Source organism: Aotus nancymaae, unplaced genomic scaffold (assembly GCF_030222135.1).
Source record: "Aotus nancymaae isolate 86718 unplaced genomic scaffold, 86718_ANA_hifiasm-v0.15.2.pri h1tg000011l, whole genome shotgun sequence".
Lineage (NCBI taxonomy): Eukaryota > Metazoa > Chordata > Mammalia > Primates > Aotidae > Aotus > Aotus nancymaae.
This window is the reverse complement of record NW_026988422.1, coordinates 33,988,462-34,911,387: the sequence shown is the minus strand read 5'-3', so window position 1 is coordinate 34,911,387 and position 922,926 is coordinate 33,988,462. Positions and strand designations below refer to the sequence as shown.

The 922,926-nt window shown below is 40.3% G+C and overlaps 5 protein-coding genes, 1 non-coding gene and 2 pseudogenes across 10 annotated transcripts; 4 read left to right on the top strand and 4 right to left on the bottom strand.

Annotated features, from left to right (window-relative positions):
• Positions 1-112,712: 112,712 nt before the first annotated feature.
• Positions 112,713-675,722, top strand: RYR3 (ryanodine receptor 3). 2 transcript variants are annotated; one of them, XM_064374821.1, is made up of 103 exons: positions 112,713-112,842; positions 271,351-271,470; positions 301,742-301,849; positions 328,672-328,746; positions 331,337-331,415; positions 337,016-337,128; positions 338,471-338,570; positions 341,281-341,374; positions 346,047-346,121; positions 348,075-348,231; positions 359,608-359,781; positions 363,722-363,843; positions 379,382-379,550; positions 380,912-381,047; positions 384,024-384,119; positions 385,565-385,683; positions 400,644-400,777; positions 402,370-402,611; positions 411,205-411,397; positions 421,606-421,822; positions 429,490-429,594; positions 430,983-431,086; positions 432,260-432,343; positions 433,993-434,152; positions 435,332-435,479; positions 436,347-436,552; positions 437,114-437,288; positions 444,748-444,956; positions 447,111-447,286; positions 448,184-448,220; positions 449,813-449,976; positions 453,155-453,320; positions 460,195-460,281; positions 460,667-460,893; positions 462,645-463,440; positions 464,052-464,252; positions 469,911-470,013; positions 470,969-471,106; positions 490,410-490,683; positions 492,099-492,213; positions 493,860-493,989; positions 495,126-495,229; positions 500,708-500,843; positions 516,491-516,671; positions 517,724-517,835; positions 526,018-526,138; positions 528,492-528,661; positions 531,030-531,250; positions 535,429-535,519; positions 537,667-537,807; positions 539,090-539,253; positions 541,632-541,710; positions 545,317-545,406; positions 547,091-547,237; positions 547,444-547,506; positions 548,954-549,029; positions 549,138-549,261; positions 551,912-552,027; positions 552,819-552,886; positions 554,002-554,123; positions 565,083-565,132; positions 565,537-565,597; positions 568,062-568,300; positions 569,692-569,773; positions 583,643-583,773; positions 589,874-590,194; positions 592,772-593,012; positions 610,695-610,782; positions 611,781-611,873; positions 620,200-620,370; positions 620,699-620,758; positions 622,209-622,340; positions 622,814-622,926; positions 626,349-626,445; positions 628,060-628,166; positions 628,906-628,957; positions 629,897-629,953; positions 631,510-631,609; positions 631,762-631,841; positions 633,217-633,293; positions 635,897-635,970; positions 636,530-636,547; positions 636,951-637,031; positions 637,470-637,558; positions 641,484-641,612; positions 645,145-645,249; positions 647,368-647,449; positions 648,093-649,420; positions 651,638-651,696; positions 652,692-652,863; positions 654,004-654,090; positions 655,602-655,802; positions 658,981-659,111; positions 663,644-663,686; positions 664,160-664,287; positions 665,300-665,360; positions 665,667-665,813; positions 667,988-668,122; positions 669,476-669,632; positions 670,458-670,522; positions 670,865-670,965; positions 673,841-673,892; positions 674,753-675,722. In XM_064374821.1, exons 1-103 carry the CDS (start codon positions 112,792-112,794, stop codon positions 674,846-674,848), a joined length of 14,598 nt encoding a protein of 4,865 aa, XP_064230891.1. In that variant the 5' UTR covers positions 112,713-112,791; the 3' UTR covers positions 674,849-675,722. The 2 variants fall into 2 exon arrangements, with proteins under 2 accessions (XP_064230891.1, XP_064230892.1); XM_064374822.1 differs by having other exon boundaries at positions 112,725-112,842; positions 569,695-569,773.
• LOC135274145 (complement component 1 Q subcomponent-binding protein, mitochondrial-like) lies at positions 487,721-488,565 on the top strand (annotated as a pseudogene).
• AVEN (apoptosis and caspase activation inhibitor) lies at positions 666,251-845,578 on the bottom strand. Of its 4 annotated transcripts, XR_010342037.1 has the most exons (10): positions 845,169-845,420; positions 812,378-812,555; positions 688,070-688,140; positions 680,798-680,893; positions 677,073-677,421; positions 676,157-676,322; positions 675,714-675,778; positions 674,712-674,922; positions 674,384-674,599; positions 666,251-667,251 (listed from the first exon to the last, which is right to left on the bottom strand). XR_010342037.1 is itself a non-coding variant. In XM_064374823.1 (6 exons), exons 1-6 carry the CDS (start codon positions 845,418-845,420, stop codon positions 676,207-676,209), a joined length of 1,062 nt encoding a protein of 353 aa, XP_064230893.1. In that variant the 5' UTR covers positions 845,421-845,578; the 3' UTR covers positions 675,833-676,206. The 4 variants fall into 4 exon arrangements, 1 of the variants encoding a protein (XP_064230893.1); XR_010342035.1 differs by having other exon boundaries at positions 674,712-675,778; XR_010342036.1 differs by having other exon boundaries at positions 674,712-675,775.
• CHRM5 (cholinergic receptor muscarinic 5) lies at positions 779,065-862,658 on the top strand. The gene is made up of 2 exons (XM_012465438.2): positions 779,065-779,929; positions 857,728-862,658. The coding sequence occupies exon 2, from the start codon at positions 857,804-857,806 to the stop codon at positions 859,400-859,402; it is 1,599 nt and encodes a 532-aa protein (XP_012320861.2). The 5' UTR covers positions 779,065-779,929; positions 857,728-857,803; the 3' UTR covers positions 859,403-862,658.
• On the bottom strand, positions 856,340-856,446 carry LOC135274341 (U6 spliceosomal RNA). Its single transcript, XR_010342186.1, has one exon. It is a non-coding gene; the product is annotated as a U6 spliceosomal RNA (small nuclear RNA).
• A 10,683-nt stretch (positions 862,659-873,341) lies between the features above and the next one.
• On the bottom strand, positions 873,342-891,882 carry EMC7 (ER membrane protein complex subunit 7). Its single transcript, XM_012465473.2, has 5 exons — positions 891,585-891,882; positions 886,320-886,439; positions 879,986-880,124; positions 877,444-877,524; positions 873,342-873,806 (listed from the first exon to the last, which is right to left on the bottom strand). The coding sequence occupies exons 1-5, from the start codon at positions 891,815-891,817 to the stop codon at positions 873,654-873,656; spliced, it is 726 nt and encodes a 241-aa protein (XP_012320896.1). The 5' UTR covers positions 891,818-891,882; the 3' UTR covers positions 873,342-873,653.
• On the bottom strand, positions 874,524-876,073 carry LOC105726162 (large ribosomal subunit protein eL32-like; annotated as a pseudogene).
• A 99-nt stretch (positions 891,883-891,981) lies between the features above and the next one.
• On the top strand, positions 891,982-897,320 carry PGBD4 (piggyBac transposable element derived 4). Its single transcript, XM_012465465.2, has one exon. The coding sequence runs from the start codon at positions 892,507-892,509 to the stop codon at positions 894,262-894,264; it is 1,758 nt and encodes a 585-aa protein (XP_012320888.2). The 5' UTR covers positions 891,982-892,506; the 3' UTR covers positions 894,265-897,320.
• The last annotated feature ends 25,606 nt before the right edge of the window (positions 897,321-922,926 follow it).

The window sequence follows — 922,926 nt, the reverse complement described above, 5'->3', positions numbered from 1 at the left end:
GACCCCAAATCATTCTGACCTGGAGGCCCACATTTTCTTTTCTTTTAGACCGAGTCTCATTCTGTTGCCCAGGCTGGAATGCAATGGCACGGTCTTGGCTCACTGCAACCTCTGCCTCCTGGGTTCAAGCAATTCTCCTGCCTCAGCCTCCTAAGTAGCTGGGATTACAGGCATCCACCACCACGCCCAGCTAATTTTTTATATTTTTAATAGGGACAGGGTTTTGCCAAATTGGCTAGGCTGGTCTCGAACTTCTGACCTCATAATCTGCCCATCTCAGCTTCCCAAAGCACTGGGATTACAGGCATCAGCCACCGTGCCCGGCCAAGGCCAACATTTTCACAGTATACCATACTGTCTTCCTAAAAGAAAAAGCTATCTCTAATAATCCTTAATGAAATGCATTACTCCTAAAACATGTGAAATATATGATACAATGCCTATGAATTTGAAATTACTAAATTTGGTCAATTGGCTTATCAAAGGGAACCAAGAAAATGGAAATAATGGTCCCTGCCTACATAGGGCTTTAGGTACTATTTACACATTCTCCTTTGAAGTCCCCAGGGATAAGTAAGATTTCATGAGATTCCCCATTTATTCTTGTGTTATTGTATACATATATTTTAATATATAAATACATATATAATTAATTTTAATGTATATTAATACATATAATAATTTTCATTCGGGATTCCTGGCTCCCTAGCCATTGTTGGTCTTTTGTTATAATGCTGTACGTGTTAGGCTTCAGGGCCAGGCCTCAGGAAACACAATCTCTCTCCTGCCCTATCCTTATCTGCTCCAAGGCAGGATTCTAATCTCCCCCTTTTTTGACTGTGGGTCTTAAGACCCTCTCCACGGAGGTTCCCATCCTACACACTGGAATAAGAAATGCTGACATCGTGAAGCTTCCATAATAGCCCAAGAGAATGGGGTGTGGAGAGCTTTTAGAGAACTGAACCTGTAGAGGCTGCAGGAAAGTGAGGAAAAACTCATCCATGTGCTGGGAGGATGGTGCAGTCCAACTCCTGGGGACAGAAGCTCCCACACTTGGGACCCTTGCAGACCTCACTCTATATATTTCTTCATCTGGCTGTTTATTTGTATTCTTTAAAATATCCTTCTTAATAAACTGGTAAATGTGTTTCTGAGTTATGTGAGCTGCTCTAGCAAGTTAATCAAACCCAAAGAGGGAGTCTTGGGAACCCCAACTTGAAGCCGATTGGTCAGAAGTTCCAGAGGCACCTCAACTTGCAACTGGTGGGGCATGGAGAGGGTGGTCTGGTGGGTCAGAGTCCTAATCTAGGGACTCTTGACACTGTCTCTAAGGACATAGTGAATTAGAGGACACCCAACTGGTGTATACTGCTTGGTTTGGGGGAGAAAATCCCCCACACCTTTGGTTATAGAAGTCTTCTGTGTTGATGTTCGTTGTGATGGTGTGAGAGCAGAGGGAAAAGGTGATTTGAGAGTTTTTCCCAAAGCAATCCCCAAACAGTTTTCTTTGCCCCTTAGTTCATGTCCAGTAAAATTAGTTAGTGAAGATCACACCCAAGTATGTGTGGCCAGAAGACTTCGCAGGATTGACCTCATCTGCTTATTGGAAATGCAGAATCTCAGGTTCACCCCAGACATCCTGAATTTAGACTGCATCTTTGATAAAACACCTCTAAGTGATTCCTAGGCACTAAAGCTTGAGGGCTGTTTAATCTGAAAGAAATGAATCTAATAACTCTAGCAGCTTTCTGCCCATAGAGGCTTGCTCCTGACCCTGGACTGCACAGGAGAGGAGAGGAGGCGGAAGAGAGAGGAGAGGGGAGGGGAAGGAGGGGAGGGAAACACCTGCAATACACATATTCACACACAGAAGCATTACCTCCAACAGCAAGAAATACTACTGCCCACAGATTGCTAACTCTAACTTCTCTCAAAAGATTAAACCATCCCTTTCCTACCAGAAGAGGAGAAAGAGAAGCTTAAGCCAGGCTTTGCACTAGATGTAACCTATAATATAGCTGGAGCTTCCTAGGCCTGCTGCTATGACCTACAGTCAATGAAAGCCATAGATGTCATAGTTCAACCAATTAGTGCTTCCTTTTAAAGAACAAGGTATATAGGTCTTTCCAGCATTAAGCTGCAGGTCAAATGCCACTTCCTCCATGAAGCCTTCCCTCATTCCCTTTCAGTTCATTTCCAGTTCTGTGCTCCCATATCATGTTGTTTGTACTTCCTTTACCCAGTTGTCCCTCATAAAGGGCTGCAGACATATTTGTTTTCTATCCTGGATTCAAAGCAACTTGAAGGAAAGAATTGTCTGAGGTTTACCTTTTCATTCCCCCTAATACCTTGCATATAAGGAGTGATCTACTTTGTTCAGTTGAATCACTGTCCTTCCCTGAGGTGGGTGGAAGACTTCAATGTATGACCTAGAAAATCAGAAGAAGTGATCAAAAAAGAAGCAGAGAAACAAAATGCAGAAAAAGAATACATTCTGGTGGTTCCATTTGAAAGAACTCCAAGCTTGGGGGAAGAAAAGACATGAGATGTGGCAGGTGACATCTGCGGCTTTAGGGTTTCACCTTTCCATCATGTGACCAGTCAGAAGCAGGGAGTTTCTCTTACTTAAGAGCTGATGTCAAGGAAAGGGAATTTGTTAGAAGTGCCATATGGATATCAGGAAGACCAGCTAGAGTGAAAATGGGATTCGATACTGGGAGTGAATACTGGGAGGACAAAAGGGGCAGTAATTGAACAGCATCCCAGAGAGCCATCCCAGGGAAATGGACTTTGGTCTTCACAGAGACATACCATTCTCTCACAGGAATGAGGGCCTAACAAACAATTCTAAAAATGGCTCATCATTTCAAAATCCCACTAATGATGTGACCCAGCCCAAATTACCTTAACCAATCTAGACCTCAGTTTTCTCTTTCTGTCACTGAAGGGGAATGACAGAGTTACCCCAAACCACTAATCACAGGACCACTAATGTTAATGTTCTTTGTTCTAAGCTAAATTTACACATGTAACATTCTCCAAAATAGATTTTGCATTTATTTCAAACCCAAGACAACCTATGAGAGGGAAAGGCCATCCTCATGGAAAACATTAAACATGAAACCAATGATTATATCCCTCTGAAATGTAGGACACTGGGAGCAAATCTAATCTCTAAGATGTTTCCACCCCATTTGCCCTGGGCTGTGTAATCAGCTTTTCCTCTCAACGCTGGGATAAATGCAACTTGCCTGCTGCCACATTCATCCTAATATGGATGCTATTCTATCGATGAATAGCTACTCATCATCCCCAAATTCCCTGAAAATACTTAATGGCATCAAAATGGTGATCTCTGCAACAGATCCAGGTATCTCAGATACAAAACAACAAGGATTTTATGCTGCTACATTGCCACTCAACATGGGTTCATAGCCTGAGAAAAGGCAGATCGGGCCGTGGAAAAGTCAGAACTTAAAGAACAATTACAATCTTCAGACCACCAGAATAATACCTCTTCAGATTTAGGGGACTCATTCTCTCTGATGCATCCTCCATACTGATATTTATTTCCCAACTCATTCTGAAAAGGAGGTGAAATGACAAATTATCTGTGAAACATTGCAACACGTAGGTGAACGTTGTGGAGGCTGATAAAGTGTTTGCAGACTAACAGGATTTTTTTTAACTTGCCTACAGAAGTCTTAAAAATATCTTAAGTGCCACCTGAAGCACCATATGGAGAAATTACTCTCACTTAGCTACAACCATAATTGCATTTATGCTGTCGTTTTGTACAAAGAAAGCAAGAACTTGCATCTCAAATGGAAACCTTGAAATCACTCAGATTTTCTGAAAAGGCTTAGATTTGACTCAACAAGTAAAGTCATAATGATTATAGTACTCTTGAATATTGGGGAGTAGAGAGAAAAGTGTGGGGGTTCCTGCCAAGAGATATATTCTCAGACACCACAGCAGGATTTGTACTTAGTACAATGGTACTGACTTGTCACTAGCTGACAAGACAGGTTTGGTGTGCCACTTTGTCCAAGGGTCATTTGCTGAGTCACAAAAGCCACCAGGCTGCATCCCTGAGGGCAGGAAAGAAATAACAGCAGGCTCCTAAGTCACCTGCTTTGTAAACAACCCAAAGGTAATGCTCAGGAAGAATCTCCCCAGTGGGGGGAGAATTTCAGACAATGCAGCACAATTATGTTCCATGGCATAAACTAACTGGAATGGCAGCAGTCAGAGGAATCTGAGCCAAAGGTAGCAGGCTCTGCAGAGAACAGCTGCAGCCTCCAAAAGAAAGGAAAAGCTTTCCTTTCTTTTATTTTTTATTTTTTGAAAAAATTTTAAAGCAATTACACAAGTATTACATGAGCATTGTAATTTGAAAAAAATACAAGAGAGCACAAAGGAGAAAAAAAAAATTGATTATAATCCCGCCATTCATTTATGTAATAAGCAAGTATTTCTTGAGCCCCTTCTAATTATTACCAGGCCCTTTTCAAGGCACTGGGGATGGAGAGATAAGCACAAACTTGCTGTCTTTGAACTTTTAGTGCATGAAAGAAGACAGAGATAAATAATATAATCGCAGAAAGGAGAGGATCACCACTTCCTAGGCTAAGCACCACAAGGAAAATAATGCGTCTCTAAAAGCAGATTATAAAGGAATGTGGGTGGGGCCCAGTGGCTCATGCCTGTAATCTCAGCACTTTGGGAGGCTGAGGCAGATGGATCACCTTAGGTCAGGTGTTCGAGACCAGCCTGGGCAACATGGTGAAACCCCGTCTCTACTAAAAATACAAAAAATAGCTGGGCATGGTGGAGGGTGCCTGTAATCCCAGCTACTCGGGAGGCTGAGGCAGGGAGAATTGCTTGAACCCAGGATGCGGAGGTTACAGTGAGCTGAGATCATGCCACTGCACTCAAGCCTGGGCGACAGAGTGAGACTCTGTCTCAAAAAATAAATAAAATCAAAATTAAAGGAATCTGGCCAGACTCAGGGGATCAGGGGAAGGGAGTAGTGGTCTGAGAAGGCTTCCTAAGGAGGTAACCCTTAAACTGACATCTGAGGAATTAGTCAAAAGTGAGTTGAAGAGCCACCCAGGTAAAAAGAATATTATGCAGAAGCTCCCTGGAAGGAGGAGGGAACATGAGGTGTGTTGAAGAACTGATAGAAGCCACTATGAATAAACTTGTAAGAGGTGGAAGGAGAGAATAAGACATAAACCTGGAGAGGTAGGCAGGACCAGACCATAAAGGGCATTGTCGACCTTCATAGATGTCCTTTGTACTTCAGATATTTTATTTATTTATTTTAAAGATAAGGTCTCACTCTGTCACCCCACACTGGAGTGCAATGGTATGATCAGAGTTCACTCAAACTGAGCTCAAGTGATCCTCTTGTTTCAGCCTCCCATGTAGCTGGGACTACCAGCTGCCACGCCCAACTAAGTTTTTTATTTATTATTTATTTATTATTATTATTTTTTGAGATGGAGTTTTGTTCTGTTGCCCAGGCTGAAGTATAATGGTGTGATCTTGGCTCACTGCAACCTCTACATCGTGGGTTCAAGCGATTCTCCTGTCAGCCTCCCGAGTAGCTGGGACTATAGTCATGTGCCACCATGCTCAGATAATTTTTGTACTTTTAGTAGAGACAGGATTTCACGTGTTAGCCAGGATGGTCTCCATCTCCTGACCTTGTGGTCTGCACACCTCAGCCTCCCGAAGTGCTGGGACTTTAGGCACAAGCCACCACACCCGGCCTAAGTTTTTAATTTCGTTGTTGAGACAGGGTCTCACTACATTGTACAGGCTGGTCTCAAACTCCTGGCCCGAAGCAATCCTCTTGTGCCTTGGTCTCCCAAGAGCTTGGATTACAGGTGTAAGTCACTGTGTCTGGCCCCAGATATTTTATTTATATATATGTGTATATATGTGTATACATACCATATATGTATATATAATGTGTGTATACATGTCTGTATGTGCATGTACATAGTTTAACATTGCCATCAAACTGCCAGATTTTCCTCTAGTATGTACCAGTTTATACTCTTGCACTATATAAGAATGTCGCTTTCACTTCTAACAACATTCATTACCTTTTTTTAAATTGAACATTTGTGGGGTTTTTGTTTTTTGTTTTTTGTTTTTTTGAGATGGAGTCTCCCTCTGTCGTTCAGGCTGGAACGCAATGGTACATGGCACAATCTTAGCTCACTGCAACCTCTACCTCCTAGGTTCAAGTAATTCTCCTGCCTCAGCCTTCCAAGTAGCTGGAATTACAGGCCTGGGACACCATGCCCATAGTAGAGATGGGGTTTCACCATGTTGGCCAGGCTGGTCTTGAACTCCTGACCTCAGGTGATCCACCCGCCTCTACCTCCCAAAGTTCTGGGATTAAAGGCGTGAGCCACTGTACCCAGCCCATATAAATTAAACATTTGACAAGCAAAAAGGATATCATTTAAGTTTCCATTTAACAATGAACAACTATTTATCACCCATTGTTTTCTCACTTGCTTCACAGAGAGAGCAGGAGTTTTCTTATCAGTGAAGTAAGTACAATATTGCTCATGTGAGTGGAATAGGCCCACTGTTGGAAATATCTCTTGCAAAGGTTCAGTCTAGGTATGTAATGGTCCCTTATTACTGATCCCTAAATGAAGGCATTAAAATATGTGAGCAATCCATCAAATTATTGTCAGCCATTAGCCTTAGTTCAAATTAATGCATGAGATTAATTTCCGCCTGGCACATCACATAGTACAGTCCTGAGGGAAAGAGAAAAGTCTGCTAAGACTTCTTGAGAAGAGAGAAAAGGGTCATATCTGGGCTTGACAGGAAATGGATCAATATGAAAGAGGTAATGAAAGATGGGATCCAAACCAGGGATCCATGAGTAGGCTTCATGTCAAGGGCAAAGGGGCAACCATTGGGAAGGTGAGGCAGTGGAGAGAGGTAGATGAACCTAAGTTTGACAGCCTCACCATTATGCCTAGTCAGAGATCTGTACCTTTGTATGCATCATGGTTGAAAGGCTCACTGGCCTCCCATCTATCCTTAAGTCCCTTTTGCACAAATGGGTTTTGATCACCAGAAATCAGGACTCTGATTGAGGGTGTGTGGAGGTTGCAGAGATTTATGCATTAGTCCTCTGTGGTATAAATGGCTTGCCCTGGGACTGAAATCACCCAAGAAGGCTGGCAAAAAGCTGTATCTGTGAGGAGGATTGGGGAGGTGTGGAAGTGGGGCAGGGAGGTTTATCTATTTTCAGGCATTGGGACACCAGAATCTTCACAACAAAGGTCAAAAGGGATTCAGCCCAGAAAACTTGCCACAATAGCGCTGAAGTAGTTGTTTATTTCACTTGAGAACTTGATGAAATGATGTTGAGAAAGACTGAAAGCACAAAGCACACCAGCACTGAGTTTGACATACATTTTGCTATCTAATCTGTATGCCACCAACCACAAATACAGTGTGTTTCCTATGTAAATTTCCAGGCCCAGCTTATTAAAGAGGCAGGCAGTGCTATCACATGTTCTTTCTTTCTTTCTCTTTTTTTTTGAGATGGAGTCTCACTCTGTTGTCCAGGCTGGAGTGCAATGGCGTGATCTCAGCTCACGGCAACCTCCGCCTCCTGGATTCAAGTAACTTTTCTGCCTCAGGCTCCCAAGTAGCTTGTATTACAGGTGCCTGCCACAACACCCAGCTAATTTTTGTATTTTCAGTAGAGATGAGATTTCACCAGGTTGGCCAGGCTGGTCTCGAACTCCTGACGTCAGGTTATCCACCCGTCTTGGCCTCCCAAGTGCTGAGATTACAGGAATGAGCCACCGCGCCCAGCCACATGTTCTTTATTGTGGTCTTTGGAGGATGCCTCCCCTTTTGTCCTGCTCATGTTCTGTAGATGACCTTCTGTGGGTCTCAGTTCCATGTTGTAATGGCACATCCAAGTCAAGCTTCAGGGGCATGCAACCTGTGCAGTCACACGGGCCCTGAGCATAGAAGGGCTCCACGCTTTGTTTAATGTTGCCATCTTGAAATTTTTTGAGCAAGGGGCCTCACACTTTCATTTTTTACCAGGCCCCGCAAATTTTATAGTTGGTCCTAGTCATGTCTTGTTACCAGGGTTCTTGTTTCCAATATTAAAAAGTCCTAGAATATTCACAGCATAATGGTGTGGTAAGGAGAGTATGTTTGAAACCAGGGTTTATGTCTTAGTTCTGCCATGTCCTAATAGTGTAAATTTTGAGATACAAGATCTCTCTAAACCTCAATTTCCTCACCTGTACCTAACTCATAATTTGAATTTTCTTTTTTAGAAAATATTCAGGCCAGGCACAGTGTCTCGCGCCTATAATCCCAGCACTTTGGGAGGCCAAGTTGAGTGGATCACCTGAGGTCAAGTGTTCAAGACCAGCCCCGCCAACATGGTGAAACCCCGTCTCTACTAAAAATTAGCCAGGTGTGGTGGCAGGTACCTGTAATCCCAGCTACTCGGGAAGCTGAGGCAGGAGAATCACTTAAACCCGTGAGGTGGAGGTTGCAGTGAGCCGAGATTGCACCATTGCACTCCAGACTGGGCAACAAAAGTGAAACTCTGTCCAAAAGAAAGAAAGAGAGAAAGAGAGAGACAGAGAGAAAGAGAGAGAGAAAAAAAAACAGAGAGAGAGAGAGAAAGAGAGAGAGAGAAAGAAAGAAAGAAGGAAAGAAAAAGGAAAGAAAGAAAGAGGGAAAGAAGGAAAGAAAATATTCAACATGTGGCAAAGGACAGCACAATACATGAAGAGACTATTAGCATATGATTATATACATTTTAATTTTATTCTGTGCATTTACTGTGCTATTTAGTGGAGACTTTGCTCTCCTCCAACATATTTGATGCTAATTACCATAGTAACAGTTTGTCTGATTGTGTGGTCATTCAGACCTGCATCTCTCTCTGTCTCCTTAATTGGCACACTTTGTTATCTGGTCAGTGGCTACTGAGTTCTTCCCACTTTGTGTTCCTTTCAGTCAGTGTTCTGCATTCTCTCTGTGGCCATGAGAGGGCTTTTATTCTGTAACCTTAGACAGAAAGAAGAACTCTCTGATTTGAATCTTGGCTAAAAATGGATTCTGAATTATTGTTTTTTTTTTGAGATGGAGTCTCACTCTGTGGCCCAGGTTGGAGTGCAATGGTGCGAACTCGGCTCACTGCAACCTCTGCCTCCTGGGTTACAGCAATTCTCCTGCCTCAGCCTCCCTAGTAGCTGGGATTACAGGCACCTGCCACCATACCCAGCTCATTTTTGTATTTTTAGTAGAGATGGGGTTTCACCATTTTGGCCAGGCTGGTGTTGAACTCCTGACCTCATGATCCACCCGCCTTGGCCTCTCAAAGTGCTAGGATTACAGGCATGAGTCACCTTGCTTGGCCAGATTCTCAATTCTTAAGGCATTCCCACCATCACCCACTTCACTGCCATCCATGACAATTCCCATATAACACCATCAGGCATTAGTCCTACACACAGCAGTGCAGCAGTGTTACTGGTTAACCATTCCACACCCCAAAATGCATAAACCTGGACATAGGCTTCATTTAAAACATATACACGAGTGTGTGCATACACACACAGACACACAGATAAATGAAAATAAGTGTCAAAAGAGACCAAAAATTGACAGCCAGAACTGTTTCAGAATAAGTGTTCTGATGTCTACATCTCACATTGAAAAAATTAGGATGGGCTGATGGATGGGCACAGGGATGGATAAATGGATAGACATGTGATAAAGAAAACATAGTTAAATATTTTCTACAGAAAGTAGGCACTAAGGACATAGGTACTCGTTGCATATTTTTCTTCTTTTCTGTTCATTTGAAAATTTTTATAATAAAATGTTGTAGAGGGATGCGTAGCCAGTCATATATTATTTGCTAAAAATCAGGAAATGTAATAAAATCTAGATTTTTATCTTTCTTTCTTTCTTTTTTTTTTTTTTTTTTGTTGAGACAAAGTCTTACTCTGTCACCCAGGCTGGAGCGAAGTGGCATGATCTTGGGTCACTGCAACCTCCACCTCCCAGGTTCAAGTGATTCTCCTGCCTCAGCCTCCCTAGTAGCTAGGATTACAGGCAATCGCCACCACACCAGGGTAATATTTGTATTTTTAGTAGAGACAGGGTTTCGCCATGTTGGCCAGGCTGGTCCTGAACTCCTGACCTTAGGTGACGCCTACCTCAGCCTCCCAAAGTGCTAGGATTACAGGCATGAGTCACTGCGCCGGCCTAGATTTTTATCTTTCTATAAAAAATCTAAATTCTAGCTATACTGAGTTGACATACCAATGGGTAGCTGTAGCTAAGCAGCAGCTATCTTTGCAAGCAGCATGAGCTCACCAGGTTTCCATAGTCCCTCCACTTCCTGTCCTATGCCTTATGTCCTTTCTGAGTCACTCATTTAGATTTCCTACCTGACCCCCATAGACATTTTAGTTTCAACCCTTGTAAATATACTTGTGTCAGAGGATTGATTATGGGATTATTCACCTGATAAAAGTATTCACCCCACAGTACATTTTCCAGCATTTTTTTGACATGGAGCCTTTAAGGTTCTCCCTCAGAAATGTCTATAAATTTCCTGAAATTATAATGTAAAATATTATGCCTGTGTCCTTATGTTCATGCTTCTAGGAAGATAGCCCATAGCTTTCTTTTTTATTTTTATTTTTGAGGTAAGGTCTTGCTCTGTCACCCAGGCTGGAGTTCAGTGGTACAATCATGGCTCACTGCAGTCTCAATCTCTTGGGCTCAAGCCATCCTCCCACCTCAGTCTCTCAAGTAGCTGGGACTACAGGGTCATGCCACCACACCATGCCTGGCTAATTTTTGTATATTTTGTAGAAACGGGGTTTTGCCATGTTGTCCAGGCTGGTCTCGAACTACTGGGTTCAAGCAATCCACCTGCCTTAGCCTCCCAAAGTACTGGGATGACAAATGTGAGCCACCGTGCCTGGCACCCATAGCTTTTTATTAGGGTCTCATAGAGTTCTATCACTCAAATATAATTAAGAATTACCATAAGTTAAGGAGCTGTAATGGTATATTTTAAATGATCCAAATAATTAAAAATGCCACTCACACATAACCAATCACATACACTGTTATCCTGGATAACAAGACACCTATACATCCATTTTAAAACCAGAACTGGTTATGATCTGTGTGTGTGAGTGTGAAGGAGTGAGTGTGCTAGTTGGTAAGGTGAGATTTATTGAAGATAAAAGGCCAGTGCATGTCTAGTCCACAGACATTCTCTGTGATCCCAGCATTAGACATCTTTATATGCATACATAAAGGGCTGGTGATATCTCCATTTCTGCTTTCTTTGCCATATTAAGCTCTTCAGTTCTGTCACTGGCAGTCCCCTGAATAATTTCATCTCGTTGCTTCTCATTTTATTGCATCTAAGTACATCCATAAAAGTCATAATCTGGAATCATATGTAGATGATGAGTTCCCAAAAAAAGACAATTAGTTTTTTCAAAGTTCTTGTGGCAGAACCAAGACAAGAACTTGTTTCTTATATTTAAACATAACTTTTAAGAAGTAGCAATTCTTTACTTAAAAGAGCTGAAAGAGTCTGTGTAAGTCCAACAAATGGATAAGACTCCAATGTATTACACTATCTAAAGCTATGGCTATAACCCAGATTCTCAGAGGGCTCTTTTGACATAAGTACCAAGTATTTATGTAAATTTTACAATAATAACCTCTCATTCTATTCACCTACCGACTCAGTAGCTGTGGCCAGAAAGAACAACCAGGCCCATATAGAACCACAAGGGTCTCAGATTAAGACCTGAAGCTGCACTCCCCAACCTTATCTACCTATTCCTCCTCCAAACAGGTATCTACCTAAAAAATTCACTCTTTGGGGACTGCTGGGAAGTAATTAGGATTATACAAGGTCATCAGGGTTGGGTCCTGTATTTGTTGTTCTCATTCTGTTATGAAGAACCACCTGATAATGGGTTATTTATGAAGAAAAGAGGTTTTTGCTTTTGTTTTTTGAGATGGAGTTTCACTCTGTCACCCAGGCTGGACTAAAGTGGCATGATCTCAGCTCACTGCAATCTCCATCTCCCGGATTCAAGTAATTCTCCTGCTTCAGCCTCCCAAGTAGCTGGGACTACAGGCATGTGCCACTATGCCGGCTAATTGTTTGTATTTTTAGTAGAGATGGGGTTTCACCAGCCAGGATGGTCTTGATCTCCTGACCTCATGATCCACCAGCCTTGGTTTCCCAAAGTACTGGGATTACAAGTGTGAGTCACCGTGACGGGCCAGAAAAGAGGTTTAACTGACCTACAGTTCTGCAGGCTTAACAGGAAGCATGACTGGGAGGCCTCAGGAAACTTACAGTCATGGTGGAAGGTGAAGGGGAAGGGAAGCAAGCTCCTTCTTCTAATGGTGGCAGGAGGGTGGGGGCGGGGGGGAATGTCTGCCTCCATGATTCATTCACCTCCCACCGGGACCCTCCCACCACATGGTGATTACAATTAGAGATGTGATTTGGATGGGGAAACAGAGCCAAAATGGTATCAGGTCCCCATGATGGGACTGGGGGATTTACAAAAAGAGGAAGGGAGACATGAGCTGACGTGTTCTTGCCCTCGCACCATGTGATGCACTCTGCAATACTGTAATGCAGCAAGAAGACTTCACCAGATGCCAGGCAATTGATCTTAGACTTTTCAGCCTCTACAACTGTGAGCAATATAAACCTCTGTTCTTTATAAATTACTATTCTTTGGTTTCTCAAGAACCTTGGATGTGCCTGTAGATAAACCTGGTGAAACTTTCCTCTTGGCCTTGAGGATTGCTCTGTGGTATTTAATTACAGCAACAGAAAGTGGACTAAGACATTCTTATTTGTCAGACTCCCTTTCATAGTCGAGCAGAAGCAAGAAGATAAAATTGGGATTTCTGAATCTCAATACTATTGACATTTGAGGTCAAATAAGTCATTTTTTGGGGTCACTGTCCTGTGCATGTAGAATGTTTAACAGCATTCCTGGCTTCTATGCACTAGATACCAGGAGCACCTTTCATCACCCAAACAGAAGACCAAAAATGCCTCCAGATATTGTCAAAGATCCTGTGGGGGCAAAATCATGAGTTATTATTGTACCATTTAATCTTACACCAACTCATTAAGGCTCAGAGACAAAATTCAACATAAGGCCACAGAACTGAGACTAGAGCAAAGGTCTTTCATTTCCAAGACAAGAATTTTATCCACCACACCAGAGCTGCCCCTAAACAAGTGCTGAAAGGCTACTGGACCAAAGTTCTTCAGATTTTTTTCTGCAATACCATCACTGTGTTTAAAAGACCAGAACACACATTAAGTCCTTCCAGGTTACAGGCTTCTTGATTGTACTTATTGCTTTAGTAACTCAGCCTCACCTCAGATAACCCTATCACTAACCAGCAGATATCACTCCTACTTTCTGGATTTTTGGATGGATTTCACAATAGATCTTCTTTAGGACAAGCTGTTCAGCTTGTATTTTTTTTCTCATTTACACAGAAGCATCTAAAGCTTGAATACTAGAGTCATGTGAGATATAAGGGTGTTCCTAGCCAAGAAGAAGACAATGTTAACTACTAAGCAGGAAGTTACGATTTCCTGTGGATAAGGGAAACAGGAGCAAGAACAAACCATGCTTAACAGAGATCTGATCTTTCCTTCCATCCACACTTGTTACAGGGTACTGCTCTGTCCAAGACAAGAGGTGGTTTAGCTTCCTGTTACAGTGAAATGAGAGTGTGTTTGCTCCCGCCATATTGACAGGCCAGCTGTTATTACTAAGTGTGATCATTAACAAAAATACAATTCATTGTGCACCATCAGCTCTCAAATAGTATGTCTCAAAGGACTTTTTTTAAAAGGCCAGATTCACCCCTGGAGTGGAGCTAGGACTAAGGTTACCAGATGTCTCTGCAAGTCATCTGCATTTATCATCTTCCCTAGTTAAGCCATCTGGCTCACATGCTGGAGCAGAGACTCATTGGCGCCTTGCCAGAAGTCACATGACTTGAATACCCATATCTTACACAAGTCTAGAATATGAGAGAGGAAGAGGAGATGAAGTAGTAGAAAGAGAGTCTTCACCCTTAGAATTCTTTACTTTCAAATTTTATTTCAGAGATTTGTATATCATTGATTTAGGGCAGCATTTTACAGTTAATTCATTTTGATTATTTAGACTATAAAACAAGGATAGAAACCAAAGACATTTTATCTTGACTATATGAAATATGTAGGAAAATAGAAGGGATTGAGAGGAGGCCCCTTCTTTTGTTTTGTCTTTTTCAATAATTTCCTTCAATAAGCCAATTGGCTTATCTTTGGCAAATTAAAGAGATTAAGCTATTGACAAAACTTTCTGCCATCTGATTGAGTTCTTAGAAGAAATGGCTGAGGAGGTTTACAAGTTTTCAAAAGCCACCACTTAAACAAATGTACATAAAGTTAATAGTACATGGAAACTTCTTAAAAATAAATCTCTTTTATATTGTGTATGTGGAAGATTAGAAAGTTACACCAGTAAATTTTTACTACTGGGCAAATATTATATTGATATAATCTAAATCACCCCTTCTTCCTCCTCATAATAACATATAAGCACAATTTCTGCATCTGATCTTTGAGTTTTCAGGAACCTGGGATCTGCCTCGAGATAACCCTGGTGAAACTTTCCTCTTCGCCTTAACGATTCAATACCACCAACAATCAGTGGCCCAGCTGAGCTAGCAAATCCAGTTGGAATTTAATTCAGCTGAACCAGATCTTTCACAAACCAAATTCTGAACATAGACCCACCTGACTAATTTGAAATAAAGTCACTTGAGCAAAAACCAGCTACCCACAAAGATAAGCCTAAGAGGACAGATGTGCTACAATTCAATTCGATTGGGTAGCACTAGCCTTAGTCCTTTTATCCTTTTGTGCTTAATATTATTTTTTAAAAAATGATTTTTCAACTTTAGCTAGAAAGAAAAAAAGACATTGTGGCTCACTCACTCCTGTAATCCCAGCACTTTTGGAGGCCGAGGCAGGTAGATCACCTGAGATCAGGAATTCAACACCAGCCAGACCAACATGGTGAAACCCCATCTCTACTAAAAACATAAAATTAACTGGGCATGGTGGAACATGCCTGTAATCTCAGCTACTCGGGAGGCTGAGGCAGAATAATTCCTTGAACCCGGGAGGCAGAGGTTGCAGTGAGCTGAGATCGTACCACTGCACTCCAGTCTGGGTGACAGAGCAAGACTCTGTCTCAAAAATAATAATAACAATAATAATAATAAAGCCTTTCCCAGGACCCTCTAGAAGTAGTGTTCTCATCCAGAGAGCCTGAGAAAATAGTCCCTCAATTAAGATTAATATCAGAGCACATAAAGAATAATGGTTTCATTAAATATTCAATTATAAGCTGAACTCTTTCTCTCTGGCTGGAAATACCTTCTCAGTCTCACAAAGATTTTGACATTAGAGAGTAAGGACAAGAAGAAGTACAGACTAAAGAAGCTTATAAGAGTAGCATGTAGAAGATTCCTGTCATCTTTGTGAAGTTGGAGATAAAATATAATGAAAAGAGCTGGAAGCTGGGTTTTAATGTATTTTAATTTTCACCTTCAAATTAAGTCATTAAAGATCTTACTTTAGTTGTCTGGGGAGATAATGTAATCCATTCCCTTGACTTAGGACCCATTCTGGATTTTTCTTCCAGTTTTCTACATCCAGTTGTCTGTTTCCATTTTTAGGCAAATGATATATGATGTAAGGTTAACCTTCTCAGCCACATTTATGTGTCTTTCTCTGCACTTCACACTTATCACTTATGTTGATAGAGATGTGATTACATTGATTTACTTTAGACCTTTTATCACATGTTCTATTTTAAAGTTTCATACACACACAATACCAACAAGAGTAAATTTCTGTAACATATTTATTCAAAGACTTCCTGTTCTTATTTTCTTTGCCTTTTATCTCCAAATAAGTCAACCACTGTGTAGTTTTCATTTTGCTGGAGCGTAATATCTAAACTCTGATCACTAGTAAAATATGTGTACTCCTGACTGTGGATCTTTGGCTTCTTCCTATATCTCCCTTGAATTTAAATGAGGACTCAACATAATCGTGAATATTGTCGTGACATTAATTATGGCTAATATTTGTTAGAAACCAACTGTCTGCCAGACACTATGTTTACTGGATGTAGCAATCTGCCATGGGCCCTGAATATCCCTGTATGTTTTTGCTATGAAGGCCAAGCTCTGACTACTCTTAAGCCAGGACTTTTCTTAAGATTGTGTTTATAGTAAGTACCCTTGAGGGATGAGGTAATAGCTCCTCTTGGGGAAGAAGGAGGCTTTTGTCCTTACTACACAGTACTTACCATGAAATGGTGAATCCTCAAGCTTAGTGTCCCTCTGCTGTAACTCAACCCACTGTGTGTGCAACCATCTATCACAGGCCTCTTGTCGCCTCTTTAGGACTTAGGGGACACACAAAACCAGTGCAAATGAACATGAAGCCCTGGCCACTGCTTTTGCTGCAAATAATAAAGTCCTTTGTTTCTGCCCCAGAAGTCTCATGTCTTCTGTCGGCATCCTATGGCAGGCTAACTTGTTAGCTTCTAAGTAGGATGAAATTGCAGACCCTGCCTGCACAGTTCCTGATCAAGATTTATACACTGATCATCACACCTAATTCTCACAAAGCCCCCATGAGACACTTATCTTCCACTTGTCCAAAGTTGTCAATACTCTACTGATAACACTTTTCTTCATTACTAAGTCTGGATCCCATTGTCAGTTCTCTTATTAGCACCCTGAACTCCATATGCTTCCCCTGCAAACACCAGTTAAAACCCACAAAGATGTTCCAATCGCAGTGAAACTTCTCCACACCTATGCTGTTGAGAGCAGTCCTGGTATGTGTGGTCACTGACATCTACAACATCCAGCCTCAGCTGAGCCCTTGAACTATTTATGATTTTCTTTTGCTTGTCCTTAGGAAGTTCATCCTCTCATTCATCTCAGATGCTAAAACTTCACTCCCTTCTCTAACTCCTTGCCTCCAATGTAGTATTTCACAGAAAGCATCGAAATTCCCAGGAAATAACTCCATCAACTCCCATACACAGAGCCCTTTAAGGTGTATCTATGTCCCGCCTCCCCATCATGACCTCCTTCCTTAAGAACTCAAGCTGTTCAAATCAAGTGTCCTCCTAACCCCATGCTTTTGATCTACTCTCTGCCTGTTCATCTTTATTCAGCTTATGCTTGAATTCCCCTCAGCATAGAAACATTCTCAAGTCTCCTAGCCTGAAAATAGAAACCTTTTCTCTAGACTACTCCCTTTGGAACTTTTTCCCCTTTCTCCCCTTTTCATGGACAAGATGACTCCTCCCCACCTCTTCACTGTCCACTCACTGCCCTAACGGCTTCCCATCCTTTGTACCACAGAAACACCCTGGAAAAATTCAACCAAGATTTCCTAACTACCCAGTCCAGTGGATCTCTTTTTTTCTCCACACACCTAGGTCATAAGGATGAAGGCAGCGAAAGGTTAAAGGTGGAGAGGAGCAGGACTGGGTTGAGCTATCCTGGTTGAGGGACATAGCCAGCTGGTGGTAACCTTGCAGGGAGTGGTCATGAAAAGAAATGCCCTGATCTAACTCACCTTCCTCCCTCTTACCTACTATTTGTGCTCCACCTTGGATAAACTCAACTGAAAGCAGGGGGCCCTGTTTATCCCGTTCATACAAGCCAACCTCCAGGTCCAGAGAGAGCAGGGTAGAAAGGGTGAGTGCTGGTTGGGAGAGCCAGTGTCTTCTAAATCTTATAGTCCCTCGAAGCACACAGCACAGCATAGCACACTGTGTGGGATGACCTTAGCCATATATATATATAAATCTTTAATAAACTATCTAAATTCTTGTCTTTGGAGACAAGAAAAGAGAAGACAGCTGGTTGAGTGTTAAACCTTGTCAATAGAGGACGCTAGGGAGACATTGCCTGAGGAAAGAGTTTTGCTTCCCAGTTCCTAGTTTGCTACTCACAGACTCACTAAAGCCAAGTAATTACACAGCATGTCTATTTACCCCAAGACCATATGCAGGCAACACTAGATAAATATTACAGTGGAGTAACAATGGATTCCTAGTTTTAAATTCTGAGAAATAAGTATTTCAATAGGACTGTCCTGTAAGCTTGACCTGGTGCCAAATCATTTGTAAACATAGTTTCTTTGACCTTGTCAAAATCAATTGACATTATGGCAGAGGATTTGTGCTCCTAGATCTTCTAAAAATGGTGCAACTTGTAAATAGCTTTGAGAATCACAACTCACTAAAAGGAAGCTATTGAGAGTCCTTATGCCATAAACCTTCAAATAGAAACCATAAAAGAATATGAAATAAATAAAAACTAAATCCTTTCATCAAAAACAATTACAAGCAACATAGTAAGTACAAAGTGGCACATTCCATTAATTACAGATGAATGAATAAACAAAATGTGGCAACTATACAATGAAATACTATTTAGTCTTTAAAAAGAGTAAAAGTTTGATCCATGCTACAACATGAACTTTGAAAACATTAAAGCAAATGAAATAAGCCAGACACAAAAGGACTCATATTGTATGATTCCACTTATATGAAGTACCTACTCACATCCATAGACACTGATAATAGAATTGTGGTTACCAGGGACTAGGTAGAGATGAGATGGACAGGTGAATGAAGAGTTGTTGTTTAATGGGTACAGAGTTTCAGTTTGGGAATATGAAAAAGTTCTGGAAATGGATAGTGGTAATGGTTACACAACATTTTGAAAGTACTTAACGCCACTGAATTGTACACTTTAAAATGGTTAAGATGGCACATTTTATAAGTTGATAGATTTTTTAGTATTATCCTTTTACCTCTGGGCAGAAAGTCACAAAACAGTTCTGTAAGTCCAGAATTCTACTGTTTTACCCAATAGATAGATTTCCTACATAATTTAAGGTAGTGCTGTCCAACAGAAATATAAGCTACATGACCAGGTGCGCTGGCTCACGTCTATAATCCCAGCACTTTGGAAGGCCGAGGCAGGTGAATCACCTGAGGTCAGGAGTTCAAGACCAGCCTGGCCAACACATAGTGAAACCCTGTCTCTACTAAAACTGCAAATATTAGCTAAGTATAGTGACACACACCTGTAGTCTCAGCTACTTGGGAAGCTAAAGCAGGAGAATAGCTTGAATCTGGGAGGTGGAGGTTGCAGTGAGCCAAGATTGCACCACTGCACTCCAACCTGGGCAACACAGCAACACTCTGTCTCTCAAAAAAAAAAAAAAAAAAAGGAAGAAAGAAAGAAAAGAAATACAAGCTACATATGTAACTTTAAATTCCTTAGAAACTGCATTATAAAGATAAACAGAAAAATAGAAAGTGGTAAGGTTAATTTCAGTTGTATCTATTATTTAACCCAACATATCTCAAATATTATCACTTCAGCATATAGTGAATGAAAAATTGCTAGTGTTTGACCCAATGGGAGAACAAAAATAAAAAGAAAATTACTAGCAAGAAATTTAACATCATTTTATATCACAATAAGTCTTTGAAATCTGATACTACACTTCTCATTTTGGGCTAAACACATGTTGTTAGTAGCTACTGAACAAAACAAAACAGCCTTAAGGGCTCCAGACAAAGATATCATGTATTAAATAGAAATATTTTGAATAATTTGATATTTGATCCTGCCAAACTAAACTTTATAAATGAAGGGGATATAATAAGTCTTCCAGAAAAGCAAATGCTAAGGGAATTTATCACCACCAGATTAGCCCTATAAGAAATCCTTAAAGGAGTTCCAAACATGGAAACAAATGAATAATATTTGCTACTGTAAAAGCACATGTATACAAAGCTCACTGATTCTATAAAGCAATTACACAATTGAGACTACAAAGCAACTAGCCAACAACACTATCACTGGAACAAAACATCACATGTCAATATTAATCTTGAATATAAATAGCCTAAATGCTCCACTTAAAAGACATAGAATGGCAAACTGGATTAAAAAATAAGACCTAAACTTCTGCTGCATTCAAGAGACTCACCTCACATGCATTGACATGCAAAGGCTAAAAGGATAGAAAAAAATCTGTTATGCAAATGGAAAGCAAAGAAGAGCAAGTTTGCTATTCTTGCATCAGATAAATTAGACCTTAAACAAAAAACAGTAAAATAAAGACAAAGAAGTCCATTATATAATGATAAAGGGTTCAATTCAACAATAAATTTAACTATCCTAAATATGAATGTGCCCGGCCCAACACAGTGGCTCACACCTGTAATCCCAGCACTTTCAGAGGCCAAGGCAGGAGGATCACTTGAGGTCAGGAGTTCAAGACCAGTCTGGCCAACATAGTGAAACCTCATCTCTACTAAAAGTAAAAAATTAGTTGGGCTTCATGGTGTGCACCTGTAGTCCCATCTACTTGGGAGGCCTGAGGCAGAAGAATTGCTTGAACCTAGGAGGCAGAGGTTGCAGTGAGGTAAGATTGCCCCACTGCACTGCAGCCTGGGTGACAGAGCAAGACTCTGTCTCAAAAAAAAAAAAAAAAAAAAAAGGAATGCACCCAACATCAGAGCAGCCAAATTTATAAAACAAATACTACTAGACCTAAGAAAGGGGATAGATGGTCATTCAGTAGTAGTGGAGGACTGCAACACATCACTGACAGCACTAGACAAATCACTGAGGCAAAAAACTAACAAAGAATCTCTGGACTTAAATTGGACTCATGACCAAATGGACTTAATAAACATCTACAGAGTACGACACTCAATAACCACAGAATGCACATTTTTCTCATTTGCACATGGAACATTATCTAAAATTGACCACATGCTGAGCCATAAAGCAAATCTCAATAAATTCAAAACAATCGAAATCATATCAAGAATCTTCTCAGACCACAGTGGAATAAAATTAGAAATCAATAAGACCAACTCTCAGACCATACAAGTACACAGAAACTAAACAACTTGCTCCTGAATAACTTTTGGGTAAACAATAAAATTAAGGCAGAAATTGTTTTTAAATTTTGAAGTAAGTGAAATGAGAGACACAACAAACCTCTGGGATCCTCTGGGATACAATGAAAGCAGTGTTAAGAGGAAAGTTTATAGTACTAAATCCATACATCAAAAAGATATAAATTTCCAAATTAAAACCTAATGTCACACTTAAGAGAACTAGAAAAACAAGAATAAACCAAACCCAAAACTAGCAGAAGAAATAAAAAAACAAAGATCTCAACAGAACTAAATGAAAGACAAAAAAATAAATAATAAAAAAGAGACTCCTATGAACATCTTTATGCACATCAACTAGAAAATCTAGAGGAAATGTGTAAATTTCTGGGAACACACAACCTCCCACTGAACCAGGAAGAAACTGAAACCCTGGACAGACCAAAAACCAGGTATAAAACTGAATCAGAGGCCAGGCACAGTGGCTCACGCCTATGATCACAGCACTTTGGGAGTCCGAGGTAAGAGGATTACTTGAGTTCGGGAGTTTGAGACCATACTGGGAAACATGGTGAAACTTCATCTCTACAAAAAATGCAAAAATTAGCCAAGCATGGTGATGCACACCTGTGGTCCAAGCTACTTGGGAGGCTGACTGAGGTGGGAGGGTTGCTGAGCTCAGGAATTCGAGGCTGCAGTGAGCCAAAATTATGCCACTGCTCTTTCAGCCTGGGTAACAGAGTAAGACCCTGTCTTAAAAAAAAAAAAAAGAAGAAGAAGGATAAAAGAGAGAGAGAGAGAGAAAGAAATTGAATCAGTAATTTTAAAAAAATCTACCAGTCAAAATAAGTCCTGAAGCAGATGGATTCACAGCCAAATTCTATCATACATAGAAAGAAGAGCTGGTACCAATTTATTGAAACCATTCCAAAAAATCAAGGAGGAGGGATTCCTCCCTAACTCATTCTATAAAAATAATATCATCCTGATTCCAAAACCCAGCAAAGACACAATGTAAAAGGAAAACTACAGACCAATATCCTTGATGAACATAGATACAAAAATCCCCAAAATCATACCAGCAAACTGAATCCAGCAGCATATCAATAAGTTAATATGCCATAATCAAGTAGACTTTATTGCTGGAACACAAATCTGGTTCAACATGTGCAAATCAGTAAATGTGATTCCACATAAAAAGAGTTAAGACAAAAACCATATGATCATCTCAATAGATATGGGAAAAGCTTTTAATAAAATTCAACTTCCCTTCATGATAAAAACCCTCAAGAAACTAGATACGAAAAGAACATACCTCAAAATAAGAGCCATCTTTGATAAACTCACAGTCAACAAAAATGAACAGTGGAGAAATGACACTTTATTCAATAAATGATGCTAGGAAAACTTACTAGCCATATGCAGAAGAATGAAACTGGACCCCTACCTATACGGTGAACATATACAAAAATTAACTCAAGATGGATTAAAGACTCAAATGTCAGTCTTCAAACTATAAAAATCCTAGAAGATATCTGAAAAAAACTCTTCTGGACATTGGCCTAGGCAAAGAATTTATGACTAAGACCTCAAAGGCAAATGCAACAAAAACAAAAAATGGGCAAATGGGATTTAGTTACACTAAAGAGCTTCTGCACAGCAAAATAAACTATCAACACAGTAAAGAGACAACCAACAAAATGGGAGAAAATATTTGCAAACTATGCATCTAACAAAAGACGAATATCCAGAATCTATAAGGAATTTAAATCAATAAGCAAAAACCAACCCCATTAAAAAATTGGTAAAGGACATGAATAGACACTTCTCAAAAAGTGTCCAACAAACATATGAAAAAATGTTCAACATCACCTATCATCAGAGAAATACAATATAAAACCACAATGATATACCATCTCACACCAGTCAGAGTGACGATTATTGAAAAGTCAAAAAACTAACAGAGGTCGGTGAGAATGCAGAGAAAAGAGAACACTCGTACACCGTTGGTAGGAATGCAAATTAGTTCAACCCCCATGGAAAACAGTGCGGAGATGTCTCAAAGAACGAAAAATATAGCTACCATTTGACCCAGTAATGGCACTACTGGGTACCCTCCCAAAGGAAAATAAATCATTTTATCAAAAAGACGCCTGCATGCATATGTTTCTCAGCACCAATCACAATAGCAAAGTTATGGAATCAGCCTGTGTCCATCATTAGTGGATTGGATAAAGAAAATTATATGTATATATTTAATATATATATAAATTACATATATATTTAAATTATATATATATTTAAATTATATATATACTGATTCTATATATATAATATATACTGATTCTATGTATATAATTATATATATAATTATAATGTGTATATATAATTATATGCACACACACACACACACACACACACACACACACCATGAAATACTATGCAGCCATGAAAAAGAATGAATTTTGGGCTGGGTGAGGTGGCTCAGCCTGTAATCCAGCACTTTGGGAGGCCAAAGTGGGCCAATCACCTGAGGTCAGGAGTTTGAGACCAGCCTGGCCAACATGGTGAAACCCTGTCTCTACCAAAAATACAAAAAATTATCCAGGAAAGGTGGTTAGCACCTGTAATCCCAGCTACTTGGGAGGCTGAGGCAGGAGAATCACTTGAACCTGGGAGGCAGAGGTTGCAGTGAGCTGAGATCTTGCCACTGCATTTCAGACTGGGCTGAAAAAAAAAAAAAGAAGAAATTCTGGCTGGACATAGTCACTCATGCCTATAATCCAAGCACTTTGGGAGGTCAAATCAGGAGAATTGCTTGAGCCTGGAAGTTCAAGACCAGCCTGAGCAACATGGTGAGACCTCACCTCTACTAAAAAAAAAAAAAAAAAAAAAAAAAAAAAAATAGCCAGACTTGGTGGCATTCTGTAGTCTCAGCTACTTGGAAGCTAAGGTGGGAGGATCACTTGAGCCTAGGAGTTGGAGATTGCAGTGAGCTACGATGGCATCACTGTACTCCAGCCTTGGCAACAGGGGGATACCCTGTCTCAAGGGGGAATAAAAGGAATGAATTCATGTTCCTTGCAGCAACATGGATGTAGCTGCATCCATGAAGGCCACTATTCTAAGAAGAATAACATAGAAACAGAAAATTAAATGCCATATGTTCTCATTTATAAGTGGGAGCTAAACAATGGGTACACGTGGACATAAAGATAAAAACAATAGATGTTGGAGACTCCAAAGGGAGTGAGGGAGCAAGAGGGGAGAGAGTTAAAAAAACTACCTGTTGTGTGCTATATTTTGTATTTGGATGATAGTTTCAACAGAAGGCCAAACCCCACCATTATGCAATATTCCCATGAAACATACCTGGACATATACTCTGTGAACTTATAATAAAAAGAAGTTTTAAAAGATTTTTTTTGGTTTCTTTTGTGTGTGTGTGTGTGTTTGTGTGTGTGTGTGTGTGTGTGTATTTGAGGCAGACTCTCACTCCATCACCCAGGTGAGAGCACAATAGTGTGATCTTGGCTCACTGCAACCTCCACCTCCTGGGTTCAAATGATTCTCCTGCCTCAGCCTCCTAAGTAGCTGCGATTACAGGCGTAAGCCACCACACCCAGAAAATTTTTGTGTTTTTAGTAGAGACAGGGTTTCCCTATGTTACCAGGCTGTTCTGGAACTCCTGACCTCAGGTGATGTGCCCACCTCCACCTCTGAAAGCACTGGGATTACAGGCATGAGCCACTGCGCCTGGCCAAAATAATTTAATATTTGATTAGAAATGACATGTGTTATGTTTGTTGATGACATAATCATAGTTTAATTAGCAGTCGTTTTTCTTAGTGGCTCATATAATGGTGCATTTTCTATTTTATCATTTTAGCTTCTAGAAACACGAGTTTTTTTTTGAGATGGAGTCTTGCTCTGTTGCGCAGACTGGAATGCACTGGCATGATCTCAGCTCATTGCAACCTCCACCTCCCAGTTTCAAGCAAGTCTCCTGCCTCAGCCTCCTGAGTAGCTGAGATTACAGGTGTGTGCCACCATGCCTGGCTGATTTTTGCATTTTTAGTAGAGATGGGGGTTTCAGCATGATGATTAGTCTGGTCTTGAACTCCTGACCTCAAGTGATCCACCCACCTCAGCCCCCCAAAGTGTTGGGATTACAGGTGTGAGGCAGGAGAATAGGGAATAAGGGTAACCAAAGGTTAAGGCATCAGCAAAAGAACAGAAGGTGCAGGCATTTCTAGCCAAGATTGGGTGGCATACAGGCCACATCCTCCCTCCTGTGATAATAAGACAGAAGTTTCCACTTCAGCGTCTGATTGGCCAGAGGCCCATCTTTCATAGACTGCAACCGCTTGGAGGCCTCTAAAGGGCACCTAGGGGTCCTGCCAAGTTCTTTTGGCATTATAAAAACCCCAGGGAGCATTGCAATAGGGAGGCTTTTGAGCCACTTGTTCAAGCCTGCTCTCACTCTGTGAATTGTACTTTTGCATTTTCAATAAATCTGTGCCTTTCTTACTCCATTCTTTTTTTGTTTTGTCTTTTGGTGTTTCATTTGTGCTTTTTGTTCAATTCTTTGTTCAAGAACCTGGACAACTCACAGTTAAGGTGTTCTATCCAGTAACAGAATCATCTAGAGGAGGTTTTCAAAGAAACCAATGCCCCTAAATAAAATCAAGATATCTGGAGATGGGGCCCAGGCATCAATATTTTAAACTGTCCCCAAGAGATTCTGATGTGTTACTAGGGTTGAGAATCTGCTATAAAGGAAGTGACAGGATTCTTCTGGAGGCCCACAAAATGTTCTCTCTTTCTCTAGCAATTATTTCACTTTGGTCTGAATATCTCTGGGAAGCAGTGGTTTTGAGGTTTAAACATTTAGAAGGTTTAACCTTGGGGAGCCCTCAGGATTATCTGGTGCTTTCTTCTCCCTCCCCTAGTCATGTCAATACCTAATCCATCGAAGACCAAACTTTACTGATTCTATTTTAAACTCTTTCTTGCATACCAAATATAAGTGAATAATAAAGTTTCCTGAACAACTAGTAATCAAGCAAGCTGCTGTAAGATTGTCTCTGCTGGGATAATGAACTCAAAATAGTGGAAGGATTAATTTACCTGTAGCCTCTTCCGAGGCAGTTAAGATATTTAAAGCCTGAGGGCACATTTTAATTTCCATCTCTTACCTTTCCTCAGTTAGAAGGTCCTTCCTCCTCCATCTCCAGAAGTTGAAATCACAATCTCTTGGTCAATGTCTGTATCAAATGACACCTCTCCCTTTAGCTCCTTTCTGTTCTAGATGCCATCTTTTTCCTCTGAATCTTTTTGTATTCTCTGGATGACACTTCCTTCATACTTCTTTGCATTAGTTAGTACTTTCCTTTTACCTTGTGAATAGGTTATAAACACTTTCAAAGTAGGATTATATAATAAAATACATAATCCTCTCATGCCTATTTTTCCTAGCACAGTAATGCAGGTGAAGGGACATAAAATTTTCTAATTGACATTTTCTCTTGTAAGATTAATCACTGGGCCGGGCACGGTGGCTCACGCCTGTAATCCCAGCATTTTGGGAGGCCAAGGCGGGTGGATCACGAGGTCAGCAGATAGAGACCATCCTGGGCAACTTGGTGAAACCCTGTCTCTACTAAAAAATACAAAAATTAGCTGGGCATGGTGTCACGTGCCTGTAGTCCCAGCTACTTGGGAGGCTGAGGCAGGAGAATTGCTCAAACCCAGGAGGTGGAGATTGCAGTGAGCCCAGATTGTGCCACTGCACTCCAGCCTGGTGCCTGGAGACAGAGCAAGACCCTGTCTCAAAAAAAAAAAAAAAAAAAAAAAAAAAAGATTGATCACTGGTGATCTTCCCAGTAGGATAAAACCTTGGGGAGAAGATGAGTTTTCCATTACATCAGAAGTCACTGGCAGACTAAGTTTTAGGCCCATTTTGACTTAACAGTTTTCTAGATCAGAAATACTCAGACCATGCCTGGAGAGGCAGGTGAATCTTTCAGCATCTAATCTTAGATTTATCTCTTATTTCCAGACTACAGTACTGAGTGTAGATCGTGTAGGGTTTAAATTGTCATGTGGTTTTGTTTACAGTGGACTGTAAATGTAGTTCCAGGTTTAGCTCACATAGAAGGTAGGGAATCTTCCAACCACTTAAATTTTCAGCAGAGAAATTCTAGCAAAGGCAAGGATTCTTACCCAGGAAATTTATTCCCTTTATCATCAGACCCTCTTAGACTTTCCCTGTCCACCACACTGCCCTAGCCCTTGCCCTTGCCCCATCTTACCACCCCTGAGCCACAATTCTCCTAAGAACTGCCAGAAGCCACTGCTATAGCTCTTTCTACTCTTCTGCGACTTCTCCAATGGGGCTGAGAAATTCAGAATCTGAAAACCTTCAAGTTAGATTCAGACTTCATCAATCTACTGACAAACCCCCCAAAAGAAAAATAAATCTTAACCTCCAAGCAGAGGATTAGGCTCTTTATACTACTGGAAAGTCATTTCTCTGCTGGTTGAGGGTAGATGACCCCACACTGGGACAGCTTCTCCAGCTGAGAGCCATAGGATAGCAGCCTGGAAGGGAAGGCTTCTATAGCCCAAGAAAATAGAGCAGAACCTGCGCATTTATGGGCCCTGCCACAGAGCTGGCAGCTTTTGAGTTTGAGGACCACAGATTCTTCAGGATTCAAACTCATTGAACCCAAGAGGGGGTATCTTCATCTGTTTGGGCTGCTATATAACAAGGTATCATAGACTGGGCAGCTTATAAGCAACAGAAAGTAACTTCTCATAGTTCTGGAGGTTGGAAAGTCCAAGATCAAGATACCAGAAGATCTGGTGTCTGATTTGCCTTCTTTCTGGTTCATGGATGACGCTCTTCTTCCTTTGTACTTACATGGCAGAAGGAGCAAGGCAGCTCTCTGAGGTCCCTTTTGTAAGGGCACTAATCCTTCTGCCCTCATGACCCAATTACCTCCCAAAGGCCCCACCTCCAAATACCATCACACTGGGGATTTCAGACTCAGCTTATGAATTTTGGAGAGACGCAAACATTCAGTCTATTCAGGGGCAACTTGTTCTTTTAAGCTGACACTCTCACACAAAGGGTGATGACCTTAGGGTAAAGGCAAGGATTTCAAGGGAGCTGATGAAAGCCCAAACAGTGAATATGTATATTGTGTGGGATAAAGATCCACCATGAACATTTCAACTGGGCCTTACAAGAGAGGAAACTGCAGGGAATAATGTCACCCCTGGAGTGGGTTAGGCTTCCCCAAGTCCAGTTATTTTATACTAGAAATTATAGCTTGAGAAGGGCATTGTTATGTGTGAGAAATAAAGCATTACATTCTTCCCCCAACAGCCAACTCAGATAAGGCTGCTCTTGGTGGAGTCATCTTTCAACTGATTACTTTAGCTTCCTGGTTAGCCCTGGATTCAATGCCCTCACCCTCCTTCAGTTGACAATGGCTGGGCACAGTGGCTCACACCTGTAATCCCAGTACTTTGGGAGGCTGAGGTGGGTGGATCACTTGAGGTCAGGAATTAGAGACTAGCCTGGCCAATATGGTGAAACCCTGTCTACACACATACAACACACAAAATTAGCTGTGGTGGTGGCGCATGTGTGTAGTCCCAGCTACTAAGGAGGCTGATGCAGGAGAATTGCTTGAACCTGGAAGGCGGAGGTTGTAGTGAGCCCAGATTATGTCACTGCTCTCTAGCATGGGTGATAGAGCAAGACTTTGTTTCCAAAAAAAAAAAAAAAGGCAGTGGCCTAATAATTCCTTATTTACTCATGCTAAGCTATAAATGACCTGTGATGGTTTAATAAAGCATTTATTCAAAGCATTTTAAATTTTTTAACGGGAATTATTAAACTAGAGGAATAATTGGGCTACAAAGTAAAATTTAAGACAATGAATAGAATGATTTGGGGTCCCTATACTATCTTTGAACAAATTACAAAGGAGAGAGAAAAATCAGTGATGGAAAATAACTGACTACACTTACTGATTCAATACTTCTGAGTTGTAGGCTAATACTGGTGACTTCAAAGGTCTTTATTACACCTGAATATGAAAGGTAAAGTTCTGGGGGAGGCCAGAGGTGAGTTCGGTCTCTGCTGCTTACCAGATGCATAATCTTAGGCAACTCTTCAAACTGTGAAATGGAGACCATATGGCCTATCTAACACAATGTCTGCAATACAATAGATGATGAGTAGTTCTGGGCCCCCACTAAGTTAGCATTTTTACCTCAGAGAAGCTTCAAAATTACCTCTAACCTTGATATTGAAGGTGGGATCTGCCACAAAATTAAGAGGTTTTGAGGGCATGATTCATTGCTTATTCTTAAACAGCTCTTCTCCCTCATCTCCCCACTTCACCCCATTCATTCATTGCAGTGTCTGGTACCTAGTAGGAACTCAATAAATATTTACTGAACTAAGCCTTTATGTTGGAAGGTCTTAGCTCATTCTTTTTTTTTTTTTTTTTTTTGAGACTGTCTCATTATGTTGCCCAGGCTGGAGTGCAGTGGCATGATCTCCACTCGCTGCAACCTCTGCCTCCCAGGTTCAGGCGATTCTCCTGCCTCAGGCTCCCAAGTAGCTGGGATTACAGGCATGCACCATTATCCTCGCTAATTTTTGTATTTTTTGGAGAGACAGGGTTTCACCATGTTGGCCAGGCTGGTCTTGAACTCCTGGCCTCAAGTGATCCACTTGCCTTGGCCTCCCAAGTACTGGGATTACAGGTGTGAACCACTGTGCACGGCCTTAATTCATTCTTAAGAAACACTACTGCTGAGACTTTTGACAAGGAAAAGTGGCATAAGCACTTCCAGGCTTCCAGAGGAATCCTCTGGGAAAGAGGGTAAGGTTGCTGGGAAGGCTGAAACCTGGGGTCTTAGAGAATGTTAGGAAAAGGTTGGTTCTTACTCACCCAAGGTCCGGAATGAACTATTTCACAGAATTAAATAACGTCAGCATGAATTATTTTAGAAATCACCTGGAAGTCTACCCCAGGCCCAGAGAGGGTATATGGCTTGTATAAAATCAAATAAATAACAAAATTGCTGAAACCATGGTCTAAGGCTTGACTCCTTGTTCAGTGTTTTTTTCAAGACAACACTGAAACTTGCCAAGAGATAGAGTGGAATTGTTTAAAAAGGTACTTTCAATGTGTTTGCAATAAGCAGAAGTGAAAGGGATAGGCCAATTCCTAGGGCAAAATGTATAATGTTGATAGGTAAGAGTCTTGTTTCACATCAGCCTTCTCTATTAAGGAAATTGATCTCCAGCATGGTAAAAAGGATAGTCCAAAACAGTTAACAGCTAATTACATTTTAAGACAGCTAATGAGATAGAGAAGCCTAATTCATTGAATTAAATTCAAGCCTTCACATCCGAAGAAATTCCATTTCAGAATACTGAAAGAACTTGCCCTGTTGTAACACTCTCCCTGGGGGAGAGAGTATTGTATTATTAACTACTTTAAGGGAAGAGTTAACTAACTGCCTGAGGTCAACGATGATTCCAAGGCCAAAGGAGAACTCACAGCCAAGCCTCTCTGCATCCAAACTCCACTCTACCAGGTGTCACTGATCACTAAGTGAGTGAGCTGATGAATTCCTTCATAGAATCTGGGTTTGGAAACATCATAACAAAATAAAATGAAGCACCCAAACCAACAAAATGAAATTTGACAGAGCAAGTGGAAAGTCCTACATGTAGCATAGTTTAAAAAAATCTTTACAAATACAAAACAGAAGAGATGTAGAGTAAGAAGAGTTCATGTTCAAAAGGGCTAGGAATCTTGGTGAACTCCAAGCTCATATCTTTGTGTGAAGTAGCTGCCAAAATGGCTAGCAAAATCTTAGAAAGCATTAATAAAGGCATAATGTTCAGAATAGAAGGAGAATGGGGCTACTGTACTTTGCCAGAGAGACATCATCTATAGTACTGTATTCCATTTAGCTCCGTAGGGTTCCAGGGAAGGATAAATAAGATAACACACCATCTAAAAGTTACGCCATGTGAACTGAAAGGACTGGGGAATGTTCATTTTGGAGAACAGAAGGCTGTTCAATTTTAGTGACTAAAATGTGAAGGAGGCAGTCATTTTTCTGTCGCTTTATAAGACAGAACTAAGATTAATTAGTAGATAAAAGCAATGGAAAAGAAAGCCTGTGTTGGTTGAATACCACTACATTCTGCTACACTAGGTACTTTACATTATTTTATTAAAACCTTTCAGAAACAGATGGCTATTTTGGGAGTGGTGAGCTCCCTGTGACTGGAAATCAGATCCCCAGCTCAGCGCTGCTCATTTAAAGCGGTGGCGGCCAGGTGTGATGGCTCATGACTGTAATCCCAGTAGTTTGGGAGGCTGAGGTGGGAGGATCGTTTGAGGCCAGGAGTTCAAGACCAGCCTAGGCAGCAGGGAGACCCCAGTCTCCACAAAAAATGAGAAAAGTTAGCTGGGTATGGTGGCTTTTGCCTGTAGTCCTAGCTACTCAGTAGGCTGAGGCAGGGGAATGGCTTGAACTGGGGAGGCAGAGGTTACAGTGAGCCAAGATTACACCACTGCACTCCAGCCTGGGCAACAGAGCGAGACTTTGTCTCAAAAAAAGAGACAGGATCCCAATATGTTGCCCAGGCTGTTCTCAAACTCCTGGGCTTAAGCTATCCTCCTGCCTTAGAAGGCTGAGGTGGGAGCATTGCTTGGGCCTGGGAGGTTGAAGCTGCAGTCAGCTGTGGTCAAGCCACTACACTTTAGTCTGGGTGACAGAGCAAGGCTTTGTCTCATATATATATAAGTGTATATATATATACACACTTATATATATGTATATATATTTATTTATATATATATTTTTAAAGCAGCAGCCATCACTCTACTGCTTCCAAGATTTAAGAAAGTCATTCAGGCCCTTCTGAAGCCAGCTTCCTATTGGAGGCAGGCTCTCTGCAGGGAGCAAAGGCAACTACGTGTCAGCAGCATGGATTTCTAGCACGGTGTCAAAGTTTCAAATTCCGACTAGATGGCTGACTGTGAGTGAGGGGCTGCCTATTCATATTAGCCCAAGCTACTGCTTTCTAGCCAGTCTTGAACGTTGGGATGGGCCCAAGTTCGTCTAGGGTTGAGTCTGCAGGGCGGATTAGGTGATACAGGAGAGCCTGAGTGTTCTGCGAGTTGATAAGGAATTGTGTGATGGGATGGGAATGGGATGCTTCTCTTGGCCAGCCACAGCCATTCTTCTCACATGCACCTATAGTCTCAGAGTCACGCATGTGCTGAAGCCCTTCGGCCTAGGAAATGTTCTGGATAGTGGACAGTATATCAGCTAGGGTCTTGTCCCAGCAGAACCAGAGTTCAACTTGGAAGATTCTGATGAAGAGACTTTAATGAAGACTCACACAGAAGTGTGAGCTGGGAATCTTCAAAGGAACTCAGCATCACGGGCACCCTCCAACCTCAAAACTGTGTCTTTGCTGTCTCTTCATCTACCAACTGGCTGAATCCTTCATCTCATTCTGGTCTTTGTTATAATGCCACTATCTCAATGAGAATTGTGACTGCTCCTCCTCAGCACTCCCTTCTCCCCACTGAACTTTGTTATGTCACTTCACATCATCCAATTGTGTTTATTGTCTGCCTCTATTCATTAGAATGTGAGCAGAGATTTTTGTTGAGTTTATTGCTGTATCCCAGCACTTAGAATACTGCCTAGCCCAAGGAAGATGCTCAGTAAGTATTCATTGAATAAATAAATAGACGAATGAAGACTAATTGGACTTATTAGAACGCATACAGAAAATTACCCAATGGTGACGTCTGAATCCTCTTTCTTGCTTCAATTTGTTAATTACTCCTTTGAGTGAAGCCAGTTGAAATGCACAAGGCTTTCATTTGGCCACAAGAGGGTGATATTGGCCAGTTTTTCATTTCATAGACACCTTGTTCTGCGATCATTCACTCTCTTCCCCAGACCTCAGAAAGAAAACCTGAGACAGGGCCATGTCTGCAGCCAAAGTAAACACATAGTGTGTTTCTTCTGCCCGGATGCTGTCCAAGTGAAATTCAATTAAAACCTACATCTGTAACAGTTTCTAAAGGAGAGAAGGTCACTAGAAAGTAAAAACGTAGGAAATGTGTAGGAGGAAGAAACAGGCAAAGAAAGGCATCTCCACCACTTTGGTAACCATGGAGATGCCACCAGCTGGCCAGATGACCTCATGTTTTGTGCCACATTCTTCTACTTCCCTTCTCTCTGCACCATCCAGGCCCAGTTTGGCTGTTCCTGCAAAAGTGTGAGCTTTCACAATAAAGGGTCTAGGTTCATGGTTCCAATTGTGACCCTGCAGGTGCTCTGGGAAAGAAATACAGTTTACTCAAGGAATCATTCCCTCTTTTATTAAATCCTACTTTGTGAAGATACTGTGTGAAAGGAACATGGGAGATGATACAGAAAGAAAGGGGTCATCCGCCCCAAGGTCAAGGCACACAGTAATGACGCCACGGAACAGAAGTGGATAGGGCAGTATGGGAAGCCCAGAGAAGGTTTCAGGAGCATCTGGAAGGCAAGAGAGGCTGTCTTCAGTGAGAAGGGGTCAGAGGCAGCCATATGGGAGTGAGGACATTTGAATTGGGATTCAAGGATAGGTAGGTACAAATTTGTGTTTGGCTGTATCTCAAGCACTTTCTGATTTTATACACTGCCTTTTAATTGCACCTGAATATAAGGATAATTTTTTTCTCATTTAAGAATGAGTAACCACCTATTTAAATGAAAAAGATCAGGTTTTTCCCCCCCACATCTTAATCTTGTAAGACACAGCTTGTAGGGGAGATAATGTGTTATTAAAATAGTAGAAGGGGATAAGCTTTGCATCCACTCCAGTGGTTTCTAAATTGAGTGCCCTTATGCGCACCCCAAAGAGACTGGAGAATCTAACAAATAAACACATGATTTTTTTTTTTTTTTGAGACATCTGGCTTTGTCACCCAGGCTGGAGTGCAGTGGTGCAATCTTGGCTCACTGCAACCTCTGCATCCCTCGTTCAAGCGATTCTCCTGCCTCAGCCTCCCGAGTAGCTGGGACTACAGGCGCGTGCCACCACACCTGGCTAAGTACATGATTTTTAAAGTTTTTAAAAATAAGGAGCAGAGAATGGAAGTCCTGAGGGGAGTTTTTATCTTGCCTTCAGTGCAGCTTTTCTCAACAGCAAAGAGTGGAATTTGTGAATACCTATTGAGGTCCCAAGACTCACAGACTAAATTCACAGACCAACACTGTGGACTCTCGTTAAACATATTGTTTATTTGAATGAGAGACAGTCCAGAGGGAAAGCAGGGAAAGAACTAAATGAAAAACTCAAATGTTAAGTAGCAGCTCTGAGTCAAAGTCTTCCACATCCTTCCTGGGTATCCCCAACATGGGGCCACAGCCACACCCCCTCCACTTGGGCGTGGGGTGATGCCCCAGGTTACCCCAGACTAGTGTGGTAGCACTTCTTCAGCTACTAAAGTGAGGAAGGGAAATAAGACCTCCCTCAGCCTCTCCAAGGTGCCCCTGCTCAGCACCAGGGGCAGGACATCCACGAGAAGGTCTGGGTTTATGTACTGCAGATGGAAAAACACATAAGCCAGCAACTTAATGAAGACTAGGACCATGAAGATGACATACTGGAAATACCTGCAAAGAGATGTTCATTATTTGCATGAGAAAAAAAGACAGCCTGAGGTCAAGCAGTGGGAGGAAACCTCATAGTCATAAATGGTTGGATAATTGCTTTCTTCAGGCCAAATTGATAAGGGAAAGTGGGGAATGGGGCACAGAAGGTAAGAGTAGGGAAGCAGCCAATACAGAAAAAGAGTGATGTCATGGTCAGAGATTCAATACAATCCTCCTGACAGTAAGTCCTCCAACAGAATAGATGTCCATATAGAAAAGTCAGAGGTACGAAAGACTTTCCAGGTACTATGTTTTGCTCAGGCCTTTCTAGCATTGTCAGAAAATGGTTAGGACCATCACTTGTGAGCCTTCTGACTAGTGGTTCTTTTCAGGTCCTCTGTAACAAGCAGTTTTAGAATTTGAAATAAGATTTAGCCATTGATGATATTAACATCCAGGTAAAATGATGAGGATTACCTTTCTTCTAAACATCAGGTGTTGAAACAAACCAATAAAAAAGGGTATATGTGTGTGTGAAGGTTTTGTGTGTGTGTTTTCTTGTGTGCACTCAAGAAAATTCTACTCTGGCAACAGGTCTAAGACCTTCAACTATGTTGAAATATCATAAATTGAAGCTTTTTATTAAAGTGCCACTTGAAGGTCTTCAGGGTCAATCTTATTATTTCAAAAATTAAAGAAGCAAAGGCACAGAGAGTTCAATGATCTTTTTTCTAAAATGTCTAAGCCTGTAGGTAAGATAACTAAGAAAATTAATGCACCCTGAACTTTCTTCCCAACAAAGAATATCACAGAGGTGACCGAGTTCAGGACTTGGAAAATGGAAAGGGGCTATACCTAGGATCATAAGAATGAAAATTAAAAATTAAATGTAACCTACATCTTTATCCCACATTTCTCAGAAATAGCCACAAATTTCTCCAGCTATTTATAACTGCTGTTTAACTCTGGTGTTTTAATTCTGCACTGAGAAAAATAAGAATGGCTGGGAGACATTTGGGGCTGCCTTGTGTATTCTGATCAGTGGATATGTTTATCCTTGTTCTTTTGGCCCTTATCAGGTAATGTGAAATGTGGTCTAGGCTGGGTAAAAGCAAGATTCTTCTACTTACTTGTACCAACAGATTCTCTTCTGTTTCTTAATGGTGGTCTTCTCCTATGGGAAACAATGAAAATACACAGCTATGACTTTTCATGTGCTCACAGAGAGGCAGAGGAGCAGGGGCCCTAGAGTCAGGATGCCTGGGTTTGAATTCTGGCTCTGCTACCTCCTAGCTTACATGGTGTGGAGTAAGGCACTAAACCTCATTATTTCCTAATTATAGGATTATTAAAATGGAGAGACAGAGAGGGAGAGGGAGAGAGAGAGAACCTAGGGGAAGGAGGGGATAGAGGAAAACCCATGTTTGGAATAGTAAAAACTTACCAAAATTGACCCCTCTTTCACTATTTGAGAGGAGACATTCTGGGATTTGGATCTGGGTAAGAGATCAGAAATGAGAGTCAGGTAACATAATCTGAGAGGCTGATGAAAGATGCTTTCCTATGTTATATGACATCTGTGATTCATATCCTAGACTCTGGATAACATTCACAATGCTCAATATTTAAAATCCATAACTGCTCAACTTACAAAGAACCACAGGAAAATGATTCATTCTTAAGAGAAAGAAAATCAATGAACGCTAAGCCAGATATAACCCTGATGTTGAATTCAAACTGCAGTTTGTGTCTTGCTGGTAGCTCAAATGTCAGTTCTGGTCTTATGTCCTCAACCGGACTGCTCACACATGGCCCTGAGCATGCATGGTTTTGAGGTCCAGATAGAGATTAAGGTATAGTTTAGACACAGATTTAGGAACGCCCAATGTCTGACTCTACTTTTTCCCCAGTATCTTTGGCTGCCTCAGACTCTCTATTCTCTATTTTGTTAGTCCGGAAAGACTATAGGTTTTCTCTGCTGGTGCATCTTACACACCCAGTTTGGTCTTTCTTCAGGCTAGAAGCTATAAAAATGGGGAACCAATGTCCATCATTCTCTTTTTCCAAGTGCCAGATCCCCTCTAGAATTTGCTTGCTTTTATTCAGTTGCCGATGCCTTCTGTTCATTGTTTGTTCATTTGTTTTGTTTTGTTGACCTATGTTTTATTTTCTGCAATAGGGTTGGGTCCAGTAAATGGAAATGCCAGTAAATAATACCAGCAAATAATGCCTGCAAATGCTTGCAAATCATTCAATAAAGCAAGAAAAAGAAAAAGTTAAAAATTGAAAAGGAAAAAATGCAACTGTTATTTACAGTTGAGAATCTAAAATAACCTTTAAATTTTTAACATAGGTGAATTGAGCAAGATTAATGATACAATTTCAATATATAGAAACCAACTGTATTTCTGTGCACTAGCAGTAATCAATTTAAAAATCAAAGCTAGACATGGTGGCTCACACCTGCAATCCTAGCACTTTCAGAGGCAAAGGCAGGAGGATCACTTAAGCCCAGGAGTTTGAGACCAGCCTGGGCAACATAGTGGAACCCCGCCTCTGTTTTTTATTTTATTTTATTTTACTTTTGAGATGGAGTCTCACTCTGTCACCCAGGCTGGAGTGCAGTGGCGTGATCTCAGCTCACTGCGACCTCCGGCTTCCGGGTTCAAGCGACTCTCCTGTCTCAGCCTCCAGAGTAGCTGGGACTACAGTCACATGCCACCACACCCAGCTAATTTTTGTAATTTTAGTAGAGGTGGGGTTTCACTGTGTTAGCCAGGTTGGTCTCCATCTCCTGACCTCGTGATCCGCCCACCTGAGCTTCTCAAAGTGCTGGGATTACAGACATGAGCCACCACGCCCAGCATCCAACTCTATTTTTTTTAATATTAATAAAAAAAGAAAATCAAATTAACACAGCATTCATAGTAGCATCAGAAACATTAAATTCCTAGGAATAAACCTGATAAAGAATATATAAGAAAACCACACATAAAAATAAATTATTGGGATAAATTAAAGATCTAAATGAATGAAGGGATAAAGATGTCATGATGTATGAAACTCGTGCTTATTTTTATTATTGTTTTGAGATAGAGTCTCACTCTGTGGTCCAGGCTGGAATACAGTGGTGTAATCATAGCTCACTTTTACCTCAAACTCCTGGGCTCAGCCTCTTGAGTAGCTAGGACTATAGGCAAGCTAGGACTTGAGTAGCTAGGACTATAAAACCAATACACAGCTAATTGGTTTTATTTTTTGTGAAAATAGTGTCTTGCTATGTTGCCCAGGATAGTCTCAAACTCCTGGCCTCCCACCCTAGCCTCCCAAAACACTGGCGTAACAGACACGAGCCACAGCACCTGGCACTAGAAAACTATCGTTTAGATACTAATTATCCTCTCACTTTGTCTATAGATTCCATGTAACTCCAATCAACATCTCAGCAAGGTTTTTTGTTTTGGTTTTGGTAGAAGTTGAAAAACCAATTTTAAAATTTATATAGAAATTCAAGGGGCCAAGAAAGCCAAGATAATCATTTTTAAAAGTCACAGAATTTAAGCTACCATATCAAGGCTAATTATGAAGCTACAGTAATTAGTGTAGTTGTGGCACCAGGATAGAAACATAGACTAATCGTGCAGAATAAAGCATCCAGAAACAGACTCACACGTATATGGTCACCAGACATAAAATAAGATGCCAATGTGGGAAAAACATCCTCAAATTTTAATCTATACCTCACACCATAGAGAAAAAAATATTCCAAAAGAATGTAAACCTGAGTAAAAGGTAAACAATAAAAAATTATAGAGTAAATCATAAGAGAGTAGTTTTATGACCTAAAGAAGGCAGAAAGCAAAAAAGGATTGATATATTTCACAGATTATATTTTTTCTAAATTAATAACTATCATTTATCCAAAACATCATTAAGAAAGTAAAAAAGGAAAGCCACAGAATAGACTATAATACATAAATTTGACAAAGGATCTTATGAAGAAAATAAGGAACTTCTATAAATCATTAGGAAAAGACTAACAATCTCACAGATGTAGGCAAAAGACATCACAAAAGAGGACATCCAAATTTCCGAAGTGTGTGAAAAGCTGTAAAACATCATTATTAATCAGCAATAAAATACATATAAAATATCATTATTTTTCAGTAATGTGTTTTAAAATTAAAATTGTACATCACTATATCCTCCTTCCAGAATAGCTAAAATCAGAAAGGCTATAAATACCAAGTGAAAGTAAGGATGAATAGTCACTAGAACTCTTGTACATTTTTTGTGGAAGGGGATATTGGTACAGGCACTTTGGAAAACTATTCAGCTTAGCTAGTAAACCAGATATGTATACCTTGTGACCTAGAAATTCTATTCCTTGCTATATAACCCAAGAGAAATAAGAGGATATGTCCATCAAAAAACATGCACAAGAATGCTTGTAGCAGCTTTATTATAAATCTCCAAACTGGAAATAACCAACATGTTCCTTAACAGTAGAATAGATAAATTGTGCCATATTTATGTAATAGAAAATAACAGCCATGAAAAAGAACAAATCATGCAGCAATGTGAGTGAGTCTCAGTGAAAGCCAGACACAATTGAGATCATACTAAATTTATATAAAGCCCAAAAACGGTTTAAAAAGAAAAAGATAGAAGTCAAGCTAATGGTTACTTTTCCAAGAGTATTGAGTGGGAGGAGGGTACAGGAAAACTTTTGGGGTACTCAAAATGTTCCATATCTTGATCTCAGTGGTGTTATCATGTATAAAAATTCACCAAGCTATATAAAATTTATGCACTGTATGTATATTATATAATGCAATTGAAAAGTATAAATAATCAAAAGGAAAGTGTGACAAGTCCTGAGACAGACAGTCTATGGAAAGAAGTATAAAAGGGCATCACTGGGGCCCCTGGTCAGTCTGGTGGACCCACCGCATCCTGGGAAAGGGAACAGCATACACATATAGAGAAATATTTCTGAGCCCCTGGTCCTCTTTTTACTATGCCGCTTCCTCTCTGAACTTAGATCCAGACAATTTTCAGGAATGGCATGCAACTGAGGACATGTGAAAACAATATTAAGGTGAAGCACAGTGGCTCATGCCTGTCATCCCAGCACTTTGGGAGGCCGAGACGGGTGGATCACCTGAGGTCAGGAGTTCGAGACCAGTCTGGCTAACATGGTGAAACTCCATCTCTACTAAAAATAGAAAAATTAGCTGGGTGTGGTGGCAGGCACCTGTAATCCCAGCTACTAGGGAGGCTGAGGTGGGAGAATCGCTTGAACCTGGGAGGCGGAGGTTGCAGTTAGCCGAGATCACAGCACTGCACTCCAGCCTGGGCGACAAGAGTGAAACGCCATCTCAAACAAAGAAAAGAAAAGAACATTAAAAAGAGACTTTTGAAACACCAATTGCTGAGGAAGGCAAGAGGAAAGCCTGAATGCTGGTGGTTTTCCAGTCTGAACCATGGAGTGGAGGCTGACAGAGAAGACCTGTTGGAGGCCGTGTGACACACTGTGACACACAGTGACACACTGTGCTGAGAAGCACCCGCCCTTCAAAAGACCACCCGGACTGCTGGACTGTCACTGCAGTCTGTCAGGGAGGCAGTTTTTCTAAACTTACATTTCTTTTTCAAGAAGCAGCACCCCCTCTTCCTCTTCCATCTTCCTCAGAGCTTCCTGGTATTTCTTTCCATGAAATTGAAAAAAAAATTCACAATGGAAAATTTCCATATTTCATTATAATGTCATTAATAAAAATATTCTGCTAATTATTTTCCAAACAGTGTACTCATCAGTATGCACACTCAACTGTGTGTGTGGGGAGTTCTAATAAAAAATTAGAAGAAATTAGTGACCAGAATGGATGTGTATGAACAAAAGGAGTTCCCTCTCATTCAGGTCAATGCTTGTATTCAAATCCCAGCTCTGACGTTTACTAGCTGTGTTCCCTGTTACTAGCTGTATTCTAACATCCTGAAACCTCATTGTCCCCTTGAGCATAACTGTCAGTCTAAGAATTATTGACCAATTGACTGAGAAAAGTACTATATGTTGAGTGCTTAGCACAGTACTTGGTACAAAGTAAATCCTTAACATACATCCATCTTCTTGTTGCTGTTTTATATAAAGCCCTTCCCCGAGTGACCCATTCTAGCCTGAAGAAAAACCAAGGAACCCATGGCCTTGGAGAAATTCTGCCCCTACTCGGACTTTTCCTCCAGACACGCTGTACCTTTATGGAGTAGACCTGGTCCTTACAGAGCTCATGCACATATTGGTAGTCACTCTCTACCTAAAAAGAAAGGAAATTAACAGACCCCATGAGTTAAATCAGAACCAATCCCAGCTTCCTCCCTGGGGCCCTACCTGGTACACTGGCACTTGGCTGGTTACCTTAGCAACTCCTGACTTGAGGAAAAATAATCACATCACAAAGAGGTGATCTCATCATCAGGCACAGGGTCTGATTTTAAGCAGAGGAAATATTTTGCCCAAGTTGTCATATGCCTCTCAGGTGAAATACCAGGGGATGTTTCAAGGCACTTTGGTTCGGAATTCAACAATGGTATTTGACATAGAGGTGTAAGACATGGTAAAAACAGTATTTTTAATAGAAGTTTTCTTTCCCTTCAGCTACGTAAGAATCAGAAATTCATTTCCAAGATGTTCTTGTACTTCCCCCTCCCATGTCTCAATCAGATCTGTTTTTAAGACGCTTGGGATTCTTTCCCAGTATATCCTGGGCAGACCTTCTGTGGAAGAGACACTGCCTGTACCTTGGCCAGCTCCTCCTCTTGCTTTGCACAGGACTCTGTTGTCTCCTGTAGCCTTGCCTGTGGAAGACAATGAGTGACAGCAGAAAGTTACTACCATTCTTTTGTGGAAGGGAAGTGGGTAATTATCACTATCTCCAGACCAGCAGAGAACATGATACTAATGGCTAGCATATGTTGAAGACATATGATAATAACATTTTAGGGTAGGCACTTGTAATTACTCCCCATTTTACAAATGAGGAAACAAAGGTACAGAAAAGTTAAGAATGTAACTTGTTTAAAAGTTGCAGAGTGGCAGAGCTAACATTTATGCCTCAGTAGGCCAATGCCCCATTCAGTGAGTCCAGCCATCCTCCTTCCTCCAGGCCTACTGACCAAAGCTCACCAGCCTCTTCCTCCCATTTATATTTCATAGTGTGCACTGGCATGTCCTCTGAATCAGAAAATAAAAGAGGAATCTGGGCCAGGCATGGTGGCTCGTGCCTATAATCCCAGCACTTTGGGAGACCAAGGCAGGTGGATTACTTGAGGTCAGGAGTTTGAGACCACCTTGTTCAACATGGTGAAACCCCATCTCTACTGAAAAAACAAAAATTAGCCAGGTATGGTGGCATGTGCCTGTAGTCCTAGCTACTCAGGAGGCTGAGGCAGGAGAATTGCTTGAACTTGGGAGGCAGAGGTTGCAGTGAGCCAAGATATTGCCACTGCACTCCAGCCTGGATGACAGAGTGAGACTCCATTGAGAGAGAGAGAGAGAGAGAAATCTGGCTCCTCTTTTTCTGAGAAATATATAAGACAATGGAGCTTTTGTATACTGGGCTCCGTTAAATTGCCACACTCACCACATAAATATGCAGAGAGCTTCCTAACAGGGTTTTTCCCCACTATTGGGTGCCCAGTGTATTCATTCATTCAATATACATTTATTGGGTATCTACTATGTGCCAGGCAGATAGTTCTAGACACTGGGAAAACAAATGAACAACATAGACAACAATTCATGTTCTCAATGGGTTTATCTTCTAGCAGAAGAAAAAATAAATAAATAAATAAATAAACTTCTTTACCCTTTGAGGTACGGGTTGGAAAATCAGAAGATCATGACACAACCCTGTGTGATTATGGGAGTCAATATTTTCTTCCTATTGAATATCTTATTTGTGTGTCCTCACTTAAATAATAAACTTTTGGAGGGCAGGTCCCAATGGGCATTCAGGACATGTGTATTATTGACTGTGGAAGATGGGGACTTTGGAGCAGTTCCCTCCACTTTGATCCACTGCAGTCACTCTCTGTGACTTGTGATGTTATGAATGCCTCACAGGCCATGGGATTACATACAATAAAGGACACTGACTCATCTCTGATAAGTACATGGGCATAACCAGTACATACCCTAGAGGAGTCCTTGAGAGCAATTTCTCCCAGGATCTACAATTCACACATCTCCCAGAAAATCTGTTTTTTCTACTTACCTTAATTTCCTCCAGTTTCTGCTCTGTACTTTCTTTTTCAAGACTGACATTTGTAAATTGCCCTGAAATCTAAAAAAGCATTCTAAAAATCATGAACTAAGTAAGGCACATAGACGTGAAAACCTAGGACAGTGGCAGACTGGGGGTCCCAGGCTACAGATGGTGGTTACTAATTTGGGCCCTGGATAGAAGCTTGGCAAAAAAGCATCTCCCTGTGGAGACTGCCCGACTCCATGCTGGCTGGACAGACCTTTCTGTTCCTGTAGCCCATGGAAGCAAGGGCACAGTGAGGAGGGGAGGACGATGAGAGAGGAAAGAGAGAATGGGGCAGAGTGGTGGGAAGAAGGACAAGTCTTCTCCTTCCTTTATGGCCCTTTAGCCCTCTCATCACAATCTGTAATGCCCAGACAACAACTGGCAGCAGCAGTGAGGAGGGAGCATGCAGACTCTGCCGGTTGCCCCTTCTCCTCCAGTCTCTGTGATTAGAGAGTTCTAGAAGATAACTCTTATTGAGAGTCCTAAGAAATGAGGCTTGTTTCCAAGGCAGGCTTTGTTGTGTGGAGAACAGCCTTTCCATTAACGTTTATGTATATTTTCTCATTCTGAATGTGTCTAGGACCCCTCCTGCATGCTCCCAGCCCAGCCCACCAGCCTTTCTCTTGTGAAAACACTATGTTCTTAGGGACTCTGGGACCCTAAAAAACCCAGGGCTCCCCTTACCTTGTTCTGAAGCATCACCACTTTCCTGCTTAGGATTGCATTACGTTTTTCCTATGGGGATAAAGGAAGTCAGGGAAGAAAGTTGCTCTGCCATCATCTCTCCCCCTTCGCCAGGCCACTAGAATAATATCTGGGGATAAGTCTATCAAGTTGGAAAAGTGCACTCTGGCTCACACAGCATATCTTGCAATAAAGCCCTTCGGCCCCCATGCCCAGTGCTTCATTCCCAGAATACTCTTTTAAACAGCCATGATTTTAGATACAGAAGCGATGAACATGGGATGACTTCCTGGGAAAGAGAGAGCAGCAGACTGCAAACAAAACGCATACAGTGGTCCTTTTCTAGATACCTCCTTACCAGATTTTCTGTCTCTAATTCCAGCTCCCTAAGGGATTTCTCCTGTTCATTTATGACAGAGGTCAACTTCTCCTCCTCTTTGGCTTGTTCTAGTGACACGGCCAGCTCTCTTTCCAGACTGAAAAATATAAAGTCACCCAGGTGTGGATCAGCTCCTAAGGAAGCTGCCAGGGTCCCAGTTGGAGAAGCTACTTCCAAAGTCTCAGGAAGTCGGAATAACTACCAGTGCAGTGGGAATAAAATAATCAACCTAATGTGAAAATTTAATGCAAACTTCTATACATAAAGTGTTTTCAGGGCACTGTAGTTCATATTTTAGGATTTAAATAACATGCCAAGATTCATTATCAAATAACTGAAACTTTCTTCCATCTTCTCTATCACAAAGGACCTAGAGAGGAGGAGAGGCCCTTCCCTCACCAACTGCAAAGCTTTACCTTGTAATAGTTTCCTCTTTCTCTTTAATTTTTCTAAGGAGAACTTGATTCTCCATATCCAGTTTCTGCAGGTCCTTTTCAAGGTCTGCATTCAGGCAGTCAAGGTTCTGTTTTACGGCTTCTAATGCTGGTAATTCCAGAATCTGGCACCTACGGAAAAATAATCTTTATCAACAAACTCAGGACAGGAAAACATAGGAGCTCTAAGAAGACATTCCCCTATAATTTCATTCATTCTTTTCTTCTGTTGCTAATAAGCCTAACCAGCCTTATTTTGTTTTCCATGATAAATTGATTTCTATACTGTTTTGCATAAAGTAAATTCCTGGAGTGGACCGACACTTTAATTTTAAATACTATAAGTGGAACCCACTAAAACAAATATTTTATGAAGCAAAAGAAATATTTTTTCAAATGAATACTTATTTATTATAATAAATTATTATAATATATTAAGTATAAAACATTATAATAAGTTAGAACACTTATTTTAAAAAATTTTATATGAAGTATACAGAATCCAAGTGATATTTCTAAAGCATTTAAAGACCTGCAAGGGAAAGATTTCTCCTTTCGTTATCTTCTAACCTAGTCGGGGAGGGACATGGGCCACGTGGAGGCCAGAAGGGGGATGAACCTTTCCTGCAAGACTGATTAGCTGTTTGAGACACTAGCAATCTTTGAAAACCCCATCATTAGTCTAATGAAGAACAGAGAACTGAAACCAAAGTTTCTTCTCCCTAGGAAGCCTCCCCAGACTTGAGGAGATAAGGTCTTGCACAATGAAGCTCTTTCTTATTGGATTGCTGGAGACTCTTCCCGTGGAGGTTCCTCTATTGAACTCTTTTATTATTTCCATACTTACACATCATCATCCAGTGGATTCTGTCCAACGTCTTCCATCATAGGTTTCCTAAAATGTTAATACAAACATCTGTTATGGAAAAGCCCCTAACAGCCATTGCAGTAATTGCCCCAGGAAGGAGCAGGTAAAAGGTAGACCTTGTGTTCAGGCAACACAGTGCCAAGAAGAAACCTAAGCCTTCTACACTCTCACACTTTCCAGGATCAATTGCAGTATTTTTTACAAGCTAAATTTCAGTAAACCAAATCATATTTTAATTTAAAAGTCTCATAAATGAATCCCACTGGGGTACAGGAATCTTTTTTTTTCTTTTTTTTAAGATTTTCCATACTTTAGCTCTATTTTCCTATTCTCACCTACATTTGTCCCCTCACAAGTAAAGTTGCTAAGGGTACTCATGTATGTTTATTGGCAAATACACTGAGTGTTTGTTTCCAACCAAACCTTCAGAGAAACTTAAAAAAAATAGTAGAAGAGTTAAGGGTACCAAAAAGTTGGCTGATTGATTTCTATTAGTTTATTACCATCCTACTTTCCAAGAAAGCTCTAGCTATTATAAGCTGAGATGACCCTGAAACAATAGCAGAAGTAGCAGCATGGGCAACAGGATACAACTACTAAAAGGAAGAAACACATGTCAGGCTCTCAGGCACAGTATATCCGAATCATTACCCTACAAAATTCAGGACCAAATCCAACCCAAGAAAAGTAGACTACTAAATCTCTATTCTTTGACATTGCATCTTTTCTTCTTTTTCTTCCTGTTTAAGCTCTTTTAATTCCCTTTTCAACTTCTTCTCCCACCTCCTTCTTTATTTTAAATCTCTTCTCCCTGCATTTCACTTTCTTTCTATGGTCATTACACACAGCAATATGATATGATGATGCCCTCTGAGCTCACCTTTCTCTTTCCAGTTGAGATTTCTTCTGCTCCCAACAGAGATTTCCAACTGAACTTCAGAAATATCAGAAAGGACAGTATAGCGACAGTGCCTGACTGTCACTACTAAACCATGAATCTGTATTGAATGCCTTATATCATCTCAGGCTGGGCAGGGCAGCGTGTCATAGTGGGGGGCAGGGCAGCGTGTCATAGTGGGTGACAGGGGTGAGGGTGAGTAGGGGGGTGGGCGGGGCAGCAACAATCCAGCTACAGCATCCCTGTGGGCACAGTGGGAGTAGAGTTCAGCACTTTAGGACAGTGTAGATCTCTTCTGTAGCAGCAATAAGATCTATGGAACAGATTTCTAGGCACAGTTTAAATCTCTTCTGAAGCAGTAATCAGTTCTATAGAACATATTTCATTTTTCCAAATCTCTAGGCCTAATGGTAGTTGTGATCACTTTCATTTCTCTTTCATGATCTCTGTGTGGCATGTGTACAAACTGCTGCCCCCAAATCCAAACCATGAATCTGTATTAAATGCATCCAAGAGCTATAGGGTAGGGATGTAAGAGAGCAGGCCAGGAAGGACCTGAGAGACTTATTTATGAGCTAAGCAAGCCCATTCATTCTCACCCAATTAGATTCTTGGAGTTGCAAAACAAGCTTCTTTATTTTCCCTGAATTGGCAATGCCACCACTGGGAAAGAAGGATCTGACGTTTCAAAGGTGGAAGGAGTGTGTGGAGGTGGAACAGGAAGGAGAGGAGTGTAGGGTCCAGAGATTCCATTTTACCGCCCACTCCTTTGGAATTCCCTCTTTGCTTTTTGAGGTCTTAAATTGCTGGAACAGTAGATGGAATTTTACACATCAATGTCACTCTACTAACCATTCCTGGATTATTCTCTGTTGACTCAGAAGATGAGGCAGGATACAGAATTGAAGAGATACCAGTAAAGATGTGTGCTTGAATTTCAAGTCTGTCAATTTCTGTCCCATGTACACAATTGACTCATCTATGATCTTTTTTCTTTTTCTTTTTAAGCTCAAAAGGACAGAATTTTTCTGTGATCTAAGTCTAACCTTTTCCAGATAAATTGTACTAATCTCAAGTCGCTGAAGTCCTTATAGAACACACTACTGTTTCTCCCCAAATGTCTCTCCCATGCATTAATGTCTCCCATAATCTTATCCATCCTTTTCAGCTGAAATGCTGCTTCCATTTTCAGTAGGTGGCTGGTAAGACATGAGCAGACCAGAAGAGGACTTTCCCACCACATACGCACCAGGAATCAGGAATGCCAGGTGACCATCAGGTGATGGTCGGGTGGTTGTTACACTCTCTCTCTAAAATAATAATTGGTCACAGCCAGTGCCAGGGAAAGGCAGTCTCCCGGTAGACAGAAACAGCTGAAGTTGGTGATCATCAGCTTTCTGAAAAGGTCTCAGGAGTTGGGCAAGTGGGCTCAAGCATGTACGTTAAGAGGCAAAATGGCAGAGTTTAACTGGTATATGACCTCCTAGGAACATTTAACTGGTAAGGGAAGAACGCCTCAAATGAGCATTTGTACAACACTAGTAAACACGCTGAGCATTTCGCCTACCAAGTGCTAACGGCACTGCGCATGCGGACAGCCCACTCCAAGGGAAAAATCAGGGAAGCCGGGACGCAAGACCCCAGAAGTATGGCAACATATAAAACCCCAAGTCAAAAGATCAAACCATGCATTTGACCTCTCAAGTTGCCCGCTTGGCCCTCTTCCGAGTGTAGAGTGTACTTTATTTCATTTCTGCTCTAAAGCTTTTTTTTTTTTTTTTCCAGACTCTGCAACTCCCCTCTAAAGCTTTTTAATAAACCTTCCCTCCTGCTCTAAAACTTGCTCCGGTATCTCTTTCTGCCTTTAGCTCCTCGGTTCAATTCCTTCTTCTGAGGAGGCAGGAACTGATGTTGCTGCAGACCCATATGGATTTGCCACTGGTAACACTTCTACAGCTTCCTGGATGCTAGCCCCAATCCTGGCAGAATTATTCCCTCTAATCTCTTTTCGCCTCTTTGGGGATTTTTATATTGTTTTTAGGAATATGAGCATACTGGTCTTCATTCTAAAATTAGGCCATAAACCCTTTTGGAGAGTATGTTTTAATTAAAACTATTTTTATTTAGGCTGCAGGGGCACTGTTTACAGGAAATTCAATAGGAATAGTGACTCCTGATATTGTTCAAGAAGGGACCTTGGGCAAGTTACTTAAAAGTCTCTAAGCTCAAGTTTCCTGACTCTTGAAATGGGCACTACTTCTACTTCACAAAGTTGTGGTGGTGATTAGATGAAATCATATATTTAAAGCTCCTAACACAATGCCTGGCATACAGTGGGTGGCGTCTATTTCTCCCTAACATGATAGATGTTTTATTTTTTTTATCTCATGTTTCTTTTGCACATGGCATATGCTATTTTTACAATAAATGAATAAATGACTTGTTTGTCTCCCTTTGTCTAAAACAGGTGTTCTTCACCCTTTTCTCTTTCCAACACACCTGAGAGACTCTCACCTGTACTCTCCCATTAGAGTACAGTGTACTCTTCCATCAGCAACACATTGCACCATGGCAGAATTCCCAACAGGGGGCCACATTCCCCAGGACACCTATCCACAGTCAACAGAAATGTAATTTGAAAGCCTTTGTAAAATGTCCCAGAGCAGTAGACACCTCTGGTTGAGAATCACTAATGAGGAACATTTTCCCTCCACTAAACAGCATTTTTCTTTTCTTAAAGACTGTGCAAATTCACCCTTTCCACGAAACCTCCCAAAATAAACCCTTCTTACCTTATTGCTCCAAGTAGATAATGTGCACTTGGGAAGTGACCGTATTTCCCTTTTTTACTTTACAACCAAGAAGTCAAAGCCACATTTGAAGCCCCAAATTTTTATGATTGTACTGAACATCATGGTGTATAGTCTCAGTCTCACATTTTATTTATATTCACACGATCCTGATTTTTTTCCCATTGTCTTGGTGATTAACATTCAGCTCTTCATTACTTATTCAAATTTCCGCAGCCAGATTAAATTTCTCCTCAGAAAATGGAATTTTTTTTCTATAGTGTTGTCAGCCTGCAAATTTTCCACACTTTTATGCTCTGTTTACCTAAAACTGAATGTGTTTAACAGCACCCAAGTCACCTCTTGAATGCTTTGCTTCTTAGACATTTCTTCTGCCGTATACCCTAAATCATCTATATCAAATTCAAAGTTCCACAAATCTCTAGAGTGGGGGAAAATGCTACCGGTCTCTGCTAAAATATAAAAAGAGTCACCTTTGTTCCAGTTCCCAAGAAGTTCCTCATCTCCATCCGAGACCGTCTCAGCCTGGATTTCCTTGTCCATATCATTATCAGCAGGTTGGTCAAAGCCATACAACAAGTCTCTAGGGAGTTCCAATTCCAAACTTTCCCACATTTTCCTGTCTTCTAAGCCCTCCAAACTGTTCCAAACTCTGCTATTACTCAGTTCCAAATTCACTTCCACATTTTCAGATACCTACAAAAAAGCCCCACTCCCAGTACTGATTTACTATATTAGTCCATTTTCATGCTGCTGATAAAGACATGCCAGAGACTGGAAAATTTACAAAAGAAAGAGGTTTGTTGGACTTACAGTTCCACATGGCTGTGGAAGCCTCACGATCACAGAGGAAGGCAAAGAAAAGCAAGTCATGTCTTACATGGATGACATCAGGAAAAAAGAGAGAGAACTAGTGCAGGGGAACTCCTCTTCATAAAATGAGCAAATTTCATGAGACTTATTCACTATCATGAGAACAGGATGGGAAAGACTTCCCCTCATGATTCAATTATCTTCCACCAGGTCTCTCCCATAACACATGGGAATTCAAAATGAAATGTGGGTGGGGACACAACCAAACCATGTTAGTCACTTTGACTTTTCTTACTCTGGTTTTTCCCTTGGACACAATCCTGGGGTTCTTCCTTAGTTTCACTCTGTCACCCATAAATCATACTCCCCAACTCTCTACCCAGTCTAGCACTTGGAACTGTAAATCCCGTATGTTTACATAGGGCATGAAGGCTGTCTGAAGCCTCAAATCTTTAGTGATGATAAAGATATGCTATGACTATTATAGTGGTCAACATAGTGAGCCTTGAGTTTATTTAATTGTCAGTAAATACATGAACCAGTAAACAAATTTACTAAGTAGTTGACTGAGAGAGCAAAGTTGAGGGAGTTTCCTGCTAGAAACAAATATTTGGATGGGTTATGCTAATTAAAAATGGAAAATTTGCACTCTGGATTGGGATAAATGAATTAACATATTTGTACTAGGTAGGCTAAAGCAAATGTCTTCGTTCACTAGTCAAGAAAGAGTTTTCAATTTGATCCAGTAGGGGTCTGGCATACTGGGATCTCTTAAAGGTCTTAGCCATTTGTTATCTTTATATAGTGGATTGCTCAATGACGATAGTCTCTCTCTCTCTATTTCTGTTTTAAACTTTTTATTTAGACATGATTATAAGAAAACATAGCACCAAGAGGCTGCATGTACTCATTACACAGTTTTTCTCAAATACCTTTCATTTCTATAGTACAATATAAAAACCAGGAAATTGACATTGGTGCAAAGTTTATAGATACCTCTATGACATTTTATCGCAAGTGTAGATTTGTGTAACCACCACCACAATGAAGATTCAGGACTCTTTGATCACTACAAAGATCATCCTCATACTACCTCTTTGTAGGCACATTCATTTTCTTCTCCTCCATCATCCCTAAACCCTAGCAACCACTAACGTATTTCTCATATCTATAATTTTATTACTTACAGAATGTTCTATAAATGGAATCATATGGTATGTGATCTTTTGAGATTGGCTTTTTGTTCCACCATTTTTATTCCTGAAATCCAACCAAGTTGTTTCATGTATCGATAGTTTATTCCTTTTTATTGCTGAGTAATATTCTGTGTAGGATATAACATAGTCTGTTTATTCATCTATTGAAGGACATTTCGCTAGCTTCTAGGTTTGGCTATTACAAATAAACCTGCTGTGAATATTGTGTACAAGTTTTTGTGTGGATATAAACTTTCATGTCTCTGGGATAAATGCCCAGGAGTGTGATTACTGGGTTGTATCATAAATATATGTTTAATTGTTTACAAAACTGCCAAACTACTTTCTAGAGTGACTGTAGCATCTTACATGCCCACAAATAAATGTAGGAGAGATCCAATTTCTTTGCATCCTTACTAACATTTGGTATTATCATTTTTTATTTGAGCTATTCTAGTAGGTTTGCAGTAATAGCACAACATGGTCTTAATTTGCATTTCCCTAAAATCTAACAAGTTTAATCTTTTCATGTACTTCTTGCCATCTGTATATCCTCTTCAGTGAAAGTTTCCCCATATACTTTGCCCATTTTCTAATTGTATTGTTTGTTTTTATACTGCTGAGTTTGAGGAATTCTTTACATATTCTATCTATGAATACTTTATCTTGTATGTGACTTGTAAATATTTTCTTCTAGTCTGTAGCTTGTCTTTTTAGCATCTAAAGAGGGTTTTCACTTTTTAGTGTCTAAAGAGAGTTTTCTTCCAGTCTGTAGTTTGTCTTTTTAGTGTCTAAAGAGAGTTTTCAAAGCAAATTTTAAAAAATTCATGTCCAATTTATAATTTTTTTTATTGATTTGGTGTCATATCTAGAACGCATCACCAAGCCCTGGGTCCCTAAGATTTTCTCCTATGTTTTTGTCTAAAAGTTTTATAGTTTTATGTTTTACATTTAAATCTATGATTCATTTTGAGTTCATCTTTCTGGAATGCGTGAGGTTTATGTAGAGGTCCTTTTGTGTTTTTTGTTTTTTTGCCTGTAGCTGTCCAATTGCTGCAAGACCATTTGTTGAGAAGGCTATCCTTCTTCCACTGAATTGGTTTGCATTTTTGTCAAAAGTCAGTTAGCCAAATGATGCTCTTTTAACAGTTTCAGCTGATTAGTTCCAGTTGTGGTGATACAGCATTTTGTTTTCACATTTTATAGGCAAATGCTGTTATAACTGGATTTTTTTCCTTTTTTAAGGCATAGGCCAAATATAAATGAATAATTAACTATACTTGAATTTTTAAATAACTTTGGTAGCCTTCAAATAGGACACATGCGTGACTAGTAAAGTCTGTTTGGATCTTTCTATGTCATATAACTTATTTTGAAGTCTGGGTCTACATATATAAAAGCTTTTAAGAGTATGAACTGTATGTCCTTTTTCCTTAGTTCATCTCTATACAATATAAAATCCATGAATATGAACCACTAGTTGGTGAATACAAACTCAGATGCTCATCTGCCTTCTTGATAAATAGTTTCATTCTTGCCATCCTAGCAAATAGAAATAATGGTATTGGCAGAGTACAGTGGCTCATGCCTGTAATCCCAGCACTTTGGGAGGCTGAGGTGGGCCGATCACCTGAGGTCAGGAGTTCGAGACCAGCCTGGCCAACATGGTGAAACCCTGTCTCTACTAAAAACTTTAAAAAATGATAATAATTAGCTGGGCATGGTGGTGCATGCCTGTGATCCCAGCTACTCAGGAGACTGAGGCAGGAGAATCACTTGAACCCGGGAGGTTGAGGTTGCAGTGACCCAAAATCATGGCATTGCACTCCAGCCTGGGTGACAGAGCGAGACTCATTCTCAAAAAAAAAATAATAATAATAAAAAAATTAAAAAATGATATCATCTGTATCAAGATAACAAAGACTTTGTAACATTTAGATTCTTTAGATGATTAGTCTAAAAATAGTCAGACTGGCCGGGAGTGGTGGCTCACATCTGTAATCCTAGCACCTTGGGAGGCCGAGACAGGTGGATTGCCTGAGCTTAAGAGTTTGAGAACAGCCTGGCCAACATGGTGAAACCCCATCTCTACCAAAAATAGACAAAATTTGCTGGCTGTGGTAGCGGGGACCTGTAATCCCAGCTACTCAGGAGGCCAAAGCACAAGAATTGCTTGAACCCAGAAGGAGGAGGTTGCAGTGAGCCAAGATTATGCCACCGCACTCCAGCCTGGGTGACAGAGTGAGACACTGTCTCCAAAAAAAAAAAAAAAAAGAATAAATAAATAAAAAAAAAAATCATCCCTTTGGACTTCCTGTAGCTTTTCTTCCACCTAGCAGTTTTGCTTTTGTAATAATGCAGCAGGGAGCTCTAAGCTTCAGCACCTCAAGAAACAGAATTGAAGACTCCTCCTTACTGTTTCAAGTTCTTTTTATTTTCAACAGCTTAATTTTATTGAGAACAGCTCTGGTTTTGTTCCAGTACTTAAGGCTATAGTGAAGGTCTATGCTAATTTGTATGGCTGCAGAAGCAATTTTAACCTTTTTCTTTGAAATCCCACAAGTCAGAAGGGTTTTTGTTGTCATGCTATATTCTAGTTCTCTGCAAATATCATATCTTGATAAGACAAATTTTTTCAGTGTCAGGAATTAACTGTCTTCTGACTAAGGTGAATTAATTTTCAATCACTGGATTGCATACCTGGAAGAAGATAAAAATATAAATTGAATATGTGTTTCAAAAGATCTTGCAGTTCCTGTTTTACATGGAAATATGTGAAAAATTAAATCTTTTGAGATTTAAAAGAGATCCAGTTATTTTACATTTTGTGTAACTTTTCACAACATTAAGAATAAGTTGTCAATCAAAACTAATAGAATAAAACTAAAATGTTCTATATCATTAAGAGAGCATTGTTTCCCAAGGTAATAGTTGAATTGTACAGTTTGTGATGAAAGATGGAAATATGATGAATGGCTTCATATCAGAAAAGAATAATGTCCTTCTAAGCCATCATGACAAACAGTTTTTCTCACAGTAGTCTTAATATCTGGGAGGGAGCTATAAGAATTCCAGAATTATTATTAGGACACTGGGATCATTCAAGATTGAAATAATGATAACACAGAATTCTTGAAAACTTCAAAATCTGCTATAATGCAACCTATAATGGAGTGTGTTAATGAGAACTTAGCTGTGTTCTGCCTTATATATCAGCTGGGCTCACTGGAAAAAATGAAAATTTCAATGAACAATGTTAGTTCATAATTCATGTGAAGCAACATGAAATCTTAATACACTATCTATGGGATGTAAATTGGCACAATAACCAAAGAAAACAATTTGGAGAAAACAACCACTTTGCAAAAGCACTTTTGTAAATTAGTAAACGGCAAAATAGAACTTGTACTTATCCTACAAGACATCAGTCTCACTATTCAACATACCCTGAAAATACTCTTACATTTATACTCCAGAAGAGAGTGTACAATAATTTTTACTCTGCATTGTTAATAATAGCAAAACACCGAAAGCAACCCAAACATCCAAAAGCAATAGAATGGAGAAATAACAGATACACAATAGAAGAAATAATTTGCAATTGTTGTCAACAACACACATGAATGTCTCAATCATAATGTTGATCAAAAGAGGCAGATCACAGAAGAACGTATGCATTCTAACACAAGACTCACAAGGTACAAAATAGAATAAACAAAATGTTTTAGTGCAGTAGTCCCCAACCTTTTTTGGCACCAGGGACTGCTTTCATGGAAGACAATTTTTACATGGGGTGCAGGGATGGGTGTCGGGTAGGGGGAATGGCTTTAGGATGATTGTTCTACTTTAAATCATCATGCATTAGATTCTAATAGGGAGTGTGCAACCTAGATCCCTCGCATGCACAGTTCACAGTAAGGTTCACACTCTTATGAGATCTAATGCCACCGCTGATCTGACATGAAGCAGAGCTCAGGTGGTAAAACTCTCTTCTGGCACTCAATTCCTGCTGGGCAGCCTGGTTCCTAAAAGGCTATGGACCTGTACTGGTCTGCAGTCAGTAGCTGAGAACCCCTGTTTTAGGGTACTTTTGTAGGTGATAAACTTATAAAATGAAGAAAGGGCATAATTATCACAAAATTCCTAATGGCCATCATTCTAGAAGAGAGAGGGGTTTGTAGATTCTGTAAGTGGCACATAATGTGGCCCTTTTGCTTCCAGTGTCCAGATACGAGGAGGCCTGGTTCTCTTGGAACTCATGCTTTGGGGATGCCCAAGCAGCTCATGAAAAGGAATCAAGACCTGGGTCTGAAGAAGCATTCTGGCAATAGCCAGTACCAACTTCACAGCTATGTGAGTGAGAAATCTTGAAGGTAAGTCCTCCATTCTAACAGCTCCAGCTAATACTTTACTTTATAAATAAAATAGTAGCTGTTCCCACAAAGCCATCCCAAATTGTAGATTTGTAGGGGGAAAAAGATTGTACTTGGTTTAAGCCTCTATGTTTTGTTTGTGGTTTGTTGTCATATAGCTTGCAGATAAGCGGCATGCTGCCTAACCCTTAAGTGTCACATGAGGAAGAAGCAGGGAACCAGGAGCAAGGTGCTCAAAATTCTTTCAGATTTTTTTTTTAAAGAGCTTCCAGTTTGAGGATACTACAATTGTACAGCTGAAGGAATCTGACCAGAATAAGCAGGAAACAGCAGCCATGCCTAGAAGGCCCCATCTTAAAAAGCCTGACTGTCATCTCAGGTCCAAAGTACTGGCTCTAGAGCTTTGCTGGACTAGTCCTTCAACCTCCTGCACTCCGTGCTAGTTCTTCACACTGAAGATGCCATCTTATCTCGGTCCTGCTTCTCTCACTTGTAGTGACAGTGTTCCAGCCCCCGCTCTGCTCTCACCCTGAGTGCCTAACTCCAGCTAGTTGAAACTGGGGCTTGAAGATGTGAAACATTCAGAAGGAGCTTCTCTGATACAGACCTAAAATCAACAAAAGCAGTCATAGCCATCATGGCTGAGATCAGTCCAACTCCACAAGAGTCAGTACACAATAAACCTAAGTCCAGAAACTGTCCCAGGAAAATGAAAGCTACCACATGAGAAATTTCCCAAATGTAGGTTAGAGTTTTCTCCCATAGGAACACAATGGCCCCTTGACAGCCATAGAAAGAGCTCTCAATCTTTTCTAAAATTTATTAGCAACTCTTTTTCATTTCCTCAAGTACCTCTTAGGAATAGTTTGAAGAGTTAATTGCAACTTATAAGTTGTAATTAGGGACTTACGGTTTCCCTAGAGTTTAGGGCCAATAGCTACAGAATCTTATTAGAGAATTTAATTAATGTATTTCCACTACATTTCTACTGACTAGGAGGGAAATCAGAATAGTGATGAAAGACTTTTTATAAAAATAAATGAAGTTAGGTAAATTATGGTTTTTAAGCTTCATTATAAAAGAAAAACACTCTTTTAATGCAATCTTGTTAACCTAAATAGGTTAAAATGCTTCTCTATGCTTTTTTTTAAAAAACTGCCATTTCTATTTTAAGATAAATTGAGACTCAAAAGGATAGTCCATCTTTTGGTGAAATCAGTTTGTCAAGGATTTGGAAAAAATATAATCTCGATTATAAGGGGCAAATGGAATGAAGACTATCACAGCTAAGAGACAACTTGAGAAATAACTCCACTAGTGTTAGATTACTCAAAGGGGATAATATTTCATACAGTTCTTTTCATTCTGTGAAAATAAACATTAAAGTTAATGTGCTAAAATATATCCCCACCAATCTATAAAATGTCCCCAAATAAAGATTCATTAATTAGCAGTAAATACGTTTTGCATTTAGGATCAACCTGTTGAAATATTAGTATTCATGGAAACAGTACTGTATCAGTTATTAAGGTTTTATCTTGGATCTTTTAAAATACTATTTGGACCTTTTGAAATACTGCTTCTAACTACTTAAAGATAATTTTTGAATAAAATTTAATGACATTTTATTCCTCTTTATCAAGGTATAGCTTATATCTCACCTACTCTATGAAGACCTCCATGAACTCCCAGGCCCTAAAGCAATTAATTACTCCATCTTCTTTAATCTCACAGCATTTTAGGCATGTCTCCATTATAAATGTATAACCACTTGCTAAGACATAAACTCCTAGAATTTTGATGGTGCCAAAACAAATGTGCTTAAAGATTAACAAGTCATAAAAGAATTGTGACACCTGTAAATTTTGTGCAATAGGGAAATTCTTTTTCAGTTCAAAAAGAATATGTCATTCTTGCTACAGAGGCTTCAGGAACATTCAGAATAGAAACAAACAGAAAGCATTAGCAATATGCATATCAAGACACTATTCCCAGTTACTGAGTATATGTTGGCAAGCATTTCACCACAGTTACCTAACAAAGCAATTCTCCGAAGAAATAAAATTGATAGGGACCCTGTTATATAACACCTGAATCTGTAAATTTGCAATTGAAAAAAAACAGAATTCTCTGAATTCAGCAACAGGTACCTTGTTACAAGAAAGTAAATATTTAAGACCAGACCAGCATGGAGGAGGAGTAACACGGAAGGTTTGCTAGAACCTGAGGGAGAACAAATGAGTCTAGAGCAGAAGAGAAACGATGCATGAATTAGGAGTAAGCAGGATTTCAAGTTAATCTCCAAACACCATGATATAGCATTTTTACTTCTTCTAATTCTGTCTATCTCTACCAATATATCATTTAGCTATACTTAATTTAATGGTAAACTATTGCTATTGTTCTTGTTTATCAGTGTGAGTCCAGACATTCTCAATCCTTTAATTAACTTTACAACATTTAGAAATAACCTCTCAAGTATTATCAAAGATAGCTATCAGAATCAATTTAACATGTCCAAAAGTTGCAAATGCAATAAAAATTCTGGTGTTCAGAATGAGTCTCCCAGGTAAGCATTTTTTTCCTTACAGAATTTCCTACAGACATTTCTTACCAAATTTTCCTCAAACGCAGCATATTTCTCTAAGTGCACTATGTATTCCCCAAGCATGCATTCTCCCTAATTTTGAGTTCTCAGTTATTGGTACAGTGATTGACACATATAGGCATTCAATAAATATTTGTGAAAAAAAGGATGGTCAGAGCTCCCTTTAGCTAAACCTCCAAAGTAAAGTAATTGAGTGTTTTAATTGTGGATACTTAAATGTATCTTGCTGTTCATAATAAATGTCATATAATAAGACTATTGGTATAAACTGTTTTTTTTTTGGTGTGTCTTCACATCATTATGTAGATCAACTGATTTGAACGTGGTCTTTTTAAGAAACAGTAACTGGGATTTCTATAATTTGAAAAATATGGTCTTGCAGAGCATTTATATCAAAATAGGATCAGGTAAAACTCTGAGATATTATTATTTCCTTATTTTCAGTTTAGCTTGGGATCCAGGGAATAGATGGTAATAAAGAGAAATGATGTGGGTTTTCAGTTCATGCAAAAGAGGATTTTTCTCCAAGGGAACATCAGGTGGTTTGCATGCTGATTGGATCTATGTGTCTGCCTAAATCTCAGGTCAAATTACAATCCCTAATGTTGGAGGTGGAGCCTGGTGGGAGGTGACTATATCATGGCAGTGGATTTCCCTCTTGGGTGCTGCTCTTGGGATAGAGTTCTCATGAGATCTGGTTGTTTAAAGGAGTGTGGCACCTCCCCCACCTCACTCTCTTGCTCCTGCTTCAGCCATGTAAGATGAGCCTGCTTTCCCTTTGCCTTCCGTCATGATTGTAAGTTTTCCCGAGGCCTCCCCCGAAGCTGAGCAAATGCCAGCATCATGCTTCCTGTACAGCCTGTGGAACCATGAGCCAGATAAACCTCTAACCTCTTTTCTTTATTAATTACCCAGTCTCAGGAACTTCTTTATAGCAATGTGACTGAACTAATACACATGCCTTATTTATAAAACTTCTGATTTTGTTTCTCTAGACAAAAGTGAGACAGAAAAAGCTTTTCCAACCAAATTCAGATTGATTTGCGTCAACCCCTCAAAACTAGGATTGAAATAGATAGGGCTTTTACGGTCAATTTTTAATTAGACTAATTTAAGCCATAACGTACTATCTTTCCTCAGATATTCCTCTAAAAACAGAAAACTAGACATTTCCTTTTCTGATAAGGACATATGCCAAAGTCATAATTACTGCTTGAAATGGGGAAGGTAGTAGAAAAATTAGGTTAATAATACTTGGTGGTCAGTCACAGTGGCTCACGTCTGTAATCCCAGAACTTTGGGAGGCTGAAGTGGGTGGATCACCTGAGGTCAGGAGTTCGAGACCAGCCTGATCAACATAGTGAAACCCTGTCTCTAAAAAAACACAAAAATTAGTCGGGCATGGTGGTGTGTGCCTGTAATCTCAGCTACTCGGAAGGAAGGCTGAGTTAAGAGAATCACTTGAACCTGGGAGGCGGAGCTGGCAGTGAGCCAACATCATGCCATTATACTCCAGCCTGGGTAACAGCAAGACTCCATCTCAAAAAGAAAAGTAAATAAATAAATAAAATAAGTACTTGGCAGACGTGCATGGTTATACATATTTTTGATTAAAGTATTTGAAACTAGACTGAATGTCAACACTAATTGTCACCGTTTATATTAACACACAAAGGTAAAATGGTAATTCTGGCACCAAGGAAAATAATAAATAGTGGCAATGAAGAAAATACTTTTATTTATTGGCAAATTGAGTTATACAAAGAAACCTCCCAAATTAACGGTCAGAAAAGTGGTTCATGCTAACCTGATCACCTTGAAGAACCAACATGCTAAATATCCCAATTTGCTTTAGTTTGATTAAAATAGACATTTTTATTCCTTAGGAAAGTCTTTAAGAATCCATACTTGTCATTCTTATGCAATGCTTTTGTGCCTGTCATGATGCTAAGGAATACAACAGTTCTAGAGCTAGATCCAGAAGTATGGAAGCTTGTGGGAAATCTAACTGGATTCAGACCAAGAGGAAGACAGGCTCAGAAGTGTTCTGTTAGATGCAGATGGAACTCCTACCTCTTGCCATCTCTAATCAGCAGAGGAAGGGCCGGATCAATTTTCAAATTTTATTTATGATACAGTGTTAGACTCCCTTTGTTACATAGAATGGAGATGCAGTCAACGAGTTAAGAAAAATAAAGCAAACCATAAGGATATATAAGAACCAGCTCTATAGATTTGAGACAAGTCTATAGATCATGCAGTCTTTTTGCTTTCACTCTTGTTTGATGGAACCTACTTCTCCCAAGGTCTTACATTACTAGGCATCTCTATTTCATCTGCTTGTTTCCTTGTTTATACATTGAGAGAGTAGTTCCTACTGCACAGGGCTGTCATAAGGATTAGTGAATTAATTAGTGCAAAGCATTTAGAGAAAGGCTGGATTTCTTTACCCCACTCATCTCCCTTTCTCCTCCAAGTGCTTCTCTTTCTTTAAACCTCCCACCCTTCTTGCCCCATCTTAACTCTCAGATGATGGTTTGCTTCATATTTCACTGAGAGCACAAAGGAATTTGCACAAATTCCCACCACCACCTCAACTCAATGATGAGAGTCTGTGGCCATGTAATCTGCCTCCCCTCCTGCAACCATGTATATCCATGTGTCTGCCTAGGGCTCACCTCTCCACTCATGCACTAGACCCTTTACCCTTTCTTCTACGTGAGCACCCTACATCAGGAATGTTTCTCTCTTTCTTATTTCACCATTTTTCCCTTTCGAATGGATCATTCCCATTAGCATATAATCTCCAGTTTTTCCTATTAGGAAAAAGTAAAAATAAAAATGCCCTCTCTTGACTTTCATTCCACCTCTGGCTACCACTCCATTTATCTCTTTCCCTTTAAGGGAACAACTTGCAGAAAAAATTGTGTATTCTATTTCTAATTTCTTCCTCTTCCCTCACTATCTTGAAACCATTCCCATCAAGCTTTCATCCCGTCACTCCACCAACACTGCCACTCTTGAGGCCATTAATAATTTCCACAATACCAAACCCATCTGCTCACCCTTGGCCTATCTGCTGCATTTCACACAGTTGAGCATTCTCTTCTCCTTCACTTTGACTTCCCACTTCTAGTTTTCCTTTCACCTCACCGGGTTCTCATGTTCAGTTTCATATCCTGGCTTTTCTTCATCTTTCAAATCTCTAAATAATAGAGTGGCCCAGGGATAATCTTTAGACCTTTTTTCGTGTCTGCCTACTCTCTCCCTGGGTGATCTTCTTCCACTTCACATTCTGGCAATTTTCAAACATATGCCTGTCCAACAGTTATCTCCACTTTTCTAACGGGCATCTCGAACTTATGATGTCCAAACTGGACAACTGATCTTCCTCCCTTAACCTGCTTCTCCCCACAGTTTTCCTCACTGTGGGAAATGGTAACTTTATCCTTTAGTTGTTTGGCCAGCCATGGCTCCTCTCTCACTGTGAACATCACTTCCAATCTGTTAGTAGTTCTGAGAGATTTACTTTCATAACAGATTCAAGCTTACCGGTCACTTCTCATGACTTCCATCATTACCGCCTTGGTTCACGCCACCATCACCTTTCACCTGGAGTGTCACAAGAGGATTCCATCTACCTTAGGCCCCAAATCTACGCTCAACCTAGTAGCCAGAGGGATCTTATTAAAAAGAAATAGGAATATGTCACACTTCTACTTCCCATACCCAGGGGTTTCTCATTTCACTTTAGAGTAAAAGTTTGTCATTTGAACTGAGGCTTGTTTATAAACCAGGGCTGACACAAACTAGCCCTTTCCTTCACCAATTAATTTCTGACCTCATCTCCTCTACTGTCTTCCTTACTCATAACCACATTCTAATCCAGCCATTCTGGCTGCTCAGACCCTTGGCACTCGCTGCTTGCATTCTCTGCCTAGAAAGCCCTTTTTCCAGATTTCCATGTGGCTCATGCCCTGATTACCTGTGATGCTTATTAAATGTCATTTTGTCCCATAAGGCCTCTCTAACCATGGTGTTTAAAACTCTACTCTCTAGCTGGTTCCCCTTTCCTACCTTATAGTCTCCATAGCATTTATCACCATCTGATAGACTATTAATTTTACTTGTTTAAGAACTGCCCCCACATGAGAATGGAAGTTTCATGAAATCAAGTATTTTTAAAAATTACTGTTATTTATATATTTATTTATTCTTGTAGAGACAGTATTTTGCCATGTTACCGAAGCTGGTCTCAAACTCCTGGACTCAAGTAATGGATCCACCTACCTTGGCTTCCTAAAGTTCTGGGACTACAAGTGTGAGCCAGTGTGCCTGGCCAGTATTCTTTTCTTTTTTAACCTCTATATCTTCAGCGTGTAGAAGAGTACTTGGAACAAAATAGGCACTCAAGAACTATTGCAACAGTGATTGACACAGGGTCAATGCTCTGTAAGTACCAGCAATAATTTTCATCTTTCTCTCATCTGACCAGTTCTGCTTTCCAGAGCAGGGGGCAATTCATGGAGAAATTTCTTTCCTTTTTAAACACACTTTATTGAGGTATGATTGACATACAAAAAGTTGTATATATTTAACATATACAACTTGATAAATTTAGAGATAAGTATACACTGTGAAATCATCACTGCAATCTATGCCATAAACATATTCATTATCTCCAAAAGTTTCCTCCCACCCTCTATATTCATTATTATGTTCATTATTGTATGTGTATGTGTATTTGTGTGTGATAACAATACTTAGCATAATATCTATTCTCTCAGTGAATTTTTAAGTGTATAACACAAGATTGTTATCTATAGTTACAGTGCATGCAGTAGTTCATCTTGCATAATCGAAACCTTGTACTCTTTGACTTATGTCTTCCTATATCCCCTGCTCCCACAGCCGCTGGCAACCACCATTCTGTTCTCTGCTTCTATGAGTGTATTTTAGATTCCTGATAAAAATGATTTTGGGTAGTATTTGTCCTTTTGTGTCTGGATTGTTTTAATTAACATAACGTCCTCTAGGTACCCATGTTGTTGCAAACAGAATAATTTCTTCATTTTTTTACAGCTGAATAATATACCATTGTGACTGGGTGTGGTGGCTCAAGCCTGTAATCCCAGCACTTTGGGAGGCTGAGGAGGGTTGATCATCTGAGGCTGGAAGTTTGAGACCAGCCTGGCCAACATAGTGAAACTCTGTCTGTACTAAAAATACAAAAATTAGCTGGGTGTGGTGGCACATGCCTGTAATCCCAACTACTTGGGAGGCTGAGGCAGGAGAATCACTTGAACCCAGGAGGCAGAGGTTGCAGTGAGCCGAGATCACATCATTGCACTCCAGCCTGGGTGACAGAGCAAGACTCCATCTCAAAAAAAAAAAATCCATTGTATGTTTATACTATATTTTCTTTATTCATATCGATTGACATTTAGGTTACTTCCAAGTCTGGGCTATTGTGAATAATGCTGAAGTGAATATAAGAGTGCAGATATCTCTTCTAGATCCTGATTTCAATTCCTTTGGCTATATAACCAGAAGTAGGATTGCAGTATCATATGGTGGTTCAATTTTTAATTTTTGGAGGAAACTTCATATGGTTTTTCATAGAGGCTGCACCAATTTATGTTCCTACTAATAGTGTACAAAGGTTCTATTTCTCCACATCCTCACCAACATTTGTTATCTTTGTTTGTTTAGTTTTTGTTTTTATAATAGCTATCCTAACTAGGGTGAGATGATACCTCATTGTGGTTTTGCATTTTCCTGATAATTAGTGATTTTAACCACCTTTCTGTTTACCTATTAGCCCTTTGTATGTCTTTTTTGGAGAAATGTCTATTCAGTTCCTTTGTCCATTTTTTAATCAGGCTATTTTTTTTTAAATTATTTTTGCTATTGAGTTGTAGGAGTTCCTTATGTATACTATATATTAACCCTTTATAATATACATGGTTTGCAAATATTTTCTCCAATTCTTTTGGTTGCCTATTTATTTTGTTCATTGTTTTTAGTTTGATGCAATCTATCGTCTATTATTTCTTTTGTTGTTTGTTCTTTTGGTATCATTTCCAAGAAATCATTGCCAAAGCCAAGGTCATGGAGTTTTTCCCTGTGCTTTCCTCTAGCGGTTTTATGGTTTTAAGTCTAACACTTAAGGCTTTAATGAATTTTGAATTAATTTTTCTGTAGAGTGTAAGATAAGAATCAAATTTCGTTCTTTCTAATTTTTAATTTTTGTAGGTACCTAGTAAGTACATATACTTGTGAGGTATATGAGATGTTTTGATACAGGCATGCAATGTGAAATAAGCACATCATGAAGACTGGGGTATGCATCCCCTAAAGTATTTATCCTTCAAGTTACAAAGAATCCAATTATAATCTTTAAGTTATTTAAAAATGTACAGTTAAGTTATTATTGGCTATAGTCACCCTGCTGTGCTACAAGATAGTAGGTCTTAGTCATTCTAACTATTTTTTGGGGTACTCATTAACCATCCTCACCTCCCTGTCAGCCCCACAGTACCATTCCCAGCCTCTTTTAACCATGCTTCTACTCTCTATGTCCATGAGTTCAATTGATTTGTACATCCCATAAATAAGTGAGAACGTGATGTTTGCCTTTCTGTGCCTGGCTTATTTCACTTAACATAATAATCTTCAGTTCCATCAGTGTTGTTGCAAATGACTGAATCTCATTTTTTTATGGTTGAATAAGTATCCCATTGTGTGTAAGTACCACATTTTATTTATTCATTTATCTGTTGATGAATACTTAGGCTGCTTCCAAATCTTAGCTATTGTAAACAGTGTTGTAACAAACAGAAGTGCAGATATCTCTTCAATATACTGATTTCCTTTCTATTGGGGCTATATCCAGCAGTGGGATTGCTGGATCATATGGTAGCTCAATTTTTAGGTTTTTGAGGAAACTCCAAACTATTCTCCCAAGTAGTTATAATAATAATTTTACATTCCCAGCAACAGTTTATAAGGGTTCCCTTTTCCCCACATCCTTGCCAGCATTTGTTATTGCCTGTGTTTTGGATATAAGCCAATTTAACTGGGGTGAAATGATACCTCATTGTAGTTTTGATTTGCATTTCTCTGATGATCAATGATATTGAGCACCTTTCCATATGCCTGTGTGCCTTTTTTTTTTTTTAATATGAAGTCTCTCTCTGTCACCCAGGCTGGAGTGCAGTAGAGCAATCTTGGCTCACTGCAACCTCTGCCTCCCAGGTTCAAGTGATTCTCCTGCCTCAGCCTCCTGAGTAGCTGGGATTACAGGTGAGCACCACCAAACCCAGCTAATTTTTATGTTTTTAGTAGAGGCAGGGTTTCACCATGTTGGCCAGGCTGTTTTCAAACTTCTGATCTCAAGTGATCCACCCACCCTGGCCTCCCAAGCTGTATGTCTTCTTTTGAGAAAAGTCTATTCAAATCTTTGCCCATCTTTTGATTGAATTATTATAATTTTTTCCTATAGAGTTGTTTGAACTCCTTATATGTTCTAGTTGTTAATCCCTTGTCAGATGGGTGGTTTGCAAATATTTTCTCCCATCCTGGGAATTATCTCTTCACTTTGTTGATTGTATCCTTTGCTGTGCAGAAGCTATTTAACTTGATGTGATTCCATTCCATTTGTCCATTTTTGCTTTGGTTGTCTGTGCTTGTGGGCTATTGGTCAAGAAATGTTTGCCCAGATCAATGTCCTGGAGATTTTCCCCAAAGTTTTCTCACAGTAGTTTCATAGTTTGCAGTTTTATATTTAAGTCATTGATCCATTTCATTTGATTTGATTTTTGTACAGGGAGAGAAATAGAGGTGCAGTGGTATGATCTTAGCTCACTGCAACTCCGCCTCCTGGCTTTGAGTGATTCTCTTGCCTCAGCCTCCTGAGTAGCTGGGACTATAGGCGTATACTACCATGCCTGGCTAATTTTTATATTTTTGATAGAGACGGGGTTTCATCATGTTGGCTTGGCTGGTCTCAAGCTCCTGATCTTAAGTGATCTGCCAGTCTCAGCCTCCTAAAGTGCTTGGATTACAGGAGTGAGCCACTGTACCTGGCCTTTTACTAGTGTAAAAACAGAAACAATCATGCTGTTTTGATTACTATAGCTCTTTAGTATCATTTGAAGTCAGGTAATGTGATTCTTCTAGTTTTTTCTTTTTGCTTAGGATAGCTTTGGCTATTCTGGGTCTTTCAGGTTCCATATAAATTTTAGGATTCCTTTTCTGTTTCTGTGAAGAATTTTATTGGTATTTTGATAGGAATCGTGTTGAATCTGTAGATTGCTTTGAGTAGTACAGGAATTTTAATAACATTGATTCTTCCAATACATGAATATGGATTATTTTTCCTTTTTTGATATTCTATTTGGTATTTTATAGTTTTCTATATAGAGATCTTTCGCTAATTAACTTAAGAATTCTTTAATTAATAATTGGGTATTTAATTTTATGTGTGGCTACTGTAAATGGGATTACTTTTTAAATTTCTTTTTTGCATTTTTCACTGTTGGCATCTAGAAATGCTACTGATTTTTGTATGTTGACTTTGTATTCTGCAACTTTACTGAATTTGCTTATCAGTTCTAATAGTTTTCTTGTGGAATCTTTAGTTTTTTTTCAAATAGAAGATCATATTATCTTCAAACCGGGATAATTTGATTTATTCCTTTCCAATTTGGATGGGCTTTATATCTTTCTTTTGTCTGATTGCTCTAGCTAGAACTTCCAGTATTGTGTTGAATAATAGTGGTGACAGTGTGCATCCTTGGCACGTACAGGATCTTAGAAGAAGGTTTTCCATTTTTCCCCATTCAGTACGATACTAGCTATGGGTCTGTCATATATGGTTTAATTTCATTTTACTTATGCTCTGATCTTTATTATTTCCTTTTTTCTACTAATTTTGAGTTTAGTTTGCTCTTTGCTTTTCTAGTTCTTTAATATGCATTGTTAGACTGTTTATTTGAAGCTTTCCCTCTTTTTGGATGTAGGCACTTATAGCTATAAAATTCCTTCTTAGAACTGCTGTAGCCCTTAGGTTTTGGTATGTTGTTCTTCATATTTAGCTTAATATGACAGACTCACAGCTACTGTCATACTGAATGGAAGGGTTTGTTCATTTCTTTTAGATTTTCCAATTTATAGGTAAATAGTTGCTTATACTACCCACACATGTCATATATGACTTTTGGGGTATGTTTCTTCTATCTACAGTTTTTTGAGGGGTTTTATCATGAAAGGATTTTGAATTTTATCAAATGCTTTCTCAGCATCAATTGAAATGATCATAGGTTTTAATCCTTCATTCTGCTGATATGATGTATAACATTGACTGATCTGTGCATGTTTTAGTCATGAAGTCCTTGCCTATGCCTATGTCCTGGATGGTTTTGCCTAGGTTTTTAGGGTTTTTATGGTGTTAGGTCTTATGTTTAAGTCTTTAATCCATCTGGAGTTAATTTTAGTGTAAGGTATCAGGAAGGGGTCCAGTTTCTGCTTTCTGCACATGGCTAGCCAGTTTTCTCAACACCATTTATTAAACAGGGAATCCTTTCCCCATGCTTGTTTTTGTCAGGTTTGTCAAAGATCAGATGGTTGTAGATGTGTGGCATTGCCTCCAAGGCCTCTGTTCTGTTCCATTGGTCTATATCTCTGTTTTGGTACCAGTACCATGCTGTTTTGATTACTGTAGCCTTATAATATAGTTTGAAGTCAGGTAGTGTGATGCCTCCAGCTTTATTCTTTTTGCTTAGAATTAACTTGGCTATGTGGGCTCTCTTTTGGTTCCATATGAAGTTTAAGATAGTTTTTTTCCAGTTCTGTGAAGGTCATTGGTAGCTTGATGGGGATAGCATTGAATCTATAAATTACTTTGGGCAGTATGGCCATCTTCCCAATATTGATTCTTCCTAACCATGAGCATGGAATGTTTCTCCATCTGTTTGTGTCCTCTCTTATTTTGTTGAGCAGTGGTTCATAGTTTTCCTTGAAGAGGTTCTTTACATTCTTTGTTAGTTGTATTCCTAGGTATTTTATTCTCTTTGTAACAATTGTGAATGGCAATTCATTATTGATTTGGCTCTCTTTAAGTCTGTTATTGGTGTATAGGAATGCTTGTGATTTTTGCACATTGATTTTGTATCCTGAGACTTTGCTGAAGTTGCTTATCAGTTTCAGGAGACTTTGGGCTGAGATGATGGGGTCTTCTAAATATACTATCATGTCATCTGCAAATAGAGACAATTTGACTTCTTTCTTTCCTAATTGAATATCCTTTATTTCTTTTTCTTGCCTGATTGCTCCAGCTAGAACTTCCAATACTATATTGAATAGGAGTGATGTGATTTCTAGTTTTATTCCATGTGGTCAGAGAAGAAGCTTCATATTATTTCAATTTTTTGAAAGTTTTAAGACTGTCTTGTGACCTTACATATGGTCTGTACTTGATAATGATCCATTTGTTGTGTTAAGGAAAAGAATATGTATTCTGCAGCTCTTAGGTAAAATGTTCTGTAAGTACCTATTAGAGCCATTTAGTCTATAGTGCATATTAAGTCTGATGTTTCTTTGTTGATTTTCTGTCTGGAAAATCTGTCTAATGTTGAAAGGAGGGTGTTGAAATCTCCAGCTCTCATTGTCCTGGGACCTATCTCTCTCTTTAGCTCTAATAATATTTCCTTTATCTATCCAGTGTTAGGCATATATATATATAGTTCGTAGTTCTCCTTGAAGAGGTCCTTTACATTCTTTGTTAGTTGTATTCCTAGGTATTTTATTCTCTTTGTAGCAATTGTGAATGGCAATTTGTTCTTGATTTGGCTCTCTTTAAGTCTGTTATTGGTGTATAGGAATGCTTGTGATTTTTGCACATTGATTTTGTATCCTGAGACTCTGCTGAAGTTGTTTATCAGTTTCAGAAGATTTTGGGCTGAGACGATGGTGTCTTCTAAATATACTATCATGTCATCTACAAATAGAGACAATTTGACTTCCTCCTTTCCTAATTGAATATCCTTTATTTCTTTTTCTTGCCTGATTGTGCCGGCTAGAACTTCCAATACTATATTGAATAGGAGTGGTGTGATTTCTAGTTTTATTCCATGTAGTTTTATTCCATATAAATATACATATATATATATATATATTTTTTTTTTGTGACGGAGTATTGCTCTGTCACCCAGGCTGGAGTGCAGTGGCATATCTAGACTCACTGCAACCTCCATGTCCTGGGTTCCAGTGATGCTCCCATCTCAGCCTCCTGAGTAGCTGGAATTACAGGCATGTATCACCACACCCAGCTAATTTTTGTGGTTTTGGTAGAGAGGGGGTTTCATCATTTTGGCCAGGCTGGTCTCAAACTCCTGACCTCATATGATCCACCCACCTCGGCTTCCCAAAGTGCTGGGATTTCAGGTGTGAGCCACCATGCCTGGCTGAGTACATATGTATTTAACATTATTATACCCTCTTGCTGAATTGACTCCTATCATTATAGAGTGATCTTTGTCTCTTCTTGCAGTTTTTATCTTGAAACCTATTTTGTCTAACTAAGTGTAACGACTCTTGCTCTTTTTTGGTTTCTATTGGCATGGAATGTCTTTTTCCATTCCTTTATTTTCAGTCTGTATGTGTCTTCATAGGGCAAGTGTGTTTCTTGCAGGCAACAGATCATTGGGTCTTGTTTTTTCATCCATTCAGTTGGTCTATGTGTTTTGATTGAAGAGTTTAGTCCATTTGCATTCGATGTTATTATTGATAAGTAAGGACTTACTCCTGTCATTTTATTCTTTGTTTTCTGGTCTTTTCTTCCATTTTTCTTTTTCTCCTGTTTTCCTCTAGTGAAGGTGATTTTCTCTGGTGATGTGATTTAGTTTCTTGCTTTTTTTTTTTTTCCTGGTGTATCCATTGTATGCTTTTTGCTTTGATGTTACCATGAAGCTTGCAAAGATTATTTGATAACCCATTGTCTTAATGTGATAACAACTTAGCATTATTTGCATAAGTACACAAGCCAAAAGAAAACTAAGGACTGTATGCCTTAACTTTATCCCCTAACTTTTTAACTTCTTGTTGTTTCCATTTATATCTTATTGTACTATGTTTTGAAAAGTTGTTGTAGTTATTATTTTTGACTGGTTTGTTATTTAGTCTTTCTACTTAGGGTAAGAGTAGTTTACACACCACATTTACAGTGTTATAATACTCTGTGTTTTTCTGTGTACTTACTATTGCCAGTGTGTTTTGTACTTTCAGGTGATTATTTATTGCTCAGCAATGTCCTTTTCTTTCTGACTGAAATACTCCCTTTAGCATTTCTTGTAGGACAGGTATGATATTAATGAAATCCCTCAGCTTTTGTTCATTTGGGAAAGTTTTTATTCTCCTTGAGGTTTGAAAGATATTTTTCACCAGATACACTATTCTAGAGTAAAAGTTTTTTTTTTTCCTTCAGTATGTCATACCACTCTTTCCAGGCCCATAAGGTTTCCACTGAAAAGTCTGCTGCTAGATGTATTGGAGCTCCATTGTGTGTTATTTGTTTCTTTTCTCTTGCTGCTTTTAGGATCCTATCTTTATCTTTGACCTTTGGGAGTTTACTAATTAAATGCCTTAAAGTAGTCTTTTTTGGGTTAGATCTTCTTTGCTTAAGATGTATTCTGTAACCTTCCTGTACTTGGATATTGATATATTTCTCTAGGTTTGGGATATTCTCTGTTATTTCCCGTTTATTTTGTTTGTTTGATTGTTTTGATGGCGTCTTGCTCTGTCGCCCAGGCTGCAATGCAGTGGCATGATCTCAGCTTACTACAACTTCCTCCTTCTGGGTTCAAGTGATTCTCATGCTTTAGCCTTCTGAGTAGCTGGGATTATAGGTACATGCCACTATACCTGGCCAATTTTTATATTTTTACTAGAGACAGGGTCTCACTATGTTGGCCAGGCTGGTCTCAAACTCCTGACCTCAAGTGATCTGCCCACCTTGGCCTTCCAAAGTGCTGAGATTACAGGCGTGAGCTACTGTGCCTGGCCTGTTATTTTCCCTTTGAATAAACTTTCTACTTCCGCCTCTTTATCTACCTCCTCTTTAAGGCCAATGTCTCTTAGATTTACCCTTTTGAGGCTATTTTCTAGATCCTGTAGGTGTGATTCATTGTTTTTTATTCTTCTTTCTTGTGTCTCCTCTGATGGTGCATTTTCAAATAGCCTGTCTTCAAGCTCACTAATTCTTCTGCTTGAGCAGTTCTGCTACTTTTTAATTATTTTAATCTCTTTGTTAAATTTATCTAATTGAATTCTGAATTCCTTCTCTGTGTTATCTTGGATTTCCTTGAGTTTCCTCAACACAGCTATTTTGAATTCTCTGTCTGAAAGATCACACATCTCTGTTTCTCCAGGATTGGTCCCTGGTGCCTTATTTAGTTCATTTGGTGAGGTCATGTTTTCCTGGATTGTGTTGATACTCATAGATGTTCTTTGGCATCTGAGCATCGAAGATGTTATTTATTTTGATCTTCACAGTCTGGACTTGTTTGTATCCGTCCTTCTTGGAAAGGCCTTCCAGGTGTTTGAAGGGACTTGGCTGTTGTGTTCTAAGCTGTAGCTGCTTTAGGCGGAACCCCAAGCCCACTAACATTGTGATTCTTGCAGACTCATAAAGGCACTGCCTTGAGGGTCTTGGACAAGATCCAGGAGAATTTTCTGGATTACCAGGAAGAGACTCTTGCTCTCTTCCCTTACTTTCTTCCAAACAAAATCTCTCTCTGTATTCTGAGCCACTGAAGCTAGGGATGACTGTGATGTGTCATACCTGAAGGCAGCACAGCCCTGGGTCTTGCCCAAGTCCTGCTGTAACCACTCCCTGGATACTGCTTATGTTCATTGAAGGCCATGGGGTTTTATGATCAACAGGTAGCAAAGCCAGCCAGACCTGTGTCCTTCCCTTCAGAGTGGTGAGTACCCCTAGGCCCTGGGTAGATCAATAGATGCTGTTCGGGAGCCAGGGACTAGAGTCAAAATCATTAGAAGTCTTCCTGGTGTTCTATTGTACTGTGACTGAGCTGGCACTCAAGCCACAAGACACAATCCACTCTTCTCTCCACTTTCCAAAAGTAGAGGAGCCTCACCCGTGGCCACTGCTACGACAGGCCCACAGGAAGTACTGTGAGACTACTGCTGGTGTTCCCTTAAGGCCCAAGGACTTTCCAGTCAGCTTGTGGTGAATGCTGTCTGACCTGGGACTCATCCTTCTGAGCAGCAGGCTCCCCTCTGACCCAGGACAGGTCCAAAAATGCTGTCCAAGAGCCAAGTCCTAGAATTGAGGATGCCAAGGGCCCACTTTGTGCTCTACGTTCCTATGGCTGAGCTGGTAATTAAGATGCAAGACAAAGTCCCCTTTACTTTTGCCTCTGCTTTTCTCATATGGATGGGGTCTTGCCCCAAAGCTACCACATCTGGGAATGTGCTGAGTCTCATCTGAAGCCAGCAAGACTTAGTATCTTGCCCAAGGTCCTTGACTTAGTAGCTGGGTATTGCTGCTGGTTATCCAAAGCCTAAGAGCTCTTTGGTTAAAAGGTGATAAATGCTGCCAAGACTGGATTCTTCCCTTCAAGGGAGCAGGATCCCTTTTGGCCTAGGGTATGTCTAGAACTATCCATGAGCTAGGACCTGAAAAGGGGGCCTTATGCTTCTCACCCAGGCCCTATCCTGCTGTGGTTGAACTGGTATCTGAGATGCAAGACAACGTCCTTCCCACTCCTCCTTCTCCTCTCCTTCCCCAGGCAGTGGAAAGGTAGCAGGTTCCCTCTGGCTTAGGGTATATCTAGAAATGCCACCTGGGAGCTAGGGCCTGGAATGGGGGCCTCATGACTCTCGCCAGTGTTTTATCCTGCTGTGGTTAAGCTAGTATCCAAGATGCAAGACAAAGTCCTTGCCACTCTTCCCTCTCCTCTCTTCAAGTAGAAGAAGTGGGTCTCTTTTGAAGCCAGAAACTATGTAGCTTGGAGTTAGGGGAGGGATGATGCCAGCACTCTCTTAGCTGCCCTGGTTGGTGTCTCAGTATAACACTTGCCCCCTTCCAGGCCGCTGTTTTTGTGCATAGTTCAGCACTAGAACTCACCCAGGAGTTGCCATTCTTATAGCTTAGACTGCATTTCAAGTTCATTTAGCAATACAGTGCTCTGCAGCACAAGGTGGCAAGGTTTGCAGGAACTCAAGTTCAGACTGCTGGGATTGGCAATTTCCCCTGGTTAGTGCTGGTGTAAATGCTCCTTTGGTGGGCAAGCATCAGCTGTTTGGTCCAGTTTTCCCTTCTGCTCTAACAGGACAGTACTGAGTTCAATGCCTCAAAATTGCTGTGTTCTCCCTTCCCTAGTCAGAGCCATTCTGCCACTGCAGGGGGTAGAAAGGGGTAGTGTTGGCAATTCAGGGCTGCTTTTTCTATCTTTTCAGTGCCTCTTTCTGCAATATGAAAACCATGCACTATGAGTATTTAACTGATTTTTCACTCTTATACAGGTGTTTTTTTTCTATGTAGATAGTTGTTAAATTGGTGTCCTTGAGAGGGCAATGATCGGTGGAGGCTTCTATTCTGCCATCTTGCTCCACATTTCTCCCAAATTTTATTCTTTTGCTTTTGGATACCCAGTTTTCCACTACCATAGATTAACTAACCATATATATATATGAGTTTGAGTTTATTTCTGGGCTTTCTCTTCCATTCCATTGGTCTGTATGTCTGTTTTCACACCAATACTATACAGTGATTATTGTAGCTTTGTAAGATATTTTGAAATTAGGATGTGTGACACCTCTAGCTTTGCTTTACTTGCTCAATATTGCATTGGTTTTGGTGTCTTTTGTGATTTTTTTTTTTTTTTTTGAGATGAAGTCTTGCTCTGTCACCCAGGCTGGAGCACAGGGGCACAGCTTTGGCTCACTGAAACCTCCACCTCCCAGGTTCAAGCGATTCTCCTGCCTCAGCCTCCTGAGTGGCTGGGACTACAGGTATGTGCCACCATGCCCAGATAACTTTTTGTATTTTTAGTAGAGACGAGGTTTCACTGTGTTAGCCAGGATGGTCTTGATCTCCTGACTTTGTGATCCACTTGCCTTGGCCTCCCAAAGTGTTGGGATTACAGGCGTGAGCCACTACCCCTGGCCCATCTTTTGTGATTCTATACAAATTTTAGGGTTTCTTATACTTCTCTGAAAAATGTCGTTGAAATTTTACTACAGATTGCATTGAATCTCTAGATCACTTTGGGTAGTATGAACATCTTAACTATATTGATTCTTCTATCCATGAATATGGGATGAAAATTTCATTTATGAGGGAACATGGGCAAAGCAAACTCCCAGAGTGTTTGTTGTGTTCTAATGGAGCACACTGCTGGCTGCTCAAACTGCTGCCATGGTATTTGGCACATGTGAATTGTGCCTCTGAGAAGGTGCTGAATTGTGTGCTCTGAGTTCATCCTCTGCCCTTTCCCCAGGCCCTTACCCAGGGCTGGGACCCATACTTGGGTGTGGAGATTGGGGTGTCTGAGTGCAGAAAAAGTCAGAATGACAATTGATGAAAACAGAAGAGTCTGAGAGAATGCCCAGGATCTTAATAGTGGTTGTCTCTGGAAGGGTCGTTTTTATTTTGTTATATTTTGCTTTGTCTAAGTTTTCTGAAATAAACAAATGGGAGGGAAAGGTTGGAAATGGTTGTTTAAATATATATACAGGAAAGAAAAGCTAGATTCAAAGACTCTTATGACAGCAGTGTATCTCCAAAATGTCCAGGACAGAAAGTGCCCCACCTCAGGAGTGGGATCCACTGACCTAAGGGATAGCTGTGTCCCTAGAGGGGCTGCAATGAACCCACCCCAGCATCAATAAGCATTAGGATTACCCAATTAGTTCCACTTGCTGTAATGCCATGCTCACCAAGCAACATTCTGATAATAATTTAGTATCCCAAGAAAATTGTCTTCAGGGAGAAGCTGCACTCACTGAACACGAGCATCCCTCCTCCTGTTAGGTACATTTTCTTCATTAAAAATTAATATATTACGCTTCTGTATTTGGTTTTTGAGATGATGGAACTTTTTTTCAGATCCCAGCTGAGAACAACAATCCTCTTTCAATCTAGCTAATGTGTTTGCCCTAGTGTGTCCTGGGGCAGACGCAGGCTCTGCTTCTCATCTGGTAGTGGGAAGGGAATTTGAGTTTCAGTGAACAACTGTAACCAATTATTGGAGTCATTGCAGAAGATCAAATATTTTATTGAAACGATGTCAGAGAATAGAAAGGTTTAATTAGACAGGGTTATGGACCCCTTTTCATTGAAGTTGTATTTATTCAAAGATTATCTGTAGCATTTTAAATTTAATTCCTTAATATAACAGTGGAGAGAAATAGAAATCTGCAAAACAATTATAACAGTTCATCAAAGCATTCAAGAAGGATATATAACTGATCAAAAGCTCAGATAACCTGTATTTCCTATCCTGGCAATAGAGCTGCAGAGGAGCAGAAAGAGCAGGCACAGTACCCTGTCTAACTAGGTAGGTGATGGGATAACGCCACGAGTCTCCATTCATTCCCCATCATTAATTCTGACCACTGTTCTAACCTCATTTTTCTGTAGTGTGACTAATGAAATATATTTTTATATATATACTAAAATTGTACATTATATATATATATTAGATACAGATAGATGGAGTTGATTTATTGTCACTTTTTCCTATAGTCTAATACTCAGTGGCCTCCTACCTCTAAGCAACCTTGAGGTTCATTGTACCACATGAGAAAAAGGTGGTCCTGCCTAAAAAAGTCATTTAAATTTCAATTCTTAGGGTTTTTTGCTTAACCAATTTTGTAAGTTTAAAAGTATTTAAAGGCAAACTTTATGGAGATAGAGATGGTATTTCTAAGTTCTAAAGGTCCCTTCTTTAACAGACCAATGGTTGATGGGTCTTAGGTAGGAGGAAGCCTGTGAAAAAAGATGGGAAAGTGAGAAGCCCAAAATTTTCAACCCTTTCAAATTTATGAAAAGGACAAGGGAATCAAACGTAAGTTTTAGAGGCTAGGATCTTCATTTTCTTCCCTTCTGAAGCCCAAACCTTGAGCTAATGGAAACACAGGAACATTAAAGTGAGTCACTATTGAGGCATCCACAACCCTCAGGCTCAGGGCTGCTTTCCCAAGAGAAGCTGGAGGAGGCAGAAGCTACCTGGGGAGCCTGGCGTTCTACTTGGCTCCATGTCCACATGGCATCAGAGTAATGAAGCAGGGGGAGCTGACGGAACAGGTAAGCCTGGGGCAGTGCTCCTGGCTCCCCCAAAGCCTCATCCTGCCTGCAAGGATGCCTGTGTGCCCTGTTCGAGCAATGGGAAGTACTGGGAGAGCCAGAGTACCAACAGGATTAAGAGGCTCCCATGATAAGGGTTTTTATAAAGGTGCAGGTAGCTGGGACCCAGACTCCAGGGATGAGTACCAGTGCAAGACCCGAGAAGGCTATAGGAAATGGGCCATAACACAGTGGTTACCAGTTAAGGGTATAGATCAGATGAGCCACTCCTATAGCAGCAAGCCTCAGAAGATATCCACCGCAGGAACACTGTAAGGCTCCTGTTCCATCTCTTAGGAAGGAGAAAGATGGCAGAGCAGCACTCTTGAAGGCTGAGAATTTACCCAGAGACTGTATCATCCAAAAATGTATGATTTATGCCAGGCCCCGTAGGAAATTGAACTTTAAATAATCTTATTACTTAACCAAAAGGAGAATGTTTAAACCCTAAGAGACAGAAAATTTAATTAGCAAGTTAATTAGGAAGTATCTAGAGAGGGTGGAGGCCTATAGGAAATTAACTACATCTTCTTTGTACACATGAATATATAGTCTGAGTTCTTTGTAACCCTGCTACATTGGCTAAGTAAACACACGTGAAGCCCCAAGGAAAGTTCTTTCTTTTAGCTTTGCTTTGATTGCAAAGTATGCTTAGTCAGGGAGGCAAACGGCTAGGGGTACCCAGTCTACCTAACTTGCCCCACCCTGTGACCATGACCTCCATCACTGTCCACCCTTTCAGGTTGTGCCTGTGAATATTCCCGTCACCCCACAGTGAATCATTCCCTAGACCTCTTCCTCTTCCCCAACTCACGGTGGGTAAAACAATAAGGAAATGCATTACCTTCCCTAACTGAAAGTCCAGAAGCTTCAGGCTTCATTGATTCAGTGGCTCAGCAATGCTACCAAGGCCCTAATTTTTTTGTTCTATCTCTTGGGTCTGTTATCATTAGAGCTGTCTCAGCTTTCAGCCTGGAGGAAGTTGGCTGCAGCAGTTCTAAGAGTCACATGCAGCCAATGTCTTAAGGAAGCTAGACCATTTCCTCCTGTGTGTCCCCAAAGCTCTCATCAGACTTCTCCTGAGTCAAGTCTCATCAGCAGAATTTTGTCGCAAGCCTTTTCTAAGCCAAATGCCAGCAACGGTAATAGAATTACAAAGATAAAATTAAACTAATTATCTTCAATAAAACTGGTATTATGACATCAACAAGAAATATCCATTGCCCCTTCCCCTTTCTCCTGCTCCAGCAATATATAAATAATTTATTCCTCCCTCTGAAGTTTTTGGTTATTCTTGGGGTTGGGGGGTGGGGAGGTGGCATGTTCCTCAACCTTTTTCAAAACCTTTGAGTTGTTAGCACCCTACTCATTCTGTGTGTTGGAAGTGACCAGTGTTGAGTGGAGAGGATGGAGGAACTTTAGATACTGTGAGGGTAGAGTCAGGTAAAAACTCATGAGTAGGTCTTAATTTCAGACAGTACCTCACCACATTTCTTCTTCTCATAATGTCACTTTTTTTTAATTTTTTTTTTTAATTTAGATTTTTTTGTCTTTTTGTTGACTCTGAGTATGGATCTCTTAATGTCACTTTTTAAAACTTTAAAATTTTTATTTATTTATTTGAGACAGGGTCTCGCTCTGTTGCCCAGGCTAGAGTGCAGTGGTGCACTCTTGGCTCACTTCAACCTCTGCCCTTCCAGGTTCAAGTGATTCTCCCACTTCAGCCTCCCTAGTAGCTGGGACTACAGGGGCATGCCACCATGCCTGGCTAATTTTTGTATTTTTTTGGTAGAGGTGGAGTTTCACCATGTTGGCAGGCTGGTCTCCACCTCCTGACCTCAATTGATCTGCCTGCCTTGGCCTCCCAAAGTGCTGCTGGGATTACAGTCATGAGCCACCATGTCTGGCCTCCTTTTTTTAAAAAAAAAAAAAAAAAACAGAAAGAAACGGGTCAGTATAAGAGCTCATCTTTCACCTAGCTTTTGCAGCTTATTGTGCCAAAAAGTTATCTGCCTCATTATCTGGATTGACAGTACCAAGTTGTCTCCTATGAACTGCAGTTGCCCTTGCTCAATCTAATTGTAGGTTTCAATTTTCCCTTACCAGCTTGACTAAAGCTGGTTGGTGATAGAATGAAACTGTCCTACTGCTTGTTAAATATTTACAGGAGTGGAACATGCAAAGGCTGCAACCATGGGCAGGGAAGAGGCAGGATCTGTGTCCAAATGAGGAGCACAGAGATGAGCTCTCAGAAGGAGGGAGGAGAACAATCCCCTGGCAGCAGCTTGTGCAGGTTCATAGTGCCAGACTTACTGGTGCTTGCCTCTAATTATCACTGGAAGCAGAATTCCAATAATTTGGAATAAAATAGGAAATGACTTGGACTTTATTTGTACAAGGTATGGCTCATTTGATAGCTACAAAGTTCCCATATAGTCCTGAATGGTCAACTATCATTTTAATTCCAATTATATGGATATGACATATTAGCCATATTGGAATGTACATATATTCATTTAATAAACAGAAGAAAACATTAACAAGATTATTTTTCCAGTGAAAAATGTAAAATTTGTACTTTACTAAAAAGTTGTAAGAATAAAATAGTAGTAATTCCAATACCAACATTGCTAATAATTGCTTTGTCTTAGTGTGGTTGTTTTTCCATATGTATGAAATGTGTCTATAACACATACATACACACACAAACATAGATATACTTTGATTGCAAAATGTGCTTAATCAGGGAAGCAAATGGCCTCCTGTATGTTTCTGTGCAATTGGTTACACTGCATACAATTTGTAAATTGCTTTTTTTACTTAAAAGTATATCATGAGCACTTTCTCATGTCCCTGAATATTCATAGCTTAGTGCCTGTCATGATTTCTCTATTGACATGTAGTTTTGTTTTTTTCTTAACAACTCTTAATCATCATTATGAACATAGCAAGCTGGAGGGATCTGGAAGGAACGATTAGAGATGCTCTTACTCACCTCTCTTGCTTGCAGATGAGAAAACAGTGACCCAGGCAGATGCTATGGCTTGTAGTCTGCAAAAAAATTAGTGGAAAAACCAGACTAGAACCCAGACCTGTAGGCTCCTAGTTCCCAATCTAAGAAACAATTATACCAGATACTTCTCATCTCTAATTTTCTGACCTTTTATACAAAATTGGAGCCACCGTCCTATGATTAGCAATGATGATAAGCTCAGTGATTGTATATAGCAATAGTTAATTTTGATTGCTCAACAAATGTCTTTTGATCATAGTCTGAAAGAGAATTCCTCTTCACAAGGCTTTCTTTGAAGGAACATTTCTTAATCCCTCTAGGGTTGTAAATTCTGTGGGCCCACAGGCCCCTTTCTGTCCAGTCTCACACTGTTGCCCCTAGCACTAGACGGGAAGCACCAGTATATAAGATGAGTCCTCCTGTGACCAGTGACATGAGTGAGAAAGACACCCTTGGTAGGCCTGCAGTGAAATCTGTGGACTTGGAATAGAATGGAGCTGCATGCTGGAACTTGGACTTCACCCTCAAAAGCTGCCAACGCTCTGGCCTAATGTTGTTCAGAGTTGTTTCTGTCAGAGCATTTTCATCTTGCTATCTGTCAGAGTATTTCCTCTTGCTATCACAGTTGTAATGCAAATTCCCTCATGTGGAAAGCTACCTGGATGGGAACATTATCCACTTAACGAATGCCTGCTGGGAGTTGGCTAATTGCCAGGAATGAAGGAACCAATGATGCATTCAACTGACGTGGTACCCGCCTTTGAGGAGTTAGACAGCAGTGAGGGTGCCCACCTCTGGACAAGTGAGTATAGTAGGCCATGTGATAGGCTGCAGAGAGAGGCGAGAGGGCATTGTGGCAGTACTAGGGGGTACATAACTCCAACTAGGAGGGGGAAGCAGTTGGGAAGAGCTTCCCAGAGGATCCGAATGGAAGGATGAGAAGCAGTTGGCCCACAAAGACAGCAAGAGTTGAAGGTATGATGAGATTTATTATGAAAGAGGGAATGGCACATGGAAAACCATGGAAGTTGGTAATAATCCAGGGTTTCTTTCTTTCTTTTTTCTTTTCTTTTTTTTTTTGAGATGGGGTTTCACTCCTTTGCCCAGGCTAGAGTGAAGTCGTGCAATTTTGGCTCACTACAACCTCCGCCCCCTGGGTTCAAGCCATTCTCCTGCCTCAGCCTCCTGAGTATGGGATTACAGGTACCCGCCACCACACCTGGCTAATTTTTGTATTTTTAGTAGAGACAAGGTTTTACCATGTTGGCCAGGCTAGCCTTGAACTCCTGACCTCAAGTGATCGTCCCGCCTTGTCCTCCCAAAGTGCTGGGATTACAGGTGTGAGCCACCATGACCGGCCCAGGGTTTCTTTTACTTAATGAAACTACAGAGTACTGCTTAGTTTTTTTATAAATGTTTACAAAGGTGCACCACAGCCTATCCCAATCCCCACAACTGAAACCCAGAAATAAAATATGTAGCATTTGTCACTTTGTGCGCATGCAATTAAACAGAACTTCATTTCTGATGTTACTAATAGCATTTCTAATAAGTTCAGCTGTACATCAACTTTTAGATATTACTAACTTGAGAGCTTTTTTCCCCCATAAGACAATTATATTCAAATAGCTGAATGCCTATTTAAAAGGAAAGTCCCAGCAATTACTTTGATCTGTTATACTACAGAGATGTCCTATGTCGTATAGGGATATTTACCACTGGACTTTTTGTTTTTTCTTGTGTCCCATTATAATAGACTTTGTCTCCCCTCTTCCTATCAGAATGTCAGCTTTCGCATCTGACTGATATCGGTGTTCCTGACCATAGCGCTCCATCTCTTCTCCTCCAATCAGATGTGGGCTTGCAAACCACATGACCACGTGTGTTAAAAGTGCATGTGATATAAAATCATATTGATTTTGAGTGAGGAGCTCTTCTCTGAGTAATACATTTCTGTTCATGGGCATCAACGTTGGGGACATTCATGATTTTCACTATTCTCAATCATTTCCCCTTCTTTTCAGTTGTGTTCTAAAGAAAAAAGCTTTCTGAATAACTGAATTTCACATAGATGAGGACCTTTATGTTCTGAACACAGAATATAAAATCCCATATCTATTTCCTGTTTTGCAGGCCTGTAAACATTAGTGGGGATGTAAGCAGCAGGGTATACCCATGATGGTCATAGCTGTAGGCAAGGTGACCAGAAACCATATGATTCACAGAGTGAGGGTGGGTTACAAGGGAGGCCTTAGAGTCCAAAAAAGTTGAAGTTCAGTTCCAAAGAAGTCTTTATAGGCCTCAAACTCAAGGGGTAGGTCCATAAAACCTGAAAACCAAATGGGCAAGAGACTGGTGAATTATTTGTCTTGGATTTTTTTTTTTTTTTTTTTTTTTTTTGGTTATGATAGTGCTGTGTAACCAATAACCAATCACCCCAACACTCAGTGGTTACAACAATCAACACTTATTTCATCATCATGTATCTGTTGGGTCAGTTGTGGTTCTGCTTGGCTTGGCTGAGATTGGCTGGGCTTGTCTAGACTGGCTCTAGGGGTTGGAGCCACATGGACCAGGCAGAAGGAATAGCCATTAGCTAGGACATGTGGCTGTCTTGACAGAAGACAGGAGGACAATAGTGGAAGCAGCAAGTGATGCCTCTGCTCAGAGTTTGCATCTGCCATTTCCTCTACATAGCCCAGTCTGTAGTCAGTGGGATGGGGAAGTATTGGTGAACAAGGGCAGGGAGGAAAAACTGTGAACAAATAATACATTCCACCCCAATAGTTGATAAGGGAATACATTTGTTGGAAAAAGCAAAGAAGGTGGAAGGTTAACATTTCAGGATACCAAAGTGCAAATAAGAGGGCACCAGACAGTTCTGGTTGACAGAGGCCTCTTTTACTGGGCCCTTGTCACATGAGTGGTCTGAGAATGACAGAGCTGAAATGGACACCAGGCTCTAACGAGAGGGGCTGTGTATCTGAGAGTGATGGGCAGCCAAGCCCAGCATCTGCACTCTTTGGAAGGCTTACCTTATAATGATTTTTTATTTTAGATTAGGGGGTACATGTGCTTGTTTGTTACATAGGTATTACACGCACAGTGGTAGAAGCTGGGCTTCTAGTGTACTCATAAGTATTGAACATTGGGTTTGCTTGTTTTTTTTCTGTTTTGTTTTATTTTAATTTACCTTTTAGCATTCAGCACTCTTTTCTTCTTATCGGGGATTGATGTAATTCTTTTCTGGCTGATTGCCCAAATAAAAATTTACCAGCTGGACCACAATTATGTTTCATCGAATAATTTAACAACAACAAAATATTCAACTTACCTATTAAGTGTTCAGTAATTCTAGTCTTGGCCCATGTTATTTTGTCACTCTTCTTTCCTAAAATTACAGTTTTTATTTTGAAATCTCATCATGAATGCTTAAGCATGATCATTAAATGAATGTTCCCAGCTGTGAAGGTGATGCCATTCTCTTGGACACCTTGACTTGAAAGCTCCAAGTCATCCAGTTCCTGTATCATATCTTTTACATTGACAAGTATAGGTGGCTTTATTTGTGGAATGTCCCTCACTTCCTTCTCCTGTCTATTCTGGCCACAACCTGGCACTAATTACATCTCACCTGGATAACTGCATTAGCATCTTGGGAACCTCTTAATCAGTCACTACTGATTAAGCTCAACCACTATATTACACATTTTTACTCTTAATTTTTATTTTGACATAATTTTAGATGTACAGAGAAGTTTTGAGAAAAGTACAAATAATTCCAGAATACCCTACATCTAGATTCCCCATATAATAACACTTTATCAAATTTGCTTTTTTCATTCTCTCTCATTTATGTACACATACATATATGTATGTATATATTTCTTTATTTCTGAACAATTTGATAGTTGCAGACATTATGTTCCTTTATCCATAAAAGCTTCAGCACACATTTCCCCAAACAAGGACATAAACTCAGTACAGTTATCAAATCAGGAATTACACAGACACAATACTATTTTCTAATCTACAGATCTTATTCAGATTTTGCTGATTACCTCAATAATACCCTTAGCTTAAAAAAAAAAATCCAACAACAGATGCTGGTGAGGTTTTGGAGAAATAGGAACGCTTTTACAGTGTTGGTGGGAATGTAATTATTTTAACCATTGTGGAAGACAGTGTGGTGATTCTTCAAGATCTAGAACATGAAATACCATTTAACCCAGCAATCCCATTACTAGGTATATACCCAAAGGAATATAAATCATTCTATTACAAATACACATGTATGCATATGTTCATTGCAGCACTATTCACAATAGCAAAGACGTAGAATCAATTCAAATGTCCATCACAATAGACTGGATAAAGAAAATGTGGTACATATACACCTTGGAATGCTATGTAGTCATTTAAAAAAATGAGATCATGTCCTTTGCAGGGACATGGATGGAGCTGGAAGCCATGATCCTCAGCAAACTAATACAGCAACAGAAAACCAAACACTGCATGTTTTCACCTATAAGTGGGAGCTGAACAATGAGGACACATGAACACAGGGAGGAGAAAGACACACACTGGGATCTATTGGGAGGCCGAGGTGGGAGAGGAAGAGCAATAGGAAAAATGGCTAATGCATGCTGGGCTTAATATTTAGGGGATGGGTTGACAAGCTCAGCAAACTACCATTGCACACATTTACCAGTGTAACAAACCTGCACATCCTGCACATGTACCCCAGAGCTTAAAATTAAAATTAAAAATAATCCCAGATGACATGCTGCATTCAGTTGTAATGTGTGTTGAGTTTACTTCAAAATAATTTCTCAGTTCTTCTTTTTTCTTCATGGCATTGATGACTTGTGTACAAGCCAGTTATTTTATAGAGTAGTGATCATTTGGAGTTTGGATGATGCTTTTTTATGGTTAACACGACTTTTTAAAAGTTCCACTCTAGCCAGAAAACATAGCTACAGTTACTGCCTAATATATCCCCAGCAAAGTTCGTATGTTCTGGCCTTAAGGATCTGCCTTTACCCCTCTTTACAGTGCAGGTTTTTGTACCCCAACCAGATTGCACTACACGGTCTACAATTATCTCTGACTCTTCTTAAGATGTTCCTTCACATTAGATCATTCTCCTCATTCTCATTCCACCAATTGACCTCTACTCTTTGACTTTTAAAGACAAATGCAAATGCCACCTGATATGGTTTGGCTGTGTCTCTTCCCAAATCTCATCTTGAATTGTAGGTCCCATAATCCCTATGTGTCATAGGAGGGACCGGTGGGAGGTAACTGAATCATGGGAGCAGTTACCCTCATGCTGTTCTTGTGACAGTGAGTTCTCATGAGATTTGATGGTTTTTAGAAGGGACTTCCCCCTGCTTTCCTCTGCACTTCTCATTGCTGCTGCCATGTAAGAAGGACTTGTTTGCTTTCCTTTCTGCCATGATTGTAAGTTTCCTGAGGTCTTCCCAGTCCTACAGAAATGCAAATCAATTAAACCTTTTCCTTTATAAATGATCCAGTCTTGGGTATTTCTTCATAGCAGCATGAGAATGGACTAATACACCATCTGAAAATATTCATATTTTCTCCCCAGTCATGGAATCATCTTTTCACTTTACTGATCCTCTCTTGGCTTTATTTAGAGTTTTATATTGATCTCCATTAAAATTAAAATAGAATTATGAAATATAAGCCTATGAGCACTTTAAAAAATGAAGCAGTAATTGTTAGTAGCCAACCTCCTACAGTCAGGGCAAGATACACCAGCATAATATCATTTCCTTTTGTTATAAGACTGTGGCACTGAAGGCTCAGGAAAATAACAGAAGCATCTCCATCTGAGCAAGGCGTGTGACCAAATCCTGCAGTGTGGACCAGGTAGAGAAATGGTGAGCTGCACATATTCCTAGCCCCTGGAATCCTCCTTTCCCAACACTGGGGCCACTGATCCCCGACCTGAGGCTCAGCCTTACCCTGTCTCAAGGAAAGAGGCTATCATGTGGTCCAACCCAGGTCAGCACAGTGGCCAGTCTGACTCAGACTCTGTGTGATATTTTTAGTCTGCTTTCTTGCTCCTGATACCAAGTCCCTACTTGGTTTCCAAGTTCTAGTGTCTATGTCTACTTCTTATTTGTCTTCTATGCCTCAGTGTTCATCTTTTACCTCCAGTACCATGTCTTCATCTTAATTATAGCTTCTCCTAGAAACTGAAGTCCTGCCCTTGAGCTTGACTCATAGCTGGGATTTTAGATTCTAGATAGTTCTCTTTATGCTAAATGTCTCTTGGATTTCTAAATATCTGCCCCTGTAATCCCTATCACTCTGCTCCTTTCACCTTTTAGAATAAGTCCATTATGGCATGTGATCCGCATTCTCTGCCTTGCCCAGTTGACTACTTGCTTGTTGTCTGTTACCATAATTTATAGATTTTAGCTGCTGCCTGTATCTGGAACTGAGTTCCCTTCAGCACTGACATGTGGATCTGTCTTCTGATGTCTGACCTCCCCTTTGGCAGCCATACTTTTGTGTAGGATCCTTTCTAAGTTGTTCTAACCTGCCATTCCTGGCCATAGGTAGCCAAACTGTCTCTCATTACTGCAGAGTGTTAGCTAATTAAACACCCAGGTATGTGGGCGGTTGACTTCTGGGTCAATGTCAGTTTTACAGAAGATCTTTAGAAGATACTAAAGGGCTCTGGATTTGGTGATGCTGTGCTGTTCAGCTTTTTTGTTTCAAGGACTAGAAGAAAGCTAGAGAAAGAATGTTTATCAGGTTTTCAGATGATCTGTAGCTCTTGGGATGTAGTGAATATAATCTTTTAATACTTTGAGAATATTCTAAGACTACTATAAAAGGACAAGACAAATAATACACATTTTAAAATCAATAAATGTAAAGATATTTACTTAGGTTCTAAAGGTAAAATCTCAAGTACAGGAAAGGAAAAAATCTGTTACCATAGTGATCTACACTTGACAATCCAGCAGCACTGAACTTTAAGTAACTCTTTTTTACATCATGTTGTTTCTCATTCTCTGGCTTTGAGTTGACTTTTCCATCAAAAAATGTCTTCCCCACTGCTCTCATCTGCCTAACTCCTCCCCATGCTGAAAGACTCAGTCTCCTCCCCAGAGTTTTATTGGACAACCCAGCCTGTGCTATTTGCTTTTCTTCTGTAGTTCCATGTGTTCTACCTCCTTGTACTGAACACATTACGTAGTGGGTATATGGCCTGTATCTGTCTCCCAAGGAGGCTGTGAGATCTCTAACAACTGGGCCAGTTCTTCTTCATCTTTTATATACAGTGCTTAGCCAGATCATAGCACATAGTGAATGTTGATGAAGTGTCTGAAGATGCCAGAACAGGCTCGCCCCTCCTCTAGGAGTGAGCCCATACAACATCGAAAATTACTTCAAGTTACTTTTCTAAATTCCACCTCTGAAAACTGTTTTTATCCTTGCCTGTCCCTTATTGAAGCTATTTCACCTTAGCTCTTAATATTTATCTTGATTTGCTCCTTAGATAATAAGTTTTTAGTTCTCCCTTGCTTTTGGGTCTGCCCTCAGTTTGGAGTTACTTTTTTATTTTCTCCTTAGCCTGGGCCCCCAAATCCAGGACAAGGACCAGCCTGTTCACTCCTCCGTCCACATGGCCAGCTTCTGTTCCTGAGACCCAGCAAGGGCAAGAGGCATTTCCTTCACCAGCCCTGTCCTGCCCCCTCTCTCCTCCCACCACACACCATGCTCCCTTTGGCTGGGATGATAGCTGCAGCAGCAGAGCCTAGGGCTTTAGTTGACTTCAAGTATAAGACAAGCTATCAGCATGCTATAGCTGCAAGAAAAGCACGTATGTTTGCATAATTCATGAGTATAGTATAATAAATACCATGAGAGGAAGTGACTCTATTACGCTCAAAATAGATCCAATTCAGCCATCACATTTAAGAATAATACAACTTTATTTCCTCTACAGAAAACAAATCAGAATACAGAAAGATTTTCAGGCCTTCTTCTGGAAAATGGATAATCCAGGGGTACATGAGTTCAATATTAGAATACCTGTTATAGAAAAAAGTTTTCCGAAATAGCATAGCTTTCTAAGTAGAGATTAAATTAAGCAGATTTTTGCTTAGTATCAAAGAAATTTCCTCTCAATAAGAACTATTCAAATGCAAACAGACTGTTTTAGATTATGGTCTATCATTTTATATGTATATTTTTAAAATATATGTAATTATATGTAATTTATAATATATACTTTTATATTTATATCAAATATATATATGCTGTATTTTTAAAGAGCATTAGGAAAATTCCTGGATACTAGATATTCTACAGGTATTTGTGCACTCTGAGATAAATTAGACTGCATAATCTCTGAGATCCCTTTAGCTTCTGAAATTCTAATCCTGTTAATGTATACCCATGTCTGCCTGTTTTCTAAATTTATACATGTAGTTGTCTTATTGGTCGTACTATATAGCAAGCTCCTTGAATACAAGGATATTATATCTAATTCACCTTTGCTACCCTTGTAACAGTACATTTATATTACACAGACTTGCTCAATAGGTATCTGATGAATAAATGTATTAATGGATGGATGGATGGAAGGAAGAATAGATGAATAGATGGATCAAATAAAAACCATGTGGACTTCTCTAAGAGATTTTATGTGATCTTGAGAAATCCCTCAATTTCTTTCTCCAATTAATGAAATGAATTTTAACTAAGGATACCATCTGCAGTGTTAAAGGAAATAGTCAAAGTGCGAATTTAAAGACACTGAAAACATAAAAATGTGAGGCAAAAATAGCAAAACAGTATCTAGTTAATATTTGTTCCTGTCTCAAATTCTTCTATTAAAATTAAACTTTGTTTTTCAAATTGTGGAATTTTATAGCTGACATAGAAGGCTCAGATGCATTTTTATCTGAGATTAATTTTTTTTTTTTACTATGCCATATTCTTTGTAAGAAATTGTTACGGAGCCATAAAATTTTTTGTGGTATGGGTTAGAATATATTAATAGATGCATAATATGGCTTTAGTTATACAGTCTAATTTCAATGTGAGAAAAAATACCTACTTCACTGTTAATTATTAACAGTAGAAGTAGCATAAACACATATTTGTCAGGGCTGAAGGCAAGAAACTATTCCCTTTTTGTTTTCTTCACTCAGATTGATAAGAATCCTTGCATTTCCCATCTGTTGGGTTATGTGCTCCAGCCCCAGATCCCACCTGATTTACCCTTTTCACAGCTACAGTCACACAGACCTGGGTGAGCTCCTGACCAAAGCCAGATCCATCACAGCCTTTTTCCCCAAAATCTGAGCTTGAAATTAAATATCAGCCTCTCTCCTCATAGCTGTGATTGTTACATGTTAAATTTGATGCTCACTTCTGCCATATTTCCCAATGTATTCCAAATAATTGGGAAGACTTCCTGGGCATTCATTGTTTTAAATTGTCTTTATAATGTATGTGTATATATTATTCAGTCTATGCAGATTGTAGTATTCTGGAGCGCACTTATTAATCGAGATTCTTTGGGTTACAAGTAACATTGTAGGTAGTTTAAGAAAAAATCAGAAGTTTGGCTTAAGGGTATTGGTGCTTGTGATGAAATCCAAGAACACAGAGCTAGAGACAGGATCAGCACTAGCGCCCTGCCTACTGATTAAGCCTGTTGCTTGCAATATTTTCAAAATTCAATTATTCACTTATTAATTTTTTCTCAACTCCTGTGTCTTTTCCGTGATTGTTGGCCCTTTTTATTTTCAGGTCCATTTCAAGTAGATTTATAAAGATTGTCCTGGCTGAGGTCGTCTCTTTATGAGCTAGTGTTTTATTTGCTAGATTAGCTCTGTGCCACCAGAGGGCGACCTAACCTAATTATGTAGAAGTGTGAGTCTCGGGGTGAGGGGGGGTTAAAATGTAGAGTGAGCCCTAAATGGTTGAGCGGTGGGAAAGGAATTACAAACAAGAACGTATACAATGGAAAATTAAAACAAGCACACACAAGCCTACAGTTTTTCAAGTATTCCTAGTCATAGTTCCTTGCTTCTGAAAAACTTGTTTCATTCAGTGAGGACATATATTAACTGTTTGCTACCTGATTATTTTAAAGGTTTGCCTTGGCTGTTTTTAATCCTTGCTATTGCTTCATTGCAGATGGAGGTCATCATTGAAGTGTTTCTTTAGGTTAAATAATTATGTAGAAAGTAATGCACTGCAATATTTGCAACTCACTGCCTAAGATGGAAAGGTGGCCTTGAGCCACTTTAAACACACAGGGACCCTTGTGAGGCATTGTCCCTTTACCATTCACTTCCCCACTGTTATTATAGCAACTGGGCTTTCATGATGTAACCCATGAAATTTCTAGCAGTTAAGTACAAACCCACTTTCTCCTCTTTTGCCTTCAGTATTCATGGGAACAGCTTGTTACACATACAAAAAGTTTTGTTGTATCCTTTCCTTGGACTTTTATTCTTCCCCTGAAATACTATGCATTCTTTTTAGCTTATTTTCAGACACTATATGATATTGCTCCTTTACAATTTTCCTGTTATTGTGATGTTCTATTTTTAAAAAATAGAATTGCTTGTTTTAAAATTATGATAATAAAATCAGTTATTCTAGCTGATTTCGTTATTAGTTTTCCTCTTGTGGTATCAAGTAGGGGTACATCCATGTGCCATTGGTGAAATGGTGGTGTTTACACTGGTTTTAATTCAAACACATACCAGAGCCAGCCATTCAGTCTGAGTTCATGCTCCTTCAGCAGGAGAACATGAAAGCAATCTCCACGCCTGTCTCCAGACAAACAGCCCATCGCTGCCTGAAATTGGTGCTTTGATTCTCAAACACAGCTACTGGGCAACTCCCAGTCCCCTCCATACTGAAGGCAATTTCCTAGGTGGACCACTGGCACAGCCCAGACTGCAGGGGCCTGTGAGAGGATGAGCCTCTGAAGTTAGGTGGTTGCTGTTCTCAGTGGTGTGCACATTTCTTACAGCATTCATCCCTAAGAATACCTCATGAAGACAATCTTTCCTGGGAGACAAGTCAGGTAGCGGTTGCAATAGGGGTGACAAGCTTCCAAGCTATGTGTCACACTGCAAATATGTGGGCATTAAGGAGTGTGTTTTCCTGGCTCCAGACCTGAAAACTAACTCTGCCCAAGACAACTAGCTGCCCCAGGGCTCAGGGCAAACAAACATGCTGCCTGGCCAATGCTGTGTCCTTTCTGCTCTAGCAAGAGAAGCTCCTGTTAAAACACAAACACAATCTTGTTGTATTGAAGGGGATTGTCACAAACTCACACACTGAAAGACGGTCAAAGTGGAGGCATATTTTCTTTAGTAAATGAATGATTCTTCTCCTCCTTCTAGTTTCATTCTTTGGGTTTTTGATGAGGATGAAAAAGAAGCAAGACATGATCTGCTTTTTCCATTCCCATTCTTAGCAAGGGCAATGGCAATTAATTGGTCTCTCTAGAGCTTAGCATATTAAATATTAATTACCAAATAAGAACAGAAAGTCTCTTTCCAGCCCCACGATTCTGCCTAACACAAAAAAGTAGTTAACATTTTTTTCAGATCTTTCGATGTGTCAGGCACCCATGCTAAGTACCTGGTATACATTATATCATTTCATTTTCACCACAACCTTTTCAGGTAGTATTACTCTTATTCCCATTTTACAGATAGGGAAGCTGAGGCAGGTAGAGTGTGGGAAATTTGCTCAAGTTCTCACAGCTGCTAAGCTATAGAGATGAGCTTTGAATCAGCATTTGTAACCATACTCTAGTCAGGACTTAAAGAGTGTACTAGAGTAAGAACATGAATGCAGGTAGGACACATTGGGTTGTATGTCACCATTCATAAATCTTCACTGAAGAATTTATGCTGTAAAAATAGGTGTCGTATCCTGCCAGTTTCTCTAACTGAAGGAAAATACCAGAATCGGATGGGCTTTGTGACTCTATGGACCAAAGGAAGGCTCCAGGCTGCAGAGAAAATATTCCAGTTTAAGTGGTGCATGGATCTTTCCCCTATCTCTATCCCTCACCCACTGAACTCACATGGCAGCTGCAATGGCCTGAGGGAGGGTGGGTCTCCCAAACTGCTCAGGTTTTGGCCTTGAGGTTGACATTAATCTTCTTGAGCTGCAAGACAGATGCTCCCTTATTCTAAATTAATACATTTTGCACAATTAAAGATTAATAGATATCAATCAATAAATACCTACAGAGTATGTATCTGTTGTTCAAAGTCTCCCTGGGTTCTGTAGAAGATAAAAAAAATCTATGGGGCTGGGCACGGTGGCTCACATCTGTAATCCTAGCACTTTGGGAGCCTGAGTTGGGTGGATCACAAGGTCAGGAGTTTAAGACCAGCCTGGCCAACATGGTGAAACCATGTCTCTACTAAAAATATAAACTTTAGCCAGGCATGGTGGTGGGCACCTGGAGTCCCAGCTCCTCAGGAGGCTGAGGCAGGAGAATCGCTTGAACCCAGGAGGTGGAGGTTGTAGTGAGCCGAGATTGTGACACTGCACTCCAGCTTGGGTGGCAGAGCAAGACTCTGTCTGAAAAAAAGAAAAGAAAAAAATATATACAACATGGCTTCTGGTGTGAATTTAGCCCTTAACAAGAGGGAGAGGACCTGACATTCCATGGTCACTCTAAGCTGCTCCCAATTCCTGGAGCCAGTCACCCAAAAAGGCACATTTTGCTTTTTGTTTCAGCAAGAACATAATCAATGATCTACAGCAGTGGTCACTCAACAAGCCTTTGGCTCTTAGGATTCCTTAGACTCTTCAAAATTGTTGCAAACCCAAAGAGCTTTTGTTTATGCAGGTTATATCTACTAATATTTACCACATTAAAGATTAAAACAGATCACTTAAAAATACTTACTTATAAGTTATTTTAAAATAATGATAATAAATCCACATGTATTTTACAAAAAATGACTGCATTGTTCCCCCAGATTAGTGAAAAATGTCATTGTTTTAGATTTTTAAAAAATATTGAATGGCTTAATAAAAGACAGAACAACTCTCATATCTTCTTCTTCAATTATAATCTGTCGTGACATGTGGTTTTGATTCAGGTATATAAAGAAAATATGCTTCACCTGGGTATGTAGTTGGAAAAGGAGGATGTAGCCAACTTCCTGGCAGTGTCACAGGGACCCCTAGAGGTCCTCAGGACACACGTTGAGACCAGTGATCATTGTGTAGGGTTTGGGCACAGGCAGCTTGCATGGCTTAGCATCAGTCTATGACCATGTACTGGTACCAATATAGAGATGTAGTATGACTCTGGGTGTTCTGCAAGGCAGCTACCTGAATGGCAGGATTTGAGAAGCATGATGAGGTCCTCCTGCCCCAAATTCTCTCCCTTTCACTGGTTCCTCATGGAGCATGAGCCTAAGGATTAGTTTAATCTTTGGAGTAAGACGTTGAATGCTCCAATTTAAATGCAGATTTATTAATTATCCTTTAAATAAACTTGTATTAAGTTACATAAATGTGCAAGACTTGGAGCTAGGAGCATAAATGTCAATAAAAGAGAATAATAGAACAATTTATTAGCCAGTAGTTTCCTCAGAGAATTAAAAACAGGATAACCAAATGTTGATTGTATGGAGTGGCAGAAAAAGTTTAAATATTATATAATCAAGGCCTAATTCAGGCCGAAGTGGAGGTGGCCAGCATGGCATGACTTGAGGGATATCTAGAATTCTCATCTGGGGAAAAATAGTATCCTTGAAAACTCAAATGAGAAAACTCATTTCTTTGAGTTATTCTTTTAAAATGAAAATATGCCTCCCTCTCCCTACCAATATAAAGAACACTATCAGCACTATTGGATATTCCTGCCAGCTGTGTCATTCTGGACTCAAGAGAATACACACACACACACACACACACACACACACACACACACACACACAGATTTACTGCCGGGAATTATGCAACAGGGTGGTTAGGCACTTTCAGATCTGTAGGGCCAGCTGTGAAGAAGGGCAAGCTGGAAACTCCTGGGCAGCCGATGATGTAATCTTCAGGCAAAATATCTGAAGGGGAACCTCAGGGAAACCTCAGTTTCAACTAATTAGATCAGGCCATCCCAGATTATTCAGGGTAATCTCCCTCACATTAAATCGGCTGATCGTAGATACTAATCACATCTACAAGATGCTTCCACAACAATGCCTGGATTTGTGCTTGGTTGAATAACTGGAGACTATATCCTCGCCAAGTTGACACATAAAACTGACCATTCCACCACTTTATTGTAAATTTGTCAACTTCTCTCTTCCTAAAAAGTTTCATAAATTAAAAAATTTCAAAACCTAGGGACTAAAAAACGAAAAGAAAAATACAGAGCAGTAAGAGAGAAAGCTGGTTAAGGGGTGGGGAATGGAAGGAAGAGAGACAAAGAAGGAAGGCCTAGAAACTCCCACACAGAGACTCAAAATTAGAGAGGGGCGGGGACAAGGGACAGGAACAGAGAGAGGGGAAAGAGTGACTGTTCCTGAGTCAAACTACTCTTATCACTAACTTTAAATTTGGAATTCCAGAAATAATCATTATTCATAACTCTCCATTTTCCTTATTCTTGGTGCTGAATGGAATCACTATCTGAGTTTGCCAGGTGGGAAAATATAACTTTGGGGGCTCAAATGACCTTAAATTTAAATCCTAGCTGGACCTGGTTTCTGGGATACAACTTCCCCATCCCCACACTCTCTGCTGAGATAGGTTTGGTTCTTGCAAGTTTGCCTAGGGAAAATGTGACCTGGCTCTTCTTTTGGTCAAGGTCTTGGGCTTTGTGGTCAGACCGTGTGGGAGGCATCCTTTAAGATGGTCCCAGTGATCTCCACCTCTTGATATTCATGTCCTATATGTTATCTTCTCCCTGTTAGTGTGGGCTGAAGCTAGTGATTTGCTTCTTATGAATAGAATATGGCAGAGTGATGTGATGTCACTTCTGCAATTAGGTTACAAAAGTCACTTGCATCTTGCTTTCACTCTGTGCCTGTCTGAATCTTCCCACTTACTTGTTCTAATGAAGCAAGCTGCTATGTTGTAAGTCACCTTATGGAGAGGCCCATGTGATAAGGAACTGAGGGTGGCAAGTGACTTGAGTTCTGTGCCTCTTGTTAAAATGTGGACAGTAATAGTAATACTGATGGCATGGGGCTATTGGAGGACTAAATGACTTAATACATGTAACCGGGATAGTGCCTGGCACACAGGAAATGTTAACATAATACTATTACCACTACAGGTACTGCTACTACTATTATCATTCAAGGTTCAGAGAAAGATCGCTGTGTATATCCTTCTAGAGAAAAGCATAACATTATTGCTGGGCAATTAAAAATAAATGCTGTCTCTTAGGGAGTTAGCCTTAAGTTTTTGACATTAGCTTCCCTAGACTCTGCTAGCTTCATGCAATTCTAATCTTGGAATGGCAATGTCCTTGCACCTAGTCCCTGAGAGCCCAGTGCTTTGTTGAACCCAGAATATTTAAAAAGATTTCCAAAGTATGTGGAAAATATCTTCCACAGACATCTTTTCCTATTTGTTCTTTTTATCACTTTGTGATTTTTACCCAAGGATTTTCAGTGCCTCATCATAGAATTACCTACTAAAAAAAATAGCGAGGACCTCTGGCCTCAGAGACTGACAAGGAATCACTTAAATGGAATGCTGAGCAGAGACTGCACCTGCCCTGTCAATGATCTACTCCAGAATCTTACAGTGCTTTTTCCTCAAGGGATTCTGACTGGGCTGCAGGGAATTAGAGGTGTCTACAAAAGGGAAAGGCTAAATTGAAGGGTCATTATTGGTCATGTCTCATCCCTTTGCTATACATCAGGGCTAATATTTTACCTTCTCTAATTTCCTAAGCTGTCTTATTAGGAATGAAAGAATGAATGAATCAATGATCTCTTTAACACACCTGTTATAGTGAAAGGAAGCTTCAGGTAATGAGTATATTTGATTTTTTAAAAAAACACCAAAAGGTAACAGATGGAATGTTAAGTCACAGCTAAATAAGCCTTTCAATTTTGCAGAAATGGGGCTGAACTCAGATCTCAAGGAATTCTTCTACTTTTAGAGATACAAGAGTGCCATAAATGTACCGTCTGTTGACCAAGGCAGGGAAGCTGTCACTCAGGTGGATTTCAATCTATTCTCTCTCATCCCTTCCCAAACTGCTCTCCATAAGCTTGCAGCAGTTGCTGTGTAGCCTTAGAAGTAGTATCCATAACTGTGTTGATAATGAGGAAGAATAAACAATCTCTAAATGCAGTGCTTTAGCTCAATCTGTAGGATCTAATTTGACTCTCTCAAATATAAAGTAATTAAAATAGTTTTTTTTTTCTTCTCTGCTTGAACTGGAGGCATTTAAGCATAGTGATTCGGTTTGGCTTTAAAATTAGATAGACGAGGGTTCAAATTCCAGTTTAGCTGAGAACCCTTATGGAGATTTCTTAACCCTTACTCTCAGTCTTCTCATCTGTAAAATGGCATTAAAAATGCCTACCTCACAGGGTTGTTGGTAACTATTATCTTGACATGAGAGAGAATATTTAAGATGGAAGGGCAGGGCAAGGATGGAGAGAGGCTGAAAGCTGGATCTACCTCTGGGAGTGATGATTTTTGAAGAATGGAATCACCACTCAGTAAAGCACTTTGCATAGTCCAGTATAATTGAGGGGTTGCATGAAGCAGCAGTCCAGCCCTCAGGCCTTCCACATGACAACCAGTATCTCAATCAGGGAAGCTCCTGGGCCCAATCAGTGTATTGCTGCCTCTGTTGTACAAGTCTAAAAAGAAATCATCCCATAGGGCTAAGCTTAATCCTGTTTACTCTGGGAGCTCCTTCTGACCACCCTAACCAGTGGCAGTCTCACTTGACACACAACTTCTACTCCGTTCCCTGGACACTAAACTTGCATTGCTGCTTACTTTACTGTACTATGTTAATATTTTGTCTTTGAAACTAAGTTGCAGTTCCTTGAGGGAGAGAGGTAGATTTTTATCTTATTTGAATCATTCCCAGTGACAATATTCTCATTACTTGAAGCTTCCCTTCATTATAAAGGATTTGTTAAAGATACCATATTTATTTATTTACTTATTTATTTTTATCATACTTTAAGTTCTGGGGTACATATGCAGAATGCATAGGTTTGTTACATAGGTATATGTGTGCCATGGTGGTTTGCTGTACCCATCAACTCATCATTTACATTAGGTATTTCTCCTAATGATATCCTTCCCGTAGCTCCCCATGCCACTAGAGTCCCCTGTGTGATGTTCCCCTCCCTGTGTCCATGTGTTCTCATTGTTCAGTTCCCACCTATGAGTCAGAACATGGTGGTGTTTGGTTTTCTGTTCTTGTGTCAGTTTGCTGAGAATAATGGTTTCTAGCTTCATCCATGTCCCTGCAAAGGACATGAATGCATCCTTTTTTTATGGCCCATAGTATTCCACGGTGTGTATGTACCATATTCTCTTTATTCAGTTTATCACTCATGGGCATTTGGATTGGTTCCAACTCTTTGCTATTATGAACAGTGCTGCAATAAACATACATGTGCACATGCCTTTATAATAGAACAATTTATAATCCTTTGGGTATATACCTAGTAATGGAATTGCTAGGTCAAATGGTATTTCTATTTCTAGATCCTTGAGGAATCGCCACACTGTCTTCCACAATGATTTCGCTAATGTACGCTACCACCAACACTGTAAAAGCGTTCCTATTTCTTCACTTCCTCTCCAGCATCTGTTGTTTCCTGACTTTTTAATGATCGCCATTCTAACTGGCATGAGAAGGTATCTCAATGTGGTTTTGATTTGCATTTCTCTAATGACCAGTGATGATGACCTTTTTTTCACATGCTTGTTGCTGTATAAATGTCTCTGTTCATATCTTTTGCCTACTTTTTGATGGAGTTGTTTGGGTTTTTTTGTAAATTTGTTTAAGTTCTTTGTAAATTCTGGATAATAGCCCTTTGTCAGATAGGTAGCATGCAAAAATTTTTTCCCATTCTGTTGTTTGCTGGTTCACTTTAATATAGTTTCTTTTGCTGTGCAGAAGCTGTTTAATTAGATCCTATTTGTCTATTTTTGCTTTTGCTGCCATTGCTTTTGGTGTTTTAGTCATGAAGTCTTTTCCATGCCTATGTCCTGAATGGTATTGCCTAGGTTTTCTTCAGTCCAAAATCTCCTTAAGCTGATAAGCAACTTCAGCAAAGTCTCAGGATACAAAATCAATGTGCAAAAATTACAAGCATGCCTATACACCAATAACAGACAAACAGAGAGTCAAATCATGAGTGAACTCCATTCACAATTGCTACAAAGAATAAAATACCTAGGAATATAACTAACAAGGGATGTGAAGGACTTCTTTAAGGAGAACTATAAACCACTGCTCAAGGAAATAAGAGAGGACACAAACAGATGGAAAAACATTCCATGCTTAAGGTTAGGAAGAACCAATATCGCGAAAATGATCATACAGCCCAAAGTAATTTGTAGATTCAATGCTATCCCTATCAAGCTACCAATGACTTTCTTCACGGAATTGGAAAAAACTACCTTAAACTTCATATGGAACCAAAAGAGAGCCCGCATAGCCAAGACAATCCTAAGCCAAAAAGACAAAAAAAAAAGCTGGAGGCATCATGCTACCTGACTTCAAACTATACTACAGAGGTACAGTAATCAAAACATCATGGTATTGGTATCAAAACAGCATGGTACTGGTCCTAAAACACAGATATAGAACAACAGAACAGAACAGAGGCCTCAGAAGTAACATGATACATCTACAACCATCTGATCTTTGACAAATCTGACAAAAACAAGCAATGGGGAAGGATTCCCTATTTAACAGATGGTGTTGGGAAAACTGGCTAGCCATATGCAGAAAGCTGAAACTGGATCACTTCCTTACACCTTATTCAAAAATTAACTCCAGATGGATTAAAGATTTAAACATAAGACCTAACGCCATAAAAACCCTAGAAGAAAACCTTATGTCCAGTCTTATTTCCTTGAGCAGAGGTTTGTAGTTCTCCTTGAAGAGGTCTTTCACATCCTTGTAGGCTGAATTCCTAGGTATTTTATTCTCTTTGCAGCGATTGTGAATGGGAATTCACTCATGATTTGGCTCTATGTTTATCTGTTATTGGTGTATAGGAATGTTTGTGATTTTTGCACATTGATTTTGATCCTGAGACCATGCTGAAGTTGCTTATCAGCTTAAGAAGATTTTGGGCTCAGACAATGGAGTTTTCTAAATATATAATCATGTCATCTGCAAACAGAGACAATTTGACTTCCGCTTTTCCTAATTGAATATCCTTTATTTTTTTTCTCTTGCTTTATTGTCCTGGCCAGAACTTCCAATACTAGGCTTGCATCCCAGGGATGAAGCCTATTTGATCGTGGTGGATAAGCTTTTTGATGTGTTGCTGGATTCGGTTTGCCAGTATTTTATTGAGGATTTTTGCATCAATGTTCACTGGGGATATTGGCCTAAAATTTTCCTTTTTTTGTTGTGTCTCTGCCAGGTTTTGGTAACAGAATGATGCTGGCCTCATGAAATGTGTTAGGGAGGATTCCTCTTTTTCTATTGTTTGAAAGTTTCAGAAGCAGTGGTACCAGCTCCTGTTTGTACCTCCAGTAGAATTTGGCTGTGAATCCGTTTGATCCTGGACTTTTTTTGGTTGGTAGGATAGTAATTGCTGCTTCAATTTCAGAACTTGTTATTGATCTATTCAGGGATTCAACTTCTTCCTGTTGTAGTCTTGGGAGATTGTATGTGTCCAGGAATTTGTCCATTTCTTCTAGCTTTTCTAGTTTATTTGCATAGAGGTGTTTATAGTATTCTCTGATGGTAGTTTGTATTTCTATGGGATCAGTGGTGATAGCCCCTTTATCATTTTTTATTGCATCTATTTGATTCTTCTCTCTTTTCTTCTTTATAAGTCTGGCTAGCAGTGTATCTCTTTAATTGATCTTTTCAAAAAAACCAGCTCCTGGATTCATTGCTTTTTTGAAGGGTTTTTTGTGACTTTATCTCTTTCAGTTCTGCTCTGATCTTAGTTACTGCTTGTCTTCTGCTAGCTTTGAATTTGTTTGCTCTTGCTTCTATCTTTTTGAAAATTGTGATGTTAGGGTGTCAATTTTAGGTTTTTCTTGCTTTCTCTTGTGGGCATTTATCGCTATAAATTTCCCTCTACACACTGCTTTAAATGTGTACCAGAGATTCTGGTATGTTGTGTCTTTGTTCTCATTGGTTTCAAAGAACATCTTTATTTCTGCCTTAATTTCATTATTTACCCAGTAGTCATTCAGGAGCACGTTGTTCAGTTTCCATGTAGTTGTGCAGTTTTGAGTGCTTTTCTTAATCCTGAGTTCTAATTTGATTGCACTGTGGTCTGAGAGACTGTTTGTTATGATTTCCATTCTTTTGCATTTGCTCAGTAGTGTTTTACGTCCAATTATGTGGTCAATTTTAGAATAAATGCAATGTGGTGCTGAGAAGAATGTATATTCTGTTGATTTGGGGTGGAGAGTTCTGTGGATGTCTATTAGGTCCACTTGGTCCAGAGCTGAGTTCAAGTCCTGGATATCCTTGTTAATTTTCCATCTTGTTTATGTGTCTAATATTGACAGTGGGGTGTAAAAATCTCCTACCGTTATTGTGTGGGAGTATAAGTCTCTTTGTAGGTCTCTAAGAACTTGCTTTATGAATCTGGGTGCTCCTGTATTGGGTGCAAATATATTTAGGCTGGTTAGCTCTTCTTGTTGCATTGATCCCTTTGCCATTATGTAATGCCCTTCTTTGTCTCTTTTGATCTTTGTTGGTTTAAAGTCTGTTTTATCAGAGACTAGGATTGAACCCCTGCTTTTTTTTTTTTCTTTCCATTTGCTTGGTAAATATTCCTCCATTTCTTTATTTTTAGCCTATGTGTGTCTTTGCATGTGAGATGGGTTTCCTGAATACAGCACACCAATTGATCTTGACTCTTTGTCCAATTTGCCAGTCTGTGTCTTTTAATTGGAGCATTTATCCCATTTATATTTAAGGTTAATGTTGTTATGTGTGCATTTGATCCTGGCACTATGATGCTAGCTGGTTATTTTGCTTGTTAGTTGAAGCAGTTTCTTCATAGCAACAATGGTCTTTATAATTTGGTGTGTTTTCGCAGTGGCTGGTACCAGTTGTTTTTTTCCATGTTTAGTGCTTCCTTCAGGAGCTCTTGTCAGGCAGGCCTGGTGGTGACAAAACTCTCAGTATTTGCTTGTCTGTAAAGGATTTTATTTCTCCTTTGATTATGAAGCTTAGTTTGGCAGGACATGAAATTCTGGGTTGAAAATTCTTTTCTTTAAGGATATTGAATATTGGCCCCCACTCTCTTCTGGCCTATAGAGTTTCTGCAGTGAGATCCGCTGTTAGTGTTATGGGCTTCCCTTTGTGGGTAACCCGATCTTTCTCTCTGGTTGCTCTGAGCATTTTTTTCCTTCATTTCAACCTTGGTGAATCTAACGATTATGTGTCTTGGGATTGCTCTTCTCACGGAGTATCTTTGTGGTGTTCTCTGTATTTCCTGAATTTGAATGTTGGCCTGCCTGACTAGGTTGGTGAAATTCTCCTGGATAATATCCTGAAGAGTGTTTTCCAACTTGGTTCATTCTCCTCCTCACTTTCAGGTACACCAATCAAATGTAGATTTGATCTTTTCACATAGTCCCATATTTCTTGGAGGCTTTGTTCATTCCTGTTCACTCTTTTTCTCCTAATTTTGTCTTCTTCCTTTATTTAACTGAGGTGTTCTTCGATCTCTGATATCCTTTCTTCTGCTTGATTAATTTGGCTATTGATACTTGTGTATGTTTCATGAAGTTTTTTTTGCTGTGTTTTTCAGCTCCATCAGGTCATTTATGTGCTTCTCTAAACTAGTTATTCTAGTTAACAATTTAACCTTTTTTTCAAGGTTCTTAGCTTTCTTGCATTGGGTTACAACATGCTCCTTTAGCTCAGAGGAGTTTGTTATTACCTACCTTCTGAAGCCTGCTTCTGTCAATTCATCAAACTCATTCTCCATCCAGTTTTGTTCCCTTGCTGGCAAGGAGTTGTGATCCTTTGGAGAAGAGGTGTTCTGATTTTTGGAATTTTATGCCTTTTTGTGCTGGTTTCTCCCCATCTTCATGGATTTATCTACCTTTGGTCTTTGAGGTAGGTGATCTTCAGAGGAGGGCTCTGTGTGCATGTGATTTTTGTTGATATTGATACTATTCCTTTCTGTTTTTGAGTTTTCCTTCTAACAGTCAGGGCCCTCTGCTGCAGACCTGCTGGAGTTTGCTAGAAGTCCACTCCAGACCCTGTTTGCCTGGGTATCACTGGTGATGGCTGTAGAACAGCAAAGATTGCTGCCTGTTCCTTTCTCTGGAAGCTTTGTCCCACAGGAGCACCTGCCAGATGCCAGCTGGAGCTCTCCTGTATGAAGTGTCTGTCAGCCCCTACTGGGAGGTATCTCCCAGTCAGGATACATGGGGGTCAGGGACTCACTTGAGGAGGCAGTTTGTCCCTTATCAGAGTTTGAATACCATGCTGGGAGATCTGCTGCTCTCTTCAGAGCTGCCAGGCAGGGACGTTTAGGTCCTACAGTCTGTCCCAGGGAGGTGGGGATCTTATTTATAAGTCCCTGACTGGGGCTGCTGCCTTTTTTTCAGAGATGCCCTTCCCAGAGATGAGGGAATCTAGAGAGGCAGTCTGGCACAGTGGCCTTGCTGAGCAGCGGTGAGGCTCTGCCCAGTTCAAACTTTCCAGTGGCTTTGTTTACACTGTGAGGGTAAAACTGTCTGGCCAAGCCTCAGACATGGGGGATGCCCCCCTCCCACCAAGCTCGAGTATCCCAGGTCGAGCTCAGTTACAGTTCTTCAATCACCCTCTCTGTGTTGGCAGAGAGAATTTCAAGCCAATGGATCTTAGCTTGTTGGGCTTTGTGTGGGTGGGACCCACCAAGCCAGACCACTTGGCTTCCTGACTTCAGTCCCCTTTCCAGGGGAGTGAACGGTTCTGTCTCACTGGCATTCCAGGTGCTATGGGGTTTGAAAAAAAAAAAAAAACTGTGGCTAGCTCAGTGTCTGCCCAAATGGCTGCCCAATTTTGCACTGGAAGCCCAGGGCCCTGGTGGTGTAGGCAGCAGAGGGAATCTCCTGTTCTGCAGGTTATGAGACCATGGGAAAAGCACAGCATCTGGGTTGGAGTGCACGATACAGTTCCTAATGGTTTCTCTTGGCTAGGAGAGGGAGTTCCCCAACCCCTTGTGCTTCCTGGGTGAAGCGATGCCCCACCCTGCTTTGGCTCACCCTCCTTGGGCTGCACCCACTGTCCAACCAGTCCCAATGAGATAAACTGGGTACCCCATTTGGAAATGCAGAAATCCACCTGCCTTCTGTGTCGATCTCGCTGGGAGCTGCAGGCAGGAGCTGTCCCTATGCAGCCATCTTGCCAGCAATCAACCAAAAATACCATTTTTATCTTCTTTGAATCACTCCTAGTATTCACAAATGCTAAGAACGGTGCTCCACAAATTGGTCTGTGGATCCCTAAGGTTTTGTAGAACTGACTCAGGTATCTCACCTGTGATGAGATGACTGGGCACCCAGTGCCAAATCTTGGGATTACCATCCACGTCTCTCCCTGCAGCTTCAGCCAGAAAAGTCCGTTTTCATAGGTTTTGCCTTTGGATGTCAGTGGTGATGATGGTGATGGCATATTTATCGAACACTGGGTTTCCTCCCATTGTCAGGTATTTTGGCAGCCCAATTTCCAACTGCCCAAGGGCTTTCTCTGGCAGCTGGAGCAGGCTGGAAGTGCCAGAAAATTAACACCCTGGGAGCAGCCTTCCCCCAGTGACTGACCAGAGTTAATATGTAAATACCCCAGCTTCCTTGTTTTTCTGAGGGTGACTCTGAAGTGCATGTTCCTCACTGGGCTCCTTGTGCACAGTGGTAACTGGCTGGATAACTTGCTCCTTACTGGCTTCCTTCCCTTTATTGTCTCACTTTCTCACTCTTACTGGTACTTTCTGGGATCAGATCCCAAATCAGGGTCTGCTTTTAGGGAAACCAGACAGTAAATCAGCATCTGCTCATTGCCAGTCACTGTTCCAAAAGCTTTATAGATATTGACTCTTCAGTTCTTCAATCACCCTCTTAAATTTGTTTTTAAATTTTATTTTTCTTTTGCAAATAAGAAAATTGAGACAAGGCAAGATTAGATATCTTGTTCAGGTTCACAAAGCTAAACAGTTTTGGTGCCAGGACTCAAAGCAAAGGGCTCCAAATTGAAGAGACTTTGAAATGTGCTGATCCGGGTAGGTACTCTGCCCATTGGAAGAGAATCATAGCTTTCTTGTAGAAGTCCTTGGCAAAGCTCATTTTCTCTCATTTACTCCTGACTCCTCTCTTTGCGTTAAAGTGTTTTAGGTCTAGATAACCTTGGTCTGTTGTTTGAAGGCATCTCTTTATTAGAGTTGTTAGTTTTGTTTTTCACATGCCAAACTCAGTTGTAGAAGCCAGCACAGGGGCAATGCAGCAGGGAGAAGTGTGTGTCCTGATGTCTTGACTGAGTGACTCATTATTTCTGCTGGTTCCCTTGCCAGTGTCAGTCATTGTTCCTCCAAGGATGGTGGTACCAATAATAGAGATAGAAAGGTTGGGAGAAAGGAGAAGTCAGTTGGTCTGGAAAAGGGGAGCTCATGGGGAGGTCCTTACTTACAAGATAAATTCTGTTTTAGTCATGTTGCATTTGAAGAAATGGAGATACACACAGTTGGAAGTCTCCAGCATACAGTTAGAAAAGTAAATCTATAACTTGGAAGACCTGGCAATAAAGATGTGAGCATAGAGGCCAAAGTCATAAAAGAAGATGAGTTTGCAGAAAATGAAGATGGCTCAAGTTTGGAATCTTAGGAAATGTCCATTTTTGATGTCAGGATGAGAAAGAGAGGTCATCAAAGAAAATCAAGAAGGAAGCATCAGAGAGGTGGAAGAGTATAGATAGTACTAGGACTTGGACCCCAAGGATGGGGAGTTGTTCCAAGAAATAGTAGTGAACCAACAGGGCCAAACACTGAAAGCGTTGAGAAGAACAAGAACCACAGCTAAAGGGTGCTTAATATGTCTCAACATTTGAGGCCATAGACTACAATGCTGATATAGAAACTAAGAAGAGGAAGGATATGAAAAATGTGAAGTGATGTGTAAGTCATTGATATGGTTTGGCTGTGTCCCCACCTAAATCTCACCTTGAATTGCAACTCCCACAATTCCCATGTGTCATGGGAGGAACCTGGCAGAGGTGATTGGATTATGGGAGCAGGTCTTTCCTGTGCTGTTCTCGTGATAGTGAACGAGTCTCACAACATCCAGTGGTTTTAAAAGTGAGAGTTTCCCTGTACAAGCTCTCTCTCTTTGCCTTCTGCCATCCATGTAAGATGTGACTTGCTTCTCCTTGCCTTCTGCTATGATTGTGAGGCCTCCCCAGCCACATGGAACTGTAAGCCCATTAAACGTTTTTTTTTTAATTGCCCAGTCCCCAGTATGTCTTTATCAGCAGTGTGAAAATGGACTAATACAGGCATGCAATTTAGTAAATTAATATTTTGTGTTTATAAAGGGCTATTCTAAAATAACCTCAACATGAGATTTACCACTCCCCAAACCTCCTCAACACACTGTTTTTATGTGTAATAAGTACATAAGTGAGTGAAGTGATTAACCTCAACCTAAATTTTTCCTTCTTTCCTTCCTTCTTTTCTTCCTTCCTTCCTCTTTTTCTTTTTTTCTTACTTTCTTTCTTTTTCTTGTCTGTTGTTATAGTTTTAAAGAATAGTCAACAATCCCTTAGGGAACAAGCACTCTAGGTAGTCACTAGAGAATTCTCACACATATATTAGCCATTTTTAAAAGAATTAGACTATATCAAATTCACTAAACATTATAACTTTATAGAGGACAATATTTGATGATTAAGAAGACACTCCAGGATCTTGCAGTACGTCTGGGTCATTATACTGAATTTAATTATGAAGAAAGCAGGGAAAATAAATACCAGACAAGGAGCCCTGAAATCTGGGCTTTGGTCCCAGCTTTCATCAATTTAGTTCACAGTTCACCTTAGGGGGCCTCATCTTAGAGTGAGGGGTTGACTCTATTGGTGATTTGCAAATCACTGCTGATCTTGATAAGGTTTTCATCTCCTTTGTAGGAAAAGGAGAGAGAGAGAGCAACAAAGAGAGAGAGACAGAGAAAGAAAGAAAGATTATGTAGTGAGTGATTCATAAAGTCAAATTTATTTTTAATTCTAAAACTTGTCCTTTTTACTTTATTATGTTAAAATGTCCTTTCTTTTATACAATGGTAATAGCTATTAATTTGCGTTAGATTACCAATGTGCTTAATAGCAACATAAAAATATGGCAACCCCATGATATGGCTGAAAATCGTCTATAAATTTTTATTGGTCTACGGACCCATTGAACTAGACTGTACATTCTCAATTCTAGATTGTATAATAAGGTACAAATGTGTTAGTTTAAGATCTCTGACTTCTGCTTGAATCTCAGACGAGAGCAACAGAGTCACCCAGCAACATTGTGGCCCTCCTGAACTCTTAGAGTCCAGAACATTCTGCCACACATGTTGGAGGCAACAGCAACATTCTGACAAGGAATTGCAAAGCAGGGCTCACACCCTAGGACACGGGAGCTCTGAATGCTAACAAACTGTGTGTCCTTATAGTGCAGAAAGAACAAGGATTTGTGTTGTTAGATTCCTCGAATTATTTTAAAGGAAATTTCACGAGCTTAAAGATACTGGAAATGAGACCTGCTCAGAACAGGCTGTAGGGATTGAACCCAGGAGTTAGCCATAGAACTACTACCCTAGAACCAGCATAAAAGTCATTTGCCTACATTTTTTCCTACTGAAATGTGGGTCTTGCCCTGGCACCTGAAATAAATGACACAAAACTGTCTTCATTTCCTTTCCCACTGCGTGGCCACCTATTTCAGCAGGAACTATTAAAACTTCAGTGAATCAGAGCAAATTGTTGCTGGCAGCAGCTTCAATAAATCTGTGCCACTGAATTACAGAAAGAATTAAATGCAGAAATTAGAAGTCAAAAGCATTGAGTTTAGTGTGAGACTTATCTGATTAAGTATAGTTTCCTAAGCCACTAGATCTCAATTTCATAAAACCCAAGGGAAAACCTGAGTGGGGTGGAAGCTGACAATTCCACCTTCCAGAGGAAGTCATAAATTTCAACATGCCATAGCAACAGAACACATTTCTCATTAAAGATGCAAACATAATACAGCTCAGAACAAGCTCCCTGGGAAACAAACACGGGAAAGCAGTGTTGGTGTTCACCATTAACTTGCAACACATGAGATCTGCCCAGAATGTTTTGCTTATTGGGGCAGGAAATCATTTGCTGAAATCAGAAGCATTGTGTCTTTTTTTGTGAGTAAAGGCCTCATAAAAAGTAGAATGAGAATAGAACTTTAAGAGAGGCAAGAATACAAACAGACCTGAAGGGCAGGCGTTGGAAACCAACACAAAGGAGGACAGGGACAGATCTGCAAGAAATATCAAGGTGTGTTGTGCTGAGCACTGTTACAAGACATTCTGCTAAACATTCTAATCACCCAGTCATTTAATCTTTAAAATACACCCCAAAATAGGTATTTTCATAAAATGAAAACAGGCTTTCAGAGTTTCAATTATTTGCTCAGAATCATACAAATGGTAGAGTTTTGCCCAGGACTCAAACCCTTGTGTTTCTAATGTCAAAGCTGTTGCTAAACACAATGATTACAATATAAATTTACTGTTAAACAGAGGCTGATGTGCACGCAAATGCAAATGAACTACTATAATGCTTGTGGCTTAATCTGCTTTAACAGCCCTTTCCAGCTGGAGACTCCTGAAGATGATCAGCTCAATGGATGGCACCTTGCAAGATGATCTGCCTCCTAGGCTTCTGCAGGTGTGCCCAGCTTGCCTCTATCTCTGCTGTGCCTCAGAGGCTGCCCCAACCCCCCTGGGACAAAGCCCCTTCTTTGAGTCATTTAGTTTACAGAGCCTTTCGCCAGAGTGGCATATTAACTTTAACCTTACAATATAATCCTCCAATCTTAAGATATAAAAAAGAAAAAGAAGGAGAAGGTGAAAAAGAAGAAGGAGTAGAGGCAGGAAAAAAAGGAAGAAGAAGAAAGGAGGAGGAAGAAGAGGTAGAGGAGGAGGAGGAGGAGGTGGTGGTGGCAGCGACGACTTCCATGTGTTCTGCTTCAGGAAGGTATCAGTAACTGGATCCTTGCCTGTGTTAAGCAGTTGTGCTGTCTGTGGCTTTTATAAGAAAGCACATATCATCAGAAAAATATATTTTTTATGTACCTGTCCCCTCTCTGTTGAAGAAAGGAATCTGAATCAAGGAGTTTTGGTATGGCTTCCAAGTTTTAAGGCATGTAGCAATTTAGTCGCTTATAATAAAGAGCTTGGAAACTAATGATAATTTTTTCTTTTTCTTTTCTTTTTTTCTTTTTTTTGAGACGGAGTCTTGCTCTGTCATCAGGGTGGAGCACAGTGGTGCAGTCTCAGCTCACTGCAACCTCTGCCTCTTGTGTTCAAGCGATTCTTCCGCCTCAGCCTCCTGAGTAGCTGGTACTACAGGCGCATACCACCACGCCCGGCTACAGTTTTTCTTAACATAAAAAATGAGTTTTGTAAAATATGTATACCATCCTTCCTACTGGCACCAAATCAAAAGCAGGTGTAGTCTCAGGAGTTATTTATTCCTGTTCATGGGCTTCCCTGGTGAAAATACCTTCTTGTCTTATCACCAGTAAAAGAGCTTCACGATTTAAACACCTGAACAAAAAGCAGAGAAAAGTGGGATATTTTTCTTTTTGCTAATGAAAAAAATAAATAAATCTTCAGTCAGTATATAGATAGTACTTGTGTATATGCTGAGATATTTTAAAAGACGGTAGCTCCAGAGTCAGCTCCTTCAACTCTACAGTTCTTTTCATCATTCTCTTTTATACTTTCCTTAGGCAGAACCTGAGTCAATGCAACTGAAGCCATGAGTGCAATTAACTGAAGAAATGCATTTTCAGCAAATGAATGATTCCTATAGTTAGGAGGTAAGGCTGAAATAGATATTGGAGAAGGATTCAGTGTTGTGTAGAGTTTAATATATCGCTATTAACATGAGTGAAGGCTATCTTTATCAAGTGTGACCTCTTAGCTTCTGTGTCTCCAAGCATGGGAAGTCCTAGCTAGTTAAAACTTAAGCCTGCCTCCCCTATGGCTAAATGAACAAAGATTTATGAGGCTTTTAACCAGAGTGAAGGGGACAGGGTCTTTGGACAGCAAATAGAGTGAAGCTAACTGGCCCTCCTAGAATTGAATCCATATCCTTGGCCTCATTGAGACCACTTGGGCAACTGGCCACCATGAATAATAAAGCATAGCAAATGAGATACTGAATTATATGAGTGTGGGCATTTTCATTAGCATTTTAAGACTATAGCAATATTACTGTTAAAACACAAATAAGAGGCCATCTTGTGTGAGAAAATCCTCAAGACCAATACTTTGAGAACCTGCCAGAGGAGAAAATAAATACATGAATTTTATTTCAATAATCAGGCTTCAGATTTTGTCAGGCCTTTAAAATGATATATGTAAAAGGTATAAAAGGGCTACAACAATAAAAATGAAACATTTCTGATTTGGCCCCCACTACAGGCTTTCCACCTGCTGTTGATATGGGTTGCACAGTGTCCCAACAGTCAAATGCAGCAGACTTTGAGGTCTGACTTTGAACCATGCTAGCATCCCAAAGGTATTTCACTTCTCAAGACAGTCACCTAATTGAAGTCATAATAATGGCTAATAGCTTTCTCCAGGGGTTTAGAAACCTGGGAGGCTTTGTGTTTTTCTTTCAAAATGTAGTGACTACATTATCCTCTAAGACCTAAGGCCCAAGTCCTCTGGCTCTCTACTAAGAGTAACTCGTCTTGAGAGAGACTCAGTTTAAAATATAGGCTGTGTGGGAGCAAACCCAATGTGTATGGGATATGGGGGCATGGAGGTGGTGTATGAACCTGATTTTCCCACTTTTCTATTCTAGAAGCAAGGCAGTATGGTGGAGAAAGTACTGAAAAGTCTTGAACTTGGAGTCAAACAATCTCCTCTTACTTGGAGAAAGTACTGAAAAGTATTGAGATTGTTTTACTCCAAGTAAGAGGAGATTGTTTGACTCCTTTTACTAGATGTATGAATTTAGACAAGTAACTTACTATTAGTTTATTCTCTCCCAGTCTTAATGGGTGAACTGATAGCAAAACAGGTATCAAAGCAGTGTCTGAACGACTATTTATCTATACCTATATGACTACAGCATCGTTTTCGGTGAATCTCTGGGAAATCTTACTGAATGGAAGAAGTGCCAGTAGATTTCAAATAGAGGTAAATGTTCACCTTCCCCAGTTCACAGGCTGCAATAACAGTCTGAGACTCTGTAAGCTGAGCTCCAGAACAATCTTAGATTTTGATAATTAAACAGCTTACTTTTGGGCACTCTAAGGGAACACAAAGACCATCAGGAATCCAAGTGGACACACTAACGATGTTACAGAACTCCATTCTTACTTCTTTTTGTGGTAGGGTTATTTGACTGATACAGGAGGTGGTGTCCCAGGTTACATATCTTTATTTCAGTAAAGTATGTGAAAAAGGGATTTATAGTAGCCCAGTGAACAAGAAGAAATTTGGGCTGCAAAACAATATATTTATGTAGGTTATTTTTTAATCATGACTTTTGTTTTAGGTTCAAGGGTACATGTGCAGCTTTGTTACATGAGTAAACTGCATGTCATGGGGTTTTGGTGTACAGATGATTTCATCACCCACGTAATAAGCATAGTACTCAAGGAATTTTTTTTTCTGACTTAGGTAAGTTCTTGACCATTAAGTAAGCATAATCAAAAGTATGAAAGTTTATCCAAGAGGGCCTTTATTACTATTCTAAAGATATGCCACATCACAGGTTAGTAATAATTACCTCCTTGCATGACATACTCTAGATTAAAAAATATCTTAAAGGTTCACGTATACAGACACCAATACATGATTGTGTATTATAATTGGAAGGAATATTTTTTAAAGCTGGTACTCAAGCACTTGCACATGATCAAGATGGAGAAGAGCTGATTTTTGCAGTTCATGTGGGAGAAAAAAAATCTAGAAATTCTAGTTAACTGCAAACACAGTGAGTATCATTGGTATTTCCCCAAAAGCCAATGCAATATTAGGCTACACATAAAGACTGTCCAAAACAAGGACGGAGAGTACAACAATTCAGGAAGAAGACAACCTGGAATGTTTATATGGCCGTCAAAGATGATGTAGGCTCTGAAAACTCTACTACAGGGAAAGCTGGGGGTAAGAAGAATCTTTAGCCAGGAGAAGAAAAGCGGATGGTGGGCCATAGAGGCAAGCATGGCAGATGCCTTCTGAGAGGTAAAGGCCACATGTACAGATGGCTTGACTTGTTCTAGGCGGACTTGAGAAGAGGCACAGGGACCAAGCTGCAGCCTTTAGAAGGTAGCAGTTTGAGTACAATATAAGAAAAAAATTATTTTTCTTAGCATTTCTGATGTTCATCAGAACATGTGGAACAGAAGCGCAGGAAAGAGATCTTAAGGTAGAATCAAGAGATAGATGTCATCCGCAAGGAGGTGGTATATGAAGGTGTGAAATGGCTTGGGTTTTCCAGTGTCTTCCACCAGCCTCAGCCTAGAATGACCACCTTCCCAGTTGCATTTCCTCCTAAATCTACATCTCTGTCTGGTGCCTTTTGCCTTGAACGGTCTCTTGCCTCAGAGCTTCTCGGCCATCCAACAGAAGGGGGCACCCTGCACCGTTAGCCTAGGGAAGGACCAAGCTGACAGCCCCCAACCATGGAAAAGGACCTAAGGCTCAGTGGGATGTAGGAGCCTTCTGGGATCTGGAAGACAACATCCTGGAACTACTCTCCTCTACTCCTTTAGAGTCCACAGGGCTGGAACTCTAAAATGCAGAATAAGGTTAGGGGTGAGTGGAAAAGAAGGATTGTGATGCCACCTGACTTTCAAATTGAGGATCGAACAGGAGCCCCCAGAGGCTCCCTGGGGTACAGAAATAAATTACAGCAACCCTGGACAATCCAGGGGTTTGGTAAAGTGTACTTACCAATTTTGAAGGGGGAAGGGGTTGTCTTAAGGTGTAGAAAGGACTATCTAGGGAGTTGCAAACTTTGTTATGAGTGGACAGTCACCCTTGCTCCTCACTGCACCGTTTTCTCCTTGCCCAAAAAGGCACGCGGGTCTGAGCAAGGCATTCGAGTCCAGAGATCTCGCTCTCTCTCTCTCTGTTTTCTCTGTTCTCGCTCTCTGTTCTCTCTCTCTCTTTCTCTCTCTCGAACACACACACACACACACACACACACACACACACAAAAAAAAAAAAAAAAAAAAAAAAAAAAAAAACTGGGCAAAGCCAGAGGGTTGGTACCCAGTCTGGGCGCGCTGGAGCTAAGCAACTGGCCTTTGTTTGTGAATTGGAGCAGTTTGGGGGACATCCTCCGGTCGCCGCGGGGTGCGCGCCTCCGCTGAGTGTGCGGTGCGGTGCCCAGCGGCGCGGGGGAGGCTCCACCGCGCCAGCCCAGGGCCCCCGCGCCGCCCCCGCCGGCTCGACGCGCCCGGCGTTGCGCTCTCCACGGAGCGGGCGGCCGCAGCGCACTTGGCTGGGGTGAGAGGCGAGAGGGGTGGGCGGGCGGCTCGGCTGGCGTTGGCGCTCTGCAGTGCAGTGGAGTGTTAGCCCAGCTCCCTATATGGTCGGGGATTAGCTAGGCGCTGCTGAGGCTGAGCCAGGAGCCGGAGGAGGAGGAGGACGAAGAGGAGGAGGAGGAGGAGAAAGAGCGCAGCAGCAGTCAGCGCACGCCGAGCGGCTACCGGGGGAAGCAGAGGCGCCGGAGGCTGGGGCACTGCCGACGCCTCGGGAGCCATGGCCGAAGGGGGAGAAGGAGGCGAGGACGAGATCCAGTTTCTGAGGACTGTGAGTCTCCGCGGCGGGGGCGAGCCCGTGGGCAGGTGGGGAGGAGCGCGGAGCGTGGCGAGGAGGGGCTGGCTGCGCTGCGCCGCGGTGCGGGGTGCCCGGTGCCCGGTGCAGGGCGCTTTCTCCGCACCCGCGGGCTGCAGAGGCGGACCGGCCACCTACTCGCGGGGCCGCGAGGGGCTGCGTGGAAAGGGGCACCGTCTCCTGCCTCCGCCTTCTTCCCCTACCGCCACCTCTGCCCCAGACCCTCCACTTAGGACCGCTAGCTCTCCAGGCAACTTGCTACTTGGTCTGAAACCTTTGATGCCCAAACTTCAGCCGGGGTTTGTTCACTGTTGTCCTGACCCAAAAGATCGGCGTTGTAAGCCCTTGCCCTGGGGTCGGCCCTCTGAAACCTCCACACTCAGCGCCAGCCCCATACCTCTTCCAAGGCGCCCCCACGCACCGGAGAACCGCCGGGAAGGAGCCAGCGGGGCAGCGGGGAGCGTGGGGAGCCGGGTCGGAGAAGTGGGCGCAGGCGCTTGGTCCCAGCCCTGGGATCGCTTGGAGGGGAATTCACCCAGCGCTGCCGGTCTCGTGTTAAGCCCCACGCCGGCAACTGCTGCTGGAGGCTGACTTGACTGCCTGCCTGCCCTGTGTTCCAGAGCTGTGGCTTCTGCTCACGGCTCCCGCGAGCCCCGCAGGACAGGGAAACCCCAGTCAGCGGCTCCGCGTCACTCAGGTCCCCTCCTTGGCACCTGAGGGCGCTGCTCCGTCCCAGATTTGGGGGTGGGGGGGCGAAGTCTGTTGCAGCCACACCAGCCTTGCCCTATAGGAGTTAATGCAAAGCGTTTCAAGGTGGACGGCCACTCGGAGGGGTGGGGGCATTGGAGATGAGTCCTAGCGCTGATTTCAGCCAAGTGACCTTGAGCAAGTCGCATAATTCGCCCTACTCAGCCTCAGTTTCCTCATGTGTAAAATAAAATATAACCAGCATTTCAGGGTGATAAGGATTAAACGATATCATGAATGTCATAATGTTTTATAAAATGTAACTTGCTCTATAAGTCTTAGGTAATTTTATATGCACTGCCTGGCTCTCAGGAATTAGGATGAAATGCTTTCTTTCCCTCTCTCACTCCTCTTTAAGGGTGCCCCCTCCCCATGACCTGGTCTTTGAAGATCCTCTTGTCCATCTTTTGAACCACTCTCCTCCTGTAGAAGTGCTTCATTCCAATTCTCTACAGTTTCTCTTCCAAACATGGTTCCTTTGTCAAAGCTGAGAGTTGGGTCTTATTTGGGGGGTAAGCAAGTACCCATCACCCTGCTGGTACTACTGAGTGGCTAGAGTATTCCTCTCTTCATCCTGGGTCTGACCAGCAGATCCATACTCCATTTTCATCCCTCACACTGCACACAAGATGGCCCCGCAGTTGCAATTCATGACAACCGTATTGTTTTAAAGCTACCTGCTCCCCTCAAAGCCCCATGAAATCCTTTGGTTGTCCCTCTGACAGGTGTCTTTAGTAGTGGATGGGTGGCAGCTCAGGTACTTTCTGCCTGTGTCCTTTGTGATTAGTCATTTCTTCTGCTTATTATTAATGATCTTCTAGGCATTGTTGCTTGAAGAAATTCTCTTCAGACAGATAGGGTCAGTGTAGAATAGATGGCCCAAGGAGTTGGGGCTTAGGAAGGTGATGGTTTTCTTTAGATCCTTATCTCATGCATTTCTCTTGGCTTCTGAGCCATCTTTCCTGACTTCTCCTCTCCATCTGACAGTGTAAGTTTTTTTTTGTTTTTGTTTGTTTTTTGGTATACCTGTAGCCAAGGTTTATTATAGCAGTGGTTTTTAAGCTTTGGTCCTGGGCTTCCTGCCCTAGAGATCAGAGCAGGTGGACCTCTTTTAAAGCACACCCATGACAGCCTGTGGGGTTTAATGACCTAGGTTAAGAACCCCCGTTGCAGAGAACTGCATATCAGTTATGGCTTAGAGCAAGTGCTACAGGTAGCCATGGGGGCAGTGACTCCAAATGTGGCATTATTGATTCTTTTCCTTCCAATTATCACCTTACGTATTTTTTAAGGTGTGTTCCTCATTTCTTCACCCTATGAGGCACCTTAACGTCTTCAGTTTTAGCTTACTGAGAAGGAAATAGGTGATGACACTGAAGCACAGGAAATCAAGTTACTTGGCCAAGTTGTTGACAATTTATTGGTAATTTTCATCGTACAATGTTAAATTACATTCCTGCTGGAGCCTGGCATTGAGCATTACGCCAGATGTTATATGTAGTCTTAAGAATGTAAGAGAACTGCAGCTTTCTGAGCTTGGCATCCTCCTTCTTCATCTGTGAAAAATTAGACAAAATGATTTATCAGAACCCAATAACCATAAGCTTTTGATCTCTGCCCCAAATTTTGACTTTAGGGTAATTGGAAACACCAGGCTTGTGCTAGCTGTGGGACTTTTCTCTCCTCTGAATATGTCTGGGTTAGGGAAGCTATTTCACTTTGAACTCACTCAGTTACCTTTGCCTTAGGCTTTCTTTCTCCTCCTCAGCACTGTGAAAAGCACTTTGGCAATGTGTTAGTCATACATAACGCTTCCTCACATCAACATGGCCCTGGATGGGAAGGTGGCTGATACTTGACCATGGAATAGAATCATATCTTTATAACCATGAACTTTAAAGGATTGCCGTCCTAGAGAGCAGAAGCTGTTAACCTACTTACAAAAAAAAGACCATACAATAGCATTATGCCACGGGTCCTAATCAAATTGTTGGTGGTTGTGGTGTCATGTTTGTTATGATAAATGGAGGCAGCCAAAAATGGAGGCAGCTAGAACTATCGATAGTGTGAGATGAGCCAGAATTACTGCAGTAATCACTCTAGGTGTATGTGGTGTGGCTTTAGACACTTATTTGTGGAAGTGTTTTATTTTGGTTATCTTCTCTGATACATTTGGAAGCCCAACCTCTCTTAAGTAGGGAACAAGACCTAAACAAGGGCTTTGGAAGCTTAAACACATGTTAACTAAATGCTACTGTACCCCAAGCCTTAAGGAGGCAGTCTAAAACTAGATACCCTCTTCTGGTCTTCTGAAATCACTGAAAGTCATGTATGCCAGTTAGAATCAGGCAGACAGACAGATAGAATCTTTAAGCCTAAAATTTTCCCTCCCACTGCTGCTGGCAGTGGCATTCTCTTCTCTTCCGATTGCTCTTGCTGACGTAGCCAGTGTCATTGACGTGGCTCTGAAGCTGCTCAGAAGCAGATAAACCTGCCAGCCGCTGATCTGAAAGCAAGAAGTTATGGTGAGAAGAGTGACAATTACCCCATCTTCAGACAGTCGGTGGAGTGCCTGGCACCACATTCCACTTTAAGAGTGCCGGGAGAAAACTTTCTCTCCCACTTTTCTCCTTAGACTACAGTATCCATTTAAAAAAACAAAACAAAACAAAACTCTAATCCTCAGCTTATTGTTTTTAAAATACCACAGTCTTCTCCTTGCCAGCTGCCTTTCCACCACAATATTAATTGAAACAGAACTCAGAATGAGATAGACATTTGTTTGCATTAGTTTCAACTAAAGGTTGGTCATAGACAGCCTAATTTAGCCCTCCCTGTAAAAAGTTGTCCTCCTTCATCTAAATTTGCGGCTCTTGAGGGATGAGAAAAGGCACTTGGGCTAAAAATCAAGGATTGCTCCCTTGTCTTGGGTTCCACCCTACAGGGAGCCTAGGAAAAATTCCTGAATTTGAGCTGAAGCACTCACATGAGCTCACGTCTCTCGTCCCTCCTCAGAGCACGTTGTCTTGGGTTGGAATGACAGTGAACTTATACCTGGTGGTTTATGGATGCCTGCTTTCATCTCCCTGAAGCAGAGTCCATTTACATAACAGCTGCATGAAGCCTGTGTTTTGGCAAATTTTCCTTAAGGAGATAAGGGAAAGGAGGTGGACACCTTCCTCCAGGTTCTGAGTGCTAGTGAGTAGCAATGGAAGTAGTGCTAAAATGCAGACACCAGATACCCAGACATACAGTGTGAGTTGTTGCAGAGCTGAACTGTAAGCTCTCCTGCTGAGTTAGGTTTGAGGGTTAAAATGACAAAACTCAGAATATTCCCACACTCTGAGCCTCCCAAGGTCACTTTATCTGATTAAAGACCCATATCAGCCATGCTGGACACACAATATCCCCTCCTTTCTAAGGAAATGTTTCTGGGGATATGAGAAGGAAGCTGAGTCCTTTTTTTCCCCAAAGCAATTAACTTGAATCAGAAAGGCCGCATCAGGACTAGGGGGTGGTGGCACATACCTTCTCTGCTAAGGCAAGATTGCCATGTCCAGGGTTGTCCTAAGGATTTTAAGCTGCTGAGCTCCTGGGGAAGGAAGTGGTAATGACTGCAAACTTGGAAATATGTGGAATGCAATGTGACCCACTGTATAAGGACTGAGGTCAAGGGATAGCTCTGCAGTTGAAGGATGTGTGTCTGACATCTGTGCATATTTTTTCTCATGCTACTTTGATTATTAAGCAAGGATGAAGGCACAAGTGAAATATATTATTTAACAATTTTTAATATTGGTTTCTCCAGCTCCTTAGGGTTGATCTGAGGGGAAAAAAAAAACACGTTGAAAAAGAAAAGAGTGGGAGGAATTTATCTGGAGAGAAAAATACTCTGATAATTATTTTTGAGGGATTTGTATTTAAATAAGGCATAGCTATCTATGCTTATTTGCCTCTTTACTTTGTGTTATTTTTTCACCTTCATGGAAAAGAATCTTTATTTTACAATTTGACTTTTTCTTTCCCTTACTACTTAAAGAATTTTTAATTTAGAAGCCATCAACTCCATCATCGAATTGACTTGGCATTCTTCTGAATGATCTTTACCAATCTCAAGTACAGGCCTAGGTGGTCCTAGGTCTTAAGAACCCAATACTTTAGCTAATTTCCCACAAGTTCATAACAGTATAAACCTTTCTAAATTAGAACTGTTTTTTAAGTTACCCTTAATACAAGATTTATCCAGTAGGAGTGGGATGCTGTAATTAAAAAAAAAAATTGAGCTTAGAGGCAAGAATTCTTATTTTTAGGTCTAAATCACTATGACCTTCAATGAGTCACATAAGAAAATTGAGGTTTCATTTTTCCCACTGTATGGAGATAGAATCTGCATTAACAGAAGTGTTGTGAGAGGCTATAGTCCTTCCAAATGAGAGACATATTACCCCAAATGAGTGAATAAGTTGTGTTTCATAGGGTATTATCATTGTGTCTCTCCTGCACTAGGAAGTCGACCCTGCTTATCATCAGATCTTGTCAGAAAAACACCCCAGTTGCCCCCATCTCTAATGTGGTCTTTGTTGCTGGTCCTTCCCTCCATCCCAGAGCGGTTGGACAGCCTCCAGTGTTGAGCTTACCCTAGAATCTCTGGGCAATTACTTCATTAAAGCCAACTGCAACTATTTTTAAGCTACTTGATTAAAAGCCTTGATAAGTCAAATCAGTGTGTGTGATAGCCTTCAAAACGCTAGGTAGGCTCCTCCCAGGATCCCATCCACCAAACAGAACATTCAGAGTTATTTTTTGTCGTCTCAGAAAATTACCAAAGCTTCCGTTTCCCGTAGGACTGCCTTTTCTTATTGAATCCCGTAGCTCTTCCTTTCATAGCTATCTTTCCTATTCCCCCTCCTGTTTCTTTTATGAGCCCATTTTTTCTTTTGCTTAAAGCACTGGGGACCTGCTTCCCTGTAAAACCAGAGCAGCTTTTCCTCCCAGGGATTCTGCTGCTTTAGTCATGTCTGCTCAGGGTGTCAGGGCCTTTGAACAGTTCCTTTTGGCTGCACCTGGATGAAGCAGATGCTTCTGGGGTGAGGAGTACAGCCAGTGGTGAGGTTGTAGGGCCACAGTTCTCCCTGGGGAGCCACGCTGGGTCCTCTAGGCCACCAGGCTTCAAACAACAAGATGGTGTCCTCTCAGCCATCTTCTTGTTTGGAAGCCAGTGGGGGTATTTTAGGGACAAAGACATTACCAGCCACTGCAGTTTCCTTTGGTTCAGTGAATTTTGCCATCATAGCACCTCTTCAATTCAGAGAGAGGGAAGAAAAAGTGCTGGCACCTCAGCCCTGATCCTGCTACAGGGATGAGCCTCTTGAGATGCCAAGATTTTTTTTTTTCTCTTTATGTCATTTCTGATTCCCGGTAGTTAGAATTAGAAAACAAAGTTCAGATCATCTCTGAGACTGATGATGCAGTATTCCAAAATAAAAGAGCTGTACCTCCTCTCCTCACATGCACTTCTCCCCTCCTCTGGCTTAGAGTACATTGCTGACTCTACAGTCATACACTGGGCTATTGTCCTTTGTGGTGGGACATAGCTTTACAAGGAGGAGGCACTGAGACACCAGGACCTTCTTTTTTCACCCTCCGCCTCCCTGAACAGCGAACTCCTCATTGATTTCACGTCTCTCGGCTCCTGCACAGGCTTGTCTACTTGAGGAATATTATTCTTATTGAATTCAATGCCCAAGAAGAAGGAAAGCAAGCACTCTATCCTAAAATCAGATTACAAAGAGATTCAGAAATTACACTCAACATGAGCTCTTCCCTCTGGGGTGACAGCAGCTTGCTGTTGCTTACTTCAGAGTGCAAAGGAGGCAGAGAGAGCTTGGGAGACAGAGCTGCTGCTGCCTGTGCAGAATTGTACAGGCCATCAACAGTTTTTCTACTGAGTTCCGTTTTAAGTGATTTTATGCTATAGGAACCAGCCAGTGTGATGACCAAGGCAGCACATCTGTAAGAAAAGTGTAGAGATGAAAGTCTGGGTTGGCATCAGTGTTACTGTGACCCATGTAGATACCCAGAAGGATATCTTTCTCCTTGGTTTTTCTTTGGGATAAAGCACTGTTTCAAGAAATTCCCCTTATTAAAATGCTGAAATGCAAAATTGTTAGCTCAGCTGGTACCATTAATGATTAGCATCATTAACACCTGAGCAGAGCCAGTTCCTCAAGGACTAGGAATTGGATTGGCGAAAGGTGAGAGCACATGGGAGCGCTGCTGAGAGGGGCAAGCCTGAGCAGTGCACTGCGTTGGTTCTTGGGGAGCCCTGAGTAGGAAAATATACATCTAGGCACAGGAATCTGGGTTCTGGAGATGGTGGTTCAGACTACATCTTTATTTAAACCTTTGAGCAGAGGAGAAGAAGCCTTGAGTTACCTGGGAGAAAGTGGCCAACCTTCACGCATTCAGAAGAGCATTATTCACAGTCAGGACTGGTGCTAATACATACTTAGTTTTAGATAATCCATAATCAGGGACAACAGTAAGATAAAGTGACTCTACAACAAAATGAGAACTAAGGTGCCTCCTTCCTAAAAGTAGGAGTGTTTGAGAGACAAAACCTCATGATCAGTTATTGTATTCATTGACGTGTCACTCATACTAATCCCGAGCAAATGCTCCAGAGTCCCTGAAACCAATTCAAAACAATTCCTACAGCAAAAAAAGGGAAAGTGCTAAGGGGAGCTGCTCATCCCCTAACAGCAAATAGGAAACATTGTCGCTGGAAGGTATAGGCATTGCAACTCCCCAGTACTGGCATCAACTCTGAAAATTTCACAGTTGAGTTCTCTAATGAGGCTAGGCAGAGAGCGCTAGTCAGCAGGATTACAGGAAGGAATGGAAAGTTCTCCATCAATTTTGGCCCGTAAATGTCCACAGTGTGAGAAGTATTGATTTGAATCGTGGTATCTATACCATGGACCAGATCCAGACTATAAATACTGCTAGGGCAGAAGGAGAGATTCAGTTGGCGACCACACCATATTGAACCAGAAGCTGAATCCAAGAGATCAGATCAAAATAGGGCAGCTGATCCTGGAGTAGCACGAGCCCCTCCTAAGTCCCTTCTCAGTCACCCAGGACACATGGCCATTGTTTGACATTAGGGCAGTGGTTCTCTTCCAAGTAATCCTCTTTACTGTCCAGGCTGGCTAGAAGAGAACAGTTTAAGAATAAACTATAGTGAGGTCTTAAACAAATCTCATCTCTTTGAAAGAGGCATTTTAGGAAACATAGCAAAGAACCTACCAGTCAAAAGAGGGGTAAAGTCAGAGGTAAAGCGTTTGCTATATTTGCCAGCATTTCTATCGCCAGATACCTGTGGGATTGTCTGCCCTTCCCAGGTCTTAGTTCATCCATTTGTAAAGGCATGCTAATAATTAATGATTACACCTCAGAGATGCCTTAAAGGAACTCCAGATTTCCTCCAGGAGAACTAGATATGTAAATATGGAGACAGTAGCTTGGAATAATAGTTGCCCTATTCCCTGAAAATGCTCCTGTCAGCCTAAAGCATGAGCCATACATTATAAGCTCCAGGAACACAGGGGTCTTAAATTTGGTTTACTCTAAGTCCTCAGGTACCTATAGATTGGAAGGTTCACAAATCTAAACACTTTTGGGATCAAGTAGGTGGCTAAATGTGTGAATTGGGCTTTATTTGCAAATAGAGGTGGGCCTGATCTGCACATTCAAATAAAAAAATTCTCAACACAGCCAGTCAAGCAAAACACATCTGCAGCAGGATTCTGAGCTGCCTGCCAGTGTGCAGCTGTGAATGAGCACTCAGAATCTGTTTGAATGAATGCACTCCCTAGAATGCATGAATATTTTCATGATAGGATCAGGCTCACAATACACATCATGGTCCTTGGGTAAAAATGTCAACATAAAAGACAGTGTATCATTTATCACAAGGTATAAAAGAAAGATTGGCAGGCAGACAGATTAATGGGCTTAATAAAAGATAGATTTTATCATCAAAATGAATTCAGATTTTGCTAGTCTTTAAAACACACTTTAAAATTGTCATATGGAAATAGACATTATGAAATTTAAAGAAAGCAGATTGTCCATTCAACATGGTTGATCAACTACTCTCCACTTAGCCTTAAACAAGTTGCTGGAAGTTACATAAATGAAAAAGACATCGTAATGTTTGTTGTTTTTGACAGCTCAGGGTCAAGAGGGAGCCCAGACTTATTTTGAGGTAGCAAGGATATCAGTCACTTTAGGTGACTTTATAACAATTAATTTAACTTTTCCACGCTTCTATGCTACAAAAATTTTCCTGTTGAAAGGTATGACCTTGAGGAAGTTTCCTTACTTCTGTGCTTGTTTCCTCGTGTTAAATGAGGGTAATAATAGTGCCTGTCTCAGGGGGTTGTTGCGAGGATTAAATGAGTTAATCCATGTGAGGTACTTGGAACAGTGCTCAACGTATAGTAAATCCTCAATAAATATTATTTATTAATATTGTCTCAACAAAAACACTGTAAACATTGACATTAGTCACACTAGCTATTCCAAATGTCATTGCACAGTCATTTTATTGTTGGAAAGTACAAAGGGAAAATCCCATGTGATTAGTCCATCGTCTTAATTCCTGTCATTCTGCTTAACTCTAAATATGAGCAGGCTTTGTGAATGGAAATGAGCCTGCAATGGTCATGGCCTCAGGAGTACAGATCGGCAGGTCAGTTCTTTGAGTGTCTACTTTGCAAAGCCTCTTGATGCAAATGCTGATTGATTTTTTCCCCGGGCAATTTTAAATTGCTCATGTCGATAGATGGGCAACATGATTTGGAGAACCCTCAACTACACAAAAATTCATCATCTGGTCTGGGGAGACATTTTTTACAACTTATGTCTTAAGTGTATAAAATAGCCTCGCTGTGAATTTATTGTATTTCTAACAACACAAGGTCATCCTGCTGTAAAGATCTGGCTGTTCGCCTTCTCTGATCCCTTTTCATATCTAAGGATGCAAAGCATGGAACTAAAGTAAAGCTTGATTGCCACATACTTCACTGCCCTTTCCCCTGAGAGGTCCTGCTGGGGCAGTTGTCCAAGCCTCTGATTCTTTCTCCCTCCTCTCTATCAAACCTAATTCCATCTTTTTTCCCTCTGCTTTCCATGGAATTAAAATGGATCATATTGGTTATTTAACCCTATTTAAAATTTCCCTTCCCTGGTCGAGAGTAGATGTCTGTTAAGTTAAAATGCTCTGCTCCTTAAGTGACAGGTGTGTAGAAAGGCACATGGACAGTCTGATGGCATCTTGTTTTTGATTAGTTTGGATCACCCTAATTGGCTCTTTATTTCACTCAGAAATCTGGTCCCAATCACTGAAAGCTTAATTGGACTTAATGGATAGGAAATTTAATTAAAAAAAAGAAAAAACTAAAGCAAGATTTCTTCAACTAATAGAGAGTAGGTGGGCTTTTGGTTTCCTTAAAGAAAGGAGATTTCTTCTGGTGCTGATATCTGAGTGTTTCACTAGCAATACATTTAACATTTTAAGTTGTAAATAGAAAAGAGAAGTCTATGGATGAATTATTTCATTGATTCCAGCCTCAGTTTCCTAATCTATAGAAAGGTGAAAATTATAACTAATTCACAGAGGAGTCAGGGTGAAATGATCAGACCTGCGATTCTCTAGAACGAGGCTCTATTTTATTACCATTTGCTGCTCCCTTCTACTCAGCATCTAATTATGCCCAGCACTTGAGACTGCCCTCCAAAAGTACACTTTATAAAGTATAAAATGCTACAAAGATGTCACGCATGCATGTTAGAACGTGGACAATATTGACATCTGATTATATATTGCGTTAGGCCATTCTTGGGTTGCCATAAAGAAAGGCGTAACTGAGACTGGGCAATTTATAAAGAAAAGGGTTTAATTGGCGCATGGCTCTGCAGGCTGTACAAGCATGACACTGGCATCTGCTCGGCTTCTCGGGGGGCCTTGGGGAGCTTTTAGTCATGGTGGAAAGTAAGGCAAGAGCAAGCCTGTCATATGGCCAGAATAGGAGCAAGAGAGGGAGTACATGGCAGGAAGAGGTGCCACCCACTTTTCAACAACTAGATTTCACAAGCACCCTCTGTCTAGATGAGGACAGCTCCAAAACACGAGCAATCCACACCCATGACCCAAACACTTCCCACAAGGGCCCACCTCCAACACTGGGGATTACAATGCAACATGAGATTTGGCGGGGACGTATAGTCAAACTATATCACACGTATAAAGAGCCTGCTATTCTAATTAAATACATTTCAGATCAAAGTTGCTCTGACATATTTGTTTTTGTACATAAATTTTATTATATTGGCTGACCATTAGGCCTGATGGTACACAATTCACATAAATGACTACAATCTGTGTAAGTTTTGTCTATTCAGAACAACTTTTTCTCCATTGACTATCCTAGTTCTCTCTTATTATCAATCTTAAAGTCGATGGTTTCTCTGGAACCACATCATTTTCAGGTCACCATTGTCACCATTGTCATCTGTATCAGCATCACTGTCATGCACAATCTCTGACAAGAGAGTGGTTAGGAGCTTACTGTAAGGTAGACATGAGTGTGAATTGTGAACTTAACATTTGTGTTTGTAGAGCTGTAAAAAGCATAATACCTGGCTCATGCTAGGCATATTTTCTCTTCTGTGCTATAACATATGATATGATATTTAACACATATTTTAATGGCAGAGCCTACTCCCCAGTGGCTGAGGAGTGTTGCCAGAGCCCCAGCACCCATGCTCAGACCATACTTTGATGAGCCACCTGGGATCCTGAAGCAGCTCCTCTTCAATGATATGGGACGGGGTGGGAGGGTGGTAGAAGATGTACTTATGCTGTTTATTTACTATAACTTCTAACTCAATTAATTGAGAAAAATATCTAAGTAGCTCTCCCACCTGCACCTTGGAAGCCTTAGCCAAATGAAAACCTGTGGGTGTGCATGCATTTGTACTTGATTTTTTAAACATGTGAAGGTTGTAGTCCAAGTTATGCTTTTAACTTAACCACAGCCTGTGCTTGACGCCCAGCTGTTTGGTAGGTGATAGCTTTGACTGTCTCCTGGGCTTTGCTCTCGTCTCTGGCTGTACTAAGTGCATGCCACTTGTTCACATCCTTGTGAGGCCTGTGGAATACAAATGAGAGGGCAAATAACTCACAAAGCTGGAAGAGGATCCCGGATCTAGTCTGAATGGCCCAAATTAAATGCAGATTAAAAGGCAGGTTTATTGAGGTTTTAAAGTAAAGAGTTAGGGTTAACCTTTCTCTAGCCCACAGATTAGGTATAAAATGGGCAGGATATGACCCCTTACCCAGACTTCTTTATCAGCATGTGACATGGTACATGGAATTCCTGACATTCACAATACTCTTTTGGATTAAGGCTTTATCTTCAAGGCAAATATATTGTCTGGGGGTGGGAGGAGTGAATTTGGATGTGGGTATACATCCTCTTGGATTATGACATTATCTATGAGTAAAACCTTGGTATGGTGATGTGGCATTTGGGATATAAAGAATGACCACTAGTGCTGGCAGATTCCGCTCACAGTAAGTTACCCTGTATCTTCTGGGGAAATGGGAGAAGGAAGGGTACACTAAAAAGTGGCATCTTAAGGATAAGGAGTAGGAGCACAGAGACCAAACCTCACTCATGTCACCATATTTATCCCAATCTTATTTTGATGTAGATGCTAATATCTTAGATAAAACTCAGTGTTTTCTATCAATAGAAGAGTGATTCTAATACTAAATGTTTCTTTCTTTACCACCTACCTTTCTTCATCCTTGGTGCCTGTCACCATCTAGCATGCTATATATTATACTGATTTATCCTGATTGTCTCTTTCCTACTTTGCAAGCATTCAGGGGTCATAATTTTGGGTTTTTCTTTGCTATATCCTTAGTACTAAGAATGGTGCTTAGCATATAGGAGGAATCTGCAAATAGTTATTGAAAGAATTAATAAATCCTCACCTGCTGTGCCTCCAGCCCAGGTGTTCATCTCACTCAACTCTCTGTTAAGTTCCCCTCTCTGTGCACTTATGGTTGATGAGACTGAAGTGTGTGTTGTCACAAAGAAAAAAACCTGACAATCTGGCCTTAATTCTTTAGGTAACGGAGAACTATCTAATATAAGTGCAATTAACTCGAAAAATTTTGAACATACCTATGTTCATTTATTATAGCATAGTTTTGATAAGGTAGACTATATAGACATAGATTATGAAGGATGCTTTTTATGTTGGTTTCTTCAACTTATTGTTATATATCTGATGCTAGATCATTTGTATAATTGCAACTGTAAATACTGTACTTGATAAGCCTTAGGGTATAGTTTAAAAAAAAACTGCACTGACAGGGAATTGGTCTTGCCCCTTGAATGGAAGTGAAAGACAAGATGCATATTACACCTAAACTTTTCTTCATGCAATGAGAGCTGTTACACAGCTATAGAAGATGATTCACCTTCTCAGGCCAAAGGATTAAAGGTGATGTAAAAAGAAGTAGATACTTTGAGAACATGTAGAAAACAGAAGCTGATGAGCACTGAAGGGCTATTGTCTCATTAAAGGCATCACTGAGGATGCTGGTTGTTGAAAGATGAGTATCGGCAGCATCCCTCATACCTCACACCTTTAAGTGTGTAGGCTCCTCCACTTCAGATGGAAAGCCACAAGTCCATGGGATGCAGGGGCTGCCTTAAAGCCACTGGTGATAGCGCGGTGCAACTCTTGTTTGAATACACATTTATAGACCTTGCTACCCTCGCTCTTGCCCTTTGAATCTACCATTTGGTTACATCTAATAGTGAAGAAAAATTAGAGAATTCAAATCAACACAATCAGATTGTTTAAAAAATTTTTTAAATGTTTAATAAGGACTATAACTGGAAAGTGATTGTTAATTACTGTTTTCTGAACTAAACAATCTGGTACTTGATCATATTGTGCAAATTTTACTTTATGTTATGAAAATCTCCTTTCCTCGGCTAGACTGAATAGCTCCCTGGAGGGGAAGTTTTCTTCCGTCCCTCCCTCCCGCCCTTCCTTCCTTCCTCTGCCTCTCTCTCTCTCTCTGTCTCTCTCTCTCTTCCTTTCCTTTCCTTTGTCAGTGCTCATATTTGGGTATACAGTGACTCAGTGATTACTTGAATGATTTTTCATTCATCATTTCTGCATGACCGCATTGATTAGACTAGATATTCAGCAAGTATTACTTCAGATCTCCCCAAGTGGTGTTTTCTTACCTACTTACTTATGAAAATCCACATTCAGAAATTGCAGGTTACATTCTGACTTAGACAATGTGAACTTCTGATGGGAATGACTCTTTTTCCATAAAATTTTTAAAGGGGATTGTGTCTGCGTGTGTGACTAAGATTAAGTCAAAGACTCTGGATTTTTGTTGCTGTGTTTTCTGATATAGCCCTAATGGCCAACACAGCATTTCACCTATAGCATGCACCAAATAAACATATGCAGAACAACCTAACAAAATGAAATGGAGAAAATGGGAAGAAACGTAAGTTTATTTGAAATCTGACATATCATGTTTTCCAACTAAACTCTACATCCATCCTGTTTCGACCTATGAAGTATCTTGAGTTCCCTGTATGGGCTGTTACTGCAGCTCTGCCCACACTGTCCTTATCATCTTTCTGGAGTGTTTTGTCTGTTCCCTTTCAAGCTTTCTATTGTTCCTTTTAAGTGTGCTTAACTAAGTGCGCCACCCATCATAGCTTCCTTCTTTCACCTAATCTTCAGTTATTGCTTCTCAGGTTCCTTTCTTCAGGTCTAATATCCCCTGTTACATTTTCAGATGGGTTCCCTCTCTATTACTAATCTACATGTGGTCATTAAAATGAGTGCCCCAGATAATATTCTCTTTGCTTTCATCAAGAGCTTCACTATAGTTTTGGGAACATTACATATAAGCAATTATAAGTGCATATATTTCCTGTGCTTTAGTTAAGATTGATTTGTAATCTTCCTCTCCAGATGTTACAGAGGTGTAATTATTGTCTTAGACTTTGGTTTGTGGATCCAACATGGTCATTTGAATGCTTAAATCATTTTGTAGCCTTTGAATAAACCCAGACCTGGCATTCCTTCAAATATGTCTAAACTTGTAAGAGTATTTCCTCTTCTTCCTCCTCATGCTTATTCATTCTCTCTTCCTTTATCCCTTGCTTACTGTTCCTAGCTTATGATTTTATTTTCCCCTTTCTCTCCCTTTTCCCTTGTTTGCAGATGCACCTCTCTTTCCTCATTTCTTGCTTTCCTTTTTCAGTCTTTCTCAGGAAATATAAGTAAGTACAAGTAAAATTCAGCTATGGAATACTAATGTAGGCTGAAGTATGCCAGTTAAAGGAAATTTATGGTTAGAGTAACAGCAGTCGCTCCCTGCTTAGTGACCTTCTGTAGTTGTCTTATCAAGTCTGGTCTGCAAGCCGAGGGACAGTTTCCTGCCTCCTCTTCTTCTCCCATCCCCATTTCTTCCCCTGGCTTACAAAAAGCCTCTGGAGGATGCCTCAGGCACATGGGCAGGTGATTCTTTCTTCTCTATTTTACATGTGGGTAAGAACTACCATGGAATACTATGCAGCGATAAAAAAGGATGAGTTCATGTCCTTTGCAGGGACATGGAAGAAGCTTGAAACCATCATTCTCAGCAAACTGACACAAGATCAGAAAACCAAACACTGCATGTTCTCACTCATAAGTGGGTGTTGAACAATGAGAACACATGGACATAGGGAGGGGAACATCACACACCAGGGCCTGTTGTGGGGTGGGAGAGCTAGGGTAGGGATAACCAGGGGTAGGGGCATAGAGGAGGGATAGCAGGGGGTGGAGGGATTGGTGAAGGGTAACATTAGGAGAAATACCTAATGTAGATGGCGGTGGGGATGAATGCAGCAAACCACCATGGCATGTGTATACCTATGTAACAATCCTGCATGATCTGCACATGTACCCCAGAACTTAAACTATAATAATAAAAAATAATAATAATGTAAAAAAAAGAACTGGTATGTAATTCTACCCTGGGTCTCCATGAGTGGTCAGCATGGAATATTTAATTTTGTCTTCTAAGAAATGAAAATTTTCATGTCCCCAGAGAAGTCACTGACCAAGGAACATGAATGCTGCTAATAAAAGTTATGAAAGATGTAGCTAAAGACTACAACTCAGGCTTCAAATTTACCAGAATATACTTGGCTCAGACTGATGATCTATGTAGGGTTTTAAAGTTCATTAAGCTATTTGATGAGTGTGGAATTAATGGAGTCAAAAAGAAATTGATGTTCCTGAAAGGAGCATCAGGCTCACTCATTTCAGTGTGTGGAGTGATTCCACTTCTGTACATCTTCATCAGAAGAACTGAAACACAATATGTACTGGAAGCTGGAGCTATGTTAGTAAAAATGCTTACTCACCAGTTCTCCCAATATTCGCAACACTCCTTAACATCAAAAGCTTTTGCCATCACAACATTATCTGTTCTTATAATTTGAAAAAGGATAGGCTATTTTTCATTTAATGCCTGTACATAGGACTGGTCTATGCCCACATAAGCAGCCTACAGATAGTACCCAAATATAGAGGACTCTAGACTTTTCCAAGGAGACATGGTCACTGTTGTATTTGTCTGTGGCTATGTAATGCCAAGGAGATATTCATCAAAATACAGGAAATGGAGCCAAAAGTTGGGAGTTAGGAAGGCAGAATTGGGTAAATGAAGAGGACAGTGTGAATGGGTGAAAGGGAGTAATCTCGGGTGTAAGTACACAAACCCTGAGGTCCTTCAGGGTAGTCTTCTTACCCAGGCATAGGACAGTCTGGGCCAAGAACAGTCAGTCGTAAGTCAGACTGGACAGTTTTTCCTTGGGTTACATTCTATAGAGGCACCATCCTAACCAATTAATCTCATAAGTAACTTAGCTTGAAGTGGTGGTGCTTGTTGGCTTTAATTTTAGGGTACATTTTCTTTGTCCCAGTACACTCAGGCCACACCTCTTTATGCGCTCCACTGTCTTCTATTCAGCAGCCGCCTGTACTCCTTCTTCATGCCTTCTATTTATTCCCAGAACTTATACTAAGTAAAACAAACAGAGGAGCTTCTTTATTTTTGTTTTCTCTGTCTTTGCATCCCCCTCTCTGAAGTAGTCTCCTCATCTGAACAGTTGCCATGATGACATTTTTTCCTTCCCAGCTTTCCTCAAATCAACCAGAGCTTTCTATACCTATGCCCTGAGGCACTACTGTTCACAGGCTGGTTCACCTCTCTTTTGTGCTCTAACGCTTCCTCCTCTTCCTCTCCTCCAAAGTTTACCGGACCAGGGTTCCTTCACGTTGTGATTCAGTTTGGTATCTCTACTGTTTCTATGAGTTGATTTGAATTAGGATATTAAAGATTGACTGATACTGTGTTCCCAGATAGTTCTATTTTAAAATCAGTCTTCAATGCCTTAATTCATATAAAATAACTAGCATTCTAGGCACGCTAGGAACAGGATGGCATAGGTTGTAGCCGCTACTGAGAGCTACCCTAGTCCCAGGGTTATCAATCCCCTTTGTGGATCTTAGAGTGTATAGCATTAAACTTTGAACTTAAAAGCTGTGAAATGTTAGTTTTCACAGGATTCTCTTAAAACAAACACCCATTTAGCACTTAGCATTTGTGTGTTAGTATTAGCTCTGCTACTAACTCTGCAAACTTGGTTTGTTGCTCTTTCATAACTAAAGTGAATGCTTTGTACATGCAGAGGACCTCACCTTGTAGCTTCTTTCCCCAGGAGCAGTGTGCTCCAGTGACAGAGCTTTTTTTGTTTGTTTGTTTGTTTTTTGTTTTGCAATTTTATGAACAGAGTTGAGAGAATATATTTTAAAGGCTGATTTTCAGAATGGAGCATTTTCATCCTACTGTATATTTTTAAATATATTAAAGTTACCTTTTTTTCTAGACAAATATACTTTGGACTTTTTGAGAGAATAACCTTTTAAAACTAATTCAGTGTCTTCCAAACATTAATTTTTAAAATGCTCTTGCTGTTTCAGTACCTTAGAGTGTAAGCACATAGTTAAGAAGGCAAAAAAATGTGTTCTTAAATCCATTCCACCTATTATAGCTATTTAATTCACTAATGTTCTTATAAGTTAGATCACTAGCTAATTCTACATTTTATAAGGATGTACTGAAGCATAGTTTGGTTTAATTAAGTCATTTTTGGTAGCAAATTAATTGGTTTACTAAAAATAGACTCTTAGTTTTTCTTGTTTCACTTGGTAATAAGAATGCCTCTAGCTATTCTTCTGTGATTAAAAAAACATATACATGCAATATATATTTACATATTAAGTGCTAAGAGAAAATAGGATATTCAGTGGAATTATCTTTCAAGAATAAAGGCTTAAGAAATTTTTCAGAAAAAAAAAATCAAACCTAAGAAAGGTTATTGCAGACAGAACTTAGCTGAAGGATGTATTTCAGGAAGAACAAAAATGATCACACAAAGAGGGTTTAAGAATAAAGAAGAAATGGTAAGAAAAACAAAATTAAATTAAAACAAAGTGATAAATCTACTGGAAACAGTAACAATATGTATAAATTGTGGGGTTAATAAAACCAGTATCTAAAATTTTGGATAATAATTGCATGTAAATAGCATGATAAGTAGAAGATGATTGATGATAAAGAATTCTTAGGTCCTTTTATCATTGTAAGAGGGTAAAGACAGTAATTTTAGACTTTAACTGTCATATGCAAATTAAAATTTCAAGACTATCCAGGAAGGAAGGAAGGAAGGAAGGAAATAGTGCATAACTTTAGAGCAAGTACAGGAGCTATAGTGAGGAAAATTTTAATCAATCTGAAATAAAACAAAATTAGAAGTACAAAATCAATTGGTCAAATATCCAGATATAGCAATAATGACAGTTGACTTAACGGGCTTACCCTCCAATTAAAACTAAAGATTCTCAGAATGGATACATAATCAAATTCATAAATATTATTAGAAATGAATAGGGATGCTGCTTATCTTTGTAAGTGGTCCCGTTTACCAGAAAGTTATAAAATGTTTAATCTGCATGCATCTGAAAATATAGAGCAAAAATGGTCAGTGCTGCAAGAAGAAATTGTTAAATCTACTGTTTAATGGGAGATTGTAACATGTATCTCAATAATTGATTTGTTAAGCAATCAACAAAGATTTAAGAGAGTTAAAAGATACAATTAACAAGACACTGCATTTAACAATTATAAAATACATACTATTTTTAAGCACACACACAAATTATTAATAATTATATTGTAAAATAACATTTCTAAAAATTTTAGACAATCAGTATCATATAAATCATATACTCTCATTACAGAAGAATTTAGATTAGAAATCAGTTACAACAAACATACCTTGAAAAAAACCTGTGTTTGGAAATTTAAAAATTGCACTTTCTAACTGACCCAAATAACTTCCACAAGTCAAAGAAATTATTCCTGATAGTAGAAATAGCTAAGTTTAGAAGAGTTATGAAAATACCATATAGCAAAATATATGTGATATAACTCAAGCAATACTTAGTAAAAAAATCTCTATTCTTAAAGCAGGATGGGCAAAATTTTCTGTAACAAAACAGATGATAAATATCACTATTTACTGTCAGAACTCTGTTGCAAGTGCTCAACTTTGCTGTCATTGCATGAAAGCAACCATATCCAATAAATATGAAAGTAAATGGACATGTCTGTGTTCTGATACAACTTTATTTATGAAAATAGAGCCAATAACTATTTCTGAAATTGAAGCAATACTAAATAGCCTATCAACCAAAAAAAGCTGAGGACCAGATGGATTCATAGCTGAATTCTGCCAGATGTGCTAAGAAGAGCTGGTACCATTCCTACTGAAATTATTCTCAAAAATTGAAAAGGAGGGACTCCTCCCTAACTCATTCTGTAGGCCAGCATCATGCTGATATCAAAACCTGGCAGAGATAAAACAAAAAGGAAAACTTCAGGCCAATATCCTTGATGAACATCAATGCAAAAATCCTCAACAATATACTGGCAAACCAAATCTAGCAGCACATCAAAAAGCTTATTCACTACAATCAAGTAGGCATCATCTTCAGAATGCAAGGTTGGTTCAACAATGCAGATCAATAAATGTGATTCATCACATAAACAGAACTAAAGACAAAAACCACATGGTTATCTCAATAGATGCAGAAAAGGCTTTCAATAAACTGAAACATCCTTTCATGTTAAAAAAGTCTCAATAAAGTAGATATTAAAGGAACATACCTCAAAATAATAAGAGCCACATATGACAAACCCACAGCCAACATCATACTGAATGGGCAAAAGCTGGAAGCATATCCCTTGGAAGTTTGCACAAGACAAGGATGCCCTCTCTTACCACTCCTTTTCAGCATAGTATTTGGAAGCTCTGGCCAGGACAGTCAGGCAAGAGGAAAAAATAAAGGCATTCATATAGGAAGAGAGGAAGTCAAACTATCCCTGTTTGCAGACGACATGTTCCTTTATATAGGAAACTCCATAATCTCAGTCTACAAACTTCTTAAGCTGATAAGCAACTTCAGCAAGGTCTCAGGATACAAAGATCAATAGGCAAAAAATGCTAATATTCTTTTACACTAAAGCAGTCAAGCTGAGAGCCAAATTCACAGTTGCCACAAAAAGAATAAAATACCTAGGAATAGAGCTAACAATGGAAGTGAAAGATCTCTACAAGGAAAACTACAAACCACTGCTCAAATAAATCAGTGATGTCACAAACAAATGGGAAGACATTCCATGCTCAAGGATATGAAGAATCAATGTTGTTAAAATGGCCATACTGCCCAAAGCAATTTAGAGATTCAATGCTAGCCCCATTAAACTACCATTGACATTCTTCACAGAGCTAGGTAAAATTACTTTAAAATTCATATGAAATCAAAAAATAACCTGAATAGCCAAGGCAATCTTAAGCAAAAGGAACAAAGCTGGAGGCATAATGCTACTCAACTTCAAACTACACTAAAAAGCTACAGTAACCAAAACAACACGATACTGGTACAAGAACAGACACACAGACCAATGGAACAGAACGGAGAACCCAGAAATAAAACCACACAACTACAACTATTGGATCTTCCACAAACCTGACAAAAATAAGCAATGGGGAAAGAATTCCCTATTCAATAAATGATGCTGCAATAACTAGCTAGTCATATGCAGAAAACTGAACCTGGACCCCTTTGCTATACCTTAAACAAAAATTAACTCAAGATGGATTAAATACTTAAATGTAAAACATAAAAATTGTAAAAACCCAGAAGACAGCATAGGCAATATGATTCAGGAAATAGGCACAGGCAAAGATTTCATAATAAAGTTGCCAAAAGCAATTGCAACAAAAGCAAAAATTGACAAATGGGATCTAATTGAACTAAAGAGCTTCTGCACAGCAAAAACAACTATCAACAGAGTGAACAGACAACCTACAGAATGGGAGAAAATTTTTGCAAACTATGCATTGACAGAGGTCTAATATCTAGCCTCTGTAAGGAACTTAAACAAATTTATAAGAAATAAAACCAAAGAACCCCATTAAAAAGTAGGCAAAGGACATGAACAGACAGTTCTCAAAAGAAGACATACATGTAGCCAGCAAACATGGAAAAATGCTCAACATTACTGATCACTAGAGAAAAATACAAATTAATACCATCTCACGCCAGTCAGAATGGCTATTATTTAAAAAGCCAAAAAATAACAGATGTCAGCAAGGTTGTGAAGAAAAAGGAACACTTTTACACTGATGCTGGGAGTGTAAATTAGTTACCATTGTGGAAGACAGTGTGGCAATTCTTCAAAGACCTAAAGACAGAAATACCATTCAACCCAGCAATCCCATTACTAAGTATATACCCAAGGGAATATAAAGCATTCTATTATGAAGACACATGCATGTGTATGTTCATTGCAGCACTATTCACAATAGCAAAGACATGGAATCAACCTAAATGCCCATCAATGATAGATCTGATAAGGAAAATGTGGTACATATACACCATGGAATGCTATGCGGCCATAAAAAAGAATGAAATCATGTCCTTTGCAGGGACATGGATGGAGCTGGAGGCCATTGTCCTTAGCAAACTAATGCAGGAACAGAAAATCAAATACTGCGTTTTCTCACTTACAAGTGGGAGCTATATGATGAGAACACATGGACACATAGAAGGGAACAACACACACTGGGGACTATCAGAGGGTGGAGGGTGGAGGAAGGAGAGGATCAGAAAAAATAACTAATGGATACTAGGCTTAATACATAGGTGATGAAATAATCTGTAAAGCAAACTCCCATGACACATATTACCTATGTAACAAACCTGCACGTCCTGTACCTGTACCCCTGAGCTTAAAATAAAAGTTAAAAAATAAAGAAAAAGTATTTTTTTAAAAAAAGATCAGTGGGTCAGTTTTGGCCCAGGGCTCTTGGTTTGCCAACCCCTGCCTGCTATTTATTTATTTATTTATTTATTTTCATTTAATCATCCTTCATAGAGCAAAACCCTTGCGTTTTAAAGGCTGATACTCGAAAAAGAGAAAGGTTGGAATAAATGAACTAATCATGTAACATAAGATCTTAATTTAAAAAAACAACAGAATAAATCTAAAGAAAGGAACAGAAAGGGAATAAATGATAAAGAGAAGAGAAGCACTAAATAAAAGGAAAGATTTCATAAAACAAAAGCAAATTCTGGTTATTTTAAAAGACTTTTTGGCCTGGGTCTTCCAAAAAGCAGAAACTTAATTATAGATTAAAGTTTCTAATACTTTTATTTAAGAGAAACATGTCCAGAGCTATGAAAGTGAGATAAAAAGAGCAGCAAAAAGCACCATGAGCCTGTAATTCCAGCACTTGGGAGGCTGAGGCGGGTGGATCACTTGAGGTCAGGAGTTCAAGACCAGCCTGGCCAACATGGTGAAACCCCATCTCTACTGAAAATACAGAAATTAGCTGGGTGTGGTGGCGCATACTTGTAATCCCAGTTACTTGGTAGGCCGAGGTAGGAGAATCACTTGAACCCGGGAGGCTGAGGTTGCAATGAGCTAAGATGGTGCCACTGCACTCCAGACTGGGTGACAGAGTGAGACTCTGTCTTAAGAAGAAAGAAGGAAGGAAAGGGAAGGAAGGAATGGGAAGGAAGAAAAGGAAGGAAGGAAGGGTGGGTGCAAGGGAGCACCATGAACCATCAAGGGCACATGTTGCCCAGCAGGCACATTGGCTCAGCAGCATGATCTTTCATCCTCATTCGAAAGTAGAGGTATGATCCAGCACAGGTCAGCTCCGTGCAAAGGAGAAAGAAGAAGCTGTGCAGGGAATCTAAGGATGCCCACGAGATTTGTGTTGCAATGCAAAGACTAATAAAGTTTCTAAAACTCTGAGGAAACTGATTTAAAAAAAGGAGAAGGCATGAGTAATCAATATTAGGAACAAAAGAGAGTATATTACTGATGCGGCAGAGATTTAAAAGATAAGAGAATATTTTGAACTACTTTATGCCAATAATTTTGAAATCTTAGATGTTAGGTCAGATTCCTAGAGGAATATAAATTATCAAAACTGACTCAAGAAGAAAAAGAAAATTAGAATGCTCCTATAAATTATTAAATAAAATGAAAAATACATTACCAAGAAAAGAGTTCTCCAGAAACACAGAGCCTAGGTAATTTTATAGGCAAATGCTACAGCAACAACGAAAATCGGGCAACTGATAATTCCAATCTTGCAAAACTTTTTAAAACAGTAGATACAGAGGAAACACTCTCAAATTAATGTATGAGGCCAGTACAAACTTTAAACCAAAATCAAAGATTATTTAAGAAGGAAAATTACAATCCAAGTGTCATTTTTTTGCATATGTTCACTTTTGAACATAGATGCAAAAATCCTAAACAGAATGACATCAGACTGAATTTATGAATAGATGAAAAAGCTATTTCATCATGACTGCCAACTGGTACAGTCACTTTGGAAAATAACCTGAGCATATGGTGAAGTTGAATATACACATATCCTGTGGTCCAGCAATTCCTCCAGGTGGAGCCTCTAAACTCATGCACATGTGCATCAGGTATGTGTTCAAGTGTGTTCATAGTACAGAACAACTGGAAACAATACACATCCCCATCAACAATAGAATGGAGAAGGTGTGTACATTATACATATGTCAGTAGAGGAAAATGACGAGACAAGTCTCAATCATTGTAGAAGATTTATTTAAGGATGTACCCAGGAGACAGGTCTGTGTCTTTCTCCAGAGATGATTTTGAGGCCTCCAAATTTAAAGGGGAAAGGGCAGGATATTGTACATAGTTTTCATACAAGTCAGTCTGCTTTTTTGCATAAGATGACATAAACAAAAGGGGCAGAGGAAAAATGCGGGGAATCTGCCTTTTACATAAGATAACCCAGACAAAACGGGGTAGGGGAACAGTCTGATGTGCATTTGTGTCTGGTGGGCTGAGGTGACTGCACCTGTAAAGAGAAGCTGTCAGTTTGCATTGCCATGGTAAAATTTTAACAGCTCACTAAGAATTTACTTGTGGGCAAAATATGGGGAAGGCATGTAGCTTTTCGTCTTGTAACCATCTTATTTAGGAACTAAGAGGGGGAGGCAGGTTTGCATGACCCAGTTCCCAGCTTGACTTTTCCCTTTGGCTAAATGTGTTTAGGGTCCCAAAATTTAATTTCCTTTCACACACATATATTCATATATATTTATAGAGGGAGCAGTGAAATGAAATAGCTAGTTATCTGCAACAATGTGGGCAAATTTCATGAACACAATGGTGAAAAAAAATAAGTCCTTGAAAAATACAAACATTTGTTTCCTCTTAAAAACAAGCAACACTAAACAATCTATTATAAAGGAAAGCAAGAGACCAACAGATTGCAGATTAAGGATAGCTGTAACTTCTGGCAGATGAAAGGGAGGTGGGTAGTCAGAGGGCTTCTGAAGATTGGTCATATTCTCTTTCTTATACTGGTGGTTGGAACATGAGGGCTGTTATTATATCATGTATGAGATTTCACACTCAAAGTAAAGAGCAGACATTTTCCAGTAGGCGTTAGGACTACTGCACACTCGGACCCACAGGGCTGAAGGCACTTATGTGCTGGGCCTTGGGACTGGAGAGGTATGGCTGCCCTGCAGCCTGCGGAGGTGGCAGGGCTGTGGCCCCAGACTGGAAGGGCTGATGGGCTCATGAAGAGCTCTTACTGAGATTTGTGTTTTGGAAGGAAGACTTCTGCCCATATTTTGGAGTGGATGAAAGAGTAAGGCCAGTGACCAGGGAACCAGTTACAAGACTTAAAGTTTAGTCCAGGCAAGAGATGACAGAAGTGTCATCCAAAGTTATGGTAGCCAGGATGAAGAAGAGAGGAAGGATTTGAAAGGTATTTCAGAGGCAAAATGAATGGGATTGAGTGCTGTCTAGTGGATATGGAAAATGAGGGAATCACAAAAAGTCAAAGGTGGCCTCAGAAGGATTTCAGCTGGCATGACTAGAGGTTTAAAATTGCCACTACCTGAATTATGGGACACCAAAGGAGGAATGTTTTTGTGACTTAGAAGAAGAAAGGAAGATGATGGATTGAGCTTGAGGTGTATATAAGGCACTTTTCTCCAGGGGTGGCTTGTCCAAAGGGCGTTTGGCCAGTGCCATTCCTATAAACCCATCCTGATCCTACTACCTGCTTCTCCTCCAAGGACAAACACAGTGTACTTTGCATTATTCAATCTTCCTTAGCTTCTTCCAACTTAGTGGCCCCCTTTGAACCTTTTAAGGAAGGACCACAGCTCTCACATCACCATGGCACAACCATTACACACACTGCAGGTTAGGAGAACTTACCTTTCGAGCAGTGCCAGACCTGTGCACAGGGTCAGGGGCTCCAGGATGTCCTCTTCTTCTTGTCCGTCATGCTGACAGCACAGCCTTCCTAGAGTTTCATTCGTTTCTTTTGATATTGGAGGCTTGATCCAGAATTCCAAAATCATTTAATTAAAATTTAAATATTCCTCTCCAGAGAATCAGAAGACATAGCATATTAGTATGCTGGGATGCCATAATAAAGTACCATAAACTGGGTGGCTTAAACAGCAGAAATTTATTTTTCACAGTTCTGGAGACTGAATGTCCATTATCAAGGTGTCGGCAGGTTTGGTTTCTCCTGAGGCCTCTCTCTTTGGCTTGCAGATGGCCCCCTTCTCACTGTGTCCTCACATGAATTTTCTCTGTACTCACAGGTCCTTGGTATCCCTTCTCCTTCTTATAAGGACACTAGTCCTATTGGATTAGGGCTCCACCCTTATTACCTCATTTAACCTTACTTATCTCTTTAAAGGTCCTTTCTCCAAATAGAGTCACATTGCGGGTTAGGGCTTTATGAATTTTGTGGGTAGACACAATTCAGTCCACAGCACTTGGAATCTAATCATGGCCCACCCATACCCTAGAGGTACAATCTTGGGCAAGTGACTTTTCCGGTACTTCTGTGTTTCTCACCTGAAAATAAAGATCTATAGACTAGAATGGTGGTTTCCAAACTTTAGTGTGCATTGGAATCACCCGTACCTGTAGGGCTTGTTGAACCACACATTGCTAAACCCTATCCCCAGAGTTTCTGATTCAGTGGACTTTGTTTTGTTTTGTTTTGAGACTGAGTCTCACTCTGTCACCCAGGGTGGAGTGAAGTGGTGCAATCTCAGCTCACTGTAACCTCCACACCCCGGGTTCAAGCGATTCTCCTGCCTCAGCCTCCTGAGTAGCTGGGACTACAGGAGTGTGCCACTGCACCCAGCTAATACAGGTTTGCCATGCTAGCCAGGCTGGTCTTGAACTTCTGACCTCAAGCGATCCACCCGCTCCATGCCTTACAGACATGAGCCACCATGCCTGGCCTGATTAAGTGGACTTTGCATTTGAACAGGTTTTCAGGTTCCGCTGCTGCGCTGCTCTGGGAACACCATACTTTGAGAACCACTGGAATAGAATGATCTATGTAGTTCTTTTAAGCCTTATCATTCAAAGATGAAATCTATTGGAAAGTAAAATCTTGCATCTCCTTTCTCAACTGGTGTTCTTCATCTGAACCACAACCTGGAAGTAGATCTGAGTGGCTGTTTTCCAAATTTTCCCAAAAATGGAATATAAATCGTACCATCTAGATGCAGAGAAGGGAAGTTCATTCATCATAGAGAGTGGGTGTTGTAGGATATATTTAAGGCTAAATCTTTCATGGAACCCTTGTTGAAAAAGGCTGATATTAGAGATTCAGTCAGTCTGAGAGGACTCCAGTGATGAACTTTACTTCCCTCAAGGTGGTGTTCATAGCTTGCAGGAGAGGAGAACTCCTCTTAGCTGTTCCTTCCTTCTGTCTAAAGAGGCACAATGAAATTTTTTTTTTTTAATTAGAGCTCAAAGAGATTGTAAGTCATTTCTAGACCAGAAGTATAATTTTTCAGAGGAGAAAACTGAGGCTCAAGGGTGACCTATGCAAAGCCAGACAGCAAATTAGTGTCAGGGCCTGAACTGGGATTTAGGATTCGTGATTCGCCTGTGCAGACCAGTGTTCCATACCTACTTAGCATGAGAAACGAATGATTCAACAAGAGAAGTAAGAGAATCAGCATGGAAATGGGTAGGCAGGATTTCTGCTTTCCACCAGGAGCAGTGAGTCCTGCCCCGACAGCTGTGGTGGGTATATTACCTCGGCACTTAGGAAGGTGGCAGATGTCATGTGAGCACTCCTGCTGGGAGCCTTTGCTGATTTCTGGCCCCTGCCATCTGCAGATTTCCATAGTGTGGGGCTTAGAAAACTTGACAATTTGTGGCATTGCCTTAATGCTCAATTTTTACAAATTAGGAATAAAATACAAGATGACAGAAGTTGCACTCATAAAAGAAATTTACGTCCATTGAAAGTCAAGCCATGTTCATTCTTCTCAGATGAATTGAGACTTAGCGTTATGTTAGTTTCCTAATCACAGCCCTTGATGTCAGTTTTCCTGTATGTACCTGTTTGATGCATTGATATCTATTAACTAAGTGTTGAAAATATATTAATAGATAGGTTTTCCATAACCTGCAATAGTTTTAAAAACCATTTTCAAGGAAAACAGGTCTGTAGTTTCACATATGTAATATCCAATAATCAATCATGTTTAGTATAATTAAATTTATGTTATTCAGTTTCCTATCTCAAAATCCTTCTTCCTTCCCCCAAATTCAAAAACAAAAGCAAGATGCTTCTCTTCAAAATGACATGATTTCTGGTTCCCATTGCTCTTGCCATTAGATTATAAATTTCCCTGCTGCACTTAGAGAATCAATCTCAAAACCATTTCCAAAAGAAGAAGACATTTCTTATTGATATTAACTCACGGCCCAGAAGTTTTATTCAAACCATGTCCCCTAGATCCTCCCAGTGCTGGAGGACAAACTGCAGCATATGACATATGAGGTATCTAGTTACCATGGGGCTCTACAGGAGCAGAAGTATAGAGCTTTGAAAAAACTCAGAGCTGGTTGTTTTAAATGTTCTGTCTCACTTTAGTTAATTAAGATAGAAATGAACATCCTTAAAAATTGCTATTTTTGATCATGGAAATGAGAAAGTTGAATCAGGGAGTACGATTTTTATGCCTTCCCACCCCACTTTTCCCTAAACAATCTCCCACTTTTCCCCCTTCATTGTCAAATGCAAAGTTAAAAAAAAAAAAAAAAACCCTTCATCTTCTATTCCCTATCTCTTTTACAGTCTAACGAACACCTCTCTTTGTGTTTCCCTCTGAACTGTCTTCTTTATGGCACCTCCTGCTGAATCACACAAGAGAATCTATTTTGGATTATTTTGTCACTATTTTATGCCTCCTCCCATCCCCCGCAGTTTGACTTCCCAGATGCTCTCGCTTTACTGTCTTTTGAATTTTCCTCCGCTTTCCATCTTCAGAGTGATTTATGATCATCCTTGCCTATCTTTTACTGTGTCATGAAAAGAGATTGTTATCAGTAGAAAAACACCTCTTTTTCTTTGTCATTATTTCTTGTCTACACATCTTGATCTTTTCAAAATACTTCGCCAATTATTATTATTATTTTCAGTTCCTATTGTTTTGGTTCAATTTTTCAGATGAGTTAAGAACAAAGTGGGAGGTGTCCCATCCCAGGAAAGGAAGCAGACTTTTGCTTTTTTGGCCCAGTTGCTGATGATAGCTTGAGAAGGATGTCTTGGCTATTTGCATTTTTGCAGTAGTAATTCTTGATGTCTTCTGGTTTTGGAGCAGTGATTAGTGGAATGGAGAAAGGTTAGGAAGATTTTGAAAGATGGCAGCTTCTAGCAATCTTATTTTAAGATTAAGAAAAAAATCTCTGCCACAGAAAAAGTCCTGAAATGCTGTCACAAGCTTAAATTCAAAAACGTACATTCACTTGCTGGAATTTTTGTTGTTGTTTTTGACAAAGCAGTATTAATGCAGAGTAATGAGATGCAAGCTGTCTGTACTAGCCAGAGCAAATGAAAACTCATTACCCTGGTCGAAGGTGAGGTTTCAATTCGTCCATGTAAACCTGCACCAAAAATGGAAACTCTCTTGCTGATTTCATTAAAGAGCTTGCACCTAGTACTGAAATCTGCCTAATGGTTGAACAAATGTGTTTGCTGACATTGGGTTGAGTAAGGAAAAGTAATTTCTTCCTAGACATTATTTGCTAGTACTGTCCATTTGCCAATGTAAAACTACATTTGGAAAAATAGACCCTGCCATGGGTATATATACACATTGACAAGTTGTTTTCTAATAAAGTTTTTGGTTCCCCATTTGCTTGTTTTTGTATGTTAAGTTTTAGTGGGAAAAAAAAGTACACACACACACACACACACACACACACACACACACACACACATATATTTCCAGAAGAAGTTTTGGAATCATCTAGTTCATATAGAAAAAAATGTGTTTCTTTTCCCAGGTAGGGTGTTTGTTTCTGGGTGGTTCCTAAGACTACCATGTTCAAAACATTTCTCAGATGTTTCTACTTGACTTTAACTTCAAGGGCTGGTTCTGGGCATAAAACTCCTGATAAGTATAATGATACAATCATTGTGAAGACGGTTTCTTGAAACAACCAAGGCCTGCTTTCTGGTCATGTAAAAATCACTGCTTCAATCACTACAAAGCTCAAAGTAGGGGAGGTGACTTAACATAAAAATTAAGAGGCCAAAACTAAGAAGATTATATTTAATAAGTATAACTGAAAAGTCCTGAGCTTACCATGACAGAGGGACAGCAGAAGTTCTGATGCTATAGCTGATGTTCAGAATTTTGTTGCGAAATCCACTTTCCCAATTCTCCCACATGCACAGATGTTAAACGACTTCCCCAAGTTTGCACAGCTGATAAATAGCATAACCAGAATGAGAATTCAGGTTTTCTGGTTTTTAGTCCATGGCTTTTTTTTTTTTTTTTTTTTTGCAAGTTCAATATGAAGTAACTGAGATGTAGTTGCCAAAATCTATATTACAAACTCAGGTAAAAAAAAAAAAATGGAACAGTGTATAAGCCTATCTACTCTTCAGCAATCAACTTATGCACTAAGTAAATATTTATTGAGTAGCCACTATGTGCCAGGCATGGTGCTAGGCACCGCTTTACAAAGGGCTATATAAGATGTCATCTAACAGCCATCTTATAATTTTCAGCAGCTATTATTATTGGTGTTTTTTTTTTTTTTTTGAGACAGGATCTCCCTTTGTCACCCTGACTGGAGTGCAGTGGTGCAATCACAGCTCCCTGCAGCTTTGACTTCCCAGGCTCTTAAGTGGCCTCCTAGGTTCTTTATAGCTCTAAAGGCCTATGGTTCCTGGGAACACTTCTATAAATGTTTTCATGATGGAGTTTTGGATATAGATTCAGCACAGGAGTAGCAGTATGTATTCTAGACCAGCCATAGCATTAAGGAGAGGGTCTCAGACTTTGTACTCTGCCATGTATGGGTCCAGCCTGGGTCCCAGCAGACCAGAAGGAGAAGGGTGTACAGCTCTCCACTGAATTGCCAGCACCTCATTGCACCAGGCTACACAGTGTTCAAGAGAAAATACATAGTTTTTAATATGGAAAATTTTCCAAACTACAACATTAATATGCTCTGTTTACCAAAGTTTAACCATTACTGAAATCCCTACATGAAAGTGAAAATTCTTAATCATTCCACCCACCCAGTAAAGCGGTTTGGCGTACATGTCTCTAAATGCCTTTTTGAATATATTAACATATGGAATTTCTTAATAAAGATCTAGTTATGTTCTACTTAGCAGCTTTTTTTTTTACTTAATTATCTTAGATATTTTCGATGTTACTGTATTTATTTGAAAAAGGCTTATACAGCATTTCCTTGAATGGAAGTATCATTTTAAACCATCATTATATATATGTTTTCCTATTTTTAAAACAACAATACTATACCAACTTCCAAAAGATATTGACCTTCATGGTTGCAAAATAAAGGTGACGGGTGATTCTTGGAAATGAGAGAAATACAACATTATATTTTTAGATGGCTGTGTGCATGTATGTGTTGGAGTGAGAAAGACATAACTGAAAGGGAGTTGGTTATAAAAATGTATTGAACAAAAGTGGATTGTAATTTCTCTGCAGAGAACATTGTGACATTTTATTGTGTCTACATACTGACCTCAGTGGTTTCAAAGCAGTGCTACTGAAATTAGTGGAGGAGAAGTCTCTTCTCCTAATTATTTACCTGAATCCTCCAATACAACTTGCACCCAAAGTATGGCAGTAACCGATGGAGCTGCAAGACCAGGAACCCTGGAACCATTTGAAAGGAGAGCGCAGTGGTTTATGTATGGCTTCACCTTTTATTCTGGGCATTATCCAGAGAAATATTTCAAATATTGATATTCAAATGTAAGAACTGGCATTCTTTATCTACTGTTGAGTTCAAAATTATTCAAAATGCCCTGTTGTGTGGGAGGAAGCTTGTAGTAATTAGAAATCCTCTTGATGTCAGAAAAAATGATAGGCAAGATTTTCCCCTGAACCTGTACTTATAATAAGTACACCAGAAAAGGGGGCCTCTAGCATAATCATGCTTCTTTATTTGTAACGACCCTAAAAGCACATTAGAATTCAAACAAGTGTTATTGATTTTAAAAATTACTAGGCTTTATTTTAGATTTACAAAAAAAAATTGAAGGCTTAGGTGGAAGGATATTGCTAGGGCCAGGAGTTTGAGACCAGCTTGGGCAACATAGCAAGACCCTGTATCCACAAAAAATAAAAAAAGTATCTGGGCATGGTGGTGGACAGACATGTGTCTGATATTTTTCTCATGATTAGCCTGGGGTTATGTGTTTTGGGGGGGAAGAGCACAGATGTAAAATGCCATTTTCATCACGTCATATCATGGACCCATATTATCAACATGTTACTGACTGTTGATGCTGACCTTGATCACCTGGCTGACATAGTACTTGTTGGGTTTCTTCACAGCAAAGTTACCCTCATAATGTCCTATTCAAAGGGAAGTCACCATGCACAGAATACACTTAAGGACTGAAGAGTTATGTTCCACCTATATAAGGACAGAGAATCCTCATAAATGATTTGAAGTCTCCTGCAAGTAGGATATGTCTTGATATGTCTTTTCTCCTGTTTTATTAATTTATTCAATCATTGATTTATATCATGAAAGTAAATAAACTGAATTGTGGATACTTATTCTATACCTTGAGTTATAGTCCAGTATCACATCATTTCATTGCTCATGTTGTGTCAGCTTTGGGCATTGAGAGCTCTTTCAATTGGCTCCTATGTCCCTTTGATATAGCCCATCAATTTAAAAAATTGCTTTTAGGGCTTCCTTACTTTCTGCACTAGGAGATACTCCAGGCTCATCTTGTATATTTCCTGCCCCAGTCCTAGAATCAGCCATTTCTTCCAGGAACCCTAGTTCCTTTCACTGGAGAGTAGTATCAGAAACCAACTTCCAGGTAGTATGTACCCTTGTTGCTACTGGCATCTTGGGTTTTTTTTTTAGGCACTTTTAACTGACAGAGTAAAGAAAGATATATATATATATATATATTAAGAGTAGTATATACACATATTTATAAACATTCCTATATGTAACCATCTGTATCTCTAGTAAGCTAAACATGAGTGCTGAGTGGTATCTTCAACTCTATACATTATCACATGTGTTATTCTAGCCTTCTCCCCTTCCTTATCTATAAATTCCACTCCCACAGTGAGAAACCTGTCTCACACTATCTGCCATCCATTTACTTAGTTGTTGAGTTCCAGTATTCATAGATAGCCATATCAGAATTGCTAGCCCATTACCCCTGTGGAAAACAACTCATCTGCAGTACAGTGTTTATGTGCAGTTCCTATAGCCTGCAGTCTTAGAGACTTCATTCATTTCCAAAGTTACTCAGGTTAGCATCTTTTTCTCTCTCACTCCAGTGAGGTTGTTTCATATATTGTAATACAGTTAGATTCTCCTGTTGTTGCCTTCATTCTTTCCTGAGCTCTTCTGACCTAAATGACTTTTTTTTTTTTTTTTTTTTTTTTTTGAGTTGGAGTTTTGCTCTTTTTGCCCGGGCTGGAGTGAAGTGGTGTGATCTTGGCTCACTGCAACCTTCCATCTCCTGGGCTCAAGCAATTCTCCTGCCTCAGCCTCCAGAGTGGTTGGGACTACAGGTGCGCACCACCATGCCCAGCTAATTTTGTATTTTTAGTAGAGACGGGGTTTCACCATGTTAGCCAGGCTGGTCTTGAACTCCTGACCTCAAGTGATCTGCCCACCTTGGCCTTCCAAAGTACTGGGATTACAGGCTGAGCCACCATGCCTGGCCTGATTTTTCAAAAATTTGCATATGTTAAGTTTCATTCTGCGCTGTGAAGTTCAGTGAGTTTTGACAGATGTGTAGTGTCATGTATCCATATTACAGCATAATACAGAATAGTTTATCACCCTAAAAATCCCCTGTGTTTCATTTTTTTCTCCTCTCCCTAAGACCCTGGCAGCCACTAAGATTTTCATTGTCTCTATAGTTTGTCTTTTCCAAAAGGTCATGTAATTGGAATCATACAGTAGGTAGCCTTTTCAGACTGGCTTCTTTTGCTTAGCAGTATGCACTTAAGGTTCCAATATATCTTTTGGTAGCTTGATAGTTTACGTCTTTTTTTTTTTTTCTAGATAACATTTCACTGGGTGGATGTACCACAGTTTGTTTATCCACTTACCTATAGAAGTACATTAACTGCTTCCAGTTTTGGGCAATTATGTCTAAAGCTGCTACTAATGATTCACATGCACGTTTTGTGTAGACATAAGGTTTCAGTCTAATTGTGTTCCTGGAAGGTTTCAGCCTAATTGTGTAAATTCCTAGGAGCACAAATGCTAGATTGTATGGTAAGAGCAGGTTTAGTTTTATAAGAAACTGCCAAACCATCTTCCAGGGTGGCTGCATCATTTTGAGTTCCTACCAGCTATGAATGAGAGTTCCTGTGGCTTGCCATCCTTACCAGCATTTAGTATGTTAGTTTTCTGAATTTAGCCATTCTAATAGATGTTTAGTGGTGTCTCATTGTTTTAGTTTGCAATTCCCTAACGACAAATGATGCCAAGCATCTTTTCATATGGTTTTTTCCATTTATGTACCTTCTTTAGTGAGGTGACTGTTCAGATCTTTTGCCCATTTTAAAATCAATTTTTTTAAATTGTTGAGTTTTAGGAATTTAAAAAAAATATTTTCAATGTTTATCAGATCCTTACAAAGATGGTTCTTAATTACAGGTCGTTTATCAGATATGTGTTTTGCAAGTCTTTTGCTCTTTCTGTGGCTTATCTTGTCATCCTTTTACCAGTGTCTTTCATGTGTTTTTAAATGTTGCCATTTTCTTTACTCTCAGAGAGTACCTACAGGGTCAAATTCTTCTGGTGGTATGCAAGATCAATTATTTGATACAGCCAGTGCTTTCTCCCTCCCCTCAATTAACAGATTCCCTGGTAATCACTGGTCTAGATTCCCACTGCTAGGCCAAGCCCACCACACTTTGGAGCCTGCCCTTGTTGACTCAACTAGATAGAAGTAAGGAGGAGGTGCGCAAAATCCTGGGAGCCTTGGTGCTTAGTTCTATCTCTGCTCATTATCAGCTGCATGGCTTCAAAAAGACAGTAGTATTTATCTGTGCTGTAGTTACTTTGGATCTGATACTCTTTAATCTAACAATGCATAGAATATTATTCACAAGCAAAAGTTTTACTGGCAAAGTGTTTAATTACTCTTACTGAGTTTCTAGGTTGACTACTACAATAAGCTTTTAAAACAGATGCCTATGCCCACTTCTGTTTACTCATGGTGGTCATTTAGAGAGCCAAGGTTAAAGCTGTGCCTGGATGAGTTCTAGGAAATAGGTTCAAGCAGTTCCAAACATTTCACTTAATATGCTAGGATGTTGAAGACCTGTTTGCTCTTCTCTTAGTATATTATATTTACTATACACTTTGAAATCTACCCTGGACCTAAAATGAGCTCTCCTTTTTTAACTGCTTCCCAAAATGGAGCACCTACTCTATGAAATCTTCTTCTGACATTTATTAGATAAAGTAGAAAGGTTTGGAGCAGCAGTTCTAGTGTTGTTTCATCTTCTTCATTCCTCTTCTCTAAGGTATATGAATGCATTTTTATATTTAGCTTGAATTTCAATTAGAACAGCCTAAGTCAACTGTGGGGAAGATAGTAATATACAGCCAAGTCTGATTTTTGCCTTGGTAAGATATTTCTGTTACTCTATTTGCCAGGGAAAGTAACTGAAGAATTTTAAGGAAGATACTGATGTGATTTGATCTCTTTTTTGTTTTTTTGCAGAGGTCATCCTTAAAGGTGCACACAAAAGAGATTTTAGTTGGACAGGAGCAGAAGCAGAGAAACATGTTAGGGAGTGATCACAATAGGCAAAGCTACAAAATAGCTTGGACCATCTGGTGGCAGTGGAGGTGGGGAGAAGGCATCAGATTTGAAGCTTATTTGGGAGGTAAAGCTAACCAGATTTGCTGTTAGATTAAATCTGAGTGGAAAATATGACAACTAACCATACTGGCTTGCCCAGGATGGTCTTGGTTTTACCACTGAAAGTCCCACATCCCAGAAACCCCATCTGGAATGGATGGTCGCCCTAGTGGAGGAACACCCACACTAAAAAGTCAGGAGTTGGATCCACAGATCATGAAGTTTCTTTTCCCTAGCTCTAAAGTTCTTTGTTGCTGTGATTCTGTGAAATACTTCAGAGCAATTTTCCCTCAATTAACAGAAGGTCTAATGGTGATTTCTTTTTTCTCAGGTAGAGCTAGGGCAGACATTGTAGAAGAAGGCATCCTGTATAAGAATAACACATCCCATCCTTTATGACCCCTATGTGAAAGAAAATTCTTTATGGTAGGAGAAATTTAGTTTCCATAAAAGAAATAATATTTTAACTCTAGAGTCTGGGGAATGGAAAACTGTGACTCCTCCCTTTTAAAAGATCTTTGAAGAGCAGATTGGACATTCATTCAACTGATGGCTGCCCAGAATCAAAGGAAAGGTTTGATTTCCTCCTTGGAAAGGAGGAAATGACCTCCTGGGGTCACTTTTTTTATTCTTTGACAAGTGGTTTGAGTTCTACAGCAAAAGAAGTTGGCAGATGCAAAATTTAGTGAGTATTTATTGTCACTGCCCAACATAAATGTTTAACATCCCATTTTCTCAAATACAGGTGGCCTCTATGAGAATTCCTTTGAGAGGCATTCAACCTTCAGCTGTTAAATTCAGCCTCTCTGCAGCATCTACCAAGAAACCACTGGTAAAGGAACCACATAGTAAGATGCCCATTTGTTAGTGTTCGTATTCACTCAGTGTTATTTCTTACATTGGAATCTGATCTGCCTTCCCTCACTCTGGTAGAGCATTGCCTCTTGTTTGCTTTCTTTTTGCAAACTGCACACACACGTGCAAACATTTTGACTAATGTCACCTGTGAAGCCTTGAACCTACCCATGGGAAAATACTCAAAGTCTTTTCCAAATCCTGTAAATGAGAGCATCTTTACAAAAAAGAAAAACTGCTAAGTATCAAGTATCACTTCATAACGCAGCTCTTGACTTGTTATTATTCAAGAATACCAAGCCTTTCATCTTCTTTGCAAGCCCGCCCTGGAATCGATTTAATCATCTTTCTGAGGTTGGTGGGAAGTTGTAGTGTGGGAGTAGTTTCTCACTAACTCTCACATATACTCTTTACAAAATAAGTACATCTTACTTTCAGGAGGTGGTTTATCAAGGTTGATCTGAAAGCTTACTATTTTCTGTGATGCTCAATTTCCTTAGCAATTCACAAGTAAAGTCTTTGGACTTTATTGGCCTGTCTCTGACAGGATCAGTTGAAAACCACCTTTCGACAGCATTCATCATGTATTATTTCCACAACCAAAATCATGTATTAGTTGGGGCCGGGCGTGGTGGCTCACATCTGTAATCCTACGACTTTGGGAGGCCAAGGTGGGCAGATCAGTTGAGGTCAGGAGATTGAGACCAGCCTGGCCAACATGATGAAACCTTGTCTCTACTAAAAATACAAAAATTAGCAAGGTGCGGTGATGCATGCTTGTAATCTTAGCTACTCAGGAGGCTGAGGCAAGAGAATTGCTTCAACCTGGGAGGTGGAGTTTGCAGTGAGCCAGGATCATGCTATTGCACTCCAGCCTGGGGCACAAGAGTGAAACCCCCTCAAGAAAAAAAAATCCATGTATTATTGACTTGGGCAGACTTGTCATCTTTATGTTTTCCAAAACAAAGCATGAGATCAGGCAAAATTATGATTTCATTATCTAAGTGTGTATGTTTCTAACTTGCAGACATTATTTAATGTCAAGGAGAATAAGACTTGTGCTTATGATAACTAATATTTGTTTAGCATCATATGGTACCTTTAGCATCATATAGCAGCCTTCCCAGCAACCCTGGGTGGTGTATGTTATTATTCCTACTGTACATATGAGGAAACTGAGGTTGAAAAACTTTAAGGAATCTGTGAGATCTGACATTGCTAATAAGCGTCAGAGATAGAGTCACAACTGCTATGGAAGTCATAAGACAATCAAAGCCATGATTTTATCTTAGGCTTCTCGTCTGCCATATTTTCTCTAGTAATTTTAAAGAGCCTTTAATCTAGTCATGAGACATCCACAGTGTCTAAAACCTTCCAGGTTGGTGTTGCTTCCATTGTAGCTGGCTGTATGGAGGCCCTTTGTCACTTGGGCCACCAGAAGAAGATGGCTGCTTCTCATACCTGATCCTCTAGCTGAATACAATTGGTGCCAAAGATATTCATCTTGGGTGGAGAGGATGAGAACTTAGTATCCCTCTGTTCCCTATACTGCCCAGGTTCCACATAACTCAGCTTAGTTACTGGCTTCTTTCTCCTTTTTCCTTTGAAATATGTCATTTGTCTATTCAAAAATTGTTTCGTGTCTGCTTCATATAGAACCCTGTAGTAGATATTGTGAGAGAAACTAAAGAGTAAGACCTTCAGCTAGGACATGCAGATGGAGATTTCCTGTAGATGAACGGCAGGGGTATTCTTAGTTTCAGAGATAGATAAGAACTGGGAGTATAGATTTGTGAATCATGCATATAATGAGGTTCCATGAATCTAAGTGAAGCAGCAGCATGGTTATTTGGAAAGGGCCTGGAATTTGGAGTGAGAAGGTCTGTGAGAGTCTCATTTCTGACTCTTACTAGATACCTCTGGCAATCTTTATAACCTCAACTAAACCTAAGATCTCTTATCTCTTAAAGCAGAATAACTATCATTTCTACCTCACAGCATTGTCACAAAGTAGCAGTCAAGTATGCTGGTGTGCTTTTTGATATGCTTTATTTAAATTTTAGTCGTTAGTGTTATTTTTGTTTCCATCATAAACAAGCAAGAAAAACAAGAGTAGGTGATGGTTGATCCACGTGAAAGTGGGCCTCTAGTTATAGTCTGCCACTTGGCAGTTAGGCTTAGAAGTCTTAATTTGAATTTGTGGACTTTTCTCTATGGACACAGTGGCACAGATGTAAGAAATAATGATTATTAAGAACATATCAAAATAAACAAAATTATATATAATCTCTCTGAACTTTAATCTCTCCCTCAGTAAAATGAGAATGATTATAGACACATCATATGCTTATTTTGAGGATTAAATGAGAGGAAAAAATACATTATCTATATCTATCTATAGATAGATAGACATACACAATACAATGACTATAGTAGTTAAATATGTATATATATTTAATATATACTATTTATATTATAAATATATGCTATTATATATTTATATATAAATATATAACTATACATTATACTTGTATATTATTTATATAAATATATATTTAATATATATTATATATATTTATATATAATACAACTATAATAGCTGTATTGTGTGTATATATATAAACATGTATATTACACAACCATAATACTTGTGTTTATATATATATACACACACACATATATATATATACACACACACATATATACATATATATACACACACACACACATATATATATATATATTACACCAAAGCTGTCCACCAAAGCTCTGAAACCTGGAAAGCAGAAATTTCTTTGTGAGTGTGTATCTGTGTGTGTGCATGTACACACACATACACACATATCTCTGGTTCTGCATGTATATATATATATGTGTGTGTATGTATGTACGCAGATACACACAGTGTTCCTTGATTTGTCCCTGGCACATACTAATCACACAAGAAGTTGGCCTAATTACTATTTAAAAGCAGCCTAGTATTATAGTCAGTAAGCCCTGCCATGTGATTTGACCGTTACTCAAGTTTTCTACTCTCTATTCCCTCATCTGTAGATTTTTTTGTGTGTGAGTGTGCCTAGCACATAGTAAGCATCCAATAAATGGTAGGCATTATTAACAATTAGTTGATATAAGAGTTAGTGTGTGTAAGTGAAATTCATGAAAGCTTAATATTTAGACAGATGGACCCCAATGAGAATTTACCATCTATTTTTTCCATTAGTCACGATCAATTGTCTAGACTGGTAGGGCGTTGGAGTCTGCTCCTCACCATTCGGATATTCAACACAGCTAGAAACAAGGGACCTGGAAAAGACAGGTGATGGCTGGGCACAGTGGCTCATACCTGTAATTCTAGCACTTTGGGAGGCCAAGGCAGGTGGATCACTTGAGGTCAGGAGTTTGAGATCAGCCTTGGCAACATGGCGAAACCCTGTATCTACTAAAAATACAAAAATTAGCCAGGCATAATGGCACATGCCTGTAATCCCAACTACTCAGGAGGCTGAGGCAAGAGAATCACTTGAACTGGGGAGCAGAGGCTACAGTGAGCTGAGATTGTGCCACTGCATTCCAGCCTGGGTGACAGAGTGAGACTCTGTCTTTAAAAAAAAAAAAAAAAGACAGGTGAACTGGAATTGCCCATAGGTGAGCTATTTAGAGATAAAAGTGAGAAACAGAAGTAAAAGCAAAAATCAGCTAAATTTACTGCTCAACACTGTGTAGGGACAAGATGAGATCAGTTTATTTTACTCATTTAAAAGAATATAACCAAATAAAATAATAAATTTATAGGCTTATAGATTCATTAACTTCAGTAAGCATCATAGTTTGGCTGTCAAATAGCAAAAGCAGCTAACCCCACAAAAATAATTAGAATGATGGATGATTGTAGAAAGTCATAGTTCATCAAAAATAATTTACAAAAGCTATTGTTACAAGTTTATGTAAGTAGTCCTTAGTTGTACTCATTATATAAGAAGCACTAAGATCTTTAAGGGAGGCTTACTATTAGCAGGTTTGATAATGTTTTTATTAAAATCTGGTGATTAGGTGATTTCTGAAATTTAAGTGTGTGAGAAATAAGTCAAATGGAATTGAACTGAATAAATGACTAAAGTGTGAAACTCTGTAATTCTAATCTGTTTTAAGAGGTATCATCTTGGACTAGATTATCAGCTCTAACTCATCCTTGACTGAAAGGAGATTCACTTTAAAAAGGAATTTGGTAATAGCTACACATGCTTTTCTGGTAATGCCAAGTGCCAACATCTGTGATTATATTCTGTCAATACCAGCATAGCAGAGCCACCCTCCTGGACAAGCAGGGTCAGGGGATCCAGGCTCAGCCTTGGTCTGGGGTCCTGGGCTAAAGGTGGGGGTCAGGCAGGGCTGACCAAAAGACATGGATCAAGGTAATATAGGAGATCCTAGGAGTGAAAATCCCAACCTGACAACCTCTCTGAAGAAGCTCCTGGAGAGGACCAAGAGGCAGGTTGGAAGCTGGGAACGCAGGTTGGAAGCTGGGAACACAGGTTCACAGGACGAGAGGGTACAAACCTGGGTAGGGAATGAAGGAGGAAGTGGTTCTCTGAGTCCCTGAGGTAGAGTCTCAGTACATCTAAGGTGATACTTACAAGCCTTCACCAAAGCTCTGAAATCTGAAAAGCAGAAGTTTTTTTCCCAAACACTAAGAAAGTCATTTAGTAGCGTAAGATTGAGGTTTGCTCTCTGAGAACCAATGTATTATTTAACTCTCCTCTAACCTGGCATATATTAAGAATCCAGTAAATCACAGGTAGTAATAGTTATAACATGGAAAAATAGGCCTTTGGGGGCCATAGTTGAGCAATATCATTTATTATTAGGTCATGTATCCTGGATGCTTCTTTGGAAAGGAGTGATTCTTTATGACTGGCGACTCATGCTCTGCTCTCTTGGAAGGGTCTTTAGGAAGTGGAAGATGTGGTTCCCATCCTTTACTTCTCTATCCCACCTGCTTGCCTTGCCTGTCTGCCACCTCTGACTTTGCTTTCCTACCACGTGGCCTGGTCCTGGACATTTGTGGTGTTTGCAGCAAACAGAAGTTTAAAAATTTTGAAAGAGGGCCCAGCCCTCCTTCTGCCACTTATCACACCTGAATTATGGGGACAGTGCTGGGTTTCTTTAAAACAACTTCAGATCTTGTCTTGAGTGGATCAAGAAAGATTTTCTTAATTAAACAAACAAATAAAAAAAGCAATCCTGTCCCTTATGAATTTACTTGTTTTGGAAAACTTAATTGCCACATTGGACAAGAGAAAAGGTGAGTCCTGGTAGGTGAGAGCACAACCTGGGTATCACTCTCCTCTCTAGTGACACACGGGTCACTCTGTATCACCCTCATCTATCAATACCCTTCTACATCTTGGAATTTCTCTGGCATTCAAAAACCTTCAAATTTTAACGTCAGAACCTTGTTCTTCAGCTAACCCATCCAGATTCTCCACCTCGCTGCATTTTTGTCTTGTAGGTTATTTTACAGTGCCTATTTAAAGAAGGCAATCATCTGTAGGTATCATAGAAAAAATTTAGAGTTTGATTGCTCTGCCTATGGAGTAGCCATTCTTTATTCCTTTACTTTCTTAATAAACTTGCTTTCTGCTTAAAAAAAAGAGAAAATTCAACGTTCATTTATAAGTATTTTAAGAAACAACCTGCTCCTTCATTAATTGACCGTTCATGGCCATTTTCAAACAAACATGCAGGGTAATCTTCCCCACACCCTGCCCTCAGCAATCACCAGTGAGCCTAATCATGTTTTGGTTCTTTTATACTGAAGCATTTTACATGAATGGCAAACTTAATGTTGGATCAGATGGAAAAACTTTACTAGAAGGAGAGCAGTGTCCAAACTCTTTATAGCAAGGTAGCCAGTAAGTGATACTGTCCTTGCAGTTGCTAGAGGCAAAAGCACGCACCACTACCTTTTACCAGAGCAGCATAGGTCAGGGCACACTCTTGACCTCTAATTACTTCCTTCTACACTGGCAGAGTAGAGTGATGGGAAGAATATGGAGTCAGATTGCTTCCAATCCTGGCTGAGTGATCACTGGCAAGTCATATATCTTCTGAGCTTTGCTTCCCTCCTTGGTAAAGTGAACATAATAATGCCAACTTCATGGACTTATTGTCCAGATTAAGAACAAGCTGCCAGGCCCCCAGATAGTGTTTAGTGGGGTGCAGGGTCTGCCCCTGTGCTGGGTACTCTACCCACTGGGGCACTGCTACCCATCTGGAGTCTTACTCTATCAACAATAAGTGGAACTTGCGTTTCTCCACTGACAAGTTCTTTCAGCCTCTATTTGGCTTACTTGGAATTTGTTTGACAGTATATCTATCTGACCCATCAAGAGAAGGATTTAGACAAGGTTGAAATGCGTCACATTTAGTCCTGTCTCCACGAAGAAAACACTTTTTTGTACTTCTGTGAAAAGGCCGCAGAGACATGGTGACTGGCTGTGAGTCAGCCCAGGACTGTGATGCAGCTATGGTTCTTAATCCCTGCCCTACAAAAGATTTGATTTAAATGCTTTGTCACACCTGTTGAAATATGGGAAGTGGTATTGTGGAAAAAAAAAAAAAAAAACTTGCTTTAAAATTTAATTTTAATACTCTGTTAGATTTTGCTTTTTTTTTTTTTTTTTTTTTTTTTTTTGCAGTACCTAGCACCTTAGCAGTAGTTAAATTTATAAAAATGAGACTTACAACCTTTTGGCCAAAATAATGAGCCCCTTTCTTCTCCTGAGGGACAATAAGTGCTCTTTTACCAAAGAAGAGTGACAATCCTAGGTCACATGGCTGAGGACTTAACTAGGTGCCAGGCACTATGCTAAGCCCATTTTCTTTAGAATATTCTAAGTACTTTTCTAAGCATGATTTCATGTGCTTAGAGTATTTTAAGTATTTTTCCGGTGCTTAGAGCATTCCAAATACTTTTCGGTGTTTCTTCAGAGCCAACCTATGAAGTAGGCACTCTTTACTCTCCAAATTTACCCTGATCACATTCTCCACTGTTACACCCTAGTTCAGGGCACTGTCATCTCTTGCTCCAATGGTGTGATAGTCTCTTAACTATTATTTCCATCTTTACCCACTTCCACCTCTTGTCTTCATAGCAATCAGCATGATACCCTTAAAACACAGATAATATCAAAGCATCTTTCTTCTCATTCAGAAAAAAGCCACAACAATAACAATACAACAAACAGACAGAGGCCTCCACTCACTTTCCATCATACTTAAATTCCAAATTCCTCACCTACAGTCTTCCTACAGTCTTTAAAGCCCCTGCGTGGCTTTATTTTCCCAACACTCCGCCTTCCTCCCTTGGCTTCAGCTTCAGCAGTTTCCCTGCTGTTTCTCAACTACACCAGACACCACTCTGCCCCAGGGCCTTTGCATGTCCTCTTGTCAGTACTTGGGATGCTCTTTCCCCAGATAGTTCCATGGCTCATGTTCTCTCTCAGACTTTCACTTCACTGAGGTTTCTGCTCAAACACAGTCTCTTTAGAGAGGCCTTCCCTGACTCCTTATTTAAATAGTACCTGTGATACTCTCCATACCCTTACTCTGCTTTATTGACTGATGGATTGATATTTTGAGATGGAATTTCACTCTTGTCGCCCAGCTGGAGTGCAATGGTGTGATCTCGGCTCACTGCAAACTCCTCCTCCTGGGTTCAAGTGTTTCTCCTGCCTCAGCCTCCCGAGTAGCTGGGATTATAGGCACATGCCACCATGCTCAGCTAATTTTTGTATTTTTCGTAGAGACAGGGTTTCACCATGTTGGCCAGGTTGGTCTCGAACTGCTGACCTCAGGTGATCCACCCGCCTCTGCCTCCCAAAGTGCTGGGATTACAGGCATGAGCACTATGCCTGGCCCCCGCTTTATTTTATTGATGGCATTTATCATTATGAATTGAATCTATTTTTATGCATTTATTATCTGTCTCCCTTCTTTAGACTGTAAATTTCACAACGGCAGGGATTTTCTTTTGTTCATCTCATATTCCAGCACTTAGAACAGTACTTGACTCGTGATGGTGCTCCATATAAATAAATTTTAAGATATTATTTGAATGCAAAAACACTACCCATTTGAATGAATCATTTGACAAGTAGACCTGTACAATCACTCTTACAGTTGTGAGATAGGACAGTTTTCTCCACCCCTCCACAGTCAGTCCTGGTCCACCTCCCACTCCCAGCCCCAGGCCATCACTGACCTGCTTTCTATCTCTATACATTAGGTTTGTTTTTTCTAGAATTTCGTATTCATGGAATCCGACAGTATGTGCTCTTTTGTGCCTGGCTTCTTTTTCTCATGCTAATATTTTTGAGATTTTTCTACATTATTGCATGTACCAGTAGTTTATTCCTTTTCATTACTGAGTACCATTACTTTGTATGGATATATCACAGTTTGCTAGTTCACCTGCTGGTGTGAATATTTGGATTATTTCTGGTCTTTGAATATGATAAATAAAACTGTCCTGAACATTTATACACAGGTCTTCCCGAAGACATTTCTCTGTACTAAATACCTAGGTATGGCTTAAAATATATTTTGAATGAATTTTACAAATGAAGAATTGGAGCTATAGAGAGGGTCAGTGGCATTCCCAAGACCACACAGCCAGTGTGTTGGAGTGGGGTTTGCACCTGGGTGGCTTAACTGCAAAGTGCCTGAGTTTTGCATCTTTCATTGAAGGTAAATTATTTTCTATAGCTCAAGGCAGCCAAGGAGTCTGGCCCATGCTTTAGTGTGGCCAGTCCTCTGCTCCTGGAGACAGGCCAGTAGATGGGGCTGAGCAGAGGTTGCACACCTACTTCACCTTGATTCCCTTCTCTCTCTGCCCCCAATTCCGCTGCTGTTCCCTAGCTTTCTCCTCTCAGCACAGAGCAGTAATGGCTGTATTGAGGAAAAAGCAGCTGTTGCAGCTCCTATTCTGACTGGAGCACATGTGTTCCCCTCTAGCTGGAGGCTTCTCAGCCTGCATACAGCTGGGGCCCGCATTTTTCATGCGCCTGGATGCAGGTCATCAGCTGGGCTGGCGTAGGTTTTCTATTGCACCTTCCATGTACATGGTGAGAAATGGACACTGGATTTCAGTTCTCTACTTTGGTAAAGAAATCCCTTTCTTTCACATCTGGGACTCTCCATTGGGCACTTGCTAAACAAGTGATGCAGAATTATTACAAAGGATAGAATCCCTCAGCAGATTACAGCCTAATTGAAAGGATACCAAGCAAATATACATAATACAGTTTTTATAAAAAGTTGCAGAATAAAACTCCCTACCCATGCATGGCCTTCTCCATTCTAGCAGTGTAGAAAGTGCATGGTAGCAGTAAATACTTTATATCAATAGGATAAAGGAAGAGACAGAAAGAGAGTGAATTTCAGGGATGTTTAGCATTGCAGCTTTCAAAAAGTAGTCAGAGCAGAGAAAGGTTAAAGAGACTGCAAGGATTACAGGTACCTGGGCCTCAGGCAGAATCGAATAGGGGCTAAATAAGCAGCAGAAAGGACCTCCTTCACTGTGACTTCCTTTATAAGTTCCCCAGCCTTGAAGAGACTCTTTATTTTATATTGTTCCCTTCTGCACTGGGAGAATCCTGGCAAATATATGAGCCAGTGATACTGATACCCAATCCCTAGTGTGTGAGGAGTAGCTGGTGGTGCATTGAAAACATAGATTCCTACAACCTTACCCCCAGTGACTTGAAGCTAATTGATCTGGCATGGGGCTTAGGAATCTGCATTTTTAGCAGTTCCTGGATGATTGTGATGCTTGTTGTTAGGAAACCATACTTAGGAGAAAGAGTGATCCAAGCCCAGCATCTTCTTCTGTGAGCAGGGTTCAGTGGGAACCCAGGAAGGTAACTGACTGGAGGCCAACTGAGTTGCCTCACTCCCAAGGCTGAGCCTCCTGACCAGTGGCCACTCATCCATTGTCAGGCCTGATCTTCATGGAATCCTAGAAGAGATGAATGCAAAAGATTAATGTGTTATTTATAACACAGCACTCTTGCCCCTGCAGCATGTTGCCTCTTAGGCTTTGGTTGAATGCTGTATAGCTCTTGTAAATAGAATTCCCCGTTGGCTTATGTCATTGCATTATTTGCTTGGTATTTTTGCCTTCTATTGTCCTTTCCCTCCCTGTGTTCCAAAATGAACAGCCTGATGTTAACCTGTGTTCTCTACACCATAGGGTTGTTGGGAGAATTAAACGAACTAATGCATGTAAAGCATGTAGAACAGGGTCTGGCACACAGCAACCACTCGATAAATGTTTGTTGTCATCAGCATCATCATCACCACTTCATGGGTATAAACCTACCCATTTGTATTAATGCAAATCCACACACATGATTAAATCTTCTGTTCAAATGCTTTTAGTGGCTCCCAGTGTCCTACTTAATAGAACCCACCTCCTACCCTGGAAGCCAAGGCTGGCCTTAGCCTTCCTTGGCAGTCTCAGCTTTTCCTTTCACCTCTACAGTGTTTGAATTGAGCTGGATCACTCTCTGTTCCCTCCCATGCTTTTCCACATATTTTCTTCTACTAGACTTCATGCTTGGAGAGCCCTTCCTTGAAATACCCTACACCATGACTGTCCTTCAGTACCAGAGCAAAATATAAAAGTCATCCTCTCCCTTAAGGTTTCTCCAGCCCTCCCAAACAGTATTATTTTCTTCCCGTGAAATTGCAGAGGGTTACCTGTGTCATTTATCTGCACTTCCCTTATAGCACCTAATGCATTGTTCTACCTTGGTGATGGAATCAGTTGAGCTTGGTCTGTTCTCTCCTATTGGAGAACAGCAGGGCAGTGGCTTTTGGACATGCTGTGAATTACATACTTCATATCCTCAACCCTGTCCTCACTGCTCCTTCCCCAACATAGTGACTTTTATCTGGCATCTCCACTGGTTGATGAATAAATAAAATACAATGAACACTGCAAGGGTGCCATGTGTACAAGTCAGTCATGGGCAGAGGAGAGAAAGCAGACAATTTATATAGGGAGGGTGCTCTTTTTCCTCTCTCTTTTGGCAAAGGCTCACTTAGCTGGGGTAACCTGTGCTCCAAAATTTCCCTGTTAGCCTCCCTCCCTCGCTCGAATGAAAACATCTTGGTTCTGCATGCAATTGTTGGCTTGCTAACATTTGATAACTAATTTTTGTGAGTATGCCAGAGGTTGATAATGGCTTAAGAGACGTCTCTTCTGTTTTAACCAGTATCAATTTCTAATGCTCAGTTTTGGGACACAGGGGATCCTTTGGCCAGCAGATTCTATAACTTTTGTCATGGAAGCTCCCAGGATATGGCAGAAGTTATACAGTGAGCTTTCAAATCTATATATGTGGATTTTTTTAAAAAAACTATTTTTAGATATTTGTATCAGTATTTTCTTCAAATCTATGTAGATGCTGTAATGAGTGTGCTAAAATTATTTAAAGGAATTACTGGATACAAACGTTTTGTCAATTTGCAGTTTCTCAATCATGAGGTGTTAACATAAAATGACTATCATGTGTTGAGCTCAAGAATTTTTTTTTAACAGATGGGTTCTCACACTCAGAACTTTCTGTGTCTCTAGATTGCACTGTTCAGTGTGATAGCCACCAGCCACATGTGGGTCCTGAGCACTTGAAATGTAGCTGATGCAATGGAGGAATGGAATTCTAAATTTTATTTAATTTTAATTAATTAAATTTAAAAACTGATACTGAATCCAGTTATTGGGAAATTTTTTTTTTTTTTTTTTTTTTTTTTTTTTTTTTTTTTGAGACGGAGATTCGCTCTTGTTACCCAGGCTGGAGTGCAATGGCACGATCTCGGCCCACTGCAACCTTCGCCTCCTGGGTTCAGGCAATTCTCCTGCCTCAGCCTCCTGAGTAGCTAGGATTACAGGCACGCGCCACCATGCCCAGCTAATTTTTTGTATTTTTAGTAGAGGCGGGGTTTTACCATGTTGGCCAGGATGGTCTCGATCTCTTGCCCTCGTGATCCACCCACCTCGGCCTCCCAAAGTGCTGGGATGAAACTTTTTAAGTATGTTTGGAACTACTTGGATATATGAATCTACTTTTTCAACTGTGAATTTTATGAAATCTAAATACAGATCAAGTGTTTCCAATGAAAATTTAGCTTCTGAATTGAGGTGTGCAGTGAGTGTGAAAGACCAGGTTTCAAAAACGTACAATATCTCATTAGTAACTTTTTATATTGAATACATTGAAATGATAAATATCTTGGATGTATTGGGCTAAGTAAAATGTTTTTAAAATTTACTTCGCCGGTTTCTTTTTTCTTTTTAGAATATGGCTAATAGGAAATTTATATTACATAGGTGCCTCATTATGTTTCTGTTGGACAGAGCTGCACTGAACCATTTCTCTCAGTGATTAACTGATTCTTTCCATTACAAACCTGTTCACTCTCCTTGTTCTATGAGTTTCACATGAAATAAAAGGTTTCTATAGTTACTTTAAAATAAGTGGTTATGTTTTGCTGAGGCAGCATGCACACCTCATGAGCAGCCGTTTTCAGGGTCCTTCTGTTCCCCATCTATCCCTTTCCTCTAAATCCTCATTTTACCCAGATCATGATATTTGCTAGCAGCTTGCTAAAAATATCATGATCTGGGTAAAATGAGGATTTAGAGGAAAGGGTTAGTAAATTCTGGGTAAAATGTGCCTTGCAAAACCATAGGCACAAGACAGGGAGAAATACAAGATAGAGTAATGGTGGGAGACTTCAAATATTTGGGCCTGTAGAGGCGGATACGTTCAACTAAAAAGCCAAGTGCCCGACAATGCATTGTCAGGCCTTGCTGAAAAAGTCTTCTCCTAAGATACAGAAGTGACAAGGTAGACAGAATTCTGTCCAACAAGGAAGACCCAGGTTGATGTGCTGGAGAAGAAAGGTATCTGGGAAGGAAGGGGTTCTATCTAACATTCATCAAAATAAAATTAAAGATGACGAGGCAGAAGAACCTTGGATTTGGACAAGGCGGGCTTCAGAAACTAGAAAAGAGCAGTGGATGTGATTCCATGGCATGCAATTCTAACAGGAAAGAGTGCTCATTAATCTGAAGGAGGTCTCAAAAAGTAACTCTGCCACTTGCAAATGATCTCAGGAAGGAAGATAAGAAGATATATAAGAACAGCTTTCTCAGGAGCTGAGAGGCAAAGAGGACATGTACCGAAGATGGACGGAGGGACATGTAACCAAGAGGAGTATGACAGGGTAGCAGCAACATGTAGGAGCATTACCCAGAGGGCTGAAGGCTCATATCAGCTGATGCTTGTGAAAAATAACGACCATACACAGAGCTACTTTAGTTCAGCTGGTGCAAAAAGAGTCACAACACAGGGCAGTCTGGATAACCCTCCTCCTTCGGGCCCACAGTGTTTATCCGTGTCCTGAGATGGGGAGGATAGACATTAATTAATTATGTGAAATTGAGAGTTCATGACTCCTGGATCAGATGAATTCCATTCCATGGGACCAAAGGCAGTCATTAAAATCACTGACTTTCTGATAGAACCTTTAAAAGAGTAGAAGGACAAGAAAGGTGCTTAAGACTGGGAGGGGCAGAAGAAGGGAGGAGAAGACATTTCCAGATTTAGAAGTGAAGTCAGTGAATGGTAAAGACTCCAGGATAGTGAGTTCCACAATTCAGACAAGACACTAGGATAGATTATGAAGAGTGTAGTTTGTGGACATTAGAAAAACCTCAAAAAAGGAATCAGTGATTGGTAGGAGCCAGTTTAAGTTCAGCAAAGATAAGTCATTTCATCTACTATACAACATAGTGCCAATAGCTATCACTTAAAATTTTCTAAAAGGGTAGTGCTCATGTTAAATGTTCTTACTATACAAATAAATAAGTAGAAACAAAAATAAAGGGGATAGGAGGAAACTTTGGGAGTTGATGGATAGGTCTGTGGCCTTGGTGGTGGTCACTGGTGTATACTTAGACCCAAAGTCATTGCATTGCATTTATCATGTATATACAGCTTTTTACATATCAGTCATACCTCAATAAAGTGTTTTTTTAAAAAGTTATTTCAGAGTACTTTATTTTTCTTAATTTATTAGCTTATTGGACTGGAAGATTAGTGTTTTACATGTCAATCAGCAGTTCACAAGGCACTTAATAAGGTCTTTCCTAAAAGTGTTGTAAACCAAATTGAGAAATGTATACTGAATGATATCAGAACTGTGCTTGGGAACTAATGCCCATAATTAAAGGACACTGATCATTTCTTACTACAATGCAAATTCTGTTTGAGCAGTCTTTGTTCTGTTTCCTGTTTCTGCAGCACCTGTGTGCTTCATATATAGTAGGTAATTGGCAAAAGTGTTTTACAAATTAATTAACTTAAAAAATATAGGTTGATTATTTACTATTGGTTGTCATAGATTATCCATTTTCTGGTCATGTGTCATTTATTCTCTTCTCGGTCTTGTCCAACAGTTTTATCAACGAATTAGGTAAAGTTCAAAAAGACATGCTTATCAAATTGCAGCTGTCATAAAGCTTTCAAGAGTAGTTAATGTATTGAATGGCATAATAAAAAAAGATCTGGATAGTTAGAAATGATGGGCTTTATCTAAGAAGATAAATTTAAATAAAAGTATATGTGAGGCCCTGCACTTAGTTTCAAAAAACTAAGAGAACCAGCAGCAATGGTACATCTGAACAAGAATTAAGGGTTTTAAGTGGACAGTCAACTCAATATGAGGCAACAGGGTGCTGTGCCTATTGAAGAACTAACGTTAACTTGGGAAACATTGAGATGGACAAAGATAAATTGGAGGAGGGGTTTGCTAGGAAAATGATGGATGGTGAGGAGCCTGAGAGTGCTAGGAGGAACCACTGGGCCCATGGGAGTGTGGAGCCTGGAGACACAGTAGATGGCTTTACTCAAAATACAAGAGAATTCAATGGTTTAGAAGATACTTGTTACACATAGCCCAAATAGAGAACAATGAGACCAATCCATGAAAATTAGAGAGATGAATTTGAGCCCAATAAAAGGAAGGATTTTCTAACAGTTAAGACGGACTATCACACAGGACGAAGCAAGCTATCCCATCTTTAGAGGAAAACAGGGATGTCTGGATGACATTGGGTGTTTCTGATATTAGCATGGCCAATTTAGCACTGGGATTGTAGCATTTTATTCATCCATTTATTTAAATGCTACTAAAGGCATTGCCAATGATTGAAGAACTATGAAAAATAAATTACAGAGCCTTATTTTTATTATTTTCAGTAGCCAGAGGCTGTGATACCTCCTAGTGGCTATGTCTTCAAGTCAGAAAACATGTAGTTTATTACCAGATGTTAAATTCTTTCACAATGCATTTCTGAAAACAAGTTCAGAAAGTATAAAGAAAATAACCAAGAAAAGACTATAGCGACCTCAATCTTTATTTCCTCTGAATTCTCCCTTTTGTCACTTTGTTCCTTTTTTTCCTTTCTGCCTTCCTACTCTTACCCATTTTCTCCTGGATGATCACTGACTCTGTTGTAGTCTTCAGTTTTTAAAATGCAGTTGGTTTAGTTTAGGCAATGGAGAAGTCACACTGAATTAATGAAAACATATGAACAATGGCCATTCCATCTAACCTTCACACAGTTGCTCAGTCATAAGAATATAAGAGTGCCCCTGTGGTAAGAGGAAAGAGAAAATAGGGCTCCAGAATCCTGCCCAGGCTTTGGCTAGATGAGAACCATTTCTAATGAGCACAGTTATTGGTTGTATACCAGGTGTGCTGGTAAAGGAGTCTGTTCTTAAGAAGTTATGCTATGATTTCAAAACAAAACAATGAGGTCCTTTTCTGTAGTACAGTGTGACTACAAATTTCTGAACTGTTTCCATATCCCTGAAACTAATCCTGGTAGTAGTGTTGATTGATCTAGTGATAACATATTCCTCTAAATTCACAAGAATTGTTAGGAATCCCAAGAGATTTTCAGTCCAGCTTTACTATTTTGCACATATGAAAATTAAGTCCCAGAGAGATAACTTATATAAAGTTGTGGGGCTTCTCTGCAATGAATAATCCTTTATATTAATCTGTATCTTGTTTCGGTGACAAGTATTTTCCATATCTGATGAAGTATTGTTAGCACTGTAAGTGGGAAGGAAGGGAGGAAGCTGGAAGTGAACTCTAGTTTTATTCATATTTTGTTTTCCTGTCAATAAATTGCAAAAGCTCTTTAACTTTTCTCACACAGTTTAATCATCCCTTTTTGAAAAGCCAGCCTGGTTTTCAATTCACAAAGGTAAATCACAAAAAGACATAAGGACTCAGTATAAAGAACAACAACAAAAAAAAAACCCTACTGAGTTTGTCCAAATATATAACATCAGAGTAGATTCTGGTTTGTTACCTAGTTTTGCAACTTGAAAACAGGAGTTTTGTTTCTTCCTTGTAGCCTTCCTCTCTCTCTCTCTCTCTCTCTCTCTCTCTCTCTTTCTCTCTCTCTCTCTCTTTGGTGGTTTTGGGGAGACACAGGGTTTAGCAGCCCCCACATTAGTCTGTGTGGCTCTCATCTAATGTAGGCTTTGCCTTTGTGATCTTCCCAAGGCCTATGAAGCTGAGATTTTCTGGAAAGTGGTGAGATGGATGGATGAGCCTCCTCATTCTGTGTAAGTGGTGTTCAATTCAGTGAATATGCTCAATATAAGATGATTGCACCATTCTGGGTGAGCTGCATGGCTCCCAGAAAAAGTGCAGCGAGCAGTCTCCTTCTGATTCACCTTGTTGGGGTGCCCCGGAACCTCCTCACCTGCAGTCTCTACAGCATTCCTGCCAGTCAGCAGGGAGGGTGATGGAGAAGGTCTCTTTCATGGGGTGGGTTCTAGTGCCTTGAGACTGGAGAAATAGCTTCCCAAACTTACAGCAAGGTCCAGAAGAGAGGGTTTAAATCTGAAACAAAACTGTCCTGAAAACTTTACCTGCCTCAATCCACCTCAAAATAGTAGGGCTTTTTAGTCATCATTAGAGATGTTTCCCAAGATTAGGGAGGGTCTCATGGGGGAGCTCTTGCTGTGCACCAGCACTCACAGAAGGACTTTTCCTGGACCAGCCACTCTCTGCTCAGTCATGACATATATGACTATGTGCCGGATACAGCTTAACACATTTGTACTTTATAACATCACTTAATCTTTAAAACAACTCTATAATCCCTAGCTTACAGAGAAGGAAACTGAATCACCAAAAAGTAGTCATTTGCCAAAGGTCATACACCTAGAAAGTGGCAGAACCAGGAAGCCTGGCTCCAGGACCAAACCCTAGCCACTGCAGTTCATTGTCCTAGTATAGACCTTGTTCTTCTCTCCTTCAAGCCCTTTCATTATAGCTTAGCCAAACTCAGCCATTCAGCTGTCCACAGATCTTATTGGCACTCCTCCACCACCAAGTGCCTTTGTTCAGTTTCTGGTCCTTTGATGCCCTTGGTCCTCTCCCTTTTGTTAAAGGCCTACTCATCATCCATGGCTCACATGCTGCCTCCTCCATGAAGCCTACCCTTTTCCTTCCATCTACAGTTTCCACCTCTGTGCCTGAGGATCTCCTTTACCACAGGGTTCTCTCTGTTACCTTCATGGCAGGTGTCAGTTTGTAATTCCTTGATCTGTCTGTCTATCTATCTATCTATCTATCTATCTATCTATCCATCTATCTATCATCTATCTATCTATCTATATCTATCTATCTATCTATCTATCTTCATCATCATTTGTCTATCTAATTTATTATCTATTGCTCAGATCTTTCTCTGCCCTAAACTTTAAAGGAAGACACCATGCCCATTTTTCTTAATATTAGACACTCAGCACCTATAACAGAGATTGGATTGAAATATGTTCTGAGTGAAAAAGTAAATAAGTTAATAGATGTGTGTACCTTTCTGGTAATAACTGTCACATTCTACCTTATGTGTTGGTTCTCTTTGTGAAATGTCTCTCTTCCAGAGTTGATTATATACCCCATGGACTCTAAGGCTTAGCTCATGGATGGTATCTTATTCATCCAAACATTCATCACCTACCAATATAATGTGCTAGTGCCTAGCACATAGAAAGTGCTTTTCAATGTCTGTTTGTTCACTTGAATTTGAGGGACACTTTCAGCCATCACACTGCCACTTATTTAAATGTTTCTATGCTACTAACAAGTGTTTGAAAATACGTCTTTTTCCCCCGTAGGAACCTTGATACTATGGCAACCACATTGGTTTGACTTGGAAGTATGCTTAGGAGCTGATGGCTTTCCTTCTACCTGCTGCTGTAACAACCATGCACTGAGATGCTTTCCAGAAAAGGCGATTATTTCCATCTGAGTGGATTTGAGTAGGTAGAGCTCTTTGCTCTACACACTCTGGCGTGGTTTCCACCTGGTCTGTGCCGCCTCTACCTCTCAACCTGTTACTGATGAGTTATTTTGAGGTCTGTAATCATCATGTCAGAAAATCAACAGCAGTCATTCCCATGATTCTCTTACTGACTCAGAACCCTAAAGTCCAGAGCTCTAGGGTCAGATGTGCTAAGAAGAGCAGCTGGCAAGCTATGCTGCTCACATACAGGACACAGCTGGCCATAAAGAATGCTGACTCTCAGTTCCTGGCTGTGATTCTCATCTTTCATGTAGGTAATCACTTTTGTGGGCCACATACAAAGTAAACTTATTGAACATGTTATAGGTACCCAGGCTTTTATATTATAGCTAGGCATTTTAAGAAGATTGTCATGCCAAGATGTTGGCAACTTTGGTGCCAGATAAGCAAGACTGCCAGCCAGGATGGAGAAAGTCAAGTAGAGCATCCAGATGAACCAGAAAGAAAACTGGAACCAGGGCAGGGCTCAAGGCAAAGTCAGCTTCAAAGCAATTTTAGGCAAGCAGGGAAGACAGACATAAGGCACTGGAAATAAAGATGACTCATATCTAGAGCAGTAGCAGATAGAGATGGATGGTTCACCACACTGTCTACTGTCTACCTCCTAGGGAAGATATAGACCCAAGAATGGAAATATCACAAAGTAGGAATTTTAGTCTGTTTTGTCCCTTACTTGACCCTCTGCTCCAAGAACCACTGTTTCTGGTACAGAGAACTCAGTAAACATTTGGTAACTAAATGAATGGACCCAAGACAAATCATTATTTTTATTTCATATTTATTTTGTAATATATTTAGCAAAAGCATTCACACACAGTCTCATCTGAACCTTGTAACAGCTCTTTGAGAAAGTATATTATCCTGTTTTATGAATGAGAGAACAGGTAAGGAGGTAAAGTGGCTGAGAAACAGAGGGTTGCTCAACTGGAAACTGGCATCACAGGGCTTCAGCCTCAAGTCTGGAGCTCCTGCTGCTATTTGGAGCAGGTAGAAGAAAAAGCCTTCAGCTCCAAAGCATACTTCCAAGTCAAACCAATGCTGTTGCCATGGTATCAAGGCTCCTGCAGGAGGGAAAAAGATGCATTTTCAAACACTTGTTAGTAGCACAGAAACATTTAAATAAGTGGCAATGTGATGGTTGAAAGTGTCATGAGGCCCCTAAAATTCAAGTGAACAAACATACATTGATAAGCACTTTCTATGTGCTAGGTGCTAGCACATTACATTAGGTATGGATGAATGTTTGGATGAATAAGATACTGTCCATGGTCTAAGCTTTTTTGTCCATGAGGTTTATAATCAAGTCAAGCAGTAGACATTTCGCTTGTCTGCTCTCAGCAGACAAGACAGCAGAGAAAAGTTGGAGCTAGAGATAGACACCTAGCAAGAGGATCATATTCATTTTCTGGGAACCAGTGACAGATTCTCCAACTGGGGCAGCATAAGGCTGGAGATGCAGCAACTCCTGATGTCTTGCTGGCTACAAGAAGCACATCCTGTATCCTAAATTAGCTGCCTACAAGTCCAAGTCCAGGGCCTGCTGTCAGATGGGAGTTTGAAGAGGAGGGTGGGCTAAGGCAGCAGTGATGGCTGGTTCTGCTGGAACCCTTATGAGCACCAGCCAACTTGTTTATCTGGCATTTCAGTCAAGATGCTAAGGCCTCGAAGGCCTCGACAGAAGCTCACTCACTCCAGACAACAAGGGATTTGCCTTCATGAACCTTCCTTGCAAATAATAGCTTCCAATTGTTGATGTTCTATGTGCTAGGTGTTGTGCTGACTACTCTACCTGAATTATTCCATTCAGTCTTCACAGCACTGCTGTGAAGAAGATAGGATTGCTATTCCCAATTTGTAGATTAAGAAACTCAGGTTTTGATATTGTCACTGCCTGGCTGATAAAGCATTTTTTTTTTCGGTTGGGGGATAGAGTCTCACTCTGTCACCCAGGCTGGAATGCAGTGGTGTGTTCTCGGCTCATTGCCACCTCCACCTCCTAGGTTCAAGCAATTCTCCTGCCTCAGCCTCCCGAGTAGCTGGAACTAAAGGCACACTCTACCACACCTGGCTAATTTTTTGTATTTTAGTAGAGACAGGGTTTCACTATGTTGCCCAGGCTGGTCTCAAACTCCTGAGCTCAGGAAATCCACCCGCCTCAGCCTTCTGAAGTGCTAGGATTACAGGCATGAGCTACCGTACCTGACCCATATATCTTTGACTTTTTAGGGCTCCATTCAAGTTTCCACTCCTCACCAACCTTCCTGACTACTCCAGTGTGTGTCAAATTTTGCCTTCTCCAAAGTCATAAGAATTGTAATATGGTGCCCAACAATAGCTAGCCTGCTAGATAGCCTGGCAGTGCTGATTGTCTTGGTGTTTAGATTGGCACCCAATCTAGATTATGCATCCTGTGCAGGCAGGGATACCATCTCATACTTCTCACGTGTCTCTTGCCCATTTCTCCTATCAGTGAATTTATTGAGTGATCAATTCACTTTGAGTTAGGTTTTCAGGAATGGTGGATTCATGCTGATCAAGTCTCTTTCCTATTTTCTCTTGATTTTACCAACAAACATCTGCAAATGGCTGACCCTGACCAGGGAGTCCTAGTTCGTCAACTTCTATTTTAGGAATACATCTCCATATGGTGTTACAGTCCTTACTTCTTTCCTCTTTCCTTTTCTACCATCTCTATATAAATGCCAGAAAATATCCAGATGATGTGATGTATTTATTCTTAATTCACCTACCAGATGACAGACTTTCTACAAGTTACATAACTTCTTTAAATCATATTTCTATATCTGTAAAATGGGCTAATGCCTATTTCATAAAGTTGTTGCAAAATCTAAATGAAATTACGTATGCAAAGGGTCTGGCAAAGTAGGTGATAAACCTATGTTTAGAAAAAATAACTGTTGTTACTGGAATACACCACAGAGTGGAATCTCAATATATATTTCTAGGTATTTTTCTGATATTGATACAATAGCTACTTCATATTTTGGCGGTTTTAAAAATTGTTTGTTTGTTTGTTTTCTTGCTTGTTTTGTCTAGGATACGTTTCCAGGAGATAACTTGAGTTTTATGTTCTGATGTATTTTAAATCGTACGTAATCTTAGCAAAAGGCATCACAATGCTTGGTTCTGCTACAGACCTACAACAATTAAATTGGATGCCCTCAAATAGCTCCAGAAGAATTAAATTTGGTGAGCCGAGATCGCGCCATTGCACTCCAGCTTGGGTAACAAGAGCGAAACTCTGTCTCAAAAAAAAAAAAAGAATTAAATTGAGGGCCACTAGAAGTAGCATATATGAATGAGAAGAAGGCAGTTATTTTATAAAAGTATAAGACAGATAAAATGAACGGTAAATGCATTTTTTTAATATGTTGTGGTAGGAATTGATAAAAAGAGATCAAGAATATAAAGAGTAATTGAAATATACAGATAATTAAGAAAAAGAAATCTTATTTTAGGTTATAGTTAAAAATCCTTTCCTCATAATGTCTTGAATAAGGGATGCTGTCAAAAAACAAAATTGGCTGGTTTTAATTTGGCATATTTTTATTTTCCCTGTTAAATCTCTAACAAAGTAGCTAAAAAGTGGTGATTTGCTAAGAAGATAGGCAATTAAGAGGGAGGAAGATGAATAACAAAAATTTTTTTAAAGAAAAAAAGCCAACTTCAGACTCTCCATCCTCAGCATCTGAATAATGGAGTATCAACTGTGCCTGCCTCCTCAGGTTGACTGACATGCGACTGGTTCTAAGCTTATTCCTCATTTAGCTAGTAGCCTTCGTAGTATTCTTGTCTCCTTGCTCTCTGTGTCTCTGGCTTTCTTCCTGTATATGTGTGTGTGTATATATATATATCTACATGCCCACCCACACACACCCACACACATGGATGTACACGTCAGCCAAATCTCATTCTTCCTCAATCATGGTCAGTGCCAACTATGCCTTCTTTGCTTTCAACAGTCCATAGCAAAGGGAAATGAAAAATATCCAGAGTTTAATGGCACCAAGAAAATTTTCTCAGCACACCAGATCACACATGCCCCTTTGGGACAGTTTGAAGTTGTATCTGGTAGACTGAATTTAATCTCATTGGGATTTTTTAAAAATGCCAACAAATTTGTGCTCTGAATGGTAATGAAATGGTAATGTTATAATTGAGAGCAGATGAATTACATTGCATTAAACGTTCAATGAACAGAAATGTAATTGTGAGAGCATGTGTTTGGAGCATTCTGGAAGTCTTCTGGAGCCCTCCAGGACACTCAGCAGCTGGATTCAGCTGCTCCATGGCTGTGGCTCTGGCTGGTCTTTACCCAGGGTAGCTCGGAGCTTGCGAATTGGTGTTCCTTGCTTCTAAATTTAAAAGTGATGTTATTTACTTTAAAGAACTATCTTGAATATTTATTATAATCACTGCATTATTAATAGTATAGCTATTTTTAAATTCAAGCAAGCGATATTTTATTAAACATACATTGAAAGCAAATAGTGTCTAGTGGGGAGTATTCAGCCTTTGAAGCCAGAGAGAGTTCAGTTTGAGTCCTGAGTTTTTAAAGTATTGCTCTATAACTATGGATAAATTGCAAAATTTCTCTGAGTCTTTCTTTCTCTACAGAATGAGAGTAGTAATACCTACCATGGCCTAAGTTTTTAAGTGAAATAATACAAAGCATTTAGGACACTGTTTGATGCATGGTAAGCACTCAGAAATAGCAGTTATTGCTGTTGTTTTTGTGAAGTCATCACAGGTCTGCATACAGAGGAGATGTTGATTCTTTAGCTGGTAAAATAGTGAGTCTAGTCAGCTGGAACCAGTGGATTGAGATGGGGAGAGATATGGGGAAGGAAGTTGTCCCTTCCTTCAAAGATCTTTAAAGCTCCTAAAAGAAGGGAAATTGGGCTAGGCATGGTGGCTCACTCCTATAGTCCTAGCACTTTGGGAGGCCGAGGTGGGTGGATTACCTGAGGTAGGAGTTTGATACCAGCCTGGCCAACATGGTGAAACCCTGTCTCTACTAAAAAAAAAAAATTAGCCAGGCTTGGTAGCACATGCCTGTAATCCCAGCTACTTGGAGGCTGAGGCAGGAGAACTGCTTGAGCCCTTGAGCCTGGGAGACAGAGGTTGCAGTGAGCTGAGATCATGCCACTGCACTCCAGCCTGGCTGACAGAGCAAGACTCTATCTCAAAAAAAGGTGGCAGAGGGTGGAATCCAGATAAAATGGAGAGGCTGAGTTCTGGATAAAGCCAAATAGGCATATTTCAAGGCTCCAGATTCAAACATGGGAGTTGTGTTATGAACCACTCTTAAAATTCACTGCAGTGGGATTGACAGTGATAAAGATCTTTATCCACATGTAGGGCTGATTAGAGCAGGCCCAGATTTAAGGGCTTGCTCTAATTTAAAACACTGTTTTTTACTGAAACAAAATTTTTACACAGTAAAATGCACGGATCTCAAATCTACAGTTTGCTGAATTTTGACAATTGCATACATCTGTGTAACCACCAATGCGATTAAGATGTAGAACATTTCTGTAAACCCAAGTTTCTTCTTGTCCCTTTTCAGGCAACGTTCTCCTCCCCACCCCAGAGACAACTACATTCTAATTTCTAGCACCATAGTTTTATTTGATCTGGCATTCATATAGATGGATTAGTACCTATATACTTTTTTGTGTCTGGCTTCTTTCGCTCAACCTAATGATTTTAAGATCATTCATGATATTGAGTGTATCAGTAGTTTGTTCCTTTTTATTGTTGAATAATATTTCTTCGTATGAATATTCAACAACTTATTTATACACTCCCCTCTAATGGACATTTGAATTTCCTATTTATTGCTGTCATGACTAAGGCTACTCCAGACATTCAGGAATAAGTCCTTGTGGACATGTGTTTCTTTTCTCATGGGATAATCTTCAAATTTGTCTCAAACTGAGGCAAGGGAACAGGGCTTTGTATACCCAGTTTGACTAATCACTGGATGAGGGCTACCCCTTGGTGAGGCAGATTCCTTTTGCTGAGGGAAACGACACAGCTGTGAGCCGTAACAGCCAGTACGTGCAGCTGGGAGAATGGGGTCTTGGTCCGAAGAGGGGAACCTGGGTAGTGCACCATAACCTCCACTTCACCTGTCTAAGGTCATGTTTTTCCCCGTGTTCTCTTCTAGAAGTTTTATGGTTCAAACTGTCACATCCATGTCTGTGATCCATTTCAAATTTATTTTTGCATGTTTATTTTAAGAATGAGTTAGGTGTTGAAGTGTTTTTGTTTTTACATGCAGATATCTAATTGTTCTAGCACAATTAGATGAAAATTTTTTCTCTTTATTGAATTCCTTGGTGCCTTTGTGGAAAATCAATTGACCACATACATATGTGTGGGCCTATTTTTGGACTCTCTGTTCTGTTTCATTGATCTATTTATCTATCCTTACATGATGCAATGTTTGGAAAGAAATCTAGTAGACACAATGTAACCCTTTGTGTTCTGGAAGGTAATTTAGTAGCTTAGGGAAGCAAGGCAAGCAGCATGTAGCATTTGGGTTCATTTAGGCAGAGGTCAATGATGGGCCCTAACAAGTTAACACCTGAAATAAATTGGATGGTATAGGCTCTGAATTGGCAAGACTATGCCATGGTTACAAACCAACCCTGAAATCGCAGTGTCTTACCCCAGTGAAAGTTTGTTTCTTGCTCATGTCACATGAGTTGGGTGGCTCTTCTGGGCAGCTCTTCTCTAAACAATGACGCAGACACCTTGGCTGCTTCCATCTGATATTTGTGCCATCTGGAACTTGTGCCTTCCAAGACCACATGGATGGGGAAGAGGAAGCTGAAGGATGTTTTAAGTGTCTGGCCTAGATATTCTCACATTATTTCCACTCATATCTAACTGTCCAGTACTCAGTTACATGACCCAACCTAACAGCAAGGAAGGCTAAGAAATGTAGTCTTTGATAAACGTGAGCATTCTCCACAGGTGGGATTGGAGCAAGTTAGAGTCTGATAACTTTCATATGCAAGGTGTTATAGCAGAAGTGTTAAACACATGAGCTCTAGGGCCTGATTCCTCCAAGTTTAAATACATCTCTGTCACTTACCACATACATAGGTGACCTTAAGCAAATCATATACATCTTCTGATACCTCAGGTTCTTCACCTGGAAAATGCAATGGTAAATAATACTTAAGGTGTTGCTGTGATAAATTTTTTTAAAAAATAAGTTCCAGAAATCTTTTGTTTTTCCTTTGGATACAGGGTCTCATTATATCACCAAGGCTGCAGTGCAGTGGTGTCATCATGGCTCACTGCAGCTTTGATCTCCTAGGCCCAAGCAATCCTCCTGCCTCAGCCTCCCCAGTAGCTGGAACTACAGTTGCACGCCACCAACCTCAGCTAATGTTTGTATTTTTTTGTAGAGATGGGGGGTCTCACCATATGGCCCAGGCTGGTCTTGAACTCTTAGACTCAAGTGATCCTCCTCCTTTGGCCTTCCAAAGTGCTGGAATTACAGGAGCAAGCCACTGTAACTAGCCTGCTGTAAGAATTTAAATAATATAGTAATAATATAGTATATATATGGCCCTTAGCATAATGCTTGGCATAGAATAGCATTCAATAAATAGTAGTTAGTTATTATTACACCTATATGGCCCATAAGCATTACTTTGAATTCGGATCTGGGGGAGCCAGGCCAGCCTGCCTTCTTCCCATTCTATTGAGCACTTTCTTCCACAGATCTTGGGGACTCCTGATGGGATCAGAACATCAGAACTGAAACAGCTCCATGTCCCCTCTGCTTTTCCCAGCCTCCTATCATTTTAAACTTAACAGTGTTACTGGGAGAAGTGTTGTCAAGTGGTCAGAGGCTGTACACAGCAGAAACTAATTTAAAGGGTTCCTCATCTCAGGCATCTGGAATTGTAAGTATTCTGAGGCTTCCTCTTCATCTTTGATGAGGCTGATATGGTTGGTAATAAGCTGTTTGCAATGACAGCTAACGAAACCCAAGTTGTTTAAACAAGAAGCAAATAAGGAGAGGGATCTAGTGTTTCTTTATGGAATAACCAGAAAAGTGTTTGTGCCTGAGTATTCGTTTCGCTTATCAGAAGTTATTATTAGGACAGAAAGAAGATTGAAAATGTGCTTTAAGGCCATGTGCAGTGGCTCATGCCTGTAATCCCAACATTTTGGGAGGTCAAGGCAGGAGGCTTGCTTGAGGAGTTCAAGACCAGCCTGAGCAATACATCAAGACCCCCATCTCTACAAAAAAGAAAAAAAATTAGCCAGGAATAGTAGTGTGTGGTGGGAGGCTGAGACAGGAGGATTGCTTAAGCCCAGGAATTCAAGGTTACAGTGTGCTATGATTGTATCACTGCTCTCCAGCTGGGCAATAAAGTGAGACCTTATCTAAAAAAAAATATATGTTTTAATATTACACTTACTCCAGGTGAAAATCTTATCTATGTTACCACAAAGGTTCTCTTTTTCTCCTTGTAAGAGACTGTGGATAAACTACTTCCCCCTTCCCCCCACGAGGTTTTGATTTTTCCACACCCACATAAAATGGGTAAAAGAAAATTCTGAAAGTCTTCTCATCAGGAAAAAAAAAAAAAACAAGTACAAGCAGTTCTGGCTACTAGTTTTTAATCATATAAGACTGATTGCCTGTGATGCTGTAACACACTATGATTTTCAAGAATTTGAGAGGTCACTGATGTAATACTCACAAATGAGAATAGAAGTGACACTTGACTATTAATGACTAGTCATGTGGCTATTTCTCATTATGCTCTAGAGGGAGTGGACATGAAGGGCCATGTTGGGGATTGGAACAAAATGGACATTGCAACTGGGCATTTGGTTACAGTTTAATGTCTGTGGAAAAAATACTTTTTGTCACTGTTCTGTTTGCAAAGTTCATCTGATTTTGACTTGAACTGTCCTGCCACCCTAGATTTCAATACTCTTCAATGTGTCTGTTTCTCACTCAACTGGAAGCAAATAATGGAATTAATAAGTCAAGAGGATGGAACTGAAACTGAATCTGTATTAGGGTTCTACAGAGGGACAGAGCCAATTGGATGTATGTATATGTATGTGTGTATATGCATATATATATATGTATATATATGAATTTATTAGAGAGAATTGGCTCACACGATTACAAGGCGAAGTCCTATGATAAGCCACCTGCAGCCTGGGGAAGAGAGAAGGCAGTAGTGGCTCAGTCCAAGTTTGAAAGCCTCAAAACCAGGACAGGCAGCCAGAAGTGCAGGCTTTAGTCTGTGAACAAAAGCCCCAGAACCCCTGGCAAGCCCCTGGTGCAATTCCCAGAGTCCAAAGGCTAAAGAACCTGGAGTCTGAGGTCCAAGGGCAGGAGGAGCTCAAGGAAGCATCCAGCATAAGAGAAAGAAGGAAACCAGAAGACTCAGCAAGCGAGGTTATCCCACCTGCTTTGTTCTAGCTGCACTGGCAGCTGATTGGGTGATGCCCACCCACGCTGAGGGTGGGTCTTCCTCTCCCAGTTCACTGACTCAAATGTCAGTCTCCTCTGGCAACATCTTCATAAACACACCCAGAAACAATATTTTACCAGCCATCTAGTCATCCTTCAATCCAATCAAGTAGACACCTAATATTAACCGTCACAAAATCCTTGAACTCTGTTCCATTTCTAATTTGGTAACTCTAAGGACCTTTATAAAGGGGCTTCCAGTGCCCCAGGCTTAGCAAAGGGAACAACCGGAGGCCTGTTCTTGGAGGCAGGAGGTGGGATTGGGCATGAGGGATGGTTAGGTAAATTATTATCCACAGCAAGGAAACCCTTACAACATTCTATTTTAAGACATTTTCTGGCAGGGGACATTTATCTTTGAGTGACTTCTGAAGTTCTTTTAGCCATAGGAAGGCTGAACTAGAGATGGCTGAGCGATTAGCTACTAGGGTGATAAGCACTGTAGAATTTTTAAGGGAGAGGGCTAAAAATAGCAAATTCCAATTGCTATATCAGAATGCCAAGGGAGACAACTCATGTTACTTGGGCTTCATTCATCTTCCAAAATATAGCCGGTCATGTGCACACAGCACTAAGCCATGGCCTGGGTAGTGTTTTTCAGACAGGACATTCCTTCAGAGCCCACAAAGCAGCACATGTATACTTCAACCAGGTCTTACACAGAGACCCAGAAATGACAACTTGCAAAGCTCTCCCCAGTTCTCCCGATCTTGGTCAGTATCATGGCAACAAATACTTTATAGCCAACTATTTAATAAAACAAATATTTTAAAGAAGGACCTTATTCTTGGTTTATCACATCTGTGCTATTCACTCATGATTTTGATCTTAGGATGTATGTCCAAGCTTTCATCACCTTGTAAGGATCCGTAATCTCCTAAGTTGTTTCCAATTTCCAGTCTTCTCTCTTCTAGCTTTAGCCTATTAGATCAATCTTCCTAAACCTCTGCTTTGAAAGTGTTCCCTGTTAACAAGTCCACATGGCTTCCTACTGCCAAGATGAAGGAGTCCAGGTTCCTCAGCTTGCCATCATCTGGTTCCACCAATGATTCCAACACCTTCCTAGTCGTCTTAGAACATTGGAGAGAAAAAATGATCTTAGAAATGGACAAGACCCATATGTTACAGATAAAGAGGCAGATCCAGAGCAGTGAGGTGATTTGCCTGAGATGACACCAGGAATTAGCAGGAGAACCCCTGGAAAGGAAGTGCTATGAGGTCAGGGATTTTTATTTTGTTTACTGCTGTGTCACCAGTGCCCCAAACAGCAGGTGCTCCATAAACATTTATTGAATTAATTCATGAACCTTGAGCATCTCAGTTCAGCCCTCTTTCCATCTCCCTGCTGTCCTCCTCTATCTTCTGCTGCCCCAGCCTGATGGGTCAGCATCCCGTCCTCCAGTTGTTTTTTCATAGCCTTCTTCCTACCCTGACCACTCCTTTCAGTTTAATTTTTCCTTCAAGGGTCATTTCCTTTCTACCACTCCTTGAAATCATTTCTGACAGCCCCAAATCTCAGCTTCCTCTCCCTTCATTGGCCTCTTGTGGTTCTGCAATATGCATGGCTGACTTACCTTACACTGCCTTGTATTGATGTTTTACTCCAGGAGCAGCACACTCTGTTGCTCACTCACTTCAGCCTCCTCTGTCCTGCAGGTGCTCTGTTCATTAGTATGAGCACGACAATGCTATGGAGTGTGATGTTGATTTTCATTCAGACTCACCCCGTCTTCTTTTCAATCCTGTAAGTCTTTGTTATTTCACTTAGTTGTATGCCTCCATCTCCTGTCTTGAGTGTAGGGGCAGTGGTAGGTATAACAATTATTTCCAGAGCCCATGTAGCATAGTGTAGCACAGGAATCAAGGGGGTTCAGAAGAGGGATGGCAACATTAGACTAGAATTTTAGTACTTCTAAAAGATGATGATTGGCCAAAGAAAGGACAAAGAGGGCACTACAGGCAGATGTAACCAAGAAGCTTGGTGGGGCTGGAAGGAAAACTGGATATGGGGAAGTAAAGGAGAATGAAGCAAAGTATGTAGGCAGCAGCCAGATCATAAGGGAGTTGTCTGCTGAACTTAGGCATTAAAATTTGATTGTGCATTAGTATAGTTACCAACATAAATATCCACAGGAAATGCTAATTTTAAAAACGACTTTTTAAATTTTAGGATGGAGTCTCGCTCTGTCACCCAGGCTGAAGTGCAGTGGCGCGATCTCAGCTCACTGCAACCTCCGCCTCCCGGGTTCAAGCAATTCTGTCTCAGCCTCCTGAGTAGCTGGGACTGCAGGCATGTGCCAACATGCCCAACTAATTTTCATATTTTTAGTAGAGACAGGGTTTCACATATTGGTCAGGCTGGTCTTGAATTCCTGACCTTAGATGATCCACTTGCCTCGGCCTCCCAAAGTGCTGGGATTACAGGAGTGAGTCACTGTGCCCAGCCCAAAAGATGACATTTTATACATTCAGTACTGTGCAAAATAATGAAGTAGATCTATGTACTTTCATATGACATAATCTTCAATATAAATTACATAAAATGCACTTGTATAAAATGTTATATATGACATATCTGTTAATATAACACGTATATATACATAGACAAATTTGTGATACTGTTAATAGTAGAAGCCTTGGGGGTGTGGGGTGAGTGAACAACTTTCATTTCACGAAAATTACCGTTACATTTTAATGACAAGAGTCATTTCATACCCTTTGGTAATATTTGAAATTTTAAACTTGTAGCTGTATTACCATGACTAAAAAAATATTCTTCAGTTAAAAAATGAACAAGTCTTCTAACCTAGAATGACTTGGCACCTCTGACAGATTTGAAATAAGAAAACAATGTAATGACATTTCAAAAAGACCATTAGGCCATAGTGAGAAAACAGATAGAAGAAGCACCTCCTGGAAGCAGGAAGACTAGGTGATTGTTGGAGGCTGCTACAGGGATCCCAGAGAGAAGTGATGGGGGTAACAGTGAAGATCAAGACCAAGAGGGCATGCAAAAGTGAATGATGAGCATGTCAGGGCTCCAAGACATGCATGTGAGAAAGGAGGGACGAGCATGGCATGACTCCAGCTTTGTATTGTTGTGGCAACTGGCTATCTAGTGTTGCTGTCATGAGTGAGGAAAAAATAGAAAGAAGGCCAAAAAAATGAATGCAGTTTTGAGATACCCATCACACTTTGGGTATGTGTCACATTTGTGGTGCCTCTGGTAGGCAATTAGTATTTCTTGACTAAGGAAACTAGTGATCCCTGTTGGCATCTTCCAGGAATTGCCTTCTGGGTTTCATACTCAATAACCTGAGTTAATGTCCAGAATTTTCATGGGGTCCACAGTGCCTAAGTATTATCTTTCAAACTACTAAAGTCTACCTTGGTCTCTAGTTGGTGTGACCATTTTTTTTTAATTAGGTATACATTTGTAAGTTGATGCATGGATATATTGCATGATGCTGAGGTTTGGAATACAGATGGTACCAACACCTAGGTGGTAAGCATAGTACCCAATAGGTAGTTTTTTTGGCCCATGCCCCTCTTCCACCCTCCCCTATCTGGCAGTCCCCACTGGCTACCATTTGACCTAGAAATCCCATTGCTAGGTATGTACCCAAAGGAAAATTATTCATTCTGTCAAAAAGATACAGACATTCATATGTATACCGCCATACTATTCACAGTAGTAAACGCATGGAATCAACCTAGGTGCCCATCAACAGTGGACTGGATAAAGAAAATGGGGTACCTATACACCGTGGAATGCTATGCAACCATTAAGAAAAAACTCCACAAAATTATGCCCTTTGTAGCAACATGGATGCAGATAGAGACCATTATCTTAAGTCAATTAATGCAAGAACAGAAAACTAAATTCCGCATGTTCTCACTTATAAGTGGGAACTAAACAAAGTGATGATGTTTGTCTTGTGCAGTCTGCCCCCATTTGATAGGTAAGTTCTGTCCCTTAGGTCTTAAAGCTAGGTCTCCCCTTGGGAATCTTGCCATTATGAATATAGCTTTTGGATCCAGACTGAGGAAAGATCCCTTGACTGTTCATCTTTTTTAAGCCTTCAGAGAGGATAGCAACCTACAACTTCTGCCTTCCTCAAGGGAAGAGGTAAAGTGAACAAAGGGGCAATTAGTCTACTAAATAATGCAGGCCAGAGGCATCAGGGTTTTGCCTAGACTATCTGAAAAATTCCTTGGCTCCTCTGATTATAATTGAGTTTTGTAGACACAAATTGGGTACTTTGCACTTGTTTTATGGGGCATTACAATTTTAATTAATATTGTATATATTTATGGTATATGACATGATGTTTATACACACACACACACACACACATATTGTGGAATGACTAAAATTTAATTAACATATCCCTTACTTCACATACTTACCATTTTTTTGTGATGAAATATCGAAAATCTACTCTCTTGGCAATTTTCAATAATACAGTGTATTGTTGTTGACTATAATCGCCATATTGTATAATAGATCCCCTGAATTTATTCTCCTCTCTGCCTGAAATTTTGTATCCCTTGACCTACATCTCCTTAACATGGGCCCCACCCCAAATTGACTGCATTTGTTTTGACTAATGATTTTCTAAAGGTTGATTGGAGGTAATGTGGAATTTCTCAGACTACATCAGAAGCATTTGAAGGGTAACTATGAAAGAAACAGTAAAATATGACCATAATACATTAGCCTTGATGTTTATCCCTTCCACCCTTAGATGTGTCAGCAAGGTATAGGAAAAAGAAGGCTAAAGTTTCCTGAAAATTTTGATGTAAAATCAGCCACTCACCACAGCCTTTTCCTTATTCCTCTACGTTTTCATCTGTATTAAAGGGTTATTTTCTGGATTTATACAACACTCACCATTTCACTCACGGAAATGAGATGCCGTGTGATTAGTTAATAAGTGTTTATTGATTACTTCTGGGCCTCTTGGCAGAATTGAATTAGAGCCAGATACTATCCCCTCGTGCTTAATAGTGCTTTTTTTTCCTTGTAGAAGGTGGAGAAATATGTTCTCTTTGCTAACAACAGTGAAAATGGGATTTTTCTTTTTTATCCCTATAAATGCCAGGATATTTCAGTTCAGTTGATTATTTTTAGCTGAGTAATGGGCATTATGATTCAAGTCATTCTTAGTCTATAGCTGCCTCTACTACTGCTTTTATTTAGAGAGTAATGAGACTCCAAAGTTAAAAAGTACTTACCTATCATCCTGCGTTAAAAACAAACAAAAACCTCATAGTTTAAAATCTGAATGGTAAGGCTAAATATTCATCCTCTATGTTAATACTGACTTTGGACAGTAATGACTTGGCTCTATATTTAGTATTTTCAAGAAGTGTGCTGACACTACTGCCCCCACCAGCCTTTTTCTTTTTCTTTTTTTTTTTTTTTTGAGACAGGGCCTCACTGTAGCCCAGGCTGGAGTGCAATGGCATTATCATGGCTCACTGCAACCTCCAACTCTTTGGCTCAAACAATCCTCCCACCCCAGCCTCCCAAGTGGTAGCTGGAATTACAGGTGTGCACCACCAAGCCTGGCTAATTGTTTAAAATTTTGGTAGAAATCAGGTCTTACTGTGTTACCCAGGTTGTTCTCAAACTCCTGTGCTCAAGTGATCCTCCTGCCTTGGCCTTTTGCCTTGGCTGGGATTACAGACGTGAGCCACTGTGCCCGGCCTCTTTTCTTTTTTTAAAACATGTTACTGTTACAAAATAGAAACAATGCTTCTTCAAGAAAATAGAATTTATGGATTTAAAAGGCTGAAATCTTTGAGAAAATCTTTTAACCTTCTATGTCAATTTGTCCTAAGTTGGTAGCATTTCATTTGATTCATACAGCCTGAAATTCTTTTCTTTCCAACACCACCTCTCTTGCTTGCTTTATATATTCCTAGAAAATTTGCACTAAAGATCAGAACTCCTGCATTCTGAGCAGTTTCTTTAACTCACTGGTGTTTCATTCCTTGATGTATCGTAATTAAGACAATTTCCAAATACAGAACAATTCATGTAATTGAGCCCATCTTTTGGAGCAAAATGTTAATATAAAAATGTACGTTACTAATATTGATTATTATCACATCAAAAATTCAAAACATTGCCATGAACTAGTGTGCTCAGATCAAATTGGAGTCATGCCAGCACAAGCTGAAATTCTAACTGCTGAGAAGATAATGGGTAATGCCCCAACGCTTCTGCTACAGATCCTTGTCAGGTTCTTTTTCTCTTTTTAAAGAAATCATCTTAACCATTTCAGGTATATAGTTCAGTATTGTTAAGTATATTCATATCATTGTGCAACCAATCTCCACAGCTTTTTCATCTTGCAAATCTGAAACTATACCCATTAAACAGCAATTCCCATTCTCTCTTCCCTCAGCTTCTGGCAACCACCTTTCAATTTTCTGTTTCTATGCACTTGATTACTCTCTAGATGTGTTATAGAAGTAGAATTGTACAGTGCTGATGGCTTATTTCACTTAGCACAATGCCTCAACATCCATGTTGAATCACATGTCAGAATTTTTTCCTTCTTGAGGCTAAATAATATTCCATTGTATGCATATACCATGTTTTGTTTATTCACTAATCCATTGATGGACACTTGGGTTGCTTCTACCTTTTGGTTATTATGAGTGATGCTGACATGAACATAGTTATACAAATATTTCTTTGAGACTCTGCTTTCAATTTTTTGGGTAGATACCCAGAAGTGGAATTGCTGGATCACATAGAAATTCTATTTTTAATTTTTTTGAGAAACTGCCACACTCTTCCATATCAGCAGCATCATTTTTCTTTCCCAGCAACAGTGCACAGGGGTTCCAATTTTTCCACATCCTCATCAACAGTTGTTATTTTCTATTTTTTGAGAGTAGCCATCTTGACGGGCATAAGGAACCTAGCAGTTTTTTTGTTGCTTGATCCTTAAATATGCACAACTAAGGATCACCAGATATTTGAAGAAAATCTGAAAAATGAAGAAAAGAACACCAGATAAATAGGCAGGAAAAATGACCTCACAAAGAAAACATAAATAACTCGGAGAAGAGATTGGATTTTTTTCTTATGATTCTCAGAAAAATGTAAGCAGACACTGTATCCATAAAACAAAATGCTCTAAAAAAGGAACAAAGAACAAGATGTTTTGATATGACTGTAGAATGTTTTTTAAAACCCTGAAAGGTTAGATGATTTTGAGGTAGGTATAATAGAGAAAAACGGTGATGGAGAATGTGAGAGAAAAGGTAAGTTACAGAGAATAAAACTAGACAGACCAGAAAGAGAGAACAGGGAAATGAGAGAGGAGGAAATTATTTAAAAAAATGTTAATTTCATAACACTGAAAAACAAGAATGAAGAGACCCACTGAATGCCTAGCGCACATAAATAAAACATGATCTACAGAGAAAACAGTTTCTGAACATTCTGAACACCTGGGATAAAGAGAAACATTTACAAGTTTGTAGAGGAAGAAAACGATAAAACAAGCAAACATAAAAGCAGGCCACCTGCAAAAGATCAGAAACCATAGCAACAAAGGCTGTGATAGGCTGATAAAGTAAAACTTCAAGTTTTTGAGGGAAAATTATTTTCAGTTTATATTTATCTTCCCAGAAAAAACTATCTGGCAAGTGTAAGAATAGAATACAGATATTCAGATATGTTCTAAGTGGGAGAAAAAAGAAAAAGGGAAGATGGAATCGTGGAAATAATTTCAACCCAATAGAGTAAGGAAGGAGAATCCCAGGATGACAGCTGAATATACTGACAATTAGTTACGATTGGAGCAGGAAACATGATTGCTTTGGGAGGGAGGTATCAGAGGGTAAGGATAGGCGAGGGAGATCCACAGATATATTACTACCTTTAATTTCCTAGATAATATAAGGAAGCAATGCAAACATTGCAAGAAGGAAGACAAGGAAAACTATAAATTCCAGGAAAAATGAAAAGCTATACAATAAAGGAAATACAGCTACACTATACCATTTGCTTCCAAGAGTGAACAATAGTTATGGAGTCACCATTATATAGACACTATTCATTGATTGACAGACATGGCTACAGAACAGCATTTATTATCAGCCTTCATGCTATAAATGTGTAAACATGAACAACAGAGAGCTTCAAAATGAAGTTGGGAAGGAAAAATGAAGAGGAAGATAAGGGTACTCATCACTCTTTATTCCTATAGAGTGGAGAATTAAGAAAATTCTACCCATCATAGATGGAACAACAAATGAAGGGTCTAAGTAATTACAAAGGAAACCAATAAGAAACTGAAAGTAGCAACCAATAGATCATATCTACAATCAATAAAATAAGAAATAATAGTATAAGTATGTTTTTTAGTGATACGGAGATAATCAGTAGAAAAGTAAAAACAAGGACATTTAAATAAAAGTCGTTGCTGCTGGGGAATAACAGCAGCTCATATGTGGTAAGGCAGAAGACTGTGACGTTTCTCATTTAAAATAATTTCTTGACTATTTTATTTGTAACAATGGGTATAGATTACTTGGATTAAAAATTAAGAATTTATTTAATAGACAAATTAAAAGTAAAACTGTATCCTATTGCAACAAGTAATGTAATGGAGTGATAATTATGACATCTATGGAGAAATATGAAAAATATTTTTCATGTTAAAAATCCGAATATTGATGCACAATATGGTCATAATTTCATAAAATATGTATGATGTGGATAGAAACAAAAAGGTAACATGCAAAATAGACATTTTGTGCGAAATTGTCAATAATTTTCTCTTTGCAAACTTTTATTCAGTATCTTTTTACTGCTTTTTCAAGGATGCAGTTTAGTATTTGTGGGTTATTATTACATGCAGCTATTTCACCTTTTGGTAATATTTATGAAAATGTAATGTGACAGTGAATTACAAGAGAAAATAGCATCCTATAAATATGCTACCTTGCCACTAAGAAAGGTCACTTTGGCTATAAAGAGTTACAATGAAGAGGGCCATGTATTTAAGCTATGCTGATTAGTTTCCAATTTCTGTCACTTCAGATATGTAAATTATTGCTGAAAACATGGATTATGTATGTGGTAAATGAAATTTATGTCACCGGATGAGTCGGCTTCATTGCTGGAAATCTGTACTGTTATTCCAAGCAGAGTCTTGCTGCTGGGAGACAAGAAATGAAATCTCAGTTTTTAATATGCTTGCTTTTCAAATGAAGGCAGTCATTAAATATAGCCCATTGGTATTGTCTATAGCTGACAAAATAAGAGTGTCTTTGGTTTGGTTTGTTCTTTTAGCTGGCCCCACAGGGGCCTCAGTACCAGTATGCTTGGGGGTCTCTAAATTTCACCTGAGCTGTTGAACACTGATATTTCCAAACCACCCGGGACCAAGCCACCACAAAACAGAATTCCTATAAAACCTCTTATGAAGTTGCTTCTCTTTATCCGTTGATCTTATGATGCTGAAAATAGGGGAAAGTTCAATGCATTTGTTTTCACAACTTCTTCATGGTGTGATAGGGTGTGCAGAAAAGAGTTAACAAAGCACGCATGAGGTTGCTATGTTTAGAAGGGTCTGTCTGCAAGGGGGGCCCTTGACTGACACCTGGGAACTTGGTACTTGACCCATTCTGTAAGAGATTACAGTGGTTCACTCTGCCTACTGTTTGCACAAACAGTGTGATTTATGCAGAACACCTGCTTACTTCTGGGAATCTAGAAGATTCCTAGTCAGAGGGTGCCTCTGTGACCATACCCCAATTCAAATCTCAGATGCTGAGTCCATAATGGGATCCCAGGGCAGAAAAATTGCACACAGTACTGCACTTTCAGTTGCTGGAGAAAAGAACATGCTCAGTTGTGCCCCATCACAGTGGGGAGTGGGTGTAAAAAAGCCTGGCATTAATTTCTCTGCCTATATCTTTCCTTCATGATCCAGCTGTATATCCTTACTATGTGGCCATAATAAACTCCAGCTTTGAGTACACCTGTTTACTCAGTCCCACGAATCCTTCTAGCAAATCTCCAAAGTTGGGAGCATTCTTTGGGATCCTTGAAGCAGTAAGAAATAGACTAGTCCTGCGTCTTCCCCGTCATCCCTCCAGCCCTACCACTCTGCACATGATCAAAGATTTGGGAGTAATTCTCAAACATAGGCATGGTTTTCTAAAAAAGGACTTGAATTCCAACCATTTTGAAATGATGTGCCTCCACTGAGGTTTCACTCTCGTGCAGCCAAGTAATTTTACTTTTTTTAAACAAGTGCAAGATTGCATGTTTTAAAATGGAGTTTACAAGTAGTTAAAATTTGAAGGGCTGGACCAAATAGGCAGAATTAATAAATCGTTAGATGAGTTAAAATAATAGTGTTGAGTTTTGGTTTTAACTCCCAAAAGAAATTGCATAGTGCTTTCCATTTCTTTAGGGTTCTTTGCCCAACTTGATCACTTAGGAGGGATTGGAGGAGAGTGTAGGACTCTTCCAAAATGCTTCAGCCATGTTTTTCGTCTCTCTGCAACCCTGTATCCTATGCCTTAGGGCTTTTATACATGCTGTTTCCTCTCCCTGGGACAATATTCCACCCACTCTACTTGCTCACTCCTACCCATCCTTCAGCCTTTGACTAAAAGCTGCTTCTTAAGGGAAATCTTTCCTGCAAATGTGGCAAGATATCCTTATTATGTATTCTGCTTTTATTCTGCACTTTGTCTTCATAGCACCCATCAATTAGATGCTTACTTGCCTGATGTCTGTTTCCCCTATTCAATCATCAATTTGCTGAAAAAAGGATAGTATGTGTCTTCTTAACTGTTACATCCCTAGAACCTAGCACAGAGCCAGGCACATGGTAACCCCTCAAAAAAAAAAAAAAAAACAAGTCAAATAAAGGTACAAGAGACTGTCTTGGTCTCATTGCATGTGTCATTGCCTTAGGGTGAATCTTTTCAAATAAACTACCTGTGCTCCAATCCTATTCCATGATTGTAGCTTGAAATAAGGCTGGAGCACAGGTAGTTTATTTGGAAGGATTCCAGGAAGCACCAGTACAGGTGGGGAAATGAGGCAGAGAAGGGAAGGAAGCCAACCTTGGGAGAGTGAGTGGCAGGTCACTCTGTGGGCAGCTGGGACTTGATCCTGCTTCAGGCCTCTGAGAGACAATGTAGAACACGCCTCAGAGTCTTTCTAACTGAGGGCTGAGGAATTTGGTATTTATTCGCTAAATCTCTTTATTTTGGTTGAAGGCTGCTCCCTGAGTCATTAACTCCCTGCCACTTCCAGCCTATGCCAGTTGGAGGACTAACAGGCTCCTGTGGGTAGAGAATCCCCTTATGCAGAGAGTAGAAAATGCTTGTAATAGCAGGAGACCAGACACTACTGGAATGGCATTGAGGGGTTATGAGTGAATTATCCACAGTATCTGCTATGGTCAGAAATGCAACTGGATGAAATCAAAGCAAGGAGAGTATAGTGTAATGCCAGTATAATTATATGTTGAAAAAACAGGAAGAAAATAAAACCTATACATATTTGCAGTTCTAATTATTGTTCAAGTATGTTTTAAGAAGTCTGCAAGGGCATGGAATTGCGCAAGAAGCTAGAACACTACAGATACATAGCTGTGGCAAAAAGAAAGCCCATGTTGGCTATAGAGCTGGAAACTCTGAAAACAGACTCTTCTAAGAGCCCTGAATGAATGGCTGCTGCCACCTCATCTCTGCCACTTGGAACCAGCTCTATCAGGAGGGATATTGCCAACAGCATTTGTCTTTAACTTGGTTGTTTTGTAACTGCTCAAACATTTTTCAGGGAACAGTTCTGCAAGGCAGATGTTAACAGGGATGATCTATTTAACAGCTGACTTGACTTAAATGAGAAACTAAAACTTCCCAGGACTTAAAGAAACCTGCTGATTATTATCGCATAATCATGATTTGCTTTCAGAAGTTCATCACAAAAATCAAGTGAACTTATTCCATACCATTGACCCTCCCATCAGTGTAGTGGTTATATGTCTATAGAAAGGTCATTAGAAAGACCACAGGAACCATGCTGAGAACCTACACAACATGTATGAAAGTGCAACATTCTTTAAGCTATTTCTGGGAAGAAAGGGAGAAAGACTCACATGTTGAAAAATTGGAGGAGGAAATAGGAAGAACTTATTATTTATAGGGAGGGAAGCAGGATTCTGCGAACTTTGAGAATGAGCCCACTTGAGCCCATTATGGTTGAGAAGGAGGAACTCAAGGAAAATAATGAGGGGTTTTTGTTTTTTTCTTACTTTAAGTTCTGAGGTACATGTGCAGATCTTGCAGGATTGTTACATAGGTATATACATGCCATGGTGGTTTGCTGCCTCCATTCCCCTGTCACCTACGTTAGGTATTTCTCCTAATATTATCCCTCCCCAATCTCCCGACCACCTGCTATCCCTCCCTTAGCTCCCCGCCCTGTGTGTGATGTTCCCCTCTCTGTGTCCATGTTCTCATTGTTCAACACCTACTTATGAGTGAAAAATACTGATGCAAAAAAAAAAAAAAATACTGATACCCGGGTCCCAAGCTTAGAGGGTCTGACTTAATTGGTATGGTATGGGGTGCAATCTTGGCATTGAGGTTTTATAAGCTTGCTGAAGTTTGAGAACCTCTGGGCTAGAAAATACTTTATGTTATTCTGAGGACTGTGTACTTTAGAGGAAAATCAAGAAAATGTGCTCAGTTACACAAAGATGGTGGGTGACTTTCAACAATAAAGGGTGATGGTTTGGTAGGACTCAGGATTGGGAACTTCACTGTGTATTTTAGGCTTTGCATGTTGCCAGTTTGGTAAATTCTCAGAGCCGCTATTGGATACTGGTGCAGGATGACAAGCTTGAATTCTAAGCCAGGCAAATTCACAATCTTGGACCCTTGGACTGCAACATGGCATTTCCTGTTGGCATTTGTGATCTACCTCAGAAATAGAAAACAAGCAGCTACTGAGAAAGGACTGTGTGCCAGATACAATGTGAGGCATTCTATGATATGATACCTCAGTTAGCACACCCAGCAGCTCTATGAGGTAGATATTGACATCCCCTTTTCAAATGAGGACACTGAGACACAGGAGGATCAAACAATTTTCCTATGGTCATCCACCTGGCAAATAGTAGAGCCAGGCTCAGTTAAGTCAGGCTCCGAAGTTTGGGTTCTTTTCACAATCTTGTGTGGAACAGGGTACCCCTCCATTGTCTTGTGACCCTGGGAAGTTAGTTTGAGTGTTACTATCCTCATTTTGCATGCTGGGAAATGTGGAAAGTAAAATATGCAACACTGCGTGGCAGTAACTCCTACCTGGAGTAAAATGGTCCTTTATAGTGGCATGGTGCCAACCCTGTGATGGGCTGAGACAGCAGGGAAGAAAGGAATTTATTACAAGAACACAAGCTTTTTGATAGAGTTCAACATTGTTTAAAATATTTTCAGTACAGCCAAAAAGAGAGATAGGAGAATCAGAAAAATCAGAGTATGTAGTAATCTGAGTCCAGTGATCTCAAAGAGAGGGACAGTTTACATGTTATGTTCCAACTTTATGGTTTAGATTGGCCCAGACTGTATACATTTGGTGTCTGGATGTGGGAGCAAGGGGTATGGGACACCCTGTTTTTCCATCAGGTTGAGTCACAAGTTGTCACTTTGGCTGCTGAGCTGATTTTCTCCTTGGTATCTCTTTGAGGTGTTATCCTGTGAAAAGAACTGTAATTTCAGTGGAAGAATTCTTTCCTCCATTCTATGAGATTCTTGGCTGAAGCCACAAACTAATTTGATTCTGAAATGATGCTGTATAGAAGAGCTCATCTCTTAATTTCTGGGGCTTTCACCAACCAAACGTGCTGATTCTGTTTTTCACAACTCAAGCTAATTTCTACATAATGTAGCAACCAGTTAGGACAATCACAGGAGGGAGAGAAATGGATTTTGAAAGCCAGTTCTGAGAGATGAATGGAAATAAACTTGGAATGTGAAAGGTAGGGAGAGCCAGATGGACATATAGTATAATGCCAGTTGTGAGGAGTTTTAAAAAATGCTGATGCAAAAAAAAAAATACTGATACCCAGGTCCCAATGTTAGAGGGTCTGAGTTTATTGGTATGGTATGGGGCACAGTCTTGGCATTGAGGTTTTATAAGCTCACTGAAGATTGAGAACGTCTGGGCTAGAAAATACTGTGTGTTATTCCAAGGACTGTGAACTTTAGAGGAAAATCAAGAAAATGTGCTCAGTTATACAAAGATGGTGGGTGATTTTAAAATTTGATTGTGTAAAACTAGTGCCCACCATTATAGCTGTGTATACATCAAGGTGTGACTTTTCATATCAGTCACAAACATGGGGATGTAGCTGGAGCCCTTTCCTTCAGCAGTAGCCTGATTATGGGAAGGCATTTCTAATGCAGAGATGATGCTTTATGTTTTTGTTCTTTCTAACCCACAGTCCCTGGAGCACTGCTATGTTTGCAATGGTTTCTTAAAAACTGAAACTTAAAATGGAACCACTTAGGGGTCCTTTATTTTCATCATCTGCTATATAACGCAAGGCACATAAGTCCTTCAACACTGGACATTTCTGAATGTCAGCCTGGGCTCTGGGATGACTGACAGGCAATCCAGAGAGAGAAAGCATAAAATTTGAGCTGGTAATGAGTCTGGGCCAGACCCAGTGACTGACAGCCTTCCCGTGACACAGGCAGGCACTCTGCTAAGTAAGTCCTTCCACTGTGCCAGGAGCCCCATGTTTGTCAGCCATCCTAGAAATCATATCTGGGTGCTCTGTGCAGTGATGAACATGGACATGGTTCACTCTGGGGCTTCTGCCTGTTAAATCTTCTCTGATTAGCTGAGTGATTTATCTTAGGGACTGCTTGCATTGAAAGTGACTTCACTTGGCCCTTGTAGTTGCAGAGCGTTGGTTCCAGGACCAAAATACATGGATGCTCAAGTCCTTTACATAAAATGGCATAGCATAGTCGACCCTCAGTATCCATGGGTTCTGCCTCTGCAGATTCAACCAACTGCAGATGGAAGCCCATGCATACAGAGGGCTGACTGTTTTTTTCTGTCCTGCTGTGCCTGGCCGCTTCGGATAACCTGGCCTGAGTGAGTGGGTGAGACTTCATCCACCTGTGTTGTCATTCAGGGACACAGATACTTCAGATTCATGCTGGTGACTTTTCCATAGTGGGTGAAGAGAAGCAGGTGTTGTATGAGGGATCTTACATTCAGGGGCTGGCCCACTTGATGATTATGAAAGCCGGACCTATTCTGGCCCAGAATAGCACACTTCATTGAGAGAGCCCTGCACGGGCCTTCTTTACAACTCCCAAATTTAGATTAAGAGCCACAAAATATATCCAGTCTGTGTGAGTGAAGAGTGAAACCCTTCAGTGTTACAAACCTTTCAGTTTTTTGTGGCTGACACCCTGCATGTCATCTCCCACTTGTGCCCAACAGTGACAATTGTGGTTGTCACCTAAATGGTCTTCTGGCCTCTGCCTGCCCACCTGAGGGACACTTCCTGTGCTCTTCAGTGAAGTAATGAGACTTAGATCCTAAGTTCTCCAACTCCTAATCTTGACTTTTCTGTCTTTAGATCAGAGATCTCAAGCCCTGGGGATCACTTGGCCAGACAGACATTAGGTTGGAGCAAAGGTAATTGGGGTTTTGCCATTACTTTCAATGGCAAAAACTGCAGCTGCCTTTGCATCAACCTAATGCATGAGTGAAACATGCCAGGCTCAGAGATAGCGGAAGTGCTGAAGACTGTGACAAACTGGAGGATGGGTGACCCATCTGCAGAGGGTACCTGCCTCTCAGCTCCAGCCAGTTGGTGGTTACTGTCAGTGAGATAACAAGTGACTCAGGTCTAAAAAGATTTTTACCTCTTACTCGTAGATATCCTGTGCTTCAGGCAAGAAGATTTAGAGAGGCCCCTTTCTCCTTCAGCCTCCCTTTATAGACTGAAACCCAGATGAGTAATGCTTACATGACCAAATAAGACAAATCAACCTTGTTAATTTCCTGGTAAGGAAACAAAGCCACTTGCATTTTATTAATACTACTGTAATAAGGCAAAAAAAATGTCTGCAGAAAAATTGGAGCTTCTATATGCCAGAGAAGGCAACAATACATTTGATTTTTGTTATAAATTATTAACTGAAAAAAGTTACAATGTATAAATTTAGAAAAGGAAAAGAAAAGAAAGAAAATTTATTTCTTATAAAGGGTTACAACCTGTAAGGTGGCCATCCCCCAGGCTGAGAAAATATACCTGCAGCCAAGACCAGAGACAGGAACTTTGAAGGAGGAGAGGTGGAGGTAGGACTTTATGCTGAACAGGTTGGCTTAACATACATCAGCAGGTTATAGGAGGTTCACAAAGGTGGTCCTGACATAGGCGTATTGAATAAACATGCATGTTAACATATGACCCATGTTCACTTTTGAGTGGAGCCTTAACATTAAAGTGTATTACACCTAGGCTCTATACCTCAAAAGGTCTTTTCAGGACACAAAAACACACAAGTGCAAAATCTCTGTAAAGTGGCCAAGACCAGTGTGTGGTCAGTGGTCTCTTTTCAGGAAAAAGTTACTGAAAGCAGTCTGTTGTCCAATCAAAGCTATAGTCATGGCTGGTGGAACAGGGGCATTGTCTGGGAGTTAGCCTCTGTGAGCTGGATGCGTTGTAATTGTTCTAAGATTGCGTATCTGGAGGACAGGTCTTGTTTTGCGGCCAGAGAAAAAGAAAAACCTTGTGGCAATAAGAACACAGTTTATTCTTTAGGTGAAGGGTGTGTGACTTAACCCTTGCCTGGCATAGCCTTAGGTCTTGTTTGTAATTTGGTATCTTATTGCCGTTGAGAGGCTATTCTGTCAGTCTTCTGATCTCTATTTTAACATTAATTCTGGCCAGTTGTTGTATCTAAACCCAGGAGGGAGGGGGTGTAATGAGGCCTATCTGACCTCCCATCCCGTCATGGCCAGAAATTCAGTTTATCTTTTTTCTGGGCTTCCTTTGTCCCCAAGGGTGTCTGTGGCCCATCAGTGGGTGAAGTCTTAGGATTTTTAGTTTGCAAATATCAAAAGCCTGGTATACCAAATACAAAATCCATATAATAACATATTTCAATTATTTTTCTATAGTCTCAGTGAGATAAAATACTCAACTGGGGGCTTATTTGAAGAATGATCTGATGTACATTTAAAGTAGCTTTAAATAAAATGGATGATGAACACACAACCTTGGCAGAAATGAACTGCGTTTTTCAAAGGATTTTTTCATAGTTATAAAGATCATGTAAGGTCAGTGGTCAAAGCAAAGTTGCTAAGTTTTTATTACTAGAAGCCATCAGGGTGGCTGTTGATCCACAATGCTATGGGTGTCAGGCACACCATTCTTAGTGCAACAAGCAGTGAGAGGAACTCCTGACTCTGAGTGGGGAAAGTGAATGGTGTTCGTTGGCAACTTCACAGTCAGAAATAGGAGATCTGAGACAGATGGGTTAATGATTAAGTCACAGTGAATTTTGGTATTATTAAGGTGTGCTAGTCTGACAGAGTGTCTTCAATTAGCCAGTATATCTATACTTATTTTAATGTGTGTAAAACAAGAAATTTCTCCATGCATGGGATTTCAGGGAGTTTCATTTTGGAGAGGGATTTTTCCCATGCTCTTCTCTTTCAGGCAGGTGGAGCTTTGGTCTCCTCCTGTGAGTGGTGTCATGTGGTTAGGCGCACAGCAAAGCATCGGAGATGGGGAGGGACCAGGAGGTTGGGGGGTGATGGGTGTTGCAGACCCACAGGGCAGAGCCAAGCTGCGATCCTGGCTTTGAGGAGGCCCTGGCCTGGAGGAACTCATTCACACAGTGAGATGAGCGTGTCTCCGACAGCCTGGGTACCTGGGTGCTATCATCTCACAGGGCAAGCCAAGAATGGGCCTCTCAGATTGTGGGAGCATTATTACCTGGTTCTCTAAAAATAAAAGTTTTTTTCCCCTAACTTTAGCGTTAGATGTTAATCCAGAATCCTGGATTTATGCAAGGGCCAGGATTTAGATAAATAGAGGACTAAGAGCCCTAATAGCAGAGACACCATGGTAAAGAGCAAGGACTTAAGAACCCGTCACACCTAGGGCCAAATCCTGGCATTACCTTTGACAAGTGACCCTTTTTAAAAGTCTCTGCCTCTTCATTTGTGAAATGGAGCTAAATCGTTGTAAGACTCATCTGTCATAATTTGTATTTGCTTGCTAGCCAATTTAAAGGACAGCATTTATAGTGCTATTAAGTTCTGCATTGTTACATTTCAATAGACTAGCTGAGCCTGAACCAGGCTCTCTTCTCCTAAATTAAAAAATGAACCCTGAGGCTGGGCATGGTGGCTCATGCTTATAATCCCAGCACTTTGGGAGGCTGAGGTGGGGGGATCACGAGGTCAGGAATTCGAGACCAGCATGGCCAACATGGCAAAACCCCATCTCTACTAAAAATACAAAAGTTAGCTGGGTGTGGTGGCACACACCTGTAGTCCCAGCTACTTGGGAGACTGAGGCAGGAGAATCACTTGAACCTAGGAGGGGGAGATTGCAGTGAGTCAAGATCACACCACTGCACTCCAGCCTGAGAAACAGAGGAGACTCCATCTCAAAAAAAAAAAAGAAATGACCCCTGAAATAGTTCATGGGCATCAGCTGCTTTACCTGTACCTCCCCAACCCCCTAGGCAAGAACAATGACATGGTAGCTGATACTAAAATAAGACTGAAAGAAAGATAGATCTATATCGATAATTATAGCTGTAGCTGTAAGTAAATACTTGAAAATGTGTGTGTGTATACATCTATGTATATGTATGGACATACAATCCTAAGTCTTCCTTTTTAATAACTTCTGAGATCTAGGTAGGACAGGCATAGAAGTGCACAGGCCACAACAGAGCAGCTCAGTGAATTACCACACACTCCAGACTCCACCCAAGTCATGAAATGGAATGCTACCAGCATCACCAAGCCCTTCTCATGCCCCTCCCCTCTTCTTCTGATCCCCTTTTCTCAAGGAAAACACTAACTTGATTTCTTACCTCATGGATAAATTTTGCATGTATTGAAATTTATTTAAATGAAATCATGTATCTATCCTTTTGTGTCTGGCTTCTTTCATTTAGCCTTACATTTGTCAGAGTCAAACACATTAATAATGCATGTCCTAACATTATGGTCGCCATATGTAAACTGAGACTATCCCAGTTTATGCTACCATTTGGCATAATTATTGGTAGCATACCTTTCCCTCTGGAAAGTGTCCTGATTTGGAAAATAAATGGAATGATCAACCCTACCTACCACCAAGGAAAAAAGATGGAATCCTTCGCCCACCCCCACCCTATAGGTTACTCTTTTGTAACTTTTCCTTTAAAGCCCATTCCTACTGATGAAGCTAATTGATTGTACCTGAGTCTTTTTGCATCCACGTGCTGGGGGAAAGCAGGTGAGCTACTGAGTGATTTCTCTACTTAGAAGTTTGTGAAAGCTGCAGAGGGCTGAGTTCTATGACTGATTCGAGCTTTCTTCACAGAGATGTTCTTCCTTCTTGGTGAGTTGTATGGAATAAGATAAAGGGGCAGTTTTGTAAGGTAGTAGAGAGTAGGGGTGCTTGCTTTTTTAGAGTCTTAAAATATTGGCTTCCGTAGCAAGATGCCTGAGTTTGCTTGCACTGGGGAGTGGTATTTCTAAAGATATTATCATGCTTTCCCTTTCTTCCACCAACTCAGAATGCAACACATTAAAGCTATGAGTTGAACAAAAAAAACACTCTGTAAACCTTCTTTTGTAAGTATTTGGCACCCTTTTCTTACCCTGCTTTTTGAGCCACTGTTTGGGTCAATCATACTGACCTAAAGTCAAGACAGCCTGGACAGGCCAATTTGAAATACATAATTTGCAAGGCCAGCAGCTTGCCTTAGCCACCCACTGTGGTCTGGTCACCCTGAAATGACTGTTGGTTCTGTAACAGATATTTTCTGGTTACTGGAACATGTGAAAGGCATTAGCAGCCCAGGGCCAAATATGAGCGAATGCCCTTCTTTATCTGCAGCATGGGAAGTGTACCCCTTGAGAGTCTCATTTAGCAGTCTCTTCTGCTCGGCTATTATGAGGTCTTAAAAACAGTACTCCTTCGTTGAGGCAATCATCTTGAAGAGGAATTGAGCTAAGAAATCCTTGAACGTATCATCTCCAGATGATAGAAGCACTGCTTTACATTCATAGAGCACTTTTAACTTCTCCCAGCTCATTAAAACATTTATTAATTTTATCCTTGCAATAGGCTGGTCAGGCTGGGTGGTAACCTGGTTGCCTCAGTCTGATTTCACAAGTACACTGTATAGTGCATGAATTTCAGTCACCTGGAAAAATCCTCTCACAGGCCTTCCAAATCTTACATTCTGTGCTGTTCTCGCCTATCACTGCCAGCTGAAAACTATAGCCATTAAGATGATGCTGTAGAACTTCTAGAATTTCTGGCCCGTAGAATAACTTTTCACATGGAAAAACATTTGTAAAATTTTGCTTGAGGAAATGGATTACAAAACAGTATGTTCAGTGTGATGTCATGTGGGAAAAGGATATCTCACCTTTAAGATGTGAACAGATTTTTTCACCATTTAACCTTTTTGAAATAAGGACACATCTTACAATGTGAGTGCCCTACCCCTACAATTGTTACTATGTGGATGACAAATGCTGTATTTGAAAGCATCTTAGAATCAATATGATCTTTTTCTCAACTGTGTACCTATATAAGTAATTTAAAGAATGTCTACCAAAATGTTAACAGTGATTACCTCTGGGTGGGGGCAATGGGTGATTTAGTCTTCTTTTTCTCTTTTGTGTTTTCCAAATTTAAGTGAGTACATACTAATTTCAGCAATGGCTTTTTGAAAAGATAATTTATAAGGCCAAGGACCACACAGTAGTATACTGAGAAAGATGAGTTTCTTCTTATGATTATTATAAAATAACAGATGGAGAAGCCAAACATCTAAAATCTTCTGCAAGAATACTTAAAAGCATTTAGAGGTTGATTTGGGGGAAAGCAAATATAAATTAAATGTTGTATTTGAAGAACTTTTTTTTGTAAGATATTTTTGTACAATGTAAGACTATCCAATAAGAAAGAAGTTATAAGACACTAATAAATTCATACCTGCATCTGTGGTTGATTCATTTACAAGGATGTTCCTGATAGAATTGGGAGACTAACAATTTACAGGTTATAGACAAACAAGACTCAAGAGTAACACAGCTGAGTGGCATGATTAGTAAATGGCAAGGAATTTGAGTCTCCCAATTTGATTTTTCTCTCCCTACATACTTAAGGTGGAGGAGGCTTTCATAAACCAGTTGTATCAAATATGGGAAAAGCATGAACCAGGTGCTTGGTGTTTGTCACATTTTTCAAGTAAATTCATAATCTGCCTTGGATAAATATTATTTATTCATCAGCTTAACCTAGAGCTCTATTTAGAGCTGATTTACGATGAAAATGTAGACAGGCTGTTTTTGTTAATACTAGGCTGAACTTTACATATTAAACAGCTTGGCTAGATTTAAGTGCCAGCTTTGAAGATGATCCATTCAGCATAAATCCTGCATGGACTAAGAACATGTCAGTGAGAACTGCCCTAGGCAGAGGGGCCCTGGGAAGACGATAACTCAAGGACTGAGAAGATTTGCTTCAAATTTGATAGGGATATCAAATTTGAGTTTTGTCAAGTCTCAGTAGGACTTGGTGCTGTTTGTTGTTATGAAATCAAATGCCTGATCGGGACTAATTAGGTTGACCATGGTGTCAGCTGCAGGGATGCAGGCAGTCAGGAATCTGACCACAGATGGATGTGGACGGGCAGTGCCTGCCTCACTGTGTCGGCCACAATCCTGCTATGAGCAACCAAGTCCACCATCAAATGACTAGAAACGTAGGTATTTAAATGAGCATTTAATGGCCTTTACTTTGATATTTTATTTTAGTTTGTATCTTTAACATGAGGCAGTAGAAAAATGAATGAAGGGTCAAGAGAGCTGCTTTTGGATATGAAGAATTTTAAAGACTTCATTTCTGAACCAGGACTCTATAAAGAGGTATGAAACTCAGGAATTGATGAAACATCTCTTTAGCATGTTTTAATTATTTTCTTTTTAACCATTTATAGGTAGAAAATTAAGGAAGTGTGCAATCACGCTCTTTTTCTTATACTCTGGGCCGATACGTTTATTTAAATTAACAAAATAGTTGGGGTTTGTGAAGAGGAGCAAATCTAGATTCCAAATGATAAGATACATGCTTAAAGCCATGAAACTAACTTCGTAGTAACTGCTGACTTTGTGTGGGGGGGTGAATGTCCAATGTTTTTTAGTAATTGGAGATGAATTGAAATACTCGTGAAGTGTCAATAGTACAATTTTCCAGTAATGTATACACCCAATACAGATTAAACATAAATATTTTTTATAGGTAAATTTATCAAAATCTAAAAACTATTCTGTCAAATTATAAATTTCACTACAGAATAATCTAACAAAACTCAGTAAACATGTATGATGCATTAATCTAAATTAATGTAATTTTAGAAAACAAAATGAATCAGATTTCTTTCTTCAGTGAAATAGCCATAATTCTGTCTCCCATTTGCTTGATAGCTAACAATTCAAATATTTCTAAAAACACTCATCTTAAATGGTTATTAAGTAGACTGAATAACCATGTACATTGATTCCTACAGTTCCTTTGAAATATCTTTCCTCTTAGTTGGTTTTGTCTGAGTTTATCCTTTAAATAAATCTTGGATGGTTTTCAAATGGAAGCCAAAAGAGATTCTTAGCCATGATTTTAGAGGAGTGGTAGAAAAATGCAATTGCCAAAAAACACATGGAATATCGTCAATTTAAAGATAAACAGTTGTTTTGTATGGATACATCTTGCTTATATACAAGCCACATGTTACTGTTCTTCCAGAAGTGTTTTTGCCTCTCCCTTTGAGGGATGGATTTGGTAGTAAAATAACAGCTTACATCTGGAGTGGTGCCTTTTATTAGGAGAAATGATGATAGGATGTAAAAATCAAAATATTGCTTTTGCTGTTGCTTTCTAGCTTACCCTGATGATTATAAATGGTGAAACATCTTGGTGATGTTTTAGAGGGAGAAAAATTTCACTTTTATTGAACATGTATGTGTGCAGGTGCTCATTTAATCTTTACAGCAATTCTAAATGATAAACGTTCATCCCTTCTTACCAACTAAAAAATGGGCCTCGGAGCTGTTAAGTAACTTGGCCAAGGTCACACAGACAGGGGTGGTTGCGACGGTGAGAGCAAGCTTATCTGCTCTCAAAGCTCAGGTTCTTCTATATGGTTCTCTTTAGCCAACTGGTTGTTTATGGCAGAATTACTGTCATTGAAATAGCTAATCTAACTAGCATATCAATAAAATAGGGAACTGTTTATAATTTTAAATGAGGAATGACTATTTACTGTCTACTTTTTTTTTTTTAACTTTTAACTGTTGAAACTGGAAAGAACTAGGCTTCAGTCACTTTGGAAAGTATACAAGTCAAGAAGCTTAGAAGCATTAACCACTCCAACGAAGTCTTAATACAAATGAGAATGCATAGAGTTCATAATAAAAGTGTAAACTGGACTAAAATAATTTACTTTTTGAAGACTATAGGCTAATTTTTCTTTCCAGACAGAATGTATTCCTTTCATCTGTATACATAATTTTTATTTTTAAATTTGTCTTTTTGGCATCACGTGTCATGTATTTTAGGGGCTGTCTGCTGGGGAAACTTAGAAATACAATGAAAAGAGCATGACCTGAGGTTAAGTCCTGGCTTTGCCACCAACTGGCTGTGTGACCTCAGGGAATTGGCAACCTTCGAAAGTCGTGATTGTCTCATTTGGTAAACTGGAATAATACTTACCTCCCAGGTGCTGTGAAAGGCTCATTGAGATACTGTTTATGGAAACATTAGAAATACATAAAGTATTATTTGAATCAAAGGTGGCAGTTTTTGTCAAACATATAAAACTTTGGTCTTCCTGGATGAGTATTTTTAATGCAGAAGTTGGCTTAGTGATCTGATGTAGCAACCATGAGTGGTTTTCATTCCTTAAGGCTGTGGTTCTGGCATTGGAGACTGAGGTTGTAAACCACTCTCCTGATTCACTTCATTAAGAATGTGTCTTGGAATTCAACTGGGGCAAGATGTGACCTTATAAACTGTCTTGCGTCCCTTCTCTAGGGATTTTCCCTGTGCCTTTTCACTGAGTATGTGGCCAAGATTCTAGGCTGCTAGCACCTGAGACCATGGGAGGTTTTGTCTTACTTTGATAGTAGAAAGAAATAGAGTCGAACGATTCTGGAGGACCATGAAACCTTCTTGGCATGCTGATGTATTATTTTAACCCACATACAGTATCATGTTCAATAAATACTTTTTATATGTATAAAACATAGTAGTTTAGTCACTTGACTGGCCGATGCTTCACTGATACAAGCAAGCAAGGCATATTGATAGTAATGATGTATATTAACCAAGTCTCATTCAGTTGCAAGTGTCAGAAACCCAACTCAAATGAGCTTGCAAAGAGGGAAACTTACTTGTTAACCTGACTGGGTAGTCCAAGTGGTGGTACTGGCTTCAGACCCAGCTAATCTAAGGATTTAGTCGATGTAGTTGGGACTCTGCTCTGCTTCCCTTGCTTGGCTCTGCTGTCCTCTGCTTCATTCTCAGGCAGCTTTTCTCTGGGGGTGGGGCAAAGTGGCTACAGGCCCATAGCATCCTCACAGGTATATATCATGGAGAAAAGAATGTGTCCCTCCCTTCTCTTTAATCCATGTTGATTCCTGAAAAGGACTGTCAATGGCTCTACTTAGTTTATGCACCTACCCTTGAACCAAGCAGTGTGCCCAGAAGGACATGTTATTCTGGAGATCCATTCTGAGTTACCTGCTAACCCCTGTGGCTGAAAAGGGTGTCTAATGGCAGTAGAGAGGTAGAAGGGAAGGGATATCACAGTAGTTCCATAGAGCACCTTCTGTGCTTTGTCATGGATACATAGAAATCATGATCTCATTGGATGCCAAGGAAATGCCTTCTTTTTATTACCACCTTCTCTAATTAGATAGATGATTAGGGGAGAAGACCCAAGGAAGGAATCTATTGATGACAGATGGCAAGCTCCCTTTGACCAAATGTTTGACCCTCAGTTTCTCATTTCCCCTCTCAGGAATCCTTCAACTGTCTCTCCCACACCTCTGGCCTGACTCCACTTCCAAAAAATGTCTGTGATCTATCCCCATCAGCATGACCGTGAAAGTGTTAACCCATGATATTTAGTTGCCTCTCAAGAACATACACTGGAGAATTTTTCAAAGATAACCTTTTAAGAGCTGAGGAATAACCTTTTAAGAGCTGAGGAATAAAGAATTACCATGAAACAATGGTCTCTATTTTGGGGTCAGGTGGCCCGCCCTACAAATCCTCAAATAATACAGTGTAGGGAGCCACCTAGTTGGCTTTAGGATACAGTCCTCACCCTTGTATTCTGTACAGTTGTTTTGAACGTAGCTGAAAGCTATCAGACAAGAGTATGTCAGTCAAACAGTAAAAAACTAGCCAAGGCCAGTTCATTTGTTCTTTCAAGAAATGTTTGTCGAATTCTAAATACATGCCAGATCCTAGTCTAGATTCTGAAGATACATCAATGAACAAAGCAAAGTTCCTACCTGAATGGAGTGTTTATTCAGATACATACAAACAAGAATATATCTTAGTGAACTTATGATTCTATAACAAAATACCACAAACTATGCAACTTATAAACAATAGAAATTTACCTCTCATGGTTTTGGAGGCTGGCAAGTCCAGAATCAAGGCACTGGCAGGATTGGTGTCTGGTGAGTATTGCTGTCTGCTTCCAAGATGGCACCTGGTTGTTGAATTCTCTGAAGGGGAAGAACACTGTGTCTGCATGTGGTGGAAGGGACAGAAGGTCAAGAGGGGTCTAAACTAGTTTTCCTGAGCCCTTTTATAAGGCGCTAATCCATTCATGAGGACTTGGCCCTCACGGCTTAATCACCATCTTAAAGTTCCCACCTCTTAATACCACCACCGTGGGGATTAAGTGTCAACATGAATTTGGAGAGGACATAATTGTTCAGACTATAGTAGAGGGTGACAAAGATGTAAATATGTAATATGACAGAAAAGAAGTAAAACATGGTAACAGGGATAGGATATAAAAGGGGAGCAGAGTAGCCTTACTGGAAGAGACCTGATGGAGATGAGAGAGTAAACCGTAGAATTTTGGGGACAGAGTTCCAGGTAGCAGGAACAGGAAGTCCATGTTCCTGTGATGGTCATGCTTGGTGTGACAGAACAGCAGATGAGGCCATGGCAGCCACATTACTGGGGGCCTTGGAAGTCACTGCGAGGTTGTTGACTTGTACTGTAAGGGAGATGGAAAGGCATTGGAGGGGTGACATGCCATTTCATCCAGATGCCAAAACCTGAGAGTTGGATAGGTTTGATTTTGTGTCATTAGATGGAGTTGATTTGGATTCACATAGCTTCAAATTACTATAGTAGAAACCTTGACCCATGGTAGTGGAAGAGAGTGAGAGAAATAGAAAGAGAAAGAGAAATAGAGGCATCTATTTAAAAAAAACAGGAGCATAAAATCTGGAGAAAAGCATTTATTCCTGGCATGGAAAGTGGATTCCCAGTTAACTATGGGTTGTTAGGATTAGTTAACATGTGAGCATTTCCTGTGACATGTATACATTACTTGTTTTCTCTCTACTCTCACTTAAAAGAGTTAAACCTGATAGTGTTCCTGATAGTGTACAGCATTGTTTGAGGGTAGGGTTGCCTTATTTGGGAAACAAAAAAAAAATGATACCCCAGTTAAATTTTTATTTAGGCTTTTTTTCCAATTATTTTAGATTATGGGGGTATGTATGCTGGTTTGTTACCTGAGTATATTGCAATGATGCTGAGGTTGGAGGCATGAATGATCCCATCACCCAGGTAATGAGCATAGTACCTAATAGCTTTTAAGCTCTTCCCATAGCTCATTTGTAGTCCCCAGTTGCTACTGTGGGCATCTTTATGTCCATGAGTACCTGATGCTTAGCTGTCACTTATAAGTGGGAGCATGTATGTGGTCTTTGTTTCTGTATTAATTTGCTTAAGATAATGGCCACCAGCTGCATCCATGCCACAGCAAAGGACATGATTTTGTTCTTTATTATGGCTATGTAGTAAGTAGTCCATTACATGTATGTTCCACATCATCTTTATCCAGTCCACCATTGATGGGCACCTAGGTTGATTCCATATCCTTGCTACTGTGAATAGTGCTGTGATAAATACATAAGTGCTTGTGTCTTTTTATTAGAACAGTTTTTTTTTCTTTTGGATATATACCCAGTAATGAGATTGTTGGGTCAAATGGTAGTTCTAAGTTCTTTGAGAAATCATTAAACTGCTTTCTACAGTGGCTGAACTAATTTACTTTCTCACTAATGGTGTATAAACATTCTCCTCAGCCTCACCAGCATCTGTTTTTGACTTAATAGCAATTCTGACTGGTGTCATGTGATATGATACCTTGTTGTGATTTTGATTCTGGTACACAATTTTTTTTATTATACTTTAAGTTCTGAGATACGTATGCAGAACGTGCAGGTTTGTTACATAGGTATACACATGCCATGGTGGTTTGCTGCACCCGTCAACCCACTATCTATTAGGTATTTCTCCTAATGCTATCCCTCCCCTAGCCCCTCACCGCCTGACAGGCCCTGGTGTGTGATGTTCCCCTCCCTGTGTCCATGTGTTCTCACTGCTCAAGTCCCACTTATGAGTGAGAACATGCAGTGTTTGGTTTTCTGTTTTTGTGTTAGTTTGCTGAGAATGATAGTTTCCAGCTTTTTCCATATCCCTGCAAAGGATATGAACTCATCCTTTTGTATAGCTGCATAGCATTCAGTGGTGTATATGTGCCACATTTTCTTTATCTGGTCTGTCATTGATGGGCATTTGGGTTGGTTCCAAGTCTTTGCTTTTGTGAACAGTGCCACAGTGAACATACGTATGCATGTGTCTTTAGAGTAGAATGATTTGTAATCCTTTTAGTATGTACTTAGTAATGGGATTGCTGGGCCAAATGGTTCTAGATCCTTGAGGAATCACCACACTGTCTTTCACAATGCAATGGTTGAACTAACTTACATTCCCACCAACAGTGTAAAAGCATTCCTATTTCTCCACATCCTCTCCAGCATCTGTTCTTTCCTGACTTCTTAATGATCGCCATTCTAACTGGCACGAGATGGTATCTCATTATGGTTTATATTTGCCCGAGACAGCCAGAGTTCACAGGACAGAGTATCAGAGAGTTGAGAGCTACAGAGAGAGTGGAATCTAGGTAGTGTCTCTGAGAACAAGACAGCCGGTTTATTATCTCTAAGTATATAGGTTGTAATTACCTAGGCCATTGGCCAAGTGAACTGGATAGCAAAAGAAATCCTCTGCCTGTCAGCACTTTCTGGCAGAAAGGCCACTGATGAGCAATCAAAAAGTGAACCCCTCTTGCATTCTGAGAAAGTGGTACTTAGGATTTGGATGGAGGGTTTTTTTCTTCCCCTCATCTGAATACACATACACAGAGAATGGATTTCATGTTACCTCTGACAGAATTGTGAGGAGCACTTTATTAGTCAAAGATCACTCTGAGTAAGTAGATGACTATAAATCTTAAAGTTTTATTTGCTTTTCTATTCTATAGGAGAAGCAACTGAAGTCGAGACCCAAAAAATTGCAATTTTATGTTTGCTGCCTACTAGGTTTGCCAGATAAAATACAGGATGTCATGCAATATTTGGGACATATTTATACTTTAAAAATATTCAAGTTCTGAATATCCTTGTTAATTTTCTATTTCATTGATCAGTCTGATCAATGAGGTGTTAAAGTCTCCCACTGTTACTGCGTGGGAGTCTAAGTCTCTTTGTAGGTCTCTAAGAACTTGCTTTATGAACCTGGGTGCTCCTGTATTAGGTGCATATATATTTAGGATAGTTAGCTCTTGTTGTTGCATTGATAGCTTTACCATTATGTAATGCCCTTCTTTGTCTTTTTTTATCTTTGTTGGTTTAAAGTCTGTTTTGTCAGAGTAGGATCACCACCCATGCTTTTTTTTTTCTTTCCATTTGCTTGGCAAATAATCCTCCATCCCTTTTAAAAATTTTCCCTATCCTTTGGAGTGGGAGGGTAAATCTGACCCTTCTATTTATTTCTTCTCGGCCAGAGGTGGGTGTACAAGGGAGAATATCTTAGGAGTTACTCACTTCCAGAGTTCTAGCTATGTCTGAAAAAATAGCTGAATTAAAATTTGTCTCTTAGAGGGAATCAAGAATTTGTCTTGTAGACAAAAAGGCACAAGGTTGTCTAAGGAGTCAGAAAATGCTAATTCCCATTCTCTTTCTCCATTAGACCTGGATTAAAGAAGGATTGTAACTTGAGAAACTCCTGAAAAAACCATGGCCTATGATCCAGTGATTCTGGGATTTATTTCCCTTACTTTGAGCAGTCCAAAGAAGGCATAAACCCCAAAGAAAGTAGAAGTCAATTCGGAGACTATTTCTGTTCCCTTATTGTTTGATTTAGAACATAGAAAAACTGTATATCCCGCTGTGTAAACATGGTCTGGGGCTGTGTGCACAGTGATAAATGATAGTGAGAAGAACAGTATAACTGGCCCATCTAATGCCCATATATGCCTGGGGAATACATGCCACAGCACTGATTAAGCAAATCCTGGGGCTGATCTGCTAGCTCATCACTCTCAGTGGCATTATTGCTCCTCATGTATTTTTAAATAACTGAACATGAGCCTTTGATTGTTCAGAACACTTGGTTTGACAGGCCCAGGGCTCCCTAATTTGGAATCATTTGAGTTAAATTGGAATGAACAAGCAGGTAGCCTCCATAATGGAAACCAATTATTCACTACATGTCAAGATGTTGAAAATGATTTGTTACAAGTTTAGACAAACTTTTTGTCACTAAAGATTCATCCTCATTATTCAAACACAGGACCAGCCATCCATAATAGATTTGAGGACAAAAGTTTGGCAGGTGAAGAAAGCTGATATCTCAGAAAGCAATAGGAAGTTTGTGTGTACTTGATTGCCTTATTTTAATCTAATTGTTGGGGAGAGTTGGAATTGAGGCATGAATGTCTTTCAGAGGATTTTATTCCCCACTGTAAATTCTTTCAGTCTCAGAGTAAGATGAGTGGCATGGGCCCCGCACAGCATGGCAGCAGGTAGAAGGCCATGGGAGGTACTGTGGACACTGTATTAGTCTGTTCTCACGCTCCTAATAAAGACATACCCGAGACTCAGTAATTTATAAAGGCAAGAGGCTTAATGGACTCACAAACTCACCACCACTTCAACTTCACCTTAGGAGTTCATTTCCTTGACTTCCCACACACAGAAATTCATGAGGGTATGTGAGATTTGGAGCTTTCTGAGAGGCTGTGTCTTCATTTTAAAAAATCATAGTTCTGGGCTGCTCTCTTTTGTGAGGCTGTGGAGGCCTCACAATCATGGCAGAAGGCAAAGGAGAAGCAAAGGCACATCTTACGTGGTGGCAGCCTACAGAGATTATGCAGGGGAACTCCCATCTATAAAACCATCAGATCTCTGAGACTTATTCACAACCAGGAGAACAGTATTTGGGGAAACTGCCCATGATTCAATTATCTCCACCTGGCTCTGCCCTTGACGCATGGGGATTATTACAATTCAAGGTGATATCTGGGTGGGGACACAGACCAACTCTATCAGCCATCCTCCTTCCCTTCCTGGCTCAGAAGCTGGCTTCTTGCTGGTAATGACTTCTAAGCGCCCACTACCAGGCTTTCTCTGGCACTGGCTGTTTCTCCAAAGGATTATAAATCGTTCTACTATAAGGACACATGCACACGAATGTTCATTGCAGCACAGTTTACAATAGCAAAGACATGGAACCAACCCAAATGCCTATCGACGATAGACTGGACAGGGAAAATGTGGCACATATACACCATGGAATATTATGCAGCCATCAAAAACAATGAGTTCGTGTCCTTTGTAGGGACATGGATGAACCTGGAAACCATCATTCTTAGCAGACTGACACAAGAACACAAAATCAAACACCGCATGTTCTCACTCATAGGCGAGTGTCGATCAATGAGAACACATGGACACAGGTAGGGGAGCACTATACGCTGGGGTCTGTTGGCGGGGAGTGGGGGGGGACAGCAGGGGGTGGGGAGTTGGGGAGAGATAGCATGGGGAGATATGCCACATATAGATGAAGGGGAGGAAGGCAGCAAATCACACTGCCACGTATGCACCTATGCAACAATCTTGCATGTTCTTCACATGTACCCCCAAACCTAAAATGCAATAAAAAAATAAATAAAATTAAAAAAAAAAGTCTGCTTACCTAGGGCTGAAGTTGCCTTGCTGAACCCCTGAGAAAAGTTACAAGCTTATTCACACTAAATTTAAATAATATATTTTCCTTTTCTCTACACAACCCTCAGCCATCACTGACATCTTTAGGGTTTTAAGTAATGCAGGCAGCTGTGCTGTCTGCCTTTAAGAAGTCTGATGGCAGACATCTGTCATTGCAAATATTGAAGCAAGCAAATCTATATGTTCTATTCATATTTACATGGAGGAATTTCTGTGGCCATATGAATATAAGACAGAATGAGATATGAGGATGGTTCAGATGGGATGCACATGGTGAAGAAGTTGTGCCACCTGTTCTCTGGGCATGTGCTGTCTTTACAGTCAACCCACTGACTCCTCTGAAGATTATTATTTCTAGTTATTTACTAATTTGACAACGCTGGCAAAATCTGAATCACAAACTTAGCACCACTTCAACTTCACCTTAGGAGTTCATTTTCCTGACTGCCCACACGTAAAAATTCATGAGGGTATGTGAGGTTTGGAGCTTTCTGAGAGGCTGTGTCTTCATTTGAAAATCATGGTTCTGTACGGGTCTCTTCCCTCTGGTTGCACAGTAGTGGCTTTTTACAAACCACACTGATGGCCATGCCTCAGCAGCAAGCCTCAAGAAATAGGAACAGGACTGTCAGACACTTGGCAAGGGTCTAGCCTGTCTTTCCTATTTTTTTGGATGTTTTCTGTAGCAATAATCAGCTCCATGAAGACATTTCAGGGCCAAATTAATCCCCAAGAAAGAATCTGTCACAGTTGTCTGTCAAGAAATTTCATGTTACTGTGAAGGTAATATCCAATTTAGGTTCCTTGTGTGGCAGCCACACCTGTTGCTGCCATTCACTAGACTACTTTGTGTATAGTTTCTTAATTACCTAGAATAACTCTTAAGCAAATAAGAGATTATAAATATTATCATTGAAATGAAGTAGTAGCCTTATTTTTTTCTCAGATACAGTCATGGGCTTATAGATTTAGTAATTTCTGGTGAAGGAATGCAACTTTTCAATTTAGTAACTTTGGCTTGAGGCTGGGAAGGCCATGGGTTGTTCTGGGCAGTGATTTGCCGGTGACCTCTTCCAAGTGCCAAAGGTATGTTCTCAAGCTGAATTTGGGCTTTGATGCCACTCTTCTCAGCAGGAGACAAACTGGCAGTGGAAACCCTGGCTCCATTTAAGGCCTTTGGAGAGACAGCAGGTGGTGGTATGTGGATTTCCATCAAATAATTTGGTTGTCACCAGTAGGATCACTTTGAAGCCACCCTGGCCATGTGTGTTGGCAGAAGTCTCCCTGCCCTCTGGGGAAAGTTGAGGAAAGCCCCATGGTTTTTCTTCCAGGCCTAGGGTTTGTCACCAGGCTCAGAAGGATGGGACTCAGGTCTTTTTCTGCACCATTGGAGATGGGCTGGTTTGGTGGTAAATCTCTGAAGCTGAGTACTGTGGCTAAATCAAGCTCCCATTCCACTGGTGCATTTTCAGAACTGTCCTCCGGTTTGCCTGTTTCACACCCTCCCACTTCTACAGCTTCCTGTTTGCAAACAGATTTGCTTGTTAAATGGAGAAAACCAAGTTTGTATGCATTTGTGTCAGGCAAAGGAGGAGGAAAGCCAGTCTTCCTGGGGGACGGCAGCTGGGGTTGAGTGTTGATGATGAGAAAAAAATTCTGTTCACGACACTAGCCTATTTACTCCATCTTTCTCTTTCTGTTCTCTTTGAGGATGAGAAATGGTCTACTCATCTCTGGGCCTGAAAGACAAGTGTACCACCCTGATAAAAAGGATGGTGTAATTCCAAGGATATTATTTCATTGATAAAATGGGTCTCTTTTTTTGAAGAAATAAAAATGAGATTTCTTCTGACCTCTTGGAATTCTGACATGTATGCTTCTAGGAGAGGCCTTGTTATGCCCTTTGAGAAAAGAGAGGGAGTTTGCATTTCCTAGAAAACCTAGTTAAAACACATTTGTATTAGCCAATAAGTCTTTTCACTGACTTGGATTCTCAAAAGATTTATGTCTTGGATAAGAGTTTGTCATATTTTAGAACCTTATCAAAGGCTGAACATTAGAAAGAGAAGCTATAACAAGTGTGACTTCCAAAAGAATGTGAAGAACTCTTAAACCAAAGCAGAGAAAACTGTCTAATTCCTAGTGGAAGTGTCACGTGAGGAAAGGTGGGGAGAGCAAGCAAGACAGCCCTGTCATTGCCACTGAGAGGTTTCTGTGTGCTTCCCGAGAGCTTTCTTAGCAGGTCAAGAAGATACCACTGTTCTGATTTGGGGACAGGAGGAGTGAGGCCAGCCAGGGCTGTCATCTTCATGAAAAGAGGTATGTGTGGTCTGCAGATTGACTTCTGATCTAGGACTGATGAAAGCCCCTCTTCCCATCACTTGCAGAGTCAGCACCCCATAAAATTGCAAAGTGGGTCAAATGTGTTTAAAGGGCCTCTGTATTGAGGCCCTTACCCGGTGACTGGTGCCCCCACGCTGTGCTGCAGCCCCGTGGTCCTGTTCCCCACTCAGTCCTGTGCTATTCTGGGATCCTGAGGCATTCTTTGCCACCTTCCCCATCAAAGTTTACCTATCTTGTTCCCCATGTGTTTTGGATTCATTATCCTATTAACTTTTTACCGTGATTCGTAATAGTCTTCATTACTTAGAGTATTGTCATATTTATATTTGAAAAAGCTCTTAGTGGCTATTTTTGCAAAGTAAGGAGAGGGAATTCCAAGTACCATGGCAGGCCATCGAGGAGGTTTCTCAGGATTAGCATCATTGAAACATCTCTCAAATGCATGTAAAATGAATGCTACTATACAAACAAAAAATTAAAATGTATACCAAATTACCTAATGAATCTATTTCTATTTGTTATGCATGGATACCTTCAGGAGTCCCAGATTCCACTTCATCCCCATGTTGAACAACAAATTAGTTAGTCATACTATAAAATTATAAAAATTTTCATTGACAAAGTATTACATGATAAAATTGCAAAAATTATATTAGAAAAGAGCATGTGATTAAAAACAGCCAAACAACTAGAGACTTCCTGGAAAAGACTGACTTTGAGCTGAGATTTTTAAAAGGTTTGGAGAGTGGTATGGTAAGCTTGTGGTAGAAAGTTGTGTTGTGTGCTGGGTCCATATAGCTCAAGTCCTGGAGACCAAAGAGAAAAAAGACTGTGTCTGGAGGCCTCCATGGGTATCTTGCTTATAATTCTAAATATGTAACAAAAAACTCTGACTCCCAGACCAAGAAAGACAGCTTCCTCAACATTTTGGGTATGAGCGAAGCTAGGCAATATTTGAATCTTGACTCAGAAGCAGTGACAGGATGTGTCATGCCTGAGAGGCACCTTGAAGTTTTAATAGGTAATTTCAGTAGTTTATCAATAACCTGCCAATCATCGCTGTGCCTGATAACTTTTGGGTTGTATATGGGCACCCCCTCAAATATGTGAATGCATTTGGACTAATAAGCCACTCTGTCCAGTATGGTAGCCACTGGCCATATGTGGCTATTAAGCTCCTGGAGTGTGGCCTGTCCAAATTGAGATGTGATAACTATAAGAGGCACGTTGTGGATTTCAGAGATTGAGTATAAGAAAAGAATGTAAAGTATCCCAAGAATGACAACTTTTTATTGATTATAAATTGAAATGATAATATTTTAGAAATATTGGGTTGAGTAAATATGACTGCACTACCAATCCTTTTTACCTTTTATTGTGACTATTAGAAAAGTTGAAATTACATATGTGTCTAGCAGTGTCTTTCTATAAGACAGCACTGGCATGGATATTCTTGTGTGTATATAGCTGTAAAAATAATTTTCAGATATTCCCATAGTTTCCCTTTTATCTTTCACTTAATAATTTGTATGACTATAGGGACCTGAATTACAAAGATGAATAAAGATTCCATATGTTCCACATATTCAGCAGCTTAACATTTGGTGAAAGAGATACTCGTGTTAAAAAAATAATTACAGTACAGTATGTAAGGGCTGTAATAGAGACGTGTACCAGCGCTATAGGAGAACAGAGGAGAAAGACCCTCAGACTACTGCAAGCCAGGGAGCGGGCAAAGACTTCAGAAAGGAGTTAACACTTGAACTAGACTTAATTTTATTTAGTTTTTTACAAGGCATGATTCGTTTACCTTTTTTTAAAAAAAAAAAAACCCTTAGATTCAAGGGTACATGTGCAGATTTGTTACATGGGTATATTGTGTGATGCTGAGGTTTGGGTCTTGAATGACCTCACCACCCAAATAGTGGACATAGTACCCAAAAGGTAGTTTTCCAACCCTTCTCCTCACCTTCCTCCCCCCTCCTCCTTCCTCCCTCCCTCCCTCCCTCCTCCTTCCTCCCTTCATCCCTCCCTCTCTCCTTTTAGATTCCCCAGTGTTCACTGTTCTCATCTTTATGTGTAGCTAGTGTTGAGCTCCTACTTGTGAGAACATGTGGTTTTCTGTTTGTGTTAATTCACTTAGGATAATGGCCTCCAGCTGCATCCATGTTGCTGCAAAGGACATGATTTTATTCTTTTTTATGGCCATGTAGTATTCCATAGTGTGTATATCCCACATTTTCTTTGTCTAATCCACCATTGATGGGTACCTAGGCTGATTTCATGTATTTGCTATTGTAAATAGTGCTGCAGTGAACATATGAGTGCATGTGTCTTTTTGGTAAAACAATTTATTTTCCTTTAGATATATACTCAGTAATTGGATTGCTGGGTCAAATGGTAATTCTATTTTTAGTTATTTAAGAAATCTCCAAGCTGTTTCCACAGGGCTGAACTAATTTGCATTGCTACCAATAGCATATAAGCAGTCTCTTTTCTCTAGAACCTTGCCAGTATCTGTTATTATTTTTTTTTTTTGACTTTTTAATAGTAACCATTCTGACTGGTGTGAGACAGTATCTCATTGTGGTTTTGATTTGCATTTCTCTAATAATTAGTAATTATGAGCTTTTTTATCTGTTTGGTACTTGTATGTCTTCTTTTGAGAAGTGTCTGTCCTTTGCTTTTTAATGGGTTATTTTTCTCTTCTTGATTTAAGCTCCTATAGATTCTAGATATTTGTCCTTTTCAGATACTTAGTTTTAGGAGAAAATATATTTTCTCCTATTCTGTAGGTTCATTGTTTGCTCTGTTGATAGTTTCTTTTGCTGAGCAGAAGCTCTTTAGCTTAATTAGGTCCCAACTATCAATTTTTGTTTCTGTTGAATTTACTTTTGAGGACTTAGTCATAAATTTTTTGCCTAGCGCAATGTCTGGAACAGTATTTCCTACATCTTCTCTTCGAATTTTTATGGTGTGAGGTTGTACATTTAAGTCTTCAATCCATCTTGGTTAATTTTTATATATGTTGGGAGGTAGGAATCCAGTTTTATTATTCTATGTATAGTTAGACAGTTTTCCCAGCACCATTTATTAAATAGGATGTCTTTTCCCCATTGTTTATTTTTGTTGACTTTGTTGAAGATCAGTTGGTTGTAAGTGTGTGGCTTTATTTCAGTGGTCCCTATTCTGTTCTATTGGTCTATGCCTCAATTTTTGTACCAGTACCATGCTGTTTTGCTTACTGTAGCCTTGTAGTGTAGTTTGAAGTCAGATAATGTGATGTCTCCAGCTTTTTTCTTTTTACTTCGGCTTGCCTTGGCTATTCAGGACTTTTTGGTTTTATACAAATTTTAGAATTAGTTTTTTCAAATTCTGTGAAAAATAATATTGGTAATTTGATAGGAATAGCATTGAATCTGTAGATTATTCTGAGAAATGTGGACATTTTGATGATATTGATTCTTCCTATTCATGAGCATGGAATGTCCTTCCATTTGTTTGTGTTTGTGGTCCCTTTCAGCTGTGTTTTGTAGTTCTCCCGTAAAGATCTTTATTGTCCTTGATTATAGGTATCCCTTGTATTTTATATTTTTTTGTGGCCATTGTAAGTGAGATTGTATTATCTATTTGGTTTTTAGCTTGAACATTATTGGTGCATATAAACACTACTGATTTTTGTATCCTGAGACTTTGCTAAAGTTATCAGGTCTAGGAGTTGTTTGGCGGAATCTTTAGGGTTTTCTAGGTAAAGAATCATGTCCTCAGTGAAGGGAGATAATTTGACTACTTCTTTTCCTATTTGAAGGCCTTTTATTTCTTTCTCTTGCCTAATTGCTCTGGCTAGGACTTCCAGTACTATATTGAATAAGAGCAGTGAGAGTGGACATCCCTGTCTTGTTCCAGTTCACAGGGGTGTTGCTTTCAGTTTTTGCCAGTTCAGTTTTTGCCCACTGAGTATGATATTGGCTGCGAATTCATCACATATGTCTCTTATCATTTTGAGGTATGTTCCTTTGATGCCTAGTTTGTTGAAGGTTTTTATCATGAAAGGATGTTGGATTTTATTGAACATTTTCTTTTCATCTATAGAGATGATCATATGGTTTTCATTTTTAATTCTGCTTACGTGGTGAATCACATTAATTTGCCTATGTTGAAATATCTTTGCATCACAGATATAATGCTCACTTGATCGTGAAGAATTAACTTTTTGGTGTGCTGCTGGATTAAGTTTGCTAGTATTTTGTTAAGGATTTGTGTGTCTACATTCATTAGGGATATTGGCTTACATTCATTAGGGATAGTTTTCTTTTGTTATTGTTTCTTTGCCAGATTTGGGTATCAGGATGATACTATAGAATGAATTAGAGAGCAGTCCCTTCTTCTTGATTTTTTGGAATCGTTTTAGTAGGGTTGGTACCAGCTCTTCTTTGTAAGTCTGATCGAATTCGGCTGTGAATCCATCTGGTTCAAGGATTTTTCTGGTTTGGTAGGGTATTTTTTTTTTATTACTGATTCAATTTCATTATTCATTATTGGCTTGAACTGGGCTTTAAAGGCTAGTAGAAATAGACCAGGTAGAGAAAATGGCAAGAGCATTTTTCAGGTAAAGAAAAAAGCATAAGGGAAGATGGTGAGAAATGGAAGAGCTAGACAGAGTGGGCTTCAGCAAGAGTTGAGGGTGGCCAGATGGGTAGCAAGTGGAGGAAAGATGACCCTGGGATGGTAGTTGGAGACACTGCACTTTATCTTATAGAATAAGGCTAACCTATAGTGACATGTCAATAAGGTTTTTGAGCAAGCAGTGACATCAGATTTGTATTTTAAGACAACTACCCCCTGGAAGCAGTGTAATTAAGTAACTGGGGAAGGCACCTCAGAAAAACCAAGCCCTAACTTTAGACACTGGGAGTAGGGATAAAGCCAAGGGAACATATTCACAAGATATTTAGGTGGTATGGAAGCCAGGATTTGGACATCTAACAGCTTTGGAGATCAAGGCAGTAAGCTGTCATGTGGACAGCAGAAACTTGAATGCTGTGAGTTGAGGAATTAATGGAAGTAAGGAAGAGGCAGGGTTATTTCCAGAAGCTCAAAGGTGCAGGCAAAGGCAGAAAGTTGAACAGCTTTTAGTGGGAGGCAAGGAGGTGTGGTGTGGTACACAGCCATCCTGCTTATGTGTTTTATATGTGCTTTATATATGTTTAGGCCTTTTGGCAGGGGATCAGGACCAAGTAAAAAGAAAGAGATTAGAGATACAACATCGAGGGAAGAATGAATGGGAAAAGCTTCCTGAGGAAGCCTGGGCAGGGACTGAGAAGCAAGACTTAGGTAAAAGAGAATCAGGTAAATTTGAAAAAGCCACTGTGAGAAACTGAGGTTGCCAAAACCCTCAGTTCTGTCTCTCTTAGTAATAGAGGCCAAGCATATTGAAATTATTCACCCAAATCATTTTAGAAGTGACGGTCCTGTTCCTGCTTGCCGTTGACTTTCTGGAAGGGGTGGGAAACCCATTTCAGGCAGAAAACTTGGCTTTTGGAGGTGTACTGTGTGCCAGAAAGTAATCAGAGGCAAGACTGTATTGCCTCTAATCATAAACTTTTGGCTCCTGTCCTTCCTTCCATCTATCATTCATTTAATTTTAATCTGTATGCTTTCATTTGGACCTTGGTTTGAAAAGATGTGAAGAAAGAACCTTTCTGGTGAAGGCTCTGTCAAACCTAAGGCACAAATAGTACCTTTATTTGACAGTGTGAGCACATAAAATTCTCATGCTTTTGGAGCTTCATTTTTTTTATCGCTAAAACTTAGCATTCATTTAGATTATTGCTAAGGCTCCTTTTAATTCTGAAATTCCATGATGATATGGTACCAAGTTGAATTGGTGCCCACTTACAAGACGTGAAACAGAAGGAAAAAGTGATGCAGTGTGTACTCATCAGTGAGGGCGCTGGCGTTGATGTACTACATATGTATAAAATCCCCATGTAACTTTACCAGGCATCTGCAGTACAAGGACATTTTGCCTGCATAAGCAGCGTATGCTTCAGCTCAGAATATATGCCAAGCACACTTGAGAACTTTCGTATTTTGCAGCTGAAGTACAACACAGCTGGCCTCCTAAATGATTTAAAGTCTTCCTCTCCACCAGCAGAATTAAAAACTAAGAGACTGTTATGGTGCCTCTAAGAGAACGGAGATGCAACCTATAATTATGAATTTATCAGACAATAGGTGACTTTCCACAGCAATTCTTAATGTGTTACCATAATCATACTTTCTCTTTTGGAGAATCAAACCTTGTTTTAAGGATTTGCATTGCACAGAGTGGGAGAGGGGAAATGGATGTGTTGCTCATCCAGCAAAGCTTAAAAAGAAACTACAATTGAGTTCCTCCTTAGCTGCACCAAAGCAGCCCAGAGAATAATCAGTGTCAAGGGTTTGAGTGTTTAGTAGGTGACCATAGGGTCTGAAGCCCAGGCCCTGTTTATAAGTCCCACAAAGCATAATACATTTGTTTGTGATGTCCTTTGTAAATTGATTAATATTTTTATATTGACATAGAAGCGCAAGGTGATTCTGTTGGATTCCTTATAGACCATTCCATTGCGAGTGGAGGTACCTTCATGTTGTGCCTTATTTGTTCTTGCAACATCCTGATAAGGTAGAATCTGTCCTTATTTTGCAGACAAAGTTAAGGCACAAGAAGTCAGTTTCAGCAAAGCAAGTCGGGGACAGATGGAGCACGAGAATCAGATCTCTAAATTTGCAGCATGTTCTTTTCCTTCTCCTTTTGAAAAGAAACCCCACAAATTTTAAAAATCGAGCTGCTATTTGTCTAGTTCTTTGCCTACCTTACAGGAAAGGAAGGTGTTTGCTTCTGATAAGGCCCCTTGATGAAATATGCTGATATAGAAGTAGGAAAACAAAAATAATCTAGGTCAGAACCTACTGTTGGTAAAATGTTTGAAATCCCACCATGTCCATTACCTACCTGCAGTGATGGGAAGCAGTCATTCTGCAAGCATTTTTGAGTACCTACATTGTACCATGCAGTGTGCTGGAGATTGAGGAGGAAGTGCTCCTAAATTTTTCTTGGGGTCTTGTTTCTTTAGGGAAAAATTACCTTACAAAGATGACTGAGTCCTGAATGGGTTATCCAGGCCAAAAACATCAATTTGGAGAGGCAGGAGAGGAGGAATTTCTCTTACTATTCATTTGTTCTTTCTGCAGTAAAGGCCTGGAACTAAGAAAGATCGTGGTGAGTTGGAGGAGAAATGGAATGAAGCTGACTTTTCAATTTAAAAGGGGTGCATGAGGAGACTAGAGAAAGAGGCAGAGGACAGATATTATAAGACGTTATTGGTTGTGTAAGGTATTTAGAAGAACCTCATGGAAGGAAGTTATCCAATTAGAGCTGATTTTGCAATCGATCAATCTAAGCCTAGAGATACGTTGAAAGGAGACAAGATTAGAAGCGCAGAGACCAATTTTAAGTTGTTGCAATAATCCAGGTGAAAAACCAAGGCCTGGACTAGGATAATGGCATTGAGGATGGAAGTAATCTGTATGGTTTGGGAAATTTTATCGGGGCTTCGTGATAATTGGATGTGGATAAAAAGGCAAAGGAAGGAAGCTTCGAGGATGATGTCTAGGTTTCTGGTTCTCAAACACAGGTGGATGGTGAAATAAGGGACACTGGCAGAGGAGGGGGTTTTGAAAGATGAGTAGGAGACAATAAGCTTACTTTTAGACCTCCAACTTTATGAGAGATTCAAAGAAAGATACCCAAGAGGCCATGCCTGTTGAGACATCTAGGCTGGAGATAAAGATCGGAGACTTCACCAGAGGAATGAAAGCCTTTGGAGGGGATGAGATTATCAAGGCCAGAAGTGAAGAGCGGAATGAGCAGAAAACCTGGAAAAGAACTCTCAGGCGTGTACCTTATTATAAGGGAAGCCTAGAGGAACAAAAGCATATGGAGGAGATTGAAAGGAACTTCGACAGCCAGTTGCAAAAGGATAAATGTGTGATTATAAGACAGCCAGAATAGATAAATCCATAGAGGCAGAAAGTAGATTCATGGTAAGGAGGAATGGGGAATGACTGCTGATGTGTAAGGTGGTTCTTTTGGGAGTGGTAAAGTGTTTTAAAACCAGATGGCAGTGAAAGTTGCATAATTCTGAATATGTTGAAAATCCCTGACTTGTATTCTTTGAAAGAATGACTTGTATGACTTGTGAACTCTGTCTCAATCTACGCTATAAAAAAAGAGATTCAATAATCAAATACCCTAATGGGGTGGGGTGGGAGGCTAATGTGGCAGGGATGTCACAGAGTGGTGTCACCTTTTACCTGATTTTTCTCTAGGTCCTTCAAGAGTCAGGCTGGGCCATCCTTTTTATCACAGTTGCTGGTGCCTAGAGATTTACACTTAACATTCAACAAATTAAATTAAAAACAACAGACCAACATGAGAGGTACATCTCATTTCAAAGCCACAGGACTGTGAAAAGTGTTTTTCTTGGTACAGTGACCACAAAGCAGCCACAATGTAAAAGGACTCAGAGGCATCCAAGGCTTTGAATTACCATCATTTTTCACATCACCCCTGAATGAACAGTGTTGTCTTTTTTATTTTTATTTAACCACCGAATAAACAGAGCCTATTTTTGCGAAAATGGCCATTTAAAATCCTTTGATTTGAAGCCAAGAGTGTTTTTTTTTTCTTTCCATTTTAGCTTCTGTGAGCTTGGCCTCAGCCCTCAATTTCTCCAGAACCCCACTGAGCTGCTGCCTCCTTACTACTTCAGTTCCCCAGAGCTTTCTGGGGGAGTTAAAATGGGTAAATTAAAACGGAAGGGATGCAAGGAGAAGCCAGCCCAGTCAGTAGAGAGAGCAGATACATGGGCAGCATATTAGAAGGAGCCAGACTCATGAATCAGTCTCAGCAATTAGTAAAAAACAAGTCTCTGTCTCTCATGCTTGTAATGATTGGTTCTTAGCAGTACTGTCTTTTGGCCAGCTGTTCAAACCTGTAGGATTTATATGTAATGCATGCATCAAAGCTGGGAACACAGAGACTCAAAAGGATTGAGTAACAATCCCAGGTTTGTGCACTGGGGCTAATTCAGGGAGCAGGAGTTGAGATCCAGGCCTAGGCTCTGCTCCTCACCACTCTCGCTATAGCATCAGCTACAACATAGGTTCAGCCCTTGGGTGTGAGAGATGAGGAGCATGAGTGAGGACTTACAAATTGGACTTGTTCAAGGGCATGTGTGAGCTTTCTCTGTCCCTGAACACTTAGGACTTGACCAAGGCACGTCCTTCTGAAATGAGCATGTTAAAGCTTCTGTACGGTTCTGATGAAATGTTTTGCGACCTTTAGGTAAACTACTCGGCTAGGCCACGGGGGACTGAATCACAGCAGAGTTCAGCTTGTTTCTTTTTGGAATGCCTTAAAGACCAGCAAAATGCCTGCTGTGGTGTCAGGTCGTGCCTCCATGAGGTCAGATCCAGAACACAAGGTCATTTCCAAGTGTTGGGCAGGACTCCGGGATGCCACAGCAGAGCAATGGCTCAGGCTTCCCCTTGGCTTCTTGATAAGCTACCAAAAAGCAGAAGGATGAGATATTGATATGTGTGTCTAACTCTGTAAGGATCTGGCATGCTGGTAAAAAAGGGTCTCATTAGCAACGGCACGGAAATTCAGTGGACACATGATCAGGAGTGAGTCCCATGCAATCTGGCCAAAGGCAATAGACTGCAACTTAAAAGTGGTCAGAAAGTTTGTTTTCAAGCTGGCTGTGGGGGATGTACAATGAGTTTTCCAAAAGAAACAGTGGTAAAAATGGGCAAGTTGTATGTAGTAAAAACTGAATGGAGTTCGAAGTAGCTACTGATGAAAAGGGAAACCTAGGGAGTATAGCAACCCTCTAGCCTCTTAGAGGGGAGGAAGAAAGGTGACCAGGACGAGGTCTTGCTTCATGTAATCCTCATGCTAGCCATAAGCAAGAGCCATAACCTTCTAAAGACATCATTACCCAGGATGTGATTCTCGGTGCCAAAGGACCAAATGCCCACTTCTAATTATGTCTGTGTAGTGCTGATGAGGCCCTAATTCACAGTGACCAAACTCACAGGAGTTTATAAATGTGAGTATTCATTTGTTAGTTTTTATTTAGAAGCATTTGTTTCCTAATGACTGGAAAATCCCCTGTTTATATCAGTTCCATCTGTTAGGTAGAGCTTCAGAGTAACCCAATTATCAGATGTATTTAGAAGCAGAACAAAGAAAAATGGATAGATTTTAAAGGAGGTTTAATTTAGTCACATAAAATGTGGAAGACCTTCTGCTCGGAAACAGGCATTTAGATAGGAATCATCAAATTACCCATTTGAGGTTGGTAGTTTTGGGTGATTACTAACATTTTCTCTCTTTACCTTAAGATTTTGCTTTCCTTCACTGCAGTGTGACTTCCCTTCATTATTATAATTGAGCAATTCTGTTTCACATGGAGCACATTTTCAATAAACTGCTTCCCGCTTGCCTTCTCAGAACTTCCTCGGGCTCCAGGTGATATGGATAGTCTCGTGGTGCAGGTGATCCTTTGTGGCTTTTCTGACTTTGATTGTTGTTGCTTTTTTTTTTTTTTTTGCTTGACACCTGATATTCATACTTAAACTTGGTGTGCACTGAAGGACAATGAGGCAGCAGCAGTGAGTGACTAGAATGCAGGTGATCAGAATCTGTACTCCCCAGCTGAGTGCTGGGTTTACTCTCTTGCTCGTTTAAAAACATTTATGGAATACTAGTCCTTGCAGAAATACATGGAATGGAATATTTCCTGTTCTTAATAAAGTAACAGTCTAGTAGAATATAGACATGCAAATGAGCAATTGGAATATTAAGACTGCCATTGCAGAGGGATAAATCAAGGCAGTGGCCTCGACCATGGATTCCTTAGGCTAGGTGATAAGAGGGGGGTATGTGAGCCTCTTCTAAGTACACAGAACTGCATGGGCAAGCAGAGAGAGAGGAGAGAACCTGGCACATCCTGACCCTTCTGTATTGTGAGGCCATAAATTTATAGATAGCAAAGGCGACGTGGGAGATGAGCTTGGACTTGGACAGGTAAGTAGGAACCAGATCAGGAGAAGCCTTGTATCCCCTGTAAAATAGTTTAAATATTAGCCTGCAGGAAGCCATTGAATTGTTTTGAATAATATATTTGAAAGGCATCTTAGTTCTAAGTGTATTTGCATTTGACATAGACCTAAAGACAAGAAAGGTTGCATTTATTCCCTCTTGTAGTAGTTGAGGCAACTTTGCACATTAGTGTTTTTATTTTGTTTTAACGGGGTTTTAATTGTAACATATATATTTAACACTGAATTTGCTATTTTAATAATTTTTGATTCTAAGAGTTAAAATTTAGTGGTAATAGGTACTTACACAATGTTTTACAACCATCACCACTATTTCCAAAACATCTCCATTACCACAAATAGACACTCTGCAACCATTAAGCAATAACTCTCCATCCCTGCCTCCAGCCCCTGGTAAACTCAAATCTACCTTCTGTGTCTATGGATTTGCCTATCCTAGACATTTCATATAATTGAAATTATATATGTCTTTTTGTGTCTGACTTAAATCATTTAACGAAATGTTTCCAGAGTTCATTCATGTTGTAGTAAGTATCAGAACTTCATTCCTTTTTTATAGCTGAATAAAATTCAATTGTACGGATATGCTGTACTTTGTTTATCCATTTATCTCTTGACAGACACTTGGGTCGTTTCCACCTTAGGTTACTGTGAATTGGCCTATAAGTATCTGTTTGAGTCCCTGCTTTCAGTTCCTTTGGATATATACCTAAAAGTGGAGTTGCTGGGTCACGTGGTTATTCTATGTTTAATTTTTTGAGGTCCCACTAAACTGTCATCCATTGAGGCTGCACCATTTTACACTCCCACGAGCAATGCATGAGGATTCTAATTTCTCCACATCTTTATCAACATTTATTATTTTCCAGTTTTTTTTTTAAATATTGTCACAGTCATCCTAGTGGGTGTGAAGTAGAATCTCATTGTGGTCTTATGCACCCTAGATTTGGAATATACCAAAATGTGTTATAGTGAGTAATAAGCTTTGAAGACATTTTTGTTCACAAGATTTCTTAACTGTTCCTATTTTTGCCATAGAAAATGATAATTGATTATAGACTTTTTTTTTTCCAAGTTAAGCCTTGTAGCTAGTTGAAGCATTCTTCCAAAAATTTTTAAATAAGAAAACGCTTTGCTCTGAAATATCCTCCAGTGCATCCAGGATCAGTTTGCTAAACAGCAGCTCTTGGCCATGTCAGTCAACTTGCCTTGCTAGTACTCTTGCTGAACCCTCCTTGCCCTGGTTCAGATGTCCCTTGTCTCTGGGCTAGACTAGTGCAGTGGCTTGCAAGCTGTTCTTTCATTTCCTAATCTCCTTTTTCTCATTCCTCCTAAATACTGCAGGCAGTAAAGCAGAGTGTTTAGGAGCACAGGCATCAGAATGAGAACCTGGTCTGAGTCCCAGCTCTGCCACTACTAGCCAGGACACCTTGAGCAAGTTAGGTCATCTTAATGAACACCTGTTTCTTTACCTATAAAAGAGGAGAACATTGCCTGCCCAACAGGGCTGTTGTGAAGACAAGACACGTCAAGCCCTTAGTCCATTGCTTGGCATATAGACAAATGTGGTTAGTTGGGGTGCTGTTATGCTGCTTACTTTTCTAAAGACCTGATTATGGAATTCTCTGAACCACTTCACATTTCTGTTTTCTCAAAACAAACTTAAAACTGTTTGGCACTTTGTAAGAGGCCCTTTGCAGTGCCAGGTGCTAGCCTTGTCTGCTGCCCTCCTGAGCCACTGGCCAGTATACACCAGATAGGCATGTGACTATAGCTCAGCGCATGCTCTCAGTCTGCCTGATTGAGCCATATGTAAGGAAATTGTCCTTTTTCTGAAGCCTATAAAAAGACTGTTCTCTGAAGCCGCACCTGGCATATTGGACTGGGTCTGGGCTCACTTATCTGTTGGAGTGATTATCTGTCGTCTCATGAGGGTTTATGTGAATTCCTCTGTGTCTTATTTATCTTGTTTATCATATCTTATTTATATGATAAACACCATAGGGCCTCTATCAAGATATAAAGATGGCAAGCCGGGCATGGTGATGTGTGCCTGTAGCCCCAGCTACTTGAAAGGCTAAGGCAGGAAAAGTGCTTGAGCCCATGAGTTTGAGTCCAGCCTGGCAACATTTTAAAAAACAAGAAGATGTGAACATGGGAATTACTTTACCTGTAGAAATCAGCCCGGTACCCTTGTTTTCTAAACTTCCCTATCCTTTCGTGTGGCCATACAGTCAACAGACTTCTTAAAAGTGCACCATGGATGAATCCAGTGTGGTAGAGTTGATCTCCACCACATTTTGTTTATTCAGCAACTCTGTTGATGTAAATGACTTTAATAGCCCCCTAAGGGAGATATAGAATTACATAAGATGTTTCTGTTAATGAGGCTTTTCAAGATAAATGTTCTCGCTTGTCCTGTGGCTTTGAGGAATGTAAAATCTAGCCGGAGAATTGTAGCCTTTCTGTTTTCTGGAGAGGCTGTGGGAAATTGACTCCTCCTGTCATCATTGTATTTCCAAAACAGTTCAGCCTTCTTGCTTGGCAGATGGGGCCACATGTAGTCCTGACTCAGCCTCTGAATTTCTTGTGAAATCAAAAAGAAATCCTGTTTGCAAAGGATTCAAAAAGCAGATGACAATAGGTAGCTATTCAGAAGTAAACACCAACAAAATAACCCTGTGTTCTGCTGTAGTGTACAGTCTGTTTTCTGACACTGTTTGGTCTGAAGCTTCTACTAGGTTGAGACTCAATTTTGTTTTGTTGTTGTTTTTTTTTAATCTTTACATCTTTAAAGAAAATGTACTGATATGTTCCTACATTGTTCATAATCGATCTCCCTGACTCTCTGATCTTATGTAAAGATGAAAGATCTTAAATAAAGCTACAAATCAGTATCACTGTTTTGAAAGAGGTATTTAATGAGAGAGGGAGGCAGTGTGAGTGAGGAGAAAAGTTATAGCAAAACGTATATGCTAAGCATTCTTTGTAAAGTGGACATAAAACTTAGTTATGAGCTTCTTGATAGGTGAAGCAAAATAGAAAAAAATATCAGGATTGAATTAATACTTTAAAATACTTTGATTTCAGTACTTTGAAATCACTTAGTTGAAAAATGTTATTTGTTCTTAAGAAAACATGGCAAACGTGGGCATCCACTGTGGTCCGTTAGTGCTCTTCAGCCTGGCTTCCAGATTTCAGATGATGGTGGATCCAGGCTCAGAAGTAAGGATGGACCTTTGTTCCTGAGTCCAAAAGATTGCAGGCTACAGGCACTATTCCATATTTTTTTAGCCGGTTGTTAAAAAAAAAAGTTGCTCCTGGAAGTAGTACTTTCCCATCCTTTTAATGGTAAGGGTGTAACTCTTTTGTACTGAAGTCAGTTTAATAAAAACCTACACAAGATACATGGTTTATTAAGTGCTTTTATGTACATATAACCCTTTCGGGTATTCTTATCTGGATTTATAAAAGATATGACTGAGGCTGGTAGTTAAGTGTATTACCAGCTGATTAGTGGCAGAACCAGGATTGGAACGTTGGTCTTACTTGCTGGCATCTTAGTTTATTCTGGCTGTTATAACAAAATACCATAGACTAGGTGGCTTATAAACAACAGAAATTTCTATCTCAGTTCTGGACTCTGGAAGTGTGGAATCATGGTGCCAGCATGATCAGGTTCTGGCGAGAGCCCTCTTCTGGGTTGCAAACTGCTAGTTTCTCTCGTATCCTCACATGATGGGAAGAGAGAGCTCTGGTCTTTCCCTCTACTTACAAGGGCACAAATCCTGTTTATAAAGGCCCCACCCTCAGAATCTAATTATCTCCCAAAAGCCCCACCTTCAATCACATGGGGGATTTAGACTTCAACTTACGAATTTGGGGGAAGAGAGAGATGCAAACATTTAGTTTATAACAGCCAGATTCCATAGTCACCAGCTAGATAGACCTCTGATGGATCCAGGGATCCAGGAGGATATGCAGAAAGGCACTGAATGGGGTGTAGAAGTGGATGGGTATGTGAGTCTGTGGGTATTCACTCTGAAAGCACAGTTGTATCAAAATTTAATGTTCTACTCGTTCTTGGATTTGTTCCCAATTTCATTTTACAGAATGGATGTTAAGATATTTCTGACTACAGGCCAAAATGATTCAAAGCTGAGTGCAGTGGTGTGCATCTATAGTCCTAGCTGCTTGGGAGGCTGAAGCAGGAAGCTCACGTGAGCCCAGGAGTTTTAGGCAACATAGACCTTGTCTCTAAAAGACAAATGAAAAATATTCAAACTCTGATGATTGATAGTAATAAAGAACTCTGCTCACAACTACATTTTTTTGTGTGTATGTAAGGGTATTGACTTATGACTAGTATTCTTTTGAAAAATACTTTTTGGGATGACAACATTTTTTCAAACTCTTGATTTTATTTTCTGGAACTGGATGTTATATTACATCACTGGAAGTTTATTCATGGCTCTCTTTGAAATGAATATTTATGCACCTGTGCAAAGCTCCCCTCACATCTCCAAGCAGAACCAGTCACCAGTCAATGGTATCACAATGAAAGTCAGAGGTAGAAAGAGCAGGTTGAGATTGACTAATATAAAACATAAAACTGGAGTCCGTTAGACACTAAAGGAGCCTCATGGTTGCATTTCTTTCCCCCTGTTTCTACTGGGCAGTCTTATTTCTGGGTAGGAGCTCGATCCAAAGAGAATAGCAAAGGGCAGGCCTTAAGTAGACAGGAAATGTTCATGTAGGAACTGCTATCTTGCTGAAGCCCTTCTGAAATCCATTCTTCTCCCAGAAAGGGAGATCTCTCTGACTTTACCTCTTCCCCCTTATCTATCCCTATCATCAGGTAGAACGTGGTGCCATGCATTATCTGTTACCTTTGTAATGTAAACTCCTTGAAGGTAAGGGTTATGTCTTTGTCTTTGTTTTGTGGTAGTAGAAGGCCACTCCAATACTGAATGATCTAAAATTTCCAGATAAGCTTATTGTTCATCATATAGATGGCATACATTTCCTTCTATTCCCACCTGTCTCCAACTCTTGTATTGTATTCGAGTTAATGAGCTAATTCCATATGAAATGGCACAATGATCCTTAACATGTGAACCCTCAGTTATTGATGATAGGTGTTCTCTCAGTTTTAAAAAGCTCTGCTCAAAGAAAGGTTTTGGTTTTTCTCTATTTATTTTATGAAAAGTCTTTGTGTGCAGGTAGGTATTAAGTTTGTACTTCAAAGGTTTTGATAATCCTCACCCAGCTATCTCAGATAAACAAAATCCTCTTGTTGAGCAAATAATAAAAACAAAATACCTTAGACCCACGTTCCTGGGTTTTCCTATATCCATTTAAGGCAACATAAATACAGAAATAAAACCTTAATCTTAATTTGTTTACAAGTTTTTTCCTCTCTGCTGCTTCAAGAGGGAGATGAGCAAAAAAAAACTTAATGGGTATGTTTCAATCTAAGATTACTTGATTCCTTATTTTCTAGCATTCACTCAGTCAGACCCAATTAAGTTGGAGGATTTTTTTCTGTGACATCATATTTTTAAAATGAATAATAAATAGTTCAGGGAAACATGTTAATGAAAAAAAGTCAAAGTTGTTAGCATAGTTGTATAGGGTACCACATTTAGTTTTTCATAGAACTTTTCAAATACCTGAGATAACAAAACATACCAGGTACCGAAGTGTGACTTGAACATCCTACGACTTCTGTTTCCTTAAGCTGCTGAGATTCTTCTGTTAAAGCCTGGGAATTTCAGGAACACTTCTATAAGAACCTAGCTGTGAAATTGCCCAGTGGCTTAGATGTCTTTGGGGAAAAATGACACCTTGTTTAGCTGCAGGAGTTTGTTTTCCCTTTTCTCCTGCTCTGATCCTTTGTTTTCTCATACTCGCTTAGAATAATCGTTGAAACATGATGAAGGAGGCCTGGGAGGGATCTTTCAAATGTGTCTAAGCACTTTTAGAGTTGTTTCACCAGGATCTCCAGAAGACTTAAACGTTTTTATTTCCACTCAGGAGCTGGTGGGGAAATTTGGGAGGAAGCAAGGGAGGGGAACATGTTTTCAGCCTAGTGAGTACCCTGCGTTAGCCAAGTATAGGTGTCACAAAGGACTGTCATGTAGCTCAAAGAGATGTCCTTTTTTTTCTTACAGACTACCTTCCCTGTAACAGTCAGCCTCTTCTGATACAGATTTTAAAATCTGAGATAATAGCAGGAACACAGAGCTTCAGGATTTCTCTTTCTTCCTCTGGGCTTCTGAAAGGCAGATGCTGATGTTCGGATTTGCACTTTTAATGGTGCTCTAATTCACTGGTTAAACATGTCATTGCCGTCTCTAATGTTTTCATTGTGTTCTAATGAATCTCTTAGAGGACACACAGCTCAGAACTCTGAATGCATCCACCCCAACAGTCCTCTTTATTATCCCCTCCCAAAACACTATTTTGAGGAGATTTCTTCCTTTACACATTTTACTTAAATATACTTGTTGAGAACTCCTAAGCATGTATAGGAAAATTTAAAAAAATGGAATGAATAATTTAGGTAGCTCGTCTAAGTGACTGGGTATCTCTGACAGTTGGCTTCTGGAAAGGCAGAGCTCTGTTACATATTGTGTGACATAAACAAGGTTTCTTTTCAAAAGATGGTTTATTATTAGTGATTCTTTGGGAAATAGGAAGAGCAGCAATAGGAAAAAGACTTTGCTTTGGTTCTCTAGTGTACCTTCAGTCAGAGGTCGTCAAGGGCCCACAGGGCCTTCTGGCGGGGTGGTGGGGGGTGCTGGTGGTTGGCCTAAGATGAGAGGGGATAGGAGGGCACATGAATGAGTTCAATTTCCAGCCAACATCAGCAAAAACCAGGAAGAGGTGGTGTACACTATTTGTTTTGAGAGAGATGACTGTTAGTGTTATCCAACCAAATTGGATCCACTCACCCAGTGCAGCAAAGCCAAACATTTATATCAGGATTGCAGTGAGCGAAAATGAGGCATTTATTGCAGTACGCCAAGCAAGGAGAATCGGGCGGCTAATGATTAGGACCCAAACTCCCTGATGTGTTACAGATAAAGGTTTTCAAAGGTGGGGAGGCAGAACTCACAGGCAAAGTGATAAATTGGCACATCGACACTATACGTTGGTTTGACCTAAAAAGGGAGGGCATCTCAAACTGGAGAACCACAGATGCATAGACGGATTTGAAGATTTCTGATTTGCAGTTGGTTAAAGAGGTAGAGCTTTATCTAAAAATTTAGGGTCAGCAGAAAAGAATGTTAGCACTGGCTTATGGACGTGACCTCCTCCAGGCCCCTCAGAAAGAAATTGAGAACAAAGAGCAGCGGTCAGAGTTCAGTCCTCAGATTCCCCTTTATCTGAGGTCTGTGTGCCAGAGGATCCATTTGGTGGAGGTGCGAGTTTCTGAGAAACAACTCGGGGACATGTGTTAAGATGTTATCTTCAGTTTCTAAAAAGAAAGAAACATTGTGGTGACTCTACCTTCTTTGGCTGCTGTTTAAGCTACTACTACCTTTTTGCTTATCATGTTGCTCATTTACTTCTCAAGGCTGGCTAAGTTTCAAGAATTTCCCTTGAAGAAATTAAAGATTTTCCTTTCGTTCCATGCTATGGAGGTGAGAGATATCTGACAGGCCCCCAGGAATGGGTCCCTGCTGTGTCTCAGTAAACTCTCCAACTGCCAGCAGCCTCAGAAGAGAGTGTAAATTGCTGTCTTATCCTTTATTTTTTAAGACCCATCTTACTTATTACTGCCTATAAAAACAACTGGACTTAGGGACTCAAAAAAGACTTGTCAAAGTGAATTGCCCTAAATAAAATGTGATACCAATAATGGTGAGAGTGTGGGGGTAACTCTGACACATTGATGGTGGAATTGTAAGTTGTACCACCACTTTAAGAATTGAATTAGAAGCATCTATCCAACCCAGCATTTCTATTTCAATATAACTAGAAGGAGGTAAGCATAAAAATAACTACTGCCATATAACAAAAGCAAAAGTACTCCCATATTAATGGGAAACCACCTATGGGGCAGTTAAACGGAATGAGTTAGATCTGTACCAAGCTCAGCAAAGATGAGTTAGAACTCAGCCACCTCTAAGATGCATTGAGTGGGAAAAAAAAAAAAAAAAAAGTAATCACATACCTTTTATGAGATACCATATAGTTTCTGTAGCTACGTTTATGTGCAATCACACAAAAGTGTGTGTATATGTATGTATAGATATGTCTGGAAGGAGAATAAACCTAATTTCTACCTCTGAAAAGGAAGAGGGGGACTGGGCACAGTGGCTCACACCTGTAATTCCAACATTTTGGGAGGCTGAGGTGGGCAGATGGCTTGAGTCTAGGAGTTCAAGACCAGCTTGGGCAACATGGCAAAATTCCATCTCTGCCCCCAAAATATATATATGAAAAATTTGGCCAGGCATGGTGGTGTGCACCTGTAGTCCCAGCCACTCAGAAGGCTGAGGTTGGAGGATTGCTCGAGACAAGGAGGTCGAGGCTGCAGTGAACCAAGCATGCACTACTGTACTCCATCCTGTGTCACAGGTGACAGAGTGAGACCCTATCTCCAAAGAGGGAAAGGGAAGAAGAAGAAGAAGAAGAAGAGAGGGGACAACAGAGATAGACATAGAAGATAACCACAGAGGTAGAAGATAGAGGATAACCATAGATGATTTAGCCTTCTTGGAAATGCCACAAAAGTATGTGTTGATGTATTACTGATCTAATTTAAGCCTAAACCAAAAAGCAAAGCATTGCTCCTTTTATGGTGGGACTGGGTAGTGTGTGGGTCCAGGGGACACTTTTGCATCATCAAGTAGTCTGTCAACATATTTCAGATGAGAAACATCAAGATTTACTGGAGTAGATAGGAATTATTTCTGCTAGTAACTCACTGGGTTACCCTCACTCACTGCTTACCTTGCCTTTCTTCAGATTTGGCTATTCATAAAATGCTGGCTTTTGTTTAACTCATAGATGTCTTACAAATACTCATTATGCAGTTTTGGATGAGAATAAATACATTTTCCCTTCATGGCTGAATAGTTTCTTAGAGAAAGCCAAGCAAGCATCACAAGCAGGAGCTTGTGAGGATCATAAAAATCATAGGTGCTGATGTAAAAAGATGACTACTACAGGAGGGAAAAAACCAAGTGTCTGCATTTAGTTAAAAGGAAGAATGTAATCCCAGCACTTTGGGAGGCCGAGGCGGGTGGATCACGAGGTCAAGAGATCGAGACCATCCTGGTCAACATGGTGAAACCCCGTCTCTACTAATACAAAAAAAATTAGCTGGGCACGGTGGCGCGTGCCTGTAATCACAGCTACTCAGGAGGCTGAGGCAGGAGAATTGCCTGAACCCAGGAGGCGGAGATTGCGGTGAGCCGAGATCGCGCCATTGCGCTCCAGCCTGGGTATCAAGAGCGAAACTCCGTCTCAAAAAAAAAAAAAAAAAAAAAGGAAGAATAGCATGGTATCTGGGGAACACAAAGGATGTTATTGAACTACATAAATGTAGTTTTTAAAACAGCACACCTACGTTAATCTGCCAGCCCTCACCCTGTAGCCTCATCATCTGTTTGAGGAAAATTTGCTGTTCCAAGACTTTTTCTCATCTTCTTCAGATGCTTACTCGCGAGTTTTGCAACACTGCTGCATTTAAATCCTCTTTCCAGGTGACTTTGAAACCATTCTTGAGATACTCAGCCATGTTTTCTGAAAATTTTTGGCCACAGAGACCCATTCATATTTCATTAGACGTGAAGCTTCTTCTAGTCTCAATAATTCCACATCAAATTAGTTTTTCAATGTCTATCTTACATGAAGTCAGAATAGAAAAATCAATAAAATCCGACTCTTTGGCTTAAATTAATCTAGTCTTAGAACCATGGAAATACTGTCCATTGTGTTGGCTGAGTCAAATTAGTTTATTGATCAATTCTTCAACTGGTTTGTTTGTTACCTGAGGCCTATATTGACCTTTTCCTTCCTGGGTCTTTAACTCTCGCAAACATTCTGGTGGAAGATAAAATGAGACTCTCCAAATCATTGTTATCTGCTGCATAGAGATGTATTTCATACTGTATTTATTCAGATATGTATATTTTGTTAGTGTGTAGTAAGCATAAAACTGCCACCCTATACTGCTTCACTTGTCCCCCGCAGGAAATTCATTGTTATAGTAGAACATCTTGGAGTGATTCGGTTTTTTCAGGCACTAGTATCAAAAGTTAGGCATGTCCCCCCAAATCCTTTATTTCATTAGCAGACCATTAATGCATCTTTGGACTTGAATCTAAAGGTATTTTGGTCATTCATCATTTTATATAATAAGTACGTATTATGTTCACTAAAGTTCTTGGGTATTGTGTGCTGGACATACAAGATGAAATAGAAGTAATGTACAGTCAAAGAAATTAAAGGACAATTAGGGAAGACAGATTCTAAGTAAGTAAATGCAGCCATAGGACTATAAACAAGGGTAAGAAGTAAAAATACAGAAGTAGCCAACTTATATTTTGACTCTGTAGTATCTTTTGAAGTAACAAGCTTCACATGATTAGTCTATACAAATTACTTTTAGTGTTAAAAAACTAAATTGATGTGTGAGAAAGCACCTTACTGGGTAGCTAGTACATTTCAGGCTTTCAGTGTATTTGCTTCCCCTTTGTTACCTCAAGCTTTGGGATGCCCTATTCCATAAACAGGTGGTTACTTCGTCCGTACCTTTAAGTAAGTTGATACATTTTAGTGGTAGTTATTTTCAAATCCCATTTTCCAGATTGGCAGACTCATATTTTAGTGTGACCTCGTTGGACACAACTTTATCTCCCTGATCATTATACTTAATCTTTTTGTGTCTTCTCCAGCTCCATCACATTTTTATTGAAGTGTAACGCTTTGAACTTCACACAGTGTCCCAAGTGTGGAAGCACCCTCATTCTCCAAAATCCTGGGATAATATTTTCTACCTTTTCTGATGGTAGTTGACATTTTGTTGGATGTTTTTCTAGGCAACGGCACAATGGGTCAATCTCTTCAAAAATAGTTTACGATATCATGAAGGTCTCTTTCCTAAATTGTGCTTGAGAGAGAACCCATCAAACTACCAGTAAATGTAGTTCGTACTTCCAGTAAAAATACTGCCTTTTATTTGTCTACAGAAAAATTCACTGGTTGGTTGTTTCTTGATTGTTTGCCAGTTACAGCTTCAGCAATTTGCTCTGCAAATCACGTCTGGTGTCTTGGTGGTTTTGTGCTTATAGTCTGTATTAGCTGCAAGAGTTTTTGTTATTTGCACATTAAAAGATTTCAAAGTGTATTTACTCCAGAATGTGTTAGAATTCAGTTGAATCCATTTATTCCTCTCCATGTTTCCATGTTTCTAAAACTATCTGCTCTCTATAATACGGAGCAATATTAATCCATTTCATGGCAACTTTTTTGAAAGTAAAATTTGAAGCCTTGGTAACTTTATGAAATATTTTACACAAGTAAAAATATCTAGTACACATATATAAGGTACAAAGAATCAAAATAAACTGAACACTCACATACTTGCTACTCGACTAAAGCAACAGGGCATTACCAATAACTATGTGCCCCTCCCCAACTGTATTTCTCTCTATCCAGAGATGACCTATAACTGGAATTTATCATTTTCTTGATTCTTTTTAGGGTTTGCTATAGGTTTTTCTCCAAACAATAATAAAATTATTTGTTTTTTTATTTACATTTTTAAAACTTTTAAGTTCAAGGGTACATAGGCACGTTTGTTATATAGGTAAACTTGTATCACTAGGGTTTGTTGTAAACTCTAGTGATTATATTATTTATGTTATTTGTTGTAAACCCAGATTGTTTCATCACCTAGGTACTAAGCCTAGGACCACCCATTAGTTATTTTTCATGATCCTCCAACCTGTGATAACTATAATTTTTATATAGATGTGTCATATTCTATATATTTTTCTGGAACTTTTTAAATTAACATTGTGAGTTTCACTTACATTGATATATATGATTCTTACCAATTTTCAGCTGTTCTGTGGTATTCCAGTGTATACATTTATCATGATGTATTTTTCCTGTCAGTGGATAGTTGGGTGTGTGTGTGTGTGTGTGTGTGTGCTATTTCATACTGTACTGTAATAAACATTCTTGTACTTGTGTGAGAATTTCTTCAGGGTTTATACTTCGAAGTGAAATTGATGGGTTAAATGGGCTGTATGCCTCTTCCTCCATACCATACATAGCAAGTTGTATTTCAAAGTTGTGTTCATTTGAGTTGTCACCATAAATATATGCCCCTTCCTTCTTCAATATCTTTGCTATACTGATTTTCTTTTTTGGTTTTTTTTTTTGTTTGTTTGTTTTTTGAATATGATGGAGTGAAATGGTGTCACACTGTGTCTTTAATTTTGCCATTTAGGTTGAGTATCTTTTTCATATATTGCATATTTGGTGTTACTTTTTTCTTTGAAATACCTGCTCATGACTTTGGGTTACTTTCTTAGTAGTTCATAGTAGTTCTTTGGACATTACAACTGCTAACCTTTGGTTGTGTGTTACAACGATCTTACAATTTTGTGGCTTATGTGTTACTCTATCTGTCTTTTCATGAAACCATATTCTTAATCTTAATGCAATTTGATGTATTAGCCTTTAAGTTATTTTTTTATTTAAATAGTCCTTATTTACCACAATGTCAAAAGTATTCTTATTTTCTTCTAACATTTTTAGTTTTTCTTTTTACATTTAAATATCTAATACACTGGAATTGATTGGTGTGTGAGTTGTGAAATGGGGATTCAGTTTTGTTTATTCAAGTGTTAATTAGTTGTCTTAGCATCTCTTATTGTAATAATTTATATCAACTCTGTCAATATCAAGAATTCTGTGTGTGTGAGAGAGAGAGCAAGAGTGAGTGTGTGTGTGTGTTAAGATTCAATTTTGTTGCAAAAAATAGAAAAAAATATAGTGGCTTGTTAAACATGGAGTTTGTCTCATGCAGTAAGTGCTCCATGGTCCGGAGCAAAGTCGTTGAGGCTGGCATAGCAGCTCAGCAGTGTCATCAAGGACCTAGGTTCCTTTTACATCATTGCCATCCTTAACATTTTCCTCATGGCTGCCTTAATCCCAGGTTTTATATTTATGTTTAAGTCGGGGGAAAAAGAGAAGAAAAAAGGACAAAGACCCGATCTTGTGCTTTACCTTTTAATTTTTCAGGAAGGGAATTTTTTTTTTAAGAACTTACACCAAAATCTTATTGTATAAAACTGTTATATGTACACCACCCTTAGCTGAAAGGAGGCTGGGAATTAAAATAGAGCACTTATTTGAGTTGTTTTCACTGTGGAAGGAAACAAGAGGAATGGAGTTGGGAGAACTGTTGAGTGAGCCAGCTTACAGCATATGCCACAGTGGGCTGTTTCTGGGCTCTGCTTTTCCACTGGGCTGTATACTTATCTCTTCCCCAATATCGTGTTATCTTACTAGAACTTTATTTTTATTTTTGAGACAAGGTCTTGCCCAGTCACCAAGGCTGGGGTGCAGTGACACAATCATGGCTCACTGCAGCCTCAATCACACCAGCTCAAGCAATTCTTCTACTTCAGCTTCCCAAGTAGCTGGGACTACAGGCTCATGCCACCCCATCTGGCTAATTTTTTTAAATTTTTGTAGAAACAAGGTTTTGCCACATGGCCCAGGCTGGCCTTAAACTCCTGGCTTTGGCATTCCACCAGCCTCAGTCTCACAAAATCTATTTATTGACAAATGACAAATTGTATATATTGTGTACAATGTGATATTTTTATATATGTATGTATATACTATCAAATGATTGAACTAAACAAATTAACATAGCTATTATCATTACCTCACATACTTTGTTGTGGTGAGAACATTTAAAATCTGTCCTGGCAATTTTCAAGTATATTATACATTATTAATTTTCACCACCATGATGTACTGTGGATCTCCAGAATTTATTCCCCTAGCCTGGCACTGTGTACCCTGTAACCAACATCTTCCCATTCCCTACTTGCCTCCCCAACCTCCATCCCCAAGCCCTAGTAACCACCATTACACTCATTGCTTCTATGAGCTCCTTCTTTCTTAAAGATTCCACATATAAGTGAGATTATGCAGCATTTGTCTTTCAGTGCCTGGTGCCTAGCGTCTCTCACTAAGTATAATTTTCAAAGTGTCTTTTGTGTGGTGTGGAAAGCCTCACCCCCAACCCCATTTCCTATCCTTCTTTTTTCTTCAAGCATCTCAGCTATTCTTGCTCCTTTTATCTCCCATATAGTTTTTAGAATTAACAAGTTACACACATATGTGGGCCAACACACACAGGGTAGTTTCACTGCATTGTACTGAATTTATAGATTACTTTGAGGATGACTGACATACTCACAATATCTCTTTTATTTTTGAGCATGGTACCTTTATTCAGGTCTTCTTGAATGTCTTACAGTAAAGTACACAATGTCTATATATAATTTTCTCCTGAAACTGATAGAGTTAAAAGCATAATAACTAAAAGAATGGAATGTATTGCATGTTATTATTTACATCACATAAATAAACCTGCACATAAAACTGTAACCTACACTTCACAAGAACTCATACAAACAAAAGGATATATAACAAATACATTAGGATTTTATTCTATAGTCACTGTGGAATGGAAATAGGAATGAGAGAACAGGCCGACGCTGATACATGAGCCAAGAGTCAGGCAGTATTAGTAACTCAAAGTTCAAAATGTTAAAAAATATAATAAAAAGTTCTGTAATTTTTTAATATATTTTTCTGGATTCTTTTTTGTTATTGCTAGTTACAAATTTTTTTAAATTTTGTTTTATAGTCCTTTACTGCTGGGATATAGAAATGCTTTTGCTTGTTAGCATGTTGAACTAAGAACTAGCCATCTTGTAAAATTATTTTTATCTTTGGGTTTATTTGGCATTTCTACAAAAGAAATTACAGTCTTCATATGACAGGTTTTTTTCTCCCATATTGCACAGTACAATGTCGAATAGAACCAACAATAGTAAATATACTTGATTTGTTTTCATTTTTAAAGGGGATACTTCAAGTGTTTTATCATTGTACATGACTTAAGTAAGTTCTCACAAATTCCTGAGTTTCTTGGTGAGTGGTTGTTCAAATGCTTTTAAAAATTATTATATATTTTCTTCATACTCTATTTGATTCAATTTGCTATTTTGGGTTTTTCTTACACTGATGCTCATGAATGACAGCAGTCTTTAATCGTCCTTTATATATTCTGCTATGTGGTTTTAATCTCATAAAATGAGTTGGGGAGTATTTCCTATTTCTAATCTTTATTCAAAATGTTTTAAGACTAAATTGACTGCAGCCATAAAATAGTTTTGTGATCACGGACAAGTTACTTAATCCTAAATCTTCACTTTCCTTATGAATAAAATGAGAATAATAATACTGCTGCCATGAGATTATTAAGAGATTGAGTTGAAATAATCCATATGAAGTACTTAGCTCATTGACTACCATATGGTAAATATACAAAAAAAAACATAGCTGTGAATATTAGCTATCATTAGTCCTTTTTCATTCTTAAACATATGGGCTTATTCTTTCCTTAGGGAAAACAAATTGCCTTTTTTATGTATTGTAGGTATACAAGCATGGATTTCAAAAACCACTTAATGTGATTAATTTTAAGCATTATTAGAATAACCAAGCATCAGAGATCAGGTCTATGGAAACAGGGCCTCCTTGGCTTTAACTCATCTGTTCTGCTTTGATGTTAGAGCTGCTAGCAACAGGTAGAGAAAAACAAAGTTGTTTTAAATTCTCAAATAACAATTTTTCATTTTAAAGTTGAGTCTAGACTGGGCATGGTGGCTCATATCTGTAATTCCAACACTTTGGGAGGCCAAGGTGGGAGGATCCGTTAAGCCTAGGAGTTCGAGACCAGCCTGGGCAACATAGGGAGATCCTGCTTCTTTTAAATTTTAAAAATTAGTGGGGCATGGCAGCATGCACCTGTAGTCCTAGCTACTTGACAGGTTGAGGTAGGAGGATCACTTGATCCTGGGAGATCAAGGCTGCAGTGAGCCATGATCACAACATGCAGTCTATCCTGGGCAACAGAGTGAGACCCTGTCTCAAAAGTTTGAGTCCAGTTTCATATGGACTGCTGACTCAAATCCATTTAAACAAGAAAGTACATAGGTAAGCACTTGAGAACCACATCTTTGAGGCAATCGTCTTAGCCTCTTTCCTATGGATGTTTTAGAATAGACTAGTTCAGTGGCTTCCAACCAGGTGTGATTATGCCTCCAGGGGACATTAGGTAGTGCCTGGAGATGTTTTGGCTGTTACAGCTGGGGTGCTATCTAGTGGGTTGAGGCCAAGGATGCTGCTTAACATCATGCAATACACAGAGCAGCCTTCATAACAAAGAATGATCTGATCCAAAATGTCAGTAGTGCTAACTTTAAAACCTGCATTATCAAAGTGATTCTCCCACATGGCATTTCTATGTATGTTGGGGGTTCCTTATTCAAAATTCCACAATTCTAGACTCTATCCCTAGAGATTCTATTTCAACTTGGTAGAGCTTAACACCTGGCTCTTTAAGCACGCAGATGAGTTTGATATATGTGGTCCAGAAAGTTCATTATAAGACATAATAAAATAAATGAAGAGTGAAAACATGTTGATAAATGCATTTTCCAAGTACATAGAGAGCAAAAAGGAAAAGAATGGTCAGACAGCAGCAAGAGTATTTGTGCTCAGAGATGTGGATTTGGGAGCAGTCAGACTCTCACTGGCTCTTTCTTGTGGTGGTAACAATGATTTTTCTAGTTACTTGCTGTTGTGCGACAGTAGTTTCTTACCCAGTTACATACACAGCACAGCTGAACGGTTTCCATCATTATCAAGCACTTTGTGCTTAGCCAGCCACATTTTCAGGGTCACTTCAGTGGTGAGAATCTGCCATCATTCTTGGCAGGCTGGAAACAGGACTGAGTGAAATTCATTTCTTGCAATTCTGGTTACAGTTAGGGTTAAGAATGCCTAGAGGAAATTGCACATCATGTCTTATCCTTGGTTGCCAAATTGTTCAATCTGATTTTCTGACCATCCTTTTTAGCCACAGTGTTAACTAATGTCACTTTGAGAAAAAAAAGCACTTAGTTTAGGGATATTTCTATAATGGGTGATTTTTGGTTAATGCCTGTATAGCGCTTATAATTTTCCAGCAATTGTCCTAAGTTCTTTAAATATAGTAATTTAATTTTCGTGACAGCCTAATGACATAATTTCTGTTACTATTCCCATTTCTTAGATGCAGAAAGTTAGGCAGGGAGTTAGGGGAGGCAGATAAGTAATTTTCTCATGGTCTTATAGCTGGTGGAAGTGGAGACTTAAACCCATTCATTCTTGTTTCAGAGTCTAGGCTCTTAGCCACTTGAACAAACTCATTGAGATACTTTCTCAAAATTCTGTGATGATAACATTAAACTAAAAAATTTTCATGCCCTAGAAGTTTATTGTTTAAAAGATCTCAACTTTTAAGTGAATGCCCTACTTTATACATTTCGACAGTTTCTCCTACTTTATTTCTGCAAATGTCTTAAGACCTTACTGCTGTTGAATGTGAATTACCTTTCCCCACCCTTACATGGTTGCCATATTGGATTCCATGAGAGCCTCTTGATGGTGACTGAATTATTTCCTTGAGTGTAGGAAAGACATAAGATAAAAGAAAGAAAAAGTGTTCGTTGTAATTTTTTGGACGTATCATTGAAATGTCATTCAGCAAGTTATCAATCACTTTTTGGATTATTCACAATAATTTCCAAATTTCATTTTGTCTAATGCTCAGCTGACTCATAGTCTGTTACCTATAAGAGGAAGCCAGAGAGAGGTCAAACCCAGAAACTGGTATTAGTGTCAGTGAGTGACTTGTGACTGTGTGGCAAGCAAATAAAAACAATTTTCAAATTCTCAATTAGATATTATCTATCCCTTATATTTGTATTTGAAAGTTGACTCCAATGATACATTAATTAATATAATAAATTACCTTTTTTTTGTGATTAAATATAGATAAAAGATGGTTGTAAAACCAATATTTCAGTCAAGCAGTTGAAATTTCTACCATGAATTAATTACATTGTTTGATGCCATCTCACTTTTATGTTCTCTGGAACTACAATTCACCTTTGAGCATGTGTGTTTTTTATTTTTGCTTATTTTGGTGAATATTAGGTAGATTAAACATTTAAGTGTATTTAGTGTCTCTTTTCTTCTAAAATTTGAAAAACAAAACAACTTCAAAGAACTAGATTTGAGAATTTCAGTGTGTAATGGTGTTCTGCTTCTGGCAGAATTAAGTAAGGGAGTGAGTTTGCAAAGAAGTGACATGTAATAATGGTGGTACTGATAACAAAGGCAATTAAAACCACAGGTTATAGCCACCTGACCATATCAGCAGATTGCATATGGCCTGAAAATGCCACATGTTGTTGATATCCCTTCCTCAAGCCAAATAGGTTTCAGACAAATTTCAACCATAGCAAGACTTTATCTGGAGGTCACTCACCCAGTATCTGTAAACATTAAAAACATAATTGATAACAATAAGCAAAAGCCTCTGGACAGCCAAAATAGATGCTACAAAGCCAAAACACTAAATCCATGTATTTGTCCACCATAAGGGACTAAAACAAAGTATATTTGCTCTTACAGTAGAATACAGTTGCTCTAATTGTTCTGATAGTGGTGATTTCCAGACACATTAGAAGGTAGGAGAAAGAAGGATAGTACAGACTTCATAAACAAGGACAGGCACAGTAGCTCACGCCTGTAATCTCAGCACTTTGGGAGGTCGAGGCGAGCAGATTACTTAAGGTCAGAAATTTGAGACCAGCCTGACCAACATGGTGAAACCCCATTTCCACTAAAAATACATTAGTAGTAAAAATTAGCCAGATATTGTGGTACATGCTCCAGTAATCCCAGCTACCCTGGAGGCTGAGATGGGAGAATCGCTTGAACCCAGAAGAAGGAGGTTGCAGTGAGCTGAGATTGCACCACTGCATTCTAGCCTGGGTGGAAGAGTAAGACTCCATCTCAAAAAACAAACAAAACTGAAGCATTTCTACTTTACAGCTAAAAATAAACTAAACCCTGGAAGTCAGAAAAATGGAAAGAGCAGCAGCATTAAGAGCACAACATAATTTCATTATGATAAGCCTAAGTTGTAAACAATGGTTAAATTTTATTTGATATAGGATGTTTAGTAAAGCAAAGTTTGCAACGCATTTAAAAAGAGATTAACCACTCTTTTCCACCTGAGAAATTAGAAAACAGCCCCTAATCACATGACAATATCCTATCGTGTGTTGCTTACCTAGGACAGTACAGTCATTGCTCCTCTGACACCATCAGAGTAGTAATTATCAGGTTGTCAGGTCTTTTATTGTTTTACAAGACATGGGGCACCTGAGTCTGGAAATGATGGAGCAGACACAGAATAAACGGGCCCACTTTGCTCACTCATCAGGAATTCTCTGGCTATGCCTCTGCCACATGCCCAGGAAGTAGAATGCTCTTTTATCACATTTTCCTGATAACTCTCCTTCTGTTTTCTGCCATCATCCTTAGCTCCTGCTATCATTTTTGGAGATTTCAGTCTCTGTGTTGACGATTCATCTGGGGTTCCCTATATGACAGCTTGAAAATCTGTTTTATTCCAGCGCACCATAGTTATTGCAGGAGGCAGCTGCCGTGTGAAATCAAGTTACCCACACCCTGTAGGTTATATTGGAATGATAATTGCAAGATGCCCAGTGTGCCTGAAATAAATTTGAGGGCTTTGTGGTTAGTATTCTTTGGAAATTAAATTTTTAGGAAAACTAAACTGGGACCCACAGTAAAAAAAAAAAAAAAAAAAAAAAAATGGTGGGATAATTTTCTCCATTTCATGGGTTCCCTGTGGGGTTCATGTACAAAGCTGGGGCCAAGAGGCTATCGTAGACCTGTTGTAGACGGATGACACTATTTATTCTGCTCTGGGAGCAAAAACGTTGTTACTACAGGAAGTTTTCTAAGCAGCTCCCTCAAGTTCAGCCAATTTGCATTTTAATTTGCTTTCTGAAAAATCAAAGGTTTAAGAAATTGTTATTCTAACTTTACTTACTGTTTTCAAAGCAATGGGAAAATATAAGTACCTTGCCATATGACAAAACCATACACCCTACTCCACGGTTGTGTTTGTTTAGTGGCTATCGACTGCACACTAGCTGTGCACATAACTGTACACATAGCTCAGTGCCAGACATATGGGGATGAAGTAGACGGAACCTCCCTGCCCTCAAGGAGTTTACATACTAGTGGAGAAGAGACAAACACACAAGCTCATAAATAAGAAAGAATTGTGGCAGGTGCTCTGATATATATTACCAATGGTGTGAGGAAGAATAAGGGCAAAGAACTGTCTTAGCTAGGGCAATTACGTTGGAGGCTTAGACCTGAGCAGTGAGTCAACCAGCCACACAGCAAAGCTGGCAAAAGAGCATTGCAGGTGGAGAGCCCGATAAGTTCAGCAGCCCTGAAAAGGAAAGGCTTGGCACACTCAAGGATCTGAATAAGAGCTGGTGTGAGCAGGCCCTGTGACCTGAAGGGAGAATGCTGATGGCTGAAGTGGAAATGAAGACAGTGAGTAGCATATGTGGGGCCTTGTAGGGCACTGTAAGTGCTTGGATTTATCCTTTAAAAAAAGGACACTCTCACAGGATATTTAGCAGAAGACTGGTATGATTTCATTCACATTTTGCAAAGATTCCATTTGTTGGCTAAGGCAGCAGGCTGGAGGGAGCAAGAATAGAAGCAGGAAGATGAGTTGAGAAGCCCCTGCAGTGGTCAGAGCAGAGATGGTGAGAGCTTGGGCTACAGAGTGAGGGTGAGGTGAAGGGGGCAGATGGGATATGTCTTGGAGGTGGCAGTGATGGGAAATGCTGATGGATTGGATATTGAGGAATAAAAATGAAGGAGAAACCAAGAATGAATCTTAAGTTTGAGGTTTGAACAACTAGGTGAATATGAGGGCATTTTCAGAGATGGGGAAGACAGGCGACAAAAATGACAAGATGTGTTTTTGACATACTCATGTTGAAACGCCTATAAGCAGCCAACCCAATAGAGACACATATCTGATTTTTCCTGATCTAGGTCTCCTCTAGGGAATGTAGCAGAGACATGGTACTGACCTTAGATTTAATAAATACCATTAAATTCTGGAGAACCTGCAGTTCCATTTTCCAGTCTCAGGTGTGATGAATGTAAATTTCTGTCCCTCCTCATCTCATTTTTCTACAAGAATAAATACCACCCTTTCCCCACCCACGCCCCCCACGCACACGTGCACATGAAAGCCATTTGAGATTCTAGGAAGCAATGCAAGGAAAGAATTCAGTGGGTTTTTATGAAAGTTAAAAGTCAACTCAGTTCATCCTTATTAGGTACTGGATTTATACTTACAGACAGAAGAAAATTGATGTAATTTTTGTACTGTTATAAAGAGCAAAAGAAGTTACTTTACATTATGTAATAGAGCTTAACCTTAAGATTCTGAACGTTCTGGGACCCTGAGATGCTTTAGTGGGAAATGGGGTAGACTTGCTTCCTTTAAACCTTTACATGAACTCTCAAGAGTGGCTTAAGTGTGATTCTCTAGATTAGATTAGAGCCTTGAGGATAATGGAGGCAATTTCCTCAAAGTAATTTCCACACTTAATATTTACCTTATCCACTGGCCAGGTGTAGAATGAGAATTAGGAACTTTTTCTGCCCCCCTGGAGAAAATTCCTTTAATTACCACTGACCTCACTAACTTCTGCTTTTCTGATTTTCTTGCTCAAAATAGTGTTCTCCTCACAAGGACCAGACAAGAGATTGAGATTTTCTTTTTAAATTGAAGACTTAGGACACCTGAGCTTTTCCCTCCCAGATATGGAAACTGTAGAATAAATACTAACATCTCTTTAGATGAGTGAAAGTTGGGTATGAAAATAAACTTAATGTATTTGTATTTGTTTGCTAGAGCTGCCACAATAAAGTCCACAGACCGGGTGGCTTAACAGAAATGTATTTTTCCACAATTATAGAGGCTGGAAGTCCAAAATTAAGGTGTCAACAGGTTTGGTTTCTTTTGAGGCCTCTCTCCTTGGCTTGTAGATGACTGTCTTTTCCCTGTGTCTTCACATGGTCTTCCCTCTGTGTGTTGATGGGTCCTGATCCTCTTCTTCTTGAAGACACCAGTGAGATTGGAATAGGGCCCACCATATGACCTGATCTTACCTTCATTACCATTTTTAAAATGCTGTTGTCAAATACGGTCAATTTTGAGGTACTCTGGGTTTGGACTTCAACATAGCAACTTTGGAGAAACACAGTTTAGCCCATAACAGTGTACCAGTCTTAACTAGTTCCCCGAGAAAACTCACTCCAGTGCAGAAACTTAGAACTTTCTCTTAGCATTTTAGTATCATTAACAGTTGTTACTCTTCCTTCTCTTACATATATCATAGAAGGCAAGTTCTCCAATGCCTTCACCACCTTGCTCAGTTGCCTATTGCTCTCAGAAAATTTGTTCCTGCTCTTTCCTCCACAAATGCAGTTGACTGCAGACTCTTTGATACCATTGTATTGTATGTCTCACCCTGCACCACAGTTCTTTACTTCCATCTGTAACCCTGATTAGAATGAGAGAAATGAGGCCAAAGGCTGTTTTCAACTTTACATTCTAATTATTTAGTCCAGCATGGAATAAGTGCTTAGTAAAAGAAGAGGTGGGATGTATGCATGTCAATATTAGTTTGGAGACAGGTTATATTTCACACAGTGTCAATAAAGGTAATTTTTTGTTCATTGCTTAGAACATGGTATTAATGACTATAGATTTCAGTACTCTAATTACCTTCACACAGAGAACCCTCTGACTTCATTCAGCAAGTAGCCAGTAGGGTGACTAAATGAGAATGGGGATAACTGGATATGAACTGGCCAGTCTTCAAAGCACCAGGAGAACTGGACATTCTGTTAGTAGGTCAGAAGCAATCTCTTTTCCTAAAAGGACTTCCTTCCCCATCCCATGCCCACTTATTTTCTTCCCCACTTACTTGCCTCTGAGCAGGACTGAGTTTTTGGACTTCTCAGAAGGTCAAGGTTGTATTTTGCACTACTCTGGTCAGAGCAGGCATTGACTTGTGCTCCCTGTGGGAAGGACGTGAGAAGGCAGGCCTATTCACAGATAAGATCGTTCTTGAAAGCTACATTGTCCAGGATGGAGGCCACTAGCCACGTGTAGCTAGGCAAAGTTAAATTACTAATATAAGATAAAAATTCAGTTCCCCAGTTACACCTGCCACATTTCCAGTGCTCAATAGCCACACATAACTAGTGGCTACAGAATATGGACCATTTCTATCATCACTGAAATTTGTTTTGTTCAGCATAATTCTAAAGCTTAGCTCATAACTTTGTTTACTTCAGTAGATGATAATAGTAATAAGTACCATTTAGCATGTATTTACCATGTGTTAGACTCAAAAATCTTTCTGAGGATGTAGAAATGGAGGCTCAGTGAATTAAGTAGTTTTCCCAAGGTCTCCCAATTAGAAAGTATAAGAGAGGATGATAAATATATGATATTTTCTAAAATTACCAATGGTAAAATACATAAAATGGTCCTATACTGTAGTTTCAACTTACATGCCTTTTACAATGAAGTTCAATAGAGCAAATCATCTGAGGTTTTGTTTCAGACCAACCTGGCCTCAGTTTCTTCTCTCTTGTCTTGGTTCCCTGTCACTTGAGGTGGCTGAGTGAGTCTTCCAGTGAAGGCCTCAGTGAGGATGAGCAGCCCCTCTCAGGAAAGCAGAAGTCTGCCCAGCTGCTGGCCTCAAGAGAATATGGAGGCACCTTTGTGTTCCATGACTGCTTTCTGCTCCTCTCCCTTTTCCAGATCAGAGTCATGTTTCAATGGGACTAAGAGCAGGATAACACCTTTGCACTGAGGCTACCCAATCTACCATTGAACAAGAATAGGACCCTGAATGGGTAAAGGAGCCCAGTCATTTGTTCATGTTTCCCTGTGAGTTATAAAACACCCTCATCAGGGGAGACTATTGTAGACTTCTCAGAGAAATGGGTATTTCTGAAGAGAAAACAAAGGCAAAGCCTTGAAAGCAAGATTTGAAGGTGGCTGAGCACTAACAAGGAAATGTACATAAAATAAAAAGTATGCACAAGAGTTTCCACAGATGGTAGCAAAGTAATGAGGTACCTTTTGCTGCTAGAGCAAAGGTAAAGTTTATCCAGAAATCAGTTTTAATCTGTATTTTCACTATGTCAGTGCAGTTGAGTTCCTGGGGAAAAAACTATCAAAGAGAGTAAGAGAATCACGGTTCTGGGAAGCAGATTCTAGCTTCATTAGGTAAGGAGGCGGACAGGTAGCAGGACCTTTCTCACGCAGTCAGCTCCCGAGGGTCAGTGGCTCTGTCTCGGTTGCCCCTTCAACTGATTGGAAGTGGCTGCGGCTGCCTGGAGTGTGAGGAGAGAACATGGTCACTGATTATCCTTGTCTTCCACAGGTTTAGAAAGGGAAGTGATGCCACAAATGTCAGGTATTTGTGCACAAGGGACTGAGAAGTAGTCCTGGGAAGAGTTTCACTACTCAAAACTTGTAACAGAGAGAGTAATTAGTTGTCTGTTGTTGAGTGGCAAATTATCCCAAAGTTTAGCAACTTTAAGCAACAAACATTTATTATCCCAGTTTCTGTAGGTCTGGATGCAGGGTGTGGTTTGGCTGCATCCTCTGGCTCTGGTTCTCCCACAGGGCTGAATCAAGGTGTCAGCACAGGCTGTGGTCTCGTCAGTGCTCCACTGGGGGAGGATCCACTTCCAAGCTCACTCACCTGGCTGGGGCAGACAGACCTCTGTTCCTCCTTGGCTGTTAACCAGAGACATCCACTTCTGACCACATGGGCCGCCTTCCATGATGATGGATTCTCATTTCATCTCTACCACTGTGTAGCTTTGGGTAAATGACAGATAGTCTGAGCCTTATTAGTTTTCTCACATGTAAAATGCAAATGAGATCATTGTCAGTGTTTAATAAAGTACTGCTTATAAAGTACCTGGCATAGAGCTGGTACATAACAGGCACTTCACAAATGGTGGCTTCCTTCCCCTTTCCAGTAGATAGCAGTGACTGTCATTACTTGTATTCACATGGGCACCCTATTCTGTTCCTTTCTCTCTCTACCCCTTCCCCACTTACCTTTCAGGATAGTGACAGTTCCGATTAGCCTGGGAGAGGCTGGACAGTATAAAATTAACAGATGAGAGTGTCCACTGACTGCATAGCTTTGCTATAAATTGTCAAGATTGTCATGGAAAAGGAACCTAAAATTTTGAAGAAAACTGGGGAAAAATATACTCCACAATCATGTGAGTGAAGCAGGTTATGTTAACTCTAGAATTATTAATACATCAGTGACATATGCAGCAACCTGCCAGAATTTGGCAGGATAGAAGAAAAGCTGGAAGATCTTCAGGTCACAGTCCAGTCCAGAGAGGAGCATGGGAGTGACATATTAAGGAAGATGTAATCCCATGCAAATTAAGAGACAAATAGTTGAAGGCTGAAAATTTGAGTTACTAATATTTCTGCTTTATAGTTTATGGAATGCATCTTCATGTATGATTGTTACTTTTCACAGTAGTCTTTGGCTTAGTCATTATTAACTTCTGTTGGTAAATCTCATAAAATTAAGGGGTTTGCTCAAAGCTGTGCAGCCAGTGAGTACTCAAACTGGAGTCTTCGGAATTACATTTTGGTGTCTTTTTAAAACTTAAATCACAATCACAGACTTAATAGAACTGTCTAAGGCACTGAAGTCTGGTTGAAGGACAGGAAAGAGCCTCCATGCTTCAACTAACAAATAGACATGATAGTGGAACAAGGCTCTGGGGCCAGGGCATGTGTGTTTGCCTCTCTGAGTTAAAATTGGTTCTAAAGAATGGCAATGATCCAGGGCCTTGCTTTTAGACTAAGCTCAGTTATGGGGTACAAATCGGGGCTGAAGGGGAATGTTTCCTGTTGTGGGCTCAGCCCTGGAGATCACCCAGACTGCTGCCAGTTCATTGCAGGACGGAAACAAGATATTTCTTTTTACCTTCCAACTTTCCAAAGCAGGACTGATACTGCGGCTTTGGATCAGTAATCTATCAAGGATAATTTATATTGCTTAGATTTAAAGCAACATCTTGGTTGCCAGAAAAGCAACCAAAAAGAAAAAAAAAATCAGTCATTTCTTCTTCTAAATCATGGTTGCAACTTTGGTAATAATATGTCTATAAAATAAGACTATTTCTATTGTTATAAGGAGATGTAGGCCATTGAGTATTGGTTATTCTTAAAGGGCTTCTTAAACATAATGATAATAAGAATATTAACAAAATGCCAATATCTATTGAGTACTTGTTAGATACAAGTACTGTTTTGGAGGTTTTATATTTACTAACTAATTTAATTCTCAAACAATGTGTAAATAAATCATTATTTCCATTTCACAGCCAGAAAAATTGAGGCGCGAGAGGTTAAAAAAATTGCCAAAAGTCACATGGTGAGGTTCAGGGAGAAGATTCCAACCCACGCGGTCTCATTTCAGACCCTAGTAGTTTTCAGTTCTCTGCTAAAATGGATGTGTATGTATGTGTGTGTTTGTGTGTGTGTGTGTGTGTGTGTGTGTGTGTATATATATATATATATATATTTTTTTTTTTTTTTTGAGATGGAGTCTTGCTCTGTTGCCCAGGCTGGAGCACAGTGGTGCAATCTCAGCTCCCTGCAACCTCCGCCTCCCAGGTTCAAGCGATTCTTCCACCTCAGCCTCCCGAGTAGCTGGGACTACAGGCGCCTACCACCACACCGGCTAATTTTTGTAGTTTTAGTAGAGACAGTGTCTCACCATGTTGGCCAGGATGGTCTGGATTTCTTGACCTTGTGATCTGCCCGCCTCTGCCTCCCAAAGTGCTGGAATTTCAGGCGTGAGCCACTGCGCCCGGCCTATAATGGATTTTATATAAAAATTAAAATAGTAAAATAAATAAGATAAACTTTAAAAACATCACAATAGTTTATTCTTAATTACAGAAAAACCTACAGCAATCTGTTAGGGCCAGTGGAGGCTCGCTCTCTGAATGTTTGACTTGTCTGCAAGCAAATCTTCATAGCAGCGTTTGCCAAAAGCCTCCTGGCTCCAACCTCTTTCCTTCCTTTGAAGACTCCAGTGAGGTTTGCTGCACTTGAAACTAGGTTTGTTTTTTTTTTTTCTTTCCTTAGGGCAGCAGCCTGAACTGCAGGACAAAGCTTCAAAATGAAATATAGGCAAGCAACAAGTTCTATCTCAAAGCTCAAACCAAGACCTTTATTAAAGCATCCATTTGTTGGTTTAAGAAAATTTGGAAGATTATGTGCTCTATTAAAGTAAGATTTGTGGAAAAAAAAACCTTAATTACTGTTCAGATGGCTTTTAGGCATTTTATGTCGATTTACCTCTGATTCTGGCCCAGATGTAGTTGATTTTACCAGCGCTTTTTAGCTTTAAAAGTACTTTAGCTGCTTGGGGACTTTTGTATATTCTAGAGCTATCTCTGCGTAACATGCCTACCATTTTACATGGCTGAAGGAAACAACATTTGCTTCCATGATTGCCTAAGTGAGAAAGTCTTATATATTGATTGCTTGTCCACAAATAAGCACAAATATAAAATAAGACATAAAACAATTCTGTAGGTTTGATGCAAAAAAGAGCAACCGCTATAGTACAGTGATAATTCTCCCTAAGAATGTATATCTGTATACAAATGTTAACTGTCTATTGTTAAACCACAAATCCTGCTATTCTTGGAAAATGTACAGGTGGTGGTGCATCATCTTTGTGTTTCTGCAACAGTTGACACAGTTTCCTGATTTTTCTATGAAAGGAAAAATAAGGATGTTCCTTCTAAAAGGAGGATTAGGGAAATAATACAATGTCTTTCAATGTTTTCATATGGAAAAACATTAATTTACAATCAAGGAACCAAGACTGCACACAAATGATTAACTCTTCGATTCTGTTGGAGAGGAACAGTGAATCAAACACAGACTTTTCTTTTCATTGGGTCCTTTCCTGTGTCCAGTGGGTAAATGACGAACTTGTTTTAAATGAGGAATTGCTGAGTTCTTGCCAGGTTGAGGCTTAGAGAGTGGTAGTGGACCTGAAAACTGGCAATAGCTCAGAATCTAAGCAGACATCGTAAGAATTCTGCTTGAGGCAGGAAGCTGTCCCTCTGGTCTGTTCCTTCAGTGATTTGAGAGTGGGAGGTTCACTTGGCAAAGTTCTGTGAAGATGCTGGAGTACTGGAGAACATGGCTTCTGTTGACATGGAGCATCCAGTAAACAGAGAACTTGAAGGCTAAGGAGTGAAGGCGCTCTGGCTGAGTATCCCCAAACTAAAGTAACTGGCCAGAGGGGGCAGTTAAGGTGCCTGCTTGTAATACTGTTTAAACCTGACTGTTACCCCACTGCAGATAACGTTGGCCTTTTCTTTCTATCTACATTTCCCATGCAGCAGCCTGAACTAAATAAAAACTAGACATTAACCTGTGACTATATTGGTAGTAACATGCTGAGTTTAAACTTAAGACCCTGGCCAAGCTAAACTCAATCACCCAGTCATTAAGCATTTACTGAACATATCCTCTATGTTAGGCCTTATCCTCAGCACAAAGTTGAGTCAGACGTGGTTGCCATCTCCGAGGACTTTATAGCCTGGAGAAGGAGTCAGACAAGCAAAACAGCAGTTAAGTAATAAATGTTGTGCCAGAAGTATTCAGGGAGCACTGTGGATGCACAGTGATGGACCCTCCCAGATTAGATGATGTATGTATATGATGCAAGCCTCGGAAAATGAGGATTGTGATAAAGACATGCATCCTAGCTCAAAAGAACAGCATGTGCAAGGGCTGAGAGATGAGAGTAAGCGTGGCACTGAGGCAAGTAGCTCCATAGTGCTGAAGTTTAGCGTTTGGGTCAGGGGTGCTGAGAAACGGGTAGGAACTGAGGCTATAGAGAAGAGGGCAGGAACCAGATGAGGAGGAACTTGAACTTCAGCTATAAAACTTGAATGTTATTGGCAAACTATGGAAGAGTTTTAAGCAACGTGGTGAGCTGCTGAGATTTGTCTTTTAGGATATCACTGTGTCAGGAGCAGAGAAGAGAGAAAAGAGGCTGAACGAGGCCTGGCTCAGTAAGGTAGCTATTGTAGAAATCGGTGCCTAAACTAGGGAAACAGCAGGGGGAATGGAGAGAAGCAAAAGAAATTCTAATTGAACGTGTAACACAGAGGAGCTGTGGATGACTTCCAGGTTTCTCCATGGGGATGTGGGTGAATGATGGCACCTGTCACCGTGTAGGGAGGGCAGAAGAAACAACTGTGGGAAGGAAAGATAATGGCGTGAGTTTTGGATGAATTGACTTGCAGTGTGCCGGGGCATCCAAAGGAGATGACCGGCAGCCTGCAATCTAACATAGGGTCTGGAGCTCAGATAAGATGCTTAGTAGTCAGAAATATTAAGAGGCTGGAGTTAACTGACAACTTGGATGGAGTCACTTGGTAAGTAGTGTGAGAAGAGCAGGGGCTGAGTGCAGAGCTTGAACTCCAACTCACAAGAGACTGAAAGAGAGGATGGGAAGCTTTTTGGGAGAGGAGTACATGCCTTAGAGGTCAAAAGAAAAGATGGTTTTCAGAAAAACGAAGAGGTTCACAGTGTCCCTCGCCACATAGAGAGGTCAAGTAAGAAAGGGTCGGAAAATATCCCTCAGGTAGGACAAATTGGAAGTTACTGGCAATCTAAAGTGAAAGCAATTGGCTGGAGGAACAGATAATATCACACATTGTAGAACAAATAAATGGATGCGGCTTTGTCACATTGTCCCAGGGACAGAGCCCAAGAACCTTAGTCTCTGGATATTGGTCCTAGAAAAATATTAGACAAAAATGTCTACCTGGTTAAAGAACAGCAAATATGTTTTCGTATTTATTGTACATAATCCCACACTAAACATACTGGAGGCAGGCTGAAGTGTATATGCATCCATGAAGCTCATCAGTACACAAGCATCAAGACTGTAAAATTGGATAAATTCACCAAACATAACCTTTTGTTAATGACTGTTTCCTTAGATTGTATCCTTACAGAATACTAATCACAAGACACTTCAAATATCCCAGAGAAGATAGTGCTGTATTCTGTGTGTAAATAACTGTAATCCAATCTTGGTAATTTATAGTAGTGTTTAACCCTCACTTTCAGTAAGTATTCTCTCACATCTCATTTCAATCTCTTCTGCTATATTTTTAGGGCTAGTCTGTCTCATTCTCACTTCACTGGATAATGGATGGCTACCATCTTCCATATATCAATCCTTCCCCTAGTTGCAGATGAATAATAAATTTCTTTTCTGCTTGGAATGCTCCAGGCTACATAACTTCAATAAAGTCCAAAGAATTGATCCTGCAGAGTGCCAAGATGATTAACCAGTTAATGGACACAGACTGTAGGGAGAGTGGGCGAGCACATGACAGAGAAAGTTTTTAATCAGAAAAAGCAGTGTGTGAAATAGTTTTATATCTTTTATTGTAAGCCCTGGTGTGTGATTGGTTGGTTTCTTCAGGTTATCTTTTGGTGCTTTGCATGTGAATTTCTTTCCTTGCAAAGACAGCGGTTTGAACTTCTGTCTTGAATTCCTGAGCGGTTGGGATTCAGTGGCTCCTGAGGTGCTTCACTCCTAAACACTGATTCCACTTAGACCGTTTTTTCCTTCCCTTATCTTGCTTTAGAGGTTACATTAGCACGAAAGAACTTGACAGTGACAAAGCATGAGAAATGAGGCCATGAGCACCTTCTCAGGGTTTTGCTGGTAGAGATGAGCGTTGCCTTTACCTGTGCCTGGTTAAGTCTCTTGCTGTGTTGTTTCGGTGGCTCAATGCTGAATCAGAAGCCATCAGAGCAACAATAACTTGCAGTTGTATGATAAAATAGGGGCTATTCTATATCAGTAATTTGCCCTATATAAAAGATAAGAATATTAGAGCTTAATTCAAAACCAACTTACACATTTACAATCCAAAGTTATAAAATCACTCAATTCCTTAGACCATAAATGTTGCGTAATGACTAGAATTTTGTTTGTGTTCAACATATAGGTAGCTACCTGTAGATGAACTATGGTTTCTTAAATGTTTGGAATAGATTTACACATGTTATTTGACATTGTGTAATACTATTATGTAACCATGTGTTTTCCCCAAATTTGAGGAGGAATATTAAAATTTATTTCCCTGTCTTCAAATGGAAAAAATGTGTACCAAAAGAAAATTAAGATGCATACATATTAGCTTTGGAATATTGTTTAGGTATTCTGACTCCTGCCACTGAGAAGAAAATGTGTTATTGTGGGGGAGAGACCTTGATTCTTTTTGAAATCAGTATGTCAAAGAGAGATCTGTACTCCTATGCAGCACTATCTATAATAGTCAAGATATAGAATCAACTTGTGTATGTCAGTGGATGAATAGATGAAGAAAATGTAACATATATACACAATGGAATACTATTCATCCATAAAGTCCTGTCACTTGCAACAGCATGGATGGGCCTGAAGGACATTGTGTTAAGGGAAATAAGAGCAACACCACATGATCTCACACATATGTGAAATCTAAAGAAGTTGATCATACAGAAGTAGAGAGTGGAGTAGTAGTTACCAAAGGCTGGTAAGGGGAGGGGAAAAGAGGGTAAGAAGAGATGGATCAATGGGTAAAACCTCATAGATGGGAGGAATAAGTTCTCACATTCTATTGCACAGTAGGGTGACTGTGATTCACAATACCATATACTTTAAAATACATAGAAGAAAGTATTTTGAATGTTTTCATCACCAAGAAATGATACATGTATGAGGTGGCGGATATGTTAAATACCCTGATTTGATCATCATACTATATATACGTGTGTTGAAACATCATACTCTTCCCCACAAATGTGCAATTATGTGTTCATTTTAAAAATTAAAAAAAGTTTTACTTGTTCTCCTTTGAAGCTATCAGAAAGTCATTCATACCTTGTCATGGAGAAGGTTGGGAGTGGATTGGGGAAAGGAAGATAAGGATCAGCCAGTTTCCTATTGTCATTAGTGTCAGGTACATTGAGAGCATTCAATAAGTACTTGCTGGTTCCTTGGCTAGTGTGATGGTTAATTTTATGTGTCAACTTGACCAGGCTAAGGAATGCCCAGAGAGCTGATAAAATATCATTTCTGGGTGTGTCTGTGAGCGTGTTTCTGGAAGAGATGAGCATTTAAATCAGTAAGCCGAGTAAGGAATGTAGAAGAGTGGTTACCAGAGTCTGGGGAGGGTGGAGAGTGGGATAGGGAGAGATCAATTACACTCTGTACTCACCCTCACCAGTGTGACGGCGCATCAGCCTATCCGAAGGCCTAGATAGAACAAAAAAGTGGAGGAAGGACAAATTCTCCCCTCCTTGTATCTTTGAGCTGGGACATCTATTTTTGTCTGCCCTTGGACGTTGGTGCTCCTGGTTCTTGGGACTTTGAACTCCGGGACTACTTACACCACCAGCTTTCCTGGTTTTCCAGCTTGCAGAGGTCACACTGTAGGACTCCTCAGCTTCTATAAACACATGAGCCACTTCTCATAATCTGTGTGTACATTTGTGTGTGTATATCTCCTGCTATTGGTTCTGTTCCTCTGGAGAACCATGACTAATACAGCTAGTTTTTTTGTTTAGATTTCTCAATTCACTGTAAGTTCATGATTCCCTAGTTCTGGAGATGTCTGTAAAGTACTTAGTTTCTCTTGATGATTCACTTAAAGCTGACAGATCATCTTCCTATCTAGTCCCTGTATCCAGGGGAGAAGTCCTATGAGGCAATATTATAAAGGCCTCAAGATAAAAAAGAAACCAGGCTCTGTTTTAGAGTAATGTACCAAATGAGGGACTTGCAAACAATCTCCTTTGGTGACTGGCATTTTCTATGGTCAACAGTGGCCTAGCCTTTGGATTCTGGATTGAAAGGAAATGAGGACCCAATACCTGATCTTTCCCACCACTGTCTTCTTTTTGTCACATCCAGAACTCATTTATTTTTCCCTGTGATGTCATGCCTATATTAGAATATCTACCAACCTTCTCTAACTTCCCCAGCTATCATTTCTGACCTGAGTCGATGGAGGAGTCCTCCATCCTCACTAGCATCAGTCACCTGGGAAGTTCTTCAATACCCTGGCCTAGCACCCACCCTTCCCCATAGATTCTCATTCATTTGAATTGGGCTAGGGCCCAGGCATCAATATATTTTACAGGTGCTCCAGGTGAGTAAGATGCTCACATATGGTTGAGCCCCATGGTTTCACAGCAGAGCTAAGTTTGTTCTTTTCCTGTAGATTCATCAAAAGGAGAAAAATTCTGGAAAAAAAATATATATATATAATATATATATATATATATATCTTCTGTCCTTTCCTCACCTGGACAGACAGGGATTTATATCCTGGAGAACGGGGGCTCCCTTTTGCCCTAGGGTAGAGCTGAGACTTAATTCTCAAAGTATCTTGGAGATAAAAATTCAGGTGGTATTAGTAAGATGTCCCTGAGGCTTGGACAAGTTGAGACCAAATGGTCAAACCTGGGAAAGCTGTGCTTTCTGGTGTAACACTGGTGTAAGAGCGTGGCAGGGCTTACTAGGTGGCAGAAACCTGCAACCCTGACCATCATTCTTCCCAAGAGACATAGGGTCTATGAGGGCCAAGATGCTAGAGACCTGGGCACTGACCCTGAAGTCACCAAGACTTTGGGCATCACAGTCTGAGGCTAAAAATGGTGATGAAGTGGTAGACACCTGCCATCACATAGCCAGTGCAGGCTTGGACAATGAGTATCTTGACAGCAATCTTTAACTGATGACCAGCTGCCTTGCTTTAAAGTTGTATACAATATAATTCTTCTGGGATTATGAAACGTCTCTAGGGAGGGGAAAGCTTCTCCAAACATAACTGAGATTGAAATTATTGCAAGTAAGGATTCAAAGCCAGACATGATTATATTTAGAGGGAAAAAAGCAATATAAGGATATGGAGCAAATTCTAGCCTCGGTTACAAAAGGAATCAAGCAGTCATGCTTAAATAAATTGAGTAACTCTATTTCATATGCTTCTAATTTTATTGGTTTTTAAATTAGATTTGGGTTTGGCAAAGCATTCTAAGGACTTTTGCTGCAATACAGGTGCATTTTCTGAGCCTGTTGATAGGATATGCTCCAGAAATTTTTATGGCAGGGCATATGGTCAGCAGGTCAGCAGAGTGATTGCACATGGTAGGGGACAGAGTGCAGTGGTGTAATGACAGTTCACTGCAGCCTCGACCTCCTGGGCTCAAACAATCCTCTGACCTCAGCCTCCTGAAAGTCCCTAGGCTTGAAGCTGTTTTCATTTGACTTAAGGTGGAGAAACAATTGGTTATTCATATTTTATTTAAGAAAGGGAAGCGGCTCCCTTAAAGCCTTCCAACTGCAATGCCCACCACTACACTATGAGTAGGAAGTTGAAAAAGTAGTGTCACTAAGTAGGAGTGGTGAGTGATGGACATACTGCAATTCTTACATTTGGTATGCAACTGAGTGAAATGTTTTATTCACAAAAAAGCCTTAGTGTATAGTGGGAAGAACTTGAAGTCTGGAGTCACAACAGAAGTGGATTTACACCACCACTTACTAACTTTGAAGCTTTCTTGTGTTCTGAGGACCTAGCAGTGCATGGTGTGTAATGGATGCTGAATGAATGCATGATATATTGACAAATAATTACCAAAAAAAATAGCCTTCTTGCTCTGAGAAGTGACTTAATACAACTGAACCCAAGCCTAAGTGCCTTAACCTGTAAAATGGGTGTAATGACAACTATCTGGAAGAGAATTTTTAGGAGTTGATGAACTATAAAGTGCTCAAACCAGTGCCTGGAGGGCTCTTGGTAAATTTGTTTCCTGCTTGGCTCATCCCTTCTCTAAGTGCTGTTTTATTTGTGATTCGTGATAGGAAGAGCCCCACTGTATTGCAGCCTTCAAGTGTGGAAATTTGCTGCACCTAATATCCAACTTTTAATCCAGACCAGACCCTGGGAACTATACACCGAGTCCCACTACAGTAGAATGAGTTGAGGAGAATTCTGTCAGCAGAAATGGGCTTCATTCCAGTTTCATGGGTCCTTTGCCTCTTTATGAGGCTTGTCTTATAACCCTGGACAGTGTCTGGTTTTGATTCTACTTTTGGGTCCACAGCTATTTATTCTATCTGACCCACAATTCTGATCTATTATTTCTCCTAACCATTATTTTCATTCAGTGAGTACTTTTAACATGTTTTCCATATGGTCAGTATTAGGGACACAAGATAAACAGATGGAGGTCGTCAGGATATGATCCTTCTAAGCCTAAACATTCTGGTGAAAGGGGAATTAAATTAGAAATATAAGAGTTGCAACATAAAAGGATAAATTTTCCAATGGAAACATTTACTTACAACAACTCAGCCTGGGTCAGAAAACTTGTCAGGGAAAAGGAAAAAGTAGCCCAAACATCCCTGTATTCTTCCTGCTGTCTTACTCAGATTCTTCTGGCCCTGGATTATGTCATCATCTCTGGAAACAAGTGCAACCCCAAGCCTGTCTGAGCTAATGTATAAGATGGGCTCTTTATCCACCTAAAATATGACCTCCATGAAGGTAGGTGCCATGCCTGCCTTGTTCACCACCATATCCAGTACCATAAAACAGATATTTCTTGAATGAATGCATGATTTAGTTATGAATGGCGCTGGAAAAAAATGGAAGTTTTTTGTTTTTTGTTTGTTTTGAAATGGAGTTTTACTCATTACCCAGGCTGGAGTGCAATGGCGCGATCTCAGCTCACCACAACCTCCACCTCCCAGGTTTGTGATTCTCCTGCCTCAGCCTTCTGAGAAGCTGGGAATACAGGCATGTGCCACCACACCTGGCTAATTTTGTATTTTTAGTAGAGATGGAGTTTCTCCATGTTGGTCAGTCTGGTCTTGAACTTCTGACCTCATATGATCTGCCTGCCTCAGCCTCCCAAAGTGCTGGGATTACAGGCATAAGCCACCACGCCCAGCCTTGTTTGTTTTTGTTTTCTTTTTAAATTTTTTTTTAAAGAAACTAGTCTCAGACATGACAGTTCATAGGGCATATATGTACCATTAAATTATGAGAACACATCTTTTGCCTGTAAGTGACCTGTTTTCAAAGATTTAACCTTCTAAAAGTCAGTCCATAAATTTTATTAACATCATAGAGCATCTTTTTTTGAAAAAGATGGTGTTCCCTGGTTATTAGATTTTGTATGGAAATTACTGGATGCTTTGTTGTTGCTTCAGATTTTAAAACATCCGTCAGTAAATTGCAGTGGTTGCACATACGGGATATTCAAAGAGTGTCCTACATGCCGAGTATTTTAGTTTTGTTTAATTTTTCTACAAAGGTTAAATGGGAAAATTTCAGAAAGACCCTGTATGAGGCACTACAAGTAGAAAGAATCTAAATAAGTTAGTTATTTCCCAAAAACAGAAGTGGATCTACTGTGGGCCTCTCCCCTGAGCATAAGTATTGTTAGAAGATCTTGCTAAAAGTAGGTGGGTTGTCGTAGGTCACTTGTATGGCTCAGGGAAGGCATTATGTCTTAACTCAGTAGCCATGGATTCCAGAACCAATGATAAGAAGGAAAATACATTTACTTAAAGAATAGATCTAATGACATACAAATGCGTATACCATAGATCTGATAACATATAAACACAGATACCATTGCACAACTTGGCAGGGTCTCTCAATACTGCCATGATAGCCTCAGACTTAGATGCTCTTCTGTCTCTCTGGGACCACAGTGCTTAGAGCGCATCTTAAGATAGAGACACAGCCACAAACTCATCAACATTTATGATAGGCACATGAGAAATTTAAGTGTTAATTTAAATTTACCTGCCTCTAGTCCCAACTACTCAGGAGGCTGATGTGGGAGGACTGCGATCACACCACTATGCTCTAGCCTGGGCGACAGAGTGAGACCCTGTCTAAAAAAAAAAAAAAAAAAAAAAAAAAAGATTCAGAACAATGTTAGAACCTTTATTATTGACAACCCTTGCTACCTCTGAGGTTAAAGAGTAAAAATTATGATTTGCTATAATATTTTAGATTTCTCCCGTTCATTCTTCTCCATGGCTGTTGTATCTAAAGAAGAACCAAACCAAAGGAGTGTATGTATGCACTTGGGTGTGGTCATTCACCTGACGTGTTCTGATTGGGTGGGAGAGATGTATTCAGAATATCAGTATTACAAACATTTTTATTAAAAATTCCTTCTGTGGGGCCTGAAATTCCCTTGGTAGCAACTAGATCATAATTTTTTCATCCTGTGAGAATAGAAAATTTAAACAAATTGATTATTATTTCTGGAGAAAATGTCATAGGTAATAGGTCACTGCATTCTTCCATGTTACACAGTAGCATGTTCTGCCTGAGAGAGAATTGCATATGTAAACCCTAATGCCTGTATGCTGCTACATCTCCCTAATCAATTCAGGGAAAGGCTTTCTCCTTTGCTCTCCCTTGCAAGTTTTAAAGGGATCAAGCCATGGGAAGCTGAATAGATTTTATGATCAAGCTCCAACCTCTGCCTTCTTGGCAATGGGAAAAGTTGTAAGAAGGAAATATAACATTCCTTCCTGTTCCTGGAGCCCAAAGGGCCCTGTAAGCTGTGGGTGCCTCTTCTGTCAGTCCCCTTAAGCAAACAGTTCCAGCTGAGACCAAATACCATTTGGACGCTTTCAGTAAAAAGAATAAAAGAATGTAATGAATTCCCAGGTTTTTTTGCGGGTACTGTATTTAGTAAGAACTAAAATGACTAATCTTTTATTCAGGGACTACCTAATTGCCTTCCATATGCCAGGCATTGTTTCAGGCATTGAGTAGACAATGGTGAACAGAATAATATGGATGAAAGTTACGTTCTAATAAGGAGGAGAGAGCTAAGAAATACGTATTGTTACAGGGTAAATGCTAGTTCTAAAACAATATTAAGCAAGATAGGAAGTGCAACATGAAAATGGAGTTACAATTTTATGTGGGGTGATTAGGGAAGGCCTATCTGACAGGGTGACATTTGAGCAGACATCTAAAGAAAGTGAGGCAGGGAACCCTACAGGTAAGTGGGGGAAGAACATCTGCCTAAAGGGAACAGCAGTACAAAGGGTTTGAGGGAGGATAATGCTTCAAAAACTTGAGCTCTAAGGAGATGGCCAGTATAGTTGAAACCAAGCAAGCAAAAGAGATACAGAAGAGAGATTGCAGGGAGATGGACATATATATGTACATTTATATGTATATATAATATATATAAATGTAGATAATATGTATTTTAATATATAATGTATATATTTTTATATAAATGTTTAATTGATATGTTTTTGTTTAAGGTATCAACTTGATATTTTGATATACAATGTGCAGTGATCACCACAATCAAGCTAATGAGTATTTCCACCACCTCACATACTTACCTTTGTGTGTGTGTGTGATAAGGACACTTACCATCTATCCTTTTAGCAAATTTCAAGTATAAGATGCAGTATTGTCAACTAGAGTCACCATGCTGTACATTAGAGCTCCAGAACTTACCTTGTATAACTGACACATTTTACCCTTTGACCAGCATCTTCTCACTGTCCCCATCCCCTCTGTTTCTGGCAACCACCATTCTGTATGAATTTGACTATTGTAGATCCAACAAAAATTGAGATCGTGCAGTATTTGTCTTTCTGCACATAGCTTATTTCAGTTAGCATAATGCCATCCAGGATCCAGTAACATCTGTGTTATTGCAAATGACAGGATGTCCTTCTATTTAAGGCTGAATAATATTTCATTGTGTGTGTGCCACATTTTCTTTATCCATTCATCTGTCAATGGACATTTAGGTTGTTTTTGTATCTTGGCTATTGTGAATATGCTACAATGAACATGGGAGTTACATATCTGTTAATCAGATTTTCTTTGGATATATATACACACACACATACACACACATACATACATATATATATATATATATATCTCCAGAAGCAGGATTGCTTCATCATATGGCAGTTATATTTTCAATTCTTTGAATACCCACCATACTGTTTTCTATAACATCTATACCAGTTTACAGTCTCTCCCAGGCAATGGTTTTCAGTGTACATCCAGCATGCAAAGTTTCTCTTTTCTCCATATCCTCACCAACAGGTGATAGCTTTTATCTTTTGGGTAATAGCCAGTCTAACAGGTATGAGATGGTATCCACTGTGGGTTTGCTTTGCATTTCAAGACGGGCGTTTTTTGAGGACCTTGTAGGCCATAGTAAGATGAGAGTTCTGCCTTTTCCTCAAGTAATATGGAAAGTAACTAGAGGCGTTCAAGTAGTAAAATGATGTAATGTCAGGTACGTATGTACGTATGTATTTATTTTGAGATGGAGCCTCACTCTGTAGCCCAGGCTGGAGTGCAGTGGCGCAGTCTCGGCTCACTGCAACCTCCACGTCCCGGGTCCCAGTTCAAGCAATTCTCCTACCTCAGCCTCCCAATAGCTTGGATTACAGGCATGAGCCACCATGGCCAACTAATTTTTGTATTTTTAGTAGAGACAGGGTTTCACCATGTCGGCCAGTCTGGTCTTGAACTTCTGACCTCATGATCCACCCACCTCGGCCTCCCAATGTGCTGGGATTACAGGTGTGAGCCACCGCGCCCGGCCATCTCAAGTTTTTTAAAGACTCTGGCTACTGTATGGAAGAGAGAAGTGACTGGGAAACAAGTCTGGAGGTGATTACAATACCTGTGACAAGAGATGATGGCTGAGCTAGGTGGTGGTGGTAAAGAGGATGACAGATAGTACAATTGCTTGTATTTTGAAAGTAGAATCAGAAGAATTTGCGGATGGTGTGGTTGTGAGGTAAGCAAAGAAGGGAATCACATGATCTCAAGATTTTTCTTTTCCTCCCTTCCTTTCTTCATCTCTCCTTCTCTTCCCTCCGTTCAGTCGAGCAACCCCAGAGAATGGAGTTGCATGTTCCTAAATAAAGAAAACTACAAAACACATGTGGGGAGATACTCAGCAATCTGATTTTGGACATAAAAGCTTGACATGCCTATTGGACATCCAAGTGGAGATGTTCAGTAGCAGTTGGAGACACAAGTCGAGTTCAGAGAAGAGGTTTAATATGGTGGCACAAATGTGGGAATCCTTAAAATACACCTGTTTTTTAAAGCCATGTAACCAAATGGAATCAACAAGGGGAAGAGTACAGGTAAAGAAGAGAGAACTCTGAGAACCGGTCCTGGAGCACCACTCCAGCAGTAGAGAGAAGAAAATGAGGAGAAGCCAACCAAGGAGACTGCGAATGAGGTGCTAGTGAATAGAAAAAACAAAATAGTATCCTTCAAGCCAAATGAAGAAAGTATTTTAAAAAAGATAAATAACTCTGTCAGTTTGTCTCTTGGTATCCTGAAATTTCCATTTGATTGTATTTTTTAACAATCAATAAGTAGTAAGAAACTGGAGATGGGTACCTATCACTAACTTTTGACACATTTTTAGACAATAAGAAATATCCAAGGGATAATGAAAGCAAAAACCGAAACAGACAGTTGTAACAACAAAAACTCAAGCATTGCTGCTGGAGATAGAATGTCTGAGAGCTGGACATGGGACTAGTTATTATTCTTCAACCTGTAACCTTTATTTTCACAATGTGAGCAAAATGAGATTAAGAATATTTCTGTGTCTCATGGGCTATTGTGGAAGTGAACAGGGTATCATAGATTCCTTTAAGAAGGAGCTTTATTTTGGAATTTTTGTACATAAGCTTATTTGTTAATATGGTTAGTTGTTTTCAGAAGATACAATTATTTCATTGAATTCACAAATATTTATGCTTTTCATACTCAGTTCCAGGTACTATTTTAGGCACTGAAGATTCATGACAAATGAGAGGCTCCTGCCACTAAAGATCCTAGAATTAAAGGATGTAAATAGTCCAAATGGTTGCTATTTAGAATATACAAGTAAATGACCGTATCACTAATTCTTGTGAAATAATCTGTGTGTGGTCTTGTCATTCCAAAACGCCCATTTATTTTTCATTTAAGAAAGGCTTTGGGGTAAGGTCTTAGAATAAGCTCACACCCCTGTCTGTCATATATTTAGAAAGTAGCTCTAACTTTATCAGTTTCCTAAAATAGTGCCTGATGTTTAAGATGAGTAGGTAGGAAACATCTTCCCTTTTAAAGTAATACATAGTTATGGATTTTCCTCTGCAGTAAATGTCTGTGCTTAAACATGAAATCTGCCGGATGGCACTCTGTCTCACGTGCTCTTGGTCATGAGCTGCTCAGTACAGGTGATATGCAGATCTAACTATAGGGCTGTCATCAACTGCCTGGTGATCTACCTTAAATAGGACTGTCAGCCATTTTGTTTTGTTCCAGAGAGTTCTTCACAAGTGACCCATAGAGAAGCAGGAGAGCCAAGGTACCCCAGCCATCAGTTCAGAGCCAGCAAAGATGGCTCTCTATTGTTCTGGCCCTCAGGCTGGGAGCCAAGGTATAAGAAAGAAAGCTGTAAAGATAAAATAGCTCCATTCATTTTCAGGTTCAAAGTTCTTTGGCCAGAGGATGGTAGAAAGAACTTGACTTTGTCAGAGATGACCTGTGACAATGTGAAATCTAAATAAAGAGAGTTGAAGGCCGTATATCCTTGTTCAGGGACAATCACTCAGCACCACCACAAGCTGAATCTATCACAGGAATAGCTGGCATGCGTGAACCACATAGCTTGGAGGGAGGCTGACATATGATACACCTTGGATTTTCATCATTTTTCTCCCTTTGCAGCAAATTTTGGGCTAGTATTTACCCTTCCAGTGTTGTATCGTGGGGGATAGAGAAATCTTGTTCTATTGTTGTTTCTATTTTTATTTTTTAGCACTCTGGCTGCTCTCTTAGGCCTTGTGCTCTGTGATGTGGTTATGTTTCAGTGTGGTTTGATCATGTGATAGGACTGGGAGCATCTATTTTTGTCAACACCATCACCATGGGCTTTAGAATCAGACAGACATGAATTCATACCTATTGCTAAGGTCAGTCTCTTAGAGTAAGAGAGCCAGTTTGGCACCATGGTAAAGAGAACTGACTCCTGATTCAGACAATCCTGGGCTTAAGATCTGCATCTGTCACTTACAAGCTGTGTGGCACTGGGCAAGTGACTTAACCTTTCTTAACCACTTTATCAAATAGAGGGCATATTAGCACCTACCTTACAGGGTGATTGAAAGGATTAAATGAAGATACTATAACATGGTGGCACATAGTGACTGGTCATTAAATAGTCACTGTTATTAAATTTAACCTAACTCCTTTGAGTTTTGGTTTTACCATTCTTAAAGTGGTTGTGGTATTGTGATGGTTAATTTAATTTAGGAGGAAATGTCAGCATAGTGTTTGGCATAGAAGGGCTGAATGAATAGCTGATAACATTATTAATAACAGTAATTAAGATATAGATGCTATGGACTCCAAAACCTCATTATAGGTTCATTTCAAATGCCAGCATCTGTTCTCTTTTTATTTAATTATTCAGTTCTGACTCATCAATGAAAGTGACCCTGTTATATGGGTGAGAGTAGGGAAATTTCTTGTAATCTGAGTCTATATCCCAATTAATTAACACATTTTTATAAAACATACTATGTTTCCAGCTTGGATGGGAAAGCGGAAGTTATCTGCTCTAACAGAATTTATACTTAAATAGGGTTATAAGGTAAAAACATACCCATTCTATAAATTATAATCGGTGCATAATATGCATCATATACCACAATAGTGAGTATCATGATAGGTAGAAATGAGAATCAGATGTGGTCCTGCCTTTGAGTGGCACATAGTCATCTGGAAGTAGTGGTAGCAAGTGCATCAATACAGACTTCCTGGATTAGATACCAGGCTCTGCCCCCTGCTACCATGAGACCTGAGGCAAGTTACATAACTGCCCTATACAGGCTTCCTCATTTGTAAAATGAAGACAAACGATACTGCTTACGTAACATTGATGTGAAGCTTAAATGGGTTCTTGTGCATAAAGCATGCTGCCTGTCACATAGTCAGGGATCAGCAAATGTTGGCCATTTTAAAACATAGTTGGGGAGAAGGCATGCATGTAAGTAATAACGCAGAGTAGGGTGATATTGCTATGGAAATTCAGAGACAGGTGAGATTACTTGAGCTTCATAAAAGAATGTGGCATTTAAGCTAAGCTTAGAAGGATAGGTAATATATGAATATGTGAAACTAGGGCAAATGAAGGCAGCTTTAATATTAGAGATTTCATGATCAAAGGCATGGAAATAGGGAAACCCAAGGCTACAGGGAAGAAGTTACAACACAAATAGTTTGGAAATGTGGAAGCTCCTTTGATACTAGTTCAAGAAGTTTTTATTTTGTGAACAGTAGAGAGAGCACCACTGAGGACTTTCAGCAGGAAAATAAGGTCAAAGCTATGCCTCTGGTAGCAGACTAAGGAAGAATGCTTTGGGTCTTGTAATAACCTTGTCTTGGTCTTGAGATCTGCAGTCTCCTTCTAGCAGCCCATTTGCTGTGATACTGGAAAGAGGGAGGACTCAGAGATAGGAGATAATGATGTGCAATCTGAGGCTGCCCAGAGGTTGGATGTGCCATTAATAAATTTGGGGAATATAAAAGGATAGGTAGACTGAAAAATAAGCCTTTTAGTGCACCAGGACATGTTGGTTTGAAGTGTTGGTAAGTCTACAGATAAAACTAGATGGAGGTTTGGAACCCTACAGTGCCACCAGGTTGGAGGTACAGACTGTATAACAGCTCCTCAGAAGTAAAGCAGGAAGTCTGAAGAATGAGATTGCCAAGGGAAAATGACAAAGATCAATCCCTGAGCAATCCCTTATGTTTATGTATGGCAGAAGAAAATAGAGATGGGAAGGATCCATCATAAGGGTAGGAGGATTAGAAGAATAGGGAGATGAATACGGGAGTGGAGGGGTTTCAAGAAGGAGCATTTTAGGGAGCCTGGGCATGACTTACTTGGGAGATAGAAAGGCAATAGGAATGAAGGAGAGACAAAGCTAAAGGTGTCAGGTAGAACTCAGCTATGGGCACCTTAAAATCCAGGCAGAGATATTTAGGCTTATTTGTTATAAAGCAGGAAACCATGTGCTCTTAAAGGTATTATTTCCTGGAGACTAAAGAGAATCACACTTTTTTTTTTTTTTTTTTTTTTTTTTTGAGACGGAGTTTTGCTCTTGTTACCCAGGCTGGAGTGCAATGGCACGATCTCGGCTCACCGCAACCTCTGCCTCCTGGGTTCAGGCAATTCTCCTGCCTCAGCCTCCTGAGTACCTGGGATTACAGGCATGTGCCACCATGCCCAGCTAATTTTTTGTATTAGTAGAGACGGGGTTTCACCATGTTGACCAGGATGGTCTCGATCTCTTGACCTCGTGATCCACCCGCCTCGGCCTCCCAAAGTGCTGGGATTACAGGCTTGAGCCACAGCACCCAGCCGAGAATCACACTCTTATAAGACAGACTCTGGGTTTGAAAGGTCTTAGTATTCCCCCAGCCCCCACCCCATTACTTATTACTTCACACTCTTAGTACTTTCTTCTCTTCATTTTGTTTCTATTTCTCTTAAAGATGAGAGATGTGGTTGTTTTATGTTGACAGAGTGGAATCTGCTGTGAGGCCTACAGAAAAAGGGAAATTTTTGTGGTCTTGTTCCAGTGAGATAGAGTTGAAACAAGCTGAAAATAAGTTACCAGGAAATCAAAAATTCATCATGACACAAAACCCTAAAGTTGTGTTATTTTCTCTATCAAAAAAAAAAAAAAATTCAACAGTTCTCCTTGAGAAAGGGGAAATAATGGAGACGAGAGCGCCTTGTAGGAACTGGGTCTTAATAAAGTAGAGCAAATCTAGTGAAAGTAAGGAATGTGAAAGCAAGAGAGAAAATGGATCTGTAAAGTTGAATAGTCCAGTTTTGGATTTTAGAAGTGGGATCATTCTAGGTTATGACATGGAAGGTTCATAGTGTGTTACTAAAACAGTGGAAATCATTAGATCAGGGTGTTTTCTTTGAACAGATGTCTGCATAAACCCTGAAGTTACTTGGGATGGTAGCAAAAGTGGAGTGGAGGAAGGCTGTGAGATGGCCTTGCAGCCCACAATTCCATTATTACAGTATTAGTGGGTGTTACCTTATAAAACCTGTGCATCTCATAGTATCCTTCCTGTCATTGCAACATAGTCAATAAATGTATCATTGCATTTGTATGAATTTGCATATAATACAAATATATTGAATTAACACAAATTTTTATCAGACTTTCTGATTGTCATTAAGAGTCAGATAAATGATGGGAGTAGTAGCCAGGATTTTCACAGGTTGCCAAAGAAGATGTAGAGAGTGGCTATCACATACTTCATAACCAAAGAGTGTTTGCACATGGGTAAAATAGTAAGGTACAAATTTGGCATTGGGGCATGTGAGTAGAAGGCAAGCTTCCAGGGAAAGGAGACGCAAAATGTGGAAGAATTTGCAACCTTCAAGTAAGGGGGCTTCCTTGGAAATGACATCCTTCAGCAATGCACAAATCTGATTTAAAGCAAGTGAGAAAAAAAGAGGGAGGATAATTCTAGGGGAGAAAGTACAAACCCGTACAGGGATGAAGAAAGGCTTGTGTTCTAAATGGAGAGCTTGTGTTCTGTATTTTACTGGGGAGCAAGAGGAGTAATCAGATGTGTTGAATTAACTCATCTCATAATTCCAAATGGAATTCACTGGAAAGATTTCAGTGTCAGGCACTCAGTGGCTCCAGATGTCTGTCTATTGAAGGTTTATGGAAATAATCACTGCTATATGAAGCAAAGACAGGTGCAGGCTGCCACTCCAGGTGGTGTCTGCAGCCAGGTGAGCATGGTTGAGCAGAAGGTTCCAGACAGAATGTGAGAAACTGTAGAAATCGTTTGGAGAAGCATCTATTTGGCCCAGAGCCCCATACCCATGTGTGTGTCACCAGAGAACCAACCTAGGAACACATGGGTGCGGGGTTGCTGTTCTGCAAATGGCTATTAATTAAATCAGAGCAGGTTGTTGCATTCGTTTCTTGGCAGCTTGGGTTATAAGGATGTGACTTATAGGACAGGGAAATTTCAGAAGACAAATGGGGAGACCCCAAGGCAGCTAGTGCAAGGTCAAGGCCTTGGTGGTTTGGGCACCTGGGGATACAGAGGGAGGGGGAAATGAGATCTTGAAAAGAGAACCTCAAAGACACACATTGATGGGAAAACTGTCAACTCTCTTGCCTTTGTAAAGAATCCATAATTACACTTCTGTGATTTCTAGATGCTTGGGTGAAGGTGGAGGTGGTGGTGGTGGTGGTGGTGGTGGTGGTGGTGGTGGTGGTGGTGGTGGTTTAGTTTTGGGGGAGTTTTAGTTTTTGTTTCTTTCTTTTTACTGGTTCACTGTGGGTAGGGGAGATACTTAAATATTTCTTAATGGGGTGTTCTTGGTTTAGGTGTGAACGTTAAGTTTTGAGTACTGCGTCTTGCACTGCTGATAACGTCCATGGCCCCTGCTTTCCAACACAAGCAGCACAGATCAGTCACCTTGGCGGCTAAGAGCGCGCCCCCACTGCCGATGCTGTTAGAAGAATCAGATCACCCATGGTTACATGGGATCTAGGGGCACATCCACCTGGGGAAAAATTTCATTCTCTTAGGAGATTTCACTAAGCACTCACTTTTAAAGCAGTGATATTCTGGAGTTTTCTTCAGTCTCATTTAAAATGTAGACCACGAATTCTGACTTTACTGTAAGCAGAGACTCCGGAATTTGTTTCTGACTCACTTAGATAATGAACAGTGATATTTCAGTGCTAGTAAAACTGCGGAACTATTTTTTCCCAGTCTTCTTTTCATACATCTACAATTTTTGGCTTCTTACGTTCCCCTGTAGACCCTCACCTATCTCTGGGCAGACATCTTTGTAGAGATCTGTTGATAGTGAATCGCTTCACACTTTCACTTGGTAGGACCATTTTATTTTTTTCTTTCATAGGCACGTTCCAGCAACAGTTTAAGAAAAATGATTTCTACGTAATCTGTCTTTCCAACACTCCAAGATAATCTCTGACACTGAGGGACATGGAGGCGAGATGGGGCACTGGATGGGCGGATGCTCAGAAGGAGGGAGGCTCTAGCTGCCTCCTCCCTGGCAGCTAGATAACTTAATCACACCTGGAAATCTGTTTGGTGCTTGAAATCCAAAGCCATGTGGTGGTGACTAGGGACATGGCCTGACAGATAGGAGGGACAGGAAGAGACGAATTGATAAGGAAACTGTTTTCCTCTCCACCTCAGGGAGGGTTGTACAAGAAGTGAACATACAGGTGTAGTTGGAAGGCTGACTCTTTTCCAGGACCTCTGAAATTTTAGGAGGGCTGCTTTTGAGATTAATATTTAGTAGGGGAGGTCTACTCCTTGGGAATTCAGAGCAGTTCTTCTACTTGACCTTCAATTCCTACTCCTTCTACCTGATCTTCAATGCTTCTTTAATCTTCCTTTTCTGCGAGTCTAAAACTCATCTCCTTCACCCTCCACATCTTTCTCTACCATCTCTGGCAAATATCTGGCCCACCACATACACTTCCTTCCCCAAACAAAACGTACTTTGCCTCTTCCACAACCTGAAACCCCAATACCCTTGCTCTGATCTCGTCTGTATTCTCTGTTCCCCTCAATCACGTCTTACTGTTTTATTCTATATTTGGAGAGGTAGTATAAATTTGCTCTCATATTTGCCCAGTGTTGAAATCATCAGCTCACCTAGCCCATATGCTTTGCACAGCTCTCAGAAATGAGGCTCATGCTGTATGTGCATTTGCCCCCACTGACCTCACCCCAGGATTAAGTAGAGTTCTGACTCATGCTAGATGCTCAATGATGCCCTGTGAATAGAAAATCTCCTTCCATAATCAGGTTTAAAAATAAAAACAAAAAGCACGTGGCCATCAGGGATTGGCAGCTTACCTGACTCAGGTACAGCAAGGTGACTCAGAGCTTGGCTCAGCAGTTCCCCTTACTCATGTTCGGGTTTCTCTTCTCCCGGCAGGAGGATGAAGTGGTACTCCAGTGCATCGCCACCATTCACAAGGAGCAGAGGAAGTTCTGCCTCGCAGCCGAGGGACTTGGGAATCGCCTGTGCTTTTTGGAACCCACTTCAGAAGCCAAGGTGAGATTGATTGTCTGCCCTGCACCATCCTCCAGCTTGGCATCTGACATAGTCATTTAGGGGAGATACTGCTGGGAGGTGGTGATGAGGACGACATTTGAAAGGACACGTTTATTTTTAAAATGAGAAGCAGATCTGGTTTAAACCATAACTCTGTGCAAGCGTAGGAATTGACGTAGGAACCTAGAGCTCTATGAAGAATTAGAGATGCTTTGCCTGTCAGTGTTGTCCAGGACTCTGGGGAGGCTTTGAGCTCACTGTCAGCGATGACCGAGGAAGTCTTCTTAATACTCCCAGAACTCCTTTCTGTTGCTGTTAATTCCTAGAAATAGGAGTGCATGTTCTTTACTCCCTGCTGTCTTTCTATTGCTACAGGGACTCACAGATGCCTGAGCCTATGTTTCACAGCGAGCACACCCCTTTCAGTTCTGACCGCACTGAGATTGTTGTAACTTTCTGCCCACTGTGACACGAGGGCAGAGAGTAATGTTTGCACTGGTCCCTGCCTGCATGGTGGCAGTAATGCCGTGTCTCTTCAACAGAACTTATCTTTTTCTGTTTTCAGGCTGTTTCTGCTTTTCATCATGTGTGTGTCAAGTGGATCCATGTGCTCAGCATTGTTGTAGTGCTTTTTAGTCCTGGGAAAACCTCTATATCTGTCAGGGTTCTCCAGGGAAAGAAAGCCGGCTGGCTGGATGGATGGATGATGGGCAGATGGGTGGATGGGTGAGTGCATGGGTGGGTACGTAGGTAAGTAGATAAGTGTGTAGAGATTTCTTTTAAGAAATTAGCTCATACATTTGTAGGGGCTAGTGAGACTGAAATCTGTAGTTAATATCAGTAAGCTGAAAACTCGGGCAGGAGGTAGTGCTGTGGTCTTGAGGTAGAGTTTCTTCTTTTCCAGGACATCTCAGTTGTTGTTCTGAAGGCCTTCATCTGATCGGATGAGGCACACTGAAGTTACCAAGGCTAATAGCCTTTACTTAAAGTTAACTGACTGTAGATATTAATTATGTCTACTAAATACCTTCACATCAAAACTTATAGTGTTATTTGGCTGAATAAGTGGGCACTATGGCCTAGCCAAGTTGACGCAAACCCACCATCACACCTTCTAAGCTCAGTTTTTCTCTTTTCTTTTTTTAAGAAAAGCAAAAATCAGAAATTGGTAACATTTTTCAAAAGACCCACCTATTGGCATACCATTTTTCACATAAACATACACAACACTTACATATAGAGAGTTTGGCTAAAACCTGAAACATCAGATGTCCAGGGTGATGACCACATCCCCCAGAAGCCCCTCTTGTACATTCACTGCTTCTCCCTCCCATATAGGTCACTGATCCATAAGAACAGACATGAGCCAGAGTCCCATGAAAATAAATGGGATAGAAGAGAGACAAGGAAGATTTTTGCCTATTTTTTTTTTTTTTTTTTTTTTGAGACAGAGTTTTGCTCTTGTTGCCCAGGCTGGAGTGCAATGGCAGATCTCAGCTCACTGCAACCTCCGCCTCCTGGGTTCAAGCGATTCTCCTGCCTCAGCCTCCTGAGTAGCTGAGATTACAGGCATGCACCACCACGCCCAGCTAGACTTGATTTTCCTAAGGTCTTTTCTCATTTGCTTTTGTTCTTAGCTAGATTTTTTTTTTTTTCATTTCCGGCATTCTGGGATAATAGGAAGACCATTAGATTAGAAGTCAAGAAGTTAATTCTCAACCATGAACTACTCATATGACAACGGACAAGTCAGTCACTCATGTTTGCAAATGAGGTGAAGGAAGATGCAGTGGAAAGTGTGTTGACCCAAATTAGAAAACAAATGGTGTCCTTTTCTAGTCATTTGTTGAGTATGGTGTAGGGCAAGTGTTTTAGGGCAAGAGTTCCCAACCTTTTTGGCACCAGGGACCAGTTTCATGGAAGACAGTTTTCCACAGACGGTGGAAGATGGTTTCAGGATGAAACTGTTCCACCTGAGATCATCAGACATTAGAGTCTCATAAGTAGGGTGCAACCTAGATCTCTTGCATACACAGTTCACATTAAGGTTCATGCTCCTACGAGAATCAAATGCTGCCATTGATCTGACAGGAGGCGGAGCTAAGGCAGTAATGCTCATTCACCTCCTGCTGTGCAGCCTCATTCCTAACAGGCCAGGAACCATGGCCCTGTGGATTAGGGACCCTGCTTTAGGGCAGAGGCTCTGAGCCAGACTGTCAGAGTTGGAATCCTGTCTCCACCACTTGCTAGCTAAACCAGGACCTTGGACAAGGTACCTCACCTTTCTGAGCTGAGTTTCCTCATCTGCTTAATGGGAATTTAACAGTAACTACCTTATAAGATTACTCTCAGAATTAAAAGGGTTAGTAAATTGCCTCGTGCATTGTAAGCTTGATATAACAATTGGTTAGTATGATTTCATATTGCACAAGATATTTAAATTGCCTAGCACATTGTAAGTTTGATATATCCATTGGTTAGTGTGATTTCATATTGCACAAGGTATTTAAACTGGGACTTAGTCCCTTGTTCTTTAAAATAAGGAAAACTAATTACCTTTCAGGATGACTGTGAAAATAGAGAGAAATTATACATATATATATATATGTATATGTATATATGGCACATAGTAGTGAACTAATACAGTGCACTTAATAGCTAGAGTAGATAGTAATACTAAGTATAATATTGTTATCCCTTTTGACTTACAGGGTCTGATTTTGTGTAAAAGGCAGAAAGATCATGGATCAGCCCCTGAAATTACAAAATCTTGAGTTTAGAATGAAAGTCTTGGAATTACAAATTCATCTATCAAATTAGATAATTCTATAAACACGGCACTGTATTTATCATTGTTTTTACCAAAGCCAGGTTAGAAACAACTGTGTGTTGTAATCTGAGAATGCTTTGTATTCCTCAGTTATAGAAACGATAAGCCACATACTCATAGATGTATTGGGGATGAGAAAATGTCTTTCCTGACATCCACTTAACTAAGTGATTGTTCTTATTTTAATCTTTCATTCTAAATTTAAAACAAGATGAGACTGAAGAATTTTAAAAAGAGATACGTGCCATCCACAATTTCACAACTTTGTCACAACTACTTTCATTTGTTTTTCATTACAACTTTGTCATAACTATTTTCATTTGTTTCATTCATGTCCACATATACTTGTATGTTTTCAAAGTTGTACTCATACTGGTTATTCAGACACTCTGTTTTCGGTTTTTTCTTTAATATTTCAGCCAGTTTCATATTGCTATATGATCTTCGTGAATGGTAAAAAGAAAAATATGCGTATGGTTTTCTTGGCTTATTTTGACTTTCTGGAGTAAATATGGAGGAGCAGAATTAATGGTGTCAGAAGCATGAACACTATTAAACTGCTTTCCCAAAATAATACACAAATTGTTGCAGGTGGCATATCCACCATCCTTGCATGAGCGTGCCTCTTCTAGATGTAGTATGAGGGAAGTGCACCATCAGGGTTCTCACAGAGAAGCAGGATCAAACTCACAATAAGGATAGAGCAGATATTCAGAATTTCTTGTCACCATTCCTGGAAGCAGCCTGCTAGATGAACCTAGGTTCTGAGAGCTTCATTCTTTCCTGCAGTCATTTGCAACTATGCAAGCCTCCCTTTTCGCTTTCTGTCTTCTCCGTTATTATTAAATAGTTGCCCTAATTCTCTACTATCAAATTTCTTAACCAGCTGTGCCATTCTTAGGTTCTTGGACCCTAACATAAGTCATGCCATGAGGTGAGGAGGTATGTTCCCGAGCTTGGCACTGGGCATGAGGTACAGACATCAAACACCATTCTTCTCAGCTGGCTACACAGCCTACCACTGACCTTGGGCATTTCTAGTCAAGGGTTTTTAAGCTAGTTGAAACTCAAAGAAAATCGAGATGAATTCTATGGAGAAGAAAGACCTCAGAGAAAAAAGAGATAAAGTGCTCAAAAACTATTCTTAGTGTGTGACCCTGAGAAAAGGAGATCATATGGAAGCAAAGGAGATCATATGGATCATTTAAGTGAGAGGATATAAGAATAAAGAGCATAAGTATAAGATCATCAACACTTGCTGTACACATGAAGACTATTTAGCACTTGGGACTCTCCCAGGACTTTGAAGGTCTCCAGAAACTACTAATTGATGCAAGCACTATTATTCAGCTCCCTTTCAAATAAGCAAAGATCCAGGAATTTAGAGGTATCTTGTTTTGTTTAAAAAAAAAAAAATAGACTAATGGCTATAACCAGAGACCCAGGAAAAACAGAGAGGAAATGTTTCTTGTTCATTTTTATCAATAGCAAATGTTTCTTTACCATCCTTTTTATTAAATAGAAAATGTGTTCCTAGGCACCAGGAATTTAGTACTTCCCCTCTAGTCCTTCATATCAGGTCTCATCTATTTTGTATCTGCAGTGTCCATTTGAGGGAGTGGGGAGGGTCTTTGGTTCAAGTTTACATCATACTAATAAGACTCTCATAGACCACTTAGCATCGGTCTTCTCAGAAGGACATAGGACAGGAACCATGGCTTGCCAGTTGGGATGTGTCCAGCACTGCTTCTCAGCAGAAACCCCCATAGCAATTCAGGGGCTGGCTTCTGGATTTCCAATCCCCAGATGACAGCTCAGGTGCAAAGAGATGAAGGGGTCCACATCAGGCAGGTGTGAGAGGCACCATGGCTTCAAAGCCTCATTTTCCACAGGAGCCAATATATCTGTAACAATTCCACACGCACAGCTTTTGAGGACTCCACAAAAGACAACCCCAGCTACAAGAGTCGCTGCACTCCAAGGATATGCCCTTCTAAAAGATGTATTGATAATCTTCACAGTCCACATGCAGGCTATCCATTAGGGATCATTTTCACCATAAACAATGTGCCCTGGTAACATAATTTACATACAGGTTGTATCAGGTGGCCATGGGAACAAAACTGGAGAGTTAACTGAAGTTCAAATTCTCATGCAAAAGGATAAAAAAAAAAAAAAAAAAAAAAAAGTCCTAACACTTACCCCACAGTAATCTTCAACGATGACAATTATTTAACTACTGCAGCCTTGTTAGATATATCTGGAACCCCAATACCCTTCCAAATTTCAACTTCCACCTTTCTTAATAGTAGATCATCATTAAGAAATGGGAAGAATATGGGAACTATTTTCTGTTTAAAATAAGTTTCAACAGACCAAGGTTTGTTACACTGATTTTAAGGCAGAAGAAACTAAGATGGATGGAGTAAAACAATTTACCTTCATGCTCTTTAAAAGCCACTGGCACATCTAAAGCCTTGGGGCTCTAGGTATCTAACGATGAAGCCCCCCCCCCACTTTTTTGAGGAGTACTTTGTCTTTCTTACAGATGATGGCTTTTTCAAATTGGAAAATACAGTTTTCAAATCCAATTTTCAAATCGGAAACTTCCAGGGGAAATCTTATTTTAATTGTTTTCATCTCCTATTTGGAGAATGAATGGAAATAGTCTGCTATTGTTTCTGAGAGTTATATAGGCACTCAGGACCTAGTATTAAACATTAGCTATTGTGCAAACATCATTGTGTAGATGACATAAATTAACATTGTGTCTTTGGCTAAAAATAACTTATTTTTTATTTTTGAATTCTTTAGCTGAGAAAGAGATCGTTTCATCCTAAAAAATTAAGTTTTTGAAGATCTGCAGAGACAGGCTTATCCTGAGGTTGTACATCCTACTTCGAACTTCTGATGGATGTTAGCACATAGTATTCTCTATGGACATGAGATCTTGTGAAAGACAAAGCTACTATGAAACTTACTTAAAAAGAAAAAAAACTCCCTTGTCATGTAATATCAAGAGGTGTATAAGCTGAGATTTTGATTTTTTTTTTTTTTTAACATTAATCAGGCATCACGTTCTATGTCCCAAGTAATGCTGTGGGTGCCTACTGTTTTCATTTACTCTTTTTGATTTTGCAAAGCAAATATTGTCCTCATTTACAGAGAAGAAAGGCATAAGATTTTAAACCAAGTTAAGTGACTTCATGAAGATTGTTCATTCCAAACCTGAATTACTGTCTAATTTCTGTAATATTCATAAATAAAGAGTATTGTGGATTCAACTTACATAAGGGTAAAGAAGCCATATTACTCCATGTAATTAGGCTTGAAAAATGCCTGGGTACATCTCCATGCCCCTCCCACAACTTTTCTACATCTGTCCTATAAGTGACTGCCATTCCTAAGTTAGAAATATATATTTTGCTTAAACAGGAACTAGTAAAATGCAAATGCTCTGAGTGAGCCATAAAGAAGCGTTAAACTTTTTTACAGCTAATATTTTACAATATAAATGAGACTATCATATATTTTCTTCAAAGTAAGTTTCTAAAGGGATATAAGGCAGATTACTATGTGCCTCTGTATTGGGATAGAGGTACCCAGACATGGTAAGACTGGGGAGGACAGGTGCAAAACATCTGCATTGATTTACCATAGTTTATCTGATTTTCCTGCCTTTCTGCCAGTCTGTGAGCACTGGAATGAAGGACTTTGTGTAGCTCTGTGTAGCACAGTGCTTAATAAACTTGACCCTGGAGTCAGACTGCCTTGACAGGTAATTCTGGCTCCAACACTTAGCTGTGTGACCGTGGGCAAATGACTTTACCTCTCTCTGCCTCAGTTTCTTTATCCTTCAAACTATACCCATCTTATAGGATTACTATGAAGATTCTATGACACAGGTTCCAAATTGTAACATGCTTTACAGCAATACCTAGTACATCAGAAGTGCTATATTTGAGCAGTAGCTTTTTGTGTCAGCACAGGGTCATACATATATTAGGTCTTCAGAAAATGTTGATTGGCTTAGTTCAGTTGTTCATGTACTGAATTTATTAATTAAGTTTTTGAAAACCTGGATGTAAAGGTTGGGAGAAAATTTGTGACTTTTAAAAGTAAAATATTAGGGGAGTCAGAGGAAGTTAGATGGAAAGTGTTAATCAGCGAGTGGATGTTTTAAACAGTGAATCAGTGGAATACAGGTTTTAATTGTTACTGAATTTTATTTTAATTCTGATGTGCTCAGAGAACATTCTGTGTATCATTTCAATCTTTTTCAATTTATGGAGAGTTATTTTATGACCTAGCATATGGTCTATGTTGGTGAATGTTTCAGGTGTCTTGAAAAAACTGTGTATCCTGTAGTTGTTGGATGTAGGTTTTATGGATGTCAAGATGGTCGATAGGTGTGTTCAAATCTGCTATGTCCTTACTGAAAGGTATCTGCTTGTTTTATCAATTATTGAGAGGAAGGTGTTAAAAACTATGATTGAGGATTTGTCTCTTTTTAGTTCTGTCACTTTTGTTTCACATATTTTAAAGCTCTGTTATGAGGTGCATGTATATGCAGAATTTTTGGTTTTTCTGATGAATTGATCCTTTTGTCATTATCAAGTTGTCCTGTTTGTCCTTGATCTTACAGTATACTTTGATATTAGTACAGCCATAAGCTTTCTTATGCTTGCTGTTTATATGGTATGTCTTTTTCATCGCGTCATTTTTGCCTTATGTATGTATTTATATCTTTATATTTAAAATGTGTCCCTTATAAACAACATAGGTAAGCACTGTTTTCCTACCTCATTTTGCAGTCTCTGTTATTTAATTGGAATGTTTTATTTATTTACATTTATTGTAATAATTGTATCTGTTCTTGGGTTTTAGTCTATCATCTTGCTATTCTTTTGTCTCCTCTGGATTTTGTTCTTCTGTTTCTCCTTTTTTGCCTTAAAAAAAAATAAAGTTGTCATTTAGTCTTCTCTGTTGGCTTTTTAGCTCTACCTCTTAGTATTATTTTGGAATACTTTTTTTTTTTTTCTGAGACAGAGTCTTTCTCTGTCACCCTGGCTGGAATGTAATGGCATGATCTCAGGTCACTGCAACCTCCGCCTCCTGGGTTCAAGCAATTTTTCTGCCTCAGCCTCCCAAGTAGATGGGATTACAGGTGCCCACCATCACGCCAAACTAATTTTTTGTATTTTTGGTAGAGAGAGGGTTTCACCATGTTGGCCAGGCTGATCTCAAACTACTGACCTTGGGTGATCCACCCACCTTGGCTTCCCAAAGTGCTGAGATTACAGGTATGAGCCACCACACCTGGTCTTGAATATTTTTTTATCAATTAAAATATAAATCATTAACTTATCACAGCTTCCCTTGCATTAATATTTATACAAATTCCTTTATATCTTTTGTGCTATTATTGTCAGGGGTTTTATTTCTACCCATCATAAAATGTGTAACAAATTCTTGTTTTTGTTTTAAAAAGTCAATGGTCTTTTAAATAAATTAATAAAAGGGAAAAATAACCTTTTATAATATTAATGTATTTGCCATTTTCAGTGCTCTTTTTTCTCAAGATCCAGATTTCTATCTGGTAGCATTTTCCTTCAAAAGGATATTCCTTAGTGTTTCTTATACTTCAGGTCTACTGGAGACAAACTTTCCAAGCTTTTGTTTCACTGAGAATGTCTTTATTTTGTCCCTGTTTTTGAAGGATTTTCTCTGGATAGAAAATTTAGGGTTTTTTTTTTCTCCTCTTCTTGGAGCACTTTGAAGATGGCATCTTATTGCCCTTTTGCCTCTGTTGTTTATGATGAAAAGTTAGCTCTCATTTTTTCATCATTCTTCTGTATGTAACAAATCTTTTCCTCTGGAAAGTTTTAACATTTTTTTCTTTACCTTTGATTTCCAGCAATTTTTTTTTTCTTTCCTTCTTTTTTTGAGATGAAGTTTCACTCTTGTTGCCCAGGCAGGAGTGCAATGGTGTGATTTCAGCTCACCGCAACCTCTGCTTCCCAGGTTCAAGCAATTTTCCTTCCTCAGCCTCCCAAGTAGCTGGGATTACAGGCATGCATCACCATGCTTGGCCAATTTTGTATTTTTAGTAGAGATGGGGTTTCTCCATGTTGGTCAGGCTGTTCTCAATCTCCTGACCTCAGGTCATTCACCTGCCTCAGCCTCCCAAAATGCTGGGATTACAGGAGTGAGCCATTGCACCTGGCCTGATTCTCTTTTTTAATGTACGTGTGCTATTAACCCCCTCCGATGAATTTTTTATTTCAGATTTTTACTTTTAAATTCTAAAGTTTCCATTTGTTTATTTCTTTTCATTTTTAATATTTTTTTTATTGTACTTTCGGTTCTGGGGTACATGTGCAGATCATGCAGGATTGTTGCATAGGTACATACATGGCAAGGTGGTTTGCTGCCTCCATCCTCCCGTTGTTTATTTCTAAGGTTTTACATATTCTTCTCTCTCCTCCATTATTCTTTCTCCCCTTCCATTATCTCTTTCCTCTCCCATTCTTCCCTTTTTTTGTTAAATTAACTAACAAATTTATAATAGCTATTTAAATCCTTGACTAATGCAACGTCTTGAATGTTTATAGGTCTGCTTCTAATGACTGGTTTTGTCCTTGGTTATAAATCACGTTTTCTTATTTCTTTGAATACTTAGTAATTTTTAATTCTATACTGAACATTATAGATGATATTTTATAGTTATTCTGGTTTCTGTTGTCTGCCCCTTGAGGAATATTACTTTTTATTATAGCAGGCAGTTAAATTACCAGTATGTCTCCTTGATCTTGTGCCAGCTTGCTCCATTTTAGTTTTGCCCTTAGTTCTAAGGTATTGTTCCTGGTCTCCTGATGTAGTCTTTTGGAGTTTTAATGAAAAGCCTGCAGTATTTTCTAAGACCCTCTAAATAGCCAGACTTGAAAAATCAAATTTTGACACTCCAGAAATAAAAGTAGCTGTTGAAAATTTTACATATTCTTAGCATTTTAGCTGTTGCCTTCTAGCAATGCTGTCTTGTATAGCTTATGAGTTGGCAAACAAATTGAAGGCAGTTTGTATATTGATTTTGGGTTTTATTCATCTGTGATGGTTTCCTCCTTATTAACATTTCTCCTCTTCAATTTCCAGACATTTTGGTAGCCCCAGACTCAGGTCTCTTACTTCCTAGAAGCCTTTTTCTTGGTATCTATTCCCCATGGATCCTATTTTCAGGAGAGTACCCTTAGAAGAAATTTTAATTAAATGTGTATAGCACCTGATTGGCTTCTCATTTTTAAAAAGTAATATTCCTTTCAGTTCTAGATTGCTCCCTGGTGCCTTCAAACACTTATTTATTTAAATATTTATCCAGAATGCATAATTGTTATTAACAGGAGGATTATTTTGCTATAAGATGTTCTACCATTACCTGAACCAGAACCTCATCAGTGTCTATTCATTTCTCTTTAAAAGAAGTTGCATGTTGAAATGGAAAAGAGAAGAAAGGAAGGTTGAAGTTGAAGTTTTATAAATAAAAAGTTTTAAAGTTGTAAAGAAAAAGTTTTCATAAGAGGCAAGCACGTTCCTAGGGAGAGAGAAAAGGGCCCTCAAAAAGGAGATAGAAGGTTGCAAAAGATAGAACTATAGGCATATGCAAAAGATAGAACTTTCTTTTGCCTATGCCAAAGCTTCACTCAATTCCCTCTCTTATAGATGGCACTACTAAAGAGGGAATTAAATTGAGTATGGCTTTGGCATAGGCAAAAGAAAAGATAGGTGATGAGGGCACAGATTTTGAAGTAGCAAGGATGGGAGCTGAACATGTAGAGGGACTGGAAAACATAGACTTGTGATCATTGTAGAGATTCCTCATGTGAATAGGAGATGAGTAGGCTGGGTTTACATTGAATTCAGGTATGGGTAACAGAATTCTTGGGATGACAAAGGGATCAAGGTAGGAGGAGTCAAGTACAATGCTAGAGTTACAGGTTTTAGCTGCCTATAGCTGGTTGGCATATCATTTAGTGAAATAGGGCATATATTGGAGGAGGGATAAAGTAAGACAGAGCAAGGTGATGGAATTTATGAACTATAGTCATGTGGAATTCAAAAAGCCTGTAAGACATCCAGCAGAAAATTTTAATAGGCATCTGTATATATGGCTTAAGGGTTCAAAAGAGAAGTTGGGATGGAAGTAATGTTCGGGAGTTACTGGCTTAAGGATAGTAAATTGCACTATGAGAGTAAATAGAGAAATGTGTATTAAAAAGAGAGGAGGGCCTGGGAAATGTCAATAATTAAAAATGAATGGAGTGAGAGAAACAATAAGAAGGAACATCCTGAGAGAAGAAATAGGCATGTGTGTCATAGAAGTCATGGAAATCAAGAGAAGAGTGTCAAAGAATATAGTCATAGGGTAGAATGCCACTCGGAGGTCAAATAACAAGAAGATGGCATGTTCATTAGGTATAGTGACATGGAGGCCAGTGGCAACCTTGGAGAGAGCTCTTTCAATGGTGTGTGGTGAGGACAGAAGCCAATTTAGAGAACTTGAGGAATAAGAAGAATGTAAGAAAATAAAGACAACCAGTGCAGTCATCTCTGAAAGACAGTGATAGCAGGATAGGGTCTAAGAATGGAAGGACTTTTGTAATAGGAAAGACTTCAGAATGTTTAAATGCTGAGGGGAGGGTATATGTGGAAAAGAAGAGAGAGGAGACACAGGAGAGGGAAGAGGTGGTTAGTGTGAAAAATTGCTGATATGGTGGAAAGGCCTGGTGTCATGAACAGAGACAGGAACTGACTTTCAAATAAGTAAGGAACTCCTATTCCATTGAATAGGAAGGAAAACGTCAAGGATGAGGGTAGATCTGTAGGTTTTTGTGCAGAAAGTGTTGGAGAGTGAGCTGCCTAGAGAAGAGTAATAGAATTGCCAAGTAGTGTGAAAGCATAGGGTTGAAGACAACTTGAGGATGGTGACCATGAATTTTTAGTGCTACCGTTTTCTAGATGGTGTCACTCTCTGCGGCAGTCCCAGCACAGGCATGGAGAAAGTGGATAGTTAAATTCATCCAGGGTCAAAGTGCTACCAGGCAAGTATGATAAACAACAAAGGGGCAAAAGAGTTTAGGAGATTGAACCATGGAATCTTGGAATTTAAGCTGAATGAGGGGAGAACCAAAGATAGGAGTGAAAATATATAAGGCATGTAAATAGTAGGGAGAGTAGTTTAATGAGTGGGCAAGCAAGTTGGAAAATAAGTAAATGGTTAGATAGTGGGCTGTCTGAATCAGAGGTCTCAGAGTAGAGGAATTTCATGGAAACAACCTCTAGGTGTATGACCATGAGGGGGTGTGACTGGCATGGAGTGTGGGAGATCATTTTTAAAAAGGAGGCAAAGTAACTGAGCAGTTATAAGATGGAGTATTCATTCATTAGGAGAGCTACTGTAACAAATTACCACAAACTGGATGGCTTAAAACAATAAATTATTCTTATAGTTCTGGAGGCTAGAATTGCAAGTCAAGGTGTTACCAGGTTCGTGCTCCTTCCAAAGTCTCTAGGGCAGGATACTTCCTTGCCCATTCCATTTTCTAGTAGCTTTAGGCATTCCCTGGTTTATGGAAGCATAACCCAATCTCTGCCTCTGTCTTTACGAGTCCTTGTTCTGTGTGTGTCTTTGCCTCTACATATCATTTCGTTTTTCTGATAAAGAACATCAATCGTCTTGGAAGAGGGCCCACCTTAATTATTTAATCTAAACTTGCTTATATCTGATAAGGTCATATTCACAGGTACAGGGGGTTATGAATTCAACATATCTTTTTGCAGGGGCAAAAAACATAAAGGTATGAATGTTCAAATCATGAGGAGCAGAAACGAAGAGAAGACAGATTTCAGTAAAGGAATGATAGGTCAAAGTCCACAAACATCAAAGAGGAGGAGAGAGGAGGGTGATGTTGCCAGGTGTGCAAATCTCAGAGTTAAAAGTTTGTGGAAGAATAATGATCTGAGACCAGTGCTGAGCAGGAGAAGGGCATAGACCCCCACCTTCTGAGCCTGAGTTATTTTGTGAGAGAATAAGTATCCTGTGATTATGAAGTTCCCAAGAGAAGCAAGATCCTTTGGAGGAGCTGAGTTTCATTTATTCAGACTGTGAGTGAGAAGTTGTGCTCAGGGAGAAGTTTGGGTTGGATGGCCAGGCACGGTGGCCCACGCCTGTAATTCCAGCACTTTGAGAGGCCAAGGTGGATGAATCACATGAGGGCCAGGAGTTCGAGACCAGCCTGACCACCATGGCAAAAACCTGTCTCTACTAAAAATATGAAAATTAGCCGGTGTGATGGCAGGAATCTGTAATCCCAGCTACTCGGAAGGCTGAGGCATGAGAATTGCTTGAAACCAGGAGGCAGAGGTTGCAGTGAGCTGAGATCGTGCCACTGCACTCCAGCCTGGGTAACAGAGCAAGACTCTGTCTCAAAAAAAAAAAAAAAGTTTGGTGTGGATGATGGAGCATGTTGATCATGGAGTAGGCATTCCAGCAGGTTTGGAATGGGCAAAAGGCTGAGTCAGATGAATGGAGGGTGAGAGAATTAAGAAAATGAGAATACAGAAGAAGAAAAATGATACACAAGAGGATTTAGATAGTGGCAGTTGCTGAAAGAAAAGAAAACAAGGGCACAAGACTTACAGGTTTAATCCTGCTGTCTTCTGGAGCATGGTGGTCATGTAGCAGCATTTAGGAGATACAGGCTGGATTCTTGTTTTGTCTGACCTAGACATTCTTTTTTATCTTACCTACCAGAGTGCCTCCTTTACAAGTTCAAGCTTTGCTGCCCAACATTTTGGGTGAACAGAGTTCATGAGGAATGTTCAGTATTATGCACATATGGTGGCCTGGCCCTGTGGTGAGGTTTTAGGGGAACCATGGTGGGCACTATGCGTGGACAAACTAGTCTACATCAGGCTGTTGTTCCTGTTGGACCAGGGATTATTGCTGTCACATAAATGCAGGCAGGACAAATAGACTCATTTCATACTGATCCATAAGCAGCTTCAAGGTGAAGGGTTGGGATGCAATCCTAACTATGTTCAGATTCTGAAAAACATGGCTCCACAGTCCCATTCTTCCCAGTTGGTAGCTGAACTGTTTCCTTTCAGGAAGTTTTCTTCCTGTTTCTTCATCCACATTGCTTCTCATGCTCTGCTATTTCTAACAGCCAAGGAATGGAGAAGGGAAGCAGATATCTAAAGAAATAGCATAGAAGTCAAGCGCAACACATGTCAAGTTTATTAATGCATTTGTCATTTGTTGAACCCATAGTTAAAAAAAAAAAAAAATCCACCTTTTAACTCTGAAGTCTCTCCTCATCTATATTGTCCTCCTTTCCTACTTGAGTTATTAATGTTGTCTTGATAACTTATCTTCTGGAGGCCTTACCAACCCCCTCTTTTTATTTAAAGGCAATCTGTACCTTAGTGGTGAGAATCTTCACAAAGAATTTATTCAGTGTGTGAGGTAGCACCATAGGTCTGCTGTTCATTTGTCATTTACTTGCTAACAGCAGGCATATGGCCCCAGGTGAATTATGAATAGGTATTATTCATACACAGGCACCTCTGCCACACTTAGTACTTTGCTCTTTAGACCTAACAGCTGCTATTTTGGTCTCGATTAGCAGTATTTTTTTCTTTCTCCACCAACTCCTGAACTTACTAATTAGATCAGTCTTGCCTTTTTTTTTCTGTGATTAGTACATCTCTTTTCTAGGTGTTGCTTTTACATGGAAAATGAAATAAAATAGTGTATTGTGTTTGTGTTAGAACTTGACTTTTAAGAACCCAAGTCATGGCTGGGCGCAGTGGCTCATGCCTGTAATTCCAGCACTTTGGGAGGCCGAGGCAGGTGGATCATAAGGTCAGGAGATCGAGACCGTCTTGGGTAACACAGTGAAACCCCGTCTTTACTAAAAATAAAAAAATTAGCCAGGCATGGTGGCACGTGCCTGTACTCCCGGATACTTGAGGCTGTGGCAGGAGAATCGCTTGAACTCGAGAGGCAGAGTTTGCAGTGAGCCAAGATCACACCACTGTACTCCAGCCTGGGCGACAGAGCCAGACTCCATCTCAAAAAAAAAAAAAAAAAAATTCAAGTCATATTACATCTATCATCTTAATTCTCCATGGATATTTTAAAACCAGGAGGTAAAACTCAAGTCATGGTTATGACCTTTTGTGTTGTATTTTGAAGTTACGTGCATGCTCATAATTCACAAATCATACTACTGTTTGGGGTAGTGATTCAAGAGCTCTGGCTTTGCTCTCCCTCTAACTTGCTGTAAAACCTTATGCAAAATGACCTCACAAGCCTGAGTTTTGCTATCTGTCACGTGAGGAAATGTTTTATGATGGAAATACCTACAATATTTTTGGAATTTAAGATTTTCAGACATTTACATTGACAGATTTATGTTCCTTATTTTTTAACTTTAAGGTTTAGGGGTACACTTGAAGGTTTGTTACATAGGTAAACTTGTGTCACAGCGGGGTTTGTTGTACAGATTATTTTATCATCCAGGTATTAAACCCAGTACCCAATGGTTATGTTTTCTGCTCCTCTTCCTCCTCCTACCTTTTACCCTCAAGTAGACCCATGTCTGTTGTTTCATTCTTTGTACTTATAAGTTCCCATCATTTAGCTCCCACTTTGAAGTGAGAACATCAAGTATTTGATTTTCTGTTCTTGCATTTGTTTACTGAGGATAGAAGCCTCTAACTCCTTCCATCTTTCCACAAAAGACATAATATTGCTCTTCTTTATGGCTGCATAGGATTCCATGGTGTATATGTACCATATTTTCTTTATCCAATTTGCCATTTATGGGCATTTAGTTTGATTCCATATCTTTACTATTATGAATAGTGCTGCAGTGAACATTCACATGTTTGTGTCTTTACGGGAGAATTATTTCTATTCCTCTGGGTATGTACCCAGTAATGGGATTACTGAGTCAAATGGTAGTTCTGTTTTTAGCTGAGACATCACCATACTGCTTTTCAGAACAGTGGAACTAATTTACAATTCCACCAACAGTGTATAAGTTTTCCTTTTTCTCTGCAACCTGCCAGCATCTGTTGTTTAACTTTTTAGTAACAGCCTTCTGACTGCTGTGAGATGGGACCTCATTTGCCCATTCATTCCTTAAAGTTTCATTCTTTTTAAATAATGACCTGAACAGATTCTATGAACTGAAACATGCCATTTGCAAACAAAAACCTTTTTTATTCTCAACTTCCTGACATACAGCAAATAATTGATTTTTAAATAATTTATTAATAAAACATTCACAGGAATTTGTTTTTCTTCATCTACATTATTTCAGGAAATGATTACAAAGTGTTCCTAACTCAGTCATTCGATGACTTTGCTGCTTTCTTTATAACGATATCTTCAAATCACTTTTCTTCCATTTAACTTAACTGAGCTTTATCCAAAGCTTTTGGAGAATGAGAACAATTGGTACAAGAAAGCTGTTTGTAAGCCTCTCTCAAACAACTGCTTTGGGCCACTGAGCAGTTGATAAAATTAAGAAACTCTTGACCTAATGACCTGTTTCTTCTTGGAGCATTTTCATCAAGGATTTTTGCTCTAAGCCCTATTTTAGTACTTCACCGTACATCCCAAGATATTTCCACTCTAAAACAGAACAGAATATCATCTCTTTGAGGTGGTTCAGGTACACTACTGCCTAATAGCACTGAGGGTGGAATAATTGATCTCAACCTCATCTCTTCAATTCTGAGAGTAGTCACTTCAGACTTGAAATTTGAATTATTACCCTAATAAGCTGTGGCATTTAGGTTCAAACAATTTAACTTCTCTTACCTAAAGATGAAGAGAGATTTTAGAATTAAATACAAGCTATGAAATGAGGTGAACAGAAGAAGGCTTAACATTATCCTTCAGAAAATCTCCAGTAAACAGCTAAAAAGTATTATTCTTTTGTAAAAAAAAAAAAAATATATATATATATATATATATATATATGATAGATAAATAAAGAAAGATGAGAACTTGTTGATGTTTATGAGAAAATTTTTACAACCTTCTCTGGTCAATTTTTGACTTGAAAAATGAGCTCTGTGGTTTTCCTCCCTACTAATTTCCTTGGTAAATTGTGTCAAGAATGTTTCTCCATAAAGATAAACCTGGCCAGTATCCATGGGGCTTGGCACAGAGCTCCCTTGGAAAGGTGGTGGTTCTCGATACTGAATGAACATATCCATCAATTCCTATTCTTGATTGGATGGGGCCAGAAACTGGCTTAAAAAAACAAAACAAAACAAAAAAAAACTCCCAACAATTCTTATACAGGTGGTCTACAGCCCCCACTCTGAGAAATTGTTGGCAGGGCTAAATTTTCAGTCATTGAGCTTATGCACCTGTTTCGTCATTTAACTAATATCTTCAATGGCAAAGGCACTAGCTAGTTAGCCAGGTTAAGTGTGCTGGTGTCACATAAAATCAAAGCAATGATCTTGACTTCATTAGCATCACATTCAAACTTACCCACATCCTGTCATAGGTTTTTAATTGCTATAGTAATACACTTGCTTCCTTTCCAATATATACAAGTTTAATAAGAAGCCAAACATGGCTTTCATCTGTGTCTAGTTCACTGAGAACATAAGGACGAATCCCACAGGAGAGCAAATGGCTAATCTGAAGCATTTATCTTCATAGGGTATGACAGACCTTGCTTAGGTCACTGTGAGCAAGGACTTTCCTTTTTGAGGTGTGGCATTCTCCATCAGTTTCTATCGAGGCATTCATTCTGTCTAGTTCTGCCAAGTGCACTCAACCATTACATATTGGAGATAACTCTTAGTTATCCAGGAGGGGAAAAGAAAGGCCATAATTAGTCATGCAATACCCCTTCCCTGTTTTCATTGTTGGTGGAGAACCTCAGTAACCCTGGTTAATGACTTAGCAGAGCGGAAGAAGGGAGCTCAAGGTGAAAGCCCAGTCATGTGAACTTGGATGGTTGCACAGATGTAGCATTAGACGTGGTATTTCCTGGCCTGTCCCCCCAGATACTGAGTGATGGGTTAGATTTAAGTAGGAGGAGACTGAGTCTCCTAATGATTTCCCTGTGTTTATGAGAGACAGCTCATTCCCTGGGTGAAAGATGTCAGTGACTTTAACCAGGAAAGATGTGGGGAGAAGAAGAACCAATAGATCACCACAGTTCACTGAGCCCTTTGATCTTACCCAATCTCCATAACAATTCTTTCTGGTAAGGATGACATGATTGAAGAAGATATGACCTGAGGAGGAGAAAAGTCTTTCTATTACCATTTTATTCAAATACTGCTAGGTGAACATTTTAACTCCTGCAGCCTCTGACTAGCAGTGCTTAAATTCATGCCAAGTGTACCTGTTTTTAAGTGTCTGTGATGAGTATTATGTGCCTTCTTGCAATGGAATGTATAGTACAATTCCTTGCAGATATAAACATGTAGTGGTGGTAGTTAAGCTCAGATGGTATTAGACATTTTGAGGGGATGGGGTCTAGTTCTTTAGGAAAAATAAGAGAAATTTTTTTGATTTTGGAGAAAAATATTTATAACACTTATTTCCACAGAGGTTTTTGAGAAGTGCACATTTTTGAATATCTGTCCATGTACTGCTGCCAATTATTTTTTTAATCTAGAATTTAGTTTCTAGAGATAGTCTCATTTCTCTCAAAGCAAAAAAAAAAAAAAAAAAAAAAAAAAAAAAAAAAAAATGCCACGTAGGAGCGAAAAAACAAAAGCTACACGTCCACATTGGAACTTGGATTCAGTTTGAGAGTAGGAAGAAGGCACTGGGGAAGAAAACTCGAAAACATTTGGAAGCCAAGCTGTTGTCTTTGCGTTTCATTGCCCTGAGCTTTGTGTTCACTTCCCGTCCTGGGTTCATGAACCTCATGCAGCTAATATTGCAGTCAAGGCAGGACCTAGTACACTAGAGGTGCTCCCAAAGTGATAAATGTTGTCGATGACGATTGCACCTAAGGGGACAGCCCCACCTCTGGCCACTCAGTGTCTCTGTTCTGTCTGTAAGCCTTCAGTTCCAGTTTGGCATTTCCTCAGCTCTCGTGGGTGCTTAACAATGATTTTGTCAATCTTCCACTTCCTCTCATGCAATGAAAAGGCCAAGAGACACATATTCTCCTATCCTGCAGCTGCTGGATACCACTGCCTTGGTAACAGAGAGAAGCCTCTCCATGGTTTATAAATTCGGTAGCAACTATATCATCATTCCAGAGGGAGGAGAGTGTAAGTGGAATGGGAAAGCAACACATGGGAGATGCAATGCTAGTTTGCATCTCCATGCACACCAAAACTGCTGTGAAACTAAATTTGAGACAAAAACGTGAACATTAGCTCGAGACCAGACTTTCCTTCTCCCCTCTCCCCTCAACTTTCACCCCATCTCTCTGTGTTTCTGCCTGTTTTACCTCATCTTAGCTCCACTGTCATGTACCCTGGCCTCCTCCCTCAGTTGATGCTTACATCCCTAACTTATTGATGGGACACTGTGGTTGATTTTTATCTGCTGTTTGACCTTCTGCCTTTCCTCCCTCCTGGCCTCTGCTATTTTTCTGATACGCAAGCTCTTCAGAATAACATCTTCATGGTTTCTCATCCCAGCATCCATTGAAAGCTAGAATTCCAGGGATTGTACGTTCCTTTTAAGTGTCCACAGCTCATTGTAGTGCCTGTGCTGCTTATTAAGTGGTGATTTATTTATGGCCATATATTTTTAGGACCATATAAAGAATCAGTATTTCAGGTATTTCTGTCCATCAATGGTAGGTATTAGTTGCTGCTCATCAACACAACTTGCTTTTCCAGGTACAAGTGTTCCAACTTTTCACCTATTGGCACCTTACTTAGCTCTGTAACATACTGACCATGTGCTGCCAGGCAGAGAGAAAAACTTGGCTTCATCCAGAACTAAAGTAACCATCCAACCTGCCACTTTCCTAGCAAGCAGTTTTGCAAGCCAGATGCCCAGCATTTTGTCTCTGATTCTTGACTGCCCCCTCTTCCTAATTCTAAAGACACAAGCTTTATAGCACTAATTTTCACCAGGTTCTTGGTAACATTTTTCCTAACTTCCAGAAGCAACTGATGCTTGGCAGAATGTAGATGTCCAGGGCACTGCAGCATTGCTTTTGGTTGAGGTCATATCAAGCAAAATAATAAAAATAACAATCATGTATATCTCAAGTTATTGGGTTATATATCTGAAAGAAACTCTTAATGAATGGAACTTCATTCAGTCTATTTTGATGAATGGGTATAGAGTGAGAATCATTTACTCTCAGAGACCTAAATTTGCTTGTTTTGTCTAGTTGTTTGAGTGTCTCTCAAGCAGGTATCAGAGACTTCCTGTTTAACAATCACCTGAGATATCCTTTTAATGTACACACCTGGAGAAGGGTTCGAGGAGTATGAAATTTTGTCAGTCCTGCCCAGGAGATTCTTGGGATTACCATGTTTCTGCATTAATCCTTCCAGAGAAAGCTTATACATACCTGTTTTAGCTCTTGTGAGAAATCTCTGAGCACCACTGAAAGAATAATTAGCTGGGTGCTGTGATACACACTAGTAGTCCCAACTCTTTAAGAGGCTGAGGCGGGAGAATCTCTTGAGCCTAGGAATTTGAGTTCAGCTTAGGCAACAGAGAGTGATCTTGTCTCAAAATAATAATAATGATGATGATAATAAAATTGATGTTGCAAGTGTTACTTTCACTTGAGTTAATAAGCATTCCCCCTTAAGAGAGGCTAGACTTTAATGGATCTGTTGATCATTGTCAATTAATAGCTATATATCTGGGCCTTTGAGGAATAGGCAAAGCAGCAGTGATTGTGGGCATTTTTGTTTGTTTGTTTGTTTGTTTGTTTGTTTTTAGCTTTTTATCACATTAGGTTAGCATTTCTCAGCAAGATTTTTGTCAAAGGATATCTATCCTGCAATTTGGATTTCCTGCCTCTAGGCAGTAGTGATGCCTCCCTTACATAAGAAATGCTTTAGCAAGCATTTTTCTTAAGTAAATATTTATTTAAACTTTCTAGAATGAGCTTTTTATTCTATTTGATAAATAAATTTGATAACCTTCCCCAATTTCCTTATTCCAACATTTTCTTTCTGAACCCTCCTTGTTGTGTTGGAATAAACCTCAGGCCAGCACGGTGCCTAGAAACAGCAGTCATTCTGCTCATGACTGGGAGTGCTTCTGCTTTAGAAGTCTCCTGGTGCTGTAGTCATGTTTTTCCACCACTGTCAGTTCTCTTGGGGCAGCTCACTCATCCCTAGAATAAAGAAACACCTAGAGACAGTCTTTATGCTGAAAGCATTACATTTCTGTGGTTTATTCCTCAGATATCAGAAGGTGTTTTCTTTACTTCCTTCTTTTAAAAGATACTGACATCTTACTTCCCATCTCCTTCAAAAAAAGAATATTTTCCAGCTATAAGTTTAAATTTTCTGCGTCTTACTGTGTACATATAATTGCTTTTATTAGCAGTGTCTAAGCAACATTACAGCTCAAATGTTGTGAATAGCTTCTGTATTTTTCTTTATAAAAACTTCCTATCTTTAACCATAGCAAAATGTATTTTTTAATTTAAGAAAGGTTGATACATTTTAACTTTATTTTATGATAACAGCTCTTAACACAAACAGGCAAACTCTCTTTTCTCAAAATGTTTAAAGTCTGAATATATACACATTTAAAATCACACATGTGGTCCATAGTTGAAACTTGCACCACCATGCCCAGAGTTAAATTGTCTTTTGGAAGAAAAAGCTTATACGGTGAGTCAGTCTCAGATTTTTAGAACTGCATAAAATGAAAATAATCCCACCTGCCTAAGTTTACAAAATATAAATTTTATGAGCTCGTGACCCCTGATGGTCCTAGTAACTTCAGTCCATAGTCTTTACATTCTCAGAGGTTATTCCAAAATCGAGAATGCTTTCTGAGATACCCTCAAGAACGTAGTATGAAGTCCTTAACTTCATTTAAGGTATAAGAGTTGGGAGATAGGTAGCCTAGTGGGATTAGAATTCTACAACCTTGGGATAGGGATGGGAATGGGAACCTTATCTCCAGGGATATTGATACAGTATGAGTCAGAGTTAGGTCTGAAATTTAGGGTTTAAATGTTCATCCCAGCAGTGTAATTGTGGAGAAGTATTTCAGCGTTTGAGTCTTTCTCACCTGCAAAATGGCTAAAACCTCTTCCGTAAAAGCACTATTGTAAGGGATAGATGACATAATATTTATAAAGCATCTTAGTGCAATGCCTGGTACAATTATATAGATAGTTTCATGGATACATTTAAAATGCATATATGGATTCTATTTTTGTTTCTCTACTTGTCCATATAATCTTTACCTAGTTCCTTTGTATTTCAGTTGACTCACCTCTAATATAGTTGTACAACCATTGATTATTTTTGTAGAACTCCAGAGACTAGCCAACAGCATCAGATTTAAACATTTATCGTATAACTTTCTCCATTACAAACTCTCAACTTCCCAGAGGTCACAAAGGTAGGCTTAAAAAGCACTTAACTACCCAAATACATAAATAAAATCTGATTAAGATGAGATCTAGATATTAGTTTAAAGACTGGCTCCACCTTTGAAGTATAAATACAATGCAAGTAGTTATGTGTTATTGATAATTGTTTGGAAGTCTTTAAGTGAGCTCAGGTCTGCTGTAGGTTGATGAGATAATGTCTTTAAAGTGTTCAAAGATCCTGAAATACAAACAACACATACCATCTCCACCTACCCTGATGCTGTCCCATGAAATGTGGTCTCATGCAGTTCCACTGTACCCCATGAGGCCTGTTTGACCTGGGATGTTTTTTAGAGGGGATCATGGTTCTCTGCCTAGGAGAGCTTGAGAAGTCTTCTCATCCACGTCTTTGAGTAGGACTATAGCAAGCCATCATAGGGAGATGGCAGTCAGTCCTGTTGGAGGTGGTGTGGTGTCATGGAGTAAATGCAATGCATAGTCAGACCACTGGGGACCGAGTTCAGCTCCACCTGCTACCAGCAGACATAATAACCCTGGAGAAGTTGACTGTCTACACAATTTGAAATCTAGAGCCATGACAATGAATACCAGCCATGTTTATTCCTGGATTAGGCAGTCTCAGGTAGCATGTATACAGCATAAAGGGCCTGGTGAGTGGTGCATTAGTTTCTCCTTCCTTTGTTCACTCCTATTCCTCATTCATGGTATCCTTATATACGCACTCTTTTTCTTTGAGGAGTTGAGAGAAAAACCAAAGGGAGGAAAGGACAGAGATTTTGTAAAGCCTGTAATTTTAAAATGTTGCTTCAATTAATGAAATTTTAAACAGAAGGGAAGAATGCACATACACACAATACAAAAAAATTGGAAAGAATAACTCTCCCATTTGGATCATTGATTAAACAAAAATTTGAGATCTTACTATGTGCAGGAACTCCTTCTTGCCCATATATGAATAAATCCTCTTCAGCCCTCAGGCCAAGCTCCTGCCTGGGTGTACTTGCCTAATCACATCATCCCTGGGAGAGTTCCTGCGGGACTTTATATGCCAAGCCTCTCAATTTAGCATTGAATTTCCTTTTTTTGTATTGTTTTATAAAGTCTCGTGTACAGTAGATCTGTCTCTTCAAACAGGTAAAAAACTCCTTGAAGGACAGAAACCGTGCCTTCCTTTGTTTCTTTGTCCCCAGTAGCTGGTACAGAACTCAGTGCACATTGTTTCCTTCTCTGAGTACTGACTGGCTGCATGGCTGATATGGGAAAGGACAGTGAGGTTAATTGGGCTGACTTTGGTTGCCCAGCCTCCACTAATTCTTGTTTTGTGGAGAATATGCTTTAATTCCCCAGATTCCTCCTCTGCTCCCAGAGGAGCCTACCTCTGCTGACATCTGCAGAGGTACCTATATATCACCACAGAAGTTTCTCCACTTTCCTGTCACCTCTCTTTTGGCCCAAATAAGAGGTCCCAGTGGGCTATCTGCCAAATTTAAATGCTATCTACATGGTCTTTCTGATACTTGCCATGGCTTTTTCTTGCTGAGTCCTATCCTTTTTGTATTCTGTCCCATCCAGTAGAAATCTGCTCATCTCCCACTCTTTCTCCATCATCTCCCATGTCCACTTAGTCACCAGGCCTCATCTCTAACTTCTCAAGATTTTAAAAATCCATTTCCTTATCTCTATTCTTACTGCTGCTACATTAATTTAGGCCATTGTCACCTCTTACCAAGTTGACTGCAAAACCTCCTAATTTATCTCTCTGCTTCAGTGTAGCCCTCATTATCTCTTTTTAAAACTGACACGTAAGAATTGTACATATTTAAGGGGTACAGTGTGATTTTGATTCATATATACAATATGTATTGATCAAATCAGGCTAATTTGAACATCTATCACTTCAAACCTTTATCATTTTTTTAATTAGAAACTTTCAAAATCTGCTCTTGTGACAATTTTAAAACATACATTAAATTATTGTTAACCATACTCATCCTACAGTGCTATAGAACACTAGAACTTATTCTTTCTAGCTAGCTGCAGTTTTACATCCATTTGCCAACCTCTCTCTCCCTACCCCTTCCCAGCCTCTAGTGATCATCATTCTACTCCCTATATATATGAGATCCACTTCTTTTAATTCCACATTAATTCCAATTTAAGTGAGAATTGCAGAATTTTTCTTTTTGTTCCTTTTTTATTTCACTTAACATAATGTCCTCCAGGCTCACCCATGTTGTTACAAATGACAGGATTTTAATCTTTTTTTTAATGGCTGAATAATATTCCGTTGTACATATATACCACATCATTCATTTATTTGTTGGTGAACACAAATTGATTCGATATCTTGGCTATGTAATATGCAATAAACATGGGAGTGCAGATATCTCCTGAATATACTGATTTCATTTACTATTCCATAGTGGGATGGCTGGGAGGACGCTCCATACTGTTTTGCATAATGGCTAATTTACATTCCCACCAACAGTGTGTAAAAGTTTCCTCTTCCATGCATCCTCACCAGTGTTTGTTTTTTGTCATCTTGATAATAGGCATCTCAACTGGACTACTATCATGGTGGTTTTGATTTGCATTTCCCTGATGATTAGTGATATGAGCGTTTTTCAAATACCTGTTGCCCACTTCTATGTCTCCTTTTGAGAAATGTTTATTCAGACCATGTGCTCATTTTGTGTTAAGTTGTTTGAGTTGCTTGTATGTTCTGGCTTTTAATTCCTTGTTGGATGGATAGTTTCCAAGTATTTTCTCCCATTCTGCAGGACGTCTCTATACTCTGCTGATTGTTTCCTTTTCTGTGCAAAAGCTTTTTAGTTCAATATAATCCTATTTATTTTTGTTTTTGTTGCCTGTGCTTTTGAGATCTTTCTTATTCATAAAATCTTAGTCCACAATGTCCTGAAGCATTTTTAAATGTTTTCTTCCAACAGTTTTATAATTTCCAGTCTTGCATTTACATCTTTAATCCATTTTGAGTTGATTTTTGTATATGGTATGTGTCGGGGGTATTATTTCATTCTTCAGCATATGCACATTCAGTTTTCCCAGCACCATTTGTTGAAGAGATGGTTCTTTCCCCAGTGTATGCTCTTAATGCCTTTGTCAAAAATATGTTTAGCCTTCTTAACACTTGACCTGCAATGACACTTCAAAGATGCAAATTTGATTATACCATGTCCTACATAACTTCCTCTAATGGTACCCTATTCTCTGAAAATGAAGCCCAAATTCCTCCTTGGCAAGAGTACTCAAGACTCAGTCTAATACCTACTTCTTCCTCAGCCTCACTTCTAACCTCCCCATGCTTATTCCCCTCGCTCTCGCTCCCTTTCTCTCCTCCTCTCTCCCCTTTTCTACCCCTCTTTACCTCTCTCCCCTCCCTGTCCTCCATCCTTTTCTCCCCATCTCTCCCCCCTCCCCTTCCTCCCTCCTCCTCCATCTCTGCCCCCTCCCTCTCCTTACTCCTCCCCCTCTTTCTTTCCTCTTTCTGTCTCCCTCTCGCCTCCTTTCTCCCTCTCTCCTCTCCACTTCAGCTATCTTCAACTCTGTGTGCTTCCTCATATTTTCTTACCTCTGGACCTTTTGTCTCATACTTTGAAAATTATTCATTTGCTTCCCTGACATTCCTCTAAATTACACAATCCTATAAGGCAGGGATTTTGACTTATTGTTACACAAATAAGAACTTCAAAAATATATTAGCGAACGTATAACTGAGTTACTGAGGTTTTCATTTCATTGCTCTTTGTTGGATATGCTTAAGTATTTACTGTATACAGCAGATCCTATTTTAAGTTCTTTAAGCATAAAAAGCTTATCTGAGAAGTAGATACTATTATACCTCTATTATACAGATAAGGGAACAAAATCATGTTAACAGAAGCTAAGTTACCTGCACAAGGTCATTCAGCTAGTGAGTAGTCAATCAGAGATTTGACTTCAGGTAGTCCTACACTAGAGTGTTCACTCTTCACCAATAGCCCCTATATTGCCTTCAGAGCCACTGACGCACCTACAAGGTGTATCACTGAGGCATGACCATGTGTGAACCAGATAGATTAACAGAGAAGTGAAAAGGGATTCATGACACTGGGAGAAGAAAGACCTCTTGAATAACAAGTAGGAGACTTGAGGAGGAGGCTCAGCCAGGCAGATGAGTACTCAATGCAGTCTGTCTGCAGCCACAGCCATCATCAGCAACATACACCTGGATAGGCTTGAAGGACACAGAGTCTGTTCAAGAAGACTAGAGTTGGGTGCTTATTCTAGGTACTTGGGATACCAACAGTAAAATAAGGCACAGATTTTTTTAAGAGACCCACAATCTAGTGAAACAGACAAACTTCAGTGCATCAAGAGCTGTTAAGCCAAAACAGACAGTGGTTAACGGTGCAATGGAGAGGTGACCGTCTTCCTTTGTGTAATTAACTCCCTACCTCATTTCCCTGAGGGCTTGGCTAGTGTGTGCTAGTACAGTGCGAAGTGTCTGTTCTGGGTTGCCAGACAGAGAAATGTTAAATGTCTACAATAACAGGGGCAGCAGATTTCTACTATTCCGGATTCAATAAGCCCCAGAAAAATATACCATTATGTAGATTTATAGAGCATGGAGGATTTATAGACCTTGCCTCCTACTATTTTCCACATAGTGAGGCTAAGTGAATACTAGTTCCTGGCTTACCCAGGGGCCTGGCCTGGCATCTCAAGGTTTCCTGTAGGACAGTTGGAAATGTAGTGCTTCTGTAGGCCCAGGACAGGGCTGGGGTGAGTGATGAGGAGCTATTTCAGAACAGTTGTCAACAGAGCCCTTCTCTCCGTGCTGAGAATCATCAAATGCTTGCCCCCTGCCTGCCAGGTAGAGTGACTGAGGCACAGGCTCCACAGCACAGACACAGTGAGCTGGCCTCTTAGGGGACTCTCACGGCTGCAAACAAATTAGCTTTGATGGACGAGTGGCTTTTGCTCATTCTTCAGGAATATGGAGGTGGAAGTTCAGGCCAGCTGGAGTTTAATTAAGGATGGCAGCTGGCATTAGCAGGTCTGTTGGCTCTGTGCTCTGTGCTCCATTCATGTGACAAGTTTTTAGTTGTTTTGTTTTTCTCCAGACATTCCAGTTGCTCTGTTCCCCCGCCTTACCACTGCCCACACATCGTTCTGTGTGCTATTGGAGTGGCATGATCTTATTCCTTCCCAAGTATACAGAGTCCAGGCAGGGACCATGCTGCAGAGGTACAGAAACGAAGCTGCAAGGAAGCTTTGTAAACCAGTGGCAGGTACACTGCTCCCATTTGAGAGGCTTCCTCTCCATGCACACTCCTGTCCTGTTTAAACATACCCTTTCACACCCGTAATGAAATTGTCACCACCTGGGGACTTTCAACACCTGGAGTGAAAGGACAGCTATAATTACAGCATGCCTAGTGTCCTTATTACCTATTAGTACTCCTCCTTCAGAATGGATGATGGCAGAGACGAGGAGAGTTCCTGTCTCCTATCTGAACAAACCAGACACAGGAAGGAAAGCAAGCTGACTTAGAATTACATGATGTCATGTAAGGGCAGAATCTCTAGCACTTGGAGCTATGATGGTTTCTGTCTTAAAGAGAATGGACTGAGTAAGTTTATTATAAAAGTGGGCCTGAATGTCATGACCATTTAATTTGCCAAGAAGCAACCTTTAAAGGACCAAACATAACTGCAGATATTCCTCAATGGGAAATCTCCAAATCATCCATTCTAATGAATTGGAAGCAGAGGAAACAAGCAAACTGTGGCTTTTATGCTTCCTATTTTGGGAACATGAAATTCATGTAAGCAAAGAGTGGTGGAAAAAAATCTCTATAAAATCTCCTGAGATGGCATCACATTTTGGAATACTAAGTTGGACAATATATGTTTATGGCATAAGGTCAGTAAGGAAATGCTTTATCATATAATTGTATGCTACTTGTAATAATGCTGTATGTGTACAAATATTTCCTGGACATGAATCTCTGCCCTGCCTCACCAGCTGCCTCCTTGCTCAAGTCTCATACAAATGAGTTAATTACCTGCTTTGGGAACAGACTTTGAAAACAAAGTGAAAAACATAAAACAAAGGCTGTAATCCTCCTACGTTACAATCTCTTCTTGGTTAATTGTTTTAACAAAAAGAATTGGGCAAGTTCCTGTATTGCCAGAATTCTAAGACTAGGTTTTTAGGATTTCTCAGCATAGAGACCTTGAGTAGAAAAATATTTAAGTAGAGAAGTCCTCACTCAAATCCTTAGTAGAGAAGTACTTGAAAATGTAAGTCACCCATAGCCAGCAGCCTTTGGAGTAGGATTATCCATTCCTGGCTTAACACTTTAATAAAGGAAAATTGTAGGCAGGTCCAGCAGGCCAATTATCTTATCTTTGAGAATATTGCAGTTGGGAGAGGAGGAAGAATAAACAAACACTTGGGAATTACAGGGAACTTAAAGATGACCCGTTCCATTATTTTTATTTTAAAAATAAATGCTGAAGTTAGAGAGGTTGTCTGAGCCTTAGTAGCAGACTTGCTTTAGCTTTTAAATTGGAGCTCCATGGAAACAGCTTTACCTGTTTTGAAATGTTAGGCATGGCTGCCGGTGACTTCTGGCCTCATTACTCACTCCTGTGGTTCTCATAGTATTGATGTTCTGCCAATATCATGTAGGAAACGAAGGATTGGTGCACAGGTGATCACAAGCTGTATTCCCAAGCAAAATGGTATGTCATCGAAACAGGATTGTAAACTCTAGTAAGGCAATGATTTTGCTTTGTATTTCTTTGTATATTTTCCAATAGCAAGCACTGCATAAATGAAATACTTGAATATTTGCTGATCTAAAATGTTCTCACTGTGAAGAAAAACTTTAATATTTTTATCAGTGGCAGGAACAGTGTAGGGTTAAGGGCATGGACTTTGGAGACAGACTAGATTTGAAGCTGACTCAGCCAAATATACCACTTGAGCAGGTGATGTAAACTCACTGTGCCTTCATTTCCTTGGCCAGAAACTGGAATATTAATAGTCCCTATCTTATAGGGTGGTTGTGAAGATTAAATGAGTTAACATATACAAAGCCCTTAGTACAGTGCCTGGCATAAAGTACTCAACAAATATTAGCTACTGTTAATCAGTATGCAAAGAAGACTGTCTTTAACTGTTAAGAAAGGTTCCAGAACAGGCATGAATGTCAGTCACGATGTTAACTCGTTACTGTTAACTCATTCTAATAAATCGGAATGATTATTGTAGGGGTCATCAATTCTTGAAGTTCTGGATATTTCTTTGTTTATGCTATATTTGTATAGCTCTTAACCCCCTCTACTGCCTCTTTTTATACTATATCCAGGTTTTCTTAACAAATAAATGGATTCTCTATTAGGGTCACTGTTGTCTAGAGCCACATTATGGTCTGTCCACTGCCCTCTTACAGATTATTGTGGATGAGATCCCAGTGGCTTTCTTTCTCTGTTCTCACCCAGACATGGGTGTAGATCAGCCTTCCCTTCCTGTCCCTTCTTTGGCAAGGCTATGGTCTGTGTTCTTCCGTATGTATCACCAGCCTTCCCTCAAGTTGATCCTGACATGTTGAAAACTATTCCCTTGATATATGAGGCTTTTCTTATCATTCTTAGAAACCAGCTTAAAACCCATCTTGAATAAGAGGAAACTGCCTTTTTGCCTTCCTATTAATCCATCCAACTGTCATTTTGATTCATAGGCTCTTTGCCCTTGAGATGTTGTTGTGTGACTGATCTCTGACTGATATGAGTAGGTATCCTCATTCTGATTTTATTTCCACAGTACATTCCTCCAGATCTCTGCGTCTGCAATTTTGTGCTGGAACAGTCCCTATCTGTCAGAGCCCTGCAGGAAATGCTTGCCAACACAGGTGAAAATGGCGGCGAAGGGGTGAGTACCTGAATTGTGTCCTAGGTTGGGATTGGTATGCGCCACATCCCCAAAATACTTCCTACATTTCATCCAACTTTGAACTGAAAATTTTTAAGACGACTGAGGTGATTCATATGGAGATAGCAAATCTTTCTCCCTGAGTTTAGTTGTTGCTGTTCAGCAGTGCTACTTCTGCTTCGTTTGGGTTAATCAGCTTCCACCAGAAAATAGACCACCACTAATGCTGCCTGAGCAAGGCACAGGATGCTGAGCCTACTCTCCTCTCTTACCCTAGAATTCACCAGGGAATGTGGAGAGGCTGAGAGGGTCTTGAGATTGAGATTGAGGGTGCCTATAAGGTAGTTTCTTTTTTCTTGGGAAAACCTCACTAGGGAGTTACGACTGCTCCAGTGGACCACAACCAAGTTACAGGAGTTCGAACATGATTTCCTGCAGAATTCAGAGTCTTCGACATGTGTCCAGAACTTGATAGTCTCACTGATGATGAGCAAGTACAAATTGTCTTGAGTCTTCATTGTCAGTAAAATTAGCCTTAAGTGTTAAACTAAGAGACAAGCCCATGGCACAAGTCTTTTGGGCAAAACTTTGGCCAGATACTTCAGAATAATTTTTGACTCTAATCTTTCCTAATGACTCACATTCATTTATATATATTTATCATCAAATACTTTAATTCTGCTGCCTGAATATCTCAAATTCCACCACTTCTCTCCACGATCCTCACCACCCCCCATACTCCATTAGATGACTACCCTCTACCTTTTGGTTACTGCAACAGCCTATTAATTGCTTTGATTCCTTCTATACTTACCCCCTCCTCCCATTTTTCCACTCAACAGTTCTTTCCAAAATGCAAATACAATTATTACAGTTGCCTGTTTGAAAATCCTTGGTCTTCCCATTATTTTGAGATAAATCCCAAATTCCAAAACATGGCCTAGAGCCCTTTAGAAGTTGGTGAGCCCTGTTCACCTTTCCTGCCCCATCTCTCACCACATCCCACCAAGTACTCAGTGTCCCAGCCACGTTGAGTTCTCTCTGCCTCAAACATGCCAGTTCTCTTTTGCATCTGATCCTGCATATTAGCTATTTCCTCAACATGGAGCAGCTTTCCTCCTCCTCTCTCACTTCCCTTAAGTCATCTCTGTGTATCCTTCAAGGAACCAGTTTAGTTATTACATCAGTTGTGAAGCCTCTGCAGACCCCACAAACCTGTTGCTGAAACCACATTAGGTACTTTTTCTATCACAGCTCTCTTCACTCTGTACTGTCATTGCAAGTCTTTTTTCTTCTGTATCAGAGAGTACACTGTCTTTGGGTAGAAACTGTTCGCATTTACCTAGTAGCACAGTTTGTTCATACTTGGAGTCATACATAATATGGACATGTCTCATTCATAGTAGAAGAGACAATGACTGTAGAATCACAGGAATTGATGTTTCCATTTCAGCCATCCTCCAGCCTTAATGTGATCTTGGGTACATCTAATCTCTTGGGACCACAGTGTCCTATGACTTAGATCTCTAAGACCCCTACTACCAAATATTTGTGTTTTTTCATTCTTTTGGTTTATAAGTATGCTTTAGTAAGACAACTGAGAATAGCTTTGCTTTGTGCCTTAGATCATTAACACAGGTGAGATTTTTGTTCATTTAATGTTTGCCTCAGTCTGGGTTCACTTCTCCCTCTCTTGCATTGACCTCAGCATCTTATATCCTCCACATACCCTCAAACACTTCCGGTTTAGGGAAATTTTTTTTAAATTGATCACTCTTCCTTTTCCAAGATGCATCATATACAGAAATCTTTGAGGGAGACCTAGTTGATTTTAAATATCACCACTTTCAGTGTCAAACAAGATCTGCTAGACCCAGCCTACTTACAGTCCCAGGATAGAAATTAAGAAGACAAATGGATACTGTGTTAATTGGAGAATTATTTCTTGGCTATTCTCTTATCCTGTTTTAAAAGTATATTTCAAAGGACTTCTTTTTCTTTATCATTTAGCTTTAGTGGTTCAGAGAGTCCTATGGATGAGAAAGTAAATTCAAAAGTCCTGGTTCTTTCTTCTTGCAAAGAACTTAATAGTCTTAACTTGGTTTGTCTTAAGAGAAATAAGTAAACATTCATGTTCCAAGTAGAATGGAAGGAGCAACTTCAATAAAATTGAACTCTCCATTTTAGAATATAAAGACCTATACTGATTACCAGGTATGAAGCTTGTTTAGTATGATTATATATTTCAGGAGCCATCTATAATTTATAGCATTTAGAAATCAATATATTAAATCTTACTGGAATAATCTACTCTTCTTTAAAAACCCATGTTCAAAATAAATGATCCATGACATTTTTGATAATATCTATAGAATCATTATCATCATCATGTTGAGTCAGACTCTGAAAGTTTCCACATTGCCTTTTTATTCTATTTTTGCCAAAGATAAGAGAGACCTAATAGTTATTTCCCATCCTGACACATGTATCACTATTATTATAAGGAATAGTACTGGAGATCTCAGAGAAAAGGGACTTGAGAAGAGAGATGGAATACAGATGGAAAGGCACTCTTTTCAAGTCATGTTATTTTACTGTGCATTGATAGCTCCACAAAATAGTTACCTGAACAGCAGCTTCAAGTACTAGAACCCTCCTGGAACTCTCTCACAATCCCATCTGGGCTCTCAGTCTTTCGTATGAAATACACGAGTTTTATATCATCTCTTGAGTCTGATTATTCTGCTTTTCTGAAGTAATTACTGTGCACATTTACTATTGGTACTTAATTTGATTTCAGAAGATAATGTTCAGCGGGGAAGAAAAAGGAAAAACAAAGAAGGAAGTGAGTTAACATGACAGAGCAGACGATTCTCTGGAGAGCCTGGGGATGTTTGAGTGGGATGAAGCCTTTGCATGCCTCTCTGTTCTGTTTGGAAATAGCCATTTTCTGTTCTTAAATAGATATTATTTTTGCTAATGATCACGACTGCCACCAAATGGGAGGCTTTGAAGAGTATAATTTTTCCTTCTAGTCAAAAATTGGTCCTGGTGTGTTGCAACTGGACATTTTAAAAAATGACTTCAGCTGTTTGTTTATTCATGTTTTGAGTATACAGAAGTCTTTTTGCAAGGATTTACAATTCTGAAGCAATTTCTCTTACTAACAAAGAAAACAAAAGTGCCCTAATTTAACAGCAAAGAGGTTTCTTTATTATTGTAATGTCCTTAGCTGCAGCCAGTAGCACATGGGAGCCAGCTTTATATTGAGAAGGAGAATAAGTGATGAGGAGGACCTGAAGCAGAGAACATTTGGTGCCTCTGAGAGTCTGCCCTATCTTAGCTCCTCCTTGGATCACTTTACCTCTGATCTAATCCTATCTAATTTTATTCTGGGGAAAATTACCAAGGGATAGCTGCTTGGCACTGTGGCCAATTTTATGGCTAGAGTTTGAAGTAAAATTCCTGCAATCAAATATTAAAGTATTTTCACGTTTTCAATTTATTAGACCTGTAGTGTCTACCAACCTTTAGCAGGACATGGAGCCAAAAGAGATGTCTGCATCTCCCTCTAAGTCCTCAATCCCCATCATCCTATAGAAATGACTTTAAAGTGACAGCAAACAGCATTTGTGATGGAAAATAAAAAAAAAAAAAAGCTCAGTCTTCAGTGTCAGGCTGATGTGTTGGACCAGGTGACTAAGAGGGCAAATTATTTCTCCTTTCTGTACCTTACTTTCCACATCTTCAAGATGCAGTCTACCTCAAAGGAGAATTAAATGAGATCAGTGCCTACAACTGCCTGTGAGTTTGAAAACAAAAGTATTGGTTCCTCTCTTCATCCCTGGTCCACATCCTCCTGTTATGCTTCAGGAATATTCAGACTGCCTCAAAGGAAGGAGAGTCCTATGCTACAGGACTAAATGCATGTTAAACTTAACTCCAAATGGGTTCTGACATGAATCGGCATAATGCTTCTAGAAATGAAAGGCTTTGATTAACACAATTACCAACTGCACTCCTTCCGATAAGGGCTCCGGTTTTCTCTAAAAGTTGACTTCATCAATGTCAGGCCTTTACAACTACAAAGAGAGATAAGATATAAATGTAAAATGAACTAATGGTACGGTTTGCCACATGCATGTTACACTTGATGCATGTCCAGAACACATAAGATTATGTTTGACTTTGGATTCAAAAATATCTGGCATGCTAATACACAAGCAGCCTTTTAACCTTACTTGGGAAATGTGACCTGAGGAAGATATTATTTCTGCAAGAACCCTTATAACAGATGTTCTCACTGAGAAGTTCTTCATTTCCCTGTATTACTTGTGTGATAGTCCCACTAACTCTGAAAGGAGCTTTTGGCTCCTTTGATTTATCCTTGTCATTACAGTAGAGAATATCACACAAGGAAGTTACTGCTTCCTGAGGATGACATGACAGTCACCTTCCTATGAGTGCTACGGGCTGTCTCCTGGTATCGTGACCTTGTAAACAGCCAGTGAAGCATAAGCATACATTATGCTATATTCATGTAAAGGTCCTTACAGTACATGTCGTGAGATACATGAGATATTTACCTTGCAGCCAAGTTTAGACATTCATTCATCTCATAAAGTCACAGAAAATTTAGTAACAGGTGGCAACATCATTAAAAAAGAATCAGCTAAAGATGCATCTACCCTGACACTGCTAGGTGATAAATAAATCAAAACAAACACTAATGAAGGGAATTATTAGAAGCCCCTTGTTTAAAGTCTGACCTGTGGCTATGCCAAGATTTAGACATGTTGTGCAAACTCATCTAGAATGAAGAAGGCTAGTAGGATCCTTACTTCTTTCTTCCTAGGTCCCTGTGTGCCTGCCAACATTTTTATATCATAGAAGAAAGGGGGAACCACAATGATCCAGATTTCATGTCTCACTCTGAAGTTTTTATCTTCCCTTTATAACTGCTGGAAAAAAATTAGAAATAGAATTTATTTTGTGTGTGGGGGGGAAGGAAACATGACTGATGGAGGAACTGCATCCATAACTCTAAATCTCATCCTCATTTACACGTTTTAATATTACATTTTTTTTAAATAAATAATTTAATGAGTCAGATCTAACAGCCATTGATTACACTTTAGGAGAGTTCCTAAGATTTCCTTTGGAGAGAAAGTACTAAGTCACTCATGCTCATATTGCGATGTAAGTCCTAGGTCTTGCCTCATATGTGTCAAGTCCCTACAGCCAGAATAGCCATGCTAGTTGTTGATAGTCTGAATTTCCTTTGTACTGGTTGGTAAAAAGTCACTGCCTGAAGCTGTCCCAAGAATGTCCTTAGTGCCCTCGCTCAGGACCTCCCCAGCCCAGTGCTGATGCCTTTTAGGCTGCTAACCTTGGGGACACTCCACCTCCCTACACCTAATTGGTAAGAGCAGGGTACCCCATCATTAAATTTTTAACTTGCTTGACTTAACTCTGCTTTTTCTTTGGAGAGGGAGAAAAATAACATTCTTGTTTCAGATGCTGTTCTTTCCTTTTTTAATCTATGGCTGGCCATCCACATCTGCTGCAAAAATAATATTTTTATACTCAACAAATCTGCTTGGTAAAATTGCTGTCATGTGCAAAAGCTTGTCAAAACCTCTTTAAAAGCTGTCCTGTGTTAGAGTTCACCTTACAGAGGTACTCAGGGCAGGCAGCCTGTTTCGGTGACAAAGCTGGGAGTTTGGAGGTTTAGATTTGGTCCTAACACTGCTGCCAACTGGAAATTTAACTTGAAGCAAATCTCTTACTACCTGGGCTTTAGGTTCACCACCTCTAAGTGACAACATCACTTAGATGCGAAGTCCTTTCTCAGGTCTGTAATGGTTGCAATGTACCAGTTAAAATGGAAAAGTGTCACCACATCACTTCCTCTGGTGTGTCCTTTGGGCTGTAGCCCATCACTGATGCGCTGTGGAAATGTTCGCCTTTTTGTATTAACCATTACTCTTGAGACCTTGGCTCCCATTTATCTAAGTAGAATGAATGTGTTTATTCTCTTTCTGCTTTGCTGTGGACAAGGAGAATTTTACAAAGTCCATCCAGGACAGGAACCCTAAAGCACTAAGCATTGACTACGTAATTCTAATTTTTTTTGAGATGAGAGTCTCCTGTAAATTTTCTTGTGGAATTATAGGGGATATATCCTGTATATTTGACAGGTTTTCTTTCCTCAAAGAGCTAGGCGCTATTTTGATAAATATTACTGTAATTTAGAGGCCTCCAAACTAAGGTTTCAATGTGTTTTTTCACAGACCGAATTGTCATTAAACATATGTATGTCCTAATGTTTCCATGATAAGCTGATATTTATGAAGATATATACAAATGACTCACATTTTATTTTTGGACTGACCTTTTGATGACATGATTTTTAGTTAAAATATGCCATCTGGAAGACCTTACTTCAACCAAATCTGATTGATTGATTGCAATTCTAAGAGAAAGAAATTCCAAATTGCCTGAAGTAGGTATTGACCATTTTCTTACGTAAATGTAGTTATAAAAAATTGATACAGCAGATTTAGGTGACAGCACATGACTTGCTTATAGTTTGTTGATGACATCAGCACTGTACTAGAACATAACAGGAAAAACAAACTTTTACATTTAATGCTATTGCAAACCTCAAGATAAAATATTTACTAGTTAGGAAATCACCTTTTTTATTCTCATTTTTTTTCACTGTAGTGAGCATCAGTAGACTCCTCAAATAAGTTGAAAGCTTTCAGCAAAACCTACGCACACTAAAATATGCATTTACTCTTTTGTTTTTTATTTTGCTAGCTCAGTGATCTCTCGGAATGGGTATGTTTTTCACTCCTTTAATATACGTGTACTTTGCATGGACAATGACTCAAGCTGTATTTGTCATGAACTGGGCCTTCCACTTGTGAGTGTTCAGGGCATTTTCCATTCTTTGTGTCTCTGCAATTAAAAAAACACACACAAACACTGGTGCACCTCACACTTCAGTGTTGTGAAATTAGAGGTGGCTGCACACTTAGAAATTCATTGCCAGGCAGTTTGTTTTACCACTGCTCTGCAAGTAGAATGACTTGCCTGTGGACTCATTTTTTTTTCCTCAAATCTTTGCAAGTTGTTTTTAAAGTCTCTCTTTTTTGCTCTGACTATGGCCTAGACGGCCTGTGACCATAGGTTTCAATCTGGTGAGATGACACAAGTGTGCAGCTTTGCCTTCATCTCAGCTTCTCGATGCTTCAGACCTCTTCCAGTGCTGTTATGCAACTCCAGCTCTGCTATTCCATAAGGCTGGAATTCATGATAAAAATGAAAAAAGCTAGTTTGATATTTTCTGTCTCCTGCAATATCTCCAAAGTGAACCAGCAGAAGAATTAAATATGAGCTTCAACGATTAAGGATAACCATTCAGGTTAACTAGCTTTTTACATTTCTTCATATGCTGAGCAGTGCCTTTTCAAGTGAAAGAACCCACAGAATGAATTTTTAAAGCTCCAGACTCTCTCAGATCCCCCGATTTATTGAATATAGTGCTTCAGCTTTAGTGTAACTGTCTTTTCTTTGGTGAAAGGGGAGTATTGTGAAGTTCGCAACTCATGTTTAAGATCAGTATGCCTGTCTGATCCTGGTGGTGTTTTTGCAAATGTGTTAACATTTAGCTTTGCTAATGTTACACAAACTGGAATTCTGTTCATCCTTGCTGTGGATGTTGGAATGCTCTATTGAAATAATCTTGTCATAATGGTATCTGTCATCTAGAAAGCTTGAGCTTCTTCTCCATGGCTGGACTAAAGGTATTTGTTGTTGGAGGTGGTTGTTTTTATATTTTAATTGCAAATAACTTAAGCATCTGCATTAAAGTCTCTTAGAGGCATGAAGAGGGATTAGAGTGTCTGAGCTTTCTCCAGGACACAATCTGTAGATAAATAGTTTATTATTCAGGGAGATGTTTTGATGAGAGATTTTGCTGAGAGTTTTTAGAAAAATAACTGTTTCATGGGGGGCAGGAGTAGAGATGGGTTGTAAAAATGAATTTCAGCTGCATTTCTGGGAACGTTTTAATTCTTAATTTTGCAATATTTGAATTTTTGGGAAAATTTTTAAACCTGCTTACCTTTGAAAATAAAGCACATTTGGAATTTTTTAAATCCTAGGAGAATAGAAACTCTTCAGTTTATTTATTAGACTTTTCCTTTGATCATGTAATTCGCTTTTTAATAGCTACCGCAGTTTATATATTTGTTGGGAGAATTGAATGAACTGGAGCAAACTCCAATTTATTTCCATTTCATAAAAGTTTAATAAAAGCACCAATCTGGATATTCTGGTAAAAGAAAGTTAACTTGGTGCTAGAGAAAACCCTAGTCTCAGCTGGCATTTTCATCCTTGAGTTAAAACCTTGTGACCAGCACTCCAGTCCTATGATTGCCACCATCTGGTTTTAGAATGGGAGGAGCTAAAATGATGAAGTGGAATCGGTGGAGAGAAAGTAGGAATAAAATCAAATAAATTTAGGAAAACCAGGGTGTAAAAATGGCTCCTGTTCTACAGAGGGCTAAAATGGTTACCTGCAAAGTAAGAGGAAAGCTGAATACAGAATGCTTCTGCCTCCACCTAGAGTTTCCTCCTGTGGGTACTGCACATATTTGGGCTTGTAGTGAGGTGGGAGATGGGGAAAGGGCTGAGCCTTCTTTCTGTGTTGCGTCATGTTGCCCTGGTGTGAGGGAGGAAAGAGGTGGACTAGGCAGGGGGTGGACATTCTGGCCTTGGTACTGCCACTCTCTAGTCCTTGCTGTCCCATCTGCAAAGCATGGACTCTGAACTAAACGAGTGGCTCCTAAACATCTATCCCAGGTTCGATGTCTACCCATGATGAAAGATTCATAAGTCATAAGGAAAATGGGAAAAATTTGTTTTTAGTACCCTTCCTATATTGATTTATCAGTTTCATTCCTGTTGTTGAAATTGTACCAGTTCTTGAACTTGTTCACTTGTAAGGTCTATTCTTGCCTACAGCTAATGGATTCAACACACTAAGTAGTTTTGCCCAAATACCAGATAGGTGTTTTGGTTTAAAAAAAAATGCCTTAAAAATGTTCTTAGTGAAACCTGGATAGTCAATTCCTTTGTTGGTTATGGTTATTCACCTCTTTCTCTGTAGATAACTGCCTCTGTGATGGAAGAGGAAAGGCACTCAGTTTTAGAGTTTTTAGGTACCAGTTACCCCTCATTTTGTTTTTGTTCTCAAGAAAGAAACATGCATTGGCACCAGCACTGATAAGAATCACCTGGTGCCATCCTATTAAGGATGTCTAGCTGGGGCCTTGATGCTCCAGACCCCATTTCTCTACTGTTCATCTGCCTTGAAATGGTAGAGGGAGGTAGGCAGGAGGACTGGGGTGCCATTCCAAAAGACTGAATTGACAGCTGACCCAGTGTAAATGAGGCCCTCACCACTGAGGTTTCTTCTAAGGAACAGCCTTTGGGAGTTTGCTTTTGAAGGCCCCTCTCTTGGCTGAATCCCCTGAATCCTGCTCTCTGGGTGGAGCCAGAGGTGGAAATTCATGGTGGAACCATTCCTACAAATACTCATTTTCATGTCTTTAATGAGCTATCAGAAAGGTAAGTTGAATGCATTGCTTTTTTTTTTTTTTTTTTTTTACTTTATATCTTCATAGTTTAATTTCTAAAGTTGTGACTTGGTTTTAGGAATTTTCAGAATTACTGCTAGGGTACAAAAATCTCCAGTTATTTAAAAAAATTTTTTAAATTGATGCATAATATACCTCGTTTCAGAATACTTGTGATAATTTAATACATTCATCTAATTTATAAAGACCAAATCAGTGAAACTCTCCAGAATTTATGTTTTCAATGGGTACAAATAACAGAGTTGTAATTACTGAGGCATTGTTAGTCAGTGAAATAGAGCTGTGGAGCTGATTTTGTAAAACCTCATCTCTTCAATGATGCTGTCTAAACCTAGAAGCCACAACTAATTCTCTGACCTCAGGCAGTTGACACAGGTCACCAGGAAAATGAGCAAGTGCTGTTCCCAGGCAACCACTTTGACGGTGCAAGGCAGGTGAAGCAATAGGGATACACAAATCCACGCTTTATTAGCTCTGCGATTTCACTGAAAGTCACTGGGAGAAACCATAGGTCTGTCTGCAGCTTTCCCAAAGTCTCTCAATAATACAGTCTCAACCTGTTACATATGGAATTCCAATTCCTCTTCTTATAACTTCAGTCTTTCCTATGGCACAAATCCCTTCTGAACTTCTTACTATGTCTTCCCCAAGTGGAGCTACCTAGGCTTCAGCTAACAATATTTATTGCATTTGCAATTTCTTATGAGATTTTATTAAAATGAGCTGTTCCCAGGGCAACCAGGAATGGTAAGTTCACTGGGCTGAACTCCTGGTCCAAACAGATCCAATTCAAACTGGTTTCTTGTCTTACCTTAGGTATTTTGCTTGCAGGAATATAAAACGTTCTTCAGTTTGCCAGTCTCTTTCCCCATTTGTCTGTCTATAAAAATTCATTAATGTGCACTGTTTTCTAAATATATTAACTTCATGTTAATGCTATTAACAAACCTTAGTAGTGTGTGTGTGTGTGTGTGTGTATGTGTGCATAATAGATATCACTTAGCATTTCCTCACATTTACACTTGCCTTTCCAAACATTTACCCCTGTATAAAAGGAATTTCTAGGGTGTCTATCTTTTGTACTTCACTTCTTTTTTCCACGTGGTACTTTGTTACTAAGATAAAATTCTAACAGAAAAGAAGCCTTTATTATTTTGATTTTTTATATTAAACTATGTTTAAAAATCAGTTGCTTCAATCTTTTTTTCTGAAAAGTAATGTCCTAGTTGCTATATCTTACAAAACATGCCAAAATAATCAAGAGGTTTCTATATTCCAATTTCCCCCAGGTTTTATTAAATAAAGTCTAATTTATCCTCAGGTTCTAGCATGAAATAGAGACATACCCACCCCAAAAGGATCCCGTTTTAATATATGTGTATATTCATCTAAACCAAAAGACTCATATCTATAAGATCTACTTTTTTCCCCCCCGAGAATAGAGTCTTACTCTGTTGCCCAGGCTGGAGTGCAGTGGCACAATCTCTGCTCACTGTAACCTCTGCCTCCTGGGTTCAAGCGATTCTCCTGCCTCAGCCTTCCGAGTAGCTGGGATTACAGGCACTCACCACCACACCTGCCTAATTTTTGTATTTTCAGTAGAGGTGAGCTTTCCACCATGTCGAGCAGGCTGGTCTCGAACTCCTGATCTCAAGTGATCCATCTGCCTCAGGCTCCCAAAGTGCTGTGATTACAGGCATGAGCCACTGCACCTGGACTATAAGATCTACTTAAAATGCACTCACTTGATCTAGGAAAACAGTCTCAGGCTAAATCCAATTTTTTCTTACAAATCTGAGTGGGCTTCAGAGAAAGAGGGATGCTAAGTCAGACAATATGCTATCCCTAATGTTCCCAAACCTCCCTGTAGCTATGTCCTGCTGGCTCAGACCATCCAGTTTGTAACCCATGAGACCTCGCACAGCATTCTCTCCCAGATGGAGCTTCTGCAATTTTTCAAATTGGCTTAAAAAAAAAAAAAAACGAATAAAGAACAACCTGGGTTACCATGTTAACAGAATTGGTGGCAAGAGGCAAACACATTACCCAGAGTTCTTCTATTAGTATTGATTCCTTGATTTTTTTATTTTTTTCTGAGATGGAGTCTTACTCTGTTGCCCAGGCTAGTGTGCAGTGGCACAATCTTGGCTTACTGCAGCCTCCGCCTCTCAGGTTCAAACGAGTCTCCTGCATCAGCCTCCCAAGTAGCTGGGATTACAGGTACACACCACCATGTCTGGCTAATTTTTGTATTTTTATTAGAGATGGGGTTTCACCATGTTGGCCAGGCTGGTCTTGAACTGACCTCGTGGTCAGCCCACCTTGGCCTCCCAAAGTGCTGGGATTACAGGCATGAGCCACTGTACCTGGCCTCTTCTACCTTTTAAATAACCTTTCTAGTTATGTCTTTATAACCCAATGATTGAAAAATAACCTCAGCATAGGACTATTATAATTTGAACTAAAAATCACTGCTGTAACATTATAAATTCACTGTAGTGTAATGTAAATATACATTACAATGACCATTTCACGTAATGTGTCACCAATTCCTGTTTTAGTATCATCTTAGATTCAAATCTCTTTTAAAATACCCAACATGTTCCAAGATCCAGTTGTCATTTTCTCTTAGACACTGAGATCCTCCTTGCTTGGTCCGAGGGAATGTGTGTTAACCTTTGCAGCATCATGGCTGCTATCTTGGACCACACTTCTGCTTTCTTGCAGCAACAAGGTGGTCAAGGCTCATCTTAATTTTTCTACTTCAGGACATGAAATTGTCAACTCTTTAATATCCCTGGTTCTGTTTCATAGAGAATATTATAAATCAAACTCTGGCTTTAGGAATATTTGTTTATTACCCCTGGTTCTGTTTCATAGAGAATATTACAGATCAAACTCTGGCTTTAGGGATATATATTTATTACCCCCACTATGACCCATCTCAGGCCAAGCCCAGTTGGCCTGACATTGGAGGAGATATTACTATGATACTAGAAGAGAGGTTAAATCACCTTGATGACAGCATTATTTAATAATAGAGTGAGACTTCATTATTTTTATGAGAAACATGAATTTAAAGTTCACCATGGTTACTCCAATATACTTCTAGCCTCCCTTTTATTTCCTGCCTTACGTAAATATGAGAACTTTTTGAAATAACTTATAGGCTCAGGAGTACATATGCAGGTGTGTTATATAGGTAAACTTGTATCACAGGGATTTGTTGTACAGATTATTTCATCACCTAGGTACTAAGCCTAGTGCCCAATAGTTATTTTTTTCTGATCCTCTCCCTCCTCCTACCCTCATCCTCAAGTAGGCCCCAGTGTCTGTTGTTCCCCTTTTTGTATCCATGTGTTCTCATCATTTAGCTTCTGCTTATAAGCAATAACATGTGATATTTGGTTTTCTGTTCCTGCATTAGTTTGCTGAGAAGGATGGCTTCCAGCTCCATCTACATTCCTGCAAAGGATATCTTCTCATTCTTTTTTATGGCTGTGTCATATTCCATGTTGTATATGTACCACATTTTCTTTATCCAGTCTACTATGGATGGGCATTTAGGTTGATTCCATGTGTTTGCTATTGTGAATAATACTGCAATAAGCATATGCATGCATGTATCTTTATGATAGAGCAATTTACATTCCTTTGAGTATATGCCCAGTAATGGGATTGCTGGGTTGAATGGTAGTTCTGTTTTTAGCTCTTTGAGGAATCACCACACTGCTTTCCACAATGGTTGAACTAATTTACACTCTCACCTACAGTGTAAAGCATTCCCTTTTCTCCACAACCTCACCAGCACTTATTTTTTGATTTTCATAATAATAATAATAATAGCTGTTCTGACTGGTGTGAGATAGTCTCTCATCATGGTTTTTATTTGTACTTCTCTAATGATCAGTCATGTTGAAAATTTTTTTCATAGGCTCGTTGGTTGCATATATGTCTTTTGAAAAGTGTTCCTGTCCTTTGCCCACTTTTTAATGAAATTGTTTTTTTCTTGTAAATATGTTTAAGTTCCTTATAGATGCTGGATGTTAGACCTTTGTTAGATGCATAGTTGGCAAAAATTTTTTCCTGTTCTGTACGTTGTCTGTTTACTCCGTTGATAGTTTCTTTTGCTGTGCAGAAGCTCTTAAGTTTTATTACATCCCATTTATCAATTTTTACTTTTGTCCCAATTGCTTTTAGCATATGTTCTATGAAATCTTTGCCAGTTCCCATCTCCAAAAAGGTATTTCCCAGGTTGTCTTCCAGCGTTTTTATAGTTTTAGGTTTTACATTTGAGTTTTAATCCATCTTGTGTTGATCTTCATATATGGTATAAGGAAGGACGATCCAGTTCCAATCTTCGGTATATGACTAGCAAGTTATCCCAGCCCCAATTTATTGACTAGGGAGTCCTTTCCCCATTGCTTGTTTTTGTCAGCTTTCTCAAAGATCAGGTGTTTGTTGTAAGTATGTGGCATTATTTCTGAGCTCCATAAAAGCTTTTTTTTCCCCCCTTTGAGGTAACATAGTTCCTGTGGCCCATAGCTATAGTACTATGCTGTCCTTTCTCCATTCATTAACACAGTACTTACAGAACACCTACTATGTTCTTTCCATCTTCTGGTTTCATGGCACAGTTTTCTAGAGTTTCTATATCTTCTTTGATTCCTCAAGCTGCGTAAATAGCTGTGGATACATATTGATTACTGGACAATGATATGGTTTCCAGTGATTTATATAGCCTGCCTTGGCTCAAGTCAGTTAAATCTGTTTCTCTGGCACTTCCCCTCGCTCTGGGCCATCACAAACTCTTTCTCTTAGATAACATATTTTCTTCTGCAGGTTTCTGAAGATCATTCCCAGTCATTAGTGATCTCTCTCAGTGGAAAGAGCAGAGATCAGCAGCAAATTCTTTCCAGTACCAAGTCGTTACATTACATTAATGGTAACGACCAAACTTGCTGCAAACTGATTGAATTAATTTTTTTCCTTCATTGGAGGAGGTAAACATCAACATAACTGATACTAATTTTATTAATATCTTGGAGTTGTTTTGTTTTGTTTTGTTTTGTTTTTTCAAATTGTAAACCATACTTGGTGTTTTTGAGCTGGCCGCTCCTCCTCCTCTCACAGGAGCTCTGCAGGTGCTACTTTTAATATGCCTTCTTTCTTTGCTGCAAAGCCCGCCACAGTGTCTTGCAGCTCAAGGGAAGTCAGGTTTTACTGTCAGCCCCATAGGTTATCCTCCTATTGTCAGAGTGATAAATTTGCTCCCCACCCAATGGGAGAAAATAGATCAGATGGTGCTCGCTCTATCTGGGTCCCAGCTTCCATTCATAGATCAAAAAGGCTTTTTTATTTAACTTTTATTCTTCCAGTTGACAGAAGAGCTAGTGGATGAAAGCAATGCTTGGACATAAGCCAGCCTCTGAAAGGTGGGCTTTGGAAAGCAGCCATGCCAATAGCGCTGTCCAAGCGTTAGACAACTCAAAACAACTCTGGGACACACTAGCCCTGAAGATTCAGAGAAAAACGTAGAATGCTATAGTAAGAATACGGAATGAATGCTGAGGTGTGCCCTTAAGGGCTGGGGGTCTGCAAAGCACAGAAACCAGAGTGAGAATATAAGATCAGAGGTGACTAATTCCAGAGGGAGGTGACCAAGTAGTAAGGGAAGAAACAGTGCAAGTCCCTTTTCCCAGGCCTGCTTTGTTCTTTGCCATTAATTAACTGCATCTCTTCCCAGGCCCTGCAGAGTCCACACTGGCAGGGAGGGAGGTCTAGAATGCATGGGATGCAGTTCAGGAAGTGTCTAGTTGACCTTCCATTTGGTGAAGGTAGGTGGATCTGGGGTTGATCATGGTGGGCCTGAAATGCTTCTTCTGAGAAGCTTATCTAAAGTCTTCACCACACATAGATTTTGTAGCAGGGATTTGTGTCTTTCTATCATATATATAGAAGCAGAGCTGAGAGAGAAGGAAAGAGAGTCAAAAATTAGTCCTAAAGCTAGTAAGGACAAGTAATCATGTTTGTTCTTTGCTTCTTTCGGGTTTTGGAGAAATATTAAAAGGAAAGTCAGTCGCTGATCCAAAACGGTGATTCTAAGAACAGAGACGTGCTTGCCAACTGCATGGGTCATACTGATTACTTGCATGAAGGGTCCTGTGTGGCTAAGTCCCAGAGGGGTGACTGTCAAGCCTGACTGTGCATCTGAATTAACTGGGAGTTCAGACCTCACCGTGGGCCCACCAAATCAGAATCCTATGAAAATGACCCAGCTTTTACGTTTTTTTTTTCTTTTGTATTCATTTTTAAATCTCTAGTTATTCTGGTCTATAGCTGGGATTGAGGGCCACTTTTCTAGAATGAAATCATGAGAGGTTCAGAAGAATGATGTCATTGCCCTCAGAACAGCACCTGGTCCATGGGCAGGTGCGAAGTATTAGGAGCATCTGTTCTGTCTACGCCCAGGCCCACGTACACAGGACCCTGGAGATTCAGTCTCTCTACCCAAGGCCACTTCATATACTTCAGCAAAAAAGCAAGTTGGCTGTTTGTTTTGCTTGGGAATATACACTTGGCCCCATGCTCATTATGTGGATATAAAAAGACTAGAATGAATCGTTCTCCATCTACCAAATCATAGTTGAGACGAGCACAACAAAGATAGAGAGATTTTAAAAAAATAGAGGTTGGTTGATACAAGATATCTAAGGGGGGAAAAAAAACCCATGTAAGTTGAAAGAGTGCAGGAAATGGGGAGGAAGATCAGATAACAAAATAGAATCCAGTTGACCTTCTGCTTTATAGCTTGTGTGGGTGAAGGTGTCACACACAGTAGTAGCAGGGTTTTATGATAAAACAAACTTACTCCTATTTTGTTATCTATAAATCTCCAGGATGAACAGTGAGTGTTTTGTAGAGAAATAGTAGATTAGAAACAGTGCTCAAATTTTCATGTCAAGGTAATTGGACCATTTGAATGTTAGATTCCTTGTTGGAAATATTCATTATGCTACATTTGGTGAATGGAAATAATTGGGCAGAGCTCTTAGTCTTGACCGTTTGTGGACACTGGTTCACCATTTTATCTGAAGCCTGAAAGGAGGAGGAGGAGTATGGATGGTTCAAATAGAAACCAGAGCAGTGACTGGAAAACAAATTTGGCTGACAAATTTGTTTCCTTTTATGTAAAGAATGAACTTGGCAACATCAGATTCTTAATCTATTCGCCATAGGAGAAGGTGGGAGGAATAATTCAGAGAAAAAAAATAATTGCCTCACCTCTTTCCAAAGCATACTTGTCATCAATCTAAATGTCATTAATACTTTGACAAATATCTGGCGATTCGTTGTTTTAAAAGACACCATAATAAGAAACATGTGTTACGGCTGCCATTTTGGCTCTCTGTTCACTCCATGACATCTGTGTTCAAAGAAAAGCACAGATGTAACCAGGATGACCCTGCCCAATTTGGAGGCATCCCAGTGACCACCTTTCCCCCCTCAATGGAAAATGCTCATCCGTCTGTTTGAGAAGCAGTATTCGAAAAGTATCGGGACTAGTGGAAAATTCAGTCATTTAATTTGTTCCCCAACCATTGTGGATTGGGATAAAAGGGCAGGAAAATGGTTGCAGAAGTCTACATCGATTCTCATAGGGCAAAGGCTCTTATTTTTAAAGTCTTAGAAGACAGGAGTTTCCTCAGTTGTCTTTGGTTGTACGTTTGGAGTTTAAGGCTGTACCATCCAGGGACTCTTCCCACAGCTTTAATTGCTCACAGGAAAGAATCAACTCTAGGTCACCACAGCACCTCCTTTGCAGTCTCCAATCCATCTGAGCCATCTCTCAGATTATACCTATTCTATGTGCCAAACTTGGGCAAAGCAGATTCCAAGTAGGTATTTTCCTGGAAGAGACTACTTTATTGGTTTACAGGTTGTTGCTGAAAATGATGCCTGTGGCTGGGAATTTACAGCTTCTCAAATTAGGCTCTGGCCCTTTGTCCTTTTGTTCTGAAATCCTTCCATGTGGCTGTGAAACTAATGACATGAACAAAAAGGAGATTGCACAACCTTCTCATCCAGGAAAAATAATTCTAGGCACTTCCAAGAGAGAAGGTTGGCTGGATTCAGTAAATTATAAACCATGGGAATGGTAAATTTGACATTTGGTGTTGGGCGGAGGGGGATGGATTGTTTGATTTTGCCTCTGTTGTCCTTGCTTAGTGGCAAAGTTTATGTATTTAACAAATCAAAGGAGTGCCTGTCTGTGCACTGCTTTTCAAGTATTCTTCTCTTTTGTCCTGTGATATGAGGAGATGGGGAGAAGGCAGTACTGTGGGTGCTGAAGGTGGGGCTCCCTGGAGTCAAGGTCACTCTCAAGAGCACAGTAGCAGATGGACTGACTGCCATAGGTCCTTCTGCCACCAGATACAGCCAACTTTCTTTTCCGGGGTAAGGGCTGTCCTAGTGTGCATTGTAGCCTTTGACGTTTGGTCCTGTCTTTTGAGTAAGGCAACTGCTGGCTGACTAAGACCGCCATGATCACTGAATGTGGGGGAAGTAGTGCTATCAGATGCTGCACCTTCCTCCTGTTTTCTGAACTTCATTAAGATTCGATATCACAGGCTCAGTTTTCACTGATATCCCAAGATGCCCATGAAAGATGCCAGGGGTGTGTGCCCCTTTCGAGAGGGTTTCTGTGAAGGGCCTGCGCCTCTCTGGCTCAGGTAGTCCAGGCCCACTTGGAAGATTTCTTAGGGGAAAACGCCTTCGCAAAGTTTCCTGAAGTTGATGGCTCAGGCACCTCTGACTATTAGCTCTCAATTCATATTTATCACCCCAGTTCGAATTGAAAATTAAGGTGCAAAAGAATGATACCTTACACTGTACAGTGCTTTATACTCCAAGATTGAGAGCCACAGGCAGTAGGTAGAATCTCTGTTCAGCTCAGAAGGAGGGTTTGGCAATTAGCCAGTTGAGGAGTGAAGTATCTGATCCAAAAAAGTTGGTGAAGAAACAAGTTAAGTGTCCCGCACTGGGCTCTCTGGGGTTTCACACCGATTTCAGGGAGTTAGGATGGCTACGTGTACTTAGTGAGCTCCTGTTGTCCCATTCCGTGGCTCTGACGCCTCATCATAAGTCATACCCATCTGTGCACGTGCCCCTCCCACCCCTGGGCTGTACTTTCTGATTCCCGGTGTACTACCACAAAATCCTTCATTAGCTATTAATATCATTAAAGAGGAAAAAATTGTCCCTATTATCAGATGCTTACAATTCAAGGCCTGTTTGGAAAATGCCCCATCAGTTCCTTCTGTGTAATTTGAGCTGGAGAGGTATTGTCCAGTCCTCTCTGTCCACCCCTCCTGGAAAAGCAATTTGCTTGAGTAGGATCTTCAGAGTTTGACCAGAGGGAGTGATTCCCTAACCTGTAGCAGACGTAGAATATCACAGCTGAGTGAGGCAGGCTTGAGAAATAGGGAATGAACTAAGTCCCCAGAAATAAGAATGGGATCTAAAGTAAAGAGTCCACAAGGGGCAGTCAGAGGAGCCAGTGGGTTTGGGACCCAAACTGCGATGAATCCCTGCAGCAGGAGATGTTTCCTATGGAGTCTGAAGCTGAGCCTGAGAGAGCTATGAGGAGGGCCTCAGGTATCTTCAATAAAGACTGTCTCTCTAGCATTTCCATGTAACACCAAAGGTAGAGCAAGACTCTGAAGTCAGTGCCTTAAAAGCAGTGATGCTAGATATGTGTCCCTATCTGCCTTTCAGGCAGGTAAAGTTGTTTCTTGAGGATCCTGGCAAAGTAGTTGCACCCACGAGCAACTCAAGGTATAAGGAATAGACAAAATACTTTTATAATGCTCGATTTCATTAAACACATGCACCGTGTTGTTGCCCCTGCCACACACGTTATACTTTTACTCAAAATGATGATACAATAATAGTGTTAAAGAAAATTTAGAAAAGGAAAAATTCAGTGGTTCTGCAACCAACCAAATGGCTATTTCATTTTCATAGGTTTCCTATCATTCTTGCCTATATATAATAATTGAAGGCATTTTGTATTCTGCTTTTCTCACATCATAAATGTTTTTCTGTGTTTCCACATAACCTCTATAATTGCCTTCTTTAATTGTTAAAACATAGAACATCCCGAAGAAGCCTCATAATTAATAGGTACTATTTTTCTTTGGGACATTTAGGTTCTTTAAAGGTTTTTTGTTTTGTTTTGTTGCACCCATTATACTGCTCTTATCACAGCTGGGTGCACACTTTTCTTTGCTTGTCTTGAATTGCTCCCAGAAGTAGAATTACAACAGAAAGGTTATGGAATTCTTTATGGCCCTTTTCATATATTTCCATATTGCATTGCGAAAGGGTTGTACTCAGTACCACCTTGCCTGGAATTACATTCTGACAGCATTTTTTTCCCACTTTTGCAAATTTTGTAGATGTAAAATGATACATCAAAGTTGCTTTAAGTGTCATTCCTTTCATTACTAGAAAAGATAGAATCTCTTCTCTATGTTTGAATTTTCTTCTAATATGCATCATTTATTCATATTCTTTGCTGACTTCTTTGAGGCTTGGTTTTTTCCGCTACATTTCAATGAAATCGTAACCCTTTTGTCATGGTGTTACAAAGTCTGTCTGTAGTCTGTTAAATGTTGGTGTTTCCATTGTTCTGAATTTCAATAATTTTGGTACAATCATATCTGTGTTTTATTTCCTTTGAGTATATCTGATACATCAAAGCATGGATAAGTATTAGGTCTGTAAAGAATGTAGCCTCTTCTGTTGCATGCTAGTTGTTTTAGAATTTAATTTTAAAATGAAATATTTAATTATGTTATCCATCCGTAACTTATCTTTTTATGTTTCCTGTGGATCTTACTGAAAGCTTTTCTGATTTGCCATCCACATCTCACAGAGACATGTGCTTAATAACCCTGACTTTTTTTTTTTTTTTTCTAACTGCTTGGTTTTCAAAATTTCTCTCAGCTGTGCTCCCCAGGGTACACTTATAAGCTGTACTTTGACATTTCTCACAATGTACTTTTCTTTCTTTCTTTCTTTTTGTTTGAAGAAAAAAAAGAAAAGAAAGAGAAAGAAAAAAAAAGAATGAAGAAGAGGAAGAAAAAGGAAGAGAAAGAGGGAGAGAGAATGGGAGTATTGCTTTATTGCCCAGGCTAGAATGAAGTCTAAAAATGGGAATTGAAAACTTCTTTTATGCCAATAATTGTGCTTAACAATGGAGACAGGAAGGAATAAGGGAAGAAAATAACAAAAAATTTAGATTTTGATAATAATTGCAGTATCGTAATGGATTGAAAAAGCATCTCTAGGGTATAAATGAGAAAAGCCATATTTTTCTAATGTTGGGAACATTAAATCCTGATTCCAGGAGTCAGGACACTCACTTCATCTTCTTTTTCTTCATCTGTTTCTGGGACACTCAATCTTCTTTTTCTTCATCTGTTTCTGGGACACTCAATCTTCTTTTTCTTCATCTGTTCCTAATCACCTGTTTCTTATTTGTATCTTGGTGTCTCTCCCATGAAGACTAGAGTCGGGGGACAGAAGGCACACTTTATCAGATTTGTAGATGATGCAGAAATGAACAACATCTCCAGGTTTTGGCTGATGGATTCAAGATTAATGGATTCAATGAACAATCATTGGATTCTAAGTATGTATTGACACTGGGATATAGAAATAGTTACAGTATTTTGAAATATCTAAACAATAACCCTGCCTTTCTCCTGTTGTACGGAAATCTGCTTTGTCGTATGCTACACTTACACATAGTCAGACCTGTTGACGGACTGTCCACATTGTGCTACTTTTTCTCTTTGAACCCGTATCAGAGTGAATTAATGAACTTGGCTTCATAACATTTACTAAACCTTGGTTTTCTTCAGAATAAAAAATCCTTACTGTTTGTATTTCCAGATTAGTTTTGTAGCAGTTTGTTAAATTCCAAAATATCCTATTGGAATTATAATTAAAACCTTATTAAATCTGTAAGTTACATTTAGGGTAATAAGCAGTTACAAATATTAATCTTCTCATCCTGTAACCAAGTACACCTTTCCATTTTGTCAAATCAAATCTTTTTTTATAAAATTTTTATAGTTTGATTTTAAAGATTGCATTCACCTAAGCAGATTCCTAAAAATTTAATATTTTGTGCAAACCATAGTAGAATCGTTCATTATGATTTCTAACTGAATATATGGGTTGCTTGCTTTTGTTTATTTCTAGTTTAGGTATTATTGTTTTCCACCTATAAGGCATCATCACTATTTAGTTGTCACTTGTATCAAAAGAAATGCAGACCTCCTAGGCAATGTAAAAGGGTTCCAGCCTATTCAGGAAATGTTGTTCTGTGACCTTCGAGAAAACTTCTTTCTTTCTTCAATAGCCTAAAAGAGTAGAACTAAAGTGAGGTATGAAAGGAAGAGAAAATTAAAGTACACACATCCATGTTTGGAAAATGACTTCATCCCCTACAAGACCTCCTAGGAATATGACCTTCCAAACAAGCACAGCAAGGAGCCTTCCCGAGGCCTTGGAATATTTCTTACTGCCTAGGACTCCCAAAGTAGAACTTGGGGTTCAAGATATTAAAGGAAGTTGGCTTGGAGCTTTGACAATCTTGAAACATTGGTGTGTGTCTGGCTAGAAGCATAGTCCCCTCCCCTCCTTAGTTGCTGTATCTGGTTTATCTGACTGGGAAGCAGTGTCCTCTGGGAACTACTAGAAGAAATGTCAGTAACAGAAATTAATTCTGAAATTATGGGCAAGATGATTGAGTTAATGAGCTAGTGGAACATTTTTCCTCTGGACATGGCATCAGGGCCTTTTAGCAGCATTTCCCTGACCCACCCCCATCCTGTGAGATGGAACCAACTATTTTCCTTCTGCCAATGACAATAGTCAAGGTCACTCGTGGTAGGGACAGGACTGCCATTCTGATAAAGCCTCCCAGTCTTGAGGTATGGATCTCCTTCATGAACAGACCCACACAATCTTCTATGTAGCATACCACATCTTTCCTGGAATGTTATTCCAGAATTACTCAAACAATGAAAAGAGTAGTAGAATTTGTAGTTAGACCCAAGTTCAAATCCAAACATGTTGATTACAAGCTCATCATGGGAATGTGTCTTAAATTCACTATGCCTCTTTTTTTCCATCTGTAAAATGAAAACAAAAGCACCACCTCCCCTAATTACTTATTCAGGAAATATTTAATGCATACTTCCTGTGTGCCAGGCACTGATGTAGGCACAGCAGAGGATACAACACACTCATGGAGCTTGTATTCTAGTGGAGAAGGGAGTAAATTTATTTTTAAAATGATGAATGCCACAGGAGATAATAAAGCAAAAAATGTGACAGAGTGAGAGTGATTGTTGTTTTCAAAGGGCTGACCAGAGACTTCTCTCATAAGATGTTTGAGCACAGAACTGAATAAAGGGTGGAAATTAACCCTGAGAATATTGGAAGAGCATTTCAGGCAGAGGGAAACACATGTGCCAAGGCTTTGTGATGGGAGAATGCTTGTCTAAAAATAGAGGAAGACCAGTATGATTGGAGCAGAGGATGTGACAGAGAGCATGCAGCTGGTAGGTGAAGTTAGAAAGGTATGAGGGAACCAGGTAGTGCAGGGCAGTGATTTGCAAACTACATCCAGTGGGCCAAATCCAGACTATGACCTGTTTATGTACAAACCTGTAGGCAAGGGAGCTTTTTAAATTTTTAGAAGAATTTTTTTTAAGTTTTTTAAAGGACAAATTCTTAAAATAAGGCTGGGCATATGATAGCTTACTCCTGTAATCCCAGCACTTTGGGAGGCCAAGGTGGGTGGATCACCTGAGGTGAGCAGTTTGAAATAGCTGGGCCAACATAGGGAAACCCTATCTCTACCAAAACTACAAAAATTAGCTGGGCATGGTGGTGCACACCTGTAATCCCAGCTACTCAGGAAGGAGGCTGAGGTAGAAGAATCGCTTGAACCTGGGAGATGGAGGTTGCAGTGAATGGAGATTGTGCCACTGCACCCCAGCCTAGGCAACAGAGTGAGATGACTCCGTCTTAAAAAAAAAAAAAAAAAAAACAGAGGACATTAGGACAGTATCATATTGGGCCCAGAAAGCCTACAATATTTGCTATCTGGACTTTTACAGAAAAAAATTGCCAACTCCTGATGCAGGGCCTTAGAGGCCATGGTGAGGACTTTGTACTTGTATTCTAAGTATGGTAGGAAGCCATTGGGGGATTTTGAGCAAGCAAGTAACATGTGATTGACAGTTTTTAAAGGTTGTCTCTGGCTGCCTTGTTAGCTCAGACTGTGAAAGTAGGAAGGGCAGAGCAGGGAGCACAGTTGGAATGTTGGTCGTTAGCAAAATCCTGATGAGACTTGGTGGCAATAGAATGGATTAGATTGACAGGCGCAAGGTGCTGAGTAGTGGGATACAGAGTATACTTTACAGATGGCACCAAAAGATGTTTTGGACTAATTGGGGGGTATAAGAAGAAGAAAGGAGTGAAGGATGGCACCAGGATTTCTGGTCTACTCACCCCTCATAATGTTGTTGTGGAAACAGAATAAGAAACTAATTTCTTTCTACCTCTGTGGCTTAACCCTTCCATTTCTTCCACCATGTTGCAGTCAGAGTTTCCTTTCTAAGGCACAACTTTGAGTGTGACACTCTCCTTTCAAAAATCTACTCCAGTATCTCGTTAGCTGTGGAACAAAGTCCACCACTGAGCCAGCCAGTCTGAGCCCTCCATAATCTGGCCACCCCTCACCTGCATCCTGTGTCATGTCCTGTCACTCCTGTTCATCCACCCCAGCCCGAACCAGAGAATGGTCTGCGAGAACCCATGTGTGCTCCAGTTTTTCCACTTCCAGGCCTTTGCCTACATGTGCTCCTCTCTCTTACTATGGAGGTGTGCCAACAGTCCTACCAGAATGTTGTGGTTTACTTTTACAATAAGGTCATTGCATGATACCTTGTTATCCTCCTAATCTATTTCAACACTCTCCACCTTCACTTCTTTTCATAGGTGTTTCCATTTGTAACATGATTTTTATACACAAATCTTATCCCCCACCATCAAACTTCAGAAAAGAAGATGGTATAGCACACAGTTAACTGCTTTCACCTTTGTTAAATTCTGACTATGGACTTGGAACCTCTATGACTTTGAGCAAGTTACTTAATCTCTTTAAACCTCAGCAGTGTGTGCCCAATGGTAGTAATCACCATGATAATTATCAAAAGCTCTGATGGAAAACCACTTCTGCCATTCTAGCCCTTGAGGCTTGATGGTTCCCTGAAAGCAATGGTTCTCAAAACACGAGCCCCCTTGCTTTTGGGGATCAATGACTCTTAATTCTCCTTATGATTACAGAGTTGGTAGGGACAAAGAAGAGTTGGAGGAAGGTGTGACCCATGATTAACAGTAGGAAGTATAAGCTGGTCAGTAGATCAGTTTGAGATGTAGGACTGTTTGGGAGGACACATCCACAATATAAGCCATCAGGAGCCATCAATTAACTTGGAATAATACGAGTGACTAGGACCAGTTTTTGTTAGATTGACAAGATGTGAAAATTATTTGGTATGTCTAATTTTAATGTAAGCTGTTGACACATTTGTAAATACAGAAACTAAAGTTAGTGCAAATGATTTCAAGAAATCTGAAAATATTGTGAAGAGCGTTGTAATTCCACACAGTATTAAAACCTGGAGAACACTTAAATATCTCTGTAGCTGTGGGAAAAAGCACAGCCGCGTTTATATTTAGTTACCGACTTTTTTGGAACATGATAGCACGTTTATCCTCTTTCTCTTCTTTAAGCTCATTATGTGACATGAAAAACCATCTCTTTGACAGAGTGATTCTGTTAATGCAAATAGAGTTGAAATAAAATTACTCCAGGCCTTGTCCTCCACACTACCTGATTCCCCTTCCTCTGTATTGCTCATTACTGTGGTTGCAGGTGGACGTGGGACAGGGGCAGAGCCTCAGACCAGCCCTTGGGCTGCTGGTCTGTAGCTCTGAATAAAATGGACTGCATAAGAAAAATGCTAGAATTATCTTCATAATTAATTTTTATCTCAAGCTTTGGATTCTCTTTCTGTGCATGTTTGGGGAGGGCAGGGTTTATGTTCAAATATTTTCGCCAAAGGGGTATGTGATCAAAAACATTGTCACTGGTTAGCATGATGAGGAGATACTTAGGTGAGAGGTTGGAAATGTTGATGCCATAAAAATCCTAGAATTTTCTGTAGGTTGCCATTTTCCATGCTACCTACTCACCTCTAACTATAATAAATTATAGCTTTGTCTCATATCATGTACTGTTCAGTTCAGCATAGTGACCTGTGAATGAAATTCAGGGAAAGAATAAGAAACAGACGCCAGTGGCTTTATGTTGGGCCATCTCTCCCTCTCATGCCTCCCTCTCCCACTGTTTGGGCAGCCACTGAGCAAATAGCCAAAGTGGAGCTACCTGGTGAGGCAGAGAAGATACCTAGATGGTCTCTCAACTGAAGGAACTATTTCCGTATAACTGGTTGCCCTTTTAAAGTCCTGGATTTCAGAGCCATCTCTCGTTGGTGAGATCTGTGTAAAAAGGACCCATTTAAGGGAGTGGGCAGAAGGCATAAGTGCCTTGATGGGAAAAGACTGCATGGCACAGATTGTGACCATGTGCCTGCCTGCCTGCCATGCTGCCTTTGTGTCGCTAGGCTATGGCTACATCACGTTTGTTTCTCTCTCTCACTCTGAATGCTTCTGAGAAGTTTCAAAGGAAGGTAAGCAGTACCTATGTCATTTACATGCTTCTCTGGTAGAACAGCTCTGGATTTCTGCTGATCCTGGGCAGAGGCTATTTCTGGGAATAGATTTGGCCCCACACGCCCTCTCCCAAGGATGTTGCATGGCTGTGGTTGGTCACATGTCTCTTTTTGCCCATAGACTGACCACTTGCTTCTGGAATGAATTCCTTAGGAGCTTTGCAGTGGGTCTTTCCATGGTAGTCTGTCTCCCAGAATTATTGTGCTGCTTGCTCCCAGAGAAGCCACAATTGGCATGTGCTGACTTTATTCTTCCTCATTCCCACAGGCAGCACAAGGAGGTGGCCACAGGACCCTGTTATATGGCCATGCAATTCTCCTGAGGCACTCTTTCAGTGGAATGGTAAGCAGCTCTTATGTCCACTTTCATCATTCAAGGAGGAGGAAAAACTGAACTAGGGGAGTACAAGAAGCCAGCAATAACAACAATGTAACATCAGGAACAATTGGAATGTAACTAATTATAGCACAGGATACCTTGGCATTTCCTTCATATGACCTACCTCAACTTGCAGTGATTGCAATATGATGTATTTGTGTTTGAACAGTGTCTGACACCCCACCTCCAACTCCATGAAGAACAAGGCCATGTATCTTTTATTTTGCCAAACCTAAACCTACCAAATACAGCACTTGGATTTACTAGATGCTCAGTAAATATTTGTTTAATTGACAAATGATCACATGGATCATGGAGCAACCGAACTCTTTAGTATACAAGGATAACCAACATAGAAGAAAAACCAAACAGAAATTTTGTAACAGTTCTCCTCCTTTACCTAGCTAAGAGAAATAGAATGATTCCCACTGCTTTCAGTCCTGGAAGAACTTGCAGGTGTTATGCTAATCCAGAGACAGGAGGAAGACAAGGGCAAGGCAGTCACAGAAAGCTGCATGGCTATTACTAATCAGGGATCTAGAACTAGAATTAACCGAAGGATGACGCCTCAATGTAACTTGAAAAAAAAATTGCTACATTTTAAATAAATATAGTTTATTTATAATTCACCACAATTATAATTTTATAATATTTTAAAATACAGATATTATAGTTTTGCAGGGAATATTAAGGAGAATATTATTATCTCAATCAAGTATAATATATGCCATTCCAATAGTGTATCATCCTCACTTTCTATCCATATAAGGAAGGCTTGTCATTTTTTCTAGCCCTAGTGGAAAACCGATACATTAATTCAAGACTATTTCCACGCATTTACACCAGCAGCATGATGCAAAGTTCATCTCCAGGCTTGAACTATCAAACTGACAACAGGAGCACAGCTGCCTCTTAAATAATTCATTTGCTGCAGCATATTTTTTTTCCTGAGCACTGGTAAGAAGTTGACCTTTTCGGCCTGAACATTTGTCTGCTGTAGTCCTTTCTGGGAAAAGACAGAAAACAAAAATGACCAAACGGAAATGTATCCGAGTAGGAGATGGAGACGTTTTTGAGAGTAGGGAAACTTTGAACCCTGATAATCTCTGGAATTGAGGAGTGATATCTTTAAGAATCTCATGTTTATCTATAAGGTAAATAAACCTAACACTTCTCTTTACCTAAATGGAATAAACCAAACTTCAAAAGCATACTGGCTTCAAAAACAGGCTAACATCCTGGTAGTGACACAAAGGCTTTATCATTAAGTTTATCCTTCCTAAAAACAAAGTTCTACTCACAGTGAACATACACTCTATATTGGCTAGCTCCTTTTAAGTACAGCTCTGGGAGTAAAGCCTGTAAGATATGACTTTGTACATTGCAATGGTTTTCCATCTTCCTCTTGCAGAGAACTAGAACTGTGGCTCAGAAAGCACATCCCAACAGCTTACCTGCCTCTCACTCTAATTCTAAGATGAGCTGCTGTCCCCATCCAGTGAAGGAGGCCAGGGGATTCTTTATTAAGTTAGTTTAGCAATCATTTTTAAGTTTCACCTCCCCATGTATCTTTATAATAAGCAAAAATAAACATTATTTTGAGAAGTTTTAAAGCTCATAGAAAATTTGAAGAAACAAAAATAGAAGTGGGCGAGTCATCCATGTCCCTGCACACTATCCAGAAGCAACTTCTGTTTCATTTTTGTGTAATTCCTTTTAGTCTGGTTGCTACACATTTAAATTTTTGAGTACATGTTAACATAAATGTACTGTTTTATATATTACTTTTCAGCTCAGTGTATTGTAAACAATGTTCTAGCTATTACACATTCTTGATCAATACTCTTAATTACATGGCATTATATAAAATAGATGTATCAAAAGCGATCTAGCTTTTTCATTATTGTTGGTCATTTATCTTCCATTTAAATTGTTTCTAATTTAAAAGTTTCTCAGAGTATCTTTAAGGCATCTTTAATATTTCAGACTCATTTCTATAACATATAGTTCTATACATTAAATCACTGAGTCATCAGGTAAGAGCATCTTTGAGGTTTTAAGTGTATTGTAACAGTATTTTCAGCTGGGCATAGGGTGGTTCACATGTATAATCTCAACAGTTTGGGAGGCCAAGGCAGGAGGATCACTTGAAGCCAGGAGTTCAAGACCAGCCTGGGAAAAATAGCTAGACCACATCTCCACAAAAAATTGTTTTAATGAGCTGGGCATGGTGGCACACACCTGTAGTCCTGGCTACTTGGCAGGCTGAGCTGGGAAGATTGCTTGAGTTCAGGAGTTTAAGGCTGTAGTGAGCTAGAATTGTGCCACTGCACTCCAGCCTGGACAACAGAATGAGACCCTGTCTCTAAAAATAATAGTTAAAAATGAAAGTATTTTATTAAGACATGTACCGATTAACTTTCCAAAGAGCAAGATAAATAGAGCTCTTTTCACGGTAGCTCACTGTTGAACGTAACTGGAAGCTAACTAGTGGTAAGATACCAAGACTCAGTGGAAGAGTGTGACTTCACTAGTATTTGCTCTTCTTTCACAGTATCTAACATGTTTGACTACATCAAGATCTCAGACAGACAAACTTGCCTTTGATGTAGGTCTACGGGAACATGCCACAGGTGAGTCAACATTCCCAGATCTCTTGAGCTCAATGAGGGTCTTGGGCTAAGGGCTTTTGAGAAGGACTCTGAATGTTTTACTCATTTGGGATTCCAAACCAACCTGTTTAAGAAATAGGTCTGAGAAAAAAAATTGCAGAATGATGGACTAGAGAGAGAAAGTGTAATGGAAACGCAGAAACCAAGAATGAAGAACATAATGTTTTTACCACAGTCAGCCAGTATCTCAAAGAAAAACAATTTTTTAACATTGTTAGGTACTGAAAGTAAGTGGACAAGTCATTCTTGATAAGAACCAATGATACTAAATGACTGCCAAAAAATGAAGGTAGCATAATAAAGGCTTAAATAACAAAATGTAGTGTCTAGATCAAAGGAGTAGTCCTATTTTGTTCTGCAATGAATGAGCTATGTCTAAAGTGGTGTTCTCCAAATGTTACTTAATGACATCTACCATCATGATTTGCCATTCCACTGTATCCTTTTTAATATCATTTACTTTATGCTTCTATTTAAATTTCATTACTTTTGTACTTAGAATTTTACAGACAAAAAACTTATTGCCATAAGTATAAACTGTTTTTGCTTGCCTTAAAAATCAAATAAAAGAACACCATGTCATTAAGTAATTTAAGAGATGTTGACAAATATTATAAAGTGTTAACAACACACTAGTTACAAATGTAAAACTTTATTTGACAGCATCAGAAGGCTTAAAAGGGTAGTAAAGATAAAAATAAATTTCTCATTATATGTATCAATGTCATTTAATTGCCTTCCACCAATGATATTCATCATATACTTTGGGAACCACTGGATTATTATTATTTTTTTTTTTAGTATAGTCAAAAATATTGACAGTCAAGAGGCAGGTACTGAAGTTGCTGACCAGGATGACACAGGTTCTCACTGGAAACCAGAAACAGAGAACAGAGGGAGGATTAAGATAACAATCTACAGATAGTCAAAGTTACAGTATCAAACAAGATGCTGACTTGCTGAGGTTCTTCCAAAGACCAACAGAGCAGTGGGTAGCAGTTGAAAGGAGGCACATTTCATGCCAATGATGAAAACTACTTTGGAACATCTGCAATTAATGAGCAGAACAACAGCTGGCCTTGGGATATAGGGTGCTCCCTGTGGCTAAAAATATTCATGAACAACCTGACCATCCATCAAGGGCATTACATATGGAATTTCTGCTCCATTTTGAGGTTGGACTAGGATTCTCTTTTGCAAACAAGACAACCTGATTGAGGTTAACTCAGTAAGAATAAGAATTTACTAGAAGGATGCACTAAAGCTTGAGCCTGAGGCTTGGAAATTGGGTAGGAACAGAGACCAACAAAGAGAAAACAAGGTTAGGGCATACTGCAGGAAGAGTCTAATTTGAATACAGTCTATAATATGACGTTTTCCCTTAAATAGGAAGAGGGTTTCGATGTTGGGTAGCCAAAGAAAGGCAAAAGTCTATGTGTTATTCTAAAGCTAGGTCAGTTCATAATGGAAGGATCCAGGTTGTCTAATTTTATAGATCTAGAAAAAAAAATGCAGCATCCAAACCACGCCTACCTCCTGTTTCCACATCTTGCACAATGGTGTCCTAAGAGTACCTGAGGGATCCTTTTTCTCTTTTCTTCCTCTTCCTGTTTTTGTACCAAGCAAAAAAGTGGCCCTACCTTTGCCCATTATGTTTTTTTTTTTTCCTAAAATAAGATTAGATTTGAATTTGATTTAAGGTTTCTTTGTTTTCAGCCAAAGTGTTAGTCTTAAAATATAATTTCCTCTAAGGTGTTGTCAACCTTGCTGAAAATTACAAAGTGAGTGAAGTGCCACACTCTCTGAATATACAGCGGTTTCTAAATATAGACCAACTGTCAATCTTGAAGAATATAATCAGAAAAGTCATATATGGTCACTCTATTTATATCAGTAAAATGACTTGATACTTTTTGAGATTGGAAAAAAAATTGAGAAATACCACTATCCAGTCAAGTGTTCAGAGAATTATTTTAATTGTTAGAACCTCCAGTAAAAATAAAGAGAAGCAACAGCAGACAATATTACTCCCTCAGCAGTCTTTAAAAATTTCTAAAATCAGACTAGGTTTGAGTTCTGTTGACAGACGAGGCAGACAGCAGAACTAACCCAAGTTTATGTTGGCTGATGAGAAGCTACCTAAGGCAGAAGACAGGGAGAAAAAGCTTGACTAGGTTCTTCATGAAAAGCTAGAGCCTAAAGTAACTTGTTTGTTTTGCCTCTCTCACCCAAACTCTGAAGAAAGCTAGCTGGTGTTCGTAAGGGACGAGGAGGATGCACCTCCAGCTCAGATGAGGTTTGGCATTACCTGGGGATTCTCCTCACTGCGGGATAAGGTTCACACGGAATCCCACAGAAGGGTATCCCGTTCCTGCCTGGCTAGTTCTCTGAACGCACTTCTGGCTTAGAAACCCCTTCGGAGTTGTAAACAACTAAACTGCCCAGTAGTGTAGTTGAAACTATAGGAGAATATGAGAAGAAAGTTTAGGGGCAGTTTCTTGAGCAATTCTAGAATTTTTCCCCCAACACATTGAATTATACATTCTCACACTTAACATGGGATTGTTGATCATTTTACCCTTGATTTTGGATAAAATTACTTGAACTTATTCTGGTCTCCTTTTAAAGTTGTTTAATTGCTTTGCTTTTAGGATTTAGACATAGCTTTAGAATTTAGACTTTGGAAGAAAGAAATGTATAACCACACTAAAAGTGTTGTTTTGTATTTTAGGGTCATGTACTGGCCCATCCTATTGCTTCAGGGACAGCTCCATCCCTGGCTCCAGAGTATGGGAGAGGGCAGGAAAACAAAATACTCTTTCTGTGTGTTCCACTTCAGGACCCCCTTCATCCTGGACACCCTACAGTGGTCCTCAGAGAACGTTAAAGATATATACAACATTTCCTCCTTCAAATGTAGAGATCAACCTCTTTCGCATGTCATGTTTACTTTAATTGAAGTAATACACACAGTTTAAAGAGATAAATAGTGCTCCTGAGCTTATTATAAACATCAGTTTCTTGCCCTCCCTGCTCTGGACACCTGTCTCTCTGGGGCATCTACTTTCAGCTCTTTTAGGATTGTTTACCACTTGTTTACAGTATACATATTAATACAATGCTTTTTAAAATTCTTTCTGGATTATGCATTATCTATTGATGTCCCGATCAAAATTTTACTTTTATTTCACTCTTCCCTATCTTTTCTTCCCATCCTCCCAATAGATTTGCCTCTATTTTATTTAACTATCTAATCAATATTAACTACTTCCACTGCTATAACTGTAACTTTTACTTACAAATGAGCCACATAATATATTCTGACCAGGTAATTTATTATATTACTTTGGGATTTTCCAATAGTTAATAACTGCCTTGTTTGCTTAATTTTTTTTGTGATCCAATCATTTATTCATTTTCAGACTTTTCTATAGAACTGAAAATCTCTCTGGTTGGGTTCAGTCACATGATCTGTTCTCTCAGTTTCATCATCTTAGAAACATCAGCCATCATCCAGGGAATTTTCATTGCCTTGCCCTAGAGTCCATGTTTATTTGATCTTGCAGAGTTTTTTTATTTTATTTTATTTTTTGCTGCTTTGGTTACACCTCGCTTTGGTGGAACACATTATCTAGTAACTTTTACAGAAAAGATGCATGTGGAGTAAATTTTTGTCTGCAAGTTTCCTAAATATAGTTTCACAAGTCATTCATACTTTACTGTAATTCTATATAGGAAATATTTTTTCCTTAACTTCCTGAAGACTTTCTACTAGCCAATGGTCTGGCTGTTGAGAAGTCTACATTCTGATTCCTTGTCCTTTGCGTGTGACTTGCTTTTATTTTGTGAAAGCAGCTAAGAGTGTCTCTTTTGCCCCAGTGTCTGAAATTCCATAGCATTGTCTTGGCATGACTTCTTTTTGTTCTGATATCTCACAGGAATGAATGGGCTTCTAATCTCTACTGTGATGGGGACTCTAGGTTCTTTCAATCGGGAAATGCTCATTTTTCTGCTTTGAGAAAACTTTCATAGCTTTTCTTTGTGAATTTCCTCTCTCTGTTTTTTTAGTTCTTGTTCTCTGGAATTCCTCTCAGTTGTTTTTCTGATATTTCTCGTCAGTTTTTCATCTTTTTCCTTCTGGAAGAATTTTTCAGCTTAATCCTACAACCCTCTTCTTCTTCTTCTTCTTTTTTTTCATGATCAAAGAGTATTTTTCTTTTCCTTGGAAGGGATCCTTCATAGATACTAATGTAGCTGTTTCATGAATGTTAACTTCTTATCTCTGAGATTATTAATTATAAGTGTTTTTTTAGTTTTCTTTTGTTCTCTATAATCTTTTTTTCCTCCAAGTCCCTTTCCTCTCTTTTCACTTTGTTTCTGTAGTTCCTGTTAGAGACGTTCCTCAGCTGTCAGTTGGCCCTTGGTCTTCACTTGCGTTCGGATCAAGGCAGTAAAAGCTGATTAGAAGCTGGCTGAGGCTTGTCGTCTGTTACGCCTCACTTTTAGGTCATCTGGCAGAGAACTGAGCATCTCACTGGTGACCTCAAACCACAGTATGTTTTATCTTAACTAGTTTGGCTTCCCTAAAGAGTGATCCTCAAATTTGGGTGGAGGGTGGGAGGGAAAGGAACTGGGGTTTTACTAATCAGGTTGTAAACTTTGAATTATTCTCTGTTTTCAGCAAGACTCTGCCTCTTTGTTTGACAATGCCTGGTATTTCCAAAACCAGACCCTTGATGGTTTGCTTTTCCATAAACTAACCTTCTGACCTTCTGTAGTGTGGAGAAGGACAGGTCTGGCTGTGCAGGGCAGGGAAAGGAATCAGGGATTTGAATGTCCTTTTAAAGCTTACCACCAGTCCTGTTTTCAACCTATCTTCTGCCTTCACAGGTAGCTGGTACCTCCAATTCCAGGAACTTTCTTGAGATTCTTCAGCAGTAATTGGCATTTTATTGATGGTTTCTTCTTCTCCATTTTCTTACTCAAAGATCTGGGTTTTAAGGTTTTATTGGCTAAAAGCATCCACCTGCTTTTCTATTTCCAAAATATCAATTTATCTTCTTTGCTATCAATTTCTCACTTATTGTCTGAGTCTTTACAGATGTAAGCCTTTTTTAAAAAAAAATCCCTTTGGGAAAGGGGGAGACAGAGATGAAAGTGTCTAAGTGTTCAGTAGACCAATGAAATTGATTCTTTTTATTAATTTATTTTTCTTGGTACTCTTGATTGAACTCAATTCTTAAAACAAAAATTTGAAAGACTATAAAAGGCATTTTTCCTATATGCATTAAAAATACTCAAAGGCTTCTGTAGTTTCTGGTATCCAATACTCTTTTCCAAACACTGTTTATCTGTCTCTAGGGAAAATGAAAATGACAGACATAGTCAAGAGCAGATGTGGGGCTGTCTGGAACAGTTAGAGGCAAATAGAAGTTGAGGTCTGGAGTATGCCCATGCTGTGTGCACAAGAAGGGTTGTCCTAGGAGGAAGGAGAACAAGGGGCAAGATTAGGGACACTGGCTTCTGAGAAGCAATGACTAATTCGAGGAGCCTTCATGTAGGAGAAGCCTGTTGGTGGACTATACATCCTGCTTCCAAACAGAGGTCCGAAGGAGAGAAAGTTCGAATTGGCGATGACCTCATCCTTGTCAGCGTGTCCTCTGAAAGATACCTTGTAAGTACCTCATAATACAAGAGTATTTTGTTTTTGGAAATTTTTCCTTTAGGAATAGATGGCCATGAAGAACTGAGCCACAATAGGTTGGATAGAACAAGATGCTTTTACACATGTACAGTTGACCCTTAAACAATGTTAAAGGTGGATGCCGACCCCCTGCATGATAAAAAATTAAAGTGTAACTTTTGACTGCTAAAAACTTAACTTTTGATAGGAAATAGCCTACTTTTAATAGAAAACCTTACCAATAATGTAAATAGCCTGTTAAAGCACATTTCATATGATATATGCATTTTTACAATATTGCATATATTGCATTTTTACAATAAAGTAAGACAAAAGAAAATGTTAAGGAAATCATAAGGAAGAGAAAGTATATACACTATCTATTAAGTAGAAGTGGATCATCCTAAAGCTCTTCATCCTTGTCATCTTTACATTGAATAGGAGGAGGAGGAGGAGGAAAAGGAGGGATTGATCTTGCTGTCTTAGGGGCGGTAGAGGCTGAAGAAAATCCATGTATAAGTGGATCTCTGCAGTTCAAACTCATGTTGTTTAAGGGTCAACTGTACTTGAGGAATGATTAAATACTCTCCCTTGCCACATAATCATGGTGCCTGGAACTGATCTGTTATTCTTCTAGATTATGGTGCTGTGTCCAGCAAACTTTTCAAATGCTCCAAGCACTATTTGCACATTATCTCCCATTATTCTGAATTTATTACATTGTTTAGCTCTTGTTTAGTGAAGAACAAGCAAGAAAGGATGGAATACAGGAAAATAAGCTTATGTTGGAGAAGGAAAATGTACAATGTTTCAGGGCATGTGTTGCAGAGGGTGGAAGATGCAGGTGAGATTTTGCAGCTGGGGGTGGGTAATAGACAAGCACCATTTTTATATCAGCTATTTGGCTGGGGGTGGGGATGGGTGAAGATGAGAGAAATGTCAGAGAAGCTTCTCACCGAGCCAAATGAAGTAAAATCTGTAGGCAGATTTTACGTTGCCTAAGTCAAATGTTGGGTAATTTTTCTCATTTGTGAGTTACCTTATCTACAAAGGTTGGAAATTTTATGAGTTGGTGTTGAATCAGCTCCAGCTGAGGGCATGAAGTCAACACATGTCTGCCATCTCTGTAGCTGAATAATTACTCACCCCAGAATAAAGTATCCCACTTCGAAGTTGCTTCTAGTTCAGGTGGAGAAATGTCCCGCAGGCTACCTAGAAAAAGCCAGATGACAGTAAGGCTATTAAATTTAATCCTTGAAGTTCTAGATGAGCTGTTTTCTGTCAGGACTAGACTGGTGATTTAAAGGATGTCTCATTTCTGTTTCTGCTGCAGCATCTCTCAGTATCAAATGGTAACATACAAGTGGATGCCTCCTTTATGCAAACACTCTGGAACGTACATCCTACCTGCTCAGGAAGTAGCATCGAAGAAGGTGTGCTTTTTTATATGCATTTAGCCCTGAGCCTGCCTGTCTCTCTTGTGCTATATACATTGACATTTTCTGCTACTTCCCAGATCTCACCTGAATATCTTGGTACACAGGTAGCCTGATTTTAGCTCTCTTGAATTTCTTTCTCTGAATAACAAAGTATGGATTACTTTATGTCCTAACTTCCAGTTACATGAGCATCCCTGAACTTATTTTTTTAATACCGTGGAACCCACTATTATTTTAGTACTACATGCATTCAGAACTTGGGATATGTACCTTTCCTCCCTCCCTGAGTTTCCACGTTTTTATTTTTGCGCACTAGTTGTAAGTATAAAGACCTCAGCACCTTCGGTTTTAGAAGAGAGTATTTGCCAAGAAGGTGACATTGTTTATATTTCTCCCTTTGCATCTCTCCATGCAGGTGAAGCACTTACTCTATCATAAAAGTGTTTGGTCATTTGTTTTTACTTGTATTTATGGAAGGCCATTTTAACATAATAAGTGAAATTATCTTTCCCTTGGAAATAAAGTCATCCAGCATTGTTCAACATATTTCATGGAATCAGGCAAAGTTAACACATCTCTCAAGTTGTGTAATAAATGTACTACCCTTACCTCACACATAGGTAATATCACAGCTGAGAATAATAATCAATTGTCAATGACCTGTGGGTTATTGTGTTACATTTTGGCATTTTATAGCAAGATCAGAATTTTTAAAAATACTCATCACAGGCTTTAGCCCTATTAAAGGCTAGTACTTTCAAACTGGAAATGCCCTTCTGTGTTATGATGTTTGAAAAAAGAGGGAAAACTGAGAGTTGTCCAGGTGATACCCCAGTTTCAGAATGCATGATGGCTAAACTGAATACTCAGGAAAAGACAAATTGTTAACTCTTTTGGCAACAAGTGGAAGACTTTAAAAGGTAGGATGTGGTTAGCGCTCTTCTTCTGTGCCCAAATTAACCCACCCTCCTAAGTCTATTGTCAGTCAGTCTCTTTCTATTAAGAATCAAGGAACTCTGGATTTAAGTCTTTCCCAAGAAAGTTTTGAATCAATCTCCTCCATGTTAAGTTTTTTATTTTCACCATAGGAATAAAATTATTTCTTGATCCCCACAGAGGGCTTGTGGAGATTAATTAAAGATTGTTTGCAAATCATGTCAAAAGGTCATTATAAAAGTGTTGAGTGCCCTTGTAATATAATCTGGATAACTCATCGCTTGAGTCATCTGGCTCTGTAGAAAATGTCCTTCCGGCATCCATGTTGAGAAACCCACTTCAGCCCTTAAGAATATAAGTGATCTTCATCCTGATGCTGCTTTCCTGACTATGGCCCTGATACATTTCAATTAAGAAAAGTCGTGATGCACCAGCACTTGGCAGTGTTCTCAGTATGAGTAGGATATTGACTGAAGGAGTCCAAGAACTGTAAAGGATAAACTCCAAATAGGGCATAGCTTCACCGTCATGAGATGAATGAGAGTTTAATCAAGAGCTTGGTCATGGAGGGCTTTAATTTTCTAAATAAATTAGCTATTAAGAATCCCCCTAGAGTATATCATGAATCGTTTTTAATGCAGAAAAGAATATAACCCAGAATATCAGTACAGTAAGATACAGGAAAATTGGAAGGAAAGTTCTGAATATTTGAGGGAATTTTAGAAAAACTTGTCTAGGTGAAAAAACTGAACTAATATCAGACTGTCACTATACAAGATTCACTAATAATACCCTTTTCTCCTCTGGCATGATTTCTCATTCTTACTGTTTTAATCCAGAACCCAAAATAGCTTAAGACAACCCCTAACATGATCTAATTATGTGATTCTCTTTCCTTTAAAAATTCTGACACAGAAATTGGGTATATTAAGTTTATATGTCTCCTGAGAACAAAGTAGCCTGGAGAATTTCTTAATTCAGAAGAATAACAAGTCCCATTTCTTTGTGCAAGTTAAATCTCAGACTGGAGCCCCTCTCCTGCTACTATGTTCTTTTAACTAAGGCTCAGCATTTATTTGAAGACAAATGGATCATCCTGTCCTTGAAGTTCATTGTTTTCTTTCCATCTCTGAGCTCCATGACTATTGAGATTTCTTTTCTTATTCTGAAAGCTAAGTGCTTGTTGGTAAAAGCATCTACACTTGTTCACTCAGGGATGGTGGAGAGTAATTCTGCTTTCCCTTTGTGCTGTAGGAGTAGCAATGAGATTTGTTCTGTTTGTTAAATGCATTTGAATGTTGGCTTCTCCTAAAGGTTCTTAAGAATGACCTGCTACCCACTTCCCAGCACCTTTCTTTCCTATGACTGCAGTTTTGTTTGGATTTGTCTGCAAAGCATACACAGTGAGATTGTGTATATTTATCCAGGAATTTGGTATTTGGTGTATTTACATCCTAAGCAACTGGAAACTACTAACATTAGCAACTTAATTTTCCTTTTGATTTTTAATTATATCAATTGACACACTATTTTCACCTTTTTGATGTTGGACTTGCTCACCTCTGAAGCCCTATTTAACTTTCAACATTAGAATTGTTTTGACTTACCTGTCTGAGGCCTGAATTCATGGAATATGTAGCTATCAAAATGTGTCTCTCTCGGTATTTTCCGTAACCACCTCAGACCTGTGTGAATTTACCCTTTTTAAATATGCCATTCTCTTTAATAAACTTCCCATCATTTACAGTAGCATATAATTCTCTTACAGGATACCTGCTTGGTGGGCATGTAGTACGTCTTTTCCATGGTCATGATGAGTGTTTGACGATACCATCTACAGACCAGAATGATTCCCAGCACAGGTAAGCCAATAGCTTCATTCTTCCCCTAGCTGTTTCCAGTCTCAAGTGACTCAAACTAAAGAGTTTACATTTGTATTTAGCCACAGATGAACTCTGTACATGTCAGTAAATTGACACACCTTCCTCCAGCCATGGTTCCAGTTTGTAAAAGAGAAATGGCAGTTCAGCTTGCTCACAGGAGGAGCTCTGTACACATGCTGTACTTAGGCAGACAGTTCTGTAATGCTTCCAGATCCCTTCATTTTCTTTGGCTCTGCATTTAAACGAATTATTCACCAGGCTCTTCAAAGCCAGATCATCTCTATTCCTGTTTCATGTGCTAAGTAAATAAGGTGGACTTTATTGATTTGGTTTTGTTTATTACTAAATAGCATTAGAGAAACTAAATGATGTCCAACGGGAGCTGGATTTAGCAGAGGGTGGTGCCAAGGGTGCATTTAGAGGGCGCTGCTGAGGGCAATGTGTTCTTGTCCTTATATTTGACCTCTTCATGAGTGCTTTTCGAAATTTCAAAACCATGAGCTGGAGGATACGAATCCAAGTCTTAAACACACTCTAAAGAGTGTTTTGGTATTCTGTCATCAAAGGAACAGAACATAAAAAGCTTGGCCTTGTAACGATAGAAATCTGATATTTTAAAAATCAAACCTCAGATTCAAACTAGACTGAATTTAGGACAGCAGTGAGTCTGATCCGGTGATAATGTTTTCTTTTCCTTTTGTGTAATGCCTACAGGAACCTTGTCAATTGCATTTCTCTTGCTTCATTAGAAACATGGGCTCACAAGTCTTCACATCTTGGAGATTATGTAGGTCAGGCTCCTGCCAAAGGTCACACACTGGCTGATTTCAGATGCAAGCCTAGAAGCCAGAGTTGCTGACTCTCCATCAGGGATCATTTACTATTTGATGTACTCAAGGACCCACAGAAGCAATGAGCTTGAATGTATTATTATGGACCTTAGAGAGCACCCATTGGCAATGTGTATCCCTTATAGTTCTGAGTCTCTTCCTACTTGCTATCTACTCTGAATACCCCTTGATAGGAACCAGATGTGACCCAGAAGGGTGCCTAGGACACATAAAGCACAGACCTATGTAAAGTGCTGTGCTTAATTCACTCATTGCCTCCCTGGTACTGGTCTAGCAGTTGATAGTTATCTCTGATTTCCCTTCGAAGTGAGGATTCTCTACCCTGTCATGTGATCATGTTCACTTGTGGTTTGCCTTTTATTCAATATTGAAGCTATACAGTAGCCCATTTACTGTCTCTTTTACATCATATTCTGCTGCATCAAGGGGAAGGTTTGCAGGTGGATGAAGAACTGAAATATTGTGAGTTTGGCAGGGTTGTCTGTATCTAAGATGGAATACATCAGAACTTTCCTAGTTCATTCTTTCTTTCTATTCCTGTTCTACATTTAAGGATAGGAATTTGGGAAAAATAAAGTATTTACCATGTGCACGCCCCCACCCATGTGCACACACCTGTCATCAAAATTAGAGCCAAATTAGAAACAGCTGGGCAGAAACTATGCTACTTAGAAGGTTAGTCATTTGGTGAACATTCCTGTCAAATAATTCAGCAAAATTCTGCTTAGAAGGAAAGGCTCAGCAAGTGTTTGAAAGGATATAATGGGGAGGGTGAGGTAGCTGGAGAGGAGTTTTCACAATGACCACACTGGAACAGACATGTATGCCGTCATTTAAATAAACATGAAGATGCCCTTTCTTTAGCCCAGGATTTCATAGGCTCTAATTTGTGTTTTGGAAAAAAATTATCAATGAAAGTAAGGCTTATTTTATAAGGAAGCATGAAGGGTTTGAGACTGGGGCAAGTGAGCAGCTATTCAACACACTGGAACTTGAATTTTCGTATCAACTAGTTTCTCAACCAAAACAGGATGCCTTGGTGTTATTTGACGTCTAGGTAAAGGGAGTGATAAGCCTCATCTTTGTCTTCTGTTGTCAGGTAAATCCTCAGAACTGGCCAGGATGGCCAGGAACACCAAAATCTGGGGGAGCATGATAGAATAGGAAATAGCACACTGAAAGACTCCAGCAGCCACTAAGGCATGCAGGCATTCCATTGCAGTGGTGCTGATTCTCTAGAAGAAATCATTTTCAGTTGCTGTAAATCCTGAGAGCAGCCAGGCTATGTGGAAAAACTGTCCCAGAGTGGAAACCCAAGATTAACACTCTGACATTTTGAGCTCTGAGCCATGGCTTTGCCTCTGGCTTGTCAAACACCCTGGGATAAGTTACTTTTAACTTATTGAAGCTAAGGCTAAGCTGTCAGCCAAGCTTTCAAAAGCACCTCAGCTTGCCACCCACTCTACTCCTCTCCTTGGAATTGTTTTAGAGAACAAGAACAAGTTGTTTCAACCTCAGTAACCTTGCGAGATTAAATGAAGTAAGCTGCCCAAATGTCACAGGTGGGAAGAACAAACCCTCACAAATCCTTCAGATGTTGGGGTAGAGAGTCTTCTAGTACCAACTCCAGCACTGTTTAACCTGTGACCTAGGTGAGCCACTTTACCCCATTCTCCTGAAGGGATCCTTTCAGCTTGCACTAGAGAAGGAAAAGCATCGGTGAGAATCTCAGCAAATTTTCCTTAGGGGCTAGGAGGTTGGCACAGTATCATTTCCATTCTAGGCCTGGTACAGAGACACCTGGGGTGTTAGGAACGCTAAAGCAATGTTGAATATTCTTTCTAATATTTATTGGGCATCTCCTGATATCATGTACATTAAAGAAAGATTGAGAAATATCCTCTATAATCCCACCTTCCAGAGGTAACCACTGTTAGTGCAGTGTTTCATGCATAATGTGTTCCTCTATGCATGTTCATTTTTTAAACATATATAAAAAACACTTTTTAAACATTTTTTAAAAAACACTTTAGGCTGGGCATGGTGGCTCCCACCTGTAATCCTAGCACTTTGGGAGGCCGAGGCAGGCAGATCACGAGGTCAAGAGATCAAGACCATCCTGGCCAACATGGTTAAACCCTGTCTGTACTAAAAATACAAATAGCTGACCGTGGTGGTGCACACCTGTGGTCCCAGCTACTTGGGATGCTGAGGCAGGAGAATCACTTGAACCTGGGAGGCGGAGGTTGTAGTGAGCCAAAATCACACCACTGTACTCCAGCCTAGTGACAGAGTGAAACTCAGTCTCAAAAAAACAAAAAAGAAAAGAAGAAAAAACTTTAAATTTTCACAACATTCTGTGATGTAAATACCCTTATTAGATAAGCAAACTGAGATACAGAGAGTTGAAGGGGCTTGCCCAAGGTCACACAGCTAACAAATTAAAACCCAGGTCTGTCTAACTTCCAAGTTCATATTTTGAATCAACTCATAATTATACTACTTCTCAAAAAAAATAAATATACATTTTCTTTTCACCATTGTTGATAAATTCTTGTCTCTAAAACCTAGGTCAGGATTCTTCTGGGTTTTGATCAATTCAATTGTGATACATACAAATTCTCTATGGTGGAGGTAGAGTTTTAACTTAGTGAATGTAAATGTAGTTAAATAATCAGCTTTGATCAAAGGTCACAAGATTTTCAAAAAGTGGTTGGATTCAGTATACCAGGTAATCTGGGACCACTATTCTTGAGACATGCTCTTAAACTGTGATAATTTATTTAATTCTGTATAACCTGTGATCTAAAATCTTAAAACTGAGGCTTTGTTAATCACTGGAAAAACCTCAGAAACCCAAGTTGAGAGATATTTCACAAAATATCCAACCAGTATTCCACATAACTGTCAAAGTCATGAGAAACAAGGCAAAACTGAGAAAGTGTAACAGGTCAGAGGAAACAGGAGACATGGCTGCTAAACGTAGTGTGGTATCCCGGATTATATCCTGGAACAGGAAAAAGTTTATGGGAAAATTTAACCTGAAATCCAAATAAAGTCTTGAGTTTAGCTGGTAATGACATACTGGTACTGGTTTCTCAGTTTTGACAAACATACCTTGGTAATATAAGAAGAAAACATTGGGAGAAACTGAGTGTGATTATACAGGAACTCTCTGGACTATCTTTAGTAACTATTTCATAAACCTAACATTTTTCTAAAATAAAAATTTTATTTCAAAACACATTGAACGATTCTAAACATGGGAACGGAAGCAATAGCACAATAATAAAATCGTGAACACTATAACAACTGAGCATAGAGCTTTGTTCCAAGTGTCCTAGAATGATAGAAATGAGTTCACATGGTGTCGAATATGTGTTTTTAAAGTACAAATACATTTTTTTAAAAATACAAAACTACATCAAGGAGCTTAACCTGAAGAAACTGGAGCATTCTGTGTCTGTCATCATTGTGTAACTGGGCTATTGTGACTCCTGATGTAGAAATGGAGATGTTCCTGTTTCTGCCTTTTCCTTGTATACCTGATGATGCATAAATTTCCATGATACGGATGTGGTGAGGAGTTCTCTCACCTCTAGCTGTTTTGATCCCTCCTGAGAGAGAGAGAGAGAGAGACTGGGAAACTGTCCTCCCTTTTATTCTGGCTTTGTATTCTGCTGACTCCAAAAGGGCTCAGACAAGCTCGGTTCCTGAACAGCCTCTACAGGGAGCTGTTCTCAACCCGGGTGCTGATCAGTGTCATGAAAGTGGGAGCTGATTTCCAACTCTGCTCACAGGAGGATATTCTATGAAGCTGGGGGAGCTGGGACTCGAGCCAGGTCTCTGTGGAGAGTGGAACCCCTTCGGATAAGGTAATGGAGGGCCTGGGAGTGCTCTTTTCAAGATTAGTTTCTTTTCTAATACAGTCCATTCATTCCACATCACCTGACAAACTCTTACAAGTCTTTTGACTAGAGCTAAGTTCTGAGATTTCTATGACTTTGTTTTTAAAGAACGATCACACACACACACACACACACACACACACACACACACACATTTCCAAAGCCACTCTTTTGATTCTGAGCCTAGCTGGCTCTCCTGTGCTTGCAGTAGCTGACTATAAAAGAAAAGCTCAGACAAGGCCACCGAAACCCATCCAAGTTCTCCCATTTGTTTTCTTAAAACAGGTTCTCTGGAACCCAACTAAGTCTTCTCTCTCCTCTCAGTAGTTTTGTTGTCCCCAATGGACAGTTAGCTTTAATGGCACACAGACCAGGTAGTCAAGATGGCATAAGATAAGGAAGATGTAAACTTCACTGGAAATGTAGCTGTGAAGAAAAAGGTACTTACTAGAATTTTTCAGAGACAGTTTTGTCCCTTGGTGGAATGAACAAAAGGCTAAGACTTGCTAACCACAAGCTTGAATAACTTCGAGTGGTTACTTAACTTCAAACCACTGATGGGGGATCACTTTGAATGCAGGACCTTTATTGGGCTGAGAGGGTTTGCAAGTTAGGCTAGAGCTAAACTGCTTGAAATGAGAGAAGGCTTAAGTGTTGCCCTCTGCTTTTCCTTCTCTGCCTTTCCCTCTCATTATTTCTGCTCAGTCTCTCCCTGAATATGTCTTCAAAACAAGTCTCTCTCATGCAGGGTATATGCCCCCAAGGGGTCCTGAAGATAATCCACTGGCAATCAGAAGGGAATATGAGGACTTCTCTTACACTATACACACACGTGCACACATGTTTTTTCTGAGAAATTGGCAGCTGATGGTTTAAGGAATATTGGTTTTAAGAAGCACGCACTTAACTGGCTTGAGGCAGTTGCATCCTCTTTCCAAACCCATTAAAAATCTGAGAGTAACACACTCATTCTCAGGACATTAGGCCTTGATTCTTGCTTAATAGACTTTTTAAGAGGTCAAAATAGGTATGTATACATACTTCTGGTTACGTTATGATTGCTTGTTCATTTCCCCAGAGACTAAACATGAAGAATTTAAGACTTTTATCAATGTGATTTGGATTTATTGATACTTCAAAAAGTTGGACAAAATGGAGAGTTGTTTTAAATTTTGACACATATCTCTTAAACATATTCTTAAGAGATAATATTTTGCATATGAGCAAATTTTTTAAAAATATAAATTTTCAGTTAGATTATTGAGTGGATAATTTGTCCCCTAACACTTACCATAACTTTTGCTGAGTGCTGATCTTTTGATGAAGGACCATGAAGAGGACAGCATTCAATATGAGGTCTCACTTGCCTCAGTCCTCACTGTTTTACTTATTTTCCATAGAATTTATCTTTTTTTAACATAATGCAGTGTTGATTTATTACACTCGTTTATTGTCTATCTTTGTCTGGTACGTGTAAGCTGTGCAGGTATTTTACTATTTCCCTTGAAGGCAGGACTCTTTGTGGTAGTAATGTGTTTTAGTTCAGATGGCAGATTTGGAAAGGCTTTCCCAGAAGCAAGTTTCCATTCAAAGACAAGCTTACCATTGATTTGTGATTATTTGCTTCAAGACCTTTCAGTGGAGAGAAGGAAAAATTGGAAACTTGGGACTTCCAGTTGTATGAAACCACTGACCTGCTTTCAAGATCATTCTTTGTTGGTATCATTAAGAAGAGCACTTTGCTGGGTTGAAGGCAGTTGTAGAATCCTGCAGCAAGCCAGGGTCCTGGTGCATTTTCCCTTAAGGATGGACACCAGAAGGGTTATAAGTCTGCTAACATATGTAAGAAAGCACAGGATAAATACTAAAAAGGACTTATTTTTGTATAAATGCAATTTCTTGTCTGTTTCATCTGCTCAGCTGGAGTGGCAGTAACATCAGATGGGGCCAGGCTTTCCGACTGCGGCATCTCACCACAGGCCACTACCTGGCCTTGACAGAGGACCAAGGCCTTATACTGCAAGACCGGGCAAAGTCAGACACCAAGTCCACAGCTTTCTCTTTCAGGGCATCAAAGGTAAGGTGTAATAAAGTGAACTTTGACCTTGTCCTAAAAGTGAAAACTCAGAAACGTCCAGGTAGAACTATAACTGGAAAAGAAAGTAGGCTGGAACAAAGTGAAATTGGAAATTTGACCTAAGATAAACACTTTCAGCTTTTATCTTTTGAATTGAGTTCATGGAGGAGTGTGTGCCTTGAATGAAGGTTGAAGTCTTGAGCAAAAGGAGAGAGTGGAAAGTCTTGGAAAATGCAAGGATCATAGGAATGGACATTGTTGCTCATAGGCTTATGGAAACTATTGTTATTTAATGCATTCTGAGTTGTCTTTAATAACTTCCAAGTTATATTCTTCACTCCTTTAAAGCAGTAGTCACATGGAGGCATGAGTTTCAGAGCTACAATTGTTTAAATGAAAAAGGTGATTTGTTAAAATTTCTTTTTAAAACGTTTAAATTTAAAAGCAAGAGTTTTCATGCTTTTTTTTTTTTTCCAGATGGAGTCTTGCTCTGCTACCCAGGCTGGAGTGCAGTGGTACAATCTTGGCTCACTGCAACCTCCACCTTCCAGGTTCAAGCAATTCTCCTGCTTCAGCCTCCTGAGTAGCTGGGATTACAGGTGCACGCCACCACGCCTGGCTAATTTTGTATTTTTAGTAGAGACAGCATTTCACCGTGTTGGCCAAGATGATCTTGATCTCTAACCTCATGATCCACCTCGGCCTCCCAAAGTGCTGGGATTACATGCGTGAGCCACTGTGCCCAGCCTCAGTGCTATATTTATTTAAATTTTTTTAAGTGATGCAGAGAAGACATTCTGGACATGACCTCATCTTGCAGTTATTATTTATATGACAAAATTTACTAGTACCTTCCTCATTACTTTCCTTAGCTATCCCTATTCCCCAGATCTCTTAGCTTTCCCCTATCCATCCCAAACCTTCATGAAGAACGGATCCTCTGGGAGTTAGGTTAACCTCGAGTGAATGGCTTTACCATCTGATGTGTATGTAGACAACTATTCTTTTTTTGAAACCTTCACCTTTAATGTTCAGCCAGGTTTCGACTCTGTCCAGCTGAGCTGGATCTAGTTGAATGGTCAGAATTGCATGCTGAGCTAACTTCTGACAGACAGTTGGATGGTCTGTCACTTTGAGTGTTCTGGAAAGATCATGCAAGCATGAGAAAGGCTCTGTACAGATGTGTGCATAGTTATCAGGAAGTCTGCCCTTCCTAAGAGTATAGCTCAATATCTCCTTTGAAAGTTTCACCTTTAGTTTCATTCTTTGCTCTTTTCCAGAAATAAATCTTGATGTGTGTTCTTACCATGATTTCACTCAAGGGTTGTTGAGGATTCTGTTCATGTAGGACTAGGTGTGAGGCTGACAGCTGAATTTTCTGTGGCGCATCTCTGCTTCCTAATGCACCTGAAGAAAACAGTCAGCACTGCTCTTCTTCGACACTGGGGTTCAGTCTCTTTTCCCCCTTATTTTGTGCTCCTATGGTCTTTTTAGGCAGAGAAACTCTTCGGCATGTAGTTTTTTCTCTTTAAAATTGCCCTATATCAGAATTAAGCTTTTTTAGTACTTTTATTTCAAATATTAAAAGACATGAGCTTCCTCTTTATATTTTCCTAACTACCTCTCAAATGTCATCTTCCATCTGCTTCTCTTCCAATGGCTATTGACTCTGATTTCATTCTGGTTTTCTGAGCACATCTTCCTCATGTTGCTGTCTTTTTTCTTAGATTCCCAACACAAGAGGGATTCTTTAAATTCCAATTTATCTCTATTTAGTAAATATTTTTGCCTCCAGGAAGTGATTTAGAGCAGTGCAACTTTGTAAAAGAATAAGTGAAACAAAGCAACGTAAAAGTCGTAAGAACAGAGACTGGGACACAGAGTGGGGGCTGAGGGTAGGTGAAAGTAGAAGAGGGAGGTAGACAAGAAATGACTCATCATGGCTAACGACCAAGCAAGTGTTTTTCTAAGAATGCCAATTTGGCCTTTTTCTTATTTGAGTATTCTACCCCTTTCTCCTTGACCCACTCAGGATATGCTGCTGGGGATAGAACAATGACCTCAAGGTCTTTACCATTTCAAAAAGGGGCTTTTCTTATAGCACAGCATCAGGCAGCCTTCCAGGCAGCTGGCAGGATCCTATTCCAAGGAGAGTCTTCCATTCTATTCCATTCTTGGCTCAGCCTTGTGGAGCATGGCTCAGCATTGTGCTGTGGTCTCTGGGGGAAGCACGAAAAGCTCAGAGCCCCATAGAGACCTTGTAACTCCTTCCGCTTGGCACCACTTCTGGCCTCTGAATGTATTTCCCTTCAAAGGACCCATTGCTATCTCCCCAAGTTCCTCCATTTCCATGTATGGGGAGGCAAGCAGCGTATGGCTGGAAAATCATCATGGTACCGTGGGGGCTATCGGCATAGCAGAGCTGGAGGTAAAAGTCACCCATGAGTCGCATTGTTCTGTGCACTTGGCAGTGTGGTTATATTTCACTGGAGTCCCTCTGCTAGAGATTTTAAATAACTCTCCATGTGGTAGTATTCAACCCAGCTACCTTCATTTCAGTTTGAAAGGCACTGAAGTTAAAATGGCCTAGGCTCTATGGCAGGCCAAGATATGGCTGTGTTCCCACCTGATGGCAGGATCTCTTTGGGATATTGTGTGGGCAGGGCTTTGACACCTTAGACTGTGAAACTGCACAATAAGGAAGACCATGTGGAGAACACATAGCTCTGTCATACACCATCCAAGTAACTCTGCAGGGAGAGTGCTGGAGGGCCCTGATTTATCTGGGCTTCCATAAGCCTGCTTAGTAAGCATATTCTTGCCTTGTTCGACATGGACTTTCCTTAAATGCACTCTCTAGTGTGCTTCCCCTCCTGGGCACAAGTGACAATACCCAGCAGAAAGAGGTTTGGGGTTCTGTTTCTCAACAATGTAAGGGCATTAAATCATCTGGCCAGCCCTTGCCTGTAACAGGTGTTTTGTGACAGAGAAGACAGAAAATGATAGCCTGAGATAGCAATTCAGGATCTTTGGGGTGACACAGGAGTTGGGAAGGCTGAGGGAGAGGTGGAGACAGTTATGTGATATGGGACTGGGGCAGAGGGCAAGGAAGCAGGGGGTGATCCTCTCCATATGTTGGAGTTTCTGAGAAAGAGATTCTTGGGAAGAGCACTTTTGGGGCTTCAGTCAGGTGTTTTGGGAGGAAATTGGGTGTGCTGGGCCATGAATCATTTGGTAATGATGAGCTTCGCAGGCCCACATTTTCTGTTAGGTTGCATTAGCCTGTAATAGCTATGACTACTAAATTGGGGGCCACTGGACAGCTGCAGGTGTGTGCTAACATCCTGAGCAGGCTGCCATTACCAGGAAGATGGCAGTTGCCCCAATACACCTTGTACGTGCATGATAAGATGGGAGTGTGATTGAGCCTTGCTGAAAGGTGACCAAGTCCAAGAACGAGCTGCAGTTATTGGCCCAGCCTGGCTCAAATGAAATCAAACTGAAGACGTTGAGCAGGCTGTACAAATCACAAAGAATAAAGAGCAGGATGTGATCTTGATCCACGTCCTCCTTCCCCCTACTTCAGCAGATGATGCAACTCAAATTGGAGGGCCAGAATGTAATGTTACTTCTAAAATGCACCATCCCAGGCTTATCCCTTTGATCTGAGAGTGCTGTTGTGGGAGACACAGCCTGGCTCAAAGTTAGCCTAGATCTGGCCTTCACTCTCAGCTGCTCCCTATGAGTCCTGAAGCACAATTCTTAATCAATTTGCACCTCATCTGAAGTCTGTCATTAAAGATCGTTCAGACCTGACTGCTGCCTGCCCTTCAACTGTATCTCTTGCCACTTGCCTGAGGTTTCCTTGAGGTCCAGCATACTAAATATTTATCAGTCTTGGAACATATTTTTTTTCTAATCACCACCACACTTGTGCTTAGAATGCCTTTTGCCCCTCTGCGCTCTACCACAGTGAGCATCTTCTGATGCTTTCAGGCAGGTGACAGGTGCTCTTTGTGAGAGGCAAACCTACTTATGCATTCTCAAGGCCATCAGTTCCTCGACTGGGAGCCCCTGGATGACAAGGACCACACATAACCCATCCTGCTTGATTTTTGCGTCCAAGAATCTCTTGCAGTAAGTTTGAAAAATGCTTGCTAAAGGGTTATATCAGTGTGGTCATACCTTGAGATAGTGAATCCATTTCATTCTAACCTCCATTATCTTCATAGAAACATCCTGCCATCCTTGTGTAATCATTTTGCTACTGTAATCTCTTCCTAGGACACATCCAATGAGAAAGATTCCTTTTATTTTGAAGATCTAAGTCAAATTTCTATGAACTTGATTTCACATCAGTTTTCCATGGTCTTGACATTGCAAGGCCATTCCCACAAGGATTTCAGATAATGTGATTTAATATTTACTCTGGCACGGCAATATCGTCTGTTTAGATGTCATGTCTCAATGTCAGTTTATAGCATTGAATTTTTTTCAGGGAAGGGTGAATTAATAATGTTAAAGCAGGCCTTACTACACATAGCCACTTGTTGTATAGCCACTTTAAAAGTGCTTTAAAAAGCTATTTTAAATGACTACACCATGCATCTTGAATGACTGGGATAGAATCTCAAATGTTGCCTTTTTCATTGTATAAGGGCATAGAGCTCTCATTATTCCCAATTAGAGAAAAAGTTTCCCCACTGTATAAAAACATTAAATTCAGTTTAGTAAATATTTATGAAACATCTACTATGTGCTGAGCAATGTTACTTCCTCCCTATCTTTCACATACCCTTTAACCTCAGGAGCCATGGCGACCCTAACCAAGGTGACATCTGTGCTCATGGCTCATCTGTCTCTGAAACCCTGGTGCAGAAACAGCACTGTTTTTGCCAGTCCCCTGGCTTGCTGCATTTTCTCACCAAGTTATCCACTGGGGGAAGGTAGGGTATGGAGCAAAGGAGAGAAGGGGAGAGGAGAAAATATGGATAGTAAGATTCAAATGCCTGAAGACAACATGACTTACTGCCGCTTCATTTTAAATAAAATCTACAAAGAATTTTTAAACTTTAAATTGATGTACTTCCCCTAGTGTTTATTGTTCAAAGTAGACCAAATAGAGAGTCAGTCAAGGAAAACCTTTGGCTTTGAAGTGGGAGCCTTGGTTTGAACCCTGGCTCTGCCATATGCTGTTCATATGTTTTGTAAAAATAGAGATTTAAAGAAGTGTGTTTTGAAAGATTGCTGTGAAAATTAAATGAGACCAGGAAGATGACCTGGGTGTTTTCTTATCCATAAAATGGAAATAGTGCTATTTATCTCAAGGTGATGGTACAAGGGTTAACTGAGAAATACGGAGAAAAGAGCCCAGTACAGTGACTTCTGCTCAAGAAATATGCCTTCCCCAATAAGGCAGATGAATCTCTTTCCCAGCATGTCATAAACAGAGGAAGGTATTCCTCTTCTTTCCACACAAAGCCTGGGGCCAGCTAGACTCCTATCAGTGTCCTGCAGTGTATGGTATTTAAGGGCAATACTAAGATCTCAAATTCTAGATTAGAAAGTCTTAAGGTGGCTATATGGATATAGAAACAAACCCAAAGGTGATTCCTCAAGGTTTCTCCAGAGACACCTGGAAATAGTGGGCTAACCAGGAGTTTCTTGAAGGCTCACCCCATTATCCATGAATGGGCTCTGCCTTTCCATACCCACTTTTCCTCTGAAACGTTTCTGGGTGCCTCCATTCCTGTATTGTAAAAGGTACTTTGTTATCTGCCAACACAGGTGGCTTAATTGTATTAAATAACATATTTCACTCTAATTAGTAAGCATAAATTAGAATCTACTCCATTCCACATATCATCCTAGATACTAATGGCATAACTTACAATTTAACAATCTCCAACCATATTTCTTTTCAGCCCATCATTCACGTTGATGTTGGAATGATTATTCTAAGATGCAACTCTTGTGTTTCAGTGGCTTTCCATTACCTAAACTAGCTTTTCCCAAGAGGCAGATAATAGTGGGAGGAAATGAGCAAAATTCTGCATTAGAGTTCTATAGGTCATTTTGACTTTTTCATTGATGCTGCTGTTTTGTTTTTACCATAGGACTAAAGAGCTTATACTGTTATAATAGTCCCTTTGACTCTTAAAAGAAGATTCAGTATTTGTCCACAGTCGTGTTTTCCCCACACGAAGTCTGTTAACATTGTGAGCTTGAGAAGCATGAACCCGTAGAATAGAGCTTAGATTCCTTAATTTTTGCTCATCTCTCTTTCTGGATTCCAGCATTCTCCTTGCTGTGTGGTGCCCCTTTTACTAGAATGACAATCCCTTCCACATTCCCCTTCAGTCCTCTCTACCCTGGCTGCATTTCAGGTAGAAATTCTTCTATAAAACCATCTTTAACTCCCCTGGCAGAGTTGTTTTTTATTCCAAACTCCAATCGTACTCTGAATATAGACCATACCACCTTGGTGTGCTTATTGATTTATGTGTGTAACTCTTAAAATTCATATGAACCCAAAGCCATTTCTAATAATAGTACATGTTTTCAACTTTTTCTTCATATTAACTTTTAAGCAACTAAACTATTGGTAAAATTAATAACTGTGCTACTAGTAATGGTAACCATTCAGATAATTCTGTTCAAATGAATGATATCTGGCTTTGGAATTGTACCTGATTTTGGATTTTGTTCCATTACTTACAACTATGTGGCTTTGAGCAAGTTGCTCAAACTCTGCAAGCCTCAATTTTATCATCTATAAAGTAGGATAATAAAAACCGCAGGGCCATTGAAAGATTTAGAGAAAATGTGAAGTGTCATGTATGATACATACCACTTCGTAGGTCCTTGGTGAATTTACGTGATGGCATTTTCATTGTAAAGTACTTAGCACAATACCTAATTAGAGCTAGGCACTGGGCAACTATTGGGTCTAGTTTCTTTCTTCATCCTTCGAGGAATATTAAACCAATCTGGAGAGTAGCAACTTGATCATCTCAGCCAAATACTAATATGATAATTATGATGTGGTCATGAGCATTTCCTTAATAAGCTGTCAGTGGAGGCAGAGGATAATGATTACTGCTCTTCAACTGGTACTAGGCCAGGTAAACTCTTCATTCTTAGAATCAGCTTATTATCTAACATAAACAAGGTTCATGCTGATAAAGAGATACAGATTGAATGCCTGCAGAACAATAAAACAGTAACAAAGGATTTGCAACCAATTTTAAGCAGAGCATTGTGTGAAATACAAAGACAAATAAATCCCAGTTTTACACCCTTGGAGTTTTCAGTCTGGCATGGGTCAGCTAGTATACCAACAATAAAATACTTGTTTTTAAAATGTAGATTTTATTATTCAGGTATGATGAAGCCAACAAATCAGGAGACAATCAGTGCTGAAAAAGAACACTCGTTACTCACAGTTCCCAAGAGGAATGATCATGCCATACCACACAGGGCCACATGAAGAAGGAGCAGAATCCGCTAGGAGGCAGAGAGAGGGGAAACTGGGGGAAAGAGCATTTTCATGGTTTCCATGGAAAGGGATGGGCTAGGCAGGATACAAAGGCTTAGGGCTGGCTACTTTGAATAATTTCAGCAGGCTCTGGAGCATAGGAGTTGCTATTAGTTGTCTGGTACCTGCCCTGGGGAGATTAGGCTAGGGGAATGGTGGTCCAGAAGGTACAGGAAATGGTTGGCTTGATGGACGTTGGGTTGGTTTGCACATAAAAGGTGGTCTCCCAGATGAGTCCTTTGCCATTTTTAGGAATTGGCTAGCCCTGGAAAGGGCAGTCCTTGCAGGGTCCACAAGACCATGAGATCAGAAGATGTGCATAGGTATCCTCTGACTTTGGCTGTAGAGAAGGCTTGATGAACGAGATGTTGTGCTATATTCCTTTGTGTATCATTGGTCAAGTGCAGCCGTGTGAGGAAATACAGGAGAGGCTTAGGAAAACAAAGTTTATTATACTCACAGGTCTTAGCAACAGGAGATGCAGCACGCCATGGCAGAGTCATATAGGAAAGCACCAGCATTGGTCAGGAGGCAGACAAAAGGGGCAGGAGCAAGGTGAGAACCTACGGTACCACTTTTATTGAGGTTTCCATGGTTAAGGCAAGGCAGGGCTGGGTAAACAGTTTGGGATTTGCTAGTTTGATTAATTTCAAGGGGCTCGAAGCTATAGAGGTGGTCCCTATCTACCTAGTACCTAGCCTTGGGAAAGCAGAGGAATCTTGCCTCCTGGGAGGTATGAGCCAGATAGAGGAGGTCTGGCTGTGAATTGATTAGACTGCATATCAAAGGCATGCAGCTGAGCCCTTTGCTATCTTGAAGAATTGGCTAGTTCCAAGAAGGGCAGTCTCTCCCCAGCCAGAAAGGTTTCAAAAATATCAAAACACCATAATATACAGAAGATACGAAATATAAACAATACAGATGTAGTGATGCCAAGATGATGCAGGGAAATTTTAAACAGAAAGTGTAATATCAGTAAAGGCCCAGAGAAGGGGAACATTTGGTACATGGAGATAAGTACTCTTAGTCCAATTTAGTTAGAGCATTTGGGGTATAAAAACTTTAGCGATAACAATTGTATTCCATAGGAACTCGGGAGTTATTGAAAGAGAATGATTGGATTAGCTCTGTTTTTTAGGAAGTTTCCATTTCTAGCAGTAGGGTGACCGCAGCTAGGGCCATATTCAAGTAAAAACAGAGAGGAGCATTACTTCATACTCAAGTCAAAAGAAAAAAATTACCAATGTGCTGTCAATAAAATCAAGCATTTCCATCACCAAGCTTTTTAATTTCCTTTACTGATTTAGCATCATTGTTTAGGGTTGAAGTGGGGTTGTTTTTAGTGTTGATTTTTCCCTGTCTTCATTTTTATTGTTGCTGCTATTGTTCTATTAAATTAGAAGCGGCTACTGCAGTGACTACCATAAAATTTGGAAGCCGATGCTGTTTTGTAAAAGACAAGACACAGAAACACTCCTTTCTATACAGAATAATGACTCATGTATTTCAGTGACTTCAGAAAAACAGATCTTTTTTTTTTTTTGGCAAAGCCTTATTTAAATAAATGAAAAGCAAGAAAATAAGGAAGTTACCATATTCATTGATAGTTGGGTAAATAAGCATTATTTTAATTAGGAACCATTAAAAATCAATGTAATTATTCATATTTAATAGTTGTGGTGTACGTAATTTTCAACCACTGCATTAGCTATGGTTAGAGAGCAGAAGAGAGATGAAAATTTTGGCATCTTTTCAGTCCTGTTACTGGCTTATGTGTCTCTAGAGCTGTGAATATTTCTGCAGTGAAAATCAAGTATCCATTGTTTTATAGAATAAATGCATTCTTGATCAATTGCCTATGAAGAAAATCCCAATATATCAAATACTATTTTCCTGTTAGCTAATGTTATAAAATCAGAAATAAATTTTTCTGGAAATAATCCTTTTGAGAAAGAAAAATTCATATTATTGGATGTTATGTTGTTGCTTGAAAAAATAAAGAAGTCAGATTTAATAATCCAGCCATTATTTCAACACACAAATTTAAAAGAAAAAGAAATTTCTTGTGAAGTACTAATATTGCTCCAAGTGAGCCTTTAAATGTTGTACAAAATAATTTTGTTTTTATGAAAGTTTGAAGAAAAATAGCTGAAATGAAAAATGTGAAAGAAAATCACTCAGCTATCTATATTTATTCTCTCAATATATGTCCATTAAGTAATTGATAGGTGTTGAATTTTGTTATAAATACAAAGTTAATTGAAATTTCGCCTGTGCCCTGGATTTTTTTTTAATAGCCTGACAAAAACAAAATGTCATATAAACAAACACATTTACATTATGATGTGCTAAGTGCCCAATACAGCAATGAAACTGCTGGGAAAGAACAGCAGGAGAGACTAACTCTTCCTTTAGAGGTGACGTCTGAGCAGGGTTTTGAAGGGTGAGTCGTAGCTGAGGAGAAGAGTGCAAACTCTGGAGCTGGACTTCTGGTTTAAATCCTGTCATTACTTCATGACTGAAAGATCCTGGACAAATTTACCTCCTTCATTTTCTCATCTGTAAAACTGGAATGGCATTTATAGCTACATCAGAGGCTACTATGAAGAATTAATAACATGTAAAGAACTTAGAACATTGTATGGAGCATGGTAATGACTCAATACACGTACTGCTGTTTGTTCCACTACTAAGAATGACGTAAGAATGTTGGAGGCCAAGGTGGGTGGAGTACTTGAGCTCAGGAGTTCAAGATCAGCCTTGGCAACATGGGGAAAACTTGTCTCTGAAAAAAAAAAAAAGATTAACCAGCCAGGTGTGGTGGCCTGCTCCTGTAGTCCTAGCTTCTTGGGAGGGTAACATGGGAGGATCACTTGAGCCTGGGGGCAGAGGTTGCAGTAAGCCAACCCACTTCAGCCTGGGTGACAGATTGAAATCCTGGCTCAAAAAAAAAAAACAGAAGAATGAGGTTTTTGCAAACAGGGAATGCCGTTTTTTATTCTGTAAAAGTTCAAATTGCTGCCTACTTAATGGCTTTTACGAATGAGCAATTTAATGCAAGATGTAGAAAAGAAATAGAAATAGGGTAGAACCGTTAAGAATAGAACCATGGAGGCCCTGACTGGTGAGGAGGGGAAGAAGTTACCATACATCAGACAGGTACGTCAGGTTGTCACTGAGTTGTTACCTGATGCACAGGAAGTCCTGTTTCCACACTGGAGAATAGGTAGTGAAACTGACAACTGAAGAATGAAACTGCTTGACTACAACACGCCACTGAAGAGGCCCTAAGAGACTGATGTACAAATTACTACACTAGCTTAAGGCACAGTAGTAAACCCTGCCTACTCAAAGGATCATTTTTCTCTGCAGATTTTTATAAGAAATTTGTATATGAAATCAGTAGATATGATTAAAGCCCCTGAGTCAGTGCGTTTATGACAGATAACCATTACAATTACGGAAGCTGACACTTGCTGGAAATAAGTTAATTGGCTAATGAAAGGTTACTTATTTAGGTCTAAAAATCAGGATGAGGAAAGTAGAAAATATAGTGAAGAATTACACAAAATCAGAACAGAGAAGAGAGCCTTCTAGGTGCCTCCTTTTCCCATGGATTTAAATAATCACCAAAGTAACCAGAACTTGAAAGCCATTGATTTTACAATTAACAAGAGATAAGGGAAGCAAGTCTTTCTGAAATCCTGGCTTGAACAGTCACATCACGATTATTTTGGTGATCAGTTGCCTCGCTTACAAATTCTATCTAGGTGATTTGTATATTAAGTTTCTATTTAATCAGATATGCCTATGTTTGTTTCTTTTTGTGTATGAATTAGGAAATCAAGGAGAAATTAGATTCCAGTCACAAACGAGATATAGAAGGCATGGGAGTTCCAGAAATCAAGTATGGAGATTCTGTCTGCTTTGTGCAGCATATAGCCAGTGGTCTCTGGGTGACCTACAAAGCACAAGATGTCAAAACTTCCCGCCTGGGGCCTCTAAAAAGAAAGGTGAGAGTCAGAAAGTCTATCTACAATTGCTTTACCCCACATTGGAAGCAACTAGGCAATAGAAGTGGTTCTGAGAATCAGGTGGACATGATTGTGTTTTACTTCCTACTATTCAGAAGAGTTATTTAGTGATAGATTGTACACAGTTTCTCCAATGCTTCAGCCTAATTTGGATACTTTGACCCCATATTCAATGGAGGAAAAAAACAAATACACAGCAAACCTTTGAGGATGAGGTGGCATGTGTTTAATGCACTCTAAAACCTGATCTAAATGACTTTTGGTGATTTGCTGTCTTGGGATTATCCACATCATTGCTCCCTTCATTGCAGTGAAGAATTGAGCTATTGTGCAGTTTTCATAATGTAGAGACTAAATAGATCTCTACACAGAAAATGCAGATTGCATAATAACAAGCCAACAGGAACCCACTGGCAGAAAGAAGAGATGTTGTGGGATGACACTGTATCCACAGAGGTTGTATCTTATTTGAGTGGTATATCACAGCCTGCTCCAGTGAGAAAAACTATCTTTGGATACATACAGAATATTTTTACCAGAAAGTCAATTGCCATAACAATGTTGCTTTTGGTGGGAACCAGATAATGGATGCCAAGGATGTGATGATTTTATTCCTGAAAAACCCTTATAAAATATGGGTTTGACTAGTCATCTAGTCCCAGACTAAGGTGCTAGGAGGCACTGTGCTGAGGTATAGCAGCCTAAGGTATCATGATGAAAAGTCTTCCAGAATACAGGTTATGGTAAGAAAGGATATTGAGAACAAACATAAGGCGATATCTTAATTTTGTGTAAGGCAACACAGACTAGAAAAATATCCAGAAAAGGGGAAATGAAATGATGAAGAGGGGATAGAATATAGAGTAAATAAGAGGCTGCATAATCTGGCTTGTATGAGACCAACCCTTCCTCTGAAAACAACTGCAAAGAGAGGCTGGGCATGGTGGCTCATGCCTATAATCCCAGCACTTTGGGAGGCCAAGGCAGGTGGATCACAAGGTCAAGAGATCGAGACCATCCTGGTCAACATGATGAAACCCCGTCTCTACTAAAAATACAAAAATAAGCTGGGCATGGTGGTGCGCACTTGTAGTCCCACCTATTTGGGAGGCTGAGGCAGGAGAATTGCTTGAACCCAGGAGGAGGAGGTTGCGCTGAGCTGAGATCGTGCCATTGCACTCCAGCCTGGGTAACAAGAGAGAAACTCCATCTCAAAAAAGGATGTTTCAACAAGCAAGTGACTCAAAACGTAAGCATGAAATATTTCACATAGAACATAAGTGCACTAAGGTGAGCCCACCTTCATCTTTGTTTTTCCCCTCAGCACATTTGCTGATTTGCAGAAACAGGGAATGGGATCTTGCATTAGCTCAATTGTGCTAAAGAGACAGATTAGACATAGGGTCTGCCAAGGCTTCTAGGACTCAGGGGCCATGAGTCTAGAAGAGAGAAAACTACAAAAACGGTAGCCTGAAATTCTACATGCAGTTTCCTCTAAAATCCTAAGCTGACCATGGATGGGATGTGAAGCCAAAATAGCAAACAGAAAAGTGCTGTAATGATGAAGAACAAAGCAGATATGTTGACATTATGACAGTGCTAGGGAGATACAAGTCAGGGTTCAGGGTATACCAAGTAGGAATGGCCCTGTGAAACACAGTAGGCTTTCAGTTGATCTTTAGAAGAGCTACACCCTGGGAATGAGGGCTACATGCTGGGAATATAAGGAAATCAAAAATAAATGCCAAGAACCCATCTTCCATTCTTACCAGCCTGTCAGAAGAAAATTAAATCCTCTATAGAGCATAATAATATCATCTAGAGCCTCACAATTCTCAAACCTAGTAAGGCAATGGAAGCATTTAAAGAAACATGGAATTTATGGATGTTGCCTATAACTCTGGGTGGTCAGCTCTACACTCCAAGGACTCTAAATGTGGAGAGATCTCAGTTTGCATTGTTGACTTATTGTTCCTGTCCATGCCTTTGCTTTTCTATTCTAGGACCATAGCCCGTAAATTCATTTAACTGTTAGAATGTATATGTGAATTTGGTGCTTTTATAAACCCTTTCCAGATGTTGTGATGGTGCTCAGCCCTTGACAGAGCTACACTGCTTCATTTCCTAAGAAGCATGTTAAGTGCCCTCTCCAAAAATACAAAGATTGTACAAATCTGTGTTGTTTTTTATGAAATGAACAAAGCAGTAACCAAGAAAACCCAATGGAGCACAAAGACAATGAAACACCTGATGAGTACCCACTGTAAAGCATCCTCTTTCCTATTCCAATCTTAGGCTGCTTCTCTCTGCTCTTGGGTTGTGAGATTTCTCCGAGAGAAAAAGGACCTTAGGAACTGGGCTACTGAGATCGATAGCGTTCATAGTAACAACATTCTAACAATTGCATTTCCCCTCAGTTCTCATTACTTTCTCGTTCAACTGGCTAGTTTAAATGTTTTATCTGAACAAGCAAACCCTAAGAATTTTGGTCTTTAAGGACCAGAAATCTGGGACCCAGGCCAAAGTAAACATAGTGGCAATATGTTGCTAAACCCAAATGCGACATTGCTAACCAGTTGCTGGGAAGTTCTGACAAAGTAATACTTTCTAACGGTTAGTGATTTCAATGGTAAGAGTATGCTTTGCTCATGCTTACACTGCAGTATATAGATGAGATGCAGTCTTGCTTCAAAAATGAACAAGCTTGTATTCTACTTCGTGCATGAATTCATCATATTAGGGAGTGCCTTCAAAATAATAAAAAGCAAGGAAGAGATTTTTCACATGGAAAGGAAAATAAGTTGTTTCTTTATGCTAAAAATGAGAGAGACCAACAATCTTTATTCTAAAGACATTTTCTGGAGCCACACATTTTGTCTGTGTTGACATACAGACTTTCCAAATCTACACGTTTTCTGTCTGCTCACTTCCATTAAGCGGAAACCATGCCAGGGAACTTGAATCAGGATCAAACTATCTCACTTAACATCTTCACATACTTGACCATTATGAGGGAAAAGCCACTGACCTCCACACAAAAAGCTAGTAGCTCCTCCCAAAAAAATTGTGTCATGATGTCGTTAGTGAAAAGTAGATATGCTTAGCTTCCAGATTACTGATCTACGATCAGTAATATGCTATCCCTTAAAACAAACACTCGTTGAACACCTATTAGAGTCTAGGTACCATGCCAAATGACTATATGTAAATCATCAAATCCTCCAAGCAACCGTCTAAGATAAGCCTATGTGCAGATAGTGAAATCCAAAGTAAATGGGGGTTAAGTAACTTGCCTAAGATCACACAGCTGGTAAGTGGCGTAGCAGGAATAGACAAAGGTCTGCTGATATCAGAGCCTATGCTTTCAAATTTACTCTCTAGCCTCTAAGAGAAGCGAGCTACCACCTTGAGCTGCTTTCTCCAGCCCTACAGTTAACTATTTCTGTGTAGTTGGCCTTCAGTCCAGTAACCCAAGCCTGATCCCAGTACAGAGTTTTGCCTTAAATTGACTGCCTTTTTCTTCAGTTCGTCTCTGGAGAAAAAGGCTTTGAACACAGTGACTTTTCCCATTTCCAAGGGTAAGATTCCATGTTCATTTTAAGAGAATAATCTGTTCTGAGGTATGTTATCACCCTTTCAAATTGACCACATAGGCCCAAGGAGTATGTCATAACTCATACCATGGTGGCACATAAAATTTCATTTTCATCAAAGCACCATGTCCAAGGAATAGTTCACATGTCGCTAATAGGGCATATGGGTAAAATAACTTTGCTAATGTCCCATTCTCAAAATGGACCCAATGGAGCTTAGTTGGAGAAAGGCATAAGAGGGATGAGGGAAATACTGCAGGAAATGTTGACTGCCCATATGTAGAATAATTGTAACCTAGAGCTGCTGTCCCTTGCCCTGTGGGTAGGTCATACTCCACCAGGAAGGCCACATGGATGATGGATTAACACTGCAGAGATGCCAGCGTGAAGAGTCCCAGGCTGCTCGGATCATCCGGAACACTACAGCCTTATTCAGTCAGTTTGTCAGGTATGTCAGCTCCTTTCCTCCTCTACCTAGTAAGTTTTACACCGTGGTCTTTGAACACCACCACCACCTCCTTTTGATCCTGTGAGTGTTCTTGGGAAACAATAATATACCAGCAAAGAGTTTTACCATCAAGAGCTTGGGACTGAAACGTATTTCCTACATAGGTGAACTCCTACTAGCTTCACTGCCCAACAAATGCCCAGGCCCCATTAGTTATTCAGATTGGAGTGATGATTATCTAAGATCTTTGCATGAAAATTAAGTGAAAAGAGTTGGAGTGCATAGTTGGAGTCCATTTTATATTTGTGTGTAAAGAGAGAAAGAGCAAAGAGAAACTGATACACTCCCCAAGCGTTGGGTAGAAAGGGTTTCTACATCATTCAGAATTGCTGCTGTGGTTTGCATTGGAAGCCTTGGGTTACCCAACTGTGGCTGTGGCTTAAATGGGAAAATTAACCAAACTGCCTGCTTGGATCACAATCCCTCCAATCTAAATAATGCTTCCAAAACAGAACTCTGTGGATCATTTGTACCAATTATCATAAGAAACTGATTCTGTTGTAAACTGTGCAGTATTCCAAGATCATTCTTCTCTTGTAGGAAAATCTCTCTAAAGCCAAGGGGTATAAATTACATGTGTAAATTTGCATGAAACGAGAACTTTTTTTAGATCTTTACTTTTCTTCCTGTTGAAAGACTGCAATCCAAGGGATGTGTATTAGGAAATAGGCTAGGCTGCTGTTGCAGTTCAGAGTAAAATTTTTAAAAAAAGTTCTGGGGTACATGTGCAGAATGTGCAGGTTTGTTACATAGGTGTACACGTGCCATGGTGGTTTGCTGCATCCATCACTCCATCATCTACATTAGGTATTTCTCCTAATGCTATCCCTCCCCTAGGCCCCCGCTTCCTGACAAGCTCTGGTGTATTATGTTCCCCTCCCTGTGTTCATGTGTTCTCCTTGTTCACCCACTTATGAGTGAGATCATGTGGTGTTTGGTTTTCTGTTATTGTGTCAGTTTGCTGAGAATGATGGTTTCCAGCTTCAACCAACCATCTCACGCCAGTTAGAATGGCAATCATTAAAAAATCAGGAGACAACAGATGCTGGAGAAGATGTGGAGAAATAGGAATACTTTTACACTGTTGGTGGGAGTGTAAATTAGTTCAGCCATTGAGGAAGACAATGTAGCGATTCCTCAAGGATCTAGAAATAGAAATACCATTTGACCCAGCAATCCCATTACTGGGTATATGCCCAAAGGATTATAAGTCATTCTGTTATAAAGACACATGCACACGTTTATTTATTGTGGCACTGTTCACAATAGCAGAGTAAACCTTTACTTCTTGTTTAAGTAATAATATAAAGAAGTTTGGCGGTTTAGGGAAAATGGGTGGCCTAGCTACTGGGGCTCAGCTTCCTTCCATTTCACTGTGCTGACATCTCACACAGATTCTTAAAGCGCATCCCTGTACGAGAGCATCAGCATCACTTGCAAACTTGTTGAAAATGCAGATTCTTAGGTTTTACCTCAAACCTACTTAGTCAGATACTCTGAGAATAAGATCCAGCAACTCATATTGTTATAGGCCCTCCAGGCAATGCTGATACATGCTAAAGTTTAAACACGACTGCCCTACAATAGACATCTTAACTGTGGCCACATGCTAGATTCATCTGGGGAGGTTTTAACACCCTGATGCCCAGGCCACATCTCAAACCAATTGCATCAGAATCTGCAGATATTTTATTGAAGCTCCCTAGGTGATTCTAACATCAACCTCAGTTAAGAACTGCTATCCTGGGATGTTTTTTTCATTCACGTGGTCAAAATGTCCAGAATAAATTAATCTATAGAGGCAGAAGCAGAAAGAGTTACCTCGCGCTGGGATGTCTTAGGTGGAAAGGAAGCGTGACTGCTACTGTGTAAAGCTTTTTGGAGAGCTAATGAAAACGTTCTAAAACTGATCATGGCAAAGGTTGCATACCTCTGAATATTCCAAAAGCTAGTGAACCATTGAATTGTACCCTTTAAATAGGTGACTGTATGATATTTGAACTGTATTTCAATAAAGTTGTTATTTTAAAAAGTCAGTGGGAGTTACATGCCTGACAATGGGAAAATTATTTTTAAATGTCTGTATTGAAGTAGAATTTACATATTACAAAATTCATCCTTTTAAAAGTACAATTCCATGAGATTTTACTTTTTGTTTTTTGTTTGAGATGGGGTCTCACTGCAGCCTCTCCACCTTCCAGATTCAAGCAATCCTGTCACCTTAGACTCTTGAGTAGCTGTGACCACACGTAAACACCACCACACCTGGCTATTTTTAAAATTTTTTGTAGAGACAGGGTCTCATTATGTTGCTCAGGCTGATCTCAAATTGCTGGGCACAAAGGATCCTCCTATATCAGCCTCCCAAAATGTTGGGATTGTAGGCATGAGCCACCATTCCTGGCCAATTCAGTAAGTTTTAATATACTTACTTGCAGAGCCTTACAAATATTACTGCAGTTCAGTTTTAGAACATTTCCATCACTCCAAAAATACCTCCTATGCTCATTGCAGTTTATTCTAGTTGCCACCCACAGCCCTAGGCAACCACTAATCTGCTTTCTGTCTCAATTTAATACATTAAATTAATAAATCATAAAATATGTTGTCTTCTGTATCTGGCCTTTTCACTTAGCATTACATTTTTGAAGTGTATTCATTTGTTTCTTCACTTTTTTATTGCTGAAGGGTATTCATATGTGTGTGTAGAGCGAAAGAACTATATAGATAGAAGTGCACATATATCACATTTTCGTGATATATGGAAACTTATCAACTGCTCATCAATTCACATATATCACATTTTCGTGTGATATATCACGAAAATGTGATATATGTGAATTGATGAGCAGTTGATAGTTTCCATTTTGATTGCTAAGAATAATGTTTCTATGGATATTAGTGGAAAAGTTTTCAGATGTAGGTGTCTGTTTCTCTCGGGTAAATACTTAGGAGTGAAATTGCTGAGTCATATAAATTTGTATAACTTTTTGATATGTTTTTACTGTGGTAAAATATACATCACATAATATTTATCATTTTAGCCATATTTAAGTTCAGTGTCATCACTACTGTCCATCTCCACAATTTTTTTATCATCCCAAACTGAAATTCTGTATTTATTAAACAAGAACTCCCTATTCTCCTCTCCCTCAGCCCCTTATAGCTTCCACTTACTCTGTGCTTCTATGAATGTAATTATTCTCAGCACCTCATATAAGTGGAAGCACACACTATTTGTCCTTTCGTGTCTAGCTTATTGCACTTAGCAAAATATCTTCCAGGTTTGTCCATGATGTAACATGTGACAGGATTTCATTCCTTTTTAAGGTTGAATAATATTTGATCGTGTATAAATACCATGTTTTGTTTATTCAACTGGATATGTTTAACTTTTTGAGAAACTGAAAATCTGTTTTCCAAAGCGCATGTACCATTTTACATTTCTCTCATAAATGTGTGAAGTTTCTGTTTCTTTACATATTTTCCTACATTTGTTATTATCTGACTTTTTTATTGTAGCCATACTAGTAGCTAAGTGGTATTATCATGGTGGATTTAGTTTGAATTTCCAGGATGAATAATGATACTGGACATCTTTTCATATGCTTACTAGCCAGTCATGTATTTTCTTTAGTAAAACATAATTAAGTATTTTGCCTTGTTAAATTTGGTCATTTGTCTTAAAGTTTGAGAATTCTTTGTATCTTTCGAATACAAGTTTTTTTGCCATATTTATTATTTGCAAATATTTTCTCCTGGTCTTCTCTTCGGCTATTCTTCTCATTTTTTAAAATTATGTCTTTTGAAGCATGAAAGTGTTGATTTTTTATTAAGTTGAATTTAACATATTTTTGGATTGTGTTTTTGGTGTCTTATCTAAGAACTCTTTTTTTTTTCTTTTTTTTTTATTGCATTTTAGGTTTTGGGGTACATGTGAAGAACATGCAAGATTGTTGCATAGGTGCATATGTGGCAGTGTGATTTGCTACCTTCCTCCCCTTCACCTATATGTGGCGTTTCTCCCCATGCTATCTCTCCCCAACTCCCCACCCCACACTGTCCCTCCCCTATTTCCCCCCAACAGACCCCAGTGTGTGATGCTCCCCTCCCTGTGTCCATGTGTTCTCATTGTTCAACACCTGCCTATGAGTGAGAGCATGCGGTGTTTGATTTTGTGTTCTTGTGTCAGTTTGCTGAGAATGATGGTTTCCAGGTTTATCCATGTCCCTACAAAGGACACAAACTCATCGTTTTTGATGGCTGCATAATATTCTATGGTGTATATGTGCCACATTTTCCCTGTCCAGTCTATTATCGATGGGCATTTGGGTTGGTTCCAGGTCTTTGCTATTGTAAACAGTGCTGCAATGAACATTTGTGTGCATGTGTCCTTATAGCAGAATGATTGATAATCCTTTGGATATATACCCAGTAATGGGATTGCTGGGTCAAATGGAATTTCTATTTCTAGGTCTTTGAGGAATTGCCACACTGTCTTCCACAATGGTTGAACTAATTTACACTCCCACCAACAGTGTAAAAGTATTCCTATTTCTCCACATCCTCTCCAGCATCTGTTGTCTCCAGATTTTTTAATGATTGCCGTTCTAACTGGCATGAGATGGCATCTCAATGTGGTTTTGATTTGCATTTCTCTAATGACCAGTGATGATGAGCATTTTTTCATATGTTTGTTGGCCTCATGTATGTCTTCTTTTGTAAAGTATCTGTTCATATCCTTCACCCACTTTTGAATGGGCTTGTTTGTTTTTTTCTTGTAAATCTGTTTTAGTTCTTTGTAAATTCTGGATATCAGCCCTTTGTCAGATGGGTAAGCTACAAAAATTTTTTCCCATTCTGTTGGTTGCCGATTCACTCTAGTGACTGTTTCTTTTGCCGTGCAGAAGCTGTGGAGTTTGATTAGTTTACCTTTCTGAAAATCATCATGATTTTCTCCTCTGTTTTACTGAAAGTTTCAAAATTTTAGCACTTACATTTAAATCTGTGATCCATTTTGAGTATATTTCTGTGCATAGTATGAGGTAAAGGTTTAAATTAATATTTTTGCATGTGGGCCATATGGAGATCAGATTTTTTCCCTGCACAATTTTCTGGAAAGACAACCGTCCCCATCAAGTTACCTTGGCACCTTTGTTAAAAACCAAGTGCTCGTAAATGTAAGAGTTTGTTTCTGGGCTCTTAATTCTGTTACATTGATCTATATGCCTGTCATTATTTCAAAATAACACTGTCTTAATTAATGTAGCTTTATAGAAAGTATTGAAATCATGTAGAGTGAATGCTCCAATATTGTACTTCTTATGAAAATTATTTTGGTATTTCTGGATCCTTTGTATTCCCATGTATGTTTTACGGTAAGTTTATTAATTTTTGTCCAAAAACATCCTGCTGGAATTCTGATAGGTATTATATTTAATATAGAGATCAGTTTTGGAGGACTGTTATCCTTGTAATATTAAGTCTTCCAATCTACAAATATAAAATGTCTCTCTATTCTTTTCAGGAAGATATTGTTGTTTTTATTATATAAGTCTTACACTTTTATGAATTATATTCCTATGTATTTGATTCTTTTTGGTGCTGCTACAAATAGAATTATTTTCTTGATTTAACTTCAGATTATTTGCTGCTAATATATAGAAATACTGACATATGGAAATTAAGTTCTAAAAATATCAATCTTATGTCCTTGACCTAATTAAATTATTTATTAGATCAGTGGGCTTTTTGGGGAGCAGGTGAATTCTTTAGAATTTTCCATATACAAGATTATGTCATCTGTGAATAAGAAGAACTTTATTTTTTTTTTCTTTTCAATAGGGATGTCCTTTATTTCCTTTTCTTGCATGATAGCACTGGCTAGAACATCCACTACAATGTGGAAGAAAAGTGATATGAACAGATATTCTTGTCTTGTTCCTGTGGGGTTGGGGGCAGGGCGGGTAACACCAGTTTTTTGCCATTAAGTGTGATGTTGACTGTAGGGTTTTTGTAAATGTCCTTATCAGGTAGAAGAAGTTCTCTTCTATTCCTAGTTTGTTGACAGCTTTTGTTTGAGTGAGCATTAGATTTTGTCAAATGCTTTTTCTTGGTCTATCGATATGAGCATATAGTTTTTTCTTTGGTTAATATGGGCTTTTACATTACTGGTGGAAAATAGGGTATTGATGTTTCTTTTACTGTTGAATTGTCATCTTCTATATCAATTCCATGAGTTTTTTGCTTCACATATTTTGGTTTCTAATTTTAGGTGCTTATATGTTTATAATAGATATATATTTCTGATAAATTTGCCCTTTCATAATTTTTAACTATTTTCCTTTTTTCCCTATGAACATTTTTGTCTTAAGTCTATTTTGTGGAGCCCTTCCAGGTGTCTTACATGCAGATTATGCTTTTTGTTTGTGTGGCATATTATCTTCTTTTAACCTATTTGTGTCCTTGAATATAAAGTGCGTTCCTTGTAGACAACACACATTTGATTTTTTAAAATAGTCTGACAGTCTCTCTCTTTCACTGGTATGCTTAATCCATTTATATCTAATGTAATTATTTAGATAACTAGATTTACGTCTGCCACTTTGCTATTTATTTCTTATGTCTGTTTTATTTATTTGTTTTTTAGTCCTCAGTTCCTCTCTTACTACCTTTTTGTGTTAAATAGATATTCTCTAGTGTAACACTTTAATTAATTTGAGTTTTTAAAAATACTTTTTGAGGAGTTATTTTCTTAGTGGTTGCTCTAGGGAATTTAATGTTTATTTAACTTGAAATAATCCACTTGAAATTAATACTAATTAACAAATAAAGCAACTTTGCATTAACATTGTTCCATTCCTTCTTGCCTACTCCTTTGTGATAATCTTGCCACGTATATTACGTCTTCATAATTTATAAGCTCAGCAACACAATTTTATAATTATTTTATGCAGTTGTTTTTTTAATCAGTTACAGGAACAAAACAAAAAATACATATTTTTGTGTTGTTTCTGATATTTACCTATATGGTTACGTTTACCAGTGTTCTTTATTTCCTTGTGTGGTTTCTAGTTACTGTCTGGTGTCATTTTCTTTCAGCCTGAAAAATCTCCCTTAGAGTTTCTTATAAGTCAAGCCTCTGACCATTTGCTAATGGACCTGTGTGTGGGCTGGATGGATGAGAGTTCAAGGTTCAGGCAGTTTAGAGTTATATCCTGGATTTTGTTGTCTGCTTGTGTGGGAATGAATAGATAGCGAGGGTCCTCTCCCGTTTTTCCTGAGCTAGTGTGTGTCCTTGCACACTGCCTACTCTGCCCTGTTAGAGCTGTTTTGCTATGAAGCAGGGGTGGAGATGGAAGCATCAACAGGCTGAAACACCATAGACCCCAGCTGTTCTTACTAAGTCTCATTAAATTTAAAAAAAAAAAAAAAACTTGATTTTTTTGTGTGTGCCTTTAGTCACTTTCCAGAGTTCAGAGATTATTATTTTGAACGATTTTGCCCAATTTTGCTATTACTTTGTGTGAGAAAGGATTTACTGAGCTCTTTACTCAGCTATTAAGTGTCACCCTCAAGAGGGAAATTCTTGATTCTTCCAGGCATAGTGAAAAAATATCAGTGCTGAGGGGGTGTGGGCTGCTAAAATCATAGTATTTGGATTTTGTAAGAGCCAGGAAGTAAAGGAGAAAAAAACATTTTGGAAGTAGATTCTTCTCTCCCATCTCTTTTGAAAAATCAACTTTGTATGCTGTGTGCACACAGAAACCAGGAGGAGGGGTGGCCTTCTGGGAATACATTAAGGTTAAGGGAATAGGAAAGGAGCAAGAAAGAAAAATGAAAAACAAGAGGTTAAAATTTCATCATGCTGTCTCATCTTCCTCTGTAGAGTTGCTGGGAACAGTCCAGTAGAATGAATGACCAGTGTGATAGATGAAGGAGTCTGATAACCCTGCTGAGGAAAAGATACTGTCAGCTGTCCTCTAAGTTTAACCTTAGGAGAGAGACAACAAATAAATCATTATGTTATGATAAATACTCAGAATCAACTGGGATCTCACTTGAATTTAATAAAAGAATTCATTGGTAAAGGCCCAAGAATATAGTGGGACAGGTTACAGGGAGTTGAAGAAGGTGGGGTGAAATAGGTACCAATTGTGGTCATCTCTGATTTGAGGCTTTGACTTATCTCTTTACTCTCTGAGGTTCTTCTAGAGCAGAATATGAACACCATGAGACTGTTCAGAAGTCCTGTCTGTTTTCACCATTACTTCCCATGCCAAGCGTGTGATATGTCTTCTTTTTTGAGGAAGAAATAAATCTGCCTTAGTCTAGTGGAGGACCGTAATATTCATGTTTCTTCAAGGGGCAAGAGGAAGTAGTCTAGTAATGAGAACCCAACAGATGAAAAATTAGACCTGAAGGACCCTGGCAATCAAAGAGTGCACCTTTCCTAGTTTCCAGATGCTAAATGGAAGCATAAGAGGCTTAGCAGCAATCCAAATATCACACCAATAATGGCAGTGGCAAGGCTGAGACCTGTGATTTCCAACTCCCTGTATGGTGCATATGCTGCCTCAGCGAGCTATAAGAATGCCTATAAATCTCTTGCTGTCATCTTTTCCTATCATGTAAAGAATTATTCTTGACCAGCCTCAGTGTCTCTAGTAAAATGAAAGTGTTTTTAAAACAAATATCCAAAAGCAAGCCCCGAAACTAGACCAAAATATTGAGGAAAATGTATTCATTCCTTCACTGAATTCAGAAGTGGGAAGTCATATTATTGAGTTTCGTACTGCCAAGACTTCTTCTCATGTACTCATGGCATTCTATTCCCCACTATTTTTGTGTCTAATAATATCCCAGGTATTCTTTGCCATTTGCAAACACTAACTGAGAACTTAACATGTGCCAGACACTGCCAGGGATTGAATACACACTGATGTGCCTCCCTGCCTATAATAAACTTACAGTCCCCCAGTATTCCATACCCATTGCATGGACTTGGTGTGTGTGTGTGTGTGTGTGTGTGTGTGTGTGTGTATTTTATTGTGTTGTAGGTTTTGGGGTACATTACATGTGAAGAACATGCAGGATTGTTGCATAGGTACACACATGGCAATGTGGTTTTCTGCCTTCCTCCCCATCACCTATATCTGGCATTTCTCCCCGTGTTATCCCTCCCCAACTTCCCACCACCCCACTGTCCCTCCCCTAATTCCCCCCGACAGACCCCAGTGTGTGATGCTCCCCTGTGTCCATGTGTTCTTATTGTTCAACACCCGCCTATGAGTGAGAACATGTGGTGTTTGATTTTCTGTTCTTGTGTCAGTTTGCTGAGAATGATGGTTTCCAGATTCATCCATGTCCCTACAAAGGACACAAACTCATCATATTTATGGCTGCATAGTATTCCATGGTGTATATGTGCCACACTTTCACTGTCCAGTCTATCATCAGTGGGCATTTGGGTTGGTTCCAAGTCTTTGCTATTGTAAGCAGTGCTGCAATGAACATACGTGTGCATGTGTCCTTATAATAGAATGGTTTATAATCCTTTGGATATATACCCAGTAATGGGATTGCTGGGTCAAATGGAATTTCTATTTCTAGGTCTTTGAGGAATCGCTGCACTGTCTTCCACAATGGTTGAACTAATTTACACTCCCACCAACAGTGTAAAAGTATTCCTATTTCTCCACATCCTCTCCAGCATCTGTTGTCTCCAGATTTTTTAATAATCGCCATTCTAACTGGCATGAGATGGCATCTCAATATAGTTTTGATTTGCATTTCTCTAATGACCAGTGATGATGAGCATTTTTTCATATGTTTGTTGGCTTCATATATGTCTTCTTTTGTAAAGTGTCTGTTCATATCCTTTGCCCACTTTTGAATGGGTTTGTTTGTTTTTTTCTTATAAATCTGTTTTAGTTCTTTGTAAATTCTGGATATTAGCCCTTTGTCAGATGGGTAGATTGCAAAAATTTTTTCCCATTCTGTTGGTTGCCAATTCACTCTAATGATTGTTTCTTTTGCTGTGCAGAAGCTCTGGACTTAGTATTTTTTAATACAAAATTGGAATTTTGACCAAAATTGGAAAATAGGAAAGGTGCACTCTTTGATTGCCAGGGTCCTTCAGGTCTAATCACCTCACAGCTACAGCCTGGTTGTTTTCAGAACTTTTTGAGTCTTTGTTTTGGGGCTAGATGAAAATCTTTTCTTGGCGTGTATGCAGATTAACATACAGCAGTTAGTGACTTAACAAATATACTGTAAATGCCTAGGAGAACTCATTAGAAATTGGCCATCAAGATGCTCCAATTAAAAGACACAGAATGACAAGCTGGAATATCACCCATTCACGTGCTGTATTCAAGAGACCCATCTCACGTGCAGAGACACACATAAGCTCAAAATAAGGGTAGAGGAAAATTTACCAAGCAAATGCAAAGCAGAAAAAAGCAAGGGTTAAAATCCTAGTTTCTGACAAGACAGACTTGAAACCAACTAAGATAAAAAAAAAAAAAAAAGACAAAGAAGAGCATTACATAATGGTAAAGAGTTCAATTCAACAAGAAGAGCTAACTATCCTAAATTATCATAAATATATATGCACCCACTACAGGAGCACTCAGATTCATAAAATAAGTTCTTAGAGACCTACAAAGAGACTTAGACTCCCACACAATAATAATGGGAGACTTTAACACCCCACTGTTAATATTAGATGGATCACTGAGACAGAAAATTAACAAAGATATTCAGGACCTGAATATCAGTTCTGGATCAAGTGGACCTGATAGATACCTACAGAACTCTCCACCCAAAAACAACAGAATTATACATTCTTCTCAGTGTCACATGGAACTTACTCTAAAATCAGTCACATAATTGGAAGTAAAACACTTGTCAGCAATGCAAAAGAAATGAAATAATAACAGTCTCTCAGACCACAGTGGAATCAAATTAGAACTCAATACTAAGAAACTCATTCAAAATTACACAAATACATGGGAATTGAACAACCTGCTCCTGAATGACTCCTGGGTAAATAATAAAATTAAGGCAGAAATCAAGTCCTTTGAAACCAATAAGAAAGAAAAGACAATGTACCAGAATCTGTGGAATGCAGCTAAAGTACTCTTAAGAGGGAATTTTATAGCACTAAATGCTACGTCAAAAAACTAGAAAGATCTCAAATCGACATCATAACATCACAACTAAAAAGAGAACCAAGAGCAAACAAACCCCAAAGCTAGCAGAAGACAAGAAATAACCAAGATCAGAGCAGAACTAAAGGTGATAGAGACACAGAAAACCCTTCGAACAATCAACAAATACAGGAACTGGTTTTTTGAAAAAATTAATAAAATAGACTGCTAGCTTGACTAATAAAGAAGAAAAGAGAGAAGAATCAAATAGACAAAATAAAAAATGTTTAAGTGGATATCACCACTGATCTCACAGAAATAGAAACAACTCTCAGAGAATGCTATAAATACCTCTGTGCAGATAAACTAGAAAATCTAGAAAGAATGGATAAATTCCTGTACACATACACCCTCCTGAGACTGAACCAGGAGTGAATTGAATCTCTGAATAGACCAATAATGAGTTCTGAAATTGAGGCAGTAATACATAGCCTACAAATCAAAGCCCAGGACAAGATGGACTTACAGCTAAATTCTACCAGAATTCTACCAGGTACAAAGAGGAGTTGGTACCATTTTTTTTCTGAAACTATTCCAAACAATTGAAAAGAGAGACTCCTCCCTAACTCATTTTATGAGGCCAGAATCATGCTGATACCAAAACCTGGCAGAGATGCAACAAAAAAAGAAAACTTCAGGCCCTGATGAACATCGGTGAGAAAATCCTCAATAAAATACTGGCAAACCAAATCCAGCGGCACATAAAAAAGCTTATCCAGCATGATCAAGTTGGCTTCATCCCTGGGATGCAAGGCTGGTTCAACATAAGCAAATCGATAAACGTCATTCATCACATAAACAGAACTAAAGACAAAAGTCACATGATTATCTCCATAGACACAGAAAAGGTCTTTGATAAAATTCAGCGTTTCTTCATGGTTAAAATTTTCAATAAACTAGGTATTGATGGGACATACCTCAATATAATAAAAGTCAATTTTGACAAACCCACAGCCAATATATACTGAATGGGCAAAAGCTGGAAGCTTTCCCTTTGAAAACTGGTACAAGACAAGGATACCCTCTCTCACAACTCCTTTTCAACATAGTGTTGGAAGTTCTGGCCAGGGCAATCAGGCAAGAGAAAGAAATAGAGGGTATTCACATAGGGAGAGAGGAAGTTGAACTGTCTCTGTTTGCAAATGACATGATCCTATATCTAGAAAACCCCATCATGTTAGCCCGAAAGCTTACGCTGATAAGCAACTTAAGCAAAGTCTCAGGCTACAAAATCAATGTGCAAAAATCGCAAGCATTCCTTTACACAAACAACAGAGAAGCAGAGAGCCAAATCATGAATGAATTCCCATTAGTAATTGCTACAAAGAGAGTAAAATGCCTAGGAATACAGCTAACAAGGAAAGTGAAGGACCTCTTCAAGGAGAACTAAAAACCACTGCTCAAACAAATTAGAGAGGACACAAACAAATAGAAAACATTCCCTGTTCATGGATAAGAACAATCAATATCATGAAAATGGCCTTACTGCCCAAAGTAGTTTATAGAGTCAATGCTATTCCCATTAAACTACTGTTGACATACTACCGTTGACATACTTCACAGAATTAGAAAAAGCTACTTTAAAATTCATGTGGAACCAAAAAGCCCATATAACCAAGACAATTTAAGCCAAAAAAAACAAAAAACAAAAAAACAAAGCTGGAGGCATCACACTACCCAACTTCAAACCATGCTACAAGTCTACAGTAACCAAAATAGCATGGTAGTGGTACAAAAACAGGCACATAGACCAATGGAATAAAATAGAGAACTCAGAAATAAGTCTGCACATCTACAATCATCTGATCTTCAACAAACTTGACAAAAACAAGCAATAGGGAAAGGATTTCCTCTTTAATAAATGGTGCTGGGAGAACTGGCTAGCCATATGCAGAAAATTGACACTGTACCCCTTCCTTACACCTTATACAAAAATTAACTCAAGATGGATTAAGACTTCAATGTAAAACCCAAAACTGTAAAAACCCTTGGAGAAAATCTAGGTGATATCATTCAGGTACAGGCAAAGATTTCATGATGAAAACATCAAAAGCAAATGCGACAAAGCAAAATTGACAAATGGGATCTAATTAAACTAAAGAGCTTCTGCACAGCAAAAAAAACTATCATCAGAGTGAACAGACAAACTATAGAATAGGAGAAAATTTTTGCAGTCTATCCATCTGACAAAGGTCTAATATCCAGAATCTACAAGGGACTTAAACAAATTTATAAGAAAAAAAAAAACCTATTAAAATGAGCAGAGGAACAGACACTTCTCAAAAGAAGACATTTATGTGGCCAAAAAACATATGAAAAAAACCTCAACATCACTGATCACTAGAGAAATGCAAATCGAAACCACAATGAGATACCACTCATGCTAGTCAGAGTGGTATTAAAAAGTCAAGAAACAGCAGATGCTGGCAAGGCTGTGGAGAAATAGGAATGTTTTTAAACTATTGGTGGGCATGTAAATTAGTTCAACCATGATGGAAGACAGTGTAGCAATACCTAGAACCAGAAATACCATTTGACCCAGCAATACCATTTGACCCAGCAATACCATTACTGAGTATATACCCAAAGGAATATAAATCATTCTATTATGTTATAAATATACAGGCACACATATGTTTATTGAAGCTCTAGACACAATAGCAAAGACATAGAATCAACCCAAATGCCCATCAGTGATAGACTGAATAAGGAAAATATGGTACATATACACCATGGAATACTATGCAGCCATAAAAAGGAATGTGATCATATCCTTTGCAGGTACATGGATGGAGCTGGAAGCCATTATCCTCAGCAAACTAACACAGGAACAGAAAACCAAGCACCACCTGTTCTCATTTATAAGTGGGGGCTGACCATCACGAACACATGGACACAGGTTGGGGAACAACACACACTGCAGCCTGTCAGTGGGGTTGGGGGTAGGAAGAGAGAGAGCATCAGGAAACATACCTAATGCATGCTGGGCTTAACACTTAGGTAAGGGGTTGATAGGTGCAGCAAACCGCTGTGGCACACATCTGTGTAACAAACCTGCACATCCTGCACATATATCCCAGAACTTAGAAAAAAAGAAGTTCTCGTGGTGTTGCTTGAACATTCAGCCAGTTCTCAATCACTTAGGGCCTAATGTTGCAAATCTACAAGAGGTTGGTCCATTTCCCCTTCCTCTTCATAGCTTTTGCCCTCTCAGATGCTCACAGGTGTGCCCCTCAAGGAGAAGGGGAAATGAAGGCTCATTTTGTTTTCTGTAGTGCTTTGTATTCTCTTGGTGTTGAAGGAATTTAATTACAACACTTTGGAAGATATGAAAACAGAAAAAGAGACAGAGACACTTGCAGAATAGGAGGAACACAACAGGGAGAGAGAAGAGCAGGTAGCATGGGGTTGGGGAACACCAAGAAACAAAGAGGGACAGACCTCAAGGCAGAGAAGAAGGATGTTTACGAGATAGGGGACACGGAGAAGGGAGGGTGATATTCAGAGAGGGAACACAGGACGAGGCAGGTCAGATGAAAGGACCACAGATACAGAGAAGAAAGGAATCATCAACAAATGGAGGGAGGGAAAGCAGGTGTGTACACAGAGAAACATGATGAGAAACATCTGCAGAGATCCCAGAGGACACACAGAGACATGGGGGTGCAAGAGGAGAGACAGAGAAAACTAACATAGACACAAAGACCCAGTGATAGAAATTCGTCCAGCCTTACGATTAATCAATTCCAAGAAGGTATGATTGTTTAAAAGACTCATGGGTTAATAAGTTTAATTATTTTTAATGTTTCTATTTTTTTTTTTTTAAGTGGGACAGACAACCAGGGGTAAATGGAAGGGGAAGCATCTGCTGTAGATAGAAGAGTCACTGTCACATCACAATTGTAATTACCTCTTTAGATTACAGGGAAATCATTATTAGACATTCAGTGAATAGCTACTGATGTTAGGTGCTGAAATATTACAACAATATTAACAGGATGAGTTTAAGTTGCTTGAAAATAAATGTGCCAAAAGGAGTCATTTCCCTTTGTTTATGAAAATAGCTTTGAACTTGAATGTGAATATTTTCTCCTGTTGCTCTGTTCGTTGGGAAACTTCATTTTGTAGCTGCTGGTACTGTGGCCCCTCAAGGAAGCAGCTCATGGTGCACCATGGGGGGCTGTCAGGAGTGGGACCCAGTGGGTGTTCAATCAGGGCCCAGCTGCTGACTGGTGCCTAACCCATGTCAATCTCATGGTTTTTAGCGGAAACAATCGCACAGCTGCCCCCATCACCCTGCCTATAGAAGAAGTCCTGAAGACCCTACAGGACTTGATTGCCTACTTCCAGCCCCCAGAGGAGGAGATGCGACACGAAGACAAGCAGAACAAGCTCCGCTCACTCAAAAACAGACAAAATCTTTTCAAGGAAGAGGTAAGTCCAGAAATGAAAAGTTGAAATCCACTTTGTGTCCAGAGCTAAAATATCCCTATGAGTGCAACTTAGCTTTGTTTTTCTGCATGCACGTGTTTATGAGAGAGCCAGAGGACAAGAGAGATATTTGGAAGCTGGGAAACTGGAAGCCAATCTTCGCTGTCAGCCAAACCTGGTTACATTAGCAAAGGCTGGCACGTTCAAACTAGATTACATTTTAAAGCTTCAGTGCCACATGTGTATCAAAAATCCATTTTCAATAAATTTCAGCTGTGAGAGCATGACATTGGCTGTGATTCCAAAGTTTGGGGAAATGTTAGAATTACCTGGGAAACCTGTTTAAAAATTATAGATGTCTGAATTCTACCCCATCAAGAATACCTGAGAAGCTGGTTTAAAAGATACAGAAGATGCTAAATCTTATGTCAGAATTCAACATCTGAGTCACTGGAAGTGGGGTCTGGCCATGAGAAAAACACCAACTAGGGGCTTAAGAGACCCTCATTCTGGGTCTCATTCTGGCTCCATCTCCAGCTGTGTATGACCACAGACGAGTCACAAACCTTCTTCAAACTCAGACGTGATGATTTAGTACCAACAGGCCATGGTTGTACTTCTGGGCCTGTCATGCCTGGGCACAGGGCTTGTCCTTGGACATTTCCTAAGTTAGTGGTGTGGGATGTGGAACCATCCCAGCTCAGTCTTCTGGTCTAACCAGACTTTGGCTCCAGGGGCATTCTCTATGCCTTAAAGGCTACTGAAATTCCATTTACCATCTCCCTCCTATGCTCTAAGAACAGCTGGCACAGATATTTTTACTGGGTGGCATAGTACCTTAAATTAGCTAGGAAAGTGACTGAAGATCCTCTTTTAGTGTTATTGTCTCTAAATCCCACCTTTTTTGAGGGATGGGGAGGTAGGAAGCAAGCATGGTTGTTTTGTGCATCTGAATGGAAGTTGAACTTACTTGATATTTAAGAGAAAAATAGGTACTATATCTAGAGCTGTTTCTGGGTGAGTCAGAACCACTTCACACCAGACTGAAAGCAAGTTTTTGTGAAACTCATTCACCCTCCCTCTTCCTAAGTATGTCCTTGGATTGAGTTAAGCACGTGGGGGCAAACCCGTCAGAAGAGGCTGCTGACTCACTCTCCAAATAGATGCTATTTAGGTCTCTCAGGCATAAAAATGCATATTTTGTTTTTAGGAGGGAAAAAAAACAAAACCCAACTGGCACCATGAAGGTCTATTTGCATATTGGCATTATCAGCTTTAAAAGGTGAATGATATGGAGGGGAAAGAGCAAAAGGGATTCTGCTTTCTTAATCAGCAATGTTTGCATTTTCCTCTACTCTCCTCAGGGAATGTTGGCCCTTGTCTTAAATTGCATTGACCGCTTAAATATCTACAATAGCGTAGCACACTTTGCAGGGATTGCAAGGGAAGAGAGTGGCATGGCCTGGAAAGAAATTCTGAACCTCCTATACAAATTGCTGGGTAAGTACACACACACTGCCTTCTCCCTGGGACGATTTCCATGGGATTTCCATGTGAAATCCCAGGATGGTCTTTAACTTGTCATTAACCCTGTGATATTTGGACTGCTTCATTCCTTAGAAACATTTTATTAACCGTTCAATTTTAACCCAGCTGTTGTTTCTGTTAACTAGTAGCTTATCGTTCTTTTCAAACAGAGCAAGAAGTCAGCAGCAGGTGGAAGCAGATGGTAATCAGTTTCACTGAAACTTATCTGTGAAATTCTTGACAGTCACTACACTCCCTCAACCTCTCTATTCCTTACCTTTCATGAGGAAACAAGACTAGAACACATTTATGATGTCTTCCAGTTTTAAACTTCTGCCAAGATATCACCTGCACTTAAAGAATTGTTATTCTCTTAAATATGTGCCCTGTCACTTGTCCACTTGTTAGTCAGTCATGATTCCCACTGCTTTGGCCAGTTATTTACTTCATTTTGGTGGAAAGAAAAAGATGAGAAGTAAGAATATTCCAGCCACAATCTTATCTTCTCACAATATGGAGTGTGTGGCGATGTTCTGGTGCCTGCTTACAACAGGTGCCATCCAATAGGCCTGGGCCACCAGCCTATGGGTGGGAGGCAGAGAGAAGACAGTATGAGCCTGTGGAAGAAGGTGGCCACCAAGAGTTGCTCAGACACTGTGATAAGCTGGTATTTTCGGGCTTTGCTCTGCAGTGTGTGTCCCACTGAGAGGAAGTCTATCATAGTTCAGTAGGCTGGAAGGGAGCCCAGAGAAATCAGTCCAGACCTATTCCCCAACTTAGGGTTCAGGCTGATTGGATTACCACAGTACTGATAGATTGCCACTGTATGACACTGTAAAGTCTCTTCAAACGCTAGTGTTCTGTATTGACCCAGTAGGCATGATTTCAACAATAATAGCTAACAATTATTAATCTCTGTGTGCAAGCAGTGAAATATCCTTTTGATCCCCCGAGCAACACAAGGTCTTTAACGGTTAGTTACTATTATTACTCTCATTTCACTGATGAAGAAACAGATGTTCATAGATGCTTATAACCCAAGGTCACACATCTAGTAAGTGATGGAGCTATGACTTGAGACCCAGCAGTCTAGCCCTGGGACTTTTTTTTTTTGGTACCAAATTTCTTTATTTGAAGGAATGGTACAAACAACTTAAGTAGATATTTTGGTACAACTTATAGAAAAGTTAAGGGAAACCTCAATATGCATGTACTGCCTTGGCTCCAGGACTCTTTAAACACTTAAATTCCTTGCTGCATCTGATCAGAAAAGGAGGTTAGGCGCTCCGACTGAATTGTGCCCTCTACTGACTGAAGATACAAAGGTGAGGCCCTGGAGAAGGCCTTCCTTTATCCTAAATTTGCCATGTATCATCCTTAGTGAAATTCCAATTCAAACCTACCATGCAAAGGGCAAGCTACTTGGGGGCTAATCAGTTTACATGGACTTGTTCCAGATTTGCATCTGCTCTTTTTGCCCTGTGGAGGAAAGGTTATTTGGTGTAGATTGGTAAAACTCTAATGACAGCATATTCTCTCCCTCTCTTTGCAGTATCATCTGCCAGTGGCTTTCAAGTAGGAACAGGCATCAGGATCAGCTGGAGAGCTGGTTACAACACAGATGCCAGGGCCCACCCCCAGAGTTTCTAAATCAGCAAAGCTGGATGAGACCTGAGAATTTGCATTGTTTATTATAAGTCTTTAGGTGATGCTGGTGTCACTGATCCAGGGACCATGCCTCAAGAACCACTGTCAAATAGGGATATATTTTAGATATGTTATAGTTACATGTTGCTATTTATCCATTAGTATATAGCTAACCTTTCCAGCTGTGTTCACTGGGATGCCTGCCTTTAGCACTGAAGAATAATAAATCTCTAGCTAAATTTAAGAAAACTTTGCAAGAAGTTGAGTTCTTAAGTCAGTAACCTATTAATATTAACGAATTCTTAATATTCTTATCACTATCTGAAGTAATTTTACTACTTTATGCATTTATTGTCTCCATTCCCTGCTTGATGAAGGCAGGAAATCTCCCCTCCTTCCCCATTGCTCTAGTCTGAACAACTGGACAGGTATTTAATACAGCAGACTCTCTGGAAATACTTGTAAAGTGAGTCAGTACTCGATTTTTATTCTTCTAAGTATAGAAGGAGGTTGGGTATGGTGGTTCATGCCTGTAATTCCAACAGTTTGGGCGGCCGAGATGAGGAGGCTGGATTGAGACCAAGAGTTCAAGACCAACCTGGGCAACATAGTAAGACCCCATCTCAATAAAAAATGTTTAAACCAGGCATGGTGGCTCCTGCCTGTAATCCCAGCACTTTGAGAGGCCAAGGCGGGCGGATCACCTGTGGTCAGGAGTTTGAGACCAGTCTGGCCAACATGGTGAAACCCCATCTCTATTAAAAATACAAAAATTAGCTGGGCGTGGTTGCTCACGCCTATAATGTCAGTTACTCGACTGAGGCAGGAGAATTGCTTGAACCTGGGAGGCAGAGTGAGCTGAGATGATGCCACTGTACTCTATCCTATGCGACAAGATAAAAAACTCCATCTCAAAAAAAAAAAATTACAAATTAGCTGGACATGGTGACACATGCCTGTAGTCTTAGCTACTCTGGAGGCTGAGGAAAGAGGATCACTTGAGCCCAGGAGATCAAGGCTGCAGTGAGCCACTGTACTCCAGTCTGGATGACTGGGCGAGACTGTTTAAAAAAAAAAAAGAAAAGAAAAGAAAAGAAAAAAGAAACATTTGTATCAAAGGGCTAGGCAGGGTAAGATTGGCATTTAGTTCTTTTCAGTTGCTAAGCAGGTGAAGTATTCAACAGCTTTCCAAGTTCTCATGCCCTTTAACCTCTACGATCAAACATCTCCTAATAAAAGTTCTCAGCTTTCCAAGTTCTCATTATACCCTTTAACCTCTATGATCAAACATCTTGTTTGCAGCTGCTCTCATTCGTGGAAACAGAAACAATTGCGCTCAATTCTCCAATAACCTTGATTGGCTCATCAGTAAATTGGACAGACTAGAATCTTCCTCAGGTGAGAATTGACAGGAAACTATAACTAGAAAAGATGAAGGGTTTTTTTTTTTTCTTTCTGTAAAAAAGAAAAGTTGAATCTTTTCCAGTGGATTGCAAACAATCCTCAAATCATTACTTAAAAATAAGAGAAATTGTCATAAAGCTTCCTGGCACCCATATGACTTTATGTAACAACTCCAACCCAGACTTCAACAATCCTTCCTTTTTTGTTTAATTTTTTTACTCTGTGCCTTCACTTTTATTCCTTAGGTCCATTAATCCCTACCCCCTCCACCCAGTGATCTTTGTCTCCTTCTGACTCCCATTACATTCTTATTCTCTGGATTTTTTAACGCTTTTCAATATTGTCCAAACTATTTCTAATAGTTCTAAAAGCAGGGGTGAAGAATGACAGGAGTGAGAGGAAAAATCCCCACTCACCCCTCTCCCCTGACTCACCCTTCACTTTGTATCTATAGTCCTTTCTAATGACTTAGGGAGAATCTAAGCCAAGAGTGTGGTCATCATTGGTGAGTGACCATGCTGCAGGGCTCAGCAGTTTGCTTTCTCTGAGATGAGTAAACATGGCAGATGTAGGCCCCTCATGGGAAAGGTGAAGGGTTTTGATGCTTTTCTCATAGCCTTGAGATGACAGGTGCTTTAACAGACCAGCCAGGAGAGGGTCCCCCAAGGATCATCCACCTACACACGTCTTCCTAAGCCTCTCTTTTCTGCAATGCCTCAGTCTCATGGGCTAGTTTACATTTCAAGCTAATTTATGAAAACACTGAGAAATAAACAGAATCAAAAGGAATCTTCTTAATAAAACTAAGCTATTAGCCAACTGCTTCCCTTGAATTTCCATCATGATGTTGCCATGTATGTGCCAGGCTGCAGGGGCACTAGTTTTTCTTAAGCCTTCACTTACGTAACCTATCAAAGGGGGAGAAGCCAAATAGACTTTATTTTGTGAGCCTTCAGTTTATTTGATACACGAGTAGACCTAAAATAAAAATGTCTAGAGTGGCTCCTAGAAAAATTCTTATTTGGGAGAAACTCAGAATATTTTCCAAATTACTTGAATGACCTTTAGAATTTATAGTAAATTGGACATCTTTTATATCTATTTTTAAATGAAGTATTATTTGGTTTGATCAAATGAAAAATGCTATTTTACAGCTGCTTCTCTATATGTCATACAAAGGTCATGTCTTTGTCCAGGTAGAGGGAGATAGGGTTAGTGCTGAATTAAAATCACTGCTAAATTACAGACCAGTTGGCCTCCAGGGACTCTGAAATCTACCAGGAATGAATGCATTTTTTTCTGGCTGAAAATACTTGATAGAGTCAAAGAACTGATGATATCCTTCCCCTCAGGAAGGTCTGTTCACACTCAGGTTTCTTAATTATGGTCACTGCTGGAGGGCATTTAATGTCCAAATGATGTTTGTGGCATTCATGTAGGTATCTTGGAAGTTTTGCACTGCATCTTAACTGAAAGCCCAGAAGCCTTAAACCTGATAGCAGAGGGCCACATCAAGTCCATCATCTCCCTGTTGGATAAGCACGGGCGGAATCACAAGGTAGGTGCGGAAAAAACAGCGATTGACTTTGCCTGGCGTTTTCCTCCCCAATCTTCATGACCCTATGTATTACTGAGCATGCTGACTAGTCTGTTTCTGGACTTTGACAAAAATCTTGGAAAACTGGAAAAAGACTTTCCCTGAATACAAGCACACTCCAAGCTGGGCAATCACACTGGACGCTGGATGGTGCTGTGGGATTCCACCAGCTCGCCAATCACTGCTCATTATCATTAGCCCTTAACACCAGCTCACTGTGGGACACTCAATAGGCCCTGTCTGCACAAGGCTAACCGTATGGGACTGGCTGCCACCCTAGGGTCCAGGAACTTAGTAGTGAAACAGCTTATACCAAGCTGTATAGAAAAGCTATAAAGAAATCAGATTTAAAACAGTGTAGAACGTTTTAGCCACGTGGTTTGTTATTAAACAAAATCAGATTTACTATGAGTTCAACCAAATGAAGTAAATGAATTTGTGCATGTGCAAGCGTGAGAACTGAAGCTGCTAGTCCCTCCCTTTGATACAAAGTAGCTATATGACTTTGGGCCTCAGTACTTCATCTGTAAAGTGAACACAATGGCATCTCACTAAGTGGAATGCTATATCATTTCTTTGAGATCTCTTACAATTGTAACATGTTTGTTTTTATGAAATTATATCTCTAAGACATAGTGATCTATGGGGAAAGTCTACTAAAGCATGGAGAGTTTTTTTTCCTGACCCTTTGACATCTGCCCCACACATGAGGGCTACTGTCCTAATTGATGGACAGAGGCAATATTCAATGGCTGAGGAGGTGTATTTCAGAGCGGATGGCATGATAGGACATGTGGGACTGCAGCTGTGCTTCTACAGAGTGAAGAGAAGTAGGCTTGGTCACTGGCAGTCTCTGCTTGTCCTCATCTGGGGGTACTGCGCATTTGAGACAGATCAGGGTGTCCAGGAGATTGAGACTCGGCAGCGTAGACTGCATGATATGCATCAGCCTTGGGCAGTAGAAAGCCTTGGTCCTTAGCATGTGTGAAATTGTTTGACAAAGAATAAAAAGAAATATGTGGGGTCTGAAATCGCTTTTCCTAATGCAATAAATCAAAGGCAAGCATGAAGCTTCAGCTTCAGTCCAGATTCTCTGTGTTCCAACATGTTCCTTCCTGTCTGCGAAGTGTAATGAGAATAATCAATAAGCATGTGAGCAACACATGCTCGGAGCCGTGAGCTGTGTGCAAATGTCAAAAAGCCTTTTGACAGGAAAGCTGCTCTTGTTTCATTGCCCCAGAGGAGGCTTTATTATTAGAACACATAATGTACTTAATAAGTAACCAACTTCATTGTGGCTTCTTACAGCCAAAAGCCACAAAGCATTTGATGCATGTCACTTGGTGGCAAGTTGATTACTATTCTACCGATTCCACAGTTGAGAAAACTGAGGCCTAGCAAGTTGAAGTATTTTGCTAGAAATCGGTGCCTAATCCAGTATGTTTTCAGAGTAGCCTTTAATCTTGTAGAACCAAGACATTGTTAGAGAAATTCTGGTAATATAAAAGTTGAAGCAACGTGATCTTGGTACATAAGAGTCTCTTCAAAGATGTTCCTTTTCCATCTTTGGATAGAGTTTTGGGTAAAGGTTTGTCATGAATTCAGATCCTTCTTTAGGTACTATTCCATTGGATACCTTTTATTGTCAATGAGAAAAACCAGGTTCAAACCATCACCATTGTATTTGTGGTCATTTTGCAAAGAATGTGCTGAGTGGAGGCCAGACTTCCATTGCAACACTTGATCTTTGCTTGGGAAATGCCAAGGTAGTGTTTTTCTATCCAGGCTGCATTGTTGTCTCCAGTCCTAGAATTTCAGAAGTCTCTGTCCAATTCACTTAGTTTTCGGTGAAGACAGTGACTCAAAATATGCAGAATTTTAAAGCCACAAGGGACCTCAGAAGTCCTCTCAAAACAGCAACAACAGTGATGATAACCAACATTTATTTCTCATTTAACCAATGCCAGTTATTGCTGTCAGTGTTCATGTGTATCTTATTCAGGCCTCCTACGACCTTATGACATACCATCATTATTATTTGTACATGACAGAGGCAGAAAGGAGGCCAGGGCCTGGGTCCCTAGATGTTAAGCAGTTTCCCAGGAATCACACAGCTAATTAATGACAGACTAGGAGCAGAAGTTTAATATTCTTTCCAGTGTTTCTCAAGCTGTAGTCTGTGAACTTGTTCTTCAGAATCCAAATGTTCTGTGAGAATATATTTAATTTTGCAATTTTATTTTTACAATTATCTAAATACAAAATTTTTGCGGTGAAAAATTCACCACTAGAAAGCATTTTCTTTTTGTTCCTTGTATAAGTTTAAATGGTACAAGTACAATTTTGTTACCTGGCTATATTGCATAGTGCTGAAGTCTGGGCATTTATTGTAACCCCAAATAATGCACATTATACTCATTAAGCAATTTCTCATCATTTATCCCCTCCCACACTTCCAAGTTGCCAGTGTCTATCACTCCACACTCTATGTCCATGTCTCCACATTATTGGGCTCCCACTTATAAGTGAGAAGATGCAGTATTTGACTTTCTGTATCTATATTATTTCACTTAAGATTATGGCTTCCAGTTCCATCCATGTTGCTGCAAAAAACTTGATTTCATTCTTTCTTATGGTTGAACAGTATTCCGTTGTGTGTATGTATACCACATTTTCTAATCTTCCATTGAGGGATACATACATTCATTCCATGTCTTTGCTATTGTGAATAGGGCTGTGATAAACATACAAGTGCAGATATCTTTTTGATATAGCAATTTATTTTCCTTTGGGTAGATACCCAGTAGTGAGATTGCTGGATCAAATGGTAGATCTATTTTTACTTCTTTGAGAACTCTCCATACTGTTTTCCACAGAGGTTTTACTAATTTACATTTTTACCAATATATATAAGCATTCCCTTTTCTCTGTATCCTCACCAACATCCGTTATTTTTTAATCTTTTGAAGCATTTTTACATATGCTCGTTAGCCATTTGTGTGTCTTCTTTTGAAAAATGTCTTTTCATGTCCTTTGCCCCCCCCTTTTTTTTTTGAGACAGAGTCTTGGTCTGTCACCCAAGATGGAATGCAGTGGCATGATCTCCATTCACTGCAACCTCCACCTCCCAGGTTCAAGTGATTGTCCTGACTCAGCCTCCCAAGTAGCTGACACTAGGTTTGTGCCATCACACTCAGCTAATTTTTTGTATTTTTAGTAGAGATGGAGTTTCACCGTGTTAGCCAGGATGGTCTTGATCTCCTGACCTCGTGACCCATCTGCCTTTGCCTCTCAGAGTGCTGAGATGACAGGCCTGAGCCACCGCGCCTGGCCCTTTGCCCACTTTTTAATGGGATTATTACGTTTTTTGTTGTTGAGTGGTTTGAGTTCATTGTCAATTCTGGATATTAGTCCTTGGTTGGATGCATAGTTTGCAAATATTTTCTCCTATTCTGTAGGTTGTCTGTTCACTCTATTGAGTATTTATTTTGCTTTGCAGAGCTTTTTCATTTATTAAGTCCCATTTATCTATTTTTGTTTTTGTTGCTTGTACTTTTGAGGTCTTAGTCATGAATTCTTTACCTAGACCAATGTCCAGAAGAATTTTGCCTAAATTTACTTCTAGGACTTTTATAGTTTCAGGTCTTACCCTTAAGTCTTTAATTATATCTTGAGTTGATTTTTATGTATAGCGACAGATAGGGATCCCGTTTATATTCTGCTGCATGTGGCAATCCAAATTTTGCAGCACCATTTACTGAAAAGGGTGTCCTTTCCCCAGTGTATGTTCTTGTCAACTTCATCGGATATCAGTTGGCTGTAGATAGGTGGCTTTATTTCTGAGTTCTCTATTCTGTTGCATTGATCCATGTGTCTATTTTTATACCAGTACCATGCTATTTTCATCACTATAGCCTTGTAGTATAATTTGAAGTCAAGTAATGTGATGCCTCCAGGTTTGTTCTTTTTGCTCAGGATTGCCTGGGATACTCAGGTTCTTTTTTGGTTACATATGAATTTTAGGATATTTTTTCTAATTCTGTGAATGACACTTGTATTTTGATAGGGATTGTATAAAATCTATAGATTGCTTTGGGCAATATGGTCATTTTAAAGATATTCATTCTTCTGATTCATGAGCATGGGATGTTTTTCCATTTGTTTGTGTCATCTGCAATTTCCTTTTTTGGCAACTCTTGCAAATGTGATTACCTAGAAGGCATTTTCATATCATAAGTGTTTCTCAGACTGGAATTGGAAGGCCCCTTTGGGTTCATGAAGGTGGCCTTTAGGGTATCACATTTTTCTTTTAAAAATAATTTTACATCTCATGGGTTTGAGATGTAAAAATTCTTTCTGTACCCTGCCACTTCCAGTCATATGCTTAGAATCGAGACTACATATAATGGTGGCAATTATTATACCTTTACTTCTTTGCTAAAATATTTAAGTTGTGAGCTTTGTCCCTTTCATGGAAATAATTACTACTCATCAAAACATGATCAGATTTGAGGTCAAAAAGTTATAGAGAAAGAACACACTCTTTGAAGTGAAAAAGACAGGAGTGTGCTGTAGTGCCCGCTCCATATTTTTCTAATGCATTCTACCCTTTGACCTCTCAGTGATTTCACTCTTGTGAATCCTTCAGCAGCTCCTTGCTTCCTACTTTCCCAAGAATCATCGAAATTTTTCTCTGGGCAATTAAAAAATAAAAATAAATACATTCTGGTCTGCTCTTTAAAACTTAGTTCAAATGCCACTTCCTCCATGAATCTTTTTCTGATTCCAGTTGGAATTGGTCTCCTCTCTTCTTATGATTTGTTCTCTGCTATAATGATTGTTCCAATCTGCCTTTCATTATAGTTATTTCTGCATATCTCTCTTAAACCTGTAAGTTCCTTTGTGGTAGGGACTGTCTTTGTGATCCTCATAGTGCCAAGCTAAGATGTTGTACATGGCAAGCATTCATGCATGCTTGTTGAAAGTTTAATAAATGAATAAAAGGAACAAATGAGTGAGCCAAAATCTATTCCTGTCTCACCTTAAACTGATGGAAGCTCACATATATGTACAGGCATCATCTCTTCCAACAGATGCCTCATCAGTGGTAAGAAACACACTATGTTAGTAGCACTGATTTTGTTAATTGGTATAAAAAGAATAATTGATGAAAATTATAACAGTCACCCTGTAATTTTTCCAGAGTAAGATTCTGCTAATATAAATAAAATGTGCACTTTTTCCTTGCCCCTGAGGCTGCCTTACTCCAAATCTGCTCAAAGTTGTCATAGATAAATATTTTTTATCTTCTTTGTTTTGCAAGGATTTGGGGCTACCTTTGAGAAAAATGTATGATAAAATAGTAATATTGTTGACTCGCAGAAAGTATAAATCAGGAATCAAAGGTTTAGCCTGGGGGACCAAAGAGCACTCATTTCTCAAATATAGGACTTGATAAGAAAATCTCAGAATAAATATAGTTAGCATTTGTTTAATAAGACTGCTTTTACAGATGAAAGCTAATGACAAAAATTCAACAGCCTAACAATGTTTCCATAGATATTTATCTTCAAAGTATAATTCCCATATAAGCTTGTGTTTGAGATAGATGGTAATGGAGATAAAAGCAAAATGAGAGGCTCTCGAATGAAATGCGGTATCAGTGATGAGAATGATTACAACCAGAAACAAATGAACCCCACAAATGGGCTATTGATTAGGGAGGCCTGACTCCTATGATAGACAACCCCATATTGTCAGTGTCTTAGCATAGTCAAGGTTTATTTTTGCTCATATGTCTGTCCAAGGCCAGTGGGAAGGCTCCATTGAGTGTGGTTAGTGGTTTTACCATCTTCTAAAGGCAGAGTCTCACAGACAGTAAGGTGTTTACAAATCTCCTGGGGATCATGTTAACATGAGGCTTCTGACTTAATAATTTAGGGGGTGGGGCTGGGGCTAAGCATCTGTATTTCTGGAATGATGGCACCGTTGCTGGTGATCTAGATTGTACCAGTGCTGCTGTTCTGGGGATCATACTTGGAATAAGGAGATCTTTGGGCTTTGGAATCCCTTGTTGGATATCTGAATCCAGTGGAAGGAAGGTAAGGATGGTGGGGCCCACTCCTGAGGCCCACCCACTTCCTATTGGCCAAAACTTAGTCACATGATCCCCTATACCTGCAAGGAGTGTTGGGAAATAAATCCTCTGTATGCTCAGAAGGAGAAGAAAATGAAGTCTTGTGAATACTCAGCAGTACCAGTCAGACTTTCCAGCCAGGTATTCCAGGGATCACCAAGATGCCCCTTGTCAGAAAGTACGGATGGCCTCTAGTTGCAATGCCTGCATGCCCCCCATGGTGGATTGGACCTATCTACACTTTTTTTTTCTTTTAAAAGAAACTGTGAACCCGGAAAATCTGAGACAGGTCTTAGTTAATTCAGAAACTTCATTTTGCCAAGGTTGAGGACATGCCCATGACACAGCCTCAGGAAGTCCTGACGACATGTGCCCAAGATGGTCCGGGCACACCTTGGTTTTATACATTTAGGGAGACATGAGACATGAGACATCAATCAGTATATGTAAGAAGTAGAATGGTTCAGTTTGAAAAGGTGGGACAACTTGAAGCAAAAGCAGGAAGACTGGAACCTGGGAGGGAGCTTCCAGATCACAGATAGGTGATACACAAATGGTTACATTCTATTGAGGTTCTAATTAGCCTTTCCAAAGGAGGCAAATCAGATATGCATTCATCTCAGTGAGCAGAGGAGTGACTTTGAATAGAACAGGAGGTAGATTTGCCCTAAGCAGTTCCCAGTTTGAGTTTTCCATAGTGATTTGGGGAGCTCAAGACATTTTCCTTTCACATTTACCCACTTTTCTTTTTTTAAATATCTTTTGGAAAAAGCATTTTACAACAGAATGAGTCTCTGGTCTCAGGTTTCATCTGATCTCTCATGGCTAGAAGGGTTTATTCCTAGATGGGTAGGTCCCAAAACCTCATTTTTAGGAGGTTGTGAAGCAGCATGTCCTGTGAAGAGAAAACAGCCAAGAGGAAGAAGAAAAAAACAACAAATGAAAGAACAATCCTGGAAAAATCGATGTAGGTCACATTACTCTGAAGTCTGTACATTACTAGGCAGATATGAAAGTGGCTTATGTATGTAAATAGGTTGCTGTTATTTTCTTCTGAAGTTTAAGTTGTCTGGATTCAGTTCATAGGGTTTTAAGAAAGCACAGCTTAGTTTTCAGTGACTCCAAATTAGGAAAAATGGAAAAAAGAAGGAAAAAAATTTGAAAACATTATTTTGAAGACTTGTAGCCAACAAAAAGTATTCTGTCCAAACTGTAGAAAATAATAAAAATTGAAAAAAAAAATTAGGCAGACCAGAATCTATCAACAGGTCTACTATAGTTTTGAAACATAATTTTTTTCTCTGTGGTTTCCCATTTTTGCTAAAGATAAATCATGGTAAGACTGTTTTGCTTTATTATACTTTGCCTAATTATTTGTATAGAGTGCAGCAAAAATAATTAGTTTTTACTTAGGCTTTTAAACTGACTTTGATGGAACTTTGTTCCATAGCAGGGATCTCAGATAAGACTTTTTAAAGCTAAGCCCAGGCATAGATTTGTGCCATTAAATACCTATGAGTTGGGTGAATTTCTTCTCCCCTTGAGGGTCCAAGATAAATCTGGGGCTTCTGCACCTGTCAGGAAGTGACATTCTTTACTTACCACAGGTCAGAAACTTTGTACAGGGATTGTGTACACAAAATACAAAGCCAGTTGTTCCAAGGGCTTTATTGGCTTCATAAGTCAAGTTTGATTCCTTAAAGGGAAGCACACCATTCGAGTCATAGCCTTGGTAAAATAATCAATTTCTCCAATTGTGCCCCACTACAAAAGAAAACAGATTTTTACTGTGCTTATGCAAATAACTATATTGCCATAAATTAAGAATACTCACAAATAGTTTCCAAATTCTGGAGAAGTTAGGTAGAGAGAAACAAATATGCTCCAAATTTTGTTCACAGGAATATTCTTTACTCAATTGTTAAAAGCTGTAAATCACTTAAAAGTTTCCTTAACTCTGTAAAACAAAACAGTATCAGCAATGTTTTAAGCAAAAAGTCAAAAAGATTACTTCAGTTTTCTGTTGCTTCAGTTAGTTCAGTCAACTCCAGTTCTTTTTGATAGTCATGAACATTTCAGCTCTCCATGAGAGCTCTGAAAGTTTTTTTCTTTATTCCAATGTCACAATTTTCAAAGTTATGAGAAAACCTGCATTTAAGTGCACCTGTTAGAGTCCAATAGCTGATTACAAACCCACCTTTTAGAGAGGGTTTAAAACAAGATAAAACAAGACAATTGTTTGTGGATGAAAAAAAAAATTTAAGGCAGTCATAGTTAAAAGGAAATTGACAAGGAAATTTGTTACCTCTGTGGCACACAATAATTTTAACATAATTATGATTATTACTGATAATGTACACTAAGGTACCTCAGAATTACAGGAGTTTCCCATAATTTTGGAACACATAACCAATAAAATATTTATACAAATACAGCCCAAAGAAACCAAACACCATTTCATATTTGACAATGCTTCCTGTATAATTTTTATACCAAATAAGCTAAATTATGTCATTTTTGGACTTTAGGGAAACTAATGTCTTAAAGAATTAACTAGAGGTTAGAAAAAGACATAATTTATAATTTGATTTTGGAAAGTTTGTCAAATATAAAAGGTTTAAAATATGTTAAAACATGCATGTTGCATGAAGAGACCCCCCCAGACTGTCTTTGTGTGAGGAGCATGGCTGTTTATTCACCAGGGTGTGGGCAGACTGAGTCTGAAAAGAGAGTCAGCAAAGGGCAGTGTGATAGGAGATGGTTTTATACGTGTGGGGTAGGCAGTGGAAAGGTACAGAAGTTACAGTTCAGGGTAGTTTTTTGCAAGCTGGGAGGGGTCATTGGGGCTGGAGTCACAGGGTTGACCAAGGTTGGTTACAAAGTCCAATGGCTTTGTCAAGTGGGGCCGGAATAAGAAACAATAGAAGAATGTCTCAAGTTAGTTAGGTGCTGCAGGGGTTGATTGGGTTGATTATTCTTCCATTTCTCATGATCTTCCAGCTACTTCATGTTTTCTAATTCCAGAAGGCCCTCAAGAGGTGTATGTGCCGGTCACGGGGGTCGTCATAGAATCCATGGCACTGTCAGTCAGCCTAAAAGACCTTACAAAACACTTGTTATTACAAAATAGGATTACAGGTCACTATAAAGTCATTTATTTAAGTGATAATTCAAGCATTTCAAAAAAAAAAAAGAGCAAAAGTCTTCATTCTTTGAGAGAGAAGACTTAATTTTCTAAACAAGAAGCCCCAATAAAAATAGCATGAAGTCAATTACATTTGCTTTTCAAACTTTTGTAAACAATTTATAAAATTTAATCTTGATTATAAAATATAACTTCTGCAAGCCTTTTATAACCTTTATAATCTTTATTAAGAAGTTGGTTAAGCTTCAAGAAAACCTTACTAATCTGGCACAGGAGTCCATATACGGGTTTGCATCAGTGTCCCTTTGACATTAATAATGTATAGAGAAACTGAACTTATCGTTCAAAATTGGCCCTTAAAATCTTAAACACCCACCTCTTTGGTGACAGCCCCTGGGTCTTGAGGAGTTGAATAACTTTAATTTCTTGCCCTGTGTCTCAGGAATGCAGTTGGTTTTGATTGGCATAGTCTATGGGGTCTGAAGATAAGGCTTTAATTGCTGTCAGTGTTTAAGATTTAGCAGGACTTGGTGTCCTTTTTAGACCCAGGAGTTAGAGTCCTGTAACTCAATGTTACAAGAACTTTAAAACCATATACAGGAAGATACATGGAAGTAATAACCTTAATTCTAAAAAATATTTTTATCTCAGTTTTTTTTTCTAAGCAAACCAAAACTTAATATGACAACTTGATCATATGAAAGTTTCTGGGTTTTATTTTTTTAATATATATCCTCTTATTGTGACTTACACTGACTGCTCATGACATAGTCAGACTTTCTGATTTGCTCTGAACATTCCTCCTTTTTAAAAAACCTTTTTATTTTAGGACTAAATTTACCATGTAAGATTCTTTCTTTTAAAATTATTTCTCTTTAAGCCTTTTTACCTCAAAAAAGAAATACTCTTTATTTTTATAACTTTCTTTACATCTTTTTTATTCCTGGTTCCTTTCACCTTGTTCTATATATAACCTTTAAATAAGCTTTGAATTAGACAAAACTGGTTCACCTCTTTTTTTAAAAAAAAAAAAAAAACAAGGACATACTATTTTTTTCTTTAGCAAGAATGTTCTTCTAAAATTTATTTATTGGAAAATACCCAAATAATGCAATATCTATTATTTAATTTAACTTTATATTCTAAATTATGACCAGTTTGTCTACAAATATTTATCCCTTTACATTTGCCTAATTCTTTTGTTTTCCTAGATTATTCATTAAAACTATGACAGTCAGGCGGGTGGATCACGAGGTCAAGAGATCGAGACCATCCTGGTCAACATGGTGAAACCCCGTCTCTACGAATACAAAAAAATTAGCTGGGCATGGTGGCGCGTGCCTGTAATCCCAGCTACTCAGGAGGCTGAGGGAGGAGAATTGCCTGAACCCAGGAGGCAGATGTTGCGGTGAGCCGAGATTGCGCCATTGCACTCCAGCCTGGGTAACAACAGCGAAACTCCATCTCAAAAAAAAAAAAAAAAAAAAACTATGACAGTCATTTAAGTTATAAAACTACCATTGCAAAATTATAACTGAGACAGTGAAAAGAGATTTGGCCTAACTGACTCAATATTGCTTTTAACCTCCAAGCTGTCCTTGTTCATTCCTGGTCATAGGCAGAACTAACTTTGGGAGGAACTTGGTTTATATTTTAGCTTTGAAACTGACAATAACAGTCTTTCCCAAAACAAACCTCCTTACTGTCTGTGGACTAGACTGCTTAAGGCCACTAGATTAGAAGTGAGGGTAATCTTAGTTAATTCAAGATGCAGCTATTTTCATTAAACCTTTATCAATATATTTTTAAAAATTACAAAAGCAAAGATGATTCTGTTTTGGGCTGGGTTTGTAGTTTTGCAACCCCTATGCCAAATTTTGACACCTTAAAGTGTTTGACAGGGATAAGTATGAAATTGCTTGATTAATAAATGGAAACAAAAATGTATGCTGGGCAGTTCTTAAGGCATTTCTAATAGTACTTTACCGGTAATTTTAAGGCTAGCTTATTTATTAAAGATTTTACTGGCCAGACACAATGACTCATGCCTGTAATCTCAGCTCTTAGGGAGGCAGAGACAGGTGGATCATGAGGTCAGAAATTCAAGACCAGCCTCACCAACATTGTGAAACCTCATCTCTCCTAATAATACAAAAAATTAGCAGGATGTGGTATCAGGTGCCTGTAATCCCAGCTACTTGGGAGGTTGAGGCAGGAGAATTGCTTGAACCTGGGAGGCAGAGGTTGCAGTGAGCCGAGATGGTGCCGCTACACTCCAGCTCAGGCGATAGTGCGAGACTCCATCTGAAAAGAAAAATAAAAATTTTACTTAAGTTACAGAAACTTTAAAAAGCATTTGAATAGTCTTTTTAAGTATATAATTTAAGAGCTTTTGTTTTTTAAGCCAATTAGGTTTTTTTTACATATTGTTAGTAGTAAAGCATTCTGTATACATCACATAAATACATATAAAAATGTATTAGGCATGCCAATGGAAGTACATTTATAGATTTATAAAGACCTCCCCCCACCTTTTTTTTCCATATCTTAGATTTTCAGATTCTTGATAACCTGTTTCACAACCCTAGGCAGTTGTCAGCTAAATAGCCTTAAATTTGCACATTAAAGGAAACAAGTGAAAATCAAATAGCAAAATTTACATCATAAAGTACAGAGAGAAAAAGTCTGGTGGTGCTAGAGGGAAACACTTTTATTTTTCTTTGAGCCAAATTAAACATAAAATTAAACCATACTCTTCCTTAAAAACCCGAGTGGCCTTTGTTGCAATAACTATTTTAATTTAAAAAAATCAGATGAAAATGGAATTCAGTTAACTGAGAAGAAAAAAAATAACTTTTGCTCAACAAAAAAAGACAAGGCTTTAGGAGAGAAAAGCAAAAGACCAAAAACATGAAGCCGTTTCAAATACAAACATGCACACATACACACACACACACATCTTGGATGATAGCCTTTTAATTAAGCTGCCTTATAACCATTGAGCTCCTTTAAAAAAATTTTTTTTTAATCTTATTACCGTATTTCTTTCAGCTAGGGCAAAATGCTGCTAAACTAACAATGACCACACAAGTTGTATGATTTCTGAGCACTCTAAGTGGAAATTAACACCAGCTGATTGTTAAATGCTAACTTTGGTCGTTTAAAGGGAATTTGCAAGACAGAATCCCAAACCAGTTTCTTACCTAGTGATGGGTCTCAGACTATAGATTGCTCTCTACCAGCCTGGAAGCAGGAAAAAAACGTATCTTCCCTGTTGGAAGTGAGCTCAAACTCAATAAAGGAGTTACCTGCCTTCCATCATCGTGGAAGCAGGAAAACTTGCCTTCCTGTTAGAAGCAAGTAAAACTGAAAAAAAGAAAAAGAAAAAAAAGAGGAGTTGTGTAGCAAAACAAACTTTAGATCTTGACCAAGTTTTGGGAGATCAGGGATTCTCTGGAGAGGGTGCTCTCAGACCTCAGCAAACTGTTTTGAGCCATAAGGTTAGCTCATGCTGGTACCAAGCACCGATAGAAGATTTGTCAAAGGTCAGGGGCATCTCCACTCACAATCCCCTCTGGTTACCAAAATGTGAGCCAATAAAATCTGAGACAGGTCTCAGTTAATTTAACGTTTATTTTGCCAAGAATGAGGACGTGCTTGTGACGCGGCCTCAGGAAATCCTGACGACATGTGCCCTAGGTGGGGGGCACGACTTGGTTTAATACATTTAGGGAGATGTGAAATATCACTCAATATATATAAGAAGTACATTGGTCTGGAAAGGCGGGACAACTTGAAGCAAAAACAGGAAGACTGAAAGCGGGGAGGGAGCTTCCAGGTCATAGATAGGTGAAACACAAATGGTTATGTTCTTTCCAAAGGAGGCAAATCAGACATGCATCTATCTCAGTGAGCAGAGGAGTGACTTTGAATAGCATGAGAGGCAGGTTTGCCCTAAGCAGTTCCCAGCTTGAGTTTTCCTTAGTGATTCTGGGGGCCCAAGATACTTTCCTTTCACCAACCCATTTGAACTCTTTTAGAAAAGGAAGTTTATCCCCATTCCCCAGTTTTACCTGAAGGAGTGCCTCCTAAAGCAAAACCTAAACAATGTCAACTTTGATTCTTTTAGTAGCATCATTTATTTATAGAGGAGGCACTGCTCTTTAGTGTGAAGCACACACTGTTGGGCTGCGTGCTTTTTACAGAGCCTTTTTCTCTTTGCTGTTCCTACTGTATGTGGATTAAACTCTGCTCTCCCTCTGGCTGTAACAGCAAGTCTCCTGCAGCCATCACCCCAAGGCAAAACAGATGAAATGTGTGATAGGCCGGCTGAAACATATTTCGTTTCCTGGCCATCTATGGCTCTTTTCTTACGGTGAGAAATTATCCTTTGGATTTCAAGTTTCCACAGTTGATATCTTTCACAGAGAGCTAATGGTAAGGGTCCCCCATAAAACTGCATTTGGGATTCTTTTCTGTTTGTTCCATAAATGTGCTTTGTATTTATCTGGAACAAAGCTGACATTCAGGGAGTCAGCTAGAAAATTGGTTTGTGAGAATTATGGATATAAATGCCATGAACACCTTGAAGCTATCAAACCCCACTAAGCATTGAGTCTTCAGTGGCCACTTTGAGAGACTGAAATGAGGCTGCCTGCCTCCCTGTTGGGGCAACCTGCCATATCGTGGCTTTTATTTATTGACTTCTGTTTGCACATTCCTCTCTGTGAAGGAGAGCGGGAGGAACAGCCTGACTGGCCCAGCACAGTGGCTTTGCCATGATAGGAACATAAAATCTGAATGAAAGAAGATACAGTGCAAGGAGAGGACAGAGGAGAGGTGGGCATGCAGGACAAGGCAAACGTGAACTGTTCCCACTTTCCCAGCTGGGAAACGAGGGGCAGAAGCAGTTTAATGACGGGTCTCTTAGATTCATGGGCCACCTGGGCTCTTGCAAGTTTGTTCTCCTAGAACGGAGAAGGAGAGTGGGTAAAATATTTAGAATGCCGATTTCCTGAGTTTTGATGATAACACAGCAAAAGACCCAAGAACAGGAGTCTGCCCTATTCTGGCCCAACCCACGCAGATTCCCAAGCCTGCTACATGCAAGGCCTTAGCCAAACGGGAATCTTACATGCCATTTTATTAAGATCTGTAATGAGCATCCACTAATACTCAGTGCCAAGCACCTTCAGGGCTGGGTGAGAGAGTGCTGCTTGAGTTTGAAGTCCATGGCGGGCCTTTTATCCTTCTCCTCTGTTTTTTCAGAACTTGGACAGTGAGTAGGGCCTAGATTTTGTGCCCTAGATGCCTCACCATACCTTAGTCCTGGACTGGCTGGGATATTAACTTAGTCTGTCTTCAGAGCACAGCCTCTTACTTACTGTAATAGAACAGGGGCCACCGATGGCGTGCACAGTTTGGAGGGAAGGGGCGTAAGAGTAGAGCAGAGGGGCTAGAAGGAAGCCCAGACTCATTTTCCCAAGAAGCAGAAGGCTCTGAGGCATCACTCTCTCCTTCTGGGTAAGAGGCTTCCTTGGCTCTGAGCTGGCTCAGAGCCTAGCCCCCATGCATTGTGGTGATCCTGCCCACTGTGCCCTCCTGGTGGTCCTAAGGTTTGGTGGGTGTGTCCTGCTGCAGGTTCTGGATATACTGTGCTCCCTGTGTCTCTGCAATGGGGTTGCAGTGAGAGCCAACCAGAATCTGATCTGTGACAACTTGCTGCCCCGGAGAAACCTGCTGCTGCAGACACGACTGATTAACGATGTAACCAGGTAAGGCCACCACCATCATTCCAAATGCCAAGCGTAGTTCTGCCTGTCTTGTCTCTAGGCAGGAAAAGAGGGCTGATCTGAACTCCAAAGTTGCCCACCCATAGTTTCCATGGCGATACAAGTACCAGGCAAATGTGCACTTCCCTATGACTACAGCCTCCAACCCTTTTTGCAGAATTTCTCAAACTTTTTTATTTAAATAGCTGAGGACAGAGTATATGTAGCACCTGAGTGCTGAAGAATTTGACCTAAAGTGGCCTACCATGTTTTATTTTAAACATTAATGCAACTCGTGTAACTTCACAATATATTCATATTTATTTTTATATACCAACTTTTTTCTATAATCTGTTCATAGAATGGATATCCCAAGTGAGACTGTGGTTTCTTGCATCCTCTGGCACATAGCCATGTATCTCACTGCTGTCTGTGAGGATCAGGGTGAAGAGCAAGGGCCCATGCTGGACCCCTAGCTTGCTAGTCCATACCTGTGGCTGCATGTAAGTCGTGTGAACTCACTGCGCTGGGACTAGGCAGGTCTTCGGTTTTCTAGCCACTTTCTACCTAGGCCTACACACTACTCCACAATGGCAAGAATAAAACCTTCCCTCTGAAGTGCAGAGTGGCCCACAGACCTGAGCTGTCACACAGACTTACTTTCTTCATGGGGCCAGCTAGGTTTTTCTTTACCTACCCAAAATAGGGCATAGCTCCAGCCTAGGAACAGTGGGTTCTCCACCCATCATCTAGTCCCAACCTAGTCCCCCAGTCATACTTGTCTCTAAGAGTATGATTCCAAACATAAAAATCTAAGTGGTGTATCTTAAGCTTTTAACCACTTTGCTGGATACATTAAAACCACTTGCCCTTAACAAGGTTGCCTAGTAATGACGTCTTAATGGTTTTAAGAGACCAGTGTTATTAATAATGCTTAGGTAACAAAGCTGCTGTACTGAAAATGAAGGTGCTTATACCAATTGACCAGAAAATGGAACTCAAGTAAATTTCTTTTTAACTTAAAGAAACAAAGATTTATAATCAAGCAACTCTGTATGACATTTGCAGCATCGTTGCCCATGGTTAGTGCTCGGTAAACGTTGGTTACCTTGAATGGAATATTAAAAGAGACATCTTTCATGTTTTGTAATAAAAATGTTGTCCTGATGCCTCACACTAAGAATTTGATCAAATGTTGAGGGTCCTAAGCTTGTTCAACTCTTTTTTTATTTTTGGAGACAGGTTCTCACTCTGTTGCCCAGGGTAGAGTAAAATGGCATAATCATGGCTCACTGCAGCCTTGAACTCCTAGGCTGAAGCAGTTCTCCAGCCTCAGCCTCACAAGTAGCTTGGACTATAGGTACACACCACTATACCCAGCTAAGTTTTGTAAAGATGGCATCTCACTTTGTTCCTCAGGCTGATCTTAGACTCCTGGCTTTTAGAGAACCCTCCCATCTTTTGAGTAATATGAAGAACACACCATTGTTCTTGTCCTAGGTATAACTGGGCCATTGCCTCCTATGGTCTGGTTCAACTTGCTTTCTCAGTTTTTAAGGGTCTGTAGACGCCACTTGCCCCATGTTTAATTTCAGTATCCGGCCAAACATCTTCCTGGGAGTCGCAGAGGGCTCAGCCCAGTACAAGAAGTGGTACTTCGAGCTGATTATCGACCAGGTGGACCCCTTCCTAACAGCAGAGCCCACACATCTGCGGGTGGGCTGGGCCTCTTCCTCAGGCTATGCCCCATACCCAGGAGGTGGAGAAGGATGGGGAGGCAATGGTGTTGGCGATGACCTGTACTCCTATGGCTTTGATGGACTTCACCTTTGGTCGGGTGAGTACCTTGCTAAAGCTTTGGTTCATAATCTCACTGGAAATGACGGAGGCTTGAATTATTCAAGCTGAAATTGCCACTTTCAGTTGAAATAATACAGACTCAAGAGTCTCAACTAATTAAACAATTAGGTAGAAAACAGTATCAGGTTGAAATAAGACTCACTTATACCATTACTCTGACGTCTCCTAGCTACATGATCTAGTGCAGATCACCTCTCAAGCTCGTTGTATCTGCATGAGCCTTACTGTGTGGAATCGTTAGGATTACATGAGCTGAGACCGGCTTTTATTCACTGGGCAGTGAATTGCGTACTTATTATCCATTTTTCTCTTGTTTTATCCTCACAGTAACCCCTTAAGGTAGAAAATATTGACCTCATATGACAAAAGTGTAAACAGAAGCATAAACATGGTTCAGTAATTTATTCAAAGTCATACTGGGAAGGATCCGGATCTGACTGCAAGTCCATGATTTTGTCAACACAGCCTGCTGCTTCATAATACAGTTTATAAAATACCTGGATCCGTACCTTAGGTGCTAAACTCTTTAAAAGAATTCAGGGCTTCCTTTTTTTTAAGATAAATAATTGATGCTTTTCATCCATGGCCTGTGCCTGTGGAGGAATATCTCGGCTTCTGCCTGGGTGAAAAAATGCAAGACTCTTAGGCTTTCGTCAAAAAGAAGAGCCCTACCTGTCCCGTCTGTTGTCCAAAGCGTGTATTTTTCGTATCTTTTGCAAAACTGCAATTGGAGACGTCGTGTCCCTTATAAAAATTCCTTACGTAAACGTGCCTGTTACATAAGTAACCATGACATAACCATGACACACGCTCTTCCTCAAATCCGGTACAAAGGAAAAGTTTATCTCTACAAATCTATATATTTTCTTCTGTAACTGGTAACTATATAACCCATCACATTTTCTTCCTTCCCTTAGCTTTCTAGTTACAACCTAATTGCCTGATGCTGATGATTAAGTCAGCTCAGGTCCCAATGACATACTTCTTTAAATTGGTCTTTATTTTCAGTTGGTCCATATGGATTTTTTTTATTACTGTTATTTTAGGAGCTATGTTACATTCAGTGTCAACATTGTAAAACTTTTAGGAAATGCTATAAACATTTATTTGTATATTTACTGATCTTGGATCCTTTTCCAAGGGGAAAGAATGAAAAAGTCTCTGTTCATGTTCTTTGTGTCCCAGAGGACAGTGTGGTCCTGAAATAAGTGGATTCAAATGGCAGAATAATGGGGCCATGTGAAGGGAAAGTCTTATCTTGTGCTCTCACCCTCCCAAGTTAACCTTCCCTAATTCTTCATGGAAGTGGAGCTTCCCTTTGTTCTCATACTATTACCATGGAGCCACTGAGTCTGTTGCAATAAAGTAGTGACCTTATGCTTAGGTTATCATCAGATATCATAAGGTTCTCAGGAAACTGTCTCTGAAGAAATGATCTGAGAAGAAACAATCCTTATGCTCATGTACATTTGGAGCTCCTGAGTGTGGAAGGATTAAGTCTGTGGGAGAATTAACAAGATTGACCTGTAAAAATCATTTGACACTCCTGCTGACTGCTGCCTATCTCCTGCCAACTCGCACCAAAGCCCAAGAATGTTCTCTGGAGCCCGGCTACACCCGAAAAGGACTCTGCAAGGGATTGGCTAAGAAAGTATGAAGCATACCTAGACCCTGGGGTGAAGCAAATTGGACTTTTGTTTCAAAGAGAAACTAATCATTCTCAAAGGAAACCATTTATTTAGTCTTTTTCAGATTTAACAGCGCTGCATGGGACACTTACTGTACTGCTGTATCCCTCTGTAGAATTTTGAGGAATGAATACATCCATGAGTCAGGAGGCATGGAACCCACTCATGGTGCATCCATAAAGCACTGCTCTCTGTGCATTTCAGGACCTGAACATCCTGTGTAATTGTGTATCCTTCCAGGAGTATACAGTGCCCACCCTCTCCCTCATCCGTCCTGACTCCTCTGAAGGCAAGGAAGCTGGGTGCTCCAGGCTCATGCCGAAAATCACTAGCAATGGCTCCTATGATTGGAGAAGTGGGAAGAAGGCTGGTGACTCGGCTTTTCAAAAACTGATTGTGACTCTCTGAAATGGCCTGCACTTGATGGTATATTGCCATATAGGTGCACTCAAGGGATTTCATCCCTCAGTCTCCAGCATCTGATGAGACATGGAGAAACCAGTGTCTACAGTTTTATATCTTTCATTCTCACTAAAAACCTACAGCTTTCCTGGATTTGGGCGTCATTCTGACTTCTCCAACCAGCACACAGGGAACATATATCTTGCAGAAGGCATTGCAGTGTGTCAGGGCATGCTTCAGCTGAAGAAATAAAGTTTCTGTTAATGACTCCCACCAGGACAGCCATGAATTTCAGACTATCTGATGAAAAGGTAATTGTCTGATGAAGAAATGAAATGGAAATAACACTCCAACTTACTGCAGGAGAGAATGGTTGGTAGATAGGGGGATATATTAGAAAGTGGTTATGATAAATTATTCTCCTTTATTTGAGATTTAAATGCCAATGTCATTACCTTTAAAGTTATTTGTGTGCATAAATTAGACCACTGCCTTGAACTGGTCTTTAACATACTTATTAAAGTACAATAGATTTTGCAGTAGTTGGAAAGGATTACAGTGCCTCTCTTTATTAATGGAAAGTCAAGAATAAACAGCATAGCTTTGGAGTCATGCCTGGGTTTGAATCCTAGCTCTGCCACTTAATGGTTTTTTTTTTTTTTTTAATTGGACAAATTACTTAACCTTTCAGAGACTCAGTTTTCCTCTGATAAAATTCTAATGAATTTTATGAAATTCTAATGAATCTTATCTAAGGATAAGATTCTAATGAAATTTAAATAAGGTAAGAAATATGAAGTCCCTGACACACATTAGATACACAGTAAATATGAGTTACCTTCCCTAGTCATCTATGAATTCCACTGTAGTTTCAAAGACCAAATCCAGACTCTTGGTACTTCACTCAAGACCATGAGAATAGCCCAGTTAGAGCTACCCCAGTGGTATCTAAGGGAATAAAGAACCCCAGTTTCATGCTGAATAAGAAAAGAATTCTCAAAGTGACATCCTGAAAGTATGAATGAGCTTTCTCTTTGTAGGGGAGAAGACAGCCTTAATGGGTCTTTTTAGCCATGGCAGCCTGGGAAGTCACTTTCCAGCATCAGCTGTGGGAACATCTCCCTCCTCAACTCTGCCTAACTCTCCCTACAGAGTCCAGGGTCAACTCGGACACTGTGATCCGCCTTTTGGAGAAATGGCTCTTTTTTGTGATGGCATCACTTTCCCTCTCTGGATGGAGCCTCAATGGGGCTTTCAGGATAGCAGTTGGAAGTGAATTCAGCTCAGAGCAGCCTACAGTATGTTACTGGCTAGGGGAAGTTTCATAGGTGGAAATCATATCTCTCCTTCCCTTGTAATCACTTTTTCCTCCTCAGAATTGAAATAAGCAAAAGAATTCACCATCCCAAGACACCAGTGGTACAGAAGCGAATGAATGGAATAAAGTTGTTTCCTGATTGACTAAGACTACTGACTCATCAAGATAATTTACCTCTGCAGTCAGATTTGCACAAGGGGACTTCACTTGTCTCTCAGCTAAGATGAGTTCCAGGGTATTTGTTTATAAAAACACAACCCACTGTGACTCAGACCTTTCCAGCCTCAGTGTTATATGGACAAAGATCCCAGGAGTAGCTGAAGAAGAGCAGCACTTTTCTGTCTTTGGATCGCGTCTCATTCCAAATGCCTAAATATTTGTACTTGTGTTATAATAGCAAACTCTGCAGCGCCTGGACCTGTGCAAGTGCAGAGCGTCACTGTTTCCAGTTGCCTCATTATTCATTAGAAGGGACTAAATTCCACAGGAGTACATCCTGAGGTTAATTGAAGATGTACAGCATATGATTAAGTGGCCTTTTAAAATATCTAGTTATTGGATTTGGAATGGCCTTTCCGAGCTTCCTGAGCCCTTCAGGTGGGCCTGAGCCTCCAAACCAGGGGACAGTTTTTCTTCTTCAGACTGGCAGAGAGAAGAACCACTGGCCTCTCTCTGTGGATGGTTTCTAGAATTACTCAGAGTTCCTCAAATCATAAAAAGCACTTGAGACTGCTCTTAGGAAAGCTCTCTGAAACGAGTTTGATTTTTCATTCTATAGTGTCGCATTTCTGCTGGTTGTTCTAAAAGGGTCAAATACATTAAACATTTTAAAATGTGCATATGTTTCAATACTATCTTTCAATAAAGAGAGTAGATTTTAAATCACTTTTTGGATTCAGCCCTCAATGTTATGATTTCCCATATAGTTAATGTTTTTAATATTGTAAAAGGTGTAATGTTCTTACAGTGTCCTGGTAAATTTTTCTGCTGTTAGCCTAATAATTAAGGTTCCTGGAGTTGAAAAAAACCAAAAACAGTAGCAATTGATATGGGTTACAGTGTGTGAGGCACTCTTCTATTGTTCCATATAGATTCATTAATTTAAAACTCACAGCAGTCTTAAGAGGTAGGCATTATTCCTGTTTGACAGATTAGGTAACTTGAGTCCACAAAGGTTAAGTTACTTGCCCAAGGTCACACAGTGACAGAGCCAGAACTAGAGCTCAGGCAGTCTGGTTCCAGAAACCCATTAGCCACTACAATAAACTGCCTCTTAAGTGGTACACAGGACATCATTTATTTATTTCATTGAAGTCAAAAGGATAATGATGGTCCCTTACAAATAACTCTCTTTATAGCATCCCTGTGGGCATCACTGTGCTCATTTCACAGATGGGGAAGTTGAGCCTCTAGTAAAATCACGGGTGCAGGTTCATGCAGTAGGTAAGGAGTTGGGATTTGAACTGAGTCCTGTGTGATTCCAAGGCCCCTCTGACCTCCCTGTGCTACCTCATTGCAGCTCAGTTGAAAGGATTTGCATCTTGTTTAAATGTGGGGTACAAAACTCTTCCTAAATGATTAGGAAGCCTTGAAAGTCTTCACAGGGGTGGAGATTACTTTCTCTGCATGGGAGGAGATTTATAAAACACGGTATGCAAAAGCAATCCCACAATTCCATCATTTTCCAATTTCAAACTCTTCATACTACTCACATTTAAAATGAGCATACTTCATCAGATGACCTTTTACAGTGGGAATATTATATGAAATGGGCTCTCTTATCTAAATAGTCTTCCCATTACATTGCTGTAAGCACTTGCTAAGTATATACTTCATATCCAGTAATTATCAAGTTACCCTTTCATTTCTAGATAATATTAGTCTCAACTCTGTTCTCTACTGTACAAGCTTTAAAAATATGCCCACCCAGCCAGGCACGGTGGCTCATGCCTATAATCCCAGGACTTTGGGAGGCCAAGGCGGGCAGATCACAAGGTCAGGAGATCGAGACCATCCTGGCCAACATGGTGAAACCCTGTCTCTACTAAAACGTATAACATTGTGGTGTGTGCCTGCAGTCCTACTTGGGAGACAGAGGCAGGGGAATCGCTTGAACCTGGGAGGCAGAGGTTGCAGTGAGCCGAGATTGCGCCACTGTACTCCAGTCTGGCAACAGAGCAAGACTCCATCTCAAAGAAGAAGAAGAAGAAAAAAAAGGCCTAGCCTATTATTTCAATTTACTTATAACTTTTCTTAGCAAGTGTTCCAAAGAAATGTCTACTTGGAGCCCAGTCTCTTAGAGAAAAGGTGGGAAAAAACAGTGTCTTTCACCACGAAGGCATAATTGCCTCTCCTCGTGGTTATTTTCAATGGTAATGAACAAGCCAAACAGGAGAAATTCTCTCAGCCATATTTCCTCTGGAGGGCATTGGCAGCTACGGCTAAATAAAGTTCAGAGCTCAGCTTCTATTGGTATCAAAGCCCTGCTGCAGATGAAGAGCATCCCCCATGAAAGCTGCTCTTTGTCTTTAGTGGCCGAGCCTCAGGCCAGTATAGAAACCAACAGGGAACCCTGAGAGGATGGGAGAGAGGACACTGGAGTCATGATTCAACAGTGGCAGTTTTGTCCCAGTTTGTATAATTCTTAGAACGTTAAAGAACTTTGGAATTTGTATTTTTATCCAGCAAGGATCTGAATACTTTTAAAGACAGTTTTCTGATGTAGCATTTGAGTTATTTCCTGGTGTTCCTCAATTCACAAATATCTGTTAGAATTTGTTCAAGTAGGCCAGGTGGCTCAAATCTGTAATCCCAGCACTTTGGGAGGCCGAGGTGGGAAGGTCACTTGAGGCCAGGAGTTCAAGACCAGCCTGGCCAACATGGTAAAATCCCATCTCTACTAAAAATAGAAAAATTATCTGGGCAGTGACATGTGCCTGTAGTCTAAGTTACTTAGGGGGCTGTGGTGAAAGGATCACTTGAACCCAGAAGGCAGAGGATGCAGTGAGCCAAGATCATGCCATTGTACTCTAGTGTGGGTGAGAGAGTAAAACTCTGTCAAAAAACAAAAATTTTGTTCAAGTAACTATAGTGATATTTTCCAGAGGTTAAACTAATGCCAAAAACAGTTTATGCAAGAAAGATTGTTTTTTATAATTTTTATAATTATTAATATTTACTTTTAGATTGTTTTTAATGGTAAAATAAATCTTAAAAGTGAGACAATTACTATAAGCTTTGCTGAATTTTAACATCATAGATATTTTTTCATAACAGACTTGACCAGAAGGAAGAAAAGATCCTGGGACCTGGTTATCTAAACTCCATAAAATGAGCTACGAGTCCCCAGTGTCCTCAAATGGAGAAATTTGAAAGATCTCAAGCCTATACATTCTTCAACTTTGGCTCAGTTTTGTTTTGTTTTTAAATAATTTTACCTAGAAGCACCATAAGGAGAAGCTTGTTTCTCTTTCTCAGTGGTAAAGCAAGATATTAAAGTTATAAAAAAAGAGTCTAAGGCCACCTCAGACTATTTGCCAATATGTGTTGAATACATTACGTGCAGCGGCACTCTTGCTGTGCAGGTGGTCCAAGCCTGATGATCCTGTCCAGCTTTATTGCCCCACCGTATCTCCCTCATCCAGCCCTCATTAACCTTCACCTTCCAGGCTTACAAAGCTCCAACCACTCTTCAGCTATGTTAGACTCCTCTTGCTTCTTCCTTTCTCATTTATCTAGTAAGCCTTTTTTTCTCCAAGTCTCAACTTGTTCCATGCTCCCAGACAGATTCCCAGAATCTTCCTTTCCCTCTAGAAGGCAACATATACACACCTTCATTCCACTATTTATCATATTATATTGTATTTAAATGTCCATTTCCCACCAGACTACAGGCTTCTTAAGAGCACAAACGGGGTCTTCTGTCTGATCCCCAGCCCCAGGTATAGTATCTGGTGCAGAGAGGAGCCTCATTACTGCTTGTGGAAGAGTGGGAGGGAATGCAATATGGCTTTGTCAATTACCTAAAATAATTAAAGGGAGCAACCTAATCTTTTTTTATTAATTAAAAAGCACAGTGGTTTCACCATTTAAAAATTCACTGCTTAGTTTAGACCCATTACAGGTGCAGTATCCCTTATTTGAAATTCTTGGGACCAAAAGTGTTTTAGTTTTTAGACTTTTTGGGTTTGGGAATATTTGCATATATATAATATGATACTTGGTAATGGGACTCAACTCTAAACATAAAATTCCTTTATGTTTCATAAATACCTTACATACATGGCCTGAAGGTAACTTTATACAAAATGTTGAATAATTTTGTGCATGAAACAAAATCTTGATTTTTTTTTTTTTTTTTTTTTTTTTTTTTTGAAACGGAGTTTCGCTCTTGTTAACCAGGCTGGAGTGCAATGGCGCGATCTCGGCTCACCGCAACCTCCGCCTCCTGGGTTCAGGCAATTCTCCTGCCTCAGCCTCCTGAGTAGCTGGGATTACAGGCACGCGCCACCATGCCAAGCTAATTTTTTTATATTTTTAGTAGAGGCGGGGTTTCACCATGTTGACCAGGATGGTCTCGATCTCTTGACCTCATGATCCACCTGCCATGGCCTTCCAAAGTGCTGGGATTACAGGCATGAGCCACTGTTCCCAGCCTATGTAGCATAGTTTAATGGCTAGATGGCCTTGCTATTCTTTGATGGCTTCTCTATCCAACACTAGAACAGCCTAATCGTTTTGAGGAAGTAGAAGACAGGAAGGTCTTTGGGCACTTACAACTGAACAGACACACACACCAGCTACCTCAGAATAGCTACACCAGCAAAAGCAGTCTGTCCATTACTTCAAACACCGGAGCACAGTCTGAACACACATTCAACAGGTTAAGTTTTTGTTATTTCTCATTCTTAGCAGCTTGAGCATTTCCCCTGAGACTCATCTCAAATCAGGCCTGGTGTCTGCCCACTTGCCAACTGAGGAATTCATTTCTCATTGCTCATTTCACATGGGAAAGCAAAGTTGCATTTCAAATGCAGTTGTACCTCCAGATCTCTTGGGTACCCATCACACCTCCCTACCTCCCCAAGAGGCCTCTGAGCCTTTCTCAGCCTGGCAGGTGCCTCCAGAGTTCCACAGCCGCCTTCCTGTTCTTTCCTCACCAGGCCGGATACCCAGAGCTGTGGCTTCCATCAACCAGCACCTTCTGAGATCAGATGACGTGGTAAGCTGCTGCCTGGACCTCGGGGTGCCCAGCATCTCATTCCGCATCAATGGGCAGCCCGTGCAGGGGATGTTTGAGAACTTCAACACAGACGGGCTCTTCTTCCCTGTGATGAGCTTTTCAGCAGGTGTCAAGTAAGTCATTGCTGTGATTTCATGGAGAGTAGCAGTTACCCCACCTCCCCACCACCACTGTGAGCTTCGGAGCCAGCAGTCTCGTTCAGGGCTTCAGCACTGTGCACCAAGTTTCCCAGGACAGTGATAGTGCAAGGGCGAGAGCCATCCAAAGTCATTTGCTTCATCTCTCCTGGTAGAACCTCCTCCAGGAGTTGTATTATGTACTCAGATAAACAGTAAGATTAATAGGATGAATCCTGTGTAGAAAATTAATAATTATTAAAGTATTACATGCTCAGTATAAGAAAAACTTGAAAGACATAGTTATAAATAATACAACAAAAATCACCTGTGATTCCAATGGTTAGCTATAATGTCTATTAATACTTTGACATATTTTCAAGTCTTTTTTTCTACAAATATGTGTCTATTTTTTAATTGGTATCTCCCTGAATATGAAGTTTATATCTTGATTATCTTTTATTCAACAATAAATGATCAGCCTTTTCCTGAGTCATTGAGTATCCTCAAAATGATTTTATGGCCATATAATATCCCTTTATTTGGCTGTTTTATAATACAGCCATTACTCTGCTGTTATAAGTCTATGCCAGTTTCATTTTTATTGTTGTAAATTCTTATGAATATCCTAAAGCATAGCACTTTGTGTGTTTCTGTTTTGTTCCTCTTTGAAATTGGTCAAAATATATGAACCTTTTAAAGTCTACATTTACAATTATGTTGCCAAGTTGATTTTGAGAAAGATTCTATGAACAGTTGAGAATTCCTTATCAACAACTTTAGAATCTAAAAAGCTCTGAAAACCATAAGTGTGTTCATAACTCATTTTGTAGTAAAATCTAACCTGAACTCATTTTGTGGCAAAACTCTCATCAGCAGAAATGAGGCTGTTTTGTCTTTGATTTATTCTACTTCTTGTGAATATTTATATGTTTAACTGCAGAAATATTAATGTGTTTGATCCTGATGTACTGCCCCTCATCTGGCTGCAGGTTATGCTTCATATAACATGTACCTTTTTAAAAAATTCTAAAGAATTCAAAAGTCTGAAGCACATCTCTAATGATTTCAGATAAAGGATTTGGCCTTGCAGTATTATTTAAAGCAACATATGGGAAGAATGTCCACCTGATTGGATCCTCATTAAATTTTACTGTTATTGGTGGTTTTAAATATTTGCTGATTTGGAAAAATAGTACCTTAGAATATTAATTTTTTTATTACTAATGTGGTTAAACATTTTTTATGTTTAATTTTTTTATGTACTTTTGTCAACACAATATTTTTGCTAACTTGGTGTTCTCAGTCTTTCTGATATTTATTTTTTGGTAGGTATCTTACATATTTGTGTATATTGACTTTATGTATGCAATTTATTTACTTATTTACATATAATTTTGTATTTATTAAGGCTGTTAAACTATTTTTATTGACTTCAAATATTTCTCTCAGTTTCTGATTTATCCTTTAACACTTGAGTTTTCCCTATTGTTTTTTGTTCTTCTGTTTCACAAAAGGAATGTAAGTCAAAGAAAATACCAGAAACCCATAATAGTACCACCCAGAGATAATCATATTAGCTTTTTATATGCACAGTTAAATATTGTTCATTGAGTTGGGCTCATGCTATGCATGCTGCTTTCCTATTTAATGTTGCTAACTATTTCTCTGCCTCTTTCCTTGTACCAGTTGGATGCTATTTTTAATGATTTTAACCACGTTATACATTTTAATGTCTGTAAGGCAAAACCCCATAATAACCCTTCCCTGAGCTTTTCTCAGCCATTCTTCATCCCTGTATTTTAAAGACATTGCAGTCCATTGATCAGGAGACTGGAGTCAACATAGAATCATGTTAGTGTCCATGGAAGCCCCTGGAAAGGGTCATGACAGGAGGAGAGTTGTGGGAAGCAGGAGCTGAGATCTGGGATCACAAAGAAACCGTTTCAGGGATCCAGATCCAAGTGATGGGATTTTCAGGGAGAAACCACCCTTTTAGGCCTCAGCACCTCATGTGGACTGGTAAACCAAGATGTGTTCATATGTTTCCAAAGGAGGATTTTGGTTCTGTTTCAATTATATAAACTATTTAGAAGTAAAGAATTGTCCTTCGTGAATGGTACTCAACCTTTGGAATTTGGGACAGATGTGTATATATACACAAGCATATATACAAACATACTCATATAAATGGATATAACCTCAATACCAATATATAATTTTAATATATGTTGATATTATTTGAGGTTCTTGTAACAAATGGAGAACCAGTAGAATAAAGCTTTACTGAGGTTGAAAATCTTCTCATCACAGATTCAAGCCAGGGAATCTCACACTATCTGCAGACACTGTATCCTAAGAGTTGAAAGTTGTTCTGTGCTGAGGATATTTCATCCCATTTCTTTCTTTTTAAATATGTGAGGATACCACATATTGCTATCCTCACTGATATCCCTAAGGAGCATATGGGAAAACAGGAAGTGTTGTTGACAAGAGAGGCACTGTAAGCATAGAAAAAGCTGATTGGAGCAAAGGCCTTCTGGAGGAGGGAAAGGACCTTCTAGCCCTATTTTCCATCTTCCTCACTCCATTCCTTAGGAATTAAGAGAATGAGTAGAGAATGAGTGGAAATCTAAATACAACACAACAGCGTTAGGGTCATCCACCCTTTGACCCAGGGCCTTCCCTGAAGAAACAAGGTGACTCTGAGCAGTCAGTTCCCAGGACTGCATTTGCCTGTGTAGTTGGGGGCCTTGGTCACCTACCATTAATATTCCTCCCGTTTTTACTTATTTTGCCCATGTCCCACTCATTGTTTTTTACTTGTTTTCAAAGGGAGTACACCTATTTCACAAGCATGTCATCTGAAAAAAACTACTTAGGTAAATTTAGATCTATGGAGAAGGGATCTTCTCCAGTCTACTGGCTAACGGACTTTTCCACATTTTTTGTTTAGAGAGCAGTACTTCTGCTCTCAAATGTTGCATAATGATTCTTAATCATTAGTTCATCCTTCCCATCTCCCTCAGAATGATATAGGATTCTTGTGTCTGTGATTTTTTAGGGGGTAGTGGGGGAATTTTTTTTGGAATCCTCTCTTGACAAGAGCTGCAGTTAGCAGGTGAAAAAGTAGTTGACTGAAAGGTATCCACACGTAGAAGATATTTCTAGCATCTGGTGTCTAGGTCAGCAGATCATGCAGCCTCCTGAGTACACAGATGAAAGAGAAGCAAAGTTGCAAGAGAAGAAAAATGAGATGACTAATCATTTAGGAGGCACAACTGCTGAGGAAATTTAAGAAACTGAAGGGTCCAGATGTGTTGACTTGAAAAATCAACAGCTTAGCTCTGAGAACTTTTTGCTTATAGCAGCTGAACAGGTGGCAGGCTAAAAAGCAGTGCCAGTAGGGTGTGCAGGTGGGCTTGAAGTCACTTAAGCTTTCCGTCTCTCAGATAACTATCTGCTCTGATATATTCCTGGCTTCGGGTCTTACAGCATATTGTGATTTGAAAAGCGGTGGAATCACAGGGCCCTGCATAGTTAGGAAATACATTTTACTGAAATGCATCTAGTACATCACATGATGACCTTGGTCAGGGTCAGGGCAAGACCTGTACTGGGGACTAGCCAGTTGCTCATAAATCAGAATGAACCAATTGGCTACTCTACAACACAAGTGTTACTCTTACATCAACTGGTGAAGTATGATTTGGTGCTGAAACCCAGTAGTTCTTCTCTGTACTACTTTAGTTCAGTTGAGCGAAGAGCTAGAAAGAGAAACCACAATGTGAATTCCAAGTTAATTAAAGTATCTTATTGAAAATAAATGTGTTTTATAATGAAATTGAAAAGAAATTATTGTTTCATCCAATACTGTAGAACACTTGCCTGGTTTTTATAGCATCTCTCCCAGCAAGATGCAAGGTGTTATGCCCATCTAGAGAGAGATTCTTCTTTTCCCATCATAGAAGTCTTCAGAGTTGTTTCTCATATTTATTTTTAACTTCTGTGTGGCTTCTAAATTAGATTTCTCTTTCACGGTCCTGTTTCCTCCTGTTTAATGGTCTTTACTAAGATCCTTGTCTTAATTGTTTAAATAATTTTTATACTTATAAGCTATGTTGTTAATAATACCTGATTAGGATGTCCCTGCCAGCCATCACTGAAGAGCAAAGCCACATGAAGAGCAAAAATCTTTTTCAATTAGATTTACCCACAGTGAAGTCAGAGTTAGCATTAGTAATTACTGACAAAACCCACAAATCAATGTCATAGCCTCTTTTCTTTTAATGAATATGCTCCATAATTTTCTTCTCAGTGTGGTTTGTTTATAGACAGTATTATTAGTGTAGTAGGCCCCCAATGTAACAACCCTATTCATTATAGAATAGAATTTGGAATGAGGTATATGTACCTTGTAGCCCACCAAAAAGATTGAAGTACTTAGATGCCAGGAAGCCCTTACTAAAAGTTGACCTTATATATGCCCCATAAATGACATCAGGGCATGAGTTAGAGAGCATTATGCAGAAAGCCATTGTATATAGTGAAATTTGGGTGCTAATTTTTTTTTTGCAGAAAATTAATGAGTTAGTCATCATAGTAGAATATATTTTATGGCTATAGTTAAAATCCCATAAATCTATTTAATCATCTTACATAACTCTTTTGCCAGCTTTAATTTATAAAAATAACCATATCCAAAGATAGTATTTGTGGTTGCTGTTTGTTTTTTGTTGGTATTCTCCAGACTTGGCTAAAATTCAGGTAACCAACAGCTTAGCTATTTCCAGCTTGCTGTGGTCAATGCTGTGGAAATTATTGCTGAGATAAATATACTTCTGCAGAGAACATGACGAGCACTGGCTGGATTGCCCTGAGCTTTCATCAAATACTAGCCAGAAAGAAATATGAATGTGGGAATGTCCATAACTCAGATTGTTCTCCAGTCTTAGCGATACGTGCTAAAGATGCAATTATGAATCATGACTTATGAGTTGAATTCAGGTCAGCAAAAGCGGCTAATTCTTTCTCCTCTTAACCACAGCTTGTATCCTTTTCTTCTTTGAAACGTTATCCCTGCTCTCTGGGAAGAATTCAATAGAAGATAACAGTAATGAGTTATCTGAGACTAAAGTGATTTTACACATTTGCTAGCAAGCTCTGAATAATAATACAATAGCCCAATGAAAGGAAAGTTAGTTACCCCTTTGAGCACAGCACAACTTTGTTATAATTTTTACCATACTTTTTATTAATGGATCAGTCTTTCAAATCTGTGAATTTGTAGTAGGTAGTCCCATCTCCTGCAAATTAACAAGTAAAAATGCACAAATCTCAAAGACGAAGTTGAAAATGCTGGCAGAGGTTTTTTCAGTAGAATTTGTCCTGTGTTTCCAAAATCAGTCAAGTAAATAAAAATTTCCTCTACCCAGCCCAAAACTTCACTACTCCCAGGCAGCTCTTACTGAATCTGTTGCTCATCCTTGAGGTGAAGGAATCTAAGGGCACAGTCACTTACTGTAAACACTTCAGGAAAGAAAAAAATATTTGAGAGCTGATGGAACAGCTGAGTTATAGGAAGAACCCCAGAAAATGATGCAAATGCTGTAGTGGAAAGGATTAAATTGATTAATGAATTTGATTTTTAAAATCCATTAATGTAGAGAAAAGTTTGAGGATAAAGAGAAACTAATTATAATGAAATCAATTCTTAAATTATCTTTTATTATTTTAAATTTAACATTTTGGGGATGCTGGGTGATTCCATGGAACTCAAGGAGCCAGGGAAGAAAACATGTAGAGAAGGGAGATTTACATTCCAATTGGACATTTCTCATTTGTGAATGAGGCAAAGGATTTAAAAGATAAACAGTAAGTGCAGGGTAACACATTTACTGACAGAAGTGGACTAGGTAGGTTTGACTTTATTGTTTCTTCTTCTACCCCTGTAACTCTGTGCTCTGGACTTCTAGCCCTGGATAAGTTCTCAGGTAGGTCCTGTAGCTTTTATTGCTGCTTTTAGGAACAAGAACAATCTTGTCAGTAATTGAAAAGTTCCATCTATTTGAATATAAAATGAAAGTTTGTATCCAGTTTACAGCTTGAGCCCTCCCCCGCTTGAGTCTGCAGTATGAAGAAGCTGCGTCCCCGCGTTGGTCTGCCCCTCCCTGATTGGCCAGCTCCTATTGCAGACCTCTCTAGAGTTAAGCCCAGGGAAAGATGACTAGAGTAGGCATGTCCAATGGAGTCGGTGCTGTTGTCAGGTGGCATTGGGTCTGTGTAGCAGTTGTACTGTTGCTGCCTCTTTCTTTCTTGGGGCCCTTTTATAGTTTTCTTAGCCTCAGGCTGGGAGCTTCTCACCAGTTCTTTTGACATAAGCCTTACCACTTCTGTTGTCTGCTCCCTCTGGCTGACCCTAAACCTCCCTCCAGATTCCCCTTCCCCCATCCCCTAGTCCTGGGTTTCTGATCTCTGCTCAGACATTTGCCTTTCTGGGAAGTCCCTTTTTAAGATGGCAGACAGTAGGCTCATTCATGGAGCCCTTATATAGCCTTGTAGGGAGCAGAGTCCTTAGTGTCACCCTGAGCGGAAGGACATCTCTTTTCCATGTAGCCCTTTCTCACACTCTCAGCTCTGTCACCAGGAAAATGTGTCCCTCGGCAAACTCTAGGGGACACTTGTCAAGCTTCTACATGGTTTCTTGAAGCCCTCATCACTCGGCTTCTGAAATTCTCCCTTTCTCCCTGAAAGTGCTCTCCAAAGGAATTCTTTACTTTATCCGTCTAGAGGTATGTGATAGGCTGTTGCTGATAGAACTGGTTTCACAGTTTTTTTGTATATCCTGCATAGTTGACTCAGCACTTCACTTTAGAATGTGAAAATATTTAGCACCCTCTGAATTATGGATTTATACATCTAACTTTGGGACCTCAACTAAAACTCTGAGACAGAGGGGAGCCCATTTTCGTATACTCAGATAATTAAAGTGAGTTTCAGGTATTTTGTTTCCTTCTTTTGGTTGTTCCCTTCAAACCTAAATTTTATCTCCCTAGTTATTACCTTTGATCTCATCAATCTGGATCTCATAGGGCGAGTTATATGGGGACCTTCACTACTGGTGGCTGTTTGTTAGATCCCTTCCCACAGACTCTGGGCAGTTTGTTCACAGGCAGTGAGGGAAGGAGCCACAGGTTGTGGGTGTGCCTGGGACCATCGTCTGTTCAGTCCGCCTGCTGAGGGCACAGGGACTGTCATCTGCAGGACTTCTGAAGCAATCCAGGACCTTTTCTTCTACCCACTGAAGCACAGCACGATCGTGTTTGAAAACCACAGCTTCAGTATGCAGTAAACACTGATTTCTGCCTGTGTTAATTTTTTATTTTATAGTTTGTGTGGCCATTAGAGGAAATAAGATTCAGATTTATAACCAAATGATCACTCTCCTTTTAATAACTGAATATAAAAACTAAGCATTGCTCTCATTAAATGCTACCTGAAACTCTTCCTTTCTTGATTTGTTATCTTATCTAGCAGATTTTAAAACCTAAGAGAAATTTTGAAACTCAACAGTTAGCAAGAGAGCTCATGAATAATTAAATTCCTCTAGAAATCCTCATAAGAGACCATTTACTTGTTCTTGGAATCCATATGCTAGTGAGTAATGGAATATACTTGCTGTACAAGCAAATAGGCATTCAGCTACTCACAGGAAAAGATGCTCAATGAGAAGAGAGAGGCAGAAAATTTCCCACACTAATTCCTAGCCCAGAAGGATCCAATTTTATCCCATGGTTTCCATATGTCAGTAACGCAATCCGTTATGTTGCAGTTGAATTGAGAAGTTCTCAACAAATAATTTTAAGATTTAGTCATTATTTCCTGAGGTTCACTAAACTAGTAATACTGCAGGCTAATGACTCAATTTTGTTTTAATTTCTTTGTTCATATTCTTAATACATATAGATTGTGCCCTATTACATAACACTTAATGTGGAAACATTCATTCTCAAGGGACAATTGTGGTTCTAACTCTATATAATTATTATTGAGTACCTTAAAATGGGAAACTTGGAGGTTTTGTATAATTTCTTTAATTAATTTTAAAACAGCATTTTATAACATGCTTTTCAGATAAAGTGTTTGTATTGGGAAGGAAAAAAACCTTAGCATCTCTTAAAGAGGCTTTTATTTTCCAGTTTCATAATTAGGATAGTTCCATCACAGTTATGCAGCCAACACGGAGAATATCTTGTAAGGCTGCCCTCCCAGAACATTCCAATTAAAGGAGGTGAGGCCCGGTAGAAAGTATCCTGTTGTATAAGTTTTGCCAGATCATAACTTTTCTCCATTTACCTCATCCCCCTCCATACATACACCCAGTTCATGAGCAGTTCTGAACAAGCCTAATTCCAAAACAAAACTGGGTGTAGCTACTTGGATCACCTTAGTTCAACCCACAATTATCTCCCTGTGACTATTTCAAGAGCCTCCCTCCCCATGGATCCACAGATCTATCTGCATAGGGTAGGCAGAGAATCTTTTATTTCCTTACACTAAAACCAATCAGCAGCTTTCCACTTGGAATAAAATCCTTTCTCCTTGCCAGGGCTCACAGACCCTGCCTGATAGAGCCCTACTGCTCGGGCTCATGGCATTCTCATCCACGCCACCCTCCTTCCTGTTATCTGATCCACCCAAGGTCTTCTACACCTCAGAACCTTTGCACTTGTTCTTCTGCCTGAAATGCTCTTCCTCCAGATCTTGAGGAACCCTCTGTGAGTTAACTTATCCTTCAGAGTTAGCTCACATGTCAGAGAGGCCTTCCTTGACACTGTCTCCAGCAGCCAACCCCTTAGCTGAGTTATTTCATATCTCCCATTTTAAAACCCCATCATATGTCTCCCAATCAGTAATTCTGCCTATTTGTCTGCTAAAATACCTGCTCTGTGACGCTAAGGGTGCTGTATACCTTGTTCATTGCTGAATCCTCAGTACAAACACAAGTGCTAATTGTATGGGCTCAGTAAATATTTGTTAAATGGAGAGGAGGAGGGGAATGAATGTTGTACGTAAACACTGTGTATGTATTGACTTTTTTCCGGTGTTCAATTACTGTTGAACCTACAGAGCTACATCTCTTGCCATGTTTTAATTATGTAAAACCGGTTGTATTTTCTCGTCAGTTTAATGTGATTGCAGTTGAATTGTGAAAGCTCTATTTCTGATTATAAACCTGGGATCATATGAAGTATCATTTTGAAATAGTTTACTTTCACCTTCTCCTTTTTTGCATGGGGAACTTTAGGGTCAAATCTAACCCTAAACTCACCCATATATATGAGGCTGACTTTCAGCCAGAATGCTGAATTACAATATTGAGGGGTTTCTGTGTGGTGGTAATCAGTGCCTGCTTGCTGTTACCGTGAGCCCTTTAGTGTCCTTCCCCACTTTGTTGGAAAGTCCCAGTGAGAACTGCAGGAGGTGGGCAAGGGTGTCAGGTCTGGGTACTATCAGGGGGATGATACTAAAACACTGGGATCCCAGTGAGCAAAAGCCTTGATGTCCGTCTGTCCCCACACAGCCATAACTGCCTCCTCACAGCCACCCGCTTATGGCTGCTTTAGGGAAATGCATCCTACACAGTGTAACATTTTTAAGTAACTTCACCAGCCATGTACCATTTGTGTTTAATACCCTGGTGTTGCTTAGTCTTTTCCCCTGAATATTAAAATAAGATTTTCTACTTTCTCAATATAGATACATCATGCTTTCTTTAACTGGTGTGTGGATAATCTCCCTCAAGAAGAGTTGAAGTTATCATACTGTAATTTCAATATCATCTTTACAGAGAATAATCTCATCATTATCACTGTTAAGCTTTCCAATACTGCAGTAATATCTATAGTAATTATTTACCTCTTAGAGTACAGATAAACTTGGTTCTAAAAACCTAGTTGTTTATATATATAAATTTTTAGAAACTTAGCTATGATGGGTCAGCTGAGGAACATGCCTTGATGCTCACTTACCCCTCTGCTGCTTTGGTACATACTGGAGGATGTTTGCTGTGATTAATCTGAAGTTAGTCACTTCTCAACAAAATTATGTTGAGGGTGGGATGTAGGGATTCATCTTTAATTTTCACTTCTCTGGGCTGCATTTTTTTTTAACCTCTGTGTTTCTGCTGTCTTCAAATGACACAGAGTACGTTTCCTGATGGGTGGACGTCATGGAGAGTTTAAGTTCCTGCCTCCCTCGGGCTATGCCCCTTGCTATGAAGCCTTACTTCCAAAAGAGAAGATGAGATTGGAGCCAGTCAAAGAATATAAACGTGATGCCGATGGTGTTAGAGATCTCTTGGGTACCACCCAGTTCCTCTCCCAAGCCTCTTTCATCCCATGTCCCATAGACACCAGTCAGGTAGGTTCAAATTGCCAGCAAAAGGCAACTGATATAGATGAAACAATAGAGCTAAATACTTCTTTCTTTGTTGTCTTTAAACCATTCTTAATATACATGCTCTAGAATTATTGTGTAATGTGAGCAACTATTACTCTTCACATTTTCACCATATGCATCAATGGAGCCCGTAAGGATTTCTCAATCAGTGAACATGTTGAGCACCTGCTACATGTGCTATATTCTGTGAAGGATAGACAGAAATATTTCTGTATTCTCTGGGAATTCTCAACCAAGTTAAAGCTGTAAGAAGCAAATGTATTATTTTTTAAAGGCCAAATGTAATAAATGCAAAATGAACAATATGCACCAGTAAATGCTAGAGAAATCCTTTAGGCTAGAATGTTTCCAGAAGTCTGCGTGGTAAGGGTGGAATTCATTTACAGCCTTTAATAAGCTTAAATGGGGAGAGTCTCCAGGGGTGATACAAAAGAAATGGTATAAATAAGGGCCTAGAAGTAGAAACACGTAGAAGTATAGACAGGTGGCAATGCATATTCTCATACGGCTTGGCTCTTGGAAGAGAGAGGAGCATGTAGAAGAGTTAGAAAATAAAAGGGAGAGAAACAGGGAATATCGTGGAGGGCTTTGAAAGTGCTGATAAATGGACATTTTCCTTTCCCTCCAGGGTCTGTATTTTGAGAGAGATGCATTCATATGGTATTACAAGGGGCGTGCAAGAGCTTTCAGCATTTTCTACACAGCAGGGCTATTTGAATCACTATTCTAGATGTTATAGAAAATAAATGAAAAGAGACCATGCCTCTAAGGCACTTGGGGTTAATAATTTGCAAGTATAGCTCTTTTAGCCTAGAGACTTTCTCTAGCATGTGTTTTTTCCATAATATTCATATGACCCTGTTACATTCATCTATGTGTATGCGTTCATGAGTTTGCTTCTTACCTCCTGTGGCTAATAACCATGTATTAGTCCATTTTCATACTGCTATAAAGAACTACCTGAGACCGGGTAATTTATAAAGAAAAGAGGTTTTGTCGACTCACAGTTCTGCATGGCTAGGGAGACCTCAGGAAACTTACAGTCATGGCAGAAGATGAAGAAGCAAACACATCTTCACAAGGCAGCAGGAGCGAGAGAGCGCGCGAAGGGGGAAGTGTCACACTTAAGCCATCAGATCTTGTGAGAACTCTATTATGAGGACAGCAAGGGGGAAGGCCACCCCCATGATCCAGTCACTTCCCCCAGGCCCCTCCCCTGATATGTGGGAATTACAGTTTGAGATGAGTTTGGGGAGGGGACACAGAGCCAGACTATCACTTCTGATAGCATTTCAGTATTTCTCTGCCTGCTTCATGGAGCACCTTGATATGGGGAATGAGAAAGTTGATAGGAAATTGGGAGGGGGTTGTGAACTAGAGGAGATCCTAAGAATTAGATCATCTGGGTCCTGTGTATTCTAGATGTCAGGGAGGAAAAACTTTTCTTCTACCCTCCTAGGCTCTGATTTTGGGGTCCTGTGAATTAAACTCAGATGGACAGATTAGCAAGAAGAAAAAAACAGATTTTAATCACCTGATAGGGAGTTCACAAAGAAATGTAAGTCAGGGAGGAAGTGAGAATTTGACACTTACATACCATCCTAATAGGGAAAGGAGATGGGGAGAAAGGCACTTCTGGGAAAATAAATGTCTTGGGGAAAGATAAATGATTCCTTAGGAGAACAGCTAAGAGATAGAGTCTGATTAAGTGTGGTGCTGACCTTTCTCTGGTGGTAAGGGTCCATCTCCCTCAGAAAAAAATTGTTGAATTCTTTTGGGGGGCTTTTTTTAAGGCAGATAAGAGGAGTCCAGAAAAAGTCTCATTCTGTATCAAAGTCTTCAACACAAAATAATCCTTATACCACTGTGGCATTTTCTGGGCTCTTTCATAGACAAGAAATGTGAGGACTACTCTCTGCCTGCTTGGGCACCAGCAGCCCTCCATGGATACAGGGCTGCTGGTGCCCAAGTAGGGAGAGAGTGGAAGCATGAGTGTGACTGCTGTCTGGGCTGCCTCTCCTGACTTAAGTAATCAGAAACATGTGTGTTATTCAGACAAGGCTTTCTAGAAGATGCTGGCCTCCACAAGAGTTCAAAAGAATGAGGTTTGGGAGGCCGAAGCGGGTGGATCACGAGGTCAAGAGATCGAGACCATCCTGGTCAACATGGTGAAACCCCGTCTCTACTAATACAAAAAATTAGCTGGGCACGGTGGTGCGTGCCTGTAATCCTAGCTACTCAGGAGGCTGAGGCAGGAGAATTGCCTGAACCCAGGAGGCGGAGATTGCGGTGAGCCGAGATCGCGCCATTGCGCTCCAGCCTGGGTATCAAGAGCGAAACTCCGTCTCAAAAAAAAAAAAAAAAAAAAAAAAAAAAAAAAAAAGAATGAGGTAAAGTTTTGATACGGGAGGAAAGAAGGTCTTGAACAAAGAATGAGAGTTCTCTAAATATGCAGAATTGAAAATTTGGAAATCAAAAATTAGAGAGAAATCCACAATACAGAACTTTGATGTCTAGACCCAAGGCTGAATTTGCATGGACCCTGAAACTAGGAAAATTTTGCTGGAAAATCATATAATAGGCAAATGTGCAAGGTGCAATTTATTATCTTAAATAAGAACTTATAATTTTTTAGAATCTATCATTCTGTGAAATTACTGTGAAAGGAGAAGTTAAATATAAGATCCTCACATAGTCAACTCTCCATTCTCCTTGGGGCACATTAACCAATTTGAAGATTAAGTATCTTCAGCTAGAGCTCTTAATGTATGGCCTAACCAGAGCCCTGTCTAGGGTCTGCCTCAGCAGTTTAATAAGCACTAGGATAAAAGACCTGATAGGGTTTGGCTGTGCATGCCCACCCAAATCTCACCTTGAATTGTAGTAATCTACACATGTCACAGGAGGAACCCAGTGGGAGATAATTTAATCATGGGGGCAGGTTTTTCCCATGTTGTTCTCATGATTGTGAATAATTCTCACAAGATCTGATGGTTTTATAAAGGAGAGTGTTCCTGTACATGCCCTCTTGCCTGCCACCATATAAGACGTCCCTTTGCTCTTTGTCTTCCGTCATGATTGTGAGACCTCCCCAGCCATGTGGGACTGTGAGTCCATTAAACCTCTTTCCTTTATAAATTGCCCAGTCTCAGATATGCCTTTATTATCAGCATGAGAACAGACTAATACAGTAAATTGGTACTGAGAATGGGGTACTGCTGTAAAGATACCCAAAAATGTGGAAGCAACTTTGGAACTGGATAGCACACAGAGGTTAGAACAGTTTGGAGAGCTCAGAAGAAGATAGGAAAATGTGAGAAGGTTTGGAACATCCTAGAGACTTCTTGAATGACTTTGACCAAAATGCTGATAGTAATATGGACAATAAGGTCCAGTCTGAGGTGGTCTCAGATGGAGATGAGGAACTTGTTGAGAACTGGAGTAAAGGTCACTCCTGCTATGCAAAGAGTCTGGTGACATTTTGCCCCAGCCCTAGAGATCTGTGGAACTTTGAATTTGAGAGAGATGATTTAGGGTATTGAGGGAAGAAATTTATAAGCAGTGAAGCATTCAAGAGGAAGCAGAGCATAAAAGTTTGAAAAATTTGCAGCCTAACGGTGCAATAGAAAAGAAAAACCCATTTCCCTGAAGAAATTCAAGCCCACTACAGAAATTTGCATATGTAACAAGAAGCCAAATGTTAAGCACCAAGACAATGGGGAAAATGTATCCAGGGCATGTCAGTGACCTTCGCAGCAGCCCCTCCCAGAGGCATAGAAGGAAAAAAATGTTTTCTGGGCTGGACCCAGGGCCCCCTTGCTTTGTGCAGCCTAGGAACTTGGTGCCCTGCAACCCAGCCACTTCACTCCAGCTATGGCTAAAAGGGGTCAAGATACAGGTCAGACCATGTCTTCAGAGGATGCAAGCTCCAGGCCTTGGCAGCTTCCACGTGGTGTTGATCCTGTGGGTGCACAGAAGTCAAGAATTGAGGTTTGGGAACCTCCACCTAGATATCAGAGGATGCATGGAAACACCTGGATGTCCAAGCAGAAGTTTGCTGCAGGTGTGGGACCCTCATGGAGAACTTCTACTAGAGGGGTGAGGAAGGGAAATACGGGGTTGGAGGCCCCACACAGAGTCCCCATGGGGACACTGCCAAGTGGAACTGTGAGAAGAGGGCCACTATCCTCCAGACTCAAGAATGGTAGATCCACCAACAGCTTGCACCTTGCACCTGGAAAAGCCACAGACACTCAACACCAGCTCACAAAAGCAGCTGGGAAGGGGCTATACCTTGCAGAGTCACAGGGGTGGAGCTCCCTGAGGCCATGGGAGGCCAACTCTTGTATCAGCATGACCTGGATGTAAGACATGAAGTCAAAGGAGACATCGTTTCAGAGCTTTAAGATTTGGCTGCCCTGCTGGATTTTGGACTTGCATGGGGCCTGTAGCCCCTTTGTTTTGGCCAATGTCTCCAATTTGGAACAGGTTTACTTACCCAATGCCTGTACCTCCATTATATCTAGGAAGTAACTAACTTGCTTTTGGTTTTACAGGCCAATGAGCAGAAGGGACTTGCCTTGTCTCAGATGAGACTTTGGACTTGGACTTCTGGGTTAACGTTGGAATGAGTTAAGACTTTGGGGGACTGTTGGAAGACATGACTGGTTTTCTAATAGGAAGATATGAGATTTGGGAGGGGCCGGGGTGGAATGAGAATGGACTAACACAAGACCCCATTTCCAAGCAGCCTACTTAGGATCCCCGAGAGATAATTATCAAGCCAATGTTACTCTGTCCCAGGTAGTCACTAAATGAGGTAATGGAAATTATGATTTAGGGTTATTTGTGGAGGTTCTGTCCACAGCAACTGCATTTTCCCCTTTCACCGAAGCCTTGTGGCTCCTCTGGCCTGCAAATCCACTTTCAGGTTATGATCAACTAAAGAGAACTTTAGTTTAAACAGATTCTTAATTAAGCAATAAAATCCAAATATAGTTATAACTTGTTTGATAATTTGCCCCACTTTGTTCCTTATCAAAAACATGCCGCTTTCAGTTGGCCCTATGTCTGTGGATTTTGTATCTGCAAATTCAGTCAACCACAGATTAAAAATATATAAGAAAAACACATTTTAAAAATGTTGTATTATAATCATTTACATAGAATTTACATTGTATTATAAGTAGTATAGTGATTATTTAAAGTATTTAATTTATATGCAAATATGCCATTTTATGTAAGGGACTTGAACATCTGTGGATTTTGCTATGGGGGAGGTGTCCTAGAACCAATCATCTGCAGGTGCAAAAGGACAACTGTGTTAACTTGACTTTTCAATAATTAGGTTTGGCCAGGCATGGTGGTTCATGCATGTAATCCCAGCACTTTGGGAGACCAACTGGGGAGGATCTCTTAAGCCCAGGAGTTCAAGACCAGCCTGGGCAACATCAGGAGACCCTGTCTTTACAAAAAAAATTTAAAACATTAGGCAACCATGGTGACATACACCTGTAATTCGAGCTACTCAAGAGCCTGAGGTGGGAGGATTATCTGAGCCCAGGAGTTAAAGTTTGCAATGATCTATGACTGCACCACAGCACTCTAGTCCAGGTGACAAGATGAGACACTGTCTCAAAAAATATGCAACGGGCCGGGTGTGGTGGCTCACACCTGTAATCCCAGCACTTTGGAAGGTCAAGGTGGGCAGATCACCTGAGGTCAGGAGTTCAACACCAGCCTGGTCAACATGACAAAACCCCATCTCTACTAAAAATACAAAAAAATTAGCCAGGCATAGTGGTATGCATTTGTTACCCCAGGTACTCCAGAAGCTGAGGTAGGAGAATCACTTGAACCTGGGAGGTGGAGTTTGCAGTCAGCAGAGATCACACCACTGCACTCCAGCCAGGGAGACAGAAAAAGACTCCATCTCAAAAAAAAATGATGATACTAATAATAATGATTAGGTTATATTAGGTTTTTTAAAAGTCTTTAATTAAGGCACATAACAATTATAGCACGTTTTAAATATTGTTGCTTTTCTCTGTGATGTTCTTATACATCACAGATGTGATGTACTTTTTGTACAAAACAATATTTTTTCCATAGGCACTTACAATCCCCCAAAAAAGGATTTTTTTAATAGTGAAACTTTAAATGGAGAAACACTGATAATTATTATAATAGAGCAGGGACTGCAGGGGCCAGGCAGGTGATGGAGAGGTCAAGCACGCAGGTCCTCCTGAAATTGATGGTTAGTTCTCAGCTCCATCTGACAGATGCCAGGCAAAAGTATGGGTCCAGTGTTAGCCATCTGCTAAGTTGCCAAAAGAAACTAGAAATCTGGAGTTTCATATGAAATCTACCGTTTCTTAGGGATTGTCAACAAATAAACATGAAAATGATAATTTTTAAAAACCTGAGCGGGGGGCGGGAAACCTGGGCTCCCAGTTTGTGACCTTTGTGGAGAGATAGGAGCAAGATACCAGGAAAATAAAGAGGAACTCTCCCTTTAGGTAATCAGGGGAGACTTCTCAAAAGTGGTGACATTTGAACTAAATGCAGGAGGATAAATGTTGAAGGAATTTGCTAGGTGCTGAGGAAGGGTGTGTGTGGGTGTATGTGTGGGTGTGTGTATGTGTGTGTGATTTGCACAGTGGGAAGCATTAACAAGGATTAAGGTTGCAGATGCAAGGGCACAGAACCGTGAAACAGTGTGGTCTTTGGGGAGAATTTCAAGAAGTTTGAAAAGGATGTGTTTGTGGAGACTGTGATGAGAACTAAAGAAGAGCACTCTGTGTGTGGTTAATACATCTAGTCTTAGTGTCAAGGAACACTTGGGGGACACTACAGAATGTTTTGATATGATTTTTGTTGTTGTAGATTCATCCTACTGGCTGCAGTGTAGAGGATAGATCAGTGGGGAGCTGGGGAGGCCAATTATAAGGCTCTTGCGGTGGTCCAGGGAGAAAACAATGAGGTTGAGTGATGGAGAGAAAGGGATTCCTCGGAAGGACACTTAGGAAATGAACATGGTAGGTTTCCTGACTGATTAGATGGGGGAGTAGTGCCAAGGGAAAGACAGTAGGATGACTTACAGGCTTAAACAGGTAGTAGGGCCATTCAACAAAAAGAGAAAATAAAAACAGGAAGAGAAAAAACATTTTGAAGGAAAAATAACGAATTCAGCTTTGGGTAACATATTGAGCTCACTTTAATGGAAAAATTCTGTAGGTAGCTGGAACCATGAGTCTAAACTTCAAGAAGACCATGGTTAGAAATGGCCTGACTTGGGAGTGATCATCTACTGGGTGAGAGAGCATGGAGTGAGAGGAAGTAAGGTGAGGCAGGCATTCACATGTGAAGAACATACAGCACATATACCTACAGAAAAGACTGAGAGGCAACGGTTAGAGAGGCAGCAAGGAGCAGAGAGGAAGCCAAGAAAGGAAGGGGAGAAGGGTTGGAAGCATGTGGGTCAGGCAGTGAGGTCGCGTACTGCACCTCCTCCTGGGTGATGTGCCAGTGAATTCAAGTGGGGCGCCTGACTCCTATAGATTTTATGATAGGTTTCAATACAATCAATTCTAATAGTTCTGGCTGTTTGCTTGTTCCTTTTCCTTTAGGTTGTTTTACCGCCTCACCTAGAGAAGATCCGAGACAGGCTAGCTGAAAACATCCATGAGCTTTGGGGAATGAATAAAATAGAGCTTGGCTGGACTTTCGGCAAGGTATGTGTCACAGTGGCCAGGCTGGGGTGGAGGGTGGGATTGCCTTGGTACCTGGAAAGTTTCTTCCTGCTGCATGCCTAGTTTTCATTGCATTCACTTGTTAGACACAATGGGAAGACCAGGTCTTCACAGAAAGAACTAAGTCTGTCCCCCTTCTTACTCCCAAATACTGGTTTCCTTTATTTGGAATATATCATTGATTCTCAGCACCTGCTTCAAAATACTCGCATCCCTCCTTCAGAAAAAAGTTGTCCTCTCAGTGTGGTTAGTGAAAAGTGGCTGATTCATTGTTATGAATCAGAAGTTGTTTAATATGGTTTTAAGATGTAACGCTAAGATTAATGGACACTCAGATGAGGTTAGGGAGTCTTTCACTAGAAATCATTTTTCAGAGAGGATATAAGTTGACTGTGTTCCATGATTTGTGTGAGGTCATGTCTGAGGGCAGAAGGATAGGTAAGTTCTGAAGCTTCCTGTAAACCAGCACTCTCAAACGACATACATTCTAGCTTAGTTACTGACAAGATCTCTGCTCTCCCACACTTCTGTATTTATATAGCTACCATAAAATATTCTCACCACATGAGGATAGCTTCACTGTTGAACTCCTAATATCTAGCTCAGGGTCTGTCATGTACTACAGGGATTCAACAAATGTTTGTTGAATAAATTAATGAATTACTTAATGTCTAGAACTGCGCTGTCTAATACAAAGTCATGAGTCACATGTGGCTACTGAGTACTTGAAATGTGACTAGTTTCAATTGAGATGTACCTTAAGCGTAAAATAGTCACCATATTTTGAAGATTTAGTGTGGAGGAAAAAGTAAAATACCTCATAAACAATTTCTTATATCTGTTACTTAAATTGATTAAAATGATTATTTTGCATTTATTAGGTTAAATAAAACACATGATTAATTTCAGCTCTTCTTTTTGACTTTCTAATGTGGCTACTGGAAAATTTGAAATTACACATGTGCTTCACATTTGTGGCAACTTTATGGTTCTTCTGGACAATGCTGGTCCAGATTCTGTAGCCTGTCCTGTACTGAAGAATGTTCCTCTTCAGTAACATTATGGTTACACGAATTTCAGAGGAACAAGATCATGGCTACCACATGTAACATTGCTTCTCTAGGAAAGTATGTTCTAAATGCAGATGCCTGTCTAGAAATAAATCCACAGAGCACAAACCACTGACAACTTGGAGACTGTGTGTCTCATTGACTAGAGAGATCATCTGTTTGCCTATCAGCAAGTTGCTGTCTTTGTCTTGCCTGATACAGATTGCCTGGACTGTGTTTCAAAGTATGTTCTGTTCTGTTTTCCCATGCAGTGCCAGCTGTCAAAACTTAAATCACATTCTTTCTTATGTCACCACCTAGATACGAGATGACAATAAAAGACAACATCCTTGCCTTGTGGAGTTTTCAAAGCTCCCCGAAACTGAGAAGAATTATAACCTGCAAATGTCGACTGAAACCTTAAAGTGAGTGTTTAATTGAGCTGAAGTTTTACTAACAGTGAGTAGATGATTTAATGCATTATAACTAAACTGAAAAGATATGTCTCTTGCTTGAAAACATGGCATATTCTAATAAATTAGAGGGGATGGTGATTATTCATGTCACAAGAGGATTTAGCATAACCCTCCACCATTATTATTGACTATATATATGTTTCCTAAGAAACCATTTGCTGTTTGATAGGGACAGAGAAAAGGTAAGAGTCAGAAAAAAAAGAAACATAGAATCAAAGGATCAAGTACCTTCTGCAGTTCACATTAAATAAAGGAAAAAAGATAAAGCATTTCTAAAACCCATTGGGAAACATGATTTGATTTACTAAAATTCAGTTTTGAAATAACTTTCACTTCTCCATGAGACTACCCATGGGCCTAATTTAGACCTTAACTTTTCTAGCCCAAATTGGTATCTCCCATTTTGAATTCTTTGGGGGCTTGTTCCCTGTTCTCTTGTCTTTGTATTTGCCTGTCCTCTAGTTGTTACTGCAAAATGTTTTAACTTTGTGGTTTTGTTGGCTTAACGATGCTCTGTAAGGGCCCTTGTCCAACAGGCTCACATGTGATGCCTTCAATTACATTGGTGCTTCTTGAGGGCACAGCTTTGTACTTCATGGTGCTAAGCACAGCTCACGCACTTATAGGCATCATGCAGTAAATATTTACTGACCTGTGGGCTGGATATCATAATTCTATCTGTTCCATAGAATTGGAAGCAGCATATAATTCTAATGCAAATTTATCAACTGGAAAAACGTCTGCAAGAGGGGCAATTAACAAACTTCTCTTTTATAATCTTATGCTTGCTATCGTCTAAACCAGGAGTTGGCAAATTATGGCCCATGGGATAATCAGACCAGCTACCTATTTTTGTAAATAATTTTTTTATTGTAACAGAGTAAAGCTCATTGGTTTGCCTATTACCTATGGCTGGCTTTGCTCTGTAATGACAGAGTTGTAGCTGTGACAGAGATGTATGGCTCACAAAGCCTAAGGCGTTCACTCTCTGGCCCCTTACAGAAAAAGTCTATTGAACCCTGGTCTAAATGAATGGCTGTTCTCTGTTTTCAACTCAGACGTGAGTTAGGGTTCCTGCTGTTCTTAACACTGCAATTGACCTTAGTCTTCTGTATGTCACAGAACCCTCCTGGCCCTGGGGTGCCACATTGCCCATGTTAACCCAGCTGCTGAGGAGGATCTCAAGAAAGTCAAACTTCCCAAAAAGTAGGTGATTTTCTTAATGGTTCAAGACTTTAATGCTTCAGCCTGAATTTTTAACTCAGGAAGGTGGTAGCAAGATGGACAACAGCCCACATACTTGCTAGCACCAGCTCAGAAGGGCTCCCCTGTTTCCTAGATGGCACTGAAGCCCTCAGATAGAAGCCTGGTGAAGAAGAATTTTAGGGTTTTCCTTCTTTTCGCCCCTTCTACCTGGACCTCACACTAGTATTGTTGGTTTTGAGCCTGGAGGTATGGAGACCTCAGATGGATGCACTGTCTTTGTTCTATAAAAATAGCATTCAGCACAAAAGCTTAAAAATGGTTCACAGCCATGGCAGAGAGTCACTCTGGCTTTGGACCAGCCTTATACCTCCTTTGTGGAAGGGGTATCTCTGCCACCATTCATTGGGCCCCCTGGATCTGCCTGTGTCCTCCTCTCCCTCTCTCCCGATACATTCAGATGGAGTTGCACACTTCTTGTCCTTGCACATTCAAATGTTTGCTCAGTGACACATCCACTGGCTCCCTTGCTTACTTGCTCTCATGCATGCCAGCAGATGTTTAGATGGATTCGCACACAGGTGTCATCATTACTTAGAAGCCAAGCAATGCCAGCTCTAATCAAACGTTTATCTTCCCCTTCTTTCCTCTTAAACTCCCACGCTCCACTCTGACACATGCAACTCCTAGAACCAAGCAAAGCACATGTGACAGGCTGCAGTGGAGGGACAGGCTGCTGGCCAAAGCTGCTGTGGTCAGGACGCAACAGTCAGTGCATGCTGACTCTGCCCAAGAGCAGCGTCCTGAATAGGTGGATGCAGGACATTATCTTACACCTACCTACAGAGGACCCTGGATCTCATGCTGCTCAGAGGTCCTGGATGGATGGAGCCCTGGTCTATGAGTCATCACTGTTGGAGTCTGGCTCTCATCTAGGCAGTCATTGGCCCTAGGGTCATAGATACCTTTAAACTCAGATTCACACATAGCTATGACAAGCTGCTTTCCTGAGTTTCACTCCACAGTGTGACCCAGTCTTCTCCATTTACATGATATGTCTACCTAGAGCTCTTCTACTTCCTCCCATTATCAAGTTACAGAGATTTGATGCTGTGACTCTTAGACTGGACAGCTAACTGCTAAGATCACTTTAAGTTCAAAAATTATCTGACACCATGTTTTTTTTAATTCTGAAAGTAAAAGTTTAGCTTTATAGGCCTGAGTGATTATTCTGTGCTGATTTATAAGGAAAGATTTGACTCAAGGTCTTGTTCTTGCCAATCTGGTTTTGACTTTTTGTGTTTTTGTAGTGGGACGGAGGACTTCTGGTAATGTTGTAGCATGCTGGATGTGCCCATTATTTGTAGAGAACAGAAGTAGTTTTCGTAGAAACAAAGATGGTTTGTACTGACCATCTGCTTTTTCCAAGTCTTCTTTGAAATATGTTACATATGTTGGGAAGAAGGATGATAGATTAAGGGCTTCATCTATAGACTTGAAACAGAGCTGAGCTTTTTGTTCAGCCAAAGAATGGAACCCCTGACTGTAGCCTCATTTGTGTAGCATTCTTACCATGTGCTCTTGGTCTAAAATCTGCAGTGAGAAACTCATACAGATCTGTTAAAAATGTATACTTTTACATTTGCTTGTAGCTATATGATGTCCAATGGCTATAAGCCAGCCCCTTTGGATTTGTCTGATGTGAAGCTCTTACCTCCTCAAGAAATTTTAGTGGATAAGCTTGCAGAAAACGCACACAATGTTTGGGCGAAAGACAGAATAAAACAGGGATGGACCTATGGCATCCAACAGGTAAGAACTGCTGGGTCAGGCATGCTGGAAAAGTTAGAAGACAGGATCATCCATCCACATGCCATTTTGCTTTGTTGTGTGTTAGATCAGAAGGAAGAGGTTACCTTTGCACTCTATCCCTCACACCTCAATGTGTTCATTATTTATGGAATCATGAGGCTGGACAGAATTTGCAATGGTCACATCATAGCTAAGCAGTATTTCTGAGATGGTCCCATGGATCTACTGCTGAGGATAAAATGGAAGGGAGACTAGTCCAGCAGAGCAGCAAACCAGCCTGCCCAAAAGCCTTTGCCTCCTTACTTCAGTCCATTGGGCCATGGATTGCTGGGCAGAGGTGTTGGTCTGAGCAGTAGGCAACTTGAAAGGCAGAGCACAGCAAGAAATTAGACAGAGTTTAACCTCAAACCACCTGGCATACCTCTTTCCTTGAGGTGGTGTATCTCATCTTAGTAACCACCAGTGGTAGGGTTAGTATCAGGGAAGTTCAGGAGTGGCTGTGTGCACATTAGTTAATTCATACTGGAGCCTTCAAACCTGCACACATCTGGAAGCCAGGAAGAACACAACTATGGAAACCATGGGATAGAGGGGAGGAGCAGGGAGTGAAGAGATTCAAAATAGCATGTTATATGTATGAGTTTGGGCGACTTATCACTACAATTGTTCCTACCGTCTTCTTAAAACCTCCTAAGGAAATGAGAAGGACGTTGCTACAAATGTGTGCCCTTTGCCATAAAATAAACACACTGTGGCTCTGCCACCTTTTCTGATGTTTCTCCAGGAAGACTTGTTAAGCCATCATGAGAAGGCTATAGTAGCTTAAATCATAACATGATCTTCCATAGGGAAATCATTACACAAATCTCCGTCTGCCTTGCCTTGAGAATGGAGGTTTCTAAGCAATTTTGTGATGTTTCATTTCACTTGCAGGCTGGTATTATTAAAAGTGTTTTCTAATGCTAGCTTTGAGCATCAGTAAAATGTTTCCATTTATACTCATTTCATCCTGAGAAGAAGTGGCATATGTACATTGGTAAATATGAAGGCACCGAGGGAAGAGCTAATAGACGTAGAATAGCCAGAAAGCCAGGACTGTTGCTGGGAATATGTGAACAGGGCGAGCTGTGGTGAAGGCGAAATGTTTTCTTGGCACCTTTTTTCTCTGGCTTCACATAGGATTTGAAGAACAAACGAAATCCCCGTCTGGTGCCATATGCGTTACTAGACGAGCGTACCAAGAAGTCAAACAGGGACAGCCTGCGGGAAGCTGTGCGCACTTTTGTTGGTTACGGGTATAACATTGAGCCATCAGACCAAGAACTAGGTAATGAGTTGAGAGTGTTTATTTTTCCCCCAGTTTAGTAAACAGGTCATCTTCTTGGGGCATCCTAACTTCAAATAGGTCTAACTTGAATGATTGGAAATAGTATTGGGGTTGAAGAGCACTAAACTATATGGTGTGATTTTTTTCTTTAACTGGGGAGACCGTGTTTGATATAAACCATCATCCCATTGACAGATTTTCTGCAATGACCACTTCTGTGACTTATTCCCACAAGGAATACATTATCTTTTTAGGTGGCTCAGCTTTTCAGAATACCTGATCAAAAACCACTTCACTGCTTTTTTATTTCCAAATGTGTGAATATCAGCTTACTTTTAGATCAGGTAATCACATCTCCAAATTAAAGCTTGTGCAGATTAAAATCAACAATTTTAAATTGATGAGCATGTTATTGTCATCTCATGCCCCAGGAAGTATTGTAGACCACAGGGGCAGAATTCTAAGTTGTTAAGGGGATGGTTTACGAGTCCAATCTGGGTTCATAGCTTTGCTCTTCCGTTTATTGGCTCTGTGACCTTGAATAAATGATTTTACCTCTTTGAGGCTGAATTTCATCATCAGTAAAATGAAGACAATATTACTTACCTTGTAGGACTATTGTGAGGGAAAACTGAGAAATGGTCTCTAAAGGGTCTACTATGAAGCAGTCCCTCAGTCAGTGGTAGCTTGTATGGTGATGATGGTGATGGTCTATTATGAACAGAATGCTGTACTGGATAGTAGTCAGCCTATAGTCAGTCTTAGATATTGTCCTCAAACTCTTTTGAGTAGCGCTACCTAATTATTGAAAGTTTATGTTTTCTCTCTCCCTTCCACACCTTCTGTTCACCTTCCTTCTCACAACAGCTGACCCGGCTGTGGAGAAAGTCAGCATAGACAAGATCCGGTTTTTCCGGGTAGAGCGATCTTATGCAGTGAGATCTGGAAAGTGGTATTTTGAGTTTGAGGTGGTAACTGGAGGAGACATGCGAGTCGGCTGGGCCAGGCCAGGCTGTCGTCCTGATGTCGAGCTGGGGGCCGATGACCAAGCCTTTGTGTTTGAAGGCAGCAGGGTGAGTCTATATATTTGTATCATCCACACATCCTCAGACCAGGTTTTCCTTCTCCTAACATTTTTCTGGAAGCTCAGATTACTGAGTGTCTGGATCTCTGGCTTCAAAGTGAGTGGCCCAACCACTGACTAATGTAGACATTGAATGAGCATCACCTAGTGACTGTTTCTTTGCTCTTCACTCTGTTGAATGGGAGCACCGTACCCCAAGTTCTTTCTACAGTCACCTCCATATTTGCTCCTGTATCCAAGCCCATTGACTCCACTCCAGAGGTAACTCAAAGATCACTATGCAGTCGGTATGTCAGGAAATCTGACCAGTTTTCCCTAGAGAGAATCCTGATTACTGTCATAGCTGTGACTAGAAATCAAGAGACTTGGGCCACCTTGTGTGTCTTGATTTCATTTAGAACATAGACCACTCCTCCCTGTGAGTTATCCTTGAGCGCCCCATAGAAATTATGTACCACTACTAGTTAGGAAATATTGCAGATGTGGTTTCTCCAGCCACAGGGGTTTCTAGGAACTCCATTTCTCTAAGCCCTAGAGTCTTGTTTTCTAGGGCCAACGTTGGCATCAAGGAAGTGGGTATTTTGGGCGCACTTGGCAGCCAGGGGATGTGGTCGGATGTATGATTAACCTGGATGATGCTTCAATGATCTTCACGTTGAATGGGGAGCTGCTGATCACCAACAAAGGCTCTGAACTTGCCTTCGCTGACTACGAGATTGAAAATGGTAAATCTAATACCCTCTGCCAACCCCAGCTCCATGAGGCTAGAGAAAAATACAGGGCAAGCTGAGTAAGCTCCTCTTCTTCCTTTTTTGGCCTACCTTGTCCTTTGCACATCTGAAACCCTAATGGTGAAGACAATCCCTTAGAGTAGCAATTTCGAAGAATTAGGGGAGATAATGGTGATAGTAGGTGTGTGCAGTGTCCCTATAAATTCTGAACTCTTAGGTAGGTTAACCAAGAAGATAATTCCCTGCCCTGTGTCTTGTCATTTAAAGATTCTCCAGGTTTCCCAGTATTAGAAAATTATTATTGTACATGACTAATGTCCTTGACAGGAGAGAAAAATCAGTGAATTAAATAATTATCCTTTTATTCTGATTTGAATTGTCAGTCTGCATGTTTGTGTAATTGAACTTGATGCTTTGAAGAGAACCATTGAAATATGAAAGTTAGATTTAGCTATTTCCTTGAATGAAATAGAATTTGTTTTGAAATTCAGACACACTGTGAAACCCAACAAGAGTTACACATATTAATGTTCATGAATAGACCACAGTCAGGGGAGTGCTTCCAGCTACACAAAGGAGGAACTGGAGCTTATTATTTCTTGTCTATATAACTACATTATATACCCAAGACTGTTGGTACATAGGGGAAAGAGTGTACTGCAAGTCAGTGGACTTGCTCCTAACAAGCTCAGTGGCTCCCAAGGAGTCTTTGTTTGACCTCTCTGGCCTTTACTTTCTTCATCTGTATGAGAGAACAAAAGGATTGATGAAATAAAATCTCACGTTCTTCCCAGATATAAAATTCAACGGCAATGACTTAACACCTGCTGTGTGAATGCCCTCATGCCTGGTGCTGTGCCACACTCTGTTTCCTCCTCACTGACGAGAAGGGCATTGTTCTGGGTCAGGAGACATGGGCTCTCACCCTGCCTCTGTTCCTGCCTGCCCAGGACATCTTAGTTGACCTTATTTACCCATTTGGGGCCTCATTTTCCTCTCTGTAAATGATGAGGGCTCCTTGTAGCCCTAAATTTCTGAGACTTTACAAAAAGAAATATTTCCTACCTAGAAAGCTAAAATGATACAACTACATAGGCAAGAAAGCACAAATACATGGACTGTGTATATGTAATATACATGCTGTTTGTTTACGGAGCATTTTTAGCTTTATAAATGACTTTCACACTTTTTTCAGACACCTGTTGTCTACAATATGCATATCCAACTGTATCTTTCAGGGTTTTTCTAAGAGCCAAATATTTGGAGAAATAAAAAGGGTATAAGTCATGTATTTTCCTGAAAAGACAAGTGACCAAAGTCAAATGGGGTCATATTTCAATGCCTTCTGAAAGGTTTAAAATCAAGGTTTTAAAGAAATAATTCTGTTTTTGGAGACAGGTGAGAAAGACGTTGCCAGAGGAAGGAATGGCTTCTGTGCTGGTTCAGAGGCAAAGGAGAGGAATGCTGTGGGTAGACATCAGAGCAGTATACAAGGACCACCAGATGCTTCCCAGGCACCCTCCTCATACAGTGCCTGTCTTCTGAGGCCAAAAGGAAAACAGTCTAGGAGATTTAGGCACATGTCCAAGGAAAGTCGTTCTCTGGGGTAGAAAGAGTCCAAAACTCAGGGCCTTTTCTTGGCTCTACTATTGTGTGAACTGGAAGAGGTTACTTGTCTATCGAACTCTAATGGGGAGATAAGAATCTTAAATGCTGTGCAGAGTTACAAGAACTTTGGAAAGTCCAAAGCCTTGATACTCAAAGTATGATCTGCTTGTTAGAAATGAGGAATCTCAGCCCCACCCCAGACCAGAATCTGAATCTGCATTCTGACCAGACACTCTGGTGATTCGCATGCACACTGAAGTATGAGAAGCAGTGGTCTAAAGCATATGCAAATGTGAGTAGTAGCAATATTAGGGAGCTCATTTTTTAGTTGTAAATAAGATGATAATAATGCAAAGCAGTAAGTTATCAGTGGCAAGTGACTAATACAGAATGAAAAGTCTATATGAATGGGATTTGAATTGCATGTTAAATAAAGAATACAAGATATGTATGTCTAAGGAGAATGGTAGTCCTGTCAGGGGATGTAACGAGTAGTTCTGTGGCTACAGGAAGCTGTAGGAAAGGATGGAAGATTTGTGTGTGGAATGTATGGATGAGGAAGCTGGAAAGGTAGATAAGGTGCAGATTATAGGCTCAAATACTGAGATGCAGCCTTTTCGTTCAACAAACTATTGTCTTCTCCGGCCCAACCACCCTCGAACTTCACCCTCTAGGGAATAAGGGGCTGTTACAGGGTTTGAGCAGAGGAATACTATAAAGGAGAGGGATATTTGAGCATAACTGCTTTTAGAGATCTTCTGTATTGTAATGAAAGTAATGTGCCATAGGCCTATTGTGTACAGAAATGTGATTTGACCTTCAGAATAACAAAGTATTATTAGGATGCTGTTTAATAATAGAATTGTCCTGTAATGTGTTAGCACATTATACTGTAGTATTATATCACACTTTAATAACACAGAGACAAGATCATTAGAAAGCTCTTTCAGTTCTACGATGGCTCGTGAGCTGGTGGAAGGGTAGTTATAAGGAAGTTGACATGTTGTTCTTTCATGACAGTAGCCCAGAGGCCTGGAATAACCACATGGCATCTCTCTTCTCTCTGACTCAAGTGGAAAGAGGTAGCAATTTTTGCCTTGAGTTGTTAGGAAAAGCATTTGTTGAAAATAAAACATTTTATGCATTGTAGCGCTGCCCCCCGATTCCATAAAGCAAAATGCCCTACATGCTTGTGTTCTTCTGGCTGCCAGCATGTCAGCTTTGATTTCAGCCATTACCCCAGTGGGAGCTGTGCCATGGGAAGTCTTTTGCCCTTTTGGGGAAGCAGTGGGGGCAGACATTATAGTTCATGGCTGTTTTTACCTCTGGGTTACTTATAAGTTGTCATCTTCATCCTCTTATGCATCATAGATTATACACCTTTATCTACTTCATTAGAATTTTGTAATTAATGTTCCCTCCCCTGGTCCCTGGCCCGGACCATCACAGCCTTCAGTGTTGTTGCCTAGAGGTATCTGAGAGCTCAGAAGCCTCCAAGGCAAAGCCTTTGCTATTAGCCTTCTCTTTTCCTCTGTTTAAAGGAAAGGAAGATAAAATCCTGAACATCCTGCCTGACCTCAGAATGTGACATCTGGAAGAGGCTTTGGTGTGGTCTCCTGTGCTGCCTCTCTGCCAGGCACTCCCCTGAGAGACAGCCTGCCTCCTGCTATACCTTTGGTGTCTGCAGGGGCAGCCTCCCAGGCTGTTCCTGCCCATTGACTCATCGGGTTTAACAGATCCCTTATTTCTGTTGGCGCCTTTTGAATAGGCAGAAAATGAAAGCTATCTGCAGGAAGTGTCACTGCCATCTGCAGGCACACACGCTGGTACCCAGGGTCCCCTGTCATTCTCTCTCCAGATGGGTCCTATGCTTCAGAAAGTAGCTATGGCAGGGGAGCGTGGCCTATTGTTTCCTTTGTTTTCTACAAGGCTTATGACCATCTCCGTGTTGTCCCTTAACTCTGTCTTTGCAAGGCTTATCAGGAAATGAGAAGGAATGGGTACAATGTGTGCTGCTGGATTAAAACTCCCAGAAACACCTCAGGATTGGTCTGAGAGGTCGTCTGCCTCCCTCTCTTTAAGATGTCAACTTTTCCCTTGCTGGTAGCTATTCTCTTTTGTGTCTTCCTTTAGTTTGAAATGGATTGAAAATTGATCTATCCTTTGGATTTTTGAGAGAGCTGGTTTCTTTGCAATCTCCTGGAATTATAAGATTACCTCCCTGCTCTCCCTCTTCCTAATCAGAAACCCAGTATGAGGCTTTATAATATCAAGCATATCAGAACTGGGAGTCCTCTGCAAAATGTAAATCCATATATTCTTGCATTTGTTTCCTGGGACAAGAACTTCTATATACATCTTGGCTGAAGACTGTGCCGTTTGCAGATTTTCTTTTCAAACCTCTTCAAAGATGTCCACATAATTACATCTATTAGGCTGCGTGTAGGGAGGTGGTATTCTTTTTCTCCTTGTTTTCCTTTTCTTCTTCTCCAATCTCATTTGAGGCTATGGGTTAATTAAGCTGTGGGCAGAATAGAAATCCTTCTTTATTACAGTCAGTGCTCATAGTAATGCCACATGATCTTGTCCAGTGGGTCCTTTTATCCCAATGAATTCTAGAGAACCATGTGGTGAGCTGTGTACAGGTAGCCCTATTCGTCTAAGGGGCCTGAATCATGTTGTGGTCATGGGTCTCCATCTGCCTAACCTAGAGACAAACCGGTGACCTACCTGACATGTTGGAAAATCATTTGAAAAGCAATGTAACTGTTACAAAACGAGTTAGCTTAGGCAACAACTAGAAACCAGGCATCCTGGCCTCAGTCCCCATTGCTTGCTGTGGACTCCTGCTCAGGCAGCTTTGTTTATATACTCGCTCTGCTGTTTACCAGGTAGCAGATGTTGAGCAAGTCCACTTTGAGGTCTCAGTTTCCTCATCTGCAAAATTGGCATAATAATGAGATATATCTGTAGGGCACTAAGCCTGACATTTACAAAATATTTGGTAAATATTAGCTATTGTGGTTTATCATGTCATGGTTCTTCCCCCTATCTATCTATCATGAAGAGTTATAAAGTTACAAGATTCTTAAATGCCTCACATAAAGAAGTTTTAGAAATGGAGCTATTAGCTAGATCCTCTTAGCCAGGTGGAGGGAGCTGATTAAATGTATCTAGTTATCAAATCATTTCCCCCAGGAGAAAGCACTGGTGCTTTATGAGAATTAATCTTTCCTCTCTGTCCTTTCGGATTTTCTCTTTTCTGGCTCAAGCCTTAGATTTAGCTTTTCTGCTGCTGTGTTACAGAGCTGCCCCAGCTGTACCCACTTAGCCCCTTGGAGGTCCTCAATACTCCCATTGCTCCTGCATTCATGACATTTTTTGCCCTGTCTTTTCCCATGGTGTGCAACTCTCCCTGTAGAGAGGGCTTCTGCCCCACAGGGACAACACTTTACTGTCTAATGAATGCAGTCCTCTGGCCCAGGTCATAAGTACTGTTTAAATCTGGGGCATTCATCCCCTGAACACTCACTACCTCTCTTGCACAATGACGGCCAGCTGGCCTATGACTCAAGGATAAAGAATCTCATCTCATTTTGTCACTTGCCCTTCCTGTGACCTTGGCCAAGTTCATTAACTCCTCCCGTCTTTAGTTTTAGCCTTATTAAAGTGCTATCCTCTCTACTGATGCTTAGGAATGAGGAGGAGCCCAACATCCTTAGAAAAAGAGAAGTCTTATGCAGCTATTACCTTTTCCCCCTTACGTTGTCAGTGGGTCTGTGACTAGGACATTGTTTTTATGTCCTGAGGTCAAATCCTCATTGTTGCTGCTTCCCACTGAGGCTTTTATCCCTAGTGCTCACCTATTGCACCATCCAGGTTCATGGAAAATAGAGAGATTTTCTTAAGCTGTCCTATTCTGTGCTCACAACAAGGCTGGACTGTTTCATGATGTTCACGTTCATGGCTCCAAGAAAAACCTATACTGGTGACTTTCTTTGTTTAGTTACCTCCCTTAGAACGACCAAAATACTGTCTTGGGAACAAGCATGGTTTACAGCAAAAACAGTCACTCCTTTGTATTCCATTCCTTGTCCCCATTTCTGTAAGCTCTTTGGGATCAGGAATAGTTTCTTCTTCCTTCACATCTTGCCATAGCACATAGCAAAACCATCTTTCCCAATGGGAAGCCTAGAAATTTTACTAGTAAGCAATTCTTATTCTACACTGTAGTCAGATTTCCAAAGGTTCCTTATTTATAAACATCTGTCTATAGAAAGGAGATGGTTTCATCCATTCCAGCCCCTATCACGAAAATGCCACAGGCATAGCAGTGCTCAGGATGTTACATGAATGGATGCTTGTCCAATTGACCAGTCCATTGACTATCCTGAGAGGTAGGGCTCCTAGTCTGTCCTCAGCTGGCAGCCCTGTGAGGAGGCTTTTTGTACAAGCATCACTGTCATTTCGCTAGAACTGCACTGGCATTCTCTCTTATTTAGAAACGGTATTAAACACATCTGTATCCTAAGTGAGTTTATAGTTTCTAAAAGCAACCACATAGCTTGCAAGAGATTTACTTTTCACTTACGTAACTTATTTACATAGAAACTTCATGGCTTAGATGATAGTATATAAGCCTCCCTGCTAGGAAGAGTGCATCTTGGTCTTGGTGTCTATGAAAGAAAGTTCTTACTGTTAGATGTAAATGCTCCCAGAATTGGCCTTTAAATATCCCTGAAATGAGCACTCTTATCCTGGGAGTGACACCACTTTCTTCTGTAGGGAGCTCCAGCCCCTGATTCATCCAGCAGCCTCAGAACTACTCCTACCCTTCCAAGCACTCTCTGCAGCCTTCAGCTGTCCTCCAGCCGCCTGCCTGCCTGTCACATCCTCCCAAATCCAATATAATTAGTGCTTTCCCTGTGTTGCTGATTTGTTGGTCCACAATTAGGATTTATAAATAGCCCACAAACAAGAAGACCAAACAATTTGAACTTCTGCTTTGGTCTGTTCTGAATGGTAGTTTTTAAATATGATCAGGGTACAGATGTGAGCTTGGAGAGATGATAGCTGTAGGAAGGAAGGAAAGGCGCTTTCTCTGGCTCCTGCTTGAAACTCTGCCTTCCTGAGTAGGCAAGGAGGAGGACAGTGGGCTGGGCGATTGGGTGTCTGTAAATTGTATTTTTGTTAACAGGCACAATCAAAGTGCTCGCATTTAAAACTCCTTAGACTCCTACTCTCGAAATGTCAAGGACTTCTCAGGTCACTGGGGAAGATGCTGGGGTCCAGAAAAGTTGGGCAACTTGTACCAACTCATGTTTTTATTTTAAATAAATTTTATTTTGTATATTTAAGGTAGACAACGTGATGTTGTGAGACACATAGAGATAGTAAAAAGGCTACTACAGTGAAGCAAAGTAACATGCATCATCTCACATAGTTACCTATCTTTTTGTTTTTGTGGCAGTTATTTAAAATTTTCCAGGGCCTGAGATCAATTTTAACTGAGGGACAGATAAAGAATTTCACTTTTCTCTTGTTGGCTTTACCTTTTCAGTTGATATTTATTGATATCTTAAGAACATTCTTAACTTGATGATTATTCTTCCCAAATCATTTTGAACCAAGCTCACTTTTCTTTCCTGTGTACCATGGGCACTGGTGGTCTCCACGTGACCTCCTGTTGTTGATTTCATGTGCCAGGAAGAAAAAAATAAAGAGGGCTGTGTCCCATCTTTCCTACGGGGAGTCAAAGCCCTTAAGGAAGCAAAGATTCAGCTTCCTCACAGTTTCCTGGGATGGTGCCCTCAGGCTGAAGCAGGGCTCTCTAACTATTCTGCAGGCTTCGTGCCCATCTGCTGTCTGGGGCTATCTCAGATCGGCCGCATGAATCTCGGGACAGATGCCAGTACCTTCAAGTTTTATACCATGTGTGGTCTCCAGGAGGGCTTTGAGCCTTTTGCTGTCAACATGAACAGAGATGTTGCCATGTGGTTCAGCAAGCGCCTCCCGACGTTTGTCAACGTGCCAAAGGATCATCCGCACATAGAGGTAACATTATACAACATGCATATCCCTGGTAGGTCAGGTGGGCCAAGGCCCTAAGCTCCCCCTAAGTCTCCTGTCAACAGGCAGCTGCTACCTAAGTCATGCCCTGGCCACTTACCAGCCACCTCCCTGCTGTCCCTCAGAGCTACAGTTGCGGCCATCTTAATTGGGGCAGCTTAGTGGCATCTTACAAGAGACAGCAACTTTGTTATATAAAACCTTGCAGATTGAGTCTCAAGATTTTGGGCCACTGCATTTCTGCATTTGCTCTGGATATTCCTATACTGTATTGTCATAGTAATACAGTATCCGGAGACCCTAAATTTTTTTTTAAGTTCAGGCTGGGTGTGGTGGCTCACGCCTGTAATCCTAGCTACTTGGGAGGCTAATAGGGGAGAATCCCTTGAGCCTGGGAGTTCGAGGCTGCAGTAAGCTATGATCACGTCACTGCACTGTAGTGTAGATGACACAGCGAGACCCTGTCTCTTAAAACAATTTTTTTTATTTAAAAAAATTTAAGGCCGGGGGCAGTGGCTCATGACTGTAATCCCAGCACTTTGGGAGGCCGAGGTGGGTGGATCACGAGGTCAGGAGATCGAGACCATCCTGGCTAACATGATGAAACCTCGTCTCTACTTAAAAAAAAAATTAGCTGTTCGTGGTGGTGCATGCCTGTAATCTCAGCTACTTGGGAGGCTGAGGCAGGAGAATTGTTTGAACCATGTAGGTAGTCAGAGGTTGCAGAGAGCCGAGATCGCACCACTGCACTCCAGCCTGGTGACAAAGGGAGACTCTGTCTCAAAAAAAAAAATTTACAACTTCAATACCCAAATTCAAGATTATATATACTGAACATGTATGTTGTTACCCACTCATGACTTGATGTCTTGTAGGACCTATTTAATTTTTTGATGGTGTTTCCAAGATTTTAAGCTGATGTGTGGTCATTGATTAATCTATCCCCACCTTCTAGGGGGAGCAGAAAGGAGCCAAAGATTGTAAGGCGCCTGACCTGGGTTCTGGCCCTACATCGACTTAGACTTGCCTCTGTTTCAGTACACAGACCATGGTTTTTCCATGGTGGGTAGAGGGAAGAGTGTTGATTAAAAAAAAAAACACCAGAGAGATCAGCCCCACTGTAGCTTTAGTTGAGGTAAATTCACTGGCTTGCTTCAACCTCATTGTAAGTTCCTTAACTCATCCTCCCATCTGAATTCAACAAGCATCATCCTTAAAGTCCACTTTCTTACTCAGTTACGTAGTAGAGACTTATTTCTCTGATTCCTCCGTAACCATTACTTTAGAAAAGTGACTCTTAAACTTTTGGAAGTCATGAATCCCTTTGACAGTCTGATAGAATCTGGAGGCCCTCTACTTAGAAAAATATACAAACCACACACAAATATTGATGTATTCTCATAGGCCCCAGGACAAGAACAGCTCTCTAGAGAGCAAGGAATAGGCTCAGATTATAAGAAAATGATTATTGTAAGCCTCAGTTCACTTCCCCTGTATCCCCCATCCCCTGCCCCACATGCATATTGCAAAAATCCATTTTTGACTTTTCCTCCCCCAACTCTGCCCCTTGCGATGCTTGTGCCTAGAAACTGCAGATTTCCCTAGAATTGAGAGGAAGCTCCAGGAACGTCAGCCTTCAGGCTGTGACTGTGGCAGAGATGAGAGCTGGGCTGGGTGGGGAGGGTACCCTCCTCAAGAGCTGGACATCCTTCCTAAGATTTGGGATTTTTTTTGCCCCTTCCCTTAGATGTTCTCATGCCCACTGACAAGCACAGTCCTTGGAAAGATTCTCTTCTTTAACCACCTGCCCCTGACCTAAAAGGTTATCCTCTGTGAACACTGTGCTGCATCTCCCAGATGCCACTCACCTTTGGCATTTATTCTCCACTCTTGGCCTTACAGAGAACCCAGTGGGCATGTTTTTCAATCTCTAATTTCCCTAGCCAGGGGCAGATCTGTCACTTTCTACAGGACAAGGCCCAAAGTAATGATGAAAATCATAGTTTGGTTATCACTGGACACAACTTACTTCCATAGTTCACAGAATGCCTTGTCATATGCATGTTGATGAGGGAAGAAGGAACTGGGTCAAGGTCAGGCCCTTTGGTATGTCAGAGTAAGGATTCATCATGTTTCCAGGTCGTGAGGATTGATGGTACCATGGACAGCCCTCCGTGTCTCAAGGTGACCCATAAGACGTTTGGCACACAGAATAGCAATGCCGACATGATCTATTGCCGCTTGAGCGTGCCCGTGGAGTGCCACTCTTCCTTCAGCCACAGCCCCTGTCTGGACAGTGAAGCTTTCCAGAAAAGGTGAGGGTGAAGCCTCTGGTTCTCAGAGGCACTCATTATATTTGTTGTAAAGTAGACTTTCTGCTTTTTACTCTAACTCAGCACAGGAACTCCATAGATAGGGTTCTCTCTGCTTTCAGTCAGGTAGAAAAAAATAAAAATGAGAATATGTGTGCACACATGTGCATACAAGTACATGTGTGTGTTTGTGCAGTATATAATTAAGGTACCAATCATGTTACACAGACACATCTGGTAGGAAGTTTCTGCTCTTCTTGAACTGAGTCCCTACCTTCCTTGCTGCCCATAATTCCTGTGTTTTGTGAGTGCATAAGAGGGTACAATTATTTTTGCTTTTGTATGTAATTAGAATTTTCTGGAGGCAGATATTGCCTTCTTTGCATAAGTATGGGTGTTATCCAGTCCTGCAGCTGTGTGATTCATGGGTAATGTGACTTCTTTCTTCCTGATAAGGAATATATTCCTTGCTGTCTTTCTTTCCCTGATGTCTATTTTTAATCATTGACATATGTCTGCTCTCTGGAGCCGTCTTGTTGGGGTTCCCTCTAGAGTTTTCGCTTTCTATCAAGCTTTTCAATAAGCACAGCTGCTTGAGAGACTAGGATAACCTATTCAGAGGTATCCCTGCTTATCTTATTGCAGTCTTCCATCCTCACTCTCAACTTACCATCTACCTTACCATCTGGGCTGAGAGATCAGAGTTGGGAGTCACATCCCTGCCTTGTGTTAACAGCTTACAAATGAACAAGTCCCAAGACTGGTTGTAATCACTTGTATTCAGGAAGTAGCCAGTTTGCTAAACTTGCCTTGATCATTAAAGGTAGATCAATTGCCTGTTGGAACTGTGGAATTTTCTATACAGCTGAATAACTCAAACATGGATTATCTTCCCCCCAGGAAACAGATGCAAGAAATACTCTCTCATACAACAACAGTAAGTAAATGTGCTCAATTATAGTTTTAATTATTTGATTCTTTGTTGTGCCTGGTAATATGCCCCTTACAGCAACAATCTGTCTAGAGATCCTCTTTAATTACCAATTACTCTGTCTTTTAATATCCATCTTGATGCTTCCAGAACACATCTATGGCATTTCTCAAATGGGGGAAGGAAATACAGTTTACTCAGTGCAAAGCAAAAGCTCTACCTGGTGCTCCTAATTGGGCATCATTGTGCACTTGTTGCCCATTTGCCATCAGGGACCCAACATTGCCTTTCTGTTTGAAATGAGCATCGGTTGGAGGGTGCTCAGTTAAATCTTTGTTTGCTTTCTTTGTGTAAACTTTTGTGAGTCAGCTCCCCCATGTCTCTGTGCAGTGTTAGGAGTGATGTTAAAAGCAGTCAAATGAGAAGATGAGCAAGAAGCAAGCCCAGAAGATAGAAGCTACTTTTGGTCCCTAGACAGTAGTCAGAAAGCAACTCCTCATTTCTTTCTTTCTCTCATGCTTCTCTAGCATCTGACCAAGAAAACAAAAAAAAGTATGGAAGAAACGTGTGTCAACCATTCTATAAAGTTATCCAACAATCCTGAATTCATAGGTTAACCCTCATCAGGAATAAGATTCTTGCTGCAGTGAATCACACACCTAGTATGTGTGGGACACTGTGCTCGGCACATTGTTGCCTTCCCATTCAATCTCATTTAATTCATGTAAAACTAATTTAATCAGCAAGCCCTGAAATGGATAATATTTTGCACAGAGAGGACAAATGATTTGTCCAAAGTCACATGATGAATACCTGGCAGTGCCAAGATTCAAGCCCAGGTGTGTCTAGCTGAACCTTTTTTCTTCTGGTTAAGAAAATTTGACAGATTACAAATAAGAGCCACTTCATTAAGAATGAACCTGCTAAGTTTCATAGAGAAAGTGATGAGGTAGTCACCTGCCTCAGTGCTGTAGCTATTGTTGTAATATAGTGATAACCCCATGAATTGTATGACCCCTGCCAAAAACTGCTGTACTTCTCAATACTGCCTGTAGGTGAGTGTGACAGCTACACAAAGCACATTTGGCCATGATGTGAACTCTTTCTTAAGCAACCTCTTTCAAGACTTTCCAGAAAAAAGCTGGACCTCCCTGTAGAAGGAGAAAGTGTAACAGGAATGCTCTGACCCTTGACCACTCTCTATCTGAGGGCAGGGACTGTGCCCATTCTCTCCTGCAGCCCAGATCTGCCCTGGTGCCAGGAGAGGGTTGTTGCTCTGTGATGCCCATTCTAAGCAGCTGTCACTGCTTCCATCCACAGCATCTCCTGATTTTACCACCAGCATCTTTTGGGCAAAGGGTGGTAGATTAGCTTAAGCATTTGCTTTGCCAGATGCTGCAGCAAAACAGAAAGGGAAAAATTAGGAAGCCAGAATCCCTATTCAGCCTTCCTTCCAGATCTAGCATGTAGTCTACCTCGACAAGTGTGCACTTTTGCAAAAAAAAGGGCCAGGTGAGCTGCTGTGTTATTTCTGCCTCTTGGGCCCTCTTCCTCAACTGGATGGGGGCCATTGACTCCCCTCTGCTGTCTCTCCACAGCAGTGCTACTATGCCATCCGCATCTTTGCTGGACAGGATCCATCCTGTGTCTGGGTCGGATGGGTGACTCCAGACTATCACTTGTACAGTGAAAAGTTTGACCTGAATAAAAACTGCACAGTGACTGTCACCCTAGGGGATGAAAGAGGCCGGGTCCATGAAAGGTAAGGGGGTTCCCAAGTGGTGGGGTTAGCCATCGGGCTTCTCAGTCCCTCCCCCATGTCTTTTTCTTCCACCCCATACCCAAAGAAGGAAACATCTCAGCCTCTCTTAAAAGGAGAAAATGAAGCACAGGCTTAAAATTTAAAAAAAAAAAAAAAAAAAAGTACTATGACAGTGAGAAAAAGTGCTAGTGAAAATAGAGAAGAATTTCGTCATGTACATAAATCGTGACTCAGGGATGGAAAATAGAGACAGACATTGGGGTATGTGGTCTCTCTCAGAGTTTTTTTTTCCAGGAATTCTGGGCGAGTTCCAATTTCTACAACATCAGAACAAGACAGGGAAAATCTCTGGGTGCTTGAAAGAAGTTGGTTCAGGAGAAATAAAAAGACATACCGCATCACACACTAACTGATAAACTCAGAACTCCTCATCCCAAGAGTTTAAAATGGTTGAAAGCATAAGGAATAAAAGAGTCATTGAAACTTCGTGAATAATAACCACTAAATAGAAATTAGGAATCTTAGGAATCTTTAGGGAAAGCGCATTCTAGGTACACCCATACCCTCCCACTGGTCTGCTGGCACTGCTGCCAGGGGAGGTTGTTGGCCAGATGTGTTTCAGAGGTGACTCAGGAGAACGTGGCTTGTGGTTTTCATCTGTTTTCCATCTACATGAGTACATGAGCAGGAGCATCTTTTCCCTATATGGTCATATGTAGAGATGTCATAAGTTGTTTTTCACACTGGCCTTTACTCCCTACAAAGACAGGAATGTCTTGCAATCAGTGCCCTTTAGAAAATAGTGGCTCACCAAAGACTAGTGGCCAGAGTTGAGTCATAGTCACTGTGTCATGAGGGACCAGCAGCTGGTTAAGAGTGCCAGCTTCAGAATAAACTGCCTGGGTTTTAGGGGTATGACATTGGACCAATCACTTAACCTCCCCGGGCCTCGATTTCCTCATCTATAAGATGAAGATAATAGTTCCTATCACATAGAGTATCATGAGGATTAAGTAAATTAATTCACAGAAAAAATCTTAGGACAGTGCCTCAACTCAGGCACTCTATTATATCAACTACAGTCATCCCTTGGTATATGAGCTGAATTTGCCCCAAGATCTTCCACTTATACCAAAATCCACTCACACTCAAGTCCCGCAGTCAGCACTGAACCCCTGTATAGGAAAAATCAGCCTTCCTTATACGTGAGTTTTGCACTCTGTGAACACTGTGTTTTTAATCCATGAGTGGTTGAAAAAAATTCATGCCTAAGTGGACCCACATATAAGTGGACCTGTGCAATTCAAACCCATGTTTTTCAAGGGTCAACTGTATCATTATTACTCCTGTTATTGAATGTCCGTCATTAATGAGAGCCAAAGTAGATGCTATAACAACATCTAGTTTAGATTGGAAAGGGAAGTATTCTAAAGTAATTGACCAATTCAGGGTTTGTTCTTCAGCTAGAAGAAAAGGCAGAAGTGTCTAACTCATTTGAGTTTATTATTCCAGTTTGCTGGCTCTGCCATACCAGATATATTACTTGATTTATCTGAGCCTGAGTAGCCATACTTACTGTGAAAATTAACTGACATTTTAGCACCTAGGATAAGACATACTATATGGAACACAATCAATAATCCTTTATTCTTTGTCTTATGTAATAAGAAATAAATAAAAAATCAATTTACAGATGTTGTAGGACATTTTGAATTTAAGCCCTTTAATATATGACCAAAGCTAGCCACTTCACATTCCCACAGCATCAATACATTGTTAATTGAATTCTGTATTAGTCATCAGTATGGTTAGTACCTTAATCATTAAAAAGTAGTACTAACATGGCTGCAGTTATGGAACTCTAATAATGATATAACTCTTTGAAAGAGGCTATTTGCACTGGCCCCTGCCTGAGGGCATTCACAGGGAGTAAGCAGACCCATCATTGCCCCAAAGGAGAGGCCAGGAGATTAATGCATGCTCACAAAGGGGGAAAGTGATAGACTTCTAGAGGCAGAAGGAAACTTGAAGAATCCTAACTGAACCCTTGGTTTTTCAAATGAGAATATCATCCTGAGAGGTAAAGCAACTCTGAGTTAACAGGATCTGTTCCAGGATCCCACCTCAACGGTGCCAAATGTACGCTCCCTGCCCTTGTGTGGCCTTGCCCTCCATGCCAAGGACCACATCAGGAAGCCAAGCTGAGTCACATCAGACTGACCCTAAGACATTTAAAGGGGCTGCTCTTGCATCAGATATAGCATCACTCATTGATTTAACTTGAGAAAAGTCATATCATGTCACTTTGAGGTACCTGGTCCCTGAGATGATGTACACCAGTGTGGGCTTAGAAGGAGAAAGAATCAGCTGCCTCTTGCCCATGGTGGGGGGCTCTGAGAATCATCTCTGCCACTGAACATCTCCACAGCTCACCTGGGATGTGAAATCCTACAATTACAGAATCAGGCTTTGGAGCCTTAAGAACTTTTTGGTTATTATAGTTTGCTTTTAAGTGTAAATGCCTATAATGGAGTTTTGCATTCTGGGGGTTGGTAGATAGAAAGCTAAACAAGGCACCTAAGTTGATTATTAGCCAGTAATGAAGGAGACAGAACTCCAAGGCACTGGGAAGGACAGGGGTGTATAAGTCAAGGAGGTGGCAAGGTGTCAGAGAGAAACTACTTTGTAGGGAGCCCAGGCCGGCCATCCTAAGGAATGTGGGCCTGAGTTTTCAAGTGCTTTACAGCCTTTTGCCCTGTTTACCAGACTGGGACTCTGAACTCAGACTTTTATTTCTGCCTCTTATTCCAAATCTCCATATACATTTGCCAAAGGTGGCCATTCACCCCATGCCTCAATTTCCCATCTCTACAGTAAGATACTCATATGCCCATGATCTGTTTCACAAAGGTGTCTTGACATTGAGTCAGGGAATGGTTCTCTGAACATTGTGCTCTCTGGAAGGAGGTAGCCTGAATAGACTGCCACATCCCTACACTGAGTGGTTTGTGCCTAAGTAAATTGGGCTGAAGCTAAATGAACTCATTTAAGAAAAAAATATTATTTGGGGCTGAACAGAAAACTTCCTAGGAAAGTTTCTGGGGCATTTCATTCCTGAGTCTTGATTACAAACTGCCCCAGTCCAAATTCTGTTGCCTTTTCCTTTCTTGGCTCCTAGTGTGAAACGCAGCAACTGCTACATGGTCTGGGGTGGGGATATTGTGGCCAGTTCCCAGAGATCAAATCGGAGCAACGTGGACCTGGAGATCGGCTGTCTCGTGGATCTGGCAATGGGCATGTTGTCCTTCTCAGCCAATGGAAAAGAACTGAGCACCTGCTACCAGGTAAGGGTGGTTTCTGGGGCTGAAACAGTGGTATCCCAGGCCTGGTGTTTATGACTATGTTCCTTGTTTTCTGTACTCAGCATTCCTGCCTCAGTGTGTCTAGCCGATGAGCCCACGTGGGCCATGGGCCACTTAGGACAGCAAATAAACAAGAACAAAGTTACTTCATTGTGTGTAGTGAAAAAAGGGCTGGACAATCATAGTTACTGGTTGATCCAGTATGCCAGTTATCTTTCTAAAGGATGAAGAGGCTTTTCCATGGTGTTGGGCTGTAAAATGTTATTCATTTATTTCATAAATATTTCTTGTGCAGCCTTATCTATTACCCACACTATATAAAAGACATAAAAGGTGAACATAAATACTTCTCACACTAAGAAACTTCTGTACTCAAAATAGAAACCTATAAAAATGAATTAATTTGCCAGGAAGTGTCCCTTTTGCAAAGAGGTTATCCCCATTCCTTATGACCCCTTAGGATGCTTTAAAAATACATTTATGTAAATAATGTGTTTCCTCATTTCCGGGACTGTTAACTTCCATACTGCTGCTCGGGAAAACCACCAGTTACACACATATGTAGGTTTACCTGTCATTAACTGCAAGCAGCCTTATCTCTTCATCCTTGATGCTGGGTGAGCCTGGGAAACTGCCACCTATCACATCCTCCTCTTGAAGTTTTGTAATTAAGGTCAGCGCACTGAAATCTTTGAAAAATACTTCAGAAAGAAACCTATGTAACCAAGCAATTCTCAAATTATTTGACAAAGAAAAGCACTTTTTAACTTTAAGAATCAGTAATATTCTATGAACCTAGAGTTCTACAGAGCATACTATGGGAGATGGGAATTTAAGGAATTAATGTCTATATTAAACATTCTCCACCCTCCAGGGTAGAATGGAGAGTCACAAGTTTGTGTAGACAGAGAATGCTATACAAGTTCAAAAAACGAAGAGCTCACTCCATCACAAGCAGTCAGGAAAATGTTCATTAAGGAGGAATCTTGATTTTTTTAAGGAAAAAGAGTTTTAACAGGCCAGGCATGGAGGCTCCCACCTGTAGTTCTAGTACCTTGTGGAGGCTGAGGCAGACAGATCACTTGAGCTCAGGAGTTCGAGACCAGCTTGGGCAACATAGTGGACCCTCAGCTTTACAAAACATACAAATGTTAGCTGGGTATGGTGACACACACCTATAGTCTCAGCTACTCAGAAGGCCAAGAGAATCAGTTAAGTCTGGGGAGGTCAAGGCTGCAGTGAGCCATGATTGTTCCACTGCACTCCAGCCTGGGTGACTGAGTGAGACCCTGTCTTTAAAAAAAAAAAAAGTGAATGAATGAATGAATGAATGAGTAGAAAGAGAAGAATGTTGGATACATAGCTCAAGAAGCATTATGGAGATAGGGAAGCATAAAGTGTGCTTGAGGATCAGTGGACAGCATCGTATGGGGCTTTTACAGTTATTGGCAGGAAATTTATTTGGAAAGCTAGGGAGGTATAGATAGGAAATGGGGAGCCATTGAAGGTTTCTGAGCAGGAGAGTGACATGCAGTATTTAAGGAATCCAGTAGTTTTTCAGTGTCACCAGTTTGCCTAACTACAGCAAATTAAAAATATCCTGCTATCATGTACATGGATAAAACCCCTGATTCTTAAATCAGCCTCAGGTTACAGCCTCCAGGCTGAAAAGCCTCTTAGCAGCCAGTTCTCTGGCCTGTGGTTGGAGAGATGGGGTAAGATAGAGAGCAGACAGAGTAGCCATCTCCCATCTGAGACGTTCATTGACTAAGAACAGATGGACCAACTCTTCCTGGGGGGAGGGAACAGTCTGCTGGTATAGAGGCAGCCACCTTGTCTCTCCAGCACCTCCTGCAGTGCATGACACCCTCTGCACCTCCTCCTCTTCCTGGGAGAAAGTGGAATCATCGCCACTTGGCGCACTTACTTCAGCAGCTGGGGCCCAACCAGCCATTTCCAGAAAGATGCACTCGCAAAGCCAGGCTTTGAGGCAGAAAGTAAAGTATTATTCTTCTAGTACTTTTTCATGGTTCTATCTCCTCTGCCCCCAAAATCCCCTGAGAAATATTTTATATACATTACTGCTGTCCTTGAGAATCCATTAGCTTTTTCCCATTAACTTTAGAAATGAGTTTAACTGAAGGGTCCTCCCTGAGCTGCAGAGAATGCTAAAGCATCTCATAACTTTTAAGACTAGCTGATCTTTGGAAGTTCAAAAAAAAAATAATTTTTTAAAATGGCATTTGCAACTGCAGTGACTTCCTTCCTCAGGGAAGAGCCCATGATGTTGAAGAGGAGGACACTATGGCAGCTTTAGCCCACTTTTCACCATCCTTCCTGGGTGACAGGCTGGTCAGTTGTCTTCTTTCAGCTGGGTGCTGGTACCTACCTTCTGGAGAGCCTTCCTCTACCCTGTGCATAGAAATCCTGACAACCCTGCTCAGTGGTCCTAGTCCTGACTTTTGTCCTAAAGAATGCTGCTGCAAGGGAAACAGTGTCAGGGCTCTGTCCAGGGACCTGGGAGGCTCACACCCAGCCAGCCCCCTTCTCATTCCAGGAGAGACAGTACCATGTCCTGCCATGCTTCTGGTCCCTGACAGTGGGATCATTGTTATTCCACAGTTGTAGCCATTTTCATTTTTCAATTATCTCAAGAAGAACAGACCAGCAATATTTATACACTGGCTTTCAGATTCAGAAAGGACTAGAAACCAAAATAATGAGAGAAGGAGTCTCTCAAACAATGTTTCTAGACCTCCCCATTAAATAGCGATAAGCAATTTGAACACATTTTTCTGTCCCACTTAATACAATCGGTGGAGAAATGAGAAATAAAATCTACATTCAAGAGATACTGCTCAGTGATTGCCACTCCAGGCACACCAGTCTGAGACAGAGGCTGCTGTGAGATTTGGATTTACAAGAAGGGTTAGCTTTCAATTCAGGCCAGTTCCTATGCCATGACCTTCACACATGATTAGAAAAAGAATATCCATTATTGGAAGGACAAAACAGATCAGCCAGTGATGAAAGGTGCCTCAAATACAAAAGGGAAAACGTCAGTGGCACACCACGGCAGTGCTAAATCTGGGCTGACTGCTCAATCAGTCCATGGGCATGTAAGTTGCTCATTTAGAAGGTAAGCTCCCGGAGGGCAGAGGCCCTCTCCTGTGCTCACTATCACCTCCCCATGCATGAAACAGTACCTGGCACCTAGTGAATGCTCACCGAGTGTGTTGCCAGACTGACCTATGGCTGGGAAATTCCCTTGTAGTTATTGTTTCCTAACAAGTTACCACAAAATTCAGCAGCTTAAAACAACACACATTTATTATTTCAGAATTTCGCAGGCTTGACTAGGTACTCAGGTTCTCACCAGGCCAAACACAAGGTGTCCATTCGGCTGAACCAGGCTCATGTGGAGGTTCTAAGATGAATCCACTTCTGAGCTCATTCAAGTTGTTGGCAGTTCTTTGAGATCATGGGTCTGAGGTCAGAGATTCTGAAGCCCCACCTTCCTTGCTCACTATCAGCTAGGGCCACTCAGCTCCCAGAGGGTACCCACATTCCTTTACACGTGGCCCCCTCCATTTCAAAACCAACAAGGGCGCATCCGGTTTTTCTCTGATTTTCCCTTCTTCCTCCAGGAGGAAATCTCCTGCTTTTAGAAGACTCGTGCAATTTGAAAAAGCCAACAAGGTCTCCCTATCTTAAGGCCATCTGGTTGGAGCCTTACTTACATCTGCAGAATGCCTTTTGCCACGCAACATAGCGTGATCATAAGAGTATCACCAGGGGTCCGGAGGGCCTTCTAGAATCCTGCTTACCACACCACCAATTGCCCATTTTTATCCTCGTATGCAGCCTCATGAGCCCACACTGTGTTTTCTTCTTCTGTCAGTGATTGAAAAGAAATTTCCTTTGTTTATCATGTGGGAGTATACTCTACATGGTGGAAAATAAACCTATCCCAGGAACATCCTAAATGCTCTCAAAGAACCTACTTTCTGCAGGGAGGGTTGAGGAAAGCCCTGGAGTTTGGGCAGTTTATGAGGTTTTCAGGAACCAGTCGTGAGAGACCTGACAATAAAACTCCCTCTTCAAGCTATGGCTCCCTATGCTGGTGTGATTTAGTTCAGCCAAGGAAGCCTTCGACTGAATGCATTTCTCTCTCCCTATTAGCACAGACACGTGGGCTTCCTGCTGGTCCAAATGAAGTTTTCTCAGCCACAGGAGCTCTGCTTCCTTAAGTTTGCAGTAACTTGAGGGCTACAAGTTGTTCTAGAGTTCACATATTGGGCATTTAAGAAATCTGGGAGCCAGCCCAGGGATGACTCCTACATTATAGCTCAAGTCAGAACAATATCAAATCAGAATTCCATATTCGTGTCTCTCATTACCATAAACTCAGTGTCTGGCACAAAGCAGGTATATAATAGGTACTAAATATCTGTTGATCATCCTTTACAGAGCTTATTTCAGGCGCAGCCAGGCAGTACTAGCAGTCTGCTCCAACATTGTGGTTTTACGGGCACTTATCTCTTCATATCATCCATGGGTACTTGAAACATCCAGTATAAACCAAATATTTTTACCTGAAATGTCAGCCCACTTTTGTGTTCTAGAAGGACCATGTACTGGGCGAAAGTCTGGGGTTTAACCAGTGTAGCCTGTTTCATCATGAACAAATGATACCACTAAATCATGGAATCTTCTAAGTCACAGTGATAGAAATGTGTGTTTTTGTAAATCTTATGTGTAAATGCATTGAGGAAGTTCACTATTTAAAGAAAACCTATGACAGTTACTTTGACAAAAAGAAAACTCACTATGCTAATTTTCTGTTGCCACATTAAAAATGACTATAAATCATTAAAAATGACTATAAATGTAGCAGCGTAAAATAACATGTATTTATTATCCCATGATTTCTGTGGATCAGGAGTGTGGCCACAGTGTAGCTGGGTCCTCAGCTCTCACAAGTCTCTCACAAGGATACAGTTAAGGTGTCAGCCAGGCTGCATTCTTTTCTAGAGCCCATGCTTATGTGCTTGTTGGCAGAATTCAGTTGCTAGGATTTGTAGAACTGAGGTCCTGTTTTTGTCCTGGCTGCAGCCAGGGGCCACTCTCCCCACCTTCCACCCCCAAGAATTCCTTGTTTTGTGGCCCTCTCATAAGCCCTCTAATAGTACAGCTGCTTCTCAACTGGAGAAGCTTTCTCTCCAGTCCACCAAGATGTTTTACATAAAATAATCTAATCTAGGAAGTGACAGATCCTTCACCTTTGCCATTCTATTTGCTGAAAACAAGACACAAGTTCTAGGGGAATGATGACTCACTGGGGTCACCTTAGGGTATGTCCACCAGATCTGCCATCCCCTCATTTGTAGATGGGGAGAGTTGCAAGAATTTCCTTATGTCTACATTTGCTTCAAACTAAAAGGCTTCAGTTGGTAGAATTAAAGTCCCAGTGTGTGAGTAGACTTTATGAAGTCTTCCATCGTCCTCCAGTGACTCTCCCTTGAAAACACTTTAGTAATAGGGAATTCAAAGGAATTCAAAAATTTTTTTTTTTTTTTGAGACGGAGTTTCGCTCTTGTTACCCAGGCTGTAGTGCAATGGCACGATCTCGGCTCACCACAACCTCCGCCTCCTGGGTTCAGGCAATTCTCCTGCCTCAGCCTCCTGAGTAGCTGGGATTACAGGCACGCGCCACCATGCCCAGCTAATTTTTTTGTATTAGTAGAGACGGGGTTTCACCATGTTGACCAGGATGGTCTCGATCTCTTGACCTCATGATCCACCCACCTCGGCCTCCCAAAGTGCTGGGATTACAGGCTTGAGCCACCGCGCCCGGCCGGAATTCAAATTTTAAAATAATACCTGGAGCTCTTGATGTGGTGCATTGATAAAGCCACATGCTTCATCTAAGTGGCAGCTGGAGCACAATTAGTGAATCCCAAACACTCCAACATAAGAACTGGAATGGTGAAGAATGAGAAGAGGGTGGAGAGGGTAGAGAGGGGTCCAGAGGAACCCGGGGAGAATGAGGGATTTGAGAGGGAGACAGTGTCCTTTTGTTATTCCATTGAGGGACCTCACAGTCTTTGCCTTTAGAGCGGTGTTTCTAAATCAGGGGTGCTTTTGTCCTTCACAGAACATTTGGCAATGTTGGTTGCCAACATTGTTGGTTGTCATGACTGTGGTGGGGGCAGAGAGTGCTGCTGGTGTGCATCAGGCAGAGGGCAGGGATGCCATTCAGTATTCTACAGGGCATGGGATGACTTCCACAACAAAGGGCTACCTGACCCAAAATGTTGGCAGTGCCAAGGCTGAGAAACCCTACCATGGAATCTCCCTGGGCTTGCTTGACTAATGTCGATTTGCCTGAGTCACCACTCTGCCCTGTTACCATCTCCTATAGGCAGGTGTGGAGAATGATGGTGCCGCCCATGTACCACATGTCTCTGGGCTCTATGAAGAGCAAGTACATCACATTGTTGAGTGGCTCAACAGGTAGGTGGGAAGCTAACTCCTTGCCTTTGCTACCAAAGGCAGGCAGTTAGCTTCCCACCTACGTGTCCTGCTGTGCACTGCAGGAAGCTACTGGGTATAGGTATCTGAGAGAAAAAGTGAAAGGACCTGAAATTATTCAGCCCCAAGTAGAGAGAGTGTTTAAGGTGTGGAATCGTGACAATATCCACTGGTAGACACCTGGTCTCTGGGAATTTCTGAGCAGGGGAGAATGACAAGACAGCTCGCAGTCACTGGAATGAGACCAAAACACTCAATGGCTGAGCCAGCTGTGATGTTTGCCCAGCTCTGGGCAAAGCTTTCCATTTGTTTTGATTTCCAGGTGGAGCCTAATACCAAAGTGTTTCCAGCAGTTTTCCTGCAGCCTACAAGTACTTCTTTGTTTCAGTTCGAACTTGGAAAGCTGAAGGTATTTATCTGTCCTCTCACCTAATGGCCATGACAAGAGAAAGTATCACTAACCATTAGGGGAAAATCCCAGGCCTCAGGAGACAGGAGAAACCCTCTCACTTTTCATAAGCACCCCCATCCCCAGGCTCTGCCCTTACCTGTGGAATTCAGATGATAGAACATGCGTTCTTATCTTCCCCTTTTCTCACCTCTTTTGAGTGCTGAAAGAATCAATTAATGCTCATATAACCCATTATTTGAAGTGCTAGTTAATGCTGGTAAAGCCCTTAAATATCCCTGAATACATCTGTTCCTCTTTATACTGACCATATTGGTTAAAATGGCTGGGTGCCTCATCCACCAACCACACGTTTCTTTTCTAATGCCTTTCCTATGTGCCCCAGAATGCAATGCCCCTGTCGGCGGCCATATTCAAGAGTGAAGAGAAGAACCCAGTCCCACAGTGTCCACCTCGACTGGATGTCCAAACCATCCAGCCCGTGCTCTGGAGCCGCATGCCCAACAGCTTCCTGAAAGTGGAGACTGAGCGGGTGAGCGAGCGCCACGGCTGGGTGGTGCAGTGCATGGAGCCCCTGCAGATGATGGCACTCCACATCCCCGAGGAGAACAGGTACCAGAGGGGCCCACAAAGGAAGGGGCAGGCCTGGGGGGCAGGTGAGGCAGAGGCAAGCAGGCCCAGAAGGGAACCAGGAGCGTCTGTATTAAATCCTGCTCAGTCCCAAGATGACTTGATTTCCCCAGTGCCTCAGTTTCTATTTGTTCCACCTTCACTGCTCACTCAGAAACAGCAGGAAACACACTATGAGGTGCCTGTCACGGCGCCTTCCTTGCAGCTCCTAGTGCCTGGGATCAAGGAACAGTTCCATGCCTTTCATTAAAAACCAGATTACCTTGAAATATGCATCATTTATGACAGGAAGGGGAAGATCAAGGCACCCTAGCTTGACTTAGAGAATCGGGAATTGGGCTCCTGGTCTCCCCTTGCTAAGAGGCACTCTTGAATGATGGTTGAGGTTCAATCCCATTGCTATCTCTTTCTGGCTTTGTGGCCTTGGGTACATTACTTGTACACTCTGAACATTGGTCTCTTTATCTATACAGTAAGAGAAATGTCCATCCAAAGGGTTTCTGAGAGGAAAAAAAATGAGATCGTATAGATATAATCTGGTACAGTTTCTGTACCTAGTAAGAAATAAATTTTATTGTTACAGTTATTGCCATCCCTTGACCTCTTTGTATAAAAAAGCAGAGCAATGGGAAAAGGTGGAGTTATTTGATACCTGTATAGCTCCCATTTAAGTGTCCCATTGGGTCACGTGCAGCAGGGCAGGCCACTGCAGGAAAGGGGCGGAAAAGACCAGAAGCCCAGCCAAGTCAGTTCTGCAGGGTACTCAGATCCACGATGACGCATGAGACAAAAATGGAAAATCTAAGGAGAGATTAGAGCCCAAGCCCTGGACCCACGCAAACAAGGGAGCAACATACAAATAGACCTCTAAGACAGGAAGGAAAAGCAAACTGGATTATGTTAGCTGGTTTCAGGTTGGAAGGTGTTTCCTCTGGACAGGAGTGCAGGTGTGTTTGTTTTCAGGTTACTGGGGGGAATACCCCATGGATAGTGGTAGATTGGACGTTATACAGATGATATAGATCAGTGGTCCCCAGTGGACATTATACAAATGATATAGATCAGTGGTCCCCAGCCTTTTGGCACCAGGGACTGGCTTCATGGAAGACAGTTTTTCCACAGCCAGTGGTGGGGTGAGGCTGGAGGAGGGGGTGATGGGGATGGTTTCAGGATGAAACTGTTCCACCTCAGATCATTGGGCATTAGATTCTCATACGGAGCATGCAGCCTAGATCCCTTGCATGCACAGTTTACAATAGGTTTTACACTCCTACAAGAAGCTAACACCCATCCTGGTCCATGGCCCTGGGACTGGGAACCCTTGATGTAGATGGTAGACTGACAGAAAGCATAATCTACATTTGCTGAGGAGATTTTACACAGGAAAATGCAAGATCTGCTTGATCCTGCAAGTAAGACGACCAAGTCATCTCTCTCATATACGTGAATGTTTTCTATTTGGGAATTTTGGGTTTTTTCCTAATAATGAGGACTTTTATATTTGGTAAACCAGTGTCTTGCAAGCTTTTGAGAGCCTTGTAGTTAAATATGGTGGAGTACTAGGAAATGGAATATGGACCAGAGCTGAGAGAGGCATGATAAACCATAGAGGAACTGTGGCAGAGACCCCTCCATCCTTCCACACACTCTGCCTTTGTTGGGCTGGGTAAAATTGCTGGATTCTGGTGAGTTCTTCTCCCCGTGGTGTGGCTGATTGCTTGTCCTGTCCTCAGGTGTGTGGATATCCTCGAGCTCTGTGAGCAGGAGGACCTGATGCGCTTCCATTACCACACGCTGAGACTCTACAGTGCGGTGTGCGCCCTGGGAAACAGCCGCGTGGCCTACGCCCTGTGCAGCCACGTGGACCTCTCCCAGCTCTTCTATGCCATTGACAACAAGTACCTCCCCGGCCTCCTTCGATCGGGTTTCTATGACCTCCTCATCAGCATCCACCTGGCCAACGCCAAGGAGAGGAAGCTGATGATGAAGAACGAGTACATCATCCCCATTACCAGCACTACCAGGAACATCTGCCTCTTCCCGGATGAGTCCAAGAGGCACGGACTGCCTGGGGTGGGCCTCAGAACATGTCTCAAGCCCGGGTTCAGGTTTTCCACCCCTTGCTTTGTTGTGATTGGTGAGGAGCACCAAAAGCAGAGCCCTGAGATTCCCTTGGAGAGTCTCAGGACTAAGGCTCTGAGTATGCTGACAGAGGCGGTGCAGTGCAGCGGGGCACACATCCGAGACCCCGTGGGGGGGTCTGTGGAGTTCCAGTTTGTGCCTGTGCTGAAACTCATTGGAACGCTGCTGGTCATGGGGGTGTTTGACGATGATGATGTTCGGCAGATCCTCCTCCTGGTTGATCCCTCTGTGTTTGGGGAGCATAGTGCGGAGACAGAGGAGGGAGCAGAAAAGGAGGAAGTGACCCAGGTGGAGGAGAAGGCTGTGGAGGCTGGGGAGAAGGCCAGCAAGGAGGCTCCTGTCAAAGGCTTGTTGCAGACTCGATTACCTGAGTCGGTCAAGCTACAGGTAAGCTGCAGGTGGTTAAGCGGAGGCAGGTTAATAGAACTTCTGCTTTGATAAAAATATCAGTAACACACTGAGGATTAAAGGAGATATGGTGTGTCAAGTTCTCAGCAGTGTCTCGCCAAGAGTGCTTGATGATTATGGTGCTTGCTGTTGAGTAACTTCTAACAGTGATAAGATTAGTAATAATATCAATCCAAAACAACTGATCCCGGAAAAATAGTGCAATGAATAAACAATGAAAGATGGAGAGGAGGACAAACATCTCCACTTTCCATCCTCTAGGACTGGAAGATTTCAGGGAGGGAGGCAGCGCTCACATGCATGATCTGGAGCTAGTTTTTCTACTGAGCTTCCTGGGAAAATATATTCTTAGAAATACCATTCTCTCTCTCCACAGGTACATTTCCTCTGTCTTTAATGAGCTTAGTTTTCTGTTACTGAGTTCTCCTTAATGGTGAAGATTCGAGTAACAGCTCTATGGCTACTGTGTGACAATTTAATTGTCAATTGCTTTAATTGTCTAAGTGTCAGTGCTACTGTCTGTAAAATGGGAATGCTAGCAGCCTTACCAATGTACACAAAGTGTTGTATATATAATACTTTTGTTGCAGATGTGTGAGCTCCTCAGCTATCTCTGTGACTGTGAGCTGCAGCACCGGGTGGAGGCCATTGTGGCATTTGGTGACATTTATGTCTCCAAGCTGCAGGCAAATCAGAAGTTCCGCTACAATGAGCTCATGCAGGCCCTGAACATGTCTGCGGCCCTGACTGCCCGGAAGACAAAGGAGTTCCGCTCACCGCCGCAGGAGCAGGTGAGGGTCCCTTCCTGAGCCTCCATCCAGTTCCTGTGGAAGAACTTGAGACCTATGGAACAGGGCACATGAAACCTCTGTGATGTCTGGGGTAGCCTCAAGAGCTAGGGAAGATGAAAAGACCCACTACAATACCAGGAGACAGGCCTAGTCCTGAGAGCTAAGGAATATGTGCCAATTCTCCTGCGTAGGAAAATATCCCTTTCTAAACTGCACATGGGCCAGGGCTTCCTCCCTTCTTTCACCCTCTCCAATGCCTCCTTTACTGATTCAAAGACCAGATCACTGTTGGGATTCAATTGTCCACTCAGCAAGGATCCACCACTCAGAAGGATTTCTGCCAACCCTTCCAGAAGCCACTACCTGTCTATCTGACACCAACAGAATAGGGTCAACCTGCACCAACTTAATGAGAGCTGGTGCACAGTTTTCTTTGTCTAATGCGGCTAAACTCCCTCGTCAGTGGCACGACATTCTCACAAAGCCTCCCCAGCTCCGTGGAGCCTGGAGAAGGGGATTCAGCGAGTGAGTCATCTTTGTGATTTGTTGTGTTCATCTTCACAGTATCCACCAATCAAGATCTTGGTGAAAAAATTCTAAATGAGGGAGGGACATCTTGTAAAATAATAGTTTCCATTTTCCCCACTGCTCAGCAGCTCACTTAGACCCTGCAGGTGGGTTGGCCACTGCTCCCTAAGTGTTCAAAAGAAAAGATAAATCTTGCAGTGAAGAACTTAGTTTCTGGTTTGAAACCAGATCTCCAGATTTTATATATACATATATGTATATATGTATACATCCTGGGAGGGAGATGCAAAATGTGGATAATTTATGCATCTCCTTCCCAGAGTTCTTGCAAGGATCACATGAGATAATTTGTTTAGATTGCTTAGCATGATTCCTGTCATGGAGGAGTAGGCATATGTATATATAAAATAAGCAGCCTGTCCATAAAGTGTTATCAGTATAGTTTCCACCGTTTTATGTTAAAGGAAGAACTACAACTTCATCCAATTACTTTCCTAACCTATTTTATAGAATATAGATATTTATATTGGCTTAAAAACAAATGACCTATCTTGGCTTTTAACAATTCTCTTGACTGATACCAGCCTCGCTAATGAGCGGGTAAAGTTTATCATTCTTTTGCAAAATGAGAAAGCCCTTTGGATTGACTGGAACAGATCATTTGCACCACACAAAATGCACAAGTGTGCTATTTTCCCAAGAATTATTCCTGAAGGCTTTACAAATGTTGTCAGGCTGCTTTTAGACTGACAATAGAACTGAACGTTCCCTATTTCACTGGGCAAATTCTGGCTCTTTCATATGTATCTGTGAATAACAGAAGACAGAATGACATGGTGATGGTAACACATGTTGGCCTCAGGTTGTAGGTCCCCGTACTCGCTCCCCCATTGCTCACTGTGTGGGCTTCCACATGCCTTCCATGTCTTTCTTAAGCTGCAAAATGTGGATTATTTTTGCATCTCCCTCCCAGGGTTCTTGTAAGGATCCCACGAGATAATTCATTTAGATTGTTTAGTGTGATGCCTGTCACAGCGTAAGCATTCTGTAAGTACTAAGCAAGCTACTGTTAGTTTTAATGTTGGAGATACTTGCAGTTGCTTCATGCCAGGCTCCGTGACCTTCCGTCAGTGACCCAATGAGTGGACTTCACACACATTTTCAGGCATCTCTTTCTCCCAGCCAAGACTGGGGTTGCCCACCCAACACTGTCCTCTTGGATCTAGCTGCTCATGGTTCTGGATCCTAGAAAGGACAAGGTTTGCTCCCACGCTTCCTTTCCGCATTCTGCCTCTACACCTTCTACCGTCTCTTGGGCTGCCATTTAGATCCACCGCCAGTCTAAAAACAGCTTCACAACATTTGTAAAGCCTTCAAGAGTAATTCCTGACAAAACAGCATACCTGTGCATTTGGCATGGTGCAAATAATCTTTTCCAGTCAATCCAAAAGGATTTCTCATTTTACATCTAGCAAAGGGATGATGAGTATGTACCCTCCTTTAGTATTCTAAACAATCCTCTGAGCAATCATTTCAGACTCATTTCAGAAGTCTGTCACTCAAGAAATTCTTCCCTTATGTATTAGACCAGTGATTCTTCAGCAAGCAGCAGAATTATCTAAAGGGCTTAATAAAACACAGATTGTCTGGTTTCACTGCTAGAGTTTCTTTTTTTGAGACAGAGTCTCGCTCTGTCACCCAGGCTGGAGTGCAGTGGCACAGTCTCAGCTTACTGTAACCTCCACTTCCTGGGTTCAAGCGATTCTCGTGCCTCAGCCTCCCAAGTAGCTGGGACTACAGACATGCGCCACCATGCTCAGCTAATTTTTGTATTTTTAGTAGAGATGGGGATTTCCGCATGTTGGGTAGTCTGGTCTTGAACTCCTGACCTCAAGTTATCCACCTGCCTCGGCCTCCCAAAGTGTTGGTATTACAGGTGTGAGCCACTGTGCCTAGTATCACTCCTAGGGTTTCTAATTCAGTAGGTCTACGGTGAGGCCCAAGTATTTGGCATTTTTAGCAAGTTTTCAGGTGATACTGATACTTCTGGTCTGGGAATAAAAAGAAGGGAACCTAGCCACTATGAGATTCAGCAGTTGCCTGCCATGCCTCCCAGAGTGTTCACTTCTGCTAGGCACCTACCCTTAGAGTTCTCAACATCAGGAAGATTTAATGTCATCAGAGGATATGGTGGATTTAGATCAATTTCAGAGAATAGCAATGAAAAATTACTTAGAAAATAGGATGCCCGGAAATTAGAATTTTAAAACAGTGATATCCTTCTACAACCTTGGAGGAGAAATAGATTTTTAAGCCCTATATCCAGAGAGTATTCAGAGAGATGAAAAAAATTGGGGGATATAACTAAGTACAAAAGAAGGTAAAACTAAGATTAGTCCAAGGGTTGCCAGCAAGTTAGCCAAGCAAAGCCAGCTGGCCTTTCATTTCCAAGAGGACTTCATTAAAAGGCATGACCTGCAACAGAAAATTCTGCTCAGCCCAGCTTTCTGTTTTACGTCCTACAGGCAGGGAAGCCCCTGCCTCCTAAATGTTCTGCCAAAGGAAAGCTCTTTTAGTAAAGAAATTAGTTTTCCAACTTGGAAACCAGATCTTCAAATCTTATTTTTATTTAATAAGCAACATACCAGTTACTTATTACAATGATATGTTGTTGTTATACATAACAATATATATGTTGTTAATATAATGACTGTAATTTGACCTCACAGAAAAACCACAAACATGTCTTTTCCCACCTGTTTTGTGGATATTTTTTTTTCTTACAAACAGTACCTCTACCTACTTCCAAAAAATGGCTTGCGGTAAGAGCTTTGTGTAGAGTTCTTCCTAACGATGATACATAAGGTTCATGATTTAATAAGATATTGCAGATTCTTCCAACCTAGAGATCCTAAACAGAAGGAGTTTGGGGTTATCCTGGCTGATGTGGCAGAATGATTACCTCTGGTTATTTCTCTGTGTTCAATGACGTGGGGTTGTGGCCCGATGGGCAGAATTCAGAGATCCAGGAACCTGAATGGGAAATGAATGACAGCTTTATTTTCACTGATCTCTGATAGCATTTCTTTTATTTTTTTTAATGTTGGCAGCAAAACAAGTACCTGACTTTGACAACAACCAAAATTGCACATTTTTCATATCACATTACAGTGGTCACAGTATCTAGAAAGATCATTTTCATTCTTTACTACTTTAGGACCACAGTGGATATAAGACCTGCCACTTGATCATTTTATCTAATGAGTTAATAAGTACATATGTTACTGCATCACAAATTTGATTTTTACAGTTTTGATAACTGTGTTTCAATATAATTATTTCTCTTTGTAGTCCTATGTATTTTATTTTATGCATTTAAAATATTAATCACAGAGACAGTCCGTGGATTTCACCAGACTATCAGAGGGGTCCATAGCACAAAAACTGCTAAAAATCCCTGAGACAGGCCAGGCGCAGTGGCTCACACCTGTAATCCTAGCACTTTGGGAGGCCAAGGTGGGCAGACCTTGTAAGGTCAGGAGTTAGAGATCAGCCTGGCCAACATGGTGAAACCTCATCTCTACTAAAAATACAAAAAATTAGCCAGGCATGGTGGCACACACCTGTAATCCCAGCTGCTCGGGAGCCTGAGGTGGGAGAATTCCTTGAACCCAGAAGGTGGAGGTTGCAGTGAGCCGAGATTGCACCACTGCACTCCAGCCTGGGCAACAGAGCAAGACTCCATCTTGAAAAAGAAAAAATCCCTGAGACAAAACTAAAAGAAAAGAATTAAAGATGACATTGAAAAACATAGACCTATATGGCAAAAACAAAACAAAAACTTGTAGACAAAATTAAAAGCTCACTAAAAACTGGACAATACATTTGTAGTGTATATTGCAAAAATTAAAAATGTAGAGGTGTGCGAAGCACTCAAGGGCAAATTTTTTAAAGATAATTAAACAATAGAAAAATGGAGAAAAAATATGGATGGGAAATTTATAAAATATAAAATTAATTTTTATGTGTGAAAAAACAAAGTTCAACCTCACCATTTAAGCATAAATTAAAGCAACAGGGATATGACATTTTTCACCCATTAAATTGAAAATATCTGAAAATGTGTTAACTCTCATTACTATAATGAAGATGGCAAAGTAATACATACTTGTATGAATTTGGTAATAATGCAAAATTTGTAAGCTTTCTGAAGGGTAATTTGTAAATTCATATTTTAAAAACTATTAAAATATGCAAACCTATTACTCTAGTCATTTTGCTTCTGGGAGTTTATTCTAAGAAAATAATCAGAGACATGAACAAAAGTTATTTTAAAGAAAACTCAAACCAACTTTATAAGGACAAATAATAGAAACAAATAGAATTAATTTTACATAAATTATTCATCTATATAATTAAATACAATATACCTATTAAAATTAGATTAAGAAAATTAGAAAATGTTCAAGTAACATTAAGTGGAAACTCTGATTTTTAAAAGATGTATCTGGAATGTGATCCCAATCTGTGTGGATATGTACACACTGTCAGGAAGACATTAACTAAAATATTAACAGTAGCTATTTTTGGATGGTGGAATCACAGTAAATTTTCTTCTTTAGATATTTTCTAAATATTGTGCATTAGTAAGTTACTCTTAGGGCTGGGAACTGTGGCTCATGCCTGTAATCCCAGCCCTTTGAGAGGCTGAGGTGGGCAGAACACGAGTCAAGAGATCGAGACCATCCTGGCCAACACAGTGAAACCCTGTCTCTACTAAAAAATGCAAAAATTATCTGGGCATGGTGGCACACACCTGTAATCCCAGCTACTCGGGAGTCTGAGGCAAGAGAATCACTTGAAACCAGGAGGCGGAGGTTACAGTGAGCCAAGATCACACCACTGCACTCCAGCCTGGTAACAGAGTGAGACTCTGCCTCAAAAAAAAAAAAAGTTACTTATAGAATCAGAAAAAGGTGAAAGCTACTTTTAAATATTAGCCACTTTTACCAAAAATTCACTAAGCAAAATAAATTTGAAAAGAATGTTAGGTGTCTGTCTAAGGCAGGATCTGAGTTCCCTTGACCAACATTGAGAGCCAAATAGCTATTCTTGTCTTGCTCCTCAAAGATCAACATGCTGCTTAACTTTCAACTGGGAGAGAACTGCCCCTGCCCAGAGGAGATTCGGGAGGAGCTGTATGACTTCCATGAGGACCTTCTCCTTCACTGTGGTGAGCTGCCCAGAGAAAGGCTGTGTCCAAGAAAGTCTGTTTTTGATTCCTTCATTAGAAAGCTAGTGGGCGCTGGGGGGTGGGAAGTTATTTTTGTATTTAAAATTGCAATACTGTCTTTTAAGAAGTGACTCTATCCTAACTACTTGTGTCAGAGAAGATACAGGAAGTAACCCTGGCAGAATATATTACCAAAATTTGTTCTGCCTAGAAGAACCTTTGCTGAGATACAGAGAGGAAACAGGGTTTCTAGCAAAAGAATGAAGATAACTGATCCTTATATAAACCTCACCTAATTTATTTAAATTAGTTGGGACCTCAGCTTCCAGGTGAGACAAGATTCTGATCCCTTTGCTTTTTAGCTATTACAAGAGTGTGTGCGTGTGTGTGTGTGTGTGTGTGGGTGTGGGTGTGGGTATTTAGTAACTTCTCCCCTTAAGGCTTCTCAGCCAGCAGTCTCTACTTGGATACATACCTACTGGTTTTAAGTGGTTCTCATGGTTCTCGGCATTTGTGCTGCTTGTACATGGGTAGGTTGAATAAAATATGGGTAATTGTGGGTAATTGACAAGCTTTTCATTTGAAATAACTGAATGTTAACTCCTTCTACAGACTCTAGGGCTACGTCCCACAAACATTCTTCCAAAGGTTTCAACACTGTAAGAGTGTATGCAATCTAGACCCCATACACTCTTATGGAGGTTTTGGGGAATGCAGATTCGAAAAACCTGTTTCAGGATTAAACTTACTTGATGTTTTCATAGACAGGAAGTCATTTGATTAAAAAAAAAAAACTTTCAAAAGCTATAACATAGGTAAATATCGACAAGAGGTTGCCTGTAGACTCTTTAGAAAGTTGCAGAAGGATGGGAAGCAGTTTTTTAAATGTTCTTTCTGATACCATGATGGTTTCATGTACTGCTTTAGATTTTCACTCTGTTCTATGGCTTGCTAGGGGTTCCTTTGGAAGAAGAGAAAGAGGAGGAGGAGGACGCCTCCTGGACAGGAAAACTCCGTGCCTTGATTTACAAAATCAAAGGCCCACCCAATCCAGAGAAGGAGCAGCCGACGGAGGAAGAGGAGAGATGCCCCAGTAAGTGACATTGCGTTTTAATGACAGTATTCCCAACACTGTGCTCTTCTAAGACTTCATTAAAGTAACATTTTTTTTCTTAACAAATACTGTAAGATAGATATGGTCTGCTTAACTTCAAAGAAAGCATCTGGGCAGTATTTGATAATTGCTGGTAGTTCTGTTATGTATTTTGGGTTCTGCCTTTTTTCTAATTGAAGAAACTTACTTTCAGACTGTTCTGAAACCTGAGGTGAATTGCTTGGTGTCTGTTCGTGCTGTCTTGTTCTACTTAGAGGTGCCTGTAAATACATTTCTGTTCTTTTATGTTTTCATAGTCTTCCTCTTTTAAGCATTATTGATTCTTAACTACCATTATTTCCATCACTTCCATTTGTGGTTGCTTAGCATTGAAAATTGCCCCCAGAGAGGAAATAAAATGAAAGAGAGTTTGTAACGAAAATAGGATATGAGTTTAGGGGGGTTGTTTTGGGATTTGGGGTATCATTTTTGAAAATGCAGCATCCTGGAGACTTTGACTTTCTGTTTTTCAACAATGCCAAGCTTTGTCCGGATTTCTTTCTCTAATCCTTATCCTATAGATCACTCCTACCATTTTGACCCATGATGAAACAAGATTATAACTTGTTCTGCAGGGCTGTTAGAATGTCTCTAAGACATGAAATTTCAAGAGGAAGATTGTCTGAGTATTATATATAATCAGTCTGCTCTTTGGTTCAGATTCAGCAAATTTATCATTTGTCTAAAGCAGAAGGAATTTCCCAGGTTTAATATAGTTGCTTTTTTTTTGTTTCCTATTCCTATCCATCTTGGTACACACTTTCAAATCATAGACTAGAGCAGTTGACTGTAAAGATAGGATCGGTTTGTCTGAAAACACTGCTTTGGGGTTCATACATCTTACTGCCCTTTCTATCGCCCTTTCGTCTTTGTCAGAATATCTCTGAAGGGAGCAAATCTCCCCATTTGTCAGCAGAAGTGTTGAAACCTCTGGAAGAGTATATGGGGGACTTGGCAGTGGCAACCCTTGGTAGCTCCATCAATCACTCTGGAAAGGGTGAGTCTTTTGTGAGGATGTGCCAGCAGGATTCTAAAGCCACAAAAATGTGAGTTTAGACTCCCTTTGTGGTTACCGCCAAAGGAGAACTGAAAATAGGCTGAGTTACCCAAATGTCTCCTATATCACCTGCTGAGAATCTATTTTGAAAATAGATGCTTCTTTCCAACCTTCTTTCTTCCTTTTTATTTCCTGAGACAGTGTCTTGCTCTATTGCCCAGGCTGGAGTGCAGTGGTGTGATCTCCGCTCACTGTAACCTCCACCTCATGGGTTCAAGCAATTTTTCTACTTCAGCCTCCCAAGTAGCTGGGATTACAGGCACGTGCCACCATGTCTGGCTAATTTTTTTTTTTTTTTTTTGGAGACAAAGTCTCACTCTGTCACCCAGCCTGGAGTGCAGTGGTACAATCTGGGCTCACTGCAACCTCCGTCTCCCAGGTTCAAGCGATTCTCCTGCCTCAGCCTCCCTAGTAGCTGGGACTACAGGCATATGCCATCACACCCAGCTAATTTTTTGTATTTTCAGTAGAGGAGTTTCACCATGTTAGCCAGGATGGTCTCGAACTCCTGATCTCAAGCAGTCTGCCCGCCTTGGCCTCCCAAAGTGCTGGGATTACAGACATGAGACACCGCAGCTGGCCCTTTCCCACCTTCTTTCTAACAGAGAGTGTGTCATGACTGGGGGTCCTACTAGGTGACCATTTCATGTGGGGTAGGAGCAGTCATATGAAGTCACTTGTCATCTGCCTCTGTGAAGCCTCCCCTTAACATCTGTGAATGGTGTTCAGGCACCAAGGATTGCAATCTGCAGCACCCCTACCTCAGGCCTCAGGCAGACCGAGCACATTCTGTCTGTCTTGGCAAAACACGCACACCTGAGAGGCCAGCCCATTATGAGACTGTATGTCTTCCTGTCATGCTGCTTCCCTTCCACAGGAGGAGTTGTGAGAGGTTCACGCTTCATGTCATAAGTGCTCTATCCTGGGATCCCAGAAATAGAGGAAATGGTCAAGGTGGTCAGGCATGTTTGGCTTCTTTGCTTAATGTTCCAGAGATGATGAATCCCCTCGCTCAAGTCTGACGTTTTAAGATAATTTCTAGAGGGTGGTTTAACAACCACCTCCCCCATAAATTGTTTTTAATATGATCAAATGGAGACAAGGTTTCTGATTGCAGAACCAGATGCATTAAAGGGTCAAAATCCGTTAAATTATTGGTAACTTTGTTCATGTTATTGCTTATCTGGTTTCTATTACCCTTGCATTTGATAAAATAATAAAAGTATAGATAGTGTTAGAAACATTCTACAATGAATTGGCAGTTTACCGAATACTTCCACACATACTCATTTACTGCTGTTAGTTTTCTACACTCCTCCATTGTATAGTTGGGGGAAGTAGGACTCGGAAGAATTAAGGGGTACTTGTTTATTTTTTCCACCCTTACCTGCTTTCAGAAAAACGTCCAGGTGCCTGATTGTCACCAGCCCAAGGTACCTAAAGTGAGTCAACCTATGGCTTGAAGGCAGGTCTTCCGTTTGTATTGTGCTACACTTTTGCACTGTACCGTGAGGAATGGCTTTTTAAAATCACTCTCTTTTTATCTTTGCCTACTACATCTCTGAGATAACTCACTATTGTGACTCAAAATCTGAACCCAGTGGATTTCTGTGTTTTAACATTTAGAAGTTCACCAAACCAAAGATCTGAATGGTTTTCAGATAAGGTGGTGGTGGTCCACCCTGCAGTCCCTCCGCTATGAGCAGTTGATGTTGGCCAGAAGACCTGCAGAAAAGCCACACTTTTCTAGGAAAGAGAGGGGAACAGTGTCCTGAAACTCATATCCTGAAATCTGCTAGCTGGCTCAGTGTTAAAGGGATTTGGCTAAATTAACTCCAAACCATATTGTTAATGAAAGCTCTTACAATATTATCGAAGGATCAAATGATAATGAACAAGTGAAAAAATTTAGCAATATTAGCCACTGTACTAAGTCACTGTTTTTTATTTTTTTCATACCTCCATTCAGAAAATTCACTAGAAAACTTTTCACCTGTTTGTTCTGGCCAGTACTTCTCAACACAGCAGTTTAAGCAGCATTTCCTTGAATGTAAATATACAGGCACTGAATTATTCTTCCAGAAGAAGCTAACCAGTTATTTCTACTAAATTTTAAAATTAACAAAATTAAAATAATCTGTCAAATTTTGCAGATTAAAATTTGGTGCTCTGTTGATCTCTGCCACCTGTTGAATGCTTCCCCCAAGAGAGAAGGAAGCTCCCTGCTGGCATCTTGTCTCTATGCTTAGAGGCCTCATGATGACCTATTGCAATTCAGCTTTGGGTGGCATTGGTTAAGAACTGAGTTGTAGGTGATCATGGTTGAGTCTGTCTGAAGGAGGTGAACATCCCTCTTCTGTCTTTAGCCCTGTGCTAAAGGTAACACAGAATGTTACCTCTCAGAGAGCTGAGTTGGCACTCTTAACCTTGAATAGCACCTGCTCTCCCCTGCCACTCTTCTAATGAAGACCAGAACTGGAGGTGACCTTGGACCTGTCAAGCCCCAAAGCCCCTACATGTGTTAGCTCTTGCCTGTTCACTGAACGACCTGAGAGCCCTAGACCAAAATTCTCTCCCAGCTAAATGCTGCAATGTGTTTAGTGCTGAGAAGAAGAAAACATCTATACGAAATCAGTCCTAGGCCCTCAACACAAATGCTGACATGCAAAGATAACTTAGTAGTAAGTACATCTGCAGAGCTCAGGCATATTTCTAAGCCTCTTCTCTAAATCTTCTCCTGAGAGCCCCTCCCTAAATACACACAAACACCTTCTCCATAAAGTCTTTCAAATTCATTCTCCTTCCCTCTACCCCTTCCATACTGTGAAATTTCTAATAGTGTATGTATGACTTCACCTCACGTGAGGTATTTGATTATCTGTTGGTTTTACTCACTGGGTCTTAATGCAGGGAACACGTCGTACTTGTTTCTACACTCCGCTCAGTCGCACAAATCTTTTTGGCCTCCAACTGAATATTGGTCACTTGGGGCTCATAAAAATGAAGAAAACAGGGACCTTACAGAAAAAGGAGGAAATGGGTATGGCTATGCAACTCACAATGATCATGAGGTTGGATGTGTTGGAATAAAAGGACAGAAAACATACAGTAGGTGGCCAGAGGAGGGGACTGGGAAAGCGTCTATAAAGAATGTAGATGGATGGATAAAATAAGAAGGAAAAGACATTTGTAATGGAAAAAAAAAAAGCTGCTTCAACAAAGTCCCAGGGGCAGCAAAGTTCTTGTCATATACAGGAGTGGCAACAAGTTGAGATTGGCTAAATTATAAAAAGAATAGAATGGGTCAGAATGAAAACAAAAAAAGATAAAGTGGTGTTAGAATATAGAGGATCTTGAGAAATCCAGCGGCTAAACTGTATTTAAACTGTCTGCAGGCTTAGAGTGTTACTCTTTGTTACACCTGTGTATTTTATAACACTTGGCCTCCCAACTGTGGGGAGGGAGGGACTAACACTTACATGGCACCACTTTGTCCTGAGCATGGTCCTGAGCACTTCCATAAATATTACCTCATGTAATTCTCACGAGAACAGTCTGCAATACACAATTTTATTTCTATTTTACAGCTGAAGAAACTGAAATAAAGACAGATTAAGTAACTTGCCAAAATCACACACAGGTGGCATAAAAATTCAAAGCTTTGTCAACCTGAATTCAATTCCCATCGGTAACACTTATGTAAAAACATCCTGCCCCCTATAGGCAATGGCTGTGAAACATTGTTGAGGACTAAATCATTAATTTGCTTCACTATAATGAGATAGTTATGGGCACAGGGCTCCAGAGTTAGGCTGCCTGGTCTTAAATTTTTAAATTCTCCCAGAATTCATGATATCCAGGAGACTGAGCATGAGACAGCCTTCTCTGTGCCTCGGTTTTCTCATCTATAAAATGGGTATGGCATGTACATATTCACCTCATTGGGTTGATATAAGCATTACATTAGTTAATATATGCAAATTGCTTAAATGTGTGCTTGGCACATAGCACTTAATTTTAACTATTTTTTTGGCTGTTGTTTGTTGATTACCTGCCATATTAGGCACAAATCAAACTGCTTTAGCAAGACAATAGTCTTTTAATTAATGATTTAGCGTTTGCCAGCTTTGTATAGCCATTGCCTACAGCAGGGAGACATTGGGAACAGGGATACATTAGGATTTTATCCCAGTGCTCTGAGTGAGAGATTCTGAGGCCTTATAAGGGTACTGTGGTAGGCAGGAAAATGAACCCCAAAGATGTCCACATCCCAATTCCTAGAACCTGTGGATATGTTAGGTTAAATGGCAAAAAAAAATAAATTGCAGATGGAATTAAGATTGCTAATCAGGAAATCTGGATTATTGGAGTTGACCTAAAGTAATCACAATGGTTCTTAAAAGTGAGACATGTGACAGAAGAGAGCCAGACATATGCAACACAAGAAGAGCATGGCTTAAATTTCCTGAAGGAAGGTGTCATGAGCCAATGAATGTACGCCTCCTCTAGAAGGTTAAAAAGGCAAAGAAACGGATTGTCTCCTAGAGCCTTCAAAAAGGATTGTACCTTCTCACACCTTGATTTTAGTTCAGATCTGGATGAGACTTCCGATCTATAGAATCATAGGACAGGAGATTTCTGTTGTTATAAGCACCTAAGTTTGTGCCAATTTGTCACAGTGGCAATAGAAAAGTTGGTGACAACAAAAAGTGTTTTCTAGGCGGCAGATATGTTAGAGGTAGGGTTGCATATCTTGGTACCCAGTTAGGAATGTGAAGTTCTAAAGAAGAAGGAGAAGGAGGCGGCATTAAAGAGAGCATTACAGATTGCTGAGAGATGGGCAAGTGCATAATAGACATGCAGATAGGATAAGGCTGGGAATAGGGGCAGAACTTTACTTCTATTCGGCTCCATAGAGGTTGCAAGAAGATTTTCCACACAGTCTCATTTGCCTTGATACCCTGCATGGCAAACAAAACAGGCATCGTTAGTCCTAGCTTAGAGATGAGGAAATGGGGAATCCGAGGCGTTAAGCAACTTGCCTACCGCACGGATAGCAAAGCAGGCATAAAAACTCATTGTACTGGGCTCCGGGAATGGTGCTTCAAAGTAATAGATGCTGAAGTATTCTGTGACCTGTTTAATGAATCAGTGTCAGGCCCTCTCTTTTGGTAGCCTGTGCTTTAGTGATGGGGAAGATAGCTTGGTTCTCAGGAGAGAGAAAGTCACACATTTATTGAGTACCTACTTTGTGCCCAGTATGTGCTTGGCATTTCACCTTACTTCATTTGATTTTATCCTCGAAACAAGTAACCAAGTATAGTGACCTCTAGGCTCCCATTTTATGCACTTGGCAACTAAGCCTGAGGATAGAAAAATAATTTGAACAAAGTCTTGCAACAAGTTAAAAAAATAAAAATAAAAAAAGCCAAGATCTGAATTGCATTCCATATCCCAGACACACACTCTTTCCAGAGCACTGTGCAGGGATGCCTGGAAAGGGGGCTGTGGGGGTGGAGAGGGGGGCATAGGGAAGCACGGATGCTTATGGTACATGGCCAGTAGCTTGCCTCATGATCACTTATTCTCTATATTGAAACTAAAAAGCAATTTGGATACTTTCCCAGCTGAGTGAAGAAAAAGGCCCCAGCTCCCTGAGTCCTTCGCTGTGCCATCTCTGCCTCATCTTTATTTCAGAGGTATCCCTCCCTAACCCATCAGCAAACGCCCTCTGTCCTCACTGTGCTCTTTTTCCTGTCATCATCATATCGGTCATTTAATCGCCTACATGTATTGAGAAAGTGATTATGAGGCTGGTTGACAGATTTCAAAAACAGGCTAATTATCTTCATCTGATGGATGAAACCCTGTGGGGCTCTAGAGGAGGACTGTCAGAATCAGGCTGCAGACACAGTCTCACGGGTGGCTTGCAGGGCTGCCTCTGGCAGGATGGGTATCCACCTGGCTAGGGAAACAGTCCTGGGAATGAAGCAGTTGCTTCTACACTTGTCTCCATCCTTATAGACGTGGAGGCTCTGGTCAAGGTAGAAAACCACAGACAGGGGGAAATTTAGGAACAGATTTAGCAGAAATATACACCTGTCGTGAGCCTACGTAGACGCAGCCTGTCCTGAGAGCCAAGCTCTGTGGGCCAGTATGACTACGGCAGTTTTGTAGGATTCACAGCCAGTCATGGATATAGTCCATATCCACTGCACCTTCTCCTCAGCAGCACTCACTACCACCTATTTGTAGGAACCTAGTTTTGTTTATTCAGTTGAAGCGTTGCTTTGCCTAACTAACCCATAAAGTGAGGCTATGGTTAAGAAGGGCCATCATTGTTGGGGAAATTCGGTCCCTGTCACACCTGTTTTGTCTGTTTTTACATGGTAATTGTGAGGATTAAATGATCATTCAGGCACAGTAATTAAGTCTGGCACAGAAGGCTTTTAGTAAATGTTGGCTATGTTATTTGATAAGGTTTGGCTATGTATCCCCACCCAAATCTCATGTCAAATTGTAATCCCCATGTGTTGAAGGAGGGGCCCAGTGGGAGATGATTGAATCATGGGGGTGGGACTTCCCCCCATGCTGTTCTCATAAAGATCTTGTTGTTTGAAAGTGTGTAGCATTTCCCCCTTCTACACACTCTCTCTCCTGCTTTGCCATGATAAGATATGCTTGCATCCCCTTGGCCTTCCACCACAATTGTAAGTTTCCTGAGGCCTCCCAGCCATGCTTTCTGTACAGCTTGCAGAACTGTGAGTCAATTAAACCTCTCTTCTTTAAAAATTATGCAATCTCTTCAAAATTCTCTGCTTATGGTATGAGGATGGACTAATACATTATGATAATAAGAGGTGGGATGTTCTAGAAGGCAGTTTGAACTTTCATTCTTCAGCCAAGTAAGCCAATATAGAAAGATACAAGTGTACATACCCAAAAATCAAATACAGACCTGGGATGTGTCCTGCTGCTTGCTGCAGAGCCTGGGCCAGCCCCATACCATCACAGGCCTCAAGGGGTCTGACAGCCAGTGCCTGTTCATGTGCCCTGATAACATGCTGTAAACAGAGCAGTTCATTCTTATCACCCGAGGACAATGTTCCAGGTCGTCTTCACAGCTTTTTCCTTTCACTATAAAGAGCCTTATAACTTTATTCTGAATAATCACAACAGCATCCTTATTCTAGCAAAATAAGGCCAAAATAGTACCTACTGCACAACCTGGGCCAGAGAGTCACTGGGGAAGCACAGAGAAATTTGCATGATGCATTCTCAGAAAGTCCTCTTGAAGTCCATAGATTTAACTTTTCCTTGACGTTCTCTACTAATAAGTAGTAGATATTTGACTACTTTGTAATTCAGATCAGACTTTTGATCTAGAGGAAGCTCTAGGGCACAGAGCACAGAGGGCATGAGTTTTCCCTGGTGAATCTTCCCAACTAAATCTAGAGGGTGTTATTGCACCACCTGACCCCTGACACAGGAAGCTTTGTTTCTCTGCCAGCAATCAGGACAGTCATCAAAAAGGCCATCAAGTTGCCACAGCTCATCTCCTCGATATAAATGATTAGTGATGTGCAGTGATGCTTTGATAATGGCCGGTTACTCATCACAGTCCAATAAAATCTGGAATCTTGAGATTTTATTTCTTCATCCTCAGGTTTTACTATTAAGAAAAGTAATCTGGGTGCCATCAAAATAGGGCATTAAAATGTGGTGGTAGAATTCTTGATGCTCATTAATTTAACCCAATGAAGCCAAAGGCTTTCATTTGCCATTTTAGTAAATTGGCACAACCCTTTCAAGAGCTCTGTGGGTGAGATAGAAATAGAATCTTGGAATATTAATCCGTAAGTGATTTGACTTCATAGAAGTGCACAGACACACAGAGAGGCAGGGTGACTTGTCCAAGGTCACATAGCCAGAGCTAGAACAAAGGACTCTTATCCCCTGCCCAGTTCTCTTGTTGCCATACCACACTTATATTCATTTTCTTCAACATAAATTTTATATTGCTAATTTCATTTTATTGGTGAAGAAATGAAGGCTCTGGGAAAATGAGTAATCTGCCCAGCTGAGAGTCTGAAAAAGAACTAAACCTTTATGATTTGGGGAATTTTATTTCAGAATCAGTGTTATGGTTTATTAAGAGAGCACCATCTAGACAGTATAATGTAAATTTAAAGCATTGATAAAGATAACTATTTTTCTGAGTTTTATGGACCTGTTAAAAGTAAGCAGCTCTAAGATGGTCAAGTAGATGTGCTTAGATTCCAGCAGCATGAGTTTGAATCCAAGCCCTTACATTCACTAATTGATTGTAATATTAGGCAAGTTTCTTAACTTCTATATGTTGCAGCTCCTCTGTATGAAAAATAAGAATAATACTGGCTCCCATCCTGGGGGATGGGAGCTAGGGAATATAAGGATTCAATAAAATAGTGCTCAGCTTGATGTCCTGGTACTTGGAAGTTTGTATACCTCAGCTTCTGAAATGAGTATACAAAGCATAGTTTTATAAGAACTTCATCTCCACATTTATCTTTTCTATGCTTTCGGCAAACAAGCAACAGGAAGCTCAACTCAGTAGAAGAGCCATTAATGGATTTCATTGACTGACAACCTGTGAGTTTAGCAATGGAGCCAGCCAAGGGCTGAGTTTATCCGGTGGCTCTGCTCACTCTCCAGACAGGCATCTTGCTCTTTGTTCCAGCTTTGCTTTCAGGCTGGCAGTAAGATGGTGGCTGCAGTTCTGGGCCTCATATCCATGTACAGTGTCAAAGTGAAATGTGAGAAAGTTTATCCTGCCCTGGTTACAAGCAAGGATCCCCAGCTCACTGTTGATTAGAAAACTTGGTCACAGGCCAACCCATGTACCAGAGTGTGACCTAGAAAATTGAACATGCTGGTTGACTTAAGTCAACAGGGTCCATTTTTGAAATAAGTTGGGTCATTTTACATTCCTGAGGAGCATAGGCTGTAAGTTGGAGAGGCAGAAACCTGTGTAAAATTAGGGTTCTGTTAAGAAGGAAGAAGAGAGGAGTGCTGTGTATGTGGTCAGTAATACTCATTATCCGTGGTGGTTATCATTTTCAGCATTTTTAATTTATTCAGGGGTCATTGTTGAGATGCAGCCAGTTCTAGCTTATGATTTTCAGAGCGAGAACAGGGCAAAAAGAAAATCTGTGTTCTAGAACCTGAAGACTGTGCTGTCTGTAATCTACACACGTTATCTAATGGTCCACAACAGCTCTATGATATGTGCTTTCTGTGTTTAATGCCAGCTCTGGCTTCACAAGAGAGCTCTGAGCCAGATCAAGCCAGACCTCAGTTATATCAATAGCCCTGCAATTTACTCTAGTTGCCTCAACAAAAACACAGAAGACTGTATCTCTCTCAGGTCCCAGTTTCTGTGGGCACATTTGTCGTGGCTTTCTAACAGAGACTCTCCGGTCTGATTTACAGCTTCAGAAAAGAGTTAACCATTCTCAACCCAAGACTTTCTAACAGCTGGACTAATTAATTTTCTATTGCTGCTGTAACAAATTATCACAAACTTAATGGTACTGCAAACAACACAAATTTATTGTCTTATAGTTCTGGAGGTCACAAGTCTGCGGTAGGCTAGTAGGGCTGCATTTCTTCTGGACCCTTTAGGGGAGAATATACATCTCGTGCCTTTCCCAGCTTCTAGAGGCCTCCTGCATTCTTTCACTAGTGTGTGGCCCCAGCACCGTCTGTGATAGCATCACTCAGGACCTCTGCTTCTGTTGTCATCTGTCCTTCTCTGACTCATTTTCCTGCTTCCCTCTTAGAAGGACTCCTATGATGACACTGAGCCCTGAATAATCTCCCCATCTCAAAACGTTTAACTTGATCACATCTGAAAAGTGTCTTTTGTGAGGTAACATATTCATAGGTTCTGGTAATTAGGACATGGACAATTGGGGGAGGTTGAGGGACATTATTTAGCCTACTGCATGGAGAAGGAAAGCAAAGGTCAAAATACACTTGTTCTTTATACTTGGGAATGATCTACCACCTGTTCATGCCTCCAGAGCATTTGCAGCATACCAGAAGCTGACTTTTCAATCACTTAGAATTTAAAAATAAGTGTACATCATTTAAATGCACGTAATTATTTTTCTTTTCCCATTGTACTGTGAGCATTATGAATTGCTTTCTAAGTGTAACCTGAGTATGGTGCAATTTTGTTTGCTCCCTCTTCTCAAAGATTGGATGACTTTTTCTTCCAAACTGACCCAGATTTAAGAGCACTCATAAAAATACAACACCAGCATAGGTTTGAGACCTGTAAGCTGCAGGGATTTGCTTTGCCAGTGCTTTGTCTCTACTCTTTGATAATAATGTACTTCGTTGCACGATGGCCACTTGGATTATGATCTGACTTTGGGGGAAGAAATAAAAGATTCTTTCCAGACCCCTGCAGCCTAAAAATTTTAACCTGCACCATGAAAATCAGTGACCTTTCTATGAAAATCAGTGACCTTTTCTTTATGGTAGTTGGCATTGCAAAGCTGGTAATTTTATTATTTAAAAAGGATTTACACCAACTAATCTCTAGATAATTTCTCGTAAGGTTCACACATGGTGGGCTTGGGCTCTAAAGTCAGAGGAGAAATATACAAAACAACAAGTGGAAGAGAATAAACAGCAGTAAGTGATACCTGGACTCCAAACAGATGTACTAAGGCCAGCTCAAATTTACAGACACTGACCCTTTGTATTATATGAGATATCTGAATAGTCCAAAAGTTTGGTAATGAGTAGTTTTATTTTTTCTTTTTGAAATATCCCTCAGGCATCAAGTCTCCCTAAATATTATAGTGCCTTGGAAATATTTCCGTTCTGAGTTTGCCTGAACAATCATTTAAAATGCAGCTTCTGGATCATATATTTTATATCATTGCCTTAATGTGACTCCCCCTAATTACACTAATTGCAAAAGTGAAGTGAATTAGAATGTTAATAATAATCTCATAAATGAAGCCATTTATAATTATCAAGGAAGCCATCTGTACATGACTAGCTTCCCTAAGACGTTCTGTTCAAGAGGATTTGCTTTATTTCTCATCAGAAAACATGTGCTTGGCTACATATTTTTCTTTCTTTTTCATTTTTGGAAAAAACACTATCTTATAATCCCATGAACTGAACCATCGAGTGCACTTGACCAGGCCTTCTTGAAATTCTGCTAAGTCAGTGCATAAAATTCCTACAGTTGCAACAAGGTCTGCTGAGGGTTCCTAATTATGTGTGGTGGTTCTGAGCGGCATAAACTGTTGTGCACGTGCGTGTGTGTGTGTGAAAGAGTAAGGCGGGCCATGCATTGTGGCAAATGGTAGATTTAACCCCTTCGCCTCAACATCACCTTGCTTCTGATGGCTGTCCCACTTAGAGAGTCAGGTTTCCTACGAATACTGAAGTATTTTGTATTTGTAGTCATTAAATGGTAGCATTTACAAAGATGAACTCAGAAAAGCAACAGAAATAAAATCAGTATTGAGTTGTAACTCTTCTTAATGTCTCTATTGCTCTCTGTTTATGAAAGAGATTCAAATATATTCACAAGAAATAAGTCCCTTTGCTGTTTGAAAATCCTACCAAAACTGTTCGCATTCCCCCATGGATACTATATACACAATACACACACACACACACACACACACACACACACACACACACACACACATACAGGTACTACATGTATGAATCATCTCCCTAAGGAACATGGCTTTCTAAAATAATCATAACAAAGCATAATTTTTTTATCAGATCGTTTTTGATATCACTCGGAAGGCCCCTCTTTTAACTTCCTGATAGAGCTTGATCTTCCCTGCTTCTTTAGTCTCCATGTAATGGAGACTTATGCTAGAAATATAAAAAACTTCAGATAAAAAAGCCATTGGAAGAAAAGAGAGATCTTAATGTTTCTCTTCTCTCGTTTCTTTTGAATGTGTATGTCACTGTAAGAGTTATGCCTTCTTAGGAATTGTATTTCCTAATTGTCCTAGACAACACAGTTTACCCACTGTTTTATGCTTTATTTTGTATTAAATGATTCACATATGTTACTTAGCTTCCCCAACTAGGCTGTTGTGGATAATAATTGTGTCTTGAAATAGTTTCTCATAGAGTATTTAACCTTGGACATGAAACAACCAGAAAATGCTGATCAATTAATAGCTAACTTAGAAGTGTCACAACTGGAGTTAACTCAGCTACTCAGATGAAGACAGGCAGAAACCGGTGAATTAGATATGTCCTGAGTCCTCGACACACTTTCAACCTCAGGGTAAAGCCTTCTGTAGTTGACAGCTCTAGCTTCCAGTTTTAATAAGAGAAAAGTCATTGCTGAAGGATCAGTTAATGTTGGGGACAAAGAGTTAGGTGCCTCTCTCTCCAGCCTGCAGCCCACCTTTCTCTGTGCTCGTGCAGAACAGGCTAAAGAAGGCCACGCAGCCTCAGCTTAATACAAGTGTGACTCCCTCCTTGCTTAGAAGGTGACTTCTTAAGTCCAAATTAAGGAGGAGGGAAGCATTAGGAGCCCTTCAGGCTAGCAGGGAGCCCTTTGGTGATGAATGCTTAATAATGGTCAGGGTCCTTGACTGCCAGGATTCAATTTTCAAAATAATGATTCTTTAATCCTCACTTTATTCCTCAATGTGAGGTGTCTTACTTTTCTTATACGAGATACTCTTCTTACATGAGATACTCACATTTAATCTCACACATACCCCTCTCCCATCCAGAAGTAAACATGGAAAGCTTCCTAAGCTGTAGCTTTCTAGGTTTGGGTCTCAGCTACTTGATCAGAATCATGCAGCCTAATAGAACATGGTTCATCTTAGCTGGAGAGAAAGCTCTGGTTTCCAATCACAACCTCACGTCGGCATAGGCCCTTTTATATAAATCAGTGGTTCTCACCCTTTGGTCTTGGAACCCCTTTACACTGTTGGAAATTACTGAGGACCCCAAAAGCTTTATTTTGTGTGAGTTATATCTATCAATGTTTACCAAATTAAAAATTAAAATTGACAAATGTTTAAATATTTATTAATTTATTTAAACATAATAAAAACCTTATATGTGTTACATAAAAATACTTTTAGGAAAAACAAATTTTTCAAAACAAAAATAATATGACATTGCTTTGCATGATTATAAATCTCTTTAATGTCTGACTTAATTGAAGGCAGCTGGATTTTTATATCTGGTTAAAGAATAGGAAGAAAAATGGCCTTAAACAAATATATAATTCAAAAGAGAGTAGTATTTTTCACAGCCTTTTCCAATAATTGTGGATATTCTCTCTGAATGTATGAATATCTAATACTATGTCTTAACAAGTAGTAGTTTCTGAAAAGTTAGTTGGCATCTGGAATCTGAAACCATATTAAATAGATGTTTATACTTCATTACATAAAAATTCGTTGGCCTATCTTGCACACTGAGTAGATCTTTTACCTATGAATGTTTTTGTAACGTCATTCATTGATCATTGGGAGACTATTGATTCAGTGAGTTAATCAGAACTTCCAAATGTTGACACATTTCACTACAAAGTACTTTTTAAATCACATATTTGTTAACATTGACAGCTTAATCAGAAAAGTCTTCAAGTATTGGGAAACTATTGAGCTCCCAGTGGCAGATAAACATTTTTCAAAATTCTGATTTTCACTTGAAAGCTCATTTTTCATTATTGGCAATAAATACTGTCATTTGAAGTGAAAGGCTTACTTTTTTTCATTTTTTTAAGTCCAGTTATCAAGTTAACCATAGTATGGCCTTCTTGGCTTAAAAATGGCATTCCTTGAAATAAGCAGCTAGTTTAGCTCAAAACTCCATCATACAAGTGCTTTTCCTCCAGAAAAACCACTGAACTTTGAAACGCAGCAGAAGCGCTTTACTTCTTTTCTTTCTGTGTAGCATTCTGTCACACAGGATCTTTTAAAGATGTGCACTCAGGAGTTTATATTAATAAAATTAATAACTTTTACTGCTGCTTTCAGGACATCCTTATGTGAAACTGGGCATTTTTCTGGAAGTGTGGTGATAAAAGACATAGTTGGGTGCTGCTGACTCGATTTGTGCTAAGGCACATGCAGTGTTACCCACCATTGCTTTTGTACCATCAGTGTAATTATCAATGCAATGAAAAAGGTATACAACATCTTGACAATGTTCGTGAAAACACATTTGGCCTTGAAGAGTATCTCAAGGGTCTTGGGCCCCCAGGGCTCTGCAGATCACATTTGTCTAGCTATTGGTATAGATAGCAGTGATAGTTCACCACTGTTAAACCTACAGTATGTACCGCACATGGTGTATGCATTAATTAGTTTAATCATCAGATGTACAGGTATATGGAGAGCCTAACATAGTCTAGAAAATGTATTCTTTGTAACTTCTCTACTTTAGTACATTTTGGCTGCCCTGCTGCTGATGCATGGACGCTAATTAAAATCTGAAGAATTTTCAGTAGCATTGCAGCTAGGGGTATAAAGCTCCATTTTCTCAGTCCCGAAAGTGTTTAGACCTTGAGAAGTTCATTGATTCTGCCTGGGTTTGCTTGGTAGGCCTTGAGTCTCTAGTATATGTCATATCACAAAGTATGCTGTGTTTTTCATGGCTCCTGAAAACGTCCCCTTCGTCTCCTTTCCCCCTGAATTTTACTTCTTTCAATACTTATTGTTTCTTTCACCTGCTGCACCTTGGTCTCACAATTTGAAACAGTGTCCAATACACAGGACTTTAAATGTCAGACCTTCCATGGAATTCCCTCTACCTGTCAACAATACAGCAGTAAGTCTTGTTTCCTTTTCTGGCAAGACTTGATGGCTACTTTTTTTTTTTTTTTAACTGTACTTAGCTTGGTCACAGTGAAATATTTATCCCATTCTCTGACACTTGCCTTGAAGGCTTGCCTGGACAAAGATGGTATTGGAAGGTATTTGCTGCTCCATGCTTTGAGGCTGAGGCTGTTGCCTTTTCCATTTGCTCTCTAGTGAGGTGTTTTGCTCTGCATGCTCTTTTCTCTAGGCCACAAATGTTGATTTAGATTTTTGAATCGGTGTGAGGCTAAGAGCTTACCCAAATCCTGAATTAATCTGAAAGCCAGGTTAAGGGAAACTAATATTTACTTGGTTTTATTATGATTCTGTAAAATTCTCTATTGAAAAGAAGATGGTCCTTGAGCAGATTAGTAATTCCACCTAATCTGATTATTGCTTTTCAAGTGTAGCAGGGGCTGGGATAACATGTATTATATCTGCAGAGAATTTTTTTGTTGGTGGTGAGACCTATAATTCTTTCGAGCCAAGGTACAGGTTTTAGAGGAAATTGTACTGACGGGACTAGAAAAACTTAGGTTGGGCCCAAGAGTCTATGTTTCTGTCTTACTTTTGTTCTTACTACACAAATAATAATGAGGACTGCATCCATACATATTTGTGGTCGCCTCTGCGATGGTGCCTCTGCTGTGCCGCATGCCCGCTGCCCTGGGCTCCGCAGTTGCTGGCCTCCGTGCTACCACGCCTACCCCACCATGCCAGCAGCACCTGGGTCCTGTGCCCAGCCCTTTGCGCTGCTTGGCGTACATGTGTATGGGGTCTGCATGGCAGCCTGGCCTCCTGCGGCCTCCTAGGCCCTGTGCCTGTGACTATGGCAGCTGTGCACTGCACACCAAAGGAGACAAAGCTTCTGTTGAATTTCTGAGTGATGAAATTAAGGAGGAAAGGAAAATCCAGAAGCATAAGAGGCATTCCCTCCCTAGGAGGTCTGGAAGGTGGGAGCTAGAATTTAAATGGGACCGAAGCTAAATTAATGTGGCAAGTTGCCAGGGGAAAGATCACTGTCGCTTTCACCATTAACAACAGCACCCCACCCACATCTGATGGTGAGGAGGAGCCCTCACAAGGGCAGAAGGTTGAAGAACGGGATTCTGGATTGACATCAACTCCCAATTTCATAGTTGAAGTTATGAAGAATGGCGGCAAGAAGGCCCTGGTGCTGGACTATCACCATCAGAGGATGAGTTTGGACAAGAAGAGCAGGTGGAGAGTAACATTTTCTCCATCAGGGAGGTTAGCTTTCAGTCCATTGGCAAGTCTGGATGGAAGGACACTAGTACACACTCAACACAAAGTCCCCGGACTAGGCTTTGTATTATTTCCTTGAGGACCAAGGTGTGGACGTCGCTTTTGTGGATGGGTTGGTGGAGCTCAGCAGAGTTCCACAGCACCAGGAGGACGTTACTTTTCTTGAAGATCTCAAAAGTTTTGTAAAGAGCCAGCTACTAGACAGACACTGAAAGCCTTAGTTTTATGGCAGGCTTTGGCCAGTGAAAAAATCCTACTGTGAAGTCAGGAACTATCATTCTAATGTCATGAGAAAAAACAGCAAATTTAAATTACTTCTTTTGTGCTCTCATTTACTATTCATTTGCTTTTTTCTGTACAAATTTATTACTAGATTTTTAAAATAATATGATATTAAAATAATATAATATTTAAAATAATATAATAAAATAATATAATATGAAAACCCAATAAAATTGGGTTTTCTCCTCCAAAATATATATGTGTGAATTAACTAGGAGATGCAGGAACTTTTATATTTGGACTCTGAGGAAGAAGGTTTTCGATAAGGAGTCCAGCATAGCCCGTAAATGACTTTGCCCCCAGAGGATACAGATATTATCTAACCTAACAGGCATTAGTCTGCAGTCCCTGCCTAGTGAGATCTCTTAAGAATGTCTTTTAACTGTGCTTCTCTCTGACTTGGGTGTCCTTTTTTAAGGTTTTTCGTTTATGTCTCCCATCTGAACCTAACACACCCACAGGGTTGATAGACACAGCAGTAAGTTAAATTAATCCTTTACATCTAGGTCTCTTTTAAAGCTTGGTAACTGAGTTCTATTTTTATATTCTTACAATGAGCCAAGACTGTATATAGAGCAGACATCTGCCATCTAGAGTGATATGGAGTAGAAACCTTGACTATTAGAGATGGCACAGGCTACCAGAAGCACTGATCTGTTTACTCCCCATTCTTTCACTGATTTACTGAGTGACCTTCATTGTCCCCTTGGCTCTGCCTGGCCTGAATTAAGGATCTTCCTGCCATGCATACCATGTAGGACTATGATATGCAGTGCCAGAGTAGGATGCATTTGTGATTTAAGAGCAGCATGTCTCACCTCTATCATCTTCTGGAAGTGTGGATGGCATGGGAGGGGGTGAGCAGTGCCTTCCCAGCCATTCCAACAGGTCCCCTTCCTCATTTACCTCCTGCACCAGTGCTGATCAGCAATTTTCAGAGCCTTTTTGGTATAACCTCTGAAGGTTCCACAGCTGCTTTGAGTCCCAGCTCAGTGATCTTTCTTTTACTTGTATAGACAGTAAAATTTCTGTAAAACCAGTATAAGCCCTAATAAATTCTGGATTGAAAGTCATTGTGGTTTTTATCTGTTGATGCTTATGAAAGATGCTTATTAAGATGCAGTGTCAGCTGACTCTTGCCAAAGATCCAGTGCAAAAAAATGTCTGTTCAGGTAATGGTCAGATGTCCCACTGTAAAGCCTTTAGATCTGTTCTCTCATCCCAGCATGAATGCAAATATTACTTAATTGAAATAGAATAGTTAGCACTTTCAACTCATAATTGGGACATTCTTTCATTGTTATATAGCCGGTTTGTCTTTTGATGACGTATTCTACTTCTATGCAGGTCATACCCCACCCTTAAAATACAAATGTATTTTTGAGATAGAATCTCACTCTGTTGCCCAGGCTGCAGTGCACTGGTGCAGTCATGGCTTACTTCCAAGGCTCAAGCAGCCCTCCCACCTCAGCCTCCCAAGTAGTTGACTACAGGCATGTGCAACCACACCGGCTATTTATTTATTTATTTTTTGTAGCAACAGGGTCTCCAAAGTTGCCCAGGCTGGTCTCAAACCCCTAGGCTCAAGCAATCCTTCAGTCTCAGTGTCCCAAATTGCTAGGATTATAGGCATAAGCCTCTGCACATTGCCTATAATAAGAATTTTTTAACCTCAACCAACAATGTATCTTACGTTTGCATGAAATGGCTGAAACACCCAGCTCTCCCTGAGCCATGACAGTCACACACCTGGTCCCTCCTGTTGTCCTTCCAGCAACATTGAAGGAACTCATCTCACAGACGATGATCTGCTGGGCCCAGGAGGACCAGATCCAGGACGCAGAGCTGGTCCGAATGATGTTCAACCTCCTCCGGAGGCAGTACGACAGCATCGGGGAGCTGCTGCAGGCACTGCGGAAGACCTACACCATCAGCCACGCCTCTGTAAGCGACACCATCAACCTGCTGGCTGCCCTGGGCCAAATTCGCTCCCTCCTGAGTGTCAGGATGGGCAAGGAAGAGGAGTTGCTCATGATCAATGGGCTGGGGTAGGTGATTCTCAGTTACATGCCATTCTCTCTAGAGACTTTAAGTGGGAAAACTGATTTACCTTGATAAATGGATGTTCTGGAATCAAATCATATTAAATCTTTGTGTGACCTGATTTCAGTTTCACTCCTCGTGAGGTCATATCCTTGCCAATACCTCCCCTTTGTAACCTAAGAGACCCAACTACTCACAGTGGAGGGAATTGCTAAAAGAGGTGTGGAGGAATCTGGGGGGAAAGGAGTTATTTGGTCTTAATCTTTGGAAAATAACCCCAGGGAGGCCTTGAAAACATTTGGAGGGAGGGACAGTGTGTTCAACTCAAGACAGGAATGATGTGAGCACTTGCGCTTTTGACGAGATATCTTCCGACACTTCCCTCTGAAAAATTGCCCCTGATCTCTCCCTTCTCTCAGGACTAACCTAGAGGCATTTTTGTTAGTTCGTTGAGATACCTTTCCCCATAACAGTAGCTCATGGCTCTCCCTTAGAAGCCATGTAGTCAAAAAATTCAGAGCATTTTAGACATCAAAAGGATTTCCTTTCATTATGCAGTGTAGCACTTCTGTTTTGCAGATGAGAATACCAAGGCCCAAAAAGATTCACTGACCAGCCCACAGTTTTACTTTATTAGAATCGAGAGCTAGACTTACAGGCACCCTCCTACCTAACATTCCATCCTACCACCTTTAAGCCAGCAAAACAAAGGAGCGTCGCCAAGGTGCAGGAAAGGGAAGTTCAGGATCCTTGCGGGGAAAGGCAAGCATTCGTCAAACTCATTTCCAAAGAGAAATCTTATATAAACGAAGAGACTTTTGTGGGAAGAGAATACAGTTAGAGAATTACTGTCTCCCCCGGCCTTCGTAGCGGACGTAGCAGAAGTTGTAGAGACATAGCATGGCAGCTGCAGGTGGTGTTCCCCGCGACCCTCAAGAGAAAGGGAATGGGCAGCCAGAAAGTAACCACCCAGCAAGGGAAGACACAGCCAGTTACCGAGCTCTTTTTGTATTTTGATTTGCATGCAGCTTTACTCTGTGAATTTATATTGGATGACTTAAAGATATAATTGTTCTTGCATGTTAATGTCATGAGTTTCTAAAGACTATCGTCCAAAAGCTTCATTGGTATCTAAAATGATTACAAGAAAAAATAAAACAAGGGATGTTTAATTGGTCATTAGAAAGAAATGTTTCAAAGAGAAAAAGCAAGTACATAGAAATAGAGGAGCACAGAATATTTCTGTCAGCTAAAATGACCCTCCACATATATTCCAACTGGCCTAGTGTGCCTTCTTATTATCTTAAGCCTGTCACTTTCATATTACTTCACCCCCTATGTGTTTGTGTGTTCTCATCCCTGAATTTTCATAGCATAGATATAAGCAAGTGCTGAAGACTCTCTCTGATCCTTATCCTAGAGACATAATGAACAACAAGGTGTTTTACCAGCATCCCAACCTCATGAGAGTCCTGGGCATGCACGAGACGGTGATGGAGGTGATGGTGAACGTGTTGGGTACAGAGAAATCTCAGGTAATGCTATAAGGAGAACCTAGCCAGAACTCCCCACTTTGGGGCAGGACCATGTGAGGTCACTTGTTCAGAGCCACATGGCTGACATCCCTTGCCTCAGTTACTCTTTTAGGGAGAGGAAGGGACATGCCCAGTGCCAGGAAGGAGCCAAGCGATGGGATAAAGCTGCTGGATGAAAGCCCATTGTGTAAGAGCTCTTGAAGCTTAGAGGCTTTCTTCATTAATCTCACTGGGCTATTCATTTGCTAAGTTTACTTCCCGTATTCTGCAGCCCTGCTCTTTCCAAGATGGAATAACTGTGAGTTCCACTTAGGAGTCTGGTGTGCCTTGTGCTGAGTCAGGAGAAGGCTGTTCTAAATGAGAACAAGATCTCAATAGTAATCCTGGCAGTGTTCCTCCAGAAGTGTTTGTGTTTCCTCTGTCAACCAGGCTCCTGAAGAAGCCAGGTTTCCCTGCCAGCTTCCCCATAAGGAGCCCGCATCAGGGGGAGCTCCTGTTGGTAAGGGGAGAGGAGTGGGGATAGGACACAACTGGATACTTATCCATCTGGGCTGGGGTCCTCCTCACGGTTAAACTGCTTCTGAAGGCAGTAAATAGGGTATGGCTTCAAATGTTGGAAATTGCAGAGTGCCAGGGTCCTAGGAATGGATGATTTCCAGTGCAGTTTCATCAGTGCTACTGGGGAATGGAAGGGGTGTCAAGAAGGAACAGAAGCCAAGGTCACATTCCTTACGGGCTTCCTTCTGATCTCTTGGGAAAGTGAAATCTCTCTAGAAGATCCCTAAGCACATGTCTGGATGCCTCAGCAAGCAGATAGACTGTAAGTTTCTGAACCTTATATTTTAGTGCATCCTCTATGATATTAAAGGAGGAAATCAGCGTTGTCTTAGGATCCTGAGCAAGGCTAACACTGGCGCCATTTATTGAGCATTGTAGGATCAAAAATACAATTTGGCCCAAGCTAGAGATGCTGATTACTTTGTTAAGCAGAAAAGCCAAGCACAATCAACAGTAGTGTAAGTTGGCATCTTTATGCTAAAGTGTGTGAATCAAATTACAAGTGCTGTGGAATCCCATAGGAGAGCAGTTCTCAACGACAAAAGTAACCAGGGAAGACTCAGAGTGATGCCTTTCAGACTTGAATAACTGTAGAGGCCAGCCTTGACCCAGGGCACTTGGGCTTTGATATACTGGTGGGCCTTATGTGTCTGTGATTACCTGTCTCTCTCTCTCTCTCTTTCTCTCTCTCTCTCTCTCTCTCTCTCTCTCTCTCTCTCTCTCTCTCTCTTTCCCATCAGAGTTCTGTCCACTTCCTTCCTAGTTGGAAACAATAACCTGGGACAAGGTCATGCAATTTCATGTGACTTCTGAGGATGATTGGGATTCTTGTCTGACATCTGTTTCTCTTGGAGGAAAGATCTTTCAGGAACTATAACCATCATTCAGTATTTTTGGTAGCCTCTTCTTTAGGCATCCACTCTGTCTCTCCTATGAATAAGTCTTTAAAAAAAGTGGAAGGAGAATGTTCATTTTTCCAAGTGTTCACAGCTTACAAGACTTTACCCAGTTAAGACTCTGAGGTCAGAGTTTTCAGAAAGGCCTTATGATAGATGCTTTTCTCTGACACTTTCTACTTCTCCCTACAGATTGCATTTCCAAAGATGGTTGCTAGCTGCTGCCGTTTCCTTTGCTATTTCTGTCGAATTAGCCGGCAGAATCAGAAGGCCATGTTTGAGCATCTGAGTTATCTTCTGGAGAACAGCAGTGTTGGCCTAGGTGCGTGAGTCTTGTTGTAACTTCCACATTCAAACTCAAAGGTTACTCTCCCACTTTTGACCACTTAGGAAATACAGGGAAAGAAGCCACATGCGTGCTGTGCCATTTGTAAATACTAGAAGGGACCCTGCCTGATCTAAAACCACTGAAATACTGATGCCACAACAACGTTCTCCAACATAAGTAGAGATGTTGCTACCAGCTAACGTTGGTGACAGATTAGTGTTGGCATAGTCATACAGTTTTACCTCCTCTGTCTTGGGACCAGTGGCTCGTGGTTTACAAAATGCCCCTGGGATTGCAGATACACTCTGGGGGCACCACTCTTCCCAGTCCACTCAACTGAGCAGGGAGCAGTGCTGATAAGACCAAGGTCATGGATCAGATCTCGTCTCGGCAGGCTGGCTGCAGGCTGCATACCTGTCCGTCAACCTCCCGGCAAATGCTTTCCTTAGCAGGGAGGCAGACTGGCCAAGAACAATTGTGGATAAACATGTAAATCCATCACCACCACTAGAAAAGCAAGTCAATTCATATGCTTTACTCACTGTTCTGGATATAAATGAATTGAATTTGTGGAATACACAAATACTTGCACTTGAAAACTGAAATTTCAGGGGTTTTTATTTATCAGATGCAACCTCAGGCTACTGACGTTTTTGTAAATTGCCGCCTGAAGTTTTTCTTGATTCTAGTCTGAGAACCAAATGAGTCAAAAACAAATTGGTAACCTGGTGAAACTATATGAGCTAATGCTGTTTGATGCTGTTTTTAAACTCTAGGTGGTGACCCCAGAAATATCCAAGTTCCACTGGGCTTAATTGGTCAAGTGGCATCTGATATGGGGGCCTCCAGAAGTTTTGTGTTAGAAAAACCCTTGGAAATACATGGTCCCGGCTGCTAATATAAACTGATTATCTATTAATTCGTATTCGTGGTAATGAATGTGGGGAGGAAGGATAGCTAATAGAGCTGTTCTTAACTCAGGCAGATTGTCCCGTTGGAGAACGGTCGGGTAAAGCAGGTTTCAATGTGTTTGCTGCCCTCTCCTGTCCACTTATGTGCACTGCAATGTCAGCTCAGCACTGAGTGGCTTCATCTGTCCCTTTCTTGCTAATTCTCGGCTCCTCCCTCAGCCTCCCCATCGATGAGGGGATCCACCCCGCTGGATGTGGCAGCGTCCTCCGTGATGGACAACAACGAGTTAGCGCTGGGCTTAGAGGAACCAGACCTTGAGAAGGTAACTGCCCTTGGGGAGGCAGCGTGTTGTTCTCTTCCGCCTGCAGTGCAGCTAAGCTAAGGATAAGCAGACCACAGATTAAGTCTCTGTCACCGTATCATCGTCTTGGTGGGCTTGTAGGGAGAGTGTGGAAGAGTGAGAAACTGGTAGCAGCACAATGATTATGACCAAGGGATCTCCTGTGAGCAGAGGTAGCCAACTTCAGAGACACGGATATGTGAACATTTGTGTTCTTTGTATGTGGAAGCCCAGCCTCATTGGTCTACATGGAACATCATCAGATACCTGTGGTTCCTAATAAAGTTCTGTGTAATTTAGAAATTTACCTATGGAAAGAAGAGACATGGCAGAATGTTGTATAATCGGTGTCCTTTCCGTGTGCAACTGAGGCAAACTGAGCTGATCCCCCGCCCCCACCCCCCGGGAGTGTGAATGAAGCTCCCGGCAGTGGCGATGGTTGGGGAGGCCTCACTGCATCTTTTCCCCAGCCCTTTCTTCCAATGATGTCCTTGACCAGAGGGCTGACAGGATTCACAGTGTGACTTTCTGAGTGTGAAGAAGAGCAACCTGCAGGGGTGGAGAGGGGGAACACAGTCAAGTCAAAGATCATCGTTGTGTAGCGGGTTTGGGAGCACACAGAAAGGCGCCCCTGACTCTGACTGGGGGATGGGGAAGGTCACTCAGAAACAGTCCTGACCTGAAGGATGAGTAGACGCAGATCAGCCACACTGTTGAGGATGCATGCCAGGGAAGTTTGCGTCTCCGAGAGGAGAGCATGGTGTGCTGGGGAGTAGGAGATTGGGTATGACTGAAGCACAGAGCGCCTGGGGGATGTGGTGAGAAATGTGGCAGAAGCAGTAAGGAATTGAACTTTATGCTACCATTTCTATTAGCAAGAGAAATTCATCCTCATACACTGTGCCAGGCTTTATGCTGAATGCTTCCCATAGAAGAACTCATGTGACCTTCAGACCTTTCGTTGTTGCCTGCCAGTTACCGGAAAGGAAGTGGAGGCATAAAGAAGTTGGGTAGCGTCCTCAGTGTCGTGCGGTTCGTCAGTGGCACAGCCAGGCCTCAAGAGCGTTGGGCTCCAGAGGCTGTGCTCCTACCCATTTTATTACAGGAGGTCGCCAGAGAGCCAAGAGGGGTGGAAACCGCTGGAGAGTATTAGGCAAAGAGGCAACATGGTACGACTTGCATTTCAGAAAACACATCCCAGTTTCAGTAGGAAGAACTGATTGGAATGCAGATAAGTCTTGAGGCAAGGAGGAGAGTTTCTGCAGTAATCAAAGCACAAGACTGTGCTGGCTTCAATTAATGTTGATGCAGTGGGTGTGAGAAGTGTTTGAAGCCAGGGGACCTATATGTCAGAGGACCAGTCGCAGCCATTAATCAGATATCAGTTCAGCCCATGTTTTCCTCTCAGGAGTGCAGGAAGTAGAGCAGATCGGAGGAGGCCGGTGATGAGCTGACTTTGGGTTTTGTCAAGTTTAAGGGCCCCGAGGTTCCCAAATAACAGTGTCAAGTGGGGAGTTGACTACATGGCTCTAAATCTCAGGAGAGCTCTCTGAGCTACAGGTAGAACACACAGAGGGTGGCTGAAGCTCGGGGGACACATGAGGTGACTCCAGGGGCTGGCCTGGAGCAAGAAGAGAAGCATAGCCAGGCCAGAGCCCTGAGGACTCCCAGCAGTTAAGGGAGTCGCCGAGGAAAAGGCACTAACAAAAAAACAGAAGGAGGAGCAGCCAAGAGGACAAGAAAACCCAGAAAATGCAGTGTCTGAGAAGCTGAGAGGAAAAACTAGAAATAGAAATATTGTTTTCTTCCTGTCACATAGTGAATGTGGGGTGGGTCAAAGAACACAGGGTGAGGAAGGTGGGGGGATGTCTTGATTAAATGATGATGGCAGCAGATGGCCGTCATGTAGCTGAGGCAGCCACACAGACCACATTGTACATTTACCACTCACGAAGATTCTGCTGTTTCAGGCCTTGGCAGAGAATCGTTGGCCAAGCTGCAAAACCACGTCTGATCTATTAGGATGAGATGATAATTACCCACCAATAATTCACTGACATTTTTGAATTAGTAAATTCTATTTCAAATGCATTCAACTGATAATTACTGAGGGCCTATCTTGAACCAGACAGACGCAGCGCCTGTGTTGATACAGCATATTTCTAATGAGAGGAACTTCCGTTCTAGTAAGAGAAGATATAATTTTGCCAGGGCTGCCATAACAAAGTACCACAGGTCGGGTGACACAAACATTGGAAATGTATTTTCTCACAGTTCTGGAGGCCAGAAGTCCAAGATCAAGGTGTGGGCAGATTTGGCTTCTTCTGAGGCCTCACTTCCTGGCTTGCAGGTCGCCACTGTTCTGCTGTGTCCTCACGTGGTGTTTTCTCTCTGTGCGCATGTCCTTGGTATCTTTCTCTGTGTCCAAACTTCCTCCTCTTTAATGACATGACCCCAACAACTCAGTTTAACTTAATCACCTCTTTAAAGCTCCTGTCTCCAAGTACAGAAACATTCTGGGATACTGGGGGTTAGGGCTTTCACATATAAAATTTGGGGGATACAATTTAGCATGTGACAGAGGAGTTTGTCTTTGAGTTGGTCATTTTATTTTGTTCTCTAAACTATCTTGAAATATCAAAGAGATATTTTTAGAATGGCAATATTTTGAGGTGACAGATTTAAGCAAACGCATTTTTTAAATTTTATCAGATTCATTATTTCCACTGTACCTCATTAGATCCCTTATAAATCATTAAGTTAAAAGCAAGAATCAAGGAAGGCATCTATTTACTGATCTTATCAAATACAATGCTTATCAAACGATCCAAGACCATAATGAAGGAACCTTGCTTTTTAAAATTCTGTTAAAAGAAGTCCCAGTCAAATATAATTTAGAGTTAACTTTAATAAACCCTCCTAGCTGCAAAGGAGTAAGTGAAAATGACCAGACCAGAGGGAAATGTTAGAAGTTGCTCCTCCAGGCCCTGTAGGCCTGTGTTGTAAAGGACACCACCCACCTCCTACATACACACACCAAGACTCAAGCACCATGCCACCCATCCGTGCCTTGCAGGAGAGCCACCATAAATTCTTTGTCTATTCTTGGTCTCTGCTTCCAGTGGGAGAGACCTCCACCAAACTCTGTTATTCATACATTTAGATGACGATAAATAGCTTAGTGTTTTAGGTGGTGTGATGATAACCAATGCTTGTGTGAAAAGCAGCTGAATGAGTCTTCTTTGACAAGGCAATGTCACAAGGTTTTGAACTCAGTATCCTATTCTCAGCCTCAGTTCATCTTTTGAAACAATGTTTCTCAACAAAGACATGGAGCCTCAATTGGAAGAAGTCAGATGTGATGAATGCAGGCTAGCAAGTTGGGAGATGGGACAAATGGCACTTTGGGAAATCTGTAAAGGGGATGAGGTTTGCCACACCATTTTCAAGTAGTTGGGGTGGCTTAGCACGCTGCCATAGACTTTATTCAGCCCAGTGTCAGGAAATTACCCAAGTTTAGTTCACAGGAAAGAACAGCAAAGGACTGGTGTGCTGGAATTTCTCCCTTCTATAGATCACAACAGAAATTAGGTCAATTAGGATTGAAAAATAACCCCTCCCCAACACACACACATTGTCTCTCTCTCTTCCCCAATGCACCCCCACCACCACCACCATTCTCTCTCTGTCTCTTATGGGCAATTATAACAGCCTGTGAAAAGTTCTGCGCCTGCATCCTTGAAAACTCTGCCCAATTCTGGTCCTTATTGATGCTTCCCTGACATTCTAAAGACAAAATCAAACCTGAACTCTAAACAGAGTATTACCTTTACTAGCTTAAGAAGGAAAAAGTGTGGTGATAGATTCTTGCTGAGTTTTGCCTTATTTTTATTGTACTTGCCAAATAGAGCATTTGACATCAACAAATAAGTGATTCATTGAACTTTTATTGAACACCTACTATGTGTTAGGCCCTGGGGGCTAAAAAATTCCTTAAAACACCATCCCTGACTTTGAGGATTTTGGAGCACAGTGGATTCTCCTCTTCTCTGTGTATACATAAAATATCAAAGGTGAAATTAGAACAGCAACTGCATTTTAAACAAAGGTCTATTTGCCAGGCTTTTTGTCTGACAGCTGCTGAAAAGAAGAGCAGAATCTAAAACCCTCTATGAGATCCTAACACAGAGATCCGTGAAAAGTGTTTGGTAACCTGGAAGCAAACAGACCACCACCAATCCCAGTCCTTAATGGATAGGGATCTCTTTTTCTGGCCATCCCAACCTTAACATCTTGGCTTTTGACTTTGGACAGCTATCGTGGATGCAGAATGAGAGTAGAGACCCCTGATTACTCAAGGGTCCACTCTGGGTCAATCAGCGACTGAATATTTTGGCCTTGCAATACCATGGCCAAATGAACATGGACAGCCCCCCATGGGCCCTTCTTTTTCTGCACTGTTATCTCCCCAGATGTACACAAGCTAGGCTTATTTTTACATGGCAGCTCCCTCCTGCCAGAACTGGAAGAACCAGGAACTGACAGTACATGGTGTGTTCCTACATAACAACGTTACTCAGTCTTGTTAATTACTTGGAAACAAAAATGAATTGGAGGCTCTTTCTAGCCTCTGGGGACATGGAAGCCTTTCAGTTCCTAGAATTTTATAGGCCTCACAGCTATCTCATTAAAAAAAAAAAAAAAAAAAAAAAACTTGAGCAGTTCTTTTTTTGTTTCTTATGTATGTGTAAGATTTATTTTTAAACTTTTATTCTGTTAAAATACACAAAATATGTAATTTACCATCTTGATCATTTTTAACTGTATAGTTCAGTAATATTCAGTACTTTCGTAATGCTGTTCAACTGTCACTACCATCCATCTCCATAACTCTTTTCGCCTTGTGAAACTGAAATTCTATACCCATTTAACAATAACTCCATTCCTCCCTCCCTTCCCCCAGTCCCTGGCAACTGCCATTCTACCTTCTGTCTTTATGGGTTTTACTCTTCAAATTACCTCATATGAATGGAATGATACAGTATTTGTCTTTTTGTGACCGGCTTCTTTCATTTAGCAAATGTCCTCAGCATTCATCACTATGTAGCACATAGCAATTCTGTTCCTTTTTAAGGCTGTGTATCCCATCGTACCTATATATCACATTTTGCTTATTCATCCATCAATGGCCACATGGGTTGCTTCCACATTTTGGCTTTTAATTATTTTAGGGTATATACCCAGAAGTGGAATTGCTAGATCATAAAGTAATTCTGTTTTTAATTTTCTGAGGCTCCATAGTACTGTTTTCCACAGTGGCTGCACCATTTTACATTCTCACCAGCAGTGCACGAGGGTTCCAACTTCACATCCTCACCAACTCTTGTTATTTTTTGAGGTGCATTTTTTAATAGCCTTCCTAATGTGTATGAGAGAACATTTCTGTACTATTTCTGGCAGGTGGTGACGTACTTAGCAGGCTGTGGCCTACAGAGCTGCCCCATGCTTCTGGCCAAAGGATACCCTGACGTCGGCTGGAACCCCATTGAAGGGGAACGCTACCTGTCCTTCCTGAGGTTTGCCGTCTTTGTGAACAGTGAGTCCCACGTTTTTTCCATACCTTTTATACCCAGAATAGCATGCTCATGGATATATGCAAGGAAAGGGATATTCTTTCCATTGCTTCTTACCCAAAAATATAATAGATTCCAAAGGTGTTTGGTGGTCGGCAAGAGAAATCACAGGGAGAATCAGGCCAGAGAAGGACACAGAGTAAAATCCAATGAACAGAGCATTGAGCATCAGTCCCAGATCCAGCAAGAAACTCTCTGCCTGAGGTTAAACTTGTCACCTCTCTGCATTATAAAAAGGGGCCTTACACATATCATTGTTAATACCTCACCTGTTTCACAGAGCTAAATGCACATGTGCGTCTAGATCACTAGACTATGGTATGAATGAATGAATGAACAGATGGATGAATGAGTGAATGAATAAAATTAAGTGTGATGGAGTAGCTATAAAAGATAACTAAGCTCCCATGAGAAAAAAATTGCTATAGCAACCCTAAATATTATTCTTCATAATACAATCTACCTCCCATTTATAGCGAATTCCAACACTACCAGAATTCTTCAGTTGCACCAGAATAATGTGCTGAATATTATGTAAAATAAGTGGGAAACTTTCTTGAAAGTGAGCCTTGTCTCATAAGAATTTTGTTATAATACTAATTCACTTATATTGACATTATAGTCCCTCTCTCTTCTCTCACTTCGGGGTTCCAGGCTAACAAATTGAACTAAGCAGGTTAGATGATCTCAAAGAGAGACTGCATCTAACACACAATCATGCCAGTTGTTCTAAGTATAAGAGTTTGTCTCAAAATATGTTGACATAATGTGATCATTATATTCCCATGCGCTTTTCTTGCTGTCTCTCTACCCTCTCATTTCACCTGTTTACTTTTCTTCACCATGCTATACTGTATTCTTAATATTTAAATGGAGTCTTTTCTCCTTGACCTGGTTAGATTGCAGGCCTTGAGGTGGCTGCGTATTATTCCCCTGGGACCCACCCAGCCAGGTTCCTAATCAACTCTGCTTCTCTCTGTGTATTCATCACTACATCCTTCTGTCTGTTTATCACCAGCTTTGCTAACCTCCATTTTCTTCTCTCGAGGGCAGTTTTAGAGTATCCTCTAATAGCCTGGTTCACTTTGTATGCACATGATCACATATCCAGAATTAATGCAGATTTATTGTAGGAGTAAAGCAAATTTGTGGGTGTATGAAGTGGATATTAAGAATTTATACGGCTCACCAAATTATGTAAATAGATCGTTTGCAGACAAATCCGATTAAGGCAGGACCAATTTATTCATCTTGATCACCTTCACAGTCAAGATCAAGTGCTTTTTGAGTCATTTTATGAGACTGTCTACCTGGATTGTGAAGGTAAAGGAATCCACTGACTCTTCTTCTACCCAGATTGCCTAAATTCTAACACTTGCTTTTGTGGATTAGGTACAACCATATTGAACTAAACTCTAGACCAAAATGTTTGGTCCACCTCTTTTGCTTTCACATTATTTTGTATCTTTTCAATATATTTTCTGCACTACAACTTAATGCAATAAACTCTGGCATATTGGCCCATCAATAGAAATATATGTGAATTTTAGTTTAATGTTTATTTGTCTGTACAATAGCCATGTCTAGTTTTGACAAAGGATGTCAGCTTCTCCTTTCAAAGGATTCTCAGTCTTTTAAGGGGAGCAGACATGGACCAAGATCACTACAATAAAAGTAAGTGGAGTAAGGCAGGGAGAGAGAACTGAACGGGTTCAAGAGGGGAAACTCATATCTTATTGAGGAGATCAGAAAAGGCCTAATGGAAGAGGTAATGTTAGACATAAGATTTGAAAGGTCAAGCTTCCAAATATAAACATTAATTTGAGGTGCAGCGTGTACAGTGACTCAAAGGCTAAAGCATACTGTGTTCAGGAAACCTAGTGCTATTCTTTAAATGTGTCCTCTAAAAGCAGGTTTTAGAAACGTAATCCTGAGAGTTGGGAGATGGGGCCTAATTGGAGGTGTTAGGTCATGAGGACTCTTATCTTCATTAATGGATTAATGCCCATTATAAAAGAACTTGAGGCCACGAGTTCAATATCTTGCTTTCTTGTGCACACTCTCTTGCCATGTGATGCCTTCTGCCATGTTATGATGCAGCAAGAGGGCCCTTACCACATGCACCTTCTTGATCTTGGACTGGGCAGCCTCCAGAACCATGATCCAAATAAACCTCTATTTTCATAAATTACTTAGTCTTTGATATTCTGTTATGGCAACACAAAACAGACAAAGATACCCAATGATCTGTCAGTCTAGAGGGTAGATGCATGGATGGCAGTGGTAACACATGAGGTTTAAAAGGTAGGTGGTTATAATGGGGTAAATCTAAATGCCAAGTTGAAAAGTTTAGTATTGATTCACTGTGCAGAGAACTGCAAAACCTTTTAACAGAATAGAGACTGATGGGTTGATACCCACTCATGAGTTCTGTGCTCAGGTTGGAATAATGAGTTTCAAAATTATTATGGTGTTGGTAAAAATGGATTGGAAAAGATACATTTGATAGAAATTAGAGATGGAATTCACAGGACTGAATTAGGCCATTCTTGCATTGCTCTAAAGAAATACCTGAGACTTGGTAATTTATTAAGAAAAGAGGATTAATTGGCTCACAGTTCTGCAGGCTTTACAGAAGCATAGTGCTGGTATCTGCTAAGCTTCTGGTGATGCTTCAGGGAGCTTCCAGTCATGGCGGAAGGCAAAGGTGGAATAGGCATGTCATGTGGTGAAAGCAGGCAGAAGAGAGAGAGAGAATGGAGATGGGTAGGTGCTACACACTTTTTCATTTTTCTTTTTGAGAGAGTCTCACTCTGTTGCCCAGGCAGCAATCTGAGCTCACTGTAGCTTCGACCTCCCAGGCTCCAGCAATCCTCCCATCTCAGCCTTCCAAGTAGCTGAGACTACAAGCATGCACCACCACACCTGGCTAATATTTTTTTATTTTAGACAGATGGACTTTCACCACGTTACTTGGGCTGGTCTCAAGCTCTTGGGCTTGAGTGATCTGCCCACCTTGGCCTCCCAAAGTGCTGGAGTTACAGGCATGAGTCACTGTGCCCAGCCTACACACTTTTAACTGACCAGATTTCATGAGAATTCACTGTTAGGCAGACAGCAACTAGCCATGATTCAAAGACTTTCTACCAGGCCTTGCCTCCAGCACTGAGGGTTACAATTCAACCTGAGATTTGGGCAGGGACAAATACACAAGCTATGTCATTCTGCCGCTGGTCCCTCCCAAATCTCTTGTGTTTCTACATTGCAAAATACAATCATGTCTTCCCAATAGTTCCCCAAAGTCTTAACTCATTCTGGCATTAGCTCAAAAATCCGAAGTCTCATCTGAGACAAGGCAAATCCCTTCCACCTATAAGCCTGTAAAATCAAAAAGAAGTTTGTTACTTCCAAGATACAGTGGAGATATAGGCATTGGGTAAACTTTCCCCTTTCAAAGGGGAGAAACCTGCTAAAAAAAAAAAAAAGAAGAAGAAGAAGAAGCTGCTGGCCAGGCATGGTACCTCACGCCTATAATCCCAGCACTTTGGGAGGCCAAGATGGGTGGATCACCTGAGGTCGGGAGTTCAAGACCAGCCTGACCAACGTGGAGAAACCTGTCTCTACTAAAAATACAAAATTAGCCAAGCACAGTGGTGCATGCCTGTAATGCCAGCTACTTGGAAGGCTGAGGCAGGAGAATCACTTGCACCCAGGAGACAGAGGTTGCAGTGAGCTGAGATTGTGCCATTGCCTTCCAGTCTCGGCAACAAGAGCAAAATTCTGTCTCAAAAAAAAAAAAAAAGAAAGGAGCTGCTGAGACAAGTTGGGAACCCAGCAGGGCTGTCGTTAAATGTTAAAGCTCCAAAATAATGTCCTTTGACTCTGTGTCCCACATCTAGGGCACACTTGTGCAAGGGTAAGTTCCTAAGGCTTTAGGCAGCCCCACTCCTGTGGCTTTGCAGGGTTCAGCCCCTGTGGCTACTCTCACAGGTTGTTGAGTGCCTGTAGCTTTTCCAGTTTCAGGGTGCAAACTGCCAGTGGATCCACCATTCTGTGGTCTTGAGGGTGGTAGCCCCTTTCTCACAGCTCCACTAGGCAGTGCTCCAGGAGGGACTCTGCATAGAGCATCCAAACCCGCATTTCCCCTCTGTACTGTACTAGTAGAGGTATTCTGTGGGGGCTCCACCCCCATAGCAGGATTCTTCCTGGAGACCCAGGCTTTTCCATACATCATTTTAAATCTAGGTAGAGGCTGACAAGTGTTCTTCACTGTTGCATTTTGCACACCTATAGACTTAACACTACATGGAAACTGCCAAGACTTACAGCTTGCATTCTCCCACGTGGCAGCCTGAGCTATAGCTGGGCCCATTTCAGCCACAGCTAGAGCTGGAGCAGTCAGGATATGTCGGGAGCAGTGTCATGAGGCTGCCCTGGGCCTGGCTCACAAATTAATTCTTCCCTCCTAAGCCTCTGGGCCTATGATGGGAGAGGCTGCCATGAAGATCTCTGAAATGCCTTTGAAACTTTTCTCTCATCGTCTTGGATATTAGCACTTGGCTCCCTTTTAGTTATGCAAATATCTCTAGTAAGTAGTTGCTCCACATCCCACTTGATTTCTTCTTCTGAAAAAGCTTATTTCTCTGCCACATGGCCAAGCTGCAAATTTTCCAAATTTTTACACTGCTCTTGTTAAATATGATTTCCAACTTAAAGTCATTTCTTTGTTTTCACATCTGAACATAGGTTGTTAGAAGCAGCCATGCCACTTCTTGACCACTTTGCTGCCTAGAAATTTCTTCCACCAGGATACCTTAGGTCATCACTCTCAAGTTGAAACTTCCACAGATCCCTAAGGCACAAACAGAATGCAGCCAAGTTCTTTGCTAAGGCATGATATGCATGACCTTTGCTCCACTTCCAGTTAAGTTCCTCATTTCCACTGGAGCCCTCAGAAGCTTGGACTTCACTGTCAGCATTTTGGTCGCAACCATTTAACCAATCTCCAAGGAATTCCAAACTTTCTGTCATCATCGTCATCTTCTGAGCCCTTCAAATGCTTTTAATCTCTGCCACCTACCCAGTTCCAAAGCTGCTTCCACATTTTCAGGTATCTTTATAGCAATGCCCCACTCTTTGGTACAAATTTTCAGTATTAGGCCATTCTTGTATTGATATAAAGAAGCACCTGAGACTAGGCGATTTATTAATAAACTGTAACAAGGACTGAATGGCAATGATGTTGACTGAGCCTAGGTATGTTGAGAGAAAAGGAACAGAGGTCACACTGAAGCTTAGAGAATTGAGGATAGAAAGCTAGAAATAAGTATGTCAGAAGAAGCAAAATGGTTTGAGATGGAAGGTAATAAGCTTGGCTTGGGTCACATCATATTGATTTTTCTGTTCACAGTACCCATATTGAGATACCCCTAATTGAATTTATAGGATAGAAATCAATCAATCAACAGATTAGAACTAAGTAGATTTGCAGTCCACAGTAGGTTGAGACAGGCGAAGGCATGAAAAGAAAAATTATGGAGGCTATGAAAAAGAAAAATGAGAACATTTCTGAACACTTACAGCAAGAAGAACAGTGGCTCAATCACAACAAAATGATATGGAAGAGTTTAGGCTGGAGAATGGAGTACCTTGGGTTCAAATTTGGCTCTATCATTTACGGGTTGTATGAATTTAAGCAAGTTAGTCAAAATTATCTAGCCTCAGTGCTTTTTTGTATGTAAAACAGAGATAATAATATGTGCCTCACAGAGTTGTGAGGCTTCAGTGAAATAATCCATAGAAAACTTAGGTTAGCCCAGTGCCAGAAACCTTATAAACTTGTACTTATGATAGTTGTTGTTCATGATCTTTATGAGAGCAGTAAGGGCATTTAAAATGGGGAAACTATAATAGATTTCTTTGAGATCTCAAAGCCCTTTATAAGTCCTTATGTCTAAAAGGTTATTAAAAAGGACTTTCTGGATACTTTTGTGGCCTCTGCTCAGCAGTGAAAGATAAAAGTGATATAAGGAGTCATGGCAAATGATGGGGGTATTCCTGGTGGGTGATGGTAGATTATGATAGGTGATGGCAGAGATTATGGTGGGTGATAGGGTTGTTCATGGTGGGTAATGGTGAGTGGTAGTGGGAGTTCTGATAGTGGGTGATGAATGGTGATGAGAGTGATGGTGGAATATGATAGTTGGTCGGTGGTTATGGTGGATTGTAGAGTGATAGAAGTGGGTGGTGGTTAGTGAAGGTAGACATGGTAATAGTGGGTGGTGGACAGTGATGATGGGATACGATGGTTGGGTGGTGCGTGGTCATAGGAGATTTTAAGGGCAAGTGTGGTGAATGATGGTGAGTAATGATGGGGGCAGTGAGGATTGTGGTAAGGATGAAAACAGCTAACACTTATTGGGCATTTACCATGTGCCAGGCACTCTTCAAAACACTTTGACATATATTAAATTATCTGACAATCCAGTGAGGGAAGCATCTTAGTCTGTTCAGGCTGCTTAACAAAATACCATAGACAAGGTAGCTTATGAACAACATAAATTTATTTCTTACACTTCTGAAAGCTGGGAAGTCCAGGACCAAAGTGCTGGTAGATTCAGTGTCTGGTGAGGTTTCCTGGTTCATAAATGGTGCCTTCTCACTGTGTTCTCACTTGGTGGAAGGGGCAAGGCAGTTCTCTGGGGCCTCTTTTATGATGGCACAAATCCTGTTCATGAGGGCTCTGCCCTTATAACTTAATCATCCACCAAATGACCTACTGCCTAATATTGTCACCTTGATGGTTAAGATTTCAACATATGAATTTTGGAGGGTCGGGGGACACAAATACTCAAACCATAGCAAGTGGGTACAGTTATCTTCATATTATAGATGAAGACCCTGAAACTTAAATACCTTGCCCAGTAGAAAGTAAAGCCAGAAATTGAACCAAAGCAGTTTGACTCCAGAGTCCAAACTTTATTTGAACCATTGTGCACTATTGACTTCCTGTCTCCCTAATAAACAAGGAGAAACAATATTTTCTCCTTTGAGTTTGTCAAAAATTGTGGTATTTAATCACTGGTGCTAATTTAAAAATTTTTAAGCCAAATCTAAAGCTTTTTATATATCAAAATAATGGAATTAGAAAACTCTTTGTAACATAATTTTACTATTATTTCTTAATGTTTGTAGTCCATTGTCTTAAATAATATTTGTCTTTAAGAAAACATTTTAAGGCCTATAATTTGCTTCACTTTATTAGCTGTTGAGAAACCTTGGGTTGTGTTTAACTCCGGAAGTAATGAAGTCAGTAAGCTTCTATTTTCCTGGCAGTTGCAAACACTGTAGCCAGGCTAAACACAGATGTGTTTGGGTGTCTGTGATTAAGCCCTTCCTATTGTAGATTCTGAGAAGGAAAAGATTTATCAATCCACTAGAAAAAGGGAAAATTTATCCCGTGTTTTCCTAGAGTCCTTGGAATGTTTCAGCAATATCTTCCCCAGACTACAAACTTAGTTTAAGGAACATAATATCTCCTAACTTTGCTGAACCTGCTTTCCTAGGTAGATTTATGATCAGTGGACATAACTTGGGCATCCATCATGTGACATGTGAAGTCTGTGAGGAACTGTGAAGCATGATGCTCTAGAAGTCCTGCCCAGAAGTCACTTCCTGCAACTCAAAGCAGGAAACAGAGAAAATCCAAGTAGAGTGATCAGAAACGTGTGGAATAATTACTAAAAACTTCATAATCAAACACACCTACCTATATAGTGACACAGGGGACTGCTGGCATGCCAAAATGGTGGTGTTTATTGGAATCTGGTAGAATTAATCAAGGAATGCATGAGGAAGAAAGCAAGTGTTGAATAACATCTTGCAATAAATGAATATAGTTTATCAAAGTCTTACAGGGAGAGCATACAGACAGACTGTTGTGCTGGGAGACACACATCTTTTAGGGTTAAGAGTACCAAGTGTCATTTTAGCTTTGAAGGACATGTAAGATGTAGACACTTAAGAATCATCTGGTTTATTCCTGTCCTTATATTCATGTTTTTAGAGTCAGAAAGGGTATATTAATCATTCTTCAGTGTGATTGGTACTAGAATAGGCGTGGTTAGGACTAAATGTGTGAGACATAGTTTTGTTCTCAAATTTATAGTACAGTTGAAAAGATTCAGCAAACTATTGAAAAATGAACCAATGGTGAAAGATTTAAACAACCATTGAAGACAAATAGGAAGACCATTGCAATGCTGCACTCAGGAGACACTTCATGCTAGAGTGATAAGAAGGTGGAATATAAGGTACATTTGAGATACGGCTCGTTGCAGTTGGATACTTAACATTTGTGTTACACCTTTGTACTAACTGTAAGGTATCAGTCCGTTTATGCTGCAGTAACAAAATACCTGAGACTGGATAATTTATAAAGACAGAAATTTATTTCTACAGCTCTGAAGGCTGGGAAGTTCAAGAATAAGGCACTAGCAAGACTGATGTCTGGGGAGGGCTGCTTTCTGCTTCCAAGATAGTACCATGTTGCTGCATCCTCTGGAGAGGAGGAACACTGTGTCCTCTCATGGCAGAATCAATTGAAGGGCAAGAGAACATTCCTTCAATCTTAAACCCTTTTATAAGGGTACTTATCCCACTTGTGAGGGCAGAGATTCTTATAACTTAATCACCTCCCAAAGGCCACACTTCTTCATACTATTTGCTATGGTTTGGCTGTTGTCTCCTCTAAATCCTATGTTGAATTGTCATCCTGAATGTTGGAGATGGCGCCTGGTGGGAGGTGTTTGGATCATGGGGTCAGATCCCTCATGGCTTGGTGCTGTCTTCACACTAGTGAGTTCTCAGAAGCTCTGGTTGCTTAAGTGTGTGGTACCTCTCCCCTACTGTTTCTCTCATTCTCTCATTCTCTCTATATGAGACACCTACTCCCCCTTCACCTTCCACCATGAGTAAAAGCTTCTCAAGGCCTCACCAGAAATCAAGCAGTTGCTGGCGCCATGCTTCCTGTGCAGCCTGCAGAATCATGAGCCAATTAAACCTCTTTTCTTTATAAATTTCCCAGCCTCTGGTAGTTCTTTATGGCAAGGCAAGAATGGCATAATATACTGTTGCATTAGGGATTAAGTATCAACATAAATTTTGGAGAGGGCACGATCATTCAAACCATAGCATAAAACATGTACAATCTTGCATACTCCACCTTCTTCATTCTCCCACTGGACCTCCTGGAATCTCAATACCTGAGAAAAGGAAAAGAAACCTATCAGAGGCAGGTTAAGGGCATATAGAGACAAAGGCAAAGAAATGTGCCTCCATCTGTAAAAATTTGAAGTGAAGCAGCATCAAAGCCCAGAAATAAGTAAATAGTTAAAATGCTACCAGTAATAGAAAATAAATTCCTCAACTGAAGAAGCCAGTGGCAAATCTAGGCCCAGAGCACCAAAATAAGGAAAGCTGGCTGGGGTGAAAGGATGTCAACCACATTCTTTTCACCTTACGTGAATTTCTCAGCAGCTTCCCTCCAAGGCCCCTGTGGAGTTCCACTGATAGTGGTAACTGAGTGTCTTGGCAGTGGACTCAAAAGTCCAGAACCTACTTAATATATGTATGTGGGTTTCATCAATCATTTCATTGGTAAGAGTAACACATGAAGCCTGATACTTCAATAAAACCATGGAATTAAGCTGAACGAAACAAAAAAATCTGCTTCATCAACATTATTCACACAAAATGGCAGTATCATGAGCCTCACACTCATCAAAGTCTGTTTCTTCAGCTTATGGAGAATGCCCGTATTTAACAGGTTGGGCTCTGTTTTGTCAGAGCACATCTCAATTCTGATACCAGGTTTCTATGGCATTCAAGTTTTATTTTGCATATATCATGAAAAAAAAAAACACATAGACTCAAACTTTAGACACATGGGCAAAATTTTAGCACAATTCTGTGATTAAATACTGGTCTCATATCTGGGCTACTACTGTGCCAGTCCACCGTGCATGGTTCATGCAGTCCCTTGGCTTTGAATTCCACGTATACACTGATGATCCCCAGATGTACTTTGCCAGCTTTGTTCTCTTCCCTGAGCCCCAGACTTGTATATCCTGGATATCTACTTGGTATGTCTACTTGGAGGTCCAATATGCATCTTAAATTTTGTACATCTTAAAGTTGAGTATGTAATTACCACCCCAAACCTGTTCTTCCCCAAGGACTTCCCATCTCCTTAACTGGCTTCACCAACTTTTCAGATACTCGGACTAAGTCTGGATAGCATCCTTGAATCAACTTTTTTCCTTATCCCCACATAGTGCATCAGCAAGTTCTGTTGATTCAGCATCTAAAAGATACCTGAAATCTATCTTTTCTCCATCTCCACTGGCTACATCCTACTCCAAGTTGTTATTATCTTATACCTGGGCCATTGTAGTTGTATGGGAACTGAATTCCCTCCTTCTACTCTCATAGCAGCCTGCATCTGCTACGTGATAAATAACGTCACAATCTCAAAGGCATAAAATAATAAGCATTCATTCTTACATATCTGCAAGGTGGTGGGAAAGCTCTGTGGCAGGTCCACAGGTCTGCTGGGTGGCCTTGTTCCACCAGTCTCATTCTGGCGTTCAGGCTTGACTGTCCTATTCACCACTTGTCTGCTGTTTCTAAATCAGTTACTAGCATGTAGTATGGACTTAATGGATAGTTGAATTAATTAGTAAATGGACAAACAATTCCTGGTTTGCTCTCTGTGCTATCACAGTGGTTTATAAACACATCCCCAGTTAATCCCTTCCCAAGCTGGAAGGCCCTAAAAAGAAGATGGTATGTTTTTACCATTTGGAATCACTTAGTTCATACAAGTTATCTGGCACCATATCAAAGATGGCATTTAACAAAAAGAGGTGTCGGATACTGGCCATTACCCTGCCATGTGATTCTCTTAATTAACTAAATGAGAGTGTCAATTACATTCATGCATGCTGGAGCCCCATGCTCTCTCTTACTGAGTAGGACTTGCTTGGGAATATGTTTCTTTTCTTTAGGACTAATTGAAATCTGAGGAAGTAGATGACGCAGGCTCTTGTAAACAGAGGCTGGTAATTGCCTGGGATAATGCAACAATGGGTAGCCACCTTTGGTTTTCCACCCAGTCATTTCAAGTCTCTACCTTGAGTCTCAATGAAGTCTATTGATTATTGAAGAAATACATTTTTTGAATGCCTATGATATGTCACATGTTAGCAAGACCCTTGAGCACACAGTGTTAGGTAATTCAGACATGAGACCCTGTTCTTATGATGTGTACAGTCTAGTGGGAAAAGCAGGCGCAAAGGAAGAGGATAGGGTGTTAGAGAGGAACAGGTCCTCGGGGGCTCCCATGTTTAGGCTCCTCCTGAAGGATGAAATGGAGTTACCTAGGTTCAGGGTTTACATGGAAAGAATGGGAAGAAAAACAGTGTTCCTGACAATGAAACTTTAAAACAGGAACTATAGTTAGAACACAGAGAGTGAGAAAAGTGATGACCTGAAGATTAAATAATTGCATTCCTGATAACTGTCCCTGTGGCAAGTATGACTGTTTTACCAGGGTAAAATGGGAGAGTCATTTCCATTTTCATCCAACTGTTCAGGAATGTCGAAAAGAAAATAGTAACATGAAGACAGCAGTTGAAGCCTTTGAAGAAAGGCACTGTGAACATTCCTGCTGTTACTAAGCTCATTATTCATTTTAGAACTCAAGCAAAAAACATTGTTGCAAGCCCTTGGGGAAAACTAGTTTACCTCAAATCTTTCTCCCCCGCTACTTGAAAAAAAGCCCTCAACGTCAATATCTAGCTTCACCACAATGTATTTGGTTAGCAGTCAAGCTTGCTGAGCTACAGGTAATTAGGAAGAGAATGTCTCTCCCTTCTAATCATGCCATCCTCTTTGCCTTGGGAAGCCTTTGGAAATTCTTTTCCTTGGTCCCCTGTCTAATTAGCAGCAATGGTTGCACTTCAGCTCCTTCCTCTTGCAGAGTGTGCTCTGGGTTCTCCACAGATGTCCACAATTCAGTAATCAAGGGCTGACTTCCTGGGTCACTTGTAGGAGCAGACGCAATTAGTTCAGTTCTGAAGGCCTGAGACTCAGATAAAATAAAGCTAATTGGGCAAATGAATTTCAATCGCAAGCTCAATGTAGAATTCACAGTCTGATTTTTCAGCTTCTGCATATTGTGGTGTTACATCCCACCAACTTTGTGATGCCAATCACTGTGGGAAAAGCTAAGTTAAATTCAACACGCTGGTAAAATCAATGGCTGACCCACAAGCATTTCTACCTGGTGACTGAAAGAACCAGAGTATAGTATTTAAATAAGTTTGATTAACAGAGTTGGGTGTTTTCCTCCATTTTTTATATTTAAAATTTCAACGTTTTAGCTTTATTATTCTTATAGTAAAAAATAACAACTGAGAGGGCTGATGTATGTGCTACCTGACAAGTATTGGAGGCCAAAAACGATTCGAAAGTAGTGAACTGTGAGATACATCTATGTATGAGAGCATTGGCTTTTAAAAATATAGGTTCTCCTGGTGCTTTTCTGTAAGTATCCCTCCTGTGAGTAAACTCCATTCAGTATAAATGATAGGTTCAAGTGACAAGAAGGCATGGGCATAGCACTTGGCGTCATACTCTTCTCCAAGGTTCTCTGCACACTGTACAATGTCTCTCAACCTCTCCTTGGTTTCTCTTTTTCAGAATATGTTGATTCTTTCCACCATCCAATTATGATAATTTTACCCTTTTAGTATCTCCTGAGAATTTTCTTCACATGGATTCTGGTTTAATAAAAACTGATTCTTTTTTGATGTATGATACATTGGATAGAACTTAAAGGCAAACTTCTTTACAAAAATTTTAGACTCTTGAAGGATTGAGCTATAAAACTGTGAATGGAAGCTGATGAGCTCTTTAAATTCAGTTTAATAAAATTTTTTCTTGATCAAATTGCACAACTCTAAAACTCAGAGTGGGACTTGCTTACTGTCTTGGATGTTACCCACAGTGCAAAAGCTTGAGTGATAAAAGAGGATGTCAGCAAGCTAAGCTCTAGGACAGGACCATACCTGTGGTCTGAGGTAGACTTTTCAGGGCCGTGAGACACATTCAGTATGTTCAAGATTGAGTGTGGTGTGAGAGGTGAGCCTGCGTTAATTTCAAGTATTCAAACAGCAAGCTCAGCTGCCACCCCACCCCTATTCCTATTCCTCTGAGCATCATGGGAAAAATCTCTGCATCTGAGTTAGACTAATAGAACCACTCTAAAACTAACGGAGCATGCATATCCGAATAGGGGAAAGACCCAGTGAGATTGTGCAGTGTGCATAGTTACACAGTGATGAGCTAAAAAGCTGGAACAAGAAGTTAGGTTTTCTGGGTTCTCGTTCAGAAGTTCTGCCGGGGTGTGGTGGCTCATGCCTGTAATCCCAGCACTTTGTGAGGCCAAGGCAGGAGGATTGCTTGAGCCCAGGAGTTTGAGACCAGCCTGGGCAACATAGTGAAACCCTGTCTCTACAAAACATACAACAACAACAACAATTAGCTAGTTGTGGTAGCATGTGCCTGTAGTCTCAGCTACTCAAGAGGCTGAGGTGGGAGGATCACTTGAACCCCAGAGGATGAGGCTGCACTGAGCTGAGATCACACCACTGCATTCCAGCCTGGCTGACAAAGCCAGACCCTGTCTCTTAAAAAAGAATACTTTACTCACAGCACTTCTAAGTCGACTCATAAAAGTTTTTATTAAATAGAACTTAAACTGCTAAGATAGTTTTAAAATATGTCTATAAATTCTTTGATGCTCCTCTCTCCAAAATACAGAGCCTAATTCTCCCTTTACATATAAGCTAGACTTAGCGACTCACTTCTAATGAATAGGATATAATAGAGTGACAATAAGTGACCAGGTTATTAAAGGCAGCTTGGCTTCTGCTTTACCATCCTTCTGGACAATTTGTTCTGTGGGAAGCCAGCTGCCACATCATGAGAACACTCAAGCAGCCCTATGGAGAGGTCAAGATGGTGGGAAACTGAAGCCTCCACCCAACATCTAATATGCAACTGAGGCCTCTTGCCAACAGTATGTGAGTGAACGTAGAAGCTGATGCTCCAGTCCCAGACAGGCCTTCAGAAGATGGCAGCTGCCACCTCATGGGAGATCCCAAAGCAGGACCACCTAGCTTGGCCACTCCAAAATCCCTGACCTATACAAATACTGTGAGTTAATAAATATTGTTGTAGCCTGCCAATATTTGAGGTAATTTTTTGCACAAGAATAACTAATACAACAGCTTATCACATTGTAACCTCTGTTATAGCTCAGTTCTTCAAGAAATACCTAATGATTTTGTAGAAAAGTTTTTCTTCAAGATTCCAATATACAATATCAAAAAGTCTTGCCTTTGAATATTGGGTTCAGGGATAAATTCTCAGGCACAAATTATGTATCTCTCATGATTTCCTACAAGAGTTTTTCTTTAGGCTTTAGCTAATACACAATATCAAAAAAGTCTTGCCCTGGAGTCTTGGCTCAGAGATGAATTCTCAGATACAAATTAGGACTTCATCTGAGACAGAGATATGTTTTTACTAAGTTGTTTGAACAAGCTGCCAACCCACTTTTGGATATAAGTATTGGCTCTAAGAAAGAATGGCTATCCCTAAGTGTCCAGTTCTACCACTTAATCACTTCATCAGGAAATGAGACCCTAACTTCATTGTCTGTGGTTCATCCAAAAATAAATGCCACAGAATACAATTATCTAACCTCTGCCTTCCTGAAGTGAGTTTAGAAATAACCAATAAAACTTTACCAAGCAGATTCTTCATCTGGATACAGGATTCCAGAAGTGACCTGAAGTCCATCCATACAAACCTGGCTGTCCTGTATCAGCTTCTGACTCTATTATCCTAATACTCTGTGAGTATTAGGAGAATATCTATTAGGGTAATAGAGTTAGAAGCTGATATATCACTTCCCCAAGCATTAATTGAAGCACACCAGCTTGAGTAACCATCTCACCTCTTTTCAAGGAAGAAAGCAGATTTGCATCCCCTCATTGAGGTAATAAAGATGTAAAGTTCTTCTGTTCTCTAAGTCACTTGTGAATGAATCAGTATTCTATGGCAGACTCAGCAGCTTATTAACTGCCCTCTGAGGACCTAAATATATGGAAATAATCTCTACAGTACAAAATCCCGAGCTGAAGAGTAAAAATCTGCTTGTAATGGTTGATCTTAATACTTTAAATAAACAGATCCTGACCCAATTTATCAAAACCACCTTTTTCTCCTTCAGTGTCAACTCCTAATCTTAAGAGTAAATGAGGCAGGTTTGAGTACAGTGAGTTTATGACTAATTGAGCACACAGTCCATTACAGATTTATTAGTTCCTTCTCTACTTCTACTGCTTACCTGACTAATGTAAACCAGAAAAAGAACACGTGATAAGCTGAACAAAATACTGTTCTCCCAGCCTCCTCAACTAGAAATAAATTCTGGGGTTGTGCTTTCCAATGAGAAGGAAATGATGCCTCTCTTCCTTAGGTGAGAGTGTGGAAGAAAATGCCAGTGTTGTGGTCAAGCTGCTGATCAGACGCCCAGAGTGCTTCGGCCCAGCCCTGCGGGGTGACGGGGGAAACGGGCTGTTGGCGGCCATGCAGGGTGCCATTAAGATCTCTGAGAACCCTGCGCTTGACCTCCCATCTCAAGGATACAAGAGAGAAGTGTAAGTGAATGGAGTTGCCTTCCAGCATGGAAACAGTTGGTGAGCTCTCAGATATTGTTGGTATATGGATGATTTAGGATGTAATAGAGAAACCACCCGTTCCTAACAGTTACAACTAAAATATTTACACTTCATCAAGTACAGCACTGTCTTGACTCTTCCATTAAGCCTAGTGATCAGTATCACCTTCACCCCCTTCCATGTTCTCTACTCTGCCCAGCGCAGCTGGAAATCACAAAGTGGGCAAACTCTTGGCCTCATTATAGCATCACCATGGGGTCGGAAGCTAAAAGGCCTGGACCAAGATTCTACCCCTTGTCTAATTTCAGCATGTTTCCTTCAGCATTTTGTCCCATGGTGTCTCATCCCATATCTCATTTTTAAAAATAGATACTGCCTCCACTTCCTCTTCTAAAAGCATGAGGACTAATCACGAAAGTGTTTTGATTTGACTTCATAAGAAAAAAAAAGCAAGCGGCAGAATGTGAAAAGTCGCAGCACTATAATGTTATTTAAATGTTAAGCAAATAGTTGGTAGATTATCTGATTTTCTTGTTACTTTCCCTTTGTCATGTCTCATGATCATGTCCCTTTCTTTATCACTGCCTTTAGATTAGACCCTAGAATCTAGAAAGTGGGTATAACCCAGCAGCAGAAACTCTTTGGACAGTTGGCTTTTTTCTTTGTCATCGGACCTGGTAGAGCTGGAAAGGACCCTAAACATAGGCTTTCCCAACTTCCTCAACCAACATGAGAAAAAAACCGAGGCCTGAGGTCATATGACTTATTAGCAACAGAGCCAGGTTGGTAGGAGTTATGGTCTGAATGATCAGCTCATGTCGGTACTCATGCCTTAAGATTCATGGGATCCTGTGAATGTCATGGACAAATATTTGGGCTCCTTGTCAACTTCTAGAGGAAGATAAGGTTCCAAGGGAAAAGGATGTATGATAACCAAGAAGAGCAGAGTGCTTCCATATCAAGCAGTTGTGTCTCCCAGCATGGCAGTGCTGCCAGCCTTCCTCACACCCACCCTCTGTTGGTTCTTTCAGCAGCACGGAGGACAATGAAGAGGAAGAAGAAATCGTGCACATGGGCAATGCAATTATGTCATTTTATTCGGCACTTATAGATCTACTGGGCCGCTGTGCTCCTGAAATGCATGTAAGTGATAGAGCTTTCAGAGAACAGTTTTTTTTTTTAATGCTTTAAGTTCCGGGGTACACGTGCAGAACTTGCAGGTTTATTACATAAGTATACATGTGCCATGGTGGTTTGCTGCATCCATCACCCCGTCATCTACATTAGGTATTTCTCCTAATGCTATCCCTCCCCTATCCCCCGACCCCCTGCTATCCCTCCCCTATCCCCCAGCCCCTGCTATCCCTCCCCTAGGCCCCCACCCCCTGACAGGCCCTGGTATATGATGTTCCCCTCCTCGTGTCCATGTGTTCTCATTGTTCAACACCCACTTATGTGTGAGAACATGTGGTGTTTGGTTTTCTGTTTGGTGTTTGGTTTGTGTTTTGTTGGTCAGTTTGCTGAGAATGATGCTTTCCAGCTTGTTCCATGTCCCTGCAAAGGACATGAACTCATCCCTTTTTATGACTGCATGGTATTCCATGGTGTATATATGCCACATTTTCTTTATCCAGTCTTGTCATTGATGGGCATTTGGGTTGGTTCCAAGTCTCTGCTGTTAAGAACAGTGCCACAATAAACATACATGTGCATGTGGCTTTATAATAGAATTATTTATAATCCTTTGGGTATATACCCAGTAATGGGATTGCTGGGTCAAATGCTATTTTTATATCCTTGAGGAATCATTACACTGTCTTCCACAATGGTTGAACTAATTTACACTCCCACCAACAGTGTAAAAATGTTCCTATTTCTCAACATGCTCTCCAGCATCTGTTGTCTCCTGATTTTTGAATGATGACCGTTCTAACTGGCATAAGATGGTATCTTAATGTGGTTTTGATTTGCATTTCTCTAATGATCAGTGATTATGAGCTGTTTTTCAAATGTTTGTTGGCTGCATAAATGTCTTCTTTTGAGGAGTGTCTGTTCATATCCTTTGCCCACTTTTTAATGGGTTTGTTTGTTTCTTGTAAATTCGTTTAACTTTTTTATAGATTCTGCATATTAGCCCTTTATCAGATGAGTAGATTGCAAAATTTTTTTCCCATTCTCTTGGTTGCCAGTTCACTCTAATGATAGTTTCTTTGCAGAAGCTCTTTCATTTAATTACATCCTATTTGTCTATTTTGGCTTTTGTTGCCATTGCTTTTGGTGTTTCAGTCATGAAGTCCTTGCTCATGCCTACATCCTGAATGGTATTGCCTAGGTTTTCTTCTAGCGTTTTTATGGTGTTAGATCTTATGTTTAAATCTTTAATCCATCTGGAGTTAATTTTTGTATAAGAAGTAAGGAAAGGATCCAGTTTCAGTTTTCTGCATATGGCTAGCCAGTTTTCCCAACACCATTTATTAAATAGGGAATCCTTTCCCCATTGCTTGTTTTTGTCAGCTTTGTCAAAGATCAGATGGTGGTAGATGGTAGATCAGATGGTGTGGTGTTATTTCTGAGGCCTCTTTTCTATTCCATTGGTCTATATCTCTGTTTTGGTACCAGTACCATGCTGTTTTGATTACTGTAGCCTTGTATAGTATAGTTTGAAGTCAGGTAGCATGATGCCTCCAGCTTTTTTTTTTTTTTTTTTTTTTTTTTTTTTGCCTAGGATTGTCTTGGCTTTGTGGGCTGTTTTTGGTTCCATATCAAGTTTAAGGTAGTTTTTTCCAACTCTGTAAAGAAAGGCAATGGTGGCTTGATGGGAATATCTTTGAATCTGTAAATTACTTTGGGTAGTATGGCCATTTTCACGATATTGATTCTTCCTATCCATGAACATGAAACATTTTTTCATCTGTTTGTGTCCTCTCTTATTTTCTTGAGCAGTGGTTTGTAGTTTTCCTTGAAGAGGTCCTTCACATACCTTGTTAGTTGTATTCCTAGGCATTTTATTTTCTTTGTCGCAATTGTGAATGGGAGTTTGCTCATGATTTGGCTCTCTGTTTGTCTGTTATTGGTGTATAGGAATGCTTGTGATTTTTGCACGTTGATTTTGTATCCTGAGACTTTTCTGAGGTTGCTTATCAGCTTAAGGAGATTTTGGGCTGAGAAAATAAGGTCTTCTAAATATACAATCATGTTGTCTGCAAATAGAGACGATTTGACTTCTTTTCCTAATTGAATACCCTTTATGCCTTTTTCTTGCCTGATTGCCCTGACCAGAAATTCCAATACTATGCTAAGTAGGAGTGGAGAGAGAGGGCATCCTTGTCTTGTGCCTCTTTCAAAGGGAATGCTTCCAGTTTTTGTCCATTTTGTGGATTTGTCATAAATAGCTCATTATTTTGAGATATGTTCCCTCAATACCTAGTTTATTGAGAGTTTTTAGCATAAAGGACTGTTGAATTTTGTCAAAGGCCTTCTTTGCATCTATTGAAAGAATCATGTGGTTTTTGTCCTTGGTTGTGTTTTTGTGATGGATTATGTTTATAGACTTGCATATGTTGAACAAGCCTTGTGTCCCAGGGATGAAGCCAAGCTGTTCATGATGGATAAGTTTTTTGATGTGCTGTTGGATTTGGTTTGCCAGTATTTTATTGAAGTTTTTTGCATCAATGTTCATCATAGATACTGGCCTGAAATTTTATTTTTTAGTTGTGTCTCTGCCAGGTTTTGGTATCAGGATGATGTTGGCCTCATAAAATGAGTTAGGGAGGATTCCCTCTTTTTGTACTACTTGGAATAGATTCAGACGGAATAGATTCAGATAGTACCCGTACTATCTCCTCTTTGTACCTCTGGTAAAATTCAGCTATAAACCCATCTGGTCCTGGACTTTTTTTGGTTGGTAGGCTATTAATTGCTGCCTCAATTTCAGACCTTGTTATTGGTCTATTCAGGGATTCAATTTCTGCCTGGTTTGTAAGTGTCCAGGAATTTATCCATTTCTTCTAGATTTACTGGTTTATGTGCATAGAGGTATTTGTAGTAATCTCGGAGGGTAGTTTGTATTTCTTTGGGATCGGTGATGATATCCCCTTTATCGTTTTTTGTTGCATCTATTTGATTCTTCTCTCTTTTCTTCTTTATTAGTCTGGCTAGTGGTCTATTTTGTTGATCTTTTCAAAAAACCAGCTCCTGGATTCATTGATTTTTGAAGGGTTTTTTGTGTCCCTATCTCCTTCAATTCTGCTCTGATCTTAGTTCTTTCTTGTCTTCTGCTAGCTTTTGAATTTGTTTGATCTTGCTCCTCTAGTTCTTTTAATCTTGACATTAGGGTGTCAATTTTAGATCTTTCCTCCTTTCTCTTGTGGGCATTTAGTGCTATAAATTTCCCTCTAAACGCTGCTTTAGCTGTGTCCCAGAGATTTTGGTACATTGTGTCTCCATTCTCATTGGTTTTAAAGAACATCTTTATTTCTGCCTTCATTTCATTATTTATCCAGTAGTCATTCAGGAGAAGGTTGTTCAGTTTCCATGTAGTTGTGTGGTTTTGAGTGAGTTTCTTAATTCTGAGTTCTAATTTGATTGCACTGTGGTCTGAGAGATGGTTTGTTAGGATTTCCATTCTTTTACATTTGCTGAGGAGTGTTTTACTTCCGGTTATGTGGTCAGTTTTAGAATAAGTGCATTGCGGTGCTGAGAAGAATGTATATTCTGTTGATTTGGGATGGAGAATTCTGTAGATGTCTATTAGGTCCACTTGGTCCAGATCTGAGTTCAAGTTCTGGATATCCTTGTTAATATTCTGTCTCTTTGATCTGTCTAATATTGATGGTGGGATGTTAAAGTCTCCCACTATTATTGTGTGGGAGTCTAAGTCTCTTTGTAGGTCATTAAGAACTTGTTTTATGTATCTGGGTGCTCCTGTATTGGGTGCATATGTATTTAGGAGAGTTAGCGCTTCTTGTTGCATTGATCCCTTTACCATTATGTAATGTCCTTCTTTGTCTCTTTTGATCTTTGTTGGTTTAAAGTCTGTTTTATCAGAGACTAGTATTGCAATCCCTGCTTTTTTTTTTCTCTCCATCTGCTTTGGAAATTTTCCTCCTTCCCTTTATTTTGAGTCTGTGTGTATCTTTGCATGTGAGATAGGCCTCCTGAACACAGCATACTGATGGGTCTTGACTGTTTATCCAATTTGCCAGTCTGTGTCTTTTGATTGGGGCATTTAGCCCAAATGGGCTAAATGGTTAATGTTGTTATGTGTGAATTTAACGTTAATGTTGTTATGTTTGAATCTGATCCTGCCATTTTGATGCTAGCTGGTTGTTTTGCCTGTTGGTTTATGCAGTTTCTTCATAGTGTCGATGGTCTTTATAATTAGGTATGTTTTTGCAGTGGCTAGTACTGGTTGTTCCTTTGCATGTTTAGTGCTTCCTTCAGGAACTCTTGTAAAGCAGGCCTGGTGGTGACAAAGTCTCTCAGCAGTTGCTTGCCCATAAAGTATTTTATATCTTCTTTGCTTATGAAGCTTAGTTTGGCTGGATAAGAAATTCTGGGTTGAAAATTGTTTTCTTTAAGGATGTTGAATATTGATCCCCACTCTCCTCTGGCATATAGGGTTTCTGCCAAGAGATCCACCGTGAGTCTATGGGCTTCCCTTTGTGGGTAACCTGACCTTTGTCTCTGGCTGTCCTTCCTTCATTTCAACCGTGGTGAATCTGACGATTATGTGTCTTGGGTTTGTTCTTCTGGAGGAACGTTTTTGTGGTGTTCTCTGTATTTCCTGAATTTGAGTGTTGGCCTGCCTTGCTAGGTTGGGGAAGTTCTCCTGGATAATACCCTGAAGAGTGTTTTCCAACTAGGTTTTATCTTCATCACTTTCAGGTACTCCGATCAAACATAGATTTGGTCTTTTCACATAATCCTATATTTCTTGGATTCAGCTCCATCAGATTGTTTATGTTCTTCTCTACGCTGGTTATTCTAGTTAGCATTTCGTCTAACCTTATTTCAAGGTTCATAGTTTCCTTGCATTGGGTTAGAACATGCTGCTTTAGCTCAGAGAAGTTTGTTATTTCCCACCTTCTGAAGCCTACTTCTGTCAATGCATCAAACTCATTCTCCATCCAGTTTTGTTACCTTGCTGGTGAGGAATTGTGATTTCTTGGAGGAGAAAGGTGTTCTGGTTTTTGGAGATATCGTCCTTTTTGTGCTGGTTTCTTCCCATCTTTGTGGATTTTTCTACCTTTGGTCTTTGAAGTTGGTGAGTTTTGAATGGGGTCTCTGAGTGGATACCCTTTCTGTTTATGTTGAAACTATTTCTTGCTGTTTTTTAGTTTTCATTCTAACAGGCCCCTCTTCTGCAGGTCTGCTGGAGTTTGCTGGAGATCTACTCCAGACCCTGCATGCCTGAAAATCACCCACGGGGGCTGCAGAACAGCAAAAATGGCTGCCTGTTTCTTCCTCCGGTAGCTTCGTCCCAGAAGGGTACCCACCAGATGCCAGCTGGAGCTCTCCTCCTGAGGTGTCTCCCAGTCAGGATACAGGGGGATCAGGGAGCCACTTGAGGAGGCAGTCTGTCCCTTATCAGAGCTCAAGTGCTGTGCTAGGATATCCGTTGCTCCCTTCAGAGCTGCCAGGCAGGGATGTTTAAGTCTGCTGATGCTGAACCCACAACTGTCCCTCTTTCCAGGTGCTCTGTCCCAGGAAGGTGGAGGCTTTATTTATAAGTTCCTAATGGGCTGCTGCCTTTTTTCAGAGATGCCCTGCCCAGCAAGAAGGAAGCCTAGTCACAGTCTGCCTGCAGAGGCCTTCCTGAGCTGCCGTGGGCTCCATCCAGTCACTGTGTAAACTTCCAGGTGACTTTGTTTACACAGGCGAGGTTAAAACCGCCTAACCAAGCCTCAGCAATGGCAGATGCACCTCCCCCTAGTGGATTTTAGCTTACTGGTGTTCATGGGGGTGGGACTCGTCGAGCCAGATCACTTGGCTCCCTGGCTTCAGCCTCCTTTTTCAGGGGAATGAGCAGTTCTGTCTCACTGGGATTCCAGGCTCCACTGGGATATGAGAAAAAAAAAAATTGCTGTGGCTAAAACAGCCACCCAGTTTTCTGCTGGAAACCCAGAGCGCTGGTGTTGTAGGTACTGGAGATAATCTCCTAGTCTGTGGATTGTGAAAACTGTGGGAAAAGCACAGTATCTGAGCCACAGTGCCAGAGTGTCAGAAAAAGTCCCTAATGGCTTCTCTTTGCTAGGAGAGGGAGTTCTCCAGCCCCTTGTGCTTCCCAGGTGAGGCGATGCCTCGTTGGGCTGCCTTGACTCACCCTCACTGGGCTGCACCCACTGTCTAACCAGTCCCAATGAGATTAACCTGGTACTTCAGTTGGAAATGCAGAGATCACTGGCCTTCTGCATCGTTCTTGCTGGGAACTGCGGATCGGAGCTGCTGCCATTCAGCCATCTTGCTGGAAATCCCCAAGAACAGTTTTGAGAAGCCTGCACCAAGAACACTATAGATTTCCAGAACCTCATTTCTTCCTCTGTCTCTGGCATTTGCTAACATGCCTTTTTCTAGGTCTCTTTTAGCTGATTTCAAAAGTAGTTTCCACCTCTGATACCTGCCTCTGCTGCTTTCTAGGGAAGGACTCCTGGGTAGATCCTTGTCTTGTGTGATTTCTCTGTGGCACTGGTTGAGCATATCCTCTGCACACTTTGTTTCAAAAGCCTCCCAGATTTATGTTTTGACATGCCTCAATTTGGACAAAATGAGAGTGTCTTGATTCTGGATCATGGCCATCAGGATGCTCCATGTGGAAAATCCCTTTCCTGATGACTGTGGCATTAGGCCCCGGGAACGCAGACTCTTTCCGTGGATGGTGTTTGATTTTTCCCCCAGAGATAGAGCTTTGCAAACATCACAAAAGGATAGTTTTATGAGATGTCTTCTGTTTTATGAGATGTCTTCTCAGACTTAGTTTTAAACTAAAAAGTATGATATTTTCTTTCCTTTTTCACCTCTGCTGAGGGCTGAAAGAATAAGCCTTATTTTATATAAGGCCTGACATCATAAGAGAGGAAATAACTGCTTTCCATATGAAAAGCAACTCTAAATCTTGATAAGGCTGATCTGAATTCCTAGGATTCCATTTCCTCGTATGATAAATGAGCCTAACCCACATAGGCCTGTCTTTCCATTTCTGTGCCTTTATGCAAATGCAGGAAACTTGGAGCCCAAAAAACACTAGGGTGTTGTAGTCTTGGTGGGGGTGAGGAGGATCAGGGATCCCTGTGTGTTCACACTCTAATTTTCCTGGTCACCCCTCATCACATCAGAAAGCACATTACAGTTAGCTGCTTCTCAAGAAGGTGGCATGGGTTAGCTCGGTCACCAGAGCCCCATCTGAGATGCCCCTTCTTCCTTCCTTACTGCCTCTCTGCTCCAACACCTGACACATACACATGCACACAACCCTTCTCAGGACCCCTCCTCTGGGCCCCCCTCTATCAGTAATGAGGGAAAGATACCATCATCACCAGCCACCTCTTCTCTACCCTTGGGGTTGGAGGTGGCACCAGGGTGGGTGGGCAAGCAGGCCTTCTCCTTTCCCTGATGGCACCAAGCATTGTATCTCAGCCTACCATCCAGCCCACCTAGGGAAGGTGTGACCCTGAGCTATGACATTTACTTCCGAGCTGAACACCTGCTACACCTCACCAGAGACTGCGTGTGCAGGGGGATATGCATGCACACCATTGTACGTGCTGGGTTGGCCCATCAGTGTCAGGGTGGATCAGTCTGTTCATGCCGGGATAACTCCACTGAGCCCTTCGAGTTCTCTCTGACATTCTCTACACCCTTCTTGCCCACTTCTCATCCCCCACATTAATCAGACTCTTTGAAATTGAAATTCATAAGCCATTTCTACATTTCACAGAATTCTAGAGTCTGCCATTGTGGCCACAGTGTCAACATACCTGTCAAGGCCACTAGCACTCCTGGCAGTGTAGTCACACTGAGAAGCCACCAGCAGGCCATGAACTTATTCTTGGGACCTGATACCACAACCTCATGGCCACTTTAATAACTGCAAAGGAATCAAGCAACCTCTTTAGCCAGTTACTTCTCAGTAGCTCCTTTTCTGGAAAATCAAGACACCACTCTCCTCTTTCCCTGTGGCCACAGGTGTCTGTAGCAATTAGAGAAACATAGAAATGTACCCCTGCCCTTAAGTCATTTTACTGCCAGAGGTTTGGAGGTGGGTGGGGCAAGGTGTGGGAACCTCACTTATCTAATCTCATTCTCGACCCTATTTTCTATTTTCCAGCTCATCCAGACAGGAAAGGGGGAAGCCATCCGCATCAGGTCCATCCTGCGCTCCCTGGTCCCCACAGAAGACCTGGTTGGGATCATCAGTATCCCCTTGAAACTGCCCTCCCTCAACAAAGGTAAGGGCAGTGACTGCAGGCCGAATCAGCAGTCTCCCAGCAGCCACTGGCTCGAGCAGGCCTCTGCCCCCAGCACAGCCACCCCCAGGTCCTGATTGCAGGTCAGCCTGTGCAGGGCAAGTGTCTCGCTCTTTTTCCTGTGACGAGTTTTCTCCTCTGGGCTCTAGCCAGCTGCTCTCTTGTCTGCTCAAGAAAAAAAATCTCAAAACAATAAATTGATTACTGATTTTTAGCATTTGCCCATTTCTGTGGTATAAACATTCTCAACATGGTCAGTCTCAAGCCACCAATGTAATGTCACTGAACACAGAGTTGGGAGGAGAATGGACATAGCGCACCATTATATTGTATTCCCAACACCCAGATACAATTGATGCAAAAAATCTCAAGAGTATAGTTCACAGTGAAATAATTAGGAAGTAATGACTTCAATCTGTTCTCTCATCTGTGTCAAGACAGTTGCATCCTGTGTCCCACAGGTGCAGACAGGCTTCTCTGTCCTCCTACAAGCATGCCAACCCTCTGAGGGAGGCTGATGGAATGGAACAAGTGAAAGCTCTCACCACGACCTCCCTTCATCTTTGCCCCTGGGTCCCCCAGCTTGTGTAGGCAGTTGGAGCCCAGACAGACAGGTCCCCACACAGCCTCTCTTTAGCCACAGTTGCACACCTCATGGCTGAGGATCATAAAGGTTTTCCCTCAACGCTACCTGCGACATTTGACATCAGTCAGTGCTGTCTTTGCAAAAGTCACACTCTCCTCTAAGTTTTGTTTCTCTGAGTCGCCCCACCCATTATCCAGGCATACGGAGGAATTGAAAAGTATGATTCAAACTGTTGCCGTGTTTCCCAAACTGATATTCCATGAAAGGTTTTTGTAGGAGATATTAATAGGTATACCTATCAGTAAGGGGCCTGGGATCAAATAAATTTAGGAAATGCTGTGGAATGCATCACATTTTTATAATACTATGAAATACATCACATTTTTATAAGCACAGTAAAATGATAACATCTCTGAGAAAACTTAGGATAATGAAAATAGACGTTGAACTCAGTGTTTCCCAAACACAAAACACTAATTCATATCCCACCACACCAGGCATGTGTGAGAGAGGAAGTCAGCCTCAGCCTGGTACAAGTCTGGAAGGCCCTTTCTCTCTGGCTCTCCCAGAGCCTGATGCTGATTCCTGGGCAGGATGAGGGTCCGGGCTGGCTAGGACTTAATCTTTGTGTCTCTCAGGGTTCTTTATGGAGTCTCACACCTTTCCAGTACAGTATTTAAATAATCTGTGGCTATAGTTTGCTCCTTTGGGGGTCTTCTTTCCTAGTTTTTAGTGTAATCAAAACAGGAAGAGGAAGATTGTCTTCTATCCTCATTTGAAATCTTGTCTTTATCCTCAGGTCAAGCAGCTTTTGTTTTCTTCATAGTATTCCCACACTTCACCTTTAAACCTCTTGATTAAGATTAGAATTCTTGGATGACCTGATCTACGTTTCACCTAAATCAGACAATGTTTCCAAATACTGTAAGAATATGTCCTCCAAGTTTGTTCTATTTATGATGTAATAACCACAGACATGACGTTAAATTTAATCTGTCTTCATTAATGTGTTCTCCCTCACTTAATTTAACGTTTCAAATCAATGAAGCAATAAATCAACTCCTTATTCCTAGCATTTGCCCATTTCTGTGGTATAAGTATTCTCACGATGACCAATTTCAAGCTACCAATGTGATGTCACTGAACACAGAGTTGGGAAGAGAATGGACATGGCACACGATGATATTGTATTCCTGACACACAAACACAATTGATGAAGAAAATCTCAAGAGCATAGTGCACAGTGAAATCATTAGGAAATAATGAGTTATAGTATTTATTACCTTTTTAAATATTTACTTAATTATAAATTCTAATTTTTAATAATGAGCATGTTTAACAACTGGCTGGAATTTTAACAATTAGATTTTCAACAAAGTACAAGCTGCCTTCAGCACAACACTATACAGGTTGAGTATTCCTCATCCTAACTGCTTGGGACTAGAAGTATGTTGGATTTTGGGGGGATTTTGGAATATTTGCACTCTCTTACCAGTTGTGTATCTCAAATCTGAAAATCCAAAATACTCTGATGAGCATTTCCTTGTGTATCATGTTGGTGCCTAAAAAGTTTCAGGTGTTGGTGCATTTCAGATTTCAGATTTTTGGATTTGAGATGCTCAACCTGTATTTTTCCAAAATTCCTGTTCCTTATAAGGAGAACAAGCTATAGACAGACAAGCTCTGTGTTACCTTTTGAGACTTTGGAGATAGAAAAAAGGGAAATTACATTTTCTATGTGTCTTTCAGATGGGTCAGTCAGTGAGCCAGATATGGCGGCCAACTTCTGCCCTGACCACAAGGCACCTATGGTGCTGTTCTTGGACCGTGTTTATGGCATTAAGGATCAAACTTTTCTGCTCCACTTGCTGGAGGTTGGATTTTTACCTGACCTAAGAGCCTCTGCCTCTCTAGATACAGTAAGTTGCAAAATTAACAAAAATTATTTTTCCCATCGTTGTAAAATTAGTAACATTGAACTTAGAAGAAAATATTTTTTATTTACCCACCAATTACGTTTTAATAGCTTACTTTAGTGGGCAAGAAAATAGAGGCACCATGAAATGGAAGATCTTAATTTACTGGGCCAGAGACTTAGATGTAGGTAAATTTCCCCCCAAATCCAACTCCCTCAATTGCAGAGCTTTTCAACCTTGGCAGTATTTGTTGTAAGGGGCTACCCTGTGCATTGTAGAATATTGAGCAACATCCCTGGCCTCTACCCACTAGATATTAGTAGCACCCCAGCTCACCCCAAATCCCTGCCAAAACCAGTTTCAGATATCACCAGATGTCCCCTGAGGGACAAAAGCACCCTCAGGTGAGAACCGTGTCTCTATAGCTTTTGAAAAAGGCTGGCTGGCAACATTATAGGCTGATGTTACTCTTCCCACTCTGACTCCTTAGTTTCATGTACTGACCCCCAGGATGGATAGGTCTGAAGCCAGGGGCATGACAAAGGTCGGTACAAGAGGACAAGGGCAAATACAAGTCTGGAAAGGGTGAGATAGGTAAGGTAGTTCACCTTCCACAGACATCAAGAGAAGCCCCTAGAATTACAGAGCTCAGATACCAGGTGCCACAAGTCAAAACTAAGCAGAGAAAAGGTACACCAGGAGTCCTGGGTCCAAGGAGAAAAGACAGACTAGATCAGTGTTAAGTCTAAACAACATCTTGCCAGTTTAAGGTTGTTTTTGGTTAAAAGGTTTCTCAAAGGCTCCACCTGGTGTCCAACAGAGATAGAAGTTGGACCTCTGTGATGGGTTGTCAGTGGCAAATACCTTAACCTGGATAGATTCCACCTGCACGGGTTACCCAGAAATGGAAAGAAATACGAGCCCCAACCTGAATGGGAGCTGCATTCACATCTGTGGCGTGGAGATGATAAATGGTGCATATGACAGTGTTAGGGCGTACAATCCCTTTGAATAATTAAAGCAATGCTTCTGCCCCTGCTGTTGGTTTGAACTTCTCTATAAATTCTTTGGTTTAAAAAAAAAAAACTTAACTCACAGGACTTCCCCAAGCTTCCCGATCAAGTAATTTATTGTTTTTATAAATCAAATAAACAGCAAATGCCATGCTGGTATCTGGTGTTCAATCACATGTTTGTCCAAACACCATCCACAACAAAAAGGTGTTATATTCCATTCCTTGACACACAGACATTCATGCATTCTCTTTTGAAGACTTACAATCATCTGCTATCAAAGCTCTGTCCTTTCTCATTTTAACTCTGTATATTAAAGTGACAAATGTGAAAGATTAGCTGTTTCTCCCAGCATGATTACTGAAGTTTCTAGGAGACAAACTTGATAATTTAGATAATTTATAGGAATAATAAGAAATGTATATAGTTCAAAGAAAATGGTTTCTCAAATCCTAAGTTGTAAAAAAAAAAATGTGTTACAGATAGAATGACCGCAATAATCACAAGAAATGGGAATATTTCATCTCTGTGGATCTCCAGGTTTCTTTTGAAGTTCTACAGTTTTCAAAGATGGTAGTAAAGCGTGCTTTGGCTGTATTTAGTGTCACCAAATGGATTTTCCTTATATTCAACTTGTCCGTCTAAACATACACAAAAGAACATTGTGAGCAAGAATTATGCTAGAGTTTTATAGAAGGTCCCAAGTTTCTGTTCCTTTTATACACTGCTCATGCAGAGTCAGGTTCCCTTCGGTGAGGTCTGCTGTCATGTAGTATTGATTGTGAATTGCTCACAGTGCTCACAAATGAACAGAAGGGAGTCAGAGTTCCACTTTGTCCTTCACAAAACATGAAACTGAGAAACTCCTTGGCCTATAACCATTCACTAATCTTACGGTCATAAGATGACAGTGTGTGAGTCCCTAGGAGGTGAGAAAAGAGAGCTAAAACCAGAATAATAATGCAGTAGTCTGGCAACTGGATTTTGCAGGTATCTAAATGCTGGGTTAGACTGGCCATCAGCTGATTTTAATGAGTTCAAAATTCTTTTGAAGGGAACAGATATTTATAGGATCATTTGGGAAGGCAGAGCCAGCCAGCCTTTGTTACTGGTTTTTTCCTGTTTGTTGTTGTTGTTGTTCTTCTTCTTCTTCTTTCTTTTAGCTTTTTTTTTTTTTTTCATTGAAAATGCACAAAGAAAAATAGAACTGCTGATAGGGTAGAAAGTTGTTCACTTCCTTGCTGTGCATCGTGAACGTGTATGAGCTCCCACAACTCGCTACATGGGAACTCAGTGCAGAGTCAGCTTTGCTCTGTTCCTCAGGGCGATTAACCTGCGTCCCAATCTTCTTTCTGTAGGTTTCCCTAAGCACCACAGAGGCTGCGCTTGCACTCAATAGGTATATATGTTCTGCTGTGCTCCCGCTCCTCACAAGATGTGCCCCGCTCTTTGCTGGAACCGAACACTGCACCTCTCTTATTGATTCTACCCTGCAGACAATATACAGGCTTTCCAAGGGACGTTCCCTCACCAAAGCACAAAGGGACACTATAGAAGAATGTCTGCTTGCCATTTGCAAGTAAGTACACATCCTATGTTGTTACTTCTGTGTATGCATCCAGGTCACCTGCATTTAACTGTGTAATCTAAAAACTGGTGGTCCAGTCTAAGGAAGCTTCCAGGCCTTTGTCATACACCAGCCCTCCCCTAGACGTGTCATCGGATGTGCTCGGCTCCCCTATTTCCCACAGTCTCTTCCTTGAGGCTCGTCTTTCCCTTTGGGGAAGGGAGAAGGCACAGCTCAGGCTTTACCCGCTATGGTTGACAGACCCGAAGACTATTTCAGGCCTAGAGTGTTCAAATTAAGGGTCATCTTCCTTCTCAAAATAGAGCCAGATGCAGATGTTTCTGTCCTCTACATGAGCACATCTTACATAGAAGCCAGACTCTGAGTGTGAATAAAAGCGACCTATCTCTAGACCTCCCAAGACCAGCAGCAAATAAAAGAAAAAAAATCTCCAGTCACAGTGGGAAATTAAGGGCAATAATTTTTACGACTGTAGAAGGGCACCAGAGCCAGCTGAGGATAAAAGGTAAAGTCACTCCCAGAACCTTAGGTCCTCAAGAATCCCAGTCAAGTCTGGTGGAATAAAGGAAGACGACCCTTTCAACAGCACGTCTTAGCAGCACAGGCCAGGACTGTGATCTGCTATTTTCAGCCAGTGTTTTTCCTTCTCAGCTGCGTATCAGAAATACCTGATGAGTTATGAAATAACTCAGTACCCAAGCCACACCCCAGCCCAAAAAGTCGAAACTGTTAGGGATGGGATCCAGGGTTCCAGCTTTTGAAGCTTCCCAGGTGATTCCAATATGCAGTCAAGGTTAGGAATCACTGCTCTAGGTCACCCTGGAGAGAAGATCGACAGCCTTCCCCTTTAGGGGCCAGCTGAGAATGGCCTTCATTTCTTAGTGAATGAGTCCTGCTCTAATCACAGAAGAAATTACTATGCATTGGGGAGCTAGGGCTACCTAGAAAAAAACACTCGTCAGTCCTCACATCGATGTGAGTAGAACATCACACCAAAATATAATCTCAGCAATGAGGTAGCCCTACACACATATCAGAATGGCCAAAATCCAGAACACTGACACCACCATATGCTGGCAAGGATGTGGAACAACTGGTGGGAGTGAAAATGGCACAGCCACTTTGGAGGGTAGTTTGTCAGTTTCTTACAAAACTAAACATACTCTTACCACGTGATTCAACTGTCTTACTCCTGGGTTTTTACCCAAATGAGTTGAAAAACTTATGTCCACACAAAAACCTGTATCCAGATGCTTGTAGCAGCTTTATTCATAATTGCCAAAACTTGGGAGCAGTCAAGATTTTTTTAAGTGGGCAAATGGATAAATAAACTGTGGTACATCGAACCATGGAATATTATTCAGTGCTAAAAAGAAATGAGCTATCCAGCCATGAAAATACATAGAGGAACCTTAAACCCTTATTACTAGGCACGAGAAACCAATCCAAAAAGGCTACATGCTGTATGATTCCAACTATATGGCTTTCTGGAAAAGGTAAAGCTAAGAAAACAGTAAAAAGATCAGTGGTGTCAGGGGCTGGGGGAGGGGAGATGAACGGGCTGAGCACAGAGGATTTTTAGGGCAGCAGAAGCAGTATAAGGGTGGATGTATGTCATTAAATACTTGTCCAAACCGATAGAACGTACAACACCAAAAGAGAACCCTAACGTAAATTATGGAATTGGGGTGATAACGTACAAGTTTATCAGTTGTCACAAATGTACCACTGCTGGGGGATAATGATCGTGCGGAAGGCTGCACCTGTACGGGGCGGGGGATGTATGCGAACTCTCAGTACCCTTTTCTCAGTTTTGCTGTGCACCTAAAACTGCTCTGAAAAGTAACATTTGTTACAAAAAAGTTTTAAAATGTTTTAAAAAGGATAATCTCATTCTTATATTTCAGATATAACAATGATCACTATGTTTAAAATACTTACTAAAATTAACGTACATCTGTTGTCTTTGTATCTTCTAAGGCCTCTAGGCTTTAACTGCTTTATGAGACAGGCTGTGTCATTACGTAGTATTATTTTCTTGGGGTGAGGAGCAAAGGCTAGATGATGGGAAGGAGGCCTTGACCCAGGCCCCAAAAAGGGTTTTCTGCCAAAGAGCTCCTTCCCAAACCAGGCCCTATGTTATGATACTGCTTCAGTCACCACGAGATTTCTATGATAACTGGCAGACAATTATGCCAATTAGAATATTATTGATCTTTCAAGAGAGACAAACTTCAGTGGACACACCAGTTAACCTCTGGGAATTAAGAGGATACCTAGATTTTGCACCTTGCCACTTCAAAAGGAAGATTAATGCCCCATGGCTTGTTTTTACAAGCCTCTATTTCTTCTCAATGGTAGAAAATGGAATAAATAATGAGTTTACACAAAAAGAAATCTTTTCTATCAGCTTTAATCTGTACTTGGCTGGCAATGCATCAATAGCAGCTGCAGATTTCGTTCTATCTTTTGCTAGAGCTGACCTCCAGGTGTATTTTAGAAACCACATCAAACAAGGAGCCCTGCCTCCCAGCATGGGCCAATTCCTAATAACAAAGTCAGACTGGTGAGATGGATTTGAGCTGCAAATGCTTTTAAAGAATCGGACTTTGGAGAAATTCGATTTATTTATTTATTTGGAGACAGAGTTTTGCTCTTGTTGCCCAAGCTGGAGTGCAATGGCACAATCTCGGCTCACTGCAACTTCCGCCTTACAGGTTCAAGCGATTCTCCTGCCTCAGCCTCCCTAGTAGCTGGGACTACTGGCATGCAGCAGCTAATTTTTGTGTCCAGCTAATTTTTGTATTTTTAGTAGAAACAGCATTTAACTGTGTTAGCCAAGCTGGTCTCGAACTCCTGTCCTCAGGTGATCTGCCTGCCTCAGCCTTCCAAAGTGCCGGGATTGCAGGCATGAGCCACGGCACCAGGCTGAGAAATTAGAATTTTTCAATCAAACAAAAATTAGAGTTCACAGCCCTATTAAGGTACTTTTAGAGCTTTTCTTCTTGACCACTTGAGCTCTAGATGTAGTAGGCAAACATACTTAACTAGGTTTTTTCATCGTTTATTTTAATAAGTCAGGAATTTGTAGAATTACAGATTGATTGCATTCTTTGATGGTACTCAAGTTAGTGAATCTTAGGTGATAATTGCCAATAGGTGAACAATAATGTGAAACATTGAGTGATTTTTGCATTCTCATTATTAGATTCGGAGACAAGGCTACTTACTCGCTGTATATTTTCGCCCCAGGGCTTTTTATCATAAGGCCAGCTCCAGAAACAGTTGTGAAGCAGATGACTTTTGTTCTCCATCTGCACACATCCTTCTTATTGTAGATGCTCCCAGGATTTCTTCCCTGGCATTCTGACATTTACTCTGTAGCTACTTAGGCAATAGTGGAAAAAATTCAGGGATTCATGAGCTGAACTTACATATTATGTTTATGTGTGTACACCTTTCTCTGGAGAAAACCACAGGTTCCACTAGGTTTTTTTTTTTAAAGTTTGGCAATGTAAAAAAGCTAAATCAGTGTTGCTTACCTCTCCTTTCTCTACTCAAAATTTATTTGTGCCATGAACTCTGTAATTTGATAGATTATTCTTTAATTAGTTACTGGATTTGCCTATCAATGGAGTTGTTTTGAGAAGAAAACCTTACCCCAAACAAATGATTCCAGTAGTGAGAACTTCATGGACCAGATTGTAAGGCAGAGGGCTTTAAAGTTCTCTTCAAATCACACCAGTAGGTGGCCTCAGATTCCATCTGTGCAGCTGCTGCTCTCCAGTTTCTCCCTCTGCAGAGTTCAGCAGCCCTTAGAGACGACTATGAAATTAACTGCAACTTCTTTTCTGTTATATTCTTTGCACATAATCAGTGAATATATTTTGAGTACGTATAGATCCCAGAACATTTTGTCACATAACAATTAGAATTCCACCTTGGGTATCCCAATTCATTAGCACTCTTATTCTGAATTTTAACTGTATTCAGTTTTAAAGTGTTTTATCATCTCCTCTTGTTTATCTAAGATCTTGGGTATTAGGAGCCAGTCGTTTTGAGACTTGGCTGTAATATATGCTTCTTGTTGAGTGTTTCTTTCATTCCTCCTTAATTATTTCCCTTATTTTTTCATTCGATTTTTCTATGTTTCTGATTTCATGCTGCAGTCACTTGAGGCCTTCCATGTTACAGCAGCTCCTGCGACGCCTCGTTTTTGATGTGCCACAACTCAATGAATACTGCAAAATGCCTCTCAAGGTAAACATCACTGTTGTTACAGAAATACAGTCTATTGCACAGGAAACTTGCATTCTAATAATGTGATGTCTTCACAGTTTGGAGGTAAAATTACATGCTAAATGGATTTTACTCCCTTAAGTTGATGGTTAACTAACAAGATACATCCCAAAACCAAGTCTTTTCTTGAATGTCAAGGTTGAATAAAATTGCTCTAATTTTCTTTAACTGCTTTCCACTGACTACTTGATATTTAGCCGCAGTTAGTATGGGGACTTAGATTTTGTGCTTTCCCGCTATAATTAGGTTTTCAGAATGTGTTCCTCTCAAAAAAGCTTTGAAGTGCATGTGGTTTTTCATTAAATGGATTAAAATGTCCCTTTTCTATTCCATGCTGTTTTGTGCTTTTCTTCTTTGTAAGAAATCCTTTTAGGTTTTCCACTTTTTTTTTTTTTTTTTTTCAAATAATGAGATGGAGTCTTGCTCTCTCAATCAGGCTGAAGTGCAGTGGTGTGATCTTAGCTCACTGCAACCTCCACCTCCCAGGTTCAAGCAGTTCTCCTGCCTCAGCCTCCAGAGAAGCTGGGGCTACAGGAACACACCACCACACCCGGATAATTTTTGTTTTTTGTTTTTTGTTTTTTAGTAGAAACAAGGTTTCACCATGTTGGCCAGGCTGGTCTCAAACTCCTGAGCTCAAGTGATCCACCTGCCTCAGCCTCCCAAAGTGCTGAGATTACAGGTGCGAGCCACTGCACCTGACTGTCTTTCTTAATTAAAAAACCCACAGACCCCTCTCTTTTGCCAATAAAAAAAAGAACCAAAGACCCCTCTGTTTTTTAGTGAGACCTTGGTCTCACTCTTTTACCCACACTTGAGTGCGGTGGCACAGCCACAACTTACTGCAGCCTTGAGCTCCTGAGCTCAAGCAACCCTCCCTCCTCAGTTTCCCAAAGTGCTGGGATTACAGCAGGTGTGAACCACCATGGCTGGCCTTCCCTTTTTTTATTGTCTTGTTTCTGGTTTTCTCATAAATTACAAATATTTTCTCACTAGAGGCATCTGGACCTGATGGGAGGGTGCCCGCATCAGCCACCCACCCAAGCACACCATGTTTTTACCCTTTATCGCTGAGGCACTTGCCATATTCCTATATGCAAAAGTGTTAGCAGTGCCTAGCCACACCTGAAAATCCTACCTAATGCTTTTCACAGCACTTTTCCTTATAGTCCAAGCAAGTACTTCAGAAAGCATTCTACTGAGATACCCAGAATTCTTAGAGGCCTTTAGTTCAATCCCCTGTCTCCATACCAGGCAGAAAACAATTTATGTGTTATCAGAGATTCCACAGCCCTCCAAGGACTAATTCTCTCTAGCAACCCCATTTTTAATGTTAAAAAAAGTACTTCAACTGAAAACCATAGTGTGCACAGCTTAATTTGATATTGCTTCCTCTGAAAGGCTTTGCTACCAGCTGGATGCTGGCTTTGAAGAGACATTATTGATAACACTCAATAAGCTCACTTTTACCTCTCATATCAGTGGGATTTTTCTTAGAGAACGTGGATCACACCTGCTGGTATGGAAACATTACCGGTATACTTCCGCCCTCTACTGGCAAGATGTGAAACCGCTGTAAAATCAGCAGGCTGTGAGAAAGACAGTGTGGAGGGAGGAACCCCGGAAGCAGGGGCAAGAAAACAACGTGTAGTAATTGATGTAAAGAAAATCTTCACACCCACAACTTGCTGCCCGCCATCCTCTCCTCATATCGGCATTCCCCCAAGATCTTCCAGAATTACCAATAAAGGTCCCAGAAGAAATTCTTTCCAGCCCTGACTGGCTAGAACAGCAAACGGTGACTACTTTCAGAAGGTAGCACTTTCTTGTTCGAAGTAGAAACAGTTCTCCATTTTCTAGTAACTGCTAGGGGCACATTAGGAGGCACAAGAATTAATCAGGTGGATCAGCTCAGGCTCAAGCTCATTAGGCAGAGAGCAGACTGTTCCCAGCGGTGTTTGAAGGGCCGCTTTGTAGACAGCCCAGCTGTTTTGCATGTTTCATTCTCATGATCTCTGCTTACTATTTTATTCTCTCCTGCACGTTTTGATGCCCGTGGACTTTCTCTTCCCCACCCCGCTGGTGCCTTCCTCTTCTGAACTTCCCAGCTTCTGACGAATCACTATGAACAGTGCTGGAAGTATTACTGCCTGCCTTCAGGATGGGGGAGCTATGGGCTAGCTGTGGAAGAAGAGCTGCACCTAACAGAGAAGCTTTTCTGGGGGATTTTTGACTCTCTCTCCCATAAGGTAATGACAGTACTTTCTGAACAAAAAGAGAGGATCTCGGTGCCCAGCACCTACAGATAATAACAGCCATCATCTATTTAGCTCTCCATTTGCCAGGACCTGTGCTAAGTACTTCACAAGCATATTAAGCTAATCCTTACCCATCTCTCTGAAACGGAAACTTGCAAAATCCTTATTTTACAGGTGAAGAGAAGCCTCAGAGTAGTTGAATAAATTTTCACATTTACAAAGCTGTACATGGGAAAGTGACTACCAGGGTGAATTACACACATATTATCTGGTGTCAGTCTTGATGTCTTACCTCCCTATTCCTTTCCCCCACATTTGCTGCGGCTCCTGGCTGCCAGCCTTCACTAAGCTCGAGCCAGGAGGAAAGGTCCTGGCATCTGCTGTGATGGTGGGATAGGGGATTTCCAGAAGACCTGAAGCCATTCTGGAAGAGGTTCTTCGTAGTCACTCATTTGAGGAGGCGTCGAGTGAGAACTCAGAACCTCTGAACCCAGGCCTTACTGAACGGTGTGATTGACGTAGAGTTCTGACTTTGCTCCACTTCACCTAACCCAATTTGTGAAGTCACCAGCTTGAATGGTAGAAAATGAGTCATTCTGGTTTTCTTAGAGAAATCTAGAACAGGCATATAGCTTGTTCGCCTACACTTAGATTTTCTTTATCGGTGGATTTCTTTGGTCTAGTATAAGCAGATCAGACAGGATCGGGCGTGTTCAGGGTGGTGTGGCCATAGACCACAATGCTATTGAGCATAAGCAGTCAAAAGCTCTTCCCAACCCCATGCTGTTTGACTGAAATTCATTTCTGACTGGATTCAAGAGAGAATGATGGATATTGAGCGGCCTGCAGATGATGTCAACATATGACCCATATCAGCTACCACACAGCTATGCTCTGTCCAGTTGTAGGTTGGGTCTATTTCTATGACCATCCTTAGCAGACAAGTTGATAGTCATTTCTGGCCTAGTGAGAACCGCTTTAACCCTTAGGTAGTCTTGAAATTAACCATTTAGGAGATATTGATTTAAACCTGTTTAAGATTTTTCACCTTAAAGCAAATGGTGACTCGAGGGCTTTATAGAATTTTTTTTTTTAATCCTCCAAGAGTACCTTCATTTTCCAGAAAATATTTCTGGTGTTAAACATTTTTCATTTTGGGTAACCCAGATAAATGCCTGCATTTTATTTGTGCTTTCAACTGATTGGTGGATGGTTCTGTCTAAGGGCATGGTTCTGCTTTCTCTACTAACATGGCCTTGATCTTCCCTCACAGAAATATGACCCAGATCTTTTCCGAATGGCCCTGCCTTGTCTCAGTGCGATAGCTGGCGCCTTGCCACCAGATTATTTAGATACGAGAATCACAGCCACGCTGGAGAAACAGATCTCAGTGGATGCAGATGGCAACTTTGACCCAAAACCTATCAACACCATGAAGTAAGCCAGAATCATCTCTAAGCTGCTCCCATATTTTGTCTGGTAGCCAATGTTTTCTTCTAGATGGTAGCAAGAAATGTGAGCTTTACCTCTTTCCCTCCTGCCAACAGTGTTCATTATTTCTGTTGACATGACAAGTCTCATCAGGCACAAGATTTAATCCGTATCTATCTGTATTATTATATTCTGGGCTTTTGGTCAGGGAGGAAAGGGTTGGTTTACTTATTAAAAGAGATGGATGCTCCCACAAATAAATGTCTCCTGAGGCACTGAGAGAACTACTCTGACAAATTATGCAATTAATTTATTAATGAGCTTTTTGACAAAATCTTTGCTCTTAGTGAATTAGGCCCATATGGTTCTAATAGCATCATATATCACAATAGCTCCATAAATAACACTCAACTGAGTCCTGGCAAGGCTGGGGTGCAATGGCAGAACAGTGCAGGGTCCTCACTGGAAAAGCTGAACCTGCTCTTTGCCATGCCAAGGGATGCTGGAACTTTGGAATAGCCCTACCATTCCGCCTTTTAATTTCTGCCTGTAATTTTCCTGAATTTCTCAGCGGTGTTGACTAGGCCATGGAGGTGTGCTTATACCTTGGGCAAAATGTTGCTAAGTTTTGGTTTGTGGTAGTTCTGCCCAGTTATGAATATGTGCTATAGGGTATACAGTCAGCTCCAGGTGCATTTTAAATGAAGAGCTTCAACACTGCTTCACAGTGAGCAGGGAAATTAAGCCTGAGTCTATATGAGCCCCTTGGACCTGTCTTTTGTGGCAGTAGTTCTCAAATGAAAGCCTGAACCCTTCCCAGGGGGACTGTCTGCTTTGATGATGTGTAAAATTCGTGTTTGGGATAATTAAACATTCCACTGGACAGAGCCTTGAGCTGTGGGGATGGTGGGACAGAATTGAACCTTCTGTAAGTAAGAGGTAAGGAGCGTGGTAAACCATCAAGCTGGGGCCAAAGAAGGCAGGTGCTGACTTCAGAGAACTCTGCCTGTACGTGTGACAGTGCTAAAGAAAGACAAAGCAAATGGTGTAATAACTTGGATCGTTTTGAAAACATTATGAGAAAACATTATACTCTAGCAATTGTGTGTTAATTGCAAGTAGTTCTGTGTTATTTTGAGAGTTCTGATTTATTCAGATATACCCGTGACATCAATATAGTTCATTGATTAATGTGAGGAATGGAGACTAACCCTGACTTACTTAAGGAGAAAAGCACCTTATTGCAAGAATACGGGTAATTACCAAAACCTAGTGAAAGGCTAACCTGGCCTCAGCACACGTAGTCACCAGGGAACGACTGGAATCAGGCACAGTGAGCAAATGGACAATCTTCAAGTGTTTCCATTGGGTGAATCACCTTGAAGAATTTACTGCCCGTGGCCATGCGCAGTGGCTCATGCCTGTAATCCCAACACTTTGGGAGGCTGAGGTGGATAGATCACCTGAGGTCGGGAGTTCGAGACCAGCCTCACCAAAATGGAGAAACCCCATCTCTACCAAAAATACAAAAAAAAATTAGCCAGGCATGGTGGTGCATGCCTGTAATCCCAGCTACTTGGGAGGCTGAGGCAGGAGAATCGCTTGAACCTGGGAGGCGGAGGTTGCAGTGAGCCAAGATCACGCCATTGTACTCCAGCCTGGGCAACAAGAGCGAAACTCCTTTTCAAAAACAAAAACAAACAAACAAAAAGCATTTACTGCCCTTCTTTCACCCAGCTACTCAAGACTTAAATTCCACAGAGAGTAAGTCTGATTTGCCTAGTCACGTGCCCATCTTTGGTGACAGTTCGCGTAACACTGCGTGCAATATAGGAAGACCGTGCAGTGCAAAGGGGGAATGGAGATTCCGATACCAACAGAAGGGACAAGAGCTGTTTTCTCGGAAAATAAAAAGAGCAGTTATCTACCGTACTTCCAAAATTCTAGTATTTTACCACGAGCCACTGAGCCCAAAAAAGTAGAAAACCACTATTTCATAACATACGGCTCTCTGGCTACCCATTTCTACCATTTCCAGATGGCAGCCAGAGTATGACAGGTCATTTACCTTGGTTGTTCTGTCTAACCAAGATGGGTCTGGCCCAGGAACCAGGAGAACCCAGAGCAGATGGCAGCAGGCCTGCCCAGCCAAGGATCCCGCAGAGATGTTCCGTGGTTAGACTTTGGTGTGTCTGTGACCTGACCTTGGCTGTGCCACTCCTACTCAGGAATGTCACTGTGCCTGCAGTCCAGCTGTAGCTTCGGGGTTAGCTGACTGATCAAATCCAACCCTGACAGCTGATTGATTGGTAGTCTGACCATCTTTTTCTGTATCTGGCTAAAGTGCTTAGGGAGATTGTAAATTTTTTTTCCTCATTTCACAGTTTTTCCTTGCCTGAAAAATTGGAATACATCGTCACCAAGTATGCTGAGCATTCACATGATAAATGGGCCTGTGACAAGGTAGGGATTATCATTCCAACTGACAATCATCAGGAAGGAAAAACAGCCCAAGAACATTAAAGAACTCAATCCTGGAAATCTGGCTGATTTGTCTAAGTGACAGACTTACCATGCCAAGAGCATTTATTATTTCTGAGCAGCGATTTCCCAGGGTTGGTGGATGTCAGAGAAATAGGTGACAGTGGCTGCTGGTGTTGCTTTTGTATTTCTCAAGAAAATGATCAATTCTGAAAGTGTTAACTTCTTTCTTAACATTTACTTACTGGAGTTTGTGCCCAAACACAGGCTCGTATGTGTTTGACGTAAATGCATCATGGGGACAGGGAGGCTTCTGTTTAATTTTTGTCTTTGAATGCAGATTGAGGGGAAAAAATGAAATTGAAAGCCTAACCCTTGCATTTTTCTAGAAGGCTGGATTTTATTCTTGGGAAGGCACTCAGTCATTTTCTTATGGTAGGCAGTGGTAGAATTCTCAGACACTCCCTTATTAATAACGCTCTCCATCTGGTGTTGAAAATTCCTCACCACATGAGGTCAGACTGTTTAATAAGTTTAACTGCTATATCAGCCCTTTAACACTGGCAGGCAAAGTGGGAAGACTGTGCCAAAGTTATCCAGGATGCCTGTGGGTAGTCAGTTAAGGATTGGGGCCATTTCTCACCTGCAGCCTACAGTGTGTAACAGTGGACCCATGTCCACCACAAAGTCGCAGAAAACCACCTCCGTGCAATGTGCCCTCAGAGAGGGAACACCTTGAACCATCAGCTCAGCCTCTGTGTGGATGTAGGCTCAGCTCATCCTTCCATGAGTCTCCTGGGGACTGTTGATAGTAGCTATCATTGTAACTGTAGAACGGGCTAATACCTCATGATTCTAAAACAAGAGTTGGCAAATCTGTTCTGTAAAGGGCTGCATGATCAGCATTAAAGGCTTTGAGGGCCAGACCATCTCCATTGCAACAACTCTTCTCAGCTGTTGTAGCCATAGACAGGGCATAAACAAAAGTGGGTGCCTGTGTTCCAACAAGATTTTCTTAATTCAGAAAAGGTGGTCAGCTAGATTTGACTCAGGGGACGTAGCCAGCGGGCCCTTGCTCTAGAGCATCTGCGCATTTTCTAAGAATTCTGCCTATGGCCACTTGGCCAGCCTGTGAAGTAGGGAGAAGACTCACCTCCAGGAGTCCATAGTATTAGCCAATCCATCACTCAACCATGTGGATTTTGACTCCTGAGTATCTCTTGAATCTGTATATTTGTCTCTGTTCTTATGCCATGACTTCAGTCCAAGCTGCCATCATCTTTCACCCAGACGACTGGGACATGGTCCTTACAGGTCTTCCCAAGTGCATTTGCTCCACTCTGTTCTTCATACTGCAAGGAAGTCAGAGTTTCAATACACAAATGGACTCATACATATTCTACCACTGCTCCTCCTACCCAGCCCCTTCTCCTTATTAAAATCCTTTAACAGTTGGTAACTATTCTGAAGATAATGGTCAAGATCTTTGGTGTGGCCTGTTAGGCACTGCCTGTTCTGACCTCTGCTACCATCTCTAGCCTCATCTCCTCCTCTGCCCTCTGCCCTCCAGCCACCTCCCTTTATTTTAGAGCCCCTCTCTGTCACATATACACTACACGTGCCAGAAACCCTCCTCTGAGCCGGCCAGATACCCACCTGTGCTCATACACTTGCTAACAGTGTTCACCAACTCATCCTGCAAATATTACCCCAAGCATGAATCCCTAGGATGGCATTTTTCCAGATTTCTCAGCTATGGGCCCTCTTAGCACGTTATTCTTCTCTTTCATAGTACTTTTGTAGCACACTTACGTATTTATAACAGTTACACATCTATACGTTTATTCTAATTATCAATTTTACATTTACTAGTATGTTTATTTGATTGACATCTCTTTCTGCCACTAGACTGTAAGCTTTACGAGAGCATAGATACATGCCTGCTTACCAGTGCCAGGCAGCACTGATTATCTTACAAGAAAAAGAGGATTTTCCTTGCCCTCAAAAGCCTCATAATCTTGTGGGAGAAACAAAATGAACCAGCCATTCTGGGGCAAGTTATTCAAGGCTATGATGGGCATGAGCACAGGATTAGAGCACTTAGGAGTCCCTAATTCAGTATTCAGGGTCCAGGGACACTTCCCAGAGTTGGTGACATCTACAGTATGTGCTAAAGGATGAGTGGGAGCCGTTTGTCACAAGGAGGTAAGTGCACTGCAGGCCTTGGGAACAGCAGGTGCAGACCCAGGGAGGCAAGAGACAGTTTGGCTTTAGGGAACCATGCTTCAGTATAGCTAGAACGTGGAGTAGGATGGGGACAGAGGGTGAGAAATGAGTCTGGAGAAGTCAACATAATCACCTTTCTAGGTTTCCAGGTTATGTGAAAGCATTTGGGTTTTACCAGGATGGCAGCTGACAGAAACATTTGAAGGCAGTAGAGTACATACAAATGACTGATTTTTTAATATCCCCTGATAATAGTGTAAAAAATGAATCCATGGAGAGGCAGTAAGACTGGAAGCTGGGAGGCTACTTAGGAAGCTGTTGCAGTAACCCCAGTGCGAGCTGATGGTGGCCTGAGCTAACATACTAGCAGGGAAGTGGGTGAGAGAGAGAGAGACAGACAAATGATGGGAGGGGTGCAGGGCAATGGTATCAGGGAGGACTCTCATGTCATTGGCTTGGAAAGTGAGTGTAAACCAGGGCTGTTCACTAAGAACCAAGGGACCCAAGAGGAGGAGACATTGAGAGAAGTAATTTGAGGGGGGCCTGTGGAACATCCAAGCAAAGCTTAAATAGGTTTGAAACAGGAGGGAACTCTGCGCTGGAAGCACTGATTTGATATTAGTCACTTCTCAGTGATAACTGAAACCATGGGCCTAAATTAGATCACGTAGGGAGTATATGTCTCTTCAGAAGGGACAGAAGCTTAGGAAATACACTCATTTAACAAATGGACAGACGCAGAGATTGAGAAAGAGCAGCCAGGAGTCTTTGGGATGTGGAGTTATGGAAATCAGGGGCTCTTATTTGTCTCTGTATCTGCCCTGCCTAAGACAGAGTCTGGCATGTACCATAGAAGACATTTACCCAATATTTGTTGAATAACTCTCAAAGTTCTTAAACTTCTGTGACTCTAGGAAGCACGCATCACTACAGTTTTGCTCTGGCACTGGCAGGCAAGAGGTGCAAGCCAAACAGGCCCCTCCAGGCAGTGGCAGTAGGTCCACCCTTCCCAGGCCTTGCAGCTCTGGCTTCTGTTCTTCCTGCGAGGGAGATACACTGACCTGAGAAGCACCGTTCCCAAGGCCTTTTGAAACATCCTGTTTTAAGTGGGCCTGAAACACAAGCGAGAAAGTGGAGAGGACAGCAGTTGAAACAAGAAGGAATAAAAGAGCAGAGTTCAAGATTCAGGAGGCAGAGAGCCTGATGGCCTGAAAGGATCAATTAGACATTTTTGAGGGGAATTTCCAAGGCTTGTCACTATCCATTATCCCACTTGCTCAATGAAAATAGAAGCAGGGATTTGGGTCACATAGCAGGGTTCTTTGCGTGCCAAGGATATTTGAACTGAGAACATTTCTACAGAGTCAGAATGGATGGAAATATGGGATTTCCCTGGATGAAAATGTGAAGACCCACCCACTGATAAGGCCCTTCAAGACATTAACGGAGAAGGTAAGACACAGGCCTCTGGTAACTCTGTGTGGCCATTCTGTTTCCTTCCTTGAGTAATTTTATCAGGAGCTCAGAGGAGTTCAGGGCACAGTCACTCTCCAGTCCCTAAAACATCTTCTAGGACTCGGTAAACTATTCACAAGTCTGCTAGTGGGCAGCTGCCTCAGGACGGGTTTCCAAGAGCTCAGCCTCACTTTCTGTTCTTTGGCTTGCAGAGGCCATTGGTGAAAGAAGCGTTGTTCAGCACTTACAGGCTGGACCAAAATGCATTTATAGTTCTCCTGCAACTGAACTGAACCAGGAAGGGGTCTGGTTAGGGCAGGGCAGGGAAAAGGCACAGTGAATTGCTGGAGAAAATTCAGACAAGGCTGGGCGCAGTGGTTCACACCTGCAATCCCAGCACTTTGGAAGGCCGAGGTGGGAAGATCATGATGTCAAGAGATCGAGACCATTCTTGCCAACATGGAGAAACCCCGTCTCTACTAAAAATACAAAACTTAACTGGGCATGGTGGTGCATGCCTATAGTCAGCTACTCGGGAAGCTGAGGCGAGAGAATAGTTTGAACCTAGGAGGCAGAGGTTGTAGTATAGTGAGTCAAGATGGCGCTACTGCACTCTAGCCTGGTGACAGAGTGTGGCTCCATCTCAAATTTTTTTGTCTGAAAAAAATTCAGACAAAAATAATTTCTTTTTTCTTTCTTTCTGTGTTTTTTTGTTTTTTGTTTTTTGTTTTTTGTGTTTTTTTTTTTTTTTTTTGAGGCAGGATCTCGCTCTGTAACCCAGGCTGGGAGTGTAGTGGTGTGATCTTGGCTCACTGCAACCTCCACCTTCAGGGATTAAGTGATCCTCCCGCCTCAGCCTGCCAAGTAGCTGGAACTAGAGGTGTGTACCACCACACCCAGCTAATCTTTTTAATTTTTTCAACAGAGACAGGGTTTCACCATGTTGGCCAGGCTGTTCTTGAACTCCTGACCTCAAGCAGTACTCCCACCTCAGCCTCCCAAAGTCCTGGGATTACAGGTTTGAACCACCATGCCCAGCAAAATATGATTTCTAATAAATGGAAGATACAGGTAATAGAGAAGAGAATCCTCAAGAAAACATAGTTAAAAGAACACGTCTCTTGCCTTAAAAAAATATAACATATTTGGTTTAACTCAACTCTGAATTCTTATCTTGTAATCTGTAAGATTCTTTGTAAGCTTTAAGCTAGTGTCACATGTAAAGAATGGCGTATGTATCCGTGTGTTTATACTGACTACCTGTGAAATTGTACATAGACCAAAAGAGAATTCTAAATCTAAGAAATTCTCTTTCCCAAGCTCACAAGAAAGCTTTATGCAGTTGCATTTCGACAGTGTCTCATCATCAACAACTACTAGAGCGTGAGGAGTCACTCTCCTGTTCCTGTTCTTCTTTATCTAGGGAATGTAGATAATGTCATTAATAATGTCTGGCACGTTTCCTCCCAGGCAGGAGAAACTGTAAGGTCTTACACCTACAAACACCAGAAAGACTGTGCTTAGGGTAAGATGCCGCAAAGGATCTTCTGACCTTGTGAGAGAAGGCTGGTGCTAACTAGCACCCCCACCCACAGCGGGATCCACCTTCCATGTGGAGATGGGCCCGGGAGAATGCTGGGGTGTGTTCTGCAATGTGCCTCTGCTCATAATTGTCTTCTAGGAGAAGGAAATTTATCGCTGGCCTGCCCGAGAGTCCCTGAAAACCATGCTGGCTGTGGGCTGGACTGTGGAGAGGACCAAAGAGGGAGAAGCTTTGGTTCAACAGCGGGAAAATGAGAAGCTTCGAAGTGTGTCCCAGACCAACCAGGTAGGACACCACACCTAGAGGCCCATTCTGGGCCGATGGAACCCCTGGAGGATCGGGGAATGTTCTGCCTGGGGCATCATAGGTAGGACCGTCTGAGATGAACCCTGGGGATTTTTCAGGACACATCTTTGACAGCTGAAGTTGGGGATGCTGATAAGAACAAGGAAAATAATGACAACCCAGTGACTCTGCCTTTGCTTTCCTAGGGCAACAGCTACAGCCCTGCTCCCCTCGACCTCTCAAATGTTGTGCTCTCCAGAGAGCTCCAGGTCAGTGCTGATACTTTCAGAACAGCTTGACTTGCTTTCAAGGGCAGGACGTATTACCTTCCAAAGACTTAAAGGGGAAAAAAGGGAAAGAATGCTTAGAACATACCACACTAAAATGTGAAAACTGAAGATGGTCACATTGTGCAGAGGCCACAGGAGAAGTCTCAGCAGAGTGAACCAGTCATCCAATAAGGAGAGGCTTTGCACTTCTTCCAAGGACATCATGACGGGTACTGACTCAATGTGAAGAGCCACCAGCACATTAGAGTCATTCCTCAGTATCCATGGGGGCTTCGCCCTAGGACCTCCCACAGATACCAAAACCCACGAACGCTCAAGTCCCTGATACAAAATGGCATAGTATTTACCTATAACCAACCTACACACATCCTCCCGAATACTTTAAATCATCTCTGGATTGTTTATAATGCCTAATTCAATGTAAATTCTATATAAATAGTTGTACTATATTTTTTAGAGAATAATGACAAGAAAAAAGTCTGTACATGTTCAGTACAGACACATTTTTTTCCAAATATATTCAATCTGCAATTGGTTGACTCTGCAGAATTCATGATTAAGGAAGGCTGACTGTACTGTATCAAAACCCCAAATAAGTAAAACAGCTAGGACAAAATCTGTGAAACTTAGCCCCACAATGGAGGTGCTTGCTGGTCATTGTAAGGCCCCCAAAGCATGAGGACAGCCCGCATGTCCCATGGTGGGTTTGCTGGAGCTCCCTGTGATGGTGCAGGCAGGCACTCATTGCAGGATGTAGGGATGTGAGAGCAAGAGTTTGAAACTGAAAGCCCTAAGCTGCTGCTTCCCATTCCTCCCTCCTGTATACACTGGTGGCTGTGGCCTGCCCTAGCCTGGGGCACTCACCCCTCTGGAAGTCCATCATAACAGCCCCTTGGACCTTAGAGAAAGTTTCTTTCCAGAGTACATCCTTCATTCTAAGTCACTGTTGTACAAGCCATACAAAAATGGATTCTACTAGAGAAATCTTACTTTCAGCACTTTTCTTTAAGATGTGATAATTTTTAGTTTGTGAAGCTACAGGCTTTCACGGATTCTAGACTTTTCTTGGCCCGCACTCCCAACTCGCCATCTGAGGTCAGGAGTATAATACCAAGCTGCTGTGAAAAATGACGTGCTGCCAGCATGCAGGTTCAAGAGGAAATGGATGTTCTGATAAATGCATCAAACTGCCAGGATAATCAGTTACAAGAGAAGGACAGAGTTAGAAATTGTTTTCTGTGTGTATGGGAAGATATAAAACTAATGAGGTGCGTAAGCACAGACTAATTGATGATGGGAGGCCCTTGGCCATGTGCTGTTGGTATTCAGTGGTGTGCTGTTCCCGAGGCTGCCTGAAATAGCCCGGCAGATATGAAGCCAGCTAGCTTGCTTCCTCTTTGACTTGGCTTTTCTTGGTGGGACACAGGGAATGGTGGAGGTCGTGGCTGAGAACTATCACAATATCTGGGCCAAGAAGAAGAAGCTGGAGCTGGAGAGCAAAGGTAAGCGAGATTCACAACATCCCCTAAAGAAGCTGAACTGGGGCAGGTATGTTCTCCCAGAAGTACAAAGGAAGAGCCAAATGCCGTCTCTCACCTTACTGATCCCAGGTGGTGGTAGTCACCCTCTTTTGGTACCATATGACACCTTGACTGCCAAGGAAAAGTTCAAGGACCGGGAGAAGGCACAGGACCTGTTTAAGTTCCTTCAAGTGAATGGCGTCATAGTTTCCAGGTAAGTCTCCTTCCATGTGATGTTAGTGGGGCAGGGCTGTGGGTGTGACCTCTGTCTCCCTCGGTATTTAATTACCTGCCTACAGAACCCATCCAAGTAAGGAGAACCATCTTTTAAAATGAGAACATTTTTGTTTTGGAGCATGAACTCCTCTTTTTTTGACATAAGCATAAATGTTAGGTATTAATTTTTAAAGATCAGCGACAACAGAGAATCATTGCAAGTTATACCTCAAACATTTCATTGTAACTTAAAATATATAAACATGCATCCATTCACAGATCTTGTACTATGGACCAAGGCCCTTTCTTTGTGTATTCTGTTTATTGGATTTATAAACCACATCCGTAATACAACCTCAAAGCTTTGGAATTTGGGCTTCTTTAGAGAACGGTGATTAATTTGCAGCACACGAAAACAGTGTGCGTGCAGTACCCTAGATATTTTTTAAATTTCTTCTCTTAGCTTCAACAGTTGTCTCACCCATACCTAATTCAAAAATTACATATTTGGAAGCTTGCACTTGCAGGTCTTCACAAAATATGCATCTTAGTTTTCATAAAATCAGCAGTTCTCTTCATACTTTTATTGTTTTATATGATATTTTGTTAAATTACATAGTAATAATAGCAAGCATAACTGACATAAACAGTCTTGGAATAAAGGGAATTGATTCTTATAAAGACAAAACTCCACTGGAGGGATTGAATGCATCATGATGTCCTAAGATGTTTTATCTCAAACGTAAGTCAGAATCATCTAGATGAGTGTTTTATATAGGATGGCATTGGCTGCTTAAGTCTTAAAAGCAGGCTCTGTTTTCTCCCTGGTCAAATGGTGCTGGTGGGCTGTGCTACGTAGGCTCATGCTTGCTGAGTTCTTTGTCAAATGAAAGCCAGTGTTTTTATTCCGATATAGCCATACTTCCTAAAAGAAACATTTGCTGAGCAAGCTGCTGTTTCTTCTAGTTTCCTGTAGAATTTTTGCCATTGAATGGCAAAAATAGAAATAAAAATCTATACAAACATTTCTCTCATATGTCGTTGAATGGCAAAAATAAAAATCTATACAAACATTTCTATTGTATCTCATATGAAAAAAATAACAAGATTTATTTGCCATGTTGTCGAGCAGGAAAGGTCAGTCAGTAGGAGATAACCTCCGGGGAAGCATTTGAGAAAGACTCCCGTCGTCATTTTAATCCTGTTCTTAACACCAGGATGAATCTGTGGTGTGATCTGCTGATAAATAACTTGCTCACAGAAAAGAAAAATTCCTCTTTACTGTAATGATAAAGGAAGTCAAGGAAATAGAAAATCAAGAAGAAAGATAATGAATTCAGCAAACATATCTGAAGGAGTTGCCTACCATGTGCCAGACCCTGTGGTAGGAATTTGGATGCACAGATTATCAAGCAAGTTCCTGTAGCCAAGGAGAAATCCTAGCTTCCCCCTACTCCTGCTCAGACCCATTCTGTCTTCAGCTTCCCCATCACTCAATGGCAAGCCATTCTTCCACTTGCTCAAGCCAAAAACCTTGACTCCTCTCTTTCTCCCAATCCACATACAATCCTTCAGGAAATCCTAGTAGTTTTACCTTTAAAATATACCTAGAGGCTGGGCACAGTGGCTGATGCCTGTGATCCCAGCACTTTGGGAGGCTGAGGCAGATAATTGCTTGAACCCGGGAGGCAGAGGTTGCAGTGAGCCAGCGTGGTGCCGCTGTACTCCAGCCTGGGCAACAGAGCAAGACTGTGCCTCAAAAAAATAAACCGAGAATTTGATCACTTCCCACCCACTTCATGCTACCCTCATCCTCCTGCCTGTGCTCCGTGTTTCTACACTTGCCTCACCGCCACAGTCAATTTTAAACACAGCAACCAGAGTGATCCTATTATGATGCAAGTCATATCATGTCACTTCTCTATTCAAAACTTCTAATAGCTTCCCTTCTCACTCAGAGCAAAAGCAAAATTCTAAAGATGGCCTGTAGGGACATACATGATTGTCCCCACTTCCTACCCCACACCCCTCTAACCTTCAACTCAACATGCATGCTCTTGCCTCAAGACCTTCGCACAGTCTTTTCTCACACCTTAAGAGCTCTTTCCCCAGATGTCCATATGGCTTACTTCCTCATCTCCTTCAAGCCTTTATTGCAATGTCAGTCTCCCAGCGAGACCAACCCTGACTACCCTGTTTAACCCTACAGTCTGCAAACCCTCCTTCCCCCAGGTCTGAGCCTTTTCATTCTGCTTTAACTTTTCTTTTATTCATAAAATATATTAATGTCTAGGATTCCAGCTGATTTGTATTTGGTTTCTGTCTGTTTACAGCTAGCATGTAAATTCTTTCCATAAGAGCGGAGATTTTTGCTTTCCCCTCTGACATCCCCAGATCAATATTCATTGTATGAATGATAAAGCTCTTTCTGAAAAATCCTTTTAGAAATGATTATAACACAGGTATTGTGTGCTCACACAGGCAGGTTCCAGGTGAGAGGAGAAATTAGTCAAATGATGAATCATGTCACTATGCCAGAATAACCACTAACATTTGGAAATTAAATTTGACACTGTTAGGACTGGTGGTGTACCTGAGTGACATGGTTGTCTTTGTTACTTTCTGGGGTCTGTCCATTTCCAACGTAGGGGTATGAAAGATATGGAGCTGGACGCTTCCTCCATGGAAAAGAGGTTTGCCTATAAGTTCTTGAAGAAGATCCTGAAATATGTTGATTCCGCTCAAGAATTTATTGCTCATTTAGGTAAGTATCATCATGAAATATCCCAAAAGAATTCAATATTCTTTTATCAAGAAATAATCCTTTCAGGCTGTAACTTTCTATGATTCATTTAGATACATGATTTTGGGGGAAAACAGTGGCTGAGATTTTTTTCCTAGTGGACATGATTGAATTTTTTGTCATTTTTTTTCACACAACTTATCCTATTTTAACTTTCCCATTGTCTTGCTTTATGACTATGGATATGTGACTCAACCTCTCTGAGGCTGCTTGCTTGCTTCCTTTTTTTTTTTTGAAATGAAGTTTCACTTTCGTTGCCTAGGCTGGAGTGCAGTGGCACAGTATCTGCTCATAGCAAACTCTGCCTCTCAGGTTTGAGCAATTCTCTTGCCTCAGCCTCCCAAGTAGCTGGGATTACAGGTGCCTGCCATCATGCATGCCCAGCTAATTTTTGTATTTTTAGTAGAGACAGGGTTTCACCATGTTGACCAGGCTGATCTTGAACTCCTGACCTCAAATGATCCACCTGCCTCAGCCTCCCACAGGGCTGGGATTAAAGACATGACCCATGGCACCCAGCCTTGAAGCTGCTTTCTGATTGGTAAAGTAGACAAAATGGTAGTGAAACAGCTTTAAAAATTGACACAAGAAATAACTAACCAGCACAATTGTAAAGTACTATGTAAAATATATTTTGTCAAATCAGATACTTTTTTTAAATAACCTTTGGAAAAGCTGCTCTGTTTCTAAATGTTGTGATTGATTTTTACTTTATAACTCTTATGAACTTTGTGTTACCTGTGTCTTTGTAGAAGCCATTGTCAGCAGTGGGAAAACTGAAAAGTCTCCCCATGACCAGGAGATCAAATTCTTTGCTAAAGTAAGTGGCTCTGCACTTAATTAAATTACTTTCTTCTTAGGATCTCTACTATTTAGGAAATAGTTTAACTGGATCCAATGAAGATATCTAAAACTCCAATGGCTTCAGTGAGGTGGATGTATATTTCTCTGTCGTTTAACAGTCCCACAGGAGGCTGGCAGTCCAAGGATATAGGCAGCTGCCTAGCCCTGCACCATCACCCAGGAGCCCAGTTTCTTCCTCCCTTGCTACTCTACCATCTCTGGAGGTGTGGCCTGTGTTTGCATGGTTCAGACAAGCTCACCTGCACCGCATCTGTGGGAAAGGGAAAAGGAGAAGGGAAGGCAAGCTGTTGCTTTTTAAAAATTCTATCCCAATGGCTAGAACTTGTCATCTCTCACTTTACTGATCCCAGGCAGTATATCTGGGGTCGATAAGGTAAGAGATGACAAGTTGACCTTACAGTACATGTGGTACCCTCTTCTGGTATCATATGATACCTTGACTGCCAAGGAAAAGTTCAGGGACTGGGAGAAGGCACAGGACATGTTTAAGTTCCATTTGAGCTTCATCTAGCTGCAAGGGAGATGGGGTGATACGTTTTCTGCCTGCGTGGCTCTCTACCCAGGTAAAACACAGAGGAGTTCTATTGCCAAAAGGAAGAAGGGGAGAATGAATTTGGGTGCTAGTTAGCAATCTCTTCCAATACGGCCCTACTCAGAAGACTAGAGGCACAGAAGGCCTTGAGTCACCTTGCTCTGAGAAGCAGAGAGAATGCTATGCTTGAGGTGGCACTAAGCCATGCCTTGAGTGCCTCTGTTGGATGCAGTGCCCAAGAAGCCGGATCTGAGTGCAGCTGTCCCATAGGACTCCTCTGCAAATGCTGACTAAGGGCAGTGCACACATTTCTTTGGGCCCTTAGTCAGTGGCTGTTTCTTTCATGTACCTCCAAGAACTTTGGTTTGAGGTATAGAAAAGGAAAATGTGATGGCAACTGGGATCCAAGGGTAGAATTTCCTGGAAATTACAGGACCAGTTTTCAGAGGCTCTTTGCTCACTGAAAATAAACACTTTTAAGGAACCAAATGAAGAGTTTGGGATAGCCTCCTAGAAGTTGATTTGTGGTGGTTTTCCAGGTTCTCCTCCCACTGGTTGACCAGTACTTCACCAATCATCACCTCTACTTCTTGTCATCCCCTCTGAAGCCCCTTAGCAGCAGCGGATATGCCTCCCATAAGGAAAAAGAAATGGTGGCCAGGTGAGTCTATAAAATAAAGAGAAGCTCATGGTGCTGATGCAATTTACTTAAAATGCCAGTTTCCTGTAGACTGAATGGTGAGTCTTTTGGAGAAATGAAACAGGCTAATGTTTTGGTTTATCATCTTGGTTTTGAAAGAAACTGTATTCACACATATCTGAATTGTTTCAGCAATTAAATGAGGTATACTATGTGGGAGTATCCGTAGGGCTTGGGAAAGATTTATATACTTAAATCAACATCTGGACAGAAATTAAGATGGCCAAATAGGAACAGCTCCAGTCTGCATGCAGCTCCCAGTGAGACCAAGACAGAAGGCAGGTGATTTCTGCATTTCCAGCTGAGGTACTCATCTCATTGGGACTGGTTAGACAGCGGGTACAGCCCACAGAGGGCAAGCTGAAGCAGAGTGGGGTGTCGCCTCACCCAGGAAGTGCAAAGGGTTGGGGAACTCCCTCCCCTAGCTAAGGGAAGCCATGAGAGACTGTGCCATGAGGAACAGTGCACTCCAGCCCAGATACAATGCTTTTCCCATGGTCTTTGCAACCCGCAGACCAAGAGATTCCCTTGGGTGCCTACATCACCAGGGCCCTGGGTTTCAAGCACAAAACTGGGTGGCTGTTGGGGCAGACACCGATCTAGCTGCAGGAGTTTTTTTTCATACCCTGATGGCATCTGGAACACCAGTGAGACAGAACTGTTCACTCCCATGGAAGGGGGGCTGAAACCAGGGAGCCAAGTGGTCTAGTTCAGTGGATCCCACCCCCATGGAGCCCAGCAAGCTAAGAATCACTGGCTTGAGATTCTCGCTGCCAGCACTGCAGTCTGAAGTTGACCTGGGATGCTTGAGCTTGGTCGGGGGAGGGGCATCCATTATTGAGGCTTTAGTATTCGGTTTTCTCCTCACAGTGTAAACAAAGCCACCAGGAAGTTCAAACTGGGTGGGGAACCCCCTACCCCGCCCCTGCAGCACCATAAAGCTGCTGTAGCCAGACTTCCTCTCTAGATTCCTCCTCTCTGGGCAGGGCATCTCTGAAAGAAGGCAGCAGCCCCAGTCAGGAGCTTATAGATAAAATTCACATCTCCCTGTAGATGCAGCTTCATCAGACTTAAATGTTCCTGCCTGCCATCTCTGAAGAGAGCAGTGGATCTCCCAGCACAGCACTCGAGCTCTCCTAAGAGACAGACTACCTCCTAAAATGTGTCCCTGAGCCCCTTGCCTCCTTACGAGTAGACGCCTCCCAGCAGAGGTCGACAAACACCTTATACAGGAGAGCTCTGGCTGGCATCTGGCAGGTGCCTCTCTGGGTAAAGCTTCCAGAGGAGGGAGCAGACAGCAATCTTTGCTGTTCTGCAGCCTTCACTGGTGATACCCCAGCAAATAGGGTCTGGAGTGGCCCTCCAGCAAACTCCAGCAGACCTGCAGCAGAGGAGCCTGACTGTTAGAAGGAAAACCAACAAACAGAAAGCAACAGCATCAACACCAACAAAAAGGACACCCATGCAAAAGCCCCAACCAAAGATCACCAACATCAAAGACCAAAGGTAGATAAATCCATGAATATGAGGAAAACCCAGCACAAAAAGACCAAAAATTCTGAAAACCAGAATGCCTCTTCTCCTCCAAAGGAACACAACTCCTCACCAGCAAGGGAACAGAACTGGAGAGAGAATGAGTTTGACGAATCAACAGAAGTGGGCTTCAGAAAGTGGGTAATAATAAACTCCTCTGAACTAAAGGTGCATGTTCTGACCCAATGCAAGGTCATTAAGAACCTCAATAAAAGGTTACAGGAACTGCTAACTAGAATGGCCAGTTTAGAGATGAACATAAATGACCTGACAGACTGAAAAACACAGCATGAGAACTCCACGAAGCATACACAAGTATCAGTAGCTGAATCGACCAAGCAGAAGAAAGGATATCAGAGATTAAAGCTCAATTAAATGAAATAAAGTGTGAAGACAACACTATAGAAAAAAGAATGAAAAGGAATGAACAAAGCCTCCAAAAAATATGGGATTATGTGAAAAAACCAAACCTACATTTGATTGGTGTACTGGAAAGTGATGAAGAGAAAGGAACCAAGTTGGAAAACACTCTTCAGGATATTATCGAGGAGAACTTCCCCAACCTAGCACACAGGCCAACATTCAAATTCAGGAAATACAGAGAATACAGCAAAGATACTCCTCAAGAAGAGCAACCCCAAGACACATAATCATCAGATGCACCAACGTTGAAATTAAGGAAAAAATGTTAAGGGCAGCCAGAGAGAAAGGTTGGGTTACCCACAAAGGGAAGCACAGGAGACTAACAGCAGTTCTCTCTGCAGAAACCCTATAAGCCAGAAGAGAGTGGGGCCAATATTCAACATTCTTAAAGGAAAGAATTTTCAACCCAGAATTTCTTATCCAGCCAAACTAACTTCATAAGTGAAAGAGAAATAAAATCCTTTACAAACAAGAAAATGCTGAGGAATTTTGTCACCACCAGGCCTGCCTTACAAGAGCTCCTGAAGGAAGCACTAAATATGGAAAGGAAAAACCAGTACCAGCCACTGCACAAACATACCAAATTGTAAAGACCATCAACACTATGAGGAAATCGCATCAACTAATGGGCAAAATAACCAGTTAGCATCATAATAACAGTATCAAATTCACACATAACAATATTAACCTTAAATGTAAATGGGCTAAATGCTAAATGCCCCAATTAAAAGACACAGACTGGCAAATTGGATAGAGTCAAGACCAATTGGTGTGCTGTATTCAGGAGACCCATTTCACATGTAAAGACACACACAGGCTCAAAATAAAGGGATGGAGAAATATTTACCAAGCAAATGGAAAGCAAAAAAAGTAGGGGTTGCAATCCTAGTCTCTGATAAAACAGACTTTAAACCAACAAAGATCAAAAAGGAGAAAGAAGGGCATTTCATAATGGTAAAGGGATCGATGCAACAAGAAGAGCTAACTATCCCAAATATGTGTGCACCCAATACAGTAGCTCCCAGATTCATAAAGCAAGCTCTTAGAGACCTACAAAGAGACTTAGACTCCCACACAATAATAGTGGGAGACTTTAACACCTCACTGTCGATATTGGACAGATCAATGAGACAAAATTAACAAGGATATTCAGGACTTGAACTCAGCTCTGAACAAAGCAGACCTAATAGACATCTACAGAACTCTCCATCCCAAATCAACAGAATATATATTCTTCTCAGCACCACATCACACTTATTCTAAAATTGACCACATAATTGTAAGTAAAACACTCCTCAGCAGATGCAAAAGAACAGAAATCATAAGTTTCTCAGACCACAGTGCAATCAAATTAGAACTCAGGATTAAGAAACTCACTCAAAACTGCACAACTACATGGAAACTGAACAACCTGCTCCTGAATGACTACTGGGTAAATAACAAAATTAAGGCAAAAATAAAGATGTTCTTTAAAACCAATGAGAACAAAGACACAACATACTGGAATATCTAGGACACAACTAAAGCAGTGTTTAGAGGGAAATTTATGGCACCAAATGCCCACAGGAGAAAGTGGGAAAGGTCTAAAATTGACACCCTAACATCACTATTAAAAGAACTAGAGAAGCAAGAGTGAACAAATTCAAAGCTAGCAGAAGACAAGAAATAACTAAGATCAGAACAGAATTGAAGGAGCTAGAGACACAAAAAACCCTTCAAAAAATCAGTGAATCCAGGTGCTGGTTTTTTGAAAAGATTAAAAAATAGACCACTGGCCAGACTAATAAGGAAAGAGAGAAGAATCAAATAGACACAATAAAAAAAGATAAAGGGGAGATCACCACTGATCCCACAGAAATACAAACTACCATCAGAGAATACTATAAATACCTCTATGCGAATAAACTACAAAATCTAGAAGAAATGGATAAATTCCTGGACACATACATCCTCCCAAGACTGAACCAAGAGGAGGTCAAATCCCTGAGTAGACTAATAACAAGTTCTGAAATTGAGGCAGTAACTAATAGCCTACCAACCAAAAAAGGCCTAGGACCGGACAGATTCACAGCTGAATTCTACCAGAGATACAAAGAGGAGTTGTTACCATTGCTTCTGAAACTATTCCAAACAATAGAAAGAGGGGTACTCCTCTCTAACTCATTTTATGGGGCCAGCATCATCCCATACCAAAACCCAGCAGCGACACAACAAAAAAAAGAAAATTTCAGGCCAATATCCATGATGAACATAGATGTGAAAATCCTCAATAAAATGCTGGCAAACCGAATCCAACCACATGTTAAAAAGCTTATCCACCATGATCAAGTCGGCTTCATCCCTGGGATTCAAGGCTGGTTCAGCATACACAAATCAATAAACATCCATCACATAAACAGAACCAATGATAAAAACTACATGATTATCTCAATAGATGCAGAAAAAGCCTTCAATAAAATTCAACACCCCTTTATGCTAAAAACACTCAGTAAACTGAGTATCAATGGAACATATCTCAAAATAATAAGCTATTTATGACAAACCCACTGCCAATAACATACTAAATGGGCAAAAGCTGGAAGTAGTCCCTTAGAAAACTGGCACAAGACAAGGATGCCCAATCTCACCACTCCTATTCAACATAGTATTGGAAGTTCTGGCCAGGGCAGTCAGGCAAGAGAAAGAAATAAAGGGTTTTAAAATAGGAAGAGAGGAAGTCAAATCATCTGTTTGCATATGACATGATCCTGTACTTATGAAACCCCATCGACTCAGCCCAAAAACTCCTTAAGCTGATAAGCAACTTGAGCAAAGTCTCAGGATACAAAATCAATATGAAAAAAAACCACAAGCATTCTTATACACCAGTAATAGACAACGAGAGAGCTAAATCATGAGTGAACTCCCATTCACAATTGCTACAAAGAGAATAAAATACTTAGGAGTACAACTTACAAGAGATGTGAAGGACCACTTCAAGGAGAACTACAAACCACTGCAAAAGGAAATAAAAGAGTACACAAACGAATGGAAAAACATTCCATGCTCATTGATAGAAAGAATCAATATCATGAAAATGGCCATACTGCCCAAAGTAATTTATAGATTCAATGCTATTCCCATCAAACTACCATTGGCTTTCTTCACAGAATTAGAAAAAACTACTTTAAAGTTCATTTGGAACCAAAAAAAGATCATAGCCAAGACAACCCTAAGCAAAAAGAAGAAAGCTGGAGGCATCACACTACCTGACTTCAAACTATATTACAAGGCTACAGTGACCAAAACAGCATGGTACTGGTACCAAAACGGATACATAGACCAATGAAACACAACAGAGGCCTCAGAAATAACACCACACATCTAAAACCATCTGATCTTTGACAAACCAGACAGAAACCAGCAATGGGGAAAGGATTCCCTATTTAATAAATGATGTTGGGAAAACTGGCTATCCACATGCGGAAAACTGAAACTGGGCCCATTCCTTACACCTTATGCAAAAATTAACTCAAGGTGGATTAAAGACTTAAATATAAGACCTAAAACCATAAAAACCCTAGAAGAAAACCTGGGCAATACCATTCAGGACATAGGCGTAGGCAAGAACTTCATGAGTAAAACACCAAAAGCAATGACAACAACAGCCAAAATAGACAAATTGGATCTAATTAAACTAAAGAGCTTCTGCACAGCAAAAGAAACTATCATCAGAGTAAATAGGCAACCTACAGAATAGGAGAAAATTTTGCAATCTATTCATCTGAAAAAGGGCTAATATCCAGAATCTATAAGGAACTTAAACAAATTTACAAGAAAAAAAAACCCCATCAAAAAGTGGGCAAAGGATATAAACAAACATTTTTCAAAAGGAGACATTTATGCAGCCAACAAACATATGAAGAAAGCTCGTCATCACTGGTCATTAGAGAAATACAAATCAAAACCACAATGAGATACCATCTCACGCCATTTTGAATGGCAATCATTAAAAAGTAGTCTGGGATCATTGACTCACGCCTTTAATCTCAGCACTTTCGGAGGCTGAGGCAGGTGGATCACCTGAGGTCAGGAGTTTGAGACCAGTGTGACCAACATGGTGAAACCTCATCTCTACTGAAAATACAAAATTAGCTGGATGTAGTGGCACATGCCTGTAATCCCAGCTACTTGGGAGGCTACGACAGGAGAATCACGTGAACCCAGGCAGTGGAAGTTGCAGTGAGCCAAGATTGTGCCATTGCACTTCAGCCTGGGCAACAAGAGCAAAACTCCATCTCAAAAAAAAAAAAAAAAGAAAGAAAAGAAAAGAAGGAAGTCAGGAGACTGGGCACTGTGGCTCACACCTGTAATCCCAGCACTTTGGGAGCCCAAGGCGGGCAGATCACAAGGTCACGATTTTAAAACCAGCCTGGCCAGCATGGTGAAACCCCTCTCTACTAAAGATACAAAAAATTAGCCAGGCATGGTGGCTGAGGCAGGAGAATCACTTGATCCCAGGAGGTGGAGGTTGCAGTGAATCGAGACCATGCCATTGCACTCCAGCCTGGGCAACAGGGCGAGACTCCGTCTCAAAAAACAAAAGAATAAAAGTCCAGGAACAACAGATGCTGGAGAGAATGTGGAGAAATAGGAATGCTTTTACACTCTTGGTAGGAGTATAAATTAGTTCAACCATTGTGGAAGACAGTGTGATGATTCCTCAAGGATCTAGAATCAGAAATACCATTTGACTCAGCAATCCCATTACTGGGTATATACCCAAAGGATTAGAAATCATTCTGCTATAGAGACACATGCACGTGTATATTTATTGTAGCACTATTCACAATAAGAAAGACTTGGAACCAACCCAAATGTCCATCAGTGATAGACTGAATAAAGAAAATGTGGCACATAAACACCATGGGATACTATGCAGCCATAAAAAAAGAGTGAGTTCATGTCCTTTGCAGAGATGTGGATGAAGCTGGAAACCATCATCCTCAACAAACTAACACAGGAACAGAAAACCAAACACCGCACGCTCTCACTCATTAGTGGGAGGTCAACAATGAGAACATATGGGCACAAGGAGGAGAAAATCACATACTGGGGCCTGTTGTAGGGTGGGGGAGTACTGGAGGGATAGCATTAGGAGAAATACCTAATGTAGATGACAGGTTGATGGGTGCAGCAAACTGCCATAGCACATGTATACCTATGTAACAAACCTGCACGTTCTGCACATGTATCCCAGAACTTAAAGTATAATTTTTAAAAATCCAATCTGTCCTGAGACAACAGTGAGAAGAAGGCAAGATCATTCTGAAGCTTGGGAAAAGTGAACACATGACATTGAGAATAAACATGTGGACACTGCCTTGAATCCCATGTTTATCAGACTCTGTAAGATTAAAACAATTTAAAAGACTCAGATCATACAAGTTCTGGTGTGGATGAGCTGAAATCTGTAGTCTAAAGCAACATAATTCAATTTAAATTCCTAATAGGAAAAGAATTTTTTAGCAAAAGCACCAGACTTCCTACTCATTCCACTAGGCTAACATGTAGATACATTAACAGAAATGAGAATCTGTCATGATTGGGCTAAGAGATGGATTCTGCTATGCCTCAAATTCTCTCTGTATTTTATTAATGAAAGACAGAAATGGACTAAGACTTTTAAATAGTAAAAAGCTAAGGACTCTAATGAAAATAGTCTGTAAATACTAGTATCCAGTGAACAGTGTACATTATAGGGCCTATCCACCATCCTGGGGAGGATATTCAACTTAGATTTAGCTAACTTTTATGAAACACTTAGCATAACTAAGCATTGAGCATAGTTTTTCATATATGAGAGTTACTGCCCATTTGTATAAAAATCATTGTGAAACATCACAATGTTTTAAATTTTGAGACCTGCCTGTGTATTATGATCTCCATTTTCCAGATGAAGAAGTTGAAGTTCAGTTAGGTTCACTCAACTGCCTAAAGTGACTCTTCTAATAACTTAGAACAAGAATAAAAACCCAGTCCTGGCTGCACAAGATGGCTCACGCTTATAATCCCAGCACTTTCGGAGGCTGAGGTGGGTGGATCGCTTGAGGTTAGGAGTTCGAGACCAGCCTGGCCAACATGGCGAAACCTCATCTTTACTAAAAATATGAAAAATTAGCCAGATGTGTTGGCACGCACCTGTAGTCCCAGCTACTCGAGAAGCTGAGGCAGGAGGATTGCTTGAACCCAGGAGGCAGAGGTTGCAGTGAGCTGAGATGGTACCACTGTACTCCAGCCTGGGCAACACAGTGAGTCTCCATCTCAAAAAGGAAAGAAAATCCAGTCCTCTCCATCCACATGAAGTATGATTTATTTTGCACCATAATTAGTTACTATAAGTTAAGACTGGAGAAGTCCAATGCTATCAAAACAAGACCCCTTAAAATCGGGTACTGACCAAAGATGACCTAAACATTTGCAGAATGCACCAGTGTATTTTGTAAGAAGCTAGGGAAACAGTGGGTAAAGTGAGGTATTCAGATAATCCAACAGAGGGCAGGTGTGTCTGTTTTCTTCATCTGTTTTTCTTAGATTATTAATTCATGGAAATGTAACATTTGTTCAACCAGGTACCATTTGTCATGGCGGGAATACAACCTAGAGTTGATCAGCCTTGCAAATAGCTTTCAGATCCATCAGTGTGCTTGCTGCCCTCCCACAGAAGCAGTCATGTTTGCACTGAATGTCTCTGCATTGCCAGACTCCTCTTGTTTGCATCCTTCGCCCTTGCTCCACCTCTTCTGCATCTGCAGCCGTTTGCCCATGGGTCTCAGACTCTCCCTGAGATTGCTTTCATTTTTCACCTTCAAACTCTAAGATGGAAGAGAGGTACTTGGGGACTTGGGCCACTCATAACTCTGGCCTAAGGACACTGCTTCCAGTTAAATCCTGGGCTCCATAGGGAACAAGCAGTAGCCTTTGGAAGTTTCAGATAGATCCTGGCCTTGGCATGCCTGAGAAAGCACTTCTAACAGTGAGGTGAGCCATGTTAATATTAGGATCAAACAATCCAAATATCTGCCTTCGTTAGAAAAACATTGTTTTATGTTCATACAGAACATGTGTCCACCTCGAAGCATTTTCACCAGAAATATCTGAATTTACCTGCCCCTTATTCTGAAACCTGAGTCCCATGATGACTGTCTACAGTGAGAAAGTGAACACACAGAGCAGTTAAAAGGCTTCCCCAAGACAGCCCCGCTAATCACAGGCAGAGCTACAGAGCCCACATTCCACAGGGTTATCCCCTCCCCACAACTCCATGAGTTTGCATCACATACCCGTCTCTGAAAAAAACACCATGGGAAGAGAAAAAGAGCAACCCATATTTAATATCACCCTAGATGGCTGCCAAATTTCTGGTGACTTACTTTGTGTTCTCTTAAGCTATAGGCCAGGGGGTCACAACTCTTTTTCCACTTCAAAACCAAATAACTAGCCATGGGAACTTTGGCTGTGATTTTCCAGTAGGTAGCCCAGAAAGACTCAGGGCATTTATTGAAAACCATTTAAAGGTGAGCAGGTTTTCATCCCCACTGACACTCGGGATGTTTTCCTTCCCCCATTTGAGTTGTCCTGTGGAAGATTTCTGCCCTGAATGGGGTAAGGAGCTCCATGATGGGTTATGAATCAGAAACTGGGAATGTGTCACGAGGGGAACCCGTGGCCTGTACAGGTGACTTTTCTCTCTCTCTCTTTTTTCCCTCTTTCTATTTCACTGCTTTCTGAAGCAACTGCAATGTTTTTGTCTAGCCATGCCAGTGTCAATAATGTCAGTTCTGAGCAATCTCCTCCCAAGAGCTTCAGCAACACAGGTCAGATGATGGCCACAGTACCCCTAGATGGGGTCCATTAGCAGCATATTCAGAAACATCCATGGACTCCTTTTTAAAGTCACAAGGCCCTCATTAGTCACTGTGGAAAGTCAAACAATGAGGCACAGCTGAACCTTCAGCAGTTCCACGGGGGAAAATATGGGTGAAATCACGAAGGAGAGTCAAAAAACACAAAAATATACATCATGGGCTTTCCTAGTTTCCAAGGACCCAGTTGAAACAGCAACCTGGTCAGGCCCAGAGACTAACTAGAGATGACAGAGAATAGACAATTCTTTTTTTTTTTTGAGATAGAGTCTCACTCTGTTGCCCAGGCTGAAGTGCACTGGAGCAATCTCAGCTCACTGCAACCTCCACCTCCTGGATTCAAATGATTCTCCTGCCTCAGCCTCCCGAGTAGCTGGGACTACAGGCACATACCACCACACCTGGCTATTTTTTTGTATTTTTAGTAGAAACAGGGTTTCACTGTGTTAGCCAGGCTGGTCTCAATCCCCTGACCTTGTGATCCACCCACCTCAGCCTCCCAAAGCGCTGGGATTACAGGCGTGAGCCACCGCACCCGGCCCACAATTCCTAAAATGTTTTTGTTTAACACAATCTCACCTTGTACCTGAACCATTAACACTTTTCCAATCACAACTTCTTGCCAACCTCCCAACTAAAATGTCACACCCTCAGCTGGAAATGGTTTGCAATCCATTGCAACAAGGAGAAAATCATGCTTTTTTTCCAGAGTCTTCATTTATCCCTGAATGTCACACAAATGAACGTTTCAATACATGGTACTCTATAGGAAAGGATACTTTGCACTGCGTCACTGCAAAATACTATAACTGTTTCAGAGGGATTGTAGTTAGTATGGATGGAGCTACCTGCAAGGCACCTTTCATGATTCTCCAAGGCAGTGTGAACCACACGTTCCTGAGCATAGACCAGAGGATTCTTTGGTAGGAACATAGTGCATCTTCCTAGAATGCCACTCTATGTTCTCTGTTTCACAGTGTAAGGGACATTGGGGTGGAAAATACAAAGTATGAGTCCTTTAAACTCCGTGACTTCTGAATTGCTTTCTTTTCTTCTTCAGCCTGTTCTGCAAGCTTGCTGCTCTTGTTAGACACAGGATTTCCCTCTTTGGTAAGTGAAGTGTTGCTAAAGGTGCAGTTCCTCCCTTAATTATCCTGAACTTGCATTTTGCCTTTATTTGTGTCTTCCTCAGACAACCTGGGCCTTGGGACTAAGGTGTCACCTAAATTTGCTGTAGAAAATTGGTCTGAAGCGTGATAAATGACCTCTTTACCCTTTTAACTGCTCAGATTTTCCACACCATTGAAAATTTTAAGCTCTGCCTCTGACATCCATCATAAAGCAAAGGCTGTGTCAGGCTAGAAATGAATGCATTGTCTCTGAACACAAGCCCGGCTCTTTATGTGTTGGTAGTTAATTATACTGGGCTATGGTTTGTGCATATGGAGAAGATTGCATTTGAAAGACAGGTTGAGTAGTTTGGGGGGAATCACAGGTGATATTTTTTATTCTAGGTAGTGATTCTACTACAATGGTGAGCTGTCTTCACATCTTAGCTCAGACACTTGACACAAGGTAAGTCTTCCCTGTTTTCCCAATAGTTTCTCATGACTTCCTTTCTGACCCTCTCATCTCACTAATTATTATACTGAAGAGAAGACAGATCGCTGCTGGCTGGTTTGGGAAAAGAAGGGAGACAGGGCAAAGACGAGTTTGACCCTAGAAGTTAGCACTCTCTTTTTCTCAGTTCACATAACAAGAGCCACTACCATGGCATAGACAGAATGCTAAGTCTTCATCAGTTATTGTCTTGTCTTCCTGCGGAGTGCATCTTTCAGAAGATAAAATTTAGAATGTGGCAGAGCCCCCCTGGTGGGTGGTGAATTTACAAATGTTATGGGAGAGATGAACAGCACTCTGAATTCAAAATGGCCAAAGAAGGAAATGCAGAGAGATCTGGCTTCAAAAGAAGCAGAAACAAAGACATTGATCACATGGCCTAGGGATTTGGGAATAAGTCATAAAAAATAATACATAAGTTCTGGCAATATTAACGCAAATGATGAGACAAAAAGAGATGCATGCTGGGCGTAGTGGCTCACACCTATAATCTCAGCATTTTGGGAGGCCGAGGCAGGCAGATTGCTTGAGCTCAGGAGTTCGAGACCAGCCTAGGCAACATGGGGAAACATCTTATCTACAGAAAATACAAAAATTAGCCAGACATGGTGGTGCATGCCTGTAGTCTCAGCTACTTGGGTGGCTGAGGTGAGAGGATGGCTTGAGCCCAGGAGGTGAAGGTTGCAGTGAGTCAAGATCATGCCACTACACTCCAGCCTGGATGACAGAGCCAAAACCTGTGTCAAAAAAAGAGAGAGAGAGAGAAAGAAGCAGTAGAAAGAACTGACAGGGAGCTTTCTTTAACATGCCCATTCAGAAGGGTCCTTGTCAGAGCTGGGCACCATGGTTTCTGCCAAAGCTACTCAGAAGGCTGAAGTAGGAGAGTTGCTTGAGCCTAGGAGTTCAAGACCAGCCTGAAAAATGTAGCAAGACCTCATCTTAAAAAAAAAAAAAAAAAAAAAAAGTCCTTATCAAAGTTGGGAGGAGGACACACCTCCTAAGAACCAATGCAAAAGAGGATACCAACCTAAAAGAATGGGAGACTAAGAGTGTCCCAAAGATGAAAATCCACAGTGAACTGGGAATGGCTCCAAAAAAGGAGGGGAGTAAGTAAGGACTATTAAAGGGATGAGAACTCTTTAAGAAATTTGGGAAAAGTCTTTGGAGAGAGGCCAGTTTTTGTTTTTGCTTTTGGTTTAATGAAGGTCAGTTGCAGGTTGGTGTGTTTAGTCATCATTCCTAGCAAAACCTGGGACTAGAAAGTTAGGAAGAGCCAAATGCAGTGGCTCACACCTATAATTCCAGCACTTTGTGAGGCAGAAGTGGGTAGATCGCTTGAGGCCAGGAGTTCAAGACCAGTCTGGGCAACACAGACCCCGACCTCTACAAAAAATTTATAAAATGAGCCAGGCATGGTAGCACATGCCTGTGATCTCAGCTACTCGGGAGGCTGAGGTGGGAAGATCACTGAGCACAGGAGGCTCCCATGAGAGGTCACTGCACTCCAGCCTGTGCAACAGAGTGAGACCCCATCACAAAAAAACAGGAAGATACCTCATGAATACTTATAAAGACAAATCTCACTGACTTTATTTCTTTGTTTTTATTGTCTTGATGAGTTGAATGATTATCAGGAAAATGATATAGATAAAAGCATCTGTCCTTGAAGCAAGTTTTTCCTAATCTTCTGAATAAGGTATAGAAATATAAGCATTATAGATGACTTGTAAGTTTTGTGCCAATTCTAAGTTTTATGAAATACTGTCATTGTGAGGGAATGTTTCAAATATCCATAGCTGATCTTCATCCCTGCAGGTCACATTTCAATGTTTTTTTTTGGTTTTTTTTTTGTTTTTTTTTTTCCAGAGATCTGAACCAGCTGTCTATTTTAAAAGAGTTAGGTGTCTTTTTTTCTCTTTCCTCATCCAACCTAGGACATTTCCTGCAAACTAACAGAAATCTAAGCTTCTGTTGACTTACTTCCTTGCTCTCTTTCTCTAAGAAGTCTTGCCTCAGAAGAGTTTATGTTTCTAGCTAGTCTTTATAAAAGTTGTTTATCCCACAACTTTTCTTAAAGCTCATTTCTCTGTTCTTTTAACTAGATATTTACAGAAGACTTTAGCCAGTTGCAACTTACTATAGATGGTAGCGGGTAACCAGTATTGGCTTCATTCTGGATTGTTCTCTGTATTTCCTGAAGAGTAGTATTTTCCTCAGACTGTCCAGTGGCTAGCCCCTCTGGGATTGTGTGATTCAGGTTTCTTCCTGGATGTTAACTGCTGTCTCCCTTTCTCCTGATACAGTGTCATTGGGTGGCAGGAGTGGCAAACGTCTGCTCAGGCGACACTGCCAGTTTCAAGAAGGGAATGGGCCAAAAGTTCAGATTATGCTTCTAGATTTGAACATTGTTTGCTTTCAGGACTGTCATGAAGTCAGGCTCAGAGCTGGTGAAGGCTGGGTTGCGAGCATTCTTTGAAAATGCTGCAGAAGACTTGGAGAAGACTTCAGAAAACCTGAAACTAGGAAAGTTCACCCATTCCCGAACGCAGATTAAAGGTGTTTCTCAGAATATTAACTATACTACAGTGGCTCTACTCCCCATCCTGACGTCCATCTTTGAGCATGTCGCTCAGCATCAGTTTGGAATGGACCTACTCTGTGAGTTCTACTGGTATTTGTTGTGGATTTATGTGCACATAGCCCCAGATAGGAGGTGTGGGGCCCGTTCACTTATGCTGACCTTGATGGCAGAGTAGAGAGAGAATTATTCTATGCTTTTTTCTTCTTAGATTAAAAAAAAAATGAAGTAATATATTCTTGGAATGGAAAGAAATTCCCTAATTTGAATACGTAATATTTATCTTTTTCCACTTTTGTTCCGCACCAGAATTTCCCATCTGCTAGTCTAGCTGTCAGCTATTGTACTCCCGCTTAATTTGAAAAGGTTATCTGAGTAATACAGTGGGAGATACAGATCTGCTCCTGGGTTTTTCAGACATAATTTTTCTTCTTAAGAAGCCTTAATTTATTCATTGGATACCAGGAGCAAAGGAAAAATGCTAACATTTCATTATCTGAGCTTTCAGAAGACCCAAGTTGGTTGGTTTTATTTTAGTTTGCATTTAGCACCGTGTTTAGTGCCGCCCCCACCCCCAGCCCCCGTGCAGATAGTCTGCCACCAAACTTTAGTTTTACACTTTAAATGTTGACACATGATTTAATTTGACCAGTTGTTGATAGCTAAGACTGTGTCTTTCATATCCTTAAATAACTGAAAATCAATGATTACTGTTGTAGGGGGGCTGGGAGAACATCCAAACTCATTATTTTGTGTCATAGAAACAATGCAACTCCTTGGTTGAAAAATAAAACATTAAATTAGATCTGAATGTGTTAAAGTAGTCCCAGCCTTGGTATGAGCTCCAGACATGGCTAGAGATGTGTAGCCTACAGATTCACAAGCAAAACATGCCTTTCCCCTAGGAAACATGATAAATCATACTGTTGAATTGCCTTTTACAGAACACCCAGCAGAGAATTTGGGATAGGCAGCCACAAGGGATTTTGCTCTATCTCTGAGGAAAGTCTAGCAGTTAGACATATCTTCCTGGGAAATGAGCAGAAGGCTCATTCAAGCTTCAGGTTTTCTGCCTTCTTTCTCCCAAAGGAAGGAAATACTGCGCTGGATAAAATTTGGCTAAAATGCCTGTCTCTATTGGAAACAAAGCAAATCGCATTATGGAAGGACCCATTGGTCAAATGATTCCTTTCCCTGTGAAGCAATGTAATCTTCATGATAAGCCCAATAAAGGAACTGGGATTGCTCAGTGGAGGACGTTTTCCTATCTCTTTTTTTTTTTTTTTTTTTTGCCCAGTCCAGCAATTAGCAAACTGGCATCTGGGTAGAAAAGGGATATGTTTGTTGAGAGAGAGAGAGAAGAGAGATCTTTTACCTTTGACTGATGCTCATGCATTTTTCTTTTTCTCTTCACGGATCCTTTCTGTGTTCAGGATTGATGCAAGTCAATGACATTTCTTTTTTGTTTCAGTAGGTGATGTGCAGATTTCATGCTACCACATACTGTGCAGCCTCTACTCCCTTGGGACAGGAAAGAACATTTACGTTGAAAGGTAATTAGCGAACAAAGAGGCTAACAGTTTCAGGCTTAGCAAAATGTTACTTACAGTTTTTTAAACACTTAATAATATCATTTCAATCCAGCAAAACCAAAATGCTAGCTGATATGGAGTGGTAGTTTTGAGCCTTGGTTATGACATGCTTATGGCAATATAAAGAAGCGTGATGAGGCCATTGGGATTTATAACTTCTGTGGAGATAGGTGATGAATGTATGTGGCTGGAGAAGCAATATAGCCAAGCTAAATCATGTGCTTGTAAAAACAAAAGTGTTGAAGATATGTCTCTTTCTTCAGAATCACAGCTTCTAAATAGCTTCCAGAGTTTCTGAGGTTAAAGTTTGCTGAGAAGCTCAAGGGACGTGAGGCGGTTGCTTCAGTGTTTAATGAGTTTCTATGTGCTACAACCCTGGACCTTTACCAGTCTCGGCTGTCAGATTTGCTATAGTTTTCAACAAGTGCGCACTTTGGTATTAGCAGTGCTAGTCAATACTCTTGAATTGGAGCAAGCTTATTGCAGAAGTGTGTGGGTTCCAGTTTTGCCTCTTTAATCTGTCTGTTGTAGCAGAGGCCCTTGGTGACCCCTTGCTTTTCGGCATTAAATGCCTTGTGTTCTGTTCTGTTTAATCCATGGGGAAGATTAGAAGGATAAACAGTATTAACAAAAGGGTCTTACTCTTATCCTTGGAAGATTTTGTTTTCTTTTCTTTCCTTTTCAAACAAGCAAACTGGAAAGAATTCAATCTGTGCTTACCATTACTTAATCTAAAATCCCTCGGTATCTACTTTCCATGTGCTGCCTCTGTGTGGGATTCTTTTATCAAACAAACCAACAGTGAACCCTTGTCTCATGTCAAAACTTACATTTATTCCAATTGCAGTTTCTCAAAAAAGCCAAAAATAAGACTTCAGCCCCTTCAAGAACTAAGGAACTACTAACTTGAAATCATGTACTAGAAACCAAAAAATGTTGTAGAAATGTCAGTTTCTTCATAATTACAGCTTCTAAATAGCTTCCAGAATACAAAAAAAATTAGTTGAACTAATGACTAAATTTTTTTTTTATTATGATTTTAAGTCCTTAACAGTTGTCAGGCTTTCCTCACTGTTTTACAAAAAATATAGATAAATCACTTGTAATTTAGGATAGGAGCTGGGCAAAGTTTTATCTGTATTTTATACCAAATCACAGAAGAATCAATAAAAAAATTTTTCTATTAATGCCAAATTTCACTTAAGGCAGATGTTTTTAGTTTATTTTTCCCGCTGAGCATTTATAAATACGTTCTCAGTATCTTTTCTCATTCTCTCGTTGTGTGTGTGTGTGTGTGTGTGTGTGTGTATACGTATATATATACATATATATAAATATATGTATATATACACATATATGCACACATATATATATGTATATATACATACATATATATATGCATGTATATATACATACACACACATTTATCCCTTGTCTGTGTGTGTGTTTGTAAATTGTTTGTAAAGATTATGCATTCTTCTCTTGGAAAAAAAAAAGTCAAAGAAAAGTCAACTCTGAAATGTCAGACCAGAAAAAGACTGCTCTTCATGTGACTGTCTATCCTTTATTCATGCGTTCATTCCAGGTTGACTGCATATCTGCAGCACCATGAAAATTGTACCTATGCTTTCTACTCCATGTTGGTAGAAGTCAAGGCTTGGAGAAGCCCCTAGGTTAAGGCTGTCCCTGTTCCCGATTGCTCTTTTTTTTTTTTTGTATTTTTTTCCTAAATATTTTTTCCCCTGAACTATGTTTTTCATTTGTTTGTTGGCTGTTAGGTACATTGATAGTTTTCGAGAATGGAGAGGATGTGTGTGTTTGTGTATTTTAAAGTGAAGGAGAATGAACAGAAAAAAACAGCAAGTAGCTTCACATCTCAGAAGGTGGCTAAAGACGAACTCTCTTTCTCCCTGAATCCAGCCGTGTGTTTAGCACTAGCAATGCACCAATGCTGAGTCTCTGATGTTCTCCCCCAGAAAAAGTAAGCAGCTGGCCCAGGTGAGAAGTTGGTGTAACTCAGTGCATCATAAAGTCATAGGACTTTTGTTTAGTAATTTAATGTAACTGTATCCTCTACTTGGAGAACTCAAGTCAGCGGCCACAAAACAGGCTACCTCTCACTCTTTCACTTCACCTGACCTCCAGTGGCTTCTCTAGGCTAGGAGTCCAGGTCATGAGAATGGCAGATGGCATGTATACTTTTCCCCACTCTGTCTCCATCTGCTACTCTGTAATACCGAACGTGGCCCCACATTCATGCTGCCTACCAGGTCTTCCATGGCATGCTCACACCCTTCATCCCCATTGTTTCAGGCAAAATCTTACCTTTTGCTCCCCTTAAAACCCTCATATTTACTTCCAGAAATTTCTAGGACCTCTTTCACGTCTGGGAGGATGTTTTCATTTCAGTATCCTTGCTTGATTTGGTCCATATTTGATGGGTTTGGAGTTATCGTGCATTTTCAAATTTTAGCATAGCTCAAGATTTCTTCCCAGTTTCTTTTTCTCATTTCATGTGGATTCCACTGAGGAAAGTACAATGAACCCACCATTTCTCTACCACCTTTTGCTGTTGTCTCCTTGACCAATGAACTTATGCAAGGGAATCACTACATACTTGCTTTCCAGCTATACCTGGAGTATGCTTTGTAGATAGAAACGATTCAAGACACCTTGGTAATAGGGTTGACTGCAAGGGGCAGAGTCATTGAAACAGAGTAGAGTATTGTCTAATTGAGACAACAGCACTGACGTCTTTGACAAGTGGAGTTTTCAGACACAAAATTTCAGAGAAGGGTAATGATTTGTGCATGTAATCACGCAGAATACCTAATTATTTAACTTGGAGATACTGTGATTAAATAGCATTTGGTGGGGGTTGTTCAAGAAAGCAGAGCTTGAAACTCGATAACATTAAACATCGAGTCTCAGTTTTATTTCAAATGAAGACTAAGTTTTCTACTTCATGCTTTAAAGCTATTTTGTTTCCTCCATCCTGCCTGGCTTACTTTGACCAATTATTTCTGATCAAACATTGCACAGTATTCTCTCAACCTCTAAGGTCACCAATACTGCTGTCTAGACACATATCCTGCCCCGTCCCCATTGTGCTCTCTGCCTTTCTCCTACATGTTATTTCCTCTCTTTAGTACCCCCTGGAATATACATGAAGGAACTTTCAAAATTGCAAAGCACCATTTATGTGCAAGACATTATTATCATCACTTCCATGTCTTTGTCTTTTCCTGTATCCCTAACAATAGATTTTGAGAGGCAAAAGATTCAGGTACATGGAATAAAACTGAGAGACTGAAAAGGAAAGTGCTACTTGTCAAATTAGGATGTAACAAAAACTGCACTACAAACTGAGCACTATCTAGTCTGTCACCACTGACCAAGTATATATTGTGCGAAAAATACTGTACAAGGCAGCAAGAACTGAGACCAGACGAGCCTGGGCAACCTGGCAAGACCCAGTGGCTACAAAAATTTTAAAAATCAGCCAGTCACAGTGGCACATGCTGTAGTCCTAGCTACTTAAGAGGTTGAGGCGGGAGGATTGCATGAGCACAGGCTCATGGAGTGCAGTTCTCACCGGAGAACTGAGACTTATCAAAGCTGCAGTAAGCTGTGATAGCACCACTGCACTCCAGCCTGGACTACAGAACAAGAGAGAGTTTCCATATCCAATGATAAGCTCTTCCAGTATATCTTCTGGTTATGATGGAGCTGTTTCTCCAGGCCTTTCTCCGAGGGAAGCTTGGTCCACACCAACACTACCCCCTGGGAAGCACTAATGACCAGGGAGCCTTATATTTTTTTTTTTTTTTTTTTTTTTTCTATTCCATAGTTTAACAATTTATTTGTAACCTCATGCATGTTTCTGTACATTTGCATTTTTATGGTTTCTATTATTTGCTGAACACACAATAGGTACTTAACAGGCTTCTTGATTCTAACTTTAAAAAAACATGTTATTTTCTTTTTTTTTTTTTTTTTTTTTTAATATATTTATTTATTGCATTTTAGGTTTTGGGGTACATGTGAAAAACATGCAAGGTTGTTGCATAGGTGCATACGTGGCAGTGTGATTTGCTGCCTTCCTCCCCTTCACCCATATCTGGCATTTCTCCCCATGCTATCCCTCCCCAATTCCCCACCCCCCCGCTGTCCCCCCCACTCCCCCACAACAGACCCCCATGTATAGTGCTCCCCTCCCTGTGTCCATGTGTTCTCCTTGTTCAACACCCGCCTATGAGTGAGAACATGTGGTGTTTGATTTTGTGTTCTTGTGTCAGTTTGCTGAGAATGATGGTTTCCAGGTTCATCCATGTCCCTACAAAGGACGCGAACTCCTCGTTTTTAATGGCTGCATAATATTCCATGGTGTATATGTGCCACATTTTTCCTGTCCAGTCTATCATCGATGGGCATTTGGGTTGGTTCCAGGTCTTTGCTATTGTAAACTGTGCTGCTATGAACATTCGTGTGCATGTGTCCTTATAGTAGAACGATTTATAATCCTTTGGATATATGCCCAGTAATGGGATTGCTGGGTCAAATGGAATTTCTATTTCTAGGTCCTTGAGGAATCGCCACACTGTTTTCCACAATGGTTGAACTAATTTACACTCCCACCAACAGTGTAAAAGTGTTCCTATTTCTCCACATCCTCTCCAGCATCTGTTGTCTCCGGATTTTTTAATGATTGCCATTCTAACTGGTGTGAGATGGTATCTCAATGTAGTTTTGATTTGCATTTCTCTAATGGCCAGTGATGATGAGCATTTTTTCATATGCTTGTTGACCTCATGTATGTCTTCTTTTGTAAAGTATCTGTTCATATCCTTCGCCCACTTTTGAATGGGCTTGTTTGTTTTTTTCTTGTAAATCTTTTTTAGCTCATTGTAAATTCTGGATATCAGCCCTTTGTCAGATGGGTAGGCTGCAAAAATTTTTTCCCATTCTGTTGGTTGCCGATTCACTCTATTGACTGTTTCTTTTGCTGTGCAGAAGCTGTGGAGTTTGATTAGGTCCCATTTGTCTATTTTGGCTTTTGTTGCCAATGCTTTTGGTGTTTTGGTCATGAAGTCCTTGCCTACGCCTATGTCCTGAATGGTTTTGCCTAGGTTTCCTTCTAGTGATTTTATGGTGTTAGGTCTTATGTTTAAGTCTTTAATCCATCTGGAGTCAATTTTAGTGTAAGGTGTCAGGAAGGGGTCCAGTTTCTGCTTTCTGCATATGGCTAGCCAGTTTTCCCAACACCACTTATTGAACAGGGAATCCTTTCCCCATTGCTTGTTTTTATCGGGTTTGTCAAAGATCGGGTGGTTGTAGATATGTTGTGTTGCCTCCGACGCCTCTGTTCTGTTCCATTGGTCTATATCTCTGTTTTGGTACCAGTACCATGCTGTTTTGATTACTGTAGCCTTGTAGTAGAGTTTGATGTCTGGTAGTGTGATGCCTCCTGCTTTGTTCTTTTTGCTTAGAATTGACTTGGCTATGCGGGCTCTCTTTTGGTTCCATATGAAGTTTAAGGTGGTTTTTTCCAGTTCTGTGAAGAAGGTCATTGGTAGCTTGATGGGGATAGCATTGAATCTGTATATTACTTTGGGCAGTATGGCCATTTTCACGATATTAATTCTTCCTAACCATGAACATGGAATGTTTCTCCATCTGTTTGTGTCCTCTCTTATTTCGTTGAGCAGTGATTTGTAGTTCTCCTTGAAGAGGTCCTTTACGTTCCTTGTTAGTTGTATTCCTAGGTATTTTATTCTCTTTGTAGCAATTGTGAATGGCAGTTCGTTCTTGATTTGGCTCTCTTTAAGTCTGTTATTGGTGTATAGGAATGCTTGTGATTTTTGCACATTGATTTTGTATCCTGAGACTTTGCTGAAGTTGCTTATCAGTTTCAGGAGCTTTTGGGCTGAGATGAGGGGGTCTTCGAGATATACAATCATGTCGTCTGCAAATAGAGACAATTTGAGTTCCTCCTTTCCTAATTGAATACCCTTTATTTCTTTTTCTTGCCTGATTGCTCTGGCTAGAACTTCCAGTACTATATTGAATAGGAGTGGTGAGAGAGGGCATCCTTGTCTAGTGCCAGATTTCAAAGGGAATGCTTCCAGTTTTTGCCCGTTAAGTATGATATTGGCTGTCGGTTTGTCGTAAATAGCTTTTATTATTTTGAGATACGTTCCATCGATACCTAGTTTATTGAGGGTTTTTAGCATAAAGGGCTGTTAAATTTTGTCGAAGGCCTTCTCTGCATCTATTGAGATAATCATGTGGTTTTTGTCTTTGGTTCTGTTTATGTGGTGAATTACATTTATAGACTTGCGTATATTGAACCAGCCTTGCATCCCCGGGATGAATCCTACTTGATCATGGTGGATAAGCTTTTTGATGTGCTGTTGTAATCGGCTTGCCATTATTTTATTGAAGATTTTTGCATCTATGTTCATCATGGATATTGGCCTGTAGTTTTCTTTTCTTGTTGAGTCTCTGCCAGGTTTTGGTATTAGGATGATGTTGGTCTCATAAAATGATTTGGGGAGGATTCCCTCTTTTTGGATTATTTGGAATAGTTTCAGTAGGAATGGTACCAGTTCCTCTTTGTATGTCTGGTAGAATTCGGCTGTGAACCCATCTGGACCTGGGCTTTTTTTGGGTGGTAGGCTCTTAATTGCTGCCTCGACTTCAGACCTTGTTATTGGTCTATTCAGGGTTTCGACTTCTTCCTGGTTTAGGCTTGGGAGGAGGCAGCTGTCCAGGAATTTATCCATTTCCTCTAGGTTTTCTAATTTATGTGCATAGAGTTGTTTGTAATAATCTCTGATGATGGTTTGAATTTCTGTGGAATCTGTGGTGATATCCCCTTTGTCATTTTTTATTGCATCTATTTGATTATTCTCTCTTTTCTTTTTTATTAGTCTGCCTAGTGGTCTGTCTATTTTGTTGATCTTTTCAAAAAACCAGCTCCTGGATTTATTGATTTTTTGAAGGGTTTTTCGTGTCTCTATCTCCTTCAATTCTGCTTTGATCTTAGTTATTTCTTGTCTTCTGCTAGGTTTTGAGTTTTTTTGATCTTGCCCCTCTAGCTCTTTCAATTTTGACGATAGGGTGTCAATTTTAGATCTCTCCTTTCTTCTCATGTGGGCACTTATTGCTATATATTTTCCTCTAGAGACTGCTTTAAATGTGTCCCAGAGATTCTGGTATGTGGTGTCTTCATTCTCGTTGGTTTCGAAGAACATCTTTATTTCTGCCTTCATTTCATTGTTTATCCAGTCAACATTCAGGAGAAAGTTGTTCATTTTCCATGAGGCTGTGCGGTTCTGGGTTGGTTTCTGAATTCTGAGTTCTAACTTGATTGCACTGTGGTCTGAGAGACTGTTTGTTATGGTTTCCGTTCTTTTGCATTTGCTGAGGAGTGATTTACTTCCAATTATGTGGTCAATTTTAGAGTAGGTGTGATGTGGTGCTGAGAAGAATGCATATTCTGTGGATTTGGGGTGGAGAGTTCTGTAAATGTCTATTAGGTTTGCTTGTTCCAGGTCTGAGTTCAAGTCCTGGATATCCTTGTTAATTTTCTGTCTCGTTGATCTGTCTAATATTGACAATGGTGTGTTGAAGTCTCCCACTATTATTGTGTGGGAGTCTAGGTCTCTTTGTAAGTCTTTAAGAACTTGCCTTATGTATCTGGGTGCTCCTGTATTAGGTGCATATATATTTAGGATCGTTAGCTCTTCTTGCTGCATTGATCCTTTTACCATTATGTAATGTCCTTCTTTGTCTCTTTTGATCTTTGTTGCTTTAAAGTCTATTTTATCAGAGATGAGAATTGCAACTCCTGCTTTTTTTTGCTCTCCATTTGCTTGGTAAATCTTCCTCCATCCCTTTATTTTGAGCCTTTGTGTATCCTTGCATGCGAGATGGGTTTCCTGGATACAGCACACTGATGGGTTTTGGCTTTTTATCCAATTTTCCAGTCTGTGTCTTTTGATTGGGGCATTTAGTCCGTTTACATTTAGGGTTAATATTGTTATGTGTGAATTCGATCCTGTCATTTTGGTGCTAGGTGGCTGTTTTGCCCTTTGGTTGATGCAGATTCTTCATTGTGTTGATGCTCTTTACCTTTTCATGTGTTTTTGGAGTGGCTGGTACTGGTTGTTCTTTTCTATGTGTAGTGCCTCCTTCAGGAGCTCTTGTAGAGCTGGTCTGGTGGTGATGAACTCTCTGAGTTCTTGCTTGTTCACAAAGGATTTTATTTTTCCTTCACTTATGAAGCTTAGTTTGGCTGGATACGAAATTCTGGGTTGAAAGTTCTTTTCCTTAAGGATGTTGAATATCGGCCCCCACTCTCTTCTGGCCTGTAGGGTTTCTGCTGAGAGATCTGCAGTGAGTCTGATGGGCTTCCCTTTGTGGGTAACCCGACCTTTCTCTCTGGCTGCCCTTAGTATTTTCTCCTTCATTTCAACCCTGGTGAATCTGATGATTATGTGTCTTGGGGTTGCTCTTCTAGAGGAGTATCTCTGTGGTGTTCTCTGTATTTCCTGGACTTGAATCTTGGCCTGCCTTGTTAGGTTGGGGAAGTTTTCCTGGATAATATCCTGAAGAGTATTTTCCAGCTTGGATTCATTCTCTTCATCACATTCAGGTACACCTATCAAACGGAGATTAGGTCTTTTCACATAGTCCCATATTTCTTGTTGACTTTGTTCATTCCTTTTTACCCTGTTTTCTCTAATCTTGCCTTCTCGTTTTATTTCATTGAGTTGATCTTCGACCTCTGATATCCTTTCTTCTGCTTGGTCAATTCGGCTGTTGAAACTTGTGCATGCTTCACGAAGTTCTCGTGTTGTGTTTTTCAGCTCCATCAATTCGCTCATATTCCTCTCTAAGTTGTCCATTCTTGTTAGCATTTCATCAAGTCTTTTTTCAAGGTTCTTAGTTTCTTTGCATTGGGTTAGAACATGTTCTTTTAGCTCACGGAAGTTTCTTATTATCCACTTTCTGAAAGCTGATTCTGTCATTTCATCACACTCATTCTCCATCCAGTCTTGTTCCCTTGCTGGTGAGGAGTTGTGATCCCTTGTAGGAGGAGAAGTGTTCTGGTTTTGGGTGTTTTCATCCTTTTTGCGCTGGTTTCTTCCCATCTTTGTGGATTTATCCACCTGTTGACTTTGTAGTTGTTGTCTTTCTGATTTTGGTAATTTTAAGTCTGCTGTGGCAGAACTCATAAACCCCCTGCTCTTCCCCCCAGGTGTTCTGTCCCAGGGAGTTACTGTTTTATGATGTTCCCCTGTGCGGTTGCTGTTTTCCCTGCCCACAAGGTGGCAGCCTAGTCACACTCAGGTTGCAGAGGCTTCGCTAAGCTGCTGTGGGCTCCACCCAGCTTCCGTGTGAACTTCTGGGTGTAGTTAGAACTGCTTCCGCGATGTTGGCCCGCCCCTGTAGTGACGGAGTCTCTGTAGTGGCGGATTGCCTTGTTAGATTGCCCTGGGAACAGCAGGGTGCCTATGGAGAACACCCCTCCTCCACAGAGCTGGACCGTCCCAGTTTCAGTTGTGTTTCAGGTCTTCTTGCTGGGTAAGAGGGGACACCGTCTCATCTGATCTGCCTCCGGAGCCGCTGCGTTGGCTAAAGCCGCGGCTCTGAGATTCGTGGCGCTGGCCTGGCTACCCGTTTCAGCTCCCCTTGCTGGCTTATAGGGGACTCAGACTCTCTCACCTTGTACAGTGAGCCGTTGCCTCAGGGTGCCGGCCCAGCGGCTGCGCCGTTCAAGCCAGCGGCGCCAGCGGCGCTGGCGACCCGTGTGGCTTCTCTGCGTGTGAATCTCCTGGTCTGTGGGCAGTAAAAATCAGTCTGGAAATACGGCGTCCACTCACCCTCTGTGCTTTCTCTCGGAGCTGCATTCCCGAGTTCCTCCTAAGTGGCCATCTTGGATCGGGAGCCTTATATTAATAACAGCAAGCCTTTGCCTAACTCAATATCTCCTTGGGCTTTGGGGCCAAAGTCATTCACTGATATTTCACAGCCAGGAGCATTAATTGGCAGACTTTGGGGTTTTACTTTTACAGACTTCTGGGTTTTACTTTTTTTTTTCCCCTGGGTTTAACTTTTAACAGCTAGGCCAAGAGAGCTGTTGTTTATCTCTTGGCAAGAAGCTAATTAGCACCACTGTGTGCCCCAGCCTAGAAAATGCCCTGTTACGGAGCTTGTGGAGCCGTCAGGTTTGTCAGTAATTAATATGAGAGGGCGGGACCAGGTCCCCGAGTCGCCACAGCACCGGAGAACTGAGACTTAGCAACAGCCTTTTGCCCCAAGGACTGCCTTCGTGTCTGACTAACCTAGAAATCCACTTTCGGGAGATCATGGTTTTAATTTTGGTGAAAGAAAGAGAAAATAAAAAGAGAAGAATAATGGATCCATTCAGTCCCAAGCCAACTCAAGACCACTTGCTACTAGGTTCATCTCTATGTAAAATTTGCTGTTGGTCAGGGCAGTGCAGGGGCTCATGCCTGTAATCCCAGCACTTTGGGAAGCAGAAGTGGGCGGATCGCCTGAGGTCAGGAGTTCGAGACCAGCCTGGCCAACATGGTGAAACCCTGTCTCTATTAAAAATACAAAAATGAGCCAGGCATGGTGGTGCACACCTGTAGTCCCAGCTACTCGGGAGGCTGAGGCAGGAGAATCACTTGAGCCTGGGAAGCAGAGGTTTCAGTGAGCTAGGATTGTGCCACTGCACTCCAGCCTGGGTGACAAAGCAAGACTTCATCTCAAAAAAAAAAAATTGTTATCAGATTTGAGATCTTAGCCCTTGTTATTCCTGATTTTCACCCAGATTTTCTTTCACTAATGCTCTACCTGTGGCCTTTCTTTCCCGTTCACAATTTATCTCCTTATTTCTTCCTCCAACTCACAAAGCAAGACTGAAGACAGAAAACACCATATTTCTCCTCATTGGCCACGGTGCAAAGATGGTAAAACTGTCTGCTTAAAAAAATTGCCCCTTGTGAATGCTTGTATTTGATATGTGGGAGCACTCACTATGCTCAGTTGTCACCAAAGGAATTGGCCGCTCAGGTCTGAAGTTAAAATGATGCCCGCCTTCCCGCATCTGTCCACCACTTTGAGCTTAGTAAAGAAGAGAAATAACTGGGGAAGAACAGGTGCTGAGAAGGGCGGGGGAACAGGCCTGGCCTGGGGCCTACTCAGAAGTGAAGCTGCACTGTGAAAGCTTCCCAAAGAGCACCTGACTCTCAGCAGTCTCCGTCTCTGAGCAGCATGGATACACAGGGCACAGTAGGATTGGCTGATAGGATTGGTTTGTCCAAGGGCTTCCACTCTGCCTCTGGAGCAGTCCTGAGTGGGGAGATTTTAGCATTCAAACCTACATCCAAAGGACAAGATGGAGCCATCAGCTAAGAAGAGATTGCCTGACTGAGGACTTCTCAATCCAGTGTTGGTGATTGGGGGCTGATTTTCAAGCTATCCGCTCCAATGATTCATGGCCAAGTAGGCTGTCAGCCAAGCCCAAGAAGAAGATAAAACATAAAACCACATATATTAATTTCCCCTTATAGGAATTTAAAAGATCACTTTTTAAAATATATTTGATAACTTAAATGAAGACTGGGTGGGTTTTCCAAGGAATACATACCTTTCTGCCAACTCACCCACCCTTTCCTCCTCCTCCTCTCTAGTTCAGCAGATTTATCTTATATCTCAAGCAGAGCAATTCTGTATACCCCTAGATTTGCTGTCTGCAGAGTCTATCATAGACAGTCTTGTGCAATTCATTTTTTTCAAGACCAGTTAAGATCAACTTTCTTTTGAGATGGAGTTTCACTCTGTCACCAGGCTGGAGTGCAATGGCACAATCTTGGCTTACTGCAACCTCTGCCTCCCGGGTTCAAACAATTCTCCTACCTCAGCCTGCTGAGTAGCTGGGATTCCAGGTGCCTGACACCACACCCAGCTTATTTTCGTATTTTTAGTAGAGATGGGGTTTCACCGTGTTGGTCAGGCTGGTCTCAAACTGCTGACCTCGTGATCCACCCGTCTCGGCCTTCCAAAATGCTGGGATTACAGGCTTGAGCCACCACGTCTGGCCGAGATCACATTTTTAATCCAACTCAAGTATGTGTTAGAACAAAGCTGCAGGTTGACTCTAGTCCTTATGATTAGTCCATAAAGATATGTTATTTGATCACATTGTTGATTGAGAGTTCAGTATAGAACACAGGTTCTGTATTTGCCTGCATTTAATGAGAAAGAATCTGGAGGACAAAGGTTAAAGTTAAGACTATCTGGTTTACTTCTCACTTAAAAAAAAGAAAACGTTCCCCTAACCTCCCCATAATAAATTCTTGTTACCCACTTTAAGACAGTCTATGCTTTTGGCATTCTAGCTTCTTGGTGCTGCTGGAGTTATTGGCTGTTGTTACAGTGAGAGGCAATTAACGCAAAGTCGTAGGCACAGCTCTTGCGGGAGCTGAAGGGAACCCACAAGAGTTGGATGCGCTTCTGCTTCCACAGAATCACAGTAACACAAGTGTTGGCTCCTGGCTCCAAGTACCTTTTCTCAAGCTGGCCATTGTCATGTGATGATCCTGTAACATTCCCCGAGGTGCAGCCCAGCACCCTCAGTTCCCGGGGATCCTGCTTATGAGCTCATACACACAGCATCAGTTCTTGACTTAAACTGGTCAGCCATAGAGGAAGGCAGAGTGAGGGCTTGCATACGGTAAGCCCCATCTGAGTCTTAAGTACAGACCTGTTGTGTGCATTTTCACCTACTATCTTTGTATCATGGTCTAACAAAGGGCTCACATTATTGGTTTGTTTGAAAAAAAAAATCCCTCGTATTTGGGAGTTGATGTCACATGAAACTCGTAAGTCAGGTATGTAGTCTCTATGGGCGAGTGGCTGATAAAAGATGTCGGTGGGTGGGGAACAGATGGCTCTGGTCTCTCATTCATCAGAAAGCATCAGTTGTCAGTCCCTGCATGGGGCTCTCCTAGCCAGCTCTATCAATATGTTATCTCACTAGCAGTAGACAAGATACCCAAAGCTCAGCCCAGAGCTGGGAGGGAGAAAAGTTACTGCAGTCCTAGCTCTGCTTTGACTAGCCAAAGGCTAGTTCCAATCCCTTGCACTTACAGACTTGGTTACACTGCAGGCAAGTGTTAAGTACTCTCAGTTGGAGAACTTGGAGTCTGAACAAGGAATCCCAAGCAGTTTGTTTCTTGTTTGCTTGCTTACTTCACAGGAAGACTTAAAGAAAAACAGACCTTAAGCCATGGTGAAGAGTAAACTCCTTGTACAAAAGAGGGAAAGGAGTAATAGTTATTTGAGGTCTCGCCTGTAAATCAAGCAGTAGGTTTTAGGACCTGTTGTTTCTGTTGTAAGGCAGGTCTTTTATTTTTGTGTCTCATTGGTACTTTGGTGTGCTATCTACTGTTCCCACTAGTTGACATAGGCTCCATCAATAGCAGAGAATAGACACAGAGAAATTACACAGATTTCAAAGCATTTTTGAGAACAGTGAGGATTCATCTCAATTTGGATACCAGCTGAATTTGCTCTCAGACATGCTGGGAGAGAGGGACAAAGCTGCACAGTGTGTTATATCATCTTAACCAGTTAAGAACTAGGATCCAAGTAGTGAGAGTGTCCAGAGAAAGATGAGGGGAAGAAGTGTATGCAGCCTTGCTGAGCCTAGTGCCTGGGGATGTCCATGGATTAATCTATGGGGAAGGTCCACCAATGCATGGGGTCAGCGTGTGGGGGGTACTACTTCTAAATGGACTTCTTTGTTTCCAGGCAACGCCCTGCCCTTGGAGAATGTCTGGCCTCGCTGGCAGCTGCCATACCAGTGGCATTCCTGGAGCCCACCCTTAATCGCTACAATCCACTCTCGGTCTTCAACACTAAAACCCCCAGGGAAAGGTCTAGTAAGTATCTCCCCACAAAGGTCATCAACGCATTTCATGTGCTGGGAGGAGCAGAGCCACACAGGCAGGGAGCAGCAGCCCTGCAGCACTGTGGCTTTCTTGGTCTGAGAGGAGTCAGGAGGTGAGGTTAGGAACTAGGTTGCAGGTCTCCATCTTACTGGAGAAATAAGCATGGGCAAGGCTTTGTTACAATTAGACTTTGGTTTCCTCTTCTGTACAGTGAGGAATCAGCGTTGCTGATTTTGAAATCCTTTGCTCCTAAGATCTCAGGGTCTCTTGTCTGCCCTGGGTTTCAATTCCCCTTCTGCACCTCGGGATGTGACTACTTTTTCGCGGTCCCTCTCCAGAGTGGTATTAGAGGTGCGTAGCTACACTAATCACCTGATTATACTCTTCAAGTCCATGGAGAGACTGTGCTTCTGAAGATGCTGACCACACATTTTCATCTTCATGGAAGATAAGACATAGAAAGGCACCAGAAGGAAGAGAAATTATACAACAAAGATAATTTCTTAGTGAAAGTATTGACACAGTAGGTTCCATAACAGGGTAGTAAACTATGACCACAGGGCAAATCTGGTCCCCTGCCTAGTTTTGTAAATCAAGTTTTATTTGAACTCAACCATACCTACTTATTTACATTTGATCTGTGGCTGCTTTAGCACAATGGCAGAGTTGAGTAGAGGCAGGAAAGTTTGGCCTGCAAGGCCTAAAATATTTACCACCTGGTCCTTTACGGGAAAAGTTTTTCATCATCCCTTGTAGAATAAGCTGGAACTAAAATCCCACACAGGTTGTAAATGTGCTTCTGAAGGGTCCTTGTATCTGGGTTAATTGTGATCCTGCCCAAGGAAAAGGGAATAGAATTAGAGGAGTTTAAGTAGGAGCCTTGAATCAAGCTTGGACTCCAACTAGAAAGAACTACAACGATTCAATCTATTCTGAAGCAAAAATTACTGGACTATAAACTAATCAATATTAAGAAAAATTCACAGAAAATTATTTTCAACCAGAGCCTCTTCTGTTCAGAACCAATGTTTTCTTGAAATACTGCTACAGACTACCAGTAGATGGCTGAACGTGGTAGCAATTCCATTTAGTTCAAGCTCCCTTTCTCAAACTGCCATGAGATTTAAGGAAGAAGCATTCTGAGCAACAAAGAGCTTATGTCAGACTTCCACTGTTTTTTTTTTTTTTCAATCTAAAAATGCAAAGCGCTAAGCCGTGGCAGCTTTATTTCTGCTTGCTTCTTGTTACTTGAAGTAAGAGGAGCACATTGACCCCCAGAAATGATCACCAGGACAATTCGAATAAGGCCACTACTAAAAATCTTTCACTGAGCTAGAATACAGCAGAGATGAGTGTTCTCAGAGCTAGTCAAGAGAGAAACATTAAAAGATGCCTCAGCTTTCCAAAGTCCCATATGAAATCTGTAAGTTAACTTTTCCCCAACCCCTTCAGCCTCATCTCACCCTTTCTTCCCTTTGAGACTAGGAAAAAAAAAAAAAGCTTAAAAAGTATTTCCAACCTGGTTGTTTTCTTCCCACTCCTGATTCCAAATGAGTCCTAGCTTTTCACCAAAAGGGAAAGCTGAGCAATAGAGCAGGCTTAGGTGAAGTTGAGAAGTGGCTGTGACATCTGTAAAGTTTGAATGAAGCAGCCGAGGTTTGAATGAGGCAACTGAGGCCAGTTATTGAAATAAAGAAATTTAATCGGCTCATGGGCAAGGTTCTATGGTCCAGGGAAAGGGGGCCAGAGAAGTTGCACTTGACTTCTCTTGAACTTGAGGTTTTATAGGGAGTGGAGGCGTTTTGATTGGTTGTGGGGAAGCAGGGCGTGGGCAGGGCAAGCTGCCATCGGCAGGTAGGCGGGATGCAAAATGCTATTGGGCAGGTTTCGGCAGGGCTTCTTTTAAATTTTGGCGGGGTCCTTCAACGGTTAGCTAGGTGCTGAGTGCAGATTTGCCTGCCGAGTGCAGAAGTGGGCATGGGGGAGTTTAACGGCGGGCTAGGTGCTGAGTGCAGAGCTTGGTGTTGAGTGCAGATTTGCATGCTGAGTGCAGAAGTGGGCGTGGAGTGATGACATGGTTTCTAGGCGGGGGGGGGGGGGGGGGGGGGCGTGTCCGAGCTCTTGACGAGGCGACTGGCCTTACAACATCCACAGGCAAATGCCAGCCCAGGTGTTGCTCCCTGACTCCAAAAGGACATGGGGCCCAGTCATGACAGTTCTGGATATTTATGCATTTATCCTGCTTCAACTGTGACTTGAGAAATAGTGTATCTCTGTCTTTATACCAGCACTGTGTAGAGCTTTACCTGGGGAAAGAGAGAAAGTGCCCCTGCTCTTCAGTTCATAAAGGCACAGTAGCAGGGTGAAATGAAGATGTGACAGAGAAAAGCTTAGGTTAGCTTTGGGAGGGAGGGGAATGAGTCTCTTGCACTGCGCTCCTTCCCAAGAGCTACTTGAAGTGTTCCTTCTCATTCTGTATGCCTTTGCATTGATTTAATAAGACATATTCATAAATAAAAAATGACTATCCATCATTGCATACTCCAAAGGAAGAAAAGAGACAAGGTTGTAATCAGAGATGACACAGTACTTTTTCCATTAGTGACACACTATGGGAATCTAGGTCCAACTCCCCTGAGCCCATGTCTTTCATCGTTGGATTCAGCAAAGAGTGAATGCTGACCGTGTGAATGGCTCTTAAAAAGTTTATCTAGAGCCAGAGAATGACTGAAGGCTTAATGAGCTGTAAGAAGGTAGACTTCATTCATTACAAAGTGGGTGGCCTGAGGAATGTGGGTGGGGAGGACTGTATAAGGTGACAGATGATGTGAGCCTGTGGTTTAGAAATATAATACGAACTGATTTATCATGTCTTTAGTTAATTGGGCATCTCTATTAATTGACACTTAATGCTTTCCAGCAGAATTACTCAGATTAGTATCTTTGATGCCCTATAATATCCTGGTGCATTTTCTTTCTCATCCCAAAATTATTAAGATATACCTAGAAAAAAAGTTTAATACTGTTATGTGCAGTTACTCAAAACTAGATAAATACTTGGTTATGGGTGGCAGTGATCCATTAATCAGTACACTAGATAGACCAAAACATCCTATTACCAGTTTGCTTTTCTTCTATACCCTATTGGAATAATCAACCAAGGAGAAAAGAGTTCCAATTCCAATGTAAGCTATCTGTCTGTATTGCAAAGAGATGAGCTGCTAAGATGAGGCACACAGGACTTTAGAATCTATAATCTGGTGGTTCTTGAACTCGAATGTGCATCAGCATCACCCGGGAGGCTTGTTCAAGACTGTTGAGCCCCATCCCTAGAGTTTCTAATGCAGTAAGTCAGTTTGGAGTGAGGCCCAGGAATTTGCATTTTTAGTCAGTCTCCATGTGATGGTGATACTGACGCTGCTGGCAGGAGGACCGCACTCTGAGAATCATTGATCTAGAAGATAAAAGGACAGTGATTCTGAAGATTCCCCCTCACAGTCTTGTGTCTGATTTGAAAAGGACAGCTGAGGCTGTTTTTCTAGCAAACTCAGAATTCATTCTGTGAGTTTTTGCTGTGGCATTTGAAGTACAAAACACCTACTGAATCACAAATGTTTGTTCCACTCAAGGACCAATTACATATAAATAACTTTAAAGGTCATTATAACGGCTCCAGTGCAGCAACCTGAAGCAACTCTGTTTTTCTTAGGCAGGGGGTAAAAAAGAGTTCATGATGATGTATTGTCTATGTGACATTTAAACAAATGCACCTGAGTCTTATTTCTAATCCCACAGCAAATAGTTGTCAATTTCAGTTGCATCTATGGCAGTGGCATTGTTCTGCGTGTAGAACCTCAAGGTAGAACATTTGACTTCCCTGTGTTTACCTCTTTACTCTGAGAGTGTTGGTGTAAAATTGTTTGTAAGGGTCCCTCCGGACACCTGTGTTCTTGTTACCCATGACCATGGTCCTGCTGTGAGATACAGGACAGATTCATTCTCTGCAAATGACCATATCTGACCCATAGTTTCCTTCTACTGCAAATCACAAGAGTTCATGGTTCTTTGGCTTTCATGCTATTAATTCTTTTGAATTGTCTGAGTTTTAAAAGATACTGGTCCAGGCCGAGTGTAGTGGCTCACACCTGTAACCCCAGCACTTTGGGAGGCCGAGGCCGGTGGATCATGAGGTCAGGAGTTCAAAATCAGCCTGGCCATTATGGTGAAACCCCGTCTCTACTAAAAAAAAACAAAAATTAGCCGGGTGTGGTGGCATGCACCTGTAATCCCAGCTACTCAGGAGGCTGAGGCAGGAGAATTGCTTGAACCCAGGGGAATGGAGTTTGCAGTGAACTGAGATGGCACCACTGCACTCCAGCCTGGGCAACAGAGCAAGACTCTGTCTCAAAAAAAAAAGTTATTGGTCCACTCCTGACATCCAAGGAAGAGAGATTTTTAGCCTTCTACCCACCAAAGGCTCTAGTGATAGCAACAAAAGTCATCACTAGGAAAGGGTGGTAGTGCTTCACTGGGCCTATTCCATAGCATAAAGGCTGCTGGGATCCATTGCTTTGCAAGTGCACATCCTCTCCAGGTAGAACCACTTGTCTCAGCTGCAGATTAATTCTCTCCAAGGTAGCCAGGATTATTCTGTATCTCTGCTCCATGCAGTATAACCATGAGAGAAATTGAGACAGTCCCTTTCAGTTGACCAGTATTCCTAAAGGCCAAGAAATTTGGTATGGCCTCTCCTATTTATGACTCCTTCAATTCCAATGGACATAAAATTTGAAAATCTAAAGACCTCAAGCTAACAGTAATCCCAATGCCAAAGGGCCTGCAGGTGTAACCCAATTCACTAAACACAAATTTGTATTTGCAGTCTTGTGTATCACCTGGAGACTGGCTTTATCTTTGGACATGTTTGAGAATTTTGCATGTGATTCCAAATATCAAAAATAATTTCCTCAAATCTTCCAGTGAGCTGATTTTCTGGGACAACAAGCCGCATATTTCCTGCAGCTTCCCAGATTGCCTAGCTCCTTCAGTGCCTGATGTTTTTGCCCCAGTTTGAGAAGTTTGGCCTTAGGATGAAGTAGACACAGCAGTTAGATCAGTGGATGTGTTTGCTAAGCTTTGGGCTTGTGGTTCTTACCCAGAATTGTCCCATGTTCCTCCACTCAGAGCCCTTGTTAACTTCTCACCTGTCAGGAACGTCAGATTGCTTCTAGTCTTCCTCCTGTCTTGCAGGAAAGAGCGTCCTTTACCCTAAGGGAAGCAGGACAGATAAGCCCTGGCTTTTTCTGTTTACAGTTCTTATATCTGACAACCCTCCCTGGTTGAAGGTTGAACTCCGCCTGTTGATACTTTATCCTGTGTGTCCTTGTCTAGAGTAGCACCTCAGTCATTCAGGGTGAGGAAAAGATAGGGCCCTCACGACTCCTTGCAAATCAGTCTTCGGAAACAAAAAGGTTTAAGCGATTGACAGGAAGTCAGTCAAGTCACCTCAGGTCATCCATAATTTCTGTTGTGAAGCCAGAAATCAGTGTACATGTGATGCTTTTCCCCTAGAATTCCAGCTGCATGGAAAGTTGTTGTTTCTGGTCCAGCTGAAGGCCTATTAGATGAGTGGCCTATTTTTTTTTTTTTTTTGCCTTTTCTAAGCTGTACAGATGTGATCCAGGCACCACAACTTGCAACCAAACACTGATCAGTTGCTTTTCTCCTCTGATTACTGATTTTTCTGCAGGAGACACACTAAGACTCAGGCAGGCAGGTCAAGAAGGGAGAAGCCAGAGAGGACTGGCTCCATCACAGATTAGTCTTAGGAACTATCCCTCATCCTTGTCTGCTCTGCTCCTTTAACCACATGTTTGTTTTAACCTCAACATGACCTCTAGGAAGATAATGCAGCCTCTGGAAGCTGCAGTCTGTTCACTGATAGCTGGAGGACAAAAGCCACTCTCCACGTCCAAGCTCACGCCTGTGAAGCTCTGGAAATTTATTTCTAAAGACCAAAGGAAAGGAGGGACAGAAAGAAGCTTGCACCCACTGTGCTTTTGAATTTCTGTCCCTTTATTCTTTCGATCAGTTCTGGGGATGCCAGACACGGTGGAAGACATGTGTCCTGACATCCCGCAGCTGGAAGGCCTGATGAAGGAAATCAATGACCTGGCCGAGTCAGGGGCCCGGTACACAGAGATGCCCCATGTCATCGAGGTGATCTTACCCATGCTCTGCAACTACCTGTCCTACTGGTGGGAGCGGGGGCCTGAGAACCTACCCCCCAGCACAGGGCCATGCTGCACCAAGGTCACCTCTGAACACCTCAGTATCATCCTGGGCAACATTCTGAAAATCATCAACAACAACCTGGGCATCGATGAGGCCTCCTGGATGAAGCGCATTGCAGGTAACGATGCCTTTTTGCCCCATTCCCCACCCCAGGGGCCAAGATAACTAGATTCTCTTTTCATCTCTATTATTAATTCCAAAATGGTTTTGCACAAGCTCTATTCTATATTTAAACCTCCCCATCCCCACCCCAGCTGCTTAACAGTAAAAAGAATTGACATATTCCCCTGAAGAGCTTCCTGGAGCAAATTCTCCTGCCCCACTCCCCTACTCACCCAAGCCCCTCAAATCTCCAGGAAGCCTTTCTTAATCAACTCCACTCAAGACCAGTGAGCATTGCTTTATTTGATTTTGGTACTCAAGAATCCCATTTGCTCTTACAGTAATGATTGTCCAGAATTTCCCTGGTAAGTAATCCTGTGTGTTTTCCACTTGTATAAAATTCACTCCCATCTGACCTACACTGTAAGTTCCTTATGTCACTCTGCATTTGTATTTCATTTTATGCTTTCTAAGACACTCTCTCATGCAGGCTCACAGTAGCAGCACTTTGGTTTTTTTCTTTTGTGTCCCTTTAAAGTTGCTTGCATGCAGTCAGCTCTCAATGAATGTTATATTAGCCAATTTTCTGTTCCTGAAGCAACTTCAGAAAAAGGACAGGCTTGGAAAATGAATAACTATGCTTTCCACAGTCAGGAAAACAAAAAAATTTGTGTTATTTGTGTCAAACTATAGTCCAAAGAGACAGAAGCTAAGGCGAAGTCACTACTTTTGATGGACCTATGATTAAGGTAGTGGAGTCTGCCGGTAACATCTTCACCCATGTAATCTCCTGGACCATGAATACAATGGCTAGGCTAAAGGGAACTGTTAATCCAACACTGGTGTTTACTTTCCTGGACAGAGGAATCGATGTCCTTCTGCAGGACCAAGGAAGAAAAGTTACTGCTTCTTCCTGTCTCACAGATGAACTGAGATCAAAATTGTAAATATGTAGGGTACTAATGACAGCTAGATAATACAGGCCTCTGTGGACATTTGAGTAAATAGAGTTGGTGTTCCTCTATTATCCATTAGCCCTAAAATATTGTTAACAATAAGGTAATTTTTCAATGAGTTTTACTTGGTGAATCTGAATTCAAGGAAGGAAGGGTTTCAAAGAAAATCTCCTCCCTTACCTCCCTCAGGGCACACGGAGGGAAAGTGTCACAGCGTGAGGGCCACTGACAGAAACTGATATTCAGCCTGTTATTCCACAGGTGAATCCAGATTCCATTCAGACAGGCCACTTATTTTTGGTGACTAAACAAAGTCAATTTTTTTTTTTTTTTTTGGTGCTGATGGAGTCTCACTCTGTTGCCCAGCCTGTAGTGCAGTGGCGTGATCTTGGCTCACTGCAGCCTCTGCCTCCCGGGTTCAAGCAATTCCCTGCTTCAGCCTCCCAAGTAGCTGGGATTACAGGCACCCGCCACCACATCCAGCTGTTTTTTGTATTTTTAGTAGAGACAGAGTTTCACCATCTTGGCCAGGCTGGTCTTGAGCGCCTGACCTCGTGATCCACCCACCTCAGCCTCCCAAAGTGCTGGGATTACAGGCATGAGCCACTGTACCCGGCCACAAAGTCAATTTTAAATAGTAAGCCCAAATCACCCACATAAAGTTTAGCCATTCTGATTACATATCCAAAGCAGAGCTGCTCATTGAATAAGGCTAAGAAGTCACAACTTCTTGGTTCATGCATCTCATCAGAGAGTGCCATTAACCTTCTCTTTCTAAAAGTATCATTTTTATAAAAGTAAAATATAAAGTGAGATTTAGAAGAAAATTGCTGGAAGGCAAGCTGTTTCCAACTGAAATGCCTTAGCTAAAGATACTTTGAAATATACATGTGAATGTATATTGTCAATGGTTCACAACTCTCACTCACTCATTTTTCCTTAGAATTACTCTGATCTTTAAAAAAAAAAAGACCCATGAAATGGCATATTGCTCTTTCTCTGATTGCTTGTTTCTGCTTTTCAACTTCTAGTGATCACCCCACCCTCTTTTTGTTCATTTATAATAAATATCCCTCTCAGAGCCCAGAGAAGTCTCCAGGTGATAGGGTAGCAGGTTTCAAGTGTTGAGGGCTGAGAATGGCAGTAGGGTTAATGTGCTTTTAACAGATTGTTCCAAAAAATAACCAGAAAGCATATATTGAGTGCCTGCTCTTAGCTCAGCATAATACTTGTTCTTGTGAATAAAAGGCTTCCTTCAGGAAGTTTACAATCTGCTACTGAGCCAAAAGCAAAGAGAATGGACTATAAAATAATACAAAATAGTCTGTCATGAAGAGCTAAGGGTGTAGCATAGGCCATGCATGCATGTAGAGTTCAGGGGAGGCAGGGGCTCCCCATGGCCTGGAAGAGCAAAGCAGGAATATGGACCTTCTCCCATAGTGGCCTCGGTCCCCCTATCCTCCAAGGTGGTGCTATGAGAGGGAAATATCAAGGAGAATATTGAGGAAGGGAACAGGGGGCAGGTACCATCCTGAGTTAATGGGATTCCATAACCTCATCTTTCAGTCATGTCTTTCATTTTCATCCATTGCCATAATACGTGAAATGATGGGGAGGCCCTTTGTTTGTAAATGCAGTGTATGCACAGCCCATCATCAGCAAAGCCAGGCCCGACCTGCTGAGAAGCCACTTCATCCCAACTCTGGAGAAGCTGAAGAAAAAGGCCGTCAAGACTGTGCAGGAGGAGGAGCAGCTGAAAGCCGACGGCAAAGGGGACACCCAGGAGGCAGAGCTCCTCATCCTGGATGAGTTCGCGGTCCTCTGCAGAGATCTCTATGCCTTCTACCCCATGCTGATCCGCTACGTGGACAACAACAGGTACGGAAGAGACCTCTAGGAGCCTGTCTGCCCCTCGGTGGGCTAGTGTAGGCAACAGAATAAAATGGAAAGATGGTGTTGGGTTATTGTCGGTAAGATAAAGGATGTGATATGTGCCTCCACCATTCTCCTTCCCAACACCAATAGTTCCTGCTGTAGGAGCTCTGGGTAGTGCTTTCCTGGAGCAGTGATTCTGTATGGTCTGTGACATGGCCATCCCCTCCATCCTTACAGGCTACCACAGGTCAGAGGAAGTTGGTCAAATAAAGGTAGCAGTGACCCACTTCTGCCCCTCTGCTGTTCACTCACATATTCCTTCAACCAGTACTGCCTGACTGCATGAAGCACTGTTCTAGGCTTTAAGTGATAGGAATGAACAGAATAGACAAGCTCTCTGGCCTAGGGAGATTTCATTCGGGTGCTAGGAGGGGAGCATAAACAATAAACAGCCCATATAAGTAAATTATATGGAGTAGAGTGAGGGGAATTAGGAGGGTCAGCGTGGGGTGGAGTTGTGTTTTTAGATAGGGTGATACTGAGAAACCAACATTTGAGTAAAGACCTGAAGTGAGTAAAGTTTGGAACCAGAAAGATCTGGGGCAAGGGAGTCGCAGAAAGAGGGAACGTCTGGTGCAAGCCCTGAGGAAGAAGTGTGTTTGGGATGTTCAAGGGACCAAAAGGAGGCCAGTGTAGCTGAAGCAGAGGGAGGGGTGGGAAGAGCAGTAGAGGATGTCAGAGAGGTAACATGGGGCCGAGAGTCCAGGCCTGGGAGGCCACTGCGAGGACTCTGACTTTTACTCTGAGTGAGGTAAGAAGCCCCTGGAGATTTTGGGGGAGTCTGTAATGATCTGATTCGCTCTTGGAGCACCATAGCAATGGATGGAGGCAGTAGGGCAGGAAGAAGACCAGTGGGAGGCTCTCCATGATCCAGGCAACAGTGGAATGTGATCCAGAGAAACTGAAAGTGAATTAGCAGTGTCAGGTGGAAGAGAGTGATGGGGAAGGACTGTTTTATAGGGCTGGGGTTTCCTTTTAAGGTGATAAAAATGCCCTGAAACTGGATAATAATCGTAGTTTCGCAACATTGTGAATGTACTAAACATCACTGATAGCAAATTTTATGTTATATGCATTTTACCAGGATTGATTGATTGATCGATTGATTGATTGATTTTGAGATCGAGTCTCACTCTGTTGCCCAAGCTGGAGTGCAGTGGCACGACCTAGGCTCATTGTAACCTCCACCTCCTGGGCTCAAGCGATTCTTCTACCTCAGCCTCCCAAGTAGCTGGGATTACAGGCACGTACCATCATGCCTGCCTAATTTGGGGGTATTTTAGTAGAGATGGGGTTTTACCATGTTGCCCAGGGTGGTTTCAGACTCCTGAGTTCAGGTGATCTGCCTGCCTCAGCCTCCCAAAGTGCTGGGATTACAGGTGTGAGTCACCGCACCTGGCCCTTTTTTTTTTTTTTTTTTTTTAATGTTGATGGTGGCTGAGGCCAGGATGGTAGCAGTGAAGACTGACAAAAGTTATCAGATTCTGGATCTGTTTTGATGGTAGAGCCCTTGGAACTTCCAAATTGGGAATGAGAGAAAAGAGAAGAGTCAAAATGATTCCAGGCATTTTGCCTGAGTACATGGAAGAATGGCGTTTTCAGCAATAAGGAAGATTGTGGATATGTCAGATTTGGCCAAGGTCGGGGTGCATGTGTTGAGGGGAAGATCAGGAAATCACTTTCAGACATGTTGAATTTAGTTGCCTATTCAATAGAAAGGTGAAAATGTTGAGTGGGCAGTTGCATATGAGATAGAGTTCAGGGGACAGATCTGGTGTAGACATGAATTTTAGAGGACTGTGAGACTAGATGAGATAAGTAAAGGGTTGAGGAAGAGACGGGAGAGTTCCTCAGTGCTCAGAGGTCAGGCAGAAGAAGAGGAACAACAAAAGAGACAGAGAGGGAGAAACCAATGAGACAGTAGCAAAGCCAACAGAATGTTGTATCCTGGGTGCCAACTCACAAAAAGTTTCCAGAAGGAAAGAATGACCAACTGTTTCAAATGCTGCTGGTAAATAAGATGAGAACTGAGACTGGGCATTAGATTAAGCAGCTCATTAGTTATTGGTGGCCTTAACAAGAGCAGTGTCTGTGAAGTATTGAAGATAAAAAGCCTCTTTGGAATGAGTTAAAAGAGAATGAGAGAAAAGGACTTGGATCCAGCAATACAGGCAACTTGTCCAAGTTTTACTCTAAAGGAGAACAGAGAAATGGGACACTAGCTAGAGGCAGAAGTGTGGTCAAGAGAGGAGTTGTTAAGATAGGAAACTTGTCAGGCTGTTTCTTCACTAATGGGAAGGATGTAATAGAGACGGGGGCTATGATCATGTAAGAGAGAGACAATTTCTAAAGCAGTGCCCTTGAGCGGGCAAAAGGTCAGCCTTAGGAAGTTCATGCACAGTAACAGGCAGGAAGGCAGAGACTGTGGGTGCTGAGGCTGGTTTGTGTACATATATATACACACACAAACACATGTATATATATATGTATATATGTATGTGTGTGTGTATATATATGTATATACACACACACCTATACACACCCACACCTACATTCAGAGAGAGAGAGAGAGAGGTAGGTAGGTAAGTAAGTAAGATACATAGATAGATAGGTAGGTAGGTAAGTAGGTAGGTCAGATAGGTCATATACGTCTTTGGGGGTCCTTTTCTGATTGCTTTTATTTTCTCAGTGAAGCAGGAAGCAAGATCATCAGTTGGGAATGAAGATGGGGAAAGGTGCATAGAGGTTTGAAAAGTAAGGAGAAGGTATGAGGTGGTTGCCAGGAAGAGTAGAAGAGGAAATGGACCAGGAAAATGCAGGGTGATTGCCAAAGAGCATTAAGAGATCTGTGGTCATGAATTTACAGTAAGACCCATCAGCATGTTAGCTTTCTCTCCAGCCAGATTCAGCTGTAGATATCCACCAAGAATAAGAAATAAGTTGCATTTAACGAGAGATGAGGTGTTGCAAAGTGAGTGTAACAGAAACAGGTTAAGCAGTTAAGGGTATATGTAAGAGGGTAATTATAAAGATTCACTGTGGAATTTAAGCTGGATGATGAGGAGGATGGTGAGAACACAGAAAGCCTAATGTCCATGAGCAGACAAAGGATCAAAGGATTGTTGGAGAGTGGATACTAGATAGGAGGAGGGCGGTGGTCAGAGAAGGGAAATACATGATTTAAGACTGTGGGGTTGGGGGAGGTTGCAGCTATTAGTAATGACCATGGGACTGTACATTGAGGCAGGTAGAGGGCAAGACCCTTAGAGAAGAAATCAACAGACTGGAAGGCCATGGAGCTGGGAAGATCATAAACACATGCATTGAGCTCACTGAGAATGAAGACTGGTGACACGTTGAGAAGAATATCAGTGAGATATGTGCTAAAAGCATGGATAAAGGAAGGGAAATGGCTAGGATTAGTGGACACCTTGGTATGAGATGAAATTCAAAACTGGAGACTCTCGGAGACACTTCACGGTGCGTGTCTCCGTTCTGACATTTGAGCACCGTTTAGAGAGGACAGGTGGAAAAGAACACAATATAATGAACTTACCAAACCTGCTGCTCCCTTCTCTCAAGACCTCTCCCCCAACCTGAGTCCCTCAGGAGGGTCACCCAGAATCCTCATTCCTTCTGTAACCCTTGCCTTCAGCCCTTCACACTGACTCTGTGCACCTTCCTTTCTCTTCCATCGGTCAGTCCCCTGGGGTGGTGGCCATATGCTGTGCTGGACAGGCTGCATATCCCAGCTCTCCATCATCACTCCTGTTCTACAGAACTTCAAAGGTTGAAAGTCTCTAATGTCATTAATGTCATTATTAGGCAAATTAATTCATGTCACAAGAAAAATTTTCAATGTAATTCACTTTTTCCCAGTGTTCATTTGGTTCACAAACTTTAGCTGAGTCAAAATAAATAATTAAATGACAATTATGTGAGAAATGTGAAGGCTTGTGGGAATAGAAGTCTGTAAAATCATAAAGCTATTGATAGGGTGAACACAGATGTTTTCATTGTATCTTCGGGTATGACTAAGCCCTTACCCTATTTGTTAGGTGTTGTTTTTTTCCCTGTAACCAAATACGTGTCAGTTGTCCAAGTCCATTCTCCAGTTCTCCAAGATCAGTTGGGTATCCAACAATCCAGCATAATTCTGACAGTAACTACGCAGAGTTAATGCAGATCCCACAGATCAAGGGCTCAGTTCTCCAAGACTGTTCCTGCCTCAGACACCAGCCACAAATGAGTTACCCAGGCTACTCATACTTCTGCCCAGTGAACTGCAAATTCCATGGTTCTCATGACCTGGTTTGATCATTCACTCAGATTTGATAACACTAGAATAGCTTATAGAACCCAGGAAAGCACTTTAACAATTACAGGCTTACTAGAAGAGATATAACTCAGGAATATTCAAATGGAAGAGACTCACACGTAGAGGAATGTATGGGTGTAGGGGAGTGCAGAACCTCTGTGTCCACCCTGGCACACTCATTCCCTCCCAGCCCATCAATGTGTTTGTCAACCTGTAGGCTCCCTGTATCTCAATGTACAAGTTTTTATGTAAGTTTCATTGATAAATCATTGGTCATTGGTGATTGAGATTGAACTCAATCTTCAGCACCTCCTCTCTCCCCAGAGGTAGGGAGTGAGGCTGAAAGTTCCAGCCCTCTGGTCATGTGCTTGGTGTTTCTGGTAACCAGTGCCATCTTGAAGCTACCTAGCCCTTCCCCCACTCAATGGTCACTTCATTAGCATAAATCCATGTATGGCCAAAGGGACTTGTTTTATATAACAAAAACTCCTGTTACTCAGGAAATTCCACAAGTTTTAGTAGCTCTGTGTCAGGAAAGAGAGGCAAAGACTAATACATATTTTTATTATACCACACCCTTCTAAAGTTTCAAGCCCTAAAATGCAAATTTGAAAATGTTTATTAGGGTCCCCATTATAGATAATGAAGAAATACATGAATATTTGGGGAACATTGGTAACTTTTTGAGTGATAACCCGTTCTGCCATGGGCAAGAAATGGACCTGGATATACTCCTTTTAGCATTTATTTTACAAGGCAAATTGTACTTACTATTTAAAATAACCTAATTAAGATTACTTATATTTAGCATTCCAGTAGGAACACTTTACATACAACACCTTACACACACTCTCTATGTGTGTGTGTGTGTGTGTGTGTATACATATATATAAAATCTTTCCTTACCTTTATATGGAAAATTGCACTTGTTGTACTCATTTTTCACACAAAACCCTGCTTATTTGAGGGTCATCATTTGAGTCGTTTCCCATATCATCATGATGTTAGCAGTGTAGAGAAGGAAACTGCCAGAGTTTGAAGTGGAAAATAAAAGTAGAGTAAATTTGCTCCTGGAATAGCCCTTTAATTGCATTTGTCACTATTGATGATCAAGACTCAAGACAGAGTATGTTCTACTTATGCAGTGTTTGACAGTTGCTAAAAATGGCAATGTCAGAGAGTCTTTGAGATCATTATTAATTCATTCATCCCCACTTTTCAATCTGTTCTTCCCTGAGCATCACGGTCATATGAGCCGTGCTAAGAAATACAGCCTTCCACTGTGAGTGCCTTTACTTTCTTCAGGTCCTCTCTTCATCCAAAAAATCAGCTGGCTTTGAATTGTAACCTTGGCAGGGATGTTAGAGGTCACCTCATCTTACCTCCCAGTGGATGGAGCAATACCCCTTCCTTTTTCCTTTCAGGACTTTCTGCCTCTGGTTATTGGGAAAAGTGGTGGGCCAAAGACCACAGGGACAGCACTGCCATGCTTGCAGTCCCATTCTAGTTTCAGGCAGTTCAAACCATTTGAGCTCGTAGGATAACTCCTGCCTATCAGCTCTAATTTGACTCTTCAGAACCACACAAAATTACTCTCAACCCTCTTGTGGCAGCTCTTTAAATATTGAACAGAGCTATCTCGGCTTTCCTCTTCCCTGCTTTTTCTCGTTATATTAAACCTTTGTGCTCTTTTCTGCCCTGCCACAGCAGTGTGTAAAGTTTCTTTGGTGTCCGAAATACTCTTCTGAAGAGCAGCTTCGGTTGGTCAGTGTGCAACCTGCAGCTGACCCAGAATGAGCAAGAACCAGGTGTGGCGTGCTCGGTAGAGGGCACAAAAGTGCTTCATTTCCTCATGTCAGGAGGTTAAACTCAAGACAGATTCAACAACTCTCTCTTCGTAAGAGGCGATGGGCCTCTTTCCTAGGAGTCAGAAACATTTAGAACTTAGCATTGAATTTAAATAGTGATATTTTTGGTGAAAACCTATCTCTCAAACTGTTGAAGGGAATTAGAGTAAATTCCATGCAGTTAACTGCCTCAGGCTGGGTCCTCCAGGGGAGGCTTTTGAGCAAAGCTAAAACAAAAAAGCTCTCATTTCTGAAGTAGACATGCTGACTGTGAATTCAGGAGCCTGGCTTTATTTTCTTTCAAAACCTGATCATTTGCCTTTTTTTCTTTTTGAGACGGACTCTTGCTTTGTCACCCAGGCTGGAGTGCAGTGGCACAATCTCTGCTCACCACAACCTCCGCCTCCTGGGTTCAAGTGATTCTCCTGCCTCAGCTTCCTGAGTAGCTGGGATTACAGGCATGCACCACTATGCCCAGCTAATTTTACATTTTTAATAGAGACAGGGTTTTGCCGTGTTGGTCATGCTAGTCTTGAACTCCTGGCCTCAGGTGATCTGACCTCCCGGCGACCAAAGTGCTGGGATTACAGGAGTGAGCCACAGCACCCGGCCTTATCTGTCTTTTTGAAAATAGAAGTGTGAGTCTCCTTACTCCTGCCACCACCCAGGATTCTGTTCTTATGCTTCGTGTTTTCTCTGTGACTATGCTCAGTTATTTCATCCACTTGGGTTGCTGCTGCTCTTTTGGTGGTTAAAAATGTAAGAGATACAAGTACAGTTTTGTTATGTGGATACGCTGCTTAGTGGCGAAGTGTGGACTTTCAGTGTGACCATCAACCAGTACAACCTCTCTGGAAAACAGTATGAAAATTTCTCAAAGAACTAAAAATAGAACTATTCAATCCAGCAATCTCATTACTAGGTATCTACCCAAAGGAAAAGAAATCATTATATCAAGAAGATACTTGCACTCATATGTTTATTGCAGCACTATTCATAATAGCAAAGATTTGACATCAACCCAAGCATCCGTCAATGGATGCCTGCATTTGAAAAAAGTGGGATACACATATGCACACACAATGGAATACTATTTAGTGATTAAAAAGAACGTGGATGGATTGGAGGCCGTTTTCTGAAATGAGAGAACTCAGAAAAACAGAAAGTCAGATACCACACGTTCTCACTTAGTGAGAGCTAAATAATGTGTACACATGAACATAGAGTATAGAATAATAGACATCGGCGATTCAGAAGGGTTGGATGGAGCTGAGGGATGAGAAATTACTAAATGAGGACAGTGTACCTTATTCGAGTAATGTGCCATCTCCTGCATATGGCAGAATCTCTGATAGTTACCTCTAAACCCAACCTTCTTCTCTTCCTACAGCCTTGAGTTTTCCAGCTGCCTTTTGGCAGCAAGCAGTGTAGATGATAAAAGAGACTCACAGATCAGCTGGGAATCTACAAGAGAGTCTAGTGACTAAACATTGACAGAGATGGTGAATCACATGGGAGACTGGGAGCAAGCAGGAGAGACACCCGGTTGCATTAACTGGGGGCAGAGAGGGTATAAGCGAACACAAAAAGCTAGGTCAGGATCTTCCTTTCTCCCACAAATACCCGCTTTGACTTGTATACCTAGGGGAAAACCTTTAATGAGATTTTTTCGTTGCACTCATCCCTCTGAGCTTGAAGAAAGAACCTCATTAGAGATAAAGAGCAAATATCTGCCTCTTAGAAGAGGGGTGGTCAAAGCAAAATGTGTTCTGCTGAAGCTGCATTCCCACACGAAGGAGACAAAATGAAAATCCTCTTCTTTCTCCTACCAGGAAACGTTACCCAAGATTTTGTTCCTGAAGTTCTTGCTACTCAGTCCCGGTGGCTGTGCTTTTCCTTGGCAAGATAGGATATGACCCTCGCCTTTTCCCACTGAAGGCGTCTTGAAAATCCATCAAGCTCATTTAAACCAAAACACTAAGTAATGAACAGCTGATAGTTCTGATAAAATTTTACATTTGACCCTGAAAAACCAATAGGAAATAAATCGGAAACATTGCCAACCTAAAGCCTCAAGTTTGAATACATTTGGCTGCTGGTAATGAAAAATTGGCTATAGTGGCTTAAACAAATGAGAAATTTAATCTCACAGAAAAGAAATCCAAAGATAGTTAGAGCCAGTATTGTTGTTCCTTGTTAGAAAGGCTCATTCCATTTTATTGATTGTTGATTGATTGATTGAGACAGACTCTTGCTCTGTGGCCCAGGCTGGAGGGCACTGGTGCAATCTCGGTGCTCACTGCAACCTCTGCCTCCTGGGCTCAAGCAATTCTCCAGCCTCAGCCTCCCAAGTACCTGGGATTACAGGTGCCCACCACCATGCCCGGCTAATTTTTCTATTTTTTTTTAGTAGAGATTGGGTTTCACCACATTGGCCAGGCTGGTCTCAAACTCCTGACCGCAAGTGATCCACCCACCTTAGCCTCCCAAAGCACTTGGATTACAGGTGTGAGCCACCACGCCTGGCCTCATTCCTTTGTCCTTATATCCTCAACATTGCCTTCCATCTTTGAAGTTACTTTATGATGTAATATGCCAATCAGAGTTCCACCCATCATATTTTCATTCCAGACAGGAAGTAGGAAATCAACAGGAGAAAGACAAAAAGGCACCTTCAGCTATCTGATCCCTTCTTAGAGTTTTATTTCCAGGAGGCCCATCCAGCAACTTCTACATTCATCTTATTGATCAGAACTTAGTTACATAGCTATAGCTCAAAGGAAGCTGGGTAATGTGATCTTTAGCAGGGCACAGTGCCACCCTGGACAAAACGGGGTTTATTACTATGGAAGAAGAGGAGAATGAGTATTGGGTAGACAACCAGTAACATCAGCTATATAAAGGAGAGGCTGCTTGAATCTGAAAACAAGCAAGATTAGGTAAGAATGTCCCAGAGACTGGAACCAAGGGCAGTAAGGAATTCAGGAGAAAAAAGAAGGATCCCAAAGTGATCTTGACCTCATGAGTCTTTACATATCTTAGTCTGGTGCTCCTCATGAATGGATAGGAGGTACAGGCTGCCCACAGCAATTCAGTTTGATGTCCTAGGGCTTAGGGAACTGGCTTTTGGTAGCTGTTACCCTACCTGGGGCAAGAGGCATTAGGTTTTTCAAACCATTTTAGAGACGCAATTTTTTTTTAACTTAAGAAAGACAATAGTTTAACTTATGTCACTGTGATATTGTTATATAATAAATATGTATTTGGGCTTCATCCCTGCTTCCTATACAGAGCTCCTAAAACTTATGGAATTTCTTGAGGGAAAGGGGTGAAAGGAGCATCTTTGGTTATTCATAATAAGCCCCTTTCGACTGTACCTGAGTTTTTTTTATTGCATTTTAGGTTTTGGGGTACATGTGAAGAACATGCAAGATTGTTGCATAGGTACATACATGGCAATGTGGTTTGCTGCCTTCCTCCCCATCACCTATATCTGGCATTTCTCCCCATGCTATCTCTCCCCAACTCCCCACCCCCCGCTGTCCCTCCCCTATTTCTCCCCAACAGACCCCAGTGTGTAGTGCTCCCCTCCCTGTGTCCATGTGTTCTCATTGTTCAACACCTGCCTATGAGTGAGAACGTGCGGTGTTTGATTTTGTGTTCTTGTGTCAGTTTGCTGAGAATGATGGTTTCCAGGTTCATCCATGTCCCTACAAAGGACACGAACTCATGGTTTTTGATGGCTGCATAATATTCCATGGTGTATATGTGCCACATTTTCCCTGTCCAGTCTATCATTGATGGGCATTTGGGCTGGTTCCAAGTCTTTGCTATTGTAAACTGTGCTGCTATGAACATTCGTGTGCATGTGTCCTTATAGTAGAACGATTTATAATCCTTTGGATATATACCCAGTAATGGGATTGCTGGGTCAAATGGAATTTCTATTTCTAGGTCCTAGAGGAATCGCCACACTGTCTTCCACAATGGTTGAACTAATTTACACTCCCACCAACAGTGTAAAAGTGTTCCTATTTCTCCACATCCTCTCCAGCATCTGTTGTCTCCAGATTTTTTAATGATCGCCGTTCTAACTGGCATGAGATGGTATCTCAATGTAGTTTTGATTTGCATTTCTCTAATGACCAGTGATGGTGAGCATTTTTTCATATGTTTGTTGGCCTTATGTATGTCTTCTTTTGTAAAGTGTCTGTTCATATCCTTTGCCCATTTTTGAATGGGCTTGTTTGTTTTTTTTCCTGTAAATCTGTTTTAGTTCTTTGTAGATTCTGGATATCAGCCCTTTGTCAGATGAGTAAACTGCAAAACTTTTTTCCCATTCTGTTGGTTGCTGAATCACTCTAATGACTGTTTCTTTTGCCATGCAGAAGCTGTGGAGTTTAATTAGGTCCCATTTGTGTGTTTTGGCTTTTGTTGCCAATGCTTTTGGTGTTTTGGTCATGAAGTCCTTGCCTACGCCTATGTCCTGAATGGTTTTGCCTAGATTTTCTTCTAGGGTTTTTATGGTGTTAGGTCTTATGTTTAAGTCTTTAATCCATCTGGAGTTAATTTTAGTGTAAGGTGTCAGGAAGGGGTCCAGTTTCTGCTTTCTGCACATGACTAGCCAGTTTTCCCAACACCATTTATTAAACAGGGAATCTTTTCCCCATTGCTTGTTTTTGTCAGGTTTGTCAAAGATTGGATGGTTGTAGATACATTGTGTTGCCTCCGAGGCCTCTGTTCTGTTCCATTGGTCTATATCTCTGTTTTGGTACCAGTACCATGCTGTTTTGATTACTGTAGCCTTGTAGTATACTTCAAAGTCTGGCAGTGTGATGCCTCCAGCTTTGTTCTTTTGGCTTAGCATTGACTTGGCTATGTGGGCTCTCTTTTGCTTCCATATGAAGTCTAAGGTGGTTTTTTCCAGTTCTATGAAGAAGGTCATTAGTAGCTTGATGGGAATAGCGTTGAATCTGTAAATTACTTTGGGCAGTATGGCCATTTTCACGATATTGATTCTTCCTAATCATGAACATGGAATGTTTCTCCCTCTGTTTGTGTCCTCTCTTATTTTGTTGAGCAGTGGTTTGTAGTTCTCCTTGAAGAGGTCCTTTACGTTCCTTGTTAGTTGTATTCCTAGGTATTTTATTCTCTTTGTAGCAATTGTGAATGGCAGTTCGTTCTTGATTTGGCTCCCTTTAAGTCTGTTATTGGTGTATAGGAATGCTTGTGATTTTTGCACATTGATTTTGTATCCTGAGACTTTGCTGAAGTTGCTTATCAGTTTCAGGAGATTTTGGACTGAGACGATGGGGTCTTCTAGATATACAATCATGTTGTCTACAAATAGAGACAATTTGACTTCCTCCTTTCCTATTTGAATACCCTTTATTTCTTTTTCTTGCCTAATTGCTCTGGCTAGAACTTCCAGTACTATATTGAATAGGAGTGGTGAGAGAGGGCATCCTTGTCTAGTGCCAGATTTCAAAGGGAATGCTTCCAGTTTTTGCCCATTCAGTGTGATATTGGCTGTTGGTTTGTTGTAAATAGCTTTTATCATTTTGAGATACGTTCCGTTGCTACTTAGTTTATTGAGGGTTTTTAGCATAAAGGGCTGTTGAATTTTGTCAAAGGCCTTCTCTGCATCAATTGAGATAATCATGTGCTTTTTGTCTTTGGTTCTGTTTATGTGGTGAATTACGTTTGTAGACTTGCGTATGTTGAACCAACCTTGTATCCCCGGGATGAATCCTACTTGATCATGGTGGATAAGCTTTTTGATGTGCTGTTGCAATCGGTTTGCCAGTATTTTATTGAAGATTTTTGCATCTGTGTTCATCATGGATATTAGCCTGAAGTTTTCTTTTCTTGTTGAGTGTCTGCTGGGTTTTGGTATCAGGATGATATTGGTCTCATAAAATGATTTGGGAAGGATTCCCTCTTTTTGGATTGTTTGGAATAGTTTCAGAAGGAATGGTACCAGCTCCTCTTTGTATGTCTGGTAGAATTCAGCTGTGAACCCATCTGGACCTGAGCTTTTTTTTGGGTGGTATGCTCTTAATTGCTGCCTCTACTTCAGACCTTGTTATTGGTCTATTCAGGGTTTCGACCTCTTCCTGGTTTAGGCTTGGGAGGGTGCAAGTGTCCAGGAATTTATCCATTTCTTCCAGGTTTCCTAGTTTATGTGCATAGAGTTGTTTTTAATAATCTCTGATGATTGTTGGAATTTCTGTGGAATCTGTGGTGATATCCCCTTTATCATTTTTTATTGCATCTATTTGGTTATTCTCTCTTTTCTTTTTTATTAATCTGGCTAGTGGTCTGTCTATTTTGTTGATCTTTTCAAAAAACCAGCTCCTGGATTTATTGATTTTTTTGAAGGGTTTTTTGTGTCTCTGTCTCCTTCAGTTCTGCTCTGATCTTAGTTATTTCTTGTCTTCTGCTAGATTTTGAGTTTTTTTGATCTTGCTCCTCTAGCTCTTTCAATTTTGACGATAGGGTGTCAATTTTAGATCTCTCCTTGCTTCTCATGTGGGCACTTATTGTTATATATTTTTCTCTAGAGACTGCTTTAAATGTGTCCCACCGATTCTGGAATGTTGTGTCTTCGTTCTCGTTGGTTTCAAAGAACATCTTTATTTCTGCCCTCATTTCATTGTTTATCCAGTCAACATTCAAGAGCCAGCTGTTCAGTTTCCATGAAGCTGTGTGGTTCTGGGTTGGTTTCTGAATTCTGAGTTCTAACCTGATTGCACTGTGGTCTGAGAGACTGTTTGTTATGATTTCTGTTCTATTGCATTTGCTGAGGAGTGATTTACTTCCCATTATGTGGTCAATTTTAGAGTAGGTGTGATGTGGTGCTGAGAAGAATGTATATTCTGTGGATTTGGGGTGGAGAGTTCTGTAAATGTCTATAAGGTTTGCTTGGTCCAGGTCTGAGTTCAAGTCCTGGATATCCTTGTTAATTTTCTGTCTAGTTGATCTGTCTAATATTGACAATGGGGTGTTAAAGTCTCCCACTATTATTGTGTGGGAGTCTAAGTCTCTTTGTAAGTCATTAAGAACTTGCCTTATGTATCTGGGTGCTCCTGTATTAGGTGCATATATATTTAGGATCGTTAGCTCTTCTTGTTGCATTGATCCTTTTACCATTATGTAATGTCCTTCTTTGTCTCTTTTGATCTTTGTTGCTTTAAAGTCTATTTTATCAGAGACAAGAATTGCAACTCCTCCTTTTTTTTTGCTCTCCATTTGCTTGGTAAATCTTCCTCCATCCATTTATTTTGAGCCTTTGTGTATCCTTGCAGGTGAGATGGGTTTCCTGGATACAGCACACTGATGGGTTTTGGCTTTTTATCCAATTTTCCAGTCTGTGTCTTTTGATTGGGGCATTTAGTCCATTTACATTTAGGGTTAATATTGTTATGTGTGAATTTGATCCTGCCATTTTGATGCTAACTGGTTATTTTGCCCGTTAGTTGATGCAGATTCTTCATTGTGTTGATGCTCTTTACCATTTGATATGTTTTTCAGAGTGGCTGGTTCTGGTTGTTCCTTTCTATGTGTAGTGCCTCTTTCAGGAGCTCTTGTAAAGCAGGCCTGGTGGTGATGAAATCTCTGAGTACTTGCTTGTTCGCAAAGGATTTTATTTTTCCTTCACTTATGAAGCTTAGTTTGGCTGGATATGCAATTCTGGGTTGAAAGTTCTTTTCTTTAAGGATGTTGAATATTGGCGCCCACTCTCTTCTGGCTTGTAGGGTTTCTGCTGAGAGATCTGCTGTGAGTCTGATGGGCTTGCCTTTGTGGGTAACCCGACCTTTCTTTCTGGTTGCCCTTAGATTTTCTCCTTCATTTCAACCCTGGTGAATCTGACGATTATGTGCCTTGGGGTTGCTCTTCTTGAGGAATATCTTTGTGGTGGTCTCTGTACTTCCTGGACTTGAACATTGGCCTGCCTTGCTAGGTTGGGGAAGTTTTCCTGGATAATATCCTGAAGAGTATTTTCCAGCTTGGATTCATTCTCTTCGTCACATTCAGGTACACATATCAACAGTAGATTAGGTCTTTTCACATAGTCCCATATTTCTTGGACACTTTGTTCATTTCTTTTTACCCTTTTTTCTCTAATCTTGCCTTCTTGTTTTATTTCATTGAGTTGATCTTCGACCTCTGATATCATTTCTTCTGCTTGGTCAATTTGGCTGTTGAAACTTGTGCATACTTCGTGAAGTTCTTGTGTTGTGTTTTTCAGCTCCATCAATTCACTTATATTCCTAAGTTGTCCATTCTCGTTAGCATTTCGTCAAATCTTTTTTCAAGGTTCTTAGTTTCTTTGCATTGGGTTAGAACATGTTCTTTTAGCTCTCAGAAGTTTCTTATTACCCACCTTCTGAAGCCTGATTCTGTCATTTCATCACACTTATTCTCCATCCAGCCGTGTTCCCTTGCTAGAGGAGTTGTGATCCCTTGTAGGAGGAGAGGTGTTCTGGTTTCGGGTGTTTTAATCCTTTTTGCACTGGTTTCTTCCCATCTTTGTGGATTTATCCACCTGTCATTCTTTGTAGTTGTTGACTTTCTGATTTGGTCTCTGAGTGGACGTCCTGTTTGTTGATGATGAAGTTATTTCTGTTTCTTAGTTTTCCTTCTAACAGTCTGGCTCCTCTGCTGTAGGACTGCTGAGGTCCACTCTAGGCCCTGCTTGCCTGGGGATCACCTGCATCAGCTGCAGAACAGTAAGGGTTGCTATCAGTTTCTTCTTCTGCTATCTTTGTCCCAGAAGGATACCCACCAAATGTCAGTCTGAGCTCTCCTTTATGAGGTGACTCTTTGGATATACGGGGGTCAGGGAGCTGCTTGAGGAGACAGTCTGTCCTTTACAGGAGATCAAGTGCTGAGCTGTGAGCTCTGCTGTTCATTCAGAGCTGCTGGGCAGGTACGTTTAAGTGTGCTGCAGCAGAACTCATAAACCCCTTTTTTTTTTCCCAGGTGTTCTGTCCCGGAGAGTTAGGGCTTTATTTATGAGTTTCTGTTGTGCTGCTGCCTTTTTTTTTTTTCAGGGCTTCCCTGCCCAGCAAGGAGGCAGCCTAGTCACTGTCTGCCTGCAGAGGCTTTGCTGAGCTACTGCGGGCTCTGCCCAGCTGCCATGTGAACTTCCCTGCAGTCCTGTTTATATGGGTGTAGTTAGAACTGCCTCGGCAATGGTGGCCCACCTCTGTAATGGCGGACTCTCTCTGTAATTGCGGGTTGCTTCGGCAACGGCAGGCTGCCTCAGCAATGGCGGACTATCTCCATAGTGGTGGAGTGCCTCGGTAATGGCGGACGCCCCTCCCCCACAGAGCTGGACCATCCTGGGTTCAGCCTTGCTTGCTGTGAAACTCTCAACCCAGAACGTTTCCAATTGCTGTATTTTTTTTGTGTGGGGGTGGGACCAGCCGAGCCTGATCACCTGGCTCCCTGCCTCAGATCCTTTTTTTCTTTTTTTAGTTGAATGGTCGACTCTCTCCCAGGTGTTCCAGTTGCCTGTTGAAAAGGTGCTGGGATCTGTGTGATTCCCCATGCGGTGACCACTGCACCAGCTGAAACAGCGGCGCTGAGATTCGTGGCGCTTTTTTGCCTGGGAATCTCCTGGCCTGGCTCCCTGTTTCAGTTCCCTTTTTTTTAATCAGATGAATGGGCGACTCTGCCTTCCCGGAGCTCCACTTGCCAGCTAAAAGGGGACCCAGTCCTGTTTACTCTGCATCAGGAACCGCCATGCCGGGGTGCCGGCAAAATAGCCGTGCCGGCCAAAACAGCCACACTGATGACCTGTGGGGCTCCTCCGCCTGGGAATCTCCTGGTCTGTGGGCAATAAAAATCCGTCTGGAAATGCGGTGTCCGCTCACCCTCTGCGTCTTCTCTGGGAGCTGCAATCCTGAGCTGCTCCTAACTGGCCATCTTGGATCTTCCATACCTGAGTTTATTCTAATGAGGTGACTCTTGAAGAATGGGGACTGGTTGCCAGATACACCAACTCTGCAATTAGAGAGTTGGAACTTTTAGCCCCACCACCATTTACCCTCCCCTGACCTCTGGAAAAAGGAGAAGGACTGGATATTGAGTTTAATAACCAGTGGCCAGTGGTTTCAGCAATCATGCCTATATAATAAAGCCACCACAAAAAAATTCTAAGCTATGGGGTTCAGAGATGTCCATGTTGCTGAACACACAAAGGTACTGGGAAGGTGTGGTGCCTGGAGGAGGCATGGAAGCTCCATGCATCCTTGCCCTATGCATCTCTTTCAATTAGGTATTCCTTTGTTGTATCCTTTATAATAAACTGCTAATAGTAAATCAAGTATTTTCCTGAGTTCTGTGAGCTGCTCTAGCAAATTACTGAACCTAATGAAGGGGTTGGTTATAGCCAATTGGTCAGAAGTACAGATCACAACCTGGGACTTGAGACCAGCATCTGAAGTGAAGGGCAGGCTTGTGGGTCTGAGCCCTTCACCTGTGGGGTCTGCACGAACTCCACGTAGTTAGGGTCATATTTGAATTGTAGGGTATCCAGTCAGTGTCTGAAGAGTTGAAGAATTGCTTATTGTGAGGAAAAACACCACATATTTTATATCAGAAGTGTTGAGCAGAGAAACAGTGGAGTTTTTTTTTTAAGTTAGTCTATGTAGATATTTGAACATGGCAACTCACCCAACCCTTTGAAATATAATTTAAATCGAGTATGTAAGATACTTCACAGCAAGACAGCTTGTAGAAATGACTGAATTCCTGAAACTGCAGTTTAGCCTTCTTGCTGCTACTGCAGAATTTCTTAACCAGTCTAATTTTTTTTTATGAGTAATGCTTATTTATTGGGAATCTTTAAAACACATTAGAGGGCATAGAAGATAATTGATCTCTGTTTATACACTTCAAATCATGGTGAAAAACATTATCTTAAAAATTTCGTTCATAAAACTGGCTTTAAAGGAAAAGGGTGGGACATGAACTGTTTAGAGTGCTCAGAATGTCAGAGGTTTGACAATGACAAGTGTCAAAGACAAGGTTATTTGTCACAGTGACCAAGACTTGCCTACTTTTGCTACCCTTACATATTAAAGGAAGCATGTCCCAAAACTTAAAGCTTACCCTTAATCAACTAATTAGTTTAGAGAAAAAAAACAAAACCTAGTTTTGACTATTTTGAAATGTTGATTTCTGACATCAGTTTGCTAAGATAATTCTTGAATCCTTTGGCAAATGCAAATAATTATTGTAGATCCTTCAAAAAATCTACCGCAATTATGTACCTACATCTAAATGTTTAAGGAATATATTGCTATTTAGTCTCTCTGATTATTGCTTTTATATGAGAATGCAGTTTGATCTGGATAAATGTGTATTGCCAATGTTGGTATAATTTTTAGGGTGTGAATATTTTAATCCCTACTGAATTTCAAATGCCTATTCCTTTATTTTTTGGCACAGATCTAACTGGCTCAAAAGTCCTGATGCTGATTCTGACCAGCTCTTCCGCATGGTGGCAGAAGTCTTCATCCTGTGGTGTAAATCTCATGTAAGAACACATTTGGGCCCTGGGTTTAGAATAGTTGTGAAAGCTGCAGACCTTGGAAAACTGTTGATGAAAAAAGTCGAACTCTATAAAATACTTATAGAAATTTATTCTCAGCCAATGTGGGGACCATGACCCATGACACTGCCTCAGGAGGTCCTGAGAACATGTGCCCAAGGTGGTTGGGTTACAGCTTGACTCTATATACTTCAGCGGGACAGAAGTTACTGACAGAGGCATAAATCAATACATGTAAAGTATACCTTGGTTTAGCCTAGAAAGGCGGGACATCTTGCAGGGGTAGGTAGTGTGCATCCAGATCATAAGTGGATTCAAAGATTTTCTGAGACAACTTGACAGTTGTCAGTTATCTAAAAACCTGGAATCAATAGAAACAGTATGTAAGACAAGGGATTGTGGAGACCAACATTCTTATTATGTAGATGAAGTCTCATACATGGCCACCCATAGAGACAACAGGTGGCAAGTGTTTCATATTCAGACATTTAAAAGGTGCTAGATTCTCATTTAATCTCTTCAACGTCAGGAAAAGACCTGGAAAGGGAAGAGGATTCTCTGCGGAATGTGAATTTCAGCTACAGGAGAGACAGCTTTGCAGGGCCGTTTCAAAATATGTCAAATAAATATATTTTGGGGTAAAATATTTTTACTTCCTTCAAGGCCTGCTGTCAATCATGTGATGCTATACTAGAGGCAGGTCAGAATTTGGTGTCTTATTGCTACCAAGAGTCTATTTGGTCAGTCTTAAGATCTCTGTTTTAATGTTAATGCTGGTCATATATGCCTAAACTTTAAAAAGGAGAGGGTATAATGAGACATGCCTGACCCCCTCTTCTCATCATGGCACGAATTAGTTTTTCGGTGTTTGGAATCACCTTGGCTGAGAGGTGGAGTCTATTCAATTACCTGGGGAGCTTAGAATCTTTTTGGCTTCCAGAACTTTCTTGTAATGTTTGCTTTTTCAATTCTTTCCCACTTAGAACTTCAAGAGGGAAGAGCAAAATTTTGTGATTCAGAATGAAATTAATAATTTGGCATTTTTAACTGGAGACAGCAAAAGCAAGATGTCAAAAGTAAGTCCTTAAAAATCAATTCCCAAAACTCTTCAACCTTGACCTCAGCTGTGACTTGGATCTATTTCCTGTTTTCTAGGGATTAACACTGTACTGCAGTTAGGTCAAACTACATACCAGCAGTCCCTGCTGCTGTTTCTTTGAGAGCGAGCCAGAAGAAACTGCTCTCAAATAATAAATAGCTGCTTGTATGTCAAAAAGTTTAAGTTTTAAGACTTGCCTAAGGCATTTGAGAGGTCTCCAAAACAAAAGCTGCTGTTAGTGGTTCTAAAATAGAACTACTTCCTGTGTAGTGAGGATACAGAAATTCACATGCCTGGAGCCACCTTTTGATGGCTAGGAAAAAATTACCTTGCTTTGTAGATTTTGACAGCATGTACTCTCACATCATGCTTGTTTTCCTCCTATCTGTAATATTCAATACCTGTTTTATTCCAGCTATGTTGGTCTCTTAATGCCTTCTGTTTATTTTTCATGACAGTTGCACTCAGAAAGCCAAACATTTGTCCATTTCCTGTAGGAAATGTTTGAAAGAGGGCATTCCAGACATCTTTCTGAAGAAAGAGTAACCTAAAGAGAGGAGCATAGCAGGAATACAAGGGCCACAAGACTCACAGCTCCTCATGAGTCATCTCTGCACACTGAGGCTTCATTATTTTGATTTAAGAGACTTCTCAGACATATTTCTTCAGGTGTACATACAAAAGCAAAAACCACTTAAATGAGATGTTTTATTACCAGCTGTTATGGCTTACCCTTGACTCTGTACCCCTGAGAAATGTGCCTCAGTAAGGGTTGATTGTGTATGTCCAGTGCAAGTGACATGTAATACCTGAGTTGTGCATCTCTCTCACTGCTGGTACAGTGCAGCCTTGGAGGAACATCAAGGTGGAGTGTGCATGGGGACCCCTCAGAAGTAAAAGTCAGTTCTGGAAAGATAAGTGCCATGGGTTTGTAACAAAGCCCTTTGGCATCTTTCCAAATAACCATTTGGATGGAGGTCTCATATACAAGCTGCAGACAAGGGGCTGGTATAACACCGAAAATGAAAACTTTAGCACCTGGAGCTCTACAAAGCATAGCTAACTGTGGTCAGCTGCAATCATTCTGAGCTTTCTGTCCCTTTTGTTTACGTTGACACATTTCTTCCTACATATAGAAACTGTTAGAGTTTATAATATACTCTAAGTATACACTTTTAGTATATACTGCTTAATAAATTTTGACAAAATTACGTACATACAAAGTAGAGCGATCATGTTCATGAGTAGTATTTGCTGCAAAAGGATTCTTTTGTGCTTTAGATGATTTTATTTGATTCTCTAAAATTCATTTTAAATTTGCCTTTTGGTAAACACATCGACTGTCATATGATGTAGACAAGGTAGGGTTTTCTCACATCTGCCTCTCTGGGACAGCTAGCTTATCTTAAGTTGCCTCTGCAGGTCTTCTTACAGCTATCCCAGCCTCTTCTTTGACCCATCTACCTACAGAAAGTCAGTAAATCCTAGACAGATTCCATACTATCTTCTTTTTTGTATTATTCTTTTATTTTTTGAGAAGCAGTCTCACTGCAACCTCCGCCTCCCAGGTTCATGAGATTCTCCTGCCTCAGCCTCCCGAATAGCTGGGACTACAGGCACATACCACCATGCCCAACTAATTTTTGTATTTTGAGTAGGGATGGGGTTTTGCCATGTTGGCCAGGTTGGTCTCAAACTCCTGACCTCAAGTGATCCACCTGCTTTGGCCTCCCAAAGTGCTGGGATTACAGGAGTGAACCACCATACCCGGCCCTATCTTCAAATTGAGGTAGATTCAGTGGCTCAGGACTGAACCAGCGAGCATCCGTTGGGATTGTCAGGGAACGGTCACAAAGCAATGAAAATGACTCTGATACCAGGATCTGGATCCTGGATGAGCAGAAATGGCAAAGATGTCTCAATCCTCTGGTAAATGAATGCATGCTAAAGGTCCTTGTGTTTACATTTGGAAAGAGATGAGGTTACAGAAAGTGGCATTTCAAAACCCACCTACTGACAAACTAACAGGACATTTTGTTCATTCACATCACTGAATGAGGAAAAGGGAGTGTTTGTTTCTTGACAAAGGATGGTCATGTTCAGAATCTGGGCCTCTTCGGTGCTGGTCTGGTTAGTCTGTAGAAGCAAAGTCTTTTGTTTCGTTTCCTTTGTTGTCATTTGCCAATTATTTCTGAGCCACTGAGATAGGGTCAAAATCACAAAGTAACAAATGGATGAGAGGACACTCCCTAAATGTTGAATGATATTTGCCATGGTCCTCAGGGTCACAAGTATTCATACTGCTGCCGTTGCCTGCTTTGAGACACAGTGTAGTAATAAATAGACCAGAACATGAAAGGAAGATAAGTCTTCCCCCGGCCCAGCTGTTGGCTAGAGCTAAACCTTACGTGATTCACTCAGCTCCTCTGGGTCCCAATTTACCAGTCTGCAGAATGAGGCTGAGCTCACTGCCTGACTTCTCCCAACTGTACTAAGATGTTCTGGTTTAAAGTCAGTTTCAACAATATCTCTAGGATAGAATAATGTTTGATAAATGTAGTGCATTATTTCAGAAAAAGAGATACCATGCCTCTGAAAAGCAGTAACTTATAGTCATTTCTGGTATTTTCCGGCTGTGGAACTACATACTGAGGGGTTAGGGATTGGGGGATTCTTCATTTTTGGTTGGCTCCCTATTGCCTTTGCCTCCCTGCACTGAGATGTTCTCTCTGTTACCCAATCTGAACAGAGACCTGTATTTGCTTTTATCTCCACTCTTAATTGAATTCTGGTGTTGTAAAAATGAAGTCAGCCTCAGTGCATGTGGCAGGATTTGCGGAGGTATGGGTATGTGATTGCGGCATGCCACACACACCACATATGCCATTGCAAATGGAAAGGAAGTGGAGAAAATATACAGTGAGCCACGCTGTTACTACTTGACTAATCGAAGGTCAATTCCAAGATATGTTATTTTCCTGGCAGTCAAAGCAGATTTTGCTTGTGAGAGCTCATTGTATATTTTGTGTATATAACACCAGTTTGCAAGTGTATGTTAAGCTCAATGTAACTAAGCTGAGCAAGTGTTTTTTGTGTCATTTTGTTTTGAAACTTTTTTTGTTTCTGAAAAAATGACAGCAGCTTCTTCAGAAGGGAATGATAAGTTAGAACGTGGTCAGCCCAAGAAATGCCAGTTCCTTGACCAAGGTTATAAACAGTAAGATAAAAAAAATGTGATGCAGGAAATATCAGAGTGCCTCATGGATCAAAGCCACTCCACCCCATGAAGCGTGATTTCAGCGGATCGAAAGGGGACAGGAAATATTTTACAAGCTATCTTTGAGTTTTTCAAGGGCATTCACAGTTATATGTGTGAGTTTTCTTGTTCACACTTCCCCTTTCATTCCCTCACCTACCTGTTTTTCTTTTACTTTTATTCTCTTTGTGCTTGCACTTCTGCTGTGTACTCACAGGCATGTGTGCATGCTCTGTCTCTCTCTCTCTCTCTCATGAACGTGCACACGGACATGCACACTCATCCTCTTCCTCTCCCCTTCCTCTCCCCTGTCACCCTTCCCCTTCTTTCCCCACTTGCCTCTTCCCCTCCCTTCGCTCCACCTCACCCTCTCGCCACCATTTTTTTCCTTCCCTCACTGTCCTCCTTTTCTCACTCTATCTTTTGCTTCTCGTTCTCTGACTTACAGAAAGTCTCCTTTTGTTGGATTGACTCATCATTGCTTCAGTTACCTCTCAGCGGGAGAAGAGCTTCCCATGGCCCAGGCTTGTCTTTGTTCAGAAGCCTGATGCCAGCTCTCCCTATGACATCCCTTTGTGGTGTGTCCTTAAAGTCACTTACCCTGCAAAAGTCTGTGTCTGTCTTTTAAGTTCTACACACAAAATCAATTATCCGATTATAAACTAACTACTGGTGACAGTCTGTGATGTCAGCGTGGGGAGATGAAATGATTTTGAAGGTATAGGAATCTGTAAATTTCTAACAAGAAAATAAAACATGGGCCAGTATGGTGGCTCATGCCTGTAATCCCAGCACTTTAGGAAGCTAAGGAGCGAGGATCACTTGAGGCCAAGAGTTCCATGTCAGCTTGGACAACATAGGGAAACCCTGTCTCTTAAGAGAGAGGAAAAAAAAAGGAGAAAATGAAAGAAAATAAAATGTTTCTGCCACCAATTTTTTAAAAAGCATTTCATTAGAAAATTGTAGTGAGTTAACTAATCTTAGCAATATGTGACAGAACAAATAAAATTAGAATCTGTAGCCTCTACCTAGGGTATGTTGAAAGCTTGTAGCACAAGAAGGGAAATGCTCCATCTTTTGGGTTGTTTAGTGATCCTGAATCACTTTGGATATTCCTAGACTACTTTTTGTTAATAAATCTTCTTTCTTTTTCTTTTTTCTTTTTAAGACAGTGTCTCTCTCTGCTGCCCAGGCCAGAGTACAGTGGTGTGGTCATAGATCGCTGCAGCCTCAAACTCTTGAGCTCAAGTGATCCTCCTGCCTCAGCCTCCCCAGTAGCTGGGACTATATAGCACACACCACCACACTCTGCTGAATTTTTTTTTTTTTTTTTTTTGTAAAGACAGTGGTTATGTTGCCCAGGCTGGTCTCGAATTCCTAGCTTCAAGTGATCATCCCACCTCAGCCTCCCAAAGTGCTGGGATTATAGACATGAGCCCCTGAGTCTGGCCTATGCTACCTTCTTTTAACATGAGTGCAAGCATTGCCCCTTAGCTCAATTCTCGCTTTCTGTGTGTAGCCACAGATGTGCTGGAGTTGATATGCGGTGGGTAGAAGGAAGAAAGAATACTGGGTTCTTTGGTTACATGACAGATTGTGTACAGTCCACCCAGGTGAAAGGAGGGAGGTGGAAGGGGCAAAGACTTTAAATCTAGAGAGTTCTTATGGGTGGCCAGGTCTGAAGACCAGCCTGGTTCAGGTCCAAGTGCCACACACTCTGGAAGGCTGCTTCTGGGTTGGCTTTACCCGAGAAGTAGATTGCTTGGTCTGGATTTAAGTCCTTGGACCAAATTAACCTCCATCCTAACTTCCCACTCACTCTTCATGCCATGCTCAACTGGCTTCCAGAACCACTGAATTTCTGTTGTGTTGGCTGAGAAACGGGGGCTAAGAAGCTTTAACTAACATATGATGCCTTATGCCTTAGAGTCCTTCTTTTACTAACTGACTCTTCTCCTTGTTTCTTTTCTTTTGTCTTTCCACACAGGCCATGCAAGTAAAGGTACAGGTCAAATGCATGACGTGTCTTTTCTGTCCTAGTGTTAGAGGTACCAGGCCCTGGCCCCCTCTGCAGTGTGATCACCATGGGGGTGGTACAGAATGGATTTTCCTGCCTGGAGGTCCCCCAGGCCTGCGCCAGGGAAGACAACTGCCTGTCAAAGAGTGAATGTAGGCCTACCCACCCTTGGAATGGGGAAGCCGGGGAAACCAGCCAAGCCTCACCCTAACCGAGGTCTCCTTGCTATCTCTGCTCCCTTCTGCAGCTGCCCTGTCAGCAGCCACCACACTAACAGAGACAGGGATGAGTGACAGGGCTTGAGAACCCAGGAGACTGGCTCCTCGTGGTGCTACCCAGGGTCAGAGTCTCATTTTTCACTAGTAGTCTCAGCCCTTTCACGCTGTAGACGTCCTGCCTCCTGTATAAGGCTCCCATGATTCAAAGCGAGTCTTCCAAAGACTACCGTGGGAGAATCTCCCAGGTACAGTTTCAGGTTATCACTGAACATTTTCTCTTCCTCTTAATTAATGTGTGTCAGCTGCCATTCTCCTAAACCCTCCTCTCTACACTATACAGTGAAGAAAGGGAGATACACAGGAACCAGGGCACACGCAGCTCTTAGTTAGGAAAGGAAGATGGAACCCAGGCGAGATAGACTTGCATCTGGATAGCTCAGACTTACTTGCTATGTGATCTTAGAAAAATTGCTTCATTTCCCTGAGCAATCCTGTTGTCATTTACAAAACTGACTTGTTAATATTTCAGGGTGTTGGGGAGAATCATAAATGTTTTATATAAGTAGCAGGCGCTTTGGAGTCATATTGCATATGCAGCTTTTATGTTTAGAACAACATGAAATTGGCCCATCAAATAGAGAGTGAGCAGGAAATAATTTAGACTTTGTACTCAAATCCACATAGTTACACTTTTAAGCGTATTTATTCCATTGCATACTGTGTATTAGCATTTACATTTTACATGTATACATATGTGATATCATATAGTTTATATACATATAACCAGGTTCTATGTTTTATGGATGATTTGAAACATTTTCAAGGGTAATTTAGACTATAAATGAGTTTTGCCCTGAGTCACAACCTTTAGAATTTTAAACCTGGTGGTAGAATGGTGAGGAGCCCGGCAACCACTCAGCCAGTGGGAGTCAGCACTCGCACAGTCTGTGTGTGAAGCAGCTTTCCCTTCCTGCTGTTTTCTGGAACACCAGGACCCTCCTTCTCTCAGCCGCATTTCTTTCTCTCTATTCATATTTCTTACTGCCCCTCCCACTACTGTCCAGGGGCTGACTGGTGTTTTGGAGCACTGGATACAAGGTACTCCTGCAACCACTAGAATTTTCTGGCAATGTTTGGCCAGACTGGGATTCTGTTAGCCAGGGATTTCACTGTGGTTTCTGTGATACTGTGATGCAGCTGCCTGAAAGTGCAGCCGCCGTAAGTGCTGAAAGAAATTTCACTGTTCTTAAAAGTGTCCATTAATAATTATGAAACTGTTTTGCCCTTTGGAAAGCAATTTAAAGAGATTAGTCCCAAGACTGTGTTATTTCTGACCATACTCTTCTGTTTCAAAAGCCTTTTCCCATAAAATGAATTCTGTCCCAGGCCAAGAGGACCAGGTCTTGTGTGCCAGTTCCAGGGGAGGCATCTGGCGTGCTCCCAGAGCCCCGTGTCTGTATGTCACAATAAATCACAGTACAGCCCCTCATTGCTGCAAACACTCCATGGTACCTCATAGTGCAAAGCATTGGTGAGCACCACGTCCTTCTTTCCCGGGGTCCCTGACATGCTTCTTGCTACCCAGCCCTCCCCACTTCTAGCAAGTGCCCACTGAGGCCATTCAAGCATGTACCACTTGAGCAGTTCTGCTTCTCTGGAACCTGGAATCATGAAAATTGAGTCACCACAGTGCCTTGTTTCCTCAAGCCCACCTGGACCCACCATGTGATCTCCCTGTGCTGTGGATGCTGAGGATTCTTAGTAGGTTGCCTGGGGCTGCTGTTGTATCATAGCCCAGTGCATTGGATTCCCCTCCCACTCCCCCTCCCCCCGCCCTCTTTTTTTTTCTTGAGACAGAGTCTTGCTCTATTGCCCAGGCTGGAGTGCAATGGCATGATCTCGGTTCACTCCAGCTCCGTCTCCCAGGTTCCAGTGATTCTCCTACCTCAGCCTCCCAATTAACTGGGATTACAGGCATGTACCACCACGCCCGGCTAACTTTTGTATTTTTATTAGAGATGGGGTTTTGCCACATTGGCCAGGCTGCTCTCAAACTCCTGACCTCAGGTGATCCACCCGCCTCAGCCTCCCAAAGTGCTGAGATTACAGGTGTGAGCCACTGCACCTGGCCTGGATTCCTCTCTTAATACAACTTCACTGAGTGAACTCTCTCTGAAAAGGATGAGAAGTCATAAGCCAAAGAAGGGTGCAAGCTTCCATCAACTGAGGAGTTCCTTTCTTTCAGGTCTTCAGGTTTTTTCTCCTAACTTTCCTTCAGCTGGATTCCAAAGCAGCCCTACTTAAGATTTTCCTTTTCCTGTAAGAATTTGCATTGCTCGTGGTGGGGAGTCTAAGTGAGATTCTCCAAAACACCAGTTTCGGCTTTGGAAACACAGGGCAATTATTCTATGGCGGATGCTTTTTCACATTTTTAGTGATTCCCCAGCATCAGAATTCTCAGAACTTTTCTGGGGTCATTTTTGTCGGTTACCAAATCATTGCTTTTGTAGAACACCAGTTTACTTGTTCAGTCCAGAAGTGAGTGAGCAAAGACCATAGGAGTCTGTAATGTGTGTTTAGTTATGTGGTTCTGTGTGCATGCGCAGAAGGAGAAGGCTCAGGGTTATGGCTGGTCTTTTATGGATACCTAATTCATCCTTGTTTAACACATTGTTTTCACTGTCCTTTGAGGTGTAGTAAGGCCTGGTCTATATTGGCAGGGCCACAAGGAGGCAGGCAGCCTTTGACATGAGGCCATTTCTTTTGGAGAATCACCGAGCCCCTCTCTGTTTATTCCAACATCATCTCCTAGTCTGGAGGACAGGACCAGGAGCGGAAGAAGACAAAGCGGCGGGGAGACTTGTATTCCATCCAGACCTCCCTCATCGTGGCTGCACTCAAGAAAATGCTGCCCATTGGTTTGAATATGTGCACTCCAGGAGACCAGGAGCTGATCTCCCTTGCAAAATCACGATACGGCCATGTAAGTTGCCCGTCTGACTGGGCTGAGTGTGTGACCCAGGTGGTGTAGTGCTAGGCATTCAGCCCCCAAAATGGTTAGTCCTCTTCCCCTGGGGAGCGGGGGGCAAATGAGCAGAAACCAGTGTGTATGGAGGCAACATGCCCTCATCTTTAAAATGGGCTTGGAAATCAGTGTGTGCCCCTGGGAAAAATTTCTGTAATGTTTTTTCTTTTGTTCTTCTAATAAAGATCCCAGCAAAAGTGTGCATTGACTCTCCATATATCCCCATATGCTATTTGAGAGTTCCATGGCGATCTCCAGGAATAAAATTTGACATCTCTTTCCACAGAGGGACACAGATGAAGAGGTCAAAGAACATCTGCGGAACAACTTGCACTTGCAGGAAAAGGTGATGACTCAGGAAGGCAGTGAGAACTCACACAGGCTTTCCTTCGGCCTGCAGGGTTCCATCTTTTCACTTAATTTACTCGTGTCTCTTATATGTGTTCCAAAAAGAATTTTGCAGTATTTGTGTTTAATTGGTAGGACTAACTGTCTCTTTTATTTATTTTAATTACTGATACATAAACTGCCCTTATTTTATTTTTTTGCCCTTAAATTTGTGTTCTTTGCTATTACAAAGAGGACTCCAATAAAGCATCTATTCCAATTTCCCATTATGTGAATGTCAAGCCATAGCAGGAAGAGTGTAGATTAGGTCTCAGAATTTACTAACTGTAAATCTTGTTAAACCATGTGATGGACACCTGGGAGAAGTTTTAGCACCTCCTGCTCTAAAGAGATTTTGAAACAAAATAATTTTGTGTCTAGTTGGTACAATAAAAAAATGCAATTTTGATTTTAAAGGCCATTTGAGATGTTTTAAAGCCTGTGAATCTGAACAACTCTTTCCTCAGGTACATTATGCCCTGAGATGGAGAACTAAGCCAACACAAAAAGTCCTTCCTTTCCACCCCAAACATACAGGAATGGTGAATAAAATATACTAGAAAAAAAGGCAATAAAAAGAAATCTCAAGGGCCAGAAAAAAAATCTTAGGGACTTGGTTTTTTAATAATCATAAACGATAAATGAAGAGGAATAGGGACCTAATTACCCACACTGTGCATAGATACAGAGCAAGAAACTTCCATAAAGTTAGCCCTGAACCAGTAAAACCCACAGCCATTCCACAGAGAAACCCGTTAAACCACTTGGAGAGTCTCCACCTCCTAAAATATAAACTGAGATACCTATAAGTAAAATTCCTCCTGAAGACAAGCTCATTTTTTTATTAGAAAGCACATCAGGAAATCTGTTAGTCATCATATGAAACAAAGAGAATAATTCAAGCATAAGGAGCTATTGAAAGAGATGTAAATGTAAATATGATTATAACATTTAATGAGATACCAAGGAAGTAATAGAACCTGTAAAGCAATAATTGGATGTTATATTTTTAAAAAGGAGAAGGGGAGATGGGTTTGAAAAAAGACTTCATGGTCATTATAAAAATAAAAAATAGTCATTGAAATTTAAAACCTAGTAAATGGGTTAAAAATAGGCTAGAAATAGCTGAAATGAGAAGTTATAAATTAGAAGAGTGCTTTAAGGAAATCATCCAAAATGCAACACAGAGAGATGACGAGATAGAAAATATGACAGAAGCATTAAGAGACTAAAAGTTATAATGAGAAGTTCCCATAGAGCGTCTACAGTGTTCCAGAAGATAATTGAGAAAATGAAAGTGAAGCAATAATAGAGTCTTGACTCCTGCGGAACCATGGCAGGACCAAAGGCTCCCTCAGTATGAGAAGTACAGGAAGTTTCTCATCTTATGAGTATGTCTCAATTTTCAGTCTGATGACCCAGCTGTAAAATGGCAACTGAACCTCTACAAGGATGTTTTGAAGAGTGAAGAACCTTTCAATCCAGAAAAGACAGTAGAGCGTGTGCAGAGAATTTCAGCAGCTGTTTTCCACCTGGAACAGGTAAGGAGCATCTGCCTTGAAGAATGGGGAAGTAGAAACACCCCGAACAATACCAAGCTCCTCTCCACACTCAGCTCTCAGGTACAAGAGCCGTCATAAGACTGAGAAAACAAGGAGCAAGGATCATCCCAGATCACCCCTACGTGCCATCTCGATGCCCCGTGATAGCAGATCTCTCCATTATTTCCCCTCCAGTGTTTTGTGCATTCTTGCCATTCACTCAAATTCTCCATTTAAGTCTCCTTCCATTTAATAAGCTGCTATTAGACAATACATGACTAAAAGCAATTGGGAGAAAGAGGAAAACCTAAGACGTTAAGACAACTGAAGTCATCCGCTGCTGGGTGCATTTTGCTAAGTACAGTTGAGAAGCCAAAATTCTTCCAGGATTAAGAAGTCTGGGCTACAGGTGACTGACTTCTGCCCCCAAAAGATCAGTCTAATGTGTACCAACCTGTGTGATTTCTTCTCAGGTGGAACAGCCTTTGAGGTCCAAGAAGGCCGTCTGGCACAAACTGTTATCAAAGCAACGTAAACGGGCAGTGGTGGCCTGTTTCAGAATGGCCCCTCTCTACAACCTGCCCAGGCAAGTATTTTGTCTTTTTTCCTGGCATGTAAGGCAGTGATGGGAATGGAGGTGTCCTCCCACAGCTGTGCTCTCTCGCTCTTAATCCAAGGAATAGAAATTTGAATCCTTGGCCTGTGGAGCTATGGTGGTCTACATAATGTAAGGGTCTGGCTAAGACAATCAAGGTAAGCATAAAAACTGAACCCAGATGAGATTCTCTAGATCCCATTCCTGCCAGCTCACCATTTGTACCCTAAAGTCAGCCAAGTAAGCACATGGAAGTACACTACTTTTGCTGAGGTGGGATTCTTTGTTAGCATGTAAAGTCTTCTGGAAAGAAGAAACTGTTTTTCTGAAAGATTTTACCCTAAATTCTATCAACGGGTCAAACAGTATTTCTCTGCTCAGGCACTTGACACTAAAATTACCATTTCCTCAGCAGGTACAGAAATGTAACTTGAGAATCTTTTAGCACAGTGTACTAACTGTCAAAATATAAAAAGCCTGGAGATGCCTCAAGAGGTTTGCCAGAGGCACGATGTCTTCAGGTGTTTCAGCTTATACTTTGAAGTAAAAAATATTTGAAGCTTTTTCTGAAAAGTTTGTGACACATCCTTGTCAATATAGGGAATAGTATCTGACACACTGGCCCAGAGTTGCCCACCCAGACTCATTCAGTGTCTTTGATGATGTGGTGACATTCCTGTCCTCAGACTCATCACAGAGTAGGTAAGGTCGGGCCTTGGGTCAATAAACAAAGCTAGTAATTGAATATCAGTCTCTGCTTCATTGACTATCAGATCAGTAGGAATGTTCTCACTTGATCAGGGAAAATAAACTGACTTAGACAAGTATATTCTGAAGCTTATGGAAATACATGTGTTATCTGAAATATCAGATGAAGGACTATTCCTATGCTTGACATTTTATTTTCATTAAATTGTGGAACCTGGCGATCATTTGTCAACAGTAGCCTATAACCTCATCCTGAGCCAACTGGCCACCTTGGCTTTCTTCGTTAGGGTCTTTGAAGATGTTTAAGAATCATGGTCTCAGCCAGGCACAGTACGCCATGCACTTTGGGAGGCCAAGGTGGGTGGATCACTTGAGGTCAGGAGTTCAAGACCACCCTGGCCAATATGGTGAAACCCTGTCTCTACTAAAAATACAAAAAACAAACAAACAAACAAATACCAGGCATGGTGATAGATGCCTGTAGTCCCAGCTATTCGGGAGGCTGAGGCAGGAGAATCGCTTGAACCCAAGGAGGCAGAGGTTGCATTGAGCTGAGATCATGCCACTGTACTCCATCCTGGGTGACAGAGCAAGACTCCAACTCAAAAAAAAAAAAAAAAATTCATGGTCTCTGAGACACATACCTGTTCCAACAGATCTGTGTCAAGAAACAGATTACTGTCTTTGGAAGATAATGAGCCATTACCAAATCAGGTAGAATTCATGAATAGAAAGATGAAAAACAAGGTCAAGTAATCATGGGCATTAAGGCTGCTGAAGTCCTGACAGAAAAGTGAAACTCATAACCCAGTAGAAAAAGCAAAAGTGCATAGAACTTGTGTTTCTTTTCTGAAAGTGTCAAAACATCAAAGTGTTTCCTTCCTTATCTGGTTGAGATTCCTACCTGACACTGTGCTAAGTTGGCCTCCAAAAGAGCCCAGCTTTAAGTACATGCCTCTAGGGCCAGGACAGCTAGGCAGAAATTACATCTCTCAAAAACAAGCATTTTGCTAGGCGCAGTGGCTCACTCCCGTAATCCCAGCAGTTTGGGAGGCTGAGGAAAGCGGATCACCTGAGGTCAGGAGTTGGAGACCAGCCTGATCAACATGGAGAAACCTCATCTCTACTAAAAATACAAAATTAGCCAGGTGTGGTGGTACATGCCTGTAATTCCAGCTACTCGGGAGGCTGAGGCAGGAGAATCACCTGAACCCAGGAGGCAAAGGTTGCGGTGAGCCGAGATCACGCCATTGCACTCCAGCCTGGGCAACAAGAGCAAAACTCTGTCTCACCAGAAAAATAAATACATAAATAAAATAAAGCTTTTTTTTTCTAAATCTACTGAAGATATTACACCATCCTTACATATCTGGGCTGCGCCTTCAGTAGTTCTAGTCTGTATGGGTAGGAGCAAGTCTAGGAATTCACTCTGTCCTTCATAAAGCATGACTGTCCCTAACCCAGTTGTTTTAGAGGAGCTGCTGCGGGTGATCTCTTTAGCATGGAGGACTGGAAGTAGATTTCATAACAACAGTGAAGCTAATGATGGAGACAACTCCTCTTCTCCACCTCGTGATGATCTAACTGCATAGAATCTCCCAAACTAAAGGGCTGAAGGGATTTATTTTATTATGTGGGAACTTTCTCTGATGCTAGTTTTTAAAAGAAAACCTGTATGCTTCTCTCCAGACACAAAATTAGTAATTTCTTCCTGAGCACCTTTCAACAAGTTTGGCTGGAAAAGGTTAATGAAAAAACTCAGTATGACAGGCTTATACCCATTTTAATGGTAATGTAACCTGTGGAGAGACCTGCTCATTCTCTGCACACTCCTCCTTTACTGACCATGATTTAACGTTACCATAAAAACACAAATTTGTACAATTTTTAAGAAGAATTCTGATTGGTCAGATTTGGAGAAAGATGGCAAGGGCAGTGTTCTTCCAGAAGCCATGATCAGGGCTTAATGACTCTGGTGTTGACTTTTATCTCCCTCCTCTCCCCTTCCCTCCTTACCAGTGTCCTCACATTCTGTAAACACTTGGCTGCTTTGCAGTGGCTGATATTCCCAGAAGTCGATCCTGGCTTATCAGGAGTGGCTCTGCTAGTTATTCAGTGCACCCACATGCTGGGGACATAGCTAGAATCCATGAGGCACACAGAAAACATGCCAATGGTGTACCATGCTTAAACCTTGCTTTGCTAAGTAAAAGCTGGAGCGCCTTGCCAGTATGGTTACTTGGAGAATGAAAAGAAGCCACCCCGTGGTATTTTTGGTATCTCTAAAATTAAACCACTGATCATCGGCATGGCTTACACTGGATTACCTAGAGAGGTGATCAGCCTAAAGGAACAACTAAATTGCCATATGAAGCAAATACTTCAGTTCTGTTACTTGCCCTGATGGCTGATTTCTCAATGGAGAGGAAATGTGATAAAGTCTCTGTGAGAACAGAGTAGGATTAGAGATAACTGCCATGTCTTTCGCTAACCATTGTCATTTTCAAAAGGTGCTCTAATATTCAAGATCCACCGTGTTAGAGGGTTCTGGTTTCTTTGAAGTGAATTCTATGGTGTGCTACTGGCCACCCTGACCAATCAGAAGATAAAAATTGTACAAAAGTCTGTCCTTCTTACTAACCATTAACTGCCCAAACTAAAAGAACAAGTTCCCTCTTGACCTCCCTCTCACCCCTTCCGCTCAGGCACCGCTCTATTAACCTCTTCCTCCATGGCTATCAGAGATTTTGGATAGAAACAGAGGAGTATTCCTTTGAAGAGAAACTAGTACAGGATTTGGCTGTAAGTACTGACTCCCCTGGGAGCAGATATGGGTGTGGATGAATTTGATTTTTGAATTCATGTGTGTGGTTGTAATAGTTAAACATTCACAAGGAATCATGTGTATAAATTTGAAAGCAACTGACTGTGTAAATGCTCAGGGGAGGCTCTGCTAACGGTCATAAGAGCCAGAGGATGAATTTTCACTTCGAGGTGCTGATACTATCATCATCCTCATCATCGTTGCTGTTAACAACTAATACTTCTTGAGATGCACAGCCATGTCATGGGGGGTTCATGCTAAGTGAAGTTTTGAGCACCATTGGTTGCAGGAGGCACCCCAGCCAAAGCCCCACATTCTCAGTGGTTCTGCTTTGGGGAAGTTGCATCTAAATACCCTTTCTGCATCTTGCATTTCTATATTTGACCTTTCAGAAAATTTGGCATGCCTTGTTTCTTACAGACTTCATTCTCTAAAGCCACCTAAAATGACACACGAGGGGAAAAAGCTTATTGCAGAGGTGCCACGGAGCCTCGTTCTGGTTCAGAGAGAAAATAAACCCTCCTCTTCTTTGGCCAACCTGTGGTTCTTTTTCTCCTTCTCTCACGAACCTTTTTCTCTTACCACTCACTCTCTCCGTTCATCTTGTCCTGTGTTTCTGATAGTCACTCTTTTCTAAATGTCTTTCTCTTTCTGTCTTTCCCTGTCACCCTATGTTTCTTTCCTTTTTTTTTTTAAAGCCTTTTCCTGTTTTCCTTCCCCTCATCTTTATGTCTTTCATTGTTCTCATATATTCCTGTTGGTGAGAAAGACACTCGGTTGGTTTTCTCAGTTTTTAGATGAGTGTGAAGTTGACAGTGACCGTCATTTCAGCCCTCTACTTCTTCTGAACCATTCATACAACCCATGTAGTTCTCATCAATTTACCAAATACAGTCCACCCTGCTGGCTCTGTCACTGCTAGAAAATTCACTTTTACCTCTGATATTAGCTGCTGTTTCTCTTTCTGTGGAAGGCGATAAAGAAAAGACCTGATCAAAGGAGAAGGGTGAGGTCTGCAGCTCCAGGATAGCAGCTCTCAGGAGCAACAAGAATTTTAGAATGAAGAGTTTGGTTAGGAAAGAGAAATGTTTTGCTGGGTTGAATCTAGAATAGTGTTAGACCCAAAATGGTCCCACTGCTTTATAACTCTTGCCCCACCCACATGTTGAGCCCAGCTTTGCAAAAGAAATGTCAGCTGTTGGCCCGAGAGAGCCAGTCTCTCAGGTGACTGTGGGGTTTCCCTCCTGGACTTGGGTGCCCAGAGCTTGCATGAGAGGTCTGCTGATTGGGGTATGCAGCTATTCCCTTTATGGGCAGTCTTTTGCTTTTTATTTTGTTTTAACCCAAAATTGGAATGTTTCTTTGATTGGCTATAGAAATAAAAATGCATATTTATACATATATACACATATTTCTCAAACCTTGCACCTTTAGGGTTTCTATCCTGAAATAAATATATGATGTAGTGGTTTCATTTTGTGCTTTAATCTGATGCGCTCTATGCCTGCGCTTTACCTTCTCTTTGTTCGCATGCAGTCACGTGGCACGAGATTAAATTCATGCCTAAAACCTATCTGTGTTCATTTGTGTAGAAATCTCCAAAGGTGGAAGAGGAGGAGGAGGAAGAGACAGAAAGACAACCTGACCCACTACATCAGATCATTCTCTATTTTAGCCGCAACGCTCTCACGGAGAGGAGGTCAGAACCACCAGAGCACCTGCTTCTCCCAGGCACCAAGGATACTGGTGTCCACTCCTAACCTTCCTCACTCAGAAGGCCGTGAGTGGAAAAGGGAAGCCAGATTTGAGCAGCCCTCCTTGCTGCCCGATTTTTGGCCATCAAGTTATGTCTAGGGAAACTACATCAAGCCACAGCCTGCTCTGTGTCAGACACTGAGCTGACGATTAAACAGCCTAAAACTATAACCTTCATCTCTGAATTCCATGTTAAGCCAATGCTGGTTCACATTTTCAGAGTGGTTTCTAAGAATTGGAGTAGGGGAGGGGATTTTCTGCATTAATTCACTAGTACTTATAATTTGAGATTTATATGACTCTTAGTCTTTCTTGTGGGGTCCAAAAAGTAGCCTGCTAAGGCCAGGCATTGTAGCTCATGCCTGTAATCCCAGCACTTTGGAAGACTGATGCGGGCGGATCATCTGAAGTCAGGAGTTCAAGACCAGCCTGGCCAATATGGTAGAACCCCATCTCTACTAAAAATACAAAAAAATTACCCGGGCATGGTGGCAGACACCTGTAATCCTAGCTACTGGGGAGGCTGAGGCAGAAGAATCACTTGAACCCAGGAGGCAGAGGTTGCAGTGAGCTGAGATCGCACCCTTGCACTCCAGCCTGGACAACAAGAGTGAAACTCTGTCACACACACACAGACACACACAAAATAGTAGCCTGCTAATTATGTCCTCCATTCTTTCCAGCAAATTGGAAGACGACCCTTTGTACACGTCCTATTCCAGCATGATGGCCAAGGTACACCCAGGTTTTCTGCTCATTGTTTCTGTCTTTTGTCTTCTCTTAGACCTCCTCAGCCACGTGAAAATTGTCATGTTGAATAGCAGGCCTGGGACTTTGTCATGACATAGGTTTTAGGCATTGCACAATTCATGTGCCATAGGGATGATATTAGTAAGCTACTTCACTGTGTTCCTAAGGAAACCTTGAAGCTTTGCAGAAATAATGGGTGTTGGTGGAGAGGTTCACATTGACATTTCTGAAGCCAGCTAAATGGGGCTCGGGCATACAGACTGCCCTTGTGTTTTCAGTCAATGTTCAGAATACATTAAACAGTTCACAGGTGAAAGTTAGAAACTAGAGAGAGCTCCCGATGTTCTGAAAGACGCAGTGTGACCAGAGATGTTCTATGTCACCCAGAAAGATGGTGACCTCTGGAATGCTGAGTGAAAAAGGGAAACTTTGATATCGGGCAGAAAGGATGTGTTGGGGTATAGGAGCACCTATTCCTTTATCTAGCTGTACCACAGGCCCCCAATGGGAAGAGCTGCTTTAGGATTCACAGCCTAGGAGCTGTCTCCAATCTTACTGCCATGCCGTTGAGGCTGTATCTAGGAAGTGGCAGCTCCCTGCATTCCTGTCTCCCATTTACACCAGAACTTTAATAAGGTAGAAGGGTTCAAGTCTGTGGTTAAACAGCCAGGTCCCCTTCGATGATGTGAGCTCTGCGTTCTCGTTTCTCACCTCCGAATTCTATGGAAACTGCAGAGATGGCATTTACAGTAGAAATGCTATCCTGCAGGGGCCAAAGTGTTCCTGGTTTTACACCGAGCAGAGGTCCTGGGGTGCCTGTGAATTACGTCCTGTCCCCTGCCCTTGCAGAGCAGAGTTGTGTTTATTAGATTCACCTTTAATTTGGTTGTCTGTCTTCTCCCTTACCTGCTCCATGAAATCCAGAGTTGTCAAAGTGGTGAGGATGAAGAAGAAGACGAAGACAAGGAAAAAACATTTGAAGTAAGTTCTCATGAAGATTAAAAACAGAGCCACCCACCCTCCAAGGCCGATAGGCCAGGCCTTCAGAGGTGGGTACTGACATTAGCATATGTGGCTCACCCACCAGGAGTGTGTGAGTTGGCAAATCTGCCTTAATAAAGCACACGCGTTAGCTGTGGTTCTGTTTCTCTCTGCCCATGAAAAGATAGCGGGTAGTATGCCAGTCAGCAAACCACTAGCTGTGTTCTTGTGGGAAATTTTACTCAATCACTGTAGTAACAGGGCCATAGAAGGACAAATTAAAACATCTAAAATGAAAAAATCAGAAAAATGAATGTCTGCCCCAGTGTGGTAGCTCACACCTATAATCCCAGCACTTTGGGAGCCCAGGGGAGGGAAGACCACTTCAGCTTAGAAGTTCAAGACCAGCCTGGGCAACACAGGAAGACTGCGTCTCTACAAAACATAAAAAATTACCTGGGCATGGTAGTGTGTTCCTATAGACTCAACTGCTCTGGAGACAAGTAGGAGGATAGCTTGAGCCCAAGTGTTTGAGGCTGCAGTGAGTTCTGATTGCACCACTGCACTCCAGGCTGGACGACAGAGTAGCATCCAGTCTCTCAAAAAAAAAAAAGATTAAAAAATCAGAGCAATAGAGGCACTTGAATGGTTTTTGCACTATTATTCTATAAATGCAAGTTGATAGTGATGTTTATTTTGAGGCAGTACAGGACCCTGAAATTCTCAAGATTTAAACCAAATTATGTTACTTGTACTCTTTTATAGACAAAGTACATGACGAAACACAGCAGAAGCAAATGACTATAATTACAGTCTGGAAAGCTTTGACATTCTCATAACCTGTGTCTGGTAGAAAGTGAGCAGTGGCTCACGCCTGTAATCCCAACACTTTGGGAGGCCGAGGCAGGTGGATCACCTGAGGTCAGGAGTTTGAGACCAGCCTGGCCAACATGGCAAAACCCCATCTCTACTAAAAATACAAAAATTAGCTGGGTGTGGTGGTACATGCCTATAATCCCAGCTACTTGGGAGGCTGAGGCAAGATAATCGCTTGAACCCAGGAGGCGGAGGTTGCAGTGAACTGAGATCATGCCACTACACTCCAGTCTGGGAGACAGAGTAAGACTCCATCTCAAAAAAAAAAAGAAAGAAAAAAAGTGTTAGCTGTGGTCTGAGCATTCCAGATGAGTGAGCATTCCTGCATTCAGCCAGAAATACTCCAGTTGACCCCTCCGCAGGTTTCCCTGTGTAACGGAACATTGAAAACAAACAAGTTTTAATGTTGGGTTGCTCCCACGATTATGGTATCCAAAAGGAATGGACTGTGTTTTCTATCCGTACAGAAAATGGAAAACGTATCATCAAAATATGAGTGATGTGTAGACAGTTTAGAAAGTTGGGTGGTGTCTGGAAATAAACTTCAGAGATCTGTTTTATCCGAGTTTATATGTGTTGCCTTCCTTAAGCAACTGGAAAATTCTCTCTCACTTTGCTATGAGTGAACTCCATGGTGGTGGGTGGAAACCGATCTTTCTCTGTGATTTTTTTTTTTCCAGGAGAAAGAGATGGAGAAGCAGAAAACCCTGTATCAGCAAGCTCGGCTGCATGAGCGTGGTGCTGCAGAGATGGTCCTTCAGATGATAAGTGCCAGCAAAGGTGATTGTCCCAGTTTCTGGATAGGCCCATGTAACTTCCACTAAGATATCATGCTGTGACATAAAGATTTATTAGAGAGTCCTGCTAAGACCCAGTAGGCATGATTTAACACCTGTTTCCTTAGTGATTCAATCGAATCTTTGTCATGGCAGGTGAGATGAGCCCCATGGTGGTTGAAACTCTGAAGCTAGGGATCGCCATTCTGAATGGAGGCAATGCCGGTGTGCAACAGGTAATGGGAGCTCGCAGTGGCTGGGCAGCCTCCCGGGGTATTCCCATTTGACACCTGTCATGCTCAGGGAAGAGGAGTTGACTGCTACAGAGGGGGGCTTCCCAGAATCACTTAGCTGGTGTTTGTCCTTAGTGGCCAGTTATATCAGAGTAGCTGGGAACACAACCAGGGCTGGGAGTCTCCAGGCAAATTTGTCTTTAATAAAGAAGTTTTACCCAGGATTAAAGATAAAAACATATAGTTTTCTCATCAGTAGATAACTTTCTGTGTAAATATTCTCTAGAAAAATTTCCTAAGCATTAGATTTTTACTTTAACCCTTTATTGTCACTTATTAGCTGCCTTACTCTGAGCAAGGAGCCAGACCAGTTAAGTGGAGTTGATAAACTCACAAACCTGTTATTCATTCATTCATTGAACAGTTGTTTACTGACTGATGACCATGCCAGACTCTGCTGTAAGGACTGAGGGTGTAGCAGTGAATAATACAAATAAAAACTCCTGCCATCCTGCAGCCTACACTCTAGTGAGCATTAAAAGAGGCAACACCTAGAAGCATACAGCCAAGTACCTGACACATGGTATTCATTCAACAATCTGAATTGGAACAGGCTGCGGAAGACAGGAATGCACCGGTGTCTCTCAGGCACTCCAGGTTCTGGTTAAAAGCATCTGTGTGTACAGGGAAGTGAAATTTCAAACAGACCCTTGGCGTTCATGAGGGCTATATCCCAGGGCCTTTGAGAGTCTCCAGATTGACAACTGCCATTATTGCATATAACTTTTCCCAGCCTTTAACTCATCCCAAACAGATTTCTCAAATTTCTCATTAAAAACTCTCATTTTCTAAGTGATCCTTCATTTCTGTTCCCTTCTACCACCTACCTCTAGTATCAGTTGACTTTTCTACATGGCCTTTTTTGTTTATTCTTTTAAAAAACAAAATTTTTATCATGTCAGACAAAGTTCCTACCTTCCAGTAAGAGAGAACACGGGAAACAAAGCCTCATTGTGAAAGAAATACTAAGCTTTCAGCAAGGCTCCTTACTGGCTAAGCTCCTTGCTCCTGTGTGGAAAATTCATGGCATGAGCTATTCAGATTATAACTCAGCTTCATGATACACTACTTTATTACAGCCTTGGTGCTTGTTCCCAAATAGGAGGGACTTCGGTCAGTAGATCTATGAATGTCAATCTGCCCTAGAAGAAATACCAGTGGGTCTTTATAAAATAAACATGGTCTACCCCAAGGGATTCTGATTCCATAAGTAGAGGATCCAACTCAATGTGGCTGGAGATTTCTCCATCAGGATAGGAGGGTCAGCCTGTGACATCGTTTTCATTGCTTTTCCCTTTACGCTGTGTCTCCCTTGCAGAAAATGCTAGATTACCTAAAGGAGAAAAAGGATGCTGGATTCTTTCAAAGCCTTTCTGGTCTTATGCAGTCTTGCAGGTAAATGTGGGAAAACTACCATAGCATTTAAAAAACTCTTCCCTCTAAGGATAGGGAGGTAGGGGAAGGGGAGCACAAAATATACTGGCCTACCATAGAATTTTTGAGAGAGGAGTCACCTACTTTAGAAAGCGAAGAGAGTAGATGTTGTTCCTCCAGCCTTCAGGATTACAATTCAGCTAGCATTCAGAGGGGAAAATGTGATTGCCATCAGCCACATGCACACGCTCCCCTACTGCTGTTGTTTTTAATCTTCCTTCCTTGCCTCCATTTTCATGTTGTTTTCCCAGGAGGCTCAGTGCGCACATTGAGTTTCTTCCCAAACATGTATACCCATGAAAGTCAAACCAGAAAACAGCAGAAAAGAAGGGGGATTCCTGACTATGACTCAAGGCTGTGTTTTATTAAACCCACTTTGTTAATCTTTATCCTTAACAATTCTTTGAGTTTGAATGTGTGTTGGGGTGGTATGAATTTTGACATATCCATTTTGACAGAGGTACATGCTGGCATGGAAACATTTTGACATAGCCTAAAAAACTAGGCTTTGAACTTAGCATTCATATTAAGCTGTTTACACCACCCCTCATGGCTGAACGGCTCTCACACATAAATAATATATCATCAAGAGTCATAGGTCATGATACTTGCTCGATTCAGAGATGAGCCAGAATCTAAGAAAAGTATTTGAATAGTCTGGATATCATTCTAAAAGAAATTAAACTTTTAATTATCTAGCTCATTTGCCTCCAATTATGTTTTCCATTTAAAAATTTGGAAGATGGACATCATTTCTTTTGGTGGACTCTACACTTTTGCTAACTATATTTCCTTGGGTAAAATATTGTACCCTGGGCAGTAGGGAGCATATCTGAGCTGCAGTATAATTCTTTGTTCTCAGCTTTGTGTGGTTTTTTTCCCCACCAACAGTCTATTCATTTATTATTCTTTCAGGAAAACAAATGGAATATCTCCAGGCCTGACTCTCTGAGGCTAAAATAGTACCTAAGAACCCAGAGATGGCAAAAACCAAGGCAACACAATTTCTTCTTCAATTTATTTATTTATTTATTTATTTATTTTTGAGATGGAGTCTCATTCTGTCACCCAGGCTGGAGTGCAGTGGCACAATCTCAGCTCACTGCAACCTCTGCCACCTGGGTTCAAGCAACTCTCCCATCTCAGCCTCCCAAGTAGCTGGGATTACAGGTGCCTGCCACCACGCTCTGCTAATTTTTTGTATTTTAGTAGAGATGGGGTTTCACCATGTTGCACAGGCTGGTCTCAAACTTCTGACCTCATGATCTGCCCCCCTTGACCTCCCAAAGTGCTGGCATTACAGATGTAAACCACCACACCCAACCCAAGTAAAAACAATATATGTTTTTAAAATATTTAATCAGTAGGGAAATTAAAACATTCAAAATGGGTATTTAGGAATGGAGTAAGGATCAGAAATGTGTGTTGCACAGATTCAGATTCAAAACTGCTGCTTCAAAGCAACTACGTCCAAATGTCCTTTCCCATGTTTTCCTCCCCCGACAGCTAAACCAAAGTAGAAGGATAGTTTTGTGTTGATGAGCAGGCCCTTTTGCCAGCAGAATCTGGGAAAAAAACAAACAAAAATGGCAGTAGAGATTTCACTGTCTACCTAAGTCATTTTTACCTGAGTGATGAAATTGGGTAAATGAAGTTTACCTAAATCACAAAACACGTGACTCCATAAAAAGAAAACAGGGATGTCGGATTTTCTCCATGTCTTTGCCCAGTGGTAGAGGAAAAGCTAGGTTTTGCAGAGTCTGAATGGACTTAGCCTTAAGCTTTCCTAAGAGCTACATTCTTTGAAACCTTTCAGATTGAGGGAATAAGGTAGACTCTGTTAGTAAAATGGAATGTGCCCTACTTAGAAATAACATGATTATATAGTGGTCTCATTGCCAAGCTTTGTGGTTGCACTACGGCTTCCTGGCTAAGTAAAATTTGGCAGTGGCTGTGACTGGGAGGGTTGGGGGAGTAGGGACAAAAATGAAGGCCAACTTGTAAGTTCAGGAACACCTGGAGACACCATTGCCGATGGAAAGCTGAACTTCAGCTTCTGTAGGCTCTTGAATGATGTAGAATCATAAAAAGGTGTGGCCCTTTGAAATCTGGAAGTTTGTAGCTCATCCTAAGCTCTGGAAACCACAGTTCCATGTGATTCTCAGAGAAAGTAGATAAAGGTGGGAGGTGAACATTAATCAGTGCAGTTTAAGTAAACTTTCTCTGAAGAAATCTCAAAAACAGATTATTCCTTCTTTATTAGGAAAAGCTTTCTAAATCTTCATAAAAAAAAGAATCAAACTGGACAGACAATGAGAGTCACCACAAGTGCGTGTGACCCCTCTCCCTATATGTAACAAAGTCTGTGAGCTACAGGCACCTAAGACAGCACTGCTTGGCACAAAGCCAAGGAATCATTAGACTTTCAACCACCCTGGAATGTGTTAGTTTATTTATGATAAGACAGGGGCAGGATATTCGTAGTCAGTAGATACATTAACTTAAGAAGTCTGCTTTCCCAGTGTGTGTAGCCCTGAACCTTGTTTCTTTCTGTCTATTAAAAGTGTCCTTGATTTGAATGCATTTGAGAGGCAGAATAAAGCTGAAGGCCTGGGGATGGTGACTGAAGAAGGAACACGTAAGTGACTAGTGAATGTGAAGGCCATTCTCTTCCTGATTAAAATCTTTTTTTTTTTTTTTGATAGAGTTTCATTCTTGTTGTTCAGGCTGGAGTGCAGTGGCATGATCTCAGCTCACTGAACCTCCACCTCCCAGGTTCAAGTGATTCTCCTGCCTCAGCTTCCCAAGTAGCTGGGATTATAGGCACCCACCACCATACCTGGCTAATTTTTTGTGTTTTTAGTAGAGACGGCGTTTCATCATGTTGGCCAGGCTGGTCTCAAACTCCTCACCTCTGTGACCCACCCGCCTCGGCCTCCCAAGGTGCTGGGATTACAGGTGTGAGCCACCACACCCAGCCATTTAAAATCTTAATTACCTATTTCTGGTCGGAGCGCAGGTCTTTGCTTACTAAGCAAGGACTTGCTCTGTTTCAGCAAAACGTTTCCATCAGTAGCTTTAGTAAAGCTATCATCTAGGATGGATGTGTTCACCTAGCCAGTTTTAACTAAAGACAGTTTATCATGATGTTTACAGTTTTCTTACTTTGTATTCTTCTGTTTTTCTCTCATTACCAGTCATTGTTCGTGAACGTGGTAAGTTTGAGTTTCTGGCCTGAGTTTCTACCATGTGTGTGAATCCTAGGAGATCTCATTTAATTGCCTCAGCACAGAAACATTTTAGGCTTGGTGGTTGCATGTTGAGTTGAACTCAGCAGTTTGGTGCTTAATTAAAGAAGTGCCTTCCATCTGTAAAGCATGGTTTACAGACCGTGAACCACTTAGTCTCTTTATCTGAGTTGTCTTCATTACAAATGCATTTGCTGGGCATTGTGCTCTGCAGCCTCAGCTCAGTTTAATTCAGCTTTTCACCATTCCTCAAAGTTCCTTTTCCAAACCATTCTGACATAACTCCTTTATCATCCGCGTAGTCATTTGCATTAGAAAGTATTCTCTGTTGAGAAGCCAAACATGCTCATCAACATTTTATGTTTTCAAGGTGAAAAAGTACTCCAGAATGACGAGTTCACGCGTGATCTCTTTAGATTCCTACAGTTACTTTGTGAGGGACATAATAGTGGTGAGTGGAACTGATTGATCTGCCAAGGAAACACAGCATTCAGGTGCAAAATTATAATTCAGTTCAGTATGCCCTATTTGATGCAACCAGTTGTTAACTCAGGGACATTAGTTAATGCATTCCTCAATAAGAAACTGTAAATATGGCTAGTGATATTTAGTGCCACCAAGGTTAAGCTGCTTCCAGAATCTTCAGATGAGAAATCTTGATACCCAGTCTTTTCCATGTAGCGCATTCAGTCCAGTTTCTGCTGTTGGCGGGTTGGGGGTTGCTCAGAGCAGAGCACGTGCTCTGATCTGCAAGATCTGCCAGGACCCAAGCCTGGTATACTTGTAAGCCTTTTCACATAGAATGCCTTGTCTGAGCTCAGCTGAGAGGGCATGCCTGGCTCCTTCAGCGTGACGAGGACAAGCTCTGACCCAGCACTGGTGCTCTCAGACTTTCAGAACTTCCTGCGGACTCAGATGGGCAACACCACCACCGTAAATGTCATCATCAGCACTGTGGACTACCTTCTGCGTCTGCAGGTGAGTCGGAGGGCCTTGGACAATGGTACCTCTCACCTTTGCTTCCAAACGATAAACACAGTTACCCAGTGTCAGGAACAGCCCAGGGATACAGTCAAGCCCCTATAAGGAAGGCATCGTAATCTATATCCACAGATGCATGGGAAGTCCAGTGCCCAAAGAGTACATTGAAGTCAGAAGTGGGAGGAGTGGTTAAACCCCAGATCATCTGTTATAAAATGCTGGTTTACTTTAGTTTTGTCAGTGAAAACCTAACTGTGGTGCTATAAAACAACCAAGAGCTCTAAAACAACCTGTGAATGAGAACAGATTTCACTAGAATAAAAGACTTACACAAGATGGTAGGAATAAGGTTACTTTACCAATTCATGTTGAGAATTCAGATGGTTTGTTTCAAGGAAGTCCAAATTGTATTGAGAAAATCTACACAAACATATTAATAAAAAGGGATTTTTTTTTCTCTTTGCTGATTCCTCATCCTGGTTCTGCCACTTACTTGTTTGTAATCTAGAGCAATCTATTTAACGTTCCTGTGTTCCAGATTTTTCGTCAGTAAAAAGGGTAGGACCATGCCATAGACTGTGGTAAAGATTGAGAGGTTTAAGACAGGCGTACCTCATTTTACTGCAGTTGACTTTATTGTGCTTCGCAGAGGCTGTGTTTTCCAAATCGAAGGTTTGTGGTAACCCTGCATCAAGCAAGTCTATCTGCGCCATTTTTCCAGCAGCATGTACTCACTTCATGTCTCTGTCACATTTTGATAATTCTCACAATATTTCAAACTTTTCACTATTATATCTGTTATGGTGATCTGGGATCAGTGTGATCTTCAGTGTTACTAGTGTAATTATTTTGGGTGCCATGAACTATGCCCATAAGACAGCAAACTTAATCAATGTTGCGTGTGTTGTGACCACTCCACCAACTGTTCCTCCATCTCCCTCCTTCTCCTCAGGCCTTCCTATTCCCTGAGACATAACAATATTGAAATTAGGTCAGTTAATAACCCTACAATGGCCTTTAAGTGTTCAAGTGAAAGGAACAGTCACACATCGCTCACTTTAAATCAGAAGCTAGAAATGACTAAGCTTAGTAAGGAAGGTATGCTGAAAGCTAAGACAGACCAAAAGCTAGGCCCCTTGCACTAAACAGCCAAGATATGCAAAGGAAAAGTTACTGAAGGACATTAAAAGGGCTGCTTCAGTGAACACATGAATGATAAGAAAGCAAAACACCCAGCTGAGCACAGTGGCTTACACCTGTAATCCCAGCACTTTGGGAGGCTGAGGTGGGCACATCACGAGGTCAGGAGTTTGAGACCAGCCTGGCCAATATGGCAAAACCCTGTCTTTACAAAAAAAAAATTAGCCGGGCACGGTGGCGGGCACCTGTAATCCCAGCTACTCGGGAGGCTGAGGCAGGAGAATCGCTTGAACCCAGGAGGTAGAGGTTTCAGTGAGCCAACATCGTGCTGTTGCACTCCAGCCTGGGCAACAACTGCGACAGAGACGGTTTGAGTGGTCTGGATAGAAGGCGAAACCAGCTACAGCATTCTTGTAGGCCAAAATCTAATCTTTAGCAAGGCCCTAACTCTCTTCAATTCTACGAAGGCTGAGAGATGTGAGGAAGTTGCATAAGAACAAGTTGAAGCTAGCAAAGTTTGGCTCACGTGGTTTAGGGAAAGAAGTTATGTGCATAACAAAAGTGTAAGGTAAAGCAGCAAGTGCTGATGTAGAAGCTGCAGCAAGTTACGCAGAAGATCTATCTAGGATAATTGATGAAGGTGGCCACACTAAACAACAGATTTCCAGTGTAGATGAAACAGCCTTCTACTGGAAGAAGATACCTGCTAGGACTCTCATAGTTAGAGAGAACAAGCCAATGCTTGCTTCAGAGCTTCAGAGGACAGGCTAACTTTCTTGTTAGGTGCAGTCCAGCTGGGAGCTTTAAGTTGAAGCCACTGCTCGTTTACCTTCCCAAAAATCCTAGTGTCCTCAAGAATTATGGTAAATCTAGTCTGCCCTTGCTCTATGTATAGAAAAACAAAGCTTGTATTGTCATCTGTTTACAGCATGGTTTACTGACTATTTTAAGCCCACCATTGACACCTACTGCTCAGAAAAAAAGATTCCTTTCAAAATATTACTGTTTGTTGACCATGTACCTGGTTACCCAAGAGCTCTGATGGAGATATTCAAGGAAATGAATCTTGTTTTCATGACTGCTAATACAACATTTATTCTGCAGCCCATGGATCAGGGAGTAATTTTGACTTGCAAGTCTTATTTTTTAAGAAATGCATTTTCTGGCTGGTACGGTGGCTCATGCCTATAATCCCAGCACTTTGGGAGGCTGAGGTGGGCAGATCACAAGGTCAGGAGTTTGAGACCAGCCTGGCCAACATGGTGAAACTTCGTCTCTACTAAAAATACAAAAATTAGCCGGGTTGCGGTGGCGGATGCCTATAATCACAGCTACTTGACAGGCTGAGGCAGGTGAATCACTTGAAAACCAGAAGGTGGAGGTTTCAGTGAGCCAAGATCACGCCGCTGCACTCCAGCCTCAGCGAAAGAGCGAAACTCCATCTCAAAAAACACACACACACAAAAGAAATGCATTTTCTAAGGCTATAACAGGTTGCCATAGTGATTCCTCTGATGATCTGGGGAAGGTAAGTTGAAACCTTCTGGAAAAAATTCAACATTGTAGATGTCATTAAAAACGTTGTGATTTGTGGGAGAAGGTCAAAATATCAACATTAACAGGACTTGAGGAAGTTGATTCCAACCCTTGTGGATGATTTGGAGGGGTTGAAGACTTCAGTGGGGGAAATAACTGCAGATGTCTTGGAAATAGCAAGAGAACTAGAATCAGTAGTGGAGCCTGAAGAACATGCACCTGAATTGCTGCGATCTCATGATCAAACTGACAAATGAAGAATTGCCTCTTATGGATGCACAAAGAAAGTGGCTTCTTGAGATGGAATCTTCCTGGTGAAGGTGCTCTAAACATTGTTGAATGCTAAAAAGGGATTTAGAATATTACATAAACTTAGTTGATAAAGAAGTGGCAGGGTTTGAGATTGACTCCAATTTTGAAAGAAGTTTTGTGGGTAAAATGCTATCAAACAGTATAGGCTACAGATAAATCTTTCATGAAAGGGAGTCCATTGATGCAGTAAACTTCATTGTCTTATTTTAAGAAATTGCCACAGCCACCTCAGCCTTCAGCAGCCACCACCCTGTTCAGTCAGTAGCCATCAACATCAAGGCAAGACCCTCCACCAGCAAAATAATGGTGGAACTTACAACTTGCTGAGAGTTCAGATGATTGCTAGCACTTGTTAGCAATAAAGTATTTTTTAATGATGGCAAGTACATTATTTTAAAGACATAATTCTATTGCACACTTAATAGACTATAGCATATTGTAAATATAACTTTTATGTACACTGAGAAATCCACATTTTGTCTGACTTTATTGTGATGTTCATTTTACTGTAGTTTATCTGTAATCAAACCTACACTGTCTCTGAATCTCTGATGCATGCCTGTATGTTTAATGTACTCAGAACAATGTCTGGCACTTACAATGTTAGCTATTATGTTGTTGCCGTTATTACAATTATTTGGATAACTACCATTATCTTCACATATTTCACATTGAATAAATTACCTATTTCATAGTCTCCCAGTTCCAGCTGAAGGCAGTCTTCTCTTCTATCTATTCTTTCCTCTGGAGGGATATTTGTGCTTGAAAGATTCTAGAAGTCAGGTATCTCTGTACTTCTTCACAGAGTCCCTGGCTCCTGTCAGAGCAAAGAGGTCGCAGAGATGCATGACTCTCATGTACTCTTCCTAAACACCAAGTTTGGCTTCACCAACTGAAGTCTGAGAAATACTAAGCTCTACTCATTTGTTTTTAGGAATCAATCAGTGATTTCTACTGGTATTATTCAGGGAAGGACATCATTGATGAATCTGGACAGCACAATTTTTCCAAAGCTCTGGCAGTCACCAAGCAGATTTTCAATTCTCTTACAGAATACATCCAGGTATGTGCTATAGAGTGCAAGCATGAGAACAAAGAGAATGTTGTTGACATGCCCATATTCTGTATTCCCTACAGAGTAGTTGGTTGAACACATCCAACCCGAATGCTAACAATATTTCTTTCTGTCTATCAATAGGAAGCAATAGTACCTGCATTCTATAGGAAGCCATAGTTTGGGGTCCCCCCACTGGACCTATTTACAGTGTTCACAGTTTACTTGCATTTATCTAGTTACATTTTGCTTTCCCTCCTAAAGTAAAAATTTTTCATGGAAAGAAAATGTCTTACTAAACTTAAAATTCTTTATATCTAGAACAGTGCCTGGCATATATCTGTTCAGTATGCATGGAGAGTGGAGTGGAGAAATGATTCATAGAAAGAAGGAATTAAGGGATAAATGATGTTATCTTGATAGAGATTAAAAACAGAATCGATGAGATCCTATTGACTTGTTAGAAATTAACTGTGGAGAAAGTAACTTCAGAAGCACACAAACTACGTGCAGTGGTGGTCAAATCTGCAAATGAACTTCACGTTAAATGTCTAGACCTTGCAGCAGTCTTTCTCTGTCCATAGTATTTTTTTATTCATTGTCTATGGTGGTCTAACTATTCTGGAAAAGGAGCAGAGGATGTATTCAGGCACAATTTGCTATAAAATTAGTAGGCATATCATTACCCTCTGTGATACAAGATTTTTTTGAAGCAGAAGTAACACTTCATTTCAGATTACCATAATCAGGAGACTCATGAATAGGGCTCTTATTCATTCATTCAACAAAATGCTTAGCTTGTACTCTGTGCTGTGGTTCATGAAAAGAAACACAATATATTGCCCCTACCCATAAAGAGCTTACAATGCAATTGAGAAAATACATATACATAAGAATAATTATTCAATTTAAGATGATCATATGGCCGGGCACAGTGGCTCATGCCTATAATTCTAGCACTTTGGAAGGCTGAGGCAGGCAGATTGTCCAAGCTCAGAAGTTGGAGACCAGCCTGGGAAACATGGTAAAACCCTGTCTCTACTAAAATACAAAAAATTCACCCAACATGTTGGCATGCGCCTGTAGTCCCAGCTACTCGGGAGGCTGAGGCAGGAGAATCGCTTGAATCCAGAAGGTGGAGGTTGCAGTGAGCTGAGATCATGCCACTGTACTCCAGCCTGGGCAGCAGAGCGAGACTCTATCTCAAAAGAGAAAAAAGAAAAAATGATCATACATGTTCATACATACTGTGCTTAAGAACCACATACGTAGCCAGGCACGGTGGCTCACGCCTGTAATCCCAGCACTTTGGGAAGCTAAGGTGGGTCAATCACCTGGGTCAGGAGTTTGAGATCAGCCAGGCCAACATTGTGAAACCGCACATCTCCTAAAAGTACAAAAATTAGCTGGGCGTGGTGGTAGGCACCTGTAATTCCAGCTACTGGGGAGGCTGAGGCAGGAGAATCGCTGGAACCTGGGAGGCAGAGGTTGCTGTGAGCCAAGATCACACCACTGCACCTGGGAGGTGGAGGTTGCAGTGAGCTGAGATAGTGCCATTGCACTCCAGCCTAGACAGCAAGAGTGAGACTTGGTCTCAAAAAAAAAAAAAAAAAAAAAAAAAAAAAGGGCCCTGAGTCTCCATTGGACCACACATAGGCTATGGATAGATACAGAGGAGGAAGTATATTCTGTGTCAGTGACTTGGAAAAGTTAGAGATAGGATTGTGCATGGCTTTATGAGAAATAATGTCAGCAATTATGCCAGTCTTCCTGAAACAGAAGAGATAGGTAAGGAAAGAAATGGAGAATGTTTTTTTACCTTTTCCTGTACACCTTCATTTCTTTCCTAAAGAATATTTTATATTCCAAGAATCTAAGAGTTTTTAGTGGCTTTTTCTTTTTTTTACAGGTAATATGACTGAGCCAAAACTTGTTCTGTGAAAAACATTAAATTCTCATCAAATAAAGATTCATGTAATGCACCAACTGGCAAAATCAGATCATATTTGCTCATTAAAAGAAACACAAAGTTAACACTGTCAACTTGAAAGGGAGGCTTTTGAGGGGAGATATATCCTTGTCACTCAAGCATTATAAGGACATGAGGAGATAAACCTAAGAAGTTACTGATCTGAAGTTTCACAGAATGCAGTGTACCTAAGGAGATCATTGAATATATATGATAAGCATCTGATTTGATCTCTGCAAAAGCCATCCTTATCTTCAGAACTTCCCATGGAGCACTAACCCAAGAGTAAAGGAGAAGTTCATTTTTGGTGAATATGAGTTTCTTTCAGCAACCAGCTTTGTTTCAAAAAGAATCTAATGGTTTCTAGGGATCAGACACTGAATGTATATAAACAGTGATTTTTAACAAACCTTTGTGATTTGGGAATGCAGACAGTATTTCTCCTGCTCACCTTTTAAACCTTGGGTATCCTGCCAAGAATTTTCCAGAAATTAAGGTAATATCTGTGCTCCTTTTAAAACTTTCTTATTGAGCAATTTGGAGATTGGTTAAAGGGTAGAAAAAAAAAACTAGACTGTAAAGAAAAAATAAGACATGTTGACTCAATAATGATCTTCGAAAATGGTGGGATTATTGACTGAGCACAGTGGCTCGTGCCTATAATCCCAGCACTTTAGGAGGCTAAGGTGGGTGAATCACTTGAGGCCAGGAATTCGAGACCAGCCTGGCCAACATGGCAAAACCCTGTCTCTACTAAAAATACAAAAAAATAAGCCAGGCATGGTGGCACACGCCTGTAATCTCAGCTACTTGAGTGGCTGAGGCACGAGAATCGTTTGAACCCAGTAGGCAGAGGTTGCAGTGAGCCGAGATCGCACCTCTGCACTCCAGCCTGGGTGACAGAGTGAGACTGTCTTAAACACACATGTGCGCGCGCACACACACATACAGAGTAAGATTAACATGAAAATGCAAACTAAGTTATTCCTCTACATTTGACTTTCAGAAAAGATGGTTAGAGATTCTCTTATATCTGATTTTAGGTTAATAAGAGAAAACTAAAAGTGGTTGAATGCTAGGATTATTACACAGATTTTTTTTTAAACTAGATAGCTGTGTAGTTATCAGCATGTGAAACTTTGGCTGGAACAATAGGTAAGTGAGGGCCTGGCTTTTCACACTGTGCTTTGCAGCACCCTTGAGTTCCTCCAAAGGCCTCTGAGGCCAAGGTGAGGCTGGGAGCTTGCCCTTCAGCCCTGTGTCAACCACAGTATCTCACAGTTTTAAATATTGTTCTCCAGTATAAACTTTTATTTTAAGAACTCATTCTGAGGCTAAAAGAAAGTCTCTAAAAATCTCTGGACTGTGAAATCCCTGGTGGTTTTTCCTAGACATGGTATCCTACAATCAGGAAAAAGAAAAAAGTAATATCCTAGGAAAATACTGAACTATGAAATATGTGACTTTTGGAAAGTCTATCTGCTCATATAAGTAGGTATCAGGTGCCCTTACTAGACAGGTTTCAGAGTAACTGTGATGTTGAAGTGACATGGAATGTCTTCTTCCCCATAGGGCCCTTGCATTGGTAACCAGCAGAGCCTGGCTCACAGCAGGCTGTGGGACGCAGTGGTTGGCTTCCTCCATGTCTTTGCTAATATGCAGATGAAACTCTCTCAGGTACTGTGGCCCATTCCCTGCACGTATCATTGGTGTGAAATGCTAAGTCAGTCCTCACTCCTTAGTGTTCCCATTGTGATGTGGCTGCTTGATCAAAGGCTGGACAAGCCACACATAGTAGATCTCATTTTTTAAAACTGAGGGCCAAAATGGGAGACAGAAATAAATGCCTCCAGGGGGGTCCCAGACAGGCTTTTGCATGAACGCAGCTTCCTTCTTTGCGTCTCACCAACCTACCCTTTTTATTATTGCCTCGATGTTTGCTTTCTATGGTGCTCATCCTTTCTGCTTCCTTGTCACTGTTCTGTCAACTTATAAACACTCCCTACCAGCCCCATCCTATCTGTCCCATGTTGCATGTCTCTGAAAGCCATATCCCCCTTCTCTCTCACCCCTGCTTCCTTCCTCCCTTTTTCAGCCTCTCCTTCTCACTCCCCATCTCTCTGGCAAGATGAATCAGAACCGCTCAGAGCATTTATTATGAACAAATAAATGTAGCATATGTAGCAGTTTATTGCCTCTCTCCATGGCAACACATGAAGGAGATCTTCAGGAGGTATTTCAGGCTGATTAGAGTAACATTTGCAGCTTTAACTTAAATAATGTGTATCTAAAATGTTCAAGACTATCACATCTGCCTCCTCTCTTCTGGAATGTGCTATTTAACCCTTTCATTTTTCCCCTTTTGACTCTGGCCTTATGGGAGGAGAGAGTTCCTGGGAGGGCTGCCAATTTGACAGTAAGATGTCCATTTATATGTCAGCTGGGCAGTGTGGTGTAGAGTCTCTGAGATGAAAGCCCTAGTCCTGCCACTTCCTCACCGGTGACTTTTTGAAAGCCATTTTCCCTTTCTGGTTTTTGGTTTCATCTTCTCTAAAATACTCAGTTAGAATAGATGATCTCTGAGGTATTTTCCCTGCTCTGATATTTTATACTTCTGTGATATTTTGTACATAGCTTATGATACACACCACAAGTGATGACGATTCCTCTGAAACTTGAAGAGCTAGGCAAAGAGCTATGGTTGGGTTTTTGTTTTTTCCTTTTTTTTCTTTTTCTTTCTTTTTCTTTTTTTTTTTTTTTTTGAGGGGGAGTCTGTAAAAGGTATGTGACCCAGGATACATTTTTAATTGAATCCCCAGATTGCCCACCTCAGATCTTCCAAGAATTGTTTCCTGGCCGGGCGCAGTGGCTCACACCTGTAATCCCAGCACTTTGGGAGACCAAGGCGGGAGGACCAGGGGGTCAGGAGTTCAAGACTAGCCTGGCCAACATGGTGAAAACCCGTCTCTACTGAAAATACAAAAATTAGCTGGGCATAGTGATGTGTGCCTGTAATCCCAGCTACTTGGGAGGCTGAGGCTGAGGCAGGAGAATTGCTTGAACCAGGACCTGGAAGGCAGAGGTTGGCAGTGAGCCAAGGTTGTGCCACTGCACTCCAGCCTGGGCTACAGAGCAAGACTGTGTAGCCCAGGCCTCACAAAAAGAAAAAAAGAAGAATTGTTTCCTATTGTGACATAGGGTATAAAGCATGGAGTTAGTTTAGCAATGCTCTTCCTGCATTGCTGAAATTAAAACCAAACAGACTAGTATCTTAAACCATCGAGAAGAATAGCCTCCATTTTATACCATTTAAAGGGACAAGTGGCACCCAGATCACCACCAACTAGAATTAGGTGACTCTAATCCAGAAGGAAAGGAGAACCCATTTGGTGATTAAAAACTTGATACCTTTACCAGATGCCTAGTATTCCCATAAAGCTCACTGGTAATTCTCCATTGTAGAAAATGGCAACATAAACTACTAGAGATACCTGAAGGCTCTTTGGTGCATTAGGTTGTTCAGTAGTTTTGGACAACACTTGGTCTATCTGCCACATTGTACTAATAAAAGGAAAAATGTAAAGGAGCTTTGTTGGATGAGTCCTGCTACAGTGAGTCTCCCGGTGCTGCAAACAGTGGACGATAAGGCATCCTCATTCAGAATGAGAAGGAAGCTCTTCCCTGACACTGATGCAGCCTGCACCTAACCTTTCCAGAGCAGGCTCTTCTTGCTCACTGCCCTGTACTTTACTGAGGGATCAGATAGCTCAGGGGTATCTCCTGTTTCTGTTCTAGGATTCCAGTCAGATCGAGCTGCTGAAGGAACTCTTGGATCTCCTTCAGGACATGGTGGTGATGCTTCTGTCCCTCCTGGAAGGTTGGGCTGTTTGGTATAACTAGGCCTTCACACAACTGTAATTGGTCTGAGCACTAACCTTACTGATCATGCAGATTATCCTTCTGGCAGGTCACTGATACCATATGACATTGGTCAGAAAGCCAAATTTTCAGAAACAAAAAATGAAATGAGGGGCACCTGGTCTGATGGACGAAGCCTGAGATCAATTCATTTTATATCAATAGGAAAGCCAGAATGAACTGGGGAAAACCTCCAAGCTTTGCTCCTCCCTATCCTCTCCCTCTCCCCATTGCTTTTCAACACATCTGGCTGCCAGTGTGTATGCCAGCCATCTAGTTGGGCACCCTCCTAGGTCTAAGGGGATCAGAGGGACACCATGTATCCCTGCGTGTCCCCAATAATCTGATAACGAAACCACTTCCCAGGCCCCAGGCCACGTTAAAGGCAGTGGTGTGGCCACCTCCTTCTTCCCTTTGTTTCTTTCCCCCTTGGCTCCTAGTGGTGTAGTCTTTATGGCTTGCTGCTCCCTCCTACATCATCACGGTGAGAGAAGAGCTGACTAATTTGGCACAAAAGTCTTCTAAAAATAGCTACCTGACAAATTACATGATGGCTTGGGTTTATTTATATATTTGTATGTCTTTTTGAACCTGCCTCACAGGGAATGTGGTAAATGGCACCATTGGCAAGCAGATGGTTGACACACTGGTAGAATCATCTACCAATGTAGAAATGATCTTGAAATTCTTTGACATGTTCTTGAAACTTAAAGACTTAACCAGCTCAGACACCTTCAAAGAGTATGACCCAGATGGTAAAGGAATTATCTCCAAAAAAGAATTCCAGAAGGCCATGGAAGGGCAAAAACAGTACACACAGTCAGAGACTGACTTTCTCCTTTCGTGTGCAGAAGCTGATGAGAATGACATGTTTAATTACATTGATTTTGTAGACCGATTCCATGAGCCAGCCAAGGACATAGGGTTTAATGTGGCTGTGTTATTGACAAATCTTTCTGAACACATGCCAAACGATTCCCGCCTGAAGTGTCTGCTGGACCCAGCAGAAAGTGTGCTAAATTACTTCGAACCATACCTAGGACGTATCGAGATCATGGGTGGGGCCAAGAAAATTGAGCGTGTTTATTTTGAGATCAGTGAATCCAGTCGCACTCAGTGGGAGAAGCCCCAGGTGAAGGAATCTAAGCGACAGTTCATTTTTGATGTTGTCAACGAAGGTGGGGAGCAGGAAAAGATGGAGCTGTTTGTGAACTTCTGCGAGGACACCATCTTTGAAATGCAGTTAGCATCTCAGATCTCTGAATCTGATTCAGCTGACAGACCAGAAGAGGAGGAAGAAGATGAAGATTCTTCTTATGTGTTAGAAATTGCGGGTGAAGAGGAGGAAGATGGGTCTTTCGAGCCGGCCTCTGCATTTGCTATGGCCTGTGCCTCTGTGAAGAGGAATGTCGCCAACTTTCTGAAGAGAGCAACCCTGAAGAACCTCAGGAAGCAGTACAGGAACGTGAAAAAGATGACTGCGAAGGAGCTGGTGAAGGTGTTCTTCTCCTTTTTCTGGATGCTGTTTGTGGGGCTATTCCAGTTGTTCTTCACCATCCTGGGAGGAATCTTTCAGATCCTCTGGAGCACAGTGTTTGGAGGGGGCCTGGTAGAAGGGGCAAAGAACATCAGAGTGACCAAGATCCTGGGTGACATGCCTGACCCAACCCAATTTGGTATCCATGATGACACTATGGAGGCTGAGAGGGCAGAGGTGACGGAGCCAGGTATCACCGCTGAACTAGTACACTTCATAAAGGGTGAGAAGGGCGATGCAGATATCATGTCAGACCTCTTTGGACTCCACCCAAAGAAAGAGGGCAGCTTAAAGCATGGGCCTGAAGTGGGTTTGGGTGACCTCTTAGAACTTACTGGCAAGGATGAACCCCCTACGTTAGAGAGTACTGTACGGAAGAAGAGGAAAGCACAGGTAAGTGTCATTTGTTTCTTTCATCTTTCTTTATCCCAGAATAAGACTTGCCACCATATCTTGTGATCAGTACTGACACCATTCCCCAGGTGCCAATACTGTATTAGACAATAACTCTGGTATGACTATGCTGATCTTATAATTCCACTTCCGACATGTCTGCAGAAATTAAGACTTACATGGTCATCTCAGTGTCTAGTCATTGGTTGGTCTTCTAGTTTACATTGTAGAATCCAAACTTGATGGACTGTGATAGTTTGCCTCAGTCTTTTATTAGAAGGTTAGTTCTCGTGCTGTGCAGATTCATTCAGTGAACCAAAGGCATAGAAAACCAAGTATAACAACACGAGGCCTTCATTTTGAGACAGTGGTTTTTCAGGGTTTTAAAAGGTCAAAATGATACCTTAGGATTTGGCATAGCCTCTCCTTGAGTTTGATCATGCTTGGGACATTTTTATCCTTGTGATACACCCACTATTCAGTTAATATTTCATGTCAATCAACTAGATTAAGTGAACAAGATAGCGGGAATTCAGAGCCCCTTGACCATGGAAGGTTCTGGGTGTTCCCCTTTCTTGTAGTATCCAATTCACAGTGTCATTCTAGCATCAAGGAGAGTAAAGAAGTGTGAAAAGATCCAAGCCCAAAAACATTCATTCATTCATTCATTCCATTACTATTTATTGAAAAGTTTTGTGCACTTGTCACTAATTTAGGCTCTGGGAATATGGTGGTGGTGAATAAGAAACACACTGTCCCTACAGTTCAGTGGAGAAGAAAGGCATTGGACAGGTCAAGACAAGTATAAAGAATGCTAGGAAGGAGAAATGCCAGGTATCATACTTCTCTGTAGGAGAGAACTCTCACCTGGTTTGAACATTCAGGGAAGAAAACATCAGAATCAGCATTTCTACAATATTATTATGTTTTGCTCCCTGATGTAGCCCCAAAACCTAGAACACAGTTTGATACATAAGAAGGTCCCATTCCAGGACTGCTGTGTGCCAGGCTGTGTTCTAGGATATGGGAATACATAGGTTCAAAGCAGAAACCATGTTTTTGCTTTGATGGATCTTAACTTCTAGTGGGAAAAGACAACAAATAAGGTAATTATCATTTGTGCTGCATGTTAGAATGCATGAACATGTGGCCAGGAGCAGTGGCTTACACCTGTAATCCCAGAACTTTGGCAGGCTGAGGTGGGTGGATCACCGGAGGTCAGGACTTTGAGACCAGCCTGGCCAACATGGTGAAACCCCGTCTCTAGTAAAAGTAACAAAATTAGCCAGGTATGGTGGCAGGCACCTGTAGTCACAGCTACTCAGGAGGCTGAAGCAGGAGAATAGCTTGAATCCAGGAGGCAGAGGTTGCAGTGAGCCAAGATCGTGCCACTGTACTTCAGCCTGAGTATAAGAGCGAGACTCCATCTCAAAAAAAAGAAAAGAAAAAGAAAAGAATAAAAGAATACATGAACATGCAATGAGTTACAGAGTGAATGTAGGCCCATCAGAAAGAGGTTGAGGAGGCTTCTGAAAAGGTGTCATGTGAGTCAAGTCCTGACAGGTAGCAGGCTTATGAAAAGCCAGGGCAGTCATACTCCAGGCAGAGGATACTGCTAAGTATCCTCCAGAAAGTATGCCTGGAAGGATCAGGAATGTTACAGGAAGTCTGTATGTTTGGGTATAGGACACAAGTCAAATGATACAAGGTGGGGATGAAGAGAAACCCCAGGATCATGCAACACTCATAGGCTACGTTGAGGAGCTTGAATTTTATTCTAAGTGCAGTGATCCTCAGCCAGAGGGATTGGGATAGTGGCAAGAGGATTAAAGACAAAGCAAGAAGAAGCCTGTGAGATGGAAGCAGGTCAACTGAACTTGGTTTGATCTGTGCTCCATCTTTTTCCGACCCCACAGAGCAGGAGAACCACTGCCATGAGGCCCTCGTGATGTCCTAGCACAAGTTTCCTCTTTGAATTGAGTTAACCAAAGAAGGGTAGTTGAGTTTTCAAGTTTCAAATCTTTGTCTTGGCATCTCTTCAGAGTCACTTGATATATATAGCAGGATACTTATGTTCAGTGGTCCTGAGAGAAGCAGAAACATGAAAAGAAAAAGCTACTGAAATTTGTGACCAAGAAGCAAATGGCCAGGAAAATGTCTCATCATCATGACCTCGCTTCTTTGAGGAAAGCTTGACTGATTGTTATTGTTGTTTAGGCAGCAGAGATGAAAGCAGCAAATGAAGCAGAAGGAAAAGTGGAATCCGAGAAGGCAGAGTAAGTTCTTGGTAACATCAGCTACTCTTATTGCTATGGTAGATAGTTTTTAGGCCAGGCAGAGTGGCTCACACCTGTAATCCCAGCACTTTGAGAGGCTGAGGCTGGAGGATCACTTGAGCCTAGGACTTCAAAACTAGCCTGGGCAACGTAATGAGACTCCATCTCTATAAAAATATAAAAATTGCTGGGCATGGTGGTGCGCACCTGTAGTCCCAGCTACTTGGGAGGCTGAGGTGGGAGGACTGCTTGAGCCCAGGAGGTTGAGGCTACAGTGAGCCAAGATCACACCACTGCACTCCAAGCTGGGCAACAGAGCAAGACCCTGTCTTGAAAGAAAGAGAAAAAGAAAAAGAAAATAAAGATAGTTATTGACAGTATCTGATATTCTGTTGCTATAGTAAATGGAAAACTTGATTTCTATCAATGCAAGCAATTATTCTGCAAGCCCTGGGTATATTTCCTTTTACCCTAGCTATGTAGTAAATATATTATATTCATCTTGCTAAGTTTAAAATCCCACTAGGAGATCCGAGTTTCACTACCTGGCCAGATGACTTTGCAACTTCATATATTGATGATCACAATGATATATAATATTTATTAAATACCTTTTATTTGTCAGGCCTGTGCTAAGGTCTTCTATAGAGTATCTTATCAAATCTTGCCAGAAGTTTAGAAGAGTAGGTACTACTATTTAGAAAATAAAGGGTAACTTCAGAAGGGAAAAAAATGGTTAAGTCTAATTTCAGAAGAAGAGTATCAACTTATATATAGCTGATGTACACCAAGATCATGGCTCATCCAAGTGGCCACCATTCATTAAATATAAATTTAATGTCCAGCCACTGTGGGTTGATAAAGACCTGAAATGTCCACCCTCAAGGAATGATTCTACTTCCTGCCCCTCTCAACCCAAATTTCTCTTTAGTCTCCCATTTTGGGCCGGACCTCCCTCCCTCCTCCCCTGCTGAGTGGGTTTCCCATTTCTGCAGCATGGAAGATGGAGAGAAGGAAGACAAAGACAAAGAAGAGGAGCAAGCCGAGTACCTGTGGACAGAAGTGACAAAAAAGAAGAAGCGACGGCGTGGTCAGAAGGTTGAGAAGCCAGAAGCTTTCACGGCGAATTTCTTTAAAGGGCTGGAAGTCTATCAGACCAAGTTACTGGTAAGCGCTCCAGCCTTGGCCCTGTTCATGGTGTAGGCATTGGCCCAGGCAGATGGCAGAGAGGTGCTTCTGATTTGTTTCACTGTTTGATCAGTTACACTTCCTTCCCTTTCTCATTCCTAAACTTTCTTCCTCCCATGTGTCTACCTGTTCCTTTTCTGTTGGAGGAAAAGAAAAGGGGGAGAGCCTGGAAAGAACCACGGTCTTAAAACAGCTCTGCTATCAGCAAGGTGTCCTCTCTGACCTGCTTCCTTACCAGGAGAGCAGGAACACCTCTTTCTACCTGGTCTTTTATGTGTATTATGTGGGGACTTAGCTGATCCTGGTCCAAAAGTTCAGAAGTGATTTGATCATATGGGAATCAGAAAGAATGTTCCTCTTAGGTTATCTTCCCACACTAGTCCTCCAAACCTTGATTGTTCTATATGCAATCAAACCCTAGAACAGCTTGTAATATTCTTTCTCTGATACATTGCCCACTGAGGTACAGTGGCTGAAGACCAGGACCACACCTTCTCTAGTACCATTAGTGAGGGCTCCCCACAGAGAGATTGGAAACTTTACCCAGGTAGCTTCCACTCCAATCTTTCGATACTGATTTTTTTGGGGAAGATGGCAGTGAGAATGGGAATGTTGCTCCCACCACAGGAGAAGAAGAGGATCCTGGAACTGGAACTTGGAAAGGAATGAGGACTGAGGCCACATAATAGCTACATTCAGGGTAGGAGTTGCCAAGGGTCTTCTGCGAGCCGGGATCACTTATAGTTTCCTAATAGACTGCTTGCTGCGTGGTGTGATCATGAAAACACATACACACAGCACTTCAAGGCAAGGCTTGAGTCCTCTGCTGGTGGCGTGTTTACGCCTTTGGCTCCCTGAGCAATAAGCCAGAGCAGGATTCTTTATAGCAATTCTAAGCAATTTTTTTTTCAAATCAACATTTTGGTCCCATGTTCATGACATAACAGAGTCATGCCATGCCTGTGTTAAGAATGCCATGGTTGCCCTAGAAGAGCGGTCATCGAAGAGTAGGACTTGTCATGTGTGAACTTCTAACCAGAATTGACCTTCTATGTGAAAGTAGGAAGTTCTCTTTTCCTTGCAAAGCTCTTCTACTTCTGTCTGTCCTTTTCTTTGCAGCATTACCTGGCCAGGAATTTCTACAACCTGAGGTTCCTTGCTCTGTTTGTAGCCTTCGCTATCAACTTCATCCTGCTTTTTTATAAGGTGATACTTCATTCAGGGGTTAATTGCTAAATATACTGTATACTAACTATGATACATGTAGAAAAAGAATCATGACAGAATTTATAGTCTTAATTGTATCAAAAATTCTAATACATAAGCATATTTCTAAGACATTGGCTTCTAAAAGGAATACAATTCCTAGCAATGGAGAGACTAGTGACAAGGGAGCCAGTTAGGGGACTGTTTCTATAGTTCATGCTTACTTTAGTGGTTACTTAATCTAGTCTTCAAATACTTGGTGAGCATCTCCCATGAGCTGGACCCTATTTAGGAACTACAAGGTATTTCAAAATGAATAATAAATACAATTCTTTCTTCAAGGAATAGGTAACCAAGAGCCATTATAGTTGGCCTATTTATTAGAAGCATTTTAAAGGAAGAATTAACAGGATTTGGGAAGAGAAGGGACTGCTCAAGTTAAATGAGGGTTTTGAACATTGGCCAGTTGGTCCTGCATGCTGTAGGCACGTAATAATTGTTAGCACAATGAATTAATGAATGCTCCTGAATTCTCGGCATAGTCTTTAACTGGCTCTTCCATCTCTTGCCTCTTTTATCCACACCAACTTTCCAGTCAACAAACTAATGACCTTCTGTTGCGTATAGGAGAAAAATGGAAGTCTGTAGTCAAGAGAGACAAAGCTTGGTTTTAAACACATGGAGATTGAGGTGACTTCAGACAGCCATCCAAGTAGAGAAAGCCAGCAAGCAGTTAGAGCTACAGCACAAAAGCCTCAAAGATGTAGATTTGAGAGTCATCTGTGTAAGAATAGCAGCTGAAGCCATGAATGTAAATAGCATCTCAGAAAGAATGGAAAGTACTGAGTCTCCAGCTAGGTGGTGGTGTGGGGTTGGGGGAGCGGGCACACACATCACATCCGTGTGTGTGTTTGTGTCTTAGCCTCTTCTCAGGCCACAGCATGATCAGAGATTCCCTTCTGTGGCATAAGGATTAAAAGCATATGTAGTAGAAGTTTCCTAATTTTAATTGTTTTGCTTTTCAGGAGATAGGTTTTGTCTCTTTTTTTTATTTTTTATTTTTTTTGAGACAGAGTCTTGCTCTGTTGCCAGGCTGGTGTGCAGTGTTGCAATCTCTGCTCACTGCAACCTCCGTCTCCTGGGTTCAAGCAATTCTCCTGCCTCAGCCTCCTGAGTAGCTGGGACTACAGGCATGCGCCACCACACCCAGCTGATTTTTGTATTTTTTTTTTAGTAGAGACAGGGTTTCACCATGTTGGCCTGGATGGTCTCGATCTCTTGACCTCGTGATCCACCCGCCTCGGTTGTCTCCTTTTTAAAAGTTTGTTTGCAATTATTAGAGATACTTGGTGATTCCTAGTAATAAGTTACCTGAAAACCTCATTCATTCAGCAAGTACTGTTGAGTCACTACTATTTGTACAGCATCTGCTAACAATATAAAATATGTGGGGAGAGCACAATGGCTGAGGTTCTTTCTGATGTTTAATAAGCGAGTGTGTTTTGGGCCAGGTCACTGAAGAACCTTTAGAAGAAGAGACAGAGGATGTTGCAAACCTGTGGAATTCCTTTAATGATGAGGAAGAGGAAGAAGCGATGGTGTTCTTTGTCCTTCAGGAGAGCACTGGGTATATGGCACCAACGCTGCGGGCCCTGGCTGTCATCCACACCATCATCTCTCTAGTCTGTGTGGTGGGATACTACTGCCTGAAGGTGAGCTGCTTTCCACTCTGGATCTAATCTGACCCCTTGAGGAAGAAGTGTCCTTTTTGAGCCCAGCCAGCCCTTTGCCCTAAGACTCTGCTATTCGTAAAGGTCCTTGTAGGTACATGGAACAGCAGCAGCAGCGCATCACGTGGGAGCTGCATAGACCTGCAGAGTATCGGGCCTCACCCCTGGTCTTTTAACTCACAATCTACCACTGAGCATGATCACGGGGCAATTTGTACGCACTTTCAAGTTTTTGAAGCCTTGCGCTAGGAGTCCCATTTTGGGTACCTCTTGTTGAATTTCATAGAATGGGTCATCAGGCTAAGTCACATGGACAGCTAGTCATGAGAGAGTCTTCTGATCTTTTAATTGATGTTGAAATTTTTATAAAAATACCTTTTCATTAGGTTGTAATGATTCATGATCTCAGAAGAAAGCTTACTGATGTGTTAGTTTTCAGTTATCTATTGCTGCATAACAAACCATTCTAAAACTTAATGGTTTAAGATGACCACAATTTATCTCTCTGATTCTGTGGGATGACCGGCACATTTGGGCAGTTCCTCTGTTCAATGAAAAGTGAGCATTTTTTCAGTTATCTGCAAGCTCAGCTGGGCTGGAATGGCCAAGATGGCACGTTCCCACGCCTGGCAGCTCAGTGGGTGCACAACTGGAAGAATGGACTCAGCTGGGATAGCTGGGCCTCTCTCTCTCTCTCTTCCTCTTTGTCTCCAGGTAGATTCAGAGCATCTCCTTCTCCATGTGGCCTTTCCACAGGATGTCTCCAGTAGGGTACCTGCACTTCTTGTATGATGGCTTGGGTTTCCAAAAAGAGCATGGAGGTGGAAGCTGCTAGCCCTTCCTAAGTCTTAGGCCCAGAATGGGTACAATGTCCTTTCCATTGCATTCTGTTGTTTAAGGCAAGTCACTTGGCCATCCCAGATTCATTGTTGCATGGTAGAGGGGAGAGGCTCTACACAAAGGCATGAATTCCAGGAGGCATGGTTCCTTGGGGCCATATTCAGAACCACTACAGTTATGTCAATCTTCAGTCATTCAGTTTTTGGTGTTCCAAGTCCAGTTCTAGTTCTGCTACATCATAATTTAGTTTTTCTCACTGCTTTTCTCATTAAATTTTTTCTTCCTTGAGTAGGAAGTCTTCTCAAGTACAGCAAGCCATCTTCTTCCTGGGAAGAGTCCAGGAAATATTTTCCTATCTTGTGGTTCTTTCTTCCCCCAGTGAAATATAGTGTCATGTAGGAAGTCCAGCTACCGTGCTGAAGAGATTTTGTGCCCTGGGCTACACTAAGGGCTCCATTGCAACTATGAAAGTGCAAATTCTGAAGCCAGGCTTCCTGTGTTGAACTCACAGCTCTGCCACTGAAACTCCCAGTCCTCTCTCTTCTCATAAGTAAAAATGAGTATTGTTTTGGCCGGGCGCAGTGGCTCATGCCTGTAATCCCAGCACTTTGGGAGGCCGAGGCGGGTGGATCATGAGGTCAAGAGATTGAGACCATCCTGGCCAACATGATGAAACCCCGTCTCTACTAAAAATACAAAAATTAGCCAGGCGTTTGGCACCTGCCTATAGTTCCAGCTACTCAGGAGGCTGAGGCAGAAGAATCGCTTGAATCCGGGAGGCAGAGGTTGCAGTGAGCCAAGACTGCACCACTGTGCTCCAGCCTGGTGACAGAGCAAGACTCCATCTCAAAAAAAAATGTATTGTTTTAAAGTTGCTGGGAGGATTAAATATAGTAGCCTGTGTAAATATACTCAGAACATGTAGTAAACCCTTAAGCATATTAGCTGCTGCTCCTTAGTTTGACATCCTAGAGCTCAGCTTATTAAATGGAGTACAGACTATACAGTGACCTGGAGAAAACAGAAAGTAACACTATTTAGCAAGTAGAGTATGGAAGTCCTGCTTATGAGAGTATACACACTTCTAGAAGATTGAAGGGGAATAGTTGGGATCCCAGAGATAAGCACTGCTCTACAACTTGATACTACCATTGTTCTTCAGAGTCATTCAGAACAGCAGGCCTCACCTCACACATCATCTATTTACTAACAGTGATAATCAATTCCGCACAGTGTGCCATGGCTACTAGCCTTTGCCACCTTCCTGTCGTGAGTTTTTTACTTCATCTGTGTTATTTCATTGTTTTAAAGAAAAACAGGTAGAAAAACATTGTTTTTAAAGAAAAATGAGATGAACTCTTTACACATCACTGTCTGAGTTTTGTTCTTTTGTTTCGGACAAAAGCAATGTTGGGTACATGCATATCATGAGTCTGGAGATGAAGCTCTCAAGGATGTTACCAGGTAGCCAGTGGCATCTCAGCTAGAGATGGGATGAGAAGTTTTTCTGGCTAGAGCTCTGTCAATTCTGACTTCTCATTTCCTGGGATTTCAGCAGTAGCCTCTGGCCTCATTAACTCTGTCCCATGTTTGGAGTGTGTGTGCACTTAGTGATGGTTACGCCAAGTGGATTATTTTCCAATCCCTTTCTGTGTTCCCCTTTGGAGGTAGGTCCTTATAGCCATAAATCTATATCTAGTCTAATATTAAAGTTACAATTATAAAAGAATGGAGAGTGATGGGAGGAAACAAGTATGCCACTACCTGGACGGAGCTCCTTACGGAAAGAATCTCAGCAAGGAAACTTCAGTACAGACAGATTGAATCCTCTCATTCTATGAAACCATGTTCATTAACTGACGTCAAAGCCATGAGATAAATATGGCCCTGTATGTTGAAGGGAGTTGGAACATTTCATCACATTCTTGTGGCTGGCTGATCTATTCTAGAATGGTTTATTGTCCTTTCTAAATCTTGGTTCAACTCCAGTCAAGGAGTCTTAGGAGACCTAACTCATTCAGCCCTGGGCTCATCTAGGCATGGCCTGCACTCTAGCAAGGGTCAAAAAGTCTAGTTTGTATTAATATTAGCTATTTAACTGAAAACTTAAAGGGTGACTCAATTCAGATCAGCTTTAAAGAGGTGGGTATTTAGCCAAAGAGATTCATTTGGCTTCAAGTCTACAACTAGGCCCCCTAAGAATCCCACTATAAGGAGATTGCTGCCCTGAAGCTGGAAGGTTAATTTGTGACAAATACGTGGCAGCAGGTGCTTTAATCACAAAGCCTGCTCTGTGTAACCATTGTCTTCCCAATCCTAGGTCCCTTTGGTAGTATTCAAAAGGGAAAAAGAAATAGCCAGGAAGCTGGAGTTTGATGGCTTATATATCACCGAACAGCCATCCGAAGATGACATCAAGGGGCAGTGGGACCGCCTGGTGATCAACACACCGTAAGTGTCCCTCTACCCCAACTTAAAAAGGAGACAGAGTCTCTACTGTAAATAGAATAACTCTTTCCTCCTGGCCTTAAAACTGGTTAATATAAACCTTCTTCTGGTTTCTGGGACTTTTCTCCCTTGCCTCTTCAATAAAGCCACTTACGGCCCATTAAATACTTATATAGACTTCTATTAGTTTAACAGTGGACAGAAGATATTATCAGAAGGTAACGAGTATATTTTATTTAGACAGGACAGTCCAGTACAATATTGCTTAAACTAGTTTTCCATGTTCGAGTCACACAGTGTTTCCAGGGCGTAAGTTGCCCGGGAGGCTAGAGATCAAGTTGATCAGCTTCAGCTTCTCCATAGCCTTTCATGGCACAGCAGTCCTGTAATTGTGCCATCTCTGAAGTCTTCTTCTTAACCATGTAGGCTACTTGGTAAGAGACCTCCTCTTAATATAAGATTGAGAAGCACTTACATGGGCAGGTAAATAGAGCTGTCTGGTAGGGATGTGAAGACCTGTAGAAGCAAGCTTTCCTTCCTGTAGGTATGTGGTGCTGTGGTGGGACAGAGCAAGAGCACTGATTCACAGTCAGGTGACACCAAGTCGGCTCTGAAGCTTAGTGGTCTGTGAACTTGCACAAGGTAATCAAACCTTCTCAGCCTTAGTTTTCTCCTCAGTAATAGAGGGATGAGAATATCACCTCCTACAGTCCTGGGAGGATTGAGAAATGTATGTCAAGTGCTTGGCAAATGCCTGGCACATGATAGGCATTAAGCTGTTACTCATTCTCTTTCCCCTAACTATTCAAAAACTGGCCATCATCATTAGCAAATTGTCATGCTTTAATGGCAGTTGATTCACAAAGTAAGTGACAGTTTCAAGACAATGTGGTAAAAGAAAAGAAATAGGGCCAAATATGTAAACAAAGGTGACTGCGTTGAAACTCTTTGGTGTGCCAATTAAGATAGATAGGCATGTTAAGAAGCAAGCATCCTGATTCCAGGGGAAAAAAACTGTGTCCTATCCAAAGATGATCAGGCAAACTGAGAAGCAGCTCTGCAATGGTACAGCTAAGCATATTTCTTTATAGTCTCCAGAAAAGGAAGGCTCTTCTCTTAGAGGGGGGAAAATGAGAACAGGCCCATCTTCACATCTTAAGTCTGTCCCTGCCTGCAGGTCCCCTGCCAATCTTCTCACACAAGGAAAAACAGTACTACTAAGCACTGTCTCTGACCCTTTGTCCTTATATTACAGAAACCCTGGACACTATTAAATAGTTGAATCCTGTGGCAAGCTTTGTGCAAACATCAGCAATGCTTGTGTCTGTAATACAAGGAGATATGGCCTAGAAGTCCCAGTAAGAAGGCAGTTCACTTTCTAGAAATATATCCTAAAGAGACAGTGAGATAAGTACACTAAAATGTCCCAACAAAGGTATTTGCCAATATTCTCAGAGTAGCTTAAACATCCATGAGCAGGAAATGCATAAATAGCTATTTTTAAAAATTTTAGATAGACCAATGTTTAAGGTTTTTCACAATAATAATGGCATCATAATACATGTTCATGTTTTATAACGTGCTTTTTTTTCAGTTAACTATATGTCATGGAGAGCTTTTTAAAAATTTTTCTTTTATATTGCTAAGCACACATAAATAAGAACACATAAAATATATATGTACATTTTACAGTATAATTATAAACCAAAAAGGTTAGAACATTATTGAGAACTTTAAAAATCCTCTGTATTGCCGGGTGTGGTGGCTCACGCCTGTAATCTCAGCATTTTGGGAGGCCAAGGTGAGTGGATTGCCTGAGGTCAGGAACTCGAGACCATTCTGGCCAACATGGTGAAACCCCATCTCTACTAAAAATACAAAAATTAGCTGGGTATGGTGGCATATACCTATAATCCTAGCTACTCAGGAGGCTGAGACAGGAGAACCGCTTGAATCTAGGAGGCAGAGATTGCACTGCAGCCTGAGTGACGAGAAACTCCATCTCAAAAAAAAAAAAAAAATCCCCTGTATTATCCTCCCTGATCATATCTTCCCATCTTACAGCTATCTACATTTTTGATGTTCATTAGTGGTAATATTCTTAATTAGCAATCAGTGATATTAATTAATTAGTTATATTCATTCTCCTGCTTTATAGTTTTTCCAGTTAGGTATTTGTCCCTAAATATATTGCTCTATTTTGACTTTTTTGAACTTTATACAATATACATTATACTGTCACTTGAATTTTTTTTTTTTTTTTTGAGGTGGAGTCTCTGTCGCCCAGGCTGGAGTGCAGCAGCGTGATCTCAGCTCACTGCAAGCTCTGTCTCCTGGGTTCAAGTGATTCCTCTGCCTGAGCCTCTGGAGTAGCTGGGACTGCAGGTGTGCACCACCATACCCAGCTATTTCTTTTTTTGTATTTTAGTAGAACCGGGGTTTCACCATGTTGGCCAGGATGGTCTTAATCTCCTGACCTCATGATCTGCCCACCTCGGCCTCCCAAAAGTACTGAGATTACAGGCATGAGCCACCACACGTGGCCACTTGAATATTTTTTAGCATTACATTTGGGAACTCACCTGTGTTGATGTATGTAGATATAACTGTTCATTTTCAAAGCTGTAGAATTTTCTATTATGTACGTTATCACATTTATCAGTTTTCCTGACAGTAGATATTTCAACTTTTCTGTTTCTGGCTCTTATAAACAGTGCTACAGTGAACATTCTCATATCTGATACACAAGTAGAATTTCTCTAGAGTATAGACACAGGAGAGAAATTTGCTGAATAGTAGCATATGCAAAATGTTTGTTCCAATTTTTACTCCAAACAGTACTTTATGAGAGTTTCTACTTCTCTGCTTGTCGGCACTTATTATTGGCAGATGATTTTGCTCATCTGGTAGGTGTGTAACGGCACCTCACTGTACATCTCCCTGCTTACTAAATGGGTTGAGCATCTTGTACTTTTTCCCTGAACATTCACGTATAGATATAGTCTTTATGTACTTTCCTTCTGAAGGTCTTTATGCCACACTTTAAGGACTAGTAACAAGTAAAAATATGTTTTCTACCTTCAAGGAGTTTGCACACCTAGTCAGAGGATAAGAAATTCAGAATGCTCACATGAAGGTAAGACCTATCTATGAAAAGGTCATGCCCAGAGCCTGTGGTCCTCGCCCCTTCAGCATCAGTCGTGGAATCTTCTGCTGAGGACAAAACACAACTGGGCTGAGTTGTATGTTACAGACCATTTGTATAAAGGATTTAGGAGAAAGGAGATATCAGTGTGGCAGAGAAAGCATGGCTTGTTTTTATTTATTTTCAATTTAAATGCAATGCATGAAAAAAATCAAGTAGCAACGTACAAGGAAGAAAGTCAAAATAATTGTTATTTTCATCCCCCAGAGATAAAATATTAGCAATTTACTCTGTAACACCAGCATTTGTTTTCGCTTTCAAGTGGCATTTAAATGTTTAAGACAAACTGCTTTAACAAACCAAAAACAATCATTTTTTTTTTTTTAATTTAAATACTGCCACCCTGTTGGGGGAGAGGTGGTGTTTGCTGGGATTATTTTTCTGAGAGGTCAATGAATAGGGGGAGGGCTCTATTTCCTTATCACCAACTTGGATGGTCTCCAGATAACAGGGAACTGTTGTGTTCCAGAACCAAAAAGAATGAATCAAAGAAAAACAAAAGTAAGAATTCATGAACCAAAGGCCAGAGGCTCCTAGGCTGTAATCCAGCCTTACAAGGAACCCCCACAGGAAGGATTCAGTAATTCTGGATAGGAACAAAATCTCTTCAATGGTTTTTGCCAACATTCCTCAAGATTACAGTTCTTTCTTAACTTTAACAATAAGAAATACTTGCAGTGGAGCTGGTACAAGCTACAGACAGAAGAAAGATCATCTCTCTGGGGATGGTACAGAACAAGGAACCATCTCCAAGAAAGAGAGGTATCCAACTCCCTGAGGAAAGCAGGCCCTCGGCATTACTTGGGAACAGGAAATAGAGTGGAAAAGCACTCAGGTTAAAAAAATTCAATAGAAATAAACTAAAGGTGATTCCCAGACTGGCAACTTCATAGTTAGGGACTTTGTCTGCACTTTCCACCACATCCCTTATTCCCATTATCTACCCCAGTAGCTGACATTAAGTGGCGACTCATTGAATGGAATGCATGTGTTTTCTGTAGCATTTTGTTTCTGGTTATACTGGGATCAGGGAAAGGATTTAGTCTCTATTTAATCTGTCATCACAATTCTTGGCTCCAAACCATAATTCTGAGGCAGAACCTGCCCAGTGGTCTTCCAGGTGGTTCAGAAGCCAATACAAAGTAGTGAAACCATACATTAATCAATAGTCCTGTGATGATGCTGAACTTCAATCAGATCTTGAATTCTTTAGTGAGCAGGACAGAAACCAAAAAGATCATAGATCCAGGAACTCAAACTGAAAAGTTTCTTGATGTGCTTTCCTTGATGTTAACAATGAAGAACCTACCTTTTTCATTTTCTTTTTCAGATCTTTTCCTAATAACTATTGGGACAAGTTTGTAAAGAGAAAGGTATGCCTTGTCAGTGGGGGTGAGTTCCATGATCACAAAGAAAAGTGGTGTATGTTTCTTAAGTTCTCCACACACAAACATGAGTAAATGTGATGCACCTTTTATGACAGTGTCTCAAGAAGAGTAAGTTACACAGAAGGGGTTGGATATGAACATACGAAGGTTTTTGGTTTCATTAATACAATTATCTGCCTTAAGGAAGTTAACATAGTCCTCACTGTTTTCTGCATAGTAGATGTTTTCTCCCCTGCAAAAAGATACCACTATCAGCTTTTAAAAAGTTATCATTTAATTGTCTGTATTGCTTCTTTTTTTTCCTGGGTTTTCTTTTCTCTTTTTTCTGCATTTTGAACTATGTCTTAATCTACCCCTTGGAAGAGCCCATAGGGCAGCAAAGCTCTGAAGACCCCAGAGCTAGAGAAGATTTGGTGGCGGCTTGTGGCCTGAGCTCACCCTGTCATCCTTTGCTTCAGGTGATCAACAAGTATGGAGATCTCTACGGAGCAGAACGCATTGCTGAACTTCTGGGTTTGGACAAAAATGCTCTTGACTTTAGCCCAGTAGAAGAGACCAAAGCAGAGGCGGCCTCTCTGGTGTCATGGTACATAAAGCTTAGGAGTTAAAATCCAAAGCAGCTAAAATAGATCTTTCGCTTTTCCATTCCTCTTCAGTTGCTCAAGGGAAAAATTACAACTGTGTTTTTGTTCTCTCAGGCTCTGGTCTGGCTTAGGTGTTTCTTCTAGGTTCTAACATATTGGGAAAGCACTGCTTTAAAAATTTGAAGAATAGGCTGGGCGCGGTGGCTCATGCTTGTAGTCCCAGCACTTTAGGAGGCTGAAGCGGGCGGATCATGAGGTCGAGATTGAGACAATCCTGGCCAATGTGGTGAAACTTTGTTCTACTAAAAATACAAAAATTAGCTGGGCATCGTGGCGCCCACCTGTAGTCTCAGCTACTTGGGAGGCTGAGGCAGGAGAATTATTTGAACCTGGGAGGCGGAGGTTGCAGTGAGCCAAGATCCTGCCACTTAACTCCAGCCTGGCAACAAAGCGAGACTCTGTCTCAAAAAAAAAAAAAAAAAAAATTTGAAGACCAATACATTTTTACGCTTTATAGAGCTGAAAGAGAAAGATTAAAATTTCAGGCTGGGCCGTGTGCGGTGGCTCACACCTGTAATCCTAGCACTTTGGGAGGCCAAGGCGGGTGGATCACAAGGTCAGGAGTTCAAGACCAGCCTGGCCAACATAGTAAAACCCTGTGTCTACCGAAAATACAAAAAAAGTTAGCCAGGTATAGTAGCAGGTGCCTGTAGTCTCAGCTACTTGGGAGGCTGAGGCAGGAGAATCACTTGAACCCACGAGGTGGACGTTTCAGTGGGCCGAGGTTGCACCACTGCACTCCATCCTGGGTGACAGAGTGAGACTTCGTCTCAGAAAAAACAAATCAGGCTGTGTGATCAGCTGTTCTCTGTCTCATGGGGAACACATACAACCTGATAAAGCTGAGAGCCATATTTAGGTTATTAAACCTGAGAGAAAAAACTTTTTCCCCCTTATTAAGCATTTTAGTACCTCTTGACATTTATAAGTTTTAAAATTTCTGTTCTTCTCTAGGTTAAGTTCCATTGACATGAAGTATCATATCTGGAAGCTGGGAGTTGTTTTTACTGACAATGTAAGTATTGCACCTTGAAAAACAAAATTCTGTACCCCAGGTTCAGGGATGCCACAGAGAAGCAAGCTACGGAGAATGCCCAAAAAGATTCAGGGATTGCTTATCAAAGGCCAAGAGTCTTACACATCCTGGGGGACACTTATACAATGGTGTAAGGTAGATAGGGTTCACTTAGCAATTTTTGGGCCAGCTCACAGCACCTCAACCCCCGCTATCCTCAGTTTGTCCCCCAAAATAAGAAAAAATGGTTTAATGAGCACATTATCAGGCAGAAATACTTAAAAAACTGCTTTCTTCCATCCCCAGTCCTTTCTCTACCTTGCCTGGTATACAACCATGTCAGTTCTGGGCCACTACAATAACTTCTTCTTTGCTGCTCACCTGCTGGATATCGCAATGGGCTTTAAGACACTGAGGACCATTCTTTCATCTGTAACTCACAACGGCAAACAGGTATGGTTTCTACTGATGCAGAACAGAATGAACTTATATATGCTTAGGGAAAAAAAAACAATCAGCAGGTAGTATACAGCGTATGACAGGAAGGAATGTGTCATGGTGTATAATGTACTTTTTTTGCCAAATGCTTGAACTAATAGTGATTGTTTTTGCAAAATTGTAGACAATTAAAAATATAGCTGCAACCATCATGTAGAAAGCATAAGACCTTGATTCGGTAACCACTGATATTAACATCAACCAGGGAGTGAGGTGATAGACACATCACAATAACCTTAGAGATCTTTTTATGGTCTACCCCTTCCTCCCTGAATCTGATATACTCCCTGGGGGTTAGCAAGTAGACATACTGTACACAGAAAACTCCCCAGGTACTTCTGATATCTGCATCCAATTAAGAACCAATGACTTCAGATACACACACACAGACATATAATGTATATGGTTGTTATATATACACATAGTACACATTGTAGTGCATATATAAGATAGTTAATACTATATAATTATATAGTTTATATTATATATATAGTTAATCAAGGAATTGACTCTGACAATATATAGAAGATTAGATATTGATTAGACTGGATATAGAATGGCTATAGCCATACTAAAATCTAATGGCTTCTCCTTGTCTACAAATTCAAACTGTTTTAACATTTCATTCCTCATTAAGTACAAGTCTGTATATGAGACATGCTCCCTCACATCTCCAAACCTTTGTATGGGAGATGGAAGTTAAAATGTGCTTATGCCATGTCCCAGTTACTGTGACAGTCTCACAACTGCCTGGTAAAGTAGATGTTAGGCTCACTTGACAGATAAGAGAACTAAGTTCAGAGAGGCTAAATGTCTCACCCAAGAACACACAGCTTCTAAGTGGTAGAGCCGAGATTCAAGCCCCTTTCTTCCCTGATGCAAAGTCCAAGTTCCTTCTCTTTTTTTTTCCCAAACCAACTGCTTTTTGTGAGGTCTGCTCTCCAAGGTTCGAGTGATTGTTCCTCCCTCGAGTCTGCTGAATACATTTCCTCTGGTGCTGATCTTCACACTTAGCTGACTCCCTTTTGAGTTGCTCCTTGAAGGCAAAGCTCTGATCTTGTTGATCTTCGTATCTCCAGCTCAGTGCCTAGTCCTTGAGAGAGGTCAGATGTGCAGGTCCCGTGTACTCCTCACTCACGCCCCTGAACTTAACTCCTAAAGCCTGGAAGTAAGCATGCTCTAGGATACCGCAAAGGGCCAGGGCAGATTTCTCCGTAACAAAAACTGTGACTTGGCTCCACCATCATCGTTCTTAGAATAACTTCAAAGTTGTGACAGTTATCCAGGGAATGATTATTTATGAAATAGTATAATGTAGGGATACCCATCAGTCCAAAGAACCTTTGGGGTTTTCTAAGCAGCAGCATTGTGAAGCGTCAGGTAACAGGTAGCTCTGTATAAACAACAACAAAACAATATAACCCTCCTCATAGCACCTTCACTATTCAATACTGAAGTTCTTTTATGTTTTACTTATGCTGAATCTAATACCCTAGAAATTAGTCTGCTTGGGCTGCCAGAACAAAATACTACAGACTGGTATTTTGTTGAACAACAGAAATGCCTTTTCCATGGTTCTGGAGGCGGTAAGTTTGTATCACAGTGCCGGCAGCGTTGGTCTCTTGGGGGCCTCTCCGGGGCTCTGGTCAGCCACCCTGTCACTGCTGCTTCCCCTGACGGACCATCCCTTCATGTGTGCCTGTGTCCAGCTTCTCTCTGTGTGTCCCCAACTCCTTTTCTTATAAGAACACCAGTGAGATGGGTTGAGGGCCCATCTTAACAGCCTCAATTTAACTTCATCACCTCTTTGAAGGCTGTATCTCCATCTCCAAATACAGTCAGTCACATTCTGAGGTACTGGAGGCCAGGGCTTCAGCATATGAGTTTGGGGGGCACAATTCATTCAGCCCCTAACACCCCATCATTACTCTTTTCTCCCAGTAAGCCTGCTTCTCTTTCCCTGTGGTCCCATCTTTCCTCCTCTGTTCATGGCCCGATAGCTTTCTTAGCCACCCTCCACCCCTCCCCGGGCCTCACTCTTCCTCCTTGTTTTCCTAGAGTCTCCCATGAACCTTTCGAGATACAGCAGACCCCACCTCCTTTTCCTTTCTCTGTCCTCTCATTCCTAGTTGGTTCTGACTGTGGGTCTCCTGGCCGTGGTGGTTTATCTATATACTGTGGTGGCTTTCAACTTCTTCCGCAAGTTCTACAACAAAAGTGAAGACGATGACGAGCCGGATATGAAATGTGATGACATGATGACGGTGAGAGCCCACCCACTGCGTGGCCACCCCGCCGGGAAGAAGGGCTGAGTGTGGGTGCTCTGGAGAACTAAGTGAGAGCTGTAGAGTTAGTCACAGAGCACAGTAGAGATCAGAGTAGAACACAGATGTGTCCTGGGAAGACAGAAGTGATGGAGGTAGGTTTCATTACTACACATCTAAGCCCTGTGGGTAAAGCAGCAGCCTGCACAGTGGGCTCATCATCTATTTCTTTTCTGGGGTAAAGATGAGACATTATTATGAATGAACCTGTATCTTAAATCCTGGGAGTCGAGCTTTGATTGCTGTCTCTGAGAGCAGAGTGGAAAGTCCCACGAACCAGGATTGAGCACTTGATTTATTTCAGCAAGCCAGTCAGGGATTCTTTCAGGACAGCCACCTGGCTGAAGAACATGAGAGCAGCAGGATCAGGTTTGGAAGTGGGGGGAGGGGGGTCCTGTCAGGCCAGACCCTCATGAGGAGAAAGGCACTGCCCAGAGTGAGCCAACTTGGCTGCAGCAGCATCTCCAGTTTATTTTGACCAGATTTCAGAAAAAGAACATGTGTCTCAGGGACAGTGAACTGCCCAGTCTGTGAGCATCTTCATAAAAGAGGTAACACTTCTTGACTAAAAACTCTTTCTTGGGCCAAGCACCACCATCATGAGACAGCAACGTTAGTCCATAGAGACTAGAATGACCAGCATGTCTTCAGGCTGCCCCTGGCTTTTGATTTTCCAGGTATAAGACAGTCTTTTCTCTGTGAGTCTAACCCATCCCATCAGGTGGAGAGACAGAGGGTGCACTGCTCCGTGAGCCCATGCCCACGTGCCTACATTGGCTCAAACATGCTGAATGGGAGGAGCGGAAAGTTCCATTATCTTTTATCTTCCTGCTGCAGGAATCCCTGCCCTAGCAGGTGTAAGGGGAATGCAGATGAAGAAGAGGGGGCCTTTTTGCAGTTTGTAGCCTGAAAGCCAGGCTAACACTCTTAAATGAGGAAAAATTAGTATCTGTCCTAGGCCATACTCACCAAGGCTTAAAGATCTTTTAACTTGTATACACCTTAAATGAATTCTGTTGTATCAAATAGTTAAAACCTTTTTTAAATGGGCCTAAAAATATCTTTTAAAAGCCTAAATATAAAAACAGTCTTTCCATCTTTGTAGATAACCAGACTCTCCAGAGAGTGTAGTGGACAGCAGCTAGCAGCATGAATACTGGTACCTCTGCGGAGTTCCCCTTTCCTGGCGCAGGGCTGCCACACTGACTGAATCATATGAATGATCTGAGCACCTTGCTAAAAACAAACAGAACTGTGACTTTTGCCTAAATTTCCATTGTTTTTCTTCTCTAGTGTTACCTTTTCCACATGTACGTGGGAGTGAGAGCAGGAGGTGGCATTGGCGATGAAATTGAAGACCCTGCTGGTGATCCTTACGAAATGTATCGCATTGTCTTTGACATTACCTTTTTCTTCTTTGTCATTGTCATCTTGCTCGCCATCATTCAAGGTATGATTGCCAATTCTGTTAAGTAGGAGCTGGGTTTCATCTAGGTTTTTTTGCTTGCTTTCATCTATGACTTAATTGGTTTATGAAGAAGAGTGTGAATTCATTTACTTGTTAATTTAGAATCTACCATGCCTAAGGCTGGTACATACATAAAGCCAAAGATACATCTAGGCACAGTTATAAGAAACTTAATCCATACAGAGAAACTCCTCCTTTCTGTTCCTCTACTCTGAATTATTTCCTCCTTACTTCTGCTTCTAGGATGTCTCCTATGGCTAGTCTGGTCCTCTTCATTCTCCTCCCAGGCAGGAAAGGAGCAGAGAGCTGGACAGTGCAAGGGAGGGGAGGGAAAGAATGACATTTTAGTCAATAGCTTGTCAAGACTGGAGAAAGATGAGGATGAATTTAGCCTGAGTCATGCTGAGTGGAGGAACCTGTAAGACAGGCAGGTGTTGAGGGCCAGGAAGCCAAGGAACTGAGGGGGAACCATGATCCACCTCAATATCAGAGGGGCTAGGAGAACAGGGAGAGCCCATCACACGGATGTACCCAATAGCTAAGCAAAATAGAAGACTAACCTGGGAGAAGCGGGAAGGAAAGAGTTTCAGGGAGGAGCCAGTAGTTAACAGCACGGCCTAGTGAGGAGGAACAATGAGAAACAGCCAGGATGTAACACTTAGAAACATGAGGAGTATTTTTCTCATTTTGCTTTGAGTAGGTCAGCTTTGACAATTCCTTTTTTTAACAGAATAAAGTGGCTTCTTCCACTCTCTCTACCCCTGAACCACTACACAGATTGCTTTGTCTTTGTATTTAAAATTCCAGGTCTTATTATTGATGCTTTTGGAGAGCTGAGAGACCAGCAGGAACAAGTGCGAGAAGACATGGAGGTAATGTTCCTCTAACTACTAGTCCCAGCTCTATTTTAATATCCTCACAAGCAAATGGATTGTTTAAACAATAGGTTTTACTGTTACTTAGGGCCAATCCTAAGCAAGACCACAGGAGCAGCCACCCTGCTACCTCCTTTACTGTCCCATAATCGGATCAGCTCCCAGCTAATCAGGAGCTAAGTGTGTGGTACTACTGAGTAAATAACTAATACCCGAAAGCAAGAGAGAGAGAAAGAGATTTTTCATTGTCTCTCAATTCAATAGAATCATGACCGTCTCTTCTCCTGCCTATATTATTATGCCTACAAATGCCTTTTGTGCCTCCGTTATTTTTCTTAGACTAAATGTTTCATCTGTGGGATTGGCAATGACTACTTTGACACGACCCCGCATGGTTTTGAAACACATACATTACAAGAGCACAACTTGGCCAACTACTTGTGAGTATTCTTGGTTAACAGAAGCGATGGGAGTTGTAGTGTAAAAAAAGCCAATTATGTCATACAGTTCAGTCTCTGCTGGAAAAAGTTACCAGAAAGGAACTTCCAGGAGTCCCCTGAGCCTGTACCTCTGTCCATAGACTCTGCCTCCCCCATGTGTGATAGACGTGTGTTGTGGGCAATTCCTGCTCCTAGCAAAGGCCAGCTCCTCGACACACCCCTCCAGGATTTCTCTTTCTCTGCTGAACTTCTCTCACGCTATAAATATGCTTTTTTCTAACCCTAAACAAAGAAAAACCCGTGCCCTCCTCATTTTTACTTCCAGCTATTGCCCTACTTCTTTTGCCTTTCAGCACAACTGAAAGCTGTCCATGCTCACTCACTGTTCAATTTCTCTCTTCCCATTCGCCTGCGACCCTCCTACTGGCAGGCTTTCCTCCCCACATCATAAGATTTGGTCTTGTCAAAAGAGGCCTGTAACCTGCATGTTGCTAAATTCTGTGGTCAGTTTTCAGGCCTCATCATGTCTGTCCTTTCTCATTAATAGTGAAGCCCTGGCCAGGCCCAGTGGCTCACACCTGTAATCCCAGCACTTTGGGAGGCCAAGGTGAGTGGATCACGAGGTCAGGAGATCAAGGCCATCTGGCCAACATGGTGAAACCTGTCTTTAGTAAAATACAAAAAATTAGCCAGGTGTGGAGGCAAACACCTGTAGTCCCAGTTCCTTGGGAGGCTGAGGCACGAGCATTGCTTGAACCCTGGAAGCAGAGGTTGCAGTGAGCTGAGATTGCGCCACTGCACTCCAGCCTGAGCAAAAGAGTGAGATTCCGTCTCAGAAAAAAAACAGCGAAGCTCCATGACCTGGGATATTTTGAGTTGAGGCATCCCTCTGTTTTCATACTGCTTTTTTTCTTTTTTTTTAAGCACACCACTAATTTAAAACCAGCTAATTTTTTATTTATTTTTGGTAAAGATGGGGTTTTGCCATGTTGCCCAGGCTGCTGACACACTACTGAGCCTAGCCCTCATCTTTCTTTAGGAGAGAGCATGCTCAGCTTTTGGAGAAGGCATTGTCAGAAGTGGCAAAGATATGTTTTTGCTAGGGTATAAGTAAGTTTCTTAAGTCAAAAACATGAGTTTTGTTTGTTTTTATTGAGACAGTCTGGCTCTATTGCCCAGGCTGCAGTGCAATGGTGCCACCTTGGCTCACTGTAGCCTCCACCTCCCAGATTCAAGTGATTCTCCTGCCTCAGCCTCCCGAGTAGCTGGGACTACAGGCACCTGCCACCATCCCAGGCTAATTTTTGTATTTTTAGTAGAGGCGGGGTTTTACGGTGTTAGCCAAGCTGATCTCAAACTCCTGACCTGAAATGATACACCTAGCCTCAAAAACTTGAGTTTTAAAAGGTAACTGTAGTGTGCCCTTCCTCATGTCATGAGTATTTATCATCATTAATTCCCATTAAGAGAATATACATCTTAATGGAGATGAATGAGCCCATGGCCACGTGTCAGTTCATGGATTACAGACCTGTGGAGGGATGCTGTCATTTGGGTTGGAACCCCTTCTGTGCCTTCCCCTGGCACTGTTATCCCAGTCTCTTTCCTGTCTCTATCCTCTCTAAGAGCAAGCTTGAGGGGAAAGAACCCAAATTATTTGCACCCATAATGGTGCTTCGTCAAGTAAATGTGCTGGGAAAGGAATGATATCCTAAGTCTCAAGTAGTATAAAGAGATTAACCCTGCTTTCTTTCTTTCTCAGTAAATGAGAAGGGGGAAGGCAATGAACATACTCAGAGCTACTACTGTGGGCCAGGACCTAAAGCTCTAACCACGTACCACCCTGATAGAACGCAAGATCTGGGGCTCAGACTCCCTACCCTCAGAAGGACATAATTGCTACTTTCTTTTATTACCAACCTCACAATCCTTTTCCTGAAGGGCATGAGCCTGGTTCCTTTGGAAAACTGTCTCTGAGATCATGTAATGTGAGCTGAGAGTTCAGCCCCTGCCCCCTGAGATACTTAGGTTTGAGTTTGTCTGTGACACTTAAGACATAGATCACAGAGCAAGTAAAACTACACTGGTGTTCCCCCAGCTATCTATGAAAACAAAACTATACTTCTGGAAGAATCTGAGCAACCCAATGAGACTGAATACTGTCTAACTTTTTTATGACAGTATTCTAGAGACACATACATAATTTCAATTCTCTATCTGTATGGGATGATAAATGCCCTGTAAAATATTCTATGGGAAGAATTTGGGCTACCATTTTACTGTTTTATTAGATTAGAATTTTGTTAATAATAAAATGGTGGCCAAAATGCTACCTTGCACGTGATCTCAGCTCAAGGTTTAGGGATAGCAAAAAGCATCTCTCCACACAAAGAGGCTAATTTCAAGATTCATGTGTGCTACTATTAGAAAATGACAGTTTGTGTTCCTGTGCCACACATCCCTGATATCTTTTTTTTGAGATGGAGTCTTGCTCTGTCGCCAGTCTGGAGGGCAGTGGCACAATCTTGGCTCACTGTAACCTCCACCTCCTGGGTTCAAGCGATTGTCCTGCCTCCTGAGTAGCTGGGTCTACAGGCATGTACCACCACGCCCTGCTAATTTTTGTATTTTTAGTAGTGACAGGGTTTCACCACGTTGGCCAGGAGGGTCTTGATCCGCTCACCTCAGCTTCCTAAAATGCTGCGATTACAGGTGTGAGCCACCACACACAGCCAACAATTCCCTGATTCTTAAAGTCACTGTAGACAGCATAGGACCAAACAGCCTTTTTGAGCCCTGATTACAGTTAATCCATGTGCATGTACTTACTTGGGTCTTGACCAGAGTATCTAATACTATCTTTTCCTTGTTCCAGGTTCTTTCTGATGTATTTGATTAATAAAGATGAAACAGAACACACGGGTCAGGTGAGAAAATGCCTTCAAGAGAATCATACACGCATGTTAGATCTCCCCTTTCTAAATCATGAGACTGAGTAGGGCAAAGGCTATCTGAAATAGACAGACGACCCCATTAAGCCCATGTATGCATTTTTCCATCACCTTTTTGTGACTTAACAAACGCTGACATTTTCTAAACGCTTATAGCTATTGCTTCAGACTAGAATAGCTGGAGGTGGGGAGAACATAACAGAGAAAAAGACAATGAGAAATGGAGTGGGTGGCTGTAACAAAGAGCAGGAAAGTCGGAGTACAACGGAGTGAGAGACAGCCTAAGAAAGATAACAACCTCGTGTGGGTGACACGGGAGCGTGGAGGTGTGCGTGTGAGACGATGTGTCAAATTTTGTAACTAAATGTAAAAAAGAAACGTAGTGGTAGAGAACAGGGGAGGAAAAAGTCAGTTACCAAATATTCAAACATCATTGGCTTTGTAGGGAAACTTCACAACTCACTCACTGAATGGGAGAGGTAGCTGGTTTCCAGATCTGGATTTAGCTAGCAGTAAACGTTCCCTCATGCATTCCTCCATCTTCCTCCAATGGCATGCAATCAGCTTACTGCCAAATCTTTAAGCATTTTGGTGGCAAACACTGATTGGGGCAAGGGGGGTTTTTCTCCTTCCCTGCCAGCAGAGCGTGTCAGGCAGACATGGCTTCTTGCTTCCCAAACACCCTGTGCTCGGAATAGAACAAGAATGAATGAGCAGGTTTGGCCTCATATAAATTTGCATCAGTCTTCCTAAAGGGAGCCACAAAGAGCAAAACCACACTGGGTTTTAGCTTACTGTGGTTTAAAAATAAGCACCCGTTGTTCACATTATTTCAGGAATCTTATGTCTGGAAGATGTACCAAGAAAGGTGTTGGGATTTCTTCCCAGCCGGTGACTGCTTTCGTAAACAATATGAAGATCAGCTTGGATAAATCTGAATGAAAGAAGTGCCACAATTCTGGACAGTCAACAACTTCCAATGAAATAAAGTCCTCCTGTTACAGATCTGCAACATATTTGAAATGTGACATTTTCTAAATGCCTCCCTTAAAAAAAAAACAACACTGTTTGTTTGCTAAAAATCTGTGCTATTTTGAAATTGATTTGGCTTTTTGTGTCTAATGGACATATATACACTGTGGGAACCTGTCAAAATGTTTAAGAAGGATGGCAAAGAATCAAATAATCTCTAGTCAAATGCCTTCAAGTTTTTCAGTTCTAAGGTATCTAGTTTGTTGGGATGGTAGCATTAAGGAAAGGGCTAGAGAAGTATTAAGTCTTGAATGTGTAATACCTGAAATTTTAAACACTTGAATGTCATACGATGGTATCAACTTCTGAACTACAAAAAATAATTTTAACTGAGTCGTCTAATTTTTCCCATGGTACTTGCTAGTGACTGTATCCAGAAAAGCTTTAAGCAGTTAAAGATAGAAAAAACCCGACACTTTGTCGACAGTGAAATCTCGATTAAGTGCCTTAAAACCTCTTTAGATATAGCTATGCAAGTTTTTTATGTTTGTGTTCCAGAAGGACAGTTCCATTCATTAGTGGTGATCTTCTGTCTATCTTTATGAAACTGCACTGGAAGGTTATTCATATCTTTTTTTTTAAGTAACAGCTGTCAACTGCTGTTATTAGAAGAAAAGTACTGTACTGAAAATTCAGAAAAAAAATCTCAACCTTATGCCAAAATTGAGTAATGCTTAATGGTCCCTTGTAAGTAGTGGAGCTGCTATGTTTAGGTGAATCTCCTCAAATAAAACGAAGTGCCCACTGCAATAAAGTAATACATACCAATCCATGGTTTGGCCTCTTGGAATGCATCTCTTCTGGCTGATTCTACAACCACTCCGTGACTGCTGGGGAAGGGGACATGAGACAAATTGCCCAGAGCCCCACACAAGAACGAAAAATCGGACAGACCAGCATTTGTTTATTTTGACCAAATGCATGCCTTGTTTGCATCTATTCTCTTAATCAGCAGCAGCACCTGCTATGCTGTAAACACTGCAAAGGCGGCAGCTAGAAACAAGGGCCACAGTATGCCCTGTCCTTGAGGAAATCTATTATTAGATTACTAAGCCAGAAAAACAAATGCAACAAGCTGCTTCAAGGTATTCTTTCAGATGTCACACACAGAGGTAGGCATTGCATTTGCTGCTGTGAGCATAATGGAACACACTAGCTTGGGGCATGCTTGTAAACTGGCCGTTCCTGAAGGACAGCCTTATGCCCACCTGCCCTTAGAAGGCAACCAAGATTTGCTTCAGGCACTTTTTCCCCCCTTTTAGGAAATCATGCTGTCCAACCAGTCTTCCAGCTCTTCCTCGGTAACATTTTTGGATGTTCTTGGTTGGTCAGGTTCCATGTTCTTTTCTTCAGTCACAGATGGTTCTGTACAAACTGGGGAAATAAAAGCAATGTTAACGCCCTCAGATGAGTCCTACAATTGAGGGTTAAAGCTTCCCTCGGGTTTGTTCCCAGATATAATTCAACCCTAATTATTACTTTCCTTACAACAAGGGGAAACATTCTCATTATTGTTACTCCCTAAGATGATACAGCAATATCAGCTTGCTAGTTTTTTTTGTTTGTTTGTTTCTTTGTTAAGACCAACAGCTCAGTTTTATTTTTACTATTATTGCAGCAGTCCTTGAAAATTAAAGGATCTCAAATGCAATAGATGGATGTGGCAATCTCCTTGGGCCCCTCTACATGAACTAGGCCACCATCTCACAGGACATGCACAAATTAGAATGTGTTGTTGTTCTGTCAAAAAATAAGATTGAAATAGCAAGAAAAAAGTGAAGAGTTGGCCTGTCAGACAGTCGATTAAAAGGTCCACTGCTGAAAAGCTGAAGGCTACAGGTATCCTAATGCCTTTTCATAGCAGAAGTTCCATTTGCAGCCCCAGGTTTCTACTGCAATTGGGCAGGTAGCAGCTTTGGAAGCTCGGTGTGTCGAGTGAGAGAAGGTTGTCAGAAAGGTCAGCTCAGGGGGAAGCAGGGATCTGAGCACAGAAATAGCTGTCAGTGGACGGCACCAGATCAATGTCAGACACCGAGACAGATGTGTAAGGATGTGATGCAGGTGGGGCTGTTCTCGGAAAAACACCAGAATCAAGATGGATGGGGAATAAAATGAAAGCCGTACCTTCCTCTTCCTGGACCACCTCCCCATCTTTCTTGGATTTCAGGTCCTGAGATGTCTGATCCAGTAAGGTGTTATCTCCCTCTTTTATAGGTGCATCTAAGTTAAGCAACAGATCTAGTTCTTCTTCCAAATGGTCTCCTGCTGACTGCAGTGGGGACGTGGGTTTCTGAGAATTGTCTGAAGGACCTGGTCTTGGGTTGTCTTTGCCCAGCAACACAGGGCAGCCAGCAGCGGCAGATTTCAGCTCCCTTCCTCCAGGCCCCAAGGGCCACTTCAACTGCATCCCTAATCCCTTGCCATCATCAGTCCTCTTTGGTTTCACCTGAGGAAGCTCTGAAGGAACTGTGGTCTGAAAGAGAAGCATAAAAACTGAGTTAAAAATGTGAGTCTTGCCATATTGGCTTAAGTAAACACAGAGGAGGCTAAAAGAAGCCATCACACTTTGTGACAAAGGAAACTCACTTCAGATAGTTCACAAAGTGGTTCCTTTTCAGGCCCTGGTTGGCACCCTTCCTAACATCTGGTGTAAATGTGGGAGACCTCACTGAAACATGCCAGCACTGTGCCTCCCACTCTCCCCACCTCGGCCATGTGCTAACTAGCTCTGACTTGGAATGAAAAGATCTATGTCTTCCTAGCCCTGGCCTGAGAACTTCCACTACCAGAGGTCTATTTGGCTGTAAACTTAAATCTGTAATCAGACATGAACATCTGTAAAAAGTCACCAAGAAGTAATTAGCAAATCACATCTGTTCATTGTATTTATGTGCACTAATATAAAGGTGCAGGAACAAATTCACCAAGAACGGTCTCTTAGCAACATCAAGTAGAAAATGCCAGACAAAAAAGAAAACTACTATCTGATTATTTTTGTAAGAAGTTCAAAAACAGGCAAACTACAATATTAGAAGTCAGGTGACTGATCACCTTTTAGGGAAGAGAGTGACTTGGAGTATGTATGAATGGTAGTTTCTGGGTGCTGACAATATTCTAAGTCTTTTTTTTTTTCTTTTGAGACAGTTTCACTCTTGTTGCCCAGGCTGGAGTGCAATGGCACAATCTTGGATCACAGCAACCTCCACCTCCCAGGTTCAAGTGATTATCCTGCCTCAGCCTCCCGAGTAGCTGGGATTTACAGGCATGAGCCACCATGCCTGGCTAATTTTGTATTTTTAGTAAAGAAGGGGTTTCTCCACATTGGTCAGACTAGTCTCGAACTCCCGACCTCAGGTGATCTGCCTGCCTCGGCCTCCCAAAGTGCTGGGATTACAGGTGTGAGCCACTGTACCCAGCCTATTCTAAGTCTTTACCCGGATACTCATTCAATGGTTATACTTAAATGTGCACTTTTCTGAATCTATGTCATACTTTAATAAAAGTTAAAAACTCCCCCACTGATTGTAATATAAGGTTACAATCTAAGGCTGAGAATCAATGCTCTCAAGGGAAGGCTCCAGGGACTAGCAAGGCCTCATAGTGGGCAGGTTCAGAAGTTCAGCCTCTACTGGGGGTCCTGACCTGAGCAGGCATGTAAGACAGTATGGCTTTATATACAAAATAGGAATAAATATCCAGCATAGTCAGTTGTACAGGGCAAAGCTGGGACATTGTCCTCTGGGACACCGTCCTCTATTCTAATCCTAAAGTCATTTAATTGGTCTGGAGTAGGTGTCTGGCCTTGTTCTTGTTTGTTTTTAATTCCCCAAGTAATTCGAATGTGCTAACAAGGTAGAGAATACTGCTCTACAGCATGGGTGGGGGAGCAGTTTTTTTAGGTTATTTAGCCAGGATTTTAAAGTCACATAATTATTTTATACCTTTACTCCAGCGCCTGCCAGTGACATTACATCCTTCACTGTCAAACGCTCACAACCACCTCCTCTCCGTCCTGAGTCCTGAAGCCTTTATCTCAGCATTTCCCTGGTGAGTTCTGCTAAACATTCCTCATCATGTGAGATCAAACCAAGCACTTCAGAACTTTGAACCTCACAGGACATCAACAGAAAAGCCACCAGTACTCTCCCAGACACCCCCAAAAGTTTCCAAAGAACCCCCAGGGCAATCTCCCATCAGAGGCAAATGCAATTCTTTCTAGTTCTCTACCCTGTCTCTAACTGTCCTCCACCCCTTACTCTGCCTGCTGCCCCAAATTTTAGACTAGTAAATGCAATGGAAACAGCAAATGGTGGGTAACCAATGCATTGCTACGCTCAAGCTTAGCATCACATTCAGCCACAGAAGGAATTTGATCATTTCGGTTGCTAGGATTCTATTTAAAATCAGTACTTACCAGGGTTTCATTTTTTTTTATTTGATCATGCCAGAATTAAATTTTGAAGCTCTTCATGGCATAGTCTTCGGGCCTCCCCCTCTCTTACTTCACCAATTATCACGTGTCATCCTGTTATCTCCTGATTTTCTTTTGGTTTTTTGTTGTTGTTGTTATTGTTGTTTTTAAACAAAGTCTCACTCTGTGGCCCAGGCTGAAGTACAATGGTGTGATCTCAGCTCACCGCAACTTCCACCTCCCGAGTTCAAGCGATTGTCCTACCTCAGCCTCCCAAGTAGCTGGGACTACAGGTGTACATCACCACATCCAACTAATTTTTGTATTTTTAGTAGAGACAGTGTTTCACCATGTTGGTCAGGCTGGTCTCGAACTCCTGACCTTGTGATCCGCCCTCCTCAGCCTCCCAAAGTGCTGAGATTATAGGCATGACCCACCACGCCTGGCCTCTGAATTTGCATTTCTAGCCCTTAATCTTGAACTGTAAAGTTCTACATCCAACTGACTATAATGTCGACTTGGTTATCTCAGAGGAACAAACTCATAATGTCTACACCTCACCCTTCCTGATACTATCTACCACTGAGTTGCACAATCTAGAAAGCCTTGAATTTTTTCTTGACCACTCTCTCCCCACTTCCAACATATGACCAAATCCTGTTAATCGTACCTCTGAAACACCTCTCAGTACAGCCCTCTTCTCTGCCATCTCCACCAGTACCACTCACCTGCTGTTGCACCTGTGCAACAGCCTGCACATGTGCCTCCGTCACCTGCTCTGCTCGTGTGTACCTGCGCAAGCAGACTTACCCCCACAATGCACTCCAATCCCAGTTTTCTCCACACGGCAGCAGCAGTAGCAGCATTGTCTGTGTTAATGCAGTTGATAGGGTCTTTCTCCTTTAAATTCCAGCTCCAAAGTCCTTATGTTTTAGATCTCAGCCCATCTACCACTGCCTCAGAAAAGCCATTCCTAACCACACCACACCAGAACCTGATTAACTCTCAGAGCACGCTGTACTTCATAGGATGTATTACAATTTGTATATGTTTGTGTGACTATTTGATTAATATCCTTCCCAACAGATTAAGTTCTGGGAAGGCAGGAGCACGTCTGTCTGCTCACCACTCTGTCCTTAGGGCTGAACACAGAGCGTGGTGCATAAATGTTTTCAGTACAATAGCCAGACTTTCTATTTCACATTTCACTCAATTCCACTACATTTGATCCTTTAAAATGTTTCAAATATAAAATGTAAAAAAGTAACTTCAAACACTTTTTGGATTCTCCTTTAAACTATAAAATTCCGCCTTGATATGAAACCCTCAGTTTTATAAAAGGAAGCTGAGACTGAGACATCCTGCTGAGGGAAGCTTCTCCCTTTTTTTCTTCTCCTGCCCTAATGCACCTGCTTCAAGAGGGCTTCGGAATTTTTACCTGGATCAGCTCAGCAGCAACATTGAGTCGGAGGGAGACAGGCAGCTCTTGAAGGGCTCGAACCAATAACTCACTATCCACATAAAATGCTGAATTCTATATATAAAAAGAAAAGAAAATGTCAGGTGATGATCAAGTATGACCTTTTGGAAATAAAAGAAGAAACTGTAAATAACCCACTGGAGATTTGGCTAGAAGTAAGTCACACCATACATCACACTTGATGTGTAATAGTTTCTGCATCTCCACATTATGATCAGTAAAACCAAAGCTACTACGCTGTCAGAGCAAGAACAGGGCCGTGATTACCCTCCTATCAAAACTGTCCAGGCCTGGCATGCTGCCTCACACCTGTAATTTCAGCACATTGGGAGGCTAAGGCGGGTGGATCATCTGTGGTTAGGAGACCAACCTGGCCAACATGGTAAAACCCCGTCTCTACTATAAATACAAAAAATTAACCGGGCATGGTAGCTGACACCTGAAATCCCAGCTACTCGGGAGGCTGAGGCAGGAGAATTGCTTGAACCCAGGAGGCAGAGGTTGTAGTGAGTCGAGACTGCACCACTGTACTCCAGCCTGGGCGACAAGAGTAAAACTCCCTATCAAAAAAAAAAGCTGTCCAGTAACCTGGAAACTGTAGAGGCTTTTGCAATGACTGACAAGCTGAAAGAAACACAAGTATTTAATGAAATCTAACCTGATCCCTTCCCTAAATTCAGACTGCTGGTCTCAAACAGAAGAGGAAAGGGCTATTTAGTCAGTAAGATGGGGCTGCCTGGTGTTGCGAAGGAGGCGGTGAAGTATGCAGAGAATGGAAACTTAGCCTCCCTAGCTAGTGGCACCCTGTGTAAGACCAACACTGAAAGCTTCCTTTTAACTCCTTTCCCATTCATAGAAGCAAAGTCACGTCAATGCACTGACCTCAAAAATTGACACTATGTGAGAAAACATTCCAGGTAATCTCATGGTCCCTAACAGCTCTTTCTAGGTGTCCCAGCACCCAAGAGAAGCAAAAAACTAAAATTTGGTCACAATGTCCTCACATACAGAGGCAAACACCACTAATCACCTAGTCAGCCAAGGACTGTCACAAGTCCAGCTAGGACCACGTCTTATCCTATAATCTCTGACTTCAAATGGAAGAAAATCCAGAGGTCACCTAGTTTAATCCCTACTCCAATGCAAGAATGTCTCCAGTCAATGAGTTTATAAGGACCAGAAATGGAGACACATTTCTGGTAGACTCAAACAGAGCCCTGCCACTAAATTCAGACCCCCCTTTCACCACAAATCCACACGACAGCAGTACATGGGGAACCAAAGAAATGACTTGGCTTGTCAACGGCCCATTTGAAATTGTCCAGAGATGATGAGCTCTTAGCAACAAACGTGACCACTTGCCCTGGAAAAAAGGAAGCTGCATCTTAAAAATATACTGTATTAGCCAGCATGGGGACTCATGCCTGTAATCCCAACACTTTGGGAGGCCGAGGTGAGAGGACTGCTTGAGCTAGAGTTTAAGACTAGCCTGGGTAACATAACGAGACCCTGTCTCTGCATATAAAAATAAAAAATTTAAACTAAAAAAATTATATATAGTGCATTTAAGAAACCAGATGGAAGATAACAAAGCCTTGTGGCCAAGTCTTTGTTCTCAAATTTGGAAAAATCCTCTCAGCCCACTAGAAAGTTGTGATACGGACTGCTTAATTCATGGGGGAAGTCCTCACAATACAAACTGGAAATCTCACCCCTTCCATAGCCAAGTGTCTGCAAAGTCATATTGTGTAAATAACCTTCTCTAAGTCTATAAAAGAAGGATAACTTGAGGTAGGGCATAGTGGCTCAAGCCTGTAATCCCAGTACTTTGGGGGGCCGAGGCAGGCATATCACAAGGTCAGGAGTTCAAGACCAGCCTGGCCAATATGGTGAAACCCTGTCTCTACTAAAAATACAAAAATCAGCCAGGCATGGTGGTGCATGCCAGGAGAAGGAGAAGGAGAAGGAGAAGGAGGAGGAGGAGGAGAAGGAGAAGGAGGAGAAGGAGGAGGAGGAGGAGGAGGAGGAGGAGGAGGAGGAGGAGGAGGAGGAGGAGGAGGAGGAGGAGGAGGAGGAGGAGGAGGAGGAGGAGGAGGGGGAGGAGGAGGGGGAGGAGGAGGGGGGGAGGGGGGGGAGGGGGGGAGGAGGGGGAGGGGGAGGGGGAGGGGGAGGAGAAAGAAAGAAGAAAGAAGAAAGAAGAAGGAAGAAGAAGAAGAACTTGACCTCTGCAATGCCTGGCAGATCAGTCCCAGGTCCTCTCTTAGCTCTCTGGATAAGGACCACTGAGATGGGCTGGGTCTGGCTAAAAGTGTCCCAACTTCCTCTGCTCTCTTTTGCATCATATGCAACATGACTGCAAGGCATATTATAAACAAGAAAAAGTTTATGAGACCAAACAAAGGCACAGAGAATGGCCTGGCTATGTTCATGAGCATTACTTTGAACAAATGAAGTTCATCTGTGTCCCCTATTGGAATGTCTTCTTCTTCCACATTTCTAATTCCCGCCCATCACCCAACACCCAGCTGACAGTACACTACCTCCAGAATGGCTTTGCACCTCCAATCACAGTGGTTTCCCCTCGTCTCCTTGCAGGAGTCCTGCAGCTGAGAATCTCCCATCAAATGCCACTTTTGTGGCCTGGCATGGTGGCTCATGCCTGTAATCCCAGCACTTTGGGAGACAAAGACGGGCCGATCATTTGAGGTCAGGAGTTTGAGACCATCCTGGCCAACATGGTGAAACCCTGTCTCTACTAGAAATACAAAAATTTAGCCAGGTGTGGTGGTATGCACCTGTAATCCCAGCTACGCGGGAGTCTGAGGCAGGAGAATCGCTTGAACCGGGAGGTGGTGGTTTCAGTGAGCCGAGATCGTGCCACTGCACTCCAGCCTGGGGGTCAGAACAAGCCTCCATCTCAACAACAACAACAAAAAAAGCCACTTTTTAAGTAGGCTTTCTTTTTTTGGTCACCAGTTTGCCCTATAAAGGGCTAAAGCTGAAGAAGGCCTTAGATATAAAGTTAGCTAAAGTGAATTGCTTTTAATACTAAACTGTGGATTTTTAAAATAGGTTTAATTGGAATAATAACAATAAATCAGTGTTTTCTACATGTTTTAAAGTATTCAGTGCATTATTTTTGCCTGGGTAACCCAGTGCCCATGTCCACCTGGTCAACCCTGCCGGCCACTTGCAGATGTAATAAAGGGCCTGGCCTATAGCATCTGGCCACAGGCGAGAGCAGACGACCCCCACTAAGGATGCTAAGAGGCGGCACGTAGAGAGAAAGGAGATATGCCAATGCTGGGAGAGGGAGCCAGTCCTTACTGTTAGGACAACACCTTTCTGTCCCACTTCTCTGCCATCAGTGTGCACAGGACCCTGTCTGTGTGGTGGGAATCTGCAAGCCTGAAGGTGCCTCTCTGTCCAGGAATCTTGACTCTGAGTCTCAGTATCTGTATAAAGGCACACTCTTTGGTGAGAAAAGAACCTGCTATACACTTCACTTTGCAGTTAAAAAAACATTGCCTTTAATCAGACCTTTACATCCTCCCCAGAATCTGCAGCATTTACTGTCCGTTCGCATCTGGGGCCCAGGGACCACGTGTACACAGTAAGGTGGAGTAAAACACTGAGCAGATTTTTAAGATACAGGTTCACAGGCCTTACCCACAGAACCGGACTCACTGGGAGGGGTGGGGGAAGCAGGGAATCTGTGACTTTAAAAGTCAGGCCCTCAGGAATGACCACATATCACTCAGCACCCAGCAGATGCTCAAGGAAGGCCTACTGGATAAGTCACCATGTCAACAGAAATTTCACCTGGAATTTAAAAAGCCTAGTCACTTAAAAAATCATAAATCTGTTCACCCCAAAAAATTATCTTCCCAGCCATCCCCTCTTTACATGGTGCCCACCTTATCCAAAGGAAAGGTGTGAGAATCCCACTCTTGGATCTAAGGGACCAATGCCCCTGTGGTCATGCAGGCCCACACAGCTAGATCAGAGCACCCTGACTTCCAGCCTGTGTCCCTTCACCCTGCACATCAGCCACAGTGCAATGAACACCACGGCCAAGCTGTGACACCCGGTCCCTCTCCAGCCAGGATTCCCTTGAGGATTTCAACATGTTCCCCTATCAAACTCCTACTTCCTTTAACTGCAAAGACAAACCATATTTCTTCTTTTCCTCTCACTTTTTTTTTTTTTTTTTTTTTTTTTTGAGATGGAGTCTTGCTGTATTGCCCAGGCTGGAGTGCAATGGCATGATCTCAGCTCACTGCAACCCCCACTTTCTTAGTTCAAGCCATTCTCCTGCCTCAGCCTCTCAAGTAGCTAGAATTACAGAAGTGTACCACCACACCCAGCTAATTTTTCTATTTTTAGTAGAGAGGGTTTCACCATGTTGGCCAGGCTGGTCTTGAAACTCCTGACCTCAGGTAATTCGCCCACCTCGCCCTCCCAAAGTGCTGGGATTACAGGCGTGAGCCATCCCTGCCTCTAACCTCTCATCTCATCCAGCCCCTCTCTCTTTATTATCTTGCATTACTGGTCACACTGAGGACATGGGATCGCTTAAGGAACAACAACAAATTACATATATGTGTAATATATATCTCTGCAGTTTTTCTCTCTCGTCAAGAAAGAAAATTTAGTGAGGAGGTAAGTAAGACAGGAAATCGTTTTGATGGGGAAAAGATTTCAGTTTCAGGCATGTACTATCAACACCTCCAACTCTAACGATTCAAAATCAAACTTAACTTCTTTCTGCTCTTATTTCGTTCCATTAACGGCATCACCACCCACCTAGTTACTCAAGCTAGAAAGCACAGTGCCACTGCAAATCTTTCTTGTCCTTGTGCCTCACATCTGGCCAGTGTCCACAGTTGACCCCATCCTCCACTCAAGTCCTGTCTGTGAGTCACCCGTGTCCCACGCTCACTGCCTGCACCCCCTCGGGCTCTTGTCCTTTCCCATTCGTTCAACATCACATCCTCCTACTCAGTTTCCCTGCCTCTAACCTCTCATCTCATCCGTTCAATCTCTCCCCATCCTTCCCAATACTGCTGAAGTTAAATCTAACCATTTCCATGTTCTTGCTCAACAAAACTTGGTTAAAAAATAATATTAGTAACAAAAGAGCTAATTTTGAGTATTTCATATGCATCAGGAACTGCACTCAAGGGCTTCTTATTTATTATCTAATTTAGTCCTTTTGACAGCTCTGAGTTATATTTTGTTATTAGCTCCATTTTACAGGTGAAGCCATAGAGAAGGGAAATAGTATCCCCAAGTCTTAGATCTAGTATTCACACTCAAGTCTGAAACTGTTGGTACTAACTAGCTCAGACCTACCACTGAGGCCTCCTCTTCTGGGAATACTACACTCTGGCCTCGCCCTTCTCTGAGCATAACCTGGTTTTCCTGATCTTACCATTTTCAGGTTGTTTCCACAGATAGGACCTACCAGAGTCACACTCGTCCACCAAGACCCATTCAAATGATCTTTTCCCCATGGTACCGACTCTAATCACTTCCAGTCCAAAGTAGCTATCTCTCACAGTATTGTTAATTCATTTATCACACCCCTTGTTTTAGATTGTATTCTTTTGCACGTATCAGGTAAAAATCTACTGAGCATCTACCATACCACATGTCAGCCAGTGTGCCCAGGAAAGGCACCCAGAGCAACGAACAGCATGGACTCTGCCTCATTCACTCTGAATAAGCTCCATTTAATAAAAACATCTCATAAACAAGTGCTCTGTTTTGATGAATGACAAAGCTTAGAATTACTTGAAACTCTCAAGCTACTTGAAATATTCTTTGGTAATCAATGTGGTTCAAAAGGAGATAAAATGCAAATTGTTTGGCTTCCACCATATTCCTCAACAATCTATCTTCCATGTGTCCTAGAATACTAAACAGTACCTGAGGCGTATGCCCAGACTTAAGCCAAGACAAATGTTTGTAATTCTCCCCTTTTTCTATGGCATATATAACACACTCTTTGTAAAGTGCCAGGCAGTCATTTGCTAAGAGACTCCCCTCCTTGTAATCTGTATGAGTTGAAGGCCATCCCAAACAAGTGAGCCTAAAACTGGCCCAGAGATCAAACGAGCCACCTACAGCACATAAGCTGATCTGGGAGCAGAACAGGGAGGACAGTGCCTATGGGCTCCTGGCCTACAGCTTCAGCCCCACCCTGAAGCTGTGGGCAGATGGTAATCGGTTTATCAGACAGTATGCTCTAGTCCTGGATTTGGGGAATATGTGACAAGCCACCACCATGTCCCTGTGCATCCTAAAAAGGGAACAATACCTGTCATTCCTTATATGAAAAGAATTAGTGAAAGAAAGATTATTAGTGGAAAATAATCAGAACTCTTTGGGAAGAAAATATTAAACACACACAAAGAAAATAAAGCATTTAGGGGTTAGAGATTTGCTGAAAGACTTCTAGAATACTTGCCCTTATTTTATACTTCTATTCTCCTAATTGCAGGAGAAGTGTTATTTAAAGCTATAAGGTTAAGGGTTTTCTCAACCTAACACCAAAAACAGTGAGAGAGAAAACTAATTTTCAACTCTAAAGGGAATTGTCAGAGTGGCAAGGGAAGAAAGTCAAAAGGCAAAGTAATCCACTCTGTGAAAATCATGGCTATCAAGTTTCTACCTCGAGACCCAGTCCTCGTGTGCTGCATAATTCACACAGATGGCCAGGTAGAAAGGTGAACTCCAGCTTCAGGGACCTCTGTCATTTCAGCCCCCTGATAATTGTTTGAAAAATTTAGCTGAGAATAAACCGTGTAAGAATTACTACTCTTTTCTACATGAAGACTCTGTCACAAAAAGAATGTAAAAGGTGTCAGTCTTCAACCTGAAGAAAAGTCAGTCCACACTTAAGACACACTTTTTTCTTCTTTGAGACCGAGTCTCACTCTGTCACCAGGCTGGAGTGTAGTGGCGCAATCTCAGCTCACAGCCACCTCCGCCTCCCATGTTCAAGGGATTCTCCTGCCTCAGCCTCCTGAGTAGCAGAGACTAAAGGCGCATGCCACCATGCCCAGCTAATTTTTTGTATTTTTAGTAGAGACGGGTTTTTACCATGTTAGCTGGATGGTCTCCATCTCCTGATCTCATGTTCTGCCCACCCCCGCCTCTGCCTCCCAAAGTTCTGGGATTACAGGCATGAGCCACCATGCCCAACCAACAAACTCTTCGTCTTACCTGTTTTGGACAAGAAGCTTCACTATCCCATTCTTTCTCCTCAGCAAATCGGAACTGTGAGAAGGAGTCCCCTAGGAATAGAAAAAAAAAAATTATGCAAAAGCCAAAGGAAACTCTCAGTTCTCTAAATTTCCCTGCTAGAGCAAAAGTGCCATTTCTGAAGCGCTCAAACTCAAAGAGACAAGGATAAAACTGGAACATACCTCCAACTCCATCATTTCCAAAATTACAAAACACACAGATCATAACGTTAACACCTGGTAAGATCAAATGCAATGCAAAAGGACCAAGAAAAAAGGATAAAATCACTACTCTTAGTCATTGGTAAATCAATTTGATTCCTCAAAAATGATGACATAGAGCCAGGTGCAGTGGCTCACGTCTGTAATCCCGACACTTTGGGAGGCTGAGGTGAGTGGACTGCCTGAGGTCACGAGTTTGAGACCAGCTGGCCAACCATAGTGAAACCCCATCTGTATTAAAAATACAAATATTAGCCGGGTGTGGTGGCATGTGCCTGTAATCCCAGCTACTTAGGAGGCTGAGGCAGGAGAATCGCTTGAATCAGGGAGGTGGAGGTTGCAGTGAGCTGAGACTGCGCCACTGCACTCCAGCCTGGCAACAGAGGGCGACTCCGTCTAAAAAAGAAAAAAAAAATCATGACATAGGCCAGGTACAGTGGTTCACGCCTGTAATCCCAGAACTTTGGGAGGCTGAAGCAGGTGGATCACTTGAGGTCAGGAGTTCAGGACCAGAATGGGCAACATGGTGAAACACTGTGTCTACTAAAAATGCAAAAATTAGCTGGGCATGGTGGCACATGCCTATAATCCCAGCTACTCAGAAGGTTGAGGCAGGAGAATTGCTTTAACCTGGGAGGCAGAGGTTGCAGTGAGCCAAGATCATGCCACTGCACTCCAACCTGGGTGACAGCATGAGACCCTGTCTCAAAAAAAATTATGACAGGCTGGGCGCGGTGGCTCACGCCTGTAATCCCAGCACTTTGGGAGGCCAAGGTGGGCAGATCACGAGGCCAAGTGATCGAGACCATCCTGGCCAACATGGTGAAACTCTGTCTCTACTAAAAATACAAAAAATGGCTGGGCATGGTGGCATATGCCTGTGGTCCCAGCTACTCGGGAGGCTGAGGTGGAAGAATCGCTTGAACCCAGGAGGCAGAGGTTGCAGTGAGCCGAGATTGCACCACTGCACTCCAGCCTGGCGACAGAACAAGACTCCGTCTCAAAAAAAAAAAAAAAAAAATTATGACATAAAGGCTCCAAATAATATAATAAGGCCTTGTATGTATTTGTGGGTATATATGTGTAAGTGTGCATAACGTAACAGACTTAAACTTTCTCTATGAGAAGAGGTTATCAACCTCTACTGTCACTACAAAAATCACCTGGTCAGAATGTCAAACATATTTTGATAGGTGTGTGTACTTGCTTTAGAAGTATCAATGTAATACTAATTTTTAAAAAGCAATATTAAATAAGACCATGAAAAAATAAATTCTAAAATATAGGAGTCATACAAATCATAGTCACTGGTGTAAGCAGGCAGAAATAAATCACAAAACTAAAAAAAAAACAAATTTTAAAAATTTAAATTCCTTCCCACATGACTTTTTGATCAGAAAAAAATAGAACTCAAACTGTAAAATAAGAATACAGAAAAGAGTAATAAGTTAATATAAACCAATACATAAGAAGTAGGTGTTGTTCTCAGGGAAAAAGTTAAAGTCAAATACTTTCATTACTAAGCAAAGAAAGAACTTTAAGAAGAAATAAAGCAGTTTTATAAAGTTTCCTAACTTCCTAAAAAGCCAGAGAAGCTGATGAAAAGAACCAACAGAGTATTGGGTTTGTTTCTAATTAAAGAAACAAACACACCAATCCTCTTATCTAAATAACCGAAAGCCAGGATTATATTTAAAAATATAAACTAACACCATGGTGGTCTAACATTTTCTTTTAAAAGAGCAACCAATGCAATTAGAGAAGAGGATGAATTAAGAGGTATCGACACTGAAAAGCAGGGGACAATATGATAATCTGAAGAAACAATGCTGTGTGTCTGGAATACCAAAGGAATGAGTGAAAGGATTCAGAAAGGTGGCTCGGTTACAAAATTTACATTAAAAAATAAATGGCTCTCTCATATACAAACCAAATCCAGTTAGAAAACAAAATGTTACAACGAGCTAAAAAAGATTTACAAGAAAAAAACAAACAAGCCCATTCAAAAATGGGCGAAGGATATGAACAGATACTTTACAAAAGAAGACATACAAGAGGCCAACAAACATATGAAAAAATGCTCATCATCACTGGTCATTAGAGAAATGCAAATCAAAACTACATTGAGATACCATCTCACGCCAGTTAGAATGGCGATCATTAAAAAATCTGGAGAAAATAGATGCTGGAGAGGATGTGGAGAAATAGGAACACTGTTACACTGTTGGTGGGAGTGTAAATTAGTTCAACCACTGTGGAAAACAGTGTGGCGATTCCTCAGGGACCTAGAAATAGAAATTCCATTTGACCCAGCAATCCCATTACTGGGCATATATCCAAAGGATTATAAATCGTTCTACTATAAGGACACATGCACACGAATGTTCATTGCAGCACAGTTTACAATAGCAAAGACCTGGAACCAACCCAAATGCCCATCGATGATAGACTGGACAGGAAAAATGTGGCACATATACACCATGGAATATTATGTAGCCATTAAAAATGAGGAGTTCGCGTCCTTTGTAGGGACATGGATGAACCTGGAAACCATCATTCTCAGCAAACTGACACAAGAACACAAAATCAAACACCACATGTTCTCACTCATAGGAGGGTGTTGAACAAGGAGAACACATGGACACAGGGAGGGGAGCACTATACACGGGGGTCTGTTGCGGGGGAGTGGGGGGGACAGCGGGGGGGGAGTTGGGGAGAGATAACATGGGGAGAAATGCCAGATATGGGTGAGGGTGAGGGAAGCAGCAAATCACACTGCCATGAATGCACCTATGCAACAACTTTGCATGTTTTTCACATGTACCCCAAAACCTAAAATGCAATTAAAAAAAAAAAAAAAAAAAAAGAAAACAAAATGGGGCCAGGTGCAGTGGCTCACGCCTGTAATCCCAACACTTTGGTTGGCTGAGGTGGGTGGATCACATGAGGTCGGGAGTTCAAGACCAGCCTGACCAACATGGTAAAACCTCATATCTACTAGGAATACAAAAATTAGCCAGGCGTGGTGGTGTACACCTGTGGTCCCAACTACTCAGGAGGCTGAGGTAGAAGAATTGCTTGAACCTAGGAGGCAGAGGCTGCAGTGAGCCAAGATCGCGCCACTGCACACCAGCCTGGGTGACAGAGTAAGACTTTGTCTCAAACAAATAAATAACAAAATGGAAGAAAATATCTCACTCATAATAGCAATAACATACAAAAATTCCTATGAATGAATCAGGAATAAACAGTTATTAAAAGAAACTTTGAAAAATAAAACTTAACAAGGAAGACAAAAAACAGTGTCAAGATACCAATTTCACCTAATGAGATCTACAAATTCAATATTCAATCCCAAGAAGATTTTTAGTTTGTCCAAATTACTCAAATTCATTTTTTAAAATATATGAAATGAAGATATGCTTTTTTAAAGGGTAAAGAAGTTGTCTTATTGATTTAAAAAAATGTATTCAAAAGTCTCAGTAAATAAAATGGATAGCCAGTGGTAAAAAAAAAATAAGAACAGAAGAGTGTCTAGAAACAGACTCAGGTACATGGATACTTAGATATTGTAAGAGCAGCAGATGATACCTGTGGAGAGATCACTTTAACAGTGTTAAAGCAACTGACCAGCTATGTGAGAAATTAGGCTAGTTCCCAATATCTCATTTCTCAGACGTAAAACATATTCTGTATGCATCAGATATTTAAATGTTTACAAAAAAGGAAATCATAACACTATTACAAGAAAGCAGGGATGAATCTATTATTATCTGGAAGTGGGAGGGCAAATTTTGGCTACTGAAAATATTTTAATACATAAAAATAAAAAATTTTTGGATAACAAATTATAAACAAACTCAAAAGATGACAGGCTGAGAAGAAACATTTGTAGCACATATTATTGGTAAAGAATCAATTAGAATAAAGCAACCCAGTAGGAAGATAGGAAAAGGGAAGAATATATGAAATATGATTGCTAATATAGATATAAAGTAAATGACAGATGTATGAATTTAAAATCCGGTAGATTTTTTAAAACTGACCAAATTGCTGAATGCCTTATTCAGTGCTGTTATGGCATTCCTGTACTTCTATATTAGAAATGATCATAGGATTTCATAGGATTATATATATATGATTAATATATATAATTGGTATAAGATTCAGTAATGCAAATACGGCATACTATATACACTTATTTTTACTATCTGAATATTCACTTATAAATATAGGTAAAATTCCAGCAATGACTATCTTATTCCACCAGTCTTCTTGCTGAGAATGAAAAACCACACCCTGCTAGCCAAAAAGTCTTATCTGAAGACATCAGAGCTACCAAGGCAGTGAGAACTTGGATGAAATTCCTGGAGAAAAGGGAAGCATACAAGGAGGTTAGGCTAACATTCAGGGCTGCTTATCCTCCTAAGGGATTTATCAATTTTCAAAAGGTGGCATAGAGAGCCTAAAAAACTGAGCATAAAGTGACAACCCAGGAGGTTGTAAAGCTGCTAGTCTGCTAGTCTTACAGCACTGAGTGGACAAAAACTGGAGTTCAGGGCCCATGGATGAGGAATAGTCTTGGAAAACCAAGGGTTTCAGGTGGGACCCCCTGATGACTGCATCCTATAAGCAGGAGTACACTAGGAATTGACCAGCCCTCACCAAGTCTGAGGTCCAGCTGTGAGTCAGCTCAACCTGATTCTGCCTACAAACAAAAGTAAATCATTTTTGAAGGAAAATGATACTATCAATAACCTCCAATGATCTTGACAATTTTTAATGTAAAATATAAAGAAGAAAACGTTGGAGAAAAATGAGTTACCTAAATAAAACACATTTTTTTTTCAGTAATAAAACTTCAAAACAACATAATTTAAAGAAGGCTTTAAAAAATCCTTACAGATAAAGTATATAGAGGCTTATTTTATTTTATTTTAGTGGAGATGGGGCCTGACTCTATCACCTTGGCTGGAGTACAGTGGCACAATCAGAGCTCAGTGCAGCCTAAAACTCCTAGACTCAAGTGATCTCCCCATGTCAGCCTCCCAAGTAGCTGGGACTACAGGCGCACACCACCATGCTCAGCTAAATTATTATTATTAATATTATTTTTGTAGAGATGGGGTATCACTATATTGACCAGGCTGGTCTCAAACTCCTGGCCTCAAGCAATCAATCGTACCACCTCAACCTCCCAAAAAGCTAGGATTATAGGTATCAGCCACTGCACATGGCCTAGAGGCTACTTTTATCATATTATGATGTTTTAGATGAGCTCTCACTCTGTCACCCAGACTGGAGTGCAGTGGCACAATCATAGCTCACTGAAGCCATAACCTGAGGCTCAAGTGATCTTCCTGGCTAATTTTAAGTAAGAAACTTGGTAAAATGACCACTATAGAATACCAACCACTCTAATTCTCCCACTGAAGATGAAAGTGTACAAACCTGTCGAAACTATGAATCCTAGAACTAAAAGCCTTTCTGGAAAACATATTACCAAAATTCTTCTGAGTTACACTGTTACACACACACAAAGTATGGTGATTTACCAAATGTGCTACTTTTGTATCTCATATACCAGACATTTGGACATGCATGGACAATTAGAAACCTACTTTAAGTAAGATAGCATGGGGCATTCACAGCACGTTCAATTCTGCGTCAGTTTTATTCATTTTCCAGAAGAGTTCCTGGTCTCTCAAATACTATAGACAAGGTGAATCTGACTAAGAAGTATAGAGGATAAACCAGAAAAGAACAGTGATGGCCAAATGTGGTTGACAATGGAACAAACATGGAGAAGTCTGAGTGTCTTAGGAGTCATAAGACTCAATAGCTGTGTGTCCAGAATTAATTATAGCATTGTGAAAGTAACAGAACTAGAAAGAACTAGGAAGCTCAAAGGGAGTATACCATTGTCTTCCCTCTTCTTTAATTAAACACTAATTGTATGACTTATAGAAGACCGTAGAACTGCCTTGTTGCAATACAATATCCTCAAACAAGATGGAAGAGCAGCTAGTCCCTGTTACACAGCCTGCTTAAAAACAATACAGCACCGGGCGCAGTGGCTCAAGCCTGTAATCCCAGCACTTTGGGAGGCCAAGGCGGGTGGATCACGAGGTCAAGAGATCGAGACCATCCTGGTCAACATGGTGAAACCCAGTCTCTACTAAAAATACAAAAAATTAGCTGGGCATGGTGTTGCGTGCCTGTAATCCCAGCTACTCAGGAGGCTGAGGCAGGAGAATTGCCTGAACCCAGGAGGCGGAGGTTGCAGTGAGCCGAGATCGCGCCATTGCACTCCAGCCTGGGTAATAAGCGAAACTCCGTCTCAAAAAAAAAAAAAAAAAAAACAAATCCCATCATATTCTACTACTTTGTAGATAAGAATACCAAATATTACGTCTATAAAATCCAATGACTGTTTATTATGAAGGTAGTTTATTTACTGGAATATGTTTAAAAGGGGAGAGGGGGTAGCAAAACCGATGTACATGAAGAGTTCACATTTTCCTTACGTGATAAAAAGCCTCATTTCATTCCATTCCAGCAACAATATTGAAGTTGGTATTCAGGCAATCAAAGCTGAGACACAGAAGATATTGACACAATTTTGTTGTGTTTTGACAGTCAACTACATTGCTCTACTGCCACATTTCTAGAGCCAAAATTAATATGAGATTTTTAAATCAAGTAATTTTGTGAAGAAGCAAAAATGTTGGAAAATTAGAAACAAGGCCAGGTGTACAATAGCTTATACCTGTAATCTCAGCACTTTGGGAGGCTGAGGTGGGGGGATCGATTGTGGCCAGGAATTCAAGACCAGCCTGGGCAACAAAATAAGAACTCATATCTATTAAAAAAAAAAAAATTACACAGGCATGGTAGCCTACGCCTATAGTCTGAGCTACCCAGGAGGCTGAAGTGGGATATGGCTTAAGCCCGAGAGTCTGAGGCTGCAGTGGAGCTGAGATCATGCCACTGCATTCCACCCTGGGTGACAGACCAAGATTCAAGACCCTGTCTCTAACAAACAAACAAAAAAAACGAAGAAGAAGAAGAAGAAAATTAGAAATAAATATAAGCAAGAACAGAAATCTTACACATGCTTCGGAAAATATACAAAAAGAATGTTTCAAGCAGTATACAATGCTTCAATTTCTAGAACTGCTTCATGAAACTCATGTCCATCAAACGAATCTCCAAGGGTAGGGGCTGATGAGGAGATAAAGTCCTTACCTAGTCAGTTACTGTTTGAGAAGACAACAAGCTTAGTGGCTGAGGAACAACATTACCACCCTCAGTACTCTATTCTGGCAGAGCTAGGCAAACAACATCTGTTCCTCTACCCACCTCTGTTAAAGATGAGGTGGGCAGAGGAACAAGATGTTGTTTGGCTAGCAACTTTAGTATTGCAAAGATGTAGTCTAGTGTATGGTGACTACAGTAATAATCGAATAGCTGACAGTGGTCAGAAATCAGTATGCCCATTTGTCCAACTCTGGCTACTAAAATTTTAATGTCTTCTTTAATTTCAGTTTTTTTCTTTGTATTCCAGTAATCCATTTTACAACAATGATATTTAGCTTTAACTTCAGCCAAATATTGATTATTTGGCCAAAATGTGTTTTAGTGAACCACAATATTCAATCAGTGGCACTCCATTTGGTAAGTCTGTATGTACTGACACAGAAAGATACCCATTATCTCAACCGCTACATGGTAAAAGCAAGCTTCAGTATAGTATGAATTACACACACACACACGCACACACAAAGACATATAAGTATACATGTCACAAAAAAATACTAATTTATGCATAGAAATTAGTCAAATTAATTAAGACCTATTTTTTAAATGATTATCTCTCAGAATGTGAGATTGAAGGAGGCCTTTCCTTTTGGCACAATATATTTTCCAGTTGAATCATCCTTTGTAAACAAAAAAAAATATTCAGAGACTTCAAAAGTTGGAACTGCAGATATCATTCGTTCTAACTCTCACTTTATAGAGTTATGAAGAACCTTAGCTCTAGCAATGTTCAATAGTCTAACCAAGACCACATGGCCATTTAATAGCTCAACACCAAGACTCTTGGCTCATAGCATTTGTTATTCTATTTTATTTTTTAACTTTGCTTCTCCAACAACCTGGCATCGATTTTTCTCAGACTCCTGGGCTCAAGGGATCCTCCTACCACATCCTCCCTCCCAAGTAGCTGGAAATACAGGTGCATGTCACTGTGCCCAGATAGCATGTATAATACATTATTAAGTAATAAAGCTATTTTTCTCCACTGTTTCTGCTAGGCTTCTTGGCTATCTTAAGTTCCCCAGAAAAAAAACAAATGCTCAATAAATATTTTATGATACTTGGCATACTAACATTTGATTTGCTGACATGTTTGCAAGACATGGAAGTCCAAACCAAGAAATAAAGAATTCCTCTTTTTAGGAAACCACCTCAGGAATTTCCTAAAATTATGCTTATAGTACTTTTAAAAATAAAGAATCTTTCTTAGAGAACTCTAGGTATTCTAATAATGATAGTATTAGTGAAATAAAGGTGACATACCAATCCCATCACTGTATTTATAATATCCAGGATTTTCACTCTGCCTGATTTCCCAAACTGGTCTAACACATGTCTTATGGTCAGTGGCAAAGTGGACACTAAACTTGCTAGAATTCCTCAGTAATAATATGCTTTCAAAAAACTTACCATCTAGTCATAGATAATACAGCTGCCAATTTTAAGCTTACCCTTTCAGCCCCATCAACAAAAAAAGAGCTTTCGGTCAAGCAAAAGTACTTAACATAAAGCTGTCCAGTGAGAGTTCAGGGGTTAAAAAGAACAATCTTCACCCAGGCAGAAAGAAACCTGCAAAGACTTTCAGAACAAACAATATGGATCGGGCGTATGTCAAGAGTGGATATCGAAGATGGAAAATCTGCCCAAGCCTACCACCCAGTGCTGACAATTTGGTAGTAGCAATTTCCAGAACTCATTCATCCTGGCTATTTGGATCTTTTAACCATATAATTGACCTGGATCTTTGTGGTGTCTCCTTTAGGAAACAACTCAGTAAAGCAGAGGAAGATGAGACCAATTCTGGATAAGTACTTCAATTTAAAGTCCATTTTCCTGGCTCCTCTTCATCATGATCATCTTCCTTTATTTATTTCAGAGCCTTTAGAACATGCCATCAACTAGGACACCAAGTCACTGAAAAATCACAAAAATGAACTTTATAGGCCAAAAAAGGCTGAGAAGATCCCAATCTTCAGAGGAGGAGAGAATGCCCAATAGTCACCACAATGGCTACTACAAAAAATAAAATGTCCTCTTTCATTTCTCTGAACTTCTCTAATCTCATCTATGAAAGAGGACACATTTGGAGGGTCAAGGTGGGTCCTATGTCTACACGCTGACACAGTTCAATCCAGGGAAAATCCACAGCTCAGCCTACAGGACATAAAAATTTCTCACCACTTCCAATTTCTAGCTTCCATAATTCAGCCTTTGTAGATGCAGATGTGATGTCCTTCACCTCAATATTTACCCTAAAATAAGAGACACTTAACACTTTGTCTTTGTGAGGAGGGCCATGCAAGCCACTATAATGATTATTGTAAAAGTTAGGCTGAGCTAAAAGAACAAGAGGATAATAATAAAAACGTCTCCTCCTGCTCAACAGTGATCTATAATTAGCTTTCTCACCAAGCATGGGGCCCAAAAAGCCCCTGGGCATCGAACTTCCACATTGAGCACTACATAATAGGATGTGCCTATCTTCCCAATGCCCCTAAAAAGCTACTTCCCCATCTGCATGGATTATGCTGAAGGAAATGCCAAATACACTAAGGTACCTTAAAGGGATTCTAGGCTTTATGAGAAAAGGATGATGACATTCTGGAATTTAGAACCTAGCTGTTTTCCCCAAAACAGCTGGTGAATATTCTGTTAACCCTGTACCACTGTATATGACCTAGTAAAAATTCTCAGATCATCGTCTTCAGAACAAGGCCAGTATTCAACCCTGGCACAGAACTCTGAGATGAGAGCAGACTATTTGACAAGGCTGAATAAATAAGGGAATACAAAGATCAGCCTTTGGATAAACAATGAAGTCATAAGATCTTAGAACTGATCTGTAGTATAGTGTGTCAGGATAAGGTCTGGCTGCATGTAACAAAGATCTGTACATCATGGTTTAAATGATTCCATCTCTGTTGGTATGGTTTGGCTCTGTCCCCACCCAAATCTCAACTTGAATTGTAGTTCCCATAATCCCCCCGTGTCATGAGAGGGACCCAGTGGGAGGTAACTGAATCATGGGGGTGGTTTTCCCCATGCTATTCTCATGATAGTAAGTTCTGATGATATTTGATGGTTTCATAAAGGACTTCCCCCTTCACTCTGCTCTCATTCTTCTCTCTCCTGCCATCTTGTGAAGAATAATATGTTTACTTCCCCTCTGCCATGACTGTAAGTTTCCTGAAGCTCCTTAGCTCTGCAGAACCATAGTCAATTAAACCTCTTTCCTTTGCAAATTACCCAGTCTTGGGTATGTCCTTATAGCAGTGTGAGAATGGACTAATATATACGTCAACTAAATGAAGTTCCAGAGTCCAGCAGTCAAAGGCTGATAAGGAAGGGGACCCAGGCTTCTCCCATTGTTCTGCCATGCCTGGGGAGGCCCTTCTTGCCACAGTCCAGTATGAGAACCAGAGCTCCTGCTATCTCATCATAATTCCAGACAGCAAGATGGAAAAATAGTTGAAGAAAAAGGGGCAGAAAGCATGCCGCACCTATCTATTAAGGTTTTGTAGAAACAACAACAGAATATTTCCACTTATTTCTCTTTTGGACGCGCTATATCATAAGCATAAGAATATATCATGGTTCTATCAAATGACAAAGTATATAAGTATTTTTTTTCAGGTGGCAATGGTCCCAGACAAGCATCAGAGGTTCTATTACCACGGAGAAAAGGGAAAATGAATATGGGGTTAGGAAGCAAATACGCTCTATGACAAGTTACGGGCATCCTACTTGAGAAGTAGATGGTTAATAAGGGTCAACTTCTAGGGGAGGGATCGTGCTCACTAAAGCATGAGTTGTCTCCCAATCATTTTGAAAAATACTTGTAACATTCAAACTTCTCAAATTGGAATTTATTTTTAGACAATGTGCGTTTCAACATTTTTTTTCAATTCTAACATAGGGTAATTGTGGGGTAAAATTCTAGTTTCCAGCATAATGTAACAGCTTTTACCAAAATAAATCTCGTTTACTACCTTTCTATGGGAAAACGGGAATGACTTCACGAGTAATGGTTCTTCTATTTATTAATTTCCATTTTTGATACATTTTTAGCACACCTCTGTGCCAAACACGATTGTGTGTTAATAACATAAATGTAGAAGACACACCCCTGCTCTCCTTGTTCTCAGACACAGTTGAACAAGACAAGAGAAGACTACATGAAACAGAAAAAATGAAATTTAAAGGAAATCTGAATTCTTTCCTCAAAAACTTAGAGGAGGTCACACTCTCTCCCTTTATTGTTTTATACATACAATGACATGCTCATGGTGCTAATTTACTTAGAAAAGATCTGGTCCACCAAGAAGCTTCTATGTATCTCACTAATAACTTGTCTGACACCCAAAATGTTGATTGTTAGTTAACTCAGTTGGTGAAAACCACCAAACAAATAATCAGAGCTTCTAGGTCCAATGCCTGGAGTTGAAAGCCCACCAACATCATCAGCAATCTTGCAACCACACCTAGTTCACCCCCAGAAAGAGCAGATGAGAAGGAAGAACTGGATCAATAATTTTCCCACATACTACCAATAAACAAGTAGATAACTGTAAGGAGAAAAAAGTAATCCCTCTGTGACAGCAACAAAACCTTAAGAACTGGTGAAACCTATATGAGTAAAAATATAAAACGACACAGAAAGATCCTTGATTATTCATTTAACAAAAATTTGCTAAGAGCCAGATACTGTAGTAAGTGCTGAAAATATAATATTAAACAGATTAATGCCACACCCTGATTTAAGGATCACATAAATAAGCAGTTACAGAACATACAATGACAGACAAAAAGTCTTATGGGAGCATTGTGTGTGTGTGGCAGGGGGAAGAGGGGCACAGTGAATCCAGGTTGGGGCAGAGTCTGGTGAGGCTTCCTAGAAGTGATACCTGATCCAACAGAAAATAAAGAGCTGACCAGGCAAAAAGCCAGAAGGAGATGGTAACAAAAGGAAGAGCCAAAATCAGAAAGGAGAAAATGCAGGTACTGTGGGATCTGCAAGCAGTCTGCTGTTACTAGAGCATAAAATTTGAGGAACGGAGTAATCAAAGGTAAAGACAAAGATATAAATGGAAATGTGTAACATCCCTGGATGAAACTTTACAACTGTAAAGATATCAATATTAATATTTACAGTCAATGTAATTCCAATCAAATTAACGTTAATGTTTTTATTTAATATTTATATTTAAATTCAATGTGATTAATATTAAATTGCCTATGGAAAATACTTTCGGAATTCCTTTTTGCTATTTTGATATAACTCAGGTGATATGTACTTCTTACAGATATTCAAAAATATTTTAATTTTTATACACTTGAAAATACACTTCAGAAAATTATCATTTAATATTTTGAACATCTTCCAGATTTCTAAACAAAAACATGAAAAATCTATTCTATTAACAAAATCATAAAAATTGGCATCTTTTTTGACTGCTGTACTACTAAGACTTTAAATGACATATAAATTAAATTCAAAAACTCTAAACCCCATTATTCAAATAATGCTAGCCTTTTAATCTAAGTCCGTACAACAAAACCTTTCCCCAACAATGCCAAGCTCATTTCTGTAAGTATTCAGCAGGTTTCTTGCTTTTAGTGCTCTCCCCATTGCTGACTTGTGAAGTCTGTTTTGTTGTTTCTTTTTGTGCACACTATGAGCTTAGCTGAAAACTCTAAAATAATATTAGACCAATTAGGAAGTTCATAATGTCCTCTGCAATGTAATGTTCACACTGCAATGTAAATCTTAAATTATCTGTTTCTCTGCCTTTTCCCCCTCCTATTCAACCTATGGACATGAAATATGTTTCTGCATGGAAAAAAAAATCTGCAGCCAACTTGCCTTCTCATCTCATTAGGTTTTCTTTTAGTTTTGAAAAATACTATTCTACTGAGCTGTGATTTCAATGGGCAAATGACATACAGAATAATTTAAACTTTTAAATTTTTTGTTTCGCCTTCCTGTCAAAAATTAGTGCAAATATGTGCAAACTGTGATTTTTATTCTTTTTCAGGTCATGTCCTTTGAGACTAACAGAGCAGCTGTGGCTTCTTGTCATAGCATACATGTATAGAAAATTCAGCATACACTTTGAGAGGCAGCTTGAAGCTTAGTCATAAAAATGATGTGCAAACAAATGTGCCTTCCACCAATGGGGTCAAGGTGCAGCAAAGTGGATGCAAAACCTATGTTCTGCTGACACCAAACTTTATATAAAAACAAGTGGCCACAAAGTGTTAAGGCAAGTTCCCTCTCCGGTGTGCCAAACTTATCTTGCTCTGGGAATGTTTGTGCATCACTGAGAGTGTCTAGGTTCTTGATCACTGATGCAAAAAGTGTTTTGTATTTTTTGGGTTTTTAACTTCCTCAAGGGTAAAGGGGTAATAATACACATTATTTGTTCAGTAGTTGGTAAAGGGGTAATAATACACATTATTTGTTCAGTAGTTTGAGGCATACAGTGATCTTATCTTTCTTGGGATTCCATGAAACCTTGCTCCACACAATGCCAACATAATTTCTGCATACACACCTTCATTAAAGCACTGTAACTGTCAGAGCCCAGTTTTTATTACTACTCCTGTGACCAGTGCCGTGCCTGGCACACAGTAGGCAGTTAGTAAATGTGCACTTAATAAAGAGGGAAATAAGAGTAATGCATAAGTGTATGCATGCAGGAATAAATGAGCAAATGAACGAGTATACAAGTCTAAAAAAAAGTTCAACAAATGAACATAAGTAGTCTATGTGCCATAAAGAAGGTAAGGGAACAGAGAAACAAGGAGGGTAATCATGTTACTTTCATGAAGCTTGCCAAAAACATAGGGCAAAAATATAAAATGCAGAATTTCGTTTGCAACCAGAAATTTCTAGTAAATCAAGGACCTCAAATAAGAACAAGTGGGAAGGAGAAAAACTCGCAGAGATCTTCAATTAGAATTTTCTTAAACCACTCTCAAAAAGGGCAAAAGATGAAAAGAGACTAAGGATGGATCTCAAAATGTAATGTTCCAACAATTACCACTATCCAAGACAAGGAAATAGTCCAAACTTATGAGCTGATGAGCTATGAACATGACCACTACAAAGGAAAAATTGGCCAAGCATGGTGGCTCACAGCTGTAATCCCAGAAATTTGGGAGGCTGAAGTAGGAGGATCACATGAGGCCTAAAATTTGACGCCAGTCTGGGCAATATAAGTGAGAACTCATTACTACAAGAAAGTTTTTAAAATTAGCCAAGTGTGGTGGTGCACACGTGTAGTCCCAGCTACTCAAGAGGCTGAGATGAGAGTACTGCTTGAGCCTGGGAGGCAAAGGATGCAATGAGCCGAGACCACACCCCTGCATTCCAGCAACAGAGCAAGACCCTGTCAGAAAGAAAAAAAAAATCCTAAAAGAAAAACTACAATGTCTGGCTTTTAAACATTTCCCTTGTTGTTAGTAAGTTTTAGAAATTTATCCCCACAGAAATTTTAACATGTAGGAAGAAATTCATACAAACACCAGCCTTGCTTATATCAGAAAGCAGTATTTGTAGGGTGTGGTGGCTCACACCTGTAATCCCTACTACCTGTGAAGATAGCTTGAGCCTAGGAGTTGGAGGTTCCAGTGAGGTATGATCACACCACCGTACTCCAGCTTGAACAGAAAAAAACAAAGTAGTATTTCCTTGAGGATTCTGTTTTTAAACTATTGTTTGCAATGCATAACATGAATTCTTTAGAAATCCACTTTTGTTCTATTTGGACTCTCTTTCCTGAATAAAAACTGTTGTCACCACTACTAGAAACATGAACTCTACCTGAAGCATCTTAAAGTTGGTGATAGAAACAGCCGAAAGGGGTGTGCACTCTCTGGGTTCCTTGCTGTGCTTGTGCAGCCCCTCTGATTAGCTACTTCTGGCTCAGACCAAATATGCAACAAATCAAAGAAGCAGTTGGAAGAGAGTATGGTCATAGAGTTCCAACAATTAATCAGTGACACCAAGTTCCAACTCAAGGCTTCTCAAAGAGAAAACAATGAGAAGAAGGAACAACCTTGATGCCAAGGATTTTTCTTTTTCCTTTCCTTTTTTTTTTTTTTTTTTTTGAGACAGTTTCACTTTTTTGCCAAGGCTGGAGTACAATGGCGCGATCTTGGCTCACTGCAACCTCCACCTCCTGGGCTCAAGCGATTCTCCTGCCTCAGCCTCCCCAGTAGTTGGGACTACAGGTCAGCACCACCACACCTGGCTAATTTTTGTATTTTTGGTAGAGATGGGGTTGCACCATGTTGGCCAGGCTGGTCTCAAACTCCTGACCTTAGGTGATCCGCCCACCTAGGCCTCCCAAAGTTCTGGGATTACAGGCGTGAGGAACTGCGCCTGGCTAATGCCAAGAATTTTAAATAGTTGTACCAGCACCAAAAGTGAAGAACCAGGAAGGAGCTACTGAACTGTAACAAATCTCCAGAAAGAACCCGCAATGGATAGTGTGGCTACAGAACACAAAGGCACTGACATGCCTTCATCAGGATCTTACTCCTCTTTTCTGGTAAACAAAACTGAAACCATTGACAGTTAATACTGAAAACGTTGGGGTGACAGGGTTTTTCTCTTAAAAAAAAAAAAATCATCAGGCTGGGCGCGGTGGCTCACGCCTGTAATCCTAGCACTTTGGGAGGCTGAGGCGGGCAGACTGCCTGAGCTCAGAAGTTCGAGACCAGCCTGGGAACATGGTGAAACCCTGTCTCTACTAAAAACAAAAAAATTAGCCTGGCATGGCAGTGTGCATCTATAGTCCCTGCTACTCGGGAGGCTGGGGCAGAAGAATTGCTTGAACCCAGGAGGCGGAGATTGCAGTGAGCCGAGATTGCACCAATGCACTCCAGCCTGGGTGACAGAGCGAGACTTCATCTCCCATCATCTGTCAAATGCAGTTGTTCCCTATAGCCTGCTCTTCAAGATTCACATTTCAACATAAAGCTAAGGTCTAGGCATATTTTATTCTTGACATATATTCCTAAAATTGGAATTATCGGGTCCAAGGATAACATTTACTTTTAAACTATTTGTTATGTTACTCTATTCAGCTGCTGAAACAGAGCCAATGTCCAAATTTTACTCATAACATGAAGAAGTGGGAAGGAGAAAAAATGGCAGACATCTTCAATATTGACATCATCCACTTTTACACAAACGTGTTAAATGCCTACTATGTGCCAGACCAGAAGCTAGCGATAAAGAATGTTACCCAAAGTCCCTGTTCTCATGGAATTACTACTACTTAAATGTCTACTAAGGGGAGAAAAAAATTTAAATGAATCACCTGTTTCCTGAAAGCCCTATCAGTAACTTTTATATTTACATACACAATTGAATTAAATAAAAGCCTTTTTATTAATTATATTAAGAAGTATAAGCCCTTCTGCCTCTTAAAATAATATAATGCTGTTTTAATTGCTTCTAAAGCTTTCCATTTTTCCATATAACTTTTTCCTAACTTGTATATCCTTAGATGCCAATTGCTGGATGTTATCTATGTGTTTAAATGCTATCTGGAAATTAAACTTTGGGCTACCTTTTTGATACCCTGATTCTATAGCATAGCAAGATTCCAGAATGTTCTTTTATTGAAAGCATGTATCCATCTTTAACTTTCCTCTAGTGCTCAGTGTCATACCTCTTTCATACCCATCTGTAGGTGTCTGGATTCTACCACTGGCAGGCATCCTCTCTGAATTCAAACGAACTTACTCTCTAGTATGACAATATATTTTTTAAATCAGACTTGGGTTGACGTTTCGATCTTTGAAGCTTAACCTACTGTTTTTTTCATTGTTGTTCTGCAATGGTTTATATTTTCTACTTCAGAGGTACTTTCTGAACAACTCAGATGCTGTTTTCAATTCAACTATATTTCTTTTCTCTTTAAGAGATAGGGCTCCCCTCTGTCACCCAGGCTGGAGTTCAGTGGTGCAATCATAGCTCACTGCAGCCTCACTCTCCCAGGCTCAAGTAATCTTCCCACCTCAGCCTCCTAAATATGTGGGACTACAGGTATTCACCACCATGCCCAGCTAATTGTTTGTTTTTTGAAGAGATGAGTCCTCCCTGTGTTCCCCAGGGTGGTTTCAAATTCCCGGCTCAAGTGATCCTCCTGCCTCAGCCTCCCGAAGTGCTGGGATTATAGGCATGAGCCACCACACCCAGCCCAGTCGTAACTATTTCTTTACTGAATTGTTGCAGTTGTATTCTAACTTGTTTACCTACTTCCAGTCTAGCATTCTGAAGTCCCCACCAACTCTACCAGATAAACAGAACAATGTATTATCTGTATTATATTCAAAATTATCTTTTAAAAATGCAAATCTGATCCTGTAAGACTATTAAACCTCTCTATAATTTCCCTCCACTAATTTTAGATAAAGTATAATAACTTTTATATCCAGCCAAGATGGAGGCCAGGGATCAAATATATCCTCCTACCTGAAACAGCCAAAAAATCTGCCTCCTAATGCACGCTTCCTAATGCAGGAGGCATTGGGCAGAGAATTCCTGAGGCATTGGGTAGAGAATTCAAAAGGTTCTTGCTGTAATAGTAGAGAATAATTAACTCCAGAGGAAACATTGCTCTGGTCTCACCTAACAAATATTAAAAGCAAGTCCTAAAAAGATTAAACTGTTTCCAAGTAATTTAACTGTACCCCAGAATAAAAACTACATAGTATTTATAGGAATACAAAATTATAATGCACTCAACAAGGCAACAAGGTAAAAGCAATTTCTGATATGCCATCAAAAATTACATGACATGCCCAGAAGCAGGAAAATAATGATCCCCTAAAGAGAAGAATGATGATGAATCAATCCAAATAATGCCAGAACTGACACAGATATAAAATTAGCAGAAAAGGACATTATGGCTCATTAGCATAGCTTACATCACCCAATACAATCTGGTCCCCATCGAATTCTCTAAGCCTCAGTTCCCTCCCTTACACTCTATACTTCAACTCTACTGAATTTTAATTCTTCAAAAATGCCACGTTCTTTCTTGCATTTACGTTAATTACCTCTCCTGGTTATAATATCTGTCCATCCAGCGGTGTGCAGGGAAATCGTTTGGGGGCTGGGAGAGAGTCCTCATTTGATGTGTTTAACAATATCCACGGTGTAAACACACCCACCATGGCCAATTCCAAGCTATCAAAAATTTAGCCACTAGATTCCAAAGTTCCTGAATTTTTAACAATCAATTCTGAAACTGGTATAAGCTTGCAACTGTTCCTCTCATCATCTGCCTGGAGCCTAATCATTCAGCCTTAAGTCTCAAATTAAACATCAGTTCTTCTAGGAAGCCTAAAAAGATCCTTCAAATCTGTTAAATGCTCCTCCTCTGTACTCCTTCATAATACACTGTACTTACACCATCCCAGCCCTTATGATACTATGTTGTTATTACCCAACATATAAACCCCAAAAGCTAAGATATGGTGTCCACCCTATTCATTAATCTATATGCAGGACATTAGCACAATAGCTAGCATGCAATGACACTCAAATATCAGCTAATGAGCAGTGAAAAGGAACAGACTTCCGGTAAGTGCAACAACATAGATGAATCTCCGATGCACTATGCAATGCGAAGGAAGCCAGATATAAAAGGCTACATGCTATAGGATTTCATTACATAACACTCTGAAAATGATAAAATCCACAAATCTATGGTTGCCAGGAAAGGATAGGGAAGATTAGGGGACTTTCTGGTATGATGAAAATGTTCTATGTGTGGGGATGAATATGGTCACAGACTGCTTTCGTTTGTAAAAACTGTATACCTAAAAAAGGCGAATTTTGCTCAACACAAATTACAGCTCAATAAACATGAATTTATTTATTTATTCACTTATTTATTTATTTTGAGAAGGACTCTCATTCTGTTGCCCAGGCTACAGGGCAGTGGCACGATCTCAGCTCATTGCAACCTCCACCTCCCGGGTTCTAGCAATTCTTTTGCCTCAGCCTCCCAAGTAGCTGGGATTACAGGTGTCTGCCACCACACCCAGATAATTTTTGTATTTTTAGTAGAGACAGGGTTTCAGCATGTTGGCCAGGCTGGTTACAAACTCCTGACCTCAGGCAATCCGCCCACCTCAGCTTCCCAAAGTGCTGGGATTACAGGTGTGAGCCTCCACACACGGCCATGAATTAACTTTTTCAAACAATAGCTGCCAGACATGGTAGCTCATGCATATAATCCCAGCACTTTGGGAGTCTGAGGCAGGAGGACTGCTTGAGGCCAGGAGTTCAAGACCAGCCTGGGCAACATAGGAAATCTCATCTCTACTAAAAATTTAAACAACAACAACAACAACAAAAAAAAATATATATATATATGCAGGCATGGTGGTATGTAACTGTAGTCTTAGCTACTTGAGAGGCTGAGGTAGGAGGGTGACTTGAGCCCAGGAGTTTTAGGTTACAGTAAGCTACGATTGTTCCACTGCATTCTCAGGTGACAGAGTGAGACCCTGTCTCTAAAAAAGCAAAACAAAAAACAGTTTAATGACTCAGTCAATGCTAAGGAGATAATGATAAGTAAAATACAGCTTAAGCTCTTAACCAACTTATAATACATTGGCTAGAGAGGAAAAGTAGATCAACACACTTTATGTTTCCTAGGACAGCCTTACTAAAATACCACAAAGTGAGTGGCTTAAAACAATATAAACTTATTCTCACAGTTCTAGAGGTTACAAGTCTGAAATCAACATGCTGGCAAGGCCATGCTGTCTCTAAGGCTCTAGGGGAGGAGCTTCCTTGCATCTTCCTAGCATCTGGCATTGCCAGCAGCCCTTCACATTCCACAGTTTGTAGTTGCATCACTCCAATCTCTTGCTTCTGCGGTCCCATGACCTTCTTCCCACCATGTCTTTGTCCAAATTTCTCTCCTTTTAAGACACCAGTCGTTGAATTAGGACACATTCTAATTTCGTGTGACCTCATTTTCACTTGATCACATTTGCCAAGACCATATTTATGAATAATGTCACATTCAAAGGACTTAAACTTATCTTTTAGGAGGGTGCGATTCAACCCATAACACACAAAAATGGCTATGAAACAAGACAAAAACATGACAAATACCACAGACAGACATATAAAGTGCTATGGTTCAGAAGTCCAGGGGGATTAAGAGGGGACTTCATGATATTTGAAAATAGTATCTGAAATGGTCCTGAAGAGGAGTACAATTTGGGTTAAGAGATATAAAGGAGAAGAGTATGACATTCCAAGTAAAGGGGGGAAATATTATAATTTAGTAAGACAGAGGTAGGAAAGGGTGATGATACCAGGAAGAAGTCCGATTTCATAAAAGCATTAGCTCTAAGTGTAATATACTGGAAAGTTAAGTGGGGAACAGGTAGCAGGTGGTCAAATGCCTACATAAGGTTTCTGTAAGTCAGCAGACCTTTGGGGACCACTGAGGGAGTCACTGGTAAAAACAGCCCCCCTTTCTCATCTCTGCCCCGATGACACAGTGAAGAGGTTCATGGAATGTTGACAGGACACTTTCAAGTGCAGTTCTTACAACTCTTCACAGCACCCAGGTAGCAATTACTGATGATCAAAATGAATTTTCTTTATTGGTCTAGCTCCTATATGGTAGTAGAACTAGAAATAGCTGGAGGGTCCTCAAAGATTTTGCTACTGTGTTTAATCTATTTTGTTCATCTGCTGAAATAGTTTTATCTTGAAAATGCAACACTGATTCAAAATGTTGACATTTATTTGCTTCAGGGAAAATCTTTTCTATTCTTAACTTGCAAGCTAGCACACAAAACAGATTTCTGACTCGTAGAGAAACCATTCTCTTAAGTAATTCTTCTCTCCAAAAGTATGTTCAGAGGTCGTACCAACTTTCTTTTAGATTAAAAGCTAAGGATCCTCAAATCACAGTTTGGTTATTTTTTTTTTACACACAAGTATAAAGTCACGTGCAAAGAAGTACACTGAAAAGAGGATCTAACTTACAGCAATTCAATGGAAATTCACAGTAAGAACACCAAGGTCACAATTATTGCATATATTCTTGTCTAGTGTCTACATCTGTATTTATGAATCACCTTTTTTTCTTCCTTTTCTTCTAAGCCCTTTTCTAGGATACTGCAATTATATGTTCTATTGAAAATGAGTCCTTGAAATCCTTTCAAATCTAGAAGGTCACCTCTCCTACAAAGTCACATTACATCTAAATGTTCTCAACTGTGTGAGATTACAGCCACTCTGGTGTGGGAAAGTGGATAGAGTTTTGAGAGCACAATCTTTTTTTTTTTTTTTGGAATAAAGTCTTGCTCTGACACCCAGGCTAGAGTGCAGTGGCATGATCACAGCTCAGTGCAGCCTCAGCCTCCCAGGCTCAAGCAGTCCTCCCACCTCAGCCACCCAAGCAGCTGGGACTACAGGCATGAGCCACCACATCCAGCTGATTTTGGTAGTTTTTGTAGAGACATGGTTTTGCCATGTTGCCCAGGCTGATTCAAATGTCTGGGCTCAAAAGCTCTGCCCACCTCAGCCTCCCAAAGTGCCTGGATTATAGGTGTGAGACACCATGTACAGCCAATTTAGTAATTTTTAAATACAAAAAAATCTGATAGCATAGCCAAATAGGTCAAGTAAAATATCATTTGGTGTTGTATTTATTTTCAACCACAGAATAATTACCTTAAGGTCTAAAACTTGACTTTTATCTATAGGTGACAAGTTTAAATTAAATTTTATTCATAAGTCTTAATTATTCTATTTCATAAATAGCAATACCCAGACAACTATTAATTGTCAATGGACAGTTTATGGTGTTTCCCTCAGTAGTAACCTTGAGACATTTCTTCTACCTTTCTCTCAGATTCCTTGGCCTGGGGCTAGAAAGAAGGAAATGTTGGCCAGGCATAGTGGCTCACACCTGTGGTCCCAGCACTTTGGGAGGCCGAGGCAGGCAGATCACATGGTCAGGAGTTTGAGATGAGCCTGACCAACATGGTGGAACCATGTATCTACTAAAAATGCAAAAATTAGCCAGGCATGGTGGTGCACACCTGTGGTCCCAGTCACTTGGGAGGCTCAGGCAGAAGAATTGCTTGAACCTGGGAGGCGAAAGTTGCAGTGGGCTGAGACTGCACCACTGCACTCTAGTCTGGGCAACATAGTGACACTCCATCTCAAAAAAAAAAAAAAAAGAGGAAGAAGGAAATGCCTACAGAGCACCCTTGACTCCATCTTAGAAAAACACCCTCCACCTTACATTTCAAAAGGCATCATGCTAACAAGGACTAGATATTCACCTAATCAATACAGATTGTACCAAACCATATATGTACATAACCAGGCATACTCTTTACTATCAGTCCTCACCAGAGGACTCTGAGGCTATACAAAGAGCAGGACTACACCATGTTCAGATAGTGGTCTTATAGACACTGTCTTGGCTGTCACTCATGATCAGCACTCATCATCGGCCACCAAAGGCTCTGCCCAAATCAAAGACTCTTCCTTGCAAGACACTGACATCTATCTGGATCAGCCCAGGACAATCTCCTTGTTCATGTCACTCCTTGAACTGGTTCAATAATCCCTTTTTCCTATCCCCTTTTCTCTTGATGTTAAATGTTATGTTGCTTGATGTGGAATGTTAACTCTATGACATCTACATATTAATTTAGTACACTACATGTATAGTGTGCAGTGTTGACTGACTTGTGAGTATCTTAAGCCTGTGTGCCTGTGGCTCTGATGCCAAGTGAATGAGTAGCACTAAAGAGAACTGCCTCCTTGAGAACTCCATGTGGCTTTTATGATAGAGATAGCATTAATAAAAGTCTGACCTTCTAGAAAAACATAAACATGCATGGACCTGGTTATGCCTAACGTTGTGCCACTCAAAACAAAGTGATATAAGCAAGTTTGAGGACTGTCCCTCTAGCTACATTTCAAAAGAAAATACGAATGAGTTAAGGGTAAATCAGTGATTGCATATTTGGTGACTTTCTTGATCTGAATTGAGGGCCTTGTTACCCAAATTTTCCTACTTCACTCTTTTTTTAATATACAATAGCTACATTGAGATATAATTCACATACTATATAATTCACCTACTTAAGTTGTACATTCAAAGGTTTTAGCACATTCACCTTTGAAATAGTCTCATTATCCCACAAGGAAACCCATACCAATAACCAGTGGTCATTCCTTATTTCCTCCCTAACCCCCAAGCCCTAGGCAACCATTAGTTTTTTTTTGTTGTTTGTTTGGTTTTTTTTGTCTCTATGGATTTCCCTCTTCCAGAGATTTCACACAAATGGAGTCAAAAAATATATGGTTTCCTGTGGCTGCTTTCACTTAATGTATTCAAGGTCCATCCAAGTTATACTGTATATATCTGTACATAACCTCTTTTTATGTCAGTTGATAATACACTGCACAGTGTCTTAGTCCATTTCAGCTGCTATAACAAAATATCAAGTTAGGTGGCTAATAAACAACAGAAATTTATGTCTCACTGCTCTGGAGGCTGGGAAGTCCAATATCAAGGGCTGGCATTTTAAGTGTCTACCGAGGGCCTACTTCCTGGTTCACAGACGGAACCTCCTTGCTGTTTCCTTACATGGTGGAAGGAACAAACAAGCTCCTCTGAGCTCTTTTATAAGGCGACCGATCTGATTATGAGGGCTCCAGACTCATGGCCTAATCACCTCCCCAAAGGCTCCACCTCCTAACGTATCATCACCTTGAAGGTTAGGATTTCAACATATACATTTGGGGGGAACACAAACATTCAGACCACAGCACATGGCCATATCACATGTTACTTACCCATTCATCAGTTAATATAGCTTTATTTGAATCCACATTGTGCTTGCTTTTATCGTTTTGTTTTTAAATTAATTTTATTATTTTGTTAATTATGGGATACATATAGATGGCAAAATAGATGCTTTTGTGAAGTAGATTAATGTATCATTTCATCTAGTTACTTTCTGTTTGTTGACAAGAGCAGCTAAAATCTATTTAACAAAAACTCCATGCAATTTTATTAACTAAAACTTTGGTCCTCATGTTGAACATCAGATCTCTGTACTTGTTCATCCTACTATCTGTTACTTTGTGTCCTTTGACCTACATCTCTCCATTTCTTCCCCATGCTTTTGTAGCTTGAATTTTTGTTGTGATATCCCAAAAGTCATTGCCAAGGCCCTCCCACCACTTCTGGTTTTATTCTTTCTATATATGTGACCTTTCTTAACTTAAAAAAAGTTTTTTAGATTCCACATGTAAGTGAGATCATGCAATATTTTTCATCTTTTGTATCTGGCTTATTTCACTTAGCACAATGTCCACCAGATCTATCCATGTTGTGGGAAATGGCAGGATCTTTTTTTTTTTTTTAAGCTAAATATATGGACACACACAATGAAATACATACACCAGCACGCACATCTATTTGCCCATTGATGGACACTTACATTGTTTCCATATCTTGGCTCTTGCGAATAATACTGAAATGAACACAGAGTACAAATATCTTTACAAGATGGCAATTTCAATTTCATGTCCTTTGGGTATATATCCAGAAGAGGGATTAGTAGGTCATATGGTAGCTCTATTTTTAGTTTATTTAAGAACCTCCATACTGTTTTCCATAATGCCTATACCAATCCACATTCCCACCAACAGTGTGCCAGGGTTCCCTTTTCTCCACACCCCACTGTTTATATCTAGTCTTTTTTATAAAGCCATCTTAATGAACATGAGGTGGTATCGCATAGTCATTTTAATTTATGTTTCCTCAATGATTTGTGGATGTTGAACACCTTTTCCTATATCTGTTGACCATTTTTACATCTTTTTTTGGAGAAAAGTCTGTTAAGGTCCTTTGTCCACTTTTTAAACAGATTTTTTTTCTGCCACTGAGTTTTAACAGTTCTTAAAATTTTTAAGAACTTAAAAATGTAATCCCTTATCAGAAAGGAAGAAGTACAGATGACATGATGTTATATATAGAAAACCCCAATGATCCCACACAAAAATAACCTGTTAGAATAAATGAACTCAGTAAAGTTGCAATATACAAAATCAACACACAAAAGTCAGTGCATTCCTAAACACAAATAACAACCTAGCTAAAAAAGAAATCAAGAGAACAATCCCATTTTTTATATCATAAAAAATACTTAGGAATAAATTCTATAGCTTAAACTAATTAATTTATACCTTAATCCTGTTTATCTTTAGCAGTCTCTCCTATGGTTAGATGATCAATTTGCCCTCCACCCTTCACAACTACTAAAGCAACTTACCATCTAATGGAGCCACTTATCATTCTTCTGGCCACCAGGATCTGAATCCCCTTCTCAATCCTTAGCATCCCTCACCTTATGAAACAGAGCCCCACTCCTACTACCAAAGCGTAAAATTGTAGATACTTCCTTTCCAGCATCTCTTACTCTAGACATGGGCACATAAATGAGACCACATTGATCATACTCATCTGCAGTATTTGAATCAAAAACTAGGGATAAGAATGATTATTCAGAATCCATGCTTAGTGTTAGGTGGTGGCAACCACGGTTTATAAAAGGACAGAGGCGACTGTAAAGCAACAAATATCAAAAGAGGCAAAGAAGGACATTTTTACATAATGGCAAAAGGATCAATGTAACAAGAAGAGCTAACGATTCTATAGATCAACGAGACAAAAAATTAACAAGGACATCCAGGACTTGAACTCAGACCCGGAACAAGTAAACTTAATAAACATTTATAGAACTCTCCACTTCAAATACACAAAACACACATTACCACCTCACACCTATTCCAAAAGAGACTATATATTTGGAAGTAAATCACTCCTCAGTAATCGCATAGCATTTTCATAGGTTTAAATGAAATATTAGTTGGCTGCTTGTTTGTTATTTTCTTCCCTTATTCCTTCCTGTCTACATAATTAAGTATAATTATTGGTATAAAAGAGGTTTTCAATACCCATTTCTAAAATGCATTCTAGCCTGGGCAAGAAAGCAATACTCCCATTCTCTCTTTCTCTTCCTTTTTCTTCCTCTTCTTCATTCTTTTTTCTTTCTTTCTTCCTTTAAAAAAATAAAGAAAAAAAAAAAGGACAGAGGCAGCAGCAGTGTCCGCTGTCCTGTGACAGTAACACTGATGTGGATGGCACAAGTTTCAGTGTTCATGTGTGTACCAACAGCAGGTCCTCAGTCAGTTCTGCAATTTGAGGCCCTATACCAGCCCTCTAGTTTCTGAACACAGTCCCTAGGCCCTCCCAGAGAGGGAGCTGCCCCACACACTTTTTATGTGAGCTGCCCAACATACTTTTAACAAATTCCTTTTCTGCTTAAGTTTGCCTAAGTCAGTTTCTGCTGGTTGTAGCTAAGACCCTGACTGATACAGCATCTTGGTCTACTTAGACTAATTTTACATGTTTTGGTGTTACATAATCTCATTAGCTGCAAGTTTCCTCAAAGCACACATGGGATCTTAGGTAAGGAGATTGTGTTTAGAAATAATACATATGATATTGGCCAGGCGTGGTGGCTCATGCCTTTAAGCACAGCAGTTTGGGAGGCCGAGGCAGGTGGATCACCTAAGGTCAAGAGTTCAACACCAGCCTGCCCAACATGGTGAATCCCTGTCTCTACTAAAACACACAAAAAATTAGCTGGATGTGGTGGCATGTACCAGTACTCCCAGCTACTCAAGAGGCCGAGTCAGGAGAACTGCTTGAACTTGGGAGGCAGAGGTTGCAGTGAGCCAAGATTGTACCACTGTACTCCAGGCTGGGAGACAGAGATCTGTCTCAAAAAAAAAAAGAAATATATATATATTTTGTGTGTGTATATATATATATACACACACACACATATATATATAAACAGTTTGCATTGTATAGATCTTCACTGACTCTAAAAAGAATGAAAAACAGAAAACATGGTATATATAAAAGAACATGCTTGTTTACATGTGAATATATATTGTATACGTGTATATACAGTCATGCATCATAAAACAAAGGGGATACATTCTGAGAAGTGTATCATTAGGTGACGTGTCTCTACAAACATCATAGAGGGTACTGACAAACCTAGATGGCACAGCCTACCTAGGCTATATGGTACAGCCTATTGTTTGTGGGCTGCAAGCTTCTGCAGCATGTTACTGTACTGAATATTGAAGGCAACTATAACACAATGGTAAGTATTTGTGCTTCTAAACATATCTACACATAGAACAGATAGAGTAAAAGTATGGTATTACAATTTTATGGGACCACTGTCGTATATATGGTCCACCATTGACCAAAACATCATAATGCAGTGCATAACTGTATATGCATATATATTAACACATATTTGTAGGCCAGGTACAGTAGCTCACACCTGTAATCCCAGCACTTTGGGAGGCCAAGGCAGGAATATTGCTTGAGGCCAGGAATTTGAGATCAACCTGGGCAATGTAGTGATAGCCTATCTCTAAAAAACATTTAAAAATTAGCCAGGCATGGTGGTACACACCTATAGTCCCATCCCAACTGCTTGGGAGACTGAGGCAGGAGCACCACTTGAGCCCAGGTGTTCGAAACTGCAGTAAGCTATAATCATGCCACTGCACTGAAGCCTATGCAAGAAACTGTGTTTCTTTTTTTTTTTAAGATGGAGTTTTACTCTTGTCACCCAGGCTGGAGTGCAGTGGCACGACCTCTGCTCACTGCAACCTCCACCTCCTGAGTTCAAGCAATTTTCCTGTCTCAGCTTCCCGAGTAGCTGGGACTGCAGGCATCCACCACCATGCCTGGCAAATTTTTTTTTTTTTTTTTTTTTTTTTTTTAGTAGAGACAGGGTTTTGCCATGTTGGGAAGGCTGGTCTCAAACTCCTGACCTCAAGTGATCCACCCGCCTCAGCCTCCCAAAGTGTTGGGATTACAGGCATGAGCCACCGCACCTGGCCAAGACTGTGTTTCTCATATTTATTTATATACATATGTGCATGCACACACACACACAAATATATATGTATATCTGTTGTTCCTTATAATGAAGTTTGGTTATATTTAATTATATTTTAAAAATCTGTTGATACATATGCAACAATCCTGCAAGATCTGCACATGTACCCCAGAACTTAAAGTACAATAAAAAAAGAAAATAAAATAAGAATAAATAAATAAAAATCTGTTAAAAGATAACTACTTTTGACTGGGTGCTTGGCTCATGCCTGTAATCCCAGCACTTTGGGAAGCCAAAGCGGGTGTATCACCTGAGGCTGGAAGTTCGAGACCAGTCTGGCCAACATGGTAAAACCACGCCTCTACTAATAATACAAAAATTAGCTAGGCATGGTGGCACACATCTGTAATCCCAGTTACTCAGGAAGTTGAAGCAGGAGAATTGCTTGAACCTGGGAAGTGGAGGTTGCAGTGAGTCAAGATCGTGCCACTACACTCCAGCCTGGGTTACAGAGCAAGACTTAGTCTCCAAAAAAAATAAAACAAAACCCAAAAAAAGATAACTATTTTGTTTCCCAACTAATTAGGTGTTTAAACTAATTAGGTGTCAAAACAAAACAAAACAAAAAAAAACCCCACAGGCTTTGGGGTCAGAAAAAACTGAGTTTGAACTGCTGTTCACTACTTTCTTGCTGTGAAACCTTGGAGAAGTTACTTAAATTATCTAAGCCTCAATTTTCTCATTGGAAAAATAAGAATAATTAAACATCCATTCTATAAGGCTATTTGTAGGGTGAGAGATAATATGCATAAAACACCTCGCCCAGTATCTCACATATAGTAGATGCTCAATAAACTTTGAGAGTCCAGTCCTCACAATCTGCCTATCTCTCAATGCCAAACCAAACTAATCTTCTCCAGGGATTATTTTCTTCCAAAAGAAGAAAGATAAAATTGGCTGGACGCAGGGGTTCACACCTGGAATCCCAGCATTTTGGGAGGCAACAGTGGACCTACTGCTTGAGCCGAGGAGTTTAAGACCAACCTGGGAAACATGGCGAAACCCCTTCTCTACAAAAAAATACAAAAACATTAGCCAGGAATGCTGGCATGTGCGTGTGGTCCCAGCTACAAGGGAGGCTGAGCTGGGAGGTTTGCTTGAGCTCCAGAGGTAGAGGTTGCACTGAAATGAGATTGTGCCATTGCACTCCAGCCTGGATGACAAAGTGAGACCTTGTCTCAAAAAAAAAAAAAAAAGGAAAGATGGCAAAATTTGCTCCCAGACACCCACCCAATTCAACCAAATGCACTGACACTAGTGAACACCAAGCGTGTTTATGTTTAGCACATCAGTTACCTACTGTCTTTCCTGTATTTCTAGGATACTGTCTTTCTTCTATTTCTAGATTTTCTCAGTATCTCCTACACATAAATTGCTGTCCACATAGCCATGAAGGCATACATTAAGTTGTTAAATTGCATTTTATTAACATCATTGCCCTAACAAAAAAATGTCAAGCTTAAAGCTACTCAGTTACCTAAGAACAGGTCTGTATTTCTCCAACTTACTGATCAGAACTGGAGTCGAATGTGCGTACGTGTGCTTCTATGTATGTGGAATGGGTGGAGAGAGGGAGGGGTAGGAAGGCAGACACCAAAGAGGAAATGAAACATGCACCAACAGGACACAGAAGCCCTTTATACCAACGTATTACACAGAGCATTAGAGGGGTTTCAGAGATTAACTGGTTCAACCACCTTGTTTTACAGATATAAAAAGGAGAAGCATCTTTTAAAATACTGAATGATATGCCACTGTATGAAGATGCCACAAGTTGCTGTTCACCCATTTATTTATCTATGGACACTTGAGTTTGCTTTTACCTTTTGGATATTGTGGATAATGCTGCTATAAAGTTGGATGTACAAATACCTGTTCCAATCCCTACTTTCAATTCTTTGAGCTATATAGTAAGTGAAACTGGCAAATTACATAATTCTATTTTTAATTTTTATTGAACTTTCTAGACATTATGCTAAGTGAATAAACCCATCACAAAAACAGACAAATACTGTATGAATCTGCTTATATGAGTTACCTAGAGTACTCAGACTCATAGAGACAGAAAGTAGGATGGTGGTTGCCAGGGGCTGGGTAGAGAAGACAATGGAAAGTTATTGTTTAACCGGCAGAGAATTTCAGTTTAGGAAATTGATAAAACTCTGGATGTGGATGGTGGTGATGGTTGCACAGTAGTGTGAATAAACCTAATACCACTTAACTGTATACTTGAAGATGATTAAAGTGGTAAATCTTATGTTTATTTTACCACAATTTTAAAACCATATTCATCTATTAAAAAAAAAAAAACAAAGAGGTGGGGGGAAGGGGGTGTACACAAATTGATTAACTGACTTTCCAATGTCAAACAATGAACAGAACAGGGTTTACAACCAAGTTCTTCTACTTGATGATCCACAGCTTTCTCTATCAAACCATGAATGAAAAGAAAAATAATTACAGACTTGGAACGTCTCCCCATATTGGCATCTGGACCACATCTGGTCCAATATGGCAATATCCCAAATACCAGCGGGCTAGTCCCTGCTCACCCAACTTCAGTTGTTTTCTGACACCTATTAGGCACCAAGCTAAGTGGGTCTCTTCTCATAGCCAAGACCTCAAATGATGGTACACAGAGGCTGTCCCCCTTCTTCCCTCTCAGGCATTGCTGTGTCTCAAGGGCAGGAACCTGAAGTCAGCTATGTTTTGCTCTGGGAATTTCAAAGAATCTGAGAGGAAAGGCTAGGGTATCAACATCAGTCATTTTGCTTCCACATGGGATTATGTTTTTTAAATGAGACACTGTTTCTAAGGGACACTGCCAACCTTCTGTTCCATGTTTTTCACCAGTTTAAAAAATTTTTGTTGCTAAGTCAGCTCATCAGGAAGGAAGGAAATGTAGCCTTATTTTAGGCCAGACTGTTGTGAAGCATTCATAATGTATCACAGCCTTGCAAGCTGGATTTCATGTTGCTGTCTGCCTTTTATTCCCCTCAACTCTCCATTCTGACAACTGTAGAGAAGTTAACATTCAGCAGTACATAAGAATCAGAGAACAGAGGTTGTTTCTCTTAAGTACTAATAAACCTTGAAAACAATAAAGCACTAGAAATACCCCTACTCTGTCCTAATCCACAGAATTCCCAGCACTAAAAAAAAACTATATGGAGCAAAGATTAAAACATAAAAAACAAAGTTTAAAGTACTAGAAGAAAAAAATGGATAAAATGTATTATCTTTTATAATTTTGGCATGAAGATGACCTTCATAAACACAATACAAAATGCATATAACTACATAAAAATGTAAAGCATCTCTATGGCCAAAAATTTAGAAAAGACAAATGACAATGTAGGAGAAATATTTGTAACACAACAGAAAAAAGTCTGTTTTTCATTCACATAGTATACTTTACAAATCACTTACTTAAAATATTGTATTGTGATAAAATGGACATAAAATTTACCATTTTAGTCACTTTTAAGTACACAGTTTGGTGGTGTCAAGTACATTCACATTATTGTGTAACCATCACCGCCATGTGTCTCCAGAACTCATTCATCATCCCAAACTAAAACTCCTTACCCATTACACGTAACTCCCCATTCTCTCTTACCCCGACCCCTGGCAACTACCATTCTATTTTCTGTCTCTGTGACTCTGACCATTCTAGGTGACTCACAGAAGTAGAATCATACAGTATTTTTCTTTTTTTCTGACTGGCTTATTTGACTTAGCAAGGTACATCCATGTTGTCACATGTGTCAGAATTTCCTTTCTTCTTAAGTCTGAATACTACTCCACTGCATCACATTTATTCATTTATCCATCAGTAAACATTTAGGCTCTGTCTACCTCTTTGCTATTGTATATGAATCAACATTTTTAAAAGACAAATAATTCAGTTAATGGAGAAGCTACAGGAGGGCTGGGGCTTGATTCCTGCAGAAGTCTGCAGGAAAAAAGACAAACCAGCAAAGACAGGAGCAGTCACATGGGGAGGTCTAGAGCGACAAAGCTGGAGACCTGAGGCATGGGCAGTTTACCTCACATGATTTTTGCTTAATTCTGAAGCTCTTCAGAGATGCACTGAAATGTTCCTGTACATTTTTAATACCCCTTGTAGCGGCTTTCTACCACTCTGAGCTGCCTGCCTGGGCTGTCCCTCAAATATCTCCCCAAGTACTAGCTGGTTTTTATTTTGTTTTGGTGCTTGAGTTTGTTAGTGTTCTGATTACAAAGTGGCATAAACTCTCAATGGCCAGCTTCTATCCTTATTTTTCCCTTAAGCCCTGTTATTTTAACGTGATTTTGTAGAACCCCAGGTTTCTCAGGAAAGAAAGCACCTTTACTTCCACACCCAAGAACAAAGATGACATTTTGTGCCTACTAACTTAGAGAGGGGAAGAAAGCTAGGTAACACAGGCTGGCAATTTGGAGAAAAACACAAAAGTAAAATGTGCAGGGAGGAAAAAAAAAAACCTAAGCGCTCTCATGGGAATAACCTATTTGCCCATTTGCAATTATAGAGTGATTTTATACTCTATTAATGCACCAACAGTGACGTGGATTAATATTCATATGTTATCAGCTCAAGATGTGAACAAGAAAGCAGGAATCTTTTCTTCCAGGTAACAATGATGCTTGCAGTAAGGAAGAAAACTGTCATAACACAAAGATGATGGCTTCTTAATTACAGGCACTGTCAACATGTCCTTGGAATTAGCAATTCAGTTTTAGAAGTAAAAGAATCCTGGTTAGGTGCTAAAGGTGTCAGCTCCATTCCTACCCCTACACCAAGCTACAAGTTAAAACCACTTAAGTATTTCGTTTTTCAAATGTTGAATATCAAAACAATTTTGGAATGACTAAAATTATTGTAATCTATCAGGTATATAAAATTATAACTGCCACAACTTTGCATTTATGTAGCACCTTTTTTAAGCATTAAAAACATTTGCTGGTTGGGTGCGGTGGCTCACACCTGTAATCCCAACACTTCGGGAGGTGAAGGCGGGTGGATCACCTGAGGTCAGGAGTTCGAGACCAGCCTATCCAATATGGTGAAACCCCATCTCTACTAAAAATAGAAAAAAATTAGCTGGGTGTGGTGGTGGGCACCTGTAATCCCAGCTACTCCGGAGGCTGAGGCAGAAGAATCACTTGAACCTGGGAGGCGGAGGTTGCAGTGAACTGAGATTGCACCACTGCACTCCTACCTAGGTAGCAGAGAGAGACTCCACCTTAAAAAAAAAAATTTTTTTTTTGCTTAGTAAGCATGGTGGTGCCTGTTAAAACTGAGTCTCCTTGGCTTCTCTGTAAGACACACATTCATTTCTCTGACATCTGTCAATGGGGAGCTAAAAGAAATGTGAAAAAATAAGGGGGAAATGTGAAGTGGCTGTGAACTTTGCTGGACAATTAATAAGATGTCTGCTCAGAAATCACTAACAGGAAAGTAAACAGGGAAACAAAAATAACACAAAGCAAACACATTTACCATATACTCAATATCTGCATGGCATTGTGCCTGGTGCTGTAAGAACTCAGGCCACAAAGGCAAAAGTGTGTGGAAGAAATCGGGATGTGAAGATAGCTGTGCCAGTATCTGCTGTGTATTTAATTATCGTATAGCTAAAGTGATGCTATACAAGGTGTTCCTCTCTTACAGAGTACTAGTGGGAATTTTTGCTCTAGGATTTTAAAAAGTGACACGGAGAGAGAATGCACCTCATAAAATGCTCAATTCACCCAAGCGAGCATTACTCATTATGCTAGAAGGAGATCTGTCTAATGGGACACATTGGTGAGGCTGGAATAACATGAACATTCTGCAGATGGGCCAAGGGATACTCTGGTAGGGACTGACCTGAAAAGAAACTGGAGTTTACTGAAGTCTAGCCAAGAGTCAGGCAGCTCCTAACGAAGAGTTAAGGGACAGCCCAGTTCTACTGCCACTGCTGACTAGTTATCACTTCAATTCTCCATTCATCCATTTTCCCAAATACAAAATGGAACAAATAATATCTTAGGAGACATCAAGATCGTCAATATTCTCTATTTGAGTGCTTGGAGTACTTTGGAAGAACAGCAGTTTTAAACCAATGAATCATTGTGACTCAACATTGGGTTGGGAGAGAAGCTAAAACTGAGGACAGTTCTAAAAACTAAACTGCATAGAAGCCAATCCATTAAAATATCCTCTCAAAAATTTTCATAAAAGCAGAATAAATGTTCCTTATTCCTCTCAAGACCAACTCCAGCACCACCACATTTTCTCATCACTCGCAGTATCAAAACCACCGCTGCCAATACCATACTAAGTAGGAGTCAAGCAAAACACATGGTGGAAACTTGTTCTACTGACCAGATACCACTGTGAAGGCAGCAGATCAAAGCTTGTGCTAGACACCTGTTGAGGAACAAAGGAGAAAGAGATCCACAGCATGCACAACAAAATCAAGGGCATCCCTAGCCGTTCTCATCTGTGTTTAGCTTTGTTCCCTGGCCCCCAGTCTTTTGTTTTTTTTTTTGGCTGACAGAGATTTGAATTATAAAATACATACTCTTTCATATGGCATTATATAACTTTCCCTCATGGTACCTTAAAAACAATGCAATGCCTGGACAAAGAGGTATATATCTTATTTAACGCAGCACTACAAACTGGGGAATAACTCTGTTAAAAGTACAAATTACATTCGATATGCAGTGCTCTTCCAAGGTCATGATTTTTAAATAATTTCTGAGTCACAAACTGAGACTGTTGAAAAGCAAAATATAATGGTTAATAATACAGAGTTCTAAACATAAAAGCATATATTATTTAAGCATTAAAAAGTCATTGTAACTAACTGGCAGTATTTTAAAGAAACACAAAAATCTGACTTGTTATAAACTACACAGAAAATTGGAGCATCAATTGAGAATAATCATAGCAAACTTCCTATTACTCATGGGCTAACAACTAGCTAATGAGTTATATAGTTCCTTTGCTTCTGATAGAGAGGTGTTAGCTTAGCACACACAAGAACTTCCAGAGAGGGAAAGGAGAAGGTATGAACTGCAAGTCAGTTCACTATTTTATGTTGGCTCTTCCAATAACAGGATTTGAGTAAGTGAGGAGACACAGAACCCCAGGCTTCAAGGAAGATTTGTGTCATCTACATATTACCTGCATTATGTAAATTACTTATGGATCTTTGGAAGCAGCATGAGGTCATAGAAATCAAAGAGACATGTTTAACTGTGTCCTTAGTAAAGTTAATGAATCTCACTTAACTTTCTCATCTGTAAAATAAGATGTAACACCCTCTATCTCATAGAACTGTTAAGTTTAAGGGAAATAACAAATGTATGTTCTTTATAAGAGGCGTAAATATTAGTGCTCCCTACACATTCTGCCGGTTCACTATTTGCAATGACAGACCACAGTTGGAAGGCATCCTATGCGGTATGTGTCTGCTTAGTATTAAAAAATTATCAGTTATAGAACATTTAAACAACAGAGAAATATTCTATGAAGAAAGAGTATGAAATAATCACAACTATGTAAAATAGTCACAGAAAATGTAAGTAATTATGGGCATCTAAATGAGGTTCCTCACAAAGTTGCCACCTATAATGTTAAGAACAATTCTTGATAAAAGGGCAAAAGTACAATACAAAACATCACCAAGTTTGTATTTCCATCAATGTGTAACTGAATCCCTCTCAAAGGGGATACTTTAGTTGAGGTTCTGGCCAACTGAAATGCTGAGCTATCCTAATTTTAGCTCTAGTATGTTCTCTTTTTAGGGACGAGCTTGTCTTTCACTGCTAATTGAACAAATCAATTGTCACAACAAGACTGGTGACATATGACACTCATGCCCACTACACTCCTACTGGTGGCAAAAGGAAAAGTCTGAGTCCCTATAAGCTAGTGACTAAAATCCACATTTGGCTAGAATTTTCACTTGTGAAACTAATCCAACACTTATAAACTGGCTATATTACTTAAAGATTATCATGTAAATGTCATCATTAAAAAAAAAAGAATGCAGAGAAATTGCATTCAATTGAAAGGCTTTAACTTAAACCCCGTGGCCACACCTACATTCAAACAAGGGCTGAAACCAGATATTAAACTTTTAAACTAATAGGTATTAAAGGTAGTAGATATATACATACAGGTCCAAATAATACAAATTATCAACATTATAATTCCTCTATTCATGAGAAAGATAATAGAGACAACCAAAACATCACTAATTTGGGACTGGGGAGCACCCTACAGAACATAAGGGGCTTTAAGCAGATTTGCATTCCTAACTATATTTTGCTTCATCTAGTATTAAAATTACCTTGCAGTATTTCCTAAGCCCCAAGGTGAGGGTGACTAGCATCCTGCTGAGTGTGACAAGTACGATGAGCCTAGAAGATCTCATACAAATTACCTTAAGTCATTCAAGTTTGTACATTTCCTGTAAAACTGAAAACCAGCCATCCCTGTCATAATTAAATGATCAAGAATATAATCAGTCTTAGGATATTGAATATTTTTCCCATAAAGTCAAGAGCAAGGTAAGAATGTCCTCTCCCACCACTTCTCATTATGCTAGAACACAAAAGTAGCCTTGAACCAATGAAAAGATCATTCCTTGTTCTTGAGTAAGGATCCAGGATTGAACACATACGTGAATGTGTTGATACTGCTGAGTGCCAAGGTTCTCATCATGAAAGAAGGGACATACGAATATGGAACAGGAGAAGGCAACAAAGGTCTCTGTGGGGATGGACAAGAACTAGAAGTACTGGTGTGTCCCTGGGTAAGGACATCTCAACAGTATCAAGGGATACCAGGCAGAAACTCGGATCTGCAGAAATCAACGAAAAGCACTGAAAATGGGAAATATGTGGACAGATATAAAATATTCTTCTTCCACAATTTCCTTAAAAGACAACTGATCATGTAAGCAAAAATAACAACATTGTAAAGTGAGGCTCAAAGTATATGTAGAAGTTAAGAATAGCACAAAGAGCAGGGAGGGGCAGATGAATGCAATTATACTCATACAATGTGCTTACTTTGAGGAATGGGAGAAGTGGAATGTCAGTTCTCTCTAAATTATTGTATAAATTTACTGTAACTCCCCCCCCCATAGCAATGAACTATTTTACAGTGGTTTTACAAAGTTTGAATGTAAGTTTTGTAGTTTTTCTTTACAAAAATGTAGTTTTTCTTTACAAAGTTGTAGTTTTTCTTTACAAAAGTTTTCTTTACAAGTTTTGTAGTTTTTCTTGACAAAAATGTAGTTTTTCTTTACAAAGTTTGAATGTAAAAATAAACATACAAGGATAGCTAAGAACACATTGAAAAGGAAGAGCCATGAGAAATACTAAAACACATCAAAAGCCTGTGATTAAAATAGTGTGTGGCACATATATGCACAGATGCCAAAGGAAAACCCAGAAATAGATCCATACCTAACATATGGATATCTCAAATCACACAGATGACCTTTTTAATAAATTGGATTGGTACAACTGTATAGCAATTTGGAGAAAGATAAAATTGGATACATTCCTCACACTATAGAGAAGAATAAACTCCAGATGCCTCCAAGATCTAAATATAAAATATGAAACTCAACAAGTACTAGAAGAAAATATAAATTCCTTTTTAACAGGCCTATAGAGAAATCATACTAGATGAGTTATAGGATTGAACACATACGTGAATGCATTGATACTGCTGAGTGCCAAGATTCTCATCATGAAAAAAGGACATACGAGCATGGAGCAGGAGAAGGCAAGAAAGATCTCTGTGAGGATGAACAAGAACTAGAAGTACTGGTGTGAACTCATTTTTTAAAAAAAATGTGTTGGTAGAGATACATGTATGCATGCATGTAGTGCATAAGAGTATACACATATATATGTACACATTAATTTATTCCTTAGCTCTCACCATCTAGCAAAGGCACCTCAGGTTCAATGCTCACACCAAGAGCCCATATCTTGGTCTTTAAAACCATTTGCACTAAAAGGAACCAGGGATCCTGAGAGAAAAGACTGATTTCAAGGTTGGGAAACAGCAGAGACAAGATAAATACCAGAAAGGAAGTAACCTCAAAAAATGATGGGGGACATGTCACAAATATACAGCAGTAGTTAAAAAGGGCTTTCAACTGACCCAGTCTGGGGCAATTTGGTATGTGTTTTAAGAGGGGAGCTGGGGGAAAATGGTGGATAGGAGGCAGGACTAACTTGCAGCTCCCACTCGGACAGAGCTGCGTGTGGAGACTAACATCGTGAACTTTTGCTCCAAAAACTACTTCAGGAAAAGCCAAGATAATCCACAGACCCTTTAAAGAAAGCAAGCAGATTTCTCCTACAGGCCCCGAGAGACATCCAAAAAAACTGTTGAGTGCCCCAAGTGTGAGAGTGGGATTGTCCACCCCCAAACACACACCCTCACTGGGGAATATGAAGATCCAGATCACAGGACAAGAACATGACTTACCTGGAGCTGAGACAAATTTAGAGAACCAACTGAAATAAAGGAGTAGAAGCAGCAGCAGGAAGACCCCGTGGGCTCTTAGTCCCCAGGAAAGCCATTTCTAACTTTGTCTCACAGAGGTCCTTGGGGAGGGCTACCAGAGGAACTGGGAAAAGACCACACGGAGAAGGAAACTCCCAGATGAACTATGTAACAGTTTCAACAGAACTTAAAATTTCCTGGACAGAACTTGGGAGAAGGGATGAATCAGGAGTGCAGAGACAGCATAGAAGCCACAGCAGGTGGAGAGGCCCAAAAACTGAAAGCTCTGTTTAGTTTCTCAGCCAGGAGGCTGGTAGCCTGGGGCAAGTTCTCAACCCTGCTCACCCAATGCCTGGAAATAAACTCCGTGCTGTTGGAGGGGCATGGTAGGAGTGAGACCAGCCTTTTGGGCTACCTGGGAGCTGGATAATGGCTGTAACTGCCTGCTTTACCCCAACTTCCTGGTGGCCTACATGACACAGCAGAGGCAGCCATAATCCCCCTGGGAAAATAATTCCACTGGCCTGAAAACCACACCCCCACCCCTCAGAGCAGCTGCAGCAAGCCCCACCCATGGAAAGTCTAAGCTCTGACACCCCCAACCCTGCTCCCATCTGACAGTCTTTCTCTACCCGCCCTGGTAGCCAAAGACAAAGAACAGAATCTCCTGGGAGCTCTAGGGCCCCACCCACAACCTGATCCTCCCTATACTACCACAGCTGATGCTCTCTTGAAAGTGCCACCTCCTGGCAAGAGGCCAACCAACAAAAAAAACGTGTGCAATAAACAAAACTACAACTAAGGACCTTCAAAGAGCCTACTTCACTCCCTTGCCACCTCCACTGGGGCAAGTGCTAGTATCTACAGCTGAGAGACCTGAAGACAGATCACATCACAAGACTCTGTGCAGACACCCCCCTGTACCAGCCCAGAGCCCAGTAGCTCCACTGGGTAGCTAGATCCAGAAGAGAAATAACAATCACTGTAGTTCAACCCTCAGGAAGCCACATCCATAGGGCAAGGGGGAGAGACCTACATCAAGGGACTATTCCATGTAATGAAAGAATCTGAACAGCAGCCTTGAGCCCCAGATCTTCTTTCTGACATAGTCTACCCAAATAAGAAGGAACCAGAAAAACAATTCTGGTAATATGATGAAACAGGGTTCTTTCACAACCCCCGCCAAAAAAATCACACTAGCTCAACAGCAATGAATCCAAACCAAGAAGAAATTCCTTAATTGCCAGAAAAAGAAATCAGAAGGTTGATTATTAAGGTAATCAACGAGGCACCAGAGAAAGGTGAAGTCCAACTTAAGCTAATCAAAAGAATGATACAAGATATGAAGGGAAAAATCTCCAACAAAATAGATAGCATAAATGAAAAAAAATCACAACTTCTGGAAATACAGGACACTCTTAGAGAAATGCAAAATGCACTGAAAACTCTTAGCAATAGACTCAAACAAAGAGAAGAAAGAACTTCGGAGCTTGAAGATAAGGTTTTCGAATTAACCCAATCCAACAAAGACAAGAAAAAAAAATTTTTTTTTTAATCAACAAAATCCTCAAGAAGTTTGGGATTATGACAAACAACCAAACCTAAGAATAATTGGTGTTCCTGAGGAAGAAGAGAAATCTAAAACTTTCGAAAACATATTTGAGAGACTAATCCAGAAAAACTTCCCTGGCATTGCTAGAGACCTAGACATCCAAATATAAGAAGCCCAAAGAACACCTGGGAAATTTATCACAAAAAGATCACTACCTCGGCATACAGTCATCAGTCAAGATGAAAAAAGAATCCTAAGAGCTGTAAGGCAAAAGCACCAGGTGAAGTATGAAGAAAACCTATCAGATTAACGGCAGATTTCTCAGCAGAAACACTTCAAGCTAGAAGGGACTGGGCCCCTATCATCAGCCTCCTTAAACAAAACAATTATCAGACAAGAATTTTATATCCAGCAAAACTAAGCTTCATAAATAAGGGAAGATACAGTCTTTCTCAAACAAATGCTAAGAGAACTCGCCACCACCAAGACAGCACTACGAGAAGTACTGAAAAGAGCTCTAGCTCTTGAAAGAAATCCTCAAAATACACCAAACTAGAACCTCCTTAAAGCATAAATCTCACAGAAACTATAAAATAAAAATACAATATTTTTTTAAAAAAACAAGATGGCCAGGTGCTGTGGCTCACACCTGTAATCCCTACACTTTGGGAGGCCAAGGTGGGTGAGTCACGAGGTCAAGATTTGAATAGCAGCCTGGCCAACATGGTGAAATCCTGTCTCTACTAAAAATACAAAAAATTAGCTGGGTGTGGTGGCAGGTGGCAGGTGCCTGTGACCCCAGCTACTCAGGAGGCTGAGGCAGGAGAATCACTGGAACCTAGAAGGCGGAGGTTGCAGTGAGCCGAGATCGCACCACTGCACTCCAGCCCAGGCGACAGTGTGAGGCTCCATCTAAATAAAACAAACCAACAAACAAAAACAAAACAAAACAAAACAAAAAGGTTATTCAGCCAAGAGAGAGCATGATGAATAGAAAAGTACCTCACATCTCTATAATATTGAATGTAAATGGCCCACATTCTCCACTTAAAAGATATAGAATGGCAGTAAGACTTCGCCAACCAAGTATCTGCTGTCTTGAAGAGATTCACTTAACACAAAAGGACTCACATAAAGGTAAGGTAAAGGGGTGGAAAAAGATATTCCATGCAAATGGACACCAAACACATGCAGGAGTAGCTATTCGTATATCAGACAAAACAAACTTTAAAGCAACAGCAGTTACAAAAGACAAAGAGGGAAATCATATAATGATAAAAGGACTTGTATACAACATGAGAATATCATAATACTAAATATATATGCACCTAACATTGGAACTCCCAAATTTATAAAACAATTACTACTAAACCTGAAAAATGAGATAGACAGCAATTCATTAATGGTGAGGACTTCAACACTGCACTGACAACACTAGACAGGTCATCAAGACAGAAAGCCAATAAAGAAACAATGTACTTAAATTATACCTTAGAACAAATAGACTTAACAGAGAGTTAGAGAACATTCTACCCAATAACTGCAGAATATACATTCTATATACCAGTACATGAAACATTTTCCAAGACAGACCATATGATAGGCCCCAAAACAAGTCTCAATCAATTTTAGAAAATTGAAATTATATCAAGTACACTCTCAGACCACAGTGGAATAAAATTGGAAATCAACTCCAAAAGGATCCCTCAAAACCATGCAAATATATGGAAATTAAATAACCTGCTCCTGAATGATCACTGGGTCAACAATGAAATTAAGACGGAAATTTAAAAATTCTTTGAACTGAGTAATAGTGATACAATCTATCAAAACCTCTGGGATACAGCAAAGGCAGTGCTGAGAGGAAAGCTTACAGCCTTAAATGCCTACATCAAAAAGTCTGAAAGAGCCCCAACAATCTAAGGCCATACCTCAAGGAACTAAAGAAACAAGAACAAACCAAACCCAAATCCAACAAAAGAAAGGAAACAACAAAGATCAGAGCAGAATTAAATGAAACTGAAACAAAAACAATACAAAAGATAAAAAGAAAAAAAGCTGGTTCTTTGAAAAGATAACTAAAATTGATAGACCATTCGTGAGATTAATCAAGAATTAATTAATTCTTGACTAGTGAGATTAATTAAGAGAAGATCCAAATAAGCTCAATTAGAAATGAAACAGGAAACATTACAACCAATACTACATAAGCACAAAAGATCATTCAAGGCTACCATGAACACCTTTATGCACATAAACTAGAAAATCTAGAGGAGATGGATAAATTCCTGGAAATACACAATCCTCCTAGAATAAACCAGAAAAATATAGAAAATCTGAAAAGACCAATAACGAGCAGTGAGATTGAAATGGTAATTTTAAAAATTGGCCAGGCACGGTGGCTCGCACCTGTAATTCCAGCACTTTGGGAGGCCAAGGCAGGCAGATCACGAGGTCAAGAGATTGAGACCATCCTGGCCAACATGGTGAAACCCTGTCTCTACTAAAAATACAAAAATTAGCTGAGTGTGGTGGCAAGCACCTGTAGTCCCAGCTACTCGGGAGGCTGAGGTAGAAGAATCGCTTGAACCCGGGAGTTGGAGGTTGTAGTGAGAGCTGAGATTACACCATTTGCACTCCAGCCTGGCAATAGAGTGGGACTCCATCTCAAAAATAATGATAAAATAAAAATAATAATAAAATAAAAATAAAAATTACCAAAAGTCCAAGACCAGATGGATTCAGAGCTGAAGTCTATCAGACATTCAAAAAAGAATTGGTGCCAATTCTATTGACACCATTCCACAAGGTAAAGAGGGAATCCCCCCAAATCATTCTATGAAGCCAATATCACCCTGATATCAAAACCAGAAGAGGGCATAACAATAAAAAAAGAAAACTACAGGTCAAAATCCCCAATGAATATAGATGCAAAAATCCTTAACAAAATATCAGCTAACCAAATCCAACAGTATATAAAAAAGATAATCCACCAGGATTGAGTGGGTTTCATACCAGGGATGCAGGGATGGTTTAACATACACAAGTCAAAACATGTGATATACCACATAAACAGAATTAAAAACAAAAATCACATGATCATCTCAACAGAGACAGAAAAAGCACTGAACATAATCCAGCATCCCTTTATGGTTAAAACGCTCAGCAAAATCAGCACGGAAGGGACATATCTTAAGATAATAAAAGCCATCTATGACAAACCCACAGCCAACATAATACTGAATGGGAAAAAGTTGAAACCATTCTCCCTGAGAATTGGAACAAGACAAGTATGCCCACTCCCACAACTTCTATTCAACATAGTACCAGAAGTTTTAGCCAGAGCAATCAGACAAGAGAAAGAAATAAAGGGCACCCAAATTGGTAGAGAGGAAGTCAAACTGTTGCTTTTGCTGATGATATGACTGTATACCTAGAAAACCCAAAAGACTCCTCCTAAAAGCTTCTAGAACTGATAAATGAAGTCAGCAATGTTTCAGGATACAAAATTAATGTACACAGATCAGTAGCTCTGCTATACATCAACAGTGATCAGACTGAGAATCAAATTAAGAACTCAACCTCTTTTACAACAGATGAAAAAAAAAATACTTGGGAATATACCTAACCAAGGAGGTGAAAGACCTCTACAAGGAAAGCCACAAAACACTGCCAAAAGAAATCCAGATGACACAAACAAATGGAAACACATCCCATGCTCATGGATGGGTAGAACCAATATTGTGAAAATGACCACACTGCCAAAAGTAATCTAAAAATTCAGTGTAATTCCCATCAAAATACTACCATCATTCTTCACAGAAATAGAAAAGAAAATCCTAAAACTCTTATGAAACCAAAAAAGAGCCTGCATAGTCAAAGTAAGACTAAACAAAAAGAAGAAATCTGGGGGCATCACATTACCTAACTTCAGACTATAGTATAAGGCCAAAACAGCATAGTACTGGTATAAAAATAGGCACATAGAACAATGAAACACAATAGAGAACCCAGAAATAAAGCCAAATACTTACAGTCAACTGATCTTCAACAAAGCCAACAAAAACACAAAGTGGGGAAAAGACACCTGTTCAACAAATAGTGCTGGGATAATTGGCAAGCCACATGTAGAAGAATGAAACTGAACTTATTCTCTCACCTTATACAAAAATCAACTCACGATGGATCAAGAACCTTAAGACCTAAACCATAAAAATTCTAGAAGGTAACATTAGAAAAACCCATCTAGATATTGGCCTAGGCAAAGACTTCATGACCAAGAATGCAAAAGCAAATGCAACAAAAACAAAGATAAATAGGTTGGACTTAATTAAACTAAAAATGTTCTGCACAGCAAAAGAAACAATGAGCAGAGTAAACAGAAAACCCACAGAGTGGTAGAAAATCTTTGCAATCTATGCATCTGACAAAGGACTAATATCCAGAATCTACAAGACACTTAAATCAGCAGGAAAAAAACAATCGCATCAAGAAATGGGCTAAGGACATAAATATGTAATTCTCAAAAGAAGATAAACAAATGGCCAAAACACATATGAAAAAATACTCATCACTGATGATCAGGGAAATGCAAACCAAAACCACAATGCGGTATCACCTTACTCCTGAAAGAATGGCCATAATCAAAAATAATAATAAATGTTGGCGTGGATGTGGTGAAAAGGGAACACTTTTACACTGCTGGTGGGAATGTAAACTAGTACAGCCACTGTATTAGTCTATTCTCACAATGCTATAAAGAACTGCCTGAGACAAGGTAATTTAGAAAAAAACAGGTTTAATTGACTCACAGTTCCACAGGACTTGGAAGGCCTCAGGAAACTTACAATCATGGTGGAAGGGGAGGCAAACACACCCTTCTTCACATGACAGCTGCAAGCAGTGCCCAGCAAAAGGTGGAAAAGTCCTTTATAAAACCATCAGATCTCATGAGAACTCACTATCATGAGAACAGCATAAGGATAACCTCCCACATGATTAGATTACCTCCCACTGGGTCCCTCCCACAACACATGGGGTTTATGGGAACTACAATTCAAGATGATTTGGGTGGGGACACAGCCAAACCATATCAACCACTATGGAAAACAGTGTGGAGAATCCTTAAAAAACTAAAAGTAGAACTACCATTTGATCTAGCAATCCCACTCCTCGGTATCTATCCAGAGGAAAAGTCATCATATAAAAAATATACTTGCACATACATTTATAGCAGCACAATTTCCAATACAAAAATATGGAACCAGGCCAAATGTCCATCAATCAATGAAGAAAATGAAGAGTGTGTGTGTGTGTGTGTGTGTGTGTTCCACACACACACCATGGAACACTACATATATATACACATGGAATACACACACACACACACACACACCATGGAATGATATATGACATAAAAAGGAATGAAATAATGGCATTCACAGCAACTTGGATGGAATTGGAGATTATTATTCTAAGTGAAGTAACTTAGGAATGGAAAACTAAACATCGTATGTTCTCACTCATAAGTGGGAGCTAAGCTATGAGGATGCAAAGGCATCAGAACGATACAATGAACTTCAGGGACTCGGGAAAGTGTGGGAGCGGGGTGAAGGATAAGACTACACATTGGGTACAATGTATACTGCTCAGGTGATGGGTGCACCAAAAACTCAGACATCACCACCAAAGTACTTAATTCATGTAACCAAACACCACCTGTTACCTAAAAACTTATTAAAATAAAAAATAAAATATATGAGACTTCAAAGATTTAGTATAATATAAAAGTAATTTTCTATGAATTACAGGTTGAAATAATAATTTTGATTTGATAACATTTTGAAATAATAAAATACATTAGCACCATTCATTTCACTTTTTTCTTTCTACTTTGTTTTATAATAAAACATGCAACAAAGACAAAAATAAGTTTTTTAATTCTAAGCATTCTGCAATAAAAGCAGATTCTCCTAAGTATCTAAGTAAAGCAAAGCAAATGCTATCGGCAGGACTGGAAAAAATTAATCGACATTTCAAAACTTCTTGAAGTTTCTTTTAAATAACCATACATTCTAAGCTTATTTAGCTCCTACTATGTACTTTTAAAATCAAAATAATAATATGAACTAGCAATCGTTTTCTAAATCTTGCTCATTAAATAATTTGGTTGAACACTGCTATAATTTTTCAAAGAAAAGCATTTTACAAAATCTGAAGAAGTACATTGTCTTCCCAGTCTTAAATTACAGCAGGTTTTTTGTTTGTTTGTTTGTTTTTGAAACAGAGTCTCGCTCTATTATCCAGGTTGGAGTCCAGTGGCGGGATCTCAGATCACTGAATGCAGCCTCCACTTCCCAGATTCAAGCGATGCTCCTCCCTCAGCCTCTCAAGTAGCTGGGATTACAGGTGCCCACCAACACACTTGGCTAATTTTTTGTATTTTTAGTAGAGATGGGGTTTCTCCATGTTGGTCCGGCTGGTCTTTAACTCCTGACCTCAGGTGATCTGCGTGCCTCAGCCTCCCAAACTGCTGGGATTACAAGCATGAGCCACCACTCCCAGCCTACAGCATCCTTTTTATAATTAAACCTTTTCTTCTAAATTATGTGGTCTTAATTGACTAAACAGAATTTCTTCCATGTGGAGGAAATGAATCTACCTTTTTAAAGAGAGGTTAATGCTACTGCCATCTTGTCACCAAACACATTATGAAATAGCCCATACCACTGCTTTTGTTTTTAAGAAAAAAATCTATACTAATATCTTGCTTACATAAATTTTCTTAGCAAAAGAAAAAATAAATCCCAAAATTTTTCAATACTCCAAATTTCAATAACATCTAAAAACATTAGGTCACAGAAATGTTACATAGCAAAGAGAAATACAGCAAGATAATTCTAACCTTAGAAGGATAAAATTGATATCTCTCAAACAGCAGTCATGCAATTTTGATGTATATCAGAATCATCTGAAGAGCTTATTAAAAGTAGAAATGCCTGCATTGTACCCAAAAGCAATTAAATCAGAATCTATAAGGGTGAAGTCAATATCTATAATTTTATCTCCAAATCTCAGTGGAATATCAATTCCCCTTAGACAACAAAAAGGGTATAGGAATGAACCATATGAATTCTGTCCACTACTCAGCAAACACCTCAGAAATGAGTGGCTTAGAATGACACCTCAGAAATGCGTGACACAGAAGGAAAAGAAAAAGCAAAAGGCATTTTCTGTAAGGGATGCTACTTCCAAATATACACATTCTTTAACTGATAATTTCATTGAGCACATTTTAGGTGATCTCAGCTCACTGAATGCAGCCTCCACTTCCTGGATTCATTCTTCCCAGAGCACATTCTAGGTGCTCAATGAAATTTATCCTCATTTCCTAAATTAATACGAAGTACAAATAAAAAAATTTTAACCAACCGTTAAGAGGCTTCCCATCCAACAGGAGATTTCCATTCATAATGAATGTAGGTAAGTATCACTTCCACACAATACACACAAGCCTCTATTTCCTAGTCTAATTATAATCTTCTATCTTTTTGGCATTTTCCCAATATACCTGTTCTTTAAGACCTTTTCATAACCTATTATTCCTTGCCTACCCATCCCCTCTATCAGAACTAATTACTCACACGAGCTTACCCTCAATAGTACCCCTTGCTACCTTATTCTACACTGACTCAGCAAAACCCTAACCCTGGATTAATGAGTTATCTTCTTCTAATGCAACAGAGTACTAGAGTCAACCATGCAATGCAGATTTGTCCTACAATCTTCTTCATTGTGGTAAAATACACATAACATAAAATGTGCCATCTTAAACATTTTTAAGTGGATACAGTTCAGTAGCACTGGGGACCACTAATGCACAGTATCTCCATCTCCACTATTTGTTTAATGCTAAAGCAAACAAGGCACTCAGACTAGGAGTACTGTCTGGCCTCTGTCCTCAAAAAAGTAACAAAAAGTTGCACAAGAAGATAAAGCAGCACATACTGAGCATGTATAAGCTGAAATAAAGGTAGGATTTAGACAAGTGGAAAGAGAGGTGAGACACACAGTGCTTCTAAGTGGGGGAAAAGATGTGTACGATGTTGAGGAGCCAGGAATATACCCAATGTGCTTGAGGAAGAGTAGTGGGGACCTATTATGAGTAAGAAGAGAAGGCTGGGGAAGTTTTAGGGGTTGGATTTAGAGTACAGGTTCATGCTGAAGACATCTAAGCAGAGGTTTACATTTACTATACAAAGTTCCCTTTTACTGGAAACAGTAGATAACTCTTACTGTAGATAATTCAGTATATACGTACCGGAAAATGTATATTGGACGTCTTGCAAGTGTGTGTATATCATATTTGTTCCTAAGAGTAGAAATTACAATGCCAATGCAAGCAGCTAATAAAAAGAAGTGAACATGAAAGTAGGATGGTTTTCAGAGAAATGCAGAATAGGTGAGGAAATGAGCTAGAGGTGGCAAGGTCATGTTCAAAACCCTAGACACCTGAATATGATTATCAGGTAGCCAATAAGAGAAGCTGTTAGATTTAACATAACTCTCTAGAGCAGCACTGCCCAGAACTTTCTACAATGGTAGAAATGTTTTAAATCTGTACTTTCCAGGACCCAGTCAGCACAATTTGGTGGATTTCTTGAGAACCTTTCAATAGCCAAAAAGAGGCATTCAAATATACTCACTTACATCAAAACATATCTCAAATTATGCATATCTGCCTGGGTGCAGTAGTTCATGCCTGTAATTCCAGCACTTTGAGAGGTCAAGGCAGGCGGATCACCCGAGGTCAGGAGTTCAAGACCAGCCTGGCCAACATGGCAAAAGCCTGCCTCTACTAAAAATACAAAAATTAGCTGGGCATAGTGGCACACACCTGTAGTCCCAGCTACTCAGGAGGCTAAGGCACAAGAATCACTTGAACCCTGGAGGCAGAGGTTGCAGTTAGCCGAGATCACGCCACTGCACTCCACCCTAGACAGCAGAGTGAGACTCCATCTCAAAAAAAATAATTTTTTTTTTTTTTCCTGGCACAATGACGGCTCACTGCAGTCTTGACTTCCTGGCTCAACTGATCCTCCCACCTCAGCCTTCTAACTGCAGTCATGTGCCACCAAACCCAGCTAAATTTTCTGATTTTTTGTAGACAAAGGATTTTGCCATGTTGCCCAAGTTAGTCTTGAACTCCTGGGCTCAAGCAATCCACCTGCCACAGTCTCCCAAAGTGCTGGGATTATAGGCGTGAGCCACTGCACCTGGCCAGCACATCATTTTAAAATGCTTCACTATGATTGTCTTGTACTATTTTATCAAATATGTTCATGGAGTTTTTCAAAGCATTCTGAAGTATTAAATTTTTTGAAGCATTAAGTTACATAGATGTAAGCTTTCAGAGCACCTTCCTGCTTCGATTGTAAGAGTATTTCATTATCATGTTCCCATAATTGCTAGCATTATTTGAAGAAAGACATAGGTAATAAATAATTGAGAAAATTTAGTACCTACTCTGAATTAAATAGATAATATATGTAATTCATTATATACGTATATTTTTAAACTATAAATTATGTATGCAAATGTGATTGATAAATGCAACTGACTAATAAAATGTACTGTCAGAACTCCTTTTGCCTTATCTACAAACACCCTTATGTTACAAAATTTAGCTTTAGGAAATATTTAATTATTCATATCCAAATTAGAATTTAAATTCATTCTTTATTAAACTGTGTTAACTATGATGGTGTTTACACGTCTTCTGACTTTTATTATAAAGCAATTTGATGATGGCTTTACACAAGCCCCTGTTCCTTCCCCTCTATGATTCCCTAAAGCAATTACCAGAAAAAGTACCACTCTGTCTCAACCTAACATCATTTTTTGCAAAGTCCTAGGGATAAATGATTAATGTTAGCATTAGATGGAGGGACACCTGAAAGAATGTCCCTCCTCAAACACTAGCAGCTCCAGCATCACAAAAGTTATTCTAGGTAGACCACGACAACTATGATAGGAGTGGAATATATTCAAAAGACCGCCCTTGTTTCTCTGTTCTACACAATGCTGGAGTATAATGGTCTTTCCAAAGCAGTAACAAGGTTGTAAAGCTCTCAGAGAACATGGTTAGACCTGAGAGATCTGTTCAGCTCCATATGAACATGCAGAGAAATGAACGTGGGATGCTAAAGTAGAGTAGATGGCATCTCCCTCTCTCTATGGAAGTACTCCAATTGAATTGGGCTCAGGAAGTAAGCTAGGCCTGGCCTCCAAAAAAGAAACACACACACATGAGAGAGAGAGAGAGAGAGAGAAGAGAGAGGAAAGAGGAGAGAGAGGAAGAGGGAGAGAGGAAGAGAGAGAGAGGGAGAGAGGGAAAGAGGGAAAGGGGGGGGGAGGAGAGAGAGAGAGAGAGAGAGAGAGAGAGAGAGAGAGAGAGAGAGAGAGAGAATGAATATCCTCCACTGGAGCTCCAGTCTCCTTTTCTCTCATACCCAGGGACTATGCTAGGGCAAACTGAGTTAGAAAAATGTTCTCAGCCAGATGCAGTGACTCATGCCTGTAGTCCCAGCACTTTGGGAGGCCAAGGTGGACAGCTCACCTGAGGCCAAGAGTTCGAGACCAGCCTGGCCAACACAGCAAAACCCTGTCTCTACTAAAAATGCAAAAATTAGCCAGGAGTGGTGACACACACCTATAATCCCAGCTACTCAGGAGGCTGATGCATGACAATCACTTGAACTCGAGAGGCGGAGATTACAGTGAGCCAAAATCACACCATTGCACTCTAGTTTAGGTGACAGAATGAGACTGTCTCACACACAGACACACACACACACACACATACACACACACACACACAACTGGTTTGGAACAGGAATTTTCTTTGCTCAAGAAATCCCCCTGTTCTCATTGCTGAGGCTCAATCTATTACTTATTCAAATTAAGATACTATAATTGAAAAGATCTTCAGCACCAGGTGTGGTGGTCCATGCCTGTAATTCTAGCATTCAGGAAGTCAAGGCATGAGGATGGCTCAAAGCCAGGAGTTCAAGAGCAGCCTACGCAACATAGCGAGACCCCCATCAAATAGCCATACCTGTAGTCCCAGCTACTCAGGAGGCTGAGGTGGGGGACTCCTAAGCCCAGGAGTTTGAGGCTGCAATGAACTATGAATGTGCCACTGTACCCCAATCTGATTGACACAGTGAGACCAAGTCTCAAAAAACAAAATCTTCGGGAACTAGAGACCAAGCAATTCGTCTAGGAACCAAAAGAAGAGAAAAGAATTTGCAAGGCAGGGAGGAAAATATCACACAAAGTGTTATCTGTCTCCAAGTTATTTTCTCATTTGTTTTATTTTGTGCTTTTATTTTGATCTATCTCATAGTAACCTTGGACAGCCATCTTGAACCACACAAACATCAGGGCTGGCTCCCCCACTGCAAACTCTGCCAAGTGGAGTCTCTCTGCAGCACTCTAATTTCCTTGCTAAGAGGGATGACTACGTGGTAGATGACGACTATGTTTAACTCTTCACATCGTGAAATCAAAACATTACAGAAACAATCTGAATATCATGTATTCACCTGGTGTCCTGGTTACGGTCTCTCAGAATAGAATTAACTTAGTGAAAAGTATACGGGCTCCGGAATTAGGGAGATACGGCTCCAAACCTGAGCTCTACCATTTTCCAATTGTGTGACCCTTAGGAAGTTATCTGCCTACATTCTAACCTGTTTCCTCAACTGTGAAGGGTAAACGAGAATTCCTACTTCGTTGTTAGGTAAGAATTAAATGAAATAATATAAGTAAAGCAGAAGCACACTGCCTGGCATAGTGTAAGTCTCAAGTATTACTTACTTTGAAAATCTTCTGGATTTTCAGCTTATTCATCTATGGAAAGAGGGCTCAAAACAGATAATCACTAAGGCTCTTTCCTGGGGTAGAGGGATCCATCCAAGTGCTATGAGTCCATGGTAATGATGTAAAGACATGACTAATGTATTCTGATGGTTACACTTTCTCCCATTTTGAACCACAATATACAAACTGAAAATCTCGAGAAACTTCATTGAAGACATCTCTTTCCACAGGCTGTCACAAAAATGATATTCAAGACATGGAAAATTTGAGGCATCTCGGACCTTTTTCTAGGACTCTATCACACAAAAATGCTAACACAAGTAGTTGAAGATGTATAGACATGTGTAGTCACAATTACAATAGTCCAAAACTGGAGAATGTTTGTAATACGGCTTGTAATTCATATAAGGAGTTCTGAGTAGCATTTTTTAAACTCAGAAAATGTCAATTAAATATTGTTGCATTAGAAAAGTTGCTATAGCTGAGCGCAGTGGCCACACCTGTACTCCCAGCACTTTGGGAGGCTGAGGTGGGTGGATCACGAGGTCAGGAGTTCAAGACCAGCCTGGTCAAGATGGTGGTCTAAAAATACAAAAATTAGCCGGGCGTGGTGACAGGCGCCTGTAATCCCAGCTACTCGGGAGGCTGAGACAGGAGAATAGCTTGAACCTGGGAGACGGAGGTTGCAGTGAGCCAAGACGGCACCACTGCAACAGAGCAAGACTCCATCTCAAAAAAAAAAAAAAGAAAGAAAGAAGAGTTACCATATATATGGCATGATCCTACCTGGAGATCTCTGTAAAGGCTATGTATGTGTATAAACTTTTCATTAGCCTACTTTCTTTTTGTAGGCTGACTACATGGAAAATGCAAGAGAAAAAAGGTAGCAGCAATATACATGAATTGGTTAAGTGGTAACCTAGCAGAAAGTAGAGATTGAGGGAGCCCTCTACACTTCATAAGATATCAACAGAAAAAAAAAATTTAATAGAGTGATTATGGCTAATTTTTATTTCTTTTAATGTACTTTGAGTATTTTCTGAATTATCTATACTGGATTATAAATGTTTAAGACTGAGTGGACTCCTTTATTATTTTAATTTTTTTAAAGTTACCCTCAGTAACATATATGTTTATTCATTTAGTTTTGTAATAGTGTACACTTCAGGCAAGAAATATACCAAAGAATAACCTTTTTATTTTGGAAAACAGTCATAAAATGAATCAATTTCAAGATTAAAAATGAAAACAAAAATATGAATAGAAGGGAACTTTCTTAAACCGGTAACAGCTATAAAAAAAAAACAGCAAGAAAAAATAACAACAGCAAACATACGTATCATGGTGAGATTTTAGAAGCACTCCCACTAAAGTTAAAAAAAAAAAAAAAAAAAAAAAGGATGCCCTCTATCACTGCCTCTATTCACCATCATGCAAAAGCTAGTATAAGAAAAAGAAATCAATAGTGGAAAGGGAGAAAGAAAACTGGCCCTTTATATGGGCAACACAGCTGACTACATGGAAAATGTAAACAAATCTACAGACAAACTGCAAGGATTAATGTGAGACTTCACTAAGGTTACTGGATCAGATGTGTTCACTCATGACTAGAAAGCATAATTGATAAGCAATCCTATGCATCATATCAAAAAAAACTATAAAGAACCTGAGAATATAAGAAAATATATGGAAGACTCATGGAAACAATAACAACATATTATTCTAGGATATAAAAGAACTGAATAAATGGGGAAATTTGCCATGATCATGGCTGAGAAAACACAATATTGTAAAGAAGTCAGTTCTCTCCAAATCATTCATAACAATGTAAACCCAAACAAAATCTATACATTTGGGGACTTTTGTCTTGTTTTTTGTTGTTGTTGTGTCTGTGTGTGTGTGAGAGAGAGTGATTTAATCAACTACTCCTAAATTTCACATAAGAGAAGAAAGAGCCACTAATAGCCAAGACTATTTTGAAGAATAACAAATTAGGAGTCTTACCATCTTGGATATTAAGATTTATTTTATGACTTCAATAATTAAGACTGTACTATGGGTACAATTAAAGACAAAATTAAAAACAAAGTGATCAAAATTAAGACCAAAAACAGACACTCTATCCTTGTAAAACAGTGGGAAAAAGACAGCCAATTCAATTAGTGATGCTGGGGTAACTGTTAGCCACATTTTTTAAATTAAATTAAATCTTTCTGTGGACTAAATGATATCTCCCCAAAATTCATATGTTGAAGCCCTAATCCCCCAAAGTGATGGTATTTAGACATAAGGCCTTTGGAAGGTAATGAGATTTAGACCAAGTCATGATGACAGGGCCCTCACAATGGAATTAATGGCCTTATAAGAAAAGACACCAGAGAGCTTCCTCACTCCTTCTGCCCTGCGAGCTGCGAACCAAATAAGAGAGCCCTTCCCAGACAACAACCCTGCTGGTACCTTGATCACAGACTTCCAGTCTCCAGAACTGTGAGAAAATAAATTTCTATTGTTTAAGCCATCCAGTGATGGTATTTATGGCAGCCTGAGTTAATATAAATCCCTACTTCACCAAAATAATAATAACAAAAACAAAGAGAAAAAGAATTCCAAGTAAATTAAAGTACTAAATATGAAAATTAAACAATTTAAAATAATGGAAAAACATAAAATATAATTGTATCATAATGCCTTAAGGGGAAAGGAGAATTCCTTGAAGGAATAGGATGAAATAATAAAGGGAAATGCAAACAAATATGATTACTATAAATTTTAAAACCTATATTCAACAACAGACTCCATAGACAAAGTAAAAAACAGGCCATTGACTGGGAAAAAAATATTTGCATACATGTAATCAACCAAAAATTAACAACTCATTCTAGAATATATAAAGAACTACAAATCTAAACTGCTTGCTGGACATTCATACCTCACCTCTCGGCAGCACCTTATTAATCAACATGCCATACTGTTGAAAATTTTTAAATAAAGAATGCATGAATTATGTAACCAGAATAAATGATAAAGTTATAAGTTAAAAAACTCTAGATGTCTAACCACAAACATCATGCTCCCTACTAAACCAACAGCATCAGACACACCTGTTTCTTTCAATGGCACTGCCATTCTCCCAGTCACTAAAGCCTTGAGACCGCAGGGAGGGAGGAAGAACCTCAGTCTTCCCTCTTCTTCACTTCTGCGCAACTTGTCACTGAATTTACAGTGTGGTCAACAATATTTAGACAAATTTCAATAATTAATTACAATTCCTAAATTGCCAGAGTATCAAATGGAACCGTTTTAGGAGATTTGAGCACAGACTAGAAATCAGTATCGCTCGTTACTTATTGAGTAACATGCACAACCGAAGAAAATGTGCTAAAGGCAAAATACCCTACAGAAGCAAAGTCTAAAGAAACAATGAAATATAGTTATATAGAGAGAGAGAGCAAGAGAGAGAGACAACTCACTGCCACACTAGAAGGTTGCAAAGTGCAGTGGAAATTATCAAACTATGAACCAAGAGATCTGGATTCTAATCTAAATCCTGCTTGTAAAACATCTTAAACATAGGATGACTGTCAAAGTTGTTAAAGCTCTGAAATTCCATAAGCCTTCTATTATAGACTGAGTGCTTGTGTCCCCCTAAAACTCATTTGTTAAAACACTACCCGCTAATGGGATGATATGAGGAGATGGGCCATTGGGAAGTAGTTAGGATTAGATAAAGTTGTAAGGGAGAAGCCCTCATGAATGAAATTTGTATCCTCTTCTTACTTTTTTATTGTGGTAGAAAACATGTAACATTAAATTTATCATCTTAACCATTTTTAAGTTCACAGTTCAGTAGTGTTAAGTATATTTATGTTCCTTCTATGAGTCCTGAGAGAGCTTGCTTCCTTTCTCTACCAGGTAAGGACAGCAAAAAGATCCTCTCTAGGAACCATGAAGCCGGCCCTCACCAGGAGGAATCTGCCGGTGCCTTCATCTTGAACTTCCCAGCCTGCAGAATTATGAGAAATAAATTTTGTCATTTAAGCCACCCAGTTTAAGTTTTTTTTTTTAGCAGCCCAAGCTATGATGTGTTTTTTGTTAAACAGATGGGGAAAGTATAATTTGGACTGAACAAGTAATGTAAGTCTACAGCTCAGTTTCCTTCTAACAATCTTAAAAAACCACTAAGGCAGTTATTAACTTTTCAAAATAAAGTAATGCCAAATATTTCAATAAAACAAATTTGTTTTTTCCTCTTCTCAACCTTTCAGCTCTTCCCTAAGTTGTGAAGTGCAAATACAATGTTATGAACTACTCATTAGCAGGACAGTTCATTCCCAATACTATGTCGCCAAAGTGGGCTCCAGTCATACCTATAAAACTGGGAAGCAGGTTGCACACATAAAATCTAGTTGAAATGTCTTTGTATGATGTGGAATGCTTTTTTTTTTTTTTTTTTTTTTGAGATGGAGTCTTGCTCTGTTACCCAGGCTGGAGTGTAATGGTGTGATCTTGGCTCACTGCAACCTCCACCTCCCGGGTTCAAACGATTCTCCTGCCTCAGCCTCCCGAGTAACTGGGATTACAGGCGCCCGTCACCATGTCCGGATAATTTTCGTATTTTTAGTAGAGATGGGGCTTCACTATGTTGGCCAGACAGGTCTCAAACTCCTGACCTCGTGATCCACCCACCTCGGCGTCCCAAAGTGCTGGGATTATAGGTATGAGCCACCACACCGGCCAAGATGTGAAATTCTTATTGCTTAGGCTGAATATGGATTCAACCTTATCTAAACCATACATACCTCCTATAACCTCCAACAAACCTCTAGCTCTAAATCCTTCCTTATCCAATTGTTCCACGGTTTCTTTACAGAGTATTAGTTCTATAAGATGCTTAAGGAAAAAAGAATTCCACAAATGTTTCAGAAACACCACAGGTTATCCCTCATTCCTAATCAATTCACAATGAACATTCAAACATTAAAGGCTTTGAGAAGCCCTAGAGTTAAGAAATCCTATTTCTACTGTTTAATCTAGGGTTCCTCAACCCAAGTGACTGTTAACACCCTTTCTTCACAGAATGTTTATTAACACCCTGTAAAACTGGTATTCCAAGGAACTCACTTTGGAAGCTACTTGCATAAAAACATTTGCTAAAAATGTGTTATTAGATTAAATTCACACATAGCTAAACTGAAACTGATTTGTTTTTGTTTTGCTTCTGACATTCTGTATCAGAATGCCAGAATCATTTACCCACTTCTAAATATTAATTTTCCAACATCCAACTATTTAAACGAACAGTAACACTTTCTTCCTGACACAGGAAACTGAAACCTATCAGTCAAAGAATATGTCACATGTGATAGAAACCATCACCAGCTATCTGGTCTGAGCATGTACACTGCTATTATCCTGTCACAGTATAACTTACATCTTGTCTGGCTGTTCTAGTTTTAGTTTGGGAACTGCACAGTTTAAATTAAAAACAAACTTTTAAGCAAAAGGTAATAAATAGAAAGTGAAAATAATCTAAATTACCAGCAAAAACATAGAACTTGCGGAATAACAGTTTTATACTCCACATTCGTATGGAAAACGTGTCATTGCTTGAATTAGATTGACTTAGATTTGCAGAGGATGGGCAATACTTGTAAAAGTAGAACATGTTGTTAGCTGTTTACACACTTCAGCTTTCCAGCATTTGCTTTCTTGACAGTAAGTGTTCATTTATACATATAGCCATGTCAACAGCAAAGAAAATGAAGGGACAGCCTACCCTAAATTACAAACATCAAAAACACTCAGTCCTAGGAGGTTAGATAACAAAATGGTGTTTATCAAGTAGGCTTTTAATCCTTTCTAGGGATTCTGTGACACAAATCATTATAGCACTTGAAGACTTACTGTCAAATCTCAATGAAAATCCCAAAAAAACAAAAATCTGTCCTCAATAAATAAAATCAGTTACTACTTGCAATTATAGCTATTACTAAATGCAGAGAAAAAGCATTGAATCTTAGCTCCCATTGTCAAATTCTATGCTTGTATCATTTTAAGATCACATTTTTCTTTATATTAATGCACACTCCTCTTGCTGTCAGTTCACATTTACCATCTCCCTTCAAGCTCGCATTCAAAATGTATCACTTTCACAAAGTCTTCTGTTACTGACATAATTCAAAAAGTCTACTCAACACTCATGGTAATACGTGTTTAAATGAAGGTATACTTGGTAACATGTTGCTTTGAGAAGCTTTTTATCTTTATTTATGTGCATGAATTCTCCATTACAATATCCTGAGGATTTCTTTTATCGTTCAGGATTTATCAAAAGTTCCATATTCCTTTCATTAGAGGATCTGCCACAAAAATCAAGATTCGTTTTAAGTGTTTTGTTTTACCTTAACATTCATTCAGAATGTAGATTCAACACCATGATACATTTTTTAACAGAAAAATAAAAGTGAATGTTGGCAAGAACATAGAGAAAGTGCACTGTTACTGGGACTGTAAAATGGTGCAACTGCTAAAGAAAACAGTATGGGAAGTTCCTCAAAAAATTCAAAATAGAGCTACCATATGATCCAGCAATCCTGTTTCTGGGTATTTATCCAAGAGTTGAAAGCAGGATCTTGAAGAGGTATTTGCCTCCTCATGTTCATAGCAGCACTATTCACAATAACCAAGAGGTAGAAGCAACCCAAGTATCTGTTGAATGGATAAACAAAATGCGGTGTACATACACCATGGAACATTATCCAGCCTTAAAAAGGAAGGAAATCCTGTCACAGGCCACAACATGGATGAACCCTGAGGACATCATTATTACTAAGCGAAATAAGCCAGTCACAGAAAGTCAAATACTATATGATTCCATTTATGTGAGGTATCTAAAGTAGTCAAATTCATAGAAATGTAAAGTACAACGGAGGCTGTCAGGGGCTGGAAGGGAAGGCAAACAAGGGAGATACCGTGTAATACAGAGTTTGATTTGCAAGATGAAGAAATTCTGGACTTAACAGTATGGAACTGTATAATTAAAAACTGCTACAATGGGATGGGAACATGCCTGTAATCCCAGCACTTTGGGAGGCCGAGGCAGGTGGATCCCTTGAGGTCAGGAGTTTGAGACCAGCCTGGCCAACATGGTGAAACCAAAATACAAAAAATTAGCTGGGTGTGGTGGCACGCACCTGTAATCCCAGCTACTTGGGAGGCTGAGGCAGGAGAATCACTTGAACCCAGGCAGAGGCTATAGCGACCTGAGACCGCACTACTGCTCTCCAGCCTGGGCAACAAAGCAAGATTCCATCTTAAAAAAAAAAAATTGTGACAATGGTAAATTCTATGTTGTGTTTTCTTATCACAATTTATTTTATATACTTTTTTATTCTTAGAAACAGGGTATTGCTATGTTGCCCAGTCTGGTCTCGAACTCCTGGGCTCAAGTAATTCTCCCACCTCAGCCTCCCAAAGGGCCAGGATTACAGGCATGAGCCACCACACCTGGCCTAGTCACAATTTTTAAAAATGTTTTTAATGAATTCATTTGTCTCAAATCTTCAAGTAAGACTGACATATTACTCAACGTTCCAACAAGAAGCTACTGAATAAAGTTGCCTGAAAGACCCACACAGATCTGAATATTGTCTCTGAAAAATGCCTCTACTTCTCTCATAACCCCTGCTCAATTCAACAAACATTTATGAAACAAGCAAGTATACTGTGGTAACTGAAGAAGAATATAGAATTAATTAGGCCATGATCCCCGTCCCTAAACAGACCAGAGAAACCCACAGGACCTAGCTCAGTGCAAACAACTATAACCTGTGTGGTAAATTCATCAATTTCGCAGCTCTTCTCAATCACCTGCTAAATTGTAGTAGGTAAGTGGGACTTCTCTGGACTGAAGATTCTCTGGACAAAGTTTCCATGCTAAATATAAAGAACAATACCTGCAAGTGGGATGGAAATCAATATAATTTAAAAAAAAAAAACAAAAAAAAACAAAAGTTCTTTTGTAAAAAGAGAAAACCTTGAAGTAAAAATGACAGAAATGCCTTTCCATTAAAACAGATATATAGAGAGTCCTTAAGGTACATATTAGCCTGGCATAGCAGGGACAGATGCTCCACAGCAATAACAGTGAGCACAGGCTATCCAATGAAATAGAAAATTTACAGGTGACATAACTTAAAAAAAATTATTATTACAAATTCCAGTGTTGCATCCACCAGACCAGACAAATTCAGTTCTCAGCAGTGTCTGTAATCACACAGAGCTGTTCCCTGAATAGCAATAACCCAAACTACTTTCTGGTGGGTCTTTCTGTATACTGCAACGTCAATTTTGTCATAGATCCTACTACTTTGTCTCTGAGTACAACCACAAGAGAAACTTCGTCTATAAGAACTAGCCCACTCCCTTTAATAGTGGCTGGTTATGTTACCACAGCAACAGCTTTACCTCGAAGGGAATCTGATAAAATGGGCATTATGGGAAAAGCTGCTTTTCTCCACCATAAGTGTGTCATCTGAGGCCTTCATCATTTCTGGATTATGGCAAAGCCTCCTACCTGGTATCCCTTCCTCCAGTCTTGCACGCCCTGAATGCATCCCAGTTTCTACTCAGAGTTAATTTTTCTCAATTCCAAAACTTAACATAGTAGTCTCCTCCTACTTAAAACCTTCAATGGCTCACAGAGCCTTCAGGATCTCTGGCATGGCACAGGAGGCTCTTCATGATTTTGTGTCTGCTTGGTGCACTCTTAGAAAATTTTTATTTTTAAATAATTTCAAACTTACAGAAATACTGCAAGAATAACAAAAAGAACTCCTGATTATTTTCATCCAAATTCACCATTTACTAACCTCAATGAGAGCAGGAACTATGTATTTTATTCATAGTGTCTGGCCCACAGTCAGTATTCAATAAATTCATGGAAGAAATTAATGTGTGTGTGAACTGAGGAGGAAGTAATGAAGGGCCCAACTTCTGGTTAAGCAGACTGGATGGAATACAAATGTTACCTGTACTCCCCCTCCTGAATACTCAAGTAAGTGTTAAAGATGTATTTTTGAAACATAAATCTCTAAGGACAAAGAGAAGATATGACAGTGGTCAAAACTGACCTGGCAGCCTTAGTAATGTGAACCTTAGAAAAATAGCCCAAAAGAAAGGCTTAGGCATAGGAGGCATAGGTAGGGCTGAAAAATCTCAGAAACAGCAGTTAGACACTCCCCCTCATCTCCTGTCCAACACAATAAATCACATAACCAACCCTCCTTCCAACACCAGCAGAAAATCTTCTTTATAGAAATTCATTCAACTGATAATCAGCAAGCAACTCCTAGATGCCAGGCTCAGTTCTAGATGCCCAGAAATCTCCAAAGGAACAAAGCTAAGTCCTGCCCTCACGTAACTTACATTCTATTGGGGAACCACAAGCAAGAGGATCTGTGTTAGCTCAAATGTTATGACCGCTCTGGTGCAAGAGGTAGCAGGCCGGGGATAGGAAGCATGGGGAAGTTTTTGCTACAGAGCAGAGACCAGAAAGGAAGGAGAAGTGAGTGATGCACAGGCCAAGGGAAAGAGCCATCCAGAGAGAGAGCAGCAGGTGAACAGACCTCAGGATAAATGCATAATTAAAGAGGGTACAGCAAAGTAGCTGTGTGTGGGCGGGGGCGGGGGGTAGGCAAGCGTGAAAGGGCAGCAGAGAAGTCACAGATGTAGTGAGGCCTCGGTCAGAGGAGGAGCAATCTGAGCAATGATTCCTCTGCTCAGCTGCATGTTGGACCCATCTGGAGAGCTTTAAAATACTCAGAGTTCCACCAGAGTTTCTGATTTGAAGTTTGATTGGTATGGGGTGTGGCTGGTTGTCAGCAGTTTCACAATTTCCCCAGGTTGTTCTCATTTGTAGACAGGTTGGAGCCATGGAATTAGAGGAACTCTGGATGCAGGGACCCCAAGCAGAGCTGGTGGATGAGGTGGAGGGGGCTCCACTGGAAACAGGAAGATAACGTAGAGGGTGACCAAACTCAAGCATAAGACTCCAGCCTTTCCAAGACTCCTTTCCCATTTAACTCTGGGATACCAGAGACAGAAAATGCTGGCTTCCAGACTCATATGCCTCTGCTGCAGATTGGTGTGGGTAAAAATCAAACAACAAACGCTCCCAGCATGAGGAAGGGAAAAGCCAAACAGGGTCCTCCTAGCGTTTTAATTCTTTGAAAACTGGGAGGTAAACCACAACCAACGAATAGGAAAAATGAAAAACTATCATGAGAGATTGAGAGAAAAAAATAAGGAAAATAGAAACATCTGTAATATGTAGATGTATTTGGAGATCACATATAGTCATCCTACCATATGGGAGGTAGGGAGCGGGGAAGGGAGAGATTGGTTCCAGAACCCCCCAGGATACCAAAATCTGGGGATGCTCAAGTCCGTGATATAAAATGGTGAAGTATCTGGATATAACATACAACATTCTCCTATACACTTCAAATCACCTCTCAATTACATATAATAACTAATACAATGTAAATGTTATGTAAATAGTTTTACTATATTTTTATTTATATTATTTTTATCTTTTGAGTTTTTAAAAATATTTTCATTCTGCTGTTGGCTGAATCTGTGAATGCAGAACCCTCAGATACACAGGGTCAACTGTAATTAAATAACCAAGTGGCATAATCCCTTAGACTCCCTTTGAAACAGTCATTTGAAACAAAAATTATAGCTATACTATTTCTGTAATGGATGGAAAATATTATAGCAATAGATTTCTACTAGGTAGAAAATACATAAACAATTCTACTGTTTTAAAGGTTCTTCATTTTCAAGAATGGCATTAAAAATCTTGTGAAACTATCAGTGTAAACACACTCAAGTATATATACAATTAGATCTTCATCTGAGACCACATGCTATCTCTAAAAACATCCAACATATTTATGAGAATATCAAATAATATCTATTATTGCCTATATCAGCTGTCCTAGTTGCTATACAAACTGATATTAGGACTCAAACATCACTAAATTTATTTTTTATATTTTAAAAGTAAATTTTAAATATCTAAATGTCTAAAGATCATGAATATTTTAAAGATGCAAGGAAGCATAAAAATAAAGTAACAATACTTTTTTTAAATAACAGTGTTAGTATCTTTTAATAAAGATCTAAATATTTAGATACCTAAATAAAGATACTAAAAATGTAAGACAAAGAAGTCATCACTGTGTCACTCACAGAGATTACGGCAGGAGTTTGAGAACCCAAGGGTGCACAGAATAAAGGATAAAATAAGGTATAGCTTTTGAAGGTTTTTGTTTTGTTTTGTTTTGTTTGTTTGTTTTGAGACAGAGTCTCACTCTGTCACCAGGTGCCAGGCTGGAGTGCAGTGGTGCGATCTCAGCTCACTGCAACCTCTGCCTCCCGGGTTCAAGCAATTCTCCTGCCTCAGCCTCCCGAGCAGCTGGGACTACAGGTGCACGCCACCATGCCCAGCTAATTTTTGTATTTTAGTACAGACAGGGTTTCACCATGTTGGCCAGGATGGTCTCAATCTCTTGACCTCGTGATCCACCCACCTTGGCCTCCCAAAGTGCTGGGATTACAGGTGTGAGCCACCACACCTGGCCGTTTTTTTTGTTTTTTAAGACAGAGTCTCACTCTGTTGCCCAGGTTGGAGTGTGGTAGCACCATCTCAGCTCACTGCAAACTCTGCCTCCTGGGTTCAAGAGATTCTCCTGCCTCAGCCTCCCAAATAGCTGGGATTACAGGTACCCACCACCACATCCGGCTAATTTTTGTATTTTTAGTAGAGATGAGGTCTCTCATCATGTTGGTCAGGCTAGTCACAAACTCCTGACCTCTAGGAATCCACCCACCTTGGCCTTCCAAAGTGCTGGGATTAAGCCACTGCACCCGGCCAACTTTTGAAGGTTTTTAAATATGACAATTCAATTCAACTTATTTCAACAAACAGGTTGATTGCTTGCTTTGTTGGTTTGTTTTTTGAGATGGAGTCTCGCTCTTGCTGCTCAGGCTGGAGTGCAATGGCACAATCTCAGCTCACCACAATCTCCGCCTCCCAGGTTCAAGCAATTCTCCTGGCTCAGTCTCCTGAGTAGCTGGGATTACAGGTATGCGCCACCATGCCCAGTTAATTTTGTATTTTTAGTAGAGATGGGGTTTCTCCATTTTGGTCAGGCTGGTCTCAAACTCCCAACCTCAAGTGATCCACCCACCTCGGCCTCCCAAAGTGTTGGGATTACAGGCATGAGCCACAGGACCCAGCCAACAAACAGTTCTTAATGTCACGCTATGTGCCAAGTATCCTGCTAAGCGTGGGGATGACCTCAAAGATGAAAGGCACTCCCCCTGCAACTGGGGAATTTAAGAATCTTAAGAGACAGATATCGCAACAAGTTATTAAAATCCTTGTAAGATCACGAGTCCAAGGTAGAGAGATGGCACACAGAGAGGAAGGGTTGACTGGTGCAAATGGGCACCAGGAAAAGTCTCAGGAAAAAAATTAGGATTGATGGGATTCTTTAAGGAAGAGGGAAAGGCAGACAAAATGGGGGAAAGCAGATAAAATGATGAGTAAAAGGGCAAAGAGCCATGAAAGAGGCTCAGGAAAGTCTAAGTAGTTTGCTATCATTAAAGTAGGGTCACATGAATCAAGCTAAAAACCTTCACACAGCAAAAGAAACAATTAACCGAGTGAAGAGACAACCTACAGAATGAGAGAAAATATTTGTGAACTATACATCTGACAAGGGATTAACAGCCACAATATATAAGGAATGCAAACAACTCAATACCAAAAATAAATAAATAAATAATCCAATTACAACATAGGCAAATTATCTAAATAAACATTTCTCAAAAGAAGACACACTAATGGCCAACAGGTATACAGGGAAAAAAATAATCAACACCTCTAATCATCGGGGAAATGCAAATCAAAAGCACAATGAGATATTCTGTCACCTCAGTTAAAATGGCTTTTATCAAAATAAATAACAGATGCTGAGAAGAATGTGGATAAAGGGAATCTCTGGTATACTGTTGATGACTTCAGGCCTGTCAATGTCGATGCAACTACAGCCACTACGGAAAACAGTATGGAGGTTCCTCAAAAAAAAACTAAAAATCAACCTACCATATGATCCAGCAATCCCAATGCTGGGTATATATCCAAAGGAAAGGAAAGACTTTTTGTTCCAAAGTGGTGGCATAGAAGCAAGCAGGCTTCATGGCCCCCGACAAGAAAAAAAAAGAAAAAAAGAAACAAATCAGAGATACCTGCACTCCCATGTTTCCTGTGGCACAATTCACAATAGTCAACATATGAAATCAGTTTAATCCTCCACCAACAGATGAATGAATAAAGAAAATGTGTAATATTCCACAGATACAGAGTGGAATATTATTCAGCCATCAAAAGAATGAAATCCTGTCATTTGCAGCAACATGGATAGAACTGGGTGTCACTACGCTAAGTAAAATAAGCCAGGCACAGAAAGACAAGTATCACATGTGCTCAGACTCATATGTGGGAGCTACAAGTTGATCTCATGGAGGAAGATAATAGAAAGATGATTATCAGAGGCTGGGAAGGGTGGCAGGGAGAGGAAGATGAACAGAGGTCAGTTAACAGATACAAATATATACTTATATAGAAAGATTAAGTCTAATGTTCAACAGCACAGTAAGGGGTCTATAGTTATCATTATTTTATGCTATATTTCAAAACATCTAGAAGATTTAGGATGTTCTCTACACAAAAATTATTAATGTTTGAGGTGATGGATATCCTAATTACCCAGATTTGATCATTATTCATTGTATGCATCAAAATATCAAGTATATGCCATAAATATGTATAATTATTATGTATAAATTATTTAAGTGGATTAGTGGTTGCCTGCGGCTGGGTGTGGGAAGGGGAGTGACTGCAAATGGACACAAGGTTTCTTTTCTGGATGATGAAAACATTCTAAAATTAGACTGGGGAGATGTTGTATGATTTTGTGAATTTACTAAGAAATAATTGAATTATACTCTTAAAATTAGGAAATTTAATGGTACGTAAATTATATCTCAATAAAGCTGTTTTTAAATATAAGCCAAAAGATAATTGGTATAGCTATTATACGAAACAGATGAAGGTTCCTCAAAATATTAAAAATGAAACTACCATATGATCCAGCAATCCTGCTACTGGGTATATAGCCAAAACGAAATCAGTATCTCAAAAAGATACCTGCATACCTATGTTCATTGCAGCACTATTCACAATAGCCAAGATATAGAATCAACCTAAGTGTCTATCAAGTGATGAATGGGTAAAGAAAATGTGGTATCTACGCACAATGGAATATTATTTAGCCATAAAAAACAAGGAAAGCCTGCTGTTTTGCAACCACGTGGATGAACCCGGAGGAGACTATACGAAATGAAATAAGCCAGGCACAGCAAGACAAATATTGTATGATCTCACTTACATGTGGACTAAGAGTCAAACCCATAGAAGCAGAGAGTAGAACAGTGGTTGCCAGAGGCTGGAGTGTGAGGGAAATAAGGAGACACTGGTCAAAGCGTACAAACTTTCAGTTATGAGTAAGTTCTGGAGATCTAATAAACAGCATAGTGACTATAGTTAATATTACTCTATTAAAATTTTCTAAGAGTTGATCTTACTAGTCTCACCACACACATACAGGGCAATCACATGTAATGAAGGATGTGTTAATTTGATTGGAGATCATTACATTATGTATACATATATCAAATCATTACATTGTACACCTTGAATAGATACAATTTTGTCAATTATACCTCACTAAGCTGAGAGGAAAAAAGAAAGACATCAAGGAAAAAACCCACAAGGGTGAACCTGTGAGAGGCGGAAGGAAACTAAAGCCAAAGCCAGATCTTGAATCTGTGTGGCATTCCTACCTACAGCACCAAACCTTTTATAAAGGCCTGCATGTGGGAGGGAGGTAAATAATTTTTAGCCTCCCAGGCTCTACTTGCTTCAAAATATTCTTCAAAGTATTTCTAAAGTAATTTCTGGCTGGGCTCAGTGGCTCACACCTGTAATCCCAGCACTTTGGGAGGCCAAGACTGCAGACTAGCTTGAGGCCAAGAGTTCAAGGCCAACCTGGGCAACATAGGGAGACCCTGTCTCTACAAAAAATGATAATAATTAGCAAGGCATAGTGGCTCATGCTTTTAGTCCCAGCTACTCGCGAGGCTGAGGCAGGAGGATCACTTGAGCCCAGGGGTTCTGAAGCTGCAGTGAGCTATGACTGCACCACTGCACTGCAGCCTGGGCAACAGAGCAATACCCCATCAAGAGAGAAAGAGAAGGAAGAAAAGGACGGGAGAGAGGGTGGGAGGAAGGGGAGAGGAGGGAAAAGAGGAGAGAGGAGGAAGAAAACAAACCCACAAGGGTGAACTTGTGAGAAGTGGCAGGAGACTATAGCCAAGGCCAGATCTTGAAAAGACTGTGTGGCAATCCTATCAGCAGCACCAAAACCTTTATAAAGGCCTGCGCATGGGAGACAGGTAAGTATTTTTTAGTATCTCAGTCTGCAATTCCTTCAAAACACTCCTCACGGTATTTTTAAAGTAATTTATTAACAATTAATAGTTTGACCATGTCAGTCTAATACTTCTGGCCATTATTCCCAGAACCAAAAAGTCTAAACAAGCCTTCAAAAATCCTTTCATTAATTCCCCATTCCCTCCTCTAACAAGTCTCTATACCTTAGCCCACACTCTTCCATGTTCATCAAACCTGTCTCCCTGAAGGCAGGAGACATTTTGCCCAATTGGTTCTATATACACACGAAACCAATTTCCTACCCAATCTACCTAACCACACACAAATTCTCAAACTGCAGCTTTACATCCATCTCCGCCAGTATATTTTCTATCTAAAACCCCCAAAATTATCTAACTTCTATGCAGTTTCTAGCTCATTCTCTTTCTGAATTCATCTTTCTTAAACTGAATGTAACGGTGGAACTTTGTGAGGAACTAAGCTACTAATACTGTTTGCTGCTTCTCCAGTTTGGTGTAAGCATAACATTGTTCTTTAGGGTTTCAGCAGATTAAAGAATTGAGATATAAATAAAACAAAATGGCCTAAGGCATTAATTATTTGTACCATACATCCTCTCCTATTTCCTTCCAGACCCTGGTCCATGCATTGCTATCCCTTTTTCTTTAATCTTCAATTTCACCTCCTGTGGCTTCCTCTCTTCCATCTGCCAGGAAGCTCAAGTCTCCCGAGTCTTAAGAGGTTTTCAGTATTTCAGCTGGGTGCAGTGGCTCATGCCTGTAATGCCAGCACTTTGGGAGTTTGAGGTGGGTGGATCATGAGGTCAGGAGATCAACACCATCCTGGCCAACATGGTGAAATCCCATCTCTACTAAAATTCAAAATATTAGCCAGGCATGGTGGCACATGCCTGTAGTCCCAGCTACTCAGGAGGCTGAGGCAGGGGAATCACTTGAACCTGGGTGGCGGAGGTTGCAGTGAGCCAAGATCACGCCACTGTACTCCAGCCTGGCAACAGAGCAAGACTCCATTTCAAAAAAAGAAAAAAAAAAAAAAAAGAGAGAGATTTTCAGTATTTCACACATCCATGTGCACCCTTTCCTTGAACTTGTCTCTCCATGAAAGCCCCTCTGCCTTTTCTCTAACAAACTTCTTAAAACAACTAGCTGCGCCTACTCGCCCCCATTTCTGCTCATTTATTCTCCCGACCTCTATACTATGGCTTCTGTGCCCACTACTCCACTGGAACCGTCCTCACCAGAGTGTCCTGTGCTAAAACAGTTGATGAATTTTAACATCTTCATCCTCCTTTTCTTTGTGTTGATCACTTCCTCCTTGAAACCTTTGCCTTTTTCCATTCCACCATACTCTTCACCGAATCTCTCATTCTGCCTCTCTCTCCTGCCCCTGCTCCTCTGCTCATTACATAAATATTGACACTCGTCAGAATATAGCTCTGTACAAATATCCCTGAGAGGCTCTCTTACCTCTTCTTTCATTCTCATATGCATTCTACGTAAGTATCTCTATCAGGCGTTGTTCAGATACTTACACATACCCACCACACTACTGGCCTGAAATCTCAACGGGAGGGTGATGGCTAATATTAAGTATCAACTTGATTGGACCAAAGAATGTAAAGTACTGTTCCTAGGTGTGACCATGAGGGCGTTGCTAGAGGCAATTAACATTTGAATCAGCGGACTGGGAAAGGCAGCCCCACCCTTAACCTGGGTGGGCACCATCCCTTGGCTGCCAGAGCATCTAGAAAAAGCAGGCGGAAGGTGGAAAGAGCAGACTAGCTCAGTCTTCTGGCCTTCATCTTTCTCCCATGCTGGATGCTTCCTGCCCCTGAACATCAGACTCCAACTTCTTCATCTTTGGACTATTGAACTTACACCAGTAGTCTGCCAGGGGCTCCCGGGCCTGTGGCCACAGACTGAAGGCTGCACTGTGCACTTCCCTACCTTTGAGGCTTTGGGACTCAGACTGATCCACCACTGGCTTCCTTGCTCCTCAACTTGCAGACAGCCTATCTTAGGACTTACCTTGTCATCGTGTGAGTCAATTCTCCTTAATAAGCTCCCTTTCATATATACATATATCCTATTATTTCTGTCCCTCTAGGGAACCCTGCCTAATACAGGCAGAAACCATGTTTTCTTCCTCTTTGTATCCTTAGCAATTTAACCAGGCTCCTAGCACAATGCCCAAACACAATGCTCTTCAATAAATAGTTCTAGAATAAACAATAAATCAGTAACCAAAAGTTAACAAACTGTTTCTATTTTAAAAATATAAACAGGCCAAGTATAGTGGCTGACACCTGTGATCCCAACATTTTGGGAGGCTGAGGTAGGAGGACTGCCTGAGCCTGAGTTTAAGACCAGCCTGGGCAACACAGCAAGACCCTGTCTTTACCAAAAAAAAATTAAAAATTAGCTGGGCATGGTTGTGTGCACTTGACCCAGCTACTTACAAGGCTGAGGTGGGAGGATCACTTGGGCCCAGAAGATGAAGGCTGCAGTGAGCTGTGGTGGTGGCACTGCATTTCAGCCGGGCAACAGAGGGAGACCTGTCTTAAAAATAAATTTAAAAACTGTGTGTGTATATATATATGTCTGTGTGCATATACATATATATATATGGGTGTATATATGTAATATTAAATATATTACATATATATATTAAAGATATTTTTGCTCTTATTTCCTATAAATGAATTTTATTTTACATATTTAACCATATAATAAAAACTATAACATTCACAACTGTTCGCAGTACATTATAGTTACCTGTACAGCATACAGTTCATCAGGTCTCAGAAGCTATAAAAATTTTAAGGTACTCCCTTTTAGCCCAGTGAACCAAGGCAACCCTAAATGCTACATCTGTCTGGGCACGGTGGCTTACACCTGTAATCCCAGCACTTTGGGAAGCAGAGACAAGGAGATCACTTGAGGCTAGGAGTTCATGACCACTCTGGCCAACATGGTGAAACTCTTCCTCTACTAAAAAAACAAAATACAAAAATTAGCTGGGCATGGTGGTATACATCTGTAATCCCAGCTACTTGGGAAGCTGAGGCAGGAGAATCACTTGAACCCAGGAAGTGGAGGTTGCAGTAATCTGAGATACTACCATTGCACTCCAGCCTGGGCAACAGAGTGAGACAAAAAAAAGAAAAAGCTACATCTACTTCATGCCATATGACAAGCACTGCCCCAGCCTCCAGATAAGAGTAAGAAAAATATTATTTGGCTGCTCCCACACAGGAGGCAAAAAACGTACCTCCCCAATTAGGGTCACCCAAGAAGAAGCCAAACAAACAAATCAAGGTAAAAGATGGAGCTAAAGGCTACTCTCTAAATTACAGAACCATGTCTATTAATACAATACCATACATATAACAAATATAAAATAATTATACAAAGAAACTGTTTAGGAAAGAACATACTAGCACAGAGGAAAGTTTGATAAATAGACTCAGAGTAAAAACGTATCTTAACTGAGAGGGATGCTTCTATTTCTCAGATAAATCACTCTCAACTCCATCTGGAAAGCTGGATAAGACCAAGGCCAAATATTAATTTCCTAAATACTTACCACACACAATGCACCATCTACACCCAAGTAAGCAGAGCTCTAGAGCTCAAAAATCCATTTGCTTTCAACAACAAGATGTATAGATTATTCAAGGTTCATGTGGCTGCAGTCACAAAAGATGTATTTTAGAACAAAATTCTGTCTGGTCTAGCTTTAGAAATAAATCTGCACCAAGGTGGATATGTAGATAACAGCAGCTCACAAACAGGTGGGGATGATATTATCTTCAATAGCAAGATAAGTCAGTCTAGCCAGCACAGTGGCTCATGTCTGTAATCCCAGACTTTGGGAGGTCAAGGCAGGCAGATCATGAGCTCAGGAGATCAAGACCATCCTGGCTAACATGGTGAAATCCCATCTCTACTAAAATACAAAAAAATTGCCAGGCATAGAAGCACACACCTGTAGACCCAGCTACTCAGGAGGCTGAAGCAGGAGAATCACTTGAATCTGGGAGGTGGAGGTTTCAGTGAGCGAAGATAATGCCACTGCACTCCAGCCTGGTGGACAGAGCCAGACTCCGTCTCACACACACAAAAAAAGACAAGTCAGTCTGTCTTCCACATCAAAAAGGGGAGAAAAAAATCACTCCAGGTTCAAAGGTACAGATAGTGGGAGTTGGAAGAGGCAAAGCATCAGCAAAGATAGAAATGTACCTTGCATCCTATTTCCCAAACTATTAGAAGATGACTCCTAAATCTACCCTACTTTATCTGTCTAGATGGATGCTTGTCCATAACTGATACACCTGTAGTAACTTGGTTAGCAGAAAATGAGAAATTAAGTGTGATTCACAGCAATTTCAGTATTTCTTCCCTTTCTGAGTTACATACCAACATATTCAATGGCAAAAAAATTACAATGATTCTCCAAAAAGATATGAAATTGTATAAATAAGAGTATTATGTCTTCTTTAAAAAAAGACTCCCAATATAGCATAAATGGAAAAATCAAAATTAAACATGCATTTTTTGTAATAACTACACAATCTTACCTAATTTTCTGAGATGATTGAGCTAAACATGGAACCGAAGCTACCCAACTACGGAAAACAGTGTGGACAATAATTTATCAATCAATCAATAACTATACTTGAATCCCTAATAGGGCACTAAAGGAAGACACCTACATATGCCCAAAACACCAAGTCGGACAGGTCATACACTCTTGTCCACAAGGTGTTAAAGAAAAAAAAAACAAAATAAACAACTTCAGTAACACAGAGATCCCTAAGCATCCCAATATTTATATTAGAAAATAAGACTTTTTAATCTGCATCTAATCCCACAAACTCAACTCTTCTTAACTAAGATAAATTAAACCCAAGTTAAAATATCAACATTTTCTCAATTATTAGATATTCTACCCAGAAAAGTCTCTGAAAAGGCCACTGGAAGGTACCAAATGGTTATCTTTCTACAGCTTTGCACTAGAGTGAGTACCAGACATCTTGGATAATGCCCATCTGTACAAGAATTCAATATAAAATAAGCCTGCTTTTCAGATATCATAAAGAATACTATCTAACTGACACTGCGGCATTATCTTTTTTGTTTTTGTTTTTGTTTTTTTTTGAGACGGAGTTTCGCTCTTGTTACCCAGGCTGGAGTGCAATGGCGCGATCTCGGCTCACCGCAACCTCCGCCTCCTGGGTTCAGGCAATTCTCCTGCCTCAGCCTCCCGAGTAGCTGGGATTACAGGCACGCGCCACCATGCCCCGCTATTTTTTCGTATTTTTAGTAGAGACGGGGTTTCACCATGTTGACCAGGATGGTCTCGATCTCTTGACCTCGTGATCCACCCGCCTCGGCCTCCCAAAGTGCTGGGATTACAGGCGTGAGCCACTGCGCCCGGCCCCGTTTTTTGTTTTAATTTTCTTTTTTTTTTTTTGAAACGGAATTTTGTTCTTCTTGCCCAGGCTGGAGTGCAATGGCACGATATCAGCTCACCACAACCTCCACCTCCTGGGTTCAAGCAATTCTCCTGCCTCAGCTTCCCAAGTAGCTGAGATTATAGGCATGCACCACAATGCCTGGCTAATTTTGTATTTTTAGTAGAGACAGGGTTTCTCCATGTTGGTCAGGCTAGTCTTGAACTCCTGACTTCAGGTGATCCGCCCACCTCAGCCTCCCAAAGTGCTGGGATTATAGGCATCAGCCACCATGCCCGGCTAGTTTTAATTTTTAAAAAAATAGAATCTATAACCTTAACTGTCAGAAAACACTACACAATCCATGCTGGTCAGTATTCAAAGTATTCTACGAAGTATACTTTTTTCCTTTAACCTTTTGCCTTAGTGACTCAAGGAACTATTGAAATATATTTGGGCATAAGATTAAAATTTTTAAAAATCTAGAGAGCAATCAAATTGTAAGTGAGAAGGAAAATGTAAATCAAATTACTTGTTGGTTTGAACATGTAATTACAGTCTATTTTAGGAATGTAAGCAATCAAGAATATCATTAAATATTTGGTGCCCTATTTGCCCCTAATATGTATAAATCTACAGGCATAATCCACAATGTACAATGCTTAAAACTATAATGTACCACACAGAATTATAACATCCTAGACCAAAAGGTAAAATGATAGTAACTTCATTTTAAGGAGCATTATAAATTTCAGAATTCTGAAAGTAAAATGAGTGATGAGGCAGAAGTCACACAAACATAAGAAATGTTGGGGGGATGGGAATTAAAAAGAAAGGGACCATTCTGTTAAATTTCATGCATTACTTACTTTTCCAAAATTCAACACTAATAGTTCATCTCTCTCCTAATTAGTTACTTATGCTACCTTTACCTTTGCAATGAAAGGGAGACACAGGCATGACTGCACACTTTCGTCCTAAACATTCAGTGATGTAACGTAACTCACCATAAGAACAGCTACGAATAGCAATAAGCAGCTAAACCAGTAGAGATGTATTTCATTTATTCAGCATCTCCAAATACATTCTCCAAAAATTACATTTGAGATAACTGAAGAATATATTTTTAAATTATAATTTGTTAAGTGTTAAATTTTCATTCCATTTAAAATTCTATTGTAATGCTTTCTTAAATGGAAAATGCTGGAAATAATGTAACCTTTCGGGGTAAGTGACTCCCTTGGGCTGTTATCTGTAGGGCTGTCTGCCTCCGTGGTGACTAGCATTTGTAGTTATTGCATAGAGCTGTGTCTAGTTTCCCTGCTTCTCCTTTGACACTAGAGTGCCAGCTGTGGCTCCTTGCTAAAGTCAACACGCCTGCCTGTACATTACCTCACCTGTCCTGCTCTAATGTGCTGGCCCTACTTTTTCCATTTCCATCTCCCTACTCCTGCAATTCCCCTCAATTTGAAATGCGCTTCTCCTCCAACACTGCACATCCTCACCCTTGCCAGAGTAGTCTCATCAAGTTTTCTGAACTCTGTCAGTCTGATAACTGAAAATATGTATTTCTGTTTAATTAATTTGCATTTCTCTTATGAGTGGGTTGAGCATCTTTTCATATGTTTTAGAGCCATTTGCATTTCATTTTCTGTGAACAGTCTGCTCATAGCCTTTGCCCATTTTTAATAGGTTTGTTAAAACATATTACATATATACTGGAAACTAGTTCTCTATATAATGAGTCACAATCCTACCTCCCCTACCCACACACACACAATCATTTATCTTTTGGCTTTGGTTATGGTGGGTTTTGCCATGCAGGAATTCATCATTTTTACATAATCAGATTTAACGGTCTTTTATATTTCCGGATTTTGTGCAATATTTTAAAAAACCTTCCCTATTCTGACATTAGAAAAGAATATGTCTGTGATTTGTCCTAATATTTTTATGGTGTTTTACATTAAATTGGCATATGTTGACATCATCCTGATAGGAGGTTTGAATTCCAATTTTTTCCCAAATGGTGAACTCCGCTTGGACCAACACCATTTTACTGACAAATCCATCTTTTTGCCCAGTGATTTGAAATGTTCTGGAGTTATTCGTTTTTCGAGTTTTTTTATGTCTTTAATCTGTCTGATGTTTAGAATTTCTGGAAAAATAACGTTCAGATAAACTAGGATTAAGATAGTTTAGATATAAGGCACTGCCTTGCACCTTCTTAAAGTATAAGAATTTGTTTTACCTGTGAGCTCCTCAGAGCAGTACTGGGAACCATGTGCCCTTCTATGGCTAATACACAATAAGTGTTAATAATTGTTCTCTGAGGGCGGACACAGTGGCTCACACCTGTAATCCCAGCATTTTGGGAGGCCAAGGTGGGCAGATCACCTGAGGTAGGGAGTTCAAGACCAGCCTGACCAACATGGAGAAACCCTGTCTCTACTAAAAATACAAAAATTAGCTGGGTGTGATGGTGCATGCTTGTAGTCCCAGCTACTTGGGAGGCTGAGGCAGAAGAATAGGTTGAACCTGGTGGGGGTGGGGGGGAGGTTGCAGTAAGCCAAGATCACTCCACTGCACTCCAGCCTGGCAAAAGAGCAAGACTCCATCTCAAAAAAAAAAAAAAAAGCCAAATCATGAACAAACTCCCATTCACAATTGCTACAAAGAGAATAAGATACCTAGGAATACAACTTAAAAGTAATGTGAAGGACCTCTTTAAGGAGAACTACAAACCACTGATCAAGGAAGTAAGAGAGGACACAAACAGATGGAAAACATGCTCATGGTAAGGAAGACTCAGTATCATGAAAATGGCCATACTACCTGAAGTAATTTATAGATTCAATGCCATCCCCATCAAGCTACCATTGACCTTCTTCACAGAACTGGAAAAAACCACCTTAAACTTCATATGGAACCAAAAAAGAGCTCACATAGCCAAGACAATCCTAAGCAAAAAAAACAAAGTTAGAGGCATCACATTACCTGACATCAAACTATACTACAAGGCTACAGTAATCAAAACAGCCTAGTATGGTACCAAAACAGAGATATGGACCAGTGGAACAGAACAGAGGCCTCGGAAGAAACGCCACACATCTACAACCATCTGATCTTTGACAAACCTGATAAAAACAAGTAATGGGAAAAGGATTCCCTATTTAATAAATGGTGTTGGGAAAACTGGCTAGCCATATGCAAAAAGCTGAAACTGGACCCCTTCTTTACACCTTATACAAAAATTAACTCCAGATGGATTAAAGATTTAAATGTAAGACCTAACATCATAAAAACCCTAGAAGAAAACCTAGGCAATACCATTCAGGACATAGGCATAGGCAAGGACTTCATGACTAAAACACTAAAAGCAATGGCAACAAGAGCCAAAATAGACAAATGGGATCCAATTAAACTTAAGAGCTTCTGCACAGCAAAAGAAATTATCATTAGAGTGAACCGGCAACCAACAAAATGGCAAAAATTTTTGCAATCTACCCATCTGACAAAGGGCTAACAACATTCAGAATCTACAAAGAACTTAAACAAATTTACAAGAAAAAGTAGAAACAACCCCATCAAAAAGTGGGCAAGGCTATGAACACACACTTTACAAAAGAAGACATTTATGTGGCCAACAAACATATTAAAAAAAAGCTTTTCATCACTGGTCATTAAAGAAATGCAAATCAAAATCACATTGAGATACCATCTCATACCAGTTAGAATGCCAATCATTAAAAAATCTGGAGACAACAGATACTGGAGAGGATGTGGAGAAACAGGAATCCTTTTACACTGTTAGTGGGAGTGTAAATTAGTTCAACCATTGTGGAAGACAGTGTGGTGATTCTGCAAGGATTTAGAAATAGAAATTCCATTTGGCCCAACCATCTCATTACTGGGTATATACCCACAGGATTATAAATTGTTCTATTATAAAGACACATGCACAGGCATGTTCACTGCGGCACTGTTCACAATAGCAAAGAATTGGAACCAACCCAAATGCCCATCTATGATAGACTGGATAAAGAAAATGTGGCACATATACACCATGGAATACTATGCAGCCATAAAAAAGGATGAGTTCATGTCCTTTGCAAGGACATAGATGAAGCTAGAAACCATCATTCTCAGCAAACTGATAGAACAGACAACCAAACACCACACGCTCTCACTCATAAGTGGGTGTTGAACAATGAGAACACATGGACACAGGGAAGGGAGCATCACACGCCGGGGCCTGTTGAGGGGTGGGGGGCTAGGGGAGGGAGAGTAGGGGGTGGGGGTATTGGAGTGGGGTAACATTAAGAGAAATATCTAATGTAGATGACGGGGAGATGGATGCAGCAAACCACCATAGCATGGGTATACCTATGTAACAATTCTGCACAATCCACACATGTACCCCAGAACTTAAAGTATAATTTTAAAAAAAGTGTTCTTTGAATGAATGGTGAACTACATTTTCTTTTTAAGTCTAAACATAGGTGTCAATTCTCTCAGGATTTGAAAGAGCTCCATGGTCACTGTTGGCTAGCCACATGTATATCCCAAAGGGTAACACTGCCAAGCTTCCTTGTCCACTATAGACCTTTCTTCTTTGACAAAAAGTCCTTCAGTGTAGTCAGTGTCTAGGATCTTCACTAGAGTCAATGAAAATTTAATCACAATTCGACTATATTACAACCACAAAGGAAAACTATTTTGGCAGTTTCTTATAAAATTAAGCATAAATTTATCCTAGAACCCAACAATTCTACTCCTAGGTATTTACCTAAGAGAAATGAAAACATATAACCACAAAAAGACTTGTACATTAATGTTCACAGAAGTTTTATTTATAATATCCCAAAATTCAAACTAAATCAGATGTTTGTCAACTGAACTAATAAACAAATTGTGATATAGTCACATGAATCACACGATGGAATGCTAGTCAGCAGGTAAAAGGGAATAAATCCCAGGCAACACCACAGGTGAATCTCAAAATTATATTGTATGAAAAAAAAGCCAGACATAAATGAATACTGAATAATTCCATTTGTGCAGCCCAGGAATAGGCTAACTCATCACAGTTCTAGAAATCAGAACTGTGATTGCCTGGGGAGAGAGGCAAAAGGGAGCAGAGGGCCTTTCTGGTATGATAGTGGTATTTTATATCAGTAGTTTCCAAAGAGTGGTCCCTGGACCCAGTAGCACTTGGGAATTGTTACAAAGTTGAATTCTCAGTCCTCACCCCAGATCTATTAAATCTGAAACTCTGAGTGGGCATAGCAATTTATGGTCCATTAAGCCTTCCAGGTGTTTCTGAGGCAAGCTAAATATTGAGAACCACTACTCCATAAGTTTGCAGAGGTGGTTACACAGGTGTACATCAGTTATCAAAGCTTATCAAACTGTCAAGATTTGAGCATTCTGTATGTAAATTATACCTCAAATTTTAAAATGTGGATGTACTTTTCAAAAAAAAAATTTTTTTTTTTTTTGAGACAAAGCCAAGCTGGAGTACAGTGGTGTGATCTTGGCTCACTGCAACCTCCGCTTCCTGGGTTCAAGCAACTCTCCTGCCTCAGCCTCCCTAGTAGCTGGGACTACGGGCACATGCCACCATGCCCAGCTAATTTTTTTTTTAAGTAGAGACGGGATTTCACAATGTTGACCAGAATGGTCTCGATCTCTTGACCTTGTGATCTGCCTGCCTCGGCCTCCCAAAGTGCTGAGATTACAGGTGTGAGCCACCGTGTCCGGTCCTCAAAATGTTATCTTTAACCAAACCTGTCTTCTCTTCCTGTATTCCTTACCTTGATAAATCACAAAATAATTCACCTAGAGGCTTGAATAAGAAAACTTCTGGCCATGTGCAGTGGCTCACTCCTGTAGTCCTGGCCCTTTGGGAGGCACAGGTGGGTGGATTGCTTAAGGCCAGGAGTTCAAGGCCAGCCTGGCCAACATGGTGAAACTCCATGTCTGCTAAAAATACAAAAAAAATCAGTCAAGCATGGTGGCATACTTCTGTAATCCCAGGTATTCGGATGGCTGAGGGAAGAGAATCACTTGAATCTGGGAGGCAGAGGGTGCAGTGAGCCCAGATAGCGCCACTGCATTCCAGCCTGGGTGACAGAGCGAGAACCTATCTCCAAAAAATAAAACTAAAAACCTAACAGAACTACTTTTTACACTTTTCCCCATACAGCCAATCACATCTGCTAAATTTACCTTTGAAACATGCCTCCTCTCCATTCCTATCCTCCATTTATACTCTTTCTAATCCCACCATCCTAGTTCAACAGGCACCTTCATTTTTTTTTTTTTTACCTGGTCTGGTAGAATAGCATCCATCTCTCATTTTCCAATTCATCCTCTAAACTGCTAGAGGTCTGCTCATCTCTTTTAGCTACTTTTTTAAAGCTCACAGCTCCCCTCTATCTACAGCATAAAGTCTTCACTCCATAGTGCGGCACCAAAAACCTTTGGCGACCTGCTTTCAGCCCACCCTATCCGGTCTCCTCTCAAGCCATTGGTCCCCTCAGACCTGGCACCACACCAACATCAGCAGGGTCAAGATTTTCCTAATATGCCAAGCATATTCTTGCCTCCGATTCTTCAATCAAGCTTTTTCTCATGTCTAAAATTCCATCTTCCCAACTTCCCTTCCTGGTGCAATCCTAGCTACCCCTTAATATCCAGCTGAAACATCACCTCTTTTGTGAGAGTTTCCTATCATCATACCCAAGGCAGAATTAACTACTCTCTTCTCTGACCTTACATTTTCCTACTAGATAGAATGATTACCTATTTATGCCATACTTTTTTTTTAATACAAACTTCAGTCTTCAAGGACCTGAATGTGTGGCAGTTTTAGGTAATCTCTTCGTATCACTTCCCTGCTTCTGACCTTTCAATAGGTCTCTCTTGCCTACTAAACAAAGTTCAGATTCCTCTGCAGGAAGTCCAATCCAAGTCTACCTTCAGGCCCCTTAATGCCTTTTTAACCTCTCTCACTACTTCCTACACTTCAGTCATAGCCACAGCCCTCCAAGCACCACTCTCTTGAATCCCCAGACTCTACCTAGGGGCAGAGTGAGACACCCTCCTCTCTCCACACCACTATCCACTCCCCAACTCCTCGAAAGACAGGTCATTAGGTTCAAGCACTAAGACTAAGCAACAAGGAAGGTCAGACACCAGGTAAACTGGAATGAGAGCGAGGAGGAAGTAGAGACAGAGCTGGTCCTTCTCAGCAAATGCTGCAGACATTATAAGAAGTAAAGCACGGTGTCTACCCTGGAGAAATGTTTAGTGGAAATTGGAAAGACGTATAAACCAATTTCTATAACATGGAATGTGACAACAGAATGAATCCTATTATAGAAGAAAGGATAGACATCAAATACACAGAGACACATATGCAAAAAAATGAAAGGCATGTCACGGTGAGGTTTAACCAAAAATCAAGAAAATCACTAAGCAGAAGATGCCACGGAACTCCAACATCTGCGCCATAGTGTGTAACTACTAAATTCCTGTTGGATGACTTGCATAAGGGTGACAAGGCAAGGCAAGAGTCCTGTCGGATGACCCTTCAGAGCCTGAACTCCCTTATTATAAAATAAGGGACCATGATCAGATATGGAGGTTTCTTTTAGCAATAAGAACACAAATTGACAAAAGCAGAATCCTATAAACCAGATATACAAACCTCTTTCAACACAGGGAGAGAGGAGAATGACTTTTGGAGATTTAAGTGTGAGGCAAAATCAAATTAATAGATGGAATTTTATATGTTACGTCTGTGAATGTGACATTGAATTTTAGGATCCTGAAAATTGCAGCTTATAATGGAACTGCTGATACAACCTCAAGCATAGCAGCAAATGCACTACCACAATCAGGTTGTTATGGTAACTAGAATACTTAGGTTAAAACGAGGAAGAGAATCTGTGTCTCTTTTGCATGTGCACGTGTGTGCATGTGTGTGTCTGTGTGTGAGAGATTTTGTTGCCACTTCCACTAGAAATACTAAAAAATGTTTTATATATAGTCTCAGAACTACATTCATCACTTAGCACATAAGTCTCTTATCAATTCTTTGGAATTTAAAAAAATAAAATGAGCTTCTTAAAAAATAAAAATAAAATGAACTCTTCTGAAGGAGTTCAAAGAGCACCTAATCAATGTCTACAGCTGACTCAGCTTAACATACCTCCCTAACCTCTCCAGATTAAACTGGCTATTTCCTCCTTTGTGTGAGCCCTATTTTATCTTCTGTTCTATATAGCTACTTGAGTATAACATAAAGATAACATTATTCGTTGACATGCTTGTCTTCCCCAGTCCATGTCAGCTTCTTGGGAGCAGAGTTTATCCCTTAGTCATGCTCATATATCCACTGTCTCGAATGATGCACATGCTTTGGGGGCTTAACTGTTCAACTGAGGACTAAAGTATCAATCTTATACAAATTTTAAATATGAAGTTTTTACAGAAATATCTTAAAAATGTAACTTTTACATTTTTTACATTTTTACATACTTTTTTACAGAAAAAAGTAACTATTTTTACCTTATCAAATATATTTCTTGTAAAAATATTTCTTTTCTCTTTTTTTTTTTTTTAGACAGGGTCCTGCTCTGTTGCCCAGGCTGGAGTATAGTAGTAGAAACAAAGCTCACTGAAGCCTCAACCTCCAGGAGGATTGTTCAAGCAATCCTCCTGTCTCAACCTCCCGAGTAGCTGGGATTACAAGTGTGCACCACCATGCCTGGCCAATTTTTTGATATTTTATTGAGACAGTGTCTCACTATGTTGCCCAGGCTGGTCTCGAACTTCTGGGCTCAAGCAATCCTCCTGCCTCAGCCTCCTAAATCTCACAGTTGCTGGGATTACAGGCATGAGCCACCATGCCCAGCCATAAAACGTATTTCATTTCTCATTATGACTGAGAATTTCTCTTATTACAAAAACTGATAAGTAAATCGTATGTCTCATAAGAGGAATTATTGACTAGAATTTTGATTCTTAGGGTTCTACTGTACTAATATATCGACTGTTAACTAGTTACAAGCTCTGCAACCTTGGGTGCAGTTTGGGTGAATGCCAACCTCTGAGATGCTCAGCATTCTCATCTAGAAAATTAGTTGCCTCAGTGGCTCACGCCTGTAATCCCAGCACTTTGGGAGGCCGAGGCGGGTGGATCACGAGGTCAAGAGATCGAGACCATCCCGGTCAACATGGTGAAACCCCGTCTCTACTAAAAATACAAAAAATTAGCTGGGCACGGTGGTGCGTGCCTGTAATCCCAGCTACTCAGGAGGCTGAGGCAGGAGAATTGCCTGAACCCAGGAGGCGGAGGTTGAGGTGAGCCAAGATTGCGCCATTGCACTCCAGCCTGGGTAACAAGAGCGAAACTCTGTCTCAAAAAAAGAAAGAAAGAAAATTAGTTGCCTGATCATCTGAGGAGAGTGTGTTCCTATGAACCACTGTAACCAAGACATCCTTTTAGAAATTAGAGAAATGTTCCATATCAAAAACCATTCATAGATAATTTTAAAGAAATGATACTCAACCAGATTTAGGGGGCAGAGTACAGCATATTTATTCTTAGAGTGGCTATTTCCAACCACACCCCACACAGAAGATTGATTCATTAATTCCTTTCCTATCTCACTGGAAAACTTGCACAGAGAGAAGTTATGATTGGTAAGTGTTACACGTAAGTGGCAGAGACAAGAAAAAACAAAGTAAGGTTAAAAACCATCATGAAAAACAAAGGAATGAAGAAAAAGACCTATTTACAAAAATAACATGTAACAGTGTATTCTTCTCACATACCATTGTAAAGTATTCCATTCCTTCACATGCCTCAAGTATTTCAGAAGTTAAGAATTACCAGATCCACAGCCCATTTTGTTCAATATTCTCTCTCTTGATTTCCCTTTCTCAAACCTATTCCTCATCCAGCTTCCCCTATTTCAGCAAATTGGATCTCCAGCCACAGTTACTCAAGCCAGAGTTCTGGGGGTCATTCTCAACACTTCTCTCACCATCATACCTAGATACGTAATACATCAGCCAACTACCATCTAAACTTCCTTATATTCCTGTAATCCGTCCCCTTCTTTCCAATTATTATTACCTCAGTCTAAGGAACCATCATATTTTGCCTGGATCATCATCACAACCTCCTGCTAATTTCTAAATTTTTTAACACACCACATAGGACTCAAATCCTTTAAAAACATAACAAATCACTGAATTCCCCAGCATAAAATCTGTCTATAATTCCCCCTTAGCTTCTGCATATCATATCATTACGATCAAGACTATTTTCATTTTTTCATATCCCGCTAAAATGTATATATAGCCAGGCATGAAGGCACATGCCTATAGTCCCAGCTACGTGGGAGGCCAAAGCAGGAGGTTCACTTGAGCCCAGAAGTTTGAGGTTACACTGCACTCCAGTCTGGGCAACAGAACGAGACCCTGTCTCCAAACAAAGCAAAACAAAAAAATAAACAACAACAAAAAACTAAACTAACACACATCTACCATTTCTTACTCAAAGATCTACCCAAGAAATTATCCCTAATGGCTTTATGTATTAAAAATCTTGGTGCCTTTTCTCTTACTATTGTCTTTCAAGGTATTTATAAAACTGTTAAATGAGAATTACCACAACTCTTAGAGGATCCCCAAAATTCTTGCATTCCAAGAACTAATGGTTAAGTCCTGTAATTGTCTTCTGGCTCAGACAAATGGCAATTCACTTAAAGGTCCCCAAGGTATTTACATATTTTAGCTCTTTATTAAGGTTTTTAAAACAGACTTTAAGGTACTACTAACTTTGTCAAAATATTTTTTGAATCTAAAGTATAACCCACTTATTTCTATTTACCCATATATTTATTTCTAAGACCAAGCTACCTTTTCTTCAGTAATTATTCACTAAGCATTCAAGATTTCCACTGTTTTTTAAATGTCAGTACAGTATCCTATTGGATGTATTCACCTGAGTCCCTATTGGGGTCTGTTTAGATTATTCGTACTTCTTCACAAATATAAATAATGCTAGTTAGTATCCTTACAAAAACATCATGGCATAGGGGTTAAGAGCACAGAATGCTTAGTTTGGATCCTGGTTCTGTCACTCATCAGCTCTCTATATCTTGTGCTAATTACTTGACTTCCAGTGCCTTCAGGAATTCTATATTTTTAAAACAGGCCCACCATCCAGAAAGTCACTAATTCACAGCTGTGAGAACTTCCTCTGGAACATGTGTTACAGATAAGAGGCTAACGAGCTGCCAGGCTTTCTACAGCATCACTGTGGATGTTGAAAAATGTTTGCTTATTGCTTTCCCAGTGCCATCCTGAAACACTTTTTTTTTTTTTTTTTTTTTTTTGCGCCCAGGCTGGAGTGCAGTGGTGCAATTTTTGTATTTTTATAAATACAAAAATTTTGTATTTTTATAAATACAAAAATTTTGTATTTTTGTAAAATGTTTGCATTTTTAGTAGAGATGGGGTTTCACCATGTTGGTCAGGATGGTCTCGATTTCTTGACCTCGTGATCCGCCTGCCTCGGCCTCTCAAAGTGCTAGGATTACAGGCATGAGCCACCGTGTGCGGCCCTGAAATGCTTTTAAAACTGACAATTGTCATTTAGTTCAAAACACTTATCCACATAAAAATTCTCATACAGACGTATAATCATTAATCATTAAGTGGTAATGACTAAATCAAAATTGTGGCCTTCCTAACATGGGATAACACTGATGAGAACAACTCCAAACAGTTAGATGTCTGTATGCGAAAGAAAAGAGCACTAAAATTTGTGTAAAATGGGTGGCAGGACTAAATTATCTCTACAGACCCCTCCAACAGCAAAATTAAATTAATTCCATAATAATAATGACAACTGTTGACATCTACAGAGCACCTGCCCTGTCTGTACCAGGCATTGTGCTAGGTGCTTTGTGTGGGTTACTCAGAATACGTCTCTAAGACTGTGAGATATCTGTCTATTTAAACACCCCTAACAGACAAGAGATGCAAGTGAAAAGCCGATCCTTTCTTTAAAATTTATCAGGTATAAAGCAAAATGGAAATGGAGGTCTAAAATCTCGGTGGGATCTGTCTTGTTCACTGAGACAGGCAGTGGCTGACTTTTGTGTGAGGTGCTTCGCTAAAGATCAGATGCCTAGAGCTGCTAAGAAGGGTATCAGAAAATTAAAAACAAAAAAACAGAGCCCAGCCTGGCACAGTGGCTCACACCTGTAATCTCAGCACTTCGGGAGGCCAAGGCAGGCAGATGGCTTGAGGTCAGGAGTTTGAGACCAACCTGGCCAACATGGTGAAACCATGTCTCTACTAAAAGTACACAAATTAGCCAGGTGTGGTGGCAGGTACCTATAATCCCACCTACTCAGGAGGCTGAGGGAGGAGAATCAGGAGGCGGAGGTTGTAGTGAGCCAAGATCACACCACTGCATTCCAACCTGGGCGACAGAGCAAGACTGTCTTATAAAAAAAAAAGAAAAAAGAAAAATGAAAACGAACACACAAAAAACTCCGGAGCCCATCCAAATAATCCTACTTGCCCCCAGAGAGTGGCTCCTTGCCAGATTGATGAAGATGCAGTATCAGCGCTCATCAAGAAAGCAGGAATGATCTCACTACAGATGAGAAGCTACAGAAAGTATTAGTGGGCATTCACAAACTTAGAAATCTAAAGGACTCCAGTAACCAGGATCTAAAAGGATGTGATGTGACCTTATGATCAAATGTTAGCGTCTCCACCAGCCTACAGGGTTCTTAGGGTCTAAGACCTTACTTTAAAAAAAAATCTACCCCCAGGACATAGCATATTTCTAGAACCTGGAATATAAAAAGCATTTCATGAATACTTGATGAGAAATAGTAGTACCTAATCTCCCCTGGAACATAGCTGTTCCACTTACTAGGGTATGCTTGTAAAATCAGACCTTTCTAAAGTGTGATCTGGAGACCTCTAGTGGTTGTCTGCAGTTCACATAAGGTCAAAATCTTAAGGACGACAGATTAGCAAAGAGCCAAATATCAGGACACAGGTTAAGGCCTGAGATGAGTGAAACAAGTGGGTGCTACGGTAGAGGAATAAACTAGAGAAGTTTAAAAATGAAAGCCTTTTTAAAAGTATCTAAATTATAAGATAAAAATGCAATCTTTTTCTTCCCAACAAACTGATGCCAAAAGAAAAAAAAAAGGCTATAATTTTACCTGATTGTGATACATATGTAGACAGCAATTGTTTCCTAATAATCAACTGTATTGCAAATTACAACAAATCTGGTTCATACCCCCCATACCACTACTTAGTTTTTTTTTATTTAATTAAACAAATGATTAGTATTTTAAAGCACATTGTTATCTGAGAGGTCATAATACAATTCAGGAAAGAAAAAAAAAATCACCCCTTTATAAATTCGAGGCATAGAAGACAGGAAGAAAACATTCTGTATGCATTAAAGACAGTCAATTCTCCAGGTCATCTGAGATCTCAGAGAAACCGCAGATCTCACTTTTGTAGAATGTTACTTATGCTGGAGAGACACCACTCTTTCAACATTATACTGGGAGTCTCACACTTAAGTGAAATGATCATCATTCCCAGTAGGCGATCTAATCTTACTGGACTCTGAAATCACCTTGCCTGGATTCATACCACAGTTCAACATCTTACTAACAGGATAAACTTGAGCAAGTTACTTAACCTTTATGTATTTCAATTTCCTCCCTTATAGAAGATGAATGGTAACAGTCTGCCTCAGAGCTTTAAAAGTAAATGTATCATACATCCAAAGAACCAAGCACAGTAAGGAGTCAACAAATGTTTATTACAATTAATGTGCTAAAAATGACCTAGTATGACTCACATAAGTCAACGAAGATTTGATTTCTTCAACAAGAATTTAAAAGCGTATTTATTTTAGAAACAGCTTCCATGAGTACACAATACTGTCTTAAAATGCAACTTTTTCTCTTCGTTTATTAACTGAAAAATAATCACACTCAGTTGAGATTATAAATATTTGAAATGCCTTAAAAATAAGTAGTTGCCACAGGAAAAATCATTAACTATAAATCCTACTCATCTAAGAAGTGGAGAGCATAAAGGAGAGACTTTTTTTCTTTATAAAAGTATTTATAGTTTTGTAAACAGCTATGAACATAACTCCAGGTATGGACCAAATGTTCTAGCAAAAAAGGACCTTGTAAAGGAAAAAAATCATTTCTCTTATACATAAAGTTATTTGAAAGTCTATGTTTCTGAAGTTGTTTGGTCAACTTTACAGTCGCAATAGGAGAGTTTAGATTAAATAGAGAATACATGGAGTTGCAAAGAGGGAGAGCTGAGATATCTGAAGAGAAGAAAAATGTGCTTTATTATATGTATCAGAGAAAACATAAAAGTCCATATCCCTAAGACTTTCCTCCTTCTCCTCAAATTTTGGGCGGAAAAACAAACCATCTACCCAACTAGCTACTCAACCCATTAGATCTCTGAACAATACAATTCATGTAGATAAATCCTTGCTTTAAAGCAGAAAGTTCATCCTATAGAAAGTAAAAAATAAGTACAGCTTTTTTATTTAAAAAAAAAGAACGGCCGGGCGCGGTGGCTCAAGCCTGTAATCCCAGCACTTTGGGAGGCCAAGGCAGGTGGATCACGAGGTCAGGAGATCGAGACCATCCTGGTCAATATGGTGAAACCCCGTCTCTACTAATACGAAAAATTAGCTGGGCATGGTGGCGCGTGCCTGTAATCCCAGCTACTCAGGAGGCTGAGGCAGGAGAATTGCCTGAACCCAGGAGGTGGAGGTTGCAGTGAGCCGAGATAGCGCCATTGCACTCCAGCCTGGGTAACAAGAGCGAAACTCCGTCTCAAAAAAAAAAAAAAAAAAAAAAAGAACAACATCAGGAATACCAAGAGCAAAGTCTGGCAGAAAATTACTTTCCACAATGGCTGAAGTATAACTATTTTTTATTTAGAAGTCTACAGGTCAGTACTTGAGTCAATGGTTTTCTACTAATTCAGTTTATAGCTAATGTACTGAGAGATAATGATCTGAAATACTTGCACCCAAAATAGACTTGTAATCTATTATTCCAATACCCTCCATAACCACTTTTTCACTCACCATACGAAGTTCTCCAGTGGAACCTGCATATTTGCAAAGCGTTCTCCTGATGTTGACACTGCATTACAAATGACTGCGAAAAATTAAAAATTTCAGAAACAACTTGGAAAGAGAGCAGAAGCATTTTTACTCATGTTTTCCTATTCACCTTATCTATATGTAAATGGTGATAATCAGTAACTATTTACTAAGCTTTCAAAAAAGTGATTGGCACATATAGTCCTCAGCAAGATTTAAGGGACAAGGTATAATTTGAGAACATAAGGTAGAACATAAAGTTACCAAGAGTTCATGCCATAACATGACATATGACAAGAGATTCTCAAGAGTGAGAGAGAAATGTTCTATTGCTCTCCATAAAAAATGGGAGCATGGTCCTCAGCAGTGGCTTTGAGCCTAGGAGGAAACAAAATTATAATTTCCATCTATACCCCCTTAATGGCTTCCAATATTCACCACCCCCGTTCTCATTCATCTAGCCAATTTGAAAGATGAGATGAGATAAGAGTAAGAAGAAAGAAACTGAATGAGAATGAATTTCAACAGGTGAGGGTGCAGCACACAAGTTATTTTCAGGAACTCATGTTATTATATTTTCGAAAAAATTAAGTGGACAGCCAAATGTTCTGCTTTATCAGAAAGGAGCTAAGAATTCACACTTCATAGAAAAATTTAAACTCATTGGGAAAAAACCTTGATATTAATGAAAAAAAGTATATATATAATATTAGAGTCATCAATGCTTATAAACACAATGACCTCATTTGATACATTTTTACTTCTCTCATTTTAGATCTCCACCAAACTCTAAGTCACATTCAATCATGGAAATGGCTTAATAATCAGGGGCTTAAAACTTGGAGTGTTTATTACAGAAGTGACCAGTAGATAATCACTAATCACTACCATATAAAATTAAAATTCTTTTCATTATCATGCAATGTTAAATGGGAAATGTTCAAGAAAAATATTCTAGAAATATGTTTTCTTGAATAAATATTCCTGTTACAAATGTGTGTCAAAGACTACTATAAAACTAAAATTTATTTTTCTAAGTCATCTCAGTGTTTAAAATTCTCTTGTCTAACAATTGAAGTGTACATTTTGTCTAGATTCGCTCTCAGAAAAAAACTGCATAACGACAGTTTCTGAGACACAAGGAATTTGAAATGAACTGGATATATATGACTCCAAAGAATTACAGCTTATGTATTAGGTGTGATAATGGCACAGGGTCATGTGAAAAGTGTTCATAATTTAAATATATATATACCAAAGTACAAATAGGTGAAATGAGATTTGCTTTAAAATATTTTAGACAAGAATTGAATCTGACATTTCAAATAATTAACAATTTGACAATTATTGAATCTGAGTAATGGGTTTCTGGAGGTTCGTGTATTATTTTTGTATTATTTTTCAGAGTTTTGTGTAAGTTTGAAATGTTTGTAGTAATTTTTTAAATATTTAAAAACATTATATTGTCTAGATACACTCATAAAGAACTCTGGCAGGCAGGAAAAAAACGTTTATATTTAAAATTTAAATTTTAAATTGAAGTGCAATATTTAAAATTTGAATTTTAAATTTAAAAACTGAAGTGCAAAAATTATGAAACTGACATTTTAAAATCTATTCTTTTATACAGCGAATCTGGATTTCATCTAATTTAAGAAAAAGCTTTAATGAAGACCCTATTAAAAGTCTGTATCAAATGAGGACTTACAATGCTTTATTCCAAAGCAACAAAATGCATATGCCCAAAAGATGTATAAAAACAGGCGTGCATTTAGCAAAAAAGAAAAAAAAAAGCAGTCTTTTCTCTGCTACAAATGTTTAAAACTCACAGTATAGTCTTTCTATCTCAAAGACTTAAAAATTATTTTCCTTCTTTAGGGAAAACCGTATGATGAGAAAACAACTCAGCAACATGTCTGTGAATAATGCCTAGCAAAGCTTTAAAAAAAAAAAAAAGCTTCTAGCCAAAAAGACTAAGAGGGAAAAATGAACATTTTCAAAAGCATTTTGGAACCTTATTTCCAGCTACCTTCGTGCTAAGCCCTCTTCTTCCTCCCAAAATACGTCACTTAACTGTCTGTCAAATAACTCTTGCCCATTCTACCTGATCACACTCTGAAGCTGCAGCTTTTCCTGCATTCGCTTCTCAATGACAAGCTGTTCAAACAGAGAACACCTATCAAAACGAGTATCATCATCTGCTCCTTTCTTTCTTCATTTCAGGATATACTGCTGTCCATCAGGGGAAGTAATTAATGGGTTTTTTTATGTATGGAAGCGTCATCCCATCAGTTTGCTGTCTGGTTTGAATAGCTCCTATCAGCTCTTCATTCATGCCAAGTACGTTCACTGGACGGAGACATGATAAAGCCATACCTCCTTTTGGATTTTTACCTCACTATTCAAAAAACAGTGCACCAGAAGCATGGGTTACAAAAGCACAAGGAGGACAGAAGAAATGCCTTCATCCTCTACAGAAAGGAAGCTAATGGACTGAAAAGTTGGTAAGCAGAAAGGAAAGCAAGAGAGTACAAGAACATCCATGCTTCTAGTCCAGATAACGTGTTTTAAAACAGCTTGATTTAGAAGTGTGTGTAATTCTGAAATACGAACAAGCAGAACTTTTCCAGGAGGCAAAATGTACATAGGAACAACCAGGATTTCTCATTGCTGAAGCATTAATGAATCTTTAATAAGTTCTGAACACTCAAATTGTCTGTGGTCAGATCAACTGCTGTTATCAGATAAAAGCAAAACTCACCCTTCTGCTTCTATAATCCTATCCAAATAGAGTCTTCATGTACCGCATACTATCCTAACTAATGCTACAGGATTATCAGGAATACAGATATAAAGACACTGCAAGAAATAAAACACTGGCAAAAGAAAACATGAAAGGAAAGTAGAGAATTAATTTCAGGTCTCGAAGCTTACTATTTCCAGCCAGAGTTCAAATTACTGAGCTTCAAACAAACCACTGCCAGGTAAGATTTAATTTTATAACCTTAATTTATATCTTGTCTACTGGAATTAAATCTGCTCGTGCTGTGAATGAACTAGTGGATTTGAATTTCATGCAACCCTTTCCTTAAGCTTTTGCAGATTTAAGCTGAGGTAAACACTTGTTTTTACTTATGCTGCATAAACAAGTCACTCATAGATAATAAAGCATCTAAAACTCCCATTCATTTTTCATTGAATTTGTCTCATCTTTGTCTTTATTGTTCATCCCAATTTTGTTTTATTTAATAGCTTGAAAAAATGCATGAAGAGAGCCCTGAATGGTGCATAACGGCCATTCAGACATTGTTTACCAACAATATTCAAATGAACTTTGCTTCCTAGAGTACTTGATGAAAGAAAAATTAATAAGCATTTTAAATATTTCTCTTCATACAAAGGAACAAAAGCTCAATGACTGATTTCTATTGTTAGCAAGAAAAAAAGCTGTGATGTCATTTCATTCACACTAAAGAAAAATAATCTCTACTAAATTAAGGTATATAACACTCTTATAGGATGGGGCTAATTTATCCTGAAGATACCACACAATTTTATAACAGACTAAATGAAGACATCTTTCTGATTTAACAAGAGGACAAAAGGATAAAAGATGTCTGGTACCTTAAAACCTCAAAGCTTTGACTCAGGTCAATGGTCCAAACTATAAAATGCAAAGCACTAGTAAAGCCATCAAAGAATTTTAAAAGATACAGTGCCTTTTAGAAATTCCCTAGAAATCACTGCATAATGAGACTTCTAGAGAGACAATCTTATGTAAAAATAACAGAAAGGAATCATCTGATCTTCATCTGATACTTTAATTTCCTACATAGATTTTTTTTTTTTTTTAGCAGAAATCCTAACCACATTGGTTTTCATATAAGTTTCTTTGGAAAAGTGAGGTCCAAAGCACCTTATCATAAAGAAGCCCTACAACAAATAATCCTATTTCTATTATCTTAGAAGAGAGGAGACAGGGAGACAAGAGCAAATCACACCTAACTATGGAGATCTTGTGATAATACACATAAAGTTATCAGAAATAAGTATTCAATACTTGTCTAAAAGTAGTCAAATTTGAAACTGTCTTCCATTTCACTGAATTCTTTCGTCAAATTTTAGTTAAAGGAGTAAATTATATGATCCCTTCACGCTTTCCAAGACAGTCTATAAATAACCTTAAATATCATAAGTCTTTTGCATCTGAAGTCATTACAGAAACTTACCTGTCATTTTCCAGTAACAAAGGAAAACAGCAATTTAATACAAGTAGTGATTATCTAACATACCAATTTGTTTCAGAGAAAGAAGTGTTTATTTAGAAATCTCAAAATACTCCATGTGTACACCAGACATAACTAAAAGTTAAGTTGTTGTTGTTTACCTACACTAAGAAATAGCTGAACCCTTATGGGTTCTTTCATCTGTTTCCTCCTTATTATAGTACAGTTTGTCAACAGTCATGATTCAAAAATATGTAGATATTTTAAATGAAGACTACTAATGAATATTTTAAATTATAATTAAAGATTTTTAATTTATAATTAAAGATTTTTAATTAACTTGGACACAAGTATGAAACTTATATTATGCTCAAACAATTTGCTTCCAATAAACAGAATTAAAGGGGGGAAATAACAATATTCCTTAAGTGTTCTGGATTTTATTTACTCATTGTAATGTAAACAGAGACTCACATCCCACTAATCTGGGGGCTTTCTTTCTATAACTCACCTTCTAAGGATGGGCAAATGAATACTACCTCACTCCACCCCAATTTGGTCCTTGTCAACATCAATCCCAGTGAATTTTCACTTTCTTTCCTATCCAAGTCAAGGCTCTGCTCTATAATAACCCATTTAGAAAAGTAATTATTGAAGTTTCAACAACAGCTTTCAAAAAAAATACCCTACAGCAATTTGGAATAATCGGTATTTTCTTCACATAGGGTGAAAAAAAAATTGAAAACTGCTTCAACTTTACATGTCATGGGTACAAATGGATAAGAGATTTTATGCTAGTACCTGAAGATTTGGTTTATTTACAGGAATTTTTCTCTGGTATTGATAGAGTTAACAATTAAAGAGATTTTGAACAATCCTGGAATGTAGTCAATTACTATTTGTTTCTGCAATTTAGAATGTATTTCATTCACACATATTATATAAAAGTATTGTATTGTAAAGGTAATGTGATTGTGTATTATTGGTTTCTTTCATAGAAATGGAGCAAATATTTTGGCTGCCATATTTTTATAATGATACCTATTACTACATCCTTAAATTCTGGTCATTGTAAATTATCCAAAAGCTGTAAGCTTTTTATTTAAACCATGATAAAATAAAAATAGGCATACAGGACAAAATGAACACATTCATTTTGTGTCTGTTGACATAATCTTAAAAGTAATTTTTGTCTGAAATACCAGTTTTATACACAAAATATACAATTTTGTACATAAAATTGTACATAAAATACACAATTTTGTACATAAAATTAGAAACATACCTAAAATCCATTTTTGTGTGTTAGCATTTAACTTAAAGGGACTGATATTACATAATATTTTTAAATGCATTAAATGTATATTTACTTATATCTATATTATTATAACTTTAAGTTTTCATAAGGAATTTTTTTCATTCCATTATAATGGCACAGTGTTGCAAGCTTAATTCAACCTGGCATTTTAACTAGCCAATATATTTGTTCCTTATGATGGTTAACTTTCTTTATGAAGTGACCAAATTTGAACAAGGATGTAGTTCACCATGAAGATGCATCTCCTCTCCAGCTTCTTCCTGCTGAGAGAGAACAATCTTTGGTTTGTGACATCACAATCTGTGACTGGGAAAGTGGCTCTGATATCAAACAGACGATTATATCCTTTCAGTGTGAACTAGCTGAAAGAGAGATGTAAGCACTATTATTTCAAGTCATATGACCAAGACACTAAAGAGATGCATGACAGCAACTGAATTAGAGAAAGATGCTTTTATTGCATTTGTCACTTTTTCAGCATCAACTATTGAAGATAAAAGTACCATCTCACAGTTGTCTTCATTAATAATTTGAAAGTAGGAGTAAACATCATGTTGGTTAAATTCACAGACCAAGATAAAATGGGAATAAGGAAAATACCAATAAGCAAGCAGACAGTCATGAAAGAGGCCCCTAGAGAACTGAGGAAAAAATGCAAAATTTCACCTTAGTTCAAACAGAAATACTGATGCTACTAGGAAAATTGAAAAATTACCAAAACACCCAAAATGGGAAAGATGGTCTCTTTGAATGAGAAAGAGATCCCTAAATATAGATTATAAAGTGATCCCATGACATAGATTAATTAGTATCTGACACATGGACTAGTATAAGGGCAGGGAGGGGGCTGGTTAATACTTTTCTAAGAAACCATGAATTTGTTGAGAAAAAAAAAAAAAAGAACTGGCTTTAATTAGCAAAACTACTGTGTTTTGTGAAAGTCTTCAACAAATATTTATAAAAAAAATAAATCAGGAGTTAGGGTTCAATAAAGGAAACAAAAAGGAGAGCTCCTCTTACAAACACATAGGCATATACAGACCTCTTTTTGTAATCTTTGCTTGCAACTGTAGCCAAAGGACAAAGCAGACCAACGAATCCTTCCACACTGAACACATGTGCAGTCTGTTCTTTGATTAGTGGCAATACCCTGATTCAAAGTATCAGTCATTTGTGACTGACTCTCCTAGACTCAGAGCCAATACAAAGATGATGTGTAAAAAATACAGTAACAACTCCACACATAATTACAAGTCAAGCTGAAGTCTCATCATCTATAGTTACACAGATTGCTTGATCCAGTGGTGTGTAGAGAATTCTTATGAATTGGTTCATTACAGCCACTGGATTATTCAACAGTTGTTTAAAGATCCTGACATTCTCCATTTCTCATATTGAAATTATTAGTGAAATAACTCAAGAATATGGACCAATCAGAAAACATTACTTTTATAGACATATTGTTTGATGTCACACTGTTGTTGTCATCTTCAGACTATGTGGGCCTTCTTATTTCCTGATTATCACTAGAGAAATGTAGCACTGAATAATGTGTTCTTTAAGAAGCAAAAGCTAGAGATGATTTCCAGTTCAGTTATCAACTAAAAATCCTTAGCTATTTATAGAATTTTTTGGTACAGTAACTTAGAAAGCTGTTGATGTACATCTATCAGGCTCAGTATATAACATGGTACAACTCTTAACACTTAATATTTCATCAATTGTATACCTTCCCTTCATATGTGTTGCAAGGACACAGCCCTCTACAGGCAGTATCTTGTGCGTAACTTGTGGTAATACCAACAGAAGAGCTTTTCATGCCTAGGAACTTCCACAACACTTTGAGGATACTTCTTTTAAAACACCTTGTTAGACTGCACCGAAAGCCTATTTATGGCCAAGCATAGCGACTCATACCTGTAATCCCAGTGCTTTGGGAGGCCAAAGCAGGAGGATTGCTTGAGGCCAGGAGTTCGAGACCCACCTAGGCAACATAGCAAGACTCCACCTCTATAAAAAATTTAAAAGTTAAAAAAAATAAGAAAATCTATTTAATGTATTTGTCTCACATATGAAATTGTATTTTTCATTGTTGAGGGCGTTAAGAATAAAGACCACACCTAATTTATCTGTCTATTCCCAAGGTAAGTTCAGCACTAGTTAATCAATAGATGTATTAAATGAATGTGAACATGTATCTTAATACATTCTCAGGTACAATCTCAAACAGGCAGAAGACTAGTGACCCTAAAATATACCTCAGCTACATTTCACTGATAATGGGCAAGTAGGTAACTCAGAAAAGTCTAATGAAGGAGCCTTTTAAAGTAATTTACACTGAAATAATAGCTATAAGGAGATAACATCTGTTAGGGATATTATATGATGTTATTAGGTATGCAAATACAGGATAGCAAATTTATCCCTTATGCTTTTGCTGTATTTGACATATGGATTACATTTGCTCTACAACACTGTGATCTAGAATTTCATCAATAATCCAAAAGGATCTAAATTGGTCTTATTATTAAAAAGTGACTTCAGGAGAATTTGAGTATTTTGCAAATGAAATTGAAGAGATACTGCAAACATCTTTCTACTCAAAGATGAGTGGAGAAAGTGACACACTTAAAATCTTACATTTATTCTACTGGATGTTTTCCCTGCCCCCCGCCTTTCACTCTCTGCGAGGAATCAATCTTTGCAAGTTACCTATGTTACATCTCCCAAGTCATCTCTTCTCCTTATGCCAACCACACAATATGCCAACAACGGTGATTTCTTTAAAAGCAGGGACAAAGACTAAAAGGCTATGCTGTGCCTCAACCTCTATGATAGAAATTAAAACAGTAGATTGTTGACGTAAGCCAGCATCACTCTAGAATTCATCAACGTGTGTGTTGGGGTGAGGGCAGCTGTAATCTAAAGATGCTCAGGGTACATGAATAATGCATGCATACGTCCTCACAGAAATCTGATTTGATGTTGGTGTGCACAACTTAAAATTTTGAGCTTTGGGCCAGGCACAGTGACTCACGGCTATAATCCCAGAACTTTGAGAGGCCAAGAAGGGTGGATCACCTGATGTCAGGAGCTCGAGACCAGCCTGGTCAACATGGTGAAACCCCGTTTCTACTAAAAATACAAAAATTAGCCAGGCATGGTGGTGTGCGCCTATAATCCCAGCTACTCGGGAGGCTGAGGCAGGAGAATCGCTTGAACCTGGGAGGCAGAGGTTGCAGTGAGCCAAGATTGCATCATTGCAGTTCAGCCTGGATAAAGAGAGTGAAACTCTGACTCAAAGGAAAGAAAAAAAAGATTTTGAGCTTTGTAATCCTATCATGTTTTTAGCCATGTTACCTTCTTTCAAACAAGATCTTAGATAAAATGACATATAAAATATATAAGAGCAGATTTGCCCTAGTTGGGTTGAGACGGAAAGCTTAGAGTACACGGGCCCCCTTCTCACCCCATTTCTCCTCCACACATTTCTTGGATACCTTCTAAGATATATTTGTTGTAATTGTTCTGCCATCTAGAGGATTCACAAAGGTATTCTCCGTTTTACTGCATGTTTTTTATTCCGTACAGACATTGCCAAACACTCTAATCTAAAATTCCTGGTATATGTCAAGCAATAGTATTTTCTAGACCAAGAGGGCACAGGTTGCAAAACAGTGCTGCTTAGCTATGCAGAATGCTACCCAATTATTCTGCTGCCTAAACACTGATCAAGCAACCAAGACCTAGGATTCAAATAAATTATAAGTTGATTTTAAAAGGGACTAAACATCTATAATTTGGGTTGGAGTAGAAACTAAAATTAACAAAATCTCAGAAAATTATCATTTGCAATCAAGAAGATATAGAAACAAAAAGTGAGAATTTGTCATAACAGAACTCAGAATTTAGTGCGAGAAAACAACAGAATTAGTTAGAAATACCAGGTCCCCTTTATAATATTCTTTCACCTAACAACATTGTGCCAAACACTGGCAATGTCTTGAGTTGTTTCCAGGTTTGTGAACGCTGCAATTTACTTGCCTTTGCGAGTGAGATGGAGTGCAAGTATTTAAGCTTGAGCTTCTACTTATAACTAAATATCATAACTCGCAGGATATATTGGATAAAATCAACTTTAAAAAGAGGGAAATATGATCTTCCATCTACAAAAGCCACGTTTCAATTATTGTCATTCTATTTATATTACAATTTATTCATTTGCATTCAGTGATCATCTCCAGCACTGTCCTATTCACTAAGAAAATCGCATAACTATTAATCCAAAATCTCAAATGATTCCTACTTTGAATCCAATCTCCTAAGTGAGCAATGTTGCTTTTTTCTCTAAAATACTTTAAAATATTTTCAAATACACTCTTGAGATTCATTTTTAAGTATTATGAGTTATTTTAAACCAACAACCAATACCCACGTACTTATTATGCAGCTTTAACAAATATAAATTTCTGCCATTCTTGCATCAGATTTTTTATGGCCTCTCCATAAACGGATCTGGGAAGAACACACCTTTATTCTATAAGTGTTTTAGGAACTGGTTAAAATTTATACATCATTATTAAGGCTTTTTAAGTATCAGGAATAGGACTTGATTTATACAGGCAATTAGTTATATAGGCATAATTGTACATTTCCATTAAAAATATTTAAATAAATGTAAATGGCAAGACAGAAACAAAAAAATTTTTTACATATATTTATTGTACCTTTCCTGGCTCAGATGCCCAGCTGAACTTTTGAAACAAACATCCTAGGTATAGAAACATAGGCTACTTTATTTTCCTATGCCTTCTCTTCCCACCCGAGTCAGCCAGCCTCCTGTGGTATAGTGACATCCCAGAAGGAAGTAAAATCATCAAAATTACAGGGTCCCTTGGGAAGGAAACCAATTCTCAGCAGTGGTTCCTTATATAGAAAAGAGATAACTAAACTCATGGTCACAATGGCATGAACTAGTTATGGCAAGGTTAATAGCTTGTATAGAAAAAAAGAATTTTTGGCTCTAATTGGTACCAAGGAGATAGAAAGGTTGAAAGGCTCTCTGTCTCCTCACTAACAATCAGAAAATGCACACTACCTTTTTAAGCAACAAAAACCAGAATAACCACATTTAAAGGGAACACAAAAAGCTGGAGTTCTTACATGAGACAGGGGAAGCTTGCCTTCAGGATAACGATTAAGAACAAGCTCCAATACTCTCACTCTAAGACACTGTTTCTCATATATTGGTAGGATAAAAAGATAATCTGATTAGCACTTCAACAAAGCAGAAGAGACAGATTCAAACAAATCCTCCTCTTGTCATCTCCTATACTCCCTTACCTTTATTTACAAGTACATAACATACTGCATATTACAAGGAATTCTAGTTTCATACCTTGACATTCTCTTTTGTTAGGAGGCTACGACAGCATGCTTTGATTCGGGCTGTTGTATCCCAGCCTCACGGCCTCACTATGCTTGCTCTCCTCCCAGGGCACTTCGGAAGAAAGGATAGTACGTACATATTTTCCTTCTCATTACAGTCCTATGTCTATGTCCACAAAATCTTCAACCTTGAAATTCTTTATTTCTACAAGTGAAGAATCAAAAGATGCTCTATTATACTCTAAGTTTCCAATAACATGGTCTCAGAGCAAGTAAGTCCTCTCTGGTAAAACAGCCAGGTTTGAGTTAAAAAGGACTATTTCAGGCCAGGTATGGTAGCTCATGCCTGTAATTCCAACACTTTGGGATGCCAAGGCAGGAGGATCACTTGAGCCCAGGAGGTCAAGGCTCCAGTGAGCTGTGATCACACCACTGCACTCCAGCCTGGGTGACAGAACGAGCCCTGTCAAAAAAAAAAAAAAAAAAAAAAAGAAGAAGAAGAAGAAAAGGAGAAAAGGAAGAAAGGAAGGGAGGGAGGGCCATTTCAAAAGTCACTATGTCTATTTAAAACTATTTTTAAAACACAGAAATCCAACCAGAAAACCTTAGCCAACCAAGTACATGAACAAAAAGGAAATTTCTCTCTAGGCAGAACCAATGCAGACTGGCTGTTCTGAACAAAGTGACACTTAATGTATTACTAATATTTCCTGAGCACCCTCTGAACATGTGTGGTACTAGACTATGGCAAACCCACTGTAGACACAGGAAGTCTCTTGAGTAAGAAAAAAAAGAGCTGAGGAGTACACTTAATTAATTGGAAATAAAAACACCAAATGAAAATTAGAGTGTACAGGCTGGGCGCGGTGGCTCATGCCTATAATCCTAGCACTTTAGGAGGCCAAGGTGGGCAGATCACCTGAGGTCAGCAGTTCAAGACCAGCCTGGCCAACATGATGAAACCCCGCCTCTACTGAAAGTACAAAAATTAGCCAGCATGGTGGCAGCTGCCTGTAATCCCAGCTACTTGGGAGGCTGAGGCAGGAGAATGGCTTGAACCCAGGAGGCAGAGGATGCAGTTAGCTGAGATCATGGCACTGCATACCAGCCTGAGTGGCAGAGCAAGATTCCATCTCAAAAAAAAAAAAAAAGAAAAGAAAAAAAAAATTAAAATGTACAAATTTGTCCCCAAGAGTTTGAGAAAAAGAATTCAGCCTTACTTTTTCCCTTTCTCACGGTTTCCACACCCAAGAAGTATTAGAAGAATATATTAATGAATCACAAACATAGAAGAAACCAGAGAGTAATGTTCACTTTCACCCTGAAGTCTCAAGTCTACAAGAACAAACATATGAAAAATGAACAGAGGAGAGAGATGTATGTCCATGCCAGGCAAGAGTAAGGAGGAGGGGTAGCAGAACAAGATAGACAAAACCAGACAATAAATGGGACCTACTGGCTCATATAATATTCCAGGTTTCTTTTTCATCCTGTTTAGGAAGGTCTACATACTTGAAAATGTTTCAAATTTTAAGTCTATTTTAATAAATAACCCTCTACTTCCTCTCTGCGTATCAATTTGATTACAGCTTACCCCAAAGGACACAACCACAGAGGAGTCAGCTCTTAAACCCCTCTTCAAAATAAAAATCAGAATTTAAATGGGTATCTAGGCTATTATTTAATGACTGCACTGCTGGCTGGGTGCGGTGTCCCATGTCTGCAATCCCAGCACTTTGGGAGGCCAAGGTGGGAGGACTGCTCGAGCCCAAGAGTTTGACAGACAACAAATGGGACCTACTGGCTCATATAATATTCCAGGTTTCTTTTTCATCCTGTTTAGGAAGGTCTGGGCAATATGGCAAAACCCCTTATCTATTAAAAAAAAAATTTGCCAGGCATGCTAGGGTGTGCCTGTAGTCCCAGCTACTCAGGAGGCTGAGATGGGAGAATCACGTGAGCCCAGGAGGTCAAGGCTGCACTCCAGCCTGGGCAACAAAGCAAGACCCTGTCTCAAAAACAAACAAATAAAACTGCACTGTTTATGAACCTACAGAAAACACTCTTATCTGAGCAATTCACCTCCAACAAATACCTATATGGCCTTAAGTTAAACCTCAACCTATATGAGCCTCGGTTTCCTCATTTAAAAAATGAAAGCTTTGGACCAAATGTTATATAATACTGTTTTCAGAATGAACATTCTATGTTCCGGAAGAGTGAGGAAAAAGACACCACTGGTTCACAACATACCAACTTTACTCAACTAAGAATTTGGTTTGGCATCCTCAGGACTCAAAGGACACATGCAGAGAAACACCAAGGAGCTCCAGTGGTGAAGAAAAATGCAATGTATATGTGCCTACATATTTTTCTTATATCAACTGCTGGTTAATTAGAATAACATAAGCAATCCAAGAGATTCAAGATTGGTATTAGAGGAAACCATTCAGGTGAACATTAACTTGTTCTAGCTATGAATTTGTTAAATCTCTATTTTCTGGGTTTTTAAAAATAATCAGCTCACTTTTTCACTATGACTTTAAAGGAAGAAAAAAGAATGAGGATAACAAGGGAGATTTCAGACATCCTGGTTGAATCCATGATATTGTTTAACATGATCTCATAGTAAACTAGTATGGCTCAGAGCAACTAGGCACAGAAGAAATGAGGTACAAGGAAACCAAACGTGTAGAACTGAAGACACATTAAAGTATGTAAGTATGTCAGGAGCAGCAAGTTCTTATTTAGGAATTATACTGTATAGCTGACAGACATGCACACTCCCACACAGACTAGATTTAATAACATATTTTTGTTGGCAGCAGTCAAGAATCACTGCACTGGTAATGTCTTAACTTGACAAGACCTCAGCGTGACAGCCTGCTCTAAAATGATTCCACTTTACCTGTTGCATTACTTCCACAAGGTGGTTCTAGTATTGTCCCACACATGAACACTCCAAATGTACTGCGTCCCAGGCAACACTTCCTCTGATTTCTCTAGCTGTGGGCTGATGGCCATATATGACATGAGCACAAACTACGAATATTAAATATGCATGTATGGGTATCCTGGGAGAGCAGACAAGGCATAAATGAGTATTAAAGCCTTGAATTACAATAGATAATAGGGCACCCACATAGGAAAGATTGCCTCTCTTTCCTACAAGAGAGGCAAGATCTAGGCAGGGCGCAGTGGCTCACGCCTATAATCCCAGCACTTTAGGAGGCTGAGGCAGGCAGATCACGAGGTCAAGAGATCAAGACCATCCTGGCCAACATGGTGAAACCCCATGTCTACCAAAAATACAAAAATTAGCTGGGCATGGTGGTGCACGCCTGTAGTCCCAGCTACTCGGGAGGCTGAGGCAGGAGAATCACTTGAACCTATGAGGCGGAGATTGCAGTGAGCCGAGATCACACCACTGCACTCTAGCCTGGCAACAGAGCAAGACTCCATCTCCAAAAAATAAGAGAAGAAAAAAGAGAGGCAGAGGCAAGGTCTAAAGATAAACCTGCCCCACAACTTGGCCCATTTATCATTATCTGTACAAAGAGAAACCCAAATTACTTTTTGTTCTAAGTAGAGTATAGGCAAGGACCTTAACTAGTTCCCAAATCCCATGTATACCATATGCAAAACATTATCATCACGAGTATGAAAATTGCTAACTTGCAATACCACTCTGACTTCAAAATATAATGGAAAAAATATAGCTAAATGTAGCCTACCCTAAAAATCATATCACTAGCACCTCCAATCAGAACTCAAAAAAAGATTAAGATAGGATTCAGAAACACTGCAAGTAAACGCTTTCTCACTTTAAAATAGAGATCATCAAATTGAAAAAAAAAGGCTGTGGCCTACTGAGGTCACACTGAGTTTTACATGAATATACAATAACAACTTGGTTCCAAGACTCCTCCAATTTTTGGCAGCAATTCCTCTTAATTTTCTCTCAAAATTGTGGAGAGAATACCTGAATTAAGAAATCCAAAAGGTAATGTGAAAAATATTAACAGTGATGCCTTATCAATTTTCCTAAAAAATATGAAGCAGATGAATTTCATTTCACTTTCAGCATGCACAGCTTATAACACATAATTATCTTTTTGCTTGAGTTAATTATTAGCAGTCAAGAAAAACTCATTTCCATGTTAGCACTCCTGTGTATTAATGTATTTTTTCCAGATTTTTCAGTTTAAATAAAACAAGTAGCAAGTATAAGAGTATCACCACCACTGTCATGACCAGATCAAAGCGCACCAAACTAAACAACATAACCAAGTTTTAAGCAGCCAAAAGCTTTCTTCTTTTAACAGATACTAAAAATGGGGGAAAGGGGAGAAAACACAAGTATTCTCAAACAATAAAATGGCCTGTTTTGTATACAGTTACCAAAAGGGCCTACTGCTGCACAGCCAACTGTATGCATACCACAGAAGGCGAGAGTGCAGTATAAAGAAAAGCCATGGGCTTTGGAATCAGATTGAAAGGAATTCACACTGCAGTTCAATCACATACTAGTTAAGTGATTTTAAGTTACCTAACCTCCTTGAGCTTAATTGGTCTCATCTATAAAACTGATACTAACATTGAAGGGCTATTTTGAATTTAAATAAAATGTATACAAAATGCCAAATATCTAGCCAGGTATACTATAAATAAGAGTTTTATTTGTTTGTTTTTGAGACAGAGTCTCTCTCTGTCACCCAGGCTGTAGTACAGTGGCATGATCTCGGCTCACTGCAACCTCCGCCTCCCAGGTTCAAGCAATCCTTCTGCCTCAGCCTCCCCAGTAGCTGAGACTACAGGTACATGCCACCATGCCCTGCTAATTTTTTTTTTTTTTCTAAAGTAGAGATGAGGTTTCACCATGTTGGCCAGGCTGGTCTTGAACTCCTGACCTCAGGTGATCCACTCACCTCGGTCTCCCAAAGTTCTGGGATTACAGGCATGAGCCACCACACCCAGCCTTAAATAAGAGTTGTTTTTAACACATTTGTTAACACCTACATCTCTTCTGCCCTCTGCCCCCCACAAATTAGCTCAACCTAATTCAGAGGTTGGCCCTAATGCATTTTTCAGCAGTGCTGCCTTCTCAATTTCAAATTCCTGTAAGATCACACCCTCTCCCATCCCAACCTAAACCCTAGTAATGACCCCAAGAATTAGAAAATGCTATGCTCTGCCAAAAATAAAAATCAAAAAAGGAAAAAAAAAATGGAAGTATTTCTGACACTATTACGAAAATATTTTTTGGAGCAAAGCAATTACATATGATTGAGGCCAAATCTCAGTCCCAATGATCAAATTCAATTTGATTGACTGCTATTAACCCACCATTGCCAAACCTTGATCTTTTTTGTTAAGATTTTACAAATTTTTTTTAAATTCTACATATGTTTACCCCTATCTAGTACTGTACTTCTGACTCAATTTTTGAATTTAGTAATGGAAACAATAATTTGTTTAGGTTATGACATTTCCAAGAACAACAGTAAGGAATGTAGTTATATTGTACATCCAAATACCATGATGTCTTCCTCTTATGAATCTAAAAACACATTGACCACATTATCTCTCTGGACCAGCCCATCTGGACAATACCCCTAAAGCAGTAAAGCATACCTTAGAATTATCCCAATTTCTGAGGGAGATGAGACAAATGGTTAGCATGTCCTAGGATGACTATTTGATCACTGGGACAGGCCTACTTCCTATTCATCAACTCCTATTGGGGTAATTTTTGAAAGATCGCACCTCTTAACTACATGGACAATGACTGTCTCTTGCACAAGAAGCACAACATTGGGGCAAGTTTTTCTGAGCAATGGATTTTAGACATGGATATATAAATCACTTGGGATATAGCTAACCACATACATAAATGTCCATAATGTGTGTGTGGTGGGGGGAGCTTCTTACTTGGTAACCAACAAATGCCAAAAAATAAAACAAGCTTTTTGTAACTGATTAATGAAGAAGAAATTACAATCAATTATTGATATTTTATCTTGTTTTACAAATGTACCCTAATTAACCGCATTCAGTTAATATAAATGCTTCCACTCTTCAAAGAAATTGACAGAACGGCCAATGACACAAGAATAGCACCATTTATAATACAGATAGCTCTGCAGTAAAGCATAAACAAAAAGGTCGATTATTTAGTCATTATAAATTGACCTCTTGTCCAATGCAATTCTTGGCTTCATTCAGAGAGAACTAGTTCCCCTGAACCTTTAAGGAAAAACACTATCTTTGCATAGTCTCAAAATATTTACTGTCATTGTTTTTAACACATGCCCAGAAATTCCTCTTTCCATGGATGAAGCTTACTCCCATCCTCTTGAGTGTGAGTGGGACTTAGTGACTTGCTGCTAGTGAACAAAAAAAAGAAAGGGAAATACAGGAAGTTTACAGGGAGAAACCTGACAGAGGTTTCTAAGTGGTAACTGAGAGGTAACTAAGTGATCGAAGTTAACATCATCAGCATTAAGTCCTGTAGATTTTGTGTCCACTGACATAATCCAACAAGAAAGATACATCATCTTAGGGTATTCTCTCCCAGAATCCATAATCTCAGCCTCATCATGAAAAAAAAAAAAAATCAGAAAAACCCAAATTAAGGGACATTCCACAATATGGTCTACTCTTACAAAAGTGTCAGGTTCAGAAAAGACTGAGAAACTGTCACAAATAAGAGGAGACTAAGGAAATACAAAGAATAAATGCAATGTGGTATCCTCACTTAGAAGAGAAAAAGGCCATCAGTGGAAAAAACTGGAGAAATGCAAATAAAGTCTGTGGTATACCAATATTAATTTCTTAGTTTTGATAAAGGTACTATGGTTATGTAAAATATTAAGGGAAGCTGAGTAGAAGGTACATGAAAACTCTCTGCATTATTTTTGTAACTCTTCTGAAAAATCTAAGAATTATTAGAAAATGAAAAATTTACAAAATAAGTAATTGGACCTTAATGTCATTTAGTATTATGTTAATCTACATACAAGATTTTCTGCAAACTCAATCACTTTCCTCACCTGTTAGAATAGATTCATGGCAGGTTTCTACATGAGTTGCTTTTCACTGAAGAACATCGTCCCAGGACTTCGGTCTTTAAAAATGAGACAAACTTTACTAGCAAACATATGGACCTTTAGTGCAGAAAATCATACCCAGTAACCACAAATGACAGTTCATTCACTCACTCGGCAATCTCGGTCATCATGAACCATGTGCCATGTACTGTGTCTTACACTAAGAATGAAAAGATCTACCCCCAATAGATGAACCAACTAGTATTTTCACTTCAAGAGCAGCGGAATCAGAAAAGCCTCCCTGACCTTGACCAGCTGAACTGGGTACTTTCCCCGGGTTATCCCACAGCACTCTGTACCTGCCACATTGAACTGTATTTGTTGGTTTCCTCACATCCGTATCACTTCACAAGTGATATTTGCCAATAACCATAGAGGGTCTGAGATTCCACCTTATCTGTAAGCTAACAGGTTAGCCTGTTACTGTTTCATGGTTGCTAGCAGAAGACATGAGACACCTGGGCCAGAGACAAAGGTGTCTCTGGCAAAAGGAGTAGTCAAACTTCATGTTAATTTTTGTTGGTTCCTCATGCCCCCAGTCTCAGAGTGGTAATTTGAAGAGTCCTGTACCTGCTGTGGACTTTGTTACAGGGAAGGAACACTGAGCTGACTGCTGTTTTCAGTCAGTGAGTAAGTTCCTTGAGTAAGTAGAAGCAACCCTGGGGGAGTTATTACCTCATCCCTCAGGGTTGCTTGCTAGAACAAAGAACAGTCAGAGCCTTGCATTCTTGACCCACCCACCGGGAGCACTCTGGGTCACTGCAGTTAAGCTCTCCCAGCAATATTCTGAAAGGCAGGCAGTGTGTTGTAGGCATTTCTGTACCCTCAGCACTTGGCATCGTATATGATACACCTGATTCCTTACTGTTTGGTAAATAAGTACCTATAAGCTAGAAATCTTGAGTTCGAAGCAAAAGACTACTGCTCCCAATTCTGTGACCATGTACATAGTCACTTAATCTTTTTAAGCTTCATTCTCTTAATTTCTAGGAAATGTTCAATAATAGAAGTTCAAGAAATGTTCAGTGAAAGAATTCTAAGGATTCTTCTCTAATACTGAAAGGTTCATGATTCTCTCAACAGCAGAATGCCAGAAAGCCCAGGTGCCTGATCTCTCTCTGACAGATCCGATTCACAGTGCATTCCCCCACGGAGGTAGAAATTCATGATGACATAACAAATTTCAGATTCTAGTAGGTTGAGTTTTGTTTCTCAGGGTTATTCATTAAAACCCCACATTTCACTGTCAATTTTTATAAAGTCTTTATAAACACAAAGCAGAAGACTCTATAACTACAGAATTTTAGATACAAAACCACGTTAATTATCTACTTAGCTAGAAAGAAGTAAAGAAAGTTTCTAAAACTTCCTGATTTTAAAAAACCAGTAGTACCATTATTAAAAACAGTATTTCCCTTCGTGTGCAATACACAGGATATAATAGATCATGACCATAACGCTCTATATCAGGTTCTTTTCAAGTTCTAAGTAAACAGATAAAATGTAGATCTACTTTTCCCTGAGGAATTCTCACCACAGATTATGAAAAGCAGTATGTTGACATCCTCCCCACTCAATGCCACTAAATTAAACAGTATATATTCATATTTCATTAGCGTTAATTCCATTCTTAGGTCACTGAAAATTCTGAGACCAATGTAGTATTCTCACAACAAATCACCTGAGGATATTCTTTCCATCCCACTTCAGATATAACAGTGCTAAGAAAATACCATGCAGTATTCTATATGTGCTTTATTCTTTTGCATATATCACCTTTCAGTTGGAAAAGGTACATTTTAAGCTTTTTTCATTTGATAAACTAAGATCTAATTAGTTTATTATGCTGGCTTGCTTTTTATTTAACAAAAGGGGAAGGGAAAGGGAAAGGCAAGGAAAAGAAAAGAGAAAAGCAATGGACAGCCAGTAGGCAGTCTCCTGCCTCCACAGTGTTAGGATGGAATAAACCCCCAGACTCAGGGTCTTCCTCTACTCCAGCCTCTCATCACCCTCCACTCGCCTCTCCAGCTGCAGCCTTGGGGACCATCTCCTTGCCCGTTTCCTTCTTCTGAGACCAGCTAACAATGGTTTTTGTAGTTAGCTCCTTGTCTCCAACCAACCATGAGCTCCCAACTCTACCAGAATTATTCTACTGAGGTCAAGGCTACTGCCAGCTGCTTGGTCCACCTGTACCTGTGGGCCTCCTCTACTTATCTCTCTCTTTCTCTCTCTGGGCTTTTGTTTCAAATGCTACAGTGTGGCCCCAGAAGGCATGAACCACTTCTGCCACAAGTTGGCAAATAAGCGGGCCAAGCATGCCTAGAAGATTCAAAATCAGTGCTGCATGCAGAAGCTGCCCCAAGATGAGTGGGGTCACACTCTGGGTGCCTAGAAAACTGTCCTGGCCCCAGGGAAAACCCTAACCAGGTCCTGCTGGATCTGCAGGCCCTGGGCTATGTCCACACGGACCCGCATTCTCTGTGACTTTCTACACAAGGAGGTGAAACGCATCAAGAAGGAAAACCACCTGACCAACCTCCATAGGTGAAAAGACTCACTCTCCAACACAACTGGGAGCCTGGCAGTGCAGTGCCCTGAGGCCCAGCTGCAGCTTCCCAGCCTTGGGGCTTCTGTCCAGGTGTCTGCCTCCAATCTAAAGGCAGCTTCCTAACCAACCACAAACCCTCTCTGAAGCTGCAGACCAAATGTAAACAAGACAGCTTCTTTTCTTGCAGAAACAAACAAAAACTGTGTATCTTAGAGAGTGATATATACATAGTTTTTTTTTTTTTTTACTTTCAGATAACCAACAATATACATCGATTTTAATGAATAGTATCAAGTGCAAAAAACACCAACTTTGAAGCCAGGCATACTTAAGTTTGAATCCTGATTCTGCTACCTAAGAGATATGTGAATTTTGTACAAATTGATGAACTTTATTTCTAAGGCTTAGTTTCAACATGTACAGAAAAGAGATAATGAAATCTACCCTATTAGGTTAAAGTTAGGATTTAATGAAATAGAGAAAGCGCCCATGTAACACATCTCACACAGAGCTTGCACCTGGTAGGTTTCAGGAAATGACAGCACTGATGACCACCATCAGCTTGTTAGCTTAACATCACCTGCTGTTGCAGGGTCATTAGCAGCCACAGGGCTCATTTACACACACACACACCTTGCCTATTTATTAAGCCTAACCCGTCTGAGAACACTGGGTGAGCTCACTTAACACAAAGGTAAAACACTATAAAACTGTCTCAAAATCAAAAGCCAAGAGAACAGAACTATAGGGTTGAAAAAACTCCTTAATAAATAACCTTGCTCTATCCCATGCAGCAAGAAGGACATTGTTGAACCCATTTCCATTAAATAAACCAAATCCATTTTGAAAGATCTTCAGTGAAGATGATTTCCCAACTCTCTCTTGGATGCCCAGTTAACATTCATAGCACAAACGGCTAATCTAAATCCCCTGCATTTTAGTTTAAGCACGTGTGATTTTTTTTCCTTTGTCTTTACAGCTTGGAAAACACAAAAGTATTAAACCATTCTCAGACTTCTTTTGCTTAGCATCCTAAACCTTTCATTATAGATCCTGATTTTCTTATTTTTAATCGTATTTCAAGTTCCCTGTATCACCTCTATAGTTGCAGAAGTTAACATAGTTCAACAAATCACACACACACACACACAAGCTAAATAAAAGGGACAGTGAGTTAATGGTCATTGCTCTTATTTTTCTAATTACCTATATATGTTAGTACCATGTTTGGATATTTTAATGACATCCCTATATTAATGACCTAATTTCAAATATGACCCATAGTATATTCTAATCCAACAGTTTGCTTATCTTTGCCTAAAAAATAATTCTTAGCTTTTGTACAGAACTTTACAACTTTTAAAATAATTCTGCATGATCTTCATAACTACCCCTAGATTAAAGCAAGGCAGGTATTATTTCTAACAGTTTAAGTTAAAAAAAAAAAAAAAAAAGGTTTCAAGAGTATCAAAACCAAAACTAAGATCCCCTGATACCCACCAAGTGTTCTTTCCATTCCACTACCTAAACATGTATACTACACTTCAGGTACACGACTGAAAAGATGCCTTTCCTACCACAAAACTAACGCTACAGCTGTCCCTTTTCATAGTCTCTGAATTCATGTTTCATGTGTTTTATTTTAGAAGAGGTTCTACACTGATTTTAAGGAAAAATATCCTTTTATTATCTTTCTAGAGCAAGTAAAGAGAATATATCAACTTCTAATTAAACATGACATTGATCAGGAACATTTATTTGCTCTCCTTCCCAAAGTCCACCTAAAATAATCTTAATTTTTTTAAAAAGGGGTATGATTCTACAAGATAATCATACAAAGAAGAGACAATACCAATTGAGAGTGATACACCAGATGCTATTAGGATGTAGTACTCAGATGAAGCCAGGTGCAGTGGCTCGCTTCTAATTTCAGTGCTTTGGGAGGCCGAAGCAGGAGGATCACTTGAGGTCAGGAGTTGAAACATGCCTGGCTAACATGGTGAAACCTCGTCTCTACTAAAAATACAAAAATTAGCTGGGTGTTGTGGTGCATGCCTGAGTCCCAGCTACTCAGGAGACTGAGGCAGGGGAATTGTTTGAACCCAGGGGGCAAATGTTGCAGTGAGCCAAGATCACGCCACTGCCCTCCAAAATGGGCGATCGAGTGAGATCCTGTCTCAAAAAGAAAGAAAAGAATGTAGTACCCAGATGATTTGATGACTCAGCCAGTAATCTAACTGAAGAATAACTGGAATACAAGTCATTTGATAACCAGAAGAGTACCTGGAATACAAATTAAACTCAAAAAAGATTCACTCATGTTCTCTCATTAAGCTATGTCCAGTACAACTAGTTTATATTCTCTAATAATAATAATAAACATTCAGTCCTTAATGTGAACTTGAGACTGGAGTCACTGCTAGTGATCCTATGGCTCAGCTCTGGGGGCCTGGGACCAGAAAAATAACCACAGCAGCCAAAAATGGTGATAGTGAAAACAACGGCCGCTCTGGGGACTGAAACCTACCACCATCAAATCAAGTATTATTTTGATGACTTTAATTTGCCATGAGACAAATTTTGAAAAGGAACAGACTAAATTGGATGAAAGCTGGATACCTCTGGAAATAACAAAATTCAACAGGTTAAATTACCTAACAGATTTTAATAAATAGAAGCACTGAACAAATCAAAGGGAGAACTAATGAAAATACAGATAAAACTAAAATCAGATTTCCAAACAAACCTCCCTCTGATTAGTACAAAATGTCCCTCTGGCAACGGATGAGTTGAAAAACACGATGTAAAACCAGATCAATTCATATGAAAGGCTTCCCAACGGATGCAACCCTTGGTAACGTAATTCTTTTATGCCTAATCTTCTAAAGATTAGAAGATAAAGGTCAAGTACTAAATATTCAAATGAGAAAAACATTACACAAAGCATTTAAGCAATCAACATTTGCAGTGTTTGATAGTATTAAATCCAATAAAAAGTTTATAGAGACCCCAGCCCTGAACCCAGGTATAAAAATACAGACCTTCTAATACTTTTCAAGGAGGATTACATGGCAAAAAAAGAATGAAGAAGGAAAGCAAAACAAAGTATAAACTAAATTCAGAGCTAAGCAAGAGCGAAAAGAAAAATGGAAGTGCTGCAAAGGATAAATGCTTGAGAGGATGGACACCCAATTTTCCATGATGTGATTATTATGCATTGCATACCTGTACTAGAATATCTCATGTACCCAGTAAATATATATACCTACTATGTACCCACAAAAATAAACTTAAAAAAAAAAAAGCAGAAGTGCTGAGGATGTTGAAATGAAATGTCTAGATTGGATGTTTGCTGAAATTTTGGGGTGACGTAGATGATCTGACCTGTAGAAAGCATCCACATAACCTTTTCTCAAATCATGGTGGGGGGAATAAAATGGATAGACTTTATCAGTGGAGCAAAGAGGGAATAATTCTATTTAAGAAAAAAGCTAAAAAGCACTAAATAAAGCAGAAGCAGCCAGTAATTGTAACCTACGACTAACAAACAAGGAAGAGATGTGGAAAGTACTAGATAAAAGGCAGAAAAAGAAACACTGAAAAAAACTCATGCAAAAATCACCAAGATTCCCTAAACAAGATTCCCTAAATCAAAAGGTCACAGATTTAAAAGAAAAGAAAAGGGAAATAAAGCTGCCTAGGCTGGATCTGGTAAAGGAAAAATACAACTTCAGGGCAGGAAAATGAAAGTTCAGGATGATGAAAATGACGCAGCTGGACCAATGGAAAAAAAAAGAGCCTCAAAACAATAGAAAACACAAAATGGCTCTGGAGACTAGCAGTTGAGCAAACAAATTCTGCTCTTAACTTTTGAAGGTTTTTAAAAAGAAAATCAAGTTAGGCCGACTTCAAATTCAGCTATAAGGAAAGGTTTTTTGTTATTGGAGTTTCTCTTTTTTCTTTTTCGTTATCTAACTGAAAATTTTTATAGCCCTGTCAGCCAGAAAAATGAAAAAAAATTTTTTTTTTCTTAGAGTTTCACTCTTGTTGTCCAGGCTGGAGTGCAATGGCGCAATCTCGGCTCACTGCACCCTCTGCCTCCCAGATTCAAGCAATTCTCCTGCCTCAGCCTCCTGAGCAGCTGGGATTAAAGGCACGCACCACCATGCCCAGCTAACTTTGTATTTTTAGTAGAGATGGGGATTCTCCATGTTGGTCAGGCTGGTCTCAAACTCCCAACCTCCGGTGTTCTGCCCACCTCGGCCTCCCAAAGTGCTGGGATTACAGGTGTGAGCCACCACGCCCAGCCACAAAATTTTTTTTTAATGTATAATTCTGTTTGTGTTATTTCAGATGTTTCAAATATCAAAGGAAGAATCATCTTCTACTATATTGCCTTTGTAATATGAGACTATATTAGTACAAACTATATACCATACAAGAAGAGGGAAAAAATAAACTGAATCAATGAGGGCAAATAAAACTGTCCTGTTGCCTCATGGAAAGAAAAGTTTCAAGGTTTAGTTTAAAAGAATAGGCTACTAGAGAAATATCCTTTCTTTTCCCTTCAGTCTAATAGTTGGCACAAGGACACAGAGGAGGGAAGAAATTCAAATGTCATTACAATTAAAATTTCCCACCCAATATAGCTTTTCATAAAATTATACTGAGGAAAATATGTAATAGCTTTTAGCGAAAATATGCACAGACAGCAACTATACTGACCAAACTGCAGTCTAGTTATTTTGTTTTTATTTGTACCTCTAAAAATAGTATTTATGGACTTGCACATAATATTTTCCCCATGTTTATCTTCAATATTGATCCAGTGTGTTCTGCTCACACTGTAAACATTTTTCTAACTCCGGCTATCTGTGCTATCTTGAAAGGAACAGACAATGTATATGTCATGAATTCAATGATCGACTTTTGGGGGAAAAAAGTGAAGGGCAGAAGAAATTTCTTATAGATCTTACTTTTTATGTTTGAAGGTAAGAGTAGGGTGCCATTTTCAAAGCTCTTGAAACGTAACTTAGAACTGCAAGAATACTATTCAAAAAGAAAAGCCAAAGGCATGCTTAGCTCTTTCAGAGTCTTACAGAAAGAGCTCTACAAAGACACCTAAAGACTCACAGTTCTAGAAAAAAAAGTATGACGGTGAACAGTCATCCCCCTTCCCATATCCACCACCAATAAAAATGAGGGTGTCACTGTCCATGGCCAGAAACAAACAAACCAGGCAGTGCCTGTGCAGCACAAGTGAAGCAAACTGCGAAGAGCTGCCTCTCTAAAAATGGTTTCCACCTCTATGGCGGTAATAGAAATTTTCCCATTAGAAATCTACGTTTAAAGATTTATATTCATTTTATAAAGAGATCTGTAAAATCTTAGAAATTGACAATACATATGAACTTAAAGAATAATTATTAAACCAACATAAATAACCGTCATCTGGGTCAGGAAATAGAATACTGCCAACACCACAACAGCTATCGGGCCCTCCTCAATCATTACACCTCATCTCCCCCACTAGAGGTGATCACAATCCTGATATCTGGAATAATCATTTCCTTGATTGTCATTTTAGCATGTAAATATGCATCCCTAAATAACAAGGTTTTTTTTCCTGTGTTTAAACTTTATATAAATTGATTCATACTAAAGAATTCTGTGGGCATGTTTCTTTTACTTCATGCTATGTTGAAAAGATTCATCCATTTATTTAAGCATTCATTCCACTATTAATGAGTATCTGTGTTGCTTCCATCTGAGGCCCTTCTGAACATACAGCTGTGAACATGTGTGCATACACATGCTAGAGTTTCTCTAGAGCAGGGGTCCCCAACCCCCAGACCATGGACCAGTACCAGTCTGTGACCTGTTGGGAACCAGGCTGCATAGCAGGAGGCAAGTGAACAAAGATTCTTCTCTGTTTACAGCCACTCCCCACTGCTTGTATTACCACCTGAGCTCCGCCTCCTGTCAGATCAGCAGCAGCATTAGATTCTCATAGGTGCCAAACCCTATTGTGAACCACACATGTGAGGGATCCAGGCGGTGTGCTCCTTAGGAGAATCTAATGCCTGATGATTTGTCACTGTCTGTCATCACTGCCAGATGAGACTGTCCAGTTGCAAGAAAACAAGCTTAGGACTCCCATTGAGTCTACATTACGGTGAGTTGTAAATTATCTCACTATATATATCACAATGTATAATAATAGAAATAAAGTACACAATAAATGCAATGTGCTTGAATCATCCTGAAACCATCATCCCCACCCCAGTCTGTGAAAAACTATCTTCCACAAAACCGGTTCCTGGTGCCAAAAAGGTTGGGGACCTCCGCTCTAGAGTATCCTTTAAGGGTGAAAGCGCTAGATCTTCAATTGTATTGGAAAATGGCAAACTATCTTCCAAAGTGAATATCAACATATACATACACTGTGTATAACATAGAAATTCACTTTTTAATTACCAGTCTTCAAAAATTGACTGTTACAATGGAAATCTACTTAGAGAATATGTTAAGCTAGGTGTACTCTTAGAAAAAGGTCTATTTCAAAATAGCATTTGAGAATTGGACCACAGGTCCAGCTAATTTGGGAAGAAAATATAACATACAGGGAACCTTCCATATTAAATCCTCCATATTGTATTTAACCAACCACAGATCAAAAATATTTTTAAAAAATAAAAACAATACTGGCCAGGCACAGTGGCTCACACCTGTAATCTCAGCACTTTAGAAGGTCAAAGAGGGAGGATCACTTGAGGCCAGGAGTTCAAGATCAGCCTAGGCAACATAGCAAGATCCTGTCTCTACAAAAAAAATGAAGAAATCAGCCAGGCGTGGGTGGCAAGACATCTATAGTCCCACCTACTCAGGGGGCTGGGGCAGGAGGATTGCTTGAGCCCAGGAGATTGAGGCTACAGTGAGCTATGATCATGCCATTGCACTCCAGCCTGGGCGACAGAGAAAGACCCTGTCTCTCTAAAAATAAATGAATAAAGAAATTTTTTTATAAACAATACAATAAGAAAAATACAAATAATACAGGATAACTGTACATAGCACTTACATTGTATTAGATATTATAAGTGATTTAAAGCTGATTTAAAGTATATAAAATATCAATACTCTTTTCATAGGTTATATGCAAATACTGTGCCATTTTACATCGGAGGCTTGAGCATTCCTAGATTTTACTATCCACAGGGGTCCTGAAACCATCTCTCTTGGATACCAAGGGAAAACTGTATAAAGAACAGTACTTAGGTCCTCAAAAGCATTGCAACAAAACCAAAAATTTACAAGTAGGACCTAATCAAATGAAAGAGTTTCTGCTCAGCAAAAAAAATAAAACAAAAACCAAAAAAATACTATCAACAGTGTAAACCGACAACCTATAGAATGAGAAAATATTTGCAAACTATGTATCTCTCAAAGTTCTAATAATCTTTAAGGAACTTAACTAAACAAGTTAAAAAACATTTTAAAATGGGCAAAAGACATGAAGAAACACTTCAAAAGATGACACGCAAGTTGCCAACTAACAGATGAAAAAATGCCCAATATCACTAATCATCAGAGAAATGCAAATCAAAACCACAATGAGATATCATGTCACACCACTCAGAATGACTATTATTAAAATGTCGAAAAAAAAAAAAAAACAGATGCTGATGAGGCTGTGGAGCAAAGGGAATGCTTACACACTGTTGGTGGGAGTGGAAATTAGTTCAGCCACTGTAGAAAGCTGTTTGGAGATTTCTCAAAGAACTTAGAACTACCATTTAACCTAGCAATCCCATTACTGGGTATATCTCCAAAAGAAATGAAATCTTTCTACCAAAAAGACATATGCAGTTGTATGTTCATCGCCAGCACTTTTCGCAATGGCAAAGACATGGAATCAACCTAGGTGCCCATCAATAGTGGACTGCATACAGAAAATGTGGTACATACACATCTTACAATACTATGTGGCCATAAAAAAGAATGAAATCATGTCCTTTGCAGCAACATGGATGTAGCTGGAGGCCATTATCCTAAGCAAACTAATACAGGAACAGCAAACCAAAGACTGCACGTTCTCACTTATAAGTGGGAGCAAAATATTGGGTACTATGAACATAAAGATGGAAATAGTAAACACTGAGGACTACCAGAGAGAGAAGAGCAAGTGAGCAAGGGGTGAAAAACTATTAAATGTTATGCTCAGTACCTGGGTGACAGGATCCATTATATCCCAAACCTCTGCATCAGCATCATGCAATATACCCAGGTAACAAACCTGAACATGTACCTCCTCGATTCAGAATAAAAGTTGCAATTATTTTTTTAAAAGAAGATGAATACAACAACAACAACAACAAAAAAGAACAGTCCAAAGCATAGAGACTTTCTCTAAGATACCAAATCTGGATTATATCTCACCATGATGGCAATGGCCATCCTTCAGGGTACATGGCAAACAAACACTGAGATAGAAGAGAAAAACAGATGAACAATTATAGATGGAAACAACTACAAGTAAGGGAAAGGGGGAAAAAAGCTTATTTTTATTACTTAACGTAAGACCACTGACTTTTTAATGCTTAGAGACTCAGAAAAACACTAGCATTCAATAAACGACTCAACAATCAATGATATTATACCCAAGAACTTTTAATTTCTCAGAAAAATATAAATAATGTTGCAACCATTGCTATTTATGTCTAACATTCGAGGGAAAATATTAGACTATGACTTTACTGAATAGAGATAACTAAGGTTCTATTAGCAAAAAAATTAAATAAATACTAAAACTAGGTACCATGTTCACATATTAAGCAGAACTAAAATCAGTGGTAACTTTGAGATAAGATGCTGGCATCATCAAATCAAGCACTGTTACTTCTATTTTTGCTCTTCCTACATGGAGAAACAGTAGTGCCCAAAAATAGAGTCATGGTAGAAGTAGACTCAAGTCAACATTTATTTGACTTGGTGGCCTGTGCTCCTTACACTAAACCACATTGTCAAAAGAAAACTGTCACATCACAGGCCAAATTTAAATGTTCAATACTAAAAATCAAATGTTGGAAGGTTGATAAATTGCTCCTAATTTTACTACTTTGGTATATAATCGAGAAATTATATACTCATAAAGAAAAATAGAAAATGAAAACCAAAAGGATATATACCATTTAGGAGACTGAAATACATACATACAAGGTAATTATGCCACCTCACTCCACCAATCGAAAATGGTTGCAAAAGCATGTAGCAAACAATAAAATTTAACACTCTTCAGGAAAATAAGCAAAATTAGAACTTTTAGAAGAAAATATAGGAGAACATCTTTAAACTTGGGGGAAAGATGGATTTCTCAAGGCATAAAACAGCATAAACAGTAAGATAGAAAATTGATAAATTCAACGAAATTTAAAACAATACACTGAAAGACACCACTATAGAGGTGAATCTCGTATCAGGAGATACCTGCAAACACAAATATCCAAAGATAAGTATCAAGACTACATTTTTTTTAATCCATAAATCAATAAGAAACAAAATAGCCAAATGGTTAAAGAATGTGAGCAAGCAGTTCACAAAGAAAGCAAACATCACCAATACAAAGATGCTCAACCACAGTAATAACTAAAGAAAAGTAAACTAAAACCTCCAACGACGAGGTCTCCACACCATCTCAGAGCAGGCACGCCCAATTACCATCATCTGCAACCCCCTGCCCCACCAAATCTCAATGTCAAACATTCTAATCTGCAGCCACCACTTCCCACCTCTCCAACTCACACTTTCTCAAGAAGGTCAATAATCCGTCTGCCCAGAAGAATCTGTCATCCTGTGATCCCACGATCTTTTTACTGCCCCTCATCTTCTCTCATACCTTCACTTATCTCCTTATCCCATTTAAATTTATGTCAATCATTCTAATCACCTCCTTTTGCCTCTCTCATTTCACTGCATTTGCTCTACTAAACTATAATCATGATTAAGTCCTACCCTTCCATCCCGTCTTTCTGGGCCTGCACCCATACAGCAGAATATAAGACTGGGAAAAGTATACCTGTTCTCACCTTAAATTCATAAATACCCCTATTGTCACCCAACATCTATACTGTATTTTCCTATTTAGAAAACAGGAAACTGTATTTTCCCACTTCCTTGACAACTATTTCTTACCTTCTACTCTCTCCTTCCACTTTCAATACCGCCTCCGCAACACTTATCCTTGGTTTTCTTAGAAGAATGCTTCCTCAAGCCCCCATGACACCTACCCATCTACCCATATCCATGCCCATGTATTCTACTTTTCCTCCAATTACAGTTGTAAAACTGCCCAAGCCCCAGCAATGGGCAATCTCTCCACCTGCACAACAGATCCTATCAAGCTCATATCTACTAAAGAATATAGATCCAGGAATTCTCACTTTTCCCCACATTAATTTTGCCCTCTTTTCTGGATCTATCAAAAAGTAAACATGTAGTTATTTCTCCCATCTTTAAAAAATGTCTTGACTGGCCAACTGCAGTGCCTCACATCTGTAATCCCAGGACTTTGGGAGGCCAAGGCAGGAGGATTGCTTGAGCCCAGGAATTTGAGACCAGCCCAGGAAACGTAACAAGACCCTGTCTCTATAAAAGAAAAACAAAAAAAGAAAAAATTAAGAAGTCTTGACCCACTTCTCCCACTAGCCCATTATTCTCCTTTCTTTTATAACAAAACTCCTTAAAATTAATTCATGTATATCTGCTGTCTCAAAGGTCTCCTCCCACATTCTTTTTAAATTCAAGAAAAAATTTAGCCCACCACTCCAACAAAACTGCACCTGTGAAGACCACCAATAACCTTCCTGTTGTTAAATTAAATAGTCAATTCTTCACTGTCATCAACTGCATTTCATACGGATCTCTCCTCCTGCTTCAAAACACTTAAAGACACTACATTCTCCTGGTTATTCCTTCTACCACTCATGCTCAGTCTCCTTTGCTGGTTTCTTCTCTTTCCCCTAAACTCTAGACTCTGTGGTGCCCAGAAGTCAGCACTTCTCTAGGTAATAACTCCCCTGGTCATCTCATACATTCTTATAACTTTAAATATCATCTAAAGGCTGGCATCACCCAAATGTATTATCACCAGCCCATGCTTGGATCCTGAACCCTGCATTCCTCTATCAGGCAGCCTGCTCCATGTCTCCTATTAGATGTTGTGCTGGGTCTCCTCCATGTGCCAACGCAGACTTATCCTCCACCCTTCTCCATCCAGTTCTGCCCTAGAAGCTTGACCAGTATGGACTACAACTTCCCTTGTCTTCTGGCTTCCAGCAGGTTAGGCTTACGGAAGCCCTGGCAGAGACAGGAAGAGAATATGTATTCCTCTGACTCGCTCAGTTTAAGATCATCTTCACTGGCTGAGTGCCCTCAACGAAGGTGATTCATTCTCCCAAGGCAAACTCTGTATGACCCTCCTCAAATTTCTAGTAACTAGGGTGGTAACATGTATGCTGCTACTCACCCTCCCAACACAGCACTACCTCAGTGCTTTCACTATACTCCACACATACCTTTGTAAATGGTTCCTTTGTCAAAATGTCCAATTATATTGAGTGTACCAACCATTTCTTAAGGAATTCTGACGGCAACAGGTATCTAAGTGACATCTCAATTTTAATACATGCAACACTGACTAACTCCTATAACTTACACACCTCAGTAATGGCAACTCCTTTCTTCTCACTGTTCAGACCAAAAACTTAGTGTCATCCTTACGTATCTTTTTATCTCATACCCAACATTTGCAAGTGCTCTCTGCTCTTCTCTTTACATAGATCTAGAGCCCAACCACTTTCCATCACCTCCACAGCTTTCCTCTGGACCCAGAACCTATCACCATTGCTCGCCCGGATTATTATTAGTGGCTTCCTAACTAGTCTACCTGCTCCCCTCTTGCCAGTCTTCAGTTCCTTCCAACACAGCAGAGTGATCCTGTTAACATGGGAGTTAGCTGTATCACTCTTCTCTTCAAAGCCCTCTACTGGTTTTTTCATCTCACTCAGAGTAAAACAAACATCTTTACAAAGGTCTACAATACTACGCGATCTGGCTGCCTTTCCAAATTCATTGCCTACTTTGCTTCTGCACACTGGCCTTCCTTGTGATTCCCTATCCTCCTGTCTCACAGCCTTTGAGCTTGCTATTCCCTTTGCCTGGGATACTTTTCCCAGACATTCTTACTTGCTCCCTCGCCCTCCTCATATCTTTGGTCAAATGTTATCTTCTCAATAAGACCCCTGGCTACTTCTAAAATGGTAACAGCCCTTCCTTTCTATCCTAAGCAAGTATGGCATTTAACATTTTGTATACTCTTGTTTGTCTCTACCCTTTAGAAAGTCAACTCTGTGAGGCAGGTGTTTATATCTGTTCTATTCACCACTCTATGCCCAGCCTCTAAGCCAATACCTGGAACAGTGGGCATTTAAATATCTGTTGAATTAACTACACTAGACACCATTCAATCAACTGGTCACAATTTAAAAATCCAACAGTACTATGAATTGGCAGAGATGCCGAACACCAGGAACTCTAGCTCATCTTTACTGTGGAAAGTAATTTGGCAATATCTAGAAAAGTTTATGATTGCACACCTAAGGAATCAGCAATATTTTTTCTCAGTTGTATATTTATTTATACAAACAAGGATAGTATACTGGGAAGCAGAATCGTTTCAAGGAGTAAGAACAGCTTATCTAGAGAACACTACATACTCTAAAATTTTTATTTTCAGGGAATGAAGTTTACCTCTCAAAAGTAAACCAATGTAGCACTATGGCACTAAGTATGAAGAAAGCATGGCAGCTCCTCCCAGGCTTATATTATCATGAGAAGAAACTGATAAATCAGCAACTGAGTAGGAAAGAAATGTAAGTACATATCAAAAGACAGGACAGTTGCAATCACCAAAAAAAAAAACAATCACAGATAAGCCTCTTCAGAAAAAAACAGTAAGCAAAGACAGACTACAAGAAAAATACATGAGAGACCCAAACCATGCCAGGTTTTCAATTATAAATAAAATGTTAAAATAAATAACCAAAATCATAATCCAGAGGACAGGCCTGGTAAGTTAGACTAGAATTTTTACCTGCCTTCCAACATTTATAAAGTATCTCTTTTGGGCAGATACTGGTAACTGAATATATAATTGATTGAATTAAATCTACTTTAGTCCACAAGTTAATTTCATTGGACTACTTCAATTTTGTTAGATCTTTTGGCAGAACAGCTTATAAGAATTAAAACTAACCAGCCCATATTTTACCTTCATTCCTCTTCTCCCATCTTGAAGCAAAGTGCTTATAAACCCATAACTGGCCAAAATATAGGTACCAAGAGAGAAGCACTCATTTGACTGGAGAAATTATTTAGTGTTACCAGTCCTTGAACAGTCAATGAGTTGAGAGCCATCCACAAACCCAAAGAAGTTATGCTATTTGAATCATCTATGGTAATGACACGAAACTGAATCTTGTGCTTCTGACTCACAATTTTATGATCTCTCTACTTCTTTCCTGCTCAGAAAAGCATATTCTATTAAGTTAAAAGAGAATGCATCACTTCATTGTTCTTAGCCTGGTGCCGGCATTCAAAAATACAGGCAGATAAAGAAGGGTAGAACTAGACAGCAACAAAAAAGTCACGAGGATGAGAAAATTCCAGTCCCAAAGTATTATTTGTGTTTTACTTCTTTGCTTCTCACATCTGCATCCTTTATATGTTTTTAACCTGGCAATATTTATTGAGGTAGTTGCAGATTCACACACAGTTGTAAAGAAACAATACAGAGCAATCTCTTGTACATATTGCCCAGTTACCCCCAATAACATTTTGCAAAACTGTAATATAATATCACAACCAGGAGGGTGACACAGAAACTGATACAATCTGCCAGTCTTATTCAGATGTATTCATACTCATTTGTGCACATGTTCTATATTAAGTTCTATATCATTTTATTACCTGTGAAGGTTCGTGTATCTGCCACAACAGTCAAGATACTAAACGGTATCAGCATCCCAGGGATCTGTCTGCTGCCCCCTTATAACCACATCCACCTCCCACTCTCGCATCTCCGACCCCTGGAAATCACCAATCTATCTTCCACTTATTCTTTAAATTCTTACCCACACCCCAGTAGGGACCCTGCATCCATCTATACACCCAGTACTCCTCCATTATTCCCTGTTACTGCTCTTCAGCATCACATCACTCAAGGCGCAATCAATCTTAAATTACAGCTGACCATGGAAAGACTGGATTTTTCACTGTATTGACAGAGAAGACTATCCAAAAGCAAAAGCAAAAAGCATTTTGGTGTTCAAGTGCATACGGCTCCAATATGTGCATATCCACTACTATGCATATGCCTGGCTACTTAAGAAAAGGAAGAAAAAAGAGAATATTCTAGAAACTTTATAATGCTTCCTATAAATATAAGTAATGTTTCCTCTAATATCAAAGAAAACATTTATGTTTCTCAGACTATCAAATTTACAGCGGCATGGCTCAGCTTTTTCCACTTATAGAAAGCCTTTTATCTATCGCAAAGACTTTAGTCATTCTACATTACATCAGTACATGGAAACCCTTCCACTTAAAGAAACATCATTTTTTTTCTCCCCTTACAAGCCATTAGAAACACTGTCCTTTACTTGAATTTAAAATCCAAAGAACAAAGGATAAATTGCTAGTTATAACAGTGGAATTAAAAAATAGAAATAAAAAGTCCGTGCAACTTTTAGAGCACCGAGCAGTGTGCATGCAACTGGAATTCATACCTGCAGAGCTAAGGAGGACACTGAAATCTGTTCCCCTCTGTGACTCTCCACTTTCATTATTGACCTCTTTTTCAATATCTTGATATCGATCCCAGTTAGAGACAATCTTTCTTTTAGAGTAATTTCCCTGTTCATCATTCTCTTCTCCATGGGTCTCTGCATCACTGTCATCTTCAACCTGCAATCATTAGAGACAAATCAATAAGTAGGCAGTGGAAATACTGACCTAGAAGACTTCCCAGTAAAACAAGAAGTACATAGGTACAGCAATAAAAAGCAATTTATAGACCAAGCTGTCTGACGATATTAAATATTATTTTAAGAGAATCACGGCCGGGAGCGGTGGCTCAAGCCTGTAATCCCAGCACTTTGGGAGGCCGAGGCGGGTGGATCACGAGGTCAAGAGATCGAGACCATCCTGGTCAACATGGTGAAACCCCGTCTCTACTAATACAAAAAATTAGCTGGGCACGGTGGCACGTGCCTGTAATCCCAGCTACTCAGGAGGCTGAGGCAGGAGAATTGCCTGAACCCAGGAGGCGGAGGTTGCGGTGAGCCGAGATCGCGCCATTGCACTCCAGCCTGGGTATCAAGAGCGAAACTCCGTCTCAAAAAAAAAAAAAAAAAAAAAAAAAGAGAATCACACTATACCAGAGTGTTCTTTCAGAGTAGACTTTTCAGTAATCACCGAAAAGAAAATTTGGCAAGCAGCTACCTAAACATTGTCTAACTGATCTCTAAAATCTACCTCTATGTATCCTATTTCAATAGCAGTTTCACCCAGTTGAAATAATCAAGGCTGTAAGCATCTTAAACTCAAAGGACTTCAGGATGGAAATCAACTCTTCCTTTCGATTTATAGATTTTATAAACACATTCCAGATATTAGTAACTGACTAGTAAATATGTTTGTAAGCTTTATTTTTTTAATTTTTTAGAGCAATTAAAGTATGACATCATTTAAAACTATTCAACTTAGACACACATTCCTAGGAAAATATCATTACACATAGTGAAGGACAATGGCTTGTGAAATGGAGCATGAATTTATGTGGCACTACATTTATACATATGGTTCCATACTCTACAATAATGAAAACCATTCCACATCCAAATTTGTTTTAGTACTTCTTATAAACAACTTGAGTTTGGAATAAATACATGTTATGAACAGAACCATCCAGATAGGTGATTCATGAATGTTCTGAGGTTATATATTGACACGAATCTATTTTTAAATATTGAGAGGAGACAAATTGCTGACAAAGTCAAGGCCACTTCATCTGCCCTTGATAGTTTTCTGTGAGTGCCCTCTCAGGTGCCCTCTTAACACTGTACAGGCTCAATTTCTACAACTCGCATGTGTGAATTTTCAGGTAGCACCTGTGTGAGCAACTAGTTGTATACATGTGGACACGCACACATACACAATACTCCTAGAAAAAAAGCTGGCACAAAACCTTAATTCAATAGAAAAGAAAACGCTTGGGTATAAAAAAGTTCCCGGTATTACAACTGACTATGTTGTATAGATTTCTATAAGCTTTAAATAGCAACCCTGCTCAGATGCAGTCTAGAGAACAGTTTGTAGTCTTGGGCACTGAACGGTTAAGACAGCATGCAGAAAGATGCACAATGTGAAAAATTCTAGAAGATAAGGAGCCCAGTTTCTTCAATAAATGAACTGCAAGAAAAAAAATGGTGGGAGGGGATGGAGAAACCTGTAAACCAAAAAAGCTTAAGACACAATCAGTTGTAATGTAGGGAACTTATTTGTACCGATTCGAATCATCTAGAGAAAATAACGACCATGAGGCAATGGGGAAAAGGAAATAATGACTGGATATTTGATTTTATTAAGGAAATACCACTAATTTGTTGTTTGTTTGTTATGATACTGGTATTGTAAATTTTTTTTAAGTGTTGTTAACTTTTAGATATAAATGATGAACTCTATGAATGAAAAGATAGGACATGTGAGATTTGATCCAAAATAGTGTGTGGAGAGGAATGGTGGACAGACATGAAATACACTAGATATAATTGATAACTACTGAAGCTGGATGATGGGTACATGGAAAATCATTATATTATTATTCTATCTCCTTTGCATGAATTTAAATTTTTCACAATAGAATATTAAATTTTTAAAAGAGAGAGAGATGCACATAGAATCTAAAGACATGGTTCAAACATGTGTCCCAAAATTGTAAAATCCTTATCAAGAAAAAAACTAGTGAAATATATTAAAATAACTCATCTGTATAGGAAGGGTTAGTGTGGACTTAAAAAAAAATAACAAGCTTTTATTAACAAAGAAACAGGACATGTGCATTGAAGAAAATTAAAAGACAAGCAAAACTAAAATAAATAAAAACCCCAAATTCCCTCACCCACAGAGTACCACTAACCCCTGAGTACACATACTTTTAGATCTTTTTCTATGTATATATTTACATATACTTCTTTTTGGTCACCAGATGTTTAAAAAATATTCTTCATCTCTCCATTTTAATAAATTTCGTTTCATATAACACCCAGGCTATTTCCAAATTTCCCTAACCCAAAAAATTTCCTATACAGATGGTTTTTCCAAGACAGTACCCAATCCAGGACCAGGCATTATATCTAACTGTTTATTCCTTAAGTCTCTGAATCTAGCACAGTCCCTATTTTTATGGCACTGACTTATTGACAAGGCCAGGCCAGGTCTGGCTGCTTCCTCATGGTATTATTCATAGATTTTTATCTCCAATATTATCTATAAACCAATCTAAAAAATGTAAGTGCTCAATGGAGTCAAGCTAAATATTTTTGGCTAAAATACATCACACATGGTGCATTGAACCTTACCTTACATCAAATCAGATGACTAAACAAACATAAGCGCTATAATACTAAGATGGGCCACAGGGTCTGGATAATGAAGTCTGATCCACTCACCCAGTGTACATACAGGTATGTCTTGCTTGTTTCATCGAGGAAATTGTTTGTGTAGTGTTATTTGGTCCACTGTGAATTTCTAGTTCCCCAATCATTAACAAATTTAACACTAGTCAATAACCCTTACTTGAATCAATTTTCATACACTTTCAAAAAATAACAGACTAAATGGCCTTTCAAGATCACTTTTGGCACTCGGATATCATCATAAGCCTCCTTGCCAAAACAAAAAAAAACTGGCAGTCTACATTATGATCTAGGGACTGCCATTTTTTATACTGAAAACTAAAGCAGTTCTGCAAGTTTCTCAGAACCAAAAGACTCTGGTAGATTAAAGATATGTAATAGAATGAGATCTGCTATGTAAACAATATCAGGAACGTTTTAAAGAAAATAGCCTGTAACTGATGAGAATTTGTGGGATAGAACTAGAGCTGAAAACAACAGCAGGGTTTTGTCCGGGAAAATCCAGTATTATTTTCTTGGCCCACTGGGTGAATAAAGTTCAGAGAGGCTTCTCCAGTTAGTATAAAACCTCTGAACATAGATATAACACATGGCAAAAATGTGAACCCGGGCAAAATAATTACATTGATCTGAAAGAAGTTTATAATCTGAAACACCTGAGGAACTATTAATGCAGTGAAACAAGCACTGAAATGGAAAGTGGGAGATCTAGACGGAATTAATGGTCCTGGCCAAGGGTTTCTAATAGGCTGAGCATTGTGCATATGAATGACTCACTCATCCCCAAATTAGAAGAACAACTGAACAAGGATCTAATTACCCCTACCCAAATGCAGAGACAAACAGAGCTGTCATTAGCCTCCACTCACAAGAGAGTGGTAAGAAGTAATCATAATTTTTTTAAAAGTTTAGAAGACATTTGATCTAACTGAGAGAAAGATGTATCTTAAAAACTCCTAGATAAGGCAGGGTGCGGTGGCTCATGCCTGTAATCCCAGCACTTTGGGAGGCCGAGGCAGGTGGATCACGAGGTCATGAGATCGAGACCATCCCGGTCAACATGGTGAAACCCCGTCTCTACTAAAAATACAAAAATTAGCTGGGTGTGGTGGCATGCACCTGTAGTCCCAGCTACTTGGGAGGCAGAGGTTGCGGTGAGCCGAGATCGCGCCATTGCACTCCAGCCTGGGTAACAAGAGGGAAACTCCGTCTCAAAAAAAAAAAAAAACAAACAAACACAAAAAACCTCCTAGATAATTTTATAGGTTCATTGTGCAAAGATCTGAGACAAAATAAAAATATGCAAAGCCTCAATATGGAGAAAAAGGACAGAGCAAATAAAATACTGATCAGAAAACAAGGTGAAAACTAAAGACATCATTTTCATATTAATATCATTACAAATTAGTCTGGTGATATTCACTGTAATATTTTATAACTGGACATTGGCCACTGGTTACATTGTTCAGAGATTAACAGGAATCCAACTAGATTAATAAACTGAAGACCTATTATATAATCAAACTACTGCTGAACTATTATCTTGTCCAATGACACACACACAAAAATCCATTCACAACAAACTGAGATTCCCAACTAGAAAGAGTAGCTTAATGTTTTGCAATTTTTCCAATAGGCAAGGGTCATTTTGACTTTACCTACTCTGCAGAATGAAAATGAAAAAAATTATTCCATGGATTTCTACTCAAGGTTGACAATCATCTAACACTCTCCAGGAAGGAAGGCTAGGACAGAAAACTTGGAACCTAGCAACTCTGCCCATTCATGAACATATGTGAACAATTTGTGAGACTGTTAATAATTTGTGAGACTGTTAAACTATCAGTTTTCTTCTCAAAACTAAAACACATATCATGTTTTTACCCATGTTCCAGGTAATAAAAGGATACTGAAAATCGCTATTGAAGAAAGCACTGTATCACCATAAGGAACTATAGCCTACATTGAACTAACTAGGTAAATGAGAGTCAAACTCATTAAATCCACAGAAATCTTAAAGGTGCCACTGTAGGCAACAATTAAATTTTCTTCCTCATCAAACTAATACCAGCATAACTAGCAGAGTATAGAATATTTGTCTTTTTCCTAATTCACCTCAAATATTAGCATTAAAATCATTAGATACTCAAGAAAGGAAAACAGCAAAAAGTAAAGAAAGACAAACACTAGATAACCAACTTCCTAATAATAATTGACATGATAACTCTATGTCATTCTCCAAACAGGAGAGCCGAAGGCCCCTTACACATACATATTAGCACTGTACAGTAGAACAAAATTCAGCCGAATTCTCTGCCACTTTCAGACAAGGCTTGCTTCTCCTCTAGTGTCCAGTAACACGTTCCTCATTTCCATCTGAGACCTACCCCGAGTGGCCTTTAATGTTCGTATTTCTACCAATGGTATCTTCGAGACAACCCAGGCTGCTTCTATCATGCACCTTAAAATTCTTCCAGCTTCTACTCACTACACAATTGCAAAGCCACTTCCACACTTCTAGGTATCTGTTACAGCAGCACCCCATTTCCTGGTACCAACATCTGTATTACTTTCCTACAGCTGCCATAACAAAGTGTCACAAATTAGATGACTTAAAACCACAGAAACTTTTTTCTCTCACAGTTCTGGAGGCTAGAAGTCTGAAATCTGGGTATTGGTAGGGTGGCTCTTTCTGGAGGTTCCGAGGGAGAATCTGTTCCATGACTTTCTCCAGTTTTCAGCAGTTGCTGGCAATCCTCTGCATTCCTTCCTTTGCCTTTTTCACATGGCATTTTCTCCACTATGGGTGTGTATCTTCTCCATTCTTATAAGGACATGAGTTATACTGGAATAGGGCCTACCTTAATCCAGTAAGATCTTATTTTATCTTGATTACATCTGCAAAGAACCTATTTCCAAATAAGATGACAGTCACACGTACTGGGAATTAGAATTTAAACATATCAAAATTTTTGGAAGACAAAAGTCACCTATCACAGGAGAAAAAAATAGTCAAAAATAATGAGCCTGGCACCATGGCTCACTTCTGTAATCCCAGCACTTTGGGAAGCCAAGGCAAAAGGACTGCTTGAGGCCAGGAGTTCGAGACCAGCCTAGGCAATATACCAAGACCCTATCTCCACAAAAAGATAAAAATTAGCCAGGCATGGTGGTGTACATCTGTTGTCCCACCTACTCAGGAGGCTGAGGTGAGACGATCACCTGACCCAGGATTTCAGTCTGCGGTGAGTATGACTGCGCCACTGCACTGAAGCCTGGGGGACAGATTAAGACCTTGTCTCCTAAAAAGAGGTCAGGTGCAGTGACTCATGCCTATAATCCCAGCACTTTGGGAGGCCGAGGCAGGCAGCACTAGGTCAAGAGATCGAGACCATCCTTGCCAACATGGTGAAACCCCGTCTCTACTAAAAATACAAAAATTAGCCAGGCGTGGTGGCACGCACCTGTAGTCTCAGCTACTCAGGAGGTTGAGGCGGGAGAATTGCTCGAACCTGGGAGGCAGAGGCTGCAGTTAGCAGAGATCGCGCCACTGCACTCCAGCCTGGGTGACAGAGCAAGACTCCGTCTTAAAAAAAATAATAAAAAATAAAAAAACAGACTTTAAAACAAAAATTGTTATAAAGACCAAGAAGACTGTTATATAATAATAGAAAGGTCAAACAAAAAGATAAGTGGGGGAACAACTGAGCCAGGCACTGTGGTTCAGGCTGAGGTAGGGAGGATTGCTTGAGGCCAGGAGTTTGAGATCAGCCTGGGCAACATAGAGAGACCCCCATCTCTACCAAAAAAAAAAAAAATTAGCTGGGCATGGTGGCATGAATCTCTAGTCTAGCTGCTCAGGAGGATCACTTGAGCCCAAGAGTTTGAAGTTACAGGGAGCTATGATCATGCCATTGTACTCCAGCCTGGGCAACAGAGCGAGACATTGTCTTTTAAAAGAAAAAAAGGGACATGACAATTATGAACATATAAACATATGCTCCTAGGAACAAATCTCCACAATGTATGAAGCAAAAGCTGACAGAATTGAAGGGAGAATAGAAAGTTTAACAATAATAGTTAGAAACTTCAAGACCCTACCTTTAATAATGGATTAGAACAACTAGACAAAAGAACTATATGCTCCACAGAACCAACAAAAAGATTTGCTTACTGAAGCTGCCATCCTATTTAACTTACAATAAATAATGTAGCCAATAATTTACATTAATTTATAATCTGCTTAATTTACTGGTCCACCTATGAACAGCATATTTGGGTACCTTATTCATTAAATATCCTCTTACATTTTCTTTCCAAAAATAAATAATTACATCAATAAAAGAAGTTGCCAAGAGGATATTTAAAGATTATATCTATCACCAAGAGCCTTCAGATAAGCCAGAAAAATTTTGGAAGTTATTAATACTAATAACATAAAACAACCTGACAAAAGATCCTCTTTAAAGCCTTTTATGTGTAAGACCTAGTTCTTGCAGGTCCCTGCTTCTACTTTCTTCTGGAGCAAAAGGGGTATAGAAAAGGCTTTCTGTTTGGAACCTAGTAAGGAGTTCAAAAACATTCACATGTTTCATCCACCTCCTACGTTCCTCGCAAAACGTAAATTATAATCATAGAAGGGAGTAAGTAGAATAGAAAGAAATGAGAAAGAACATATTTAAGGAAATCCTCCAGCAAAAAGTCACCAAAAACTAATTACCGTGATTAATAATGTCAAATATGCTCAATTAAAATTTTGCAACGTATATAATTGAAAAATATTAATTCAGCCTGTTTCAAAATGTTTAATGTTATTGAGCTTTAAAATATGTCACTGATTAATAGTTAATTGCCAACTTTTATATTTGTAAACCTATTAAGGTCATTTTTATCTTACATAATCATTTGGACCATAAGCAACAATTTACAATGCTTTTTTTCAGTATTAAAAAACATTATCTTTTTAACAAAAGAAAAATTCATGAACTATCATAATTAAAGAATTCAGTGACAGTTTTCAATATTTAAAAATGAAATTTCAATAAAAGATTAAATGGAAAAGGATAAGGATATATATATAAAAGGATGTTTCCATTTGTCTTTGTGTATTAAAATATACATTGTGTATTACATAAAATATACATGATCATATTTGAAAGAATTAGCAAATGCAGTATATGGCATATATGTGAATTATCTCTTGATCCCAGAGCAATGTACTTAATATTATTTGGGCTCCAAAATACTGTGGCCATTAAGAATGGGAATAAAATGTTCCACATGATAGTCAAATTCAACTGTTCTCTAGCAAGAGAAGTATATACAGCTTCCTTCCTTGTGGTCCATATATGGAAAAAGCAAAGGGAAAAGGAGGAGAGGCATCCCAGGACCAAGAAAATGGGAACACAACCCTCAGTGCAGCTGTTCAATGATTCATCTCACAGGCCTCTCATTCCATCTCTCTCTTTCCCCAAGTCCTTATATCTTTCTCCTGTGTCATTTGTTTGAAAGTTGGCTAAAAGTGGGAAGCACAGAAAGGTAATTAGTATCTGCAGGCAGCCCACACCAGGGACAGACTATGGGATTTCTTGAAATCAAGACCTTGAGAGTTCTATGCTTCAATGACTTAAGAATAATTTGGGAAATTAGACTAGAGTAACTTTTACTGGACTAACTGGTGATCTTAAACTACACTTTGTGGAAGTCATTTTAGGGAGTCTTTATGAAAAGGAAGCAGTTTCATTTTATCTGCTTTAAAAATTGAACTTCTTAGGCAAGGTGCAGTGGCTTAGGCCTGTAATCCCAGTACTGTGGGAGGCTGAGGCGGGCGGATCACCTGAGGTCAAGTTCAAGACCAGCCTGGCCAACATAGAGAAACCCAGTCTCTACTAAAAATACGAAATTAGCCAGACATGATGGCACATGCCTGTAATCCCAGCTACTCAGAGGCTGAGGCAGAAGAATCGCTTAAACCTGGTAGATGGAGGTTGCAGTGAGCCGAGATCACGCCATTGCACTCCAGCCTGGACAACCAGAGTGAAACTGCATCTCAAAAAAAAAAAAAAAAAAATGAGTTTCTTATAAGAATTTGGGACTTTTTAAGCTTTTCAAAAAGGCTTGAAAACTACCAAATTAAGCCATTTTGCAAGTCCCAACTCCCAGGTAAAATCTATGAGCTAGATTACCATCAACAACTTTTCTAGTAAAGAAGGCACTAAATGGTCCTATATAAAGACAATTTGCTTCTTGGGTGTGGTTATGATCTAAGGGAAAAGATAGTGTTTTGATTTGCCAATCTATTTAATCCACAGACACACACAATAACTAGTGACCTAACTAGAAGGCCTATAAGCAAAAAATTTCCTTTGTTAAATCATTTGATTAAAGGCCATATATATACAAAAATATCAACTCTTATATAAAAGACTCTGAGCATTTCTGGGTGAACTTAGTGTGTAAAATATATTCACCTTAACCATTGCCACTGATCATTTACTGTTTTTCTGAAGGGGGAAAGGGATGCTTCAGGCACGTCTGCCTCTCTGTTCCATTTTTGCTAGGATTTCACCGCATATGCTTAGTGCTGCAAATGGCCAGATTTTCTTTCGGCTATGCCTCATTAAATTTTCAACTCTCTTATCTACCAGCACAAGTCTGGCTTCCCTAGTTATCAGGTTTTAATGCCAACACATTCCACTTTCCACAAAACTCAGACTGTTAAATAGCTGTCTTCTGGCCAACTTTAAGATACTTCCCAAACCCTCAAGTCACCAGAGGAAGAGAACTTTATTAACAAGTAAAGCATTACTGAACCAGAAGGAACCTAGATAGGTCAAACCTCTGCCCTCAAGTAAGAACAGGCAGAAATCACAGATTATGTTTACTCTTCACCCAAGCTAACCATTATTTCTTCCTTTATAAGCACAAATTTCCAATTTCTTACTCATTGTCATGGTCTGTTTTAAATTTCCTAAATTTCTCACCATGTTTTTTAATGGTTATAACCAAAATGAATGCAGCATACTAAGGACTTGACCCGTGTCTCCTCCTCTCTACCACTTTTTTTATTTTATTTTTTTTTTCAAGACAGAGTCTTGCTCTGTCACCCAGGCTGGAGTGCAACGGGTAGGATCTCGGCTCACTGCAACCTCCACCTCCAGGGTATAAGCAATTATCATGTCTCAGCCTCCTGAGTAGCTGGGATTACAGATATATGCCACCATACCCGGCTAATATTTGTATTTTTAGTAGAGGTGGGATTTCGCCATGTTGGCTAGGCTGGTCTCAAACTCCTGACCTCAAATGATCCATCTGCCTCAGCCTTCCAAAGTGCTGAGATTACAGGTGTGAGTCACTGCACCTGGCCAACTTTTTTAAAATAAAAATAAAAACAATCACCTTGATAGTTCCTTTCCCAGGACAAACTTCTTTATTTAACGACAACTCTAAGTGGCATTTATTTTTACATTTGTCTGTCCTGCAATATGTCCACAGAGAGCTACTTTTGCTCCTTGCACCCTTAACTTCCCAACATTCATTTAACAGTGCTTCCTGAGTAGTTACCGAGTCCCAGCACTGGATCAGGCATTGGGAATACAAACACCAATAAGCCAACGGCCCTAGCCTCAAGAACTCACAGCACTGTGGGAATCTCAGAGAAGTAAACATATATATTGTGATATCAACTACTATAAAACATTTATGAGATGTTATGGAAGCACAGAAAAAGCACTATCAGCTGGGCGCAGTGGCTCACACCCGTGATCCCAGCACTTTGGGAGGCCAAGGTAGGTGGATCACGAGGCCAAGAGATCGAAACCATCCTGGCCGATTAAAAATATAAAAGACAAAAATACAATACAAAAAAAATCTACTAAAAATACAAAAATTAGCTGGGTGTGGTAGTGCATGCGTATAGTCCCAGCTACTCAGGAGACTGAGGCAGGAGAATTGCCTGAACCTGGGAGGCGGAGGTTGCAATGAGCCAAGATCACACCACTGTACTCCAGCTTGGGTGACAGAGCGAGACTCCATCTCAAAAAAATAAATAAAAACAAAAAAATTCCACAAAATATCCAAAAATGTTTTATTATAATACAATCTCACTGTTAAACTATCTAACTAAAAATTCCACCCTCGGTCTTTAGGGGCTAAAATTAAAAATAACAGTTGTCAACTCTCAATCTTGCTCAGAAACAGCAATACACAAAGATTAAAAAGTGGGTAGGGAGACTCTGAGGACAGAGAAAAAGGTAAACCAACCCATAAAGCTAATATTCAGTGACACATCCCACAGGGATCTTCACTCCATCCCTTTCCTTATCCAAGTCCTTATACATTTCTCATAGGTGTTATTTTATTTCAGAGATAAATGAGATATATCAGAGTAATTACCATTCATTAGCAGAATCAAGAATTGTAGACAGTACATTCCTGGCTCCTTAGATGCACTCTAACTTTCCTTCAAATAATACACCCTCAGATCTGAACAGTAACCATTATGTGGACATAAAACTGGAAAGCAATTATCTTTCCTAGGTTCTGCATTAGAACAAAGTGCACAGTACTATTAGATCAACAAAACAACAGACTTTTAAAAATCTTATTATGTAGTAAACTTACAATACAATACTAATAGACACTGAGGTGGGCTCGCATGGGTCCTGACCTCTCCATCTCAACAGGTCAGTAACCTACTTCCTGGTACTTGATTCTCTGCATGTGGCCACATGACTCTGCTCTTATAAATTTCCCCCTTTCCCTTCATACCACACTTCAATCAAAAGTATCTCAGCAATATTTATCTCCTGGGCTACAAAATGTCACCTGAATCTTTTAAATATAGTGCCAACAGGAGTTTTGATCCAGTAAACAAACTTTTCTCCACTAACTAAACCCAAGTGTCTCTGCCTGCTTATATGTTATGGAGTATGTATGGAATATGTAATCGGAAACAAATTAAATACCACAGAATTATCTTCTCTGGTGAGTGGTTCAATTTTAAACCAGCATAACTGTTTTGTCAAAGACAAAAGGTTTGTTTCTTCTTCACATTCAGAGTTCTAGACCATTACCTCTAAATAACTCAGGTTCACCAAAATATCATTTGTCAACCAGTCATGGCGATGCACACCTGTAATTGCAGCACTTTGGGAGGCCAATGTGGGTAGATTACTAGACAAGGAATTCAAGATCAGCCTGGGTAACATGGCAAAATCCCATTTCTACAAAAGAGTACCAAAAATTAGCCAGGAGTGGTAGCATGTCCCTGCAGTCCCAGCTCCTCAGGAGGCTGAGGTGGGAGGATCACCTCAGCCCGAGGAGGTTGAGACTGTAATGAGCTGTGATTGTAATAAGCATTCCTGGGCAACAGAATGAGAGCCTGTCTCAAGGAAAAAAAGAAAAAGATGTCATTTGCCAAAGCTTCTCATCTACAATGAACCAAACCACCCACCTCAAATCCACCCACTCTGTTCACCTGTTAATAATTCATCCAAAAACCTAGAACTGAGCTCTCCTACAAAACGAAAAAAAGCAAAACAACCACCACACCATTTTAAACAGTATGGAGATCTCATCCCTTTTCCAATAAAGTTAAACAGATTCTCCAAAGAATGACATTTCAAAATAGCTGATGAGAAGATAGCAACCACTTAAGATTTTTCAGGTAATGTCCCTATGACCACATAGCTATCAATTCTTGTCAGATGCCAATTAACCAAAATAAGTGATTTCAGTAAGGTTCTTTTTTTTTTGAGACAGGGTCCCACTCTGTCATCCAGGTTGGAGTGCAGTGGTGCAATCAGCTTACCGCACCCTCCATCTCCCAGTTCAAGCAATTCTGCCAGCCTCTCGAGTAGCTGAGACTACAGGTGCACGCCATCATACCCGGCTAATTTTTGTATTTTTACTAGAGACAGGGTTTCACCATATTGGCCAGGCTGGTCTCAAACTCCTGACCTCAAGTGATCCGCTCACCTTGTCCTCCCAAAGTGCTGGGATTATAGGTGTGAGCCACTGTGCCTGGCCAGTAAGCCTAGAGTTCTAAAATGATTAAAAACTCCATTATCCAGCAACTAAGTAATGCACCACATATCATTTTAATCAACAATGGACCGCATATACAACAGTGGGCCCATAAGGTTATAATGGGACTGAAAATAATGTCACAGTACAAAGCATCATTCATATGTTTGTGGTGATACTGGTGTAAACAAACCTACAACATTACCAGTCATATGAAAGTCTAGCACAACTACGTACAGTACATTTGATAATGATATTAAATGATTATGTTACTTACGTATCTACTATACTATACTTTTTACCATTATTTTGAGTATAGTCATTCTACTTACTTTTTAAAAAGCTAACTGTAAGCCTCAAGCAGGTCCTTCAGGAGGTATTCCAGAAGAAGGCATTGTTACCCTAGGAGATGACAGCTCCATGCATGTTACTGCCCCTACAGACCTTCCAGTGGTACAAGATGCAGAGGTGGAAGACAGTGATATTGATGATCCCAACCCTGTGTAGGCCTAGCCTAATGTGTGTAATTGTTTGTGTCTTAGTTTTGAAGAAAAAACTTTTAAAAGTAGAAAAATAGGCCAGGCACAGTGGCTCACACCTGTGATCCCAGCACTTTGGGAGGCCAAGGCAGGTGGATCACGAGGTCAGGAGATCAAGACCATCCTGACTAACATGGTGAAACCCCATCTCTACTAAATACAAAAAATTAGCCTGGTGTGGTGGTGCATAGCTGTAGTCCCAGCTACGCAGGGGGCTGAGGCAGGGGAATCACCTGAACCTGAGAGGGGAAGATTGCAGTGAGCCGAGATCGTACCACTGCACTCTAGCCACGGTGACAGAGTGAGACTCCGTCTCGAAAAAAAAAAAAAAAGGAGAATAATATTTTAAAATAGTAAAAAAAGCTTATAAAGATATAAAGAGAATATTTTTGTACAGCTGTACAATGTGTTTCTGTTTTAAGCCAAGTGTTTTTACAAGAGTCAAAAAGATAAAAATAATTAAAAGTTTAAAAATTTTATAAGAAAATTACAGCAAACTAGGGCTTATTACTGAAAAAAAATTTTATTAGTGTAGCCTAAGAATACAGTGTTTATAAAGTCTACAGTATTGTTCAGTAACGTCCTAGGCCTTCGCATTCACTCACCACTTACTCACTGACTAACTCAGAGCAACCTTCAGTCTTGCAAGCTCCATTCATGGCAAATATCCTATACAGGTGTACCATTTTTATACACAGTAATTTTACTGTGCATTTTCTATGTTTAGACACATAAATACCATTGTGTTGCAACTGTCTACAGTATCCAGTACAGTAACATGCTGTACAGGTTTGTACCCTAGGAGCAACAGGTTATACCATACAGCCTGAGTGTATAGCAGGTTACACCATCTAGGTTTATGTAAGTACACTCTATGGTATTGCACAATGACAAATCACCTAACAACATGTTTCTCAGAATATATCCCCACTAAGCAATACATGACTATTTATTGTAGCAAAACTTACAAAAATAAAATTGCAAAATCTTAAGCAGTTATTTTGTATGCAATTACACTTTAATGCATACAACAGGTTCAAAAGAGTTTTGTTGTTTTTTTTTGTTTTTATGAGATGGAGTCTCGCTCCATCGCCAGGCTGGAGTGCAGTGGCACAATCTCGGCTCACTGAAACCTCCACCTCCTTGGTTCAAGTGATTCCCCTGCCTCAGCCTCCCAAGTAGCTGGGACTATAGGCATGTCTCACCATGCCTGGCTAGTTTTCTGTATTTTAGTAGAGATGAAATTTCACCATCCATCTCCTGACCTTGGGATCCACCTGCCTCAGCCTCCCAAAGTGCTGGGATTACAGACGTGAGCTATCGTGCCCAGCCAAGAGTTAATTTTTTAAATGCCTTTTCCATGCCTCAAAATAGAGGTTTTAAAAAGATAGTGTTCTTTTCTGCTTTTAGAATAGAACTTTCTTGCTGATGCCTTTACAAGTCTGCTCCACAATATAAATCCAAGGACACAAATCAGAAATTTGGATGAAATAATACGATTTATCTTAAAGCATGTAGATTATCTGGTTTAAGTCTCTAGGCCTTAGAGGTGAGATAAAGTTCAGAGTAAGACTTGCCCAAGGTCTTAACAGCAGAGGCAAATCGCAATCTACTAAAATGCAATCCAGTGCTTTTGCTAATAGAATGTCTCATAACTAAACAAGATTAAAATAAAATCACTCTCCATTTAAAATGTCTTAGTTTATAAAGACTTGTGAAGGTTCTATTCAAAACTCATAATAACCAATGAGAAAAAATGACAATGTTTAACTGGCAGAAGAGATGTAAGAAGCTAGAAAGTGATGATTGAAGAATTTTCTGATGTGTGAAACTACCCTTCTCTACAATGACACTATCTTGAATCTCTTCAAAACTCATTTTCATTCAATTACCTTAATTAATTTCAACGAAGCTCTGCAGGATAGACAGGACCTTACTTACACATAATCAGTTATATGTATACAAATGAAATGTAGTTGAAACAGTTCAAGTGTCCACTCTGAAAGCTTACCAACTACACAAGTGAACAAATCAGACCCAAAAACTTACTCACTGAAAGTTACTCATAAGAATCATTGAAAATAGCAAGGTTCACAGTACAGGAAAACAGCTTTATAATAAGAAGTGACTCAGAGTTAAAAGCAATCATTACCACCAGAGATTGGGTAGAAAGATGCACACCATGAACAGCAGTAAGGAAAAAACATACAATTCACCAAAGAAGTTGAGGACCATTTGCAAAAATGTTGAAAATACCTCGAACAAACTAAAACAGATGTCAGCTAGTAACAAATTGGCAAAATGTGAAAAAAGCAAACTACGTAAAACACATGTGATCTAAACCTTCCTCCCCCTATCCTTGTTAAAGGGTTAATGCCGTCATCTGGTAGAACATCCCCTCTTCTCACACCACCTCACAACTCTGAAGTGGATTTCAATTCTCACTGCACTTTCATTACTACTTGCTCTAAGTTTACAGATGAACAGCTGTAACTTCATAAAGCTGTGTATACCTTCATAAAAACTCATATCACATAAAAGAAGATCACATCAGTCCCCTTGACTGAATCACAACCTTACTCTCCTTGTCATGAAAAGCTGTAAGTTTAACAAATTAGGCCAAATTTCGTAAGACACAAGATATAATTTCCACATAACTTTTTACTTATCTTTTTGGAAAAGGGCCAAACTCCAACCCTAATCAGTAAAAGCTGTTTGATTTGCCACTTCGTATTAAAAAACAAATGGGGCCAGGCATGGTGGCTCGCACCTGTTAACCCAGCACTTTGGGAGGCCAAGGAGGGCAGAATCACAAGGTCAAGAGATCGAGACCATCCTGGCCAACATGGTGAAATCCTGTTTCTACTAAAAATAACAACAACAACAACAACAAAAATTAGCTGGGCGTAGTGGCATGCGCCTGTAGTCCCAGCTACTCGGGAGGCTGAGACAGGAGAATCGCTTGAACCCAGGAGGCGGAGGCTGCAGTGAGCTGAGATTGCACCATTGCATTCCAGCCCGGTCTACAGAGCAAGACTCCATTTCAAAAAAACATACAAACAAACAAAAACAAATGGACCTACCAAAATTCTCTTCCTTCTAAGCACCTACCTTATGTGGAGACAGTCTATATGCACACACTGACCAAATGGTGAGGAATGAGTCACTGGGCCAATCATCTGAAAAGTCTTTCTGCACATCTATGTCACCTGGCAGGAAATGATTTCATGTATGCTTCTCTAGCTTTCCAGCATCTGAAGCTCCTCTTTTGAATTTATTCTCCTTTTCAGTTCTTCCCTGATGAAGAGTCTATAAAATGCATATCTTTTCTCATTTGTGACCTGGCTGAAGTTTTCTATTTAAAAAAATTGCATCTTTTTCTTTTCCTTTTTTTGGAGATGGAGTCTTGCTTTTTTGCCCTGCCTTAGCCTCCCAAGTAGCTGGGACTATAGGCTCATACCACCACACTCAGCTAAAAAGTATTTCCTATATCTTTAAGAGAGCACTTACACGTGGCTGTGTGAGGTGGCTCACACCTGTGATCCCAACGCTTTGGGAGGCCGAGGTGGGCAGATCACTTGAGGTCAGGAGTTGGAGACCAGCCTAGCCAACATAGTGAAAACCTGTCTCTACTAAAAATACAAAAATCAGCTGGGCATGGTGGCAGGTGCCTGTAATCCCAGCTACTGGGGAGGCTGAGGCAGGAGAATCACCTGAATCCAGGAGGTGGAAGCTGCACTGAGCTCATGCCACTGCACTCCAGTCTGGGTGGACAGAGCAAGACTCCATCTCAAAAATAAAAATAAAAGCACTACCACATGACAACATTAACACGGAAAAGAAGTGAGTACTCACAGCACTCAATGTCCATAAAAAGCAGCATTCTTAAAGTCCATAGAAAGCAAATGACAACTACTGCAAAATTTGTACTTAGAGATTTCAAGTGCAAATAGTTTGGAGATGGAATAAGACAGTATTGTTTACAATAAAGACAAGTGCATGCATTATACCGGAAACCTACTCCTGCCACACAATGCATGACATTTGAAAGGTGTGTGGCTGGCATCCCCTTCTTTTCTAGCTCAACTGCTTTCTCTTGCTCCTCAGCCATTAAATGAATGGCATCATGGCTACATGTTAGCAAAAATTCCTTCCTTCCAATCCTGACAATTATAACTAGAATAGAAAAATAAGAAAACACATTTTTCAGAGGCAGACGATTCACAAGACCATTTCCCCCATGACAGGACAGAATACTACGATAATCTGCATCTCCCTTCTGCAGCTCTTTTCAAGTGTGACCTTTAGGAAGCTCTCCCAACATTAAGGAGGAAAAAATATTTAATTAAAAGAAAGGGCAGCAAAGACGCCTACAGAAGGGAGAAAGCTTTTACCTTGTATTAGAGAAAGGTGGATTTTCTCAAAGCTCCCCATCCATCAAAACAAAATGCAAATCCCATGATCAGGATTATGCAGCAGGAAGGGCACACAAGCTTTGAGGCAGGAACACAGGACTTGCAAGCCTGAACATCTGCATGCTGGTAAAATTCCCTTGGAGTTAGTAATACTAACACCTTTTGCATAAGTATGAGATTATTTCTCTGCTTCACAGAAATTTAAAGACTCCGAGGAGTCTGCCCACCATGATTAAAAAAGGAAGGCATTTCTCCCCACCTCCCTCCAGCTGACATTTTCCTGACCTTCTGGCCAGCAGGATGGGATTTCTCTTGGATTTTCGCTACCTCTGTACCACCACTGCAGCTCTGCTGAAAGCTTGTCTTTGGCTCAAAGCCAGATAGAAAAGAACAATGAGCACCTGGTGCAGTGGCTCACACCTATAATCCCAGCACTTTGTGTTGGGAGGCCAAGGCAGGCAGATCATGAGGTCAGGATATCAAGACCATCCTGGCTAATACGGTGAAACCCCGTCACAACTGAAAATATGAAAAATTAGCTGGGCGTGGTGGCACGCACCTGTAATCCCAACTACTCGGGAGGCTGAGGCAGGAGAATGGCTTGAACCCAGGAGGCAGAGGTTGCAGTGAGCCGAGATTGTACCACTGCACTCCAGCCTGGGTAACAGAGCGAGACTCCGTCTTAAAACAAAAAAAAGAAAAGAACAATGAGAAACTCACCTGACTCATCCCCCACACAGGTTGCTTCTCCAGGCTTTCACTTCACAATCTGCCAGCTTTTCTTTACTTTTCTGAGTCCTCAGGTTACCTGCCCACTGAGTATAGCTGCCATCAGCAAGAGAAATAGGCTGTAGCGGACTAACCTCATCTTGGCCGCGTCCTCTCTAGTAACGTTAGTAATAGCTGTGGCAGCCTCTCTCTTGACCATATCACATAATGATAGCTGATACACACTGGAGCTCAGGCCCAGCCTACCTCTCACCTTCCTCTTGATGATGTTGTCAGGGTAGAGAAAGCCTGGTCATTTATTCTTCTAAAACCTGATATTTGGTCCACAATATTTTAACCTTCTCTTAGGTGTCATCATTTATTTTAGGCGCTAACAAAAGACAGAAGAAAACAAAAACTTTCTGACCTCCAGAGTACTGTCCTATTCTTGCCCCTACTCCGTAAGCCTCCGTCATCCTTTCAATCACACCAGGCTTAAAAGGCCAGGTGAGCAATTAAATATTAAGTGTAAACAGCTGCTTACTGCGTGCCGCTAGGGACTAAAAAGACCTAATCTACACACCTTCAGGCTGTGAAGGGCATCAAAGAAAGAAAACATGTGTTAGAAATTCTGACGATGCCACTTTTTTGGCCAGAGAAATTTAAGCTCATTCTGGCTCTTTTTATTGATGGCAAAATAGAGGACTCTATCCAGAGAGGAGCCCAGAGAGGGGATTTGATTTCAGATGTAAACTAAACCCCTTCTCCCTTCACTGGTTTTAATTGTAACAGGAAAAGCATCAGACCTGCTACCAGAAAATAAATGTGAATGTTTCCAGAATATTGGAAGTAATCCCTTGCTTAAACACAAAATCCGTGATTCAATTATATAACAAATATCTACTGAGAGCTGATACTATGCCAGGAATTAGTCAATGTGCATGGAACATAGCAGTGAACAAGACAGATTCCATGCACCCATGAAGTTTGCATTCCACTGGAGGAGTCAAACAACAAAATGAATACTTTATAATGCTAGTATAAATACATAAGAAACAATAACTCTGAAGCAGTGATAAATGGTATCAAAATAAAGTAGGTATGAGATGAAGAGTGACGGGGGCAACCTATGTGAAGAAACCTCTGCAGGCCGGGCATGATAGCTTACATATGAAATCCCAGCATTTGGGAGGCCGAGGCAGGCGGCTCTCCTGAGCTCAGGAGTTCAAGCCTGTAACATAGCCAAACCCTGTCTCTACAGAAACACAAAAAAAATTAGCCAGGAGTGATGGTGTGCACCTGTGGTCCCAGCTACTCAGGAGGCTGAGGTGGGAGGATCGCTTCAGCCTGGGAGGCAGAGGTTACAGTGAACCGAGATCACTCAGGCTGGGTGACAGAATGAGACCCCCTTTCAAAAAAAACAGAAAAAAGAAATCTTTGCCGACTAATATTTAAGCAGAGAACTAGAAGGAATAAGGGAGCAAGCCATGCGAATATCTAGGGGTAGAAAAGCAGAACATTCTGGCAGCAAGTGCTCAGACCCTCAGGACAGAACGATCCTGCCACACGCAAGGATCAGAAACAAAGTTGGTATTATGGATACACCGGATGCAGTAGGGGGAAAGCAAGAGGTAATGAGGTCTAAGAGACAAGCAGGAGTCAGATCATGAAGGGCCTTATATGGCCTAGTAAGGAATTTGGATTATATTCGAAATGTGATGGGAAAGCAGATCTACAGAGACACAAAACATGCAAGGTTTAATCTGACCATCTTCCTTACCCTCGATCTCAACCAAAAAAAAATCACTTTCAAATTCAGGGCAAAGCCTAATGTTGAAATCTACTTCATCCTCAGTTCTAACAGATCAAGGAGAAAACAATACAAAGTGAAATCACAAATTTATGCATGCATTTACTTCTTTTAGAGACAGGATCTTGCTCTGTCACCCAGGCTGGGGTACAGCGGCACAGTCATCTCTCACTGCAGCCTCACACTCCTGGGTTCAAGCAATCCTTCTGCCTCAGCCTCCCAAGTAGCTGGGATTACAGGCATGCACCACCATGCCCAGCTAATCTTAATTTTATGTATCTCCCCATACTGCTCCAAACACACACACACACAAACACACACTCTCTCTCTGTCTTCTCTTTGATGAAGTGTGCACAGGAGCAAACTGAAGGAGCTCCCAGTGGCCAAAGCTGGAATAATTGGACCAACAACAAAAAGTAGCATTGCGTTGTAGTATACAGTATGAAATAAACATCCATGAGTCCGCACTAGCAAAAATGATCAATAAATAAATGAGGTAGACAAATCTCCCATAAATAATTCCAAATAATTTATATAGACACTCCACCATCAAGGAAGGTGCTGCACAGTGACTTCCTTCCAAAGGGTGCCACATAGAAAGGGGGACAGGTTGCAGGCAATGAGTAACTTTACAGTGGAGAAACCTGACAAATAACTACTTTATGCAGGTGATCAAGGTTTACATCAACAGCAAGAAATCATGTTGACAGTGTGTAGACAGAGGGGCTTCCTACAATATACCTGACCAGTACGCCTCAAAGCATCAAGGTCACCAAAAACAAGTCTGAGAGAGGAGCCCAGGGAGACATGACAACTAAATGTAGTATACTTTGATCCTGGAAGAAAGAAAGGATGAACATTAGGTAAAGTCTAAGGAAACCTGAATAAAGTATGGACTTTATTTAATAATCATATATGGATATTGGTTCATTAATTGTAACAAATGTGGTATACTAACGTGAGATGCTAATAATATGGGAAACTGGGTACAGAGTATATACTCTGAGTATGCTCTCTAGCCTAGTCTCTCAATCTTTTTGTAAATTGAAGAATGATAGTAAAAGTCTGTAAAGCTTATTAAATATATATTTTATATATATGGAGAGAGAGTGTGTGCGCCCTGCAGGATACATGCTCTGAAACCACAGACCTTATAAAATCGGTCATCTTATCCTATTGCTATGAATGAGTTGTTTCAGCTGTTACAACAACGAGACAAAAATTAGCTTGTAGTCAACTACACAATTGAGATGCTAGGCCTTCTACTTTTCCTGAACCAGCACCAGCTGCACTCTACCTACCCCTTAAGTATAGGGACACATCCAGAAAATATGTGTTGCTTCTTTAAGTAAGTTCATGATAGCAATATAGATAATCACTATTAAGGGGGAAGTGGGTTTGGTGATAAAAAATAAAGCAAATATTACACAGATTTTAAGTCTGAATAAAAGTGTGAACACTATATCCCAGAGCTTAAAATAATCCATAAGTCAAAAATGATGGCTCACTTGTAGGCTAAGTACAGGTGTGATAAACCGTCTTTAGCTCAGACACTTGAGCTGGGGGTTGGGGGGCTGTTTATATGAATATTTTAGGGAGGGAAATGAATATGTTTATTACTGACCAGAGAATGCGATTTTTATGTTTTTCAAAAGAAGACATGGGTTTAAAAGGTTTAGAAACACCCACAGGACATGACTCCTCCAGAAAGATACAGGTTAAAAGACAAGAAATCCAAAAATTTTCAAACCAAAGTTCTCTTATGCTTTTTTTAATGCTTTATTGAAGATATCTACTTCTGTGATCAGCAGAAAAACGGTCCCCCAAAGATGTCCATGTCCTCATCCCCTGAATCTGAATATGTGAGATTACATAGCAAATGGGAATTAAAAATTGTGGCTAGGAATCAAGGTTGCTAAGTAGCTGACATTAAAATAGGGAGAATATGCCAGGTGGGCCCAGGTAATCACGAGAGTCCTTAAAAGCGAAAGAGGAAGGCAGAAGAGGAGAGAGAGGGAAAGAGATATGATCAAAGAAGTAGGGTCCAAGGCATGCTATGTTTCTGACTTTGAAGACAGAGGAAGTGGCCAAGAGCCAGGGAATTAGGCAGCGTCTAGAAGCTTAAAAGGAAGCAGATGCTCCCAGGGTCCTCCAGGAAGGAACTCAGGCCTGCAGACACCTTGATTTTACCTGTGAGACCTGTGTTGGACCCCTAAACTCCAGAACTGTAATAAACTTGTATGTTTTAAGCCACTAAATTTGTAGTAATTTGTCACAGCAGCAATAAAGACTAACACACTGCTTATAGAACTCTCCTGCTTTTAGTAGGAAAGCCCTTTTACCCCAACATCCAAGTGATATTTTTACCACATGCAAGTTAAAGGAAAGGAAGAAAGTTATGATAAGTGTGAAGTAAGCAACAAACAAGAGGATCAAAAGATCAGGAACTAAAAGACTTATGATATAAGTAAACTACAGCAGAGAGCAGGCTAATTCCAGTGATGGTCAGGTGACCTTAGGTAGCCACAAAGTTCATTTGAAATCTTCACATTAACCACTTTAAGAAAAAAACCCAAAAACCTATTTTCTCGTGGCCAGATAGTCATCAATATTCATTATTTGTGTCAGAAAACTAATAAGGGACCAGGCACAGTGGCTCACACCTGCAATCCCAACACTTTGGTAGGCTGAAGCAGGAGGATAGCTTGGGCTCAGGAGTCTGAGACCATCCTGGGCAACAAAGGGAGACCCTGTCTCTACAAGAAAAAAAAAATCAAAAAGTTATCAGGTCATGGTAGCACACACCTGTGGTTACAGCTACTCAGGAGGCTGAAGCAGGCAGATTGCTTGAGCTCAGGAGTTTGAGACCAAACTGGGCAACATGGCAAAACCTCATTTCTACAAAAAATACAAAAATTAGCCAGGCATGGTGCCGTGTGCCTGTAATCCCAGCTACACAGATGGCTGAGGTACAAGAATCGCTTGAACCTCCGGAGGCAGAGGTTGCAGTGAGCTGAGCTGGCACCACTGCCCTCCAGCCTGGGCAACAGAATGAGACCCTGTCTCAAAAAAAAAAAAAAAGTGAAATACTTTGCCCATAGAATATTCCTTAAGGAAAACTATAAAATTAAAACCACAAATTACTATAAATTTTTTAAAAACTCAGATTGTAAACAGCTTCCAAATAGCATAACATATAATTTTATATATACTAATATAGAGATTTATATATATTAATATATAAAGAGAGATTAGAGAGAGACATGAGCCAATTACACATGTTTATATATAACATATACAGTCACCTCCTGCACTGAAAAAGAAAGGTATCGCTTTAATTTGTTCTTTTAAAATAATACATATTTAAAGATATGGGAGCTTGGAAAGTGGAAGGGAAAGGTGGTTATGGCAACAAAAAAAGTCAATATATATGTAAACTGCCAATGTAAACTCTGTTTCTACAACACAGAAAATTAAGAGAGTATAGACTAAACAAAACTAAATATGTCAGAAAAGATTAGTAACTCAAAAGAAAAGAACAACTCCCAAAGTTTGCTATTTGTTACCTAAAATTTATTCTGTATACATAAGCTCTACTTTGACTCTAAGCCATTAATGCTCAGTAATAAATGAAATTATATTGAAATTTCACAAATATGATAATACATGCCAGACTGCAATTATTTATACTACCAGTTTCAGTAAACATTTTCATCTAGAAATACCTATGTAAAAGACAAAACACTAAACATCACATTAAGCTTACACATTAGCTAATTATCCTTGGCCATGATATATATGTTGGTGATCAATCAGAGACAATGCCTCACATATCCAAAAGATTTAAAAGTCCATCATTTGCCAGGAGCAGTGGCTCATGCCTATAATAGCAGCACTTTGGGAGGCCAAGGTGGGCAGATCACCTGAGGTGAGGAGTTTGAGACAAACCTGGCCAACATGGCGAAACCCTGTCTCTACCAAAAATACAAAAAAAAAAAAATAGCTGGGCGTGGAAGCACCTGCCTGGATTCCCAGCTACTCGGGAAGGTGAGACAAGAGAATCGCTTGAACTAGGGAGTCAGAGGTTGCAGTGAGCCGATTTCATGCCACTGCACTCCAGCCTGGTGACAGAGTGAGACTCCATCTCAAAAATAAAAAAAAAAAAATTCCACCATCAAAAGATTTTCCTCTGTAACTTTTTTCTCTGATTCCCAGTCTTTTTTTCTCTACGAATAAGAATGTACTTGATAATCTAATAAAACATGAGGAGGAAAAACAGAAAAGAGAATGAGAAATGAGTATCATTTCTCAAACTTTTCCAGTCTGGTTTGAAGTAATATTAACAATTCCGGAAGCAGTCAAACTGAGTAATCAAGTATTATAATCACTATCAAGACTTTGTTGCTGTTGTTGTTTGAATCTACTTAGCTAAAGTTTAAACACACTGAGTGAGCTTTGCAAGCATTCCATGGTTGTTCAGTGGCTGAAGAATGATACAAATGGTACTCGTATTTGGAAACATGTCAGGCTGCTCACCCCACCTGCTGTTCAGTGCTAAAACTGTGCTTTGGTACTGGTTTCATTTCAGTTGCAAGCAAATATGTTCTATGCAGCAGATGATATCTGGGACTGGCCTGGAGTTTTCTTTTCATTGTTGTTTTGGAACTGGAAAAGGGCTGTGAAGTTAATATATCTAGCTCAACCTTCATTTGACAGATGAATCAATTGTCCTTTATTTGGTTAGGCCCAACAGCACCTATACATGTGCTTTCAACTCCAGTATTCACTTCTTTAAAAAGTAATAAAATAAAAAATCCTTTAATCAGAACTTTTTTTTTTGAGGCAGAGTGTTGATCTGTTGCCCAGGAGGGACTGCAGTGGCAAGATCTCAGATCACTGCAACCTCCACCTCCTGGGTTCAAGCAATTATTCTGCCTCAGCCTCTTAAGTAGCTAGGACAAGAGGCACGCGCCACCACACCCAGCTAATTTTTGTATTTTAGGTAGAGATGGAGTTTTACCATATTGGCCAGGCTGGTCTCGAACTCATGACCTTGTGATCCACCCGCCTCAACCTCCCAAAGTGCTGGGATTACAGGGGTGAGCCACTATGCTTGGCCTAATCACAGTCACTTTTTTTTTTTTTTTTTTTTTTGGAGACAGAGTCTCACTCTATCACCCAGGCTCGAGTGCAGTGGCACCAACTCAGCTCACTACAGCCTCTGCCTCCCAGGTTCAAGCGATTCATGTGCCTCAGCCTCCCAAGTAGCTGGGACTACAGGTGTGCACCACCATGCCCAGCTAATTTTTGTATTTTTAGAAGAGACAGGGTTTCAACATTTTGGCCAGGCTAGTCTTGAACTCCTGACCTCAAGTGATCTGCCCACCTTGGCCTCCCAAAGTGCTGGGATTACAGGCATGAGCCACTGCACCTGGTCTCACAGTCACTTTTAAGCTAGCTGCACATCAAGTATATGTACTTACAGAGCACATCTGAATGTAAAATTTTAAAAACTACAGCCGGGCGCAGTGTTTCACACCTGTAATCCCAGTATTTTGGGAGGCCGAGGCGGGTGGATCACTGGAGGTCAAGAGTTCGAGACCAGCCTGGTCAACATGGTGATACCTTGTCTCTACGAAAAATACAAAAAATTAGCTGAGCGTTATGGTGGGCACCTGTAATCCCAGCTACTGGGGAGGCTGAGGCAGGAGAATCACTTGAACCCAGGAGGTGGAGTTTGCAGTGAGCCAAGATCGTGCCACTGCACTCCAGTCTGGGAGACAGAATGAAACCCTGTATCAAAAAAAAAAAAAAAACCTACAAGGATTATTTCATTGACTATAAACTATAATGATGCCATTCTAAAACTGAGTGGTCATTTAAGGGCTTTTTACATCAAAATGTTTTATAAGTAAAAGAGAGAAAGAGAGAATAAGAATGAATTAATATTAAGATGTCCCAAATTTAGAAAGAAAAAGAAGAAATTGAGAAGGCAGGCATATAAGATAGAAAAGATCCAAGTCTTTTTAACAGCACACAGCAGCTCGGAAGCCCTGGGGTTTAAAGAACCGTAATTTTAGAAATGGGAGTATAGCTTTTCAGCTTTGGCAGCATACTGTGGTGAAGCCACATCCCTGGACTTTAGACTCCCAGGCAGAGACCTCAATTTCTAAGTTATTTGGTAGAAACCCTAAATTCCCATCTCCACATTTTATTACTCCACCTTTAAATATCTCGAAGGGTAATAAGATATATATTGAATAAACCAGAAAAGCTTAAGTCAACAAATGTAAATGATGAACTACTTTTCAACACAGCCTAACCATTTTGCTATGTTATTAAAAGAAATGAAAGGTATACATGCCTGATAGGAAAGCGTGAAAATTAGTCTGTAAATAATAGTTATCGCAGAGAAAAAAAGGACAATTAGTTGTTTTCATCATTCAATAATGACAAACTAAATCTCCTCCTAGAATTCAGTAACCTCAAGTTCAACTACCAATCCCACTACCAACTATTAGGCTGTACTGAAAAAAGCCAAAATCTACCCAATTGCTATTTCTTCACTGCAAAACTACATTCACCACCACCTGCCTCCTTCACAGGTATGTTCAGATAATCATTTAACTGTGAGGATTTCTTTTAGGATCTATTCTGAAGAAGTAGCTGGTTTTAGTTAATTTCATTTATTGTTTAACTTGTTTCTTTAATCATGAAAGAAAGTAATACATGCTCATAGTAACTAAATAAAATTTTAAATAGCTCAGAAAGGCCAGGCGCAGTGGCTCTCGCCTGTAATCCCAGCACTTTGGGAGGCCGAGGCGGGTGGATCAGCATTCAAGACAAGCCTGACCAACATGGTGAAACCCTGTCACTACTAAAAATACAAAAATTAGCTGGGCATGGTGATACACACCTGTAATCCCAGCTACTCAGGAGGCTGAGACAGGAAAATCACTTGAACCCAGGAGGCGGAGGTTGCAGTAAACCGAGATCACGCCACCATACTCCAGCCTGGGCGAAAGAGCGAGACTCTGTCTCAAAAAAAAAAAAAAAAAAAAAATAATGACCAAACTTGGAAACCATATTCTGCAAATGATGGATAGCCAGAAAACAAAAAAGCTCTGAATTAATTCATGCAATGAACTAACTCACTAAGAAACAAAGGTGCTATGATCTTAGCTGTCCTCAAAATGGAATGTTCAAATACCTGGCGGTTCAATTTTTCCAAGGAGTGTAAGAGTAGTTATGTTTTTCAGGGAATCAACTTTCAGATATTCAAGACCCACAGTCTCTCCCAAAAGCAGTCTACCTTAGAAGGCACCTGAAGACAGCACAACTTCTTCTCAGCCTTTCTCAATCTGGCTGTATTCCCCAAGTCCCAACAATGGGACATTTTAAATATAGATGTTGAGAAAGTATAACTCTAAAGAACATGTAACATGTCTTTTGCAAATCAGGTAGTTCCAATTCTTTGCTTTCAACCAAAGTGATAGAGAACCTAATACAGTGATCACTAGACAGATTCTTAAAATACTTCTAAAATAATTATTTTGGCATATAAGTAAAAAGATATTTAATGAACTGGGTGATATTTACATGGCAAAACTCCAACATTCCCATCTACCTATTTATGTGAACAATGTTTCTCAGTGTTTACATCTATAAAATCGAAAATTGAGAAAAGAATTGACACTAAATCCTGTCTAGTCAGGCAATAAGTAATGTTTATCCAAGGATACTTAAACTCATTAGGAAAAATGAGACTCATTTACAATAAAGTTTTACCTTTACGTTTAACAACTGCAAATCAAAATGACTATTAATCAATATAATCTTAATTCAATCTAAAAGAAAAAACAGCACTCAAGCCTTTAAGGTTACATAACATTTCATAATTCAACCTTTATTACAGGAAAACGTGAAATGGCAACCACTAAAAGATTTTCAACTATGAAAATGTATTCTGTTGAATAAAGTTCTGTAGGAGATGGGAATTAAAATACAAGTAAAAAAGAATAAGAAACAATGGAAATCTTCACACCACTAAAGAGTTTATTAATGTGATTTTTTAAATGGATAAAGGCAAATATCAAATCACTCTAGTATTTAAAATCCATCCATAGCTAAGTGTGGTGTCTCACATCTGTAATCCCAGCACTTTGAGTGGCTGAGGCAGGAGGACTGCTTGAGCCCAAGAGTTTGAGACCAGCCTGAGCAAGATGGTGAGATCATCTCTACAAACTATAAAAATATTAGCTGGGCATGGTGGGTCACACCTGTATGCCCACCTATTCAGGAGGCTGAGGTGTGAGGATCCCTTGAGTACAGGAGTTGAAGGAAGCACTCCAGCCTGAGCAACAAAGTGAGACCCAGTTTCTTTAAAAAAGAAAAAGAAACAATATATAAAAGTTGTGTGACAGTTTTATTCAAAAAGTCAATCTATACAATATGTTTGGAAATTTTATATTTTGAAATTCTCTGATCCATTGATAAAAATGTGTTAGATATAAACTTTAAAGTACATTGTACATGGTTTCCCGAAATTTTTTAGGCAGAATTTACAAGCAAAAAAGTTCAGTTGTCTGTGTTGATATTGAAAATACGTAAGTGAAATAATGGTCAGTGAGAAAAGCAACTTAAAAACAGAATATGTTAATAAGGATAAGGATGCCAAAATAATTACAGTTGTGAGCAATGGCTTGGAGCACGAGGAGAGGAGGTCAATTTCATGGATTACCAAGAGCTAATCTTGAAGCAATCTTCTGTTGGGACACTTAAGCACTTTCAGTTTCTAACCAAATTTTTTCCAGAAAGCTTCAAGCTTTCTGAAAAAAAGGAAAATATAGTCTAGAGGCTGTCGTTTCAGTTTGAGCTTTTACAGGCTCTCAGTCTCTAGCTGGCTGACATGTTGCTGATGGCTTCTTTCAGCAACAATGAAGGCGCAAGTGTCTTAGACACCTGCCTGTAACTGACTGACACCATTTCTTCCCTCCAGGTTCACACTAAACTTGAACAGAAAATTAGAGATTTTCCTTTTACCAAGTGAAATGAAAATGTCAAAGGCATCTGGTATTAATTACTACTCAGGCTTTATTTACAAAGCAAAAGTTTGATCAGAATAAATCGCCTCCAGATTCTACTTTTTAGTATAGCTATAAACAGCTGTCTCATCTTTTATTGAATATAAGTCATTTTAAAAGAAATATGAAAAGCTGCAATATAAACATGCAGCAAGAAAGCAAAGGTCTGTTAATATCCACAATAACTGAAGATGGTATCAATATTACCTTAAAACCTTATAACCATACTAAAACATCAGCTACTAAAACAAACAAACAAACAACAAAAAAAAAACAAGCATGTGAAAGAATCACTCAACAGTCCTCCACACACCCCTTTTTCAAATCTCAAAAGTCATTCCGGGGTATTTTAGAGTAGCAGTTGAAAGAACAGGCTCTGGAGTGAAAATGCTGGGGTGGAATCCAGGCTCAGCAATTTTCTGGTTGAGTGATATTAAAAAGTTATTTCACCTCTCCTAACTGTGAGTTATTTAATGGTGCCTCAGCTGTCTCATCTCATATTAAGTGCTCAACAAATGTGAATTACTGTTATTACTACAGGAAGGAAAAAGAAAAAAAACTGCAAAGACTGCCAACAGGCCTTGTCTTCCTCTCTGCTAACAGCTCATCACAAAGATAAATACTAAAGAATCCTAGTATTGGGGGCTGGAGGAGAGGGGTGGGGTAGAGAGGTTGTTTATTTATTTAGTTAGTAAGTTAGTTATTTGAGACAGAGTATCACTCTATCAGCCAGGCTGGAGTGCAGTGGCACAATCACAGCTCACTGCACCCTCCACCTCCAGGGTTCAAACGATCCTCCTGCTTCAGCCTCCCTTGTAGCAGGGACTACAGATGCACCTCACCACACTTGGCAATTTTTGTATTTTTTTATAGAGATGGGGGTCTCATTATGTTGCCCCATCTGGTTTTGAACTCCTGAACTCAAGTGATCCACCCGCCTCAGCCCCACTAAAGTGCTGGGATTACAAGTGTGAGCTACCACACCCAGCCAGTTTTTTTTTTTTTTAAGTTAACGATTATGTCTAGTACAGTAATGCTTCTAGTGAGCATTCTGTGAAGATAATTATGCATACCCGTAATCAGTAAGCTTAGAGTTCAGACCATTTTCAGAAGGAATGATATAAGAGCAGGAGACTAAGAAGAGGTGCACTCAACTTCGTGCTCAAGTAAGTTACCTTGGAGTATTACATAGCTATCTAGAAGTTGGTTAGTTTGATTTTGTTTTCCATTTACATGCAGTGGTCCAAAATAGAAAGCAAAGGTGTAAACAATATTGGTTTCTGAAGGTGGACAACTGGTCCTTACATGGCTGAGAGTCTATCTAATTTTTTTTTCTTCAGATCATTTCAACTACTCTCTCCTTGGGGTACAAATGCACCATGGGATATGAGAACGAGAAAGCTTTAGGAAAGTCAATCTTGTCTCATGTAATCATTAAGCACCAGAAATGGTATCCTAGCAAGACTAAATACAAACAGTACTTCAGAATCTGAGAAATGGAAGGAACTTAGAGATCACCAATCCAAACCAAAATTAAGGAATAATCTGCCCAACATCTCTTCCTCCAGCTTTGACTGAAAACATGATGATTAAGGGATAAGACCAACTTGACAAAAGATAAAAGCCTAAACTTTTAACAGAATGTGTTACAATACTAGCTTAAATTTTTTAAAGTCTTGGGTTATTCTTTCTCTTAATAATATACCATCATTTCACCCAATTTAACTCAACAGAGATTAACAAAACAGAAGCACCTTCACTTACTCAACTTAAAGACACTTAGTAAAGTCCTGTGTGCCAGATGCCATAGTTAATACCAAAGGTACCATTACTACAGTTACTTTTAAAGCACGATCTCTGCAGCCAAGGATTGTCTACTTTGTTCTCAGCAAAGTGACTGTTTCACAAAAAAGTAACAGATAAAATACAGTTGATTCAAGGCAGCTTGGTATAAATCCCAGCTCTGCTACTAGCTGTGAAAGCTTAGGCAAGTCAATTAACCTATACAAATAAAGATTGTTATATATATCTTATATATACATTGTACTTAATATATAATTATATACTATATTACATAATTCTACATTACATACATATTACATATATATAAAATACAGATATAAGAAGAAAGTGTGATAATAGTCGGCACTAGGTTGGTCTTTAGTTTCTGTCGTTACCTTCCTCAAACACCAGGTAAACTGACTCAAAAATGTTTTTATATCTTATTCAAGTTTTGCCTATTACCTACCTTAATCCGAACAGGATTTAAGTTTGTTACATTTAAAGTTTTATAATTTTTTTCCCAGCTTTGTATTGTTGTATACAATTACTCTCTTTAGGGATATCTTATCTGCTATGCCCTTAAGATGTAAATATTTCAGTAATAGCAAATGTGGCCTCATTCAAAAAAAGAATTTTTTTAATCTGTGTGCATAAGAATTCAGAATATAAAGATGGTCTTGTCCTATAGATGTTAAGGTAACAGAACAGCTCATAAAAAGGCAGTCCTCCAACTTCCTTAGCTATGATTGAGTTTGCCCCCATGTATATCATCCCCTGCTCCAATCTCTGAAAATTTTCTTTCTATGAATGTGTCAATAAGACTGATGACATTGCTATTAAAACTCTGAATTCGACTGCTCAAACATTTATAAGTTGAAAATTCAAAACGACGAAGGACAGTGGTCCCTGATTGCTACACATATAGGTGTAATAAAAGAGAATTACGATATTACAAAGAAATATGCATCTGATCCTGCCCCCAAATACTAGAGTCCAGTCGCAGGGGTCGTTCTTTCATTCAACAAACTGTTTTTATTATGCGCCTACTGTGTACTAGGCACTGTACAGACAGTAAACAAAAAAGGCCAAAAATTCCCTTCCCTCCCAGTAACAGGAGCGTCCTGTAGGGTAAGGCTGCCAAGGCCTCGGCACCGAGAGACCACGCCCTGGCTGCGCCTCGGTCCCACAGTGGTTAATCGTACAGACAATCCAGCCGGCCCCACGGGCAGCCGAGACTTGCAGCCCCAACACAAGGCCTTGGCCTCTGGGTTCCTAACCCTGACCCTGGGGCAGGCTGGAAAGCCCTCCGACCTCTGCTGGCTCGAAAGCCGCGAGGGACGCCAAGCGCACAAAACAGGCGCGCCCCCGCCACCTTCCTCCCGTCCCGCGCATGCGCCGCCGCAGCTGCCACCAGTCTGGCGCGCGCCTGGCACGGTCGCTGGCGGCTCTTGACTAACTGCCCCTACCCCATTTGCCCGAGTTCCACGCTGTCCAGCCCCACCAGCCGTCGCCCCTTACCGGCGCGCTGGCCCCGGCACCCCGGCCTCCCGGCTCCCGGCGGCCGCCTCGCGGGGCGCCTCTTCCTCCTCGGCCTCCGCGAGCGCCGCGGAAGCCCCGGCCACGGCCCCGACGGCCGCCTCCGTCCCCGCCGCCGCCACCTCTGGCTACCGCCGCTGCGGCTCCTGGCCGCTCGCTGTGGCGGTCTCCGCCTGGCCGGTCGCGGCCGGGCCGCCGCCCGCGGCCTCCCCGAGCTCCGAGCTCCGCCTGCATCTGACCGCCACTGGCAGTGCTGAGCACGCGGGAGCCGAACTACAGCGGAGACTCCCCGGCCCTACCGGAAGCGGGCCGCATGGAGGAGCCGCGAGCGATCGGCGCCCGGTGGCAGCGAGGCGCGGGGTGCGGGGCCAGGGATGGAGGCCGGCCGCGGCGGGGCGGGGCAGGGCGGCGCGGCCGGGGTCCCACAGGTGGGACCGGGAAGGCCAGACTGGTGGGAGCTGGAAGCGGTGGGGGTCTGCAGCGGTGGGGGTGTTCTCAAGGCATCAGAGATAGGTGGAGGGGGAGGGACCGTAGTAAGTGCAAGGACGGGTCTTAAAACAAAATTTGTATAATACGGACTTTTGGGGGAAAAAAAGTTTAAATGTGTGCATTCGCATAAGAAAAGGTCTAAACAAATAATAGACTCAAATGTTAGTGGTTAACTGTGCTGAGATTTAATTTTTTTCTTCCATTTAATTTTCAGGAATGAATATGTATCATTTTAAAACTATACCGAAGTCAGGGTTCAGGAAGTGTGGATGTAAAAACAATGTGTGTCTGGTGAGAGGTAGACTGCAGCTCGTGGGAGAGAGCAGTGCAAACTGGGAGATGGCTAGAAGGGGCTTAAAGGTCCTCAGAATTTCTGTAGAAATTACTACTGTAGCTCACATTTATTGAGCACATGAGTATTTCATTCTCATAACAGCTCTGTGAGGTAGGGGCTACTGTTACCTTTATTCTGCAGGTGAAGTAACAGCCTTAGAAAGGTTAAAAAAAAAAACTTGCCTAAAGTGAACAACTAGGTAGTGGTGGAACTGACATTCTAAGGCAGTCCACTCCAGTCCCTTCTTTGGACCAAGGAGAAAAAAGGGAGGGAGACAGCTGGTACACAGATGGATGGAAGCAGTTTTTAACTTGGTACTGAAACCACATGAAAATAATGAAAGCAAAGGCTAAAATGTCAGTGTAGCAGAACAAGTGTTTTCTTCTCTCTCAGTAATTTCTGGTTCTTTCCTGTATCCATACATAGTTAATACTTTTCATTGCTACTAGTTGTCTACTCTGCATCACGCACAGTGCTATGTCCTGAAATTTAAAAAAAAAAAAAGAGAGAGAGAGAGAGAGACCTTGCCCATGCCCTCATGGAGCTCACTGCCCACAAGGAAGATAATCTAGTCCTGTGAACAGATGATTACAGTACAGTACAGTGTTGCTGAGCGCAGTGAGAGATTCAAGGTCAAGGCCCAAAGAAGAAAAGTTTAATTATGTTTAAATGGGTTACCCAAGGCTTCATGAGAAATAGACTCCTGAGCTAAAGCCTAATGGTTGAGTAGGAGTTTGCCTGGTTGGTAAATGGGAGTAGGGGAGCCTTCCAGGCAGAGGGAACTATTGAAGGATTGTCAACTCCAGAGAAACAGTCTTAAAAATAGTAACACTTGGCCGGGCGCGGTGGCTCACGCCTGTAATCCCAGCACTTTGGGAGGCCGAGGCAGGTGGATCACGAGGTCAAGAGATTGAGACCATCCTGGTCAACATGGTGAAACCCCGTCTCTACTAAAAATACAAAAAAAAAATTAGTTGGGCATGGTGGCGCATGCCTGTAATCCCAGCTACTCAGGAGGCTGAGGCAGGAGAATTGCCTGAACCCAGGAGGCGGAGGTTGCGGTGAGCCAAGATCGTGCCATTGCACGATCTGGGTAACAAGAGCGAAACTCCGTCTCCAAAAAAAAAGTAACACTTGTAGAACACTTATATGCACCAAACAGTATTCTACATATTTCTCATATAACTTCATTTGAGACTAATAGCTGCCCTGTGAGGTAAGCTAGTGTTGTCCACATTTTACAGATAGGGATCAAAAACAGATGTCAAGTAACTTCCAAGATGACACTGCTACAGGCCAGAAAGATGTCTTTATTTACTGTGTTGTTTTGAACAGCTCTATCTACTACTACTGAGGGGTGCTCGCAAGCTACAGGGGGAGGGACTCTGGCATGAGCTATTCTTTCAGCCCAGAATCCACAGCCTGGACTCTGGTGGAGAAAAGGGAAAGTGAAGAGCTTATCAGGTCATAAGGGTACTTTGACTTGAAGGGCTGGAGTCATGATTAGAGAACTCCTGAAAATGAAAGGAGCAAACTCCTAAAATACAGAGTACAAGACAGTATCTTCTCTCTCCTTCCACCCTCACTCTGAGCTGCTGACTTTCCTTTCTATTTCATGAAGAAATGGAAGCAACCAGGAAAGAATTTCCAGTGCTGCTATTACTACAACTCCCAGCCTACTTGTATCTGTACCTATGTTCCCTGCCTTCCTTCCTGTTAGTGTAGAGGGGTCTCTGCCCCAGTCCAAGATGAGGCCTCTATTACTGCACTAGATCTTATCTGTACTCACCTACTTGGGGACATCTCTCCAGCAGATGCTCCCACTCTCGCCAGAACATCATTTTTACCTTCTAAGGAATCATTCACATTAGCATACAAACATTCTATATTTTCACCTTTAAAAAAAATGAAGGCCCTGCGCGGTGGCTCACGCCTGTCATCCCAGCACTTTGGGAGGCCGAGGTGGGCAGATCATGAAGTCAGTAGATCAAGACCATCCTGGCCAACATGGTGAAACCTCATCTCTACTGAAATACAGAAAATTAGCCGGGCGTGGTGGTGCATGCCTATAGTTCCAGCTACTCGGGAGGCTGAGGCAGGGGAATCGAGTGAACACAGGAGGCAGAAGTTGCAGTAAGCCGAGGTCACGCCCCTGCATTCCAGCCTGGCAACAGAGCAAGACTCTGTCTCAAAAATAAAGATTAAAAAAAAAAAAAAAACTTGGCCCTACCCCTATTCCACTTTCTGCTTCATTTCTCTACTTCCTTTTATAGCAAAGTTCCTCAGAAGAGTCATCTATAGCACTGTCTCCAATTCTCCCTCCATTCACTATTTCATCCACTCCCCAAGCCTTTTGTTCCCAGCACTACACCAAAACAACTTACCAACTTTCACTGTGATCTCCATGTAACTAAATCCAGTGGTCAGGTCTCCAACCTAATCTTAATTGATCTATCAGCCTCATTTGATACAGCTGATTATTCCTTCCTCCTTGAAACGTTGTTGCTTCCAGAATAATACAGTACCCTTAGGAATTCAAAGATAAATATAATCCTTGGCCTAGGTTTGTGGGGAAGACTTGGGCAACAGTCAAGTGCTTCTGTACCTCCAGATGCTCACGTAACTTTGTTTATGGCAATACTTCCTAGACTTTTTCATGTCATGGTACACATAGAAAATGGTAATATTTCCCCAGTACTCTGGAATAACAAGACAGTACTGCTCCCAACAGAAGGGGACCCACCTAGCCAACCCCATAGCTGTGGCCCGGGTGGACACTGTATGCATTAAATGGGTCCAGTTTATGCCTTCATGTAAAGCAATTCCACCTGTTTTCCTTTCCTATAACAATACAGTAATTTAATGTCCTTAACAGACCTCTCTGTCACCTGAATTTGGTCTAAAAGCTCTACGTTATCCTTACACTCCTTTTCCTTAGAGCTGTAAAGATGAACCCTTTTAGTTCGAGGACTACGTATATCTCCCATATGCCCCACAGCAGCTAGCACAACAGTGAACACCAAGTATGCTCTCAAGAACATGTCACATTGAAATCCTGCTCTGGATATTATTGCTTCAGAGATATTAAGAAGTTAATCAACACCTTATCTTCAGCCAGCATTTTGATCCTACCAATCAAAAGGAGTTAGATATAGCTTACTTTAAAATATTCACCAAAAACTGCAAGTCCAGAACCTCCCTTATTCGTTCACACATTCCTTCACTGGAAGTCCTTCCTCATACCTAACACAGTGGTACCCCATGTGCTTTAAGCCTACTTTGTCTTGATTTGTCCTTGAAGGAGGGAAAGAGCCACTCATCAATATTCTATAGAACAATATGAGCTGGTTATCATGATGTCCCAATATCATTGGATTGTAGATGCCATTAAAGTTTTCCATTGTAGTTGCTATAGAAACAGTCAAGAGTAGCAAAGACAGGTTCAGGCATAAAGCTTCTCAGAAAAAAAAAAGGTGTCTCAGAAAAGCAAGGCCTAAGCTCACCTTAGGAAAAGCCTCAAAAGTTGGCAAGGCCACTTGACAAGAAAAGGAATTCATTTGGTACACAGGGTTACCTTCTTTGATTTTTATGTTGCTTTGCTTCATTTGTAATGTATTAACAGCAAAGAACAAGAAATAATCGGCCAAGGTTAGAAACACAGAGGATTTTATTTCTGTGAGAGTCTTTGTCTTAGGTAGCAGTAGAAAATAAACCTGGGATGATTACTGCTCTCTCTTAATGCTGGTACCCTAAAAATAAACATAATCTAGATGGTGGGATGAAAAATGGGAACTTGGAAAGTTTGAGTAATCAGAGAAGAGCTCAAAAGGATCCACACTCCCAGATAAACACTTGTACTTCATTTGCTTCTGCAACCTCCCTAAAAAATAAGTTACCCCTTCATAAACACAATCAGCGATTGAAGAAGTTTATTGTGGAAAATATTCAGGCTGGAAACTCAGTTTTCATACTCAACTATCATCTAAAAAAAGAAATCAATCCATCAGCCATGGACCCTACCTTATGTCCCAAAGCCCTTTGTGGAAAGATCTGTCCAGCAGCCTAGGAATGGGGAAAAATCATTCTCCCAGAAAGTGAGGCAGGAAAAAAATGGGAAAAAGAGAAGGCACAAAAACTCTAAAGGCTAGTTGTATTAATTTCAAACAGAAGAAGTTTTTTTTTTAACTCAAATGATTTTTGGAAGGCAGAGGGGGGGATTCAAATGTTACTGCACATTGCAGTTGGAAAATTCCAATTTAACAGCCCCTTTGTGAGCGATCACTCCCTTTTTCTAGGAACTTAGGAAATCATTCTCAACCTTGCAACTTAAAATATGGTACATGGATCAGTAGCATCAAGAATACTCAGGAGCTTTTCAGAAATGTAGAATTGTGAAATATGGCCAAGATAGCCGATTAGAAGCAGCTGCAGTCCACAGCACTCATGGAGAGGAATGAAAGGTGTGAGCAAATACAGCATATTCAACTGAAATATCCAGGTTCTCGCATTGGGACTGATTAGGCAAACAACCCACAGTAAACAAAGAAAAGCAGGGTGGGGCGACGGCCCAGCTGGGAGCGGCACAGAGCCAAAGGAACCCCCACCTCCAGCCAATGGCAGCAGTGAGTGGTTGTGCAACCCCACCCGGGAAACCACACTTCTACCACAGATCTTTGCAGCCTATGAAACAGGAGACCCTCTTATGAGCCCATGCCACCAGGGCCTTAGGTCCAACATGCAGAGCTGTGCAGAGTCTCAGCAGAGAATACTATAAACAGCTCTATGCACATAAACTAGAAAATCTAGAAGAAATGAATAAATTCCTGAACACATACACCCTACGAAGCCTGAACCAAGAAGAAACTGAATCCCTGAATAGACCAATAATGAGTTCTGAAATTGAGGCAATAATAAATAGCCTACCAACAACAACAACAAAAAAAAAAAAAAAAAAAAAGAAAACCCAGGACCAGACAGATTTACAGCAGAATTCTACAAGAGGTACAAAGAACTGGTACCACTCCTACTGAAACTATTTGAAAAAGTTGAAAAGGAAGGACTCCTCCCTGACTCTTTCTATGTAGCCAGCATCATCCTGATACCAAAGCCTGGCAGAGATACAACAAAAAAAGAAAACTTCAGGCCAACATCTTTGATGAACATTGATGCAAAAATCCTCAATAAAATACTGGCAAACGAAATCCAGCAGCACATCAAAAACTTATCCACCACGATCAAGTTGGCTTCATCCCTGGGATGCAAGGTTGGTTCATCATATGCAAATCAATAAATGTACTTCATCAAATAAACAGAACTAAAGACAAAAAACACATGATTATCTCCACAGATGCAGAAAAGGCTTTTGATAAAATTTAACATCCCTTCATGTTAAAAACTCTGAATAAACTAGATATTGAAAAAAACATACCTCAAAATAATAAAAGCCACATGTGACAGACTTACAGTCACTATCATACCAAATAGACAAAAGCTGGAAGCATTCCCCATGAAAACCAGCACAAGACAAGGATGCCCTCTCTCACCACACCTCTTCAACATAGCTCCCATATTAAGCACTAAATATGGAAAGGAAAACCCGTTACCAGACACTACAAAAACACACTGAAGTACACAGACCAGTGATATTATGAAGCAACCACATAAAAAAAGTGCAAAATAACTAGCTAGCATCATGATGACAGGATCAAATTCACACATAAGCATACTAACCTTAAATGTAAATAGGATAAATGCCCCAATCAAAAGACACAAAATGTCAAGCTGGAGGAAAATTTCCCAAACAAATGGAAAACAGAAAAAAGTAGGGGTTGCGATCCTAGCTTTTGACAAAACAGATTTTAAACCAACAAAGATCAAAAGACAAAGAAGGGTATTACATAATGGTAAAGGGTTCAATTCAACAAAAAGAACTATCCTAAATATATATGCACCCAATACAGGAGCACCCAGAAAACAAGTTCTTAGAGGCGTACAAAGAGACTCAGACTCCCACACAATAATAGTGGGAGACTTTAACACCCCACTGACAAGAGTATTGAGAGAGAAAATTAACAAAGATATTCAGGACCTGAATTCAGTTCTAAATCAAACAGACCTGATAGATATTTACAGAACTCTCCACCCTAAAACAACAGAATAAGCATTCTTCTCATCACCACACAGAACTTACTCTAAAACTGATTACATAATCAGAAGTAAAACACTCCTCAGGAAATACAAAAGAACTGAAATCATAAGTCTCTCAGACCACAGCACAATCAAATTAGAACTCAAGATTGAGAAATTCGCTCACAACCACACAACTACATGGAAATTGAGCAACCTACTCCTGGATGACTCTTGGGCAAATAATGAAATTAAGACAGAAATCAAAAAGTTCTTTGAAACTAATGAAACAAAGAGACAAAGTACCAGACTCTCTGGGATTTGGCTAAAGCAGTGTTGAGGGAAATTTATAGCACTAAATGCCCATATCAAAAAGCTAGAAAGATCTCAAGTTAAAAACCTAACATCACAACAACAACAACAAAACAACAAAACTAGAGAATCAAGAGCAAATTCCAAAGCTAGAAGATGGCAAGAAATAACTAAGATCAGAGCTGAACTGAAGGAGACAGAGACAAGAAAAACACTTTAAAAAACAAATATAGGAGCACTCCAGCCTAGGCAACAGAGCAAAACACCGTCTCAAAAAAATAAATAAAAATAAATAAATAAATAAATAAAATGTGGGAGGATCCCTTGAGCCCAAGAGGTTGAGGTTGCAGTGAATTATGATCACACCACTGCAATCCAGCATTAGCACCATGAATCACCTAAAAGAGCCAGTTTGTGGTCGTGAAAATATTGCCTTATTATCTCACCTTATCCCTTAATAGCCATGCCTCAGGCTCATTCCTACCAGGGAAAGAGTCATTTTGATGCTCTTGCTGCTGGATTGCTACTTTGTAGTGAACGTTCCCCTGTGTCAGGCTCTGGCTAAATACAACATGGATTATCTCATTTACCTGTGTAACAAAGCTGCACCTCCTGCACATGTATCCCTGAGCTTATGATAAAAGTTGGGGAAAAACTTTAATACTTAAATACTTAAAATACTTTAATACTTAATCCTACAAGGGAAAGACTCTTTTTATCCCCACTTCAGAGTTTAAAATCTGAGACTCAGGTTAAGTAATGTGCCCAAAGTCATACAGTAAGTTGGAGCTATATATGGTGATCCATACCCATAGTCCCAGCTACTTGGGAGGCTGAGGCAGGAGGATTACTTGAGGCCAGGGGTTCCAGCTTCAGTAAACTATGATGGTGACACTGTCCTCCAGCCTGGGTGATAGAGCAAGACATTGTTTCTAATTAATTAATTAATGTCATACAGTAAATAATGGAACTAGGTTTTGAATCTGAGGCTGACCACTACCAAATTGTTATATGATTGTGAGGTGATATTACAAACTGTAAATTATTTTCTTTTCCCTTTTAGCAAAGAGCTTATTCCATTTATCAAAGAGACAGAGATTTATTTTTATTTTAAGGGATTGGGTCATATGATTGTAGGGGCTGGCAAGTCTGAAATCTGTAGGCAAGCTGGAAAATCCAGCAGGAATTGATGTTGCTGTCCTGAATTCTAAGGCAATTTGGTGACAGAATTCCTTGCTCTTTTCATTTGGCACCTCAGTCTTCCCTTAAGGCCTTCAAATGATTGAATGAGGTCTACCCACATTATGGTAGGTAATTTTCTTTACTTAAATTCTACTGATTTCAGTATGAATCATATCTGAAAACACCTTCACAGCAATATCTAGACTGGTGTTTGACAAAACAACTGGGTACTGTAGCCTAGTCAAGTGGACACATAAAATTAACAATCACACTATTGATTTTAAAAAAATTATAGGCGGTCATTGTTTTGGACTAAGCTCTTGAACTAAGCTCCAACAAACCAGAATAAAAATAAAAATGGAGCCACCCATGCTAAAGTTCCAAGTTACCAAACCTAAACCAAGCTGTTATGTGACCTGAGAAATCAGGAGAGAAAGAGAGCCAGTTTCCCAAACAGGCCACTATAAATCTTCAATCAGCATGATAAGGAAGTCTCTCTGCTTTAATTCTAACACACACACATACACATACACACACACACACACACACACACAGACACACACACACACACACACACACACACACACGTAGCCTGAAGTAACCTAATATTAACTAGCCAGTTATTGTCTGTTGTTCTGTCCAATACACTACTTGTTCTTTTTGTCTGCTTTCTTCAGGCCTTCTCTGTCTACAAAGCCAAATTCTTCAGCTCAGCTCATCAGAACATTTATTTCACGGAATGAAGAATTGCTTGGCTCTAGAATCACAAATAAAGCCAACTGAGATCTTACATTTGTTTTAATTTTGTTTTTTTGACACAATATAACATGCATAGTCATAGAAATGTAGGTATGTTAGTTCCCATAGTCCAATTTCCTTTTTTTGTTTGTTTTTTGAGACAGGGTCTCTCTTTGTCACCCAGGCTGGAGTGCAGTGGTGAGATCTCGACTCATGCCTCAGCCTCCCAAGTAACTAGGTTTACAGGTGTGCACCACCCTACCCAGCTAATTTTTGCATTTTCAGTAGAGATGGGGTTTTACCATGTTGGCCAGGCTGATCTCGAACTCCTGACCTCAGGTGATCCACCCATCTTGGCCTCCCAAAGTGCTGGGATTATAAGCGTGAGCCATGATCACGCCCGGCCTCCTTTTTTAAAATGAGGAAACGGATGAAAAAGAAGTAAGCAGGTTATACATGTGTTCAAAGGAATATGTACACACCCAAATTCCCAGAACCTTCTGTAAATTGCTTACGACCTAATAAAAGTAAGTGAAAAAATTAAATCCTTCCAAAACACCATGTATTCCTATTTTGAAGAATTTATTAGAAAAATTCAGCAAGCGGTCAGATCATTTTACTACTTCACTCCAGACTAATGCTCCCTAACACCTGGATGTTGGGACTACCTTCAGAGCATATGAGGAGTCTGGAAATAGCTGACACAGCTCTCCCAGAAAGCTGACTCTTCTCTCAGGTCCTCTCCTGCCCCTCCTTCTCCAGCCAGCCTCTCCAGTTTCACCTTTCACTTCTCAGGTTTCTTTGGCTCCAGCTACGTTCTTTCCATTCCTCCTCTTTTGCCTCTGAGCTTACAAACAAGCTCTTCCCTTCCCTGTCTGAAACATTCTGGCACTACCACCCCCAGCCTCCACCCACCTTTTGCCTTTCAATGGCTGATTCATTCTTCAAGTCTCAACTCTTAGATCTCTTCCTCAGGATGCTTCCCGTGTCCACTCAATGAGGTTGGAGGTCCTTCATGGTGCCCCTATGACATGCTGCACCCCTGCTCTTTCTATCTGCTTATTTATTTACATTCCCAACTAGTGTCTTAAGAGCAGAGACATTGGCCTGTTCCATGGTATCCTCAGCACTAGAGTCTGTCACATAATAAACATTCAAATAATTAAGGGGTGGGGGGCAGGAAAGGAAGGAAGAAAAGAAGAAAAAAAGAAGAAAGGAATTTCCACAGGCCCTTTTTTGCACTGTGTGGCTTAGATCTCACCATTGGAAAACAGTCTGTGATGGCATTTGCCTAGAGAATTGTCCAGTGTAGAGTAACTTTGGTCTTTTTGAATGCTGGGGAATCTCTACCTAATGACCTGGCAACCTTAGAATTTGCTTCAACAAGTTCAAGAATGTTGATAACACTGAGAAGTTAGAGGTATAAGGTAACAAATGGTAGCAACAGGAATGGAGAGGGACCAATAAGAGGAGTATTCAGAGGTCAATTAGTCTGCATGCGTTTGGGAGGTGAAGAAGCATGCAAGATGGGGAAGATGGGAGAATCTGGTTTCCCGTACAAGACAACATCGTCAACTCAATTCCATATTGAATTTGAAGTGTTATGGAAACACTCAAAATTAAGCTGAAAATATAAAGAAAAGCCAAGAAAACTGTAGCCCTTCACAAATTTGTCATCTTTATGTCAGTTACTGTTATGAAAAAAGTGTCAAGACTGGCCATAGGCAGACCAGGTATTGCCCACATGGAGTATTTTAAGGGTCATCAAAAAGATTTTCTTCCCTTTACTGCCCATTATCATGTCAAGGTGGTATTTGTTACATATCATCAAATATATGTTGTACGCACATATATCTCTAGAAGGAAAATAAACAGTAGCAGTGGTAACCTCTGAAAAGAGGGGCTTGAAAGCTTGGTGGTCAGGGATGGGAAGGAGACCTAATTTCTTTTCTTTTTTTTTTTTCTTTATTTTTTAAATATGGAACGCTTCATGAATTTGCGTGTCATCCTTGCGCAGGGGCCATGCTAATCTTCTCTGTATCGTTCCAATTTTAATACATGTGCTGCCGAAGCGAGCATGGGAGACCTAATTTCTACCATTTACCCTTTGGTATCCACTGAAATCTTTATCATATACATAGATTTTTTAATCTACAAAAGGAAAATTTCCTTTTAGGTTTTTGTTTTGTTTTTGTTTTTGAGAGGGAGTTTCGCTCTTGTTACCCAGGCTGGAGTGCAATGGCGCGATCTCAGCTCACCGCAACCTCTGCCTCCCAAGTAGCTGGGACTACAGGTGCATGCCACCACACCCAGCTAATTTTTGTATTTTTAGTAGAGACGGGGTTTCACCATGTTGGCCAGGATGGTCTCGATCTCTTGACCTCGTGATCCACCTGCCTCAGCCTCCCAAAGTGCTGGGATTACAGGCGTGAGCCACCGCGCCCGGCCGATGATTCATTTGTTAAGTAAAAAACAAAATTCAAATTGTAAATAGTAAAATGCACCCATTTAAAATATGTATTAGTATGTGCATAGGGTAAATTGTATTTAAATATTTATTGGTGTATGCATAGGAGAAAATGCCAAAATATATACTAAACTGTTAGCATTGATTACCTCTGCAAGATGGAGTTAGAGGAGACTTTTGCTTTCTAAGTTTTACATTTTGACATTGTTGGAACTTTTATGAGGAATATATTACTCTGTAATCAGAAAAAATGATAACCTAAAACAATTCTATGATATTGCAAATAGTCCAAGAACAAAGGGAAGGTCCTTATCTTCAGCAACTGGGGCAAAAGTAAAACCCCCTAGATGAAAACCAGGTTTGCACTTGGACTTTGTGCATTAGGGCAGGGAAAGGTGGTATAATATGGTCTTGGCTCACAACAGCACCTCAGTAATGTTTGATAATCGAGACTGAGACTATAGAATAGATACCTCTTTTTACCCAGTGCATGACAGCTTAGGTATTTATCACCAGGATGTTTAAAAAAATAGCGTTTCTGCCCTTACAGTCATCGCAATCTAAGGTGATTTAACATCTCTGCTTTCCCCTCTTTGCTGCTTCTCAACGATCCATTTTTCTCCCCCTTTCCCTTCACCCTCGTCTTCCCAGCCCTTTAAAAAATTGCCACAAGAGGGCAGCAGCCTCATGCATAAGAAGGGCACTCAGGACATTGGTAACTATAAAAAGCAAAAGGATGCCATTATAAAAAGGCGATCAAACTTTAGAGATTTCAGCATCTTGCTCTGCATATGTGTGCAGACACGTTTAATATTCTGTTAGAAACTATAAACAATGGATGGACAAGAAAGTCATACTGGTGTGTGGAGCTAATATGTTTCCCTCTCTTCCAGATGCTGGCCAAGAAGAGCTGAAATAGAAAACAGCCTAGAACCTAAGACAATTCTAATGTAAAATTTTTGCACCAGGATGGAAGGGGACTCTTACCACAATGCAACCACCATCAATGGCACCCCAGTAAATCACCAGCCTTTGGAACGCCACAGGTTGTGGGAAGTCATCACCATTGCGGCTGTGACTGCTGTGGTAAGCCTGATCACCATCGTGGGCAATGTCTTGGTCATGATCTCCTTCAAAGTCAACAGCCAGCTCAAGACAGTGAACAACTATTACCTGCTCAGCTTAGCCTGTGCAGATCTCATCATTGGGATCTTCTCCATGAACCTCTACACTACCTACATCCTCATGGGACGCTGGGCTCTCGGGAGTCTGGCTTGTGACCTTTGGCTTGCACTGGACTACGTGGCCAGCAATGCTTCTGTCATGAACCTTCTGGTGATCAGTTTTGACCGTTACTTTTCCATCACAAGACCCCTGACGTATCGGGCCAAGCGTACTCCAAAAAGGGCTGGCGTCATGATTGGCTTGGCCTGGCTGATCTCCTTCATCCTCTGGGCCCCAGCAATCCTCTGCTGGCAGTACCTGGTTGGGAAGCGGACAGTTCCACCGGATGAGTGCCAGATCCAGTTTCTCTCTGAGCCCACCATCACTTTTGGCACTGCCATTGCTGCCTTCTACATCCCTGTTTCTGTCATGACCATCCTCTACTGCCGAATCTACCGGGAAACAGAAAAGCGAACCAAGGACCTGGCTGACCTCCAGGGTTCTGTCTCTGTGACCAAAGCGGAGAAGAGAAAGCCAGCTCATAGGGCTTTATTCAGATCGTGCTTTCGCTGTCCTCGACCCACCCTGGTCCAGAGGGAAAGGAACCAGGCCTCCTGGTCATCCTCCCACAGGAGTACCTCCATCACTGGGAAGCCATCCCAAGCCACTGGCCCAAACACCAACTGGGCCAAAGCCGAGCAGCTCACCACCTGTAGCAGCTATCCTTCCTCAGAGGATGAGGATAAGCCTGCCACTGACCCTGTCCTCCAAGTGGTCTACAAGAATCAGGGCAAGGAAAGCCCAGGGGAAGAATTCAGTGCTGAAGAGGCCGAGGAAACTTTTGTGAAAGGTCAAACTGATAAAAATGACGGTGACTCCCCAAACTACTTTCTGTCTCCAGCAGCTGCTCATAGACCCAAGAGTCAGAAATGTATGGCCTATAAGTTCCAATTGGTGGTAAAAGCTGATGGGACCCAGGAGACCAACAATGGCTGTCACAAAGTGAAAATCATGCCCTGCTCCTTCCCAGTGGCCAAGGAACCTTCAACGAAAGGCCTCAGTCCCAATCTCAGCCACCAAATGACCAAACGAAAGAGAATGGTCCTAGTCAAAGAGAGGAAAGCAGCCCAGACACTGAGTGCCATTCTCCTGGCCTTCATCATCACATGGACTCCTTATAATATCATGGTCCTGGTTTCTACCTTCTGTGACAAATGTGTCCCAGTTACCCTGTGGCACTTGGGCTACTGGTTGTGCTATGTCAATAGCACTGTCAACCCCATCTGCTATGCCCTCTGCAACAGAACCTTCAGGAAGACCTTTAAGATGCTGCTTCTCTGCCGGTGGAAAAAGAAAAAAGTGGAAGAGAAGCTGTACTGGCAGGGAAACAGCAAGCTACCCTGAAAAGTTAACAACTTATCTCAAAAGAACAATGACCACAGTCAACATCCTCTGAGAATGAGCAAGCTGATTCTGGTTTGTATATTTTCAAAAAGAAGACATCTCATTTTGAGTCCTTCAGGATTTTTGTAAAGGCTCAAGGTCTGTTGCTGAAAGGAGGGGATCACAGCTGCAGCAATTGCTGTCATATTAAATGACTCTTGCCTATGACCAAGGCCACCTGATGCCACTGGAGTTTGCCAATGAAGTAAAGAGATAGGCTCATGGCCCTTCACAGGGGAAAGCACACTAGGTAACAATGAACAGTGAGTGACTCAGGGAACTTTTGTCTCTTCTGTGGGGAACAGCAGGGACCAGGTGGAAACCTTTTCCTGTGGAAACCTATCATAGAACTTTGTGCAATATGTATATGTCTATGAAGCTGTCTTGTGCCCGTGAGAACCAGGAGAATGTACATCAGTGTCACTTGTTAACAAGACTGATATTCAACTGGCTTCTAAGAATATCTTCGTAAACTGATCACTGTCTATTATGCAGCTATTATGTGGTCTATACTGTGGTTTGTTTTCCTGTCCCTACATCTAAGTGAAGGTCTTGCTCTTCCCTTTCATATCCAATGTCAATTCCTCATACTTACTGAACTCATGGTGATCTCCAGGGAACCATCCTTTCTCTCAGAATCCAGGATCTGGAAGGACTGAAACCTGGTCATACCCAGTGCTTTAAAGGGGCCTCTATTCTGCTAATACAGATGGATCAAGTGTCCACAGTCAGTTATCTTAGTTTTTGCTGGTGGAAATTTTTTCTTTTATCTAAACAAATATTGTGCATTCTATTTTGTGCCCATTTGAACCCACTTATTTATGTATGCTCTGTTCTTAGAAAGACTAATTGTGTGAGAGCCCTTCACTGGCTGAAGATTTTCTCCAGGCTATGGAATTAAGATTCTTACATTGTTTTCAGAGATCTTGCTTTCTAATCTCTTCACAGGACAAACCTGAGCAAAATGTGGAAAACAAATTTGCTTTTGAACTTCTTCCAGAGCCCTTTTGCAGCCTCCAATTTCCCTTGTTCAGATCCCCAATTCACAACAATATACAAGCAGGTCACTGTGCTGCCTCCAAGCAGAGGGTTGCATGGTGGGATGGGAGTGGAAAGACTTTCTTTTTTTATAAGTCCTTCACATCAGGGCCTAAAAATGACTTATTCATTTCTCTCCAAATTCAGTCAAAAATGAGAAGGCCAGAAAAGCACACTTGAGGGTGCAATGAAGATAAAAATAATCTGAAAGCTTCATTTTTAAAAACAAAGTGTAGGTCATAGTAATGCATAAAAATAAAAGTTAACATGCATTAGAGCATGAGGTTTATTAAAAACCACATTTAATGGAAATCTCTAAGTGTACATAAACTAACTGAATCAAAGGACCTTTGTGGACAAAAGTCCACAAAGAAGCAGTAGTGTGGTACACAACAAGGATTTTAAAGATGAAGCACTCCTGTCAGACATTATTTAAGCTGTTGGTTACATCTGCAGCTGGATTTAAAGATTGCCAGACTTCATGCATCTCAGTGTAGGCCAGGTCCTTTTCAGTCTCATTTGCTAAGAGGATGGAAAAATAGCTGATGTAGTTGTCCTGGGAATTAGATCTGTACCTGAGTATGGGAGAGCTTACCACTGAAGAGCATAATCAGCCTCTCACAGGATGTCCCAAGGAGGCTTCAGGTTAGCAGAATCTCGGGCAGGACAGGACTAGTTCCCCTACAGGGACTTGACATTGATATGAAACATCTTGGAAGCAGTATATCTACTGAGTCTTTGTAAAGGGCAGGTTAACACTTGCCAAGAATTTGGAGTAATTGGCTCAGTTATCCAGCACAGAGGCTTTCAGGCCTGTGTGATGCCAACTGGGTGTGACTTCATGAGCAAACCTGCTCCACCAGCTCCAAATAAATAGATGAGTCTTTTCGTTTAAGGCTTTGATTCCTGACAAAGATGAAAATCCCTTTATGAAAATAGGCTTCTAAGCCCATGTTGGGCATTCACCATTCACAACTGAGAGTGAAACAAGTTAATTTAAACAAAAGAACACAAACCAGGAACGGATGCCACTGAGGGCACTCTTTGCACATTCCACTCTTGCTTAGAACTTGGCCTTTTTTGTTCATCTTTTGTGAAATTGATTAAGAAGCCTATTGCTGGGTGTGGTGGCTCACACCTGTAGTCCCAGCACTTTGGGAGGCTGAGGCAGGAGGATTGCTTGAGCCTAGGGGCTCAAGACCAGCCTGGGCAACACAGCAAGACCCTATCTCTACAAAAAAAAAATTAAATAGCTGGGCATTAGCAGGACATGGTAGTGTGTGCCTGTAGACCCAGCTACTTCAGAGGTTGAAGCAGGAGGATTGCATGAGCCAAGGAGTTAAAGGTTGCAGTGAGCTATGATCATATGATCATACCACTGCACTCCAGTCTGGGTGACAGAGCAAGACCCTGCCTCAAAAAAAAGAGAGAGAGAGAGGTTAATGCTTCCTTCTTGGCTTTAGAAAGCAGCCAGTTTTGCAAACTACCTATGCCCCTTGACATAGACAAAAAATACCCCAACCTACTAGGGACAACTAGACTTCTGTAGAATAGGGGCTTTAATGGGGTCCTCAGAATGAACAGACCCAATTGTAAACTACAGGGACCTGGTGGGTGGGTGGGAGGTGCATGGCCTGACTTGAGTTCTTAGGCCTTCTGTGCCCCCAGTCTTCCAGGCTTTATCTATGGTAAACTATGTACAACTCTGGCTAGTTACCTATTGGATGCTGTTACGTTGCTATCATTGTAATTTGTTTCTCCATGGCTCTGAGTTTGATGGCTTGTCAGGGAATCTGTTTTCCATTCAATTTTTGGTTAAACAAAGCATTTTGTCAATATACCCAGCCTTTGCTTTGCTCCTTTGGTAAATGTCCTTTAAAGACAATGCTGATGCCAGCTCTTTGTAATTGTGAAATCTGTACCCAAACCTCTGGATTAGTATCTCTAGTTGTCTACTGTAAATGCTGGAATTACAGCAAAGGATATGGGGACTGGGCTGCTTTTCTGTATTGTACTAGCACCATTCTAGATATTAAAGAAATTTATCCACAGAGCAGTCCAACGCAGAGCGTTTAAATAAGAAAATGGCTTCAGTGTAGCTTGTTAGATCCAACTATATTGGAGTTACCACACACATTTGCATGGCTTGGCCTTTCAAGAAGGTTGGAATTGATACACAATATGGGTACATGTCCTTCTTGCTACCTTTTGTGATTCCCCTCTTCCTCTAAGTTAACAATGACCAAACTAAGATTAAATATCTGTGAGTAAAATGTTTCCCTTCCCTCTGGGACAAGGGAGGTGGGGCAGACCTCAAACCACCGTCCTCTACCAGGTAGAGACTACACCAAAAGGAGCAGCAGCATTTCCTCTTAAACTACTTAAAAGAGTTGGTGCCCCAGTCACTTCATTCCCATTTAAGTGATACAAATTTCCATCTCCCCCAGGTCATTTTACTGGTAAAGTTCAAGTTTATGTAAAGTTTGTTTTTTGGAGTTTTTTTTGAGATGGAATCTTCCTCTATTGCCCAGGCTGGAGTGCAGTGGTACGATCTCGGCTCACTACAACCTCTGCCTCCCAGGTTCAAGCGATTCTCCTGCCTCAGCCTCCTGAGTAGCTGGGATTACAGGTGCCCGCCACAACGCTGGCTAATTTTTTGTATGTTTAGTAGAGATGAGGTTTCACCATGTTGCCCAGGCTGGTTTTGAACTCCTGACCTCAAGTGATCCACCTGCCTCAGCCTCCCAAAGTACCTGAATTACAGACGTGAGCCACTGTACCATACCAATTATGTAAACCCTTGTCCAATAAGGACCCCAGATTGAGAGACAAGAAGAAGGGAAATAAGTCTGTCAAAGAAGCTAGAAGCAATTAAAAACAAAACTTTTTTGAAATCATTTAAAATTTACAGAAAAGTTGCAAGAGTAATATGAAAAACTTCTAATGTCTTTCACCCACATTCTGCATTTAACATTTTGCCACATCTGTGCCTGTTCTCTCTGTATGTATATGTTTGTGGGCACACATTTTTTTCCTCAACCATTTGAGAGTAAGTTGCAGACATCTTGCCAATTTACCGCTAAATACTTCTTGAGTGTGTATTCCTTCTTTTTTTCTTCAAGACAGGGTCTCACTCTATCGCCCATGCTGGAGTAGCAGCTTTGACCTCCCAGACTCAAGTGATCCCACCTCAGCCTCCCAAGTAGCTGGGACTACAGATGCATGCCACCACACCTGGATAATTGTTTCTACATTTTGTAGAGATAGGGTTTCACCATGTTGTCCAAGCTAGTTTTGAACTCCTGGGCTCAGGCGATCCACCCGCTTTGGTCTCCCAACGTGCTGGGATTGCAGGCGTGAACCACTGCAACTGACCTTAGAAAGTATATTTCTTAAGGAGACTTTTTTTTTTTTGAGATGGAGTTTCGCTCTTGTTGCCCAGGCTGGAGTGCAATGGCATGATCTCGGCTCACCACAACCTCCGCCTCTTGCGTTCAAGCGATTCTCCTGCCTCAGCCTCCCGAGTAGCTGGAATTATAGGCATGCGCCACCACACCTGGCTAATTTTTTGTGTTTTTGGTAGAGATGGGGTTTCTCCATGTTGGCCAGGCTGGTCTCAAACTCCCAACCTCAGGTGATCTGCCCGCCTCGGCCTCCGAAAGTGCTGGGATTACAGGCGTGAGTCACTGCACCCAACTCAGAAGAAACAGAGAATTTTACATAACCTCAATACAAATGTAAAAATCAGGAAATTTGACATTGCTACAATGTTATCATGTAATCTATAGTCCACACTCAAATTTTACTAGTTTTTTTCTATTTGGAAAACTAGCAAATGTTCACTATAAAAATTTATTTTCCAGTTCAATATCTGATCCAGGATCACACATTGAATTTAGTTGTCATGTCATGTTTAGACTTCTTTAATCTGTCTAAAGCTTTTCTGTCTTTCACGATATGGTCATTTTTTAGGAGCATCTACAATCCTATTTTTAAAAATAATTTTGGCCGGGCTCAGTGGCTCACACCTGTAATCCTAGCACTTTGGGAGGCCAAGGTGGGCAGATTACAAGGGCAGGAGTTCAAGTCCATCCTGGCCAACATGTGAAACCCTGTCTCTACAAAAAATACAAAAATTAGCTGGGCATGGTAGCAGGTACCTGTAATCCCAGCTACTCAGGTGGCTGAGGCAGGAGAATTGCTTGAATCTGGGAAGTGGAGGTTACAGTGAGCCAAGATGGCACCACTGCACTCCAGCCTGGGTGACAGAGCAAGATTCTGTCTCAAAAAATAAATGAATAAAATAAAAACAATTTTATCAGTTTGGGGCTATCTGCTATTTCCTCATTAGATTGAATTTAACTGTTTTGCGGGGGCCAAGAATATCACAAATGTGTTATGATGTTCTCAGTGCATCACATTGGGAGGCATACAATGTTCTGTCTCATTACTGGTGATGTTAATATTGATCAACATTTTAAGTACTCCAACCTTTTAAAGTTCCAAGATTTGTTTACAATTTTTTTGTCTTCAGATTGAAGGGATATACTCATATTACTATGCTCAATAATTGCTTTTGTTATTTTTTTTCATTCAGTGTGGTTATATTGTTCATTTGAAATCAGTTAGGTTTTCTCCTGTTTATGTTGAATTTTAGAGATTTCTCCATAACTGTTTATTTAATTTCATTTTCTTGAATAAGTAAAATATTATTATGGTTGAAAATCAAAACTATATGAGAAGATACACTCAGGGAAGTGTCACTCTACCCTTTATCCCTTCCATCCAATTCCCACCTGTATTAAGCCAGGTGCAATGGCTCGCACCTGTAATCTTGGTACTTTGGGAGCCTGAGGTGGAGAGATTACAAGGTCAAGAGATCGAGACCATCCTGGCCAACACAGTGAAACCCCGTCTCTACTTAAAATACAAAAAACTTAGCTGGGCATGATGGCATGCACCTGTAGTCCCAGCTACTTGGGAGGCTAAGACAGGAGAATCACTTGAACCTGGGAGGTGGAGGTTGCAGTGAGTCACGATTATGCCACTGCACTCCAGCCTTGGTGACAGAGCGAGACTCCGTCTCAAAAAAAAAAAAAAATTACTGTCTGAAACTGGGTAAGGAAAGAAGTTTGATTGAAGCCTCAGGGAACTTACAATCATGGGAGAAAGGAAGCAAACATGTCCTTCTTCACATGGCAGCAGGAGAGAGAAGTGCAGAGTGAAGAGAGGAATAGTCCCTTATAAAACCATTAGATTTCGTGAGAATTCACTATCACAAAAACAGCATGGTGGGGAGTGCCCCCATGATCAAATCACCTCCCACAAGGTCCCTTCCGCAACATGTAGTGATTACAATTTGGATTACAATTCAAGATGAGATTTGGGTGGAGACACAGAGCCAGATCATATTATTCACCATCTTTTTACATCCAAGAATCACCAGCTAGGCAATCTAATTACTGATCAGGTGATCACAGCCAGTCACAGCCCAGTTCAGGTCTCTATAAGAGGGGGTCCCTCCAGAATTGTGTGATTTGCCTGGGGCAATCACATCTATTTTAGGTGCATTAGGGGGAACTATTTAAAGGAAGCTTATAGTGAATCCTTTAGTAAAGTGAATAATAATGCTAGGCTTCAACTAGAAGTGATTGGAAGTTATAGAAGTAATTGAATAGGCCACACGGTGGCTCATGCCTGTAATTCCAGCACTTTGGGAGGCCGAGGTGGGTGGATCACCTGAGGTCAGGAGTTGGAGACCAGCCTGGCCAACGTGGCAAAACCCCATTTCTACTAAAAATAAAAAAATTAGCTGGGCGTGGTAGCACATGCCTGTAATCCTAGTTACTAGGGGAGCTGAGGCAGGAGGACTGCTTGAGCCTAGGAGGCGAAGATTGCAGTGAGCTGAGATCGTGCCACTGCACTCCAGCGTGAGCAACAGAGCAAGACTCTGTCTTAAAATAACAATAATAATAATTAAAAGGAGCCTTATTACTTCACTTTACTTATTATTAATGGCCATTAGCCCTAGTCACCACCATGTTACTCACAAGATTCAAACCCAAGTTGGCCTGGCTCCCAATCTGTGTTCAGTTCTACCTTATTGTCTCAAGCACACTAAACACCACACACAGGCCTTCCCTTATGATTTTTCCAGAGAGAATCAGGGTATTGTCCTCCAGAAGATAAGGCAAATTCAGGCCTGCAATGCAACCAGGCGATGTCTGCCTACCTTTCCAGATACTTGCCTCTCTTCTCTCCAGCTGTACTGTTCTTTCAGTTCCTTCAAGAGCCAACCTCCAAGCCCACCCAGCTTCAGCTCAGACTAGGAAGCATCTCATTCTTATTCCCCTCTTTTCAGCCTCAGCCTGGTTAATTTCTAGTCTTTCAATCTTACTTATAAGTCACTTTCTAATGGAAGTGCTCTTACATTTGCCTTCTACCCACCCATTCAGTTTCCCCCATTTATGAGCTTATAAATGACTTTTTCTTGGTAGCATCTATCAAGGTTTTCATTAGATACTTGTGTTTAGTTGATTCAGTGTCTGTGTCTCCCACTAAATGCTCAGCTCCGAAGCCAGAGTTCATGCTTACTGTGCTCATGATCATGTCCCCTCACTTAATAGCCCTTGGCACGTACATGGCATAGGTACTTCACAATGTTTAGTACTTCAGTACTAAATAAGTATGTGAATACCTGAGATTTTTTTCCTGTATTCTTAGTATCCTTATGATTCCCTAAAAAGTAGAAACTTAATTCACCTTGGGTCTCTGATCTCTATCCGTGTCTGATTATTTGAGTTAGAATCCCAACAATATGATAGAGCTGTACATATGGCAGCCACCCTAGAACTATTTTAGAGGAGAGATTAATATTCTTCCTATCCTTCCTTGAGAACAGGACTGTTGTACTACTAGTGCTTTACAGTCTGAGGAGCCTAGCTCCTATTTTCTATAGGAAAATAGAGAAGTAGACAAGTAATCCCAGAAAATGAAGTGCTATAATAGGATAAGCACAGGCATGAAGGGGGACAAAGGCTCTTATCTGACCATCGTGAGCATCTGGAAGATTTCTGTAGAAAGTCCTAAAAAAAAAAAGAGGTAAGAGATTGATAAGGGGAAAGGATAGGGGTGGGGTGGAGAGCTGAGATGAAGAGATACTCAAAAAGGCTCAGAGGTGAGAAAGCATATAGTTTTCAGTGGGGAACTGTGAATAATTCAAGATATATAAGTGGAAAGAAATGAGTCTGAAGGAACTGTGCTCGGGGACAAAAGATGTTTGTCTTGAAGTCCATCAGAGTCAATAAAGGGTTTAACTGATGAGTGACCCCTTCAGATTTGCTTTTAAACACATCTTTAAGATTAGTGTCTAAAACTCCAGTTACCAGAAACTAGGACTACAACTACTTTCTCTTGGAAGTGAATTTCTCTTGACTACACCACTGCTTTCTCTCTAAGTAGAGTTTGGAAGGAGAGAGGCAAGTCTCTAGATCATGCCAATAGAGGTAGGGGGAGGGTGGACAGGTTGGAAGAGATATATGCCATGTGTTGATGATAGGTATATTAATGTTGTTTTTCAGTTTAGCATGTGAGAGCAGTACTATACAAAGTAGTTAACAGTTTTCTCTAGATTAAGACCACTTACCCACCGATGAGCTTGGGAAATTGTTTAACCTGTTTCTTCATCTGAAAAGTAAGAATATTAATAATTACAAACTTATTGATAATTTATATGCCTAATCTCACTTATATGTGGAATCTAAAAAAGCCAAATTCATGGAAGCAGAGAATTACGTGGTGGTTTGATGGGTAGGAGAAATGGGAAGATACTGGCTAAAGGGTACAAACTCTCAATAATAAGACAAGTTTCAGGGATCTTAAATACATCATGAGTGGCGATGGATGTATTAATTAATTTGATTGTGGTAGTCTTTATACAAGGTATATCAAATAATCATATTGTATACTCTAAATATATTCAATCTTTTTTTTTTTGAGACAGTTTCACTCTTGTTGCCCAGGCTGGAATGCAATGGCGTGATCTCGGCTCATTGCAATCTCTGCCTCCCAGTTTCAAGTGATTCTCCTGCCTCAGCCACCCAAGTAGCTGAGACTACAGACATGTGCCACCATGCCCAGATAAACCTGTACTTTTAGTAGAGACAGTGTTTTTCCATGTTGGTCACGCTGGTCTCGAACTCCTGACCTCAGGTGATCCACCTGCCTCAGCCTCCCAGAGTGCTGGGATTACAAGCGTGAGCCACTGTGCCTGGCCTATATTTAATCTTTATAAATTATTTTTAAATTTTAAAAAAGGGAATGAAATAAATTATTTACATTCATATATATGAAAAATTTGATTTCAAAATTATCTAAAGAGGTAGAGATATGAATCAATAATTATTAGATTATTAAATTTCAGTGGAATTAAATGCTTTGTCAACAGTTTTTTGTTGGAAAGGCTGTGTATGGCTAGTTCTACCCATTCCTCTAGTTTACTGTTTGACCTTAATTTACTCTTTCCTCTTCTCAGGGTTGCTTTCCTGGCTGGCTTAGTCCTATCAGACAGAAACCACTGTGGAAGCTTCAGGTCCCCTAGGCGCTCATAATGAGGTCGTATTACCATGAACAAAAGAGATAAGCTAATATTTGGTGCTATTTTGGGAGCATTTTTAAATTTTCAATACTTCATCTTTTACCAAGAATATAAAAACAATATCCATAATTTGTAGACACCGTCTGAATTTACCAAAGCTACCTTCAAGTTCTCCTGAATAATATAAACATTTTAACCAAATACTCTTACCTACCTTATAAATTTTTTAAAAAGACTCTAAATAATGGAAATAATCACACCTAAAATGCATAAGAGCTCAGTACAACTGGTCCTATCCCAACATACTCCTTGAACTAAATTAAAGGACTCAGTCACTAGCTTCTATTGTGTTACCTGAAACTGATGCTTAGCCGAATTTTTGCTGAATTTAAATACAAAATGGTACATACATGGTTGTAACCATGCAAAAGTATGTCTGTATTTGACCTGAAAGGCAATAAGCAAAAATGAAAATAGTGGTTTACAATATTTAATAAAAATATTTCAATAAGTTTTTAAACAAAAGATACTTTAGCTGAGCACTTAAAAAAAAAAAATTCATAACTTCCTGAAAGTCTGAGTGACTACTTAAATGAAAAGCTCTCCTTTATCTGTATGAACATTGCTCATTGGGCCTTTCAAACCCTTCAAACTACTGAGAAGTATACTGTATGATAGTATCTGTCCTCCTGTCAGAGAAAACATAGGGGAAAAATGGTAAGATGGTTTTCTACTCAGGACAGGTAAGGTGAAATCCTGAATCTTTTCAAAATGTTAACCAGATGTGGGGTAAATCCTGAGGTTTCAGCTCCTAAAACACTGTTTGAAACTTGGGAGCAATAGATACCCTGGAGAAATCATTCTGGACAATAAGGAGTTTTGGGCAAGAATGGACGGCAAAATTTGTTTTGCACAAAGTCACTACTCAGATTTAATTCAGTAGATGTGAACAATTATAAAACACAAAATTTCCATTTAAAAGAAGATACACAGTGACCAGGCCTGGTGGCTCACACCTGTAATCCCAGCCCTTTGGGAGGCCAAGGCAGGTAGATCATTTGAGGTCAGGAGTTTGAGACCAGCCTGGCCAATGCGGTGAAACCCGATCTCTACTAAAAATAAAAAAATTAGCCAGGGATGGTGGCACGCACCTGTTATCCCAGCTACTCAGGAGGTTGACAAAGGAGAACCGCTTGACCCAGGGAGGCAGAGGCTGCAATGAACTGAGATCACGCCACTGCACTCCAGCCTGGGTGAGAGCCAGACTCTGTCTCAAAAAATAAGTAAACATAAATTATAATTAAAAATAAATAAATAAAGGAGATAGATGTAAACCAAATCTAATAAAGGCCCTAAAGAAGAGCAAAACAGGATGGGAGCAGTGGCTCACATCTATAATCCCAGCACTTTGGGAGGCCGAGGCGGGTGGATCACGAGGTCAAGAGATCCAGACCATCCTGGTCAACATAGTGAAACCCCGTCTCTACTAAAAATACAAAAATTAGCTGGGCATTGTAGTCCCAGCTACTCGGAAGGCTGAGGCAGGAGAATTGCTTGAACCCAGGAGGCAGAGGTTGTGGTGAGCCGAGATCACGCCATTGCACTCCAGCCTGGGTAACAAGAGCGAAACTCCATCTCAAAAAAAAAATAGAAAAGAAGAGCAAAACAATACTTTGTTCCAAATGGGAAACAGCAGAAAGAACCTAAGGAAGTAAAAAAAGCCAGCACTGATCATATGGTTCTTTAGGGTGGGAAATACTAGGACCGGGTTAAAATTAAAACAGAATTTGAGATTTCAAATTTGAAATTTCAAAAAGAAATTTACAGGTCTAATCCAAATCCTTCCATTTACAGATGAGAAAATTTAAGGTCTACTTATTATTCATCCAACAAACTTTGATTAGTGTGCCTACATGCTAGATGCTAGAGACAAAACAAAGACCAAGACAAGACATAGTCCAGGAAACTCACTTGCCCAAAGTCACAAAGCAAGTTAGCAGTTAACCAGGGGCTCTTTGTACTAAACCCCATATTATCGAATAATATACAGTCATTTCTGTGCCTGTAAGCACCCTAAGCATTTGATGATGGTTCTATGAAAATATAAGATTTCATACACAACTGATACAACATTTCATCAGGGGTCTATATTATATTCAGAGGTAATATGATAAGGGGTATATATATTATATTCAGATGCTAATAGAATCTATATAAAATAATCACAGTTTCTTATATAGCATATGAAATGATAATTTCCTTGGAAGTACTTCCTAATTTCTTAGTCATTAGGTGTTCTTTGTGCAAATGTTGACAATCTAAATTATAAAATTTTAAAAAAATTTTGTATTTATTTTTTAAGTTTGGGGGTACATGTGAAGGTTTGTTACATAGATAAAAACGTCACAGGGTAAATTATGAAATTTTAAAACATGATTTCTGGTCATATGACTCTTACTATGTCTCCTTTGAATTACAAAGGAGAATGTCATTTTTTTAAAACTTAATGTTTAAGTGAAAATTAGAACACTAGTTTTAAGTGAAAATTAGAATACTAGTTGAATAACATTTAGCTAGGGTTCTAACCCTTTATTTTCAATAAATGACTCAATTTTAAAAGACCTAGTTCTATCATTAACCAGTTACCCATCTAATCATTCATAGCTTAACCAGTTTGATAACGTTAGTGTATATAATATAAACAAAGACAGTTAATAAAATGTTCTACATGAGAACTTATTTCTTATTTTGTTCTTTTCTTTTTTTTTTTTTAGATGAGGTGTTGCTCTTGTTGACCAGGCTGGAGTGCAGTGGCGTGATGGTTCACTGCAATCTCCTCCTCCCCTGGGTTCAAACAATTCTCCTGTCTCAGCCATCCAAGCAGCTGGGATTACAGGCACCTGCCATGACGCCCAGCTAATTTTTTTGTATTTTTAGTAGAGATGGGGTTTCATCATGTTGGCCAGGCTGGTCTCAAACTCCTGACTTCAGGTGATCCACCCACCTCGGCCTCCCAAAGTGCTGGGAGTACAGGTGTGAGCCACCGTGCCCAGCCCAGAACTTATTTCTTTAAGAGAAAACATGTACCTCACTTTAAAATGAACAATAGCACCTAGTACAAAAGAGAAAATTAAGTTTGGAACCTATACTTTTCTTCACTGATTTAATAACTTTAAGAAAGAAATACAGGAGTTCTTTAATATGGGAGAGAATAATAGGAGCCCTCTACTAGAAGTAATACGGTAGCCTGAGAGTTCTTTAATTAAAACAATCCAAAAGGAAAAGGTATGAAAATTTTGTAACTTATTGAAATAGAAAACTTCTGAGATACTCCTGATTGGAAAGTAGTTATTTGGCCAGGTGCAGTGGCTCACACCTGTAATCCCAGCACCTTAGGAAGCAGAGGCAGGTGGATCACCTGAGGTCAGGAGTTCGAGACCAGCCTGGCCAACATGGTGAAACCCTGTCTCTACTAAAACTACAAAATTAGCTGATTATGGTGGCACACACCTGTAATCCCAGCTACTTCAGAGGCTGAGGCAGGAGAATCGCTTGAACCTGGGAGGCGAAGGTTGCAGTGAGCCAAGATCATGCCATCTCACTCCAGCCTGGGTGACAAGAGTAAAACTCCATCTCAAAAAAAAAAAAAAAAGTAATAATTTATCTTCTAACAACTCTGAGAATCTATGATGAGAAAGATGAGGGGACTGAAAAGCTACCGGTTCTATATATAACTCAATTACAATATGGAGCTCTAAGATTGATTTCCCATCTTTAGACTCTAGAAGGCTCTTCTACTGTTGTACTTCTCCCCTGGCCATTCATTCTGTTATTATTTGTCCTCCTTCCCTACATAACAAGCTCTGCAACGAGAAGCACTTGGATATTATCCATCTCTATATTCTACCTTGCTTGACAGCACATAGCTGGTACTCAATAATTGTAAAACGAGTACCATAGATGGTAACCAGAAAAAAAAAGTTGATAAGATCTATTCTGATTCATATATCCATACTCTGAAACTAATTGTAATAATAATAAATTGAAACTACATCAGCAACATACGGTTCCACCTCAGATTATCAGGGAATTAAATGGCAGAGTAGAACTGAAAACTTTGAAAGGGGTGGCCACATAAAAAACAATGTGCATGCAATCTAAAATAACCACTCCCTTTTAAAGAAGAAAGGTCAATTTCAAGCCTCAGATAACTGAAGAAAATTGTCAGGAAGAAAGAAACATTACGTGAAAAAAAAAAAGATAATCTGATTTCTAGATTAAGATGTTTTAATATACATAATGTATAGTATTTCATATAATTTATTAATGGCATTTTCTATAGGACACTGTAATTAATTCAGTGACATCAATATTGACCTCATACAGACAAAAGATGAAAGCTGGGTTTTCTGGTGTACCAAGTACAAAACATGTGCTAAAAAGTTAACGTATATAGTTGTAAGAGATCAACGTTCAGGATGACTCAAGTTTACAGTAGTTGCTTCACACAGTTTTCCAAAACTTGGATGCCACCCAGTGTTGCTGTGTTTGTGCAAATGCCAGCTCCGGAAGGCCTGACTACCTCCTTTTGCCAGCTCCACTTTTGCCTGTTTTACTGCTGCCACTGCTAGATTTGCCAGATGATTTTGAAGAGAAGAGTCTTGTCATGAACTCAGAAACATCAGGCAACTCATGGTTGGAATTCAGCATATTCATTGACTGCTCCATCTCCTGCAAGAAGATAAGGCACAATAATATGTGAGATCCTTCAAGTATTTTAACTCCTAAAACTTCCTATTAAAGAAAAAGCAAAGGAGTATAACAACTAAAAAGTACTAGTTCTGAGCAATGATGCAACATCCTGCTCAATAGAACTTCACCTATAGATCATTAGTAACTATTTTCCATGCTTCCTTTAACCACTAAACATTTTGATTCTTAGTAAATGTCCAATAAAGGATTACCTAAGGTTTGATTCTGCTTGTGTTTTAATAAAGAATTTTTTTTTCTGATAATGAATATATTTGATCATATTCCTATCTTATTTTATATTTTCTGATTAAGATGCTTTCTTATGATTTTAATGAATACATTTTTAAGTTCATGCTTTCTTTAGAAGCATATAATCAGAATATTAATTTTTTTTTTTTTTTTTTTTTTTTTGAGGCGGAGTTTCGCTCTTGATACCCAGGCTGGAGTGCAATGGCGCGATCTCGGCTCACCGCAACCTCCGCCTCCTGGGTTCAGGCAATTCTCCTGCCTCAGCCTCCTGAGTAGCTGGGATTACAGGCATGCGCCACCATGCCCAGCTAATTTTTTGTATTAGTAGAGACGGGGTTTCACCATGTTGACCAGGATGGTCTCGATCTCTTGACCTCGTGATCCACCCGCCTCGGCCTCCCAAAGTGCTGGGATTACAGGCTTGAGCCACCGCGCCCGGCCCAGAATATTAATTTTTAACTATACATCAAGGCATCAGTAAAGTTTGGAAAAGAAGTGTAGTATTTCCAAGAGTTCATTTATAAGCCTCAGTAGTAAATCTATGAATCCTGTATGGCTTGGGTGACTTCAATTAGACTCTAAAGCAATCAACATGAATGTTACAAACAAGTCATTGGCAAAACAGGATAGGATCTGGCACTTTTGAGTATTTGTCCTCCCCCTTAATTGAGCCAAAAATCTATAAAGTACTGTTTAATATTTATATAATATTAATGCAATGTCTGCTTCATTTAAATTTTAAGTGACATTCTAAAACTGAAGTTAAAATTGACTTTAGTCCCATTCAGACATGAAAAAGATAGCAAATACTGTATTATCTATCCTTCCTTCCTTTCTTTCTTTTTCTTTCTTCCTTTTTTTTTTTTTTTTTTTAAGAGATAGGGCTCAGGTGATCCTCCTGTCTCAGCTTCCTGAGCAGCTGAGACTACAGGCACACACCACAGCACTAGGCTTACCATTTCAAATTGAACACTGTTATGGTATTAGCTTGAACTTTTCCCACAAAGATAGAATTTATTCCTAAGTTTTAAAGGAGAAAGTGCTTTTACAAATAAGGCTAGGAAAAGAAATATTGTAAACATAAACCAAATATGTTAACATGCCCCAATAATTAAGAAATCAATGTATATGGTAAGAGCTCTTGAGTCCCTACAAACATACATCAACTCTATTTTGGAATCTGTTCAACTCTGAAGCTCTTTTTTATCTCCCAGTTTTTGTGGTTTTATTTAAACACAAATAAAACATGCACATGAGCCATTGATTCCTTGTCCTCACTGTGCAGCCTGGCATTGGGACTAGTGACTCTGATGGCCAGCTGTACTGCTCTTTCCAGATTGCTTTGTGGTTCCTGGAGGAAACACTGTGAGTAATCTCAGCACAGTAAGATTTGCTGCACATCAGCAGTACTTTCAGCTCCTTGATGTTGTACACTAGGAACTTCCAGAAGCCACTGGGTAGCAAGTGCTTTGTTTCTTTGCTGCTCCCATAACCAATTGGCCTTTGAATCTTCTATGAACACTGTTGTCAATTCCTCTAGGTTTCTGCCAGTTAAGCTTAATTTTGACATATTGGTCTGACTGGTGCCAGATAAACCTCTTGGTCCTCTTTTTGATGATCTTGGGCTTCACAAAGGATCTGAGGGTAGTCATGATGCCAGTTAGGAAATGGTGCCGCCTCTGTAGGTAGTGCCAAGGAAGAGAGCTTCTGAAGCTCTTGAATCAACTTTTTACAATGTCTACTATGTGCAAAGCACTTTACAAGGAATGAACTTTTAATCAAATGTGACTCTTCATGTTTCCTTCTACTGATGCCACAGTTAATTGGCTTAACATATACAAGGAATGCATAGGATATATTACTTTCTAACACTGAAGCAAAAATGCAAACATTTACCAATAAAACATTCTGAAATATCATAAACTTTTCTTTTCCTATGAATCTTTTTCTACCATTCCTGCTTGGAATAGATACCTATTACCTTCCATAGAACATAATCACCTACTACCTTGGCAAACATTTCTATTAAGAAAAAAGAGCCGGGCACTGTGGCTTACACCTGTAATCCCAGCACTTTGGGAGGCCAAGGCGGCAGAGCACGAAGTCAGGAGTTTGAGACTAGCCTGGCCAACGTGGCGAAACCCTGACTCTACTAAAAATACAAAAATTAGCCGGGTGTGGTGGCAGATGCCTGTAATCCCAGCTACTTGGGAGGCTGAGGCAAGAGAACTGCTTGAACCTGAGACAGGGAGGTTGCACTGAGCCGAGATCACACCATTGCACTCTAGCCTGGGTGACATGAGCAAGATTCTGTCTCAAAAAAAAAAAAAAAAGAAAAGGAAAGTCACAAAATCCCCTGAGAACAAGAAGACTATTTGATAAATTCATTCTATTTTCTACATTTAACTGGACTATGAGCCTACTGATGACAGGAATGGCCTATAATTCATTTCTGAATCTCCAGTATCTAGACCCTAGAAACTGATTGATAAATGTTTACTCAGCAATTAATAAAATGGCAACACATCAACATACTAAATAAAACGGAGAACCTTGAAACTCAGAAGATACTTGTTGATGGTTGAATGGAAAAATACACAATGGATTTTTGAAAAAATGAAGAGTTCAAACAGAAGCCAATATTCAAAGAGAAAATGTGGTGGCACTAAATTTGAAGCATCCTACTTAGCAAATCCTCTCCCTCTGCAGAACCAGTATGGTTTTGTGGTATAGAATTTAAAGGTCACTCTTCTACTTAACCATCCCCCATGGTCTATCTGAATTACTTACGTGTGTCTGAACACATAAACTGAGTATGTACTCTGAAGAGAGTTTTGCAAAGTAAAGACAGATCATAGGAGCAATCATTTTGTGAATTATTTAGATTAAGTATACCAGAATTATTATACATTTCAACTATTTAAAAAGTAAGGCACACAAAGAGGCTAGGATTCAGTAAGATGTTTTAACTATACAAAGAGATCCAGGTCTTTATCAGGCAGAACTAACAATTTATCTACTCTAATGGAAACAACTAATTAAATGCCAGGAAGATAATACTGTGTTAATATAAATTCTAGATTAATTTGGCTTGGGAACTAGAATAAAACTGAGAAAAAACCACCCAGCTACAATGGGATAGAGCAAGCATCACAATATGGTTCAAAAACTCACAGATAGGGCCAAACATGGTGGCTCAGACCTATAATCCCAGTGCTTTGGGAGGCTGAGGCAGGTGGATAGCTTGAGTCCAGGAGTTTGAGGCCATTCAAATTGATTGTGCCACTACACTCCAGCTTGAGCAACAGACTCTGTTTCTTAAAAAAAAAAAAAAAAAAAAAACTCCATAGCTGGACAATCATCTTACCCGTCTCATATCAGGATCACTTGTGTTGACAACTTTAGGCAAAAGCACAAATATCAATAATGGAAGAACCATCATCATAACCTGCAGAAAAAAAAATCCAGAAAATGTTTTTCCCCCACTTTACAGTTAATAGAACAAAAATTGCACGTAACAACCAATGGTGAAATTAAAGATTTAAATGTTGTATATACAATAATACTAGTAGCAACCACCTCAATTCTACTGAACCAGTTCTGATAATAGCAAGGTGCTGTCTGTCTGACTATGGTGGAGTATTATAGAATGTAAAAGTTTTCTGTATGTATGCTTGGACTTTATAGATACCTCACTTCATAGTTGTGCCACCCACCTATCTTTTTGCAGTTTAGTGTGTTATTTAACACAAATAATTTGCAAATGGAACTATCTATTCGCTTTTTTTCTATCTATAGTCTGGCATTTGGGTTGGGGATCCTGATGGCAAGCTAACTGCTCTTTTTGGATGACTGTGGTTCTTGTAAAACTGATCTACTTTAGCAGATGAGTTTTGAAAAATGATCTAGAACCATCAAGCACTGGATACACTTCCATGGAATTCCAGAAATGTGAACATGGAAGATGAATAAACTCTGGAGATTCACTGCTGACTTCTTCTATCCAGTCTACCCTCCTGCCTCTTTATCTCTGACAGATTCTAAGTACTAATTTATTTCTCTCTAGGTGATATACAGCCTCTGAATATAGATCATGTGTGATCTAAATAGCTATCAGCAAGGAATATGGCCAAAACATACATTCTTTTATTTTTATTTATTTATTTATTTTTTGAGACAGAGTCTCGCTCTGTTTGCCCAGGCTGGAGTGCGATGGCGCAATCTCGGCTCACTGCAACCTCCGTCTCCCAGGTTCAAACGATTCTTCTGCCTTAGCCTCCAGAGTAGCTGGGATTACAGGTGCCCGCCACCACACTGGCTAATTTTTTATATTTTTGTTAGAGACGAAGTTTCACTATGTTGGCCAGGCTGGTCTTGAAACCCTGACCTTGTGACCGGCCAACTTCAGCCTCCCAGAGTGCTGGGAATATATGCGTGAGCTACCACGCCCAGCCTACTTAGATAAATTCTAAACAGCAATTCAATTTTTAAAAACAGCAAAAGAAGGCTGGGAGCGGTAGCTCATGCCTATAATCCCAGCACTCTGGGAGGCCGAGGTGGGTGGATCATGAGGTCAGGAGTTCAAAACCAGCCTGGCTAATATGGTGAACCCTGTCTCTACTAAAAATACAAAAAAAAAAAAAAAAATTTAGCCAGGCATGGTGAAACACGCCTGCAGTCCCAGCTACTCAGGAGGCTGAAGCAGGGGAATCTCTATAACCCGGGAGGCGGAGGTTGCAGTGAGCCGAGATCGCGCCACTGCACTCCAGGCTAGGCAACACAGAGAGACTCCATTTCAAAAAAAAAAAAACAGCAAAAGAAAAGGTCAATTTGTTTATAAAAACTGTTTTCTTGATGGTAGTCAACAATAATTTATTGTATATTTTAAAATACCAACCAAAGAGTGGAATTGGTATGTTCCTAACACTTACAAAAACATGATAAATGCTTAAGGTGAGGGATATCCCAATTATCCTGATGTGATTAATACACATCATATGCCTGTATCAAAACATCACATGTACCTCATAAATATATACATCTATTATGTACCTATGATAATTAAAAATAAGGCCAGGTGCGGTGGCTCACACCTGTAATTCCAGCACTTTGGGAGGCTGAGGTGGGCGGATCACAAGATTAGGAGTTCGAGACCAGCCTGGCCAACACGGTGAAACCTTTTCTCTACTAAAAATACAAAAATTAGCCAAGTGTGATAGTGGGCGCCTGTAGTCTCAGCTATTCAGGAGACTGAGGCAGGAGAATCACTTGAACCCAGAAGGCAGAGGTTGTAGTGAGCCAAGATCGTGCCACTGCACTCCAGCCTGGGGGACAGAGCAAGATTCTGCCTCAGAAAAATAAATAAATAAATAAATAATAAAAACAAATTTTTAAAGAATGCATGCTATTAGTGTTTTCTTATTAGTATCATAACATCAGTTTCATAATGCCAACTACTTAAATTACCACAGAAAAACTTTTCATTTCACATGTTAAAAAAAGAGAAAGAAATCCTTATTTGTGCTATCAATAGGGGATGGTTAATAAATGATGGCACATTAATCAATGGACTAATAATATGCAGGTAGTAGGAAGAATGAGACACCTCCAGATATGACTGACTTACTGAATATTCTTATTCTATCTGAAATGTAAAACATGTCATCATAAATATTTATCTAATTTATTTTACACATTTCAACATCAAATCTACAGTGCAATTCTCACTATATTCTCTTCATTATGTATTCCCAAAGCCATTATCCTTCTAAAATCTGCAAATTACTCACAATTATCCTTTCATCCAACAATCTGACCTCAGCTTTCTATCTCACAGTGGTTTGAAGTTTTCCACTACCTAGAAGCGAATTAGGTATTAGTAAAGTGCTTTATTTTAGGCTGATACATACCATTGGGTTCATCAGAAAGTCTGTCCAGCCCCATGATTCCCTTTTAATAAAGTAAGAAGGTGGACCTGAAGATTTCATTTGGAGAGGATAGGGCAGTCTTACAACCTCTGATGTTTTGATGTAATTCACATATCTTGCTCTGATAAAGCAACATGAGGAAAGCAACAGTAATTCCATTAAAAACATTACTAGTTAAAAGAACTGCTTATACTATATTAGCAAAGCATTATACACACCTTCAGCTTTTTCCAAAATGCTTTAAAATCAAAACTTTTGATCTTGAAAATCTGACCAAATTAACCTTATCTACATGTCTAAAATATGCAAAACATAGAGGAAAAAAAACACTAGACTTGGAATCTTCTAGCTGTAGCTCTGTCATTACCTAGGCCTGTGAGATCAGATGAATTTCCTAACTTCTATTGATGTCAAAAGTTCTTTTAGAATCCTTCCAGTGTTAAAGTTATTTGATTATATTTAGTAATGAATTTACTTCATTGTAACATACAAAAATACTGAATTTTTTTGATGGTCTCAGAAATGCCAATTTTTAAGGCTACATTGCAAGAAAATTTTATAATGCAAGAAAGCACTGCAACAGTGCTATAGGTAACACTACATTTTTCACCAAAGATACACTAATTTTAATCAAAATTCTCATCCATGTTTACACATGATCCATTTTACTTTTTGAAAACTGCCTCTCCTATTTCACCATTCACTGCTGTGTTGAATTCTGGGAATTATTTTTTCTGATCTATCTCCCACTTCATCAAACTTCTGTTCAGTTTCTTAATGCATCCATGAAGTTGTACATTTCAATGCCTATATTCACTGTAGAAGTTCAATTGTATTATTTTTTTCAAAATATCTATAGCCTATTTTGGTATATCATCTCTCTTTTTTTTTTTCTGAGACGGAGTCTTGCTCTGTCACCCAAGCCGGAGTGCAGTGGTGCGATCTCAGCTCACTGCAACCTGCGCCTCTTGGGTTCAAGTGATTCTCCTGCCTCGGCCTCCTGAGCAGCTGGGACTATAGGCACGTGCCACCATGCCCGGCTAATTTTTTGTACTTTTAGTAGAGATGGGGTTTCACCATGTTAGCCAGGATGGTCTCAATCTTCTGACCTCATGATCCACCCGCCTCAGCCTCCCCAAGTGCTGGGATTACATGTGTCAGCCACCATGCCCAACCCTGGTATATCATTTCTATGGCAGTCTCTTATTCCTGTAAGTACTTTCATATGTTAAATTATCTTACAGTTTATATCCAATAATTCTACTATTTAAAGTTCTTGGAGGTCTGATTTATTTGCTGACTCAATGTAGTCTGTTTTCTTGGGTACTTTGTAAGTTTAGTTGACTTCATTTACCTACTTAAGTAAATAGAAAGGGCACCTTCTTCCAGAGAGATTATGCAATTGTTTCTGCCAGAAATTTGGGGATTATAACCAGAAATTATTTTGTTCATTGCTCAGCTTGGAAGTTCCTGGATTATGCAGGAAGTAATAAATTCATATCCCAAATTTTAATGAGTCCAGGATCATAACTATCAGTTTTCCGGGAGACTTTTTCCCCCAAAGGCCAGGGTCAGACTTTTCCCCCCAAAAATCCAGGGCCTTCTGGATTTTAGTACCAAGCATCAAAGGGAGGACCAAATTTTAGATCTAATTCTGACTCTAAGCAAGCCCACGGCTTGCCTCCTCCCTGCACACTGCTAATTAAATCTAAGCCATATGGGTTAAAGAATATCAAAATCTCAGGTGGGGAGTGGTTTATAGTTTATCCCCTAGGGAGTTCCTTTGTTTTGGGGGGAGCTATGTATTTATTAATAAAAGAAAATGTTTGGCCAGGTGCAGTGGCTCATGCCTGTAATCCCAGCACTTTGGGAGGCCAAGGCAGGTGGATCATGAGGTCAGGAGTTTGAGACCAGCCTGACCAACATGGTGAAACCCCGTCTCTACTAAAAATACAAAAATTAGCCAGGCATGGTGGCACACACCTGTAGTCCTAGCTACCCAGGAAGCTAAGACAGGAGAATTGCTTGAACCTGGGAGGCGGAGGTTGCAGTGGGCCAAGATCGTGCCATTGCACTCCAGCCTGGGCGACAGAGTGAGACTTCATTTCAAAAAAAAAAAAAAAGAGAAATGTTTGTCATACTTTTATCCAGCATTTCTAAGGCTTTTCACTCTGCCAAAACGTCATAAATGAATATCCCACATATGTTCAAAACTAATTTATGTATGCTTATAAAATATTGGTCAACGTTGGGCACATGGCTCATGCTTGTAATATCAGCACTTTGGGAGGCCGAGGTGGGTGATCATTTGAGGTCAGGAGTTTGAGACCAGCCTGGCCAACATGGTAAAACCCTGTCTCTACTGAAAATACAAAACTCAGCCGGGCATGGTGGCACACACCTGTAATCCCAGTTACTTGGGAGTCTGAGGCAGAAGAATCACTCAAACCCAGGAGGTGGAGGTTATAGTGAGCTAAGGGTGTGCCACTGCACTCCAGCCTGGGTGACACAGCAAGACTCCATCACACACACACATACAAAAATTAGGACATATATGAATCCCAGTTTGTTCCCTACTCTGTCCCACCCCCAATTATTAAAATAATTTTTAAATAATTTTTTTTCTTTTTTTTAATTTAACCTATGCTTCAGACATACAATCATCAGGAATGTATCTGAAAACATGACTCCCACTACTGCAATCAGTGCTTAAATGCTCAAGCAAGAAGTATTCTTTACCCAAGTTTAAAAAAGGCAAATAAAACTTTATACAGTTGCTCCTCGATTTACATTCCAATAAGCCCACTGTAGGTTGAAAAATACTGTAAGTAGAAAAGGCATTTAATATACCTAACCTACAGACCAAGGCAGCCTAGCTTAGCCTACCTTAAAAGTCCTCAGAATACTTACATTAGCCAACAGGTGGCAAAATCACCTAACACAAAGTCCATTTTATAATAAGAAACTTATTGAAGTCACGTAACTTACTACGTTCTGTACTAAATGTAAAAAAAAAGAATGGTTGTTAAGGGTACTTAAGGTATGGTTTCTACTGTGTATCGCTTTAGCACCATGGTAAAGTCAAAATGTTCTAAGTTGAACCATTGTAAGCTGGGGACCATCTATATTTAAAACAATATTCCTATTTGCTAAGACCACTTTATTCAAAATTTAACCAGAGTAAAAAGGATAAAAAAAAAATACAAGTATTCCATTTTGTGTAACAGCTCTCATTCCTTCCAATATTGTTTTTTCAAAAAAAAAAAAAGTTTTTAAAGCCGTATATATAACATATACTATGATCCATGTACCCCCCATTTCCAAGCTTACAATTCTAAAATATACAAAGATACAAAGCCATGAAAAAGTCCTTTAACGCCTAGATTTAACACAAAAGAACTTATATATATATATAAAAAATTTTATTTTATTTTTTGAGACAGGATCTCACTCTGTTGCCCAGGCTGGAGTGCAGTGGTGCAATCATGGCTCACTGCAGCCTCAACCTCCCAGGCTCAAACAATCTCCTACCTCAGCCTACCAGGTAGCTGGAATCACAGGTATGTGCCACCATGTCCAGCTAAGTTTTGAACCTTTTTTTCTTTTGGTAGAGATAGGGTCTCACCATGCTGCCCAGGCTGGTCTCGAATTCCTGGGCTCGAGTGATACACCTCCTTTACCAGCCTTGCAGTGCTGGGATTCTAGGCATGAGCCACCACACCTATCCCATATATACATTTTAAAAAATCTTCATCTTTCCAAAGAGACATGAGAAAGTTAATACTTTTAAAAATTCATCTACTTTGAAACAATCTATTCCATCAAAAAACATTTATAAACATATATGCAAGGTACTACCTTCTAACAGAAGCTTTGCCCCATCCTAAATAGTCAAAAGCAAGAAATGTCACCAGAATTTGGACCAAAAAAATATTCTAAGACAATAATTTAACTTCAAAAATAAGGAAGAAGCTGGACACAGTGTGTGCCTATAATCCCAGCTACTCAGGAGGTTGAGGTGGGAAGATTGCTAAAGGTCAGTTTGAGGCTGTAGTGGGCCATGATTGTACCTGAGAATAACCACTACACTCCAGCCTAGGCAACATAGCAAGACCTTGTCTCTCTAAAAAGAAAAAGTTGGGGGGAAAAGTAATTTGTTTTTAAGAATATGTTTATTAGTGGCATTAGAATATTAGTTTCCTGAAAATATCAAGAATATTCTCTTGGACAGGCACAGTGGCTCACACCTATAATCCAGCACTTTGGGAGGCCAAGGCAGGCAGATCACTTGAGGTCAGGAGTTTGATACCAGCTTGGCCAATATGGCGAAACCCCATCTCTACTAAAAATACAAAAATCAGGCTGGGCATAGTGGCTCATGGTTGTAATCCCAGCACTTTGGTAGGCTGAGGAGGACGGATTGCAAGGTCAGGAATTCAAAACCAGCCTGGCCAATATGGTGAAACCCTATCTCCACTAAAAATATAAAAATTAGCTGGTTATGGTGGTGCCTGTAGTCCCAGCTACTTGGGAGGCTGAGGCAGGAGAACTGCTTGAACCAGGGAGTTGGAGGTTGCAGTGAGCTAAGTTCATGCCACTGTACTCCAGCCTGGGAAGACAGTGAGACTCCGTCTTAAAAAAAAAAAAAAAAAAAAAAAGTCAGAGGGGCATGGTGAGGTGTGCCTGTAATCCCAGCTACTTGGGAGGCTGAGATACAAGAATCCCTTGAACCTGGGAGGCAGAAGTTGCAGTGAGCCAAGAATGCACCACTGTACTCTAGCCTGGGCGACAGAGGAAGACTTTGTCTCAAAAAAAAAAAGAATATTCTCTTGATAACTGTCTCGTTTAGTATACATGCTAAAAGAAGAGAAAGAAACCATTACTTGTCTATCAATAGGAGCTAGTTATGTAAATGATGGCAAATCGATCAAAGGCCTAACATGCAGCTAAGATATAGGATGGGACAGCTCCGTATGTGACTCATTCTATTTGAATTATAGCATATTTACATATTACATTCTTAAAACGTTCAATGTCAAAGAAAGCAAAGAAAGAAGAAACAAATTTTAGCAGGAAACACTAACTCAAATGTAAATACCACGCTACTAAGTAAACATCTGTCAGCTCCATTTTGAGTCTCTACAAATCAGCCTAAATATGCTGGGCACATACCAAAAAGATCAGTAGTAAAATTATTTATTAGTCCTCTACCTCCAGAAATTGTTTTTGCCCTTGCCTGATCTATGCTTTATTACTGCAACACAGAGTCATATTTGATAGCTCAAACAAAGAAGAGACATTACCACTTAAAACTGTTTAATATATTGCCTGGTCAGATTTTACCAAAGAGGATGCCCTGAGACAACAAAATAAATAAATAAATTTGTTCTATTATCATAGGAAGTTGACTCTGAAGACTATAGATATCTACACAAATGTTTCAACTCCAAAGAGATCTTGCTATTCTCCACACTCACAGTCTAAATTAGACTACACTTCTTTTCACCTCAATTGTTTTCCCTAGAAATATGACATTTCTGGCCGCGAGCGGTGGCTCACACCTGTAATCCCAGCACTTTGGGAGGCCGAGATGGGTGGATCACCTGAAGTCAGGAGTTCAAGACCTAACTGGTCAACATGGTGAAACCCTGTCTCTACTAAAAATACAAAAATTAGCCAGGCATGGTGGCGCGTGCCTGTAATCCCAGCTACTAGTGGGGCTGAGGCAGGAGGATTGCTTGAACTTGAGAGGTGGAGGTTGAAGTGAGCCGAGATCATGCCCTTGCACTCCAGCCTGGGTGACAGAGCGAGACTCCGTCTCACAAAAAAAAAAAAAAAAAAAGAAATACTATATTTCCATTGAACATAAAAGATTCCAGAAAGAAAGGACCAAAGTAATTTCTAGATCAACAAAGTTATCAGATAGGTAATAAGAGGTACTAACAAAATATCCTAGTGAAAAACAGGTGATGAATGGTATTTCTAATTTAGAAAAGTTAAATTATTTCCAACTTAATCATCATATTTCAATTATAACTTCCATGGTGCTTTAGTGCCTATAGTAAGTAATCTTACCTTTTCTTTATATAATCATATCAGAAGCTTTAAAATAAATTTTAAGCCAGAGCAAGATGCTCAACTTTACAATTTTTTCAATGTTCAGATTAACACAACATGAAGATATTTTAAGTGTTTTAAGGAATAGCTGTGGTTTAAATAAAAATAATTTCTCATCTGAACTATTATTCTAAAAGGAATATATGATAAGGTATTCAGTAGCCTAGCTTTTGGCAAAAATTAAATCAGCTGCCCTCACCTCATTTTTCCTTTTGAAGTGATATCCACTCGAACAGGATCAAATCTGTAAGCTGGAGATATAACTTCCACTACATAAGATCCAGAAGGTATATCATGAACCACAAAACTCCCATCTGTCCTGGAAAAATGAAAATCATATTTAGCTACTTCTGATCAACAGCTTAGTCTTTTCTTATCTGCTATTACCAATCAACTCTCCCAAACAATGACATTAAAAGCAACTGGCAAATAAATAGGCAAACGTGCTATGCTTCAGTTTCTTTCTTCCCTTCCTTTCCTTCTTTCCCTCCCTCCCTCCCTCTCCCACCTCTTTCTTTCTTTTTTACTGGAGTGCAATGGTGTCTCTCTCTCTCTCTCTCTCTTTTTCTTTCTTTCTTTTGAGAGTCTCACTGGGACACCCAGGCTGAAGTGCAATGGTGCGATCTTGTCTCACTGCACCTTCTGCCTCCTGGGTTCAAGCGATTCTCCTGCCTCAGTCTATCGAGTAGCTGGGATTACAGGCATGCGCCATCATGCCCGGCTAATTTTTGTATTTTTAGTAGACATGGGGTTTCACCACGTTGGCCAGGCTGATCTCAAACTCCTGACCTCGGGTGATCTGCCTGCCTTGGCCTCACAAAGTGCTGAGATTACCGCTGTGAGCCACCGCACCTGGCCTTCAATTTCTTTAATTACACTGAATAGGTTCTGAAAATACCCAAGCACTCCAAAGTAGCAGAGAAGCCTAACATAGAAAGCAATTCTTTTCCTTCTATGGGTAGAGATGACAGGTGACAGAAACACAGTTCCCATTCTAAAGCCATTTCTTCATTGAATATATTTTATTATTGCAATATTAGGGTTCCAATATTGCCAATCACCCCAACAATTTCTTACTATTAAAAATGGCATTTTGGCCAGGTACAGTGGCTCACACCTGCAATTCCAGCACTTTGGGAGACTGAAGCGGATAGATCACGAGGCCAGAAGTTCAAGACCAGCCTGGCCAATATGGTGAAACCCCGTCTCTACTTAAAAAATACAAAAATTAGCTGGGAATGGTGGTGTGTGCCTGTAGTACCAGCTAATCAGGAGGCTGAGGCAGAAGAACCACTTGAACCCGGAAGGCGGATGCAGTTAGCCAAGATCGTGCCACTGCACTCCAGCCTGGGGACAGAGCAAGACTCCATCTTCCCAACCCCCGCCCCCCAAAAAAGGCATTTTGTTCTAATTTTAATCTGCATTTTTTGGTTTTCTGTTCTTTTAAGTACATTTGTTCTACTTGTTATACATAATTCCATTTACTTTGGTTACTAGAAGCTTACAATGTTTATGTAGTTAAAAACATCCATCTTTTCCTTACTGATTTCTTCTAAACTTCCTAGACTTAGAAAACCATCCTATCAGGAGCTGATAATTTCATTTCACAGATTAAAATTAATTTGTTTGGAAAATGAGAAACTACTATTCTGAGGGGAAAAAATTTTCTGTTTCAGGAAAGCAAATGGTTCTAAACGAATCAACTGTATCAGAGAATTCCCAATATCATAATAATATATTAAAATAATGCTTCTTAAATCTTCACACTTTTATAGTTACAGGAATGACTAATACTGATGATATCCACAATAGTTACTAAAAAGTAAGATGAAAAAGTGTTACTCCAAAGCACACACTGAACTAAGATGGAACTGAAACGTAAATAAGTTAACTTCTGCCTAGGCTGGATATCTTCCATTTGCCCTCTGGATCCACTCTCCACCTTTCTCCTCTTTGCAGACTGGAGAAAGGAAAGAAAATGAGTTTACTATATTTTCCCCCCAGCTCTCTCACTGACAGGCAACCTGTGACTGGCTGTGTCAAGGGACTGGCTTGTCTTTCAATGCAGCCCTTTCCCTTCAAGGTTCCAGTAACCTCTACTCTTCTCTTCCTTCAGGATTAGAGGTGGTGATAATAATCTTGAGGTTGTAAACTCCAGGGTACTGCACAATCTGGCTGTTTCCCTATGCCATTACTATACTGTTTGATCATTTGATCCCTTCATTAAACTCTCCTTGAATTACTCTAATTTGAGTTCATCTTCTACTTCTTAATGGGACCCTGACTGAATCAATTTCTTTCCCTCCCTCCCTTCCCCCCGACCCCCGCTTTCTTTTTTTGAGACAGAGTCTTGTTCTGTCACCAGGGATACAGTGGAATGGGGCCATCTCTGTTCACTGCAACCTCCACCTCCTGGGTTTAAGTGATTCTCCTGCCTCAGCCTCCCTAGTAGCTCAGATTACAGGGGCACGCCACCACTCCTGGCTGATTTTTTTTTTTTTTTTTTTTTTCTTTTGTAGAGACAGGGTTTTACCACGTTGGCCAGGCTGGTCTCTAACTTCTGACCTCTGGTGATCTGCCCGCTTAGGCCTCCCAAAGTGCTGGCTCCCAAAGAGCCACCACACCCAGCCCTGACTGAACCGATTTCAAAACATTTTTTTAGATCCAGAAAAAAAACAAACTGATGACTGTGAAACACAAATAATATCAGAAATAATTCTTTAAAGAAAAAGCAAATATATTTATCATCCTAAGGTAAATATTTTACTTAAGAAAAATAACAAAGTTTTCAATAAAAAATTTAAAATTTGTCCTTAAAAATGTAGTCTATAAAATGTCGGCCTTGTTGGATCCTGATTTGAAAGAACAATTATATCAAAACATTTTTGAGATAACTGAGGAAACATAAAAAATAAGACTATTTGATGATATTAAGGCATGATTATTTTTGTTGAATCAATAATGGTAATATGGTTTTTGTTTAAGTGCTTATGTTTTGGAGATACATAATGACGCTTTTACAAGTAAAATCATATTATGCTTGAACCATTTAAAAATATTTCAGAGAAAAATGAGCTACATAAAAGACATGAAACAAAACAGTAGGATGCCATTCTATTTATGCATGTCTGAAAATTTCTATAAGAAGTTCAAAAAACTATAGAATATAAAATTACTATGTTTAAAAAAAAACCTGAAAACTACCTGTCCAAAAACAGAGGACTGGTTAAATCAATTATGGCTTACATACATTGTGATAATAGCAAGAAATGGCACGAGGAGTCTTCAGGCCCAATTCCATTTATCTCCATTAACCAAGTCTTAAGCCACCTCCAATAAGCATAAATGTAAGTCAAAACTGTGTGCCAGTCATGCAAAACAGCTACAATACAAATTACCTACCCCTTTTCCAATAAGATTATCACCATAAACTCCTCACATTAGTTCTCCATCAACCTTTTTTTTTTTTTTTTTTCCTGAGAGACAGGGTTTTGCTCTGTGGCCCAGGCTGGAGTGCAATAGCATGATCACAGCTTGCTACAGCCTCGACCTCCTTGGCTCAAGCGATCCTCCCACCTCAGCCTCCTGAGTAGCTGGGACTACAGGTGCATACCACCACTCATGGCTAATTATTTATTTTTTGTAGAGATGGGGTCCCACTATGTTGCCCCAGCTGGTCTGAAACTCCTGGGCTCGAGCAATCATCCCACCTCAGCCTCCCCAAGTGCTGAGATTACAGGTATGAGCCACCGCGCCTGGCAATTTTCCATCAACCTTTCTACATATAAATGAAATAGCATGAAATGGTATCAAAAGCTGTTCAAAAATATTAGGTGAAAAAGGCAGCTTACAAATTACTATATATTATATTTTACTAGTAAAAACATAAATCATATGATTCCCAAAGAAGCTAGAAAAATGGCAGGCACCACGGCTCATGCCTGTAATCCCAGAAATTTGACAGGTTGAGGCAGAAGGATCACCTGAGGCCAGGAGTTTGAGACCACACTGGGAAACATAGCAAGACTCTGTCTCTACAAAAAATTAAAAAATTAGCTGGACATGGTAGCATCTGCCTGTAGTCCTAGCTACTCAGGAGGCTGAGTGAGGCAGGAGAATCACTTGAGTCCAGAAGTTCGAGGCTGCCATGAACTATGATCTCGCCACTGCACTCCAGCCTGAGTGACAGAACAAGACCTTGTCTCAAAAAAAAAAAAAAATACAATAAAATATTAAATTATTAAGGGTTGTTTCCCTTCTTTCTTGTTTCTAATATACTATTTTTAAACAGAAATTAAATGCTTTTTAAAAGAACTGTATACAGCAGAAGAGTGGCCAAATGGTCAATTAAGGCTCATTTCTAAAGCTTAATGAGAATTTTGTCATTAAAACATCATTAATTAGGGTAAACTCTAAAGAATGCCCTAATGCCAGATTATTAATGATAGATGGCAGTAAAATACTGGTTGTCAATCTGTCACTATTTATTAATCTGAGGTTGGAATTACCATTCAAGGGCACTTACATGATCTGAACAAATCTGTAAATCAGATTTAGATTTAAATGTCCACATTTGTCTGATTTTCAGATATCATTTGCTGGTGTACAAACCCATCAAAAGAAACACTTTTTACTAATTACTTTCTTTCAGTTTACAGTTTCACCTTCCAAGTAAGGGTGGAAAGATTTAAAAGAACATATGTGTGCCTAGACATTTCAAAAGCAGACTGCTGCAAAACTAGTGCTAACAAATTCATCCTGTCTTTTAATATAGACAGAAATCCCACTTCCACTAATAGCACTAAGGGACAGAAGAAAGCAATGTAGAGAAACCCTAGTCTCACATAAATGACAAGTGTGATATAGCAAATCCCTCGATGAATTCAAGTGTAAAAAGGAACAACAAACCCACCCCCAAGCCAAAAGCCAAAAGTGCTTTAACTAGGGATTTCAGGGCCTATTAATTTTAGAAGCAGTAACATTAGCCTCCCAGTCTGTAGTCACTAGAAGCCCTTTGGGTTTTGAGAATTCCCAGTTGTGTCGCATCTTTCTACATAATAACAAGCTACCAAAAGACTGAAATGAATGCAAAAAACGACTAGGTTCTAGGGAAACCAGATGAGATACAAAAGAAAGAATCCAAGAGACAAATAAGGGTCCACCTGCTCTCAGGGCGCAGGAATGGTCATTCTCACATGGGGCCAAAACAAAGTTAAAAATAACTGACTCCATGCTCTGACCATGGCAGGGGGTGAGCGCCTGCCATCCTCATTCCAGAGGTACAGGACCGAGAAAGGGAAAGCATCCGACTGCCTCCCAAAGTCTGCTGGCATAGACCGTTAGCGGCACCCTCCCCTTCAGTCTGAGACAGCGATGTCTTCACGTCCTGACACTTAACTCTCCTAGTGGGGTCCCTGTCCCGCCTCCACCCCAGCCTTTTTCCCGCTGCCCTCAGGATGCTCACTTAAGGAAGCCGACGTGCTCTTCTCCGTCTACGAGCACTCGGGCCGCAGAGATCCAGTCCTGGGGCTTCACCCCCGGAACAACTGCACGCCCCTCAATCTTGAAGCGATCTCCTATGCCGACCCCACTCCCTCCCGATCCCTCTGCAGCAGCCCCGGGCACCTCCGAGCTCTGGACATCCCCTGATAGCAGTAGCAGCAGGACTGGAAAGAATCCCCACAGAGCGGCCGCCATGACAGAAGCTCTACACTCAGGTCGGCAGCCCCGGAAGCCTTCCCTGTCTCCCGGCCGCCACCGCCGCCGTTGGCGGCTTCATGTCGTCATCAGTGGGCGCCCGTTTCTGTCATAAGCTGTGGGATCCAACCAGAGGGAAGAAATCATGGCCGATCGGCTAGCGAGGCGGAAGAAAGGCGGAAGTACTGCCCTAAACTCCCGACGCTCCGGGTTGGAAGGCGGTGCGCAGAGCATGTGTCAAATGCTCAGGAAGGGGACCGCCCATGAAGTGAAAATGAAGTGTGTGTTGCTGTGGCAGCCACGGAGGCCAGGGACCTCACGGGAGTAAAAGATGATGGGACTGGCTTCAGGAGAAACACCATCAAGAAGAGAGCTTTCAAAAAACTTCTAGAGACTCCCCAAGACGTATGAGATGAAAGGCTCCTGTCTGTGTGCGTTTAACCCATTGCTCCTTATCCCCGAGATTACGCGCTGCTGTGCCTGCGACTGCAGCGTTTACGCCGGAATAACGCGTGGATTACAGTCCCGACTTTACTCCCAAAGTTTGCCACAAAATACCTCGCGTCTATTATTATTGCATGGTTCTAGTATTTTGACTTTGAAAACAAAAGACATCATTCTATTTATAGCATTCTGTTTTTAGTAGTGGTATTACCATTTACAAAATATAGTAATTCTTGATCGCTGAAATGTCAAATCCGAGAAAACGTACCATTCCTATGCGTGATGGTAATACTGGTCTCGAACAGTTGTTGGCCGAAGATTCATTTGATGAATCTGATTTTTCGGAAATAGACGATTCTGATAATTTTTCAGATAGTGCTTTAGAAGATGATAATGTCAGGCCTCTGTCCCATTTAGAATCTGATGGAAAGAGCCCTACATCAACGGATTCAGGGCGTTCTCTGAAATGGTCATCTCGTGCTATGATTCCACGTCAAAGGTATGACTTTACCGGCACACCTGGCAGAAAAGTGGATGTCAGTGATATCACTGACCCATTGCAGTATTTTGAACTATTTTTTACTGAGGAATTAGTTTCAAAAATTACTAGAGAAACAAATGCCCAAGCTGCCTTGTTGGCTTCAAAGCCACCTGGTCCAAAAGGATTTTCACGAATGGATAAATGGAAAGACACTGACAATGATGAGCTGAAAGTCTTTTTTGCAGTAATGTTACTGCAAGGTATTGTGCAGAAACCTGAGCTGGAAATGTTTTGGTCAACAAGGCCTCTTTTGGATACCCCTTACCTCAGGCAAATTATGACTGGTGAAAGATTTTTACTTTTGTTTCGGTGCCTGCATTTTGTCAACAATTCTTCCATATCCGCTGGTCAATCAAAGGCCCAGATTTCACTGCAGAAGATCAAACCTGTGTTTGACTTTCTTGTAAATAAATTTTCAACTGTATATACTCCAAACAGAAACATTGCAGTTGATGAATCACTGATGCTGTTCAAGGGGCCACTAGCTATCAAGCAATATGTCCCAACAAAACGCGTACGATTTGGTCTGAAGCTATATGTACTTTGTGAAAGTCAATCTGGTTATGTATGGAATGCACTTGTTCACACAGGGCCCGGTATGAATTTGAAAGATTCAGCTGATGGTCTGAAATCGTCGCGCATTGTTCTAACCTTGGTCAATGACCTTCTTGGCCAAGGGTATTGTGTCTTCCTCGATAACTTTAATATATCTCCCATGCTTTTCAGAGAATTACATCAAAATAGGACTGATGCAGTTGGGACAGCTCGTTTGAACAGAAAACAGATTCCAAATGATCTGAAAAAAAGGATTGCAAAGGGGACGACGGTAGCCAGATTCTGTGGTGAACTTATGGCACTGAAATGGTGTGACACAAAGGAGGTGACAATGTTGTCAACATTCCACAGTGATACTGTGATTGAAGTAAACAACAGAAATGGAAAGAAAACTAAAAAGCCACGTGTCATTGTGGATTATAACGAGAATATGGGAGCAGTGGACTCAGCTGATCAGATGCTTACTTCTTATCCATCTGAGCGCAAAAGACACAAGGTCTGGTATAAGAAATTCTTTCACCACCTTCTACATATTACAGTGCTGAACTCCTACATCCTGTTCAAGAAGGACAATCCTGAGTATACCACGAGCCATATAAACTTCAGACTGACACTGATTGAAAGAATGCTGGAAAAGCATCACAAGCCAGGGCAGCAACATCTTCGAGGTCGTCCATGCTCTGATGATGTCACACCTCTCCGTCTATCTGGAAGACATTTCCCCAAGAGCATACCACCAACTTCAGGGAAACAGAATCCAACTGGTCGCTGCAAAATTTGCTGCTCCCAGTATGACAAGGATGGCAAGAAGATCCGGAAAGAAACACGCTATTTTTGTGCGGAATGTGATGTTCCGCTTTGTGTTGTTCCATGCTTTGAAATTTACCACACACAAAAAAATTATTAAATACTGATCATCGTATACATATCTGTTCCATTAGGATTAGAGACAAGTTCTGTTTAGAAATAACTCCAAGATTGGGAGGCTGAGCTGGGCAGATCACCTGACATCAGGAGTTTGAGACCAGCCTGGCCGACATGGTGAAACCCCATCTCTACTAAAAATACAAAAATTAGCTAGGCATGGTGGCACACACCTGTAATCCCAGCTACTCAGGAGACTGAGGCTGGAGAATCACTTGAAGCCATGAGGCGGAGGCTGCAGTGAGCCAAGATCACACCACTGCACTCCAGCCTGGGCAGCATCTCAAAAAAGAAAAAGACCAATAACTCCAAGAAAAGTTTTTATATTTTACTTATTTTACTTTCTTTTCTTTCCTTTCTCCAGCTTTTTTTTTCTCTTTGAGTTGGAGTCTCACTTGGTTGCCAGGCTGGAGTGCAGTGGCACAACCTTGGTTCACTGCAACCTCCACCTCCTGGGTTCAAGCCATTCTCCTGCCTCAGCCTCTTGAGTAGCTGGGACTACAGGCATGTGCCAGCACACCCAGCTAATTTTTTTTTCTTTGTATTTGTATTTTTATTTTTAGGAGAGATGGGGTTTCACTATGTTGGCCAGGATGGTCTCAATCTCCTGACCTCACGATCTGCCGGTCTCAACCTCCTAAAGTGCTGGGATTGCAGGCGTGAACCACCACACCCGCCCCTATCTTTTATTTTCATATTGAAAATCAGTCAGATTTGCTTCAGCCTCAAAGAGTGTGTTTATGTAAAATTAGATGAGTGCAGGCAGCGAACTGAACTTTTCGTTTTTTTTCCTAAACGGGAAATGGGAAGAAGATACTGTCTCTGCACAAAAATAGCTGCAAAAATATATAAGTGTTACCTTTTCTGATGAAAAGGGTTGGAAGACAATTTATCTGATGCTACACTATGCTTCCGCATAATTGCTTTACTGTAAACATAACAACAAGGCTGTAGTGGGAGGAGGGGGGTTGCTTGCTGTCAGTGTTGATCTTTGGGGCCTTAGCCAAGATTTCAGACATCATTTGCTCCAGTCCTTTCATTTTCTTTATGGTGAAAAGTAAAGTAACTTGCCTAAGATTTTTCTTGGCCCTAAACATTGCTGTCTCTACTACAGATCCCTATTGAGGGTAATGTGTGTTTTAGCCTGTGCACTCTTTTAAGAGTTAGCATCCTGGAGAAGAGTAACAACAACTGAAAAAAGAGATTCAAGAGTCAAGTACTCAGCCCATGGTAGGGGATGGGAACATGGTGCCTGGAGCCACCCCTATACTTGAGTCTCCCTGGCATCAGCTACTGCAGCATTGGGGTACCTTCCCTTGTCTTTTTCTGAAGATAGTTATTTCTTCATATTTGATGGTTGGAAGGAGCAGCACTGCTCAGAAAAAAAACAAACACATTTGACTTTATTGTCTGCCAGATAAATCTCTTATTTGCCAGGGAACTGGTAACCTAGGATCAAGAAGTATGTGGAGAATGTTTATTTTCATTCTTTTTACTTTAAAATATGCTTTAGTTTTTGAATAGATAGGACATTAAAGTGTCAGAAAGTAAAAGTCAGTTCAGGACCGAGAAAGGAAAGATCAGTGCTAATTTTAATCTGACTGTGATGTACCTACTAGATACAGATAGGGCCAGTGGCAAGGCCATCAGAAAACTTTTTCCCAAGGCCACACCATACCTGCAAAACACCTAATAACTTTATTTTTTTCAGTGATTACCACTTTCTTACCAGTGACTTCGCTTTGTTCCTCTTGCCTCTGAACAGATTGCTGAGATACTCAATCCAGAGCTGATCCTTGCTTCCCTAGACTCTCCTCAGTCATTCAACAGAAGCCCAAATCCTGTAAAAGTTCCTTTCTGTTCCCTTACTGTTATATCCTTGGTTTCCCTGATGTGGAGTCTTCTTTACAGCAGCAAACTCATAAACTTAACTTTGACTGCAGGTGTGTTCCTTGGTGGTCTTTATCTGATAGACTTTGTCACATGGTACAATATTCAAAAGGTATTCAAAAAAAAATTTCCCACCTACTTCTCTCCTTAGTCACCCAATTCTCAAGAAGCAATCAATGTTGCCATTTTCCTGAGTATTCTTCCAGAAATAGTAAATTATCTGCAGAAAAATACATACATTAAAAATAAGGCTAGGCACAGTGGCATGCCTGTAGTCCCAGATACTCAGGCTGAGGCAGGAGCATCACTTGAGGCCAGGAGTTTGAAGCTGTAGTGTGCTATGGTAGCAGGCCTGTGAATAGCCATTGCACTCTACCCTAGGCAACATAGCCAGACCCTTTCTCTAAAAAAAAAAAAAGAAAGAAAAAAAATACATGCAGTATTTTTATTAAAAAACAAATCCATATATACATTTATATGTATAGATATAGTATGCTACCAGTTGTGTGAAAAAAGAGGCAAAATATGTATTTATTTAATTTATAATATACAAATATTCTAGAAATAAAAGTATTAATATAAAATATACTATAATATATAATGTATTACCTAACATGCTTATATATAACTATAATGTGTACTGTGTTTTACATATATATTTCCACAGCATACTATAAATGCAATTCTGCACTTGGCTCTTTTTACTTAATATATCTTGGAAGTCATCCTTCATTAGTAAAGAGCTTTGTAATTCCTTTTTATGGCTGCAAAATGTTCCAGCTTATGAATGGACTGATTCTCCATCAAGGAACATTAAGATTGTGTCCTATTGTACTATTCCTAATTTTGCTGAAGTGAATTTCTTTTGCCACGTGATTTCCACAGTGTATATATGTAGTATAATCAGTACTAGCAGAAAGTAGGATTGCTAGATCAAAGAATATGTGCCTTTGTAATTTTGATGATATTGTGAAATCTTCTTCCACAGAAGTTGTTGCAACTTTCACTCTCACCAGCAATGTGTAAGATGGCTTGCTCCTCCATACCCTCACCAACAATGAGCTATCAAATGTTATCTTGCCAAGCAAATAAATTAAAAATGATATATCAGCTTTTTGTTTGTCTGTTTGGTTGGTTGGTTTTTGAAATGTAGTCTTACTCTGTCACCCAGGCTGTAGTGCAGTGACACAGTCTTGGCTCACTGCAATCTCTGCCTCCCAGGTTCAAACGATTCTCCTGCCTCAGCCTCCCGAGTAGTGGGTCTACAGGTTTGTGCCACCACACCTGGCTAATTTTGGTATTTTTAGTAGAGATGGAGTTTCACTATGTTGGCCAGACTGGTCTCTAACTTAACCTTGTAATCAGTCCACCTCGGCCTTCCAAAGTTGCCCAGGCTGGAGTGCAGTGATGCGATCTCAGCTCACTGCAACCTCTGCCTCCTGGGTTCAACCTTAGCTTCTGAGTATCTGGGATTACTAGGCACCCACCACCACACTCAGTTAATTTTTGTATTTTTAGTAGAGACAGGCTTTCACCATGTTGGCCAAGCTGGTCTCAAACTCCTGACCTCAGGTGATCCACCCACCTCAGCCTCCCAAACTGCTGGGATTACAGGTGTGAGCTACCATGCCTGGCCCTTCTTGGTTTTTTAATCTTTCTTCTGCCATATGGTGACTTAAATCTAAGTTGTATTGTAGGATTAATGGAGAACAGCTAAAGAGGAATAAAGCCATGTGTTCAGCCAAGGATAGTTATCATGAAGGATAAAAGCCTCAAAAGCCTGATTTTAAAATCAGCCCACGTTGAGCTAAGCCCTGAGACAGGCCTTTGTTTCAGTCCCAACCAGAGCAGAAGTAAGCATTTTTGGAACCATAATAAAAAGATTATTTGAGAAATAATGGAATGGGACAAAAGATTATAATGTGTTACAGCCCACTGACCATTACACACTTTCTAAACTATGAATAAAATTTTATTTTTCAAAAATGATTTCAAAAATTGCAAAATTTAGAAACACACTGAAATAAAAACAGCTTCATCCCAAGTTTCCTGATTTTTTCTGTCCATATATTTTTGGTGACCCCTCTTTGCTGGTGGTATCTTAGACACTTGTTCAGTTTAACTAACAGGTAATCAGTGCTCATCACAATACCTCAGATAGGAGCTGGGAAGTTTACTTTTTAGTAGGACAAAAGGTGGAAAAGGACCAGCAGTGAACAGCAACTGAGGCCTCTGTATCCCCATTTTTGCCTTCCTTTCTCCCTTTCCCTTATTGTTACACATACTAAACTATCCAATGCTTCAAACCTCTCATATGTCAGGCTTATACCCCTGTAGGCATTACATGGAGAAGAAAAGCCTGAGTAATGTTTTCAGGTAGTGTGAAATTCTGTTATCTCTACTGTTTTCCAGGTAGGCCAGAGGAATTGGATAGAGATTCAACTTCCAAATTATGTGTTTTCCCATAATGTAGCCCTTGGACTCACGCTTTATAAAAGAAACTATAATTATAATAAAATATTGTAGAACGATTTTGTGCTGGACTGGCTCAGTTTTTCCAGCTAGATCGCTTTTTTTTTGAGACGGAGTCTGCTCTGTCACCCAGGCTGGAGTGCAGTGGCGCAATCTCAGCTCACTGCAACCTCCACCTTCTGGGTTCAAGTGATTCTCCTGCCTCAGCCTCCCGAGTAGCTGGGACTACAGGTGCGTGCCACAATGCCCAGCTAATATTTTTATTCTTAGTAGAGACAGGGTTTCACCATGTTGGCCACGATGGTCTCGAACTCTTGATGTCGTGATCTGCCCGCCTTGGCTTCCCAAAGGGCTGGGATTACAGGCGTGAGCCGCCACAGCCAGCCCAGCTAGATCACTTTCTACCCTCACCCTGCTTTGTGTCCTGGAAGGCTGGACCCTTCAGGGCCGCAAAAAATTCAGTTCCATTTCCTTCTGGCTTCCTGTTGGGTTCAGCCAATGGGAGCTGTCTACTAGTAACACACCCCTTGAAGTTTCTCTTAACACGCCCCATACTTCAAAAAAAGATTAATGAAGTTTACAATCACCTTTTTAGAGTGTTCCCTTTGTTTCCTGCCAAGACCGTGACCCATATGTATTTCAAGTAGAACTACATATGTTAATTAATGCAAAAAGTGTTAAAGTGGTTTACTATCCAAGCCGTTCACTTTTCTCCCTCTTTTTTTGCTGCCTAGCTGTTCATATCGTGGCCACAAGGGGGTGAACAAAGATAGGGACAGAAACAAATTTCGAAACCCATGCTTTAGGAATGTTTATAAATGTCAGATTATACCAACAGAAGTTAACTCTAGGGTTTACATGTAATATTTTTATTTTATTCAGTGTTCTTTTTAAGTTTCTGTTTTTGGCAACATTTTATAGTCAAAAATATAAAACTATTTTTCAAAATAAAGGGGGAAGTAAACTTGCTAGAAAAAGAAAATATATATATATATACACATTAGATAAAAATACAGAATATTTACTCTGAACTAAAAATATATAATTGCTAAATATATATAATAGAATTTACTTTGGACTCTTAAAATTGGAATCTGTCAAAAAACAGTTATCATCTCTATCTGGACTTTTCATGATCATTTAAAGTAACATCTTTGGGGATACTTTCGGCCTTTCCTGGTTCTGTTTCAGTATTCTGCTTATCAGCACTGATGTAATCGTGCTTTTCAAACTATTCTTCACACATTGGCTATCTATTTACATGTAAAAGGTAGTCAGTTATAAGGTAAGACTACAAAGTAACGAGGACCATACCTTTAGCCACTTCTCTTTTATATTTAAGTCAATGGGTTTGTGGGTTGTTTTTTTTTTTAATATAGTAACACTAGCAGAATGCTTGAGGAAACTTCAGCTGTGCTAATCTCCAAATATCCATTTACTTTAAGTGATTTTTGAGTTTTAAGTTTTCAAATCTCATTTACTTCATGTAGATTAGCTAATCTTTTTCACTCCAGTAAATAGGAGACAATTCCCATAATATTTTTAAATGCTTGTCATCCACTAGGACTGTGGATTTGGCTTTCTGAAGTTCCCTATAAAGCCCTCTGAAATCAGATAGGTCATCCACCATTCTCAGAGGGAGTTCAAGAGGAATCCCAACCTGCCTCAGAGTCCTGCAAAAATAAATTATAATGGAAATATTTCATTTTCCTCATTTTACTCTAAATTCTCATTTTTTCTGCCAAATCTGTGAAAAACATAAGTAAAATAAATTGAAAAAGTGTGAAGATATGCTAAATAGCTTATAAACATGAAGAGGAGGCAATCATCTTTGATATTAAGAAATGTTATAAAACTATAAACATCCCGAGATATTCTAAAGTGCTTTGTAAATGCTAAAATGTAACTATTGTTAGTTACTATGATTGAACAACAGTGACTAAGAAGTGAAAGCGTTAGGGGGAAGGAGTTATGTTGTACTGACTGTGCTTTGTGCTTTTAGGCGCTGCTGGTCTCGTGAAACTCGCTTCTCAAATGGCCTGTGGTACAGTATAGGGATGTTCAATGCACTATGGGGGACTCAGGCTAAAGGACTGGCTCTAAGACCAGTCACAGAACTTAGGACAGTAGTTAAACTCCAGCTCCAGACACAACATCCCAAGCTCTCCTTGTATGTTCTCCGTGTTGCTACCTCACATGCCAGCCCTTATAAACCATTAGTGCTCTATTTATATCTCTACGTAATAAATGCAAATCTGGATCTCCTTCATGCCTCAATTAGGATTTTACTTTTAAATAAACAAAAAACTGGGCCAGGCACAATAGCTCATGCCTGTAATCTCAGCACTTTGGGAGGCCGAGGTGGGCGGATCACCTGAGGTAGGGAGTTTGAGACCAGCCTGACCAACGTGGAGAAATTCAGTCTCTACTGAAAATACAAAATTAGCCAGGTGCAGTGGTTCATGCCTATAATCCCAGCTATAAGGCTGAGGCAGGAGAACTGCTTGAACTCAGGAGGTGGAAGTTGCAGTGAGCTGAGATCATGCCATTGCACTCCAGCCTGGGTGGCAGGGCGAGACTCCAGAACAAACAAACAAACAACTGTGGTAAAATACACATAAAAAACTTACCAGGCCAGGCACGGTGGCTCATGCCTGTAATCCCAGCACTTTGGGAGGCCAAGGTGGGTGGATCATTTGAGCTCAGGAGTTCAAGATGAGCCTTGGCAACATGGCAAAATTCTGTCCCTGCAAAAAATACAAAAATTAGCTGAGGGGAAGGAGTTATGTTGCACTGACTGCGCTTTGTGCTTTTAGGCTCTGCTGGCCTGGTGAAACCCGCCTCAAATGACCTGTGGTATAGTATAGGCTGAGGTGGGCGGATCAAATGAACCCAAAAGATGAAGGTTGCAATGAGCCCAGGCTATGCCACTGCATTCCAGCTAGGCAACAGAGTGAGAACTTGTCTCAAAATAATAAATAACAATTTATTATCATCAATGTGCAAATGGGTGGATGATAAAATTTTTGCCATCTCAACCATTTTTAAATGTACATTTCAGTAGTGTTAAGTATATCACTGTTGCAAGTATTAAGTGTATCATTATTATAAAACTCATCTCCAGAACTTTTTCATCTTGCAAAACTGAAACTATACCCATTAAACTCCCCATTTCCCCACAGCCCCTGGCAACCAACATTCTTTCTGCTTCTGTAAATTTGACTACCTTTTTTAAAATTATTTTTTTAGATAGAGTCTCGCTGTCACCCAGGCTGGAGTGCAGTGGCACGATCTTGGCTCACTGCAACCTCTACCTCCCAGGTTCAAGCAATTCTTCTGCTGCAGCCTCCCGAGTAGCTGGGACTACAGGCACACCACCATTCCCAGCTAATTTTTGTATTTTTAGTAGAGATGGGGTTTTGCTATGTTGGCCAGGCTGGTCTCAAACTCCTGACCTCAAGTGATCCAGTTATCTTGGCCTCCAAAAGTGCTGAGATTACAGGAATGAGCCACCGTGCCAGGTGAATGTGACTACTTTAAATAACTCATACAAGTGGAATCATACAGCATGTGTCTTTTTGTGAATAGCTTATTTCACTCAGCATAATGACCTCAAGGTTCATTCATGTTCTAGCATGTGTCAGAATTTTTTTCTTTTTAAAGACTGAATAAATTAGATTGAATGTATGTATTACAGTTTGTTTATCCATTCTTCTCTCAATGGACACTTGGGTTGCTTCTACCTTTTGGCTATTGTGAATGATGCTGCTAAGAACATAGGTATACAAATATCTGTTCAAGTGCTTTCCTTCACTTCTTTTGGGTATATCCCTAAAAGTGGAATTGCTGGATCATATAGTAATTCTATTTTCAGTGTTTGTCAAAACTGCCATACTGTTTTTCATAGTGGCTGTACCATTTTACATTCTCACCAACAGTACACAAGTTTCTCCACATCCTCAGTGACATTTATTATTTTCTGTTGTGTTTATTTCTGTTCCTTTTTATTTTTGAGACAGGGTCTTGCTCAGTTTCCCAGACTGGAGTGCAGTGGCATGATCATGGCTTACTATAGCCTCAGTCTCCTGGGCTCAAGAGATCTACCCACCTCGTCCTTCCAAGTAGCTGGGACTACAGGCGTGTACCACCACACCTGGCAGATCATTTATTTTTTGTGGAGACAGAAAAAAAATGCTGCCCAGGCTGGTCTCAATTTCCTGAGCTGAAGCAATCCTCTTGCCTCAGCCTCCCAAACTGGTGGAATTACAGGTGTGAGCTACCATGTCTAGCCTTTAGCCTATTTTTAAATAGAACTTTTTGTTGCTGAATTGTAGGAGTATTGTACATATTTTGAATATTAACATCATATTAAATGTGTGATTTGCAAACATTTTTTCCATTCTGTAGGTTGCCTTTTCACTCTGTTGATTGTGTCCTTTAATGCACAGAAGTTTCTAATTTTGATGTAGTTCATTTTATTTGTTTTTACTTTATTTTGGTTATCTGTGCGTTTTTTGGTGTGTCATATTTAAGAAATCATTTTTTTAATTTTTTTATTTTTTTGCTGTTGTTTTTTGAGATGGAGTCTCACTCTGTTGCCCAGGCTGGAATGTAGTGGTACAATCTCAGCTCACTGCACCTCCACCTCCCAGGTTCAAGCGATTCTCCTGCCTCAGCCTTTGAGTAGCTAGGATTACAGGCATGGGCCACAATGCCTGGCTAACTTTTGTATATTTAGTAGAGCCAGGGTTTCATCATGTTCATTCTCAAACTTCTAAGCTCAAGTGAGCTGCCTGCCTCAGCCTCCCAAAGTGCTGAGATTACAGGTATGACCCACACACCTGGCCTAAGAAATCATGTCTAAATCCATTGCCATGACGCTTTCCCCCTATATTTTCTTCTAAGAATTTTGTAGTTTTTTTATTGTCTTTTTATGACTACCCTTTCCACATTTGTTGGAAGATTCCTCTGCTTCTTGTGGGATCTGGACTACTCATGTCCTATGGGTAGAGTTGTTGGTCAAGGATTTGTTTGTGTGTTTGCTTACTCAGTCACATTGATAGAGACAGGAGGCAGACAGGGGTGGGTACCTGGCAAAATCCCACCTTCAAGCTCAAAAGCTTGAAATCCATGGCTGAGTAAATGGGGCACTCCTGTCTTGCGTCCCACAAAGAGATCAAGAAAATATATTGTATTGATATTGCTTTTGGAGCAGTCCTCTCCTTTATTTATTTTTATTTTTTGAGATGGAGTCTTGCTCTGTCACCCAGGCTGGAGTGCAGTAGTGTGATCTTGGCTCACTGCAACTTCTGCCTCCCAGATTCAAATGATTCTCCTGCCTCAGCCTCCCTAGCAGCTGGGATTACAGGCACATGTCACCATGCTCTGCTGATGTTTGTATTCGTAGTACAGACAAAGTTTCACCATGTTGGCCAGGCTGGTGAATCCCAGCTACTAGAGAGGCTGAGGCAGGAGAATCACTTGAATCCGGAAAGTGGAGGTTACAGTGAGCTAAGATCATGCCATTGCATTCCAGCCTGGGTGACGGAGGGAGACTCTGTCTCAAAAAATATATATATATATGTATTTTATAACTATTGGGATAAAGAAAATATAATACAGGCAGATTCATTAAGGTAAATTCACTATTATTTATTTCTTCTTATTTTAAAAGGAATTAAGACATTTTTGTGGAGCCCTGAAAGTATCATTGGCTCTAGGCCCTGTATCTACTGTGCCTAATAGGAAAGTTGGCCTTGGTTTGTTCAAGACTCTAATTCAGAATTCTTCGGGTAAGACTGGCAGCCATACAATAGTTGGCAGACTGCTGAGCTCCCACAATTAATGGTCAGAGGCAGATAGTTGGAATTGCTATGATTTTCAGACAGAATGCTGTCTGAAACTGGATCAGCAGTGTTGTTGTAAGTTGGTCATAATTTTCCATTGCTGCTTTTTCTTTTTTCTTTTTCTTTTTTTTTTTTTTGAGATAGAGTTTTGCTCTGTTGTCCAGGCTGGAATGCAGTGGCATGATCTCGGCTCATTGCAACCTCCGCCCCATGTTCAAGCAATTCTCCTGCCTCAGCCTCCCCAGTAGCTGGGATTACAGGTGCATGCCACCATGCTCGTATAATTTTTTGGGTTTTTAGTAGAGATGGGTTTTCGCCCTGTTGGCCAGGCTGGTCTCGAACTCCTGACCTCAAGTGATCCACCTGCCTCAGGCTCCCAAAGTGCTGAGATTACAGGTGGGAGCCACCACAACCGGCCTCTTCTTGTTTTTTGTTTTGTTTTGTTTTTGTTTTTTTGAGACGGAGTTTCGCTCTTGTTACCCAGGCTGGAGTGCAATGGCGCGATCTTGGCTCACCGCAACCTCCGCCTCCTGGGTTCAAGCAATTCTCCTGCCTCAGCCTCCCGAGTAGCTGGGACTACAGGCATGCACCACCATGCCCAGCTAATTTTTGTATTTTTAGTAGGGACAGGGTTTCACCATGTTGACCAGGATGTTCTCGATCTCTTGACTTCGTGATCCACCCACCTCAGCCTCCCAAAGTGCTGGGATTATAGGCGTGAGCCACCGCGCCTGGCTTCTCTTCTTGTTTTTTAATTATAAAAATGGTATACTCTGTTAATTTGTGTGGTATTAATCCTAGAAAGTTTAATGATACAAATGGATACATTTTTGCCTATAATTTTCCAAAAGTCAGACTTTAACACGGGTACTGTTGCAGTTCAACTATCAACCATTCAGTCCCTTGTTGCTAAAGCAGACGTATACATATATAATTTCCCACGGGGTACTTTTTTAGTTGTCAGCACATGTCTGTAAGTTCATAGTCTTCTCTTATAAATACAAGTGACTCAAATGTTTCTTTTCTATACTTTGTTTTAAACCTGAAGAATCAACTTGAATCTAGATGCATCAATGAGGGTAGGAGACTAGGTAGAACCAGATGCTAAAGAAGAGGTGGCAAAATATCTTGAATAGATGGGCTGAGAGTGACGAAAAGAGATCACTACAGTTTCAGAAAAGAAGATTCATGACAGGACCAAATCTGGAAGCCTCAAGGGAAACGGAGGAAAATGCTGGCCTCTCATTCTACCTCAGGAAAAAGGATATTGGAGAAGCAACTGTCTCCTGGGCGCATACCTCATAACTTTCATTAAGTCATAATCAAACTGCAAATTTTCTTCATGTTAGTATATAATGTCATTTCCACATGATTAGTATTTTCAGAGTTCAACCTGGCTGGTCTATCTCGATGGCCATAGTAGGGTTTGGCTTTTCCTCTAATATTCGGACTTACACCCAAATATACCTAAAGCAAGGAAGGCCTACTAGGAAAATGTCCCTTCCCAACACTCCCCTGACTTATCTTAGTTGCTGCCTGCATTTGACTCTAATTGAATGTAGAGCTTTGAAGGTTAAATGGCAAACATTTGGGCTACTGGTTAGCAATGCATCTGCCCTTCTTTTCTTGGGCTCTAAGTCAAGTTCTGGTCTGTGGAAAAGGGTGGTGAAAAAAGTGTATACCTTGAGGAAGGAGTTTTAGGAGCTCTTGAGTAGTAAGGACACACATGTTCTCTTTCTTTCTTTCGTTCTTTCTGGAGATCTCGGGTAGTAAGGACACACATGTTCTTTCTTCTCTTTCCTTCTTTCTTTCTTTCTTTCTTTCTTTCTTTCTTTCAGATCTCGGGTAGTAAGGACATACATGTTCTCTTCTTTCTTTTCTTTCTTTCCTTTCTTTTCTTTCTTTCGAGATGGAGTCTTGCTCTGTCACCCAGGCTGGTGCAGTGGTGTGATCTCAGCTCACTGCAACCTCTGCCTCCCGACTTCAAGTGATTCTCCTGCCTCAGCCTCCTGAGTAGCTGGGACTACAGGCACACACTGCCATGCCCAGCTAACTTTTTGTATTTTAGTAGAGACAAGGTTTCACTGTGTTGCCCAGGCTGGTCTCGAACTCCTAAGCTCAGGCAATCCACCCACCTTGGTCTCTCAAAGTGCTGGGATTACAGGCGTGAGCCACCACCTCTGGCCTAAATGTTCTTTTTCCTTCTAGCTTCAAAGGAGCAAGTGAATCACAGGAACCAGATATACAATATAGTTTTCATTTAGAAGAGATCCACTAACAACCACAGGGTTTTAAGAAAGTTCTGAATAACTCATAAACAAAGCAAATAACTCCTTAAACTTTAAATCTGGTTGCTAGATGCTAATTATAAATGGAACACTTAGAATGCTTTGACAGAATATAAGATCACATTCCTTTTTCTGTCATTGAGCCTCTATATTTAAACACGCCAGAACAAATATCTCTATAAAGAATGACTAAAATTAATAAAGAAACAATATGAATCATGAATTTAGTTTAAGTGCCATAATTTTTATTTTTATGCTTATTTTTTTTTATGAGATGGAATCTTACCCTGCCACCCAGGCTGGAGTGCAATGGCATGATCTTGGCTCACTGCAACCTCTACCTCCTGGGTTCAAGTGATTCTCCTGCCTCAGCCTCCCGAGTAGCTGGTATTACAGGCACCCACCACTGCCTCCAGCTAATTTTTGTATTTGTAGTAGAGGCAGGGTTTCACCATGTTAGTCAGGCTGGTCTTGTAGTCCTGACCTCAGGTGATCTGCAAGCTTTGGCCTCCCAAAGTGCTGGGATAACAGGTGTGAGCCACCATGCCTGGCCATAATTTTTATTTTTTGAGACGAACTCTGGCTCTGTCACCCAGGCTGGAGTGCAGTGGCACGATCTCAGCTCACTGCAACCTCCGCCTCCTGGGTTCAAGCGATTCTCCTGCGTCAGCCTCCCAAGTAGGTGGGACTACAGGTGTGCACCACCACACCTGGCTACTTTTTGCATTTTTAGAGATGGGGTTTCACCACATTGGTGAGGCTGGTCTTGAACTCCTGACCTCAAGTGAACCACCCACCTCGACCTCCCAAAGTGCTGGAATTACAGGTGTGAGCCACTGTGCCCAGCCTAAGTCCTATAACCTGTGAAATTCCAGAAAACAGCAATCAAGTCATCTTCTTGAGCAAAGGTTTTGGCTGATTTGAGTAAGAAGTTTTGACAAGAAAGTTCTAAAAAGGACTAATATATGGAAGCTCTAGGGAAATAGATTCAATCTTATTATAAGGAAGAGTTTTTTAAGTCAGACAGAATAGATTATTCCCAGGGGATAGCCAGGAATTCCTACAGGAATAAGCCACTTAGTCACTCGGTGGAGATGCTGTAAAAGAGAATACAAGTAACATATGGCTGTGCGTGATCACTTTAATCTTGGGATTTTGTGGTTCTTTATTTGGAGTCTGAACAGTTGTTGTTTTAAACTGACTGAGAGTTTATTAATAGTAGTTACAGAAAAACAACCATCATTTCTCACATGCCAAGGGAAAAAGATGAAACACATAGAAAACAGAGTGCTAGCTGTTATCATTAATACACAATCTTTAAAAAAATTTTATTTTTAATTTTTGTGGGTACATAGTAGGTATATATATTTATCTGGTATGTGAGATATTTTGATCCAGCATGCAATGCATAATAATTACATCATGAAAAAATGGGGTATCCATTCCTTCAAGCATTATCCTTTGTGTTACAAACATTCCAATTATACTCTTTATTTTAAAATGTACAATTGAATTATTGATTATAGTCACCCTGTCGTGCTATCAAATACATCTTATTCATTCTTTGTGATTTTTTTGGTACCCATTAAACATTCCCACCTCCCCTACAGTCCTCATTTTCCTTCCCTGTCTCTAGTAACCATCCTTCTTTTCTCCATGTCTATGAGTTCAATCATGTTGATTTTTAGATCCCACAAATAAGTGAGAACATGTGATGTTTGTCTTTCTGTGCCTGGCTTATTTCACTTAACATAATGACCTCCAGTTACAACCATGTTGTTGTAAATGACAGGATCTCATTTTTATGGCTGAATAGTACTCCATTGTAAGTACCACATTTTCTTTAACCATTCACCTGTTGATGGACACTTAGGTTGCTTCCAAATCTTGGTTATGATGAATAGTGCTGCAATAAACATGAAAGATATCTCTTCAATATACTGGTTTCCTTTCTTTGGGGTATATACCCAGTGGTGGGATTGCTGGATCTATGGTAGCTCTATTTTTAACTTTTCAAGTAAACTCCAAACTGTCCTTCAAAGTGGTTGTACTAATTAACATTCCCACCAACAGTGTATAGGAGTTCTCTTTTCTCTCCATACTCATCAGCATTTGTGACTGCCTTTTGGATAAAAGCCATTTTAACTGGGGTGAGATTATTTCTCACTGTAGTTTTGATTTGCATTTCTGTGATGATCAATGATGTTGAGCACCTTTTCATATGCCTGTTTACCATCTGTATGCCTTCTTTTGAGAAAGGTCTATTAAAATCTTTTGCCCAATCAGATTATTTTTCCCCCATAGAGTTGTTTGAGCTCCTTATATATTCTGGTTATTAATCCCTTTTCAGATGGGTAATTTGCAAATATTTTCTCCCAATCTCTGGGTTGTTTCTTTACTTTACTGATTGTCTCCTTTGCTGTACAGAAGCTTTTTTTTTTTTTTTTTTTTTTTTTTTTTTTTTTTTTTTTAAGTAGAGACAGGGTTTCACCATGTTGGCCAGGCTAGTCTTGAACTTCTGACCTCAGGCGATCCGCCCGCCTTGGCCTCCCAAAGTGCTGGGATTACAAGTGTGAGCCCCCGTGTCCAGCTGCAGAAGCTTTTTAACTTGATGTGACATCATTTGTTCATTCCATTTGTGCTTTGGTTGTCTGTGCTTGCAGGGTATTACTCAAGAAATTTTTGCCCAGATCAATATCCTGAAGAGTTTCCTCAATGCTTTTTCTTTTTTCTTTTCTTTTTTTTTTTTTTTTGAGACAGGGTCTCACTCTGTCACCCAGGCTGGACTGTAGTGGTTTGATCTCGGCTCACTGCAACCTCCACCGCCTGGGCTCAAGCGATCCTCCATGTCAGCCTCCCGACTAGTACTCAGGCATGTGCCACCATGTCCAACTAATTTTTTGTATTTTTTGTAGAGACAGGGTTTCGCCATGTTGCCAAGGCTGGTCTTGAACTTCTGAGCTCAAGGGATCTGCCCACCTTGGCCTTCCAAAGTGCTAAGCTTGCAGGCATGAGCCACTGCATCTGGCCGCCCCAGTTTTCTTGCAGTAGTTTCATAGTTTAAAGTCTTGGTTTTAAGTCTTTAATCCATTTTGATTTGATTTTTGTATACGGTGAGAGATACAGGTATAGTTTCATTCTTCTGCATATGGATATTCAGTTTTCCCAGCACCATTTATTGAAGAGACTCTCTTCCCAGCGTATGTTCTTGGCCCCTTTGTTGAAAATGAGTTCACTGTAGGTGTGTGGATTTGTTTCTGAGTTCTCTATTCTGTTCCATTAGTCTATATGTCTGTTATTATGCCAGTACCATGCTCTTTTGATTACTACAGTTCTGCAGTATAATTTGAAGTCAGGTAATGTGATTCCTCCAGTTTTGTTCTTTTGCTTAGTGTAATTTTGGCTATTTTGGGTCTTCTGTGATTCTATAAACATTTTAGGACTGTTTTTTCATTTCTACGCTTACACAATTTTTCAATGAGAAAAAAATGAAAACTCAATGAGTTCCATTACAATAGGTCATGCCACAGATGTTGCCAATTGACAATTACACTACACAATTAGACAAGATGATTTACAATTTCTTAGTTATAATTTAGCTATTCCCAAACTTCCTGTGAGGCACTGATTAAACTGACAAACCTGAAAATTATAATTCCTAAAACAACAACAACAGAACCCTACCACTCACAGACCTCAATGATTCTCAAACTTCTGTGTGTGTGATAATCACCTGCAGAGCTTAATAAACATCAGATGTCTGGGCCCTACCCACAGAGATTCTGACTAAGTGGATCCGGAATGGGGCCCTGGGCAGTTCCATGTTTACAAGCTTGTCATGTCATTCTGATGTGCCGCAAGTTTGAGAGCTGCTGGCTTATCTCAGGGGAATAGCATTTGCAATAAATAAGTAGTCTAGTAAAGCTCTTAGAAAACAAAGCATAATGCTTCCTCTGTGGCTATGAGTCATTAGCAACTTTCCAGAAGCAGAAATTTTATGTCCATTTATCACAGTTCTAATAAATTTTTGTCTAGCTATGACTTAACAATTAACATAGTGCAGGGATTAAGAACACATACACACACAGGTTTTGGGGTCAAACCAGGGTTTAAATCCTGGCTGTGTCAATTACTAACAGTGAGACCTTGTCCAAGTGGCTTCATGTTGTTGAGACTTAGTTTCTGCATGTGGAAAAAGGAACTAGAGTACTTATTTATCTCCCAGGGTTGTTATGAGGATTAAATGAGAGAATGTAAATAAGGCACATACCACAGCTATAGGCAAGTAGAAAGCAATCAGTAAATGGAATTATTGGCCAGGTGCAGTGTCTCACGCCTGTAATCCCAGCACTTTGGGGGGGCCGAGGCAGGTGGATCAACCTGAGGTCAGGAGTTCTAGCCCAGCCTGGCCAACATGGTGAAACCCGGTCTCTACTAAAAATACAAAAATTAGCTGGGCATGGTGGCAGGTGCCTACAATCCCAGCTACTCTGGAGGCTTAGGCAGGAGAATCACTTGAACCCAGGAGGCAGAGGTTGCAGTGAGCCAAGATTATACCATTGTACTCCAGCCTGGGCAACAACAGCAAAACCCTGTCTCAACAAAACAAAACAAAAAAGGAATTACTATTATGTTGACTAATTATTAGATGATTTCAGTGTGACCCTGCTGTGATTAATGTAGAATTAGAAACAGAATCAACTTAATATGACCATATTAAGCTCTCTATGACCATATATTTGTTCCTGGAGAGGGTGAAACATACTAATATTTATATTATACCCACTACAAATAAATGTTTTATCTATTTTAAAGTAAGTAATTATACTTAGTTTCTTCTATTCTTAATGTGTTTGTATCATTTACTCAGAAATATACTTCCATATGATATAGGGAGATCATTTTACAGAAGAAAATGAATGGCATGAGATGGCCACCTGTTTCATATCTAGGTGACACAGCAGTCACAAGCTATGGAAATCCAAGATTTAGGAGACTGTTAAATCCTAGGCCAAAATTATCCCTCAAAACCAGAATGCTTTTTAAAAATAAATTAGTCTTATGGTGATGAAGGCATACATTTATAATACCAGACAGAAAAGTGGTAATCAGCAAACAGCATTAACCATAGTTCTTTTAGTTATAGTGCTCTGACCTATTACATCAAAATGATTATGAACAATTTTTCAGATAAATAATCTTTAACTACATTTCCAGTAGAGAAACACGATGGCCCTATCCTAGACTTACGCAACTCTGGTTCTCAAAAGTCCCTGATCTTTATCTATAAGAACAACTTTTCATTTCCTAGATACTTTATGATTCCAAATGGGTAGGGGTAGAGGTGAGGCAAGGGCAGAAAGTGTCCCAGAGGTTAGCAGTCCCTGAACAGAGGTGGACAGTGCTGATGATAGAGTCGCTCAGCTCCCTACTCGTGCCCTTCTCTGGGAGCTGGTCAGAGGCATAACAAATATGGAGAGGACAATGGCTTTCATGCCAGATCTACTGGCAGAGATCCTGATGAGCTGCTGGAGGTCCCTTGGGAGTAATCATAACTATCAGAACACATTATGGAACAGTGCAACTGTAAAGCGTACTGTGCTGGGTACCCATACAGAGTAAGTACCTTACATTAATTTTGCAACAAAATATGCAGTCTTACAATTAATGATCCATGTGTAAGGGAGTGAATCCTAATAGCAGTAACATAGGGCTTGCAGATATGCTCATTGAAAGCATGGCAGGATCCTGTTACCGGAATTCTATTACTGAATGAATCTTCTCTTGATAGAAAAACAGGTGCTAGTTGGTGGCTACATCCAAGAACGATGAATGACTGATAGGAACAGGCACCTGGGTCTTGTCTGAATATTCTAATTTAGTAAAAACACCCAGTAGCTCTTTATTCCTTTGTTTTTTCATTTATTCAATAAATTTTTATCAAACATTTCTTATTATATCTAGGCTGCACAGAGCAGGGAGCTGGAGTTACAATGGTGCAATGGTGAGTTAGACAGACACTGATCCTACCTAAGAGGCTACTGACAGGTAAAGAAGTAAAATTTAGTATAGCCAATTACATTTGTATACCGTGATGGGGGAAGAACAGGGTATACCTGGAGCACAAAGATGGAGCACCCAACACAAAAATGTGAAGGGAAGAATAAGCTAAGACTTGAAGATTCAAGAAAGAGTTGTTTTCAGAGAAGATGGGAGGATGGATGAAGGGGAAAAGGCAGAGTAAGTGTTCTCTATGGAGAAAACCGGTAAGTTTGAAGGCATAGAATGAAATTGCAGGGTGTGTCCAACCAAATGGCCCAAGAGTACCCTGGCACACAGTAGAGTATGTATGTGTGTGATGTTGAGATGACATGAGGGTAGAAAGCAAAGCCAAGAACATCAAGAGGCTTGTGGCCAGGAGCAGTGGCTCACAATGGCCATCTCAGCACTTCGAGAGGCCATAGGTAGGAAGACTGCTTGAGTCCAGGAGCTTGAGACCAGCCTGGGCAACATAGTGAGACCCTGTCTCTACAAAACAAAACAAATATTAGCTGGGCAGTCCTCGCTGAGGCTAGAGGATCCCTTGAGCCCAGGAGTTCGAGGCTACAGTGAGCTATGAGCTATGATTACACCAGTGCACCCCAGCCTGGGTGACAGAGAGACCCTGCCTCTTAAAATAAAAAAATAAAGTAACGTACAGTAATTTCTGAATTTACTAAAACCATATAAGGTACCAGGAAGTTCCAGTTAGGTCACTAGCAGCAGTAAGTTGACATCATTAAATCTGAGCAGATTCTGAGCAAAGTTGAAGAGTGGTGGGCTCTTTGGTTTCTATGCTAGCTAATGATGCTTTCACCTCATATCTTGTTAAAGCCTATCTAGTCTCAATCAACTGTAAAATATGAGGAACACAGCAGTTTTGTCAACATGAGTAAGAAAACTATTCAATTAGTAGACCACAATAAAGGAATTCTGTCCACAGAAAGCTTATAAAGTATACAAACAAATTTAGTATTTGATATATATTGCCTTAACTACTAGCCTAAGTGCAAAGATCATGTTTTCCCAGATTCTTCCAGACTGAAGTTATCAACCCTTAACCAGCTGCACCCAGCAAAAAATAACATAAACAAAAACAACAAACACAAGCACACTCCTTCCACTCACATGCTTTATACTACTTTTTACTTAAAAAAAAAAAAAAAAAAAAAAAAAAAAAAGAAGTGTACCTTCCAATACAGCCCACAAAGCCTCATGCAGCAGGGGTCTTCTAACGAGGTCTGTTTTGTCTGTTTTCTATGAAGGCAAGATTATACATATCAGCATTTATGTGCATAACAATCTGTCAGCAACAATACACTTGAAAATTTAATTTAGAGTTCGTAGTTTCCCAAACTTTGTGTTGATACAGACAGAAAAAGTAAAGTAGTAGGAGATTCCAAACAGCTCAACCCAAAGGATTTCATCCTCGATATGAACAAGAGAGTTGACAGAGGGCCCCTAATTATGCTTATGTGCCCCTCCCCTTCCAAAAACATGTCATTTAAAATATTTCAAATTATAATTACTCTCCTTGAAGAGTAAATGACAGATCCCTGGGCTTTTCATGGTGCTGTGATACTTCTCACCTAGGCTACCATCATCCTTCACTCCTCTGCTAGTATAAGTCATGTGGTGATGGTAACCTGGGAATCCTCAAGAAACAGGCTGGGAGAGGGCTGCCTGACTGCAGCAGGAGAGTGTTCCTGTCTCAATTTTCATTCTGCCATCTCAGGGAGAGAAGCACCCTAACAGCTTAATCCTTATGTTAAAACCTCAGCAAAACAAAAATACAAAACTAAGCACAACATGATTGCAGGCTTTGTTGGTTTGTTTTTTTGAGAGAATTTGATGTCATTCTATTTTTTTTTCTTTGTTCCTTGCTTTAATACTCAAACCAGGAAACACTAACTTGTAGCACTTTTCTGTCTCAGTGGTGTACATACACCCACCAAAACCAATTATGACTGAAACTACAGGCTCAAACTCCTGGGCTCAAGCGATCCTCCACCTCAGCGTCCCAACTAGCTAGGTGTACAGATGCTCACCACCATGCCCAGCTAATTTTATTTTATTTTTTAAAGAGACAGGGTCTTGCTATGTCGCCCAGGCCGGCCTTGAACTCCTAGGCTCAAGTGATCCTCCCAAAGTGCCTTAGCCTCCCAAAGTGGTGGGATTACAGGCATGAACCACCATGCCCAGCTTACCATTAAATTTTTCTTTCAAATAGCTTTATTGAGATATAATTCACATAAGATACAATTCACTTATCTAAAGTATACAATTCAATGGCTTTTAATATATTCAGAGTTGTGTATCCATCACAATTTAAAAAAATGTTCATTACCACCCTCCATCCTATTCCCCCTTAGCTGTCACTCCCCAATTTTCCCATGTATCTATCCTTAGGCAACCACTCATCTACTGTTTTTGTCTGTATAGGTTTGCCTATTTTGGACATTTCATATAAATGGAATCATACAATGTGGTCCCTTGTTACTGTCTTCTTTCATTTAGCATAATGTTTTAAAAGTTCATCATTTTGTAGCATGTATAGTATTTCATTCCTTTTTATTGATAAATAGTATTCCATTAAATGAATATACTACATTTTATCTTTCCATTAGTCACTCATTGACATCTGGGTGTTTTTCACCTTTTGGCTGTCATAAGTAATTCTGGTTTGGACATTCATACACAATTTTTTGGGTCAACACATGTGATTTCTCTTCGTATTCTCTTGGGTGAATATCTAGAAGTGAAATTGTTAAATCATATGGTAAATTTGTTTAACCATTTGAGGGACTAGTAGGCTATGTTCCAAAGTGACTTCAGTATTTTCCATTCCCACCAGCAATGTATGAGGATTCCAATTTCTCCATGTCCTTGCCAACACCTGTTATAACCTGTCTTTTTGTTGATAGTCATCCTAGTGGGTGTGAAGGGATATCTCACTGTGGTTTTGATTTGCACTGATGGCAAATGATGCTGAGTACCTTTTTATGTGCTTATTGGTCACGTAAATCTTCTTTGGATAACTGCCTATTCAGAGTCTGTCCATATTATAATTGTGTTGCCTTTTTGAGTACCTCTTTGTATACATGTAGTATATATAGCTCTTTATACATACGTAGTAGTTCCTTATATACATTCTAGATACAAGTCCTTTATCAGACATATGATTTGCAAATGTTTTCTCCCATTCTATGGGTATTTTCACTTATTTGATAGCACAAACTTTGAGGCACAAAAGCTTTTAATTTGAGAAAGTCCAATTTATCTTTATCTTTTTTTTTTTTTTTTTTAAGAGATGGAGTCTCATTCTGTCACCCAGGCTGGAGTACAGTGGTGTGATCTTGGTTCACTGCAACCTCTGCCTCCCTGGTTAAAGGGATTCTCCTGCGTCTGTCTCCTGAGCAGCTGAGATTATAGGCATTTGCCACAATGTCTGGCTAATTTTTGTATTTTTAGTAGAGATGGGGTTCACTATGTTGACCAGGCTAGCCTCAAACTGCTGACATTAATGATCCACCCACCTTGGCCTTCCAAAGTGCTGGAATTACAGGCTTGAGCAACCACGCTGGACCCCATTTATCTTTTTCTTTTGTTGCTTATGCTTCTGATGTCATGTCATATCTAAGAAACTATTGACTAATTCAAGGTCACAAAGATTTAATCCTATGTTTTTCTTAAAGAGTTTTATAGTTTTTGCATTTACACTTAGATCTCTGATTCATTTTAATTTTTCTGTACATGTGAGGGGTCTAAATTTATTCTTCTGCATATAGAAGTTTGATTGTTCCAGCAACATCATTTCTGAAAAGACAATTCTTATTCTTTCCCCGTTTGTTATGGCACCATTGAGGAAAATCAACTGACCATAAATGTGAGGGCTTTTTTTTTACTCTCAGTTCTGTTTTGCTGACATATGTCAGTTCTTACATCACTATCACTGTCTTGATTACTATAGCTTTGTAGTAAGTTTTGAAATTGGGAATGTGAGTCCTCCAATTTGTTTTTTCTTGATTGTTTTGGTTATCCTGGTTCTTTTGCATTCCCATATGAGTTTCACAGTCAGTTTGCTGATTTCTGCAAAGCCAGCTAGAATTCTGATGGGGATTGCATGGAGTCTGTAGGTCAATTTTGGGAGGATTATCATGTTAACATTAAGTGTTCCAAGCCATTAACATAGGATGTCGTTCCATTTATCTAAGTTTTCTTTACTTTCTTTCAACAATGATTTGTTGTTTCCAAAGTATAAGTTTTGCACTTTTGTTAAATTTATTCCTATTTAATTTTTTTGGTGTTATTTTAAAATCATTTCCTTAGTTTCATTTTCAGTTTGCTCACTGCTTCTGTATAGAAATACAATCATTTTTTCTATGTTGTCCTTGTCTTCTGCAATCTTACGTATAAGTCAATATTTTAGGGCATAGATAACTGGAACACCAATCATTCACTTATTCCTACAATGTCCACCTTAACCTCTTTCCTGTCTATTCCATTGCCTCTGCTTTAGCTCAGGGCCTCACCCCTACTGACCTAGACTTATCCCCATAGCCTTCTAACAGAGCTTTCTGCTTCCATCGAGTCTCCTGCAATTCCTCTTCTACACTACTGCCAGAATGAGTTGTCTGAAAGACAGACTTTCACACGATTCACTTGCTTTGAATAATCAAATACTGATTCAAATATAAGAACTTGGAATAATATAATCAAAACTCACAAAACATTTACTAACTGGTCCAACATATACTCCTGCCATCTTCCAATGTAACTTGTGCAAGCCTTCAGACACAACGGTTACTTTACTGGGGCTACCTTTCCTCCAACTAGCTAGCTTATACCATGCTCATCTTCCTTTAACTTGGGATACCTCTGTGAATCTTTTCTTTCTGGTCTTTTTTTCCACAGTCTGTTTATGTTTCTTCCTCTGTGAGCTCACAAAGTCCTACCTTCCCCTCCACTGTTGAGCCTAATACACTATACTAAAGCTGGAAACCACTTAAGGGCACAGGACAACTCCGAATGATTTTTGTATTCTTAACACCTAGCATACCAGGAAACAGCATCCAAATAAAAGAGAGGGTTAAGAAAATGAGTCTTAAAACGTAACTTTGATTACAGTCTCCAGACTCACTTTTGGAGGATGAGTTGGAAAATGGAAACATGTTGTTGATTCTCCATCCTGTAGCTTCTCATGATCAAAGGAGACAGCCTTTAGTGAAACCCTAGATCCCACTCATGAAACATGTATCCTTGACAATACATTTCCCAGGAAATTAATCTCCTGTTCATTTTAATAATACTATTGGTTGGGGGGGGGGGGCGGCGGTGGCAGGGAGGAAAGTATAAGCCTCCAAATTTAAGGAATTAAGGTTAGCAAGAAAGCCAGTGTCAATTCTTAACTTTACCTTCAGATTAGGAGTCTTATTTTCATTTTGTGATTCTTACTTTAGGGTGCCTTATTTACAAATATAATGAGGAAAGAGCTTTCCATATTACTCTTTTATAGATTTTCTGCTTTATGGTTACATTAGAATAACAAATACCTTCCACATATACAAAGGATACAATGAGACAAATTATCTTGTAGACTCTAGTAAAAATAAACTAAATAGAAAAGCAACATAATTGTTTCTTTTGTCTACCTTAAGACACAGGCTTATTTGGGTTATTTTAACATAAATTTTCTTAAATGGTTTTGCTTACCTTTATTAGGGTATCAAAAGTTCATTATAAGCCTCAGATTTGATTAGATTTTTGTCATTTTGATACAAAGGAGTTTGATAGATACTAAAATCTCTACAGTAAGAAAAAATATAAGCAGGAAACACCTTTAATTTCTTGTTAAATTTAGCAAAGTACATTTTAAATGAAATTTTTTCCTGTTCCACCTACAGTTCAAAAGGCACACCATAGCAATGAATTGGTATGGTGCTGTAGTAGCCAAAATACATGGTTAAACATATTAACAAAACAGGAATGAACATGTTAAGATATATTTTACATTTTATGGAGAAATTATTCCTATCAAGAACATCTGAGATATGGTAGAAACAGATTAAAACATTCATATAAGGTTTAACGTGTATCATACAAAAGAAACAAATATTAAACACATATCCTGAGAGAATAAAACATTGTTTACATATGTCAATGGTGATAGTAATGCCTACTTAGTTAAGAGACATATTCAAAGGTCAAATACTGGCTGGGCACGGTGGCTCACACCTGTAATCCCAACACTTGGGGAGGCTGAGGTGGGCACATCATGTGAGGTCAGCAGTTCCAGACCAGACTGGCCAACATGATGAAACCCTGTCTCTACTAAAAATACAAAAATTAGCTGGGCACCTGTAATCCCAGCCACTCGGGAGCCTGAGGCAGAAGAATCGCTTGAACCCAGGAGCCAAGATCATGCCATTGCTCTCCAGCCTGGGTGACAACACACAAACAAAAACACAAACGAACAACAACAAAAAAAGGTCAAATATAGCTAAGCTTGCTCCACCTCCACCGTTCTTTATGTTCTAGAACGTAACTGAATGTTTAAGAGCATAAACTCTGGAGTTAGGCTGCCTGCTTTGACAGTTATTAACTGTATAGACTTGGGCAAATCAGTGAAATTCTCTTTGATTTCTTAAGGACAACTATAATAGCTACCATGTGGTTGTTGTGAGGACAAAAGGAGGTAATGCAAGTGCTCAGATCACTACCTGGCAGTATTTGGTGTCAGCTATTATTATAAATCTCTAGAAAAACTTTTTCTTCTCAATTACAGCAAGGGCTTTATAGAAAGGTTGAAATGTTTGTATTCTTTAGCATAATCTTTGATTGCAGAATATGTACAATATCAAGGAGAAATAATGAGAAAAATGTTTATTGCTGTAAAGCTGCAATCAAACACTAACTCTTGGGAGAAAAATAAAGGGGGAAGACAAAAAAATCACCTGATTATTGTAAAGCTCTGACTTAAGCAAGTTGCTTTGAGTAAACAAGTATAAAATGCTGAAAGAGTTCATGAGGAGAAGTCAAGATTTGAATGTATGAGTCAAAAATGTGTTTATCGGACACAATTATAGCTGTGCTAATGCTTCACACACACAATGTTTAAGTTCTATGAAAGTGTTGAATGGATCACAAACTAGATCAAGTGACTCAGCAAATCCCTTTAGAAGGCAATGTATTCACTGAATGCTGTTCCAAATAAATTGTAATGTTTCTATAAATACAGAAATTCAAAACTTATAATCAACTAGCTGTTGTATATTTGTTGAGATCTTTATCATCTTAAGTATACAAAAAGGGGCAGGTCAGGCTATAGTGAAGGAGCTTAAGTTTGTTAAGGATTAAGGATTTAGCTCAGCTTGTAGGCCAGCCTTCAGGAATATAAAAAAGGTTTCAGATGGCATAAAACCTAAAGGTCTCTAAATTTGGCAGAGCTGTAAGATAATTTTACACTGTGGTGTCAAAGCAGAAGTTGTAGAGTATGTTGAGGACTTTATTATTGTGGAGCAGAGCCCATTATTATTTTGGGACGTTAAACTGAAGTCAGACTCATTTCTCATAATCCAAGTACATAAAACCTACTTCACCTGATAATCTCTGAGCTACCATTTTAAGTGTTTAAAACTCAGGTTCCCCTAATCCTATACCAGTATCTTTTCCCCTGAGTTGCAGTATCTGTGACTCTGCATGTGCTAAGGAACAGCCTCCTTCTGATTCCTTAAAAGGAAAAACTCAAATAAATATCCAGGATATATGCAACTTTGGAGTTAAAAGTTCAGTAATTTCATTGGAGACAGTTCAGGAAATGTATTTCTTCTAGGCTAACCACATACCCATAAAAAAGGGAGCGCTTTTGACACATGGCTTTATCTTATGCATTAGGGATACAGTCTAGTCACTGCACAACCGCTGTACAGTGTCAATTTTACCAGGTAATAGTATTTTATAACAGAGGAGGTGAGGAGTGGGTATATTTAAAGGCCATGATTTTACACAATTTACATATAGAGTTCTTTCTATAAAAGATGATAGTGGTTGGGTGCAGTGGCTCATGCCTGTATTCTCAAAACATTGGGGGTTGACGTGGGAGGATCTCTTGAGGCCAGGAGTTCAAGACCAGCCTGGCAATATACCAAGCCCCTGTCTGTATTAAAACAAAGCAAAACAAAACAAATACAAAACCCCCCAAAACAAAAGGTGATGCCTTCACAAGCCCAAATGAGCTCTGTCTATAGTTTTGCTTTTGTATATTGTTTATAATTAAAATGTCACTTTTTTCTGAAGAGCCAAAAGTAGCAATTTAGAAAGAATGTTGCTGCAACAATTCAGGATAAAAATAATAAAAATCAATACTTAGAATTTACCAAGCAGCCATTTACTCAGTAGGACTCAGGATCTAAGCACTGAAGGGTGTATAGTCTAGGGGGCTTACAATCTAAATTAAATAGGAACAAGGATGTACACAGCCTGTAGAAGAAAGTAAAAAAGCAAATTATCATAAAAGTAGAAACATTTAATTTTTTTAAGCAAATGTTTAAATTTGAATTATATTAGTTTCTCTAATGGAACTCCTCTGGTTTCAAAGTATTGATGGATAAACAAGATAGTCATCATTTCAGTGAAAATAATAATGGTGTGATGCCAAAGAACATTAGGATGTTTAATAATTCTTGAAATTCATAGCCAAGGTAAGAAAAAAGATGATTTAAAAAGATGTAATCAGAATTTTTCCATGTCAAGTTCTTGTAGGGAAAACTTCCCAACAGCTACCCATTCTACAAGTCAAAATGTGTAGGGAAGGAACAAAGAACCTAAGACAAAATGCCTTTGGAAGTTGTACCTTAGTCCACTGGATGCTATTGTTCTCAAGACATCACAGTATGGATAATGAACTAACATGTAAGTATGAATATATCTAACTTAGAAATAAACAGGGATGACCATGGTATACAAAACTCTCTATTAAACCTCACTATTACTTGAGTTTTGATTATAAAGGTCTGAGGGCCTACTGACAGTAATACAAACAGTTTCCTTCTGTAGCCAGTCATGGAAAAAAAAGTAACATACTATATAAAGAAAAAACTGGTTTTACAACATGCAACACTATACTTTACATCTGAGTTTGAAATTGCTTAGATCTAGATCTTCCTAAAAGTATGAGTTAGAACTAAAGCTTTCAGAGTCTTTTCCGAAATAGTATGCTTTTAGAAACATAATACATTTTGTATTTTAGAACAACTTTTTGATGGTAGGGACTGTATCTTACCTTTGCACTTAACACTAACAAGCATATAGCAAGTAATCTGTTCATTGTGAACAGCCTCACCACCTCAACCACCTGACATCTTATTACACACCAAGTATCTGGCAGCTCAGTGCCTGTGTTTATCATCCAGAAACAAAGACATGCAATAGAGAAATTTAGACACACTCTCAATCATACTTATCAATATTAATTAAAACATAAAACCATTAATTTTTCAATAAAAGTTTTGGGAAACCTGAAATATGATTTTAGAGAGCTGTATAATTAGAATGACCGACAAGAAAATAAATTTATTTATATTAGTCTAACTTGAAGGAAAATATTCCATAGATTGAACTTTAATTTTGAGGTTCTGGTTTTTTTTTTCCACTGTGCTTCCTGAGGCTCTGTTCCTTATATACAACTTTAATATATAATTAAGTTGTAGTTGTTACTTACAACTTACTAGTTGAATGTTGAACCAAATATGTTTCTTTGGTATCTTTAACACTTGGCTTATAACGGTTGTGTTACAACTTACTCAGATAACTGCTAATAAACTTTACTGGAATGTACTGGAGGAAGCTTTTCCCACTATATAGTCAGCTGTTGCTTTTTTCTTGAAAGAAAAGATGAAATGAAAGAATGATTAAGAGACAAAAGTTAACATTCCAGGTGTGATGGCTCATACCTGTAATCCCAGCACTGTGGGAGGCCGAGACGGGCAGACTGCCTGAGGTCAGGAGCTCGAGACCAGCCTGGCTAACATGGTGAAACCCCATCTCTACTAAAAATATAAAAATTAGCTGGGCGTGGTGGTGCACACCTGTAGTCCCAGCTGCTCAGGAGGC

Excerpts from the sequence above, each read along its gene's own strand:
- AVEN (XM_064374823.1), bottom strand. The coding sequence starts at position 845,420 with ATGCAGGCGGAGCTCGGAGCTCGGGGAGGCCGCGGGCGGCGGCCCGGC. Across the intron at positions 677,422-680,797 it reads TTGCTGCTGAGCTGATCCAG|ACCACAGTTCCTTCAGAGCT; the intron begins GTAAAAATTCCG and ends CTTCTCTTTCAG. Across the intron at positions 676,323-677,072 it reads GGTGGTCCAGGAAGAGGAAG|TTTGTACAGAACCATCTGTG; the intron begins GTACGGCTTTCA and ends TTATTTCCCCAG.
- CHRM5 (XM_012465438.2), top strand. The coding sequence starts at position 857,804 with ATGGAAGGGGACTCTTACCACAATGCAACCACCATCAATGGCACCCCA.
- RYR3 (XM_064374821.1), top strand. The coding sequence starts at position 112,792 with ATGGCCGAAGGGGGAGAAGGAGGCGAGGACGAGATCCAGTTTCTGAGG. Across the intron at positions 402,612-411,204 it reads TGGACTTCACCTTTGGTCGG|GCCGGATACCCAGAGCTGTG; the intron begins GTGAGTACCTTG and ends TTTCCTCACCAG. Across the intron at positions 547,507-548,953 it reads TGCTCTCCAGAGAGCTCCAG|GGAATGGTGGAGGTCGTGGC; the intron begins GTCAGTGCTGAT and ends GGTGGGACACAG.
- EMC7 (XM_012465473.2), bottom strand. The coding sequence starts at position 891,817 with ATGGCGGCCGCTCTGTGGGGATTCTTTCCAGTCCTGCTGCTACTGCTA. Across the intron at positions 880,125-886,319 it reads ACTTCAAAAGGAAAAATGAG|AGCAAGATATGTGAATTACA; the intron begins GTGAGGGCAGCT and ends TTGCTTTATCAG. Across the intron at positions 877,525-879,985 it reads ACTTTCTGATGAACCCAATG|GTTATGATGATGGTTCTTCC; the intron begins GTATGTATCAGC and ends TTTTTTCTGCAG.
- PGBD4 (XM_012465465.2), top strand. The coding sequence starts at position 892,507 with ATGTCAAATCCGAGAAAACGTACCATTCCTATGCGTGATGGTAATACT.